Here is a 1,153,433-nt window from a genome sequence, read left to right as displayed (position 1 = left end):
GTAGCTTCGTTTAAGAACGTATCGCGTGACGTTACCGTGGTTTTACACTTGCGACGCACAGAGTCGATGCCTTCGTACGATATGTTTTGATATATATATATATATAGAATTTCTTTGATAACGTTACTTTCAGGCTCGTAATTCGTTTATGCACTCGACGCATTTAGATTGACGACAATTGAACAGCCGACTCGGTGCATCATCAATTACACGAACTCTGATACACGTACTCTTTTTCTCAAAACCACGAGGAACGTAGACATACGTTCTGCGTTTCTTTTCTTTTTTTTTTCTTCTTCTTCTTTTAATTCTTCGTTCGTTTCACGAGCGAAGATTAAATTCTTTTTATTGGCCTCGAATGTATTTTGCTTGAGCGATCTCGTTTCGTAATAGATGCCAAAATAAAATGTGCAGAAATCGAGCAGGAAACGCTCGATTTTTCTTTTCGTGATGATGCTTGACACGTGGCACGATTCGACGAGACGTGTATCGCGGTGACGTGTTCGACGAACGGGATGCAAAAGCGTTTAAAAAATAATTCTTCGATCTGCTTTCTTCTCTCTTTCTCTCTCTCTCTCTCTCTCTTTTTTAACAATTGAGCGTAATGTATCAATGGACATCTTCGTTCGCACAATACGTTTGCACCTTCTACTTTGGCACCTTGTTTGTGTATACGCATGGCTGAAAAGGCATACCGGCTTCTTTACCGATACGACCGAAGAAATTTTTGCATGATCGAACGAAAGAAAGACTCGTAAAAGCATCGCAATGCCGTCGATAGTATACACAATTCTATTGCTTAATGCACACGTAATACTGGCTTTCAGAGCGTCAAATTCCCTTGTTTTCTTTGACAATGAAAACATCGATGATTGTCCGTCCCTAAACGCGAAATTCTTTGTGCATAATCTGATAAATCGCTATTTAATGCATTAAAAAATGTTTAACGATCACGATTTGTAGTTTATTTAACTGAGCATGCTAAGTCCCAAGCTCCGTCACCGGAGTTCGATATTCTCTTTAATTATTAACCGTTTAATTACCTTAACGATATTACTTCCTTCTTCTCCTTTTACTGGCTCTATTCTTCGCAATAGACGATACATATGGTGCTCTAGACTAGTTGAGCTGGCCTTATTTAACCGTACAAAAAAAAAAAAAAAAAAATGAAAACAAACTGGACATACGAACAAGTAAAAATTGGCTAGAATTAAAAACAGAAGTGACCGCGTGCTACTTGCGGAAAACCCGCAGCAATCGCTCCTCTCTACTATCTACGCTCGCTTTTTTTTTCTTCTATCGTCGAAGCTAAGCTTCGTTCGATATCCGTTTTTCTTTTAAATACACCTGCACAAAGAATAAATAAATTTCCATCGAATATTTTAAATATCAACGATTCTTACGCTACGTACGTTCGCCATAAAAACAACGCAAATCGAAAATAGAAATTTGTCTCTCACAGAGGCAGTACAACAAGAAACAAAGTAAAAAAATTTCAACGATTCGCGTTGTCACGATTGCTAGCAGGCTCGTCGCACGATTATTCACCAATAATTGCAATGATACTTCCATTAGATTAACCCATTTGCATCATGGCCCTACTTAAGAGGACTGGTCCCTATCACCACGCGCGGTCGGTCGTAGGTGCAGTGAATGACATCCAAATTCTTCATAGTTTATCGGAAATTTAAAACGATTGGTAGACAATGTTGCTTCGTAAACATCGCACCTTACATTCTTTATAACAGAGAAAAAAAAGAAAAAATTATTTATTTAAAAAAAAAAATAAGAAATTAAATCTTATTATTTCTCGTGGAATTCTTTAAAATAGTCAATATAATAAACTGATATAGGCGAGATGCTGACAAACAGGTCGAACATGATCTCTCATATCTGAAGAATATTTAGCGACTGATAGAAGACAGATAGAAGACAGTCGTCCGATTGCGTAATAATCCGCGCTGGGTGATAGAAGACAGTCGCAGAACGCGGATTATTCCGCGCTTGGATGCAAATGGGTTAAACCTCTAAACCTAATGAACGATTCGTTTGCTTCTTCATTTTTTTCTCCTAGTTTCCGCCTCCGACTCTTCACGTTCTCGTTGAAAACGATTCGAGCAACGATGCGAGGCTCTTCAGGTCCCGAATGTAAAAAAAAAAAAAAAGAATCATCGTCGTCGTCCACGATCACGATTCGTGTCCCGGTTTCCCGAGACAAAACGGTCTCTACCCCTTCTTCGATCTGCTCTATCTTTCCTCCAACGGCTAGATGGTCCTCTTTATCAGTGCCTTTTCATGTGAAGCGATAAATGATCGCTCCGCGAAAACGATCGCTGACAAAGATGGCACTTGAACGGTTTCTGGCCCGTATGCTTGCGGTAATGTCGTGTTAATTCGTCAGAACGAGCGAATTTCCACGTGCAACCCTCCCATGTGCACTGGTACGGTTTTTCGCCTGCAACAAATCAGTGAATCTTTATAAACCTTTGTTCCAAACATAGGGTAGGTTTAGTTAATACTTAATAGAGTTAAGATTTGAGTTTGCTATAAAAACTTTCGTCGATTAACGTCGTTTGTTTGCTGCAATTTACCAAGTTCAAAGTTACAAGGGGATCGTTGCATTCGAAACGATAGAAGCCAATGGAGAATTGATCAGCAAGTTGTATCGGTGTAATCGCGTGAAAAAAAGAAACCAACGAGATGGTAGGATCGTTCCGCATTGTTGCGTAATTTGCGTTGAAACGTAATGAGAAGCGTAAACGTGGTGAAACATAAAACCTCGTGCTGGATTCGCTTTAGATTTACGGCCCGATGCGTATGCACACGTATGCCCGATTCCTTTCATAATCTTCTTAGTACAGCCACTTATTTTCTTATGCGAACGAAAGTCCACGTCCTTGGGCAATTTATAGGGATACGTTTTATGCGTTTTCAAATTTACGATCAAAAGATATAATTGAAAAGTGGTGCCGGTCATTTGCCAGCCTTTATGCACCTGACTGGCTTCTAATGATTCTTCAGGGGCTTCGTTTCCGAACAAAGTATCGTCGATTCGAAATATCGAACGAGCCAGCAGCAAGTTACAAAAGCGATACGATAAATTTACATCGCGTTAAAATTGAAAATGCCCTGACAAATCGTTCGAATATCCCACAGAAAGCAGCATATGCCGCGATAAATTTACGACCAAAATTAACCTCGATTTCCTGTCGTTCGATTTCCCTTCGATTATTTCCGAAAGCCAACGTCGCTCCGTTTTTCGTCGGCGTAAAATACTCGATCGAAGTTTGGCGCGCTTGATAAGCATCGATGCACACGGCAATATCGCCTCGGTATTTGCGAGTATACGTCGATACAGGTACATTTCCGAGCGTTTACCCGAGGTGACTCGCGTCACGGTGTGCCCGCAGGTTTATTCTTGACTCTTATCGAGCCGAGCCTCTCTCTCTCTCTCTCTTTCTCTTCGGTAAGGACGTCGTGACAGCTGTCGCGCGTTGCAACGACTCCGGATCCCTCAGAAAACTGCCCATCACTCTCTTCTATTGTATGCAAGTCACCGAGCGTATTTCTCAGTCCGGTGTTCTGCACGATTTGCCGAAGAAAGGGAGCGAGAAGGAGATGTAGACGGCGTGTTCGCCAGAGGTGGGAACGGGGAGAAGGAGAAAGAGAAAGAGACGAAACGGGCAGAAAACGAGAGTAAGAGGGTTTAGGGTCTAAAAACGTAGCCGTCGTCGAGCCGTCTAGATGTAGAAACAGCCTGGTCACAACTCGATGACGCAATCGCTATCAAGTTCCGTCGTTCGAGAGACCGGAGACGAGGACGAGCCGGAGAAAATCGAACGGTGCGATCAGGCAGCCAGTTCCCGATCCCATTAAACCGCGAGAGTGGACGTGGATAATGGGGGACGACGGAACGGCGATGTTCCATCGCGAGCTTCTATCTCGTGAAAAGTACACAGCACCATCGTTTGATCGATATATTCGCGCGTGTCACCGTTGGATCCTCGATCTCTTTTACAGACTCGGACCAGCCACCTTCACCACGCGATTTTCTCGTTCCACATAGACGATTACGCGTTTTTCGCCGTGCTGGAATTGCCGTAGATCGATACTCGAATAAGTCAGGGACACGATTATCGGACATCGGTGGCTCGGTCCAAGCTCGAATGCTCCAGGTTTGTTCGAAGCTCGCTCGTTACTCGGTTAATTACAACATCAAATGTGTCATGATTTCTTTGATAACTGAATGAATATTATCATAGATTATGCACGGGAGATCATCTTTCGATATATTACAGCGTAGGCTGTTGGTAATTTATTAGATGGGTTTTTAAACGATCGATAGGATGATACGAAAGAGCCCAGCAACACGGATGTAGCACATGGACGTTCAAACAGGCTGTGCTTTCCGAGAGTTATTGCTCCATGTACGATCAAAAAGAAGCGGAGAACCGATTCGTGGCGCGACAAGCGCGAGCGGACCGATCGTTTGAAACGAAACGATGGTAGATATCTAAATCGGTCGTTTTAACGTTTCAACGCCCATTGACTGAATATTATTATGTAATTCGCTGGGAATACGAGGAACTAATGACGAGGAAAAAAGCCGTGCTCTCGACCGTTACGTAATTGCGAGTAATTAGTCCATTTACGAGCGGCACGAACACGTACGCCATGAGACGTGCATATGCACGCAATATCGGCCAATGTGCAAGCACCGGCGCAAACACGCCGCCAAGAAGGCATTAATTTTCCTGTTATTAATGCATTTTGATTGGATTTTTACGTAGGCAGCGTTACGTTTATTGCACCATAGATTAACGCCGCGTTATACCGTCCGGCTCCATTAATTAACCGCAACAGCGAACTTAGCCACTCATTTGTAACGTCACTCTGATGTCGCGGCACGTATAAATCCCATGTTATATTAAGCCAACGCGATGCGTGTCGAACTTTTTCCTTTTTTCTTCTTTTCGTTTCGTCCGCTCACCAGAAGAAGAAGATCTCCTCTCTTATTCTCTTTCTCCGTACTGGAACAACGCTCGGTATAACGAGCTCGAGGAAAACGAACCATACCTTTTTCCAATTTAATAGCCGCTTTAACGTTAATTGGAACGGTATCATGTCCGTTTACGTAAAATATCGCAAGAATTAACGTCTGTGAATCGAAATTGAATTGCGAAACGCGGTCTAATCCGGCTAATGGAAAAGAAGGAGAGAGAAAAGAAGGTCGTGATCTCGTGAGAAATCTTCGATTAAATTAACGTCATTTATTAAAGTGAAAATTATCGATTACGAGAAAGGAGAATCACTTCGATCCGGCTTATTGAACAACCTCGGCAAGTGGGTCAACGATAAACGCTAATTAAAAACGACACGGCGTAATTAAACGTGGTACCCTTCGCGGTACTTTTAACCATATCGCGACTTCTTCCTGCAACACGATTCATATTATAGCTTAATAATTCAACGTAAAAAGAGAGAGTATAGCAGCTCCCCTTTTAACGAGGAATTATTCTTAATGAGTTTACGAGCGTATATCTTCGGATGGTCTTTTAAATCCGACAATCCAAAAATCGTGTTGGCATTTACGGTTCTTCCCCGTTGTTATGCCCCGCGGTACCAATGGAACAAATAGACGTCTTAATTCCAGATAAATTCGTCCATCAACGAAACGCTTCTCCATTGTTCGCGTTCTTTATTCGAAGATATAACAGGATTTTTATGACGACAGTGAGTTTTTAACAGAACTTCTTATTCAACGTCTTGCGAGGCTTCTACTTAACGGAATCGTTAAACGACAACTTGCCGCTGGCTACTTTTTTCTCCTCATTCTGTCAAAGCGGAGTGGAGTTACGGACTAAACGGTAAAGAAGAACATCGTACGAACAAGTACTATGTGTTCAACATTGATCGCGAGTTTTCTATCTTGTAAAGCAAAGAGAAAGACGATAATTATTCATCGTCGGAAATTTATTCGAAGCTGGCAAGGTAAAATACAACTTGAACGCATATTCAGTTTTGCTTCAACGCGCGAATCGCTTTATGTTATTTATAAGACGAGGAAGAAGCTCGTCGTCTCGTATGGATAGGTCGAGGAGAAGAAAAGGACAACGAGTACAATCGATGGCGATATTTTACGAAGATCGAGGCTCTTAACTCGTAAAACATCGCGAGTCGAATCTGTCGTGTTGATGACACGGGGGACAACGATATTTCGTCCGTTCGATCCTCGAACGTGGAGAGAGAGTGCTTCCCATTATCGTTTGAGAATCTCCCGGAGGGATGATTAAGAAACCAGCTCGGATGTATGTATCTCTGGCAATTATCAGCATCTCGCCAAGATTCGCGCGGTAACGCGTTCCCCGTCTGTTCGGAACAGTTCCGTAATATGTAATTATATGGGCGACAAGTGCTGTAAAGATGAATGAATGTTGCCCTGTTCTTCAGACGAGTAAACTCCCTGTGCATCGACTACGAATGATGAATGCTTTCGAAGGCGTAAAAGAGATCGCGTGATTGTTCGAGACGTATCAATTTTGATTAAGTCCGCAATTTCCCTCGAAAGCATAAATCGCCATTCCTCGACGTCCTCGTCATTACCCACGACGGCCACGACGTAATCGTGACCGCTCCGGTAGTCTTAGAATTGAATTTCCAAGGTCTCCTAATTAACTCCCATCATCCTGTCTTCTCACAATCCTATATCTCAAAGTATTCTATTTTTTTGCCCCCATAATTATTACATCGAGTGTCCGGTGAGAAAGCAGCGGGACGAAGCGTCGCGATGCGTGTCGGTAACGAGCATCGAGCTGACAAGTAATGTAAGGGGAAAGAAGGGGAGAAATGAGAGGAGGAGAAGCGAGAGAAAGAAAGAAAGAACGAAACTTGGTAGTGGTGGTGTTGTAGATACAGAAAGGTAGACGCTGCGCTGTCAACTCTGCGTGGTGTCCGCCTAATGCGCCCTCCAGCTACTCCCGCGGTGTACGGGCTTCTTGTAAATAACAACACTCGTTAGCGGCAAGAAATACTGCAGCGATGTAATAACTCGCGGACGCGCGATTCAATTTAATCGCGGTCATTACGCGCCATTCATTATTTACGCCGTTATCGTGCTTTAATAAAATATAACAGTGGGATGCTCGTGCGTTACTCGAGAAGCTTCAATTAACCGCGCCGAAGCCGATTCATCAACGGGCCACCATTAACGTTGCGGCGAGTTCAGGATTCCCGAGACTTAGCCGGTTTTGAAGGGAATTAAATAATCGCCGACTGCCTAACAGCAATATTTGTGAGCGTGTCTCCGCTGGGAACAGCTTTAATTGTGTTTGCCTCGCTCGATTCGAGAAATAGGCCTTCCTGAGAATAAACCTCGAACCGTATATACCTTTGATCACCGGTTACTTCAATTAATGTTGCACCCGATAGGAAAGACACACACCGAGGAAACTAATGAATTTTAACGCGTTACCCACTGAGAAACCGTTCTGCTACCTTCTTCGTATGGGTAGCTGCATTGGAAACATGTTCATTCCGAGTCGTATGGTTTAGCATTTACTGTTACCCACTTTGTTTACACAACCAATTTATTTAGTAATTTCATTCTTTCTCACGATGAGGCATATCATCGTTGATTCTTGAATAACCACCAGCTATAACGCCAACGTATTTCTTCCTTTTCTGAAAGGAGCGGAAAAAAAGAGAGATCCAAGTTACGATCGCAACGATAATCACCGCGATACCGATAATCGTGGCAAATTACCCGTGGCGGAACGGCCCGAAATCCACCGACCATGGCCGATTGAAGTAAAGAAAAAAAAAGGAATTTAGTTTAAAACCATGTTCGAAACGGCGGCTTCGAGATAACGAGAATACGGAGATCATGCTCGCAAGGAAGTTGTGCTCCGCAAAGGTAATCGTAGTCCCGAACAGTGATGCATAAGTACATTGTTAATGGTAGGTCTGATATACCTTGAGTCCACGAAGGGACGAGAAATCAGTGTTTTCCTTCGATACACGAAGAGCTCGTTTTCTAGTTTATACCGAGGCTAATACGCCTTAATTAATACACGAGATTTTGCCGAAACTCCCATTGTTTACCAAAAGTCACGCTGTTTCATCTAGCGATTCTCGTGTCGCCTCGTTCTTTTACGTACGCCATTCATGGACTAAGTACGATCGTATCGTACGAATCGAGCGATTTTGGATAATCTAGGGATTAAGTATTTATTAGCGCTGGCTGCGGGTGTGCTTCACGTCGATCAGCGCATCGTGAAAGCGGCAGCGCTATTATGGAGAACCGTAGCCGGCATTTACCGTATCCTCGTAATATTTCGCCTCCCCTGGCCGCACAATGTAACTTCCGATGTTCGTGGCGTGTGTTCGGGAAGATACACGATATCGAAAGCGGTAGCAGCGGCCCGCTATTACTCCATTATACAGTTTGCGAGCGGCACGATATAAATTCGATGCAAATTCTACTGTTCGAGCCGTGAGAATCATCAATCATGGTTAGCTGGCTTCGATTCGCTGTTTTTCGGCTTGTTGGTTGTGGGAGCCGATCGATTTCGGAACGATGGCGCTCGACAACCAACGATTCGAATTGTCAGTAGCAAAAAATGGAAGTTTCGGAATTTCATTCTGATTTTAACTTCAGAGAAATCGCGTTAATAAATGAAAGATTTATGCGCTGCAAACTGTGCATTTTAAAACCAAATGTTATCGATCACTCGGTGCTCGTTCTGTGATAAAAAAAACCTCCAATTTCCGAGTACCCTTGAATTCCTGAACTTTTTTCATCGTTCATCTACTTTTACCTTCATACCATACGACCAGCATAGTTATCGCGAGTTCACCAGACGATAAACCGCGTGTAAAATTATTTAACAAAACTGCCACGGCGCCTCTGATAACCCCGTTTTCCGCCGACCTTTTGGAACAATAGGTTATTCATACGAGACAAATTCTAACACTTGGAGGAGCAGACGGAGCGACCGTTTCGCCGCGAGCACGATCCGCGGTAGAACGATTTATGCCGTGGAATGGTAGAAATTACAGTAATCAATGAATTGGCATTTCCCACATCCAGAGTGCCAGTATATCCGCCATCGTAAAGATATCTCGATGGCTGCATAATATCGCGGTGTTAGAATGATGGATAGACATGCCGGTCCACGTTTCTACGACCGTGCTGCACAATCGCTGAAACAATTATTACAGCAAGCGTGGCTATACGACGTACTACAAACGTTCCCGGCTCTGACATTTAAATGAAATTTAACATTTAACATCGTCTTCGTTGTCACTGTCTAAGGCCCATAATTCGCACACCAATTCGTACTGTATTTTGTCACTTTCTTTTTCTTGTCGTTAACTATATGTAGAACGGAGCAGAAGCATATTGTTGGAAAGTTAAAAGCAAACGGAAGAAGGAAGGGAAATCTCACGTCCCATTATGTCTCTAAAACTAACATCCATGGTAGAGAAACGCGGCGGAATTATAATTTTTCGCATGAGAATCCCACGGCCGCGACCGTTCGGGCCAGGTTGAGCACCGCGGTTACACCGTCTTGGTTGAACCATGGACCAGACAAAAGATCCTGGTTCTCACGACCACGCCCTCTCCCCGCCGCCTCTGCACTCTGTAGACGGCGGCAATGCCTTCACGAAGGTACCTATCCACCGGAAATTCTTCAAGCCGCGGCTCCTTCGACGTTGTGTACACACATGTGTGGTTGTGGCCGCCGCGATGTGTATAGACCGAGAAACGAACGGTGTGTGACCTCTTCCAGGTTCTCGCGAGGCGATAATAAATGGCCGGCTATGACTGTACCAACGAAACGCGGGGGCCGCGTCTAAAAATGCATACTCGATGGATAGTATTCAGCGTGTAGTCACTTTGGCCGTACTATCGAATTTCTAAGCGGCACCAGGCCATACGATTCGCCGTGCGAATGTCGAAGACCCCTGACCCTCTTCTTCGTAGACTTCCAATTGGTCGCTTGAAAAACCCACTCTATGGGACGAATATGCTTGGCATTCGGCGAGCGTCGCAAACAGCAGCGTGAGCAAACAGCCAAGCTACCGAATCCTTCTCCCGCATAGAGTATCGATAAAAATTCCTGAAATCGCGCGGCCGGTCACGTGTATCCTCGTGACCAACGCGACTTCTGTTTGCCGCGCTTTTCCGTTCGAGTATCTCGACTGAGAATCAAAGGCGGTCCATGAGTAATGGCTCGCGGTCGCGGCTCGTTGACCCATCCAATGCGACAGGCCGTTTAACCATCGGCTATATGTTAGAGTTAAGTATTATATCGGGACGAATCTCGCTATTTTATTTGTTAATAACACTGCCCCCGATGGAGTTAACGTGGGAAGATCGGCTAATGACTAAGGGAGCACGTTAAAGCGAGGTCAGAATTGCGGCGAACAAAAAGGAGAATTTCCTTTTACCATTTGCGTCGGATCGCAGGGAATATCAGACCACGGAGTTTTGTGCAACGCAACGAAAGCGCAAAGAAACGCGACCGCGTGGAATCACAACGAGCCATTCACGGGAATATTGTCCCAGCAATTAGCCTCTGTTCGTCGGCCGCCTGTTCAAAGTGTTACGGGCCGCTCGCTCGGTTTCTTCTCGTAATTGTGAGCACACCTTGCGCCGTCACCTTGAAACGGTAACGTCACCTATGAACCGGCGTGATCCCTCGCGGTGAGAGAAAAGAAGGACCGGAGCTGAGGATGACGAAACTCGCGTTCTACGTCCGTGATCGTTATGACTAGCGTGCGTGAATCATCGCCAGGCAATCAAGCGCATAGGGCTCGATCGAAGTACCGAACAATAAAAATGGGTAAAAATAAAACTAGCTTCGAATCTATTTGGATTTAAGCTAAATTAAGTAAAGTAATTAAGTAAAGTAGTTGCATCAACTTAAGCGAAGGTATTAATTTAATATTTACACTTACCGGTGTGAGTTCTCTTGTGAGCTTTCAGGTGAGAACTCTTCGTGTACACTTTGTCGCAGCCCGCTACGTCGCATCGGTGAACTTTGCGTCTCTTCAACGCGTCGCCGCATTCGTTGTCCACCGCTAAACTACCGCCGTTTCCTCCAACACCGGCGTTTACTCTGCCGCCGATTCCTAACCCACTCGCGAGCGCGGGACGCTTGTGAAACACCCTGAAATTTCAAACAGACACCTTCAGATATATTTACGATCAACTTTGATTTAATTCGATAAAACAAGTGCCTTTCGAAAGAAGAAGAAGAAGAAGAAACGAAAAGATTCTTTCGTAAAAATAATCCTGGCCAATTACGCAACACGCGAAACAATCGAAACCGAGTTTGACAGCGCATGACCACCTTTTAGCAGCGTATCGTTGTTCGATTCACCGAACTATGTCCGATTCCCGCAGCGACGCTGATTACGACGAGCGAAAGGGCGACAAGAAATTCGAGGAACAGTCGCCCGCCGTGATTTCAATTCAGATATGGATAAGACGTCTTCATCGTTATTTTATCTTACCTGCGTACGACTATCGACCAACCATCGTACTTTATTTCTCGTTCGTCGACGAGGAGATTCCGACAGATCCGGCCGCATTCACCATGGATTTATACAGAAAGTTTTTGGTATGCATTATTCATTGATCGATGTGTTCCGATGCGTTATGACCGGTTCGAACGAAGAACGAGTGAAATTGCTTGCGACGTGAAACGATCACGGAACAAATACGTCGGTGTACACACATTAGAGAAAAAGAATTTGCCTTATGAATAACACCACGAGCTGTGGCCGCTGGTGTGGAGGAGGGAAAGAAGCGACGGTCATTACGTTAATCTGCGCGATTACATGGAAGCGTACACAGAGCAACAGAACGGTTGGTCGCAGATCTTTTAACGGGATGTACGAGTTACACGGTCGTATTAAAAGAGCTGTCAATCAGCCACATATATTTTCTCAAGTGCTCGAGTGACGACCTGTGATTTTCCATAACGGATTCATAGATTTCGAAGTATGTAATAATCGGTTGTTATCGATGGATGACCAGATAGTAACTTTCCAGTAACCAGTAACTTTCGTGAGAATTCGAAGATAACGAAGGCGAAAATGTTTAAATCCTTATTCTTCGCTGTATAGGTAGAGAAACGTGAAGTTGAAATATGAATTAATAGAAGGAATTTTGATTCGATAGAATTCTTTAAACGAAAACTTTTAAGTAGGTTTCGTTGCGAATATGGTTCAAGTAGTAATCGCAGCGATAGTTACGTAATTGTATCAAGTCTCTTTATTAAGTTTCTTTTCAAAGCCTTGATATCGTACGTAAGCCTGTAGTGGCGCGTACACTTTAAATGCATTCATAAATCACAAGCCCCTTCGTCGAAACGTGGTCCATTTTGCACTCCATTCCCATGCATATTCATGAATTATTTGTCCATTATACCGTGGCCAATGGGGGTAAACGTTGATATTCCATTATCGTTTGCAATCGGCTCGCAATTTACGCGGCAGTTTATTATAATTTTAAAGCACTTAGATCATCGAGTAACTAATCATAAAAGCACATTGAAACTTCCGTGCGTTCATTTTAAAAGTAGCGAAATGATACGTAATGCTCCTGTCAAGTTTATTCGGGAACTATAACTTTTGTAATTATTTTCTTTCTATTTGCTTGTAAACCTTAATTGTTTTCATATGATAAATATGTATATTCTCATTGTAAAAAGGAACAAATGAAAACTAAATAAATACGAGATAAATTAGAACTGTAGAAACAGGCTAATTGCTGTAGATCTTCTCGTTAAGCAATGATAATCGTTCTACGACTCTGGAATCACCTCTTCTTATCGATTCAAGATCACCAACGATCATCTACTAAAAGATTCTTCTGCACCGGCTGTTCAAACTCGTCTCCAGCTACTAAAAAGAAGCGAGGCGTGTCGAATCGATCAATCTTGCGAGTCGACACCCGGCGAAACTTGTTTCGCAGCCAAATTCGTACTTACGCTCAATTGTCTCGCCTAATCGATCGTCGTGGCTAACTGTTAAAAAGATAATTTAAAGTACCTCACAATTTTATTTGATTTGATCAAGCAACTTGCTCAAGACAGTGAAACGATACCGTTCTCGAAACTTTAACATCGATGCGGAAATGTATCTATAAAATTTCTATGAAAAATTACAAATTGATCTTTTTGAAAGCTGGTCTGATATTTCTAGTATCAAGCGATCGTATTTCAGAATCGGTACTAGTCCACGTGTGAAGAATTTACGTTGACGCGTTTCTATCCTCGAAACCATGTGGAATTCGCGTTTCACGTTAACTGGATAAAACGGCACCAGTGGTACCACTGACGCATCCCTGGCCAGACCATATTTCATCGGGACGAAGCCTGGCCTCGCACGCTTCGTGCCGTAAACCAGACCCGCAGCTCGCTGTTTAAACTGGCATAAATCTGCTTCTACTCGCGATAATCCGACTCGCTTCTATCCCGACAATCCTCCCGCTGCCGGAGAACAAAACCCTCTCGCACGATTTTCCGATTTTCACGACCTCGACCTGCGTTTATGGCTTTATTCTTTCAAACACAGCTATGAGGTGTTTCTGATGGTTTCGCACCTAGAACGATCGCGTAATTTCATGGACGATACATAGTGGGATATTATTTTTAAGCCGCGTCGGATATTTTATACTTGCGGTATTTATTCACACAACGTAAATATTATACGAACCGTAAACATAGCTCGGGACTTTTCTGAGATTTGAAATTGGATTTTTAGATTGAAAGAAAATTGGGAATTATTTATTACATCAACGTAGAAATAAACGCTCTAAACAAAGTTGTACAGAGAGGAGAGATGCTAAAAAAGATTAATCACGAGATGAAAATAAGCGGTCTTCTTCTGTAAGTGAAATTTAAATAAAACTAGGGAAGGGAATTAAAATAGTTTTTATGATTATTTCGGGACTAAAAGCCAAGAACTGGGATCTTGGATGAGAATAAAAATAATTTCTAACTAACTTCCGATCAATTTAAGGTAGATCTGATGTGATTTATTGGACAACTGACTAAATAACGTCTCCTCGTTGTCAGAATAAATACTCAAAATCAACTCCACCTTTGACACTGAGTGGACTATAACTAGCGCATTCAGGTATATATATATATATATATATATATATATATATATATATATATATCATATGCTATATCAATTTTAGTATATCAAATACTAGTCGAAAAATCACTAACAGTGAAGCTGTCTTGAACCTTCTCCAAATAATTTAATCTGGTTGGTTGAGTTTGGATTACATTGATAGTGTAAGATACTGTTTACGATACTGCAATAGTCGAAATAATTAAGGAATTATCAGCAATAGATCACATTCGCGTTAACACGTTCAGAAACCGCCGCGTCGTAAACTCGTAGCATAGCTCTTTCTTCGTGATAATTAATATGCCTATAGTTCCCGACGACAATACAGAATCCAGGCGGCAATTTATTCCGCGATAATTCCATCAGCTTCCTCGGCGTCGAAATCTCCTGCACTGCGTGTACAGGAGGACTACCAAATGGATCATTGTTTCGAAGACGAAGCCGTAACCGCGTGGTTCGCTGGAAAGGCGAAGGAGGAACTGGAAAGTACATTTGTCGTGAAGTATTGCTGTAAGCTTGCGGCAGTTCCTCCGCAGGAGGGCCCTGACATGCGGGTACCGATGTACAACGGTGCGTGTACACGTGCGTACCTGGCTCGCGTATGGAAGTCGCCAGCGTGCACGTACATCCAGACGGAAACAGACAACGAACCAACCGGTGGAGATTTATGAGAAACGTAAAGTATAACTATCGGTTAACGGCATTGGGACACGAGAAGACAGGCCTCGATCCGTGATACTGGTGACGATTTCACGGTACGCGTGATCTACGGACACGATCCGCGGGTACCATTATTGGCATCGATCTGTCCAAAGGGGCGAAACAACGTAAATTCACAGTTATATCAACTGTTGGTTACGGTGACAAGAGTTAAAGTCGGAATAAATGTACTATATAACCATATAAGTCCACATTTGCGAGCATGAAATGTTTCCGTAAACGAAACGAGAAGGAACGACAGCAAAGTTAGCCTAAGGACTTCGAGGGCCGTTCAGAAGCTCTAATAAAGTCATTGACACCGAAGCAAGGATCAAGAGGCGAATTCCAAGATAGGAGGATAGACAGACCGTTATGTCATCGTCCGTCATCGTGGCACTGAGAGACGAGGTAAAATTATTATTCACAACGATCCGCGAGACTCGTCATCCAGTTGGTACAGACGTACATACGTTGGAAAGAAATCGTGACGCTCTGTATGAAATGAGGTTTGTTAGCGTGCACCCGGGTGTCACGAGATTACTATGTTTTCTAACGTCGGGTCTTTTCGCCGAGATCGGGCACAGAACGCTCGCTTGACAATGGAAAAGACACTCGCGAGCGCACGAGAGCAAATTAAACGAGATTTACAGCGGGTGCACGATCTCGTCCTATTAACCCTGGACGTGCTTGTACATTCGATGAAATATGACGGCACGTAACCATCGCATCGGCGCGGCGACCGACCGGCCGCGATATCCTGCTGTTTTCGACCGATTGTAAACTGATAATAAAGTCAGCCCTGGCTAGCCGGATGGCAGCCTATGTAAATCCTTTGTCGACTCCATTCAATGGCGTAATTGACGCTTACGTTAGATTCTCAATCTATTCTACTCCGAACTGTCACGTATTTAAGGACTATTACCGATTTCTATGAAGCTTCGTAAATGTACAGTGTGCGCAGACGTTCTTACGATGCGAGAAAAGATAGTAAATATCGCAACGTAATCTTTCCACTGGAATATAAAATTTGATCGGAACGCTTAATTTGCTTCAAACGCGATACGGTCGACAATGTTGCTTCTAGGAATAAGCCAGCAGTTGTATACTCCGAGTTCTACTTTCTTCGATAATAGAGCACATCCTGTTACTCGTTTATAAGAAGAAAAAAGCGTACGTACGAAGGTGTATGCGCCCCCTGCTACACATCTGTCAAGAGCGTGGTAAAAATCGGCTCGTTCGCCGCGGTTACCGCGATACGATCGGTAAAAGTACTTACAGGGACGTTTCCTTTATCCTCTGTAACGCGAGTAGGGCCGCCGAGGGGGAAACGAAGACAGGATCGAGCGGTTCCATCATGCGGACCGACACGTCCCGCTCTCTGTCCCTTTCCCTGTCCCTTTGCCTCTCCCTATCGCGATCCCGTTCCTTTTCTCGATCCCGCGGCTCCCTCTCTCTGATCCCTGATTCTCTTTCTTGCTGCCGTTCCCTGTGCTCGTTCTCCGTGCTCCTCTCTCGCACCCTCTCGCGCTCTCGTTCCCGGTTTCTCTCCCACGCTGTTTCTCCCAGAGGCGGCAAAGGCGGCGACACTGTAAGAAAAAAAAAGAACGATGGAATATTAATTAACCGGCCACTGGCGCAACATCGAACAACCTGAAACACTGGCAACCTTATAATCTCATTTATTTAAGAGTATTTCGTCATTTCATCGAGCTTTATGTACACGAAACGTCCAATGGATCGTTAATTCATTGGCCGACGCATAAATGTGGAAAATAGCTCGAGTTCGTTAGTGTTGCCCGTTAATTACTATATTTCGTGGAATCGTAGATTATCCAGCGAGTGACATATATGGTTCTAAGGAAACGATACCACTTTCAATCAGAGAATAAAAGCACGCGTTTGGTATAGGATACCGCTCGGAGCTGTCGGATGCATCGAACGATCGAGGAAAACAACCAGTCGGCCGTTATTAACGCCAGTTTTTTTCCACTTGTATATTTTATTTAAACGTGCGATTTATGCCGACGTGCCTCGGCACCCGTGCAACATTGTCGTAAATCTTCCGTTATAAACTCTGCTAATCTACAAGCCACGGGTTGCGGGCAATGTTTCCCGGGGTTGAAAGGAAATTTAGCTGAAAGTTCAATCGTTTCACAGGCCTACCGCGAACTACCTGCCGCAAAAACCGCGCTAATTACGATTGCTGCTACTTTTTGTCGCAACCCGTGTTTTATCTACCATCTATACTTTTCTTCTCGCCTTCCTTCTTGACCTAGCTCCACGAGCGTCTTTTATCTTTCCTCATCCCTTTTTCCCCTCTCCTCTTCGATCTATTTCTACTCACTTTTCTTCTCCTGCTTTGCTTCAGAACTAACTTTCACTCCCCATCGATTCTCTCTCGACCGCTCACCCACGTGGCCACATGCAAACTCGTCCGTGACATTACTGTTACTAATTAATACACAGCGAGGCCAATAGATTCGCGATCGATCGACGCTGCAATCTGGCTTGGAACGAGTGTGGAATATTGACACGGTGGTTTAACTTTTGACCGTGGTTCGTTGCTATCTGCGCGTCTTTCATTCGATTATCGAAGTCGCCGTTTCGATCGCCGCGTAATCGATGTAAAATTGTAATTTCCAAGGCTTACCTCGTTACGTGGTAATGGCTCGTTTGCTGGTAAATGCCGGTAATTAGTGCTGCGTAATTTCGAGTACACGAAATCGCCGCGGTATCGTTACTCGTTACTCGCAATTTGTTCCGGCGGAGAGAAAAAGTTCGCCTCCACGATCGGACACCATCGAACACGAGCAACATCAAGGTGGATTAACGCGGCTAAATGGCTGCTGCTATGTATTTCTGTATGAGGCGTTTTACAATTTAATCAAGCTTCTTCTTTTCCCCTCCATTTCGATCTTTTTTTCTTCCATCGCTATTCACGTTGTTGCTCCTTTCTCGATCCAACCACGTACTCGTACCTCCTACTTATTTCCAACGTGGTCAACTTTATTTCATTAATTCGAGAAAGAAAGGAGCAAAAAAGAATTGAGAAATATTAATTATGATGAATTTTCTTCGAACAAATTATTTCAAACGCATTTAATACCAAAGTTCAAGGATCGACGTTCACCCCCTTCGGCTAAAAGCTACCAAGAACGATCGTACTCATATCGTTGACCTTTTACCTTATGCGATGCGCCGTAAATATTTCTTGGGCACTTTTCTTGATTCCAAAATAATCACCAATGATAGCCAATCGAGCGTCCCGCTGAAATTAATGCCGCGACAAGTAGTATTCTATCGTATTTAGAATCCGCGTAGCACGAATGTATACATCTTACACGGAAGGAGCAGATCCATGTTCACCGATGGACGTTTTATGTTCTCGAAATCTTGTTCCTGGCGTAAAAATTTCGCTAGAGAATTCGATAAAGTCGCACGAGTCACGGGACGCGTGTACGCAATTCGACGGAGCACGGATGTATCGGGAAACCGGTTTCATTTGTCGTTTACTCGGTGGCTGACTCGAGAAAAAACGCAGAATACTTTAAACGATACTACCGACTATCGTAAAGTTTCAAATTTTATATTTTTTAATCGACGGCAATCTCTTTATATAGTTCGGTCCTCGATTTCGATCTTTTCATAAGATAGACCACTTTGGTTTCCTGGTTCTCGTAGAGATGAAGAAACCCGTGCGAGATAACGGGATTAAGAGGTAATCGATTTCGTTCGGTGGGAGAGACACGACGTGTTCGCGGCAGAGCGCGCGGTACAACGCAGAATATTGCGTAACGCACGCACGCACGCGAGTCCCTATCGTTGTTCGCCGTGAATCAACGACCTGGAGATTTATGCAAACGGCTGTTGTGGTTGCTCTGGTGCACGCCAGCTGGCCAGAAACGCGTTCGACCGAAGATGCATGAGTGGAAAACGAACGCGAACCCGTGTGCCCCCGCCTATGTTTCGTTGGTTTGATGGATCGTGGCGGAGATTGATTTTTAATTGAATCGCAGCCTCGTATTTCAGCTGACCGACCTTTGAATTCGAGACGTCGTAAATATTGGGATTGACACAGCACGCACGCCTCGCCGTGCCGCGCTCCAAAGCCGTTTCCCTTTTAGTATTCGAGAAGTCGCGAGTTACCGAGTCGAAAACGTCCAAGATGTTCTCGCGATAAGCGAATTAATCATTATAATCGCGTTACGCTCCCAGCGTAATACGTTCCTTTCGAAAGTTGCGGTCGTCTGTTCGATACGAGTAATAACGATGATCGTAATGCATGGCGGACGCGCGTTTCCAGGAACGTTTTTTCCGTGGTCCTGGAATTCAGCACGGAAAATTTTAGTATAAAAGTCAGCGTTACAGATACCATCTCCTGCCCTCGTGTTCTCCAGCCCTTATCGCTAGGGGAATCTCGGAAGAAGACTACGGCCAGGCCGATCGTCCAATCGTATCGAGGAATCATTATGAATACAGTCGGTCGAGCTCGGAACGTGTACTCGCGCTAGCGAGCGCCACCATGGTATTATTAACTGTAATTTCTGTACGTTGCCAGTACGGGCGGTTTCGCTTAATTAGCTTCTGCTTCGGACACTTCTTCCCCCACCGATACGCCAGCTATTTCTCCCTCTCTGAATCTCTGTGTTCTGGACGTCTCGTTAGGGTTATTAACTCTTGCCGTGGCTCTGCTCGAGGTCTATGATCTTTGGTATCTAATGGAGCACGAAGTCGTCAGAACTTTCTGACAGCGCTTGTCTAGCTCTTTAACCCGTGTCCGATTCTTCCTGCTTCGTTGTCCTTCTTCCAATCGTTACGTGCCGTCGTTCCTTAGTCAAAGTCGTGATAAGATGCCGCATCACACAACATTACTTCGCGTGTCGTTCTCTTGCCCTGGAGAAAATTTTTGAAAGAATCCTGAACCTTCTGAAAAATCGTTGGAAAATCTTCCTCTTTCCTATACAGAACGTCTCCCTCGATATAAACTTTGCTCTTCTTCTATCGCCTATGCCGAGTTAACCCCGAGCATTACCGGTAATAACGCGGTTTTATCACGTCTCGCCTTCGTATTCGTTGCATCTTCCCACCCTTCTCCGCGTCTTCGTTACTCCACGTTTTCCTCTTGCTTCCTTCCCTTGCACCTTTCTCTCGAGCGCACACGTTTCAAAGACTTTCATGACCCGGCGAGTCTACAGTCAAGGGGGTAATTGATAATGTTAAACGCGGGGTTAATCCGCCGATTTATGGGCAGAGTTTGTACCGTGGATTTTTCGAATTTGCCAAATTGAGGGATAATAGGCGGACATTAATGCCCTGCTGCCAGCAATCGAACAGAGCGAGGCGGTAAAGAGAGATAAGTGGAAATCGCCGGTGGCGAACAAACCGTATTCGATTAATTCACTGGCAAAGTCGCTTCACAACTTCGTAGTCGTAGTCTGGAAAATTAATGCAATCGTTCGAACAGGAATTGCCACCGTACTACCACCGTTTAATTTTCACAACTTCGTGAAAATCACTTATCGGAAGCTTGTATACGTTCAAATGCAGCAAGTGGCGTCGGTTCCGCAATTTTCCATTTTTTTTTTCTTAAAAATCACTTTTTTTTATCCCTGTGCTGTCTCGAATGTCATCTTTTGAGCGACGAACGGCGCCAAAACCTTCCACATACGAGACCTTGCGTTACGAGATCTTTATCGCGCCTTTCTAAAATAATCAACTAGAAAATTCATCAATCCCCGGAGGTGGTCAGGTCGAGGCTATCGGAAATGCTATCAGCAGGAAGCGTTCCGCCATCATTTACGCGAATTCAAAGCGGCAAAGACAGCGGCACAATGGCCAGCTGATTGACAATCATTAAACGCGCTTCGATCAATTAATCAATATTAATTACGGAAAAAAGTGGTGCTCGTATTGAAATGATAACCCGGTGTTCGAGTTCAGCCCGGTTCCGTCCAATGATGAATCGTGTTTCGTTCGCGGTAACCTGTCGTGCAGCATCATCGATTATCATATATTGTACGATCAGCCGGACGTAAGCCGTGGTGCACGGAGAAATATGCGCGGACCGTTCTCTTGAATACGCGTGCACGAATACGAGCTAGGTGGGTGGACATGCCACCCGCATCGCGGAACTCGTTAGACGCGAGTTTTCAATTAAGTTTCCGGTTTCGCGCGGCGAAACGGAGATTAGCCGATGACCCCTCTTGTACCAATTAATCGTAGATTAAGATTTTTTTCACCGGGCTGCTTTCGAATTTATCGACGTTCTCTCACACGCGGACGCGCAGTGAAGTTTACGATAAAATTAAATTTAGCCCATCTGCGTAGCAAACACCTTGTCAACGGTAATAGCGCGATTAACTTGGCGTGTATCTGGAGAAATATGTCTGGACGAACATCAGATTGTTCGAAAAGTTCGTAGCGTTTGTGACGATTCAGATAATAACAATAGGTTCCATTATATATTTAACTCGAGTGAAAGAAGATCGCTTATAACGACTGTGTGACAAATAAGAAAATGTGCACGATACAAATAAAAATTGTTCCTAATTTAAAAGAGGGTCATTTAGAAATTATCTGTAATGAGAGTGTCGTTTTGAAGTAAAATAACGTTAAACGAGAAAATGTTGTACATTAATTAGAGCGTTTTATCGAATCTACTGTTTGCAGCGGAGAAAAGAGATGCTACGGTGGTTTAAGATTCTTCCTAAGAAAATGACAATTTGTTAGAAATTAAAGCACTCAGGGTATAATTAGTTCTTTATGCAGGGATGGGTTATATCGATGCCGGAGGTTCGTAAATTCGGAGGTAGAAGCCGTACGATGGCCTTTAATTGAACCGCGTAACAGCGGGCGAAGCAGAAACGTAAAGGAATGCATAATAAAATCATACACGCCCAGAAAGGGGCGATTATCTCTTCGCCGAGCGTTGCATTAACGTGTCTTTATTATAATTAACCGCCGCCTGGCGCACGCTAATTGACAAAGGCGTGATTATACCACTACGGTGAAAGTAACGCGGAAACGGAGCTCGTGCATGCCGATTCGTATACGGTCGACGTCGAAACGAGCACACGCGGCGCTTGAATTTCGAAGGTTCACGATATATGAAACTTTATTACAGGACAATCCCGGTCATTTAAGCAATACCCGTTATAAAGCAAAACCCATTGAATTATTCCATTTATGCCCCTCCTTTAAATTTACCATCTACGATTCAGAGGTACAGTAATCGTCGCCGTTGATTTATCATTGTAAATGTTTAACTTTTACGCGGCTTAAATACTGTCTTTTCGAAATTCATATCGCTCGAAAAAAAAAAAATCATGTAAGATATGTGATATTAACGAACAGCTGCGGCACAAATATCGCCAGTCCTTATGTATTCTAACGTTTCTTTCGAAAACGAAATTAAGGGAAGATATATGTTAAAATTACTCATTCAAAGGCAGGATATAATATTCGACGCGCGGTGTTCAATTTGCGAGTGGGGACGAAAGTGTCGAATTCGGAGGCACCTTAAACGACGATATTGCCCCTCGTCAGATCGTAAACGTCTGTTAAACGATCAGGTCTCGGAAGGAAGAGAGCGAAGCGTTTTGCGGGTGAAATCGCTCGCGGCTAGCCTCGAATTGTTCCACCCACGCCACGTGATCTCTTACGAAGTCTTCTCGCCGATGAACGAGCAGGAACAGAGTGGAGAAGACGCGGACGCGTCGCGACGATCGAGCCAACAGAGATCAAAGGCCTATACGAAAAAGCGGGAAATAAGATATGGCTCTTTGTAATTACAGAGGACCGAAAAAGTTTCGGATAACAAATCGACGCCTTTCACAATGTTGCATTGCGAAGCTTTACTGGCATTACAGGCCTTCTGTCCTGGTACCTTCCAGGCTCCAAATGAATTATGCGTTTGCGATCGAACGTTCGAAAGTTAAAGTAACGTCTTACTCGAATCGCCGAGCCGTAGGTCTCCCCTGTGATTATCAGACCCGGTAGAACCAGGAGTGAGACTTTCGAGCTTCGTATATCGCGGTTCCGTAATCGGATGCTCGTGAATCGGTACATTTTATGGAGCCACGGTCAGCTCGCAAAAGGTATCGCCGGGGATTTAGTTGCACATGATCAAAGAGGCAGTTGCAACGTCAAATTTCATCATTACCACGCTTTTGCCTTATTATTTCTACGTATCAGAAGTGATTTAAGTAATGTCGGGTTTGTGTTGTTTACTGCTCCCAACATTTGCATTTTAATGCTCGTCAAGAAGGTTCAATTTATAGCGAAGAGGCACAGTCCATCGTGGACAAGGTTCAGAAGGAACACTTATTCCTCTTGATCACCGTCTTCTCTAGTACGTGTCGACTCTTGATAACAGGAATTATACCGCGCCCTTGCTATAAAAACGACGCAACATGTTTTCCGACTTGTCACTGCGACAAAATCCTTCAAAGTATTTTACATTACGAAGTGTGAATGATTAAAACGGTGCTCGACGCTACTTTACTCTCTTGTCAATTTACTTTGTCACGGATATGCTTGACGGTTTCCTTAATCGAAGCTTCCATTAAATAATCAGGAACCACGACGAGAATTCGTGGACGACTGAAATATTATCGATGGAGTAGAAACTTATGCGAACTCGTCTAGACTACTGGGAAACGGGCACGTTGAAGAGTACCGAAGACAGGCTCGACAGTGGGACTCGCGATCTTTATTGCATTATCGGCAGAACCGTCGGATCCGCGATCGTTAGGTGAAAATGATCGTTAGCGGCGTAGCATTCACGCTGGCTACGACGATGAATCTTCCTCGTCATCCGGCCTAGACGTTCGTCGCGGATCTGTCCGCTTCGGCTCCACTTCAGCCCGGCGAAGGTGTATAAATTGTCGAAGGCTAGCGCGGGACGCGAAGGTGCCGATACTCGATAAATCTATCCGGTCCGTGATAGACGAGCCGAGGTGCAGGTTGGCCTGACCGCGCCAAGCCGTGTGCAGCCGCAACGATGCACCTCTCCTCTGGAGGCTAGATGCACATGCACGATGCGTCTCCCGATGCACCTTCACCTGTGATCTCTCGCGGATGAGCCTGGTGAACGACAGCACGTCGTGCCTCCCCCTGTCCCCCTACTTTCCTCTTCGCCTCAACTGCAACCTTCGCGTCCGATCGTTCCGTTTCTTTAATTGCCCCGTTTCTCTTTCGTAATTTCACGTTCTCACACGACGAGCGAGTTTCGATCTGCGTATTTAGTCATTTTCTGTTCTTCTGACGAGTCTATGTTCGATAAGCGTAATTTAGATAGAGAAATTCAAACGATCCGTGAGACGTCGTTGTCGTAAGTGACAACGAAGAATTTCTTTATGTAAGTGATTTTGAAGCCCGTTGTTTAACTGGAAACCGTTACGTCGCGATTACACTGGTTCGCAACGTTATACACGAAGATGCATCGACAGATAGCAAGCAGATGACGGCAGGATTAAATTGAGGTGGAAAGATAGCGGTAATATTTCTATGACGTTTCGAGGCTTGGTTTCATAGGCTGCATCGATTGGGCGCCTCAGTACTGGGACATAAAGTATCTCATGCACATTTATCTCTCTCGTGAATCCAACCATTCATAGCGTGCAACGAGATTCTATATCGTTCTAATCGTCCTCTAATCAAAGATTAAAATCTCCCGTCGCTTCTTCTTAAAAATACCAATCAGTAAAGCATAAGAAACCACGTTTGCTTGTATTAATACTTTAACGACAGAACATCCCAACTAAAATTTATGGCGCACGTCAGTTGAAGTTCTATAAAAAAATAAACACATGGCGAAAAAAAGTGAACGAAATATATGTCATCGTACATTGTAATCGTTATCTATGAATCATCTCGTATTTAATGAAAAATGTCCCGTCGAGAAACTGTTAATAAAAAGCTCTTCAAGCCCGCTTTCCATCGTGCAAATTAACATTGATCGAGCATTCAGAGCGACACAATGGTGCTGAAGGTGACACGCGACAACCGGTCGATGCATAGGTAGCGCTGCTTTGGAAAAGGTCAGCCACGGCGACGTTGAGCGTCGCTGTCGAGCATTGTCACAGGTGTTTAACCTTCGCGAGAACGGGCTCAGGTGTGTTTCACCTGCGCCCAAGCGAGCAAGTAACCAAGCACGCGCTCGTACGTACGCGATCTTCGCCAGCCAGTCGATAAATTCCGCATTTTTCCGTTTCCTGTTCTTTCTGTGCTTCCAACTAGAACCTCGATGCCTAGAATCATCATCTTGCAGGACGAACCTTGCTCTTTTTCCTCTTCCACCTTTTTTGCCTTCGCTCCGCCGCTTCCCCTTCGTCTTCTTTTTCATTCATTTCTTTTTTTTCCGTTTTGCGGCATGACGCTTAATTCGTAGCGCGAAGTACAGCCACGGCAGGGAGAGAAGGACTGCGATTACAAGGATAATAAATTAACGCACACGACCTTATCGAGCCGTATAATTCATCACAGGCTTACGTGCCTGCTCGCGTAGGCTAAAGTACGTGTACGCCGAGGCAGACCCGTGTGATCCTGCTTTTGCACATTAACCTCGTAAAACTCTGACGGCGGTTCGACCTCTACACCTGTGCAACGATCGTAGGTCCGCGCGATGTGAAAGTTCGGTGCATACGGAGAGAACCGCGGCGACGAAAAAGTGCGCTCGTTAACTGAGCGTTATCGTCGGCCCTCGTTAACGATGAACTCAGTCTGAATCCTGGAATTTTTCTCGGATTATTAGAGGGAGCTGAATCGAGCCTCGCCGCACCTCAAACTGCCTCAACGGAGATTCTGAATTTCGTGGAACATGACGTGGATAGATCGGAGGGTATGTTCGCGGTTTGTGCGAAGAGGTTAATCCTTCTTCAGTCGCGAAATAGATCGACCATTTTCAAGCAGTGAATTATTTCCCTTCGAGAGAACGTTAGTGAAATACTCGTGAATTTCGAAACGAAATGTTGACTTCCTATAACGATAAAATGTTACTTTTATCGTAATGAAAAGTTATCACATGGATTGTAAACGGCCGATTGCACACTCGATTCAAGGAAGAAACGAAAGCTAACTGCTAATAACTGTACTATGTTCTTAGAGCACCTATTGTTTTGATGTACATACATTTCCGCGAGGTAATTGAAAAAATTCGGAAAATCGGGCTATTGGGAGTAGCATTGACAGTCGAGCAACATCTTGATAGCGTGTCCGCGAACATGGGACTTGGGATAGTATTATGCGAACTATAACGGGTGGCCAACGCGGCGGTACGAAGTAGATACGGTTCATCTTGATCAGACGCCAGGCAATAACGCCAAAGCAGTACGAAACCTCGAAGTTAACGATTCGAGAGGGAAATAACGAGGGCCCCGGTCCACCAATGGACAGCAGCTGCCATTATCTCCAAAAATAGAAGTAACCCTGTACGCGCAATCGTGGCTACATTCGCTATATCCGAGGTTCATTAAACGTTCGCAAAAATATCGATCAACATCGATCGATTTCCCTTCTTTTTGCCTCTGCTAAACCTCGGATATGTCCTGGACGAATTTCTTATTAGCCGAGCGCCGGGCAAACCGAGCTGTTTACTCCAAAATAACCGAACGTTCCACCTCGTAATAGCTTCGTTAGAATCAATTAGACAGCTGTTTCCACTGGCTAATCGACAAACCGATTACGCGACTGACCCTCGACTGTCCACCGGATCGATGTTTCGCGGTTTTTGAAGCGCGTTAAGAATACGACACGCTTGAGTTCGCAATAATTGTGCGCGAGGTCTCGAACAGGGTGTCGAGCTGAACTTAGCTTTTCTCGTCGCCATTTAAGGTGATGCCGGAAACGAGGAATTGCATAATTTTTGCAAACGACCTGTCGGTTTCTTGGCTCGCGTCTATTCGCATTTATACACGAACGTTAACGTTAACGAGGTGTGCAATACGGACGAAGGATAATTAATTAAAGGCGGTTACACCGGACACTTTTCTTAATAAGATCTGTCGCGCCGCTCTGGTTTGTCACGCGTTAAACATTCGTTCCAACGCGTCACACCTTCGGGCTGAAAGCCTTAATCGACTTCCTTCTCGCCTTCCCGTGAACATGATCTAATTTTACGCGTGTTCCTGCGTACCGAAGGACCCGTACTCGCACTCGCAATAATTGCACGGTCACGGGCCCGTTCCGTAATTTATGCGGACACGGGAATTCATGTGTTTACGTTTACTCGTTACTTTGTAATCTGCGTGGTCGCTTTCGCGATGCTTCGGGGCCTTGCAACGTTCGTACAACATCGTCTAAATAGAAATTCTGAATGTTGGGGTTACGTAATGGGCAAGTCGTGCTGCGGGCAACCTCTCCAGGCAAACATGCAATGCAGAGGCGAGGAATCCCTTAACGAATAATTTTCTTGAATTTCCACATGCGAATTATAGAGCAGACAGATTTTAGATTCGAGTGTTTCTAGACTACTTTCCTTAAAAAATCGAATATTTCGAGAAGAAATATTTAAAAATAGGCAAGTTTTCGTTTGGAGAGATAAATTTTATTACCGAATGAATTAACTGTTAATGAATTTAATGTAAATTACGCCACTTTCCTCGTACGACACCGAAACGACGCGAACATCGCGAAATTCAATTTCACGAAAGGAGAGAAACTACGGTGGAACAAAGATGAAGCGTGTTGGTACTCGCTGGTTAGATGCGCGCGTTTCCTGGTTAAATCGCGGCACGAATAAGAGATTCCATTACACGTGGTGCATTAACAAATCACGGCAACCGATAATCCGTTTCGACCTTCGTCCGCAACCTGCAAGATTGTTGTTGCAGGCCGGCGCGAGCGGCCGTGCGCTGAAGCCGTATCTTCGAGCCGCGGAATACATTATCCCGAAGATTAGTGTGCGAACGATACAAGAAAAGGCATCCACAACACCAATGGGGGTCCAAGTGAACGCGCCGCGAACACATCCTCGCGATTGCACGAGCGCGCGAGCGCATCTACCGCTGTTCAATTTACGATTGAACGTGACGGCAGAGCGTTTACGAACTTAGTAGAATCTTTAACAATTTCACGATTTTTGATGTTAACGCTTACCTTACGATTTATTGCGTTTACGATAAAAACGAAAGATTTATTTTATAACATACTTTGAAATATTTTACTTGTTGCTTTCAATTCCGAGAACTTTCGATAGTTTATTTTGGTTACACGGGACTTGCGTACGATTACAAGCAATTACCGCGAAATATTACTTTGAAAAAAGATTGCGTCGTACGCCTAAAAAGGGCCGAGGTGGTTAACTTACACGTAAATGTGATATTGCATTTTAATTTAAGGAAATTCCGGCAAGAAACGTTCCGGCAAGAAAATTGGGATTTCGAGGTAATAACCTCTGGAATCGATTTATCGGTAACACGATACTATTCGCGCAAGCGATCCTCGGTGAAAATTCGACGGTAGTTTCTCTTATATTTCGCGGCGCATTACGAATTTCATTCGTGAAAGTATAAAATTGCGCCCACGATCGTACTCGGGAATTGCTCTTTTCCAATCGAGCATTAAACCTTTCGCAGCGTTTAAAACGAAAGGTAGCCGCGTCCGCCGGTTCGTTCGTCCCGAATATCGTAAAACCAGCTGTAAAGGGTGCTGAAGCGCAAGTTAAACAACTATCCATACATATCGTAAAGCGTTGTTATTGTGAGCAGCGTGTAACGTTACGAGCCGTCACGGAGAACTGTACGTATAGTAAACTCATAGCCATACGCCAGCAATAGTGCCGTGCGAATCGTTGACGTCGATGATCCTCATCCAATGGCGAACCAAACACTTGTCAGCGTCAAAAACATTGTCAACAAAATGATTGTTTGTCATATAAGGATATTAGAAGTACATGCTTCCGATATTACAAAATTTCTATAATTCTCGTGTCATTAATTCATTGATCGATTAATTCAATTTTAATTAATTCAATTTACAAATAAATACAATTTTGATAGAAGCTTGAATTTTCTGTAAAATTCTGTTAGAACACAAGCAAATCGAAGCTACGTTTCTCCAAGGTAACGATGATATTTAATAATTTTATTCTATTTACAGTATCACTATTCTTCGTTTCAAGAACATCGATCAAAACGTGGACAGATTTACAGACACGAACACTTGGCGGAGTTAGTGGGAATAGAGTTTCGAGGTCGAGTCATCTAATCCGAAGTCGCGTAGCCGCGGTCGATTCATGATTAAATAAATGTCAATAGCGAGGAAAGATCGATAGCGCGCCGGCGAACCTAACGGAAGCAGTAACGTATAAAGAATTTTTATCTAAACGCGTAGGTATTAACATAATAATAGCGTAATAATAAACGTAACAGAAAAGCAACGTTATTACGAACAACATCGATTTACTATCATTCTATTAAGACATAAAATCGCGAGATGTAGAAATCATCGATTCGTCGAAACTCGGTCGATTTCCACGGACAACGAAGTCATAAGTTAGGCCACGACTTTTATACCTGGGACCTTGAAACCGGGGACAGGCAAACATCTCTGTGCCGCGATCGATCACAATTGCACAATCGATAACTGGTAAACGCCTGGGACCTTTTCAATTATTCCTTCTACCCTATGGTCGCGGTTAAGCCGTTCGTTTAGTAATCGCGATTGCAATTTTATATCGACGATTCGATCGATGGTGGAACAAGGAGAAGCAATAACGGGAATATAGTGGACGGAACGAGCGATCTCCATAGTGGAAGTAGAAGAAAAAGCGAAAGAAGTTGGACTAGTCGAGTGGTCATTCGATACGACATCGAACGACTCGTGGTAGACGCGTTAAATGAACTTATCTTCCGTTGCCACGAGAAAATTAAGTCGACTCTAAATTAGCTGGAGGACTCGCCGGGTATAAATCCGGCAATGAAAGCCAACAAGCAAAAGGGTTGCAGGTTGCGCCGGTGTGTGCTCCGTAGGATTTCCTCCGATGCTCACGGCATTGCTACAACGGTATCCCTTTCATTGCATCCTCTCCATTATACGCTGCTTATAGCACGTAATCTCGGTCGCATCTCTGATTTCAATCTGGCCGCTTACAACGCACCGCGCGCGACCGATCTACAAATCAGCCTCGTTTTCTTTTCTCCCTCGAGTAGGATCTGCGTGAATCGTGAACGTACGCGGATATGTACATACGTTAGTTGGTACGTACATACGCACATATGCATGCGGATACACGGGGGTTGCGCAATCCGAGTATTATACGGCGAATACCCGCGAGCCCGCCGCCCCAGGCTCCTTCTCGCGCTTCTCGTATACGCGTCAGCCTCACCGAGTATAAACAATGGGCCTAAAATTGTCTGACGCCGACAGTTATTATAGTCCTGTCCGGGAAACGACGAAAACGCTTGCACGAGGGCTATCGCTCGTCCCAGGGATAAGGGACACTCGTTCAGCTCGTATCGTATTTTTGCGAAGGCAATATCTTTGAGGGAAGATCGACGATGAACGCGTTCGCTCAGCCGGATTCTGTGCACGAGATGATCGACGGGGTGATTCTGTTTAATGGACGACGTTTGTCTCGACCGTAACCGATTCAATTACGTTGCTTTTCTTTTGACCAAGACAATGGCGAATGGAAAGAAGATGAAAATATGGGAATAAACGATCTTAGGTGGGTTTGGAAGTACAGATTTGTAAGAAAAATACGATGACGATGCAAGCTTTTATCAATTTTGGAATATTTTCGTTGAGTATAGTTCATGGGAACAGCGTTAACGAAATTTTATATAAAGATAGTTTTAATGATAAAAATGGCAATAAAGCGTAGTTGTTAGCCGCGTTTTCGTAGGAAGCTGTAGAAGGGTAAATGTAACGGTTCGACGTTCGAGGATCGAAGAGCGTACAGCATTTTTCTCGTGATTTTTAACGCAAACGAACCACACATTCGAATTTTGCAATTGCGTCCAGTAGTCTGAGAACGAAACGTTCGGATCAACGATTCGCAACGATTCCCACGAGACTCGTGCCGTGTATACGATTATCCATAGATGGTCAAATATTGCAGCTCCTAGTACAACTAATTCGACAAAATTCATTAGCCGCTAAAGCGCCAACACGCTTCTTGATCCTCTGTAGCCGTTTATCGACTCTATTCCTGAAAGCAACTCAGACTTCTCAACGAGAGTATCCATCGAGTAATCTCGATTATAATATCTGTTGGGTTAAACCGACATAGGAGCTGTAATTATGGAATGGTAGAGGAATAGGTGTGTGATCAGGCGTGAAGAAGGAATTTTTCCAGGGGATCGTACGATGATTCCTCGAACTGTGACTAATGTCCTTCTCTGGCTTATACAAAGAAAGAACCGGGCTTCTACGTTACAGAACAGAGAGGAGCGACGACGTCCTTCGAAGGATTTTTCACGTGTAGCCGACACAATGTAAGGCGATACGATAACCATATTGCACAAGAGCGGTGTAACCGGCTGAAGGCCGAGGCGTTACTTGATTTCCAAGCTTATTTCCCGTAAATGGAAATAATCGAGTCGCGCACAATCTTGACTATACCTCGAGCTTCCCACGTTTCCAGATTCATCGAATTCCATCCTGATGATGTTATGAAAACTTTACGATCGTTTATAGTACGCAGTTGTCGTATTTCTGTGATATTTATAATTCACCTTCGTGATAATTGTGGTTTTCGAATCGGTGTCGGATGAATCAGGATAGTTCGTTTTCGATTGGAGATAAAATTTTGTATTGGAATAAACGGAATTGCGCCATCATTTAAAATATCCTTCCTCTATGTTAAGTTTAAGGGTAACAATTAATATTTCACTTTGTACCAACTTGTAATTTCCTTGTTTCTTTTAAAGTTTATTTATACGAGTACTCGACTACAATCGGGTACTAACGAATACTACTATCAACACAACACGCTTTTTCTCTCGGACATCATTTCCATCGATTTTCTCCTTGTGTAAGAAACGTTTCACCTTTATGAGATACCATTACTTGCCAGGCGATGCACCAGGAAGACATGGTTTTCCAGGAAATAGAATACCGCGTTTTTCGAATGTTTTCGATCTTCCCACGCTCGACGACTCATTAAAGAAGAGAGAAAAAAGGGAGGACTCGTTGGCTCGCGAACAATTCACCGGCGGTACCAAACGGCGATCGAGACGGTGCGGCGACCGCGTGAAACGCGCGCCGCGTAAAACACTATAAATCATCGAGCACATTTCCGTTAGCGTTAATGATACGGGTGGTTCATTAAATTCCACGATTTACGCTTTAACGACAAGCCAAGTGCCCGATCCACTCGCGAATAATGCTCCCGTTTACTGCGTCATTATCGCGATTTTTACTCGGCCGATCGAGGTGCGAAATGGCAAATTAATTTCAATCGTGCCTCTTACGAAACACACAGACGAGTCGTCTTTTATACCACGGAGAAAAATGAAAGTAGAATATCCATCGTATACGTATCGTGCCTTTTTTGTACCTTGAAATCGCGACCGTTTTTCTCGATTCGTTTTACTCCATCATCTTTTACCAGCCACGTTGCAATGAATTTCGTGATGATTTAATGTTAACGATATTTAAAGAAATCGAGAGGCAGTCGAACAAAGAGAAGGTAGAAACGCGTTAACTTGTCCTTAATTGAGATCGATTTATGGAGGATGAAAGGACGGAGACTGTTAAAATATTAATTCGTTCGATGTGCTTCGAGTTTGTGTACGAGGGGTATCGGACGCGTACGGAACGGTGCGATTCCCTAGACACGATTTGTCAATCTACGTCCATTACATCAGCCAGGGGAGACAGTTTGCGATCGTGACGAATGCGACCGGCTGGAAGAAAAGTACGAGAGGATTGCGAAGAGCTTGCGCAGCCTCTTCGAGAAAGGGGGTCTCCGAGCGAATTGCCAGAAGACGCGTGCTTGTGACAATATTGCAACATTCTTTATAGAAATACATCTCTTGTGAAATTCGATAAATGTAATGATTTTTACACCCAGTCGTTAAAATTCGACTACTTTACAACTGTTGTACCATGGTGTTGAAGTGGATTTCAATTTGGTCACAGTCGTGGGATTTAGACAATGGCTCCATTATCTAAATGCTTGTTTTCTTGTAACTCGAGCGATGGGCGCTTTCCCACGATCCACTATTGTCATTATTCTTATCCTTTTTCTCAAGTTCAACTGAATTTTTTGATCCGTGAATATTTTCTCTACGATATAATCACTTCGAGGAAATACGATCGATGACGAAAGAATAGATTCATAGATTCGTAAATTTAGATTCATTTAGATTCTTCCTTCTATATTACTTACTTTAGAAACCTTATTACCTCTGATTTTGTACGCTTCGCTTTTTATTTCAACCGTTCTGTTGCGCCTTTCGCGATAAACGATAAAGGAATCACGAATGTTCGCTCGAACCGACAATCTCGAACAGTTCCACGGAAAAAAAAAATCGATTCTTCGCCTTTTTCACCTCGAGGTGGACCTATTACCATCCCTCTTGGTATATGCGTGGTCATTGACCATACGTAATCTACTGGCTCGAGAAGCTGGTCCACGCGAAGGCGGCTAAACGGAGACGGAAAGTGGAGCATTCTCAGTGATCCTCAACTCGTTCGTTCATTCCCAGTCCATTCTCGAGTTACAAAGAATTGATATCAATTGCAATGTCGTTATAATAATAGGAAACGAGATGACGGGTTTCTCTTTGTTATTTTAATTATTTCTATTTGCGATCGTTGGAATTTATTCGATCTACTCCATAAATTTCCTTTCTTCCTATTTTAGAGACGATTAAGCTTCTGCAATTTGATATGTGCTTACTCATAATACGTATACAGTAGTGGTTTCAGCCAACTACCAATTACTTAAAAAGAAACTATCAAGACTAAATTTTCTTAAACTACGTGCACATAAATCATCGACCTTCGTACAAAGTTATAAATGCGGACAGATACTTGTGAGCATGACGTCCAAAGTGAAGGAATCTCTCAACAACTCGAGGAACAGCTCAATTAATCCAATCCATCATCCAAGGAGTAAACGACGCGATCCAAACGTCTCGAATTCCAGATCCATCAATTCCATCGTACGAATCTTCCACCCGTTACAATGAAATCGTGGCAAATCGAACGAATCCTGTTGGACCAACGCGAGTCCTCTTCGATTAACGCGAGCCGCGTGAGTCATCGCGTATCGAGTCGACTCTATTCGAGTCTGTTCCGGTTAGAAATCACCCTGGCATCCTCGTGGTCGTTCCTATGGATCCATCGGACACCTCGTGAAAGGTAATCGCGTGGTAGGAGAGCGGGAGAGGTTTCGTCGCGGTGGATTTTTCGCCCGAAACGCGAGTCGACGGGATCGGCACGGTCTGAATCGGACCTGGCAGCCTTTCTCCCACTCTTTCGTGTTCCCGGTCGATTTGCCAATAGCTCGTTGATATGCAGAAAGGCCCATCGTTTCAGCCGCGAGACTTAAAGGCTCGCGGGAGAGGAACGTTTCAAAACAGGGAACGCAACGTGTACATCGACACCGCCGTCAGGCAATGATATATGGGAATGGCTTCTGGGATGAAAATGGGGAGATGTATCCGCTCGATTTTCTCGATGGTGGCGGAGCCGAGTGAGCGGCCAGAGGGAGAAAGAGAAAAGGAACGCTCGACACGCTCGCGGTGAGTCCTTGAAGACGAACAGAAGGATTTTAAATCCTCGACTGACGCTCCTAGGAAGACCGTTCTCGCGGCGGGCGCCTAAGCATACGTTTAAATGTTATCGAGCCTGTCCATCGGATCCTTCGCGGTTCGTATACGGTAGCGGCGATGAATATAATAACTCATTCCTATTGTTCACGCAACCAACTACCAGTAACATCTGTAATGCGGATGTTGCCAGAGAAAAACTTGGAAAATTTCCGTAATGGTAACGAGAAGTATCGCGATAGATAATGTTCGATTCAACCAGTGTATAAGGCTCGCGAGTCGATTCTTCAATCCGTGATAGCAATTCGAAGCGGCAATGGTGTAGTTGCATGGGTTACTTCTCATCGAATACAGAGTCGAGGTATCGAGAATTTAGTCGTTTTGAATATTGAAAACGACTGAAAAATATCCTTGTTGATGTCCCTTTATCCACTCTGAGCGGTGTTAAGGGCTTATGCATTAATCTTGCACTTATAGCACATTATAACAATATTACCGCCAATAGTTGCGAATCCCTTGGTCTTATTCATAGAATTTGCAAAGTTTTTCGTGTTACGAATGCTCTTAGCGCTGTACACCGACGACCGATCAGTTCTATTTTAGGATTTTATTTCCAGTTTAAGTAAATAAATAAATATTATGAAGTTGATGGTATATGGTAGCCTCGTAGAACGTCGAATATTATCTACTCCATTAAGACCACTCTATCGCGAATATTTGAATATTTGATTTCGAGTCGAAAACGCGGAGATTACGTAACACGGCTGTCCTCGGGGCCGAAGTGCACGCAAACGGGCTAATGCATATTCACCAACGACGCCCGGATTCGAAATCGAGCTATTCGAGTGGCGCAAAAGCGTCGCGTCGCGGCAAAGTGTCCGGTAGGGGCATTCTATGAATTCTCACGGAGACTCGATTTGAAAGTACCAATCTGTAGCCACGGACCGGTGGTACGAGCCGCGAATGAAATCAATGGAGCAAAAGTGTTCTTCTGGACTTGCGAAATCGTTTCGACCGACCGCTCGCAAACATGGGCGCATTGCAAATGCAAATGCAAGGTGCATGGAACACGTCCGGACTTACTGTCTCTTCCAACCCTCGAAAATCTTCCGTGCTGCACGCAGAATACTTTTACCTTAGGCTAATTGTCGTAACATTCGACGTGCATCTTTATCTTGTGAACATCGTTTCGATGTTCTCTTTATACGAGCTGTTATTTCAATTAAAATTCTATATTGCGTTTTGATTACACTGCTGCAATGTGTATATATAATATATAGACATATTATATATAGCTTACGATTTCAAGCAACTTGTTACGATATCTAAATTTATTATCTTGTGCACGTTAATTTTATAGGTTCATTATTTTTTCCAAGCTTTTATACGGATAATTAAATTTTTTACATTACCTACATATGTTACCATAATCTTTAATCGATCGATGAATAAACATCTGTTTCCTCCGGGCAAACGTACGTTCGCATAATTGTCCAATTCGAAGCCAAATCGATGTCGCGTAAACGAACGTTTAATCGATACACATTTATCAGCAAGAACTTGTTAAAAGCGTGGAGCGTTCCCGAGTCAGAAAACAGGCGATCGACGGGTTGTGACGCAACGGTGTGGCGAAGAGACTCGGTCTGGCTTCGAGCTGCGTGGCTAACCTCGGCTATTATGCAAATGAATGTTAATTAAAATCAAACAGAGATCCTCCGCGTTCGCCGGAGCCTCGAAACACGTCTGTGTACTGGCACAGCCCCGAGCCAGAACATAATGAAACGTCATCGAAAGTAAACGTTTCGACGATCGTCTTAATTTGTTTGAACGTCGTGGTTACAAACGAAAATCGGGCCAGCGTCGATCGTCGGTAACCGGCTTGTTATTGCGATCGCTGATCGTCTCGGTTTCTCTTATCGAAACTGTATGAGAGGACGCGTGGCAATTTAAGCGAGAAAGGTGGTCGGATCGTTTATCTCTATCGAGAGCGTTTCGTGGCCTACGAAATGCATTTTACGAGGAATAAAAGCGTCGCAGCAGATGAAAAACGACGCGGATTTTATCGCCGTCGTTGCTCGATCGTCGGCGCACGCGGCTCGCTCGGTCGTCGAGAAATCGGCGGAGCGAGTTCCGCGAAAACCGAGTCACTATGGCGTGTTGATGTTGCTCGTTGCGGCGATGATCTTTGTACGATACCGGAGATCGGGGCGCGAGAGAAAGAGAGGAAGCACAATAATTTCTAGAAATTTCTAGAAGATTACAAGTTGCAACGGCCATTATAATTTCTGTCTGCTGCTACGGCCGCTCGTAAAGTCCATCTACACGGAACATTAGTAGAAAGCCGTCGAACCTCGCGAGCATCTGTCTTCGATACTCCCTGTTCGTTAAGTTCAACCTTTTTCTCGTTTTCCTACGCGTTAGTCGCTGTATACACTCTTAATTGCCATTTAATAAACACACGCAACGACTCGCACAGGTTGCGGCGTTTGTTCCAACCGTAGATAATTTCCCCTTACTTTTTTCTTCTCGAAATGTATGGTGGTAACGATAGAGTACGGGAACGTGCACGTTGGTTCGTTTAATGAAATTCTGCCTCGTCATCGATCATGCGGGTCTGATCATCAAATAGAGATGAATGCAAAACCGCGCAGGTGATCCGTACTGTGTCGTGCCGGGCTTCCACAGGCAAAGAAGAGGGGCACGATGTAGAAAGAGACGGAGACAATGGGAAAAAATCGGCGTCGCAATCTACATACATCGCTGGGTCGCATTAGAAGTAACGAGAAAGCGGGTCGGGAGCCACGCGCAATTTACGAGCAATAAGCGAGCCCGCAGATCTGCTGGAAGAGCGGAGAGACGTCGTTAGGATTGGAATATGCACGGCCACGACCTCGGTGAGCCCGCCTAGGTTCACCTTTCCTCGACAACTTCTCATCCGTGGCTCGACCCACTCTCTTCAAGTGCACCTTCACCGATACACGTGCAACGCCGCGGCGGCCGTGCCGCGCGCTCGACTTCTTCAGGGGAAGAGGATGCATCGTAATCCGCCGTTCCACTCGCGTAGGAGTCTCTCGCACACTCGCGGAGACAAAAGGCCCCGTAGACACCGGCCGATGCGATTAACGCGGATTCCTTCTTTCCGTTTGAGTGGAATCTCTGTATCTTCGTATCTGTTTCATCGCGCGTTGAGAAATCACTGGACGTTTAGGTGTTGCTGCACTTTTCTAACGCAGTCAGAATACTGTAATTGCATGATAGATGGGTAAGAAGAGAGAAGTTCATCGAGTTTACTAGACTGGTATTTCAAATTGATTGATCGTTCCAATTTTTGTGTTTTCACCGGGATCTTGGTAACAGGTGTACGATCATTTCGAAATGTTCATCAGTTCGTAGGTTTCTTAACAGAGAGGGATGCTTGTAGTTAAAATACTGTGATACAAAGCAAAGTTATGTACAATTATATTTTTATCTCGATAAAAGTCGCCGTTAATTTTATCAAAAGCATCCTTTGAACGGGGTTGGTAGTCACGGTAGATGATGTTCAAAAATCCATAGGTAAATATCAAACTCGTTACATCGATAATAATAATAAAATGATTAATCAAAAAGTAACGAATATTTTCTCGATTATATTCCACGATATTTTCATAGAAACGTAAACTCTTCGTTGGTGGAGAAGCATCGGAAAACGTCGGAATCGCGATGGTAGAAGAGAGAGGTATGGCTCTCGGTCGCCCAAACGGCGACCTCATTGATACATGTGCACCATAGCTGCTCGTCCCGTAAAAGATGCAGCGTGGAACGGAGAAGCGCAGCGTTGACCGCGGACGAAGCGGTATCCGTGGAACGGCGACATGGAAATAGTCGCGATAAATCGCTCGCCACGAACTATTCCATTATAAAGGAGCATGCCCCTCTGTAACATAGCCGGTCGCGAGCGTTGCTTTGTGCACACGGCGCACCTACCTGCGCTACGTGCATCGGCTGCCGACAGAGCTTGGCCTACGATTAACGACAATCGAGCCTAAGGATTTCCCTGAAACCCCTACGCGAATCTTGACGTACATCTTTCTCGATTCCGCTTCCTTGAATGAATTTTCTGCGCGCGTCACAAGCATCGAGAACAACGTTTCCTAATTCCGGGAGAGTTTTACACGAAAACGATCCGTGCCAGTTTCCTGGAAAGCTTCTCGACGACGGCGGGTTAAATATGCGTTGAATTTGCTTGCAAATGATGGCAGGTAGCTCTCAGCGTAGAAGTTATTACTCTTAATTGGAGAGTGGCTGTTAAATAAGCGGCATACAAGTACGAGGATTCTCAAGAGCCCGCATTTTAGATTTAAATCAATACCGATATTAATTTTCCCGGCGGTCTTTATAATACCGGCTAGCATGAATTTCTTTTCAACGCGAAGTACTATCGACCTCGTGTTTCTCATACTACAAAACATTCGAAGTTTCTTTCGCTAGAAAGCTTTAGTTGTGAGAAAAGTATGCAACAGTTAGATTTTCGACGTTAACAACCAACAAATTGATTTCATAAACAAGCGTCTTCCGTAAACGTAACATTACAAAATCAAGTTCCCCACGTGATTTTGCAAGCTGTAGCCATAGATCTCGGCTCACGTTTACGCGCAACTAAGACGAGCGTGCACGAAACGCTCGGACTCGCACTCGCTCGAGCGAGCGAACGAGGCACGCCTGTTATTACTCCCGCAGATTGATGGAATCAAGCAACCAGTCATTTCGTGGTGGAATCAGTGAGAATTAATACCGGGCTATTAATTTCTCCCTGCTCGCGGCCGATTCGTGCACATACTGCGCCGAAGAAGCAGCCAGAAGGTTCGCGAGTGGAAAAAGCACGCATTGGTACCGGTTCCCTCTACGTGATTTAGACAACGTTTCATTTTTTTTCCTTTTTCCTTTTCTTTCCTTTTTTCCTTCTTCGTTTTCCCTTCTCTCTCTCTCTCTCTCTTTTCGTTCCACACACGGAAACTCTCCGTCTTGAACTCCCTGGCGAATCGATCGCTCCCTGATGAGGATCGGCCAGATTCATGGCCGCTTAGCGCGAATTGATGCACAGGCATTAATTACGCGATCGGGTTCTCTTGCATTCCTCGTAGCCTCGATCGTGGATCGGAGCGGAGGTCGACACCGGTGGATCCTTAGGCCCTTAGGGATTCGTGCCGATTCATCAACTAACTCCGCGGGTGTGCGCACCAGAAAAGACGTCGATGGATCATCGTTCGCGTCCAAGTACCGTGAATGATGGAAATTGAACGGCATCAGACTTGTTGCCTTCCAATTGTCAATTTTCTCTCTTGCCACGGAAAAGTGAGCGAAACTTTACGTTTTCTGTTTATCGATTTGGAAAATTGCAGCACTCTGTATACTAGAACAGTCTCGGTATTTCATTGACAACTCGTTAAGAAACCTTAAAGAATCACGATACATTAAATAATTATCTTATCTCGTAAGTTAACCAAACACTGAGAGTTTCAAAATTATTTGGAACTTCCTAAATCAAGTAGATCTATTTTAGCCGTGTCAATAGAACGCGTGAAAGAGGTGTTGCTAATTCTAATCCGCTTCGCCTAATCGCGCAGCTAATAACACCATGATTCTAGCGTTTAATATTGTTGCTCGTTTGCCGACAATAAATATCAGTTCCCAACAGCCGGGTCCGTAGCTTGGTTTTCAGTGTAAATGCAAAATCGCGCGTAATTTATGCTGGCAAGCAACACGCCTGGCTGGCCGAACCCCCGCGGCGAACTTGCAACGGCTTCATAAAGTCTGTGCATGGCTTGCCGCGCCCCACAACCGCAGATGTGCCACCGCCACGACCGCCACTCGTTTACACACGCACCCAATAGCGCAAACGCGCCGTTAGGGACTCCAGGGATACTTCTGTTCCCGATGAACAAATAGATCTCTCCTTGGAGCAGACACTTATACCAAGAAAACTGCTCTGGAAACTCACTTACAGACATTCTCGTAATTTTCGAGCGTGTAATTTTACGAATCATTTTCCTTATCCGCGAATACACGCGTTTGTGAAATGTTTTAGCGATTAATCTTCGCAAACAGAAGATATAATATTTAAAAAACTTATGGTACGATTTAACGGTTGTAAATGTGCTACTAATAAACGGAAGAGTACGATTCTTCTACCTAAGTTCTGAAATCATTTCGCGTAGAGCATTATGATTGTTCGTGAAAAATGTTGCGAAGCTTACGTAAATCACATTGGTAAGCAGAAACTGCTTTACAGACAAATCGACGTAGACGATAATGCAAATGCCTGTCGATAAATTGTTCATTTAGTACCATGCGTAAGCACTTGGCACTCTCGTTTGCTCGTCCTACCATCTGCATCGACTTCATTCAATATAATTTTGCAGTACGACGATTTTCGAATTGCATCGAACGACAAACGAGGGAGAATGTCTGCTCGCATATACCAAAGGTACAAGCCAAATCTATTTGCAGTTCTAACAACCAATCCACCAGAGACCGAATTTAACCAGCCAAGACGACACAGGGGAAGATCGAACGGGACGATGATGCTGTATAAACGAAGTCGAGCGACGAATAATCAGCGAAACGCGGTGTATTAATGCAGACATAAGGGGTCCGTTTAATGCTTATGCCCACAAGCGGACCGAGTCGGGTCGAGCGTGCTGCATTACTCTAATTGATTCCCAATTTCCTCCATTTCGTGGAATGATAAATTGGGCATAATGGCGTGCATTTTCCTTGAATATACGCAATCATAGTTCGCGGCTGGTAATGGTCAATTACGGGGAACGGCTGGAAAGGTAGCAGAGCGTACCGGAGCACCAAATTGAGTGCCTATTGATCAAGAGCCTTTCCATCGTTCCCGATGCCCGACCGTTCAATGAAATACTCACCGCGTGTCTAAGTGGAAGACTAATTGCGCGTGTTGTCGACAGGTGGAACCGTCATTCGTCGTACGCCCAGACGCTAATAAGCGGTTCCAAGGGAAATTTAGAACACCGGCTTTTGGTCACTTGTTACTTCGTTATTTTTCCCGCGACATTTTCATAGCACGGGGAATACTATAAGTCTCTCAGGATAAGAGTGTCACATTGCTTTCGGTCGTTCGAATATCTGTATCGGTGTTCCTGTCGCGTGCATTTCGTCTTGATTATTTGATCTTGCGCTGTGAAAATCATTTTCTGTAGTCAGTGTGAAGGCACGTGCCGTTGCGTTTAATCAAACGATTTGAAACGAGAATACACGAACTCTGAGAGCGTTACGTTAATTTGGCAAAGATTCGATTAGTAGAACACGAGGCAACCGAGCGCAAGTGAAAACGGACCGTCTGTGTCAGACGTACCTTGGACACGCGCGACAAGAATGTTTCCCTATAACGTCGTGTAAAATTCATTATTCATAAACCAATGAACAACTGGAAACAAATCCATCTGGAAACAAATTATCGCATATTTTTTATACGATATAAAAGCTTCCGAATACTATATACATATATATTTATATATAATAATAATCTAATAAAATAATACGTTCAATAATAGAAAAGAAATTAGAAGTTTCTCGAACTCATGGAAATTGTATCTTGCACGAAACATCAGAGTCGCCGTTTCTAATAAATCCATCGACTATTATTAGCTGGTTCTAAGGCATTGTTCTCGCGTTAGCGGTTCGCGGCGAAGAATTTGCGCGCTTCTCGCGATTCTCGCGGGTAAGCGGACGAACAATCGTACGCGTTGAAGGTGTGTAACGGGGCGAATCGCATCGACAGTTGCGGTTACGTGAAAACAGGAACTCTGGTCGCCAGCCAATAACGCCTCCACGTGGTGGATCGCTAAATAAGGCAGCCGGTCCAGCTCGTACGTGGGTCGTTCGGTGGTTTAGCCAGATTTTTCATCGAGCCCCGAGATAAAAGTGGAAAATTGCCAGTTCTGCCCGTTAGTGTTCCCGCATTGTTCACGTTATTGTGAGAAATCGTTGTCGATCGAATCAATACGAGGTTATTAGGCTCCCCGGCGCTCAAGTTTCTCCCCTGTTACTTCCTTGGTGGCGGGCATAAATGGACGAGCCGAGTAACGGAAACTTTCATCCGACATTTTTACCGGATCGTAGAAAGATCTTCTTCTGTATTGTTAACTTTAAGATTCGCTCCATAGGAACGGTGATTTATGGAAGACGATAACTACGATTTCGAATCGAATGTATGAAAGCTTGTTAAGACATCAGAGATAGAAAATAGTAGATTCTCAGAGAATTATATAATACAGTAACATAATTATAAAATAACCAATATTTTTTTTAATTTTTCCTGTTTAATACGAATATAGACTCACCGTTCAGTTTTGTGCCATCATTTTCATCAAATTTAATAGCAACTTACCTGCAACAGACAAGAAACAAACTTGTTATCTAACAATTCGATATCGATAAAATTAAACCAGAAATACATGGAATGTGTAAAATTCCTCTTACTAACCTTATCGCCTTAAGATACCATAAAATCGATTTTACGACCTTTGTAAACGGCTAACCGTACCACTGTTAAATCAGTTTAAAAAACACATTGGAAATCACGTATTTCGCGATTAGATAAGAAGTGAAAGAAGGAACTTGTGCATTGTGGCCGAGAAGAAAGTTGACAGTTTCGAGTCGCGAGTTAGAGGCAGCGCGTTATCGGATTCACCGACGATATCGTTCGCCAGTTATATCTATATCGACGATTATAATCGGACCTGCATCGCGGTCTCCTCGCCTCGTTAGCACCGAGCATATCGTCTTAACCAACGAGGTGTTTCCTTACTGCCTACCATCCAGATAGAGAATCTTCTTGTTCAGTCACTTGTTCCTCGCCGATTACATCGCTATGTAAATTTATCGTCGCTACGTGTGCGCGACCGCCCCTTTTTTCTCCCCTCTCGTTACGTGCAAGTTGCAAGACAGCGACGATTACGCTGCCTCGTATTCGTACTTTGATGCATACCTGTTTCGAGGAATATCCCGTGGTGATGACTTAAAACAACGAGCGACTTAATATCGATTCGAAGGTAGTAACTTAGAACGTAATATTCTATGGATTTCCTTATGAGAAGAAGTATGCACGTGGTTGTGATTAAAATTTCTGCTTGTCAAGTTATGAAATTTATGTTAATTTGTCCAGGTACTTTGCACATGCTTTGAACGTACTTCCTTTGTAGACGATGCGTTAGGTTTATGTGGATTTAAAGAGAATATAATAAACTGGAATGCTAAAATCCTAATCAATCGTTTAGTTTTTGATTAAAACGATTGTCGCAGATCGTCACGCGAGTCGAGCAAGTTTGATTGAAGGAAATATTTCAGCAAGAAACCAGCTAACTTTATCCAAGAGAGCAACGTACCTCGTAGATTATGTGAACTTAGACGAGATCATTAAAAGAAGAAATTACTAGGATCAAGCGAGTAAAAGCGTTAACGAGTTTTAAATGCTTTCTTTCATTATAGGAAGAATAGAACCAGGGGTAATTTAGCTTTGATTGTGTAAGCAAGTTACAGCGAGAGATCGCGAAGATTAGATGAAAATGTGTGTTAACGAACAAAATGAAGACTTTATTGCGCGGCTAGGGAAGACGTAGAATGAAAAACACGTATGATAATCTCTTTAATTGCAACGTGTTAAAACAGTCATAAACCAAGGGACAGATTATAAACATACTTATATCGTAACAGATTATTAAATTTAAACAATTATCTATATTACGTTGTATCTTCTAACACTGAAATTATCTTGTTAATTTCCTCCTTACTTTCTCTTTTACGTCTCTTAATTCTTCTTTACGTCCAATCGTTTTACATTTCGCTCTACAAAAACGTTTACGATACCTGGGTAACGGTAACCTTTAATTTTACAAGTTCTATAAAAATTTTATTACAATTTCATCTTACATAGCGAAAGCAAAAATGTTTAGATTTCTTTAAACCTTGCACGAAGTCCAGCTTGTCCAAGCAGCAATCATCTTCCAATGCGAAGGTGATCAACGAATCGATTATCTCCACCCTCTCTGCATTGTTTATCAATCAACGGTAATCGCCAGGCGATACCCTTTTCTCCTCCTCTGGACGATAATAAATGTCTGCCATAAACCGACCACGGCCACGAAATCTCCTAAGAGGAGTTTTTCTCAGCGGGAGTGATTGACTCCTCTTGAAGAGGAAGCTTCATTACACATTCGACTCCGTGGCGGCGTAATTGCGCCACGGAACCAGCCGACATAATCGTCCCGATTAATAGCCGATCGATTAATTAAGCACGGCCAATAGTCATCGTGCACCATGATGAATAGGGATTTGTTATTCAACGGTGAAGGATGTTGAGCTTAGCAGCGTCGATACGTGCGTGTAAACGCGCGAGTTCGCGAGACGAGCCATTAATTATGATAATTGATTCGCGCGCATTCGCATTCGGCAAATCGAGCCGGTCAAATCATCGGGCCGCCGCGTATCGTAGGAGACCAACAACCTCCAGATTCTTCGTCTTGCATGAATTTTAATCGCGCGTTGTCTCACGTGAAGCCGCATACTCGTTCGAACTTGCAGCTCGGGGAGCAATCCTGTCGGGAAATATTTCATGACATTTTCAAAATTCTACGAGACATACGAAGTATGTGAACTTGTGTAAAATTCTACTGTCACGGAAATCAATCGTGTTCGAAGAGAAATACACGGAAATTCCAAGAAACACGCGGAAGAATAGAATAGGTGGATTGGAGAACGGTCGCTAATCAATGTGTGTCCACAAGAAGAAAAACACCAGAATGCGCGGCTCACGGTCGATTACTCGATCCACGAGGTGAATCAAGGCTTTAATAAATGATCCTTCTTATTATGAGGATGGACAGCGAGCGAATAGCTCGATAGCCTCGATCTTCCGGAAAAGGGAAAGTCGGCCTAGGCCGGATCACTCGGTACGACGGATTCTTCGAGACGACCTCGAGGAACTTCGTGCGTGTCGTTGTACGATCAAATCGACAATCGTACCGGAACACTGTGGCTTTTTTTCTTTATTCTCTAGATTTACTGCTGCCTGGTGACTTCAATCCTTTCCGTTGAATGTCGACGCCATTACGCTTTCGTATTTGAGAACGTTGAACAAATTGACGCTGTTCAATTGCAATGGCGTTTAAATGGTCGAAGATTAACTTGGTAAGTTTGCTTCTATGAATTTTGTTGTAGTATTTGAAGTTACAGCAAATATCAGGTTAATTATAGGCGTTTACGTTTATGCATGTTTCTCTTAAAATAATCATCGATGCCGAATTTGAAAATCAATAACGCTTCGAAAAATTCACCACACTTTTACGACGTCTCGTTATCGCCCGTTTATTGCACCATTTAAGTTCCAGCAGAGTTCGAAGTTCTTCCTACCTCTTATCATCGTAAATTTATAATTGCCGATGATTATTCGATGAGTCTCGTAAAGACAACCAATAAAGAGCGCGTCATATTCGCCGTCGAGTTAAATAGACAGCCACAAAAAGATTCGACGTAAGAAGGAAAGACAGATAGGAAATGAAGGGTGAAAACGTCAACGTGACATCAACGTTGACGACGTTCTAGTGATTCTTTTGAAGTTAAATAGCGAGGCACAAGGGTTAACCACGAAAGACGAGGCAAGAAAGCCACGGTTAAGAACGTCCGTCTACATCCATCATCGGCTGTCATTTCGACTCTATGCTCGTAGAAAAAATACAAGAACCCGTGGAGAGCTTTTACGCGGCGCACGCTTTATGCATTCGCGAAGTACTAAGTCACCGCGAAGGCAATTAGCTTAATTACCGCTCGATACGGCAACGAGCCGTGATTACGGAAGAACCACAAGGTTTATGCCGGCATCAGCTATGCAAATGGATTTTGCAAGCTGTTTCGCGGCTTTTAAACACCTTCGTAGCGTAATTGTCCCGTGGTAAAGACGAGTATACGCGATTTACACGTAGTCATCAAATTCTGGAATCGCGCGGCCACGATGGCGAAGATTAGAGTTGCTGCTGGTGTTACAAGGGGAGTCAATTATTTTCAGTGAAACTGTCGTAAATATCTTGCGAGCGACGAACAAGAGGGAGAAGATAAATATCGCTTCGGTAAGTTGTTGCATTAATCTATCTGTAAGCGGTTGATTGTTATGGCTGAAGAGACTTTCAACGAGCTAGAAGTGTACATAAATTGCCAGTTAATAAACCAGCCTAGTGGAAATTAACAAGAAGGGATAAAATTAATAGCGATGCGCCCGTTATTTATATCTTAGACGGTGTAAAATTCTTTCTTTTTCAAAACAGAATCGTTTACAGTCTCGGTCGGAAGAGCTCAGTTCCGACAAAAGGTAAAGTTTTACCTCGAAACGACACCATATATTAAACAAAATATCCGTAATGCCCGATAATTCGAAAATACTGGAATAAAAAGTGGAATTAAATTGTCAGCAAATTTATTCAGCAAAGTACAATAATGGCGTAATGGACGAGAAACAGGAGGGGCAATAATTTTCAGTCGTTTCTTTCACCAGTAACTCGATTATGTTAAACATACGCATCACGGGGCTCGTCCTTTAACATGGAATTCCAAAAGGAACCGATCGAACGATCGACTGACGCGCGTCATCAGAGATCGATGCAGGTGCATGCATGAACAGACGGTAGATAGTTGATCGACCGTGCGTTCAGTTATTAGCGATTATTATTCATCAGCGTGAAAGTTACCTGGCTCCGCCACGAGGCGTGGCGTGGGAGTCACGCGCGCCAGATATGTAAATAGCTTCTCTTTGGAAATTTCACGGTTGCGTTTGTACCATACGTCAGGATGATACCATGGCGATAGAGCTAAAATCCCTCGGGTGTCGATTCTAAGATAGAACGGTGTTATCTTTAATATTTCTTGCGTGCAACTTGAGATGAAACTTTAGACTTTAAGAATTTTGCGAGACACGGATTTACATATTAGGTAAGTGTAATTTTGATGTTGCGTGATCGAAATAATTTATTCGTAGAGATCGTAGTAGCAGCATTGGCGTATCTTTACTGGAAACTAGAATTTATTTCGACTAGAGAAATGCGTAATCTAGAAAAAATCTAGTCGTAAACTTCGCATTTTTCGTTTGGATCTTCCAACAGATTATTCGAGCCTTCTTTAAACCAGCATTTTTAAGATGAACTGAAAACTAAAAGTAAGATTGGTTATTTCCACGCGATCGTTTCACTTGTCGACCCGCGTACCATCGATGGAAATCTATGGTTTTGTAGTTGTAGTCTGAAAGTTCGTAAATAAAACGACGATCCAACTCATACGCAGCATCATATTTACGAGTCCCCATTCACGGTTAATTATAGCGTTCGATGGATGAAGCTTCGTTTACACCGAGGGACTTTCAATCGTGTAAAAAGCTTGACGGAGGCGTTGACACCCACACTGGATGGACAATGAGGCATGCAACAAGGATCATCGATTTCTACGCCCAATCAGATATCTTCTTTTTTGTCTGCGTTTATCTGAAGGGTGCTGTGACTTAGTCGATTAAAGTATACTTGCGCGTATGCAAACTTGATTTTTCTTGTTTACGCTGAATCAGTCTTCTTTATACAGGGTGTATTATAATTTGCGTTTCATGAAATATGTTTCCTTATCATATTGTTCCGTTTGCCTCTCTCCAGAAGGGGCAAAGGATGTTAATGGTCAGACTACCGAACGAATCTACCAGGTCGTTAATATATTTATCGTGTTCTTTGCTAATGAATTCAGCCAATAATCTTGTATACTTTTTGAATAGCGCAAATAATTCATTTAGATAGTTTCTTATTAAATTAACTGCAATGTCTACAAGAATGAAAAATCGAACGTCAAGCAGGACAAAGATAAGAACAAGTTTTCGCGGTAATTAATGTAGGCAATAAGAATGAAACAATTGACGTGTTCTCTGATTAGAGAAGGCTCGTCGCGTGAACAGTGACGGAATGGGTGTTACTTTTGCACCGACGTATATCACTAATGCGACGTTAATTGCGAGGCCACGATTGTTTCGTTTAATGAGTACATCCTTTCCGCGAGTCGCACAGAAATGTGCACCAATTACGATTGTGTTCGGGACCGCGGGTAGCTGATTTAGAAAGATTTATCTTTAATTAGTTCGATTCAAAGCGGAACGTATTACGCGACTTCTGGAGAAACCAATAGAAAGCTTTCGGTATGGGATTGTTACGCTGATCGAAAATACAATTGCAATATTACGTCGACGATACTTCTGAAATTATTTTTCATTACCCGCTTTGTTTTGCAAACTTTCCAGTAAGGATTATGTATAACGTTATTTACGACTATTTCATTTCCAATCTTGCGAAATTTTTTTTCTCACCTAATGCAGAATTCTATTAACCTATTGCAGAACAAGCAGGCCATGTAACTGAAGTTTATATAACAGTCCCCTTTTGTCCTTATTATTTTTCCACTTTAGTAATTATACAAGTTTCTGACTAAGGGACGCAATTAACAAGTCGAACAGTATAAAGAAAAATATACTTATGTTGTCAAAACATGAAATATGTATCCTTCGTTTTCGCAAAAATCCGGCTATTAAATTCCATCTGGAAATCGAAAGTAATGCTTGAGGGACATAAATCTTTCCTTACACATTGAACAAGGAGGATCCCCGAATTTCATGAATGCTTTATACCGCTGCTTTCTAAGAGATCCCAGCCTGCCTGAATCTTTCCGTGGGCGTCACGTCGGCTCGGTAATTTAGCCTTTAATACCGGATTAATGCGCGATATATTTATTCGAACGTGGCGCGCGCCGAATGATTTATGCGCACCTCGGTTGAGCGGCGATCCGTGGAAACGACGTTTGTCACTTCGAAGTCGTAGCAACGAAACGTAATAATCATAACTCGGCAGCCGAGTCGATGTAAACTAAGAATTCTAAATCTTCATCATCAACTTCTAAAACGTGAGATCACCTTCGTCGAAACTCGTTACGAATTTCAGTGTCAAAGTTTCATCGTAAATGGACCACACGTGTCATTTGCTGTTCCTTCGGGGAAGAAGCGGCAAGACGAGAGTGAAGAAGTTTGCTCGAGGGATCAGGAAACTAAAGGAGCATCGGGTAAATGACGGTATCAGGGGAAATGAAACGAAGAGATTCCCGGGGCGAAACGAGTGGACTGTTTGGTTCATCAACAGGATGGCGATTTTCACGGCGATGATCACGTTTCTGTCTTCGGTTGAGCGAGAATCGCGTGCCGAGCCGCGAAACGACACGTACCTCGATCATTTCCGCGTGTTAATATCAATTTCCTGCCGTACCGAGCGTTCGAACCACCTTTTCGCGTCACGTCGACGAAAGTTGCGCCAACGACGCGATGCAACGCGTAATACGAAAAGCTCGTGAGAATCGGCCGTACGTTAACCCAGCGAACGATAAATCTGCGAGAATATAGAATAGAAGGAGACGATGCCTCGACTGGTTGGCTTTTCACTGGCCGGAACACGTGTTGGCGCGCGCACAAGAGCGGCGATATCACGTATCGTGGCGCATATTAATCGTCGGGGTACGTGCGAGTTGTTCATCGCCGTTGCACGCTCTCCCGCTTCGCGATGCAATACGTAACTCGTAGGCAAGCGAAGCGCCAATGCACCGAGTTAACGCCGTGGCAGAATTACGTAAGGATACATGGTATGCTCGTGCAACATTTCGCTGCAACATTTTGTGCAAGATTGCGTGAAAATCCTTAAAAACGAGCTAACCGGTTCGTCCCTTAATGAGAAACTTTCATAGCCACGGAATTAGAAATTATCTGATACGCGTGAAATAGAGATAGATTACTTGCGATCTGCTTATTTATTTTTTTGAAGCTTTCAGATACGTGGTAGCTAGGTAGGTGTTTAGCGATTTTGGTCCCTTAGGACTTAATGATAACTTAATGATAGGTGGAAAATTTCGTAATCTGGTGTGAGTGATTCTAAGCCTTTAGGCTTCGATACATAGTGGGTCTGAAATTATAGGATGTAACAATATACCCGGCATAACCTAGTATTAGGAAAAATCACTGGCTAATTTATGTAATTCAAGGTAATCTATAGACTCTGAAAAACATGATCTTGGTATTTTAAAGAAAGCTACAAATACTCCATCGATATAATCTCCGAGATTTTATTCAGTGACTCAAAAACTCCGATATCTTGGATACTTTCTATCACATTTTTCGATCGCTGGTTTTCTGGTGAAACTCGACGTTCGTTGAGGAATCGCAGGAAATAATATGGAAAATAGCTGGTCAACGATTCAGGCGGGTACGTCGTAACGTATAAAGACGGGAAAGCATCGGAGTAGAGAGGAACGAGCGAGAGACGTTGATGAACGTGCAATGGGAATTTACATACCGCTAAAAATTCACGGCATATAATTGCAAAATATAAGCGCCACGCAGAACGTATTCCGTGGCTGCTGCATATTTTCGCGCGGGAAGCGATTATTTCTTAATTAGCCGGGGTACCAAGGAATACCAGCAGAAATAGAGACATTCAAATACAAACGTCACTCGGTTGATTAAGGGATTAAGGTTGAAGAAAGGCGTTAGAACCGGAATTATTAATAGAAGAGGGAAACGACAGGTGAATAATAACTAACCTGCGTTTATCCTTTTTAAGTAACCAGCACGATATTTTAAGAAACTTCAAGAGGTTAAATGCAATTCGCTGTATAGAATAAATAAATCTAAATTATTCTGCATCTTTTCCTACCGTAAAGATACAAAATGTTTCGGTATATCTCCTCTTCTACATTTTCAAATTGGACAAACTAAACTTAATCTTCTAATTTAGTATTCGGCAAAAATATTATTCAAAGATCGGGCACTTAAGGTATAAAATAATACTTTTAAATACATATTGGACAGTTTCATTCCTCGAACAGTGCAATTACTTTTATTATAAGCTATCAAACCGAAGAAAATCTTTATCGACGCCGTCAAAAACGGATAAACCTTATTTTCCTTATACACAGCTAACGCTTCCAATAAACATCACTTTCACGAAATTCACGGTCCAGCTCCACGCCCTTTGCTCTTTGGAATAAAAATCCAATATTTCCTTCCTTTCTACTCAGTATCAGAACAATTTACGTCCGCCCATAGTCTCGCCTTTATAGGCGCGTATGCTGGTTCCAACAGATCCTATTCCGCGTTTAGACGGCTATTCCGACGGAATAATGGATATTTCAATGGAAAGAACAGACGTGCAGGCAAAAGTGGGCAGACTGTGGCACAGATGCGACTAGATGCAAGATAGGAAAAAAATGGCGAATAGCGGAGGAGAAGAAGAAGGAGCGGAGGACGTAGTCGATGCAAAACTTCCTTGTAACGTCGTTGGACGCGCAGATCGTAAGCCGGGGTCAAGGGGTTAACCTAGTCTGCATGCACGCATCCGAGCAAGTTGGATGAGGTTAGACTGGACGGTTATCATCGCGTTTGCCTTTTACAGTCGCTTCAGCGCGAACACATAAAATCTCCGACACCGCTTCTATGGACGAGCGCCACCAATTTTCAAGTAGCTTTATCGTTCGTTCGTTCATACAGTCTTTAATAGCTTGAACAGTTAAAATTGGCTACGAACTTTCGAACATTATGTAATAAGAGATACATACAGGTGGTGGTAAATCGAAGCGCATCGACGAATAGAAATTTCGTCATTTTTATATGATAGTTATTGATTTCCCACGGCTGAAGAAGCGTTTCTACCGTCGTTGTCCGATAAATCAATGCAGGCCATTTTTAGGACCGAAGATCGATGAATTTATTTGAAACATCGTAAAGTTTCAAAGTGATCGTAAAATTAAGCTGAACTTAAGATCAGCAGTTTAAATTGAAAAGCGAGCAGGAATGGTTTTAAGAGGCTTTAAAATAGTGGAGGGAATAGCAAGAACTATCGGACAGTTAGACAAAAACCACTTATCACGTTTTAGTGCCGACTATTCGCTCTTTACGCGCGATTTGACATCGCAATCACGGACCACTCATGATTTTACATCTTCATCTCGCTCCATGCCGCTAACCAATAGAATTTTCAAAGGCGATGGTTCTTAAACCATTTAACGTTCTTGCGATAGTATTCGATGCTTTCTGACATGCGTGAAGCGTGACGCATAGTATGACGAGCATAACGTAAAACGCGTAATATTTTCTCATTTCGCGAAATGCAAAATGTTCGCGAATTGATATTTTGACAATCGTAAATCATCGGCGATCCGTTAAATACCTCCATGTTAAAATTTTTCTATATTAAAATTCTACATAACTTATTTGCTCACGGGCCAAAATACTTCTGTACGAAATTACTAGGACATTCTAACGTTTAGTTGTTTTACCTTCAACTGTTTGATCGTAGATCTTAAAACACGGTATAAAATTTTTGATCCGTTCAAAGTGTTGAACAGAGTCTTGGGACTTAATGGAACGCGTTCCTGAAAAGGAGGCGCATAGTGTTTCACGAGGCTGGCGCGGCTATTCCTTGAATTTCCACGGCGATTCCTTCTCGCCTCCCTTTCTCGTTTCCGCGAGGCTAAAAAGATTCCTGTGCCGATCAAGCTCGCTGGCTCGATGGCAAAAGAAAGGACGCGGCGGCGCGTAGAGGCCGCCGCTCGTTAGCACACCGCACCGGCAATAAAGCGGCTCCAGCACGTATTATTGTTAAGCGCCTGCTGGAAAACAGCCGGCGAACAGAAAGAGAGGAGGTGTATCGTGCTAAAAGTGGATATTAGAAGTCTCGTCTGTACGTACGCGGCACGTAATCTCTCCATTCGAGCGATCCTTTCCATCTTCAGCTTTTCCCTGCTTAACGATTCGCTCGTGATGCTCTACGATTTCACGTGTCTTCGTGATTTCATCCTATCAAACCGTATCGTCGCGATATTATAACCAGATTAGACCAACCTGGAATGTTATTCGTAGGAGGTTTATAGTTCTGCGCCTTCTCTATTTTGTTGTGATTTTTCTATAATTCGGCCGTTTTGCTACAAGATTATAGAGACGCAAATCCTTGCAATGTAAAATATAGAATGTAGAAGCTAAGAATCAGACGCAGCAGACTGTTCAAATTAATTCTTCTTTGTAAAAATCGTTTACATCTCTCGTACGCGAGGCACAGACTAAATTACACCACCCTATTAACATATACTGTAGCTTAACTTCCAAGCTAGCGATTGAAGAAAACCAATAAGACGCAAGAAAACGTTACAGCTCACCGAATCGCAGGAAATAGATTATTCCCACCTGCATAGAGTCGCCGGTTCTACTTTATCGAACTGGTCGTTCCATATAAATGGGTACACGTCCACGGGACAGGTCGCGCGAAATTCCTTAGTGTCAACAACAACGCGAGGGAAAACGACGTCTACGGCGAATTACATCCAGCTGTCTTTTAACGAACGTTCCTACGTGAGATCGAATAGCCCCGCGACACGCGAACCCTCAGCCTAACCGGAAGTCGTGCGTTGCACCGCGATAACGGACAAATAAGCCATTTAACTCGTTCGAGCCTAGCTGAGCTTTGATTTGCGATCTCTACCCCTCTTTCCCCCAACTCCTCTCCCTTCAGAGTGCAGCGAACGATTCGCATAAAAATTCCAAACAATCGTACTCGCTCGTGCTGGAGAGGCGGCTTCGTGACGTCGCTTAATTATCGTACATCATTATGATAAAAGCGGGAACAACCTGGTGACACGCGAGGCGCAGACGCTTCGTATCGCCTGAACCGGAAGCGCGTTGACGTACCAACGTCACAGTCGATAAATACCGAACCGCATGCACCACTTTCTCGCGTATCCTCTCCTCGGTGAAACTCGAGAACACGGCTGAATAATTATTTCGATGACCCCTCGGATTACGTTTCAACGCTCGAGCCCTCCACTGCTCGTGAATCGCGTTTCTTTCCTGTTCTTCTTTCTTTTTCTTCTTCTTTTCTTTTCAGAAGCTAGATATTCTAGGCTTTTTTTGTAAGCTTTGGTGATCGTAGCGAAATATTTCTCTATTTTAACTAAACCAGACGTGTATTCGTTATCAGCAAACCTACTTTTAATTTTAATACGATACGACCTTGTTCGCGAATATATCAGAAAAGCTGCGTTATCATTATCGATAATTAATTGAACAAATATTTACCTCACAGCCGAAAATACATTGATGTTGATAAGGAAAAGCTTAGGCTTTTCGAAAATCGAATCCTGCTCGCTTTAAGCAAATATGAAATTGGCACTTGCGTCTCGCGGCTCACAGCTGCGATAGAGATTATCGAGCCTCCTTAAATTTCGGATCTTGCTTTCAAGCAGTGTGGTCGGGTTCGAAATTCGGCGGATGCAATTTTTTACGGCGGTCAGACCCGGTCGAGATCCGTGGAGCTTTCTACCGCGTTACGCCCGCCAGAAATTCCGGACTCGACGCTCGATAAACTTGGCCCACTGTAAATTTGCCGCGCGTGTGTGTCGCGTATGTGGGAAGCTCTTTAAAAAAAGATCCTCTTAAATCCTGCGGCCTGCTATCGGGAATACACCAATCGTTTTATCCGTCGCGGATTATTAATCCCGGTTCTAGAGAAACGAGCAAGTAAATTTTGCTAAATGATATATCATAGTTGGTTTCATTATTTTAACAGGTCGTATTTTTGTCAAGGTTCCAAGGAAGACTGCAGTACTCTGAATACGTATCGACTGATACGAATACTAATCGAAGCAAGCAAATACATATAAGCATAAATTTTTATGAGTGTACGCGTTTCGGGCTTGAAACGTTCCATTCGATAGAAAGATAATTAATCAGAACAAGCATCGATTGTAACCACAAACTGATACGCAAACTGTAACCACGAACAATAGAAGTCACGAAATTCTGCAAATTATCACGATGGTCGATACTCACGATGGTAAAAAATTGCATTTCCGTTGTCCCTCGGGTAGCAAAACGTCGCCCTGCCACATTATATCATCCGCAATTACGGCCGTATAATTATAATTCGCCGGCCAGGCAACGGTGGACAAGCCAATAAATTAATGCCGGGCCCCGGTCGAGCGGGATTGTCGTTTACAAGGTTCAACGATCGTGTTCCGAAACTCAATAATTCGCGATAAGATCTCGCGGCAACCGAGTGCTGCAGTGTTCAGGATGCATGAGGAGCAGTAGGCGATGGGCGTAGCTGCCGAAATCGTCGTAATTTGCGGCTGTGGCGTATACACATACGAATACACCACAGGGGGAAGAAAAAGAAAGAAATAAAAGAAAAGGAAAGAAAGCTGGGCGCAACGTCGCCTGTCGTTCCATGGAATTATACGGCTCTCTCCTTTCATTGGTCTCTCGGCTTGTAGCGTTTCCTCGTGTAGCTGGTTCGATCGTTAAACGAACAAGGCGGCAGTAAAAACAAATTTCTCTGGTAGCTGTACGCGATGTAAATTCGTTCGCGTCGCGCAATCGCAGACGCGTGTGCGAGTGAGCTTTGCGGCCGCGTTAGACGTCGCACCGCCGCCGTACATAATAAAGGCAGATTCGTTTTTTCGAAAGGCCTCGCGGCAACCAATCGAACATGCCGCGATCTTTTCGTAACGCTCGAATCATACGAACCGGTTCGCCTAACTACACTTGTAACATGTATATGCGCGCTGGCAAACGTCTTATTTATCTGACATTGTCGGTTAATTGTACTGCTAACCGCTGATAATATTTTCACTGCTTTGATCTATCCCGAAGCTGATCTACGCGGAAAGATTTTCTTCTGGTAAACGAGATCCTGCTTCGATCTTTGCTAGACGAGATTACGTTGTAAACGCACAAATTGCCTGTACTTTCGGAGTTTTAAAGCGACTGCAATGTCTCCTTTTTTATTTAGCCTTTTGATTTGACTGAATTATTCTGCGCTTTTATCCTGGATAGAAGAAATTGGAACGAACAATCTTCACGAATAGACTGTTTAAAAGTAATACCCTTATTACGATGGTAATATAAATATACTTTTGATGGAACGCAAGTATACGTGATGTGCGTGATATGACGGTGTAAATGAGCGATGAGCAATCAAGATAAGGATTGATAAGACGCATGAATAATTAACTTTTAATATACGTGGCCTTATATAGAGAATTTAACTACAGCTTCCGAAGATGTTATATGCATATAGAAAGTAGTTCAAGAAAGGAAAAAAGGAATTCTGATACGATTTACGACGAAATAACGCAAACAACAATTTCGATAGTAATCTCGCAAATTTCTTCATAAACCAACAGTTACGCATCGGGTATTAAAAACGAATTAAAAGAGAATGATACGATCGATCGTAGATCGAAAACAGATAGACCAGTAATTATTACTTACGTCGGAGGAAGGACAACGTTAATTGACTTATCGACCCTGCTCGCGATTTACTTCTTTTATCCTGACGTTACATGAATGTAACGCGGAAAGCGAGTCGCAGAGCGGTCTTTTTTCTCTTTTGGCCGAACGTTGATCGATCGTTATTCCGTGAGACCGTGCGCAACGCGATGCCGATGGGACGGTGCGTGAAATTAACCCTCGTGTAATGCAAAGATGCGACGCGGTTATTTCGTTACCTAAATTACGCTCTCTCTTTCTCTCCGCATAATAATCGTCGATTTGTGCGTTATTTTAAGCAGCATCTCGCGGGCATCGCTCTTAATAATCGCTGTCTGCGCATCGGATAGGCGGTTAATACGCGACATAATGTCGTGAAATTAGCTCCGCATTAATGAGCGTCGCAAATCGAACCGTGAACAGGATGGGACTGAAAGGACGTAGAGAAACGGGATGAAAGTTGAAGGCGTAACGGCAAAAATCGTGAAAATATTAGAGCGTTTTTTAAAAGTATGACGTTGCAATGGCCCACGCTTGGAGCATAGCGATTTCAGTCGTATTAAGTCTCATACTTTATACGACAGCCAGCAGAGACGAATCTTTATTTATCCACGATTATAAACAAAATATAGCCCAAAGATATCCAAAGATAACGAAATCGCGCGACGAGACTTTTTAACAACGCGCGCGTAATTTCCTCTCGATTTGCGATCACGCATGAATCGCCGTGTACGATGCTCGATTATATAATTCAAGAAATCAATTAACGTCGAGAAGCAGCAACGAACGGCGGTCGCGAGCGTGCCTCGTTGATTCGAATCGCTGATTCATTGCGGAGGCGTTAATTGATAGTAAAACTACAGAAATGAATAACCGATCCTAATCGATCAATAGCTACCGCGGCAACGCTCGATTCACGAACCGCGGCAGCACGATATTTCATGAAAGCGTTGGTTCAGAACCGAACTGGAAACGAGCTGACGGATATACGAGCGCGATGCGTTCCAACTACTTTGTATGGTCGTTGCTCTTGGCAAATCGCGTGCCACAGCGATGAAAACAGAAATCGTGTCGAAAAATGAAATTCTTACGGTCGGATGAAAGATGATGTTCGTCTGACGTCGCGTCGGCCCGTTATTAATGGCTTGACAGCTTTAGAAAGCGTTTCGATTTTGAAGCGTATCGTGATAAACTGCAAACGACAACGTCCACCGATTAAACCGGAGAAGAGAAAAGGCGTTGACAACTCGGTCCAGCTGTTGACTTGGAATAATCGCACGAGGAAACGAAAGAATCGAATTCGTATTTCACCGTAGCAATTAGCACCGAACAGATCCGCTAAGATGAAATACCTACGTCGATCGCTCGTAATTTCGACCCATTAAAATACCTGACGAAAGAATAAACAGTAGGAACGAGGTTTCACGGGGCCATTTCTTTCTCCTTACGGCGAGGATAACTACCTTTATCTGGTCTGGCTGGAGCATCGATAAACCTGTGCTACGTACATTTTTCACGAGACAACAGTACCGGTCTTGGAGGAAGATTAAAAAAGAAACGAGCGACGAAATAGAAGATGCGCACCGTATCGGGGCCAACATTAACGCGGATCGTCCGAAACCGGTACTAGAATGCTGCACTTGTACACGGGACGATCGTGTCTCTGTACTTGTTATATTTCAACTGGTATTTTTCCGCTGGAAAGTTTCGAAACGTCGTCGGGTCAACCGACATGGTAGGCGAAACGAGGCTCGCGTCTGTGGGGACGCGTGCATGTAAGATCCCGTTTCTCGATAAAACGAAATAACAAGTCGACAGAGAGTGGTAATCCGGTTAATTGATCGCTCGCAGATAATCGATAATGTCGGTAATCCGTTCTAGGTGGATCCAGACAGCACGCTACAATCCATGGTAAATGATGCGTGTAATGGCTGTCAACGGAGCAAACGGGTTAGATACTGCTGCACATCTTCATTCGTTATTAATGTCCTAGCCGGTTTTAACGGGCTGCTAATTAGAACGATCTTAATTGATAAACATGATTTCTTCCCGTTAATCATCTTACGGGTCTTCTTCTATTAGTTCTCTTATCATGGCGTTTCTCATAACACTTCGCGTATCATCCAGAATATTATTTTGCCTATTATAGGATTTTACGTAATACGAAACGTTATCGTCTTTGTTATCACGAAGAAACATTTTCCGACTACGTTACACAAAAATCGTTTCGCAGAAATATTTCTACCATTTCTATTCAGCGATTCCAATGAAATCTGGAAAGTTCCTTATACGAAACCTCGTTCCTCCTCGAAATAACTTCGAACTGAAAAGGAAGATCGGCGGAAGCAATCAACGATCGGACAACACCGTAGCCACTGACCGAACGAAGTGCAAAGAACGAACACCGTGAACAGTCTCGTAGCCAGAGAACAGCATGACGAAGGTGAAAAAATCTGGACCCAGAGAACTCGAGGAATCCAGCGCGATATCTACGGTTGAAGCATGTTGGAAGAAAAGAGAAGGAAAAAGCGTACGGGTACGTGTGTCCTGATCGGGGCAGCCAGGAATCTCTGTTCTCTACCGATCGATCGTTAGGGGCTCGTCGTGAGCGGTACGGCGCGCGCTCGCCTCCCAACCAACCGCCTCCTCCGTTTCCCACAACGAATGTGGCGCACACAGAGCGTCACACGAAACGCGCCTCTTCTCTTCTCTTCTCTTCTTCGCAACGGCGTATAGTAGCGTACACCGAAGCTCCTTATGGGGTTGCACAGCACGGTCAATTTGCGTCTAGCAGAAGTCACAGGGTGCCTTCGTGCGTTCCGAGCCGACGTCATAGCTGGCGCATAGAAATGTCAGCGACGGTGAAGCGCGCGTAAAATAAGATGTAGCGTCGCTGATAACAAGCGCGTCCCCTCGACTCGCCTCCCCAGGCCGCCACGAAACGCACGAGGAAAGGCGAAACGGAACAGGGATAGCCGTGCAGAGGTTGGGGAGGAGTCGAACGAAGGGAAGAGTCGATCTGATAGCGCGGCAAGCCGGGAGAGGAACCGCCACGTCCTTACAGACCTTCTATACGGAGTTCTTCCACTCTTTTCTACGCTGCTACCGCGTCTTTTGCTCTCGTATTTCCTTCCTCCTCTCGCCGTTTCCTCCGCGACTGCTATTCACCTTCTCGCGTCTCTCTCTCCCTTCTCGTTCGCTTTTTCTTCTTCCCCCGCTACACCGTGTTGTGCTTCGTCGCGAATGTTTCTTCGTTGAACAGGGTCGAGCTTGTAAATTTGTGCTCGCCTCCCTGATAAAGGCACAAAGGGCCGCCGTTTCGCCGCCACTATTTGCATAATGCGTCGCGGCAGCGGATGGTGGACGGCATCGGCACCGATGTGATGACTGATTTAAGGCGACCGCGCCAGTAATGATTCCGCCGGTTAAATGAAATGGAGAGAAAGCGGTCCGCGCGAATGCCAGAGATATTGGATGCAAATTCGGACGCGCTTGATCCACGACGGGGATATTTTATGGTATCTTTCTGACACTGACTTTACACTCTCTTTATATTGTAACCTTAATTACCGACGAGTGTCAAATTATTAACGTTTTATATATGAAAACATGTTTTGAAAGGACACCGGGTATCCGTTCGATGGCTTTCGAACCGAGTGAACCGTCCGGCTTTGAAAATGCCGGAATGTTTTTCGATAAAAGGAATTCCGGACGATGAATTTGGCTGCGTGACACGATATATGACACAATTATAGCGCGTATGGCATCGTACCGTAATTAGAAAAGTGAAATTTTTATACGCCGGGTTGAACTCGTTGGCCGAGAATTATTTTCAAAATACATTACGGTCTTTCGAATAAAAAAAACTTTCCACACTTCGATTTCGTCCCATCGTATACATTTCCAGACCAGAACTTCAACTTTCCACTTGTCACGATACTTCTTCCTGAAACTTCATATCTCATTCGGTGGCCATCGCGGATGAAACCGAGACGATCCAAGTAGAGCAATGATCCTCGCGGGCAAGTTTTTGAAGCTCGAAAGAGAACAGCGGCGAAATGAACGGGGCGGTCTTCGGCAATTCAGGCCGGTGCGATGAGGCGAAGAAGCCGGAACGAAGAGGTGACGTGGATGAAAAGAAACGGAGCGATGGAAGGAGCGAAAAGTTACGGCTGCCAGAGCGTCGGATCGCTCGAGTGGAAACGTGGGCTCTTCCGTAACAGTCAGACCACGGACTTTCTTCCCTCGATTCGATCGATGATATTCGCGAGTCGCCGCACGTTTCTTCCATTACCGGCACACCGCAAATAAGATGCGACGACGCTGAGAAATTATCGCTGGCATCGTTCGATCGACGAGTTTTTTTGCCCCCGTGGAAAGCGGCCACGCTGTCATACATCACGTACTTTGATAACGCCACGCTCTTCTTTCGCCTCTCGCTGCTGCGGTTACTGTGATCCGGAACAAATTGCGACCGTTTATAAACGTGTGTCGTCGACGCGTCACGACTTTCAGTGCAGCGCAGCCAAAAGCAGCGGCTGCCTGATTTATTATTCTTGCAGATGAATTGTAAACTTTTTGTTCGAAAACGAGAGCACTTTTTCGCATGAGTCGCGAAAGGAAGTTTGATTGTTCCTTGCGATACTGCGATGAATAATATGCGCGACGATTCTTCAATGGTGCGCATAACTGAACAGCAAATAACTGTATTTTAAAAATACACGTGTATTCCGGCGTTAACAAATTTAAGAGATACCATTCAGTGCCACGATCCGAGACATTAGACACAGGTAACCATTCGAAAACGCAAACTCGTGTAATTTTATAATCCTCTCGTCTTTCATTACCCTTAAGACACCGGTTCATGAAACTCCATATTTCAATTACTGGAAATTGCCCGAAGACTGTGTGGCTACGAGTAAATTACAAGCCAATGAAAACTGCAGTGCCAAGCTCTTCTCCTCGGAATATCGATTAGCTAACCCCGAGTCTCCCATCCTTTCGAACGGAACCAGGGTTGAGGGGTTAGCTTGGAGTTGAAAAGACTACGTACCAAGGAAAGCACGCGGATGAACACGTGCGTAAACTAATAGAAGATCCAGCATCGAGTTCCGAGATCATCTCTAGAATATCAATTGGCTAAACTTCGTATGTTCCGTCGGTCTGAAAGCAGCCAGGGTTGAGAGGTTATTTCCAAACTAGGAAACTCTGTCTATCCGAAAAATCGTAGGAATGAATATATATCTGTATACCAATAAGAAGTTCCAATGGCAAATAGTGGAATCGTCCGTGGAATATCGATTGGTTAAAGTCTGCGAGCCTTCGAATGTGTCTGAGGTCGCGGGGTTGCCTCGAAACTGAAAGGGTATGCGCACGTAGATCCGGGCGAGCAGCAAGAAACACGCATTATATAGGAATCGCAGGAACTTTCTATCCGACCCGGCTGATAATGAATGCCGCGCAACTGGTTATGAATGGCCAAGCATACTGGCGGTAATTTTTTCGCGAGAAACCCGTGCGCTTACGCACTCTACGTACTTTATGATTATTAAAGGGCGTAGCTGGTTGGCACTCCAGGAGGAATCTTCGAATGGCGAATACCTGGCCGGAGAGATCCTTGACAACGCAATTAGCGAGGCAAGGAAACATCGTTTGTTGAATTAAGCCCCTAGTGGACTCGACTTTCACACGAGTCAGGCATTCTTTTCTTTTCTTTTCCTTTTTTTTTTCTCGAGTTATGTTCCTGTAATTTCTTCTTTGTTTGTGTGCGATTATGCTAAGAGCGTTTTAATAGTAGGCAGATGGTGACATTACGACGAGATTTCCGCGGTTGGAATGTAAGGTCGACGAGTTTTAATCTGTCACGTTCCTTTATTTTTAGCTTTTAGGAGTCGCGCGTCTATTTGATTTACGTTTCAAGATTTTACCACGTACGAATTTAACATTAAAAAAATAAATATATACTTTTTCGTTAGAGACACAGACAGACTTGTATATAAAAATACAACACTTTCTTTCTATCGAAATTCCCTATACCACATACTTTTCTTATCCCAGCAAGTAGCGTGTGAATGAAATGAATCACCGCGAGTGTAACGCTTAATTGTGGGACGCGAACGCAACGGAATTATGCGAATAATTAATTCGAATCACAGGGCGAGGGTTACTGGAAGGGGTTTATCAGAATATGCTCTTACCACAGGGACATTTGAATGGGCATGTAAGACAGTCGTAACGTCGAATCGGTTGGTGAAACCGTCGGCATTGCTCGCGGAAAGGAGAAGGCGAGGGTGTTTTACGAGCAAGAGGGATTCCATGAGTGTCCTTCCCTCCTCCTCTCTTTCTTTCTCACTTGCACTCTTCGTTTCTTTAACCATGCCCCTGGTTGTACGCTCGTTTCATGCAGCCAACTCTCGTTAGTCGGCTTCTTCCAACTTCTCGCGCGCATTGTTAGATTAATTAATAGGATATAATGGGCGTTCTCGCCGTGATCGTTGTCTTCCCTTTAGAAAGTCGACTTCATGCTACGGTTCCCTCCACCGAGGGTGAAATTGTTGGTTTTACAAAACCGACGCCGCGGTACCAACTGGATAAACGTCGATTCGTGGCTCCCTTGCTTCCGTTAGGATCGTTTTTTACTTCGTTTCTTGTCGAATGGCGACCCTTTATACCTAAGAAGTTTCCAGTGTAAGCAATTGTAGAAACTGGCCACGCGTGTGGAACGAATAGATGGCTGGTTTATGGAAATGTGAAAACGTTTAAAATGAATAACGCGTTGAAAGGAAAGTGGAAGTGTAATTCAGACAGGTGAGATAATAATCGTGCAGACGCGTGTAAGCTGCGTGTGTTATGTCATATTTTCACATTCAGAACTTTACCTCATTTTTTTTCTTTACAAAGGGACGTATAGCCTTCCTCGTAAAGGGATTTTTTTCATTATGACATCCATCTCACAAATCCAACTTGTATCTCTAAAAATTTTCCATAATTTCGATCAATTCCTGCTTCCGTCCTTACGAAGTCACAAATTAATCTTCTCGCACATTGAAATCAAACATTCGGCGATCGATCGACCGGGAGAATTATTTAGCCGGAGATGGCGAAAGGCTGGAAATCTTTAACGATCCAACGATAGGGCAATATTTCGCGAGGATTCATTTCATACGAGTGGGCTACAGCGATCCATTAAAGCGAGGCGAGAAACCAGGCAAATGATAAATAGTGCGATTACTGGCTGGCCAAGCAAGCAGGCTCGTGGCCACCGTACGCGAAACTGTCCAATCATCATCAGTCTACGAACGGCTGAAATCGTCTGTTCGTAGGGGTAATCTCGCGATACAGGCATCTGTCTTTTATGCCGGAAATCGTCGCTTTTAGGAGAGATCCCAGGATACCGAGGCTCTGATTGCTGAATCTTTTTGCAGAACGATATAAAACGGTCTTCGGTTATCCGAGGTCGAACGAACGTAGAAAATCTTGTCGGTCGTTTAATGCCTAACGAGGGAATGTAAACTTTTTTATACAAACGATGACTTAAGTCTAAACGATCTTTTATTTCGTGATTTCGGTTTTTATTCAGAGAAGCATGAAAAGTGCCTTCTGATTGTGCGATTATGCCATTGGTATTAAATGAAATGCGCGTAAACGAAGGAAAAATCAACGTTTTTGCAGCTATTAAAAAGCCTCGCTTTTCATTGTTCAGTTTAGATCTTAAAACACAAGTAGGAATATAAGCGTTGAAGGTAGGCGAAGTTGGTACCTTTCGTTTTTTAATAAATTCTATATTACGAATCTTATAAATTTCAAATGTTAAATAATTCTTCTTCTAACTATCGTTTGACAAAAATAACGTTATCCTGCTACCGATTACGCGTTAGAGGCATTTCACGAGAGTTCTAACAAACAGCGATTGCAATTCGAAAAAGCTGGATCGCTTTTAACGGTCCTCGCTAATGGCCACCATGGGAGGGCTTAGCGCTTGTTAGACACTGGATTGGTCGTTTCCACGCGAGTTTTGAAACGTAAACCAGGCCGATTTGCAGCGTGCCGGCATAATGAAGGAGGTTGCATGCAAGATCGTATTTATACACCCGGGGCACTATACGTCGCGCGTGCCAGCACTGGCACGAAACGCAATGCGCCGTTGATGGAGGTAAGCCGCATGTAAAACACCGTGTGGGATTTCATGGGATCTCGGGTTCACCTTGCTTGCTCAAACTGTCTCTTTCCCGTCGTCCTTCCTTCCCCTCGACCCGTTCTTCCGTCGTCGCGCTTCTCTCGGTCTTGTTCAAATGATCCTACTGATTGCATCGCCGCGTACTTTCTGTTCACTGCCACGAACGCTTAGCCGTGAACGTTCACCGGTTCCGTAAACGCGCGGTTGCGTATAATTTGATCGCTTTATAGAAATAAAACGAACCAGATTTCGCGATAACATCCCATGTGGACTCATTTTATATAGATTTTCTCCACTTTTTTTCTTCGAAGAATTTCGTTTATCGCGTCTAACGTTCTCAAGTTTTTCGTACAGATTGCGGAAACAATCTACAAGCGGAAATAAAGAAGAAATGCTACGCGAGGTTTTGCTACTACAAACCTTTTCAACTAAAAGAAAATATTTGTCCAAAAATTTCTCGATAAAACGTTCCGCTATATACAAGAGTAGAATATACGAATCAAAGATGAACGATCTTCCTGCTATTTCTACGGGATTCATTAAAAGAAATTTGTCATGGATATTTCACGCTAGAGGTGACGTTTAAATTAATATTACGGCAAAGATGGGAGCGGAATCACGCGTTAAACTGGTACTGGACTGGCGAAGCCGCCGGTCAAACGTTTGCATAAACGTTATCGAGCGTAATATGTCATAATTAAATGAACGACGGGGCACATTTACATTAGCGACGCGTTAACGTGCGCGTGGACGCTCGGTCGTCCGGTAATAATCGGTACTCGCCGAACAAAGACGGCGAATGTATTCTTGACTCGTTCCACTTGAAGCTCGCTCGAGGAAAACGGCCACGCTCGTTGCGTATATGTATATTAGAGATCGAGAATCGTGGCAAACGGGCGTGAAGCTCGCGATCGAAGATCGAGCAGCAAAGGAGATTGCTTTACCTCGATCGAAAACGATACCTACATGGATTACGTACGATCGAGATCGTAACTTCACCCCGAGGACTTTACTCCCGCGAACGAATCGGATCGTTTCAACGTTTTGAATACCGTATAGCCTTCCATACGGATTGAATTACCATGCGTTACGCGCTGTGTGTGCTATTTGATCGAAATATTAGGCTCCTTTGGAATTGTCTCATTTTCTTGGCTTTTTCAAATTAGAAATTTTGTCATTCGTACTACATACTTTCCACGTGGTCCTATATTAGGTTGTCCGAAAAGTTTCTTTCGTTTCATAAGGTGATAATAAATGAAGAACAATTTCTGTTTTATATTATTTTATTGAATTAGGTATGATTCATTTCATTTTATTTCTATTATTATGTTCGTGCATAATTCGATAAACTAATATAAAACAGAAAACACTGTGCGTCTATTATTTCCTTATAAAACGAAGGAAACTTTTCGGACGACCTAATATTTACGTGCGTTGCTACATTGCTGGATAACACGGGCAGTCGTGCGTACTTGAAAACCATTAACAATGTGGAAAAGAATAAAACGGGCAAAGAAACGATATTGCCATTATGTATTCTTATGTATAAAGTGAATTTGCAGTCTTTGAAGTCGCAATCGTTACAAGGAAAATCAATTTTCATTTTTTCCCTGCGCTGCGTACAATGTAACTAAATGTTGACGACCGAATAATGGTTCGTTAATTAAAGATTCGATTAAAGATCGTGTTAGAGTCTGGAGAAGAATAACGGCATGCCGAGTAAAGTTCTGAAAATCAGCCGGCGAAAGATCGTGGAGCAACGATCGTGGGCGTAAATAAGTCGATAATGAAGACATTTGCCACATTGGATCGTATTGAGTCGCTGATATTAATGGCGTTTAAGTTAACGAACTGCGTAATTGTCGTTCCAGGCAGTATTCCAGGCGATAGAATGTCCGTGCCTCGCGACGGAACGATGAGATTTTCCGAGGATGCTCGTTCTTCCGTCTATGGCTGCATTCGCTGCATGCTTCCCTCTCGAACTATGCGGCAAATCGGCGCGATAATATCTACTCGTTCGGGCAACATGAAAATCTTCGCGATTTCGTTTTTGCTTCGTTTAATAGCCGTTCGGTTGTCGGTTTCGTGGATGCTGTTAAATGTCTTCATTAGAAACGGGTTCATTAGAAACAGAAAAATATTTTCTAACGATCATCGTAATTCTACAGAATGCATCGTAACGTTGCAACGAATGATGTTCGTTTATTTGTTCCTGGTGGGAACGATGTTAGACGATCGTAAGAATAAATATACGAAATAAATGATACACGTATTAGGTGGCAACTCATGAAATATTTATTCTCTTCGACTGCCTGCCATTTTATGAAAGTGAGTTTGTCATAGAAATATTGCCTCGTTAGAATTGACACAATTTTGCCATTAAGATACAATATCTCTAATGGTATTATCAAAAATTATTTCTTAGATTTTATAAAATCTTTGTTGGACATCCTGCCTCCGCTTTCAAGCCTGGCATCGCTAAAGAAAGATTTCGAATATTTCTTCTGTGACTAAGTAATGTATCAGACATCAAACGTACATGGCAAACCAATAAATAAACCGTAGAGTCAGAGTCGCGTAACGGACCTTTGCGTAACAGTAACTAATAATCGGCGGCAGGAATTGAAATCGGCAGGCACAACACGCACCGCGACGCAGCTGCGCCATGGCCGTTAATCATAAAGCGGGGAGAAGCGAGCAAGACGAGCCCGCCGGGATAATAGTACGTCGAGTTAAACAAGTTGGAACGTAGAAAGATGAAAATGACGCGCAGGATAAAAGGAAACGGAGTGGAAGAAAAGGCAGAAGAGACAAAAGAAGGAAAGGAAAGAGACAACGTTCACAATCGGATTGTGACGCGTACGTCGACCACCTGTTTCCATAATTACGATCTCCTTAAGATCCGTATCGGAGCCCGCAGTGAGTCGTATTATCGTGGTGAAGCACGCCACTGCGACGAGGGATCGACCAGGAAAACGATAGCCTTCGTACGTTCCTCCGTCTGGTCGACGACGCGACGTTGCAATTAACGAGTAACACGGAGATACAATTTTCCATTCTGACTACACAGTGCAAAGGGTTTCAGCAATGAAATCAGGAATTGCATTGTGGTTAATGTGTAGATGTAGACGTCCGGCGTAAATTAGGGGGAAATTGAAATCTTAAACGAGAGGCGATAAGCTACTTATTAAGGTAACGAGGTAGTACGTTAGAAAATTAAACATTAAATACATATATTAGACGAGATATTTTTATTGTGATGCGAATGTTAATCATACGAATACAGTTACTAAATGTGCAATTTTTAATGATTCAAACCGATCGAGTAATTTTCCATTCGTTTTTAGTACTTACTCGAGTAGCGTGCTGTGCAAAATTTTCGTATCTAATCGCTCTAAAATAAAAGAACGAGGGGAGAAACTGGAAATTCCCATCGGTTTTACGAAGCATCTTATCACTGCGAGTTCCTGCACTCGCCGACTGTTTTTCCATGAAGAATCGTTGCGGTTATCCATGCGGCGGCGTATCGCTTTCCCAGAGACGATAACGATCGCGTGAGTTACGCCGGAGGCCACGTTAACGAACGGCCACGGGGACTCAGCTGCATAACACGGGCCGAATCGCATCAACGGCGTGGCGAGCTCTCGATGACGTAGATTCACGCGGAAACTATCTATCGGACGCGTTGAATTTCATAGCCCTGCATGCTCGCCGGAAAAGACACGACGCCTAGTCTGTGCTTCTGTCGGTGAAGAACAGTGGAAAGTGACGGCGTCGAATGGTCTCGTTAGTTCGAACTACGAGAACCGAGATGCGATATCTGCTGTTACTTATTGCCCATTGTCCTGTAAGTCCATTGGGTTCGCGCGACCCTGCCCCTTTTATGTGAGCTAATGCACAGTGAAAAACCTATTAGCCATCGCGAGTCTTTCGCGATTAGAGTCTCGCCAAATTTCTTGCTGACGGTTTAGACACGTTCTCGCGGTTCTCGATACCACCGTTTCCGACGTAAATTGAACGCGATGGACTTTTATAGAGATCGATTTCTTTTTTGTTAAATCGCAAGTATTTTATAGGTGTATCATATAAAAATAGTTTTCATTACAACATGTAGCTTATTCCTTCAAATAATTATATTAAATACTAACGACTTCCCTCTTATTGTTTTACCTCCGTTTTGTATCTTCGTTTCGGTTTCTAAACCTGAACAAAATGAAAACCATTAAACCACGAAACTACTCGAAGAAGAAAAAAGGAAACCTCTCCATTCATACTCGACTCCGCAACATCCTCTTTGAAAGATCAAAAAGATAATCATCGATCGGTCCGTTCTTCAAACCATCTCCCTGTCCCCGTTTCCCTGTCTCCTAGATCAAGTGGAAGGTAACAAGAACGCGTGGTCGCCCTGTTTAACCGGGTTCACCCGTTCCGGTTTTTTCCGGGTAGCTAAATGGAAGAACGGTGTTACGCTCCGTGGAAGCGGGCCGCGAACGGTGGTTAGTCTTACGTATATACGCGTGTGCAAACGACAAAGGAACGAGAGCTTCCGCCGTGGCTCTTATCGTTGTTGCGTACTCAAGCCGATCCGTTAGATCTCTTTCACGGAGATACGGTCGCGCGCTCCCTCTTTGGCCTTTGGCTTCCTTCTTCACCTTCGCCACGCCATCGTTTTCTACCTCTTACCCCGTTCCCCTTCATCGTCTTCTTTTCTCTGGATCGAGCCTGAATACTTCCATGGGTTTGTCCCACCCACGAGACACCCACTTCGGCATAACTTTTGAGCCTTCCGGCAATGTCTGCTTATTGTCCGGTATTGTTGGCCGGCGTTTTGCATTCCACCAGTTCCGAAAAAATATTCTATGGACGGCCACACCGAGTCGCGTACGTCGCTTCGGTAACGTGGTATTACGTATAATTTATATTGACCAGCGATGCGCCCAGTTTTCTTCGCCGAAGTCGCGTACGAACGTGGCGCGGTCACCCCGTGGGTGTTTCGACCCGTGAGAAGAGTTCCACGCGAATTTACCACTTAAGAATCTACGAACTATGCCGGACTTTGGTATAGAGTTAGAACGCGTAAGAGTCCCTTGCTACTTAGGCTCATTGTCCCAAGTGTAAGGAAAGTAGTTAGCGGTGCAAATTAAGACAGACCTCGTTGCGCTCTCAAACATTAGCAAACCAAATTTATCCACCACGCATACATAACTAATACTTGGCTAAATGACCACCTGAGACTGCGTCTCATCAGCTAATGATCGCAGTAATCAATGCCGTTTAATAGAAAGAAAAGAAAGAAGAAAAACAAAAGAAAAGAACGAACGCTGGGCGTATCGAGGCATTGAGTTTTCCACGAGCACGAGCGAGGATGCACCGAAGCCATTGACCTTTCGACGCTAATTGAAAACCTACCCCGAGCAACATCCTGTAAATCATGAACTCAACAATACCAGCTTATAACCTTTTATTCACGATTACGATCGGCCAGGGATTCGTTTAATTTCCCTGACGATTCGGTATTGGCGTCGTTTTAATTAAAGATCATCGGGTCGATCGATTCCACTTCAACGAGAAGAACGGCCCCTCGAGTGTCGGCAATAATTAGCGTGTACGGTGGGAAACTGACGACGTGAGTCGACACATTCCACCGTCAACCCAAGTACGATTATCTGTCCTTTTTTAACCGATAATGTATTGTCAGGAAACAATGAGCTGCGAAGGAGTGATTTAGAAGCGGTGCCGCGACTTTCTGAGTCACATATCGATACCTGCGATACACCTGCGCAAGATCGCTTTGCCTTATGCATTTTATAGCGATTATTTGCCGTATTGTGTAGGTCGACTCATTAATTCCACGGGACGCGGCCTCGTCGATGCTTCGTCGTTAATGACGAAGTCTCGGAAACCGATGCTAAGTCGATAGGAGGGATACGGTTCGATGCTAAAACGATTCTCTTGCTTGAAGATCAGCGAACTTGTGACGAGATTAATTGCTTCCAATTACTCGACTTGAAATTCTGGAATTTTCTCGAACGATTGCTCTAAACATTCTCCCATATCTCTAACATCGTAGATTACGTATCCATCGCTCGTTCTTTCGTCCAATTCTATCATTCCTACGATATAATATTTGTTGAAGTGCAACGCTGTCGTACGAAAGCGATATAGTATCAATCTCGAGGGAGAACAAACCATCTTACATTTTCTTTAACGTCCCAATCAAGAAAATCTATTCTATATAGTTGAAACAAGGAATATCTAGGCCGTTGATCTCTCAGCGGAATCTAGTCAGTGTTTAAAATTGCATTTCTGCGGTGCATGGGACTTCCTATTACCGGTAGGTATCGTCCTATGCATCGGCTCCCACACGAGCCGATTATTCCGCAATCGGCTTGGGACGACGACGACGACGACGACGCCTTTCTACACCTGCGCCACCGTGTGAGCTTATCTCTTCGGCTGCTCTCTATTTCTCTCTTGCTGCATGTTCGCGTCTCTCCGCACGTGAAAACAGACAGAAGAAGGATGCAATTGATAAGATGGAGAGAGATGGTAAAAGGCAGAGAAGGGGATCCCATGTGGCAGCGGTGTCGTTTATTCCCATTTAAGTAGAGTCAAGGTGACGAGGGGGGACCTTGCGCACACACAAATCAGTCAACCCTCGTGGCGAAGGTTCCGCCGAGGCGTCCAATCCATCTCGGTGAAATCACCCTCTCCAAGCAGAGACCCTTCTCGATCGTGCGCGCGTCCTCGTGCACCAAGCGGCGCGGACACCGTGAGAAAACCGATCGCCGCTCGGTATCGAGCCACTATGCATAAATACCTGGCCAGGGTTTTTTCGTTAGGAACGCTGATCTCCGATCGCCGCGCTCGGACAATGATCTTGCGTCAGTCACTATTTTTGACTCGCGCCTCGCCGACGGAACGCTCGAATAGCTTCGATTTCCACGACCGATAGAGCTCTTTTACTCGAGACAGATAGCGCGTGCGTGCGTTCGCCGACCAAGGATACCCGTGTCTGCGTTAAACGCTGCTCAAATGAACTTCTCGCTGGTATCGGATTAATAAAGATTGTCGAAATGGTAGCAGGACTTTACGGATTCGTTAAGAAGCAACGTTGCGTCGACATTTTGTGTGACATCTTTTTTCATTAATCAATTTACATTTGCGAATTTTATTGTCTGGCGTTGTACCTGTGAAAAGGAATGGAAAAAATTCACTTAATATCGTTCTCATAATTACTTTCTCCATTCTGGATTCTATGATTTTATGAAGTTTAACCAGTTAGCCGTTGAGATCTCTTTGAAAAGTATGCATCTAAAATGCGTCGCAAAAAGTAGGCGATGACGAATATACTCGTGAAACACGGAGTACGTGTGACTGTTATAACATAGAATTACGCTGTAATGAAGAGGCCGTTTTATTTTTTAATTTTATTACTGCAATTACTAAATTGCGATTTAAACAGCAAATTGTAACTGCTTTTTACGCATCACGAGTATACTCGATTATAACACAATATATTGCCATTTATTCATGACGAGTATAGTCGTGAAAAACAGCTAACTGGTTAATGAAGTAATAAAGAATAAAATATGACTAGATCGTTTCCTTTTATACACACAAGTCGACGTTTCTGTAAAGAATGTTATCCTAGTCGATATGTGTCGATACCATTAGAACAAATGGACGTTCCATTATCAATATCGACGTATCAAAATCGAACATCGTACAATAATCCCCGAAATAATTTCATCGAACTCACTTACTCTCACATTTCATCGAATTACATTCACACGCCTCGACACGTTTACACTTTACAGCCTCGATAATCGCGTGAAACGAGCTTCCTTTTAAAATTATTCACTCGTAAAAGTGTCCGCAGCGCCATCGTCAGCGCGGTGCTGACCGTCTGTATCATAACATACGTTTCTACTTGCGCGGGCAGCTCCAAGAAACGCGGTCGAGTATTTCAGTGGCCGCCGCGTCATTTACGCCAATAAACGTAATTCAAACGAAGCGATGCCACGGTGGATCTTCGTTTACGCTCGATACGCAAGAAGCGAAGCCCGGCGCTTGTCGCCACGAAAAAATCGAATAGCATTAACGCGAACGGCGGCGAGCGTTTATCTGCGCCCTGGGACCCCATAAAACGAGAGGTTCTCCAGCAGCAGAGAGGCAGTTTTTGTTCGTCACCACCTTCGCTATCAATTCTTGGCAATTCCACCTGTCTGAACGTTAATGGATCGACGTGATTCAACCCGTCACCGGACGTCGCTCGTTATACATTCGGACGTTGTGCCCTGGTCGCTATTATCGTGTCGTGTTAATTAAAAATTCAAGTTGGTGCAAATGGTACGACGCCAGAAAGCCGATAGAAAGACGATTTTGTTTCCGATGGGAGGATGTCGACTAATGAGCGAGCTTTCGACAGAAAGAAGATTCACAGAGAAATTTCATTGTTGGAGCTTGCTTAATGGATATTATTTACTTGTAAAGATATATGTAGATACTCGTGACGAAGCTTGTGTCATAACATGTCATAATGTTCCAGATGTTTTAGCATAAATATCTTCTTATGTTAATCTACACTGTCCAGCATATGGATGGGGAAGAGCACACGTATATCGGAAGAAAGGCTAAAAAGTGGCAGATATACCGAAAAGTATCGCTGGCGATGGCCAAACAGCTTCGAAATGGGATAGCCGTGTACTCGCTACTCGTGAAGATAAAAGAAGCATCGGTTGACCGAGTAATGTAATACACGGTTTCCGTGAATCGACCAGAGGAAGGGAGGGCAGTTACGGGCTAATTACACTCGTAAAGATTAATTAGATTAACGGTAAACTAGCGACTCTTATCTTCCGTTCGAAGTTCCTATCTCATCAAATGCCATTCGTCACCGAGACAAAGAGAGAAAAAGATTGTTCAGAAGTAGGTTTTATATATCTTTGTCTTAAGTATCGTTAGGAAGTAACGAGCGACGATTGCAAAAATAATTATGAAATCGTAATTTACGATAAATATAAAGTACATTGACATCGACGTTCCAAATTTTCAACGTTTTCGGTTAATTGGAGTTTTAATATCCCGGTTAAATTCCGTTTGCTCGAACGAGCTTGGATCAAGCTTATATACGAAAGTTTTCTTTCAAGTATCATCGCGCAAGATAAAACGAAAACATCCACCGAAAATTTCTGGAAATTTCTTGTACCGCGATCGGCAAAATAACAGGATTTCTACGTAACCACCATGATTCACGTTCGTAAGCACCGTGTTGGCCGCAGGCTGAGTCGCAGAGCGCTTTCTCCTCGGATCGCGCGATATCAATTAAAGACCGCGACGTACGCAATCGTTAAACAAGTCCAGCGAAGCGACAAGCCAAGCGGCTGATTACAAGCCGCAGCGATACCTAATGATAGTCAAGCTAATACGCCTAATGCAACGTAACGCGCAGAATTATAGGCTACACCGGTCGCATAGGTGTCGCGTGTAATACGGTTGCACCGCCCGGAGGAACGTCCAGGAACAAGGGGGAAATACATGAGGGGAAAAAGAAGGGAAAAGGCGAGACGAGGCGAGCTGAATTGCCAGAGGAGGAACAAAATGACGCGGTAGAATGCAAGCAATTTAAACGCTCGTCCCTGGAATGTTTCGATCCGATCTGCTGGCGAAGCACAGGATCACCCCGCCCATTCGGGTCTGGTCGCGACGATAATAATTCTGATCTGGCCTCGCCACCGTAAACACAGTCATTACCCTGGTATTTAGATGACACACCGAAGGATTCCTCTGTAAATTCATCGAGTAATCGATGCACTTCCGATTGGTAGGTTTGTAAAGTCTTGGGATGTCTGGCATAATTGTAAATGGCTGGGTGTTTACGACGTTGTCAACATGCGTGGCTATGGTGTAATTTGTAAGGTGAAAAGTGAGCAAGACCGATGGCGTGTGCGTGATCGAGGAAATGTTTGAACGAGAAATGATGCACAAGTTTAAAAATGATTAAGTAATGTAATCGTAGATTTGTAGAATCGTAGATTTTATAATATTAAAGTTGCAGTGCATTTAGATAATATCCTTGTTTGTTGAAGGAAATTTTATAGAAAAAAGAGAAAGTTTCGATTGAGGAAAGCAAGCACGATAATTGAATTCAGCAACACCGTAGCAACGAACATTGCAATGTCTACAGCCGTTTTCACGATAGCGAGTCCGACACGATGATAAGAGCGCACGCGAATAGCAACAGCGGCACAGGGTTGTCAATCACGGGGCGAAATAAACACCGGTCGCAGATTTCCGGAACGTTAATTATACAGAACGTCGCGTAATTATACAGAATATCGGCGGCGCGAAATTATTCCATGTCAATTAGCGTGATTTAGAAAGCAGCAACGCGGACGGTAGACGACGGGAGACGATACGAAATTTACGACAGGTGTCGACGAGAACGATAGCCTTGATACGGCATTTGCATTTTCACCGATACGGAGAATTTGCATGGGATTTGTGGCGCCAGCAGCCGCTGATCCGCGATTATCGATTCGCAAACTATTCCGTCTTTTGAACTATGAACTGAAGCTATTTTGATTCGTTTTAGGGACATTAAAGAATAGAAAAAGTTGCACAGGAATGGAAAAATTACAAAGTCATATTTCCTTTAATTTTACTATTACGTATTTATCCTTTTTAATTTTACTTCAATTTTACTTACTGGCTAGAGGAAGCTTAACCAGTATTTTTCTTTTGCAGTTTATATTTGTTTACGTGGCCGCTATTTGATCATATGGTTGCAATCTGTGATGAAATCGTTTGTTTTGGAAGATGATTCATATTCATTATTCTTGAGATCGTCATAAAACGGTTGTATAATCATTGGTCATTCGGTGTTGGAACGTCGTCTATTTTCGGCCCTGTCTTTCACTCGCGCTACCAAGGTCTTCAATCAAAACCTCATCCCAGGATCTATCGTAATTCATCGCGAGAGAAAGCGACGGATTCCGAGGGTGCATGACAAATCGCAGGAATCCCTTCTGGTTATGTATCTCGCGAACGGATTGTACGATTTAAGATTTTGTTTCAACATCCACCATAAATACCTGCAATACGATCTAAAAACGCGTTCAATATTCTTCATCGATCGCTCGTGTTTAAATTCCAGTACCTTCGCAAAACGCAATATGCTATAAATTGTTCCGCAATTTCGCCCGGAAAATAAATTGCACTAGTTTTTTGTTCCCTGCTTTCGACGACTTTTTGTCAACGGCCGTTGAAATAATCGCAAGAATTTCCAATTCCCACAACCAGAGTACAAATTGTTCGCATCTGGCTCGTAAATTTACATCACCCAAACGAGGACTTTCGAGCTTTTTGCATATAAAAATGTGACGATGCATGGACGAGTGGTCTCGTCTGCTCGCCGCCCATCCGAACAGCTTCCGTTCCGCACGATGATCGCCGAACGTGGCGTCTGATCGCGCCGCGTGATCGGAATGATAATGAAAAGCGTACGTTCGGCCGCACGCCGATGCCTTCGATACTTTTACCATGGCCGAGAGCGAGCAAAACGCACACGCAGCCTTGTGCCAATTGCAATCGGCACCGTGTGCCACCGTGAACACACGATCCCCTTTTACGCCTGCATGAAAATTGATCAAAAATATCTGGGTCTCTGCCGCGTTTACTCTCCTATCGATGGAAAAAGTAGATTTTGCCGTGCATAGTCAGACATCGTATAGGAGATTATTGAGCGAAATGTACGAATGTCTATGGTATCGTAACTGATTCCAGTCGCATGTGTATGGGTTTGGAAATGTTTCAACTATTTATTGGGACAAGATCAATGGTGGAAATTGAAAAATAATTTTCTCGTATCGAATTAATCGTTTGACAAGAATAACGTTTACTGGGACTTTTTATGCTTCCGCATTTTTCTTTCATTCTGACTGTAATACAATATTCTGTAAACGAGGTAAACAAGATCTGTACGATTCAAGAGTTGGTAATGATGTTGGCTGACTCACAAAGAGTAATGCTACTTACGGCCACTACTTCTTACGTACAGTTTTATCTTTCATTGTCCGCTGCATATCATTCTGTAACTGAAATATTCTATCTTAATCGATCTTTTCGTCGCTCATTCGCACTCCAAACAATCGATAAAATATCTCTCCACTGAACGTCCCTTTGGAACTTTGTCTCCTTCGGCAATTACTTTCTCGCGACGATTCATTCGCAAATTCTTTCTTGCGGATCCTCTAGAAAAATAATTATCTTATACGATATAACTTTTATCGGGGATGAAACAACGGATTTACGACGTGACAAACTTAGCCTATAAATACCTGAAGATAATAACTGGGAAGCCGGTCAATTAGGAAGGCGGTCGTTGGTAAAGGATATTAATCGAATTCTCGACGATTTTCAAGCCGCGAATTATAAGACAGGAATGTTGTCTGGGAAATAAGCGATGCAACGTCATATGCGTGAAACGTATATACGCGAACCTAAGCGAGGACACGCGCTAAGCCCGAGATAGCCTAAGCACAATATGAAGATAAGAAGTTAGGAAGGTCATAGTGCATTAACTGAGACTTAAATCAATGAGCTAATAGTTTCGCGGTCGGGCCCCGCTACTGTGTGCTGGAACTCTGACCTCCGAGGCGCGCAGTCGACGTTTCAGAAAAAGAAAAGAAAACGCGGCGGAATGGTGGGAGGGAGGGGAAAAAACGTCCGCACCGGTGGGCAATAACCGTAAAACCGGCTTTTAATGTTCCGTACGCGTTGGGCTATCGTGCATCGTGATCAGACATTTTCAGAACCTCTTACCGATGCTGCGCGTTTCGCTCGAGGATCCTACGACGGTGTATCGGCGCGGCGGGTTCGTTTCTCGCTGGGTTTTCTCTCGTAACTTTTACGTCGTGTGGTCCCTTGGCGATACGCTATGCGGAGCCACATGACGTTTCAAACGTTATCAATGATTCATTAAACGAGTTAAACCGAGTATTACGTTGATTAGGAGACTTTTTAACGCTGGAACAAGTATCAAACCCGTCAAGATCATGGATCTGAGATTTTTTGCTTTTACAATTATCGAAAATGTGCAGGTGCTTTCAGCAACGTTAATACTGACTTTTATCGGTATAGAGACGCAATTAGGTATACGTAGATACGTATGAGAATTATTGCTATATCAGATCGAAATCGAAACGGTATCATTCGCAGAAACTCATTTCTCGTTCCCTTCACCGTGCAGCGGCTCGACACGACACACCGCTTCCCCGATCGTTACCTTTCGAAATCGCCGGTAACAAAGGCTCGAATTAGAAGCCGGCCAGCCGCATTGAGATTCAACGCATGTGGCCCGATTTCCTTGATTAATAAAGTTACTCGGCTCGTTCGCTGTAAAAGGGAGCACGGATCTATTCGAGCGCAGTCTGCACAGCCGCGGTCGTTCCGAGTCTTACGGAAAGTCAATTTAACTCTTCCCCGTGGTCACGAGAGATCGATGATCGTGCGAGGGCAAGTAATCCTTTAGAAGGTTTCCCGCGAAAGATTCTCGGCCCAGGCAGAAAGAAACGATAGTAAGAAAAGGGACGAACCACGGAGATGAAAGGGAAAGGGTAAAGAAAAGAGGAAGGCGAATAGAAAGAGAGAGAGGGGAAACGAGCGAGAAAGCGAACGCACCGACGGAGAAGGGACAAAATGAGCAGTCTCGATGACAGGCGCGTGGCCTTACAGGGCGGTGGCCACCGCCATTTACATTTACAACACCCGCCACCGCCTTATACGGCCTCTTATCCGCTCGTTCGATGACATTTCTCTTTTATTCCTTTATTTTCGTGCCCACGTAGCACGAAAGCCGCGCGCGTTCTTCGCTCGCTCGTGCTCGGAACGCGAACGGTTTCGAAGCTGCCGCGGAAGTCCAGCGTAAAGTCGATTAAGCCAGCTTTGCAACTCGATCACGTATCGATCAGAACGACGTTCGTCCTGGCTGCTTGTAAATTAACATACGTCTCTGTCTCCGGATCGATATTGTCGTCGCGTGGATCACCACGTGTCACGTTGAAGAAAGGGAGAAAAAAGAAAAGAAACATTCTTTCGGATGTTCGTAGGACAATTCGAGAGATACGCAGTTGATTTCGCCCGATGCCTGGTATTGCGAAAGTGGTGGTCGTTGTTTCGACGAGCGAAATCAAAGGAAGCGGCGGAGTTGAAGAATTAATAATAGAAGAAAAGTAAACTAAATTGTAGAAAAACGATCGAATCGAGCGTATATCGCGATGTAGATAATGTTTGAATTCATCTTTCCCTTTAACACTGTCAGCGACAAAAAGCCCTATCAATTCACAGAGCCTACGAAAAACAATATTGAAGATAAATGAAACGCCGTGAGACCTCCAAGGAATACAAGTCTTCGTCGACGAAAGAACGAGGGGCCGTATTATAGCGCCAACTGGTACTGCGAAAAGCATGTTTTTAGCGTTTACGAGCGCTCGTAGACACCGATATATGCACAATGAAAAGCAGATGCTGGACACGGCCAGTCTGCAATTATCGAAGGAAAGAAGTCGCTACCACGACGTAAATTTCTCGATGTGTCCCGTTTATAAGAGGCGAACACCATGGTGATGCATGATGGAAGAATAATTAGCCATTAACGATGCACGGACTCGAATATGGATAATTCGAACTGTCTGGCCTCGGTGTAGATTAGTAATTAGCCGCGACGCGATCGCCTTATGATGCTTTAATGTCGTTAGCCAGCGTGACAACCGACCTGGCCAAGAATAACTTCGATAAGTGACGTTTAATCCCTGTACTTCGATGTTTTTTATCGGGACGATTCGTTTTAATGCGTGGCGATCGCTTTTAATTTGCTTCTCCCCGTCGAAAGGGAGAAAGTCTGGATGATTTTTTACGACCTCTTTCAGGTAGTTTTGGTCCGCAGTTTGTCGGGTTATGTGGAAGCTATGGAAAGCTCCGATTAATGGGTTTGAACAAACGGTAAACGACACGGGTCGCTTTATACCTCGAAAATTATCCTCCTCCATTTGGAAGTGATTCGGATGATCGAGTTAATGGTATTCGTGTTACTAACTTATTTCGTTTAAAATCGATTCGCGAAAGTATTTAACTCGCTGCCCCGCATTACTCTTTGCCCACGGTGGAAAATTGCTCGCGATAAATCCAACATCCAACATTATCCGGTATTACTTTCTCGCAGCAAAGACGAAATAGACGCGGTTCACGCAACGCGAACGCCAACGATCGATCATCATTTCCACCGTCTCCAATCGATTTCTTCGAGTTTTTCACGATAACACACCGACTGCCTCGTAACTGTTATGAACACATCGTTCGCTATTTGCACGGAACTTCCCTCCGTAACATTGTCGCTAGCAAAGCAACGTAAGCGTGTAACGCTGTATGTGCCGTAATTGCGGTTTACCAGGACATTACAGATTTTATGATGTATTAACGGTAGCATGAAATCGGTAATTGCGAGCATTTACCATGTCCAGTCGTTCTAACGAGTTACATATCTTACGAATATTAAGACAAGCTGAAAGCAGCTCTGATACGTCAATCCTAATGGGAAAAATGATAACGATGTAAGGAAAACGACTCCTGGAAGTCCGTATCTCACGGTGTTCGCGCTGCTCGCGCTGCTGGAGCCTTCGATGGGTACCGTTTGCCACACGATGCGCTCTCGTGCTCGGTCATTTGTTTCGTTTGACGATAGCCTCGGCCCCACGGGGCCGCCATACCGACTTTCCACGGCGTTTAGTAGCGATCGACATGCCGTGACCATTAATTTACTGACCGTACTAGACGCACTGCGTCGGGTTTCGTCAAACAGCCGTTTCACGGCTCGTTACTAAAACCTCGCGTACCCATGTCTGGCAAGCCGGCTAAATTTATGTAGGAGGCATCCTCCAGTGGCAGAAATATAATGTGGGAGAATATGTTTCGCCAACATTCTTCTGCACGCTGCCGGATGTTAGGGATCGTTTACGAGCACAGTTAATATTCGCAGTTGGACGCGTCTCGGGTTTAGACAGATCTCAAATCGCCCTGGGTGTTATCGAGCAATCGAAGTAACGAGACAATGTGAAAGACGGAGAAGGAAACGGTGCGTTGTCAGAGACGTTATAGCGAATATCAATCGAAGAGTTGACGATAATTTCCCGAGGATAAGAGATAAACGATGAAAAAGGTTGTTCACCGTTGTTGCTACATGCTATAAATAAGCGACAAATGGTCTAAAAATATTTTTCTCCGCAAATTCGTTTAATGATTCATATCATAACTTTCGGTTCTTCGAATCTTTACGAACATCCCTCTCTTCATCCGCAATCTCTCGTTCAAAAATTCATTGTTTCACGTTTAAGCCCATTAAATTTACGAACAAGCAACGACCCACGCCGTTGTCTTACCTCATCTTACCTCCTGCCACTTTCTTCCCTCCACTTAAGCAAACTTCTTTCAACAGTCGCCAAACGAGCAAAGTTGGCGGAACGTTAGCCGTAAGAACTCTCCGCCCAAGAGATTCTCGTCTCATGAAACAATCACACAGGCTTTATTCACGATCGGTCGCAATTCGCTTTACAGTTACGCAATAGCGGCCATATTTTCTCCGTCGTTTAATTACGAAGGCACAAGTCCCACACGCTAAGAAGACCCTTATGCGCGCGGTCCGTTACACCGTTACTGAAAATCATCCGTTAAAGCGGTAAGAAACGTTGACTGTAAAGTCTCGCCGGGTGCAATAAATAATACGTAATTACTGGAGATCGTGCCGGTGCCAATTGGTCGCGGCAACCGGCGCTTTCCAGCGCGCGGAATACGAATTACTCGCCGATGCGATATTAATTTCCGCACAATGGTGCGTTCGACGCTGTGTGATAGCCGATAATGATGGTGATCACGCTTGTGGCCACCGAGACGAACATCGTGATGATGCTCCTTTTGCCATCGTATATTTCGCCTAAATATCGCGATCGGACGGTGCTCTGATGCGACGGTCCCATCAAACGAGCCAAAAGAACGAATATGAAAAGTCGCGTGGAAAGAAATCGCTTTCGCAACATTCTTTTATGTCTTCGACGAGGAAATTTAGGCGTGCAATCGCATTGGTACTATGTTACATTATTTTATTTTATACAGGGTGGTTGGTACAAGCGGAAAGGGGGTGATTCTAAGCGAAAAAAGAAGTCGAAAATATAGAATAAAAAAATTTCTTTTTTTTAATTTTTCCATCGAGGCAACGATCTACAGTGAGATCCGTTATAACGTACCGCACGCGTACCGAGCGAAAATCCAAAGTCGATTTTCTCGAAAACAAAGCCTCAAACGAAAAATTTTTATTCTATATTTTCGACTTCTTTTTTCGCGTAGAATCACCCCCTTTCCGCTTGTACCACCAGTTACCAGCCACCCTGTATATAAATTTTCGAGTCAGATAGCGGTTTTACAGATAGAGTTTCGTACAGTACGTTTCCAGGGATGGTTCCACGAAATAAAATTCTAAGCTTTTATTTATGTTTAGTTATCAAATCTTGACCATGAACAACGATTACAAGCGTTCGACAAAAGTCGTCGCAGTGCACTAACATTGCTCGAGGACGCTGTCTGACGCTAATCGGTCATTGGATGTTAACAAAATCCCAAAGAATTCATCTTTTTCGTAACAAGACGGCCATTATCGACTCTGCGGTTGCTTTTCATGCACCGTACTTATATAGTATGTAATTCTACGGCGACCATACGTGTAGAGCATATGCAGTATGAGCATTTTATTTTCGAGCGGCTCGCAGTCAGGAGGTGAAAAAATGCGATGTTACGTGTGAAACAACGTCGTAAACGACGCGGAAGCGGCTATCGAATTTATTCAACGGCAACGATAAAGACCGGTGATCGTCTTGTAAACGCCGTTCCGCGTTTTATCGCGGCCACGAGCAAGAAAATAACAGTCGCGCGGTGAAACTAGGGCTTCGAACGCGGCCGAACAAGTTACACCGATTATTCCATTATTAATCGGCCCGATTTAAGTGAAAATATTCGTGATTTATTCGCGAGCGAGCCGGCAGATCGTAACGGGAACGTAAGGAAGCGCGATGAAAAATTCCCTCGAGCTACGGTTTCCAGTAAAAGATTCCACGAACACAGAGACCGGTGGTCCCACCTGCAACGAGCGATCGCGACCCTGAAACCGATACTACTCGTTGCGGTAACTTCGTTTCACCTCCTGCGGTCGCATAAATTCGTGTGTCGCAAACCGGCAATGGATCGTTTCACCTGTAATAACACACTTCGTTTCGTTTAGCGTTTGCGCGGAATTTAAGGGAGGACACAATTTATCGCGATACTCTTATTTTTGAATGAAACGGGTCTCGTTACCGTACGCTTGCTATATGTGTGCGTGATTCCTCGTTCTTTTAATGTAGCTCATTAGAATATAAGTTTGTGCGTAAATTAAATTCATGCATACGAAATGTCATTTCTCCGAAGCTTAATTTCGGCCAATAAATTAAATTTAATTGTTCTACAGTCAATTATCTGTCGTATTGAAGAAGAAAAAGTAATTTGTAAGGCACGTATACTTGACGTTAAAGAAATTTATAGTAAAAATATGCTTTCATTTATGCGTCTCAATTTCGTTATCTTTTCTTTTTTCCCTGACCAAGAAAAAATATAAAACGAGCAAGTCGCACCAGTTGATTCTCTCTAAGCCACGGTTATTGAATGGCCAATCTGCTGGTTGAGCAATTAAAATCTCCCACGGCGAGGAAACTTTACGAGCGTGAAATCTGTCGTAGAACGGCACGGTATGAAGTTACGTTAACGGTGATCGCGGAGAGGCGAGGCAGCTGGCCATTTGTCTCATTAACCATAATTATTTTCCACGTGTTTCTCTGGAACTCGACCATCAATCTCGAAAATGGACTAGTCGCGACACGTGGTTGTTGCATACGTGACTAGTTCGTTAGAGCACCGCGCGGAGGAGCATCGCAAAATAGAACGTATCTGAAAAAGCTGATCGCTGATCTAACTCGATGATTATCCGAGAAAAATTGATCGTTCGAAATGCAGGTGTTCGACGAGAAGAAAAATCGCCGTCGAGGAGAAAAACAGAGATTTCTTGTCTCAAGGTGAGAGGTAGTTCCTGTTCAGGCAATGATTTTCGTCGCTTATCTCTACGACAGCAATTTAAAGTTAAGAGGAAAACGTCAGGAATGTGGTTGCGTAAATGGCCGTCGATAATTTAGAATTTATTTCGTGGAAAAGGAAAGGCTTTCTTGTTGCTTTAGTAGAACGTAGAGTACCTGTCATAAGCCCTCTCGTTACCTTTTTTCATCTTCGATCATAAATCATTATAGAACGTATTTGAACTAAACCTTGAGTGGTTCCAACGTTGGCGCGGGTTCGAGAATTGGCGAAAAATATTGTAAACGCGTTGCGTAACTGGCGCTTTCTCACGAATGCTTTAAGATAATTACATACCCCCCGTTACATAAACGGTATCGCAAGTAGATTTTTGAGTAATTGCCCGATTCGCGGGATGTGAAATTTCATAAACGTTCCTCGCATCTAATTTAATTAGATAGCTGACTCGATCCTCGTTTGCTGACGCACATTATTTATGACTACCACTATCTAAAAATCTGTAACATAAACACGAAGCATTATAGGCAGTTTTATAGGTAGAATTATTTCACTTGAAACGTTAAACGTTCAAACGTTATGCAAAAGAATTGATTGGTCTCAGTGATTAAAACTTGTGACATGTGACATGTGATTATGCAAGAAGGCTCGGGTGTCCTAATAGTTATTAAAGGCAGTGAATATCGAAACGCAAGTAAAAACAAGTCGAAATTTTCGCAGGGCAGACTGTCGACGCAATTACCCGCAAGGTGACGAGTTCCCGATTGGCCGCAAGCGCTCGGCCGTGGTTCGGCATCCATCAACGTCGTCGTGGTCGGACATTGGGCGCGGGAATGCAAGAGGAATCGGTGTCCATCGATAATAACCGTCCCACGATCGGCACCGACGTGAAAAGGTCTCTTTTACCGCTAATAACGTCTTATTAGCACGGCCATGGTGACATATGACGGATGACCGTAATAAGGCCCTTTACGTTTTAACGTGACAAATTGCGATTGCGCCTGTTGTGTCGGTCGACCGTCCGGTCGTATGTTCCACAGCCTCGTTTACCAGCGAACAACGTGGCGAAACCACGTTCCGTTTAGAACACCTTCCGCGACCACCGTTAACCTATATTCGCCTACGTCCCTGCCGGCTACGATATTTTAGCGATGTTGAACCCGATAGGAATTAGCGCCACTGACATTCTCTGTTAATCGTTCCATTGTGTCGATTGGACGATTATGCGGATTGGATTAGTCGAGAGATACGATCTTGTTACGAATGTAAGGAAACATTGGTTTTATAGATACGTTGTCTCGTATGAACGTAGGAAGATGAAGTGTTTCCCGCGCGCTGCTTTGTTGCAGAACGATTTGGATTAGGAGGTCGCGAACGAGGTACAGATATATCCCCGTCTTAAACGTGACCGGATTTCAAATCGTTATTTCTTCGAGAAACGCGAGAAATTATCTTTGAACATGATAGTACATTATTTTTTTTGTCAAATTTATATTACTTTCCTATATACTTTTAACGTGATTTATAGCAACAGGCATGCGCGAAGAGCGAGTTAGAAACGGTGTGGCAATGGGAAGAAAGCTGTTGATTACCTAACGCTTTTAATTCCACAATATTCGAAGCAAATGAACAGCGAGTACAAAGGGACATAATTGCAAAAGTCAAACAAAGATAAACAGTAATTTCTCAATAAAGTTGTCGTAGACAAATAAGTAGCCAACGCGTGACATTAGACAGTCTTAGACCCCTATTGTCGAATTCCAAGTGAAATAAAATCCAACAACTTTGTCAACGACACGATTATCTACGCCAATGACTTTCTCTCTCTCTCTTTCTCTGTGTAATCACTCTTCGTGATGCATAAATTCAACTGTCTATTCCTGGAAACAAACAACGAGACTTTCGAATCTCCCTGCCCATCTAACGATATTTCCAGTTAAATGAAACTCACGCAAGAAGAAAAACAAGATCAAGTAGGAAGAGATAGGAAGAAGATGTTCTAACGAGTATCGTTTTTAACGAATCGCGTCGACAGTGATAACTGACTCGAAACGAAGTTTCTCTTGGCGACTGGCTGACCGCTCTTGGAATTACGAGGACACACTAATGTTCATAGCGTGATGAAGCCGATGGATCTCACGGTAGTAACCATAACGAAGAGGACGAACGATGGCAACGTAGCTACGAGCCGGACGAGAGAACCGAGCGACGTAACTACGAGGCATCGTTCGCTCGAAAGGTTCACCTTTCGACCCATCGAAACGGCCGCGATCCACGAGATTACCCTCGAAACACCTGTCATCTAACGACCGAACTTTCAGAGACCCGAGGAGAGAGAGAGCGAGAGAGAGAGAGAGAAAGATGGGGAGAGAAAGAGAAAGAGAGAGAAAGAGACTTGCCATCATTTATTTCCCCACGAAACGCGAACGACTTTCTAGCAATTACGGAAGCGCGTGTTAGACGTGGTCGTTGAAGATGTCTTCTTCATACGGTCGTAATGGGGTGTTGGAATTTTTTTAATGTCAGGGTGGAGGAGGAAACGAGTGAGAGGATAATTTGGAATAATGGATACGTGTCACGGTATACGATGGAAGCAACGAGAAAAGTTTGGATTTTCATCAGATTTTATCTTTCGGTAGATAGCTTTCGAAAGCTTCGAATTCAATCTAATTGCAGAATTCGATACCGAACGATTCTTTGTCCCTGAAAAGTTTGGAATTTACGATCTAACGATATTAATTGAAAAATTAAATTTGCATTCTGTCGATAAAAAGGATTTCGAAAGAAAAAGTGTTTCCACAAGAAGAAGTAGATACTTGGCAATTCCTTCAGATCAGTTCAACAGAATATTCAATAAAAACATTCGTATTGAAAGACCTTTGGAAGCCCTGCAGAGAGTCGTACACCGAGATACGCCCGAGGAACGCGGCAGCTGGAAACGTTTCCTCGAAGTTTGCCTTTCATTCTGTCTGAAACGTTCCGAGGATCGGCGAGCAAACGAATCGGTAGTGGAGTAACGTGTATATCCTTCGCGAGACACGGAACGAATGGTCGCCTAGCAGCCGTACCAGCAGAGATATACCTAGGTTACACAGTGTACGGTGACTAATGAACCTTTACAGTCACCTTTACGTCCTACTGCCGGCGTAGCGTAACTGGCTAAGTTTATTGCCGATGCTAATTCACGAGTCCGAGCAATTAGAGGGTTCGATGGAAGCGGGTCCTTTGAGAATCCCCCTATTGCTCTTGTCGCCGGCCGTCCAACCCTGATCGCCATCGTTTCACAGCATTCTATCGATTACTCTGGATATCTACCTGAATGCAAGGTAACCGTATCCGAGCTGCGAAACCAAACGTTCTAAGTAGATGAAGAGATCTGAAACATGGCAATTTCGTTTCGTTCACAACGATGTGGATTAATCAAAAAATTGTTAAACCTTCGCTCCGTGGTGAATTTTAAATTTTCACGACGTACGCGCGGTTCTTTCGGTCCTTGTCAATTTTCACGAAAAGTTTATTCGACAAATAAATTACTTTTGAAAATTGTTATTGCTTAAGAGAATAAGTGGCAGAAGAAAGATGCCTTGCGACAAACAAACACGAAAAAGGATGGAGGAGAGGCTAGGACGACAGAAGGTCGCAAGGAAAAACCGGTACACTGGTAACGCGTTCGCTTAATGACGGAGCATGTCGGTCATCGGGATATACCGTGGCGCTTCGCCTTCGAGATCGGTGACGAAGACGAACGGTACAGACGATCGTGGACTGGCAAAAAGAAGCTTGTTGTCGCAGAAAAGAATATTCATGCGGCCAGTTACGACAAACTGAACACAAAATTTCAATAGCTTTTGAAGACTAAAGAAGCCTGCGATATTTCGTAAATCGAATCCGGATGGCAAATGTTTCTTAATTTCTTAAATCTTTTTGTTTAGAACCTGAAACATTGTCTGCGGGATACAAATAAATATCGCTGATTCTTTGCTTAATCCCGAATATCTGGCTCATATATTTTCAGTCTTTTCGTTATTTTGCTGACAAGACAGCGACCTACGGCAGAGAATCCGCTGCGTTCTTCAAGTTGACGGAAATTCCACAACTTATCTAGTACCAGTTTTCCAGGTGCATACCATCCGATCCATGCGAGTCGATCAGTGGTTGGTTATTCGCATCGCGAGTAAATCCAGCTGCATCTAGCCGCGTTTTCTCCATCCTGTCAACTGGCCCAATCTAAATAGAACGATCAAAACCGAGTCAATAATAAATACCGCGTAATTACGCCGCATTATATATATATATCAACGCGCGACACGGTACAATAATTGCGCGTCATTACATGGTATCGACGCGGTAATATATTATTAGGCCTGGTTGCGCATAATGCGACGTACGATCGCGGGAGACGGAGAGGTATCGTGGTACGTTTCTAGAATATTTATACGGTCGGTGACCACCGTTAATTAAGGAAAGCGCCGTAAACGTTCTGTCCGTGTGCGTGTAACACGGCAGAGGATCGAACCGACCCGAAGAAAAAGAAGGGGGAAAAACTACGAACGAAAAGCGGACGAACGATCAGTCGTCGTGATCGTGAAGCATCGAGGATCATGGGAGGCCATGAACTGGGATCGATGGATGGATCGATCGTCGCGAAAAAAAAAAGAAAAAAGTGGGTACGATCGATCTGTCCGTCGAAATGACCATAGCGGAAGGCTAACCCCGATGCGAGTAAAAGCGATAATGCCTTGGACCTGGAGGCCTCGAGAATGTAAAAGTACGCTCGCCTCCCCCTCCTTGTAGGTAAGGTGCGCGCAAACAACCGGCCTCCGTTGCGACTTGCGTAGCTCGAGAGAGCAACGACAGAGCAACGAGAGAGACGCATGCGAATGCACACGCAGTCGATACACTAGATAGTGATTGATGATGATTAGCCGGCGATTTGCCGATAAGGGAATGTACCGCGCCAAGGTAAGCTCTGCGGGCCGTGTGCTGTTGCCGCGCTATGATACAGCCCACGATATTGGGCCCCGGTTCGTACACTCGTGTAAATTGCTGTACAATGAGCAATTACAATGAGTTACGCAACCACGTTCCCCGGCGATGCCAGTTGCTGAATTTCATTTTCTTTGCTTTTTTATCTTCTTTTCTTTTCGGTGGTGTCCTTCGATGGTAACCATGATAGGTACAGAGAAATTGCGAAGTAGCATCTTTCCTGGTTTACTTTCCAATAAGAAATATTTGGAAGATATCTTTATACGCTATACGTGTTAAGAGAAGAATATGAGATGAATCAATGTTTAAAATAATCGACTAGTCTATCAGCGAAAGAACGATATTTAACGAATTGAGCTATATCGTAGCTTGAATCTTAATCAATCATATTTTAAATTTGCATTCACATAGAGCACCAGGAGCGATGAATATTTACCCTTAATCGTCAAGTAATATATTCTTGACGTTATATTCGCCGAAATACGTCTGACTTAACAACGTCATATTCCACTTGACACCGCGCCACCGTAGAACCGTCCGATTTCTCGGGGCAGCTTTATTTCCCTATTAAGTCACGGCTGACAGAAAAGCGGTAACCATCGGCACGGTCGATTTACCGTGGCTCGGTTTAGCGCGAGTTTCCATCGTGGAGTCGCAGGTGCAACGAGAACCAGCGTCGTCTGTGAACTACGACGCCGATACGGATCTACCGGCGTGACAATCTTTCGATAACAAGCAGAGACGTCCGTAGGATGGTGGAGGGTCGGTGAACGCGGTATATACCATCGATTCGATATCTGTTACCTGTTCACCGTGATACGCGATGCGTTCTGATAAGGCGTATTGTTGTCGCGCCTCTTCCGGCACGATCGACCTCGAATATCGTTCGATAAGTTTTATTGGATCGATGCTCGCACCGATCCAGCTAATTCCCATGTAAATTGGCTGTCCGGTGCCCTGTGCTTTGCATAATATCTTTATACCTGTCTCGAGGCGGTGTGTGGACGACCAAGCTTGTTGCGAAGCTTTGCATGGAACAAGATATTTTCAAGCGGTCGAATTGTTTTCGATCGTTTTACGCGCGTCGAAGCTTTTTTTAACAAGAATTTTCTATGTCAGCAAGTGTTTAAGTTTCTTTTTTTCTCTTAAGTCCTTCTTTTTAGCGAGTCTTTTCACAAAGACTTTTTTTAGAGTGCTTTTTATGTCAGAAAGAAGTTTCGTATTTGAAGTCATTATATTTCGAATTGTTGGATTACTAGTTGAAAGATCATATTTCATTCGTTGCTTCGTAATCTAAATTCTAGCGAACATCTTGTCATAGACTTTAAATTTAGCTTAAATTTTAATTCTAGTTTGAAATTGTGCCAACAATTGAATCACAGTCCTCGATTCAAGTTACTATCTCCGGGTCATTATTCCCCATAAACAGTTAAATCGCTTTGATCACTTCGTACGAATCACCGTCGCTTTGTAAATAAAGTCGCGGTGTTGTTAAGTTCTGCGAGTGATCCTCGCGTGATTTAAGCAGCTGTCAATTACTCGGCTTGCTAATTTACACCTGTGTAATAGTGCTCGCAACAGCTTGCAATTAATTATTCATAAGAAATCTCCTATTCATTAATTATACCAATCGCGAACGTGCCAAGGGAAACATCTGCCGCTTAAACGCGCCACCTTGTTCCGTTGGCAAATCACGAGGCTTCGGGCGAAACAACGACTACGACCGAGCGTTTAAGAACCTGGATGGACACTCGGGACACATTAAGTCCGTAAATCGTAGCCAGACGGAAGGAGAAGCCGAGCGTACTCGTGAATCACCGCGTTAACACGCCGACTGGATCGTTACGTTGAAGCGACGTTGAATGAAGCTGAGGACGACCGATAACGTGCTATTCCACGACCGAGTGAAACATGCAAATGAGCTTAATCTGTATAATATCTGCACGTACACCTATTCTATCGACGAGTAAAGTATCAAGCTTGCGTCAAAGAAATCAAAATGAAAGTTGTATGTGGTAACGTATGGATTCTTAGAGTAAGGACAAGCGATGATGGTAGATTTAGGGTTTAGTGTAGTTTAATAAGCGATGCTCGATAACAACAGGACCGACTACAATATCGTCGCACGTCGACTCACACTCTGTGATCGCTCAACTCACACTCTACTTCTCAACTCACTCTCTGGCCGTTGTAGCATCTCTGTTGTCTTTTGCTAGGCCCAAGCACACGTGTTCCGCAGACGCTCGTAGCCAGGGTCAGGTAGGTTTTTTCTAACGAAACTAAGCACTTGTAAAGACCGAGGACACCTTAATAGACCCGACAGCGCCTCGGCTCTCGCAACATTGTCTATAGTTAAGTTGATGTTTCTTGGGCCCTTTTCCCCGATACTACATGTATGAAATGAGACAAGAATATTATATTTCACGGACAAACGTTCAAATCTCCAAAGGTGCATTTATAAAATATCTATGAAAAGTTAAATCGTTATGATCGAGGTTTTTTCTGGTAATTGCAAATGCGGTACCGTCTGTCAATTATCCTCAATTAGGGAAACACCCAAAATCTATTGCGCGAGTTCTCTGAACACATCTGAACCGCGCAAATCGAATCAGAAGAGGCAGCAGCATCCACGGCGTGAGTTAAATCTTTTAGTTGAAAGAGCGAGGTGACCACTGTGTGGTCTGACCCCTAGTTAGCGTGATTCAAACGCGGTGCACGCTCACACGTTCTCGATGAAGGCTGATGCACGGGTTCCAAGGACCGCCACGGTAGTCGATCGGTGATTAGACGGCAGCTTGTTGTTTCCGATCGCCGCTAAATATCTCGAGCGTCTCGGACGACGCTCACGCCGCTTCGGCGTGGATCGTTCGCGCTTCGCGGATCTTGCTTGCATCCTGCTGACACAGACCCTCTCTCCCTCTCTTCTTCTTTTCAGCTCGTTCCTCGCGTGGTTCGCGAACCCTTCCTTCTCCCTTTCCCTCTCGCGGCTCGGATCCTTGAGAGCACGCCGCTTCACTTTACGCGCACCGCGCGCCCGCTCGGTGAGAAAGTTTTACGACTCACTCGTGCGAACGCCTCGAAGCCCGAGGTCGAATCTCGCGGAGGGAATCTCGAACGCTCATCGCCGACCCCCTGTGTGTCGTTCAGCGCAACCAACTGCCGCGATGCGGCCTTTCTGATCTCCTTTTCGCCAAAGGATTCGATGTTTCCGGTTTCTCCTCTTCTTGTTAACGTTTCAAGTTGATACAGGAGCAACGTCGATACGGGATAGGAAATAGTGAGAGATTATGAGAATCTAGGTTAAATATACAGTAAATAAGACGATGCTATGGACATTATTTAAAAGTGCGGTAGTCAGTAAAGACAAATGACTAATGATACAATATGTAATGGTCTTGAAACAATCTTAGGGACGTTTAAAAAAAACTACAAACTATCATTGATGAGTCATAATAATTTATCGTATCACAGACACGAAAAAATATTCTTAGCACGGATATGTGAAAAGCTATCCAAGAGCGTTGGCATTTTTCCTGCTCATGCCTTAAAAATCTATGGCTTTTTATAGCATTCAGTATATACGTGGAATTCAGCTTCTCTACGCCGATACGAGGTTCTCGTATAAATCAAAGGTTCGTTTGGTGGTTAGCCGTTGCACGACCATAGATAGGCATAATATCTTACGTCGAGGTCAAGGCGAATGCGTCAGGCTCGTTTACAGCTCACACACGTGCTGGTATTAAACGCCACGATTCATCAGACGTAGAAAATAATCTGTACCTGTGCCGTAAGACCTTTGGGAAATACTCTCGTCCAACAGCTGGCAGGCATTGATTCCCGTTCATCTTGAAAAGTAATCCTCAAACTTCGACAACCGTGATTGCATGTGCCATTTATGATTATACGTTTATGGGCAATTAATTGGGATAAGAAACGTAATGACCCTGCGAAACAGAAAAATGCTACGTCGAAAAAGAGGAAGCGAATAATCCTGAGAAAGGATTTCGAATGAAGATTTTTTTCTCGCGGGTTGCCACTCACGTCTAATTGCTTTATAAATTTTATCATATCGACGTCCTTTTATTTTCGCTAATAAATTATAAATTCTACGAAATCGTTTTTGTTCGCAGTCGTACCAACTAACAGTTTTTAATTTATTCATGAAACAGGATTCTCTCTGTCTTTTTCTAAGCGTTGAAATCACGAATAATATCTTTTTAATAGTTTCTCCGAGACAAAATAGATCTGTAAACACGAATGTTTTCACCTGCGCTCGGCTATCAATAATCCAAATCCTCTTGCTCAACATATCTCGTTTACGATCGCGAAAAACCAGATTTAAATGTCTACTTAATGCGAACATATACATACATACCTCCCTAACTCGTTAATGAAATGCTAAATGAAACAGGTATCCAGTTGGATATCAATTATCCATTATTAAAAACTGACACATCAACTCTATGAAAACATTATTCATTATTATTTCCATTCGAATACGTTTGTAATCTAGACAATTAGTAAAATGTCGTCGATGATTTCCTATATACCTTTTCGACAATAAAAGCAACTCCGCTGTATATATTAAAACCTTGCCAATGGAAGGCTTCTACATCGGTGATTCTTCGTATAAAACATTTCTTTCCATATACTCAGTTTCAAACAAGTTAATCGTAAAATTAAATTTTTACATTGACAAACGTTCGCTAGTTCGAACGAATTCGCGTCATCCCGATACAAAAGTGAGCGTACGCGCGTTTCGAGGGCAGTTCATTAAAAATTTATTTATGAATGCCTGGCAAGGGCTCGGCACCGACGTCCACGGTCCCCTTGTCGGCGCGTATTATCGTCGTGGACGAGTTTTATCTACTGGCAAAGGTGTGTCATTGTGCGTTTCGCGCCGCGCAATTTGCTCCACTTTTTTCCCCTCTTCTTTCTAATTCGTCCTGCATTGCGTGTACACATTGGCGAACAACGTACAGAGAGAAAGGTAGACGGAGAGAGAGAGAGAGAGAGAGAGAGAAAGAGAGAGCGTGACACGCCAAAATGGTTTTCTCGTAAACAGGCGTGCCGATTCCCGCTGGAGATGACAAGGCGAGAGCCGATCGAACGTTTCGCGCGTCCGTTCGACAGCTTCAAAGGATGAACGCATCGCGTGTGGATAATCGAGCGAAACGTTTTAAATGTACCACGTATGCATGAATACGTATCTGAACGATGATAATACGGTGTACACGAGTGGAATAGAAATTAGTCGTTGTATAATAGAAATTGCAGATTCTAGCGTTGTAAGAAACGCATGAAAGAAACGGAAAGAGTCAAGAGGCGTGGCGAGCAACATCTTTAACTCCGGCGATGACTTGCCTCTGGTAGACGTTCAGACACGAAGTGTTTGGATTATTTATTTAAATACTAAGTGCGCGAATAATTGAAGGCTCGGTGCCCACAAAAGAGGAAACATTTTTTTTTCAAATGTTAAGAATCTTTTCTTTTTTTTTTTTTTTTTTGTTCTTCCAAACAGGAACGAGATTGAAACATAAAAATAGAAGGATCGCGGCGGGATTAAATTCCTACGGTTCCACTAGAAACAATCGCGAAACTGATAATCGACACGTGTGCCACTTAGCAGACAAACGAATTCGCTGTTTTCTTTTTTTCTTTTTACCTCGTAGCCAGTCCAGTTTCTAAGAGCAATTAAATCGGGCTGAACAACGTAATGACCGATATAGCTTGATAGTCGGCCGATTGTGTAACATCTAGAGCGACTGAGGCCGCGATCTAATAGTGATGTAGAGAAACGGGATTAGTGGAGTCGGTGACGGTAATTTGTCACGCGTGCATGACATCGCGCTGCCTTTCAACGCGAGTCCTCGTTATTGGTAACAGGACAATCTGAATACCCGGTGACACAGACCCGTGTCCTGGTTCGCACGTACGTCACCCACACGTGACGTCCCACGCCTCGTTTGCAGCGTCTGTCATCTCTTTTACGCTGACGCGGATGCCTTCGTGCGCCAGCAATGACCTACACCAATTCCTGCGAACCCGCGAGAAACAACCGCGAAATTATGCAGAAACAACCACGTTGGCTAAACGAAATCTTCTCGTGCGCCACGAACAAAGCGTGTAAACGCTCACGACCTTCTATCTTGGGTATAATCAGAGATTATCGCAGCATTTTGACGCAGAGATTTAACCCGGCCACTGGTGAAATATGACATACCCCGGCTTCTGAAACTAACACGTATTAGTTTCCTTCTAAACACACAACTTGCAAACGATTTAAATTTTAAATCGACAACGTATTCACATGTAGCAAGTATAGTAAGGAAGAGGAAACAGCGAGTGAAACTTGTACACGTTTAACACCGAGCCAAGTTACACAGGAAGATCGATAGAAGACCGACTAAATCTGCAGAAAGCAGACAGTGATCTCGATATACTCCCCACTTTCATACCCCCCAGTCTTTTCCTTACATTCCGTTCCGTTGTCGCATCAGCATATAAATCAGGCGTGGTTCGACGTAGATCTATCAAGCGGTCGCGGCACGAGCTAGGAAGAGAACGGGCCCCGTGACAGATTAATCTCGAAGTGCAGCGCGTGCAAGCTATCGTACGCGTACGCTTCGCCGCATAATTCATTATTTTTCCGCTGTCACAGTTCTCGTATTCTCTTGTCCTGGCGGGACGCGAACAATAATGGATCCGTTGCCACTCTAGAAATCGAAAGGACGGTCGATCGATTTCTTTAGCTTTCTTCTTCTTCTTATTCTTCTTCTTCTCCTCTTTTTCTTTTTCTTTTACTTTCTCACTGTCTAAACACGCTTTAGCGATGCATCTAAAGCGATACGTTGGTACCCTCGCCGTTAGACTTTCCATTGCCTGAGATCGGGCCAGCTCGTTCGTTTCGCGAACGACCGGTATAGTAAGTATAGTAAGCGTGTTTGTTATACAACCGAGGCTGATTGTAAGACGGGACGCGATTTCGTCAAACGTTCGCAACCGGTTAAGAGTCATACGCGATCCGATATGGTTAATCGTATCGGGGGCCCAAAGATGAAGCAATCGCGCCTGCAATGGGCATAATTAGCATTAAATGTGTTATTACTCGCGTTTCGGACAGCCGCGCACCTGGTCCGCGCGCGCTCGTATTCTCTTCGACGGCGGTAACGTTCGAGAAACGCGCGTCTTATCGATATCACCAGACGTAACACTGCAGTTAATTCGCCGTTTAACGCAATCAGATCTTTAGACTTGACCCGTGGAAAATTGAGATAGCGCACGTGTGGTGCGTTGCTGGAATATTTAGCATAACTCGAACGTAATTCTTTCCTTTTCTTTGCATTTCGCTTCCTGCGTGAAAACGGCTGGCTTGTTCATCGAACGGAATATTTTTGAACTCAGTCAATTCCAGTATTCGAATATTTTGCGATCCTGAAGATTGCATACTGTCGCAATAGTTCACGATCTTCCAGCCAACTTTCTCGAGTACGATGCTTCTTGTTTGTTCGAACTAATTATCAAGAAGTAGAAACAAAAGATTACTTCATTAGGGGGAATTCGTGTGAACGCGAAGTTAAAGAAGCTAAGTTTCTCAACAGAAACGCTTTGCTTTGTAATCGGATTTGCTTTGCAATCTCGGGCGATTGCACGTTAAAAGAAGAACTCGTTATCGTTTCTAACAATAGATCCTTTGAGACCAACGACTGATAGAAATTAACGTTATTCGGACGTCTCGTTTTAAATGCTAAAAAAGTCACACAAATTGTCCACGTTTAATTTCGTCCTCCACTCCACCTATCATCACGTAACATCAATCACGCGTCGCAGAAATTCTCCAACATATTTATGGCTTAAATAATGCACGTGGGTGAGCCGACTTATGGGAAAGTCCTGGCGATTCCATTCGTAACCCATTGTGTAAACGTTTGACAAGAGCCAGACAAGATTTATTCGCGATTTCGTGGACAACGACGACACTTCGTTCTCAATTGCGTCCGATGAACACCTACGTTCATTATCGAGCGTCGAGCGAGTTCGAAATCCCTCGAAATTGCTATACCTACGCTACGATAGTGAGTTGATAAACGTTCGTCAACGACGTAGGGAACGAGCTCGAGAAACGGCCGTGATTGTTTTTCTGTTCGTTGATTTTTCAACGACTAATTACGAGCAACAATGTGCTCGCCGCGAGATCACGTTCGGATAACTTTGTCGGTGAATTCTGAACACGTTGCACAATTGATTCCGTGGCTCTTTCGCGGTTTCTCAAGAGTACGTGCATTCGTTTAGTTGCCTGTAACTGACGATTAAAAGGCGAATATATTTGTTTTTTTTTTAATGGAAATTGAATCCCGACATATTGTTTAATTTCCTTGTCGAAAGGAGAATCGAAGGAATTTCTACTGGTATTTGTTTACATAACGTAGGCTTATATTTGGAATGGTAATTGAAGTCACTCTGATCTTCGTTATTGGAAGGTAGCAAATCTTTACACGCTCCTATAATTGATTATTCAGCGACGTGTGTTTGTTTATCTAAGACGGAATTACTTTTAGAGCCTTCAATTGTCATTGTGAATATTTTTCATAATGTTATTGGGGCGGAATTTGTTGAAAGGATTTAAGTAGAACGTGAAAGTTTAGATGATTAGCTCGATCGCCTTAAGATATTGATTTTGCTTAGTCATCGAAGGTAACGGTTATTCAAAATCCTGAGACCATTACGTTGAGGAATAACAAGTTTTTTAATTATCAGAATTCCCTATGGGAACGTGTCAACGATGATAAAAGAAAAAAAAAGAACGAAAAAGGATAAACAATGATTTACGATTCTTATACGTAGTCTATTTAAAGAATTAAACGGCTAAAGCCTGTTCCTTTTAATCTAAAGTGGGACAGTTTTTCCGTATACACAACATTCTACTACACGTTCCTAGATCCGCGAAGTAGTAGGATTCTTTTATGCACAGACACGCATTCGAATAGAACGAATGTGCATTCGACGCACGTTCGAGATCTCGCAAACAGCAAATGCAGCTTTTATGTAAACGCGCGTCTGGTCTGTGTTAATCGCGTGCTAATTCCGTTGTTTGAGGTCACGCATTTGAAAAAAAGAAGTTGCACCTTCGGCCTTTCCTTCATCGAAGTTGAAACGTGACTAAAAGTAGCCGCGTAAAGTGAAATGCAATAAAAACTCATGCAAGAACAGAACGAAACAAAAAGGAGGAGAAAGTAGCAACTACGAGTACACATACTTTTCAATCTACCGCGAAAGTATTTCCAATTCCATCTCCATCGAACGTCACTTTCGTCGATTGTATTGTATTTCGTTCAATTTTTTCTTCCAATTCGACATTTTTTATTTATAGGAAGAAATGAATACTTTCAATTCCACTATGTAAATCCTACGAAACAAATTCTCCGTAACAGATACAAGGGCGAAGAACTCATCGAGTCTGTAGGCTCGAGGAGCAGAGACGGTCGGTTATCGTCACGTGTGCGGCAGCAACGCGAAATTAATAATCCGTCGTTTCTTATGCCTCGTTATCGCGCATCGTCACGTCTTTATAACGCGGCCGGTGCTCGTACGTCAGATGGTATCGTCGTATCTCGTACGGGCTAGCAGCTAGTAAAGTAAGTGCGAGTAAGTATAAACTACCGCGCTGAGCCACCACCCTCGATGTTCCGCCCCAGCGGAGAGATAACATCTTCGTGCACATTCTCCGTCTCTCTCCGCGACCTCTTCCTCCCTTCCACAACCCTTTTGCTCGCCTACCGTCTTCGTTGATCGGCCGGAGGCTTCCCTACGATCGGCTACTTCAGTAGCTGCACCATCTGCCCTCTATAAATCCTCACGGCCGTCTATGCTCCACCAATATCCTTGCTGGTCGATCCTTCGTTTCTGCCTTTTACCTTTTTCCTTCTTCCCCCTCTTCTAATCACGTGCTAGGATGGATTAAGTTTGATAGAATTCGTGGAGAATCTTGCGTGGATTTGCAGCGATGGCAAACAAATATAAAGCGACGGTACATCACATATGAAATGATTATGTGTTTGCTGATTATTACAAATGGTAATTTGTAATTGCGAGTGTTACCGAAATACCGAAAACTTGTCAAACCACCTCAATCCATCGAGCAAGCGTTCCAACTTTTGTTCCTTCTGTTCGTTTAAATGTCCTTCCTTGGCAGCATCTCGGATTAATAATTGCAACGCGGGACTCAAATACGCCGATCATCGAACGCGTTGATCTGCAGAACTCTATAGCGAAACGAGGTATACGAGTCTCCGCGTGGGAGAGTAGAGTCCGTTTCATCGTTTGCCCATGTCGTTTCTTCTTCTTCTTCTTCTTCTTCTGCTTCAGCTTCTTCTTCTCTTCCTCCTCCTCCTTCTACCTTCACTTCTTCCTCCTCCTATGTCCTATGGGAACGAACCTACCGAAGGGATCCCTGCTCGCGCGAACCGTGCAATATATTGCCATTTGTTCCGGCCGCTATAAGGCAATATGTTTGTCAGTATCACGGAATCGAACGCGAACCCTCGAACCTCGACGAGAGAGCCTAGTAGGTTGATCTTGACCGTTATTTCTCGGGTGCATATGGACTCAGGCTGCCGATACCACCTTGCGATATCTTGCCAAACGCGATCCGCACGGCTTTCGATCGCTCTTCTCTCGCAATCGATAAGTCTTACACGAGGAACCTTCTACTTCTTCTTCCTCCCGTCTTAAGCTTGTTATTCATTTGTTGCCCGTACATCTTCCGCCAATCGGCGCACCAGCTACACCGAGTTAAGGCTAACGATCCGAGGCCTGCACTTCGCTATCGATGCATCGAACGGACCTACGAGCGATCGCTGATCGTTATTCAGTCGTTGGATCCAGATAAATTTTCGTGGCTGTACTCTAGTTCCTGGCAAGGTAGAGGCGCTTCGACTTTTGGACGCAGACTACGAGCTGATATCGTATCTCTTGACGATATTCGTTCGAAGGGAAATATTCGACAGATAAAACGAGAATCAGAATTTTAACGTGGATTAAGGAACTCGAATCCTGCAGTTGAATTTATTATTATATGATATAATTAATTTAACGTCGTTCTTCTGCGGAAGAAGTTATCTTCTAAGGAAGAATCTTTGAACGAATACCAAGTAAAAATTTATCTTGCTGTACGTTATAATAAAGCAAAATCGATAAGGATCGAAATGTGTCGAATAATAAATTCACGTAGCGGTATGAACTTCTTTCCTGACGTTGCCATAGATTTTATTTAAAATGTAAGTGGTCGTTGATCCCCGTGGCATGGCATTTTCGATAATCGCGAAGCAGGATTGCGCGATTCGTAAGGTGCAGCGACGCGAAGGGTCGAGGGTCACGAACCTTTCCGCGCGTTCGAGTAAATTTACTGCTCGGCCCCTTGTCTCCCTTGGAGGGGATAAATGGCGGCGGAGAATTAAGTAGTAAAGGACTATCGACTGCGAAATCAGACGCACGATCGCGACTCGTGGCTTTCGTTACGCGTGGCCTCTGTACCGGTGTCGCGAGTCCCATCCAGTAATTGTCGGTTTCTTTAGAAACGGTTGTTAACCAAGTTGTTTTATCGCGTTACCGCCGCTTCATCGCGGTGATTATTCGCTCGAAGATAAAAACTTGATAGAAAATTGCACGTAGATGGAAATTTGTATTATATTCGTACCGCGTATCTATCGATATCGATAAATTTTGGTACGCTGAAGTTAATTGATTAATCAGTATCAGAGGTGCAACGTTACGTAATTCGTGATCTTATCATCATACAATTACCTTCAAGAATCTTTCAATCCCAGTTGCTTATAATTGAACGAAACGATTAATTGTACCACGCATTATTGAAACTCTGGAGTGAAGAAGAAAAAGGAATTCCTCCACGTGGAATAATCTCGTCCTTCATCGAAGTCGCCGATAATTTAATCTTCATCGCGTTTTAAAATGTATTACGGCTTCTCCATAGGAGCATAAACATAAACTTCAAGAAGGTAATACGTGTTTCCCATGAAGAACACATTTTCCCTCGCGGCTCGGAAACGTCTCTACTCCGATGCCGGAATCTGACATTCATCAACCGTTCGCAGCGTGGTAGAAACGTCGAAGAAACTACGGAGATATTAATCGCGGCAGCACGCTGTCCACTATAAATAGCGAAATTATATCGGGACGGATCGCGAACAGGTTGTCAGAACGCGGGGAAGCGGTGTGACGATCAAACGACGACGATCCTTCATCGATGAAAGATAGCCTGGTGGACGTAAGCGACGACCGCAGAAATCTCGCGTACTCTGTCGATCTTCGATGGAATTCCTTCGGTTTCTTTACTTTGTCGGGCAAAAATCAGCCGGCTCGGACGATCGTCTTCTGTCGGCGATGAATTATTATGACGTTAAAGGGGAAACGCAGGCAGTTTCTTCTCTCTTTCGGTCGTTTTCGATTCTACGCGTTTTCCTCTTACGTTTGATAATCATCGACACGATTGTTCGACTGTGAGCGCGATATTAAACGGCTCTCTCGTCTGGTGACGAAAGTAGCCTGGCAACTTTCGGGGAAGCATCCATCCTGCCGGGCATACCATCGCAGCGATATTATCTACATCGTGTTCTTTGCTTTCGTGAAAATAACGTTGCCTTCTTGTGGATGATATTCAGACACGGAAAACGCGTTTTACGGGCCGAGATCGAAGATAAAAAGCGGTCGATTGGAACAGACCGTGGAATATAGCGGGAGACACATTCCTCGATTTCATTTCGATGGATATGCCTCGCGCGTACCGTCGATGGAATTCGCTGTTTGTTAAAAAGGATCGAGACAGGAACTGGACTGTGTAACGTTGTTCAACCAGGGTAATGGAAATTACGTGAGGGGTGATTATCATTTGTAATTGCGGTGTTCGCGTATGTTACGTGGTAGAGGTGCTCGTTGTCGTATTAAATTGCAAGCGGTGGATAAGCTCACTTTGGCGGATTAATTAATGCAGTAGTAGATAGCAGAACGAAGATAGAATGATAGATGCGTGTATAATAAAATAATTCATTCTTTTCTTTCACCTCCCTATAATTCTAGTGAAAAACTTTGATATCTACATGATTCAATGAATCTTTAATCTAACACACTGCATACAATTAATTGCGAATTAACAATGTAATATTTTATAAATAATAAATACTAACTATACTTCTTTCAACATATTTATTCGTTTCCAATATCGAACACAATATAAAAATAGCAGGACAATGTAGAAAGTTGGCAAAGAAGAGAAACCAACAATAATTCCTTCAAGTTGTTTATCCGTTTCCAATATAGTGCAAAGTATAAAAATATCAGAATATCGAGAATTGTAAAGCGAGCAGGCTGAAAATATCGTGAAAGACGCGCTCTTGATATTGTTTTCGTTTCGACCCGATATCTCATTTAGTTGTCGATATACGAAGCCTCGAGGCGCAACGTTCGAGATGTCCGGGCTGCTGAATGGCCGATCGAAATCGTAGACATAATGACCCACTTCTTCTCCTGGAACCGCGTACGCGCGATGGTAATAGTGGGAAAAAACGCTGACTCAGCGTTTGCTACTGACCAGCGCAAAGACCGCGAGCTTGGGGTAGGCCAGCGAATACGTGCAAATGAGAGATCTGACTGTACGAGAAGGACGGAGGAGTAAATCGCTTAAAATTACGTTCCTCTTTCTACAGCCGTATCTCCTGAATGAAGAATCGTATGTAGACTAAAGAAAAAGCATTTTACAGGAGAGAATTTCCTGCTTCTGAGGACCCTAGGTAAGACTTCTTGTGATAATTTGCGACCAAGAAATTCCAAATATAATTACGAAAAAATAGTTTAGATTTTAATAAAACAAGAAAGACCAACGTTTTTTGAAGACCACTCGAGTCAAACTACTGAAATAAACACATAAAGCGGAGGATACATTAAAATACAATTAGGTCCAAGTATATTACGTTTTCTATCATTTAGCGGTACTTTCATATAATTATAACAATTTGATACTGAAACGAAAATGAAATACAATACAGACGCTTCGTTGGAAAATAATGGTACGCCACTGAAGCCAACTAACTGTATCTTGAAAATTGACGATCAGTTACCATTAACAAAGTGGATCGAACAAAAGTGTTGATATTTACGATGACGGTAGTCGACGATTCAATCGTTTCCGGTGCATCGAAAAGCGCGAGAATAAGTAGAACTGGTATCAGATTGAAGCTTGGATCGGCAGAAAGGACTGCGGTGCATATATACGAGGTACAGAGAGCGAAGGGAACAGAGGCGGAACGTAGAGGATCGTGGCTCGCTAATCCGCGGGGGCGAGCAGAGATGCACAGATTGGCGCATAGCGAGGCGATTCGCGGGACGCCTGCAGGTGAAGCCGATGCAACCGGCGGAAAGAACGAGATCGAGAGCCGATAGACGACGAGGTCGCGCGGGAATCCTTAACAAGGACTCAAATGTCACTTCTGGGTCTGACCCTGGAAAACTGCTCTAACGACCGGCCCCGATTTTTTACGGTATTTCGATCCAACAACGAAACCGACAGAGATCGTATTGCGCGTTCTCAGGCAATTTCGCGTTTTATCCTCTCCGACAGGTAAACTATAATTTTCACCTTTCTGACCTGCGTTAACTTTTTGTTCGTTGTTTCTCTGTAGAAGATTGTAAATAGAAAAGAATGCTCGAGGTTCAACGTTCTTACGGAGTTTCGTGCTTTAAAATTTCCTTTTATGTACGATCTTTTGAGAAAAGATTAAATTACCGCGAAGAAAAAGTTATTATTTCTCTTCTTTCAAAAGGGTTTTCTTCTCTAAAATGTAACCTTGCCTTTTACGAGGTCAGAAAGACGAGACAAATTGAGACACTTGTTCTCGCCGGTGGGTAGAAAATGTACGCAACGCACCTGCAAATCTTTGCACGAACAGCATTTATATACCTGTTGGCTCGTGAGACGCTTTATCACGATCTAGGAAAGGGACGTAGCCTTAAATTTTTCGGGGACACCGCTCGTTTACGTGTACGTGACCAACATTGGATTTTTTCCTGATAGAAGAACGTCCAACACTTACCACTTTCTGTGAGAGTAACTTTGAGACTTATGACCCTCTTCTAAAGACTTACCTGAAACAGAAAAAGAAACTTTCGTTGCAATAAATATTAATACGGATTAACTAAAACGAAGAGTTTGATAAAATGCACGTATGCACTGAGTGCAGGATAAAATCCTCGTTCACTGAATCGTTTTATAAATATTTCATTTCAAGTTTCCTCAACCTGTAACTTATGGAAAATTGGTATTTGGCGTATTGGAAAGTATAAATCTTCTGTATTCGAGAACTTTATGTTTAAATTACTAGCTGGAACCTATAGTTCCCACGTTTACGCTTCATGCATGCACGATAACTGCACTTCAAGATTCATGCAAATAGTCGCGTACAAGTGTACGGACAGATATGGTAACGAATTTATCAGGGATCATGGGAAACCGCCTGTCAGAAATAAAAGCCACGCATTTGAATACGAGCACACGAATTTAAATAAACAAAAGTCATACAGTATATTTCGTATTTCAGCAAAGTCTTCGAACCTTTCTCAAAAACTCTCGCTTGGTAGCATCGCGATAATTCAATAAAACATCTATCTCTATCGCAACAAATTTCTATCTTTCCCACGAGTTTCCCAATTTATCTCCCAAGATTTCGCTTCGTTATATTTGCATCTCCTTCAAGCAAATAATTAAGTAATCGCGACCACTTCCACTCTCTACGTCATTCACCCTCGACGAAAGAAATTTCCGCGAAAGAAAAGAGCAACGTTATGTAGCGTTTTCTTTGCCCTATTCCAAAATAGACAAGAACGAGAAGAACCAGAATACGTCGCTTAAGGGTTGAAGTGCAACGATCAGACTCGCAACCATCCGATCTGATCGTTGGAACAAGCAACCACCTCGTCGCCTCTCGTCCTTTCTCACCCGAGGATGCGCCGCACTCGACGGTCCCTGGCTTACCAATTCCGGTTCCCACGTTTACATTTCGTGCATGCGCAATGGGTATACCGTGTGGTCGGTGTATGTAGCGGTGGTAGCTCGTTAACCGGATAACGGTAGGTCAGCCAGCAGCACGTTGCAAGCGCACAACCACCGAGAGACTGCGGCCGTCTGTTCGCGGGGCCAGGCAGGAGGGACGGTGGGGGACGACGCGAGCGTGGCTTTACAGGGCACTACAAGGTACCGGGAACGTCAGCCGCATATAGCAATCCCCGTGGAAGCCCTTAGGCTCATAGCAGAGCCTACGTTAACGTGTCTATTTGAGATATCAGCGATCGGTCGGTGCACGGCTGCTGCACGACGCGACGAACTCGCCTTCCAGTCGTCCGCGTTTGCAAACTGCGCGCTCCTGGATACACGCCGTGAGCCATCCACGATTGGATGAACCTACGTTCAGAGCGAGGGTGAGAGTTTACGATGAAAATGAAGGGTTGGAATATAGCAACGAAAGACTTTTGATAAAATATATCGTTTATCGTAGCTGCCATTCAGATTTATTCTCGTTAACTTTCGATTGCGTTATTATAGAAGTTTCGAGGACTCGCAACATGTCTGAGAAGCTACTTTCCATTTTCGAGTGACGGATTGGAAGCTCTAACGTGATTCGTCGATGCGAAAATATGAAAGTATTTCCTTATAGGCAAAGTAATTTCAATAAAGCGCATCATCTGAGAATTTATTGCATCGATTTACATAACAGCGGTACAATCTTTCTCTTTCAATGCTCTTCGTTCTTCGTTCATTCATTTATATTACCTTCAGTCGAATAAGTTTTCATTCGTTTTTTTACAATTTAGAATAAATAATTTATTTAGAATAAGAATTGAATAAGAATTTAGAATACATTTTTTAGAATAAATATTTCTCGTCCCTTTCGAATTAATAAAATTTCTATTTCTTAGAGCAATACAACGAATCAGAAGAGGACAAAATATTGAAATAAAAATTTATCTCACACCGCGTCGACACGAGATACACGGGACCCAAGTTTCTTTTAGAAGAGCGCCAATGAAGTAACGGCAGTCCACGCATTGAAGTCTCCAAACGCGTTTACTAGAAATTATCTGTTTACATGTCAGTTCCTATCAATGTATTTTTCGAACGGTAATCCGTGTACTTACATCGACTTAACGATAATCCTATTCACTCGCTGCTCCATTTGCACGATTGTACACACAAGTTAAGATCTCCGGGTTAACTCGTAGCCATTGTCTACGGGATTTTTACGCGGTCGAGTAAGCGGTATCGCAATTACCGGTTCACGCCCTGCAAACTTGCAACTCCTGCTTCTGTAATCGGTGGCTTTAATTACCGCGTAATTGCAGGGGCCTGAAGGAACCTGCTGCGTTTTCCGCACTATTATTACCAGCTCGAAAAATGGTGCTTGTTTCTACGTAGATAAATTCGAAGGTTCTTGTAGCGGAGAAAACCGATGCAGGCTCATTTGTACTTAGGTACTTGAACATGAAAAATCGTCTATCCGCGGTAATAACACGTTGAACAAGATGTAATTTAGACCAAAACCTACAAAATTTGCCTACAACTCGGACGTTAAATCCTTCATAGGTGAATTCAGGTTGCGATCTCCCAGAGGAACAAAGAAGATTCATCTATGTGAAACACGTTGAGACACCGACAAACTGCCAGCCTATTTCCTTAAAGCTACGCCTGAAGAGAAGGAAAACGATGTCGTAACCGGTCGCGCCTCCTCAATCCCGGAATCGTTGCGCAAAAGTCGGCGTAGTTCTCGATGAAGCCACATCAATATTCGTCATCCCTCGCCTTCCTCGCTTGACGTGTAATCGCTCGTGTTCACGGACAATGAAGTTATCGGCACCGATTGCAATCTCCGCGCGCCGTTTCTGCTTCTCTCCTTCTCCCTTCGACGCGACGCGACGTGACGTGACGAGCACGCAAAAGAAAATTCTAATTAGCGACGGCAGAGTTTTTTTTTTTTTTTGAAATAAATCAATAGCACAAGAGGGGAAAAAGAGGACGACGCGTTCGTCAGAGACGAGATGGTAATCGGAAAATTTATGACTACTAGCAATTGAAATGTTTCAGCATGTTGACGATGAATACTCTGGCATAAAATTCAGAGAAGCGTTGCAGCAATACTCCGAAGAAAAGGTTAGAACAATATAATTAGAACCGCGCTGGTTATTACGTAATTGCGCACCCTATGTGACCGTTCTCCGTCTTTCTCTTTGTCTGGGCCGTCAGGAAGCAGTAGGGTAACCGAGCGAAAAAAATAAAAAGGGAGAGCAAAGAAGGACGCGTATTGAAAGGCAGGAGAATACAAAACGACCGAACAGAGATCGTAACGGAGCTACGTCACTCACCGCTTTAACGATATTAATAATCCGGCTGATATATCTCAATACGCTGGGTGTACACACGCATCTATACATAAAACATGCGGCTCGTATATCACGTCAATTAAGATAGAAAATACCTAGTGTCATAAGCAAACCTCCGGACCGGCTTTAATTATCGACCGCGTTGCGCTCCAACAATTATCCGGTACGCTCGGAAGCGGGTCCCCCTACTCAATAATAACGACTCGCGTTACAATAATAACTGTTATAAATAATTACTCGCTACTCGAGAGAGCTTGTCGTAAATCTACTCGCGAATTACCAGCCACTTACTGCTGCTACCAGGATCGAGTAGCGCTTTGGTCCCGCGGGCGACACTCTTCGATTCCTTACGCTTAACGTACGGTTAACCATGAGCATAAATAAACGGAAGGAGAATAATGCCGCTATATTGACGGTGTACGATACGATATCGACCAACGATATTCTTACGATCGTTCATCGATATCAGTCTCTTGATATAAGTCTCTTAATATCATTTAGATATCATTGAGAGATCGATAGAAACTGCACGAGTTTGTCGACGCCTGATAGACGTTTAACGCTGTTGACATTAATTAAGCATGGCGTGAACGCTGCGTGGATTACCATTTTAATGGATAGTCTCAATTAACGGGGCAACAGCTATTCAGTGCCGGACGATTAAGCGAGCTACTGGTGTTCAGTCTCGCGATACGCCGGCACGCGATCCTTCGATCGTCTACGATGCCGGTCACGCCTCTGTACAGACCAATTTCCAACGTAGTCAGGATGTTGAGTGAAATTTAGACTACCTAAGCAGAGTCGACGAACGTGCATTCCAAATTGAAATTCCTCGCGTAAATGAAATTGTCGTCAATAATCAATTGCGTCTTTTGGATCTTTGATGAATCGGTTTAAAGAAAGCGAGAGAGAAAGAAGGTAAAGATGGATCGTCATCGGAGAAGTCGAATTCGAGTGAAAGAATACGGCGTGAAACAGCAACTTTCTTCCGTTGGAAACGTGATCCTCCCACGATGGATTAAAGGTAATTTATCGTTCTGTATTGCATCGCTGCGTAACGTTTGCGGCTGCGGTGTAATACCGCTCCTAGACTGTAATGAATCGTATATCAACGCAATTAAGAGCGATTTCTCGTGCACGAACGAGCGAAATAAAGGAGAGGGTCCGGTAAATTTGTGGTTTAGGTCAGCACTTTTATACTCTGGATAAATGCCACATAGTTCAGTGAATATGCCGTTTAAATTATGACAGCAACGCGGGAATTGAGGAAGCAACTTTATTTATCTGTATTCGTTGTATGAAAAGAATCTACCAGGCGATATCAAGATTAAAAATAACGAATTAATATCGAGCCTATAAATCCGCAGGAATTAGAATATTTAATAGCAAATCCTTCAAAATTTGCATAATCATACGAGGCGAAGCATGGTGGTAAGTAATTCATCGCCGCGCGAATGCAACGAGAAACCGAACGTTCGACCCGGCAGCGTTTACTAAAATTAACCACGTACAACGGCCGATGAATACGCGCGTTTAGAGGCGAACCATGAATTACGTTCTAATGACAGCTGTGGTTCGTGCGTGAAATTAAACGACGATTACACGTGGCTACCCTTTTCCTCGTTCCCTCTCGATCTATCCCCAACGAACGGCAACTTCCTTTTTCCCCTGTACGGATGGTTGTCCGTTTCCACATCGACGACTCAATCGCGCCAGCCATCACCGGGATACTTTACGCAACCGTTCTCGCCATTATCGAATATCTTCTTTTTCATCCGTAGCATCGTCCTTTCCTCCCACCTGCGACCTGTCTATTTATTCACCTCCACCCCTTTTCTTTCCCTAACGATCGTCAGTCGTTACGTCCGTACCACGACGACGTGTGTACGTATGTACAAACCGTAGACGATAAGACGATGCTGGACGCACGTGCGCTGCTTCGTGGCTGCTTTGCAACTTGCCTACCAACGGTAATCACCTGCCACTCCGTTCTTCCTACCCGGCCAGCTGGAAAAATTCGCCAATCGCCATCAATCATGGAGAATTAGAGAAAACGGCCGGTCTGCGCCAGCACGTTGCGCCAAGCCTCTCTCTATCTCTTTCACTCTTTCTCCGTCTCGCGTTCCGTGCCATACAAGTTGGTACTTTCGCCTCCTTCTACCCGATGTCCCGTCGTCGTTCTCTCCAATTCGCCGTCTTTATCCCCCTGCCAATGATTTTTTCTTCCCCTCTCAAGCGCGCGCGACGGCTACACCGAGGTCGTCCCTCCGCGTCTGTCGTGACTCGTTCCACCGCTGCGATTTCCTCGTTATTGCCGTTAAACGCGATACCCTATGACCGGGCCCAGGCATCGGAATCTCATTTGATAACTCGTTGCGAGTCGCGCAGCGAGATAAGACGAGAGGGTGTCGTGGCGCGTTTCAAATCGATTCGAAGGTCTAACGAGATTTTTCTTTCGAGGAAAACTGAAGAGTACGCAAACGGTCAGGAGAATGTAATCCGTGTCCGCTAGATCTGTAAACCTCTGTGCGTTCTTTGAACTGCAAATGTTAGCGAATATTTGCGCTGAAACGCTTGTCGAGTATTTTTGTGGAATAAGTGTTCGAGAGCTTTTTTTTTTTAAAGACAGCTACTTCGGTAGATCCTTTGATGAGGCACATTTCATTGTGCATAAGGAGAATTTAATCGTAATGACGGATTCATAGAAGTTAGTGCTAAAGGATAATTTATGTCGACGGGATTAAGTCTATTTTTGCAAAGAGAAATAACGTTTGTCATTTCCGTATTGTTATTAATTGACGATCAATGCTGTACGTCGATGGATGAAAAAAGCCTAGAATGGAAATCCGAATTACAGTTAAATCGTTTTTCGTTGAAATTCACTTAACTATCGAACAATTTTTCTCGGAATTCCTTCTGCTTATCCACAGACAGAAATAGGAAAAATTACAATTTTCCAAGCGGCGCTGCTAATATTCTCCTGTCACGTTTCCCAGGTGACGCTGTATGTTAACGTCAGCAAGTTTGAGAGACACTTTTAGCTCTGCTCTTGAATGATATATACGTTTTCCGGTGTCAATTCACCCTAAGAATGACGCCATAGAATCTGTCTCCTATTCAGAAAATGCATTCAATTTGTTACCCAATTTTTAATATAGATACCTCCGGTGTTCGCTTTTTCAATTCTCATAAATCAACTCTTAATTTTTCTCCTAAATCTACATTAACCGAACTAAAAAGGATCTCTGTCGATTCTAAGATGCGATAGAAATACGTTTTTAGATTCTATAATATATAACACAATTTTCCAAAACTTGTATCAGAAAATTCATTGCCTGCCGTGTAAATTTATTACTTGGACAGCGTAACACCTTCACCCTCGGGAAATTAGTTCCGTCATAGTGTTAACGCCATTCTGGAGGAGAGGATGGCACGTCTAGCTTGTCGTTCGAAGCAAAGGTTGCTTGGAAGAAGATAGTCACGTCGAAAGCAATGTATACAGCTGCACGTGCCATCGTGGAAATTGACACCGGCTGACAGGCAGCGTTATTTAGCGATATTTAACAAAAACGGCGGCTCGAGGCGACGACGCGTTAAACCAGTAGCCATCTTTACGCGCTTCGCAGGTAGTAAACAGGGATTAGCAGCGTACAGCGCCGACTATGATCGTCTCTTCGAGTTTCCTCTGCCGCATCCAGTTTCGCAGCGGCGTACTTACTTGGCAAATACCGTGAATAAACTAGAGTTACCAAGACTGGACGATTGTCATCGGTGAAATACCGCGAAGTATGTCGAGGATTCTTAATGCGTATTGCGCAAGATTTTTAAACGCCGACGATTATTCTCGGCGTAAAAAACCGTGTTTACAGAATCGTTGATAATATACCGCGCCGTGCGCGAAGATTCCTCTTTTCATTGTGATTTTCAATGCAGGAAGATTGATATCCATAAAACTGGATAAAAGCGTCCGTATATCATGGTTGGGGCGAGGATAAATTTTCTTTATTGTTCTATTGAATGTCTTGGAACGTCGGACATACGAGAACGTAATAAAATCAGCATCCGAAGTCAGCAAAGTTTCCTATACTAAATCTTTAAATCTCTGCAGCTTAGTTGCCGCGACACCCAAAACGATAACAAACGAATTTCTCAATCCGTCCAATGCAACTTAAGAATACGAGTGGAGGCTCGAGGCCAGAACGAAAGAGACTCACAACAATAGATTTTCTTTCGTTCGTTTACGGCAACGTATTAAGGGCGATAAATTATTAATTGCAAGAAAGGAATCGGTTCACTTGCAGGCGTGGGAACGTTTCAATGGCCTTGAAGGACCTCCGCGAGTGACGGTCGGCAAAAACGTTAATGATATCTGATTGCTCTCTACTCACGATGATACCTGATCGTGCGCGTTCGTCTTATCTGTGTCTGTTTGCCTCGCCTCGTCAAACGTTTCCAGTTCCATTAGAATCTTATTAGACACCCGACAAACATCACAAGATACCGCCATTATGGGACTGGCGGCGACTCAGCAAAGATTATGGTGGCTGGAAGGCGGTTTGGTAATTTTCCAAGCGACATCGAGTAATTGAGGCGTACGTTCGCGGCCAACAAGGAGATTTTCTCCGTGCGATCAGCTCCGCGGTTTTCTTCGATGTATTATCGCCGCGTGTGAACTGGGAATGGCACGTACACGTGGCGCGGCTGCGACGTAACTACTCGGTGACTGTAAAAGGTTTATTCCACTTTACCGCTTACCTCCATCGCGACGCGACTCCGAGTTTCCCGGCGCGACAGTCAACAGAATCGCGGAAGAAGTTTGTCGTTTAATTCCTCGTGTGGTGAAATGAAAAACGCGTCAAGGTATGAGGTTAATCGAATTAACAAAGAACAGTGATTTGAATATTTCTGTGACGTAAGAGATGTGGAGAAAATGATCGAATTGGCTTGGGAAAAACTGTCTCAAAAATATTGCGGATCCCGTGAACGATGATACTACGTTCTGCGCTAAGTAGAACGTATAGCATCCCCGATTCTTCAAGCCTGAAACTTTATCCCATTGTTAGTTGGCTGTGCCCATATATCTCCAAAACAAATATCGACTACCTAAAGTGAAGTCGGTACAAGAAGTCTCCAAACAAAAAACCATCGAAGGAAGTGTAACCCAAGAGCGGTAGCAGTTGGGGAACAAACAAGAACTTCCTCACGAGCTTTCTCGCCCCTTCGATTCTCCGGAATCGTGACGCGACGGTTGAGAGAGATAGAGAAAGAGAGAGAGAGAGAGAAAGTAGAATTGCAGCAACGGATCGTCCATCGCGGATAAAACAATAGTCGTAAGCTCCTGTCAGACCGGCCAAAGGGACGGAAAGAGGCAGGAGGACGAAGCCAAAGGAAGGGGAGCACAGACTGGCCGACTGGTTGTGGGAGGAAACCGGCAAACTCATTCCCAGCCGTCGAGGACCTCGACATTTCCCGTCATGGTGTACCCCTGTCTATTCGTCCGAAACGTTTCGATCGCGATACTACAGAAAGAGAGGAAAGATTAATGCCTCGCGAGGCTATCGCTGCTCTCCGTTCCTCCTTATTCACGTCTCTGCCTACCTTCCCTCGTCGATCTTCGTCCATTCTGTTTCCTTTTCTCTCGGCTCGCTTCGACAAATGATACTCCGACGGACGATTGCGCGAGCCTGTCAGTTAAATTATTATTGCGTTTACTCGTTGCGCGCGACTACGCAATCAACGGAGACTTTGTAATACGATTGAGGCGAAGGTATCGTCGCCACACGTAATTATGTGCCGATCGTGATCGAACGATCTACACCTTGGCACCGGTGTGGTGGATACCTTCCTTTGATCGTTCAGCGAGGATTAAAACCCTTTTGCGCAACCGGCGGATTTCTACGCGACGCTGACAGCTCGTTCGGCCTCTGTCCGCTCGGACGCGACGTTGACGCGCGCGTGGGTGTTCCTCCGGCTTGATAAGGAGCTCGATCGTATTTGTGTACCCGATGCTGTTACGTTTTGCTCCTTCTACGTTTCATCTGGGTCGCGGTGAATGCCGGTTATTGTTGAGCGAGTTAGGAGTGGAGGTTGAAAACGAGACATAATGCATCAAATAACGCATCAAAATAACGTATAGCGTGAGACGAAACCTGGTCCAGAAATATCTACGTATACTTATTGTAATATTAATCGACGACGAGGATACTAAATAGATAAATTTCAGAGTTTTTAATACCTAAGACTAGACGTAGTAGATACAATCTTGTTTTCTACTTACGTATCTGATAAACAAGAGATTAAAGAAAGGAATATTTTGTGATTCGATCAACGGCAAAATATTCTAAGAATCAGAAGACCGACACCGTAGTTAGAGAAATATTCGAAGCACATGCGGCAGGTTTTCGGCGAATCTCATTAAAAAATGCATGAATGCAGGTTTGATCACTATTGTTCACCCAGGCATCGAGGATCGAATACGAGTACTTCGCAAGAATTTATGCGACTGACTTGCTCGCCAGCTGAAGAAAAGTTGACTTGTCTTTCTCGTTTGACAGGAATCAATGGACAAACGTCGATGACATGCTCAATCCAAGACCACTCTGTGGAATGTTCAACGTTCGAGATTCGTCAAACTTAATCATCCGGTCTCCTAAGTCCGAATATCTTCGTGACAACCTTGTCTACATATTCTTCCGAGAGCGGCTTCTTTCAAGAGCTACTTTCTCCTCTGCCCATCTCTCGTTTCCAAATTACGACATAAAATAGAGACGAAAAATAAATATGAAACCAAGATAAAACGTGGAACCTGCTCGAGAAGAAAAACGCCGTATCGAAAGAAAGCAGTATGCGCCGATATCTTTTCCAACCACTTAATTGTCGTTCGATAGAAAAACGAAAGAGCACGACACAAAAGAGAAATGATAAAAAAATAAAATGCTAAAGTTAAATAAAAAGTTCCAGTAGCTTGGAACACACCGGACGAAGAGAGATGAAAAACGAAGAGGCGTAGTTCGCGTGGAGAAATGACAGGAGACGTTATTTAGAAGAGACCTAACTAGGTTGGACGTTGAAAGGACGATCTAGGGACGAGAGAACGATGATCCACGTAGAACATAGCCGGGAGGAGTTAACCTGAAACGGTACGAGGCAGTCGTACACGTTTCCGTGGAGACCTGGCACGGTCACGTGGCACGGGCCCGCATTAATTCGTTATTTGCTTGAAATATACGGATCCTCTGCCGCTCCGGGCGCAACAGTGTAAACGGCGGACATCGGCCGGCTGCTCTCGAGAGCGTTTAACCTTAATGACGCGTCTTTAACGACGTACAACGGTTCAAGTCGAGCTGCTCTATGCTCTTGGCACCGCTTGCACGGTTTCCCACGAGTCTATCTAGGGGATCTCGCTGGACCAAGGCACGATCGCTTAATTGTTACTCTGCTCTGTCTACATCATACACGGCCTTCTGGACCACCAGACAGAGGCGGCAGCAAACCTACTTCAAGTAGACCGAAGTTCGTTTTCCTTTTCTTGGCTTTAACTTTTTCTAAGTATCTCTCTCTACGTTGGTTCACCGAAACACGGCTGCGCTTCTAGGAGGATGTTGAACAGCGTAAATAGCGCTGAGAGGTCGCGAAATAAAATTAGGTACCTTGGCATTATTTTTTGACAAACGTGACAGGCGTATTTAAGCTAAGCTGTTAGCCTGCCTAGGGAGAAACGTTTATTGGGACTGAACCTAGCTGTTAAATCGAATGTGTTTTTCATGGAAAGTCGCGCCAGAATTATTGATTCTAATAAGCATAAACAACCATTGGGTTAAAACGATAGAAATGCGAGGAACGTTTGACGAGTTTGCAAGAAGCTAAATGAAGGCTTGATAACAGAATAGCAATTTAACCATGATTCATGTCTCAATGAAATATGTTCAACGCGTTCCGTTTATTCAAGATGATATTCCTGAAATTAGATTGTCTCGCTGTAAGCTACATTGAGTCATAATCCGCCGGCATCAAGTGCAATTACGAATACGCAAGAAAAAGAGCACCGATTCAACGAGTATCCGCAACCGGATCAAGGTTTCCTCGCTCTCTTCGTGGAGAGAAGGGCGATCATCGTTTCTTTGATAAATTATCAAATCGCATCGAGGGTAATTAGATTTCAATTACACTAGCCAAGCTGCATTCGAACGCCGAAGGAATAATCGTTCTCTCAAACGGATCTAAGATCCATCGGTACGAAACAAAAGCGGCATTCATCATTTGTTACAGAAGGGATTCTTCGAATCCTCGTTCGAAAGAATTCTTTCAACTGAATTACCATGCAACCTATACCGCGTTGCAAACGAATGGTCCCTGCAACAGGATCAAGTTCTCCGGCTGAAGAAAGGAACATCCATCACCCGGCTGATAAATCCTCGAATTGGCAAAGCATCGTTCGCCACTCGTTTTGCAATGACGGGACGCGGTGTCACGGTGTGGCGCGGTGCGGCGCGGCGGATAACAGGCGGATCGTTTGGCACGGCGTATGCAAATGCCGCGGAAGCAGCAGCAGGCCGAACATCGTCCCAGGATTGGTCGGCGATCTTTTTTTTTCGCGGACGCGGTCGATGCAAAAGGAGCACGGTTGCCGCGGATTGGCCGGCTGTCTGGCGCGGTTCACCGCGACTTTTCCGATTAGAAATCAACACTGCACTGGATGCCCCTCTACTTAGGAGGAGCCTGCTGAAGTAGGTCATCCTATCTTGCCTTGGACTAGCGGTAAAATAGCCTCTCTCTCCGTTTGAGTGGGGGTGGCGTGGAGGGGTCTCCTCCTCGATGACTGCGACGAGTCGCTCTGCTTTTACCTCTATCTCTCTGTTTCTTTCATGCCCCTCCTCGTTTCTTTCCATCTGGAAGCTTCTTCCTTGTGGTTTTCGGCAACCAGGAACGCACCAAAGGAACCAAAAAGGAGGGAAAGAACGTGGATTCGTGAGAAAAATCGTCCGTTCGAAGAAAGAACGGAGGAACGCGAAGAGAAAAGCAAGACGGAGGGAGATCGTTAGCGATCGACATGGAGGGGTCGTACACTCCACCACCTGCCAGATAAATCCCGGATCGGAAAGACCTCTCCACGTGCCACGATTCGCCGATTGGATCCCCGCCAATCCCGTTTTGCCCGATACCGGCGTGCCAAGTAATCAAGCGGTGGCGATATACGGCGGCTACATGGAAATCCTGCCTCACCGATACTCGTTAACGTTTCCACTTCTTGCACCGCTTTTCTATACGAGGATCACGCGGTTTTGCCACCGCGACAGACCACCGGGAGTCGTCGCGGTTTTAGGTGGTTTGACGCGGGATAACGACTCTCCAGTCTGCTCACGATACCAGTTTTTTTCGAGGGCGGATAACAACCGCTCGCGAGACTTGATTTTTAATTTAGTTCTGTCGGATGTGGTTACGGTCTGTCTGATTTGGAAGATGCTTTACTAGAAGAACTCTTCTGCACGGTAACGAGCCGTGGGTTTCAGTGACTTAAGAAACATGTAAAATGCTAATGAATTGGACAACTTTGTTCAAGGAAATGATATTCGAAATACGTGCTACCTGATAATATCAACGTTAATAGTAATGGTGATAGCAGCTTCTCACAAAGATTCTGTAGAAATTATTCTGCAATGTACCGTGACTTACGATCGTAGAAACTGAGATCTCCTTGACTTACGTTTACAGGCAGATTTAGTATTTCTATCCGTGAAAACTGTTGGAAAAATTTGTAAGAAAATTTGCAAAGCGATCGTTATACAAATAAATAACACATCTCGAACTGTAACGATATTCGAAACTAAAGCAACCGTGTACATGAAAGAAACGCCCCAAGGGTTGCCACCTAGTCGCACACCTTGATATCCAAAAACCTATTACGGCTGATCACGAGGTGAAATTAATAATCAGCAAACGCGCTGAAACTAAATCGCACACGGCGATCAGTCAGATTCGCGAGCTTTCACAGCCACCCAGCCAGGCAGATTCATCCCGGCTCTAGCTCTAAATAATAGCCCTTCCCTGGGAGAAATATATTTTATCGGGGTCAGCAAGCGCGCTGAAAGTCAGTCGGTTATCGTTAACGCTTAAAGAAGCTGGTGTCCCGTTAATCACGAGTTCCAATATTTCTCAATGTCTTAATGAGAAGAAGCATTATCGTGCGGCCTGACGCTGTGTGAAATCGCGTATATAGATCGCGTGCTCGCGTGCTATCATAGCTGAGCGCGGTATCTAAATATCCTCTCTGAAGGGAGGACACGGACTTCGTGATACTCATCGATGATCCCTCGACCTCTCGTGTAACGATAACGCCGCGCTAGAGCGCGCCTATATCCGCTGATTTACGACCTGTACCACGTTTCGGCGATGCCAACCGAGGATTAATTGACGGGTCAGGAAATGCTGTGACAGACGCTCGTTTGCGAATCGATTTTCTGCAAGGGTGAAGATATTGCCTTAATCCCCGATGATTTGAGTTGTGTGAAAGGGTTTATGTGATTTAACCAAACATCATAACGTTTACCCTGCAAATTCTTGTATATTACGTATATTTTGTATATTTGTATATTATGCACGTTCCGCGGTCTACTAATTTACGTAAATTTGTATTCATTAATTGATTGAACTATTTTCACGTAATTAACATCGACTAAAAATGCACGAGCATTGAGAAAGCGTAGACGTTGAATGAAAAAATCCCGCCTCGCGATTCGTATTCTCCAATAACGACATAAAAGACTCCTCAGACTCTCAACCCTCGGCTCGCGTCACGGCAGTCAATTACACGGCATATCGCATCGAACGTCGACAGACCACCGAGCACTTCCATTTCCCAACGTCGATGTAAATTTTCCATCCTGCGCTCCTTACCGACTCGTTAATTAATGAACGCCAACCGAGCTAGCCAGCCAGCCAGCCACGTAATCTCTCTTCGTCCGCCAGTCTACCCCGCGCGAACGTTCCCCGAAAGAATGGAAAGAAACGAAAGAAAGAAAGAAAAAAGAAAAAAAAAAAAGAAAAAGTTCCACGAGCGCTTAATAACTTTCATAGTGACAAGACACCCGCCCACCTAGGATACTCGACGTTGGCTAATCCAACGAGACGATTATAAAGCCGCTGCACCACGACCAGCGCACACGCTGCGCAGCGAGGACGTGCGCGCAATTGATGATTATAATTAAGAAGCAATTAAACGTGCTTATTTGCGCGTCGGCGAACCGTTATGCAGAAGAGCTCGCCGGAAAGTCCACCGCTAATTAAGGGTTAACGTTTCAATCAGACGGTTCCCGGGTGAGCGCGCGCATTGCGCAAATAATTGTACAATGCAGCCACAGAGTTACGTCGTCTCTTTTCGCAAAGCCACGTTCACGTCAACGTGATGCGCTCCCTTATTCGTTCTCCCTGATCTCTCGATTCACCCGCGTCGCGTTTCAGAGAAATTCACCCGATACTCTATCCGAAGAGGCGACACGATCCGAGGAGATATGGTTTCTACAATTGTCGAAAGACTCGGAGTAATTGAAAATTTTAGGGTTTGCTTTATTTGGATAATTAAATTGATTTAATGGATGTTAATCTTGGCAAAAAGATTTGATCAAGTATGGTGGTTAAATACGGCTGTTAAATTATATTACATACGACCTGCAACAGTTACAATAATACGACCAGACGCAATTACGTTAAACGAGAAAGTACAGTTGGTCTTACATCTGAAGTAGCATTCTGTATCCCTGAGATATAATTACTTTTAGCTACATTTCTGTCACTAAAAACTAGGAAACGAATGCCATCTTAGCGTAGTTACAGTTTCCTAAATTACATACTTTATCGTTTATATAATTTCCTACATATATAAACTTAACTTCGCTTTACCGATAAAAAGTCCGAAGGCTAAAGCAAAAATTCTCCACTACTCGATTGTCTCTTAATTACCAGTATTATACCTTCCGAGCGAAATTCCCTCGTACTTATCGAACGATTTCATCCCTGTCGTTTTCCAAATAAACCGACGTACAGGTCTAAAAAAAAAATCCACGATCGATTACACCTGTCGCCCCACCAGAAACGAAATACATCCAGAATCGGCGAACGACACGAGCGCGACAAGGTTGTAGACGCAGTACCGTCGATATCCGGCGAAAAAGACGAGAGGAAAAATATCGTAGGAAAAATGGGAAAAATCGTAGGTGTATGGAGTCTAGCGAATTACACGCATTCGTGGAGCCGGCGAACCGGTTTTAATTGCGATAACGATCAGAGGGTTGACGAGGACTATTGTAACCCCTCGGATCCCGCGACTACGAACAGGGGACACGCGCGTTACGCGCCGAGTTACAGCACCGTTGTGTGACGTCCCGTACGGTTCCAGTTTCCAGGATCAGATACCAAATGCGGTGTAACCGATCCAGCGGCCGAGCCTCTTCGATTTAGTCCCGCGGCTCATTTGAATTTCGCCGTCTAGGCGTATCTCTACGCGTAATCTTTACCTGCCTCCGTTCTCCCTTCCCCTCTCCTCGTGCTTATTCCTCTTTTCACTCGTGTCCTCTCTACCAAACCCTTGTGTCCTCTTCACGACCGTCCACGACCACTATTTCCAGCTATAGACTTAACCTCACGGCCGACGATCCTCGCTGGATAAGGATTCACCTCGACTGCGACATAATCGTAGGGACAGAACGCTGACATTCCACGGAACTTCCTGATCGTGGCCGCAGTTGTTTCCTGATAAAAGTTGCAGCGCGCGTGCGCTCGTGCGCGCAAACTGCCCCGCGAGACCGCCGCGTCCCGTTAACCGATGCTCGCTTATCCTTACGACCTTCGCATGGATTTCGATGCCTGTGGCGCGAGGATACCACTGTTCGATAAACCAGTGGCCACCTTCTGGTATAATATCTGTTGATGTCGCCGCGATACCATCGCTCGCGAATTTACATATGTATGGCGAAGTCTGTTCTAGAAACATCGAGAAGCTCGAACGCAGAAGGCGCAACGGAGTAGGGAGGATCGTTGGGTGTCAGAGTTGTACGAGCTTGGAATTTTATCGCATTACCAGCGAGTTCTCGGCTTAACTTGCCTTCGAATTTCTAAATTTCTTTAAATACGACCGTCGATTAATAGACGACGAAACGAAAATTTTGTGAAACACGACTGTCTTTACACGAACAAAAATACGTATCGATGAGAATATCGTATTTAGCTTTGCTATGTTTTCGCGTTTGCAGAAAATGATTTACGAAGATGTGCTCGTACTCAAGGCTAATGCTAGAAAGACCAATCCTTTTGACCCATCCACCAACCGTCAAAAGTAATTATTTTCATTAATAAGCATGAGAATAATTTATTAACGATCATAAATCTAGAAAACACGCCAATATTTAAGGGAAACAGCCAAGCCAGTGTCTTCCGATATTCGATTACCATCGACTGGAGTGCCTTCTCAAAGTAACAAGATCTACGTAATAAAATAATATCCACTTAACCTCGGCCGACCTCCGCGGAAATAATCGCGTCCATTGAAATCGACGAGTTCGACGAATAAAAACACCTGTATTGAGAACCCGTCACGAGAATCAAACGCGATATGCTGGAACTCGAGGTATTTCGTGGATCTTGCGAGCGGTTCTCGAATTAAATGCATTAATGAGCCAGTGAGCTGGTGAAATTGCGTTGCGTTTGCGTTGCTGCTCGGTTTGATGCGTCACGGATTTGCCATCTTTAACGAGCATGCTTGATACAAACGCTGCTAGGGAATCGTTCGTGGAAGGAAAAACATCGATAAATCACCGGCAGCCAAGGGAGTAGTGGCCAGAACACTGTAACAGAAAACTGTTGTTGCCCAACCATTGTTCCTCGCCATTTAATTTCACGTCCGGTCTGAGTATTTACGTCTTCGGTGGTAATTGCTTTTTTATCTTCCCCGCGATGCTAGTAAATGGCCAGGTCTAGGAACTTTTTGTGTTAATAACGAACTAATGGAAGAACTTAGCAGTGTAATAGGAATATTTGATGTACGTTATTGGAATGAAGTTTATATTCTGCAATAAATTTCTTGTAAATTTATTACATTAATATTGTTTGATTAATACCGTTTTAGAGTTTCACACGTAAAAAGTATCTTCCTGATACAGCATGGTCAGTCTCTCTTGTTTCGTTAGCGTGGAATTAAATATCATAATAAAACAACGTTACGATGATATACCTATACCTGAAAATCCAATTTCAAGCGATTCAAGCTTCTCGAAGCTTAATTTCAATGAAGGAGAAGAAACGATCGCACTTCGAAGAGGCAAGAAGAAATCACAGCGAAATGAGTAATTTCTTATCTGATCGTGCAACTGGGTGAAAAACATGTATTTCCATCTCTGATCTGTTTTCCAGACAACCAACGACCCCGACGCTTGTAATACGTTCTTTTCTACGCAACGATTCTTTTCTTCCTCGTCTCGGAGATCAAAGAATTCTTCGTCGAGATCCAGACACGATAAGAGACAGTGGAAAGTCCGATAGATCGCGATCGATTCGATCGTACGAACAATTAGACCGAGACTATAAAGATGAAAAAGAAGGGCGGCCTCCCGCACGGTTCGCTCGTAATACCATGAATTCGAAGGCACGAAGAGGCGTATTATTATTCCGTTATTAATCAAGTTTTCTTACCGCGAGACGCCGGTAGCGAAATGTTCTTCTTGCGTGGCCCCAGTGCAAACACCGCGGCGAGTTATCGACGCAAGAATATGATGCATGGGGCGCCATGCGGCGTCAACCGTTTCTTGCTAACATCGTGGCTAATGTCTGGAAACCTATTACACGCGGTGTGTGCACCGTGAACACGGATTCCGTGTGGTCAGTGGCAACGCCAGTGATTCTGTTTCTCAGAGATTTTTGCGCTGTGTATATTTCGCGTGAGTATATCAGTCGTGGGAACACTGCTCCGATCGACAAAATGACGGAATGGTTGCTACGTCGATTAAGTTTTTCGTGAGCGCAACGTCAATTTCTACGAAAAGAGTAACTACGTACGTTTCCACGGTACGTGTGCGAGTGACTTTAATTAGCAGAGATACTAATTTCACTGCTTACCAATGGCTTAATATAGAATGTTTCGGAATGATACTTGGGCACGTTGTAATAAAAATCAAATTAAAAGATTTGTCGGGAACGCGCCTACTTGGCCGATAGAAGAAACACGGAAACGCACTATGTTAATACGTGTAACTTAAGAGCTTTCTTCTTTCGTTCTGATCTTTATTTAAAGCTGCCTCTCACGACAAACTGAGTCTTTCTTGCACCATTCAGGATACTTACGCGCAATTATCTATAACATTAAGAGCAAGATTACGGGAATTTACTTAAAACGTTAAATCATGTCGCATCCGCTTTTTCCGAGTCGAACTCGAGGATTTAAAAAACACCACCCAACGCGAATTACTAAAAGAAGCGAAAAGAAATAATCACCAACGATATCTGGAAATCCGTTCCGTTCAAACGTGAACTTCTGGTCGTTCGTGTTCCTCGATATATTTAGAAGCCGTTTAACAAACGTTTCGCGTTAACATTCACTGGGTGAAGGAGAAGAAAACTGGCTGATAAGATAGAAGAAAGTAACGTGGCATCGTGTAATTAATTGCCCCCATGGAACAGGCCAGGAAACACGGTTTCAGAGTGACGAGATTTACTACTTAAGGATACCGATACAGACACGAGGAGGGAAAAAACATTTGATATGACGCGGAAGACGCGACAAGGAACACACGAAGGGGGTAGATACAGAATAAAGAGGGACAGTACGCGCCAGCGACACTATATCAATGTAATTGACGTAAAGCCGTGGCATTCTAGACGACCTCTCACCGTGGTGTAGCATATCTACCGTTATCGTCTTCCGTGGTTCCTGCATTCGAGTTGCTTTTCCTGAAATCGCGTACCTGATCGTCTCGATCATCTCAGGCGAAGGACGACGTCGAATACTCGGGCGACGATGGATATCGATCTTTCGTCGCTTGTTTCTCGACACCTCGATCGCAGCTCGGATCTCATTACGGAGAGGATTCGATAAAAATCGGCAACTCTGAAATCTTGATCTCTGGTTCATCCTCGCGTCGCGTTATCGACGAACGAGGGTACGGTGGTCTAATGCGAAAGGCTTTGAAAGGCGAAAGGTTTCGTAATAGCTTGAAATGTTTATAGGATTTGAGAAATACATTATCGAAATTTAATTCATAGACGATATTTTTCATTCTTACGATTCGTATTTTCATTTTAATTTCGCAGAACTTACCGGATGAGATACAAGGAAAGACATAAAGCAATACTTTCACGCTTATGTAGAACAAGAATTGTTTAAAAAATCCAAAATATAAAACAAAGATCGATTATAAAGAGGCTCGCGCTCTATATACGTTACGCTCGTTAGTAGCGTAAACTGTTGCAGGATCTGAAAACAGTTGCAATCAAAGTTTACGATCCTAATGTCGAACATACGGAGCGTTAGTTGACAGCGGTTGTCGTTAGAGTTTCATTGCCGCCATTGCAAAATGCACCGACTTACATGCATAATTGGCCCCCCGTGGAGCAACGAAACGAAATTTTATACCCGGTACTCGTTCACCTATTCCCGTCTATGGGCAGCGTGCGTTTTCCACGTCAGGTTCGCGCCAGGCCTCGTTCAAACGCGATCCAGCTCGTCGATAATCTATCGGACGCGTTTCAAGCACGTGTTTCCTCTAACGATCACCGATTCTCGAATGCAAACGAGCGTTCCGCTAACGCACCAAGAAATCAAGCGAATCGTCGATGGCTGCGTGAGTGTAACTTCAAATTGATACAATATTCGTAACTGTAAACTGCGCTTTGCGGATTGCGAACGTGGAGGATCTTTTTGCTCAGCCAACGTTCCTTGTATTTTCTACAGAACGTAAATCTAACTCTGGCCGAACCCAGTTTAACTTTCGCTACGAATTTTCCGAGCAACGCAATATCTATGCGAGCGCGAATCTAGAAGCTTGCACGTCAGTGGGTCGAATAATTTTTATCCCACGAAATATCAAAGACACGTGCGCTATAATCCGTTGAAATCGAAGGAACCGAAAAAACCGGAAGCTGAGTCCTAGCGTCGGCGGTGTTGCGAAAGCGACGCGACGCAACGCACCGGGAGGCGCACCGAGAACGTTACTTTGTCGGCGCGATAACCATTGGCCATTGAATTTATTCCAGGAAGGATAACTCGAACTTAGAACGGAAGGAGCCGAGCGATAAGATCTAGCCGGCATCGGGCCAAAGTAGCGCTGTCCGCGGCACCACGATAACAGATACGAGTCGCAGATAGGCAACGCCGGGTGACAAATAGCGCGTGCTGCTTCGTGCAACCCGAGTTGCTGCCGCGCTTTTTTCCTCCTATCTAGATAGCGATTCTCCACTGTCCTGTCTCGATGATAAACGTCGCAGAACTCCGACCGCGACTCCCTCCTCGTGGATCCACCGCGGGTTCGCGTTGGGTGGTTTCACGCCGGTTGCGCGAAACGATAATTAAAAGCGGCAACGCGACTCTCCCTCGTTATCGATTCTGGCAATAACAGAAGAATATTGAAAAGATACAACCGCATAACTGATATTTAAAGCGTAAACGAGAGGAGCTAAGCGTCGTGAGTCTAGCGCGTTAGTCTGTAACAAGAGCACGGTATAATTGTTTAAATATCGTAGAAATATAATTCGAAGTTATCTAAAGTTGTTGGAAACGATTATCGATCCCGTTTCTACTGCGTCTGACTACTAGATTCTGACACTGGCTGTCCACTACTACTTTCTCTGTGCGGCGAGCAAGGGCCGCGGTAAGTAGTATAGGACCATACGAATCAGACACCCACTGGCAACTCTTATTTTTCTAAAATTGTATCCCCAAGCGTTTAACGATATTTTCCCCGTGTCGTTTATCTCGTTTTTTATATTTACAGATATATTTTAAGCAGATACAACCGAAAAGCCAAAAATCGAACGATCTAACGATATTCCAACTCTTCGATCGACACTCGTATAAAAGAGAACATGGAAAAGATAAATATTAACATAAAGATCAAGGCAATAAAGCGACGAAGAGAAAGACAATAAAAACACGGTGGTGCAATGGTTATCGTCGGCCGCTAAAGAGAAGCGTAAAATTCGTCAGAACGGTGAACGCAGAGAGAAACGTCGGATCAGGACGCGTGTCTAAAAAGCCGGGAGCGACTGCTCGTCAGCGTGGACGCGCGAGCGACAGGTGACACTTGTTACACGACGTTAATACAAAGCGGCCGCTCCCCCCCTTTGAATTTCAGAGCAGCCGCCGCGAGTGTCTCCGTTCCTCCTCGAGCCTTCTCTCGCTCGTATACGTTCATGTAAATCCCGCACCGGGCGAGCTGGATCGAATGCATGCGTACAACCGCTCCAAGTCGTGCGTCTGCTTACAAATACTCGTCGTAGGCCCAGGCGGGCAAATCGAAGCGTACGCATATCTGGAAACATCGAGCACGACGCAACGGCATAACGATTCGCCTTCGTCGAACAAACGACACGTATAAGATATCCGACGATTTCCATGGTATCGTCGGGGTTCGAGCGGAAAACCCGAAGGAGGAGCAAGAGCGGAGAGCAACGCAGGCACGAGGCAAATAAGAGAGTCGCATAGTTAGTAGCACGAGTTAACATTTGACGCAGGAGGAATACTAAGGTTCTACATGCAAATGCTATGGTTTGCTAGTGCTCCTCTCCGTTTTCTTCTCTGTTCGTCTTTCGATTTACGTCGGATCATTCCTCCGGTTCATAGGCCTCCCTTCTTTGCGACCCCTCGCATTTTCTCCTTTCTCTTTCTCGCTCCGTCTCCGTCGTACGTTTTAGCATTTCGCTTGGAATGGCGAGCCAGCGAATCGGCCAACGCAGAGCTCTCCGTTCGGTCGTTCGGTCTCGTTCGTCGAGACTCTGCTTGATTTACTTCGTTATGCGAGCGATGTCACAGAACGCGTGTCCCTACGAGGGCCGCGTTCGCCAACTACGGGACCCCGCGAGATTGCGGATAACGAATAGGTAACGATCGGATTGTGTTTCCAGAGATGAGGGCCAATTATGGGTATAACGTCTGCCGCACGAGCTTCGCTGATCTTTGCCCGTTAGCGGTACACCCACGCGTGCAGAGTGAAAACGGCATCGAGAAATGCCGGCACCGATGCGGGGTGCATGTATCTGCGCGAATGATCGATCGATCGCGTGCCCCGACTCTTCTCCGTGGATCACGGAAATTAGCGCTAATCGTTCCATGCGGCGCGTTGCGCTGACTAAGACGATCTGTCGCGTCAGTAGGGGATTGTGTTCGCTCTTGTTTTCAGAATCGACGAATCCTAAGTAGACGTACCTGAAGACGTTAAACACAGGGGTGAAGAAACACGAACGAGACTGACTATGGATAAGAAAGTATCAAAATTTATATCCTTCGAACCTTATATCCTTCGTCTGTCTTTACGTTAAAATCCATGAATTCTTCCTATGTATCCATAATACCAGGCAAATATATAGCCGGAACAAATGTATCCTCCAACTACCTTCGTCGAAGCAACTAAATCCCATAGAGCACAAATCTCCCTACTTCTCTCACCCTCTATTCGACTCCATTTTTCTGGCAAATTTCCATTCCGTTCAGGACGAAACCCATCCCACCACTCGAGCTAAAAGCTCGACTGTAACGAACAGTAACAAAACCGAGGGCCGAAAAGGCACTCGTCCTCGAAGAAACGCGTATTGTGCCGGCAAATGGAATGGGCCTGGGTGCAGCTGGTGCGCATGGTTTCCCCTCTGTCTCGCTCTCAAGCTCTCTATCGGTCTATCTATCCGTCTCGATTCGTCGTTCCCCTCTATTCGGTATCGCGGTTGCTCTCTCCTGGCGCGCGGATCGTTGCGCAAGCCGGCGAAGATGCGCGGAGCGAACTGAGGAGCGGCTCTCTCGGCACGGCCTCAACCGTGCATCCGTGCCAACAGCGTGCTCGCGTGCCGTAAATTTCGAGCTCGTGCGCGATGCTACGGCGTACGTGTGCCCCGAGTGTGGCACGAAGTGTGCCAGATCGCATATACGAGAGAGGAATCGGCCCGCTCTATCGAGCCGATCCTCTTCTCTTCGCCCGCGCGTACCAGCAAGCTCGCGCTCTCGCGCGTATACATCGTCAAGAGAGTATACGATGCTACGACTCTCTCTGCTCCACTCTTTGGAGAGAGTAACAAAGCTTGGCCACGCTTGTCCCGCGTTCGACATTTAATCCTTCCTAAAGGCGAGACGCGTCTAAGGGCGCGCGAGCGTCTCCTTGCGTCGATATGTGTGGGTGAACGGTTTCTGCTGCTAACGGGAGCTTCGACATCGAGATTGTCACGCCACGGGGAGAGATCTCGTCACGATCGACCCGAAGACAGCCTTCCTAGATTCCTCTTTCCAATTTTCGAGAGCCTGCCTTTGAGAGTTTGCCTGGCTTTCGCTATGTTCTTTACCGCACACATGGTTTTTCGGTATGTTCGTGAGTCGATTTGATTATCCGAACATTACGAGGAACATGTACCTCTTGGATCGTTGTTTCCCACTTTAAACATTTTTGTCTATTTCTTGATAAAAATGTTATAGCTGATACTGGATATACAATAGTTGATTTACCTTTCATAGAGAATAATTCAACGATTTGTTAAAGATGGATTATATATAAACACGAGTTGCTTATTTCTCGATTAAATCAATTAAATAGCTACATGAAAATATAGCATGCTTCTGATCGATGTTCCTCAGTTGCGATTATTATTAATCAGGAAATTCTGGAAATTATTCACGAGCTATCGCTCGAACTAGACGAATTTGTGAAGTTTAAATCCGAGCTCATACCTCGAACCTCAATTATTCATACCTCTAAATATTGTAATATCCATCTGTGGCAGCGGTTACTAAAAATTCCGATGAAAAAGCAATATCTCTTGCAGTGTAATTGGTAATATAATTAGCGAATTGTCAAGTACGTTATACAATTTTACGTCAACAGTTTTTAAAATATTAACAAGTTTGCACCGAAGAGCACGACCAAGTCGCTTTTAATTTATTCAATTCACTCATAGAAATTGTCACTGTTAGACGAGAGAATGTCTGAAAATATATAATTTATAATTTATCTGAGAAATATATGGGGAAGGCTCGATATACTTTCTTCAAAAATACACCAGAAAGACACCTATTATTATTTCAGCAGCGAGAGTTATATCTTCTGCGACGAGACTTGGACAATTTTTTTCGGTCAATCCCGAGACCCATCCTCAGGCGACGCCAGCAATAAAGTTCCAAAAATATCCGCCCAGAAAGGAAATGATCGCACCCCAACAGGTATTTCTGCGCAACCTGTACATTCCAGTTCGTCTGGTGTACCGGATGTTCGCAGAAATCGATTCGTCGAACGACCGTGTCGGCGAAGGGTCGTCGAGGTGGATTGGAAGCGGGGCTTGTCGGCCGTTTCACAATGGAGCGAATCGAACGCGTGCCGTCCGAAGACAGAACCCGCGGAACATCTGCATACTGAGATTTCAATGCGCGCTACACACGAGAAAATAATCGACTGCCTACGAGCACCGCCGCTATTTGCCTCCATAAACGCTTCGATCGGGCCACAGAAACGGTACACGCGGTAACCAATCACATTTGTCACGGCAAACTACGTCTGGGATATACCTTAAGCACCTTTTTTTTTTCTTTCAGTAATTACCACTTGTTTTTCATTTTTATCTAGCTGAAGTTCTAAAATATTTTATTGCTTTTTTCAATTAGCGAATACTTTCGTCGACTGTCTACTGTTCTAATACCGTAAATGCTTTACGCGATAAATCATGAAAAGCACGCCTCTGCAATTTGTACTAACAGCTCGTTATTAATTTTCCATTCCCACTTCCTTCCTGATTCTAAACGTGATGAATGGATACGTGTCTTTCTTCGCCGATTCTTTGTGCCGCTGTAAATAAGAATTATTTCCCTAGTCAAACTTCTATCAACCTTTGACACGAATAAATCACGGAATGTGGAAATCTCATTTATATAACCAACCACTAATGATCCCCTCTATTTAAATCTACTTGCAACAATTTGAAGAATCACAAGGCAAATTACTTAGCATGACTCAAATAATAAGTCATCGGTAGCTCTAACGTTGAAAACCTTCGTCATACTTCCTTCGTCGTCGTCGTCGTCGTCGTCTCTCGATATTTCCCACCCCCACCTTATCAAAATTCCTCCTTTGCTTCTCCCAGACTTTTTTCACTCGTCGAAACTTTTCTCAACAGACAACAACGTATCATCTTGCGGATTTTCTTCGTGACAGAGTGGGAACCTCCTACGAAAGGCAGCCGGAGGGCACGTCGACACGGGCATCCGAGGTATCGACGCGCGTCCTATCTTCTCGTCGGAGGCGGCAAGCAACGCGGAGGAGGTGCTCGGAGTTCCTGGTTCACCTGTATGCCTCATCCAAAGCTCACCTGAGACTCACCTGGCCGTGTTGCCACTCCCGCGGCTGCGGCACCACCTCCGCGACATGCCGCCTTTTCACTCGCGGCGGCGTTATTATCAAAGGTCAGCCGGGAGGTCGTTCGGGCCGAATTACCATAGTATAGGTCATGGAAGATGCACGTCCGCCAGGACCTACGGACGACGAACGGGAACATGCGAGCCAGACACGTTGACGTGGGTGTGCGCGTGATGGAGAGGTGCGTGATTTGTCGCTATTGCTTCATTGATAGCCTTTGCAACCGGCTGCAGATTTTTCGGTATTCTCCTCCCTTTACTCTGTTGAGTAGGTGCGAGTACACGCCAAAGGGGAAGAAATAAGAGAAATGGTTAACGATTTTTCAGTAGAAAGGGTAAATTTTAGTGAATTTTCGAGATTACCGAAGTTGTCGAACGTTTACTACGATTGTTATCAATAATTAACAGAAATTCACTTTTAACACAAGGAATTATAAGAGAAAGCAGATGTACCTGTATGATGCAAATTTCGAAGGATTAAGAAATCCTTTTTTTTTTAGAAAAAACATAATACGGAGAGAAGAAAGCAAATTGATAAATCAAACAATATGTTAACATACTTCAGGGATGAATATGTTTGTTCTACATATGATTACGTCATTGTATTTAATTTATACTAAGTGGTGTGAATACCACTATTACTTTCAACAATCCGTTTCAAGCCTTAAGCATCACTCACGCGAAGACAATACCTAGCTGTCGTCATTAATACGACGCAATGCTTCCCCTCTTTGGTTTAATAGCTTCACGGTTCGAGCTACCGCAATGCGGGCAGAAGGCGCAAGTTTCCCTGCTCACCAAAGGCACAGCCACCCTTGAGTCGCTTTGCCTCGTCGAATATAACCGCACCGCATTGCAGTTACGTAGGGAAATCCATCTTTAAACTCAACCGATCATTTCGCAAATAATTCACCGAATTAATTAAACATCCGATTAAAACCCTACATAGAATCCAAATAAGGTTTGAATCTTTGAAATATCAATTACACATCATCCATCACCTTTGCCCTCGGTTCTTCGCGATTCATCCAACGCGTTCTACGTTTAAACAATGACACGATACAAAAAATCTCGATGAATTACGACAGAATTGCTGGTTGAACATGCATCGTTTGCTCAACGTACGCGGCGCGATAGTCCGAGCGATCGTGCGTGCCGGACCTAGACAGCAATTACAGTTCAGAATCCAGCAACTGTGGGGCTATAAGTTCAGAGTTCACCCGCGGCACAATGAACCGTTCATCGATGCCCCGAGGCGGCTCGCGTTCCCTCCTCGAACGCTTTGAAATAACGGCGCGTCAATGGAACTGTTGTAACCTCGTGGGATTGAGATTCTCCGCACGAAAGAACCCGAGAAAAGAGAAACGAAAAGAAGGGAAAAGAAAAATAGAGGAGATTTTCTGTGTCGGTGCAAGAGCGGCGAGTGGCGCATGGCAGGCTGAGCGTGTTCGAGACGTTAATGGAACGCGATTCCCACCCGCTGCGCGTCACATCCGATCGAAACCATGTTACGCGCCGCTATTCATAACATTTACAATCAAACCGCCGCTGCATTGTGGACCGATGACGAAGCATCACCGTAGAATGCCCCCCCGTGGCATTGCGTTGAATTATTTCTAACCCGAACAGTATTAGCGGGTTTTTGTTCCGTTTCGGTGATCGTGCTTTCCTCGTGGAATCGTGATTCGGCATAATTATCGTTGCTTTATTTCTGACGGGAAGTGTCGCAAGAGTTTGGTAATAGGACAGAGGAGTCGAAAAATAAAACGCCTTTGACAGACGTCTGAATTCCAACGAGAGAGTTATACATATTAAATCATTTCGGAGAAGAACAATATTTGTTCGGAATTCGACCGACATATTGCCGTCCCCATCTACCCCATCAAAGTCTACTTGGACGTTACATTTCACGCGATAAATTAACCACGCAGTAAATATTCACGATGGAATAGCAGCGAGGAACGCTGACTCGCAAACAATTATCTTTGCCTCTCTCGAATAAAATGGGGAAAAAATCGTTGTGCGTGCTCGCGAGGACGACAAGGCGGAGATTGCGGAATCGGCTAGAATGCAGATCCACGTCGTCACCGCGCCGTTTTCTACATGCCGACAACCTGCAACGTTCAAGCGGAGCCTCGCATTTCTGGTTTTACTTGCCTTTACACCCATGCATCGTCCTGCATTATGCGCTACAGTCATCGTTCCAACTCCTCTTCCCCCCTTCACTCCCCCGCCCTGTAAGCCTCTCTTTCTCTGCCATATGTTGCCTTTCCTCCTCCTCCACCGCATACTTTTACCCCCTTTAGCTTTTCCATCTCTGTCTTCTGCCGATTCCGTCTCTGTCCCACACGTTCTCTTTCTCTCTCTGTCCTCTCCTCTCCTCTCCTTCTCTCCCTAGCCTCTCCCTCTTCCACGAGACGGCCTGTCGTTTCGCAAGGATGCACGTATCGCTTTATCTCGAGCTGCATTTAATTCACGTAGGTAGGGACTAGGAAGAAGAGCACGTGCATAACCCAGTCACTTTCAAAGGTTGGGCGTTCGAACGGTTTGCGAAACGCAGGAGCATACCGGCTTCTCCCCTTGCCGTATCTTCTTTCTTCTCCTTTTTCTCTTCTTTTTTTCCCCTTTCGTGCCTTCGCTCGTTTTCTACACGCGCCGAGGACGGCTCGTAAATCGCGATCAAGTTAAGTAATTCCACGATCGAAAGTACGCGCGCAACGTGGCGCAACGCCGTGTTTTGACGACGCGTATATACGTACGTCTCGATGACGGTGCTTCTGCTTAGCTCGGTCGAAGCTTCGAGCGAGCGAGCGAAATAGGATTAAGTAATTTTCACCTGTTCAAAATCGTTTTACGACGATTACATTGTTCGATCGAACGCTCTTTCGATATCAGGATACTTGCGAATTTTATCAAAGAACTTACGAAGGCTGAGAAGATCGTAAGAAGAAATAAAAAGCTGCTAACCCCTCGAAAAAATCAAACTGTATTCCATTTATAAAACTTATTATTCCTCGCGGCCTATGTACGATTTCAATAACCAGAATCACCAGATCATCCGATCGATCATCCGATGGTGAGTCACGGGAATATCTTCTGTCCGACCTTCGCGCGAAGCCGCAGAAATTCCGTGTCAACGCGTGCAAACACGTTGACCTCTTATATTATCCAACTCTCGCAGCCACGCTCGATGACGCGCAACGAGCGAAGAGTAGGGAAGAGCTACGAAGTGGAATGGAAACGCATCTCGCAGGATGGGACGAGATAGTATTGTGCCACGGCCTCGATGGTAGATGCCATAGGTGTAGGTGGATGAGTTGTGCCTCATTGTCGGGGCGGCATACCATTAGAATACATTAGAGAGTCCTTCCTTAGACCCCTATCCCGCTATCGTTTGCTCGAGGAACACGTCAGAAAGAGGAACAACGATAGAAGAGCAAAGAAACGGTATAGAAAGGGACGAATGGAGGGGGGAGCATAGAGGGTGGACTGGGTCGTTCATGATTCCCGATGATTAAACGTTCGCGGTACCGTTGAATTATGTTGTGAACGGTGCTGGACTTACGAGGGGCGTGATCGATCGCGGACCGAGATGCTAACTAGACCCGGCCACAGACGACTCTTTATTAAATAACAGCGCGCTGTCGTTTCCGCGTACCGATTCAACCTTTGCGTGGTCGCGTGGGATCATTGTGTTCCGAGTGTTTTCGGTTTAAACAGTGATTGCGTTCGATAGAACGAACGAGGAAATGGTCGGGTTGGTGATTAAAAAGAATCGAGTGGAACAATAGAGAGAGGTTGGATTTCAACGAGAAATTCAAGTTTCTTCGGGGAAATGATGTGTATTCAGACTTGTGGAGGTTCAATGAGGAGTGTGAAGGTTGCCAGTTTGTGGGAAAGTGTTGTTAATGCGATGCACTTCTCTCCTTTCTTTCATTCTCACCCTGTCTTCCTTACTTCTTTCAGATACAGAATTTTTTCACATGCACGTAGAAATTTCGCGTATCATAAGTAAGCATTTAATATAATGCTCGATACAGAAAAATCAACAATGAAAAGACTTCGAACGTGTTAATTTTTCGTTCTTAGCGTAACAACAAATTTTATCCTCTCCTCTTTGCAACAAAATTTCTCCCTTCCATTACTCGTGATGTAGGTACTGTTTCAGCACCACTGAGAGCGAACTGGTCGTTTCAGGAAGGAGAAGAAAAAGAAAGAAACAGTAATTTCGCTTTTGCAGACAACGAACGATTTCAATTGCTGCCGAACCAGGACGATATTTCACACGAGCCGAAAGCGTGCAAGGCGTAGAGGAGAGTACACTCGCGTGTGCTCGTGGCGCTCACGCCGTTTCTTACACGGGTACAAATTGCAGCCGCGTCAAGGTAGCACCGATTTCTCTCACGAACGATACCCAGATCTGTTCCCCGATCTTTCACGGTTGACCAAGTGGAGGCGTTAATTAAGATATTCCCCTGGGCTGAGATAGCCGGTAAATAAAAGGATCGATGCGATCGAGCAAACCGGTGTCGTTTCTTTAATTAAATCGAACTAAATAGGCGACGTAATGCCGGAAATCAAAGGAGATCGTGTCAGTAGTTTCATACGTCGAATGGAGCAAGATTTCCTGAAGGTAAGGTCGTCGAAACTCTGTGATACTTACTCTCCGTGGCTTGATTTGGTCTTGGACTTGTAAGTAATTTTTATATCGTATCTTATGAAATTGACGATGATTAGGAAGGTAAGTTAAATAGAGTTATGCAAAATTGATTCCTACTCATATTTGCCGAAAAAAAACAGAAATTCATTTGAAAAGATCCCCAGATCCAACAAACTCATCTTCTCCATGCTGTATCAAAAATTTTCAACGGAACAAAAGAGCGAAGAAAATTAGTCTCTTTGATCTACCGATTAGAGAAACGACAAAGACGATAACTCAATTGTCGCCTAGATACTCAATTGTCTGACTCTGACAGAATTTTCCACTTGTGGTGAGATTATACGATCGACGGGTGTTGCGGGACGCGTAAATCTACGCAGTTAAATCGACTGGCCGAAAGGGAAATAAAATTTGCCATAGGCACCCTTCGTCGTAGTCGATTCGTCGTTTGCCGGCAAACGATCGACGCGTAGGACGTTGAATTTACACCGACTGCCTCTACATTCCCTGCTTGGGCTCGATTTACGGTTATAGTGCAACGAATTAATGGGAATTAAGAATCGCTGGACGTGTACCTCTGGTGGCCGGTCGGATTCTAGGCAGCAGCTTTTCGCGAGAAACCGGAGACGTTTTATAGAGGAAATGGTTCGAATTCTTCACGCACTTCGATGAACTTCGATCCGCGAACATCACCGTGCGTTAAAGACTTACACTACGATCGATTCCTTTCATATTTGAAGTTTCTATGTCATTAGAGAGTAGAAATGCTTAAAGACATACTTTCCGAGAAACCTACGACTTGGAATAGCGCTACAACATTTTGTCGAATTGAAATAATCGCAACTTGCATAGTATCAATTGTTTAAAGCACGTTACAAATATTATATACCCTAAAAAGTCAATCATTCGATTCTGACGACTACTCAAACTTTTTAAAATCAAGTCATTGCCGATTCTAGCAATATGAACGTCTCATTCAATGAAAGCAGTGCAAAACCGATAAAGATTATCCAATTTCAATCCCCGGAGCGGCTGAATTGAATCAGTGGCCGCTGCAGGACGCCGTGGAACGAGCGGCGATTAAATAATTCATACCGTCTCCAGACAAACAATAAGCGACGAGAAACTCCTCGCTCCCTCTCCCTCTTCCTCTCTTTGTTCCACCATGCGAGTTCCCGTGGAAGTTCGAGAGGCCAGAGTCTCGGGATTCGAATTAACTCGACAAAGTATCGGCAGGTAGTCCTTAATTAGCAGAACTAATTGCGCGCTGACTCCGCATGCAGAAAAGGTTACGCGTCGTGATTTATTGACCCCTCCCCGCCACTGTCCTAATTAAGTGCAAGCGAACGCTATTGTAGCCCAGCAGCGAGACCAGAAACAATTACCGATCCGCGCGCGGACCACGAAAAAACAGCTCGGTTCACGGGCACGGAGACTCGACAACAGGAATCCAACCGGTGTCCGCGAGCTCTAAGTTCGTTAACCCTTTCTGTCCTCCGTTTGCCATACGTTCGCCGTTTTAGGAACGATTTTAAGACGAATTTTAACACGTCCTCACTTCGCGCCGGTTATGCGACGTTGCGTCGTTGAGTTTTTGCAACAGTAACGTTACGTGATGATTCCACGGATGTATTTGAAGATCACTGTACTTGCTCTGGCCATTCTCAGATCCAGGCAGAACTTTCCGAAGGTTTATATTGCAACACTTAGTATGTCACAACGTATAATTACAGTTTCATTTCTGTGGAGTATAGCGTAATGCAAGTAGCCCGAGAGAGAGAGAGAGAGAGAGAAATGAAAATTACGGAATAAATTATCGAACGATCGAGGGAAAAGCAAAAGTACTTGATTTATTCTACGTATGATGAAAAGGAGAAAGAAACGAGAGACTATGGTTATTCGCTCGCATTATCGGGTACAACATCATGAATGTTATTTTTCGAGGTCACGTAGCACGAGAGAAGGCTCGTTGCTCTCCGCTTAGCTAATGACCCGGCTGGGTATCTCTTCCGCTTGGCTTTTAGCCGTGATTGAAGTTGCGAAAGGGTAGCGGAGCCGGCCCGACGGAACGCTTTTCTTTTGATTCAATTACGCTGAGAGAATGGACGCGCTTTACGCGTGGACATTTGTACACTTCGTAGCTTACGTAAACGAGTCGCTGGACGTAACGCGAAAACCGAACTTAAAGGGCGTGTCGTTGTTTTCAAAGCGGTTGCAAAGGAACAATTTATCGATTCTGATGTAACAGAGTATACTAAATATTTTGAACTATTTTGAAATTATATCGTCAGATAAAGATCTGCGTGAAATAAATGTCAAGAAAAGAAGAAGTCTCGTTGATCGAACTACTCGCAAATTTACCATGGATATCGAATTTTCTTTGAGTATACGAAGTTATTTTTCGATACAACAACGATAGTCTCTTGTAGAACTTTCACTCCGCAAACTCTTAGTAACTCAAACAGACATCCCATTCGAATCGTATCGCGTGATTGCAATATCACCCTGTATATCGTTGGAAGCTCTGACTGTACAAGCAAAACAATCGGTCCAAGCCCTAGCTACCGTATCGATCGATTGAATTTCTCCGCCGGTGCAGATACAGAGCTGTGTTCTCCGAGATCGAACTTGCCGCGAAATATGTTCGATATGATTGCAGCCAAGGGACCGGAAGGCGAGTTTCGCCTGGCTGCAACGCGGCACACAATTAAACGTAGTCCACCGCAGCAGTCGGCCGGGTTTCATGCGGTCGAAAGTACTCGCTGGCGAGTTATTACGATTCTCCATCAACGGTGCCGACAACCCATTATGTAACGGCACGGTGATCGATCTTAACAGCGAGATAATGGATCGCGGTTCAGTTCCGTATTTTAGAGAACCGCGGGGCCGGAGCTGACGCTTCGGAATCTGGATCTGAATCCGCGCGAGAGGGATCCACGTTTCGAAAGGGAATCGAGAGACTTGGAGTGGTGCTAGCTATGGGCGAAACCCCTCGCATGTTTTATTCCCCTTCCACGCGTTGTTGTTACAAGAAAAAGAACGTTCGTAGAAGAATCTGATGTAATTTTGAAACCACCGGATACTTAATATTTTTAAGCGAGCAAGATTTCCTATAGTTCCTTAATATACATAATTTAAGTGTGGATAGTATATACATATATATATATTACTTAAATTAGGTCTTACAGCAAATTCTGTGAAAATGAAATTTAAGTGACGTAATCGTAACCTTTTCATCGTTTCTATTTATAAGCCACATAAACGATACTACTTGTGGTTCGAATATGGTTATAAATGACGTAGCAAATTGAAACAAATTTCAAGCAGAAAATATATTTTCTACGAAATATGTTCTGTAACTCACTTACGTACAGAAGAAATAAGAAAAATAAACGATCGATCCTCGTAAATTTCTCGAACAGCAGATCATCGATTTACGAACGATAGCGGATAATTTAGAATTTTTTCACGAAAGTAGGGGAATCGCAGAGGCTGGCACGGCCCCGCATTAATCACCGTCCGGATTAATAATTACCGGTGTAACATATACCAAGTTCCAGCGTTGATTTATTTAGTAATTGCTTGCACTTATCGCGGTTCCACTACGCGCGAAATGTTAACGTTACTGTTCCTTCGCCTTGAAATGCTAATGCGGCTGTTCTCATGTCCCGGTATCGATCCCAGTAATCTTTATTGCCGTCACGGCTGAATATTGAAATATCCACCGTGCCAATGTATCTCGCACATCACGTGTCTACGCGAGAATGGCATTCATACGTACAATTAAATACCGATTAAGTAATTAAGATAGAATCGCTTAATTGGATATCGTGCCACGCTTAATCAAACCGTGTCTGGCGCTCTTTGTAAGCGGATAAAGCAACCGCGATAGCGAAACGTTTCCTACTGTTCCTTTATCGAATCCACCGATCGATCTGTAAAACGCAACAAATCAACTATGACCGTGCCTTGGAACTCGCCATGTGTGTACTCCTGTCGCAGGGTTTTTCGTTGATCTGTGTACTCGTAGGATATAGGTCGTAGGATTTTTCAACTGACCGACACTCTGCAGTAGAGGCAGTTCGACTTCTAAACAAGTTGTCGAATTGGTTGATAAATTACTCAGAGTATCGATGACGAGTTGTACTAGATTAAACGTTGCTTTAAGAAGCGTGTGCGTGCGTGTATGTGTGTGTAATAAGATTTTTCACCTAACATTTTCGAAAACTATGTTATTTATAGAATAAGTTGAATACAATAACTTCTATGTCTTACGAAAATTTATCAGGTGAAACCACATTCCTTCGATTCGCTAGAAATTGCTCCAAAATCAAATCTTATGCAGAGGAATTCCAATTTGCTCGTCATATTTCCGCATATACGCGACTATAAACCGCAACACAGAAACTCGATAGCCGCTGACAAGCTCCCCAAAGCGAAGTAACAGGTTCGACGGTTCAGCCTCTCGGGCTCTCAGCTTTTCGCCGAGAACGACTAAAGGGGGCTGGAAAATTTACCGAGGCAGAAGCTCGTAATGGTTCCCTGTCGGTCGTGACTGTGTAAACAATACGGAACGAGCGTTAGCAAACGGTGTTGCCCAACGGCACGAGTCCCCCATGAGACTCGTCCTCTCGTTCCATCCGTCCCATAAAGCCGCGATTTCGCAAGCTTTCCAGACCCTCTTCGAGTCTCGCAAAAGCGACCACGAGATAGAATCGCGAACGCGTCAGGTGCAGCACGAGCATAGCTACACCTAGACGCGATGAGCACGATCATAGATCCGATTTATATTTACATGAAATTTATCGAAACCGAGGCGGACATGTGTTCGCCGTGGATTGTCGCGTCTCGTCGGGATACCGCCGATGTGTCGGCCCTAACCGACGATATACACAGAACAAACACGAACCGGAGATATATCGTTCCGCTACGTTCGCGTTTTTCATCGATTCCCGTTACGGGAATAAATAATCAGAGACATTGTATGTTCCGTTCCGGACACGTGAAGTCTTCCTGTGGAAGATTTACAACGCGATTGCGAAGGTAGGCTAGTTTCGCGTGGAAATTTTAGACCGTTAACAGCGACAAGCATTAGTTTTTCTCTTTTTTTCAAATAGACAGCTTTTTACGTTCTTTCGTTTGTTCCTGCGAAGCAACGACGACAAATCGAGGTTAGAAAATGGAGTAGCTAGAGAGAAGATTGGGCGTGGTCTGTTATATTGTACGTTAAATTGATTTAATCTGACTCGATATGAAACTTGATGGATGTTATTAATAGATAATAAAAGTGTCTCGGTGTTACCTTCGGACGAGGTCTGTTCTTTCATCGAGTAATTGGGCGTGACGATTTGAGCGAATATAACAGTAGCTTTGAGAATACGGCTATTCACTTCATCCAACTAACAATAAGTGGATTTTAACAGTTGCGGAGCCTACCGACTTATAGTGGACTTTACAATCGTTTAGCATTTTCGCGATTTTTCCAACGTACCGGCTACGATTATCAGAAACACATGTTACGAAAGCCCCTTTAATGCCCTACAACAGCAACGTTACATAAAGACACGTCTATTAACCTCGAGCTACGCGAACTTAAATTGGAACGAACTTAAATTCGATATGCCGAGCACAGATCATACTTGCAACGAAAACGTTGGCGAGTGAGGCCAGTTTGGTTGGCCGTTCGCCCGATTATCCATCAATTTCGACCGTTCAGTCCCGATGAAACGATCGCTCCATATCAGCGCGCAAACGGCCAACCGATCATTCGCGGAATTACGAGCTCTCCTTCGGCTCGCTACTATCTCCGCGGAAACGCCAGCTCAGCCAGCTCCGGTAATTGACTTTTACTTCTGGCTACGGGCACGCTTTTATTCCGGAAACACCTGTGTCTATTGCAGCCTCGAGTTCGATTGTGCAATCTCGTCGATCGCGACCGCCGCCGTCCCGTTTCTGTCTCTCTTTCTCCTTTTTCTTTTTTCCTCCACGGTAATATGCAGATCGACCGGTTAACGAGAAGTCGAATTTGGCAATAGGCGAACGGCGCCGGTGAAACTAGAAAAACCGTGGCCGTGGTTTTGCGTAACCGCGCCACAGTCTGCGTCTGTCCCGCGTTTTAGGGAGCGTCCAAACGCTCAAGATACACTACCACTCGTAAGTTCTTGGATATCTGGTGCACTTCGATCAAAAGGACGATACTTTGAACATATTTTCAACGTTAATGGTGTTCGTTTATTTGAAACGTCGCCCGAAAATAATCACCCGATCCCAGTCCTATTAGAATTTCCGATTTATCGTAATTTCTCCATCGTTTCTTCGATCTTCCACGCCATGAATCCGCTGGAAAGGCGAAACCCGCATTCCATCGCAGCGAGTAAAGAAATACGACGGCGCGGCACAGGGAACGAGTGGAGAAGACGCCGCGGAAGAATTGGAAGCCACGCAGAGCGACGATTCCCCGACAACTCGGCGGGAGTTGATTTATAAAGAGCACACCCAGAGCGTTGGTAGCTGCTCGCGGTGGCTTGCCTGATGCAGCGTTAATTTCAAAGACATTGCGGCAGCGAGCATTAGGAGCGTCATCCAGTAGCACGGCCGATGCCGTGGATGCGAGTGGATGTACACCTCGCGCCTTCTTCCTCGGCGTCGCTAATAATATTTACTGGCCGAGCCAGGCGACCGGCGAAATGGTAGGCAGACACACATCTTGGCTGGTAATGACGCGGCTACCGACGCCGCCGGTAACCTTATAATTACGTTTCTATTCTATTATGCGTCCGCGATTGCGCACGAAATTCCTTCTTTTTTCGTTTCGTTTCGTTCTGCTCCTTTTTTCTTCCCATCCCCGGCACTATTCCCTTGCCTCGGCCGGTGATCGTGTTTGTCTTTGTGAAGGCGTTTTTCTTCTCACACGAGCGCGTAGCAAGACGCTTAGAGTACGATCGAAAGTTGATTACGGCTAACATCGATTACTGTCGGAGAGCGTCGGCTGAGAACAGCCTTGCGCGCAATTTCTCGGTAGCCGCGATTGACGAAATACGTTTACGATTAGAATGTGTAACTCGCTACTGCAATAATATATTATAACGGGAAAGGAACGCCTCTGTTTTATATCTTTTTAATGACGTGTTAGACGAAATTATACTTAATTGCCACGTTTAGAAATCCTACGAAAATTCTTTTGTAATTTGGATAGAACGAATCGAACGATGTGAACTGTGTATGCATCGCGATATCAAATTATACGTATACTGTGAACAGTAAAATGCTGCACATGTAGCGTACATGTATATCGAGTTGCGCATTCTGCACCCTGCGCATGCAGCACATATTGCGTTATGCATTGTAGATTATAGATTATGCATCCTGCATCCTACACTATACACCGTGCAATATGCATCACGCACTGTACACTATGCCCTATGCACCCTGTACAGCCTGAGTATTCTTCACGTTGCGCTATACGTCCAATATACACCCTAGGTACAACATTCTCTAACTTACACTGCACGTTACACCAAACACAACGTACGCAACAAATTTCACGTAGCTTGTATCATGCACTGTTGCACTATGCGCGATCTGCTAAAACGATTACCACCTACATACGTTGCATCTGTCGCGTTGGTGGTGAAACGTGCATCTAAATCACGGTTACAACGCGTCAACGCGTTTCCCGAAAGAGAGGGCGACCACCTAGCCTTCGCCAGGCAGTGCGCTGGTAAACGCAGTTTGTTAAACCGAGTACCTCGAGCCTCGCGTCTAATCAGAGACGTGCGGGCGAGTCGCGTATTCGCAGCTCAAATACGCGGAGATACTCGTTCATATACGAGTCGGTACCCAGCGAACCGCTCATTAACATGCATTCACGCCGCAATATTTATCGTTGCTGGTCGCTGCTCGCAGCCGTGCCTCTGTTGCGCGTCTCCGCGTCCCGCTCGACGTGGCCACGGCATTCAGATGTTAGATAAAACCGCCGCGAAACGCGCACGTTATGCGCCGACCGCCTGCGTGACACGCACCGAGGCCACGCACCGCGGTAACCCGCGTGCAATCGCGTTGCATTGCATTGCCAACAATACCCACCTCCTATTCTCCGCTAATTCCTAATTTTTATTCTCGGAAATCATTAGCGTAATTGTTCCCTTGTCGAAATTTTGTGTAATTCAATGATTCGTATCGTACGAGCTATTGTTAAATAAGTTGCGCAGGCTCGATATCGTCGACCTCAACCTAGTAGATCGCTGAATTCAATTAAGCGCTATAATTAAAAACTTCCCCATTGTAAAGACTTTAGCTTCGAAATATCCGATATCGAAATGTGAGAAGGAATCGACTGTAAGAAATACCGTAAACGTCGTCTAATTAATATGATAGGCTTTGTAACCAAACCTTTAGTTTAAATATACGTTACCAGCAGCCTTTCAAATCGCCGTTCATCATTACGCGTTCCGAACGAACGCGCGAATCAAACTCGATTCACAAAGAATCGCTGATTGACAGCGACTCAGACAGTCGTACGGCCAAGTCTGAGAAAGTAATGGTATCGAGTGGTCGATTGGGCAATCGTCAACGATGAATTCAGCGTGCACGAGCAACGCTACGTCTAAAAGTCCCGATTCAGACGATTCTCCGCGAACAGATTAGAAGCTGGATTCGAGTCCGTGGACCTCTTTCACACGCGTCGATCGCTCGAAAACGAGGTTTCAGGGAAACTCGCACATCGTCGATTAATCAAAGATATATTAAGGTCGAGGCATCGTGTAAGCTGGAGCCGGATAACCGGTCCACTCGGGGCTTGGCGCCAACCACGCCGGAATATGATGCTCGTCTGACTCGAGAAGCAGCGGGATCACGACCTATGTATTGAGACGAAAGATCGATTTAAAGGTTGTGAAACCTCGCCGCATATGTGGAACGCACAATCTGCTTCTGACACGTTTCAACTAACGAGTTGGATATAGGGTGTGTCCAAACAGAAGCGTCAGGCTGTCTTAGATCTGAGAGAAACGACGAGGTTGATACTTTGATCACGTGGAAAACGTTGCTTCTCGCCTGATTACGAGAGACAGAGCTGTGTTTAGCTGCCATTACACGGAGATATAGCTTTCTAGAAAGTTCACGCGTAGTTAACACCGGCGGATTACAGTTTACATAGAATTGAATTTAGTCGACCGAGAAATATCGCTCTCGCCATCTCAAAATTTATATCAAACGTAAATCACTCGCATTACGACTTATTACAGCAATTCTTCTCAATTTCACGTTAAAAGAAAGTTACAGAATGTCCACATCGATACTGTGATCTTTCTGATTACTTCGAAAAATATGAAATATAGCTGATATTTTACTAAAGTATAAGAATTTACTGAACGATGACAATCTCTCTTTCTCTCTGTTTCTCTCTCTCTCTCTCTCTCTCTCTCATCGGCGCTCTACCGGGGAAAGATTGAATTGTAGCGCCTTATAGGGATACCCTGATTCCCGAGGGAAGGCAAGCGCAAGAAGATACGAGCTGCGAGGGGGAACCTGGACGTATATGCTAATCGGCCGAGCGTGTCAAGATTCTTTCCGGTATGGTGAACCAGTCTACCCTGCTTTGGGGTGAACGAGCGCAACAGGGAAACGCGAGTGCACATGACGTCCCTTTATAAGGCACCACGCTTCCTGTTTTCTATTACTTTTTCAAGAGTTACGTACCTTAGGAGTGAACTTTGACGCCGAACATCCGAAACTACTATTTTTAGTAGCATCTTGAAATCGGATGCTCGTGAAACAGATCTCAAAATGGAATCTCAAAGATTTTGTTCTCTGATATCTTTCTCCGATTATAGTTCATAGCCTTCGAAGTTTACAATTAAGGAAATAAATCTTCTACCATTTTTTTTTTTTTCGAATATTTTTCGAAGCTTTCTTTCGCAGACGTCGTATCTCGACTAGCGAAAAGTCGATTACCGGTAGGCAACGATCCGTTACACGAGCATTTGTAATTTAAATGAGAGATAAGTACCGAGCACGTCAAAATCAGTATACCATTAAACGTTGATGAAACGTCGGGATACTGTATTTCGTAAAGATACCGCGCACACCCAACAAACCTCAGACGAAATTAATCATAACCCGGATCAAATCCTCTAATTCAGTATGTAATCTCAGAATAAGATTCCGATCAATGAAACGCCCGCTGAGCAACTACATCGATAGCAAGATAGTATAACCTGTCTCAAGGTGCGTCAAAACACCTGGCAGAAACGTCTGCGAATTTATGGAAGCAAGTGGAAACGAGTCGAGTTCGATCTTACAATTGTATCGAAGTACGCTGAAGGTACACGATTTCCGATTTACGATCTCATCGAGGACCAATGATAAAAGCTGAAGTATATACGAGATGCCTGGTAAAAACTGACAATTAAATTTCTATGAAATTGGTGTGCTTCAGGTATGTCAAGAATTTGTAATAAAACGTCCTAGAAGCATACTCTTTAAAATAATTCCTCCTAGCCAGCCGAGCAACGAAGAAAATCAAAAAATCGATAAGACTGTTCTTAGGAGGATTAGTTCGGGTGGTCTTCGTGTATTAAACGCGAATGACACACTGTTCGATGGTAATCGAATAAATTGACGTAATTAACGCGGTAATGAATCGGAGTTTTGACGCTTCGCGCGAACCATTAAACATAAGCTGAAAATAAACATACGTTATCAAATACGAACGGACCCTTTCCATAGTGATTACGAACAAATTACGGGTAATCATCGGTGGAATGAGGGTTCGCCTATCTCCCATGAATACATTAATAACGTCATTTCATGTTCCTCCCCCCTACTTCGATTCCACGTGAGTTTGTAGCGATTATCGTACGTGTCAAAATGCGGTTTTACGCTTCTGACGAAATAAGAATAACACTACTTCGATTTCCTCTAGAAGCGGCTGCCTGATTCTACGGTTTAAGTTTGAAAATTACCTGCGCTTCGTTCGCACGTTAGACGTTAATTGTAAGAAGGAATCGAAGTGATCGAAGAACATTGGAAATTTCCAATTTTTACCTTCGATAAATTATATCCTTTCGCGAGATAGATAATTCAACAAGTTACGAAACAACCTTTCCTCTATCTTTTTTACAACGCGCCATTCTCAAAAATATACACCTTCGACTGGCATCGCAACAAGAATAAAACGTAGATATTAAAGTGCAGCTCGAACAACGAGTGTCGGTATCACTGTCTGAATTACGCAAGAGAAACGTCACGCCCATAATAAAGACTTAACAAAATCCGTAGAAGACACCGTCACGGACTGACAGCGGGATCAGGCTGCCATTCGAAACGGCAGCGAACCGAACGTTCATGCAAATCATATTGCTCGGTGTTCGTGAAAGGAAAAGTTCGCAACCTCTAAATGGGAGCTACTTAACACGCTCCGGACGTCGGTGGTTGCGTATACATCGCGCGCCGACAAGTATTTTGATTGGCCAGATTATCCTGGAAATTTACGTTACAGCGAAACGGATCGCGACGCGAGAAATTCGCGCAAAAACGTCTTCATCGTGTGTACGTGCGCGCACACCATCATGTAGACGATAATTATTAGGCAACGAAGTCGAGTAGCCGTGCAGATGCAACGGTACGTCGTGCAAATGCAAATAAAGGTGATCTACAGCGGTGTAATCTCGCGGCGGTAAGCTCACGATGTCCGATCAGAATTGCGGACCTCGGTCACAAAAACAGAGAGAAACCGCCGGCTTAGATCCTATCGTACGGTAGAAAATCGTATGGTGAAGCTAAGTGTCTCGTTTTCATATACTGCTACCTGTGCTAGATATTATTGGGTCGTCTTTGAATATTGGATCGATGGGATCGAAGACGGGATAACTTAATTCGTCGGTGCTCGTTAGGCGAACAATGGTAGCATATCCGAATTTATGTGCCTCGTCTAGTCATTTCGTAGAACGTTGCTCGTTATGTACTCCGAACTATCGAATGTACTCGAGTTTGAGTAAATGCTTGGACGTTGAATTGAGTGCTACGCATAAGTTTGTAATGTAAAAGTTCGATTATTAATTAATTTTTCTTTTGACAGTACATCGATGATGATATACCATCTCCGATATCCTACTATAATACAAGCAGTTCTTTATCAAAATCCCTTTAATTTCATCAAACATCGCGTTACGCTTTATCACCGGTATCCATCTTGCCCGTTGAATAGCCTCGGCGCTATCTAAAGTCAGACCGATAAAAAAATCTCTGCTAATAAACTACCGCCAAACGAGGCACTTTTTAAATTAGAAATTCCGCTAGGAGAAGGTAAGAAGGACCGATTCGATAGAGCGTCGTCCATGGCGCAGAGAGCATCCTACCAATAATTCGATAAGCTTGGTGAAAAATGGCCAGTGACACCGGTACTTCGTTACACGAGCGACCAGTCATACCAGTCTTGACCCCTGGAGGAACCGCTTCGGAACCTTTCCCAGCACACCTGGGGAAACGTTACCTTCCTCAACCGTCCATGCATCGACGAAACGATTTACAGTGCGCCTCCTCCCATCGCGCGCGGCTTTCCTCCCCGATCCTCCTCACGTTATCGATCTCGTACGCGTCCCACCGACAGCACCGGCCGCTCCGCATCATGGCCACGCTACGAGTACGCTGCTACACACCGCACCGGTTCGTGCCACCAACACACCACGCACGCGCCGTCTCCTCGTAATGACATAGCACCGCGTTTCGCCCGGGTAAAAGTGTCAATTCCACGGACAGAGTTGACGAAGGCTCTCAAGAATCTTCTGCTCACCCGGTTGGCTGGCTATCATCGCGTTGGGTTGCCTCTTCTTCATCTTCTTCTTCTTCCTTTCGAACGGCTCGAAAGGAGAGACGAACGGCTCGCGGCCCACGTGATATCCGAGCGTACTCGCGCGCACAAAGCCACGCGGTCGAGAGGCGTATAGTACGTAGCTGAAAACGGGTACGTAATCAGGCGTAATTAGCCTGTTGTGCCGTGGTAAAAGGCCGCACCAGGAGAGAGAGGAATAGGTGAGTGACCCTTCGCCTCGGGCGGGGTTCACCGTGGGGTCTTCGGCAGGGGTCGAAAGGGGTCTTCTACGGTCTCCGTCTTTTTCTGTCCGCCACCACCTCTTCCTCAGGTGCGTGTAGCCAGCCTTTCTAGCTTCGGGATTCTATCCCCCTTTTCCCGCCGTGTCTCTTTGTCCCCCTTCTTCTCTATCGCCGCCCGATACATACATCTTTTTGCGTTTTCTCCCGCCAGGGGCAATGGCCTCGGTCGAAGCCGTACTGTCCGCCCGATTCCCGCTTCTTTTCGCTCCCTGATATCCCCAATCGTTCTACGAGTTTCCGATTGTTTCGAGATTAACAACGATTGGAAAACGATTTCGATGGAAATGAAAATTTATTATTAAAATCGGTGCTTTTACTCGTCATCTTCTTTCTCTTCTTTTAAAGAAAATTACGCGAGTACAGAAACGCTAAGTTGCGTCGTTAATTCCATTAGCGGTGGCTTGTACAGTTCGATAAGATCGATTGGAAAGATCAGCCAATATGCGTAATAAAAATTTTCCAGTGGCACGAAATAATATATGAGTTTTCCCTTGGAACGTTTGCTTCTCGTATCTTCCGCGTGACCTTTCTTCCTTTTCACCGTGGAGGGCAACGGCCCTACAGTCACCTGGAAAGGCCACCGTTAGAGCTGCAAATTTTTCGACGATCGATCGTGGAAACTTCTTCACAGGTGGTCGATGCGAATTATCACGCGACCAATGACCGATGATTCGTCTCTGCTGCACGCGATCCCGTAGCATTCGATGCACGGGTACCAGCGCGTTCACGTGTCATAAAATTTGTTTCCTCGACTCTACCCGAACTCAAACTTTCACGATAAATCCACCGAAGAAGATATTAATTTTAGATAAGTGGATTCGAACACGTAACGCTGCATTTTTCTAGTAATTTCGTTCCAACTTTTATTCAAGTTAACTAAATTTTCTTTTAAACAATCTTATCGAGTCTTAGGACACGTAGGAATGAATTTTTCGATGAAATTCATTAGATCGTATCGCACGAAGGGTTTCCAAGCATCTTTAACAATCGACATAGGATAAAGGGACGAAGAAAAGGGAACGACATCGCGTTCTGCACAAGTGTAAATTAATATTACAGCGTTCCAGAATATGCTCTTGGAAATATGTTGAAAGGGAAAGTACGAATTATAACTAAAATTATAATTTACAACAAAAACATCTCTTCTTCTAATAAATATTCCTATGATACAGGTTCTTTATACCAACATTTCCAACGCATTAAATTATCGATAGAAGAAGGAATTAAATTAATAATGATTTCTTAATGCTGTAAAATGTCACGTAAATTGGAAATTAAATATCCACGTAGCGCAATTAACTATTATATAATCAGACGGTAATTAACTGGTAATCTTTCTCTCCGAATCGAACAAAATTCTGGTTACAACGGGTTAAAGCACTTTATGGATGATTTAAATATCAACTAATCTATAGAGAAACTGAACTATCATTACCTTATCTTCTACGCTTCTTCGTGTACATTAATTTACCAGCAACTTTAACGAAAGTACTTCCCAATGAGCCACGTCACATACCAATCTAACCGGCGAAGGTGCCACCTTCTTCTCCCTTCTTGGCACACGTGATTCCCACTTTCTATGTTTCCACTTTTACGCTTCGTAATAAATTACTCGCTCGCCAAAGTCCAGAACGACGTATTCGCGGTTTTTTGCCGTCCTTCTGCGATTTTTCCCCGTTGAAAATTAGTGTCCGCTTCGAAATTAGTGTTGGTCGGTAAATCTGTCTGTTCTTACCAGCATCTTGCAACGCGTACACACCGCGAGGAAAACGCTTCTGCTCGGTTAGTAGATTTCTTGCCGGAGCTTCTTCGTTCTGCAAACTTTTTAAACGGAAGCCTATCTCGAACGCTCGATCGACGAAATCACGTTGCATCCACGATCCCTATTGTTAGGAGGCTCGTTCCAGGGCGCGAGGTGGAATGTATTAATGTCAATTAAGTGATAATAAGTCGCGTCGAGCAACGCGATATCTTTTTCTTCCACGTTCGAAGACGACTTTAGGCTTAATGACGCCGCATCCTGCTACTTGATCGTCGCATCCTGACTAGTTCATTAGTCACGATTGCTCAATAACAACGGGAGCGGAATTGTTACACCGCCGGTGAACTTATAAATCACATGATCCACGACGTGATAAAGCGTAATGATCCCCATAAGGGAGAGGGAAAGAGAGGCAGAGAGAACGTTCGCGCTAATTCGAGGGACTTGCCTCGCGGGTCGGAGCAATCGCCTCTATAATGCGTGTACCGTGGCTTCGCAACGGGGATGACTCGTGAGTTCCTTCGCGATTAATATCGAATATTCCGTGAATATTATACCGGTTGATTTAATGCAAAGCACACGGCGGGCGAGATGTAAAATTAACGAATTTCGTTCGTTAGTTTACGACGTTTGGCTTATTAATTCCTGGTTTATATCTAGGTGAGATTAGCTTCGTTTCATAGCGCTTCTTGGATTCATCAGTTTTATGAACACATTATGTGCACGGGGTAATCAAAGCTCGAAAAGAAGAATACGGTGAATTGAGTTTGTGTGTGTGCCAGTTTAGGGATACGACTAATTTCCTTCGAGATAATAATATTACCGGGTGGACGATGAGAAAAACTTTTCTGGAATTTCTTCAATCACATTATCTTCAATCCTACGGTATCAATTAGTCCCAATGAAACGAATATTATCGAAAATCCATACTTTTCCATACTCATCGGTAAAATTAAACTTCACATTTCGGAGTTTTCAATTATCAAAGTTACTTTTAATTAATTTATGCCCTCGACGCTTTTAACAGGATTCATTTACTTACACGTTTTTGACAAAAGTTAATCAAATTAGAAGCTCCGTGACCCAGATCTATAAATCGACTGGTTGAAACTCCGAAAAATCTCCTGATCGTGAAACGAACTCGCACGTATATAAATACACTGGGCGCGCATAGACACGTTCTTTCGTCGTTCTCAGTGTCGTGGGAAGTGCACGCACCCCATAAACAGAGTACATCGCGGCAGTAATCACGAGGTCCACGTAATAATAACTATCGTGACGTAATTGCAAATTGGTCACGGTGCCGATAAAGGTTATTCGCGAGTCATTATTCTGATTTGCCATTAGCCGCGCGCCTAAGTATCGACGCGTTCCTAACGCTTTGTGTCGCGAACAGCGCCACAGCTGCGCCCGACGGAAGAGGAAACGATTAATTTGCAAGAATTAGCCGGCCGTTTCGAGCCTACCTCGATGAAACTTAAATCGTCCTTAGTTCAAACACACGACCCGATTCGCTGACTCGACGAGATTATCGATTTCCCACCCCTCAGGCGTCTGCGTGTATTTCGTCGCACGCCTTATACATACGCTCGATTGATATTTCTCGATAATTATTGATAGAAGCGCCGCTTGCACGTGTGCGCGTTACTCCGTTCCTCAGTCACAAATCGAAGAAACGTCGATGATACTAGGTGGATAATTCTTTGATCAACATCAACGAAAAGTGTGCATCGGCCTCGCCAGAATCCCATTGCAGACCACGATGTAGTGTTAATCGTTCGGCTGAGAGGCGATAAGGTGGAATAGGAAGGATACACAACCGGCTAGTAACGAGGGGTCCGTGATCCTGGCGGCAGAGTGGTAGGAGGGAACATCTATGGGAAACTCAGGATCGTGGCCGTATGTAGATGGCCACAGGAGGCGTTAAGAGGCCGTGGTACGTGGCCACGCCACGAGGGTCGCGCACGAAGAAGGTGGTCTATTAGTTCTGTAACCTTCTCGAGCAGTCGAGAAGGCACACCATATCTGCGATCACCGACCGATAAGATACGAGACGTAACAGGAAGTCCGTGCTATTCTCACCCGAATACAAGCGTTTCGTTTTAGTAGTACCTTACTGGGCGTGCGCCGCTGCCCGTGTCGAACAACGAGCCGACATTACGTTGTCGAAAAAAAGTCCTGCAGAGTATCACAGAAAAGATCCTTGAATTTTATATTGGTACTTCTATGTACGTTTTATAGCGTGGAAAGAAGGTTCAAGCTTTCGCTTTCCTCTTTTCTTACACTTTAAAGCGAACATTACAAACATTTAATATAGATGAATGAACAGTTTTTACTTCGCTCACGAATTATACATCTTTTCTCTAAAATATGCGATGCTCAATTTCAAACTTCACAGAAAATTCTACTCGAGATAGATTTAATTGCCGATTAAGTACTCGGCGAACCTTCGAAACAGACCTTCTCGCGAAGAAACAGAAAAATCATCCTTTTATTCACATAGAATGTAAATCTATACAATGGCACGATTTCCTGTCGGAGAGTTTCACAACTTCAACGGACAGATATCCATCTGAAGTTTGACATCGACGCATCGTTGCATCGAAGAAACGCGTGTTTCCCATTTCTCTGCGCGCGACTTCCCAAACGGCCTCGGATCATCGTCGACGATAAGATCGCACGTACGATAACGCGTCGCTTTATAAGGTGTTCCATTTGTAAACGCGTCGTAGAAGCGTTTGCATCGCGTCCGGTGATGTGGCATTAACTTTGATGCAATTGAATGCAGCGGCGATTCGCTAGGCCAGTTCCGGTTCGGCCGTGCCGTCCGGCTCGCTTCATGCCGCCAGAGATCGAAGGATATATATCCTCTGCGACGCTGGAATCCTCGTGTCTGAATAATGCTAATGTCGTCGAGGAAGATGTCCGTCTAGCTCGGCCATCCGCGAGACAAGTTTGAGAAAACTGGAGATAAGAGACAGCAGAATGCTGTTGCGTTGCCATTTTACCGACGTTCTCGCGTGTTTTCCTCGTCACATCCTCTGTTATCAGCAGGTATATCGATTCTGGCGTTTTTGCATTTTCATCGTTCCTATTCTTCGAATTATTCAATCTGTATCACATCTGAATTTCTGATTTGCTGATCCGTAAATCGTCAGAGTCACTTTACAGGATACCTTGAGAAAAATTAGATACTTTTTTTTAGGAGAAAATACGTCTACGCATGACAGCAGTGCAGAGTGTAAAACTCAGAGTAAGAAGGTTCGTCGAGAATACAAACAGCTTGTTTCGATTCTAACTGAGAGGTGTATCCATCGACTGCTAAGTTTCATTGTACAGGTTACAACATGTGCAGACTCGTATCGATATCAGACGTGGCTTGCGTCCACATAGAAATTAATACACAGATGTAGCTGGTAAGTAGAATCCGATCCTGATGCAGAAACCTAGCAATCGATGCGTGCGTCACGAGATGTTTCAACAGATACAAATCTCTTCACTTTACCAGATAATTGCCTACTTCGAAATTCTGGTGCAATGGCATCGCCGAAATATTTCTGCCTCTACGTATGCACAACTTACTTTCTCCTCATCACAAAATATCAGCTGCGCAAGCCTGCTACTTCCTAGCCACAACACCACAGTATCCGCGAATGCAGAAGAGGATCGTGGCTCGTGAAGTTAGATTGTTGGCGTATATCCTGCTACTTGGATACCGTTCGGTGTTGGCGAAGCCACGTAGAATTCGTGTCGATTCCGCCGGTGGAAAACAGGCCTCCCCGTCGTATAGCGAAGTGGAGGGTTGGCCTGGAAGCTGCACGACAGGGGGCTGGGTGGGGAGCTTGGGGGAGGACAGCAGGCGCACGGCCCACGCCACGAATTCCACGGATGCAAATTCGCTTGAGGTATCGCCGGATCGTGAGCGTCTTCGGTACGGATCGGCGGGGGAAAAGACAACGAGGAACGAATATAAGAAACGAGCATCCGTAGAATCGCGAAGAGCCATGTATACGTGCATCCACCCACCCGTACGACCGGCCACTGGTCGGCTGCCAGCAAGTTGGCGCAGAGGATGGCGTTTCGAGCGTCCGTGTGGGTCCGTGCGGGGATACGGGGCTGCCGTTTATGTGCAGGCACCGTTGCACTTGCACCACGACCCGCCAGCACCGCCGTGGATGCATGATGTATATCCGCCACCGGGTTAGGTGCAGTGGCGAATATGCAAAACCGGTGGCGCGGGGCAGACTTGACCCTGTGCTGGCCCTCTTCTTCCCTACCTGCCCCTATCTTCCAGCCGCTCGTGTTCCAGGGCCCACCGAAGAACGATCCAGTCAATACGCGGAAGGCGGTCGTAAATCATATATTATATTTCGCTCTCCGCTCCGCTGAAGACCATGTTCCGTCGCTACGTGCCTCGTTAAACCTCCTGAGCTCGGGAAAAAGCGTATTAGGGGTTGCTGTTTCGTTAGCCGATCAGCTTTAGGCATAACGTAGGTGTCGATGGAATCATAGTTATAGATTGTACAGTTATACGAATTCAATCCGTCAAGGTAATCAAATATGCACTTACGTAGAATCTTGCGAGGGTATGCATTTTTATCTTTGGACGTTTCATTGGTGAGAACACGCAACCACAGTCTAATGTATTATGTAATATACGTATGATACTGACTCGTCGTATGTTTCGAATTAAATACGGTTGCCAATGAAAGTGGCTAGTTCATCGCGATATCGTAATTACGAGGAACGTGGCGATAAGTCGATGTAATTGAATTTGCGCCGCTTTACTCCGCAATGCTGTTCCACGGTTCGTTGAACCTCCACAGGTTTTAATTTTAAGAGAATCCTTCCGTTTGTCCGAGCGATTTCCGCGATTCTCGGGAAAATGATATGGTTCGCCGGCTCTGTGGCAGACAGGATAAGCTTCCCGGGCGCGCAATTAAAGCACGGCTGCAATCGCGACAATCGGAGCGGAGCGATATCGATCTTTTAAAGAGAATTCGTAATCACAAGCGAGGCTCCGTTAGACGAGATCGACCTACCGTTGCGAACGTACGCCGCTGTTAAATGATGCATGTGGAAATGATTAGGCCACCGACATCGATTGGGGATAATAGCCATCGGGGAGAAAAGCGACGTTTTACTCTGTCTGCAAACGCGCTAGAAAGTATAGCGCGTTCGATGGAAAGGGTCGAGGAAATCGGCTGCGGAATGATGATTGCGCGAAATAAGGCTACTTTGTAAATTGCCCGGTATTGGCAAGAAGTTAGACGAGACTGCGTGTCCACAATATAGATTGGGACGAACCGTTCGATCCAAAGTTATTACGATATCATCGTCACTATGGTTGTTTTACCTCGAGTCCGAGCAAGACATACTTAGTTACACGAACAAATATAACAACGGTTAATAATTAATACAGGCAACAGGAACTGACCTTCTCTACGTCTTTTCAAGCGGCTAAGTTCTTTGTGAAATCTACCCTATGTTCCCAATGATATTTTTTGCGGGAAACACGACAAACTCGAAGAGGCTACTTGATGTTCCTTTTACTCTCCACCGTTTCAATAATCGTCTGAAACATTGCATTTGTTAAATGATATATATTATTTAGGCATAGTATAATGTCATACGCGTATACTTTGCAACGGTACTATATGAATTCCCTTTCGAGCAGCAAGTATTTGCATTAACGTCGAGGCTCAACAGAGATCGTAAAATCTACGACGACCATGATGCAACTCCTCTTTAAAATTTTCGACAAAGTCTTTCAGCTTCTACGTCAAAAGACCGTAATGTCGTTTGAGAAGCTTGTTCGCGTTTTATGGATGTAGAAATTTGTCGATTTATGATTTTCTAACTGATTTACAACGACATTCTTCCCGTCTCTTTTTCTATGCACACGTTTCCCTTATTAAGAATCCTAGAAAACAATTTCCGTTATCCCTTCGATTAACATTTTTCACGCGTGTACGATTTAGATTCGAGCGTACGCCTTCGACTAACATTTTTGTGAATGTAAATATTAGAAATTTAAGACTATACCGTTTCGAATAATTCTTCCTCCTACGAGGAAGACTTCGAGGATCAGCAAGAAAGCAAAGAAGGAACCGTAGCGTGTGTAAGGGAAAACGAATGAAGATCCTGACAGATTTGATTACCTTGGAAACACGGCGCGCACGATGTTCGCTCTTTTTGCCACGATTTACGCGACGGTACCATAAACACCGATGGTTCGCCGCGCAAATTAATTTATTTTTGTGGCCGGTTAATCAACCGACTCTCGTCGCTAACTGTCGCTAATTTAATACTTATTCGAGTATACATACATCAAACGTGGGACGAATACTGTATCGTCGAGGGGCGAGAACGACGGTCATTTTAATCAAGTAATTTATTATTTATGCCGGATTTTTACGCTTCCCGTTGGGCTGCCACTGATTTACGCTAATGACTATAGCGAACGGATGGTTTTGTTAACGCGGCATTGGCACCGATCATACGTTCTAAGTATGATAAATATAGATTCTGACATGTCGTTAAAGGCACGCCGTGATTCCGATGGCGGAGAGTCGATCGAGACCCGCGAATCGACCACGGCTGATTGAGATTTATGTTGATAACGTTGGTCAGCTTGCAAGAACGTGTCTGATATCGTTACATCGCGTAGATTAATTTACCAAGGTTATCCTTTGGCCAGCGATTTAAATTTCCTTTTAATCCTCTTTCTGTCCGGGGAACAGTTAGACCTTTAACGATGATCAACAGATACGTCGTAAAAATTGTCCACCTTTGCCACTGGTAATAGTAAACAAATTTCGAATTCTTGATTTATCATTCTTTTTTCTTACCTTATTATTATCCGAACGGAGAATGTGACATAAGATTTTCGTACGGAATATTTGTTTTCTACCGGTCGGTGAATGAAATTTATGGGTTTGCCCGGTGCCATTAGCCTGTTTCTTAATCCAGACCAGTCACCGATGAAAAATGTTACGATATTGCAAAACGTTTATAAAAACGTCACTCTATATGCAAATAAACGGGCAATTGCTCAGAACGGTGGACACAAGTTACTAATAATTATGGTCGAGCGTGCTCGAAAATACAGCGACGCGGAGAAGGTGGTCCGAGAGCTTGCGGTCGTCGGTGTCCATATTTCATGCGATCTTTCAGCCGTTCGCCGGTTAATCGACTTTTTTTCACGCGTCTTTCGTTAAATTCTTCACCGGTTGATTTACGATCGATATTTTTTATCCGGTACCCTTTCACGCTCGCCTTTCCTTTCTTTTTCCCTTATTGTCTCTTTTTTTCTTTTACCCGTCTTCCTTCTTTTTCTTTCCATTTCTTCTGTTGCTTCTTCTCGTTTCATTGCGAAGGCAACGGTAGTCGGGTCGCTTGCCAGATTTCTACGTACGCGCGTCGACATTTATTCCCGCATAATACGCGACTGCCACCGGTAGAATTATGGACGTACGCCTGCAGGGACACACGACGGATAAGATCTTCACGGTACAACCACAAGGTACTTTCTTTTTCTCCCTGGCCTCTCTGAGGCTGCAAGCACAATATAAGTTAACGATCGACCGATGATTAACATTACGCGACGCGATCAGCATACGCGATGCTGGACCTCTTCGCCACGCTCGGGACGAAGCTCCTTTATCGTGCCCCGCTCATGAGAAACTCCGTGCAGTCGGTGAATTGCAAATCATCGGCCATGTCAGGAGTTTCGTGCAGATGTCGAAATGAGTTAATGACGGACTTTACGTTCGTAGATAAATTCTATCCGAGGTAGGATATCCAGCGACAGAAGATAGCTTAAAGAAGAGCTCTAGGAGCGTCTACAGGCGTTACTTATCGATGTTCAGTAATACGAAAGGCTGGAATTATCAATTAAACATTATCCCCAAGATATCTAGATTCGTAATATCGCTACGAGAAGCTTACTATCGATCAAGCGCAGAAACACGCGGTCAGTCCTTCTCACGGTACGTATCTTGCCACGTTTATATCTCGATCACCGATCGCAAGATGCATTCCAAACATTCTGTCGAATGGGATCGCAGATGAAGTACGCGACCCCTAGAAATCGTACTCGATCGAGCTGAAATCGACGACTAATCTCGTCCAACACACAGGTGTGCGGGATTCAGGTGCAACGTCGATACGCGAACGAACAGCCGAGAGGGATGCTGAGAAAGCATTCCTACACGAGTCCACGAACCCGAGCCGTAATGATACCGATGTAAGAAGAGGTCGAAACGAAGAAGGATCGGTCCCGAACGGAGGTCGAGCACGGTTGCACTCTCTAGCCAGGCGCAGGACGTCGACTTGTAGGGTTTGAGCGATCTCCATGGCAGTTATCCACTTGCGAGCTCTCGCTTGCCATCGGCCAGCTACTGGGTCAAGCGTCGCTGCCTCCGGGGCCACGGGAATCTCCGGCGCATCAAGATGCACCAGTTTCGTACGACGAAAATAATTACGGGCTTGGTACTCGATCTGCCACGTAACCTGCACACGTTTCAGACACGCGTACCTCACGAGCACCGATAAAAAATGATTAATGCTCGATTCGATGGAAATGGTTTTTGGTTACGGTAAAATATGGTTGAGTTTAACGTGGATCATCGATCGGCCGAGAAATATGCGAGAACTGCCACTCTGTCGCAACTGCGGGTATACGTCCCTTGCTTTTTGAACTTTTTATGCGATTAAATTGATACAAAGTAGGGCTAGCTAGCTCCGAGTCTGTATTAAGTTACAGGAATGTAAGATTTACTCCTTAATTATTTTTCACAGTGTACGTCATTTAACTGGTGTTTCTCCTCGCTCCAACAACAACGCACCATAAAACTTGAAATTGCGAAATATGCAGGTGCGGGAAGAATACATATACCTTCCACTAACGAGCCCTTATAGTCTCAAGATGCTAAGGAATATACACAGCCCATTAATATTGCCCCGTAAATTAATAACAAAATTGAAACTCGTTCGATCGAAGCGTAATTCACCGCACTGAAAGATCAAACGTCGATACCAAAATTACTCCCGTAGTCGTCGCTGTTTCGGCACAGCACCCTCGCAATTACGATAAAAACGCGAAAGGTAGCAAGGTCCGCTACTACTACTCGATGTTATTACACAGTCAACACGCATCTCGTCTCTCGTCGATCTTATCTTGTCCTGATCTCATCGAATATATCTTATAGCAAACCGTAAACGTGTTAAATAATAACGCAACAACTACAGAGAAACGTTTCGATCGTGACATCATTACCATCCCTTGGTAAATTACACTTTGGGAAACAGCCGCCGATCTTCCTCACCTCACGCGCTCATTTTTCAAGGCCGTGACAGACTGGCGACCGAGCACGCGTCGTCGTCGAGGAAAGACGAAGAGGCGAAGAAGCGAGGCAGCTGAGGCAAGGTGGAAGAGCGCGGTCGCCAATTTTCCGCGGCTTTATCCGGCTTAATGCGCGCACGCCGCACGAGCAGGTGCCAGCGAATACAAAACGGACCCGTTTAGCCTGTCTGCCACGTCCTACGCGGCAATGCGGCGCGATAATACGTTTATTACGATAGGCAATTTACGATGCAGCGCGCGGCGCGAGGCCAACCATCCGTGGGCTCGCCTCTTTTCTTCCTTTCGACGGATCCTGCGAATATACACGTCGATCATCCACGCGCGAGGTCCTTCTTCGTTCGTCGACACTATAATGCAACGTGTCGACGCATTTCGCCCCGGTGAATCGACGCGATCACATACGCAACGTCATTACACGCCGGTTTAACGCCTCGGCGTCGGACACGCTGCGCCTTGATTATGATCTCACACGCTTGTCCAACATCCTAGCCGCCCGAATCATCGGCTAACGGTCGCGAAAACCACCTCGCGAGCCCTCTCGCGCGAGATTGAATTAGAATACGCCGTTTCATCTGCGACGCTTCACGCCGGTTAACCGGAGGTGCGCGTTAGAGATTCGCCAGAGAGCTCGGATCAAACGTGTGGAGAATCGCGGTTGATCCTTTTCCCGTTATGGCGGGAAAAAACTGCTTTAGAACACGGTGTAATTCGTTCGGATATGGTTTCTAGTAAATATATTAGAACGATTTCGAGGCCATTGATACTTCTCCACGCGGATACGTTCCTTGCGCAACGAGCGACAAGGAAGAACAAAGCAACCCTTGATTCGCCTTGGCATCCAAAAAATTGCGAATCATCCGAGATTGCAGATCGGAGCTTGAAAGACGTTCAAGAACGAAGAACAAAAAGAAGCATCGACGAACTTCTGGAGAAACGTAGCCCGATTGACTCCCGTCGTCGCAGTGATACCGTGGCCCGACCCACGACCCACGACAAGGCTACCAATCAAACGTAACTGAAACATAAACTCACGGAAATTCCTGACCCAGGTTGTCCCGATCGAGAGAAGAACGGCAGAGCGATAGGCCAACTGAAACTAACGTTTGAAGAGAGGAAGAAGAAAGGAAGAGAGGCCGCGCGGCCGCGCGCGATACAAATTGACAAGGATCTAGCGCGCCTAACCTTGAGCCGGCAGCATTATTTATCGAATTAAGCGCCGGCAACGGAGTAGGTAGACGGCCGGGACGTAGCGTCCAGACGAGAAAACGGTCCGAGGCCGAGGCTGGAAGGTGGATGCTGGTGCTAGTGGGGGCGTGCGATAGTTCAAGTCGTGAGCGGGCAGCCCCGCCCGACACGACCGCGGAGCATCTCCGTTCTGACCCCCGCTGACTTAGTCGAGGGGGCCCTCCACCAAACCCCCGTCCCGTCCACCACCCTGAATCCGCGGTCCCACGAGCACCACGAGACGACTCTGCGCGCTTCTTCCTTCTATCCGTTTTTCTCCTCTTCCTTCCTCTGCACGAGTAGATTCAGTGTGTCGTCTCGTTCTAACTCGAAGTTCGTCTTCTTCCCGTGGCTGGTTAGAGGCGCTCTTCGCGTCTCGAGTCCCGCTTCTTCTTCGCTGAAGAGCCACCCCACCCTGAGGCTTAGCGCAACGCCAAGGGCACTGTGATCAGGCACCGTCCAGGCCTCACGGGCCCTCTCGTCCCAGGGTGGGGATTCATCGCGAACACCACTACTTTCCACCTCTCCCTTCCAGCCATGTGGCTAGAGCACCTTCGAGCGAGAAGGAAGGACAAAGGAGAACAAGAAGAAGTAGAGGAAAAGGGGGAGAAGAAGGAAGAAGAGGCGATTGAAGAAGGAGGAAGGCAGTGATAAGTGTGGGAAGGGCAGGTTGCATAAGGTCTAATATTATGCAAGCGCACACAGGCCTGAATGCGTTAGATCCCTTGGGTTCTGGCCCCCTCTACGTCTGGTTACACCGCGATACTCTACACAGCGTACACGCAGAACATAAGGCCCCGGGTACAAGGGAACGGTTCTCCAGAACGTCAGGTTTCAGGGTTTGCGCGTACACGTATATACGGAATCATGAGATCGTGTTGAGATCCCTCTCCGTTTCTCTCTTTCTCCGTCTGTCTCTTTCACTCCCTGTGTGTTTGCATTCGTGTGTATACCTTTACCCTACCTGCATAGAAATCGCAGGAGCGTTGAACCCAGGAAGTGGCCATGAAATAGTCATTCCTGAAAGGTTAACTCTCCTACCGCATCTCGCGGGGCCCTGGGGTCGAGCCTGAAAGTCCGGAAAGTCCACGGCCGGACCAACAGGAGAGACGGATGGAAGATGCGAGAGAGGATCCACGGACTGGATGAGAAACGGAGGGAAAGGACAGCCAGGGAGTAGGGAGCAGGGAAAGGTCTCTTTGATTGTCCGTGTCCGTTTCGACTACCCTGCTAGATCCGATGATCCCTCGCGAGACCAACGACCAAGGGAAGATCGTATTCAGGTCGCAGCCGGGCATGATTAACAAGGTAACGACGGTCGAAAGAGTAAAACGAGTGGCATTTTAAGCTTTGGAAGAAAATTGTGCGTTTCACGTGCGACCCCCGTCACGTTAGGTTGAATGGTACTTTTCTTTTTTTTTTTTTCTTTTTTTTTTTGGTAACTAGTTGTAACGATTTCACGTTGGAGGATAAAGCTTGCAAGTTAAAATCATTCGAAACTGTAATTTTTCAACTCAAGTACCTGTTACAATATTCCTCTAATTTATACAAGATTAAGTATTCAGATTAGATAGACTTAATAACGTCGTTACGTTTACGGCAATATCTAAATCGAGACAGTCACGACACGAGCATGTACAGTTCACAAGCTTATTGCAACAACCTTTCTGATTTCTACATTCCCAGACACAAAGCCCAACGATATATTAAAATCTTCCAGACAGGTCGAATCTTAATTTCAAATCGGATCAGCCATATCCTCTCTTCGACGTCTCAAGGTGCTCCGATCGAATTGGAAAAAATTTCTCCGTTGCCCCCATTTCGTAGGCCGTCTATCAATTTTTGCCCAGCAGTCCAGACCTCGCTAGCCCGCCAAAAACAAAGTAAATCAATAAGCCATTCCCACGGGCGAACCATTACCGATTGACTCTCGAACCAGGAGGTCGAAGATCGAGCGAAACGTCGAACGTGTCAAAATTTCATCGGACTGTACGGTTCGAACGGGGAAGATCGCGCGTAGAGTTCGACCTGTCGTCTCTCTCTCTCTCTCTCTCTCTCTTCCTCTCGCTCTTTGAACGGCTCTCCCGTCCCCCCTCTCGGTGCACGACGTGGCTACGTCGAGTACCTACGGAGGAGTAGTACCGGGGTACCCTGGAGGCCACGAAGGTCACAGGGCTAAGGCACTTCTCACGCCCCCGCCATGTCGGTGAGGAACACCCCACTTAGACGGATTGTACATACCTTAAAGCAGCCGATTAGTATACGTGCTTAATTACCGGTAACGTGCGTGCATGACGTCGGATATCGATCATATCGTGCAAGCTTGACGGATTCGAGAAAAGAGATTAGACATCGACGATAATTCCTGCATCGCGTTTCAACAACGATACCTGCCGAGCTTTTTCGTTTATACGATCAAGCTGACGGAGTTTCGCGAGAGGAAGAACGTGCAATTAAATCGTGTAAAATTTTCTTTCGTTAAAAAATTTTCCAAGATGGTTAAACGACTTTGCAAATTGTAAGATGCTGCTTCGTTTCCATTTAAAGATCATTGTAGATCGTAACGATTGCAAAGAGAATGATTTACGCAGACCCGAAGGTACACACGTTGCAGAGAAAAGAAAGATAGTTGCGATAACAAAGGCTATGATTATTTTACCAATTCCGATAAAAAGTTAGGAATCGATAGCGACGAAGATGCAAGGCCATCTCTTTGCGACCATTAAGCCGCCATCGCGGCATCACGACGCGCGAATAAAGGCGATGTACACCTGATCTAGTCTTGAAAGATCAACGATCTTGGTGACTGGTGTTCGATCTTTGAAATGTCAGCCGACTATCGCTCCTCTAATAGAGGCGAGCAGAGGCGACTCGAGACGAGTACACGATACAAGAGGACATAATGTCAAGGGAACCACCGCGCTATTGTACCAGCGTAGCGGCCCGGAAAAAAAGAATATGATGAATGGTTCCGGGTTGCCCGAGGATGGACAACTCTCCTTCTCTCGAGACGATTTTCGGCTCATCCTCCTCCTCTTTTCGTCATTGCGGACGCGTAGGCAACGTGCGAATGTGCAAGTTAGTCCACCAAGGCACCTTTCGATTCCTCTCTGCTAATCAATCGGGAGAAGAGCTGCCTTTCTAGACCCGGAGGCACGTCAAGGATTTCGACGATCCTACTTCGTCCATGTTACATCCTCGACCGCCCGTTAACCTCTCTATTCGACTGGCCAATTTAACCCAACTTCCGACCAGTCGATTATATTTAATTCATTTGAAAGTGTGCCGCTACCGTTTGCTCTTACCGTCCACGCTTTCGACGGATAAGCGGCGCTTGATGGAAGGTGAACGGTTCACCGTCAAAGAAACATTAATCGTATTCTATTCTTCGCGGGTCTAAAGCGTGTCTTTATCGAATGGACGTGGATTTTTGAAAGCGGTCTCTGTAATTGCCGATGAACCATGGGAATGAGACCAACGGATCTCTGGCTGTTGCGTCGGGTAGCTGCTAATGAAGTTCTTCAAGTTTTATCATCTGTCGCGTCATTCGTACGATGTCTTCGCGTGAAAAGACAGACGATATTACTCGCTTATTAATTTGGATAAAAATCAGTCCGTTTTCTTTTACGTGAAACGACGTTCCGATATGAAAGCTTTGAAATTAAGAAGAACTCCGACATTCCCTGCCCTTCGTACCTTCCATCCCTCAAGGTTCGGATAAATCGCGACTATCCGTCACCAGAAAATGAGAATCTAAGAAGCGTACAGGTACATTGTGTACATTGCACTTCTCTACCTTTCCGTCATCCAGGATAATAACTTCGCGAAGAAGAAAAAGGAGAAACGAAGGAAGAAATGGACTTCACGATGTAGAAAGTCGTGAAGATTCCTCTTAGGAGGAGACGCGTTTCCATCAGCGTAGCGTAGCTTACACAAGCAAGCGGGTTTAGGCTCTCGAAAAGAGTTAGCAAAGGCAAGGTAAGAGGAGGCAGAGGAAAAGGAGGAGGTGGAGGAAGAGGAGGTCGGACACGAAGGAGGAACGGTACCGACCGTTTACACCGTGACGAGGACGAAAACGTGGCGCAACGGAACGTTGGCGTTATGTAAAAGCGTAAAACGACTTAAAGATTCGCCTCACGCTTTGCCCTCGCTAAGAAGCTTCTCTTCTTTCGACCAAAATCCCACCTTCCCCGCTCTTACGATCTTCGTCGAGGCTCCACGCCTTCTAACTCTCTTCCGCTTCTCGAGTCTCCTCCATAGTTTCCTTTTAATTTCCTTTCGACCCATGTTTATGGATACCTTGGAATACAATTTCTATCGTCTTGGAAATTATTTCGATCAATTAAGTATTTTTCCAGCGTGTTAATAAATCGACAAAGAGTTCGCAGGCTTGTAAGGACTCATAAAATATTTATCACGATATGTTCGTTATTGAATGGGAAGGAATATAAAAGCAATTAATTGTACGACGATGTACGTGTATCTTGCGTTTGATCGGAAGAAGAATGCAGGCTTCGTTTAAAGGTAAGTCAAGGCGAACGTGATGTTATCGAGGGGAAAAAAGAAAGAAGACAACAGGTGTCTGGTTCGGTAACAACACCAGTTATTGCCACTAAATGATTTCCGATGGCTGGTATTATTGTAAATCGTGGTCAAATTAAACGTTTCGTTATTTCAATGAAACGATAGTCATTAAGCCAGGCGTAATTCGTTGCACTCGGATCAACCATAAATTCTAGCATATAAAATCCATCGATCAATCTCCGTAGTAAATGCCTATGCATGCATTTCGCATCACGCGAGAACGCTACGCCAACGGTAATTACAAAAAATCCCAACCACCCTACGTTACGCTAATTAACAGCGAATCGAATAGAAGGTGATCGAAGAGCCACGACGCAAGAACCATTCCGGTGAACAAGAGGCAGGCAACGCTGAAAGAGGAAGAGAAGGTAGCTTTTATCAGCCTTATCTGCCGCCAGTGTCGAAGTGCGAGGGATCCGGTCGATTCTGTACATTGCATAATCACTTGGGTCTGATTCTAAGTATCGGTGAGCGAAAGACGAAGAAAGAGGGGAAGATGAGGAAAGAGCGAGAGAGAGAAAGAGAGAGTGGCGATAATCGTTGTATGTTCGTAGAACACTGAGTCGACCGGCTGTGTGCACTCGCATCTACGCGTCTGCTCCCATGAAGAATCTAAGATCGTATCGTGAAATGCTCCGAGCGCGATATGACCACCGCCTATTGCTACTCGTCTTACCGGCGGCTCCCCCTTTCTCTCTCTCTCTCTCTCTCTCTTTCGATGATCGCTTTGCCATTCAACGCGAGGACTTATCTCGATCGACGGAACATGTCCGCACTGTGCTCTATGTCTCTGATAAGAACCCATAAACGTCACCTTAATTGCGGCTAATAAAACCGCGACGCTATCGAATTGGCGCACTTTCGCATTTGCGCTTTTTTTGAAAATTCTTAGCTTTAAAAATGAAGCCGATGATGAGACCGACGACGAAAGAGAGAATTGACAGAGACTGGTCCTAGTTCTAATCTATCTATGTATGTGAAAATTCGAATATCTTCTTTATATCTTTGTTAGTAGTTTTTAGAAGCAATAAGAAGCGATAAGGATAAAAATAAAGAAACGATGAAAAGTGGAGGACGAAGTTTATAGTTGTTGCATCAATCCGAAGTAGCGCAGGATATTATGACCAATAGGTTTTATGTCGCGAGTAAATTAATAGTTTCAGTGAACCGTTGAAATGAACTTGAAAAGTTATATCAAAATATTTAATTACGTAAACGATACTTTAACGATACTTTGCGTTTCGCTAAAGAACAATTTATTACGTTCAACGAAAGCTCAAAGATATTTTCGCTAGAGATAATCTCTAAATTCATTATCCCTCGTTTATAATTTCATTAGGATCGCGTTTAACATTATGTAACTAACAATTTATAGACGTTTGCAAATTTCCTTTCCCTGCCTTTCTCCGCAAAACTTCTATCCAACCGAAGGATCTTCACGACCATTTGCATACGATGAGAAATGCCTAAGCATTAAGCTACACCTTCGAGGTGTGTAAAGGAAACTCTCGTTTAAAATTTATTTCTCCGAGCTTCTAATTCGGTTACCACCATCCAGCCTGGTTGATGATGACAAATTGCGCCGCTTTAAAGGCCGCGTTCAGACAAACTGATTATCCGTGACGTCTACAAATCCGACCGGCATGCCGCAACATGCTTTTATCATCCAATCGGTTATACTCAGTCACCGATTATCGTTTTACCATTCGCCAAGGATTTATCTCGATAGTCGGAACATGCCACCGGCGCGGCGGCCGCACTGTTCGCGATAAGGAAGAGCTATGATAACAAGCCGCTATTTGCTGGAGCAACACACAGTGTCGGTGTCACGCTGCTACTGTGCACACTGCACGTGCTTGTCTCTCTTTTTATTTCACTTCTGATCCGTTGCAAATGTCGTCGGGATTCCGTTATCGCTTTAACCTGCTGTTGTGAACGCTCATAAGAAGATTGGCGACTATGTTATTCCATTGATAATTATTTCACATACGGAATAATAAGCTTGAGATTTTACAGCTACTCGATAGTATCGAGTGAAATTCAAGGAAAATTGACATATATTTTACTTTCATGCAATTTCAGAATTTTATTAAATCACTGCGCTTTTCCCAAGAATTTTTCGCAACGGTTTTCCTTATTCTGTGAGACATCTTCACGTACGATGGTTGGACATTAGGTTCGTTGACTCTTCGTTTACGGAAGGAAAAAGAATAAAAGCACAAAAATTGCCTTCTACGTCTGACGATGGAAAAATATGCGAGAAAAAGTATATTGGAAAAAATCGAGTCGTCACGACGCGATATTCTAACCAAAGAACTACATAGCGTCGTTGGTTCCAGGCGTTTTCTCTTTAAATATAAGAAGATTACGCTGAACCGTTAATACGGTTACGCATTATCTAGATTGCTACCCGTCGGCTTCCGCCGGCCGAGAAACAGCATGAGTAATTAATCAAAGACAATCAAACTCTGGGAGCGTCGGCTCGAACCGACTCCCAACAAAACGGGACGCTATCCGTCATCTTCTCTCCGTTAAAACCGGAGAAAAATACAGAACTACGGTAGATCGAAGGAAACGTAGACGAGAGTACGAAAAACTGGAATGGCGAATCATCCGTGACTTTCACCGGGAAAGTTTCATCAGATATGTATCTGTGCTTTCGAGGCGAGCAAAATCCACGTGATAATTTTCAATGAAAAGTCGACGCGTCTCTTCCAACAACTTTCTTTAATTATACGCTGGAATAGACAATAAAGGTGTCTATCTCGCGCGGCTACGCCTCGCAATTACGCTAATAATATTAATTGCCACGGAATTCCGATCTTCCCCGCGCCACCACTGTACGTGGAGATAATTTAACGCTGTGGCGCGAGCTTCGTCCAAGTGTCTATAATATCAGCGAAATAAGGTTCGTAAGATTCTTATTCGTATTTAGATAGAATTTAGATTTTTAATACAACTGTAATCTTTGTACGTACTCACGATGCTTCGTTGTAACAATATTTAATTCGCATTTAAAAATTTATTAACACCGAAACGCAACTTCTTTTGCGAAATATTTCCGTTTTCTATGTTTTACCGGAGAACATAGAAACATATTACTTTCGCTATTGCAATTTTCAAATAAAGTCGAGAAACATCGACGCGCTCGCTTTGGTTGACCGCCCGTGTAGTCGCGTCCCCGCGAACCGAGGCCCATATTAATTTCGATCGGCGCGGAATACAAACGAAAGAACGACCTTCGGCAAATTTCTAATTTCACTCGGATGGTATCTATATGCGAGGAGTATTACCGCAGCGGCGAATCACTTTCGCACAGCGGGGCCCTTTTACCGAATCGCTGCACGCCCCGTGGACGTTCGCGTACGCAAACAGCCTGACTGACGTCACTTCTAGATCCGTGGGACGCTCGTGCTCGTATCCCTCGTGACGCGTGACAAGTTTCCTTTATAACGGGCAACGTTTCGAAAAGGGAGTCGAAAGGGGAGCTCGATGAAAGCCGCGACCACGACCACGAGGCCGCAACAACGCCACAGTACCACGCTAATGTGCTCGTCAACTTTTACGAGATCGTGCCGGCTAATACGCTAGAAAGTCTCTCGACGGTTAATGGGTCCGACCAACGAAACACAGAAAAGGAACACGGTAAATGCCTGCTTTGAGTATTCGTACGTCCTTAATTGCTCGTTTTTGCACTACGATTTAGCCGTAGGATCGAAGGTAACGTTCGTAGAAATCCAACGTTTCAGCCGAGTGTGTGAAACGCCTTCTCAAGTCTACGAATTTCGACAATTTCGACCGTCGTCGTTTTACGAAACGTTCGACCGTGTGATTTATCACGGTGCATATAGTTGAACGTAGGGGACATTAATTGCCATTTTTAATCGGCCTCGCACTATGTTCACGAGGTATGCCGTAATATCATTCTACCAGGTGAAGTGCTTTCTTGATGGGATTCGTTCCGGTGTTTCGAAATTTGCGATGATCACTGGTCGTTCATTATGCTTCAAAAATTCCCGTGGTTTCGACTTGGCGTGACGAAAGGTACGTTTAGACTGGTGTTTAAGACGAATTACAGTGCCCCGAGTTATATTACTCATCAATGTACGTGGAATAATAAACGACGTTAACTGTACAATTTAAGAAGATGCGACAGACATTGTGTCGTGCCAAATTATCAATTTTTCAGAAACAACATTCTACTCTGCTTTGTTTTCACGTGTCAACCAATTCTTTATAAACCAAGAACCATCCCAAGAATAAAATGACGACAGTGGCATTTAACCGACTACTCGAAAGTGTGCGGTACCTTGCAAAGATTTTGAACCACGCGAGGAAGCAAACTATTCTCACACCGATGACTCATCCTTGCATTTCGATCGTTAAATTACGAAATCCTTGGCCGGCTAAGATGTCAAAACGTCGTTCGATCGACGAGGATGAGCTCGGCCGATTCTCAAGGTGTTTTATTTTTCGTTGCGTAAACAGACCTTCGGACATCCTGAACGCAGAAATCGAGCCGCTGTTGAATGTGCAGCGAGTGCCACAACAGGTCGGCCAGCTCTGCTCGCGTATATGGTATCCACGCACGATCGGAATTTTCCGATAGCCACCAAGCGGCGATTTATGAACGCGCGAGGAAACGGACGCGAGCCGTTATACACGGCCTCGAGTCGAACCTGGAAAGGGGAGGCTCGACATTCGAAGCCTATGCTCAATATCTGCTTGTATTATATCGCTGGCAGCTGCGGCCGCAAACCGATCAACTGTAAGGAAACCGAGGGTGCCTTCCTAAGGACTCGAATGCTTCTACTTGCTTACAAATCCTTGCTTCAGGTTTCAAGATCGCTGAGATTTTCGATTATTATAATTTTTCGTTCGACATCATCGAAACCGAATGCCGAACGCAACGTATCGGTAAGTGTATTAACCATTCACGTTTTCATCCACAAAATCAGTATGAATCTGTTCGATGAATCAGCCTGAAGCTACCAGAGAAAACTACCATAGAAAATAAATCGTATAGCAAAATGACTACACGTAAGTACGATAAGATGTACCAATCGTAAATAGGATTCACGAATCGTTACTGAATTTTCTCAAAACGCTTTCTTTCTTCTAAACATCGATCTGCCAATACTAACCCCCACCCCTCCATCATAATTTCCAACAGATTTATCTCGGAGAAGAGTCGCATATGGTGCCCCATTGAACGTTACAAACATGTATGCCCACGAGACCCGCGGCACGGCTCCGACAAATTGCCAATCGGCAGTCAGCGAACGGGTGCTCCTCGAGCAGAGAAGTATTCTCGCGGCGTTTCGAGACGACGAACACGGTGACTATAGGACAACGATGCCCCGGGGCAAGGACTACGGGTTGCGACCCCAATCGCATTCGGACTCCGCTTTGTGCAGGTGTGCGTGGTCATTAATCCAGAAATGGAAGTGAATGCGGGTCCAAATGCTAGCCAGAAGCAGACTGGAGCGCTGCGTCGTTGCACGCTTGTCTCTTCTTTTCCTTTATACCCTTCTTGCGACGCTTTTTTCTCTCGTAGCTGGTGATACACTTAATAAAGAAGAGGCGTGGCCCGTGCCCCCGACCGAACTATTTCGCGGTCCCAAATGGTTTAAACGCGCTACATCGCGTGGCTATTTTACGCGAGCAAACGTAACAACTTTTTACCGCTGCCTAAGTAACTGCTAGTTCTCCGGTGGCCATTAACGTCTCATAGGATCGTTTCGGGAACCAGTCCTTTTTTTGCGTCGTACCGTTTCGGGGCACGGGCTATCGGAACAAGGTAATTCCACGCGTTCTACGACCGCGTTAAGCGCAAGGAGTACTACAATCTGCTCCACACATTCTCCAAATGCTCTTCTTTTTTACAGCGTTACCATCTGCTCTCTATTTGACATTTACATGAGACGTAATGAAATTTGTAAAAAGATTCACTCGTCGAGTCAAAAGCACCTGCACGCTTTTAATAATCGTAGAAGCGAAAGATCTAAATCCTGTCACTTTCAATAATTAGCTGGAATTAATCTTTCGTACAGCGTAAAAGTATTTTCATACTCTTGTATTTATCACAATATTCAATGAAGTTCAATTGATGATATGAAATTCTCTATACCTAGTCGAGTTGTATCACTAACGATGCAAACACACTTATCCTAGTAGCAATGCAGCTCGGTTAATCGGTTGCGTTCGCAAGGACGCGAGCTATCGCTTGTATAGCCTTGACTCGTTCGTAAAACGCAGTTTGCTGAGCAAATCGATCTTCTATAGAATGGCTAGGGTTTGTGGGCTCGTCCGCAAGCGGTATGTAGAAAAAATCGTCCATAATTAACCCATAAAGCAAGCGCAATCGCCGGAGATCTCCGCGGTTTTATCCATAAGCGAGAGCGCAGCCACTTTCCAGCCACGACGACTGTTCCATGATACTATTATAGGTGTATGCAGGATCGTGCACCTGTGCACACGCGCGCATAGAGACAGGCGATAGCCGATAGTGTTGCTTTCCTTCGCCTTTGGTTCATAATGTGTAGTTCTACGGTGTTGCGAGCGCTGGAATTTTAAACGCGCCACTCGAATGCCCCGGCCCAATGCGGACTATGCCAAGCGTTAACTATGCTTATCGACCCCCTTGTATTAGAAAACTATGTTAACAACGTATCAGGTATTTTAAACGATCCGACAAATATCGAATTGACGTTCGTTGGCTTATCGCGGCGAAAGAATTAAAGGTATGCGCATAAAGAAATTTGTCGCTTGCGATATTTGCATTTTTCACTCTGAATTGACGCTAACGAAAAATCTCTTTAGCGTTGAATAGGTGTATGCATGCATTGTGAAAATTCGTCGACTCACCCGTAGATATGGAGAGCGGCGGCGGTGTAGGCGTCGTCGAAGGTGAAGGGATTCTTCTAGCCGCGGCGGTAATTATAGCCGCTGGACTATACCGAGGCACCTGCAACACCACAGGAGTTTTCACGGACAGATCCACTGGTTCCAGTTGCACCGGTGGTCCCGCCGCCTGAAACAGAAACGAACATGCTCGTTAATGCATGCTACAATCAATTTTGCAAAATGAGCTTCCCTTTGGCTCGATGTAATGAAACAACGGCTGCCTAGATGTTAATTCCCTGAATTTAGAATTACCCGACTGTGTAATTAGAACTTCTGCTACGCTGAACGCGTATCGCGAGACGAGTTCCGCGTTAGATCTTGTTCGATTTTACTGTTCCGCCGAGTGTGTGAAAATGAAAGAATTTTTCTTTTTTTTTTTTTCCTTTTAGATCAGAGGAGATTAAAAATTCCTTACTAATTAAAATACAAATATTCAAATCTAATATTCAAACATTTGAATGGAAATACAGGATACGTTGAAAATACCCGTTTCTGAATCGCCTTATAATCCGAAACGAAATTCACGCGCTCCACGGTCGAAGTTATCGCGCTTCAATGATCGAGAGCGGCCGATCTGAAACCTCTCCGAGGGAGTGAGCCCGATAAATCGATAGCCAAAGGTACTACCTTCGTACCTAGCTTATCTGCTGCAGAGCACGATGCTGGTAGCAGGCCCAAGTGCTTTCGCGCAATTAGCATAACTAGCATTGCTATTGACGTGGACTAATCACGACCAGTTCCCACGAGATTCGAATGACCCGAGAGCTTGCCCACTGTCTATAGCAGCGATGCTATTTGACTTTCTCGATCGTCTTCGATTGTCGAACGAACAGTGGGCGCGATCAACGAGAACCAAAATCACTTTCGCGCGTCCAAATGATTTCCTGAATTACGTTAAATCTCATCGAAAGGCGAGAATATATTATTTATAGGTAAGCTCGTGTTAACGAGGATTGCTCTGCTTTTAAAACATATTGAAGATAAGATTGTGGAAACAAGTTGTTGGGTTACAAGCGTGATGATTCGAGGGAAAGCATAACTTCAAAGGAATCGACTCGTCGATTTGTCTTCGTTATGTTTTTGTAATCCGAGTAATTATAAGATCATCATCGGCATTCGCCTGTCGCGCTTAATAACTTGCGTATTTCCCTCCGTTTGCCAAGATTTATGGCCGTGCCACACGCGAGAACGACATCGGACACAAACTTGCATTTGAATTTTTCGTCCTGATCGCTGATTGCGATTCTTATTGCCACGGATTAATATCTCGGATCAGGATTAAAAGAAGATTTAAAACAAGTTTCGACAGTAATGAGAGACATCCTATTCTACAGAATTCGTATAAAAACGCGGCTATAAATCCACTGTCAACAATCGCACTTGAAGCGCACGTATCAACGTTATAGGTTTCCTCTTTCATGATTATCTAAATTCCGGCGATATTTCAATGTTCAAGAAAATAACTCGTCTAATTCGCTCGACACATTAATAACAAACTCGTCTGATCCACGCTAACGAAAGTCTTTTCTCCAATCTCAATTCCATCCTTAGCGAAAAACCGAAATTGCCCAATTATCGAACCGCCCAACAGAACGCTGTCGATCTGGCATCGATTTCGTTCAACCCTTCGGTACAACCTGTTTCGGTGGAGGAGAAGAAATCGTCGTCACGGGCGACAACGAAAAAGAGGCATTTTGTATTCTACGAGTACTCGCGCGAAGGATCCGTGCCGGTATCGGGTTCACAAAACAGTCGGGCGGAAGATCAAATTTACAGCGACGAGACGCTTCGACCACCGAGAAAGCACGATTGTTTCCAGGTAATGCCTTGACGAGACGTGGGAATGCTCGAGCATATATCGGCAATGAAAATCGACCGTCCACCGCCCCCGCCTTTCCGTACAGCCTCGAACGAACGGTATCGCGTCGTGCGACACGATACACGGCTAATAACGTAATCCGGTTGACAACTGGATGAAGTGGTAACGTTGTACGGTTAACAAATCGTGGGCAATGCCAAGAGAAAATAAAACGTTTCCGATGTAGGCTGCTACGATTGCCATTGGTCTATATCCGTTGGTTTCTGGCATTTCAAAATAGATTTGGAACGAAGTATCTTTACGTAGGAAAGGAAATCTTGAACGTTAGAGATTTCCATTGGTTTCACGTCCGTTTATTTAGTGTTACAATTCCATGCAGCGGAGTAGAAGCAAAAGTACACTCGACCGAGATGAAGATGTTTGAATAAACAAAGAATCGAGCGTATCTCGCGAAGTGTAAAAAATTATTGAAGAATCAGACGACGTTGCTTTTCGGCGAGGATCGACGAAATAACCGACGACGCTGAAAAAATTAAATTTCTACTTTGGAAATAGATTTATTAAAATTGGAAATTGATCGACTACTTGAAGATCAAGGCCAAAACGGAGGAGGGTCGAAGGAAGAGAGCGAATAGATTGGTCGACTCGATGAATCAGCATTTTTTTCTTGCCAGATTATTTCAATTTGTTCGGCTAGTCAAACTATCGATTCGTACTTTCTTGGTAACGCGATAACATTCGGCAATAATCTACCGCACGCGACATTTGACATAAACAGAAGTTTGCTCACGATAATAACTCGATGTTTGTAATCGCGGATCGTGTCTGGAATAGGAAGAACTTGCGAAATGAACCGGCAAATCGATCCAAAAAAGAGATACTCGTCACGCGAGACACGCCCATGGCGGTGTTCTCGTTTTCAGGAAACTCGTCGTTACGTGCATTTGTTATTCATGACTGGGGACAAGGGTCTAGCAGGTTCGCTTGTAGTTTCGGCCACGAGAATGAAATCGTTATGGCATGCGTATCACGACGCGAAAAAATGGCGCAGTCTTTGCAATCTCGCTGTTCTAATTGAGGAACTCGGCTACGATCGATTTAGGATCTTCCAACAAACGGATATAATAAATCTGCTGAAATTATGATATGCAAATAATATTCGTTTCTACGTAACGCTGAGGTGCAAGAGTTTAACGAGATTATCGGTATAATTGCAAATGGTACAGTTGCGAATTGCAGATTTGTTTTTATAATTCTTGAAGATTTAGAAATTTGAAAACTTACATGTTCCACAATTGGAAAATTCCACACGCCTAAGATTAACATGCCAATGGAGAACTTATTGACAAAATTGAAGGCAAATCCTTAAATTTCGCAATATGCTTCGGTTAGCTTGCGTCATTCGTTTCGCGAGCAATCTTCATTCGATGTACGACGACGCGTACGCAATAACGAATTGTAAATCAATACGTTTTAACGAGAATTCAGCAAAGAGATCCGTCTCTCTTTCCATGTACCGTTTCACGCGATTTGTCTCGGTACAAAATCTACGATACCTGAGCCTCTTTTAAAAAAGGAACGAAACGACGGCGAACCTGCTGTTCTACGGATGAAATCAAACGACGTATTAAATCTGCGATGACTAATGAAAGACCGGGTAAACTGTTCTTAATGATGCTGGTACGCTCGAGATATATAAGGAACATATGTAGCAGCTTATATACTGCATATTATACGTACATATGTTCCCACAGTAGCGACTGGTAATGAGAATATAACGTTCATCAATCATTCGTTAGGCAATCCACGACCGAACGAATCCCGGCGGAATTAATTTAATTACTACAAATGTTTCGTGATAAAAATGGCCGGCGATCAATTCATTGCCAGCTCGCAGTTACACCGGTCGCTGTCCCCGCGATAATTTATGCAAAAGAGCAGCAGAGATCGAACATAGGCTAGCGCATTATCGTAAGACGTTATTAGATCGGTTAAACGTAATTAAGAAAATTTAATATGGATAATGACCTCTAATAAATATAATAATACGTTAGCAAAGCAGTGATCGATAACTTTTAATGAGCCGTCGTCTAGGGAAATTGATACCGGGTTCTTTCATTTGTCAGATGTGCGTGGATGTGTACGTCGAAGAGGCGAGAAAGACAGAAGAAACGAATATTCTTCTTGAGCCAGCGGCTGGTCGCCAATTAGGCAGTAATTAAATCTTATAGAAAGTTAGAAGTCGTTCTAAGTTCTTTGGCGTTCCGTTCACAAAAGAGATATACTCTGACACTGAAATAACGAAATTTCCGTAAGATAGAGACGACCGATTTGCGATCATCTGTTTCTCGTTTATCTCGTTTTACTTTAAATCCAACCAAGTTCCATTCGCGTATCCATCTTCTCCGTGAAAAATACCGTTGTTGAGCCTTGACATTTGAATTTCCCGTGCACCTTCTACAATTTCATCGAGTCGAGATTAAAATCGTCGACGCGAGATCCGCAAATGGTTGGCGCGGGAAAAATCGATGCATCGATGGATAACGTTGCCACTATAAAATACAAAGAGTTTCGGATCGGGCACGAGGAATAAATTAGTCGACGGGTCCTGGCCTTCCTAGAGGATCGGAGGCGAGCATGTGCACAACGGCCGGCTTATGGCTGTCTTTGGAATTATCGGCAAGATCTACCGTGGCCGAAGTAACTACGAGTTATTACGAAGATAGGCCCATTATATATTATACACGGTTTCTTTTTATTACGATCGGCTCGGCGTACGCGCCGCGGCCATGCAAGCTCGACGCGCGCGAGATTAGGTTAACAGCCGATGTAGACATTACCAGAGATAGGGTGTTTATAGAGCAATTTTTGAGACGACGAATTAGTCTGTCCACGGTAACGTGCGATCGACCCATAACCTTGAACATTGCAACACGTTTTTTCTCCATTTCTTGCTCGATATAACGTCATTCGTTGAAAATAGCCGAACTTGTTGCGTGATAAGATCGGTTTCGAGATAATTACGTATAGGAAAGGAGTATCGATGTACGACGCGAATGTAGTTCTTGGACTCGTAAAAATATTGTGATACCACAGTACTTTCTGTATTTTCTTTATAATTTCCAACGATACGATTGCTTTATGCATCATCGTGTATTACTTAAAAGACATCGAAAACAGATTTGCAAGGAATTCCAGTCTTATGGAAACATTCAATAATATCTTGGAACGAGATCTTCTGAAATAGGATTCGTACAAATGTTACGAACAATGTAACTCTCTTACTTTTCCACGCGATGATGTATCGTTAAATAACTGTTATAAAACGGAAGAAATCAACCTGCGAGCAAGCAACCGAAGAACTTCATATTTAAAGAAACGAAGCACGACAAGTCTCAATTTAAAACGTCCAACTTAGTAGTTCGCTGCACGTGACCAATCTCGGCAACTATTCACTTGATCGAACGCATACACGTCTAATACATACGCATTAAGAGCACCGCAATTATTGATTGCTCGAAACTGACGTCGAGCAGATTATGCAAAACGCAGGGTAACCCGACTTCTTTTTAGCCAGACGAGCAAAGGTGATCCAGGCAGGTACGTGTCTGAACGGCACAACTGTCTTCATTAACGTTGCGCGCGAGTAGTAGCGGCGGCGGAGTGCGGATAAATCAGTTTACTGGCCGCTGTAAGTCTTACGGGGCTAATCGAGGCTGACCAAATTAACCGGCGGCGCACGGTGCACGGACCTTTGGAACGCGGTATTATCCTTATTTACCGAGCGGCCGTGCCCCGTGGCCACCTTCCCTGTTTCGCTTCTTTTGCATTGGCCCTTTCACACAACCTGCCGAACGTACTATATCTCCGCCACGATTTATATCCTTCATCGACAATCGAATTCTCATCCTCGTTCGTATCGCGTGAATTATTCGATATAATTGTCGAAGAAATTACTCAAGCGTATTAAACGAATTCCAAGTTGACCTTCGAACGCCGATACTTTCGGTTACCTTCGTAGTGTTATTCATCGGTGAATGTTAACAAGGTGTAAATGCAACGGTAATTAATTGCGCAAGCTATAGTTGCGAGTAATTAAAAGCGATTACACGATGCTGTGTAAAAGCTACTTTACTCTTATGAAAGCTTTGATATATGGCTGCAGACGTAGATGGTAAATAATTTACGAAGTATTTCATATTAAAATTACCGACCATTTGTATCCGAAATTGTAGGTAAGAAATCAGTGCAATGCGTTCCTCGAAAAGTGGTGTTATACGATCATATGAAAGCAAAAAGCTTGATACCCAATCGATACACCGAAACTTATCTTCTTCGTCTTGAAACACGGAGAAAGAAACCCGGACTCCTCCGAAATTCTACACGCGAATTCCCGACGAAATGGTTCGACCACGTCCCGCATTTCGACGACAGCAGAGCAAATTAGAGGCACGGTTCTTCGAAACGGAATCATACATCTTGCAGCGTATCGTTACAGCAAGGACGGACCTTTTTACGAAACTGTCAATCGCGATCGAACACGGAACCACTTCGGACGGCTCAATTCGAGCGCCGGGAATGTTTATGACACCGGTCGTTCGTCCCCTTATTTGGGATGAGAGGTGCTCGTTAAGCGAAACGGACGAAATAAAAGCGGAGAACTACACGGTGAAGGAAGCGCTAATTCGAGGAAAGGACGAGCGTCCCCATAACGTTGCGAACGCAGTTTCCATTCGTCCTCGATTTCCATCGGGAACGAACCCTTTTTCTCACCTTCGTATCACTCTTTCCGACGTTAATTTGCTTTTTACCGCGACATCTGCGGCCAACCAGCAGTGGACCCAGCCTTTTTCGACCGGGATTGAATTCAATTAGGAGGTCGTAGAACTTCTACGGTGGTCGTTACACGCCGCCAATCGAACGGAGGAACGACCGTAGCGTTATTTTTGCGAAAATCGACTCCACCAGCGTGGTAACTTTCATCCTTCCACGCTACGGCGTTGCGCAACAAATCGTATGGTTTTTTCCCTGCTAGGTACTGAGATGGACCGCGCTTTCTACCTTTCACCGCGCCAGTTCCTAATAAATAATTTATTCGTGGATTGGCTTCGCCGTGGTCGATCGTTTTCTGCCCTAATCCCGCATTCCTAAAAATATATTCAACGATCGAGGCCCGGTGTTCCCGTCGAAAACAGCCTGGTCGCAGGTGAAACGCAGTTCACGTTCGCTCGCGGGTGAAGCAAGACATCGACCGTTCGTGGTCGATGTTAAACAGGGCCATGAAAACGAAACACTGGCACGAGGGAAACAACAGAAAAGGAGAAAAATACCGGGATCAAAAATCCTGCGCACGTTTCGCGATACGAGACACGCCTCGTGACATCATCGCCGCTTGATCTCCGGTCCCACGAGAGTAGAAATAAGGGAACAGACGGCGAAACCATTCCAAGACGTATACAAGAACGTTGTCGTGTATGATAAGGCGAAACGAAAGAAGGAGATGTCGAACAAGTTCGTACGTACATGCGAATTAATCCTTTGATCGCAACATCGATACGGTTGAGACTTCCGCGAGTGTAAAAATCGCGCGATAAAAGAATTAAACAACGACGGTTTCGTCACACGACATCCGAGACGCTTCTTCCATTTGTAATTCCTTTGCACCGTTGCAACCATCGTTGCTATATCTTTTTCTCTTCCTTCTTCCCCTTCCGATCGATCCCACTAGTTTTCTATAAAATTTCACCGTTCCTTGTTTCATCGTTTTCCACGATGCGTTTGCTCTCGTGGAATTCGCCGGCTTATCGCTCTCCTCGTAAAGATGTCATTGATTATACGCGCCGTCCGCGCGCTGAGATATTACGCCTAGTGTGAATATACCGTGCAATAAAGATGCCTGTGTCGGGCGCATGCGAGCGTGTGCGCGAGTACACGCGCGTGTATACGCGATGGTGCAAGATCCAGTGCATCTGTGAACGGCTACGTGCCGCGACTGAAGCGACGTGTTGGTGAAAGTCTCGACGGGGTTGCACCGAAGGGAATCGCGTCGCGGTTGTTTAGACCGATGCATCCGGCTAATTGCACCAGGCCCTACGCTGTCTCCACAGACCAAAAAGGATCAATGGGATCGGATCTTTGTCCAGCGTTTGTTCCGTCGCCAGACGAGAAGAGAAAACTATATCGTTTTAACGTATCAGAAATTTGTACAGTGACTGAAATTGAGATGGATTCCGCCGTCATTCGGCAATTGCTGAATCGCGAATCAACTTATTTCTTTTGAGATTATTCCTTTTCTTATCTTATATAACCAACGCAATAACGTTTTATTTCCTAATTATCCCATGCGCTAAAGACTGCCTGTCTTCCTCTCTCTCTTTCTCTCTTTCTATCGCTCTTTCTATGTTTCTCTGTGTTAATTACTATCGCTCTCAGGCCAGCTAAGCAGGCTCATCATCGTCGAAGATTTGCAGTTTGACTAGCGAGGAAGGGGGATCCACTTTCGAGGCAGGAGGGCACGGCGAGGATCGACGATGCAACCCGCTACACGAACGCGTGGTTTCGCCATCTCGGTTTTGCCATTCGTCTAGCAGCTTAAAGATGTCATTGATTAAACGAGCAGGAAGCGCCGAACGAAATACCTGCGCGCGCGTTTCTCACCCACACGTGGTCGGTTCTCGCGCGACGGCCTTCGTGTGGGCAACGCATTATGGTGCGGCCGACGTATGAATAGCCATGGCCCCTGGTCCCATGAGATGCGGCTGGGCGTGTACCCAGGTCCTTTTATGCGGCACGATACCTCGTGGCATACCAGATTCATCCGTGGAAAGAAGAATACCGAGCCTCGGCCTCGAAATCAGTCACGCTCGAGCCGCTCGTTTGCGAGCCGGCCACTTTATTCGCCGTGAAATCTACCTTTTAATTCGATCATAGTTCTTGTGATACGATTCGATGGGTGGCGTGAATTAAAAGTCGCGTTGAAAACCAGAGACATCGTATTTTATTGCAAAGTTATGGCGTAGGATCCGAATGGGAATGATATTTCTATTTTGCAACAGCAAATCTAAAAAAGAGAAGTTTACCGATAGCGTTATATAGAACAGAAAAAAATAAAGCTTCTATCGTATTGTATCGTATCGTACCGATTGGACATTCGCGAAACGAACGATCTAATCGCGTAATTTGGAAACGTTACGGCAGGAAGCCGAACCGAAATGATACGGTCGCGACAGGCTGAACGTCAGACGTAATTTCACTCGATGGTATTAACGTAAATACATGAATTCACTGTCTCATGTTGGCTGAGCAGAAGCCTCTTTAGGAAAATAAGTCACGCACGAAGGCACTTCATAAGCATAATGCATGTAGCGCCGTGGAACGAGAAAGAGAGAGAGAGAGAGAGAGCGAAAAGGGGGAACGAAAGAGAAAGAGAGAGGACGCAGAGGCATCGATATGCTTTCGAACGATCTGCTACCGGTGTTTATGAAACTCTTCCCTGCGGTGGCACTAATTCAACGAGAGCTTAATCCCCGTCGAGATACCCGCCGCGGACTTCATTACCCCGCGACTAATTATTGGTTCGTTAACGGTACAACGTACGGTTTATTGATTTTAACAGGCGTGCGAAAACGAAAGTTTTCCCTAGCCGTGAGAGAGCTATAGCGTCTCTACGATATCTTGGCGTTCCTGCTCCAAGAAATCCACCCTACTTCGATCTTTCCACCGATCGATCCGACAGAACGACAAATTTGATTGCAAGTCATTCGATCTACCGTTCCAAGGCGGTCCTCTCGTGGTAGCTGATATCGACGATCGACCGGATAATCGATAATGGCGAGCAGCAGCTACGTCCAAAGCAAATGGTAAATTCTGCGTGAAATTAGGCGAACCGTTGGCTGCTTTTACAAAACGGTTATCTATCCTGATTTATAGTCGTAGATCCGTGTACGTGCACAATGTTAAATTATGTTAATGTGTTATTAACATAGTCGATCTGAAGATTTAAAATAAAATTAGTTGAAAAATACCAAGTGCCGAATACTAAACTCTAATGTTGAATTCTAAACGCTTTTATCCAAGCTTTTACCTCTAACGACTATCATGAATCACGCAAGGATCGCGTGTTAATAGATAACAAATATTATACGAATGTTAATAGTGTTGAGTTTCTAAAGGTTTCTCGCTAATAGTATTATGTGAATGAACGTTGACCGATCGTGCAAGAATATTGAATCTCTAGGTCTACGTTCGTCGAATACGTAATGCGGATTTGTAAAAGAAATTACGTCGATCCATTTGATCGCGACGCCACGCCAGCGACAAGAGCGTCTCGCGTTGATAAATCGACGCGGCATCGACGATCCATCAGGCCAATTTCCTTCTCCGCGATGATTAAACGGCCATCAGAGGATATCATGGAAATAGATTTCCGTTCGTCGACCACGGTCGACCGGTAGGGAAAAAGAGCAGAGCGGGGAACGTAAAAATGCGACGATGCGTGGTGAAGCAGTCGATGAGCGATGCGACATTAAAGGAACGATCAATAACCCGGTCGTTGTTTAATGGGCTAGCCTTAAACGCGCTACGATTGAGCTACGATTGTCATTAAAGAGCCGGATAACATGGTGGGAACGTGCATTAATATCGGGAATTGACTCGGTTACACGCTCAGGAAACCTTATCATCTTCAAGTATTTGAATTATTCGTATCCTCAGTCACATACGAAAGACGTACAATTAAAATATCATCAAGATCAACGGGAATAATATATAAAAAGAAAAATACGAGTCTCACGACACTTAACCTTAGAAAAGCTAATGAGACCAAAAATGAAAAATAAAGTGCTCGTTAATGTATAATATAATTCGATCTTTCGTTAATAAAAAGAACGAGATATCTATGCGAGCACATGCTTGCAAAGCGAGAAAATGAAATCTTCGAATTGAAAGGGAACAATAAGAGAGAGAGAGAGAGAGAGAGAGAGTAAGGTAATAACATTACGATTGTAAAATGAAATCTTAACGTCATAAATATTTGCATGCCGACGTGAAACAGGAATAAAAATTTCTGTTTTTACTCGAGCTGTCGTTAAATAAAGAACCGAACGTGATAAATGGTTCTCCGGTTCTCCGACAGACGATCGAAATCGAACAACGTAGCCTTTTTTCTCATGCAAATTGGCCGCCGTTCGCCGGAGTTAATCAAGACGCGGCGATCGCGGGGACAATAATCTTGTTATACGCGCGGATACCGTAACCGAGTATCGACAATAAGACCGATAAGTGGTCACGCAACCAGTTGATTAATTACACGCGACGAAAACGTCGACTCGATGTGCCGGGATTAGGCGTTTCTGAATTACCATCCAATTATCGTCAGCTGGCCTACAGCATCACGAAACGCGCTAAGGCGCCGTGTAATCGCTAATTGGGCAGGGGCCGGAGAACGCTAATCAAAAGCCGAACAAGAAGATTACGCTCCTAAAAGTAATGTAATTACACGTCGCGGTATCGTTCGAAGCCGGTGGGGAATAGGCGAGACGGAGATGGAAAGAGAAAGGAAAAAAGCGTGGCAAAAAGCAAACGCGCTCGAGCCGTTCGAGTCGACTATCCCCGAGAAGAGGAATCGTCCAGTGGAAACTGGACGTAACGTTAAAAGGTGGAATCTAAGCATCCGGACACCTCGAGGCAAGCTTCTTCGCCGGTGAACTAGTGGGAGGAGATCGAAAATAAAAAAGGGAAGAAGAAGAAGAAGAAGAAAGAAGAAGGAAAAAAGAAAAGAAACAGGTACGGGTAAAACTAGAGAAGTTAAAACAGCCGAGAGAGTCGTCGGTCCGTTCAACGTTGACATTCAAATGTACCGTACGATCCGGTGGGCAGCGTCCGGCTGCAGGAAGTCGTGAGCCTGCGTCTCGCGGGCGCACAGTCCACCGGGAACCTGTTTGATTAAACAAAAATGTCGCTTGCGATGAAAAGAGTAGGAAACAGTAATCGTTCGTATGTAGGAGGAAGGACGAGAGCGCGCGCTCGAGCGGGACAAACGGTCGTAGCCGTGTGCATAAATGCGAATAGCTGGACGTAGAAAAGGAGAGAGATCCGACCATTTCACGTACAACGGATAAAAGAACGAGGTAAAAGTATAAAAGGTGACGAGAGGAAATAAAAGAAGAAGGAAGAACGAGACGCGAAACGAGAATCGTTGGATCGAAAGGTGAACATCGGCGCGTTTCACGGCGAACGTGGTAACGTCGGTTTTTCCAAACGGTTACGCGGCATCGAAACTAATGATGGAATATAGATATGGCGCCGGTGGTATCCACTTGGCTGCGCGCCGCTCCGCACCGCTCCGCACCGCGCCGTACTGGCAGGCCGCCGGCGATATCCTAAGAAAAGCCGATTAAAACGGCCTTGCAACGCCGTTTTTCACCGTCGGTGTCGGTGCCGCACAGAAAGAGTTGGGATCCTCTATAAGGAAGCACGAACCTCGACGCTGAACGGACAATGAGCGTGTGCCGCACTGGAAATGACATTTGAGCGCCTGCGAGGAGAATCGAAGCGAACGGGCCGAGGACGGTTAACAGTTGGCTTAGCCGCGGTCGTCGCCAACCCGAGAGGGAACGATAGAAGCAGAAACGCCAATAAGAACTATCGGCTCGTTATTGCTACCTGGCGGACGAGAATGTTTAAAGATCGTGACTTGTGTCCGCCGCCGACAGCTTTACGAATCCTGTAACCTGCGAATTTCCGCGATGCACATCGACCCAAGCCTGTGTTTCGCTTGCAGCCCTTATATATTCGAGAATCGACCGCCAGCCTGCAGACGACCACAACCTCGGTTATCAGCCGTTGTTAGTTTCGACGCCGAGATAAAGACTACTATTACTAGACAACGGTACTATTAATATTTTCTCGCGTGCACGCCGATGCCTCCTATTTGTCTCTGTCGATGAACCTCTTGTTCGCTTTTAGCGAGCGCGCACATACTCCTTTCTTGCGCGTAATAACTTCAAACGCGACGCGTATCGAGAACACGCACTCGCCGACGAGGAATAATAGTCGCGCTAACGGTTATCCTATCCAGGAATTCAATTATAATCCAGTAGTTCCCCAGTGTGTTGATCAATCAAATGTTAATGAAGTCACGTCCACGATCAGTTGAAAACAGATAGTTGTAGCACGCGAGCCCGTTGGATACACGAGTCGCGCCGCTTTTTTACAATAAATCAACCTAACGAGAATACTACTGATTGGTTCGAATAGAGAAGGCTTCGACCTATCAAACGAAACCGCGTGTCCGACTCTGTGTGCTCGTGGTTCCGTCGTCCAACTCGAATGAGAGTCATTAGACGGGCCAATTGAAAGAGGGATTAAAAAAAAAAAAAAAGAGAGAAAAGATAGAAATAATCAACCATTATTATTAGAACTGGAATACGTAGTCGGCTACGTTCCTTTGGTCGCTGATATCCCGTCACGGTCAATAGGATATCGCGGGATTACCGACGAATAACGAAGATTAATTCGATAAGACGCGGTCGAAAACAGCAGCGCGCTACCACCCTATTCCGTTTACGTCGTTACGTCTGCGACGTAAATCGCTTCGGCTAAAAGTCCAGTATAACGCGAGGCTAGTCGGTCGAGCGATAACGAGGCACTATTTATTCAAACGCATTCCATCGGTGGACTCGGTTCAATATTTATTTTATCTAGGTCCGATTGTCGCTAGACTAATAGTCGTGCGGCTGTAATACAACGTCAAGATCCGATCTATTCCCAATGTTGTTCTAAAAGCGTATAGAGGCATTAGACGAGGCAGTGACGTGGTAAAAGTACACGCGTGTCGTGTACCACGGTAGCTAATATGTAGTAGCTTCCGTACGAAGTACGTATCCTCGATCGAACGCAAACAGACGTCGATCGTGTTAACTCGAAAGAAAAACTTGTTCGACAGAACAACCGCGACAAAGAAAATGGTAAGAAGCCGAGTTTTCAAACATTATTCTTGACCAACGCAGTGGTACAACGAAGAGACGCTGTACCATTACCAATAACCTCGGCTATAAAAATACCGTTCTCATCGAGGTATCCCGTTAACGACATAACAGCGCCACTTCTTTCGGTTACAAGGTCTAATATCGTAAGAACGCTGCGTGAAAATACGTTTTCGCGTGTTGGAAACACTGTGTTCTTCTTGTTACGTTAAAGTCTTAGATTACGAGATGGGAGAGCTTAAAGTCTGGAATTCCGTTTAATTTAATCAACGAGAGTAGCGAGCAGTCAGCCCGGTATAGTACAGCTTCTATCAGAAATTCGTCGAAGATTACCTTACTGATATTAGATATCGTAATTTAGCTGGAAATTACACCTACTGGTTTCTTATAAAGTTACGACGTAGCTGTAAATCGCGCTGTCGTTTTTCAACTCGAAAATCGAGACGAAACGACTTAGTAGCTGTAGGTACTGGTACTGACTTGATTCGAGCGAGTCGAGACACAACTTTCAGATTTTAAATATCTCGATCTTCTAAACTTTAAACTTTGATCCCTCGATGGAGATTACCGGCCGCGGAACGTTACGTAATTCGACGTATCGCGATACGGGCGCAATAGCGAACCGTAAATCGATACGCGCCATCCAACAAAAAGTTTCTATACGCGGTGAAACTGTGGACTTCCTTCTGAATAAATAAATCGAGATCAAGATAAATAACGCTATCCTCTAAAATCACCTTAAAAAACAGCTTCTGTAGGATCACGTTCTAAAAAACGCACCGGAGCAAAATATTAAGAACCTTGATACCTCGATGATCCAATGGGAATAAATTAGGTATAATCATCGGCTTGTCGGCAACGAGGTATCTAAAAAGTCGCCAATCAACGAGTATCTTCGTTACGTTACGAGATTGCCAAAGTACCATCACCAGCCAACGATATCCGTAGAAATCCGAGCGAGAAACAAGTGGAGAGGATAATCATAGAACAAGGGCGGAATGTGTGCTCCGCTATGGTCGACCTCCGTTCCCCTTTTATTTACGAGGCACGCAACGCCGCTTCGGGAACGTTTTAACGAACGAACGGTTCTCTTTTATAACAGCAGTCGGTCGTACAAATTAAGTGCCTTTCTTCCGATAATAAACGTCCGCCTGTAATTTAGAGATTTAGAAATTGTGCGCCGGTGCTACCGCGGCCGCTGACATCGGCCAATCGCCAACCGGAGGGGAACCAATAACCACGTTCTTTCTTCTTCCTCGTCGACCCAGCCGATGAATTCATTCCGACCGCAATTCGCGTGTCGTCTGCTTTCTATTCTGCTTATTGCAGGTTCCATTAGCGACGCCCGTCGCCACAACCCAACGCGCGCGCACGCTCGCGACTACGTACGACCAGCACCCTGGAATTCATCGACGTAAGCGTCGTATGTGCACAGCTGACGTCCGGATGAAACATCGGCGAACCGACATAATTAAACGCCTCGAGATGGTTATCCGATATTGCCAATAAGCAGCGTAGATCCGATACGACACTGACAAATAGCTGTATTGATTCGTTCGCGTGCATCCGATCGAGCGGTTCGCGGTCGTCGATTAATTAACGATTTCGAGAATCACGGAGAACGTTCGCCGCGTTCGGACGTCGTCGCTCCGAGGAATCAATTTCGACGACAACGTCTACGAGCGACTCGACGCGAGAGATCGATCCCTGAGTTCGATCGATCCCGTTCTACGTTCTACGGGGCAAGGAGCGAGAAAGAGATCGGCTCGAAGCTCGGAACTATCTCGAGCCTTGAGATAGGATCTACGGAAACGCTGACAGCCGCGATCAGACTATCCTCCACTTCCATTCGATTCTCGGTGGAATCGGTACTTAGAGTTGCACGAAGTCGGATTCCAGATATCACGGTTCGTTATCTCATCTAACTTCGCGGTGGTCGATCGTTACGTGATCATTACGGTCACCGGGTCATTGCCAGGATCGCTTAGATCTCAATGATAGCGTACCGATCGGGGCTCAATTAAAAGCGTAGCGGCTGTAGAATGGCAGCCACGATGCGCCGGAGAAAGAAAGAGAAAATTAGCTGGCTCGTTCGACTACCGTCTCGACCCACGTCCAAGTTCCCGTACGTTCCGCTCGGTCCCAGAGTCCGGCCATGAATCTTAAAGGATCTCGTCGATCACGCGGCGGATCCATCACGAAATCCGCTTGTTCGCACCGAACACACCGTTTCGTTCTTCTTTATGGTTTCCTTGGTCCGTGCGTCGAACGCAACATTACGGACGATAGTTTTCATAGCCAATGAAACACGTAAGCAAAAGCACATCGATGGCTTCTTTGAGAGGATTATGAAAAATAGAAAGCCTCGTGTTTTCTCCAAATAGAAACGGCCTTTTCGGCTGGCCTCTTTCTCGCTAACTATGCGAATCAGTTTATCAAGTAAAACGTTCCGAGAAACGAGGAACACGCGTTGACGTTTATTCAATGAGCACGGACCAAGTCGACCGAAGAATCGACGCAGCTGTTAGGCGGAACAGTCGCCGAACAAATATTTAACGAACCGGCTGTTCGATCAAACGCTCCTCGAAACGAACGAAAACATCGTGGCAGCCTATGAAGGAATCGAAGGTTGCGTGGCGGATCTCCGCGTTGCCGGGATTTCACAGGCGTCCAGAACTGTCAATCACCTAATTTGGGGATCGATCGTCGAGGCACCGGTGCGGTTTCGAGTAATTGCAGGCTTGTTGGCTTCCCTGGCCGCGCCGAGGTCGGATAAACACACGGGAATCAGACATCCGCGTCCACAGCTACGTTTAATCGAATGATGATATTTAATTACAGTCCGTCGTATCCTCGTCGATGATTAATCGACGAATGGAAAGGTGCTACGGTCGGAATTTCGGATCAACGCTGCCGCGAAGATGCAATTAATGCGATCAATCGTTATACTATAATTCGAAAGATGGCCAGCCTGTACACTATTGTACGACATCATAATCGCCGTACGATTGTGTCTCGCTCCCGTTTAAAATCAGAACGAAACCAGTTTTCGGCCGAACTCTGCGATCCCTCGCGATCCAGCCTCGTAGAAAGTCCGCTGCGGAGTCACCGAGAGAGATGGAAACTTTGTTTTTACTCGTTCTATTGATTTAGTATAAATTCATGCTGTAAATTTGATGACATAAGTATGATTGATGAAGTAAATTGCGAAATACGGTAACGCAACAGTATGTTAATGAAGGCTCAGAAAATTTTAAATAATTTAAAAATCGAATCGTACGACTTGGGCGCAAAGTATATTCTCTGTACGAGAACGTGTTAATCGCGAGCAAATAAAATTCTACCTACACGGGATTAAAGCATTACGCTTGTAATCTTTCCATTTAGTGATAGAAGAAATCCTATCTATGGCTTCTTCGTATATATAGATACTTATTCAACAGATTTTAGAGCAGAGTTTAAAACAGAATCTATGCAGTTGTCTAACTCTCGCTCTTAGATAAAGTCATAACCGAATAAATATCGCTCTATATATCGTCACGGGAAGAATACGTAGAATAAATACGAACCGTGTAAAATCTTGACGTATTGCGATCGTTTGTAAAGATATCCGGTCGTTCGTCATGCCCTGCCAATTTTTCCTTTTCAAAGTCACGAAGCACGAAGTATCTCGTCCTTTGTACGCAATGCGTTAAGCACTTCGTCATCTATCAAATTTTGTAACGACCTACGTCGCAAAATAGCCGGTTGTTACGCAAATTTCGTGATCGTAGTATAACAACTAAACTCGATCTATCGTCATCGGTTGGAAGAGGTTGCGCTGGTTCGCGCAACAGGCACAATGTAACTGGAGAGGCTGGGTCGCTTCGAACGAGACTGAAAGTGCAGACGCCAGGATCGTATAAATAGAACCACCTGTGCGTAACCGTACGATTTCTAAGTGGCAGGCGCTCCATGTAAATCCGAACGAAGTCTAGAGCCGCGAGAGCGACGTTCCTGGACAGGGCAGTTGTTGAGCCGAATGAGACGAGCGCTATGACGTGTGTATACCACGCAGGGGGTACCACTTCGATCGATACCGCTCTTGAACCATCGATAATAAATCACATTCCCCTCGTTTCGTCTCGTTCTAATCGGTAATGGACGTCCGAGCAGAGCCACGGTTTTAAAAATGGACACGAGATATCCTCGATGAAGGCGTATTCTCGATAAAATAAAGTTGACTTTGTTTATCGCCGAAAATTAAGTTTATCGTCGATCGCCCTTTCGATAACGACACGATCTTCGATATTAAACTGGTTTTATCTCGAGGTTCTTCTACTGTAAAGGTTAGTTTGTCTGCTTAATAACTTCTTTCACACGATCCACATTCTTATGATAAATTACCGTAATTACCCTTAATCAACAATTCCACGAAGATTCCATCTGAAACTGGCAAAAACGAGCAGAAGAGAGCGAAGCAAAAGCGTATCGTCCCAATTGCCATCTTATCGACCAATTCAATGCCAATAATCGATCGTCGATCTTGCACTCGATTTACTCGTTCAAACATGCAAAAGTGCGTGGTTCACGCGATCGTCGATCGCATCGCGAATACCCAGCAAAGCTAACCACACGTCGCGTCGGAAAGAATATTTTGTCACGACCGATCGTTACCAGCAATCGACGAGCCCCGGCAAACAGAACGTGTCTATACGCGGATAGCGGTGAATCGGCAATCACGTAGCTGTTTCTTCTTTTTTTTTTTTTTCTTTTTCGCCGCGATGACGATCCATGACACGACGAAGCGACGTCGTGAATCGACTGGAACGAGGCATCGCCTATCAAAATCGAACAAGCGAAATCAAGCCTCGACTTTTTGCGTACTGCGATCCTTTCTCCCTTCAACGTGTAATTCGCTTGGCACGGCGTATACGTATAGAATAGACCTCGAAAGATACTGCGACTTCCAGCTCGGACTGTGTGATTTAGCGAGGAAACGTAATAAAACCCGCGGCAGTGAAAGAGGACGACACGCGGTCAACACTCGCGGCGCCTCTATTCGTTCGCGGCTTAGCGCGTACGGTACTCAACAATCAGCGGCGGCAGATGTTACGACTCTGAGCTAGGCTGCAAGCGACTGACTCGACATATTTCGTAGGGCGAGAAAAAATCCTGCCGTTTTATGCGGCACCTTCCTCTTCCTCGTGGTAACGAGTACTTACGCCGCTAACCGGGACGAATCGCGCACGCCTAAGATCGCGAGGAAACAGGCTGCGCCCCGTCGACCAGATGCGGCTCGCCTCCGGTTCGCCAATCGAATTTACCGGTGGTGGCCGCCCGAGAAAAACACGGATGAAGGATGCGGCGAAGCGCGTCAACGATTTCAGAACACACCGCGCGCATCTCGCGTATCTCGGGGGACCGTACAATGGAAACACATCTACAATCTCGCGTCATACATCTTCGCGATGTTTCGCAGCCGAGCTGTGATTTACCGTGCAGCACCGTAAGGGATGATTGTCGATCCTCCTCGCAGTGGAACGAGGTACTTGTTTGCTAGAAAGGACCGACGAGGCTTCGTTGACTCCGATCGAAGAAATAACGCGAGGTTTTTCACGGTTGGGGATTTAGCGACAAAAGATGCGAGATTAGAGTCTGAATAGAGTAGAAAGTGGTCGTGGGTGTCTCCGGCTTGAGTGGAAGATTACTCGGATCAAGGAAATTTTAGTAAAACGCGATAGATATCGAAGGAACGTGAAACACGGAAGAAAATCAGGATGCAGTTCCTTTCGAGTCGTTAGGATTTGTCAAATAATTCTCGAACGGTGAAAAATGCTTGATAACGAAATACGCTGATAGAAAGTTGGGTGTGACTGAAGAGTTCTTGAGATCATCGTGTGAATGGAGAGTGTGACTGCGCAAGATTTCGAGTGGACGTGACCATGAGTTTCCTAGGACTGTCTCTTCGGAATTAAACGAAGCACGGAGCAGGAGAAGGAGGATCGAGAGAAAGAGTTTTGTACGCAGCGGTCGCGACAAAAATTTGTCAAACTAATTCCGAATCTAGTTGCTATTACCAGTGATAAGTTGTTTCACAAACTGCGTTTGTCAAACGGAAAACTTTTACATCCACGTAAAACGTACAAAGCAACGAGGAAAGCCTGGGAACGCGAAAATGTAGAAAAGAGGAACAAGAAAAAGGATCGAACAAGGCCCACCTGTTGGCCCGTCGAATGGACTATGATCGACGAGGAAAGTAAACGCGATCGTGCAAACACACAGTCTTGCAAATATCCACGTGCAGGTATGCGCGCGAGCGAGCGGCCGAACAGGAAAGATCATCATCGATCGAGAATCCGTGGGCCGCGTGTGAATCGTCGGAGTTATGCCTTCGACAAAAGCCACCGGAGTGCCTCGACAAAGCAATTCCGTCTGTGGAGGCACAATCGAACGAGACGCGCCTCGTTCGGACGTGTTTTGCGCCAGAACCCTCCTCCTGGCTCTTCTTGTAAAGCGGGCAACGCGCGTTCGTCTCGCGCTTGCTCGAGCGCGTACACGTCCGTGAGAAAGAAACGGAGGGAGCTGAGATAGTCGCGTTTCTGTGTGCGTTAACGTTTGAAAATATATGCGACGATTTAACAAGCAAACGAGTCTTACACGTGCGAAACTTAACCGCGTATAAGGCGTGTACAGTTCGTCAGGTACCATATCTAGTTGTAACGATAAAACAGAATTTGATTCGTTTAATCGTCGTCCGTACGATTCGTTGGAATAATTATTTCATCGTTCGAGCCCATCTAAATTTAATAATAAAATCACTGTAATAAAAAGCATCTGCTCCCGCTAAAAGACCTCGATTTCGGATCGAAGTTTAATTTAAATCTTTATCGCCAAACGTCTCGTAAATAAAACTCAACGCCGTATTTCTTCTTCTAAAGTAAAACAACTCTTTTAATATTCGAAAAAAATGACTACGCATGTATTTTCAAACCGGACATGCTGATCGTGCGTACACGCGCGCGCGTTGGAGAGAGTGTGTCGGTGTGGCCACACCTCGTGCGATGCTCGTTGCGGCAGACTGGTCGACATGTAAATTCGTAGACGTAAAACTCGCAGCCACGAGTCACGCGAAACGATGAAGAAGAATGCGTTGGTTCTGGCAGGGTGGCGACACGGATGAGGGGTCGGAGGAAGACCCGGGATCTCCAGCTGTCCGACGCTCGATTAAAATGCCATTGGCGAAAACGTGGACTGGGTAGGCCTCTAAAAGCGATCCGTGCTTTGCCAACGACTACGCCGTGGGATTCCAAAATGTTGGCCGTTTTGTGCGAGCCGCGCAGTCCATGCTCGGTAACGTGTCGCTTTCGACCAGATCAAGATCGTCGTCCCGATTTTACCGACGAATCCCATTTCCGTTGTTCTTTCGCGCGTTTTGAAGCTATTCGAGATAGAACTAGAAATTGAATCCTTGAATATTACGTGCATGTATTTTTTTTTTTAAATTAGATCTTTATAGATCGCCATCTCGAAACGCAAAAATAAAACAACGAAGCTTGAGACAGCATCGTAATAACCGTGTTCACAGTTTAAAGAGTTAAAGGACCGCGGCGTTGTAGATATCAATCTAAAATTCTTATCTGGTTCTCGATTTCCAACGACAATATCTGCCTACGATATCTCGACTGGTTTTCTACCACAAAGCGCAAGAACCACCGAAATATTACGAAAGCGTGGAACAAAGCGAAGCGATCCGCGCAGATTAGAAGCCTGCCCAATTAGAATTTCAAATGGGAGTTTACAGGACGTTCCACGTTTCACACGTCCGTCGAACATATTACCCTTCCCGTTATCGCGACCGGCGTGTTCGCTGGATCTTCCAGCGGGATGATGCATCGTGAGCATCATGCAAACGCTTTCGAAGCGGCGCGCCGCGGTCGCTTAGCTCGCTCGCGAGCGCAACCACATAGAGACGGGACCGACAATAGATATTCCGCAACGCCCACGTTAGCGGGAGACAAAGGCCTGAATGGTCGGCAGATGCACGGCTTGCGCCGACGTAATGCACCGACGTCCGTCGATTTAGAACGCAACGATGCGCCATACGTCCGTCCGTACGTTCGTTTATTCGTTCTTCGTGACGAAGGTGCGGTACGTAACAGCACGAACGCGCGCGCCCGTGCGAAGCGTGTACGCGCGTTTCCCCTCTTTCAGCCTCGTCGCGTCCCCGTTCCCTTCCCTTCCCTAAAGCCTGCGTCAATCGCGCTTATATACAGCCAACTCGTGCACGTACGTACGCTGGAGGTTACGTAATTCGGAGAAGAGCACGCGGACGGAGGAGCGACCGGTGACGACACCTTCTTCGGAGAGAACTCAAAGATCCGGGAGTGTCCACTTCACGAAGGTAGCCCAGCCCAGCCCACGTTCCAAACGATCGACCGACGTTCGTCCTGGATCCGAGATACAGCTCGATCGATACCGCAGCTACTAGTTGCCGCCACACGGTCGATCTTTCTGTCAGCAATGCTTCTTGATTGTGTGCGGGCTCCTTTAGATAGCTTTTATGGACAGTGGAAAATCGATACGTTACGGGAAAATCCGGTCTGTTCATCGGTATACGTAATGACGCGATGTAATTTATGGATAGAGGACGACGACTATCGAACATCACAAATGGAAAGGGATACGAAGAGTGAGGTTTATTGCCTGATTTTTCTATGTACGCGGATTGTTTACGAGCCATAGGTGAATATGATTATCGGTTTTCTCGACGATCGAGTACAAATTTTACGATAGATTTGATAAGAGCGGACGAAGAACGACGAAACACGGAATCGACGTGTACATCCATGGGTATCGCGTGGGCGGCTATTTGCCTATTTACCCAGATCCGATGGGAAATCGAAATTAGAAATCAGAAAGATGTAGGTGCTGACTGGTGATTTCCAGCCACGTGAAATCATACCCCGTGCGATCGTGGAACCGTTCGAGTGTCATAAATTCCGTTCGACGCGCAAGAACGAAGGATGACTCCTTCGTCGATCCTACTTTTCCACATGTCCCAGTTTTCACATTTCTGCTGAATTCGAGATTCAGCTGCATCGCTATTGTCTTGATTGCGTGATCGACTCGACGAATCATCGAGAACGCGTCCAAATTGCGTGTACGAAATCACGTTTGCTCCTCCATCGAATATACCTGCGAAATTCAATTCAGTTGAAATTCAAGTTAAAATATTGTAAACTATTTCCATCGGCACGAAAGGTCGTCGCACTCGCTACTACCATTAACGAGAAACAATTCGACGCGAGCTATTGTTTCTGGAGTCAACGAATTAATCATTTCTTAATAAATTTTTGTATTCGCAAAATCTCCTTTAATTAGCAACCAACGCGACACCCAGCAGGTGGCTGTCTACCAAAATCCCACGCTATCTGATACGACATCCCATGTAGAGGGGAGGAATGTCTTCCACGACGAAACGTGTCGGTTTATCCAACCGGTGTAGCCGTTAAATCACGCGAATCCTGCAATATATTCGAGCATCAACGTATCTCTAACGAGCCTATCCCTATCGTCCTCTTGGCATCGGCCAGGAAAATCCGACAAGCAATCAAACGACGAAAGATTCCACGGCTACCAAAGGCAGGCGACGAGGCAACCGACCAGCCACGATAGCCACGATGGAATCCACGACTATCGGAAGCGATCGCGAAATCTTCGAGCAATAATTCACCCCCTCGTCCCCTTCGTCTCTTTCTTTCTATCGTTCCATCGTCTCTCTGTTCCCCGTGGCAACGCTGGCCCGTTCGACAGCGATGTTCTCGTAGACTTCGGCAGAAGACCACGCTGCCGCCGCATCGTCGAACAGTTAATGCTCGCATAATACGTGCACGCCGTGGTGGCCGCAAGGGGGGACAGGTATTGTTACTAGTTTACGTCCCGTTATTTTCTTGCAGTTGACAGAAATTCCTTAAAGCGCAAAGGTGACTGCGCTATCGACGAATCTGCCGGCTTTTGCGCAAAAATCTAACGCTTTTATGCCAGCTCGGATCGTTGACCTCCTGCGCGCATGTACTCGACGTACGAGTTTTCACGATTAAAACGTTTCGCGGAAAAGGAGAAGGATTTATTAATAAATTGCAATCGTCGACGAGAAATTCGACGGGGGAAACTCGTTGCGGCGATTGAAATCTCGAGAGCCGCGTTTAATTACCGAGCCGGTGCAAGTGGAAAGGGATTAAAACGTAAACGTCAAAACGAAGATAGGGCAGAAGGGCGAGGAGACGATGTATCTCTGGTGGGCCGCGAACTCTTTACACACAATTACGCGTGTACCGGGTGAACCGGTGAGAGAAATATTGCGCCGCGGTGTGGCGCACGTCGTGGCCGGTGCATGCACGATGCATGCAGTTTACCGGTACCAGCGGTAATATCGCATCGCGAACAGCCGGCAGAGAAGAGAGGATAGGTCGAGATTAGTTCCGATTGCCTGTGCCGCACAGAGTTATAGAAGGGTTGCCCGGCTTCGGCCAGGCATCGATCCCGGCTACCGGCTTCTGCCCGTTAATGAGTCATGTTTAATTGGCGTGGGAAGACCATGGCTACGTTCACGTAACGGAATTGAACTGTACCCGATGCAACAGCGCTTCCAACAACGTAAATATACCAGCACGCCGCCGATTGACCTTATGTACACGTGGACACTGGATGGCAAATAATTCAACGAAAAAATTCTTAATGAGCAGCAAATCGTCAGGTGATTAATCGATCACCAGGCAAACGTTTACATTTGCCGGAGAGAAGAGAGCTAGAAGATTTAAAATCGCAATTACCTCTCGATTCACGATCAACGTGGCCCCCTGTTTACTACGAGAATCGCAATAGAACGATCGTCGTGCTTATTTTTCCATATTACGTTTTCTGTGTCGTTGCACATAAACGCATACGCGTCTATAATTATTTATTTTCTAGCTAGTCCATACATGTATATATATATGTATAAATAATGAAACTTAGGAAACGTTAAATACTCGAGCAGCATCAAAATGTTCCATCACATAGCCATTTCGCAGGTGTCGCGATCATATTCCAGGCACGACTGGCCTGGATGCTGCTTTTCGCAAGAAGCTACAGTTTTACGGCTACCTTGACGACAGCCAGGCATTCACCATCAAATCGCGATTTCTCAGGCAACAACGATTTAACGCGAGGCATTCACGGGCCTCAGGTACGAGCACAACGACGAGGACGAGTAGAAACGTTGTGTGTCGCGGCAGATGGTACGCGACAGGCCATTTCAAACGATTACTGTTACGCGAGAGCTTCTCTCTCGACTCTCTGTTAGGCAGGCCCAACTATACCGGTATGCAAATAAATGGCATCGAGCGGACGCGTTTAAAAAACGTACAATACGCTTGCGATACGCGGCGACGACGCGTGCTACGGGCCATTGTCTCCGAGTCTAATCACGACCGCGTGTGCATTTACGAGCCACCGGTTAGACGGACGTGTAGCCTCCGGAGAAAGACTACCTTTTGCGAGAGGCGGTTCTCGTATTCTCTGCGTTACCGCGCCACGTAGTAATATGCATCGCGAATACCAACACGGAGTCACACCCATCATAGAGCCCGACCCTGTGGGTGGCGCCACGTACTCGCAAATAAGTCCTACGAATAAGTCGTAAGGCCATCATCCGCGTTGCGTCTCCGTCGCAACCGACTATGAATATTCTCTCCTACAGCTAGATATAATGCGCTCTTTGTGCTATGTTTCCTTTTGTGCCTGGTAATCTAACCTCCGCGGCGATTTTCCGACGCATAACGACGCGTTAGATCAGCGGAATAATTCACTTTGATTCGAGGACTCGTTAAATTTTACCCCAGTACTTGCCCGAGGAAGTTATGGTTAATACTACGCTATCCGCCGCCAGCCAGTTGACCTCTCGTAGAATTTTCAAAGAACGAGTTAGATACTAGTAGTAGAATCTCTGTAACGGGGGACCATGGTGCGCTTTCTATTTTATGATAGAATCTGATTGCCTAAAGTGTTTTGGTCGATGACATTCGTTTTAAAGAAATTGAGAAACGCTGGTAGCTAACAGAATTTTCGAGAACACGCGCGCCTATCATAGATAACCACCGTGACGGTGAACGTTTAACCGCTGATACCGAATTTTAGAAACTTTGGTCTTTAATTATACATTCGTCTCGCGCAAATTCCAACTGCCACGATTATCGTAAATCACCGTTCACCCGTACGGAACGTGATAAAACGAAAAAAAGTTAAGCTACGAATGAAATCACCGTAAGAAAGTGTCAAGGCGTCTGGTAGCGAGGTTCATTGGCGCGCTCCAAGTCCTTGTACGATCACGTTCCTAAATCGACACTTCGCTTCGCGATCTCGCCGCTAATCGTCCTTCCGCGAGTGACGTGCTGACATACCGCGGTTCTTGCTAACAACCCCGACGGACCCTATTAGTAGCCCATATATATATATATATATATATAAAAGTATACGGTGATCTGGCTTCTCGACGCACGAGGCCGGCATCGCGATTTGGGTGCCATCACGTACCGCACGGAATCGAGCGGGTTTCCATTCGCGGCCAATCGACACGCGCTTCCCGCGGTTCGATACCGATCTCTGATCGTGATCGCTACCTCGCCGCGTAAACAAATGGAGATCGCTCGCGAACAGACTACGATCGTACGCCTAACTGGAAAAATTGATCGGACACGTTCGTGGGAAGGTTGAAGTACGACGTGGCTTCTTGAACTTGCCGTAATGCCACGCGGAAGGTTGCGGATTCTCGTGAGAGAGAATACGAATTATTTCGCGATACCCGAAGACACGGCCGTAATTAGCGCGATGAGTTTACGTATCAGATTTGATACAGGTATGTACAGGTTGAGAAAATTCTAAAACGCTCCCGGGTTCTTATCGCGCGCGAGAAAATCGGCGAAGAAACATTGTGTTCTTAGTAAAGCAGTCTCGTTAAAAATGAAATAAGTCGTTTAGTTTCCACTTGCTTTAAATTCAATTAATTTTACGCGGGATTAAAGCGAGCGGTATTATCGACGTAAAATAAGATACAAATAAAATAAAATAAAATAAAATAAAACACAGACCGTCTTACTTACTGTCGTCAAGCGTGATATGTAATTTGCAAATTGCAACTTCAACTTGTTAAGTCGGACTTCAAATGTACAACCCGAACTCGTCAAACTATTCCGGTTAAGTTATTCAGATTGATACGAATCTACCATTAGATACTACGTGTATAGACAACCCGCTTGCGTAACGTTGATATTCGCATACGCGAACCCTACAGATTTACCAACCTTCTACACCGTAAAATAATACAGAGTGGATGAATATCTTCGTAATATATTCAATCTGTAGATGTTATCGTTACTTAAAGCCGGAACAAAGTCTCCGGTTTGTTTGCACGCGACTATTGTACAAAGAAAAGAAGGAAGAACGCGTAAAACGTAAGAAAAGCTAACATACCTCCCTAGACGTTGGTGCCCCCAGGACGCAGGGGCTGTCCGGGCGGCGGGGCGCACTGGCCCACCGCTTGCTCGAGAGCTCGCTCTCATCCTGAAACAATAAACGTGACCTGTAATTAGACAAGACGAAGGTAAAGGTGATAGGCGGTCAGACTTGATGAGCGCTATTATAGCAATCGTAATGGGCCCCTTGGAAACCAAATTGCTCTTCGCAGAAAATTAGATAGAGAACAATGGAACAAAGAGGAGCGGAGAACTTGCGATTTCATCGTATTCTACGCGAAAAACCAACATTTTTGCTCCAGTAATCTACAAATTCTGTAAATACCGATAGAAGTAGGTATCTCCGTATCAGTCGACGCATTGCACGCGGTGTGATTGTACGTGTAAAATATTCGAAGAACGCAAATCTTGTACCTTTTATCGATCCTACGACTACGTATAAAATTCGGATGATTTAAACGTAATTGAAGGTTGTTGCGGTTTTCCATTAAAACACCGTGCTTCATACGTGGCGAATAGCAATAAGAGAATGTCCGTTAGACAGATCGATATTCCATCGCGTTTATTCATACGTAAATTTCCCAGTTTCATCGTACGACTGCCGATAAGCATAAAAACTGCAATGTGTATTCCGTTTCGTTTTACGACACGACGTATGCCACAGCTTTTTCCTACTCTGCGGAGAGTACATCGTTGTCGTTGAAGAACGTACGGGTTGCTTCGTGCGGTCACTCTCTCGAATGGACGCAGCTGCGCGACGCAACGCGAGGAAAAGACGGGTAAACGCGGTGCCATGCCGGGCGCAATTTTCCGGCGGCGCCGGCGCGAATCGATGCGAACGCCTCGCAGAATTGCATTCTGCGACGCGATTAAGCTCGTACGCTCGGCCAGGAAACAGCAGGGACGCTCTAATGGGCCAATTACACCGGTCATTTGGAACGAAACGAAAGAAAGGATCGCCGTGGAACGGTGGCAGTCTCGTCGGTTCGCTCGAATAATTAAGATCGCATCTCGCCACGGTGACAACGTAAATCGCTTGCGCGCGAGACTCGGATAGCGATGCGAACAAATCCCGAACGAAGAAATACCAGAGATACCTGACGCAGCTACCTTTCGAATTTTTCATATTATAGGAAACGTATAGGAAGATTCTGTTTCGTGTATTATATAGACTGTGGCCTTTACGACAGAGATATTTCACACTTATTTATAACGCAACGTTAATCGACGCTTCTCGTCATTTGAATTTTCTAAACCGTACATACTAGTTTCTCCACTTATCGATTTCTCGATTAAGAAGTTGCAACTAAGCGCTTCTTTCGCATTAACGACAAGCAGAACTCTAGAAATCTTACGTAAGCGAAATCTAAAAGCTCGTAGAACGTCGATGAACGTGTATCCGCCTTGGATAACTAGACTAATAAAGTCGTTTAAAAGCAGAATCGAGTGTTATCCTCTCGAACGGGCAAACATTGCACACCTCACTTATCGCAGTAGAAAGAATTATAAAATACCGTTGCGTTATTACGTAAGCCTTCTACAAAATTAGATAAAGCAGATTCGGCTTTCTTTACGTAACGAATGCACGTTGTCACCCAATTAATAGTAGACGTTATCTACATGCTCAGGTGTCTACGAACATTTCTGGTCGATGGAAAGGCAATCCACTCGACGGTTGTATCTAACGCGGTAAAAATACGTGCATTATTTGGATTCATTATATTCGACTGTATTCTGACAGCTAGATGCGTTATTATCCTCTTATTATTATTACATATTGCATTATTACGCAGCAGTTGCAACAGGTCGACGATGTTACGTTTACTTTCGCTAGATTTCTCCTATTTTCCGTAATGCAGTGAGATTACCGCTGAAATTGAATCGGCTCCTTCGGACGCGGCAGTAACGATCCAGACATAGGTGTGTTCTCCGTCCAGACGCATCGATTATGTCAGCGCGGCTCGAAAAGAAAAAACCTATCCAGCCACCGGCGAATCCATAAAACAATTTCACCTGGCGCGAACTCACGACGATTGCGTTGTTATGATCTGGAAGAACGTCGAAGGAATCACGCGTGCCGATACTCCATGCCGATTCCTCGAAATCCTCCTTCGACCACCATATTCAGTAAGACGTCACGATTTTTCTTCTCGTCGAAGGCAATCGCCAACGCGAGCATCGCGGTCAGCGTCGACGATTTCGCAACGAGAGAGTAACAAAGTCGTGCGAGCTACGAAGTTGCGGTGAAATCACGAGCTAGCGCGAGAGGGCGCGATTAAACGTAAATGAGACGACCTCTGGTAAAAATCAGCCCTCGAAAAGGAAAATTCGTAATTAACGAGCCGGAGAAGAACGAGCTGATTCGCGTAGACGAGCTGCCTCTTAATTATCAGACCAGACACGGGCGATCTACCTTTATGAATGCAAGCATAAACGCTGGCCGATCGGCACACAGCGCAACACGGAGGCGTGTACGCACACTGACTCTGCTCCGGCCTTCCTCTACTTTCCCACGCCACACGTCTTTAACTCGCGCTAATGGCAATCGGGAGAGAGCTTTTGAAAGCTCCGCCGGTGGCTCCTGGTAAAAGTCGATCTGCGTAATCCGTTTTCTCGCGTGGCAAACCCCGCACCGATCGACCGTGTGGACCATAAATTACAACTTTCGGTCATAAAAACGAGACTATGAAAGTGATTTGCGGTGAGACGCCAGATACGGCGTTCCGTCTCCGTCGTCTCCTCCCCTGTAGTGGGAAGGCCAGGTGGGGCGGCTTTGAAATAATGTATGAAATCATCGACGAATACGCCGTGCAAACGGCCGCTCTCCATATGCAGCTGTTAGCAATAAGGAGGTGAAACGCTTACCTAACGGACGGGCATTAGCGGAATATTTATAACATTAATCGTCGAACCGTGCTGATTACGCGCTCACATCGCGCCATGGACACCCGCTTCACCGGCCGATCCCCGTTAATCCGATTTCGCCCCCAATCTTCGCGTCTCGTTCTTTCAAGGAACAACATCGAAGATCTCCAACGTTTTTGGACCGGTAGACCGCTGTAGGTACGTGTTTCGTTATCCTGATCACGATGCAAGAATATATCCTTCGTGAAATTTAGGTTGATCTCCGGTGTAACTTATCCCTGATACCTTGTCGTAAATCTCGACCGGTTTTCGAACGTTCAGAGGAAAGAACAAAGCCGTTGACGAACTCGATATCGTATTTGTTACGTGTGCTCGATCTCATTGCTAATAGTAGCGCAGACAAAGTGTACAATGAATTGAATAGCTCTCCCACAGCGCTTAATAGCTCCATACTTGGCTGGAATACGCAACTTCTCTAGGAACTCCAAACGTTATTGGCATTGACTACTACGAATCTGTCTGAAACCGTAAACACTGACTAATGATCAGCCATCAATGCCGTTCAACTGCAAGAAGAAAAGGTAGAACGTAAAGAGAGCAGACTGCGTGATTGAGTTAAACGTTTCGTCCATGGAATTCTGCACCTGTTAGCCGGCTACGTTGAAACGCGATCGATTCGGATCGACTGGAGACTATCGATACGAAAGTCGATGATGCACGAAACGCGAAGATTTATACCGGAATACCGGTAATATCCCGAACAGAAATATGGAATGCGCGAGACTACCGTGCGGCAACGCTCGGGTCATTCAATGAAGGAAAACAATGGAGGACTTGATTTACGGGGGCATTACCGACAACCCACGTACATGCTTAGATCTACATATTATACCAATATTCTCGATGTTTACTGGCCGAGCACTACCGCTATCCGCGTACACGATGTGATTCGCATGAGGCTCGCCGCATCTTCCATAACAGTCGACCGGTACGATGTCCCGCACGAATATTCAGAGGTTGCGACGTCTTCCGTGACTGTCCGACAGAACTCTGACGATTCTGTGAATCCTTTCTTAACCTACTATTCTTCGGTTTAACAAATCTTTCGCATAGGAAGCGTTTCTTCAGACTTTCTGTTTGTTATTCACAGAGAAGACAATCTGCTATTATTTTAAACACAGAGAAAATAATTGCAAAATGTGGAATTCTTGTTCCTAGAAGGTGCAGGATCGTTCCAAATGTTACACCGACTTAGAGTTCCATCGGATCAAACCTTCCGTCCTGCAAGACTGTCGCTTTTCTCGGTCACGTCGCGAGACACTCCGCGTTACATTTGGTACGTCGTTCGAAAGGAAGAGCACGGTGACTTTTTCCCCTTTCGCTTACTCCGCCCACGTGGACAAGATAATAAATCACACGGTATCAAAAGGAAAAAAGACGAACGGCATGCGCGAAGGGAAAGCCATAAACATTGTGGCAGTGCATCGGCACGTTGTATCAAACGTTGAGTCATTGGCGAAACGGGACGGGTCGTAAAACGAAAGAAAAAGAACGGAAGTGAAGCAGGTCCTTGGGACGTAAATCACAGGATGCGGTTAACGCAATAAGGAGGATATAATGATGACATATATCATCGTACTAATAGTAGGACCGCGATACGATCACGCTGCGCGATGGTCGCTAAGAAATGGCCAGAACTGCCCCCCAACCGTGTGGATGCGCCCGACCGTTTCGTACGCTTATAATCGGACGACTCGCCCGGATAATTACATTCGTTAAAATAACTCGGCCTGTCCCGGTGTAACTACATCCGTTAGGCATCGCGGCACTTGAATTTTTCACCGCTATCCATAATCGACCACCGTGCACCAACGTTAAACGTCCTCGGTGAAAATTGTTTCACGAGAATCACTCGATGTGGATGGGCAAAGTTTTCGTAATAAATTTAATCGCTGTTAATAAATTTAACTTTACGTATGTTGCGAAACTTTAATTACTTCGCGGGCGACGCGTTTATGTATTTTCGTGCGAAGGATGACACGCGTCGTGTGTGGTGGAAAATATTTTAAGTTCGCCAAGGCTGACAGTGTCTGCGTTTAAAGAAAAGATACGATCGAATACCTCGAATAAGGTGTGAGAAATTACATTTTTATCGGTAAGGAGAATAAGGATTCAGTTTCGAGAGGATTTGCATACGGGAACCAGGGCCCCGCCAATTATCTATGAAGCATCTGAGCGCGGTTGCGTACATCCACGCTCGTTCGCTTTACGCTCGTCTCGAGCACGAGTACCATGGAAGAGGACGAACGGGTAATTAGCGACGCTCGAGCAAGGAACAGGCGCGTGCCAGGGTGACTTAATTACAAATTTCGAAATGCGAAGTTCGCCAGCCGTGAAGAAGAAAAAGATAATTAATTTGAGGAAAAAAGCAGCTGATCGGTCGGCACGCTGTTTAACGCGTCAACGTACCAAAGACTATACAGTAGAAAAATGTACAGACTCGAGGGACTCGGAGATATAAATCTACTTTTCTCAAAACAGATTTTCACAATTTCACGAGTGCGTGTACCAATGTGTTTTACATTTGCGAGCACGTTCATTTTCTCACAAACCTAATCGCACTTTCGTTTTGCTTTACACTCGTGCTTTTTCACCCTTCTAAAGGTATACTACGATGAACAACAGAATGCTAGAATACGATTTTTGCGGGTTTTCGTTTTCCCAGTAGAACGGTGGAAAGATTTTTTCCGCCACGGCCCCTGAGTGAAAGTTTCAGCCAGGCTCCTATTTGCAGGCACGAAAGCGAGGGAGAGCAACCACGAAGCCGGCAGGTCGAGCGAGCCTCTCCTACGTATAATACTCGGCAAATCTTTGCGCCTGCACGTAACGCAAATCATGCGGCAGAAGTGTGGCACGTGTTGTCAGCGCGGCAACATATTGTACGTAGGTATATATATGTGTAATGGAAGCTAGCCGCCTCGCGCGATTACATAACGAGGGGATTTCAGTTTAAATATGGAAGCTGTCAATCTTCCCCCTGGCTACACGCTGTAATTAATAATAATTGCCTGCTCTCTTTGCCGCTCCAGTTATTACCTCCGTTTTGACGGCTGATTAGCACCGCATATTCGTAAATGAAGCAACCGACAAATTAAAAAATCTCTCTCTCTGATACCGCTGATTAAATTCGTGACTATCAGGAGAGAATTATTACAACGTGTCTTTGATATCTCTATAGAAATCGCTTGTTTTCTCGAACGATGTAATTTTTCGATCGTTCCTCATCTTCGTCTTTTTACAGACAGTGCAACGATTAAAGAAGATACATCGTAAAAGCGAACACCGATTAAATGCAGATCTCGCCCGAGCAAGAGCGATCGCGCCGGATCATGCAAGTAGAACACGGCACGTGTTGTCAGACTCGGTGTGTACGTGTTCGTACGTGTATTAAGCTGCACGAGTTTCCTTGGATTACACCAGCGGAACGTGCTCGAAATAAAAGTTAAAATCACGATCGGGTTCGTGTTAAATGCGAGCGGTTCGTAACTCGATCCATCGACACCGTCTCCCCGAGATTGCTCATCCTGGATCGGAGTCAGACATCGTTTGCTTCGTCTACAAAAACCCATTAATCTCTGGTGGACTAAGGAAAAAAATAGTATTTCTTATTTTCCAGGTGAAACATCCTTGATTGGAAATTTAATCGCGAAACCTATCCAGATACATTTTGAATCTAAGAAACAGTTAATCGTTTATACGCTTCGATCAAATCTTCTTAATTTTCGGTTACATAAATCACCGCGTTCGATATTCAACGAAGTTAATTATTTAAGAACTTTTCCTTAGTGGAATGACGAAATTGTGCACGGTCCAACTTGTTTCAGTAGTATAACCACGTATTATCGTGGACCACCCGTGACGAAGATTACCTAAAATATGTCCAAAAATCTGTTTGTAAATGGCACGTACACGTGTACAAAGAGCATAAACGTTCATGAACTGTTCGAACAAGTCCAGAATTAATCGCTTACAAAGTACCAACATTTTCTTGCCCAAGTATCGACATTATCCCTAAATGGAACGGAACGAAGGCGATCAGTGAAAATTTATTAATCGCAAATAAAATCGTTTTACGATCGCAGGTGTTGCACGATGCGAGAACGAAAATAATTGCAATGGTAATAATTGAATCGACCAGACGGACGATATCATTTTGGCGTGGTCCATCGCCGCAGCCACGCAACGAAAAATACTTTCCTCGTTACGACCTCCGGACACACGACCGATGCGATCTCATTTACCAGATTATGTACTTACGTTTTGACGTATCGCAGACTTCTTCGTCGTTTAAATATCGCGAACCGCCCAACAAACCTGTCCTTCTACACGACTACGAAAGTGGACTACCAAAGTTTGAGGCTCGTTATGATTCGTCTTAACGACGTCTTAACTTTCGTTCGGAAAAAATTAAAAGCAACGATACGATCGCGACGATCGTACATAAAGATCGCTGGCGCCGTACCGTGGGATCGTGAATCATTTCGAATATTTAGCGGGTCTCGCGTATAATTACAATGTACTTTTCGTAATTTATTACTAATATCGGCTATTAACATCGCGGACAGGCCGACGAAAAGTTTCCTTAACCGGTTGGCGGCTCGAATTTTACGAGTTCATCGCGTGAGTTTTTCTCTGCCTTTTTCTGCTTTTGCTCTTTTTACGTTTCTTCTCTCTCTCTCCCTCTCTCTTTTTCCTCTACATTGTAATTACAGAGTAGGACAAAAAGGTGTTGGCGAGTTTTACCAGCAGGGCGGAACTTTTCGCGTTCGTGCCACGGGTTCCTATAAAACAATGCACACCCACCGCGGCGCGCGTTGGTGTAACAATGTCTTGGCGCCACAAAGGTACAATGATATATCTGTGAGTCGAGGTCGGTTACTTAAACTTCATTGAAACCGCGAACAACAATGACTTTCTCCCGCGAGTCGAAAGGAGGAAGTCAAACCCGACGCTGTTACAACTATTCGCCTTGCTCGTGACGCTTCTGTTCCATCGGCCAGGCCGGTGAAAAAAAAAAGTCAATTATTTATTTCGCACAGGCCAAACAGCGTGGATAGTGAAAGGACGAGATCGTCTCTCGAACGTTCCTTTTTCGTAGGGGATGGCTTTCGATCGATGAAATTACCAATCCAGTAAGAGAGCCAGCCATAAAACCAACGTGAGTTCTTCGCGATGTCTCGCTTCCTCTCGTGTGCACCATTTATTAAGAATATTACAACGTTCTACCGACCGCAATGAAAACGGTTTAATGGCTTCATATAAGCTTTGATTTATACCGAATCTCGTACGTTTCCTTATTCTCCTGGTTCGTTTGTCGAACGAATACAAGCATAGGATTTTCTGATTCCACGTTACCTAAACTTGATACTGAAACTGCAAACTTTCTTATTTTACTCGCGATAGTACTGCATAAAAGTATCGAATACGTCGCTATGAAAACATCTATAGCCTAATTTCTAATTTCATTACGTAAGAATAAGAACAACTTGGACTCTTTTTCAGCTTGTTTAACTCGGAGCAATTGCAATATTCTATTTCACTTATGCAGTAAAAAATAATGTTACTATCGTGGTAATATCTTTATTCCACTCGTACACGGTACAATCGATCAAACATCGATCGAGTTGTCACACGCTCGGGTGGTTCACCCTTCCAGTCAAACTCGAGGCATTGGCACGAGCCTACTCGCATTACGACACGCGGCCGCTAGGCTTGATAATTTATTATTACCGAAGAAATGGAAGCCGCCGATCTATTAGCACGTTCGACAATAACAGCACCGGCCGTAAGTAACCTAAGTGGTTAAGTAACGTCAATGCGGCTTACCAACCGCCTACGCCAGCTTCTTACAGGTACATATATGCCCCCATCGACGATGCGGTCGCTCGCATTCTCAACCGGTATCGATCGCGACGGCGCAGAGCCTGTCGAAGCTCGTGCATAGGACGAGTACCGAAGAAAACACGTTGGTTAGGTGGATAGACAAGAAAAACAAAGTGAACAAATATCCTTAGAATTGCCAAGTCGATCGACAAATTCTGTCACTTTCTTCTCAAATTATATTCTTCCTAATATCGTATGACCGTGCCTCGTCGTACAAGCAGTTTCGTCTAATACTTCCAACCGTCGTATGTATCGTTTTCATTGCGTATACATATATCGAATTTAAAGTATCAGGAATATTGTTTGAAACAGAGAAGAAATTATGGCCGTAGCGCACGGTTATTTCCGAATGCTTTACGAGCGTTCAACGTGGAAACAGGGACACCGGTATCCTGCTTCGTTTTATGGAAACAAGTTATCCTCCTTTAAGCTCGCGGCCCGGTTGCTGTCCGCTTCGATATAAAAGGCGAGTTAATCCACGCAGAAAACTGCCCACTAATATCGCGGTATTATCGCTGCGGCCTCCTAATTGAATCAACGATTCATGACGAAGGCTGGATGTTTAAGAAGACTTAACGGATTATTCGTTTATGCGGATCGGTTCAGCAGGCACAAACGCGGCCGCTGCCTTCTGATCTACGCGCGGGACCAGTCAACGTCCGCATCCGAGCATTTACGTGATTGTCATACCGTCTCTCCTCCCCTTGCAGAACGACTGAAACGCAGCCAAGCAACAAGCATGGAGCACACGACTCTGTACCTGATTCCGCTCGTCGTCGTCTCCCTCTCTTTTCTTCTTTCGGTAGCGAGAGAAAGATCTCGTAGAGAAAGACCCAAGAGACGAGCGCCAACTACGCTCTACTCTTGACGAGAAATTTTCTCAGCGTTGCCCGGACAAAACATAAAATCACCGACCGGAAGCGTAACTGTTTTTACGAACGATTACGACGCGCGCAAATGAAACTGCGCGATAGTTTATTGACGCGTAAATCGTTCATTTTTTCACTCTGTTCGCCGATCAGAGTTCCTACACACTCGGTGCGAACGCTCGGAAATTCTGCAGCGAAATTTACATTCGGTGAGATCGCTGGAACGTTTCTCGCCAACAGAACGCACGATTTCGAATGTAAAGCCGGTGACGTCGCGAGACCGTTTCGCAACTGTCGAAGGATCGTACACGTTCGTAGAAGAGACGAATGCCAGAGGAGCAGAAGGAGAGACGCAGGCGAGATGGAGAACCGCGGAACGGCTTTAAGAGCGGCGCCGTCCAGCCGCAAATGCGATTCGCCTCGCCGCGACAAACGTTTTGTCGCCGGTGATTGGCGTTTGAAAGAACAACCGCGTACAATGCAATTACCTTGGCCTTAACCGCTTCGACCGACCGATAGCATTCGATTCCTCCACTGGATAAATACATACGTGTATATCACGAGCTGGTCCGCGTAAGCGAGTAGCATTCGCGACAGTCGATGCACGATTATGGTTTTTGTCCCTTGAATCTCTCGAATACACGTGTATTGCTTGTTCGCGCGATATCGTTACGATCAGCGATTTTTAATATCCGGACTTTTCTTTCGAAGAGGTCAACTAATTTAAAGTTCAAACGTATCGCCGTAATGCAATAATCTGACGACGTATAACGCCATAACGCGTGACATACGATCGTCTACATAATTCTTTCGCAACTGCCAAAGCAACAAATATTTTCACCGCTAACTTTCAACCGACTTTCACAAGATATTTCCTACGAGGTATTTCTTACCTACGATTTATTATATTTCCATCGTGCAATTTGTTCCAAAAAGATTCAATTACCGCCAACAAAAACCAACTTACCATACCGATAGAAAATAAAGAATCAAAAACCCTGCATAATTTCCTGTATCGGCGTGTTTTCTCCCGTCTCGTCGACACGTAACGAATCCTGATTTTTCTTCTATTCTCTAGGGAACCCCTAACGAACCATGAGATCGCATCTCGTTAAAGGGTCGTAGGTCAACCCCCATCCTTTCTCTTATCTTGCCTTTTGCGCGTATCGACTATTTCACGCGACCTCGTATAAAAACACTTTGAAGGAACGCTCGCGGAATATACTGTATACTTTCGGAATACTATATATACTACATACTTTCGAATTAATTGTTCAAAACTCGGTCGAGACATTCTTGCACGTAATTTCTTTTTTCTTTTTTTTCTTTTGGAATGCTGACGTGTAAAATCAGGGGCAGGGAAATTTAAAGGATGAACGGTGGATCACTTTTCGCAGAAGCACACACGCGCGTAATTTCTCTTTTTGAACAATACCGCGGATAAAGATACGTCTGGTGGCTTTTAAGGCGCAATCTTTATACCCGCACCGCGAGGCCGAGGCGGATATGAGAGCGTGGGCGTTATTGCCTTTAATGCCGAATTCACGATCGTAAACGGGCATCCCCGAGTCACGAATCCATGTCGTTTATTGCCCCAAAGTGGCGGGTCGGCCCCTCGTAATCATTGGATACATTCAATTTTTCGTAACGCCGTACCGGCGATTATCGCGAATCTAATTAGCCCGATCAACAGTCCTTGTTGAACAATTACCGACCTTAGTCCGACCCTGGTCCATCTGAAAATTATAAAAATCATCCGAACGAAATTCGTGTAATAACGATGATACTACGTCCGTACAAAGGGCTACCCGATTAAGATCCCTCGATCTGGATCGATAAGATACACCAGATTCGCTGTTCAGATAAACGACTCGACGAATAACTGTTTTAAAGTCGACGACGATTTCTTTTCTTCGGCCAGCCCCGTTATCATGCAATAGTTACTTAATTGCTTTACACTGGTCGTTACAGTGTATAACGATCATTTTTCACTTCGGTTATTCTCCGCAAAAGAGCGCAGGAAAATTGCTGTCTTGCGCCTCGACTTCGATCGTTCCCTTTTGCTAAGAGTATGTATTTCACGTTAAGGTGTAATTTAGATGTAATTTTTTAATTTTTTTTTTCTTGTTCTTCTGGTTTTAGTGTCTTTCCCCTTTATGCCATTGTTTATTGATATTTATTGTAGGTGCCGGATACTACTTGGTAGCGGAACACCGTGATATTCATATCAATTAGTTCTCGAGAAAAATACCGGAAGTAACCGATCCTTCCATGAACCCTAGCGAGTAACGCTTTACCTGGAACAACACCTGGCTACCGGCAAGTGCCCCCAGTAGCTGCCACTCAACTCGATTATACTTTAATAAAGTACATAAGCATGTAATAGCGGCGCGACTCTTATTTATTTCCAAGTCTGATCAAGACAGGTGATATCCACTAATCGTTACAGATTCTCCGTCTGGTATTCAAGCAACGAACTTAATAATCCATTAATCTACGCGACTACCGTCATTCTACACAGCCGCATTATGTTCTACGTTATCGTATTTACAATCTCAAAGACTAAAACCAATTAAACCACATTCGCCTCGCTGCAAAGATACTTTGACTGAAAAACGATTCGCAATCGGTTAATAATTTAAGTTATCTACCCCCTAATGGTAGTTCTCTTGCTTCGCGACTAATACCGCCGCCAACTTGCCAGCCAATACTGTCTAGTCTGTCAGCAATTTTACGATCCTCTTCAAGATCGAACAATAAGACTGTACTGTCTATTGTGAACTAGCTCTGCTCGCCGAACTGGACAAAGGGGGGAAAGGACGGCTAGAAAGAAACGCAAAAAGCCGTGGAAAGGGCTGAGAGAGGAACATTTGCTTGAGATTTACGGGTTGGTTCGTAACGAAGGGGACTCATCAGCATCGGTAATGGCGACATTAAGCCCATCGGCCCTTTTGTACTCGCTGGCAGTCTCGATCGGACTTCTAACTGGACGCACGACGATTCCCAAGTCGGAGTGAACAGCAGCGAACGGTCAATCAATTTAATTACTCGTTCGAACGTGCCGGATACCAGAGTGGAACGTTTATCAGAATCAGAATGCCGTTCGGCGAGCACCGAAAGAGCCATTTCTCGAGTAACTTGTCTACCCTAATAGCACTAACTCCGCTTCAAGTGGATAGGTTGAAAATTACGCGTAAAAAAAGAGCCAACGACCGGTCTGAGTCGCGTTCCTTGCGCGAAACACGAAACGGAGAATCGTGATCGTTTGACGACAGAAGATGAAGCACGTTGGCAGCGATCATTTGTAACCACTGATGACGCCCGATCTCAAACAGATCCTTCCATCGTTTTCATCCTTTCGACGTACCTAACTCGCAATTCTATGCGAGTAACGTCGGCTTCGTAATCGTCGCGTGTTTTAATTCCACTCTGAACTTCGATTTGCAAAATCGACGACAAATCAAATTTTCTTTTATCGATTATCAAAGCGTCGATTATCGAACCGTAAGTAGGTATCTGCGAGGAAATTCACTTTCGATTCTGATTTCTACTTTAATTTAGAACATTGAGAAATAGCGGCCGTTTTATCAAGTATTTAACATTCCAAATCAGACACCTGTAGCCGTGAAAGAGGCCGTAATAATGATGGAAATAAATATGCGTAACTAACGAACGAACGGATAAAAGTGGCAGGAAAGAACAGTTTTACACAGGCCTCGTAAAAGAGTTGAAAACCGCAATTAACGATAAAAATCATTAAACGGTCGTTAAACCTCTTAAAAGTAAAGCTGTTTTACCAAATGTAACAAAACGAAAGGTCAGTTTTCACGTTTTACAACGTCCCTAACGTTCGATAATAAAACGTTTTAATTACTGTTACCGATGCATGACGAATCGAAACGAGCGAGATTTTCCAAGGAACTCCAAGACCTGTGGAAATTGCCAGGATGCATTAATTGCGAAAGAAGACTCAAGGGTATGGGCGTAGTAACAGTACAGGAACGATGTTATTTTACGACTGGCTGAAAGCAAACGGGAATACTTATAATTTCATTCCTTATAATTTTATGACCGTTGCACAATGATACGCGAAGAAAATTCGCGATGTCTAGCGCGAATTAGCCTGTAATCACCTCATCAGTCGCATTCCCACAAGTCTCTGCTCACTTACTTAAAACGCCAAGTACCATCGGTACTACGTGCCCGTAAAAAACAGGCAAAGATTACATGTATGCAAATTTCCTCGTGCTATGCGCGTAATCCTCTTAATCGCCATCGGACTAATTATGTAAGCGAACGACGCGAGGGTTTCTAAATATGACGAGAACACGATTGGAAAGTGAAAATTTCAGATGTGGGTAAAGCGTTTGAAGATAGGTAGACGTAACATACAGAAAGACGATAGTGTGTAAATAGATGTTAGGAAATCAGCAGAAGTTTAATAAAAAGGGGGGAAAAAATGCTTCAAAAAATGAAGTCTTTAAAGTGTCCAGGTCTTGCAACTCGCAATACTTAACGAGCCAATCGTAAATCAAAATATTCACAGAACCTTTAATCCAATCTAAACGTCACGAATTTATAAATCGTTATTTATTGTAAAAAAAAAAAAAAAAGAAAAAAGAAAAAAGGGGGAGAAGAAATACAAAATAAAGCTTTACGCGATCAGACCCATTTCCCCTTAAGATTTCTGATAGTACGTACGACCGGCACCGTATCTACAATTATAAAGGAATTAAAGACGGATTAGCGTTTCCACGAGATCATGAGCGAACACATTTCGCTTGACGCGCGAAACGACTGCGTAAACGAGCAACCGACCATCGGGGAATTAGAGGTGGACACACGCTAGCGAACCCACGTCACGATACCGATCCACAGATACGCTAAACGAGCTTATTACAACAGTCAATTGTGGCATTGTTCGCGCGCTTCTAACGACGTGCATTTGCATAACGCGTACGCTGCGTCCGCGTCCTCAGCGTACACGCTCCCACCTCTTACGTAAGATTCACGACTTTTTTTCCTTTTCGTTGTTTCACACCATCGACGCTGCTATAATTGCAAGGGGAAATCAGCAGCCGAGCGTCGGTTATTGATTTTCGATCGTATGCAAGAGGATGATATGTCCGGCCACGCCTTTAAAAAATGGTTAGCGCGTCAGACGGTATGCGAAACCAGATACCGGAATCATCGGAATCCATGGGTCGTTCCCTGATGTCTCCGTGTATAATTAAGCACACCGACGTATGCAGTTTCATTCGCCTTTAAACACGCGTTCCGTTTAATGCGCCAACACTGGGGAATCACGAAGCACAATAATGTACGGCGAAGAATGTAATTGCATCGTGATTTAATGAGCGCCGCGGCGAGGTGGGGCGGCCGTAAACTACGTTTTAAGCACGTTGAAGGATTATCACGAAAGTGAGTCGGAGCCGGCTACGCCTGTATAAATTTAAGCATACTCGTTGGAATGCAGCAGCTTTTAAAATGACCGGTAGGACGCTTAAAAAAAAAAAAAAGAATTTAATTGTTTTCGACAACGCACACGATCAACAAGGTGTCTGCGATGCTCGCCGCGATTTCCCATACGTCAAACTGCACTCGATGTTTCCCCTTTTGCGTGCTAACCGGTTTTAACAGACGTCGCGCAAATCCCAATAATCACGGTCCTGGTCACGACGCTAAACGCAAGGTAATTTAATTGTCGTTTATCTTAACTTATCGTTGAAAATAACCGGTGATAGGGTCTCTGCATACTTGCAACGAGGAAAAGTTCATCGATTCTCTCTGTTCGTAAATACGAGGACAATTGCTGATCTCGTGCGAATTCGGTTTTTAACGTTATCAACGCTCTTTACACTTACGTCGTTCATCACTTGCGCAACAATGTCGATCACATTTCGGTGATGCAGAAGATACTGCGCAGCCAGCATCCCTTCGTAATTTCGGCGAACCGGTGAATCGGTAATAATGCAGCTCCGAAGAGCTACGTTCACCGATCGTTCCCGAGGCGGGCTTTGATGAACCGATATCGTCCTATTTCACGTTCGAGCGAGACCACGTAATAAATATTCAGAAGGCTTCCGCCGTGGATTGTCGCGGAATACCGACCACTGAGATGCGACGTTGTAACGCAGCCGAGTTTCATAAACAACGACTCCGTGTACCGGCAGGTTGGTTAGTTATGATCCTCGAGGAGGCCTGGTGGCTACGCCACGACGCGACGGCCAACAACGAAAGACGGATGGCATACGGCACTGAGGAAGAAGCAAGAGAAGGAGAAGAAGAACTCTCGAGTTGAAGGCGTAGTCGCGTCGCGCGCGACCTTTAAAATTTTCTTGCGGTCTACGAACGTGGCGTGTTTACACGCTTAGCCAACACCTGCGCGCTCCGTGATCACGTTACCGGTTCCGCGCGTACCGGTTTAAGATTTCTGCCGATACCTGTGCGATTCTCCGATTTTCCAGCGCTGCGCGACGCTTAGTTATTAGGCGGCCTATGCGTTATCCTGTTGCGTATCGGTTATCGAATAAAAAAAATTCGAGTCTCTGTATATTCAAATATAAAATTCATCCTATTGTTTGTACAAAATAAACACCTGATTATCAGAGACATAAAAAAAGCAAACGATCAATTTTGCGCGACGATTACGATTAGCCCACAAAGTTCTTACGAGCAATAGAATCTTCGATCGCGCTTCGTTCGAGCTTCTGTGACCTAGCATTAGCGAGACACGTCCTTTTAACGTCGAATCGCATGCTAGTGGCGCGGCGGGTCAAAGTAAAAACAAGCCGGTATGGGACCCTTTAACGAGCGAACACCAGGTAAGAAAATCACCATCGCGGCGTACGCCCAGTATGCCGACGTTAAACGCGTTATTATACGCTAAGGTTATATTTTGTTGGCGAGATGCGCGAAGAAAAAGGGTTTGTCGAGCATCGACTAGGGGATGAACGGCCTTTAATCAGGACCGCACGAGTTTACGACACTTCGGAACGTGCTGTTCGCCGCGCACGAACAAATGCAACTCGACGGATCGTGCAAGACGAGCAAAAGCAACGGCAGCAACGACGACGACAACAACCACGACAACAACCACGACGACGAAACGAAGTAGGAGAACGAACAGCAGAGGCATACAGCAGCGCGTTAATTAAACGCGAGCGATTAGTTAGCGGCAGTTAATTATATAGATTAATATGCAAATGAATTCCCTCTCTCTCTCCTGCTGCCGGCGGGCTAGGTGAAGGTAGACACAAGGCGCAACGAAGCCCGGCTATCCTGATTACATTACGCTGCAGACTCTGCTTCGGCTTCCATCGCCTACTCGGTTTCCCTCTGTTATGCTACCACGCGATTCTTACCTAGAATCTAATGGAGCCACGCTCTCGAATAAGAGATACCGGTAATTAATCTCGGCTACTCCCTCGACCACGTCTCGAACGAAGAATGATCCCACTGAACCCTGATTTTCCAGGTAGAAAATGTTTCGCCGAAATTTACAGTATCGTAGTACTATTCCATTGGATCATTTTTGTCATCTCTGCTGAGATACTTCTTCCCCTTTTCATTTTCTTCGACGAGATATTAAACTGCAGTTAAACGTTTTCTATCTTCGTTCCTTGGATCTATATAGCTTCTATAAACGTTCTTCTGGAAATAAAAGCTATTCCTATAATTTCCGTAGCTACTGCATTTGCGAATCAAACTCCAACTTCCGTACGTACCTTTTCTTTTCAAATTAGGCAAATTACTAGGAGAAGATTATGGATCGCGTACAAATCTCGCATCGACTTTTCCTTTGCACTTCGGGCTATAAAGGAACAAGAAAATTCCTCGTGCTACTAGGTTCTTAGCTAGTTCGGAAGAACTGTAGGAAAATGTGCGAGTTTTAGACCGGTCACCTAATTTAGACCGTGTGACTGAATGTCGTAGTTCATGCGCATTATCGAGTACACGAATTAGAATGGGAAATTGACAAATCGGAGTGCTGTTTACCGTAAATTGGTCGAACGTGATCGCGTCAGGCCCATTAATTATCGCTAATGAAAAGCAATTAGAACTCCTCAATACGTGGCAAGACGGGTCCATTAACTGTTGCAAGAGTTCTCCTAGTTCGAGCGTCGCGCAAAAACGTGCCGCTGCATTAATCGAACGGCAGAAAATCGCGGAAAACCAGATTTCACGTGCCTATGATCTCTTCCTTATATGCGCGCCTATGCTGGCAATTATCATTCGAGAAAGCTCGGAGCATCGATAAAAGATAACCACCGTAGCGAATCTATTGGTTTCCACATTTATCCACTCGTAATATGATAATCAAGCATTTATCGCTACTTATATAAAATGATGATATTGCGAGTATATCGTGTGACAATCTTGGGTGATCGCTCAGTCTTCCTTTGCACCCTAATTTTTATCTCGTTTCTATTTTACGTATTAACGTAAAGTTTCCGTCCATCGAGTGATCACGACTACTGCTTTCGATATTTTATATTTATCGCGTAAAAAAGAAAGCCTAATTAATTACAAGCGTTGCATGAGCGAGTATTCCTGTCTCAAGTAGCAAAGCTCTTCGAACTTAGCAGCTACCGTCTAGCGAAACTTCCTAAAGAAACATCCATATCCTTAACCGCGCGAGATACAACGAAATTCGATGTAAAGCGAAATACACGAAAAGGATCGCTTGTGGATAGAAAGGGTGGACTGTCGCGTATTCGTCAACGCTGAATATCCCGGTCTATTATACCACGGATAGACGGTAGATAGAACGGCAGGTGAGAAGGCGAAAGAACGAATCTAAAGCTTGACGACAGGTAGACACGTCGGTGTCCGATCTTATAAACTGAAAGCCCTGGGAAGATGGGCCTAGCGCCTTCGTATGCCTCATGTAACTAACATTAGATGCATAATGCATGGATAGGTGGCCGAGCTAGGTGTCGCAGCGACAAAACTCTACGACTATCGACGTCCCTCGGGTTGCATCGTGCCAACAACATCGACATTTCTCCAGCGTCGCTCCTCTTCGGATCCACCAATATACGTCGATGTTGTTTCAAAATACGATTGCGCGCAAGTGTCTGACTCTCTGGCGTGTTTTTGGCGCACGCCATATGCGAAGAATACAGATAGAACCATAGGAAATTTTTAATAAAATTCGGGCAATTTGTAGTTAAAGTACGGGTTAAAGAGTAGTTAAAGAGGCGACGATAGGAAAGTAGAACGAAATAGAAAGAGGAGAATTAGAAACGACGAAAGAATGAGAACAGAATGAGGAAGATGTTAAGACGATATGGAAATGTGAACGACGCCGAGAGATTTGAATAAACTTCCCGATCAGATTCGAATAAATTAGACAAAGTGGTTGAATGTACGGTGAAACTTCTTTAGATAGAGGGTACACGTAACCAGTGGCTGCCAACAGGTCCGCGGACAACTAGTAGGAGCAGTACCCCCGTTGCCGATAAGCTTTTTCACGAGACACAAAACAGTGTGTACCTAGTAGCCGGATCGTCCACGTGAGATCTTGGTCGATACAGCGTTGTAAAACCATTGTAATGGTAATATGCGGCGCGCGCAACCACCGATACACATCAACGGCATAGCCACGACCGTTTTGCACCGCAAAAGTGTCCCTGGTGCAGCGAAATCGTCGCGTGTTGCGACAAGAGCGACAGCCTTTTCATCCTTCGTGCTCGCCGATCGATCCCGAAGACAAAAAGAGAAATCACGGTGCATAAAATAGGCGACGTGGGACGTTTTGTTAAAGTTAGCCGGTGCGACGCACGGCTCGAAACGATTTTCCGTCTGAGCGGTGTCGGCGTAACACCGAAGCGTTGTACAGAAATACAAACGGGGCATAAATCACTCGTTGCCGCGACGCAATCATATTTCAACCGAGAAACGGTTAGCGCATTGCTAACAAGCACGTAGCGTTACCGGCAATTACAATCGTGCACGCAGCAACGCAGCAACGCAGTGCGTGCAACCACGATGGCGGAAGATGGTCCGTGACCGCGGGCCACGGATCGCGGTTCGTGTTCTACCATGCTGACCGGGTGATTCTAAATCGATTTGTCAGAACGTCCAACGCGAAGCTCCGCGAGACGACGTTAAGGACATAAGTCCGCTGTGGCAACAATCGCGGACGGACCGGAAGAGCGGTGAAACGCAGCGCACCGGCGCGTTGTACGCGGTGTACAACAGACAACAACCGGCAACGAGCAACCGCTTCGCGAGTTCGAGGGACGCTTTCCACGGCTACGGACGGCTAACAACCGCGCTGCCCATTGTGGAAGGGTCCAACCGACTGACTTTTACAAAGTGGACGCATAACAAATGCCCGGCGCGCATACATTAGCCCGCATTAATACCTGCTTGGATTTATTAATGCCCATATTATATTCATGCGTTGCTACGAGTTACGGCGCGATGCATTGCACCGGGGCATGCGCCAAGCCCGATGATATATTCAGCGTCGCGCTCACTCCATTGTTCGAACTCCCGCCACGAGGCTTCCTTCTCTCGAGCCGTGATATCCGCGGCTATCTCTCTCCTTCTAGCCCTTTCATTTTTTCGCACGAACCCTTTCAACTCGTTCGAGACATACGTACGAACCGTACGAGCTCGTTGTACCAGGCGATCGCAATAAGTCTACCGCTGACTACCGTTTGACTTTTAATACGAGACCGCCGGTTGCGGTCGTGTCGTGAAATTATACTATCCGCGGGACGAGACTGTGGGATAGGTGTTGAGATAAGACTCTGGTAGAACAGACGCTCCAAGTAGAACGATGACAGTACCAGGTCTGACCGTCTGTTTGTGTCCAAGTCTACGTGTTTCGACAGGGCGATAATTTTTCTCGTTTCCTCTTCCATGTACTTTTATATGGTCATTCGAGTTAGAGAACGTTTCTACGGTTTGGGAATACGGATAAGTCGAAGGGGACACGATCGCGTTAACTAATTTTTTTGGCTGTCTCAACTTTTTGAGACGCATAAACCGGAAGACTTTCTCGACTATCTCGGTTAAAACATATTGGGAGCATGGTTCGACAGACTCTGTAAGTGGTGAGCAAGAAAGCAAGAAAAAAGGATTTGACACGGCACTTTCACGCGATTCTCTTGCCTCTCGCCGACAAAAGAGCCTTTTTCAAGGCGGAACGAACGACGACTATGTGCCAGAAAGTTGTATCCATTCGATGGTCTTTGACAGTTGCTTTTTACTCTTCGTGAATTTCTTTTTACTTCGTTCCGTCTATATTCCGTATTGACAAGGATTATGTAACGAGAAATTTCAGCTTTACGACGTCTAACACGGACGTGGGAATTAATTGGAATTCTAACTATTTGTTTGTTAGTAGTACATGCTATGTAAGGATACTGAAACAGGCTTTTTAAACTTCGTCAAATTACGTCAAATTACGTCAAATTATACAGGCCTTTTTGCCACTACTTTATCCAGTCAATTACCATCTACAAATTACTCTCAGGCATGATTAATCGAATAAAAATCCTTGACGTGTAATCCAAAATTACACGATAAGCTGGCCGTTCTAGCGCAGCAACCGATCCAAGTATCAGCGTCTCGCGGAGAGCAGCAGCCTGAAGCGTGTACATTTCTCCTTTGCATTTCCTCGTACAAGCGGCGGCCTTGTTAGCCGTAGTCAATAGGTCCACCCAGACACGGTGCGCCGATGCACCGTGGGATCCGCGATATATAAGGCCAGAACCGCGAACTTGCACTTTAGCGTGCGACGTCTTCTCTCACGGCGATAACAAACGCGGCACGTCGTTGTTACGCTTGTGTGGGACGACCATGCGCCACTGTACAACGACGAGTTGCACGACGTGCGAGCGCCAACCTCCAACAAATATAAATGCACTTACTCCGCGATGAGGACAGAGTCGAGCTTTAGGTGGCAATTCAATGGGGCGTCTGCGCCTGCAACGCCACACAAGCGGCAGAAACGAACGTGCACGGAACGAAGGTGGGGAAAACGCGTACACGGATCAATAAGAACGCTCGAACGTCGCGGAAGAGATACACACGGCGAACAAACTGATGCATGGATCCGAGCAACGGGTTGGACACCGGCGACATGGCAGTTTCGCTGGCCACGTCGATACTCGTTAACCGTAACACCACCTGCCTCCATCTTGGATTCGGCTTACTTACTCGCGTTTCCATTTACTTACTTAGTTACTTACTTACGTACGCGTCGGGAACACACACGGTACAGCCTTTGCAGGAGTTTATCCGTGGATATCCGCGATATCGACGTGGTCACGGCCATATCGAGACAACGCGAGAAGGCGCTGGCTATTATTCGAGAGCGCACGTGCTGGTGAATCTCATTGGGCTGCGGCATAGGCGTCGCGCGGACGTGCTTCACATTCGTGAGGCGCCGTCGTTCTTAGACTCGACTTCTCCCCGTAATTCATCGGCATGGATTTAAATCGCTTCTCTGTATTCGGATTCTGAAATGGATGAGCTCTGTAAAGATCTGCTTTGAAAATATCGTAGTTCCAGAATAGAAAGGGTTCTTTGTTTCAAATTTTTGTCCGATTCGAGGAATTAGAAGCGACTAAATAAGCATAGACAAGTCGATGGATTCATAAAGAACGTTACAACATTCCCCCTTTCCAAATCGAACAACCGTACGTCTAAATATTCCACAAACGACCACTTCACGTATGAAACAAACAAGTTCCGCGTTAACGCTCAACGAGTCCAGTCACATTCCACTCGTCAACCAAAACAAGTTACCTACATGTCACCGTATGTGCGACTGGCTTACATTTTAACTTTCGATCTTCATCAAGAAAGTACCACAGCTCTATCCATCGACGCATTTTATTCTAAAATATCCTGTGCTTCCGCGACCGATCATTATCGTAACCAAAGAGGGAAAAGTGCCAGCTGTTCGTCAGACACGAGGCAACGACGAGGATAGTGCTTTCCTCGGCAGCGAGATAACGCTGGCTAAATAACGAAAAATGGCGGAATAACGCGCGACGACGTCATTAACTAACGCGTGCATCGCGTCTTAACGAGTCCCACGAAGGTGTATTTAGTACGTTTTATCGGAGCAATACACGCGCACACTCTTTGCTTAGTGGTAGATACACACCACACCGTTGCGTACCATTAATCGACGATAAAGCGAGCAACAGGATCGTGGCAATAAAGTGGCCCAAGATACAGCACCGTCGGCGTCCATGTACGCGAAGCGGCAACAAGCCGCGGAAAACAACAAAAAGCCTATCATTATTAACGCGTTAGCATAAATCCCCACTAGCGGGGATGCGGTTCCACGGCGGAGGTGGCAAAAACGATTGTCCACGGGCGTAAACCGCTCCTCTCTAAGGTTGACAATGACCGCCGCCACGAGGTCCGCGTGGAAGCCATAAAGGCTCGTTGAACACGAAGACGTGGCCACCGCGGAAACTACGAAGTTACGATCGGCCGCGGGTTCCCCACCTCTCGCTATCGGTCGGCAGCCTCGTAGAACAGACTTACGATACGTCCCCGGAACTCCAACGAATGCGACAAAAAGAGAACTGGCGAGTAGCACGGCAAAAGCCACGGCCGAGTGAAAAATGGAAGTCGAAGGAAAAACGAGACTGCGCGAACGCGCTTCCTGTTACTTTGTTACACGTCGCTGTCGATCGCCGCGATTTACCCGATAGGCTGCGCCAAATGCTTCGTTTCACTTCTACGAACCAATGTTTCCTTTTCTTTTGTTCTATTTGTTTCCTTTCTTCCGTTCCATAACGATCGACATTGGTAAAACGGAAAACTGAATTTTATCATCGTAGTCGGCCATTACGGACGTCCGACGACTGACGTTGCATCGATAATTAACAAAAAAACAGCTGTTTAAACATGTATTAGTTCCTAAAACTCGACGATCGCTTCTCGAAACGTACTGCGTCGATGTATGTATGTAGATAAGAAACGATTAGTCGCTACCAATAGGCAGGTATTATGTAAATCAACTTTAAAACAATCGTCATTAAACAATCGTTAATAACTGGAAATGTTTATTAATTAGTTCCCTCGGTGACGACCAAAATCGAACGAACATTGTACCTTTATTAGGAAAACATAGTATTTTTAAACGAGATACGACACGATAACCTAAAGACTTAATTTAGAAACTAAGATACGAATAAGTTGCATGATAAACAATCTTCTTTGAATTTTAATCGTACAGTTGTTTACCATAGCGGCGTGGTTAACTTTCAGAGACTAATTACAAAGTTCGAACGAGAATGCCTATACACGTTCAAATTATTCCTTGGCACGTTATAAATTTGTTCGCATGCCTAATTCATCTTACAAAAACGACGCAAAAAGGAACGTGCATTCTGTGCTACTACTTAACAAACGGAAATCAAGAGGCGGCTTGGTTCAAACAACAAAGGAATATGAAGAAACGCCTTCCAAGGACAATTGGAAATTGGCTCTGAGCCGATGACGCTTCGGCAAGTAGTAGCTGATAAACCTAGCCAGACGGAGAGCAGTCACCGTGTCGTATTAGCGTACTTCGGGACAATTTGTAACGCCATCTTGGATCCCATCCGTGCGTAACAATGTAAGCAGAAGCCCGGCACCGGAGAAAATAAATGATTGGCCTGGCCGGCGTAAATCAATCATCGCGAAAGCAGGCGAAGCCGCGGCGCGGCGCGGTGCAACGATGACACGCGTAAACGTTGGCAGCCGCGCGTTACGATACGGACAGCTGGAAGACGGACCTGAAATCGAGTGTTTTACGATGCCAGGCCGAAAGACGTACGAGAAAAGCAACCATGATACAGGTATAAATTAAAAGCAAATTGTCTACTTCTACGAAGCGCAAGAATGTCTCCCGGACGAATCCACCGGAGCACGAGCGTACGCGCGGATCCGCGTGCAAAAATCCTTGAAAATCTGCTTGCGTTCGGTGCACGGTCGTTATTCGACGCGGCTCGTTTAAATACGCGCGACATCTCGTTCCCGTGGTCGCGCGACCGGATTCAAAGAAAACCGACGAAACCGACGTCACGAACGGAGCTACCAGAAGGTCTGCCGAAGGTAGTCCACGACAAGAAATCGTCCGCGGTTCCCGATTGTCCGCTTCACAGGCTGCTCCTTCTTCTTCGCACCGGCGTGTTTAGGAGCTGTTGGAACGCGATCCTCCGGATCCCTTGGTCACCAAGGAAAAAGCATACCGAGCAATTTGTGACGACGCCGAGGTGCCGCCGCCGCGATGTAAGCTCGACACATGCTCGGCCGTGTGCGTTCATACATATGGACATGTATAGGGACGTATATATCTTTATATGCGTGTATAGAAATATATGTCGTCGATGGCGGCTGTGGCGGTATCCGAGCCTGGCAAAAGACCGACGGGGCCTCGGGGATCGCCAGGATTGCTTTCATTAGCTGTAATGCCTAGATAATTCGATAAAACTGAAAAATTCCGATGTCGCGTAAGGGAGTGATGCATGGGTTTCGTGCCGCGTTCGTCGACCCATTTAAGGATAGGGACAGCCGCGCCGATTCCCCTCTTGAATTTGTGTATTTAGACTACCATTACCCGTTTCTTGCGCCAGGCCCGGGATCAACCTGGCCCGAACGGTTCTCTGTCCCTTCCTATTCGTCTCTGAAATACCATGCGCTCGTCCCGCCGGTTTCTCTTCTATTGGACACGTGAATTTTATACATCAACGTTTATTTATATACAGCAACGTTTATACGTCGTTTTATATTTCTCAACGAAACAAAATTTGGAAATATCTGAAACAAAGTCTCGGTTAGCGACGTAGATTATGTCGAAAATTAATAGATAAACATTGGTAAACCTGTGTAGGTTCGTTGGTAAGAAAAAGACAGAAGTAGAAGATACGACATCGGCGATATCGGTGAGTAGCGAAGTGAATCAAGCGTCGTCGTTAGTCGACAAAAACGGCTCGCTCCGCCAGCCGGATACGAAAAACACGATAAATCCTGCGTTACACGTAGGCGTGCCGGCCTTCCGCGGTACCCGCAACACGAGAATCCCGCCACTACTAAATTACGACGACGAGTTGGGCTCTCCTGCTTAAGCAAAGTGCAGGTTGCCTGTTCTACCTTCCTTTCGTCCTTGGCGAGAGGCGCTACACAGGCTTTCGCGCATTTAAAACGGTCACGTTGCCGCCTTACAAAACGTTCTGTCCATCAATAACCCATTGGCTAGTCGTCGGCCAGCGAGAGTGACTCACCGAAACAATCCTCGCACGAACGAAAATATATCGGCCAAGTGGTAACAACTGAATCCATTAATAACGTTCAGCTGATCTTATTGAAGCAACAAGAAGAATTTCTCTATCGAAGAACAAAGTTTCTGTGATGTACGAGCGATAAATAATGGCATTTGCGCCTTTTTCAATCGTCGGTATCATGTTAATAGCAGGAAATTTTAACAATGTCAATTTAACGTTTATGGTTGTTGAAGATAAATGTATAAATCGCGAACTTAATAACGGTTACGCTTTAGTTCAATTTCATGGAATTTCTGGGACGCTTAAGACACGAAATAAAGAATTCGAGGATCTAGTTGTATGCACGTAAGAATAATAGCAGAGGTAAGCTGATATTAACATTCAAAATGTATTCACACGTATCAAACGGAACATGTACATTCGAGACATCACGCACGACAATCTTCGTGAAAAGCGCGCCTGGGAATAAAAGTGCAGTTACAACACAATTACACGACAATGCTCCTATTCATCGTTGTTTTGTAAATATATCTAGTCGCGATTCGCGAGATAAATCTCGTGTATAGTGTGCGTTATAATCTGCACATGACGCGCAATTATCCCATGTCGCATGAAGTTATCTTGAGAGCAATGTCCATTCGCGAATCCATGCTCTGATAAACGCTCACAAATACCTATCCAGATTGTTAGATTTTCAAAATAAAATTGATAAAGCTAACGTGACATAATAGATACGATATCGTCACAGTTTTATTCTAAAATCCGTCCACGTACTACAATGTTCTTATCTGATCGATAGACGCGAACGTGTAATCGAACTGCGTAGCTGATTTAGTTGAAGCATTAAGAGATCATTTTACGACAGCGCATCCTATCTACACTTTTCTATCAGACCTTGTCTCACATTTAACGAAGGCCAAATACTCGATGAACATTTGATTATCAATAACGAATAACAATGACACTGATGCGTCATAATTTCTGTGCACAAAAAAAAACACCAACAACAAAGTTATCGTGCAAACGCTTTCATCTCCGAGTGCCTTCTTACCGCCAAAGATACTTTCACGATAAACGCCTAAGTAGCTCTAATTACAAGAAGGATACATTGTCCAAGTGAAATCGATCGAAAATGGAGCAAAAAGGAGAGATTCGAGAGTGGTCAACCTCAAAATCTGAAACTACGGATTCAAGAGAGCTCTCGCCCCAGTGACTCCACCCCAACATGTAGTTCGCTTTATCTGTGGATCGTCCGAACGTTAATGAAGCGGATCGGCTCGCTCTTAAGCGAGGACTCCAGCACTCGTGGAACGCGTCGTGCGCGACGCTCACTTGCTCGACATTCCATACAAATGTTCCAGTCGATCAGATACTCGTCGCTCTGGCTGATTTCACCTCCTCTTCTCCTGTTTCTTTCTTTCAGTTACTTTTTTTTTAAGAAAAACAGAAATCACGATGTTTTTGCAATTTACTCTTTCTAGCGTAAACTAGATCACTAGTGTAAACGATCGATGATCGATTTGTCCGATCACAAGCTTCGCGTGTATCACTGTTGGTGTTGACTGATAGAGGAACCAGTGGATGAATTTGTAATAGAAAAATATACTGAAATAACTATAGGTATAAGTACAGGTATAAGTATAGATATAGTGTATGCTGATTCAGATCCTCACTTTTACAGTGTTACAATACAATAGAAGAAGCTATGATAGGGAGCACGTTCATATATTTATAGCAAAGGACATTACCAAAAAGTTAACCTTGGTGTGTAGCTCTAGCTGAAGGCTGCAAGAAACAGCGATGGAAATCTACTAATAACTCTTTTGTTTCTGGACCTTGTAACACAAAACAAAATTTATATTCAAGGGCACAATAATATGGACCTCTTCTTATTTTGAATTTTTTTCACTAAATTCTATTCTCTTGGTAACAGCGGTCTTCAGGTCACGCATATACAAAAGAAAAGGTGTAGAGTTTTTCTTGAAGTAATCACTTCAACGATCACGATCGCAATTCTCGATGGTAACTTTCGAATTACTGTTTAAAGGTAAGTACGAACACATTTTAAACGATTTCGGTGAAAGAATATATTTAATATATTTAAACTTATATCATTGAATTTACGTCCGCCAACGCTTGATCGTAATATGACGATGATAAAGCGTTCGATTCGGTTAATTAGCGCATCTGCTATCACGAAACTCGTGCGAGAGAGAGTTAACGTGACTCATCCGGAAATGTGCAATTATTTCCTTTTAGTTAGGACTCGTGTACTGAAACAGATACGACGGAGGAAGCAATGGTAACACCAGGTGATAAGAATCTAAATGGTAGAATCGAACAAAAGGATTTAGTGTATAACGTGATAGAAATGTATTCGAAAGTATGTACGTAATGATACATATATAATTACAGAGACAATTACTGCAAATAATTTTTAAAAACAATCGTGTTACAAATGTTATGTCATCTACGATTAGTGTCGGTTACCACCTGATACGTAATACCATTGTGCTAACTATTTCGGATCGTCTCACTAACGAAGAATCTCGGACGCTATGGCACCCGAGGATATACGACACACGATGGAATAATCCCAGGATGATGGAACCAATGTCAAACCATCTCGTATTCATGGAATCCACACAGTATAATCCTGAGGCCGTGGAACTTGCCGCAGATCTCCTCGGGGGCGGACGACCACGAACTCCGAACCCGCAGGGTCATGAAAACCACGTCGGATAACCTTGGAATCGTGAGACCTACCAAGAATCGAACAAGGATCACGAGACCTACCAAGGATCACGTTGGAAAATCGAGACAAGCCACAGAATCGTGGAATCGTGGAATCTCGAACTTCGAGGTACAAGATTATGAAATTCACGTAGAATCTCATCGGAATTCTGCAAGCACTTACGGAACCAACGAAATAGCCATTTTCTATCGTTATCCTGTTTCTACGATGCTGACAATTTTCAAACAAACGAACAAATCGCCGGTTAATCGATTCCTGCACGCGAAACTATCCAATAAGGTTACCGACTAAATTGGTACAAATTAGAAGGAACAATTAAAGCTGGTCGCGTTGTAATCGACGATTGTCGGGAATGAACGTGAGTGGCCGGCTGGATTAAACGGCTCGATCGCGGATGCTACGCACGCTTCGATCGCGATTCCCACTCGGGCCTTAAATTACTCTCGCGCCTCGGCGACGGGTGCGCCTCTTAAAAGGTTTGTACGGGACATTCGTTTACTTCGAGACGCTTATCGGCACGTAAGTACACGCTGTTATGTCCAATACGGTCCCAAAGGAATGCTGATACGCGCGCGATACCGAAGCTCGTTCGGCGTACACGAAAAAAACGAAAGAAAGAAAGAAAGAAAAAAAAAGAGCGTGCAAAGGATCCAAGAGAAAAAGTACACGTGCAACGAGCGCGTCCGTCGATCGAATTGCTCCGTGCACGCGTGTCGTAAATCGAGCGCCACGCCGAAACTGTTATTATTTCCGAGGCGAAGGATCAACGAGGCTATGTTCAACCGGATCCCCTTATTTCCATACGAAACCATGAGAATTCTGTAACAATCGGCAAATATATCATTACCCTTGACCGACCGCGAAACACTGCCAAAGAGAGGCAGAGAAGAAGAAAGGACGGGCATACCCTTCCAAAGGATCGGGGATTAATTGGAGGGTGTCGATTTTATGGATAGAAGCGGCAACTACTGCTAGCCGGTAATTTCACGAGCGAGCCCGCTCGGTCCAAGGTGTACCGCGAAACGGTAGTGGGGCGTGCTGTGGGAACCTTAAGTAATTTATAGGATGTTGTAACGGGATTTTTACAACATTGGACATTGCAGCATGGGAACGGTAGACTGGCAAAAAACTGGGGCTACGATATCGAGGCCGTGATTCACCCGCATCGTGGTACGCCCACCACCGCTAGACACCCATTGTCTCCCGTGTTTTAAAAACGTACTCCTGTTTAAGCGAAGAGACCCATCTATTCCCACCGTAAATCACGCGAATGATCTTAAATGACGGAACAGGGCAAACGGTGATTCCATGTGGTACTCTACTTGTACAGGATTACGACGATTGGTTACGTCACTGTCACGAATTACAGAGCACGAATTGCAAAGACGTACGATCGGAACGTTCTATCAACTTTGTCGTAAAATAAAATCTTCATACCGGCTTCTAATTGTGGCTGGTCTAGTCTATATATTTCAAGGAATCACGGACACCGTTAAAACAGCGGAGCACCAGAGAGCAGGTCGTGATAATTATGGCGCGGCTAGAACGAGCTAACGCCACGGTGTCCCGTAGCTTCGAGCAGGATCATAATTATACGCTGGGGACACTGGAAATCTGCTAATCGTCGAGGAAACACGGATGCACGGCCGGAAGACGCAACGGTCGCGCGCGAAAAACGAAGAAAACACACGACCAGAATTCACACTCACGCCGGCTAATGAGCGTCAATAGTCACGCGTCAGTTGTTCCTTTTTTCCTTTCTTTTTTCTCCTCTTGCTCGTTGAACGGAACGCGTTGTGCGCGAGCGAGACGAGTCATAATGCCGCGCAGATGAATGACATTAGTTGAAAAAATACGCCTTGTGCCATGAATGCGAAGAAAAAGAACGGCAAAGAGAGAGAGAGAGAGAAAGATGGGAGAAAAGGCTCGAGTCATCCAAAATCTGGCCCTTTCTCGATTGCCCAATTTCTTAATCGGCTTCTGGGAATCGAGCGTCACGATATCGTTTAACTATAATCGGATTATAGGATAGAAATGACGGCAGGTGAGCAGAAAGGCGGAGGCTAGTCTTCGTAGGAATATAATACTAGCTATAATCGAGGAAAGGAGTGGTGTTCCTTTTCGTCTTACTTTCTTCCGTCCGTGCTCCATCCAAACCATCGTTCTTTCGCGTTCTCTCGTGAGTAAATGGCTATATTTGGCGATTCGACACGTGCCAAGTTTCGAGGTAAAAGGCAAAAACCAGCTTTCCAGACATTTGTTTCGACGATAATATGGATACATTCGTTCACGTGGTTCTTGTACGATTGTGTTCAAACGAATCGACATTTTCTTGTATTTTCAAGCACGGGCTGTCTGTAGTGTCTCGATTGAGAAACGTGGAAGTATCGATCTCCGATTCGATACAGAGCGGCCATAAATAATGGCCATTCTTGACGAAATATACCGGTACTACGATCGTTAACAGAGCCCAAATGGTCGTGAGAACTTTTTAAGCTCCATCCGAGCGTGCTACGTTGATTCGCTTCGAAAATAACAGTCGTATAGAATGCAACGGGTTACAAAAGAAGGAGTAAAATAATATAGCAGCGAGCAAAGTTCTGAATTTTCGCGCGACAAAGTGTCAAGGAATTGCTATAGGAAAACGACGCTAAGGAATAGCGATCGTTAAATTTTGTAACAAGCATGGCGAACAGTTTTTACGTACGACCGATCGACAAGAAAAGATTTACGATCCTGCTTATTACACGTGGAGGAAAAAGAAAGAAAATACGACGTTGGAAGTCTCTGTCTCGGATGGACGTGTCAGAAGTTAATGAATCATAAAGACGTAAAAGATCGTTCTCGCGGAGATCGCTACAATGCCATTAACACCGCTCGCAATTAATGCACACCGAGCGAGTATCTCGTTGCAACGTTCGACGGCCTCGAAGTATCTTGGAGCGGTTTCTCCTCGTGCCAGAACCACTCCGATCTTTTCCCTTAATTAAAAATAACGATTGCTCGTTCGAGATGCGGTCTCACAGTTGGCGGCGTCGAAACGGGATTGGCACGGGCATAATCATAATTTCCCTTCTTTCCACATTTTTTTCTTTTCCTCTCCTGAGAATCTCGTGGCAACTAGGACACAAGTAGTGGTGCACGGTTCGCCGGCGGATGTTCAAGGACGTACCTGTCACCTTCGCTATCTTTGTACTATCGGATCTTGGAGCGTCAGGAAAGGGACGATGAAAGCGAACGTCGGAACAGCGCGAATACACGTGTACGTCGAAGCGACCGAACGAAATTAAGTTTAATCGGCGAAAGATTTACGAAAAAATGAAAGGAAAGAACGCGCGACATCGTGAATTCTCGAATCACGCGAAAGTCTCGGTTTCTTCTTTTTCCTCGTTGTATTCGTCGGCTCGTAAAGTATCGTTCTCTCCTCTCACTCCCACGCCGCGAATAACTAACTCGACGTATACACGCGCCGGCAAGTGCGGCTATAGCACGATTTATCGAGCTAATTTTGGGACAATGGCGAAGAATCAAGGGAGAACAGCGGGAGGATGAGAAACCGGTGAAAGGAAAAGAGGTTGAGGATGCACAACAGGTTACGTACCGAGTATGGACGGTAGTTAACGGTGCGAATTGCTCGCCATATACGTACGCCTGTCGCGGTTATGTTGGCCCGGCTAATGCCAACCCGGGACCCCCACGTACGGTTTACACAGCCGTAAATATACCAGGGGACTAATGTGGTGCAACTTTACGTCGCGAGTTACACGATCATCCCCCACCGTATCGGTTGCCTACCGTATACCCGTATGCGGGTTACACACCGAGTTGGAAAGGGTCTCGTGTACACCGGATCAATTAGGAATTTAAATTTGCCGCTCGAATCGTCCGCGTTTGGACATCAAAGGAATTTTTCAAGTGGGAATTACACGAACGCGAGCGACCGTTTCCAAAGGTTACCGTGAAACCGACGCCGAGCCAAAGCCAGATTCGTACCCGAGTTCGCACGAACGTCGCGTTCCTTGAATTTTTATTATAACGACGGATATTTTGCAATCTAAACTCGGTCTCACCGCTCCAGGCGAGTCTAAAGAACGGCGGCCCTCTTCGAAAAGAAGTTGTATTATTTGTTTTCTTCGACGGAAGGTCACGGAAAACCTGTCGCGATACAATTTCTCGATTCGATCGGGAATGATCTAACGCGACAAAGAGACTGACCTTCGTCCGTACATCTACCACACGTACGCGCGAACAGTACGTCGATTCTACACACTCGCGAATATACTTCCGCGTTACGAATGAACTCGCGTTTCTGGAATTCCAGCCTCGATACGTGTCCATTTGACTAAATCCACGATCCACTCAATTATTGTTATTTATCCGAGTAGGAATGGCCGTTAATGGCCGACCTTATTCCCGTTCGTAGCCGGTAGTTCGTGCATTTGCATGCAATTTACTTAAATCAGCGGTCGAGCCGTGCCCGACAACGCCACGTTCACCGGTCGCATAAACCACGACGGAACCATTCTGACTTCTTCGAAGGTGTAGGTTGCTGTATCGAATGTCTGACTGCTGCCGTAGTTGCTGCTGCACCGTGGCTTGGGGTCTGCACGGTGACAGGATCGGTCAGATCTCGTACCGATACGGTGGTACTCTCGTTTCAAAGCAATTACGCATAAATTTTCATGCCATGGCTACGACCTTTCCACTGTGCCGGAGTTAACAACTACGAGTGATCTTGCGCTGGCTCGCCTCTATATCATTCGCGGTGAAAGATAAAAATCACGCGTTAAGATACCTGGCAAATGCGTTAATAATTATTTCGTTCATTTTTCTATTCCGATTTATCTCTAGCTAATCGCTCTCCAACGATCTTCTACCGGCACGTTGTGAACGCACCGCAACGATACGGCGACGATGTCGTTTCGTAATAAATTTGTAACAAAATCGATACGAATCGATAGATCCTTCGATTAGAAATCGAACATCGTGGGATTCGGTGACAGAGTCGCGAGAAATTCCATCACGTTCGTGACTCTTGTACCGTGGCTCGAGGCTGCAAGTTATTCCTCAACTTGCACAATCCATTCAGGAATTTGCACGTCATAGATTGACCATCTTCGGTTAAATTAACGCTGGCTTGGAAGAATCGATGGTCTTCGGTATCGCGTGAAAGTGCCATAAGTTACTCCTCGAGTAAGTCACGTTCCACTGACCCTGGAAGCTTGATGAACACGTCTTTCAACGGTTTTACCAAAAGAGGACTGTGTAGACGTAGTCCATATCCATCGATCGCCCGACTCGTCTTTTTTAGGCACCTCTTTAGGTATTTTGTATCCATGTTTAACCTTAATCCTTGTTTGATGAGATCGCAAAATCGGGATAAAAAACCGTTCTTTTTCTAAACACCTTGTATATCTACCTCAGCAGAAATTATGAATTATATTTGACGTAATAGCATAAACGTTTATATAACAAGCTATGGACGTACACGAGTTCGATACATAAAATAAGCTTTTCTTGGATCAACCGATGACTCTTATACAACGTTAGGCCATCAAGGATTAATCTCAGCCTAAAACCACGTCGAAAACCATCATTCGCAAATAATCAAACACCTGCGAATGGACGAGCCAATGCCACAGTGGATGGATCGTTCGTCAAACGTTTCGCATAGGAAGAAGACATTGTCCGTGGGTTAATCCTGCGGTCGCGTCATTCTTGTGCAAGTCACTGATAGGTTACGGCTGATTGCAGTAATCTTCGCGTCGATGTTCCGTAAAAAAAATCTTGGAAATCCTAGCGCGAGCGTGAGGCATTACTAAATAACGGTACGCCTAAGTACGGGCTTTAATGCACAGGAGAAAATATAATCGCTCGAAGCTTCGAGGTCGACACCGGAGAAACGCGTGTCTCGTGTGTGGCCCAGAAACGCGTCTTCCCTCTATCCACGTCCGCTTAAATTCGTGCTGATGAAATGGAACTGTCAGCGACGAGCCGATTAGACACGCGAAATCAAATGTATATTGATTCTTAAGGTATCGATCGTTGTCGCCTTAAACGTTGGAAAGTCGATTAGAATATCAGAAGGGAGACACGCGAGCGATAGACTACCGATTCGGTCATATCTGGTACATGATAGCGAGTAGCCAGATACCTGGCATCAAAGAGATAGTAAACATTGCGGTTCTGAGTCTTGTTTGGTCGAGTGTGACAAGCTAATGGTGTCCTTGCTCCATCGAGTCCCCGATTTAAAATACCGCGGTAATGTCTACCAAATCGGACCAAAGTGAGCGGATAGTGTACGGTTAGTCCCAGATGCAAGTGACACGCGGCCGATTGCCAAGCAAGAGGAGAAGGCGAATGTCGAAGGGGAGGTGTTGGCTTTCGAACCGAAGCACGTGAACGTTCTACTAGCGTATCAAAGAAAGCTAGAATATTTATTTCGTTTATCTTTGCTGCTAATTGTCGACGATGAAGAGCTATGGTGTGTGAAATTTCACAGGAAACCTTCTTTCGTTAGTTAAACGCGAAGCTATTGGAAATGAAAGAGGGATAAACGTAATAAGAATCTGTTTAGGCGCCTGCACTTATGATATCGAGCGTACGATGGATAATCGCGCGCACAGTAGCACGACGCTGACTTGTGCTCTCGCTAACGAGCTAAACTCGTGACACAACCTTGATTCAGTCAGCCAGGAAATATCGTGCGCTTCCTGCGTTGATAGCGATGGCATTACAGCTGCGTTCAAAAGCCACCTACGAACCTAAACGGTTAGTCACTGACCCATTTACATAATTGCTATTTTAAGTTAAATCTACTTTTCTTCTAGTTTTCCTTCCCGAGCTCGAACTTTAGTTTCATTAGGAATTAGCGAAGTAGTGATTTAATCGGCGACACATTCCACTGAACTTCTACCACATGCTTCGCGCGAAACGATTCACTCGCTTAGTTCCAATACATAACCAACGATCACGCTTCAAATCCAAGTCACGCCCACCGTATGTGTAATTAGTTCGTTCGCACAGGGAATATGATGTAAGTTAATTATCCTGCTGGTTTCTTTTGCTTCCGTCACGCCTCTTACGTCGTACAGCAAGGATTGTGCGGCCATGATATTCCCGTTAAAAAATATTTACCAAGGAAGATAAAATCGAGCGAAAGAAGATTCTCACCGTAGTTTAAGGTTCGCGCGTATTTTACGCAACCATTCAAGAGGCATAATATGCATCACTGATTGGCATCGCGCCTTGTACCCTCGACAAACATTCCTACGACACGTCCTCGCCACAGTGGGGTTTCGTACGGAACTGACGACTTTGTTAGCGTAGCCTGATGTAGATAGAGCACCGCCCTGTTACGCTGTTGACCATTTGAATGGTAGAACCTAGTCGGCTGTAGGTTACCGTGCTATCGATGCCGGTGTACAACGTCGAGGTAGGCAGCGCAAGCGCCAAGAAGTCTCCGGGCTTTCCGTGAAACACCTTCGCGAAACGTACGACGTTACTTGAGAAACAGGCTCCCGCTAGTGCCACGATACTCGAGGATGTACCAGGAGCGAGTACCAAAAGATGTACGACGAGGATTCGGTTCTAAGGTAGACGTAAACACAGAGGGTGTTAACGCGCGACACTGAATTTTAGTAGCTGCCAAGAATTCTACCTGCAGCCTGTCGCCAGAAAAAATTACACCACGCCGTTCTGTTTAAGCGATCTTATCGACAAGTGTCTCGGTACCGTCACAACGCCTACGGTTTGTCTAAGTTTACCGACTCTATATAAAGCGAATTCGCTTTTTCAGTCGTTAATAACTGTAACATAGATTCGTTGGATTAATTATGAGAAAATTTTGTGTCAAGCATGATCTTTTAAGAAGATCTCTTTGAAGGATTTTTCATTGACATACTCGCACTATGAAATAAGAGGATCGCTATCTCCTGATAAGGATCAACGGTGGTGTTCGATGAAGTATTTCCAAAATTGGAACGCAAAGTTGCAGCGCAAAAGATGTCGAAGACAGCGTCCGACGACCGTAATTTACATCGACAACCATATTTGATCGCAAGATTAAACGCGGCAATGAAACGAAGGAATACCCGAGGTGTACTCGAGGCAGGTGAAACGTCTACGATCGATCACGAACATACGGGACGCCAAGGTGCGGCATTCTCGATCGATTCTCGATGCACCTTACGACCTCTGCCCGACGCATATGCCGTACGCAACGCTGTACAACGTACCTTCCAAATTATATATTCGTTCGAGGCTAATCGGTGGTGTCACCCTTTCGTACGTGCAAGTTTCGTAGTTCGGCACCGAGTCGTCCATAGCTGCCACTCTCTGGTCTTTGATACGCGAGAAGGAATGTTAAAACTTTGGATATCGCATGATAGATAATTGATAATAATTAAAAGATGTATAATTTCGCTTAAAAGGAGGCTGGGAAATGCCTGCACTGTCGTTTGAAAACCGTTTCATTCTGCCTCGATGAAATCTTTTCCCGTCTTCCACGACTTTGAAGCTTTGTCCAGTTGCAAAGAAACCTAACTGCGTATAACTAGCTATTGCGTGTATATCGAGACTTCCAGTAAAGAAAAGAGGAACGAATGATTACGTCGGGATTGATATACGTAATTTCAATAACTTTCTATGGTTATGCCGCGAAGATACAAACGTCGTGTGTTTTCTTCATTCGAGAATTCATGTTTGACGTGTATATACGATGAAAAATTCCTGCGAAGCTATCGATAGCTCGATTCCTGCTGTTTTCCTGGAAAAGGATTGCAACGAAGAGTGCGCCTTGCACAATTAACTGCTGATTAATAGTTACAAGCTTTTTCTGCGACATTTACGATTATAATCCCAATAGCGGCGTTGCGCGCGGCCAATTGGACAACACAGACCCATTCACTTTGATTGGTAATCATCGGGGACAATGAGGCGTAAACTTAATTGTAGGAAAAAGAGGCTCGACGTGCTAGATGCGCTGTGCGAATGTGTGCACGAGAGAGGCTGTCGTCCGTGTGAAAAGCCACGCGAAGGAACTTCGCGTCGAGGAATAATTACCGTTTCATTCATCGATCATTAAGGGACATATTATCGAATTGTGCGTACGTCGGCCGTTGACGAATATCCGGTAAGTCGGGCGCAACCCTGTCGAGGAATTACATTGTGTCGGTTGGCTGGCCACCGCTGTACAACTGTCAGGTGCGAATAAAACCGATAACCACTTCCGGCTTACAAGTTTCAATCACGGATAAAAAATTGAAGAAATCTTCTAGCCAACGTGATGTTTGTCTCGATGGTCGTAAATAATATTTACTCGAAACCAACGTCACGGTTTTTTAGATATCGTGCGAGATTACTGCCACGTAACTATAATAGCGTTTAATGCACTTTAACGATTGGTTTAACGATTAAGCGTAGAGAATCGCGCACCATCGCGCGAACTGATGAAGATACCTCGATCGACCATTAAGACGTTTTCCGTTTCAAAGGACGCGACGTTGACAATCTTGGTCGTTGATCGAAAAAAATGTACTCGTCGTGACGCGTAGTTCGTTTTCATCCGGTTTCTTGTGCGGTCGGCGTTTTCGCTGCGCTTCCTTCAACGAAGCGTAATCGTCGAGACGAACCCGCCTGGATACACGTAGCGTCTAAGCCGAGACTCGTCTGGTCGGGAAGAACGAGCGAGAACCAAGTTTTTCTGGCTAATTTGAGTAACTAGCGGATACTGGGAAACAAAGAGAGACTGGACGAGAAGAAATCTTGATGAGCGGGCGTGGCAGCCGTGCTGCCGCACAATTTTATAAAGATCCGCTCGGCTGCTGTGCCGTCTACAAAGAACAGCCAGCGCTAAGGAAACCGCGTGAATCGACGGTCGCCAGGACTCGCCTAAGCCTCGAGGAAACGAGTTGATGAATCCGATCCATTTTTAACGAAATCTTGGTAAAAAGGTTAAACGGCGTTCGTGCCGTGCACGGTCGACGGCAAAATTAAATTAATTATAAATCGTGGATGCACCATGAAATTCCACCGACCGTTTCTTACCGCGGTCCGCTTCACCGCCTATGAGAATTTACCGAGACGTTCGAACGTTCCTTGGTCAAAGATCGTATATTCCCCCATGTCCTGTTTCAATAGGCAACACGCGGCACGTAATTCGCGTATCCCACGAATTTCACCTCTTCTTCTATTTCTATGTTAATTCGATCGAAGAAGAAAGAAATTAGCGATTCTGAAAACGCCATAAGGGCGACGAACTTCTCGGAACGATCGTTCACACGCTCGTTCTCGGCCTTTTTGCCCGATTGAATTTAACGATTCTGGATTACCGATGCCGAGCTTGGTCCCAAGGCGGTTCGTCGAATGGAATTCTCGTGCAATCGGGTCGCGATTCTGCCACGAAGGACGATGGATCGCGACAGGGAGAGAGAGAGAGAGACAGAGACAGAGAGGGAAAGGGGGTTAGAGCGGGAGAGAAGGGCCGAGATGAAGCTCGCACAGTCTCATTACTCTCGCAAGCCGAGCTTATTACTTCGCGAACCGCAAAGAGGGCAAAGCAGCAAAGTGGATATCTCTCGAGGATACACGTTCGCGTACACGCATTAGTCAGACAGATATTAGGTAGAGGCCCGCTGGGTGGACAAGCTGTTAGACGAATAATACATCATATTGTTGAGAAACGTGCCATTCATTACGACAATGTATCCTTAATGATTGATTAACAACTTTGGTGTAGCACTGTAACGCTACAAGTTACTAAATTGTAATTGCAACGTGTATTTTAGATGATGCTTATGTAAACGATGAGTGAAGACAGAGATGCACGAAAGAATCTTCCTCCTTCGTCGGACATGAATGTGACTTAATCACAAATTTAATTGAAAATATAGTTGGGACTATTAACGGGAATCTCATATGTTTCCATCGATAATAAATGTTCGGAACTATTTTATCATAATGAAATGCGTTTCTTCATCGATGATTACTACACGAGCTACGAGATTCGAACATAATAACAACTTCCTTTACAATTTTCAATCGTGTCGTCCTCGAAAGTAGCAACATTACCATCGCACAAAGGGGATTAAGATTTCACCGCGATGGAGGGAAAAAATCGAAGCTTCTTCTCGATCGTGTTCCGTTATTATTAATCGAGTATATTACGGCGGCTCCACATCAAACGTTGCACCGCAAAAGTGCGGATAAAAGCACACCTGCTTCGACAGTTCGCACCGTCGCGTCGAGCTCTTACACACACCGTATACACCGACACTCTAATTGCGTTCTCGAGTTCCTGGCACGACTTCCCGAAGATGTAGCGCGTCGCTAGAGCCTGTTTACCCTAGACCATGCACAAGGGTTACAGCCAGCGACGTTAATTTGCCGACAATAAATGTAACGCGTGCTCTCAAATGAATTTTCTCCGTACTCGGTTTCTGATCGGCTAGATAAATATTTGAGCTGTCAGTTGATCCTTTCCTGCCGTTGATAATACGATTCCGCGAGAAACACGAAACATCTTTTTAAAGAATTTAATACACTCGGCTATCAACAGACACGCAATTTTTTCAAGGTACAGAAGTAAAAATATTATCGACATCTTTTCCTCAAACTTTTATACGTCTAAAACGAGCTATTCACTTGCGAGTTATGCCGACGTGTTAGACAGTACTGTTATTCAAATTGACGCGTATCGACGCACGCGAATGTCCGAGCTCGTTGGTTTGGACGCTTAAAAGCAAGCACTCGTCGTGAAGGAGCGTACAGGTGAAACGATCTTCCCGCACGCTCCTTGGTTCCCGCGAACGCCTACAAGAAACAGTTTCACCGTATTATTAATACACATATATATATCAAGGAAACGCGCCTAAGTACCCGCACTTAATTACTTACTGCCAGAACTGCCAGCTACCGCGACATGGCCGGAATGAACGATAGTTTCAAGTTGCCAAGTTGTCTTTCGTTCGATTCTCATCGAGCGAGAACAACGCCAAGAACGAGAGTATAAACTCGAACGACCGCGACGCAGTACCCTTCGTACGACGAGTCGCCAAAGAAATAAAAGGCAGAAGTAACGCGTCCAACACGTGCAATTATATTTATATCGTGTATCTGTCAAACCGACCGCCTCTTTAACGCGTATTTCTTAACGCGTAACGACCGTCTTAAATAAACGTTAATTGTTTCCATATAAATTCGCAAATTGATACGTGTCACCGGGAGATAAAAAGATGCGAAACGGGATATATGATGGAACGATTTCACGGATCCGTTGAACGCCGACAGATTCATAGTGCGATGCGAATCATCGTTTCCGAGAAGGGAAAGTTTGCCGGCACGAGATATCGATTTTATCGAAAACCGGCTCTAAAGATCGAAGACGTGCGATAGATCGTACGCGTAAGCCACGATCGATATACAAATTACTCGTCGACAGATTCACAAACGATTTCTAAAACCGATAGGCGATACATTTATAAACCGTTTACCGGGACGTATCTACAACGGGCCGCAAATGGACGCGTATTTATGCTTTCATTGGCCGGTCGAGCAATCGGCGGCTGGCGGCTTCAGCCCGTGGCTCAGCATGAGTAACGACTTTCCACTGATCGCAGAAAGATTCGCCCACATTGGCCTTTGAATCAATTATGTACGATTTATATTTATGCACGGGTCGAAGAGCAAGGGAAGTGGACACGGGTCCGCTGGTGAGAGGGGACGAGAAGTTCGGAGGTAACAAGAGTATACGGTATGCGTACATACGAGAAACAGAAGGGGGAGGATCGAAAGAGATAGAGACACAAGGGGAGGAAACGAGGGGGAGAAGGGAGCAGATGCGAGAAGATGCACACGAGCTCGTTTGCAAAAGTATCATCTCGACGGGAATAAATCAAGGCTGCACCCAGATTTCAAAGCGTAAGATTACAAAAATTAATCGACCTGACGTTCAGTGCGATAAAAAGCGTTCTGTGGTCCTCTTTTTTTCATTTCTCTTTTCTCTCTCGCCCTCTCTTCGTTCTCTCTCTTCGTTTGCCTCCTCCTCCCGAAGGTCTTCTCCAGACTCGTCCATGGACACGTAACGACCGTGTGTACGACAGAACTCGTGGGGTTTATATCAATTACACCGATCGTGACCATAAAATTTCGATCAACAAGCCCGGGACGTCGTTAATTGCACCGCACGCTCCTTTAAACCTCCGAATAAGAACAGGGCGCAGATCGTAATCGCGAGCACTCCGATAATCTGTTCGATCAACAGAAAGAGACGAAACACGATCGGCCGGTGGATCGAACCTTATCCACCGAGGTAATCGAGTACGACCGTTGTTTCGTCACTTTCCTTCGATACTTATTTATCGCCCGATAAAATTCCTGGAAAACATTAACGATCGTATTGGACTGACGTTCGACCGCACCACCCATCCTTCTCGTCAGAGCAATCGACGCAAACTAACGATCTAACGCGAGACTACGTCCCTGACGTATTATGTTACGCCACTCGATCATAATAATTACCAATAATCCTTCGCATTTAGGAGTAATCACGGCGTAGCGTAGCCTTGGCCCGTCATTCCGACAGGGAACGCTCACGAATGTGAGACACATGTAACGAGACCCGCCGCCACTGCCTGCGCCATTCCACACGGGGACCCAACTTTGACTTACGGACTTTGATTTAACGTACGCGATCTCGTACGCGAAAGAAACGGAAAGATAATAATTTGATGATTCATGCTCCTTTCTTGTAAACGTATTGTGGCCGGTAATACGTTATTTTCAAGAACGTTGTTTCAAAAGGTGGTAAAAGGAGGCTAACACTTAACGAGTATAAAGTTCAGCGAGGGAAGGTTAGTTTTGTAAATAATACATTTTATGACACACAAACGGGATGGGCTATCTTTGAAGCGCGATTACGTAAGAGATTATACTAAAATCATTTCACGACGTCGTATTTTTAATTTAACAAGTACTCTCAGGAGTAACGAATATCGCGTGCTGTACAGTTACGACGAACGAGCCTCGAGCTGTTTGACGAAGTCCGGACCAAACTGCGTTCAGTTAAAGAAGAAAAAGCAATCACCGAAGCTTGAGATTTACACGACGCGCAAAATACTCGACAGCTTTTTTCTTCTTTAAAGTCAGTCGGCAAGCATCGCGCGTTGATCGATCTCGTGCGAATTTGCACCACCGTCAGCTTCCTTTCGACGCGGTTAATTAAATCATCGCCGATGGTCCCTGCAATTCGAACGTATATTTACGAATAGTACAACAGCTGCAACTGATACGAATTAATAAGTTAACGAACGAGACAACGAACGTTCGATGTTAAATGCTGGTATTACGAAACAGTACCAACAACTGAACATTGCTGTACCGTTACGTTATACGGCAATAAGTTGCAAGATATTAGTGCCAACCAGAAGTCTCCTCCCACGCTTTATCCTCGTTCCCACCAATCATTCCGACCTTAAAACGCAAGGAAACGCGTTCAAATTGCAAACTTTATCGCTCTTGTCTCCGTCTGGATGTACTTTTAAACCCGGGCGTCCCCGATCGAAATCAAAGTCATTAAAGCGTCGCCGTGGTACGCGTAGGACATTTTTATTCGCTGCTGTAAAACTGGCGAATAGATACAGCGCGTTTCATACAGACGTCAGGGGGGACAAGCATTCCGCGGCAGTAGCACACAACGAGAGCATAAAAGTGCGACTCGATAAATCTGTAGGAGCGTTACGGTAGCGGGCGTCTCCGAGTTCTGTCCTCCTCGGATACTCTGGGACAGAGCCACGTATACACACGTACCGGCGATACACGACACGTTGTCCCGGTGATATTAACGCGATACGACGAAGGCGGTGCATATATATTCTTTCGAAGTGGCTCGAGCGTGTCACGTATGTGTACGGGGAACGCAATGCCGTTAAAGATTTAAGGAGCGGACTGAAACGCCTCCTTCCGATTAAACGATAAAAGGGGAAATAAATGCGAGGCATGCGTTGCACACGCGGGCCTTTTGTCGCTTACACGACGAATAGGATCTCCGTGGTCGGTTGATTCTTCCAGATTTCGCCTTACGCGCCTCGTCCACGACCGTGCGCGAGTCCACGGGTCGAAATTCCACGAAATTGAAATGCATCGAATTATTGGAATTCCTACGGTGATATTACTTTCGCCTTGCTCATCGACGATAATCGCGGTGGATAATCGAACGCGGGAATGTTCAGTTTTGCAGCACGTAGCGGAGGAATGAACGTCAACGAGTCTGGTACTAATTATCTCACGCTTATAATTTTAATGCTGTGGGAGGTGGAAGATAAAAAGCTCCGCACAGCCGGCGAACTGTCCAACGAGCTGTCACGACTTCATGGGCTTATACGAGCCAGACGCACCGGTCACATATTTGTACAATTAATACGCGCGAGAGTACCGTAAAGCGTGGACCCAACCGGCCGGCACTGGCAAGGCATTAACGAAGACGGCTCGCCACGAGAAAAGTATCCGCGTAGGTGTTAAACGTAAGCACACACTAAGCGATCGCGTTTCCGAGAACCAACTTCAAACTGATTCTTATTATTAAATTTTAAGGCGCGGTCGCTTAAAGTGTCAACCGATTGCAACGAAAGATTGCGAATAAAAGTATCTCAATCTCGAGCTATACGATTTATAAAACGCTACGAAAATTAACGACAGATATTTCAAAGTTACAGAGCAAATTATATCGAACGTAAACGCACGAAGCTATACTACGCACGTATTTAGGAAACATCTGATGGTACTAACGTACCAATTTGGGTGTACAAATACAACCGTGCATGAACGACACGGATGATGTATCCGTAAGTTTAGATACCGGTTTTAAAGGCGTTTTAAGCCTGCAAACGTTTCAAGGTCGGGCCAAGATGGTTCCTCGAGTGCCGTTTCAAGGTGCCGGAACGTCCATTCGACGCGTACGTCGGCCAACGTATGTGGGTCAACCGTACGAAAAATTAACACGAGAAGCTCGTCAGAAACGGCGAAAAGAAATGTCGATGCCAATAACGCGGCGTGAATCACCAGTGTGTTCATCGATATTCCTCGTCCCTCCTTTGCGCTTCTGTTCTCGTTTGTCGCGGCGAGCTACTGCTGGTCCTGCTACCTCTTACATATATCCATGCAAATTGATCGTTATTGGTAATTACGCTCGCGGTGCACCATCGTGTTGCTCGGCCGTTCGAAAATTACATTGACTTTTGCTACGTTTCACCAACGATCGTTCGTTAACCACACACGCGGTAAACGCTGCGCGAGCTGCAGCTCCACGTGTCCGATTAATTATGAATATGACGTCGAACTTAACTGTAACACCGTTGCATCGTACAGTGAGAGCCGATCTTATGCATATTATGCGCCATTATGTCGGACGATATTTGTATTATGCGCGTACGCTGGTCGCGTTAAGGCTGTCGCATGGGTGCGGTTGCCGTGCGGCACTGCACGCTTACGTATCGGACAACTATTCGAACGCCAGTCAAATCGCGACTGGATTTATCTCGACTACGATCCGAATCATCGATGGATTGGAAACAGTCAGTTCCGTGTTTTAACTTTAAAATCGATCGCCTCGGAGGAATCGTTCGACGATCGCTAACGATTGATATAGTAAGAGCTATAAGAAGGAGAATCACAATCGATCGAATTTGTTGATTCGATGATTAAATATGTATTGTAACGATTAATAACGAGTCAACAAACTGCTCCATTTATCGGTGCGCCACGATCGATAGCGTAGCGTGAACCACTCGCGGACAAAGTCGTTCTCAAGGGAATCGAGAGGAAAATGGCAGCTAATAGTAGAACGATTTCCCTGGATACGACAAGAAACACGATACGATACCAATCGGTCGTCCAACGGACTCGAACTTGACAGCAGTCGTTATTCAAATCGAACAATGCGCGTTTTTTTTCACCGTTCGCCAACGTACGTTGCGACGGATTAAAGGAAAAAGAGATAAAACCTGCCGCGAGACCTTCCAATCGATCAATCCTCGATCGAGTAGCGGTCAACGATGGACGACGTGCTCGTATCGACCGTGTATTCGTAGCGCAATAAAATTAGCAGCATTTACAACAACGCCATCGAAGGAACAAAGCCCGTTCTACAATGCTCTACACTGTAAAAGCTACTTTATTGCGGTTTGCACATAGACGAGAGACTGCAAGTAATTATCACGCGACTAATTGACGCTTTGCTACTTTGTCGATTATACCGCTTCTCTAGTTCGATCGTTCCTTTCTCGCAATGACTTACGAATCTGCTTAGTCCAGTGGCCCTGAAGAATTACTAACGATACACGATCAATGATTTGCAGAACGTCCAAGTTTCAATCTCCACGAATTGATCATTTCAATAAAGAATACATCCTAATGTTTATTATTAAATTTCTTCCCTTGAAAGTCCTATTGCTTCAAACCCGAACGAAAACACAGACACGGAAGCATATCATAGCGATAATTATTAAAGTGGACACGAAAATTCTGCGATCTAGAGATTTTTAAAAGATTTCGTATGAAAAAAGCATCCGGTGAGTAGGCAACGGTAACGGCAAATTTTTTTCCTTCCGCTTTCAACGTATTCAAGTCTACAGAGCGACTGGAATTCAAGCGTGACTCTATCGACATCTAGTTAATATAAAAGCGTTCACGCACATGGCAGCGCGTTATACAATTCAATCGGTACAGTATGCATACGCGTGTTACTTGCACGCCCGGCGCAATCGGAGCACGAGGCTTATTTCGAAACTTCGTACGAACGTTTGTTTATGCCCACATTCTCGGCAACCACTGATAAATTAATCTCTCATGCTAATACTTCCAGCCGACTGACACAGTCCGTGTCTCGAAAGCACCGCGATTTCGTATCCCCGTGATCCCCGCATTAATTCTCCATCGCTTCCGGATTTCATTTGCCGGGAGGGGGGAGGAGTTAGTGGCTGGAAAATGTGTACGTTCATAGATTACGTAGAGGGGAAAAAAAGGAACCAGGTTATATACGCGGACACGCGTCCATTTACATCGAGCCGGCGCATTATGCGAAACGGTTGTTCCCCTCGGCCGCGGCGCGGCGAGCCGATTGTACGCTCGTGATTCGGCCCAAGATGCTCAACGTACTTCGTTGTTAATCCCCGAATATAACATAGGATATGACTATCTTTTACGAGCCTAGGGGTTAAAGACGCTTTAAAATGGAAAACGTACGCTCGGTTTTGTCTAAAATATCGACGAGTAGAAACAGAAAGAGGGAAGCAAGCATAATTTATTATTTCTATATTACGTATCGCTAAACGACTCCGTTGTAACTTCATACTTCTTTACTTGTGTCTTCGTTAGAAACGTTCCAGCTGTTAATCGGGTTAATTTCCATTCCAGCCAGAGTTCCTTGGACGAGAATAACGCGGTATAAAAACTTTCAATACGAAGTAAAAGCCGGTAGCTTTTAACGTTAAAATTTAGAGGAATAAATTTAACGAGATTACGTAGGAAGAAACAAATGATCGTAGTTTATAGATGCAATGCATCTCGTACGATGCGTTCTGCATACAACGATCCTTGTCGACGATCCAATCGCTGACGCGGCGATACTTTAGGTCTAATGTCAAGGTTATGCCTATCCAGACAGAAACGTTGTAAACGGCTTTCCATGCGCGGTGGCGCGGCGAAGAGAACACGGAACACGGAAAAGGAAAAGTTGGACGATAAACGGACTGATGGACTTTCCCATGCTCCACCTCCACGGGAGAGCCGTAAACGTCTTGTCTCTCGATTTAAATGTCCCGGCATCTACTGGGTTGGGCAGATCCAACAGTCGTAGCCATTGCCGCGCCCTCGTGCGTCTCTACGTGTTACGCTGTCGCATTGGCGCAGAATATGACGGATTTGCTTTCATCTCGGTTCTCTATTACGCGATGTATTTCGAGCGTGACGTAACCAAAATTTTATCTTCGAAGAAACATTTTAGACAGTCGAATAAACAACGAAACAGAGCTACTCGATATACAAAAAATAGCACATCGTTTGAATTAAGTTTTTTGCCGATTAAATTTTTATTTTTGGAGCTTTCGAAAATTCGTCGCTACGTAACAATTGGTTGTAAATCGTTTTTGTCATTCGCTCAAAGTATATACTTTAAAGACGACTGAGTAACCGATATATTGGAAACAATGCTGAATTCTCTGTTCAAGGCTGATAAGGAAGGTTAAATGTTAATGTTACGTTGACAAGTGTCACGGTTACCTAATCAAGAACAGTCGCACTCCGGCGATAAGCGTAATTATTACGTAGCTACGAGCATTTCACGTGGAAACGCAGTAAAATATGCTTATACGAACAGATGCTCGGCTTTCGAGAAGTTACGATTGCATATATGAAGATACAGTACATAAAGATAGATAGAAGCACTGTTTTACATCGCGTCCATAATAATCTGCTATTCTTAAGCTGAGTTACAACCGTTTGGCACGCGAAGAATCGATCTCCCTTTTTCCTGGCCTATATACCACGGTGAAATCTTAATAAAAAATACTTTACGCGATACTCCGTATTAAAAAATGTAGGTTGGATTAACAAAGCTTGAGGTGAAAGTCGAATAAATTATATCTTTTCGTATGATACGCAAAAATTGAAAAATATCGTATCAACCGGGTGTAACGAACGTTCGCTTCGCGAAAGCGTCGAATAACAGACGATCGTTTAAAACTACGGAAACGTTTGACAAGAACATTAAAATGTATGATGATATTTGAAATTTGCAAATCTATAAGCGAAACCTTGAAATTAATATTCGTACGCATGCAGCTCATCGCGGTTAATAATAATTTCATGAAGGTCGCAAATGAAAAAGGCTGTATTAAAGGAAACTCGAACGCTCACCGGTAACTCGTACGTTATACACCGTAGTATTACATTCCTGTTACATTCTCTCTATCGCAACCGCGGTGTATAAGAGCCAGAGAGTACGAGAGACTTTTACGAGGGGCAATGAATGTCCGTACGAGGAAGTTCCGTGAAGTTCGCCCATATATTATTGAGAACTTATTAGAATTAATTAACTTTTCACCCGTACACCATATCGCTTATTAGCCTCGACGACCTGGTTGGTCGTTGACATCGTCGCAGCGACGTTTCCATTATCGATGCTCCTCGAATTTATCTGAAATTACGTTGGTTTACGTCGCGGTGTAACACGCAACTTTAATAAACAACGTAAGATCAACCTCGTTCGGATGCTCGCGCGATCTCGTTGAATCGAGGACAAATCGACGCGAACTTTCGCGAAACGCTCCTTAACTTCGCTCATCGTCTCGTTCGACCGATGCTAATCCCTTTCAACGATCAGGGAAGAAGATTAACAGGGGAGAAAAAGATCGAGAGAAACGTCAGAGTTGCTCGAAAAGAACGGAACACCAAGAGCGGTAACTGAACGAAAGGTGGAGAGAATGGGAAGAGGTAGGAGGGAAGGTGAGGTCGAGGTGATTCGCGGCGTGGCGAGGCGAGGCGAGGCAAGGTGAGCTCGGACCCACCTGCAATTATCCGGTCTAATGAGCAAACAGTCTGTTCTACCCCTCTCTTTCTCTCGAGTTCCCTTGTTGCCCGTTTCTCTCGATTCTGCTCGGTAGACGGCCCATCAGAAACGCGTGTACTTGACTCTGCTCTACCAACAACCTTCCACGGTCGTATCCTCCTCCACCTCCTTCCTCTTCTTCCTTTTACCCCAACCTTCACCTCCACCTCTGCCAGTCCGATGCAGGTTAATGAAGATTATTAAATTAGTACCTCTCACGGGCAGTTTTTCCACCGGACAAACGTACCAGTGGCTTTGCCGCTCCCATCGATACACCGTCAGCCTTTCAGGAGAGCCAACTGGTTCGTTAACGTCCGTACACGCTGCTCTCTCCCACTTAGAGCAGCATTACAAAGAGCCAGGACTGAAAAATGGAGCTCGAACCTCGGTGATGCCGGTGATGGTAGAAAAAAGAGAGCAACCAGACCGAGATAAATGCGAGGTACACGATCGAGAGTACAGCCTGGACAGCAGAGAACGAACCGACTATCCCATGGACTGCAACGGACCCTGAGAATCACACAGACCCGAGATTTCAAGAGTTTCAGACTCGGGTCAAAGGGCAGGCCCGTTTAACGACACGTGGAGGGCAGTATAGCGGGTACGTTGACCCTTGATTTCTTGATTTCAGAAATAGAAATGATTCGGCATAATTGAATCAGGAGGGACGGAGCTGAGTTAAAAGCAGATGAGTCAGCTAGCGAAGAAGCTAGGTGGAACGAAGAGACACTGATTACAATGAAAATCATCTAAGCGTATGTAAGTACAATTTTTGCGCGGAAAGAGAGATTAATAAAACGATTCAAATATATACTAGAAAGATTAGAAATACCTACATATTTATCAAATAATAATAAAATTTAAAAATACAAAGAAGTGCTTGAAAATATGTATGGAAAAAATGAGCTTTCGTACAAATTTTAACAATTTATACGTTTATAACGAGAGAAGTTTGTTCGATAGTTCATCCGAAGGAAATAATTATTTCGCCGTGTTTCAAGCTGGCAGACAGCATCAGATTTCTCGAACGCCTTCCGTCCTTCGACGTACGAAATGGTCTCTCGAACGGAGGAGAGGAAGACGACGATCAAGGCGTCGTTCAAGCAGGATGCACTCATCCTACCTGGACTGTCCGCCACGCCCGCCATTCACCTTCAACTTGGTCTCTCTGTCGCGGAACAAACGCGTGTGTTGTAACCGAGGCACACAGACGATGCACACAGCGAGCCAAAGCGGCTGAAAAGCAGCGCAGAAAATAGCAAACCGCGGAGAGGAGACGAACGCCAACGGCGGCTGATAAATACCAGAATCGAAACCAGTCTCCGACAAATTGTCCCGGATTAACGCGAGCCTATTGCTTTCCACGAACGACAGAAAATCGTACCGGCAGAAAAACGCACCGGCGACGTATTTATGGACTCGTCGAGCGCGTTACGAAGTAATTTGTTCCGGAATCTCGTGGTTCGGTAAACGATTCGACGCTAACGTTTATCGCCCCCGTTAACAACCAATCGTAAACAATTCGCCCGACCACTCGTCCCTGTTTTAACAGAAAGCTTATAGTAAAGTACTTTTTCCTTATTCGTGTCTCTTTTTTCGCAGCTTCGCGGTATCGGAATTACGACGAATTTTAGTAGCCCTTCCGTAATCGCGATTTATTCAGCGAACATACCGATTATAAATATATTCGAAAGTCTATAATATATCGTCGCTCTGGTTCTTAACCGTTCTATCTCCGCTGGCTTCTAAACGAAGACTGACTGAGTTTAATAATTAATGAAGTTTAATATTATCGCGCGAACTTGGGACTTAGAAAACTAGATAATCGCTGTTTTCCGATTGTAAGTAAAGCTTCCATCTTATTATCGTAAATTCGTAATCCTTCGTACCGATCAGACGTATATGCACCGGTTAATTCTTTTTTTTTTTTTTTTTGAAAAACAAAATTAGGACAGTTAAGAAGCAGGGCGACGATACGTAGCTAATGGTCGAACAATTTTCTAACGTATGGGTAAATAGAGATACGTATCGTGGAGCGTGGAGAATGATTCGATACGATCGTTATTGTGATTTGCGAGAAACAAAGAGCTCATCTAAGCCGACACGCAGCTACCGTATCTCAAAAGTAGACGGTCGAGTCTGCAACGGAGATCGAATATACAGAGAACCGTAACGCTTTAATAGCACTGGCTTGCATTTATTCCGACAGTCCATAACTCCGCGACCCGTAATTGCCATAATTATGCGACCGCTGGTAATTGTGGTCGATCGGAAAGGAATTGGGAGGAGACGACGGTGCACGAGACTTTCCACGTCGCGTCCTTTTCGATGTTCCGAAGTGGACGTCACATTTTTTTTTCACTTACATGTTTTCTTCTCGTAAAATTTGGTAATCTCGATTAATTTCGCATACGAGGAAATGGCAAGAGCGGAATCCGAGATTACTGTCATCAGAGGGCCGCTAATAATCGTGGACAAGAAGCCACGAGGACACGCGATCAAGAAATATATTCCACGCATTCCAGCGTGTTTTCAGTGTGTACGAGCAAACGTACATTTTTCGTTGCTGCAAGTTCGATACTTATAGGGAATTTCGCGTGTAATTTTCTGGGAAAACACGAGGTTGCAACATCATACGCGGGTTGATTACAGTGGTTACGGTATAGCCCGTAATCGCTATCGATTAAGAAGCACAGAGATCTATAATATATAAAATGTTGAGGGCTATTGTGTTATAATTAATAATTTCTCCGCACCTCCCTCGAGCCATAATTCCGAGCAATCTGTTGTATCTGCTTACGTTGAAATAACTCCCTATATAAAACACTTTACTACTTGACTCCTCAATTGGAAACCGCAAAAGCCACAATGATCGTGTCCCAAGAAATTTCGCTTCTGGCCAACTGGTGCATAAATCTTTTTCGAATTGAAAGGAAAATTGCCTCGAACGCCTTACCAGACGAAACTCGTACCGTGTTGTATGCTCTCCGCGTATACTATATCGGGCAACACCTGAAAGTTTCCAACGATCTTTCGATGATCAAACCGAAGATTAGGAGAGGCGTTCGTAGTTTTTCAACGAATTTTTTTTATCTCCTCGTGTAAAGGTAATCGGATTACGCGAACCTAGGTATTACTTTGCGTATTGGAAGAAAAGAAAGGTGAGAACGATACATTGTCTGGGCCTACGGTGTTGATAAAGGCTTAGCCGATGTTTAAACGAGTTGAAACCTTTGGTCGGGTGCAGCTGCGGAAATGTCCGCTGAAACGAGGTGAAGGCTACCAGATGCAGATACACGCGGATAGGCGCGTATTAAGGTACACAGACGTGCACGCTAACGTCAGTGTCGGCGTTAGGCCGCTTAAAGAAGCTACGGCGATGCTTAACAGTGCATAAGTAAGTAACTAACAAGCGAGTTGCATAACACCGCGGCCGTCGCCGCCGCCGCGATGTACACCGGGTGCCGAGAGTTCGTGTAAGACGTTAAGGTCTCCCGGCACGGCAACACCACGTCGGCTACCTATCAGCGATTGCGTTAACCTTAAGGCGATACCGCCTTCTACACATATATGTAGGTACATATACCTGATACGCTCGTTCCACATACGAACCGCTGCCGCCGCGCGATATCGTACGTACTAGTTCGAACATTCGACCATTTCCCGCTATGACGCGCGATATATTTCGCGAATAAAATTTTTTAATCGTATACGCGATTCAATACCGATAAAGTGGAAGAAATTGCGAGACGATGAGAAACTCGGAGGAACAAACTGCAGATGTAAGAGTAGAAAGAAATACGTTTGACGAGAAATCGCGGCAATACGGCGGCAGACGAAGTTTACGTTTTAATCGATTTTTACTCCTTACCACCATCGTAATCTGGTCCGACTAATTGCTTCTACGAATCCAGAGGAGGCGCGTTTCCCGCAACAGGTGAACGAACCATTATCGAGCAATCCACGAGGACGACGAACGACAGATAACAAAAAAAAAAAAAGATACAAAAGACTTTCCAAGGAACGAACGACACCCGGTATGTAGGCGAACCACGCGACGTATCGTGCGACACAGGAGTAGGGCGTGCCTGCAGTCGCTGCACACTGCGCAGTTTGTTGTACGCGCTGCAATCGTCCGTATGTACCGAGATGTGAGAGTTACACGAGCCATGTACGTGAACGCACATGCGTACGCAAACAGCTGAGCGAGCGGCGCACATCGACGAGCCAAACTTTTACGCGACCAAACGTATCTAACGAGAAGGTTTCTTCACGAGCCGTCGAAAACCTGGCCAAAATGAGACGCGATGGCTAGCCACCTATTACGCATACGGGAGAATACGAGTACGTTACGCGTGACGCGCGACTGATGCTTCCTACGAGTTTATTTTTAGAGTCAATCAATGGGACAGAGTTACCACGATGCTACGAATTTTTCTCGAACGCTGAGAACTTTGAAATCTCACGCCTTTTTCAGCATTTCAAATATTTTAGCGTTTGCCTTCGACGTTCCGATTTTGCGTCGATAAGGCTGACCCTATAAGCAAAATTTGTCGTTCCACCTTTAATTAGAATAAACGCCTAACAGATGAGCAACTGTATTCTAGATAAATTGCTTTGACACCGAACGTTCGTATCGTTTTTCACTCGGATGCTTCGCGACTTGTGTAGATTTAGAAACGATTACTGATAAGATGACAAGAGCATCTTTTTTTGCACTCGGGGCAAAATGCCAAGTTGTCGACGCTATGGAACGTTGGACTATTTCAACGAACAACGCGCGAGAAGATAGACGCCTGATAATAACCTTCGATAGTAGACTGTCTAACGAATAATAATAATATCGTGAAAATAGGAAGAACGTGTTTTTCAACATGAAAGTGAAAACGACGGATTAAATGCTTTCAATCGGAACGCTTTCTAATTAATTTCCGCAAGGTCACCCGTTAACGAATCTCTTTCGCAATTTTCATCCGTTGCATCTTTCTTATCTGCGACTCGAGATACGGTGCTCCGACAATTGTTCGCCGCTTGTAGCTTATGATTAATCATGCGTGACAAATTTATCATGTTAACTCGGTTGTAACTAATCTGTAATTTTCTTGCCGATCACAATTATCTTTTTACGCGGCGACAGTCGCCTCCAAACAGGTCGCGTCTAACCTATCGTTCTCGTTTCGCGAGTTAACGCGGGAGTGCCCGGGAAACCATTAAGAAAACCGTGTCGAAGCGTTCAGCGTCGTTGTCCGATAATAATCGACGCGTACGTGTAATTCTAGTTCGCAGATTCGCAACTATCCGAACGAGAGCCAAGAGTTGGCCAACTTTTTACTCGATCGACGAATTTTCACTCGTAAAAGCAAAAGGTATCGGAATGAGCATAAAACGATTTGATATAGCAACGAATCACACCGTAGATGACGTTCCTGCCGTAGCCGAGAAGCATGGAGCGTGTCGGTGGCAAGGGTCCCCCTACTTCCGGCGAACCATATCCGGCAGAACGCCCACCTATATCTCGGTCCGCCAGACCGTGCACACTCCCTACTGCCACAATCTACTCTATCGTCGTCCAATTGTAATAGATATTCTAGCCAGACGAAATTGTTCGACAGTTGTACGCGACGATAATAAAAATTGATTCCTCGTCGGCGGTACCCATTGACGTTCCCATTTGTCAAGTTTCGTCTTTGAAAGAATTCGGTCAAGATACGCGGAGAAGACACGCCGAACGGAAATAGAGACCTGGCTTGCATAATAGGTATATATTTTATTGCCACTGTTTGATGGAGACAAACATTTCTAAGAATGAGCGTATATAAGAAGAAGAGGAATGAAAAATGAAATTCGTGTCCTCGGAAGTGGATTTCGAGCGAGTCTCGATAAAGTAGAACGCATCCTCGGGAAACGTGGGTGGAATAATTTATTCTCGCTCGCAAATCCGTCCAAGACTTTACCGGACGCGCAAAGTTTCGTACACGTAGTATCCAAGGTTTTCTACGAAGAACCGCTTTAAATAAGATCTTGAACAAGCAAATAGACATCGTAATACGTAATGCGAATCTGGCACGGTGGAAGAAAGGGTGATTTAGAAACTTGTAAGTGGTCGGCTCGCCGGAACGCTCATCGATAGAAATTCGATCGAGACGTAAACAACTTCACGAAGACGATGTAAAAAGAAAGGGGAATGGGCAAAAACGATATTATGAAACTGCAAAAAGGTTGTGCGTGCCGCGGCACATGCCCCGATGCATATAATGCCGGCAAAAACTTGTAACGTCTGTTCTCGGCCGTCATCTGCCGATTCGATCGCGTCAGTCTAACCGTACGTTCATCCAGCTTGGAATCTAATATAAAAATCAAACTCGATATAAACACGAGGCCGCTAAAGAGGACCCGGTGCGGCGTACCGCGTCAAATAAAATCAATCGCTTCTAATAAAAACTTACATAACGTTAGTCGAACGTCTTGGAAGATTACTATCCACCTGTATCGAAGCGGAATTGCCAATTTTCCCGTTGGTTAATAAGCCTGGCGGCCGGGTCGAATCTCGCGTGTTCGTTGCTAGATAGGCGCTAGAAGACTTACGTAAGAGGTCGTGATCTTTCAACTGAAATCTGTTCGATTTTGCGCGCCAATATTCATCGCAGCCACATCGCGTTATCGTAATTAACTTGGCTGCAGAGTAATCCGACTCGTGAAGAATACGCGCGATACGCCACTCGGCTCGGGCAATTTTATCCAATCCACGTGGGTGTCCGCGTATGGACCAGCGCGAAGGTCTCCAACCACATGACGCAACCAGGAAAGTAACCAGTAACTGATAAAGCCGATAAACGATAAAGAACCTTTCAACCCTGTTCCGATCGTGCCATTAACCATGAGCGATACGACGAAAGTGACCAACCGTTGCTGCAGAACTCCAGCTGGTACATTCGGTAGGATTTATCGGCCGAATGACATTGTTTTCTAAACGCTTATTTATTTTATTATCTCAATACGCTGCTTGGAATCGCGATTCCGATTAATCGCCAAAGGTATCTGTAATGTACTGCATAAGCTACGTAAGCTACGTACGACTTGATTTAAACGGTATGTTTCACCGGCAATTTGTTCATTTTCAAGTATGCGAAGACAGGAATGTTGGCAGAAATGAAAATGATAAAGGAACGAATATAATTGCAGGCCGTTGGATAAATTGCTTCGGTAAATCGTTCAAACCGAAGCAATGTCGGACGGAATAAGTTATCGCATCGTATTTCGACACGTTTCGAGCTTAGATTAACGTCGACGATGGACACGCTGCGTTACCAATGGAACGGACAAAAACTTCGCAGAAAATCACTCGAGGCTTCGAGCATGAACTATTCGTGCGCTCGCAAGAATTCCCAGACACGATGCAAGTAGCAACAACCGATAACTGTCCTTATCGTATTTCTACGCTTGCACAGGGTCAGCGTTCTGCTATCTGTTAATCATTTCGGTCTGCATGTGCAAGTAGTTCTCGAGTTTCCAATTACACGTAACAAGGAACCGGTTACTCGAACGATATGCTATATCAGCGGAGACAATAAACCAAGAACAACAGACACCGGCTGAACCTGTAATTGCGAACGTTCGTAAAAATCGTCGAACTTGAATCTTCCTTCGTCTCGTAACTCCTACCTCAATTAGTCATTGACTCGTTCTCGAGCCTCTGTTATCGTTAAAATACCGATACCTTTCCACCTGTCGGTGACGTGTAGCCGACGCAAAAATCAGCGACCTCGTCTCCACAAACATCGCGTCAGATACGAAACGTGTATACGAGTTATTAACCGATGAAAATTACAAGCGCGCGTTGTCGAGCTCGCAATCAGGGGATAGAGCCAGACATTTCCAAGACGTCTAAGTCAACGGTACGTTAGGGCAAAGCTAACTCGAAGTCAATGTACACTAACCATTTGTCATGCTTGGTTACTGCGTGCTTGGCTATCGAAGTGACTTCATAAACTCACGAGAGAACACCTGCGGCGCGTGAGGATGCTCGCATACCTTCTATCCAAGTGTCAACCTACCTGTTACCTAAACAATCTGACACCGCGAAGCTTAACTCGTGGGGATCTCTAAACAAATCGATAGCCGATTCTATCGACGATCCTTCCATCGTCTTCCGTAACTCTTTTTAGATTCTATCCGAGTGGAGAATTCGTGAAAGTTGGCAAGTTTACCGCGTGCGACTCTCGTGCACCACGCGTGGAATGTACCGATGAAATTACACAGATGCGTTTGAACGTGCTAGGAAGTGACACGGCGAAACGCTAGAAATAAAAACCGTCTTCCACGGTTCAACGCAACAACGGTTTGCAGAAACACTTTTTACCGGTATGATAAAAGGAAGGTGTAACATTCCGTACGATAAACTCGAGGAAATCAACGCTGTAAAGTTTCCTTTTTCGAACGTTCTGCGGTCGAAAAAAAAGTCCCAACGATTCGACTCCTACTTGAAATTCGATAACACCTCAAACGAAGCTTAAGTCGAGAGTTGCGAATATTTTTTGGAAGCGTTGCCTCCGATGTCGTACGAAGAAATTAAAGGAAGAAAGAGAAGAACGTAAGGATATTAATTTGCTCGAAGGTTATGTTGTGTGCCGTGCGTACTCGCAGAGGAAGTTAACAGAACGCTTTACCACTGAACACAACGCAAATCCACTGAATCCATTTTGTTGTCCGAACGAATCGTAACGGCTTGATGGAACCCTAGAGATAGAAACGGCAATATATGATCTCAACGGACATCGCGTAGTCAGCTATAAAACGGACGTAAAATAATGTCTGACATTCGAATTACAAAACACATGTAACTTTGGTGGCGAGCATCGTTCGGTTGCTCGTAAAATGCCAGCGCGAGATACGATTCACCCATATGCACTTTGGATTACGTTCTCATTTTACAGGAATTGAGTTTAAACAACGATGATACGTAAAATCGTGGCTTCTCTATTCTCAAAGGGTTCAACAGGCAGATGCATCTTTAATCTTTACTATTACGTCCAGGAACTTCGGACTTCTCTCGATGTAGGAAATTTGCGCCAAATAAGGAAACGACCGTGTGTACATCGCAAAGTCAGGGTAATTTCTTTATCGGGCGACAGATTCGAATTTAGTATCCGAGACGCTGCATCAATTGCAGACGCGACACGTAAGTGTCGAATAAACGAGACGATTCCGTAACAAGAGTATTCACACCCACCGAAAGTCAAGAATAAAATTCGCGATCCGTAACGACGCGCAACGATGCAGTGCGCGAGACATAAAAGGAACAGCAATTATTCAGTGTTGCCGCAAGGAAGTCACCCACCAGGGCCTCATGCTGAGACGATCACGTTCCGTGGACCGGTTCACCGTACGATATCGTGAAATCCCGTAACTACAACGGACGTAACCTCGCTGAACGGGATCGAAATTTCTCCGAAGAATTGGATTATCAATTATTCCGACTCTTCCTGAAATTATTTCAATTTTTCTTTCGTATCGCGCCGTTAATGTTGCGTTATCGCGACCCTATGCAGTTTAACTTCTTTCGTAACAACAATGTCCCTCGAATAACAATGCCCATATCGATAGATAAAATAATGCAAAAGCGCGATCTACAGAAACGTACGCTTATAGTTTATTCGATTGGGCAGCTATAAGAGCAAACGATGAGTGGCGATTTTAATTATAAACAGACACGTAACTGGCCAACAGATAGTAAGACTACACATCTCTACGCTCAAGAATTTAATAAATCATTTTCCAACTGAGATATAAGGCGAGAACTCTTAACAAGAGGTGTAACCGCTACCCTACGATACGCAAGGAATGCGATATATCTTGCATTTGCAATTCGCTTTTCGATAATTATGGACGGACATATCGCACAAGCATGCTTCTTACTCAGGATTCCTTTTACGTAACGAGCATTTTATTGAAACGCGATACCGAGCGCCGTACGTTCTTCGCCAACTCGACGATAGCCTGAAAATTCCTGAAAAGTGGAAAATTGAAAGTGACGTGACGTGAGAACTATATCGCGATATACGATCGTAACAGTTGCCGATGAAAACAGATCTACGACGTATGGGAAGGAACGCGTTCAAATATTAATCGACGTGAACGCGCCAACGTTGCCTTCTTATTTTTCCAATGGCGAACTGGTGGCATAAATCGTTCTTGAAACGAGTGCAACATCAAAGGAGCGATAAATCGTAGCAATGGATCTCGCGGATTAATTCTTCCGATATAGACAGCACATTTAATGCAGTTACCGTTCTATCGAGGATATATTCGCGATCGCAACCGGCATTAATTCCGTGCTAATAAACCTTAATGACGGCTAACGTACGCGTAGGAAGCTCGCTAATGACCGTCCAATGATACAACTTTCTTGTAAGTATTATCGATAATTTCGTACTTTCGCTTTTCGTGTCTCCTCGTTTCCTCGGCGAATTATTTTCCCTCGTGTCGAACTTCCCGTTGATAATTCCCTATCGTTAACGTCGCTTCTTTTAATCCGAATTTGAATTCTTCTTTACGAATATGATTGCGCAATAGTAAATTTCCTTCATCGATTAACGATCGTTTCGATATACACCTGTTTACGAGTTAAGCGTACGAGTATATTATCACTTTGTTCGTGTCTTTGGGACATTTATCACTCGTGTCGGATATAGGCAGCGTTATATGCAACCATCTGATTCCGTGGCAACACTTTAAACATCGAAGAGGTAATTGAAATTGCCTCTCTGTGGTACTTTCAGAAAACTGAGAATACACATACTGTTACTCTGTATTTTTTTTTTCCTCCTGATGAAATATGAAATATCTGATGCGCGGTACATATAATTTTATTACGTTCAAAAGATCACAAAGTGGTATGAAAATTTTCGAGAACAGGTTCCGCTAAAAATTTATTACGTTTTTTACGTTCCCAGGGCAACCGGGTAATTTAAGTTTCAACAATTAAGCTGATCTTTCGTGAAATAAGCTGCAACGGGCGGTTGTCGGTAGCAAGAGGTTTGATTGATCATTAATAAACATTAATGCCCAACTTTAAATTGGAGGCTCGTTCGATCGATACAGAATTTATACCAGAGCTTTCTCCAAAGCAATCACGAAGAATTCTTCATCGGCACTCGATAATTATTCACGTAATAACTCATGTCGCGAGTCGGACGATAATTCATACGTCACCTTGTAAGCCGTAAATTACGTTATTAGCGTTTTAATTGCATGGTTATCGATTTATTCGGATACGCAATATCGTTAAAAGTCACACACGGCGTTAGTGACCTTTAGCTTTTAGCCACACGCGGCACAACTTAGAAGCAATAAAGTATTACGATCGTCGAGTTATTTTTTAAGAATGCAATATTTATTTTTCACGGTTGTTAAACAGTTGTTATGAAATGTTAACTGATTCGAGAAACTCGTAAATCTAATCGGATATTGTATCGTCTCGCTTTATATCTACGTTGATCGTTTACTACTTTCCATAAAACAAACCGTGTCTCGAGTTTTTTAATCTTCTCGTTCCCATTTTTATATTTTCAAATGTACGTTAGTTAAAAGCAATACGCTTTCTCCGTCGCGAGAAACTTCTTTAGCCCTGCGGCATCAAATAAGACTTTTTCTCGGGATCCGATTGTTCCTTAATATCGTTTGACAAAAGCATTGATTTTCGTCGGTATTTCTTTTATTCGTGTACCAGTGGCTCAACTACCTCGCCCCATTTGTCCGTTTTGGGCGGCAACGTGCGGAAGAAATCTTTCCGGTTTTGGCGGTATAACCGGTTTTACCTTCTTTTTTCGTTTCACCCACCACGTTGATGCACTGCGACACGAGACCCTCGCGAACTTTTTAGCTTTTATTTATCGATGTATCCATATACGTATGCATACGGCCCTAGAGATCGCGGAATTCAATGATCTTCCAGCACGAAATGTTCTTTGCCGTTCCCTCGCGTTCCAGCTCCATTTTTATGCGCGTGACAATATAAAGTGTTATTCGCGAATAACACGCGTAATTTGCATATGTAAGTTACTTAGAAATCGTGTAGCGAATGGATCGTTTGATAAATTTTAGATAGACTCGAAAGGTTTCAAAGTGGACAGCGCATTTTATGTTTCAAAAACGCTGTTCAGAGATACGCTTATCTTTCTAGATTGTAACAACTTCTCAAGCTCCCACATAGTCGATTCCATAGACGCGTTTGGCTTGTGCCAACAGACGATAACATAAAGCAACGACGCTAAAGGCGTGAAACTTTGATAGAATACAAACTGACGAGTAGAACGATCGAATTACTCGAACTTACTCGAGCAACGTTCTCGATTATCAGTTTGAAAGAATCAAATTTACTTACCAGACAACGTCTTTGAGTCGCAAGATATCGATAAGGATCAGCTGGTGTTGTCGCGTGAAAAACAAAGAGATCGCGTAAAATGAAATAAGCGTCGCGCACGAGGCAGCGTGCTTTTACCGCAAGCATAGCCAACGAGCAGAAACACTTTTCATTAGCACTGCCGAGAGTTCAGTCGAGTTAATTTACCCTCTAAATAGATCGGCGGCTATACACGAAACCCGTCATTAGCGCACGCCGAACAAAGAGAGCTGCAGGAATTAAGAACGTAAGAGACGATACGCGGCTCGGAAGAGCGCATAATCGTAGCAGACTACTTTAATGTTTCCTGTTACGACCATCCCGCTGGTTATTGTTTCTCCATTAGATACATACTTAAGCGCACGAAGTAAATTCCCTGAACCGCGTTGCCGTCTGATCCGCCTTTTCCATTTCTTTCCTGCCAACTAGCCGGGAAATTTATCAGGAAACGAAATATGTTTCCTTCTACCATGAAAATCCCTTTAACACCGTATGAACGTTGATAATTAGAGAATAAATAACAACACTGTAAACGCCACGTCTCGTTATCGAATTGAAACGCAAAGACGTTATTTCCAAGATCCACGTAGATTCCAAGATCTAAGAACAGCGCGTTATAATTGCGGCCATAAGTTAACACGTTAATTAGCCGAATTGACGATTCCGATGGTTCCGTGGATAAAATTTAAACACGCGCTGGAAGGCACGAGCCTCCGCAGGGCGATGCGAGATCCCCTTGTACTGTACGATGAGACAGGAGCCGTGTGTAATCAATGTTTCTGTTAACGTTTAATGTTTCTGGACATATACGTCCCGGGAGAAAGACATGAATTCCGCCGTTCCACCGATGAACCTTGTCCACGCGGTCGGCAGTGACGGATGTCGACAGAGTCGATAAAATCGTTTCTTACGAACGGTTGGACCGTGCGATCGGTGTCAACCGCGTAAATTGACGTCGATACAGCTACTTATCGAATTCTAGGAGAATCGACGATCGGTCTCCTCTGTCTGAACGAACCTGGCGCGCTTACATGGCGCGCTTTATGACTAGACTCGCATTTTCATGAAACGACGCTTTCCGTCGACCGACCATGTCGATAAATGTCCAAACGACCATATCCAATCGCGAACACGCCGTTTAGAGGATCGATAGCTGTTCCCGTACAAAGGCTATCCCGACAAAAAGACGAGATATTCGCCGAACGCGAGCCTAGCTGTCACGATCGTTCGAGACACGACAAAGTGGCCCTGCCATTTGCTCTCCCGATCTGGATATATCATGTGGAAAATGATGAAGCTACAGCAAATCGTTGTGACGGCTGCAAGAAAACCGAAGAGGGAAACAGGAAGGGACAAACGGGAGAAAAACGATAGAGAGCAGAGACAATCACACGGATAGGGGAAACTTCGATGTACATACGCCTCGAATGTAAATTATCGTGGCACGGTAACGCTACGGAGTATGAAGCACGTGCTCATTGTTATCTCACGACAATCTAAATAATGCAGATAAGCGGAAGAAAATTGCGACAGGCAGGAACACAAGTCATTTCATATCTGGTGATTCTATATGCTTTGCGTAGTTGCACGCTCCAGCTCGAAGAACACAGAGATCCGAATAATATCGTATACCATATCGGTAGCACGTGTTACATCATAGATGCAATTTGTGTTTGTTCGGTTTTACGAGGAAATATTCGTGGGCGCCTTATTTATGGTCAACGTTCGCCGACCTTACGACCATATTATAGGAGAAGTGGCCCTATTAACTTGGCAACGACAACATCGCAGACCTTATAAATCGTCAATGAAAATTATTCGATTTAAATATATTACTTTCACGACTACAAATTATTTGCCGTAAAATAATATATTACAGCGAATCGTAGACGCGATTTTTACGATATTTAGAACCGATATATCTAATTTTGTCAGGATACTTGAATATCTGTTTTAATACGATGACGGGTGTAGAGGCCTCGAACGCGTCATTCACAAAATTTTACGACGAAGTACATCGTGGATGTATTATTTATCGCCGACAGTAGCAGTAATATACTTTACAAAGCGATTTACAGATGTACCAGTGACAGAATCGTAAAGACGTCACGAATCTTAACTCAATTTAGCGTAGAAAGCGCTCGAGAGGGAGTTACGAAAGGAAATCCTTTTTATAAAAGGCGAAGTGAGTTACGATTAGAAATATGCTTGCACGGGAATCGCAGACTGAACAGAGGAACAATACGAAAAAAGAATAAATGCCACAAAGTAGAAACGTCGAATTCAAGTCGATCCAATTAAATAACGAACGAGAAGAAAACGATCGGCGTTGCATAACGTTGATAAAAGTGTGACAAACGATCTAGAGAAAAAAACTACCACGAATGCTTATCGTTAACAAAGGCAAATCGATGCCGAGTGCAAAACCGTTGGAACGTGCGTTCACGGTAAATGCACTTGTATCGTCGTGAAAGCGAAACGGTCGACGAGATGTTTCAAAAAATTTGGCACCTTTTTAACGTTGGCCAAATTTACATCCGACTTTAAATCTTCCGCCTAAACGGGAGTGCAACTCCATCGACTTTAGTACCGAGCCACGTGACGTTAACGGTTCGTAAATTAAAAGATGGCCATCTCGTTGGTACGAGGCCGCCAAAGAAAGAAGACGTTCCTCGGCCGTTCTGTCGTATAAAATTCACGCGACTCATTGTTCCTGTTTTTATATCATCGGAATTCGCCTTTCGCTGAAAGGATATACGAGATTGTATTTACCCTATCCCCTTTGCAAAACCGAAAATGATACACGACCGTAAATTTCAACGATGGTAATTATTTTTCTCTCGATCGCGGGCATTCCTTGTTGCAAAATTCTTGCTTGCCACGTGACCGTTAAAACGCGCGCGCAATTATTTACGACATTTCTCCGTGCGCGCTTTCACGAAAGCGATATCGATTATTGCCAGTCGAAAGCAAATTATTTCTACGGACCGATAAATCCTTTGTCATCGATCGAAGATGGTAAACGAATTGGAATAAAACGCGTTCGTTTGGACGCATGAGACCGTCGGGAACAAGATTGGATCCTCGTGAATCGGCAAGCCATGCGTGTTCACACCCTTTACACGGAACACGATCGAAAAGTCGATCGAAGTCGTCCGATAGTGATAATCGAGCATCCGTGAGCCAGCACGTGAGTTGTTGGTATCCTACAGTCATGGAACAAGATGCATGCGCGCGTATATACGCGTGCACACAACCCTGCGGGTTATGGCTTCGTGCAACCGCAATGTTACTTGAAAATTAATGCAGTATAAATCAGAGGCAACACGTCCGCGACATGCTCCGGAACATCTGCATTCCCTGACGCTTCAACCATAAAACGATACCAACGACAGCATCGCGTTCATATTTATCAGTTCTCCTTAAGATTTCTTAGATCGAAAAGATCCGTTCGATTGAAAAAGTCGTTCGCGTTGAAGACAATCGATACGATGTCTGTACGACCGATTGTTTGTCAGTTTTTACCGGGATACACGCGTTCAACGAAAGTTCGACGCGATAGAGCACGGCGCCGCTATTATCCTTTTTACATGAATGTTTTATGATCGCATGGGCGCAGGGAAAATGTCTATCATACGCTGGAAACGCAACTTACGGTTCATTTTACAAACTCGTGAGGTATCTCCGCGCGATCAATACTCACGATGTGCGTCTGAAATGGTTTCCTTCGTTGCATATGGAAACCTTCCAAGACACGTAATGTCGTTCGCCACAGTGGAATGCAACGTTAAACGAAATAGTAGAAATTTACAGATAGTGCCGTTCAACGAGACACAGCTATTTAAAAAATCCCACTTCCAGTCTTGTAACTAATTGTAAGATTATAATTGGCGTATCTTTAACTGGTCGCTCGTATTCGCTATCGATGAATTTAAATGATGCCTATTGATCATCGCGGATAATTTATATCGCGCGAAACAGGAAATATTCTTTATGACTAACCACGATATCACGAGTATCGCGAGACCGTAACAGGTAAGTGACACCGTATAAATAGTTTGAATAAGACATTCTTATAATGATCGTATCCACTCGTAACTATCGATCGATAACAAAAGAGGGTGGTGCACATCTACCTACGTTGAACTCGCGTTACATTCTGTTGGCCGCACCGTCTAGACGCGCACATCAGCATAAAGAAAACCAAGATCAAGCTATAAGTTACCTAACGATAAAATCTTTACACTACGAGCGAATAATTTATTGCTAACATATTTACATTTGCTTTAAACGATCGCGATGAGTATAGGTAACGCGTACGGATATCTGAAAAAAAAGAATGTTTGCTCAATCAAGAAAGCATGTACGCGCGTATTTTCTCGTCATTCTTTCCTTCCTTTCTCCTTTTCTTTTTTTTTTTTTTTTTTTTTTTTTGTTTAATCATCGCCTCGCTCGAAAGGTTTAAACGAATAATTCTAATTACGGATTCCATGAATATGCAAACGATCCTCGTCACTGTGTAACAGTTATCAACTCGATCTGTTACTTGGATAATACGCGCGTACATAGCTCAGTATCATGAATTTCATCGGCTATGTCTGGAATCCAGTGAAAACCTGTCTCCGAATGTTTAATTAAATTGATCCGTAAACAGTTCACCGTGTGTATTTCAGAACCCGCGACGGAGGCCTATAGCTACGTTAGAACGAATGTTGCACTCGTTGTGCAATAACCAACACGTGCCGTGTCTTAAATATAGAACAAACTGTGTTCCTCTCTCTCGGTCCTTCTCTCTGTCTCGAGTCTTCGCTAAATGCGTGGTTTGGATCAAAGAGAACAACATACAGATCTTAAAGTACGATAAGAAACGCATTGTCACTCGACTTCCGTGAATGCTTGCTAATTGACGGTCGCGTTATTTAACGTCTTATCTCCAAAAAGGACTTGCGCCAGCTTTCCTCGCTTTTATATCGCGTAAGAGCATGCCTCGTCGATTTCGCTAAAATTCTACGTTGTTCGAATTTATGCGTTCGATAACATCGTTCAATCTGACTTTACCTCTCGACATTACGTAAACGATACTTTTTATTACGTTTGTCGGATCGTTCGTTACGATTACGATAATACACTCGTAGAAATCCGTGCCTGCCTCTGCTCGCATCCCGAGAAATTCGCGACTGACACACCGAACAAGACCGTGAAATCAAGAAAAATACAATCTACGGAGTACGTACGTACATGCTGTTCGTGTCACGGCTTTTCAGACGGAACGTTTGCCTCGAGCTGCGAGCATCGATTCATCGAGACAATCGAGTAATCATTGCGACGGAAGCCTTTGATATTCGTTGCACGTGAAGATATAATAAATCTTCGTGATTTCGTCAAAGAAATTCGATCAAATGGCAAAGATAAAGAAAGAAGTTATTAAAATTTCCAAGCGTCTGATCGCTCCATGTTTCTAACGCTTCTGATATACTTAAGCAAAAGAAAAAGAACGAGTCAAGGTCGCATGATAATAAGATAGCTTATGTACAAGCCGTATCTAAACAAAGTTGAAACCGCGTCGAGATCAACTCGATGAAACTAGCTTTGCGTTGCTCGACTTGAATTTCAAATTCTCGACTATTTAAATATAATTCGCTTCTCGATAGTTTGAGCAACATACAACCGATGGAGGAGCCAATTAGTATTTCGCAATCGCGCGCATTTTAGATCGCAACGGAAACTATTAAGTGAAGATTGTCCCATAATAATCTCGCGTTCGAGTTAAATTCAGATTTGGAACGGCTGCTCTGTAGATGAGAATGATTAAAATGTGAAAACTGTACCGAAGTTTCACTCACGTATAAGTACGTCCCGAAGAAATATAATCCGTGACGACCATATATACCTCGTTGCATCGTACCGCACCGCGCACCTTGGCAAGCGACATTCATTTATTTCGGACGCCGACTTTAAATCCATCGGAACAATTAACCGGCACGGTACCGGTGCACGCCTGCACGCATATCGCGTAGGCGTCACGTTCAAAACACCACGAACGATCTTCCTGTATCGTGTGCTTGGCGCGCGGCAGATAAGAGAAAAGGCAAAAATTGCTGCGTCGCGGCAATAAAAATAAGGCGAAGCTGTATACGCGGGCGGTGTAAGCACATTGCGCGTTGAAATAACGACCGCCGTATAAAGGCCTAAGGTTTACATTTCGAACGTGTTCCGGACAGCTTAAAGCATGATATTAAAAAATCGAACTTATCGATTTTTTTTAATGGTGAGGAAAAGGAGATAGGAACGCTGCTTTTCTCTTTTATTCTTGCAGCGTTTCTTGGTCAATGTATGAAATTAGATACGAAGAACTAAAGGTTTTTATTAAGCTGACCTGGTAAAAACGTGTCAAAAGAATGTGTACGACCCAGTCGCGCCTAAAATTGGAATCTCGATGCGAGATTGTGATCGTGAAGCTCACGTTACTTTTTTAATACTTCCAATTTCCTACGTTTAATAGGGTCGTCAATAAACAGCAGCGAAAAACGAACTTACGACGGGTAGACGGTGAGGATTAAACGCGAATATAAAAATGTTCTAAACGAACGATTAAGATTCTCCATTAAGACCGCGTTTTCGATCTTTATTCGGGCTATTAAATATCTCGAAGAATTCCAGGTACACACCCATATTCTCTTTCAACGGAAACTTGGGATTCACCGATCTTAGACGGATAAGAGATTTTGTAACGCGCTATCGAACGATAAGACGAATGGAAATTAGGTGCATTACCGGGTATATTTGAGCCGCTGAACGAATGGTATTCAACGTATCGTCTTTGACAAGAAGCATGCATCACTTTCACAAGGACTGCGAGCGGTACGCGGGTGATGAATCGTGGCACGATGTTCGTTCATTTTTCACGTCCATAGAGTACTGTACCCAGGTCGGCGGTGCCGTACGGGTTTCGTTTGGCTTTTAATGTCTCCCAGAGAAAAATATATCCGCGAGCAATGCGTATTACGAACGTTAAGCCGTCTCCACCCTTTAGCGGAATTTATTATTCCGTAGGTATTCACGGTTGTTGAGTATCCCACTGGTTGGCCGTGATATATAGCCGACAAACGTTCATTTGTGACGAAAAATATTTTTATTAATTGCCTCGCCGACGTACAGCCCGAGTAACGTCAATATTTATAGCACGTTTTTTAAACACACACCACGTACAACGGATACAAATAATATTTAACGTTGTATTACTCAAACTTCATTGACGGTTGTGTAATTTTAGCATTCGGAACGTCGTCGATACTCGACCGCGTGAATAATTAAATTCGGCGATGTTTCCGCATGATTCCGATAGCTTCGAAAAGTAAACGCGTAGGACAATAGAGCTATGAAAATTGTATTTGACCTTCGATGATACTATGCGGTGTTATTTGTACGACAACGAAATTGTGTTGAATCGCATCGGAATATCGAGGAAGGTCACGACGAACGATAACCGTACTAAGTGTCGAGTAATGCGCGTCACGATGCAAATGCGTTTCAACGTTTAAACCGTAAACGTATCTCGGCAACGTAAACGAACAAACGGCAGAAACACGAATTGAATTCCAAAAGGATTCGCGAGAGGTTAGTATGCATACATAATGCTATGCATCACGGGGCGAATATTATTGATGCGTCTCGCGAATGCAACCGCGTGATGCACGCCCGAGCGATGGCCTCTATTAAATTCGGCTCGACGCTAAATATGCTGATTCGTCGCTGCAGGTGGCTGTGGTAGTGGTTAATGGCGATGCCGTTCGTAGAGGAGAAGGTGACCAAGGGGCCGACGACCGATTTTCACGGGACAACCGATAGGGACACACGTGCTCGAGGAACCCGTTCCTTCGAGGGGAATTTTTTTCTCGCCAGGACTCGGTGGACGCGATCGCCGATTCGTCGCACTTGTGAAAAGAACGCGCATATTTATCGTCGTCGTTAATAACGCACCGCAAGGGGAAATGACGGCAAGAATTTCTTTCAACCACCGCGGCGACATCGATTCGTTTTTCGATTCGTATCTTCTGTCGCGCAATTCATTTTTTCCTCGAGGTCTTAAACACCGAGCCTCATTAAGGTCCTATATTATACAGGACGCGACCGCACGCTTTCTAACGCGCCAACGATAATCATCGACGATGAAACGACGAGGTTCGCGTTCGTAAAATTGCTGAAACGCATCGACGAGAAGGATCAAACGCGTGCGAACGGAAGCTCCACCGAAGAATAACGTCGCAGGTGCGCGACGAAATTCTTCCGCGTAAATTGACCAGGTCGAGCGGTCCTGCACGATTAAATAAATATTCGTAAGAAACTTACTTACTTTGCACTAAAAATAGTTTATTCGAAGGCGTCGAGGTGCAATCGGCGAAATTTATCAAACGACTGTCCGGCATACCGGTTTATCGAGTTTCCCGGCGATGTTAATTTCTCAGTTTTAATTGTCGCCTCCTACTTCCGAAATAAACCATCGAGCTATCTAAACGTTCGAACTTCGGATAAAGGACCACGTTTTAACCTGTCGCAAAATTCAACATATCGAAACCTATAGCTATATCGTAAAATGTTCGATAATCTATGATACTGCGTATTCTCTAAGATACGTTAAAAAACGATTAATTCGCGATCGAAGAAGTCGTTGGAATCGATTTGTAGTTCAGCAGCCACGCAAACGATTTTCAATGATCCACAAATAAATTCTGCCCCTTGCGCTGCCAGCGAAATCGTCATGACGATAAAACGACTACAGATCGAGTGTGTACCCTTTCGCCATTGATTATCCTTTTTTCACGATATATACGTCCAACTGGTTTACGAAGGCAAGCCTGGACTTTTTCCTCGTGTTTTGTCCATCCGGTGCGCCACGGACGATCACGAAGAAGCAAGGAGAGTAAGAAAAAGCAGAGAGGAAGCCGGAGTAGGAGGAACAGAAGGAAGAAGAGGAAGAAAAGGAGGGTTAACGCACTCGCCACACCCTGCTTTAAAGATTGTAAACGATTATTAATGCCCCACCGCGGCTGACCCGTAACCTGGCGGTGCATCTCTCTTTGTATCCTTCTTTCTTCTCTTTGGTTTTGCCTCTACGTCTCCTGTTTCGCCCTCGAAATATCCCAGCAAGAGTAACAAAGCCGAGTGGCATAACCGGGAGAAATCGAACGTATCGAATGCCCGATGCAGCCGCTTATTCGACGCTTTTCTTAATTAGCGAGCCACGTTATGCTATATAATTTGAAAGTTACGCTCTGCTACGCTAACTAATTTGCGTAACACACTGTGGCCGTCTGCATTAAGATATTCCCAGCTGATCAGCCGGAAGAATTTAGAGACGAATAATAAAGTTTCAGATAAACCAGTTAAATCGGTAACTCGAGTAACGTATCCGAGTTGAATAAAGCAAGCTGGGAAAAAAATACACGGGTCGGAAACGCGAATGTTAACGAAACGGAAGAGCGAGAAAAAAGGAAGATAGACAGCTATTCCGGATGAGGAAAAAAATTTGTCGATTGCCAAGAGGTAACGGAGGGTAGAAATTCGAGAAACTTTCCTTGTACGTACCAACAGGATATCGAGCCTGTAGATTTCGATATAAACCAGCTTTTATCGAAATGATTACAGCGATGCCCATTGAATATTACCCTGAACTCGCGATAAAGGAGAATGGCAATAAATTGCAGGAGACGGAAGTTTGTAATACTTTCGGTAGTCCTTATTTATCGATATTTACGAGACAGTTTCAGTTCCTCGAATTCACCATTATCGGATGTTCCGTTTAAGCCGCTCGCTCGATAATCCAATGATCCGTGATATGAAACGATACGACGTGTATAAAGATAACGTTTCGGTACATCGAAGAAGTGTCGATGTTGCATTATGCAAATTGCATGTGACACGTGCTATATATTTCATGGAAGTTGCGGCATCTCGTCACGGCGGAAATTTTGCATAAAATCGCGTTGCTTATAACGGGTCCGCTTGCCAATTCGTAATTGAGCGACCGACAGAAGTACGAGGGAAAAAAGGGGGGAAAGGATAAAAACGAGGAGAAATCATGTGTAAATATGTCACGAAATTTCTGCGTGAAATTTCATGCAACAAATTTCCTCGTGTTGCGGCAGCTCGTTAAAAAAAGGGTACGAAATTTTTTCGGAGCGTTCGGTGTGTCGTGATTGTACAGCCGCGTTATACCGAGGAAAAGCAAGAAACGGCGATAAAACACCGTAACCGTATTAAAATTAGTAGAAATAGATACAATGACTCACCATGAAAACCATGAACCTTGATTGCAGGTTGGCGCTCTCGATGTAAGTCACCGTTTCCAGCCACCGTGCTCGCCTGTGTACGCTGTTCGCTTCCTTTCTCCGTTTCAATCGTTTTCCTGGGGTATTAATTCACTTCACAGCCGAGAAATCGATCGGTCAGTCCACTTCGATAATCACAACTCGATTGCACTCTGTCCAATCTTACGAATATACTCTCGTAAAGAGAACACGCGGTCACCGATAATTTAAAAAAGCAAACCAATGAACGAGCGGAGAAAATTGTAGTGGTAGAAAAAAAGAGTACGATGTGAAAATAATAGCCCGCGATTCGACACTTATTGCTTCTTCGATTATATTATATTTATATATGCGTATATGTACGTGTGTGTATGTATATATAATATAAATACGTGTATATTTGTTACGCCTATTAAGCGACGTCTTCTAACAACGATTATATAAAACAGCGTGTGATGTATCGTCTATTAATTTAACTATCTAAGTAACTTATTAATTGGCTATCGGTGGCGACAGATACAGATACTGGCTCTCTACTGGCATCTGATTGGCATACTGGCATGAATACTGGCCCGTTCGGCGTACGTCACCTGCAACATACAAACGTACGTATCTGCATTAGAAATTAGTCTACACGATTGCGGGAAACTTAACCAGTAACGGCAAGGTTTTATCATAATTCTACTCGTTTCTCGTTCCTACTAAATTAAAATCCTGGAACTGAGTAAAAGCAAGTAATTGTTCTACATTCTAAATGTTCTTGTTCGTGCTATTCCATATTCATTTAACGCGAAGACAACGTTTCGTTCTATTTAGATCGTAGTTAACGTTAATTCTCTTTCTTTTACGTAATTAGAACCTTTGCAGATGTAAAAACAACCTAAACCAACCTGATTCGTCTACGGTGTATGAAAATATATTTACCTATGAAACTAGTCGGAATAAACCGTCGAAAAAAATTATCATGTTTTACAGTATCGTTACGAAAAACGCAACAGATTGAGCGTAATAACGAGCGAATGCAACGGCATCATGTCGACGGGCACGGTCGACAAGTACCAAGCCAGGCCCATGACGCACCCGGTCTTTATTTAAATCATTCGATCCGTCACGCTATAATCGATTAAAGCTAATAGTCGGGGAAATAGACTTGACCGGTGTACCGAGATGCACAATTTCTAGCTACCGCACCCCTTGCGAACCTCCCGTACCTCGATCGAGCATCCTGCAATTTAATCAACAGCTCAACATTTTTATGCATTAATCGAGTTCCCTGTGTACACATTATTTTAGATCGTTATATCGAGATATTGCAAGAGAATTTCCATTTTATCCAGCCTTTCCTCTCTTCTTCGCTATCGTTAGAGCACCTTGTAATTTCAGGAAATATTCTCCTAACACGATGGTACTTTAAAATAAAAAAAACGTAATTGCAGCAAGTACAGAGGATACACAAGGTATCTGATATGTAATTTGTAATACGCTATTAGCGTTATGCTATATTCAATACACACTGTTGCTTTCATCCTTGGTACTTTGTACGTTTTCCTAATTGTTTCGGACAACGAGTCGTTAAGTAAGATAGGAAAATGAAATTTCATAGGTTTGGCTCGCGGCTGTGGCCACAAAGAAACGATCTACGTTAACGGTGAATTCCAGATCCGGCACGCATAATGTAGTACAAACATTTTGTATACAGCGTGTGTAAAAATCGCATTGGAATTCGCACTTTCGTTAGTGCACTTTCACAGCGGCTTCGTAACGGTAGCCCTTGCACTCCTACGGGTATTGTACGCTTCTCTGCAATCGAGTAATATGCAAAACACGTCGTGTCGGCAACTCGAAGTAATTGTCAAACACAAAAGCATCGATGGCTAGCGATATACGTATTAAAAATGTAGAAAATCAAACGTAGGATAAAGGAGAAAGACTACAAAACTAACGGAAATCTATAATACATATACGAATACTTCCTGCTGCGTAAATTTCTGTACGAGTCTCGTTGAATTCTACACGTGTCATTAAAGTTCTAATGAAGCGTAGGTAATAAAAGCTCCAACGTGATCGTTCCATAAGAAAGTTCTATGACTGTGCTTGACCCCAAGCTACGCGTTAGCCTAACGTCAATGAACTACGAGTCTAGAAGAAATTATGAACATTATAGTTATGCAATAACATCTGCTTAAGTAACTGAAAGCTGTTGCATACGATCCGTTACAAATTGCGTTTTTCCATGAAATCGTGTTCTTTACACGATCTTACCTCTTTACGTTCAAGTATTGCATCCTATCGTCTCTTTAATATTACTTATTGTTCCACACGTGTCAGGTTTGTAACGCGACAGAATTTATTTTTCATGGAATATTATTTATCCTTTCCTCGATATCGTTGCATCGTACAGCGTAACCGTATAAGATGAAACAAACGTGCACCGAGATCAAGCAAAGATTATTGTCGATCCATCTATCGATTCAACGATCGATCGCCGTCAGTTCGTCTTATCGCGAGACAAACATCCTGACGATGTGTTACCGATAAAATTACTATGACGCGTAATCAGTTTATCAATCTCGATCCTAAATCATCGTAGCCTCCGTCTGTTTTCGTCAAAATACGGAACTTTGCAAGCCGGTTACGTGGTCCGCGCGTTCACAGTTTCCACTTTAAGAACATAGTTGCACCGTCGTGGCACTCCGCTCTTAATTGAAAGGTTACGAAACTTCGCGTTTAGCGAATAAACGCGCGCTGCCCGACTCAGGCAGAACCTTCAGTACGGAATATACCAGATCATCTATTATATCTCTTTCTGTAGATACGACTATGCATAATCGTGGCTGAGCATGAAAACTTAGATACATCAAACGACGCATAAAAGTCATTTACATAATTTTGCGTTATATAACGTGGCATCTTTGTTCCAGACGTTGAATCATACGCAAGAATTAAGTTTAACGCCTTCGACATCGAGCATCGCGCACTCGCCTTTACTCTTACGTATGCCTCAGCGATTAAAGTTTCGCGGAACATCGAGATAGATCGACTAGGAACTACACACGCGAACCGGTGAATAGCTTATTTCCGTGTATCGGCGTACCTGCGAACCTACACCTATGTGCTTCAGTCTGGCTATATACGCGCCTCTATAAGTTTATGAATGGAACAGCACGCGTGCGCGACGACTGGAACAGTTCAAGCCGGCAGCGAAAGTGACCTGCTCTAACTTGTACCTGCTCCAACGCACGACGTGTATACACTAGCGTGTACATGCACACGCTAGAGGCGTAAGAACTGCCTCGGATAATTACAGCGAGCAGCTAACCACTCGGTGGACGCGAGAGTGTACCGCTGCCGCAAGTGTGAAACGCACTGCGGGTCGCGGGCCGCGGGGTGCCACGAATGCTAGTCGCACAATTTCTGCCAGTTAAACGACCAAATTGCAAAATATTATATATGAACATTTTTATCTATAGAACGAATACAGTTTGATTGTTTCAGTTTGATTCAATCGGATTCAGTATCGACAAGCTTACGATTCAACGATCGTTGTCGTTGGTAAATATCGTGCAATTTCTGCTTAATAAGTGTCACGGAATCCGTCGATTCCGTAGAATGCCATGAAGAAACTGGCTAAGTAAGTCGTTACGGCATCTATAAAATTTTAAGCGATCGCGACTATTTAGGCGCGATAATAATCATTGACATCGTTCCCGATAATGAGTAGAAAGTTACGAGTTTTAGTATTAATAAAGAATCAAGGGGATAAACACGAGAACGAAGAGATATGACTTTCTCGTGGGCGGTGCCAAGATCGGGCTTCGATAACGTTGGTTAAAATTAAATAAAATGCATCGTTGCCCGTAATACAGAAATTCGTAGCGAGGTCTCCTACGAGACGGGAGAACCGTGTTACAATAGCTCAAGGGAAACTTGTCCTCGAGTCGAAAAAAGACTCGCATTCCTTAGATTTCACCGATCAGAAGCAACGCGGATTTTCACAATCGGCGGCAACGTTCGACTCGCTGATTCGGCACAATTATTTCAACGACGCACACAGAGGCTCTGTTATGGCACATTGTAAAGTTTAGCAGCTGGTTTGACGCACAGCTATAAAGATACACGGTTGCGTTTTTTTTTTCCTTGCCCAGCCTCTCGTATACTGCTATGTCGAAATAGATATCTGCATGAAACTCGGCCAGTTGTACTACCGGTGCAAATAATTGTGTTATACCAGGACATGTAAGATAATGATCGGTACAGATCAGTCGTATCCGCGTGTGAACCAAAGCACATGTACCATTACCAAGACATTACCTTATCTGGCCTTCTCTCTTTTCGCCTTGAAGACTACCATAGCCCGTACAAGCATTCGAGACAAATGCTAGATCGAAAGAGAGAAAGATACGAAGGAAGTAGCAGCGATAGTAATTGCACATGATGTCTGTAATTTACATAAAAACACCGAATCGTACGAAACGACAGGCAATCCCTAACGTGTCTCGCTTCGTAATATAAAATTCATGACAGACTGCGTTATCGTATGAATGCCAGATAACAAAGTGAAAATACCTCATTCAAACGACTCCGATTGCTAAATCAGAATCGTCTAAAATCAGAAGTGGAAATTCTATGACTAACGAAACGAAAACATATCGAACGTGTTTACAGATCACGTTCTCGACTATTAATCATAATCACTCCCACCACTTATGCCTTTGGTATTTGTCGTTTCTTCGAATATAAAGTTGATCCACTCGCTCGGTAATATTTTAAATTCGATCGATTGATCTTTGGCGGCCACGGCACGGTTCGAGTCCCGTTCCTCCTAATGAATCCGTCAATGTCGTTAATTTACCGATTACCAATCCGATAACAACATTTTTTTTTTCAGCGATTAACCTTATCAGTAGGTGGTACCAGTTCCTTTCGGTTATCGTGAATCGATGCTGTTTAATTAAATTAATTGCGAGCCACGAATAAGCTTCAGTGGCTCATCATTGAGAAATGATAAAAAGAATATACTTAGAAAGTATAACAGTGACTCTATATAAAGGAAGCCAATTATATTAACACATTATGTTTGGCATGATACGTGCAATTAAGGTGTACAAAAAAGAAAGCTCTGCCGAGAACCATTTGACTGTGCTGAAATTACAACCATCGTGTTCCGACCTATTTAAGTCTTGAAATAATTACATACATCGTTTCCACGTAAAACGAACAGCTTGTCATCTGCCGTGCTTCTCTCTCAATTTCTTCTCGGGTTACATTAATATTACATCCGCGAAACGTCTACTTTACATGATACCGCCATAATAATGTTAGAACGGTCTAACGTTGACGGTGCACACCAGGCATTAATAACCTCCGTTCGTGGCTCGCACGGTGCTGTACATTGACGTTAATTTGAAATCTGTTCAACCGAGATCTTATCGATTTATTTCGAAAGCGAATCGTGTTTTAGCATACGGTGCATACTTGGCGACACTTTGCCGTATGTACGTGACACGTGTGTACCGCGATGCACGCTTGCATTTATGTTTCCATTTGTATAGATTCGCATGGATTTAATACGAATCCAGTGAGCCGATGCTTTTCATGGTACATCGCACCGTTCCACTATTCACGATATGATGCACGAGTAGGCCTAGTTACTTTACATTTGCTGTATATATCGTTGTAAGTCAAACATACATAGCGCTATTTTGTTTTCCGTTTAAAAAAAAGGAAGTAGTTTTTAATAGGTATCTATACATTGAAAAACCATATCACGTGTAACCGAACATACACTTTCACAAAACACGTTCGTTCTATTACGTTACAATGCTTATCGAATGCCCAATACACGCGTGTGAACCACAAACGCATTAGCTGGTCGCAAGTACGGTTTCTAATACGCATCGTATAATAACGCGTTAATCGGAATGCAACAAGCTCTGAATGCCATGTCGTGCATATAGATCTACCCATATCTGCAATACATATATATGCATATACCCACATCGGTTCGCCGGAACGTACCACAAAAGAAATTCCTATTCTATCATACATTAATGTACATCACGTACATGTACTTCATACCTTTCCCTAGTATCAGATTTTATCAGCTGGCACGAGACAATGAAAATTAACGAACCAACCCTGAACCCTCATCCTGAATTACAAAATATGTATCGAATCGGTTTCCTTCCGTAAATTCTACCTTATGTAAAATATACGCGATACTGTGAGTAAAATCATCGTATCCTAAAAACCGATTCAACGGAGCAATTCGGATTCAACGAGCGAAACTACCATTGAAATTGATAGGTGAGGAAAATAAAGAAGGAATATCGACTTATGCGCATAATTAACTTGGTATGGTATTAGAAAGCACGTTTTCCTTTTAAAAATCCTCTCGGCAGAGAATCGGAGAACTAATTTCTCCTGATAGGGTGAAAGGAACGTGCGGCAAATGGTCAGTTTTCTTAAAATGAACGAATTCGTAATCGCCTATTGTTAGGTCAAAAGCAACGTCTCATTAGACGTAATCCAAGACTCTTTAAATACAAGCCCCGAGCTCGCGGTACGACGTTAGAGTATCAATTATGACGGGACGTACATCAATTGAGACGAAGCGTTCCAGTCGTTTTTATCGAGTTTCTCATTATCGACAGCTACTCGCTTCCATACTCTCTTCAGCTTGAACCGACGGCTAGAGTTTGTAAGTGTTCATTTAATTTTATCGCCGACCTATTGGCGTTTTTACTGCTACCAAGACTGGTGCGCGATCTGCTGGTTGTGTAGCATAAAACGTTCCGGCAAACTTAAGCTGAAGTTTCAAGTAATTTAGAAGTCTTCTACCGATAATTGCATGCGCGATTATGAATTGAAGTAACGAGACGTCGCGTCGGCCTGAGCAAATAATTTTTCGTAGTTTTTCTACGAGATACGCGTATTAAATGATTAAAATAAATATCAACGTGACGCATACCAGACATCCTTAAAGGCATTCAAACGTTAATTGTGTCACTGTGTACAAACAGTTTCTTTTGCTCGCTTTCCGCATCAACGGTAATCATCGTATCTTCCATACACGTTTCTATACATCAGTGTACTCGTGCTTCGTATCGTTGTTGTTCGCTCCGAAACCCCCGACTTATCGCATTATCTCGTAATCCTCCTCGGCAGAAAGCCCAACGAAACGATAATGAAACAACGGACCGGTAAAACTAGCAGAAACTACCACGAGAAAAGCAATAACAACGACGCCTCGCGTCTTTTACTGCCTCGTACTAAAACTGACATTCGCACGCATTTGCCAGCAGTAATGAGGGACGTAGTTGGAACTATAATACGATGACGTGTAAATAGCAGTCAGTGTTACAATGCCCGCTACAACGATTCGAACCAGTTTTATCTGTTCCAGCAGAAATACGTGCTCGGCCTAAACTGCGGGCCGCAAAACGTAATTCGATATATTATCTGGAGTTACTGCGAATAATTTTAGTACGTAATATCTCCTATTTGTAGTAGATACAAGATACGCGTAGATAAGCAATTTCATTAGCGAACAAAAGAACTAGGTCTATATTGCGGGGAACAACAGATGCATCTGATACAGGAATTGGTCATTACAATTAATCATCGAAGCCTTTGTTAAATAAATGACATTGTACCTGTTGAGTGCGCCACGTGCGATAGACGATTTGCTAAGTAACGTGAAATAAGTATGAAGGAACTGAAAAACAAGGAATAAAAACCTATTACTCTATAAATAACCTTCTACAAACGCCATCGGCTGCTTATTAATTCCATTATGAGAAGTCGTAATTCCGAATATGCTAACGATACAGCGATAATTTTTCAACGAGTTTCGCTCGAGAATATTGCTGCTAAATTTACATTTGCTTTTAAAGCAATTTACCGAAGAATGAATTAAAGAAAATTCAACAGAAGAATTAATATTATTCATTAATATTATTTCAGACGATGAAGTTTGAAAAAGGACTTAATGCAAAATTAATTAAATGCACTGTAGAATATTTCACAATTATCCTCGATATTGCATAAATCGCGAGGCAAGCCTGCCGGCTATGCTGGTAAACGAATGAAACACGAAGACAAAGCTCTAACAAACTACTGAGAGAAAAACTAATCCGAACCTGTGGAACAATTTTAATATCATCGATGCCGCTCTTTCTTCCCGAAAGAGTGACTAAAGCTATGTGTGGACGTGATATTGAACGGTAGCCGTCAGCGTGCGATCCCATTAGCCTGTATTGTATGCTAATGAGCGGTTGTCGCCTGTGATCCATGCTTATATCGTGTTATATCGCCAGCAGCGGTTCTCTATTTTTCAACCTTTGACACAACTCTTTTTTATCTAATCATGAAAGCAAAAAGGACGCATCGATACGTTTAATCATTGCATCGTTGTAGCGTTACAGACACTTCGATGCTGTTGAATCGTTTAGAATTTCAAGAGCATTTTCATATTTTTGTCAGCTATTCCTTTGACCAACATAAATTACGATATACGTAACTTCTTCGACGATTCGAGCAAAGCTTATTTCGTAAGACGCCAGAGATGCATTCAAGCCAATTAGATGGTTAATTAACGTACGCCACTGCGTTCCTCGCATATTCGGGAATTCAACGCTTTTCCAATACGATTAAGGAACGAGTGAGAACTGCTGTTAAATACGCCGTTAAATTATGTACGGTTTATCATCTAGATACTTATTGCAATTACAGGTGAAAGAATTTTAATGAACTTTACTGGCAGCCCTAAGGATCTATGAAAATATTAGGAAATTTCGATTAGTTTTAAACAGAAGACGTGTATTACTATCGAATTCTATCATTTAAATTCATGAAATAAGTATCTATCGGAATAGAATTTTTGAAAGAATTATTGTCATTCGCGACGGTATACAAGCGTGTACAATGTTTTCTATTTTAAGTAGCCCTAAAATGCAACTAGTTCTTAATGCCAAGGTAACCACGAATTAATGGGTGCGTAAATTTTTTATGTGCCATTAAAATGATCGTGAAAAGGATCGTACGCACGCGGTTGTTTCGCGCTTGCGTTGGCGTCCAAAGGCACTCGAGTCGAAACCCGAACACAATGATGTTCTGTGCAAAAGACTGAAACGAGTGCAATTAACGTTACGAGTGCTAGCAGGTCATTATCCGACTGAATCCAGTCTCGTCTCAAAACCGCAAATTACCTGCGCCACTCACACACGCATCACGTGCGCACGTAAACACGCGCTCAAGCTTACAAGCTCGTTCGTACATAGTATCGCAATACAAGATGAATTAGATATTAACAATTAAGAACACGAATCTATAACCGTGTATTATTTAGATACGCGCATACGAAGAAATATTCATGAACAAATTAATTATTGCAGAGAAATGGTTCGTGTACGGCTGCCTCTCTCTTCTAATTCACGCAACATATTAAGACATAAGTATACGTGCCACATAAAGAACATTTTAACGGTGGAATAAAGAGGAATAAATAACAAACTCATTAAAATTCGCAGCATGAGCAACAGACAATGGACAAAACGAACGATTTGCAAGTTTCGCTATAAATACGGTTTTTGACGCCCGATCAAACGCACAATTAACCAGAGTAAACTAGTGGCAATAACGAACGAACACACGAACAACATGCACCTAATGAAACATCGTGTACGCGAGAACACCGTTATTCGAACACGAGCAACGTTGGATCTAACGTTTCTTTTCAATTAATTCCTATTCGTTAGTCCATGCGCACTGGTGCGAGATAATCATGTCAATAATCATCGGACAAGTTACGTAGTAGCACGTGTTGCCACGATCGCGCGCATTCGTAGACGATTAAAACGTCTCGTCGTACGTCAGAAGTCGAACAAAGTCAAAATCAGGGACGACTAGGCGTTGTCACTTGGCTTGCCGAGCCCAATATTACAAACTGTGTCGGCATAATTATGCTACGCGCTGTCAGGTAGATGAAGCTGATACGAACGTGGGACCATCTAAGCGCCTTTAGAAGCATAAATAATCCTATTAAACGTGTCACTGGTTGTGTCAACAATCTGACAGCCTACAAGTATAAGATAGTCAAAGGAACAGTTAGGTGCGTTCTCTCCTATGCACGTTGATTCTGCGGTCAAAATCAATGTCAGAAAGTCAGGGGCATCGCTGTGCCCGTACCACAAAGATGCGTTTAAAGCGCATCGCGCTCAAACATTACGCAACACACCGGTTAGATAGATATTTGTCTACCATAGCGTCAAGTGGAAGACTAACTAAATGCCACGCTATTGAACAGAGTATATACATATATGTATATAAATCGTTTGGAAAATATTTCCTCTAGTCTACTCTTATTCTATCGTTCGGTTCTAAAAATTGGATTCATTGAACTGTATTCGATCCAATTTTTTTTCATTTAGAACTGGAATACGTTGCTCGATCGATCGGATTATTCAGGTTACTCAAAAATGTTTTTTTCGTTTCAAATGCCAGAGTTTACGTGTTTTAACGCTAAATAATTAAATGGACATTGACATAAATGGTGTTGGAACGGTGTACTATGCATTGAAAATGCCGCATCAACATTAACGGAGGTTAAAAAACATACAATTACAGTTAACAGTTATCCTATAGACGCGCAGGTGTTTATTCATTTAGATTCCGCAAGCTACTTCACCTCTCTCAACGTGTAGCTAAATATAAGTATACAAAACGTAAGCGGTTTCAAGTGTTGTCGAGATGTCTGTAAACTTAAAGAGGAAAAGCGAGTTTCATTTCCGAAACCATAAAACAAGGAGAACATGCTGAACGACTTTATAATCTTTTATCAGGTATTTGTATTCGATAAAAAGGTTTCATGCGTAAATCTATAGAAATAGCATTAGAAATTTCGCAAGCTAACTTATAAGTCCAAATCTATAAATTATTAAACGATACAGTCAAGATATATTTCAAGAAATGAAATTCTTTGGTTCGTTCAGCTCGCAAATCGAACACGATTAACAGTACTTTTTCCAGAGATTATAACTTCCTAGATACGGTTCGATGAAATTTTGTCGCAAGCTTCCATGGCGAGACTCTCGTAAACCTGACAATTATACCAACTCGTACCGTGGACCATGAGTCGCAAATGAAATAACCGCGAGCGGACTAATAACCGTCCTCTCTGTCTCTTTGTCTCTTACTTCGTACCATCGTGTTCCTTCTAATGCTTGTGCTACTGTGACAAAACGTTATTCGTTGGATGTACAACGTCAGTGAACCAAATTAGTAACGTACAACCGCAAATTAAGATGCGCCTGGTCGTTTCTCCTGTCTATATTTGGAATATTGTACCGTCTATCTATACAAAGTCATATCTCGGGCCACCTCCGCGATACCATCAATTTCCAGTTGCAACGACGCTCTTGTCTCGGAAATTTACACTTTATGAATATTTTCACTTTTAACCGGTATATTTTAATTAAATCTTATCTGATACAGCGAGGGGAATGTATCCAATTAAGAACTTAATTCTGAAATGAATAATAATTTTATGCGATCAAAGTGAAGTAATACTGATTCGATCTCAGTCATTGAACAAAATGTATTCGTTTGAGTTAATGGCTATAGAATATGGAAACGATGGACATAATTTGCCAATCATGTTTTTCAGGTAAATAATCGAATTAAAATTCCGTTTGTTGTGGTCACTCTGGGGTGCTAAAAGCCTCAGTCACCGTTCCAGTTTATTGCACTTCGAGGCGGTAGGTCCCAAGAGGAGTACGTGACAAAACAGAGAATCCTCTTTAGGTTGTGCACTCTCAAGAATCGCATAAATTTCAGAACTAGTTTGTGAGAATTTAGTTGGCTAGTAGCCACGAAGGTAAACGCATCTACGACGGTTTTACAAGAACGAGTACCTGCTTACACCTGGCTTTGTAGGATCAGGTGCAAGATCGATATTCTTTCCGTTTGTTTCTTTTCCTAGTCACATTTTAACATTCACGTTCGCTCTTTTAAATCTACGAGTACGATTATTAAGCTCAGCGAGATTTTAATGTATTTCAAAACAATTCAACTTTTCTTATTAGAAGTTCTGTAGAAGATGACAAGCTGGACCATTAATCGACTTTATCAATTTTATCTCATATTGCTAATTAAAAGTTTAAATAACGATTGGCTTGTTCTTTTTCCTTTTCCTTGAAAAAGCAGATAAAATGTACAATGGTATATTAATAAAAACCAAGAACAACGGTAGCTTATCAATGAGTGTGTACCTCTATTATGTGATGCCTATTGCGTTGTGGCCAGCAACTTGTCTCGTACAATATTATTTGTAAACATTTACTACACTAATATATATTCTTCTTCCGATTCCTATTCTGTGCTCATTTCAGATAAAAATAGTCAGAAAAATATATTTAAAAAATTGATAAGGAATCAAATTATTATATCATTATTTATTACCAATGTTTTAGAAAATAACAAACAATTATAATTAGGATATACGACGTATTACGAGAATATCCTCTAAGATTCATAGACCCACCGGGAATTTCAACATGAAATATTTTTAATCGTACATATGTACACGGTGTGGACATTAATATTTATGATATATAATCAGCGAACAGTTTTAATTAAGCAGTTTATTCTAAAATTTGTGATGGTGATCACAACTCGAAAAACTTAAGAAATAACTACGCCAGAAATACAACACAGCCTGCATTCCTGTGTGACAGAGCGGTGGAGGACAGACGCAGACAGGAGGTAAAGATCAATAGAGGTTCGTCGACTCGACAACTGACTAGACTCTATATACTGCTCGACGTTACTTATGCTTATAGTCATAAAAATTATAATTACGTTACATCCCACAATAATTGTTTGTTCAAATGTAATTGTCTATTCAATTATAAAATTGCATATCCTATTTATTTCCACTTAAACGCAATATATAAAAAATAATGTTGCCTCGAATGAAAGAAGACAAAAAATGGCGGGAAAGAACTGATACGAAGGAAATATGTTAGGTTGGTAGCCATGAAATATTGTTCATCCGAAATTTTAACGAATAACCATTAATTAAATTTTGACCTACCCTTGATTATCAACCAAATTGAAAAACAAAACGCTCGCTCAATCGTGTGAAAATTATTTCGAACAAATGTCTTAAAAGAGATACAATGTATGGTTAAAGTTTATTTCAATGTACAACATTTCATATGCACCAATTTAATATGTACTTCGATTTTTAAAACTCAACATGTTTATCGATGTAACAAAAACAATATTTTTTCTGCTTTTTTACTTTACGATAAATATATATGTTTTTTACTCACCAAGCTTTCTATCAAGATAATATCAGGAACCGATCTTCTCACACTTGACTTAATCCGAGTAATGGCGTTGCTGACATTGGCTATCACAGAGTTTCCGCATGAACGAGAAATTACTTCGAATTGTCATTGTTGCAATTGGCGTATAAAGATGCAGTTGCAGGCACAGCACGAAATAAAACGAAAAATCACTTTTGACGAAAGTTCGATAAAAAAAGAATTCAGTCACTTCACATATTCACACGGAGTCTGGTTCATGCAGTCAAGTGATTCGTCACAGGTACAAACGATTGTCAAAAATTTGTGTCCGTACAAAAAAAGCTTTCACATTCTGCGATATCCCATTACTAAGTGAGCCTGAATGTTGTTTTAATGAAAATTATCATTCACCACAACCGTTACTTCCAATTCCGACGCGTTTTGTTCTTCATTTCGTACGTACGAAGACTGTGTGGCCATCGTTCACTGCAGTCTAGCGACACCTGACACCAAACAATATCGATATATCGATGTTTTTTTCCAAACTGCACTACAACACCATCTTCTGATCGATCGATTCGAAATGATTATGTTTCATTTTTGCGACTACTGTGATACATCGATTTAATTCAAGTAATTGAATTTTGTTTCATTTGCAAATTAATCGATTACGAGAAGTGGCAAGGGCGTTCTTCGTAATTCCCCGATATATCTACTTGAATGAGTGATCGTTTTTCAGTTTAAGTTTGTTTTGTTGATTTTGTAGCGTGTCATTGATGGTCGCACGGTTAGTCACGTACATAAGGTCACCTGACAACGCTATTGAAAACATAACGCACGGTAAATTACTGCTTCGAGAGACGACGTGTGTTTATTACTATTATGTATCGAACATAGTTTCGATTATCGGGCGCGGTTAGAAATACGCAGCGACCATCACCAAGCTTGTTTCTTACGTTCTATAAACTTTTGTTCGAATGTAATTTGAAAACGTTCGACAGCAAAAATGGTTCGATGTTTCAATCGGGATACTTTACAACGCTTAATTAAACAAACCATGATATCTAATACTCGAATCCACTGTCGCTGGACATATCTCCGTTGAATTTCGCTTCTGGACGGTTGAATTTAAAATGCGTGACGTGAATCATGGCAAGGTCTCGATAGTCGTATGCAATGGTGTATCTCGAAATGCTTTGGTTTTCCTTGTCACAAGCACACAAATGAATTACTCGAACAACGTACTTAGTTCGGCTTTGGCTACTTCAAATCATATTTGATCCAACGTCTGGTCGTTTACTTGGCTAATTAGATTGACAATACGGATACAATGTAACAATGCATCCTTCTAACCGCAAAAACAGCGAATAAGAGGATGATCCGACCGTTATGTACGATCTATTCAAGTTTGTCTAGTTGTATCGAGAATTTTCCTGGAACTATGCGTTGCCACAATGGGAGATGGGATGTTGACGAAATAGTTGGTTGATCACTAAATCACGGCGCGAAAGGCAAGCGAGTTGCACGAACGCATAAAACGAGTGGACGGAGCCGCTGCTGGCCGACTGCCGACGGTCGAACACGCTCGGATCCCAACGATCAGCTGATCGGCACGCGCGCTACTATGGTAACCAACGTCAGCGGGCTCCGGTAGGGTTGCACGCGCACACACGACTTTTGGAGGGCGCCCCGTACGCCAGTCGCGCGGGCCTGACAATATAGTAAATACGTGCGTCGTTGGAGTTGGTGCGTGCGTGCGTGCGCACACACGTGGTGTTAAAACGTGTACGTACGCGACGTTCGTCGATGACAAAACACGAAACGACCACGATGAAAATCGACGACCAGAGACAAAGATCAAAGGGGAAAATCTACCTTTCGCCTTCTCCGTTTCTTTATTTCCTTTTTGTTGTCTCTCGCTCGTTCGTTTGTTTTTTTTTTCTTATTCCGCGATCGAAGCGCGGCACACAAAGTCACAAACGAACTTGAAGACTCCGACTGTGTGCAATCGCAATAGATGGTTTAGTTTAGAGTACTGTGTGATTCGTCACAAGAGATCGACAACGGTGACCGACGGTATCTCTGACAGAAAGGAAAATCACGAGGTAATCGTGGCGCGAGCGGCAACGTACGCCATCCGCTCGTGTCGGCAGTCGGGCGTGCACTGCCTTCCTGAGTCGCCGGTTGGTTCTCGATCCTCGACTCTGTTCGCTTGAACCGCTTGCCTGCTCGCGCGGCCTCCATCCCCGTATCGCACTACACTCTGACGCTCGATGTACGATGGTGGCGCACAATTTACCCGCTTCTTTTCCTCATCTGCCCTTCGATCCATTCCTGTTATGTATTATGTATTTATATAGTATTTCTCCAGTGTTGGTTATACCAAGCTTTTATAATACTTTTAATATCATGATTAATATTGAATACAAGCATATTACAGCATAACAAATTTATTATTCATATTAAATGGGTTATATAAATCTTGATACACAGCCATAAAAGATACACGAAAAAGATGTGCAAAATCTCCCTCCCGGCTCTCTATATTTTATTCCCCTATATTATATTGATTCATTTTAATTTATAGTTAGAACAAGTCTATAAAAATTGTACAACCTAAGCTAATATTTTAAAGTAAAAAATTGTATTGGAATAAGAAGGATATGATAAATACTAGTACATCCAGTATTTAAATAGGGAAAAAAACAATTTCAGTAGTGCTTCGTACTTCGATAAATCAATCAATTTGTATACAATGTGCTCAGCATGTAGACAAGACTGTAGTCACACCTATTAACAACGCGCCTATAAATTGAGAAGAGACTCCTACGCATACATTTCATTTTCATGATTAGAAACTTTTTAGTTTGATACACTCGGTTAAAAATTCTTAGTGAACAAAATCTTAATTTTTAATTTATTTATGAAAATATATTTTTATATGACATTTCAAATTTTTATTTTCTAGTATAACTATTTCACTTTTTTTTCATCTTATTTCACAATATAAGAATTTCAATAACGCTTCTGATACCTTGTATTTCTTTTTACTTGTGACATTAATTCCTATATTATATTCCTATATAAACAAGTTAATAATTCGAAATAAAGGCTTCACATATTACAAAATGCTTAAAGATTATATAAATTATAATTATTATAGAACATTTTTAATGTTTTGCTTATATATAAATAGTATAAAAATAATATAAATAAAATTTGTAAATAACTTGAAACTTCTCTAACTTTCTATTTTGACCAAATATAGAAATGTCAGAATCAACAGAATTAGTCAATTATGAAACAATCTTAATATTGCTTACAGAATATGAAAGCAAATATTTCCTTACTTAACAAATTGGATATTGTAATAAAGATAAGAGAATATATACATTTTATTTTAATAAAGATAATATAGCTTTGTGGCGACATCTATTATCATTATAATGAAATAAGTTCAATAGTGAACAACTGTTTGTAACAGGAATGTACACTTTAATAGAAAATTGTTTCAAATGTAATGTAGATAAAAGAACTACAATATTGCTATCAATAATTATTAGTGTGATAAAGGACAAAAAGACCAAAGAAAACTTATGAATGATATCGCAAACCATAAAAGTAATAGTGATATTGTTAACACGATTGTATTGTGCGCTAGACGTAACCTACAATATAAAAATATTTCATGTTATAATGTATAATAACAGTAACTTTAATTTCAATAAACATTGAAAAGGAACGTACTTCTTATATTTGGCTATTCCTAGTTCTACTGTGTCCATAGGATCTTTTAATAAATACATACGAACACCTCTTATGTGATAATAGAAATATTCCTTCCAGTCCAAGTATTCTGTATTAAGGCAGAAAATTTGTCGATCAGTAGAATTCATCTTGTTCCAAAGTTTTATAACATTGTCATTTTTAAACTTCCATTCATTTACTGCGAAGTAATGTATCACAGTGCTAAATTTATGTATCTTTTTGTATGCATCTAATAATCTAAAAATATATTAATGAAATATTACTATTAATTTACGTAATTATCAATGTATGTTATCTATACATGGTTTATAATTGGTATATAGGATACATACATAGGTGTCCGACCAGTGAGATAAGCCAGTGTATCAACGATAATTGCTGGTATTATGTGCAATAAGAAAGCATAGATATTGTGAAGAAATAAATATCTATTGAGTGTCAGTCTATAAACCCAAATAACTTTTGTACTAGGTACTATTAATCCATAAATTTCATTAAGCTTCATAAATTCACCCCAAGAAATTGGTTTTTGACAAGAAGATACCGAATTATAAACAGGTATTTTTTCCTCATCAGGTAAATTAGAAGATTGGTCTGACTTTATTGCAACTTTTCTATGAAACAAAATAATTATTACCTGTATTGAATTTTATATCTCTTTTTATCTAAATATAATTCTTTATTATTTCATTCTATCAATTCTTTTTTCTTTTTGTTTACGAATGAAATGGTATTACTCAATTTTTCATACTATTTAATAACAAAATTAATAAAAAATGACAAAATACTACCTATTGGCAACATCCCAAGCAGAGGAAATAATGTTGGAAATAACATAATCAGCTGGTATGATATCTGCTATATTTTCTCTTTTACAATGCAATGTATGTAACAAACCTATACCGCTACCCATAACTACACCTGTGGGTCCATACATATTATTTATCCATGCAGAAATTGGTTCCTTGTAAGTTGCTATAACGATACTGGGGCGTACAATACAAACTGGTAGATCATTACCATACTTTAATACCATATTTTCTCCTAGTGCCTTAGTAAATACATATGTATTTGGCCATTTATCAAGCAATCTATTATACAGAATATTTGCAGTTGATTATAATCATTCTTATTCAGAAAATTAGAATTTAGTGTTTTAAAGCAATACTTACATAGGGGTCATTTTTTCAAGTCTTCCATCATCCAATGTATCCAACAATGTTAAAACTTTATCTGCATCTATAATATCTGTATAGTGTACTTCATCAATATTCTTACGTACACAATTGGAAAATGCAGTTGATACATGCACAAAAGCCTACAGATAGAATTATTTGTAATTATTAATAATTATTTATGTCCTTAACAGAGTTGGTCTAAGATATTTCGTATAGAAATTACAATAAGAAATGTTAGATATACCTTAAAATTTGGTAATTTTTTTGCAAATGACAATAAGAATTTTGTGCTTCTGACATTGATATTCACTGCAACCCGAATTTTTTCATCAAATCGCACAACTGCAGCTGCATGAAAAATAATATTCACATTCATTAAAGTCTTCTTATCTTCTGGCGAAAGTCCATAATCTTCTTTCGCTGCATCGCCTTCTAATATTACTATTTTTTGCAGAAAATTCGGTTGCTCGCATCTTAATTTGTCGTATATCTAATAAAAATATTATACAATTTATTATTAGCATTCATTTAATAAGATACTTTATTAAAGAGCTTATTCTACTTACAACTTCTTCGAAACTTTCTTTATATCGTTCGAAAGCAGTTTTCCCCTTTTTCGGTCTCACTATCATATATAATCTTAAAATATCTGGACAGCTTCTACAAATATACTTCGAATGGAATACAATGATTTATTATGCAAAATAATATGACATAATTATATTAGGTCAATGTATTATCAAACAATGTATAGTACATAAAGTATCAATCATAATAAAAGTACCAAAACTCCGCTGTACGTAGAAAAGAATTATTTCATAAACACCGGAAGTACCTTTGAACCGATTGTTCAACAAACGAATTAAGATGTATTAGCAATCAATAATGGCACGCCATGTCCAGGAATTACAATTACAAAAAATATCAAAACGTAAATTAACGAAATTTTCAAGGCAAAGCAATATTATTTTTTATATAATCGTATCATCATATTATAATACGTGCTGACGAAATTTTAATTGCAGAAATAAGAGATTATTGATATGTTTTAGGCACAAAAGTACGTCGTAAGATTAAATAATCGCTGTTAATTTATTGTTTGCATTCGTTTGTAATACGTAAAAAATTATTGAAATATAGTGTCGTGTCAGTAGAGTACCTGAGCAACTTCTCGATGAGTAGCTTTCCTAAAAAACCCGTACCCCCTGTTACCAAAACATTAGTATGAGAAAAAAATTCAGCTATTTCGCTTTTTTCATTTGACACCGTTGGTTCATCAAAGTTCACTAAGTCGTCTATATATAAATTACTTCCACTTGAAGACATCTTGACGGTCTACCTGTTAAACCTCGGACAATATACGTAATTTAGTATAACAATTGTTCAGCGAAATTTTATAGGATGAAAAATGATAAAGCAAGGCAATAAGATGAAATGTATCTAGAATATAAGTGTGATTTTTGAACAGCTCAGTTAAACATTATTTGAACTTTATTATGCCTTCTTCTTGAAATCTACATAGTTCATTTCTTCAGTTTTTATATGAATAATTTATAGAATAATCTTCACAGTATGAAATATGGAAACGAATTTAGAACAAAATGTAATTACAAGAAACACATCGATTTAAAAAAAAATTGTTAAAGGAAAGAAAAGAAAGTAACAGTATTGCTTACCAAATGGCGTAGCAGCTTAAGTAATACCTCTGATGTGAATTCGACGACGTTTCAGTTTCGACTGTAAAGTATTCCGACTGTGCCCCAATAGCTTTAAACGGATATATATTTCTTCAAATGTACACCTATTCAGCACATATGAAAGTCGAAACTTGTGTATGCAAATTAAAAACAGGCCATTTAGCTTTAGTAATCTACTGAATTACGATAGTTGGATTGAAGTACTGAGAAAGCAGTACATCATATCGATGTACGGGAAAATAATGTCATGTGTTTTGAAACATTTTGTAAAACATACCTACATTGAATTGGAAACGAATATACATGTTCCGATATAATCGACTAAAAAGATCCTCTCAGTAATTTAATATATGTGTCGCTACGACACATATACATAGTATTACATGTTATTGAAGATTTTGCATAACTTCTTTTAGTTTGTAATAAGCCATTTTATTTTACAATAATGTAAATATTTATAGAATTTATGTAATTTTACGTGAAATTTAACACTAAATAATCTTTAAAAGAAGATTAATCCTTATCATCATGAAGAATAATCTATTATGTAGGACAATGTACAAAATATGTACCTGATGAAGTATAACAGAATAGGTGTGCTTGAATTTGCTTAAAACAATGAGTTCTATTTTATTTTTAATTTAATTCATTTAGTCAGATAAATTTCGTTTACCTTTCCATAATTTTAATAGAAAATTATTCTGACTTAAAAAATTACATAATCACCACAATTATATAAATATAAATTCATTTCAATTGTAAGTACATCAGCATTGTTTTAGAAATACCGGATGCACCTTTGAACCATTCAATGATCTAACTTAACATAAATTTATAGCCGAATAACGTCATTTCTAATGCATCAAAAGTTTTACGCTTTTCACTTCGACTTTTAATGAACTATGTACGATATCATCCGAGAATAACGAAAATTCGAAAAATAGATTTTTCGTTAATGAACAGAAAACAAATAACAACAAATTTCCTTTTCATTTTATTTGATAATATTAGGAATTAAATCTTTAAATATAATATAAATAATATTTATTTCGTTTATTTATTTGTATTTGTACTAATACATGTTTCATAGAGAGGATGCAATATATACAATAAAATACATTATCGAGTGCCACATATTGTCAACAAATAAATATATAAGACGAACTATACAGGATGTCTCTGAAATTATAGAACAAACGGTTGGGTGACGATACTACATGCAAAAATCGGTAGTAAAAGAAGAATAACGACTTCTCATTTAAGGCTTCAGTTTCACTCGTAATCATGAATCTGAAAACGCATTATGTACCCATGTATTAACTGCAAATTTCGAATTATGAAACTTCTGTTTCTACTCGTGTCTGCATTGTTAAACATGGGCAATATCACGATTTGTTTTTTGATTAATTAAATGATTCTTAAAAAGTACTAATCCTATCCTTACTTATAAAAACCTTCAAATTGAATATAGAAAAATGAAAAGTAATAGTTATTGTCGACGCGGAGATGACAATAGCAGGAAATTAATCGTGGCAGCGTATATATTTAGTAATAGTCACAAGCAGGAAGTTTTATAATTCGAAATTTTCACTTAATGCACGTAACGTACTTGGATAAGTTTTCAAACTTATTTTCCTCGGAAACGAAACTTTTTTATTCAATTTATTTTTACATGTAAAATCACCAGCTGACCGCCTGTACCATGATTTCGCAGACCCCTTGTACATAAATTACAGAGAATGTATGATATGCAGTATACGTGAAAGCACTGCTTGCAAATTAATTATGCAAAATAATTGTGTAACAAGATGGCAACCAATCAAGCAGTATTAATTATTATCTTATTTGTCTAATATTATGCTGTTCGTTGTCCTCGATACTTAATAAAAGTTTTGTCTTATGATTTTAATATTTTTATGATTTCTATTTAAAACAGTGACAATGAAAAAATACTTTAAAATATCTGTGGCAATATATGTTATAAATCATAATATATTTTGCATTCCTATATAAAGAATAAATAAAAACAAATACATCTTGTATATAATTAGATTTTCTCCTATTATTTTTGCAGTGGCGATACCTTTGAACGCACAGCGTTATTCACAATTTATACATATTTAATCATCAATTTACTTAATTCTGGATTATTATTTTGATAAATATACAATTTGGAAAGTATTATATATGTTCAATGTCGATATTTTGTATCCTAATTTCAAACGAATTTATAAGATGTATACATTAAACAACAAACATAAATAATATATATATAATTTTAGAAAAAAATATATTTAGTCATCTAGTAGAGCACTCAATGGATCTTCGCCAATCTTTTCAGCTGTCTTTTTTAGATCCCTCGTTACCGCTTTTTTAACGATCGAACGCGTTTCTGCTGAGTTTACCTGCGATTCGCTTGTGAATTTCTTACCGAAAATATTATCATCGTCGTCGTCGTCGTCAGAAGGAAACAGCGACTTCGACGTGACAGTGGTTTTCTTTGAAGCTGGTGTCTTGGCGAAAATATCATCTTCTCCGCTCGATTGATCGGCAAAAATATCCGTAATATGCGACGTCCTTACGGTCTCGGTAATATTGGTTAACATATCATTTTTACTCGATTGCTCTTGAATACTTCCAGAATCTGACTTCTGTGTTTGATCGAATGGCTCAGAGAACAAATTTGTGTCGTTATCATCATTACCAAATAAGCTTATTTTCTTCGCAGTTTGCTCCATAGAATGTCTCTTTTCGGGTATGTTTTCTATCGTCGACTTTTTTACAACGGATCCAAATAAACTATCATCTTCGTCTTCTTCATCGAATAAACTAATCTTGGTATCCTTTAAAGGCTTTTTCACGGCTTTAGTTAAAGTCGTCGTAAACAAATCACTTTCCGCATCATCGGTAAACAAGTCCAAAATTGGTTTCTTCGTAGTTTTTTCTTCGATGAATTTCTTATTACCGCTAGAAAACAAACTATCGTCTTCGGAAAATAACAAATTCTTTCCTTTTTCTGGAGACGGTGTTTTCGTAACAAAGGCAAATAACTGACTGGGATCTTTCAACGGATCGTGACTATCATCTCGTAACGGATCGATCATTTTTTTCGATTCGTCTTCGAATTTCGTGTCCTCTGATTTGGATTCCTTTCTAATAGCGCATGAAATTGTAGCGTTTACATTGGAAGTGGTACTAGATTCGGATAACGTGCTACTCTTTTCTTTCTGTTGCTCGGTTTTCCCCGTTTCTGTCTTTATATCGTCGATTTGTTTAATATGCGTGTCTTTCAATACTTTAAAGGTAACCGGTGGCTTTTCAGAAACGACTTTCTCGACTGGGGAGAGAATAGGCGCTCTACCAAACAGTGTATCTTCTTTCTGCGGATCCTCTGGTAGATCAGGTGGTACATCAAATAAATCTTCTTCGTCCGTAGACGGTGACAGTAAAGTATTTTTGTTAGCACTCACTGAACTTTCCTTGCTTATGCTCCCTAATTCAGATTTATCATCCGCAGACAAGAATATATTAGTATCAGGGGTTCTATAAAGATTATCGTTGGTAGACGAAACCAAGTGGTCAGAAATCGCGGCGGTAGTATGGGCAGCACTGGTGTTCGCAGCTGTAAAGGTCTCTTTATTGAAAATACTTGACGATTGATTAACCTGATTCTCATCTTGTGAATTATTCTCAACGAAGTCTACGGTATCAAAATCGATTCCGCTTTGTCTGATAGCGGATTTTCGTGCTTGCCTACTTTGTGGTCGGCGTCTCGCTTGTATCCTAACCCGAGTCTGAAAAATGATAAAAAGAGCAAAAATAAATAAACAATATGATCAACGGAATTATTTTCGCTTTTCAAAATATTTCAGAGATGTTTTAATAATTACCTTCGAAGCGGTAGTAGACAACGTCTCTAGCTGGGCTGGTTCATCGAAACTAATGGCATTTTCTGCATTATTTTCATCCGAAATCATTGATTGCTGTGATTGCTTCTGCGTGGTGCTATCTTCTACAAAACAACATTTTCCTTTGGGTCAAATATATTATGTTAAAAAATTATAGATGAAGATACAAACTATAAGTGTAGAATGTAAAAGTTATATCTTCGTTACCTGACACACTTAACGGCGAATTAGGACCTTGTGTACTAAGACATCCACCGTCGTCGCTATCTCTATCCGCTGCACTATCTTCTTCATCTGTCTTTTCTTTGCTTTTTCGCCATACTGGTGGTGTATCCATAGGTGAAATCAACTTCAAATCGCCCATTCTTCCCATCAAATTTTTTATCTTCCCAGAAACCACGCGTTTCGCTGCCTGATTGTTCTTTTCAGGCGAAGATAACGTGCCAGGTGTATGTATGTCTAAAGATTTTGGAGGACTCTTCTTTAATTCATTTTCATTATTTTGCATAGGTTCGCGTTCGTCAGAGCTACTAACTCGATGCATATCTTTGTCATTATCTTGTTCTATGTCCGTGGACGCAGTAACAGGAACGTTTGATTCTTCAGATTTCGCAAAGATGTCAGAACTATTTGATGTTTCAATATTCTTAACAGAACGTTCCTTAGTATCCTCTGTCGTCTTCAAATTTAAATGTGCATCCTCTTTTGTTTTTTCCGTTGATACATTTTTGGTACTGAACAAATCATCATAGTCATCATCCTCAAAGATTAATCCATGCGATCCAATGGCACTAGAAAACAATCCGTTGCCCGAAAGAATATCGCTACTCTTACTTTTGTTCTTCTCAGTGGATACTTTCTGATCCGTGATATCTATTCCGAATGTAGCCGTTCCTGATGGCTGTTTGTTATCTTTCTGCTTTTTATCAATTGGTTTCTGGGCGGAAAACAAATCATTCTCATCGTCGTCGTTGAAAATATCAGGCTCATTTTTAGTTTCGCTTTTGACAGGTTTCGTAGCGAATAAATCGCCATCTTCGATATCGTCGTCGTCAAACAACCTAATTTCCTTCGATGTGGCAACATTTTTGCTTTTCTCCAAGCCATTATTTTTTGGTATCGTGTCTCGAATATTGCTTGCAAACAGATCATCATCAGGTATGTCCAAAAATTTTCTACTAGAGGTACTGCTTTCCTGTTTCGCAACCGGTTTCGGTATTATGCCAAAAATATCAACGTCTAGCGAATCCTTATTATCGAATATATCGATTTCTTCGTCAAAGAGACCTCTGCGTTGCGTGGATTTTATTTTATCAGAATACTGAGAAGTTAATAAATCGCTACTCCTTTGCGATCTAGAACCTGAACTGGTCGTCGAAAACAACTCGTCACCAGAGTCGGAATCGTCAAATAACGAAGGCATCTTCGATTTTGCCGGTTTTGAATCCGCTTTTGGTAACGGGGGTGGGCCAAACAGATCTTCGTTCTCGAATACATCGTCTTGCGCTATAGACAATACATCTTCTATCGATTCTTCCTGCGGTTGATTATTTGTTGAATTTAAAATTGAAGTAGCATTCGCTGGATTCTGTGTACGTGCAGTGAAGAGACTGTCACTGGTGATTTGTTCCCGATAGATCTCTTCCGATTTTAAACGCGTTGATGTCATTTGTGGCTGAAAGTCAACGCTAAAACAAAACGGTCATAAAAATAGAAATAAAAAATAATAATATAATATTCTATTAAAGTGAATTCAAAATTGTTTTCTTTTCTTTCTTTTTCTATTGCTTATCTTGAATTAAATTGGAAGAATAGTATTTCATTCTCTGTATTAAAAGATATGCCTTATTTATGGTAGAAGCTTCCTTCTGAAGAATACGTTACAAGATTACAAAACAAAAGCAAATAGAAACATGAAACTTAAAACACGGTGCGTATTAATAAAATGTATAGAGTTAAATATATCGTAACAAAATCAATAAGGCAACGCTTGCAGATCAAAGAAAGATTAAAAAATGTGGAATGCAATGTCTAAAATGAATTTATATAAGAAATGGTAAGATTTCATGACGCTAGTAGTTTCTTCAACGCAACAATTTCTCATAATTCAATTATTCAATATCATGTGTACGCGAAACGTAATAAAATCATTGAATACACTTATAACCGCGATGCATTAAAATGCAAAAATAGGTATAACGATAATATAGTACAATACAATTTCCGATATAGTATTATCAATAACTCGCGGCAAAACAAATCCATAATTGCATGTAATAAATTCTCAAGAGACGTAACGCGATAATTTATAACGTGCTAAATGAATCAATTGCTATTGACAGAAACAAGATTACAGCGAGAGAAATCTTGTCTATGACAAGTTGGCATGTGAGATTGGATTCTAAAAAATTGAATTACCATTCAACAAAATATAATAGCTTTTAGAAAGTACGAGGATCTATCCGTGGAGACGTACTATAGAGATTAGAGACATATGCACCATTCAGACAGGCATATAACAGGACTTTTGTAAGTGATTTGATTTTAAATCAATACATATATACTTGTTAAGTATCACATGGACAGTAATATTATTCATTGTTCTACATATCATGTTCTTATACATAAAAACTAGAAATGTTTATTAATTAATTAATTTAATTAAACATATCCCACTACCAATATGATACGGAATTTATTTGTGCAAATTGAAAAATTATTATTGCGTTAGGGATGAATAATGCCAGATGAATAATAGCCATGAGATAATGTAGTACTTACTAGATTTCCTATAATTAGAAATAAATGAAATTAAAAATGTGTTGATCGAATATATGCCTACAAGATACTAGTTCTGGACGAGATACGAATAAACTAAAGGAGCTCGCCTTGAGCTCGCGCATGTAGCCGATACAATCACCGCAACGTAATGAATGATGACTAATGTTTGGATCATCAATTCAATGACATTTGATGTACATGGCACGTGCATTTGTTTTTCGCGCGTATAAAAAAAACAATGACGATATAAATTTTTATCGATATATCATTAAACATGGTCCGACAATCGTAGGGACGATAATACCTTTATTTTTAGCAAAATATATTATTGTCCATAATCTAAATCATCTGATTTGTTATTTAATCTAATTTACTTTAATTTAATTTAATTTAGTAATAAAATTGGCACTTACCCTATGCTTGAACCACCTGTATTATTAATACTTGATGGATGAATTGATATTCCACTGCTGTAACTACTTTCATTAACAATGTTTAAATTTTCTGCGTTATTCCTTGCTGTCACAATAGAGTCTTGTTCGTTAATATTATTGTTCAGAATAATATTTCGCGAACGATCAAGTACCGATTCATTGCTAGCACTAATTTCATAATTTGCTGGTGTATTACTTCCGGAAGATCCAGATGATTGAGTTCGCGATATCCTACGAGATAGCTTATTTTCAATCTCTGAAGTTAAGATATTTCCAAATATTGATACTTCCCCCCCTGGTTTCTAAAATATCACATGAAATATTAATTTTGCAGTTCCATTATAATATTTGTAAGTGAAGTATTTTGTTAACAATAGTTATTTTATGCAATCTTACCTTTTTATTTAGTTGTTGATGTTTAGACGATCCGAAGAGGTCACCAACATCTTCATCATCGCTAAATAAATTAGTATTTACGTTAGTTTCTGGGGTGCTCGTAGTCATATTACTAGTTACTGATGATGCTATCTCTAAATGATTCCTTCGCGTTCCTTCTGTCTTTGCTGACTGATTATTATTGCTAGAATATTTATTTTTCGTGATTGTATTTTTCGGGGAAAAAATGTCAGAATCAGCATCACCGAAAAGATCATCGATTGCAGATTTTGGTTTCGTCGCTGTAAATACAGGCCCTCTTATTAAACATCTTGAAAAGACGCAAATATGTAAATTACGAAAGCTTATAAGCTACAAGAAACTTACAAACAGCACTAATTGGAGGTGGCACATCAATGCTAGCAGGTATAATATTATTCTTATACGATTTGATTTGTCTTTCCTTGGATGCATTTTCTACAAATTGATCATTTAAAAATCCTTTACTTCTACTGATTATAGTTTTAGATTTATCATTTAAGATGTTTTCATCTCCCTCTGGTGTAAATAAATCATCTAAAAAATATAATAAAAATTAAATATGGATAAAAATCAAATTAAATTTAATTCATGTAAATACCTTTAAATCGATTTATCGATGCCTCATTTTTTTCATCTACAACAGGTTTTTCAGTCTGTCGAACTGTACCTAATCGCTTGGCTAACTCTTCTGCAAAATTTGGTGTTATATTGTTCGGCAATGGTATCTAAATCAAAGTATGAAGATCTTATAACATGTATGTGTAGTGTAAAGAACATCATACAAGAGTATATATATTAAAGAAAAAGGAAATAGGAACCTTTGATGCATTATCAGTAGGAGTAACTGAATCAGGTACTGAATCTATTTCATTTTGACTAAGTGCATCCATTTTGTCATTTCCTAAAATATATGTCATATCATTTCTTTTACTGTAATCCGATTCATTCAAAGAAGGTAATAATCCAACAATGTTTGTTTTTGGTGCAGCATTCATACTGTAATCTTTAAATGCTGCTGTGGTATCATCTTCGCTTTCTGATTCTTCTTCTTCTTCGTCTACTTGTTCAGATTCACTGCTGCTACTGCTTTCTAGACCAATTTTATTTGAATTCTTCCATTTTTCTGAGCCAATGACATAAGGCAAAGGTCGATCTTGGTATGGATTATTTGGTCCCAATACAACACTGTAATTAAATTATCGATATTTTATTTATATATGTATAATAAAAACAATAATAAATAAAAATAATCTAGCAATAATATTTACCTTAGTACTACTTTATTGTCCTCTTCTTCACTATCACTATCAACAAACTCCATTTCCTTGTATTTTTCATACATTATATTTAGGCCTTGCTTGACACTTTCACTCACACTAGCTATGAAATCTGCAGTTGCAGAATCTTCATCCTTACCTTGCTATAAACAAATTTTGATATAGTAATAATTTAAAAAAGTTACAGTATCTTACATCGTAAAAATCTCCAACTACCTCCACTGATGTTTCTGCTTGTTGTCCAATCTCTATATTATCCTCCTGTACACGGCTTTCAATAAATTGAGTATTGGCTAAAGCCAAAGATGTATTGGTAACATTATCTATAAATATTGCTGTTTCATTTAGTTGTGTTGTCAGTGAATCTAAGGCTTCTTGAGTTTTATTTGCCCTTGATACCACATTCTATAACAAATATTGTCGGTAAATATAAATCTTGTACAAGTATAATTTTAATAGGTTACACCAATTTCAATCATACATTAGAAAATTGCTGCAGATGTTTAAGGAGTCCTGCATCACCTGCTAAACTCCATTCCCTTCTCTTTTTTCGCATTTCATCTGTAGTCCATGGATGATCCCATGACTTATCCATCCCATTTGATATGTCCTAGTATATCAAATTTCTATTATATATACTTAAAACTATCTAATATATTTTTTCTAAATGCTTAACAAATTTGACAAAAAGGAACAAATTTCCATATTGTTTTCATTATACTAATTCTGTTCCATATGAAAAAAGTAATATATAATCTTTATTATTGTTTATATTCGTTAACCTTGAAAGTTTTAAATGTCAAAACTGGTAAATGGTTATACAACATACCATACCACCTAGCCCAATTTACTATAACAGACTGTTATTTATCTTCGTAATTACATTTACATACGTTGCATTATTTTTTATCAAACTTAGTAAAAGAAAAAAACACCCACTTAACAGTTGGAATTATCAAGTGTCCGGCACTGTCACAACTACTACTGTATGGGAAAACTTTCAGGAATGTGTGAAAGTTAATCTGAGGCCTATATTTTGCAAGCTGTTTTTTGCTTATACGTCATAAAATAGAGAGTACGTAAAACGCTACAGAAATTCTTAATAAGACAAAGGATTAAAACAATTAAAAATTTTGTATACAAAACATCTTTTTGATATAAATTATCTGTTTGAAAATTATAATATATCTTTTTTTTTATATTATTGTGAAGTAATATTCGTAATAATTTATGTTTCGCTGCGTTATCGTGTTATTTAAAAATTTAGTACAACCAGCACAATAAAGTATATTAATATGTATCATATTTTTCATAATTAAACAAGTAGAAAAGGGCCTTTCTGTTACAGCATACAACGCTGGTCCATACAATGTTGCCAAACCGAACAGTATTTTAGTCCATAGTCCGTATTCAACATTCCGCTGTCCGACCTATAGAGGAACAGCGCTGTAGATTGTTTGTCAATATCTTCGAGTTAGTTGATTTTTACCAAGTTTTATGTGTAAAGCAACCGTTTTACAATAACACAAAACATAAAAAAGATGTCTTGACTGTAAATGTGTCAGAGTGTCTAGTGTATGTGTATAAGACATACTGATAATACTGACAAGGAGAACATCGTATATGTGGAATAATGCTACTTTTATATGCAAGTGAAGAATTCCATCTGTTTCATTAGAGAAAAGAATGTTTGGAACCTTTATACCATAAATAGTATTTGAACTTTCCACAATTAAGGTTTTATTATTTATACATTACCCCATGGATATTTAATATAAGTTTTTGAAGTGGAAAAGCAAGCATTTGTAATACAATAACAAAAAACGACGGATAACCGTTACTGTGCAAAAAGTTCCATAAATTGGTACTTTTAATCGGTACGTACGTATTAAATAAATATTTTATCATAATCTACAGAAAGATCTATTTTATTATAAATTTTTGTAACAAGTTGATTTAATTTTTTAAACAACATTTTATAGCATAAACGTACGTGTGCCTATGTATTAAGTAACAATAAATATAACAAATTTATTTATCATAAGATATAGGATAAATAGAATCACGAATACATTATAAAATTTTTGTTAGGCATTAAAAACAATTTATTTATCACATTATGATAAGAAATGTATATTTTATTTGTTCTAGATATACTTTAAAACATGTACATCAGAATGTCACAACAAACAGATATGTATGGCTTATATAGCAAAGATGAATACATCCGACAATTGTGTATCTTGTTTAGTTGATGCACAGAATATTATCTTAGGCAATTGTCCATTTTCTTTATTGCATATCTTTATTCCTGCTCTTTTAGAGCATTCTCATTGTCATAAAGTATACAGTGTTCACAAAATCACTTTTAATGAGGCTGAAAGCACGTACAGGAAGGCTAACTCTCTTTTGAGAAGGTACAGTGTTTTACAACTGACTTTCATGAACAATGAACCATTCGGGAAGTGGAAAACGTCAGGCGAAGGTTTTGGAAGAAAACTATTGGGACTGCAGTGTTTGCACATATAGAAATACAGCAGAAGCATTTAAGTGCCTCATGTGTGACGTCCGTAAAGGAACTTCTACGCGGAAACCCCGTATTAATCCCCAACTTGTGGCACAACAGGTTACAATATTATAGTATTTCACTATATGTTATAAATGCAATAATGTATAATAAATTTACAATACGAGTTAATAATATATAATCTTATTAACATTAATTTATATGTAGGTTGCGCAACAACAATATGTACCACTTTTGAAACCTGGAAAGAAGGAAGGTGCAAGTGGGGGTAGTACAACTAGTAGCGGTAAAGAAAAAGATCGTAAATTGGACAAACCAAGGCGTAAAAATAGGCACCCACCTCGTCTAAAAAATATAGATCGTAGTACGGCTCAGACCAATGAAGTGACAGTGAACAATGTTACTGTCGTTATTACCGAATATAAGCCCAAAGTAAAAAAAAGTTCAGATCAATCTGGTTTGTCTAGCAGTGCTTCTTCTGAAAATGGAAGTCAGCATGATTCTAATCAAGACTCCAGAAGTCTGGATATAGGAACAGATGCTTAGCTCAGTGCTGTAACACATATGTGTATGAATTAATCTAATTAATATATTATATCTGTCAATCTCTATGGACTATGGTCCATTCTGTAGACAAAAACAACCATTTTGTCTATATGTTACAGGTTACGTAACATTCAGTGAGGTCAGATGTTTTATGCTATCAGTGGAATCATTAAATTATGTCTTCAGTATAACATAAGAAATATGTTGTATATTGTTGCTACATACTGACATAAAAAAAAATTGTTTCATAACAGTAATCTTGACATCTAAAAGCAACAACAAAAGTTAGTTAAATTTATTTATTTCATAGATTGATAATATTCCAAATTGATCTTTAATATTTAATTACATATTTTAGATAATTTTATTTGTGCAACTTCGGATATTACGTATTACTCTATTTATATAATATTAATTGTAACAAATGCATTATATGCCTTAATATGGCAAATGGAATTTGATACACCCATTGTTGACATAACAATGTCCACATGACTTTCATTGAATCTATGACGCCACTGCCAGAAAGCATGTTGTAACGTTATTGTTAATTAGAATATTTTGACTCATTTATGTATAATATGAGGTATTTATCTTGTTTATTTAATAATTGCTGTGAAGAAGAACTAAGAAACTGGCATTGGTACGTATATACCTTTATCCCATTCCAAATTCGATCTGTTCCAAGCTTTACACTTTAATAGCAGTTAATTTCACTAACACAGAAATTTTTAATTTATATATAGATATATATAAAAAGATACGCGATTAAATTACATAACATACTACATAATATAAATTGAAATAGGTATCACATGGTTTAATATATATTTTAGATAATATCTGAATTTGTAACAAAAAATTTTGTTAATTTTGGTTGCTCACTATTCTCGTTATGAAACACGACAAATGTAACTTTTATGTACTTCTTATATTGCCTCCATACTTTAATAGTATTAGGATATATAGATTCAATGTAATATTACTCGAAAATATTTGACCAATTTACTAAATATTAATTTCTTTATGTAGTAAAATCACAAATATTGGAACAATGTTACAAAAGACTATCATTTTTCTATTACTGGTACTACAGCAGAGCATAAAAGCTGCAAAGCTAGCTCATATTAGTAACTGCCCAATCACTTGTAACTGTGATTTATAGTTCTTTTTATATTTATTTTTACATATTTTACGTTACCAGATAAGAAATAGCATTATCGAATTGACTCATACAAAATTTATTGTGACTATAAGGACCATAAACAATATGATTATTTCATAAGTAATGGAAAGATATTAACATGCTATACAACCAATTCTTTTTAAATCCATGTAAAATATTTGTATGCTAGTTAGACTGAACTATAAAATGTAATTTGTCATTAAAGTTAATATTCTTTATCATAAACATGAAAGTAAATAATACTTTTACAAACATTTATACATATTCAGGTACCAAAAATTATATAATCATGCAATGTTTTAAAGAGTTTATAACATAGAAAAATGAAATTGTAGCGGCTACTTCTCAATTGTTTTTCATAAATGTCATCAATTTTATAAACTTTACAAGATGAATGTAAAATTTGCGTTTAATATTTGTAAATTAAATATATTCGTAAATCATTTTAATTTACTTCAGATAAAAAATTAAAGATATTTTAAATTATATTATCATCGTGAAGATAATGTATTTTTAATCCTTTTACAGTTACAGCAAATGTTTTATACTTTATAATGTACAACTTCAAAGTCCATATTTCCAACTACTGGAATCGTTCATTGATTTAAAAAACGATATTTTTTTAATAATTTAGTAAATATTATGATATTTCTACATTGGATCAATAGAAATCAAAAATTTGTACCAATTGTCTTCAATGTGTAAAAATATGTTAAAATAAAATTGGATTTGTGTGTGTTGTAAATTATTAGAACAGAATTACATACTATGTTGTACAGATTGTAAAACTTTCGAAAAATATTGTTGAAATTAACAATATATTATTACAAAGAAAAAATAAATTACACGTTTTAAGAAGAAAAAATACAACTTTTAGTTTAGTCTTTCAAATATTTGTGTTCCTTTTATTTATGTCAAAACAATATACAAGTAAAAAGTAGCACAAGTACTTATGGATATACAATCTTTGGAGATCTCGCTGTCAATATAATTTGTAATCTTTATTGTACTTGTTTACTTATACCTTTCTGTTCTTTTGGATGCTGTATTAGTTGTATGTAGATTACGAATCGTTGAATTCTTATCTTCAGTTACATCCATTTCTTCTTCTTTTTCTTGTGTTCTGGTATCATTGATATTGTTTTGTAACTTCCGTTCCCGAAACCTCTCGCGTACTGTTAAAAATATATATTAAGATGCTAACAATAACAAAATTATTATATAGAAGTTTGGTATTATATGTATATTAACATACCTTCTGGTATTTGTAAAAGATCAAATATTTTATAATTATGTGATTTATTGTCACCACCAACAGCAAATACAAAAGGATTATCTGGGTTGGGTGCAAGACATAACAAAGCACCAAGATTAGTCTTTTTTTCCCAAATAGACTGTGGCTCTTTGTTGTTAATAATATCCCACACCTTTATGACACCGTCGTTTGCTGAAGTAACTAAAAGTCCAGGGCATGATGAGCTAAGTGATAAACCTAAAATCATAATAAATCTAGTTATAATTCATATTTATGTATATTACACATTATTCATATATCAATTTTATATAATTTACCTATGACTTCTTTTGTGTGAGCTTGCACATCCCAAATTGATTTGTCTTCCCTAATATCTATATATTGTATATATCCATTAGAGGTACTGACCTAAACCAAAAATAACAATTAAAATAATTTCAACCAGTATAATGTAAATTCTATTTCGAACAAAAATAATATATTTCATATATTTACTAAGCAATAATTTGAATCAAATGAATTCCATAACACTTTTTCCACTTCTCCTAATGCAGCCCATGACTGTACAATTGTTTCATACCTACAGTCAAATAATCTTACCAGCCTGAATAAGAAATTAAGCATGTAAGTATTTCAGTTATAATTAAAAAATTTCTATAAATGATTGAAAACTAATAGACATACTTATCTGCGCAACCTGTCAATAAGTAATGACTTTCGTTTGGATGCCATTTTAATGACTGAATTTCTTCTTCAAAAGATGTAAATTTGTTAGCAGGTACCCCAATTTCTAAATCCCACAACAGAACTGTATGATCAGCAGATGCACTAGCAAGTACATGTCTGCAAGAGTATTAAAAAAGCTGCTTTATTAGTGAGTGTATGAAGTTTCAAACAAACATTTTAATTGGTAGATGATACTAACGTATAATTTTTATTCCATGCTAAATCTAATACAGCATCTCTATGCCCAACATAGCTTTGACTTCTCTTTTTATTTGATTTGCGACCAAGTTTACAAGCTGGTTCTAAAGAATCTATTAAATCTAAATCCCATATTTGTATGATAGAAGTCATATCACCAATTGCACATAAATTACCTATAATGAATAAAAAAGTTTATACAAAATTTGTAGCTGCATAAAAATATTTCATACTTACCTGGTTTTGAATCTGAAGGATCAAAATCAAGCCATTCTATACACAATGGGAATGATGGTAACAATATATCATGATGACAATAAAATGAATCTTCATCTTCATTATATACTAAAAAATAGGTAAACTTGTGCTTTAGAAATTATTTATAAGGATTAAAGTTTCTTCATTAAAAAATTATGATTTTTATTTGATATACAAACCAAATACTTCTAGGATACTACCACCTCCTTCTACACGGCCTATTAGTACAAGATTGTCGTTACTTTTAATAATATCATCATCTTTTTCTGAATCATCATCTTCTTCTGTTATAAAAGGGTCTATTCCATCTTCCTCAAAACTTGCAATATTACCAATATTACAGTGTATATTACCTGCTGTATATTAACACCAATTTTTTAAAAAGTTAAATTATTTATGTTATAATATGATGATATTTATCTTACATTCGTCATCATATTTGTCAAAATTATATTCATCTATTTCATGGGATCCTACTTCACGTTTTTTCTTATTGTGTTTTTTATCTGAATCATTTCCAACAGGTCTAAGAAAATTGAAATATTTTTACTGTTGTGAAATACTTTTTTAAAGCTATCAGATATTACTATAATACTTACAGTATTAATTCAGGTTGTTTGTGTTTTATGATTCGGTTTAATTCTTTTGGAGTTAGTTGAATCTGAAAAATTGGTAAACTATGCCCATTAGATTAAACAAATTAAATTCCATACCAAAAATATTAAAATTGATTAACCTTTGCAGGGTTTGCAGAAGCAACACCTTTTTTTACCCACGATGTGCACGGTATTATACTCATTTTCAAACTATATATCTTTTTAAATTAACTTCTACAATAAAAATATTTACAATTATTTATGGAAACATTGAATAACAAGAATAATATCTGATATTAGTTGTCATACGTATTGCACGTTGTATAAATCGTACGTTGTAAATCTATGATTTCAATTTGAGGTACCAACTTTAGGAAATTTTATGCATGTTCAATGTTCAATATGTCAAGAAAGTGATTATTGAGAATTCAATAATTATTAATTAAATGTGAAAAATAAATACGTTTACGTACTGATAGTGCTAAATATATTTAAACTTTAATGTTTAAAATTTATATTTAAAAGTAAAATAAATTAGTTTTTCAAATTGTTTGGGTATTCTTAAACTCACCAGAATGTTAGATATAAAAATTATCCCTGAAGACAGAGATAAAATTACTAAGGATTACTAGTGTATTTGGTCAAAAGCACTGGTTGAAAGGAAATATGTACGTCAGTAATCATTTGTTTAATTGTCATTGTTAAATCAGAATTGTTCATACAAGTTACTTTTTATATATTATATTTATTATACTGGTAAGTGAACTTATATAATTTTGAACTATTATCGTTTAATATTAATTTGTGTTGGAATAATTTTATCATGATCTATCATAATTTGATAACCTGAAAACTTTTGATGATTTATGATTCTGTAATAAATAGTTATTAAATTTGGATTCATATGTAAATTTCAGTTTATAAAATGAACAGTTCATCGGATCCTAGACGTCCAGAACGAGAAGTTCGGTACAAACCGAGCGTATCAGGCAGTCAGGCACAACCAGACGACAGTGCAACTCCAGATTATATGAATATATTAGGAATGACCTTTAGCATGTGTGGTTTAATGATGAGATTAAAATGGTGTGCATGGGTTTCACTATATTGCTCATGTATTAGTTTTGCTAATTCTAAAGTAAGTGACGATACTAAACAAATACTCAGCAGTTTTATGTTATCTATATCAGCAGTTGTAATGTCGTACTTACAAAATCCACAACCTATGACTCCACCATGGGCATCTGCGATACAATAAAGGGTTTTTTAAATTCACACAACTCTCTTAGAATATTAATTATTTAATTATTTTTTAAAAATTCTTGTAAAACATATGTTAATGTTGATACAATAAAACAGTTTTTAAATTAAGAAAGTAAAGTAGGAGAGGAAAAATAAAGTATTGAATTGGCATTTTTATTTTTTGAAAAGTATATTTTAATACATTAAATGAATTACTTCGCAATGTATCACTTTTTGCTAATGATATTCTACAAATGTCACTTACAATATTTCTCTAATATTTATATATTATATGTATAGTATTTTCTAAATATCTATCACGTAAGCTAAAAATTAAATAGATCAAATATATTTTATCTATTTTTTTACATAAATACAGTAATTTTAAAGATTCAACTATTAAAAGATTGTTGATAAAAATTATGTTTCGTAGCTCATATTTTTCTGTTACATAATTATATCTTCTTACCAGCTACATATTTTACATCTTACGCGTAATCTATATACCTTTTCAGTCCCATTTTTGCATCCATTGAAAGATTAGTAAAAAAATGTAATAGAAAGTATTGTTCAATCGTATAATGAAAGATCTCGAACATTAAGTAAAAGAGATAATGTTAAGTGACAAAATCATATAGACAATATCACACTTTGTTAACTCTATTAAAAACTGTACAAAAATGCATGCATACAATTCTGTTGAAAACTGTACAGAAAGCTGGTACTAAATGCGATTGACGAGTAGGCCAGTGCAACTTTTTTTATAGACGTTTACACGTTTTTACCATGTTATAACAATCAACAGATTAAAAAGAACAAGAATCTATATTCTTAGAAGTTATCCTTAAAAGTTGATATTTTGAGTGACAAGGCATCTTCATTCGTGTAAATCGTCATTCATATAATCCGCTGCCTTTTTGCTAATTTTCTTATTTGTCTTTATATATGTATATTTATTTATTAGATCTTTAATGTATATGTAATTAACTCTGTATCTTATTTGTCCTTTGGTTTATCATTTAGTTGGCAGAAAACGTTCTGAATCAGAAAATATTTCGTCTCATTCGAGAAATGGCTGTACAAAAAGGAAAACGAAAAGTAGTATTTTTATACTACGATAAAAATCATATTATTCGAATTTGACTATCTATCTATTATTCGAGAAATTTCAGAACTTCTCTACATATCGAGTTTCCGTTTACTGTCTTCATACTTCAGTGAAAGATCGTATAAAAAGAGGCAACATAGATATATGGCCCCTTCATTTTAGAATATTTCATATGTTCATCGATCCAAGGGTTTAAGGGAATGATTCTAAACGATCACACTGAAGAATGTGACATTGGCACAGACACTTTAAATCTATCCCACCTCATTTCTATGGTCCCCGGTCGGTCTAACATTTTGCAATTAAACGCTACTTTCGCCTCGACCAACCAGCGTAATCGGATAAACGTATTTCTTGCGTTTCGCGTTGAAAAATGGCGAACTATGTTGCCCGTGCGTAGGTGTCGGCGATAGTCCACGTAGAAGAGGTAACGAAGCATCACCAGGCAGCCCTGTTGCGTCAAATTTCTTTTTCCACTCTGCCCCTAAGTCCGTAGCTGGTGCCATCAAACCTTTACACTCTGGGGAACTTCTGACACTGAGGAACACATCGTTACTGCTATCACGTTGTCCAGAAGAACCCTTGAAAACGACAGGAATATGTTAACGTTGTGAAAGTGCAAATTTATCTAGTTTATAAAATATGATGTCTTATAGAATAATCGAATACTTTTGCTTCGAAAAAGTCCAAGCTGGATCCATTCGTTTCGTGTTCCTCCACGGGGAAACCTGATTGAACTCGATTCGACGTTTGAGACGCCCTAGATGAATGGGAAGAGGCTTGCGACGAGGAGTTTTCCGACAAGTCGTCTCTGCAGCAGGCAGCTGTGCACACTCTTTGCTCTCTGCAATTTTCCATAAATATTACCTTAAGGATAAAAAAATAATTTCAAATTCCAAAAAAAAAGAAAAGAAAAAAACAAAAATATTTGGGCTACCTCCTGACGATAACAGAGTCCCGTCTTCTCGGTACTGGCGGCGGAAGACCAGCGGTTAAGCTCTTGGCGCTTTCGTAGCTCGCCTCGCTGTTGCCGCTGCTTGTGTTACTGCCGTTGTTCCCTTCCCTCAGGAAGTAATTCTTCGCCGAGAGCATAGCGAAGTGAAGATTGTTCTTCAAGTCGTCCGCCGCCGTTGACAAGTTTCCCGAAATTTTGGGTGTACGCCTCATCGGTCTCGGTGGTGGTACCGGCGATGGTGGACTGCTCGACGCCTCCGAGAGTGTTTCCGGCGTGGCTAGTGGCGCCGTTCGAGAGCTCTCGTCCCAGTCGCTTCGACGATTCGATCTTCGTGTTAAAAAGTAAGAAAAAAGACGAACAAGAAGAAACTGCTTGACATAACTCTTGAGATAAAAAATAAACTGCAGCTAAAGAGCAACATTTTATGACAACAAAGACAACAAAGAAAATACGATGTCTGATTATTAGAGCGTAAAGTGTTCCTCTTAAGCCGCAATTCTTCGGAAGAACCGTTTTCCGTTAGATGGTCTGGTCTGATGGAGTGCAATGAGTATTTAGGTGCGCGATTGCCGAAGCGGTGAACCTTGTGAAACGTGAAACATAAGCGAACGTGAACGAGAGCGTGATATATGAGGTTCCTTAAACTCGATGGAATACTATTTTGATTGTTTCTCGCGCCTATGTATGTAGTTCGAATGAGATTAGAAACGCATCGAATGCAAATATACAAATCGAAATTTAACGTATAAATTTCCTGCCTCGGACGTAAATATTTACATAAATATTTTATAAAATTCGACAAAATACAGTGCAAATACAAATACGTGGAATATTCTCCCACCCGTACGTTTATTATCCCTAAAACAACCAAGTTATTACATCGTTATATCGTTCTTTTCGTTGACTTAAAGTCCTCATCGTAAATCTAATATATCGGCATCCATTTAACGTCGGTCCTCCGTCACGGACCATAGTTTGTCGTCCAGACGTATAATTGCTATTCTTACGATTTAGTCTCGTCGGCCCTGGGCGTGTTGAGCAATTCGCTGGCCAGACTGACGTATTCCCATGGGATTCCCCTGGAGTCGACGCTCAGCTCGCGACCAGCTTGAGGAAACTCCGAGGGGCTTTGCAACGACGTGAAGCTTGTCTCCAGGCAGAGTTTGTGCGGTGGCGTCCCAGCCAGGTTGCTAGGATGCGACTTTACTGGGCTGGATGAAGAGAGTAACGCTCTCATCTCCTGTTCCACCTCCATCTCCTGGATCTCGACGGCCTCGCGTGCCTCCGACGGCTCCGTCGATGATGCGTGACCGGAAGCCAGCCTCTGTGGCTTCGCCGGTCCCAGGGTCGTTACAACCTGACATATCCACACGCGTGGTTCCAATATAATCGTCTCACGAAACCGCCAGACATTATTTTACGACAATTCCGTGTTATTTTCTATTGTGATTCAAGAAGCAATTTGATTCGAACCGATGATTAACGAATGTCATATATCGATATACAGGATGTAAGACTTTGCAAGTCGATAGGATATCTTGGTGAGTGCTATAAGCTCACAAAGTCTTACAGCCTTTTTCTTTTTTATAACACCTTTCGTGACATTATGATAGGTGATAATGACAGGTGGTAATGTTATGAATCGATAGAATTTTTGAAGTTACAGAAAGAAAAATGTATAAAGTTTCAAATATTTGTCGATCGGATAGCTTCAAAATTCGTGGTCACATTGCCTTTTATTGCGTTTAGAAATCTTTCATTCGTATCTATGTACCCTTACAAAGTCTACTTCCTACTTTTACATCGATCAACGATTGAATGGAAATTAACATTTAAATCCGGTTTCTTTGCTTCTCTATTCTTTGCACGTTTATTTTAAAGTTGAAGTTTTATTCGATTTGCGTGAACGTTCAAAGAATTACTGCAAATTAGTGATCGATATCATAAACGTTATTTTACTGATTCGCGATACATGAGATAAGGTTTGAATTCGTGTCAACATTGATAGATAAAACGGCAAAGAAACAGCTGTATCATTGACTAAAGTGAAGAGTGTGGACGATTTGAAGGTCGTTTCCCGGAGACTAACTTACTGAAATATTTTTCTATTTCACTTTACTCGCTCTTACAGAAATATTTCTCCGTCCGATAATTCGCTCTTCGGCACACGAAGCGTCTAACCCGCGCTTCTTTATACATCTTCAAAGCAATTTCGAAACTTTGCAAAATATACTGTGCAATTTATTTCTCGTTTTATGCTGTACGAGAAAGATGAACGCGAGTTTCTAATTTTCATTATCCAGCATAGAAATTTTTAACAAGTATGTATATATTCATAAAAGATATAAAGAAGTTTCCGAATAAATTGACTAAAAGTTCAGGTATATGCCGCTCGAAATTCGCTCGCGTACATTTATTATTCCTGTACTACGTTGGAAGCGAATTTCCTTAATTTATTTAAGGTAAAGAGTAACAGCAAAAAAAAAAAAAATAGATAAAATATAGAGATGAATTTTTACCCGATGCAGCAACATTTTTGCCATGGAAAAGAATTTATTACTCGTATAAGAAAAGAACGCGTTTAAATACTTGATGTTTTATCACAATATTCTGCCTTCATGCTATTGACGTACGATAGATGATGATAAACTTAATTACGAGCTGAACGAAAAAATCAAATACAATGGCCATATGATAGACTAAATGCGTGAGTACACATGCATGAACGACTGGGTGGCAAATAGCATTCGACTGATCGACGATCAATTTTCTGCTCTACATCGTTTATCTACGGCTCTATCGTTACAATCGTTGTTATGCTTCTATCGTACACATATCGTTTAACACGATCTCGTGTACGAAACTAATCTCTATGTTCATTTACGACACGTACTCCTGTTTCGTTTCGGAAGCAAATGTATATTTCGAGCAAACGTGTAAATGAACGGTCGTGATTGTGATACTTAAAGATCATGATCGTGAATAATCACATGCGATAAACTAATCAAAGACAGATTAGACTGCAATTTGGTCGCTGCAGACGAGACCGTCGTTTTTATTGTCTTAAAGTGCATATAAGGAATAGATAGACTAAATATACCAATCAAATACATATTAGATACTTCAAGGTTTAATTTGTACAATTTACTGAAAAGATCTACCATCTTACTGTTCTAAAATAAATACTAAAATAAAATAGATTCAATTATTTGTTACTCGAATTCTAACATAAATACTTTTGCAGCACTGTATCGTAACAATCCAGTCGAACAGATAATTGCTTGAAAATTTAGAAGAACAAGGAAGTATAACACAGAGAGATCGTATACGACAAACGTCCGTCTAGCAACAACGAACGTCTGCAAGCAGTTAGCTAAAGACAGCCACTTCTTCAGCGACCTGCGTCACTCTGAACCAGCGATACCATCTCGTTCTATCTTTTCCCCGTAATTTTCAACCATACAATCGACACACAGTCCATTACAATTCTACCAACGTAAATATCTACGAGAACACTCTCTATCTACATTCTACATAATGCGAAACCGTTAATTAGAAATGATTGGGTAATGGTATCACCGATTCGTGGTTGTTGGTGAAACACGGACCCGATGAAGCCGAAAGACATCAATGTACCTTGTGCCGTGGCAAGAAGAGTGTGTGGTGACATAGACGTCGGCGTCGCGGCCGTGAGAGCTCGTCGGTGTACTTTGATGATGGAGTACGACCGCGACGTGTCGTTGTTCAGGCGTCCGTTGTGTTGCTGCGTCCGTCGCAACCGTTGCACGCGTTGCTCTATCTCCGTCTGCAGCGCCGCGATCTCTGCACGCTGACACCTAATCCACACACCACACACCCTCAGCCACACATCCTTTCGTGAGATCGCCGGTTATTATCGGTCGCCACGATACAACTTTTTTCGCATTTCATCAATTTCGCAATGCAAAACCTATGTAATCTAACTCTATGTAATTGGGAAATCGGTTAATCTTCTACGCTACGGGGATGTCAGAGATTCGAGAGAGCTAAGATTCCAGCGGAGAAAGAATAGCCAAGGATAGAGATAGACAGCTTCAGAGTTTATTCAAGCAGGAAAGCAACGATACGGCTACTCCTCGTTCCTCCACGCTAATATGCAAGTAATTTAGCCAGTACGTTGGTTCTTTGGACGTTTAACAGATTACTTGTACGCTTAAGGGATTGCGTTCATCCGTTATCCTGTTTTCTGTAGACTTTGAACCGTCGATTAATTTTCGATGTATTTCAGGTAATCGACTACGTTCTAAGGTGCGAAAGTTGCTTGCTTCGTCACTACCATGCAAAGCGAGAGCAGATTAATCAGCATCTTTCCTTTTTTGCCATAACAGTCGAGGCTGATACATTAGCATGATCTGGAAAAGTGTGAAATTAGGAAAAGAATCTAACGACTGGAGACGCAAAGCGAATATTAATAGCCACAAAACAAATGTATAATCATTTCTTTTTTGCACATGTATTATTTATATAAAATCTATTCCAATTAATTTCCGGTTAAATAATAGAAAGTATAATTTCGTGATAATTCCGAATAATATAAATAATACATGACGTATAGAATTGTATTCGTATTACTTTTAAATGTTTCAGGCATAGAAGTAGGAAGCGAAATTTAACAAATAAATAAATAACAACATTTTCGTGGTATAAAGTATATTGATCAAAAGTAGCGTACATTAAAAATTATACAGAATCGAGTTGTTCCGATATGCAATCAAAACGACCACTATCGGATAGAAGATTTAGTATAATGTATTTGTTTTACTTAGGTAATCAAGGTTCGTTTTAAGGCTGGTATAATATAATTCTTCGAATAAAAAAGTTCTGTTATTGGATTAGTTTAATTGTTGCATCGATTACGCTTCTTTTCTGATAAGAATGTCCATACGATTATTACATACGTATGTTTAGTCGTTTTGGATGCAATCGCGATTCAAGTAAAAGTATAAAATAAAACACGAAGAAAAACAAAAACCATTTAAAAAGAAAGAGATGTACAGAATAATGCGAAAAGCTATAAATATAATCGTTTGCAAATGTTACGGTAACCCATGCAGTGTCGAAGAACATGCGTGTCAGCTACTTGATTGATTTAAATGAAAATAAAAAAAGTAAAAAACTGAAATATTCTATATAGTAATTTTCAATCGATTCTTATTACATCGTATAAATATTATTGCTTCGATATTGTGCTTCGCGCTAGAAATTAATTTAAAAAAGGAGCTATAAACCAAATAGTTTTTAAATATAAACGAAGGAACGTAAAATTAAATAAACAATACTACCCTATTTAAGAAAAACTACCACTACAACCACTTCACTTGTGGTTTTACGTATACTTAACTACATAACTATATACAAAAACATTACGCAACAAATTGATTAAAATTTATTTCAACTTAAACGTAAAGGAATCTTATAGCTTCTTCGTCAGTCGGACATTAAAATTCGATAAAAAGTATCACTTTGTAACAAACAGGTTTTATCATAAAAGCTCTATCCTAGAGTACTATTGCTTAGTAAATCGTCAGTGGATTAACAGTTTCGTCGCGAGGAAAGAATCTGTGATACCTTTATCACTCTTAATATCCACATCATTCGTCTAATGATAACATATAACTTCTACAAAGAATGTTTCATAGAATGAAAATATTGGAGTCATGATATTGCTCTCACAGTAAAAACTACTATACAAAATTGATAAAAGGATTAAAAAAAAATGCATATATATATATATATATATATATATATATATATATAAATATAAAATTTCTACTATCTGTGTCAATTTACGTCCTCTATTTAAAGATATGATCGCCAATGTGAATATTAGCAGCGAAAGGATCGATATTCACAATAGAACAGCTCCACCTCGTTATCAAGATCCAGACTTCGTTTCCTTTTGTTCGTGTACCTCGACATTGACCACAATAGTCTCGTTATCCGTTTCCGCGACGTTTCGAGTACTTTCAGTTTGCACACTACCAACATCTCCATTTTTCACGTGTCCATTACTCTCTATATTGATTACTACGTTCTGAGGTTTGTCCTCTTCCTTCAGATTCAGTTCGTCCGTTGTTTCCTCCAAGATTTCGTAATTACCCAGCCTTACCGAGGACATTCGGCGAACCGGCGGTTGCGACCTCTTTATCTGACGAATTATCAAATCGGTCTGGCTTACCTTGTTCAATGCTTTCAGCATATTGTCCGGCATATGGTCCTGTATCATCACCGGGCTTATCAACACCTCGTCGAAGTCGCACGGTCCTGCCCAAAGCGCTTGGTACACCGGTTCGTGTTTGTGTAACATTTGTCTGAAATAAAAGAAGGAGATCTTGTGCTCGTGCGGCTCAATTTCGACGATCTAATTTTTTTTCCAACGAAATTAATTCTTCAATCTTCTATGAGACACTAGTCGCTACGTGAGATTCATGCAATTGGATGCATACGCGGATTTGAATATTCGATGGATGACTTCCTCAACTATGTACGTTATTTTTAAAGTATCGTTTATAAAGCGATGTAGTCTGATGGTTTTCAAAGTTTGAAAATAGTTTGCACGTATCGGCGTTCGAATTCTAGAGATCTAAAGTATTGGAATAATTTGAAGGTTTAGGAGAATTTAAATCTATGGATAGCTCGTTAAATTTTCTATTTAAACCGGACAACGCGTGGTAGCCAACGTAACATTTTTCAGTCAGCTCTCAAAGTTTGAAAACGATCGCACCATTAATCTTACTAAAAAATTACTTCGTGCACGAATCCGTGCACGATTAGGTATAATACTACGTATCGCGCGGTGTAACATCGTGTACTCGTTCTCTATAGATTTCAATCATGCAAATACATGGATATAAAAGATGATTGTACGACAATTTCTTCGACAGGAAACAGTCATGAATGTGCGACGATAGATTTGAAAGAAACAAGTGTAGAATACGAATCCGAGGAACACATGCGGGGCAATGCGGGCACATCTCCAAGATGCAATTACCCAGAGCAACCCTGAAAATGCAAACTTTTCGATAAACGTACCTCCAACGGCTCTCATACTTTTTCCTAGAAACGAAAAACATCTTTCATTAAAATTTGCTCTTAATCACCTTCCTCGAGAGTCATTGCATCATAACGTTTCGTGTCTGCGTTTTAAACGATGCTTAAAATAAAATCGACGACGATACACGAACAAACAAACTTACTCTCCCTTGTTGGGATGATGTCGAACAACGTGTATGATTCGACCGGGTGGATAGAGAGGCCTGTGCAATGTCAACGCGATGCTGGAGTCGCTCGGAACAACGGTCTGCGAACGAGCTAGGTCCTTGTCTCTCTGATACTCGCTGATACATCCACCAGCTTCTAAATTCGCAGCCGAGGTAGGGGTGGAACCACAACCGCAACACATCACCGAGCACGCTATCGTTTTCCACTGAAACGATCGTTACGATTGACGGCGCAGCCTCTACCCGATTATACGGGAACACTTATCGTTCTCCTTGGTAGATGCTAATGTATATTGGGGCAGTGCGCGTAAAATATCGTTTTTTTTTTTTTTTGAAGTTTGAAATTAGCTGGAAAACCCTGAAGTTATAAATTTTCTCCGATACTATGTAATACGTGCGTGGAATACTTAAGAGAGTCATAGTAAAACTATTAGAATTTTGGAATTTAATGTCGTTGGTTATTGATACTGTTGAAAGTACATATTTAGTATCAGAACGTATAAATGTTAGGGTAGATCAACGCTGATGCGTACAATTTAAAAATGACGATTAGCTTGTCGATGTTTACACAAATTTATATTTTCAGGGACAATGATAGAGATGAAACTTGCAAGCACGTATTTATTCTCTGAATTATTTTTCTAAATGTTGTAATACGCATTTCACTTTTAACATTCTATATACCATAACGTTTATATTTCCTTCGTATATCTTTACGTTTCTTGTATATTTCTTAAATTTTACAAAAATCATCGTAACGCGTATCATGAAAGGAGCGTTATATTTTTCTTTTAATTTCATATCGGAAAAGAACAAAATAACTGATGACGAAGATAGAAAGGATACTACATGTTCTTTTTAGTGTGACTGACATTCCATTTATTCAGAAGGTTATAGGAGTTCTGTATTTTCTATTTCTCCCACGATAAAGTACGTACCTTCGGATCGACGCTCCTTTTTATGGCATTGATAAGATCAGCTCTTAAGCTCTCCATCTGTCTAAGACCTATCCTAGGTACGACATCTTTCCCAACTACTACGGATGTAATAAATTCCTGTGAGTATTGCTGAGCAGGCATGCTCAAGAGACCACCCGGTGGAGCGAACGAGAAGCACACCAGGTCAGGATAGTCTTGTTTAAGCAAAATCGCTAAGATAGCTGCTGTACCCGCTCCCAGAGAATGACCGACGAGTGTCAGACCAAATTGATGGGTCCCTCTCGACGTATCCTGAAGGAAAGAATTGAACAGTTCCCCATCAGAAAAATTATATTTCATGAAATAACTGCTTAATGCTAAAACAACGCTACCGAATATAAACATTTGATTATTAAATAAAATAAACGCAATATTTCTTGTGTTCGGTGCATTACTCTTTTAGCTTGACGCTGTTCGCGACGTAACGTGTAAAGGTGATAAAATATAATTGCTTCGTTCAAGTTAGTTTTTACACATAACGCATTTGCATTTATCGCGACGACAAGGCAAAATATAATACCTTGGCAAGCGCGCGGGATATAATTTCTTCCTCGAGTAGTTTCTTTCGAATGTATTCGGCTGCTTGGACCATACCCTTATGGCCTAACCAGTCCTCCCTCGGTGGTGACAATGGTAACACTTCACCCTCCGCGTTCAAGTCCGTTAATACATCCTTCATGCTGAGAGTTCCTCGTATACTAACGACAACCTTGAAAAGAGGCAGCAGAAAATTGGTAATTATCCGTCCTCAAGTTCGCTCGAGTTCGGGATAAAGCGACCTTTAAACCCTATCTTAGAAATCGAGGATTACAATTTTCTATGGAATTTTAACAAGAGGCGAACTATCGGTTTTTCATTATTTCGATCCACTTCCTTTACTATGTTAAAATTCTCGAGTCTTCTTTCATACACTAATATCGAGTCTTCATTTTTCAATGGATAAAGGGAGATAAGAAATTAAATTTCGCTTAGTTTCGCTCCGTTGCTAATCAGGTATCGTATTTTATCAAATAGTTATTGAATTATTCAAAGATGGATACTTTTAAATACATATTAAACTCGCGAGAAGTTTAACAGAGTTAAGCAAAATGGTGTAACTTATTCATTATGGATTAAACTACAATTCCCACACGATGACTCTATACATACGGCTATACATATATTTATAATAGGTAACTTCTCACGGATGTCGTTGCGACGAAGTTCGCCGTCATGGCACGCTTAATAGCCATTGAAAAATTCATGAACTCGCTAAAGGAGAACCATTTATTCTACAATTAAGCAGCCAAAATACGCAGTTTGCTTTAATCTCGAAATCCGCAGCGGTGCAGATTGCAACTTTTATGCGAAGAATTCGATCGGCTTGTCGACGAATATCGTCGCGAACGAGCATCGCGAGATACCTAGAGGGCCTATCTCTATTCTATCTCTAATTCTTCTCGTGTTCGCTGTTTCTCGAGCAAACGCGGTTCGATGCATGCGAATCAATGAGGAAACGCGCGAAACCTTTTTCTTCGTGTAATCGAGCGCGACGAAGAACGGCGTCTCACCGACGTCGACGTGAAAAGTCGCATAAATGACCTCCACCTCAGCGACGTCAACCATCTTTCTTAGTGCGGCGTAATTGCACTGGCAACAATTGTCTTCCACAACGGTCGCCTCGTCTTCGTGCCTGCCGCACGGGAAACAGCCGCATCTTAATCTGCCACAAAGTTCCAAACATCTTATTTTCCTCGATGTTTTCGCTCTAGAAATTAGTCCGGGCATGCAAACGGTTCCAGATGCTTCGCGTGCCGATTACTCGCGGCTAATTGATTGGACGAACAACTTTGGTGGAGAGACTCGTATCCTGATTCTTTAAATAAGAGATTACGATTGGGTAAACGTTTACGACGTAGCGAATTCCAAATTTATGTTGCAACAAATAAAAATGTAATCGAAGAGTGCGATAGAATCTCGAAGGAAGGAAAAGAGAATTTCGTGGAAACTCGCGTTGTTTCTGAGAGAACGGAAAGAAAACAGAGCGAAATTCCTTTATAGAGAAACGAGCGCGGTAAAAACTATAGTGAATATAATTGAAAACCGAAACTCGATCGATTTTGTCGAGTAATCGCGCGAAACATCGTTGAAAAATCAATTGACGCTAACACCTGGAATCACGACATGCGTTCACGGTAACGTTACCTCGTGCAAAGCTGACAAAGACCGGTGGAATGGCTAATGAGGAACATGGGCCAGCCGTAAGCAGCGAGGGCAAAGTGCATGTAATGAATGGCCGATTGAAAGTGGCCCAGATCACCATCCTCGGTCAAGGACAGGAATTTAGTGCGAGGTGTAACTGGCACACCGGATAGAAACTCGTACGTATCGTTCTTTCGTTGCTTCACTATCAGTTCCCGTTCGATTTTTTGGAACTTCCTCAATAACACCAGACCGGCGACCACGTCCGATGGAACCACGTCAAGGTCTCGGAAAAAGTCGCTCAATAATCTGGCGATGTCTGCGAACGAATTCTGGGGAGGAATCAATCTCATTGAAAATCTAGGCTGCTTCTATCAGATCGATGCAAACGCTTTGCGGTATTTTTAAATATTTCAACTGTAAAGAGTACATTTTCGGCAATTAAATTAGATCATCAGATATCGTTACTGAAAATATAAAATCAATATAAAATGACGAACCGATATTATCGAAAATATTAACTTTAATTTTATTTCTTCGATCGTTTACGCTCAAAGAGACAGAACGCAAGAGCACAAATTTATTCGATGAAAATAATTTATATTTTGACCTCGCTGTTCGATGAATAGCTATCATCAGATGAATATCATTATACGTAGCAATGAAAATAATGACATGTATGTATGCAAGTTGACGTCGAAATGTCCATCGCGTTTCTCGGTTAAATGCAAATCGATAATGTTGCTTGAAACAATTCGGTAGAAAAGAGATCAAGCATCTTGCACCGACCTGAAGCAAATCTTTGAAGAAGGCGTATCATTTCGGACAACACTTACTCGATTCCTATCGGAATTGCCCATGCAGCAGAATAAAAGTCTGCATCTGTTGTCCCAGCTATCCTGGTACGCTCGTATAACTTTTCTACAAGCACCGAATGTTCATTATTTTAGTCAAATTCATAATTTATTTAAATTCATTCGCCAATCGTTTTCTATATTATTTATATCATCTTACTTGTTTCATTTGTTGCTTAATCTTCTCTCAACTTTTATTTATTTACTCTATTTATATTGCTCAATATATGATAGATAGAAGGACTTTAAAAGGCGAACAAAGACTCGACAATCCTCCACTAACTATCCCGTATCAAGTAACATGGGGATAAAGATATCAGTGGAAGTAGACGATAATAAGTCGGGCGTGAGAAGTGAAATAAGAATCGTAAGTCGTAAATTGTTACCTCTGCCGCCAGTTTCTGTTTCTGCTACCGCTTCGGTTGTAATGCAATTTACCGCATCTCGATTCCGCTTCCCTCATGCTGCGTTGATATTTCTTCATTTTTACCCACGATCTACCCGCAGCGTCGTATGTGCACCACACCGTTACCATCACCGACGCCAATACGCACCAATTTGATACCACTAAACCTGCGGCGAAAATGAAAGCTAAAATCGTGTTTGCTCTGATTTCAGACGCAAGTATGTTTACGCGTTCCTTGGTTTATGCAATTACAAAGATACCGTGGAAACCACCGCAACATTTCACAGAGCGTTTCGGCGTCGTGGAATTTCATTCGCACGCGATTCAACTAAAGCGAGCGTTATTGTTAGTACGGGCATCATTTCCGTCCTCGGGATTTAATTGATATAAAAATTACTTTTACTATAGCTAGAATTCTCTCAGCGTAGCTCCTTTCGCACAACGAGTCGTTATTTCGAAAAAACAACGATACAAGTACAAAATTGAAAATTAGAAACGAATAAGATCAGTTTCTCTTCTGTATTTTCCGAACAATTATATTTCTGGCAGCTGTATCATCGTTCATTCGAAATGTCGTTTCTGTTTCCTATTGGAATTAGAAGTGTCGGACACCTTTTGCGAAAAGCTTACCTAACATTACATCTTTCACTTGGCCGATGCTTGTACAGCTTTGGTAGAAATGCGCTAACCACGTTATACCTGCGCACAACCAGCCAGTCTCTACCAATAAAAGCACTGAAACAAAGTTTGATAAAGTTTTAAGTTCTTTCTTCTTACCGGAGCAAAAATAGAAAATTTTGTAACAAAACGAAAGTATTCTTACTATATCGTAGAATTCTTCAAGCACTTCAGTCTGCTAATTTACTATTATTATATCAGCTTGTCGGAAAAGTTTCTTTCGTTTCATAAGGTGATAATAGACGAACAACAATTTCTGTTTTATATTACTTTATTGAATTAGGTATGATCCATTTCGTTCTATTCGTGCATAAGAAGAAACTTTTCGGACAATCTAATATTTTGCATATATCCATTTACGTACATTTACATATTACTCCACCGCTTCTTCCTGTATTTCTTTATACACTTTTAAATTATTTTCTTGTACACTTTATTAGATTTAATCAGTAAGAAGATACAGATATTCATGGTCATCTTGTTTGATTTTATTTGTCAGCAAGATGGAAAAGAAGAAAAGTTATCTGAATCGGGTGAAGTCGAGTGTCTCGTGAATGTCTGTTCCTTGACCACGGTTCGTTGCCATTTCTTCGATGAAAGAAAAATATGTCGACGTAAATGCCGTAGCTTCACGCCGGATAAGGTTTGAAGATATCGACAATGCTTTCTCTTCGAACATCGAGCCACGGATAGCTTCCCTAAAAGGATATGGCACGTTTCTGCAGAATGTGTTTACTTCCGATAGTTTCCATACAATAGCAAACGTGTCCGTCCTAATTAGCTACGAACACGATTTTCCTATGTGTGTCAGAATCGGTTTTATTATAACTGTATTCGTTATGCTAACCAGATACGATTGCACTGGTACGACTTGACACGGCGGATAGAATTAAAAAAAAGGAAGCAAAGAATTATTTATATTTCTGACAATTATTTACTCAAATTATCAGAGAGTGACTAAACAGTTTGCCGAATCGAATAAAAACGTCATTGCACAAGAGAAGATTGCTCGGAACGTTTAGATTGTTTTTCCATTCGTTGGACTTCGATTTCTGAATCACGATACGAAATAATCGAGTCTTCTTAGTGGCAACCTAAAAGACATACGAATACGATAAACTTTGTACGTCGACTTTTTACAAATTTCTATTTTTCTGTTTTTTTTTTTTTTTTTTTTTATCTCAGTTATATGTAAAATTCGATCTTTACTCGAAGTTTGTTTTACCACGATGCAAATGAATTATACATATTCATCTTACATATGAATTTTACATTTTATATTCCCATTTTTACATTTAAATTCTTACATTCATATTTTACATTTACATTTATTACATTAATCATATTTATTACATCTTTTACATATACGTTTGCGACTGATACGAAACGGCATTATTATCTTAATTTTCACCGTCTTCTATCGAAATCAGATCAAGCAAATGGAACAAAACAGACGAAGAGAAGTACAAGCTGCAATGGCGGTGGTCTGGCACTCTATACGCATCCGACCAATCAGCTGTATGTGATCGGAATTTCCATCGAATTCTTCCTAAAGATGCACCAGATCTGCTGGAGAAACAGCAGACTCGAGTTGGATCGTTTCCAAAACCTTTAATACATGGACACTGGTACATACATCCATGCGCCCCATGTTTCTTCGTACGTTCCAAAACTACGTGCAATTCTTTCCATGTAATCGATCTGCTGGCGATTTAATACCTAAGTAATTCGATATACGCGTTCATTTAATGAAGCTCAAGGAATAACCAACAGCATCGAACATTTCAGTTTTTATTTTCCTTAGCTTTAGGTTTTGAAACTATTTAACAGATATTCGAGCGCTATATATTCTCTAGGAAGTATAATACAGAAATGCGCGAATATCTTTCGATTAATTTTATTCGATGAATTTTGTATTATATTTAATGTATCGAGGATAACGAGATGAATCGAATATATGGATGTGACCGCCGCACTGTTTTTCAGATCAAACGTTTGTGTATTATTTCGCCTCGATATTTCCAACATTTTTTCTCGCTCAGAAAGCAGAAATATAAATTTTGAGACTAAAAAGGTGCGCAGCAATTTTCTGTTTCCCGGTAAAGAATCTGCCCAGATTTCCTACGTTTATCGCAGTTTAGTTTGTTTAACAATGATATACAGCAGACTTCGGAAGAAAAACATGGAACATGATTTTCTTGAATTAAGAACGCGTGCAGAGCCCCGGAAAGTTTGCCCCGTAAACGTGTGCGAAATTTAATGAGTTTCTCAAGAAGAAATCGGTATATTGCGAATCTTCCATCGGATTCGCCTTTGCAGATAAACTAATCGAACCCTGAAACTTCTAAGTACGTAAATTTCCAAACTCATCGAACTTCCCAAGCTTGCAAATATATTCCAAACCGGTGGAAATTTTGCATATTGTGAAAAAATTCAGCGAAAGGAATTACACGAATGCTGGCAAGGTACGCGGTGATATTAATACTGGATTAATACTGGAATAATACTGGAATTTCTATCAAAAAAATAGATTCATTACATTAGCATAATGGACGATTAGAATGCCACTTGAACAGCGACGCTCCAACAGGAAAAAGTACAAGAAAGGAACGTCTCGACTTCCTATTCCTTTTAATGGTCAAGGAGACAGAACATTTCACGTTCATCTTTGTGCAGCAAAAGTGTACAGACGGAAAGGTGAGAGTGGAAGAAATACTTGTTAAAACAGACTCTCGAAGAAAAGACAGTACAATGATTGGAAAGAATAAATCAATCTTTCTTCTTCTTCTATTCTGTACGATACTTTTTATTTGAACAAAACTATGCATTTTGCGTTAAATTTAATTAAGAATTTGATATCATTGTTCGATATTAAATTTATATAAATAGCTAATATTAAATGACGAAAGCGAAGTAAATCGTAGCAGCAACTTAATTGTTCTAATTTCGAAAGAAATCCCAGAGATGACGATCTATACACCACTGCTCTCGCGAACGATCATTTATTACGATCAGGATTCTATGGTTAAAATTTGATTCTTATTAATATTCTGCCCTTGCTTTGCGAAAATTAGGAGGGTCGACAAGAGAGAAGTGGCTTCGCGTTGCCACCGATGAATCTTCCTTTAACGAAACCCATGGTACGTATCTCCAGATTGGTTACCATCTAATTCCTATGATTACTGACGCCGGGCAAAAGCTTCGTTAACAATTCTAATCTCTGATCTACAACAGCCTGATTAACGTGATACGCAGAATGACTTCGAAATATTTTCAACCTCTGTAAGGAATAATTTCCCAATTGTATTAAATTAATCAGGAATTTTCGATACCTATGGACTTGCACATTTTCAGTGATATACATGGTCCGTTTCAAATTGCACGTTGCAGCGGTTTTCGTTTTGAAATTCAATGGTTTTATTCAGATTCGCATACCATTATTTGATGATTTTCCGCATCGAATATTATATATAACTTAACGGCTGACAATTTTGGTATTTGAATTCGATGGTTTCCAATTTTTATGGAAAATTCTTCGAAATAGAAAGAAGGTACCTCGATTCGACATGTATTTTTTTTTCATGAATGTTCGCAGATTTGTTCGAAACGACTTGACCAATCGGCATGATTCTTTTTGCTTTTTGTAAACTACCGTTTTTTGCAAAAATCTAATTTTTATGTAGGTTCATCGGTTATTCAGCATTGAATTGTGCTATCGGGACGAAATCTTTCGCGTTTTCCCGAGATAGACCACCGATCGGTACTGTTTGTAAAATTTCTCCGATTTGTTGCTTGTTAACTATCGTTGTTGCAAACAATTCGTTGTTCACCGATTTCATTTATGTACGTTCAGTGCTCTCGTTGTTCTGCAAATTCTGTGATATCGAGATGATTCCGAAACAGAAGCCTGGTCGAGCGCTTTCAAATGCATTTCGCAATATAAACTTCAACTCGTGTTTCCGTTGTACGAAACATCGTTCTGCTGATTCGTTTTCGGGCATAAGTCTACTTTCATAGCGAAATGATGCGTGACACACTATTAAGTTATAGAAATATCCTTCCCTATCATTGCTCAAAGTATAATATCGCTGGCGGAATACAGCTGGTTTATTTCTTATTCGTATGCGGGGTTGGACAGCCTATACAACTTTTTATTCATTAATAAGAATTTAGAATTGAAATAAATAATACATAGATAGAAACAAATTAGCGTCTTGTTAACGACAATGAAAGTCATTTCACGTTGGTGCCGCGATATTGATCGCTTCACTGAAAAATACGAAATAAAAGATTTTGTGATATTACCGAGTTCGAAGAGCGCTAAACAGTGTGAAATAATTTCTTATTTGCATTTTATTTAGACAAATAAGCGACAATTGTCGGATTACCCATTTTCTTATTAAACAGCGTACTAAATATATCGTAACCTTCTCGAAGACGGCGGAAAATTAAAAATACTACTAATATACAGTTTATTTCCGTTTCAAATTGTATAAGGTCAATAATTGTAACGATTGTATCTTAAGTTAGAGACAAGCTTGCTGTATATATATAGTTCCATTAACCTATATACTATTAATACATTGAGCGTAATTTGACCAGCGTTTTTCAATTTGCCCACTATTGAAACATGTTCTTGGTAACCTTGTGTTAATTCAATCAAACATAAATTTGTTGAAATTAGAATGATATAAATATAAACGAGGTGTAGTTTTTTAGTATGGCGCTGAAGCATTGCTATATTAGAAACATTTGCCGACATTTTGCAATTTTTGAAGATCCCAATATATCTAGTATACTGTTCAGTAAGTAAGTGGGTAATTTAACCATGGATGAATATGTGCCTAAATAAAATGCGAGTAAAATACGCGTTATTTCATACTTTTTCGCGTTTTTTAAAATTGACAATATCTTTTTGGCAAAAAAATCTTTTATCAATACCGACGCTTGACGCCTGTAATATAGTACGTGTCGTTTTACGGCTACTACCAGCAAATATTTGTTCTCGTATTTTTCAATTTCAGGTATGATCATTCCCTAATACAAAAACGCGAACGATTTCAGGTACGTAGTACACAGAATACCAACGTAGAAGTTACCAACACTTGCATTAAATTTTCATTTCTTAAAAGGCTTTCGTTCTTTCATTATGCGATGGATACGTTCGTTTACGAGTAAATTAATCACACGCGACCATACGTGTACCTATTTTCAACTTCAATTTCTCTTTTGCACTGGTTTGCGTTAGGGTTTCGATACCATAAATATCTCGTCTAATCGTGGTGAAGACAACCGGTAGCACTGAAATCGACAAGACACGATTCTTTGTTTATAAAGAATTCTAATAAAAGCTGTAGCGCGCAGAAGCCAAGGAAACTTCTGCAATGTATTTTTACTGCTTATGTATACAATCTTCCCTTTTTCCATTAATTATGACCCATATCGGCTTAAAATACATTAAAGTACGATTTAAAATAGTATCTCGTTCCATTTCATTTCTACATTTCATTCTAACACTTGCGAGTTAATTTTGAATTACTTACGAAGTCGAACATAGAGAATATATTGCATTGGAGCTCTGGCTGCAGTGTCCAGGATGCTTCCCCTTGTAGCCAGAAAGCAGATGGAAAATTCTACTATCATGGATAACACGAAAATGACTAAGTATCCCACGAAGTATTCCCACAGTAGAAAGACACAGAAAATATTGCGATTCCAATCGAGGACTCCGAGTAGGATGCTCAGTACTGTCATCCTGTAACAGAAACGATAAGAATTTTAATAAAGGTACCAAGAGATTGTTAGTTTCCTTGCGTACATTTTTTTTATTAAGCTTCCTATGTTTGACATAGTTACGCGGAAGGGCAAGTTTTACTACGTTTAACATAGTAACATAGAGAGAATATATCGAAAGATATAAACCTATCCGTAAATGGTTTTCGAGGTTTTAGACGTCCTAAAATTCATCTGACATTTACTAACCCTCTCTAAACTCATTTCGCCTGTACCATATTTCATTGCCGGCTCGCGGCGCAATATTTATGGCGTGCTTACACGAACAGCCTGCGTACTTCAGTAAAATTTGCAATAAGAAGAAAAATACATCGAATATTATCCTTCTCGTGCCTTTTATTTCAAAATCGTAAACACAAAACATTTATTTCACTCGTAGTAATATCAGTACAGTTTCTACTTTTATTATACGTCCACATCTGAGAACCTTAACATCGTATTATTATTTTCTGAAATTACGAATAATATACGATGAAAATAAATTATAAATCACGACACAAATATGTATTTATTGGAATCGTTACGTAACATTTTTCTTCGACGAAATAAATACTTTTAAAGTAGGGAATACAAGGGAACAAATATCAACCGAGCATGCTCTGGTGGCTTTAATAATTTTTCCAGTAACATCGATGTTATCCCGCTGCTGTGAAAGTTCCCTAATCCCGGCTTAAATCGATATCAGCTGGAATATTTCAAGTTTTTCTCTTCCGACGGGAGACGGAGGCGTACTTCACAGAGTAATTGTGTCTTGTGTCTGGTACTTGACGGAACTTCGGGAAGCTTTTCTCGCGTAAACTCGCCCTTACAAAAGGGGTAAGTTTCCTCAGACCTGCGGATCCGCAGTTCTACAGTAAAACGCGCTCACGGAAGCCACATTAATGTCGGTGTCGATTTCAAAGTTCGCACAACGTCGCGCCGTTAAATCACCATCGTTCCGTGAATAACTTCTATTCAATCCCAATACGAACAATTATCGGGAATTATTTCTTCACACTTTTTCGCGGAATAACGTAATTGCGTAATTATTTCGACAAAGAACAAAACGCGCGTACAGTTGATTCGTCGATATTGCTTCAACCTATTGGCAGTATAGTGCTCGATACTCGGGAGAATAATTTGATTTGTTCGTTTGATAAAAGAAATCGTGATTTATAAATCGTTAAATTAAATTCTTTTCAACGTAGTTTGCGAGTATTACGCAAGACGTCCTTAACACGAAGAAAGTTGATTCGATCATAACTGGTACCGAGCAGCACGAAAAATATCACGCTCTGTAGAAATAACTTGCGTTGATAATCATCTATCGTAGGTACACGAATTATTCTTTTAAATAATCTTAAAACACGCGAAATGCTATTCAAAGTCTTATCCAGAATGTATCTATCTAACGACCCCATATTAAAAATTTTCAATCAGATCTGTAAAATTAAAAACTACAATTCTAATTCACTGAAATTTATGAATTTGTTTCGCGAATATCTTAGGATACCGTTATCTTCGTCTGAAACATTTTCTCGTATCGATCCCAAGCCAATTAATCGGAATTATATTTCTTTCGTTGCCCGGAATATATTTCCGTTGTCCCTCATCGATCCTCGAAATGGCAATTGTCCTCGATAACGACATGCCAGGATTACTGTTCGAAATGGGACGAACTTTTCATCGTTTCTTCGAGCCGTTCACCCTCTTCCTGTTTCTTTCCCCTTCACGAATGATTAGCGAACGGAGGGCGAACTGTTCGACGAGCCGATTTTATTTTTCATCGGCTTCGACCATCGATCCAAGATGCCTTCATAAATATTTCCCGCGTATGGACGGCATTGTGCAATCTCGATAACCGATACTGCGACGCGTAGACAAAACCTGCTGAATTATTACCAACGAACAATAGGACGCAGAATACAAAATCGTGAATCGAAAATTCCGACCATATTAGACGGCCGTATATTTGCGAAAAGATGGCGAAAGAAGTGATGACATATCGGAGAACTTCTGTATTTGCACATTTGCAAAGAGACATCGTTAATGTGCACTAAAAGTTTTGAATAATAAATCAATAAAACGTCTACGATATTCGTAGAATAATTGTATCTACGCAAAATAAGATCGAATTCTACGTCAACCTAATCAATCGTAGTGAAAATTCTGTTGGCAGAAACTCATATATATATATATGAGGAAGTAAAATTCTGAGGATCGAATCCCACCATCGGAGTCGTGGGATCTGAGTTTCGCCATCGGAATTCCTTGCCCCCGTGGAATGCGTTCCGAACCACCCCAAGATTGTAAGGCCTCGACTCACATATCCGTAAAGTAGAGAAATGTCGGCTTCCATGTCCGTGGGGTCATAGGACCTGAGTGGAATCAACCCGGAATCTCCCCTTGTTGCAGACTTAAGTTTCTAGATCTTAGAGATTAAATTCGGGTCTTATGTTGCCAAGATCGTAATTCCACTTCATCAGATTTGGGCCTGTTTCGAGTTCAACGACTGATGGAATTATAAAAGTTACTTACGATTTTACGATACTAAAGTGAGCTATGTGCAAAAATTTCCCCATTCTTATACGTCAAAAACTTATAAGTAGTATGCATTAATTTTCATGTTCATATTCCGTTTTCAGAAAATTGACGAAAAGAAATCACAAATCTACGAGGAAAAGAAAGCAAGTATACGAAATAAAAATGACTCAACTCGATGAAAATTGCTTGTTAAGCATAACTATAGATTGGAACTGTTTTAATACGCTGGAAGAATCGCTGCCTCTTTCTTTGAAGCACTTTGCATAAAAAATGAAGCCTCTGGCGAAAGGGGCCGTTCATTTCACGAAATCTCTTCAAAGCGGCGCGGCAGCAAGAAACAAGGTAAAACGTGCCAGGCGACTGAATGGAGTTACACAACCGTGCTTTAATAATGAAACGTGTGCATCGTGTTCTATACAGGTCTCAAGGGATATGACCGATCGTAGTACTTCACCGTTTGCTAGCCACTTCAGAATGCGATCTCTCCGCAGCCAAAGTGGAAAATGAACGTGTCACGACGCGGATTGTTACTCGAGATCGACCCATTATTAAACTGCTAATAGCTTGTAGATGACGCGTACAATCTGTAACAATTAGTTTTGGCGCGAGCGAAGCTTCATTAAATACGTTCGAATTACACGTTTTTAATGGGAATAAATCGAAATTCTCTCAAATGAGATATTTAAATTTTCATCTTATCCTAAAGCTTCGGGATACTAAATGATATTAAATATTACTCCAATCATACTCGTTAAAACAAATAATTAAAAGTGAAGTAATATTCTCGCGTTTCGTTTCACGCTCTAAATCTTCATTAAAAGAGTCTTGTTGCAAAATATCCTGGTGTTTAAAAATCAACGAGCAAACATTCCTTTTATATATAACCAGTCTCCTCTTCGAACGTACAAACATAAAACTTTCCTTCGAACACGAACTTCTCGTATTCAGAGTCTTCCAATTAGCGGCAGTAAGTTGTCACTCGATTAAATCATCACTCGAGTTTCTGTTAAATAAGAAGAATCTCGTAGATCTTGGTCAATTAGCACTCTGGTGGTGAAGCAAAGTTTCTTCCCTTAACTCAAGATCCCAGTTGGTATTTTTTCGTTCCCTCCAATCGATCTGCGGGTTTTCGAGTTCATTGCTCAAGGCCACGCGCAGTCAAAAAGAGCAAGGGCTATTGTGCGAAAGATAAGGGATCGTGGTAACAAGCAGGTCGAAGGAATACGCGAGAAAGACTGCTAGAAAGCGGAAGAGGAAGAGAAAGAAAGATGAACGTATACGATTCTAGCCGCGGTTAGGGGAAATTTAGAGGGGTTACGCCCGTACTTCTGCGTGGATAAGTAGCGTTGGCATCAAGAGGCTCGCACAACTTTTCTACATATCCGTGCAGCATGTTCGTGTATGCGTGTCTTTTTTCGTGTACACGAGTCTAAGGGTGGTCTGCAACTGATGGCACAATTAGTACTACGCAACAGAGGGAAATTAAAAATATGACAGAAATTTTGTTGAAAGCTCGAAAGTTTTGTTACATTTGCTGTAATTGCAGAGTTTAAATTTAACAGGTTAATTCTTGCACTTCCAATTATCTTGGAGCTAATTTTAGCGAGCGGGTAGTCTTCGTTTGACAAATTTTACCATACGTTACACGTCCAAACAATGCCTGTATATTAATTAGATTACTTAAAAAGTGAATAAAAAGCGAATGTTCCTGTTTCCCTGTGCGATCAATTAGTAAATGTAATGAATAATCAAGTATGGCGACGGCGATATGTAAATTAATTAATTAAATTACTTAAAAACTAAACATTTGTTTTACAGTTATGCTGTCGATTACCAAATTTAATAAATACACAATGTAGGATGGAATTTTGTTAGCAGAGGCACAACGAAACACGGTGGTATTATTTTAATAAATCCTTAGATTCATTTTCCTCGAAAACCGAAGGTTTAAACGACGAAATTTAAGCGTACTTTTTTAATCTTGTTTTGTCATAGAATCATATCTTCCCAAATTATGCTACGAACTACATATTAGACACCCTGTATATAGACGCACAAGGGGCATTCTAAGATCCACGTATTTTACCGTACATGCATTAAAATAGCGAAATGTTTATACGGCGCTCAAGTTACGACTCACATTATACATCAATTTTTACGCGTACTTCTGCCGTAAAGCGATTTAAATCCTTCGCCAGCTTCTATCTTCCTTGCTGAATTTTCTCGCGATTATAATCCACCATATATATCATTATCCTCGATGAAATAGGTCGAATTTCAGAGAAAATATAGTGCAATATCTTTGAACGAATTTTGTCCTCGATTCGCGTTCGACTGGTGAAATTTTTGAAAAATCCATCGCCCACATGTCTCCGACGCGTTGGAATTTTAAGGACCTACCTTGCCGCTCGATGGAAATTCGACGCTTGAACTTTGACCGAGGAGAAAGCATCAACGGTGAATGACGTAAAGTAGATTGAACTGTCTGTCGTCGCCTGTCACAATGGGCGCAGTCCGGTTCTTTCAAACGGTTAGATCAACCGGAAATGCCACTTGCACATCGGCTTAACGATTTTCGACCTGCCTTAGCGAGCACGGTTGAACATTAAAGCTTGACTCTCACTCGGATGGAAGTTCGTTTAGGGCGTTGTTTTATTTACGAAGTCGTGTACAGAATCGCGTCAAAACAATGGAACTAGGGAAAAACAACAGAATCATCCGGAAAACACCTGGTCTCGGAACCATTAATCTGACAAGTTTTTACGTCCTTTTAAAAGCAACACAACTATGACTATACGTTGCGGTTCCGGAACTAGCTATCTGATACTTGCCGCTCCACAATCTGACACAAACGAGACGACGAGAGATATTACAACAAACTTTCCGCAAGTAGAACTTTATTTTATTACTTACACCACCAGTAACAAACAAGACATACGTTGATCATTCCGAACGATTCGATTTCGACAAAGTTTCAAAGTGTAGGGATTTACGACTTCTGCTCTATTGTCACCGATGAAAGCGAATTTTCTAGTCCGCAAATCATTGTGGATATATGCATCTACATCGCTTGGAGGTATATGGTATTTGTCTTACCGAGCTCCGAACGATCTATTAGGACGAATTGCGAGGAACTTCGAATGAAAATTACAAACACGTTCATTATTACAGATACTTGGAAGGTTCGGGGCGTCGAGTTACACAACCTAATGGTTCTCAATGTCGAACTATCCATCCCACCCACGGCTGATCGTTTTCGCTATTAGTATTCGATTTCTGCAGGAAACTAGGTCGAAAAGTAGAACAAACGATAGCAAACGTTAGCACGCAATGATAGAAGCTCCGAAGCCAATAGTACAGCGAGCTTCCGAGCGATACAACGAGATTCTAAATCGAATTACACATTGGATAGCAGCATCGATTGATTCGTCGATGTCCTCGAACGTTGGAACGCATTATCATAGATACTCGTGGCGTCGAAGTTCATAACTCGATACTGTCGAGTAGTTGAACACAGCCATTCCCGATACCAAACGTCCGAACTTAGCGGTTTTTGGTTTTGAATTGTACGTTCCAGCGGTCTTCGGCCATAACTACCACCGTTCCACGCTTTTCCATTTTGGATTGCACAATCCGGTGGTCTTCGACCGCGAGTCCCTTAATCCTCTTTCACGTTCCGAAGCTCCATACGTGAAACTAAACGCCAAGAAAGTCCAGCAAACGGAAAATTGGTGGAAAACAAACGGCGTTGGAAATCTTTGTTCGTGATTCACGAAGCTGTCGTGACACCGCATTGGTCGCGTTTAAGAGAAGCTAGAACATTCAACGTACGGAGTTTCAAGGCCCATGAGCCGATGGAGAAAAGGGGCACTGCCACGATGGCAAACTTTGTACAACGAGTGGTGCTCCATTCCCATCGCTAACAGGGAGCACCATAATCTGTGCGCAAGGGGGTGCGGATAAGAGCATAGGAAAGGGAGAATGGATGATAGGGGCGCAAGGAAACGAGCGGGAGAGAAAGTAGAGACGACGGAACGAAGCGTAGGGCCGTCAGCCTTGGCTGCTGCATGGCCCGTATCGATTTACCTTGTGCCGGCTTCTCCGGTCGTTTCCACGTTACTCTCTCGCCTCCTTCTCTCTCTCTCTCTCTCCATCTCCCTCTCCCCCGTTCCTTTCTCATCGGTCGATGAGTTAAAAGCCAGAACGGCTGATTTTATTTTTCTGCCTTTCTGTTTGTACCATCGTGCTACTTGTTTTCGAAGGAATCGCTGTTTCCGGGGCGGAAGGAGCCGATTCGCTTGAACCGACAAACAGCTCTTTGTCGCACGTTCTTTGGTTTAAGGAGCTAGTATCGGACAACTCGTTACATCGTCTCTGATACCTGTACTGGCTTGTAGAGTTGTATATGCGCAAGTTTATACGCAATGCAGCAACGATGCTCGTTGTCGTAAGGTTTGACAGAATCCTTGTAAATTAAATTCGTGGACATATTGTATAAACTGCCTGAACGACATCGATGATGCGATTATTGTTTGATTTAGATTTCGCGAAGAAACGCGTAGAAATCGGCGTATTCAATAGAAAATTTCTTATTGGAAAAAGATTATTATCGTTTTAATTCCCATTTTTGTTTTTATATCTCGTAGATTCTGCAAGAAGGAAGTTATAAAAAGAAACGCATAGAAATAGATAAGTTCAACATCAACTATATCTCAGGTGTTACTCTCATACGTCTCGCAGTTCTACGAAAAAGCACCATCAAAAACATTAGGTAATCAGCGAGCCTTTATTCGCCGCAGAGAATATAATATTCCACTTTAACCCGATTTTAAATCACGCCTGACATCTTGCACGATAATTCTATTTTAAGTGTGTCCTGACATTTTACGTTATCTCTTCATATTACCTGAACTGACTCGTGAGCAGAAATAACTACGTTATTTATTCACGTTTTACATCCGCAGTAGCGATAAACCTCGTACACTCCAAAATTATCATTTTGATTGCATTTCTATAATATAATGTTTACCGTTACGACATGTTAACGATGCTCGAAGTAATAAACTGAAATCTCGATAGCCTGTAGCATAACAAATAGAGAAACAAGTACCCGAAGCAATATTTATTCCCTTCTCGATAATCAGAATTCCGGTTCTATAAACGAGAGTTTCATAGGTAAATTAACGAGATGAGAACACATCATTACTCGACTGCACACGCTAATTTATATTCTGATATCCACCTCATAGCAACGCCTCCCATCGACATGTAAGTACTAAGTTCGCGTTGTTATCGATACCTTAAATTAGATTCAAACGACTACCGTGTAAACCGTGACAGCACAAATGAGAGAGATGGGAACGGAAAGATCGTCCACGAGACCTACGGAGTATCAGCTGTTTGTTTTTTAAATTATTCACCGCGTTCGTCGAATCCCACATCACACGGTTGAGAAAAATACAGGGACGTGACGATGTTGCTAATAGATTCCGAGAAATTACGTTGCGTAATTTATTTAAGAGTTGTACAAATCTAACGAAACCCAATGATTCGCGATGTAACTTGGATAATATTACGAAGTATCGTGATTGTTAATGATAAACTTAATCTATGTAAGAATTTTCTATGTGTAATCTAGCTTGTTAATTATTTCGTTTTGTTTCACAATTATTTATTTTACTTTAGTTTCCTTATCTTATTATTATTTTACTTTATTTATTTTATTTCGTCGATATAATTTTCATATGCACTGACAAGGCATACAGGATAATTAAGAGAAATATTCTAATTAAATATAAGGAAAGGAAATGTTATGTGCATCACTAAAAATGAAAACAGAAAGGAAGTTACGATCCCTAGTGCTCTAATTTTAGAACCATTTTATTTGTTATAATTAATATACAGGGTGGTTGGTAACTGGTGGTACAAGCGGAAAGGGGGTGATTCTACGCAAAAAAAGAAGTCGAAAATATAGAATACAAATATTTCTTTAAATTTTTTTAAAAATCTACAGTGAGATCCGTTATAACGAGACGTGTTAAAGTGCACGCGTATCGAGCGAAAATTCAAAGTCGATTTTCTCGAAAACAAAGCCTCGAACGACGAATTTTTATTCTATATTTTCGACTTCAGAATCACCCCTTTTCCGCTTGTACCAGCAGTTACCAACCACCCTGTATAATATGCTGTACTGTGGCGTTTCAATCAGGTTTACGTTCTCGCATTAAAAAGGTTTTTTGTCGATAAACGCGTCAAAGGAGAAAAGAGAAATTAAGTATCGTGGAAGTAGGTTAGATAAACTTTGTAAGGAACAGATAAGAATGAAGTATGTGCTTATATGCAAAAGTAGTTGCCGATAGAATAAAGGTTGCCAAATCAATAATTGAATGTAACAGTGTAAATATTCTAAGAATGTCAACTATAAATACGCAAACGAATTAGCTGTATAATATAAGCAGTAAACGTATTGTCTACCGCTATTGTTGTTCGATTATCTTCTCTGTACAAATTCCAAAAGTATAATTTATTTCATTAGATACGGTCGATAATCTAAAGATACATCAAAATACTATTAAATATAAGTTCTATAAATGTCATAAACTACAGGTAATTTAATTTCTCTGAAAAGTTCACAGGTAAACAACTATCGTTTCCATATAACTGTCTAAAAAAGGTACTCACACGATTCACAAGTATATGTTTTAGATAAAAGTCCATCCCCTTCATGAATTTATTAGCAAGCACAAAACCTACTTATTGCAAAAGCATTTTCCTTCCCGCGGAACTATCTAGCAAGAGTCCTTCAACAACTCCCTGAAGCAGGTACAAACTTGGCCGACATTTATCTCCACGTTGAACTTCGCTTTGAATTAGCCCCACAGTGACCATTTTAACATGAATAAATTCTGCGGCGAAAAGGAAAAAAGTCTCGAAGGTTCCAGTTTTAGTCTCGGCGGTCAATTGTCGAGACACGTGTGCGCACAGACGTAGAGGAGGATGGTGTCGTTCGCCTAGACAAATTCTGGACCAGCGTGTCATAACGAAGAAGCACTCGAGGCCGAGCGCACACACTCGGTTACGAGGAAAACCAGATAACGAGAGTGAAAAGGGTCGACGCTTGCGCCGACTCGGCGGAATATCCGCGTCTTTCGTGTCTAGGGAACCTAGTTTTCTTCCGCCTCGACGTCGTCGTTTTCTTTCTTCTCGCAATATTACGGCGAGCAGTTTGTTTCTTACGAAAAAGGATGAAAGCACACACCGCGACTCTCGTTTGCATTTTCGAATAAAATTTCAATTCAACCGTGAAAATCACGTTCCCTTCGTGGAACCACGTTAAACCGTGCAATGATATTAGAAAGGCGATAATTGCTGGGAAAAAGACGCTGCCAGCTATAACGTCTATTCATCGCGAGCGTACGATTATGCTCGTAGAAAATTTATGGTGTTGATATTCCTCCGAGCGTACGAGTTTTCCAAGATTTATGAATATTTCATTTCGGTAGATTATCTTGCGTATGCATACAGAATACGGTGGATTATAAAACGAATCTATCAGATACGAAATTTATTTTCTTTCGATACACTCGATAACGTGAAATTGTGGAATTACGTTAGTTCCATGGGGATATCGCATAAATTAATGATAGGGTGGCAATTGACGTTTCCGTAATATGTAAACGTAAAAAAAGGTTCTTGACATTCTGCCAACGTCGCGGCTTATTTCGCTCATGATTTTAGAGTCCATCGAATAGCCGAGAACTATCTTTGCTCGAACTTTGATGAAGCTAGTTGAAACGCTGGCGAAACTTCAAAACGCTTCGTGGAAGGTCAATGGCTCTCAACTAATCACTAAAGTTGAGGTACGTTAAACAGGCTTACAGTTTAGATAAACGATCATTCAGGAAACTCGTAAAAATTGTAAATTTTCAACCACGGATCTCGAACGGCACGGAGAAAAGAGTTTGCTTAAAAAGACCAGAACAATTTTTTCGTTTCTCTTCTCTCACTCTTATCACTTCAAAGTGAATACCAAAGAGTAGAACGTAGCGTTTCAATAAAACGGAGAGCTATCTTTATCATCTGCGAGCGACAATATCCTCGTATCCACTTCAAATCTTCGTTGTTTTTTCGACAATCGCGACTAGAGCTACGTATCCAAACGTTCGTATCCAAACCTACTGCGATGCGATTCGCGGTACACGCAAAAACGTGCGTTCTTTGATAAGTTGCCAAAGAACGAAAGGAGAGATAGGAAAGATAGACGCACCTTTTATGGCCGGAAAAGCGTTCCTTTGAGGAACGACGCGTCCATTTACGAGCAGCAGGACGACAAAACGCGACCAAAGCTTCGGTGCATACAAACATTTGCAATGCGGTGCATACAACATCGCATTGTGGCAAATCTCTTGGCTCGCGTAACGGGAACGATTTTAAAACTCGACGAGGAACATTCTGCCTGTCGTTGAATTATTTCCCTTTGTATGCTCGATGGATACGTATGCAGATATATTTTTTTCTTTTTCCGCCTCTTTTCCTGGCTCTCAGGACACGCGTGCAAGGACTAAGAGGAGACGGTGTGCGGCCACATCAAATGCCATTATTCGCAAAGCCAGAAAGCGACGTACAATTAAACAGAAATGCGGCGACATGCTTTTGAAGCATGCAGCCAACAATTCCAAGTTAGCAGAGATATTTTAGCAGAAATCATCGCTACGAAAACCGACAGTCCTGCAATTTGTTGGAATGCAACTCGTAGTCTGACAATTTTTTGATGCGATCGACCAGTACGCTTTGTCGCGAAGCTTTTCAAAGCCAAACGTTTTGCGAAACGTCGCGGAACGGGCAGGAAATTGAAGACGAGCGCGTAGAAAGGATCGGTAATAGCTTAGCGACAGCAATATCTTTATGCCTGAAGAAGTTGTAAATTTCTCAGTTGCGAGAATTTTAGTTGATTTTTTCCTCGTTTAAGATGTTACGAACATGTTAAACGAACTTTGATAGAGGCAAGCCACTTAAAATGCGAACTTGTTAAAAGTTGAGCGATTTGTCAAACTCGTGTCACGAAGCGATAATAGGAAAGATCTTGTAGAAAATTATACAGGTTACTTTAAACGCAAAGCAAAAAACGCCGTTATGTAGAGCTCAAAAATGTTGTTGGTAAAAATGTTATTAAATTGAACGAAGCTTATAGTAAAAACTGCAATACCTACAAGTTGAAGTGATATGTAAATTCCCAGTTGAATGAATGCTTCTACAGTTTGAATTTCGAGTGAATCACAGATTTTATGTACAGCGCGGTTATTTCATGACGCGGTTATTTATCGACAATTATGGAGGATTTAAGACGGTAATAAGAATACTTTAATGCAGCTTACTTAAACGCAACAAAACAAGTATTATGCTGTTCGTAGTTGAAAATTGATACTGCGTGATAGTGACAGCGATCGTATACATGTATCGCATATACTTATATACCTGTGCACATATGTATGTACATAAGGGTTGCGAAATCAGTTTAGGCTTATTTGCTTCTGAAACTTCGTATCAGACAAATCGTTAACTTAACCGAAGTAACGTTATAATAAGTTAATTGCCAACTAAGCAATTAACCACATTCTATTATCCACAATTTATTATTAATTCTACAATTTAAGATAAAATAGGTGTAATAAAGTAAGGTAGAGAATTTCTAATAATATTCTATTGGAGCAAAATAGATCATACATAATTCAATAAAATAATATAAAACAAACGATGTTGTGCATCTATTATTTCCTTATAAAACGGAAGAAACTTTTTGGACAACCTAATATTTTAATATATTTGTTACAGTACTAGTTGTCAACAGATATTGAATATTTTTAGAAATATTAAATCAGGAATATCAGTAATAAAAATGTATTAAATATTTGAACTATTTTAATTCTTGACCGTGATATTACATCGAGCCAGTTATCCGGAATGGATACGAAATTCATGTCTTATTGATTTTCCTGCCGGTGCACGGCTATCTTCTTCGAAAATCGTTCATCCGTAAAACATTAAAAGAAATCTAATTCCTAAATCCTATAATCCATAAAAGCTTCTTTTTATTAAATAACCTAATTCGGCAATTCTCACATATTTTTAGGGCGGGAAAGAACATTTTTATAGAACGAAAAGCGAACACGGCTGTAAAAGAAAAGCAGAATGTTACAAAAGTAGTTATCACAAAGATATTAGAAGAATAGGGCGATGAATTCGAAAATTTTTATACTATTTAAGCTCGTGATAAATTTTACCGGATTAATAACGATTTCAGTAGAGTAAATAACGTTCAGCTATTATCCAGAAAAATTTAACGACGATGCAGAACGCATTAACGTGCACACGATGAAGTACATGAAAGAGACAAATGAGAGGAATTTATAATAATCGAGTCCTTCGGCAAACGGCTATCGATTGGCTTGGCGTTAATTTAATCACAGCCGTCTACGAAACAACGATCGGTATTTAACAACAATTTCACAAAGCGCAAAGTGTCTTCGAAACGGTAGAACCAAGTTCGAGAATAATCAGCGGTCAAAGAGGAGGGGAGAAAGAATCGCAGCGAGTTAATTCGAGAACGAGCTTTATTTCAGACTGTCGTTGACCCTAGTCTGATGCTTCTCTCCCTATGCAGCCGTACAACGTTATCGTACACGCTTGGTTTCGAAATTCTATTAACATGATCCTTATTCAATTAACTCCTACGGTAATCTATACCGTTCGGAAGCTACCTATCGAAACGGTAAAATACCTTAACGTTTGGAATCGTCGCGACGATGTAAATTAGACAATGGGAATCAAACAAAATCACGATAAAACACGACGTGATATATGTTAGCGTTTATATGCGTTGAGCTGTAGCTAATTATACAAAGCATTTAAACACCCATCCACTTTGATAAAAGGTACCTATTGTGTACTATCCTTGTACAAAAAAAACGCTTTTAGTTCCCGGAGTACAGTAGCGAAAGGATTGAAGTGCCAAAGTCAATTTACTCTAACGACCCGTTGCGACATTTACAATGTACTTTTCCATTCCCATAATACTTTACCAAATCCTTTCACTGATATATGTACGCGCGGTCCATTACATTAAAGTAGCCTTTAAAATTACAAGAACTAGAATTACCGCTGTCCCAACTTAAGATCTATCGTGTAACTTTATGCCTCCACTAAATCTTCCGTAGTTATATTTTCGGTCGTCGGTGTGCATTCGCCAAACACACGCGGCGCGATATTTTCCCCGGAAATGGTCGATCACCTGGCACGGGTCAGGGCCAAATCGTAAAAATTACGCGGCGTCGCGCGTCAACACGAAGTATATCAGCGAATATCGAGTGGCAAAGTAGAGTAAAACGACAACGAACGAGCCCCAGTCCAATCTCCTGACTAGGAAACGATTGCCGTGGAACACTATTTCCACGTAATCCGGGCAAATTGATCGATTGTCCGTGTGGTTATGACACACGGTAATATCTACTGTAGCTGTATACCGTCGTGGAAATATTTTGCGCTTGTCGCCGCAAGGATTGTATATTCTCTCGCGCGAATACGCTACTATTACTCGACGTAATATAAATTGTTCGAACGTAAAGTTTGAATCGTACTCGAGTAACCGTATGTTACTCGCTTCAGGCAACGGATTGATAAAAACCATTCGAGCGAATTCGAGCGCATCGACAAGGTGTAAAATTACAATCATGTAGACGACTAATTACATTTCGCTGTCCAGTGGAGAATGGTTATTAATTCTTCGTCGAATACGTGAAAATTTTTAATTGCGATGGAACTTTCGATTGGGTCTCGTGGAAGTTTAAGATCAACGTAATTTCAGTGGGAGAAACTGAGGCGAAACGTGTACAAGAGGATATAAACGAACAAAATACCCCATTGAATTCGCGTACCCTACTTGAGTTTCCCCGTTCGTATCGATATCCTTATACATATAGTTTTCTATTTTTTTTTACTAATAAAAGTTTTATCGAAAATTGATTTTGTATATCTTTCGACATTTCCGACACATCGTGAACGATGAGCTAAATTCGAAGTGAACTTTGAAAAGGTAGACCAAGCGATGCCTTCCCTCTACGACTTATATACGAACTTTGTCACGACTTCTATGTAGCTTGTGCATTTTTCATTCACTCCGGGAATAGCTTATATATCAGGTAGGAATGGCTTATGCACTAATAATTCCACTGAACGCTGACACGATGCAGAAGTAAGTTGGGCCAATGTTTAACGATCTTGATTATTCAACAGTCTTTGAGAACAGGTGCATTTGGATTCACCGATCCAAAACCGTCATATTGATTGCGTAGCAATAATTAATTCGTTCGAATGTCGAATCCTCGAATGGAATTGCATATGGAACCGCAGCTGCACTTTACAATGTAAACGCGTATACACGATCAAATAGTTATTGTTAACAAAACGCATGTACATGTGTGTTTAATTTAATTACAAATCATATGTATTATACGACCTTATTATAAATTCTATTTTTCTTTTTCGTATCATGGATCGTCTACCCATTACTTTTATATATTATTATATTTTATTATTATATTATTACATATCGTTCCTGTTTGCCCTCTTTTTCTAGTCCAAGAAAATTTCACGAAGCCGTAGACATTTGCCATCAAACTGAAATACAAGCCAATCTACGTTTCACATAATGATCGAATCATTTTTCGAATGAAAATAAACTCGACCATGCTCGACGCAATCCATCCAGAATTGATTCCGAATTAATCACAAGAATCATCAAAGACACTCCTTCAATATTGATCGAAATTCCATTAAATCAATCGTCCACGGCTCAAAGGTTTATCTTCCTCAGGAATCACGATATCAAAAAGGTACTGACGAAAGCTAACAGTGCTTGCACGGAAACTAATTTAGGCTTCGTAAGATCGGATGTCTTCGGAGCTCATGATTATTCATGACAGTGAAGCTTATCGATTAACGGTTCGCTTGTAACTTTATACCAAGCCTTCGGAATTCCAAGCTTCTTCTTTCAATAACCCGTTAGGTGTTCTTTAATCGCAAAGCATCCCATAAAATTTGTTCTGCCAAGCATGCAGAAATACGCAATAATTCGTATCTTTGATTTTTCGCGAGTCAAAGGCTATTTTAAGATACGTCTTTTTATACGCATTGCTCGTTAAGGTTGCAACTTCTACCTGTATTATACACTTATTATATTGTCTTCGTGGTAGACATTTTATCGATTAACTGACACGATATCGAAGCGAGATCGTGTGCAGCCTGTCACCAGTTTAGCACGCGAGACAAGGTGACTGTACGATGTCACGAGAAATCATATAACAGCTAGCCACAGACTGAAGTCTATTAATTATCGACGTGGTTAGCGTGGCGGGAGCTGGTTCTTTCGGAAATTAACTAGCTTAAGTGGGCCACGACCATTCATACTAGTTCATCCTACGTCCCATCGATGTTTATCTATGGCAAATCCTACTGGTGAATCGACTACCTATCTCCGATCAACTGGAAAACCGATTATGCCCGTCGATTATCGTCATGCATGCAAATAAACCGACAAGGTACAACACCGCCGACAAAATTTTGTACTTTATGTAAATTTGATGGTATCATTGACATTACGGCTCGCTCAGAAACGATATCACGTAAAGCTGTTTGCCATTGGTCAAACGTTTTAAATTACGACTATACCGAATCTGTCGACAGATGTACGATCAAATCGAAATTAATGCTACTGATATTAACGATATTTTTCTTTATTTCGATAGTTTGCTGGCGAACAAAATATTCCAAGGCAAACGAATTCTACGTTACTCGCGAAAGGAGTAGAAATTGAAATTTCGACCTTCGGATTCGAAATTGATATCGAAAGCAAGCAATTTCCATTAATTTCTAGATAGAAGTATCTCAATGTAAGTTTCGACTTCATCGAAGATATTGAGAAATCAAGAGACTAGACTAAGCTACATTATTGCTCTAATATTTTGCTAACTTCCCGTAACAGATAACAGGCATAATTTATGAAAATTGAGGATACCAAGTTTCACGTGCCAGCGAAGACTCAACGTAGCTACTAGTTCGTACGTTGCCAATAAATTTTCCTGATACGTGTAGACCGGTTGTTTCGCGACGCGGTCGATGCACACCTCGATAACCGTTTCGCGGTCTTTCTGGGTATGTACGGCGGAAAAACGAGGTGAAGTAAAATTACCACCGACCGAACTAGGCCTGGAATTACGTTCACCGAGATGATAACAGTTCCACGCCTACGGAAGGAAAATAACTCGGCGATCGATCGTGAATCGTGGCTAATCGTTGCCTGAAAGAGCGCAATTAAACGTGTTGGCATTACCAAGCTCTACGTTTGCGCTCCACGTATCATGCATACGTATAAGTAAGACGTTCGTTAAAAGTTTAACATCGCTATTTAGATACCGAATGTTTGCCAATTACGCGAATGAGAAACAAATTGTGTTTGACGTAAGTGCCACGTGTATACCTAACACGGTGTCGTTGTAAAGTAAAAACATCAAGGACGATCGAATTGTTGCCTAGTCACGATAGAATTAAAGACTCAGCTGAAACTTGGCGAGTTTTCTTATTAATTACGGTAATTTCGAGATTAGTTAGAACTTCTAGCAACCGAGCATCGTTGTTTGTACATCTTCGAAAGTAATAACCTTAAGGCTCACGGCGACCTATTTTCTTAATTAAACACGACTGCTCGTCGCGAAAAATCGACTTTCTTTGCATCGTTCCCTCTAGTCGACACGAACTTTCCACCACTGTGACGAAATAAAATTTCCAGCATGATTCAAGTACACGGAGAAACAATGCGTTTACGATTTTAATTAAAGTCACTCGTTCGCGAAGGAATTCCCGAAATATTCATCGGCTCTCTCGCACAAACGAGTTGGGACCCTCGCGAGAAGACATCGCACAACATCCCACGCATCGGCGTAGATTTGGGGTTGGTCCGCGTACGCCTCCTGCCGCTGGTCGATTTTTTCGACCGACCTTACGCTCACCACGCGCGTCCTCTGCATCAAACACCGAATTGTTTTACGTTTCTCTGCTGCTAGGAGGGTGCAGATCCCTTCTCGACATCGATGCAAATCCACCCACACACCAAGCTTTCATGGCTCCTTTTCCCCGATACTCGCCGCTTGGCGACCTTCCCCTTGGTTTTGTGAATCGTGCATGCACGGGGTCGATATGTGCGTTTTGGGAGCTGCCATTGGCGTCCCGCTGCGATAAATGCTCCTTTGTCTCCGAAATGGGAAAAGTATCCCGCAACTGGAGTATTCGAGGCAACGGAACACGGCCTGTTCCGACCCCAAAACGTTCGACTTGCCAACTTTTGTATTTTTCTTTTTGGTTTCGTGTGGATTTATAGAGTTGCTCAAACGTTCACTTTTCGCAACGGGGGAAAAGCTCGATCGTTATTCTACTTACTACAGCGTTTTTGAAAATGTTCTCTGAAAAGCTCTTTCACACTAACGATAATGTTCTTTCTTTCGTCTCGAGTTTTCATGCTCGAATCAGAATGTTCTTCGTGTACGAACGCGTTACACGGAAACGATACAAGGATCGTTTGCAGAAAAGCTTTATCGTTGTAAAGTGCGAGACGTTATATACGCCGTCTGTTCGATGATTCGTTGAAGCATAGAAACCTCTGGCTCAAGTTTACTGCGTTAGCGTTTCATTGTTGGTGTACGTAGTTTGCTTGCTTCGGGATATTGATAAGTGGCAATAAAGGAGCTTCTGGCAACCAACCTGTATTACTCCGCTCGGGCATCTTACGTCTTTACGTATTCATGAACAGCAATGAATGGAACGCTGAAGCTGGTATAAAAATGACGATAGTTTCGTTTAATTTATCCGACGAAGAGAAGTTCAAAAGTTACGAGATCTTATGCAGTTTTATTTCTTTAATTTCCACCAATTTTGACTTTTCAGTTATCTTAGGTTCTAAAGTTGAACTAAACTATACATTATTTCGTGTTGCACATATATAAGCTATCTGAAAAGCCTTAACAATCGAAGTAGATTATTTTTCTGGTAGTTAGCAAGCAATTAATAAATATATTCATATACAATTTCTTCGTTCTTCGTATTATAATACTCGAACTTAATTGTCATAGAGAGTACAGTCCAATGGCAACAAACGCAAGTTGCATTAGTATTTATAAAATGAATTTCTACCACGCAGCGATGCGTTTAATCGCCATGCTATCTTAGAGGTAAGTAGCTAACTCTAATCTGCAATAACCGTAAAAAGAATTCATAAAACAAGGGAGTGGAGCTTGCGAAAAGCTCATCCTAGCTACTCCCATCGATCTTAATATTCGTTATCATTAAACTGGCAGGACCTACATAAAAAATCTCTTACCCATTTTGTGTTGAAATTAGAATTCCAAGAAGACAACGGAGCTCGTCGTCATCAGCGTGAAAGGCGTTTGAAGATGCACGTGAAACGTCGCGACGCGACACGCGACGTATAATATCGCTAGTACGGATCAATGAACGTGAAAGTGCGCCTTCATTTCAAGACGTTCTTTCGAGGATGATTCTATAATCAACGCGAACGAATCCTGTGCCTGCGTCTTTATTTTGCATCAGCTCCTATTTGCAAGATAGGGCCCGTAGGAATACGCATCCGCTTGATTAAGGGGTTTACACCCCCTTCAATTTGTTCAAGTCGATAATCATGCGTATCGATCTTTCGCGTGGGTTGCACCTTTGTTCATCGTCGATGAGAACCGTCCTTAAGACAAGTTAAGTCGTTAAATTGAGATCGCTCTCCCAACGCCCTCTTTAACGACAGGATAAGCTGCACTTTTAATTACTCGCAGTTAGTATAATAATAGGTATATCTGAAATGCGAATGACCTTAAAGGCGAGCCTGCATCTTCAGCGAAGATAGGGGAGAAATATTCGTCGTTAATTCTAAAGAGCTGTTTGCTGATAATAAGAGAAAACGCTGATCGTACGAATGGCTATTTTTTATGGAGTAGTTTTTACAAAGAATTTCAAGCGTTTGGTGGCAACAATAGGAGATAGAAATATACTATGTGCGTTTGCAAAAGCATTCCGTTATATCTTGGAAATATTGGATATGGACTCCGATAAACGAAGCTTCGAAATGTACATAAATTGAAAGATTAACTATCGTATGTTTGCCAATTATCGAAGAAGAAAGAATGGTATTTGTACATCTACGTTACGATAGCAGAGTATATATACATACGGAATAGTACGGTAAGTATCAGCAGATTGTCGATGATTTACAATTCAAATGAATCCAAGTTAGTTGATCAAATTGACGTTACAAAGTAGAAATCTTAATACTTCTATATAATTTCCAGCTGTTGAATAATATAATACGACGCAATAAGAACGCAACAAAATGTCGATAGAGAGATAGTTATACTTTTCTCAGAGTGTTTATCAAGTAAATTTCGTATCGAATAATTGTACCGACGCGTTTAAAGAATTTATCAAATACCAGTGGAAAATATCAAGGGCGGTTTTTTACGCATCTACGCATCAAAAATATCGTACCTCGATCGTCTTGAGAAAAAAAACATTCAAAACGATCTATTTCCAGTACCGGCACGAGTCTCGCATCTGTCGTCTAAAAATGACAGAGTCTACGTTACGAAACTTTTGCTTGCTACTGTACGGATGTCAGTCAAGAACGCATCATCGGAAACAACAGTCTAGAAACGTGAGAAAAATTCCAACGAGTATGTCCTGATGTCTACTATGATTTTCAGCGTAGATATTGTTCTCATAATTTTTGTTCTGTATAATGACTCATCCATTGCGCGAAAGATAAAGCGCGGAAACCTCTTGTTACAAAAGAAACACGGAAAGTTTCATTTATCGATGAATCGTATAAAAAATAAATCGTTAAATTTGAGACAGCTACTTTTCAATTCACAGGCTATAATATGAGAAAAGAAAAAGGAAACTCGTATCAAAAAGGCTTCGATAACGCTCCACCCACCCAAAATACTTTTTATCGATTTACTTATTCTTCCTGTATGCTCACGGAATACTTGCGCTTTTAATAACACGCAATCGAGGATTCACTGTGAGAGACAATGATTTTAACAAACTATTGTCACCCGTGGTTATCGATAATTTGTCTTTGTTCGAGTTTCACTGAATCCAGTCATGTTTATTCATGTATACGGAGCAACTCGTGTAAAAGAGCCACGAAATATTGTTTTACCATGAAATAACAATTTCCAATTTTGGGAATTCAATTGATAAAAAGATTATAAATATAATTAAAGAGCGATTCTAACAAAAGGCGAAAGGTAAGAAATAAAAAATCTTTAAAGTGGTGGATGTACGTGATTCGATCGAAGATTACGAGCTGATCGAACCCTAAAAATCGAGCTTCCAATCATAAAGTTTCTCTACGTAATTCAATGCTAACTCAGACTTAATGCATTCTAAATTGCGATAGCCTGTCGGCCGGACTTATATTTAGATGCCTGCACATCGGAGAAAAGATAGTATTCGATACACGTACACGCGTTTCTCGCGAGAAAAATGTTTTGTGCGAACCCCGCGTTTTTCATAGATATCAGCGTTGATGCTGCCGATGCTTTAGCTTTCCAACTTTCAGAATTTTGGATATGTCTCGAATGCTTTAATTATCTTTCTTATGAGTCTCGGGATAGCTATATATAAATAAAATCATATCGAATCATATCGAATAAAACCATATCTATTAATTATCAGATAACTTGAACGGTAAACTCAAAGTTTGTACGACAAATATTACACGAGTATTACGAATGATTAATAGTAATGTACGACTATAATATTAAACATTTCAAATGATACTATTTAGTAAATACCAATAGCGGAAAATAATACACGTTAAACATGTTAACAGTAGAAGTCAATATGGATTAATTAATAATAAATGTGCAGGTTTAGGGATGTAACAATGATATTAATAATACGAACATTATTTGCGAATCTGTAAGCATGTACACATAAAAGAGCTGTAGAATTGCGCAGTCTGAAATTTCCAATCGAATTATTCGAAAATCTGCATAAAAAATGAAGAAATGAACAGTGTTGTCACATGCAGATGAGATGTAAACATATATATATATATGTGTGTGTATATATATATATCAAATTATATATATATATATATATATATATATATATATATATATCAAACATAATGCAGCATGTTCCTAAATTATGTGAATCGGAGGAAAGTGCAGTTGGTGTAATATGTAACGGGTGCCATACGCAATACTCGCTGTGTAAGCACGTGTGAACGTGCAACTTTCGTCAAGAATATCTCGCCGTTGGCGCATTCCATAATTTATGAAAACGTACGACCACGTTGAAACGCAAATAGAACATTCCTGGCGAAAGATGGAATCTTGGTCAAAAAAATGAAAACGATGGGCGCCGAAACTTAGCGCCTGTGTAAAATTTATGGCGATCCGACCGTGCTCAAGAAACTAACCAAATGTTACTTTTTTTCTATTCGAGGTATTCTTTAAACTGTAGATGTTTGGGAATTTCAAGAAGGAACGCTGATAAAATCTATGATACAATGCTGAATTGCAAACTGCAGGAAAATCCTTGTTTCGAGAAAGGGTGAAACTAAGTACGATAAATCGAAAAAAAAGCAGCACAGAATAGAAAAGGTATCGGTATTAATTTTATTCTTATTTATTTGCTAAGTATCTAACGACCAATATTAGTTTGTACTCGTTTTTTCTTTCCTTCGCTCCACTATAAATAGATAATTACAACGTGGATAAAGTATCTGCAATACGCTGTGCTCGTAACGTTCTCATTTGTTTCAGCGAAAGAGGAATTTTACATAAAATTTCATAAGCTTTGTCTTCCGCTGGTGACGAAGTATGACTATGCATATTAATTCGCATAGTGTACCGCGAGTTAAACGATATAGGATAAGCGAAAAATGTATGTAAATATGTCACTTAGATGAAAATAAGGTTAATAAATATGAAACAGCCTGGCGCCCATCGCACGAAGGTGTCGCGTGTAACGTGTGTAACGTGTACACTGCACGAAACGGCGCGGCGTTACGAAAATTAGATATCCTTATACCGCATGAAATATTATATTTTATATTTTTCGTAGATACTTCGCAATTTTCGTCAGTTTTCGTTTCGAATTTTTGCAGCGAAAACAAAAAAGGAAATGGACGAAAAATATAGCAAATTCAAGTAATAAATTAGACACGATCTTACAAAAGAGCTTCTCTTTTCCTCTTTCTTATTTTTCCTCTAAAGAATCTGTTGTATTATATTTCGCCGTGAGTTGGTTTAAGTTGATCCCTCGAACTCGTCAGGACTTATTTTCTTGCAAAGTACGAGACACGCCAACAAACAAGTTTTCCCAACGTGCTGTTTTACATCTTCGTGAAGCGTCAAAGATCCGTCGACGAGAAACATCAAAGAACGGATATCAGGGCTAAAAAATCAGTAGAAAACGGATGGAACAACGGAAGATTTCCATCGACCTCGGGGGCCAAAAAGACGAACCCGTTGCGCACGGTTTCGAGCACGTAACGCGCGTAAACACAATAGCGTTGAATGGGGATGGATATATAGGGTGAACCTTAAATGATTCATAGGCAACGAGAGAGGGTGTAACGGGCCATTCACAAGCTAGAGCATTGCACGCGTTCAACCCTGACATATTGATCACCAAGAAGCACTTTCGATGCTGTTTTTTGCCGATTCTCGATATAATAAAAAATCAAATCGAGTCTATCGTTCGTTTCAAATTGGCCAAAATATGGAAAAACAGAGAGGAAGAGAAGCGATATTATTCTGTAAAAAGAAACAAATTCACATCGTGTGCTTCGTGACGCGCATTTCAAAGGGGTAAATTATTAATTGAACTGATAATCGAGGAGCAAATTTATTTTGCGTCTGCCATCGTTCGTTTTCTAAGACCGTGAATATTTAACGTTATTTTCGTAAGAGCCACGCGAGGTTCTAAATAAATGAAATCTGCAAGTATACGAGAGCTTAGGTTCTGTAATTTTCCACGTTATACCCAGCGGGTCGCGAGTAAAAGCATGCACGATCTGTTCAACGTAAGTTTCGTTCGTTAAAGGGATTCTGGTACGAAAAGCCAGTCTTTCGTAGATGCAAACTATGGGCAGAGACGAACCCGTTTGAAAAGAGCCGCGCACTTCGATTCGAGTATCGTGTTCCTCCGCATCGCGAATATCCCGGGGCTTAAAGGGGACCGCTTTATAAACGACTAAATAAATTACGACTGCGTCTAGTCACCTTGAAGCTAGGGGCCGCAGGAAAAGTGTTAAAGCGGAATCGTTCTGCTATTCAATTTGCGAATGATTGCGACCGCGCGGCGATGCAATTAGAAAGATTGAAATATGATAATCAGTAAATGATTCTGATCCGTTCCAATTAGAATACCAAGTGCAATTTTTCTTAAAATATTTCTTATATCGTGCGGCGATTGTTATTTTTGCCACTTAATTAATTAATTAAAGACTACAAAGAGAAAAATCATATTTTCGTCTTTTTTGCACGAATAATATTCAATATGCTGTCATTCAGTTATTTTACATTATTACATGATTTTATGATTAAATATTGATTTGAGTTGTCCCTTTGAATATTTAGAAAATATCGATTGCTATACCATTGACTGTACGAGTGATGCTTTATTCATTTTTTACTAAAATGTGGTAAATGTATTTGTCTATGTTAAAAGTTTCACGAGTATCAAATTGTGCCGTTTTTAAAACATACGAATAAATATATTGTATTGCTTCTACGATTTGTTTTATTTATTCAAATTTTCACACTATGTTTATTTGAAAATGTAGATACACGAAGCGAAAGCAAAACGCAAATACGTGTGCATACGTGTATAAAATAAAAAATTGAAAAATAGCGGCGAAGAGATGAAAATGTGCACTATCGCGCGAAATATTTCTGGAACCTTCGACAAAAAATAACGGAGTTTGTGTTCCACTAAATTATAAGAGCGGAAAAATTATTATGTGAGCGTATGTTCGCAAACATTGTCCTTTCGAGCTGGTGTCTCGCGTATAAAACTAAATCACAATTTTTCTGCATCAATTTTCAGAGAACGATAAAGTCCAGAAAATGTTCGAGAACTCCTGCTGCTAATATATGTAATTATACATTTGTTCAAGAACACTAACCGAGACCTTTTGGGATGGAGTAAGACAGGAAATCGGTGAAACCCTAACAGCGGTTCCTACGATTCTATCTACTTACTAGTATTAGTTGTACAAAAACAGAGAACACTGAACCGTTACGCTGTATTGATTTAAAATATTGCAAGTTCGTGTTTTTGCTAATATTTGCAATACAAATTTTAATGACACGAACGATCTGCAATTTTAGCACAGCAAAGTTTTTTCAGGCCAATGATTCTATTTCGAAACGAAGAAGGTTATAAATGCACGCAGATTTATTTATAGCAGCCTTCTCCCTTTTTCTATTTTTTATAAGCGAAGAAGATAAGTAACAATTTTCACATGAAATATGAACAAGTTTTCAAGAACCGTCGTAAGTTTAATTTTATTCGCGATATTTCACACACCGCTGCTACACATAAATAACGTTATCTAGAAATTATTAAGAACATTTGGACGAAAAGTCGTAATCGATGGATGCAAAAGAAAGTTTTATCGGTTTCTTCGGCAGTAAATTCGCCATTCCTCCCTTTAACGTCATGAACGTTTTCACGTAGAATTTACATCACCAACGCCAGCGGTGCTCCGCCGTGTAGCGAATTTGAAATTTAATGGGCCTCAAAAAAGTGCGTGCTCGCTTTGCCCGATTTTAAGGAATCTTTCATTAAACGAAAGAAGGAGAATGAAGTTAAAGGAGAAAGTCTTCCCTCCGCGGAAAAAAGCAGTAAATCGCATTCTGAACAGAGGATCCGAATGCGTGTTTCTCGCGTTATTTTGCTGCTTTCTAAGGAAGCCCGATGAGCTTGCACGAAATCGCGGTCGAGTTCACGTTAAATCTATTTACCGTCTCAAACGAACTCCGTGGAACGACGTATCTCAGATTCTCCTTGAGAGAGTAAGAAACGTTGTAAACGGCGATGGAAAACCTATCTCGGCTTATTTGTAGAAAAATCGTCGTTGTCTGAGGACCGGCGTGCAAATTTCACATTCACCCATTGGATACCGTGCGTGTCTTTGCCATATCGGTTACGCGCTTCCAAAAAAACAAGTGAGAAAGTTAGATTTGTAAATCTAAAATTTACATTAATCGTGAAAAGGTCAGTAATAGCCTAACAATATGTGCATCGCAACGCCTACATCTTCCTGTCATTCATTCACTTTATCTCATTTCATTGGGGTTATATCATTATCATATCATTACAAGAAGGATGAGGTTGACTGCAATACACTAAATATTTGAGCCCACGCACATTCATGTAATTATTATTATTAATATTATTATTATTATTGAACAGAGCTGTAATTGTAAAGCAGCAATCTTACTTATCACGTGATAGATAAAGAATCGATAATCCTCGATGGGCAATCAGTTATAGTTAAGCCATTAAGACAGTTTTAATACAAAATATTAGTAATGAAAAGATTATAGATGAAAGAATATAGTGTACTAGTTGAAAAAATAACATATGGCGGTCTAGAATCTGATGTCATCGCTAAAAATAAGCGGAAAATCTGTTATTCGAATAATTATAATACGCGGTATTTAGTGTCTCAAAAATAATTTTATCATGATAAAAATGAAGTAATAAAATTTTTATTCAATGCTCTTTTCCAACGTCATCGTGGTTTAGATGAGAGGAGAGGGGGAATTAACGAAGCATAACGTATCCCAAATATTACAGCGCAGCGCAGTATTGACATTATGTTCCCGCCATAATACAATTTACAACTACTCTTCTACCCCACTTTGAATGGAATTTCCAACATACCTTATGAAACAGAAATATAATACCTTGGATAACATACCGAACGTCGACGTGATCGGCAAAGTAATCGACATTGACATTTGCACTATTGCAACATTACACTCGAATGTGCCAGTCCCCAGTACCCTCGATGTGATTACGAAAATCGATAAAACATTCGTACAACTACCACATATTACACCATTAAATATGTATGTATAGTATGCACACGTATCAAATATATATTTCGCATGTTACTCCCGATTGAAATTGAACCAAAACGTTATGGCTCTCTCAGATCTCTCTGATACATCTCGAACTCTTAAATTCTCAAATATCGCAAAATATCGATCATTGAACTCAAAGCTGGTTCCGCGAGGTGCTATCGACCTTTGTTCATCGATCATAGTCGACGGGAGAAAATTGAAGATGAGATGAATAAATTTACCTTTTAATTGCGAATAGCACGCACGATCCAACAGTGTTGGAAAATGTAATACGACGATATGTTCACAGCTGATGTATATTTCGAAGAAATTTGCAGCTGCTTTAGCGTATTCTATTTGCATAGGCATGTATCCATACTTACTCGACCGCGTGAATGAAAGCCAAGGTGGCGCCCGGTATGAGCAGGTCATCGCTGCCGACACGCCAACGTCTGCCAAACGTGATGAGAGCCGGCATGTTTCGTTCAGCAACTTTGTGGCTCGCCCGAGCAATTGTCCCCGTACGCGAGCAAAAACATTCACGTACGATGACATAACCTATACCGGCACAAATAACGCGATTAACTCATCGACCGAGCGACTATGTGTTACTTGGTGTACCTCGCGAAACGAACAACCGGACCGTCGAACCTCGTGACCATTCGGCTGTCACGGATGTACTGAATCAGTGAAACGCGGAACGAAACTCCGCTCGGTCGGTTCATAGCGAGGCAAAAAAAAATGGAGGGAATCCTGGATCGCTTTGCGGTAAACTTGTTTTTGAATTGAAGGTGTTCGAATGGTAGGATAATAGGGTCATTGTTGTCTTAAAGTGGGTTTATGTATAAAATACTTATATTTATATCATAGTTAAATTGCGCATGTTCATGTATTTATGGAAAATTCAGGAAAAATGTATAAAATATCCAAAATATATTTATTATAACAAATTATGATATTTAATAGATGGGAAAACTCTGCATCCGCAGTCTAGTGATAATAATGTTATTTTCTGTACTGAAATATAAATCAATGATATTTACGAAGAACAAATTATTTCTTCGTTAACAATTTGTGGCGCAACATTATTTTCGTATATTTTTTTAATTATCATCACGTCGTATATTTATTCGAAGACACGATGTGACTTTTTAATCTTCTCAATCTTCTTCATTAACGCGAGAGCAAATTCAATAAGCTCAATGAATCATATTTCTTCCTAGTGGAACGGAAGAAATAGAAGGGAAATAAGTTCAATCAGGAAGAATCTCGAAAAATATTTGAATGGAAATCTTTGATCTTATCTTGTTAGAAAATAGGATCAAGGTACTTGACAACTTCGATTCACTCGAGTTAGCAGCAAACAAGCAAATGCTTAAATTTTTTAATAACTTTCATATCATACCCGTTGCGATAAGACATCTGTCCGCGATTCTTAATTAGTTTCCAACACGGTTAGATGTTTTATCAGCTCTATTTTTCAAGCTACGATACAAACTTCTTAAATTCATATTCTCAAGGGTCTTCATAAAAAAAGAGATAAATTTAAAAATAAAATACATCATTTCTAGTAAGTCTTTTTCCATGTATCGAAAAGCTCGGAATTGCGTGACTTTCGTGTCAATCTGTGTTTAATATGCATAAAAGACAAGATGCGAGACATCACGGAATTCTATTTGAATACGTCCATATTCGTCTACGTTTAAACGGTCGATATCAAAATAATAAATAACAAAACAAATGGACATTTTTACGAAGAATCTGTGTCTAGGGACGAAAGATGAAATGCACATCAACTAACCGAGATAAAGTTTCGATGTCGTGCACAGCTAGTCGGTGGGACAATACACGAGATAACAGAGAAAATTGATTGTACATTCGTTCAAAGGGCCGTACAAACGTCAACAACGGCTAGACGTTGTTTTAATTGAAACTTTATCGGCTATTCTGTATCGCCCGATAGAAGAAGACACAGAGTCTGCGTTCCAGACATGGACATATTAGAGACGTATCGAGAGCCGCAAATTTATAAAGATGACTAGTACGAAATGGACGATCGCCAATTTCCTATGTATTCGCCTATCGTTTGTCTCTCTCTCTCTCTCTTTCTCTGTCTCTCTATCTCTCTGTATCGGGTCATTTACCGCGTTTATTAACGATTTTTCAAAGTTAAAACATACGGCATTGGCGTGCTATCACGCGAAAATTATCCTTTGATCATCGCTAATAATAAGCCCAGGGATATTGATGCCTAATAATTTCCTCTAAACACGCGATAAATTACAACGCTCTGATAAAAACGCACCAGATCTCGACACGAGTAATTTTCTGAAAATGTATATAACAGTGCAGTTTTTGATTTGAATCCGTAACTAAGTGGTGACGATCAAGAAGAATCGCGGAATTATTGAAATAAGCGTATACATCGATCTATTTATTTCGTAAGATTTTTATCTGAGGAAAGCGAATTTTATTGCCGCTAGAGTGTCGAAAGAACGAGAAAAAGAACTACGAATACATTTAATCGCTTTGCAATCATGAACGAGACATCTGGCGACGCAATATCGTTCGTACGACGAACACGAACGAGTTACCCTGCGGCTAAATATCGTTTATACAACACCACGGATGAAGTATCTCGCCAGTCTATTTTTCTGTAATTACAACTCTTGTCTTAATAAACAAACACACGGGATATCTCGACCGTGGTCATTGTAGGAACAATATTATGTCGCAAGATACTTTGTTCGTGACAGCAAAACGGTTAAATAGACTCTCGTGAATTTATGATATTTTCCAAATATTGTTACTCGTTTAAACAAAATTTTATTGCGATCAGGAAGCCTTTACGTATCTCGTTAATCAAAGTCATGAAAATGTTGGTAAAAATTCGACCACGCTTTAACCAAAACTTAATCATGATTTACAAAATATACATACGTATATTAGAATTTTAACAAACGTATCAAACAAAACCAACCCGGACGGGGCGAGATGAGACCAGGATGAAACCAGGATGAAACCAGGTCGAAACTAGGACGAAACCAGGACGAAAGCGGAGCTAGGCCAAGACGAAACCAGAGCTAAGCCAAGACGAAACCAGGACGACATCGTAAGACATATTAAACAAAATTTTACGATAAATATCGGTAGGTTAGACAATAATTTATCCGTGGTGTGGTACAAATGATATTGTATCGCGAGATATTTCGTCCGTGACCATTGCACGAACAATGCCGTGAAACTGTTACAAAATAAACAAATAAAAAATAATGCAACAACTGCTCAATCACAAAGTGAATCATTATCTTTATATATACAGTTCTAACATAGTTATATAGTCACGCACTGCAGCTTTAATTGCCTCGGGGCCTTTAGTATCTAATTAAATTAAACTAAAAGAGTACCATCGTTTAACTGTAAAGGGTAAATAGCTCAACGGCAAACGAATTCACTCGGTTTTCCACTGTTGCATAATTTTCACGTTTCGTACACGAGACATTGTAAATTGTATTAAAAGCTGCAAGTTGGCCTGCAACGGGCGAGAAACTTTAAGACATAATTAAAATTCCTGACTTCTTCACGCCTTAATGCTAATCGCGCTTAATTACACGGTAAATAAATTAATCGGCCGATTTGTATCGACGTATTTTCGAAGATCACACGACGGTACAGGGAGTCCGGACGGTTACACGACGAGGGAAGCTAAATCGATTATTAAATTACGATGGTAATTAAATGGCGGAAATCATGCGTTCTGAGAATTTCTCTATCGAAACTAATCGAAATACGTATAGGTAAATGCTATGCGCATTAAGCACAATGTAGGTCACGTGGAATTATCCGCGAACATATTCTATTTCGAAGAGCTTCTATAAATACAAAGACAGGTATCTTTCGCGCTGATAGCATGTCCTATTAGCATTGAAAATTCTTGAAAATGCTGAAAATAACGACGGTTAGAACGGGACAAAGTGATTGATCGGGGTCCGTTATTAATATCGGAATGTTCACTCACCATATCAGATGCAGGATGAACAGGAAAGCACCGGGCACGACGAGGTCGTCACTGCCGACGCTCCATCGGCGCCGGAATACCACGATACCAGGCATATCTTCTTCAGGATCCTTTGGTCGTTCCTATTTCCCATTCAATCAGCCAAGACGCTCAACGATCCACCGATCAGCGAGGGGTGCAATCACCGGCTTTCGTCCTCGAATCACCGAGCGATACGAACTTGAACTCTGCTCCGAGATCTCTTTGGAAATCGACACGAACGCCGGTCGCCTCGTCGAGGTCGTCGTCGACGCGCATTTCCGTAACTGTGTTCCGGCGGACCACGGATTCTCTCCATCCTCCTCACCAGCAAACTTTATCGGAAACCTCTCGAGCGCTGTTCCCCTCGAATGAACGAGCTTTCATTCGCGACACGACGACAACGCATCGCGTTCTATCCACGATGTGGAAACTGAATCACGTTGAAGACACTGTTTCAACTGAGTCGTGAATTATCTTACGGAGAAACCTCTCGTACATACCAATCGTCCTTACTGGATCTCAAAAGGAAAACGAATGCAACGATTAATGCGACGAAGCGCGCGATATTCGCTTAGATCGCGCACACACACCGCTACCGTGATATTCTTATCGTAAATGCGATAAATGTCAATCAAAAGATCGCGCACGATGGATCTTCTTCGGAAGAACGTTTCTTTAGATCTCCTTAGAGCCACTCAGATACTGACAATATAACGCGAATTACGCAGGATAGCCTACGGCTTTGAATTTTGTCGAGCTGTTAAACGATTCAATTAATTCAATTTTGTTTAGATCTTGTATTCCAGCGATATTATTGGTGAGGACAAAGTTAACGAATATTCTATTCGTTTTAGAAGATATTGTTTCGCAAAACCATTGTGAGTCACAGACTGATTTTACCTCCCTTAGGAGAAGAATACGCGTCGTAGAACAATGGAGGACAAAAAGAGAATACAGTTCCGTGGGATGCGGATGGAAGGAAACGAGATAATAAAGACATGCACATAGACTCCTACATATTAAATCATCTCCGATATTACAACTTTTCCATAGACAATATTTCTCCATAGGAATTTATGTGTCATTTTTCGGGTCGAATGTTGCGATTATACGAAGGATAACATATAAATTATTTCCATCGGGTATGTACGTCAGAAACGAAAGTGGTTCACACTTTGAAAGGTAGCTGAAATCCTCGAGAATTCTCCGGAGATCGGTAAAACTTTTAAGCAGTGTTGGCACGCTTCTGAAATCATCCTTTCCATCCGCAGCCGAGAAGCGCAAGAATTTGATCAAACTAAGGGACGAGATCTTTTTACCGCATTCGCAGCAACTCGTTTAGCGAAATGAACGAAATCTACTAAGAGGGCTACAAGATCTTAAAGACCGAGCAAATTGTGAATGGAATTCTAAAAAGAGTGATGCGACGCTCTGTTTACAGCAATCGTAACTGCTTCAAAGGTAAACTTTTATAGAAGAAATTAAATGAAACCATGCTTTGTCACTACGTGATGAAAGATTCTCTTATTTGGCATTAATTTAATCGAAATTTAACAGATTAACGAATCTAATTAGCGCAATTTCGCCTACTGGAATTATTCTTAATCTCTAACTGATATCTTCATTTGTACGCAAGATCGATACTAATCAAGTTATCAATGTCTGCCAAAATAGCTATGCTTACTACTCACTCCATAGACTGCAGAAAACCCGTAATATTTGCGATTTAGAGTACTAAATTTAGAGTATTAAAGACAGAAATCTATTTCTTACTGTACTCCAATGAAAATCGTTTCGTCCTTGTAACATTGCTCTTACCATTCGTGTTTATCACGTTGTTCATCCAGACACTTTTCTATCGTCGAGCTGCAATAAATGCTCACGAACCGATTCACACGTATCACGATATTTTACCCCGAACATGAGTTCTTTTTATCACAATCTAGACTCCTATCCAACTTAGATTCCTTGAAACTGTTCATTTTTTTTTTTTTTTTTTTTTTTTTTTTTTTGGGTACACGTTTCTACAAAGATTCGCCTTGTTTCACTGGAAGCGTCAAGATCCTTTGATGAATCGTATGGATCGCTTGTGCGATATGGTTCGCAGGAATAAAAGACACGAAGAAGCTGACTTTCCCCCGGCAAAGCCGATCGGCCGGCGTTACCGTCTACGATACCGCAACGCGTGTCCCTGCACCGCTATCATCATTTCTTTCCATGAAAAGTTGTTCAAGTAACGCGGTAATGCATTGATCGATGGATGCATTTTATTCGCGAAACTTTGAGCCTGAGCTACACCACGTGCCGAAAAAGCATCATATCGTGAATACAAGAGTGAAACGAGAAAAGCACATAGTTCCGCGATCGTCGAGGTGAGCCACCTCGAGCGCGACTGAGCACCAAATTTAAGCCATCGTGCACCTTCCACGGTTCTGAGGGCGCTCAATTTATGTTAACAGATGCGCGTGCGTCGCGACGCCTTTTGTGCGACAAGCGCTGCATCGCGTCCATCACTCGCTCCGCCTCATTTCCGTGACAGTCGTCGAACACCAACGATCAGTACGTCATCGTTTCATTTGTTTTAGTTTTTATGTCTATTAAATCAAAAGGATATTCGTAATTTTCCTTACGTGATATTTTTTCTTCTATTCCCTTTTTTATTTCATTGGAAATATAAGCTGGCTTATAGATAATATTTAATAATTAAGCTTCTAGATAATATTTAAGCAATCCTGTTGATAATGTTTATGATGAATAAAATAACTGAATAACCATTAGAAATTGAAAAAATTACGATGTAGTTGATGTTTCTTAGATGTTCAGGTAACGACTAAGAATTAACATCTATAAACGAAAATAATCACTAATCATCCCTTGAGAGAATCAAAGTGAAACATTGATTCAGTTGAAAAAGAAATATTTTTTATCCAGCAATCTTAAAATATTGTAAGTTTTGAGAATACAAAAAAGCTGTTTCATATGTAGGAAATATTTATTCTAAAAATATAGGGTATTTATAGTAACAACAGCTTAATATCCGCTTTTAATTCTTAACATATCTTGATGGAGATATCCGTAAAATTAACGAAAAATTAGAAGACATGTACCCGTAACTTTTTAATAACTTACTTATAATTATGTAAATAATTTTAATACAATTGTCTTCTTCTAACTATAAGAGGTTAAAATATTGTTGAAATAAACTCAGCGATATATATAATTTCGTCACTTCCTGCCGTAGATATTATATTACATTACATTGTACAATATAAGCTTAAAGTAGTGGTCATCTTATTTTCCTAATTTTGTACAGAACCAAAATTAGCGTGAATGAAACATTAATTAGTTCTCAACGTTTACTAATTTCTCGCTCGATCATAGTTTTTTATATACCAGTCAACGGTATTTTTAATGGCTTGATTAAATGGTGTGAATTGAAAATTTGGTAAATATTTTCGTAATTTTGCATTGCTTGCTGTTTTTTTATACTGCCCATCGGCAGCAGACGTATCATATACCAGCTTTCCTTTAAAATTAAAAGCTTGTGCAATTGCCTCAGCTACTTGAGAAATTGTAACTTCCTGGGATTCGTCAACTGTGTCAAAGATAGATAAATTTCAAATAACATATACCGATATATACCATATGTTTAATCGATCTTTTTGATTTACCTGATAATATAATTGGTTCCACAGAGTTATACTCTCTCAATACCCATATTATTAAGTTAGCTAAGTCTAAACTATAAATAAATTGTCTCAGTGGCTTCCCAGAACCTAATATGGTAAATACCTTATCTTCAGTATTTCCTAAAATATATACCAACAGATGCCAACAATATTCTTTAAAACAATTGATAATTTATAAAAATCTTATTGGAAAAATATTGTACCATCTTTTATTAAATCATAAAGTCTGCGTATTAAGCCTGGTATAACATGACTGGCACTGGGATGAAAATTATCATTTGGCCCAAACACATTGCATGGAACGATACTAGTATAAATTCTATGATACTGGTCATAATAACCTCTATTTTGAATATCTATAAGACGCTTGGCATAACTGTAACCATAATTTGATGGATGTGGTGGACCATTGTGAATCTAAGGAAATAAACATTAGATAATAGATATTAATATAGATATAATAGATATTAAGATAATAGAGGATACTATAGGTAAGATAAGAATATATAAAAAGCAAAGCCTTAAAAATTACTAATATAAAAGGGAATGTTACCATGGTTTCATCAATAGGATATGTTGTTTTATCAGGAAATATGCAAGTTGACAAACATGATATGACCTTGACAATGTCATTTTCATGAGCAGTTTGTAATACATTATCGTTCATGTGAATATTCCTGCGCTAGAAATTTATAACATACATTTCCATCAATTTAAAAATAATAAAACAGGCATTAGTCAAGATTTTATTCCTTTACCAGAAAGTCCAAATTGTGAGTCATATTATGGAACAAGCCACCAACCATAGCAGCTAAATGAATAACGTGTGTAGGTTTATGTTTCTCAAATAATTTCTCTGTGTCCTTTTTATCACTGGAAATACAATATATTTCACCTATAGCTTAACTAAGTAGTGTACTGATATATGACAATTAATAAATAATTTACCATAAGTCTGCATCTTTAGAACCTACAAATATCCATTTTTCATTTTCATTTTTATTTGTTTCGATGACATGTTCAATAGCTCTACCAACTAGTCCTGTTCCACCAGTTACAAGTATAATCCTTTTACCTTCAGACATGTTTCATGGAATCTATGGAAGCATTTAAATTTTTAAACTTGAACCTTTCCTTTATTTTTTACAGATTTGATGAAATTGAAAAATTTGTAAAAATAAAACATGATATTGACCATGTCACAATATGAGTTTAATTCTTTGATATAAAAAGTATGAAAAAATTATAAATACATTTGTAAATACATTTTAAATCACTTAAATAATAAAAGACAGAGTTAGAAAATGATAGCACAGTAACAATATGGTTATTAATCAAGTAAAAAATTTGAAATTCTTATTCTGTTCTTGGAGTCATTAAATATATTACATATTAGTACACTTTGACTGACAATTATTAATTTTGTAACTCACGCATAAAAACAAATACTTTGTTAGTATCAAACAAGTAGAATCTCTCTGGTAGAATAAATCACTTACAATAATTATATAAAAAAAACTGATAAAGACCAAGTTCGAATTGTACTACAATTGCTATACGTTCATATTGCCATCTGGCAACGAATATGGAAAACTACTATCTTATACCACAGGCGAAATATAATATAGACCTGACATACTATTTTCACTTCATATCACATGCGGTGTTATCGATTCAGCATGGAATAAGATTACAACCTGTAATTCCAATACTACCCACTACCAATGGTATAATCTTTTCCTACGTTGACTCCATACTTTCTTATATATGAATCAATCGAGAAAAAGGATTATATATATATATAATAAATATATATATAATATATATAATATATATATATATTATATATATATATTATATATATATATATATATTATATATATATATATATATATTATATATATATCATTTTCTATTACTATATTTTAGTAGGGATATTGTTACATCCTATTTTGGCAGTGTAATTTATTTCATATTTTGTAATTACTTTAATACAAAATATTTACAACTGTTTGAAAGTTGGTGACTACTAATCAAGACTGATGGCAGTGTTTGTACCTGATACTTTTAATAATCTATCAGAACTTTTTGATAAACGTATTCTTTCTTCTGGTTTTAAAATTTCGGCTATTATCTTTTCGTCGCTTCTCCGTTCTGGTTTGCGCAGAAGCTCTTGTGGTTTATTGCATTGTTGAGTCACACAGGAATCACCTCCCGCCTCTTCAGCAACAGCATCTAGCTGTGCTACTTGAATCTCAGAAAAAGTAAGTCTTCCATTGACCTTACTTTCGGAAGGCACACGGGAGTCGGGTTCAAGCGCCGTGGAAATGGGAGATTGCAAGGATTCATCACCATTACCATCGTTTAGTTTTAAAACATTAGCTGCTTCTACATAAAGCTGTGTTACAACGTCAAAATTAGAAACTTCTCTTGCACGTCGTGACTCTAATCTTTTTATGACAACTTACTGCTTCGAATGTAGAATCTAGAAATAATTCTTGTAAAAATCGCCGTGCTTGCATCCTATATGTATTACTACCTAAACGAGCAGCTACATCCGAAAATAAACAAATATCCTATAACATAAAGCACAATTATGTATAAATAACAAATTAAACATATGGTTTTTTATTCTTGAAGCTATATTTATATGTATACCTGAAACCTTTCTGAGTGTAACTGTCTTAATCTAAGCAAGGTTTGTCGACTATTACGATACCATACAGGGTTTGCCAATCGCTGTGCATGCCTAAGTATTTTCCTATTCAAATAATACAGGTGTTATTAAAATTAATGTAACTTAGGTGTACTAAAAAAAGTCAGCATTCTAAACTTATAATATACCATTTTATGTAACTGTATAATTAATTAATGTTACCTCTGTAACTTTAAGTCTTTTTCTGGAATCATATCTTTGCTGCTATTTTTACCATGAGAACATACTAAACATATACGATAATGTTCTGCATCTACATCACATTCTGAACAAGATTCCTCATCTACTTCGGTCGTTTCTACATCTGACTTAGGTGCATCATCCAGTGTTATAGCTGGAACCGACAACTGTGGTGGTTCCGGAAATATAGTTATAAGTCTCTTTGGAAGCGCAATACCCATGTAAGATAAATTATCATGATTATCATCGGGAGGTGGAGGTGTTGGAGTGAGTACTTGTTCCGCAATCCAGTTGCGAGATGAATCAAATTCGGATAAACTTTGTAACGAAAGCCGACCGTCTAAACTATACATCTAAAATAAAATAAATTAATTTAATCAAATGTCCGATGAAACGGAAGATTGATCTTTAAACATTCTTGCCTCTAAGCTACTTTGAGAATAACTAGGTCTCCGATGACGTTGTAAACTACGAAGTCTTGCATACCCCTCAGCATCTTGTTGGCTTAATCTTTGAATACTTGAAACAGGACTTGGTGTCTCTCCTCTTTCTCTGCAAAAATAAACAATGATAGAGAATGTTCTTAACGAATACAAAATTATTACTTAAAATATGGTTCTTACGGTAACGCATAGCGTCTGGCTTCGAGATCCGTAGCTGCACTTTCAGATCGATTTCTGGTTCTTCGAGCAACTGGTTCAGGTAATTCTGGCTTACCGTCACTGAGACTCCGATGATGTCGTTGTATAGGAATCGGACTCGGAGCTGGATATCTGTTCGTAGGAGGAACAACTGGCCAATGGTCTCCACGTCTGTGTCTAACACATGGCCAGTCAAATGTCGACAGTGCATCTGCACCTGCACGAGTTGTAGCAATCAAACTAAGAGCATACATAGCTGTTGCTCGTACTATATAATATGAACACGTTTCCGCTATGGAAGTTAACAATTCTATAATGCCTGCATGATTTAATTGTTCTACTCCTGCTGCTGAGGTTCCCATGTGACCAAGCGCCCATAGCGCGGACTTTACTTTTAAAATTCTTTTACTTAAGCTCGTTTGATCATCTCGAGATTCAGGCTCCAACCTCCAATTTCTTTCTAAGGTAGTTCGTCTGGAATCATCTAGACTTGTTTTTCGTCGAATATCTACTTCTAGAGAGTCAGCTTTTTGCGGATAACTTATATCCACGCTTTCCACAGTTTCTGAATCCATTATTGTCTCTAATCTATTTGATTCTACTGTTTCATCTGTACCAGATTCTTCAGACATAGCGCAAGCATCATCAATTACAGAACGATTAGTTTTAGTACATCTTGAGTTTGATTCCGAATCTCTGTTACCAAATTCTAGTCTAAATCTTTGAACAACACGGGTAAAACGTTGTATTACATTTCGACGTAATAACAGCTGCATACCTAAATCGTGCTGTACCAATTGACCTATTAAATGTGGTAGAATAAAAATGTTCTGTGGTGTCATGGGAACGTTACTTGTTCTTCTATGATAACTTCCTGTTTCGTTTCTTTGACGACGAGTTAAAGAATCATGTATTTCTCCTTCTATTAAACCAACATATCTCTCTGCAAAACCTCCTGGACTTATCCATTTTTCCAATTCCTCCGCAGGAGACGAAAGTGTTGTGAAACCCTGATGAAGAGAGTATAGTCGAATTTTCAGCAAGTAACCTTTATCGCCTAATTTTTCCAGCCATTTATCCCAATCCTGAAATTGCCCACCTTGTTGCAATAAAGCTTCTAAATATTCTGGTTCGTCGCAGGCTTCGTGTAATGCCTCTAATGCAGTTAGTGCTATAGTTTTATTGAAATCTGACAATCGTTCTGACAATAATGTTATTGCCCAACGATAGGCATCAGCCATTCTGGCTCTGAGTATCAATCGGAGGAACTGTGTCGCATATAGACGTGTACTGTCTAATGTAGCTTCTGTAATAATCTTAGTCAATACTTTTCTATTAGGTCCATCTCTAGAATAATCTAAGCTTGATATTATAAGTTTAACATAACAGTCGTGATTAGTAGCTAAAGCCAAATCTTGCAGCTTTCCTAATAATTGAAATTCTTTTAAAATCCTAGTTCCCTTTGCTGAATGGCTCAGTTGTCCAAGAAATAGAAAATATTTTTGACAGCAAGTAGTAGACATATGACGAGGTGAAAATAAACATTCATGAGCAGATTGAGCTGTTCGAATACTGGAGATTTGCTCATCAACATCCTCGATTAATTCAAATAATAATTTTGTACTCTCAGGTTCAGGAATTTCCAATAAACAATTCAATAAATCACAACCAGCTAATGTTGCTTCTCGTGCTAAATTAGCATTTGTCGCTAACTCCACTCTACTGTAACCATTGGAACATGGTTTAAAGTAACGTACAAGTCTTTTCATAAATAATCTGTGATCAGAATCATGGAGTATTCGCGCAGTATCTTCCCGTGAGCGTAATATAGATCGTACTACCGGCCAATTCCAAGCAAGAGCATCCTTGGAGCTGAGTACTTGCGCATCTTTCAAAAGAGGTGTAGTCGGTGATTCTCGACGTAACCAATGTCTACTGGATGTTCGTTGACGCCTTGGTAATGTCGGTCTTAACCACGTACCAGCTTGTAAAATTTTATCGAGAAATAGACTTGCTGGTGCCGGTCTTCGTCGCATCATAGTGTGCATTCGTTCCAAAATTGTAACAGCTGCTAAAGCTTGATGCTTTCCAGCACTTGCATGCTCTAATAAATTCGGTAAAGGAGGAGTAAGATCACATACTTCAGAAGGCAAAAGAGAATGTGCAAGATGCAGTAGTGCACCTAGCAAAACAGCTGCACGTACAGAAATAAAAGTATCAGTGGAAACAATAGTCTCTGCTAGAGCACGATGTAGACCACATTCCAGTAAAGCATATACCAATAGTGCTAAATGTATTTCTGTAATATTTGGACAACGTGATGATAAGGATGGTAGAATATATTTTCCTTCAGCTGCAACAAAGCCTTCTGACAATTTCCAAGAATCACGAGCTCTGCTGGGATCTACTGCTGCTAGAGCAACATCAGGTTCATCTGTCCAAGTAGGCAAAGGTAAATCCAACAACTCATAAAGTAATTCTAAAACAGCACCTCTTACTTCGAGTTGCTCAACATATAATACATCTGCTATAGCTTTCAATCCCGAATTGTCATCAGGCCGACAAAAATGTAAAACTCCAGAATAGGATCTTAATATACTTAGTAATGCTAACTTGCTTGCTGCAAATCTTTCTCGTTCTTCTTTTGTTCTATTTATACTTGCAGAATGGAGCTCACAATAGGGAGCTGCAAAACACATAAGAGAAACACTACTCCTAGTATCAGGATTATTTAATAATTTCAATAAAACTCCTACAACAGATTCAATTATAGCAGGACTTTGTCCAGTCATGGCAGCTCTCGCTAGGGCACTAATTCCTCCACAACTGATTAACAAATTTGAATTTAAAACACCTAATTCACAAAGAGTTGCTAAAAATGCTCGAAATGCTCCATCTTTTTCTTCAACTCCTCCGTTTGTTAGACTTATTAAAGACCTTGCTAAAATAGGACTAAAATGTTTTGGAGCTAATACTAAAATTCTTCTAACAAGTCTAAGAGCCTGCATCCTCTCCATTTCATTTCGTAAATTAACATCCATACTTCTAGCCACAAAATATGGATACTGTAATTTATTAATTGCAATAACATCTTGTTCTTTTTTGAGCATGTATCGTACAGCTCGTAGTGCAGCTGCACGAACTTGTGTTGCTTCGTGCACAAGACCCACCCGCAAGCTATAAAATACATAAAATCAATATAAATTATAATTAATACATACTATATTTTATAAGATAATACATCTCTATATTGCTTGTAATAAATCATTCTTAAATTCTTACCAGCAAAATACATCACTAATGGAATACCCATAATCTGGTGAATCATTTTCGCTAATTAATTTAACAATGGCATTAAGATAGGCTAATTTTTTTATACTTGGAACATTTTCCCGTTGATAAAGATTGGTCAAAACTTCTTTCACATTTTCTTTCAATCCTATAAAATAAATTAAATGTTTAATTACATAGATGGATAATGAAAATAAATATCTTTATAACAAATACATATGTATATATGTAGAAAGTTACTGCTATATTGAGAAGCTTACAAACACTGATATCAAAGATAATTTTATATCTTTCATTAACTAAATTTTTTTACTTTCTTTTTTCTAAATGTGCTTTTAGTATTTCACAAAAGAGACACCTGTTACTTTATAAAATGCGTCTTAAGGATAACCACGTATATACATATAATCGTAGACTGATATGAGATAGTTATGTTATCGTTATAAAGTACTGTGGATACAAAGTTGCAAGTTACAGGTTAGGTTACTAACCTCTTGACAGATCGAGTTGCACGTAGCTGTCTTCACTCTCTTGACGGCCTATAAAAAGAATACATAAATAGGAAACAACGTAGTTTTAAAATAAGGAAATTGACAGTCAATGTTCAACGTACTTCGATGAGATCTGCTCGTACGAAGACTCCTACCCCAGATCATCCAGCTAGAAATTGCCATTTCTTTACCGGCTGCTACCCACGATCACGATCAACACTTTTTATCCGATTGTTACCACAAGTCTTTTGCATGATATATGTCATTCTTATTGTTAACCCGAAGCCTGAAGCACTATAAATCCACTACTGATAAACCAAGTATAACACAAATCAAGTGTTACATGAGAACGTTGCTTGCACGTTGCACTCAATATACCGCACTCTTCGGGAAAATTGTAGGTACCTGAAAAAAGTTGCAAGAGTCACGATTCACGATAGACATGCAATCAACTGAAGAATGTGCTTTCTTTCTTTAATCCTTAGGTCTTTGAAAACGCATATAGTTTCGTATTATTTTGTTTTCTAAACAATATTTTACGACGAATACAAGCTCTGTATATTATATACTTTATTTTTGAAATCCTAATATATTTCCCATTATATACGAAGATACAAGTAAAATGCACTGTATGACATGCTTGACTGGCGACTGGTCTGGACTAGCCTGTTCAGAAGATTCAATTTCGAAACAATAATGTTTTGTATCTTAGATCGCTTTATAATAGTTACTTTGATAAAATTAAAGCTCATTATATTTTGTTAATTGTATAATATCCATACAAACACTGGTAGTAAAAGTAAATAAATAGATATAATTTTACTTAAGTATAAAATATTTGTTTAATTATTATTAGAAAAAGTCTAGTACATGGTACAAAAATAGAAAAAGTTGTAAAAAGTTTATTGTAGCATAAATGTAATAACAAAATTTATTGTTCTGAATAAAAGCTGTTAAAACTGTTCCGTTAAAATTGCAAATTATTCATATTTAATAATTATGTTTAGATACAGACATCATTTTTTAAGTTTTGTAGATGGACACACTGTAGTCGCAAATTAGCTTCCAACATTGAACAGTCAAGCGGAAAGAGCATTTATTAGAATTTTTGAAAAATGGCATATATGATGGATAATTTAGTTCAACCTAATATAAGTTCAGTTGCCAGTAATTTGGGCCCAGATTGGCTTTCCTCTGAGCAAAGTACAGGAGTAAGTTTCAATAAATTCTGACATTAACACGTTTTGAGGTTAGAATGACAGTGCAAACTTAAAAGTACATACATGATGAAAATTCAAAACAGAATTAACTTATTCTGTTATATTCATGTAACATCAGTATACTTTCTGTAATATTATGTTAATAATATATACATAATTTAAATAATTATGTTATATATTTTAATAATTGTTTCATATGTAATATAAATTTTGTATTCCGTGAAAACATTTATTTAAAGCAAAACAATTTTTATTACGTTATAGTTTTGGAAAGAAATGTATCAATTTTTTAAAAATTATTTCATTAATTAGACATCAATCATGGCTTGTGAGTTTGATGGAGGAGTTGTAATTGGAGCAGATTCTAGAGCCACTACTGGGTATGATATGATATGTCTAAAATTATTTTTTATGGATGTGGTAATAATTATACAATGAATTTCATAACTAACCCATTTTAGGGCTTATATCTCCAATCGTTTTGCTGATAAGCTGACTAAAATCACTGATCACATTTATTGTTGCCGTTCTGGTTCTGCGGCAGATACCCAAGCTATTTCAGACATAGTTGCATATCATTTGAGTCTGCACAAGTAAGTAGATTTGTGTGTGAACTTATGTACTTACATATATTGGATTATGGAATAATTTTATTTTATATGTTTTATTTTTATAGAATGGAGCTGGGCATGGAACCTTTAGTAGAAACAGCAGCAAATGTGTTTCGTGAATTATGTTACAATTACAGAGATTCCTTAATGGCAGGAATCTTGGTGGCAGGATGGGATAGCCGTAAAGGAGGTCAAGTTTATAGTATTCCCCTAGGTGGTATGTGTGTACGACAACCAATTTCCATTGGAGGATCTGGTTCAACCTATGTGTATGGTTACATGGATGCACAATACAAGCCAAACATGTCAAGGGATGAATGTGTTAAACTTGTTGAAAACAGTAAATATTTAACAACCTTTTATCAGTACAATATGAGCATATAATTGTTGATTATGTTGATTATGTAATAGTGTAATATCAATGTAATAAATTTCTTATTTTTATAGCATTGGCATTGGCAATGTCTCGCGATGGTAGCAGTGGTGGTGTCATCCGAATTGGCGTTATTACGGAAAAAGGTGCTGAAAGGAAAGTTATATTAGGCAACGAATTACCGCGTTTCTACGAGGGATAAAAGTTGTGTACTGTGTGTAAAGTGTAAAACTTTATCCTATATTTTTTAAAATTCTGTATCAGTCACGTGTTATTTCTTAATTAAATTAATATAAAACATATCTACCTTTTACTTTTTTTACAGTTGTTGTTTGTTCCGAGTGTATATACATATCGTATGTATACTTTCTATACATGTATCTCTTAAATAGGTTGCCAACAAGTACCATGTTAACGCTTACAGTAGCGCTGAATAGCTATTAATAAATAATTCTTTGACACCCGAAAATCATCCAGGAACTTGGTTGAAACGCGACCGTCAATGTGATCAAACACATCTATACAACTACTACCATATTTAGGTCGTATTATCCACTTACGATTCACTCTGGTATATACCCGGTCGTTTTAACTTCGTACTTAATGTTCATTGTCGATTTAATGAGAAAATTGTCACAATGGCACAATCGTGATGTGTGCAATCGTATCGGGCCGCTTCGAGCTTCTGCCTCTTTTCAGATGAACTGTCACGCTAGTTGTAGCCGGTCTTCCGTGATATCCATTACAACCTTCCACACCATATATTAACGAACGTGTCATAAATTTGAAATAATTTATCATTTAATTCAATGTGAATAGAATTATATTTTGACCCTGAATGTTATATCGCGTGTCCAAAATATTAACTATATTTAGCAATTTTTATTCTTGTATAAATTGTAAATTACTCTTCGCAGATGTATCAAACTCAAAATAAAAGTTCGCAGGTACACAGTTCTTTTCAATAAATTAGTTTTAATGGACTGAAAAATTATCAAGCATAAAAATTAAGGTAAGTGCCGTTTTTGACTATGCTACTTAAAAATATAAAAGCGTAATTTTTATATTGTTAAAAAGATGTCAATTATTCATTCTTAAAAGGATTTAGCTAATTCGAAACGCCTCAAGGCGTTGAAACAGTCACAAAATTCCATTCTGTAACAAAATAACCGCAGAAGGTAGCATGGAGGATCGTCAACCAAATTGGTCGCAAGACATGCTAACCGTACAGGAAGTCAGTGAAATGATGCGAAGTTTTGGTATATGGGATTATACAGTTTTCGCGTTCATGTTGGTTGCTTGCGGCTTCGTTGGTATTTATTTCGGTTTTATTAAGAAATCATCAGGAGAAGACGAATACCTCGTGGGTGGTAGAAACATGAAGACGTTCCCTGTTAGTTTGAGTCTTATAGCCAGCTTTATATCGGGTAGGAGTTCGCTTGAAATTCTAAACAACTATCTACCTGTTTGTAACGATAGCATTCTCATTAAAATATTTAGATTATAATTATAACAACGAATACCAATTTTTATGCAAAATTTATTTTTATTTCTTCAGTCTGTAACTATTATTAAATAATAATAATAATAATAGGTATTTCATTATTGGGCACACCAACGGAAGTTTACGTACACGGTGTTAGTTACCTGTGTATTGGTTTCGGAGTAATCATCGTTGGTTTTGTAACGTCAGGAATCTATTTACCAATTTTCCATGAACTCAGACTTACAAGCACATACGAATATCTCGAAAAACGTTTCGATAGGAAAATCAGAACATTAGGATCAGTACTTTTCTTGATCGGCATCGTGAGTTATTCTAGTTCAATTTCATTCATTTATTCATTCAAATTTTCGATGAGAAAAATATCTTATTCTTTTCTAGATGACATGGCTTCCTATTGTTATTTACGTACCAGCGTTGGCTTTTAATCAAGGTACTGAATGCACGCCGAATAATTTTGAATAGAATTAGTCACATAGTATTAACATATAAAATAACGTATTTACAGTTACTGGAGTGAATGTACATGTAGTCACTCCGTTCGTATGTATCGTGTGCATTTTTTACACTTGTGTGGTAAGACATATATAATTCGTAGATACGAAAATTATTCTCTTAAGAATGTACAAAATAATTCGCGTTTTACTAGGGTGGTTTACGAGCAGTAGTATGGACCGATTTTATTCAGACCTTCATAATGTTTGGCTCTATGATATTAATCGTTGTTAAGGGAACATCCGACGTAGGTGGATTTTCGGTAGTAATAAGAAGAAATCTAGAATCTGGAAGACTCGAATTACCCACGTGAGCATTATATAATATCACCGTTAAAAAGAAAAATAATGGTCGCGAGTAGAACAATAATAAAGTTATACGAATTTTCGGAATAGGGCAGATTGGAGTCCTCTTACGAGGCATACGATTTGGTCTCTCGTCGTTGGTGGTTTCTTTCATTGGTTGCAAGTATCCGTTATCAATCAGAACATGATACAAAGATATCTTGCATTGCCCACGTTAAAATCAGCTAGAAGGTATATCCGTTGTTTTAAATCTTTCTTTTTTTATTTGTAAAGTATAAGTTCCGAAATAAACTATTAAACGATCTAAGGCACAAAATGGGATATGTTTTAGAGCGCTTTGGATCTTTATAGTTGGAGTCTTGATTTTAATAGGAATATGCGGATACGCGGGAATGTTAATATATGCCTGGTACCATGTATGTGATCCACTTACAACAAAGGTAATGATCCGACTTCCCTGATACCCTAATTCCACAATATATCATGAACTGGAAGTAATAGAAAGATTTCGTCTGCAACATATCACTCATGCATCTGACATTTCATACTTTACATCCTGTGAATATTTTACAATTTTTTACATTATTTTTATTTTGTGTATTCTATATTTCTAAGAATAATCCGATATTAAAAGAAAAATATATTTCTCATGTAGTTAGCAGGTGCTAAGGATCAGTTATTACCATTGCTTGTTATGAACATATTAAATGAATTTCCGGGTCTTCCGGGTCTCTTTGTCGCTGGAGTATTTAGTGCAGCATTGAGGTAACCTTTCTATCATTCACATTCACGATCAATTGTAAAAAAAAAAAAATCAATATTTAATCATTCCCTTATTTTAGTTCTTTATCTACCGGTTTGAATTCGATGGCTGCAGTGGTGTTAGAAGATTTTGTTAAACCCTTTAGGAAAACGCCCGTCTCGCCAAGAGCTGCGGATATTTTATTAAAACTGACGGTAGTTGTTCTTGGGGCAACCTGTGTGGCGCTAGTATTTGTCGTCGAAAAAACAGGATCTCACGTATTGCAGGTATAACGTGCAAGAATTTAATCTAAAGAATTAGTCAAAATAAAGTCTGTTTCAGTTATCTATGAACTTGTCCTCCATTACCAGTGGACCGTCTCTTGGAATTTTTAGCATGGGTATTTTATTGCCCTGGGTAAATGCCAAGGTATGCTAAAATTTAATATGAAAATGATAAAAGAACAACGGAAATGGGGATATTATAATTCTGTACGAAATATAGGGTGCTCTGATAGGTGGCCTTTCTGGTTTGGGTTTTATGGGTTGGATTAGCCTTTCGGCAGAAGCAGCGATTGCTAGTGGAAGAATAAAGTAAGAATAACGAATCGAATGATTTTAAAATAAATATTTGCCACTTCTCGACTATTTATAATATTGGCCAACGTAAAATGTTTCGGTAGATTCGACGAGAAACCAGTCAGCACGGAAGGATGTTATTATTCGTTCCCTCAAGTAGAAAACTTAATGTTACTCGAGCCTCCAGACACGATTTTGGATGGTGACGAATTTCTTCCGTAATAATCAAATTTTTAAAAGAAAACATTAATTATATACTTTTCTCTCTATAATTTTACAAATATTTTTCAGGGAACCTCTAGCGTTGTATCGTCTCAGTTATCTCTGGTACACCGTTACCGGCGCCTTAGTGACGATGACCATCGGACTAGTTGTGAGCCTGATCTCGTCCGAAAAAGTTGAAAAATTGGATCCAATGTTACTGGCCCCGTTTATAAGGAAATTATTGAAAATATCGGGCAAAGAACCTCATCAGGAGGCAAGCAATGATCAGCGATCAGTTTCTTTTAACAAATGTGTCTTTTTCAAAAAATTCGTACAGAATCTTTTTTCGACCATTGATATCATACGTATTTTGTTTCTTATAGGTCGAGAATTTAGAAGTACACAGTTTGGAAATACGTAGAGCCGGCGAGGAGAACGCAGCTGAAAGCGTATCACATTAGTATGACCTTGACTTGATGATTATGATCCATGCTGATCGAATCAGGGGTCGGCAAACTGTACGAGATGAAGTGTTTGGTTGACAGGCTGAAATATCAAATTAAGAGGATTGAGTCTAAAATAAGTTAGGTCAATGGAGAAAATAAAGTACAAAATGACTCGAGTTAGAGTCTGGATGAGTTGAAATACCGAGGCAAGAGAGAGACGGACTTATTCATATAATTCTTAGTCACACGAAAGTGTTAAAAGTCGTCTGACAGCGGAGTATGACACACGAATAAAACTTCCATACATTTTTTACACTTACTCACAGATATAGTGTATTTCGTACGTATATTTCAACATTAACGGAAATGTACAAAGATAATATATACGTTATTATTCTAATGTTATACTAGCAATACTTTCAATGAAGTTCTTACCTTCGTTATAAAATATATAACGTTCAGGATATATAAAACAATCAAACTTTTTGAAATACGCCTTTTCCTTTCACTTTCACATTGTACATAAAAAATGGAATGAAAATAGAATATTTAAATAATAAAAAAGAATCGTATCTGGAAATATTTAAAAATCTTTAAAAATTCTGTTTAAATAGTCATTCCGAAAGAATAAATTATTAAATATCTATATTTTATTTGTTAAATAAAAATGATATATTAAAACTATCGTTTTTCCTTTACAATTATCATTAATTCTCTCGAACACATACTCACACAGAATAAAAATCAGAAAACATTAGTTCATGTACAATGAATAAATCCAACAGGAGAAACACTCTTTCAGAATGTTTGATTTTATCTGAGAGGAATGCATGTGTTTCTTTTTCTTAGATCACTCCACATTATAATGCCTGGTATGTATATTGCAGTTATTATTATTATGTTATTACAATCCAGATGTAATATAACAAATTAAGATTAATTGTATTGAATTATACAAACATTTGACTCATGCAGTTTATAATTATTTAAAATTGAGCATTAGATCATACAGAGATTTAGATACTAGCATATAAGCTGAAAAATGTATGTCTAGACTATTTAGACAAATCGATCATATCCTTTGCATTTATAAAATTGTAAATGCATATAAAAAATTGTAGAGGAAAAGTATTCGGATACACGATATTCTAATCTTTCGTACTTATGAAGTATTATGACAAACTGCACGAGAGTCAGTCGTTTCTATACATCCCAAGACGTAATGTGATATAAACGTATTTCGTGTAATAATATTTATCAATAATATACCAAGTCAATTATTCATCATCGCATCGGCGTTATGACAAACATTTGTTACGTGAATCAACGTACAATCATAAGACATAAAATAAGTAATATACAAATTGTTTTAAATAATGCAATAAAACCAGCAGAAGATTATCTATTGCATTCTAAATCAAACAGATTCAACCGTGATTGAACGAGATATTCCTTACACGAGACGTTAGTTTTGTATTAGTTTTTGATAATTACAATTTCCTTAAACCTGTTATTATTATTATAATACTGCAAGAAAAAGATAAACGATACAACCAAGAAGTAAATTTTCAAGCTATCCTCTTATCACTTCTCATTATTCGTATATTATCTATGTTATTTCTTAGAGATTTTCACACTTGACGTGCGGTAAAAACAGCTGTATCTGAAAAGCGGGAAGAGCATACAAGCGAGATATAAATACAGTTCGTTAGACGAACATGTCTATTGTAACATGAACTATTATTATCGCACATTCGTGGCGCTTAAATACAAATGCTAAAAGGAAACGTACTCTAAGTGAAACAAATAAATGCATGTGTACATGTTCATGTATGTTATGCGAATGTACATACACGTATTTATTCATTCACACATATATCTCTTAAACAGTCAATTGTCAGAAGAAATTATAAATTTTTGTGCCAATGTATGTGGTCTTAAAAAACGAAGAACGAGACTCGTAGGTTGAATTTCTTAAAACCAAAAGCATCGACACTATCACTCTGGCTCGTTCATTTAGAATTTGCTATGACATTTTCCAGTCTGATGATGGTAATCAGTTTTTACAGTTTGATCGAATTATATTTAAGAGAAAGATTAATATTTCGTAAAAATATTTAGTATCGGCGCCTTCGTTTCTTTGTTTCAGATATAGTCGATATTAAATATTCATATAAAAACGGACAATGTTGCTTGAATAATCGTAGCTTGAATTAACATCGTTCGGTTTCTTTACGAAGTCTTTGTAATATAATTGTTGTATCACTGTATACAATGTGGACTAGATTTACGATCTACAGGATAAGGGACGCTTAACGCTTCATTTTCTTTTCGCCTTTCACATTTATAAAATCAGCATCATGATCTCTTAGCGAACTGGCCACACCTTTTAATTAAAAAGTTTGCGGATCATTGGTATACAAAATATTTTTTCTACCTCTTAATTACACAATACAATAGGCATATCAATCATTATATGCTGTATATAAATTGGTGGTATATAAAATATTCTTCGATCATACAAATGTTAGAATGAAGATTTTAGAATGATACTCTTCCCATATTGAATGAACATGTAAATATAATCTTTTCAGTTCTGTATTATGAAACATACATATATGAATAGTAAAATTATTTTTTACAATAATATTGAAAAAATACAAATACGTATATTTAATATTAAATGAGAATTTTCATCATCATGGTATAAATATAAAAATTACTATTAGGATTACAAATATAAACGAATACAAAATTTATTAGTATAATTTCACTGAACAAATTTGAAAAGATTAGTTATTACGAGATAAAAAAGCTTATTACATCGGCTGTAAGATAGTATATATTTAAAAATGTTAAATATATATATTCAATCGAAATCTTTAATTTATACTACTGACTATATAATGAATTATATTTTCGAATTACATATATTTTTATCTCTTTTATGTGAATGGAAATGCGTTCATGTTGAGGTAGCGTATCCAATATTGTGTGTTTAAAGACGAATGATCTCAATACTTGGTCCCATTTCGAAATCAGAATTTATAATAATTTCGAAGTAAATATAGTATATGTTAAATATCAATGAAATATAATCCGATGTCGTTAAGATTAAAGTGAAACAAAAATCAATATGTAATGTAAAATATTGGAAAAATAATCTTCCTTAAAAAGTACAACTATTTAAACCTACTTAAAATACCTAACATAATGATAAAGTATCGTTATGAAAAATTGATTATAAATGAGAATGAAAATCGTTGCTCAACGAAAGGCTATATGTACATATTATATGTTGAGGAATCAACGTATTGATCTAATTTCATTTTTAGCTCTGCTATTGATAAAATTATATTTATATTGTATATAGGATGGAACGGCAATCGTAATACAACAGGGTAGGCGGTGATTCTACATGAAAAGATAAGAAGAAAATTTGGTATAACATCTTTTCATTCGAGGCTTCGTTTTTGAGAAAATTGAGCTTCAAAATTTGACATGTATAATTAAATTTGGCTAATTCCGGACTAAAGAAGAGTAAATAATCAACAGGGGTTCAAAACTACATTTGAAAATAAAGTAACAATGACTAGATTGGAGTAAACAATCAGCAGGATGTTATTATACAAAAATGAAAAATAACATTTTTCCTTTAAAAGCCTTATTTTCAAAAAAATAAAATTTGAACACGTTGAAGACTGGTGTGATGTGTACGTATATATATAATATAAAACACATGTTCAAATTTTATATATATATTTTCGACTTATTTTTTCACCTGGATCGCCACCTGCTCCGTTGTACTACGATTTCCATCTCACCCTATATGTATACAATTTTATTAATAACATACATCAATTCACTCTATCTTTTCTCTTCATCATCCATTTTTAATTGTATTAAATCTATATCAAGTGTTGTGCAGGCGACAGACTTTCCAACGGATTTTCTATTTTCGTAATAATGAAAATTTAATAACTAACTTATATATGAACAAAAAAGATGATCGAATAGAATTCAATTTGATTAGAGACAATCACGTGGACGTCAATGTCTGCCCGGTTACAGGAACCTTGTAGTTTAACTGAAACGTTTCCCATACTTGAGACATGAGTATCTAAATATGTCTAAAAATTATCATCGGCATAGTAGATGTGTAAAAATACCATCATCGGAGATAATAAAATATCTATAAATTTCGTTTGAACGAAAAGAGGGACTTAAGCCTTACCAAATCACTAACTTTTTAAGCAATATGATTTTGATTTCTCATATTATAATATTATGTATATGTATATTTAAATGTATGAATTGATATCATGCTCGAATAGAAGGAAACTTATTTGAGGCAGTTAAAATAATAATGAACAATTTACAAAAATAAAACTACTATTCTTAAATCAATCAATAACATTAATATCTCAACTTTAAGTGCTTCAAGCTTTAAATACATATATGTATTGGTAATAACTATTAATATATGTCTGTCATAAGAAAAAAGTTAAACAAGTATTTTTCTAAACGACTAAAAATATATAAAAAGTTAATCGTAAATCTGTAAATGTGAATAATGTAAAGAATGTCATCTGCCTCAAAATATAAATTTAATAAAATAAAATAAAACAGCCTAAATGACATTGGCATTGTACTCAGCGATCAATTGTAACGTAGATATTAGAGCCAATTTCGAAGTATGGCATTGCAAGCGAACAATTCGAACTTGAAAACAGAAGTTAGTTACAAATTGGTCGTACAAGGTTTTTACTATAATTGCTGGCAAGGTACGGACTGAGGTGGTAGAGCCGGTGGCAATGGTGCATTCTCTTCGTGAATCATCACAAGTTTACCGTATTTCACCATTCTCCTTCTATGTTTTTGCTGTAAACAAGATCTTGTTTTTTATTATCAGATTTAAGAAAAGATCTTGTGCTAGTTTATGTTTTCTTTTTTTTTTTTTTACAAAATATTTTACAGCTACTATAAAATCGATAGTAGTACGATATCAAATCTTAATATTTAACGTAAGGACTTAAAATTATATTTTACCTGTGACATTGTGCCAGCCGTCCAACTTCCGCTGCTGCTTCCACTGTCACTACCACTAGAAGTAATCCCATCTTCGAGAACAAGCTTCGTTTCGAACCCCTCGACCTCTAAGTCCAAATAAAGCTGACCCAATTGATCGTTAACCAAAAGGGGTTGATTGAAATTTTTTAAGGCATCCATGTCTGCTTGAAGTACTTCGTTCAGAGTTTTGGGATGTATTTGATACTCGTATATTAATTCTGGAGTTAATTGAACACCTTCGAGCCACGGTGGCTCTTTTCTTCGCTTACCATAATGTTGCTTCATCATACTCTCCTATGAATAAATTTATTATTTATTAAAATTAACGTGACTGAAATTTTTTTGTGACTGAATTTTGTTAGATAATAATCAAGACTATTAGCTACCTCTGGTAAATATTCCGTTGGCTTTTGATCCGGATTGCAGCTGCTATCACTGCTCTTATATAGGAAACTACTGTAAAAACTCGACGAGCTCGATTCGTCTACGGAGTAGTCGTTTTGTTTGTGGATCTTTTGGTTCACTGGCGTTGGTGCATCCACTAAGCTCGAGCAACCTCCGTCATTGCTCACGCAAGAAGAGAATAATTCACCGGGTGATAGTACCTAATTATCATTAAGTGTTTGACATATCCGTAAACCAATTAAAAAATCAAGTATAAAAATGTTGATTTACTTTTTTAGAAGATTCTGACATAGCCATACTACTACCCGGTTCAGCTTTTACGCTTGTTGCTTGGCTCGCTGGACGTTTTCGATCGGAGCATTTGTTCATTGTAGACTGATTATTTTCACGCGTGACTGATGTTTGTTCGGGAATCAAGAATGGTCTGTACATCATGCCCGCTGACGGGGCACCTATTACTGGAGGATAAATGACACCGGCCATCGCCGTCGTCACATATGAAACTGGCACAAACACTAAAAATTAGTTTTGATATTTCAAACTTTAATTATTATTTAAGAATTCTCCCTTAAAAATTAATTTATTCAAATAAATACATACTATAAGGATTTGGTTGTGGGGGTTGCATTGAATGAGGCGGACTAAGTTTCTCTTGTAGAGATGATAAAACTGCAGGATCATTAGTTTGTGGTACGGGAATATAATACACTGGTATCATTGGCGGCAGTATTGGTACTCTGGGTATTGCTTGTGAATTCGTGCTGAAATTAGAGAATTCAATGAATTAGAGAAATCAATATTTCATGCGGTATCCTATAAAAATATTAACTACTGTTAAATAAATAAGAAAAAGCAATGGATGCTATGAGCAAAATGTTATGAATATGTTTTTACATTACGTACTTGAATAATACGAGATCGTTATCAATAAATTAGATATAATATTAATCGCTCGGAAAGTTCATTCCGATTTTGAAGAAATTTAATCGACATAAAAAATCATGTTGAAAATGAGAAAGGCTCTGCAAGGATGAAATATTCAAGTTGCATGAAGGATGGAGAAAGAGTGTGGAACAAAATAGCACTTATATAATTCAATAAATGTATATCGGATAGAAATGTAAATCGAAACGAACTTGCTGACCTTTTGAATTTTTTCAATTACTCCAAAAAGTATGCAGGATTTCGGGCTATTTGCTTGTCAGAGCATCCTCAAAGACAATCGATTACCCTTCTTTTATATTACTTTTCTTTAATATATATTTCTTTTTTAATGAAAAAAACACTCACTTTTGTGGCACATTGTGTGGTTGAGCAGGTGAGGCAGGGGGCACAGTAACCGATAAAGGTTGCCACAAATTGATGTTGGCACCTTTTTGAATTACGGTAGATTGATCGACGCTCATGCTTGTAACTGTCGTCGTGACATTCGTAGGGAATTGACCCGCGGTACTTGTTCTTGACACCTCGTCATGCTTTGAAACCTAATAAAATATAATCGAACGGGTTTAAACGTTTCTTCCTCGCCATAAGTCATGAACTCGAGATTATGTGTATTTATTGTTGAGTTACTAACTTTAAAACTGTCTCCTTCCCAGCTATGGCTTCCGCTTCTCTTAACTCCATGACCTTGACTAATAAAATGCATGTTCGGGTCCGTCGACATTTTCTCGGTGGTTTTTATTCGGGAATCCTTCAATTTGTCGCTGGCCTTAATGCTAGATCGAAGTTCCCGATGCTTCTGCATCATCAACTTTTCCATATCCTCATTGTGACGATTGAGCAACGACTCTGTCAACGTTGGAGGTTTGAAACTTTCCGTGCTAGTTGTATTCGACGTATTGCCTCTACTCGCTGAGCTTGTTTGATTGTTCGAACCACTGCTTAGATTTTCTGCGCTACCACTGCCGCTCCCACCGCTTCCGTTTATCGGTGACATGCATTTTCTCACTAATTATGCGATAATATATATATATATATATTAGTATGTTAAATTTATTCTAATTCTGGAGGGAAAATCATTTATGAAAATCATAAATGTACGCTGTTTAAAATCTTATTTGACGATAAATATTGTTAATAATACTCAATATCGTATATTTTATAATTTATAAATTTTTTAAAAATTGGTCGAAGTTGATAACGTCTTTACGTTCAAAAAATTCAATAGTGTGAAGTCTTACGGTGAAAACTCAACTCACCTGCTGAATTCGGGCTTGTCTTTTCACCTTCATCGTTGCTGGAATTAATATTCTCTTCATCACTGCCATACATGGTGGCAACCGGTGGCTTACTCTTAAAAAATCTTTCAATATTTTCGTTGTAGTTGAGCTGATTGTAACTTGGTGGTGTCTCAGTGGACGATTTACTGTCGTAGTACTCGCGATGGGGCGAAATCTCACCAAGCATCACGCTGTCGTGCTCCTGTAACAAGGGATTGCGTGATCCCTTCACAAGTATATTGTAGCGACTTAAAAAGAGTTGTCATTTGATTTCGGCACTGTCAATTGTTTTGCAAATTTGCGTTGCATTAAACCCGCGTCGCAGCGAGGAAGCTTTCATTTTTGTTAGATGTTTTGCCCAGTTATACGAGTTGCTATAATTTGTGCAAGTAATTTGTTTGTACTATGTAAGTCGCTCAGCAATCTTGCTACCGCAAAAATGCAATATTTACAGCGCACGAGCGAGCGACTAATCGACCAACTAATATTTCTCCAGCTCTGTAACACCGTTAGTTGCCTTACAATCGACCAATTTTCTTCCGTTCTACTTCTTCTCAAATCTTCTACTTCTTCTAGACCAGTCATCGTTCATACATTCATACATACTTTCATACATACTCGTTCAACATTCCGCTATTTTTTTAAATTCCCGTTAGACATACGAAAGATTTAAAATGAAGATTAAGGCGAGAAATTTCGAAAAATTCGCGTGTCGCTGATGAAATAAAATGAAATAATCTATACAAAGTAAATCTGTATAAAATGAAATGATCTATACACGTACTTTTATATCTTTCGTTCTATCGATAACACCCTGTGAAATAATAGTTACTAACGATGGAAACGAAATTCAATCGAAGGAACATTGGAAGGAGCAGCGAGAATAAGAAATGCAGAATCTGTGCGGCAGCGGGAGGTGATGAGGCACGTGCTGTAAGGCTATGAGAAGGTGAAAACGGAAGAAGACGTGGAAATAGTATTAGGAGCAAAGGAAATAGAAATACATACTGAGAAGGACAGAGAAGTCGAGGGAGAGTGAAAGAAGGGGAAAGGAAAAATTGAGGAAAACAGTAAGAAACAGAAACTAACGAAAGGCAGAAAGCAATATGGAATACCGAGAGGAAGCCAATAAAAGGAAGAACAGTATAAGGAAGAGAAAGAGAGAGAAAAGGAAGGAATTGAACAGAGCAACAGGTGTTATGTAATATGTAAATGTAGAAATATGCTATGCTTTACTCACAGTCATAGTTTACATATAGGCGAAGTATATAATACATATAGGGTATGAGTGAAAGCGTAGATGGAGATGGGTGAACAAAGAGGGTGAGAGAGTACGAAAGGTAAGCGGAGAAGATAAGAGATAGATGTAAGGCTGGAGGACCATCCTAAGCCACTAGACGAGTATATGTACAATGAATAAAATAAGTAAAATAATAGATAATAATTAATAACGAGAGTTAACCAGTACTGTCATCGGAACTTTCAAAATATTAACATCACTCTTGCACACCTTTAATGTATACTCTCTTCCATTCTCGCTTTCTCATATTGCCTCGTTAGTTTCAAAACCTTGTAAGTGAAGAGATACACTGGAACTTTATTCACGAGTGTGGTACTGCAATAAATTTATAGATGCACTTATAGCCTTTAACGTTAACGTATCTCAATTGTTTCTCGAATACATGAAACTGAACTTTTCAAATCCCGTACGTGATACTCTCTACGTACGGTCTATGAAATTGTTAATCGGTAAATCGATGAATAACAACAGTTACACTTAACGCTAGGATACGATAAAGAGGCAAGAGAAGGGATATAACTCAGTTGTTCGATTGACGATACAATTCATAAAATGTTAAGGAATGGTTTAGCGCAGAAGAGAATTCCTTGATACATAGAAAAAGAAAGAAACGTTTCATTATTCGATAAAAAGATACTCGAGAAGAAGAAGGGTATCGTCTAGAAATTGCAAAGGAACTAAACGATGCTTCGACGATAAGAACAGAAAACAAGATTGATCGAAGACAAACAATTTCTTGGCCAGCAAAATAAGTACGTAATGGAAAGATCAAGAAGAAATAATGATATCAAGCAGCAATAGAAATTACTAATGGTTCCTCTAAAAGAAAAATAGAAAATAAAAAAATTTGTATATGATAGATAGAAGATGACACGTTAAAAATTTTGCTAAAAATTCGAGATCAACGTATATAAGTAACAAATTGCCTTCTTTCTCTTTGTTCTTTTTTTTTTTATTTTGTTGCCCTTGTCCATTTTCCATTGATCAATAACCAAATGCTATGCCGCCGAAAAACGGAAGCAATTAGCTACTATATGATACTAAACTGTTGCAATCGAGGTTGGTTTATAAAAGGCTTGGCGTTTTTACCAAATACATACGAATAGTAATATTGAATGAAAAGAAAGTAAATAGACTTACCAACAACGTGCCTACAAGGTTTTGAAATTGACGCTATCCTTCACCGGACCTACGCAAGTTTCATTTTGCCCTCCGTCTGTGTCAATGTACAAAACAATTTGATAGATTTTTCCTTATCGATCGTTTTGTTGATCGTTTGCTGGTACATTTTTTCTGTTTTTACTTACGACTAGCCACATTATGCATTATAATAGCAGAATGCATGAATGCAGATGTGGATGAACCCTAACTCGTAAAAGTTGATTTTTTTAGCATTACTTTAAGTTAAACATCCGGTTAAACTTGTCACCAGGCTGTAAAATTTTTAATCAGTTGTTTCTTACTCACCTTGCACCTTAGTTTCCAAATAAAAAATTCTAGGACATATCGTTCAGAAGCAGCGAGAATCTCATCATTTAGAAAAACGTGTTTTCTGTTTCAGATTCGTAAGGGTCAGAAAATTTAGAGAAAATGTTATCGAATAACAGATCTCGGAATGTTTTGAAGTTTTGATCTTTTGTTCTTTTCTTTTGAATTCCTCGTATTATTATCAATATAAATTTTACGTTGCTTCGTGGAAAGACATATCAACATAGAACTTCTTCTATTAATAGCCCTTCACCTAACTCTTTGTATTCTACTTACACCATACATTCCCGATCGAATCAGCCGAGGAAAAAAAGAAATTTAGCAAAAGACATCCAAACTTGATTAAAAGGAACACCAGCCTCATAAAACGCGATTTACTAAAATTAAAGCAATTTATCGTTGGATATATATGAGAAATTTCTTCTTTTCTTGGTTCTGTCGATACCGGCGACAAATATTCGGTACAAGGCATTCGTTTTGTATTTTCTTCTTTGTTTTATACAATAATTATAATATCGCGTAAGATTTGAAGCAAATGAAAATAGTTAAAGTAATCTATGGAAAGGTAGTCTATACATAGTAGTATAGTATAGTAAAAGTTATTCATAAAACATGAGACTTGGACTAAACTGAAGTAAAAAGGGAAAGAGAGAGGCATGACATTTTAGGAAAGTAAGAAAATAATAACGAAGGCTATGTTGTACCAAAATACTATCGTACGATTCGTGAAACCATTGGGCAACACGAACGATGCGTATTAGACATGATTTAAGGAAAATACCCTCAACGTTGAACCGTTATAAGAGGAACGCGGGTAATATTACAATTACTGTAAATATACTTGTAGTATACCACCATAGCGCGTTACAGCGTATTATTAGCAAAATAGGTAAGTGTCGGCGATACTAAAACGTAGCTAATAGTCACCGAAAAACTCCTGTCGTCGGTAGCGAGCACATCTTTCCCAAGACCGGGCGTCCTCGTCTCTTGTAGCAGATTTTCCATGAAGGACGCAAGGTCCTTGCACCTCTTTGACACATCAAGCTCGGTTATATCTGACTTTCTTTGGATGTTCTGCGCAGACGTACGATAGAACAAAAGAGAAAAAATTGGGGAATGAGCGAACTTATTAGTTGGGATTAAAATTTCATGGGAACAATTATGCGGCTGTGAACGTTTTACTGTTTGTCTGTGTGTCTCGTTATCCTTCTTAAAATGCATTTATTTGTTCGATGTCGCATTGCCCTTCAGAAAAAAAAAGAGGGACACAGAGAAAAAAGGAATTAATTCTCTAATAGTCTCCTGTTCTTTGCTTTCTAATATTACAACTTTGCTTAATAATTTGGACAAGTACTTAAGCTCCTAATCGAAAGCAAAGGATAAATAATATTGTCATGTAAAGTGTAGACAATGCGAATTTTTATTTATAATCATCTTTATATCGCTATGAAAGAACGTGTATAATTTATATGTGGTTTGTTTTGTTGGCGTATAAATAAAAACTTGATCGACCATAAGGGTGATTGCTACGTTTACCTTATCGAACAATATCACGATCTAGACAAATTGCGCTAACTATATCACTGGTGCAGCATGAATCATTGAGAGAAGACATACCTCGTCAAGAAGTGTACGTATCTCTCCTTGTATGATCTTGGCCTCTTTTAGCACCTCCTCGCTAATATTAGCCAATTGACCGTACTCGGTTGCGCATGGCAAGCGAAAGATATCAGGATTTGCTGGACCTTTCAGTACCCTGTGTTGACCTACGACAAACTCTAGTTTTTTCGTCCAGGGATTGATAAAGGACGACCACTCTGTTTCGAGGACGACGTAGCCTCCGTTCTGCACTCCGAACCTGTAGGGTTTCGATCTGAAGGAGGCACCTTCGAGCTTGATCACCTGTTCAACGACATGTGTATAAATATGAATAATCGAAGGAATAGGGATTGTTATACGTCGTTCGACGTTCGGTTGTCGGGACTCGCTTACGCTTGCACTTTTTCTGCGGATTACATTTTTTTTTCTTTTACACTATTATTCTGTTTTTGTCTCAAGCGTATACTCGATCGAAACCTAAAAATTTGCTTTTTTTCTGGTGCACATGCTCACAGTCTCATAGATGTCTTTGATGAAGGGCAGATCCTCGGGATGGTAGAAGTCGAATAGCGAACGGCCAACCATATCCTGAGGTAGATAGCCAAAGTATTGGACTACGTCGGGATCGACATGAGATAGGTAGCAGGTCGCAGTATGGCGGGTCGTGAATACCGAAGATATTATCGTTTCTTCTGGCGCTGCGGATAATGATAACAAGAAGGTCAGAGTCATTCTCTCTTTTGTCAAGTGCTTCCTTCATGATGAAAGCTTTAATCTTTATGGTACGCAATCGAACCAACTTTGGCTCGTTGACAAATCTGTACGAACACTTGTGCACTCTACCTATGTAAGCGTGAAATAATATTCTAACATTGTGCGAAGCGACGTACCAACTATTTCGATATTGTGTTTATGAATTTCGAACAGACTTGTCAGAAGGATTTAAAAGAAGTTTCGAAATGACATTCTAAGTCACGAGTAAATTGTACTTAAGGCAAAATCTGCATCTAACAAAAGTGTTGATATTGATACAAGAAAATGATAAAGAGGCAAATAAAATGGATTAATTCTCAAAATAATTTCCATCTATCGTCGATAAAGTTAATACAAACAATTTCCAGAATAGGCTGATAAGGGCAAACATCTTTGATTTCCCTTCCCTTAATTTTGTTTCATTGCTAGTAAATTTTTATACCGAAAACGTACACGAATAGAAACAGAAAGAGGAATACGATATTATAGCAAATTAGATCGCAATTAAAATATTCTTCATCTCTTTCTTTCTTATTGTCTTTTCTCTCTTCTTTTTTAGATTAAAATACAGTGAATAAAGAAACATCACTACGTGTTTATCAAACAAAAAATGAATTTTTATCTATTCTATGGAAAATGATCGATGCGTTGTTATTCTTGTTCTTTGTTTCCGCTTCTTAAATGAATACTCGAAACAGTGGTCTCCAAACTGAACGAAAACGAAAAATTGGCCAGATGATAAAAAAACGAATAAATAAAAAGACGACAAAGATGAGAGACTATCAAAATCGTCACGATCCTCGAATAAATATTTCTAATTTAAGAAAAATTACCTTCTGCTTAAGGCACGTCGCCGTGGAAACCACCGAGTCATATTTTATCATCGAGAAGATTAGACTGAAGAAACGACTCGACTATTATTTCTCACACATATTATTCACGAATCGATAAACCTTATAAGTGGATTTAGAGATCATTGAAAATTCCTTATTCTTATTATTTTTATTTAGAACAAACTATGTATCGAATCTTTTTTGTCAGTCGACTCTCCTCGAAGACCTTCAATCGTACTACCTTTATATGCAGAATGAACAGGTTGGGCAGTAACCACCAGGAACATTGCTTTGTGTTGCTGTTCAGTTGCACGGTCTCGAAAATCCCTGAACGATAAGGTCAAGTGAAACGGAAGGTAGAAATTCGACCTCGCCGCCTTATGCTGATCAATGGACTGGTGAATGACCGATCTCGTAAACTTTCGTAACCCGCAGAATAAACTTGCCCTTCTACCGTTAATACCTATGAGTACAATAATAAAACAAATAAATAAAATAATAAACCAAGATATGTAATAGATATTTATAGGTGTCTATAAAAGAATTTTGTAACATATTTTAATGCGAGAAAAATTAGATAAAAGTTCAATGAGGATTATTAAGTCACGTTCTTCGTAGTCTAGTTTCATCTTTTATTCAAAATTATAATTTCTTTTATGAAAAAGTTTCATTAAGCAAATTTGATGTAATACCTTTCGGTCTATCTTCTTGAGGCGACACTATACTGCTTGAAATCTGATCGGCCAGTGTAGCCTTATCCTTGGGGTGTACATAGTCAATGAAAGATCGGCCAATCCATGCGTCCTTGGGGTATCCTAGAGCTGTGCATATCGAGGGAGTCGTATACAACACGAGGCCATCATGCATCGAAATCACCGCGCAAAATCCCTCCTATATAGGATATACAATATGAAACTGTTGACTTCTATTTACGTCAGATCGATGCTAGTAGATTTATCCATAAAATAAGTGATTAACACGTAGATGACACCTGAATCTATGTCATCAAGATAGTCTTCACATAAAACACCTTTTTCGATATCCCTGTTTCTCTTTTTTTTTTAATCTAAATTACGTAGCTTGTAGAGTGAACTCGTCGCTACTTTTTCCTCGATTCTTGTTCACATTCTTTCCTATGATCTTTACCAACAGTTACATGCAAATTATGCGATGGAATTACCATAGGATATTTTACATGCAGTACCTTAATAGTACTTTCAATTGGTCACTTTCAAACGCTATATGCATAGAGAAAAGAGCTGTATTTCACCAAAGAATATAATTTTTATTCGTTTAAAAAAATTCCAAATGACCGAAGATATAAATTAAATAAAAGCAAAAGAAATTCCATGACATAAAGAAATATATAGTTCTTTTGATAGAATATATAATATAGTAAGTATATTTAGAATTTGATTAGTGAACCTTCACCCAACAAACCAACCCCATTACTGGCGTTGAAAGAAAGCTACTTGTTAACGTAAGTATTAAGAAGAAAAAAGGAAATGTACTATTTCTAAAGAGATTTAATAGTTTCACTATAAAGCCACTAGAAAGTCGTTTTGCTAGCCGCAGTTGTAAATCTCCTTTCTCCATGCATAATATCACGGAAACCTCGCGACAATGGTGTACCACTATGTTACATCATCGTATACAAAAAGCCATACCAAATTGCAATAATTAAGGAAAAAAAAATGTTCTAATGTATCGATATAGGTAACAATCGGGTTAAGATTAATATATAGATATGTATATAATATTAGGTGGCAGGATGCTTTTGCGAGTATACCCGATCCTGCACCTCCCTAAGAAGAAGCCCCTCGATCGACCACGACCGAGCGAGTCTCGATTGACATAATTATTGTTTCTCTCTACGTGTCCTTCTACCACAGTTAACTAATTAGGAGAAATCTGTTTCCTCGTTGCTTTTTAATGAATACTAACATTGGCTTGAGAGGCGGAATCATCCAGAGGATTCGTACGAGAAGCAAGTCCTACTTCCACATCTGTGACGTTATCGCCGTTGTGCTCGCCGGGATCCGTTGCATCCACCAATTCTATGGCTACTTCTTCTTGTATACATCCAACAAAAATTCTCGTCGTTATATTCTGTTCTTCTTGGACATACCTGCCCATGTTTTCTAATAGAACATGGATTCTTTATACCCATTTGACATCTGTCAAGTTTTCAACAACGTTTCATGGACGTCCCTTTTATCGTTTTAACAATGGATAAACACGGAGATGTTTCTCGTTGCGTGATGGCTTTAATTTTGGAGGGCTATTTTCAATTTAGGATTCTAGGAGATGCTTTAAACGTGTGGGCGAAGGAAGGCAGTAACCAAGAAACGTAGCTGCTGTACGGATCTCCTTGGATACTCCCTGACAACGTGATATAGGGAAAGAGAATGTCTTTGATGATGAAAGAAACTAATTGAAATTAAATCGAAAATATTTGGAGGCGTCCAAGAAACGTGTAAGACATGACCTATTGCATGGGTAATGAATTAATGAAGGATAGGAGATAGCAATGTTTCCTTAGTCCAACAGGACAAAAATTCCGCGACAACGTTTCGTAATACGAGAAGAAGTAACGAATCAACAGCTCGACATCGTTCTTGAAAGAAAGAAATAAAAAGGAATTCAACTTCGAGCTCTATAACACACCAAGCTGATACCAAGGCAATTTTTACCTCTCGACTCTCGTTTTTTACCTCGTTTATCGAGCGACTGTTAACGAAATCTAATTTTTTAAATCATCCATAGTGTCGTTAAATTCATTCGCGACGTTATTGCAAATCGGTCGCTTCGTGTTTGGACGTCAACATGCCCCACATTGTTCAATTTTTAAACGACACATTTATCAAAGATTGTACAATACATTGTACTTAGCTATCCCTCGTGCAACGAACTAACAAACGAGCATCGTGATTACGAAACGGATCTATTCTCGCGTTGAAACATGTCGTATTGCAGGACACGTCGCAGGCTCGTAACCAGTAAATCAGGTCCAAGCTCGTAACGACCGATGAAAAAAGCCTACGTAAGAATTGGTTATTCGAGAAGTGGATTATTAAAAATTATGTAAATAATTACGTAAATCATAGACGTTTCTCGATGTTATATAAAGCTCGGTTCAGTTGTGAGTGCTACTGTGGCTGGACCAAACGGAGAGCTCGACAGCACCTGCCTTTTGTTCACGGATAGTACCGAGTGATTATATAAAACCAGTATAAGGAGAAATTATATATAAATACATATATAATCTCAATGCTTAAAATATTTTAGGACTACTATTCTATCCGACAGCTGTCCTCCGCCGAAGGGGCACGCATGTATACCAAGTGATGCTTATATCACTGTAGTCAGACTATTCAAGGAACTATTTACAGCCTTGTAATTAGAAATACGTTATATATCGTTTATACGTTGTTATCGTTTATCATTTCAATTTATAACGCGAAAGATAGTATCTTCCAACGTTGTTACTATTTATGTCTCTTACATTTACTAAAGGATTCGTTGTACAAGTAGCGATACTGGCGCGGGAAGGTTGCTATGACGAAAAAGGATCAATATTTTACCACGTAAGTGAGTTAGAAACGGGGTGCTCTTTTCAAGGTTTTGTTCACGCTGGGCAGAGCTGAGATTAATTGCCAGGGTAACAACAACAGCCATTACTCTATTGTGTGACTATTTTATTTAAACACAAGCTACGTAAAACTCTCGTTTAAAAAGGTTCAGGACGATCGATGCTAACCGAGTGTCCCCGAATTCGAAGCAGACGAATCCTTCAGATCCATTGAATCTCTCTTTTGTCCAAACTGAAACGCGAACTTGTAGGAGCTGACCAAGTAAAAACGGGACGCTCAAGACCGTTTCAATTTTGAACAAAAGAAGATGCAATTGACCGTTTCAGATTCAATGTCTGACGGACTAAGGGAACCATGGAGATGGACGTAAAGAAGGAAGAATGGTCATTCGAAGTCTTTGGCTATGAAGTAAGCGAAACCTAATTGAAGGGAAAAGTGCACGAAACCAAATAACGTTGCGCAAAACTGTCGATCTTCTTTCTACTTCACCGAGAAAAATTGATTCGTGTTTCACGTATAGCTTTTAATTATAATTATCAACGATCTTACAGTTCTGCGTTAAATCGATTTCTATCAATGTTTAATCTTAACCGTGAAACTAGAAGGAGGAAATTGTATTCGATAGAGTCTGCAGTAGTACGAAAAAATAGTTAGACGGACGATAAGAATTTGATATTTGCTCCTCCTCCTGTGATACCGATCACATAAATCAATGATTACACGTCTCCAACGACTAAGCTACCTTATAAACGAAGAGATTCTAGGAATCGTACAGTTAACGTGCACTTGTTCCCGCAAATTTTGTATTACAACCAACCTGATTTTTTTTCAAGTATTGGCTTCGTTGGGACGGTGACGTTATATGACACAGCCTCTGGCGGTGTGCCGGCACTTTTCAGGATAATATCTGCCTCAGCGTTAACAGCCAAAATCGTCTTCGACTTCTTCTTCTTGTATTCTTTATCCTTTCTTTTGCTGATTGGCTGCGGTAGTGCTTCATTGCTATATTCATATGGACGTTACATGTACAGATGGAAAAAAGTATCTAATCTTAATCTAGCGAACAGATCCAAAAATTAGTAAAGACGTAACGTAATTTTAGGAAATGGTCAAACGCGGCATTTTGTAAAAACTTCGTGTTATCGAAGAATATAATGTATTTTCTACGACATTACCTAACCATGTTTAAGGGTGTGATAACAAGGGAAAGAGTGATTTACTTTCGTTAACTTACGAATAAAGCAATCGCGATCGATAAAATGAAGCGAGTAGATCGACCTGTAATACAATATACGCATATATCGCGTAAAAAAAAAGTAAGAATCAAACAATGACTGGCGACTCGTAGTTAAAGTAAGTTTCATATTTCCAGCAGAGTTTTCATATGGTGACATAGTAAAATTCATTGATCTTATCGTGATGTTTATTCGACTATTTTTATTGCGCAATCTTATCGAAATATCCTTAAGCAATCTGAAATAGAACATTCTCATGTGTTTTGTGATGATAACGCGATATTGGTAACGTTGATATACGGCATATGCTTTCAATACGACGCTAATTATAGATATGCGTTCTAAAAATAAGTTTATTTCCCGCTGAGTCAACAAATAAGGAATCCACTGGGCACGCGTGCGAACATGAGCTCCAGGTTCATTTATTACTTTAACAGTTGCTTCATCAAAGAGAATGTTGTTATTCTAAACGACCGTGATAAGCATAACTAGATTTATAGTATTGTTACGTGTTGTGGGAGTGGAATGATACAAAAATAGACTAGATTGCCGAGAAACTTTCTCCAGGAAAACCATTTGCAACAAAAATACAATACGTAACAAATGCTTTAGGTCATCAAATAGTGATTGCATTCGTTACGCAACAAAGAGAAAGTGCATTTCTCTAACGATAAACCTTTCAAGCTTTCTCCGAGATTAGGTTGGCCATTTAGTGTTTATATTTCCTAGTTCGATATTAAAGCTTGAGAAGGCCAATATATTCGAATAGCTTTGATTAAAACAATAGAAAGAATACGTACTTTGAATTTATATTACAATGATCATAGAAATAAAATTAAGATGATTGCATGCTAATACCTTGTGAACTAAAAAATATAAAAACATTCGTTATTATTCATCTTAATATTCTTCTTTAATGACCGAAAGTGATATTATCTGTTTCCTTTAATCAGGATTAGTCACAACTCGATACAAAGCAGCAAATTTATTAATATAATTTGAAATACATTATGCAATAGGATATCCTTTAATTGTACTCTCCCTCTCTCTCTCTCTCTCTCTTTCTCTCTCAAGAGACCTCTCTCGCCTCTCATAATATCACCTCTCATAATACGTATTTCCAGCATGAAAGAGCAATTACAAAAACATCGTTACAAATATAAATTAATTTCCAGTAACATCTGTTCCTTTGTGATCAAGTATAGTTATTCACAAGGGTTGATTTAAATTACCAAATATATGTCCATTCTACTCGAAGCAACAGAAAAGCATTCGCGGTAATTAACCTTGACCCTTGCAAGTTATGTAGAGAATTATATGAGGTATATTCTGTGAATTGTGCGCGGCAAGCGACGACGCATTCTCGTACTATTGTATCTCGTACTCGTTCGAGGAGTGCTTGTTGCACCGTCAGAGACCAATAGATATGAAACGATGCGAGGCATGTCACTCTGCTCTTCAAATATTTCGAATCAAGCAAACAGTAATACTTTTCACGTCGGATGACACGGCGTAATCAGCTTGCTTAAATTGCTCAATCGCTGTTTTACTTACGGAGTTTTCGCGTCAAGAAATGAAAAGAGAAAAAAAAAAGAAAGAAACGAATTCTATACGAGACGAAGAAAACCACCGAACGTTGTCGTCGATCGGTGAGGTTTAAATGAAACAGGAACGACGTTACAGTTTGATATGTAAATTCAAAGCATCATTGTCTTTTTATTTTCTCTACTTCTTATTATATCTGACGAATAATCAGAAATAGACTTGTTTTAACTGTAATTTATAGACCCGGTGATGATTTATTATTGCAATGGCGCGGCCTATCCAGATTATGCAATAATACGTGGGGATACTTCATGCCACGTAGGCGACGCCAATGGCGACGTCGTAGGCACGTGGCAGGGCACATGCACCAGTGTTTACAGCTGCAAATAACAAGGTTTGTGTGCGCTTTCTCGTAACTGAATGTAATCATTCTCTTACACGTACATGAATACGATAGTAAAAATCCACATTGCTGGGCGCGTATGCGCGCTGTGTCACCTTCACAATCGCGATAATTATAGAACAACCGTGTTCAGCTGTATGAACATACCAGGAGTACAAATCTGTCAATAATTTTTTCTCATGTTCCATTATATGACTTTAATTATAGGGAAATGGGAAGAATAAAATTTAAAACAAAAATTGCCTAGATGACTCGTCACAATAGCGCCAAGTGACATAGACACAGACATCGAAATTTAAACGTTTCTTCGATTGTAATTATACAGAAGAAAATGATGGAAAAAGTTGTGTTGGCTTCTCTAATTTCACTATTGCTTTTGATTTGCAGGATGAATAATTCGCAAATGTTAATGACGTTCGTTCTAAGGTGTTCATGTACTCAAGCGAATAATCTAATTGGCAAACTCACGTTAGCATGCAACGTCTATTCAGTCTTGTTGATTACGGCGATCATATACACGCCACAACCACTAATTTTAACTTAGACAGCTATTTTCCTTCTTTAATTATAAATAGACATTTTTCGATAATTGAATAATACGTGTATGTACTTTTCGTTTTTCCAATATCAGATACTTTTTCCATAAACGCCTGGGACACGTTATACTAAATATCTTCTTTAACTACAGTGAAGTGCTTCCGCGTGTTGTAAGTTCATGTATTTTTCATTCGACGTACAATTATTGGAGATAACTACACAAAGTAGTACCGTAATATTGCACGACTACAATTAGCAAGTGTCTTGCGTATATTTCATTTGTAAGTACCAAAAAAAAAAAAAAATAATGGTAGACACTTGCTTTAAATTGTTTTTTATTGAAAGTTCACACAGCACTGAGGAACAAGAATTACCTTCCACTGGATACTTTACTCTTATTCTTTACTAGCTGAAGTTGTAATGATTTATCAATTGCTTATAAATACGACATATTGATATTTCACGCATAATCGCAAGATCCTTACGATCATAAATACTTTCACTTGCCATCAGTGGCCAATAGGTATCTCTGTGTTTTTTGAGGATAGTGTTTTGGGGAAAAAATTTTTGTAAGAGTCAACCGAGTCATCGCGATAGCTTCTATCTTTGAACTACCGATAATACTAAAGAAACTTAAACAATATATTACCTGGATCCAAATGTCGAGGGGCGCCTACCGCAATAACCGCTACTTTCGGAGCGGTTACTGTTTCTCGAGATTGAGCTGCCACTACTGCAACAGAAATGAGTAAACGTTATTAAACATTATTTAGTGAATCCCTGTGTTACTAGTATAAAACAAAAATGATATTTTTAGATGAGTTTATCGTAATATGGCTTACGTACGTAATGTAGTCACGTTAACGTCTGACGATTAATCGACCAAACTACTGTATATGCTTATTCACCGCGCTAGGTCTGACCTTGACTATCCGTTACTACTGAACGCGCTCGCGTATTGAAATAATCTTTAAATCGATAGCTTACCAAGCTTTCCGTGCGATTATCAAACTTGAAAAACGTCAAATATATTAGCGTCTTAATGTTTTGCAATATTGTAAGTTTAACGAATAACATATTCAACAGATTATTATTTCAATGTTTCATGGCATTTAAAATTGAAAAAGAAAGTGATCGTAAGTACCAAAGCTTTATGAATTTATGTTGCTCGATTACGAAACTTACGCTTTTCATCGAACTCTTGTAAGATTCATTTGTTATAATTTGCTCCTCCGTAACTAGATCCACGTGTAACGCTGGAACCTAGAATACGCGCCTTCCGATAAGAGTTGCACCGTCCTTAGAAACAGTATCCTCGACAAATTAACTCACCTACCATGAGAACAGACTGAAAAACTTGCTGAACAAACGAAAAATCGTGCGTAAGCTTGATCTGGTTCGTATCGAGAAAGAAGAATTACTATCCTCCGATTTTCTCTGTTTCACTGGCAAATTGGTACAGAGGTGGATAGAAGCTGATTGCAGCAGAGGTTCATTTCTCGAACGATAGAAACGGCCTCGGCCCATTGGCCAATTAAACCGGTGTCAAGAAAGTCACGCGATTCGCTGGCACAAAATCTCTGAAACCAGTTATGGAATGGAAAAAAAAGGACCGATCACATGTTCGGCAAACGTGACCACCACAATCGGCCCTTACGTCGGAGTCTTTCTGGCCTTTCACTGTCCTCATTATTTCCCAGGGAACGAGCACGGGGCTCCTACATTTGTTGCACCTCGTTCGGTAGGAAAAATTATTGCATAAGGTCTGTTTCACGCTCGTGGCCCCGTGACTAGAACTGTCGAACGGGACCGTGATCCGGCTATTGATTTTATTCGAAGTTCTGACACGAATAATCCCAAGGAAACGTTGTATTAACGAGATATAAAATCCGACAAAACATAGAATTCGCGATTATAATTAATCTCTAACTACAGACGTCTACATTTTATCCGTTACGTATCATTTCTAAGATTATTTGACAAATTCTATTTCTGTTAAATTTTTGTGTTGTAAAAATTAATGACTATTTTAAATACTGGAATTTTTAGACTTCAACGCAAAATTACGGTAATAGAATAAAAATTTAGACTCTTCTCAGGGATTCGTCGCGCTATTCTGGCGACGTATTTTTAGAATGTTTTTAAATCTAATGAAAAGCCCTATTAATTTTTCTAGTGATATAATACTTTCATATTGACGTAGGGAATGGTGCTATTATGCAATTAAAACAACAAACTGGTAAATACGTTGAATCAGCATATGGTGCAACATTCGCTTCGCCAGAGGAACATCACGTTTCACTCTTCATCAGGTACCTGCAGCGTGTACAATTTTACTTGATAAGCAACACGTGAGAATTCAGAATCTATAATTATGCGCTGGTATCAATCACTTGAGTAGCATCAATAGCCGAGTCGCCCACGATGTCGTTCTTTGTTATTATAGGGGATCGCCATTAACTGTTACATCGACGATGGTTAATTAAAAAAACAAAGCTTGAAATACAACGTACATATTGAACCAAGCAAGGTTCCCTTAAAACAAATTTTTTTAAAACATCAAATATACAACTTTCGTATGCAATTATCGTCTATATTAAAGACAAGGTTTGTAAGGTTTGTAATTTACTTTGAGGTCTCTTATCAAATTATAATCTGATTGCTCTTGCCATTTTAGATCAATAAAATTTTTATGATGCAATAAAATCATAACAATTGCTTTGATTAAATATAAAAAAATTCGATCATCAAACATCAGTAAAAAGCCTCTTGGTTTATAATTTCTTCGATATTGCATCTTATTTCGTAAGGTTCTCGAGATTGGTACCATCGTGGGAAGTATTTCAGTCAGACGTTAACTTTCGTTAACGTAGCAATCGGCGATCTTGCGTACGTTTTGCATTCGTTCGACCTGTTTTCATCGGGTTTCTCAACCCGAGCTTAGATGTTTAAATGCGAACGTGGAAATGCAAGCGGCATGTTTCGCCGAGAAACTAGTTAGCCTTAACCGTCGTGTTCGAGTTTCTATCCTTCTTGTTCGCCATGCTTTTCGTCTGCCTCTCACCTACATCATCGACAAAGCGTGTCAATGCCAAGAATCCTGTGCTAACGTACACTACATAGAGACTGGATATCCTAGCGATCCTAATGGTGAATATCCTACAGCTAAGTTTACAACGACGAGCAATTGTTCGCAAACTCGTGTCTGTCAGTGTAGATTTAGCCTAAGATATCTCATAAATTTTCAATTTGTTTAATTTGTGAATTATCACAATGATTTTGTCAGAGATCAACCACTTATGTATGCCTGCAAGATACCCACGTGAAATTCATGCGCAAGTAAAAGTCTTTTCTCGAATACTAAGGATATTAAGGAAACAAAATCTATCAACGAGCTGAGAAGTTCAATTGAGTCTGACGAAACAGTCATCCAGCGATTAAGAGATCAGGGGTCAAACTTTACGGGTCCAATAATCTGATCAATCAATTCTATTCCTTGTCATCACTGATGGATCCAGAGCGACGATCGCCCCTCAAGAATAAAAGAATATAAAAATATTATACCACATTCTGAAAAGCTTGTTAGATATATAATTAATATTAATTTATTAATTTAATTATTTAGGCTATATACAGTATCGAATAGAGATATTGAAATGTAAGTTACAAGTAAATTTTTAATCTTGGAAAAGAAAATTTAAAAATGTACTTGCATACTTTTACACATTCCGCTGCCCTCGCCGAAAAAAGGCTCCATCACTGCTTGTCATGAACAAAATTTGCACTTATAATTTTTATTTCGATACAAGTTTCAGAAGAATGATCGTGTCTACTCAGATGATCAAGATGCGTAGGCAGTGGTAATTCTTAGTAGTAAGTACAAAACTTTGAGATATACAATTTATCAAGACGAATTGAAGAAACCAATTGATCAGTCAATCGATTAATTCGTTTTCTTTAGTATATATACAATATACTTCATAAGTACACAATCTAAGTCTTATGGTTCGATATTAAACATCAATCACATGGGACATAAGAAAATTAAGTTGTAGGGATTTCATCGCCTTCACAAATGCAAATCGTTATGAAACTCTCTTACATCTTTTGTAAGGTCTCCGAACGCGATAAAAAATCGCAAAACATCTGACATATCGAAACCTGCATTTTCCAATCGATCCAATGATTTATAGTTCATCTCCGGCTTGGATTTTCCAAACGTTTAATCAAACATTTACTTTTACTATCTTTGTACATTCATTTATAAAATAACGCGCAGTCATATATACATATATTGCACAAATTGAGATTACACAAGAATTCGACTGATCGATTACAAGAATGTAAAAGGAATCGGCAAATGGAAAATAAAAAAAAAGACGAGAGAAAGCAAAAAAAGGGATTATGCTTCATCAAGAGAATACGTGAGATATTTCTGTATTAGTTAAATCTGTATTAAAATAGCAGGTCAATTAAATTGCTTGCAATTAAACAGCATTCATTAATTAAGATTTGATAAACGTTTATTAAACGTCTGCATGTAGATTGCACAAGATGAACATAATAGAATAATGATGTATTAATTATGCTCGATAAAAATTTATATAGCTTTTTGCCTTCATCGCTTGCGTTCTATTAACGTTGATGTTATTTATGCATATTAGTTATTTACATTAATTCCTATCTGTTCTTTTTCCTAAAGAATAAATACGCTTTGTATACGATTTATTACATAAATATTAACAAAATCATTAACAATTATTTAATGTGCCGATATCAGAATGTATTTTAAACGATACGATAAAATGGAAGTTTTATAATATGTTTTTTAATACCGAATAAACTAATAATTTTCAAGATTATTCTTCTATCTTTTAGTTACCAAAATTACTGTACCGTTTATTATTTCAAATAAAAATTAGCCAAGTAATATAAGAATACATTAATACATTTAATATACATATTAATATACATTTCTGGTATTGGTATCATATCAAAAAAGTGGGAAATCTTACAGTTCACACTTTACGTTAATATCTATGATTATTAAAATTTGGTATTATAAGAATATGAATTGTAAAAATGTAATTTTCCCTGAAATATCCACCGACTCGTCTTTTTCTTATAGACGTATCATTGGAATAACGTATAATGAGTTGATCGACTAATATAACGCATAGTTCATATTTGAAATTCATGGCGCTATATTCAAATCAATGCTTGCGAAATGAAACAAATTCAGCGCACTTCGAAAGGTATAGACAAACAATTAAAAAATTCGATACATACCTACGTTGCGACTGACTGTTGCTACAAGTATTGGAATATCCGGAATCCGACACCTTAGCATTTTCAGTGGATACTTCTTCCATCGTTCTCTTCTAAGGGTAGCGTTTCTTTTAGAAGATATCCGTTAGGTCACAACACTGCTGCTAAATTAAATGAACTCGATGTTCACGCGTCATTTCTATATTTCGTGGCAGTAAAAGTGTTAAGAACTGATAAAGAAATAAGCGAAGGCAAATTGCTCGTATTTGTACGAACAAAAGGGAATAAGTTTTTTTTGTTTAATGTATCGCATTCACCATTAATAATTAAATTAAGAATAACGCACCATTTGATTGGTTATAAAAAATCAGTAAATAGAGAAATAAGCTTTCACTAATTTTCAGTTGGTTTCACAATAATATAATAAACACCACGATGCGTTCTAGACGACGATGTCTATGAAGACTGAACTGAACCATACATTACATATCTACCGCGCGGAGCGACTGTTCCGCATCATGCTGCACGTTCGGTAACACGTGAGTTGTTATCCCTCCCAGCCTACTGTTAACCTATATCGATGCAAAACGTGCCCCACTTAAACCTCTCGAACGACGAACGCGATTAAAATATGTAATCTGCTACCCCACGACTTTTACGCTTGATTCCAGCGCAGTTTAATGGCGCGAAAATCATTCCTTATGTACTATTGCGACACCTGCTGACAACTTTATTCCATAATATCTTCCGATTTAAATTTAAGGCGATAGATCATATTCGAGAATCGATTAAAAATAACATAACGTACTCCTTTTTTATAAAAGTTATTTTATTGCACATTTTATGAGCATATTAAAGAAATATGCTAAAAATAAATTATAAACATAGTATACCTTAAAAGTGCAGTATAAAAGCGAAATGCGTAAACAAGTACAAATACAATAATCTTCTGATCGGCATAATGATCTCCGTCCAGTAATAAAAAGGAGGAACTATATAAAATTATAATTTATTCTTTATATTTTACGTTTTGTATATACAATAATAGTAGTATCTTACTCTGCTATATCACAGTCATCAGGTACACATCTTTGAATCCTTGAGATATCCTGAAAGTTAACAGAAAAAACACGTCAAGTTAATAAATTATAAACATAGTGTAAAATAGGATATTCTGTTCAGTGTGAAAAAAAAAATAAGTGGAAGTCAGTGTGAGGTTTTGAATACTTAATGTGTATTTTAATATCACCAAATAAACAAGTCAGTTACAGTCTCCTAAAACATCATTGCGTATGGTCATTGAGTAGAACAGTCTAACACATGTACAAAAGTGTCCATCATAAAATGTTCATGTTGTGCGTCAATTATTGGTATTTGACAAATGTGATTATGGACATAATATTAATTTCCTAAGAAAACGTATTTTTTTCCAGGAAATTTGGTCTAATTATAGAAAACAACGTGTCAGTATATTTTATATACATGAATATATGTGATACTGAAACGATTCCAAAACAAGATTTACTCATAATACTTGAATGGAAAATTTCTTCTCATCTCTTTTCTGTCTGCAATTCTGTAATTACAGAAATTAATTTTGTTTTTACAGAAATATGTAACATAATTAAATTTGATTAATAATACATACTTTTAAGATGAATTACGCACATCTGGTGTAATTAAAATTAAGATTATTATTGTAAGCAACAATAAAACATAATATACATTTAGTCAAGTATAGTTTTAATCTACACAAAAATATTTTTCAAATACGCTTCGTTATATTTATATTCATAAAAATATAATTTTGATTTATATCACATAGAGTTGTAATCCATAAAACCATATTTGAAAAGTATTTAAAAATAAAAGTATTATTCTGCAGAATATATCTTGTTTTGGAATTTAAATTCTACGAAATATATTATTATTCGCAATTACGAAAATATTTCTTGAAACAGACACAAGAAATAAATTGCTTTACGTTTTCTTCCATACGTGCTATATCTAATAAAAGAATAGTACAGAACTATTGGATATAAATTATAAAGAAAAACTTGTTTTACTAATCCTAAAGCAGGTTATATTATAAAGCCTGTGCGAATAGATAAAATTAATATTATAATCAATAATTACATATTTCTTGTTTTACAATTAAGAATGTAAAATATTAAAAGATAATTTCATTTCATATTCTCTATTTTAAAATTATTCAATTTCCTTAATCATTAATGTATAAATTCATTCTTTTCTTTTTATAAATTTGTTTGAATAAATTTTCATTTCAGTATAATTTTAATACAAAAGTATATATGCATTGATAAATGCTTTTATCTGATTAATGTGTATAGTATATTACCATACAACAATAAACACCTTGAGTATGCTCGATATCATATACCTTCCTTGCATTAAAAATACAAGTTCCAAATTTAACTAATTTCTTGTGTTCTATATGTTCTTAACTAGAATATTTAAGATCACTTTTCGCACAGGCCTTTTAAAATAATAAAATTAGGAAGTCAGGTGTACGTGTAACGACATGTAAGGATAAAGTAAAGTATCGTTAAAGTTTCAGTAACGTTGAAATCGCGAACGTAAGCGGTAGTTAAAAGTAGGTAGTTGGAGTTTCCTTGGATGCGGGCCCGACGTGGTCAAGTGAGTCTTAAAATTCGTCTCTTTTATTGCGTGCGTCCAGCTTGTGTATACCAGTCAGTCTGTGAAGACAAATAGAAAAATTACATTTTCTCCTGTTTTTCGAGTAAAGTAATCGTCAGTTACAACGTCAGGGTGTTAATATTTAATTGCCTCTCTCTTTCCCTCCTTTCTTTTTGCCATGTACTCAGCGATTTACTTACGAGGTATACAAAAAAAATTTAATTTTCGTCTTCGTCCGTTCGTAGTCGTTTCCTACGATCTTCACCGACATTACGCTCTTCTGCTTCTAATACTTTTAATCGAGATCCACAAATTTCTTGTCCATGTAAAACCTACGGTTATTATTTTATAGATTGATTATTACTGTTTAACTGTCTTATTTGTTTAGAAAAAGTCATTATGATGAAATAAAGCATGATAAAATATACCTCGATTGCTTCATTTGCACTTTGCACACTGGCATACTTTGCATAACCACAATTTTTCCCTGGAAGCATGTAAACATCTATAAGGTTCCCAAATCTACAGAAAGCATCTTTCATGGCATATATTGGAGGTACTGGAGGTCCGCATACAATGAAGCACCTTTTAGCAACCTCTGCATCTATACTAGCCATTGGTTGCACAGGTGGTAACTTCACACACATCGAATGCTCTAAACCTAATTATGTAAAAATACAATTAAACACAAAAATCATACATTGTCACATTATGTAGATAAAATAATCTCTCACTTGGTGCAGTTAATCCCGCAGCTTGAATTAAAGATGTAGCTTGAGCAATAGTTTCAGCTAAATGTGCCAAATCTGTCCTAGCACTAGCAATTCCAGCAGCAGAACTACCAGGTTTTATTGCATTTTTTGGTGGAGCACTTGATAAATCTGGCTTAACTATCATCCTATGACCGGGAGGATATTCAAAACCATGAAATTTTTCTCTTGCATATGCTGCTGCACTAGGATTAGAATATACTACAACAGCCTGGCCTCTTGGCATTCTATATCGTACGTCATTTTTCAAATGACAATAATCCAATCCAGGTACAATGTCAAATAATTTCCATAATTGATCTTGGTTCAATGCTGGATGTGCAATCACTTGCAAATGTGTATAACCTTCAGAATTAGGATAATTTGTGGCAATTTCTAAACTAATACTACTCTTTCCAAAATTTGATGAACTATAACCTCCACCAGCGCTATCATAATGAGAAGATAGTCCATTGTTATATTTCACATCAATATGTTCGGGTTTTGGTTTTTTTGGTTCTGCAAATACAGCCTTGTATTTCCTATCACATTCTTCAAATGCTTTCGCTGCACTAGATACTTTTTGAAATTTTACATAACCAAAGCCTTTTGATTCATTCGTATTTCTATCTTTAACTACTGTTGCATATTCTATAGATCCAAACTTTGAAAATTCTCGATGAAGCTCACCATCTGTCATAGACTTAGGTAATACACAAAAGAGACGAACCCATCTTTCTTCTTCATTTGTTTCTCTGACAGATCCTTGATCACGACTGTAACAAATATCTAGATTTTCACATTTATCAACAAATAAATATATGAACAAAGAATAAAGTTTTTCAAGGATATTTTGGAATAACTATTATAATTCTTACTTTGAAGCAATCATTACTTTAATAGGTCTTCCAACAGAACCCAACATTTTTCCATTCATCTCTTCAAGAGCAAAAGCTGCCTCTGATGTTTTTGAAAATTTGATGTATGTGACTCCTAAACAAGGTAAACAAGACGCGTTACTTTTCAAATGTTTGAAAAAAGCATATAAATAAACAATTTTCATAAATAAACAATGTGTATATAGATAAATTTAAAAATATGTAAAAGATGATTAAAAAGAAAATAAAGTCTTATTGATTTCTTGTGTAGACAAGAGAAATTACCTTTATTTTCCCCCGTCGTTCGATCTTTCACTACCCAAATATCTTCGATCTTCCCAAACTTTTCAAAAGCTTTTCTAAGATCATCTTCTTCAAGACTTTTGTGGCATATAACAAATAAACGTGAATTCGGTGGATCATCATTTTTTGATCTTAAATCCGTTTGCGAATAGTATGAATCCCTTTCCCTGTGGTCAGCCATTTTGCAAATGAATGATGCAGAATACGTCGCCCGTCTATGGTCAGTAAAGCCGATGTGCTTCAGGGACGGCACAAATAGGGTTCGACGAGATCAGTTTCTCACATGTATGTAAGTAACGTATGTACATAGGTATGTAGTATTAGAGTATTTTTCAGAGTTTCATAGATGAAACATACTACAAAGTATTAGTTTGCTCTTAATATTCTCTAAACTTCATTATTATGAAATTACAATAAAAACTTCCTTTACACTTCTATCTAAAAGAAAGATACGTACATATTACATAAAATAAACCAAATATTATATTTATTAAAATACCAACGTTATCATACAATCGTATAAATTGAAATTGATGTTATTTGAGTACCAATGAAAATAAGGAAGACGTATATAATTATGCTAATTACATATAATGTATGCTAGTTTAAGTTATACGAGGTTTTATTTAACTTTGGTGAATCATGGCGCGAAATTATTTTTACTTGGATTTCCATTTTAGTCGATATGAGTATATTGTCAATCTAAATGTTATATTCTTATTAAGTTTTTTAATTTAAAATTAGGTGTTTAATAAATTTTTTTAATATACTAAAAAAGCTATTTAGAATCACATACATGTATTGTTATTTGAAAACGTGACATAGTCATGATTGTAACGACAAATAGGTTAGATAAATTACTTCCGCATTGATTTCACGAGAATGACGAGCGACTTCACAAGTCATGCTCTACTATTTTTTCATAATATAGACTTTCTTATACGAAAGCATATGTACATAGGTAGGTGTATGTTAGAAATTATTACTGCTTTCATTTCCTGGATAAATATACAGTTTCCTGATACACACGCGCGCGCGCACGCACTCACACATATATATGCATGCAAGTGTATATTGGCCTATCATTTTATTGTATAAAATTGTATGTAAGTATGTATATTGTATTTTAGTAAAGTAATGTATTATAGAAGAATAATAATCTTTATTTTTGAAAAATATCAGTTTATAATTCAAGAAAGAACAAATAATTTATACACATATACAAATGTATGTAATATATTTTTTTAGTAAACTTGTATCTTTTTAAACAAAATATTTTCAGCAGTTTTACATAACCAGTTATTATTATCAGACCTAATACATATTGATAGATTTATCAACCATAACATTAACCTCAATTGTAACATTAACTGTATGTACATTTTATTAGCATAAAATTATGTTAGTAATTATTATACATCATATGTAGATGCAGATACATTTCCACCATGCCCAGTCCAATTAGTATGTACAAATTTTCCTTCTTGGCCAAGTAATTCATATGTGTGAGCTCCAAAGTAATCTCGTTGAGCTTGAAGTAAATTTGCTGGAAGTCGAGCTGTTCTATAGCCATCATAGAAAGCTAAAGCAGTTGATAATGCAGGAGTTGCTATGCCTAATGTTACAGCTGTAGATACTACTATCCGAGCACTAGCTTGACATTCTTTCATTGCATTAGCAAAGAAATCATCTAATAATAAATTGGAAAGTTTTGGATTCTTTTCAAATGCTGTTTTTATATTTCCCAAAAATGCACTAAAAGCAAAAATTAAATGATAAATTATTGTTACTAAAATTATTATAAAATTTCCATAAAAATCTGTGTACCTTCTTATAATACATCCACCTCTCCACATAAGAGCTATACCACCATAATTCAAATTCCAATTGTGAATTTTAGCAGCCTCTCTTAATAACATAAATCCTTGTGCATAGGAAATAATTTTGGAGGCATAGAGAGCTTTCTTCAAATGCTCTAGGAACTGTTTCTTGTCGCCTTGATATATAGCATCAGGACCTTGCAATACCGAGCTTGCTTCTATTCTTTCACTTTGTAAGGCAGAAAGGCATCTAGCAAAGACTGATTCTCCTATTAGAGTTACAGGTACTCCATAATCTAGTGCTGCAATAGCTGTCCACTTTCCAGTTCCTTTTTGACCAGCTGTATCCCTAATTCGCTCTAATAAATATCCTTTTTCATCCTTATATTTAAGGATATCTTTCGTAATTTCAATTAAAAATGAGTCAAGTTCTCCTTTATTCCAATCTTCAAAGACCTGACTCATTTCTTCTGGATTAAGTTTTAAACCATTTCGCATAATGTGATATGCTTCGCAAATAAGTTGCATATCACCATACTCAATACCATTATGTACCATTTTTACAAAGTGTCCTGCACCTCTTTCGCCAACCCAATCACAACAAGGTTCTCTATTAACTTTTGCGCAGATTGACTAAAAAAATATATACGCTTAAGTAATTTATATTATACATTAAATAAATAATCATATTTCAATGCTAAAAAAAATCACCTGAAAGATTTGTTTAATATGTGGCCAAGCTTTGGGATTTCCACCTGGCATTAAAGATGGTCCATATCGAGCACCATCTTCACCTCCACTAACACCACTACCAACAAATAGAATTCCTTTCTTTTCTAGTTCCTTAGTTCGTCTATCAGTATCCTGGTACTCAGAGTTACCACCATCAATAATAATATCTCCAGGAGACAATAAAGGTACTAATTGTTCAATAAATGCATCCACAGCAGCACCAGCTTTAAAGATGATATAGTATTGTACATGATTATTTCAATTACATAAAATTCTCAGGTAAACTATATGAAGAAAATAAAAGAAGAATGCTAGTCTCGACCTACAGTGAGACTTATAAGGATAGTATCAAAGCCATAGAACTAAAAAGATCTAAATACTTAGATATGAAAATACTGCTTCTAGTAACAAAATTAATGCACAAATAACACTAATAGTAATGATAATTGAAAAGAGTTATAAATACAAAATAAACAAAAGTACAGAATGTAGAATATGCAATAGATGGAAATTAGAAGCCAAGTCTTAACTAACCCATATACTCATATACAAAGAAGTAAGACCAAAATGGATAGAAAATGGTAAAGTAATACAGATTTTAAAGAGTTATGATCCCTCTGCTTAGAACATTAGAAAGAAAACAGAAATCTAAAAAAGACATGAAGTATATCACTATATACTAGTTAACGAAAGACTGAAAGATATACAAACTACACTAAGTATACTACCTGAAACAACTAGTATCACTACAAATACACATCTAAATACAAGTTTAGGAGTAGTAATAGATTTAAGAAGTTTGGGAGGTCAAATTCTTGTTCTCAAATTTATAATTTATAACAGGAATTTACCTTTTACTAAAAGCATTACTCTTTTTGGTGATTTTAGTTTGTCTACCATTTCTTTCAATGAATATGCACCAATTATTTTTGTGCCCTTTGCTTCATTTTCCAAAAAAGATTTGACTTTCTCTGTTGTACGGTTGTAGGCACACACCACAAATCCATGATCATTCATGTTTAGGATTAAATTCTGACCCATAACAGCCAACCCAATAAGGGCAATATCAGCAACTCTATAAAGTAAATTATGTTTTTTATTAAATTAGGAGTCACTTGAAAATATATCTTTTACATTATACATATCTCATACATTATATGTTACATATTACAATATATACAAATGAAAATTTGATTTTCTAAATTAATTTATAATATTTAGTATAATATTTATATTATATTTATTCTTCTTTTTACTTTTTTAAATTAATTAATTACTTATTAAAATTCACTCGAATAGAAATGGTTATATAAACTACATTATCATAAAAACAATTATCTAAATTCTTTTTACAAATTTAAATTTTTAATATATCGGAAATAATGTAAAGATGACTCACGGTTTACTCATTTTAATAAGTATTATTTTTCAAAATAAGATGTGTTTTGTTCTCTTTGGTTTTATATCAAAGCAACAAGTGGCCGAATGCTTTCCCACAAAGATTAAGAATGAATGTTCATACTGGAGTAGATTCGACATCAGCCGACATTTCGTAAGCCAATCGCAGTGCACAAGGTCAACGTAATGTTAACACACTATGGAGACTATTAAAACGTTTCATAATGTTATCACTATTTAGATATATTATAAATGTAATATTAAATGATAATTAAAACGATGGGAAATTCGAACTTTTCATTTTATTATTTCACCTCCTGAAAAACAGCCTTTATAAAGATAGTATTCTACAGAATTTTCAAATATTTATTACATTAAAAAAAATTTTACATTATAGTGTAGAAGAAATAACTAGATAAATCTGATTAATTTGTTAAAGATTGTGTATTTAAATATAAAATATTTATAACTTTTTACAACATATAAAATGTGTAATCTTTTTTGCTCTAAGGCATCAAAATTTAAAGTTTAATTTATATTTTAACCTATATAATAAAATTGTTGCTATTAAAAGGTTTAAATTAATGTTTGTATTATATTGATTATAATCTTTAACATTACAGTTTATCTTAATACAATATAAGATAATATCAGATAATATCAAGTTTTTATAATTATGTGAACTTCGTTCAGTTACATTCACTATAACCAGTTCCCTTGTTTTTTTAAAGGAGAAGATAGTGATTCAGCAAAATCGGTTAGGTAATCTTAGTCAAGAGAATTTCGTTCTAAGAGTTTTAAGTGTTTTCGTTTTACGCGCGTTTAATTAAGTATCCTTTAGCTCCAATCAGTTTACATATATACAGAACTAACATCGCTTTCAGTTATTGCTAAACGATGATTGGACACATCGAACGTATGGATGTTTTAATTGGGAAAGCAACATGTCGCGATTTGCTTGATTAGATTAGGGAAGGTTTTCGTATACATATTTCTTTCACTTTTGGGTTATCCTTACTGTATTTTCAACAGTTTACAACAGTTCTTAAGTATATATTTCACATCATAATGTATCAATAATGAAGCAAATTTACTACAAACATATTGCAAAGGAACTTGACAGAAAAGTGTACATAACCCTCTGACAATGAAATGTCCCACTTCTGCAACTAAATACATCTTTTTTATCGAGAAAAAGACACTACAGAAACACGATTAAATAAATATTAACTGAGTGGTTTACTGTTTTGGTCAATATGGGATTATTATTTGCAAAGTTGTGGAGTCTCTTTGGCAATGAAGGTAAATTTATCATATGTAGTAACAATATTGTGTCACAATTATTGTATTGTTTTATGCGTGTCATCATATAAAATTAAAATTGCAATAAATTTATGCTTAATAATAAGTGAAAAATGATGATCAGTTATTAAAATCATATGAGCAAAAGTCGTGTTCCTTCTTTTTTTTACTTTGATGATATACAAAAATAATTCATAAAATTTAGCAATAATAAATTTACTCAGATAATATAAAACCTATATTAACTTCATGACTATATTCTCTATATTTATATGCTTAAAAAGGATATGGATATAATAGCTTTTTCTGATCACAAAAAATTTAATAATAGATACAATGATAAAAAATAGAAAGTTTGAAATAAATGAATTATAAACCTTGACATATGCTAGTGTGAATACAAATTATAGTTACAAGTGAAACTGTTCTTTGTGAGTTTGCTAATTACTCTTGTAATTAATATATTTTTGTTAAAATTGCTTTAAATTTTCATTGTCCTACTTTAAACATATGTTAACATATGTTTTCCATATATTTTTCTTTCACATTATAAGATGAATACTTAACACTTTTGAATACATAATTCAAATAACTATAATTTAAACTATTAAATTTTCTAATTATAATTCATCAAATTTTTATTTAAATGTAATCAAAATCTTTTTATTTTTCAGAACATAAAATAGTAATGGTAGGGTTAGATAATGCTGGTAAAACTACTATATTATACCAGTTCCTAATGAATGAAGTTGTTCATACATCACCAACTATTGGATCCAATGTTGAAGAAGTTGTTTGGAAAAATATTCATTTCATAATGTGGGATTTGGGTGGACAACAAAGCCTGAGAGCTGCATGGTCCACATATTATACTAATACTGAGTTTATTATTATGGTTATAGATAGTACAGATAGGGAAAGACTTGGTGTAATAAGAGAAGAATTGTACTCAATGTTAAATCATGAAGAATTAAGCAAAGCTAATGTCTTAGTTTATGCTAATAAACAAGACTTAAAAGGTAGCATGACAGCTGCTGAAATTTCTAGACAACTAGATTTAACTTCCATTAAAAAACATCAATGGCACATACAAAGCTGTTGTGCACTTACTGGAGAGGGGTAAAAAGAGATTCATTATTAGAGTTACAATCCTATTTATGAAACAAGGTTATTAATGACTTGTAATGTTTTAGGCTTTACCAAGGTCTTGAGTGGATTGTTGGACGTTTAAAAAAGACATGACGTACATTATGAGGATTGATTTTAAATATAATAAGATATCTAAACTGTAAAGTATATGTTCAATGTAAGTTACTGTGCCACTCTACGATTGTACAAATGATATAAGAATGAATGATCTTTTTCAAATGGTACATTAGCTTCATGCATAACTTAAAGTGTAACTGCATATATTGATTAACATTATTGCTGCAGACACTTAATATATCAAGTGGTGGACGGGTAAATTTTGTCTCATCTATTAATGTGATATAAGATATAATGGTAAATGATTATGATATAAAACTAAAATAATGTTTTAACTATTCTCTGTGTAAAATATATTCAAAACATTATGTTATAAGAAAATGGAAAAATTTAGAATATCCAGAGTCTTTTATAGAAAATATTGTTGCATTAAGAGAAGTATCTATAGTAAAAATTTTTTTATCTGTGTATAAGAAAATATATATATTATAAACACTTTACAACAGGACTGCCAAATTTAATGTATGGTCTATGAGCACATCCGATTATTTATAGCTATAAATGCTATATTAAAATTGCAGTCTGAAAACTATAAAATTTTATTTTTGATTCAATAACAAATGTAGTGAAAATATTGCATGCGTATTTGAAGGATAAAGAATTTAATCTTGATCCCGTCCACCTTTGTTTATATAACAATAAAGATAGATGAGGTATTTCTATTTGTTCTATTGAGTTAATGCACAGATAAAAATTATTTAACCTGTGCAGTTTTCAAAAATATACCTATGTACATAGTTTTTTATACTTCACATTAATAGTAAACACTTGTAAAAAGTCAACTTCAATTTAGCACCAATTAAACCACATATTTTTCAACGTTCTGTACAAGAATTTAAATATTTCTTAATACTTGATACTGCAAACATCTTCAAGAATTTCAAGGCAAATTATTTAACCAATCTAATCAAACATTTAGAAGCAGAAAACTGCTCTGTGATACGAGTATTCAACAGTGAGATGGTTGTTTATTGGGAATATTTAATTCCATTTGTATGCAAAATATTACAAAGATGTGTTTTATATACAAAACTCATTTGATTGTTAAAATATATCTATTGTATTCTTCAATATATGTATTATGAATTATTTTAAGTATTACTAATCTCTAACTATCCGATTAACAGCTGTCTCATTTATTTTATTTACTTCATGATTATAGTAATTAATTTTTGTATAGCTAAAAATACTCTAGTATTTGACAATTACTAAAATTTAGAACACACACGTTAGTAACATATGAGAAAGACGATTGTAGAAATTGTTAACATCATCGTATGAAAGACAAATGCCGTCTAAAACAAGAGTGAGATCATACATTTAACATTTCATAAGAATAAATAGCAGTTTTCTCATATTGAGAAAAGAAGCAATTAATTGTCTTAACTATGACATATTATTACAAATACACAATATTATAATATATACTGTCGTTAACAAAGCTTTCATTATATAGAAGTTTTGAAATACAGTACAACATATAGGTTGTTTAATTTCATTACTATATAACTTTCATTATATAAGTCATGTGAATCAGATATATGTGTCTGCATTTAAGCTTCTTATATGATTAGATATTAATCAAACAAAATTTCAAAAATTAACAAGTTTAAAAATGTTTGTTTTAAATTGGTTATTTTTAATTGATTAACATAGCAAGCATGAAATGTTTACGTATAAGATTGTTAATTAACATAAGGACTGAGATTAATGTAAAATAAATTTATCAAACTTTCTTTTATGAGATGTCAAAAAAGAACTACGTACTGTAATATACAATTTCCTATCCTGTTTATCCGATTTTATTAATTGAAATTACGGTATAATACAATGAGATTATAAAACAAATTATGTACATGCTATATTAATTCGAATAAATGAGCAGTAACTTTTTTACATTTCTGTTTTAAAATTCTTTTACATTATATATTTTACTATATTTTATTCCTTCCTTTCATATATGAATAATAATTAAAATGTATAATAAATAAACAGTGTAAATTGTTTAGAAAGTATCTGCAGGTGATAGAAATTACGAAATTCCGAAGAAACAATTTCTAATGGTCTAGTAATCGAACGATAAAAGCTTTGAAAATTTCTTCACCATTGCGAAAAAATTACTTATCGCTCTCCACTACTCTCACACTCACGGAAAACTTTCCCCTCCCATAGATAAAGATCCACGGAAAGGAGGTGATCGATACAAGATACAATGATTGGCAATATTATTATATATATTGGTAATATTAACAATTAATAAATCGATGGACGAGCCGAAAACGAACTTGCCGCGAATGGAGAAACCAGAAGTCAAAAAGATTCTAAATTCTCGGCTGATCAATTTATTTCTTGCGTCTCATCACGAGACTGATCCTTCGAGTGGCTTTTGTTAGTCGGTACACACGTGTAAATTTCACCACAGGATCAGACAGCAGTAAATGTTTAGTGATTTACTAACTGTACAATGAATTATGTCATTTTTATTTCTAAAATTGTTATTGCATAAGTTAATAAAAAGCAACACGTGTATTTACAATGAATTTTGTTTACCGTTAATGCACGCATTTTCTTAAAGAGCCTGACGATTAAATTGTATATAAGTTCGTTCTATGTTGCAAAAACGCTATTTAGAAAGCTTTAGTGAACATAATTTTTCACGAATAAGAATGGTTTTCTTTTATTTAGCTTTAACCAATTCCATAAGCTTGTCAGTGCTTATGGATTTGGGTCTTTCTATTGGAAGGCCGAGAGCACGAGACCAAACGAGAGATGCCAGAACACCAAGAGCACGTGATATTCCAAACAGGACAGTGTAATATTGCATCTCTGTCATTCCATAGCATTGTAAGAGAACTCCCGAATGAGCATCTACATTTGGCCATGGGTTTGCTACTTTACCAAGTTCCATAAGAATGGGGGGAACTACTTTATACAGTTGAGCAACGAGCTAGATATATACGAATATAGTCATTAGCAAGGAATAAACCACATAGAAACTTTATACAAATATTAAATGAGTTATTCGAGAATTTTACCTTGATTAGTTTGTCATCCGGCATGTGTTTCATTGCATATTCTCTTTGGCATATATACCTAGGATCAGTCTTTCTGAGTATGGCATGACCGTATCCAGGAATGACCTGACCGTTCTTCAGCGTCTTCCAAATAAAGCCTTTCAGCTCGTCATCAGTAGGACTATCTCCGATTTCAGCGCACGCCTTCTTTAGCCATAGCAATACTTCTTGACTTGCAAGGCCATGAAGAGGACCTGCCAAACCGCTCATTCCACAGCCGAATGCCGAATAGGGATCGGACAATGTCGAAGCCACCAAATGGGTCGTGTGCGCACATACATTTCCACCTTCATGATCAGCGTGAATCGTTAGGTATAATCGTAAAAGTTCAGCAAATTGTGGGTCGTCGTAACCGAGCATTTTTGCGAAATTGCCAGACCAGTCTCCGCCTGGGTCCACAGATGCCTCGAGTTTGCCATCCTTGTAAAGGTTTCTGTATATCATGGCACAGAGTACGGGTAATCTGGCAATCAGGTTCATTATATCTTCGTAAGTGGCGTCCCAATATTTGGATTTGTGTATACCTGCCTCGTATTCTTTTTTGAATATACTGTCTGTACTTAGAATAGTGAGCGCCGCAGAGAATTGATGCATGGGATGAACCGACTTGGGGAAGTTGTTCAGAGTTTTGACTATGTAATCAGGTAATGCGCATCTGGAGGCCCATTCTTTAGAGATTTCCTTCACTTGGGCTTCCGTAGGAACATCACCGGTAATCAGCAGCCAGAACAAACCTTCCGGAAGTGGTTCGTCTTTGATTTTCGGTAGAATCTTCCGGCATTCCAGAATCGATTTTCCTCGAAATTTAATACCTTCTTCAGGATCTAGAACCGATGGTTCCCATACAAGTCCTAACATCCCGCGCATACCACCATAAATCTAAAAAGTAACGAAAAGTTATCACGCGATATCAACATTAGGCGCAAAAAGATAGAAGAAAAAAGGGGAGATATGTTCAGTGACATTGACCTCTGACTATTGACTACAGGAGCCGCACTTTAAACTGATTTGAATGCTACTTTCATATCGTTCGTAATCTAATTTTGCATATAAGAATAGGAACATAAGCATAGAACGTAACATACGAAAAAAAGAAAGAAAAGAAGGAGAAAATATTTTATTTACATATTATTGCATAAGTTTTTTCCTTAGTCAGATCTCGTTAAATTAAACACAAAGAATTCTATTGCCTCCAGAAAATCATTGAGAAAGTGATACAAAGATTAGGATTGTTAGGCGGGTAGAATTATTCCGAGAACCTACAAATTTGTTTATATGTACAGTCCTTATCGTCCACCTATGAACATTACAAAAGTTAATACGTATTGTGTTTTCTACGTGCCTTAATCTATTAATATATCATTTTTGTCACGTAACGTTCCGTTCTGGCAATAACATTGCTGTTACGTTCGATAATCTATTCATCATCGGATGTTTAACAAGAAAAACGAATGATATAGTCGGAATTGCACAACAAACAAGAATTACCATGTTCACGGTAACGTCTCCAACTTTGGTGGTTCCGTACTTTTTACGGAAAGCCGCGACACGCTCTTGTTCTTTAGGAATTTTCTCAGCCAAAATCTTTTTAAGGTCGGTGAAGGCATTGCTCATTGATCTTATGAATAAGGACAAGACTATGTTCTGTAAAAACGAGAAAAAGGAATTAATTCACCGCTGTATTCTGAAATTTTTTAAATCTATTAATTTCGGTTACATACATTGCGAGGAAATCAAACGTTTAGCATTATTTTCAATTTATACAGAAACTAATTATTACGTAATAAGGGAAGAAACTATTTATATTTATATTTTCTGCCTTTGTGACGAGGACACACGATCTGAAGACGTAAATATTTATTGGTTTTATTGGATTTTCTTCGCTTGACTTGATGGATGTAGTCAAATCCTCGTTATGTACAGAACTTTAAAAATCGACTTTACCAATTTTATTGAACAATTCTGTACGATTGAAGAATTAGAGAATAGACGCGATGTACTAATTGTCGCGTGGATGTCGTGATCACGAACACTGATGTTTGCTATTAATAAAAAAATTTTTTTTCAGAACACGCATTCAATACCATTTTTATATTTCCTTCCTAAATCCATAAGTTTATAAAATAGAATAGTTTAAAACATTATAATTTTTTGTGATGTTAGAAAAATATTAAAATACTTTTCTGTATACATTTTCTTTTATATCGACCCGATATTATACAACTCTTCAATTAAAATAATATAAATTCTTAACCATTACGAATAATGTATAATTTCAAAACACAAAATGTGAACATTGCTTCGTGCTTAGAAAGAGTCAACGTTCATGAGAATTTCAATATATCATCCAAGACTCGCTCGAGGTCATAGGGTCTCGCGTTATAGTTTATTATCAATGCGTCGATCTTGCGAAAACGTGCCGGAAACTCAAAAATTAGAAGAATTATGACGGTTGATATCAAACAACATAATTATACATATTAGATCTCATAATCCACGAAGATAGACGGTAATATCTTTTCTGCCTGTTTAATGCATATTATTGTTCCCCCTTTTTGAGTTCTTATCAACACATTTTTATTTTCAGTAATACAGTTGATATTGATAAACCTTTTACGTTATAAAATTAATCATCTAGATTTTAGCGCGACAAAAAAGAAATTATTTCGGAATTGCATGCGACGGTTATGTCAATGATTATATTATTGGACATTTCTTTTTACAGATGTTTTTAAACTATTAGGTTTTTCATACTTTACTATAGTTGAGCATTCCTATCGAGCACGGGGAATTGTCTGCAGGTCAAAAAAATGGTCAAGATGAAACCACGATGGGAAGATAAAGCTGGTAACAATCTGTAGATTTTGACAATCGTTGCATAACTTGGACCGTTTGATTCCAAAAGCAGAATGAATAAAATCGTTTCTCGACTGTTTCTTGAGCAAACCTTCTCTGTGTATACGATATTGAATTTTTTTACATAATATACAGTTCATTCGTTGCAGTAATTTTTCATAGTCATTTATGTAGATCAAGTACATTAATATTCGTTAAGTGGTCCAATTTGTTTAGATAAATTCCTCTGAATTGGTCAATATTAATTCGCTTTAAACATTTGATAGAAACTTCATGTAGCGAAATACATGTATATATATATGCTTTAAAACTTTAATTTGATAGAGTTCAAGCGCAAATAGAAAAGCTCGTAACAGATTAAGGCGCGGACCTTGAAGCATCTTATTTTGGCGAGTACGATGAATTTAAAGGATGACTCTCATTCGATACATTATCAGTGTCGAAAATCATATTACATCGTTAGGCGGTTTGCAAACAACCCACGGTAACACCGCACGCTGTTATCATCTAAATTGTACTAAATCATGCGCGATAATTTTACAAAAATGCCGACGAAATGTACGGTGATTTGGTACTCATTGAGTATTGGTTTTGGAATATTTCTTTACGTGGTTCACAATAACGAATAATAGAATTATTGTAATAAGAGTAAGAACAGTAAGCTTTTTATATTTTTGTTTTAAAATTCTTATACTATGTATTGTATAATCTTAAACTATATAATCTACTATATTCTATTTGTTCTTTTGATATACGAATAACAATTAAAAATAAATAATTCAAAATGAAATAAAAATACAAGTCACAAAAAATAAATTGAAAATATTTACTTATCTTATATTTTTATATTTCAATTGTTTATCCTAAAGTGCCAAAAAAAGCCAGATATACTTTTGAAAGATTTGTTTATTTTCACGTTCTTTATAAATAAAGTATCGCACACACTCACTCATTCTTGTAACAGTGGGTTTACCACTAGTCATCATTTTTTAAAATTTAAGTTCACCGAAGTAGATCGATGTGATTGAGCCGAGTTTTTAATGTTGTTAAAGAATCTAAAATCAACAACTGGTGCGCAAACACTGCAACATTTTTTACATATTTTATTAGCTCTATTTATTTTGTATTTTACATAGTTTACTAAGAGCCATTATATTTTGCAGACTTCTGCTGGTAAAACGGTATTTAGTAATCACGTAATAATAGCCGTAAGGATAATTATTGTGATTCAATGTATATTCTAAAATTTCTGATATTTTTTTGGCAGTGTCTGTTCAATTTACAATATTTGAAAAACCTTCACTACGCATATTTAGCTTTGTAGTGAACGTTTTAATGATTTACTAACTGTATAATGAATTACGTCACTTTTATTTCTAAAATCGCCGCTCTATAAATTAAACAAAGTGGCAAATATATTTACAATGAATTGTGTTTATCGCTAATGGGCATATTACATCTTTTTAAAGGGTTTGGCAGTTAAACTATATTTAACGGATGAATCTTTTTCGTAGCTTATAGTATATCGCAAAAACTCTACCTCCTTTACACGAAATCTGCATTGTCAACAGAAAAAGGTGAATGAACACGTTATTAAAAGTTTTTGCGATACAGTAAACTGCGAAACCTATTTTTAATGTGTTTACATTCGAAGCACATATCGTTACGTGAGACGATACCTAATTTTACATCTTTTTGATAAGATTCAACAATTAAAACGACTTCCTTGAAGTCATTTAAAATGAATTCGTAATGAGCTCAAGAAGATTACACCTGTCTGTGTATTAATAACATTTTCACCATGATAGAAAGCAGTCAGTTCTTTACTTTTGAAATCATGATGGTGGTGTGTCACAAACTTAAAAGGTGACACCGATTTTTCATAAATAAAGTTGTTTAGGCTTTGACAGATTTCATGAGAAGATCAGTGCTTAGAGATTTGGGCCTTTCTATGGGAAGACCGAGAGCTCGATCCCAAACAAGGGACGCCAGAACACCAAGAGCACGCGATACTCCGAACAGGACGGTGTAATAATTCATCTCTTTCATTCCATAGTATTGCAGTAGAACTCCCGAATGAGCATCTACATTTGGCCATGGGTTCTTTACCTTGCCAGTTTCCAAAAGAATGGGTGGAACTACTTTGTATACTTGGGAAACAAGCTGAAAATATAAAAATATAATCATTAATAGACAACAAGCTAAAAGCTTAATACAAATCCTAAAGAAATTATTCATTCTGAAATTTTACCTTGAACAGTTTGTCATCCGGCAAGTGTTTCAATGCAAATTCTCTCTGGCATGTATATCTAGGATCAGTCTTTCTCAGTACGGCATGACCGTATCCAGGAACGACTTGACCGCTCTTCAACGTGTTCCAAATAAATTCCTTCAGCTTATCGTCACTGGGACTGTCTCCAACTTGAGCGCGCAACTTTTCTAGCCATACCAACACTTCTTGATTTGCAAGACCATGGAGAGGACCAGCCAAGCCGTTCATTCCAGCGGCAAATGACAAATACGGATCAGACAATGCCGAACCTACCAAGTGAGTTGTGTGTGCAGATACATTTCCACCTTCGTGATCAGAGTGGATCGTTAGGTATAAGCGCATAAGTTCGATGAATTGTGGATTGTCGTAACCGAGCATGTTCGCGAAATTCCAAGACCAATCTTTTCCCGCATCGACGGATCCCAAGCCTTTACCACCCTTGTAAATATTTCTGTAGATTGTGGCAGCCACTACGGGTAATTTAGCGATCAAATTCATCGAATCTTCGTAAACGGTTTCCCAATATTTGGTCTTGTGTACACCTCCCGTATACGCTTTCACGTATTCACTCTCGCTATTTAGAAGAGTAATAGCGGCGGAGAATTGAGTCATGGGGTGAAGCGATTTGGGGAAGTTGTTCAGAGCTTTGACTACGTGATCAGGTAATGCGCTTCGGGAGGCCCATTCTTGAGAGACTGCTTTCACTTGGGCATCCGTGGGAACGTCGCCAGTAATCAGAAGCCAGAACAAACCTTCTGGAAGCGGTTCCTCACCACCCTTAGCTTTTGGTAGAAGCTTCTGACATTCTGGAATCGACTTTCCTCGGAATCTAATACCTTCTTCAGGATCCAGGACCGACGGTTCCCATACAAGTCCTTTAATTCCACGCATACCACCATACATCTAAAAAGTAACGAAAAGTTATCACGCGATATCAACATCAGGCGAAAAAAGATAGGAGAAAAAAGAGGAGATGTGTTCATTGACATTGATGTCTGATGTAACGACCACAGGAGCCGCACTTTGGACTGGCCTAAATGTTACCTTCACATCTATCATGATTTGATTTTATAAATAAGAATAGAGCGAGAAACGTATAAAGTATCATAGAAAATAAAGGCAAAAGAGGCAAAAAGGAAAGATGTCTCATATTGTAGCATAATTTCTTGCTTGGTTGGATCTCATTAAACACAAAGAATTCGATCGCTACTAAAAAATCTCTAAGAACGCGATGTACAAGGAATAAAGTTCATCGAGTATTGATATAGAAATTGCGAGATTTTATTCTCCGATTATTAGGCAGCCAGAATTTTACCCGCAACCTAAAAGCCTGCCTATATATGTATATTGCGATCACATGATAAGCACGCGGCATACGCGCTGATTTCATGGTCTTTATCACCCACTCGCGAGACATTTATCAATGTCACAAAAAATAACTCGTAGTGTGTCTTTCATAGTGAGATTCCTTATCTTCCACGTGGCTTAATATGTTAATACGTAACGTTCATCGCGTGACGTTCCGCTCTTGCAATAATATTGCTGCGATGCATGATAATTTATTCATCGTCAGATATTTAGTACGTAAAACGTATATAAAACGCATGATAACTGGAAATTGCGCGAACAGACGCATACCATGTCTACGGTGACCTCTCCAACTTTGGTGGATCCATGCTGTTTACGAAAAGCCTTGACACGCTCCTGCTCCTTTGGAATTTTATCAGCCAGAACCTTTTTCAGATCGGTGGAGGCATCGCTCAATGATCTTAAGAATATGGTCGAAGTTATCTTCTGTAAAAAGCAAAAGAAGAAATTAATTCTGGATTATATTCTGAATTTTTTTTTGATCTCGCTTTAATTCTTATTATCTTTAATTCACATAAATATTAATTGTTACATAATAAGAACAGAAACTAGGACACGTGAAAATTAAATTATTACGATATTCTCTGCCTTTGTGGTGATAACAGTCCGAAGACAGGTAAATATTTTATTGGCATCGTAAAACAATTTTCCTCATTCAACCTGATGGATGTAATTAAATTTTCGTTATGGACAGAATGTTACGTATCGGCGCTACCAGTTGTAACGAATAATCGGCGACAATTGCCGGATTACGTAAAAAGAACGAATTGCGTGTAATGATATATTTGCTCGATCAAGAATACACGTGAAGAGCTAATTCCTGCGCGAATATCGTGATCATTTTAAATTGACGTCTATAATAATAAAAAAAGTGATAAAATATTAAAGCTAACGTCTGCTATTGATAAAGACAATTTTTTGTGAAATATAAATTCGGTATCATTCGTGAGAATTTCAATATATCGTTCAAGCCTCGCTCGAGGTCATGGGGCTCCATGTTAGAGTTCATTATCAATGCATAGACCTTGAAAAAAAGTACTGGAAGACGTTAAGTTAAAAGAATTATTACAGTTAACATTGCGTAGCATAATTGCATATCAGGTTTCATAATCTTAGGTTGAATTATTTTTTATAAACATTTCTCTTTCCAGTAATACAGTTAATACTATTATAATAAATACCTCCTACGCGATAATAAAACTGAAATGAACTATTCGCGTTCCGACATAACTGTTAGGCAGAAAGTTATTTCTGAAACACGCGTAAGTCGGTTACGTTGATGATTATATCATACGATTCGTCTCTCTGTTTCTTATACGTATTTTTAAATTATTAAATCTTTTATACTATTTTATCGTTAAGTATTTCCATAGCAAGTCATTGTCTACAGACTAGCGTAGAAATCTCTAGATAACGGTAAATACAGGCTAAAAGCTGGGGCAGAGAACATCGATTCGTGACCGCATTTTACGATGAGGAATTAGGTCGAGGTGAAATCACAACGGAAAAGTAAAATGGAACATCCGGTGAGAATTAGTGGATTTCGATATTCCTTGTTTAACTTCAATCGATTTCGATATCAAAAACAGAATGTATGAAAATCGTTTCTCATATTTTTTATCACGTGCAAACATCCTCTATGTTTATAATATTGAATTTTTTAAAAAGAACTCTTTAGAAATTGTGTTCGTAATTATTGGACCGACTTCATCGAATTAGAGTCTCTAGTTATACAATGATCCCGTTATGAAATACTTAAATGTAGATTATTGAAAAATTGTTAAATCAAAAATTCAGTCCATCATAGTGATAGGTGTTTTCTTTTGACTGGAGTCATCTACGAGTGTAGTAATATTGTATGATCACACTATACACCGGACGAGACCATCTTCGACGTACATACAATGAATGCTGAATATGAGTCGCCACTGACCTTGGCCTTTCTATTAAATTTGTCATGCATCTTATAAGATCATTGCACGCGATTCTCTACATACGCGTCGAAGGTATACAAATCTCGCAATTATATACGCGTGATTTAATGATTTATCATTAAACGAAAATAGTATCTCGAAAGTATTGTTTAATTATAACACGAAAGTTGATCCTGTTACATAATAATTCTATATCTGTTCTTATGAAAAAGAATTCGTTCTATAGCAAATGATTTGTGCCGGTGCTATATTTTAGAATTACGTTGTTCTTTTTTTGGCTAGCGTATTGTATTTATAAGTGCAAGGGTTCACCTAGACGTTATTAAATACGTACATGTATACGGAATGTTACATCTGGATACAGGCCAGGGTTCCAAGTGGTTTATGACTAAAAATAAGTAGTTTTACGTGTTCTATAATTTGACCTACACTACATAATGCACACGTGATAAGGAAATTGGATGCAAAGAATGTGTCCTTCGCAACACGAGGATATTCAATGTTAAAAAAATGATTACATACGTTTCACCGGGACGTGCGAAATTTAAGGTGTCGTACGAAATGTCACGATTTTATATACGAATTGATCTTTGGTTAATTTGAAGAATTATTTGATTGGAAACTTTGGATTGTAATTTTAAATTTTTGAATAATCGCTTCCATGATAATTGAGTGAATTAATTATCCGGTTTGTAGATAACCGTTCTATTATTCTAAGTGTTGGTTGCTATGAGTGAAAGTAATGTTAAAAATTAAAAATAAATACTCGACGTAGTAGTATTTTAATATAAAAAGTATTGATTATTCCATGTACATGGCCATAAGAGTGTTTGAATATACAGGATGGTTGGTAACTGGTGGTACAAGCGGAAAGGGGATGATTCTACGCGAAAAAAGAAGTCGAAAATATAGAATAAAAATTTTTTTTTTAATTTTTCCATCGAGACAACGATCTACAGTGAGATCCGTTATAACGAGACGTGGTAAAGTGCACGCGTACCGAGCGAAAATTCAAAGTCGATTTTCTCGAAAACAAAGCGTCAAACGAAAATATTTTCGACTTCTTTTTTCGCGTAGAATCACCCCCTTTCCGCTTGTACCACCAGTTACCAACCACCCTGTATAATTTTCTTAATTACTTTCGATGGCTTAGCTCCGTCGAACAAAATCAAATACCTGGATAATGTTGCTTATCGAACTGCAACATAAGGATAAAGCGAGTTTACAACTCAATCTGTGCGTTGTTCCGTTCACATTCCAAGAATGTATTGCTTCAACTGCAAGTAACAATATACTCGGTACGTAACATAAGACGGATATCAGGTGGTAACCACAACGATGTAACGAAATACTAATTGAATAGATTGAGACTGACTTTTATTTCCGTTATGCGTATCGCTGTGAATCAGGTTGATGATGATCAGTTGATCGAGTGGAAATATTAAAATTTCACTAGAAATGCTAATTCTATTTATCTATTTGTATTGATTGATTACTAGTAAAAGGAAAATAAATCACGTAAAGAAACATTATTTCGATTGAAATATATCGGAATACGATGTAAAATATAACTGTCGCTTTACTATCTTGGAAATATTTGTAATCTCTCAGTAACGAGTATACGATGAATTCTAGTTAGTTAATTGTATCTTTTCTCTTTAAGAATTGCGTTAAATGACTATAATTAAAATTGTCACTGCTGTAAGTCAAGAGAAGACTAACATGAGTTCAGAATCCGAATCAGAAACTTTCACCGTAAACTTTCACTGTATTTCCGATATAATCCTTGCAATTTATAAATCGATCCGAGAATAGCTTGAAATACATTTCATTTTTCATATATTTTTCTTTTTTTACGCGCGAGTAAAAATAAAGCGATGTAACTGATGTGATGAAACAAGAAGAAAGTAAGGAAAAAGGAGAAATATCAACTTACAGTAACATAGCGTCCACTTTTACAAAGTCCCAACTTTTTATGATAAGCGATAATTAGCTGCCTACGAACAAAGTTCAATACTTGATTCCTTGCTCGTGTAAAATATTACTCGAGATATCTCGTAATGAATAAATGGTATTACGTAGCGTTAGGTAGTTTACACGAGTTGGTGTACCAATTTCTACATAATTAATACTTAAGTAATATTCAATATTTATACATCTGGATTCCAATCTTACTTTTGTCAATGCTATCTTATTTTTATATTCTCTGCTTTATCTTATATAAATTTTGAATGACAAAAAATAAATATAGTCTACTCCGTTTCTTTCGTTGAATCGTTAGAATATTTATTAGTCTAACAACCACAATAACATTTAAACTTTCCAACAAAATATATCGCCTGATTGAATGTTTAGCCAGATCGGATAAATCGCATATAAAAACCTGGAAAGTTTTGATTAGCGTCGATACGAAAGATAAATATCTCTGAACTTGTGTATGTAAATCATGTATTATCTTGTATTATCATAATAGCACAGATGGCCTGTTACGTGTGTACATACATTATGCTATATGATCGTAACATATCGTGACTTTTCCTTCATCGCGTGCAAGTCACTTCGTTTTATCCTCAATACTATAGAAAACAAAAAATGTAGAGGACAATAGGAAACATATTCGTTGACCTTGAATTATCAGTTATACATATGTATACATATGTAAGTTATACGTTTAATGACGAATAAATATGTAAATACAACAATAGTAAGCATAATAATTTATCGTAATTCTTAATCAAGTAAAACCTTCCAAAATTACATGTAATCGAATTCTTAATTTTATACGACTAGCAAGATATATGAGACAAACTGGTATCACGTGAAGCTTTCCTATGATCGGCGCTTAAATGTTAATAAAATTGAAATTATCGAGCGATGATATGGAAATTTCAATACGATGCAATTAGAATCATTTGTGAAATGATTTATTTTTATTCGCTACTGGTATTGGTAAGGAGAGGACTTTAGTAATGCATAGGTCGATCGAAGAAATTGATTTCCAACCTGAAACTCGTTTACCACTCATCCGATTAGCTCTATCGTAAGTGCTAAAAGATATTCAACTCGTACAAGATAGTTGAAAGCATTATACTCTTATGATGATAAATCAAGTTTATTAATGATAAATACAGATATAACTTAAATTAATTCATAAGATGCTCTAACGCTAGCGTTTTTTTTCCTTATGTGAAGATACTGCCTGCATAGATATAGATAACGATAAAGGTAAAATGTAATACGTTGTTTCTTAATAGTGTTCTAATCTCAACTAAACATGAGGTTGATTTATGTGTTTAGGCGTCTAGTTAAATGTGCAACAAAGATTAGATCCTGGTAGTCAGCTATAATTAAATATCTTGGTAATATAAATCTACTACAACAGATTATCGGCCAACAGATTACAACGATACTTAACCAGATAACATTTGTAAAACAAAGTGTGATAATGTTTTCAAATTATATAAATATTCTACGTGTTATATGTTTGCGACCGATTTTAGCCCGCGATTCGCCGACATATAATATTAACGTACGTCTGAAAGAGTGAAAAGAACAACGAGATCGAGTGGTCAATTAAATTTTGGATCTGTGAATTGGTTATGTCACGATGAACAGAGATTATCATCCCACGTGTTCACAATATATGTATTCACAGATTTGACGTCACGCATCGCGCGCGATTCGCTTCACACCATGTGACCGACAATGACATTACTTGCACCAGTAATCATTTAAATTCTCTCTAGTTTTCAGTGATTTATGCGTGCTGACGCATGTGGTATTACGATGACTTCTTTCTAAAAGTCCATTCCTTAATACGTAAGCACGATTATGTGCCTGAATCTCGCCATCTCGCTATTATACAACTCGGGACATCTTGTTTAAATAATCAGCTACTAGAATAACGATAATAGTTGCATAAATTCATTAACTTGCCATTAATCGGCTATTATACCTGTCTATATATTACGATTCAGTTATAAAAATAGCAAAAAAAAAGCTAAAGAAGTTTGAATTTTAAGAAATACGAGGCCCTAGTGTCTTGGTAATGAACGGGCAATTTATGGTATAGCAAAAATTCACACGATGTCGCAACCAACGAACAACGATACATTCCTACAGTCCAGCCATTCTATGGTTTTATCGTTGAACTTTGGGTACAGGCGCGAATGTTATATGTGCCGGATTATTCGCGTGCATTAGGTCAATCGCATTACTCATTAATATGTTATCGCGATTACAATTTAGTTTCTTATTGATAAACTCGAATAAATTAGTCATTTTGTCGATATTTATTAATTCAATCAGTCAAAACGATCGAATCACGTGTCTTTAGACATTTCATTTATCGATATGAAATATAAATTTCGTTGGTGCAAGTCGAGGTTATCTTAATCTACTCGAGAGTCTGAATTTTCCGTGACCACAGTGACGTCATATAAAATGAATTTTCATTTCTACTCGTTTCATGGCCGATCTCTTCCATAATACGGAAATTGAAGTACGAAGAAAATATGCGAATGCACATTTCAGCGAAATGAAGATCTCTGACCTTATTTCCTCTCTCGATTGAAAGTAGGCTGACATCACCGTGTTCTTGGCGAGAACCAGTTCTCCTTTCTTTACTACACCGATCCTCATTATGAGCAAGTTTCTGCGTGCTCGCTAAGGAATTCTAAATTTTTCGACATACTTGAAACCGTTTTTGAGCAATACGGGTACGAAAGAGTTTTCGAAATTGGACGAAACAAATAAATTGTGAAATTAAATTAAACTGAATCGTAAAATCTAATCAAATCCTTGTGCGAGTCAAAAAAAACAAATATGTGTTACGACAACAATATCTTAACTACCGCTTATCAGAGTCGACGATAATCAAAATGAATCATTGTACAAGTAGTAATGGCAATCGCAAGATTAATTTTCTAAAAAACTCAATGACGACAAACTAAATAAATATCGATTAGCAGGCCAAAAACACATCGTCTGTTAGCTATAGAATATACAGGTTAACTTATTTCAGACTGTATACTTATATACAGGGTGGTTAGTAACTGGTGGTACAAGCGGAAAGGGGGTGATTCGATGCGAAAAAAGAAGTCGAAAATATAGAATAAAAATTTTTCGTTTGACGCTTTGTTTTCGAGAAAATTGACCTTGAATTTTAGCTCGGTACGCGTGCACTTTACCACGTCCCGTTATAACGGATCTCACTGTAGATCGTTGTCTCGATGGAAAAATTAAAAAAAAAAAAAATTTTTTTTTTAATTTTTATTCTACTTTTTCGACTTCTTTTTTCGCGTAGAATCACCCCCTTTCCGCTTGTACCAGCAGTTACCAACCACCCTGTATATTTATATACATACATAATTACCGATATCTAAATGAATTTATATTTATTTAAAGGAAAAACAAAAGAATTTGAGAAGGAGTAAATTTTATTGCACATCGAACCATGGCATCTGCTGGGTAAATTATTAAAAACACTTCAGAAGTAAACCATCGATGTTAATTATATGAATATTATATAGATTTCCTGTTAACTTTCTTTTTCTCTCTTTTGTGGTTTTTCCAAATGAACTATTTTTCGAATTTCTTTTAACATCAAGTGAAATTTTATAATTTGATCCATTTTTCAAAAGGTAAAAAACAATCCTATAAGCAGTTAAAATTGTCCGCCGAATACGATATATTTTATTAATTTCTTGTTCGTTCAATTCCATAAGCAGGAAAGTGAAATATCAGCGAAATTTGTTGTTGTGAACGGGTCATTTTTTTATCTTATCATAATCTGCATGAATAAGTATATGACAGGTATATGACGAATATGTTCGCAACATTCACAGTAATGAGCAAAACTGAACACCGCACTTTGAAATAAAATTAATTTTCTAAAATTCGATCAAATGACGATTTTTTTTTTTATATTAGAAGGATTAGTTTATCAGGTGACATATAAAAATATGATTTTGAGCAATTTGAAAGGAAATTTGAAAAAGAAAAAAAAATGAAATTCCGAAGGAAATAGTAAGGATCATCTTTCACAACTCTTTTATCTGAGCCTGTTATGAAAATTTAAACAATTCGTTTTATAGATTTGTCAGTTATACAGGGTGGTTGGTAACTGGTGGTACAAGTGGAAAGGGGGTGATTCTACGCGAAAAAAGAAGTCAAAAATATAGAATAAAAATTTTTTTCTTTTTTTTTTCTTTTTTAAATTTTTCCATCAAGACAACGATCTACAGTGAGATCCGTTATAACGAGACGCGATAAAGTGCACGCGTACCGAGCGAAAATTCAAAGACGATTTTCTCGAAAACAAAGCCTCAAACGAAAAATGTTTATTCTATATTTTCGACTTCTTTTTTCGCATAGAATCACCCCCTTTCCGCTTGTACCACCAGTTACCAACCACCCTGTATAGGTATATATTGAAAATTTCATCGGAATCGATTAACGTTGTTATGAATTATAAACAATTAAAAATGGCGAAAATCGCAGCTTTCACGATTTCTGTCCTAAAATCTGCAGATCCTTACATCACCTTGCAATGATAAAATTCTCAACATATGCAGGATGTCCCAGTTTTTTTCGGTCAAACATTGTCAGTATATTTTTACAAGTCAAGATAAGAAAAAAATGTGATATAAGCATATGTCACTCCAACCAGAAAAGAGTTATAACAAAAAAAAACTATATACGAAATTGTGCGTTATTATGGTACAAAATATGAATAGGTCAGGAATACTTACATCTAGCAGTTGTCAGGAGATATAATACTTCTACTACTTCTAACTTCAACGAGCAATAAACGGGAACTTCGAAGAATAAAAATCCAATTTTTTGTCACTGCTAATCTTGTATCGACAGTTGTCTTATATTGGCGAACATTTTGAAATGGAATTGTAGTTTAAGTTGTAGAGGTATTATGATATCTCTTGACTATTGCTAGATGTAAGTATTCTCGGTCTATTTATACTTTGTATCGTAGTAACGCATGTTCATTGCCGCTCATTTCGCATATCTTTCTTTTTTGTTAACTCTTTAACAATGCTCCCAATAACATATATTTATATGACAATTTTTTCCTTCTCTTGGCCCCTTGAATATACTGACAACGTTTGACCGAAAAAAATTGGAACACCCTGTATATTTCTGACTATGATCACAAATCTTCATAACGTGTTGTTTAAATCTAAAAAAAATTCTTAAAAAGCAACCTTTACTTTTTTTGGCCTGATTCCGGCCAAACAACGATTGTAATTTCTTCGAAACATTTTTACGCATCTAGTAAAGTAATCCTTTTAACTTCTCAAAAAAATTAAGTCAGTTGGTTGAATTTAAAAAAATTATTGTTTTAAAGAGTGTGTGTTGAATTTTGCTCATTATTATACATAGAAGAGCTCATACTGCTCATTATCATTAATTGCATAACTAAAAAACATTTGAAGGGCATTGCCAGATACAACACACCCGTAAACTACAATTATCTAATTGATTTCGCGCCATATAATCGTCAAATGGCGCCAAAATGACCGAGAAGGGGGTGTCATGCATGATCCAATTTTTATTAACCCTGAAATTCAATCGTCTTGTCGACAACTGTACGTTTAGCTTTAACTCTTACTTCTTAATATACTTTGTAGTACCTTTCCAATATAGAATATGCAATAAAGAATCTGTAATTTTTTTTAATTGAATTGTAAGAATTTGATACAGATTAGAAGAAGATATGACAAGTAAAATGAGTAAAACACAATGAAATCCAACTTTTTCCTGTAGCGGAAATTTTCATTGCGACCATATTGCCAATAAATTCTTCTATATATAAACTAAAGTTTTTGCTATATTAGGATATTGTCAAGTTATATTACTTAATGATAAGTGACAATAATAAACGATTTTATATTGTATAGGAGAGAGAAAAGGAAGAAATGGTTTTGAAGTAGTAGCACGTTACATGATCCGAAGGTCACGTTTATATATCTATAACATTAGGTAATCGGCGAGCCATCTACAAGTTGAGCGAAGAGTTTCTAAATGTGCCAAAAGTTACAGTAGATATACATACACTTTGTATGAAACTATTCATTCAGTCTTTCTATGACTCCAATAATCAAACTTATAATTTAATCAAATATTAATATATTTTCCTAAAAATCAGTTTCAATGTATCTAATTCCCTTCATAAAACTGAGGAAGAAGAATTAATAGAAATTAAAACCGGATGTGTGTACAATTTTGGATAGTAATATCGAAAAAGTTATATGATCAATTCGAAGTTTCATCGGTAAGCAAATATTTGTCAGGGACATCATGAAGGAAGATTACAAGGACAACACAGATTTTGACCTCGAATTCGTTCTAAAATTGTGATACCTTACGAAATTATAATGTCGTGCACTTCTCAATGGACATGTGTATCGACGTAAGAGATTCTCACATATTTTGTATTATATATCAAGTATTATCGCGATAAGTCGCTACAGCAAAAATAGACTGACAGCTTTCAAATTTTCACTAGATTAACCTTCTAATTTTCACATCAACGAACAAAGCAAATATATTATGTATCTTGCATTGTTTTTCCCTATCATATACGCGATCACGGGGAATTCTGTGTTTTCATCGATTAGGACAAAGAGGATATGTCAACTTGTATCAAAACTTCATTCATGCGAATTGTGAGTGTCCACTGCTGCTATACACATTTACATTTCAATTCGACAATTTCATTTATAAATGTTCGAAATGTAAAACAATAGTTAAAATATTTAGTTAATTCTACCTTTATGAGTATTAATTAAAAATCATCATAATTACGGCTCAATTAATATGTCCGGTCTCTAACTTACGATAAATAGTAATCAATAATTATGCATCGTTTAAAAATTTATTACGTAACATATCAGGCTATCAAGCTTGTCTAAATTAATGCCAAGTTCTGTCGGTCAGGTAAACCTTATATCACTCGATATGTAATTCAATGTACAGTTTTAAACAATTGATCAATATATATTCATTTTATGGTTTCCATAATATTTCATATCGCCACTAAATGCAACGATTCGATTAATAATAAGCTGCATCCATGTTAGAGATATTGCCCCAAAATAATGTGCATTGTTGGAGTTTTGTAAAGGTGTTCTGAGCACACGCTCAATACGTCGAACAGCTTCGAGAAAAACCTTTCACAGTTTATTTTATAGCACATTTTATCTATCGAATCAACAAACATGACCCAATATTTTGTCTAGATATCATTAACATAGATGATTTGCTATAAATTTGTAAATTTGTATACCGACAGTTTTGATCGTGTTTAGTTACTAGACTATTGGTCGATAGAACGCCTACTACATACTTGGTACCCAGAACCACATAGCCAAACCGAATAGCGTCTTAGCTCTAAACGGTGCAAGGTTCTAGCATTTCGAAAGAGATAAATAATAAAAAAAACATTTATTTTTATATGACTATCTATTAAAAATTATCAACTATTATTACAAAAAATAATGATGCACGTTAAACACCTGCTTGTCTTTCGAATTTCGCACCGGAACAACGTGAAGTGGTTTAGGAATCATTCAAATATCATATTGTGTACTAAGACCAATCAATTTTTGGTAAATTCATTTACCACGCACCTGAACTTCCAAGCAACGTTTTGGACTGAAATGGAAGAGTGCCATTGTTCTTTATATCCTGGCTTATGGATCCTTCCTCTTTCTTGTTACTGTCACACCAACTATCCAACTGACCACGCGGAGCTCTGGCGCCCAACTCAACTAACTGCTCTCTTCGTTCGTCACAAATATTTCTATCGCGCATGCGCAAAACAGTTAGTGTTTCCAAAGGATCATTTAATGTCTACATATAAATCTGCCATGTTATGTTCATGGAAAATATCAAAATTAACTTTATAACTATTCTTGATAAGTACTTTAAAAAAATTGAAAAGCGAAATGTAGAAGAGTACATTCATAGAGATTAAAATGTACAATAAATTTTAATAGAGATCCTATGTCATTCGTGTAATAAATTTAATATAATATTTCACTGTTGTTCCAGTATAGAGAGTTTCGAGAATTGGTAATTAATGAGAAATTTGGCGCGTAATATGAATACATTTAAACCGATATATTTGTTAAGATCATATGCAGACTCCCATATTTACTATTATTTATCTTAGTAATAGAATTATTTAGTTGTTTAAACTTCTTCCATTTTCAAGCAAAATTAGTGAAAGATATTAAGTTTATCACATATCTCCAATGATAATGATGGTCTACAATTCATAAATATATAAATAAATATAAATAAGCACATCTTACGTTATATGTTTTCTATTAGAGTGAACAATTACTTATTTAATGTGAAGAAATGGAATCCACAAGCAGTTTTACTTGCAATAATTTTTTTTATAATATTTGTAGCTATTTCTACTGCATAATTGTGTACTTCTTCGTCATTATCTTTTATACATTCCAAAGTATTTAAAATAATTTTAGGTATTTTGATATTACAAATTCTGGCCATTTTTTGGAGACATGTATAATTCAAAATTGGAAAAATACCTGGGATAATTGGAATATTAATTCCGATGTTTTTACAATCACTCACAAATTTAATAAAAATACTTGCTTCAAAGACAATTTGTGTGATAATAAAATTTGCACCAGCATCAACCTTTAAATAAAATTAATGTTAACATATTCGTTTTATATATATAAATAAATAATAAAGTGAAAGAAATTAATTACTTTTTCTTTCAAATAAATCAAATCCATTTCTTTAGACGATGATTCTGGATGCATTTCTGGATAACCAGCAATGCATATACAAAATATATTACCAAATTGATTCCTTATAAAACGTACTAAGTCAATTGCATGTGAAAATTCACTATTTGACTTTGTAGAATCTAAAATTGTTTTACAAAATCCAATTAATATGAAAACTTTCATCTCATAAATAGAGTCTTTTAAACATGAAACATTTTATAACAATTCTCAATTACCACCCCTTAACACAAAAATATTACGTATGCCATGTTCTAATGCTTCCTTTAATATAATTTTTACATCAGTGGAAGTTAAATCTTTAGCTATAAGATGAAGGAGCGTGTTATTTGGGAGTATATTAAATATATCTAAAGACAAATAATCTTTCATATCATTTTTATGCCATGTTAATGCATAAAAAAGTGGATGGTACTTATTCATTTCTGTAAAAAAGCTAGTAACAAAAATTTTTATTTATAGAAACATAGATAGATTAAGCATTATTAAATACATAACATACAAACCTTTGCAAAAGATCCTTACTTATTACAGGCATCATCTCGAAACTACAAAATATAGCATCTGTCTTGATTATATCTTGTAGCTTTTTTCTTAAATCAATCATTTCGCGTTTAGTATCTACAGACCGAAAATGATCTGCAATATTATCACATTCGTCATCAATACATGGATCGTGCACTTTATCTTTCGACACAAATTTTTTCATTTTTTCGGTATGTACATGTAGAAAGTACAGTTAACAACTATATAATTTTTTGCCTCACTCAGTCCATATAAGATTACTGATATCACATTGCTCAATGTATGAAATACATAATCAGTTTAATGTAATGGACCAATTTCCTGTAAGTAATACTAAAGTAATACTAAAGTAATACTAAATAAAAATTTAACATTATAGTTGCAAAATTATTAAACTAAATTTCTCAAAATATTAACTCCCAGAATATATTGTAAAATATTAAAATTTTTTACATTATATTATTTCAAATTTATTTCATAGATTATTACATCTTATTTAACACCTTTAACAAAATATATAAATTTTTAATGTCACTTATTGTTACTTCTTTTTGCTAAATACAACTTCCTACAAACTTCTGTTATTGGAATATCATACACAGAGGGTATACCACCTGGAACAATTTCTTTTTTAGGACGTGAATGTTTATCTGTAATAGTGGTGATATCATTAATATCTGGAGTCATAGATAAGTTTATAGCTGGGTAAATAATAAATGCAAATGTAGCAAGGGCAGTTAAAGCCCAAATTGGTATTGCTACAGCCCAGTATTTAGAAGGCCAATATGTTAGTCCTAAATTATGTAAAATTTGATCTGGTATTAAGGCCCATACCAGGAATAAAAGGAATAGCATATTTGAACCTATGTATAAAGCATATCCATAAACAGATCTTGGTCCATATGGAGCTGGGGTATGTTCCATTTTATATATGTTATGCTATGGAAATAATTTTAACAATGAATATTTACTTAATAATAATTGTAAGTTGGTACAGGTGGACCAAGAAGTTGCATAGTTTCTGTTACTAAAATTAAACTATCAAAAAATGATGTTAATGCCACTCTAACTTTTCGTGCTTCGGTTCCACAAATTAATCTATAAAAAGTATTATAGATTAGTACAATGAAATATGCATATATTTAAGCTTATGCTATTATAATACATATGGGAAAACTTACATTTGTAATAAATTATTATCTAGCGTCAATTTCTTTGTAATACTACCTCTTGAGGGCTCTTTATCAACTATTAGTACTTGATAAGCAATTTCTGCTTCCCTTTTTGATGGGAAAGGTATTGATAAATTTCTGTACAAAATTAAGGTTATTTTTGTAATTACGTGCAATGTTTTACAAATTACATAAGATGTTGTGAAATTACTTATTTTAAAGGATACACACTGAAAGTACTCATTACAGCAATAGCGGTAATTATTATTTAATTCACGTATGTTTCCTATAGTGTAAATTCCTTTATATTTAATTTTTTACATATGATACTTAGTCATTAATTTTATAACTCGTTCTATAATAATTTAATAATTTAATTACTTTGCACGAAATGAGATTATAATTCTCAAATTGGTTATGCGATACATATTCAAAGTTATATAACGTATTTTATATGTATGTATATACAAACCTAGTAATATATAGTAATTTTTCTTGAATCACATGGCGTTATACTCTGTGTTCGGTCATTATACGCAACAGTTTACAACACAAATAGTAGCAAAGCTTAATACAAATTGGTGAATCAGTATAATTTGATACACTTCAAACGTAATGGGCCGAAGAAAAAGTAAAAGGAAGCCACCAAGTAAAAAGAAAGCTATTCAACCGCTAGATACACAATTTAATTGTCCGTTTTGCAATCACGAAAAATCATGTGAGGTTAAGATGTACGCATAATTCATTTATCGACAATTCTTATACTACTTAATTTTCAATTTTACTGATTTCTCTTTTTATTTGCAGGGATAAGTCGAGGAACACAGCTAGAATTACTTGCAGAGTCTGCTTAGAAGACTTTCAAACCACGATCAATTTACTTTCAGAACCTTTAGATGTGTATAATGATTGGATTGATGCGTGTGAAAGTGCAAACTAAATTTTACTATCTTTGCATCAGGTCAATGCTAATAGTATTATTTATTTCTTTTAAATGTAAATTGTCAGCACTTTAGTATAAATGGATATCACATCATGTGCAATGCATAAGCAACAACTTAATGCTATACATATATTCTATGAATCAATGAAAAGACATTTAATTTCGTAAATTTAATATTTCATTGGTTTAAAGTAACAAAACTCGATATATATATCCCATATGTAGTATATTAAGTATTATATCGTATTATTTTTAATTATATATGATATTTGTATAATCATATATATATATATATATATATATGAGCTTCTTGTACTTAATAATTAAGGATATGAATGTTTACATTAAAAATGACAAAAATATTATATGACTGCTATAACCTACGAATATTTATATGAAAAGAAGACACGTAATGTTTTTACTGTATGTTTATATTATAAAAATTAAGAAGTTGTAAGGTAATGACAATGTGAATAAAATAGTCTTTGCTATAACTTTTTATGAGTATTAATGAGTTTAAACTAAATCATTCATTAAATTTGAATATACTGAAATTACTTAAATGTATTTGATTTAAATATGCTGTCATTAAAGTTACTGAATAGTATTTCTTATAAGCATGAAAATCTGAATAATAAAAAAAATACAAGGCTAATCACATTAATGTTTTTATGCAGTTAGATGAATATTTTTTTGGTGACAATTATTCGAAGTATAAAGTTTATTGTTTATTAAAAGGATTAGTGAAATGTAAGAGAATGAGGAAAAAACTAAACGTGAAATAAAGTTGCGATGTCGTTCCCTCGCAAATATGCAGCGGATGTGTCTCATAGCGCAGTCAAGATGGCGTTCCACCGAGTGGAATATACTTGTTAGAAAAAGTGTGTGAAAAAAAAATGCCGCGGAAAGCTTGAGAGCGACGCGTGCGAGCTTAAGTGAAGTTTCGGTCGCAGAGTGAATCCTCGTGGCTTCACTATGCATTCTAGATGAAAATAACTCAAATGACGGGGTTGAAACGATGCGTACATTAACCCAAGTGACAAGGCTTGTTCGCTGATCTTCGGACATTGCGGAGAACCGTAATCGTCGAGCGGCGAACAACGACGCTATGGCGTCCATCGGACGTGTGTATGTGTGTGTCATTATTTTTAATCCGCAATTAACAGCTAATTAAGCAGTCGTAACTGCGGATCACAAGTAGAATTCGATGCGTGTGAGATTCGTGTTGACGCCGGTTGCTAAACGACGCGACTTCCTAGTATTAATCGTCCGAACCGAATCGGTTCAACCAAAAACAAACATTCTGGGCTGCTTTCATTTTCCCTGTTTGACAGCTCCTAATCCAAATTACGTGGAACATTATGAATATCTTACTTCGATTTCCTCAGTTACGTTGTCACAGACTAAATTGTGCTTCCGCTATGATCTTCTCATTAAAGAGTATCGTCCAAATCGTTGCTGTTAGAGTTTATACGTAAGCTCGAGAATGTGACTAAACTGATTTTTTCAACAAGTGTGTTTAATTCTAAGTGTTTATAATACAATGTATGGTTTATATACCGTTTTGAAACATTTTGTTTTTAAGTGTTTATAAGGGAATTTCAATAATATGTAACACATACAATCTTCCATGTAAACATTTCTCTAAATGTAAAATTATAATTATCAATTTCTGTCCTAATGTTTAGATATTTTAATCTTAATATTAATTGAATGTGTTTATTTGTGTCGCTTTGTATACAACAAAGTGAATATTGTTTTATATATTTCACTTTTGTATGAAATACAACTGTATTACTGCATAGCTGTATTATTTGAAACACAATTGTATGTGATATAGCAATGTATTCCATAAATATGCAATGAACTATTATTTACTTTTAATTATTATATACTGTGTTTTAACGTTGAGAATTTAATAAATTGTCAAATCTAATTTATATTAAACGCATATGAAGTGCAATATTTTTGTTTTGTGTCGTGTACTTTGTGTTTCTAATGTTAGTCTTTAGTTTTTCTTATTTACATGTTAATTTGTGTAAATTTAGTTAGAACTGCTTTTATTGTTATAGTTTATTTTATAAGTGATTTATAAATGTAACAGATCATTATCGTTTTATGAAAATGAACTTATGAAGGAATACATTTCTTATTGCAGGCATAAAAGAAAATAAAATTATGGATAAATAATGTAAGTGATATGACAACTTATTTGGTAGTGTGATGCAGGAATGAAAGTGACAAGACATTCCATGATTTCACATAAAATTTTAGTAAAATATATTGTGACTTAATGGACTTTACACATCATGTCAAATAGTTTGGACAGTTTTTTAACACGTATTGGGGATGTCACTATAGAACGCGTGACTCCTCGCCCAGGCCCTAAGCCTAATGAAACGATAATGTCGAATGAAACTGTAACAAACACAAACATGAATAATGTAGAGCCTCAAACAGGAAATGATGAAAGTTCAGAGGAATCTAGCGGTGAAACATCTGATGGAGAACATGACAAGAAAAATGATACATTGCAGTCAGAAGAAATAGAAGAAATACGTTCAGAAGGATCAGGGGACGACATGGATTTAGATGAGACAATTGATTCACAAATTGGTGTACGAGCAGAATCAGAAAGGCAACATCATTCTCAAGCTGAAGAGGATGATGAAGAACCAGTTAATATATTGGATACTTTGCCATTAGAAGGTTTGTATGATACTATGGATTTTACATTTGTAATTTTTTTGAACTCTAATATTATAGTATTAATAATCCTTAAATTCTTTAAAAGGAGCCCCAATAGAGGGTCAGGAAGTGTCTGAAGCAGACTTACTTGGAAAACCAATTTCAAAAGATACAGATGATGAAGGAAGCATAGGACATGAAAATGACAAACATGAAGGTCATGTCATGGAGGAGGAAGGAACAGAGAGTAATAAGAGGCATGCTGATTCAGAACATTCTGATACAGCTAAGAAGAAGCAGAAAAAAGATGATGGAACTGAAGGATCTGCGTCAGAATGTGAAACAAAAGCAGAAAAGAAATTAGCAAACATGAGAAGAAATATTCGAGAAGTTATGGATGAAACTCAACTTGATGAAGCTACTTTGTCAGCTCAGCGGCAAGAGATGGAACGTCTTCGAAGGGTACAAGAACAACAAAGACTAATTCGTGAAGTTCAACGACATATGGCAATAACTAGGCAAAATATGAAAGCAAAAACAAGAGTAATTAGTCTTTTACAAGGAAAACAAAATCAAGCAGGTACTACTATTTCACAATCATCTCCATCTGGACCAGTTCGTTTGCCAAACACGGTGCTCCTTAAAGTAAATTCTGGATCTGGCACTGGATCTCAGACTACTTCTGGTATACAAACAAATCAAATACAAAGAAGATCGGTAGAAGGCTCCCGATGGCAAAAAGGTAGAGGTATTTACCAAGGAGCACAAACATCAATTTCGCGAATTGCAAATCGACCTAGTGGTCCCAATATGTTACAACAAAGAATTCGAATGATGACTCCTTCTGTTAGCATATCTCCTGTAGTTCCTAAAAAGGAACCTATGGATAGATCTGAATATTACTCAGATTCTGAAATCTCAGATATAGAAGCTGAAGAAACTTTACGTGAGAAACAAATACATGCTGCTAAAAAGATATCAACTGGGCCAAAGTCTCAAAAAACAGCTAAAGGCAAAGATGTAGTTACAATATCTAGCTCTAGCGAAAGTTCAGATGATGATTGTATAGTTTTAAGTGACCCAAGTGGTGAAGAAGAAACAGACAACGAAGATGATCCATCCAATTCTGGCATGCATACTAATGATAGATATAACATTCCAGATGAACATGGTAGAGTGTTAATAAATGTCGGTCATCCTGAAACAGAACCTAATGTATTTTTAGCTCCACAGGTAGCTCGTATTATTAAACCTCATCAGATTGGTGGTATTCGTTTTCTTTATGATAATATTGTTGAAAGTATTGAAAGATTCAAAACTAGTTCTGGTTTTGGTTGTATCCTTGCTCACAGTATGGGTTTAGGAAAAACACTTCAAGTTGCTAGTTTTTGCGATATTTTTTTTCGTTGTACCACTTCTAAAACAGTCCTCTGTATTATGCCCATTAATACACTGCAAAATTGGTTAGCAGAATTTAATATGTGGTTACCATATGAGGATCCTAATGCTCCGGAAAAGTATGGTAAAAGTTCTGGTATTAAATCAGAATCTGTTATTGAGCTTAAACAAGAAGTTAAGGATGAAAGCGGGAATCAAAGTGACATGTCAAATATGTCAAGTATGTCAAATATTTCAAGGCCTATTAGCACAGAATCAGCTCATCGTTTTGGACAAGAAAATACGTCCCAACCTATGAATATTATGCCAGAAAATCCGTATATTCATCCAGGATATGAAACTCACAATATGATGCCTGGTTATGTACAAGATAATATGTTGAATAAAAATATATCAAATTCGCAAGTACACATAAATGAAAATTATCACGGAGATATTTCACAAAATGCATTGTATAATACAAATCCTAATCCAATGTCTACTTTTGAATCAATAAAATCAGAAGTAAATTGTCATGGCATGCAACAAAGGTCAAACATGTCAGATACAAAATTTGGTATGGAAAATCAGAATTCTAATAATATATATCCTGGTTTAGAGAATCGGCCACAAGCTCCTATATATCCAGGTATTGAAACTCGAAATCCTAGCACTTTGTATCATGGTGTAGATAGTCATCACTCTGGGTCCATATATCCTAATTTTGACAATTCTACTAATACTTTCTCTAATTATACAAACCGATCAACTCAAGAATCAGATCAAGAATCAAGAAAAGATTGTTTTAAAAATACTTTATCTTCTATGAATGCAGAAGTTAATGTAAAGAAAGAGCCAGAAGAAATAGTTAAAAAGGAGGAAAGTACTTGTACAACAAAAGAAGAAATATCGAATGAAGAGAAAAAGGAAATTGAGAAAGTTAAAACTCCATTTAGTGTAGATTCGCCTATTGGTATGGAAATGAGACCGCGGCATTTTCGTTTACATATTTTAAATGATTCTCATAAAACTATGACAGCAAGAGCCAAGGTAATTCAAGATTGGCAAGTAGGAGGTGGTGTTTTGTTGATTGGATATGAACTATACAGACAATTGTCTTTAAAAAAGCCAAACAAAGCAAAAAGGAAACGTGGACAACCTTTCAAAGATACTGTTGATGTTGAGGAAGAAGACAAGAACAAAGGATTATTAGATGAAATGCATACAGCTTTAGTTAATCCAGGGCCTGATTTAGTCATATGTGATGAGGGTCATAGAATAAAAAATTCCCATGCTAGCATTAGTATGGCTTTGAAACAAATGCGCACAAAACGTAGAATTGTATTAACTGGTTATCCATTACAAAATAATCTTTTGGAATATTGGTGTATGGTTGATTTTGTAAGACCTAATTATTTGGGAACTAAAAGTGAATTTTGTAATATGTTTGAACGACCAATTCAGAATGGGCAGTGTATTGATTCAACACCACAAGACATACGTTTAATGAGATACCGTGCACATGTGTTACATGCCTTGTTAGAAGGTTTTGTACAAAGAAGATCTCATTCTGTATTGCAAGTTTCCTTACCACGTAAAGAAGAATACATTCTTCTTGTTCGGATGACATCACATCAACGTAAACTATATGATACCTTTATGAATCAAGTAGTTAAAACACGTGCTGTACCTAATCCATTGAAAGCTTTTGCAGTATGCTGTAAAATTTGGAACCATCCTGATATCCTGTATCACTTTCTACGTAAACGACAGGCTAATGAAGAAGATGATTTAGATTTAGAGGAAACAATTGGTGAAAAATCTACTCCAGGAGGTAAACGTTCTAAAGCACGCCAACCAAAAGGGGAATCCAAGAAAGGAAAGAAAACAAATACAACTATAAAAAATAAACCAGCAGCTAGTGTTCAACCTAATTCCTCTTCATCATCTAATACTGATAATGTAGAAAATGATAATTCACATACTACTCCAAAACAAAACAATTATTCTAATTATCCTCCTATGCCAATGAATAATTCAGGGTATTCAAATTCTATATCTCAAAATTCTTATCCTCATGGTTATCAGAATTATAGATCAAGTGATCAAAACACATATTATAGAAATGAAAATAACCATGGAGAATACAATGAATTTTACAATAATCAAGGATCACAAAGATATGGAAATCAATCATTTCAAACATATTCACAAACTCCAGGATATAATGCACCACAAAATTATCCTAATCAATCACAAAATTATATACCAAACAGTGAGCAGTCTACAAATAATCATTCTCAAAGGTATTCAACTGCTACTTCCAATTCAGAATTTCGTTCAGATCAAAATCAAGGGAATAATTATGAAGTATCTGGGATGTTTCCACGTCAATCTTATCCTTATCAAGATCATGGACGTAATTATGGATCAAATATAAATCAAGGATCTAATAATTATTCTCAAGTTCCAAATCAGTCTTCTTTTCAATCGCAAATGCCAAACCAATCTGCAAATATGCCATTACCTGATTATTCTTCATATACACCAAATCAGACTCAAAATTATAATCCTGCAGCAGGGCAAACAAATACCATATATTCACGAAATGAAGGTCAACCATTACAAAATTCTACATTAGGATATGACACAAATCAACAAAGTCAAAATTCATCATCTCAAACACCAACTGCTGCATATCTTGCAAATCAACAAGGGCAGAGTACATCTGGTCAAAATCGTGGCTTTTCACCCAATCAACAGAATCAAAATCTTCCTTTGCAAAGTTCTTCTCATACTTATGGTGGCTCACAGTCACAAAATATTCCAATATCAAATCAACCCCACAATTATCCTACTCAAGTAAATCCAAACCCTTCACCACAAACATCACTCAATTTTAGTCAACAATCTCCGAACACTATGCCACAGAATCAACCTCATCCATATATAACAAATTCATCAAATCAAACATCAATTCCACAAAATCAAATGCGTGGATATTCTACAGCAGCTCAAAATCAGATGAATGTATCACAAAATTCATCTTCGTATCCCACTGGCCAATCAGCTTCAAATCCTACTCAAACACATGGATATGCTCAAGATCAGCAAGGGTCAGTTCCTAGTGCACAAGGTACTATGCATGGATATTCACATCTTGTATCTCCATCAACACCACAAAATCAATCTTATCCACCTAATATGCAAAGCCAAACGGGAACTCCATCAAATGCAAATCATGCCTATGGGTCTAATCATCAAGGTCCAACATCAATACCATCAACTCCAACTCATAGGTACAGTTCTTCTCAACAAGGACAGATATCACAATCTCAGAATCAAGCTCTTCCATATTCTCAAAATCAGCAAACACCGAGTTCTATCAATCAAAGTGATCAATTGTATTCCAGACCAGATAATCAACAACAAACTCAAACTTATACACCAACAGCCAACACATCCCATGAATTTTCAACAGATCGTCAAAGTGGTAGTTCCTCTACCAATCCTACAAATAATTATTCAATAAATCAAACGTCGTCTCAGAATACTGTTGTACCAAATTATTCAACAGATGGAGCACATTCAAATCAAGTAAGTCAAATGAAGAGTTCAGAGGATCCTTATTGGCAAAGAAATTATTCTCAACCATTTCAATCTGATCAATGTAATGATCCTTATTATCGGGATGTAAATCCTAATGTGAATCGATATCAAAGTAATTACTTTCCGTCACAAAATTATCAAAATCAGTCTTATGATTATAGTAATAATCATAATTCGGATATTAATACGCGCTCAGAGGATTCGAAGTCCCAGCAAACCACTACTCACATTCAAAGCTCAGGATCTTCAGAGAAGAACAAAAATAATAAGGAAATGACATCAAGTGTTGGTGTGCAAAGTCAACCAATTCATCAAAATAGTTCAAGTTCTACAAGTTCAGGTTATGGTTCTGAATCAAATTGTCAGACTTCAGTGTCTAGATCTGTACAAAATCTTAATTCATTGCATAGTCCCCGTCTAAATCAAAATGATTTAGTGAAAGAAGATGAAAAAGAAAAAGAAGACTTATTAGATAAAGATAAAGAAGAGAAGTCAGATGATGAAATTCTTACAAAAGATGAAGAAAAGGATTGTAAAAGTTCTCCAGGAGGAAAAGAAGACCCTGGTATTCCATATGATTGGGTAAATATAAAAAGCATGAAAATAATGCTTATTAAATTATAACTAATTAAACTTTGTATTTGCAGGCAACAGAATTAATGAAGGGCTATGTACCAGGATTAATGGATGCTTCTGCAAAAATGACAATTTTCTTTTGTATTTTGGAAGAAGCAATTAAACTTGGTGACCGCGTTTTAGCATTTTCTCAATCGTTATTTACATTGAATCTCATTGAAGATTTTTTAGCTAGAAATAGTTTGAAGTATCCTGATGGGCAAACAGATGCTTGGATTAAAAATGTAAATTATTATCGTCTCGATGGCAGTACTAGCGCCTTAGAAAGAGAAAAACTTATTAATGAATTTAATAATAATCCAAAAATTCATCTTTTTCTTGTTTCAACGCGTGCTGGTTCTCTTGGTATTAATCTTGTTGGCGCTAACCGTGCCATTGTATTCGATGCTTCTTGGAATCCTTGTCATGATACACAGGCTGTTTGTAGAGTGTATAGATATGGACAACAGAAACCTTGTTTTGTTTACCGTTTGGTCACTGACAATTGTTTAGAAAGAAAAATATATGACAGACAAATTAGTAAGCAAGGAATGGCAGATCGTGTGGTTGATCAATGCAATCCAGATGCTCATCTTTCATTAAAAGAAGCAACTACATTGTCTTGGGATTGGGAAGAAGATAGTCAAGTACAAGATTTTTCTCAAACGAAAGATAGTTATTCTGATGAAGTGATGCATCGTGTATTAGAACGCCATTCTTCTTTATTAACGAAACAGCCTTTCCACCATGAAAGTCTTTTAGTTGATAGAAAAGATAAGAAACTTAGTCAAGCAGAAAAGCGACTAGCTCGTCGTGGTTACGAACTTGAAAAAATGGCTGCCAACTGTTCCAGGCCCAGTTATAATTATGTTCCTGGAAATACTGCAACACGGGGTACGATTAATTCTAAAATTCAGATGTGTAAAATATGCATATTTACATCGGGTTTCTTATACTAAGTTATTGCAGCAGGTGGATTACAAATTCGAGCAATTCGAGGTGGTGATAGTAGTACTACTTCTAAACCAGTTGCCTCAGTTAGACCAATGCAGCAACGTGGTGCTGAAGGTATAGGTTCGCGTAGTGTAACAGGAAGTCGGTGGATACCAGCGGAAGTATGGCAAAGGCAGGGAATGAGTGCACAAGAAATGACATTACCTTTAGATGTTGTTATTCCCACCAATTCACCCGATAAGGGAAGTATTGTATTGAAAGCTGGTCAACGAGTAATGGTACTGAAAAGTCCCAAAGGCATTTATATGCAATTAGAATCTGGTAAAATTATTGCTATTCGAACGGCTCTTAAACTAAATCAACAAAAGCGAGAAGAAGAACCTAAGAAAGGTATATTAATAATTAAATGATTTCATTAAAATAGTTGTCCTGTCCTTTTTAATTTTTGAAATTTATATTATTTATATTGAAATATTTATAGGTGTATCGTCAATGGCACAAAGGAATTCAAAACCAGAAGTCGGATTTCCATTGAGAAATAATTCAGCTATTTCTATCATACCGAAATCTTCTTCAAGTAATCAAGCAAGTGGTCGTTCGATTAATAAACCAGGAAACGGGCCTAATTATAGGCCATTTGCTGACAAAGAAACTTTAAAGAGACCAAAACCTGTCGTTACTGCAACTGCCAAACCTTATTTGAGTCAAGTTAATTTAACCAATCAAGTTTCTCTATCAAGGTTACCAAAAATAAAGCAGGAACCGGTAGATCATTCCACACTAGGTGAAAATTCAAACTCCTCAGATGGACAAGTTAGAACTGAACAAAGAGTGGAAGAAGTCAGATTAGAGGATGTGGTTGCGGAAGTAAGTTCGAATACAGATTATAATCCTAATCATAATCGTGTAACCAGTTCAGATACCGATATTGCTTTACAAAAGTCATCTGAAGAAAATAGTCAAGTATATACTTCGGATTCTGTAACTGCACAAAGTGTTCAAACACAACACGATCAAACAGAAACGGAATTGACATCAAAAATTGATAAACAGTGTTCTCCTTCAATTGAAAAGGAGATCATAAAAACAACAGATACATTAACAAATTACGGGCATGCTTTTCAAACTCAACAAGAAAAAAGAGATGCGTCCAATGATGAAATTATAATTGAAGATCCTTCGCCGATACCACCTCAAATACAGTCGCAAGTACCATCACAAATGCAATCTCAAATGCCATTACAAGTATCTCCGCAAGTACAGTCACAAGTATTACCTCAGATACCACCACAGTTACCAACACAAATACCACCCCAAGTACCTTCCCAGTTATCATCGCAAGGACCATCACAAATACCTCAAGCATCACCGCAAGTTGCACCACAAGTTGCACCACAAGTTGCAACACAACCAACATCATCTGGCTCATTACCGCCATTGTTAACGCAACAATCAACATCATCGACTATGCAAGTACCAGCGACACCTACATTACGAGCTACGGAAGTTCCTAAAGGTATAACAGATTCAACTATTGGTTCTTCTGCTACATCCATATGTACTGGAACAAATACTATAACATCTCCAAAAACAGCGGAACCAAGTATGCGTGAAACTTGTATACAAAGTGAACCTCTTAATGTTCCACAAGGTTATCCTTATGCTCAGTATCCACGATATTACGATTATAATGATCCTCGATCTCGATCGTTGTCCACTCCTTATGGTACATATTTCCCTGGTGTTCCACCTCATGCAGCAAATCCTAGATTACCAATGGATACCTCTAAGAGTCAACCAGATGTAGGAAAACCTATAGAAGAGAGGGCAATGATGAATGTGCCTCCTGCATATTCGCAAGTATCTAATACTACTGCCAAAACATCAGCCAACACTATAGAAACGAAAGGTGCAGAAGCGATGGTAACTACAACGGTGGCGACTACTCCTACTAGAGATGAAACGCACATACCCACTGCGTTTAGTCATCCTACGAGTAGTCGTTATCCTGGACCTTATCCACCGGGACCGTATGATCCATATTCACAGCATTATCCTCCAGCGCCCGGTTCATCAGCAACTTATCCACCAGGTGGTAAGTTGAAATTTTGCTATTTTCGCATGTATTTATTTATGAAAGGAATATATGTTGAAACTAAATTTTTAAAGTAGCTGCCCCTGGATATCCAGCATACGGTGGCCCGAGTTACAACACGGAATATGCTCGTATGTATACAGCGTTTCATGGTCCTCCTCCACCAGCAGATCCTTATATACACAGAGGTTATGCACCCCCTTCTTCACATCCACCTAATTATTATCCTCCATTTCCTCATCCACCACCGCCTTATCCGAATTATTCATTTTTGTCACCATATCCAAATCCCAATATGCCCAGCGAGCCACAGCCACCTGCTCAGTAGGACACTTAAGTGGTATTATGATAAATGATTAGTTTAATAATTTCATAAAATGTCGCATATTGCGAAAGTTCAAAGGCTGTCGCGATTCAGAAGCTTAATAGACTGAAGCTGTAAAACGCATTGATGTAAATATTTAGTCACAAGTATTGTATTAAGATAATAAATTTACGCAGCTACTTTTACGTGCTGTGTTTATGTCGAGGAAGATGAGATAATCTCAATTAACTTTGAACTGTGCAATTTGTTGAAATGTTCAAAATATTTAGCCTTGACTGTCATGCCGTTTTACGATGCGTCTATTCGACTAAGTAATATCTGGTTATGAGTACAAATAATTTCTCAATTTGATATTCCATAGTCTCAAGGAAGCGTCTGTGTTTTTTCTAGCATATTGACATATATCATTATTATGATTTTATGAATTTATTGAGAATTTATTAAGAAATAAGGAAATATTTTCAACATAGGGAGCATCCTTGTTATCTATTTTTTATTTCCTAATTTTTATTTTGAATGAAATGCTAGGAATATTGAATGAGAAATAATTTTGTACATTCTAAACGAGTAATATAAAGAAGAAAGGAATGCTGTACACTATCATTTAGCTTTGTGCATAAATGCTACATTGATCACACTTTTATATTCTGCACTGAAAAATGCAAGGAATTCATTTTGATTAAATGCAATACTCAGAAAAGTATAAATTGTAAGAGTAAACTCATATTCATAAAACTTATATGCCAGCATTCCATCTTCCATTTTATATATTTTAGTTTTTCGTTTTAGTTAATTTGTGGAGAGTGATGGATATTTACATATTATTTATAAAATGATATTATTTAAAAACCTATTTAAAAACTTATTAATATCTTTTTGATAGTAATATATTTATATGTGTAATCTTAGAATTTAATACTTTTAATATTTCGACGAAACTATTATATACATCATACATAATAATGATATTTTTTATTATATATTATTACATTATTCATCACTTCTCCCTAAAAATATATTATAGGCTGCGCATCGTTATTTCGGTTTCCGTCATTTCAATAATTAATCTCTAAACGATAAAATTAGGCTTCATTTATACCACATGCTCTGAATCTATGTATCACCTCTGACTTTTTACATACATTATACGTACAGTATTCACTTGGAACATTTAGCAGCCAGTATACAGTTTACAGCGTCCTTAGCAAGTTGTATATGACTATGTATTACTATTAAACGTTACAATTTCTGAAATAGATAATCTCATAGTAGAATGTAGGATTGTTGTTAACTAGAATGTCTTACAGTTCATGACTGTTTTGGAATATGAATAAAAGAAGAATAGGGAGAGCCATGATTCTCAGAAGCGACTTCTCAAGCTCGGAACTGTGATATTTTGTCATATTCTCGTGTAACATTTTTGCTTGTATATTTTTATTTGAAATCAAAGTTCAACTTTGATTCTTGCATAAAATTGGTAGAAACGAATAATGATCGCGGATGTCGGAATACTGAATTAAAATTGTGCATTTATGTTAACGTAAGTTAATTCGAAGTATAAACACGAGATTTTTAATCAATTTTCCAAAGGGGATATAAAGCCGTATGCATGTTTATCATGGTGCTCCCTCTAAATACTATAGGTGAATTATTATAGAAAATAAACATTCATGCTGAATACTATTAGTATGTATTTCTCATTGAATCTGTCACCTGATTGCTACGCGAGAAATACATTGGGATCTTACATGTTAGTACGTACGTGTTGTGGTTGTACGTTTTCTAGGTTTTAAGTGTACAGGATTGACATGACGCGAATATTAACGTGAGATGTATTTTTGCAAACAAGCGACAGAATCTATTGCAAATACATACGAGATTATATGTACGAAAGATGAAACAATTATTTTGTCTCTGTTATAGCTTCTTTGCCATTTACATACTTGTAAATACCCATTATTTACATTTCATACTTTATTTATTACTATACATTATCCATTATTATCGCTTTTTTGATGTCAGAGTATTGCTCTTATGTAAAATAAATTGTTTACACTGATCAAGATTGTTTTTGATTGTAGTATTGTTATGCAAAGAAATTGAAGCATATATATTATATATATTATATATATATATATATAATATATATATACTATATATATATAATTGTTTGTACGTTTCCCTTTGCGTCTCTGACCAACTGTTTGACTTGAAATTAACACATGCATGTAGATGCGTAGGATAAAAATCTTAATACATACTTATATGTCAAAAAGGTTAAGGTTGTAATTAAGGAATTAATTTACCTATAAAAGTTTTAATATCCTTGTGGTAACACGAACAAAACTTTCTTGATTACATACTTTTCTCTATGCATATTATGTGATTTAATGTGTCACACATAAGCTGGGTTTATTGAAAAGTTATAATTAATAATTCATTTTATAGGAGAAAATCTGATATTTTTTTTTATAAATCATTTTCTCTGATTGTAATTTTTCTATAAACCATGCTACAGTGTACAAAGAAAATAAAATCGTTCGAAATTAAGAAAAATAATTTTTTTGTAACAAGTAAGTTAGTTTGATAACACTACACTAATTTAACAAAAAAAAAAAACAATAAACTTATATTTGCGTACGCGCGTCATATTGTGTATTTTTTATTTTTTTCATTCTATACAATGTTATTTGTTTTGAAATATATTCTTTATGAAAAAATATAAAAATATCGTTATAGATAAAAAATGTTTTTTATTTATATTGGCATTACATCTCATAAAAGTATAAAAAGGGATATTATGCAGTATTTAGAAATACATATTAATTATTTATAAATTATAAATATATGTATGTAGCTTGTTTGAGTTATAAATAATTTAAAATATTAGAAATATTAAAAAATTATACGTTACTTGATAATAAGTTCTTAAAATTTAATTTTATATATTTTCTTCATTTTGAACATGCTATATAATTTTAAATTTCATCAATTTTACCGCCAACAGTACTGTATTATGTAAAACTAAGATCCGTGGTTATTTGAAGTAGAGGGCATCAATATCGCAATCAAGTGTTTGGAAATTGCTAAAGTGAAAAGAAACGTAAATGCAGTTTGTCTCCTGTAACTTGCAGCATCTTTGTAGAAGAGCTATACGTGACCTATGTGAGCCTAACTCAGTTTATAAACAGATATTTCGGAGATTTACTGTCACCGTTAGGTTGGCCGATTTCAGTAAGTGGGGTACAACAAAAAAGAATCGTAAACTGAAAATACAGATTACACAAGATATGGCAGACCCAAAGATAGAAGAAATATTGTCTCCTCTTCGGGATGGTGTTAAGGAACAGGTAAGTTCCATATGGCTGATATATTGTTATTAACAAAAAACTTAGTTACACATGTAATAGATTTTAATATATTTATATAATGGATATGTAATCTTCATCGTTGTAGAACTTGTAATTGAAAAAAATATATTGTTGATTATGGCATTTTATTTAATGTTAATATCTTTACGTGTTATATGTTAGTATTATAATATCATTATTTTTTATGCTTAAAGGGTGACTATGTGCGAAAACTCAAGTCTAATGGTGCTCCAGAATTGGACATCAAAGTAGCAGTTGCTGAGCTTAAACATAGAAAAAAGTTATTGGAAGAGAAAGAACTATCCTTTTCACAAACAATATTATTTGATAGGGCAAGGATGGAAGATCTTTTAAAACGTAGATTTTTCTTTGACCAATCATTTGCTATTTATGGGGGAATTAGTGGACAATTTGATTTTGGCCCAATGGGTTGTGCATTTAAAACAAATCTACTAAATACATGGAGAAGCTTCTTCATATTAGAAGAACAAATGTTAGAAGTAGATTGTTCTATTTTAACACCAGAACCTGTACTCCAAGCATCTGGACATGTGGAAAGGTTTGCCGACTTAATGGTGAAAGATGTGAAAACTGGAGAATGTTTCAGATTGGATCATTTGATTAAATCACATTTAAAAAAAGTAATTAGTGATAAAAAAACTAATGAAAATGTAAGCAGAGAATGTGAAGATATTATTACTAAATTAGATGGAATGACTAAGGAAAAAATGGCGGAAGTTATGTCCAAATTCAATATAAAGTCCCCTATTACTGGGAATGATCTAACAGAACCAATGGAATTTAATTTGATGTTTGGAACTCAAATTGGTCCTTCTGGGCTTGTGAAAGGGTTTTTAAGACCAGAAACTGCACAAGGTATTTTTGTAAATTTTAAACGACTGCTTAGTTTTAATCAAGACAGGCTGCCATTTGCTGCAGCCCAAATTGGAAATGCATTCCGTAATGAAATTTCTCCTAGATCTGGTTTATTAAGAGTAAGAGAATTTACTATGGCAGAAATAGAATACTTTTATCATCCTGATGAAAGAGATCATCCTAAATTTGATGATATTAAAGATTTAAGTGTACTGTTATATACTGATCTGAATCAAATGGATGGAAAGGGTGCAGAGTATATGACTTTACATCAGGCTGTGTCACATGAAATTATAAAGAATGAAACCTTAGCATATTTTATGGGTAGAATTTATTTATTTTTAATTAAAGTTGGAATTGATCCAAAAAGATTGCGTTTCCGTCAACACATGCAAAATGAAATGGCTCATTATGCATGTGATTGTTGGGATGCAGAATGTTTAACTTCTTATGGTTGGATAGAATGTGTTGGTTGTGCAGATCGTTCTTGTTATGATCTCGAGCAACATGCACGAGCTACTGGAGTAAAATTAGTAGCAGAAAGAAAATTGCCAGTACCAGCAACTGTTGAAAAGCTTGAAATAGTACCAAATAAAGTTATTATTGGAAAAACGTTCAAAAAAGATAGTAAATTCGTGTTAGAGACTTTGGAAAATTCAGGCACAAGTAATGTTCGTGCTATGGAAAGTGAGCTTAACTTACATGGACAAATTGAAATATCACTTCCAGATGATAGCACAGTATTCATTACAAAAGATATGATCGAAATAAAAAGATATAAAAAGACTATACATGTAGAAGAAGTGATTCCATATGTAATTGAACCATCTTTTGGTATTGGTCGTATTATGTATGCAATTTTTGAACACAACTTCAAAGTTAGAGAAGGAGATGAGAAACGAACTTATTTCAGTTTGCCACCAATCGTAGCTCCTTTAAAGTGTTCAGTGTTACCACTCAGTGGCAACAATGAATTTGTACCATTTGTGAAACAACTATGTATGTATTCTAACTTTTCAAAATATGATATATTTTAGAAAAAATACTTACTTAAGCGTTATTTTCCACATACAGCTCAGAATCTCACTAAAGTAGACGTTTCGCATAAAGTCGATGATTCTTCTGGTAGTATCGGACGTAGATACGCACGGACAGATGAAATTGCAATACCATTTGGCATCACCATAGATTTTGATACTTTGAAAGTACCTCATACTGCTACACTCCGTGAAAGAGACAGCATGGGACAAGTTAGAATAAATGTGAGTAGGCATTTCATAGTTTTTAAAATACAAATAGAAATACATATACAATACAAATACAAATAGAAATACAAAGTCTACAAAAATTAAGTTATTGTTCGAATTACAGTTGGACGAGATTCCAGATATAGTAAGAGATCTATCTAATGGTAAACTTACATGGTCCGAGGTTGAAGAAAAATATCCCAAATTCGAACAACAAGAAACAACGGAAACAAAATAATATATATTAAAGGACTAGCTTATTTGCTATAATAATAATTACTATAATAGTAATTTCTATTTTGCATTTATAATGTGCATATTATAGACGTTAACGTGTATGTTATTTTGCACAAATAATTATATAAATGTCATTAATGAAACAGAAATTTCGATTTTTGTGACTCTGATTAAGAATATATGAATTTTGATCAACAACAATAAAACTCGATATTAAATTCAACACCCATTCTATCAAAATCGCATTTGAAACAAGCCATCATACACCTTATGCTCTTTATCCATTTCTCTTTATCTAAACCATTAACATCTTGAAGTTGCATATTAACACGATAAACATCTGAAAAACAAAGACTGATAGACACCGATATATATTAATTTATATTATGTATATAAAATAATTACTGCAATGACCAGATCGTATTTGACAGCACATAGCACAAAGTGTTTTCAATGTTCGAATTTCGCCGATATATTCAAAAACACGAAGTGATGGTAAGTAAATAAAGAGTCGTCTTAGTTGATCATCCAAATTCTGTCGATTGTGCCATAATTGCAGGGATAAATATACTACATAATAGTAATAACGGTTATCTAACGTATAATAATTATTAAATTATAGAAACATGAAAAGTAATTCAAATACATATAGTATAATTGATATCGATAATCGAAATATCACTTATCGATAAAGAGAGTTAGTACCACGAACTATTCGTAGACGGCGTACAATGATTCGCGCTCCAAATTTTAGTTGCGGTTTACGAATTGAAATAGCGATGATAAAAGTGATTTAAAACGATAAAAAAATAAAAAATGTTTAATTATTTTAAGTATAAATAATTTCATTATTTCGATTACCTAGAGTATCCGAATACCATGTGCAAAGTGTTTTAATCGTGCAATCGAGATACCATGGCTGTCGAAATTTCAAATCGATACTCGTTGATAGTGCAAAAGTATGGATTCGAGTATGTTTTGTAAAAAATTTCTTATGGACATCATATCGTGGTATTCCTACTAAAAATACAAAAAAATATATGTATTTATGTACGTCTAATTTTTGATATGTTATTAATCATTATGAAATTCTGTCATACTAATAGCATATTGTACTTTCAGTACTGGTGCCCAAAAATGTGCTGCTCTCCAAGCGCTGTCCGGTATTACGACTTTTTCAATATCATATTCATCTTCTGCTTTTTGTATAATTTCTTCTTCTGAACACAATAATTGTAACCAGTGCCAATTTGTTCCAAGTTTCCTACGATTGAATCTTAAGGTAAGTGCATGTTTTTTTAATGACACCATTAGTTACACGTAATATTATATTTACATGTTTTAACAAACGATTCGTAACTATTACAATAGATGACGTAGGCAAGATGAATAAATTATTTTTAACTGTTAGAGTGCTATCGCGACGATTAAAATAATAGAAGGGATTAAGTAGTGAATCTAATTACTTGGCCAAACTGACGAGTAGATCTCCCGTGGGTGTCGCTATGTACGCGTAGTTTACAGATAAAGTGGTGAGAAACTCCAAGCAGCCGATGGCGCGAAACCAGTCGCATATCTTGATTTCTTTGTCCGTATAAAATCTTGATTGTTCGTGATGACCAGGATCCACCGTGAGGCCTACCATTTTCTCGAACGCGTTCCAACAATATACGTGTCTCATTGTTTTACGGGAGTTGTATAATGCCAATAGTAGCCGTACACCTTCGTCTGGCGTTAACGACAAACCTTCCAGACAAATAGATTCTAGTCTAATCTGTTTACTACAATGTATGATATACATATAGACTAAGTTTTAGTTTTGTCGTATTTTACAATTTTGTGTACATGTTGTTTTGCAATAACACGACGCAATTGAAAAACGCAATTAAATTTAAAATTTATATGATTACCGTTATATATAGTATATCGACTTACTAGAGGAGTCGTTCTAGACGAGTTATCAAATTCTTCCGGCCAATTCGATCAAACGTTTGTAGTCGAATCAATTCTGCCCAAACGCTCATACCCCTCTTGCTTTTTTGGCTATACAGAAGTCTATAGCATCGAAAACATATTTTTGAATCAGGGATATTCGATAATTCTATATACTGTATTCTTTGTTTTATCATTATACTTTGCTTGAAGCGCGAGATAATTGAGTTTTTAGTAACATCGAATTGCAATAATAATTTACTATTATCGATGGTTTACTTTATAATTCATGAAGCTTAGATTTATTGTATATGAATAGTAGAAAAAGAAGTAATTTACTCTTCAAATCCAACCGCATCGATTATACAAGCGTCTAAATTCGCCGATCAAAGATTACATAAACGATATAATCGGTTTGATCAAATCACTATAAGATTCTTACTTGGCCAATGTAACGAGCAGAGCGTGATTCACTTGTTTCTGGTAGGGATGTGAGTTTTTCATCGCGGTTGAGTACAAATGCCAGTAGAAACGGCCCTGGGCATAATAACTTTTTAATTACCAGCCACCGCACGTTCTCACCGACCGACATTCGTAATTGAGTTCTAGCCGTTCGGGTTAATTGAGTTCTCGGCTTTTGAATTCGCCGGGTTTCCTCCGGTGATATACGTACCTCCCTCGAGGGCAGAGGCAAATTCAACGCCGCCCTTGGAAACGCGGCCCTCTCGCAGTGCACCATCATTTCCCAATGTCTGCGAGACTCGTTCGTGTATCGCGTTCTGTGAACCATATTGTCTAATTTTTTTCATTTTCTCGTTCTTTGCGTTTCTTTATCGCGATGGGAATATTACCTGGAAAGTTGTTCAAGCAGTTCTTTGACCAGAGGATCTGATTCTTCTGGCATGTTGTAACACGCTGAGAGCGGCCTCCAGATCGATGCGGATGACTCTTTCGTATCGTAGCTTTTTTACGATGAAAAATTAAAAATATTGAATCTGTAGCAAGCGTTAACTTTTGAATATTAGTCAAGCACGTTACATCGAATTGTCCTCCTGTTCATTGGAAAGTGAATTGGATTCGGTCGATGCATTGTGACAAGTCGACGATAAGTTGTTTTGACAAACAGAGATATTATCCCTGTTGAAATAAGAATTCGTGACACACTCTATCCATTACGATGCATTACGTATTTTGTTATATTATTAGGATAATATTACCTCATACACGACTTCTCTGTGCTTTGAGAATCTATATTTGATTTGTCTGGTAGATCGCAACAGATCGAATGGTTTGCACAAATATGATTCGTTATATGGGTCTCCGATTTTTCTAATTCGCTGCAACGCAATACGTATCTTCGACATATTGCTGTAGTCAAAGACATTTTTCTGAAAAGAAAAGAAAAGCTAAGAAATTTCGTATAAAAAAGGTTAAATTATTACATTTCCATGTCCAAATGACGCATAACGATTTGCAAATGTTTTATTTTAAGTATGAAATAAGTGAACGTCTATTTTACATATTACGCAAATAGAACAATTTTCCTTTTCAATGTCATTATCATCAGCGCCCTTTCCATCTGATAATAGCATTTGCTTCAATGATTAATCAAAGGGAAATTTTAAGAAATTTTAATAAGCCATGGAAAAAAATACATTAACGTTGCTGTGTTGTTAATCGAATCTCGCATAGATAGATAGAGCGATACAATGAAGAAACGTACACATTCATTGATTTTTGGCAGAGGTATAGAAACATGGAGGCGATGATAGCAGTTTTTTGTTCGTCATCGAAATGATATCCATTCGATCGAGTATCGGGCAAAGCGCAGGTATTATTAGGAAAGCTTAGAGCGAAAGACGGAAATAAATTTCTTGCCTCTTTCAGCACAAAGAATTTCTATTTGGGTGACCGTTGCTGGCGCATGCATTGTTTTAAGGTATTTTACGATACAGAGAAGGACTATGGAATAGAGAAAGAGAGACAAGAAAGAAAAAGCGAGACATTTACAAGGACTGAACTCGAACCACGAGTTCGTGGGTGCGGTTCCAATTATCCACAGTGGCTCTCAGAAAGGAAAAAGGACCAGTGGAGCCCCTAGGCCGCAAAAAGGGTGGGGTCCTCTTACCGTTCCGTTTTCTTCCTCTTTCTTCATTCAACCCTCCCGGAGAACGTGTCGAATCGATTCTCCTCGACTCGTTTGCAAGCCGTCCAGCGAGTGACATACCGGATACGTGGTTGCCGTGCATTATCATTTTTTATTCTCACGGAGAATATTTCGTGTACTTTTGACCAATCTCGTTTCGAAGAACTTATCCATTTTATTAAGATGAAACAAAAGGTACATGATGACGAAAACGGCAGGGGAATAAGATCTACGTCGTTCATAGCTCTTTCGACGCTTGAATCTGTGTTAAAACAACATCGTTCTATTTTTCTCCTCTTAACACATATTCACGTTCATCGTCATGTCGATGATGGTTCTGCTGGCTGTTGTTCGGAAGGGTCCATTGGGAATTGTCTCGTTTCTTCTCTTTTTATCTGCTAGGCAGCTATTTCTTGCTCGAGGCTCATTCAACTGCGATCCATTGAGTTGCAACAACTTGCATTCTATTTCTCGTTGGTACGAAACTATTTTCCGGTTACAACGATCCCGAAAATAGTTCGACCAAGAAGAAAATCGTCTGTTTGCATCGTTGTAGGTCTGCGTTGTCGTTATTACTGTTAAACGTGTTCGGTTAAAATCGAACGTGAGATTCCTGTTTTCGTTGACTTAGAGGGTGCAGCTACCTGCGTAGGTGCACGAAGCATTCTCCGATGGTAGGCTATCCGTTTGAAAAAATTACATCGGTCCCTTGACCGATTTTTGTCCTTCGCGGAATAGCTGGAACACGTAACCCTGGAAACTGTGAATTATATGCGAAACAGAAATTCGAAATCGCGTGCTACACCATTTAAATATTATCTAGTAAATTGGAGTTGACCAGTTTGAATGTAATCATCTTAATATCAATTTATTAGTATTTATCTACGTCTTTATCGATAAAGATATAAAAATTAATTACCTCTGCGATGAAACGAGGAACACTGTAAAATACGGGACAGGTATACAGGGGTACATGTAAATGGTATTTTCGTCCATATCTATGAACAACGTTATCAGCGAACGAACGTTTCATGTGTTGCAAGCTGATAAGTTTAATCGGAGCAAAACGACGTGCGGCTCCAAACTTACGAATGAATAGTATCTATGCATCGGTAGTTAGCGTAACATCATGGCGCGATTGCGAGTAACGCGCTACGAACTCGATGTTTAATCCTTTCCAGGGAAGGGAACGGTGTGAAAAAAAAATCAATCGCGTTATCTGTTGCGCACGGCGGTTTGCAATTAAAAGTCTCTTCCTAGATGCAGCTTCATGAAAAGACGCATTAACTGTTCCCTTGGTTTACCGGGGCACCCTGTACGATAGTAAAGCGTACGATAACAACCAAGTAAATTGTATCGCGAACGTTTTACGCTTTCATTTGCATAAATATTCGTCGGTGTTCGCGATCTTATATGACTTTGAGAACTACGATGCCCGTTACCGACGTACGCAGTGTCCGCTCCAACAGAATTTATTCGGTGCAACGCACTTTTGTTTTTTCCCTGCAAGAATCCCATATTGCGTCATCACGTTTGCGCCCCGAGACTTTGTGTAGGATTTTACGACTGGGCGAGGTGTTCTAAAGTTGCTCTATCCGGTTTTATCCCATGTAAAAAACTATTAAACATCCCAGCTCATTAAGTGCATTCGCTTGTAGAAGGTTATCAAATAAATTGCCGATAAGATGATGCAGGTAATTAATGACGGTATGCCCATTATAAATTGTAACGCTGATATAATTCTTAACGTTTCCGTGAATGTAACCGCCCGTCGTCTCCTCGTGATTCCAGGCATATTTCCGAACACATGTACCTACGCGTCAAATCGCGTTACTTTCTATTCGCATTCGTCTCTGTTTCGCATTCGAATCTCCGAAGCGTTTCGGAGCGCACCGCTGCGTAAATGGCAAGTGCCTTTAGAGATTTCCGAATTAATCGAGATCAACGTTTACAAGATTCCTCGAACACTAACAGAAGTCTAAGTTACCGCATGGCCAAGTTCCGTGTCCTTAACGAACGCTACACATTCTTGAAATTTTATCGTATGGTTGAAGATCTTGTCGACCATCTCGCGACAGCTTCTCCATCGTTTTCGTTTGTTTTTTCTTACCGTGAAACCGCGTGTTCCGTTCCAAGCAGGACTCGGGAAGGGTGCGGATTTATAGGCTTTAATTAAACGCTATTCATTAGGCTTGGTAGCCGAAAATGGCTCGAACGTCCCCGAAAAGCACCGATTAGGTAGCCAGAATCGCATTAGACCACACAAGTAGATGCAACGTTTCGTCAGCTGGTCGACGTGGTAATTTTATATGAATTTCTGCGGATGCGATTTTATCAAAAATCATTCCGTCTTTTTAATACATCGTGTTGCGAACCTGTTCGATGTTGACCAAGAAAAATCCTCTTAACCATCGTTATCTAATTTTAGGCCGGTGATTTTTTACTAAGACGCATTATCGTTTCGCTATTCCAGCTGGCTAAAAGGGGTTGCCTTTATAACTTCTCAAAAACCGAGCTCGATGAAGCGGTCTGATTAGGCGACTTGATTTATCTTCTTCGTCGAGCAGATATAGCTAGTGGCCTTCGCTTTCGGTCTCTTTCTCGGGCATGCAATCTCGTTAAAATTTATTCATGATTCGGTACCGCGAACGCATCCTTAGTAAGACCCCACCGGGGACTGGTCGGACTGGTCGCGGTCCAAATATTCGTTGAGACGGCCTATTTTCCGCGTAATGTGATAGGGGCTTAATACCACTCTCGAACCGGTCGCGAGCTTTGATTTATCGATCGGCGGTATCGACTTTGTTATGCCCCGGCTAATCCCCCGAGTTCACGTTCCTCCGTGCGTCTGCGGCGGAGGGTTGTGCAGGCCTCTCTTATTGTCTCGCCGACACGACAGCGTCACTATGAATCTTAAACACGTTAATGATAAAATTAGGGTTATCAATAAGCAGCTGTACGAGAGAGAACAATCTCCTTAATGATATACCGCGTGGACGCGAGAACGTCTGTACTTGGCCTTGGGTTTATTAAATAAGTAATTTTCGGTTGCGCGGTAGTCGGTCACGAACGTTTCGAAAAAGAATGACGAAACGACGCGCGAGGAACATCTACGAGGGAGCGAAGGAGGAACATCCACGAGGAAGGGAAGGAGGAACATCCACGAGGGAGGGAAGGAGGAACATCGTACCGTCTAAACAAGGTGGTTGGTGGTGATGCACGGTGTAACGGGGAGGGTCCGGAATTAATCGCGGTGAGTCGGGAAATTCGTTGTGGGATTTTTATTCGAGGGAGCTGTTCGCCTTTCAGACGGTTTCGTGTACTTCAGGAGTGATGCGCTGGCACCTTGTCAGACTTGTAGGCGTTTCGCCTGCCTCGCTTCATACCTTCAACTTGTACAATGGGGTACAACGACGTGGAGAAAGAGGAAGACCATGCTCGCCCACCTCCGAAACTAATAAGTATTGTCCATCAGGCGCATTGTTTCGATGCCCACGTAGGGCCAGCCAACACGTTCGAAACAAGTTACAGTTTAAAGTGGTTGGGTCGTTAGTTAGGCAGAGGGTGACCGCTCTCGCTTCGTTAGCATTGCCGTGTGCATTCGGGTCGTCCGCACCTTACAGATATGTACCGGGATTTCGATGTCGTTTCAGGATATTTCCCCAGTACTTGGGGATTGTCGGGGAAACGAGTTTCTTTCCCAAACAGACAAGTTTCTCGAAGCAGGATATATTCGATCGTAGTTAGTCATATCGTTGGTCGTGTCCAACGGTTCGTTGTCCATTGGCGTCTATATTTACATAACACTCGTAAGCGCCACGTTAAGACCTCCGTTTAGATTTAACTACCACTTCGGGAAATCATATTAACCAAATACTGCAGTCGTTATGCGAGGATCCCGATGCGCTGGAAATAAATTACCGAGGCACCCTTGGAACCTGAATGCGGAGAATGGGACGTATGTAAGAGAGGAAACGGCCCTTCGTATCCGTTGCACGAAGACCCACCGCGCTTCGGAATTCTTTACGATTTCTATCCAATTCTTTCCTTTGTCGTACCTTCGCTCGGGAATTCCATTCTCTCGCTCCTCGTCCGATTCTTAATTTTGTAGGGGGAAAGAGTAAGGGACAGCGAGGAAAATACAATACTTTATATTTTCTCTTAAGGAAGATTATCGATATACGCTCGTAATTGATCCGTGTATTCCCTTAAACTTTGAAAGTTCGAATTTAAGAGACGAAATCCGGAATTTAAAAGTAAAGCTGTAACTTGCCACCTTACCACTAAAAGTTACTTTCCAAATATCGTACGAAAGGATCATACGAGAAAAAAAATTAAGCGAAACTCGTTCGTTCAACATCTGTGTGAACGTTGACTCACGGAAAGTAAGCAGAAGGGATCGTGGATTAGCCCCTCGATGTCCAACATTGTTTTCGCGATAAATTCAACCATTGTACAAAGTTATCGCGTATAAATTTCGCTGCCGTGTTGCGAACTGGTGCCGCGGCATGCTGGAAAAAGAATAATATGACATCGAAAGGAGGATAGAGTGTCCTCTCTCTCCCGCGTACGTGTACGAAATAAATTGGCCTTTATATTAGCATGAGTTGCGGCATAAATCCTGGTTCTCATTGTATCGGCCCCCGTGGGTGGACGACGCTGCACGTGGGCAAAATCCGCTTCCCCCGGCTTCGAAAGTGGCGCGCGAACGTGGGGGTGGAGAGAGAGAGGCCATCGATGGAGTGGGGTTCGTTCGTAAAGGCAAAAACTATCGCCAGGAAAAGTTTCTTCGATGAAACTCGTCAGGGTGAGACGCACGTGTCTCCACGGTCGATAAAATAAATCCGTTCGAAACGGAATCTGGGGATGCTGGCTACGGTTCTTCGTCGCTCTGCACGCGGTCTATTTTATAGAGCTGCCTCGCGATAAAAGGCCCACGCTCGCATGGAAAATAAGAAATCGGTGTAGGATGGTAGGTAAAATGGTCGCGGAGTCCTGGCAGGTGCGTCTGTTATTACGATAGCTACCATTTAGATTTCACGCAGCCACTGTCATACCCTAACGCGTAAGCGGTGAGATAGTCGAGAAAGGAACCGCGCGTAATTTGTGATAAACGCTCGAGAACTCAACGGACCGTGGAAAGTATCTGTGTTTTCTGAAATTCCAGCCAATCTTTGTTTTTTATTTTATCGATTGTACACTTATTTAGTTGTATACCTGTATATGAGAGAATATGCAAGGATGGCGAATGCACGAAGATGCGAGCTCGAAGAATCACGATCGATGGGACTATGGATCGAGCTTATCGAACGAGGGAGTTCATTTGCGGTTACCGTGTATGAAATTATGCGTGGAAAATTGCGATTTAAAAGCTGGTCGCGTGAAGGTTGGTGAGTACGAAACGACGCGGTGCGGTGGCAAGATTCGCACAAATCGTTGACGCGGCGGCACCGGGGCCTCACACGGTGCTTCTCGCTCCGGATATATGCAATTGCAGTAGGCGGCGATGCAACGTGTCCACGCGTGTACGTCGCACGACACATCGTGAGGATGTCGATTTATATCCAACGATGAATCGTGGGTCCCGGTACCTACGAACCCGGGCAAGGAGGAGGGCGATACACGCCACACGGCTAGAAGTGTTTCTTAGAATCTTGTTCTTGTTATTCCGAGCGTACAATGGGCAGCATAGAATTCGTGGGATATTAAAGCTATGCCGGCGTTGATACGACGATTTATGAAAATCTCTCGTTACTGCTTTATAAATTGTGCTTATTACCGTGATTATTCTGGTACCGGGTGTATCTGAACGTTGTTCCTTGGAAGTTACGTCGATTGGATTTTTTCTGGATACACGGCTCCGAGATACGGCGCGGGGAGACAGATAGAGAAAGAATAAGTTTCTAATCCTTCCGCGGGGTGATCGGTCGGACTTGGCGGCACGCTTACCACGACGTTTATCGTTCACCTTCTGGTTAATACAACAGGCTTAACTTAACGAATCAACAAGATTTACGAAACGTATGCGGCTTCGCGAAGCTGATCATATTTCTTCGTTCACGTGACTCGGCGCCGGTTCTGTGTAGAAGTAGCCGTTGTGTGCTTCTTGATAAATCGAGGCACGTGTAAGACTATAAATCTTTGTATACCGCATTAGTGCCGCTACTCCGTATTTGTCTCCATTCCTTTAGTATATTAATAAGTGATAATATATTAGACCGTCGTACAAAAAGAACAGCGCGTTTCATAACGCCGCGCCCAACATGGTCACGCTGACTCGTGTCCGTTGGTTAATTGTCCTACTCGATTCTGCTTCCATTCGATTGGTACCTTGACTTGACGCGGTGATCGCTTAAATGGGTGTCTGTGCTCTCACGGAGGAGGCAAAGACGATGGGCCACCGTAGGACGCGCAATCGCATTTACGACCAAGTAATTACGCATTTCCTCGTCACTCGCGGTCGTGTTGTGACTGTTTCTTCACCACGGACGATGTGAGCGATGACAAGGAGTCGCGGTCCCAGTGGGAGGTCTTAACAATGACCATCCGCCTCCGACTTGGCTACGCCGCTACCTGGAGAACTCGGCTCGTGGCTCGACTGTTGATGGCTTCTGATCGCCTTTGAGTATCAAACAAGCATCCTCTACAAAATTTCTCGTTTCGACTTTCAAGCCTTACTTAAATATTTCTTGTGACTTGTTTGATTCTCGCAGTAAATATTTTCTCCTTCGTGTTCTTAATGTTTGAGAAGATTTTAGGGGTTGCGATAAGAGTCGTGTTAACAGTGGATTTGTGGATATTGTTCGTTCGATCGTGGTTCGCTTTCATCGCTGGACGAGCCGTCTATCCACCGCGCGTTTCTCTTGGCGAGGTTGTTTTTCTTTTCAATTCATTGATCTACTCGAATTGAACTCTAAGCTGTCGGACGTGCTCGAACGAAATCCAAGTGAACTGCTAGCAGTCCGGTCGGTTCAGCGGCGTGCTCTCTTCTCGAGAAGCGAGACAGACCTCCTTACTGATCGTAGGTGGTCCTCTTCGTCGGACGCAACGATTTTAAATTAAAATTAAAGTCAAGCGATCTTATGGTTCTCCTGACCGACAACATCGCCACCCGCGTAACAATGTTAATGACTTTGGTGCTGAAATTGCGGGTCCTGTCGCTGCGAGCCGCCAAAATGCTTGTACGTTTTCATGGACGTAGAGAGCACCTCGAATATTCGCCACGCTTACCACGAACAAACGTTCCTTCTTTTATGGAATGTCGGCTCGTTACTGCGTGGATAAGTATCAACGTTTCTCGTACGCTATCGTCTTACTTAATTTTCCAAGTTTTCTTTAATACAGTCCAACGATATCATCATCACTGTTTAATTACCTTGGAATACGAGATATCAGTTTATAATTTTTCTTGTAATTACGAAATTCCGAAATTGGCAAATTTTTATACCTGCACGAATAACTTGGAGACTGTTATGTTCATTTTTTATGACGTTTTATTATCTTAAGTATGAAACTCTCTTAAAAAGTATCATTGGACGATGCGAATGTTTCGGAGTTACTTCTCTGTACGATTAAATTTGACCGGTTTATTAAATATTTTCACTCCATTTTCACTGTGTAATTGAATCGCGGAAAAGACCAGAGGGAGGACCACGGAACGATCGTTTAACGAGAAACGCAAATCGTTGTTACGAGTTTAGAACATTTTAATGGTGTATCGCGTAACGCGTTTTAACTAGAAATCCAGTCAGAGGTCCATTGTTGATTTTTGCTCATTGTTCGTGGTGCGCGAACGCGCAACTCCGACTACTTTATGAGAGGGCGTATGTTCGTTCTCACCGGGCGGCAGATAATTGGCTTCGTGTTTTTCGGAGTGTTACGATGTTTATACGCATACCGCGCTCGTATCACTATTTCATAATTAGCAAGAAAGTTATTGTTCGTGCGGCATGGCGCGGGTCACGCTGAGAGACCGTGCGTGAAAAACGAGCGAGACTGCTTCGTTATTATTTCATTAATGTCATCCCAGTATCTTTGCGAGTGACGCGTATTGTCCGATCGTGACTGTTATATATTCGCATAATTTATCGCCTGTTCTCGTTTCCGGCTAGCCAAGAACGTTCACAGCCATTCCGCACGCCGACAGAACAATTTGTTCGATGCCCGATAAAAACGCCATGTCCCCGTTTCCGCTCTTTCTTGTCCTTCCTTTTTCGATCTTTAACTTAACGACGCTCCTTTGGAACGTAACATTCGCCGTTGAAATATTTCACCTAATAATCCTGGAAACTGCGATGCGCCACAGAATGCCCGGGTATAAGCGCAAACGCTTCCCGCAAGTTTCATTCTTTGCTTAAACTCGTTCCTTGTCACGTTCGTTTATCGATACCCTCTTTTTTCTCATTTATTTTATAAGTCATAAACACCTTCGATATGAGCATCGAATCTTTGTTTTATCGTGGACATCAAATCCTGACAGGGATAGCTGGTTGGTGTATCAGACGGTTCGCGGGTCTCCTAATTGGCAATTAGTTTAATAACATTGATTAATCTTCGAGTTAAATTCGACTCCAACGAGAGTCAATCATGGTCCGGTAAAACTGAGTGCAAATTCAGAAAAGAACAGAGGAGAGTAAAGAAAGATCGGGGAGAAAAGAAAAGGAACAGGAAGAAAAAGAAGAAGAAGGAAAAGAATAAAACGTGTCGTTTGATCGAAATATTTTCTTGCATTTCTTCTTACGATCGTCGACCATAGTTTTCTGCAATCTTAGGATCTCAAATATGGTCGAGCGAGTGCAATTGACTATTAGAGACTGGATCGGTACTCGTTCATGCCTCTGCTTTCTTTTCTTCCTTTTTTTTTTCTAATAAAAAGATATGCTAATTTGTTTAAGGTGCAGGTGCGCGTTAATTTTTTTCACCCTGTACAATCTGGATGCCGTAAAAATGCCAGTCTAGTACCGGGCTCCGAAGATTCGCGAGCAATGAATTATCTTCTCGGCGGTCTACTGATTTTATTTTGATGAATTTCGAAAAGCAGCCCGCGGCCACAAGGCATTAGTCACGGTGTAATTGGCGAAGGGAAGGTTCTATACACCGGCAACTTCTCGAAAAATTTTGTCGGCTATGCAACGTGCAGCTAGGACCCAACCTAAGAGGGATCGTTTGACTTGCTCGGTACCTTTCTTATAACGAACCGCATAAACTGACAGATATTATTAAAACTTCCTTCTTTTTTGTCTATCCGTGTGAATCCGCGAGGCTTACTTTCTCTTAAAAAACTCCTAAAAGCTATCCTGTCGTTCATCGCGTTAGAGATAAGAATTTTGGACGTTTCCTTCGAAGCTCGCAGAGGGAAACGTTCCCAAGGATAGGTTTACATCCTGTGAAATTTGTCTGAGATCAACGACGACTTTTCTTATTTTCTTTCTTTACGTACGGGTCGTAAAATGCGATTTGATAAAGATCCAGCTGTTGTTTCTCGACGAACAGCTGCGAAAGCCGAACGGTTTTTCGGAGTAGGGGTCGTAATCGCGACTACGACGCGGTAAATCTCAATGTTTTTAATGACTGAGTTCTAAGAAGGAAAGACGAGGGAGAGGTATCTACGCAGATGGTACCGGTGGTACCACATCGCAGAACAATAGAACGATTTCGAATTCGATGGTTTCAGATAATCGCAAGCACGAGATAATCAGAGAACGGCAGGGCCTTGGCGTGTGCTATTCGCGAGAGTCAAAGCGTGGTTTATTATTGTAGCGGAGGACGATGTTCGAGGATTTAATTAGCATAGAATTATAAAATGTCAAAAGGTGGGCGTTTTCACGTGAGGAGAGATCTGACTCGGATCTCCGCGGAAATATTGCACCCGCGGGCAATAATCTGCCCGGTGTATTATCCAAGCGTTGGCTATCGTGGCTGGTCGCGTGTATTTGCATACATGTTCGATATATACGTATGTATACTTGTCGATTACCTTTACAACGTTTTCTATCCGTGTTTACATCGTATTTCACCGGATACGAAAATACCGTCGTATCAATTACATGCGTGTACCTTGTGTAGAGGCGAAATTAACGAGGCACGTGCAAAAAGAAATCGAAGGGAGGGAAAGGAGAGAAAAAAGATGAAAAAGAGAGAGAGAGAGAGAGAGAGAGAGAGTGAAGAGAAAAGACGACTGGCTGGTAAAAATGTCGAAGTGGCGCCACGATGTTCTCGAAGCGGTCGATTCTCATGAAGTCGATCCACGAACGTGAATTCCACGTCCCACACGTTTCCATGGTTTTCAGTTTTGCCGGCGGTGGTCCCTGGCCACGTTTTTTCCGCAACATTTCTTCACCGTCTCTCTTCCTCTTCTTTCTATCGTTCCTTTACCTTCTCGCTTCTTACCTTATCCGAGGTTCTTTAATTCGCACGCGTGGGCGCGAATGGACCGCGAAGGACCATTCGGTCCTTCTTCACGTCTACAAACGCGGTGATCTTGTCTCTTTCTTCCCACGGCGGTTGCCGCGCGAGCGCCAAAAGCACGCGCTTTTAAACGCTATAATCGCGTGGCCCTTTGGAAGCTAATGCATTCGATCGTTGATTTATGCACTATCCACGTCGAATATATTGGGACTCACTTCGTGTATGAAATTAATTTCGTACATGCCCCGCTGGCCTCGCGGTCGTGTAACTATCAATAATAAAACCGTTGGAGCTTATACTCTTCTAAGGATCTTTCTTCGACGTCTCTTGCCCGTTTTCGTCTCGCCCTCTCGTTTCAATCTTATTTCCTCCTTTCTCCTATTCTTTGTGCCTCTCCTTTGTAGTTTCACTCGTATTTAATTACGATCGATCTTCTTTTTTCTTAACTTCTACATCCCTCTATCGTAAAAATCAAGAGTTCATCGAGTACAGAACACACGAACGGAACGATGTTCGAGAACGTTTAAAACCTTCGTAAGTGGTACCTAAAAGAGGCATCGGCCGGTGATTAAGATTAGCGATTAGAAGGAACCTGGTAAAAATACCAGAACCTCGATAAGGATACCGTTGGCTTGCTTCCCACACAGGCGAGACAACGAGACACATAAAACCGAGTCGTGTAAAGGACGGTGGGAGAAAAGGTTGGGCGGCTCGCGCGGAAGCATCCAACTTCCACAGAGCCGATACACATGTCGCGTTATTAATATTGGCTACACCCCGGCATCGTCAGAATCCACGATCTCCCCGTTCCAGCTTCTTCTTTTTTTACGCCCTGGAATCTCGTCCCAAAGTGTATAATCTTGCACGCGAAGTTCGGGGACACGTTGCCACCCGGCAATCTGCATATGCTTATGCCGCTATACTCGGACAGCTGAAAACTCCGACAGCGAAAAAAACCAAACAGAGGAACCTAGTCGATAACGCGAGCTGTCGTCGGCCTTTCTCCATTCTCGTAGAAAAACCATCCTTTTTGTTCTCCTCGTCATTACGGAAATTTGCTCGGACGTTATTAGAAAGGTTTAGGTTGCATCGAACTGCGGTTAGGTCGACCAGCGAAGGCGGTGTAGGTTGTAACATAGTTACCGGTCGGAACTCGAGCACAGATCTGTAACGTTTAAAAGATACGCGCGAAACTATTCGCCCACTACGCACCTATATATATATATATATATATATATATATATATATATCGGAGCACGGATCAACTTTTATTTTTTACGTGGCGTAGAAACGTTCGGATTGATTAATAGAATTCTATTCTCGTCTCGTGCCTGTCGTGACAAAACCTATAAGACTTCGAATATCATTCAGAAGTCGTTGTTCTTAGAGCCTTTCGAACAAAATTATTTCGATATTTATGTCGATCGTTTGCTTAGATCTAAGACAAATGATCACCTCGTACGTTACGATCTAATTTTATGCACGATAGCATGCAATTAGCGTCTGCGATACGTCGATCCTCTCGTCGCGTTTACCCGGTTACAGGTATCGCGTGTTATCGTCACGTTCGCGATGTGCGTTATAAAATACCTATTATCCGTCCTGGATGATCCGCGATTCGATCTTGCGATATCTCGAAAAGGGATATTCACGATCGAGCACCGGGCATCAGATCACGCGATACCCTGTCCTCTCTCGTCGTGGAAAAAGTTTCTCTCACGAGTATCCGGTAAGTGTCGGTCACCCTTCGCACTCTTTACGTCATGTTCGAGATCGTGCCTCTCTTGTCTTCCATCCACACCCCCGTATTCGTCGTCAACGAGCAACATCATCGACGTTGAAATGCATCGCGGGGCGATTCTCCACGAATCTCGAACGACCATCCACCTCTGTCGTTTCCCCGAAACGTGGCCACGGCTATTACGCGAAAAACGAGCTCCCACGAGTTCTCGCGTTATTATTTTTCCCACCCTCGGCAGCCTCGGGACTCGGAGATGGATCAGAGGTCCGAGCACGGTGAAGTAGGATGTTTTTCTCATGAGCTCACGATGCATCGCGGAGACTCGTTTGGATCGCGTTTGGAAGACTTTACCTCCGCCTTCCATATATGTAATGACCGGGCACCAACGGAGACGAAGAAGCGAGAGAACAAGAGAAAGAGAAAGGGGGCCTGGACTCGGTGAAAGAGCGATCGAGAGGAGACGATAAAGAAACGGGTGAAGAAAGAAGGTGAAAGAAAAAGACGGAGGCCGAAAGAAGAAGACGGAATGACGGAGAACACGAGCGGTGAGGCCCGGGAGTATGGGCCCCACCTAGACGCGTGGGACCGACACCCACGATCCTTGCATCAACGTACCGACTCTCATCGCGCACACGCGGCACTTACATATAGCAGGGTTTTACGACGGGGAGACAGCCTGTCGTAGTAATAAGAGGGGCCCTGGCCACGCGCGCCAAGCCTGCCAACCACTCGGAATAGAGGGCCGATCTCCTACGTTCGTACGAATGTTCCTCTTTCGTTTGTGATCTCGCCGATAAGAGAGTCGATCCGAGTACGGATCGGCCAGTCGCCGAGGAAGATGAATTGCCGCAGCGAGAGTCGCTCGATTTCTAGGGGAAATACGAGGGAGGCTATCGAGCAACCACACAGATGGTCGGAGAGGAGGAAGCCAGGTTTTCGATCGTTGGTTTCTCCTCTAAATTTCTCGTATAATGGATGACATGTACTCGATGTTGGATCGTAGAAAGAAATATGCGTTCGTATGTAGGTTTTGATAAATGACGAACTTGGAACCGTCATTGTTAGGGCGTCGAGAGTTTTTGGAGTAGGAGAGACAGCGGTGAGTGGAGGCGAACGTTCGAAAGGTGATTTCGGTTGGCTACGTTATTCCTTCTTCCTTTATGTTGTATCTAAAGGATCGAATTCGATTGATTTTTTTTTACTAATCTTTAGACGCGTGTTAGAAGTTACGCGGAACGTCGGTTACCGCGTCGAGGAGAATTTCAACTCGAAAGGATCGGAACGCGAAAGATCGAGGACAGAATGTATCGATTTTCAGTTCTCTGAAATTCCTGTGGTAATGTTCTACTTGACGCGTGCACTGTACCACTTATTATTCAAGCCTGAAAACCGATATTCTGGGTCTTACACATGTTACCTGTTAGCAACACGAGCTTCCTGATAGCCAAGACAGATCGCTTCGCGGAGAATCGGCGGTGGATTTACAGGAAACGAGTAGGTGTCAGACAGTGGTTGCGGACATTAGAGAGGAACGATTTCGCGAAATAACATCTTGCCTGTTAACCGCACGGTGAATAATCGCGTTAAGGAAATTGCCTGTTAATTAGAGGATAAAGGGGTGTAGTGATTAATGGTACGGAGGTGTTAAAATCTCATCGGTACGCATCGAGGTTCGATGGTACTTTGTTTCGTTATCGACGTGTCATTGTTTCAGTTCATTTTTACAAGCGGTAACGAGTTAACGTGTAGACAAAGCTCCCTTTAGAAAGCATAATTATGCCGTTTGATGGACACGTCGATAAAAAAGCCACATTAATCACGAATCGTATTCCACGCGAGCGACTCTAACCGGCCGTCGAAGATTTATTTTGAGCTCCTAAATGCACACGGCTGATTGATCTTAATCCTGATCCCTCGTATTTTGTTGTCCTTATCTACTTTGGAATATCTTCCGACCGTCCAGCCACGCCATCGTTTGGACAACTAAATTTGTGCTCGGAGAACAATTTGACGTTACGAGATGGCGTAGTCGCGCGAGTTTCGGAAGAAACTTAGTACGCTTCTTGTTCAGGGCCGAAGGTCTTGAAACGTATCACCCCAACGAGGCTTTTACGGATGTAACGTATCAGTAATAAATCCGGGCGAGTCAGTATTTTTCCATGTAAAGCCAACAATTTATGGAAAGGGGTACACGAAACGTTCAGGTACGACCGTTCATATATCATAATTAAACGCCACGGAAATGCGCCGAACTCGGACATTTATAACTCTCCCCGTGACTTCGAAAAGCGAGCGACTTGTTCGCTCCACCTCCGCAATCGTGTTTTCGTGTCGCTCCGATCTTAGAAAATTATTAGATATCGATGTATCGTTTGCTCGATGGATCGTAACGGTGCAACGTCTAGATAGCACTTTTCTATTGCGCGGAACACGCGAAACAGATCCTTTGAATTCCCAGGCGACATTAAAAAGAAGGATACGAACGAATGGAAAGAATTTGGTCGAGATAAAAAGACGGTTGTTCGTAAAAAAGGGAATGCTATGCGGCGTGTAAACAGTAGGCACCGGTGCTTGGAACTCGTAACAAAGATGCAACCGGTGTTTCTCAAGGTCGTTCTTACAAATTCTAACACCAGCGCGGACCAACCAGAAGAGAGGGACTGATTCACGCCTGTAGATCTTACGGTCAGATTATTCATACGTTCCGTTTCAAACCCCGAAGAAGCATCTCGATACCACGTTAATAAATCTGCCTAATACAAGGGGCGCGGCCCTCCGAGTTCCACGGTTAAGGGTTCGTTCACACCGCGGATCTCGGTGCGTGCGTTTTATCGTGCAAGCTCGAATAAATCTCGGCGTGCCCGTCGATTGTGTCTTCTTCTTTTCATCCCGAATCTTTTTATTTTCGTCTCTTTCCGCTGTTGCCGTTCCCCTTCGTCCTTTCTCATTCTGCTTCTGTTTCCTCCTCTTCTTTCCATTCCATCTTCATCTTCTTTTTAAGGCTACTCATTGGACAAGATCTTGGCTCGTTGTTGCCGAAGATGCGCCACTTGGTGCATCGGCTCGAGTTTCCGGTTCCCCATTGTGCACGCCTTTGCGTGCCCCTCCTTTTCCCTTGTTCTGCCATCCTTCCGTCTTTCCTACTCCTCCACCTTTGTCTTTGTCCTTTCAACTTCTCTTCAGCTCCGAACGGAGGATTCTATAAAGACTAGATTGTAAGCGAGACGGCTCTCTTGTATCAAGTTGTTCTTCCAGGCGTGGGCGCATCCCTTGTTCTTTCGCATTGGCCCTAGAACAGTGTTTCCCAAAGTGCGTCCTGTCGGGTATCCTGTTACCGCCGCTTTTTCGTCGTTTAGGGCCAATTTATACGCGTAACGCCATTTCCACTAGATCCTCGTCAATCGTGCAGAAATTGATTCTGGCGATTAGACTGGAAAAACCGATATTCAGTTGCGAAGCGATACGAATACAAATTTTACGCGGACTCCAATTGTTTGGAGCAGAAATCGATGTGAGAGATGCACAGATTTACCTTTACATTGGGCAAGCTATTAACAGTGACATTCTGTGATTTAAAAATATTTAAAATCGATTGCCTGATATTTTATTTGGCAAGGAGAATGCCCAAAGAAACAAGAAGTTCGATGTTAAGGAACGAAATCGTATTTGCTGAAATACGTGTCCTCACGTTGGTCCAAATAAGAGTACAAGGTAGTCGAACGATACTCGTTTATCTTGAAATACTTCGGACTGAACACCGTATGTCCGCTACCTCGTTTCTCAAAGTCTTATCCTTTTGTTTCTCGATAAAATATCGACGAAGTCCGAAGAAACTATTTACAATTCCAATTATAATACAGGTTCCTTCTATTATAATTTTAGTAAAAAATTTCAACGAGAAAAATACATTTCGAAGGTGTAATGTTAAACTTTAATAATTATCCTACGTTGAAACTGTTTCATAGGTATTTGTTTCGTCGAGGCAATACGTATACTGCCTTTGTAAGTCCTTCAATTTATCGCTGATCCTCCAGTGGCTCTCGAAGAAACGATCTTAAAATATAATACCGCTGTTCGTTCGAATACGTCCTCAGGCATGACGTATTTTCCGAAAATCAATTTCGTCCGTCCCTTCTGGGCAGTGCAGTGGCGTTATTATCTGCCAAATTTCTTTTCCACGTCGGCCACGAAATCGTCCTCTTTCCAGAATCCTTTTAGCCTGTTAGCGCGAATAACCTGTAATCTGTACGTACGAAGATGGGTTAGGTTTCTTGCACGATGGCCAATAAATATCGCGCCCACTCTTCTTATTAGCGTGATCCAACATTTTCGGCTTCCTCTTTCACACGAGGGATTATTATATTAACTTAGAAGGAGGAAGAAGGAAGAAATTTTCTAATCAGTTCAATTAACTTTCATAGGGTGTACTTCTAAGTAAATGTCCAATGAATGGAATTGAAATGATTTATAGGCACGGTCGTTCCAAATTATGCTACCGTAATTTTTCATGACGGTCATTCGCAGAAACTCGATGTCATAAATCTCTGACCTAGTGACACGGTATGGATGAAAGCTGAATTTGTGAAATCGAAATTTCATTTTGATGAATCTACGTTCGGAATAATCGAAAGAATCGATGGAAAAGTGGAAGAAGGGTATTTTTTCGAAGAAAACGATTGAGATAACTTCGATTTAACAACGTTAATTCTGTTTGTCGATGACATGGCGAATAAAACGATTGGATTCTTTCGCGTGGAGCGATCGAACGACGAAGGCAATGCCGTGACGAGTCGAAGTCGCCTCGCCGCACATTTGCGACGAATATCGAGCGGCTCGAGGCACGAAGACGATACCGTGGTAAGAAAAAGTAGAGGGTGAGAGAGAGAGAAAGAAGGTGAATAAATAAAGAGAGGCGCGGCGTCGTTCGCAATATGATTAATGTGGCCGATCGACGGCGAGAGAGAAACAGAACCAGTCGGTCCAGAAAGCCGCCTTCGGCTCGGTTCTTCATGGTGGCTTTCAGTCGAACAGGGAACGGAGGAATCGATCGATTGGGCGCCAATCGGTTTCTCGGTTCTTCAAACCGGTGTGTACGTATACCGTGCGCTCTTGTTGCATGGAAACGACACGGATGGACGTGCAAATATGCGATCAATTTTTAGCTGTTATTCGATATCGTCGAGTTTACCGTACCGCTTTTAAAGCCATGTATATGGTTCAATTCGAAGAAAACATAATTTTACATCTCTGTACGTTGTTTTTGACAAGTGAAAGTGACAAGAGAAAATCATGTTTTTAAAGGAATTGCCAGTCATCGTTTCGCGGATTCTAAATCACTTAAAACGTTGTGGCAATAGTTTCGAAATTTCCTAGCTAATTAAATTCTGCTATTCAGTAGCGTATACCCAACTATGGTAGTTGTATTTGTTGGCCTTCTCACAGTTCGTCACGTTTACTTCTCGTAACTGGCTTTTATTTAGACGGTGGATCAGCACGTTCCTCTTTCTCCTAATCCTCTCTGTCCTCGTGCTCCGGCTCGTTTGTTCGCATCATTAGAGGTTCGCGTGCTGCAATTTGCCACGCCCAGATACAAGAATTCGCACCTTCGACCAGCACGGGTGGACTAAAAAGGAAGAAACCGAGCGCCGGCTCTTTTCTTATCAATCGTTGAGAAAGCTCCCCTTGTACTTACCTTTCCTAAGTTCTTCATTTGGAACAGCCTTGAATAATGTGCCAGGGATGTCCCTTGACCTTCTTGCCGCGGAACGAACTGACAATGAGATCTTTTTTCGAGTCACGCGAGCCAAGTGTTTCAGAATAACGTATTGAAGAGATGCCAGGCAACGATACACGGTCTCGTGTCGGAAGGTTATAATTTCGTTGTCGTTCGAACCGGGCCATTCTGCTCGTCTCGTGGCGTCGCTCGATTGAAATTGAATGGCGGCAACATCGAAATATCATTTTCAACCAAGACAAAGAGTAATGGGTTTTCTTCGACGTTTTCTTCTTATACGGCATGTCGGATATTTCCGTTACCTTTTCGTGGACCGATGATTCGGCCGGTTGAATTTCACCGTCGAGTTCGTGCCACCCACGTCAGTTTCACGAGAGAAGCAATTATCCCGTGTAATTTCTCTACCATAGTTGGTATTTCACCGTTCGTCACAGACGTTCAACGGTCAAATATCAATATTTTAACAGCTGGCGTGCATCGTGTTCGACTAAGCGATATAAATGTTCAACAGTCTGGCATAATAAATAAGGTTCGTTCGAGTTCGTGATTCGATCGATTCTTCGGTTCGCATCAATCGACTCGTACTTTCGCTGGCGCTAATGAATTTTGAGCGGCATAAAAATTGGGCATACCTTTGGCCCTTGACGTCGATCGAAACCTGTTCCGTAAAGTAATATCGTTGGCTAATTAATTCGTAAGCTTTATCTGTCACAAAAGACACATTAACGATAAAATGCCTGTTCTCAATATTTTCTTATCGCCGGTCAGATTGAATATTAATTGGACTTGGGTTTGATGGCGGGTCGGTTCGAAGAAACAGCAGACCGGATCGAAGATGCGTTCGATCGAGTTCGTACCTCGTGAACTCTGGATCGTGCGAATTGGATTATCGTGTTTCTACGAGAATTGTCCATTTGCATAAGTATACGATATAACTTTCAACTGCTGTTTCATCGATGAAAGCAGAGAGGTATCCGAACTTGTAGACAGAGGAATATCGTAAAAGATAAAAGCAGCTCGGTTGCGAATCATTCCAGCGTCTTATAACTCGATAGTCGTGATGGAGTTTTAAGATATTTAGGAAACACTCGAATACGATCCGAAAATTCGCGTCTGGAGAATGGTCCGACTTCTTCCTTTGGTTTTGTATATCTAAGGACGAGCGTGCAAATATTTGACCACGAAAGCAGGATATACTCCTGACAAGAACATACCGAACGCGGTATGGCGAAACCAACGAACGGACCAGAAAGAACAAGGAGCCGCGTCTCCTCGTCGTTCTCCTCGATGCGACTGCAAGAGACGATGAAAAATTTGTCGAGATGAAAATACGAAAAGAGCGACAGCGCGCACCGCTAAATGGGAACACGCGATTCACGGATCGCGACGTGAAGTGACACGAACACTGGTTTCGAATGGTCAGTCGGGGCATTTACCGCCATTCCTGATGTTTGTATTTCTCATCTACCAGTTTCGCCACCCACACTCCGTGACGTTGGAATTCCTCGCTCTTTTTCTCATGTTTCGTTCACCGGTGACTAACGTGCCGTGACGAAATGAAATATCTGATTTACACATCTGATGTTACAGCCTGTCTGGATATTCCGCGTTAATGACTCTTCCCTGATGGCTGACGGGAAGACCAATTCGAGTATTTGACCGATTTACGCGTATAAATTGCTTCGATCAACATCGTACATCGAAACTACTAATCGCGGGGAGTTATCGTTTCCTTGGAACGGACCTTCGTTTAAATAACGTTTCTCGATTCGAATAACGGAGAGTTGCGTCGTCAAAATTTTTGCGAGACGTGGGCAAATTCTAGGCCAGCAAAATGGTTTCTATAGCGAGCACTCTATATGCCAGCGAAATTACAGGAAACAGGATCGCGTTACGTTCACGCTGCACTCGCAAAATCACAGCGTCCTTGCCTTTTGTGCCTTTACTACTTTACTACCTTCCTACCGGCATTCTCGAAGCAGTGCTAGAAAAGGTGCTATCCCACCGAGCGTAACAAATGTTCGCGATTAAAAGTCGGCATGGCGTAGAAGCGCGAATGACGTTATTCGATACTCATGTTCAAGCCCAGGTTTTATGGTTTCACGGTGCGAGAGAGGTTCTCCTCGGCGATCCCAATTAAATCTCGTCGCGACTTACCGATACGAATCTTTTAATCAACGATACTCGCTTTGCCGAAATCAAAAGATAATTGTCGGATAACGATAGACAGAATTAGAAACATGGATAATGGAAGTAAAAGGAATAGCGCGTAAAACAGGTTATAATAATATTATTTATGTATCATTCGCAGTATCCTTCATCGAAATTTACAACCTTGCCGATGTCCTGAATCTTTCTTTTCCGATAGATACCCAGCATCTACCTGTTTGCTGTACTACCATCGGACTTGCACCGCCTCCGTTCTAAGTACGAGAGAATGATTCATACTCTTTCGATTACTATCCTATATGGAATTTACGTCTACCTTCTATTTTATCTAACTAAGCTTCTATTTTATCCTTCCTTGGAACCTCGGTCGATGGCCTTGGAAATCTTTCCAGCAAATCGATCCACGTTTGGCTTCAAAATCGGACGATCCCATTGTCGTAAATGGGAAATTTATTTACTTTTACCATTTTTTAACCGCTATTTTTCTTTACCACCCGTGGAGTGTCCCCAAACGAAAAAGACACATACGGTAGGTGAATTTGCTTTATACGTGGCCGCGAAATGCTGCGAGGATAGCGATACATTATTTTGACAAGGCACGCGCGCTGGCACGACGGTGTTGCGCGTGGACGTCCGGAAGAGCGTGAATATTCAAATGCCCGTTGCCGTGGTATACACCGCGCGACTCGCTCGTCTCTTGGTCCGTAGAAGCCACGAAGCAGCCGTAGCTCGAAGGAGTAGACACGAAGAAACCCGTTCGGTCGCGTGGCTCGCCCACGCGTTGCGTGTGTGTACGCCGCCTTACGCCGCTTCCCTCTGACGCCAGTGCGCTGGATAACTCGCAAGGTCTTCGATCTTAACGATGAACCACCGACAGCAACGTGTCGATGTCTCTCGTCGTCGTGGTCCGCCCCACGGTGTACCCTTATCTCTGCAACGTCGATGGACCTTATTATCGGCCGACTGCTACGAGGAGCTGTCTATGCACTGGACGATTGCCACTTGCGTTTCGCGGCCGTCTATACGGCCAAGGTGCGATAATACGGTAGGCGGTATTCGACCGATAGAGTTGTATTCACGGTCGTGCCCTGACGCGCTCATTTGAATCGGCTTCTCTATTCCTTTCCCCGAAGCCTCTCATCTTACTTGCTCGGACAGTGTTGGACGAACACGCGATCAGACCAGAGATTCATCATGTGGTTAATTAAGGAGGTATAAGGTGGATTTTTTTAGTGTTGACAGGGTTAATTATCGTGGAAGGTAGTTGATCGAGTGATGAAATCCCGGATGAGAAAATTTGTCGATATCTTGGACATGTTGTAAGGAATGCTGTTTTATCGGTCTCGTTATAATATACGGCTCCGAGTCACGGGATCTACGTGAGAATCGTCGTGTATATTCGACAAAACATATCACAGGATTAGCCTAGTGTCAAGCTAATTACACGAACGCTTGTCCTTTCAAACAATTACCTTCTCTTCGTCCAAATAGTATAAATGTGGTGTCGCGTTACTCGCTTGGACTTGGGTTCAACGTGTTCGCCGATCGTTTATTCCACCCTTTACAAAATATATGGAAATAATCATTGCGCATGGGGGATAATGAGCAATCACCTTGGCGTGAATCGATTTGCGACAAATAGCGACGACAAGTCGTTGCTATGTGACACTTACTGCTGGAATTCATCGTTCCTCAATAGGATATCGTGACATCGGGAACCGGAGAATTCGCCCGAGGTGCGTTCGCGCCAGTAAACGACAGAAGGGCTCGTCGATAGTTATACGGACTAGGCTCTCTCGTTGCTCCATATAGGAAAACGACAAACAGCCATCGTCGCGGTGGCAATAAAATCCGGCAATATGCACGTCGTACCAAGACGATCATTTTCGCGGTGCTGATATATACTGGTACGCTTTACTACCGTGGTAGCAATATTATAGCTTATAAATTCCTACGTGTACACTGCTATGCCCCTCGAGATATAAATGGGGCACTTAAGCGGGGATGTCGTTCGCACGTAATGACGCCTTCAAAGCTTACCTACCAGAGCATAATCGACGATGTGTCACTCAAAGGATCGTCGATGATTTTTCCACGTTTTCCCAACAAACTTCGTGTTACGGTCGTGCGTCTCGAGTCTGACTTTCTCTTTTCGTAAGCGTAAATCATTTTACGTAAACGGAATTCCGTAGAAACGGTTTATCCGTTAACAATGGTTAAAATGTCATCTTATTGGTCGTTTCGTTTTAATCTCGAACTTCATCGTTCAGCGTGGAATAACAAACATCGTTCGGTCGGTCGATGGTATACGACGGTGTTTTTACGAGTATTGCTCCGTGCTTAACCAAAGACAATTGACGCAACCCTTCAGGGCAAAAGAGTTAGCTTTACGACGGATGTAGGATGTAGATGCGCTTCTGTCGAGCACATTCGCCTACAGATTATGATTTCTGGCAACAAATGGGCTCGAGTTGGTGGCCGTGGAATTGTACGGAAAGAGGATAGCGTTCCCTGTAACGAAAACGAATGAGGAAGAGGTGGGAGAAAGAAAGCGAAAAGCAACGCGCGGGGTCCGTTATCCAAGAGTCGCGTCGTAAAAGATACAGGAGTTACGACGCGAGCTCGTATCCAACGACTGGCCAATTGGAAAACTTCTTTTTCGGCTCTCTTTGTCCTTCTTGTTCCGCGACTTTCCTTTTGCCCGTCACGTTGTTTTATGCTCGTTGCTTCCACCCACGAACGATTTATGAGCGAAGTGAAAGACACTCGTCTGTCCGTTGCCAGTTTTATACCAAAATAACCAGAGACTTCGCGTTACTTTACACGCTTAATAGAATTCCACGGAAGGATTTCTTCCCACCTTCGATCAACCACCGAATCTACACGAAATCTGGCCCCCCCACGGGCCCATAGAAAAACGTCGCATCGTTTTACACGTTTCCGTTTCGGTCTGCCACTTTTGTAGCTTAATAAGCCGTAAAATCGTATCGTGACGGCGGATGATCGCAAGCCTTCTCTATTGTTCGGTCTGCGGTTCGTAAAACAGGATACCAAAACCGGGGGATCCAGGGTCGATCCAGAAATTATTCGCGGTCGCGATCGTATCTGCCGCTCCTGGGAAATTTACGGGACGATCGCTCGGACGGCCGAGCTTGAATGTCTTCATCGTGCGGGGAAGGCAATCGGCGCGGCATGAGACGATACTCGATCTCCGCGATGCAACGGTTTCTCGTTCTCTTGTATTGCTGAGAATAAACGACCGGTAGTATCGTAGGACGCGTTGATAAACGAGACGCTCGGTCCAAATGCGACTGTTAGTTTGCTAGCTGTTCTCCATATCGGGTAGACACGCGTCGTTTGCCGATGCAATTTCGAAAACGTTCACTGGCGGATGTTGCGACGCGAATGCGATTGGACTTCGTAAAAGTTCACCACCGGATCGATGCCGCGTGATAGGCGTTTGTGCATGTTTTTTTAAACAAACAGAGAGCGTAAAATTTTGTGGAATCGCGGAGAATCCTGGCATGTTGTTTACTCGGTCGATCGTTTTAATTTTATATGGTCCGCATGCCGGATGAAATTAAGGGTGGCGAGATTCCTACCGGATAGGTACTTGTGCGACCACAACGATTGTAATAAATTGAATCGCGAAGGGCAACTTTCTCCGCGGGGGTACGCGTAGGTGGTTGTCGAATATTGCTTCGATACTGGTTTGAAGCGAGCAGGAAGCATTCGTTTCGAATACGATACTCGATTTAAGTTTCTTTTTCGAATAGCACCGCGGCAACATCCGAGGGCACCGCTTCTTTCCGTTTCGGTCGAACACGAACGGCGCGAAAAAAACCAATCAGGGGAGTCGAAAAAGGAAAAGAAAAAATAAACCAGATATAGATACGCTCGCATTTTCATAAATTTCTCGACGATTCGTGTTCGTTCGAAAATTTAACTGGACTCTTTCGGGAGTCAAATACGAGCGTTTCAACGATGCTCGTAAGAAATCGTTCGGATGAGCAAGGTCTTCCGGGCATCCGGTTCGTGAGTCCACGAATCAGATAATTTCGCGCGGTAATTACGTTATCGTGCGAGGAGGGGACGAGAAAAATCGAATGAAATCAGATAAGGATAAAAGGGTGAAGTTGAGAACTTCATCGGTGTGGCAGAAAAATTGGCGATGAAAAAATGCTGGAAGATAGCCACAGAGTAATAGAGTTGTGTACTCGTCGCAGATATTATCTGATGGGAGTCCTCTCCTCCCTCCCGCTATAAATACTCGACATACATTGGCGCTTTGCAGATGAACCGACTGAATTCGCCTGGACTGGCTTCCCCTCGATTCGAGCGGAGTTTACAGAGCTCGACTTTGCCCGACTTTGACTCGGCGATTCGACTCGACTCTGCTTTCCAATCGAGTCGAGTGCCTCGACACGTTGTTGTCCGCGAGTGGGACGCCGCACCACGCGGAACGCGTCGGCATTGTACTCCTTTTTCCACGTGCACTTTTAGCCAATGCGGCTGCGCACTCGAGCGCTCGCGCAAACGACAAATTATGTACTCGCATTTGCATATTTGATACGTGGTTACAACGTCCTGGAGGAAACGGTCCTGGTACTGAGTTACGTTACGATGCCGCCGCCGGCTCGGTTCGTAGCTTTTCGTTTCTCTCGTTGCGTATCGTTTTCTGTTTGCTCGTCGCCATTCGAGCGTACGCTACGCTTCTCGCGCATGACTTTCCAGGCAGATCGGGCTCGTTAGTCTCGGCAGAATCGAAAAATCCAACGATCACGTTTGAAACGCGGTCCGCTGTTAATAAACCTCGCAAACCAGTAGGTTTATCGTCGGCTAACAGCTCGACGAAATTATTGAAATTGCGACGGAGAATAAGTTATGTAACTGCCGAGGAACGATTGAAAAGTTTCGTTCGATCGGTAGATACCGTATCTACACGTGTTTCGCTTGTCGCACTCGCCGCGAATCTGGTACCGATTAATTTTCGTCCGCGAGTCTCGGTTCCAGTTAATCTAGCTTTCTAGCACCACGTAAATACGGACGGTCTTCTCATCTCATTATGGCTGCGATCGCGCGATTACGTAAGTGGCGAAGTTCTCGCCTGTTTTCAAGGGAATATCGCGTCGAACGCAGTTAATCTGCGCCGTTTACGAGCACGCCGATCATGCAGAGAGATTATAATATCGACGCGGAATCGGACCTGTAATTCAGGTAGCGACCCGTGGAAGTGTGTATCTTAAGTCGATCGACGTCGTTTCGCGTCACGTTTTACGAATGGACTACGTCTTGGCTCGCGTTTTCCACTCGGGCGTCGCTGATCGCGATACACGGCCATTTTTTCGCTCGTTGAGGATCTTGCCGATATTAACTGACAGCGATCGCGGGAAGCGACAAATTGTACGCTCGTATTTACATGCATTGAACGCGTGGCTGGTCTCTGCCCTATGGGACAAACGGTGAAACGTGAATTGCAACCGTTCAACCGGATTAGATCATATTTGGAAAACCGGTATGAACGGTGGACGAGCGTTATACGCTTGGTAGAAAGAAACGCGGTTCCCGCGAGATACGAGTTATGTATTCGCCTCGTGCGCATAACGTTCGACACGTGGGACGTAGGGTTAAAATACGGACGACTTTTGAGCCGTGCCATTGTGTTCTCTCTTTCTCTTATACGTTTGGAATATAAGCCGTAAAAAGGATAGCTCATATAGCCGCGTTTGCATAATTCACACGTGGGTACAGGATGAGCGCACTCGCGAGAGGGTCCAATATTATTTTTCTCGTTTACCCGGCCGCCCTCGTGCCTCATTTCTTTTCTTTATTCCCCGTGTACTTTGTATTGTTTTAACATTGCCGATATCTCCTCTTCGATACACCGACCGAAGAACTTGTTTGATTCGATCGCTGCAACTCCGAAGCCCGTCGTGTCGAATACGAAGCCATCAAATATTCCAGGTGGTAGCGAGTCCTCGGATAGCTGCCCTTCGAATAATCGATATCCGATATCACGAAGAAATTCGCGTGGTCGTTAAGGCGCGAGATTATCCTTCTTATCTCTTGTTATCGTCCGACCGTTGCTCCATTATTGCCCGGATCGTTGTTACGATCGACATTATTAATATCTGCGATACCGCGTAATATTCATACTCGTTAAGTTCGGATTAGAGGCGGGTTGCAAGCGGCGGGGTATGTTCTTCGATGTAGCGTGAATACTCAGATAAATTCAATCTCCAGAATCCATTAAGTACGACGCACTTCTTGAGGCCCGCGTTACCCTACCGTGCGTGGGTGCCCGGTAATGGGAAGTGCACATAGAAACCGTCCTGCCCATATTTGTCTACCATTCGTCTTTTTCAACCTCGGTCTCCTTCGTCTTCGTGTGTTCGCCACGAACCAAGGATTTTCTGTTCACCTATGTATACGTGTATACGGGAGCGGTGAGACGTAGCGCGTATGCGTAGGTCGTGCATTCCTGAATGTCCTTCGGGAATCACAGTGGCATTAGTCCTCTGGGATTCTCTAGGCTGACACAGACCGCGCACACTCGTCACGTTGGTAAGACGTGACGAATGGATACTAGCGATCCTGGCATTCGATAAACATATTAAGTCGCGTTAAGCCTGCTTACGAGTAAACTGGGTAAGATCCGAATCGATTTCACCACACTCCCATCACCTTGACGTTGGATTTTATTCGATTTTTCTTCAGCGTAATCTGGCTGGTTGGACACCGTATAACTTACTCGAGCGTCTATGCACTGTCGTGTACGATCGATCGTATCGGTCAAATTAATACCGTGTAATTTTAGACACGGTCGGCAGAACATCTGCCGTGACATGTATATTAGCTTGGTGAAATCCTTGTTGGAGCACGAGTGTACGCGCGTTCCTCAGCCTTTTTCTTCCTTTTCAATGAGATTCTCGGGCTTTTATTAAGTCCTCTTACGATCGATGTGAATTTAAAGTGGCGATGAAGGAGTGTCATACGCGAGTCACTATAAATATTGGCTCGGGCTCCAAACTGTGCCTGCCGTACGTAAACGTTTGCGATTCGAACATGGCCGACGGTATGCCACGGCGTGGCAGTAAATTTCACGTTAAGCCGAAGTCAAGGTAGGTGATTTACGTGAGTACGAATCGAGAGAGAGAGAGAGAGAGAGAAAGAGAGATAGAGAGAAGAGGAACGGCTCCTTTGCTTTGAACCATCCGTGTCCAAATCTTATTGGCCATCCGATAGTTTTATGAATTTCGGTTGCCATACGTTCCGATGTCTACATATTTCAGTCAAATTAAAACTCCATTTTTTAGCTCTATCGTATATCTATGTAACGAAATATAGCCTGTCGAGGGTAAGCGATAGGATCGGTATAACTCCGATTTCAAGGATCGTGAATTTAAAATACAAAATTTAATCCTTTTTTCGTTGTATAATCGTGTTAAGAATATTGTATATAAATTTATTAAAAATTATAAGTTTTGATATCTCGGAGTCCAAGTTTTCACCGATTCCCCATTCTTTTCGTAAAAAATTTAAATTTATAATTTCTGTATTTCGACTGTAATTCGACCAATTTGCCAACATTAAGACGCTCCGTTTCTACCGAAATTCAACAAGTCCGATTGTCTCCGTCGTTGGTGGGTAATGTTTTGTAGCATTTCGTGAAACACGAGGAAGTAAGGAATATGGATAAAGGTGCTAGAACATTTGCCACGCAGCACGCGACGCCTTCGTAACAATAGGATTTTAGGGTGCGTGGGTGGGCTTCACGTTCATTTCGCTCAGAACAGAGCGAGAAATCTCTTGTTTACAGCCGGTTGGTCTTGGACAATCGTGTCTCGTGAGCGTTCCTTCTGTTGCATTCGGTTCTTGATCATTATTTCCACCCGTCAACATCTTCAAATTTTTTCCCAGCGACACAACTATAGTTGCTCCAACGTTGAGATCAGTAACGAAGTAGGATAGAGAACTAGAGTTGAAACTTTGACATAAATCAGCTACCAATGTCACTAGAAAACTGGATAAAAGAAACAAGAACAATGTCACAGTTAAATCTTGCTATCATGTATCTTCCTTAATGGATCCGCGTAAGCAGGATCATCATAATTTTCTGTGACTGTAGCGCTTGCCTAAACCGGAAACGTGTCTCTAATCTTGGAAACGCTACGTTGCTCACGCATGCGATTTCTCTGAATGCCCAAAGAAGTCTAATTCGACAAACATCCTGGTATAAATCCTCTGAAACGTTTCGTGTTTTCTCCGTATCTGCTTAAAAGTTGTTCTTTGAATTCCATCGTTGCACGGACAACGCCTGACAGATACTTTTATGCTCGTTGGATAAATTGACAACGATGGAGTTCGACGATGTTTGACCGCGTCTGATCGTCAGTCTCCGTTAGTTTACGATGATTCGAGGGCCGATTGATTTTGTTTTGCAGCTTGGAAACCGGCGTGTCTGGCTACGCGCCACAACCTCGGAGCCGTTCGATCCTCGAAGAAGTGGCGGGCAATCCGAGTCCCCGTGCTCGCTCCACTTCACCTACGAACGATCTTCTTATGAATGCCGCTTACTGTTTGTAACAAGTGCATAATCAGTGGGCATTTGAAAACGACCTCGTTATCGTTGAATCGTTCCGCGTCGTGTTTCGATCAGATTCGAGGACACGCCTCGATTCGTCATCGTCTGAGCATACCGGTTCTTAGTGTCGTCCTAAGGTTGATTCATGCTGTTGTAACAAGCTACATTTCGATGCTTATTTTTGTTCCAATGAGAATCGAGGAAAACGATAGTAACGTATAAACTGCAAAAGAACGAAACAACCAAAGTACTTACGTATGACACTATGCTAACGATCTTTGCCCTCGAAGATGTATTCATCCTAAGTGTCTAGTTTAATACGTCGATATACACACGTAATTTCTCTTTGTACCATCAGCGTATCTTGTGTAGGAACAAACGAAAAGATTCGTAACAACGGTGGATCATCGGAGATGTACGAAATTTTATCACGCAGTCGGAGGATTTTACAGCCTCGCGAGGTCCGGCTTACTTGCAATATGTTGGTGCGCGATGTCGTTCTCCGCGACGTGATTTAAATAAATTGTCTTCGATGGAGCGTCGAAGATCTTTTCCCTACATTACGACGACTTTACTCCACATTTATTCAATCGCCGCGCTAAAACTGCGAGGCTAGACACGAGGTTCCGCGCGTTGCCTCCGCGACCCTGCCTTTCCTTGTGAATTCCCGACATCGGGTAATATCAATATTTTACGGTAATAACGCAGTTGTCCTTCGTCGAAATGACGCGTTTCTCATGCGCGTACACGTGTATATTTTTTTATTATCGCGAAACGGATCGTGATAAATATTTTTCAGCGACGAGGGTGTGCACACGTGCTGTTATAACGTAGCAATGGTCGTCGCACTGATCTATATTTTCACGTATATACGAATCATTTCCGTCGAGGTTTACGTTCTGCCAGCGTATTTATTAAGGAAAGGATAATCATTGTACGAATGAGCGGATATCGTGTCGCGTTATAAGCGACTTCGATGCAAGAAAATTGTCTCTTGGTGTGCACCTGAAAACCGGTCGCATTCTGCTAATTGGCTAAACAGTGTAACTATCTCGACTTATAGATCGGTTTACACCGTCCATAAGAAATTTGTTGCACCGCTACTTGCCACGACGGTCATAACGTAAGCTATTACTTTAATAGAATATCGCCGAGCGAAAGGGCCATTTTTTGGTGTACTCTCGATAGTTAGGCAGGCATTCGCTGCTTCGATTTCGATACGTCAATCGTTAAACGAACGCGTTTCCAATCCACTAACGACGCGACATCGGTGCCTTTGAACGACCCTGCTACTGCTCTACGACTGCTCCCTTACTCGCAGCTCGTTTCACCATAATCTGGCTCCTTATACAGCCGTTTATTAGTTTTCCAATAATATCGAGCTACTTAAGGCAATTTGTAGACTCAGCGCTGGTTTTTGGAACTTCCACTATTGGTTTGGTACTTGCTATTAAACAGATAGTGCATTTTGCCTAATGAGATAGGAAACAGTTTTAATGTCGTACCGACATAATCTAAAATTATACCGAAGAATATAAATCCTATTTTATTATTCAATTCTCTTTTTGCAATCGTTATTCGCGCAGAATTTAAATTCTCAGAAATAGCAAAGAACGCCGAGCGTTATAAATCCAAGAGCTGTCAATTGTTGTTCCTCGAAAGTTTCGATTGTTCGTGTATTCCTGCTTGCAAGTTGTTAGAAGGATTTATGGATCCCCGAAGCTTCGACTTCTAGACGTATATTGTTAGTTCTAATGAAGATCTAATCCAACGATGCAAAAGGAACGCGAAGGGTGTAGGATTAGTTCATCGCTCAGGGCTGACGTAGTCGACCCTCTAAGGATAACACTATCCTATTAATTAATCGTGTCGAAGCGTCGAAACCGATTAAATCGAAATAGCGAGCTCGTTTCGCGGGGGCGTTTCTTCAGTCTGTTTAAGGCCGCATTAATTGCCCGTGAAAACGCCTCCGCGCATACACGAGACTCGGTTTCGCCACAGTTCATTAGGGTTTACGCCGGGTAACTCCGGTTGAATCTGATGCCGCGAAAATAAATCCTCGCGGATGGACGCCTCTGTTCGTTCGTTCAACAAGGCGCCATCTTGAAGAGCAAAGAGAGACCCACGCGGAAGTTTACAGTGTTCCGCTACCATTGCCGTCCTGCTCCGCTCCATTGCCACCATTCACCTTCATCTCCTTTTCGCCGTATTATCACCGCCCATTCGATCCATGCGAGAGATCGATTCTCGTCAACGGTTTCTTTGATACTTCAATTTTCGTCCAATGGCGTAGGATCGAACACGACCGGTTTAATCCGATCAATTCGATTTTTCAACATTTGAGAAAACGAAATTCCTTCGTTCGTTTCTCTCGAGTTTACGTATCTATAGCAGTTATCGTACGAGTTGCATTTTGAATATTGATAACGTATCGCTGGTTCGACAGAAAAAAAATTGAGCGATTTAAATTAATAACGCCTTTTAAACATTGGTTCAAAACATTTTGATTCTAGGTCTGACAACGCAGTGTGAAATAACATATTCGAATCCTTTGATGCTGGTACGCGGTCCCTGCTTTATCGCATTCCGATCACAATAAATTAATAAGCGTCCTTTTTTTCCGTTTGCTCGCGCCACGGAGATCGTTCGACTGCGATATTAGAGGTTTATTAATTTATTTTTTCTTTATTAGGCGGACGAGTCGCGCCCACCGGTAATCAGGGATCTGTAATTAGTCGAACATGCTGTCTGTCCATAGCGATTTATGCCGTGCCCCCGGGGATAACTTCCCCTTTCCTCCTCACCTTTCGTTTGGTGGTTCGTTCGTTCTCTCTACCAACGCTTCTTCTTCTCCGATTCTTTCGCGACCGAGGTTTGGCCTTTTTTCGTCATCTTCGAATCTCCCTTCGAGGAAAGACGAATTCCTTACCTTCCACGTATCGGCCGGACTTATCCCGGAACTCCGTAATTGTTGGTTTAGACCAGGAAACACGAAACACCCTCGCCTCACCGTGTTGGCTGATCGATCACTTCATTCTTGAATTTTGTTGCCGTGAGATATTCTTCGTTAACGCGAACGATGCTGCATAATGTGTTCTGAAAATTACACGCTTACTCTGTTTGAATATATATTATATCCGGTCGTTTAACGATTATGTATTTTGTATTTTTTATCGCGTGAAACACTCCACGTTCGATAAGAAGAGGTCTGACGATCGATCGCGTAGGCTCTTGTAACCTGTTACTCATCCAGATTGGATGAAACAACATAGACGCGATCGTTTGTCCAGGAAGCTTTACAGTTTTTGCGTACATTTCGGTGGTTCTTTTCCGCTTTTCGGCTACCGTTATCAGGCACAGTCGCTGCGATAAAGACGCGAGATAAGAATTTCCTTGCGGCACCGTATTAATCTTTCGACAAAGTCGTGGGAAACGAGAAACACGAACGCTTGGTCCGCGCTGGGTGGATTTAATACGTCCAGACTGTCTGTCAATGACTACACCTTCTCTTTCCTCGACGCCTCGTTTGTTCTTCACGGTCGGATCCCCCAGAGACTCAATCGCTTTCAACGAAAATCAGCGCTTTGGAGAAAAGAATGTTGTCGTCGAGCGATCGTAATAATGGACGGTGGTTGGAAAGCCGAGAAAAATGCCGCGTAATTATATGCGATCGAGCGGATCTCCAGGCGATGCGATGGTAAGGTTCCAGGCATCCCGTGGCGAGAGTGTTCGATCGTTCAGCAACGGGATCGTCTTGAGAAAAGTTCCTTTGGGTTGGTATTTACATTTCTGGTCGCACGTACCTCATCGACCGCAATAAAGGTTCGTACAATTACGTCTGTACATTTTTCTTCGTGAAAGTTTAATTCCATCTTGTCCACGTTTCCCGCGCCGTTTACGGTTCACCGTGGCTGTAGTCGCGGCTTATCGTCGGAATGACTTATCGCTTAAACAGTACCCTTTTGGCGAGAGCCAGTGTACCGGGTCCCTCGTAACAACCTAAATTAAGTCTGCGCCTTCGTCTCTCATCCGTATTTCATTTCCATCGGAACGCGCGTGCACGCTCGTTTTCTCGGTTTAAGATTACCGCCATGCTACCTTGGCGAGTAGTCGCCATTAAAGAGGTCCCCTTGACCACCGTACGACTATGTCCAACCACGGACATACTCGCGTTCACGCGTACGTCGAAATCCGTTATTGGCCTGAACGTCAATTCTAAAGCGCCAGATTGTCCGGTTTCGGTGATGATTTTTGGTCAATCATCTACGAGGTACCCTTGTTCCCCTTTGTTTATACGACAACGCTCGCCTCGTAAAACGAGGGGATCCAGTCGGGATCGTGGACTCTGAATACAACCGTCAATGTTTCACAGGTTCGATAACGCGACAGAACATTCGCAGCCACGATATATTTCTCGCGGAATCGCATTAACATTGAATCGTAGAACGAACGATCGGGATTTACGATCAATATACGACTCATTAAGGTGAGAAGTAACCGTTTACGACAACCATGAAACGTATCTGAGTTAGAGTTATTTATGATATCGGCGATCTGTGTTGAACTAACGTGCTTAGGATATTTTTCGATCCTATCCGATCAAGCTTCATTTGCGCGGTATTCTGTGCAGATTTATGCAAGCGTCCGTTTAATTTCGAGGAACGCTGGCTCCGTGTCCGTTCGACGGAGTCGCGCACGTAAGTAAGTACTTACAAGTCCTGCCTCGTGCCAGAATACAAGTACTATTATCCACTCGATAACGGTACAACGTAGGAAGCGGCGCGACGAGCAGAATCGCGGACTTAATTTAGGCTATTACGACGTCCGGGCTCGACGCGTTGCGTTTCGTCGTGATAAGTCGTTTTGCCTGGTAGGATGTAAATACTTTGACCATGGCCGATTAAACAGGAAGACGTTCTTCACGAACTACATTAATCCAGCTTAAAAAACGTTCTAAGACACGCATAAATCTTCGTACGGTTTGGTACGAGCGAGATCGCCACGATTGTCGTAACTGGTTGCCGTCTTTGTGTCTACGAGTTTATATTGAGTACTTCCTAATATATGAAGAATGATTTGAAAATGGGCTCGGACGATACAACTAATGGAAGACGAAAGCCAAAAATGATTTTCGTCGGAAACCGAGTATCCATCTATTAGATAAAGGTTCATTTTCTAACTTGTCGATTCGCCTGTAATCCCATATCGACAGACAATTTCCAGTTTATACCCTGTCTCTAAATTATTTAGTCTGTTTCTTGGGCCACTCTATATATATACTCGCGTATCGAGTAGACGTAAGACGATACAGCCCTATTCATCGCGAACGTACCGCGTATACCGTTCACACTCTATAAGTTTGAAGAGGTGTTGCCAACGATGTCTATCAGCTGCGTGGCTATGGCACGCGAATCTCGGGTCTCAACTACGTCGTTCGTACCGCGAATAGACCGTTAATTCTATAATAAGGTAGAAGTGATCGGCAATTCGCGCGACGTGTATAGCTGTCGCGCGCGATAATTCGCGGACACCCGAGATCATAATCGACTGGTTGCACGGTCGCGCGCGAACTTTGCGCCCCGTCGAACCTTGCAACGCCAACTACGTCTTTGCTGCAATTTGTTCGTTATCCCAACGCCGAGTCTTTTCTATTCGACGCGTTTCGTCGTGTACCCGGAACGGTGAAAATGAAAATGACCAGGAAGAAATAGGAGACAGAATTGACGAAGGAAGCAGAACGAGAGGCGGTCTTTGACTCGGCGCGCGTATAAGCATAGCCAGCATGAAATACGATGAGAGAGTGCCTCGGGTGCGAGACTTATGCTAAGTACGCGCACACCAGGACGTTGCGTGTGTGTTTAATGCTCGTACTCGTGCCACAGTCCTCGCGTTCCATCTTCGTTCCGCCACAGGTATCCTCGTGGCTACAATGTAGGGTACGATCGTGTGCGTGCGTGGTCGCGTGTTTCGCGCGTTTGCGTTCCGCTCGCCACGGCTCCCGCGTTCTACCTGTGCCCGGCCTTTATATGGGATTCTGCTCGCCGTGCTGGACCACGGATACCACCGCCGCCACGGCCGACGGATCATCCACCTCGAGCACGCTCGACGTTCGGTTCAATGTCGTGGGAGTTCTTCCAGGTGGCAGATTATCCAACTAGTTTACGGTCAGGCTCGTTTAAGGTGATGCTAGCTAATGACAGCGTTGTTCAGAACCTCGTTCAAAAGTCACATTGATCAACGCCATAAATTGAAATATACAGGAAAGTAATGAGATTGCAGGCATCGTTTTTTAAATTTATCTTAGAGTTTATTACTGTTTATGTCATCTTGTTGCGACAAGCGAACATACGGGTGTCGAGGGGCTCAATTATCGTTATACCAACGAGCGTAATATTTGAGTCGCGATATTCGTAAGAGGAATTAGTAAGAAAAGTTCATCCTTGCACTAAATCGTGATCAATTCGACGTCATGAACGGCCGATCTGTATAGCTTTTCAAATGGCAAACGCTCGTATCGCCGTCCAACGATATTACTCAACATAGCCCTTGACAAACATACAAAAGGCTAACGACGTCGGCATTACGGCGAAGACGCACGCGAGCATTTATAAGTTGCCGGTGGAACAACGCGGCGGCCGAGGGTGGTTCGAGATTGTAACGCGGAGAAGCCAGAGGCGACGGTCGTCATAACTCATCTCCGTCGTACCGTCATCGGGTCGATTTCTTGGCCGATCTAGGGCCCGCCACGACGAGATATGTATATTCTGCGGTTTGGTAAATAAATTCTGCCGAACCGCGTGATCGCGGTGTAAAGCGTGAATAAACGATAAACAGAACGCGGTTTCTTCGACGAGTTTGTCCACTTCGAGCAGCACGAAGTGACAAATCCGTGCCGTGCGATAACTTTCGATACTACCGCTGCTTGTAAGATGGGAGAGCTTATAAGATTAGTTTAATCAAGGCTACACGTACTTAGCGTCTCGATGGAGCAAGGATAATCGAGCGGAGGGATAGGTTCGGGGGCGACGAGGACGAACTTAGGTCGGACTGGCGAGTTCCAAGGGACAGACGGAGCTACGAGAGATCTGGTTCTCTCTTTTTATCCGTCCGCGACAGCCTCATCGCAGCGAGGTCGTCCGAAACAAAGTGGCGCATTAGCGTTCCTTACGTGTATTGTTAACGAGCCACGCAAATCGATCCATTCGTTAGCTGGTGGATCAGTCGGCGCGGTAGCTTGTCTCGTCTTTCCATCGCCATATTTTACTCCCATCGACCAACGATTTGTCTACTGTGCGGCCCGTGTAACCTGTCTATATACAAACGGGTTGCCTTCGAAAAAGCGAATCGTTTAACGATCGGTTAACACGAACTTCTTTAACGCTCTCCTCGGTACATGCAACGAAATTTTAGAATTGATCGCCCTTCTAAAATTATTCTACACATTTTACGGATTATTAAATACACCGCGATGTCTTTATCAGTTAGCGTTGTTCACCAGGCATACATTGACAGGAGACACGTAGATTTTACCGACGCGGATAGAACGATACCGATCGAAAAATCGCAAACGGCGCTAGGCGCGAAAACAGCTCAACGGCGTTATAACTAAATCCATAACTGTAACGAACAATGTGATATATTCCAGTTGGGAATTACGCCATTAGCACTTCGCAGGATATTACGCGCGTGGAAGGTGACAATTCAGATGGAAGATACGAGACAATCCGAGACGTAACGTCGACATCACACCCTCAAGGATAAGATTCGCAGATATTCGCGGTAAGGACATACAGACAAGGACACTTGGAGCGAACGATCCACGGTGATACGTTGCGCGAGCGTGGGCATCGGGGCAGTTCGCTTTGCTCGTCGGTGATCGTGCCACGCCGTGTATTGGAGACTTAATGTCCCATAGAAGCGATTCTAGGGCTGTTCCTTTCGAAAACGATCGCGTGCCTGCTGTGGATCCGGACCGTTGAACCGGGCGAGAAATCTCGTTTAATCGGCGGCGATACGGTACGGATCTCGCTATAAGGCATTCATTAACGTCACCGGTGTGCCTATTACTATCGATGCATATTCCTGCAACAATGCCACTAGCCGGGCCTGCATTCCTTCCCGTCCACGTGGGCGAACATCGACCAGATACGGATCTGTGTTTCATTATCGCATCACGATAACTGGTCCGACCGTGTGTCTTGACGTTATTCAGGATTCCTGACCTATCGAAATGCCCACGTTTCCTGACGTCTTGCGGCAGTACAGTCGCATATTAGTTCGATTTAATGAACGAAAAGGAAGAAAGCGAATCGTCGTGTCGATGGGTCGGGAAAATTGATCAATTAGAGGGAACGGTCTCGGAATCGTTTCGCGGAATGGTAAGAGAACGCGTAGGTGTCTTGGGGTTTTTCTCGTCAAAACGGACGGTTCTAGTATCTACTTGGAGGATCGTTTTCTGCGAACAGTTCGAAACTCGAGACCATATCTGGTTGGCAGTGCAAGACAAGAATCTCATTCCTTCCACGCCCAAGCTCTGGTGCTGCATAACATTGTACGCGAGCATATAAATATCCGCGGAAATTATGATGTACCATAACTGACGACACCGTAGATCAGTCTCGGTCCGTTCAGCTTCACGCAAAGGAAACTATTATCATAAATAAGCGAACAAGAGCTTGTCTCTTCCCTTGTATGTTGTCCCGACGAAGTCGACCCATTAACTTCTTCGACGGACTCGTTAAAGAGGTTTCCCAGCGTTTCGTGGGTGATGCGGTGAACTAACCACCGAACGTGCGGTCACCGCATCAATGGAACTCGGCATTATCGGTATTATCGGTCGCCATCAATTACAAACCGTTCGAGATTGTAGCTCGTTAGAGTCGATATAGATTAGATCGTTTCATCTCGACCGTCCATTTTTTTCTTTTTTTTTCTTTTTGCCAGCCGTCACCCACGTTTTCGAAATCCCAGGCGTCGAGGTGTTAAAACGTGGCTTGCACGCAACGCCAACGACGCTCGATTTAACAGTTGGCATCCTAATATTTCTTCCGTCGAACGTTCGACGTTGATCTATATACTCAAGTTTTCCATCGATTCTCCGATTTCACGCGAAAGAGCGCCGATCCATTTTCACGTGCATCGATCTTCCTTCGTGCATTTCGTGTGCGGTGCACGTACGAGAAAATCCTGCATCGGTGTAGGTATAAGTGTGTCAATAGCAACCACATATAGTACGCATCTTTGGATGCTCACGTGGTAGACACGGAGGAAGCGTACTCGTCTTGGTAAGATTTCTCTCATCTCTGTCTCTCTCTCTTGTTCACTCCCCTCCGTTTTCCTCGTGAGCTCGCACGAATACACGAGTGTGCACCGAAAGAGGCGGGAGCGTGTATCTGTTTGATATACGTGTGTGCGAGCGACGTGTGCACACACCGAGCCGGTCATCTCTCTCTCCCTCTTGGTCCCTTGGTCTAAGGCGACTTACGCCTACACGTTGTAGTTGCAGCATCCACACTTAGCCCTCCTCAGTCCAGCGCGTGCCTCCACGCGACCAACCACCACCTCAACCACTGCTCTCTCACTCTCGCGCAGGATCGCGGATAGTCGCCGAGGTAGCACGAATGTCGAGCGCGCCGCTAACTTCGCGTTGACAGTGTTTTTGGTAGCACTTAATCTCGTGTCTACGGCTCGTTGCATCTGTCAGCCGAACATCTACGATTGTCCAATAATCGACTCGAACCAAGTCGGTAGCGTCGATTGCTTTTTCTTTTTTTCTCGTTCTACGTTTCGACAGCACTTTCGACGTCGTTCGATCACACGTAGACGATTCGACGATTTGCCCGATACTCGATTCGATCACGTTCATCAATCATTTATGAACAAACGGATCGTACGACTCGCGCATTATAATGTTCATTTTGTCAGTGATCAGTGACAGTCGTCGTCTAGTGAACTACCGAACGTTTTGGAAACCTCTGTGCGTCGCGTCTTTCTAGTGTGTTGCGAGTGTAACGGAGTGGGTTTATCGATTCTTTCCTTCTTCTTTCAAGGATGATCGAACAAATCAGAATCGACGGCGAGGAAGTATGATTTAAGTGAAAGTCGATCGATCGTTTTCGCGGACTTTCGCGCGAAATCGTTTTTTCCGAGCCTCCTATTTGAATAATCTGGCTGTCGTCTATTATCGAGTCGAACGTATTGAATCTTATAGAGATCAAGCCGCACGAACAGAGGAATCGCGAATCGGTGGACATAAAGTGCAGGTTATTGCGCGTTCGTTCGCGCTCGATGTTCCAGTAGGACGGGTAAAATTGTCGAAGATCGTACATTCCGTAACAATATCGCGTGGAATCGGCTCCTAGTCCCATCGAGCAGGTGATAAAACGTGGTGACTACGAGGGAGCGAGCTGCCGAATCGACAGTTTATCGATCACGCGATCGAATCTCGCGGAGTTTCGCACTTGCCACTTGGTAGAACGGGAAACGAGTCACGCGGATTGGAAATCGGTGAGCGTGGGTCGACACACGGCGCCAACCTGTTGCTCAAGATCACACGCTTCGTAAGATCGGACTCGTTTCCATTTAGAGGACTCAGCTCGAGTGGCCAGGTATCTCTCGAGGAACGATGCTTCGATCGACAACCGGGAACTAATCAAACCGAGATCAGGATCGAAGCAGAGGAATCCTTTTTCGATCGACATAGTCGTGGTGGTCGTTTGTCTCGCGACTGTTTCGGGATATCAGTTTCCAGGTATTACAGGGTCTTTCCGAGCTTCATCCATCATTTTCGTTCGTAGATACTCGATACCGATTACGTTATGCGGACAAGGCAGGATTTTAACGCGGATCGACCGAAATAATCGATCGAGCCACCGCTAATTGAAGCATGAATTTAAAGAGTGCGATGGTGTGTGAATAATTACGAACAATCTACTACATTGACGAAAGATCGCGTGAACGTATGTTGCAGAGTGATGAAGTGATAGCCAGAAAGGTGTGAAACGACGGTGTAAGAAAATGGATGTCAACTTGAAAATCGGTTTTCTGGTAATATGGGCCAGCATCATGGTACCTCTGGTCGTCTCGTCCACCAGGGAACTTCTCGACTGTCGAGCGAACTTAACGGCGGCGATCAGAAACGACACCACCTTTATGAGGAAGGTTCGTCAGGCGGACTACATCTTCACGGGGAAAATCAAGGATCTGAGGAACGGCCAGTTGCACGTGCGCGTTAAGAGAGCGATCAAGGGTGTACTAAACGCCACCCTCGATCTCATGCTGAATGATACATGCGACCAATACATACGTCGCAGTTACACGGGAATCTTCATGGCTCGTCGCGATCCTGAAATCGGCGATCTTCGACACGTGGACAAGATAGTGATGCACTTTGGTCCGGTGCCTCTTACTCTCGCGAATTTGGACAGACTCAACGCCGCTGTCAAAGGTGAGTGTTGTATCTATTTCGCACTTTCGAAAGACGACGCATTGCGCGCAGTTCCACTTCTTGACAATTGAATAAGTCGCGACGACGCGGCTGGGACGGAAAACACGCGCAAGGTATGCGCATAAGTATATACGTAAAAGTGCACGTCTATTTAAATAACGGCAAAGCATATTCGAAAGAAGTAATTTTACGACTCCTTTAATTCTTACGAAAAATGTGTTCGCGGCTCGTGACTTCAGCCTTTAAGGTAGCAACGGTACCGTTCGTACGACGTTTTCGCGTTCCTGAGGATTTGTATCCGGCCAACGTTTATTCTTGTTCGCTGTCTTGTTTGAGATTGTTCAGCAAGCGTAGGGCAACCGCGCTAACACAATGTGTGCATCGTCGAGCGACAAGTAGGTATCGCTGCGTTCAAGGTCTACCAGACGGTATCTCGAGACTAGTTGTCGAATCACACAAAAATAATGCTCCGTTCTATTATTAAACCGTTACGGGTACGATCGTTTTTGTCGATAATTTACGACGATCGTGACTGTGTTTAAAGTTTATCGATAGGAGAGGTAATGCCGGTTTCGTGTGTCGCACCTTGGAAGACAAAGCGGTGTCCAAGACTATTAGAGAAATTAATGTAGGAGTTATAAGATGAGACTCTGAGATATTGGCTGGGCGGCGTAAAGGGACGAATGATTTATTTAATAAGAAGGGGTTAAATGCGGAGCCGACGGAGCGCCCGTGGTTTTATTCTTTTTCGAAGATCGGCTTACAAGCGAAAGACTCGACGATGTCAACGACGATGGTATCCTAGGGATTTTGACGAATAAAAGTGGTCGTCGTTCCGGCGGGCCCTAGGTGTTAGAGATAATCGTTCGGTCTCGATAACTTACAATACCGCCTACCGACAACGATATCACTGTTCTCTCTCGGTTCGTCTTCTTTTCCACGTCATTTGCAAGTCGATCGCACGTCCATATAGTAGTCGTTGTAAAATGTCGCCGATATTTCTCCGAAAGGCGTCGTGTGTAATTAGGAGCTTTTCTCGAGAACGTGCCGCCGGCTAAAATTCAAATTGGTTGGAGGCTTAGTTCGCGCCAAACGCCAATCAACCGATACGGAAGCGTTCGGTCGAAATAATGAAAGGGTTCGAGCCGCTAGGAAAATCGCCACTCTCGTACGGAATGTTGAGGAGCGGACAGGATTGATTAATACGGCTGCTCCTTTCTGCGCGTTTTTCTCCTCCGAACTCTATCGTTTTTCTCGCTGGCCGCGTCAATCTGGCGCCTTTGCTAATCATAACGTCGTTGCATTTCTGACACGGTGTGACTTGTAATAAAGCCTGTGACTCTCCGGTGACATATAAGGAGTAATACCTTCTGGGAAGATAAATTTAAGTAACGTTTAATTAGTGGTTCTCGGGAAGTACGCTCGGATAATTGAGAAAGTGCTGGAAAATTAGGTCGTTATCGATGATTATTAATATTTGCAGATTAAGAAAAAGATACTTGTTTCGCGATCTCGGTACGTTTCAGTACTTAGAATCGTCTCGTTTTAACCGAACGACGATTTCTCTCCATTTCTACGTTCGCAAAGTTCTCCGAAGTTCGTCTTATCTATCATTGCAGTTACAATATTGCTCCTATCGTTTCCTGTTTCTCTTTACGTTATCTTCATCTTCTCTTGGAAGAAATATCATCGACGTATATTTCCCTTTCTACATCATTCTTACATTCAGTGGATACCATTCAAACTTTTACGATATAGTCGGAAAGAGCAACCTTTATTTCTTCGACTGACAAGTTCTGCCTTACAAGTATATCAGGCTTTTAGTGTCTGCGAGCGAAGGAGTGTTATATCTTTTAGCCAGTATGATCCAATAAAACAAAATGATAAAACCACATTTCACCAAACACACGCTTCGAATGAGAAAAATCCAGTCGTGGGTTTTGACGCGGTGTTCGCACATTCGCGCGTCCACATTCCCCGAACCGATTCGAACCGTGGGAACCCGCGTTGTCGTCGATTTTTCGCGGCAGGCTCTCGCGCGGAAAATGGCAACCGCTGGCTACCTGCGACACCTGGTCCTCCCGGTGCTCTATAGCGGTCGCCCACGTACCTATGTACGCGAGCACGTATGGCCGCGTCACTTGACGCGCGTTTTCAATGCGACAGGCCACGGTATTTCTGCGTGGACGCGGACGCGCGCGCGCGCCAGCCCTGAAAGTCAATTCAAGCCTCGCGCGCGAGTTCAGACCTCGGCGTATACCGAGTCACTCGGGGGATCAGCATAATACGCGGACAGCCTACGCATTTTGCCAAGCTGTAGCAACATCGACACGCCCTACCTATATAACGCGCGGCCCAGGTGTGCCCGATTTCGAGGATTTTTCATCCGACTCTTTCCCGTATCGGTCGTCAGGGTTGCTGCTTCTCCCACGCCGCGGATATTTTCCACGCTGCGTCGTGGAATGGCACTGTGCCTGGATTCGACTGAAATATACGCCAGGGACACGCAACGTCCTCGTTACGCGAATCGAAACGCGAATCGGAGCGCGCGTTTTCTATGCGCCTAGGAAACCCAACCGTGAAATAATTTATTATTCTATCGGCGATCGAGTGTTTTTCACGTTGTACGATGTATCGACAACTGTGTGGTGGTTGTAGAAAGTCGAGGTGTTGCACGGTTCGCTTGAAATTTAGAGCAAGGAAACGTGTGTGTGCGTGTTGTTGCTGCGAGAAGTCATTATCAACAGAACAGCGAGGTTCGTTTGGGAAGGTGCGTGAAAATGCTGTGCGTATATAGATTGGTAAATGCGACGTGTGGAAAGAGTATGATAAATAAGACTGATTAGGTCCGAGGTGATTGCTTATTAGAAAGCGAGGAATACCTTCGCGTGTTTCGGAACGCGGGAAATTTGTCGTGAAAGCTGTAGAATTTTGCTTCGGAGAAACGCCCGTCGTTACACGTACGATTTTACTTTAGCATACAGGCAAACCAATAGTATTCTTCGGATTTCCATTAATTCGATAATATGTTATTCACCGTTCGTTACAAAGTCACGAAGTAATTTCAATTAGATTTAAAGAAGAGGAGAAGAACGCGTTAATTCATCTGGATAATATTCGTTTAAATCTTAGAAACGTTCGGATCCCTGCAGCTACCGCATGAAGAATATTAGGCCGATCACACCTATACGCAACCATAGTTTTCTGCATAGTCATCCTTATACCTTATATAGGGGAGTATAAAGGAACAATGGTTTTGTATCTGTCCTTCTCATGTACCGTTTCTACGATTGAAAAGAAAGTCGATAATGAATCGTCGATCGGGTTTGTGACTATTGTTAAGACGCCGCAACTCTATCAATCTCCATACGTATACGATTTCAAAACGGTAATTATCTTGGCGCCCACGCGCCGCCATGTGTATAAAATGGCCGGCATGCCGCTGATGATGATTTCCTCGATCGATATCTGGCTGAACGAAGGGACACGGACAGAAGCGAGATGAGTTGATCGAGTGTGTCTGCTCCCGTGGCCACGTTCCGTCAAGCTGTTACCTCGCAAACGCACCATGAAATTGCTGCGTTGTAGATTATGATATATAGTTTCTGGCTGATACGAAATGGGTAACCGAGTTTCACACGTGAAACAGCTAATTATGCGATAACCCGTACAGCTTTGATATTGTTGCAAATATATATGTATATATATGTATGTCGCGTCGATTGGACACGACCTTAGAATTTCAATCGCGCTAATGGTTGTTCGATCGAAAATATTACTATACATATAGCGAGATATTCTAGGCGTATCATTTCCCCTGTAATTCAAGCGGGACTTAAGTTTCATGCAGCTTAAATGTCCATCCTCGTGACACGGTTCTCCGTTGAATTACCTTTAACGCGATCGATAAATTTTAATACCGATCGACCGTTTGAATCTCTCGATAATCCGGCCGATGGTTAGAGGCTACAAAGATGCGTGCACGCGGTTCAATTTCTTTTGACAGGCGCAACGACGAGGGAAAGCGTATTGGAGCGATGGCATTGCACGATCCGCGTAGATCGGTAATTGCAATTTATAACAGCGGCTTTTAATGGCGCGTGTCATTTGTCGTTCGGTGGTACACGTTCGTACGCGTTCGAGATCAAAGACCGCCGTGCTGGAACATAAAAATCGGGATCCGTTGCTAATCCGATAATCGAACAATCAGCCGTGACGGGGAATAAATGTATTACTTTCACCGGCAAGAAATAGCCGGCTATCTTTCCAGGTATAAATATTGTGATTTGTATTTACTCCAGTGGATTTCTGATCGAGACACTGCAGAGCAGAGGCTCTCTTTCGTGTATAATGCATATTATTATTTTCTATCGATAGAAATTTTTAAAACGTTCTTCTATTTCGGGTAATATTGAAGATCGTTTCTGTACAGCGAGTCACTATATTCCTTATCACTTTATCGCACATATTTTTACGCATTCCGCCTTGCGAAATTTGTTCAGTCGCTAAGTGATTTTTTGTATTCTTCGCTATGACAGAATTGCCAAATCTAAACAAGTATTTGGTAGCAATTGTATTCGGGATATTGATATACTTGGGCAAAGAAGAATATCGTATTAATAACTTGTTACGCTTTCGAACCGAAAGTTGCAAAATGTTATAGTCTATTTTTCGATTCAAATATATCTACAATGTACGTTTACCAATTTAACGATGACCAAATCTCTCGCGAAATGCACAGCTCGTTTTACAATAGCTGAAGAATCACGCGTAATAAGTGGTTATCAAACGGGCACGGTAATTGGAAGGTTTATGAATAATATGTGTGATTTTCGCAATGGAAAAATATATCGTTGATTAACGTATGTGTTGACGTGTGAAAGCAACGCGGCTATAACAACGTTATTAGATCCGAATGATCGTTTCAAATTTCTCTAATAATTTCTTAAGCAGATTGCAACGTGTAATGCGCGGTTTAATGCATCTGTCACTGCGCGTCCGCTGCGAAGATATAGAGAGAAGAGAGTGTGTACAGAGGCTGATTCCAAGGGATTAGTCGTTGGGTCGTTGCTCAGTACGATTTACCAGTATTCGTTCGTGTTGCTCGTGGCTGAGGTAGGCGGTTGATTGCCAGAGCCACGAGTGTGCACCGAGGGCGCGTATTATGCACGCTTTGTAAGGCGAGCCGCTGAAAAATTAGTCGCGGCCTCGCTCCGTTTGGCCAGCTTGTCCATTCGGGTAACTTAATACGGGACGGTTGCCGCGTTCCTACGAAATTGAAAAAGAGGAGAAGCAGGCGCTCGTATCGGGACAAAATTAGGGTAATTTCGTTCGAGGAACACTATTTAAAGATGTCCGAACGGACGTCTTTATACAACTCATTTGCATAAGAATCCTACGTGGAAGATATCCCTTTTCTTTCTCTCGTGGTTCTCTTCGTGTTCCGTGCTCCTTGTTTAGTCAAAGAAATCGTTACTTATTACGTTTAACTCCGTTACACTAGCCGTTCCGTCGCCTTTCTTCAACTCGTGCGTTTTCACGATTATTTTCACAGCCGCGCGCGCTAGTTTAGGCGGGCGACGATTCTCGTTTTCCGTCGTCGCGGGAATAAAAAGAACGGCGAGGCCACGCGCTTCCGGATACGCCGGTGTCACCGTCCTCCCTTCACCTAACCGAGCGATAAAAGCTTTTAACGATGGTACCTCGACCATCCGAGGCACCGTTGAAGAACAAACAGGTCCGAAGAAAGAATTTCTTGTCCGAGCTCCGTGATATCGTAGTCGATTCCGAATCGCAGGAACAATAAATCTGAAATTGAATTTCCGTGAGCCACATTCGGCGCTGTCGGGAGTTAATGTTATTTACGGCTGTGAAAAATGAGTCGCACTGGCGTTTCCTTTTTTCGAAGGAGTTTCATTTCGACACCGGGTTCAATACGACGCCATAAATAGAAAAGATACGCATCGTTTCCTGCTGTATGGCCCGTGAAGAGGCGAGCCCAGCGTCAGGATCAACGAATTGCCTTAGGCCATGGACCCAATCTCTTCCAATTTGCCTGGACTCCAGAAGGACGAAGGGTAACTCATTTATTCAAGCGCGCATGGCGATCCTCCACCCTCGAATTGGTCCTAATTAAAAGATTTCACTTGACGCCGTAGATATTCCTAGACTTTCTCACGGGCAGCTGTTCACACGTTTCTCTCTGAAACGTTCAGGCGCCAGTCTCCCAGTGAAAAAAAAAGCTCTTGAGACACTCCTGTGAGCGTTACGTGTGCGTTTCTACGATAAGCTTCGTGTAGGCTCCTTATAAAGCTTCGTAGAATCATCGTAGCTTAATTTGTTACTTCCTGTGATTCGCGCACGTTAACGAAGTTGAGGGAACTCCCTTCACGTTGGCACGGTATTTTAAAATAAATTTTTCAGTTATGAGAGTTGAGAAAATTAATCGTCGCAAAGCGGTGTGCGTATGTCTTGATTTCAGCAATTATTATAATTCATATGTATTATACAAACAAGATTTAGTCGAATTACTGGTTTGCTTTAACTCGACGTATCATAACACCGTAGAAATTTCAATTTACTCGTTTCTCTTCGGTATACAGAGACCACCTATTAATTTGCGCGCGTGTCACGGTATTTAGCGGGGTTGCACCAACACGGATTCCTCTTCTTTTCCCGAGCCCCGCGTCAATTAGTCTCTCAACGTAACCAAGCTTGCCGGCGCTCTCTCGCTACTACCTATTCTTTTTCTTGGCTCGGACGTTCTTCTTGGTTCGCCGCTTTCTTCTTCAGCTTCGAGCTGCCAGAGCGGCTCGTGTTTTATTTCAAGCGACCCTTTATCTTTCACGGAGTACGGCGTCGCTGGCTCATCGTGACACGAAAGACTTTTTTCGTTTTTCCAGTCACCTTCCAACCAGCGCAGGCTACCGATCCCTTCGTTCTAAGATCGGCGATTACGTGCATCGGAGCCTGGTGATTCCTTAACCAGGTTTCCAAAGGTCAAAGAGTCGTAACCTCACCCACTCGCTCGTTGCCTCTTCGGTTGCACATAAAAATATTACTGCTATTATTATTACTATTATTATTGTTATTGTTATTATTGTTATTATTATTGCCGTTATTATCGATATTATTGTCTCACCTCGAGCACAAGCTCGTGCCGCACGATTCAACGAGAGGAAGAATTCGTGCCTCTCGCTCGACATCGATTGCTTGAACAGTTCTCGAACCTCTTCTCCGTGGATATCGTCAGCCCATTATCTAGTTCTATTAGAATTCCTGTCTCTTTATCTTCCTCGTTTCGCCGTCACGAGATATTATTGGACGCGATCTAATTATCGAAGCGATTCACCGCGAGCAGTTTCCCTGCCATAATTCCGTTGAAGCGTGTGGCCCTTGTCCGGGAGGCAATTTAATTCCCGTTGGAAGCGATTCGCGCCGAGAAGTAGGCGGTCACGGAAAAATACGTCGTGAGTTACGATTGAACGTTCGCCGTTGTTGTTGCTCACGGATCCAGAGTCTTTTCGTTGGCCGTGGTCGATCGGCAAGAACGATCCGTCGTTATTTACGAGCTCGAGGCCGAACGACCTTCCTATCGTGGCACGATTCCGATCGGACTTCTCGCTGCAGGTTTCGGACACCGCGGAGCGGCAATTAGACAGATCGGAATCTCGTTTTCGCGGCAAGGATCGTTAAGGATGCAACGATGCTTTGGCTACCGCCCGAGGGTGGTGGCCAACGGCGGCTTTAACGACGATTTTGATGAATTTAGTCGGATTTAATTAGGAGGCGCGTATTTTCGTGCCCCGTTACTTAAGACGGCCCCGTCCGCGTCGGAGGACCTTAAGAATCGAGTTTTGCATGCCTCGAGGACAAAGCCATAAAATACCAAGCGTAACAGCTTTCAATTACAGGTCCCCGTGCGCGTATGAGCCGCGTATACCGAGGCACCGCTCGTCTCGCCTGTCGAGGGACCAGGGAAAAAACGGGCAAGGGCGAAACGGGATAAAACGAATACCAACCGAAGAATTCCGCGGGTCCCCTTCAAATTGCTCCCTCTACCGTATTCCGTCCAGTATTTGGACCATCGTACGTGACTAGCACCAATTAATGACAAATACGATAATCGACTATCGCTTCGGACACCACTGAACCCCTCCATTACGACACGTGATCGAAACCGTCGAGAGATACGTGGCTTGAATTCGTTAATAATCGCGATACTATTACATACAGTGTTACATTATTGTGAACCGTCGTGATACTTTCTCACGGTATCGTGCAACTATCAGGCGCAATTTCTCGAATACTACAGTTTTCCTTACGCTTATTAAGAATAATAGCTCGCTGATTCTTTTCACAATTTCTCGCCCAAACATACTTGGGAATTCTCGGTTAGATAAGTAGATTCTGTCGGCACGAGTTCGTCTAATTGGGTACCGATTGTCCCGATGAATGTAAACAGCAGAATTCGTTGTCCGAAAGATTGCAGCGAATTTCACGAGGCAATAACTACGCTAAAGGAAATACACCGGTCGTATGGTTGGAAGTTCGCGCGTGATTACCGCATGATGAATCGTCGCTGGCGGCTATCGTATATTTTTCTAAGAATAGACGAAGATATTATACCGTGTAGAGCGTAGTCGAGCATGATTGGCGTCACCAAGGTTGCCGCGTAAAGGCGCTGGGTGGGAAGCGTTCGAAAGGGGGATGGAAAAAGAAAGGCGTGAGTGACGGGTCGTATGGTAATTGGCGATTCATCACGCCGCGACAAGCCGCACAGTCTTGCTCACCGTGTTAGCCACTCGTGGAGACACGAGAACGGTTGGAGACTCCGGCCGGAGAACCCTTGGAGCACATTGCCGACGAAAACGTTTGATGAAGATAAAACGGCGAAAAAAGAACCGCGGCAGTCAGAGGTTGTTTTTGGTCGATGTTTACCTCGGAACATGACTCGCCGTTCCTTTTGCAACATCGTAATTATTTCGTAATTACACGTTCATTATGCGGAGCAAAGAGCCGGGGATGGACCGTCGAATTATGCGTGAAAAGAGAGTTACACACGCGGCACAACCGCGCCAGACATCTACGGATTTTGTTGAATAATAATAAATCAAGTCCTCGCGTCGAAAATTTATTCGTTTACCGGTACTCGTTAAGTTTTTCAACGGGTATCAGGGTGGAGTCGAGCCAGCATATTTTACATTTATTATACAAATTATAGAACGTGACTAGAAATCATCGCGGTGCTACGGATCGATCGATCATCGACAACTCACGAAAACCGTTCTTAACAAACCACTTCCTCGACCTTCTACTCCGTGTTTGCCTTTGACACGTGTCGTTTCTTTCTTTTTTTTCACCGGGAACAAACCAAACAGTGGGTGGAATGTCATAGACGCGTTCGAGACTCTTCCTCGGCCGAACTTCGAGTGGGTGGAATGCCGTGGATGCACCCAACTCTCTCCCTCGCCGTCCGATTCTCTCTCTTCCTCTTTCGGTCTTGTCTCTTTCGGCGGTTCCTATAGCTGGAAGAACCAGTTTTTGTTTTCTCGAGAAAATTAAAATTCCTCTCGCTGGAATATAAAAAAGCGGCGGTTTTCATCTCGTACAATCAAGATGTGACGTTTCCATAGCCTTTCTCTTTGTCGTCTGAAAACTGCGAACAACGGAAAGGCGAATCCAGGCCGCAAAGGTCCATTTGCTTCGCCAAGATTCTCTATATACCTACAATAGGCAGCGGCGTAATCTTGATTTAACCAACTTGAAATTCAAAATTCTCCGCCCTCCCCTTTTCTTATGGAAATATTACGTTTCTCAATCGGAGATCGAAGATAATGATGGTCCGCTTCGAAGGATTTATCGATCCTCAAATACGCCCGTGTTTCCACGAATTATTATAAATTTTTCGATCAAACGACGGTCAACGAAACTCTGTGGTCCGATGAAATCTGATGCAACGCGAAATGCGGCGATCATGGGAATGGGAAACCCGAGTCGTTTGACGATGTTTAGTTATCTGATGGGGGAGGAGATCTCGCGGCGAATAAAAGAATCCTACTTACGCCACTGATAAATCATTTCCATATAAGGTCGGTGGAAGCGCCGGTACACGTTACAGATTCAAATTAAAAGCTTGCTCCTTAAAGGTAACCCGAGCTCCGAGCTCGATTCGGAGTCGGAACCGCCACGACTCGTGCGTGCCTTTCGAATCCCGAATGAGATATAAAACGTATACCTAATCGGATTCACAACTCGGCAGGATCAGTCGAACCGACCGCGCGAGACGATTAAGTGGCTCGCTGATAAGCGGCCCTTACCAATCAGCTTTGCCTATATCTCCAGATAAGCTAATCGGCGGTCCTTTTACTCCGGCTAAACGTTTCCTCTGTCGAAGACCCCTCTACCGATACCGGTTGTCGCGACTTATAGCCGCGTGTTGACATACGAACGAACCCCGTGGATCCTGCATTTGCGCCCGATTCCTCGGACATGCTCAATTTCCTCTTGAGGCGAAACGCTATTGCGATAGCACGGGGACATTGTTTCTATAGTTCGCGAACGAGCATTGTTCGAATTATCACGTGGTACGTTGTTACGTGGCGTGGCAGGTATGCGGAGGATTTCAACAAGTTCCTGTGAACGTGAGAAAATATTTGGCGAGACCTACGATTTTGGAGTTGGAATGTCCCGTTATGTAATGCAGAAAGATTACGAATAGAAATTTAGAAACGCCAAGTTATACAGACTGAAGTAAGAAACGAGTGGTGTACGCGTCTTGCGTAATTACTTCGATATTTTACTACGTTTAATGTTGCTCCGAAAGCTGCAGTTTCATTAGAAAGTTTCATTCCTTATTATCACTGCGATATCTTTCTTACACGCAATATAATGTATGCAAAGCTGGTGTTACCGAGTAGACATATAGATTACGTCTATCTTGTGCGATAAAGTAAACGCACTCGACATAAAGATTATAGAATATGGATTAAGGTAGGTGTCCATTTAAGAGTAAAACTATCGCGAATTCCTCTCGAGAGAATACCTCGCTAGTGGACACTCCTTTGAAAGCGACTATCCGTGTCATAATCTGATCAAATAATCACTGTCAACGCACTGTCCGCTAACAAGTGGTATTCTCTCGAGAGCAATTCGCGATAGTTTTACTCTCAAATGGACACCTATCTTTAGCAGTAAGTACTTGCTTACGACTCATTAAGAAGCTAATAGTCAAGATATTCTTGTCTCGAACATTGGCCACGTAAGAAGAGGGCTTGTAGTGATTTATGAAATATAAATCTAAGCCAAACCAACCCCCGACAAATTTAACCACACCCCACCACGCCTTTTCACGTGGTGGTTTTGGCTCCGTCTGCTGCTCGCTCTTTTCCCGTTTCTCTTTTTCACTTCTTTTTCCCTTTTGATCGTCCGGCAATTTTCTGTGTCCACGCCGGTATAATAACAGACCTTTCTTTTGCCACGTTCACGGTCTCCTTTCGTCTCCGCCTCGACCCTTTATTTTCCCGTCTCCGGCTGTTTGCCCGACTCCGTTTGCGTCCTCGAGTTTGTGTGCCAGGAGGGTCATTAAAATGGCGGAGCCTCGGACTCGAACAAGCAGCAACGTTGAAAAGAAAACCGAGAGATCAACGGCTGTTGGAATGTGTAGCGCGTAACTGAGTCATTTGTTTGGTGAATCGATTTTCGAGTCTCAAGGCCCTTCCCCTCGGTCTGGGCCCCGCTTGTATCGAAACGTACCCTTTTTTCATTTCCTCGTCCACTAATTGCCTGCTGTCTTGCATTCCTCAGCTGCCCATTTTTAACTTATTCTGGATAACGCTTGTTATCGGGGATGACTTTATTTAGTTATCTCCATATAGGATAAACATTGAACGTTAGGCTACGACGATACAGATCTCGACATACGTACAGTTCGTACGATTTAACGCTATCGGACGTAATCTGTGTCCAATAGGAATTATTCGCCGAGGAGGCTAGCTGCAATGCCAGCGTATCGGTGAACAGTTCCTCTTTAAATATTTATTCGATCTTCGTGGCTGAGTAACGTATACATTTTAATGCTCCTTAGATATTTCGTGTGTTTCGCGATTATTCTTCTATTAGGTGTTTGAACTGTGAATTAATAATAGTCGTTCTCAAATTTGTAATTATTTTCTGCGGTCGAGAAGAATCGAGCCTGGGTGGCGGCGCCTTCTTCGTAGGAGCGGTCATTAATTATTATACTGGACAGAAGAAGGGAGGCGCAGCAAAAGTAGGAGTGGGTGGAGAAGGACGGGCGGTCGAAGGTGAATAGAAACGAAAATAAGCACGTGGATGTAATGGACGGCCGTAAAAATATGCGAGGACAGATTTCGTATTAGATCCTTTTTGTGTTTGTTCCTAAATTCTTTCATGGCTGCGATGGACGACCGTGACATCGAGGCGACGTTCGATCACGAAATTCATGGGCGTACCGTTGGAAATTAATTGAACGTTTCACGGGATGCTACGAAGGATCAAGGAAGATGTTTTTATTTTCCTTGACACCCTTTTCTACGCTGCAACGCAAATATCTAGGATCGTGTTCCGACAAAAGGCACTCGGAGGCTGATATTTTGACAGACATAATTATACGGTCCAACAAACAGCCATAATCAAATTCAATTCTCTCTATCGCGGTATCTAATACTAGGAATCTCATACCATTTCCTGGTTCTGATCACCTATCGATCGGTTCGTGCGACACGTAGCTTAAAATTCTTCGAAAAATTCTAAGTACGTCATAGATCATTAAGACAATTAACTTGATATCGTCAAAAAAAAAAAAAAAATTGTATTTCACGTACAAAAAATCCAATTGATGCTTTTTCTCTACAAATTTTAACGAATCCTATCGCGTAAATTGTTCTCCATATAACCTATTACTCCTATTAAATTTGCTGCATTATACGAGACAATAATTCGTAGTGTCATCGATTCAGCCTGATAGAAGACGTCCCGATAATATTGCTATCAATCTAACTGTCATTCGATTTCCAATCGAGTACGGATGGAGTGCATACGTGGGCTACGAGTTTACGTAGTGTTAGCAGCGTTGGCGAGAAATGGAACGCGCGGTATCTTGATTCTCCGGCGGATTGATGGATCGACAGGTGAATATACAGATTACAAATAGTCCGCAACGAAGTTATCGATGAATCCGACATTCACGGTGGCCAACGATATCGCCGAAAACCATCGACAAGAGGACCCACCTCCCTTTCATGAAGAGATCAGACGAAACCAGTTGACCGAACCGAAGTGAATCACGAGCAGCCATGCGTTTCTCCTTCGTTGTTTTTTCATCTTTTTCTCATTCCTCTCTTCCTTTGAATACGTGTTTACCAATATGTCTGTCCGATTTATTTTCAAGTAGCCTCCTTTCAGAGCTGTTCGAACGTATTGATTAACGACGATAACGCGCGGGGATACTTAAGCTCTGTGACATCCCTCCTTTTATTTGTGCTCTTTGTAGACGGAATAATGGAAAACTAGTCGGCGACGGTGATCTCGTTATCCAAATCGAATGATGAATTTCAACATCGACCACTGTGAATACACGGTGGCGAAAGACGAAAGATACGGAGAGAGGGAGAGAGGAAGTGGAGAATTTATCACGAGAGAAGCGAGCACAAAAACCGCGAAGGAATATGTTAACGGCGGACACTTTAAACGAGAAACAGGATCGCTTTTAGCCTTATCGTTCTAATAGGACACGTAAGGCGGTCGTTTAACGCTCGAAGGCTGAAACTTTCGAGATAAGCGAACGGTAGGATAAGGGATTCGTGTTCGCCACGAATTTTTGAATAATTATCGCGCGAGCGCGTGGTTAGCCAACGGAACGATGGCGAGGAAGGGAGCATCGCCGTTAAAATTCGATGAAACCATCTTTGCCAAATGTTCGTTTTCGAGGTTCGTTTCATTCGCGCGGCAGTTCTTTTTCTTCGTTCTCCACTGGTCGGCCGATAATGACGTGCTTTTCGACGACTCATTTCTCCGTGATGATACACGCGAAGAGTGGGGACAAAGGACGCGAGCAGCCACCAAGGACGAGCGAGGTCCTTTACACGTGGAACGGGACAATCTGCCCCGTATGCAAATGCAATTTTGAGGCTCGCGACGGTGCGCGCACGTCTCTTACGATTGGCAATATTTCGGGTGTAAGAAATGAGAGGCAATCTATATGTAAGTAAGGCCCAGAAACTATAACGGGGAGAACATCCTCGGGGCCACTCTCTTTTCTCTTGTCCAGTGGAAAGATACGAAAAGGAGCGAGAGGTAGCCATTGCCAGATAAGATCTGTGGGATCGGTAGCCGGCAGAAGCACAGATATAGATCATACTAATGGCACTTGGCTGCCGCAACGTATGCTCTATGCACCCGTCGATCTTTATCGATAGATCGTTTGTACTTATGCGTCCATCGGTTAGATCCTTTCTGTTCTGACGTTTCGTGCTCGCTAGATCCTCCTGTACGACTACGAGGCTCTGTCGTATTTAGATCGATGATCGGAACTTCCTGTCAATTTCGATATTCCGAATCGATCCCGAGTCGAGCTTCCGCTTGACCGGCTTTCCTAATGCTATCTGACAAACAGCGTAATACGATTACGGATTATGCAAATGGATAATCCGCCTGTGAAAATGGTGATTTTATGATCGATTATACGACGCTCCGTGTAATTGCTCCATTCTTTTCGCCTTGGACAAAAGGGCGAGTCAGTGTGTGTATATCCAGCCGGGATCGAGGCTCTTCCATCAGTCAGATCGGGCGACGAAATTGCCGGTGTTCAGCGGCATTCGATTATGACATTACCGTCCATTTGTTACGACTGTCATTAAGCTCGGACCTTCGACCTCAACGAGGCGTCGAAGGGGCCGGATCGATCAACTTCGATGCCTGTCCAGAATTCCAGCATGCCAATACCTCCCTTCAGGCTGCCAGCTTGGAGTAGAGTGTGAGGGCCTTCTTGAGGGAGGCCGTAACAAATCTCGAAACAAACAGTCGCCGGTAGATTCGCCATTTAAAATCACAGCATGAACGACCCTGCGACCCGTTCGCTGGCCCTTAATTTGGAAATATGTCGAGCGATTAGAGTTCTCAGAGGGGGGTGGCTGTGCGCTATTCAACGCCCTACGCACCCATCCCATTCCGTTCGCTTCCCTGGAAGAGTAATTTATACGTCTTGGGATTTTGGCCTTTAAACGCGAGCTTAATAACAGACTAAACTGCTTGTTAACCATAATTAACTGTAAATCAACTGGCTAACTTATGTCCCATTCTACTCGCGATCCTTAAGCAAGATTAACAGCAGCGTATAGAATTTCTACCGATGATGTACTCCGACAAGTCGAACAACGACTGCAGGTTTACGGTGGAAAGATTTTTAGAAATCGCTTTTCTATTAAAGCTTTCGCGCAAGGATTCCGTTCAGTTTTATCGCTTAATCTCGAAATTGCATGCATCGCCTGAAAACGAAGGTGTAACGTTTCGTAACGATAGCGCGAAGCGAAAAGAATGATAAAGTATTCTGGGACGTTCTCGGCAACGCCATGGCGTGCGGTGTCGTTTATCGATGTCGTAGAAAATTTTTGCTTCGTTTTCTCTTCGATTATGGCGGAATCTGGGACGCAGGAGGTAGGATTTCAACGATCTTGCTTGACCAGAAAATGCAACACAATTATGGGTCGATGACCGTATTATTCATGTCCTGTCTTACAGCTACGGACCTGTAGTTAACTTATCTCATCTACATAACCTCTTCCCCAGCACCTTGTTCGCAAATTTCACTCGCGCAGATCAAAAACGTGCGTGCACGCACACTCTGCGCGATCACTCTTCACGACATTATAAATTCATTGAAAGTTGAAGGCTTTATTTGTCCGCGGAATGCTCGAAATGCCACGTTCCACGTGCGTACGTACCGTGCACGCTCGATTATATTTACACTTTAACGCAAATCTTTCATCAAAAGCGAATACGATAAATCTGTTCTTTGTCGAGTTGATCACCTCGGTGCGAAAACAAACAAAACTGTTAATTACAGGCGTAAAGTGAAAGCAACGCGATAAGAATGCAAGCTCGCGCGTTCCACGCGATATATGGCAACGTTAAAGTTAATACTCTAATAACACAACCGCGTTTTTAATCTTGTCGCAGGTGCTTCTAATATTATTCGCATTATCTGCTCGTAATTACTTTGCGACCTTCGTCGTTTGCTATTTGGTTCGATTATTATATCATTATACTCTTTCGCTTCATGTTTATTCAGATTTTCGCTTGTACGATGAGAAAACAGGACACATTATATCGAGAGAAACGCGTGGCTAATTTACATGTTTGAGCGTAAAGTAATCGACTCCAAAAATAATATATTATCCTACATTCTTCTTTTAGCTCCTTACAACGCCATGTACGACTCGGTACATATTCATGTTCGCCATACGCCTGTATTCTTTATATTTTATTTTATATGCTCACCGCCGTACTATCATATTATATTCTAGTAACGGTAATTCTTACTTATTAATTTTCCAATTAAAATGAAGGATCGCAATCAAGCACGCGATATAATATTTTTCTCGTAGCAACTCTGCGCTGTAACTTCTCTTCTTGAATCTCGCTTCCTTGGTCATCAACGTACACGTTTGATTACAAAATGAAAATCGCGAACTTGTCGGATCAACGAGCATTTCCTTCGGCTACGTTCGACTCACATCGTAAGTGGGTGCTATAATAAAGTATCACTGATACATTGGTGATGGGTGGCGCGTATGGAAAAGGTCACCGCGAACCGCTCCTCCGACGCAGCGCAAATTGTGATAAATAAGGAGCTGCGTTGGAATACGCTGCCCTTTCGTCGTACGTCAGCCAGGGGGGTCTAGTTAAGCTTATCGCGTCTGTAGGTTGTAGAGTCTCTGGCGAATCGCGAGCGGTCCGACGCGTCATGATAAATTCCGTGGTATTCGTACGAGCATCGCAATGGGTATCGCAATGGGTATCACGATGCGATCGTGCAGCACGCCATAAATGCCCCATGGAGGTCTACTACGGACGAAGAACCGATGTCGGCGCCAGCCTGGCTATTACAGGTTATACAAGCATTGTGCGGATCGGCAGCAACTTTTAACCACTTTTACCGAAGAGTGCGCGCCTCTTTGATTATGTATCGCGTCGTGCGTTATTACACGCTTCCACATAACTATAAAGGCGTGATTGCGTGCGTAATCGAGGCTTTAAATACGCATCGAAGCCACGTAAAAGCACCGCCGGGGGCAAATTGCACAAAACGTGGAACATTACGCTTTTCTACTTCTTCCTACTTCATCCTTCTGCTCTTTCTCTTCTTTTACGGAATGATTCTTGTAATCTTGACCGTGCCGTGGAATCGCGTTCGCGCGTTTGATACGCTTCGTTTCACGAACGGGTTACGCCCGCGGTTTACATATAATTGATAGGAGAGAAGTTTTTGCGGTACGCCATTCGATACGGTCGCTTTAAGCGAAAGTGATTAGAAGGGCTGGAAGGGTGGAAGCGGAATGAAGATAGCGTGGAGAACGAGCGACTGCTTTGGCGGCGCGTTCGAGCAGCGCCTCGGAGGAAATACAATTATATTGTCGCGTTAAACCACCGTGGAATTCGTTTTGTTGCTTCTAATCCCCCATGGAAAGTTACGAGGGGCGACGCATCTGTCGCGTGCGATCCAATGTTCGAGGATACCTGTCTTTAGCGTGAAAGCTTCGATATGGATGAAATGGAATTTCATGTCCCATTACCGGATGCATCAAGGGTGTCGTTCGATACACCATACGGAATTTCCCGTTCGCTATTAAACTTGGCTGGATGTAGTAATCGAATATCGATCGTCCGAAAAGTACTTAAAACCATTACCATCGGTGTGTTAGGGTCGAATGGGCACAACCGATATTTTTTGCTTTTTAATTATTAGATGTTGTATAATTAATTCACTGTTTTAGATTTTTAAAAAATTTCGAAAGATTTTGGAATACATAGCATAGTCTCACCACTATTTTATTGTACAACTTTCTGACGGTGCACGCAATTTACATTCTGCAATTAGAATGCAAACACGCAAACTAATAATCGTGTAAAATGTGACGATTTACAATACCCACGCAAATTTTACGCGCGCAAGATATAAATTTCTGCATCGCGTACGAGAAAATTGAGGCGTCCTTGGTGTTACGGACAGTGCCGACCAGTTCATGAATATTACTACGATCGTTACTGCCCGAACAGTGCACTGATACATGGTGCTCGTATACTCGTCCAGTCGTGTATGACGTTGTCAAGTGGACCGATTGTATGTTTTTAATAAAAGTAATTAGAGTAATCGTGCGTATTGGCTCGTTCGGAAGAAGCCAGCTATACGAACGTTCGCTAATTATCGACCGGTCTTACACCCAAAGGGTTCGCGTCTATCGAAGACGCTTCAACTCTTGTCAGCTTCCGCCTATAAGCGATAGCAAAACCCGTACGATCGTTGTATTACACGGTCCATGTTCGGCTACCATTAACTTGTTTGGTGCATCGTGCGTTAGCTTTCAGGATTGGTACATTTCGATATTAGACAGCTCGTTACTTGGTTGCCTTATGTCGACTCACAATTAGCGTGATGTACACGGTTGATTGAGTCGGTCGGAAAAATCCCGTAATATGTCCGCTTGACTAATTAATTATCCACTTATCTTCGTCCCTCAGGGTTGGCTGTTCGACTTTTATTGGCTACCTTTTCCGAGGTACAATGGTAAATAGGCCCGGTCATGAAAAGGCAACAAACAAGACGCGATTATTCCGAGTAAAACACCGGCGGTTGTCGGTCGAACCGTACGCGTATAGCGGGTGGATGATCAAACGAAACGCCGGTTAGTCAGTGTAGCCGCTTCGAATCGGAATTTAGGTCGTTGTCGCGGTCTTATTGTTTCCAATTAATTATGATCGCGAGGAGAACGGTATCCTTTGGAGCAGAGATTTTTAAAAGAGGAGTTGCTTGCGCGAGAAAGAAGCATAAAGATAACGCGACACCCGAGCGTTTCTTTAATTCGTCGAAGAAGTCGTTAAATGCGGACCAGCTCCGGCAGAAAATCGGTCTTAAAAATTTTCAGTGGCGATTATCGTGCGTTTATCGCGCGCGATCTCGTCCGAGTTCGTCGCGGCGGCTCGGCGACAACATAATCGCCACGATAACCGAGATATCCCAACGGAATTGCTCGTTTTGCAATTAACAGATATATCTACGTCGAGCCGATCCCGGCCAGCGTATCCTCCCGGCCGCTTGTTTATTCACCGCGGCAGAAAAATCGTTCGAAATTCCGCGCCACGTGTATATTTAACTGGACATAAATCTTTCGAGCAGGCAGAACTTTCGTATAATTCTCCCGTTCGTCGGTTCGGTTTTTAAACTATACGCATTGCCGGCCATTTATCTACTCGTTAGTAGTCGCTACGTTTCTGTTTGTTACCGTTAACGACGCGGCTATTATGAATTCTATAAAATGTATCACCGACTGTCCCGCCACGATAACTGAAACACCGATATCCGCGCGGATGGTGTCTCTATGTAAATGAGGGGCTGCAATTAACCGGCAGACAAGGTGAGAGGAACGCCACCAGGAATCGGTAGAAAGTAGCGAGTCTGTTCGCGGAATTTATCACGGCGAGCTCTGTTCGTTTTTTAATCGGTCTGCCAATCCTTCGGTTTGTTTTTATCCTATCCTCTTGTGCTTTACTTTTAGCGGACGTTCCTTCGAACTTACTTATGGTGGAACTGAGGTACGAACGTCGTTCGAAATGTCCTAGCTTTCGTTAATGGACAAAAAGACACGCGCGTGTATCTGAAGGGTGTCAAGAGTCAGAAGGTTCTTTAAAGGATTCGTCCGAGCGTAGAAGCGAAATCACACGTTCGTTCTCGCGTTCTTAGAAAAATGATCTGGCTGGAACGATTAAAACGGCAATGAAATGACTCGATATGCAAATATATGATAATTGGTGGCATCGAAACGTACACGATGATCAGCGATAATTTATTACTGTTTTTCAGTCCTTTTGAAATGGCTGTTCGGTTCCGCGTCAGGAAATCGGTTTTTACATCCTCTACAATCGTCTATGCTAATTGCAGGGTTAATGTCCGGTCTTCGATAACCTAGATACGCCGCGTGCTTACATCTGGACATTGCGTTTTAATTGAAATATCAGCGTGCAGCAGAAGGACGGTAGATGCGAAGACGGCGCGAATACCTTTCGCGCGTGCATCAATTATGAATAGCTACGGGAACGATACAACGTGGATGCGTCCAATTACGGCACGATTGTCTTTACACGCACGATCTGCGCTCACGTGCAGGTATACGCATATACAGCTTGTTAAATGACTGTGTTATTATCGTGGCAGTAATTGCGAACGCTCGCAAAAGTCACAGAGAACCTGCCGATGGTCGCATGTAATTAAGATCTGACTTGTCAGAGGTCCTCGCTTGATTCTTGTTCCCTTCTACGTGTGCATAAACGCGCCGCTAACACACGATCCTTTCACGTTCCACGCGTGCTTACTTGCTCCTTCCACGATTACGGTGCACCCACCGTGCATTGCTCGACGTTGCTTAATCAATTTCCGAGTCTGAATTCCCGGAGTTCACTCCTCGAGTTTCCGAGTAGCTACTCGCTCGTATAATCGTCGATTCGATTGACTCTTCGCAACGTATTATCCAATTGACAATATGAGTGAATTTTTATTATCGAGTATTATTTCTTCGAAATCGTATTTCTTTTCTATCCTTCTACGTATGTTTACAATGTATTTATACAAAACGACTTCTCTCCTGTCAGGATTACAAGTAGCATTATTCAAGCATCATCTGAACTATATCAATATTTACATACTTCGCATTCGGATCAAGCAGTCAGGTTCTCAGGTTCCCGTTGTTCACGGCCGAAGCCGATCGCGATGTCATGCCATGACTCTGCAGCATAGTCGAGGAAGGGTGACGCGGCACGGGACTGTAACCGTCTGTAACCACCTTTAACCTGCTGCGGGTGCGACCGTACCTGTTGTCGGTCCTGCTACTACCGATCGGCACCGATTTCGTCCGAACCTTCTTCGTGCCTCCTACCAATCCTTTGGTTTCCCCACCTGAAATGCCCGTCGGCCACGCCAACCACGCTCTACCTACCACGGTGGCAACTACCACGCTTACTTCGGCTCACTTAACACCGTGGTCGCAGCTTCCATTTGTATCTGATCTGTTACAGATACCGAATACTGCTTACACGCGTGTGAGACACTTAACTCACGGCCTACCTGACGATCTCGTTTCGCTCCTTTCGTCGTGTACTCGCAATAAATCGTGCCTATGTCCTAAGTCCTATCGAAGAAACCTCCCCGATCTTTCAAGTTGAGATACGTATACCAAATTGGTAATGTACCGCTTATGGACAGTAGCGTAATTGCTTAAAATCCAATTTCACTCGCAATACGAGAACACTAGTATTAGATTACTTGTTGGATAACCGTCGAACACTATTTAACGTTAAAATCGAAGTGGGACCACTAATGAATCATTTCCAAGAATAGCAAGACCAGTTTGTCTTCTTCGCCACTAGGAATCTCTGACAAGATTTCTCATTTGAAATATTCTCACCGGTACGTGTCGTTCCACGAACATCCATGTTCGAATTCCGTCGTATCGCTCGTATCGCTCGATCATTCGTCTCTTTACAAGAATCGAAACCGATTTAACAAAATAGGAAGCGAATGAGAAAACGAGGCGCCGCTCGAACCGTCGCGCCGATGGATCTTCTCGTTGAAGGATTTAAAAGGTACAAATTATTTGGATGGAATGCGAAGGATGGGCATACCTCGAACGCAAATACGAGAACGGCGACGTTGCTGAATGGTTTCGAGGAGAAACGTTTCTCCGCTTCGTGACACTGAAGTAGACTATCGTTTCGTGACCGAGTGGCTGTTTACTCAGGAGGCGAGTTCGTGGTTAAACACTTCAGTAATGGCGCAGCATTAATGCACGTTATACCGGCAGATGTCCGAGCGACAGAACGAACCGTGTTCAACGCCTTACGATGCGATGCGGCTTGCTTACGACGTAATCGTGGTCGAGAAGAGGAATTTCACTTCCATAAATTTCTTCCTATAGTTATCGACCATGTAGCACCGTGAACAATGCTCGTACTACCTTCGACGGTCTCGTCCAACAATCGCCGATTTTTTTGATGCGACCCCAGCCAAGTACCTATAGCTCGTACGTGTCGAAGCGTGGTTGATGACTCAATGACGAACACGATTGATGTCTCAATAGGGCTGTCCGTGCCCAGACTGCAGTATTTAAAGCGTTCGAGGGCGATCGTTCGATGGTTTATGGCTTTATGGAACTTGGTTATCGTCGAAGGATTTAGCGTCGAAATATATTTATTATCGTAATAATCTCGGATCTGGAGTCTGTCTCGTGGATTATCGAAGCTTGTAACGTTAGCAAGTGACAATGTTGAAAAATTAATTTGTCCGAAGAAGATAGCAATCAGTTGCTCTTCCAAGTAATCGAGAACACCTGTTTTAACAGGTTACTAAGAAATAAAACGACATTACGGAAACGTAGCTATCACGGTCCAACGACCAGAACCGAACAAAGATTTAGTCTTCAAACGTTAATAACATACAGATTCTTTCTCTGATGGAGAGAAGCGCAGACTTCTGGACGAGTTAGGATAGGAACCACGATAAGAAGAAGACAGTGGTCGCGGGTTGTAGAAGCAGTGGAAGAGTTTGACGTAGAGAGAAAGAGGGGCGAAAAATATAACGTCGTCGTAGTAGTTGGCAATGGAACAGGTTTCCACACGCGTGTCATAAAAATATATCCACGACGCGCAGGCTGCATTGGGCCGAGTCGTGACTAATGGCGGGATCCAGGGGTTGCTTTTATCCTTTTACGGTGAAAAGCCGAAGTAAAAAATCGTGTACCCGCCGGGGATTAAAGGTCCTTACGTGGCCTAATAGCCCGTAATTGAAAGGGCCAACGTGGTAGGGAAGATTCTTATTCGACATCTTTATGCAGCGTAACGTGACATGCTAACGCGTATAGGAACTTCTTCTTTTTCCATTCGTAATTGTTCCGTGGAGAAATCGTCGGGAGCGAGTAAAAAAGGTGGAAAACGCGAGAAGACAAATATGTAAATGAAGGAAACCGAAATAACGATCGGTCTGGTAATGACTCACGATTAAACTCTGTTAGCGATATCTCGAGTGTCCGTCGTGGTCGAACTGGTAGGCTGCGATGGCCACGTTTAATTTCCTGATTATAAGTTGCCATTAATTTGACGAGCAGTAAATCAATTCGCTTCTTCTTCGCTCGGTTGGCGTCTCGGGGCATACCGCGCAATAGGAAGCGCGTTTGAATCAGCCGTCAGAGGGCGAGGAGGGAGGGGAGACAAGAATGATTCCGTGAATAAATCTTCCTGCCACCGTGCACTCAAAGCCTACCGTCCGTCGTGATTTATGAATCAATCATTATCACTTTCGAGATTTACGCTTAACACTAGCGTAAAAGCCCCGACGAGGTCGATCGACGTTCGACCGATTTCGCTGCTACATGTTGGACCTATCCGATGTCTCCTTTCTCTGTGAATGTCATTATGAAAACGAGCGTTCCCAACGTGACTCACTGGCGACGCGACGTATTATTCATTCGCTCTATCGAACCACTCGAGATATCGGCGAACTCTGTCCGGTGAAATTTGCCTTTCGTCGTGTTCTTCGAGTTTACACGCGAAACTACGATTACTTTGAGAAGCGAAGAAACGAATCGCGAAATTTCAGTCGGTCGTAGGAAATGGAATCTTGTCTCTGTTGTAGATTTCGCTTATTTCTCACGACTCGACGATATTTAACGTCTAATTCCATTCACATTTCTCATTCGTTTCTTAACCACTTATCTCACCCGTTTTCTCCTCCATTTGTCCCGTTCAACGTTACGAGCGTACATTACTCAAAGTTCAGTCTCGTTAAAACGCACGCGTGGTACACCTTGAAAATAGGAGTAACGCAAATTGGGAACTTAAACAGTTCCGTGTAACGATACTGTAAACACGAGGTTGGAACGCGCGTCTCCAATGGCTTAATTAGCAAAGTACGTATGTACCTATTTCAGAAGCGATAGCACCGAAACCCGTCTCGAGTTTTAAAGCTGAAGATCCATCGAGGCTAACCTAACCCATGGATCCTACACGAACGAAACACTTTGGTTTCCCATCTGGTCGTTAAGAATTCTCCTCGCGTGCTCTTCTCATAATCTCGACGATAGAAGTGTTTTCTCGGCAGACGTTGGCATAAAAAAGCGCTTTGATATTTTCTTCGACACGTCGTACGGTAGAAAGCGCGATTGTTCGTTCAGCATGCCAAGGGAGGAAGGCAAGGAGGATACGCGCGATAAAGAACCGTTTTAGAAACACACGTCGCGTCGATTCCAGGATGTCTGTGAAGTAGCCGCTCGACGATCGGATTTTAATGTAGCTTTTACGATCTGTTAATTTCAAGCGCGTCTTAAACGCTGCACCTCCGCATTAACATATTAAACGGTGGATTACTTAGCGACGTTGATCTCGCTGCGTTCGCCATTCCGGTCGAGTTTGCACGGCTCGTATTTCAAAATTCATTACCAGAAAAGTACAAGAGCCGCGCTAATAAGAACGCATTCCCAATAACGAAATTGCATATCAGCGCGTTTGAATGTGTCCGGCAGAGATCTAAACATGCTCGAGTAATCGTTTTAATGCGTGATCGTAATCACACGGCCAGTGTAAACGGAAAAACGTCGTTATCGTAGAAGGAGAAATTCTTTCTGGTTCAGGCTCTTTTCCACGAATAAACTCGAATGGAGAAACGGCGATTGAAGCAGGTGCGCGTTCTCCATCGGCGAGGAAATCGGCCTGAAAGTATTCATGGTTAGCATCGGCGCGTTGATATCCCCGGTTCGCCGACAAAAGCGGTAGTATCGCCAGGACGATATGCTATTATTGCCTCCATTAGTCGTTAATATATGCAAAATATCCTTATTATGTCGGCCGGCTGTGTGCGAGCCGGAACGTAGAAAGCGCGCGCTTCCCCTCACATACGCGATACGAATCTGTCTGTTAAGCACCGCGGCGTTCGTATCACCGACCGCGTCAGCTTTGATCGAGTTAAGGCTCGTCTTTTCTAATTATTTCGTGCTCGCCGAGCTCGTTGCTTATCTGTGAAATTCCCATTGCCACGATAATTTAACGAGCCACGTTGCTTTCTGCGGTTCGTTTTCCTCCATTAGATTCGTCGTTGTCGCGATTCGATTTAAATCCTTTTTCCATGAGCCGCAAAACGATTCGCGAGTATTATCGCGGCTTCTATAAGCGTACGGCTTTCTTAAACGAGATTATCCGCTTCACGAGCTCGGCCGCGAGCATTTTAATTAAGCTGTGACACTTTGCGCCAACGTGCCGTCGTAATAATTTGTTCTTATCTTGAGGTAAAAGCGGCTGAGCTTTGCAGGTGGTGCGAGAACGCTAGGCGAATGAATAGCGAAACCTTCGACTTCCGGATTGAACAAAGGCAACGCGGTGTCGTACAAGAATGTACTCTATCGTATCTATGAAAGAGAAGTTTCAATGGCACGTGCTGAATGTAACAAGACGTTACGCGTTTACGACTTAATTACTGGCGTGCGTAGAATACAGCCAGATAGTAGAGTAATAAAGTAAAATTACATAGTGAGTGTATCATTGCGCATCCGACTGAGATAATCATTAATTTTATAATGATCGTTTCAATCACGTAAGTCGAATAAACTGATCCGGAATAAGCACACGGTTGATCCGAAATATCATCTCCTAGAAAGATCTGTATACGACTGAAGTGGCTTTCAAGATTAGACGCGCATTTAGAGCATTGCGCGATCTACCTATACGTTATCGTACGCTATAACGCTCGTATTTCCAAATACGTGGCGATGTTGTAACTACCTGAAAGAAATTCCAGGCGGAGCTCATCGTTTTGTAGGTTTTGATATATCGTGTTCTTCTTGCGTTTACACGATAAACGTCGGTATTACGCGGGTGCAGTTTCCTATAAACGTCTCTGTCGAGGTGGATACGGAAAGGCCGGGAATTCGGGAGTGCCCCCGCGGTGCGATACAAATACATGAAATACCACGGCGGCTCGGTTGAATAGAATTTGATTTCGTGATTCCTACGCGGTGTCCGAGACCTCGGTACACGCAGGACGAAGCAAGTGGAGAAGAAGACGGTGGCCACGTATCGCTGGAAAAATTACGACCCTCCAGTTTAGGGTGTGCGAGAGAAATTACGAGCGGTCTGAACGCGCGATCGGCTCACCTCGAAGCGCGGAAACGGACACCGGAATATTTGTGACCGCGCCACTGTCCTCCTACGTGCCACCGTTCCAACAAATGTCTTCCTCGCGACCGCCATTAACACGGTGGACGCAACGATGTGGTAGAGCTACTTTGCTTTCTTTGTCTCTTTCGTTCGATGATTTCCACGCCTTTGTTATATAGATGACCAAGAGAGACCGTAAAACATCGCCGTGATAGATCGTGCCGCCGTCAAATGGTCTTGCCTCGAAGCACGCGTTTCGCTCTCAGCGGCGCACTATATCAGTGGTGCTACACGGTAAACGTGTAAAAATTGGTCCACGTTTTCTCTTTCTCCATCTTTTGCTTTTGTTACATTTCGGAATACAATGGACGACAGACCGTCGCCAGTGTCGTAATTCATACCCGTAACGTTGTTAATTCGCTGTGAACGTACAGAAGAGTATAATTAAATTATTAAAGCGGTGATTACGTGCGGACTAGCGTGGGCTATTGTATGCTACTCCACCGAGAGTGCAGAGAAAGCACAGATACAATCTACCAAGTATCAGCGGAATGGTCACGCGCACTTTCGTAAGAAATCTTTTAAGCTACTAAATTCTCATAAAGCGATTCGTTTATCGACTCGCCAAGCGGTGGTCCAGCATTTATGATCAATAGCGTAAACGCATCGGAAGCAACTTTGCATCTACGTATACGCGAGCTGCTCCGGTCTGCTGTAACCTTCTATATATGGCGGTTCGTAAAAGCGGCCGTGCAATAAGTCGGTCGAACGTTTAAGGCTTCGAGAGCTTATTGACATAACAGCGTACGAATCCTTGTTGCCCCTAAAAGGCTTAGTCAGAAATAACCTACGATCGCTAATTGCCGTTTTTCGTTCGTTTTATTTTTATCGTTTCGACGATGAAACGAGGTTTTCGACTTACCGATTCGCGATTTTGCTTTTCTACTTGTCTGAACGTTACTGGGATTCCTAATGGATTGGAAAGGGCGGCGTTAAAGAACTTTTCGCGTGAAATCAGAGCCACGATATATCTTGGTAGAAGGAAAGAAGAAAAAGGGGAGGCAAAAGAAAAAATGGAGCGGGTAGCGAAGTTGGTATGTGGCCAGCGGAAGGAGAAGGTAAAACGGCAGAGGGAGAAAAAGATGAGTGGAACGAGAGAGGCTATCTACCGACTATACGGTTCGCCCTCGCAAATCACATCGGTGTATGCATTGAAATGCGAAATGGTGCAGACCGCCCAGCTACCATAACTCCGATTAGTTAAGACGCGCTTCGGCAATGTAATGCATGTGCGGCCCAGCCGGCAACATGTGTTATATCCTGTGTCGTCACATATTTACGAGGGCAACGCGTTTGCAGCAGTAATTCGAAACGTGGAGCGATTTTTTTTTCGGACCAGTTACCTTGTCGTTTAATTAATCGTAGTTTCCATTTAATATACGACAAATATTTACATACATATCGTAAAGCATATTGCAATTTTGTGATAACTTCGATATCCTTTAATGTTATTCCATCCTTACAATCATTGGAAATGTTATTGCATGCATCGGGAATGCTCGTATAATTGCGCCGTTATCGGAGTTATGGATGTTTAGTTTAATGGAAATCTTGATAATTATTACGATAATCCAAAAGTATCTAAAAAAAAAAAAAAAAAAAAATATGAAAAGTGTCGCTACAGACAATTAGGGAATCTCGTTCTCTTTTGATTTAGGACAACCGAATAATTTTGAATGCTAAAAGATCGTGATGTGCGCAATATACTAATCTTATTGGTGAACGTCCAATTTGTACAATAAACCAAACGTTATGACATCATTCTGTAAATGATGCATCGATTTTATCAAATACTAATAATAACGACCGGTAATTGCTAGCAATAAATTACATCGTAATAACGCAATAGCGATCGTGATAGTGACACAATGATAAAATACGTAACTTCCAATCAGATATATACAGCAATGCTGCTAAGTCAATTAGGAAAATCAATTTTCAAAGACAGAACATTCAATTATTATCTGTACTATACCTTTGATAATCTTTCGATGATAATGGACGGTGATTTTTTTGAAAGGCAGCGCGTAGAAGAAAGCTTCGAGACATTTTTCGAAGCAACTTATAGCCTCCTGTGCAGTCTCTCATCTTCTGCGGCTCGTCCACCTCCTGCCTTGCCGCTTTTAATGTTTCGTAATTGCTTTCCGTTTGCGGCCTGCGGCGAAATATTTCATACCGCACTCAAAGTCACAGTGGTTAGTCTGCCGTGTGAATCGCGAGGAATGAAGCTTTTAAATGATTTTTCGTTCGTACTTAACACGTCTCTAAAGCTCTGTATTTTCATCACTGGAACGTAAATTCTTTCGAGCTCGCGATACGCTCGACGATACTCGCGATAATATCGTGAGCTGCTATCTGAAATTTTTGCCAGCTTCTGGCAGTTCGTTCGTTTCGCTCTGCACGAGAACACGTTGCGTCGTTCCTTCCTCGTGATAACGTAATTTCACCGTGGGGTTATCTTTATCCGCGACAAAAATTTGTTTAAACTCGTACAGGAACGTAGCTGCGAAATACACGTGTTTATACGTACGTTTACGGTTTCATCGGCAAATTACTCGCAGACTACGCGGCTTTGGTTATTCCTGATTCGGCAGTTGTCCCATTCACGCGTGTCATTATCTAAAAATACCTGTATCGTTTCGTTGTCGCCGATAACATAATTTTGCCAGAAGTTAGCTATATTGACGGCAAAAATTTCTGTAATCTGGGCTATAAATTTGATCGGCGCATCGTCGTCTCTCCTCACCCTGTCATCCCTAGCGTTGTTGGTACACGCGAGAGGACACACGGGTTTATCAAATATTTCGTGAATGCCCGTTTTATCTGTCGGTTATCCAGGATTCACGGGACAACAGCCGGAAAGATAAAGGTGGACCGCGGAAGGGACAGGGGGTGCACGTTTTTCCTGGTATAAAGATTCCGAGGCTGGTTGACTCGCCTTCTCGAGCGGCGCTCGAAATGTGGGTTGCGGGGATACTTATGCGACATAGTCCGTTTATAAGGACGCGTGGTCGTTGTCGAATTGTCTCTGGACTGGAGATAAAAAGTTGATATGTGTACGTTCCAGGCGAGGGAACGCAGATAAAAAGAACCCCGAGGAACGTCGTCCCGTGACCGTTGCACGTTTCGTGTACCGCGATCTTAAATTGGTTTTACAAATTTATCACCTTGACCTGGCCCTCTATCCGATCCTTCCTACTTGTTGCTACCCATTGGATTTCCTAGGAAAGGGTAATTTTCTATCAGGTCTGGTTCGCGAGATAGGAAACAGCCGGATTTACGATGCGATCACTGATATCGTTGTATCTGTAGCTACACGTAGATCTTTGGAAACTAGTTTGAATGCGCGACAGTGTCGTCGATGAACGTAATTTATTCGAGCAAGAATAATTGAGAATAAAAGAAAAAAACAGCCGCTTGATACGGCTTGTATAATTTCCTGACGTATCTTTTTCACGTGATACGATGATATGAAATATTTGAAGGATGTCTTCATCGGTTATGCGAGATGGTTCGTCGCGGATTTGTTAGGCGGGGCTCGTTTATAGGAGATTTGCTCGGTCGATCGGTTTCGAGATTAATAAAGTCATTCTGTAACTGGTTCCGCGTCAGATTGATGTCGATCTGACATCGAGATCCTTGTTGGCGGGCGAAAAGGAGGGCACGATGAGCCTCGAGCCAAATTCGGCGACACATCGATTTCGCCGGATCTGAAAAAAGAGAGTATCGAAAGGACACGGTGTCGCGAGCTGAGTGGAGGATGCGTACAGTGTGATTGGAACGGTTGATCGGATGGTTGATCGAGACCATCGCATCGGTTCAAAATTCAACGGGACATAAATATCGTCCGAGTGGCACGATGTCGAAGCTTTGCACGGAAGCGACCGAATCTTCTCCCATCCGTTTCACGGAAAGTTCTCGATTTCGCCGGCGTTCTTGACACGTAAAGTGATCATCTTTAACGCGATAGCAAATTTGATGGTACGTCCAGATCGGAAAATATTCGACGTCGCAAAGTTCTCGCGGTCGAGAAGAAGAAACGAGGAGAAAATCCAGATGGCACGGATTCTCGTGTAGCGGTGCGAACATGAGAAAAAGGACTAACAAGCGGTCAGACGAAGCGGGCATAAATACTGTCCACGCCCAACTGGCGAATTCGCAGCCTTGCTGAGAATTCTCTCCTTCCATCGCGACTTTCTTTCCACGGGAGAAGACCCGTCGTCCACCACTACCAGTACCGTGTTCGACCACCGCCACCTTTCTCGTCGTCGTATCGCCATCACCGATGTCCACCGGTGTCTACCACCACTACTGGTGTGCCGATCGTCATCGCCACCATCGCGGGCCAGAGCAATCGCCATTGCGGCGAAAACTAAATAAAACGAAAGGAAAACGATGCCGCGCTGGACTGACGTCGATGAACAGTGCCGAGGGACGGGGGAAAAGAGAAAGGCCCACCATATGAAAGAGAAAAATCGAAAGAAAGGGAAAGAGAAAGGTAAAGAATATACGTAGGGAGGAAAGAGATCGAAAGAGGTGGAGAGGGAAGAATTCTACGGCGGTTGGGGACGAGCGCTCCTTCCGTTGGCGTGGTCCTATTGAAAGGCGAAGGTAAATTTACAGCTCGGGTGGGAAGGGTGAAAATTTACTACTGGTCGTGGACGCTCGTCTACGGGCCCGCGAACCGAGCCACGGACGGTAAAACTTCGCCGAAAATCGAATAATGACGCTCCTCGGACGCGGCGAGAAACAGCTCCGTTTGTATTAAGTGAATAAATAACCGTTCACGCGGCCGAACCCTTCGTCGGCGATAGAACCGCCAGTCCACGGCGCGCCATGCCACGGGGGGAAGAAATTTATTTAAATTTTTACTACCCTATAAATAAGGGCTCCGGTATTGTACGGTCGTTACTGTACGATCGGCGCCGGAGATCGACGTGCGATCCATACCCGCGGCAGCTAAATCGCGAATCCACGGATTCACGTATGAAACGAGGATTATGACGTTCCGTTTAAGACTACAACCATACGCATAGATTTTCTTACATGGTATAGTAAGTTTCAGACGATTTTCACTGCGAGCCTTATGAATGACTTCGATGCAAACATCGAAGAACCTTAATAGCGTCGCGATAATAATAGTTATGTCTCGTTATCTTATACAGTATCGAGGGAATTTCATAGCGATGGTTATTCTTGCTACCACGGTATAAGGAAATCGTAAACGTTCTTACATAGTCGTGGCAATAGTCGAATGATTTAGTTACTTTTCTACTATGTTAAAGACTAATCTAAACGTCGATAGTGAATTTATCGAGAGGCATACTGGTTAGGGTTAGGTTTATAGATTTATCGACTCGAAGTCGCGCATAGATTATAATTTTTAATAAATCCCGTCTATGAAACTTGCCTGTAACTCGCGCGTCGCTGTTTGTCTTTCAGCTTAATTATATTTTAATCGTCGCATTGGACTCGACAATGGCTGTTTAATAAATTGCGCCACTCGCGTGAATTCGACGTGGAAAACGGTCGTTCGGATTAGATGGCCGGATATTTTTCTACTTTTAAAATCACTAGCTGATCGGTATCGAGAATACATCCGATACGAAGGGGCGCATACAGCATCGATTACCTAATTGGGTAAAAGTTAAACGCGAGTGGAAAGATCACGCGATGTCCCGGAGATCTTAACGATCGAGTCGCTAACGAGATAGGCCAGTTCTAGGTAGTGGCGCGTTAACGATGGGCCCCCACCGTCCGAAATATTTTATATCCGAGATACCTTGGCGCAGCGGATCCACCATTAATTTCCAAGGCACCGTCGTTTCGCGCCTAATAAATGTTCCCTTGAAAGAGTTTTGGGATCGTCAACGCGCAGTCGATTCGATAATTTACTATTTTAGCCGCCGTAAATAAGCGCATCAGTTCGCGTTTATAGGAGGCAACCCAGAGTGGATGCTCGCGGCGCTCGAAAGGATTATTGTAAAATAACCTGGAATAAAAGTTAGAACGGGGCGCCATCCGATTATGTCGGCCCCTTTTGTGCCATTTTCCTCGTCGTCGCCTTCTTTCGTTACGTTTCTGTCATTTTCCCTTTCCTCTTTCCTCCTCTTTCTTACGTAGAAACAAAATGTCCAAGACAACGTAAAGGATGGCCCGACGATACCATCTTCGTTACAGCAGTTAACGATGAAAATGGTAATAAAATGTGCGCTAGGTTCTTTCGTGATTTCGCGACTGGTTTATAGGTAGGTCGATCGTAAAATATAAAGCTAGCGAGTTGGAACAACAATAACTTTTGATCTAGATTTCGTCTGGTGATGTACGTGGTGACTTCTGCGTGGATCTAATTAATATCGATTTAATAGTCTTTATAGCGTTAAATTTATGTTAACGATCGATGGTCGCGGCTGGAACAGATTGGTATCAAACGCAAGTCGAACACGATTATTCAGAAAGTTGGTTCCAATAAAATGAGACTGAAGTTTTAGCTTTTTAAATCTATGAAACTGCTGCTCTTCATGGACACAATCGTTATTTCTGTATCGTTGGTAATCATTAATACTAATGCACGCAATAAATCAAATAGTGCCTCGTATCTTGACTCTAACTTCTATCAAATATTTGCAAACCGTTATTCGAAGGGATATAACAGTATTACTGGCTCTAACTTTATTATCCTTTAATTATGTCGCCCACAACGACGATCGTAAATTTGAAGTTGCAGATCTGGTCGCACTTGAATAAATGTTTAACAAGTAAATCTGGCCATACTGGTTTCTGAAAACCACTTAATAAATGAATTACATTGCCGTTCGGTGTTCATTTATTTCTCGTTTAATCTTTACGAGCTTTGGCGAGGGTTCACCTGAAATAGTTGAGTTGTTATCGGCGGGGAACGCGGTTCGCTGATTTCTTGATATGTAGATTATCATGAAAATGGGGAAACTAGTTATCCTCGGATGTTGAACTCGGTAACAAAGTTTCTTGCGAGACGCGATGCTCGTCGACTTTCATAAGTATCCGCCGCCCGTAACGTAGCGGTCTTCAGGCGGTAATGTAGTTGGCATCTTTGCCACCAATGGGATAGCGGCATCTGATATGTGCTCCGATCTGAAAAAAGTATTTTTTTTACTTCACTGAATTTTTGAAACATTACAGTTACAATTCTACTGACATTTATTCTTGTTACTCTTGCAAAAATAATGTACTTTTATTTCATCATGTAACGTCGTGCCAGTTGCATTATTCAGCATTAAATTATAAATTATGCGAGAACTACCACGTGAAAGAGGTACACAAATTCTCTTATATAGTAAAACGTAAAATAAATTTAAAGATTATATATTCACATTGTTTACTCAAATTTGTTTTATTCAATTTTTCGTCAACACCAAACGCCATAGCGCGAACCACGTGACGCGTTTGAATATGCGTGCGTATCGACACTATCGATAGTTACTAGTCGACGTTGCGTTCGATTGAATTTCGATAATCTAAACTTCAACGCAGTTTGGAATACGTGACGTTTGCGTTTGTTTGCTTTTCGTTCAGATCCTTCAAAATAATTGGATATTGCGTGTTAGTTCAGTTTGTTCAGGAGTAATTTCGATATTTAAGTAAGATATAATATTACAATATTCAAATAAGATATTTACATACGTCAGTGTGCCAATGTGTTACGCATCGAAGAGGAGCATTCGTTGTATAATATGTATGTATATGAATTTCATCGTACGATTTAACTAATATTCTTAATAAACTTACCGTGAAAGTAATGTAGCGTTGTTTGATGTTATAGCGAGTTTTAGAAGATGTCGATACCCGTGTGATATGTCTTAGGTATACAATTATAAATTAACCAACAATTGCAAATAATTATTCTCGGCTTATTCTCAGATTTTAAGTGTGGTTATGAATTGACAAATGGCGTCTAACTTTGCATTATATTTTCAATAAGCTGCATGTACAGCTTGATTACAAATATTTTAAGCGAGTTTGCTAAATTTTTGTTGAGATATTTTATCGAACCAAGTATTCTATATGTCTATTATTCATATACATATAGAATATTTCAATTATCTCTTTCACGTTCGTATCTTCATTATTTTCCGCGATATAAATATATGTATGCTGATGTTGAAATGATTTCAATTTTTTTATGAAAATCACACAAACGAAATGAAACTAAAATTCTTATTTAAACATTACGAATCGTCGAATTCGAAAAAGAATCGAAAGAGACGCGTTGAATCGAGGTATACCGAGTTACCATCTCCCGAAGATAAATCGTTTTGAAAGCGTCCCTTTCTCTTACAAATCCGATTCGCCATCTCTTCTGAATACCCGACGAGTATCACCCACTGTTCTCGATTTTATTAGATTTTGACGAGCAGAGGTACTGCAATCGTAATATGGCGTAGCGAGATTTCAAGAATTTCTAGTTATTTCTAGAATTTCGTGGAAATTATCTACGAACCCCCCAGCCACAAATTTATTTATCATTTTCGAGCGAAGTTCCAATAATAAGTTATGACACAATTTTCTGCGTAATCACAGCGCAATTTTGCAATTTTCATATTATTGTGCGTGCGTCTCGAGAGGGAAAGAAGATGTTTAATCTGAACGCGTCACCCTTAATCCATCAAGCTTTTATGGCGTATCCTATTCAAAGAGAAGGCAATATTCTTAGGTAGAGCAGCATGGCTTATACCAGCGACGACGAATAAAATTTCTGCCGGAACGAAGTATCTTGCGGGGAGAAGTCCAATGTCTTGCGTTGGATCATCGATCACGTCTTCCGCAAGGGAACCCTTTCTGATTTCATACACCACCCACTTGCTCATTTTCAGACAATTTTTCTCCCCCTTCTCTTCTACCTTTTCCTCGTGGCCGGCTCTAAGCAACGTTGACATTCGAGCGAAACGGATAACCCGACCGTGATGAACCTTATTATGGATCTCTTCGTTTCACGGCAGAGACATCGTATCATTCACAGTCTGCGTTCAATCATGGCGAACGAAAATTCCAGATAATTTTTCCGCCACGTGGCGTTTTCGGAAAGTATCGACGTTTAGAATTCATCGAGCGCGCGTATCTATGTTTTGTTAATTTATTTTTTCGTAACATTTATTTCACATTACGCATTTACTCGCAAACGATAAAACAGCAAGACACAATGCAAAATTGGTCGCATGATTTGTTCGTTGGAAAATGTAATAATTTTTTACTGTATTGCAGTCACGTACGTAATTTCGTGTAATATATCGAGGATGTTTCGCTTTAAATGTAAATGTTACAGTTTTTAGCGTTTTAGATATTTTCTCCTTTAATTGTTCCTCGTTCCACTCGTTTCCTTTGTGTATCGAACATCCAGAAACTATAGAAACATTGATACTAGAAATCTATCGCATCCATTATTCATCGAATCAGTGTACCTTACGATACTGTACAGTATTATCCTTTAAACTCGATAAAATCCGTGGGTAAAGGTAGATAATAGAATTCGTGGAAAGCTGCGTTTCTATTGTTGTTTGTAAACGCAAACAGATATAAGGAGTTAATCACTAAACGTAGCTGGTTACGTTAGATTCGTACGCTTGACAAACCTTTGAACTCGGTGTATCGTATCGGAAGACTCGTGCAACAATAGTAGAGACACACGTCGCTCTTGTGACATTTTCGTAGTCTCATAAATTTCAATTATCGTACGAATTCAAATACAAGAATCGACTGAGAATTTCTATACTACGTATCGCGGAGCAATCTCCAAACATTCGATTTCATCGAGTTGTATTCTCCGCTATTCTTATCCCTTGCTTTCTCAACCGATATCTGCCTCGTTTCTCGGTGTATTTCATGAAGCAAACAGCAGACAGGAAATAAGATTTATAAGGTCGATTGATATAAAGTCTCTAAACCGGATAACGTGCTTATTTTCCTCGGTTTCGATTGATCACGATGTACCAACGCAATTCCACGTTGGTGTTCGCTGTATTCTCGTTTTCTTCCCGTCGCGAAATAACATTGTCTGTACCGCTATATAGCCATTAAGTTTTTATTTCCTATATGTCGGGTTTTCCGCGGTCGTTGCGTACCTCCAACTACCACGAGTACGTTAAAATCACTACCCCTCTTTTCATCTCTTTCCCCTTTCGTTATCCTTTGTCCGCGTTCTTCGACGCTTTCTCCGAATGGCTAGAGGAAAGGTAGAAAGACAAAGTCGCGTGATGGCATCCTCTACGCTCGGTAAATAAATTGTCTCGATCTTATCAGGAGTAATAGGTGCGCGCACGACACAGATTGGTCGGCGTCGGGCACGCGAATTAAAAGTTACTGTCCTGCCTTGGCGCGCGTCTCGTGAAAAAATCCAAACCACAAGGAGAAACTCGTTTTATGTCGTTTACCATCATACAGCCAATCTATCGTGCACGGTATTTTGTTGGATCTCAAACGGTCTTGGGTCTTGCTCTGATTTTACCGCGATGTTAATTATCCCGGACTTTACCGTAGATACGAGATTTTCCTAAGTTTCTTACCTAAAACTAAGTTTGCGAGTTCCAACCTGCGTCATCGTACTTCCAACTTGTTAGACTGGTCGAAGTTCGTAGCCGGATAGACCTTCTACGTAGTAAATATCTGTCATCAAGGTCCGATTGCTGATGTAACTGGACAAAGTGTATCTTACCGCCTGCCAATCTTGTTTTCGTTTTATATTTAAAACCGGATATTTGTGCCGTGAGAAAAATAAGCAATCCGTACACATGCAGAAAGCATCCGTTGTTCTCTCTCTCTCTCTTTCTCTCTCTCTGTTTCTATACGTCAATCATCATTTCCTCGCGTTAGACAACGACGCGCTCGTGAAATCTTTTTCCCATAAAGGAAATCGAAGCGGTCGCCTTTTCGATTCGTCGCTCCCGATTTCCTGCGGATATATTTTACCGTTGGAGCTCTTATACAGCAACATAGTCGGTAAATGTCTTACGTGAAAGAAGTACGCTCGCTCGAACCACCAAGCTTTTCTACCCTCTGGTTTATCTTTTTCGTTTCTTTGCCTCCTTTCCGTTTCTCGTTCGTCATTTCCCTAGTCGTCTCAAGAGACGAGGGTCTGCTTCAAAATTTTTTCACGCCTCGTCTCTTTCTCTTTCCTCCTGCCTTTTGTTTCATTCCGTTTTCATCCACCGCGTTTCTAGCTTCACTCGCGCGAAAACATCTGCTTTCAACATGGGCCAGCCAGTTTCCTCTAACTTCCAGAACCGAGCTACAAAGACGCGTTGACCGAACGAGAGATTAATAGAAGATCTACATCTCGTTTATTTCTATCCGATTGATACGATTTTATTGGCCCTCTAAGATTTATCGACACGCTGTTTTGCATATGATTGATTCGCGTCGATTCTCTCGTTTCCTCGACGACACCGTGTCCTCTTTAGCTTCTCTTCCTTCCATCCAGTCCCGCGTTTGTTCCATTATCGGTCCTGATGCTATTGTACCGTTCTGTCGCAGAAGCGAATATTGGCTACGAAATAGTAAGACGTATCCCTTGGATTCTACCTCCCTTTCCATACTATCGCCTCGACACGATATTTTTCAAAGCATCCCGCGAGAAAATGGAACCTGCTTATTGAATCCTCTTTTCGCATCCTTGTATCGTAGTTGATGAAAATGTAGAAGATCGTATAGTCGAAGATTGACGTATTACGATTCGTAGAATTTGATGTTTCTCGAAACGATTGGTTTTTAGAAAAGTCTGACATATTGGTTGAACGGTTTTTAACTTACTTTATTTATTTATTTATCAAGCATTCAACAGAGGAGTTTGAGAAACTTTAATCTCGTCGTTTATTGGCCCATGGGAATAAGCAAAAAAGGCTTTCATTAGTAGAGAGAGATATTTTTTCTGGAAATTCTCGAGTGCTGGTCGGCAAAGCTCAAGGTTCAAACGCTCCGTTCTCGAAAACTTAATTTTGAGAATTTAAGGTCGTATAACTCTGATTTCGAAAGTTCGAAACATAAAAGCTTTTACCTAGGAAATTGAAGCAAAAGGAAAGTTGTTCTAAGACAAACCGATAAGAGAGGAATCGAGTAAAACGTTCTATTACTTTATGTCGCCTACGATCCGATATCGTCGATTTATTACCGACGAAACTTGATGCAAATTACAGTAAAAAATGGCTAATTAGAAGCGAAAGAACTCAGAGTCGCGATGATTAATTTCAGCGAAATGTAAATGTTCGTTCTTTTCTGTTTCAGGTGAGTTGGTAAAACAATCATATTTGTCATCCATGAATTTTTCCGGGACTAATGGAAACTCTTGCGGTAAGACCTCTCCTTGATTTACGAGCTCGGGATATGAATGTGCAGGTGGGAGGTTCGGTAGAAGTGTCGGGTGTGAGTTATTAGCTGAAAAATATGTTTTCGCGGAAACTTCGGATTAAATTGACAAAGGGGCCAAGTTTTCAGCGTTGCGAATTCCGCCGACCCAAAGACGTGATTTATATTCGCATTAAGAGATTTTAAAAAAGGCTTCGACGGATTTCGAACAAATTTGTCGACTATGATCGAATTCGATCTCCTCTTCATAATACGGCCAAATCAAACCATTTCGTCCTCGCGTTTGCTCGTTTACAAGTAGCAGCTAATATTTATACTTGTGCACCGTTATATTTCGTTTTGATGCACTATACTTTCGTTATAAAGATTCTATCGCGTTTAATCTGTCGCATTGAAACTTATTAATTCTCTATTATTCAACAAAGCTAATCAACGCGATAAACGTTGAAACGTAGATATACGCGAATAACAGCACATCCTAGTTTCAGTGGCATACGCGTTATAGACGCTTTAATTTCGGATTCTCCGAGAAATTCATATCCCGAGTTAAACGACCACCCAGAAAGTGCTCACCGACGGTCTCTCTCCAGACGTTATTTCTGTTTTTGCTGGCCTCTTATTCGTCTCTTCACCTCTTGTAAATAACTACAATTAATCCCGGATTGATATGCCGAATTCTATTATAATTGGATTAGATTAAACGGAAAGTTGTAGTAGTGGTGTGTACGTACGATGGTCGCTAACGAGTGGTACACCTGCAAGACCAGCTTCTCTACCTTAAACACAAATTGAATATCTTCCGCTCTGGCTTTACCGGACAAATTAAATCGTATCTTTCCCCGGTGGAAAATTTAACGACGAAATTAACTTGGTCCCCTTTCGTGGCACCATCCTGGGCCCTGGAGGTGGTGGCTGCAGCCTTCCGCTAACGTCAGTCATATTTAATTGTGCGTTTAACGTACAGTCAGTCTCGCTAATTATCCGCGTATTGTCGAGAGGCCAGGTCAGTCGGAACCGTGCAAATGTTTATCTTTAATTGTCCGCGTACACTGGCGTCGCGATATACGAAGAAATAACCGGCCGTTTTCATCCACGCGGTCGTTGACTGTTGAAGTTGCGGTCGCCGGTTGTAAAAGGAGTAAAGGGCGTCGTGGAGGTGGAGTAGGGAATATCTAGGAGACTCTGGGAAACTTTCAGTAGGATGGTAGGACACTAACCTGGTTCGACTAATACTGGTGAGGTTTCGTCTACTTTAACCCAACCTAACTTAGCCTTAGATTAGACCAACGGACCATGTACTTGTTCACTTGCGCACCGTCTTTACCGACACGGTCCTCGACATAACCGTACCTTTCCGGTAGCTGCACTTTATACACGCCGTTCGCTGGGATTGCGAAGCAAAGATACATGAAAACTTTCCTTCAAGGAATTTATCCTCGTGTTACTCGCTCAGTCCCTTTTTCCTTCTCTTCCTCTTTGATTCTTCCCCCTTTCTTCCATCTCTGTTTGTCCGCCTGTGTTTTCGAGAATTTTTTGTCATTTATCAAATAATAATCCTAGATGAGAACGTCGATCGGAACTATCGTTTTATAAACTGGTTTAGTCTCAATTAGATTTTCGAGCATATCGTAACGCATGACGATATTTGCGCGCGATCGTTCTGTTCAGTGCTCATTGAAATTTCAACTCTATGTTCGAAAGTATATTCACGAGCGTAAGTACGTTTAATTTTTATTATTTCGGATCCGTGATCGCTCGGTATCGAAATTAATTTCCACTCGTCTATATTCGTGTTGTTGTTGGTGGACTCAGCGGTCCACCCTTAGGCTCGAGCAGTACATAACGTTCGTTTGACGGACGCAGGATCTGTAGCGAATCCGACTGTGTGTACTTAAGGAATCGACGCCAAACATAATTACAGGTTTCGCTCGTTTGCTTCTGACAAACACTCCTCTCTAGCTAATACGGTCAAATACATTCCTGTGTTTCCCTCCAAGTTCGGAACTCGATCGCCGGTAGCACGCAGCCGCGACTATCGTTAAATCGCTTTCGTATCGTTTTACTCCTATATCGGAATTTCTACGGGTCATTTACGAATTAACATAACGTATGGCACTGCAATACTTGGTTTTACTGTTTACTTGTAAACTTCGTACGGGGAAGTTCGAACTTCTCGAGCTCCGGTGTACTTGGCGTAGTTTCTCGTTAATTCTGCTTCACGCATGGCCATGAAAGCGAAGAAAGCAGGCCAGGTTTGGCTTGACACGCGTAAATCTCCCGCATGTTAGTTAGCGTACGATATTTACGTTGAACCAGTAGATTCGCAGAATTCTCTTCGGAGACAGCCGCATAATTAGGTCCTGGGAGGACAGTTCCAGAAAGTCGCGTAACTTTGTAACAGAATTAAGCTACCATATCTCATTCTATCTTTCCGCATACTCTCCCGTTCGTTCATCCGGTTAGGTTTAAACCCCTTTCTCCCTTGTAGAATCGCATGGTCCCGCGTGATGTGATGTGGCGTTTCTACTACATCCGGACCGGCATATTAAATTCCTCCAAGTTTCTTCTCATTTGACACGTTAGCACCTCGTATCTTTACAGCCTGTAGTTGCGTTTCCTACGATTCGCGTTCCTATCTTCCTTCATCTTCTGCTCTCTCTCTCTCTCTCTCTCTCTTTCTCTTTCTTTCTCGTTTACCTTCTCGATTCATAACCCTCCTTCGTTGTTCTACGAACTGTGACCTTCGAGCACGTGCTTGACTTAAGCGCAATTTAATATGGTATAAGTTTGTGTAAGGAGTCAGGATGGAAACACAAGTTGCCGCGCCTAATCAAGCCTCGCTTTAACCCCGAGAACCGCTCCCTAGAGATGTTGGAAACTACTTGTATAACTAATAACCGCGGTGGGTTTCCAATCTGAAACTTGGCACGAGAAGAGTGCTGGACCTGCAAATACACTTGGCTTTTCCAATAACCGATGACGAGTATCAATTTTCTGGAAACATCGATTACGAGAAAATCGTTACCGCGTTCTTGATTAATTCAAGTAATTTTCCTTTATCGTCGTTATTATTATTATTATGATTTTTATTGGGAAACGCTAGCAACAGTTTCGCGTTCAGAAGATGACATCCTTTTGCTGAGACATCGATAGTCTTCATCTGATGTAATTAATGTCCACTCGACTTTACGGTCGTTAGGAAGTTTAACGCAAAATTATGGAGAATCCAATCGTGGCTGAGTTTCCTCGTCGACAGTGGTGTATATATACGTACCTTATCCGTGATATTTACTCCATAAATCTGACTTAATTAAAGTCGTACCTCGATACCTCGCGATTCAGACACCGGCAACAACGTTACCGTCTCGCATTCTACGTAATCAAGTGCATAGAACAAACTTGATAGAACGCTCTTTGATTAGAGAGTTTGCGAGCAGTCGTTCCGCTTTATCTGTCACGCGGGGATAGCGCGGAAGCGAATCCTCGAGAGCCGCGCGTGAGACTTTCGTTAAACTTATTCGCGCTACCTTTCTGTTCAATGGATTATTGATTTACAACGTCTCGGTTCTAAAGTGTTTGATTCGTTGCGCGGAAATCGTCGTACTCTTGCTATTTCTCCATCTTCCATTGATCGAAAACCATATAATACCATTCAAAAGCACGCGATTACGTCTATAACGTCTACAAGATGGGGTGAAAATCGTAATATACTCGGTAAGGAATTGATTTCACGTTAGCCACGGCAAGGAAATTTCATATTAAATTTTTTATTTATTTTTTTAAGAAGAATCAGCCATTTCGTCTCCTACGCCATATACATGTGTGGCTCGATAGGATATATACGGTCCTCAGCTATTTTCCTTTTTTATCGTTCAATATCTTGACTGGACAATTTGGACGAGTTTCGCGACGTGGTTCGTTCCGTGGCGCATTAAAAGTGCAACGGCTAAGTGTCGTGGTATTCGGTTAAAAGTTTCACAGGAACTGGTTGTACGAAAGGGTAATATATTTCGGTTGCGATTTATGACTTCCGACAAATTTAAACGCACTTCATACTTCTCCGCCGATAGGTATCGATTTCTGGGCGCACGGCTGGTGCCACGACTTCGATATAATCGCGTTATTCCGGAAGCAGTGTCGTCGTGTGCTCCTCCCGGCTCTTCGTTTTCCGTATTTGTCTTGTCTTCCGTTCTGCTCACAAAAGAGAGCAACCGACGACAGAGAACTGAATATCCTTGCTGGTAGCGAGGCGTGCGAGGCAGAGACGGAGAAATGGTCGGATAGAGAGGCAGAGAAGATCAAGGACGAACGTCTATGTGAAATACAGCGTGCGAGACCGCCAGGCAAAGAGTAGTGACGGAGAAAGAGAGGGGGAAAGGAGGCAATGGAATTTGATATCGTGCGCAAGACCAGGAAAATAAAGTGGAAAAATTCCATCTGGTCAGACGTATCAACCTCTATGTCCTTCTGGCGGAAAGAAGAGAAAGTAGGATGAAGGTACACGAGGACAACTCGGCCAGACACTCAATACACCCTTGCTCGATTCGCGGGAAAAGCACCGCTGCAATACCGGGGGATGAAGATTCATAGCGCCGACCAAGAAATTTATTACATTTTCGGTGTATAGCCGGGTGTAAAGAATTCGAACGATCCAACGTTTTGGTTTCTTTTACCCTTACCTTGCATCCAAGAGACAAGTTTTGTCTCTTGCACGAATAATCTTTTTCGCAAGGTTTGCGGTCCAGAAAAGTGAACAAGAATTCATTACAACGGAAAAACTGTTCTCCGACGGTATTCATTCCTCATCGAGATTCTATCACGTGTACCTCTCTTAGTTATATCTACGAATGACTACGAGACTCGTTTTATCTTAAACGATATTAAATATTTGTTAGAAAATTTACTTAATCTCTTATCGTAATCGACCAATCTTTTCAAATTCGAAGACGAATCTCGAGGTATTTTTATCCAACTCCTACGATATTTAGAAGGTTTAGACGTCGTTGATTTCGCTGTGCCCTCATCGTGTTTCCTCTCGTCGTTCTTCCGTCTCACGACTCGTTAACTTTCGCGACAGCAAAAAGCGTTGAACGACGAAACTGGCTGGTACAGTCCGGAGTGGTTGGCGACGAAGCCCTGGTCCGGGTGTTGGCAAGCGTCGCGACGCGTCTCGTCGCGTCGTTCATGTTCACTGTTTTCGTGTGCCATCCCTCTGTCCATTCGTTTGCGAAAGTGGAGGACGTCGGGCCTGGCGAAATTAAAAACATTTACTTCCACGAAAGAAACACGAGAGGCGAGGGTCGCCGCTCTCATAAGCCGGTGACACATCTTGCAGCCAAGGGAAGGAGTAGGATGAGCGGAAAGCTCGCGAAACAGGCCGGGGCAACGGAGGGGGTAAGTGGAAACCTCCTACTCACTTTCGAGATGTACACAGGCTCGTGCCAACGTCGGGCGAAAGGAAGCAAGGGGGATGAGGAAGGATGAGAGAAAGGACAAGTCGGGAATACCAGACAACTACGACGGTGAGAATTAATTTGAGATATTGCGCTTACCTGGAGAATTGGATCTGGATATCGGGGATTTTGAACGTGTTCGTGAGATCATTTATATCCCGTGCAACGAACGTCTCAATCGATACGAGATACAAAGGAAAAATTTATGAATAGTCAGAAGTCTCTTCTCGCGAATGCTGCTTTAAATTCGTACAATTGTCTGATCGTTGTGACAATAGATATTAGAAGCGTCAATTCGTGTTTAATGCTACTCGTTCATAAAAAAGATACATACTTTGTCGAACTATAGATTGGTACGATCGAAAAGCGAATGAATTTCGTTGTTGTTATCGAGGACTAAAACGGTCGTTTCCACCAACTCAAAGAGTCTTGCTTCTCGAGAGGCGGTTAGTTGCAGAATCGAACGAAACTTTACGCCGTTGCTCGTGATTCTCCGTTAATCGGAGTCTCTCGTCAAAGCTGGAACAGCATCGAATCCAATTTCTGAGTGGCGACGAGCACCGTGATACAGTCCACGTGACGTGAAACGGGGATAGCTCTGGCTAGAGGAAGCTCGGTGATGGAGGCTGCGTAAGCAGATTACGCAACTGTGTAATTGAATGGGCACTCTAAATACCCCGGCCGCTAATTAAGAAGGCGATCAATCGATTATCCCAGCCGGCATCGATACACGTTCCTCCTTCCACCTGGTCCTCCTGATCCGCTCTTCTAGCAATGTAGCCGTGACGCCAACCAGAGATTCGTAACATGGTTGGCTGTTACCGGAGGGGGTTTTAACCCTCCTCCACACCCCTTGCTGCGCCACTTGCCACCCCTGCTAAGTCTGTTATCAGCAAACCCCAGCCTCATCGGAGACTGGTGTTCGGCTAACTGCCGATTATTGCCGGCGGCATAACCTTCGATTAAAATCAAAGCCCGCCCAGCTCGTTTAACGGTCTCTTTAGGTTTCCCAATAAACGAGCTGCACAAGAGACGTATACTTCCATCTCGTTTCCCTTTACGTTTCGTCGATAGAAAGAAATTTCTATGTTGTCCGATTTCTCTCTTATCCAGCAGGTGTCATGGATAAGGTAGAGGGCGCGATAACAGGTATCCGTTTGAATTTTTCGAAATGATCGACGGCCGAAGATTGTTAACGAAGTCGATGAACGGTGGTTATTCGTGCCATGGTTGATAATATCTGAAATATTGAAGCGTTAAGTTGAACGGTTAGCATTTTTCATAGAAGATTATGCCTGAAGGTAAATCGTTGATCCTGGCGACGCGGTGTGGAGGAGGGCGAGCTTTCGAGGGATTTAAGAGCCGGATGATAAATATTAAAATAACAATTTGAATTCCACTTTCGTTCAAGCTCTGTCGGAATCCCACAGCATCGGGAGAAGGTTTTGCAAGAAGGAAGGAAGGAAGGAGGTAAACTCTAGAGCGTGCGGATACTGTAGATTCATGCAATAATCATTCTGCGTGCTTAGTCTACGCTTTGGCGCGATCCATTATCTTTTTTCCCGCTTTGTTTCTGCATCGTGAGACGTTCTTCGCGTCGAGAATCAGAGACAACGCGAATTTCATTGGGCTAAACGTATATTTTTTGCGTTTCGTGAATTGAACACCTGGAAGATAGATAGACCGATGTTTCGATAGAATCTTCAATTCTACCGAGCAGAAGAAGAACCGCGCAAGATTAGACGTTCGCCACGAGTAAATTCGAGCTATGATTGGAGATACGGCGATAGAGAAGATCGGTGTATCTATGAATTCGCTGTTCTATTATACGAAATCGATCAGTCAGCGCGCAAAAGTTGCCGAGCATAGTTGTAGGTTCGAATACGAATCTCTTTCTCCTATCCTGTCTATGTAGGTTATATCGTAGATACATTCTTGTATTTGATGCGCATCATTGCTCGCTTTGAGCCATTATTGTACGAACATGTGGCACGCGAAAGTCCATTCAAAACTAACCTGACGAGCAACCTAATATCGAAAGTGATCGTTCGCTTCTAAATTCGGAATTTCCATCATCGAAATTACCTTCCGTTTATACGAGTGAAATCGCCTTTAATCTGTAATTTCGTGCAGCCGTGAACGCTAACGATAAGTAAATTCGACTCATAAATTTCGTGACGCGAAAAATCTTGAAACTTTGGTTATTTTGCTGAGAGGAAGGGGAGACGAAAGCGCGAAAATTGATATAAATTTTCCATTTTAATGAAAGTCCGATAACACGATTGTGCACGTTAAAGCGGTTGCTTAGACGCTTGGATATTAGCGTATCCCGAGAGGGTGGCGAAGATAGAAGGACGTTGCGGAGGTTTTCAAGGGTTGTAGAGGCCGAGGGGGAGGAGATGGTTGGTCGGGCATTCGCGACAAAGGCTAATTGCAAAGCACGGGAGAACCGCGTCGCAAACGGGAACAAGCCCATATTACGTCGGAACACACAACCAGCCATCGTTACCCCATGTCCCTTCTCTTTATCTCTCTCTTGTAGTAGCTTTTGACGTCTTTCTCGCGCGTTTCCCCTCTGTCGATCCTTGCTTTCTACCTTCGCCAGCCCCGTGACTCGGCTCTTTCACGTAACACGTTACCTGCATGCACTGACCGGATACGGTGACATCGAGGACGAGCTCGAGGTCAGATGACACCTCGAACTATGCGTACGCCGTAGAGAAACGATCTACTAGTATGGTCGACCATGGCTGAACTATGGTCCATCAGCTCGCTAACTCGGGGTTGGTATGATACACGCGCAAAGCATCCCTACAGAGTGGCGCGACCAGGTAAACCTCGACCTCGAGACCGCATCGCATACAATTCCCTCTACCCCTACCGACGGACCCTTTCACAGTGAATTCAACCTTCGACCGTATCCAACCTTCCTCTTCCCGTGTCCTCTGTCCGTCTCTCTTTCGCTCCGTCTTTATCATCGACGCTTTCCTCGCTCCTCTGTGTTATGTATCGTTCTATGCTCGGTCACGTGTGTCCGTATTCACGCTTGTACACGCGTGGTTGTGTGTACAGAAGCTCTTTCGGTCGACGATGACAGGCAGTAGTGTGCTTTCTCTCTCTTTCTCTCTCCCTCTGGACCGGTACAAAGGTGCTAATTGACAATATCGCGAGAATGCACGAAAATTGGCCGGAACAACGTTTAACGACGTTAGAAAATTCGTTAACGCCAGGCAAAAATGATCGATCATAAGCGGCCGGTGCCTTTCGGTGTCGCGCCACATCGCGTCGCGTTTCATGCACTTTGCTTCCCCGTGAAATTTCGCGCCGCGTCGATGCACGCGACTAATTCGATCACAATGGAAGCTTTAAACGGGACTTAATCGAATTGAACTAAATGAAGGTTATTTAGTTGGAATATCGTGTCTGGCACGTGAAATTGATACGAACGCTTGGTACGGCAGGCAATTAGGATGGAACGACGTTCCTTTCTCCTGTACATCCGCCGGTCAGGGAGAAGACAAGAGAAATCTTCGGATCGAGCTTCCTAAGGCATTTGACGATTATGGATCGCAGCTCGTAATTGAATGGATAATTGAAGCGATCCTTATCAAAGCTACGAACGTTATGGAGCACGGACACGGCAAACACGAGCTCGTTTGGCTGTAACTCCGTCGACCGGGCTCTTTCACCTTCTCTTTGAATGCGCCAAGAACATTCTATGGATTGGTAAACCAACCTCTAATTAATTGGTTAAATATTGATCGAAGAGTAAAATTCCGTGTCCTGAATGAAATTTGCTCGATCGTTCGCGCGAAAGACGATCGCAAGAACGAAACAAATATCCCGTTGCTGAAATATCAATCGATTCGCGAAATACGAGACTGATAACGCGGCGTTACATTTGAGTTTAGAAATAGGATATCGACACTATGAAAATGTCAAACGTTTCGATGGCAACATTGTATTTTTGATACAGGATACGTTTATCGACGTGTTTTCAAATCGATGTCGAGATATAAATGCTCGTACAAACATGGACATAAAAGACGATCAGTGCGAAATTGAATTCCTTTTGCTCTCGGTCCTTCGGTTTGCCCCTGACGGCCATCTTGAAATTCCATGATGTTCCATAGAATCGCAATATCCCGTAGCATCATGACACGGCATTGTGAGCAGAGGGTTGCGAATGACGGCTTTCATGGCTATGGATATCCAACGATGCATTGTATGTACAATTTGTGACGTTGAACAGATTGACGCATTAACCATTGTTAACAAACTTGTTGTTCGTTATTCGTATATCAAAAAATTGTTGGAAAATCACATTCGGTATACATCCGACGACAAAATAGTATTCTTTAAATTCTTCAATCGATTGCTATTAAAATTTCCAATTCGTAGAATCTTCGCGTTTCGATGTCGATATCCAATTTCAAAATCGATTATCGTCATCTAGCCAGCCTTATACTCGAAGAATCGCGGATTTTTAGCAGGAGGCGGAGAAGGCTGGAAAAGCGTAAGGTGGGCGAGTTACTTGGCATGCAGGACGAGGATAGTCGAGGCAGGAATTCCGTATGGATTAAGTAACCCCGTGCGCATAAGCCCGGATAGAATCGTGTACACGTACACAGGCTGCACGCTCGAAGCTTTAAGCGTACATTTTTAAACACCGTGCTGCGACTCCGTGAAAAAGCTCGATTTATTCGTCGTTTAACGAAACTTGATTTAGCGCTAGCCACGTCGCCTTTCCTATCCACGTGCACGGATTAAAATCGTCGTAACGATGTTTCCCAGTAATTTCGTCCGCATTGCTGTCTTTTCCATAAAAATGTTGTTCTCAAGGCTGCGTTTAAAACGTTTTTACGACGCCAAGTGCCGCTACTACTATCTCTCGATAGTATGGAAAAAGAGACGTATCAAACTGAAATTCAAATTTCAAATTTCGAATGCCAGAATTCAGAGAATATTAAAATCTTAGTGACACAATCCTGTTCCTTATCTCCGTAGGTGTATCTATAATTTTCACGTATAATAACACGAGCAATATGTTTGGCAAGGTGCGAGGGTGTCAGACAGATGTTGTCAAAATTGTCGGCCTCATTTTGCACGGCATGTTTTTTCACGCTTTCTATATATCGTGGCTCGTTTTCGACATTTTTTCGCCCGGGACATCCTCACCCTGTACCATGGAGGCGAATGGAGAAAAGACTGGACGAAGATGCAGGGTGACAACGCAATTTCGCGGTGAAAACACGGCGGGGAACGTATAAAGAGATTGTCTTTCGCTGTAGCCCGCTTAAAAATTTGCCGAGCACGGAATAAAAGTACCCTGGCTGACGTCGAGCGGGTTTACGTTTACGGACGAGTGTGCTAGAATTACCGGAGTCGGATCGACGTTCCCTTATGTTTGCACGCCAACCAACAAGGAGTAACGGCGTCCCTTGTTATGCCGCGCACGAGATAATAAACCTTTCGTCGGGGCAACCATAACCGGTACGTTGTTTCGCGTGGCACGGTTATAAACGTGTCCGCTATTCACGATCCCGTTCGACGAAAGAACGCACCGATAAACAGCCGCGTTATCGTCCTGCGATTAAATTTTCCTCGACATCCACCGAGTTAAATTCTTGTCAAAATTGTACAGATCTCTCCGTTAATGGCGTCGATACGTTTTACGAGAGGAATGACTCTACGGAATACGGACCGTGATTTGCAAGGTAGCGAGGAGCACGCGATGGCACCGAGTCGAAAATTTTCGCGAAAGCGAACGTTCACCAAGCCGCGTTAAATCCAGCCTCGAGGCTCTGTTGTAAATATAATCAATGCTTTCTCGTTTATCCGCTTTCGCGAAAACCGCAAAATAAACGTCGACCAACAAACGAGAAAGGCAAAGAGGAGCGGAGCTACGAGAAGACACGCCATGCTCATAGCAGCGGCAATCTTTTTGAACGTATCGGCTTTGCTTTACGTATATTTCGCATACGCTGGCTCGTACATTTTCCTATTTTACACCGCTGCTCTGTTTTAGCCAGCGGACGAGCTTTACGAACTGGTTACACGTATATTCGCTGGGAAGCGACGTTTGAGTTTGCGGCACGTTAGTTGGCTGGAAAATTTCCGAAATGGATAACACGACGATGAGATTCGAGTCTAGAGAGAAGGAACAGTTTTATTTAAACAGATGGTTAATTTTCCTCGCAAGAAGTCAAAGCGACGGCTTCCATGGTTACAAATGAAATCTGTTGACGCGCCAACTTCTCAATTGATATTGTGCGCGGCCGAGGTCGAGCACCGTCGCGATCACTTTTCAACTTCGATTGTTTGCCACCGACTAGTCGATGCGTCGCGATTCTAAGCCGATTCTTCGCCAACTTGCGAACTTTCAAGAATATTCGCATTGTTTACCGTTTCAGCGTTTCGCTCGCCGTTGAAGTCGCGTCGATCGGTTTAATTGAAAAGTAACAGGCTGCTTTTCACCGATAGGCGGTTTCACAGATAAAGGCTATATTTTATAGCTTAAGTTCCGGTAGACGGTATAATTAAAACGGAGCCCGAAATAATCGGCGTATCAACACCGTAACCAATTTCTCTTCGTCAGGTTTTCTGATGCCACCGATTAAATTCCCGAGTCGAGTTCCGAGAAAATTACCGAGTCTTCCTCGTCTATTTCGGTCGTTCGTTAACGACGTTGTTAGCAAGTGGAAATTGTCTTATCGTTAATGATTTCGCGAGCGAATTAAAAGTAGGAGAATATCGACCGCTGCGCCAATTCAAACACCTCTCTGCCTATAGTTGGAATTCACGAAGGGACATTGATTTATGTTCGACTCTCTGCGACATGACACCATGAAAAATTAACGCGTCCATGAATGTACAAACGGAATTTCGAATCTCGCTGAGAGATCGCAACATTTGACATCGACCATGCGTCCCGATGTATGCGATGCATTTTGCAGCGCGCTCAACAGCGGCCCGTGGAATGTTCGCTAATCGCGTAGAACGACATCGATCGAATTAATCTGTTTCGCGTTTATTAATAATGTCGCAACGCACGACGCGCTCGCCCAGTTCGAAATAAACCGGTCACGTTCGGTGCGGTGCGGCGTCGTCGGAGTCGCGTCGTGCCTGATAGGAAACGATTCTGGGGGTAACATCGAGCGATCGACATTTCGCTGCTGCCTACGGCCATTAATTAACACATCGCGACTGGCTGATTAACATATTATCGCGGCAAGACAGCCGTTGGTGTCGGAAGCAAAGCCGTCTTGGTTGTAAGCACGGAAGCGGTGAGATTGCGTTGCCTGGGAGGAGAAGGTGAAGGTGGAGGTGGAGGATGAAGGGGGAGGAGAAGAGGTTGAAGGAATGGTACGAGAAAGCAAAGGAAAGGAGGAAGTAGGAGACTGAATGCTGAGATTCAGCCTTTCAGAAACGAACAATAATGGCATGGCGGTGGTGGGGATAAGGGTGGCAGGGAAATGGCAGGGATGGCGGAGCCAGCGCTGGAGAATCCCTCCAGGCACGTTCGACTATTAACCCCGCCGAGATTCGGAAACGCTCGGCGACTGAAACCACCGTCTCTACATCCAACCCCTTCTAGGACGTTTGAACGAGACTTCTACCCAGCCGCAGTGTCACCGTAACAAGGGTGAACTCAATCCTCGAACAGGCAGACACTACCGGGGGACCCTGAATCAGTCTTCTCCGCCTTCATCTCGCCCGTTTCGTTCCATCTCTATTTTTCTGACCCCGGCGAGTTGGCATGATTAAAACAAAATCGTCATCGTTGCCTTCGTCACGGCTACGATTTTCAGGCAACGATGGTCTAGCGATTTACGAACGAAACGCAGTCGAGCACGTAGCAACGTCTGGAACGTCTAGATCGCCTCGGTCTCCTTTGTCCCTGAACAGAACCATCGATAACGTCACCGGGAATGGTAAAGGCGTTCGAGTATACGGGTTTCGAGATTAAAGAAGAGACATCGTGGTCTCGAAGCAACGCGTTTCAAAGTTTCATAAGTCGTCTCTTCGACGAGAGAAAAAGAGTTGCTTCCGGTTGGAGAGCGAGATCGATCAAGCAAACCACCGGAACAGGATCTCGTTAAGGATAGAATCGTCGAAACGATTTTTCAGCGTAACAACTCACTCGGCTGCTTGCTACGATTTTAAACCGGAGCCTATCGTTCTAAGAGTGCTGAAGTTTCTCAGATGTAGATAGTAAATAATTAGACGCCAGGATAAATAAATTACTCTAATGGATTCGTGGCATGTACCGTCGACGGAAGATCGGGCACATGATTTCTAAGACGGTTTATTAATGATCGCCGGATGTCGTATCATTGTATATTCATTTCTGCGTTCATTCTATCGCGTCTTCTCCATGGAGTTAGATAAAAGTGGGAAACGCCGCGAAACAATTTGTTATCAAGCGCAGCGATACCACCGCGAAATATATCTTTACGACATAAATAGCCATGTGTACCTTCCCTCCATGTATAAATCACTCCGTGACGGTTTTAAGACTGATTCGTGAATAATTGTCGTATTTTTGAGAGGCTTATATCTCGGTGATATTTCAGAAATCTCTTTATCACGCTGTTGTGTCGTGTCGCCGCAAGTGCTATTCTTTTCGTACACGCGTGCACTGGTCAATATTCAAACGTTTTCCGTATATAACAATGCGGACGTTTTTATGCAGCAGTGATATCTGCAGTGACCCAGAAAGATATCGAATGATACACGTTTTCGTACGATATCGAAAATCATTGGAAATTTATGCATCGACTGTGTGTGAAATTCCCGTTATCGTGTACGATCGAGTACAGCCACGACGTTGATTGAGAAATCGTATGAGCGAATAGTAAATAACGAGACCACGAACTTTACGCAGTTCTGATAGAGGTTCGTATTCGTAAGATCATGTTGCAGACTCAATGGGCGCCATTGGCGATACCCATATTTCAGACTTAGCGTATTATCGGGGTATTACGTGTACAAGCATGTTACTGCTATCTACAGGTACCTACATATGGATATTTACGGGTATGTGTGTCCCTAGATGAGGTTCGTATTCCCATTATCTCTAGGCGAAGTTCAAAAGTTCAACAATACGGAAGGAAAGGTTTTATCCTATTCCTATTTCCATTTGCAAATAACTCACAACGAAAGATCGTAATTCACATATAGCATTGTTTGCGACACTAACTTTTATTGAACAAATTTTAACAATCATATACACAGAGAATATCATTGTTCTTAGCGACGTTTCTCATTACATTATATATATATATGTCGTATACAAGTACTAAAAATCTGAACAAGTATGGCCCATCTATGGGAACGTTGCTCGCGTAACGCTCTTAAGGTGATTGAACAGTTCAAGTTGGGACATCGTTGTAGACGCGTTATCGACGATTGAGCGGCATTTACCTCTCGAATTTACTAGCTGTATCCGCGGTGTAACAGTCTCGTAACTCAGCACAAACGTTTGGATGTTGGGTGCGAAGTCGTTTCGAAACTTCTCCGAACGCCACTATGCCGGAATACATATTTCGAGTCAGTTGCTTTTCCTTTCTCCGCCAGCCGTTTCATTCACTTTTCTTCGTATTCGCGGACTGGCAGCGTCAGCTTTCCACGCGAGGTTACGTTTAGAGTTCGGCCAAGTTGGAATTTACCGTATGCTTACGCGAACAACGGCGCATCTGGCTGCGCGGCGTCGAACACGCTTCCACTATGGTGAGCGAAGAAGACAAATGGGACGAGTCACCGGCGAACGCGTCGATGAAAGCGAGACGGAGCGAAAAGAGACCGCCACGCCACCGACATGGCGAACCGGGTCGCCGGAGGGGTCGCGCAGTATGTAGGCTAGTTGGTAAAGGCAAACCCGAACAATTTGCCGTAATAATCCGATAACTGATAATACTGGCAATTTGGTTGTAGCTAAACGGATCTCGCGGCGTTGCGTTGCGTGCGTTATCTCGGTTATTGTTATTGTTCCTACTTGATGACCGCTGAAGCTCGCGAGTTGACGAATTCACTGCGTCGCGTATCGATATGCCGAGTCTATTCTGCGCCTTTCCTTCCACGTTTTCTTGATAAGATAACGATAATGATCGATCGAATTTATCGTTATTTATTTATTTGCAGTAACACTGTTTCTTCAAATCATACGTAGATATTTACAAGTGCAACAATTAACATACTGATTCCACACGTGATGCGAGATAGTGAGATTTCAGGAAATACCTCGTGTGGGTATATGTATTAGGTTATTCTATAAATAACGCGGCTTTTTCATTTACGTAGATTAGGTGAAAATAAACAACTATCTGTTGGTAATTAATCAGTGACCTTCCTCCCCCTTCTCTTTTATAATCGTTTGTTATCTTCGTACTGAGTTTTCCGTTCTATTTTTGGTAAAACTCTTATCGTGATGAATTCCATTGTTTTAAATTCAGCTTTCGGAAGGTGTTATTTATGGAATGACATAATATAAATCTGTAGTATTTATGGAAGATACGCGCCAGCTTAATTAATGCAATTCAACACAATTCTGGTCTTTACAACTTCCAGATGTAACCAAATCTCTCGAGGATCTAAACTTTCGTCTCAAATCCCATTCAGTTTCTTTGCTCTTTCGACTTTAATCTTGCCTTGTGTTTTTCTTGACATACGGACGATAAGTTTAATCATAGTACTTGTGTAAGATTCCTATTCCAAATTTCAAATATATTTTGTACTACTTAAAAGCTACCATTTAATGATTAGTCTCTAATCCGGATGATATGTCAAGTGTCATAAACTACGTTATGCTACGATCAATCTCAGATTTCGGTAACAAAATGTGAAATATGATCGACGGTAAAAGTGAGAAAGTTCTCCAGCTTTAAGTTGGAAACGCAACTCGAATTCGACATAGGACCGAAAAGACCCGTGTCACTTTAACCGAGCGAGTCAAAGAGGGCTGGAACGTGGACGAATCGCTACTCGGAAGACTCTTGAACCGACGTCAAGCGGCGAAACGCGCTTGCTAAGTTTCTCGGAAGTGGTTTTAGGACTGATTGATTTCTCACATCGAATCGTCGATACCGACTCTGAAAGCGGAATCGGAGGAACGCGAAAAAGGGACAGACAGTGGAGTAGACGCAGATGGTGCAACGTAGAAGGTAAAGGCAATGGGACAAGAACAGAGAGCAAATCTGAAATTCCATGGGTTAACCACGGAAAACCGTTGACTGTATCGAGAACAACAATTCGATTGATTTATCGTGGTTTACGTTAATTAATCGATGCGAACGTTCGTGAATCGCAACGTCGTCCTCCGGTACTGCTCGTGCTTACGTTACATCGACTGATTTTGCGACAATATCATCGGCCGTTGGCTTTGTTCTCTTTTGTTCCATCATAGAACGTTCATCCGCTTATTTGTTTCATCTTATCCAATAGAACAAAATGCTACAGAATTACACGCGAACTGTCGATTAACCTGCTTTACCCTATACTATCGAAGCGTATTAATCGTAAAATTTCATTGTAAATAGAATTCATCTGTACATTATCGGATTTAAATGTAGCTTATAGCATCGGAAACTAATTGCGAATTATATCCAGTATTTAATGTTCTATAGCGAGAATTTCATTTTCGTAGAAGAAGAAAGAAATTACGTCGAAGCGGTCCGTGAGAAAGCGCAGTATCTAAGTGCTGAATTGTAACACGTATAGTTCGAAAGAAAAGATAAAGGAGGAAGAAGAGAATGTAAGGCATGGGGTTAATTCCCCGATCGATTAGGTCGTTTTTACAGCGTTAGCTTAGGCATCGTAAATTTACCGATTCTCCATGTATGAAAGACCATATACACGCGCGTCGCATACAAGATCCGATGTTCGATCGTAGTTAAAAGAAGGTTAAAAAGATATCAGACGACTTACGATTTCGGCTCGTTATCTGTTTCACCTGCACAAGCAACGCAGGAGTAGCGAGTGTCAAGCATAAAGTAGAAGGAAGACTCTCGTCGGCTCGTACACCTGACGCAGGCGCGGAATACTCCATCCCTCTCCCTTGGACTGTTTATGCCCTCTGCACCCCCAGCCACCCCTTATCGCTATGGGGAACCGACGAAGACGGCGGACACGTTGAACGGAGAGGAGTCGAGTCGAGTTTCGGGGTTTGGGGTCGGCTGACAGTCGTACCGTGCTTCAGTCGGCCGGCGAACTCGCGTGCCGAGCCTTCGTCCCGGTGACGTTCCTCGTCGTCGACGGCGACAACTGCATCCTGTACCTCGATCAGTTAGCCGACACGATGCAAACGACATTCCCTCGACGAGGACGCACATTTTTTTACGCCTGTCGGGTATCGTAAAGTTCGCGTCAACGTCGCGTCGCTGTCCGCGATTCATTCGTTCGTAAAGACAGTTTCGTTTAAAAGTTTCCTTGCGAAGTAGAAACGATCGTTCGTACGCTCGATTTTCTCAATCACCGGTAGACGTTCGAACAGAAAGCGCATTTCCGATCATGAGGATGCGTAACGAAAGGGTGGCCAAGATTACGACAGATTAAATATGACTATCGTGGACGAAGGCACGAAGGATTTTATACCGGATCACACGAAAACTTTATCAGTGTACAGTGGATGAAGTGACGTTCGATGGAGTGTATGTGTAGTGCGTAGAACTTAGCAAACGAAGAACCCTCGAAATCGTTACCACTCGAACTCGTTGCAACGTCTGGAAAGCGCCAGGAAAGAAAATCCATTAACTTCTTCTGTATTCGGTGCTCGGTGAGATCCGTTCAATTTTCTTCATTAATAACCCAGTGAGTGTCCGGTGGCCGAAGTTCCGTGAAACTTTTTCCGCCATGTACGATCCTACGCTCGCGATCCATTAAAGTCCATTAAGCGTCTGCTCTTGGCACTGCCGGAAGTTGGAAAAATCTCCGCGGAGGCTTGCTGGCAATTCTCTTCGCGAGAAACATCGACACATTCATAACCGAACGTATTTGTCGTATCCTTAGGCAGAGGCGACGATCCATCGTTGGCATGTGTATACAAACCGGTGGGAAATATTACGTCGCAGAATTCGGTGAGCTTTATGAGCGGGATGGGTCGATAGCAGACTCGTGATAGCTATCGTTTAGCCGATGGTATTGTTCGGCAGAGATATCGCGTTCGACTATGAGAGCCTAAGGAAATCGAAAGAGGGAATCGAATGGCCTGTCTCAGCTACCGTGTAATCCAACGTTAACGAGGAAAGGAAAGTAAGGGTCCTGTAGGATCGGTGAAACGTGTCTGTCAGTGAAAGGACCGGTAGCGGGTCTTTTATTTTTCGTCGACTTCGTCCTTGGAGAGTGAAGTGTCGTAGAAACGAGAGGGGAGGATTACAAAAGAAGAAGGACAACGCGTGTTAATTAAAGAGCAGCAGAGACCAGAGAGAAACGAACAGCCAGCCTGACAGGTAAATATTTACCGACGCCGCGGCACAGTAAAATCGCAATTTCAGAGCGCGCGTTTTTCTTTCTCTCTGTTCTTCCTCTATTCATTGCAACGTTGAACGAACGTTGAACAACGGGGGCGAGTATGTACCAAAACGAGTACAGCCAAAAGGACGATCAAAAGACGATACAGGACGATCGAGTTCTCGTATATGGATTCATCTTGGCGTCCTAGTCGCATTGTTGTGTTTCATATACAAACGGAGTGTAGAATTTTATGTGAATGATACGCGTGAATAGATTTCGTTCGTTCTTAGTTATTAGGAGGGGGGTGGGGATACCAATGCCTTCCTGACCGCTCCTTTCATCGCGTACGAATTTTTGAATTTTTATTCTACTTTTTTTGTGATCATCTTTCTTTCACGTGAAATTGGATTTTTTAATAATTTATTCGTGCTTCTCGTTCTTCGCAGAAATAGTTTCTTTCTAATACATAAGTTAGACACGAATCGTTTTGTTTCCTGACAAGAATACGTTTGATATTTCCATCGATGTCAGACTGTAAGAAGGTGAAAGCGAGAAGTAGGAGGAGACGGTAAAAGGGAGCCGAAACTTGATTTTTTTCTCAGTTTAGGCTGATACCGTGCGACAAGGGAGAATAGGGTCTACGTGCGAACACGTAGCGTTACGCCGCACACGACACTCGAACATTTTACGTCCTACTGAATTAGAATCACGGGAAGTCACGTGACCGGATGCGTTCTACACGAGTAATCGATCTGCCAGCTGCCATAATTCTTGCCTACTTCACGTTCGCTACGATTTCTACGTATGCACTGGCCCTTCCTACACCGTGAATCGTTCCCGTGGATCGCTCTACACGCGGCGTTTTCAAACTCCAAACTACATTTCGATAAATTAATGTCATCGTTGACACAACCTTTCAGTAGCGTGTAATAAAAATCACTGGAATTTTTTCCGTTTGTGCTTCGACGAGATCAGATTAAAACACGATCGGTCGAATCCTCGCCGTTCATCGATGTTTTATACGCGTCAATTTAATGCTTCGTTAATACGGTCTGCTGACATATTTTATAGCGGTGCGATTGACTGACGGCACAACATTCGACTGCCCGGTCACGAACGTGATAGACGTGATCGGAGTTTTACGGTCAGTTCTGATATCGGTGAACCTCCCGGGTAATGCAACCTGGTTGTATGCTGTAAAGATCAAGATCGCGGTGGATTATTCCGATACGTTCCGCTCGTATCGCGACCGCTATTTCCACTTTGTAGGTGGTTTAACAGAAACTGACTGGAATCGCAACGATCTGTCGGAGATTTTTTTTTTATGAAAGATACGAAACGCCTTCGTTATTGGAATCTTAATTGGGTTTCACGGAAAATTTGTTTGCGGTCTGACTGAACGCGAATGCGAACGCAGAGTCTACGACCGATCGATAATAATCGTGCAGATGATTTCTATCGAGTCGCCGACGGAATGTTCGAGGTTCCAGCTATCTCGTGGTAATTCCGCGAGCATTAACAGTCTTAATCGCGTGAAAGTTTACCCGGAAGTTCGGTGTATCTGTTTAAGTTGGCGCGTTATCGGAGAAATCGATTGGCAAGCCAGGCCTGTTGTAACGATGGCGCTTGAGATAAAATTCTGTTTGGACGAGTAACTCCGAACGGAACCGTAACGAGGCTGTCTCCGCACGTCGTGACGGTTTTACGGTACTCGCGCTAAACTAGTCTTGTCGAGGACTTCCTCGATGTTTTCCCTGGTCTGCTATCGGCAGCAACGATAACAACGGCCGTCTAATTGGATGGAATATCCAATGGAAGATATTAATAATTAAATGATCATGGCTGTTGCGTGTAACATAACAAATATTAGACGACGATACAGTATCGTTTTCACATGAGTTGAAATACACCGGAAACTATTAGTTGGCGTTATGATTATGTGGGAAATTAGCAAAGAGTCCGTGGTTTTGTATCATTGTAAACAGGAAAATATTATATCCGCGGCTATTATCGTATTGGTATTATTGGTAACTGTATCGGTTAGCTTTAATCCTTTGTTACGTTAATACGGATGATTTTCCGTGTTAGACAAATGAATTGTCTCTTTTTTCTTTTTAATTGGTATATACGATCGAGGCTGGTTTACGATAACGCGCTAGTTAACGAAGAAGGTGGAAGGAAAACGGATCCGTATGGGATCTGCTGCGCGGCCAGTAGTAGTATCAACGACTCAGCGGACATGGGTTTCCGTACCCGACAGGTGATTAATTATCCCGTGGCAGCGTGAAGGTTTTGTTCCCCATTAACATCAGAGACGCGTACGCGCCTTTCTCTGTAAAGATTCGATGTTCGCTGTTTCTCAAAATTTATGTAATTTCCAAACAAATAATATCTTTAATACGATATCGAACAGAATTTTATTAGTACTATAATTATAATTACGAGGTTGGAGAGTTTGAAAATAAAGAAAGTTATAAACAAAGAACGATGGCCCCGATATGCGTGCGTACGAGAATATTGGAATATTAAAGTTCGATTAATTACTTTATGAATACAGATATTCGTTTTAAATGAATTTATTTTCAAGGAAGCACATACTGAAATATTATGGATTGTAAATTTGCTTTTGTTCGCCTTTCGAGTTTTAAAATGTTGTATATTGTTTCATCGACGTTACGCTGAGAGTATATTGTATGCGAAATTAGAATTTATGTTACTCTTCATCGGTATCATCTTTCTCGTTTGAAAGGATTGGAAGAATATCGAGTGGGAAATTAAATTCTTAACGAAGTATATGTTATAAAGCAACGGCATTGTGGCATTTTCTTTATTGTCTCTGTCTTTTCTCAGTGTCCGTTGTTCACGAAAATTCTAATTGCAGAAATTAACGAAAAACGTATCGTGAAGTGTACAATGTTACGTTGACATTGCATGTTCTACATTTTATATTACAACGCGTGTATTATTATCGCAGAAAATTTCACGTGTTAAATGTTTAAGCATATTTCCCTTTCAATTTTGTTAGCAAATTACGAATAAAAATTAATCGAATCATTAATCGAATTATGAACCGTGATATACATTTACAGTGAAACGAAATTCAAAAGCGATAGAAAATCGTAGCGCAAGGGAATTTGCATTTTATCATAGAAGATGCGTCTCGAGCTTCGTCGAGTTTTCGTTGAACAATTAATTCGTTTCACAGGTACGTTCGTTGCGTCACTCTGTTAATTAAAAGACCGTTAACTTTCCCAAGTTGCTCTGGCCGTTTTGTTTTATTTTCGATATTCGACAACGTAACGTCGGCCTCGTTCTGTTTACGAGCGAGAAGTTCTTGGCAACCCGTACTCGAGGAATTATTCAGCCCAAGAAACAGAAGTCACGGTAGTTATCCGCGGTACTCGTTAACAACAACTTGTAAGTTCGGACAATTATTCAGCGGAGTAATTGGACCACCCGAAATCCCTGGGTCACGTACTTTTAGCTTTGACTTGCAGGCAAGAAAATAATTTTGTTTGCTACGTTTTCTTCTACGTTTCGTTTTTGAATTTAGTCGAAATCTACTTTTTATTTTTATAAATCAGCAATCAGACGTTCGCCAAGCTTGCGAGCTTGGAATAATAACAAATAAACTTAACGGGAAGCTACGTGTATAGCGCTCGACAGACAGATGCGGCTGTTTGGAAACTTTTGGTTCACGTCGAGATTTCCAACGAAATAATGATCTTTTGTTTCACGGAGGAACATTTCTACTAGTACTGTTCGAAAGGATAAATAATACCGTCGTGGAATATCGTCCTTTATATATTTCCTTCGGTATACCAGTACCTTTCGCGATGTTATTCTCAGAATAAATTGATTAAGCTCGCGAATAACTTTACGCGGGAGTGTATATTGTATTTTAAATCCTCCGATATAACCAGATTTCGGATTGTCGATGTTCTATAGTGAACATACGTGCGATGAATTGATATCATTATGTATCTTCATTAATCACGGGCTATCCGACAGCCTCGATTTCGCTCGGATGGATAATCGACGAATAGAGGATGTTCAAGAATGACTAGTATCTCAAAAGTGCGACGATGTAAACGTTCAATCGATATTTCGAACCTGTCGATATAACCGTGTATGAATCTGCACACGCGATAAAGATAATTCTGTCACACGTTATTACGCGTTGTTACAAATTATTATCTGTAATAATAAAATTGTTGCATCATGAAACTGATATCTCGTCTAATCGGAAAATTTCACATTACACGTTGTACACGCAGAACGCTATTTGCAAAGTTATACAAACGCTTGTTTACTCATTTAGTAGCGTTTGAACTAAGAAGAAATCGGGGAGAATTGGAATAAATTTTCTCGTTGAAAGTTTATGTGTCCAAAAAATGAGAAAGACAACAAAAAGTGAAGCGAGAGAAAGAGAGAGGAGATGAGGAAGTAAGTAGAGTACACATTTGCAGCATTAATATCATAAGTAATGGTTTATCGAACTCCGGCGGTACTTTTCCGTAACTCTGTTTGTTCGGAAACATTGGCGGTCGTTGATTAAGTTCTCGTTAAAACTTTTCTTTGATCTTATTTATTTCACTCGACTAACTCACGCCGTTTGATATTCACTCCGTCAAACCGAAGTTAATAAGCATATAAAACGAGCACGTCGACGTCCAAAGGAATTTCATTTCCTGTGTTCACGTTTCCCCTTCATCTTCCTCTTTTTTTTCCGTTTGCGGAACACGGCGCATTTACTTATAACTACTTCAACGAAATAGTCTATGCGGTTCGTTGGTGAAACAGCGACGAGCGTGGAGAGGGCCGAGGAAGGAAGCACGAAATCGTTTCCCGTAATAAATCACCCTTCAGCATCGCGACGAAACATCAGACACGACGTAAAAACATCGAAATTCTTGGCTCGCTGTATTTCGGTTTGGATTAGGTTTCGTAGTCTCTGTTCGAGCTTTGTGTTACCGTTTCGAGACACGAACACGGCGTATACATACAGATATAACCAGAGGCCGGCTGTGTAACGCGATTCAAAGTATATTTAAGGTAAATGCTTACTTCCATCGTCCGAGTGCACCGTATCCATCCATTCGTTTTCCGTTGGTCGTGAACTAACACCCTCTGAACCATGGCCTCTCTTACTCTTTCACGATGGAACCGCAGCCGCAGCTATCAGAGGAATCCGTGCACTTTCAATTAAAGTGACGCAGCTCGGCTGCATTAAGGACGCTCGAGGCTCTACGGCGTTATGGCTTCAATTAACGGTTAGAGGATGTGAAGGACGAAAGGTGGTGAGGGGTGGATGGGTCAGGCTAGTAAAGGGAGCGAGGGTTGGGACGACGATGGTTGGTCTGGCAGGTTCTCTGGCATTTACTTTAAGGCTCCTCGAAAGGAACCAAGCATCCACCGTTCGCGTTCAGGAACAACGAGGATGAGGTATGCGACCGCAAGGCTGAAAAAAGAACGGTCCGAGTATCTAAAAGCTCGACAAAGTTTCATTTAAAAAGCTAATTAACTTATCCAATTACCGTCTCGCTAGCTGGAGGACCAACGGTACCGCGACTCGTGCGAGAAAAAGATGAAAAATCCAACGGTCGCATCCGGTTCCTTTTTTTTTCTTCTTCTTCCTCTTCTTTCTCTCTTTCTCGGGGAATACCGCGGGATTTCTCGCGATCCGCACAGCGAAAGCGCGCCGCTGGGACGACAAAGAGGCGGCAGGGGAGGAAGATCGTGAAAGAACGCTGGGATTAAGGGAAGAAAGAGCAGGAGAATCAATTTAGACGCGACTACCCGATCTTTTATGAGAAAGTGCACGGATTACGGATCGCAAGAAATACAAATCGTCCCCGGTAACGGCGTGCTGATCCTCTAGATTAATGATTCACCCTCCTCCTCCTTTTCTCGCCTAGACGGCGCTTCCTCGGATGCGCGCGTACTCACGATTTCCGACTTTACGAATTACGTTTTCGTTGTCGTCGCGTGTCGTTAAACCAACAAATCCGTATGTATATGTATCCAGCTCTACCAATCCAGTTCCATACGAGGCTTTTCGGATACAGGGGCGTACGAAACGTGCCAGCAGAGATGAGTTATTCGAGACATATTCGTCGGTCGCGGTCGCCGGCTGAATTCAAAGCGGGGTCGGATTAAACGTAGCTATTATAGCTGGTGGATCAATTGATCTGGATAATCCCGTTACTTGGCAATGTTTTTTTTCCCCGCAGCCACTGGTGCTACTGCTACTGTATCGCTCCCTTTAATTCAGCCACGTTCCACGTCCAGGTGCTCCATGGGACGCAAATAATGACGCGCCGGAGTAAACCGACAGACAGACCTGTCTGGATTTGCGGCCTGTGTATCCACACGTGAGAAAATATCGTGTTTACTATGCCTGATCAAATAGTGTACGGGTGTATCGCGTTCGCGCTGGCTATCTCGTGCCTCTTCTTCTCTGTCCTCGGTTTATGCCCTCGGTTTCTCGCATGCAAATACACCAGTTGCCTGTATTCCGAATCATGCAAAGGACGCTCCACTGCCAGAGGATTCTGCCAGTAGTACCGTTCGATTTTATTCGCCCGCGACGAATACACTTGGGCTATTTTCCACTCTTTTGTGTTCAAAGTAAACAACAGGCATTTGCCGAGTTTCCGAATTTCCATGGCCAAACTGACTCTCTCTTTTTTCTGTGGTGCCGCGTAAACTGTCGACGTTATTAAAAATTGAAATGCCCAGAATCTATAAGGTGCATTTTTAACGAAAGTTACACAGGGATAAATGTTAAGCATCCTAAGTATACAACAAAGCCTTTCATTCCGCTACGGAAAACATCGGTTATTTCACGAAACATCATCGGTATATCGTAGTCGAAAACGCACGTAGGCAAACACAATAGTACACTTTTGTCCAGTTAAATGAAACGAGATGCGCTAATGAAACAGCAGAATAATGACGCTTTAGTCGCGATATGCGAATGAAATGTTAAATTCTTCGACGATAATTGTTAATTAAACGATATATAAGCTTTCCGTTTATTTACCGCAAATAGCTTCCGCGAATTAACAAAGCGTCCAATTGTCCAACTAGATTTCGGCCGATTTCACTGCGTGACCAAGAATGTCTTCGTTACATCGGAACGAGAATGGGACATTTGGCCGCGCGACACGTTTAAGATGGTGTACGAACATGTTCACGCGTGTTAGTGTAATGTTAACCTTTCCAGGGCAAGACTTTGGGGTACCGTGACCTGACATTCTGACCCAACCCTTACCGATATTTCGTGGGATACATACCGGCCGTGGAAGGAGAGCCGCGTACGTGGATCACATTCTCCTACTGCACCTCGAAATGCGCCGCGGTTATTCCGGGCGTCCAGTGCGAATGCACTTGACCACACGACGACACCATTTTTAACCTCAAGCAAAATACGTACTCGTTGAAAATTCCGTCGTTTTCCATAATACGCGATTTACGTGGCTATATAATTTAGAATAAATAGCCACTGGTACTCCTGGCTCATTTTTGGCCCGTGTTGTCTTTCTTTGTGCATTCTTATTTTATTACTTTATTCATTAAAGGATTTCATTCATCGTACTGGCAAATATATGAAAATCCTGAATACCCTTCCGAGAATTTTCTTTGCAATTTATCGCTACAAGGATAAATATTTCGGTATTTGAAGCACGTACAATATTACGTACGATATTCTGGCCTCATTAGTCGCAATTTTTACGAAGCAAAAATGGTTTCCATGGGATCGAAGAAATGTCGCAGGTCTAGAAGAGAAATTTATGCTGCCGAGGGTAATATCGTCTCAAATTACCGGGAGATCGTGCATAATTCACCAGTGTCACCGCGAAGTACTCTCCTTGAGCTATGATCGCTTTATTATCTCGCGATTACGCGCACCGGTCCATTTGCATTAATTATCTTCCGTCGTCCGCGAAATAGAGTCGCGCTCGTCTGCTTCTGCTGGTGACGTACTTAAGCAACTGGTAAAGGATATAATAAATGTACTGGTCAGTTCTCCCGATCCTGGTAGTCAGCTACAATTGCCGTACAGTTGCAAATAATAAATAACAATAGGGGCATTTTTATTTGCGACTTAAATATCGTTTGATGAAAAGTAAAATGCTAAAAAGGCTGTTCGCGTTTAGCTTTCGTCGATCCAACAAAAGAAGAATCTGAGAAATCCAACAATGAAACATTAACAAGAAATTGTTGAACGTCGTTTGAACATTGTTTGAACGTTCATTCGCCATTTAAATATCGTTTAATCAAAGAGATTTTACGAACGATAGGTCGAATTTGAAAGAATTTATGTAGATCTTTCGTATGTTTAAATCAGAATAATATTAAACGAGAAATATCATACCCTGCACGATAGAGCGTATAAAATGGACAATTTTACTAGGCTCATAGCGAGCTTTCGGTTCATGGCACATCGACAGCTTGAAAATAGCTCGCTAGTAAAAGGTATTGTCGTTGGAACGACCACGTTGGTCACTGGAGAGACCCTTTTATATCCTGACGAAAGACACGAACCTCTAGAGAAAGAACGATCGAGCCATACTGCAAACTCTCGTGTTATAGTAGAACCAATCTTCGCCCATCTCACCGACAGCCAACGGTGGAAAAAGGGGGGTGAAGGGCCGAGGGGAAAGGAAGAAGGAGGTAGGGTGGAAAAGCGAACCGAGAGAAAGGAAAGAGATTACCTCGCGTAAAATCAGGACAGGGCGACTTTTCGACGTTCGCGAGGCAGTCGCCGTGTCGACCAGTTCCTTCTCTCCTTTCATCGTCGGTAATTCCCCTCCGCCGTGTGCCATCGGTATAGCTACTGGCCCTGACAGACAAAGGACCCCAGTACCGGATTTTCCTTGGTGAACGACTAACACGTTCTGCCGCAAATAGGGCGCGCACCCTGCACGCGATTTTTGTCGAATAGTCGAAAGTTGGACGAGGATACATCGAAGCCTTTCTCGGGGGAAACAATTTACGCCGATCACGTTTCTTGCTCATCGTTTCGTCGTGCTGGCAAAAACGTTGCACCCATCTGCCGTGCATTCCCTAGATTCTATATCTTTCCTGGCTACAGACACAATTTTAATCATTGTCCAAGTCGTATTTTATCGGCGCCACTGCAATAAGAAACTGATTTCCAGAAAAAATCGTCGTATTGCGAGGAAGGTTAAAATTCCGCCGTGTAGTTCGATTCTTTCACTAATGTCTGTATACGAAGAAGTCCTCTACAAACCAAGTGGCTCCTAGCATAATAAAACAATAATCCCGCATCGTAAGTCAGCTAAAGTGATATTTCAGTCTCCGCTGCTGACCCAACCTACTCTTCGGTCCTCCCTTTCAAGGATCCGAAACATAAAACCTTTCCGTGCAAGATTTCACGCGGGTGCTCCGAGCTGTGGAAGAGAACACTGCAGGGATGGTAAATTTTTTCGCTGGTACCGCGGCACGGCGTTTATTTCTCGGCTGGAGAGGGATTCGTCAAGCAATTTTCGCGGCGGAAAAGTGTGGAGACAAAGTTTGCGGCTGAAGCGAAGGGGTCGCAAGCCGATAGTAAACCAAATTAAAGACCCCGCGAGGGGGCGGTAAAGCAATTTCGTAGTCCCGCGTTGCGCCGCACTGGGCGAACGCGAAGCGTTTCTACGTCACTGGATACGAATGGCGGGTGGAGTGTAATGGCGAGAGACAGAGTCGGGGCGAAACGTATCCTTTGCCACGCTGGTTCTCTCCACCTTTGCGACCGAGTACTACGAATTCTTTGCGCGTGCACGTCTTCGCGTAAACCCCTGCAAACGTTTAAGCTTCCACGGACGTACACAAAGAAACGGCGAAGTTTCAAACGCGTATCCCCGTTTCTCGAGCGAACGACAGCGGGAAAGTTGATCTCGATCCTGTACCGTTCCCCTGTGGAAACGCTTTTCCTACTACGATGCTATGATTCCGTGAAAAATAAGTACAAGCACCTTGCGTCGAGGTTAATGGAACGTATTCTCAGGGATGAATTAAGGCGAATTGATAGTTTGCTAGAAATCACAACGAAGGAACATGGATATTTAACAACTTTTGCGAATTTTATATAAGCGTATGGTTTTATGGGAAAAAATTGTTTTTCTTTCAGTATCTCGTATAGGTTCGGCGGTGCTAGGGCCCTGATGAACATGAAGCGATCGACGCCACTAATGATGATGAATTTGCAAATAAAATTGCCGTGCAATCTGTGCGGACGGTATTACACGCATTCCCCTCACATAAACGGGACTCGGGTAAATAGATCGATGGTAGATGTAAGAATAATTCAATCGTGGTTGCCAGTGTACGGATTTATGTAGAATTTATGCGAATCGATCGCGTTTAGTTCCTGTAAATGCGGATCTGCTACGTGCAAGAGGAGGAGAATCGATCCGCCGTACACGAGAAAGCTTCGGGACAAATTGTTTTCTAGGAATAACGAGAGGCCCGACGTAAAAACGAATGTGGGTCGATCGATGATTCGAGCATCCGGTGAAAAACCTCTCGACAGCCGTCGGTTAATCTGCATAGAAGATTTAAATTAAGTTTTTGCAAAGTTCTCTGTATACCCGCGCAACGATCGAGAATTAAAGTTGTCGATTGCTTAAGAAAAAGGCAACCTCGATCTCGGCTGAAGCATGGTTATCCTCGCGGAGGAATTTAGAGCGATTTTTCGGGAAAAATCGTCCCGTCGATTCGACTTTCAAAATTTATGGAGATTCGGGAAAGTTTCGTTCGCGCGTTACGGAACCAGCGGATTAAAGCATCATATCTTGTCGGTGATGAATTATTATGGCTTATGGAGAAACTTATATGGAATTCTGTATTGGCAGCCTGGTACCGGCAAATTAGGACGCCTTATCATACCGGTTTCCCTTCGCGTTTTCCTCGAACCTTGTATCGTTTCGTATAGCGACAATTATTCAGGAAAATCCTACCTTATAATCCTGAACGATTTATTACTAAAACATTTATGTTGCCTACATCCTTTGTGAGTGGTAGGGAAATTTTCCAATATATAACACACTTTTAATAATAAAATACACCCTTTAGTGCAATGATGATTAAATCGATCTTCAAGGTATAACTATGAAGCTTCCCTTGTCCTTCGGTATAGCAGAAGATCGCGAAGGTTTTGGATTTTGACTTTCAACGCGATTTCTGTAGTTCTTGATATTCGATCAACTAAGTATTCGCAGGAAATAGCCTTGTTAAGAAACTTGTCTTGGCTAATTCTATTAGCTGTTTGACATATTATCCTCTCTATCGTCATAATGCGTGGTTCCATCGTGCATTTTCAAGATGCCTTTTCACGCTTGCTAGCGATACATACGGAACGTATATTCCAGCTTCTTTCGTCGACTCGTTCCTCCTACATCCTCTGGCTATCATTACCCAGTTGATCTCGTTTACATCGATCGTCGTTAGTCTTCCAGTTATTGCAAAAAATACGCGAATGGAAGCTATTTGTAATGGGTCTCAAAATTAGGAAATTTATTTAAAAAAGGAGATATATTATCGAGTGGAAATTTTGAGCGTTAAAAGCGCTAGATAGGCGAGCAGAGGATGTATCAGTAGATAAGAGGTAGAACGGAACTGAAATATTATAGCGGTACGTCGCTTGGAACAATTAGAGAAAGCATTTGTTTAATCTATCCGGAATAAGATAGATTAAATATTAGGGATAAATTGTACGAGATACGCCGGAAATTGAGTTCATAACTGGAGAAATGAATTCAGCGTGTTCATTATGGCTAACCATTTATCTTTGGAAGAACAGCTGTTGGAAAGATCTCCAACGTATATTATTTAGGATGGCAAATCAAATTGATTCATATAGTAATGCGATAACGTTTACGAGTATTCAATGAGATCGTAAATAAGACATCGAGTATCGCATTAATTTTTACGACAAACATATCGCCTTATGTACTGCTATTAGAACTAAAGGATCTATCCGTATTGAGTTTCAAAAATATTAAGCGTTTCATCGACAACGTTAATTCACTTTCGACCAACATCAAGTTGAAAACTAGGTTGAAAGAGAAGTTCTTCGCATTCCTGGTTCTTCCGCTCAATTGAATAAAAGTAAAGAACATAAAGAAGATAACCTTCTATGGCATTAACTCACGAACGAAAGGACGAAACTATCGAGGCAGCAAATCGACAATGGAAAACCCAATATGAGTCGCGTTGGAATGCGCCTGACGCGCGGAATTAGAGACGTTGTATGAAGGGAAAACGGAGCTAATACCGCTTATCTCCTTAAAATTCAACAGAAAGCATTTTGCGGAATTGTATTCCGGGGCCATCAGCGCGCAATGTTCTCCCAACATGTATATCCAATGGGAACTGTATATGGCTAGCGGTTCGCCTTTCGTTCGCCACCTTCGCCCGCTATCCATCCTGATATTCCCTCGTCTACGACGAGTAAGCATTACAGGAAAGCCTTTATTAAGTCTTCAACTTTGTGGGACGCGTGCCCGTCCATCATAGCGGAATTGAGTTCCCATGCACGGTCTATCTTGGGTTAACACATCGACAATTTTCTGGCTCGATGTAATTAGAAATCAGGTTGACGTAAAACCAAGCCCGTTCCTCGACCTTTTGATTGTCTTATCGGTGTTTCTCAACCTCGGGCCACGAGAATAATCATCGAACGAGTGGAACCTGGTCGAAATGGTCCGTTTCCCCTCGATTCTTCGTGCGTTGTATTTCCGTGATTGTCGAATGCTCGTGACGAGCCGGCATCCCCGACAATTCGGGAAATCATTTTTCTCGTTTCGCGTCCCAAGCGAGCGTGTGAATTTGATTTTCTGTCGACGGCTTTCGTTGAGTTTCATCACTGCGGGCTTGAATTTTATTTTTTTATGTGTGCTCTGCTTTTCTTTTTCCAACGAAAAGTGTGCGTAAAATACACACAAGCAAATTGTAGAACGTTTCGATGTCCGAAAATACCAGCGACGTATCCCCGAGCGTCTGTCTTGAGCGAATCGAAAAATGCTTGAAGCACGCGCGTTTCGTATTGCGAACGGATGAAATATAGCTATGCCGAGAATAGCAACTTATTATCGATGTAGGGTATATGTTCAAGTTCAAGTACGCTTTTTCCGCCTACAAATAGACTATTGAAGTCTAGATTCTGACATTTGACTTTTCCCTTAACTAGGTTATCCCAATTTTATCAGTAATATAAATAGCCGGCGATCAAATGTTTCCTCGAATGTCGATAATTCCAATTTCAGAATGGAAGGTATAAATGGAAACATTTTGCAACGGACGCATATGGTATCTGAATGACAGATTTATTACATACACAACACTATCGGAGATACACGGAATGCAAGCTCGACGGATTCCCTCGGGGGCGGGAAAGTTTCTCGTACTCGGTATATTTGTCTCATTGTCGGACGCGGCTCAGCGAAGCGTCGTTGAAAAGAACAGGAAAGCGTCGTGCTACACTGGAGAATCGTCGGAAATACTTTTCTGATCTTTTCATCCGTTCTGCTCGAGTCACGAGCAAGTTAAACGAACGCGAAAAATATCTGATATCTTTGTATTAACAGCATATCGAACGACTTAAGCTGGAAATAATACGACTAGCTAATAATGCGACTAACTAATAGAAAATTGTAAAATAATAGATACTCGTAGAATCAAATAAGAACGTAGACGTTATTAGAATAATCGTGTCTTCCGGCCTTAAATTTTTGGCTCGGGACTCGAACAAATTCCCGTGCAAAGTCTACTTTGCGAAGTAGCAAAAGTCAGCGAGTCATGGGCTTCGTTTTTCTCAGCTCGTGGCGAAAGTTTCGCGCGTATTCGCCTTTGGAAACTGAAGGAGACGAATCGAAGCCAGTCAGCCAGCCAGTCGATGGAAGGAGGCCGAGGAAGAAAGAACGAAAACGGAAAGAAAGCGGAGAAGTCGAGAGTCGTCGGAATACATTTCTCGGTTGTCTATTGGCCCTCGAGATGCAAAGACGTCTCGAGGAGCCACGGCGTTTTTCTAATCTCGAGAGAAAGAGAGAGAGAGAGAGAGAGGGAGGGAGAGAAGGAGAGAGAGCGAGAGGAGAAGACATGAAAGGAGAAAGTTGTCTAAGAGTGGATGCGGGGATGGGGAAGAGAAGAAGAACAAGAAGAAAAAGAAAAGGAAGAAGAAGACGGAGGAGAAGAGCAAAAGGAAGAATAAGAAGTAGAAAATGATGCGGGAAAGTTTCATCAGAGTTTCCCATCTTTGCCCGGTTCTCTGACGCTGCTGCAAACCGAGCTTGGGAAACGACACAAGGAAATATTTTATTCAGAAGACTCATATGAGAACTGCCTATATATGGTAGTTTTATTATTTAGTTGGTGATCCTCTTACGCGCAGAAACGAGGATATTCGTGGTGGAATATTTTGGTTTTTCGGTTTTTTTGGTTTTCGATAAAACACGTTTTCGTCCCATGGGTAAAGGTAATACGAGAAGTGTGAGTTATACAGGATATTGACAAATCATTGATAACGTAATCTAGAATATATAATATCAAACAAATATCAAAGTATAGCTGCGTCACGAAAATAAATTCTACTTTATCTTTACCTCTATGCTAATTTTTTGTTGTACTTCTGACTTATACCTTTGATAACGTTTGAATTTCTTTTACCTGCTAAAGTGCATAATTTAACTGGAATTCTTTGTTTTATCATGCCATAGAATACCACGTATCGATTATTCAAACATTACACAGACATAATTCTTCGTCATCGATTGGCTTGCCTTTCAGAGTGAATTATAAATTTTCCTAACCGAACCAAAAAGAATTTCCATATATATACTTTCCGTATCTATATTTCAAAATGAAGCCTAAAAGCACTGTTACTTCGTTATCGTAATTTAATTTTCATCGATTCAATTCCTTCAATAAGCACGTAAAAATGTTATCGGCTGTCAATTATTGTTGGGTGCGCGCAAATTGATATTTTGTTTAACCATTTCAGCACCGAATAAACTACCTTAGAAGAGAGTAGTTGTACAGTAGCTTGCTATCAATTACGACGCGACTGAAAAGGAAAAAATAAAAACGTAGATAATATGTCTCTTTGAAAGATCCGGCACGCGAATAGGAACGGTTGGAAAGCGAAAAAAAGAAAATCTCTTTGAGCGTCTCTGAAATTTGTCGATACTTTTCACGTCAGGTATTCATTCGCCGCTGTCCATTACGTTCTGTGGGTTTCTAAAGCACGACTTTCGTCACGATTATACACGTGATTCCATTCGAAACCCTGAATTACGTAACGAGAGTACCGCTATTCTTGATTCCTGAAAGATTTCACAGTCGAACCCTTGCAGGTGAATGTGGCTGCTTTCGTGACCGAGATCGTTCACTTTCTCACTATTCAGGAAATGTCGATTTAATCGAAGTATCGATAACAGAGAAGCAGTAGAAATCCGTGAACGATCGTGTGCTGCCTTTTCCTCGTAGGAAAACAACAAACAGTAAAAGAAAAAATTGGAAATGGTAAAAGGGAGAGAGAGAGAGAGAGTGAGAGAGAGAGAGTGTGAGGAGGGGGAGGAACGGAGCGGGAGAAAGGCGCATTTGCGGTAACCCGTAGCTTTTTCCCGAGTATCGCAATGGCCAGGCTTCGCCATTTATTTCAATCCCGCTTTTCGTCGGTTGACGGCCGCTTTTGAACATTCATGAAAGAATAGTCCGCGGCAAAAGTGCTTAAATCTCGGCCTAAAATGTGCATTCGGGTCGCACGGGGCCGCGCAACCAACGCAACTTTGAAGCACGTCCGACTTTTCTCATATTCGGTTTTCTCATATTCAGCGCGCAACTTTTTCTGTTTACGTACAGATACGCCGCCAAGTAGTTTCATTAAAATTGATTCGTATTAAGCGAAAGTTGGCTTCAGAACGGGGTAGACGAAAGGACCGGATTAAATATTCGGCTTAAACGACCGCCTGGTTTTTGCGTGTTCTCTCGACGAGAGACCGCGATATTCAAAAACAGACTTTCGACCGGCGAACGCGCCGCGTCGGTTCGTTTGATTCTTCCACGGTAAAAAGAGGAAGGCAACGTGAGAGAGAGATAGAAAAAAGACAAAATACGAAAAAAGTGACACGGAATAAAAATACGATGAAAAATCAAACGGTTCCAGTTCCGCTATTTGAATTTCCAGAGATGGTTACGCGATAGACACGAATCAATTTCCAGCGAAACGTCGGACGGGATGTTTGCAGAAGTAAAAAGTTCGCGGAAAGGCTCTCGCAACTCGTGCACGCGGCCCCTTCGATCCGTGGAAAGTTCAGGACCGCCTTGCCTATGTAGAGCAATTTTTTCCCCTCTCCTACTTATTTCTTCTTTCTTCTCTTTTTCCTTTATTCCTTTTTTTTTTATTTATAATTTAACGTCGCCAGGTCTCTAGTCGGCGTCGATAACGCGCACGCGAGCCGGAATTTCTTACGTGCGCGCAAAAAACTGCCCTCACGTGCACATTGGCCGAACGAAACAAGAGTAAGGAGGTGGTCCGTTTTACGATCCGTCGCGCGGAAACGAGGCCTCGGAGAAGTGACGCCTTTGTGAACGGTCTACGTTTTTTTGTTTCTTTTTTCCAGCCTTGTTTTGTCATCGTCTCTTTCTTCTTCTTCCCTTTTTCTTCTTCTTTTTCGTTACTTTCTTTTTCTTGGCCGAACAATCATCCGCTACTTTTACGCGAGATGTGTACTTACTTACACGCGCACGGACGCGGCCGTAGCCGTACGCGAGTTCGCGCGTAAAACGTACTCTCGGCAGACTCGTGTGCATTCATCGAAAATAGTTCCGCGAAGTCGACCCCGTTTTTCATTCCGCGTCGTTTTCGTAAACAATACGTCAGGGTCGAGCAAACTGCAATAAGTAAATGGCTTCTTAACAAGCGTGGCTCGTGGAGTCGAGTTCAACAATTTCACGACCTTTGTAAACTCGTCATATAGCGAATGGTCCCACGAGAATCTTCTGTGCACCTCGATCAGCTGCGCGCTAACAGCTCGCTTAGTCTCCGTACTGCCGTGTCATTACAATTTTTTTTTTTTTAATTTCCCCTATCGAATACATTTAAACGTTATACATATAATAAATGAGTTACAAGATCTTGCTGGTTTACGTAATGCTACCTGGTTGAACGATTATTTTATCTGATATATGGATTTAAATAACGGGCGACGTAACTTACTTAAGATAAGTCAGGTAAAATTTGTTAAATAGATCTGAACGTATCCCTCGACTACTAATTAATGGGTAAAGTCGTAATAGATACTTAATGCTTATTTCATCCGGCTGTGTTTGTCCTAGTTACAGTTTCGTTAGAAGCGACGAGTTGTTTTCCGGAATCCATTACAACGCCGGGCAGATCCTTAAAACTTTTGTTGTAAACAATCGTTCGACAACTAGAACTGTAGCTCGTGCATTCTCCACTTCGACACAACCTTTACTGTTATTTTTGCTTAAGTATGTACGATATGTTCGGCGTGTGTGCTATGCGTCGTCCGCTCGAGATCGATCAGGTGATAGTAGACGCGTGCGTATGCTTTCCTCCCTTATTTTCCTCGTTTTTACACCCCTTTGCTAGGCTACCCTTGTGTACGAACTTTGATCCCGGAACATCGACTCTCTTCTTGTTTTTCTCTCTGTCTTTTAGCCTAGCATCTCCCTCTGCCTCGCTGTGTGTGTGTGTGTGTGTGTGTGTGTCGGGATTCCATCGTGCACTAGAACACTGTGACCTATCTCACGGAAATCGATACTCAGCCCGAGGATATCGAACTCTAATATCCTCTTCTGCGAGCCATAGTCACATCGTCGACTTTGCCGACGTTGAAACGGTTCATCGTACCGTGAGTTTCGGATATAGTCGATGTAACCACTACGCGGGACGCGGGTCTTGCAGGAAATAATCGGTCGACTTTTGTCTCTGCCGACGGTGGATTGAAAATATTACGGCTCAGATATCTCTTACGGTTCGCTCTGTTTTCTTCGTAAAAGAAATTCGATATTGCTTGTTCTCCCATTCGCGACATTTTTGCCTCGCTTACTCCCTCGCATCTTCCGATCGTGATTACTCCAGCGTCCTTCCAACTTCTACTCACCGATTAAGGGTGCTCGATAATTATTGTTCTCGCAACCGTTTGCACATACCTAACGTAAATATATCCGCGCAGGTTTGTAATTGTTCGACTCCTCATTTGTTCGCACAATTAGTACACGTTAAACGCGCCTTTCATTTTACGAGTTGTTTAAAGTTTTCAACATTTTTAACGTCGAACATTACATGGAGACATTTATAAAATCGCCTCCTTTAAATTCTTCGAGAATCTATAGGATTGCTCGTCAGTTACGTTGTAACGCGATATTACATTCGTCGCTTTTCTTTTGTCCACTTCGCCTTATCTGAACCTGATCGTTTGATAATAGACGAAATAGCGATCGAGCTCGTTTCACAAGCCACCTCGGTATTGTATTCCTACAGAAAATAGAGAGGAAGAAAGAAGGGAAGCAGGAGGAAACGGTGTTCGATGGTAAAGGCGACGTAAAAGCGACTACGGTGGCCAGCGCAGACCCATTGAAAAGAAGGTGAAGGAAATAGACGAGCAGAGGCGACAGAGGGAGAAAAATAGGAGGGAAGGTGAGAAACGTTTGCCACAGCGTGGCCGTTAAAGAGCACAGATGTGGAAGGGGAAGGGCTGACGGGGTCGAGAAAAAGGTGAGGGAAGGAAAAGGAATAGGAAACGGACTGGAGGGTGGCTCGCGCGAACGTGGACCTCTGGGAAAAAGAGGGAGCGAAGGGGGGAAAGTAGTGGCATCTAAATGGAGATGTCTTGTATGCAGAGCCGCTCCGTCAGAACGATAGCAGCAACTGGAAAGCTGTGTCTTCTTCGTGGAAAACTAAAAGACAAAAGTTGCTAAAAGGGAAATCTATCAGAAGTCTTTCCCCGTCGTCTTCCGTCATACTCTGTTTCTTTCTCCTTTTTATCTTTCCTAGCGTTTCTCGATCGGAGAGTTCGGTCCGCTTTTTTCCGGCACCTTATCGTATGAAAAAAGAGAGATTCTCGCGACTTGCAGCTTCTTTCATCCACTTCCGATGTAGCGCCGCTTCACCCGATCGTCTTTTCTTTTCTCTCTATCGTCGAGTATAGCCTCGATTCCATTCGGCGATCTCCGTACTTTTTCACGCGACGATCCTCCAGATGTTCCGATGACGCGAAACAGCGATCCGATGTTCGATGGCATTGCATCAGAGACACCTTCCCCCGGGAAACTTCGCAGCCGTTGCCAGGAGTTGTCGTTCGAGAAGCTGCAAAAGCTAAGACCCCCCACTTGTCGTCGCTTGTCGACCTTCGATTTGGCTTCGCGTGACACTTTCGCATTTGCCATTCGCTCGACAATCCATATCCCGTCGAGTTTGCATACCTATCCGGAGGAATCTTCGTGTATACCGGCATAACCGAGGTGACACAAAAAGAACACAGAGTTCCGGGTGACATCGTTTCGCGCATCTCTTTGTTCGAGAACGACGCAGCGACTCAGAAACTTCGCGACGCGAATACGTAGGAAGAAGGAATCTTTCTCGGATTGCAGTGTTGAAACTCGAAATTCGACCTGGCAAACAGACACGGAGGATCGATAGAACGACGCAGAGTATCGCGAGTTCTTTTGGGAATACCGACGAAATCGCGACGGTCAACTGTTTGTCTTCTTAAGAAATTGCCTTGTTTCCACGATTGATTGCCCCGTATTCGTTCCGAATGAAACGCTTCTCTGATTTCGATCGATAGACGCCTCTCCAGGGAAAGCTGTGAAACGGGGTTAGGAAATCAAAGCATATCGATCCCCGATCGTTCCGTTCGCGAATCGTTCGCGCTTCGTTTCTTTTTCGATCTTTCGGAACGGCTCCGGCCAAATTCATCGAGGGAATGATTTATCGCCGAGAAATGCCCGCTATGTTCGTCAATTTTAATATTTATTCAGTCGCCGATAGAGAGGCGAGCTCGGTCAGGGGAAAGTTGACGTGTATTCTCGCGGAACATTGATTTTTCTTTCCCAGTATTCGCGGCAAGAAGCCAACTGGTAAAAATAATCTACGATGTCAGTAGTGAGCGCCTCTTAAAATATTCAATCGCGTCTTTATTGAAATGTGTAAAGAAAGCTTCTTGCTTGCTCGAGGCTATCGGCCCTTTAACTCTCATACCTTCTTTCCTTACGAATCAACATCGTTTTGCGGTAATCTGTTACCTAACCAGCTACCGATTATTAAACGATAAGAAATACCGTAGTAGCGTATCGATCGATTACCGTGAAACATCGTTGCTCGCCCTTGTATTTGTCTTTAGCACTTGGGGTAGCTTAGCGACCAGTAAATCGCAGGAATAAGAACCGTTAATGTGGAAATATTGGATGTTTACTCAAAGATACAAGAGAGAAGTTATATCTAACGATAAAACGAATATAACGGTGCTTTAATTGTACGATAATTTTAGCTTGATTTTGAATTCTAACTGTAACCTTTAATTTCTCTATGATTCGTTAAGAAAATCTCACACGCGCAATCCGTGGAAAATACTTTCAATCGTAGAAAAAGTCCTCTTACGAAAATATTTCTACACTTTTGTGACTCGAGATTTCCGGAAAACTAATTTTCAGATAATAATAATAGAAGCTCATTTGAGAGGTTTACGCGGACTCGAAGGCAAATATGCTTGCTCAGTACCTCGTCTCTTCTTAAGTACGCCTCATCCCTTCTTTGGAACCTTATCCGACTAAACACCTCCCTTTCTCTTTTGCGTAGATCAAGCGACGTTGTTTATCTCCGTATCTCACCCTCTGGTCTTTTACTAGAAAGAAGGGGGACGATGAAATAGAGGGGAAAGAAACGCTCATTGTTAAGCCGGGATTTCTATGTCCGTTTCTTGACAGCACGCGATCTTCCGGGTGTCTCATTAACTTGAACGTCGAAAGGAGTCGTGCAGGTTGCGGATGTCGTTAATAAGCACTCTCGTCGAAGATTTACAGCGGAAGCTTTGCGCGCACGAAGCCGATTTCCGGAGTCGTAAGTTTCTTCTTACGGCGTACTTGCTTTATATCACCGTTTCTTTCTGAAAGACTCGATTGTTTACGTACCGATATTGGAGAGCAAATTTTAGAAATCAAATTTTTGTAATTCTTTACAATTCTTCATCCATGTACTTCATCAAAAATAATTCAACTAGTCAAACGTGCACCATAGTAAATCTACAAAATTACTATAAAAAATTACAAATTGGTTGTTTTGACCACTCGCGTAATTACGGAATTAATAAAAAGAAGTATACGAAATGCAAAAGCCATTGGATATCTATCGCGAAAAACGAAAAAGACCCACCTCTTACCTATATTTTTTAACTTTTTTAGTCGCCCGTAATTGTTCTATTTACGTTTATTTTCATTTCTTGCAATTTGCATCGTTATACAGTGTGATTGCTACTTGTACTATTTTTGTATCAAAGGGTCGTTCCCGTAGAATATATATAAATTAATATTAATATTAATATTATCGACACGTAGGTTCGCCATCGTTCCGTAATTACGAACAAACTTAATTACGAACGGACTTTCTCGAAACAGGAGTCTTTCATCAAGTCTGTACGATCGTTTTCTTCGAGCAGCTCGGTGAATTTCCGAAGTAGGTAAGATCCAGCTGAGAACAATGACGTATTTGTCCCGTCTCGTAAAAGCGGACGGACCTGTTTATCTCTGGATCTGGCCTGCAGATACTCTGCGAGATCCCTCTTTTCTTAGAGTACTTAGGTCCCAGTTCTTACACACGACGTCCTCGCCTGCCTCATTAAAGCTGGTTGCAGCTATGGGCGTTCCGGCCAGTAGGAAGATACCTGGTGGTAGACGCGTCTTCGCCACCAGCAATTCGTCCGGGGCTTGCCGTCAGCATCTCCTAGATGCTACCTTTCACCCTTCGCTCTCTATCTCGTTCGTTCTCTTCCCTTTTCACCCCTATCTCTAGCTCTGCATCTCTTTTCGTCTGATTCGCCAGCATTGCAATTTTTCGAGTAACGCTGCGTGCCTAATTAAATTTGTCACTCGCAGCGGAGTGATGCGTTGGAACTTAACGTAAGCTCCTTATTTCAAGATACAAGTTGCACGCTTTGAATTAATTTACTTTGGCGCTGGGGATGAAATCAAGCGTCTTCTTATGGCATCTTCTTTTCACTTCCTTAGTTTCTCTGTTGGCGATGGAACCGGAGATGTGTCGATCTTTAACTGGTGAAAATGGTGATGATTTTTGTCAGAGTTGCGTTAGACCGACCGTGGGATATATTTTTGAGTGAAAGGAACAGTAGCGCTGGCGTTATATTTGGGAAGCTAGATCTGCGGAAACTAGAATAGGTTTATAAAGAAGAAAAGGAAGTAACGTAACAGCCGAGTGTCGACCGTTCTTTGACGGTCTTTAAAAGGCTTACTAGGTAAAATTTACATAGTAAGAGACTTAAATCTACGCGATCTGTATCTTGTCATCTATTCCTGAAGTTCGTTCTGCACATTGCGCGATAAATCGAGCTTCCGGATTAAGTCGATCTTTCCTCCGCGCGAAGAAGGAAAGATTACACGTTTTACTTCGATATTTTGTACAAATTATCCGCATAAATTACATTTAACGCGTATTCACGAGCAGAATAATTCTCTAACCAAATTTTTCTATCGTGTTAGCTTCCTTTAGCTTTCTTTCTATCGATGGACGACAATTCTATCACCGTTGCACCACATGTAGTAGCAGGTTCTCGATTTTCGCTTTTTACCTGCCCCTTTGCCTTTCTCTTTCCATCTGGAAAAAGATAAGCGAGAACTGAGTTTACATAAAGATAGAATGAAAATAATTTATTTGGTTGCCAGTGGGGAATTGAAACGGACTCGAGGTCACGGCCGATGGTTCGACTGACGGAAGGACGTGGATTAAGGGCTGGCTCGTGCCGAATGGAAATTGGGAATCGGCTAGGTATCGATGAATCACCCATCCACCGTGGCTGTTTCTATCGATTTATCGGGTTGGTTACGGCGCTGGACTGTTGCCCAGGTGATTTGACGCTATTCGCTCCCCGAGCCGATACCTTTTTCGTACTTGGATGTAGCCTGGCAACACTGGCTTTGTTCAGTCAGTTTCGTATGAGAAAATAGTGGCAGAGAATCGGCACGCTGCAGTTGGATCGGTTACAAAACGGAAAGATTTAGGGCCGTTTTAAATTCTTTGTAAATCTCCGATACAGACCGAGTTGCGTCCGTTTTGCGTTCCGCGGTACAACGCGTTTTCGCGCAATTTCTACCGTTCCGTTGTTGCGTTGCTATACCTACAGCTGCCACTGCTGGCCCATCGTACCACCGAACGACTGTTATTTAATATTAGTGCCCGAAACAATGGTTCGGTATGGTGCGGTCTGTTTTGGCAATACATGCGAACATTTAATGTTATGTATTAATATTTATGGTATTGTTCCCTCATGGTAACCTATTGTGCATCGAACTCAACCGTTTCCAGTTAACATTTCGCGCGGCTCTAATTACGAAATTAAATTCTCCGTATATCGACTGTTACACGGATAGAAGAGTTACTGATAATTCAAATAGTTCGCTACTTTTTGAAAAAAAAAAAAACGTAGAATTGGTTTTTGTAAGGGGAATTTTTCTATATGGTTTTTGGACTGATCGTACAGATCAGTTATCAGTGGGATAAATGATTGCGATTGGTAATATCATATGCAGCTACTGTAATATAGTTGCGCGCATCTACGTTCGCTAAACAAAATCAGTTTTCCGTCGTTTCCATTGATACCATTAGAACGATTCATTATCCGCGTAGTATCAGTCTGGATACTTGCATTATGAACGAATTTTCTTTGTTATTTCTTGTTCTATTTTTTGGTTGGTCGTTTTTTTCAAAAATTCCCTTCGAGTTTCTCTGACCTCTTCTGTTCAGTTTCTGTTTCTCGTGGCTCCGTAAACGACTCCGACCTCCGTGTTACGTAAGAAACTGTTTTTAAATTACGAGTATTCCAACGTGCCTCGCATATTTCTCGTATTTCACTTTAAGATTATCTTGCCTCAAATGAGAAATCTTTGCTTGAGTTTACCAGGCAGTTTCGTTTGTCAGTTCGTCGTCAACTTCTTTTTTGCTTCTTCACCGTTTCCAGATGTTTCCCGCATTATTATTCTCATTTAACGTTTCTTGCTTAAGGGGAATCTGGAATTGTTTTATTCTCAATCTCTTTGAGAATTCCTCGTTCTAGTCGTTCTTCAAAACCCGTTTTTGTACTATGTTCGACGTAGCTGCCATAGTCTCTTCCTAACCGAGGAAATAATTTCGTATTTGACCATTCTAGAAAATCAATTATCTATGGTACAATGATTTACGCGTCACGAGTTTCATCGAAAGAAACACAGTGTCCCCTTGTGTCGCGTAGTTTTTCTCGAGGAGGATGGTTAGCGAGAATACTAAGCAAGCCAAACTGCGAACAGGAATCGTGCCAAGATTCGACGATGCTTCGGATCTCGGTTCCGGAGTTCGGCGTATGCCGTGGTATTGTTTATTCGAATTCGAGGTAAGAACAATCTGTGGTTCCTCTCTGTTTGTCTTTGGAACGCGAGACCTGCTAGGTCTCTTGGTGCCGCGTCTACTGGAATGTGAGATTACGAGACTCCGTAAACGATGAAGAGAAAGTAGCACTTGCTATCGCGGATCCCGAATAACGAACGAATCCTTCGAGGAATTTCAGGCGTGTTTGCCTCCGAACAACGAGTAGTATCTTCTCCTCGAGTCGATACCTTAATAATCTTCTCCCCTTTCTCTATCATGGGTTTACTTCCTCTCGTTTTTCGCCAGCTTATTCGCAGGGTACATGTTTCTTCTTCTTTTTCTCTCATTGTTTAACTGCAAATTAGGAAGATGGAAATTCTCTTTGTAGGCTCCCTTTCAATCTACTTCCTTCGAATTAGCCTGTCTGTACTTATTAGAGCACGTCGTTACGATGTTGCGAAGACACACTAGCCAGAGATATGTATAGGTGGACGCGCACAGACCTAGATGCACAAACACATAGGTAAGTGTATGATGCTCGAAGCGGTACAAGCAATCGGGGCGTAAAATCGAATGGATTCAATTTCTGTCTTGATTCGCCGACTTCATTACTCCCCTTACACATAGGTGGCTGTATATGTATCCGACCACTTCATGCATTTACCGGTTTCACTTCCTCCCTTTCGTGTGTCTCATGGTAGTTGGGATTCGAAGGGTTCTTCAGGCTGTATGCCCAATCGCAAGGGTTCGGCGATTCGACTTGTTCGTCTCGACTCTGCCTCGACGAAGGGGTCACGGTTAAAATTGAGACAGTGAGTGGAGGGTTGAACGAACGACGAGGGGAAGTTGGAAAGAAAAAGGCGTTATCCGGTGAGGAGGGATATTCGAAGTCAGGGTTATACTCCGGGTAGACTTTTCGAGAGCGGTGAAATTGGATAAGAGAAAGTGAAGGGAACGGTTTGACGAATGAAAGCCGATCGAGGAGGTTGGATGACAGGGGAGAAGAAAAGGACATAATGAAGTGCGACGTTCATTTTTTATGCGGTTTAAGATTCTGCACGCCTCTACTTGCTCTCCTAATATTGTTACATTCTAATTCTTCGCTGGCTTCCTCCGAGGACTAATTAAATTATTTCCACGCGCTACAGGATGTATAGAAAGAACAAAACACGAGATTGATTTAAATTATCGTTCGTATTATATCTAGGTTGTAGATGTCAGTGCCATAATACGTATGTTGTCATCGAGTCTCTGAACCTTGAGATCTCTGAATTACAGTCTAGCGAGTCCAGGCTTGTCATTGTCGAAAGCTAAAGACCCTTGGGTCATTGGTCCCTCGACCTCGTAGTCATCGATGTCAGGTTGCAGAATCTCGGGGTCATCGATATCAAGTTTCTGGATCCATCCACTCATTGATATCATGTCCTTCATCCGTGACGCTGTCGATATCGAATTCAATCCTATATATTGTACCGCTTGATAGTACAATTTTATAGTAACCGTCCTTTAAAAATATATCTGCATTATTCATGCATCTATCGAATAAATCTACCGAACGAATACTAATCGCTGCATAAAATCTGGAAGCCGAGTTGAAAACTAGATTGAAAGGTAAACGTACGCGAACCATGGAAAATAGGGAATCTCCGACAGCGTATCATTTCCAATTTTCGGTGGAACCGTGGCGCTATCATCGAGAAGCATTAAAACCGAATATTGTTGGTATCTCGCGAATCAATAAGGAGCAACGGTTATGTAGGCCCTCTATTCCAATATTGAGAACACCATGCAGATTTGTAATGCCTGGTTTTGCTCAGCAACCGTGTTCCGGAAGCAATTCTCGGCCATGAGAGCGAAGCGCAAAACCGAGAGCCGCCTAATTTCCAGCAACGAGCTGGTATCCAGCAACAATATGCCGATGTCTGACGCTTGATACGTTTCCTCTCGTAATCTAGGCTTGTTGAAAGGAGCGAGCTCCCGCTGATGAATTCAATTTTCACGTACGTGTGCGCGAATGGAAACGCGGTTTGACTCCGGCTAGGCGCGTGACTTGTGCGCCACAATCTGCTGATCAGAGATAGGAAAATAAAGTCTCGCTGGTACCGTGCACGTTTCAACTCGGTTCTGTCCCGTTCGATTATCAATCGATCAGTCAATCGTTGATGTTGCACGTCACAATCCGTTATTCTTCCTTCATGCCTTTCTAATTTTTCAATTTTCGTTCGTTTAATTCGTAAGTGATTTTAAGGATCGACGATAACGTGGGAAATAGCAAGTAAATAACAAACTTCGGTTACGTATCGCTTGTTGGCGGGGAAAATCTTTCGATTCTCTTAATTTTCTGACTTTGTGCGTCGAAGCGGCGTTTAGCTGTTTTTTTCTACTTTCCCTTGATGTCAGCTTCGGGTTTTCCAATAAACGAGCAGTTTGTTTTTCTACGTTCGTGAAGCGATATTTTTTTTGTTCTTCTTGCTTTTCAAGCTTTCCCCGTTTTTTTCGTCTTGTTTGGCCGTTGCGCCTTTTTCCAGTCCTGTTTTATTTGAATACAACCATTGGAGGCACCTGGTCCGCCACACGCGATTCACCGATTTTTATCGCTGATCCAACGTATTCCTTACGCCGGTAATCATATTTTGTCTTTTAATTAAATCTCGTTTCCCGTCCGTTTCTGCAACGCCGTCCGACTCGCTGTATTCTCCATTTCGTTATGCAATATGCATTCATGATTTCTCGCGGAACACTTTTTTATTTTGATCTGCCGGTTCTCCCATTAGTGGTACAATAGTAATTAACGACAAGGATTCACACGTATCAGAGTAGTTGAAAAAATAGCAGTTTTACGCCCCGTTAATTCTACAATATATAAATTATACTAGAAGAGAGACAGTGGACCACATAAAATCTAACATATCGATCGATTCACCGATGGCTCCAATCTTTTTTACGTTTCAGTCAAATTCTATTCAAAGTTATTTCATAACGTGCTTTAGAAAAACGTAACTTATCACTTACTATAGAATATTTGTTCAAACTAACTTAATTCCTTAAGCTCTCGCACGTCGAATCTCAATCTCGCTCATCGAGTCGCAATCGCACTTCGATGCTCTCGAAGCAGTTAGAGCGATGGCGTCACTTCTATTAAGCCGGAAATCAAAGGCTACCATAATTTAATCTCGCACTTCGGCGCAACGTAAAACGACTACGTTTCGATGAAGCGTTCGGTGTCGTATGTACGTGTGGCAATCGAATACTTCGTTGGTCCAAATACTGCTCGCATGGTGAACGTTAGTCGGAGACCTAATTACTCTGTGCCTTTACTGGAACTGATGTCGATTGTGCTAGATATTGCAGTGGGCACTGATACTCAGTAGATGCTTACTGAGTTTCTCATTAAACCATCGAAAATCGTATCGACAATTTCTTGTAAAAATAGTCGTATGCCATCATTTGACATCTTCAGTTAATAGCGAAACTTATAGTTAGGTATCTATCATTATATAATAATCGATTAAATATTTATTTTCCTCATTCGTTCTATTTGAAAGAAGAAATTAGCTTGAGGAATTAATCTATATTTCCTCGAAATCTGTCCAGTTTTATATCAGAGGAGAAAATGGAATTACAAAAAGCGTAAACGGAATCACTTGCCTTCAGATTAGATTGCTCGAATTATTACGCTAGTCTTCTTTTATTCCGAGTACTCAATCTCTATTCAGATTAAATTTATCGAGTAAACGTGGAAAGAAACTCGCAGCTGCGAACCTCGTAAAGCTTCGCCTCTATTTTCGACCAATTCGGTAACGTGAAAGATTCGAGACACCAGCGCGCTTCGCCAGAAGCTTCTTATTAATTTCTGAATACGTTTCTCCCATCGAGAACAGTCATGGAGGATACTTGAACGAAGCAGGTCGGCGGAACGGAGACAGAGAAGAGACGCCTTCTAGCTCGCGTTCCATCTTCCCGACGTTTTCCTCTTCATCTTCGGTTGGGTGCTTGGTACTCGCGTAAGGCGAGTTAAACATAACTCCTGTCAACTGTAGCCGGAACAAAACAAACAGAAGTTACTTCCTGGGTTGGTCGCGGCGGCGGAACTGCCGGATAGACCCACCCACGTCCTTGCTGCATCCAGCGGAAGCTCTTTTACTTCGTGCTACCCCATCGTCACGGCGGGATTAACTTCCTTTGCCGCGCGAAATTAAATTATCAAGTTTTCCGCCGTAGAACGACCGCGTATCCCGCAACCAGCCCCGAAAAGGGACGCCGAGCTTTAATTCGATTACTTATTTAAATTATACGTCACGCAAATGTTACTTTTACGCCTACATATCGAATCGTCCAATGCAACGTCCTTTCCAATTCCGTTCAATTTTTCATCGTAAACAAGAACCGAACGGCTAGCCATTTTGAAACGGAGTTAATCCCCCGTTCCATGCCAGAGTTTTTCGCTTCGAATCGCTGGTAATCTTAGCAACTGTTCGACTTTCAAATAGTTGTTGGCGAGATTGCTTAAAAATTTATGATGGAAGTTGGTTCGAGATGAAAAATCGCCCCTACTTTTATAAAGATATTACGGAAAAGTTGGTAGCAGAGAGGATTTAGATACGTTAGCACTGTCCACGAGTGAAAAATAACTTGGAATTCATAAGAAAATTCCGGTTATAAAGAGTTAAACAAACCTGATCTAAATTACGTTGTCCTAGCTGGTATTTCAAAGCTATTTGTGGCTGTCGTGAATTTAGATCTATACTTCGGTAGATACATATTTAATCGACGTATCCATTTATGGAACAGCAACGCGTACGTCGATGGGCGAGATCAAGCGAAACGCGAAATAGGAATGTTGGATCGATCGGTCGGATCGAAGGCGTATTTAACTTTCCAATCGACGGTCGCTCTTCGATAATGTCAGGTCGGGCGACTCGCAGCTTCCGAACTTAAATAATGGCGTTCGGCCGTGGGGCGAATATAACTTAAGGGCACATTCATCCTCGTAAACGTTGGACTTTCGGCACGATCCATCACATTGATGAATCGTTCACACCAAATGGATTTACAGCGACTAAGGGTTACTCGGCGCTAAGAGTGCTCCAAGTGAACAGCGGACGTCCGCATAAGTAACTCATCGAAAGAGGCATTTGTTTTAACGAGACATAATGAAGAATCTTCCCGGCCATTATCGTCGAGACGTTCGTTATTCGTGATTGGTTTCCGTCGGTGCCATTATATTCGCATCCACGTTGTTCGAGAGTTCTAATTCGAATGTCTTAATTGTCGGCACTCCTCGTATCCGAATATTCCTCTTATTCGCACGATCTTCAGGTGTACTGGAACTTGGCAAAAGCAAAAGATCTTCGATATTTGTGAGAAACTTTTGTACGAAGAAACGCTGACGCTCGGATGATATGATCGTACAATAATAACAAATATAATATCGTTTACACGAGTCTGCAAGTTGTCAGAAAATACACGGAACACGAAGGCTTGACGATAGCTGTTAAAGAATCACGAACGAAACAACGTTCCGGAGTCTCGATTCAAAGTAATCGCGTCGTAAGGAAAAAGAACGGACTTCCAATTTCCTCTTTTCTCGTAATTTCGCTCACATGAAGGCCCCAGCAAGCTACCTTTTCTCCAGCCGGACGCTTGGAAATTGCTCGTTGGTGACGTGGAAGGTGTACGGCCGATGTCACCAGGGAAACTGCTGAACAACTTCACTCTATTCTCGGCACTGAACTAGCACGCTGCTGGATGCCTAGAGCCTCTTGCACGCTGCACCGTACAGACTCGAAGCAGATACTGCACGACAAAGTCAGGACTTGCTACGACAGTTTGGGAGCTCGTGCACGGGATGTGTTGCGGCTCAGGGCTATCTGGAACAAAAGGGGTGGCTGGCGGCGCAAGGAGAGGGACACGTATTACCACGACGTGTCAATTGTTCCAGAAGACCGGAAACTTATCGGCCGCTTCGTAATCCTGTACAGAACGTGGCTGGTTTCGTGGCTGGATTAGCTACAAGGAGAGCTTCCGGAATATCGGCGAACAAACTTTACCAACGAACTGTTTCACCCGCGTTTCCTTTCTTTTTTATTGCAGGCTAGTTTCCGTCTCTTTCGTGGTTTCCCCTTAGGCAGGCGAGCAACTATTTGAATACGGACAAGCTCGTTCGACGCTTAGGTTTCTTCTTTCGTGCCGTGTTACAGTTGCGGGCGTCGCAGCGTCGGCACGAAGCTCGTACCCCGATCGTGTGGTCCTTTCCGACGATAGAGTGCCTCGACTAATGGTCTAGTTAAAACGCATTTTTCGCGAATAGCTAGAAGTTAGCCCGAACTTTTGCGGCCGCGACAGAAACACTACGATCGAACCGATAAATTCAATTCGAACTTGTTACGGAAAGTTTGAGAGCTTCGCGTACAGGTTTAAGGACTATCGGTTGATCGAGCTTCCGATGGATTGTAGACCGTGCTCCGATATCGTAATTTTCGAATCTACTGGAAAATTCGGTCGTCAGAACTTTTAATATTTGTCGACAGAAGAATTTTCATGGAAGTCGACCGATAATTCTCCGAAGAGAGAGAGAGAGAGAGAGAGAGGGAGACTCCGTATTCGGCATAAGAAACCAGCCTCCTTTCATGCGGTTGGCAAATTTAATTTGTTTGCCCGTTCCGAGGGTAGTTCCGTCTCAAAGACACGAACGACAGCCCCGCTCTTGTCCCCTCGTCTCCCACGTACGTATTTCCAATCATCCTTTCGCATGGCACCGATTCGCAAACGGAAAATAAAATTGCTCGTCTGCTGCATAATTTCGACGAGGAGAACGCGCAACAGCTACATAAAACATCATTCGATGCTCTCGTTTCACTGTCGTATGTATTTTTTATCGGGTGTCAAGCTTTCGTCCGTAGAAAAATGCATTTCCCACTCAGCTGCATCGCGCGCTGCTCCGCGTCGCCGCGTGGTTTTCACGCGCACGCGGTTACCTATGTAATGTCGTCGTCATTTCGATGAACGACACTCACACTATCGTGCACGAGATACGTAGTGGAAATTTTTATGTACTGCGCCGGCGAACGTACCTCGATAGGTGAAAACATTGCGATTCTCTCGCGTGTGCTACCAATGAAATTCGACTGACACGTAATCAATTCTGGTTTTGTCGCGTCAGACTCGCATTGTTATGTACGTATATGAATATTCAGCAGTCGAGCGTTTATGAAGCTCTTTGTCGGAATGTGCACTTTGATCGATACGAAAGAACTTTGTGAAGCGGATAGACGATTGTACGTTATTCTGGCAAGTCGATCGGATTCTCTGCCTATCCATATGAACGACTTCCTACCGATATCGTTCTTTCTTTCTCGATGAATATAATTGTCGATTTCGTCGATGTTACGATGCTTGGTATTTAGTATCGTGTGCCGTGTTTGTATAAAATCAAATATCTACGTGAAATATCTACGTTATTCTTCATATAGATTAAAAATCGCGAGCAATCGACAGTATCGATTGTAAACTCGTACGATGGATGCTTGGAAATTCGAAATTATAACGTAGAATGTCAAAATACCTTGCAAATTGCTACGAGCGATGCATCGTTCGCGAGTAATGCTCGCGTCGCACAAGCTACTTGGTGATCGTAGCTACTTTGACAGTTATGCGGAGGATGTGCATCCCATAATTACGCACATGACGTCACGCTTACCGGGAACTGCTGGCGTTAATTAAGTAATTTCAATTAAAATTCTTCACGGTTCTCGGTGCTTTATATGCTGACACGAACTGAGTCGGGGCTCGCAACTTGGACGAACACTCGTCATCGTAAACAAGTTCCACCTCATCCCAGCTTCCGGGGTCAATTTGTATGCAAAACTCGCTCGTAAAGGCTGTATCCATGGAAAGCCGAGGCCATCTAGCTGGCCTCCGCTGCTTCTGACGGGACACGGGAAAAATTTCGACTGTTTATCAGACGAGGATGCACCAGCAAGAAGGTCCTCTTTCTTGAATTTCATTGTAATAACTATGATATTGAGTAATTAGTACAAGAATATACCTCGAGGCATCTTAGACTTAATGTATTAATGCATTAATGTATTAATATACCGTGAGAATATATCGTTGTCATAAATTGTTATATTTTTCCTAGAATTTGTTTAAATTACTTACGTAGTAAAGAGGGTTGCTACTGTAGTTAAATTCGGGAAGATCGGGAAGATCGATCGTGGATTTCGATCTAATAAATAAATTTACACGAACAGTTTTTACATTTATTTGTTAAAAATTTATCCAGTGTTTGCCTTACAGTTTATTCTTATACAGAAGTACGGAGTACGTAAGCAAAGTAACTTGCTTGTATGGTTTCTCTTAATTGGAAGAACGTTTATGTTTTTGGGGATGTTATCTAGTACATTACCGAGAGACAAGCCACTAAGCACGGTTATAAAACCGGCAATATTGCTATCTGAGCCCTTCTAAATCCATGCGACCATAAATTCCCTCTTGAAGCATTTCGTAATTAAGAAAACACCGTTCCAAAAGCAACTTCGTTCCATACCAAAACAAATCTGCTTGGAAATTACCTCGGAAACGATTACGGTAACAATTTTGATATACTTCCTCTGGAGAAACACTCGTTGGATCGTAAAAGTACGATTAATGTCGAAATATCGATTAGCCGTCCAGATTTGTCAGTGCGCTAATATTTCCAGGGAACCGCTTTATAAACTGGCACACGGTCCATTGTCGTGTCAGTTAAGTCCAGCAGCGGTGTACTGTTAACGATAATGCAAGGTAATAGAGTCTGCTTTGACACGGTCGAAATTAAGCGAACTTTAATTGAAATTTATACTCGGCATACAGCTTTAGAGCGCGTCTAACAGCGATGCTTTGAAAGTCTCACTCTTTCTTTCTCTCTCCTGATTCGTCTCACTTTTTACGCGGCGATTCCATTCTCGCGTACACACTCGGAAAAGAAAGAACGAATTTTCCTACGGCAATTAAACGTGGTCGTGACGTTTAAAATGATGCTTTTTGCCCGACGTTATCTTCCTTTGAGCCTTTAACGCCCGAGACAGCCGGCGTTTTCAGTTTGCGAAAACCGTTCTAAAACGTTTATCCTTCACCACCACGATGAAACAGCTGTATTCCTTGCTTCCTTTGTCGCGTTTTACGTAAAATAGTTGGAGTAACGAGGGGAAAAATGTTGCTCGCGTACGCGTATGAACCTTCTTCATTTCGATTTATTGTTCGCTTTTCCGCTTAATCGCCCCGGTTAACTTCAACCTAATAACTCTTCGTTTAAGAATATTTCAGAAAATTACTTAATCTAATTTCTGTTTTATGATCATAAACGAGGTCGTAGTAAATAAGTTAAACAGCTCGAGTTACTATGTTTTCTTCGACGAGGATTTCGCGATGCCAAAAGTACACAGTTCCATAACACATTTAGTATTGATTTTATAGAACATGAAATGTCAGTCGAACAAACAAAATCGGTTGTGTTCTACTCGCGATGTGTTACAATGGTTTCCTACCTGATATTTGTTCGATCGAAAAAGCGAAATTCGGCTACTAGGATCGTACTACGGGGAACAAGCAACAGAGCAGAAACGAGAATGCACGTGAGTATTACGGAGCGATACTTTTGCACCTTAGCGTTCGTCACTGTTCGTTAAACGCATTTCTACGTTCGTAACACGTGCTCATGTAAACATTCTGAAACAAATGTGTGTCATTTCATGCACTTAGGTAAATATGGACCTTCAACTGGAGTAATGCAATTTCAATAAATGTACATTTTCTGGAAGATGATTATTTATTAGGATTACGCTGTTCTTTATACATTTACTACCAGAATAGTTAGTAACAAGTGACACAAAACACGCTGGATTTTGCACTGTTCGTGCAACTTCCATGATACAGCGCAAGATTATGTTTAGGTTTAATAATAATAGAAAATCGTAAGGATAGACGGGCTTATAAATAAAATATCGCACGTATTATATCAATGTATGCTGTGTTTGCGTAGGTCTGATCAGCGAAGGTTTTATCAACTGAGTATTTCTGCTTCCGGTAGTGAACTTTATTCGAAACTTTCTTATTTGTAAAGAAAGTACTTGAGCGTGGTACGATACACTCGCTTTGACAGAAATTCTTCGATCAAATATAATATATCGGCTTTCACAGCGACTAGACAGGAAACACCAATCCGCTGTCAAAGTAACAATAATGTTTGCTCGCTGCTAATCAAATTCCACAGAAATCGGATAACGTCGGCGAGAACAAGTTAGAAAGTTATCTGATGATTAAGAAGAAAACGCGAACCAGTCAATCTATTATATCAATATTAAACGCACTTAATAACAGTTGTTCCATATTTTCAAAACACATGACTTTATTATCTCGTCATGTGATTATCGCAAGATTGCCACTGTCACCTTATAAAGGAAAAAAAGTTATCGCCGTTTATTAACGATTTATTCAGAGACATAAATTTTAATCGACGATTACCTCGGCGCTAGAAGAAGAAACGCAGGAACGAGTTGGCCGTCGCGAATGAAGCATTTTGATGCGAGGCGTCGTTTCGAACGTGAATCACGCGGCGTTCGTAACTTTCTTTTATAGCGTTGCAAATCACGCGCCAGGTAGCGGATAAACTGTTAATTATAATTACGTCGCTGCCAGTGCGCATAACGATGACTGATTTGTACAAGGCAAACGCGAGCGAGTCCGTTGCCTGGTAATAACGTCGACGCTCGTAATATGGAAATGCGGGGTCATCGATAAATTATAATAAACCGGCGAAGTCGACTTCGATGCAACGCGAGAGACAATATCGATCTCGACCGGTCAGGAATTTCGAGGACATCGGCAACGAATATTAAATCGTTAAACGCTTGGTCGAACAGGACGTTATCCTGGAATAAATTCTTCTGTTTGGCTGCGATGCTAAGCTTTCTCATGGTGTACTATAGGATCGATTAGGTCAATCAACGTATTCCTCGATTTTTACCGAGAAGATCGTATTTTTAGCTTTAATCAGACTTCTGAGAATTAGAGATTTAAATAGAGATGTTTTTATACGCGTTTGTAGACATATGGGGAGATTTTATTTTTGAATATTGAAATATATAGGCACTTGTTTGAGTAATTCGACGAACTCGCTGGTATAAGTTAAAGCTATCCGAGTCACTCGGTAGGTTACAGGCACTTTGAACTGAATAATGTAGGGCACTTAAAATTCGCGTCCCGAAGTACACGTCTCAGGTCATGAAATTAGAAATTCCACTTTACTGTGAGGCACTACAATATGGTGTGCAAAATTTCAGAACTTGGCTAATCTAGTTACGGAAAGCAGGTCGACCTGTCACTTGTCATTTAATTTGAAATTTACTGAAATTGTCAACAATGTACTCGAGCATTCGAAGTAAAATAGATTACATTATTATAATTATTATAATTGAAATAATTTGCGATTGTCGTCGTAGAAGATACACACACAGCTGGTGCGATACACCCGCGATTTTTAAGTGGTATAAGTCGCTCCATGGTCAGACCGATAGACGGGATCCTAACTTTATTTGTTATTGATATCGTAACTTTATTTTTATTCTTTTAACGACAGTTTCAATACATTCATTCAAAACGATTCCTTTTCGTCTTCGTATAAGATGAACGTAGCTTGCCCCGTGTCACGGAATTTCGCCGTAAAACGAGGGAACGAAACAAGATCAAAGATGCTAAAGTAACACGAACTATTCGCAGAAAGTTTTTGAATTAATTCCGCGAAGGGTAACGAAAATTTCACCTTTGTAGATCGTAGTGATAAAATATCGCGATACGTAGTTATCCGTAGCCCATGGGCGGTTCCTGAGTAAATCGTTCCTGTTAGAAGCGTTAACCAAGGAAGATTTTGGAATAGTAACCTTCGTCGCTGATCTCAGTTAAGCGGCTGAGATTCGTGTAAAGCTGCAGAGTGCAGAGAATATCCCAGAGTTTCACCGCTACTCGCTGAAAGTGTCTCGCAGGTTGACCAAAAGCAAAAAGACGGGGAAAAAGAAGGAAACGAAGGAAAGGGGAAAGTGGAGGACGAGGAAAAGAGAGAGAGAGAGAGAAAGGAAAAAAAAGTAGAGAAGCCGGAGAGTTTATCGGGCAATTTATCGTCACGAGTAACCCTCGTCGCTATCACGGATTGGATTAAAACAGTGATTAGCACGAGAATCGGGCGTGTTAGGCGTGCGTGCTCTCCTCTGTTATCAGAGTCAGCTATACGATAGCGATCGGACATTTAGTAGCCTCGATAGTGACGCTAATCCGGAGTTACGAAGGAAGGAAGCAGTGGTTGTCAACCGTTATCCCGGGAGGAACAGTAGTTTCGTCCGGTGAACTTGGACACGCAATCAGAAGGCCATGTAAATTGTAGATTAGCGTTCGAGCGACCGGCAGCCTCTTTACCCGATCGCCGCCCGATACACCGATAGCGAGATGGAAATTAAAACGTTTATGGTGTATGGACTACCTTGGGCTAGCTGGCTCGTTCGTGCAAATCCCTTAGGAAATTACGGATATTAGACGATCGGGTTAATGCTCGACCCACGGGAATAGAACGGGAAAAACGATAAAAAGAGTTCGAAATTTTTAGCGAAGGCATCACCAGGGGCCGATTTAATCGTCTTGTCTATCAACGAAGCCTGGAGGCATCTAGGATAATTAGATTTTACCGCTTCGAACGTTTCTTGGAATTACCTAGCTCGCGTTTTATTCGAATTCGTATGCATGCGAATTGTTTCCACTGGTCGTGTTTCAGCGACCAAACAATAGATACCGAGCGTTTCTCGCAGATTTGTGTGATGTGTCATAACTCAGACTTAACCGTGATTTATGACGATCGCTAATCTCATCAGTCGCTCGGAACGTGTAAGTAGAACAAACCGACGAAAGGATCACCGTTGAATTTTACTAATGCGTCCGTAATATAACAAAGGGGGATCCATTTCTAGCGATCATCTACCAGCGTGATGTACGTCTTTCTGTCATGCGAATGCAGCATCGTTGGGAGCGGCTACTGGATCTTTCTTTCTGCCACGTACAAAAGTTTCCCTGGCTATTAATCCATCCATATGGATTAATACATAATCACCGTTCGTCGATTCGTCTTTCAATTTATAGCTACCGGCGCTGGTTGTCCGATATCAATCAAAGGTTGTATATAGCCGAAGATAGCTTTGATATACGTGTTTTTTTTATCGGTGTAGTTATATCGAAGATTAGCAGTCAGGTATGTCTGACGTTCCTGTGATTTGGCTAATTAATTTTCAACACGGGAGATAGCGAAGCCAGGACTAACGCTAGGAGAAGATTTCACGATTGTAAAGATTATAAGGAAAAGTCAATTTCTTAGGAAATTATTTCTCGACTTCGAAAATCGAATTCGACGCGTCAATGTTGGGGAATATCAAACTCTCCTTTCATATTATAAACGTAATCCAAATTGACGTTCTTAACGCCGATCGATACGTTCGTGTCTTTGTCACGAGCAAGGATTTCCAGGACATGATTCCAGGAGCTAGCTGGGATCAATGGAACCGTATCGTGGGAAATCGAATTATCGTGAAATATTCGAGTCCTTTGGCTCGGAGCATCCAGGTTTCTTGGTTACTTCGCGTGGTGTAAAAGCTTCTCGAATAGAAGGAATTTTCCGATGTAACGAGTCGAGCGTGCACCAAGTGCAAGAAAGCGAGCCAAATAGCGCACGCAATGATAATGCGCTAGAAAAAGAGAACGAGAGTGAGAATACAGAAGTGCATTAAGCCGGCAATTAAAACGGAACTAGGGAATTGGAATTTACCGCGAGGCGAATCAGCAGGCTACGGTTCGGCTTCTTCCACGAGCACATCCAAAGCTTAGAAGTTTCGTGTAAATCTACGCGAAACGCGGCTCCCGACGTCGAAACCTTGCTAACCCTCTGCACCAGCCCGAGCCGAGTTTCGATACTTCAATCCTTTCCTTTTTCCACTTCTCTTTCTATCGCACCGGTAGAGGAAAATCGTAAATTCCTTTGAATCGCCGCCGCTTTCCGTTTCTCCCTGGCCTTCGGTTAACTCCGGTTAATTAACAGGCCGAGTCAGGGAATGGCCAAGGTACAGAAAACAAGAAAATTAACCTTTAAACACGCGACTTTTGAGCAGACTTTTTTGGGGAATCGAGCTTCTTAACGAAAACAACACGTTTTATTCCGCGTAATAATATTTATTATTAGTTCCGAGAAGATTGTTAACGTTTCTAAGTTTCGCAGATTATTTGTTCATTTATTTACGGGGAAATGTAGCATTACAGATGAGAATTACAATACTTTAGAAATTTTCTAACGAACGAGTAAAATAATATCGTGGTCTAATTACAAAAGATACATAAAAACAGCGAAGTAATGATTATAGTGAGCAACGCGTAGAATGGAAGTTTCGAAGGATTTGGTAGATTCAGATCCAGAAAATTCAGGAAGAAAATCAACGCGCACCTTCGTCGTATTAGAGAATATTGCCTCCGCCTGTGTACGAAAGTACGCGGTCCAACTATTTCGAAGAACGATGCGTAATTTGCAAAACGCTTTGGGCGTTCAAATTTCCAGGGCTGCGTGTTCGAATGGTTGGCGCGCGATTCTTCGGAAGGGTGAGGTCTGGCCCTTTTGTTAATAGGAGCGAACATTAGGTTATCTCTCGGAGGGGTAGCGCGGCGTATTACTGGTGGCGCGTTGCTCGCGCACCGGATGGACGACGTTGGCCAGCGTCGGATCGTGATTCGTTCGGTCACGCGTATCTCTTTGATATATTGCGCTCGGAGATGCGTTTTTTCCCGAGGTCGAGGCCGTGGACCAAACTTCGGATCTCTCGTTCGAGTTTTTCTCTTTTTCGCTGTCGTCTCTCGCGCCGCATCTCTCCTCCACCTTCTCATTCCCTCACCCTCTTGTCTATGAACTTGGCAGCGAATTATGGCAGTTCGCCGCTCGGAAAATACTGCACCGTACCACGAATCTGCCGTACTCGCGAGAAGTTTTTCGTTAGCTGCGATCGCCCGAGGCTCAAGCACCTCCGGATCCAACAGTAATCGTACTTCTTTCGACGACGTTTAAACGATTGCCAACGACTAATTATGGACTCTTCTTTTTGGTAACCAAGTCGATTTCATAAGAATTTCGCACCAAAGTTTGGCTTTTACCTGGCGCGCTCTTTAATGGGGTCAAAGTGTGAGTATATCGAAGTTCAGTTTCGTCTGTTACGTTTACGAGTACAAAATGGTAAGTATGCTTCGATGTAGAAATGGACGTGGACGTAATTAATTATAAATCGATGATATTTCTGTCAGAAAAATGTCCGATGTTTCGACCCGCATGCTTGTAAGAGAGCGTAATATTTGTGAGAGAAATTCAACAAATCGGACGGAAAGTTATCTTCGTATAAAGGATTTCTTTGAAACATCATCTGTTCGTTTTTGAGAGGCCTCGAACCATTCAACGATCGAACGCTTCCCAATTAGCTGGATCGTAGAGCACATCAAACGCTTGAAATCCGGATAAAATACATAGAATTCGAAAGAAGAAAAGGGGACTGAAAGTAAAAAGCACGGAACGTTCGCCACATGGCCAAACCATTTTTCACATCATCGTTCGCGCGAAAAATTTCACAACGACCAAACCGTAGGGCACTTAAACGATCCAGCGATGACTACGTGAAGTTTTCGTGCACGATATTATTGGGAAATACCTAGCGCCTGTGTGTCGCATCGTTTTTCAATTGGAACCAGTGATGGCCCATGGAGCAAAAGGGTGGGAACGTTTCTCCTGGTTGAGTTTCAGCAAAATCAATATCGAAATTTACCACGATTCGCATCCTGCTGTGTAATTTAATCCTTTTCTTCTAGCCAGGTTCGTACGAACGCGGGGCGATGTATTCGGAATTCTATGAAACTCGTTTACCCTTGTGGAAATTGACACGCGATATTCTTTTGGCAGCTGTATTCCGGTAAAGTGTCAAATTTTGATTTGGAGGGAGATCCGTTTGTCAGTTGCAAATTTGTACAGCGATATTTTTTCCTCGCGTTGATAAAGGGCTTAGAAAATAGATGGCGGAATAAAAAAAATTCTTTAATGAAAGCAGATATCAAAAAAAAAAAAAAAAGAAAAAACAGGATTTACCGCAATATATTTCGCCGTGCGTTAAATTCATAAATGTCACGAAAGTCGTCGAGTAAGTAACTGTAACGACAGTAAGTTCGACGAGCATCGTAAAAGGGTCACCGCCGGAGAAACACCCAGATAATTTTAAGAATCAACTTCGAATAACTACGAAGATTCCAGCTTTAATTACTGAAATGTCCAACTACCTGGTAATTATAACTTGGAAGTTCCACGGAACTTTGCTGTCGCTCTCTTGTTGTTCAGGATCAAATTGAACATTATCCTCATTCACACACGCGCAGAAGTTCACCATAGTTGGAAGGTTGGCCTTTATGATTTTAAGAGCAACTGAAGATTAGTCGTTTTGTCGACCCAGTCGTTTAACAGAGAACAAAAGATCGGTATCTATCGAATCTACACAACTATATATTTTATCAGAAAAATCTGTTCTAAATATGACCTACTACGATATGGGAGTTGATAAGAAATAGCCAGTACAGTGCATGTATCTTACTGACTAATATCGACAATACGAAGTATCGATCGATATATATCACCAAGTAACATCTTCCTTCTTTTCAATCGTCTCGATTCTAAGGTTTTCGTGATTTCCCAATTCCATCATTGTCGATACGTTTCCATTATGTGTACGCTTTGTCGAGCGAAATGCAGCTTTCAGACTACAATACCACTCACGAAATTCATATAGATAAAGTATAGGGTATACCTAACATCTAATATATCTTCGTGCCGTTGTCGATGGTACTGATTTGGTATACGGTAAGATTAGAACGCGTACAGTGAAGTACTTGTACAAGTATCCGTACGTTCTCAATTATCTCGAGACGATAAAGAACGTCATAGCTTTTAGATAAATACAACAAATATCCGCTTGTTGAAAATGACATAACGTTGCAGAAATGTTATTAACGTGTTCGTGATTAACAGACACGATAGGTGCAACTCGATTACATGTCATGATCATAAAAGGTGTGTGGCGCTGCGTAGCAAAATTTGTCGTCTTTTATCTTAAGCTGTGGCGATAACTACGAGATTCTGCGTGTGGGTGACAATTTAGTTTCGGCACTTTTTAAACAGGCTGTCAACCCGCTTCCTTTTTCCTCTCCTCTTTGTGTTTCGTGTTTTTAAATCGCTCATCAGACGAGGAAATTGCAGATTGTCGTGAAAATTGAAAGGAGGGCCGTAAACGGTTTCCACTCGCGTACTATTTGTTTTTTTATTATGCTTCGATAAATATTTTTACGACTTTGCAACTGTGACGTCGATAGATACGCGACGTAAAAAAAGAAGAAAAGCAGCGTTCACCTGGTCGCGGGAATTTTTCGAATTTATCACCTGCCTGCGTCCGTCGTCGCACATCGCGAAACTCGCCATTGTTTCGTCAATTTAACGGGCGAAAAATAGATGAGCATTTCTACGCACGGTGTTTAACGTCGTGGCGACCGTGGAACGTTATTGACTAGAATTTGATCGTAAATACACAGCCGCAAACCAGCACCGCCGTTTACGAGTATGAAAATTGAAACGGCGAAGCGTGACGTGGCGAAAATTGAATCGTCGGATTTCCACGGCTCTCTGCTCCATTACCGGGCGGACTAATTCGAAAAATGCGCGGACTTTCATTCCAGTCTGAGCAGTTTCTGCTGCGCGACCGCTATATTCGCATGATAGAGATTGCCGATTACGGAGAATATTTAAGGGAGGAACACTTACGGAGGTTACAGGAAAAACAGGGTGATTTTCATTCCAGCATTTTTGTCTCTTTTTTTCATTGACCAAACCTCTCCCTTCGGCCAGCTCGCATCCGAGTTCTCATCTATCTGCATGCAACAGGCGATTCAGCCTCATTCGATTTGTATTTCGATGCTCCTCGATATCCCTTTAATCCTCTTGCTGCGTTTAAAGTCCTATAGATTCGTTCCGGACTTTATATACCGCTGCCGAATCTTTCGTTCGATCTCGTTTTCGTGTGTCTGTTCGCGTGTGTGGTTCGCGAAAAACGTTTGCTCGCAGGTTAAGGTCAAAACGTAGTATTGTGGAATATTGCGTAACAAGGCGGATGAAGTTGTTTTTTTTTTTGTTTTCACAGTATAGAAAATGTTCGCTTTAATTTTAAAGGCTGGAAATACCGGTATATTTTTATGATCGGGGGGGCACAAGGAATTGATGGATAAAGGGAAGAAAGATTGTTGAAGTTTGGGGATGACAAAAGCGGTTCAAGAGTTACCGTCAGAAAGAGCAAGAAGTTCAAAGTTTGGTTGCTAGAAATGATTGAAACCGAAAGACGAAGTAAGAAAAGAAAAAAAAAGAAGAAAAGGAAGAAAAAGAAAACGGGAAGTTCGAGCGAAAGAAACGTAGTGTGAGCGATTCTTCATAGAATTTATTATCATATTTGTTTTACTTTATAATCAGGATTACAATGCAAACTAAAATGAAAGATACCGAGATACCGAGATAATCGGATTTCCCGAATGGATATTTCAAAAATATATATTTCACGCAAAACAAACGCGCTGTTGAATCAGATCAGATATATGTTGCATAAGTTTCTTGAAAAGTTTGAGTGCAAACCATTTTGTTTACCTGCCCATCCATGGCTTTTTCGTTTAGCCTGGCTGTTTGACAAATTTAGGACATATAACTCGTGGTATACACACTTTTTCTCTACAGTCAAACGATATATCTGTATTTCATTCGCAAATTTTTCAATGTAACTGTATAAAACGGAGAAGTAATATTTAGCTACGTTGTATTATTCTTAAACACGTGTTGTCGGTTCTCTTGTTTATGCATGAAATACAGGAGATATACCTATCACTGTTTTCTTGTCTTTTCGTATTTTTTATTAATTGAGAAGCTCAATAAAAAAGTGGTACGAGCAAACTTTTCCCAAAAGTTAGATAAATACAGGAAACGATATATTTAATCAGAGGATTTTGTTATGAATTACAATAGGATATTTATATCATATCTTCTCTCTCTAGCTCTTCTCTAGCTCTTCAATTTCTTTTTTAATTCTCAGCGAAAACATCGCGTTGTTATCGTGCTGTTTGCATTCCTACTATTTTCTCGGGAAAATATTTCTCTTAGAGCGATTAGCTTTCAAAATAGGTTGTTGCAAATGTCCATCGTATTTGCATCTACGCGCATTATCAAACGTCCGTTCGAATTGAGTTACGAGTTACACGCGTCCGCATGGAGGCTAGTTGCGTATAGATATTGCCCGCGTTTGAATTTCTGTTACGTGGCCCAGAGCGACGTTTTGTCGTTGAACGCTTTGAAGATATCGTTCGATACTCGGTGAAATATTTCCAAACAATTACGCTAGAAAATCTTACGCGGAATATATCACGTGTAATGTACGACAATTTAATACTCAGATTTAGAAGCACTGAAGAAATCTTTGTTATTATTTCAGTTCGATGTTCTTGCATTTCTGCAAATAACTTTCTTCGCTAGTAGACGTTTGTTAAACATGTCTTTCGATTTTGTGCGATAAATTATTCTATTCTTATCTTGTTTATCAATGATATATCATTTCTATAGCACCTTCTAATTTTCTAAGCACGATATTGTAGCTACATCCATAAAATGTTTCTGTTCAAAACACTGTGAAAGTAAATCTCTTTCGTTCTACGGTAAAAAGATTCCAGAAGTCACAGTGGTTCGCTCGTGGTCACGATCTGTACGCGAGTGGCGTGTTTTCGCTCGGTGGAACGTGAAAAGTTGACTTCCGATAAACTAGTTTATAGATTGTAAAGGGCCTTACAACACTCTTCTTCCGCTTGAGTTCGTCCAACACGAGCTGTAACCCGGTCGATATCTTTACTAAAATCTCGTACCTCTCGGTTCGTTCTCGTAGTCAGGATTTAAATTTCACGAAAGTTACATGCCGTCTAGTGTGGTATTTCTCCCGAGGGTGCGATTTTTTTTTTAACTCACCGCGAAATCTATCGCTTTGGCATAAATCCCGGCCGAAACTGATGTCGCTACTGTTCCGTTATCAATGTTTCGTTTGTGTTTGCCCGTGCACGCGGAGATCCATTTTTTATGCTGGAAATACAATCACGAATGCGCGCTATAACGTTTCGGGACGGCGCCAATAAATCTCGAGATCTGTAAATAACATGGGCTATATATTTTGATATCTACATAAATTCGTTTCTTTATGCGAGTCTTAATAAATTAATAGAGTTTGATTTTTCGTCACGCGGTGTAGAATATAACGCGTATTACATTTATTTCATAGTTTTATGGAACTAGATGGAATATTGTTTCCCGTCCGTGGATCCCTTTGCACTCTTCGTTTATATTCCAATTTCGATTATTTAAAATCGTTTGCAAGGAGGACAAAGATCATAACTTCGAATTAAATACGCGTATCGGACCTAAGTAGATTCCGGAAGCGATCTTCTTCGACAGAAAGCGTCGTCAAGCGGAAGAGATAAGGTGGCGACTGCTTAACGATTCTTGTTTCGCGAACTAACACGCAACGTTGCGTCAATTTAGCCATTAGCGGCTCTTCTATTTCGATTAGTATCAGGTATTCAAAACTTTACCTTCAACTGATAAAAGGCTTTAGCTTCCTGCGCTACAGTTTTAAACTCTTGATACAGCTTTCCGCTTGTCTCGTTCTTCTTTAATAACCTCTTCAAGATACAATCTGAAACCGTAGATAGATTTGAAAATTACTACAAATTTCCTGAGCCGAGATTCCAACGAGCTCTTCTTTTATTTAACATAAAGAAAACGTGCTCTCGTTCTCTCTTAATCCGTATCTCTCGCCGATACCCTCAAAGAGGTTAGACTCTATCTACGACAGGGGAGCGCTCGCATATTTCCGGCCCACGATTTAACTATACGAAAAACTTGAAATTTATATCGCTGGAATCCCACCGGTATGATACGTTCGCACTTTGTTCCGTTGTACGCTCGAACATTGGCACGAACCAGATAAGGGTAATTTTGGACCGGAAGATGGTCGCATTTGTATGCAAGGAGCGACGCGCGAAGGATAGAGGCAAGGGATGAGACAAAGGGGCGGCGGCACCATCCACGGAGGAACAATGAAGAAGATAAAAAAGGGCCCGAATCACACCGTCAGACCAGGAGAGGCATTGTAAAAACAAAGAACAGCAAAAAGTGATTTGTACTCACGCGAGACCGAGTTCTTGAACAGAGAAGTCTCTGTTTGACTGTCGTCAACGTTCGTCCAAGGAGATACTCTTATGCTGAATACCGAGTCGTTCTTTACCTTACATACAGTTCCAAAGTATTCATACGCTGCACCGGCTAGCAAAACACTCGCATTGCATTCTGACTCGTACCGTGCTTCTCTTATGTCGCTTCGTTACATGAACTTTTATGTTTGCTATTGCATTCTCCACGTAATTGAACGCAACATCGTGTTTCCTCCTTCCATCGGCAAGTTTTACATTTTCTACTCCTGCTTTCTTCGATCTCGTTCATTTTATATTTTCGTAACGAAATAAGAGTCGCCAGCTCTTTAAGTCGAATTGGCTTATTATACAAGAGACGGTAGAACGTTAATTCTTAATTCGCGCAAGACTTGGAATTCTTAAAATACAATCGTGTCACGTTATTCCAGATATTTTCGAATTCATCTTTTATGATGTTTCCCCAAGAAATCTTCTGATATACTTTTTGTATCGTATAGTCTTTGAGGTCGAGTCGAATTATCTCGCGGAGTAGAATTTTTCGACTTTCATAAGGCCAGTTTAGGCTCGTAAAACATCTTTCATCGAATTTTCCTTGTTCTAGTTCTCGTTCGTTCAGATACCGTGTGCCTAACGAAAGAGACGCGCAGCCACGTCTCGAAAGTTCTCCTCTTTGCCTTATGAAAAAACTTAGTTTCAACAGCTTTTCAAAAGTTGAACTTTCGTAAATTGAAGGATACACTGGACGCGAGGTCGCTAATTGCTTTTTATATTTTCTTCGCAACAATGATAGTTTATATCGTACTTTAATATAACTTATTAATTATTTTTATAAAATATTAAAAACACGTCGAAGATATAGATTTTCGAAAGAATCATACTCTTGGATACAGTAACCGTATCGATTATCTTTCGTCTTGTTTTTCTCACTCAACCTTATGTTAGTATTCAATCCATCACGGATATCCCTTTTTACGGTTTGCCCGCTCCAGGCTCGGTTTAGAAGTGGGAGCGTAACAATGCGGCGCAAACGAACTTCTACCGCAATACAAACAGAACCGACAAAACGCTCGTAAAAGTTAAGAAGTTAAGAGATTGCGGAGTTTTTCAAGGTCGCTGACGCAGCTTCCCGTTAGCGGGCTCAAAGCTACGGGACCAGATTTTTCAACGACTCCCTTCTGCCCATAATCGGGGATCTTCGTCGGGGATATTTTAAACAGTCCATTAGAATTCAGACGCCACGAACTTTTCTGTTCCGCATGCAACGAAACGCCGCGTTAAACTTTCCTTTCACTTATTTCCAGGGTTAAGAAATTTATCTTAATCACTTGTTTTATATGCCTGGTCGTTTCTTAACGGTAATTCGCGAATCTTTTACGTTAGACGGCTGGTGATTTCACAACATAACGTAAAGTAGAAATTAAGTCGTAGAAATGAATGTTTTTCTAAGAGCAGTAAAGCAACGTGAAAGAGGTAGCGTGCAATTTAATTTCAAATAGATTTAATTAGAAGATGATCGTTTTCTTCATCGATCGAAGTGAAGTTGATGTTGGACGGTTACGTAATTTTAAGCTAACGTTCTCCGACTTCTTTCTTATGTCACTTTAACATGATGGAAGATTATCTACGATGGGCGGGAAGTTCTTCCGCACTTTGTTAATAACGATCGCCTTTCCATCAAAATTGTACGCAATCGATCACATTCTTCATCATAGATTACTCTGCGCTAGACTTTGACCGACTTAGAAGGTTGTAATATCTTGCATCTGTGAAACATAAAGAGCGCAAACAAATGCGTTCGAAAAATATTCGCCGTCGATGTTTCTAAAATTGTTCATGGAAGAAACAGGAAATTGAGAAAAATTATTTGTTACCACGTGACATAGAAAATAAAAATTCGAATACGATTAAACGCGTGGAACCCACGAGAACTATATGTAAGGTATATGTAAGAAATTGAATCAATCGTAGATACAGGGAATCTCTAGGAATCTGGCGTATTGATAATTAAGAAGGAACGTCGAGAGCTTCCTCAAGAGGGACTCGAAACTTTCCACGTCGTTGGAAACGAAATACGAGCGCGCAGCTACTCTTGCCTCGTTCGTACGGATCCTTTCATTCGTTGCCCACCCTTTGTCTGCTGCGAAGTGATCGTCAAAGAGCGACCCCTTGACTTTTCCCACGTCTGGTCATTCACTTGCTACGTGAAAAACACGGAACACCGGTGTGCACGAGGTACCAACGACACGAAGAAAGAAAAGGAAAACCGTGTGGGTGGAACAAAGAGACACAGAGAAAGAGAGTGTGGATAGCGCAGGGAAAAGAGAAAGGCAGAAGAAGAGAGAGATTTCGGTTGAGAATCAGAAGGAAGAGTAACACAGCCCGGGGGTTCCATTTCAGGATGCACGAACTTGCCTGTGCCATTCTAGGAAATAATCTTCACCGACCCTTTTACGCGCGTCTGGTGTCGTCTTTCGCCCTTTCGACCTCCCGATGCAAAGCTACCCTTTGCCTTTTTTTCAACCCTCTCTTTTTCAGCGTCTTCGGGGATCGTTGCTTTGCCTCGTTCTCTCCGTTACGTTTCTTCGTCTCCTTTTCATCCTCAGCCTCTTCAGTGTCTTCCTCTCAGCCGGTCCTTTCCCCTTTTCTCACCGTAGCTCTTTGTTTCACGCGGAAATCAGCATACTCGGCGGTGGTGGACAACGCGCAAAACGCCGGAAGCCGGATGGCAAAAGCGTGGAATAATCGAGATCACGACGATTCCGATTTCAGCCGCGGTACAAAGACACCTCGACAGTAATCGTTCCCATGATAGCGGCCGCAGCCATCTTGCACGGTTTACTTCATCGTCTCGGGACGAACAACCTCGTCTCTGGGGAACTATTCTCGGAATAGCGTCCATTTTCTCGTCAATACGAGCGTGGCTGTACTTAGACCTGACCCACGACCAAGCTCTTTGATTCATTCCAATAACGTAACATGTTCGCACGCGCCATGATTCGATCTTTATTGCTAATTACGCAACTGGCTCGCGTCGCATCATCCGGACCGCGTTCAATCGGCGTGGTACGGCGACAACCCACGGACTTAACGACGAGGTGGCTCTATGTGGCACCACGAGCCGTAATTTCGCACGTGTTCACTACTGAAACACGGTCAATCGCTTGCGTGGAATACATGCGCGGAAGTCGTACAATGCGGGTACAACAGGAAATGCGTGATATCTTGGGAGAGTCGTGAGTTTACGAGAAAACTTAAGCGGGATCGTATTGCTCCCTTGGCACATAAGATTATTGAGAGCAAAGGATTGATATTACATTTGTGCGAGCCAATGCGCCGTTCTATTACTTATGCAGCCACGTGAAAATCGAACATATCTGGAGATATTATTGCTGTACATTTTGCTTTACTAGCGTAGTGCAAGTGTGAGTAATTGTGTTCAACGAATTCGAACGTTCTACTGCTTGGATAATTATAATCTAATAATTGAATTTTACTATTTTGTTAGTTTTTTCCCATACTAAATAATCTGTGAATGATTCCATTTTCTTTTCTGTAGTTTCCTACCTACGAGATTTGCCTGACAGAAAATATAACGCCAATTAAATGCGGTGGAAAATGTATAACGAGGTATTCAATTTACTGCATTAAAACATTTGATTTATCAAACAATACGTCTTCGATCGAGCTCGATGGGTATAATAACGAGAAACATCCTACCATCAATTGTAGACGATTCAGGAAACGAGAAATTTGTATTGTCAGACGGATATAAGGCGAACAAATATTCTATGTATAACTTATACGTTCATAATTTATTATCGACATTAAATCGATCGGTATAAAAACTAATTAAGTGCATATACCTTTAATTGTGCTTTGCTTCGTCATTTTGCTGAGCAAAGAAGCAAGCACTGAAAAATTTAAGGAATTAGCGGAAAAACAAAATTATCGTAATGGTAATTCAAGATGTGTTCATGACGCTTTATGATAGTACAGGTGGTAGTTGCAATTCATCGCGGTACCGACCGTCTGTGATTTTATAGTTTTAATGCCTGAAGGAAATTTTTATACCGGCGATGAACGACTGTCGACCAGCCGTGCCCGTAGCAATAAAATTTTTTTTTTATTCGCTGAATCTACCAATGGTATCATATGCGCACGTAGGTAGAAAGAAACGTATAGAAAAGGGACAAAGATGAGAGTAAAATGGAGAGAGGCACGCTATGTGCGAATATCTGCGAATTGAAATACCCTATGAGAAAATTCCGTGAATTTTCAGACCTGGTCGCGGGTATGGGTAAAAATTGTGCTTGTAGCGCGAAAGTTGTGCCAGCGGTCGTGCTCCAGCGGACGTTTATCATTCCTTCTTTTAATTACGCTCTAACGAGTGTTAAAATTGTGAATTACAGTTGTACGGGCAAGAAATCTGGACGAAACGTTTCGCGCGAAAGAACGAACTGGATTTTACGAACGATTTAACGAATCCCTTAGATATATAGGGTAAGAAACGCCAATCGGATTTCAACGACAACCGTAGTCGCTTTTTCAATCCATTAAAATCCGCCATGTGACTCGCCGCGGAGGAAGATTAAAATTTCTTATAAGAGAATATTAAATAAGGCTTCAAATTATAATATTGTTAACGATCTACTAGAAAAGTACGCCGAGAGAAAATTAAGTGTCGAATCACGACGTTTTTCGTGGATTTCAAAGGAAATACTAGCTGTCTAGTGCGAACTTCGTTCGTGGTTAGATGAAGGATCGGAGATTATGGTCTTATCAGAGGTAGCAGTGGTCCATGGAGCTAATAATGCTCAACTTCGATTAATATATAGAGAATTAGGGTTCTCCCCAAAGTTTCCCGCCGCCCAGCCAATATTCCTGCCCTCTACATTCGAGATAAGCAGCTTACTTTTTTTATCCTCGCGTCGTAATACGTGCGATGACCCGTTAATCGACGTTTTTGGGATTCTGCTGAAGTTTTTTCTTCAATTTTCGCCACTATACGTTTGCCACTTAATACGTTAATAGATCTGATTTTCTTGAAACTTCGAATTTATGAATTCGCTGTATGCGAATTTCGCGTCTTGACTTTAACTTTTTACAGTCTTACGTATCATATTTCAAACAATTGTTAATTTCTATTTACTGTATCCGATAGAGTTCCAACTGCGGACGAATCTTAGATCATCGAGTCACGTTGTAATCAGTCACGCTTCTCGAAGTGAGGTAAGAATAAATAGAACTAACCGAATAATGAATCGTTCGGCAGAAAGAAAATTAATAAAGTTCGTAACCGGCGGTGCAGCGTGTACGTGATCGAGGGCATCGCTCGAACGCAGGGCGAGACGAAGCTTATCAGAGTTGCACGTTCATTCGATATCAATCCTTTCGCTGACCTAGACTTCTCTGCGTTTGAGTATCGATGAACAAATTTCGATTGATGAAATCACGTGAAAATGATCGATGTCGATTACTCTTGTTCGTACTTGTCTCTTCTTCTCTACAATGCCGTCATTTTATTCTCTAAAAGACGATATCGATCAACTGGCAGCTACGATGAATAATTCACGAAGATTAACGATAAAGTTATACCGCTCTATTAGACCAGTAAGATTATTAAACCGTGTGGTTACTAATAAAATGGTTTCACTTAGGTAAACACTAATACCAGGCAATTAATACGAAGGCTAATAAAGCTCGTTCCTGATCAACGAAAAGAATTTGAACGAGTTTGTAAGCTTCTATCGGAAGAGTATAATTTCCTTCGTAATAAGTAATTAGAAGTATTCAAATTGTTCCAAGTCTTTCTTTGGTGGGAACAATTTTGGTGGAATAATTTTGTACAGGTTATGATAACTTTGTTAGAAGAAGGTCGTGTCTAATGTATTAATTAGATCAGCCATAATTTATATGAAACATCGTTGGCCGAGAAGGCATTTTATCTTACATGGAAAAGAAAGTTCTTCCGACTGTTGGGAAACTTTTACGGCTTCTGAGAAACTGCTTGATATATAGATTGTGAAACGTGTCTGGCCACAGACGGACTAATTCTACTTACGCTTTGCTTTGCTTCGTTTTATACATATTTTATATAATATATATTTTGTATTAGTCTCTTGCATCATAGTTGTATAGATTTACCGTATTCTACTCTCATCTTATTACACTTCTTGATTCGCGTATTATTTCGAAAATTATTTTCGCACAGAGCTGTTCGCGTTGATCACGTTTTGAACGAAACGACTCGTCTATTATCGTCGTGTTGTATCATGCGAAAGATTCGAAATAGTCTACGCTATGAAAGATCCTCTTGTGGCAAATGCCAATTCCAATATTCACATATCGAACCAAAGAACACTTCTCTTACTAAATTCTACTTTTACGAACTCGAGTTTTATCCAAACTCAGAGACCGCGTCGTATGTATTAGAGAGTCAGCGTGTGGTAAATCTCTAATTTGATGAGCGCGTAATGCAGATTTTATTTACACAGGTTTGTTGACCGAGACTGGAAAACGCTCTCCTTTCTTCGTCCTTTTTCCTCAGTCTTTTTTTACCAGAGATCATGACAGGTTAGGGGGAGGATGTGTTATTGTCGAGACGTTTTTCCACGCTACGAAAATCATTTCAGCGGTTCAGCTGGAAACGCGGCGTAATTGCATCCCAGAGAAAGTAATTAATTATGCAGGGATGGATCGAAGAAGGTCATTTCTCCTTTTTTTTTACGGCCGTAATTCACGGTGCCTGTTTCCTCCTCCTACTCTCTCCGTGTTTCTTTCTTTTTTCGCTCCTTTTTGGTTTTCCCTCGAATCGTTTCCACAAAACCTAACCAACGTTTTTAGAATCTCTTTTTATATTCCTACTCGCCTCAATCCACTTCTTTCGTCTATTTCTTTGTTTCCTTTTTTTTCTATTTGTTCTTTTTTTTTCATACCTAACCAACTTCCGCTGTTCGGAAAGCTCGTCGGTCGATGGATCCGCATTTTAAAGCCGTGACTCGATAGATGGGCACTTTTACCTTTATGATAGCCACAGCATGTATGGTATCGAGCGGAAAGAACGCATTTAAAGAACAATAAAAATGGAGAAATATTCGAGTAGTTGCATGTCACGCGCAGACGAGAGGTCGTTCGATTTTAGAATTTACATGTTCTTTATTCGAGAACCGATGTTCTACAAAAATGAATTGTAAACAAGTTGGAAAATGTCACAGAATGAACCGGAAAGTTTTAGTCACGTAGAATGCGACAAATTGCTGCACACATGGCTAGCTAATCCAGTTAAGTTGACTATTGCCGGCAAGTAGTCTGGCCACGTTGTTATCCGTAAAACGAGTGCCGCTGGAAATCGTGGTCGATTAGAAAACGGCTGGCGCTACGATCTTTTTCGACGTGGAGCACGTGAACCCGGGCAACCAGAAAATCTCGTAATCGCTTTCGAAAGTCGAGCGTAATTACGTTTGTTCTGCGCTATTGACGCTCGATTTTTATTAGCCGATCCTGGCAACTGGTCTGGCGAAACGACTGTGGAGGGATGAGCGACAGCGAAGGAGTCGTCGAAACCACTATCGTTTTAATGTCAACAACGTTGATATTTTAGCGGATGAACGAAAATATCAAGATGATCAAGAAAAACACGATCTGTGTTTCAAATGATATTATCAAATTGGGAAACTGCCAAGTTGTTCTTCGATATATCGATATTGCACTCGGAAAAGTACAATATTCCAGTTATATATAATACGTTTAACATTTTTAAAAGTATAAAGTGTTAGGTTGTGCATCGATATATCTGACTACACAAATTTTACACATTTTCTCTCTAAAGTTTCTCATACATACATTCTAGCTGCAGTATAACCATTTGTTTATTTTGTTTGTATTTGTTTGAAAAATTCAAGAGACATGCTCAAAAGTCATCAGAAAAGGACGTAATATGGTCTGAGATTTTTTCACGCAGCTATATTATTCGAAATTATCGACGAGTTCGATCAAAGAACCGACCCAAGAACCCACTAATCGACTTTAATATAAACAAACCGCAAGCACGCTAGAAAATAATTAGCTAGGATCGACACTATCGTGCATGCATCCCTAGACCAAGCCAGCCGTTCCAAAACGGTACTGAACGATCGCTGGAAACGCTCTAACGATCGCCGTTGCATAAATTACGCTATCAAGAATCTCGCGCATACAGCACGTAGGCGGAACCGTCAAAGTCTCATAGAATTCCAAGAAAATTTATTCTGGCGCAGTTCCTTCTCCTCTCCATATCGTTGGCTTATAACGCGTGCACACTGAGGACAGAGCAGACAAAAGGCGTAAGGGTAATAACACGATCTCGAGCGAGACGAGCAACGAGAGAGTGTCGCCCTCGTTCGCGTTTAAGTATTTATTTAACCGGTGAACCGGAGAACCTGGAACAGGAAGATGGAAACGGCGAAGAAGGCAGTACGATGATGGTAGGGCGAGGAATGCAAGGGAAAAGCAATGGGCGGACCACGCGAAACTCTTCCGGTCGAGACGTTCTAGGGGTATGAAAGTGCCCCATGGGCGTACTGCGGACTTTTGCCGGACACAGAAGTACCATAGTGGGGACCGACTAACAGACACGTACACAACCGACTTTTACCTGTCGCAATGTGCTCGCACCTTTACACTCTGTCTTTTCCCTCCTTTCCTCTTCTCATTTTCTGTTTCACCCTCTCGTTCCTTTTCTCATGTACTTGCACGCATCCGGCACACGTACTGCGGTCAAAATGGAGACTTTCTTATCCACGAATCTTGAGAGCAAAGCCTGGTGCACTGGCGGAATGGTAAAAAATTCACGTGGAGCGAAAATACGTCGATGCAGTTGTTATTGCGTTCGAAGTTGAAATAATTGCACCGGGATCGGAGCGGAGGTATTTTTATGGTTATCATATAATCATGGTGAAGACTGTACGAGGGAATAGAAACGTGAAATATTTTATTTTCCCTTGCGACATTCGACAAGGGGTGATACTGGGAAATATCGATAATTTAAAATATAGATACAAATATAAATAATATTAAATAAACGTAGCTAAACGTAAAGGTAGGAGTTCGCTGATAAAATTGAATAGCCAGAATAGAAATCGAATAAGCGATGCAATTTATGGTCAATCTACGAGTTTTTAAATTACAAATAAAACGAACGAAACATCGAACAAACAACTACAAAAAAAAAAAAAATGGTAAAAAGGATTAGATACGTATTAGCGTCGATGACACGCGTTACTTTTAATTTTCTACATTCGATTCGCTGTTCGAATTTCGTGCATACGATTCGATGTTAGTTTTGTTACAGGTGCACGATCTTTTGTACAGTCGCACACTCGCTTATGCTCTTGAAACTGAAACTTTGGGCCAACCCGTTCCTCCCTTCAACCACTCCACCCCTTCCTCCCCTCTCTTCTCTTCTCCATCCAGTGCACCACTCGTAATCCTAACGTTTGATTGCACCTATTACGGTTGAAGCACCTAATACGTAACTTTCGAGACTGGTGCGATAGGTCGGTGCACCAGTCGGCTAAAATCGATTTCACCTGCACTTCACCTTCCCTTCCGTTCGCTCTCCTGCACCCTTTCCTCTGGCTCCACCTGTTTCTCCTCGTTTGCTGTCTCAATTACGAACAAAGACGCGATGAACCTGCACTCCGACCCTTTTTGTCTTTTGTTTTTCTTCACGAACGGTGTTATTTGATCGCTCTTCGCGTTGATTATCCGCTAATGTTACCTTATGTTATTATCTACGATGAAAAGAATGCTATGGCCCTGCAGAATTGCAACAAAAAGACGAATGTAACGATAAATACGTGGCTAATTATAAAACTAATCGCGGTTTATTTATTATCTGGTATCTCAAACGCTAATATTCCGCTGAAAATTGTAAATCGATTTATTGTTGACGGATTTGTACGACTTCCTAATTGCTTGACCGCGTTCAAACATTTTTATTGACATTTCTATTCCTTTGCTTTCCCACTATTCCGATGATACACCGTGTTCATCAATTTCGGCCAACGTCTGCCAATTTCGATTAACTTTTGCCGGCAGTGCGAGCTCGCATGCACGACTATCCAGATCGATCAGCTTCGACCACGTTTAATCGTTGTCCCGTTCATCAGTTTAATTACGTGTTATACAACCAGCCGTTCTGGGGATAGCAGTTTCATAAACGCTAGTATTCAAACGAATAGACAACCGAGGAATAAAGAGGTATCGTTTGCAATCGACGCATTGCTGACAACCAGACAGATTCGATAATGAAACGTACTCTTCTTGAACCGGTTATCGTTGATCATTCGGGCAATTAACGTGCTTACTACGGTCGACGAGTTATTTTTCGAGGCATGTATCGATAACGCGTACCTTTCTTCATTTTTATTTCTCTATATTCTGTATACTTTTTTACGAGTGCTGTGTTTCCCAATTTTTTTTTCTTTCTTTTTTTATCAATACATCTGACTGGCAAACTCTATTCGTTATTGTCCCAAAAATGCTGCCGATGCGTTTTCATAAAAGTTCACCGAATGTTTTATCGAACATCGGAACGTTTTCCCAGCCCGCCATTCGCGTATTTTACTCGAAATTTAGATTTTTGCGGCTTTCACCGGCGTGCAAGTTGATCTTGTCTTCCGCAGCCTTTCCCGTGAAAACTCTGTGGCCCTTTTCGAACAGTATTCCGACGATGTTTCATCAACGTTGCAGCTTCATCAGTTCCTGACGACAGAGTGATGCATTAGTATCAGTATCAGTAGTTTGGTATCTGTGTGTCATCAGAGCTCTGACGAAGCTATAGTTGCGCTGCTGTTAGGGCGTCGGTACGCCGTTCTGAAAGGAACTAACTCACACTCGCGAAACTCGAATAACTGCGACCAGGAATTAGTATGTGCGATATTATTTCCTATTTGCATCGATATTCACAAAGATTAATGCGATAAAGAATTCTAATTACTATATAGCTGTAGATTATCAGAATTTTCACTGATAGAATACCTCGAGACGATAAGTTGAGTTCTTTGCTATCTTTTTAATCAGCAGATACCAATAATTAAATTAGAAACCGCGAGATAGCGGTGCTTTGAATTCCTTCGACTCGTTCGCGATCATACATTTGAATCTTTTCACTCATTGACCGATTGCGACTCGTCAACCACGGCCAGGCACAGCATTAAGCATTCAAAGAGCCGACAAAAAAGTAGATGCATTTGCATCTCGCGGTGCAACTGCGACCTACCGGAAAAAAAATATAAATAATTCAACGGTTTTTGTGAGTGTGCCGAAGGGGGAGCCGATTTGGGTCGAGTTGGAGGTCGAGCTGGAGGTCGAGTCGATCGGACCGTGCCAAATTGTCAAATAAATGCATGAAAAATGCTTGCGCGAACGGCAGCGAGCGTCAGGAAGAAGCCGGCGCTTTCAAACCGGAAGTTCCGCTGGCTGACTATGAAATTTCCATCGAAAATGACGCTCTTGCAATCGACTATCCGAAATTATTGAAGTCGTTCCCGTTTGCCGTTGAGCGAACGGTTCGGCACATCCGAAATTGAAAGGCGACCGATGTTGGTAATGTTAGTAGGAAAACTGCGGCGCCTGGGATAAGTAAATGTATTCGGATTGAATAAAAATACCGACGAGAGAAGAAGATCGGGTCGATGGTGTTTTGTATGCAAATTCGCGATGGTAACACTTTTGGAAAAAGCAGTGGGACGTGGTTTTGAATATTTGTTACTTGTTAATTTTTTAAGATGAATATGCATGTATGTTCGGATTAGTCGATATGTAACAGTTCACAGTTGTCCCGTTGTACGAAATGGTTAAAAATTTGTAGCTGTACATACTGTTCGCGTTATTCAATATTTTCGTCACACAGACATTGTTAAATGTTGTTATGGTAATGCCCATGAATTGAAGATATGGTTCTCTATTTTATTACGCTATCAACGGGTTGACACGTCCACTTCGCTAATCCGTTATCGTTTTAAACAGAAACTTCTATAAATACCTTCTAAGCCAGTTTATCGAATCGAGCGGCCTCTCGTCTACAACCTTAAGCATATAAGCAGCTCGCGAAAGAGAAAACGAGAAAACGGAAAATGGAGTGAGATGCACGCAATATCGGTTTCAGAAGCTATCGTACGACTGAGGGAAGATTCGGTAAAGTGGTACATAATCCCGACGACATCGAGTGGTCGTAACATGAGCGCAATCATTAGCCAGAATATTCGGCGTGCAGTTTTGGAATATCCGGCGATCGAACAGCAGACAAATGGTATATACTGGTCCGGTAAGGAATCACCAGACTTCCAGCCTCGTAGGAGGGCATATCGGGAAAGTTTTAACGGTGCTTCATTAGTGAAAATAGTTTTGGCGCGGCGGTATTCAACAGCGAAACGTCCACCGCGAGACATTGCTAATCCGAACGTACGGTCGTGGAATAGTTGCAGCTGGTCGACGTTCCTCCGTGACAATAATCATCGACCAACCGTAATTGTATAAGGGACCCAAACATGGCGAACGAAAAATTCTATAATTATATTAGTTTGGCATGTCTAACGTCTTGAACACCCTGCGTCGTATGATCTGCTTTTCTCTTCCTTCATTTTCGCTCCAATATTTTGAAATTATTAATACGTAGTGGCGTATATGGCATATGTCAGTGCTGTCCAAGCTAAGCTCTATGATATAAGAAGCTGTCTATATAAATTCTATTACCAGAACATATGTATCAACGAACATAACTTGGCCTGAAAATGCGTTGATCTGTCTGCTTCTAGTGGCCGCGGGTAGAAGAGGACAAAGCCGCGTAAGGAGCTCTGCCCGTGGACAGCTCTGGCGTAAGTGATATATCAGCAGCTTTCCTCTCGATTCTTCCAAACAACCAAGTCTCGTTTATTGCACAATTGTCATCTGAATATTCCATTATCAAAAAATAAAAAAAAAATTAGAAGGACGCAAAAATCGACGTCGTTCTCGTTGTACGGTTGCGTACCGAACAAGCAACGTGGTCTGAGAAGCGGAACATTCCATTTTTAACCGCGGTTATATTTTCATAACGAGACAGCTCGTAATAGCGGATATCTTTTTTGCGAACAAACGTCGTCAGTTGCGCGAAAAGTCGCTAAAGACTGTGGGGCTGTTGGATGGAGTATTTAGCGATTGACAATGAGGATTCAGAAAAACTGATACAGAAAACCGACGACTGTTCCTCTTTGATCCGTCGATTCCCTGATTTTTTATTGCTCCTGGCAAAACATTTTCTTTTTTCTTTTCATTGTCTTTTTCGTTCAGTGCTCCCTTCTCCACCTATCCAGGTTCTCTCCTTGGGACTGGCTCTCCTCTCACCACGCCCATCCTGTCGTCGTTTGCATAAAGTGGGCTATCTGCGCTTTTAATATACGTAAATGAAGTTACGCTGCGGAACTAATCGTATTTACATGCGGAACGGCGATCTCCTTTGAGCCCTTGTCGCACTTATTACTGCAGTTTAGTCGACGAAGATCATTTTACGGCGAAGATGCGACCGGCATTATAACGTGGATCGATCAGCGACTGATTTTGTTTGACTTCACGAACTCGGAATAATTGGTACGTTGGCGTTTCAATTTTGTCTGACCACGTACGGACTGATACCACTTACGAATATTCGAACGTTGTGATTATTTCGATGCGTATGAACGAACTTTTAACAGGGTAACGACTTTTTATCGCATTATATTAAAAATATTGGTAGAAGGTTATTTATTTTTGGCTATTAATTAATTGGCTATTGATTATGAAAATGAAAAATTAAATATCGTTACGTTCGATTTACGCCGAATTTATAACGTGAATTCATAAATACGTTACACATTATAAATTCCTACTCCTCGAAGCTTCGATATCAAGCTAAAATTTTTCGATTAACGAAGACGACCATCCAATTTTCAGGTTAAAAAATTCAATTTGGAAGTTCAGAAATGATTTTAATTTTGAGGCGAAGCACGTGATAGTTTTCGCGAAGAATTCGTCTCTCGATTGGTCACGTTAGAGCGCGAGACGATCAAATAATTCAGATTGGAATCCCGGCGAATCGTGGCTCGATCAAAGATTTTCAATTACGTCAAGGAACAAAGTTTCGTTTTATCGGTGGTCCACGAGTCGCGTCTCTATGACAGGAGGGGATTACGCCATTACACATTAATGAGAGCGAGGCTTCCGCGTAAGATACGTACGAATGAAAGATAAACGCCATCCTCACGAGACACTGTTTGCAGAGCTCTCATTGTACGTTACTTGAGAAGTTGCCGCAACTACGTCGAAACGATATTCTTGCCAGGGCTGCCGCGGAAACTTTCGATGAGACGTGACATTTTGTCGTTCCTCCGCAATCATGCTTAATTAATTATCGATCGAGCCTCGCCCGTTGCTCCCTCCCACACCCCCGCTTGATAACTGCCTTTTCTTTCGTAAATTTCGATCAGCAAACCGTGTGTTTGATTTAGAAATTGTTACGTGAAAGTGTATCGTTGATATAAATCATCTAAAGTAGATTTGTCGTAGTTGCAGTCGTCTTATTACTTTTTTATTTGCTTTCAATCGCCAGTAGTATATATCGTCATCTGTAATAAAAAGTTTCCGATAAAGTACTGTGTGACAAGATTAATCCATTAAGAGGCAACGTTACGTTCGTACATTTCATTTTAAAGTTTTATTTCAAAACTTCTCAAAGCCACTTTGATCCAGTTCTGTGATATTTCATTCGAGAAAATTTCTAAAACTGAAAGGCATAAATAAATATCAAATCCACTGGCAATACGAATATTCGTACGTAGCACTATTTGAAGTTGAAACGCATAAAATAATCACTCGCGTTAGACAGAGAGCAACAGTTACAAGAGACGAAACGTTGATTCGATTTGACACATAGGATCTGAATTTCCTTGGGATTTAGACAGTGCGTGTGAGAATACCAGTCTGGTATTATAGTCTGCCACAACGAACGTTGCATTTCGGTCACGCACGATCGAGTATTATCGTTGTCATTGTTATATCGAGTATTCGTGAGGTAGCGAGCATACGGCTGTAATCGTGGTCTGGAGCAGCGCTTACAGAATATTGCGGCCCCGAACACGCTGTATTGAGATACACATATCGATAACGGACTACGGATAAGCACGCTCTAAGAGCTTGGTGAACCGCTGATCCGACTTGCACCCGCAGTTCTAGAATGCACTGCCGCAATTAAAAATATTTATTCGCGTTGCGAGTGTGGTAGATACGATTATGGATTCTAAGATTCTTACGGCGATTATCCCGACGTACGTAGGAAAGATTTATAGCTTTTGTTTATATTCGCATATCCGCGGTGTGATCTATAGTTTAGAAGTTAATTAGTTGCTAGAATGCAGCGGTGTTTCCAGTACACTTTAAGCAATTAATATTATCATATATTTATGAACTTAACACGAACGAAACCCACGATTAACTTTTATCTGTAATTTAACGCTTGCATATATTATCAAGTGGTTGCAAAGATTCATTCCATCCGTGGTAAAATCTTTGACAATATCTTTTCTCGTTCATCGCACTAACGAACGACAGGATATTCGCACTGGTCTAACAAATATACCAAAAGCGCCAAATCTATCCATCCTACTAATACTCCAACTAATTCACTAACCCTCTTCTCTTTTCTCTTCTTTTCAGATTCTGTGTAACTCACCCCCACTAACACCTACGCTTCGTCCAACAACGAAAGCGCGTTAATCGCGTCCGAAATGACTTCTCCGTCGATGTAACGAAAAGGGATTTAGAACGAGTCGCACGCGAATCGTAGTCGATCGAGCAACACGAGCGGTCGTCGCGGTCGTTCGTCGCTCGAGATCGAACATGCGAATTTCTGAAAATGCGCAGGACGAGCAGCAACGGTTTGAAGCTCGACCTGACGGAGAACACACCAGGTAGCTCGTTATCGAGGCTGCCTAATTTAGTCGAGCATGCGGAGACCTGCCAGGCGTTGTCCACCGGAACCGGTGAGAATTTAAGCAGCAAATTGCCAAACGTGGTCGAAGGCTCGATGGACTATGGTAGCGAGCGTAGATCCTCCCGGTACCTCGAGTACCAAGATTCTAAACCGTATCAGGATGGCCAGTCGGCATCGGGGTTGCCCCCGTATGAGCAGGGCTACCACGATCAGTCGAGCAGGGGCTACAGAAGCTACGAACGAAAGCCATACGACAGGGAGGATATTGACCGATACGATAACAGAATTTATCCAGAGGATAACCTGAGGTACGATCGTCGGGGGGATCAGAGAACGTATCAGGAGTCAGACTTGGACGCGCCGTACGAGAGAAGCGATGCCCAGAAGCTCAGCAGGACTTATCCTACGGAACTTCAGGAGGCAGGTGGTAGGCGATACTCGAGAGATTTAACAGATTACGAGTACGCGTCTAGATACGCGGAAGAAACGTTGAAGCTCGAGCCGAAGAAAGATCACCATCACCATCATCATTCGGGCAAAGTGTACGAGCCAACTCCGTCGAAAGGCTATGAATCCGGGGTGAAGACGCACGATTCTGCTTACGAGTTGTCTTGCGCCGCGCAGCAAGACCTTTCCGGCAGAAAATACGAAAGTAAATATCACTCTGTCAGTAAGATGTACGGGACACTGCCGCGATACGAAACGGGTAAATCGTACGAGCCTAGATCGTACGAGTACGAAGAACAGGCTTACGAAACCGGTGCCAAGCCGTACGACTCGAAGTACGAGTTGACCAGCTCGAAGAGTTACGAGAGGGCCAAATACGACGGTTCTTCGTCCTCGAGGTATCAAGATAAATCGTACGATCAAACGTTGAAGATCGGTGAATTGGGTTCCTCTTCGTCTGCCGCGTACGCTAGAAAGACTCAGGATCAAGAGGAGACAAACGCGGAAAAGATGAACGGATACAGGAAGAACAATTTCGAGGCGTACGGCGTTTATTCGGATCCCGAGGATGATCATGGATTCTTGGCCGAGAAAAAGACGCCACAGTATCCGTACAAGGGCGTAGTAGTGAATGTTAGCGGGGAGTCGAGCGTCATTGACCAGAAACGTGGGAAGGATAGCAGGCAAACGGAAGTCGTCGGGAATCCTTGGTGCAGGCCTACCATACTGTTACTCCTTTTGGTCCTTCTTGTTGTTATCTTCGTGTTCGTCGCTGGAATTCTACTGTATCTAAACTGTGAGTCATTTTGCTTATATCTCTTCGCTAGTTTCCATTCTATCGGGCTTATATTTTACAAGGATTTTCAAATGGATACATAGTTTGCATTATAAACATATTCGGAATCGCTTGATACGATTCCGAAACGCGAAGAGTCTTAGTAGTTAGGAATTTCTTATATTTACGACCGAGAACGTAACGAGAAAATTGTTGGTACGATAAAGACAACAACGGTATCTTAAAGGAATCGGTATTCTCGTTCAGATTCCTTCTTCGCCGTGATGTTTACTCAAACCAGTTGCTTTCTTTGTGCCTGTACATTTATTTTAGAAACGATGAGAGTCATTTAAAGTTATAGGTCACGTTCCAGGGAAAACGAATGCCGCTAGCTAACAGAGAAGCTTTGTTAAAGAAAGATACGAAATTAGCAAAGTTTTCTCGGCTATGGCTACAAAGACTCTTCTCGTTGTTGGAACGCGTGCTAATAGTAGGTCTGTTTCGATAGCGGATGTTCTTTTTCTTTCGTTTCCCGTTATTTCGTTTCTTCATTTCGCGTCCAACCGATACCAAAGGGCCATTTAGTTAATGAGCATCCGATACCAATTATTTACGGTCGTCCATGTGACCGCCATAATAATGGACGGCGACGACGACTACGACGACGACGACGACGGCAACAGCGACGTCGACGACACGTGCTGACGATACGTTAAGCCGGAACGGTTGCTGTCTCCCAGCCAGTTTTATATATCGAATTTGACATGCCCGGCACGTACGGACTTGCCACTAGCGAAACTATTCGGTCGGAATTACAATGTGAACGGTAAATGGAAGAAGAGGGTTTAAAGAATAGAGGTGGACAAGAGTGACGTACACCTTGGGAATCCATTTTGCTCCACAGTGAATGTTCGGACGCACGATGTACGGGATACCGCACCGAGTGAAATGTATTAAATTTTCCTTTCGACGCGGTTGTCGGGCTTGGAAACGATTTTTGAGCACTTTGTCAGATTCTTTGGAAAATTTTCTTCCTTAGTTACTGCCTATGTAACTACGCTTTTATTCGTTACTCGCTCTGAGTACTTACCTGAAAGCATTTGAAATTTGATGATTTTGCGTTAGATTGTGGCAATGATAGAAATTATTTAGACCAGAACGATAGATACGATATAAATTGTTTGAAAAATATTTTAAAAAATATAAATTCATATTATATTTAAAAAAGATAATTTTTACCATTCGAAAGAAGGTGTAACTCGTTCTTTGATGGTCATACGTTTAGAAGAAGTAGATATTATTTAGTTGCAATCAAAATTTATTTGACTGTAAGATACGTACGTAGTAAGCGTGTAAGATGGTGAGAGAAAACAGATGTCAGGAGAATCATTGGACATCTTTCCCTGCTCGTTTACGAGGTAGCAACACGCCCGGGAACCGGCATCATGCTGTGCTCTCTAGAGGAATATAAACTGACTCATTTTGAGCCAGCTCGTCGTTCACCTATGACGTTTGTTCTATGTTTTGATTCGAAATTCAATTACGGTTTAAAAGCGCATGTAAAACGATGCTGATAACAATATATAATTTAATATCGTTCAATTAGTCTAGTCAATAATTAATAACTTCCTTGGTTACTCGTGAAAATAATTCAAAGCATATAACACAGGATTGTGATTATCAATTATCTAAATTACATTTTCATTAAATTAATCAACGAACGCTACAAGTGGTATGAATATTTATTTGTGCGTGCGAGTATAATTTAGTCGTAGATTAAAATTTAAGGAGTGCAGGTAATTCTTTCATTTTCTATAACGTAAGTGTACATAGAACGTACAAATATTTGGCATTGCTTACAAATATTTTGACAGAATATACTTTATTAGATTTTATTGTTGAATACAACAATGGATTCAGAACGTTCCGAGTTTCAGAAAAAATGTCTCATTCCCAGATTCATATACGTGTTCTCCCATTACCCGTTCTATAGATCAGTGACTCGACCAATTACGTTTGAGTATCCATTCTTATACACACATAGAGTAGTTCCACAAAAATTATCATCGTAGATATATTATAATTTATTGCACTATCTCTTCTGCGTTTTATTATTTCTACATATCTACGTTAGGTGTCTGTTTGGCCGTGCGTCATTCGTTAAAATCTCTTCTGTGGTGTTTTCGGAGCCGTCGGTTCGATTCGGCAAACGTCGATCGGGAACAATGAAAGCGAGAGGGCGAGCAAACGAAATGCTGCCGTCGAGAAGAGGAGAGGAAACTAAAGAGAGAGAAAGAGAGAGAGGAAGAGTTTTCACACAGTGGCCAGGAGGCATCGGGCATGGACGTTTTCCCTTGCGATTTCCGAGCGGTATCGTGTCGGTACTTTCGACGAACGATGACCGCATGCAACGAACAGAGAGAAGGTTCTCTGTCCCTGGACGAGAAGACCGGAAAAATAGCAAGTTGAAAAGGAGGGTCGGTAGCAGACGCCCCTCCTGTTCTCGACTATTCCGAGTGGCTGCATTTGGCAGCAGCCGACAGGGCGTTTGAGCGATTCGGTTTATTTTCGGGTCAAGTTTTCGTCCGACCGCTTCGCAATCAGCCATTGCATTGTCCAGAGGACAATACATTTACTGCGAGCAACGGCGTAGGAATTCGTCGAACGCCAGGCAACTCGTTCACCTTCACCCACCCCTCCGTGATCGTCAACCGCTCTCGTCGAACGTCGTATTTTCGGTCGGGATTTTCGGAAATTCGATTTAACCGGCGACGTCGCGGCGCGTCGTTTCGCGCCACCAAACTATTCGGATATCGAGTCGGTTCTCATAGAATTCCGTGATAATTGCCAAACCGACAGTCGACGCAGGTGTCTTTTACGTGGCGTCGATGCGCTTCTGGTTTGTCGTTTGTTTAAACCAAGCTCCATAGTGTTGGAATCGTTGGTGGAATCGGTTATATTTCATTACGGAGAATCAATATATTTATTGAATAGGCGCGAGAACGATGGAAGAGCAATTTGGTTGGATGATGTTTGATAAAGATTCGATTTGTACGCCGGAGTTAGTTGTAATTTACAAGGATTTTCAGACATTGACGAATCGCAGTGAAATGTATCATACGTCGTTGAACCGAGGAAGATTTGTGTTACGAGTTGATACGCGACACAGATAGGCGATACTATTATATGACAAGGCATAAATTTTATCACCCCTTTTGCGACGAACCTTTCAACTCGAAGTTGACAGAGTCGCTGTATTTTATTATAACACGTAGACACTCGGGGTACAAATGTCTGTCTCTTGCGAAAAAGTAGATTTTTCTTGAAAATACCGAGGGATAAAATGTCACGAATCAAGTTATTAATAACACGGATGATAAGCGCCTAATTTGAAAAATACTGTGCCGTGATCGTCAAACATGACTATAAAATCCTTGCTTTAATTCCACACGAAATGGTGTGTCATATATCTCAACCGCGGCCGCCTTTCAAATTCCATCGACTCACGTTTATCTTCGCTTTGTAGTAATCGTATGCTATTTAAACGTTTAGCTGCTCTTCGTTAATTTGGCGCGCAACATGTCGAGAGATCGCTGTATTTTGCAATCGTAATAGTCCCGTAATCCGACTTCGTTAATATCATCAGTCTTGTACCTCGTGCAACGTACGGGGCAATGAGTTAAATCGTAAGCTCTATTTTACGTCTGCACCTAAATTAAGGGTGACTTGTATGCATCGATCACGGAAATGGGTCCTTGAAAATCATGATTCGGGACTTCGCACCCGCATTTTCTTATCTTCCCATCTCACGCGAATTCTCCAAAGTCGCGGAAGACGAAGGAAGTTCAATCTCGACTGAGTCAATCTCTTTAGTCGAGGATAGAGCGTCGGACGCGATGAAATTAGAGACACCTGGTATATATGCGGCAGCACTACGTCGTGCGGCATGCGGCGTCGAGAAGCTTTGGCGCAGGATGAGGATTTAGTATGTAAGGCACGTGTTCGCATCTGCCTTTATGAGCGTTTCCCGCGATTCCAGCGTTTCGTCCTCATTCTCAGGCAACCTTGCAGCAAGGCTTCGAGGTGGGCTCAGGGTTTTGGGATTAAGGGCGTCGCCGATCATATTAAGGCCGGAGATATCTCATCTGCTCCTTATCCGGCGGGCTACGAGCCCGCCAGTAAACTCCGCTGCGTTTGTTCCACATAAATTACAAGGACTTTGCCCATAGCACGCGATGTCGTTCAGTGTGTACGCGGCCTTAATGCCGGAAGGTCTCGTCAAACTTGCTATATCGTCGTGCCGGGACGAACAGTTTACGAGACGACCGGATAAACCGATTTTAACATTGGCCCTCGGGATCAGGCTTGTTCGACGACGTTGTAATTGCTTTTCGGATTATCGCCGTTGAACTGAAACTTTGACTCGGTTTTTTCGATCAATTCACCACCGCTTTTGATGAACGCGTGTTACGTTGTTGCGGGACCTAGGCTAAACTTTGTTATATCGATGGCGGGAAAGGTTTCACGTGGTATGCCGATAATCCTTCTAAACTATACACCGAGAGTAGGAAATTAGAACGTGTATTAACACGTTCGCTGTCCCTGTTCACAGAAAGATTCGACCGCTACAAAAACCGTGCTTGAATTTTAATAACTTTCCAAGATACGATACATGTCGTTGTAGTGCTGAACTAAACGTAATACATTGCTTCTTATACTACGCTGAAGTATCTTCATAAACGTATTTGCGTTATTGAAAGAGGAAACGCAAGGATTCCAGTTACCTGCTACGTTACGGGACGGAATAAATACAAGGTTGGAACTTTCGAACAAGCGTAAATATGACGGATAAATTTAAAGATCTTCTCGAACGAAAACGTTCTTCAAATTCTTTGCACGTCCTAGAATTCTAAGGGTATGCCAGATATCTGAGAATGGCAGTTCCAGATAGAGGATGTAGTCGAACTACAAAGTTTCTGATGTGAAAATGTGACACTACGCGTGTGAACTATGCCCGACGTATAGCGGAAGCAACTTCGCTAAATCTCGAAGAATATTTATCGCTCCTTTCTTGTTCCTTGTCCTAATCAGTTTATATGTTGCTAGATATCCATCAAACGATCGAAAACTCCATAATCATCCACATTTTACAATCAAACAAATATCCGCCATAACTTGCTCCGGTTCTTTGTTTCAACGCGTGCTTGGAAGCTTAATAACACGACTATTCGCGAATTCTCTAAAAATCAAGAAGGTAAGGCATAAAGAGCAGAGTGGATGGCCATTAATCAAGCGGAGTGACACATGTTACTGAAAATCCGCGAAAACCGGTCTATCGGTTGGAATTTCCCGCTCTCGGCGGCCGTCAATCCTCTTACTTGGCTGTCAGTTGGCGAGAAAATTGTATCCTGCCATTGATACCGTTGGTAACGCACGCGTTTCGTTCGGAGGCCATCGGGCTCCTCGACGACGCGACGCGTCCAGGGCAACGAGACGGGAATGTCGAGCGAGAAGCAGCCGACGGACGAAATTGGATCCTCGGTTGCCAGGAAAATTGCGAGCGACGCTGTTTCGCGCCTTGCCGAGCCGGGACCGCGTTTTACGGAATAGCCGAGGAAGAAACGAAAACCTGCACGCGTGCCATCGTGAAATTTCACTCTCCCAGCGATAAACGTTCCGTAACCGCTCGTAATTGCACGGCCATCAAGTGTTTTCACTTGCAACCTGGAAAAGTCGAGACTGTTCAGAGTAATGTGAAATTCAAGCCACGCGTAGCCAAGGATGAGAGTGGAGGTTTCGTTGAACTTTCTGTTATGGAAGATCTGTTCTTGATGTTGAAAAGAATTGACGTTCACGGAAATTGTTATGGCACGGGGATCCAATAGAATTTGCGGATATTTCCTAAGTATGGTAATTGAGTCGACTGGTTGTTAAGATAAGGACGTGTCCTGTCATCGATTTTTTGTTGCGATCAAGAAAGATCCATGTTAAAAATGAATTTACGAAGAGTACGACAAATTATTCCAGAATAAAATAGAGATTCAATTTCTCAGCTTCGTAAATTTAAAAGGAACACCATGGCAATAAATTTCTTTAATTCACACTGTTGTGAAACAACGAAACGGGATACGTACTATACACGATCTAAAGAAAGTAGGAATACGATTTTCCACTTCTATGGGAATCGTTCCCTAGTATATTTGGACTGTACACGACTGTCAGGAACTTGAGAATTCTCCGACGAGAAACGATCGCGATACGGTTTCTCGCGAGCAGTTACGCGTTTCTTCGATAATACGATCCCTATCGTCCTTCTTTCGTTTTCCCCGAATACAGAAGCGCATCGGCTGAGAAGTTTCTTATTGCCGTACAAAGTTCTCGCGGAGAAACGATGTTAAACTGGCAAACGATTCGGCAACTTGCCGGCGAATATACGTATAATATCCGTGACGGTTCATACCGGATTATATTCATAGAAGCGTTTTATAAAACAGTAGAGTTACTGCGCAAAATAGAAGGCGTAACGCATATGTCACAGAGAGGACGACGAACCTTTTTGCATCTTGTCGACTAGAACTTGCAACGATATTTTTACAAATGAATTTATCACGCGGATCATGTTCGAGACGCGATACTTTCTTTTTTACAACGATTCAAAGAAATTATCGAGAATTATACAGTAGCTTATCAGTGCTTCTTAATTGAAATCAGTTTCTAATTATCTTTGAACATTTTAGAAAAGCTTATCATCGTCTGAGTAAAAACGAAGAACCACGTATATCATAAATCGTTTCTACGGTTCTGAACATTACGCAATCGCGTTAAAAATATCGATTCGCTATAAATCCAAGGTAAAATCGCAGGACCACCGACAAGTAGCTTTCTATCGGTCTCGCCAAGATCACTGACTTCTTCGACACAGAAGGGGAAACAGAAAGGGAAGAGCCAATAGGGAAAAAGGTCGCAGCAATCGGCGGCGATCGGGATTGTTCGCGAGTTACCGAGTTCGAGTCAAGATTAATGTTAACTTCGCCATAGGAGTTAATAAGTCCGAGACCGATAAATCCCGCTAACTCCTCGTCCCTGTTCTCTTACTTTCCTTCCCGTTTCCTCTTTTCTTTTCCCTCATTCTTCTCGTGCCTGTGCACAGCCCCTGCTGCTCCATTACAGTCCTCGTGACCGGTCGCTTACGCGCCGTCCCCAATCCGTCGCAGAGCTTTGAGAAACTCGAAAACTTTCCTGACGAGAAAAAGCCGACCGTATCAGCCGTCGTCTCGGCAAGAAGCTCCCGACAGTCCTTTCTAGGATCATTTCAGCCGTGAATCCTCCAATGTTTTGTCGCGATTACTTGTATCCAATAGTTTTCATATTACGCGAAAGCTACACAGTTTCCTCGTCATTGTTTGTCGTATCACATGCTCGTATACCACGTTGCTATGCGTAACTATAATCCTTTGAATGCTAAATACTCTGAACACGAACTGTTTAGTCAATAACGAAATGTTTCTATATTTTCTATTTAATTGTTTTTCAATTTAAACTGTACCATTTTTTGAACAGACAGACCACCGAAGATTCTCCGCCTCGCGTAGTTGAAATATTTAAATACGTTTGAAAGAGATAAACTAGCGACGAAAACGAGGAGGGCAACTAGAAATTGTGTAGGAACAGCGATCCGACACGGTCAGCTTTCACGTTTCTACAGGAAGAAATAGAACGGAAGTTGGTCGCTAAAGAGGACTCTCTGGAAAAGCCCTGTCAGGGAAGCTGACGTTTAATTTAATAAATGCCGCGCTGTCGTGTTCTTTCTTTTCGCTTCTTTCCTTTGCGACTCTCATGGAAGGGCGTTTCCGCGCCATTTCCTCCTGGCGCTGGTAACTGCCATTCCGTTGCCGTTTAAAATTTCTTCGGAAAAACTACGCGAACCTGGACGAGGTGCAGCTTATTAAAGGGGTCGAACTCGTAGGCACCAAGTTTCTCGTAACTTTGAAATTTCTGCTTCGTACTTGCTCTCGTTTAAGCTTAACACCACAGTGTCAATTTTTATCTTTCCTTTCGTTCTTTCCTTGTTTTCCCAGGGATAGAATTTAAATTGCGAGTGATTATTTGCCAATCTACTTCTTAAAAAATGTACGTCAATCTTGAATTACGAGAGCAGATTCTTTAAAGTATTTCCGTTTCGCTGTTTTGCTTATTTCATTAAGTATTTTATATGGATCTATGAGTAAGAATTTGTAATTTTGTTATATAATAAAATGGTACTGGAGGTTTAGAACAACATAGGCATGCAATATCAATCGAAAGTTTTTCCTACTGAAACAACTTGGAACGAAAATTTGTTATACCGTAGTAGAATATCTGAGCACACAAATATCATTAATCCACTCCATGATATGTATTGTTTCATCGTTCTACGCCTTCATTCGATCATGTAGTATGTTTTCCAATTCTGTTGAGTAAGCAAAAGCCGCTGTAACGAAATAACGTAGTCTGGCCGATCACGGAACACGGTGTCAACCAGATACAATTTCAATTATTAGCGACACGAGCCTAATACCATCAGTGTCTATTGTTGTCACGGCTAATTGCGGACGGCTTAATGGAATTTCCGAGTAGACGGGAATCATGTAAGCTCAACAATGACGAATGTTGTGCGATATAAACTTATGACTGTTATAGAACTTCGGGATTTACCGAAATTATCTAGTTTATGTAATTCACTTTGGTGCCGTTCGCATGTACAATAGTATGATTTTCATGGCAAGTTACAGTAATTTCTTCGAAAAAATACATTTTCCAAGAGGAAATTAAAGTTTCTTGTGGTGAAATCTACTGAATTATTTTAGATTGCGCTGCATTCCTCGATAAAACCACATTTTTAGAACGAACGCTGTACGTGTAAATGTTTCGAAACTGATTCGCGAGCATGATTGCGAGAGAAGGACGTAGACGAAGAATCGGGACAAGTATACCGCGCACGTGGGCACAGTTACGAAAGACGTGAGTACGAATCTGGAAAGGAAACTTTCTTCATTTTTCGCCGTTGCTTGATCGGTTCAAAGTTTTCCCTGAAATATCGCGAGAATCAATCCCCGACGCGAATGGCCCCGATCGAACGGTCTTTTCTACGCTTTCCCGTTGTCGTTTGAGTTTAGAGAAGTAACGAGTCGACTTCCGACCGGTCCGACGCTTCGTCTTGCTTCATCCTGCGCGTTTGAAAAAGTTTAATAAAGGTAGAACGACGAAAACCTTGCTTTGTGAATTATACGCTTTTATGACTGTCCTCTTGCATTCAGCAGAGACTTACGCCAATCCAGAATTTTCAAATATCATTGTCCATTTGTAGACAGATATATTCGATTTCATGTCTATAGGTATGTCTGCTAGTTAGCTTTATCGATGAACTTATTCGAAATACACGCACATATACACACACTCTCTGCTTTATTTCACTGCAGTGCCTCGCACTTAGTTACTCTTTAAAAATCTGTATAAATAAAATTATAACTTGGAATAATTCGAAATGAATAATAATGGCCCATTGTATGGAATCGTTACATTTTGAAAGTAATTTAATTTAAGCTATTTTAATTAGATACTGTTAGCAAATTATACAACTATTTGCGTGAGATACAGTAATTACAGTCGATGTCTATTTATCTCGTATAGAATGGATTGCAGATTCCGCGAAAATGAATCAGACAATTTAAATCCCATTCTCTGCAGATAAGCAGTACACGCGGGCAATTTTGGTCGGAAAGCGTTGAGCATGGCTATAGAGCTCTCGCAATAGGGATAAAGATGATTTCCGTGAACCTTAGGTTTAGCCAGCTCAGGCCGCATCACCGTTCGCCAAATTCTCGTATGTACATATCTCACTTTCTGTCAATATTATCGGTTGGTATTAGTGTATCGATTAAACCGATCTTGATTAGTGCGTTCTATGCCCTCCTTGCAACTAAGTACAACCATTAACATCGACTGTACTAACAATCTCTATCTTTGGAAATAAAAACCCTTCTGAATTTAACGTTTCTATTATGCATAGATGCATTTACTTGTTATTTATATTCGAGCAAATTTATTATAAAAGAAAAGAAGATGTTTGTTCCGGCGGCAAATTCTTTCTCTGGCATAGCATTTGACAACTATCGGTTTGTTGGGGAGAAGAAGAAGACGAAAGAGAAAAAAAGAAGGGAACCGACGGTATACGCATTCCGTCTTCAGCTTCGTATACAGAATGGAGGAAACGGAAAATCGAAAGTGCTTCACCGCCATTTCCGGCGGCCGCTCTCTCACGGCTGGTGTACCTCGGGCGTTGCTGTCGAATGCAAAAAAGGAGAATGAAATATCGCGTCTGCGAGCACGACGCGTGAAATTCTTTCGAAAATAGCTTCGTTATACGAGATGCCCGGTTTACACGCAGCTGTAAATCCTTTCGATTTAGATGGCACCGCGAAAATAACAATTTTTCCACGAACATTCGTCCCTCCAGCTGGTGGGAGGGAGTTGCCTCATCGCATTTTCCTTCGCCGATGTTCTCATCAATTTTTGTTCGTCGAATCGTAAAGTTTTCCAACGTGATACAAACGTCAGCTCGAGGGGACAAATCATCTCTGAAATTACAGTCTACCCCCGGTTGAACTCAGTGAATGTCGCGCGAACGGAAACACCATTATCCCCTCTGTTCCTCTGTCGCGACTTTTGACACACTTTCCGGCTTGTTACAGACGAAGCGAATATAGTGCCGGCAAGCCACTGGCTTACCAGACATTGCCAATTTTTCAGACTTCGCATGGTTATCTAGTTCTCAGATCATCCTGAACTTTACTGTCCATCTGTGTACGCTCTGATTCGGTTTGATAAGTTTCTTTAGAACCGGCAAGTTGAGAAAAAGTTTCGTCGTATGTAGGACGACCGAGGTGCCGGGAAAAATTGGAAAATTTCGAAATATCGAGAAACTCTGCTCTGCCTGGCCTGACTATCCCAACGATAAATCAGATTTCGTACCTATATTCCTCCTATTTACGTAACAAATATTTCTTATTTCGAATTCCAGCGTTTCATTCTTCCATTCGAGGACAATCGCAATCAAAATATAATTAATTTATTTATCACTAACTTTAGCGTCTACTTTTATAGTAGATGAAAAAAATCTTTGTCTAGACCCCGTACCTTTAATTCAGTTCAGAGATGATAGAAGCAATTATAGAAAATAGTGATACGAAGAAATTACACTTTTTCCCTCTCTTAGGGATAAGCAAAGATTGAAGCGTCTAAGCGAATGTAATCACACGCACGCACGTCTATGTATGTGGCTGATCGTGGCTGTTACTGTGTTATCCGTCGGTTTGTGGGAGTGGCAACACGTGTTTCCCATGTGTGTCAACCCGCAGTCTAGTCGCAGAGAGGACGAGAAAGGGGGATATCGGCGCGATATCGGCCTGTACGACTTCTCATAGAGACGGGTTGCATACATATCGTCGGTTTCGTAGTGCCGCGTGGCACGAAGTGCACGAAACCCTTGCAAAGCTGAGCGAACACGTCCATGTGTTCCGCATGCGCGGTCTACTTCTATTAGCCTTTCTATGGTAGAAGACTTCTTTGCATCTCTAGGTAATTTTTCATAAGCGAGGGAGAATGTCTTTTGCTCAGGAACTTAGCCTGTACGCGGTATTCCTCTGACTTTTTCCTTTCCCTTTCACATAACGTTGACTGAGAGGAGAAACGGTAGCGTGATTGTGAACGATATCGAGTACTTTCGACTAGAGTAAAGAAATACATGAAAAGCGAATAGAGAGTAATTATTGATCGGAGTTTTTTTAGAATGAAGAAATAAATAGAATTCAAAATAATACGACATCGTTTTCCAATAGAGTCGGTTTAAGAGGGGAATAAAATAGGTCGCGTTGAAAATTTGTGTACCTACTCTAAATACGAGAATGCATGAGAAATGCATGTGATTGTATCAGATAGGATTCTATTTATAAAATGTTCAAGTACAATTCGAAAGGAGTACTCTACTGCATAGATTAATGTAATTACGTTTCACTGTAGTATATTTTACTAGTGTAAGTCTGAATTAAAGGTTAATTTTAGTCCTCATATTCCCTACTAAATTTTAAAACATCTTCCTTCTCGTGTTTTATCCTGCAATATACTTCCTTGAAAAAAAGTGGTAAATACAGGGGAAAGTGGTTTTATTTGCGATTTCTCTGGATCGTTTGCTAAAACCTTTGGGGAAAAAATCCTTGTTGAAAAATTAATCTATCCCTAGTAGCCATGTTTCGCGAAAACGCTTTCATTAAAAAGTTGCTTAACTAGGAATATTTGCAGATATTGTTATGAGGCGTCAGGCGCACAAAGCGTTATTGTTCTCATTTGTTAAAGTCTGGAAAATATGTAGTTGCTTGTTTCGTGAAACATACTTCCGTTGCAGGTCCCGTAAGCAGGCATCGGGATACAGCGCGCTAACGAAAATATTTGTTAAAAATTTATAGCAATTTTCATGATGCTTTCTCTCGCGTTTCTAACTAACAGACACGCTTCTACGTACGGCCGGCTATTAGGAAACCCTTCGATTAGACATATCGTGGAAATGGACGAACGAGTTCAATTAAGAAACAATTATAGGCGTGGCAACGAAAACTCGTTTTCTGGTTGGCGGATAAAAATCCGACGGTCAACGAGCGTGGCGGGATGGCGCGGTGTGGTGCAACGACGCAAAATTGTGCTCGTGGAGTCCTTATGAATCGCCAACACGATGTAATTACGTCGACATTGCAACAAGTAATTTCGGAAAAGCGGTGCTCGTTCGCAAACCAACGAAATTCGTATACGAGAAAAGAAATGAGAAAGAGAGGGAAAACGCGGGGAAAGAAGAGGGACGAAACTATTCCATTGAATTTAAAACGATATTTCCCTTTCATTGATTTTTACACTACTCTGCTTTTCTAGTGTTGTGAAGCATTTTCACCTCTCTCCTTCGTTGTTTAGTCATACGTGGAACGCCACAGATTTAAAATACATTTGTTCGACTCTCGAAAACCATTTTTTCCCGATGTTCAAGCGTACCAGTGTAGATCGTACCAATGCATATGCGTGATAAATTACTGGATGACGAACGAGCGATATTTCTGCGTTAATATATTATAACGAAACTGTGTACGTGGGCGTGCGAGCACGCGTGCACGTGGTATAACAAAAACCATCCTCGCTTAAAAAATCCTGTGGTCATAACGTATGTTTAATTGCAAGAATTATCGCGTTGCCTTGAGTAACGTTAGTTGTAATTCGTATCAATGTTTCAGTCCAATCCATATAAACACGCCCCTTGCCTACTTGAAACATACATTTGACGTGGATTTTTTATTTTTTCAATTCTCTGGAAACAGTTCATCGGACGGCTGAAATTGTCGATATTAAATTACGAAACGTTCGTCTGCCGTTATTGGATAGAAAAATACTGGGTTTCTCATATTAATTAAAGAATTTGTTTAAGCAAACTTTCAATTATAATATCGCTATCGACAGATTTCAACGAATCAACAATTCTCAAGTAATAGATTCTCCAATAATTTTAATCTTTTTCATGCTTTTCTAAACTCACACGTGTCTTATACTCTCCTGACTCCCCGACATACGGCAAATTCCTATCCTCCGGACGCTGTAAGTCTCGAGTTCATGCAGGAAACTTGTAATTATTTGGAACGTCATACGTGGTTGTGTGGCGGACGCGAAGGATCTTCATTAAAGGACCGGGCCACGAAAGGATAATTAAAAGTTTCGCGAGGGGTGAAGCTTGCGGAGCAAGCTGAGGGGGAAATGTTGCGCGACTCGGCCATCCTGAATTTCCCTGTTATTTGCTCCTCGAAATTGCCCCGTCTATCTGCCTTGCCCTCGATCCGTGCATCTTCCTTCCTTCCTTGAATTTCGTTGTTCGGGAAACCCTGGATCAGGCTGATCCGCGCCCTGAAACGTTAATTACGGTTGTCTGAGGCCGCGACAAAGTCGACGAAAGTTTGCCAGCAGGCTACGGATTGGGCACAGCCCGGGGAAGACACTTTGATTTTGTCAACACGTGATTTCGTTACGCACGCAATTAAGAGAGTTGTGTTCATATACGATCTTCTTTGACGATGAATGTTGAACTTGAAGGGTTCGCAAGAGTGTTAAGGTTTTATTTGATTTCGGAGCTAATTTCAACTTACTAAATGGAATTAGGTAATTTTTGGTCTGATCTTACGGTACGGTGGTGAAAAGTGTGCTTCTTGGTTAACGATATCTTATGAACATCTTTCGCTTCCGTGTTGATAATAACGTTCACATTTTATACCGTACGTACGTAACAACTTTAAATAAGCAAGAGAAATGATGAAATTACGGTACAGTAATTTTCATCAAATCCCTAAGTATGAATTTCGTTGAAATGGAGGCAACTTGAAACCGTTGTTAGTTTCTAACTTCGAACTTATCGAAGATTCTTGAGTTCCTCGAAAACAGCGTGCCTTCGTTAGATAATCTTCTACGTTAATTATTTTACCGATTATCCTTTTCTTGCAAATATCAGACGAGATAAGATAAGTATCACACTAGAGAGAACGAGTATAATCGAGACACGCTTCAGTATGCTTGTGCCATTAAAAATTCTTAGCCTAGCTAACACGATACGTATCGTGACTAATTTTACTAATAATTAATCCCTTTCTCTTTACAGACATGTCTTACAAGCCGCAGCGTCCCATTATCGAGGGTGAGTATTAAATAGAATAAAACTAATTTTGCATTTGATAGTGTTTCTAGGCTCGCATAAATTGCTTAAAACAGACGTCTTTCATACTTTGGAAAATTACCAGCAACAATGAAACACGGCAAATATAGTCAGACATCGAAAGCACTCGATACCCAGAGAAAAATGGAAAAAGACAGCAAACGACGTAGCACAATCGCGTTATAATGGGTTGCCAGCCGATGTAAACTAGCAAGCACGCGATATTTAAAAGCGAGTTATCTCGTAGATTGTTGGACACGAGGGTTCGCGTCTTTCCAGCCGACTCACGACTCAATTATACCGGGATCGCAGCCAGCTAGCGAATTTCGAAATCACACCGTTTCGATTCGAACGATCACGCTATCGTAGCCACGCTGACAATCTTGCCTTGTACAATGAACGGTCGTTCTTGAAAGTTATTTCTCTCGACGTGATCGTGATTATTTTGCACACCCTCGTCCGCTATCGTGAAACTGGCAATTTTTCAGTAGTCCAGCTATGCAATGGTCAGACATTAATAGTTGGAATTACGAGTTAGAGGATTGCGAAATTATTGCGTCGTTGCGTGGATTGCTGTAAAGTGCGTTTACATTCAGGCGTTTATCTCTCTTTTTCCCTTTTTATTTATCTTGATTTATGGGTGGAGTGATTTTTCCCATTGCAGTAGAATAGAATTTAGCTGCGTCTAGATTCCAAACGGTGCATGAATATTTCTTCCTAAATCAAGATTGCTGACAATTGTTCGATCGCGGGCTTTTTACGCAACCAGGCTGCATTTATTGTTGTTATTCGAAACATGTTCCGATCATTATCTTTTGTTGAAAAGCTACGTACTTCTATAAAACACCGATACAAATCATACTGTCAAACGCATTATGCGAGGGCACTTTTTCAACCATCTCACGCATTTCCGCCATTGTTGCACGGTACCTATTTGCACGCCATACTATTGGCGTATTTTGTTCAGGATTTTCGTTGGTAATGTTTGCATTTCGTGGTCATTGTAACACGATCATCTATGTATGTGCGTGGCAGATGTTGGTACTTCGACAAAGTATCGTGCATGGATATGGTCGGGTCATTGTTTCAATGAATCGCAACTCTTGCATTAGCTTCAATAGAACGTCTAGCGAAATTGAAAAAGAAAATGTTGGCAAAATTTCTGAAGGAAATTCCAATTATGAGAAACATATCATTAAAGGACAAATGTATTACCGATATGTTTGCATTAATTTTGCGTTACTTTTATTATTTCCGTTACATTTAAGAATTACTAATAGCTTAAAATCCTGTCGTATAAAATGTTCTTTATCATCGTGAGTAGGGAAGTTCTCTTATAATAAGCAATCTTGAAAAACATCCTGCGATAATTATAAAAAGAATTTGTCGAAATTTCTCTCGAAACAAGTAAGTACGTGTATCTTTCGATAATTGGCAATTACGTTTAAATCGATTCATCGAACGATAATTAATCTTTAAGCTCGATCTCGGTTCATTAATCATTTAATTCGTCTTTTCTTTGCGTGACGGTGCATAATTCTGGGAATTCGGCGTAAGTACGAACGAGCAACCGACTGCGTTGAAACATCGTTACATCTGATCGCCTTAACAAGGGTAGAAATTACTTTAACGCGTTTGGAGAGCAGCGGGGCGGATCGCGTGAAATTTGTAGCGCAGGGAATGTCGATTATCAATTATTAGGGAAGTTGGTCGTGTAAAGGACGAGGCGGACGTTAGGTACAGTTATACCATTATTTGAATAGTTCATCGATACGATCGTTTCGGCAATGCGCACTGCGGATATCCGAAGTTTCAACATTCGGATATTGAATATGGTTAGGCGGAAATTGGGAATATTCGGGATACTTTGGTCCATGTTACTTCGGGCAACATTAGATGTTTCGATGACAACGATGCGCCCGGCCAATTAGTTTTGAATTCCGCGTAAATCAGCCTTGAAGGGTCGTGTACGCGGCGGAATAATTGGAAACGGTCCCGATTCCCCGCGATTCGACGCGACGGTCTGTCAAATTCATGCGCTCGCACAGTCTGATTAGTGGCCAGAACAGATGCGAGGAGAAAGCGAATAGAAGTACAGACAAAGGACACGATATTTAATACTTCGAACGTGAAAACATAATGGTACAACTTTATTCGACTTAATGTTTTATAAATCATCGTTCGACAGAAATTTTGCATCGTTTCTACGTTACACGCGTGAATTTTAATGCGTCTTTTATCTCTTTAATAACAGAACTATCTTTTACCAATTGTACGGGCCACGAAATTTCGAAATACAAAATTATCTTGCATTTTCTTTGTCCAAGCGTTGAACATTATATATTTGAGTAAATGAAAATTATATCTCATGAGAATTTGAGTTCTCTATGCTATTAATTGGAACATAAACATTTCACGATTAATGGCCAATTATTTGCGGTAATACGTCTGAATTTGCAGGTGGCACGATATGCGCGAAAGAATAAAACTCGACAAGTACATTACTCGTCGCTCAAGATTTAATTCTCGAAATCCTATCAAGTGTATTATTTAAATATAAAATTTTAGTAACCATCGTGTGAATGCTCCTTCACGCGTTTTCGTGAATCGGCTTAACGTTTGCCAAGCATCGTCTGTAGTGTTTGCACAGAATCGTTCGAACGTTCTGAGAAGCTCGCGTTTTCGAGCGCATTCGCGTTGCCAAGAAAAGCCACGAATATCTCTGTATTTCGTACTCTTAGATAGAGGCACTCGGCGCGCCGCCGCGAAATTTATTCCATTTACGAATGGCTTTCCAGCAAATAATTTTTATCGGGTCTCATCTAGCTCGTAGTTTCGCTTCCGTTCCGCAAAAGGATAAGGAATTCCGCATAATTCCAATAAATAATACACCATGCTAACGAGACGCCCTTTTTCGCTTTTGCCTTCATCTCTCTTGAAACAATATTCTGCCGACTGTATTCACGGCACACGTAGCATTATATAGAGACCGTTTCGCTCTAACTCAGTTAGGAGCAGCTATTCGTAAATGTATTCACGGTATCGGCTCTCGAAATTTAATTGAACAAAAGAATTCTTAGAACCACGAGAAAAGTGTGCTGAATAGAAGGTATAGGGGTTAAGAGCTTCCGATTGGATCGGTGGCAAAGTAGTGTGTACTTTCAAAGTTTTTATGGAGTTGGGCAATTTTTGTTCTCATGCCGAGGTAAAGAACCGGAGTTGATCAAATTCGTCGAACTGAGATTTTAACTTGCATGTTTTATTCCTTAAGCAAGTTGGATTAAATCTTTTTGCATAGCTTATGTCTGTACGTATTTTCTTCTATTCGAGTTTAGTAGAGCTTAGTGTCTGTCGTTCAACGTAATCTACTAGCGAAAATAGCGCAATCGAGGAAGTAGTAGCGGATAGTACGTAGCCAGACATCCGCAAACGTTTGAGATTGCCGTACCTTTCGACGTGTGCGTTATATTGAAAAATGTTTGAAACATGAACCACTTAACTTAATTAAAGCATTTCAAGCATACTCAGTTTTATCAGACATTTTTTCGAAACTTGAAAAACTTTCCCTCTATTTTTTTTTTTTTTTTAAAGAAGCTTATCGTTCAGAGAGCTTTTTCATCATTATAAACGACGTTTGCATGAGTTTTACACGATACATAAAATTTTGAGCACGACTTTTAAACTTTGCTGCTCCCCAGCTACTTTTTAGTAAAATTACTTACACATCGGCACCTCGTATATTTCTCCTGTCATATAAATTAACATTACATTCTCTCGTATATTTCGCCGCGCCTGTTACATAATTTCTGTTCATTTGCACAATTTTAACTGTTCTCTGTATATTTTACGACATCCAATATATCGTATACATTAATTGCGAAGCATTTCACATATTGCAGCCTTCGAGGCTCGAACACCCACACCGTTTCAAAAAATAGTTTCTCCGAATTGTTTTGCGTATCGTTGCTTTCGAAGAGCAATCTACGTAAACGAGATGCGCCCTATATCAGCACTGATATGCTATTTTGTTATCCCTAGCAAGTGTATCGCGATACGATACGCATCAGCCACATTACTGTCAGTCGAACTGGTCGCATCTACGTCGTATCTTTCGCGTGCGTTCTCGTGTAACGTCGACGTTCGTATGTTCGCATGGATTATTGTTTCGCGATTAAACTTTAAATCGTGCTAACAGCATGTATGTTTGCCTTTGAACGCGTTTTTATCAGAATGTTGCGTTTCATGTACGCCATATAAAGATATATTTCATGTCGATGAAGATTAGAATCGCCGGTAGATGTTTAAAGAGGATAATACACGTGACAATTATAATTCTTCTCGCAGACCAGAAGAATGATCTTTTTTCAACGATAATGGCTTTGAATTATTTCAACCTGAATTTATGGTACCTTGATAGGCCTTAAATACGAGCGAGCACGTAAAGGTTTGTTAACGACGATGCATCTTTAAAGATAGTTTGAGACGGTATATAGCCTGCGTATTTTGGCTTGATAAAGTTTACGAGGGGGTCAAAGGCCGAATAGAGGCTTCATGTAAAGTACGTGGCTCGAAGGGTGGGCAATTTGAAGTTGCACGACTATCGGTTGTTAAATGTTTAACGGCGGTGTGCTTGGTAAGGCGAAGCCTGTGTCAAGCGATTTCGTATCGTTAATCATTATTAATTTAAAAGAAGGGAACTTTGCGTTTCGTGAATTATAAGCAGCGCGAGCCTTATTCCCGTTTATGTAACGCGAACAGGATGTTTAACTTCCGTAGAACTTTAAATTCCGAATATTTTCTTGGATAACAGCTTAAAATAATCAACTCCCTGATTTTACCTCAAACAAATTAATTACGACGAAACCATGTTTGTGCAAAAGCACATACTTCGAAGTAATTCTTGTAAAATTCAGTCCGGTCGCATTAATATACACGTTATTATCTCAGAAATGCATAATGTTCGAATTTTGCTCTATTCACCGCGATCTTTTCATTCACCCAGCTCGATAATTAGTAACCTTCCAAAACGTAAATTTTTCCCGCGCGTATAACACGCATATGCATATCTGTATGTGGTTATTCCAAATGAAGAGGAGGAGGGGAAACTTCCATTTATGCTTTATCGTTGGGTCGAAAAAGGGTTTTCCTGAATACGAGGGGAAAAGATCCGCGGCTCCATAGAGATCACTGGATGAAAAAAGTAGAGTAGAAATTCCGCCAAAAATATTCTACGAGAGCGGGTGCAGTTACTATAAATCGCTGCGCCCTCCGTTTCCCCCCCAACCGCTTATACGCCCCGTTGCGGCGTTGCTGGTGCGAATGCGAGTAAGGCACGGGAATGAAAGAGACAGAGAAAAGGGGTAAAGGAACGCAGCGGTTGGGCGAAAAAAAAGAGTCCAGCCGATAAATTACATGTAGAAAAAACCGTGGCACCAACGGTGGATGGGGTGAGAGAAAGAGAGAGAAAGGAGGAGTCAGAGAGAACCACAAAGGCAGATGGAGGGAGAAGGAAAGAAAGAAAGGGTTAGAAAGGGAAGAATTGTCGGTTCACGTGATATAAATGCGAGAGGGTGCACAGCGCTCGCTTTTTACGGGTTTTTCTGGCTCTTCTTGGAATCACGTTACACCGGCCAACATTATCGAGCTGCTCGCTAATATCTCGCCACGAGATTTTACCGAAGTCTCTCGATTGCCGCTGCGACAAAGGGAAAAGTCGAGTATCAGGATTTTTGTGCCGACGAAATTTCGCACCATATCAAGGACGTCATAAATTTCGGAACGTGAAATTTTGTTTGACGATCGTTCGCATACTTTGATAGTGTCCCACGGTGTAGGAGGAACGTCCGTTAGCATCGGCACGAAAAAGGGTGCTACGAAAAAGTAAACAGTGTGACAACGAGTGAAATTCTCCGCGAAATCGGCCGGGGACGAGAAAAAGAACGATGGCTGCTGCATGAATTCGCGCGAGAGAAAGGGAAAGAAAGAAAGGGAGAGAGTGCATCAAGGGAAAGCTCGTGAAAGTCGGTGTTCTTACTATTCCTCGGATCCGTGGTTAGGATATTTCTTGTTTCGTCACGTGAGTTGCGAGTCGGTCGGCGCCGCTTTGTGTGCTCGGCACATACGCGTCTTTGCACAGAGCTGTACGTGGCGTGCAAGCTATACTCGCAGATAAGGTTACGTTAAGAAATTGCTTTCTGTGGGACGAAGCCAAACCCGAAGAAGAAACTCTCTTGCACGCGGTAACCTTCTTTTTTTTCTCCTTTACCTTTCCCCTATATTCCTTTTTCACCGTGTCTAGTTTCGACCTCGTCCTCTACTCTTCGCGTTTAGCGTTTCCCTTTTCTTCCCCCTAACCGACCGCCGTAGTCGCATCGTCATCGTTCTTCTCGACTCTTACTTATACCGTTTCGGCTTTCGTTTCTGTCCACTTCCTTCCGTGGAGATGCGCGCCGACAAAAGGTGACGGAGCCTCAAAGGGGCGCACCGAGAGAACGCGGGAAACCGTGCTTCTTCCTTTGAGTTTCCACGAAGCCAGTCCAGTTTCTCGCGCGCCATCTCAGCGTGACCGAGGGGGGGGACGATTATTTTGTTACGATAGCAACTGTATTCCCGCGTTTCAATGTTTTGGCCATGCTGCTGGGTTTCCCTTCCGCGACGCGTGATTACACTTGGAATCCTGTTTCTAAACGAGAGTCGGATTCAATGTGAATGATGTTTGGTGTTTCGCGGAAAACTTTAATGGAAAGAGACGTTCTCTATAGAATTGGAATTTTCATGAAACGACTTCATCGTGTTACCACTTATTCTAATATACTTTCTGATATTTAATATACGATATACATAAGATATAACGAGACTTAAAGTTACGATTAGCAAGTCTGCAACTGTTCCTCGGTACGATACGGTGAATATTGTAGCTTATTACGCAGGATTATGTACCTTTGCACGTCCGATTTGTATTTCACGGATAATAACATCATATGATATGCAAGTTGGAAAACAGTAATTTCGGAATCCGATAATTTCGATAATTCACCTGCCTGATCGACCGATTATCTTCTCCGTCGATTTTCACGGCTATTACGAGATAAAATCCTACTCTGTTTGTGCCAATAACACAAACAGTTGCTTCGCCTGTCGCATTAATTTCACAGGATCGCTCTTCTTTTTTTCTTCGTAATATCGATCGCGCCCGGCGGAAGGATTAATTTGCGACAATAAATTGAGTCGTTGAAATATCTGGCTGTTAGTCGACAGTCCTGTATACATTCAATGTATCCAACGTGCACGGTAACCGCGTAATGCGCGGCATAACAACGAGCGATAACACTTTATTATATTTTACAAACCGGTCAGCGGCACCGGTTGCATTATGAGGGAAAAGTCGATGCTCGACCAAGGGCGGAAGGAGGGAGGGCGGGCACACACGTGGGCATGGCGGGATATGGGGAGGGGGGCAGGGGATAGGATTAAAATTAGTCTGTCATATTAACAGCAGCGGCGGGCAATTTACGTATTATTTAAACCCGTTTGCTGTAAATAAACGGACCGAGCGTTAATCTCATACAAGTTATAATGAAAAGCAAACGCTGCGCTTGTTTAGTCGGCTCACTTATCATGTTCTTTGAGCCGAAACCACGGTTCTTCTTTTTTCTTTCTATTCGTCTCGTTAATATTGGTCGCGCAGGGACGAAAAGTTAATTGCGACTGCGAAAAAAGTTTTCTCCGTGAGAACTTGGAATATAGCGATACGGTGGCGAAATATTGAACACAAATAAATGAAAATATCTTTCTCACTATCGCATGAAATGAAAAAGAGAGAGAGATATTATTTTCGTAAATTGTTCGTAGTACGTTATAATACATTTCATACTATGTATTACAATATGTTTAATAACATATCCTGTGATCTAAGTTAATATTATATGACGTAACGATTATATTTTATATAATAATATAATATTTGGTATACATATATTCGGCTGAATCATTTATATAGTGCCAAAAAAGCAGACGTTTCTTTGAAAAAGCTGTATAAACGAAAATATTTTATTTCCGCAATGATCCGTTGGAAACTGAATTCACTCAGATAGTTATGTTCCGTTTCCATGGCTTTGCAATTTTTAAACGCGCAACTTTATCGCATCTTTGATTAGTAATCGGTATGTATAAAAATCCCTTTTATCGAAAATATATATACAACGTGCGTATGAAAATATTTCGCTTTCAAATGTATAACACTGTGGTAATAATTATCAACTGAGAGATTAATTAATAAAGCATTTTACTGTCTATTAAGGCAAGTATAAACAATTCATTAATCGGTTGTATTCGATGCAACGCATTATTATTATTAATTTATCTGTAAACGAGAATTCGATATTAGACAAAGACTACGGAAAACAGTGGTCGGCTTTATTTCGTGCTTTCAATTAATCGTGACGCTAATTTCAACGTGATTCAAAGTTTTCGACAGTCGTTTGATAATTTAGTCCACGTCTTCAAAACCTTCTGCCCGTTACTAACTTAATAGATATCGACTCACATTAATTACAAACCGAGTCCTGATTATCTTGAAAATTGAATTCAAAACTGAGATAGAATTTAAAGCGAACTCTGCGAAAGAATTTTGTTTTTAACATATTCAACGAATGGTACGATTATTCACGCTATAAACCGGATTACTTGTATTATCTGTTTTCCAATATCAAAAATCCCTCATGAAACGATAAGAATCCTACAGTTCCTTTTCGTAATAATTTCAGCCGTCGAATTATTTAAATTATTTCGAACATTGCGCGCAGCAGTAAAGTCTTCGGTCGTAGTTTCCTAAATAGGAAAGAAACGAAGGAAAAGGATGGAATTAATTTCGATAACGTTAACATGGTTTCTGGGTTACATTGGCGTAGATGGCCACGCAAGAAGCGATCCCTTTCGGGTGGAGACACGATAATCGATGCCCCCGTATCCTCGACCAATGGATTCGATATCAAGCGGCGCAAAAATGGCAGCATGCTGGTCGGTAAGGAGCAAAAAATAGAGACTAAAGCGTCTGTATCCACGAAACAGGCAGTCACTGAAAATAGGCGGTATGAATTAATCAACTGCGTCAGCTCTCGTAGCCTGTCGTTTATCGAGATTCAACCCCTCGGTCTGGCTTCTCCGAATTCCGTTTTTATTATTTTTACCTTCTATTCATTCTCCATCCTCCTATTTCTATCCCATTCCTTTTTTGTTACGAGCCACGAAAAGATAGATTTTGTTTCAACCGATTGGAAAAGAATACCGTGGAAACTGTGTACCATGAAAAGAATAAAGCACGCGCATACGAAATGATAACTAAAATGTATCAAACACGGCTGGATGTTCACGAGCGCGCACGCGACGATATTTTACGACGCGTTTAAATATTGACCGGTTTAAACGACGCGACGCGCCAATGATACTCGACGCGTATATTCTATTAGTTCTCGATGCTACTACCATTTGTCGATCTTTTAATACTTCGGTCTTGTTTATCGGGAAGATCAGACACCGGTTATTCAAAAGTACAATGAAACGCCGCCATGGTCGGATCGGTTCCGTTTGTTTGTATCCGCGGTTTGTATCGTCGTATCAAGCAGCGTCGTTTCTCTCATCGAGTTTATTTCTCGGTAGAATACACGATCACGTACATATATATATGTGCTTGTATAAAAATTCGAAACTTTTTCCACGTGTAGGTCGTAGTCGAACGATCGTTCTTTTTGTCATTCACAAAACTTCACTGACGGAATTGATAAATCGAGCGCAATGTCAAAGGGCGATATGTAAATGCTCGAAGAAGTGTTTCTTAATGTACAGAAAGAAACGCGTAAGTCAAAGAACTTGACGAAAGACAGATTAGAATTTGAAGATTTCTAAGAGTATTCACAGATTGTTCAAGACCTGGCTAGATGTCTAAAAATATGCGTACGGACTTTGCAAACTTCAACAGCCTCTCCTCCGAATATATTAAACTAAACTTGCAGAAGGATTCAAACTTTCAAACGGTACATTAGTTTTCTTAATCATCATTGTCACCAGATGCGTGTTTTGTACTTGCAAATGAGCTTTCATTTATGTGACGAACAGAACGAAAACGTCTTCTTTCTCTAAATAGAACAATGAATTTCATCAAAAGCAAATAAACGCATGTTTTTTAATCCTGTTGGGAATTCTCTAGAAAGGTGGCGAATAATCTGCATTGTTCATAGCCACTTTACGGTCTCCAGTCAAATCAAAGTCACATTAAGGACACTCGAACTGCAGACGTCTCAGCGTGAGAATTTCGCATGAACAGAAGCTTACGTGTACAGATACGTGTCCTAACCGAAACCCTTTAACTCGCGCAATCGCGGGCTGTGACTGAGACATGGTTCTCCAGGGACGACCAACTGAGATTTACGGACTCGATTCCCCTACATCGTTCCTCTGCACGTACCGCACGCAGACTGACGTGAGCTTGCAAGACCGTGAATCGTTTTTGGTCCCGTGCTTGTGAGCAGATGCTATACTGATGCTCGGACCAGTAAGTATTCGCAATTTCGAAAGGGTTTGGTACTCTTTTCGTCTTCCTATCACGTTGATCCGCCCGTTTCTTACGATCGGGGAGAATAAATCTCGACGACTTTTAAAACCGGATCAGAGGAAGGGCCTCTCTTTTGAGGAAACGTCTATGTATAGAAGATGGTAGAACGAGGTAGAGTGATCTTAGTGCTTGACAGATTCGTGATGAATAAAAAAGGAGCAAGAGGAATTACTATGGAACGTTAGATCCGATAGGATGTAGTTCGAGTTAAGATCCACGTAGGTTCTTGCTAGAAAAATAAATGAAAGTTGAAATAAAATGTACGTACTATGAAGCGAGGAATTTACTAAAGTGGTTTGAAATTTTAATTACTAATTAGCAGTAGAAGTGAGAAGTAGAAAATTAGAAAATTGACAGAATCACGATCAAAGAGATTCTTATGAACATTTATGTGTTATTTAATATAGAAGGATAGTTCATAGCTCGTTCGAAGTTATCTCAAGGTTGTATTAAGCTTGTTCAATGACATTTTAGGTATCGTCAAGAATTATGGAACGTCACATGGACCTTGGGTTGTCGGTAGAGAAGCGACAATCGAATTCTCGATTGGAATGATAATACACGTATTATAGCTCATTTTGGCGCGCCTATACCGAGTTCTAGTTGCACGGCTGATTGCTACTCAATACCAGGATCTCTCACTCATCCTGGTATAGCCTCATATACGTACCTATCTGACTGCGCGTTTCAGTAACAATGGCGCATTACGTCGGTTTAATCGATGATAAATCACGCCGCGATATCCGTGACCGATATCTCCGCTTTTCGAGATTCACCGTTGAGAGAAACATTTATCGTCCAAAATGATATACAATCGCGATTAAGCGTGTTGGATAGCGTCATACCTTCGCCAGAGTGTCCCTATTTTTTTAAACAAAATCGTTCATCACGTGAATTACCTTGTGCATAAAAGTTAATTACAATACCCGTGTATAATGTTAATAAATACAAGAATCGTCGAACGCGTTTCGTGCACAAATATTCGCGATGCTACGAAACTGAAAAAATTCAGAATCCAGGGAATCTTGAATCTCCGATTGTGTGTTTCGTATACAAATTCCAAGGAAAGTAAACCCGAGATTGTTTCGAGAAACACTTGCACCATTGCGCATTAGAATTCTGAACAACTGTTAGAGTCGAGAAAAAGAGCTAGAGAAAGAGAAAGGAAAAAGAGAATAGGAGTATCGTGGAGATCGTTACGTTAACTTCTAACGACATTACCGGTTCCCTCGATTAACTCAGGGCTTTAAACGACGTCGTGTTTCTAGGAGGATGACGCCATTTCGGGCGTAGAAGACGCGCCGCGACGAGGGTCGCGCACAGGTGTGAAGCGCGTTCACCAGTCCCACCGTCGCGATGACTGCGTCCGTGTGCAGCCACGCTGCCACATATACATACATACATGCTCCAAATAGCTTCCACCCAGGGGAGAACTCCATAAAGACTGATTTACGCGCAGGATTTATGAAGACCGTTCGGTTTTCTGGCTAGTATTTCACAAATGCGGGCCGTTTATTTTTTGTCTTTTTCCAGCCTTTTAAATTTCCTTGTTTTTGTTTGCCTCGATATGCTCGAAATCTTCAATTTTTCCCTTTTTCCTATATCTTTTTCCCTCCTATTTTCTCGCGTATCCTTAACACGATTAGAGTGTATCTGTCTGAACGAGAAAGAAATAGATAGATAAATAGATAAATAGATAGAGAAAGAGAGAGAGAGGGAGAAAGAAAGAAGAGCATGTAGGAGAGTATATCGGTCGTAACGACCGATAATCGCATAATTCAGCGCAAGCTACGATTCAGAGTGAACGGGACGTTATCACGCTGCCTCTTGGAAAGCATTAAAAGGCGAACGCAATTCTATAAAGTCGATAGCGGGTAGAAATTCAGAGCCGGCCCGCGGCGAAACTAGTTACGACCTCTAGCATTTACCGCGGCATGATTAATAGAGAATTGCAACCGACGTTGGCCAAGCTCGTTGAACGCCTGCAAAGGAAGCTTTCCAATATTTCTCGACTCTCCACGGACTTGTCGATGCGATGGTGGTCGTGTTCGGCCTTTAGTGGCGACCCGAGTATCGAATTGACATTAGAAAAGAAATACCGACGCTGCTTTTTTGTGGTCGTTGGTAATATATTGTTACACCGTGATTTTGTTGGTGATACACGAGCTTCGTTCATTAGATAATACGATTTCAATAATTGCCAATCACCGAAAGGAACTATACTATTTAAATAATTTTTTTCAATTATATTTTTAAACTATTATCGTCATACTTAATCCTCCATAAAAAGGGACAAGAGCTTTGTTAATTATTATATTACTAATGTATTTGTTAATTGCTGTATTATTATTAATTTATATTATAATAATAATTACAATTAATCTATTATACAGTAACTGATATTCCATGTTCCATATTTATACTGACAAAATTAACAAACGCAAAACTTCTATAATTAATACGCATCGGAATGTTTGTAATACGCTTACCGCTAATGCACCGTAAAAAGACGTGAAAAGACAGAACTGACACATTAACCTAACGACCAGACCGTCCATATATTCCGCGTTACAATCTTTACCGTACAAATTCGTGGTCTTGATGGCTTTCATCCTACTCATTAATCAATCTTCAAAGATCGACTAATTGTAAGCAAAGCCTGGACGACTACGCGATACTTGTTAGTCGACCAGCGAAAAAAGCGGTCGAGCGATCGAAATTACCTGTAGAAAAGTTCATTTGTAGGTCGTGGTAAAAACCGTGTTCGTGGTAAAAAAGCGCATGGTAGCGACAGAAGGAGAGGATGAACGAGCAAGGAGATTGCTAAAGAGTATGAAAAGGGTTGGCGTAGACCGCGGCCGAGTCAGTAGATGCCGGGCATGTTTCACGGTGGATCGTTCAGAATATTTCAAGGCTTTGCACGTGTCTCTGAGCGCAATCTGCGTGTAGGGAAAAGCTAGAGGAAAGGGCCAGTGTCAGCGAGGTAAAGGGAAGGCGGCTTTTACAGAACCCTAGGATTTAACTTTCTAACCGAGAAGGCGGATAGAACGAAAGCGCGGAGGGTTGCAAGCGCTCCGACCAGTGGCTGGACACGAACCTGCTCTCGCGAAAGCGGATAACGGTAGCGATGCAGAGGTATGCAAAAGGGTTGTCAGGGGGAGGAAGCTAGAATCGAAAGGACCAAGGGGAATGAGTACTGGCTAGTCTGCCACGAATACGCTTCCATAGGACGGAGGACGGTAGACTATAGCAGAGACAGAAACAGGGTGTCGCGACAGAGTGCTCAACTCGGACAAAGGAACACCGTGCCGGACCGTAGACAAAAGGTTAATCTTCGTTTTTTGCAGAGTTTAACTCCATCCCCTGGTAAACGACCGTTCTATTTCTCTGTTCCTTGTTCCTCGTTCTAGCCACGAATTCATCCCCCTCGATCCTACTTACCAAGCCAGACCGAAAACTACAATTCGAATACGAACGCGCCAAGATTTATACGCCAGCTACCGCGCGACTGTGTTAGCCACCGTAGCGGACAATTCTCTCGGTGCAGTTGCCACGGCTTAGCAGATTTTCAGTCGAGTCGAGGAGATCTCTTCACGTTGAATCTTGACGAGCTCCCTGGTACGAGGAAATTAATTGAAACCATTCGAATTGCGAGTCAAATAGCAAGAGCACAGGAACATCCCTTCGTATCCTATCGAATTTTCGCGAAGCGTTATGATGCTGCTGGAAAGTATCGTTTTTCCATGTGAGCGAAGCGTGCAGCTTAAATCAAGTCTGTATACTCGTTCAGTGATGAACTGTTCTCTGGTAGCGACGCGGAAGGGCAAAGGCACTTGTTTCGTTCGGTCGTTGTGTACTCAACCGCGCTGTGTTTGTCGGCTCCTGTGCCCGTGTATATTGCGTGTACCAGCTGGATCTTTTAAAGAGGATACGAAGACGTGGTTTCGCCTCCGCGACTTTATGGTGGTGAAATGAAACTGCAGGAAGGAAGGCTGCTTTATTTTGGTTGCGAACGAGAAAGAGAGAGAGAGAGAGAAAGAGAAAGAGGGACGCGATGAGACGGTGCAGGTATGCCGTAATGAAATTCATCGCGCGACGATATTGAATTCAGAATCACGGTTACTTTCGCGACAGTCGAGAATTACCTTGAACGGAATTCCGGGAACGTTTGCAATAATGGAGGCCGTACAGAGGTTTGCCGGGCCTGTTTACCAGAGAACAAGGCCTTGAATGGCGGTCTTCTGCTTAGCATAGCGGGGAGAACGTCTCGAGGCGGCATATTTCCTTCGAGTCGAGTTCGAGGAATAATTTCGAAGCGGCACGAGCCCCGTGGCGTAAGTCGGTTTCACGAGTCGCGGCACGCGCCGCTTCGCTTTCCATATTAGACTTTATAATAAGGACCGTCCTAGTCTTACGTATGTTAATACACGTTAAGCCTGATCCTACGAGTCGCCAGTCCCACGAGTCGCCCTTCTCCTTCCTTGGATTTACGTGCTGCCGCGAGAACACGTCGAAAAACGCGAGTTACACGTAAGAGTGAATGGAGAGTATGAAAGGTCACGCGATAAAACTATCTTGAAAACTTGAATTATATGAATCATAAACGATAGATAGAATGCCTTTGGTAGCAATAATGTAACGACACCAAAAACTGTAACAGCAGGCAAAAAGCACGTATATAAATCGGATATTAATTCAGCCAACCGGCATCACCGATTATCGTTACAAGCTGAGAGTGAGGTAAGCAACCAGGCGAGGGTGCGAGAGCTTGTTACCCCGTAACGGCCTCTATCTCGGCCTTAATAGGTCCAGATGTTGTTACGTCCGGGGTCGGCTTAAACTACTTCTGGACAGCTTTATCCGGCGACTCACCGCGACACGAAACGGCCGACCAATCGTGCCGCCTTCCACTCGGATTAACAATGTTGTAGGACGAACCAGGGAGCAGCCTAATTACACTTTATACCGCTGTATTATGGCAAAGATACGTATCAGCGAAATTGCATCGTGGTTCTCCTCGGACACGGATTTATCGTCGCGCCGGTATCTTTCGTAACTATACGGTTAACCGATCTCTTCCTTTCTTTTCTCATTCGATCTTCCCTCAGAAGGATCCTGTCAAAAGTGACGCGAGTCGTCACAGCTGTGTCATAAACTGAAAAACTCATTCGACGTTTACGAACGACGCAACTTTTGCGAACGCAATTAAAGTAAACTCTCGTTAGGAGAGAACGTTTTTGAAAAATTAGGAAACAAAGGGACAATACCATCCTAGTTTTCCACAATCTTCTTTGTCGACTTCATTTCTCGCGAGGCAATGCCACTCGGGCTATGTAATTGCTGCACTAACGAAGGATGCCTCGTTACCTCGGATCAGAAAAGTTCGAACGAATTTCGAGAGTTTTTCGCGTTGCACCGGGGAACGAGTACACCTTCTTTTCAACACGACCACATTCGCCTACTTTCTTCGGCCCGTTGCAACTTTTACGACCTGCTTGTGCTCCACTCCCTGGCATGGAGTTAAGCGTCTTTCATTAAATTCCGGCATCCGTTCGTACGAGTCGTAAGACAGATTAGTCTGGAAGTGTCTTCCGGAACTTAATGGTCGTGACAATTAAACAGGAGTTTTGACACAAAACGGTTTGCTCGAGCGAGTAATCACGTTCTACTTGCTTTAACAACTATGCCAACGTAGCAGCGGAGGTCCTTTGAACGTTTGTATCGAATACATTCCAAAATGAGTAGACGTTTTAATATCCACTTACTTATGAAGTAAATATACAAATAAGTACACGCATACACGCTATGACAGAGGGCAAATATAATTTTATGTTTCTTCTTCCTTCAAAAATTTTAGGAGACTTACGCATGTAGCAACGTTTTTAAAAACTCCTTGTGTATTTAAATAATGCCCGGTACATCGGCTAAAGCAAATTTGATTCACTAATTACGGATGATCCATCGATAAAGCGCAATTAAGGACAAATTTCCTCGCTGCCCATTTCACGAAGTCGTTCATCCACCTCTTCAACCCAAACTCATCTCTGAGTAATATCCACCGTCTGACAAACCCTTCTCACCAATAATTCTATTTTCATTTCATTTTTAATTCCTCGTCTGCGATCTTTCTTTAGGCTACGTCCAATATACATCTCCGCAAGGAGGGTGACTGCCGCGGAAGGGACGATACGATGTCTCTCTGCCTGTGGCAATTCGTGTTAATTAATCATTCGTAAAGAGACCAATAATCGCGAGGAAATCCGTGCTTGTCTCCAACGGATCATCCCTTACATTTTCTCGCCTCTTTTCTCTCACCCTCGTGTCCTAACCATCTCTTCTCTTCTGTCCCCTTTTCTTCTCTCTCTCACTCTCTTCGACCCATCTGTCCGTCTTTTCCCCTTTCCAAGCTGTCTTATAAGGGAGGATTAATTAACGCGCAGCCCGGCCGTATAGCGGGCAACGATCTTCGCGTAATTGCCGCGAGTGGCGTTGCTCCTTCGTGGCAGTTCTCACGGCTTATTTTAAATGCGACGTGAAATCAGCTTAATAGCGTCTCACGGAAATCGTGGCCGTCTTCTTCGATCGTTTCATTTCTTCCTCCTTTCCTGCAGGCGCTAGGATGGGAATCCTAACGGGGCAACGAACCGTGACACTTTTAAGCCGGCCAGGCTCAGACTTAAGGACTTAACGTCGAGCCTCGGCTTCCCTTGTTATCGTCAAGATCGTCCTGGAAGATGACGATTATAAATCAAGCCATGTGGCCGCCACTCGTTAACTTTCACGCGCCGCTTATGCGAGTAAGCGAATCGAGGACGAAGGAGTCTCCAGATGACCCGGATTTCTCTATTGGTCTGAGTAATTGTCGGAGATCGTCGCGATCTTGCTCGATGATAATTTGTTGTTTGATTGTTGGTATCAAAATTTTATTTTCGTACAGTTCATTCCGAAAAATTGGAGACACTGTATATAGTCTTTAAATTTCGCATAAATGCATAAACGGTATATTTATCTTCGTTGACTCTGCGGTGTTGTATAATGAATAACGCGATACATATTTATCTCGATTATGTGTTGTGTATTATTGGGAACCGGTACTATGCAAATTTAATTAAAGGACTCTTAACTAAAGGAAAAGAGGAAATTTGCATTCATGCGAAAAAATCGCATGATCAGATTTTTTTCTTTTATCTTTGTAATATATCAGTCGTGACAGAACGAGCCTGCGGGTATTCTAAGAATAAATCTTAACCTATTGCCATGTAGACAAGTTAATTAACAACCTTCGCTTTTATAATAATTGATATTTAACTCTAATATTGCATTTCAAAACTTTCGTGCCATAATACAAGGAATGGGTGTAATAAATTTTGCTTTCCTATAGCGTACAATCTTTCTGATTAAAATCATCAAGCAGCGTAGTTAATCGCGAGCGATCAACCGCGGCGTTTTAATCAAAATCTTCAACATTTCCTTCTTTGAAATTGAATAAACCAAGCCATTACAAAGCAACTTGCTCGCGCAAGCGGACAATCTCTGGAACACCCAGGAAGTCACACCTACGAATCCAATCCCTGTCGCGAAGCTTAATAACGAGTAGGTCCGATTCTAGTTAGATAGAGCCGTTCCGAAGAGAATGAGTTCAAAAGAGAAAACGACAATTAGAAGGGACATGGCGCCCACACGGATATCTTCTTCCCACCTTCTTTATATCTCTCGAGGAGAAAACAAATTACGACGATTCTCTATCTGCCAGGGAAATAGTGAACGCGACATTACGAGGTAGTAGATTCTGCCGCTTTGCCCCCATTGGTCTACCTACTCGAAATCGTCGGAGTAGGTACAAGTAACGCTTGAAGTTAGAAATTAGTAGTGTTGCCGGGCGTTTAAAAGATAAAAGCAAACTTTTCCCATTAATGCCCGCAGCCTAGAGTGTGGAGAGTTCATGGCCTCGTGGAGGAGGAGTCGGAGGAGGTTGGTAAAGGAGTGGAGATGGTGGCGACGCCACCACCGTACTAGCCGACTCAATTGTAACCCCTAGCCCCGCAACCTCTTCCGGTCCAACCCTGAGACGCGGTTCCCTGTAATTATTTAAAAAGTTTTCACCTCGTCCCGGTCGGTCTGTCGAGTACCAACGTAGATCAGGTATCATTATACGCGAACACACGACCTCCCAAACGGACACGATTTATTCCTCAACTTGCTCGTTTCCTGCGACTGCGTTCCGTTTGAGGTAGTCTCCTCGTCCACCCTCTTCTTTTTCGAAATTAATATTCGCTTATTGGAACGCAGCGGCGTTTCCTACGAAATAGACATTCCGTTGAAATATTTCTGCCATCGAATCTTCAGCGAATAATTAATATGACGCGTCGACGTGTTATGAATCTAAATAAAAATTAAAAAAAAAAGCGTTCAATACCGCTACGTGAATATACGCAAAGAAATATACCGTATAACAGAAATTGTTGAAAATTGTTGTGCGTGTGTCTCTGCGTGAGAAGTTCCAGGATCTAGTAATTATTTGTGTCTTCCTAATCCCCGAAGAAGACATATATTCGAGATGACGTCGATTGAAAAATAAATATAACTTGGTTGGTATTAGCGAAATTAAATTTTCTTGAACAAGGTTTCATACGCTATTGATTTTAAAATAAAAACTGCTATAACCGGATGAGAGCTCGAGCGAAAAGTATTAGATCTAGAAGTAAACCTTGATCAGAACGATTCATCTTTAACGTGGCTGGATGGTATAGGCATTTAGTAGAGCGCGATGCATGACAATTAGTCGATATCGTAGGCACGTTGGAAAGAACGCAGTGTCGTAGCGTACACATTCTAGCATTGAATGGCTGCTATAATTTGCGATGGCAATGCCTTCGAAAATGCCATAATGGAATTATTGCGCTCGCCTGTCCGTTCATTCTCTGCCTCTCTTCCTTTTTCTCTATTCCTCCACGATGTTCGTCGGGCAGTGCCACGCCTGTACATCCGTTTCCGGCTATTTTTGGCAATTTTCATCCATTCACGTGGCCAAATAATACGCGAGTCGGCAGTCGGCGTAGAACTGGCGCGGTCATTTGAAAGGGAAATCGCGTTTTCCCGAGGAAAAATTTCCCAACCGGTGGTGAGGAAAAAATCTCGATTATATTTCGGCGCGTAAACGTCGCGACATCGAATGAAACCATCGGATGAACATCGTGTTCAAAATTGTTCGATATCTGCTTGGTTGGATCGCGTCGAAAGGTTTCATCCAATTTTCACTGGCACTTTACCTTTAATAGTTAATAATTACAGTTTCGTCAATTTTATCGCTTTACCGATCAAGGGAGTGACGTTTTATTTGATTTCTTGAAATTTTGTCGTCGCACATTGACCGATATCGTTGTGTCAGTACTTTTATTTTATGAGATCGGATGGTTAATCGAAAGTAATTTCGAAAATACAGTTATTATTAATTATTGGTTCTGTGGAGTAATCAGGCCGGTTACAAATCAGAGTGTTTACAATGAATTTGGTCCGGGTGTTTCAATTTAGTAAATGCTGGTTTTCTTTCATTAATTATTTGACCTGCTTCTACCATCCATATTGCTGTACTTCGACCACAATTCCAATCAATTAATATATCGTCCGTGAGTTCGGGTCAGATCATATTTCCTTTTTGTCTTTTAGACTTCGATTTCAGATATTGTTCATGATGTAAAATAACCGAATAGAGCCAAAATCGATATCGAGTTTCCTCCACGCTCCTTTTAATTCGTCGGCAGTCACCCGTCTAGCTGACATCCCGTGATCTTCGGCAATCTTTCATTTTCATTATATTCGCTGTACTTTATTAATCCATTTTATTCAGCTGAAAGAGATAATTTTTTGCTGAAAATCTCGTTCTAGACGAGGCGTGAGCGAAAATTTACAAACTCAAATGGAATTCTGAAAATTGCTAGCCCTGTGCCAGCATCTCTCGCATGCCATTAAAATTGACAATCCGCGAGTCTTGACACGGATTAACCGACAGCGCTATTTTCGAGCTCGAAAACGGAATTTTTCATCACGGCGCTGCTACTGTTCGTTTTACACGCCAGCGCAAAAAAACGAGGCAAGTAAAGATAGAAGAAGAAAGGAAAAAAGCAAATATTTTAGATTTTTCCTATTTATATTATGATTCCAATCTGTCTGTTTAAATTTTCAAGATGACCTTATTATACAGTTTCGTACGAATATGGAAAGCAACGAGAACGTACCACCGAAAATCGTATTGCACGGTTCAGCTCTCGTACGTTTGCGTTTCGCTCTTGGGAAACCCTTTGTACCCTCTTCCCAGTCCCTTTGATTCCTTTCCCACCTTTAACTGTTAACTAGCGCGTAAGGAGTAATTAACGCTGCCAACAGGATCATTCTGTGTTCATTATACACGCCGCTTTGCGATAGCATACTTTGCGCAAGTATATGATATCGTCGAGACATTAACGACTCTGAAAACCCCCCAGCTACGCTGCTTTCACCGATTGCAATCGAGCTTCCTCGTATCTGGAGCATTAATCCTTTTGGGCCCGCTAGATCGAGCAGCTGATAAAAGTACATCGACATAAATTGCCGTCTCGAATCCGGGACCGGTTAGTTGAAATCGAAACGGATTGTGCGAAACCGTTATTGCTACGAATGATAAATTCTCATTTTCATCGATCGAGTGAACCGATCGTAGCGTCCAAGCTGGCAAATTCCAAAAATTTTGCTGCATTTTACAGCGAAGATACACAACGGACTAATCGGTTAATATTTGATTTAACAAGAAAGAAACTATGAATTTTATATATTTGTGACTTTATAACGTAGAATTTTTTATAGTTTCGTAGTATTATTTATTAACGAAGTTTATTAACAGGTTTATTATTTGTGATTATTAATTATGAAATCGCATTGAAATTTGATTTGTTCTTTTTTTACTTCGTTACTCATTAATTTTAATTAATTTAAAATTTAAATTGGCACTTCACGTTCGTTGAATCGCGCTTTTCATACGAATTTATGTTTTTCGTCCGTTTATGTGCCAGGGGTATTATTACCATCAAACTACTTCTCGATTATTAACAGATGTGTTCTATGCAAACAACGAAAATTATCTACATTAATAATTAACACAGGAGGAATAATTTATAGGTATGGTTACTTGCCATCAGCGGCAGATAAGTTTCCCACAGGATGAAGTCGGAATTATTCAATAAGATCGATCGCCCGGCTCAATTTTGTAGCGGTAGCTTCGGTGTGGGACGACGGCAAGCGAAACTAACTTCGTATCGTGAGTTTACCATGGTATTGACGATCTTCCTAAGACAGGGAGTGGATGAACAAAGAAAAAATGGTAGAGGAAGAGGTGGAACTGTGGCAGCAGGGAGCAATATGTTTGCGTAGAAGACACGTGTGTGCATAAAATTTAATACAAAACATTTTTACAGTGCATGCCTCGTAAAACTTTCTTTACGATAAGAGCGCGGTCGGGCGTGTTTGAAAGGAGAAACCAGAATGGGTAGCTCAAACACGAGAGGGCTTATAAGTTGCGGAACCGCACAACCCCGAAAGAACTAATATATTCTGCCAGACAGAAATAAAATTATTCGTCTGAAAGGGTATTATCAATATCCGGCAGATATCGAAGCCCAACCTCTACACTGGGTCTGTGCTCGGCCGTCCGCTAGGATATTCAAATGAATCAATACCAGCTGTTTTCTTTTTCTGAAATTAATTTCGCCCTAATGCGAAACGATCCGGCTCGTTTCTTTTCCAGTAATATCATTTTACGACGAATCCTCACCGTTCTCCTGTCTCATCCGTCGTTTCGACTTCCGATATTAAAAATAATAACTTCCTTTCTGCTTCTTGATAGATTTCCACTCGCTTCTGTTCGCGATTGCTCGATTATTTCGTTCATTCTTTCCGGCGAAATATTATTGTACCGTCGAGGCACTCCGAGATTTCAGATTTATCCAGAGAAATATGCTTGCCGTGTTTCGAACGATTTTTCAAAGATGTTTATTTTTAGTCAAGGGTGGACAAAGCATCGGATTATTTCTAACAGCAGTTGCGACCAACTTGTTATTTCCTTTTTTTTTAATTTGTTGTTTTTGCAAGGTGAATTTAGTTGGCTGTATAATCGCTTCATAAACGCCTTTCGGTTTGAAGTTACGAGGTATAACAAGGTACAGGGAAAAAGCATTAGGAATAAGGGGATATTCTAGGCATTAGTGGAAAGTGCTAGCTTGTGAATCGAGTAGCTAAGAGCCTGAAAGCGTAGAAAGGTTCGAGTGACTTTGTAACGGTGCGAATGTGCTACCTACTCGACTAAATAATTTTAAATAATTGATATATCGATTCATTTGCTAAACGGACGAATAAATCGAAATTACGATATACATACGTATGGTGTGATAGGATGATTGCAAAGAAGTTAGAAAAATAATACAATATCTTGAACACCACAGTTACATTCTTAATCAACACAGTTACTTTTCCCAAGTATTTATATCATTTCGAAAGCTTGATTAAAATTTAATTACACTCGCCTTGTGTCTAATAAAATTCGCAATAGCAACTGCTTACGTTATCAAGAACATCGGTAATGTCCCTCCCCTTATCCCACCCTTATCGTGGAAACTAATCGCGCACAATTCCGGCGCGTTCCCGTGGCGCGAAGAGGGAACGGGGTTGCCGTTGTAAAAGTCAGCTTCGAGCGTGGCTGAATATTAAAACATCTCGTTGAATAATTCTCGGCGAGCGGCTGAAAATAGCCAAGAAAGAGAAGAGATCCGACGAGGAACGCCGCTTGTTCCACGTAGACCGGCGGGCGTGCCGGCGCTTGTCCCGCTGAGAAAGACAATTTCAGGTTAGGAAGCACTTCATCACTAATGCATAAAGCCGTGGGAGGAGGGTGGCGCGCGGAAGGGCGAGAGGAGCCGCGTCGCGGCATGGGAGAAACACCGGAGACGGGACGAGAGGAAAGGTGAGGCTAGGTGGTAAGGGGGTTTAACCGACGGCAGCCATGTTTGTATAATATATTCGACTGCAATAATAGAGTCACTTTGGAAGTAGCATTACCTGCTTGCTCTACTACGCTGGCTTCGTAGATTGCAGCAACGACTGTTTGCACTCGCTAAATATAATAAAGCCAGGGGTTCTCAGGTCTGCGATCCGTGCACATCCAGCTGCGGGGTTGAAACCGGAAGAGGGTTGAGTGTAAACGACCGCTGGCTTTCGGATCGTAGCGTGGCCTGCGCGAGCGTGTGTAGGTATTTCAACAGCTGAGTTTTACGCGCCCTATCGAGCCATTTACCGGCACCGTTGTTAGCTTCGAAACGATAACCAGGGCCCAACACAAGCAGATAACGAAATTTTGACGCGGAACCGCGGAGGAACGTAACTCGTCTCGTTTGCGATCGTAATTCACCTAATGAACGGACGACGTGGTCGTTTCGACTTGTCAGTGTGTTTAGCAACCTTCCATCTCCGTTGGATTCATGTAAATCGCAATTGGTCGGGGTTGACGGTTACGGATTCGCCGTGATACGGTTTCGCGTTTCGGCGAACTAACGTAGCAGATTTGTAGCGATTAACGCGGAAACTTGAAACGTAGAAGGTCGAAAAGTTGGCGTATACTCGTACATATATTCATGGAAAGTAAAATGACGATAAAGAGGTAATGGAAGCAGGAGGTAGATTTTTAGTTAATTTAGGCCGAGTGGAATACTTCTTGACTAACTGTAGATTTGTCTAAAAGAAGTTTAACTATGTTTGAACAACCTGCAGCTATGCAATCAACAAGTCAGGATATTTTTACGATTTCCTCGAGCGAGTTTCTGTAATCTGCTGATCTCTGTCGCGTCTTCTCGGTCTAATTTCCAAGTTCCCTTCGGGATTAAAAAGAACTTCATTTACTGTTAACTTTTTCAACGCGTCGTAAATCGTACGTAGGTGGAGAATGGGGACAGTGAGACGAAGCGGAGGGTCGCAGGAACATTATTCCGACAAGCGTTCGATTGTACAAAGGCGGGCAAAGGAGACGCAATGGCACTACGCCAAGGCTGAACTTTGTCGCAGAATCTTCACAAAAGAAGCTGCCGTGCCGTCGTTCAACGTATCCAGATACCTTTTGCAGCAGGTGCGACTACAAAACGTTAGAAAAAACCAGGACGTTCTTTCGCATTTATTGACTCCGGCCGTTTAGACGCGATCACGGTGTCTCGAACGGATATTTCGATAAACTTCTTTTTCTCTTGCGGGGAATTCCGTTTTTAATATCCTCGAGACGATTAATTAATAGAAGAATAACATTAAATTACGAAATTCCTCAGTCCACCTCGTCTTCGATATTAGAGGCGGAATAAATTTTATAGGACAAATATCAGTCGTGCCGCATCGATTTTCCATATTATTAAACAGAACGTTACCGTCCGATGTATTATTAATTAATTCGCTCAACTTTTACCGCGTTAATAGTTTTCGTTGCTCGTTTCCTTCGGCTATTTTCTTCACCCACGAACGACTCGGTTTTTCGTTTAACGCCCTTTGTCCCGTTGCCCGGTCTCGTTTGCTTTGTTCTCCTTGGTGGTTTTCTTTTTCATGCTGGTCGAGTGTCCCTTGCCACCCTTTTTTCGCTGCTCGCCCCGCTAAACGGCGAATAATCGTCTGGCCATGAGCCTGATCCTTTTGTTTCCGTTGGAACAATGCGGTCTTCCAGTGTCTCGTTTCGTCCCACAGCTGCGTCTGACCGCAGCTTGCCCGTTACTACTTGAGAACTTGGTTCTTTCCTGTGGCCTGCGCGTTCCTGTATCTCGCTCTCTACACTTTTTCTTCGTCTTTTCGCCTCTTCGCCTCGTCAACTGTTCGACCACACGGTACTTCGTGAAACATTCGACGCACCTGCTCTTTCACGTTTTTTTCGAAAGGGGGACGAATTTGCTAATTGAGGAAACCTGCTACAAGAAAGAAAGTACGGATTTGTAAATTTTCGCTTTGAAGTTCTCTCTGGGAAATTCTTATCATTCCTGGTTGTAAGGTTCTATGGTCTCGTAGTAATACAAAGTTTTGTTTGCTAATAATTATGTATGGAAGAGGGATAAGGGAAAAAGCTCGGTTATGAGGGGAACGAGAGGCAGATTATTTAAAACATTAATTGGAATAGGGACCGCAATGAAAGGTAATGATGGTGTTACTTTATGCATAGTTGACATGGTATTGTATATTATAATTTCTGTAAAGAGAGTTTAAAATTTTACTGACAAAGGTTATAGAAAGGAACGTGTAACGAACCACGCTACAGTTCAATTTCAACAGACCAATTTGCTAATAAACGAATGAATTCGGCGAGTTACTAAATGAATTAAAATGAACAAAAATTGCAGTTGTCGAACTATTCTTGTTCCGTTTTGACAAACGGCAGTTTTTCGTTCACGAAAGCTTTCTAAGCAAAGATTAACAAGCGCGCTTCGACGTATCAGCGAATCACTAACGAATCACATCTTTCGTAGAGGTGTCCACGCGAGACGTTCTTTATATTATTACCTTTATATTTTCACCGAATTTTAATTCAACGTATCGATCAATACGATGATCACAACATGCCTCGCCTCTTCATTGTTTTTAATTTCGCAAATTTTAATAAACTGATGGCATGCAGCGTGCGAAGAATGGGGGGAGGGCAAGCAGGATTCTCGCCTCGTTCCTGTGGAACATACTTTAATATCTTACCAATTTAATATCTCTTCCCTTCTTCGTTATTGCCTCTCTCTCAATCTTATCTTCATCACCTTCTGTTCCCTATGTTTACAATTCCTCTATCCTTTCCTCGCCATTGTCGCCATTCTCTCCTTTTCTATTTTGACCAAGCTCCCTATCCCAGTTCTTTATTATCCTGTCTCTCTTCCTTTTCCTATCGTTTTTTCTTTTCCCTTATTTTAATAAAGTGTCATCCATAGCAAAAGGTCCGTGAAAACTGGATGTCGTTTAATTGCATTTTCTCTATCGCTTTCTTCCTTCTCTTTCACCCTTCCTTTTTCTTTGTTATAACTAAGAATCCCTGCTGTTATTATATTTAACCAGTGCAAATGCCGACCGTTGTTGTAATCTTACGGCCAGCAAACGATAATACTCGCGTCTTGGTATTGCAGCCGCAAATACTTCGTTACGGACTGCGGCATATAACGAGAATATTTGAAGTTCAGAGCAGCTATTTGTTGTGCTCTTCCGCTCTATGGTTGTGGTAAGCTTTCATAAGATGCTAAAAGCTGGAAGACAGTGGTCTCGAGACCTTATGTTTTAGAGGGAATTTAAATATTCTTTTGTTCGAGAGAAATCTTTCTTCTTGGATGGAAAGAGTAGGACTATTCTTACAAGAAATAAAATAGTGGTTGTAGTCGTTGTATAACAGTTCCGATACAATGATGGATAGTGTGGAATCACGTGATGCGAGATCAGGTAGATACGTTTCACCGGCACAAACCACACGATAAACTTTTGGCAAGGGATGATATATGACATATTGAAGAAATAAGTGATGGAATAAAAGATTGGTTACCTGAAGAAGAAGAAATAGAGTTTAAAGTCTATGAACTGATATTGGAAAATCCGATAAACAAATGACGCTATTATAACTATGTATTTTCTAATAAATCAATAACAAGGTATCAAATTATCATTCCACATATGTTTGGTAACCGAAGCCAACATCCTCAGAAATCGATCTTTCATTCAAACGAGGAAATCATATCCCCGCATACATATCGCATATCCTCTCATCCCGCAGAGCGTCGTTAGAGATTTTAATGTACTATCGAGGCGGAGTATAACTCGCGGATCACGCCGTTTTATCGAATCCAACACGTGCGGCGAGCGCCGACGAAAATTCGCATTTAACCAGCCATTGCCGTCCACGTACTGCCTAACGTATATCTAATAACAGTCATTTCGGGCAATTGTCATCTGTGTCCTTATTGGTTTCCAATATTACGTCGATAATTTCCAGCTTCCCTCCCACTTAACAGCCATTTTCGGTTGCGTGGAGAGCCTGTGCCACAAAAGAAGAGTCCCATCGTTGTCGTTTCAATGGAACACCCTCATTCTACCGTAACGTTTCCCTCGTCCAGATTATCCCACTTTACCCCATCCATTTTTCCCGCGTTTTATCTTCATCCCCCTTTCCCCCAGCCCGTTTCTCCTTCGGACCAGCATGGTCGTGCGTAGTTTTACGCGGTATCATGTGATTTTACATCATCGTTCAAGACTGACAAGATTAAAGTCCAGTCTCAGCCAGCGAAGCGGACATATTATTGGAAAATGGAGCCACAGCATCCCTACGTGCAGCGTATACGAGAAGCCTGGAGGCAAGAATTGATTCGAAACGCTCGGACGACGGTCAGCTATTCGAGCCACCCTCGCAACTCCACCCGTGTCTCTCGTTGTTGCTCCAATGGCCACACCGCATAAGCCATGCTCGTTTTATTCCCTTCGGCCTCCACCCCTCAATGGCTCGTACCGCGTGTCTCTACTTGTGTCCGAGGTAGAGAAGCGCCGGGGATGCTCCTAACCCCAAGATTAGTCGCTCTAAATCAGCCGCGGAAACGTTGGTCCGTGCGGTCGAAGAGGAGCCTTAACCGTTCCAGGGGAGCGGAGAGCTTCTGTCCATGCGATAGAACCGTGGAAGTGTAGGAGAAGGGGCGAGGCCGAATAATCTAGCCGATCAACGGCGCGTGGGATTAAGGAAGTCTGTGGTCTTTTCAAAATCTCGCTTACCATCTCTAGGTTTCCTCGATCGGAGCTAGTCCGGGAGCTATCTCCTAGAAAAAGCGTGCATTAGAGATAGAGGGTGATCGAACGACTGATATCCTGACGTTATTACGCCGATACTAAGTAGCTCTGGAAGTTTGATTCAACGAGCGATCCTTTTTTTTTATATGTTAGGCTGATCGAAAAGATATGGCGATTCTAATTGTTTGGAAGGAAATTGTTTTATCTGGAGCTGCAATTAATATTAATATTCATTGTTACTTGCAATCGTGTTTTATCCGTGTAACAATTATTTTATTTTGTAGCTGTCCAATTTTTTTAATGAAATAAATTTTTAATTTGGGGCGAGATACGAAAATGAAATGTAGCTAATCTCAAATTCATTCGTTACCCTTACAATATTTCGTTTCCATTTGTCTCCCTTCTACTTATCAGTCGGTATTAATAAATGATACATTCATTTCCCTTATACTTTCGTCGCTAATTTATGTTCGTCGAACAAGATCCCGCTAGGAGACCGGGTCAAAGTTGAATGTCCTATACTCTTTCCTCGAATCTACTTTCTCCCCCTCGCTCATTTGTTGCGACTTACCACCAGTAGCAGCGTTTGCGTTTCGTTTGTTTAAGGACTCCGACGAAGCGCGTTTCTATTAGTATCAATCATCCGCGGTATTAACGGGCTTAGAGGAGGGTGAGTCGAGGGTTGAAGTTCTCCGGCAGGATTGAAATATCATTTTAGCCAACGTGCACGTAGATCCGTTGATCCGATGGCTTGGCTGTGAAAATTTTCTTCTTGCCTACCGGCTCGCCGTTGTGAGGATTTATCGGCCTGGATAAAAGGGAACGGCGGAAGACTCGCGACCGGATCGTCTTTTTGGCGAAGAACTAGCTGGAGTGTCGACCACCAAACCCAACGGCCAGAAGAAGCACAGCAAGGGGTGAAAAGAAGCACGAGGAGAAACGGCGCGCGAAAGAACGAGAAGAGACGAAGCTGGGAATAATTTTTGAGAAAATACATCTTCCTTGCCCTTATTCGCGACAAGATACCCATCCGTTCTCCAGACCATATATCGTGCATGATGGCGCCTAGCCTTGGAAAAAGGATAAAACACTATTTTCTCTCTCTCTCTGCAATTTTTTATCTAAATGCTTTCGCCTGCGAGGTTTACTCGTTTGAAAGTGACAATGACTCGTATCGTTTCTCGCGGTAACGTTACATCGATCTAGGGTGAGAAATGACGAACAGAATGCTTTTGCGAATTATAGACAGTTCGTGGTCAATGAAACGGTTTTTCTTTTTTCATGATTCGAATGTTTGAATATCAAATTCAGTAGAATCTTTTAGTTACTTCAATCTTTCATATGCATCTTAGAGGTTTGTGTAAATATCAAAACAAACTAAATTAGGTAAACTAAAGACGAATGAAGTTTAAAAAATCTGTCAAAAGTTTCGTATATTCGACTCGCGAGGAAAAATGTTGACCACGATCGTCACGTAACGCATTAAGCAATTTTGCATTTCATGTAGGACGACAGAAACGAAGGGAGTCGCAATATTTTTCTCCGCGTGTATTTGTATCCGGTTTCGCGTTCGCTCTGCCGCCTTCGAACTTCAAGTTTCCGAGGTTTAATTTTACCAGGACGATAAGACAAACGATCGGTCATAACTTAATATCCGTCTCATTTCCATACGGCGCGGCGCTGCTATTTATTACACTTTGGCAACGCCTGCAGACAGCCAATTGCGTGCATCTAAGAATGGCCTCGCGGCCCGTGATTTATTTCAACGGCGAATATGATCCTGCCGACAAAATGGATCCGCTCGTGTGTCGGCTCGATCCGCTGCAAATTTGCGATATCGTAAACTTCCACACCGGAATAGATTAGCCGGCGACTTTTACGGTCGTTGCTCGATCTCGTTTTTTCCATTCGTTCCAGCGTTTCCACTCGTTTTACAAATCGTGCTAAGTTCTGAAATTGAACTTAGCTCCAGAGATACTGATATTCAAAACTTTTTCTAAGAATTTGTTCCACTCGACATATTTGTATTTGCGCGTAAACATCGTAGTTTAGGTTTCGTTAAAACATTTACGAATACCTTCGTTGAACAGTTTTTTATTCCATGACACATATGACAGTGTATCGATTCTGTTTGCATGCAAAAATGCATATCACATTATAAAATGTTTCTAGAATTTAAGACATTTAGAACGTGTTATTATAATTATATTGCTTTACATTTGAATTTTCTTCGTCTGCAACGTCCTCCGAGCCTTTAAAATCGTTTAGTTTATACCAATTTGAACGTAACACGCCAACCTTCGTGAAAGCAAACGTTCCAGCTACACAGCCGCGACTATATAAGAATTAAATTCCAACTGTTGTCGCCCATTGCGACATCGTGCCGTCCCACTTCGTTTCCTTTTACGAGACCATAAAGAAACGCGACAACGTGCATCACGCGCAATTTCACGTGTCTCTCTCGCCCACGTTGTTATGCGCATTAATCGAACAACGACTTCGACGTCGTTTCACCGTTTACCCTCGATACGACGACGAAAAGGATCGTCGCTGTTGACAGAACGCTGTTCAGATTGTAATCTCTGCCTCGTTTCTACGAGATCGTATATGTAAACAAGTGGGAAACAGACATTCTGGAAAATTATCGTAGCCGTGGAAAATGGTGGTCGCGCAACCTCGATGAAGTTATTTGTTGCGATCTTCTCGTCGAGTGCAAAATTCAACAGCCGAGCTTAACGAGGTCGTGAAATACAAGCACATCGGAGGGTATGAACAACCAGCCGCATGCCCTAACTACGCTCCTATTTCTCTCTCCTTGTTCGCGTATCTCTCGTCCGTTTTTCCGTCTATCCACTTGCCTGGTTGTCTTTCTCCGCTCGAAGCTCTCCCCTCGGTCCGCCGTATTCGTTCCAAGCTCCCGTTTTCCCTTTGGAGCAAGGAACATTCCAACGCAACGAGAGAAAATAGTGCGGTGAACCCCACAGGAAAATTCCCAGGCGCAATGAGTGCTCGATGTAATAATCGAAGTTGAGAAATTCGTGGTATTCGCCTTCCTCCGCTTTACCCCCTCAAGAACGAGAGATATTCACTCATCGCGTATGAAATATCGATCGACCGGAGGGAAGCCGATGGAGACTCTACCGCGACTATGAGTCTTAATTAGGAAAAGCGAAAAAAGATAGAAATGTCGAGCGAGTGTCGATCAATAATCGTTCCGGTCGTCATCGAATCTGATTTTAGAATAATTGTCGAGTCGTACGTAGAATAATATTTATTCGATGATCATCGTTGCTGCGCGTAATAAATGTACACTGTTAAGAAATGCAACTTTGCAAATTACACTCTACTCAGGTTCAGCTGCGGCTATTTACAATAACGTTGAAATTTGACTTCATGAGGTAAGGTGCGACTGAACGTAGTTCCAATCTTTCTTACGTCCCAACGTCACGGAACAATGGATGCCGAAGATGTTCAATTTTTCATGGCGACACCATTCGTATTAAAGCAGTGCGCAGCTGGCTGAACGCATGTTACATTTTATGCATACCGCATTTATGTATACGTTATAGACTTTCTTCTCGATTACAAAAGACGAACGAAAAATGAATATTAGATCTGATGAGGAGAGCATGGAGTATCATCGTTGTCGTTTTTGAAATTGTTATTCCGAGATATGTTTTGCACCGTGTAAATTTAGATTTATTTACTCGGACAATGGAATTTAAATTACAAAGAGAAATAACTTCGAATCGAACGATTGTGTTACAAAAGAGAAAAGCTACCGAGGGAGTTCTTTTATGGAAAAACGATATTCATTGTAACGCTTTCAAACGCGTTCAGTATTTTGAATCATTTCCATGGCAAAAAATGTAAAAAAAAAAAAAAAGAAAAATACAGGAGAACAAGGAAATCAAAAATAGGGGGAAATTTAACATCGTAATCCGTAGCATCGGAATTACACGGGGAAAATGGTTGAGAATATTAAACCCGCGTAAAATCTGTTGAATTTCGAATGCGACGCAAAAATATCCGACCGAAATCGTTAAATACAAAACGCACGTCAACTCCTATCGCTGTTAAAATATTCAAACTCGTTCGCATCGACTATATTTCCTCCGTTTTCCTTCCGCTTCTTTTTTTTTTTTTATTCTACTTGCGCGTAGATAGAGCGCTTCCTAGCAATGATTGCTAGGGAAAAAATAATAAAAACCCATCCATTCGAGTGGTATGGAAAAAAGATACGAAAAAGGAAGGGATAGATGGTGGTGTATCGGTGGGCCGCGTCGTCGCGACTAGTACTTAGTGGCCATGGCAACGGGTGGGAACTATTTTTCAGTTTTCCGCCCTTACGAGCGTCGTCCTTCTTTCTCTCGACCTTCGGCCTGGATTCCTTCGGACAGGGGACACATTTCTTCTCTTTTGTGGAAACCTTTCTGGAACGCCACCCTCTTTGTGGTCCAGACACGACAGCCATTCGCGCAACACTGAATAATACAATTCTCTTGCCGTTGTTAAACAGACACTATTCGATCGAGGCTGAATGTTCTTTTACGTCGGTTCCGTATTGGTTCCGGCACAGGAAGCGAAAGAGTCGATTAACTTTTAAGAATCAATGTTCGTAAAACGTTCCTATGTGGATAAATTAATCCTTTATCTTACAATTTCACCTCGTCAGTATGATAAGTAACTATATCACGTTTGAAATAAAATGTAGCTTTTATTTCTAAAACGATTTACTCGTTAAACTGGTAAATTCACTTTCATATCCATTTTCGAACGACTAACCCTTTCATGTACCTGATAAAATCGGTCTTCTCGCGTCGCAACAATCGCATGCTTTCACGAATCCATTCGTCCTGGAAGAATTAACACTCGATGGAAAAAAAGGGTGGCGTTAAATGGCAGATTCAGAACGATTGAAAGCCTTTTAAAAAAAGGTCTCTAGGAACGCAGAAGAAGACCGAAGTGAGCTTAAACTCTTCAAGAGGGTTACACGGTAAAGGCGAAAAGAAAAGAGCCGGACGTCGATACAGAGTGCTGTTTACGCCGTCATCTCTCTTGTAACCTTCATCTTCCACGCCCTCTTTCAATCTCGTTCTTCCCTTTTCCCAGTTTTTAACAGACCTTCCTCGAATATCGCTCGTCCGCAAGCGTGTTCGTTCAATACCCTAGGTAATTTACTTCAATGGCCAATTACTTCAACACCTGTCATTGTTTCTCTATTTTGAAATTGTTCCCGTGTAACATAATTTATGATATTGTGCGAATGGTGCTTTTAGCAACACCGGAAGAGATTCATTTCACACACGTATAATTGATCGAACTCTTTTTTTAATCAACGTTATTACCTTGGAACTGTAGCTTGCAAATAAATAATTTTCCTACTAATCATAAACATCGGCGTCACCGCTATATTTAATTTTAATGTGGTGCACTTTGGAAATTGATATTCCAGCGTACAAATAATTCTGCTGGACGTGACACAGTTTCTAGTTGCTCGAGTGTCATGAAGGTAAAACAAGGATGGCTAAAAAGAGAAAGGATGGAAAAGTGTATTTTATATTCGTAATATTGGAATTGTTTACTGTAAAACCTTTTACTCTATCGTATCGAAATTACAACGGAGTTGTTTCTGTTTATTTACAAATTTGTATATTAAACAACAGGATGAAACGAGTGTATTTTACTTTGAAACGATAAAAGATAAATACAGTTGACAGAATGAGGAGTGTATCGCGGGGATTTGGAGGCACACTGATTTACTGATTATATGCTTCAACGTCAATTCTTCGCATATCGATCTGATACAACGCTTCTCACGGCAATACTCTGCGAGACAATACTTCGCAAGACAATACTTCACGAGACTCATTGCACTCGTTTTTTTATGTTGCCGGAAATATAGGCGTCGCTTTCTTCCCTCCAATCGAATACCTTTTTCCGAAAACTGACGCCTTTCCGAATCGATAGAACGAGGGAAGGTGAATACCGTGAAAAGTGTACGAACAGCCGAAAGCTCAGACCTCAATGGCAAGGTACACGATGCATCGATTGCACTAGGGTAATTCATATTGGCAATTAGTTAATTTAAGAATCGTATTAAAATTCCAAAGTCTTCATACGTCATCGTAAACCTAACTCTTCGGCCTGGCTCTTGTTCGCATATTGCGGAATATTAATAAATGACGCATATGTGTGTCGTCGGTTTCGTATAGTTCAAGTAATACAAATCGTGATATGTATCGCTAGCTCTGTTTTCGCGTTCCTTTTTTCATCCCAGTTTTTACGGAGGGTATTTATCCGTAAAAAATGTCGACCTTGCCCCACACGATCTTTTTCATCCCTTTCGCGCGACGAGACCGGAGTACAGCCACCCCTACCCGTCGCCCCCTCAATTTGCATTTTCCTCCCTTCTTTTCCTCTCTGTCTATGTGTCTGCTGGCCTTTTTGGATCCTGTACCCGCCTTAGTCTGGGTGACAAAGGATCCTTCTAACGATAAGTGGACCAGCCGAACGGAATAAAGGTGTTCCCGCGATGATCCTCCATTTTCAACGTAACACGCCGATAAATCTTGGATGGACGACTACGATCTATCGACGAGGCTAGATCACAAGCTGTTCTTTTTCCAGGGATTGATGATGGACATATTTTGTATTGGATAGCTTGAGAAACGGTAATTTTGGTTCTCTAATTTTATTTCCGAGAAATTGCTAAAGTCAATCTTTGTGCCTTTTCTTAACTTTTTCTCTTCATCTTTTAAAAGAAATGCAACTAAATATATCGAGATCTAGGTTCGTGTGTACATTGATATATAATGTTTTAAAATTAATACTATATTTTATATCTGCCCTTAATATTTAGACACGTAACATTTTAATAACATATTCACCAATAATACAATATTTTGATACGTAACGTAATAAGATTATTCGAGATGTACAATCTCGAGCGTAGTAGCTCGTTAATTATGAACATTATTATGACTGATTTATTGTCATTGGTTCATTACTCTATATTGGCAGAACCTGTTCGTTTATCCTGTCACGATCTTTAATTATAGTTATGCAATTACGATAGCTTATATCGCAATAATCCCAGAAATAGCTGGTAATTACCAAAATTCGAGAATATGTTTATACACGATATTTTATGGAAAAAATGTAAAATCCTGTAAAAAGTACTACCTGCTTTTTATTTTTCATTTCTTCTGTCGAATTTTTATTGGTAAATAAATCAAGCTTAATCAATACAATAATCCATGTCAACGTAATAATTAAAGTCGAATGAAAGAAGAAAGAAAACATAACATTGAATTTATGTGCCTGTCCCATCGTGATCCATCTTCCGATCATTCCACCACATTTGTATTTCCATCCCGATTTCCGCAAATTATTTGCATGGTACAAATTTATTTTAGTACCCTCTGGAGTGCTAATTTAAAAATTTTCATTGGGAAATGGTACCAGGAATAAATCACGAGTTACTGGATACGCGATACATCTCGTATTGTTTATTCGCTGCATGTTACGGAGCGTGGTCAATAAATTTTTTAGTTAATAAATATACTGGCATTATCGACGTACAAGGACATTGAACAGAACAGAAACAGATGAGATGTCACACGTTTTTAAAATTCAATATGTTATTGTCAAATCTCATATTTCCAAAACTACCGCTTCATTCGTATTTAAAATTAAAAAATTTATTTAAATGTAAACTTGCAAAAACGAATAATAAAAAAAGAAATGAAGAAATTTGAAGGTTCTTTCGACGCATAGATGTAGGTGAAACACTGTATACCGCGTGTATACGAACAGAGAGAAAAACCGTAGAACCGACCTCGAGTCAATTGCGAGAAGATAAGTAGCAGCCGCATCTTCGAAGTCGTGCGCAGTTTTTGCCAGTCGGTATCTCGTATGTTCTAAACACGTACGCGCTGTACGTAGAACTGAATCGTATTATGCATCTCATTCCAGTTATCCCGTGTATTTACGTAGATTCGCGTTCGTGAGATCCTCCGTGGAATTCTTCTATTCTGCAACCATATTCCCCTATAGCTGCCCCTTCCATCAGGCAAAGCTGCAGTATCGTAACTGAAAAACTTTCCATGCAACATTTACATGCGTGCCCGCCCATGCACGTAAAGTGATTTTGTTGTTACTCGTTAGACGCGTTCTACGGAGATCGCTAAAACTACCGACAGAAATCTGGAAACGACGTTTCTTCGTCGATTTTGCTTTCCATCCAGAGGAGGGTGCGGTTTTTGATCGCGTTTATGCGCAGATGTGGTTCATAAGAAGAGGAATAATTCAGGGATTTCAAGCCCGATAGTAGAAATTTTTCTATTCAATTTAATTAAATGGACAAAGATACGAAGTTCCTATCTTCCGATAATGTAGCTACGATAGATTGTGACGTTTGAATTTATATTTTGTTCGCTTGTAAATGCTATTCGAAAGGAAGGGATTAATTCGTGTAAATAAATTGCTTGTTACTGATACAGTAACGAAATACGCGACGAGTAAATCAAGTGGAATTTAAAAAGCTAAATATATCGATACAACTATAATTTCGAGGTAACATAGCGTTATAAAGTATTAAAGAGTTGATACCACCGCTATATTCTTTAATTTATATCGAGCTGCATATTTTCCACGGTTGAACAGGGGAAGCTTGACCTGAATATCGTAAATCCATTACTCCCATCAGCTCTCTATCTCGTAGATTTATAGTACGTCAATCGCCATTACGCTTGAATGAAACAAGATGCTCATCATGCTATCGGCATAAATATGAAAAGCTCTTCGGTAGTAAGTGAATTTCAAAAGGACTGATTTCTCGATTCGACTGATCAGTCGAATCAACCGAGGATTCGTGTCCTCTCCTTTCAAACTCCTTATTTCTCGAAAAGAGAAGTGTTACGAGGAGTTGGGCTATAAATGTAGTATCGTGGAAACAAAGGCCTGTGGCGGCACTCGATAGCAAATACCACCACTCGACACTTACTAGTGTCGGACGACGGCAGCGCAGTGGTTAGCGCCTTAGGTTACGAACGTTCGGAACCCGGGTTTGAATCCCGGGACCGGAGTCCGATTTTTCTTCCACGATACAAAAAATGAGAAGAAAAGCGGCCGTATCCAGCAACAAGCGACATCTACAGCCTAAGTATTCCGAAACTGCATAAATTTTAATCGGAAAAATCCTACATTCGTGTTGATACATTTGGGTACTTTCGAATATCTTGAAAACATTTTACAAATGCTCGAGTAGCGTTTAATTAGCAGAACAATTAACGAATATCGTGTCTGCCGATGAAGATAAAAATGCATCACGTTTCACCGACTTCTCACACATCGCGCGAATTGTTTTCTCTGCAATTAATATACCTGAAAGCGTTTTCGCGTTCGTGCCGAATAACTTCATCTTTGGTTAATTTATATACGCCGAGCGACCCGGAGAATTAATTAGTTGCGTGAATAGCGTTCCCTCCTAATGTAATATGTTGCGTCTAGTGCCGTGGCTTAAAATCGATGTCAGTAGTATGTTGTGTACGATCCTTGACGATACTCGATCATGCTAACAATGTCTGCTTCCTCTGTTTCAGGTAAGGATCTAAATTTCGCCAGTAACAATGCCGGTGAGTGTTTATCTAACAATATAACATTACTATCGCTTGCGTCTCTCTTTTGTGTTATATCTTAATCGCTTCTTTTTCGTTGGATAATACTAATTAGATAATATTCTTACAGCAATAGCTAATCGATGTACATGTATATTCATGTGTCAATTGACATTTTCTTTTTCATGTAACTATCATTATTAACAGTGTCTATTTCGTCATCGATGACATTCACTCACCGAAGGTTATCGCGAGATCAATTTTATGGTCCACTAGGATGAATAGTATACCCGAAAACTTTTCCGGTTGATCTATTATTTATTAGGATCGTAATTTCAACATAATTCACGACGCAAGAGCTATTTCGCTCTGTACTAGACAGAAACAGGTTCGAGGGCGATAACGTGAATCTATTCAAATCTACTTCTCCTTTTTCCTCGTGTCTCGCGACTGCAATTTCACCTCGAAGATTTCCCGTGCACCCGAGGACAAAAGAGACACGGGCGCAGGGGAAGATTTACGTACATTACGGGGCAAAGAAACAGGATGGTGGAGGTTGACGGAATGGAGGAACGGAACCGGGAAGATATTCTTTCGAAAAGCCCATTTTCAGTAATGCGTGAAGCTGGGTTCCCCGTGCCACCAGCAGAAATAGATCGAGATTGCAAAATGTAGCGAGATAAGGACGACAAATTACAGAAACCGTCTGGATGATTAGCTCTTGACTAGCGAATAACGAGACGAAGATGAATGTCGCTAGGTTTTACTAGTAATTTATTACCTCAAGTGAGCCTTTTTATGTTGCTGCATGATACGTTGCTACACAATTATTAGTGCTTGTTGATTCTCGTTAATTATTATCGAACAATTTCGTTACTAGTCTTGATTTTATCCCACGATAAATTTAAACTAATTTCGTTAATATTTTTTATTTCTGAGTTTCATATCAACGTTCTCTCAAGGATTCAATTTTCGACAATTTCACAAAACGGAATTACCAAAATCAAATTTTCCCGGTAGAATTTATATTCTGGGATCCTTCGATTTTCATGCATCCGGCGTGCAATCTTGAATTCGGTCGAACGTGTGTCTCCTTTACGAAAAGAACGCGGAGCAAAGGGTAGAGAATATAGAAAAGACGCGTAAGTTCGCTCGTTCGCGGATGCGGAAGAATAGAGCGGAGAGTTGCGGGACGCGAGCGAGATAAGATCGGCAAATTGCAAGCAATCTGGTTGATTAGGCTGTACGCTGGTAATCCTGCAGGTTTCACGAGGGAGCCGAGGTACGACCTATAACAGCTTTCGACCCCCTTCGACGTGTATTAGTCGAAGAAACGAGAAAGGATAGGATGTGGAAGAAACGACCGCTAACATAGCTAGCGATGCTATATCCGCACGGTTCCAACAGATTAGGGGATTCTTGGATAGGCATCCCTGACGAATTCAGAGGAGCCTTTCTGTGCTTCAGGAACAGAGCGTATCCTTCTTCTTTTCTTTGTGTTCTTGATTACTTTGGTTTCTTTGATAATATTCGTAAACTGATTTTGGCATTTCATTGTAAGGTTAGGCTTGAACAGGAATTTTTATCGATGTAACAGTGGAAACGATAAGCGCGTTCGAAACGTAGCGTTCCAGACATTTGGAAGGAATTTTTAAGGGTCTCGAATTCCTTTTAAGATTTATCCCAGACTAAAAATGAAAAGCATTCAGCACATATGATATTAAATCAGACCTTCCTTTCTTTTCGTGGTCAAAGTTTGGAGAGTAGGCAAGATTCCAGCAAGATTGAAGTACACTTAAAATCCTCTCTCAAAAGTAACCTCTTTGGATCTCTCTCGAATCCATCTCTTCGCTCCTCATTTCCATGTAACGCCTGCATAAAACGTTACTTATCTCGAGTCTCGTTTTCGTTCCACCTTCATCAGCCTTATCTTTAGCTCGGCGAACTAGCTTGCGCGCCTCTGCAGTTTACATCAACACCGAAATCAAACTCCGTTGTCCAGCAGCTTTTTAATTTCGATTTTCAAGCCAGATTGTATGTCGCTTTTTTTCACTTTTTTTTTGTCTTTCCCATGCTTTTGTTTCAATTTATTTCGAGCCCGCCGAAAACTGGATCGTGAAATTAGCATTTTCCAAGTGTCGAGAACAGATCATTGACTGGAACTGGCACTCGATAACGAAGCGAAGAGAGCGAAAACAGGGAGGCAGAGGAAAAAAAGAACGCGTGTGCGTGGAATCGACCGGCGACAAAATTTGTCAGGGTTTCGAATTTGCGTGATATTCCCGGCGATTCACTTTGAAAACCGAACGCTGATAAATTGTCGCAGTAAATAAAATAATGTTTGCAAAATATACGCGGTTGTCGAAATGATATAGACTCGCGGAATTTCGTAGAAACGTAAGTGTATGGCTTCCAAGAGCTTTCTTCGCATTGTACCTCGAGACGATACCTTGGAATTATTAAATATTTTCCTGCATATGATCGAAATGTGAATAATTTAAATTAACAGACGTTGTTAAAATCGCTGCACTCGAGAGTTGCTTGTAGAGTTAAAATTCTTCGATTATTTACTTTGACGTTCATGTTACAAGCGGACGGGCGAAATAGTGGAGGAATAGGACATTTCCATTAAACGCTTCTACACAGTGTTCCGTTTCAAACATCGCTTTCCAAACGAAATCAAATTTTAATTGTAAGCGAGAAATTATAAAATATTACGGGATGAAATTTAATAACACATCCGATGGGTAGCTAGTTTATGCTAAACGGACGAACATCCCGTGTTTGCGATACGAAAAATATTATTCGGAAATAATATTCCGCGGGACATCGTATTATTCGTTATTAAATCACGAACGGAACATGATTATTTATTTGGGAGATTACTTTTCTCTTCCGCATTTTTCCCAGTCCGTTGAATCGCATTGTTCGCAAGCGTTCGACGTACCGCGCTCATATTTAAAACAAACCGGAAGCCTGGGAAATGTAATAAATTGCGAGAAAAGATCGTCGCTCTCGGTCTGTTTATATCCCGGAGATATAATTGGAATTAAAGTTGGTCGTAATCTTCCATTAACTCGACCACATTTTTCTCTCTCTTTTGCCTGTCCTTTTGGCAAAAAAGAAAAAGATAGAGAGAGACAGACAGGCAGAGAAAGAGAAGGGACGAGCATGGGATCCATAAGCGGAAGTAGTAATAGAATTTCGAAACGGGCAAAACCAGGGGCAATGGACGGAGAGAAAAACAGAGACCGATGGACAACCAAGGACCGGGAGGAGAGACCGGAGAGTTAGGAAGGATGAGAGAGGGAGGAACATCGTCAACTCGACCACGTCTACCGAGGGATTATCGTGGGTGACAAAGGGATTTGAAAGAGGCGGCACGGAATTGGATTCTGGGAGAAACGCAAGAGGCACTCGAAAGCCGCTTTGTGTCTCTCATACAATAATTATTTGCGAAATTGTCGTGAAGCTGTGAGATATCGAGTGGCTTTTAATGACGTATATTTCTTCGAGGATCCGATAGAAATCGCTCACCGTCCCGGATATCGTGTGTTCCGTAATTATTCCGATTCGGCTGAATTAGTCTCCCTCCCCCTCCCTTCGGCCCCTCGTCTCCTCAACAGGCCTTTTATTCTTTTCAATTCCCCCCTTTCGTTTTCGGTCTCCATCTCACTCCGTGCTTTCGCCTCGTTCAGCTTCCTCGTTTCCGTCGCCGTTTGTACCGCGAAACGTATGGAAAAATACCTACGTGCAATCCTCTCTCTCCTTCTCTCTTCTTCCCTATTTTCTCGTCGTTTTATTTCCTCTCCTCTCTTTTTTCGTTTTCGGTGGTTGTGGTTTAATTAGAAGCTGAGAAATTAAAACAAACGAACGCACAGGGGCTGTATGCCATGCTCGGTCGTAGCCATTGTTGCTCCCCCCTTTCGTGCTCGCGTGCAAGCAACGTCCTAGGAAGCCGGCAATTTGCGAAGAACCTTCCCGCCAGCCTGCGGTTTTTGCAACATGTTTTCGCCCGTCTTGTTGCTTTCAAAAAATTAGTATCTATATCTGCCGTAGCCTAGAAAACTTCGAACTCTGTAGGTTTCTATATGCTGAAATTCTTCACTCCTTTCTGTGTCACATCTGAAAAATAATAGAAACAAGAATTGCGTATAAAAGGAACCGTTAACACTATAATCTGGCATTGCATATTGATCGTACATTAGTGAGCATATCGTAGGCGTTTATATCTTAATCCTCCTCTTTTAATGCTTCCGGCGTATTACGAAATTAACGTATATGTTCTTTCAACGCAGCAATAATTTCGAAGCAAACAACCAATCCTCTCTTTCAATTTGAATGTTTCCATTTCGACCACTATTACAGTATCACAACAGGAACGAGCGTCGACCACTTTCTATCTCTGCCACTATCCCCTTCTCTCCACCCCTGTGCAAAGCCAGCCCAAGCAGAGACATACCGAAAATGCATGTGCACCTGAGAATAAAAGAGAAAAAAGCGCAGAATGTACGACGAGAGTGGTAACAACGCGCGAAAGGGGCCGGAACAAATGTGACTTTCAATAAGCAGTGTCGCTCGAAACGGGGGACGTCGTTTCGTCTGCCGAAACAACCCCCTTCCTTCCTCGCCGTTCCTTTTGCTCCCTTCGTTCGTTGCCACGCGGTCAAATTTGCTCGCCGTTACGCGAAGCGCAACACGAGGAAAAAGTCGTTGAAATAAGAGAAAGTATCACTTTGAACAGGTAGGAAGAGAATATGGGGTGGCGAGGAAGGAGCAGGAGGAATGGTTGCTCGTACGGTAGCAGGCGTATCGGTCGAATTATCGAGTGGTACGTTACGCTTTTATGCAGATTCGCCGGCGGAACGACCGGCAATTCCGGAATTAATGCCAACCGGACAAATGTTTCGCGGTTTTTCTGCTGAATTATCGTATCCCGGGAGGGCACGGCAAAACGTTCGGCCTCACCTCCGCTGATGTGTATACATCGTGTACAGCCGGGTCAGCTTACGGACCTGGATGTTTGCGGACAAGTAGTATAAATAAATCTTCGTAGTACGCTTTTTGGATAGGCATTATTATTAGTCGGGACGAGGACAGTAGAAGAAAAACTTGATGTTTCAATTGAAAATGTATTTGCTACAGAGAAAGTTAGGCGAGTAGTATAGCTAGATATTTGGTCAGACCAATAGTATACCATACGCTACCATTTAGTCCATTTAGTCTTTCAACGTTGCAAAACGAATATTATCGTTGAATGTAAATTATCGACTAGTAATAGCACGTTGCCTGCTTACATTAAAATGATGCAAAGGGATTTCAAAAGGGAACGTTTGCCTGCTCCAACATCTGTACCTGCGATACAAATAATTTTTGCTACTCTATATTTTCGTATCGTCAAATACACAGAAGGTATTTGGAATTCTAATGCCGGGTGAGCCAGCCAGCATACACGGTTACGGATCTACGTGTACACGTGGCTGCATCGTGTACAGGTAGCATGCTCGTGTACCAGAGGGCCTATGGCTATTTGTACGCGCTGCAACGCGGTGACTACACGTGCCAACGTTTCGTACAGCCATCCCACCATCGGATTTATATTATATGTATATGAGTAGATAGGAACGTATGCGAGCGCACACACTATCACGGCAAATCTATGCGTTCTTGTCAAAGTTTCGTACATTACAGTTCTCTTCGTGTACGTGCGACGTGTGTACATTTCATGCACGTATAGGGTGGAGCGTACAGAAAAGACACTGGAAATTCTACTGCTCCGTTTGTGTACACGAAAACGTTGTGAGGTGGATAATGTTATTTAAAGTTCAACCACTTTTTGTTAATTTAATTCTCATTGTTTCAGAACGAGAGAAATTATTTCGAAATTGCCGCACGAACGGTTGAAACTTTAATGAAGTGTACTACTTTAATTTAAACTCGTGTAAACTTTTTATACACTCGCTCTTGATTAATTATTTTCTACATTGAGAACGTGTTCTCCGAGTTGCACATAAATATAGAGCAGAAGACTATACCTAACTACTAACAAGCTGATAATGGATTTTCTAAGAAATTAGAAAGTACGATTTATAAAGTTTATGGTAGAAATCAGCTAAAGGCAAAAGCAGACGCGATAGGAAATCAACGGAACAGGGAATTTTATTAATTCCTCCTATGCGACCGATACATGTTCGAAATTACGTCAATGCGAAATGTTATTGAGCAAAATTCGCAACAAACCTCGGGAAAATTCCAATATTTCCAAATTTTTACCTTTCAGCCCACGTAGCTCTATCGCGATGGTATTTCAACCTTGCCGATTCAACAAAAATATTCCATTGTTCCGCTTCAGACCTACTATCCTGTATACATATAAATACGTCGAACGTTCGGCCGCGTGTGACACGTAGAAGAGACGGGTTTTAGGAAAATGTTATCTTTCTGTCACGAGATGTTATCCCTGAAAAATCTTGTCTCCACGATGCTTACGCGTATCTGCCGGGATTTCACTCGTACAGAAAAACGGAACATGCAGGCAATAGAAACCAGCGTGGAAAACGCATCAAGGCGACGTTTGTACACCGCTGTCCCTAAGTATTTGAACATCCGACACAATTCGAGCGAAAGTTGTTTCGAAGATACAATAGAGGAACAATCTTCGTTGTTAATTCGTTGCATATAACGAAGACTCTTATACAAAGCATACTTCGTACTTTATTTACAATAACACGGAAGTGTCCAAGTACATAGTGCATACAGATGAAAGTATGATGTTCGTTTTGCCGATTAATCATATATTATAATCATTATATAAAACTTAATTTATTAATCGTCGAAATTCGGATTAATTCCAGGACAATCATTCCCGACGCGACGTCCTTCTTCCACGAACGTTTCTCGCACCTATCCCGCGAGTTCTCGTTCTCTGGCTCTCTGTTACCATCTTTAGGACGGTTTCACTATCGTCTTTCGTGTCCTTGTTTTCTTGGTTTCGCTTCCATCGTTGATCTTCCGATGTTCCCTCATTCCCTCGTTCTCCGGCTGTACTAACTCTTCACTGATATCTTGTTTTCCATCCCTCTTTTGCGTAATCTGTATCCACGCTGTCGCCCCTCGTGCGCGTTAATCGTATAGTTTCCAGTTACGTGTTTCCAGTAGCAAACGACGACGACGACCGGGTCACCGAGTACGCCGGCGGTTGGTACGTCTGCCCGTAATACCAACGCCCGGTGGTTACATCACGTCTGCGAATTACCGCAACTCCTGCGATGCTAAATTCGCCGCGTCCCCGTGATTTCCGACGGCGTACGTCTTCCTTGGTTAGTTCTACGTTTTGCTGATCGTGCCCGCAAAATTTCACATAATTATGAGATATTACACGTATATATGCCGGTAGATTTTAAGACCATTAAGGTTATGTACTGTTCCATATAATTTCGTGAGTTAATTAACACATTTTTCTTTCAATGTAAGAAGATATAGCAGAATATTAATTTCGAAATCAGTTAGCAACACAGTTAATGATCACTGTAAAGGCAAATGTGGCAGAACGTTAAAATATTTCACAGGAAGTTAACGCCACTCCCAGGACAAGTAACAGCCATTAAAAAATTACACAGTTAGAAATATGTGTTTGCGGTGAACAAGTCGGCGATATAACAAACTGAACGTTAACTATCGGGTTATTGGCGGATCTACGCGACTGGAGCCTCGAAAAATGCCGATACTTGTTTCTACAGCAATTGTTCAGAAACTCTGTTTTCGCCCTTCAATTCTATGCCACTTAAAAGACAAAGGAAGCGGAACAATAAAGGAGAACAAATACAAAACTAACAAGATATGTATCGAGTATATGTACACGTACGTATCTACGTTTCGATCAAATAAAAAGGAGAAAAGCGGAAACCGTACGCGGCGGTTTGTATCGCAAATATGTGGACGCCGGTTCACGAATAAATTCGGAGCATAAAAACAATAAAAAGGATTTATGCAAACATACGACGAGCCCAATTCTATTTTCCATTTGTAGCCATTTTTCCGTTGCAGTCGGGCATTAGCCCGTTTCAAACGAAAAAGATCATAAATCCGAAACTTGTTCGAGAAGCGAGACTACACTTTACGAGTTTTTAAACGTTGCCTATGAATTATTAATCAGTCCCGTGTTATGCCATCGTATTGGTAGAAAACGCGCACTACGTAACCGAGATTATAACCGAATCCGAAAGTGCACACAATTTTCATTCCTCTCGATACTCCGTTTCTAATCTCGAAACCTATCCGCATGTTTCGACACACGGTTCGATATATTGAAATTCAACCGTACGACATTTTCTCCGACGTCCTAGTCGTCTGGAAAAAGATACCGCGAACGTGGGTGTGGTTCGCGTCGATTTCCACGATTTTCGCTGACTTTCCAGAGACGTGAAGAGGTGGAACGCCTCCACGTTTTTGTCACTATTATTTAAGGCAAAACGAAGGGGTGAACGGGATCTTTCGTCGTCGATCTCGTAATTCTTCAAACGACCAAAGAAGAAAACCAACCTCTCCAGTCGATAGACCGAGCAAGTTATCGGGACATCGAGCTAGATTTAGGGCTCCATAAGTTGCGAATCCGTGTGTGTTCTGGAAAACGGGATACCTATCCCCGCGTTTCCTTATATCTGTCACGAAGTCTAATCTCGATCTTCACTGACGCTTTCGAACAGATACGTAATACGGAGATCCTGTTAGCGATAAAATCGAACGAGGATGCCCACGAATATAAGCCCCTTGTCGAAGCGCGTTTCCATTTTCATACACCGGATGTTTTCGCGATTTCGATCGCGTTGCGTAATTTATTTGAATACACGTGGGAGGTGGAATGGTGGCACGCGATGCGATTCTGACCCCGAAATTAATTGAAACCGGGCATGTTAGGGTCCGGCAGATTTCGATCGGGCATGGTGTAAGGATGTCGATCGAGAATATGATACGAGCTGTATCGTACGATCGTCCGGCTTTCTATTATTTTCCGCTGTATCAAGTGGATCGTGAAGTGTTTAGTCAGACTTATTTTCGTGCGAGTGTATCGTTCGTTTTAAAAGAGTAACGCGCCTATCGTGAGTATCGAGGTAATTGAGTCACATTGCTTTTTTCAACTTCTGTGTTGTATTTTTATTTAACATTTTCGCGTTTGTACTTGTCTCTATAGATTACAGAAATGTAGACACATAGATATATAATTTTCAAATCATCTTTTATAAGCCAGATACCAAAAAAGTAAAGTAGAATCAATGTCCAAAGAAAATGTATTCTGAAACGATTGAAATAAATGGAAAAGAACGCTTGCCAGACTATAATTTTCGTTCCTATAGTTTACTATAAAACTTTTAAATTTCCTTTTTAAGGATTATAAAAGTAGAAACAGTTCATGTTATAAAGTTTCCCGTAACTACCTCATTCACCGTTCTTAATGCTACACGATTCGATTGAATTTAATTTACTCATCAAATCCAATTTTTCTTTCCAACGATGTCGTTGAATGTGATTCGTATATCTGTGACCTTTCCCGCGAAGAAACTCTGCCGTACAAAAATTGTGTAACCCGTTCTAGGCAAGCGATCGATTCCAGGATATGTGCACGCTCGACTCTCGATATCTCGACGCAAGCAGTGGAAGCTCATCGCAGGTTTCTGTGATGGAGAAAGACGCGATTTGCCGGCGGCAACGGAAACAGTGAGTTTTCAATGCCAAGAAACGATCCTTTTTGTCGACGATCCTCCATTCGTATCTACCATCCTACTTTCTCGAATTTAACGTACCTCCAGGGCAGGAAGAACGACGAGTAAAGCGAATAAGAACCAGAAAGACAAAGAGAGAGGGAAGAGAAGGAGATACGAAGAAAGAGAAGAAGAAATATAAAGCTCGTTGATTGGCTGTTCGTTGAAAGCGCAGAGAAACGAGCAACGCAATGGACAAAGTGTAAAGGTGACCAATAAGATTACTTGCTCGATCTTCTAACGTAAATCCACTTTCTAGTTTGTTCTAGGAGACTCGTGTGAAGCATTTTTCAAACGATCCCGCTTTCTCACTCGATGTTTCCTCTGGAATGATAAACTAAATAAGAGAACATTCGAATTTTGGAAAATTCCCTGACGAAAAGAAATACTTTCCTCGTGCAACAATTGGATATTGAAAATGGATCGCTGAACTGCGTATGCCGAAACATGGTATATCGCGTTCCTTCGCTGATATCGCGTAAAGCACGAATACCGATGCTCTTTTTCATATTATAACCGGTTTCACCGTAAACTATGCGAAATATTTGCTATCCACGAACAGCCCCGACGTTTAATCTTCGCTCCATTCGTTACACGTCCTATCTATGATCCTTTTTTTCATGAAAAATGTATAAAACTTACAGCGAAAAAAGACGAGGGAAACAAAAGTTCATCACGAGTACAATGCAAAAAGTGTCAAAATGATGCTTTGTTAAAAGCAAGTCGAACCGTGGCGGTGATCACGTTTCGTGGAAATCTTTTCCTGATTTTCAGGAGGTCGCGTGGAAAAACGTGGTTACGCGTTATTGTTACGTGCAGTTGGAGAGAATATCGCACGACGGGAACCATTTCAGATTTTCGCCGAAATAAATATCACGTATAAATTCATAAACGGAGAGTGAATATCGTTGTAGTTTTTAATTTCATTCGTGTTCGTTCAACACTACCAATTTCGAACTCCTGATTGGATCCTAGAAACTCGAGGATGTTATAAAAATGTATAAATCATGAAACTCTAAATGTGTGCTTAAAATCTGAGCGGAGTTATGGAAATTATATAAACGACATGTTAGGCGTTTAACTTTATGCAAATATATAGCCATCTTTTTTAAATGTACTTTTGCCCATTTAATTCTTGACGTTTTACTATTTAATATCATAATTCCTCTTCTATTGACTTTAAAAAAAGTAGCCAATAAAATTTATCGAAAGTCCAAGAGAGCCAGGATATAAAGTTAAAGCATCGTTCAAGGCATTAGTAGTATCGGTAATATTCAAGTGGAAAAGCAAGAAGAGAAAGGGGGGAAGGAAAAGAGATGAGATATGCAAAGGTGACACTAAACACTAAACGTGAGCTCGTAAGTCATAAGTCTGAAACGTGACTTGAAAGTATTTTCCTTAAAATACGGTCTCCTGCATATAAGAAATAAGTCACCGAAGGTAAGAGTCTTCGTGTCGCGTTTAATTAGCAGTTTGGTTTTGATCGATCTCGATCGATCGGGCGTTTTACGTATGCTCGTTTAATGTATTCATTAAGGTCGATGCTGCATTACCTCTTTCGGGAATATCGACCTCACTTTAACGAGCTTGAGGACAGGCGAACCAATGACGTGTCAACCTCCTTTTATCAGCTTGCTTCAGGCCAAGTCGACGATGTTTGATGTGCTAGCTATGGTACATGTGTATCATTCTCTGTAGCGCTTGGTCTGAATTAAAGCGGCAGCATTTGTACGGATTACCACTTATCCTTTAATATCAGGGTTTCTCATATACATAAATATTCGAGTAACGCAAGTTTGACAATTGAGATTTAAAATCCAAAATTTGAAGCTTGAATTTAACCTATTGCCTTAAAATTCGCCTGTCTATTAGATATTTACGGAACTTCGGAAATTGTATAGAGTACATAACTTTTCGTATGAAGTAACATATCCTATCTATGTGTTGAATAAAATCCGAATTAACGAAATTATTGGTACGGTTAAAGAAATCGCTAGAAATGACACGACGAGAACGGACAAATCGACAGATAGCGCGTTACTCTTTTTTTTTCGCTTTTTGACGAAACACACACTCGTTAACATTCCAACGAGAGCGCTATCAAACAGAACTTTCAGAACGTTCATCCGCTCATGCATATTAACAAAAAAATTTTTAATGTTTCTCTAGTGAAAAACGGCCAAAAGAGAGAGAGAGAGAGAGAGAAACAGGGGCAAGAGAGGGGTTAGAGAGAGAAAGAGAGAGAAAGCAGGCAACAACGATGCCGTGGCAATTTTATCCACTTCTCTTCCTGATGAGATTAATTTTTCTGCTATGAGCTCGCGATACTCGTGCAAATGGCTGTTTTGAACTCGAGCGCCCGCGTTGCCAGGGATTACAGGACTCACACATGAGAGACGACGTTCGTCGCGGCGTCGTGTCGTCGTTCCAGAGGCTCGAACGGCAACAGTGACACACGTCGCTACGGACGTGATTTCCGGAACTTATCGGTTTTCGATCGTGTGTAACGAAGCACTGAAACCAGCCGTAATTTTCGTTGATATTTCGCATAAAGATTCTCTTCGGATTAAAAGTCGTTACTCGTTTCTGGAAAATGAACGTTTTTCCAACTGACATGGGATGGACAAATTTTGGTCCGTTAAAAGAATTCGAATACGCGAACTATTCGCGCACGAATGGAATTGAATGGTCGACACTTTTTGCTCGTAATCTCGTGGCAAACGCAGCTAGAAATCGCTTCTAATTTATTTAATGCGACCCGCGCAACATTAATTCTATCCGTCGTTCAAAATAATTAGAGGATTATGCACTCGAGGTGGTGTATCGTTTAGTAAAGCACGCGGTACTTTAGAAACTCCGAAGTTTTACGATAATTGAATTTAGATGCTCGATAAAAATATGATGTGTCTTAGATAATTTAGTTATCAACAAATACATAGATAATTTAAAAATAGTTTCGTAAGTTTGCACGACTATTGCAAAATATTTTCATGTCCCTATTTTTTAATTCTGAATTGCTTATAGCGTGTTCTGATATCGTTGAAATTTAGAGTACGAATGCTCATTTCATAAGAAAAATATTCACTTGTATTTTGCAAGTGTATACACATACGTATACATTCTGATATAATTATTCATCTACTAAAACGTAGCAAGTACTGTAACGTATCAGTATTTTGGTAACACAATTTTCTCCCACAGAAACACAAAACTTTGCTGCATTTTCATTTTTACATCTAACATTCACCTTTTTGGCTTCCTATAATTACATAGTAGATATGGAAGAAAAAACAATTGAAAAAAAACTACCGAAATGAATATAATGGAATTTTTTCACTTTGTGTAATGGTTCTAATCTATCAAAGGTTAGTTTCAGACCAGTCGCGTTTATTCAGCGAAACGATATATTCGTCATGACGAAGAAAATCGAACTATCAATTGAATAAGGAAAACAAGTGGGTCAACGTACCAGTTCCTTAACAAGAATTTTTTTCTCGATAAATTTCCGTCCGATATCGATTAAGCTTAAAAATGCAACGGGGTCGTTACTTGCCACGGTAAGAATCGTTATCTGGCCAAGAGCATCGGATATACTTAATGATTCGTGGAAACCTGTACTTCCTGTAGAAATCTGCCTCTCTTTTTCTCTCACCCTTAACCCATTTTCCAAAAGTCACCTGTTTTAGCTTTCGATTTTAACGATTTCGTCAATTTAAGTTTTCCTTTCAGTTATTCTTCTCCGTGGCTTCCCATTTCGTTTCACGAAACCAACGGCGAATTACGAAAAAAATGAGATACGAAGAAATAAATGGTAAAAAGAAAGGAGAACAAAGAAAGAAAGATGTTACTGGTAGGGCTTCTCAGACTTTTTTCAGCGGAGAAAAATAACATGCGTTGCTCTTTCGATGCTCTTTCGAGTCTCTCTCTTTTTTTTTTTTTTTAACGGCAAAATGGCAGCGTTCACGAGCGATCGACACCTCTCTTCCCTCCCGGTTAGAACTACTGTGCAACGAAACGATCTTCAAAGAGGTATAGACGTTCAAAGGGATCTCGTAACCAACGTGAAGGGAAAATCGAAACTTTGGCTACATGCGTCGAAAAGAACATACTCTTTATGAAGCGTGAATAGCCTAGTAAGATGCGTTCTAAAAACTCGTGCGTAGCGAAGTGCCTGTTTTTCTTTTTGAGTGGATATATTAATACGTCAAACAGTCGCAACAGTGTTCGTACATCCTATACCTAACAAGGTTGTCTTTATTAAAACAAAGTTCTGTTAAATTTCACGGTAAGTAGATTCATTAAAAGCTACTTCATGCGTCAATGAATAAATATGACGTTACGCGAAGATATGGTTTGCTTTAGTAAAAACAGTCCTTTATGAGATGAACATTTCCGTATGCGAAGAATTAAAAAGTACTGTTTTCATTTCGTAAAGGCCGAATGTTTCTCCAGACATGAAAGGAATTATACGAAAGTAATTAGATATAATAAAGAAATAACGAACAGTGGCGATGTACGGCGTTTCTTTGACGCAGAGATTGCGAACCATTACCGCGACGTTACCGTCAACGCTTTACACGTTAAACGTAACAGCGTGAGTTTGCTTTCTCAACAAGTTTCTACTTAAGTCTTGCGGTTCTATTACGTCGCATCGTTGCGATACACACTCGATCGTATATTACAAACTTTACTCGTAACTAATGCCACGCTTTGCCTCCGTTTGTTCAGTAAACGACTGAGACCTGGTGTATCAGGCATGGCACAATTGAGAAACCAGAGAAGCAGGGAAAGAGAGAGAGAGGGAGAGAGAGAAAGGGAGAGAGAAAGCTGACTTCCAATTTTCCTTTCGTTATGAACGGCCTTAGCCTACGTGGGCAGTAGTGTCGCTGCTAATCGAATTTCACCCGTTCAGTGCTTGATTAGTTTAGTTACTTACCGTTTAGCTGTTTTATTCTGCCTAATTAGCCTCATACTTTGATATATAAAACTTTTGCAGTTTTTTAAATTTCTTTCCCTTCTAATATTTTCGTATTGTACATCCAAAAAATAGTGTATGAGAATGAAAGAAAGGATTACATATACAAGTTGTGTGGTAATCGGTGATACAAACGATTGGCGGATGATTTTACGTGAACAAATGAATTGAAATCACAGAATAAATTCTCATGACGCTTCGTTTTCGACAAAACCGAGATTGAAAATTTGACAAGTATACTTGAACTTCGTTAATTCTGGACTAAACAGAAATGGATAATCGATAAAAGGTTAAACTGAATAAAAGAATGTTGAATAAAATTTCTTCAGAAATTTCTTCGAGAAAAATAAATTTGGAAACGTATCACGCGTGTGCATTGGACTAGGTCTTAATTAAACATGTCGAAACTTTATTTTCTTGTAAATGAGGCATTAAATGGAAAAATTTTATTTCACATTTTACACTTGTTTTTGCATGTAAAATAACCCCCTGTTGATTGTTTGCTCATAGTCAGTATATAGCCAAGTTTAAGTACACGCGACAAATTTTCAAACTCGATTTTGTCGGAAACGAAGCGATATATGAAAAAATTTTGTTTTATATTTTCGATTTATTTTCCTACGTGAAAGCACCATTTAGCCGGTTGTGCCACCAGTTGCAGAACATCCTGTACATTGTATCAATGAGACTACAGAAATTAATCGCAACCCGTAAATCTTTGCCGTAAATTAAGCGTCGAACGTTGAATGTTAAATGGCGGACGATAAAGGATTCAAGTTTTTCTCCATTAGGGAATGCTGCTAAAGTCGAAGCGACCAGCTCGAGTAACGTTGCTGGTTAATTTTCCAGTAAATAAAGGTGAGAAATAAAGCAACGAAGCCCAATGGGAAGAGCGGCGTTGTATCGCAAGAATGGAATCGATAGTCTATTATTCTGGCTTAAGTTGCTCGATTTATATGTACACCTTGCCTCCGTTCCTTGGCCAGAAACTCAAGTGCACCCACTAGCTGAATTCAGTTTCCGAGATTTACACTTCCCCTTTTCTCCACTTCCTTCCTGTGTCGGATGACTTTCGCTCGGGAATTAAAAAAAAAAAAAAAAAATATTATCTCTGGAAAGCAAAGGAAAGAGGAGAAATTACCTCGCAGTTACTATTATATAGAGTTCGAATTTTCGCTGACTATTATATTGCAAAGAGAAAAATGCAGCATTTGCACGAAAATGTTAAAAGATCAGTAATATACCAATTTACTTACTTTAGATAACAAATCTGATAACAACATCGAGCATTATCGATTTCCTGCATTAATAATCGATGAATTAAAATTGTGAATTGAAAACAATGAAAATAACCGCTGTCGCTTCGGCGAGCTCCACGTGCAATTAACAGAACCCTAGTGGCACTGTTAAAATTCCACCAGCCTGAAACGAATAACAATAAGAGAGCATAAATATATTTAACGGCGGTGAAATTCATAGAATCCCCCCACCCATCCGTGATCCCCGGTCGGCGTTCAACGAATTCGAATATAAATCTCCCGCGCGGAAAGGTCTTCCGGTCAGGGAGCAGCGAGTGGCTCGAGATAAATCAAACGGTCGCGTCATTATTCCCCGGCGAAAGGCTTTCTCAGGCTCCTCCGCGGAGACATTGTCTCATGTACCGTCTGCCGGCCGGAGCTGCCCGGCACCAAAAGGGAAAGGAGGGAGGCCATCCGGTTTCGAAAACAAAGGAAAGTTGGCGACTAGCACGACGAGTTGGCTCGCGCTAAGAGTATTTGGACCGAGTTAACCCTTTTTCTCCGTTCGACCCGTGGCCTCGAGCACCAGGAGGCCGAATACTCGCCCCCAGGGTATGAGTTACCCTTTATTTCCGGCGAACGATGTCCAACAAGGCGTCCGCCACAATGGGACCAACTTCTCATTGTGTCGTGTGGCCTGTACACACGCTCGCACTGGATTTGCACCGTACAGGTTCACACACGGTATCGTGAAATTTTCTCGTTAACTCTTGTCCAACAGGCTTCAAGGGGAGGAAATAATGACGAGGGTGTTGAACGGAAGCCAATTCCTGATATATCTGTTCCTGGATACTTTGCTCGCAACTGACGATAGAACCATATCGTTGTATAATTTTCAATGGAATCTTATAAGAGTCGTATGCACGAGTGTCATACACTGTACGCTCTTATGAAGAGCGTTGGGTCGAGAGACAACTCATATGGATAACAATGTCTTTGTAATCTACAACCCTCCTGTGTCCCATTAAAAAAATCTCAAGCGGCGGATAAAATAAACAGAACTATCAACCGAGGAGTATCGTCATAACATTTCCAAACTTCATTTTTGGAATTATTATCCTTAATATTTATACCAGGCGATTAATTAGCGTAGCTGATACAATGATTCTGCTGTTTTACGGATTTTCTGCTATAGGATCGTCGAATCTCGTTTTATGAACGCGAATGGAAATTCAACAACGATTTCATTAAAACTGATCCATTACCGTTTAATCCTTTGGTAATCTATACTCTTGTGACTGCTGCAAAGGATGTTGTCAAATAACGTTAAATTAATCGTTGCTCTAAATTCTCTAAATAAAGTGATCTCTAAATTAAAGAGAATTTAACTAGACTAGGCAAGAAAGTAATTTTTGGTGTAAAGTACGTTAATTGAGACGGCGCAACGGGCAACGTAACGTTGATATAAAAATTAACGTACATTCGGATAGAAAATCTTCAAAATGTCGCAGAGATCGTCGATTCCGATTGTTTTCAGTAGGATAAGCAAGATAAATTATTTACGATACGAACCGTAGTGGCTGTTCGACACGCGTGGAAATTCCCCCACTTATTTCCACGTTGTAGGCGATTTATTATTCAAAAGCGACACTGCAAGATCTAATCTCGGTGAGTGCGCGCTCAACCAACGCGAATCTCGGGTCTCGCATTGTACACGGTGTATTCGAACAATTTATTGATAAATAACAGGTATATCTCACTGGGAACACCTATTACTGTTACTATACTTCCGACCTCGTAGCATATCTAGTAATTTCCTTGTTCAGCAATTCTGAAGCTTCAATCTGCAATTTCAATTGGAATTTTAACATTGAAGCTTATTTCATATAAATATTTAAACTTTTAAGTTGAATCTGAAGTTAGAATCTCAGTGGAATTTAGGAGGCTAATTTGAGATGTGAATCCTATATTTTCTTCGAAATTTCAAGTTCCACATCCGACCTGAAGCTCAGATTCCAGATCTGAATTTTTTAATGAAATTAGATATTTGAATTCGTAGTTCGAATTAGTAATTACCAGCTTAAATTGGAAGTTCCAGCATGAAGTTTGAAACGAATGTTCGTAATGGAAAATTTACATCCGTTAAACTAAGCTTCGACATATCATTTATTAATACGCCTCTTTATATGAAATATTAAAATCCTCCAATATTCAACAGACACGTATTTGCAAATCACATAGATCACGTAGAGCGAGTTTAGAACTGTTGAAGAATCTCAATTTCTGCCCTTAAAATACGTAGGTACGTTGGTTGAAGTGGATCGTCGAGAGGATGTCAACGGCTCACAAAATCATACAGATCGACCACGGAATCGTAAAACCGTCGTTAAAACTTGCCTAGTAAAATTTCATAACGACCAGCGACCATAAATTATTCGATGCTTTAAGAATTAGCAAAACGAGTTTCTCCAAATTTTCTTCAAATTTCTTCCTATGAAAATTTCTCGAAATCACTAAAAGTGGCGCTAAAAATTCCAAAGAACGAGCAATTTAGGAACTACAAAACTGAAAACTTTAAAAATAATGGAATAAGGACAAGCGATTAGAAACAAGGTGGTTTCTATATCATTCATTAGGTTAACTCACAATCATCTTCCGGTTATAAGTTTTCTCGTGGAAACTTGGGAAATTGGGTTGGAGCAATTTCGCGATCAACGTGGGGAACTTTTAAAAAGGATTTGATTGAAATTTTATGACCATTAAAGATCAACTTTGGTCATTCTATTATGCTTTGTATTTCATATAACGTGGGAAAAGACGCATGCTTGCGTGTCGTATTTTGAAAGAAACAAGAAGAAAACAACGAAAGAGATAGCCTAGGGATAATTTTTTGTTGGAGCACCATACCAGTTGGTTGTTTCAGTCTCTGAAACAATACCGCAGTGCAAGTCCTGCGTGCTCGTTTACACGCGACAAGCAACGTATCAGTTTCCTAGGAGATTATTCCCAATTACAGATAGTACCAAATTACTTGCTGCGAAAAAATCAGATTGACATAATGTACTTACGTGTGTTGTACACAGAAACGTAAACGCTTCTCCGCTTACGTTTCCGTTGAAGATAGAATCGCATTAAAATGATTAATAATGAAGAATATTGCAAAGACTAAAATCATAAAGTATCACGAATATTATCGACTCGTACGATTTTAAATACTATTTATATGTTCGGTATGAAAAGTAAATCTGACTGATTTTTGGTAAACTAGTTCATTAACGATAGAAGCACAAGTTAATTATAGCCATTATTCTTGCAAGGATTTAACGAAACGTAATCCATTCGGAAATGTCACGAGTGTAGCATATTTGCCGTGTATTACTACGTGTAGTAGTCGTTGGAAGTTACGGCACAACTTAGGCAGCCTTGATCTTCCGGCACGTCTCATTTCCGCTTTGTCTTTACCTGTGACGCGTTTAGGTGGTATGCCAAGAACGGTAAGCGGTAGTGATAGTTTGCTTTAGTTTGCTAAACCTCAGACGTCTCGGGTTAAAACGTCGCCTCCACAACTTAGTCGACCCTAAAACCACAAGTGCACCTATGAACCGCTTTGCTCATCAGACGATCAACAGTCTGCGATCCGCTACCAAGAATGATTTTCCCCGAGAGACATAAGAGACATACAAGAATCCTTACATCGACAACATAATTTAAGCATCTCATGGAAATAAAAATTTCACGGAACTCTGCATGTAATGATTATCACGATCAGTCACTAAATCTCTATAGAAAGATCCTTAGAAGTAATCGTTTAAAACGAGTTAAAGATCATCGTCGCTCGCACGAACCCGATATCACATTTCCCTTTCACACTCTTCCAATTTCCCCTGTTTATATTCCAGGATACTACCCTTATTTCCGTTGCAGCTCCTGTATTCCTTTGTAGTCTTCTATGCTCTCATTTTGTAACAATTTCTCTTGCTACGAACGCAAATATTATATTTCTTCAACTATTAGTTGAATTTCTTTTCTTCTTTTTTGTTTTCCATAAAATTATTTTACGTTCCTGCTAACGATTTTCCCTTTTTTATACGTATTCAATCACCCGATCATCGACGTTAGCAATTAAGCGTTATCTTTCTATTGCCTAAATTCTCCAAGAGATATATGTATGTATCATAATCATTGGGCTACTAATTATCCACTAGGTAAAAGGGTTAATCATTAACTCATTACCGTAACACAGATAGAATTCCATCCGATGACTATCAAACATCGGCTCGGCTTTCAAGTAACCTAATATTCGTAGTTACACAATAGCCGGACAGCACCCCGGCGACCAGGTTACTATTTACTCCGATAAAGCATCGCGTATATAATTAAGTTCCCTGGAAGCTCGTGGCAGCGTGCAGCATTCACGTGCAGTATCGTCACGACGCCCGGGACAGCCGGTGTACTCAAGCGAGATAATTGAATAGGGTTTTCGGCCTGGTGGCTGCACCTCCTGACCCTGGAGGAATGGACTGTACAGCTATGGATGTATTGTCCGGACGCAGCCACAGGAACGCTCTCGGATGTCGATATATCCAGTCGCTTTTGGATAGCCGATTGTGCAGGCGGCTTAATTAAGGTCAGCCAGATTCCATCGAAATAATTATGTTTCCCTTGGCGATCTTTTTTCTTCATACATACATCGCTAAACCAGTTGCTCCTGCAGTTACTGTTAATATCACAATTACTCGATGAAACTAAAGTTCAACATTTGGAAATTTGTTCCCAATCGTCAGACAGTCAATCCTTATGGTTCATGATTCAATACAAGAGCCTCGACAAACATTTAAGGGTTTCCTAATTCCTAAATATCGTTCTTTCTTTTTAAGTCCCCTAGTGGTAGTCTGGCCCCGTAGTAGCTGCCACTTAGTCTCAGAACCGCGATTTGTTCCGCTAACATCAACGCCTTATTTTCTTACTATACTTTCTTACTGTTGCTATACTTTCTTTATGCAACACGGCGATTGTCGCGAAATTTGCCCACGCGAAATTTTAATCTCACGGGAACAGGGAAAGGATCGGCGAAGGGGAGCGGATTCGGTTGGCCGGCTGATTTATAAGCTGGTGGTTTTTACGCGCGCGAACCGTGGCTTGTTCGCAATCCTTCAGCTCAACAATCGTACGTGACGCTTTTAATTAAGGTGAAATTCGCACGCGACATAGTTGGTTGAAACAAAATGCTCGAGCGGTGCGGAGATCGATCGACACGAGCGGCGTGCTACGAGCCTGTATATCGTACATCGTTCCAATTTCGGATGTAAATTAGTAGAAAATCATGCAGCGTCGCGTATATTTAGATAATAACTGGCGGCGACGAAATGCTTGATTACGCGGCCGGTGTCGTTTCGATTGTAATGGCGGATAAATTACGGAGGCAGAAACTTGCGACTAAGATGCTAGCTAGCATTACACGTTATTCGGGGTCCTAACACGTAACTGAATAACACTTTGATACGATTCTCGATATCTAACCGCTTGTATGGCAATACGCTGTTTTAGTTTGGCCAATCCAATCGAAACCTGACCTTTGCTCTCGCCGTAACTTTCAGATCAAGAATCACGAGAGATAATCGTGTTTACCTATATACAAATTGCTTTTGATGAGTTAGGTGGTTTGGAAAGTTTACAGTACATCCCGTATGGTGGTTGATAGAATTGGAAGAAGATCATTTATCAACAATTTCTATCGAATATTTAAATTTACTGTTTTCATAAATTGTTTAAAGGCTAACTCTAAATGATCGTAATATGTGTATTTCCTAAGAATATTTAGTACCACTTCTCTAGTCTTTAAAAATTCCGCTTGACATTAATGATGCTCCTCAACAATAATCGAAAGGCATTCGTATAACACGGAGTCTCGACTAATGAGACTCGGAATCGTTCGGATCGGCCTATTTCCGATCCCTTGACTGGACAAGTGCACAGCCATTCAGACAAACAGAGGCGAACAAGGGCGTCTCTGTAGCGAACTACAAATGCCTGTTACGGTCTTCGTCGCGCTGTCTATCTGTGCATGCGCGTGTATACGCGCGAATCTACGTGCGCGGTTGTGTACGTGGCCAATTATGAGCGGACCTTAATTAACAAGAGGCGCACAAAGCCGTGCACTCTGCGTGCGCAGAGAGCCAGCACGTGCATTGCCGAGTTGATACTCCAGCAACTGGATTCGCTCTCCCAACTGAGAGACGACGTTGATTGCCGTTGGTATCCAGGGTTACCGGGCCGACTATCCTCGTACCGCGAGGAATCCGTGCGTACACGAATGATTGATACCTCTTCTTTACCGAGTAAGTCGATAACCGAATGACTCGTACCTTTGGAATTCGCTTATGAGACAATCGCAAGGTGATCACATAGGACGAATTAGCGCAACTACAATATAAAGTGGTGATAAAGTTTATACTAAAAGTTCAGCTCTTGACGTTTGATGGTTGTTAATATTTATTCGGTTATTAATAATTATTTGACTAGTGGACTTTTTGCTTGTATAAGATGGGATTGGTTCAATTGATAAAAAGATGTTGGAGGGTACTCGGAAATCTTGAGAAGAACTTAAGTGTTATCGAGAAAGTTGTGACAAGGGAGTTGTTACGGTACAGACAGTAAATAGATAAAATGAGATTATTTGGAAAGTTGAAAGATCTTTTTACGAAAATTGTGAATCTTGTTGAATATAAAATGCAACTGCTTAAAATATTCATCCTGTAGGTTATCAAAAAAGTTCGGTAACTAACCAGTGTTAACTTCGAGTTACAAAAAAGTTTACCTGTAAGAGTTCCTTCAAAACATGTTGCTCCCTGTTATACTGAATTTTAGTCATTCCAACTTTTTCTAGTTAGTGAGATTGAATCACATATATTGACGATGATCTCACATTTTCCTCTGATTTGAGAAATTTGTGATGGCTGGGAAATACAATTGAGTCCAAAATGGAAATATAGATATATGGCAAGATTAAGGTCCAAACAGTGTTGGTTAGACACTAAAGCGGAATCAGGAAACGCTACTGTAACTCTTGTCCGGCAAGCCTATCTCCGTCCCTAGGATACATAGCATAATTTCCGCTTATGTCATCTTGTTGGAACGATGTAGACCCCGCAATTGTACAATCATCGTCGTATAATCATATTAACAAAGGTCCTTCGATATAATTCCTGAATGAATTTCGTTCGAATATTTAACAGAAATTTACTAAAAAATAAACTTGATGCACCCACCACTCTCTTTTCATCATCATTGAAATACTGTACCTCGTTTCGATTGCATGACGCACCCTATGTAATATTACCTTAGAATAACAATTAGCTAGAGCGCAAAGATATAAATTAGAGCACTTACAGCGCTTATCACGAAACGGGTAGTAATCGCGCGCGTGCAATTCCACGCCAACGACATGGAATGGATTGGATGTGGAACACGTGGCAACCACCACGCAGAGGGTAAATCGCGACGAGATTCACGCGCCGGCGTTACAATGCTATCGCGTGTCCCGTCATTCATTTTACTTTTGTGCAAGTCGAACAAAAAGCGAGAAGAGCGGGGGACCCGACACGAGGACGCTCCTCGGCTTGTCAAAAAGCCGCGCAGAGAGACGTACCCTATTTATTATGTCGTTGCCGCGTAGCGATAAATTCCCGTGAATTTACGGCGCTGGAAAACCGGCACGATACGACGCGAATATTATTCACCGCACGCGGCTGTTATTTGGTGTCATTTCGTGGAGACGCTGTGTCCTACCGCGGGGAGGAAACAACTCTGCCAATACGAGAATGGAGAAATCGTCGAAAGACGCCGATTATGCGCGCCGTCGCTTGCAATATCGCCAGGTGAATTCCGATTGAACGTGGGACGACGAATAATGCCTGAAGAAATGTTAAAATACACGGAGAGGGGTTGTTCGATCGAACCGACATTGTTGCATTCGTTGCAATCTTCGTGGACACATCTCGGTATCGTTAACAGTTGTCCACTCATTCCCATCGAAAATCATGCAGCAATAACATTCAAACTATATTTGTCGAAAGGCAACGAAAGATTTCATTTTCAATAGGGCAAACGTTAATCGTGAATTTACAACACGTTTCAAAAAGTGAGTTAGTTTTTGTTGGTTTACTCAAATTACTGGAAAGCGAAGTTACCGCCTTGTTGCATCGGATCCTTCAATTATGATACTGTCAACTGATAAATTGAATCAGCCATATAAATTATTAATAAACTCTCGTGATACGATGCAAGCTCTTACCAGTGTATCTATCATTCTACTATCATCTTACACCGTAATTTCTTTGCACAAGTTTCTAACGTTCTTTCCATCAACGCTTCAATTGCGCAACACGTAACGTGACAACAATTGATCCCGTCGTTTTCGCTACACGATCGCGAAATGCTTGAACCGATCTTCGCCCCGATCGACGATGAGAAAAGCAAACGCCCTGGTAAATGGAAAGACCCACGCTGTAGAATCTATATGGAAATGATGCGTCGACTTTAGCTGGCAGGATTTACGGTGAACTTCCGGTTCGTGGATGTAGAGCTCTGGCGTACGTGAGCGCGTATAAAACCGGCTGGGCTTCAGAAAGAGGAAAAAGGCAAACCCGAGATTTCACACGAAGAAACGAACATTTTTATATCCGTATTGCGCGGTGAATAAAGACAGGTGCGCCGTGCCTTAGATCGAATCATACGATGAGAGGACAAAAAAGAGAATGAACCGAAAACAGCGTACCGCATGTTACGGCATAACTTGTTTGTTGCTCTGATTTCTCTGAGCTAGTTTTTTGTCGTAAAACATGAATCGTCCGCGTTAGATGTCTATTTGCCATTTGCATTTTTCTGTGTGAAATCGTTGAAGTTATTGATCGATGACAGGAACAAAAAGGGAACGTGTTATGAAGAATTGGTAATCTCGCGTCATCGAGCAAACAAATCACACGATTCAGAGCGAGATTACCAAAGAAATGTATAGTCTATAATTTAATTATCATGGTTATAAAGTGGGGAAGATCGCAATTACTAAAAATACATAAATGCTATTCTGTATTCTTTGAAATCGGAAACTAAATATATACGATTAGAATCAGAGGTCTTTCGAGAAGAATAGAATGGAAGGAAATACGCAGGGCGTTTGAGACGCCTTCTCAGATAGTCACGAAATCTGCTTTATCAGGAAATCGTATTCGACAAAATTTGCCGAGCAACTTTGAAATTTCGTGGAGGATTACCACGAAGATTTGGGCAAAGAACGTGATCGTTTCACTGGATGATGTACCTACTTTAACTTCAGCGTCTACTGATTCCTCAAACAAATGCTCGGAAATTCTCCTCTGGAATGATTTAGTCGAACTAGTGTCTCGCGGAATCTAAGTCTAAATCGAGTTTTCAATTTCACCCAGCGAAGGTCCAGCATCGCGACTTCGTAGAGTATCGGATCCCTAGATGGTTGGCTGGCTCGTTCGATGAATTTCAAGCAGCTTTCCCACGAATTTCTCGGCCACGCCACACCGACTGCCACGTACCTTGCGGATATTAGCTGCGAGCGTACTCGAAGGTGTGACCCTGTGTTGGCCACAATCACACCGCGTCGCCTCGAATCGAACTTGCCAATCGAATTTGCATGGAACATGGAAGTTTTGTACCTTTGCAATGCTTGCTTTCCACTTGCTACAGTTGTACTATTCGTCCAAATAGTCGCTACGTTACGGGTAACTAGGATCTGCTTTTTGCATGGCACATACCACCAACGCTATCTTTCAAAATTTACTATCACACATCGAATGAAATGGAAACAGCTTGGATTAAACGTCAAATTGGATCGTTATATTCGGAAAAAGCGAATATATAGCAAAATGAATTTGCTATTTTGAAATACTAATCCGTATGGATTCGATCTTTGTATAGATTTGAATAAAATCGCACAGCATGTACTATACATTTCACGGGAATATCTCCGATTAAATCGATATCGTCTAATGCTATTCGAACCGTATTTCATTATCTCTCAGACGAAATTCATTCGACGACGTACGCTTAAATTTTCCATAAAATAAAATCCAGTTCGTTTTCATTTTGCTATTAACCCTGCTGCACAAGACAATATATTTGCATTATAACCTACATACGAGTATCACCGCGTTACTCGTTTCCAACAGAAAATTCGAATATTCCCGAGTCATTTGGTTCGTTCGCATTTTACGAGACGCTTACGGACTGGCCATATTTCAATTTCCGAGCCACGTGGCTAGAATATTTCGCCTCCTTTCATCGTAGCCTCTGGTTTATTTTATAATTCTCGTATCTCAGTTTGTAGCACTTCGATGATAGTCCGTATCTCGTGGATATTACCCGCGTAAAATCGAAGGCGCACACCGTCTTCTCTCTCTATCTTTCTCATGATGAAATCGAAGCTGCCTCGCTCGAATTTGCATGGAACAAGTGTCCAGAATTTTCTATGTTTCTCTTTATCCTCGTGTGTGTATGTATATTTCTCGCTCTTCCATCTTCTCTCTTCAGTCATTTATACATACCTATATCTATGTCTATAGGTACAACTATATATATATATATAAATATATGTATGTATATTCGGTCGTTCGTATAGCGAAAACTTGCTCCTCCATATTCTTGAGGAAAGTTTCAAAATTTTGAAGGCTCGACCACCGCTTTCGTGGACTTTTGGCATCTGGAATATCGTAATGGCACGTGTGGCATCGGGTCGAGTTAGAAATACAAGCCGCACTGTGCGTCGATCGTGCGCCACGTTCTTCGTTGCGAACTTCCGGAATAATATTCGGTTTCGCGGTTCGAAGCGTTCCTACGAAATCTCTTGAGTAAATGTGTGTGCCTTCCATAGGGATACATAGGTGGGTAGGTGGCTGCGAAAGGGAGTGAATTTAAATGCGAAATCTCTGGTGACGCGAAGAAGCGACTAAACTGAAATATCGATTTATGTTAACGCAGCTCGATTTCGTTCTGTTCCGTCGAGTTTAAATTCACCGGCCTCGTTTGATACCTTTTAATTGAAATACATCCGCGTCTCGACTCGAAGGTACTCTGTAACCATTCGCAACGAGCTAATTACGATGATTGCGTGTGCTGTAGACGGGAAATTTTTAAACAGGTACTTCGATGAATATATCTTGCTTCGAGTAATTGCAACTGTTTTGTACGATATCCTGATATTTTTACAATTTCATCGAATCGGACAAGCAAACTTTTTATTTATTTACGACAAAATGAACGAACAAGGTAACATGTGCGAGCAATGAAACACGTATATACCGACTGCTTGTTATGAAACGGCAGCGATAAAATGATCGAAAATTTCGAGTCTCGTCCCTCTGACTGAATTTTATAATAATCGTTCGATTAAATTGATATTTCCAATATCAGTGCTTTTTTATAGATTCTTTTGTTTAGTCACATGTATCGAGAAGAATTGATGTTTTTATTAACAATTTTTATTTCCACTTTTGTTTGTATTTTATTAAATAAAATTGCGCTTTAAATCGTTAACGCGTGGCGTCAAAGTCAATTGCACATAAGTGAAACAAGCACCTCTTATTCACATTTACAATTTCAATTAATACTTTCAATGCAAAATGATAAACGTTATATTATTAAATGTAGACAAGTTAATCTAAGACAAATTCAAATTGCTCGCGTTCACTTTAACAACGTCGTCCCTCAACAGCATTCATTTATTGCTAAAACGTAATCAAATTTTGCTCCTCGAACTTCTTCTTCGAAGAACAGTACTCGGTGACATTGCATCCCGTCTTCCTTATTTAACCTATTTTACTCTAGCGGCACAAAGGCCGTTGGGTGTCATCGAGTATCCAGTCATCGCGATTCTACGGGACTCTCATTGCCACGACTAAGAAATAATTATCTGTCGCGCAGCGCGTCATCAGAAAACGAGAGGGGGTTGCGGTTGCCTGTAAGGAGCTTAAACGGGGCTAGAAAGGGGGCAAGGAACGGGAGAATCTTGCGAGATGCAATTCTGCGGCTTCGGCAACAGAAGGGTCCTCGAAAGGCCGACCCTTGACTGCGCTCGTGCGGAGGGAAGGGCGAGTCCAAGCCGGAAAGAGTGGTTGGCCAGGCACGAGGTTCTTGTCTCTGTCGCTGGAGTGTACTTCCGGCCAACTCGTGGCATGCAAATATTGACTACGTGCTGCCGTACCAACGCACCCTCCTCCCGATCCCACCCCCTTGTTCTCGTATATTCCTTTTTATCTTTTTTTCGCTCGTGCACTCGAAACGACACGATCCCTCTAGGAAAAGTCATAACCGTAATTGCGTGCGGTCGAGCGCCGGCGATCGTGTGCGTTCGGAAAATCTCATGGACGAATGACGTGACAGAGAGCGTCTATTATCCCAAGCAATCTTGATCAGACCGCACGATTTTGGGAAAAACTGCGATCCAATTTAAGGGAGAGCAAGTTTGTGTTTATACGTCGTTGGAACTATGCTCGAACAGGTGGAGATTGATACGGAGGTAGAAGGTTAATTTACAGATTTATATTCAGGATAAGCTCTCTCGTGCTGCCGCTAAAATGTTAATTGTAACGTAAGATCGCGTACTACTTGGCGTTCGAGCAAGAAACCGTAATCATAAGGGTGTTTCGGAAAATAATTGGCCCGTGAAATGGTAGACGTGAAACATTCGCCCTTGTTGTTCGTGTGAAATAAAACGGAGAGGTATATGAACAGCTGAAATCGCGATTCGATTTACTGGTATCGCCAGATAACGAAATAAACATTGTAAAGCTAACATTCCTCCTTACAAGGATTTTACAACGTGATTTTTATATTTCGATAATTCACTCGACGCGTTGCTCAGAGATTTTTTCATCGAATTTCGGTTAAAAACGCCAAAGGACAGAACGTAGGACTAACAAAGGGTGAGGTTGCTTATTCGACGCGTGACAGGTAGTCATCGAGTTCGAATAGGGTGCCAAAGGTAACGAGTGTGGCGCGGAATAAATGGAAAAGCCGACAAAGGGAGGAATGGCGCGAGCAGACGCGCGTAACGAGGAGAAAATCACGACGGAGCGGAGTAGAGTACGACGTACCCGCCCAGTCGGACCACACATTGTTATCTCTGCGATCCCTCGACTTCTTCATCTCCTCTCTGGCCTCTTCGGGTTGGCTGCAGTCACCCCTGAAGGGGCTGGAAAAATAACGTATAAACCACATATATCCAATCTACCGGTAAATCCGTAGCGTAGCAGAGAAGCGAGCTCGGCAGAGAAAAGAGAAGCATGACGCGAAGAGACGAAGTCGTGTAGATTGTCGTAAAAAGATGCTTCGTCGACCCGTCATTTTCTGGAATAGTTGAGACGATGTATGCGGGCATTTCTTACCGTGTCACGCAAAAGACAGAAATAAGTTTTCGCAACATTACGATGTGCGAGGAAAGGACAGTCGTTGGGAAAAGGTTTCACGATTTTCTGCGACTCTGAAGAGATGCGTGTCTGTTAAAGATTGTCTTTGTCTTCGATACGTATAATTTGTACGATCTTCTTGTACGATTTCTTTTCAAATTTTATGCTTAACCATCTCGTTAGACAACGTGTTATGAATCATTAATCAACTTCATTAGCCAATTGATCGAAAATACGCGTACTGTGATAATTGAAAACTTGAGAGTGGAAAATCAAGAAAAACGCTGCTCGTTATACAAGAAATCGTTTAAGACAAAATCGCAAATAACATTGAAGCTGTTCCATAAACAATACCTCCGTGGTATCCAGGTGTCAGTTCTTAGGTTGGTTCGCGATTAATACTGCTCCTTCTAATTAATATAATATATTACCATCGTTCCGTTATAATCTCGTTTAAATTACTCAGGCTTAGTGGGTAGGCGAACAAAGGAGCCGCTTCGATAATTTATAATTACCTGAATCTAGGCGTTCTCCTCTCGGTGGCGTTGGTTACTCGGTTTTATTCGCGTCTAATGGATGCGCTCGCGCGGCAAACTTCCGGGTTAACTTTTCTTTTAACGCGTCCACTATCCTCATCCTTGCTCTAATCTCTCCAACATTGTAAGGTCCATGGTGCGAAGGGGCTGTGCCGTCGTCGGGCCAACTTTAATGCATCCGAAAAGGGTCAAACTTGGGCCGCTACTTCGCAGACCACTTTGCGCCCGTCCGCGAAACGCCACAGGACATTACGCCCCTCTCTTCTTCACCTTCTGTCTCCCATGGTTCCCTTCATTACGTCACACAGGCTTGACCCAATTCCCCGTTGCACCGGCACCTACCCTTCTCGGTCTTTGAATCCAAAACTTGCAGCGGGTGCCGTGACTCTCGAGCGGGACGAAAGTTTCGGGCGACGCCAGAAGTATGAGAATGGCGGCCACTTATACGTCGCTTGTTGTTCGTATTTCCGCGTTCGTTCTCTCGAAACGAAAGTCAACGTGTCCCTCTCGTACCATTTGCTATGTTCTTACCTGATCGAGTTTGACTCTGCGATTGGGCTTCTCGAATAGCTTTTCTTCTTTTCTTTGCACATGGATGTAGAGAAGGTGATGGATCGTTATGTCTTCAATGATTGTGTAAAATCAAACAAACTTGCGATAAATCACATGTATCGAATCTGTTACACGAAATATGGAAGCTAAATACCACTACGTGTATGATTCGATTGTTAGTTTCTTCGCGCTTCATGGTTTCTTCTTCCACTGCAACGAGGAGGAAGCTTTAGCCACGAATATAGTAGCACGGAATAAATTGCCGTAGGCATTCCGCCGACTCTCAAAGTCAATTAGAATGAAATTTTCGATAAAGCCTGTGATATCTGGCTCGCAGCGCTGGATCCTGATCGAACGTAATCAAAGGAGGAAACTTTATCGGCGATGAATTAGCGAAGTTGGTAATTTATGCATGGTATACGATCGGCTCCTGAGCTGCGTGGAACAATCAATTTCTCTTATTTATCGTGCCACTGTCGTAAAAAGACTTTGATATCGGTCCATCGAAACTTTCGTTACGGTGTCAGATGGTTACGATGGCTTCCCAAATTTTTGATCCGATACGCAGCTGCGCGACTCGTCCATCGTCTAAGTTCGTTATTGCGGGAATTTTATTTTTCAGACTCCAATATGTTAGAGAAGTTGGGTTTTAAGCTGCGTAACACGTGGTTTTGATTAAAATATAAATATTGATCTATTAAACAGCTTTTAACAGTGTACAACGTTATATGAACCGATTCAAGCAGCGCCGCTACTCGATTAAACTGATTGATTTTAACGTCGTAATAATTCTTAAGCTTCGTATAGATTAACCGACTGCCTGTATTCAATTTTATTCGGGAAAATGTCTTAAATTCAGTGCATTGTTCCTTGCAATAACTAACCTCTCGCTACATTATTATTGCAACCGTTGCTACGGCCCTTGAAATATAGCGAGTTACCTGTACTTTATAGCGTTGTCATGTTCGCCATTAACCAAAATCGCGGCTTTCCATAATGGCGGCGAGCCCATTTCCCGTGAACGGTCCATCATGGAGAGAACAGGAGAACAGACATTTCAACAGTCCGCGCGATCTCTCGATCGGAACGGTTTACCAATGGATCCTTATGAATACGCGAAATTTTTCCACAGCTAAGCCGATTATCGTGGTTTCAAAATTAACAACGGCATTATCGAACGCCGTCATCAATTATGAAAAACGGTAAATGGCGGATAATGTTTCCTCCGCGTAACAGTTAAATAAATTGCTTGGCTGCTAAGTAAATTTACATGATCGGGTTGGTGCTTCTATACTTAATTTTTAGTTAATGGAATGGTCATTGCGTGGTCTGTTGGAGCAACGAGTTGATATACGGGTATTATACTCGTTCGAATTTTATCGAGTGATCAGGAAGAATTATCGGACGTTGGATCAGGTTAATATACAGTATACATATATACAGGGTGGTTGGTAACTGGTGGTACAAGCGGAAAGGGGGTGATTCTATGCGAAAAAAGAAATTGAAAATATAGAATAAAAATTAAAAAAAAATTTTTTTTTAATTTTTCCATTGAGACAACGATCTACAGTGAGATCAGTTATAACGAGACGCGATAAAGTGCACGCGTGCCGAGCGAAAATTCAAAGTCGATTTTCTCTAAAACAAAGCCTCAAACGAAAAATTTTTATTCTATATTTTCGACTTCTTTTTTCGTGTAGAATCACCCCCTTTCCGCTTGTACCACCAGTTATCAACCACCTGTATATAGATTCATATGAATGCAGCGGAAAAGGAAGAATCTATAACAGTGAAATAAAATATTGAACGTTTCATTTCATTCGTACATTGAAATTAGAAAACTGAGCACTTTGACGTGAAAGGTTATCGTGTTACGTAAAAGCGAGGAAGTAATAGCATAATGTTGGGCGGGTAAACGATATTTTCCGTAAACGCATAATACATTAAACTTTAATTGAAAATGAGCACCACCAGCACCCGTAATATTGGCAGAGAGTGTCCAAGTTTCTGGTGGTGGAACGGTTGAAAATGTAATTTATAATTTTGCTATGAAATTCTATGCGGATGCGCAATAAAAAGCGCATTAGAGGGTCCTGGACGCGTAACTAGTAACTGCAAAGTGAATTACAGGCAGGTTAGCAGGTGGTATGAGTTAATTAACAGCCGTTCGAACTTCGGTCTTCCAGGAATGTATACAGCGTTATCGTCTTGACGTTGAACTTCACGGGTATTTAATGGCCTTTTACCAACCTGATAAAACGCACTTTTATTGCTCTTTTATAGGGATAAAACGTTGTAAAGTTGCTCGCCTGCGTATAACTGTATGAATTATAATCAATTTCATCTGCAAGTAACACACGAAAGGAAAATTTTAAATTACAGAGCTGCTCCGCAGTGTATATACTATAATTACGTTTAAGTAGCCGGTCTGCGTTGCAAATTACACGATCAGCTCGATAAAATTACAAAATTGAAAAATACCTTTTTAAATAGGAGTTCAAATAGGAGCGAAACAACTCGACCGAAAAATATTTTGTTGAAAGAGTGTCTTGCACAATTTATTTCCACTGACAGGAAAATATAATATTTATAACGGTGCACCGTCGTTCCTCGATGAATTCAATTTTAACATTGATCAGGTGTCCGCGCCAGTAAAGCTGTTTCTGCGTTACCGTCAAGGAAAGAGAAATTCTCTTGAAATGCGGCTACGAAGAGGGCAAGCGTTATTAATAAACCACCGTGTATTACAAGACTTATAAAGGGAGAAATCGGTCGCTTTTTTTCTCTGCTCCGCTCGTGAAAGGGATCGTGGTTACATCACGGTCGAACTTACCGGAACTTCTCCAAACAGGCTGGCGAACCTGTGCCTGAAACTAAAATGTGGGAAGCGTCGAAGTTTATGGAAGAAAATTAAAGGGTTCGCCTAGACGGGCCAAGTAATTTCATCGAAAAAGCTGGTACACACGATTAAAAGTGTTCCACTTAAAGAAATTGCAAAGTAGTCGGCGGAACGCTAGAGAGGAATCGTCTAACTTTCGTGTTCTGAAACAACTTTGATAGTAACGATTCTCGCTTTTCACGTTCGTATCAGAATATTTCGCGTGACATAAAATAGATGATAATACGTCTGTATAAAATACATTGAAAAGTATTCAGAAATAACTAATGAAAAGACTGCAGATGCGATTTTAATTTTTATTACCGTTACAGCTATATTGAAAAATTCGCTATGCAACTTTTATTTTCGCGCCTCTCATTGAGCCATAAATTTATCAAAATTCACACAACATTATTGACGATGCAACGCCGAAATTATACTCTTTTTTACTAATATGGACACATGACGGGAGACTGTCTAATTAATTCGAACCAGCAACGTTGTCGGTATTCGTGCTCGCCTAACGAGCGCCTACAAGGACCAATTAAAAATTCTGCCGCTGAAACAGTTATTATCCCGACAGTAAAGCACTTTATATATACAGCGAGCTCTATCTCCAAAGATTTTTCGATTAATGATCTAGTATCCTTTTTAACGACCATATAGCTTCGACTATCATCCAGTACTGGCAGTGAAAGAAACTCAATTTCTTTCCTTTCCCGTTCTCTGTCGCTGGTACCGTGAACAAGATTCGGTCGATGTCACGTTTTATACGCGTGCTCAAACAAATACAATACGAAACGTAATACGCGGTACAAAGAGGAAATAAAACTACTACATAACAGACTCCATATCGTAGAAATCGGTAAAGAATGAATGCGCAATGCGCATGTATTCAGTGTTTCGGTGAAATGCAAATTTTTGTTTGCGCGTTTCTGCGGAATACCGTTGCCCTTTGTGGCATTGTAACGATACTCCGTCTCGTGGAAAACGGTCGTGTAGCGCGAATTGTTTGGAACTTCTCAAGTCTTCCACCCGCTTCTCTCGAGGAATATTGTTAGGTTTCTTTGCCGGCTTGCAGGTCTTGTTCGAAACGTGAAAGCTCGAAAATAAGAAAGAATAAAGACGATGATGCTGTTGTCGAAGAGATCGCAAAAAGTCACATGTCGTGATATCGAGAAATCTTTTATGTCCTTCTACTGACATAAAAGACTGTTAGACGTTAGACATTTATCAATTTCACAAGGTATTCTACAGGTATGATTCAACCACATCTATCAGAAATTAGAACTAAATTACCATGGATATAAGCTGCTCTTAAAATGAATTCCAAGAGGGTTTTGAATCGCTTTAAATAAAGCCGAATAACGTGTAGCAAGCGGTTCGTGAAACGGTCAAGTTGCACGTATGTGTAACCTCGTGCTCGAGTTTGAAGTTTAAAACGGATGAACGTTTGCCGTATCCCGAAACGACAATTCTACGACACAATAATTCGCACGAGAACCAGGCTCGTCGTAGATCACAATTACCTGAAAATGGTCGGGAACAAGCTCGTTGGAACTCTTGCAGTTACGATCGCGTAGCACCGCCGCGCCGCCACCTTCTAAAAGTGGTCCCAGCACCAAGTAATGGCCACCCACTAAATTCTAATAAATATCAGCAGACACAGCGAGCCTGCGTCCCTTCGTGAGCTACCTAAGTGTTATTAATCGTGTCGTGAGCCAGGTCCCTGGTAGCGTCTTCGATTTTAAACCACGCTCCGCGGAGAGAATATCATGGCAACGTTCCGTGCCGTTATTTTCAATCGCGAAAATGTTTATACACCTGCTCCCTTGGAAGAACGCGAAGGAGATCGCTGAAGTTACGATTGTTACCAACGCCACAAGTTGATCGAGACGTGTGGATGTGCTAAAGATCCAATTTTAAAACTGTTGTCATTGAAAGCACTCGTAAATACGTGTACTATGCTTTGAGAGCCTGAATGAACTGGAGAACTTAAGGGATGAAGAAATGAAACTCGATAGTTCGTAGATTTAAATGATTCTTGATCGAGGGTTCTACATATTTGGTTCTTTGAATTATTTTATAATAAAAATAGATATTGATATTGGCATGCGAATATCGTAACAATCGACAAAAGACGTTATTGCATTTATGTTTCATCATTCTACAGAATTTCCTGGATATTTCCTCCTTCATAAATCCTTCAGTATTTAGGTCTAGCAGTTTCGCGAGTTCGTTGAAATACGAATCAATCCGCAAATCAGACAATCAAAAGTTACACAAATTTCAACGAGAATACTCATAAAGTATGCGGCGTTCAATTTCAACTCCCGTTTCTCATCTTCCGTTTCTATTCGAATTCTCTTTGTTGGCCCCTTCCTTGGGTGAAAGTCGGCAATGAAGATAAAAGGAACGCGAAATTTCAACTAAAAATCAGCAAACAAGTCGGCCATGGAATAAAGTTTTCAGCATGAGGGTAATACATTCCACGGGGCCTGTTTTTCCCTCAGGGAGGCGTCTATTTCCGTTTTAATAATCCCAGTTCTCGTGAAATAATTATAATACCTTTCAGGCGTTTCGAGGCAAACGTACAGCCCTCTTCGTGCCCTTTCCTCTGTTTGCCCGCTCCGTTTTCCCCAGGCAAGTTCCATCTCTTCTTAGGAAGATAGGAAAAGCTAGGCAAGGATGGCACGGTATACTCTCCAGCCGGAATTACTACGAATGAAGTTCTTAATCTTAATAAACTTCAAGGTTCCCGCGCCTTCATCCACTTCCGCTATCCTACCTTTTGCTTCCCGAGTTTATCTGCTGTCAGTGGATTCACAATTCTCGCCTGGATCTTATCGCGAAGATTCTGTAAAACCGTGTCATAAACGTGGAAGGATGCCATGCCAGACCAGTGGCATCCGCGTCCTGAAATATCGCTGTATCTTTCCGCAATACCATTAAGGCGACTGAAATTGCATTCAAAGGGAAGGACCAAGGCAAAGGAGAGATATAGGTAACTCCTATCTTTCCTTGAGATACATCTCTGACATGAAAATCGTTATGAATGGAATTGATATGATCGGTGTTGGTTTGCTATTGGTTCGATTTGCTATGGAAATGATATTGATCCTGATACGAAATCCTATCGAATCGAAAATATCTCGTACCGGCGTAGCTGCAGTCATACTGGAATCTCGATATGAGAATCAGAGTTGCAAAGTCGGTTAAAATTCCAAAAAAAAGAACGCTCGTAAATGCAAGAAAACAATATTTCTATCCAATTCCGCTTGGTATTCCAACGTGGATTCTGCCAAATATTCCCATTCGATCTGTGACAGTTGATATTTGACCTCGTTCTCGTGTTATACGATTTGTCGAAGTTTCATCGGAAGATTGGATTCATAGAGGTGTTAGGGATTAGAGGTAGCTGCATTTAATAGGCAACTCCGCCGCTAAATATCGCACGTCCCCCTCCAAATCCTTCAAACTCGATCACAATATCCTCTCGTCACTCACGACTGTACATCTCGAGCAGTCGAGCAGGTAATCCAATCCGATTGTTGCATGCATCTGGGAAACTCTTGGCGGAGTTCCGAAGTGTCCTTTGGAATCCTAATGGCGCAACATCTGATGTCACGTCTTTCAAGTTTACTCGATACGTGCTGTATCGAGACTTAAAGATATGGCCGATTAATCTATGGCTGTCTATAACGAAAAATGTTTTTCCTTTGTCTTTGCATGTGCGAAGCTATCGTTGAAAAAGAAATGTCATCTCTGAATAATTGGCTACGATAGCCACGGTTATCCAACGTCCGAGGGAAAGGACGTAATCCCGCAAGAGACGACTCATTGGGCGTGCAGCCTTCCCTCGGCTAGTCTAATTCTCGTTCTCCTCGCGTTAATTGAAAACTTTGCGATTCTGTCCCCGAGCAGATATTAACATTCATCCCGACCGGGAACATTGTCCAACCCTCCATCCATTAGGAATTACATCCATTTGCCTAACTTTGTCTCGTCTCGATTCCAAAGCGACTCACTCCTGTTCTGTTTCTCTTGGCCTGTCTCACGATTGTCGCGACGAATGTTGCAACTTACTTCATCATAACGCGCTGATTGTTCACGCTCAATTTGGCTTTCCTTTGAACATACAAGGGACCCCAAATATGCAAAGAAGAATATTCTATGAAACAAAAACACCGACTATTATTCACGATATTTTGATATTCGAAGCATAAAGCAATTTCTACAAAATTTGCAGTAGCTGTGCTTGCATGTCAAAGCTGGCGGTTCCGATGTCAATTACACGCGAAACGAAAGGATCGTCGACGAGGTCGTTACCTCGTCGTCACTAAAGCTAGCCGATACTCGAAACACCTGGTGATATCGACCGGTCGTCGGCGTTAACGAATTAGCCAGGAGTGTAGTCAGCCTCGAGTGGTTCGATAATTACATGTCAGGTACGAAAGGTCGTTATAATGTAGCATCTACAGCGGCTGTGGCTGCGTTAAAGAGTCGAAACGTGACCCTGCAGCTATACTTACTCCTTGTTTTCTTGGTTAATTCAAATTCGTCCATCGATACGGCCCATCTATACGGTGTAGACGTAACTTTTCCAATGAATCATTTATCTACCGAATTATCGTGGAACGCCGTAGCCAGTCAAAACTTGTGAACTTGTCTTTGACATAGGAACGATATTGTCTGCTATCGTATGAATGATATGTATCGATGATTCAGCCGCGAGATTCGAGGTGAATCCTCGAAATCTGGAAAAAATTCCTTGCCTTTGCGAAAAGCAAAACATTTTCCGTAGTAATAGTTGGAAAAAAAGCAAAACAGAGACAAAGGAGGATCGTACAATATCAGGACGAGATTGCATGTTTCATTGTTGGCTGTCGCTCATTGTTCTTCTAAATTATTTACTCCATTGCCTTAAGAACGACACCGAACACTTAACACAAATTTTAAACTGTTTGATCGTTGCTAATTCAGCAACCGAGGTATTTTAACGTCTTTTTCTCCCCATCTTTTTCTGTCTTCCCCGGTATCTCTCGTCTGCTTTCGTTTGACCTCGATTTCAAGTGGATCTTTCGTTCAGGATTTTTTTTAGAACGACAATCACGTTATATCGCATTACGTAATTTTTCGTCAGTCAGTTTCTAGTTCCTATAGAACCCTCAGGCTATACTGTAGCAGTATGCTATTTTATTTTCCTTGCTTGAAAATGGAAGTATTAACAGGCACCAGTGAAACCGGATGAAATATCGAAAACGTCCATATTCTCGTGACGCGGAGTACAGACGTATGGAGTAGAGTCTTTCGGAAACTTTTGTTATTGGGTTTTCCATTATCCTACGTTTTCCCTTGATATCGTTAATTTTACTAACTGACACATCTCCTATCTAACTCGACCAAATATCATTCAAACGATTAATTAATTGTCTATTCAACCAGACATTTTTCACGAGTGAAACGTAAAAAGTTCGTAAACGTTGAAGCTCGCTACTATACCACAATCTCTTCGTCTCTTCACTTATTTTTATAGTTGTTCTTCGCAATGTTCAGCCTTCAGTTCAGTTGCTACTTTCTCATTTTTAATCTTCCACGACTTTCCGTTCATTTGCGTCGGATCACTCGAGACAGTCGCAAGGTCGTCTCCTAATGCTTTTGCGAGGCTTCTGCGAGCGCTTGTTGGGCGGAGAATGGGATAGCTTTTTGTCAGAAGTGTTTGCATTCGCAGCGTGAGAAATACAGCATCGTCTGGCCGTAATTACGTCGAAACGTCGTAGGCGACACGCTTCAGGGCGCAAGACGGAACGAAATATTCGCCGGAAGACGGCACCTGTCGCATCGGCTCGCAGAATTTCCGCGGGAACGAAGATATGCGTTGCGTTCCAAGGCGAAAATGAAGCTTGATAAAGGCCGGGATGTAGAAACGATAAGGCAGAGGTGATAAACCTAAAGGAAGGACTTGGATCGTTCGTTTGCTTGTCCCTTCGCCACGCTCGAACCTGATGCACCTATGAAGATTAACTTTTAAAGTGCTTTAGTAGCCGAGTCCCTGGAAGCCGGGGTTTATTACTCAATTTGGATGATAGACGAACCGGTACGGCGTGGAAGACGTACACGGAGTACGTGTTCGCCGCATATTCTCAAGCCGGATGAGAATATTTGGAGATTAATGAGATGAGTTCCTGTGGTCGCGCGAAGAAATTTCGGCTGCTGCTGCACGCCAAGCAATTCGATTCTTCCATGGAAGAAATGCGAAGATACCCGATGATGCGGAAGATCGTGCGCGGAACAAGCGTTTCGCTAATTTGTTGCGTGATGATGTTCGAGGAGGAAGCGTAAATAGTTTGACGTGCAACAAAGTTTAGAGAGTTTGAACGAAGTTTCGCTCTCGAGAGTTGTACGCGGATGCTTACCTGATCGATATTTGGGCAGATAGAAGAACTTTAACGTCTGGGTTAGCAAATGATCTGAGCTTGATCTTCGTCAAGTCGTTTATGGACCGTCGAGCTTTTCCAGCGTAAAGTTTATTCACGAGATCCTGCGAGAAAAATTCTGAAGAATAAGGTCTTCGTATGTCGAAAAGGAAATTCTGCCATTGTATGGAAAACTTTGGCAATAATTGAAATATAAACGTTCGAATGGTTTGTTATATAGAATGTTAGAAATTAGAGAACTAATAGCGAGAAAGATGTGTGTGAAATATTCTTAGGAACATAACAGTATAGTCTACATGTAAGAGACAAAGGATCAGAGAGAAATGGGAAGGATTTTGGAGAACAAATGGAAAGTGTCAAATGCAGGAAAAGAGAAGCTTCAGCGCAGAGTGAAAGACATTCTCATCAAGGCTGAAACAGAGAGCAGACTGTTCCTTTGACTCAGTGATTCGTTTGTGTAGCCTAAGTTTTACTCGTCAGCATCTCAAATTGGAAAACCGTTAGCTCCTCTTTTTCAAATAATCTTCTAACCTTTCCTTAAAAGGATAAAGGAATAAAAAATAAAGAAGATGTCATACTTTATATTTTATTCACTATTTGTTTATTTCTTTTTTTTATAGAAAATACAATTTTAATAGAAGAATAGAAGAAAATAAAATATTTTGTAGAACGCTCTATATAAATATAATCCTGACTTTGGACAGTACCATTCTACTACAATTTTAATCACTCTCAAGGAATAAACGTTCACACGGCATATAATCGGCCTCTCCGATTATACAACGGTTTCCATTCATCATCAATCATAGTACGTGATTTTCGCTAATTTCACGAACTTACTTGTAGAGGGGGACGCATTTCGCCAGAATTAATTATCAAAAGTAAACATTCGTCCCAAAAGCTGGTCCAGGCATATGTAGGAATTAATTTGCATCGCTGGCACTGACGCGACGTTATGTTCTAGCAAATTAGCCGTTTATCCTTGTACAATCAGCAGACCGCGATTTTTTCAAACATCAAACGCGCCGTCGTGAGTCACGTTTAAGCCGAGTTATGAACTCACAGTTGCAATTACTCGTCCAATTAACGCAGCGAGAGAGAGAGAGAGAGAAAGAGAGCGGTAGTAGAGGCCGACATTCCGGTTTGCTCTTTCATTCGCGTTTGCAGCTATGAAGTCGTTAAATGTCATAAACTTACGCTTAGCTATATCCTGTTCTTTCGATTTACACTCACGTTCTCGTTACGGTGATAAAAATAGATATTCGCAAATTCAGTAAATGATATTCGCCATTCGAAATTAATAGAGATCACTTTCTTATAACAAATACGAACGAATTAACGTTCGAGTTTTACGAGGACATTTACGTTCACAATGTACAGTATAGAGATTCTGATATCCGATGATCTCATAATGTCCGGAGTGAGTAATGTGGCCGTTTCCAACTTCAATCTCACCGCGTTCCTCGCGTTGCAAGCCCGACGTCTTGAGGCGTATTAATCTACCGAATATCGAGGGATCCAATGAAACAGCCACTGTTCCGGGAATTTTTCTATTCTCGCCACCGCTTATCGAGACAGAACGCGCTTTCACGAATAATGAGTTATTATCGGGCTAATAACTGCGCTCGAAACGCGTATCATTTAGCGACAAACGCAGAGCCATCTCCGTCTTTCTCGATCCCGCGTTTCGTCATCCAGAAAGAGTATCTGAATCCCGTTCCGCATAAATTCAGCCTGGCCGATACCGATTGTAGAGGCAGCTTCACCTCATTTACGAACATAAGTGCCGGTATGATTATCGAGCTGCATTATAGTCTGCACTCAACAGTAATTGCCATCCATTACGGCTCGATCCATAGTCGAGCGGGAAACCCTCTCGAGAGCGAGCTCTTTGTCCCTTGTTCCGGTACACGCGGACTCCATCTTTCCTATCGGCAACGCTTGCGACTGCTTCGTTGTCCGCCATCTTTATTAACCGGCTGACTTAATTAGACGGGCGTTTCGTGACATATAATGTATGCTGCGATGAGGAAACGTAGTTTAACATCGATGGTACAGGGTTCGTTCGTTGCTCTTATTGCATCGATTAATAAAAAAATTGTTACGTCGCAAGAGGGAATCTCTTTTGATGAAACGTGTGAAGCTGGCGATATAGGTATCGGAAAATGATGAAATTAAAAGGATTAAATGCAGATGATGGAAATTATGTCGATAATTTGCTCGACCCAGATGTTACCCGAGAATTATTGTTAATCCTTTTGCGTTTATAGATGGTACAATAGAACTACATTTATCGGAACCCATCGGGGAACAAATAGTTCATACAATTGGAGTTTATATAATAGAAGTTCAAACAAGTGAATTCAATCGGCAGAAGTTCATTTAATCGAGCACTAACTGAAATTTCCAATAAATGGAGTTTAGATAAACGGAACTCTGTTGTATATGTATCTCACGATGCGATGTCTAATGAAAGTTTAGACCAGATATTTCACGTGTCTTATCGGAGATGTGGGTCATTAACGACTTAGTATGCGTTACATTATATCTCTAGAATCAAACATTTTTTCTACTTTTACTTTATCTTATTTTTCTACATAAAACAATATACAACTGTAAATATTGAAAGCGGACGAATTAAAAAGTTTCTTCAAAAGTGTTGCGTGAGATATGAATGGCACCCTATTAAGATATATCTCATTCGCGAGTGCACAAGGGTTGAGAAATCTTTTTCTCCTATTTCGATCGAAGAAGGAAATAGCAACGAATGACAAAGTTGTCAAGTAAACAACAACCTATCGGCATCTAATAGTAAGTAAATTTTTTGGACACGTTGATCTGCGTTCGTTGTGCCATTACTTTGATATCTCGACCGAGCACCGTTCATCAGAGGTTAATGTACTTATTCCGACCGTCAAAGGAAATCATGAATCTCATTTTCTCTCGACGGCAATTACGGTATCGAGGACCGATCTGTAACCAAGCGAGAAATGGTCCCCGAGCGAGCCTCTTTGTCCTCGTTCGGTGTACGATGCATCTTCGAATTAACTTCGTTATTGTGCCACTTAGCCGGCTGTTTCAACTACGCTTCTTCGTGCAGTTGGCTGTTATTAGACGGAACGAAGCGACCCGGCCATCTTACGTTAATTAATTTCCAGCAGAATATTTTCTTGCGAGTAGAGACGCGCTGCTTCGTTTGTACTTTCTTAATTAGCAAATGCAGATGATGAAGGAAGACTTACTAGATCCTATGTCGATGAAATTTCTGTGAAAAATTCTGTAAACATTTCTATTATGATTTGTAATACGTACGATATTGACAAATTACACAGCAGCAAAAATAGCATCGAGCAGCAATGACACAGTTTTGAAAAGATACTCGAAGTGTCCCAAAGTATGTTAATATTAGAATCTTTGTTCGAAGTTTATTAGTTTATAATATAGTCCACTGTATTCGATGAATTTGTTGGATATTATTAGTAGTGAAAGTAACGAGAAACTTAGACGGTTGATTTAACAATCATGATTGCGCAAAGGAAGGGCTGGAAGATAACAAGAATGGCGGAGTCGATGAGAACAAATAATAAACCCATTTAATAATTCGCTGCACTCGTAACCGTGAGTCGATGGTATTGAATCTTCATAGAGTTCGGTAAATGATAATCCGGTTCATTGATCGCTTGAATCAATTAGACTAATTACAAAGAGGATTTCTTTGCGATTTCCAGGGTATCTGTGGGACCAGGATTAATTACAGCTTCATTTCTTTTTATTGTTATCTTTAATTTTAATAGAAGAAAGATACAGAGTATATACCATAAAAGGAAAACGTTGATGAGGTTTGTCCTACGTAGCAATATTCGATATAATAAACAGAATCGATTATCCGAGCAGGAAGAAACTCGTACGGAACAAGCGCAACGATAACAACCGATCACGTTGAAATGCTGCAGAAAGATATGTACATCGAAGAGACACTAACATCGAAGATATCTTCGCGCGGAAAATTGCATCGCAGACAGTTCTAGAGTTTCGCGAATTTCCACGAGGTAGAGTAAAGACAGATATTTTACGACAGCATTCTAAATAAGGTGACCGGAATGTAATGTCAAAAGCATCTGCTAGAAACACTGAAGATTCTTCGCCAGAGAATTCTCTGGATGACTACGAAATATCGAAACGTGTTTTGATTCGTGTCAATAACGTAGCATTTTTTATGTCACGACATAATATTCCATTATTTGAAAAATATCGCGGCGTTATTATTGTAAACTTCCAGTTAGGTTACAGTAAAGAACAGGCTTTAAGAAAGACATCGGCGTTGATTTATGAAACGAAAGGAAAGGATGCATGATTTGCAAAAGAAAAGAGATACTCGTAAAATACATAATGATGTATTCACTTATGAGAAGAAAAAATAGGAAATTTTTTCGTAAGATTAATAGAGAAAATGATTTCGAACTCCTCTGAGCTATTTTGAACACCTTTGGGATCTTTTGAGCTCCTTTGAGCTCTTTTGAGCGCCTTTGAGCACAGCTATTTGCAACGATACAATTTTCAGTGGAACTTCATCCCGGTACTATAGATAGCTAGTGTGTTCCCTAAGTATCGAGCTTCCTAGCGCACCTCGCGTAATTAGGCGCGTTTCGCGCGCATAACTTCTCGAGAATTGATCCTTTTACGCGTGCATTATATCGGCGAGGCTCAAAGAGGACACCGTAAACTATCAGGCTCAATTAAATTGACTTTGTAGGTGAGAAGCGAGGTGCTTGCGCGTAGATACGGACGGCTGGTAGATCAAAGCAGGCGTTGCGCCCATGCGAATGCCCTAGAAAAGTGGAATTTTTGCAGAGGGAAAATTTTATTCCAATTATCCAGTGTATCGCTATATCCACGTTGGTAATTTCGATGAAATTTTTAAACGACCACGTTTCTCTATGCGTTGCCGTCGTTATTATCACTCCAACGTAGTATTTTCTTTCTTCAACAAGATTCAGTTCGTTGAAACGACATTAGAAAATTATAATCCAGACGAAGGCAGATTCCTATCAGCTGGATTATCCGGACGAGATGACATCACGGATAAAAGGCCTCGCGTTCCAGTCAGGAAATCAAGTTTTTTCTTTCGTCGCGTCACGTAGCTGCGATATCTTCCAACATGTATGATTCAGGGAGGTCTAGTCGAAAAACACACTGTGGGGAGGGACAAGTGGAAGGGAAACGAGTGTCGGAGGGGCAGAGAGTGAGAAAGAGAGATGAAGAGCCCGGAGGGAAAAAGGTGCCAAGTCCTCCAGGACAAGGAGTCCTTTATATCTTGTCTTGACAGGACGTCCGGTCGGCCATATTGCCGAGCCTCCCTCTTCATTCGCCGTCTTCATCTCCTTACACCGTTCCATCCCTGTTCGGCTTTCTCTTCTCCTTTTCTCCTTGTCATCGTCGATTGTTCTCTCTCTTTCTCGGACGCCGTTCTCGCGATAGAGGAAAGACGAACGATCAGAAGAAAGAAGGAAGGGTGAGAGCGAGAAGCAACGAGGAACGGTGGTCTGAAGGGTTAGTTTGGCTTTTGCACGGACAGGCTGCTTAGTATTCGGAGCGGACAGTTTGAAATTTAATTTCTAGACTTCGGTCCTGGCCGAAGCCAGGCCTATGTCTACAGTGGAAAATGCCGGATGGTCTGGACTGGCAGAGCGTGTTTGAAACCTTCTACTCCATTGTCGGATCATACCTAAAAAGAATGCAAATCAACGACACGCGGACGGACGACCATGGAAATTTTTCACAATTATTAGAGAACCGGTTTTCTTCGCTCGGGGATTGTTCAGGGATTCGAGTTACATCGAGCTGAATGTAATAAGTTTTAACGATCCCTTACTCGCTTTGCATTTCCTTCTTGACGGGTAGAGTCTGTGAGCTGATAGGCTCTGGAATCGGCAGGATCCACGTAGAAGTCTACGGATGTTGAAAAATTCTGTAGTTTCGAGTTGAATAACTACTGCAGATATTTTGTTCGTATCGTACAAAGAGTTCGGTACAACTGTAATACTGTCTTATAAGTTCTTTTCTTTCTCCTTAAACTCCAATATCTCTTTATATTCTTTTTTCTGCTGTTCTATACGAGAAACTTTCTTTGGATTACACTTTACGTAGAAACAGCTATAAATCTTCGCGTTCCATCCGAAAATATTACGGATACCGACTGGAACGCCTTGCCTCATGTCTCAGATGTGCGAGTGAAACCGAGATAAACTGGTAATTCCCGGAACTCCCATCTTCCAGATAATTGACATGTCGCGGGTTGTCCGACCACGCGCCAATTAAGGTGCTAGGTATTGTTCCTGCACATATCTATTGTATTTCCTCAGGTTTAGACCATTATACGATAGTATATTAAAATCCTCGACTGACGATCCGATATGTGCCAGTATCGCGAAATTAACGTCACAATACGTCCAAGTTGACAAGAAGCGGCGCTATCTAAAATCACGGACGGCGACGCCCAGTGTTGGAATTAAGTAGTCAGAACGTAGTGGGCGGGAGAAACGAGGGTGTGCTTTGATTCAAGTCCCTCGACGCTGACGTCGGGACAGACTGTAGAGGTACTCGTAGCTTGACGCTAATTAGATGGGCTCACGGTTGACTACGATGGGCGTCGAAGCGCTGAGATACGTCGATTCCACGTCATGGAAATAATAAATTGCGTTGCGCCAATATCAAGACTGACATCTCCACTACGAATCCTATTCTCTAGTTCTCCCGCTTAATATTCTCTGATTTGAATTCAGTTCCAATAATTATTGATGCATAGTAGGAGATATCTCGTGTTAGAGAAACTAAACGTTGAGGCGTCGAGGATTAGAGACTTGTTGTGTCCATGCCACGTCACACGAATATCGTCGTCATTGTGATTAAACGTTACGGATAAGCGTTCGATCCGGGACCTGGCCCATATACATGCACGTTGGGTTGCAAAGAAAGTAAAAAATCACGGATAGATATCAAACGAAAACTCTTTACCGCTGGCAGCTCCGGCGGATCTACGAAAAACAAATAAATTCAGGTAGCACGCACTTCGTCAAAGCCTCGGCCGGTGTACTCGTTTCGATGCGATTGCACTCGGGGGCATTGTGCATCGGCTATACTTCGTCATCCGGGGACCTGTCGTTGACGTTTAATGGCCGCCGCGACGGTTCTCTCCGGTAGAGATAGATAAAAGGGGTAGGCGAGGGGGTGGCATGGAAGTGGGCGGGGTTATCGGGGGTTGCGAACGAGGAAACGCAACGAAGGGAAGAGGCAAAGTGGTCTGCCGAATTCCATTTCGAACGATCGGCCGCTATGGGCTGGCTTGGCTTCGATTCAGCCCGAAATTCGTATACGCGTCGCGTGACCGGATGTCACGCACAGAAATCGCTCTGCCGCGATTCTGCCTGTCAGCGAGCGTCATCGTCCACGTGACATCGAGAGGGACGAATATGTTCGCGATATTAAACGCGCCATAGATGCCTGATACCAAGCGGCTCGCTTGTTTTTCAACCGATCGCTTGGTTCACGATCCGTTCGGATCGCACACGAAATTCGATCATGCACTCTGTTATCCTCGATTAATGGGTTTCCGGTAGCTGGACCCAGCGAAGGAAGGAAAGCCTGTTGTTTGCCCTGTTCTAACGGAGCGCCTGGTTACTCTTCCCTTTTCCGTGAAGCGAGAGCTTCGTGCGGCTTGTCTTGCCTCTGGTTTTTAAATAAGTTAACGTTCTGCAATAGTACGTGCTGCTTCGTGACTCGTGTTGAATAATTGTTAGCGGAGGAAGGTTGGTCGTTCTCGGTTTCGAGTATAGATCATCGCGTTAGAATCTGCGACAATCATCCCGCACATGCAAGCAGTTGTCGATCAGAAAACCATTCAATACCGATCAAAAAATTCAATTTCTCCTCGACCGTGATTTCCAGGAGTAGTATTCAACGATTTTAATCGATAGAGCTTTAAAAGAAAGTGGCGGCAGGCGAATCGACACCATCAACATTGACATCGAGATCGTTGAAAGTATTAACAGAACGCGGTGCCAACGGGGACAGGGTGACGCCTGTTCAGGACGATATTCCACAATTAGTCCGTCGCGCGATTGAAAAGCTCTTCACGTCACTCGCTCGAAGATTGTCAACGGTCTGACAATTCAACCGCACGTGGCCCATTCTCGGGTCTCTGGTTCGAGCGATTCAAGAGTTTTCACGCGCGGATCCTGTTAATATATGACACGTTCGCGATGCCGTTGACGCGTCAAGTAGCATGCATGCATACGACAATTGTTTTTTTCTTTCTCTCTCTTTCTCTCTCTCTCTTCCTCTCTCTCTCTCTCTCTCTCTCTCTCTGTATACACGGTCGACCGAGCTCCTCTAAGCGGGGAAGGATTTCTACGTGCAGACAGATCTGTCGTCGACACGTTCGCGTGCGATTGATTCGAGTCGGGACGAGCTTTCGAAAGCTCTTCGCTAATGCTCGCTCGCATGGATATCGTTCGTGATGTCGATACGAGCTGAGAGATTATTTCGGTAAAATGTTGGCGTAATTATCAGGGATTTAGCGTTTAACGGCATTAGTCGATTACGAGAAATTCGATTTATCGTGTTCGAAGTGTATTTGAGTGTAGGACACTGTGTATTCTTGAGATTATATAGGTCTTTGATATTCGTTTTGTAACAACGTCATTGTTTATTCGGAAATATCTTGCAAACCATTAAGTTACGATGCATTTGGCGCATGAACAAAAGCGCAAACGCGTAAAAATGATCTCACGCGTCGATTTAGGCGATTGCATCGTCGTTTTGTCGCCTTTTACAACGAAAAAAAGAGAAGCGTAAACAACGCACGCGAAAGATCTACATCGTACTCTGAACACATCGTGATGGAAACGTTGATACAGGCCACAGTTAAATGCGTGTTCTGTTTTCTCGACTACAGAGCTGACGACGTTGATTGAAAAAATTCAATACGGTGGAAAAAGCTTGATCTGCTGGTTTGATCTTCTAGTCGATGTAACGATACACTGAGCGAGACATAGTGGAGAAACGCGTGGTCGTGAATCAATATTTTCAATTATCGGTAGTATACTTTCGGTTCGAAGTCTTGGAAAGCACGAAGAGTCCTTCGTCAGGAGACCGTTGTTAGCCGACTAAAGCACGGATAGCTATTGATTTTCCGGGCAATCCTGAAAATCGGTTCTTCGAGGCCCTTAGTTCTGTTCACGTTTCCACGCCGGGATTTTCAAGAAGTAATTTCGTTAACCTGTCGTACTTTTATCCCCTGTCAATACCGTGCTCTCCGCCCTGGTTCCCGATGTTTATCGGATTTTAGAAATTAGCCCGAGGACACGCGACGGAAAAGGAAATCCCTTCCGAATTGCTATACACCGGTTCGTTTCGCGTTATTCTAGCAAACGACGCGGATCACTTCGCATTGGCCACTGATCACTTTATTGAACATTCTTCGAATTCTTCGGTCTCACCAAACTGATATTATTTACGATTTAAAGTCGATAATTTCGCACGCTTCCAGGAAGACAAAATTTTTGTCGATCACATCCCTTAGAGCTACAAATGTGTAAAAAGATATCGTCGGAAGTTGGTTCAGAGAAAATGGGTTATCGGGAAAAGAAACTCCAAATTACCTACGTTTTGAGCTACGTGACTTATTTGCTTTTGCAAAACTATGCATCAGACCGATTTCGTTTGCTTTCGAGGTATGAAATTACTTTGATGCTGATATAAGATCATACTATAATATTTGCACAGAAATAAAGCAAATTATTTACTATTCTTTTGTTTTCTGAAATTAAAAAGTTTATCCACGCCACACCTTCTTTTATTGTTTATCGTAAAAGACAAAGTAATGAAAATTTTTTACGCGGAATAAGTACGATCTCTCGGGTAGTCTGGAATTTTATACGCAAAAATAAAGGCATTACGCGTAACTGGGAGAGGTTTTACTGTTTCGAGTAGCGTGTAAAGATCCGCTGAAATGTAAAACAGTAAAGAACGGGCGACCGTTTCGCGCGAAACTTTCAACTGTTTTTTATACTTTCTTTCCGCCGAGTGAACGCGTCGCGATGCGTTCGTTTTGAGGGAAGAACGCGTATAGAAGTACCTACCGGATTATTCGGACGAGTATAAAAGAAAAGAAGAAAAAGGAACAACAACGATAAAAGCGTGTTACGCTGAAGATAGGCCGTCTAGACTAGTTACGAAATCGTCGGTGATAAAATAGAAAGCTGGTAGACGTAAACGTAGACGTCGCTTTCCGAAGGAAATCGTTTTCTGGAGCGGTGCTGCCGTGTCTGACAATGAAATGACTCGACTACTTAAAATACGCGGCGCAGTTTATTGCGGCTGTCCAGCGGAACAATTTGTTACTTCCTTCGTTTGTAATTACTTTCATGCTAGGCCACGACCGAACGAGCGAACCTGGCTGTAATAACACGTAACATAAACAGTATTACAGTTTCAAGATGTACCGGCACGAACGAGGCGGTATATTTTTAAAATAACATTGTTCCACCGGTGGAAAATTTTTCTTCGAAGCGTAAGGGAATGAAAAGAAAAAAGAGAAGAACTTTATTAGTACGCTTTCGCGAGTTCACAACCACTTCTGTCGTATAAATTTTTCTCTAACTCATATTCGTAAGAGAAGCGGCTACGCGAAGCGACGCGCCTTCTTTATATATCCAAGAGCAGGAATTAAATGAAAATCTCTTCGTTGAAACGAAGTGTGAAATACTCTTCCTCTTTAGTTAATAGTTTCAATGCTAATAGACTCTCTTCATTGTATGGACGTGATGGAAAAATGTGTTTTGCAAGTGCAAGAGGTCGGAACTCGATACAACTTCGCGAGAGTATTAGAACGGAAGCTGTTGGAAACAAAGGGGGTAGAATTTGAAACGGATCGTTGAAATTGCTAATGTAAAGATTCTCTAGCGCATAATGTTACATACTTGAAATTCCAGATATTGTACGATGAATTGTGTAGGATGAAATGTACATCGAAAATACCGATGAATTAAGTAATCGCAAGGCATCTCTAAACTGCAGGCCAAGAGGATTACAAGTAAGAAATAAAATAAATAATACCGATAAATTAAAAACACCGCAGGTTATACACTAAAACCCGACGGTAATCATTTTACTTCGCGAATACGACCGAACATTTTCGATTCTTCTTCTGGAATAATCTGTAACATGAGAGATTAATGGAAACCCTAGGTCCTTTCGCGTAGAATCATTTTGTATAAGCAGCAGTCCTTGTCTAGGTTTATCTCATTGCAGAAATTTATGACAGTTTGGAAAGTTTTCCTCGGACTTGGCGAGATCGGTACTTTTTCTTAGTCGATTAACCGTCTAGGCTGCATGGTCCTTCGTATCGATTCGTTCGACAGTGATGGATGTCGATCTTAATAGTTCGACTCGGAACACGTACGTCGTGTCAGGACAAACCGCAAACTCTTGGAAAGTTGCTCGGTAAATGCTGCAAGTTCGGTAAACAGGATAAAATGGACGGTACGATAAACGAGAGGAAATGAGCGCGCTACCACTCGCCTGATATTTCGATGATACTTGCAGACAAAGAAAGGCCGTCCAGATACGCAGAGAGCGATACACTTTCTTTCTTTTTCACTCTATTAAACGTTTCGGGAAAAGCTGCAACAATACTGCGGTATCTGGACCAGCACTGACCCGATTTCTAATATCACGCTGTCCTAGATGTTAAACTGAAAACAGAAAACGCTGGTTGGCTTCTAACTTCTGTTATGTATAAAATAGGATCGTGTATTTTCTTTTCTTTTTATCTATTCACGTCTGTCTCCTCATTTCTCATAACCATAGCTCAAATCAAATTCAAGGTGATTTGATCAAAGATTTCTGATGAATTTTAAATATCTCTATATATAGTTAGCAGGAGATATACGAGATTCAACGAGGGAAACTATAATTTGATATCCAGGCTTATTAAAAATGTTATTCTAAACTTGGAAACGTTATATACGAAAATGTATAATAGGATGAAAGAATTATTCATATAGATATCCAATAGCAAGATAATTATAGGTTATTCGATAAATTTTAAATGACATACGAGGAGATGCTACAACGGGATACATCGATTAACTTGTTATAACCTAATTTGACCAGAATCTGTTTTTACCTTAATCTGAAACGAACCACTTGGAACTTATAATAGAACTCTATAACAAAACAATCAAAGCAAAACTATTGACTCGCGATCCGAGTGGTACTTGACGGATCGACCGATTGTGCGGAATAATTGACGGCGGTTTCAAGCGTCGGGTGCAATTCCGTGCAACGATGAAATCCATTCTATCTGCGCGTGTTGACGATTCGCGTGTAGGTCCCTGACAGCAGCATGGAAGAAGGTCGGAGGTGACAACAGACAGAGCCCAACCCACGGAGCAGTCTCGACAATGGCTTTTTGTCCTGCTCCCTCAATACGTCTCTATCTCGTGTCCTCAATGCTTGACTGATGCCTGGCCATTTTACACCTCTTCCTTTCCATCCCTTCCCGACTCCCGCACACCCTGTCCCATTCTGTGACGTCCTCCGGTCTTTCTTTTGGCCGTTGCGTTCTATTCGGTCCTTCCTGCTGTTTTCCTACAAGATCAAACCCCCACATTTTTCACCAACTTCTTTCCTGCTGCTTTATTAATATCGAACCGCCTTTTCGTCTGTGTCCAGGTTTCAGTCTAGCGAATAATGGTAGTAAAATTGAAAGAAAATTCACGCTTGGAGGTAGGATAAATAATTAAAGCTTGGAGATTGTTTCATAGAGAAGAGGGTGAAAACGCTATCGTCAGAAAGTTTCACGTAGGCGTGTATGGGGATGTATTATAAGGGTGAATTGAAATGTTCTAGAGGGATTTTATAGGTGTCGAAATTTTGTAAAAAAATGGAAAAATGTATATTTTATAGTATACCGCATGAAATATATAATATCTAATAAAGCGTTAAATGCGTTTTGCCAAAGGTAGAAGGCAGTTAGATACAACGAGGACAGATAGCACGGATGACATTTAGAATTTGGGTAACGATCCACTTACAGATAATGAAGAATTGCCATGGCACGAGCATCGCCGACGACAGAATCAAGCGCCTGGCAAATTGCTTAGGTAAATTTCTAATTTTCCGCTGTTAGGAACGGTGACGTCCAATCTCCGACGTTCTCGCCACATACTTCGGTGTAATCGAATCGAGATTTCATAAAGTCTGTCCCAGGCGAGAAGGTTAATTGCCAATTGATCCGATGGACCCATGACGACCTGATTTTCGTCAAGTTATTTATCACCGTTTGCCACGTCGAGTTTCAGAGCTCAGATTTTCGATGAATCAATGCGAGGGTACCATAACTTGTTCGTCAAAGTTTCACAAAGCTGCACCAATGAAAGTATAGACCAAAATATCGATAGATCAACAAAATTGAATTCTCGTATACGTATTACGACGTTCCATTCGGATATTAAGATCTCCATCTGTTACAAGCTATTTTGATGAGAAACGATAATCCGCTTTGAAATTCCAGTTCAACGATGACTTAGTATCGCATTAATTCCAGTGTTATTCTTGTAAAATTTACATGTAGATTAGAAGATAGTCTATTACGCCTAGAATATCGCTTACATTATAATATTCATGATTCGATAGCAAATTTAAAAGAAGGAACGATCAAAACGTCAAATTACCCTATATCGTAAAATATTACTTAAATTTTCTGCTACCATATATCGGGATACTATCGAGATAAATATTTTATTAAAGTGAGCAATGCATATCGAATTTATTGTTCCTATTCGTACCATTTTTAAATGTAACTGCTTCCTGAGAAAACTGTAATGATCGGTATCGTAACTGACTGAAATATCTGCTATTTTTCGTAATTATTGGCTAGCCGATTAAGAGAATCGTTGAAAACAGAAATGTGAACTTTGACATATTTTAATTGTAACGTTTCCTTTTGGGACCAATAATTCACAGCGTCAACGACGAATAGCTGAATAAGACATTAAATGCGGTATTCTATTTAAAAGCATAGCGTGAACAATCTAGAAAAAACTGTTATACGTCGTATTAATAACGTAACAGGTTAATACGTTCACGTGGCGCGACGATTTCGTAGGAATGTACACAGTGAACGGGTGTCGCATCGTCGAACTTAATTGGAAATTTATGGCTGCGCGAAGGATTTTACGGGCGATTCGTTTTTGACAACAACCACTGCGTGCATTTTCGCGTCCCGGGACTTCGGGACGTCAGTTCGCTCGTTACGGGGGCAAGTAACGACCGTTTCGAATTGGCGAAGCCATTTTTCTCGCGAACGCATCTAATTGATTGGACGCTTCTATACCATTGTTCGTTTCTTGATTTATGGTCCTCGTTGACCCTGTCCTGGGAACGAGGGACATCGAATCGCTCGAAACTGTACCATATCGTTGATCGGTTGCCTGTGTCCATTCGTGGCATTGACGTTGTGTGCCTTATGATTCGATTGTCGATCGTCATGTGTTTTCGTGCCTACGAATTCCGTAAGCAAAATAAATTTCGGTGAGAAAATATTTTCATAGAGGACATTTACAGTCGTAAACGAATAAAACATTGAAACGGAAAACGCTATAGTTCTGTAAAACGCGATAAAAAAGTGTTTAATACAGAAATTAGTAACAAATTACTAAATAGGTAACAAAACGTAGTAAGACGTTCAATTAAAATTTATATTAAAATTGTTATCGTTTGTTATACAAAAAATTATGCTACCTGTGTATTTGTCCTTTTCGTTCTTTCATAAAGAAACTTCTGAAAAATCTATTTGTTTTATATCGTTATTTTATCGACAGGCGTAAAAGAGAAGAAATATGAAATTGTGAAACAAGAATAAGTGTTAAATCTGACAAATAAAGGACAGTAAAAAATTCATGAAACGAAACGAACACAGCGACGGATATTCTGGAAACACAGCGGTAGTGAATATCGTTGGAAGAATTATCTGAACGAACCGAGCGAATATCGAGGCAGTGAAACGTGAAACGTAGTTATTTTCCGCGAAGAGCAGTCACAACAACGAGCAAATCGTTTTTCCTGAACGATCTTAATTAGGACGATCGCAGTGCGCGCACGCACGTACCGCTAGCCCACACGTGGCTAAATATTTATGCGATTGTCGAACGCAATTCGCCCTTAAAAACGATACGATTGCTCGTTCGGATTTCGACAAGTTGACGTCTGTTTTGGTCCGAACCGGAATCGGTAAATTTATGCGGAAACATCACATTTCCCGGATAGAAATGTTATCGACCGCGGTAGGTATCCGCATTCGAAACTACTTTCATAGCAAACCAAGTTTCGATTGAATTCCGAATTTACGTGATTTATTCCACTCGTAAAATTAACGCGTCGACTTGATTATTTCGCGCCGTTCGTTTCACTGCCGTTGACAGCATCTTATTACCGACGTCGAACTACGTAGACAGGCTCAAACCATACACGCTTAATTATGCGACAATTATCTAATTTTGAGTATATTTATCATAGATATTTATCTCTTTCATTTGCAATAAAAAATACGATTTAATCGAAATGTTGCAGTAGTATTTGTTAACTTCGAATAATATTTATTTTTCTTCTTGCTACTGTTGTCTAGAGGAACTTCTCCGATGATCAACGTCAATAACGATATGTACTGTATGAAATGATTCAACCGATAGAAAGTTTGTAGAAAACTATCGTTGCTGAGCGTAAACTGAAAGATTATAAGTTCCATTGCACATCAGTGCAACGGTATCATCGAACTTCAGTTGTATCTCGCCATTTGGAATATATGAAAAAAGCTCAGGCCGTTTACCTTGCCGCACGGAAAACGATTCGTCGGCAATTTTCGTCCGGTAGACGAGCCTTGCCCGGTTCATAATGTCCGCTCGAATGTTCTTCCGGTTGCCGGCTTACGCCAGGGCCATCCCATTAAATCCGTCTCGTTTAAACTTTCCCGCATAAAATCCGCATTCAACCCGCGTCGAGCCGCTCTTCCACGATTCGCATCAACATCGCCAAACAAACCTGGAGTCACGGCCATGAATGCCAGATTTTAATGGTACGATCGCCGAGGAGCTTATTACGGGTCTTGCATCGGTAAACATTAATTGAACGCTTTGAAATCGCGAACCAAATCGATTCGATTCCAACTTGTGGATTTGTTCTTCTGTAAAACTCAAAGGGAGAGAGAGAGAGAGGGGGGGGGGGAAGAAGTATCCTTTGTAAACTTTTGTCACGGTTCTGTACAGATCTGTATTCGAAAGGGACATATTTCTTAATATCTATCTGATTAATTAATATCCTGAAATTAGTTGGAGTGTATGAAAGTTCAAAACCTACCTGCATATGTATATATGTGTTAAAAAGTTGACAAAGTCAAGTTGGAAATGCCGAGTGGTTTGATGTGTCTTGTTCGAATGTTGTTACAGTGACAGTATGTAATTGGTAAAAGTGGAATAACAATAAGTTTCATGCACTTACAGGAAAGTTTCGGCAAAGTTAACTTTGCAATATCAATTACGAGCTGATGCGCCATGCAGGAGTGTTCAACACGTTCTGTTTAAATGTTTTCTTAATGACGTCGAAAGCGTGCTTGACTATGTCTAAATGTGTTCTCTCCGAAACTCGAATGTATTCTATTTCTAGAATAAATACAGTCTCCGTTTTATACGCTGATGATATGTAAAAATGGTTCCTGTACTAGATACGCTGCATTATCTATTAGTCTAATCTGAGATATAGATTTATTGCGCTTGAGATTGTCGATGACTCGCGATAGAATAATAAATGTGATGAGTAAAACTGAAAATATGATGATAAAAGTGAACATAAAAATGTAGTATATTTAAGATTTAAGAAGGATAGAAACGAATGGTAAACGTATTGTCGTGCGATGCTTTGTTAGTGTCTTCGATGCACGAGTATTACAGATATTCAAAAAGGAAGATATCAACAAAAAATAACGATCGATGTTGTAATTAAGCCAGCTGGCCATCTGTTCGATATTAATTATCGTTCGACCGGTCGTTCTTTTGTCAACGGTTAAGTTTTATCTCGCCGAGTTATAACAACACAGGCAATACTTTTTATTCTTCTGTTAGCTACGAACTTTGCAGATTTATCCGGCGAGTCTACGAATCGATACAGACGTGTGACATTTCGTTGTTTTATCGATTCGAGAAATGAAAATTTTATTGTCAAATGTGGTTTTTCTATTTCTTCCATGTTAACAACCGTATAATATTAATTTATCCTATTTATTCAAGGTGAAGGAAAAGTTATGAAAAAACGAAAGGTTCGGTGGTGTTTTCGAGAAGTCTACTTTCCGTCATTCTTCTCGACACGCAATAAGCAGTTAAATTGCTTAGTGAAGTTAAACGAACTGACCTGCTCACGAAAGCAATTCCCGCCGATATCTCAGCCGTTTATGCTTTCGTCGTTCATTCATATCGATGAATTTTAAGTTCCATCGAACAGTAAACGCGTCTACGGAAGATTGAACCGCTATGAAAGAGATCGGAGCGAAAAGGATTGATCGTAAAGTGGAAAGACGATTAACGTCGAAAACGGATATAGAAAGACTTGGTATTACCATTTCAATGTTATATCTAATGAAATTTTTTAATTTGTAAATCATTTATTTCCAAATTCTCAAATTTCAAAACTTCCGAACTTTCACACCTTCAAACTTCAAGCTTCTAGACTGTTAAATCCTTAAATTTTAATACTTTCAAATTGTTGACTCTCCGAGCTTCTAGATTTGAATTTTTAAACACCAATGAATATTAATCGGTACGCTAACCATCTTCGATACCTGAATTTTCTTTCTGAAATAATTCAAGATCATCGTTTGATAACTCATCTAGACGTTATTCCTTTTATTCTCATTTTGTTGGACTATTTAAATCACAAACAGAATGGTTCGGTGTTCTTTGACAAAGAATACGAAAGTAAACAGATTTCCACTTCCTTAACTGGCGAACGGTTGATCAAAGAAACCAACTGTTTGGACTCGTTGATTATTATAATCCTGGCAAAATTCCTTGAAAACGACCGAAATCATGAACAGATGCGAGTGCAGACCTCGGGTGATATAATCATTTTACAGTCTATGGCAAAGCTATACACTAGCATGCTAATGCACTGTATAAATGTGTTACGATAGAAAAGGACTTCTGTCGCGTTTTTATCCGGTGCTTAAACGAAATTACTACGTCCGTTGAAACTACCATAGAAGATGTTGGACGAGCTTTCGAAAACTTTTTAATAAATCACATGAAACACAAACGTAGTAATAGGATTCACTGTTCTAAATTCAAACGCAAGTCTCTCGTCTGCTCAACGAGTAGTTGTAACCGATTTGACTCGCTAACCATCGATCTTCCTTTCCTTTAGTCACGCTGACATCCTAATAGCTACCTTTTCCTCTAACGTATATACTGCGCATGATGTGTCGTTGTTCCAGAAATACCATTATCATGCTAATAAATGCTGATACTGATGAAATTCTTTGTGATGCACCGCTCGTTACTATGTATACCATCGGAGGTTCCCATAGTCATGGAGTATGAAGGCTCGAGGTCGACTTTCCATGCGATCCACGGCGGGCCGTTTCGAAGTAAAAACACCCATAAAGCTGCGTACTTGTCGTAGAGAAACGCTGGCTTCCCTGTCGCGCTTCTATGAATATTAAGTGATCAGGCTTGGACTCTTGTTACGACTTGCTTGTCGTTCGAGTTAACGCGGAAAATTGAGTTCAGCTCAGATTTTTAACACTCCTGTATTGTCGGCTATCGTTGCCTAACCCTTTTACAACTTCGATCACTTTTCTGCCGTTTCGCTTCTTTTTCTTCCCATTCGTTTACGATTTAAGTATCTGGATGACTTTGTAATTCGAGTCGTAGCTTTTCCTTTTTACGCTGAACGCTCCTGCGACAATTTGCTGCGTTGACTGCTACGATCAATTTGTAGCAAATAGATATCAATGTTTACAGTTTACTACGTTTGAATCTATTACTCCTGAGATATTAAATTAAAAATATGTCAGTACCGGTGCTGGTAGCACATTTTATCAGAATCTTAACTTTCCTGTTACTTTCGAAAACCCATAATCGACCGTTTACGACGCAATTGCAAGTGAGTTACAGCCTCTGAAAATCGCGATATTCATCGCGAAACGTTGGCGATCCTCGGTGAATCGTTAATTTATCTCGCGGTGTAAACCGATACCGTAACTGCAAGCGGTAATTCTCACTTATGTGACTCCGGGAACGGGATTTAGGGGCGCGATACGTTGGGGGTGGCACGGGGCTACACACAGAGCGTGTGAATCGTGCAAGCAACGCGCGCAAGTTATTGCGGCGGCGTGGATTATCAAACGGGATCAAGAATTCTCCGATGAGTCGCATCGGTTTCTAATTTTCCATTCAAGCGTCTTCGTCCCGCTAAATCTGAATCCGGCCAATCTGCTTAACGATAATTAGCTCGTGATCTTCTCGTACGATCGGTATACTGTATCGTGATGGGAAATATGCTGCTTTCGAGATCGATTATTCGACAAAAATATCTCTGGCTTCGTAATTTATGCTTTACCTTTGATAATAGACAGATTGATCATGATTTAGAGGGAATCGTATTGTCTCTCGCCCATTGTTAACACAAGTAACGAGTAATCCATGACATAAATAATTTTCATATAATTTTCTTCGTATAATATTAACAGTAGAAAATTTGTGAAACGTAAAAATAATTTCTGAGATTTATACATTTTAATTATTTCCTATAGAATACAAGTAATTTGATCAAATATATTTTATTTCATTCTTGTTCTACGTCATTCCTATTTCAAATTTCAAGCCTTCGTTTCTCGAACGCGTCTCATTATTCGAATCGCAATTTCTTTGATGTCGAAAGACGAAAAAAAGCGGACATAGTAGAAATGGGGTGGCAGACCGTGTGTTGTCAGCGATCGTGTCAAATAGTACGCAAGGTAGAAAGATAGAATGATTTTCTCCTGCTGGTTCGCTGCTTTTATACGGGGGCTATCGCACGACACAGATCTCTATTCAAAGAAATATCAAAGTGCTGAGTTAGACCATCCAGACGCTGGTTACCGGAGGGGCTATCCTGCATTAAGCATGTTCCACGGCGTTAACGAAATTCATCCGCTTTGAATATCCTCGCCATTTACATTCTATCTCGACATCTTTCCCAAATTAATTATCTGCATGTAAATAATCAAAAAATATATAAATATTCATGCTTCATTTTAATTCTATATCTCTTTACGGATTCCAGCTTTTATTTTACCTTACTTGTGAGCTTCACGAGACTCGATCCCTTTTTACGGTCTGAAAATTGCTGCTGATGCCTTTTCAATAAAAACATACTTACCTGCAGAACATACATACATAAAATGCTTCATACATTGATTTCTACAATATTTTACAGAAGAGCTTGATGTTGAAATGTGAAATGAAATGCTCAATCAAAGTTATATAATTAAAACATGTAATTTCAGGAGCTTCCTAACCCAAAAGGATTAATTAAAATGGCAAATTAAAGCAACCAAACATGACTTTATTCGAAATACGCATTTTTGCATTATTAATAATACAAGATTATGTTATGTAAAATGCAGGCTCTTCCAAGGCATGCGATCGTTGACGTAACGCGAATATTTCTAACAGCCGACAAATCAATCAGGTTGTCTTTTAAGCCAATGCTGTAAAGTCAATTTCGATTAAATCAGCCATGGGTAATTACTTTCCCGGAATTTCATATTACCCGATTCAACCTCCCTTGATAAATATCAGACAGGTATCAGACTCTGAAGCTCTTGGAGCACGAGCGCGCGAATAAACAAAGGCGAGATTAATATCGTTGACGCGGGCTCGATTAATTCAGGCTCGCGAACGCTCCCTAAGCACGGGAGACGGAGACAATTTCTCCTCAGCGAAAACTGCTCGACGAATTCCGAAATACGATCGTCAGGGATCTACTCTAGTAATTGATGCTCGGAGCCACGCTTTGAATACCGTGCCCCTCTTTGTACGCTCTGTTTTTCAATATTCGTCCCGTTTGCGCTTCAAAGAATTCCACGGACGCGGACGGCGCAGTTTCATCGCGACCGGCATGGCAATAGACATTTGCAGGCCGTCGATTTCTCCGAATATCGTTCGTTCACTCATACAGAAATAATCGACCAATAAAAGACGCACTTCCTCCCGCCTCCCAACTGCCACCTTCGTCCCTGGCCAACGCTCCGGTTGTCGAATACGGTTGTCGAATCTCTTCAACCGGTGGTTTTCGCCGCATTTTTCCACTCGAAAATAATTGGTCTCTCGATCGAAATGCACCGTGAGTTTGCTCTCTTTCCTGTAGCTTTCGATCAAAATGCCGTGGAACGACATTTTCCATCCATTATCTCTTTGTCGTTCTGCGTTTCTCTGTTCTCCTATTTTTTTATGCTTCTTCGTTTCTCGTCAATTCGACCCCCTAGCTTTTACCCTCGATACGAAGGAGACGTTGTGTGGTATGTAAGCAGAGCGGAAAACAGATTACGTGGATGCCGGGTTGGCGATGTAACTCGAAAAGGCACTATCGATTTCGACTACAGGGTGTAAGTAAATACGTTCTCCAATGCTAGTGGAATAGAATTGAACATATTTGAAGCCGACTCATGCGGATGGAGAAGCGCGGACAATGACAAACTAAACGTAACGGCCGTTTTCACGGTTCATTATAATTAATATCGCTTTGATTCCATTCGCGTGTGTTTCAGTCGATTTCTTTTTACGTAGTTCGTTGCGACAAGCAGTAAATGTTTACGTTCGGACACGATAGGGAATTTCATTATCAATTTTAGTGGAGTCAATAATTCTTGTTTAAAAATTGTTTCGCAAGTTTCGTATATAATATCCTGTATCTGGCGAACACGATATAAGATAATAAGTCAGAGACGGAGTTAATGTAACGCGTAATATATCGTTTAAAACAATTTTCTTCCCGATTTATTTTTGGGTCAGAATCGGGGATTTGTTGCGACACCAGGTAGTTGCAGCGGAACGCCTGGAATCGAAGTGACCCGATTTACGATCGGTTCAGTTGGAGGGGTGTAGATTTCATTTCAGTGCTGCGTGACTATCTCAAAATCTATCGGCGTTTCGCAATTATTGGCGTCTGATAAATCTGTCGGATGACACGTGGCAAGCGTGAAAAAGTACCTATTTACTTAGCACCACGGTGTCGAACCGCTGCCCTATCATTTTTTTTTTTTTTTTTTTACACTATCCTCTGACGAATTTGACACGATAGTCGTATATTTTTTCCGCTGCAATTTGTTACCGTGCGGATCATAGCTCACATTCGGAAATTCTAGAACACGAAACGACCTGTGGCACATATTTGCGTTAAGCTGAAGAAGAAAAAGCTGTTCCTCGAATAGCCATAACGTTGAGTATACAATACTCTGTTGTACTCAATTCCACCGTTCGTGAGTTTCACGCTATCTTTTCTGCGAAAGAAATTACTTAATTACGTACAGTTATTTATCGCAAGGAAATAAAATAGTTGAAAAAGAAGGCATAAAACTTAAAAAGACACGAAGAAGAAAAAATCGTAGTATCTACAATAACTAACGAGAAGTGACAAGAAATTGTAAAACCTTTGGAAACAGAGGCCACAAAAGTACACCTCATCTCCTATAAATCATCCTATATGTCGATCAATCGCTCAAGTTCGAACTGCTAAAAAGCCAGAGGTTCCAACGCGATTTCTCGAACGACAAGCTCGAACACGATCGGTTGAAGCGGCTGTTGATCGATCGCGCAGGAACGATACCGCCCCCATTTCAAGGCGGAGTTCACGGTAATACAAAAGTCATCGATCGCGACCGGGGACTCCATCACTCCCGATCGGCGTGTCAGCTCGCAGATTGCGGGCAAACGGGAAACGTCTTCTCCATCTCCTCTAGCGAGTATCCGACCGCCTAGCCATGGGAAAGCCGGAAGAACGATGGAGTCACTGTGTGCAAACACAACGGGAAGACAATTCACCGTCTACTGATACATCTGCCATGGTTTACGTAACACGCCCGAGGGGTAGCACGCGAGAACCAGGGAAAATGGAACAACTGGTTTCGCATAGACTGTTTCTTAATGCGTTCTGCCGTATTCCAACGTGACTTCAAGATTAATAGACGAACCAACGAGTATCCGAAATCGCAATTACTATCATACGCAAGATTTTCTTGTATTTTCTATCGCTGATGCTTTTAGAGATTAAAAGGTGATCGTTTCTGATCGATGTAAAATTAGACACTTAACACGAAATTTACCTATACATTGATTTATAGTACACACCGTGTATTTAATTTGTTTGTAGCGGCACAACACAGGAATTATTATACATTTAACATATTGTTTGCAAAAGGAAAGACACAATCGTTGTAATATATAAACACTACGATTGTAATTACGCATTTACTTGTTTCTAGTTCTAAATAGACCTTGACAATAATACACATCCATTAAATACTTCGTCTCTATTTCCATTTCGATTTGCTCGATATGGGAGCAAATGGAATAGCAGCGCATGAATTGTTCATTTGCAACTCACAATCTAGCAACGAAACGATCAGACAGATTAAACCGCGACTATCGTCCTCGTTAATCGAACAATTACTTTTGTTCGTCGATTTCTATTCTATTTCTTCGTTTTTTTTTTTCACCGGCATACACTGTCAACGGTTGTTTGATTGATGGGCCCTCGAGTTGGGCAGAACGATATTCCTGCCGAGATTATGTGCTTCTGCTCACAGCGGCTAGCTTAATTTTTTCTTTCTCTTTTTGTGTCAAGTAACGTGAATGACTGTTGAAAAATACCTTCGACTTCCTGTACAATGAAAGGACCTCGATCTCCTCCACCATTCCAGTAGTAATACTGTGTGGATGTTAAATAACGTCTATTGATTTATTATCTATTGAGTTGTTAGCTTACTATCAACGTTGTTATCGAATCTTAGTAGAATTACAACATACGATAAAAATTCTTTGCGTATATAGGGTGGTTGATAACTGATGGTACAAGCGGAAAGGGGGTGATTCTATGCGAAAAAAGAAGTCGAAAATATACAATAAAAATTTTTCGTTTGAGGCTTTGTTTTCGAGAAAATCGACTTTGAATTTTCGCTCGGTACGCGTGCACTTTATCGCGTCTCGTTATAACGGATCTCGCTGTAGATCGTTGTTTCGATGGAAAAATTAAAAAAAAAAATTTTTGTTCTATATTTTCGACTTCTTTTTCGTGTAGAATCACCCCCTTTCCGCCTGTACCACCAGTTACCAACCACCCTGTATATCTCGATATTCTATATGTAGTTCTGTAATTTTAAACGAAGATAACAAAAGGAAAAGTCGATGTGAAATTTGTTTCATCTCAGAAGCTACAATATTCTATGGTGCAAAACTTTTTCCTCCAAACCATAATAAATATTAACATCGAAATTGACTCTTAGTGTTCCTCATAATCTTTTCATCGAGCTCAAGCTGAAAGAAGAGTCCGAGATTTACCGACAAATATTTAGCGACTGTGATTAATACAATATTCATTAAGCTATACCGAGTCTAACTTCTGTCAATACGGATCCTTCGCTAACCTGAGATTTTGTTTATATTAGAGAAGAAAATTGCATAATTTAGAATTGTCGGCGGGTAAACGACGAGGGAAGACGCGTTGTTCTTCCGGTTTCAACGGTTTCGTGAAATTCTATAGAGAGACGTATTTACGTTGTATTTCGAGGCTCGTGCTCGTAAACAGAGTAACATGTCAGCCGTCGTATACACTTGTATAACAGAAAAATAACATCGTATATAAAGACAGAAGGTTTTATGTAGAGGCGCGGCCGGAAACGGGGAATTTATGTGGAATCGTGCGCGGAATATATTCCGCGCTAAATGCGCCTATCTCGCTATTCCTCAGAGTATTATATACAGAGAAGAAAAAATGGAACGAATCGCTGAATTCGAGGAACGTCGGAAGATATCTGTGCGTTGTGCTTCCGTTCCATGAATATCCCGAGTATAATAGGAATTCTATCGAGTAAAATTTAATAATACTTCGTAATTTATCAGTCTTTTTAATAAAACAAACTTTTATAAGTAAATCCTATCGACGAATTTTCCAATTTTATTCTCCTTGGTTCATTTTCGTTTAAATCTACGATTAATTCTTTTGTAAAAGTTTCACGTAAACGCTGAAGACTATAGTTAGAAACTATATTATCTAATTTGGTACCTTCACAACGTAGAATCCAGTTATTGCAATTTTCATGTGTAAATGAAGAACAGCTATGCATAGTTAATCACGGTAGGCGTTCCACGAACCGGAAGCGTAACGACGCCCTCGAGAATGGAATGTATTGTTCATGTATCCGATGTACTATGAAAGAAAGGGAACTTCGTGGAGAGAATAAACGCTGAATAGGAATACGGAAAGAAAAAAAAAATAAAACGATAAAAACGAGTGTTCCGTCGATAGTATCGGTTGTACTGCTTGTTAAAATGATATCGAGTTTGAGTAGTATGTAGTGCATCGAGATTTCTTCTAGAGACGACTGTTACCAACGTTACGTCCCAACGAGTCAAATTTAATACATAACATCCATAAAATGCAGCTTGGGAAAGACTCGATCGTTATCCGCGAAGTAATTGTTACGCGTCTCTCTCTCTCTCTCTCAGAATGATCAAAATAATCTCGAGTGACGATTTATCGAGAAGAACGTAATAACGATTCGCACAATCTTCCAAAGGCGACGATGGAATTACGAAGAAACAAACGTTGGAAATAATAGGAGCTGGAAATAATATTTTCTTTTCTTATTTTAAGAATAATAAGACGTTTAACGTGTTGGAGTATACAGTTCGGTCCTATAGCTGTCACATGGATTTTTACGAGTTTGCAGTTTATATTCTAAGCGTTCCATATTTCGCGTGTTTTACACATTTTACATTCTGCAGGTTGCACACATCCTACATTCCCGTGTCCTGTATTCTATATCTTATAGTCTTGTTTCACCCTCTGTTTTACATCTCTGCCATTCTATATTCTAATGGTACGCCCCGTTGTATTCCTGAGAAGATTCAAAGAGGAATCAGTTCGAACGGCAAACAAGTATTGGAACTCGTTTACACGAAGGAATAGGGAAGGATGAATGGGAAAATAAAGAGGTAAAAGGTAGATGGAATAGCGCAAAACGCAAAAATGCGAGATCACATTGAGCAGGTCGTTTGTTATCGGTGGGATGGTAGGAGGAATCGAGAAGTAGCGTGGTTTGCACGAGCTGAGACAAAAGAGCGAGGATAGATTGAAGGCTGAAGAGGCGCGGCAGGGTACAGTTGAAAAAAGCTCATTTTCGTGGCGTTTATCGAGTAAAAGTACCTCTACCCACCATATTGCATCGGAGACCATATGTTCTGGTAGCTCTGCTCTCCTCTTTGCTTCGACAAATACGATCGTTTTTATCCACCTTCTTCGCAGTTTCCTTCGTTCCCCGCGCCTCTATCGGGTTGTCTGGGTTGCTACTACGTTTTATAAAGTACGTGACTTCCCTGCATCGATGCGTACTTGTATCCTCTGAGTTTCTTTGTTTCCTCCTTTTCTCTCTCCCTCTCTCTTTCTCTCTCTCTCTCTCTCTCTTTCTTTCTCTTCATCTCTTCTCTACCGTGCTACCGGCCTGAATCATTGTTTCCTATCGCTTTCGTATTCCCGGAGGTCCGCCGATTCTGCGTTGCATTCCAATTGCTGCTCGTCGTGGCTAATACCATGTATCGTCCGTAGAACTATCGCAATAATATCGAGTCTCGATGCATCGAGAAGTAGTTCTCTTCGAATTCGCTTCAGAAGCTGCCGATTAATTTGTTTCGATGTTCGTACGCGTTCTTTGATGAAGATGCCAGTTTTTACACGTCTTTGCTACTGTTAGGGAAGTGATACATTTACACTGTACATGAGAGTGTGTGTGTAAAGGTCAGAGGGCGTCCAGGTCTTAGTTGAGACAAAAGACTGCCGTTAGAAGTTTCTGGATAGTCGGTTGGCGACAAGCGTGCGTGCAAGACGTTCTTCAGAGTGTAATGTAGATGTATAGCTGTTGTGTGTGAAATATAGTCAATTATTTGTATTTCCAAATCCTCGAATTTCCTTAACAGCTACGAACAAACTTACGATATTATGCGAGATAGTTTGCAAAGACTGGTTTGCTCGATGAGTATATTGATTTATAGTAAATCGCGTGAAACAGCCGGTTACATGATTAGCAAATTCGGAGAGTGCTTTTCCGATACCAATTGATAAACTACCGTGGTACGTTATCGGTTAAATTGGTTTTCGATTGATCAATTAATGGATTTTCAAAAATAGATTTGTCCGATGTACGTATCATACATGTGTATGATTATCTTGGTTATGAAAAGCATTGGATGTGTAGATGCGTAGCAAGTTCTACAGGATCCTGAATCGTGTGGAGATCTGGAAATGCTCGAAACTTCAAATGTCTTCCGACACTTTCGATGTTCTCGCGACTATCCCAATCTTCGAAATTCTTCGAACCACGAAAACTACAGGACACGCGTAACTTGGAATATTCGTGATCCTTCGGAGTCCAGTCCCAGAATTCCTATAACCCAAAGATATCCGTGTCAGATACCATGAATCTAGAGAGTTTGTACCAGGCTCCAGTTCAGGAATTTCGTTAGTTCACGCTCGTCTATATCACAATCCGCTAGTCCGAAGTTATCTTCCAAGTTATTACCGAGGACGTCAAATCAAACAGTTCTCAAGAATTCAAAGAATTCAAACCTCTTACATTTTGACCATTAACTTCATTGATCCTCTCTTACAGGAAATAGTCTACCTGTTAATCATGATGTACGTTTAACATTTATCGCAAGCACTCAGAATCTTCGAATCGAGTGAATACCCGAACGATGTTTCTTCTTATGAAAAATTTTATTTCTAAAATACCTGAATCACATTCCGCCCCCCCCAAATATACCAGATCACAACAACAACTCTCGTAGGCATCAAAATGTGTTTCGATAACAAACTTAAGAGCATCGAGCTAATGTCGGAATCGTAGAAATATAAAGGTTCGAAAATGGTGAAACGGTGCAAAGACAACAAAGACGTAATCCTTGAATTCAAAAAGTTTTTGCCCAGCCGCAGAACGACGTAGGTTAAAGCAACCATTAGTTGAAACACGCGCTTTTTGTCCGCAGTCGCAACTTGACAAAACGGATAATGGGTACTTAACCGTCTTGTTACGTATTGATCTCACCCTTGTCAAACAACCCTCGTGATATTCCAAGCAATAGAGACATCGTGTATCCTTCTTCGAAAACGAGGAGCATTCTCGCGGTGCTGCAATATCATGTTACCTGAATCAAGTTTTCTATCTTTGTTATAGTTATCGGGTTTTGTCAAATGAACGTATTTTACGCGATATAAATGCACACGTTTTAGTATTTTAGTTTGCGATGTAGTATTAATTCGTACATTCAACATTCGAGAGAACTTGGAACAGATTTTTTCGTCCATTTTCTTCTCGTCTTATATTTTTTCTCAAAGGAAAACGGAATTTTGATCTTCATATTAGATAACTTTACGCGAACCGATTGTTTATACTTCTTTGTGAAAGAAACAAAAGATGCCGAAGAGAAGATTAACAATTTCTTCAAAATTCTCTCTGTCGTTAACTTTAGAGGTTAGCGAAGTATTTAGCGAGAGATTTTGTTCCGTCGTTGTTAGTACTATTCAGCACTTTTAATATCAGTAAAGTTTTAAGATCAGAAATCTTCGGTAAGTATGACAATCTTTCACTACTGAAAGTGCGCGTTCGATAGTTTGCTTTTTGCAAGATAGTTTCGAGTGACTCTCGAAACTGTCGTTGAATTGAAAAAGCCCAATGTGCAACGTAACGCGAAATTGAGAGATTTGAGCAACCGTAGTTAAAATAAACCTAACGATATTTTAAACAATAATTATTTCCCAGTTTCGCGAACCACTTCATTATGCGTCCTGAAAGCACGCACGGATATTCTTCATCAGAACGGACGTGAACGCTTTTTCATCAGCACGTGACGTTGTGTTCTCAGACGAGCTCGTTACTTTCGACTTTTGCCAGGATGCTTTTAATCATGGTTCCAGGAAATCTAAAACTAAAGCTCGTAAGCGTATAATTGACGTAATTTCGCATGCAAATATTCGACGCTGGTTGAACATTAACGATGCTTTCGTATCGCCAGATGAAACCACGAAGAAGGTAATAACCGGTGATTTCAAAAATCCTAATGGAACTCATTAACATTAACGCAAAGAGAGATTCAGTTTAACATTTATTTTACAGCTGTTTGCGCTGACATGTTTAAATTTTTCCATTAAACGAAACTTGTCTTGTTCTATTTTTTACTTTTTAGTTCTTTGTTTAATAAAAGTCGAGGAATCTTCAAGTTAAATCTCGAACAATCTATTTCGACAATCACAACGACAAAAATAAAACTCTATCGGAAAGTTCTATCGTATGTGGATATTAATTATATAGACATCGCATCGTATAATTACACAACTAAAATTAAAGTTGTCACGCATCAGAAACTATTTCCTTTCTGTGTGGATTCTAAAAGTAGTTGCGCATAAATGTTGAAGCTAGAAACATCGAAGATCGATTGTTGGCTCGTTCATGTTGGACACGATGATGGAACGAAAACTGCGAGCCAGGAAGACTCTTTCTGATTTTGCTGACATTTTGTCCGTGAAATGCACGAGTTACAAGTTAGATTTCGTTAAAATTTCACGGTGCGTCTGTCACAGACACAGAGCCGGGTCTAACGGCGAAACGAAAGAGCGATCTGGGCGGCCAACCACATGAGGCATTTCTGAAAAATGGATAGAATTCAAAAGTGGTCTGCCTATTCCCTCTACTGTCACCCCTGGAATTTTTACTTTTCCGTGGAACGCATTTTACCCTCCGGTTCCAGACGAACCGTTTGGCTCACTTTGTCGAACTGTGCCTGAGAAGTTTATCAAATATTCTATCTGATGTAATCTTGTCTTTTCGAAAATGGCGAAGGAGATCGAAGATCAAAGGATCTGCATTCTTCCTCGATAGCGATCTCTTGTTCTTTCTGTCCTTTCATTTATTTTTATTAAGCCGTCTTTGATGTCTATATATGTAAAAAATGTTAGTCACTTTAGTTCTTTCAGGAATGTTAGGTTGTCGTTTCTGAGAAGCGCAGTATTTTAAAGTCATGACAGAAGAGTGGACGAGAAAATTGGTCTTCAATATGTAAAATGTACAACGAATGTAAGGTCTGAGGTTTATACTTGTAATTGATGCTCTGATACGTATGCCCTTTGTACGATTTGTTCCTTTGATATGCTAGTGCAATTCGTCTATATTGCCTAGCTTTGATTCACACACTTCTACGCTATGGTTCTATAACCGTCCTACTTTCTACCTCTGTTTTTAGATCGTTCTGCAACAGCTTATTACCTCACCAACACATTCGTATCCTCATACGTTTGATTTTAAAACACTCGTACAATTTTGTGTCGTATCGCTGACCTTTCTTTAGAAATTATCTCTTCCACTTACTTTCGTAAAACTCTTCTGCTTCACGGTATAGTATGTAACTTGTCACCGTCGCTATAAATACAAGGTTCGCTCTTCTCCTCGAATAATTGCAACCTATTAAATCTTTCCAAAGTTACAAATTTAGAATATAATATGAAGTTACTCTCTTCTATAATACAGCCTTCGTGAATCGAGCGTAGGAACAGACGAGTAAGATTGATCGATACAACATCGGTGAAAACCGCGTCGAACGGAGGATGGGAACTTCACACCTCCTGGATGAATCGACGATGACTTTTGAGCAGTTGGAAACAAGGGAGGTGGTTGCGATGGAAATCGTACGTATCCGCGCTTCCTCAAAGGCATCCTTCGGACACAATAGCTCCCATGCATAATAGAGTGCCTAGATTTAGGTTCAGCGCAATGGCTTTAGGGTCGACGGAGGCGAATGAGACGGTTAATTACCTCGGCAAATTAAGTGGAAACAGTCTGATTAGTGGTAGCTGTCTGGCTCCTGACGGTATTCCGCAAGTGGCCGAGCACCTAGCCTCCACCTCTGATCCTTCTGTTGTATGCACATCCTTTATAGGCGTGTGAAGAGGACAAGGGGTCCAGGGGAGGAAGAGAGAATTAGATGGTCGAGTGGTTGGAACTCTAGAAGCTCAATTTAGTGGTTGATACGCTCCGCCCTCACGAATCGTAGTCTACCAAGCTCAGCTTTGGTATCTCAAGCGAATGTTGTTGATATATTTCGCCTATCAACCATGATATATACAGATAAACTATGAGAAATAGAATAAATGGTTACTATTATTCTAATATCGGTTGCATAGCGAAACGAAATAGCCTTCTATTGCAATTAAATATTCTTCTTTCTACATTTTTACAGTAAAGTTTTGCACAGAGTTGTTTTAATTACATAACGCATAAAATAAGCGTATGGTAAAATATGAAAAGCGGAAACGCGTACACGCAAATCGACGATTGCAATTTCAGGAGGTGGCTAGCAAATATTGATGAACATCGTGCGATGAGACCCGGTACTGACCACCTGCTGGCTCTTGGAAGCCGATAGCGACGACCATGAGTTCATGCAAGCCGACCCTGAGGTCTTGAAAGCTGATACCATCACCCCAAGTGTCACGAGACACGACACCTATGATAATAGGATCATAGCGGTGGTAATCGACTATTTCGCGGTTTTCGAGGTTACCGCCATCAGTTCGGGATTTCGTAGGATAAACATCGACGATAGAACGATATCTGATAGTCGGCAAGGACCATTGAGCTCACTCCATCAATTCTGAATTTAGAGAAAACGCCAGTTCCAAACTTGATCGGAATCGACAACCGTTACAAGGCTCTACGCCTTCATTCGACGGTTCTGAGAGTACTTTAACTAGCGGAATATACTCAATGATTCTACAAGGCAACGATGACGATTTCGAATCCTCCAAACTCAAGAACTTGAATTTCCGAGTCTAAGGAACCTCGATGATCGCACGACCCAGTAACGGCAACCTTACAGTCCTAATCGATAACAGGAACCTTATGGTCGCGGAATCTGATAGTTATGACCTCGCATGACACCGAAGTTACCGGCATCGGACTCGTACCGCCACGGGATCATCAATATCAGGTGTCGTCAATCTCCAAGTCTCCGATGTCGTAACTTGTCACCCTGAGGTTAACAATAGCGGTCTTCTGTGACCGATAAACGAGGAGTATCCTTCTTCGAAGGTCAGAAGTGATATTATAGTACTCCAAGATCCGTAGGGGCGAGATTGCCACGTTCGACCGGTACGAATGTTAAAACTTAATAAATTCATTTCAGTTACGCGAACAGAACACTCCGCGAGCGGATAAATACTTAAAGAATCCGTCTTTTCTTCGCACTCGTACTGACCTGTAAATCAAACGATCATTAATTCATGCATCCGCGAGGAGAAGCTCTCCCTGGATAGATGAAACGTCATTTCTTATTTACGTGAATCATCGCGGCACGTTGGATATTTCAAGAGAATCGCATCTCGAAATATCCAACAAATGGAACAAGGGGTCGCTCCGTATATATATTCATATATATGTATAATTGTACTTCATATATTTATACATCCTAGAACAGAGGAATACGTGGAAATCCAGTTAAAAGGGATACTTTTGAATAAATAAACCGCAAGTGAATCGAAGCAGTCGTTCCGGGGATATTAATTTTCTATGGGGCGCCTCAAAGATCTTCACTGAATGAAATTAGTACGGTCATCAATATTCCATGCTCCGTTAATACCATCGTGTCGATTATTAGCGAGTTAGGTATCCAATTGAATATTCCGCGCCAATGTAATTACGGTATCCCGTTGGCTGTCAGCCGTTACATAATCGCTGGATGGGTTACGCCTACCCCTGAACTAATTAATTAGCCGTTTCAGTGTCTCCGCTGGTGGAGAAGGAGGAGCACAGAGTGTATCGACGGACGATAGTACATCGGTACTTCGATACTTTTAGATTCACGCTCTCCCTCTCTCTCTTTTTCTCTCTGCGCTTCGGCAGATATCGATTGAGACACAGAGGTGGAAAGAGGACAAAAGATAGGGGAGAGAATGCTACGTACAAATGTACATGTTGTTGCGTTATGCAACGTGACACGCGGCCCATTGTGCACCTCTAAAAAGGAATATAATATGAGGGCGTAGACGGTGCGACGCGACTCCTCGGATGCGATGTTATGTAACGCGAGATGTCACGCTGCATTGTTATAACGAGATATTAATAGCAAGCATTTGTAGATGGAAGAAGGGACGGGTCAAGCTTTTTAGTGACAGTAACGCTAATGTCCGCGTGAAATAAAGAGTCTGGATGTTTAATTTTATTTCACGCGTTTTGTTGTTAGAGACTTGCCTGTAAACGGCTGACTTAAGCGAGTGTAATGAATTCAGGGACGTGATATACATCTGAATTCCCGAAACTGCTTCTTGGATGTTTGCTTCGTATTTTTAGCGAAGTTTGAAGTTCATTTCTTTGGTAAATTGTGTGGGCGAAAGGATAAAAGAAGTCGAAGTAATACAATTGCATTTCTGTGCATCTTATTCCTGTGCACATTGTTTTTAAAGAGGATTTTTTTGAAACTCTAATAGGATTCACCGCACCTATTATGCTGGAGAAGGAAGGCGAGTAAGAACAAACTTCGTGTAATAATCCCTGCAATTACCTGCTCGTTCCAAGGTATTACACATAATAGAACTATACAAAAGACCTTTCCTCAACGGGAAAAAATTAATTATCCTGCATACGTATAGTGTAATTAATTGCACATACGCGTCGAGCAAAAAAATATTTTTTAAATATATTTCTCATGGATTTATTATTTACGTAAAATATTCTATTGACATTTTCCAAATATTAGTGGAATACTAGTAATATGAATATTGATATATATAAAACATTCTATAAATATTAATAGAATATTTTACATAAATATTTTAGCCGAGCGACTAGTTAGACGAAAATTACCAACGTATAAAATGCGCTTATGCATTCGTATACATGTAAAGCGACGTCGAAAATATTCAACAACTTCTTTAACAACAGCGTGATAAATAACGGGACAAAATCAAAGTTCACTTGGGTCTACATGCACTTCCATAGTAAAGATATGGTAAGCACGGAAAATACTACGAATTTCACATAGGCAAATATCTACGATCATCGAATTTATCATACCTCAAACCACTTCCCGTGAACCAACCCTAATATCAACGTGTTTCCACACAACGAGACCCACCACTTACACCATCGTTACCGCCACATCAGACCATATCGCCACGCCGCGAGGGGCCGAGTTTTACGCTCGTTAGGGGCACTTGTCGCGGAATTTTACGGAATCCACATTGCGTGTACGCGTTTTATAGCACGCGATAATCGCGCGAACCCGCGCGATGCCGGTGGCTTAAGGACAAAGAAAATCGCACGACGATTAACCGTAGGAGTCCGTGTGTACGCGGAATTAGCATTGTAATTGCGGAGAGTGAGGTTGCGGTTCGACCAGTACCGTGAACCACCTTCGCTTCGCCCTCCAGCCACCCCTTCCGCTCACCCTATGGCCAGCCGCTGTCGCGCCGCCATCGTAAAACGCAGGCTGCCGTACGCGGCCCGATCGACCTGTGCTGACCTATCCTAACCCGCTTTGCGGCCCGACCTAACCTTCCGTTCGAAAGGGGAAAGCTCGATGACCGAGCGGTCCGTGGATGCTTGAGTCCGGCTCGTTTGCCAGCCGGTGTATCGCGATTTTCATCGTTCCCCCCATCGATCGATACATTCAGACATTTAGAAGTGGCAGGCGACGTTTAGTACCCGGTATTATCGATCCTTTTCGACGATGCCACGGTATCGGTGGCATCTTATGACCATAAGTCAGAGGATAATGGTCGATAGCCTGGAATTTTTCGATTGGGCGCGTTAATTTTCCACTTACTTGGCTATATTTGTAAAAATATGAATTTGCATAAGGTTCTTAACTCCTCAGGATGATTTTAATAAAGTTAATTTTCGGAGGAAAAAAAAAGAAATGGACGAGGAAAGAAAATGGTCGATAAACACGGAGTCGTATTGTTGGAAACACTTTATAGTTTCCTTGTTTCTAAGAAAATTACAGAAAGACTGCTGACTCTTGCTGACCATAAATATCGATCCGACGTGGAAACTCGTTTAAAATGCATTAGCGATTAGACGTGTTCACAGACCTCGCATCATAAAGTTGTGAAATAACAGCATACGTTTGAAGTACGTATACACTCGAAGTAAACATTCTCAATTAAGATTCCCCTCTTGATATTTACTCTCTTAAAACATCAAAGGATTTGAGAAAGTACAACGCTGCTAAACCTATTTGTTTTTCAACAAATGAAACTTCATAACGTTGTTAATGCTTTAACGTTTAATTCCGTGGAAAAATGAAGAAATCTCGTTGCTTCGTAGAATCAGAATTGCCGAGTTTTCTTCGTTCTGAGAATTAACGTGAAACTCACCATGTGTATACAACAAGAACACCTTAACATGGGTACGTACATACGTCTTAGTGGCGTCGCATCAGGTCTTACCCGATCGAATTGGTAATTAGTCTCAGTTGGCAAGTATAACGATGCTTCCACAGCGACAGCACCGATGTTGTAGCCTTGGTGTGTCATGCGGGACGATCGTATAACATCAGGGTCTAGCAATATATCTGTATGTGTGTATATGGGAATTAACGTCTCACTATCGTCTATCTTCCAATTTGCCAAAGTATCTGCCCTTACTTACTCGTGCAAGTGAGGCTCCGCCTATTTAATAACGTATGGAATTCTGAGTGACAAATTTTGTTACTCGTTCATTATCACTTTGTGTCACTCAAAGAGTTCTACGTTTATGCCTCTTAGCTCTTACGTATATCATGCTCTTCCAATTTCAGGCTGACTATCCTGCACGTTGCGGGTCTTACTACTAAGATTCGCCGTATGCAAAAGGACGTGTGTCGTCAAATACCAATTATTTGGGACCAGTTCTACGATGACTTCGACTTAACGATTTTTAGGATGGTCGTTTCGTTTTGGATTTTCCTTCACTACACCAGCGTCTCGATCATTAAATGGCCATTATAAATCTAACCTGTTTTCATATACGCGTATAGTTGAACATAGCTCTACATACAGACGTAGCAAAAGTATCGCGCCGACACGATTCGGGCACTTCCTGTTCACTCGGCGTGTTTGTACAGCTTTATAAACCGCTTTGAAAGTAACGCTCCAAGGTATCGGAATTCTTTCTCCCGTCTACCCTTCCCGGCGCGCCTGCATAAAGTGGAAGATGCCTCACGAGCATCGCGGTGAACCGTACCCCATCCGGCTTTCTTCTTTCCGCAAATATGTAGGTTACTCCTTTTGCTTGGTTATTTCTTTGGCGAATTTCGATCCGTAGAACTTTCAGATATACCGTTCGAAGTACCGTGCTCGGTTTCCAGCGAAGGATTGTTTAACCTAAGTCGTACAGATACGAACACGAGAGGTTAAAGATTTCAGATATTTTTAAAGAGTAGAAAGATGTCGTCGAAGCAAGTCTTTGTAAATTTCATCCCTCTCTGAAACTATGTATCCAATTATCCTTCACTTGTTTTGGAAAAAGATGAAAATTTTAATAGTTTTCATGAAATTTCATTTCGAAATCTGTTTTACACAGTTTATAGTGCGTTAAAAGTCGAACAACAGAGTTTTATTATACTCGTTTTCGATATTCGTTCTTTCAATCTTTGAGGTTTTTCGGATATTTTAAATTCCATATTCTTTGATCAAGTATTTTACGTGAGTAGAATGTTCGCTATTGATATTTCATCAGTGATGAAGCTACATCGACGCAATTTTTATCGGAGAATTTACCCCCGGCCTATATCGAGTTACGTTCGCGGATTTCGAATGTTACAGAGTTATTTCTGATGCGCCTTGTATATTCGAGTTTGGTTTCCTCGTTTGTACAATAGCGGAACCGCGAAAGTGTATACACGCTATCTTTGTGAACATACGTATACTAATTACGAGTCAGTGTGCATCGATCACTGTTGCAGCTCTCCGCTCCTAAAGTAATTAGCGTAAATAGAACCGTCCGCGATAATTAACTATATATATATATCGCCGTGCTATTCGACTATGGTTACCTCTGACTTTGCTGAACTCACCGCCGAACGTAATTCTTAACTTTTCCAATTGTGTTTGCGCAAAGATTTCGAGTAACGAAGGTAAATACCAAATGCCAGGTTGCATAGTTTTACGCGATTACGAAACTAAACATTTTGTTGCAGCGAAACGTGAAAAATTTCAGCAAAGAATTTCACGTTACGATACCACGAGTATTAAATATTTTAGTTCAAACGAAAGTAACGTAACTTGGAAATGGAGAATTTTTGAACAACTTTACATTACCTGGAATGCTATGTATTTTATAAAAAATTACCAACGTAGTTTACGAGGTAAATATTTGATGTCTGCGGTGCGCACCGAGACCGTGTGTTTCTTTAGTTGTTGAGTTTTCTACTTGAAATTGATTGAGATCCCCGGGCTCAAATAAAATCATGGTTTCGTATAATCATCTCGATCCCGACCAATTATCCGTGTATTTATACCCAATAAGAGGCCCGTAAACCTCATTTATAGTATCGCGTGGTAAGCCAACATTGATACCTTCGATATATGCGATCCACGTGGAATCTCGATATCCTCTATCTCCCAATAACCATTAACCGTGATTCTTATCAATCTAAATTTAACCAGAATTCAATATCGCGTTTACCATAATCACGTAAATTAACGTTCTTCAAAGTATTAAACTTTGTTAGCACTTGACACAATGGACGATCATCGGTTTAAGTAATTCTTGATACTTTTCTTCGCTTTGCAGAAGCAAGCGAACGTAAATTGCAGGAACGTAAATTGAAACACAGAATCTGGTATCGAGCTACAGCTTGATATATAAATCGTTACAGCTTGTCTGCCTCTTCGTGACGTTCCATTAAAGATCGATGAGGTAAATTGTGAAAGAAATCACGAGCAATTGGGCCGAGTTCGCAGTCAAAGAAGAAGGAATGGTTATCATGGGGGATGATGGGAAAACGGCGACTCGTGGACAAGAATACCTCTCGCAATATTTCCTCGAAGGATAATTTCATAAACGGCGTACCGCGCTTCCTCGTCTGAATGAGTTTTTAAAAACGATTAAACTTGGCGCGGCATTGGTGGCCACGCTCAAGGTTTTTCATCCTCTTCCCACTGAAACACCTTTTCCTCTCGTTTAGGCCGACTTGGCCTCGGCCGCGGCAACGAGAGAAGAGAAAGGAGACTTTTTTATACGATCATGAAGGATTAATGTCGGCTGAAATGCGAAGAAGGAAGTTGCCACGAGCTGTTCGCCGGTTTTTACGATATACGAATCTTCTCAACCACCCCAAAGCTTCCCTCCGTTTTGCATCGCCATGGCGCGTCGCATCGCTTTAACGTCCCCTCCTGCTTTAGAATGTCGTAACCGGATCGTGGCCGAGCCTCGCCACGGATACCGGTGTCATTAGGCGGCAAGCTGTCTGAGTACTTTCTTCGAACGCCGGAAGTTTCTTTCTGGCTTGTAATTACGGGGAATCCTTCAGCCCTGCTTTGCTTAAACGAAAGTCTTCTTGGAAAGATACGATACCCCGTTCCATTTCTCCCTTAAGATTTGTAACCTGAACTCGGGCTAGTAGTTTAAAGAGAAAGAAGGCGCGAACGAATTTCCACTTCTAGATAGCAAGTAAAAAGGTGGTAAATTGGCGTATCATTCCGGCCGCCCTACTTTCAGAACGCTTTACGTATAGCTATCGATCTTTCTTTTATCGTCTCGTTAACGTATAATTAGCTTCTTGGTTTTTTTATATCTTTCACTTTCATTAACTCGATCCATTTAAAATGAGCGACACTCGAAATAGCAGAATTTGAAGCCTCGACAGATTTGATAAGCACATTCTGCGAACCACATCATTCGATCTTCAAATTAAACAATGCGACGCTTTAAAGAATTATAGATTTGAAGTGGATTCTAAAACGGTCGGTGGAGATGTGAGACTGACGTTGACGTCAAGTTGACCCGTTCCAATTCGAGATCTGTTACAAGTCGACATCGAAATGGTCGTGATCGATGCTCTTTCCGGGATGTAGGCTGACGTAAAAAATATTCGACTGGTGGGCGGAATAAAAATGGATGATGGTCCCTTTCAATTCGTTTAACGATCGAATCGCGTAACATCGTAGCTGAATACACGTAGCCCCGTGTTTCTACCTCTCTCAGCTGCAATTAGCCAAGGCAGGTCTCTGCCTCCTATTTAAATCGAATCATTTACGGTATAACAGCTCCTGGATGATCCACTCGTGCCGGATAATTGGCTACGGCACGGAAACGAGCGGTCGATTTAATGCTAATAAATGATCCCTCGAATGGTTCTATCGATGAAAGGAAACGATTCTGCATCTCCTCGTTCCGGCCAAGAATACGGACCGCCTCGTCAGCCGTAGTTTCCTGATCAAAGGGATCGAACTCCCTTAGGTAAAGTAGAAGAAATGGGGGGGGGGGGCGAACATTTGAAAGAAATCGAAGCGGAAGATTCCGAAGAGGGTGGATGAGAACGTGCAGGATTCCGGAGATGAGAAGTCAGATCGAAGAGATAATTAGCTGGCGAGCTTCCCTTGACAGAGTCCCTATAGGGAGAGTAAAATAGTAAGCTTGAGACGTGTACTGTGTTTGAGGGTTGACGGGCTGTTGCAATGATCAAGGTATAAGTGGAAATTGCAGAATCGAGTCGGTGCGTTTGAGTGATCCTTTCACGAAGATTTAGCCTGTTCTCGATCTTGTTTTACTACAGTAATTTTTGACAAATATTTAATAACCGTACATTTTTTCTATAAATATTGAACTAGAAAATGGACGCTTCTTGTATTCATTAGCTTATCGTATATAAGTTTTCCATACAAATTTAAGGCTATCAAACTTGAATCCACTTCGTAGGCAAGTTATATGATTACCGGAATTACAGAGAAGCGCATGGACATCACATTTGAGCATGTGAGAATGTTTTAACATATTTAGTAGTAATTACCACAGGGCTGAAGTTTTCAATAGTTCGGCGTTTATTCGTTGATGTTGATAGTCCGATAAACTTCTACTAATTGACAACTTCTTGAAATACCGATGCATTCGTTTGACCGTATTAAAAACCGGGCTCGAACGATCGTTGGACTTTTTAATAACACGTTCACTGCGAGTAGCCTTGTAATTTCCCGACGAGATTGCGAGTAAAAACGTCTCGTAATGTTACACGCGGAACAAAATTTAATCGGTTTGTAATTGCAGTTATACGGCCAAGATTTCGCTCGTTCGTTCGGCAAAAGTATGTTTTAGCCTAGTTAATCGTAGCCAGGAAATTATACGTAACTTGGGTTTTATGGCCCGCGACGCTTAAGTATTAAAAGAACGTGGAATGAAACGTCAGTTTGATGAAAACGTCGTAGATTGGATTTCTCCTTCGTATCTTTTTACGTTCTCTTCATTTATAACAACAATTACGACTTCGATCGACTCGATGACCCGATTAATTGCAGCTTGCGGAGTTCGAAGTATTTGCAGTAGTATGTGGGCCGTATTTAGTCAGATGACACAGCTCCATCGGTTGCGATTGACGCAAGTAAATCGTTCTGAAATTGACTCAATATTGGACATTACTATTTTATTCACCGATTTTAAGAGAACGTTTGACGTCGTATGTGAAGAAATAGATATTTTGAATATTGAATGACGTTTAGAATGACATTAAAATTAATTAATTATTATTATTTTTATATTTATTTTTGTAGGTACATTTGCAAAATATAGAAAATATATTTATTAAAAATATTGGGATACTTAAGGAAGACGGAAAAGTTCCACAAACAGTAACACTAATCTTCGATAGATTTCTAGCCGTTTTTCCTATTTTTATCGTCGACCCACTTTCCGATTACTCATAAACTGTCACTTACTTGTCAATTACAAGCCATCACTCGCAAAACGTTTACCTCCTTTTCGTTTACTGTAATATCCGCTATTAGAGTTTAGGTTTCCAATTCCCATCGGTTATGCATATTTAAAGCATCTGATTTTCCTAAAAGTAAGAATCAGTGAGAAATATCCACTTATTAGTCGTAAATTATTAAGATTTCTCTCGCATACTCTTTCTACTATTAAAATTCCTCAGTGGTTATCAATTTACAATTTCTTACGTCCAATGTATTTCTTTCTACGACTAAATCTATCATCCATCTATTTGTCAACCAATTTCCACCAATTTCTTCTGACTTCTCCAGGTTCTGAGTACCTGCTTTCGCTGTTATCTCATTCGCGTTAAGATCCCCTGGGCAATGGTAATCCCGATGCAGGCAAAGCAAGGACAAGAGTAAAAAGGCGATCTCCAGGGTGAACGGGCAGCGCGGATAATTAGCGGAGTTTATTCAAATAATTTGTATTCGCATGAAGAGAGTCGCGGGCCCAAGTTGAAAGTTGAAATGGCGACGTGCATCGGAGAGACGCGTTCTACGCGGAACGTTGGGACTAAGTCGAGCATCGAGCGATAGACAAGCTCGTGGGGACTAATCAAGTGGCATGGCGGATAATCATACTCGCTCTCGCAACTAGGAAATCCACGTTCAGATCGAGTTTGCTCTTTCAACAATCGGATAATAATTGTCCTGGTTAATGAACCATGGAGGAATGCCGCTTTCCACTGTTATTGGATTTCCTGATCCGTTGCGGCGTTTCTTGCGCTCGTCGAACGAAGTTTCGTCCCAGAATGATGACGCTTAAAGATTGTCTATGCAGTCATCATGAAAAATGCTGGCATAAGAAATGATCGCTACCGTTTTTATTCGATCGTGTATTTCATGATGTTTCGACTTGTAGCCAACTGTAATTAACAAGATCGTTGCAAAAGTTTCGCTGTTGCAGTATTAGTGTACAAATTATTAAGAACTGGTTGTTTTTAGATAATCGTGAAGTCTCTTGATTTATGATTCGTGGAAATTTTAATTGCAGAAAATATCGTGAGGTAAAATGCTGCGCATTTATGGTAATTAAAATTAGAATGGTAAAACTTGTATTTATCTAAAGCTGGATTTCGAATTATTCTCGTTGGTGTCTATTTTTTTCTACTTTTCCTTATCGCGAATTAATTTCATAACGCAATATCGTTGAAACGAAATTTAACAGAAGCACGAGCATTTATGCCGTTCGTAGCTAAAATTGATATTTGCACGATATAACGCTGACGGCGGTGTATACTTTCCAGTACATCATATAATCCCCTTGAATTTCTGTGTGTTAATTTCGATCTCATAATGTGCCACGGATTAGCGGTTACTAATGCCCGGAGCAGACACGTCTGGCTCGATAGCCATTACTCTTCCGGAATACGTGCACGTATGCGATCTGACGGTTTCTCCGAAGAAACGTAGCCGTGCTCCATTCGATAGACGAGCAAGATGGATCATGACGGATGATCGGGTTGCCAAGAAAATGCGAGCCACCTGCAAGAAACCGACACTGCCACGAATCGAACAACCGAAAGGATGCTTCTTTTCACGCGATCATCTTTTCCCTACGTTTTTCTACGGAATACGCGATGCTTTTTATGACGTACGACATGAAACTTGACAGCGGCTATGCAAAAATCGAAGTCACGTTCAGAGGGTATTAAATTTGACGCGATTGATATTAATGGATAAAATAAAAAATCGATGCACTTTTTTCTCTTTTGAAATATTCCTTGATTGAATTTTTCCCGAGTGATTTTAATCAAATTTTAATTTCGTAGAAAGAGATCGTATTTCTATTTATTATGTTTTGTCAAACATATCCTATTTAATCTTGTTTGTTGTAGTTTTATTAAGACGCATATACCGAATCAATATTCCATTAGACCGTCGGTACAAATAACGTTAGATCCGAGCTACGCGTGTGTCAGTGACAAATTAATCGACATTCCACGATGACGCCGAATCATGAGATCTGTTTTGCGCGTATGAGTTTCCAAATTTCATTTGCATTCGATACATATGACTACATACCGTTTCGAGAAACAGAATATAATTTGCATCGGTTGAAACTAGTAAATACGAATGCAATCGAATTTCGAAAGTGCTATTACGTTTTCGACGATACAGAGGAATCATTGGATAATCAGTTTTCTTCGAGTAATTTTATCACCGTTATTATCTATTTCTATACAAATTTCTAGATTATTTTCCTAAATGATGATATTTCTTGCTGGTTTATTTTAAAATATTCCTTAATGCTATTTAGATGATTGGAAGTTACATTAACCCAGAGAATAATATCGTTTACGGTGTCAAATAAATCGCCTTTCTGAATTATTATCGTTGCTGCGATAAACGGACGTTTTGACAACAACGTTTATTTACGTCATTAGCGCTGCGTGACGCTCGGACTTATTAATTTCTCGACGAAAATGTTATTTAATTAAACGCTGCTGTTAATGGCGTGTACACGAAATATATCCAACCTTGGGGGAAATTAGCACGTTATCGGTCAGTAGAATCTCAGCTGTAAGGGTGCCACGGAACTACCCTTACACACTGTTATCTACCGCGTCCTTATCACGATACGAGTGCCCAGTTATGCACTGTCGACGCTATACGAACATAGCGGTAGTTTAAAATGATCGTAAACGACGATACGGAAGACGTGTCGTATGGGTAATGGCTGTTGTTAAAGAACGTCGATTGTCGAACGATCTTTTCGCGACACAATCTTCGTTCCTCAAACACGTATTGTCATGAAAACTGTCGCAAAAATCGAGCAAGTCGATTCCAAGGAATTCGTACTCATAACACGTTCAACAAAAATCTTATAGACTTGCTTTATTGTCTAACCGAGACGTCACGTCGAGTCAGCAATAACTTGGCGTTACAAAAGGCTACTAAAACTTAGTCTAAGTGACGATAAAAATTCATTAAACTCAAGGCAATATCTGGTTGCAATTAATTTGCAAATAAAAGCAACGATTTTCTCATTGAGTAACTGTAGATGATTAATATGGAAAAAATCGTAGAACAGACGCTTCCCAACGTGTCGTATCTAAAACTCCGTTCGGACGAGTTTGCATTCTCGCACTTCCGTGATAATGAGCGCACGGTTTCGGCCGCTTCATACATTAATTCATCATTTTAATACAGATGATCGATATTTCGAGTGGAAAGTCATTGAGTACATTGAATTTTCAACGTGTTTCATGAAAAACTGCCTTTGAATCGATCAATGCACCACGCTCGTAAACGGTACGGTCGAATGGTCCACACGAATCAAACCCGTCTCTCTCCCTGCCGAGCCTCTCTTGATATTGCGAAACGAAATGTCGCTTGGATGACATCAAAGCGATTTCCAACGAAAAATTTATGAAGTTGATACGTTGGTATTTGATATTAATTAACTTCATCGAGCGTCCAGCTTGATGATCGTCACTGTACATTGGAATTCCTCGCAAGCTACGCGTGCATTACTTTGCGAGCATTATTGGAACGTGCTCATTTCGAATGACCTCAAAAAAACATGCCAATCAATGTCCATCAATGACATCTTTTATTATGTATTAACCTTTTACGAGAAACAGATCAGTTCACCATTAATTTCTCTTGGCAGCCAAATCGGTAAAATAATTAACATGGAAACTATTCAGCGCATAGGATTACGAATAAATGGATTTATGGCAGATGAACATCGGCTATCGTTTCCAAATAGTTTATCAAAATCTTGCATTAACACTAACGTAATTCCTCTAATGAATTCCACTTTCATATCTCAAGTAGAAACGATCGATAGAAATACGTTTCATGAAAAGTATCCTTACGTTTGCAACCAAAATTTTAGTCGTATTCTCCTTTTAGATTCCCCTAAAAATAACGAACAGTGACAGAATAGAAAATAGAAAGAATGTCTGTAGAAAGCGATCGAATACTTAAAGCGTTGACTGTTACTACTGGCTGACTATAAATGGCGCGTTGCTACTTAACGTGAAGCTGTTTACCGTAACGTAGTAAAGTGCCCCTTCTCTGTTGTTATAAACTACGTGAAATATGGATCGTATCGCGGCGATTGCATCAGCGTGTATAGTAAGAAAGGAGCTAACCCCATTCCGGGAATATCTATGGCCCGAAGTGGGTACGAAGATCCTTTGACGATATGTATTTCGTATACATCGCATCGTTAAGCTTAAACGAATTCCCGTGATACATGACAGATTAGGTTAATTACCTTGCATGGTTTTCTCGCAACTATAAAGAGGAAGTTGAGCGAACGACCACTTTTCAAAGCCACGCAGTTATATGAAGGCATCACATTGAACAGGAAATGTGAGTTTTCCTTTTGTTTTGTCAGGAACTATCTTAACAAATGAATGGTTGCTTGGTCGATAATAATTACGTGAATCTTGTATTCCGATCTACTGAATCCACAAATGTTAAGCGATAATTTTATGGTCGTAGTGTTTGTCTAGTATAATTATTATCGATAAAGAGGAAAATGGAAGTTCGACAAATCAGAAAATATTGTTAGGGAAATAGCACAGATCGGAATATGAAGTTAGTTTTTCAAAAGTTCTAATGGTGTGATGGTACGATTTGGTGTAAACGATTAGCTAGAAACATGGGACTGACTCGATTAAAATCATACACACTCTAGCGAATTCTTTTAACGGGAAAACTGACGAAAGTGAAACACGTTCATTACGGTGATTGTTTTCGACCATTTGAATCGATAGGACAAACTACGAGTTACCAATTAAACTTCCGTCCAATATCCTGACAACACATTTTGCCGGACCTCTGTGCGCGGTGAGATTTTTTGTTTTGAATCTATACGTTTTTTAGCTTCTAAAATTTGAGCTTCAGAGATTGTAAACGTCACGCATTATTCAGGCGCACGAAATATCAACAAATGGAAAAATCCCTCTACTTTAATGTTTGCAACCTGATTCGTTTAATCCATTCGATCCGAGTTTTTCATTCGAAATAGTCCAAAATACACGATAATGGCTGGCATCACAGAAATTTCCACCCTTCGAACGTTGAGATATTAGAAAATTCTGCCTCAGCTGAGGAAAAAAAGCTACCGCCTTGAAATGTTACAACTAGGGGACGCTTTGAGTGCAGCGTGCATGACCAGAGGGTCTTCCGAGTAACTGGATGACGGCAAAACCGCAAATCCGGGACTGGTCCCGCGTCAATTCATTCGCACCCCGTTGAAGAGGAAAAGCTGTCGTTGTAATGGTAAAAACGGATCTTTGTCAGACTGTTCCGTTTTCGTCCGTGCGGAGAATGTCGTCCATCTCGGCCACACCCCTCGAATGTCGCTCGTTTCGTTGAGAATTCGACCCGTCGGAAGTCCACGGGGATAAGAAGAAAGTCCCTCACCGTGGAGAGGCAGAGCGATTGACCCGAGAGGTTAGCGGAGTCGGGTGATTTTTTCACGGAGGATCAACTTGTCCGCCATATTAATGACCACGGTGCTCGGATTATCCGTCGAGGTTACCCAGCGGTCTTCCTCCGAGCTGAAGCCAACTTTCTTGGAAAATTGATTGCGCTTCCACGAATCTCTCTTCTCTACTCCCCCTCTCTCTTCCTCTTCTCTTTCGCTGTGTCTTTTTCTATCCACCTTTCTATAGGGAGAAAAAAAACACGGCTCGAGAAAGAAAGGAAAAAGGAAGAATGGAAGACGACGTCTAGGGAGAACGGTGACGCAGTCATCGTTGAAGATGCCGAACGGGAATTCCTTTTCCCCGACACGATCGAGGCTAATTATTTTCGCCGAGTAACTCCCTTTAATTGGTGTTTTCTTATCGACTGTCCCCGAAGCGTTCGAAACACGAATTTCCGTTGTAGTAATTCAGTTTCGCGACTCTCTTTTGGAACGTGAAATCCCTCCTACTCGATCCAGAGTGGAACTTTATTACGAATGTCTCTTTGTTTCCCTCTTTAAGCATATTCCGTAGATTTCGTTAAAGGAGATCGTTAAGACAAGACCGGAGTTTCCTTAGTAGTCCAGATCAGTGTTGTGCATCCGATGCACACGCCTCACACGCCGCACGTGATTATTAAGTAACCTTTGACTCGCAATGGGCAAAGACTAATATTCAACACTGGTCCCAATTTTAGATACTTAAATATTGAATTTCTTATCCCAGACATAGTTTTACGATAAAACGCTTTTTCTTAATTTGATTTACTTTTTATTAATAATTTATTAATATATTTATTAGTAATAAATAAAGTAATGTGTATGATACATATACATATATCGTTTTAATTAAATGAAATCAGATAACTTGAAATAGAATTAATAAGGTCTTTGTTCTCATTGAGAAATCTGTTGCTTGCCAAACTAGGTGTGATACTTCAGACTTATTTGGCAGTACGTATGTATGTAAGCAATTATTCTCGAAAATAGAAGTTTTAAAAACTGATTATCGTAATCGACTCGACGACGAACGATTAAAAAATTGTGTCAAAGTAGCAGTATCGAATATCATACTCGATATTGACGAGCTCGTTAATGGGAAACAAAGTCTAGTATCTCATTAATTAAATTTCAACATTTATTCAATTTCGTTTAATTAAAACAATATATGTACATATATCTGTTATGTATATATTAGTGTGTATATGTTATTAATAAAAACGAAATCAAATTTTTAAAAATTCTTCTATTATAAATCAATTAAGTAAGAACAAATCCATCCCATCAATTAAATTTTTCGATCAGTATTTTAAGCATTTACTATGGCGGCTCGCGTACAGTGTTAGGTTCCCAGTTTCGGTTCATTGCGAGTCAAAGGTTGCTGAGCCTGGATCTTCAGTTAATCGCTCAGATATCGGGGACTTGTGGAGGAAAAATACTGCAGAGCTACTTTGATACTGATACTGAAACTGCTACTGAAACGACGCAGCGATTACTTGAAAAGCTGTTCACGTTCAAAACGCAAACGTTGAATAACGGGTCAGAGAGGATGATTCTCTTATTGCCAGGATCTATGTTTAGTATTGAATTCTCGTCGATCGAATTAATACTCGTCGTCGTGAATCGGCTTTACATCCAGACAAATTCTCTGAAGAAATGAAAACAAAGGGATTGTAATTGAGCTTGTTCCCTGTAACGGTTTCCTAGCTGCAGATATTGAATGTAAGGATTCTTAAAGAGAAGCATTCACGGTTGAAGAAACGCAGATTTAATTGTTAAGAGAGTCTTATTGTAAATCCATCGGATTTTAAACAGATTCGACTCGTTAAAATTTGAATAACACACTAGCGATTATATTTCGCTACTCATTTGGAGTTCTTTACTGTCGTTTATTTAATTTGAAGTCAAGCTCTACAGTATTAACGTTTTTCTTGGATTTTGTTACGTTTCCAATTTTCCGCCAACTTTGATGCTAATTTATTATATCAAATGTCGATTATTACGAATATGTGACAATTTAAATATTCACGTTGGTTGCATTTTAACGTCATAAATGCAACGAAATGGTTGGTAAAGGTAAAATGACATTGATAAAACTCGAAGTGATATTTCTCTCTACATTAGCTATCGATATGACAGAGTGATTGAACGCCATGGATGACGAGAGTGGAACACATTGTGATGGAAATCCCGTGTTGCGGGTAATCACGTGAATACGTAAAGCAAAAGTAGAACAGAACTTTATTATTTGATTAAATATCTATCGAGTAGAACTTTCGTTGAATTTCTACGTCGATAACGTTCGTTCGAACAATTTCCACGAATATTTCAGAGATTTTCGTAAACGGTAATCTACTTTTGTATTTCCTTTGTTCGCAGCGTTACGCGAGGCTTCGGCCCATAACGCAAAATAACGGATCGAAATTTAAATTTCACTACTCAAATTTCTCCACTGCAATGTTATTGCGTTTCAGTGCATTATCATGAATAACGCGTCCAGAACGATTACACGTTCCAGAAATTTAAACCCAACGAAATTTGATTCTCCATCGGTATCTATTTATTTCACTGGATCTCGAGTAACGTTCATTGTATCATGATTTGTATTAAAGTTCAAAAAATATTATACTGTGAAAAATTTAACGTCAATCGTCAATTCTTTAGATTAACACTTTTTTTAATTCATCAAAAAATATAAAATAACATTAACGGAGAGTCGTTCAGTAGCGATCGTTCTAAGACATTTCGTTATTATCTAGGGCTAAAGTCGGTAGAAATTAAAATTTAGAAAGTAAATTTGTAGCTCAAATGAAACTTAATTAATTTAATGAATTTAATGCAAAGAAAATTGCAAAACTGGGGCTGGTCGTTATACTACTTAATAGATCTATATATATCTATAGCATATATAATAGAACAAAATGATTTATCTACTTAAGAAACGGAATATCAGCTCTAAGAAGTAACTCTCAATACTCGGAATATTAAAATATACTTTTAGCGTGTCAGAACAGGGAAGGCAATCTAATAAACAATATGACTCCGAAATATGTTACACAGAATTGTTATATTCTTTTATTTATTCAAACAAAAATGCTACTATTTGGTGAAAGAACTAATTTTAGTCGGTATTGTATATGCTGCTCTGTACTGCACGACTCTACTCTATATGATTCTTACTTCTTTCTTCGTCTCGCTATGCATTAAACGAAATACGACGATATGAATCAATCGCATTCTCGTTTCAGAACCTTGTGAAAAGACGTATTGTTCTTGGGGTGCGACGTGCGTTGTGTCGGAGAACGGGAAACCTTTGTGCCAGTGTCCAACAGATTGTCCTTCGACTTCTGAACCTGTCTGCGGCTCCGACAACATGACCTACACCAACTATTGCCATCTACGGAAGACCAGCTGCCTCGAGAGAAAAACTACACGGGTGAAGAATCAGGGCGCCTGTGGTGAGTACCATTCCCATATATAGCCTTTTGTTTCGATGATCTTTGAAGTTTCCAAATAAACGGATAGAATATTGGGAAAAGTTCGATCGAAAGTAAAGAAATAAGGCGTCATACGACAGTTTATATATAATAACGTCTGAACTTAAGATCAAAGTACCAGTAACGATACCTTTAGAGATACGATCAAAGACTGTGCTATATATATTTATAAATATCATCTAATTGCTATTATTGGATAGATTTTCTAGATTAAAACGAATTAATCAATTTTTCCTGTTTCTTTTGCTCCGTATCTGAAAACAATTTCTAATTGAGAACCGACCAAGTTCATAAGATAATGCTAATTAAAAGCGATTTTTCTCTGCGACATTCTCGCTGCGAGTAAACTTGTTCGTTCTGAAAGAGACATCGAAGATTGTCGAGGGAAATGCGCGCGATTCTTCCGGAGGCGATAGAAATATGGTAAAACTAGCCCTTTCGTCTCTCCTCTCTTTCGACCTGTTTCTCTCGGTTGCAAAATGGAGGCTACAACAGGGATTCACGACTTTGCAAATATTTCCTGATGCGCTCGCGTGGCTGCATTCGATTCCCTAATGGCGTTCACGGCACTTCCGTGCGAAATTTCCACCGCGAGATTTCCGCGGAGATCTGTCGATATAAAGCGGAAACTTATTCCGCGATATCCTGCAATAATGATAATGTCTCGATATCGTGGTGCTCTCTCGAGCGTCACGTCATATTAGTCGCGTTTGAATATCGTCAACGGTAAAAATAGGGACGCAGCTTCTCGATATGGTTACATCCTGGCTGCTTCGACATGTGTCACCACTAAAATGTTCGAAGAATCTAACCGAGGAGTTATATCTATCTGCCTAAAATCAGGATTGACATATGCCCATTTGTCGCGATAGTAATTCCGAAGGAACGCGTTCCATATATCTGTTATTCTCGTTATGAAATGATAGATAAGTTCGTTTTGCGATAGTCAAATAATATTTTAATGCTTTCTCCGTTTCGTTTTATATCGCAATATTTTTCCATCGCTTAAGGTGATCGGCGTGGAATTTTACTTTTTACTTCTGATCGTACGATCAGTATCGTTAGCGACAGTACAGTGGAATGTTTAGAACGAGCGTGCAGTATTCTTAGAGTTCTGGAAATTGAGGTATAAAATGGTTTTCCAAGAATCCATCGACACGTGTCGCGAATTTTCTTAACAAACGAAACGGAAGAAGCGAACTCTTTCCACATGCTTTGCGTTGGTTCTTGCTTTCTCTGATCAGATGAAACTAATCATAGAATGATGTAATCACGCTTCAGGAAAGATAATTTTAGACGAGTCACTTACAAAATGAAACTTCAGGTTCTGTTTAATTATTGAACAATTTAAATTGACAATTCGCAGAGATGTTCCAGAAATTTGATTAACGGAATGCTAACAGCGACAAATTTAAGCCGCTTCGACGTTTAAGTAACATAAAATCGATTACAATACCATTTGCGAAACGATGTTATTTACATTTAATTGTTCCAGCTCGTTTGAAGAGCTTAAACTTTGGTAAACGCCAGGCGGATTAAATACTCCAATAGCCATTTGTTTAGACTTTAAAATTCTGAACAAGTCCCGCCGTTGGGGTACCCGTTGGCGACGGCGCGCCGTGAATCGAGGCAGCAGGATCAATTTTCACGATGTACAAACGGTAAATATAAAACGCGTGTACGGCAGGAGAGATGATCGGGAAAATTTGAAGGCGACCGGAGAGATGTAGAGCGGAGTGCGAGAAAAACAGAGCGCGCACACGCCTCGAAACGTATTTTATCACTATCGGATCTCTTTTTACCTCGGCCCGTCCGGCGGGATCTTGCCACCATGAATTAACCATCAGCCGATACCCGATTTTTGCTACGGTAGAAAGCTCGCCCCGGAGGTCGTCGCGCGCTGATTCTCAAAACGATCTTTTATTCAAACGAGCCTACACGCGCTTGTATCGACACGTACCACCCTCTTTCTTTTCCTCACTTTGCCTCCGGCCTTCTTCTTTCTCTCGTGCTTTCACCAAGGTTGGGAATAGGAGCACCGTGAAAATCTTAGGGATTCTTACGAATGGAATGTATTACGTGAACTGAGAGAAGAACAGCTGATGAGCGGTGTTCATGAAAATTACTTGGATTTCTTCCAAGCTTCTGTAGTCGTTCGAATTGACGTGAAACAGCTTCGTGGAAGGAAATCGAATGATTTGGTTATTTCCAACTTACTGGTACTATCTGCGTTCATTGTTTAAAAACCGTATCGCATCGATTTCGTTGAAACTGATAGGTTTTGGTTCTGAATAGTTCGTATAGATTCATATATGTATCTATTTTACGAAAGGTAATTTCGATAGAATAGGATAGAACTTCAAGGATCAAGAAATTTCTAATATTTTAAATGCAACCTCGGTTCATCGACCGAACTTCCCTTTTATTGCTAGAATGGTTCGATGTTACAATTTAAGTTGCTCTTTTTGGAACTTAGTGATTAACTAATTTGTTCATTAAACGGATTTAACGCTTGACGTCCCAGTAATTTCATCTTAATAAGAAATAATTTGACAATTTCTACTTCCTGTGGAGAATATAGATAAATTTATTAGCAAAAGCTTTATCTAGTTTCGCGAGTCAGCTAAAAGTTCAATCGAGTTAAGCTGTATAAGTTCTTCGTTACACAACTCATTCCTTATGTGTTACGAATACTCATTGTTAGAGTTGGAATAGTACGTTTCGTTATCGTCTAGTACTTTGTAATTGCGTATGGTTACTAAATAGCCTGTAGATTGTAACAAGATAATTTCTGATAAACAGAGAGGAACTATATTGATTGGAAATAGAAGAATTCCGGAATAAAATAAAATTGATTACACCTTCATAATTTTACTTCTCGTTCCTCCTTAGATAGTTGAATTTTTCTATTACAATAATTAATATAAATTTAATATTATGCGCAACAATCTCGAACGAATAATTTTCACGGTGGCGCTCGTCACTCGTTGAAAGTCTATCGAAGTCTTTCGACAAACTTATGGCCCGCTCGTTCTTCATCTTTCTTCCTGCACTTTCAATTACCTTCAAACAAGCCAGGGATCCTGGAAAGTCTGGGAATGACACGCAAGGTCAGGACTCCTTGAGGTCTTGCGAAAATCCAAGTTTATGAAAGCACTTTACTAGACTGCGTTACGAAGAACCTCGTCGTTTTATCAAATTCTTCGTTTTATCGTAACGAGATTTATTTTCTCAAAACTTTTAAATTTTGTCGACGATCGATACGTTTCGTTAAAATTTGTTTTAAAATCGAGTGCCAGGGAAGCACGCAAACAACGATTCTATAAAACAAACTGATATTAAAAATTTGCTATTAAAAGTTTCAGTGTATGTATGAGAATTGCGATATGACTGAAATAAATATGAAACATACAAGGTACTGTTAATTTTTAACAACGCAAAACGCAAATGGTCAAACGAATTTCACTTTTCTTGTACTTTTAATTCTTTAAAATTTCTGAAAATTTAAGGGTATAATTTTGAATAACCAGGCAGCAGATACAAAGAATATTTTCTGTTACGAACTTCGAAATAACTATGTAGTAACTCTAATATCTATCTATCTTATATTCACTTGCATACATATATCATTGTTTCAAAATACAAAATTTAAGTTGCAAATGTTGATACTTTCTCAAACCGAGCCATCGATAAAGAGATAGAAAATAATAGCAGAAAGAGTTTGAACGAAAAAACGAAGGTTATTGAACCAAGAAAAAAAAAGTAGCTCTCCCTTCGTAATTCTTTCTCTGGAATCGAATTCAAACTTGGGCATTATCGTGTTAGCCGTTTTCCTTATTCTTTCCTCTTACCCAGATACTCTTAGCTTTTTTCATTCTTATCTTATCAGCTGTAGTTCCGGTTCATTGCAAGCTCATGCTGCGAGCGACTTATAAGACGGTAGAGCTTCCATGTTATTAAACAAAATTGTCGCAGCAACGAGGACCATGCAGCGGGTTTAACATGGGCCTGTATCGTCCAAGTCAGGAGCTTTTTAAATTTTTATCGTCTCGTAACCGCGAGATTCATCGTGGATACTTGGACCGATCATTTTTACATCTTACCTGTACGAGCTGAAAACGTCATCAACAAAACTACCTGATGCAACGTTTAATTAGAAATATTATAGACGATGATGCAAATGGATAAAACTTAGCATAACATTCTATCATATAATTACAAATGTATTTTCCCCGAAACGTAGACGAAGTACTTGTTCGCGTGAACCAACGTCTTTCTAACAGGTTTCCCATGTGCACGTAAATTATTATGCGAGCAAACAATGCTGTACGCGCGTAACAGCATCGTGTAAAATAGCCGAGTGTCCCTGGTGGTTTCTTCGGTCGAGTCTTCCTTCTGATGTTCTCCTTCTGCCCACTTTTCAGCAGCTCTTCCATCGTTCACGCACTCCTCGTATTACTTAAAACATCTACTCCACGTACATACATATTCGCAAGCTCGGTCGCGTTCAACACCGTAGTTTCTCATTTTTATTTTTCACCGCGTACTTTCAATTTCTACTCCTTCTCCTACATACTCTTTTTATTTCAATCTCCATAGCTGCTTATGTAAGGCTACTACGACTCGTTGTACAGGATTTCGTCCCGATAGATATTCGCATATTAATTCGTTTTTAAAGTTTGAAAACCGACACGATTAATTATTTATTCGAATATATGTCTTACGAATTACGAAGTTGAGATATCTGTCGCATTTTTCCCAACTGCTCTTACGCTTATCTGTCTCTTGTTCGATTATTGTACACTTAGAAGACGTTAAAACACCACTTAGTAACGTTTGCGTTATCTTTGGACGATCGGTGACGATTTCACACGGAATTCCAGACGAGTTCGCTGGAATAAAACGGATAAACGAAACAGTCGGATAGATAAGAGAATGAAAAAGAGGGGTACGAATGATAAGCACGGTCTTAAGCTGGAGCTTCCGTGCGCATTCTCTCCGGTCGTTGTTTCACCGAGTTTGCGAGACTTTATCTGCCTTCTTCAGACCGTGTGCCACAAATTTTTCGATTGTTCAACGTATTTTCACGATGGTATGATTCGCGGTGAGATTCGTATATCGATGGTGGAAATCGTCGAATTATCACATGGAATCGTTGGATAAATTGCCAGTTTCCATTTACTCGCAAACTTCGTGTCCAGATCGCTGCGTTTCGTACTGTTCTTCTCTTTTTGCTTCTGGTTTTGTTGCGTTATCTTTATCGTCTCTTTCGAACGTTAAACGTGACATAAATTTTCGAGAAGGGGCGAACAATGGCGAATAGTGGAATGATGGAGAGCTTTCGAAATACACTCATGCAACTCATTTCGACAGAGAGGAATACGAAGGAAAGAATCGGGAAACTGTCCACTGCAATTCAATTCGTTCGCTGATTTAGTTGACATCTCGAGATCCGACTCTTTTTTGCTTCGTGAAACGTAAATGAATTGTTTGCACTTCGCGATCTACGAAACGTTCACATTTCTCAACTTCGCGCATTTATCTTGAAACGAATAAAAATCTCATTAGGAGATCGACTGCCTTGAATGAAAATTGGGTTGCATAAGAAAATTCGATTACATGGATCGAGCGAAATTAGAAGGAAAGGTGGAAATTATAAAATTGTTACTGCTGAAAATTTCATATAGCTTTCTCGATTAGTGGGGATTATCTTTCCATATTTTTACTGGGTAATTGTGTATGTATTCGGACGAAAGCGGCGAGAAATTAAATTAATCTTATCGGCTTAAGGGAGATCCCTTCCGAACCGGATACCAACCTCGATCTCTTCGTTTCCGACTCACGTCACACCACCGGAAATGCTACCGTTCCTGTTTCTTCCGTGTCGGAGCGATCACTTACCACGAACGATTAAAACAAGCAACTAAGTTTTATTATTCCATTGGAGAGAAAGTTTATTACAAAGAAAATTTCTTTATGGAAATTACAAAGCAATTACAATCTTAATTGGAGATATTATTATTACCGAAATAATATCCAGAGATAATAAAATTTGAATAATGTTGAATGATATTCCATTATAATAAAATTTAGATAATATCGATCAACTACGACATACTGAGTACTAATAATTGAATACGTAATTAAAATTTTATCATGCATGTTCCCGCGAGCATTTCCAAATAAATTATCATTTGTATTAATATATTGCGTATAAAAACTATTCGATAATAAACATAACGATTCATTTCGTTTTCTCTCTAACTCGTTCCACTCTACCTTTTTCGGTTTATTTCGTTCAATAACCGTATAAAGGAACGATCTCCATTCACTTATACACACAATGAATTAAGCGTACGCTTTCACCTACGAACCTCTCTCTTATCATTGCGACGGTAACAAATTAAGTCAACGAGCCTTACATTTGTTACGCTAAAGATCCTTAAATGAAAAGTTCCAAGAAGAAGGAAAGTACACTTCATAAAAGGATTCCTTTTAATAGAATATTTTAACTGGGCTCCCGATTTTGAATAGCTCGTTTAATAGAACCAGATTTACATCGCGAACAAATTGGATATACGAGGATTCGCGCGATATAAATCGGACGACCGTTAAGTTAATTACCGATCGAAATTGGATCTCGATCGAATTCGCAAAGGTGTTCGAGTGGCTTCGATGCTCGCCGGTATCGTTATCCGGAGTAATTCGAGCGGCATTAATAAGTTGGACGAGATCGACGATTTTTCCGATGTTAGACGTCGTCGAGCATCGAAGTCTACGTCAAAGCCAATGGGATGTAATTAAGTTAATCGGAGACTATCTCTTCGGTACACTTCATTACATCTTCAAGCCGGGGCTCGGTCGTGCTCGGTCAACTTTTATCTAACTTACTGCGGCGATAAATCGTCGATATCACCTGTCCTTCTTATCTTAGCTATTTTCAGCGCCACGTTGACAGAATCAGACAAAGAAATTGCCCTTGAACACGAACTTTACGAATTACGCGCAATAAAAGATTCGACGTGTTAATTGATTTGTCACGAAATAAATTCGAACGAGATGAAACCGATCGTTTCCCCTGAATATGGCCCGTGGCGAACCACAAATGCGAACTTCAATAAAACGTTATACAATACAAAGTTTCAATTAAAATCTTGATTGAATATTCCTCGACGTGAATGGTGTGTAATTAAATTATTTAGCAGAAGGTTGTGAAACGTTCATGATTCCATGGTTACATGCCATTCTAGTTCGTCGATACCCCGGAATACTAACTATTCTACGATATTCATTCTGCAATGTTGCTTCGCATGCACGCAGGATCGCAATTACTCTACCTTTTATTTACCTAAGATCATACAGTCTCACTTGCCCAAATTCACCGATGCTACAGAATTTACCGCGCAACATAGATATGTTACAACGTGTATCAATCTTAGTACATTTGCTAGCGTCGATTTTGGAGATTTTCGTTACAGGTATCAGACATCCTAATGTCCCTTTCGATGGTGCAACAATATTCTATATGTATCTCATGAAAGACTCTCTATCCTCCGTATACATCTTCATTTCGTGGAATGGCGTCTCAGTGACTTCCTTTCTCCCTGTTCTCGAGTTCTTGCCGAGGGTTGACTGCTACCGACGCTTGTACCATTCTACGTCTCTTGAGAGACGTGCACGACAGCGGCAGCGTATTCGCGGCCTCGGCAAGCCCTGTGAAAATATCCACTGGAGGGTATAAATTCGATCTAAGTCCCTACGGGAATCCCCCGACCGTGATTTAGGCGAATCCGATGAAGGTTGAACGCCTAATGCGTTTCGGGAGCGTCGTTATGATACAGGACGCTCGTGTCACGTATTTTTCACGAATTCCACCATGTTCGAGCATCTTTAAAACCGGAATTCTCCTATTCAGACGGGTTACTTTATACCTCAATACTTCAATATTCTTTATACCCCAAACACAAGAATAAATAAAAGTAGAATTTACATAGTTGAAAGTAAACGAAAGTCGAAAATGTTATTTAAAAATATTATTTCTGAAACGTGGAAAATGCCATTAAGAAGAATGTAGCTCGTTATTTATATGGAATTCGACAGCATTATACTTGAATGGTCACACGATTAATGACTGGCTCGTATATCATTTATGAGAAATTGATATGCCGATACTGGTGTTATTAAATAACAATCAATATTAATTATCAGAAAATATGCACCAGTGCTTAACTCGCGTTAGCACCCAACTTTAATAACGACAACATATTATTGGCACCGAAGGTCATTTTACTATTACCAGTTAGGGTTTACAAGTATCGTGATACAAATTGTCCTTTTATATTCGCTACGTGTCGACAATTTTCCATATGTTTAAACATATCCATTATAATTGCTCGCACGTTCGTATTTCACGCTCGTGCTCAAAATTAATCGACTAAGCTTGTTTAGAACAATTGAAGCGCATATTTTCCGCTCCCAGAAATTGAAAAGGCGCATAACGAATGCGAGTTTATCACCATCGTTCTCCCGAGGATCATTTATTCTCTCGCTGAGCGAAAGTTTCACCCAGACGTTCCAACTGTTTCCGTTCTTATTGTTAGTCGAAGATGAATGACGCTAGACGATACTTAGCCTGTTTTCTAAGATATACTACAAAGAACGTGTTTTATCATGCAACTAATAGAAGTAGTAGTCGTCGATACTGGTTTGTCGCTATTTATCGTTTTTCAAGCACCACAGTCGTAAATATGTCTTTATCGCCTTTCAAGCGGCCCAAGATAAATGAAATGTCCACTGCTTCCTACTCTTCAGGTGTTTCATTACATTGGCTGGCCATGCACGATCTCTATTTTATTTGTCTGGACGTGTGCAGTCTTGTTCTCTTTGTATGGTGACCACGTACAACGTTATACTACTTGTCTGATCATAGAGAACACGTCTCTCGTCTGACTGTATACGGGTTTATTCCACTTCAGACCTCACGCTCGTCGTTCCTAATTATTTTGCACTCATCCGACAAATCTCATTGCATCTCGTCTTCTGTATATGAAAATACGTTTTCTCTGGAAGAAATTGTTTAAATAAATTCTCCGCATACGTCGTTTTCCGTTACAGACCGTTATGTTGCAATTTAAGATATAACGAGAACACCTTATAATAAAAAGTAATAAATCTAGATTAAAATTATAGATCCGTAAACCAAAAGTGTCGCATTTAAATTGCACCGCGATGCAAGTTTAAAGCTGTATATTTTCTCGATCCTACCATCAATCATCAGCCGCGGAAAGATTTTTAATTCGCGGGAGGTATCGGCGCGAGCCGTAAGCCTCGCGGATTTAGAGAGGCTGCAATTTAACGATCCTCGGCCTCGGTGGAAGGTCTCATACGCCGGGACTAATATCTCTCCGCCCCTAATTCAAGGCCGGTTCTCCATTTACCTCTCTCAATTTCGAGGTGTCTTCCATCCGTTCTCTCGCTTGCCACGCTGAGCTCTTCAATTATTACGGCCGCGAAGCCTGCGGTATTTTCAGGGTGTTTTGACGATAACTGATGGGACTGCGAGGTTCGAGCTATCGTCGTAGACGTTTATACAGGGGATTCGCGTGTATGTATGTACGCCGTGGAACATTGTTTTCCACCGCCGCTCAGCGCCACGCCGCCTTTCAGTCTCGTAGCTTTCTAACCACGTCCCCGTCACTCCTTTACAATGGTAACGCGTTGCTCCCTACGAAATTTAATTCCGCCAGCGGCATTCTTACCCGCGCGCACAACGCCATGATTTATAATGACATTGAACCGGCGCAACAACATATAGAATGCATGGTTACGCGTGTTATAAGTTCCTCCCTGATATCACGGTGAAATATTGTCCCTGATGCGACGCCACGTTGGTTCTTGTGCTACCATACTCTCCCCGCTCGATGAGCTGTTTCACTGCTTGTTTACCATATGCGTGACAGTTGTGTTGTAATCGCGCGTACTAAAGCTCCTCTATTGTCGACCCGCTCTTTAGATGATGAATTCGGGAATTTAGTGAGTCCTCGTTTCAAGCTACTTATGTTTTCGTAGATTCTGTGCTGGTAAGTACTTGGTTTCTAGTGTAGAAACGTTACGCGAAATAAGATATATTTGTTACGACAGGTACTGAACATGATAATGGCAACTGTCGAACGATCAACAGCAGCGTAATATAATAGCTAGCCATGAGAAATCGGCAATCGGTATGCGAGCTCACAAGTCATACGCCTCGTCGCAAATATCGTATCGCTTAGATTAATTACTAAGAGTTTAACGAGTTGTACGTTAATGTGAAAGGATGAACAATTTGGACGAGTTTGTAAAGTTAGATTTGAATTGTATTTATGCCACATGTTATCGTCTATAGAATTATATACTTAAATACATTTCAATTGCAATGTATTATTCTTTTTTCAATATGAACATTACTATATCGAAGTATTCATTCTTTATATTCCTTATTAAGAAATTAATAAAATAATATTTTTAAATTTATTAAAGTGGTTTCCTCTTTACTGTGTTGTACAGTCTAGAAGAACACAAATTATTTCAGAGATATTCGTATCCTTTGTTAATTTATTCAAATTGGGCGAAGTATGTAATAGAAGTCAAAGTAATAATAAATATTTTAGCTGAAAGTTAGAATTTCGTGTTATTTCGTATGCACACTCAGAAATAACAATGTTCGTCCGTATAATATGTATAGGGGCAGTACAAGCGGATAATCAAGGCAACAGTATTGTTTACCCAGGCAGTTTCTTGCCGACTCAACACCATTTTTCTTCCTCTGTCTTCGGCCTTATCTATATAGTTCCATTCATGTGCAATGGAAATAGGCTGCGCGTGCAAAATTTAATTCTCACATTCCCGTTCCACCCTACGCAGCTACGGTTGGGCTTTACCAGGATTGATAACGACATTGAATCAGTAGATTAGCGTATTCGCCAGGTACAGTTTGGTATTGTTACTGATACAATGCGTACTATTACCGTGAAATACTGTACTCCACACAGTACCGCTTCCGTTATGCGCAAATAGTTCTCATCTCTACCGTGAAACAAAAAAATAACCTAGTTAGACCTAGGCAAAATTTTACGTTATACTATATTATCGTTGGTGTAGAATAAGCCATTGTAATTATTAAACGTAATACAGAAGCACGAGAAAAAGTAAATACAGTGTCGCTGACTTTCCAGCCACGCGTAAAAAATGCCATAGTCTTCTACCACAGTCCAATTGCCATACTTTTCCATAGTCTTACGATTCGTTGCATCGTATATTCTACCATTAGCCACGCAACTAATTTTTAAAAAAATTTTATATCTATTAATTTCCATCCAAACTTCGCTTTATCGAAGCACAGCGTGGTTTTTTTCGATAATCGCTCGAATCACGTGAAAACTCTCAAATGCTGAGAAAAAATTCCCGCTCTCCGATCCAGCTTCCGTGCGTGTACGGAATATAAAATTCCTAGCTGGTTTCATTTTTACACTCGTTTACACGCGAAAAGCGGAGAAAGTAGACGCGTTTGCTATAAACAGAGGCGCGCACCTCGCGAGCAACACGGAAATGCGCGACCTTATGGCCAGACACAGGAACGAGGAGACATGTAACCAAACAGAATCGCACGCAGGGGAATTCGATAGTGCACGGTTCTTGGTTTTCAAGGCTTTCTGCACACCGAGGACGTAGTATGAGTGTCACGTGGCGGAAACACGACAAGCATGTCGTTCACGCGGCAGCGTCACACAATTTCATATCCGTACCGAAATGCACCTCCGTTTCCTTTCTTTTTCCTTCCCTCTGTTCCTCGCGAGCACGTATGCGCGCGGAGAAAGCGTCTGCCGAGATGAAAGAGATGGAAAGCAGACGTGAATGAGGAAATCTCTGATGCAACACCGAAAACATTTCTATTTAAATTCATCTTTCATTATTGGAATTTTTTTCCAAGAGCAACTGTATTATTTATGTAGAATAATCTTTTTGTTCGATACTCGGCTTGGTACTTGTTTCTCTTTCAAATAATTTTGGCGTTTGTTAGACTTGTAGTGGTTTCTAACACGGTTGTCTTACCACATACGGGCTTATTTCATTGCGTGCTGGTCCAAGTGGAATATGACTAGCTAATCGCGTACAGGATTATTTTTAAAGTATTTGTTTAGCGTACTGCGATTCTAGTGTAAAATGTATATTTGTTTCGACCGTCCGCGGAGAGACGCGATCGCGAGAATGCACGTCAACGGGAGTCGTAAATTCCCGTTACGATTAGATAATCGACGTCACGAACTGGTCGATCCTCTGATTTCTGTTACGATAATAGGGGTGGTTCAATTGAGGTTATACTGAATTAACAGGTATAAATTAATGTTTATTCCAACAACTTTGTAAAGAAGGTAATTACACTGATGCGTGTGTACAAGTTAAGTAAGTGATTGATTTAAGGATAGAAACCCGGTGATGACATGTTGACTATACTAACGAGGAAGAATAAGTGAGGTACAGTGACGATGCTGTGTCAGAGGAAAGCTAGTCGTGGGTGGGTCTAATCTACAAGAAAGAGCTGATTTGCCAAGGGCAAGGTATCATTAGGAGAGTGAGGGAAATACTTCGCTGTCAATTGGTTAATGTTCTAGGTTGGTTGGTGAGGAAGGCTGCTAACCGCCCCCGAGAGAGAGTTGCTAGTGGGAAGCATCATACGTGAGAAAACTAACTTTCCCGTAGTAACAATAAGCTTTAGAAACGATTCAGTAAAGAGATGTTTGTTCGGTCTGAAGGACCTTAGTTAGCAAATTCCTGAGATTTATGATGGGTCCTTGAGACTATTGAGGGTACGCAGTAAGGATGAGCGGACATGTGGTTCCTATCTTGCCCGCGGTGTGTGGCCTGGTCTAGGTAGAGTGTCGCCCGACGTAACAATATTGATGCAAATTCATTTAGTGTCCAGGAATATTATTACAATTCGCTTGTTTGTCAAGTCCTATATAGATATAATTGTCATTTTGTTCCTATACTGCTAATCCCTTGAACTTTTGAAATAAGATTTAAGTTTTTCAAACTGTGTCAATGTAAAAGAATATCACAAATGTTTCCCCTACCAGCAGCGTGTGCAAATATTATAATATCGTTCGAATTGTAGGTGAGAGGGCAGATATGCGCGCATGAAAAACGTGACACGATACGGCTGCAAATCCTCGACGATATTAGATGGTAGACAGACGAATAGCGGTACGTGTGTGACGTACATACATAATCAAGAAACGTATGGCCGACTTCGGAAGAATTTGGCATCGGAGCATATTGAATTTTCCAATGTATCATCTCCAAACGAATTCCCTTTTATCGAATATTACCCGTGCAGATGTTATAATTCTTGAAAAGTAGTTTTCACGTTTTAAATACGCACGCGTTACATTTCTTTGATCAAAAACGAAAAACAAACGCATCTCTATGCGATTCGCGATTAATTAAGATAAATGGGAAACGTTTATTCGATAGCTTCGCGACTGATTTCCGCGTTCTATTTAACGATAACGATGGAGTCGCGGAATATGCATGAAGCATACGTCCCCATCCTCACCCCTTCCCTCAGCTTTTCCTCTCCCACTTGTATCCCTGTATACCTACGCGTGTTTACGCGATAGAGATTGCACAAACTGGATGTAAAGTAAATAACAACATCCGCTATGATTGCATGCAGGCGATACAGCCGCTCATAGACTGGGAGTTTCACTGTCGCGCATGGATTACGAAACAAACTATACGCGCTTTATGACCCGACCGTGAGAATATTCGCGGGCCGAGCAACGTTCCCGCTTCCCCTCGTAGTTAGAAGAACTTACGTAAGTCAAACGTAGAATGGAAGCTGTTAGGACAATGTTGCCGCGATATGCATATAAGATATCTAATAGTAATGAAGACGAAATGTGTAATATGGAAGGATTATTGAATGAAAAGTACTATACCTTGCAAATCCACGATAGGAAAACTACGTGACGTATCACAATGGTTTTATTACATTTTAGAGCAATCAGAAAGATAGAGGGGGAAAGTGGTGAAATGGACGTAGGTTTTCCAGAGGTGGAATTGGGCTGAGAATAAATTACACGAGTCGGAAATTTCGACAAATTTCGTAGGAGCCGTCTTAATCCATTCCCAAGCGGAAGTTTCAATAAGAGGCATGAGTTATGTCTCGCCATAAAGACTTCTCTATTTTCATCGTAACGTACCTTTCTGTAAATCTTCCACCCTCTTTTCCCGTTGCCCTGACGTCGTCCCCCTTTACTCTATTCTGTACTGCTTTTTTCATTGCCTCATATCCGATCGAGCATACAGATATCCCCGCGGTCGTTCCATTCGCTTCTAATTATACCATTATTTCATTTTATAGAGTCATTTTTATATCTTATCTTAAGAATTTATCTTATTGTTAAGAATTTCTCTCTAGTTTCTTAGTGGTCGCAATAATACAGGCAAGATATAAGATAAGTCTAAACTAACGGCGTCGAAAGGTTTTTTTACGTCAGATACGATATTTCGAAGAAATTACGCGCGTTTAAATTCTTATTTGAGGAAAGAATATTTCTTATACATCAAGCTAATACGAGTTAAGGGAAGATTACGAGATTAAAAATGTAAGTTAGAAAAAACGGCCAGTGTAATTTCTATCGAGATTGTTTAACATCTAAAAAGTTCTATTTAATTATACACAAGTGCGATAAAATTATAAATGCCAAGATAGATTTGCGTTTTAGTAATAACATACCGTGTCTGTCTTTTTATTTATCTATCTCGTATTTCATCTTTTGTTCGGCCCGCGTTCCTTCCTCTGTTCCTTCTCCTTTGCTTTCACCTACTATCCGTTGCCAGGCGAGCTAATCCTGAAAAATAGCGCCCGGCATTTTTCACAGGATTCGAAGTAACAATCTGTAACAGAGGAAGCCATGGATACGGGCTCCTTCATTCCCTGGTAAATTTAACGCCAATGTTTCGAAGTTTATGTTTAGAATCCAAGTCGAATAACGTGTATGAAGAAAGGCAATGTATTAGAAATTTGTCTCTAAGTAACAGGGGTTCAGGGTACTACTTTTTATTCGTGTTATTACCTTTATATGTAAGTGCTTCGTTGTAGAAGTACAAATAACTGAATGCAAGATACACAAGATACCGATTTCGTCTATTTTTATTCATTGGTTTTTATAACTTATCATACACGAGTGTATGCTGTGATCGAATATCGTATACAATAATCAAATAAAAGCTTGCTAGGGATTGTGAAATAAAAGTTACCTTTCCGTGCACTCCATTTACAGTTTTACAGTTTTGAAACTCTTGTAGTTTGATTTCCGAACAGAATAATTAAAACAATCACAGCGTCCGTCATATATATCCACGATACGCAACCAGAGTACTCTAACAAATTAACGGTATATCTACTTGCATTGTACATTAATCACGATTGTTAAAAATCTTTCTTCCGAATCCTCTTTAAACTGATGGAAACAAAAAAGCATCTCGAAAATCATTCGTCACGGTATTCATCATATACCCGACGAAAACTTCAGCGCTAGAGCTATCAGATTCGTCAAAATAACGGGTTCCAAATATTTCATTTTTGCAATTACTAAAAGCTTGCACGTGCTTTTGACATTATTAATATTAAGTTTTCCTAAGAAAATTTATTTATAGTTACTTATATATATTTATCATAATACTTTAATTATAATTATCTACGTATAATTACATTTAGGAACACACGCTGAAGGTTAGTAGTTCTAGGTTAATATTTACACAGGATGAAAGCAAACAGAAAACACGAGAAATTCGTGCCAGTACAGCAGATTAACTTTTCTGGTCGACTTCTTATCTATCTCGTTTCAATGTATTCAATCTAGCTTCCAAAATCGACCCGGTCTATTTTGATCTCGCGACTCACGCTGTCGCAAAACTGTGTCGTAGACATTTCTTCGTCGATAATTCTTTCTCCCTGCTTAATTTAATTACAGTCATACATATACACGCGTAGATATTGTAAAGTATCCTGGCCATCGTTCCAACATCCTTGAGAGATTCACAATCCCAATTATGAAGTTACGCCCAGCCAGGGAAACTTATCGTTTCCTTCTGGGCCGGTTGAAAAGCAAGCTCCGTTGACCTGTCGATAAGCTGGAAGTCAGGCGGGAGAGTGGAAGAGGATGGCAGGAAGTAACAGCGGCGAAAGAACTCGAGCACAGTCTCGGTCGAAGAAGGTAAGGTGTAGTAACGAGGTGAAGGTTCGCAAGTATTGCCGATGGCAGGTATTAAAGCATTTGTCAGCTTGCTGAATATTAGCGACCGCCGAAGCTGCTACACCTATTAGCGTGCGCCTCTATGCATGGCTCGGTGCCAACTAGTTACGAACCGGAGGTGAAGTCCGAACGCGTATTCCAGCCCAGAAACCGGGCTATGCATACTTAGTGTCCTGCTTGCATTCGTCGCGGCTGTTCTCCACCACCATAGGAAAACGGATAGGGAGATACGGAAACTGTCGGGAGAAAAACGATGAAATGGAGAAAAGAAAAGAAAATCTCGTTGAATCTATCCGTAGAAAAATATCCTTTTATGGAATTATATTGTTCTAGTCTATTTTCATATTTTTATTGTATTTGTTGAAAATATGAAGGAAACCCATTCCGATCCTCAAGCATAATTGTATCGATTTTCATTTGTTTTTCTTCTTTTTTCTTTTTTTGAGATTTGATTGGGAAAATGTTCGAAACTTTCTATTATCAAACTCGTGCTCCTGCAAATAGCACTATCTTTTAGAAATATATAAAGTAAATTAAAATTCAAACTGTTCTCGTTCGATCATCACTGTGTCGCATCGTTTTAATTGACAAAGCTAGAAAACTCGTGGCGCTAGTTACTGATATCTCGCTATACAGTCGTAATCAAACTTTGCTATCGTCTGATTTTCTCGTTATGATGGACAAGATTTGAGCGTGTTTTACGAGCACGTGAAGAATATGGAATAAGAGACGAATTGAAAACACGACTGAGTAATTGACGTGGTTGACGAATCACGATGGGCATGCAACTCTATTCGCGAAAACAGGACGGTTCCGTGCATTCCAAACAAACTTGTACAGACCAGCACAATTTCCGGGTCGCGTGAAATTGCAACCTCTATAGCGAATGGCTCTCCTCCATGTCTCCTTCTTTTCCTTTATATCTCCGAGCCTCTATATATCCACGTATTTCCCCGTGACCCTGTAAAGCCTGCCGCGTTTTACTTTTTTCCTGCGTTTACACAAACTCGATACGGGGGACTCGCGCAAATTTCCTTTGTCCCCGAGCGCTTTCTACGATCTCGGTCGTTTTATTGAAATTTCGCGCGCGTTTCGGATTTCGAGGGTGAAAACACAACGACCCGAGATTGAAATCGATCGTCCTCGGTGGACACTTCTCGGGATTTCTACGGAAAATTGCGCGAAACGCCATACGCCGTCGTTTCGACGCTCATAAACGAACGAACGAACGAACGCAAAAGGACAACGTGACGTTAAAAAGTCCCGTGTTTCAATATTTACCAGAAGCCGAGAAAGAAATTAAATAAACATCTATTCCCGATACAAATGGGATATTTCTATCGATGTTAGTTGGCTAACAATTATTTCGAAAGAAGATGTTTTATCAATATTGAACAAATTTCTGTTCTACGTGTCCGACACAATACCGTGCTTATACTACTTCTGTCACTGTGTAGAATGTACTTCTACGTGTCAAAGCACGTGTCACGCTATACATACGTACGTGTATACTACTGGTCTGACCGCATATTGCACCAATAGTAGTACTACTTCTACGATGACATACGAACTTTGTCCATTTGTCTGGCTGACCTGTGGTTGATTCTACTTATCTGGACGTGCAGCAGCCATTCATTTGTTTCACAATATAGGTCTTATTCTACTTGCCAGACTATTCTTGTCGTATGCGCCGAGGTAAATTGCACAAAAGAACTGCCATTTCAGAACTGTTATTTGTCACGGAGAAATTGTAAATTTATAGTTACTAAAACGTAAATAACGATGTTACGCAAATTGGCATGTACGAACTAATTCATAATTCTTTGTCAAGTTTCGAATCTTTCCAAGTATTAGAAACAAAAAAACAGTGCACGAAGTTGTTCTCTTTTCTCTCGTTGAATTAATAATTCGCTAGAATTCGATATGTTTGACTGCATACGTAGGTATCGTACTACTTTCCAATCCATTTGTTAAGGAAAGATGAATTATTTAAAATCGGAGCGAACATTGAGGATTCCCTTTCTCGTCCGACTGGCTTTCATCGTTGGGTCCGGTCCAATTTATGTGCCTTTCTCCCTTCTCCTTGCTTCTATGTTGAAATTTCTCGTGAAACTTCCGACCCTATCGACACAACTTCTGACAAAGTGGAGGCAGTCGTACGCAAACGTTCCGCGAGATCCCCTCAAAAAGAACTTCGACGCAGCCACAAGGCAGGTAGAGAAGAGGGTGAAAAAGAAGGTGGATGGGAGGGTAAAAATGGGTAGGGCGTCTTATCTTTAGTGACCTAAATTCTTTTTTTTTATTTTGGATCATAGCTGGCTGGAGGTAGCGAACGATTCGACAGCGCCGCTTTAAGCCGAAGGGAGAACTAATTACACCGAGGGGTGGGCCGCCGGGGTTAGAAAAGTTTTTAAACCTTAACGAAGAAGCCGGGGGGACCTGATGTTTTTTCGAATCAAACTTTTTTTCGAGCAACGTCACTTTGTACTTGACTCGTCCATTAAATTTCGGATAGCCTTGTCTCTTGTACTACGGCGATGAAGGAGAATTTATTTTACAAAGACGTCACAAGAAAGTTCGTTTCGTAGGTTAATTGCGTAATCGAAACACCGGGCTAATGTTCTTCTTGCAAATTTTAAAAAAATACGCGTGTGTTCTCGTTATCAATTTAGTTCCTCTGTTGAAGAAAAATCTTTATATGCGTTCTTATTTGGATATCGTTATACTCGACGTCGTGAACAATAAATAATACATGAAAATATTTTCAAGAAGCAAGTAAAACTTGTTTACAGTACGCATCGAAAACACAAGAATCAATATCGAACAAAATACATCAGTACGTTTCGATATAGGTTGTGTAAAAAATTTAAATTTTTACCTACTGTTCGTTCGCGTAACTACATCAGTCTATTTGTCCATATACGAGTAACTTCAAACATTCTTTCTATTATCGTTGCGCCAAATGAAATTTTCATTCCGTATTCGGGTATTCTGTTCGCCGCTGGCCAGCATATAGCTTCGCTACTTTATTTTCAGATACAAAAAGAAGATGAGTAACAGCGGAAAAAAGATCTATAACAAAAGTAGATAAATAGAAAGAGAGGAACATAACGAAGGAACGAACAGCGGTAGCGTACGCGAAAATATCAATTTCAAATTGACCGTCTAGCACACGGCCGACTATCGACTTTTATAGAATAAACCCGACCCACTTTCCTCTGGACGCGCACACTCATGGACTCGCGTTCGCTCATAGAGGCCAGTAATATTGGCAAACACAAGTTCCATTTTCATAAAGATTCAACGACGTCGTAGAGGAGTTCGTACGCGACACCACGAAACCCAACTCATCCCGCATTCATGTATTTGCCACCTAACTGTCCGGTTTCTCTTATGTTCTACCTGACCGTTTCAAAATGGCAGCATGGCCAGAGGATAGTTACCCCTTTAGACGGTCGAGTACAGATGCTCGGACCGGGGTGGTTGGCGGAATACGGCCAGGAAATGGGCTTTCGCCGTGAGTGTAGAGTTCTAAAATTAGAACGGGCGAAGAAATCGACGCACATTCCTGGAACAAGTTGGTAAGCAGTGGAGAGGACTTCCCCTGCAGTCAGACGTGCCAGTCTTGTAAGTGGCTCTGCAGAGGGACGGAAGCTGGGTCAAGCTGAAGTCAGACGCCGACGCCTCGACGTCGTTTCACCTCGAACAGTCTTTAGAATATAAATTCCATGGTGGAGAAAGCGATGCTTCACAGCCGTCCCATCAACGAGTCGCTCTCCCAAAACGTGAAAATTTTTAGTTTGGGTCGAGCCGATATGGCTTTGAAAAAAATGGCACCGTTTCGTTATACATTTGGTAGAAATTGCGTTTGCCTTAGCACAGACACCAAGCGTGGATTTTATGCGAAATTTCACACAGAGAAATCTGCCATGTTCGTATCCATTTTTGCTTATCTACGTGATGCTACGTGATGCACTGTTGTTCGTTCGATTTTCAAGAAGAAAAAAAGAAAATCCGTCGTATTTACGATAGACAGGAATATTTACAATCTTCTAACTTTCCGCCGCACAGGAAATATTTCGACGCTATCATTTTTACTAGCTCTGGTTTTTTCTTCTTTCTTTTCTTTTTTATTTCTTTTGTCTTTCTCTCTTTTTTTTGATACTGTGAAAAACGTAGAAACACATCCATCGTTTCACGATGCGTCTCCGAAATGTAAAATCGACCGTGCTGTTGGCAGCTGTCGCCATTGCCGAGTCACCGGTGCAAGCGTCCTGGCGCCTCGTGTTTTTGACACGACGATTTGCGTCGATCCAACGATATGATACTCCACGATTGATTATTTATCAATTCGACACTGCGAGTATCAATTTACACCGCATTATTTATTTTGACGGACCAACCTATTCGCGAGATCGTTCGGTCGAATTATTCATGACCTTTCTGGAAAAAGGATGACCTAGGTACATTTGTACGCGATGTCGAAAAACGGTGTCGTCTCTCTACGTAGTCGAACCATGTGTATTTTCCTCTCTTTTTCTCTCTTTCGCCGACAGTCTCTTGATGTTTTACAATTACGCAAAATTTTAAGAATTAACGTGTTTCTTTTTTTCTTTCTTTTTTTCAAAGTAAAAATTACACACATTTCCTCGCGGGGGAAACTTCCCCATGAATTTAACTACTTTGCAAAATAAAAGGGATCCTCTTTCCGAAAGCACCCCACGTTCACTGTATGAATATCTAGGCCCTACCATTAAAAAGGATTATGCGCTTCAAGTCTGGGGGATCTTAACGGCAGACGGAGTTGGGAATGCAAACGGAACTTTTGAAGCCTGCAAATGCGTTTTACGTTTCTTGCCATACGAAACTCTCGTTGTTAAGACGACTTTACCACTTGTCGAGATCCTTGAGACGCGAGATGTATTTTTCTGATCACGCTGTCGCTTGTCGTTTAAAGCATCGTGGCAAAATAGACAGATGAGCAGACTATAGATGTCTCCGAATTTGTTACTTTAGCAAAAAATGAGAAAAATCTAAGTATACGATCTGCGTGTCACAAAAAATTGTTCGTAATATTTCGAATAAGTAATATTATGTTGATTTGTAGCGTGAAGTAATTATGTCAGTATCGGGAATCTTATAAAAAATTGACATGTATCATTGAATATTATTTTCGTTTAATAAATATCCATCGCGATATTTGAACTTCGTCAATCATATCGCAAATATTAATTTTTTTCGCTATCTCAACAAAGAGACCTATTTTGCGATAAATTTCAAATCGTTTATTGTACAAATGTAACGTTATCGTTTCTCTCTTGTTACCAAATTCGGTATATCTTTCATGTACAAGAGAATTTTCCTTTATCGATGTAATCGAATCTCCCTAAAACACTGTTCGAGTAAAAAACACTTTTCGTGGAATATATCAGTTTCGCAGAGAACTTTGTATCGAAGCACGGTACCAAAGAAACGTAAAACTATTCTCGCGTAATTGATGAACTTTGTATATACGAAACTGTAAAAAGCTGGTGAAGTTCCTCTCCTCTTCAGCTTTCATCACTCTTGTCAGCATTGTAAGACCTGTAAAGTACAGACCTCACGAAGCGTTCTGACGCTGTAAATCGTGCAACTGTTGCCAACCAATGACTTTTCGGCCCGAAATAATAGGTATGTGGCTCACGCGTGTCCCAAATGTAGGATACCGGTTTCCTATCGCAACGCTCCACGCGAGTGGCAGGAACCAGCTTGCACGATTATTGGCACACCTCCCAGAATTTCCGAACCCCCGACTAATTTAAATTCCACCATTCTCACGTTTGATCAAGCAACAATTAAGATCTTTTAAGACATTTATTCAAGAAATTAGAATCACCTTCTGGATGATGGTCATAACGTGTAATACAAATTAGTAGATAAATGTAATAATTATTCACATCTATTATATTATTCTGTGCTTTTGTAATAGTAAGCAAAAAAAAAAAAATAGAACGAGAGAGAAAGGTAGATGAGAGAAAAATAAATAATATCTGTAATTTATTATCACTAAAACGTAGTATTATATAATATTAATGTTCTAATAGTAAGGATATCGGGGAAACAGAATAACGAAAAAGAAATAGTAAAGAGGAGAAAAAATGGTTGTATGCCAAGTTCTACCATTAAGGCAATGCGTGACCGCACGTCTGACTATACGTTTCCCTTTTCACTGACTGAATATCATCTTCGTTGCATGATCATACGCATTTCTGTCCGAATGCATTGTCGCGATATGCGTGTGGCTTCGTGCCTTTTGCGTCCACTTGCATGCGATTCACGACATCAGAGCACGGGGATGCATTATGAATGTAATTTCCTGGGACTACAACGGCAGGTAGCCCTGTATAATGCTTCTACTTAGAATAACACCGTCGTCTACTTTCCCATTCGGCTACGGAATAATTAAATTAGTACATTTACCCAGCTCCTGTAATATCATCCTGCAATTATGCAGTAAAACTGTAAATGCTCTTTTACTCCCCGTGTAATCAGCGCGGAGGTTACGGTTGCGGGTCGAACGTGTATTCGTTGACTCGAGTGGCTATGTGATTTTACAAATACGATGTTTATAACAATGTCCTTTTGCACAATAATTTATCCACTAATAATATTATGTCGCAGCTACTATTTCAGAAAATTGCTTCTGAAATTTTGCTGATAACATTAATTTGCTAAACAAACTCAGCTAAATTATTTCTATTTTGTAAATATGAAATGCAATAACGTTTCTCATAAACCAATTGCTTCATTAAAGTTCCGACCACACTCACGGATTTCATCAGATAGGAAATTTCTAAAAAATTCTATTGCGTCGCAACGGTTGGCGGTTCGTCGACACGTGCTACAAACGAGTTCACGCGACGCAGTTTGTCGTCGCTATCCGGTTCAATCAGTCCAGAATTCAGCGTGCCACCGTAGCACTGCAAATTCCTCCACTGTTGAGCGTTTTACGGCCGCGTTTCAACCGAGCTGCAGCTCGTTCGTCGACTTACACGTGTCACTATGGAAGCAGAAACGAGAAGGAATTTCGATTTCGCGGCGATATGCTACAGCTGATCGCGCGTACTCGAAAACGAACCAGCCAACCGACCGAGAGAGTTCGAAAACAGTCAAGGGGAGATAATGGTCTGAAAATACGTAGCACGCCACGAACTGCTCGAGCGCACGATGCGAAGTCCTCGGTGGTTGACGACGTAGCCACAGAATGTACGAACGGTAGTCGGGGAATTAGAATGGAACCTATCGTGAGGACAGGAATCCACGATATCGCGAATCGTAACGAGTTAGACGGATCTCAGATACGTTTGCCAAACGAGAGAACTTAAATTGAAATAAACTACGGATCGACCTAGTAGACGTATCATGATATCCGCAAACGTCCTTTGAACGTTGAACGGCTGTCCTTATTATTCGACTTGAAACCACAGCTGTCAAAAATCACCGAACTTATCGATCGTATTTCACCTCCGTGCTCGATATTTACCATGCGAATTTCTCCAGCGTCTTAAAAGCTGCGTTTGAACCTTTTTAGTAATAAAAATAGGAACCGAAAGGTAAAGTGCAAATTCGATGAATAATATACAGCTAAAAAAAAGTTTGAGGAATTTGCAAGCTTTTCATTTTGCCTGCTGAGAAATTTGAGCTGAGGAAGATAGAAACTAACAAGATCGCAGTTGCAGGAAGTTATCGCAAACTCATTCAAATCCATCCAGCACTCGTCTGGAAATTCATTCCCCGTTCCTGAACCATGAACTTCATCTTTCACGGCAATGACCAAGAAGCCTCTGTAACTTTTGCCGGGAGCAAAGTTTTAAGCCACAGAACTATAATGACAAAACGATAAGAGAGGAACGATACAGATGACAGAGAAACTGTTATTAACTTCTCCCTTCCTTCGAGTTTCTGTAATATGTAGAGATAATGCCGCGATATTCCAAAGTTACATCGATGCCATTTCGACGCTGTTTTTAAGTTAACTGGAAGTACTGCTCTTAATTATCAATCGTAGACAAAATTTCATGGGACAAATAAGAAATTTTTAATAATTAATTATGCATTTATTTGTATTTTAGTGGTATCTTAATGAAGTATTATAATATCGAGATATTTCAAATTATCTGAGTGAAAATTTAAAACGACCATACGTTCAACCCTTATGGAAGCTGTAAAGAAAATATCAGAGTCATTTAATCATCGACATCAGTGATCAATAGCAGGAGACATTCATCCAGTGAATACTCTACGAGTAAATATATCGAGCGAATCAATAGAAATCCGATCGTATATTCAGTACGCACAATATCCGATTTGATCGTAGAAAGAGGCTTCGCGTAATGGAGGATTAAAATAATTTCTGATAAGCAGCTACGGCTCGTTAATTACGCTCGCACTTGATATGCCGGCATCGAACCTCTCGCAGTGGTTCGCAGTTCGAACAGGGGAAATTATCGTGGTCCTGCGGCTGAACTCACTAGCAACGGCCGTGGTCGGCCGATTTGTTATGAGCTTAATTGATAATTTACTGGCGCATAAGCACGTACCGCTACAAATTATTTCGGTACTTGCTCCCTGGCAATAAATACCGTCACCGACGTCCCGGTGTTCGCAATTAAATTACGACTTATCGATCTGTCTGGCCATGAGCCGAACGTTTCCTGGGCACAAAGCATTTTCAAGGTTGTCTTTTCCATCCGGATGCTCCATCGATTGGCCGATGAGTCGCGGCTAACTCGAACGTTCGTATTGATTCGTATTGAAGCGTTAATGATTCGGTTAATACGATGTTGGACTCGGACGAAGAATCGTTCGACCGTTTATTGGCGAAGACACGAACTTTACAGGTTAAAGCTGTTTACGGATATCGGTACACGGTTTTATTACTGCTTTAATAAATATTGAATGTTCAACGTCCACCAGAGCATCGCGATACTACCAACGTTCATTTGTTTCAGTTCATTCCTAGCAGCTACGCGAGTTTGAATAAGCAGTTCTATTCACACGTAAATACGTCGTTTTAGAGCAATTGTTCGACTGGGATATGCAGACGGAACAAGCGGGGCGAATGAGGATGGGACGCCGAAATTCATTTCAAATTTTGTTTGATGTTAAACAGGTTGACGCTTCAGCGCGGAACAAATTTTGAGCGGAATGTAATTTCGAGGCCAATGCAGTTAACCGGAATTTGCTGGGAGTTATAATAAATTACTGAAATTCGTTGATACTAAGCGACGGTGAAAACAAATATGAAAAAAGTGCACCACTGTGACGGTGTATAGCGGAGAAACCGAGCGACATGGATGTAATTAAAAAGCGTGTTTACGCGATAACCGAAGTTGAGAAATTTATGATTGCGATTAAAAATGTCGGATCGGCGCTGCGCGAATCGAATATCCGATGAACTCGAAAAATATGCCTGGCAATAACGCCTAATTAATAGGGAACGGCGTGCAAACCATCGTTTACAGTCCACAATTGTGAAAATACAGTTTACGATTCGGACAGCGTACGATAGCACGATTACCTTGTTGCCAACGAAATATGTATCTCCGACACCAATTATGGCGTTAGAAAATTTAACGTGAAATTTTATTAACATACGTCGACCGTATTGCATTTCTAGTTATGAGTTCATTAAAAACGAACAGTAATTCACCGCGTCATTGAAAGCTACCACTGTAAAGAGTTTCCTCGTCTTTTTTCTCGAGATATTTCAATAATCATAATTCTACCAGCACAATGCGATATCGAAAAGAATAAGTTATTTCGGCCGTGTTTATACGCGGCTGCAGCCAATAACAGCCTAGAACAATAGGGTCTGTAGAAGTTTCGAGAATAGCGGAATGGTACACTGTTCAACTCTCTGTATTTCCTTTTGCGCCTTACGCGTTCGGCTCTGGGAAAAGTTCTCGGCAAAGTTACGTTTCACTCACACTTTTCCAGCGTAAATCCGTTCCTAGGGGCGCGCAAAAGTTTCGCAGTGGACCCGCAACTCGTCACCAAACCTCTCACTCAAGCAAGGGTGGCAAGTTCCCGACCGATATCGCAGAATGTCCCTGCTCTCTCCCTTAGGAATTATTTATGGATGTCAAAACACCGCGTGGTCATTTGCAAAAGAATTGCCAAGGGTATCGTTGTTTGGCATCAAAGAAAAGGATTGTCGAGGAGTAATGAATAAAAAACATTTGAATTTTTGTTGGTACATTTAAATTAATTCCTTCTAGTCTTCTCATTTGTATAGGTTTAATATCCCAATAGAAAAGGAATCATCAGAAATACAATTCACGTTTATCCCTGTTATAAAAATTCCACCAACCCATAATGAACGACAACGGTCGTTTATTAATCCAAGGAAACACGCACAGAGAACAAATTATTTACGAAAGTTGGAAATTATGGACGTCGGTTATTTGTAAAAAAAGTTGTGGTGCCGTGAAAAGAATCTGTTGGTCGTTTAGCATCTGGACATCGTCCACGAAAAAGTTGTCGCGTCGTGGGATGAATTCCACCGCCCGTCGTTTCGCCACTTCGCATCGGACCTCGTTCGCAACATTTCCGGAAAAGTTTCGCGACCATGGTCGCTCGCGAACGTTCGACGACATGATTAGTCGTCGACGCGGGGGTAATTTACTAAGGCTGGCGGGCGAATTTCAAAGAGAAAATTCCGTACGACAGAAAAATAATGTTCAACGTGACGAGAATATCGAATCAATGCAATTATCCTCTTTCTCTGTCTCTTTGTCCCCCTTTCTGTTTTCATTTCGTAGCAAAGAATCGGAAAAGAACTCGATTAGTTTAAAGAATCGCGTAATTTCTTATTGTCTGGATACGAAAGACTTTTCTCCAAAATTTCGCGTTACGATATCGCCTTTCATCAGGCGTAAAAAAGGATCATAAAAATGTTCTTCATATCTGACTGAATTGACTGTAAAATTTACTATGATAAAAGTACGGGTATCTCCAGGGTTCCCCAGTGAAGGGATTTCGAAGGATTCTAGGTTCGACCGATGTAGGAACTTCAATTCCAGAATGATGAAATGCATGTATACTGTCCTCTCTACAGGGTGAGACGGAATTCTCTTGATTCGATGAAATCGTGAATTTCTAGTACCCTATTTCAACTGCAAATACAGTGCGGATTTATAATCAGACTTCTCAAATCCAGATTTGGTAATTTTTAGAGAGAATATAATGTCATAAAAGTACAAATTTCATTGAAAAAATTCTATTATTCTTTACATTTACCGAATAATTAGTTTAACGAATAACCAGTCCCATTTCCAGTTTCTACGCTCCTATATTCAGTTCTGACTATGTTCAAACTTCATTAATTATCACACTAACTTCAGTCTTCCACGTACATACAATACATTTTATTTCTGCTGCCTGCATGAAAGCTTCAATTTTCCAAGTGAAATATTTTTCAAATACGAATTCCTCTACAATCGGACACGTTCGATTCGCTAATTATTATACTCAGTTTCCTACGATCACAGCTTCATACAAAATTCTCTATCTCCTACTATCTCCTGCTCTCCTCGTCACCAACTACCGCATCTCAATCCGTGCAAGACGAATCTCGATTTTCTTCACACCCCGTAGATCACTGGACGATTGAAGGACGACAATAAAAGCAGCCCTTTCCTTTCAGCAAGATCTCGAAGTATCGCGAAACGACAGGCGTGCGCGGCTAGTCTCGACTATTCATGACACGCAAGCAACTTTATTCGCCGGTTATATCGCGGGACGTTACTGCGTTGTAAAAAGTTCTATAACAAAATTAATCGTCGGGTTAGAATGTACAGCTACAACTATTCCGCCGATCCTTACTTCAACACATTTCGACGACGCAGTTCGTCTGTCGACGCGACATTGTGAAATTTTCGACATCCCGTTCGGTCGACAATTCGAAAGTTTCGCGGGTGAAAGTTCGAGCACCGTTTCCGGGCCTGTCGGCGGTGTGCCGGCCACACTTTTTAAACAATGAGATTCGCAATATTTCAACCTACGACTCTTTACTTCCGCTTTTACGACACGCCAAGCCCCGATCCTGCTTGTTCTCGTTTCTCGCAAAATCCATTCGCTAGTTCGTTTCACGGTGCGTTGTAAAACAGCTCGCACGCCCGTGAAATACGCTTGCGCTTCTTCGTTGCTTTACGCTTGCGTTACGATCCCTGCAGTTACGATTTACGAAGTATGTAAGCCGTGTATGCGATACAGTCAGAAGCGGAGAGTAAAAGACGCCAGGTGCTTGTTTACCACTTCTGGTAACGACGGAGGAACCACACTCGCGCTATTGTAACGCGCCGTGATATTTTTGGCCGAGTCGATTCGTGACTTTTCTTTTCAGAAGAGTGGATTTTTCAAAATTTAAATATCGCGCAACACGTTCTCTATGCTATTTTTCTTGAATAACATTTAGATATCTATCTGTACGTTCTACTCCATTCCATTTGCTTGTTTTAATTAACCACGTCAAACGAATGACAAGGACAAACGCGGAAAATTGAGATGTCGGTAATTCATTCGAATGTTGCTGCTCGTCACACAGGAATTTAATACCACCGTAGAGAATCAGCGAAAGAGAATCGTTTCGACATGAGACTTCTCCATCTGCCAGATGGAGAACCAAAAGACGAGGAAGAAGAACGAGAATGAAGACAGAAGCGGGAAAAAAGGACTTGAAGACGATGGAAGATCGCGGGGACGAACTTCCACGGAAAAATTTCGAATCCTTCGCTTTATAGAGATATCGCGAGAATGGGAAAGAGACAGAGTAACAAAGACGAATAGGGGATGAGAGGAAGTGAAAAAAGACAAATAACGGATGTTGAAACCCAACTGCAGCTGACGTGCCAGATATTAAACAAGATTCCTGGCGTTGTCGATTTTCGAGCTATTGATAATTCGGTCGTTATCCGTACCGTGACCAACCACGATCGAAATCATCCCTCGCTATAGTTCCACCATTTTTGCCTATCACACGCGTGATTTCGGATTTACGGCAGTTTTACGAGCGACGGGAAATTAATTTTCACGCTGCAGCCTGGAAAACAAGCCACTGCCCCTTCACCATTTTTGTTCGTTCCTCTTTCGCGTCTCTTGTATTCATCTTTCTCCTTTTCAACGCATTTTCCCGCCTCTTTCTCACACCTAAATTTGTCGTCGCTCACTATAGATACCTTTAACATTCTTTTACAATAGCGCTTTTCACGTTCAATGTTATCTTTACTATCATCGCGTACATTCTGCCTACGACGCAGCGATCGTATTAAATGATAAATTATCGCGCGAGAACACGGCATTATTGTTACACACTTCTTATATGGCACTCTCATTGAAGAGTAATTACCCGTACACACACAAGGATTCATCTTTATGTCCGTTGACCGATGAAATATTCACGACAAGGTGTACTACGTCGTAGTCGTAGTTAGTCTAATTTGTCCCGGTCAGATACAAATCGCGCGGACGTTGTGAAAAAGAAAAGCGGATTCGACTGGAAACTGGGTCGCTCTTGATATTATTCGAGTGTACTCCTGAGTTAATCTTCGTTCAGACCTGGTCGAAGCTTACGTTTCATCGAGTCGCGCATTGAATTCGGATTAAATCCGTACCGGAACGTAGCTCACGAATAATTTTTTCGATGGTCCGGATTCTGGGACATCGAAGATCATTGCATGAACCCGTACGTGCTCTATGTATTATATTTCCATAAAAATTCCTGCATTTACATAGTTCTCTCCTTTTTCTTTCTTTTTTTCTTTTTTTTTTTTTTTTTGTTGCACTTCGGATATTGTAATCAAGTTCAACTGATTAGATCGGGATGTTATTGAACCGGTAGGGAAGCAGGATAGGCAGCGATTTTACATAAAAGGACATAGTCGAACGTAAAGTGTAGAACAACGATCCTTCTTTTTTCTACGAACGTTTTTTCGGATAAATCAATGTTAAAAGCCTAATTATGCCGGTAAGAAAGAGTTGAAACAGTTCTCCGTTAGAATTCTCGTAGAGTTAATCTCTACAGATATCTTAAAATTGATAATTTCCTAAACGCGTAACTTTTTTAGCAAACCGAAGATGAAAAACTATCACTCCGACTACTTGATATTTTTATATTATTTTTAATCAAGAATCGCCCCCATCGAGGTTGTATGTAAGCGATTCAATGACCCTACACATTGGACCGTTAAACACGTTGCATTATGCCATAACTTATATCAGAACATCGACAAAATGAGGTATACCATTTCCATACATAAATTCCTGGCACTTCTTAATTTAACGCGAAGAAACGAATCATGCAAAAAGGATGACTAACGTTTAACCGACATTTTACCTGCGTGTATCCCAAATTAACGAGTATTTCGTATGGACACATCGCCGATAAGGATGTCGTTAGCCGTGTCATCATCATTATCGTCATTAAACGTTAACAATGCTCGGTCTGTAATTACACTCACGCGAAGGCTCGGTTTACGAAGGCTGATCGTAGAGATCGGACTTAGATGCAGGATGCTGCGGCTACCGAAATTAAAAGGTGGTCAGCGGCATTATATATCGTAGACACCATCGCGTACCACCATGAATATGTATGACGAAACCGACGTGTGTAACAACGTCCTTGCTGATAGTTACGTATTCACGAATTTATAACCGCGGAACGATGCCTTGTCGGAACCCCTGTGTCGATTGTTCGTCCTGCTGCGAGGATATGTTGCGTTCGCAAGGAATTTTAAAAGCTAGCAGCAACTGGGAAGTACGTGGCTTATAATTAACGAACAACACGAGGAAAGTTTGCTGTAACACGGAAGAATTCATTTGGAAAGCTTCTAGATACGATAGTAGGCGAGAATTAAAATTTTCTGTCGAGTTTGTAGCAGTTTGTATGTACCAATTTCAACATTAGTAGAAGAACAATGTAGTTTCCTTTTTTTCAGTCGATTTAATTCTTTTCTCCCCTTTGTACTGTTCTCGGTTTGTCCTCTAATTAAATAGCTAGCAATATCTCGCGACGTTTCTCCAACTCAGAGGCTTCGTTGAATGGATTACGAAAGATAATAGTTTCATCGTTTAATTATAGGAGGAAACGGTTGGTTGGTCATTTTGATATTTCAGCGGGATATTCAAGCGCGTACCGGTAATGCAACATAGTTTGTCATAAGCGGCAAACAAATTATCCTTGTACGCGTTATTTTATATTCTACCGTTACTACGCGGGAAGACCGGCGAAACGGGCGCGTGGATGCAAATGGGTTAATATTTTAATAAAATCATCGAGCGAAGTGTAGCCATTGGACGATCGCTAACCTGATTTCCATATTCCATAGAGTTAATTTTATAACCGTCTCGCGACAAATGATCGCAGAAATATTTGCTATTTGCTATAGAATTTAACAGTATACAGCGCGTTAACGCAACATATGAAGTATGGTGCACGTTATTATCGTTTTCGCTGCGTGTTTAACTACATCTACTATTTGACTACGTCTCGTCGACATTCTTCTACTTAGCACTTTATTAAATTTTCCTTGCGGCTATTCTCGTGGAGTTCTTCTCTGTTGTTCGAAGCACAGAAATGATCTCCTTTCCTCGAACGATTATGGAAATCAGTGGCCGGGGATGCAACGAATTCGAGACGGTTAAGTTCTGCATTTCCACGGTTCGATCGGAATTGAAAGAAAAATGAAATTACTGTTTTCAACGGGACAAATTGAATCCGAAATGCTTGCATACTGAAGAAGAGAGATTAACAAACTTCAATTCCATCTTTACGATAAACTGTCGCGATTATCTTGGCGGAATAACGGATAAGTTCTTCGTCTTTTGTATTCGAAATTAAATTATGCAAATGTCGTAACAAGTGCAGTGCTTAATATAACTGGAAGTCCCGTGCAAGTAGTTTAAGAAAATAATAATAAGTTTTCTTTAGACTTATCCTTTTCACATTAATATATACCATTTCGTCGTTAGACCGTTAAATTTTGCGAATTTTCCGAATATTCTCAACATTAGCGATGCAAGAGCGGCGAACGTAGCGATCAATTGCAATTTAACGGGAAATGTTGCAAATAAAACATCGTAGTGTTTTTGCGGGAATAATAACAATGGAGAACAGGTATATGAATTTTGACTTGCGCGTCAGCGGAAATTACGCGAATATTTGTCGGTTTTAATCAACGTTCGAAGAAATGAACGACATAAAAAGATCGATTGCGACACGCCGTCATAGAAGCCCGGTTAACTCCCACTTATAAAACGATAAATTTCGTTAACGAAAAAGGGTCGTCGGCTGAAACACAGCTTTTACGAACGCTCGTATGAAAATTACGCTCCCTGCGGATAATGCAGTAATAATACGATAAAGAGGTCATCTCCTTGCGATATATTGTTAAATAAAATACGTATGAATACACGAGACGTTTATTTAACGACTTAATCTCAAAGCGCTTTCAACTTCCCATTCGTAAATTCGTAGTTTAATCTGATATTATAAAACGCTCGAACGAGAAAATTTATTAAATCTTATGTCAAATATTTGGCGTCCACGTATATAAGTACGGTAGTCTCTTTATCGTATCTTTCTCGACTTTTCCTCTCGGGTCCACGCGATATTTGGTTGCCTTAAAAATTGAAACAGCAATTGCGAAAGTATTCCCTAGAAAGTAATTTCAAACTACGTCCGAAATATCCAATTTCCGTTATTTCTTACGGCATTTCATTGTGCAGGGTTTCTTTAAAATTAACAGAAAGTTGCAACAGGGACGTAGGATATGGAACGATGATACGTTTTATTTCGTTTAGGAGAAAGTTTCTTTTTATTAAAATTCATACTTTATTTCCTGTTATCAGTTACTATTTGAAAAAATATTTGTTTAAATACAAACAAATAATATAAACGAACGTCACGTTTTTAACATCCGAAACTAAATTATATTTGCCCTCCATCAAATTAAACTGCTTGCAAACGGGTTTGCGTTCATTGCAAACATTCGAATTACATAACATTAGCAAATTACACGAAAAAACAAGCGAACGTTTTAAAACACCTGCTAACGCTATCCATCGAATATCCGGCAATAAACGAAAGCACCGGTGACAGCGTTTCAGAGCCTCGTATATACAGATTAATCTCAGGTGACGATGATCAAGTATCGTGGACCCATTAATATCGGTGTAATTCGACGTCGTAAATATTGATACCTGACGTCGGAACAAAAAGATACGATGTAAAAGAGCAAGAGAAAGAAGAAAAGGGAAGCTCGTGTTCGATTTACATGAGGAGTCCATTTATCGTGGACGTGCAAGGCTGGTCACGCTTGTACGTGTACACGCACACGAGCGTCGATCTAATGGGCAATTTGAATAAATACGATATTAAAACCGCGAAGCGATGTTGTCGACGCCGTGTAACCGGTCGTGCATCGCGACCACTCTCGAATCAGGAAGAAGCAAGAAAAATAGCCGACAGCCGGGGCCAGACACAGGCCATTAGCGTTCCCATCGATTCGCGTGCGCCCCGTTACGACGTATTGTCAACGGGTTACCAGACATGTATCAAACGTGCTTCCTGATTACGCCGCTGACTTGCGTTTCCCCAGCAATCGTAAATTAATATCGCGCCACCGACCAAGGAACTCGACTACTAGCTTTACACTCGACACAGTCTCTCGACTGCTTTTTTCTCGTGTCTTCCTCCTTCCACTCTCTCTGCTCTGGAACTGCTGCTTCCATAATTACACAACATGCAACGCAACGCTATATATATACACATATTAATATATATTAATTAGCAATTTTCTTACAATTTTTCGCGATAAAATTCCGATTGCGCGTAAAGGTAAGATTAAGAAGGAGGGTGCGTGTAACATTATGTTCTAAGTAGTAATGAAGAGACTGCACACGTAAATGTTTAATGAAAGGGGAATGCTTTGAAATTTACATTTAAACGCGAATCGATACAGCCTGATAGAGTGCGTGTAGTAGGTAGGAGTGTATAAAATCGGTGTGATAACTGATCTAATTAATTGGTCGAGAGATTAACGAGGTTATATTACGTTCAACTTTTTAAAGTCTTAACGAAACACCTCTGCACTTCTGTAAACCCTGAAAACCATTGTAATCGTAACTCGAATACGTTAATCATCGTTCAAACCATCCTACCACCCCTTCGATTCAATGTGAAAGAGAAGCGGCTGCCGGGATCTACTTTCGCTCGGACACAACCGAAAAATTCCATCGTAAATCGTCGTGGAGATAGATTCAACAACGCGATGGGAATCGCTAAATCAGAGATACGCACGGACGAATAATTTTCCATTTACGGATGAATAGTAATTAGGAAATTAACCATTTAGTTGAAAGCCAGTGTGCTTTTGTAGCGTGAAAAATCATTGAGATAACCGTACCGTCGTAACCCGGAGTTTACATGTGAATTACGTTCGTTACGTGTTTCGTTCCACCAGGTACAGGCTTATTCTCGCATGAATCGTAAACAGAGAGGAGAAGAGAGAGAGAGAGAGAGAGAGAGAGCAGCGAATTCCCCCGACATAGAGTGTCAAAATCGCCGCTCATCCTCACGTGTGCGCGCGCGCGAGCGACCGACCGACCGTACGTTATAGTTGGTTAATTAAATCCGGCCGAGCCTTACGTGGCAGGCGACGGGATAGGCCACAAGATACGGGGAAGCATATACACGTTGCACGGACGGCAAATAGAATTTGGTGGGCGACCCTAGGGCGGTGAGGACGCGGTGGCTGCAGGATGTTCAATCGGACGGGACGCGTTCAATGTCCCGAAAGGCTATCTGCTCTCGATATACCGTCTGTTTCTACGTACGTATTCGCGCAATCCCCGAACCGCGTCCACATCGGCCGTGGCATGGTCGTGGCATGACGTTCGTAATGCGGTGACAATGAGAAGCCATATTATACCGGTAATGGTACCATTCGAGTACACGATAACTGATGCTGTTGATATCTCGCCGGAACTCGTTTCGTCGATCACTTGATACTGCTACGGGGAAATACTGGTTCAGATTTACTTTTATCTGTTGTCTCTACTGCCATCGACCGACCGGTTTCATCGATGTTGATGGTTCCGCGCCGACTGTTTTTCCGGGATCGATCGGAGTTCGAGAAATGCTTGATTTATAAGTCGAAGAGGAAGATTAGAATTTCGAAAACGACAGCGAACACTTGTCTTTCTTTCTTTTCAACGTCGTAAAGTAGATGATTATAATTAGGAAGGTATTGTTTGGGAATCGTACTCTCCGTAGTGAGAAGGGTGGAAAAAATCGAAGAACATTCGTTGGAAAATTCAATCGCTTCTCTGATTTGCATAAAAGTCTACATACCAAAGTTGATTAAAGCGATTACTTTGGCATATTATATATAGTGCTAAAGAGAAATAGAACATGGCAGGTGATTCTCACGATCGTAAAAATCAGCGGCCGAATGAACGAGCACGCCCTTCATCAGCGACAATCAAGCTCTTTAATTCGGGAATATTCCTTTCGTTCGGCGAATTCGATCGAATGGCCTTCATTATCGTCTTTTTTATCCAGCCAGATTCGACGAAACGATTTCACATCACGATCCGGCGTCCAACCTCGGCGTTCCTTGCTGAGCAAGGACCTAACCAGGATACCTCGTAACGTTCACGGAAAAGCGAACGCAGCGCGGCAGGATGTGATCCAGGATGCACTTCCGCCGACACTGATTCCGCTAGTCAACCCCACACCCGATCACCCACCCTACCTTGCCACGGAGAAACGGAACCCGCGACCAAATATCAGAGTCAGGTCTTCCTCTACCCCGTTTCGTGCTCATCTTCCCGTTCCAGTCTCTCTTCCCCCGTCCGAATTCACTAGAGGAGAATATGAGGCGGGTATGTACATCCACGGTCGACCGGATATTGAACGGTCGAGGACGTTCCGCGCGTCGATTTGCGCTGAAATAGGCTGAGACAATTAAAACGTTTTGAAGAATCTGGGTAAAGTGGAAGCGCTAGTCCGTGGAAGCGAAGATACGATGGAACGCGGAGAAAAATTTTTTCTTGTTAAACGCTTAAACTCGCTATTGATTGAAAAAAGATAGCGGGATATAAAGCTGTTCATTTCTGGTATACAAAGCAGAGATTTAAATATAATATTATCCATTTACGTGATTTCATCGGATAAACAGTTCGTATAATAGGAGTTCACTGCTTCTCCCTGCTATCAACGATTTTTCGTTCGTATAATAGGGATTCACGTTCAGATAAGTGGATTCAATCGGCAGGAGCTCATTTAATTGGGCACTAACTACAATTTCGTTCCAATAAATGGAGTTCTATCGTAGAACTGGAATGAAAATCGGTTACTGTGCTGGATTAAGACTCCCTGATTCGAATATATAGCCTTCGGGAATTTCGAACCATTGGGATCTACCGTGTAATTTTGAAAGTAGACGTAAAATATACGTGGTTCCCATTAAAACGTTTTATAAATGGCAATCAGCGTTTCTTCGAGAATTTATTAAAAACAGGATACTTTCAACGAAAATATTTTCCCTGCTGATGCCGCAATTCTTATTCTAACGCCGACGCTTACGGAGCATTCTTCCGGATCCGCTCAAAAATCCCAACAACAAAGTGCATCGACGAAGTGCATCGGCTCACCTTTGATCCTGCTTAGCGAACCGTTCAGGAGAGCGAACGTATCGAACGATCGAACGATAAAAATAAACGAAACAATAGCCTGGCAGGGTTCCTGTCCCGCCTAAATGATCCGATGGGCTCCTCCGCCTCGATTCGACCTCGGCTTTGCCTGGAACATGCCTCGACCGTGTTCGGCGTGTGTGTGTTCGAAACTCGAACGCAGCTTTGTTCAATTTCTGCATAATCGGGTCGAGTCGTCAAATCGAGCGGAGAAGCCAACGCAGCACAACTCGTGTAAATTTACGACGACAGAAATCCTGGCTGGAGGCGTTCGTTTCCGGCCAGTCTGCCGGATCTCTCGTCATGCTGATTAGTTAATTAGACTGGCCAGGAGGAAGAGAGAGAGAAGGCTGCGAACTGGCCAGTGAAACTCGGAAAATAGTTTCGCGAAACTTTGTGGCTCGTTAAGCGACGTTCCCGTGTGTCGCGACGTTTCTATGCGTGTTCCGGTTCCGGGGACGATTCAACGATCGCCGTGAAACAACGATTAAAACTTTCACGCCCCGATAATGGCGGGCGACAGGATCACATGGCCTTGTATAATGGCGCTAGGTGTTCTGTGTTTATGAGATTCCTCACGATATGCATTCCTGCCTGTCCTGTGGCTTCATAGTCATTATTAGATGAGTATTGTAGCGTGTCGGTTCAGGGGAACTTTGAGAAGGAGGTTAGAAAGCATAGTTGGTTCTACGCACCTGATACATTTAGTAAAACGCAGTTGCTTTTATTTTTACCGAAAATTATATTTGCCCTTAATTTCCCAATTTAGGTAAGCGCTTAAGACTATCTTAATTTAAGCTTGCTCCGGTATGAAATTAGATGAAACTAAAACGAGACCTTTTTCCTGGAACTGTTAATTTTTGTCAATTAATTCAAGATATTATTAACACTCATGCAAACTTTCTATTGCAAGAGAATGCACGAACGAATATTACACAAACTTATTTCAACCCTAAAATTGAGAAGGAATTAAATTTATATTTAATTTATATTTAATTTATATTTTAAGGATTAAATTTATTTCTAATTCTCGTAGCTCGATGGGATTTGCAAGGAAATTTCTTTGATTTATTCGTTCGTTATTAAATCAGAACATTCCTATTTGTTCAGTCAAAATCCAATTAAAACGATTATCGGATTTAGAAAGCCAGAAAGTCGCGTGTAACTTGAAACGTATATAGATTACGTTGTTACATACTTTAACGTTTCACAGATAATTGAACAATTTACAGTTTAAACTATTTTCTAGAACTAATTCTCCAGCGAAACACCAAAGAAATAAGACAAAGGAAATAGAATCGCTTCTCGCGTGTTCAACTGTGGTCCGAGTGTACTTTCGTAAAGTCGCGTGAAGAGTCACTTCCCGTGCCGGTAAAAATGCTTAAACGCCTCCTGAGAGGCGCAATAAAAATTTACTGCGATTTTTAAATTGCGCCGCGCGTTAATCCGTCCGAGTTTTTCTCATGCCCTGGCGAAGAAATGGTGCTGGGATATTTACTGAAAATTGATTCGTTGAATAGGAGCGTGATGAATCATTGGGGAACGATGAACGTCTTTGCTGTTAAATACGGTAAAATTGTTACAATTCTATGTACTTCCACGCCGAAATAGAATAATGCCTGAAATTAGAAATTCCAATTCGACGTTAAGTATATTTAAACGAAATCGAAAGGTTATTTCTCATTTAAGAGTCGCGAGTATTCATATCTTTTGAATTTCATATCGATCGATCGATCGAATTTTATTTCGAACTCTTAAACCGGAGTAGGTGAACAATAGATTGGTGAAAAAACATGAATTCATTCGGAGAATCTAAGCAAATGCAGTTAAATGGTATTAGAGAACCGGAAAATTTATGCAAATAAAATGTACGGTGAATAAAGGTCATGTACACGCAGTATCTCTAATTCAAGCTTTTACTGCACGACTCTCGGGGATATTAAGGCAGGGTTTAATAGTCGCTGTAAGTGGTCACAATACGGATTAAAGGGTTTTCCAGTCTGATGTGGATATGTCCGGACAATGGGCGGAGGGGGGAGTTTTAGTCGACCACGAACACGTTTTCGTACTACTCGCTGCGGATGTATACGATAACTTTTGGACTGTTTTCAACAATTTAATATCAGTTGCCACGGTTAAAATAGCCACTCTTTTAAAAGTGTACGACTTTACGAAATTTTAATTACACTTAAATTAACAAAGTGAAAATTCATAATTGCTATGGAAATAAAAAAATGTTTAATTTTAATAAATATCAAAAAATTGCATATACATTGATTTTTAATTTACACATTGAAAATTTCAAGATTTATTAAAATATCTGGTACGTTTCGTGCAAAATTCCAATTCCATTTAATTAAATAAGAATCTTTAATCAATACGTTGCCATACACGTAGAAATAACTTACATAATGGAAACATGGTCGAAAGACTAAAAAGATCTTTCGCGTTATACCGATCTCTTGTACAGGTTCAATTTTAATTTAGAATCGAAGCAATATCAATATTATTAATTAAAACTGCAGACAAATAAGAAAAGATGAGAAAAAATATTAAAACAATGTGGCACTTCCGATAAAAGTTTGGCAAAATCGTTGTTAGGAGATGTTTACACACACGCGACCACCGAGATTCATCCACACGAAACTGAAAATTCATTTTGCTTGTCCGTGCTTACGGAACGAGCGAGACCGCACTGTCACGCCCGTAAAATCAGGCTATCGAGGGTGGCATGGTTTTCCCGCGCGTGCATTCGCGGTTTTACAGTGGCGCGATTTAATCATCGTTGTATATGGTGGCTCGAAGGGTTTTCCATCGATGTAAAGGTTAAGCGTGAAGAGGATCAGCCTGACCGCGGAAACGTTTCCAGGCCGACTATTGCTCGTCACGACTAGACCGAACGTACTCTATCCCTCGTATCATTTATCTCCACTCCGCTACTCTACCGTTGTTCCGGGTTTCACCCATTCTTCGGGTTTGTGGAACGGTGCTCGCTGTGGTGCCGATAATCTCGTTGAAGAGCGGAACAGAGCGGCCAGACATCGACGTCCCGTTGACATCCGATCGGCAACCGGAACGACGTTAGCCCGTGGAAACTTCGTTACGCGACGATGCTCGTCGTCGATTTAACGATACCGCGGCGGGACTTTATATTCCGTTTCGGTTCGTTTGCTTTTGGAATACGAACGGCGCTGGGTCCACGAAAGTTGGAATGGGAAAGACACCAGCATCGTTCTGGGAACAATTTCACGAAGCGCGAGAACCGGTTCTCGCAGCGGAATCATTTCGGTCTTGTTATTATCTTGCTATCGCTTCTGCGTGCTGCGCGCCCCTTGATTGTATTTGTAGCTTCGAGTTAGACATAAACTGTCTGCTTATTGGTCCTCTTGAAAAGCGTTCGCCCCTTTCTCTCTGCGAAAAACGTTTCCAAGTTGGAGGTCGATGTTCTCCCCCTGCGCTCGTCCTCATCCATCCACTTTTCCCTATTGAAAAAACTTCAGCATGAAAGCTTGATTTCGTCCATCTGCAGCTATCTTCAGGGCTGGTAGACAGTTATTTACAGGTCTTACCGCTGCACAACGGCGGGAGCCCCGTAGGCGATCGATATCGGCGCTTCCCGTCGAAAGAACGGAATTGGCAAATTGGACGAATCGCAGGCAGCCAGTGAAGCTGGTTGGCAGAGAGCAGGCTGCGACCGTGGCACCGTTTTATCAACGAATTCCTGACGAAAGCACGGGACGAACGGTTCGCGGGGCGCGGCGATCACAGACGATACACCCCACGATTTTTCTATTTCCTGGAATCAGCCACGCGACGATTCACCGGTAACAGCGGGGCACGGTTTTGGGGCTTTGAAGCCAATAGATTGGCTGCACCCGTGCTCGCGTTTTCGCGAAATATCGAAAGTGTATGCGCAGAGCCTGGAAGGGTAATACACGAGAGCAATGTGTATGGTTTTGGTGACCGGAAAGGGGCGGAAAGGGAACTGTGGCGCAGCCTGGAAATACAGTGGGTGGCAATGGAGAGGGGTGGAGGTGGTGGGCGGTCAGGGTACCCGAGATTCGTAGGACAGGCCACTAAATTTCCCGTCCAATTTGGGTGTACACGATTCGTGCGCTGTTGTGCCGCGTCCTAGCCGTAGCAGTCTACACACCGCTTCGCGTACAACGCTTTACAGCAGCGTGGATCAGCCGGTGTGTACGAACGATCGAGTCACGCGGTGTCGTCCCGTGAACCCGCATATCCGAGTCCTTATGCGAGCCGTGCGTGCGGCCACCGTTCAATTCGTGCCCCATAAACTTTGTAAACGCGTCGAACGTAGCTGGCCGTGATGCCGATTTCTCAATCGATCGTCGAATGCTGGATATGGATTTCATCTCGAATCGAGGACATCGAAATGGGAATCAACGTGTTTCGTGACCAACGTCGCGTGTACGTTTTTTCCCTCCGGTATCATAGAATACGGAATTGAGATTCTTAAAGCGACTCAGAGATGAGTTTTCGGGATTCCAGCTTGAATCTGGATGTTGGTATAATGGGAATCGTTTAAGTTTGGGATATAGTAAAATAGGTGTTTGGGTTGGCGGAATGAAATGGGGAAACGATTACTATGAATTCCAGCTGAATCGAGGATCGTTCGCTTTGATAGAAATCGGAATAGATTTTGGATCGTAGCGAAGCGCGCAATCTGTAGCGATCGGATAACCATTTTTTGATGGAATCTTTTCTACGTTAATAGTTTTCCGGATAAATGTCCATGCTTCGATACTGTTAGATTAATTTCTTTAATAATAAATCCTTTACTCGTAAATAATAGTGATACGATTACAGATTTCCGTATTTTTCGATGCATGGAGTAAGTGGATTTCTACTGTATGTAAATAAAATTTACACTTTCATGAGACGATAACGACGCAAAGTTATTAAATTAATTGACTTTTTAATAAATTCAATGGTCAACCACGTAAGCTTGATCGATCAAATGCCATCATTGATATCGTATCTAACGCGTCGGATTAATTTTTGATGGATAAATAATACCTTTGTTGTGAAAAAATAAGCATTCTATATTCATTGCGTCCGATTGGTGCCATCGTTAATTATTCATCGACAAAACGATTCTCTAATTTAGATCCGTGACACCGCTCGCCGTTAGGTATACAGAGATTATCGGAAATGGCAAGTGCTTCTTAAAAGATTAATTGGACAGAAAATCCCATAGGATTTATTGGACATTAGGCGTATAGCTAGTACGGATGGATGCATGCAAATCCATAAACCCACATATCCGATTCCTTTAGATACGTATATCTATATACGGTTTGGAACATAAACGCATATTATGGAACAGGTGTCGGTGTAAACATATGAACGGTGCATTGTATTTGCAGATCAATTTGGAGACCAATGAATATCTGATAGCGTACCTTCCCTCGATAGGGTGAACTGGCCAGAAGCGTACAAGTCAATTTCGCTGGATCTTGAACCAGCCACGAAGGTAGAATCGAGTAGGTGTACCTCGAATATTTCCATTTATTTATTAAATGTATGCAAATATTTTTATATCAAACAGTGAGAATATTTCCGCTAGCATTAACTTTCCGAATTCCATTCATTTGAAAAAGATTCAGCAAAATCATTCTGTAAGTTTTATATGTACACCCCTTTCTCATTTATTTGAAAGGGATGAAATTATTCTTTTCTAGAGCAACTTTTTCATTGTCAAAATATATCCTCGTGACGTATGTAGTTCGCTCATTCCCAATAGCATTTCAGTTTCTTTGCGAACAGCTGCATCAGAAGCTGTCGTATGACCGTAGTCCAATTTCAAAGCGCAAGGCTTTGAATACGAAATTTCGTTCGCGAGAAGAAATCAATAGACCGAAGTTGAAACCAGAGTCAGCCGCAATCTGCACCTACGATACCAATTCACAATCAAGCTACGTTGCATCCGGCCCCAACCGATGGCTAACCACATGTAACTTTATATCATAGCCAACTTAATCAACGTCCAGCACATCTGCAACCTACGTCTATTCCGCCTTTAATCTGAACTCAGCCTCGAACCGCATTCGACCGCATCGGCTCTATTTCCAGGCCACATTCGATTCGAGCTCACGCGGCTACGAAACTTTTTGTTCGCGACCCTCGTGATGCATTTAAATATAAACGATGAGGTATTTTAATCTTCATGACATTAAACTTAAACTTTGAAATTTATTTGACGATCTAATAAATCTCCTTCTTTTAATATAGGAAATGGTTATATTTGAAGAAATAATACTAAAAGTATTTTTTGAAAATAAAAAGTTCAAGCAACCGATACATAACGTAGTAACTTTTTCATAGGAAAGCGATTGTTTATTACGATAGAAGACTAATATAAGTGAAATTAAATTTTAATTCTGTGATTATAGAAATTTCTAGATAGGTTTATAGACATTCTAATGGAAAATTCTAGGTAGATATTTCTAGGTTCGTTTTATTTATTCGATACGTAAAGCAAAATTCATAATGTTTCTACTGCTTATTCAAGAAATTCTAAATGTTACCGATATTATTGAGTAAAAGTCAATCTCGGTTCATTTACCGTAGAGACGTGTCGACTTTATTGGATTGTCGACGTTTCCGGCGATTAATCCTGCAAAGGCAGCCTTTCCCAGTATCGGGACGGTAGGTGATAGCGGATCTTCATGCAGCAAATCGATCGCGACCGTTAGCTGACCCAGGGAACGGACGAAACCGCAAACGCGGTCCTCTTGATATGCCGGTGATACGACTATGGGAGCCGGATAGCTGGTCTCAAAGCTACCGAAAGCCGTTGAAGCTGCAGCAAATATGCCAGTGATCCAGGCTTCTAGTTGGCTATTAGTTCGATTGCGGACTCACGCTAAATCCCATTACATTCGTAAAGACCCTCTCGTTGAGACCGCTTTATTAACGTGTGATTATTTAATGGCCTGTTGAATAGGAATCTTTAATGTTGCACGCCCATTATACATCATTATAATGAAATTTTGTAAAGGTTATGGTATGAACAATACTGGAATTTCAGAGCTCGATACTTCATTAACTGGAATTAAATTGCTGTTTGGATCAAACTGTTTCAACGTGGTTGCTTCAATACGCGCAACAATCTGCCTGTTCTCGTTCCTACCGATATTGACGTTTATATTTAGCCAACTTTCGTTTGATTTATATACGTTGCGAAGTGATATTATATCGAATAAAAAATTAATGCTGTGGATCAGATTGTGATGTAATATCATAAAAATTTAAGATTTTTTAATAGCGATAATTCAAGAAATTATGAGTACGAGCAAATACAGAATATCGTATGCCGTTGTCAAGTTAGAAACAGTTGGAAAAGCGTTACAGTTAGTAATTGTTTGTTCTAGATAACATATAGTTGCTGGTAAAATGATCATGTCGGGTAACATACATAGCAAGTTTATATACGCAAAATTCTACAATATATAGGATTATGAATTTGCTATATGCATATAACTACGCAAAAACAATGTTACACATGGTAGTTTAAAGTTTCCAAGTTATCTGGTACGATACACAACTGCATACACGAAGCCATTTTCGAATTGCATTAATAACATTGAAAATGGTGTCGCGAATTCGGGTCATCCAAGGGACGTAGACAGGCGTGGGGTTCGTTTTCTTTTACGTGAGACGCGTTCCGCGCGTATTTCGATGTAACCACCTGTTGCAGATGACAAAGGATTAGGTATGTATATCAGCAAGTGTCTAATAATGCTAATTCATTGCTCGACCGAATGCCACAAACGCAGCGTTAACGCGAGCAATCGCGCCGCGGCAGCAAGCCGTTGAAAAGGTAATTCGAGTGAAATTGCAAGTACCGTGCGTTTAAAATCTACCGTAATCTCCATTAGATTCGCAATTCGAGCAATGTACACGGTAACGCGTCCTCCGTCTACGAGAATCTAAACCCTCCAGTGACAAGATGCACGATATTGGTAACCTTCTGGTAAAATTACTTCCAACTAACCAGTTTTAAACGTTTTCCGTTTGTATGGTCGTACGTACGGCCGTACGATGGCGATCAATTATAGTTTTAACCATGAAAATTGTGAAAGTCGTAGGATGAATTCTACTCGAATAGTTTATTCGCTAATTTATACCATAACCCAAAGTAAAAATGTGAGGTGGATTATTATACGTGTTGGATGGTTTATTAAAAAGACGAGTGATAAAATTGTAATAGTCAATTATATTAAAATCACCTTAAGTACAATACAAGTACAGAGATATCTAGTCGTAATCGTCGCTCGCTCGGTGCTGCTGTTCAACTACGCGCCTGCTGTTCGACTGTATGACTCGCAACAATGACTATCCTAGAGAGCACGTTCGTCTGTTTATATCGACCGATGTTATTACAAAAAGTTCACATATAACTCCGGTTGATGATTACAAATAACGGCGATAGTATTTTGTCCGGAGTTTGTTTACCTTTGAACCTAGCAAACCAAAACAAAGTTGGTATTCCAAGGCAAAATAATATGAGACTCTCCCGAATCAAATCTTCCGTTGACTCATGTGCCGCTACAAATGTTTCTTGCTACTTTATTTCGGTGCTCGAGCAATTTCATTCGTCGCGTTCATATTGTACCTTATTCTCCTTAAATTAAACGATTCAGACATCAAAAAGCATTTTGGATGTTAATGGAGGCTCTTATTATCATCGCCACGAAGATATATTGGGTAAACGTGAACGACACCCGCGTTAATCCCCGCGCATATGAATAATATTCAGGGATCACGCGAAACTTCTTTCATTCCTTGGTGCAACGCAGAAGAACCGCTCGTGCAAATTGAAACCGCCTTCGCACGAGCCTTTCTTGCGGGAATGACACAGAATTGTAAGAGCATAAACGCCCTTCTAGACGCCCATTCGAAACGGCAACTGTCGTGTCTTTGAGTCGTAAACCGTCCTGCGACTAATTCACCTACAGTCCCACGCTAATTGTATTGTATGTATGAACGAGTCACAGGGTAAGGGACCAGTCCATGACGACAAAAACTGTGAGATAAAACCAGGCGAGAAGACGGCGGAAAATATGGTCGCCTTGTAATTCCAGTTTCGTGAACGGTTTTAATTTCGTGACGTTGCGAGACGTGTCGCAAATTTTATTAAACTATAAAGATATCTCATTTAACGTTCGACGCTGACACATCGGTCTTTTAACGTTTCACTGCTCGATACTAGAGACGTTCTCTTCTATGGTAGCTCCTTATACTATTTTACGAAAATATCCTTAGATAGAAAAATGTACTCTATACCAGTCCATCAAATTTACTTTCTTTTATTTTACTCCATATACAATTTCTGTAACTCTGCATAAGAATTAATATTCCCCTATTTATAAGATACGGTAGATCTTCTTAGAGTCGATTATCGTATCGATTTGTAAGATATAGAAAATGTTGGACTCGTTGTATTCCTTAAGTGCACGAAAGAATAAAAACGAGACAGTTAGCCATATTTTTATAATTAATTTTATTTGCATATCGCTCACGTGCACCAGGAAATTGTCCGTGATTTATTCTTTATGCCGCTAAATTATTCGTTCCCAATGTCGCGTTTCTCGAACGGATTGCGAAATACATTTTCTCGTTCACTCTCTCCGTTTCTGTTTGTCGCATCAAACGCGTGCATAATTAAGGTAGCATTTCCAACGTAATTAAGATGGAACGTTAATACATACGGTGCAACGTAATCAAGGTGGAAGATTAACACGAAATGCATGAATTTTTAATTCTTAGTCGACTAGTCTGACCGGAACTTTTTCCCTTTCAACGACATATATTGTCGTCCTGTGACGTAAATAACGTTTCAATGAATTTTAGAATAGGTTTTTACAAAATATATCTTAATGATATTTTAAATGATTAAAATTTGCTATAATTAACAATACACTTTAGTGAATTCATGATAAATCATAAAATAATCTATTATCAATTTAACGTTAGTATCATTTCTACCTTTCTCGGGTATTATATTACAAAAGTAATAACGTGAACAGCGGAAGAAAGCTTTTAAAACTCTTAATTGAAACGTTCGAGTAGACTAGATGGTGGAATTGCGAAAAGACGATGAAGAAATTATCGAGCCGCTTTGCGTGAAACCCTCGAGAAATCGCGCTGTTCCCAGGAGGGTTGGGTTGGGAGCATTCGGCGCGAGTAATTAGAAATCGAGCCAGGCAACAATATTAACTTCTTCGATGAGCATGCGATGCGAGAGATACGATGTTAGTCTAATGTAGATTGACACGCTACATCGGCATTACTGGTTAAATCCGTCGTTAATACCGATCGCGTTCAGCCATGCCTCTTAATTTACAGGGCAACCACCGCGCGCGAAATGTAATTAACAATAATGACCGGTATATCGGCGTGGCTAATTAGTTTCCGAGCGTTTCGTTGTAAAATCCTCGGCGATTCCTTCGATTAATTTTGAAACGATCGAATTCCTACGAAATACTCGCGTCGCACACTTCATCTTAAGAAACTAAATTTTGGTTCGAGATGGTTAAACGTAGAAAGACGAAACAGATGGTTATATATGTTGAGGTTATTTGATGTGTAAACAGAGAAACTCGTGGATAAATTGTAAGGTAGAAAATATATTTAAATAGAAGTGTAATTATAAGTAAGAATACAATTTAAGCTGGTCCAGATCCGCACGCTAACTGTGTTATTCAATAACTGAAAACCCCGAAGCCAACGTCGCCTGTCTACTGTTTATGGCCTGTCTTCGTCGCAGTCTTTTGTCTATACGCTGTCGATGGCTTCAGTGCTTGAGAAAACTAAAAAGACCAGATGTAGAGTTTTCTTAGAAGTGGTCACCACTTCAGCAGTATATTTCGTTCAGTGGGAATGAAAATTCAAATTTATTTTAAATCGTTATCAACGATCGCTTATATTCTTTACTTCCACAATCTAAGTACGTTCACACTTGAGCGATCTTTCGAATTAGCGTTTGAAATTTAGACAACGCTATAGTATAAAAAATTACAAATAATTTGAGTGGATCGAGGATCAAAAGTGGAAAGAATTTTCAGTTTGTGCAAGATGACAGATGCAAAGCGTTGATTTGATAGAAAAATGGTGGCGCGTACCGGAAACACGATCGAAAGCGGCTAGAAATTAGAAGCAGTCAGGCTAGGATCGGGTTACGAGATTCCAACTTTTGGATTGCCCGTTCGATTCGTTTTCCGTGTATTTATCGTGCCGGTTCACGCACCTCCCGATGATTCGTGCACTGGACGATTAAGTGGTCGTACTATAGCGAATGTAAAGCGATTCCACACGTTTCGATGGGTGCTACCAGCTGTTTGTTACTATTCTACGGTTACTGCAACGGTTAAGAGTGGCTTGTTTTCATTTTTTCAGTTTCTATCGTAAAAATACTAGTTTTTGTAAAAGAAACTCTGGCAAAAGAATAAGTAACTGATGTCTTTAGTCTTCTAGAAATTACTCGATCGTAATGGTTTACATTGTAGATGCAATGTGATCTAAATTAAGAACGTTTCAGCGTGTACTTTGTCTACAGCCTAACTCGTTAAACGTGCTTAGTTACGAGAGAAACTTTGATACGCTCTAGAAATTACGATTAGCATTAAGATTAGAACAATTTCAAACTCATTAGAACTCGGTAACCAAAGCAATTAGAACTACGCAGAGTTGTCGTACGTTGTCAAGCTCTTGAGATGTCGTAACTTGAACCCTAGTATTTTACTCTTGGTATCATACTGTTCTAATTTCGCTGTATTTATCCATAAATCTCGTACACTAACGTTCGCGACAAATATGTTTTATCCGCATTACTAACAGGCATATAAAATAAAAAAAAGACACAGTACAGTGCTTGAAATTACATAAAAAGATCATAACACTTAATCTATTTAACATCGTTTTTTTCTATATATATTGTTTATCGTAGGTTAATATTATACTTTTCTCTCGCCAGTTCTAAGGAGACGAAGCTGAGAGAGATCAAATTTATTGGTCGTCAAATTCAGGCAGTAATAATCTGTTGAACTTGTAGTCCGTTTGGCGTGATTTGAACAAGACGATGGGAAACTTTTTCGTTGAATTTTCACGTGTAAACTCTAAGGGGGTGAAAGTTTAAATTGTCATGGACTTCCGTTTTCGTTCAGCCTTTTACGCACAGTTGTTTGCCGATTTTAGAACGCAAAGAACAAAACGAAACGATTTTTTCCGTTTCTCGCATTGAATATTTGAGAATCGAATGTGAATTCACGTTTATGAAGATTTTTTATGAAAACGGGGTGCGCGAATAGAGATAAAACGCGTAATTTATATGCATATACGATAGGCAGAAAAGATGAAAAATTTGTGGTAGGGCGATATGAAGATATCGTACCTCGTGCTCCCTTGAGAAATATTGATATGATGGATGAGATGGACCTTTGCGTTGTTTCGCACCTCTTTCTTATATTCGCCCCTTTTTCTGAATAAGACGATCTTGGTCTAACGACAATGACGGTATTCTTGGTTGAACCATAAAATATGAATATTACAAGGCTATTTATTATCTGGCGTGCCCCGTCGTTACGATCAAAATTACGTTGAGATATGGAACGAAAATCCTCATCTAGCCATTCCCCGTAAGAATAACTGCCTAAACGAACAAATAGCTTATCGATCAACAAAGAGAACCGAAGCAAACGACCGATAGATACTCGACCGAGCCGCGATTCTGCGGTCTATATACTTTCAATAACATTTGCGGAGGCATCCCGCGAGCATTGTGGAAATCGTGGCTGCTAGGAGTTGCCGCCTCGCCGTGGTGAAGCAGAGCTACGTGCCGGATGAAAATTCCCAAATCGAAAATTCCGATCGTTTCGCGATATTCTTTCAATATATAGATATGTCTATATCTATATATAGAAAGATATATATGTATATACATCCAAGGGAATTCGTTCCAGGGGAATCGGTGGGCGTTCCCCGCGAAAAATAAAAGCGTTCCGGTGTCATCAGAAAGAGTTTTACGCGAATCCCGGTCGCGGATAAACTTTTCCCGTATATGTTTCCAGCTGCATCAATCTTCCATGTCCGCCCAGCGTTCCCTTTTGCCCGAATCTCGATGTCGTGCTTCCCACTTCTACTGCACTCTGAATATTTAACTAAATCTCACCTGTATCTATCGGTGATTCCTTTCGGAATTCTGAAACAGGAATAAAGAGCAGGAAGGATAAGGAGAAGAGAAGATAGCTCGCGAGAGAAGGGTGCAGTGGTATCAAGGAGTAGAAATTGGTTCCCGGACGAGTATACCGAGGCGGAGGCACAGAGTACGAAGAGTTTTCGTCTATGGTTGACTTAAGCTTGAATATCGTCGACCTTGAGAGACCCAGTTTGCATTTCCGGGCTGATGCACTGTTGCCTTGTCAATTTGACAAACAGAATGTACGATCGCGCTGACGTCAATTAATAATGAAAGGTGACTGCGGATGAAGAGAAAACGAGATGTGACGTTACGCTACCTGGATCGATAGTTAATTCTCTTGTATTTACTTCGAAATACGTATTTGCAGTAAATGTTTATTTTAGAATCTATCGTGGGCGTGGGAGTAGGATGAATTTGTTATTGTTAATGCACTGATTTTGACGTCTATATGGAATTCTTGCTATTTCATGCGTTACTTATTCCAAGCGTAACGATAGAAAACAAATTCTGCCTCGTGTAAATAGAACTCTATATCGTCGGTCTTCGTTCTCAATATTCGTTCCTTAACATTTCTGCTATGGTTATGCACTCAGTCATATACATACACACGAGTCACGTTTATTCGACTTTACGATAGCAGCTCTATGTAGCAATCGCGAAGTTGGAATTTGTTTAGAAAAATATTTTCATACGTACCGCAGGAAACTCGGCTATTATGGTAAAAGTATAACCATGTTTTCGTTTATTCTTTCTGCATATAGCGAAAACCTCGTCTCAAAATCACAACTTTATCGGCGGTTATAACGTTTTATACAATTCAGATGATTCTTACGTTTGTGAGATCAAAGCGGTTAACACGGAAACCGTAAAAGCAATAAATTCTATTTAAGTGAAATTATATGTTTGGACAAACGAGCTTATTAAATAGCGAACAAAAATGTCCAGAGTCAACAGCGTTAAAAAACATGTTTCCAATTACGTAAAAAAAATGTACGAATCTTTTGAAGAGCCAAACAATAGATGGAAGCATGTCTTTGATCTAGCTAACAAAGAAATAACATTTCTATTACACGCGATGACCGTGTGCAACAAGACTCGTTAAACCAAGCTTTCGCTTACAATTAGTTACATTTCTGCGAACTTGTCAAAGCTGCACTGGCATGAAAGCCGGTTCTTTCGCCTGGACGAACTTTATCCTTCAACTTGAATCTATTTTCCATCGAAAAGTTGTTCTCTTCTTATCTCTTATTAATTTTTCTTAATGAAGAAACGTTCTCTCTCCCTCTGTCTGTCTTTAGAAACTTTTTACTTTAAATAAAACAGTCGATCGTTTGTAACGTGAAACGAGCGAGATTGAAGTCGCGTCTCCATCGAAGGTCGATCTTCGTGTCGGTTTTATTTTCTACCACGGGGTCACGAACAATCGTATTCAGGGTATTTGCAAATGAAAAAAAAATATACAGCTCGTTAAGATGAGGACGAGCAAAATTACTTTTTGCCCCGGAGCACCGAAAGGTCAAGAGGCTGTGGCTTTTCGTGGCGGCTCGCATCTTTTACTACTCTAACGAACACACCACCGCATCGGGAGGAAACGTTTTGCCCATTTATCCCGTGCTCGATAATAAGAGACGAGATAGAAGTTGAATGGTCTGCGGAACATCTGTCGGGTCGGAGATAAATAAAATCACAGGGAGCGGCAGATGCATCTGTGTCGTTTGTCCTCGGATTTTATTCATTTAAATATCAAACAACCGAGATAAATTACGATTGCCGTGCATAACAGCGTCAGCTGTGCTACGTCTTGTTCAATTAATCGCAAAAGATTCTATAGAAAATCGAACGGATTTTTCTGAATCTCTGATAGACAGTAATATTGTATAAATTGGAAAGAGCAGCCTATTCTCAGAGCCATAAGTATTATGTAATTGAGATATTTGTTGTAAAATAAAATGTTGCTGTTTTAAGATACCATACTAGCGACTGTTTGTTATTTTTAAGTGAATAGGATTATTTGTTGCAATAATTCGTTACGATAACAGAATCCGTGTATAGAATTTTGAAGTTTCACTTTCTAACAGTTTAGTATTTCTTTTTGCTATCTTATAAAACAACGTAATCAACAGTTGCAAGAATATACTTCGCGTTCCTCTACTGATTCTGTCGAACAGTCATACGACATAACGCCGGTTAATATAAATACTTTTGAAGCTCAGATTCTTAGATTGGAATGCCGCAAATGCGGAAACAATAAAATCGCAATAAAAATTTTACAGATATTCGCCCGAACTGGGAAAGAAAGGAACATTGCTTTCTCACGCGTCGTTGACCTTTCCCCTTTATCCGTCGCATTTTTGAATACGTACACGCGGAATCTCGTACTCGCCTGAACCGGGACGAATGAAAAGAACGAGGTCGCGCCGTGCGAACGTCTTCCTGATGCATCGAGAAAGAAGTTGGCTCTTGCGCTGACTGCTCGACGGGAAAGTCTAAAAGGAACAGAGGGAAAAGAGGCGAAAAGAAAACAAGGGAGCGGAAGAAAAAGCGGCCGCCGAGCTTTGCGTGGTTTCATCCCGTTTCACCTGCAGTTTCGTGCATTTTCTACGCGAGATGCGGCCGGAAAATCAAGCCGCAAAAATTACAAAGCCGACTGAACGTGAGAGGAAAGTCGAATCCGCGTACGTGCAGATTTATTGTTTTGAGAGCTACTCGTCTTCGATAATACAATTTTTTCTTTATTTCTAGTGATTTAATTGCTAATATATATAAGAGTTTCTTATATGTTCCTGCCAACGGTAATACGATTAGAGAAAGGAGAAAGTAAACATTTGCTTTATTAAGCGGGAAACTCATCACGCGTCTGACTATTGATGCCATATTTCACTTAAGTACACAATTCCTGAAAAATGCTCATGTCATACTTTATGACAAGAAGTCATATCATACTTTATACATGATATATTGTATGAACTGTAACCTGTCTAATATATTTATTCTTCCTATAAATTTAAGAAATTGATTCACATTGATTGCCTCTACAGTTCGAACGATAAAATTACATAAGTATCAAAATTGATAATGTGTTTTTTCCTTTTATCGAAGCTCTTCCACCACTTACATCGTTTACTATGTCAACTTCTCAATGTAAACATTACGTGTACATTTCAACTTCTCACAATATTCTCAATAAAATCTTCCTTCTCTCTTATACTTTCTGTAATCAGCTATCCTTCGTATCTTCGATGGCGAGCCACCCGGTCGGTAGCATATCATAGGCACACCTCTATTCTGTTTTCCCCCGGAAAATCAATATCGGAGGTCGGCAGCGCCTCTCGGGGGTGGCTCACGCCGGAGACAAATCTCAGTGTTCGGAAAATCCGTGGCTGGCGCCAACCGACCCGTCGCGAAATTCCGCCGATAAGTGGACCAACCGATTGTTCGTTCTCGTCCGGGCTGCTTTCATGAAACGGATAGCGTCGCGGTGAATATTCTGGGTTTCGTAGAGGGTCGAGGAGAGGCGATACACGGTAGGTCAGCGACGAAGGTCGACGTTGCAGAGAGACTCCAACGTCTGGTCTGCGAGGGAAGGACCTAACCTCTCGTGGTAACCTCGTGCAAGCGAGTTCGGTGTGTCTGTGCGTTTGGAGAAGGAGAGTGCGTTGCGGAAGAGAGAGTGAAAGAGAGAGAGAAAGAACGAGTGCAAGAACGAGACAGTTTGTTCGCCATATTGAGCGACGCCAGCACCGCCACGATGGTTGTCGCGCTATTTTCAGTTGGGATCAACATTTTTTCAAAGTTCCGTTGTTTCCACTTGGTTTTTAAAGAATCGTGATAATTAACGATAAAAGAAAAGAGATTACGGTGACAAAGAAGGCGTTGCAGGTGGGACGGAAGTCGAGAAGCAGCTGGAATATGAAAGTTCCGACGAAGTAGTGAAACCGCGGCGGGATTTATGCGGTAAGAAAACACGGCTAATCGCGTTAACCCTGCGCGCTGGCTTAAAGTACTCGCGACTATGGTCCGCTGTAATATCCGACTTCGCGATACCGTCGTATTCCGCTGTTGTCTTTTTCTTTTGGAAACATTTGCCGGATTACTACACGGTTGTTTTCATTGTTTCAGCCGGGAAATTACGGATATAATATCAGGGTACCGGTACAAACGCGAGCGTTCCGCTGCGTGCACGGGACACGTGTCTGTTTTCTGTAATCCACGAAACCGAACCGCAACACGCGCGCGCGTGGTAACGTCAACGTGTATCCTCTATGAGTTTCGATGACCTTATACGTTCAACGATGCGTTTAAATCACCACATTTAATACATACATAATTACATATATTATATATGTACATATATACGGTATGTTTACAATCAGTAGTAACGCGTTCGAGATACAACTCTAATTTTCTCCTTTGTGCATATACGTTGTTTAATTAATCGATCATCCTGCCTTTAATTATGGTACAAAGCCACCAGCCCAATATTGACTTTGTTAATTGGCTATAGCCGGTGGATTGCAAGCAATAAAATATTGACGATAAATTGCGTTCCGGCGCTACGGTGCCCAACCAGCTTCTTGAGTTCCCGTTCTCCTCTGATGCAACCGCAGCCGTGTCTCTTTGAAGTTCTAAAGCCTCTTCCATCTTCTTTGCCTGACCCCGTCTTTGTATCTGTATTTAGATTACGGGAACACAGAGAACCACGCAACCAAGCTCCCTGTCGGTACTCTCCATCTTGCGCCGTTACTTTTTGGCCAAAGGAAAAACTGCTCCTTATTCCAAACGGCTTTAAAATTTTCGAACCGCTGGAACGCGCTGAAATCAAAACTTATTCCTCTTCCTTGCTATGTATGTATACGATGGTCGTAGAATTTCGATCGTGAATTCGTGGAATTCATCAAATAATAATTTTCAATGGGAAACAAGAGAATAAAGAGAAAGTCAAAACCGCGGAAGGAATTAATGAAATCGTTGCGAATTTCTCAGATATATTCTTTATATTTCAATTCCATTTCGTTCTGCGAATATTATTACAATATTTTTCAAAATTTATTCGTAATTATTTTTCAATATTTTAATGTAATCATTATCATCGCGAAAACGATAGCCTGTTCTTGATCTTACCAGACTAAAATCTTTCATCAACCACGTTACATGATACACAATACCCTCCGTTTCTAGCCGACACTGAAATTAACAAGGTTCAATCTCCCGTAGAACAAGAATTTAATTATCGCAGGCGCGCGACAAGAGACGGTAACCGTAACCCGGCGACCGAGCCATGACACGAAGCAGCTTAATTCTGCGCGTTAATTTCAAAATAAACGCGTGTCCTGAACGAAATTTCCCGACGTCCGTCGAGGACTACACGCCCCGGCCACAAATTCTCGACAGTCATTATGCCTGAGATAGGAGACAGATAAAAATCCACGAAGACTTCATTTCGCGACACGGGATAATTGGAGTGCGACGCGAGCTACGCATCAGGAGGCGTTGTTTTAATCGAACGTGTACTCTGGGATTTTCACTTGATACTCGATACACCTCTAATTTATTCCCTCGTAAATCTGTATTCCAACGTGGATCCAGCGAGAGTTGCCTACGATCCTCTTTCCTTCCTCTTCCGTCGATTCCGTAGCTTCCCCAGTAACGATTTTTCATGTTAGGCCGCAACTTGTTCGACGTTCGAACCAGTTTATAATTCAAATTCGACCACAGATCGGTATTCGTTGTGGCGCAATGGCTCGTCGCTAAACGTTTTGCCATTTGTTGAGACACCGGAAGGTTTGTTGGTGGAAACGATTTATACAAATAAGGGAATTCGTACAAATCTCATTAATGGATCCCCGATGGAAATCACTCGACATTGTTTTATGACGACGGCATTGTCATTTTCCAGCGGCGCCAGCGAAATCCAATTAGGGAGCCCCGGGAAATGTCCGGGGCACCCGTGCGCGGTCGGGAAGCCTGCCCAAATAAATGAGCTTGAAATGAGCGAGAATTATAAATGAGATGCACCCGAACGCCGGGTAAACGTTCAAACGCCCATTCAAACGTTAATAATTAACTGAGGAAATGTTTGACTCCGCTTAATCGATTTTTTTTTCTTTTTTTGTTTCGCTGGGGACAAAACGAGCACGGTGGTTTCGTTTGTCAAAATGAATTGTCAGAATGGCGGGAGAAAGAGCGGTTAGTTCGAAGGATTGGGTTTAAAGAAACGAATTGTAACATTGTGTGAGGCGATCGAAAATTTATTATTCGAATTATTCGATTAAATATCTCTTTCCTTTGCTGTAAAAATAGAGTATCTTCTTCTTGACACAAGAGTAAGTAATTACAAATCTGAGTCAAAGGCCTCGCTCGTCGAATCGTGGCGTGTCACTGTCGCCGGGAACATTTGTTAGCGAGCGAAGAAAGTAAATGAAACGTCTCATAAGACAGAGGGAATGTTTGAGCAACGCGAGCCGAGTATGAAAAAGCGGGAAACGGGGAAGAGTTTAACTTGCTAAAACGCATTTTAGGAACAATTTCCAAGGAGCCGTCTCGAGAAAGACAGTCAGCTCGGTGCTCGTTCATTCGCACGTGCGAACGGTCAAAGCTTTGAAGCTCGTCTGCGAGCTCGCGGCAGCGAACCTCTTAGTCAAATACGTGAGATTTCTAATGAGTCGGCCGAACGTGAATTTTCAACAGGAGCTCGCGGAACGTTTGCCCGGAGGGAGACCTTTCGAGGCCGCTGCAAATAATTCGCGCGTTTTCTTGCGTAAGTTGTGTACTGCCCAAGAGCTTTCGCAAAATACACGTCTGAAACTCGGAGACTTTAAAGCAAGGAGAAACTCTCGGCCGAAAACTCTTCCGCGGCGGCGGATCGCTCGGAATTGACGGTTTCAAGCTACGAGACGCCGTCTCGAGGACAACCGGAATTACCGTGTTTTCAGTTACAAACTTGAGAGCAACTATATTAACTCTTTTGAGTAGAGCGGTGTAATTTTTATATCATTCTTGCTCCGTATTTGTCGTAAAATTTGATGGAGACTTTTACAGTCGATATAAATATTATAAATATACTACGGATATGCATGATAATTTATATTTTTTTCATGACGATAACTTGTGTTTTACTTTGAATATTTCCCACACATTTTTTCATGTTATGTACTGTAAATTATTATCTTTGCATTTTCTACAAAAGGATTAACACGGGCAGCTTAATTATAAATGTATGTATTCATAAAACGAGAACAAATTATGAAATTATTATGAACGAAAAGAAATTATTCGTTAGCCTCTCATCAAAATTGCTGCTCTACTGTAAGATCAATTTTTCTTTGCTCTTTTTCTCTTTCTCTCTTTGAACCTTATATTTTCAATGAACTGAATCAGCGCTATTTCCAATAAAAGGCAGGCTCGTTCACTGGAGCAGGTAAAATCACAGCGATACGGGCCGTATAAAGAACGGAAGCAAAGTGTGTGATTGAGACAGTGCACGTTGGCGGAAGTGACGGCAAGATTGCACGGTGCTCAATACAATAAATCGGGCAGGATGCACTCGGTGTGGTTTGCTCGCGGCGGCGAACCGTTTCGAGGAGAGGAAAAGCAAGAAGCCAGCCGAGTCGTAGCATGGCTGGTGGCTTGGATAAGTCATAAATAAACGAGCACACCCGGTATAAGCGAGAAACGTTTATGGCGGCCGCGTACAGGGCGTATAGAGCTCTCTCGCCAGTCGGCCTAGACACAAACTACTTTAAAGTTGCACGATCCGAGATCTAAGGTGTTGCGACGCATTCTCCATTCCGTTCCCGTATTTTTAATTCTATTATCCAAATTTTTAGAGGATTAAAAATCCAAACACTGGTTACAATTAATGCACAATTTAACGATGTAACCGATGTAATGAACGAGCTAAAAAGAAAATAAAACGGGCATGCAAAAGGATAAAATCAGACGAATCGAAACGATAAGAGGATTGCATTGATCGCAACGTTTCGTTCGCATGTTGGAATTCTAACTTCTCCCTCTTTTGCCAAATTGTTTACCACAGGCGCCAGCGCATAAACGGTGATATAGGTACACGTTACGCTAGCGAATCGGCAAGCGTATCTCAAAATTAAAACCCCGATCAATCGTGTAATTAAAACCATTTACCACTTTTCATCATAGAATTACCGTTTCGATTTTCACCACTGATATGAAAGATTTTCAGAGGTAGCGTCGCTTGAAAAACAACCCGCGCGTCTCGTCTATGGAGAACGGCAGGATAGCAAAGCAGCTAATTTTTCGCTTCCGCGCGCTTCATATTCTATAGCGGCGATTTGAAGCTCGCCGTGGCAATATCGTTTCCGTTATTATTGAACACGGATACGGACGGGGATAAAGGCAGAATGAAATTTCTGCAAAACGAACATTGAACGGCGCTGGTTCCGCTTTTATCCCACGCGACTCCCCGACAACATTTCCACTCATACTCGGTAAAAAAAAAAAGTATCTTGCGACGCAAATTGTAATTGAATTTTTAAAAACGTTTCGCGAAACTTTCATTGCCCTAGCCAACGAACGCGTTTCGTGTTTTAACATGGTTGCTGGTTCGCGTTATTTTCATCATTACTGTTATCAGACTGTTAAAAGACACGTCGGCAATATTGGTCTAATCGCGAGCAGAAAAAGAGAAGAAAGAGGACCGAGTCGCAGGTAGGTTGTTCGTGAAAAATAATTCGAGACGGTCGCGTGGATGTGTCTGAATGCGAGATTAAACGAAAACTTTGGTCGTTTACATTCACTCGTGGCTTTTATCACGGAAATCCATGGATAACCGTTGACGCGGTCTCCGAGATTTTTATGAATTTTCGTTCCGTTTCTACGATTTCTGTCGCAACTTTTCTCCACTTCCTATCACCTTTTAACTCGGTTCGTCGAGGAGACGCACGCGATACGAACCGTACACCGTAAAAGTTGTCGTATAATTTCTCGTAATCCTGCAGTCCAATGAAAGTTTCTTCTTTTGCCTGTTTCCCATCACGGAAAGAACAACAACCACTCGTTCTTCTACTCTTTTCGCCTCTTTACCTTGTTTCCATCGCCCACGATGGTGAATTAAAAGGAAAAAAGGCGCAAAGAACGTGAGAAGAAAAAGGCAAGAAGGAGACGGAGAGAAAGCTGGGAGTTTTCCTGCTTGATTTTTAGCCGAAGAAAAGCCTCGCAACGCGACGCCTCGAAACGCTTGAAAATACATCGGTCACGCCTGTAGTCGGTTTCTTTTCCTCTGCTACTGTTTCGCGAGAATAAACAGCCTGACCGTAGGAGTAAAGTACGCTCAGTGATTTTCAAACGAACTTTCTTAATTGGTAAATCAAGCGTCCCACTCGTGCGCCGATTCTTCTTTTCTCTGTTCGTGGGACGATTACTTCGTCTTACGAAGAAACCGATATCGTCATGGTCGATGCGATTCGAAATGATTTCTTTCGCGGAGGCAATCCTTAGGGCTACTGCACCTTTAAGGTGACGTTCAAGGTGCGCTCGTTCGATATTTTTGCCATAAAAATATTTTTAATTATACTGCTGCGTTCTTTGATTACAAAGCATGGTGATTGAAAAAGTTGGTTGAATTTTAATGTAATAACGCTCCCGTAGAGTGACCCGAAGTTAACGATGGAGTCATCAATTTATCACTGTCGGTATGCAGTTGAGCTCGTATGCAATTCACAAATGCGATCAATGGCATCGGTTTATTATACACGACCATCCTGGGTATTACTATGCTCGGCTGAACTGGTACACGAAGGGGAAATAAAAAGTAATCGGGCGCGCGATCGCAGATGGCATTTCCCTGCTGCAACCGGACGTGGTTGGAAAGCTTCAACATCCACGAAACGATAAATTTTAATTACTCCCGAGAAGCACGAGTGGCAGGAACGATGATTTTCTCTTCTGGCAGGGTTGTAAAAACTCGACGGATTATCGGATTTAAGCGAGCGGCACGCACTCCGTCTAACTGGCGAAGATTTCTACCCCGGTGCCGGTACGATTTTATCGATCCTCCAAGAAGAAGAGAGAAAAGAGGAAAGGAAAGGAAGGAACGAAGAGGGAAGGGCGACGACGATCAGTAAAAAGGAAAATGAAACACAGAATGGCGAACGAGCATGTTGATGGTTAAGGAGAAATGCAAAAATAATCATCACCCTGGTTTCTTTGTTCGGGCCGCGATCGAGGGTTTTCTAGGCGCACGGATCGGTTAAAATTAAGCAAACTCACGCGACTCTTTGCCTTCGTCACGATATTACGCTCCTTCGGAACCGTATTATCGAATTAAAGCGGCAACCGTACCGAAGCCTCGTCGTCTGACAAGAAAAAGTTGTGGGAAATCGCGTGACGGGAATAAGAGCCGGTGTTAATTGCAATCTGACTCGAGTCTGTTGCTCTTCCTCCTTGCTGTGATTTCTTTTGATTTATAGGCTGGTCACCGTGATCGATAGAGATTTCTGCTCATTTCGTGGAAAATTACTCGCAGAAACTTATAGACCAGAGGTTTTCTCGTCATTTCCTTTCTCCTTTTTATGTAAAGATTTATAAATGTGATCGATCGAACGATACTCGAAGAAGGTAATGAATAAGATTGAATGAAAGCTATAACTGCAATGTAAATTTATTCGTGGAACGAGAGTTGCGTGGTTGCGATAGGATTTTGGTACAAATAGCGGTCCGAATCGTAGGATCAACCGGTCGAAATCACGTAAGGGTGTAAACTGCATGGTTGTATCGTGTCGATCGGCAGCGGAGGTGTAATGGCGAACGATTAATGCGATATTAATCCGACGTTACGTGACTCGTTGAAGTAGCCCACGTGTACGTGCTCGTATCGATCGATACTTGTCTTTGCACTCGTACCTGGCGCATTCGCGCGTGTAAGAAATTCAGCAGCCATTATCGACTTGGTTGGAACAGTGTGCACGCGTGTACGTGTATACGATACAATATCGACGAAGGGATTAACGAAACGGCACGTTGAGGCGGAACACTTGATGGAGAAACGGCAATTCATTCCGAATATGTTACGTGCAGTCGATGCAATTGCATGTGCAACTTTCGTCGGCCGTGTTCTTGTGGGTATTTGTTAGTTTGCGTTTGTTCGGTGGTTTACGTGCGAGGGGCCAGGGGGATATAGATCGAGTAGAGCATTGAATTATGAAAGAACTTTTTGCACATGACCGTACATACATACATTGCTCTAAGTTGTTCAGGAAGCATTACGTACAAGTAGGATTTTGAATCCTTCTGGAGCGTTGTATCACGAGATTGAAAGCTTCAAATTGAGAATTTGGGGCTTGAAATGGAGAAAATTCGGTGCTCGAAACTTCGTTGTTGTAACTTTTAACATAGCTAAAAAAATATTAGAAGCTGAAGTAAAATAAATATTGTAAATCGTTAGAATAAATTAGTATAATAATATATTAATGGAAAATTATAAGTATTTAGAATATTGGAAGAATTAAAGTATATACGATAAATATTTACGTACGATAAATACGCTAAAATAACAGCGTATACCTTTAAATAAATTCTACTAAATAAACTTTAGTATTTTACAGAACAAAATTTCTCTGTTACATTTGTGCATTATCATAATACGTAAACCGGCTGAGATTGATTGTTTAAATTGATTGCTCGTTAATGCAAAGAAACGTCTGGCAGGTGGGCGTATCATTCAGCAAATTACCGAAGAAATTAATTGCATAAGGTATTAATGAATTAAATACTTACGGAATGTTCCAATCCCAGGCAAAAACAATATCGGTATCATATCGTTAATTAACAGGAACGTGTTAAAGCGTGTAACGGATAAAGCGGAATCGTGGCAGACGGCGCGCGTTCATCAGCGATAGCCGCGATGTTAAATGCAGTGGGAGGAAATAACTGTGGCAATTTTATACAAAGAGCACGAGAATTGGACTTTCATACGGAAAAGGGATTCGATTAGGTCGTTTTTGTTTGACGTTAATTGGCAGAGAAGCTATGTATTTTGCATTATATGCGGAGGACCAGTCAAATATGGGAATAATTAATAATAGCAACGTAAAGGTATTTCATATCGAAAGGATATGAGTATATCCTGCCATAGAAATCACAATTAAAATGACGTAAAATTTAATATACGATCAAAGAAATTTATCATTGTGACGTGTAACGTGAACGAACGATTCGTAAAAAAATCTGTTTGAACGTCGTGAACGAATCAATACTAACAGCACTTCGTTTTACTTTTCTCTATCTTATAACATCTAGATAAATTTACTAAAATTTACCATCCTGGTAAATAAATGTTATCAATTCTTTTACCCAATTTTGAACACTAATTCTTTCCTTTTATCTAAATTTTGAGTTTCAACATATGCTTGTTATTACTCTATTTAAAATATTCTTGAATTACATAAATCCTATCGTTTCCACGACAGTTTTACGCGTCGTTACAGATTCTCTTCTCGAGTTAATTTATATTCTGCAACAAATCATCGTGCGCGGCAACTTTATCCCGAAATTTCGACTTATTTCTCGGACAAAAATTCGTGGTGCAATGAGCAGAGCAAACCGCGTAATAACAACGCCATGTCACATAACACAATCCGGCAACCGATAGCTCGGTAAAGCTCGATCTGGAGCAGCATTTCGAGAAGAGAAAGAGAAACAGAAGAAAAAGAAAGTGAAGAGAGGCGTGAAAACGGTCGGTGTCGCAAGAAGGAACAGGAAGAAATGTTAAAATTTGTCGTGGTTAAAACGTGTCGCAGCGCCCTTAAGAGTGTGCGAGGCTCCACGCCACCCCCAACCGCCTTAATACGGCGCTCAGCGATGGAAATAAATTAACGAAACGTAGCCACGTATTTTCAGTCGTTATCGTCACGGCGTATAGCTGCATACGCGTGCACACGTTCCGATTGCATCGAAATTTATCTCCAACGGCCGTGATTAATACCGCTGCCCTCACAGCCGCTATATATCACGCGTAATGATGTAATAACCGGTCTGCACTTTCGAGCACCAGGCTCTTTCTCTCCCTCTTCTTATCCCCTTTCCGTATCTTTGTTCCTTGCTAATAACAGCAAAAGAAACGGAGTCCGATGATAGATGAGAACCACGGTCCTGGCTGGTTCGATCGTATTAAATAAACATCGGCATCGAGCGGTGCGCGATTCGGAAAGTTAACGATCCACCATTTGCATGAACAATGCGAATGTCCGATGCTTCTACTATCAACTCTAGTTTCTCTCTCTCTCTATCTATCTGCTTCTGTTTCTATTGCTTCTGCTGTCACCGGTCATGCGGCGTATAAACGACGCCATTCAAATACAATGCTACGAATTGTCGACGACGACTGAGATAAGAGATTTTGTAGAGATCGTCGTGATTCTTGATTGCAACACGGTCGATGACAAGCGTAACGACTCGTTCATGCTCGTTAGAAATAAAATTCGAGGAAGTTGCGCACGAGAGAGTTGAAATGATGGAGTTGCGATTCACAATCTTAAAATTACGAACGTTGATATTAAAAGTTGCAACAATGCGTCCCATATGGAACAGCGAAATCACGTTTCATATCCCGAGCGAGATTTTCACTTATCCAATAACATTTATGGATGATCCTGAGATGTTCCATTGAAAGTAACGAGATAATTACCGGGTCCGTGACCCGGTCGGAATTCATTCATTATCGAAGGCCGAACGATTCTTTTGTACGGCACCCGAATCGACCGGAACAATAGAGTTTTAAAATGCGAGCTCAGTCCTTTCGCTGGTCTACCGGTTTGGTAATTACTTCGCTCGATAAATGTTTTCAGAAGCGGCAACGAGGGTTGGAAAAGTGGCGGTGCTTTTCGTTGAATCCTCGTTTCCCTCTGCCAAGAATATGTATATGTGTGTACGTGTGTGCGTTATTTTTAAAACCATCACCCTGCAACCCCGAGCACCCCTTCTTTTCTTTCGTCTGTTTCTTTCTTCTCTTCCCTCCCCTTCCCTTTTCCTTTTATTCCTGTAGCTACATTGAGCACCTTTTTAACGACACGCCGAGCACGAGCATGCTTTCATGAATTATACATTCGGTTTACCTTACCAGTTCGTATAATTTTCCATCGTTAAATTGCTCGCGCGCATAAACTTTATTGCTTTTCAGCGCGTACCTTTTCCGCGGCCGATGTTTCATTGCCAACAGATGCGTTGCAATAAACGCTGTTTGTTTTCTTAAAAGACACGATAATTATAACGAGGTAGAGGGGTAAAGGAAACGGTGAAATTATCGCTGGAAAGTTGCACCAGGTGCGATGAACCGTGCCAACGATCGTAATCACACGTTGCATTGACAATTGTAATCCTGTTGCAACCGATTCTTCTTTGAGACGAATTATCGGGCACTTTTGTGTAGTAGGGTTTTCGACTTCTGCTTCCTTTTTCATTTTTCCTCTTTTTTCTTTCTTTCTTTCTTTCTTTCTTCTTACCTCTTCTCCTCCCTTTTTTAAATTTTACTTTATTATTCTATAGATTTCTCGATGAAAGGAGCCAGTTTCGGAGTAAAGAACAGAGTACCGTGTGTCCTTTTTATTTCATTCCTGACACTTTGTATTCGCTGCGTTTCGTAGCTATCTTTCGACCTTGTTACTCGAAAAGTTGTACGGAATTAAAAGGAAGTAGTCGCTCACCGTACGCAGTCAGAACGTATTCTTCGTTCGCGAAATAACTCATCTTTCTTTTTCTCTATCGTTGGAAGTTCTGGTATGCTTTCTGTTGCTCCCTTATTAGCAGTAATCGTATAATGAGAGTATTCTTTCAATTCGCGTTTCAAGAACCTATTTCACTTATCGCATTTTGTTTCGCATTAAATATTCCACTCGTGACAACTAACTTTAATAAACAAATCGCATCATCTGCTTTTGTGTAATTGACGTAGATACAACTATTCTTCCTCCTACTAAAAAATAACTTTACCCCTTTCGAGCCAAACTTTCAATTAAAACTTTGTCGCGTTTAAGATTCCAAGAATAAAGATAATGTCAAGTCTCCTTTTAAGCACGTTTTCTCCTGCAATTTACTCATTTTTAAACGTTGCCTTGTACAGCAGAGATGGAAAGGAGCACAGGCAAAAAAGGAAAAAAAGACAGAACAAGAAAGAAAGCCGCACAAGAGGTCGAAGTCGAAACGAAACGAAAAAGCTGAGGTCCTTTTCTCCATAGACTTGGCCATTCATGGCAGAAATGGAACCCGGAATACAGTTAAAGCTCTTCTTATTTCTCCTAGAATCTTCTCTCTTTACCTTTCTATTATTTTGTTTTTATACAGCCCGCAGATTTCTGCGGAGAAAAAACTTTTACTTCCAACCTCTGGTAACGGACACTAACTATGCAGATGAAAAATTTACCGGTTCTCGCTGGCCTTCGCCATTTTCTCACGTTTCTGAACCAGACGAATCACTGTCTGACGCAACAAACGAGCCGCGCATTATTTTTACGGAACGCCCACGTATTTCCCCAAAGATGCCAGGGGACCATTATCCTCGTCATTTTTTTTTCCTCTTCTTTCACTCTTGCTGTTTTTTCCACGTTACAAGCCGCATCGCGACTTTTCTCGTCCAAGCTTTTCATGGTTTTAACACGATTTTGGACTTTCCTCTGCGCTTCTTGCCATTAAACGTGCAATTGAAAATTTTCATATATATATTTTACAATTTTATCAGCATCGTAAAATAGACATACTTTATATATCGATATAGTTTTGACAGAAATATACAAACTCGTTAAGCAAATTCTGCGAAACGTAGAAGTAGTTAACAGAGTAACAAAGACGGCGCGGCGTGGCCGGTTAATGCGCATATGTTTATCTCGCAATTACGTGCATTCGTACGCCGCACGAACGTATCGCCCTGTGTTTTACCAAGCAGCGAGAAACATGCAGCGCTGCAGCGCATGCAAGACGTCCCAAACTATTGTTAGTGCCTGGTGTGCAGTAAATCGCGTTTAATATACGCCTTCCTGAAAGAGTTCGAGCATTGCAAGTCGGAGAGCAAACTTTGTGAATTGTGCAATGTACGGCTGTTCATATTGCTTTCGTTGTCATGAAGATGCGATGAATGAAGTGTCTGGATTCCGAGACATTGCCAGTTAAAGTTTCAAATTAAGCGTCATTAAAGATTAACTTAAATGCACAATACGAGGAAACCTTTCGCGTTGAGATAAAAAGGTAATCGATTATTTTTCAGAGGAAATACTGTGCTTGTTTGCAATGTTTACAGTTTAAAACGTTTCTTTCTCAATTCGAGCAATAGCAAAAATTCCTTGTGTGCTCCGCAAATTGTTTGGTGATGGCCTAATTTTGCAGAGAGATGGGCAGATGGATGTGGTGTGGAAAATGTACGCAAAATCTGTCCATTTCGTCGGAACGATGTTGCGCATGACAGAGGTGGCGTCGAATTTTGTAAATTTTAGGAATTCTTCGAATTTCACGCGCTAAGGAATGCCGCAAATTAAAACCTTTCCTGTTCTAGCGGTAGCTCTCATCGAAATCAGGGACCCGTGTTAGAAAACGAAATAGCTGCGGCAATAGCGCGGGATGTCGCGAATTTCTGAAATTCTCCCATGATTTCCGGAACAATGTCACGAATTAAAACTTTTCAGACGGTATATGGAAATGTTCCGGCTTATATCGTTACTGTGTATTGGAAAAGTAAAGTAGCTGCGACGATGGGACGCAATTTTGCCGATCATTTGAGAGCTCAAACTCTCAAGTAATTACGGTCGATACTCTCTGATACTTTTTATTATACAATAAGGCCTCATTTGCTAAAACAAGCTTCAGAACATTATCTACTTTGTGCGCACCTTTATTAAATATTCCAGTTAGACTTTTGACTCGTGAAATTTCAAATGGACAAATTTCATCCTTACAAGGATAAATATATCTATCTTAAAATTCTTATTCTCGATTTTCTGAAGAACTTTCCTTCTCACTCTATTCTCATTCGCATCTCTTTCTCTTGAACATTCTTCACTCGTTCGGTAGAATTCAATCAATAAGTAAAGAAACTGTAGCACCTCTTCGAAGTAACATCCTCAGTTAATAGAAGGAAACACGCTCGTAATAACACACTTTGTTTCAAATCGACATTTCTCGAGATTGGATCCTGAAATATAGGGCTTTAAATTACCGTGTTAAAACACAATAGTGACGAATGGTGAAAATTCTGGAAACTAACGCGACCTGTATCTTTCCCTGAAATTTCGTATGTGCAATAATAACAGTAGAAAAAAATTGCTGATTCAACGTCTACCATTGGCTACCACATAGACGACTGGTTTGGGGTAGGTTCGTACCGACTGCAAGCGAGAGTTCTGACATAGAGAAGTACTGGATTATGTTCCACTTTAAACAGCAGTATCTCTATACTGAATAATTATTTAAATATGAAACATGAACCATTTTGAAGAGAAAGGTTTCAACTTTATACAGAGACAGAATTACTTAAAAATATTGGGGAACTTCGAAGCAATAATCGTGCAAGATTATAAGAATTGTAATAAGTACTATTAAATGGTCTTTGCAAGATATATGGCGAGAAATACGTAAATTTTTGTGTATTTATATAATCTATACTCTACATTAATATAATTGATATCGCGCATTTATATAATTGATATTGCGCGTTTATATAATTTATATTGGTTATAATTTTAACGTTATAAATATTAATTGTTTTGTTTGACTTGAAAACGAAAGAAAGAGCATGTTTCGTATAAATCTGTTGCTCTGTTTACAGATGTGGCTTTTTATGGTACTGTAGAATTATGCTATATTATATCTAGTATATACACATTACAAACATTATGACTCTTACTTATTATTATAGTACAGGCATATCTTATGAAGTTTAGTACATAAACCAGATAACAACTTGATGCTACATATAGGTATCGATCTATTATCAGAACTACCACAAAACTGTAGTATTTGTAACACTGCTGAAACCCGAAACACATCTCCAAAGAGGCACGCACAGTCGCCTCGAAGTTTGATAACTTGATTTATGAAACCTCATAAAATCGCACTTGATGACTTCCGACACTTAGCAGAATAAACTGGCTCCATACTAGCAAATTTCGTTAAAAATCTCCAGTCTTAAATTCTAAAAATCTAAAGACTCAAACGAGACAAAAGATCGTCAAATAATTCTAAATGACTATCTCAAAAAAATTTGTACGATTCCTGCCACATAGTGTACATGCCATTTTCTGATCCATCCCACACGATTGCTTTTGATTAAATCACTTTCCTCCGAAATCCAGCCCGTTGACGAACGTAGTTCTCGAAACACGGACCATATCCCAGAGTAAAGATCAGATTTCGCGATAAGATCGATCAGAGTGTCCGCAAAATATTAATCGCCCGGCAAAATCCACCGGAGAGCCAGATCCCGGAAGAGATAAGGGATACGCGAAGCCAGTCGAGATCGGAATCTCGGTGCTGTTCCACCGGTCGAAAAATCGCACGGATGGCTCGTGCACGAGCTCGGGCTGTCGTGTCTGAATCAGATAACGGTGTAATTGGGCTTTATCGAGGCTGGCTGCGCGTCAGTGAGTCCCTTGTTCGTCCTGTCGCATTCCCTGCCCAAGCTCGCTGCGTTCCCAGTTTACCCTCTTTAACCCCTTCGCTCTCTTACGCAACCCAGTTGTGGCGTTCGCCGTGTACAAGGCGAAGGGTCGGCGTTACGTTAATTAGCATAGATAATGGAGTGGCCTCGGTGGTGCACGCGTGTACCGCCCTTGTGGCACGCTTTCGAATAAAAGCGGTAGGAGGGTCAGATAAGTGGAACGGGTCCGTGTGCGGTCAGCCAACCAGATAAGTGGATCGAGGATGCTACCGTGCGGGCGGTCATTCAGAAAGATTATAGGATTCTCTGTCTTTCCAAGGTTACAGCGATTAGGACGGACCTTCGATCTCGCAATTATTCTTTGTCCTGTAATAGGTATTATTTTAATTTGCAATTGTTCCATAGATGGAGAAATTTCGATACAACGAAGCGTTCGCGTGCGTTTACTGTTTGCTAATAACATGAAATGTTTTCATAGAGGATTCGTAATCATCTAGGAAATACCAACGGGAATATTATCTATAATATAGATATTAAATATAATTAGCATATTATATTACTTTAGGTTTTATTATATTATATTATACGATCATTATGTTTTATTGTATATTACACGTAAAACTAGATGTAATACAGAGAATTCTTTGATAGGTAATCCTTTGTTGTTACGTTCAATTATACTTACAATACTTAGTCAGGGATTATTTTTAGTTCCAATTATCCAGCAGGACGTCAAAGTTTATGAGTTAGGTGACAGCGAAGATCATATCATCAAGGTAGAAGAGAAAGCTTCCATGAAGCTTCTTTTAATTATTCATTTCGGTCATTATTAAATTTTCATTTCGTCGCTAGGAGAAAAATTCTGTGTTTTTCCTTCCTTTTTAGAGCCATTAACCTTAATGAAATTCTTTATGCATATTGTTACGACATACTCACATTAGCTCAATGCATTTTCATGAAAAACTCATACGTTTATGCTTCGTAAATCTTCGTTTTCCAACAACAAAAGGTTAGTGTTCTTATATGACCTGCCCTTAATCGAAACGTTAAATTTCTTCTATTCTAAAAATGTAGAGGGTACATTTATCCGATCGATTGTGCAATTTTTCGTATTATCATTGTTGATACGAGCGATCGTAAGAACTGAGATTTCCCACGTGTCTATTTAGCCAGCTAGCGATTCGCGTCAAATCTCGTTACAACACACGAACCATAGACTGGATAATATTCAATCCAGTGTGCGTGATTATGGAACGGTATTAAACCCATTACTGGTTTCGCATGGTTACATTTAATTATATTTGTTGCGCCAGCTGGAACGCAATTACAATATTGCAAATTATAGAACGAGTAGTAATTAATTTTCACACAAGTTCGAAATATTTTACGATATTACAAATTCACCGTGTTATTTGTTGCTCTCGCGTGTCGTTCACACACCGCATAACACAATAATCAATGCCATAATCCGCACATTGTAATCGACTGTGAAAACGTGCCACGATTACGATAGAGAATCTCGCTAACCTTCATCCAACGTTGCTATCGTGTGATATAAAGTAAACAAATTACCCAGTCTGGTTTCCATATTCTTTACGACCTAATAGCTCGCGAGACACCGATAAATTTGCGGATAGCAATTACTCGAAGGTGCATTAAACCGACCTCGTCATTAGCGAATTCCTAGAATCGACCAAGTGAAATGCTACACGGTTTAAATCAGGATCGAATATTTCTAATAAACACAAACACCGCGTTTCAGTTACGTTAATAGGATCATTGACAATCCGATGACAGCAAGTTAATTCATCATGCGAGAGCGACGCAACGAGATTTCGAAAACTTCAATCACCTTCTTCAGTTCACCAAACCTCAATTGTATATTCGTGTCGCTTATGGATGACAAACATTTTTGCACGATCTTAATTACCAATGCACTATATTAGGAATGCACACGTTGTCGTTGTTGAAATTCAGGTTACCGTTCCCTTTGCTTTTGAGCCGGTCACAGATAAATAGAACGAGGACAGTGGTGGTCAGACAAGCAGATAAGCGACCAGGACAGTTCAGAATCGATTGTACATCTAAACTTAACCAAGCGTGACCCTTTTGTTGTTCTAACGGAACACGAGGAACGTCGAAAGAGGTGAATAATTACGTTCGTGAAAATCGGATGAATTATTGGTCTACCGTTACGATAAGCAAAGTGAAATTTAGGAGGGCAAATCTGATTAATGATTGCGCGGGAAGTAATTTTATAATCATGAGGGGAAGAAAGAAAGGAATAAGTTTAATATTTAATGAAATTTGGCAAAAGAATTAAATTCACCGGCCTCTCTGACCATGTAATATAGAATTCCGTATTATGGAATTAAATTATTGTTCCTAATGGAAGGACATACGTGTGCACGCGTTATTCGAAGTAAATTACGACTATGTACGCTTAATATTAATAATGAGGCTGGCTGGTTGGCAAAGGTAAATGGAACAAATGGAGTTTTTCAACCAAATGAAACTGACTATTCGAATGATGCTCAAACAACTCTGAATTGCTGTTGCATATTAACAGCCAGCTAATAGTCGTGGCCAGCGGGATACAGTATCGCGAATAATTACTTTTCGCAATAATTTGCTTTGTTACGTTTTAATGGAAACAATAACGTATCGTTAATGTGCTAACAACGCCAAATCATTCTGCATTTTGCAACATTGTAAGTTAATCCCGGCGATTAATTACAATGACGGAAGAAAGTATGTGTTCGAGATGTAAACGCGATATCATTGTATTGAGAATTGGAAAATACGCTGCGTATTGATACCATAATATATTGGAATGCTGATTTACAGGCAGAAGGAACTTCTCTGAGAAAGTCTTCATTAATCTCGAATTCTCTATAAAGTAAAATTGAAAGCAACGATAAATTACCGCCGGAAACGTTTCACAGTATAAACGCTTATTAACGAAATTCTCAATGAAAGATAATTAATTCCCGAAATAATTGTAGATCTATCATAACTTCTCTACTGTGAAACGAGCGATTTTTAATCCATGTTTACACGTTTGTCTTTCACTTTCGAGCGTTTTCAACGTGAAAATGTTCTCGCAAATATCGGACGATGATGTAAGTCACGTCGTATAACGTGTCGTCGTGAAAAGTGGAAAAACGAGCGACCTAGAGCCGACAGCGTTTGCCCACGGGCCGGCTGCTTCGATCCTGGTGCGTTGTTACGTTATTACACCGGTTGGCTTAAATTCCGTAGCAAGATACGATCTGGAACAGTTCCTCGGTCGCTGGAGACACGGTCAACCTCTTATGCGTGGGAATTGTATTAGTATTTTCGAGCGCTCGAACCGAACGTGCTAGGAAATGAAATGGAATACAATACGAGGTGCGCTAGAACCTCATCTCGAAGTTATGTTAGAATCAGATTCTCCGGGGACGTCTTAACGTCGTTTCTCTTATTATATTACGATAGAATTGCCATGCTTTTGGGATTCGAACTGCGATAACAGACTTTTAATGTCGAATAGACGATGTTACTTGCTACATGAGACGTACGTTCGACGACATAGGGAGGACTTTGTTCTTTAATCGAGTAGTTTAAGAGTCTAGCGCGACGTAGATAGTAGTTTCAAATTTGATAAGAATTGAGAAGAACAGAATTTTAGGAGACGTGTGGTATACAATTTTCTTTTTATCAAATATATATTTTAATTATTAATATAGTCTAAACAAAAAAAAAAAATGGGAAGAAATGTAAGAACAATAGAACTTCTCGTTCCTCCCAGCAGTCTTCTCGAATAATTTTTGAAAGTTCAGAAAGTAATTGTGCAATCACGAAGAGCTTTATTGACGTCGTAAAATAAATCCTCTCTCGTTTGTCTTAACAGTCGAACGAGACCGACAGGTCAAGATTATCGCGTTTGAAAAGCCGGGCGATGTCACGACGATGGGTAAGGGGAATGAAACAGAGGAAAAAGAAAGAAAAGGTTTTCGTGGAAGAGCGACGAGGAAAAGAGAAAAACAAGAAGAAGCCGCTGATGTTACAAGAGTCTCGTAATTAAGCCTCGCGATAATTGCGCTTTTAATACCTCTTCCTCTAGCTTTAACCCGCTTTTCTCTTTCTTTTTCTGCGACGATGTTAGGATCAGCCGAATAGAACTGTACGGAGCACGACGCGAACAAAGTCCATTGTTTCCGTTGAATGAGGCGAGAATTGATTAGTGATTTGATCCGTTAATGACACAGTGACAAAAGAACGAACTTTCGATCAACCTGTAAAAATGCTCGACACGTCTGCCGTGTTTGTAACCAATGAAATGGTAATTGGAACTTGAAATAACATAGTGTGACGCGTTTTTAGGATGGATGTGGCTTGGAATATTGATAGATAATAAAAATTGGATCAAAACATAATGTAGTATACGTAAAATAAACAGAAATCTGATTAAAAAGATAAAATTCTAAATGGCACTAAAATTGAAACGTTATAAACGAAATTGTAGTGGAATGGTTCCGTGCTAAATATTGATATATATACTATATTATGTTATTGGAAAATTGAACGTTGCGTCAAATGTAAACAGATTGAAGAATGGTGACATTGAATAGCGTAGAATGAATTATTAATCTATCAAACTAAATCACATCTTTTTACAGAATTTTAGCACATTTACAAAATTAAGATACAAATTAAGGTACATTAAAATACAAGCTCAAACGTGTTCTTAATTCCATCTACTTCTACGTAGGTAAATTAGTAGTAATCGTACGTTCATGTGTTCTCTCAAAGCATGCTCGTCTACTCAAGTATTTTTTAAGGTTTTAGTTACTATTTTAATCTTAATAAAATCCTATTTCAGTTTTATTCCCCTTTATATCCTTGGGCTGGACGTTACTGATCCAAAACACACGCGATTCAAAATTATGCGAAAATTATACGTCTCGTCCCTTTTATACATTTTCGGCGCGCGAACGTAATGGGCCATTTTCGTAGAACAGACGTAACATGGAAGACATGGAATCGTCGAGAACGCGTTCACATAATTTCGCAGACCGGTCTTATCGGGAACAGCGTAGCACATCATCCTCTCGATCCTTTCACACAACGGAGCTCAATCCCAAATTCAATCTGATGCCTTTACTACCGACGCGCTTTGACCGAACAGCCCATATCCGCTTACGACCATAGAAACGTCCGCCTGACAGGCGAAACTCGCTCGTTAATCACGACAGTCGGATTCTCCCTCCTTCGGTCTCGTTTATGCGGATTCGATCCACTACACTGTGTTGTATCGGCGCTGTGCGGTTCTCCTCGCCGTACACGGAAGAATAATTTGTTTTCCAGAGCATCTTGAAGCATGTTTAAAGGCCCGGCAGAATTTATGGCGTTCGCGAGATACAGCTCGCGAGATTAACGACACACATCGACTCAAGATTGATTAACAGCCCGTCTACAGATTCCAAATGGAAAAAACATCCGTCTCCTCTCTTCTTTTCTTTTTTCTTTTCTTTTTTTTTTTTCGTGGCCAGAAACTCGTAACCAAGTCGTGTCGAAGTTCACGCGCGAAAGTTTCGACCGCCGCGCGAATTATAAGCGGCGACCCAATTTCCGATACCGACCGCCAGCTGACGCGTTCCCTGTCCCTTGAAACCTCGTGACATCGGTTATCGCGAAATTTACTTTCCTACGAGATGCAGTAACGATCTTCAATTGGAACGTGATTTAGGATCGTAAAAATACTAGTCGACGATGGAAGGATGTTAAAAAATATCGCATACGTAACTACTTCGAATAAATATTAGAAAGATGAAAAGGTAAGAAAATGTATCAATTTCCCAAGCATCTTATTTTGTCGTGTTTCTTATTTGCTATTAAAATACGGCAAGGTATAATTCTCCGAACGTCGTCTTTCTCGTTTCTCTTCTGATTCAGCGTTTCCTTAAGCTCGCTCGACCGCCCAATCGCTAAACGAGGTGGTAAATAAATGGAACAAATAAAACTCCCTCGGTTGAAATCCGCCAGTCACAAGTAACCAATAAAAAGGCGGTAACAGTCGGTTGCCATAAGTAGCAGCCATTAAAGTGGAGTAATGGGCTCTTGTACATTACGGTAGTGAGATTATTGAATAAGACAGGCGAAGAAAAGGCGAATTCTTGTCTTGGAACGACCTTCGTCATCACTCCGTCGTTCGAATCCACTTCTACGTTTCCCGGTCGAATAATATCCGGGCTGTTCTTAAAGTTTGCCTAACGAGGCTCATTTGACACAGTCCGGCTCTACTGGCCACACACAGACGACCCTTCGAACCTATTATTCGCTCCTCTTGATCCTCCCCCTTCATCTTCCTGGCTGTTATCTGCCGAAACGTTCTGCCATGCCTCTATACAGACCACATACGTTTCGATAATGACCCACTAATTGGCAATCATTGGGACATAAACTGGCAATTCGATCGTCGATCATTTCGTCATCGTCTTTAGACGTTTACTGTGGAAAGCGATGTTTCCTATGTTTAGAGAGAGAGAGAGAGAGAGAGAGAGAGAGAGGAACTTGTACGTACATTTTTGCACTAATATTCGAGTTTTGAGAAATTGTAAAAATTGTTCTCTGAGAAATTCGAATTTTTATTGTTCAGAACAAATTGTATTAGAAATCGTGTTTAAAAATGTTATACTTTCTCCGTCGTTTTGACACTCGGTTCTTTTGAATTACTGTGAGTAGTAGAAATACGTACGAAAAATACAGGAAGATCTGAATTTTATAATATACATTTCAATACCAGGAACGTTTCCAGCTAAAAATTCTTCAACGGAAGTGAGAGAATGATGACATTTATTATCTTGATATCCTGGTGATATAATATATTAGGTACGTGGCTTCGTACGATCTGATTCTCTAGATACAGTAAAGCTATTTCTTTATGGAATTTATGTTATAGATTTTTATGCGATGAATTTTTTAAGCAACTGAATGAATCATGAATAACTGCGAGGTCGATAAAAATACAACAGAAAATTATTAGCGAGTGATTTCGTTATTGCTTATTTCATCGGGTTTCTTTCAAATAGAAACGTGATAAATTATTCGTAATTTACCAGAGTTAAAACGGAGATAAGTAAAATAAACGCAAATACTGAATACACACACACATATATATATTACATGCTTATATTGATATAATATTTATGTTGGTCGTTATTAAGGTATAAAGCGCGAACAAGATTGAAGAATCTTTCTTTTAATTATCATTATTATTTCCTGAATGAATATACAGAAATAAATAGCTATACAAATTTAATATAAAACGGGAATAGTTTGGAAATTAAGTGTTTTTCCACAATTTTAGTATTTTCCCAAAGGGTATAAAATGTATAGAATAGAAAAAGATAATTACATTAAATATTTTTTTATTTTACTAAAAAATGTTTAAATTCCAAGATATTCTATCGCTATTTAATCCAAAATAAACATTAGGCGTGCGGACCTCACAAATACAGACATATCGTTTTCACATAATAATCAAAGTACCATATAGCTCGAACTCTCGTAATATGCACAAAACTTAACACGTTGTGTATTTCATACATCGTGTTATTCCGTGTGCTGATCAACAGCTAACGATTTATCTAAAATTGAATAGTCGCGTACATACACAAATCTCGTCAAAAATGCAATAGAATAAATAATTGCAGTTCCATCACGGAGTAAACATAATGGCAGGAAAACAGGAAGGAAAACAGGAAGGTTGGGCGATGGCCATCGACGTTTGACAGACTTTTCGACGACCTGTGCGTCGGTTGTATACGGGAGTAATGCGGTGCTCGCTGATAATAAATTATCCGTAAGCGGTGAACAGCAAGCTGCGACGGTCAGGTGCTCCGGCAAAAACCGACAAAATGGATTATTAATTACTATATCACGTCGCCCCCTGTGGGTAGAGGCTGAACGAAACGAGAGAGAGAAACTTTGACGAGGTTTTTTTTGCGCTCGAAATTCGATCGTCGTAGTACAGAACCGGTATATTTAAGATGGATATTTCCATGTAGCTCATAAAGGAGAAATTGAAGACAGCGTCAGTGATGGAATATTCGTTTATCGTGCGACGCGATGTTTGCAAATTCGAATGGTTGTATCAAGGTTCTTCTTTTTTCAAATTATTAATTCGATTTATTTAATCTCAAATCACATATATTAAACTTCGATGAATTATTATCGTACATATGCCGGACAGCAAGTATGCAAGGTATGACGCAATTGGGAAAAATAAATTTTTCGAAAAATCAGCTTTGAAATTGAAAGTTTAAATAAACCAGTTCAAGGAACGAGTAAAAATCCGAAGCTTTCTGAAGTTTTTAATTTCCGGATTTGCAAAACATTTGCAACGAAAATGACAACTGTAAAGTTAACAAAGAGATCACGAATCACACGTTCAATACCACGCTCCGTTATACTTTCCGCCGTCTGAGTCGGTCATTCAATTTTCCATGATCGTATAGCAACCATCATTCGTACAAGATTGGTTCGCGAGCTCGATTAAGCTGGCTTTTCAATTCTATTCCGTATGCAACTAACTGATATCCGATGTTATTTCGTTCGACTGAATGGTCGCGCGATAGTTTTGTACGGAATGTTAATCTTCCAACCGTTAAATGAACAAACGCTGCGGATTAAACGCTGGATCCGTATGGTCGAAAAAAGATGGAAATTTAAATACTGATCGATTGTTCCTGCTTGTCGGCAACCGAAAAAAGTTCCAGACTGTTTTTCATTCGAATACGCCATTTGTTTTCAGGTATTTCGCAGTTTCAAAGAAACGAATAGTAGACGAATATTTGTGCAATATTTTCTCGGAAAGGAATTGCGTTTGCTTTTGTTCAACATATACGTGTTTATGGAGAACGATAAATTATTCGGTCGACACTTTTGTACAATTCATTCTACCGACTGAATAATTAAGTTTCAAAATGTAAGGAAAGTTCGTTCGTAGTCCAGACGCAGAAGCAATAAACGCTGTAGAAATTTTTAACTTTAGCTTAATTTAACTTTCAAATTGATCCTATCAAAATTTCTTGCCAACCTTCGAGAAGTGAACAGAGCGGGAACTTCTTCCATGCTTATTTAAAGATGTTTTCTGTACAAATAGTACCTTTGGAAAGTGTTTGCATTATCGTTCGTGCGTGTGAAACGTTCGCAGAAACGTTTCAGTTAGATCAAGGCAGTTGTTTGAACGTTAGGCAAATCGGTTAATGCAAACGAGAGACTATACCGAAGGGGTAAGAGTATCGGGGACAAGAGAAATAAACAAATTAAATTAATTAATTCCTCGAAATATTTACTTAATCGATGCTAAATCTATTCGTATCGCAGAATAGAACATTCCTATTTATTTCTACTCGTAGAAACTATCTACACTTATGTACTGAAATTTCAATCGTCTATTTTATACGCATGATAAGTAAAAAAGATACAATAAATGCCTTGCATGAAAAATGTGGTTGCAATAATTTCCAAGCAAAAATTCTCTAAATGGTGTAAAATTCATTCGACTATTGCGAAAATGTTGAACGATATTCCGGCGATAGCATTTTCGGACTCGTTGGAATATCTAAAAGACCAGGTTCTCGTCATCCCGATTTATTAGGTTCTGGCCAACGTTACATTAGGAAAATTCGTTCCATTAGGAAGATTGCACGGACGGAAAGGGACAAATCGAACGGCACCGTCCTCGCCGGTTGGATAACCGATCACTAATTGCTTTTGTCATACCGATAATTAATAATGCATCGATCGGAACGGCGGCGCGACGATGAGTGGCCGACGAATTAAATGCGTTAACGACGATAATCGGGTTGCGGTGAATGGTAAATCGAAAATACACCAGGACGGGAGTTATTGAATGCAAACGAGGCTGCGATCCATCATCCGGCCGAACTACTAGCTTTCGACGGCGGCGTGAACGTTTACTGCCACTACTGGTGATCGTCGCTGGACCTAGTGTCAACGACTCGCGGTTCAATGTGTGTATTTCGCACAGAACGATGAGCTGCAAACGTATATTTATGATAACAGAATAATCCCCTGAGATAGTTCAAATCATCTTAAATATCAATTTAACGCCCTCGATTATTTTCTGTGATCTTTAAGTGCGATCCTGAGTAGTAATAACATGATCTTGATTGCCGCTTATGGGATTTGATTAACCTTAAATTATCACGTTTATACGATCCTTTGTTTAAAATAAATCATAATATAGAAAGAAAATAGGGCGTTAAAAAAGATTGATACTCAGTGTGCTCAGTGTGCTCAATATGTCGACGCGAGGAATGTAAGAATTCGTAGTTAAATGTCAGAACTCGTCCAGTTTTATGCTTCTTTCAAATCGATTGAAGAGGAATTTGATTTCTTTTCTGCACTGTTTGAGCTTTATATTAACGGCATATTTTTGAAAATATTTTTCATTTTTGCTGATGCGAGGACACTGGACCTGTGAATCGTGCTCGACAAGGTTCGTTTCATTTGTTATTGTACATATTCTGTAAAGAATTCTCAAGCATCGGAATGTTGAAGATGTCACATTCGCATTTGATACGAGCTCGTCCACTGTCCTTTATTTTCAAAGATGGAAAGAAGGTTGTCTGATGAAACGCATGACGTAACAACGATGAGAGATGAATGGTGGTCGGCTTGATTTGCAGAAGAGGCAACGGAAGAGGTGACGAACGATGCTAGGAAAAGCAGTGTTGGTACTGTGTGGAGTGTTGACGATATCCCAGTGTTGCTACGTTTTTCCAAAAGGTACTTGAACGCAAATAACGAGCGTAACGACGACGCTCTATGTCGAAAATCGTAACGAAGGTCCGGAAGAAAGGCTTGTGCACTGTCACGAACTTGAGAATATTCCATGAAGTAGAATATTCAAAAATAATTTCACGGGTTAATTTCTCATTCGTGAAAGGAAACAATAAACGTATAGAAGTAATTGAAGAAGGGGTTTTGTAAATTTTAAGAAAGCATTTTCTCCTGTCGTATAAGCAAGAAGATGGACGGAGAAATATCTTTTTCTTTAAAACTTTTCGTTTAAATTATTCTTCGGTGTATGTTGGTTTCATCTTTCTTCCTTTTGCGTTTTCCATTTTGATCGAATTTCAATTTCTTGCTACTTTAACCGATTTATATCACAAACAAATTAAACGATTCTAACATAAATAAATTATTTTTGCAACTTATTTCTAAAATACTCCACAAAAGCCAAATGTACCGCTCCTTCAAAATATAGTCTCCTATTATCATTAACCATCTTTTATCCAGGTTACAAGAACAAGCTACTTCTTTCCTCTATTTTCCTACCCGTGTCTCGTGTCGTTCTGCCAGAAAGAGGCCATGATATCATAGCTATGGCGAACGAGAAGAACGTTTTAATTGGGCTTACTATTCTCTGTTCCTTCGCCAGTGGTTCCATTAAAAATTTTCACCGGCTTAGCCGCGGCTGAATATTCGTGGACGGCTTTTATCTGTTCAAATCCCGAGAAGAAAGGAGAACCGAGGGCCGGCGAGCGCGGTCACGGTTCGTACGCTGTATTTTATCACGCTGGCTAAATCCTCCGGTAGACGATACTTTATTCATCGTGAATCGCGCGGATTTAATTTCACGCCGCTTTACGACGCGCCCCATGTTTACGGTTTGTAATTACATTTGATGTCGGAACGACCGTGATGCCGGTAAAAAAATTATCGATTAAACGTGTCCATCGCCATCCTTCCTATTCGTCAAATTGTTTCTCGCAAGATGATTTTCCTGTCCTGCTTCAGCAACTTTAACGATCTCCCTTTCTAGTGAAAGATTGTAATTATTCAGAATAACTAGGCGATTATCAATATGCAATTTGGTAATTGAGAAATTTACATTCGCTTAATGTTCGAATATTTACTCGTCGAACTGTTTCAATCGAATGCCAATGGCACTACGACTGTTCGAACAATTGTTAATTCAACGACATCACCAATTTTTGTTACAGAAATCAAGGACCCGTGTGCGAAACTAAATTGTACTCAGGGTGCGCAATGCGTACGAAGCAGAGACGGAAGCAAAGCTTCCTGTGAATGCTTGGAATCCTGTCCGAATTTAGGGGATCACGAAGGATCGAGCCCTGTCTGCGGCACAGATGGGACCGACTATCCGTCTCTTTGCGAGTTGAACAAGGCAGCGTGCGCGAAGGGTGTTAATATCACGGTGGCATTTCAAGGCAAATGCGGTAAGTATTTTTCTTTCGACTGCAATACGAAACATCTATCTTTTGCTTCCTTGCGAGTTATAGTATAGCGAATCGTGTTTCTAAATTCCGATTGCATCGCTGAAGTAGGATTCCAAAAAAATACTATAAATGTTTTCCTCAAGGATAGCCAAACCTTCGTTCAATTAAAAGCTAAACACTTTACGATCATAAAGAAACGAGCTTTCTATCGTTTCAGCTTAATTTCTAGTTTGCATGGAACTCGTTTCTTTTGTCGAGAAATAATTGTAAATGGCTAAGAGACGCGAAATGACGCAAGAAATATCGATCTTGGAAGGAAGAAACGATAGCAATGTAAGGCAGGTAGCACGCTGCAAACACTTAAGATGCATGCCTAAGAATCTCGTGTTTTCTCGCGATGTTATTTATCGAGAGCGAAAGCGTACTCGGACTCCGAGATAATCCAGCAACGGGGCCTGCAGCGGAAACAAATATTTACTGAATCGAAGTCGAGCCGAGCTTAAATATCGAGGTTTGTACGTATTTACTTGCGACTTTATGCACGCGATCGAGATTACTTCCGGGCAGATGCGGTCGTTTACATTCGCGACATTCTGCGTATTTCTCGGTGATATCCTTATTCGCGAAATTCGTAACCGTGAAATCGTGATTCCAGAGGAACCGATCTCTTTCGTTTATATCGCTATCCGAATATAGAAGAAAATTTTATTTATTTAGTATAAATATAAGAACATTGCCCCAAGACGATTCTAATAATTGGATAAACGGTAAATTTGTTAATGAAAGATACTTGATGAACGGAATATATCGTCGGGAGATAGAAAGTTTAAAGAACGCGCCTGCTGAACCGATCGATACGTTCCATTTCAATTTCACAACTCACAGATTAAAAGCTGACTTTATTTTCATTTGTCCTCGTGCCTTCCACCAATAAACTTTCTATCGTTTCAAGCACAATACACGCCTTTCTTTTTTTTTTTTTTTTTGCTCGCTGAATACTAATTCTTGACAATCGTTGATTAAATACAACGGTTTAAAATCTGTGCCATTCAACCGCGGGATAAAAGCCTTCAATCGTAAAACAATTCTTAATTTTCTGTCGCGCGAGTGCGCGCTTCGTTGACCAGTAAAATTAATCGGCGATTCCGTTATGCAATGCTCGACAATTGAAAAATACGACGAACTAAGCGAAAGGCCGGCAGAAGACTGAGAAACCTAAACGACTGCAGAAGAAACCGAGGGTGTGACGCGAAATCGTCGGAAATCCGCAACATCGGTCGAAAGTAACGAGAAGACAGTGATAAATTAGCAACGTGCGAGTAGCATAAACAACCGACACGTATTTGCCGAAGCTAAATCGTTTCGCACAAACATACGTTCTGTGGAAAAGAAAGCGTAAATCGTGCAAGTAAATTCCAAAGCTATAGCCAGTCAGATGGAACGTATATTCGCCATTTATCGTCCGATTAAACCGATTCTTTTCTATTGACGAGAAGAATCAAGTTCTTGCTCTTTCGCCCCTCCTCCTACCTCGTTCGCTTCAAATTAAAAGCAACTAACCAGAAGAGAAGAGGGAAGAGCTTCTTCATACCGTTTTTTCGTTTTTTCTAGCTCATTTTCAATTGTCAGTGTACGTCTCTTTATACTCCAGTTTCTTTCTCCATCTAATTTTCCCTCTGTTCGTATACCTTTTACTCGTGGTGATCCCTTCCTTTGATATAGCTTGTAAGACTTCTCCTCCTTATTCCGCCTGCATTTATATTTATCTTACGCTTTACCTTCAACTACACGCGTTTTTTTCGCTTATAATTTTCTCTTCGGGTACGATAGTAATGTTCCAGAAGAAAAGTGTTCTTCTGGAACGTTCCTATTTGAATGCAGCTTTCTGCACGATTAAACAACTTCTATCTTCTCTGTCGTGCGTTCTATTCTACTGCATATTCCTAGAAATTACTGTTCAGAAGATTAGAATTAGAATTAGAAAATTCTAGAATTAGAAATTTAGAATTTCTAGAAAAGGAAATGTCTTAGTTGTTACTTGCTTCTTATTACAAAAGAATACAATTGTATTCTTACCGGCATATTGCAAAAGGCCTGTGGATTAACAAGCTTATCCGCACCTTCCTCGTTCCTTTCTTTCGCTTTGCACTCAACCTCGTTTCTTCGTTCTCATTTTGCTCTTCTCATTTTACTCTTCAGCATTCTACATCATCCATACGAACCTTCGTTTCTTCCATCCGTCCCTTGATTCTCTCTCTTTCTACCCTTTGTTTTATTGACCAATCTTCCCTTTACCTCTGTTCATCCCATCGCTTTTACCTTTTTACCTTTACCAATCATCTGTCCTTTTTTTATCTTCTCCGCGTATCTCACGTCGCAGCTCCTCTCATTCCCACCCTCCTGTTAGAATTCGCCTGATCGAGCTTACGCCCTTCAGATTTCTTACTCGGCTGTTTATCCCCTGTCCAACCCTAGTCGTCTTGTGCCCTCTCGACCGAAGGCTAGAACGCAGTATAAACTCGGCGGGCGCTTAATCAACCGAGTAGTAGAGACAAATGTTTGATCAGACAGGTAGTTGTGAGTAAAGGAGGCAACGTTTACTTAGGATTAGGCAAGTCCATCCGCCGACGCTTCGTCTGCTCACATCCATTCCGTTGCTTTTTATTCTTCAAACGGACGCGATGATAATCGCGGACGGCGATTCACGAACGTCAGAAAACATCGATCCGTTTCCTCTTCCAAGGCGTCTTCCTCGCGACGCAGTTGCTCTTGATGTTCCTGTAAAATCGAAGGATAAAGAGCAACCGGTTGAAAGTGAAAATTGCTAAAAAATGTTATACGATCACAAGGCTTATGCGAACTTGTAAATAGCGCGATGGATGCTAAAGAATTGTACCGTTATTGCGTCGAGTCTAATAATCGAGTTGCACAGAGAACAACGAGACTTAATAATCAGTGACAAGGACACTGAAAAGATTGGACGAAACCGTCGCATCGTTCGACCGAGCGTCTATTCTTCTCGATTCGGTTCGATTCTCATCGAAGTGAAAGTCACGATAGAGGGAGAAATAATAGAGAAAAAAGAAGAAGAAAGTCAAGGGTGTCTTTTATCAATCGTATTCAGTCGCTTCACGTTGGTGAGATGGCGAAATCAATAATAAATTCCATCGGCATGGGACCGATCGTGGCTCGTTTCTAACTAACCCAGCCCATCCCTGACCCCTCCTAATTTCTTCGGCAACGAGGACGCCGAGTCAGGGGTGGAACGAGCTGGGTCGCGAATCTCAAGTGGCTGCGACGATAAATCAAATTAGCTCGAAACTTTCGAGACTTTTCGATCGTCACCCACTCCGTTTCCGCTCCGCGCGATCTACTGTCGAGCCTCTTTCGTTCTCCACCGTCAGAGACGATTGGCCCGAGGGTAAATTGAAAAAAAGAGGGGGGAAATGAGTTTTCGAGACAGACGAACTTTTTCAATGATTGAAAGTAGCAGCAGCAGCAGCAACAGCGGCTGCTAACGGCGCGGGTGGCAGAGGAGAAAAGAGGTCGCGGAACGCGATAAAGCGCGGAAGCTGGGCCTCGCGATTAAAAGTATGCTGGGTTTTTTCTCTTTCTCTTTCTCTCGTTCTCGGTGTTAATGTCAATGCACTATAGAGCAGATCTGTAGGAGACAGTGAAGGGAATCGTTATTGGTTATCAAGTGCGTGAGAATCCCGAGGAAAACTTCCCAAAAGCGCGATGCGGTTGAAAAGGATCAATCTTTCCTGACTGTATGCGAGAGATTCGCGACGGAAACTCGTAAACAAGGGGGAAGTTATTACGTTTCCTTCCGAGTGACAAATAACGTCGCATTTAGAACAAGACGTAATAGGACTTTTGAAGAAAATTAATAATAATATATCAAAATACAAAAAGTATGAGAGTCGCGTTCGGAATATCATATATTTTAAGAAACTATATATCTTATAAAGGATGAATCGATCTTGATTGAGTAAAATTGGCCCCAATTACGTAGCGATCGTTTGCCAGCAGAGACGATCTCACGATTCGTTCTGTTTAATTTCACAATTATCCAGTCACCGTGCACGCAGCGATCGTTAAGTAACCTTTTCAGGAGGAGTCTTTGAGAACTCCTTTCCAAGATAAGCGCTATTTCTTCCTAGCCCTTTTTTCCACCGTGCCCCTTCCACCTTGGGCTGTAGAAATTCGCTTTAGCTCGTTTCCCGTGAATATCCTGATCCAAATCAGAATGGAGGCGGGCGTGCCGTTCTCTTCACGCTCGAGTGTGCCGAAATAAGGGTCTTCTGTAGGGGAAAAGGGGCAGATCTCCGAAACGTTAGCTTCGAGGATCCTAGCTCCTTCGAAACGGGCTTGACTAAATTCTCACGCTAGTCGGTTCGAAGATTCCAACGCCAACTATACAGCGAACAAACTCAAGATGCGAGCCGCGAGCAGATCGACCCTGACGCGTCGGTTCGATTAAACTTAAAGATCCGCGATCGGTGTGTTAAATTGCTCGTATGTCTTTTTCAAAAACGAACGAAACGCTAGATTGTTGTATGCAGAGAAAGGGATTAAATTGGTGGATAAATTGTAACGAATGCAACTATCTTTGAAGTATATTTACGTACGTAGACTAGAAATTAGAAATTATGCAGACATGGATATTAATAAATAGCAAGACCATTGCCTGTAAATAACGTTTTAAGTATATTTCATCAAAATATCTATGAACCTACGAACCTATTCATACGAAATCAAATTACTTTCAGAATCTCGTCACGAAACGGAAGAACACTGACGAAACGCTTCTAAAATCCAATCTCGATGCAACTTTCCTTCTACGATTTTTCTTCGATCAGAATTTCATCTTCCTCTTCCAGAAGAAGCTAATGTTTTTTCATCAACAAAGCCTGAATAATATCAAGCGGCTAAAAGTGGCGTCACGTACGATATAGTCTCAAGTATATTTTGCTAGTGCATGTAAATGCAGCAAAAGAGCCGGCCATAAATTATCTTCAAACGGTTACACCGTAATTGCATCGTAATGAAATCAAACCACGAATCCGTGCATGCAAATTGCAGGTATGCGTGGAGCGGCGGCAAATCCATCTGCATTCATCCGTGTAATCACTTATAATTCACCAACGACACGTGCTACGACGGAGTCTCTTTGGAGCGATCTACCATCGAACACCCAAACGTAGCCAATTCGTCTCGCTGAGTAGCCCGTTTACGATGCAGCGTGCGCGACGAAGGTTTCCCCGAGGAAGTTTCCTATGCTCCGTACTATATCCTCGTAAATTACCATCGCTGTTTCTGGGCGGATGCTCTTGCACGTTTATGTTTACGCGCCTCGAGCCTAAGTGACTGCCACGTCTAGTTTTGCCTGTTCGCCTGCTACAGGGAAGGAGCTGCACGGGTTCCGCGTACACTTCGGGGATGCCACAGGTCGAATGAAAGTGGCTTGCTGCCAGTGCACATGAGTAGTACACAACAGTAGACGCTGCGGAAAGCGGCCGCCAAGACGCTGTTAACACAGACAGTCGTTGGTGCTCGGGCGTAATTCCCTTCAACGATGTTCCTCATATTCTCCGAATTCCGTGGCTCATCCTCCGTGCAGCATTATCTATCCAACTACCGAACAGGATATCCGTTGACAGGGAAGAAAAGGGAGACGTCAGTCGAATGGTTCGTTTAAGATTTGCTAGCTTAATGTGATTTGTTTGTGGTGAATTTTGCGTCGAACAAGGGAAAATGTATTTCGAGGGTGGTTAAGAGCTCGAGAAATTCAGCTGTGTTTATCGTTGTGCTTATTGGGAATTTACTTGGCATAGATTGACGAGCGATAAAATTCTATTTTGTTTGCACAGTGATGCGCAATTAGAAAATCTATACGCCGACCGCATAGCGGCGAAGCATACGTTTACGATTACATTACATACAGTATAAATTTACATAAGATATTAATACAAGTATCGACCAAGTATCAAAATATCTATTCCTAGTAAATGTATTCATTCATGATTGATATGCGCATACGTTAACTAGTAAATGTGCTGTCTAAATTTACTGAATGAATACATTCACCGTAAACTCGTTGTGTCGCGTAAGGAATTTATTTCGTGTTATCTGGTGGAAGATGGATGTGGTATCAATTATGTTAATTGTTTTATTAACGTTTCGTTTATTATTCCACCTTAATTCTTACTTATTCTCCTCTTTTTAACGAATGTACCCCAAACAGATATTTTCTACTAAAGTGGCAGAATAAAATTGAGTCGCTAATGAACTTTGTTACGCCGGGCCTCTCTGCCTGGCCCAGGTCACACACCGCGGGCCAGACGGACACCAGATGTCCGCTTTTCCGTACGGCGTACCCTCAATAGCCTTAAGCACCCGTCATAAACCCGAGTCACTTGCCTGCTAAGGTCCTTCAAAATAAACAAACATCTGTGTCCGAAGAATTTCTAAAGACTATTGTCTACCACGGCGGGACAAGGGAAAGGTAGATTTTCTCACGTACGCTGCAACTTTCCTCCCACTAACCACTTTCTCTCGAGGGCGGTTAAGACCCTTCGTTTAACCAATTAACAGCGAAACCCGTTTCCCTCACTCTCTTAACTAACATCGGCACCAACAAATCCGATGGTCCCGTGCGCTAGACACACCCATCCTTAGCTTTCCTCCGACACAGCATCGTCACTCGACTTCTTCTTCTACATCGTTGGAAAAGTCAACTACTAAGTATACGCTAATGCCCAGCGGGGCAGTCTAAGCATAACGCGAGAGTCGGTCTCGGTATTGTCGAGCATACACTTCCTCTCCTAAATATCTTATAGTGCTACGTCCACTAATACACTAAATCTAATTATAAGAGCCCTGCTCTAACGTACATATGCATCTTATCTTCGTGCGACAAGTTGTCAACTATTTATTTCTCTACATCAGTGTAATCTAAGTGTTGGAAATATATAATTTATAATTCTGTGAATCACAGTGTTATACAACCTCAATCAGCCCTATTATCTCAACGGAAATCAGGGGATCGATCAATTCGTGGTGTCGATTGTTATAATCGTAACGGGGATTTACGACCCCCGTTGACGTCTCTCCTAGCGACTACGTCTCCCCGCGATTGGTCGAATAAACAAACTTGATAGCAGAAAAGTTATTCAAATCGTGAAGTGGTTTCATTACGAAACATGTTACGTTATAATTGAACGAATGCTATTGCAAGCATCGATGATATGACATTCGCGAATTAAGCCAGACAATTTGATTGCATAATTCATTGACTATCTTCCAATGCTCGATTCTCTGCCTGTTTCATTTATGCGAGTTTCTAGTCAATAAACATGCCTGACTGGTTTATCGACATACAGGATATGTCAGATTTACAAGAATTTTTGGAAAAATAATTACAATAAGTTTTCATTCTGTAAATACGTCAACGATCACTGCAACTACGTTTCAGCTCTCAGTTTAACCGAAACTAGAACATAGCTTTTCCTAACCTTCGATGAAATTTCAAGCAAACTTCAGTCGTACATGAAGTTAGGAAATTTTCGAAAGCGTGCAAAGCTATGTAAAACAACCACAACTAGTAAACCTAAAACTGAAGCTATGCAAAACTGCCAATTCTATTGAAACAAAGCTGGATGAAACTTCTAAAGCTAGACCAAGCTTCGAAAGCATTCTGTACATTTTCTACAAATTGCATAATGTAACAATTTATTTGCTATTAGTCTACGAATTACGCTTCTCTTCCTTCTCTTCTCTATTCGACATTTTCACCTCGCTAGAAGGAAATATTTAAATGTCGTTTGAAAGCTGCGAAGATCCTCGTATTCTACTCGTCGAACTGGCAAAAGGTGCAAACAGAGATGCAGCAGCGCCGCGGCTAAAAAGGATAAACCGTCTGGAACAATAACGAAGCGCGAAATAAGAATGCAGACGGCGAAACGCGACAAGCGGAGAGAGAAGTTAGCGATCTTTCAATTCGTTGACCAAACTCAATTCAATTCCCTTTATCCACCACTTACCCTCCCGGACAACTTCTTTCTTATTCCGCCCCACCGCTTATTATTCCTTTCTGAAAGTTATTCCGCGGGAATGCAAAATACGCGCGGTGTGGCGAGAAAGCCGGGCGAGGAGGTCACGGTTGGTCGGAGGTATGAAGAAGGATCGTCGAGGAAGGATAGAGAAACCTCAGTGGGATGGGCGTGGAGCTTGGAAAAAAGTAGCTGGGCCACGTAGAAAGTTTCGCGTAACTCGGAAGATTAGACAAGGCTGATGCTACCGTCGGAGACAGCCGTTGAGGGAGGATGAGAGGGGCGAAGAAAGAAGGTCGTCGACTACCGTGGAGTGAAGAAAAGGAGAGGGGGAGGGTTGGTGTGGCTCTTAGCGACGGACTTAAAAACAATTGCCTCGCGGCGACGCGGGAATTTTAAACACACTTCTATCGACGGTCCGGATGGCTTTTGTTCGTCGAAATCGCCCGAGGGGGGTGGAACAGGGTGAAAATCGAGGACTCGACGCACTCTGTCCACGATCGAAGGGCTTTAAGGCAATTTACGAGGGGTTTTACGGTTTCAAGTGACGCCAGCCTGTCCTGATCTTCTTCCATTCTCTCATCCCTTTCATCCGCGAGCTCCATCCACCCACCTTCGTTCACGCGACCGCTTTATATTCAATGTTGTTTTAATGCCACCCGTTCCGTTGTCTTTTTTCCTCCGTTGAATTATATTCACTGGCCGGCGGGGCGGAAAAATTACCACCGAGAAAATTTGAATAGGACGAATCGACGCTTCCGTTCCCTCGGAAATTATTCTTGGAGGTTAGCCGAGAAAAATATCTGTTTAAATGCGTCCAACGGGTTAAACTCGGCGGCGAACTTGAGCTTTTTTGTCCCTTCTCTTGTTAAAATGGCCAACTGCCGCCGCATGTGCTCCATGCAGCGACATCATTACTCGCACTCGCGACGTAGTTTTATGGATAACGACTAACAGACGCCGATACAGACGATCCTTAGAGATGCTCTGACGATAACACAAAGAAGTTCGAATCAGGGTAATGTCGCGGAAAGTTAGAGCGCCAGCTTAGAGACCTGTGGTTCGCTGTCTTTGAGAAGAATTCGCGGATAGAATTTGAAAAAGGACGCAGACGCAGAGATAAGAAAGGCTCGGAAACGCCTTCAAGGCTTGTTATTCGGATGGTATAACGATCGAGTTAGACGAGCTAATCTGAAATTGCCAACGCTATGAGGACAGCTACGTGTGAGCAGCAAACGAAGATATATCGTATTTTCAATCGATGGTCTCAATGTTGGACACGTTGATCATTGTAATTTCCCGCTGAAGAAAGAGATAACACAAACACGCGTGAGTTTGGAACAACAGTCTCAAACTGAGAAACAAACTCTTAAAATTTCGGATTGGTGTAAATTTAACGTTCTTCAAGTTTAAACATATATTTATTTAAGTTAAAGCTTTTAGAATTGCGTTGTTCATAAATTCAATTTCCTACCATTTCCTCGATTGCTCTCGCGAACGTGTATGTGGAAAGCTTACACTTATTTTGAAAGGTATCGAATATAAAATGAAAGTATAAGAACCGAAATATCTTGCCGGTCAAGACACGAATGATGTTTCCTGTAATACAATGAACAAACGATAGCACGCAAAAGATGGAACCATACATTGCAGTTAGCGCGTCATAAATTATGGTTCGCGGAAGGTACGTGAGAATTGAGCGAAAACGAAACTGTTACGAGGTATACGAGAATATTTGCGTGAGAGGAAGGAGAGTGGAGGGGACTTCGATTACAACTCTTGGACGAGCCACTAAATTGGCGGCGGACGAGGAAGAAACGAGGGTGGTTGCGGAAGGTTAGCCGCTCCACTGAGCTGTAACTCGAACTAACCCCGAGAAACACCACCGCCTCGGGAACTTGCCGCGTCAGCCCCGCTGTAAGGTCGAAACCTACCGCCTGCGGACAGGAAACGGAATCCAACTTCCTTCCTCGAGGGCGAAGATTAATCTCGGTGCAGCCATGCTTCTACCTGTGCCACGGTAACCCCCTTCGGACTCCACCACCTACCATTCCCCCCCTTTACCACCCCTTGTTCTTTTCCCCGCTCATAGGACCGCGTACACTTCTCATCGGGCTCTTTCTATCTGCCTTTATCAATCTGACTGCAACTAAACCGTCCTAACCGTGCAGTCGCATAAATTTCCCTGGAGCATTTCTTTCCAGCTCGTTCATAATCCGCAAACGGAAGTAACTGTTAGCCCGTGGACAATGAAACTTAATTTCTCGGGGACGAAACGTTGACTGCGGTGTCTTAGAGTAAACGAGAATAATCTTTCATGGGAAGGTTCTTCTGAATAGTCAAATATATGCGTACGTTTTCAGCGATTGTCATTTCAATTTTTATTTTTTCTACGATCTTCTTTGTCCTTTGATTATCGTAACGACCAAACTGTGTAATTTTTATTCTGCTAACTATCCAACTGACAACGATTTAGTCTCAAACGAGAACGAGAACAAGATGCGTTGCTCGCGTTATACAGACGCGAAGGTATTTACAACAGCATGTCTTCATTGTACTAGTTGAACGTGACTTCAACCAGCACGTACCGCAATTTAATTTTCCAGATCCTTGCGGTAACGTGGAGTGCGTAGAACCGGAAATCTGTCAGCTGGACGACTCGAGGCAACCTGGCTGTCGTTGCGGTGAGCAGTGCGGCCTTGAGTTCGCACCAGTTTGCGGAAGCGATGGTAAAACATACTCGAATGAATGCAGCCTCAGGCAGGAAGCTTGCAGATCGAGATTATCGCTCAGGAAGGTCTACAATGGCGCATGCAGCTCGGGTAATTTTAAATTCAGCCTCCAGCTCGTCCAAGTTCCTAAGAGGCATTTGTACTATTATACCGTAACGTGGTGAATGTATTCCGATAGTTTCTTTCTCAAATAAGGAAATAGAGTATTTCGTAGTTTTCTGTTATTCAAGTTATTTCCAACTTTTTCCAGTTCCAGCAATTCAAACCTTGCAATAAATCAGCACTAAACTAAAATGAATTAATAGTTAGTAAAATAAATTCTATTAAAACTGTAATAAATACATACAGTAGAAATAATTGAATATTACAGCTCGAATATTTTCTCCAACCACAACAGAGTTATTTAAACATCCTATTTCACCTAGCTAATTCCGTATAAATTTCTTTCTCAACACTGGAACCAGTTTCCTATATCATCTTCTATCTTCCTTCGTAGCGAGAATCCTACATTCCGAAGGAAAATCTGAAAATCAGACGGAAACATCCTTCGTGACTCGTTTTAACTTCCCCGTTTCCATTTAGTCATCCATCAACAGCACCCTCGTCCTAATTCAGAAGCCAGCCGGAATAAACGTCTCATAATACCTACTATTGCCTCAGTAGAAACTGAAAAACTTTTAATCACAAGGGCGAGTGGAACGCGTTGAAAGGGAATTTTTAATCTTCATGATTGTGCAGGAATCAATCCGTGCGACGAGGCGAAATGTGGCCCCTACGAACAGTGCGTGATCAACCGACAAGGGATCGCGAGCTGCGAATGCGGTCCGGAATGCGAACCTGTGATGAGAGCAGTATGCGCGCGGGGTGGCAAAACATATACATCGTTGTGCGAGCTGAAGAGACAGGCCTGTTTAACGAAGACTAACATCGAGGTCGCTTACACGGGAACCTGTGGCTCCAGGGGGCCCTGCTCCGAGAAGGTCAGTCGAGTTTCCGCTTCGGGTGTCAGATACGCGAAATAGAAAGGAACAGTGGCAAATATTTGAACGTGCAAACAAACACGCGCGACGTGACGAAAATCGAGGCGTGGCTGTAAGAGATGTGAATCAGGATTCAGTCTTGCTTAACTAAAAAGAACTATGCATAGAAAGAAATAGTTGTTTCTTGAATTTATGAGAGAAACTAAATTGGTAGGAATAGTCTATTTGCAAGTAAATTTATCGTACAGTCTTTTGAAGATTATCGTGTAAATACGAAGATCAGGTACGTCGTAATGGAGCATAAAAATACTTATGTATAAAGAAGTAATAAAAGTGAAAAATGTAATTTCCTTAGCTATGTCCATAAAAGCTTAAGTTTGTATAAACATCCGTAGTCTGTCTATTCTATTTCGTGTTTATCGTAATGCCTGCATGCCACTCGTTCTCCATTCATTCTAAAAAAAAAAAAAAAAAAAGAAAAATACAAATTCGTTCCGAACAAACGAAATGCGGGAAAAAATCAGCGTTGGTCATGGCAAAGCACTGCGACGATTTACGTTAAATCCTGCGAATTAAAGTAGCACGTAAATTTTGCGTTGCGATAAAATATCACGAGCAATAAATTATCGGCTTTGCACCAGCGACTATCCGAGAAAACCTACGACAAAGAGGCTGCTGTCGCCGAGAGGTGTGTCGTGAAAAAAGCAAACGATGATCCACCGCGATTAATCTCGCGTTTTTCTCTCGGTTGAAACCGCGAGAGAGAGAGAGAGAGAGAGAGAGAGAGAGAGAGAGAGGAAAAAAGAAATGAAATGAATCGCCACGTTTGGGATCGAAAACGTCCAAGGGAAAAAGTCAAGCTGATAGGAATTTCTTTTACAGATCTGTCAGTGGGGCGCGATTTGCGCGGAAACCGGTGGCACAGCGATTTGCGAATGTCCAACCTGTCCGGCGGAATTTCAGCCAGTTTGCGGCGACGATGGCATCAGCTACGGAAACGAGTGTAAGCTTCGCCTGGAGGGCTGTAAACATCGACGAGAGATCCGCGTGCTTTACCAGGGACTCTGCAGTGAGTACCAATCCCCGGAAAACGGGAACCTCTTTAATTCCCTAGAATCTTCATTCCTGATTCGTCGAATCCACTCTTTTTCCACGGATACAAACTTTTGACCTATACACGAGTATTTAACAAAAGCTGGGCCAATTGTTCTACTTATCCAATAAGTTTTATAAAAAAAAAAAGGTTTTATTTTTTCATATTGAGCGATTATAATATTTTCAATTAGTGATTAGGTCCATAGCATGCTGATTATTATTTTACGTAACGTAAAACGTCTACTTTAATAATACTGTTTCAGATTTTTGCGAATATTTACGGAGTTTCTTAGAGCATGTTTCGAGATCAAATTATAAGATTGTTCTATTTTTAATAGAAGAAATATTGTGACGTTCATACAAAATATTGTGCATAACTGAACGATCTGGAATAACCCTGTTTATTGAATATTAAAACGTTCAGTAATCTTAGTGTAACTTAAAACAGAATGTTATTTATCTGACAAGAAAACGAGTTCAATTGGCTCAAATTAGCTTGTAGATATCGCGAATAATTTTGGAATGGTCGTTGAAAATAGACTCGAAATTATGCAAACGAGGTAGCCAGGTTATTATCATCAACATTAAATATATAATCATAGAAACAAACGATACACATCGAGTAATACGATTAAATTGTTCCGAGTTTAAAGAATGAATTATCGATGCCATCGTTTTAGCGACGAGTCGATGAAATACATTCACGGAATAATTTATCTCGTCTCTTTATTTGTCGAGAAATGTTCGTCCATTTATAAATTCGTTTCCTTCCCGAAATTGTAACCGATTAAGATTTCCCTACGCGAAAATAGTTGATTGAGTATTGATCGATCAGGAGACCGGAATAATTAGAACTGAGGTACCAGGTAAATAATTAAGGAAACTTTATTATGAGACACGTCGGTTAGCAAGGGAAAAATCGAACGATGGTCTATTCCGACTAGCTGAGTTCATTATACCAAGCTCGTTCGTTATATCGGGAATTCCTGTAATCAGATTCGGTCCACGACAACGATTTTTTCTACGAAATCAACTGGGAAGTTTAAGGACTTTTGTGAAGATTCGATTCGCCACAGGATGATTTGCATACGATGCATGAAACCTTTTGATCCGTTCTCTCTCTTTCTCTCTCTCGATACCATAATCCTGTTTGCATAATGATCAACAGCGAAACTTTGTACTTTAAGAATTTTTCGTTAACGGTATTTGCATGTTTACTGAAAAATCCATTTATGGAAATAAACTTGCAACCGAAACTAAATTTCGTTTAAACGCTCGGCGATATTTGACAAAATAAGATATAAACGAGGAGAAAAACAGGAGAGAAAGAGGGGGACAGACAGAAAGTGAGGAATGAAATATCAAAAAATACAAAACTCTCGAAGGAATATCCTGCGTCACGATGAAACAGATTCCTGACGAGGTGGCAAGCACCCTTACCGCGATCTTCGCTACGCTAGAGCACACCACAGACAGATCGAGCTAAACTTTTCTCATAAGCCACCCCGTGACGCGAGTAACCGTTCGTTTCGGTTGGATCGGGGCGAAAGAAATCCCGGGGAATCGTCGGTAGGAGTCGAACTCTCTGGCACCTCTTCTCCCCAACCGCAAGATAATTTGCATGGTTTAAAATCGCGTGAAACTTCTGAAACGTACTGCTGGGATTCGGTTCCATGCATATCACGGCGCAGGTGACTTCGCCCCTCGCTGAAATTGTATGAGTTGTTACCCCACGGCATGCACGTTGCATATGCATGCAGTTCCTGGGCCTCAACCAAACACCACCACCACCACCACTACCACCACCACCACCACCACTACCACCACCACCACCACCACTACCAGCACCACCACCACTACCACCACCACCATTATCTCTGCCTCCTCTTGGCTTTCTCCCGTTTCTATCCTTGGCGTCGACTTCGACTACGGTGTATATACCAGTAGCGAGCACCGGGATTTTCGTATCGCGAGCGTCGAAAGCCAGAAGCTGTACTTCCATCGCCCCATACTCTGATTCTGAATCTGGGTTAGGGTTCTCCGAAGGCTTGTTACCCTCGACCGTAGTAGCACCATCGACACGTCGTCGAAGAGAAGCAGAGCGGTAAGCCGATGCCCCTTTCCTCTCAGATTTCAATGAATTCTAAAGATAACTTCTCGACTGCAAATCCAGCTTCAATAGCAACCGGCTCTACCCGCGCGCTCTCATCGTTCCTCTGGTTCTTGTTGCACCCCTCTTGCACCGTCGTGTGCCATCCCATCCTGCCGTTCGTTCTCTTTGTTCGCAGTCCCCGAATCCTTGCACGCAGTCACATCGGCACAGGCCAGATAATTTCCCTCAAAACGGGTGCAGTTATGCAAATACCAGCATACCGGGAATCTTTATTAATGTCGGCTTGAACGTCGGCCAGAAGGTAGCCAGAACTGCAACAGGGTGGCGGCGGCTGCTTTGTAAGCGCGTCGATGCCCGGAATATCACGGAAACGGAAGCGGAGGTTCGCGCCGCCTTAAACAATTCAGCCAACCGACCCGGCTGGTAAATTAGCGGCTCGTGCGAGATATCGCATGGCATCTCAGATTCCCGGTTAGAACCACGTACGATTTCACGGTGACGAATGGTCTGTCTTGCCACGGCTTTTTGCTCGTGGGCAATTACCGCCGGAGATAGATCGCTCGGATGGCTTCTGTGTTACGTGAAACGAACGAACGGAGACGTTACATGGGTTTCACTTGTTAATTAGAAATGTTTTGTTGTTTGTTCGCAGATGGATGCGAGAATAAGAAATGCGACTTTTACGCGGAGTGCGAGAGCGACAGCGCTGGTGAAGCCAAATGCGTTTGTCCTAGCAAGTGCGAGACCACGGTAAGTATCTGATATAAATTATTTCATGATCGGTTTATTTTTGCTGATAGATAGTTTAATTATTATTATAGTATAATTAAAGTGGTTGGTTGAGAAAGAGAAATCTCTATTAATAGTGGTAATAAAAATAAGAGATCAGATCAAATCGTAACGAAAAATATGATTTGATAACTGCCATCGATTATTTAAATTAAAATGTATAACTATTTGTTTTGGATGATGAAGTTAGAACAGAACAAATGCATAGGTGATTAACGAAATACGATGGAATCAAATTAAAACATAATTCTTCGAAGAGAATGCTGCTGGCGCGCGGAATCTACTTAACATTTGCGCTAAAACGCGAGCAAATTAATCCCTAAATCGTATTGAAGTAATTGAGTTAATCCTTATCAAAGTGAATCGGGACGCAACGTTAGAAGCTCGGTCAGCCGATTTCAATTTTCCGACGAGCAAATCCGTTCCTGAAATCATAATTTTTATTCCGCTCCCCGGTTGCCACCTTCATCCTTTTAATGAAATAGAGGTGATGCTACAATGCCGCTTGAAAAGAAAATCAAATCTCTAAGAACTCTAATCGAAAGCTAAAGGACGGTTTTCAGAATAATTTCGCCCGAAGCATCGCACATTTCATGGTGAATTACATTTCCTATAAAAATTTATTAAACTAGGTACGTTATTCTCCATCGAAAGAAGTATAAGTAAATTGTGAAAGAAAATCGTCGCTTCAAAGTTGAAAAATAGCGAATGGCGTTATCTAAATGACTGCTCATACTGCAACATAGAAAGTGATTATTTCATATAACAGTGTTTATTTACCACTTTATTCTTTGCATTTCTAAACATCTTATATTTCATAGTATAAACTACTTTTAAAATACTACAGCAACCGCGAGCTACGTATTTATGATATTCATTATTTATCAACTTTTATTGTGCTATAGCATTATTGTGCTAGTACATATAATTTATCAATTATCGTATTAATTTATCAAATTTACGAATCGGAAAGATAAAAAATTTCGCTTATCGTCATCGAAGCATCAATCCACGAAATCAACGTCTATGTAGTAATTATGCAGAAAAGAAAATCCTATCAACCATGGTCTGAGACATCGAGTGATGGTCGTTAAATATAATAAACCACCGAACGTGTCGATCTGCCGGCTTTTACGTGCTTACCACCATTCGCAGTGTTAAGCCTCGCTAGTTAGCACGGCTTAAGTAAAATATTCATACCATGATGGATGTGGTGTCGAGTATATATACAGTGCAGAGCCAGAATACGCTGGTCGTGCACGATATTTCGTATTTCCGCTATGTTACTCGATGTTACGCGACCGTGTAATGAACCGTTCGTTTCACCGATACCAACCCACCTTGCCAAATCGACTAACGCGCACGCCATTTTCATTAAAGCCTTTCTATCAATTTTCCTCTCCATTCCCTGTGATTTCATTGCCTTCCCGTTCCTAATTTCGTCAGTCTAGCTGTTCAGGTGTACACTCTTGGACGATTCATTAGCATCGAACGATTTTGATCATTCAAACGATAATATCGGAAATGAATCGAAGCCTTTTTGTACTTGCAATTTTTCTACCTCTAACTTTAAGAGAGCGATGCTCGCCCTCGTTTTATCAGGCTAATTTCTATCAGGTTGGTTACCCAAAGTGTTTCCTCAGAAGGTTCATAAAAATTACCATATATCACACGCTCCTTTTTCAATTTCTCCTCGTTTTCTCTTATTATATTTCTCGTATAATTCCGATATTCGAGAATACACGCTCCGCCTCATGTATTCGCATATTCTACTATCCTAATCCCTCTATCATTTATTCCCCCAAATTTATCGACACCTCGCCGTAATACCACATTGCGGCAAATTCGTCGCTTCCCTCGATCGTTCCATACGAAACGTTCCCATATCCGGCTCGTAACAATCAATCTTTCTGGGAATCGAGGCCAGGCGCACCGTGTTGATTCCCCTCGAAATCCCGAGCGCAGTCTGGAAACGAATACGTGCACCGAGGAGGTGGAAGTAAAAAAAAATAAAAAGAAGGAAAAGGAATGCGACTTTATCGCGGGTAATCCGCGGCGGTTTCCCCGGAAGATCACCCCGAGCAACATTTCCCAGAGCAGAAATATTCGTTGGGAATGGAGAGCACGTCACGGATCCCTGAGATAGTGTTCGCTGGCAAGGAAAGGCTTCTCTCCTTCGATCCAAGCTGGGACACACGGTGGATCGGAAATTCACGGATTCGTGAAACGTCCTGCTGACAAAACCACGAACAATTCCGAGCTCACTCACTCTTGCATGTACGGCGCGGATGTTCCTGGTCGTTCGAGTAACTGCCGCGGGCGCATGCTTCTTTTTCCAAAAAGAAATCGAAAAGGTGGTCGAACCCCGTAGAGGCGATGGCCATCCGTGCTGGGCCCCGGAGCTATTCGAAATTCAACGACGTCCGCGTTAGAACACACTTATGGCCGATCAGCCATCACCTGGAACGACCTCAAACCACAGAACGTAGATACTATCGTCTCGTAAAGTTGTCACGAGATACACGTTTAGCCATCAATCTTTCTCTTCGAGTATTTCAGGAATACCACTGGATCTATTTGAAGTTGATTTGTACGATTGGTTGCTGTAGTATTGAAGCGTGGGTTAGGAGAGTTGATGGAGTAGTTATGGACAATGGGACCTACAGTAAGAACTGATAGATTCTTGAGAATATTTATATTCGACTTTGTACGTTGTATTGTATATTTCTTGATATAAAGTACATTAACACAATGAAATTTGACTACATTTTTTAAATAAGAAATATTTAATTTAATGATTCGTCACATTGATTTATATAAAATAAAATTAGTCCATTTTTCTATTTATTTGATTTAATCTTTTTGGCGCTCTATGCGGGAATAATTTAATTCCTTTCAAACGCAGATGCTTAATTATTTAAAAATGAGAAGGCGAGAAATTATGATGCTCAATTTATCGAGCATCTTAAATTTCCTATCGATTGAAATTACTTATATTTCCATAATAAAGGAAGAGATAAAAGACAACGCGAATGGTTGCGAATTGATTGAGGTGCATCAGCATACTTTTTAGTACAGGATCAGCGAGCGTTCCTTCGCGTTCCTTCGTTTTAAACGTGAAATCACATCTTTCGCGCATGGATACACAACGTTGCCACGAATTTGACGCGTCAGCGTTCCATGGGAATAGAAACGAAAGGACTTCGGAGGAAAGATGGGATGAAAAGGACTGAATCAGTGGCACGATGAAAGAGATGAGGGTTAGAGGCATTGTTTGAACTCCAAACGAGGAATATCGGCACGTCCCAGTCACGTTCTTAGAGTCCCACGAATCCTCCATAATTGTCTCGTAAATTACAATAAGAAGGAGGCAAGGTGCGTATCAACTTGTCGCGGAAACTAATTAAAACGTATCGACCGACTGCGGATATTCTCTCCGAGGAGTCTCGTCGTTATATCTTTACCCTTCATCATGGAAATAGAACTGTGATATTTATTAATCCGCTGAGTGGATTAAAAGAGAAAAGAATGCAACGGAAAAAGAATCGGACGACAAAGCTTTCGTTCGTCACATAATTGCTTTTTTAAATCAATTATCCTGTTTACTACGGACATGCTTCTTTGAAATTCAATATCAAAAATGTAATGATACGAAGTAAATTGTTCCAATAGAACACCGACTTGTCTTTAATCTTCTATACTTTGGTTAAACGTTGCTTAAAGCATTAATTAACTGTCGTTGTTGTCGTAAAAAATACTCTCCGCTGAAATATCAATTTTCTCCATTATAATTTCTCGATTATATTCTATCACTCTTTTATATCGGTTGAGGTATCAAGCACGAACATACAGTTAGTCGCAAAAATACCCGTGGCATGTTAAAAATTGTGTATGCATCCGAATACTTTTGCCATTATCTGTATTGCCCTCGGCCATACTTGATCATGTTTCACCATGATTTTCTTTTAGTTTACAAATATTTCATCGCGGCACAATATATTCATGATCGCACTTACATTCGGGAATAACTCGCACGTAAAAACGCAGAAGGAACGCTAAAAAAACGCAAAAGAAATGTAGAGGAAGCGGTAGAGGGCAAGTCACGTTGGCCGACAACGCGTGTAATAAGCAAACAACAACGTGGCTGGATACCGCAACCAGGCTAATTAAGTTTCGCTCTTTCGCGTATTATTTCTCATCCCTGTACGCCACCCATCCCCCAGCATCGCGACGCCAACGTATGTTAGAACACCGGCCCGACTGCGCCTTAGCCGCGTGCAACAAGTGCGAAACGCGTGCTGCCTCGCGTTTTTCTGCTATTTTTTTCTCACGAACCCACCCACCTACGTAAATATCGCGAGAAGATGTTATATATAATACATTGGTTTTGGTGAAGCAGAAAAGATGTATCTTCAGAAAACTAAAAAATGGCGATAGTTGTATTATTATACATTAGGCTGAGCAAAAAGTTCACAAATACGATATGCTAGAAAGTATATAGTATGTACGTAGTATCGTAGATAGTAACTAAACATTTTGTTGCATAGTAATAATAAATCTTCTATGTCAATTTCAGACGAAAGAACCCGTACAGGAGAAAATTTGCGGCTCCAATGGTATAACTTACGCCAACGAATGCTCTTTGAAGGTGGCCTCTTGCACTTCTCAAACTGACATCGCTATTAGTTACGTAGGCGACTGTGGTAAGTTCTTTAGATACTTTCATATTTTGTATCATCGTCAAAGTCGCGTAAAATTTATTGGATAGCAGTCAATCGGTGGTATAAAAAGAACATTCAATTTATTCGCTGAGTAAAGTATTCAAGCAGGATTATCGGGAAGGTATAAGGAGAAGATAAACGTTTTCAGAGCTTTGCGCAAGAATAGAGTGCGATCATGGAGCTCATTGCATGGCTGGCGTCTGTGTGTGTCCTGAAGAGTGTCCTGAGAGCACTGGAGAACCAGTGTGCGGCAGCGATGCCAAGACATACCCGTCGGAGTGTGAATTGCAAAAGGCTGCCTGTGGAAGGGATCCTAAATTGCCGGTCTTGCACGTGATATTCTACGGCGATTGCGGTGAACGATTCGTTGCAGCACTCAGTAAGCTATCTGATCCTTTCCATAATCTAATCGTGCTTTTCTTTCAAATTCGAAAAGAAACTTTCAATCTTTTAAACTAAAAATTAATTCACTATAATAAATAATTGTTGAGCGATCGGTACTTCGATAATTGGGGTCTCTACGAATATAAAATGTAGAATCTCTCGAGAATGCAAAATATCTTCATCGATCGTTAATAGTGTAAAGTCTTGTTTCAATAACGCGATAGACGCAACTTCTCGTGCATCACTCGTTGCCATCTCGACGATATTAATTGCGCTAGCTTAAGGACACCGCTCTAACAAAACTAACCATCCAACGACAATCTTGTATAATAGCTTTTACTACTCTAACCATGCCTTAATCGCTACGCTTCTAATAGCTACGATGTCGACGCCTGCGGTGGTTCGATTGGCCACCACCGCGGTTGACGTGACCAGCACTCAGGTACGCGAAGCATGCAAGAACATTAACTGCGATTTCGAGGCTACTTGCGAGCTGGGCCCGGACGATTATCCCAGGTGCAGCTGCAAATTCGACTGCGCCTCGATTTCCCAAGAAAATATGCGCCCTGTTTGCGGCAGCGATCTAAGGACCTATTCGTCCCTCTGTGCCATGAAAATGGAGGCCTGCCAGAGGCAGCAAGAGCTAAGACCTAGACCTCTCGATCTTTGCCAAGGTTCGCAGCAGCTTCCGCTAACTTCACTCGATCCGCTGTATAATTGCCTGGATTTTCGATTCGATTAGCCATTCCATTGCTTGTTCCTCTGCTTTGCCTCCTAACTTTTAAATTAACTTTTGAATTAGTTTATTTTCAGAATATTTTCAGACTTTTATTTGTCTGTTATATTCGTGACGCTTTCTTCAAAAGAAAATATAATTACAATTTTAATTACATTTAAATTACAACACCTTAGTGTGTTATTTACGCTATAATTTTTCTCTCTTCCTTTGTAGAATTGTAAGTATGAATAACATTGTAATTACTTTTAATTTTCTCCGTCGCTAACTGTCTTAATTATAATTTATCATTTGTTTATTATACACTTTCATAAGCGAACATAATTCAGACGAGACTTTTAACCCAGGTATGGAAGTGAAACCTTGTAACGGTGATCCTCCATTGGTGGATGCCGATGGGAAAGAGTACGATTGCGGTAATGGTCCAGAACGACGAGATTGCCCGAGCAACAGTTATTGCCATCAGACCACGCGACTAGCTCGATGTTGCAGAAAAGGTCAGTCCTTTCGATGGAAATTTTAGTTTTAGAAAATTCTTTCAAACATATTTCGCATGTTATTACTAACGTCTTGCGATTTGCTATGAATAAAAAAAACGTCGTACTAAAAAGAAGGTCAACGTAAATTATCGATTATTTAGCTCAAGGAACCCAAGTCGTAAAGTGCTCAGACTCCTGGCACGGCTGCTGTCCGGATGGCAAAACGGCCGCACGCGGGCCCAATGGCGCAGGTTGTCCGAGTTTATGCAACTGCAACAGGTTAGGCAGTGTTTCTGACACCTGCAATCCAGAAACCGGACAATGCGAGTGCAAACCAGGTGTAGGCGGTCTGAAATGCGATAGATGTATGCCTGGTTATTGGGGCTTGCCTAAAATCAGCGAGGGACATCAAGGATGTATACGTAAGGATGCCTGAAATTCTGTTTAGTAATTTACACGAAGAGATTATTGCTTTATATCTGGAATTTAATGGACGATGATATATTTCAATATGAAAGTTAGTTTATCGATTGAATTAATATTAATCGACACGTCAAATTTCCTTTGAATGATCCAGCATGTGGCTGCTCGCTCTTTGGTTCCGTTAGAGAAGACTGCGAACAAATGACAGGTCGCTGCGTTTGCAAACCGGATATCCAGGGCCAGAAATGTACCATTTGCACCGACCACAACAAGATATTAACACCTACAGGGTGCTATTCAGGTATCACGCGAAAGGAAACTTCCACAGAATATAGTATAACTCAAATCTCAACCAATTTGCTTCCATCGACGCCTAAAATTGAATATACAGTAAAAAAATTATCGTCCTGGAATAGTACCAAGTCATTTAAATCCCAAAAAAATTTCCTTTCATATAAAACCAAATTTACAACGATATAGCGTCAGGTGTTATATAGACTCTGTGTAACTCTGTATAAACTGAACTAATATTCCAACCGAATAACATCCATCGATCGATTTAACGGGTTCGTTCTGTTTGTTTGCAGCCGATACGATACCGCCGATCCCGACGTCTTGCAACGAGCTGGAATGCTATTCCGGCGGGCAGTGTTCGGAAATCGGTGGACCACACTGTGTTTGTCCGTCGTCCTGTCCATCGGACATACCGTCCGTGCCGGTTTGCGGTAGTGACGGACAGACATACGACAACGAGTGTGAGCTCAGGCTGTACGCTTGTCGCCATCAAGCAGACGTGGTCACACAGGCCTTCGGCCACTGCAGAGGTGGGTTCACTGAACATACGCCGTACAGGCCGCCTTATATTCTGCATTACTAAACTAATTAACCACTGGGAGCACTTTTCACACGTTGGATCAGCTGTCGAACAGGACTCGCTCCTGTCTATAAAACGCAAATTTATTCTCTAGAGATTAATCGGTCTTGATAGCTGGTGAATGGCGTAGTACAATAAAATAATTCATCAACGTGTTTGTTAATTTTGTAGTGAATTTTCAGAATGTTTTGTTTATATACGAAGGCCATAGAGGAAAACATGATAAGTCGTATCTTTTATGAAACATCCAGAAATCAATAGAAATAGACTTATCATATTTCTTCCGTGTGTTCGATTATAGTTTGCGAATAAGGAATACAATACATATATCTGTTTGTAAAAATTAGGTGACGGGCAGCGAATATATAATATTTAAGAAGTTAACGATAGACGAGAAGAGAGGGATTGTTTAACGCACGAGATATTGTCGTAACGATTTCGAGGGTTCACGAATTTTAGAATAACTTAATTAGGAACAAGTGTTATCTAGAAGCTGGAGCTTGAAGTAGGGAATTTAATGATATATTTATCAACGTATGGGAGATGCAATATCGCACAGCCTGATTAAAATTAGGACTAACATCTAACCTGTTCCTTTGTATCCATTACGTGATAATAAACTTATCAAGTTTCTACTAACATGTATACATATATGTTTATAACCCCTTTACACCCGAAACGCTTGCCCACACTACTTTGCTTGCTTTCTTCTTGCTAACGTTCTATGATTAACGTTGCACCATGATCTTTCCCTTTAAAAGAATAAACAACCCGTCGATCAACGATTTAACAAGAAAGAAAGCAAAGTAAGTCAATTTACAATTAATTTAATAACATATTTACCGTACTTGTTTCATTAATTGGAATTTCTATTCCTTTCTATCGATTTATCCACCTTTTTCTTTTTCTAAACCGAGTTCGAACGAAATCGTGGAATTGAAAGGTAGAAAAGATTGAACAGGATACGTATCGCGGAATTTCCTTTATCCCAAGAGTACGCTATCTCACTCGTAGGTAAATTCTGGGAAAGTTGGTGACGTTAACTCGCGAAACTAAGCGCCAAAGGTGGATTTAACTAAATCACCGTTGACTTGGAAGCGAAGTCCCGTCTTAAGTGGTCCCTGTGAGCTATGCCCGGCCGGAACTTACATCGGAACCTTAAGAAACGGTAACGAAACGCCTTGCCCAGGCCGTTAAGCACAACTCCGCCATCAAAATGAATTAGTCCGCGACAGATCTAGAGTCTTTCGAAAGTTCGAACGAATGCAGTATCGACCGCTGTTTGATACCACTGTCCCCACATAAATTTAACCGTCGGAAATTCGGTCGATATCGTGTTCAATAGATGGTCGCGATAAATCTATCCAAGAAAAAATTCTCTTTGCATCTCGTTCCAATGAATTCTAGCGAATTCACGTGGACCAGGTAATCAGGAAAAGGGTTTCAATACCTGGCTTTTCGAACTCCTCGAACTAGCTCGCTATCTACTTTATTTTCTATTCGTTTCAATTGCTATATCTGTTATTATAAATGGGAAAACTTACTTAGCGTAACTTAAGTTTCACGTGTAACTCATGCATTCGCAATTGAAAATGGAAAAAAATGAAATTTAACAGGTACAAAGAAAGAAACCTTTGAGGTGGTTTATTATACGTATTAGTTTATTAAAGAGACGAGTGATAAAATTGTAATAGTCAGTGTATATTAAAATCACTTTAAATACAAGTACAGAAATAGTGTACACCGGTTGTTATCGTCGCTCGCTCGATACTACTGTTCGACTCTACGCTCGCTATTCGACTGCATGACTGGCTATAAAGATTCGCTATACTAGCTGTCCTAGAGAGCACGTTCGTCTATCTGTATCGACCGGAGCTGTTATAAAAAGTTCGAATGTAACTGCGGTTCACGATTGCAAATAACGGCGATAATATTTTGTCCGGAGTTCGTTTACCTTTGAACCTATTAAACCAAACCAACACTCCAAGGCACAATAATATGAGCCTCTCCCGATTCGAATCTTCCATTGGCTCATGTGCCGCTACACTTTTAAAAATATGAGTTTATAAAAATAATATAAAAATTATTTTAAATTATCATGCACTGCCTCGTTATAATATCCTCGGATGAAAAGTCATAATCGTTCATTACAATACAATATTATTATTGTTAATACAAGAGCATAATCGATAAATCCAGGTTAAAAATTCCTCGATATCTACCATAAAATCATCGGATTGTAAATATAGTGGAATACAAGAGCTCTTTGAACTTCACGTATAGTCGATAGACTCGTCAAACGAAGCAACGAGTCTTAACCAAGAAGAAAACGGAGAGAAGCCTCTCCATCTGTCGCTGCAGAGTATTCCACATTCACTGACAAAGTTCGCGGAGTGAAACGTCGAAATCTATTAAAGTCTCCTCCTGGTTCCGTAACCTCTCACTCCTTATTTTCGATTGCTCAGCCCCGCCCCCCTCCCCCCCCCCCCACGCCCTCCAAAGTCCCGCCTCAGCAACGTTGCCCTGGTCCTCCCTTGTCGCTGAAAGTCAATCTCTTAAAAAGTTCTTCTTTCTCGGGACTCACTCTACAGAGTCAAACATAAATCAGATTACTTTGAGCAGATGAACCATCCTCTTTCCTCTTACAGCCTCTCCGCCACTGTTGTCATGTTTTATACCGAAAGGACGCAGCTCCCTCTCTGCATAGTAGAAGGCTACTATTTTTTCATCACGTTTTCCCTTCTTCCCCCGTACGTGACGTAGAACAATTTCCGCGAGCGAAATATCGCATGGAACCGCACGCGGTCGACGCCACTTTCAACCCCGTAAATATTGTATGCCGCAATTTCTTCGACGTTCCTCGCGTGATCTCTTTTCCGTGTTGAGGATACGCGACTACTGAAAGAAGAATGGATATCCCGCTTACGTGGACATTCTGACGTGACGTGAAGTTTGATTAAGGGAGAGGGTGCGTTTGATCGATGTGACGCACGAAAAAGGAAGGGGCGAGACTATTAATTGTTTCGTTCGACTGGAATGAACGAAGCTGAATTGGAGTATCATTATTTTGGGAGATCATTGGGAGAGTCGAAGAGGCATCTTGTACGAATCGAGTGTTTGTCTGTCCGTTGATCTACTATCCTATCATTTATTTTGTACTCGGTTTAACCGTTCTGCCAATCTCTTCCAATTTTAAGAAGAGAATTCGCCGAATTTTTCCTCGTATGCAAAGGGAACTTTATCTTATGTATTTCATCGTCGTACTTCGTGTCGAAAATAATCCTAATTAAAAAGGAAATATTATCCCAATTAGCGGCGACAGCGAGAGAGTCGAAAGACAGGTAGAAAATATTTATACCTGTCAATATTGACATCGTCATCTCGAAATTCAATTACATGTCGTGAGCACGTTTGTCTTCATATATACATAAGTATTTAATATGTACATACATACATATAACACATACATAAGTATTGAATTCATGCATGGGTGAAACTTGTTTCCCACCGAAAGCAGAAAACCGTTAACGATTCATGAAAAACGAGAATAAAATGTAAAACCAAGAAATAGCTGCGTGACATCATTCACATCTGTCTGTTCCACTTCACCTATTTGAACTCTCAACTTCATCAAAATTCCACGCTTTCAGCAGATAAATACGTAGCTAATCCTACTCCAGTTCTTTGGTACTCTTTGTAAAATAAACAGGGAGGGAATGAAATAATGGAACAGGGAAACGGTAACGTCGATAAAGCCAACCCCTCCGATGAAAAGGCCAATCGTCGATGTGGATCGAGAAAGAAATTCTCTCGGTTCGTAAATGTCAACTCGTATTTGCCGTCAGATTCTCTTCTCCGCCAATCAACGAACTCTTAAATTGGCTAAATCCATTCCTCTCGCCCCTTTCAACCCCTTCTCCATCCATTTCTACACACCAATTTTCCAAGCAGAAAATATTTTCATCGGAGACCGAATGCGAGCGGGAGAAAAATTTCGTTGTCGGTTTGTCCCGCAGTCGATAAAAGCGTTGATTATATCGAGAGGAATATGCGACGATCGGCACAGCGGCGGGAGGCAAGGGGTAAACATACAAAAACCGAGAGAGGAAAAAATAATGGAAAGAGTGGAGGACAGTGAAAGTCGTCAATGTGAAATAATAGGAAGCAACGCTGCAATTGGAAAGTAATTAAAATCCCATTAAGCTGTCTTCGGTTTCTGATGCCAACTCGGACTTCCTAGTTTCGATAGAATATGCTATCCGATTTTTATCATTTCAAAAATTCACGATGCGCTTCCGCTACTTTGTTCGAGACTGAAAGTTCCCCTTTATTCGTACAATGACTTACTACGATATTAAGTGGTTCGCTATAGAACTTGTTTGTCAATATGTTACGTGCGTTATATAATACACCTTTTAAATGGTCAAATGTGCTTCCAAATATATATTTTAAAAGAAATTATTTATATATTACAATTCGTCGCTCGTCCAAAACGAGTTTATTTTTGAACGCCGTCTAATTCTGAAATCGTAACCTTGTCTTTCCATCGCATCACCCAAAACGAACAGTGGTAGAATTGTGGAACGTTCGTAAAATTTTCAGACGATCCCATGGTGAATACGGACTTCCCCGTTAAAAGGTATACAGCAGTGCAATATACCCAACCAGCAGCCGCCATTTCTCCGTTATCGAAATCTACCAGGCATCTGTTGGTGCCGGAACCGGATCCTCGCTATTATTACACCCACAGGGCGCATCAAGAAACCATCACGATCGACAGGGACAATTTAAAGCACGGTAAAAATCGAGCCCAATTCCATTCTACGCCCGTCCGTGTCGATATTTCATCCCAAAGTTACACGCGACGACTACGAAATGCAATCTTGCGCGCTATCTTTCATTTTGTTTTAAGACATCTACGTGTCCGTCCTTTAAATTCCATTCTATTAAACTACCGTAATCTACTTATCTACAAACATTTCAACGCGATAACGAAATATCAATATCCCGGGGAAATTAAAGTCAAATTTAATCAAACGAATTTCCGCCCGCCACTTTCAGTATTCAGTGATACACGTAGCACCAGAGCCAAATGCATTTCGTCATAAGTTTCTGTAACCGGTGCTACGTAATTATCGTCGTCGCGATAACGTTAACAGCGTGACGTAATTAATAGTTTGAAATAGCGTTGAATAAATACTACGAATTAATATGTTTGTGCTCTTGTGCACGCGCTAGTTTGCCTATGTGTATATGTCTGTATGTGTGCGCTTCGAAACGTGCATTCCTAAATCCGCTTGACGGTTAATTCTGAATCAGCTCGACGTTGGTAATCGGATCGATGTCGTACGGAACCAAGACCGTACGAGAAATGCCTTTTTTCTCCAGACTCAATGCAGAGACGTCGATTTATCCGTTAATTCTGCTTTTCAGGAGTGGCGGCAGCGTATAGACCAACCCCGGCGACGATTCGCGTGGTCACCGCGTTGCTCGGCGACCTCTGTACCGACGACAAGGATTGCACCATTCCTAACAGCGAATGCTCCAATGGAGGTTGCATTTGCTCGGAAGGATACGCGGAAACCAGCGACAGACAGGAATGTTTTGGTAATTGATCCGATCTTATCTACTCTGGTTGTTCTTGGGGATTTCTCCTGTTTATTCGAGCGATGGTTTTGCATTTTTCTCTTTTAATGTGGATACGATAATAGCAGTGTAAAGTAGTAAATGGTAGAGATAAAATACGAAGATTAGCGATAAAAATTTTAAAAACTCTTATAATGGTCATATTATTTCATAAGTACATCTCCCAAAATATGCGTCTTTCTTTTACAAAAAGTACTTATTCTTTAAAGCAAAATACAATCTCACAAATTTTACGTGTCGCTGATTTCAAGCAGAGTTACCAAAGAAATTATATTATAGAATAACATTAATTTTCTTATTACAAAGGAACAAAGACCATTTGCATTACGTTCTTTCGGCTTCTAAGAGCAAAGTGTCGTTCAAACGAGGTGTAAGTGAAAGAGAAGAAAATAGATACAGAAAGGGGCTCTCTTTGACCGAATCTTCCAACGTTATTTGCGCCGTGTAAAGATGAAGAAAAGAATGTAAAAGAAACTGACCCTTTTCCAGCTAATTACGTGCCTGTTACACCGACCGAAGAATTTCGTGCCTGCTTGTCGTATCCGTGTCACGCGACATCGACGTGCATCGATCTGCCGAGCGCAACGTTCGTTTGCATCTGTCGTCCAAATTACACCGGTCTATTATGCGACGAGGAGATCAACAAAAGGGATTACGAGGTGCCGTCGTTCGACGGCAAGAGCTACGTCAGGATGAACAGATTGAAGGCTTACCACAAGTTCAGCGTCGAGGTTGAGTTCAAGACGTACGCTGACAACGGGATTATACTTTACAACCAACAGAAGAGCGACGGCACCGGGGATTTCGTCTCGTTAGCCATCGTCGACGGGTCTGTAGTTGTTATCTCCTGAATTAGTATCATTCACGTGAATATAGTTACGTTGGTGTATTGATAATGCCTTGTTGGTTTATTCGGGAAAGATTCTTATCTTCTAGACACGGTTATTTCAATACATGACATTATATATCGAGCTAATGAATCAGTTCGCACTTTCATGTATACTATTTAGGATTTAATTTATTTTTACAGACATGTACAGTTTCGATACAATTTAGGGAATGGCCCTGTAATTCTTTCCTCGCCTGAAAGAATTACTATGAAAACGTTTCATCGAGTTGCCGCGAAAAGATATCACAAGGACGGCGTTTTAATTTTCAACGATGGGGAAGATGTTGCTGGTCAAAGTCAAGGAATGTTGAAGTCGCTCGATCTCAACCAAGATACGTTCGTCGGGAACATGCCTACTAATTATTCTAAGTAATTTTTCCCTCGCAATTACTCGTCTAGTCCTCGCATTTCATCGAGAAATTTAATAACGCGAAAGCTTTTTATCTGCGCAGGGTTTACGATAATATCGGTACCAACCATGGGTTCCTCGGTTGCATACGAAAATTGAAAATCAATCGAAACTTCGTCGATCTTCATGTGGGCCGCGATAAAGAGATCTTGGAGACTTATCGTGTGAAAGAATGCGGAGAGAACGCGTGCGCCAATCTGCCTTGCCAAAACGGCGCAACATGTCAGCCCATCTTCGAGGAAGATCTCTGCAACGGTCGCGAGTGCAGAAGAATTCAGAAACGAGGGAAAGGTAAAAACAAGAATGGCATGAACATTGTCAGATGCAAGGGATCGCATTGCATCTCGATCGATCAACGCAGATCGAAGAAAAACGCGAAGAAACGTTGCGCGGCACCTAAGTGCGATTACGATTACGACATCGATTACGAGACGAGCTTCGAACATGGCAATTACGCAGTGGAGAAATACGATCCGCCTGATTATAGATGCATCTGTCCACCTCAGTTCACTGGCAGAAATTGCGAAGAGTCTTTAGATCCTTGTATAGGCGAACCTTGTCAGCATGGAGCCACTTGTGATATTCTTCCACAAGGTGGTTACGTTTGCAAGTGTCCACCTGGCAGGACTGGAGAACACTGTGAAATCCGTGAGTAAAAATTCGTTTGATATGTATTCGTTAACGAGATACATTGTACCGATTCGTTAAAGTTAATGACGTTTGTTTTTACATCACTGAACAACTTATCGAATAATTTATTGAATAACTTCGTCGTTTAATTAATTCTAGTCGACGCTGAGTTAACAGAGCTATTGATACCCGAAATGTCCGGGGACGGTTTCTTGGAACTCCCATGCTTGGAAGGTGTAGCGAAAGCGTTCTCCATCGAATTATGGTTTCTCACGCACGCCAACGACGGTTTGCTACTTTACAATGGCCAGTTGAACAACGGACGTGGTGATTTCATTAGTCTGAACTTGGTCCAGGGCAAACTGGAGTTTAGATTCAATCTTGGAAGTGGTATCGCCAATATTACCTCTCCAGACCCTGTTACGCTCGACACGTGGCATTGTGTTCGAATCAGTAGATTGGGCAGAGAAGGAGTTCTTCAATTAGACGACGGAACTGTTGCCAGAGGACTGTCCGGAAGTCCGTTAACGGAACTGAATCTCGAAATGCCTCTTTATGTTGGCGGCGTTAAGTGAGTTTCTAAATATGTTTCGTTCAACGAAGAACTTTAGATAGAAAATATATATTTCTTTAAATGGTAGACATTGGCGAGAAGTTCATCGACTCGCTGGAGCCTGGACTGGATTGGTAGGCGCGGTACAAAGACTGATGGTGAATGGAAAAACGTACCAAAATTTAGCTGTCAACGTTACTCAACATAATACGGAAATCTATGATGGTCTACCATGTCCTAACAACGAGAACCCTTGTCACAACGGTGGAGTATGTTTACCTCTGTTAAACAGTTATCTGTGCAAATGTGCGAACGGTTACAATGGTCTCCACTGCGAATTTTGTAAGTAATGTTCGTCACATCTTATTAAAAATGAACTGTAAAATTTTGTAAACACAAAGAGATGTTTCTTTCTTTCTTAATTTGCTAGTCATGGGCTACGATGTATCCACGGAATTATCCGAAAGGCCAGTGCGTTTCAAGGGCGACAATTTCTTGCAATTTAAGCACCGAAACGGAAGAAGGTAAATCGAATCGATCAACGATCGAATCAGTAAACGTTTTCTAAAAGTTCTATCGCATACTCCTAAGTCACTGCATCTACACCTCTTAAGGTACTAATCCGAATTAGGAGCACCAAGTTAGGTTGTTCAATAACGTTAGTAACAGTAGACTAATTAGATCCTTCTTCAATCAAAGTATCACTAACCTTTTGATTGTGTAACACCGACTAGTACTAACTCAACTAATACTACCCTCGGCGAGTACTTTGAGGAGTCCTACTCCGACTACGACTTGGAGGAGGATGTCGACTACGATTACGACAGTTACGATTACACGGAGTAAGTTTCTAGGAAGAATAGCTGTGGTGTACTCGTTTGAGGGAGAGACCTTTATTATCTGTGCCTATGTATCGCCGTGTCTGCTAACCTATTTATTCGATAATAGAGAATGCTAATATCATGCCCTTCAAACCTAATCAGAGAAACTTTCATCAGTAATTATGGTCAAAAACAATTTGCTAAAAATTGTACAAAATAGAAGCAAAACGCTAATAATTATTGATATACTTTAGATAATCTTATATTTTAAAAGAGCTTTAACTTTCAAAGCCATACCATGAAACATAGGGTTACTAGGGTTGATATTGTATGATTTTTATTTATTTTATAGCAATGCTTGCTTGTATGTATTATGTCTTTGTCCTATGGCACCGTAGCTCGATATTTAAGACTAAGCACACCAAACACGCACTAAAGAAAACGATATTGTAGGCGCAAGGGTCAGCAGTCGAATAAATTTGAGCTGAGACTGAGAACAACGCATCCGGATGGCTTGATTGCCTGGGTTGGAAGAGGCAAAATCGAACATCTTATTTTATCGTTACACGGCGGCCAAGTTCTTCTTACGTACAAGAGCAAGAGCGAGCAGATATCATTGAGGAGCAGGGTTAGTATTAGTGTTTTATCAATTATGTATCGTATTATGAAAGTTATCGAATGCTTAACGTCATCGATCAATTGGAACTAAATGAAATAATTAATTAGTAGGTTTAAACTTAAACTAATCGATAATATTTCTAGTTTATTAGCGATTATTAAATTAATTGAAGTATTACAAATGTTTTACCGATGGTTTTTGTATGCAGGAACGGGTGGACGATGGTGTTTTCCACCATATCAGGGCATCGAGAAGACGAAGAACGTCGATGATACAAATCGACGATTTCACTCCGGTGAAAGTATCCACAGAGACCACCCTGTTAACGACAAACGGCAAGCTGTTCGTCGGTGGAAAACCCGGCCATCGAGGCATCAAAGGCTGCGTGTCAGACTTCGTAGTGGATAAACGACGTCTTCAGCTGAACAGGCGGAAGATCGAGTACTGTCACGACAACGATGTATGATAACGAATCCCGGAAACGACGATTGTCAACGTGATATCGCCTTTGGCCACGCTTGTCGACTTAACGACGCTTTTGTCTTCGACGAGTTAGCATCTGCCTAAAACGGACAAAGACGAACGCGAAGGAAATCGTTGGTGGTGTTCGTTTCTGGGGGAAACGGAGGGAACGAGACACGAGGTTTGAACGATTCCAATGAAAACGAAGAAACAGAAAGCGAGATGGCGGAAAGGAACTGGGCTTGTAACCGACAAGGAGACACGTGATTCCTGCCAAAGCTGTACGAGAGAATACAATGAAAAGGGACCCGCCAATCGTGCTACAGCAAAGATAAATGGCGGATCCAATAACAATAGCAAGCTAACTCGTATATTTATTTTTCGTTCGGGATAGTATAGGGAAACAGAGTCCCATTTGTCGTTCGTTTGCCACAACGAATGATCAGACGGTAGAGAAGAGGTGAATAGGAGGAGCATCTCTCGTGTTAAATGCTGAACGTTCTCATCTAAGGACAATAATATATTTTTAAGGTGACGAGATTAAATATACATATGAATAAATATATGTATGTATAAAATTTAACGCGTATACGTATAAATTTGGGGCTATGGGGAGGAAATGCTTGTAAAGCATCGAGTTGAAGCTGAGTGGTAAGAACAGTGGGATGGGGGGATTTCCGGGGTCAAAAATACAGAGACGGGCGTGAAAGGGATAAAACTCATCGATATTCGTTTAGACGTTACTCTGTAAGTTAAATATATCGAAGCACCTATAAATGTTTTACGATGCCAAGACTGATTAATGGGGGAAAGAGAGAACGTAAGAGGAAGAGTTGAGAGAGTTAAAATAAATGACAAAAAAAAAATAGTTAAAACAGAAAAAAACAGAAAAACAAAGCGATAAATCGGTGTTATGTTTGAGTGTTTCGGTAGAGAGATTTAAATGATCGTGCATTATCAGAATATAGAAGAATGTATTTTAAAGGACTTGTTGATTTACGCCAGTAGAGAAAAACGATAAAAAAGAAAAGAAGAAAAAGATGAACGAACAAGATAAATACACACACATACACACACACGCGTACACGTAACACACGTAACATACATAAATAAGAATTATACGAACAGATACGCCGTACAACGTTGTTTCTAGGCAAGCAAGGCTTTTTACAAATGCGCAAAGGAATAGATATATATATTATATTACTATGATTATATTATATATATAAATATATATATTATACATATGACACTATATGCAGATTACATTCCATTTAATGGACACAGGTACCATGATGAATGTGTATCGTCGATCGGTCACGATCATCGATGTATCGTTACATTTCGACCCGGTACTAAAGAATGCATCGAGCTTGCCTCGAAGACACTCCATTTCCGTTCGACAATCTCCAACACACTTGCACGAGATAGTTTCGCAATCGATTCTAAAATGCTTACGAGCGTAATCACAGGTTTCTTCTTCATATACAGGGTTCACGGAAACGCACGGTCTACCGCGATCGATTAAATTGTAAATGGACTAGAATCGAAGAAAATAGAAGAATCGAAGACATGTATGCATTAAATAACCGAGAACGAAGTCGAATCGTTTCCATCGAGTTGAGTTCCTTCGACGAATCGAAAGGAATTCGAAAGGAAGGTGTCTAGAATGTGGAAACGAAGATCGTGAATTTATACTCGAGATCTACAATTCTGATTGATTCTATAAAACACGGAAAACGATTCGGCGTCTGAAAATGATGCGAAAATAATAATAATATTATTAATTATATGATAATGTACCGCTTGTGTGTAATCGAATGATCAACGAGAAGGAGTGTCTGAATGAAAGCTGACGTATGGTTGAAGAAAGAAAAGTAGATACCGTGCCGGGATATACTACTTGTAAATATGATTAACATGTGCTGATCTACGAGTTGATTATCGTTTTACTATCGTGTACTAAAGCTCGCGTAAGCGTGCGCACCTGCATAAGTCGGACCTAAGAGAAAATCGTCAGAACGACCTAATTATAATCGTAATGATTCATCGAATAAGCCTTTTACGACGAAGTTTTTCTTCCTTTTTGTTTAAATTTCTTTTCTTCCGTCGCTCGTGGAAACGAAACAATGTCTGCGTCAACGTGTTCTTCCCCTGCTCGTCGATCCTGTTAACGATCGCGACAAAATGTCGAAGACAGCCTAAGTTCTAATCGTTAATGGCGACTGCCGATCTTCGGTCGCAGAAAGAGACGTTATCGAAGATTTTTCAACTCGCCTCGTCGAATATTTCCAGCGTCGCTCGATTTATCGAACGAACAGAAGTTTCATTTTTTAATACGAAAACGAAACGAACTAATTAGTACGGTTGCCAGTTCGCGATACTGGACGCCATTAATGAAAAAATGTCGTAACTTTTAAGGTTGTTTTTTGTGCGCACCGTTTAAATACGTAATTTCTAGAACCTAAGCGCCAAACACAATACATATCTTTGACGTGCATAAGATTATATACATATATTTGTAAAATCCATCACGTGGAGTCGATATTCTTATCGACATGTAAATAATGACCATACATTGTCTGGAAATGTTCGACGTTAACTATGTTGTAAGTAAAGTGATTCTATGAAGGAAACGAGCGTCGATCGACCAAACTATTGCGTAATTATTCAAAAGAAGCGCGTGAATATTTTCCTCACCGCTACTACGACGAATCTTCTAATGGTTTTTAAACGTATCTTTTCTATTATGTTCTTTCGTTCGAAAGATGCACACTTATACAATTTTTATAATGTAACATCTCAAAGCAATCATATCTATTTCATATCTGTCGATCTATAACGGTCGGTGTGCAAAGAAAATTCTGAAAGGAAAGAGTTCGTTCTCGAATAATTAAGCCTTGACTATATAAAAATTGTTCCTCGTTAGAGAATTCGGATTGATCGCGAGCAATATTGTCACATATCCTCCCTCTTGAAATGTGATCCTTTGTATTCTTCCAATGAATATCGCTGTTCAACATATCGAAACGAATTTGTGGCCAGTAATGCGTCTCCTGGAAGAACAAGAGAAAAGAAGAATGTTTTATTGTAACGAAAATAGAAAGAAGATCTGCTTCGATCGTCGACGTTGCTTTCGCGAATATACTGCGTTTTATATATATACATATATATCTATATAAAAAAAAGAGGAAGTTAGATTCGAAACGTATTATAATTATATTTCTATCGAATGTATTTGAATTTGTAATGGTTAAGAAAGAAATTCGTAGGTTTCGGTTATATATGTAAGTTAATTATTAAATTTCGACTGTAATAATTTTTTGCTACATCGAAAGGGTTGCTACTTCGTGAAAACATACATTGAAGAACAACAATGGAAGAGATAGGGAAATATTCTAAAATTTTTATGTTATTATTGCGTGAACTGTGTTCTCATTGTGGATCGCAAGTGTTGAACCGCCATATCTCATTTCTTTTGCGGTACATTGTCATTGGATCGTCAATGTGTCCGACATTTACGTGCGTGTTATCGTAAAAACTACGGTGTATAATGCGTAATCGACGGAACGGTACAAAATAAAACAACAAAGATGTCATCTGACTTACTTTACGAAATCGTTCGACGAAAAAGAAGTTTCACGATGCTGGTATGATTCAAAGAACGGGAGCGTATACAAGGAGCGAGGAAAAATTTCAATCCATGCCTGAGAATTACTGCCAACCTAGATAGAGATCACAGGATCGATGTTTTTGCCTCTAAAGCTTCCCCGTCCCTAAGAAATTTATCGACTCGTGAGTCACAAAATTTTATAAAACGAGAGAAATCGATTGTCCCTATGAAACACATAAGAGAGACACAAAATGATTTGTCGAGATTTCCGATTGTGCGTGCAACATCGTTCAGTGTCGTTTATTTCTCACGGAGACTAACACCTATCGCGGCAGGGCGATCGTCTGAATTAGTTTTTTTACTTTGATACCGTCTTTACTGCGACCATTCGCCGTTTGCTGACCTAAAGTATTTGTGAGCTACACTGTATAACAAAAAGTACGCGTTGTAAAGTGACTGTATATACAAAAATAAATTATGCGATTATCTTGAGCGTCGTGTTTTTCTACCCTCTACTCATTTTGTTTTATTAGTAGATTTACATTTTTTCATATTTAATGCATAAGAATCTTCACTTCAGTTATTAATTTATTATAAAAATTCCATCGAATAATTTTTCATTAATTAAGAATATTTTAGCAGACACTAATCAAGCTAATACTTGCAGTCAAACGAAATTACCCAAGGGATTAAACTATCGCTATAGAATACATTGGCGGTCGCTAATGATATTCAGTCGTCAGACTCTGTGATTCTCCTATTCCATTTAAACTCCTTCTACACCTGGATCCTCGACTCTAAAGTTGCCAAGATATCGTAGATGACATTAACTTGCAGTTTCACGATCGCGCAATTTTGGAGATATAGCTGGTGTGATCAATTTCAAGTTTATTAGATTCTCCGTGCGAGAATGTCTATTCTGTAGACACGCGTATATGGCAATGTCAGTCTTCAGATCGTAGAACTCGATGTTAACGATGTCAAACTTGTAGGACACGACAGCAGCAATCATAGATCCGTCAAGTCTGTATCGACCAAGATCCGTCAGAATGGATGCTTAAAGCTTTGGTATTACTCGATACAATAAAGCATTGAATGATTAGTAGACTATAGATATTTAAGAAGATTCAGTTTTTACGGTCATAAGTCATAACTTATCATGTCAACTCATCATCTATATGTCGGATTAACGTTGGGGATAGGGTCGTAGGCGTTTGATGAATCTTCATTGGAATTAGCCATCGTTATGCTATAACAAAGGTATAGTTTATTAACACAAGTATGGATACCACAGACTTGACAATCAATCTACCCTTATATATTCCTTTCCCAGCCTCTCGGGTCTATCTTTGTTTTTAAGGAGAGCCATATAATCAGCCCATACCTTTGTCAGGTACACGTCCCTTCCGTGACCATGGCTATGTTCAGTGACCAGCTAAATCACTTAGGGCCCAAGCCCATCACCACAAAGCCAGATTGGAATATTAAAACTATTTCTTATTTTTATTACTTAAGTGTAGCTATAGTAAAAGTCTGAACTAGGGTATTGGGGTTTTTCGCAACATTCCAGACGGGAAGTCCCGATGTTCCTTCATCTCCGACATATGTGTCGGAGAAGAGTCAGGAACAGGGTTGTGGGCGTTTGATAGACCTCCCTTGGAGTTGGCCATCGTTGTGTGATAACGAAGACGCGGCCTGATGCTACGAGTGGGGACACTACCGATTCGACAATCAACAGCGGTGATTGGGCGCTTGCGATGTTAGCGACGTTGGTCTTAGGTTCGATGACGAATCCGCGGTCAACGGGATGAAAAAGATACTTGCTCTAACTCAAACTCACTGATCGTCAGGCGCTGCTCCCTTCGTCGGTGGGATCTCAAGAAAGAATGAATCTTCGTCCCAATGATGCCACAGAGGAAAATTATGATGGGGTGTGTCTAAGGACACGAGATCATCGGATCCGTCGGATATAGCCCTCGTTCCGAAAGTAAGGGAAATTGACGTCTTTGTTAATTGGTCAGTTTGGGACAAAGACTGTCTGTCCGTTTGGCAAATCTTAATTGCGGGAAAAACCCAGGTTTTATAGCGGGTCCTCGGGCTAACTGGACTTGTGTTGTGTACGTGCCTCAACATCAGGTATTCGTTGTCCGAAGGAACCGTTGGAATGTTTTACTGTTATGTACCTCTATTGGTATTTCTTTTAATGAGGGTCATACTATAATTCCACACCTTTGTTAGGCGAAGCGCCCGTCCCGTTGACCGCGGCTACGTTCGGCGACTGATGGTCGCCTTGAGCCCAAGTTTATTATCACAAATCGCAAACAAGTGCAATTGGGCAGGATGACGGCAAATTGTTTAATTACGACTGTAAACTTTAATTGCAATTTTACGGATTTTCCCGAAGTTCCAGAGAGACGGCTCCGGCGTCCTTTCATCTCCGACATATATAATTTAAAATAACTCTTAGCATCAAGATATCAGAACGATTATCGATTAAAATAAAAATTATTTATTTTAATAGTGGTCCTTTATCATATGTTAGTGAATGTACTATCTGAACTATTATCCAAATTAATTACTATACTAGATTCTAATACATTTCCCTAGCTATCTGTCTAAAACTTTTGTTACACCTGTAAATTTGCAGCCACTTTTATGATACTCGTATTACACCTCTGGTAGAAGTTCTGAAACGAAATCCATCTTGCTGGGCTCCAACATTTCAATTGTGCTAAGGAATTTGAAAAACCTTCTTAAAAGCGGGAATAATTACCCTCCATAAAATTCACAGTTTGTATACCTGAGCATTTGTCACGGTTGGATGTTTCTTGTTTAGGTAACTTGACTGACCTGACTAACCACGTTCAACTAATAATATACTCATAAATACATCATTATGCATGTCAGACGTTTACATAGATTATTTCATGTATCTAGTACAGGAATAATAAATAAGGCTAAGAATGTTAAGTAATATCAATGTTACAATAATAGAACAGTATTAACATATCTATCAATATATTGATTAAATTGGACAATCCAGTGTCATTTATATTTAAACACAACACGTATCATGATTATTGTTTTTATTCTAAAAGTTACATTGCTTACAATGTTGTACACTTAATTGACTTATTATATAATTTTAAAGATATATCACTGGTACGCAACAGTGTAGTCGATTCACTTATAAATATAAATATCTTAAATCTCTATCACATAAAATATAAATTTGAGCCTTCATTTATGCGATCTAACTGGTTTCTATATGAAACTTTATTGATTCTACGTACGATTGTATATACGTTTCCACATTGAGTATAATCAGAAGATTTGTAGTAATCATTCAACTGTTTTAACGTACAGTTCATATGGTTCACATAATTGAAACTGGCGGAATCAATATAGTTGGAATTTTTTTTCTTTTTTTCCAACTCTAACTTCTTTGCATTTTTGTGTTGTCTTGCAGTGTTCTTTAAGCAAGAATCAGACCGGCAAATATTCATCCAGGAATGCGAGACCTGCGCAGCACGCAGAAGCGACTCAGGATCGAGCTTTCGCAGTATCAACTGCGACATCTCTAGAGGAAGCTTGGAAATGAAGTCGACCTTTTGCTTCGAGGGCTGGGGGGTATGTGAAAGCAAGTCCAAAATCTTCATATTATCAAGCTCGACGGATAAATCGGTAAAATGATGGAACTTGTACTGCTTCAGCGATGTATGCCGCTACTAATCGTATTTCTGTAACAAAATAGTTCTGTAATCTATAATTGTTACATTTATGCTAAAAGATAAACATTGTCACATCGTACTACTTAGCATGCTCATTACGTAATTTTCTTTGTAATATATATTGCAAAAATGACAGTTTATTTCTGTCTACAAAATATTCATTTTGTGATAATTCAGTGAATATTGCGTTTTATTTTTTACGTTTGATACTCTAACGCTATAACAAGATATAAAAAATATCAATCAAATTATACGGGTAAGATCATATTATCACCACGGTTAAGTATACTAACAATTTTCTAGCTGCGCATGGTATTCATATCAGAGAAAAGAAGGACAAGTTGAAAGAATTTTCGCAATTACATAAGAGAAATTAACTTATTAATTGAAATAACTGAAAACTGAAATTACTATACAAATTGATCGTTGAAGATTGGCCTATATCCTCTTCTGTTGAAAAATCAACTACGAAACAACCGATAAATTTATTCAAGTTTTCACTTCGTAAAAATAATACCCGTTGGGAATAGACTATCGCTATACGTATGTACTCACGATCTATTTATTGGATTGTAACATAAGTTTGGCTGAACTCAATATTTTTCCTTATTCGATCGAACTTATTCATGTTACAAACCAATAGATAAATACAGTGAATAACAGGTCAGAAAATGGAATCTGACGATTTTCGCAAGTATGTCATTTGTATGAATCGTTTGTCGTAACTTGCCTTTGATATTGCCGTAATCGACACAGTGTTTTCGACAGCCGATCGTTTTGCCGTGACAGTATCTCGATCTTTTCGCGATTCAAGATCAGTTGCTGTGTCATGTCCAACACAGGATCATCTTCAGGCTTCAAAATGGTCTCTTCTTGAATCGTTTTATCCGTATCACTGTCACTGACGTCTTTGGCACTCTCGTTATCTTTCTTAATTGAGACGATCAAACGTAAAGATGCGATTTCTTGCTGAAGTTTCTCGGCCGTTTCCTTGTACTCTTCCTTCAACTGAAGTAAATAATGTATAATTATAGTGACTTATTTACTTGATTAATTTATTTATAATGATAGATTTATTTACGATGATTCAAACACGAAACTATGATTATTTAACTAGAGCTATTTCCCAATGTAGTAATGTAATACAACTAAAACAACTAAATTGGTACAACTAATTAACTTCTGAGTGACAACTCACAACTCACACGAACTCGCAAGAATCGGCAACCAATAACTCGTAATGACTCGTGATCAACTCCCAACGAAGTTCAACAAACGACTAACTCATTTTCTCCACCAAAACGTCCTTTTATACCAGTCTTAGTACTCCTACCATGCCCACACGTTTCACAGGTATTGTTGACCCAAAATGGTCACGTGAAAGGATTAGAATTACCTATTATCCTAAACTACGGGTCCATTAGGATTTCTCATCCTTTCTTACCCATCAGCACTTTTACCTGCACTGTAGTTTATTGGCCTAACAAAAGTTTGTACTTTATGGGATAGATTTATGACACTTTACTATTTCATTACAAAAGTTGCTATCTTATGACACAATTTTATAATTCAATTTACTATTCTATTACAGAGACTAACGTTTAAGGTTTGTACTGTGACCATTTCCAAAGCTGACTAGTAAATTCGTTAATGCGAAATTGGAACTGAAATGTTTGATTGATGGAAAGCGGCGAAAATAGAATCGAGCTTTTGTCGACGAAGCAATAAACTTTCGATCGTCGTAAGCCACAGAGTAAATAACGAAGCAGGAAGTTTACGTACAAGATTTGCAGCATTGTTGTAGGTCAGTTCGTACCCTTCTTCTGCCATTGCCATGTTAAATTGAACATCAGAAAATAAACGTAGTTAACACCTTTACGAATAACACCTTTTACATCTAATTTTCGAACGTCTTAATGACTGTATGGAATACAGTACGTTATCATTAGATTTTTATACTAGCGGATTTTTATGCAAATACATTTTCTTCATATTGCATACATTTTGCGTATTTTACGTAAACAACATAAATGAATATGTTACATATTTTTTGCCAAGATGTTTTATTTGCAAGAATTTATGACTCGTGATATTCGTATTATAACTGCCGCACAATCAATTTATATCAGATACAACCATGCAGAACAATTTGAATTCGTAATATGCACTTTAAGAAATGTGCACAATAACGGAAATCAAATAAAATTGAATTTTATACCCACTTATGCTACGCAATTGACAAATAGGAGAAAAATTTTGTTGTATTTGGAAGAAAAATCTTGGTTACGAAGTAATATCGAAAGTTTCAAAAATTCTAGATACGAGATAAGTACGAGAATAGATACATCCATAGAAAGACCAGAAAATGACCTGGCACGATACTGAAGCTAATTTAAATATGTACATTTCGGTTCTGTTCGGTTCGGTTCTTTTCAGTCTATAAATAATTTTTTTCACACAGCCGATACGTATAATTTACGACAAAAATATTTTAAGAACTATTATTATTTATTTTAACGTAGATTATGATAACTAACTATTGATACACACGAGCATGATTCATATTTCGTAAATATAAATATTTCCCACATATAAGCTGAATATTTAAGATATAAAAATCCGCAGTCTAGCTATCATGATATTAATTTAAAAAAAATGATATTCGTAGTAAGCCGTAATACGACAAAATTGACACTCAGCCAAATAGTTGATCGTAAATTTCCCTGAACTCGTATAAATTGATTTAACCGAACAGCAGATTAATTCACGAGAATTTGGTCCTGTATATAGGCTATGTAGCGACCGTATAGTAAACCGACATCGGCTTAAACAGCAAGCAATTTCTATCGTCTGTTGTATCATTAACGCATCATACATAACAAAGCAGTTAACAGCCTTAATTAATAACCGAACAGCTGGTGCAAATAGGTGAAACGGAACTTTGGTGACCCTCGGTACAAATTAAGTGGTATATAACGCCATAAAGGCGTAGGCTATTGAATCTGACAAAATTTCTCGAACAATGTCCATTGTTTATGCTCATCCTACCCATACAACGTACCTGGATACCTTTACTTTTACTTTAGTAAAGTGATTTACTAAGTGTTTTAGTAAAATATCGTACTTATTACCATAAAGTATTCGAGACATTCAGAAATAGAAGAACCTAGAGACCCTTGTTTCATTTACTACATATTCCTTGCAGACATCCTTGACATCCCTTGCATATTCTGCAGATTTTTGCAATTTCTAATGGTAACCAATCGATCTACAATTTCATATTCCGTCGTTATTTCAAACTACGATATCTCACGTGTCTAGATGGTCATCGATGAACGCCATCTCCTCGCTTCGATTTACTCTGTACTGGATGAGAAATCGCAATCGCATGTATCGTATGGTCCAACTCACCGATTCGTTCTCCTTTCTCGATTCGTCTAAAAGTACTCGGGAACCTCGTTCTGTCTCGAGATACGCATCACGGGTGTCGACGATTTCCTTTCGGAGTCCGATCACGGTCTTCTCCAGCTCCAATTTGCTCTCGGCCAGCGTAACCGCCTGACTTTGCAAAATGTTATATTCGCCGGCTGCAATGAACGTTCGAAAATAAGACTATTCCCCGCCGTGGTATCCGTGTATTCGTTCGCTTCCGTTCGTCGTACGATGCCGCCTGTCAAATTTCGTTGGAAAATCTCGTTCCTCCGACGAAACGAGAAACGAACTCCTCCTCACGTTCCGATACACAACACGGCACTTCCTTCTGTGCGTCCGCGCTTTTTTATACTTACCCAGCATCGACATCTGTCTGCGAATATCCTCCAGGGTTTCTTTCAACGTCTCGTTTTGTCCCTTCAAAGCTGCAGTACGCCGTATTTCCCTTTCGCGCTCTTCTTTCGCTGTAAATCAATGTTCGAGTAAATAGGTCACCTCGCTGGGTTTAATGCTAATTAGTATCGTATAGAGTAGGTCATTAGCAGTAATCAATTGTTCGATAGGTAAGATAGGGGCAGTTAGTGTTTATCAAAATATTCTCGAGTTCTTATAATATCTGTTAGTATTTCTTCGAAATGAAAGTTGCAGTGATAAATAGCAGATGACTTCGGTATTAAAGAACCTCGATAAAGAAGCTTAACTTTTCATTACATTACAACGCAATCATATTATCTGGTTTCTAAAAGTAATAAAACCACCTACAATTAGAGAGAAGAAAAAGGTAATCCTCGATGTAAATTTTCTTTTATCACAGTGTAACAAAACATATCTGATGTCCCTTTGACTTCAAATAATACAATTCTTCGCTTTGCGTATTCCATTCTAACGTTCTTCGTTTATCATTTTTTTGCTTCCATGGAAATAAAATTTATTTTATTTATTCCTACCATGATTATGGATTAATTACTACACCGTCCATTCATGATATTTTTCTTCTCTTTAGAGCTTTAAGCGTCTCATAACGTTTTCTATTCCGTACTCTCGCTTTACAAACGAGCAACAGATCTCGCGTTCCTATCGTCTGCTATTCACCGGACATTCATAAATCGTTCTCGATCGATTACTGAACCGTATCCGCCTGGCTGCGGTGGCACGGCAGAAAAATTCCTCGATCGAATTTCCCGTGGGGTAATCGACCACGATCACTCCCATACGTATTACATACATTCCGAGCAAATCAATGCCGCCTATCGATTTGCTTCGCTGGAAGCTGCGATACCCGACAACCGTATCACATCGACCAAGTCTCAGAGCTATTTAGAATTTAATCGATAAAACGACTTCCGATACATCGTGCTCGATTTCCACTCGGAACCTATTAAAAGGAAAGAACAAGACGACTTTATAGAAACGAACGAAAGAAACGAGGAAAAAGAGAAAAGGAAGAATCGGGAAAAGCCATCGTCTGGGGGTTGATGACGATCAGTAAACGGAGTATCTAGCTAGGAAACCTGCCGTTTTCTAGTTGAGCCTTCAACTCCGAGTTTTCAGCCTGCAATGCGTCCGTTCGTTTTTCTTGCATCGTCAAACTGGTCCGTAGCTCTCGAATCGTCTGGTCGTGATCTCGTCTGGCGTCCTGTATTCTCAAATTGCTCTTCTTCACCATAGTCAGCGCCGTTTCGACGTCTGTTTCTATTCCCTTCGTCAGCCTGCTCATCACGGCCCATTGAGTCTTCTCGTAAATGTCGTTCCTGCATTCGTCTCTGGAACAATCGCGATCCGTGTCAACGAGCACAGGTAACACGTATGTTTACCCGAACTCACTGTTTTATTAGTTTATTCGCGAAAGGATGCATCTTGCGCCGGAGCTTTATAGCACCCTGAGAGACGTTGTAACTTGTAACTAGATTATCTATCGCGAGAGAGAAAATTTCTGGATGTTCTTTATCTTTTGGGGTGGGTGGATTCTACGAGAATTTGTTTTTCTCTCATTTTATAATAGAAGTGAAAATGGTTGCTGTTAACGCGAGAGTAAACTCTTGTTTCAGGCTATCCGTTGCAGTTTGTACTTTTCTTCCGAGAGATGCAATGATATTAAGGGCATACATAATACAAAATGATGTGGAATGTATAACGTGCATATTTTACTGAGATTACTCTTTTTTAAATCGTTTTCAGCTACCGGAGAGTACATTTAGCTTTTAACATTTATTTTAAGCTCATAAAGAGTGAAATAAAGGAAGATCTACTAGCATTACATGTTAATATAATATTAGGTATATAATAAAATTTTGGAACTTTTCGGAAAGCGTGGTACGTAAATTATGAGCTAAAATGTGCTAAAACGGAATTAAAATGTAGTTTACATTTAAGAGAAATAATTTATCTCCATTTTCAAATCCAGGGAACCAACTGTAGGGCCTTGAAAAAATTAATTATGCATTTTTACAGAAAATTCTATTATTTCTAAACGCTCGAAGCATTCTAAAAGTTCCAATTAATGTAACATGTATTTCGCACATAAGATGTCTCCCTCCTAGTTTACGTTTATGCTTGTACGTTATATGTGACGAATCGCACTCACCTTTCCATAGTGGCGACAGAAATTAATTTGTTTTCTATGAATACACGCTCGATCGCATTTATCGCCTGAAGAATAGCCGTTCCAGCTAGCGTACAACTCTCACAATAATTCACGCTGCTGCTTGCTTGAGAACTCTGGGATACTTTGCTCGTGAAGGAATCCCGCGCTTCATCCTTGCTATTTTTCACCTGTTGACATGCTGCTATTTTTCGGCAACTTCCTCCGATGGAATGGTAAGGAAATTTTTACGATCTCCATCGTATACGCGATTTGAGAAACGTGCACGTCTCTTCCTTCCACTCTTATTCTCCCCTTTATTCGTTACATTTCTCTTTCTCATTGCTACTTTCACCCTTTATGTTTTAATTTCTTCTTCCTTTTTCGTTTCACCTTTCTACTCTTTGTCCGACTATTTCACATTCCTTTATTATATTCACACACGTATAACAATTAAAAAGTTAAAAGCGCTTTCACGTTTGGTGTTAAAAGATATGAAAGGTATCTGATTCTTGTAACTCAACGTTTCTCGAAATTAATTAATTAACTCAATAGATCCTTTGTAGGAATCGTTTTTAAACACTCGACTCGTGAGCGTATACATTTGTAAAGCATCGAACAGGAAAAACGTTTGGAAAGAAATTTTTGAGATAAGAAATAATCGTTTACTATCTAAAATGTAGTCGTTTTATAATTAACCTAACTTTGCGCTTAAAGTCTATCGCAGACTCAAGATAATTTCATCGGATTAATTTTTTTCGTTAATAGATTCACTTTGTGTTTAAAATATTCGAATCTCTCTTTGATACGCGAATCCCTTTTTTCCACTCTCGTATTCTCGATCGTTTTAAAGAACGAACCTTTTGTACGGCAGAAAGTTTATTAAGGATAAAGCGCCTAATTGTCTATGAACATTTGTTAGAATATAATATTTCGTCTAAAAGCGATTGGAAAGTGAATAACTTTTTATCTCTGAAAAATGTAAATCCTCGATCGAGAGAATAGTAACAAACTTGAATATTTCGCCAGGAAAAGTGGAAAACATTGTTACTCTGAAATTTGATTCGTTCAATGGAACTGTCCTTTGTTTTTCACGAAGAATCTGTGTTTTAGCATTTATTCGACTAACCATATGACGAGATATCGAGTCAGGTATTGTCTTCAACCGATTCCAGACAAGTCGCAATAAACTGGCTAACGAAATTTGATTCGATCGACTGACGCAGGTCACTTCTTTGAAAAAGTTTTCCACGAACGGAAATTTGTCCATGAATTCCACGATCAAGCGTAGAACAAAATGGATTCTGGAACGAAGGTTTCTCTTTAGCTAATAATAATTTAACGATTCAAATGGAATAATTTTGGATAGATGATGTGGTGAAAATGATTACGTTTAAAAGTCATTTCATGTCTCGCTTGATATCTTCGGCTCGTTAAAACACTTTACGTGAAATATGCTATCTTAAACACAACGAAAGGATTTCGTCGATACAAAAAAAAAAAAAAAAGGAAAGAAAAGAAGTATTCAGAGAACGTAAATCACCCTAACTTCGGAATAGCCTTGGACGTTAAAACACGAGTAATGAGTTGTTCAATTGGAAATGGCTTCACGAGGCAACCAAGTGCACCGAACGTTCCGTTGCATTTCGCCCGAAAAGCAGTTCGTTTCTTTTGACTGTACCACGATTACGAAACATTTGCACGCCTAATTGAATCGTGTGAATCAGTACCGATAAAACTTTGGCGAAATTCGCCTTTCATCGGGTAACTCCTTCGCGAAATGACAGCAAAGGGGAAAGATTTTTTTAATCGTCGCGTATCGTCAGTTTGTTCGTGTGGTGGACGAATTTATGCAAATACACAACAAAGTACGACCGAAGAAGGAAATAGAATGGGAAAAAAGTGTAAAACAACCTGTCGTAAGCTAACTCCAGAAGAAGAATATAGAATTCCCCTGCGGTTCCGTCGTGCTCCTTCACAATTTCCATGGCATTTATGTCCTTCGCGGTTTTCGTCGGGAATTTCCATGACAGATGTTCGATATCGCCAAGCCAGGAATATATCTCGTTCGAGACATGTACACACTCCCTGATATCCGCGATGATTGACGTTACTAGAAGCTTGTTCAGTTTCGGCATGATTTTGAAACGTTGCGCAACAATAGCTCGCAAAGGTTAAGATCGTGGATCATCGTGAATACTGTTCAAAGTCACAGCGCCGTGACCGGTTCGATTGATAAATATCTCGTGGGATAGGTAGAGATTTATTGATCGCTCTGTCTCCTTCGTACGTATTAGCGACACAACGTCCTTGTTATTACGTGCAAGGAAAATTGAAATATCCTATGGAATTTTAGTTGGAATTTTGTTAAAGAATCTTTTTTACTAATGTAAATGTACTATGTTCCTTCGTACGTATTTCAACAACAATTTCCATTACACATTTATTATTAAAGATTTCCGTTCTTTTCCAGAATATGAACCATTATTATTCAATGTGAAATTACGAATAATTAGAAGATCGGCGATAATTTAAATCGAAGTGCTTCTTGACATATGTTTTCGATATGTACATATTTGCTTGTCAGTATCTTTATTTTCGTTTAATTGCGATTTAATGAATTCCTCATAGTAAAGCACGCTGCACGGTCTATACGTTATGCAAGAAGTTAGTGATCCATAACCGTAGATTCGTGTCGGAACGATATGCAAAGGAATATTCGGAAAAACATTTACCATGGATTGCCCCTGACCCGCGCGTCCCTTGCTACGAATGTAAAATATTCAAAATTGCCTTTGTTATTACGCTTTCTATTTTCTTGTTATTCTTATTATTATGCGCATAAAATTTCAACACATTTGCTCTATCTCATTAAAATACATTTCCTGGAGAGAAACGACAATATGACGTTCTTCCAATTTGATCGAAACTGTTAACATCAAGTTTGCTAGTATATGTATCGTTGTTATTTCTCGTCTTAGAAATCCACGAGATAAAATAGCGAAAAGCTTTTATCCTACGGAAATCGAAGAGTTGAAACGGTAGACGATTATATGTATCTACATGTCAGAAGCAGAAATTTTTGATATAAGTTGAGAATAGGTGGCACCATATCTTTTATTTATTTTTTATTTAATATTTTTATTCTTTTCACTTGCATCATTCACTATCTAAATTTTTCAGAAAAGAATTAATTAATATCCTCTTAACCTTGCCTCTTAACAGGTAAATATTTCCTTTAATTGCATTCTAAATTAAATTTACGCCAGACATATTTAAATATCTGCGTACAGTTGCAACAACAATGGAATTAACTTTTACTTATCGTAAAGATAGATTTTACGTTCCCATTTCTTTCATGTAGCTATATTTATTTAAACGATTAGCCTTTCGGTAGCATACCGAATAGAAATCCACCTAATCTTCTTCAATGTAATTTATTCGTCGAAAGGAAGTGGAATTCAATACGTTCCTTCCCTCCGTCTTATCGAAATTGTAAATCAGCCGGCATCCGTAACTTCATTCGGAAACGTGTAAGTATAATTGTTCCTTCGAGGCGAACTTGTGCCAAGCGATTTAATCGGGAAAACTTTGCAGGTGGATAATCTGCGGAGTTCTTACAGTCGTTTCTGGCTTTTTGATGAAGTCGCAAGCACGTTAATCTATCCGCGATTTTCCAGATAAAATCTTTACCAGACCAGACACGGATCATCGAGATTGAAACAGAGTATCGACTTACATCATTATCGATATTCATGCGAGTACTAGATTGCCAGCTAATGGGACTGTCGAACAAATAAGAACGTTTCTGCTGTACAAAACTTTGATAGAATTTACGAAAATTTCAATTACGAACAGTTATCAAGAACGCGATTTTATTCATGAAAAAGAGAAGGTAAAGTCGTCAAGAAATATTGAGAAATATTAACGTTTGACGTTATAAAATTACTTGTTACTATAATTTTTGTCTACAAGCTTCCAATTCCCAAATTGATTCTAGCCTTATGGGTCTTATGCGTTATGATAATTTTGTATCCAATTCGATATCCCGTTCGACAAAGAGTTGGATAAATAACTGAAAAATAATAAAAACGAAAAATATTATGAAATACAAATACTACATTTTACGTGTCGTCTCTTAAAATATAAATTCTGTAGAAATCAGTGGATTTACCGTGCTTTCTATGCGCCATGCTTCGAAAATGCGATCTCCGGTAACAAATGCTAAAACCACCGAATGCCATGTCATCCCGCATCCATGCACGATCCGTCATTTCACGGTTTTCTAGCCACGGCTGTCGCGAATTTATCATCGGCAGCCACCTCCGGCGTTCGTGCGGCGGAAACTTCGAAACGAGTAGTTTACGGAGTTTACGAAACCATTCGTGGCAGCCGGTCCAAGCGACGACGCCGCGTACATCCTTGTACTGTTGCTAATTTACAGCAAATTTAGTCCGGTATTATTGGTATTATTTGACGTCGTCGCTTAGCGTCGTAACGTTAGCGAGAGAAACTCTTCGTGGCTGCACACAGACCTAATTAGGATAAACACTTTCTAGCAGACGTCATATTCGAAGTGGTTTAAGTTCGGTCCTCGACATCGTTACAACGCGTACTTACACCATCAACCACGCTGTCTTTCTCAAGTGGCGGAACATGTTTCGCTAACTAACAAATTGACAAACCCTGCGGCACGATTCACGCTAACTAAGACACTCGCCTGGTAAATGCTGTGCAGTTAGTTAGCCTGATACTGCTGGAAGCCTCTATAGTTTTCGGTGGATGAAGCAAACGGGCCACGAATAGGCTGCAGCTGCTGGAAACTTGAGTAAAACAGAGCGAGATAACTGTGAATTCGTGTACGATTCGAATTCGTCAGTGTACCTGTTTGTTGCCGCGTTATTTCGTTATTTATAATGACACAGAACGTGTAAATTTGCAATTTAATCCCTTGCGAAAATAAATAAATAAAATCCGACAAAAGATAATAATTTCCAAATTAAACGAACGTACAATCTGATTATCATGATCATGGCGGAGTGTGTGTTTCGATGTTACCATGGGGGAAATCTCAAATACGTAAATAATATTCGATAATTCTATATAAAAACACGGTTTCCAATAATGATTCGTTGTAACAAATGTATAACGTCGTATAACAATTACCCGGCGTTATGCAATGTTTATAGGAAAATAGCGTAGAACTGCATATATAACTATTATTGTATTTTAGATGATCTACAATGTTAATTACAATTTTTCATCGGCTATTATGATATACAGTAAAATATAATTGTATTTTCAACTTCTGTCAATTAATGCAAATTCTGTTTAAATAATTCAAATAACTAAAGAATAATAATAAAATATAACCGAAAATTAAAACAAATGTTTCTGATATTTTCTCTAAAGATTCAAATTAGCTACGCCCATTTAATTTGTAATTTTCCGAGGATCATTGAATCTCTGCTCGATCAACAGCTTCGTACTAAAGTTGTGGGAAAGCGGAGAACCTTAATTAGAGCTCGACGTCAGATGGTAGAAATGCCCCATGCATGGAGGGTTTCGAATAGGTTTACTGTTATTCCTTACTTCCTTCATCCCGTTAATTTAAAACATATCTATTTTACCACGTTCGTTACGTTGTACGGCTAAGCCCCACAACGAGCGGTTATAAAACCATAAATCAATCCAACTTTGACACTTTAAAGTCCTTACAAATTAGCCATCCAATAAACCAAGCATCTATCCTCAACTCATTTCCACCACTGTTCCTCCTTTCTTGGATTTCTTCTAATTCTGCTGACTCCCCAGGTTCGCCAAAGTATTCGAATAATCAAAATTTCGTTATGAATATATTATAAGAATTATACTAAACCTTCTGAAATTTCGTTGGCACTGTAATCAGACACGACGAAGAAGTTAGAAGACATTTATTGCAAACATACACTTAATGAAAAATTAGTGTATAGTATACATAGTAGCTTTGAACGTATGCCTAGTGCGAAAGATGATCTTACTACATAGCGGAGCTTATTATTATAATATAGTAAATAATCGACCGTTCAAATTTAAGTTGCCCGAAAAGTGTCTTTCTTTTACAGACACGTCTTTTACAACGACGCATCTTTATACAAACATGAAACCTAATCTGTCGAACGTTGTAACCTTTATCTTGGTAGAACAAAATGGATCATACGTAATTCGATAAAATAATATAAAACGAAAACTGTTGTGCATCCATTATTTCCTTATAAAACGAAAGAAACTTTTCGGACAACCTAATACCTCGAGGATCTCTTCGAGGTAAATGCTTTCAATAAATACATTGTACCTTCTACTATATACATTATCAGATTCATTTCAGATTTTACCAATATAATCATAATAGCCGTGTCCCGTTACAGCGCCAATGAAACTTCAAAGTATAAGTTAAAATCAGTTATTTTTCTTATTAAATTAATTCTCTTTTAATAACTTCTTGATTTATTCAGCTATGTTATCCAAGAAAAATGTTCACCTTTCGATTTAAACTTACGTAGTGTTAGACCACACACAAGGTGGTGAAACTTCGGAGATCGGTAGCTATGTACGTGCGACGCCTAGCGTTGCCTAAAGTACATTAGTGGAAAACCACGGGAGATGTACGAGTGCGCGCAGAATATTGGGGGTCGAGTGAATTATGCACCGTTTGGAAACGGAGGCTGCAAGTAACGCCGGTTCATAATGGAACCGCGCCCGATATAATTTACTGGTATTTAGGTTCTCCTATACTACGTTTGCTCGTTAAGTTAATCATGCTCTTCGCTGTTGCACTTCATTACGCTGGACCTACGAACGGTGGGGGTTGCTGGTGAAAGCTCGGATGATGGATCTCCGTACCTAATGGGTACGTTCGTACAGACTGAATATTCGGAGCCGATATTGAATGCGAAGCCGTTTCGATTACTACTATGTCCGATCATTGTTCGAACTAGAATCATTCGATCGCTAAAGATTTCATTTCCTTCGTGTGATTTGAAAACGTGTAGATAATTATATAACCGTTACTGCATTTCCATCGAATTATATCATTAATAATTATTGGCGGTGAAATGAAATAATTCTGCTATACCGTATGTTCCAGTTAAGGATTACGAATCAATTATCCTGAATTAGTTGCTGGATAGATACGCAATTGAAATTAAATCGATGGTTAAGACTTTGAGAATAGAATTATAATCTGTTTCTCTAAAAGTATTTAAACTGGATATTTTAAAAACTATACAACTATATAATTTTTTTCCAACCACTAGAATATCTAATCTTGGATGGTATGCTTTTATTCATCGAAATATTTTAACAAATTTTGTTACGTCGGGAGACTCTCTGCCTGGCCCAGGTCACACACCGCGGGCCAGACGGACACCAGATGTCCGCTCTTCCGTACGGCGTACCCTCAATAGCCTTAAGCACCCGTCATAAACCTGAGTCACTTACCTGCTAAGGTCCTTCAAACAAACATCTGTTTCCGAGGAATTTCTCGAGACTATTGTCTACCACGGCTTAACTAAGGAAAGTTGGTTTTTCGCAGGTACGCTGCAACTGTCCTCCCACTAACCACTTTCTCTCGAGGGCGGTTAAGACCCTTCGTTTAACCAATTAGAAACGAAGCCTATTCCCTCACTCTCCTAAATAACATCGGCACCAACAAATCCGATGGTCCCGTGCGCTAGACACACCCATCCTTAGCTTTCCTCCGACACATCATCGTCTCCCAGTACTGTACTGATTTTACATCCTTCGAACGGTCAACATCCTTCGAGCGGGTAGACACACCCACAGATCAGTCACTCAATCATCTCGTACACACGCACCAGTGTAACTATCCTCGTTATAAGTTGTGGAATAAACGGTGAAATATAACTTACTACTGTGTCATATTCAATCAACTACCTCTGTTATCTTAACCGAAACAGGGGAACGACTACTTCGCGGCGTCGATTCACCGAATCGTAGCGAGAATTTACGCCTCTCGCTGACGCGTTTTCCTCGCGACCGCGTCTCTCCGCGAACGGTCGTAACAAATTTCATGTTTTTATAAATCTTAGTTTTCTCTGAACTAACGAGATACGTACCCAATTTTTATTTGGCATTCTTCAGGAATCCTTAAAAGAGGAAAAAAGCTGTAGGAGAAGTCAGGCAAATAAATCCAACAAGGATGCACATTTCTGTAATCTCTTTTTTTTTATGAAACAATAATATACAGATATCTATAGTAAATTCCATCTGTAATAATTCGTGTCCACATTATTTACAGAAATATATTTATATTCATATTTACTTCCTTATATGTATATATATATATATATATAGATCGGTGAGCTCGTTTACCTATGTCGCAGTTTTGGTCTCACGGATTATCGTGCTTGTTACGATCGACATCGCGACGCTAAAACCTTAACCTTAATTCGAGTTTCGTCGAAAACGTTAAGCTAGGCTTGCACGACGACGACAATCATGTATTTCTCACGCTTTACACATACACGTACACGTACACATGCATACACCCTCTCACGCGCATCGGATAAACGTGACATGTAACAGACAATTTCAAAGAAACGTGATCAACATTTAAAGCCTGGCTTTCCTGCCTCTCTTTTTTCACCTTTTTTTTTTTCTTTAACTATGAACATCGCGATCGAACGTCGTTTCCGGTTTTCATCGTTGTCGTCGAGACAGAGCCAGTGGCGTATCAAAATTTCTCGTTCCTTTCTTTCTTGATATTTTATATTTTTCATATCAGTTCGGTTAACGGTCGTGCCTCGAAGTTCTAATATGTTCGATAAAGCTACGTGTAAAGTACGAGCTCGTTAAAACGATCGTTTCTGACAGCCATGGAATCGTATTGGCAGGGAAACGAACCAGAAACGAGGACGCAATTCCTTCTCTGGTCGGGGCCCACAGTTACGAGAAACACGGAAACACGGAACGACACTTTCCTCGTGGAGCTCCTTGGTGCACCTTAATTGATAAAGTTGGTTTTCTAATCGTGTGGAATCCGAGTGAACTTTGGGTTCGCATCGTACTCTTCACGGCGATGTTCCATTCTAATCGTTGCCCTACTTTATCAACATTGTCTATTTCGTCATTATCGTTTGGGACATTATTGTCGCCTGTGAATTACGTCTTAATTTAAGTTGTCGATCGATAATTCCGCGTGATACGTTGCTCGATAACGTTGTATATGCAAATAAACTTGTGCATTATACATATATTGTGTGTATTTGCATCGTAGGGAAAGCGGCGTACAGTGGCAAACCGAACGACGTATTGAAAAGTAAAGAAGCTTGTATTTTTTTTTTTTTTAATGTTTTTATAGTGCAACATCTTTCGTTAGAATATGTCTAAAGCAGATGTATAACGATTCTAATTGAGTGTTATAAAAATTGCCGACCTTACAGTATGTGTACTTAGATAATTATTTTCTGCTTCGTTTGTTATTGATACTTGTCTTTTCAAACCATTTTCGTAAGAGACCCTGTAGATTTATTATTTTGAAAAGAGTACGCTTAAAGGATATCGCAGTGAGCACTTTGATTCCTCGATTATACCTGTATACCTGTAACTTCGTTGTGTAGTGGCATTGAAATTATAAAAACGACTATCTTTTTTTTGTAAGTAATCATCCTCAAACAAATATTCTACATTCTACATCAAACGATATTATTTTAATACAATATATAAATGAAGAACACTTGATAAACGACACATTGAAATAATTTTAATTCTTAAACAAATATTATTGGCCTGTGAAAATTAAACTCTTCGTTTAAATATTCATTCTCCTCTCATCCTTGAACCAACAAACCACTGGTTTATTTATTGCCCCTGTTATTATTTCTACTCACCTCTACGTTATTCTCGTATTCTTGTTTTCATTTTGATGAATATCGATACCGATATTCAATATTTAATTACCTGTAATTACGTTTCCCCGTTTCGATGCGAGATACTGAACACGAATATCGCTGAAAATTAACTATCAAATAATCAATACATCATCAATAGAGACATAGGAGCGCGTTCAACTAGCTCTTCTATCCCCTTCCCTTGGTTTCTCCAAGTGTGCAAATCTGAATGGTTCAGAGGTAGAAAGGTCGACGCCAGGCATTGTCCGTCCATAGGACATAGGAAGTTAATTAACCTTCAACGTGAAGCATCCCTATGATTTCGTTTTCGTCGATTTCGAACGATGCCCGATCGAGAAACAATATTATACAGCCGTCCTTTTCTCATCGAGGCAGCCTTAATTGCCTACCCGCATCGATATTCGGCCAGAATTAATTTTCAGTTCACTCAAATGTATGATCTTTCACGCCTTACACCGATGAAAATGCAAATCGAACCATGGCTTTTCTTTCATACAACCTGAAATTAATTTTCAGTTTTACGTGATAGTAAACGATGAGGTAATTCTCGTTCGAAATAAAAGAAAGGAAAAGGAAGGAAGATGACGAAGGGCTTAAAGATCGTGGGTCGCTGACGACCGTTCAGTTCTATCTCGTATAATTCGATCCAATCACGAGCTCGGCCCGCTCGATTTCGTCATCTCAAAATCTTCCGACGAGTGGAATCCTACTCGAGTTTTTTCTATTTCACGTTCATCGGACCAGATTAATTTCCGAGTTTTTTCTATTTCACGTTTACCGGACCAGATCAATTTCCGAGTTAGGCCACAAAAATCGATTTTTTGCCCATCTTTGTTGAACAAAAAATTATTCGAATCGTTTAAATTCATTTGGTCCTTGCTAACGGCATGATATTTGTACGAGCATGTGTCACGGAGACAGAAGAATTCATCACAGAGATGTTTAACCTCTTTCAAGGAGGATTCACCGCCTCCAAGATAGGAAGAGTTTTTTTAAACCTTCCCAGATAGTCTTAAAATACGTCTCATGCGGTTATCTGTTATCGTTATAACTCAATGGATCGACGAGTCACCAAAATTTCATTACCTTTCGCAAGCGACATCTGTTTAAGATCCCATATGGTTTAAGATACACACGATCATTTTACATCGATCACAAAAATTGTTTGCGCTATATTTACGGCGCGTTCTCCAACAAGAAGAAGAGGGATACGTTTATTACATGCTTTTATTAGCTTTCAAAACCATCCTCTTATCGAATCGATGAGCAGATCGTAAGAACATGGTGGCTGTAAAACAGATCGTAACAAAAGAACCCGGCGATACTTGCAAAGTATCTGTATCCTGATCGCGCGTTGTCTTTGAACGATCACAGAAGAAATGCAAGAATATTCGTTGTCTTTCCGAACTAGTGCACGCTGGTTCACTCTCGTGCTGAAAGGAACACTTTTATAGCGTGTGGCCGCTGCAAAGATCGCGCGACAAATTGCGTGGATCTGCGCGGAGTTGCCGAACGGTCCTTTCGTTTGAGCGTTTTTTATCGCTTTAAAGGTATTGGTTCCACATGGTTGCTTTTAGCGACAGCATAGGAAAAACGTAATACGTTTTCTTTTGATGAGATTTTTTAGAACTTCCTTCTATATCGCTGGAATAATCTCACCCCAATTGCAAACTAATATTCCGTTTTAATATTTTCTACGCCTAGCCTATCCAAATTCTGTATTTTCGACAGAAAAGTCCTTGGAGTAAATTTATCGATCAGTTTCCCCGTCGCATTCTTATTTTCCTCGAAAATAAAATTTCTCAAATACGTTTAGCGGCCAATTTTTCAGAAAGGCGTTCGTTCTCGATTCGATAAGTATCCAATAATTTATCGTTCAATCCTATAACGGAGTTGAAAATTAAAAATAAAAGAGAATCGCATGAAAAGAGCGTTTAAAAGGAACATCTTCAAGATGTCAATAGGAAAGCTGCTAAACGACGCGTGCAAACGAAACGTAGCAATGGAAAGAGTTACAGGAGATGAGTTATCAAAAGAAGTTCTCAGTTTTCAGAGTTTCAATCCAACAGTGAATGCCATACTTGTACTTAACCCTTCTCCTTTTTCATCCTACACTCGTGTCATTGCAAACGTAGAATCACCATAGGGATTTTTCTTCGCTCGAATGGTTTATACATCGATGCAGCATAAGGTATTTCCACGACGAAAGATAGTTGAAAACGTTATCTTCCACTCGGATAACGAACGATATAGAGGTTCGAAGGGTAAAAGGAGCTCTAGGCTGGCTGTTCGCCTGCAATTCCCTTGATACCTCGTGGTAACGGATGAGTTTCATCAGTGAATTCCGCCCCAGTCGACTATAGGGCTGTACCTATAGTGAATAAAGATCGAAAGACTTTTAAAAAGCTACTGAAACGAATGCTCGATGTTCTCGATTTTCGAATTATTTTGCACGAACAAATATTCTCCATCGTTCTCGATTGTTGACCCGTATCGGTGATCTACGTGTATATAACGCTGATAGTTTTCTAACTATTGTTTGTCGAAATTGGCTAACTGTTCGCTTGTTGTTAGAGTTTGGCTAGTCATGTTTAAAGAAGGATAACCTGCGAACACATGTATGTTTGGCGAATGTGCTAAATTTACGTCGTGTTTAGATGCTGAGCTGCGTACTTAGTGATATTTCGCCGTATACGTGAGTTTAAAAAGAAAGAATATTTGCTCTTCCCATTTCCTCTAACGTCAACCAACCTTCTAATTCCGAGATTTATTACAACGAATGTATTCAGTTTTCTAATTCCATTTTGGTTCATTTCGGGTTTTTAACCTGGATGTTGATTATTTAAAATCTTGCAATCTTAAAATCGACATGTGTAAGCTTTATATGCGATTATTATCGCTCTTCGATATTATATGTATTTGTTAGTGCTTGATTTTTCAAATTCTACGATACTGTCTTTTAATTCTAGTTTCTCATATCCATCTTTTAACAGTAACGTTGGTTTGCTCCTCTTTTGTCATGGAAATACATGGCTATGGCGATGTAGACTCTACAGAAAGAGGAAAAAGTATTCGATGATCTACGTTAAAGTTCAAAGCTCGAGCTTATTTCGTCCTGTAGAAAATCCTACATTATCTTCTTACTTTCCATTTTTGTATTTCTGGGTTACATACGTACCACACCGTTCTCGTACAACATTCTCTTTAAAGTACAGGAAATATAAACTCGTACAGAATTATTGAAACGTTATTTAGACTCACAATTTTTTAAATATTGAATTCAATAAAGTATAGAATATCGATAAGCGTTCGAACGTAGTGATATTTATAAATAATACCATATTGAAATAAACAACAATACAAATACCGTATGCTTTATGTTATACCGTATGTGACTATCGAGACTAATGCCACAGCTGAATCGATAGACCATATGCTTTTTATTCTTTCAGTTTTCACGTCTGCAGATACGCTGCTTATATACAATGCTGATATATGAACAGAAAAAGGATTAGCTTGGGCGTTAGGATGACACTAACAACGCTTATTATAAACGAAGAAACACGGAGAACGACAATTTTTAAGAGAATGTCAAAGCAAAAAAGCACTGGATGAAGGAGTTTGGCCCCTCTTCAAAAGTTCGGTAGCGAGCTGAAACAGTCGTTTTTCAAACTTTACAGTTACGCTCGACAAATCTCCTTTTTTTCCCCCTGCTTAAAGCTTCGTTGTTAACTTCGTGAAATCTTTCTCGAAACTTCACAACCAAGTTTGTTTTTCCTTGAATGCCTGTCTATTGTTTCATCATTGTCTGCTGGTGCAGCTGTGCATAAATCTTAGCGTTTGACGTTTGCATAAACTCTACCCTAGTTTTTCGACCAAAAACTTCGTTTTGCGATAACGACCTAAGGACAACAAAGAATCCTCTAAAAAGAAAATCTTTATTTCACCGAGTATTTTATAAAGTATAGCGATTTTATCATATAGTCCCGTATAATAACAGGCAACGAACATAATTTTGAAATTTGCGATGATATTAATAAGAATCTCCAGGCAATAATAACTCTCAATCGGGTTTAACGATAAACTCTAGTTAGATAACGATAATAATAACAAATGCATTCGCGAGTAATTCAGGTGGAGAAAGTTTGTAACAGCAATTTACGTCGTCTGGTTACCAGATGTCTTCGTATATGTATCTAATACATACACATCACAAAGAAACGTTCACTCGACTTTTTATCGCGACTGCAGTGTTACTAATTGAAAATTGATTAGTTTCGTCCATGTACGTTGCACTTGTGCCATGTAAGCATGCAAAAACATGATTCGTGGAATCTACGTACAAGGAACGACAAACGTTAACAAGGCAAATGAATAAAGATAGAAGCGCTAGCGATATGTCAGAAGTTCAGAGCGAACAATTTCTTGCACAATTAATCCTCCGTAATGAGGATTGCACTTTGACTTGAAAATTGAAATTGTACGAAATAATTTATTCGTACCAATAATTCGTTTGTAATTTGGATATAAAAATAAGAAAATGTAATCAATTTTAATTTGTTTTTCACATAAGCAAACAGAATCCAATTATAGAGGGTTAAAACAAAGTATTTGAAGCTGGGCAATTAAAATACAGAATAACAGAAATTGTATTTCCAAATATAATAAAAAATAAAGAAGAAGCGCTTATGAGCGTTTCGATTCGATCCAACAATCGTCCTCCTAACGACATATATATTTGGTTTTATAGCGTTATCTTAAAGTATCATTTGCGTTTAAAGTATTATTCGTGTATTTCATCATCGCACGAGAAATTCTTTTACGACGAATTAAACGAGACGAGCTTCGCCTCTACGAAATACCTTACCCTTCGCGATATCTTGAAAACGAATTTCCCTTGTTCTAACGTTCTTCCCTCGCAAGCAACAATTTACGCTTAGATAAACTTGTTTCATGCCAACGGTAACGATTCTGATACCAAGTCTAATGGAAAGCTGACAACAATGTTGAAAATATCCAAAGTCGAAATGAAGTTTCCGAGGAGTACGTGTATCGAAGAATTTGTAGCTGATCTCTGCAGTCGTTGAAAATAGAACGTTTCAATGAACACGTGCGACGAAAATATCGACTCCCGCGCTTTATACATTATGAAATTTTCAACAGAGTGATTCGCAACGTAGAAACACGATGATCTTATTTTTGAAAAATCTACGATTCGGCCTGCGCACAATCTCGGTGATTTTATTTCGCAATGGTACAGAGCTTATGGAAAAACATCATATTCAAATAAATCTCTCTGATATGCTGATTATAGATCGAACACCAGGTACTGATATAGATGCAAAAGTATAATAAAAGTAAAGAAAAATTGAGATCGTCGCGTGAGGACGTCTGATATATTTCAAATTTATGCAAAATCAAATTACTATGTATCTCTTTGATCGTTTAAAATATTAAAATCATTTCAGATATTTGAAATTAAAATTTACAGTTCGTAATAACGACGCATTGTCCTACCTAAATTCGAATGACGACTGTGTATTAAAGGACTTCATTTTGAAATCTCGATGGTTCAATGCCTCGAGAATCTTCTTTTCGACGTGGATAGTAATCCAGGATCAAAGTGAATCTGATTTTGCAAATGGTCGTTTGTGTCAGATTTGATCGATCGCGATTATTTTCCCCTCAATTCTTCTGGTTTTTTGCATTTCTATGGAGAACACGATCGATCTAATCACTGCTTTGATCGAAATTCGATCCAAAAAAAAAGAGACGAAGTTTGAATGTTTCCTGAAAATTCCAGATGACGAGAGATTGCTATTAAACTCGATATCACAGAGCGAATTATCATACATTTGAATTAAACGCGCTTTTCTTGAGAGTCCCAGCGACTGTCGCTCGTTTTCGAATCTCAAAATTTCCATTCAAATGCTAATGAGGGGGCCCGTTATAACAGTTCCGATATTATTTACATTTCATCTGTTTGCGGCATAACTTTACTGTTATAATGTATGTTTTCCCGAAAATTTATTTGGAAAGTCAATTTTTTCGATCAAAGACAGTTAAATCGATCTTTTGACTTTTACGTAACGTATAGCTGTAAAACAATTTCAACAAATTGAACAAACGAATTGGACACGTTTCTACGGATCAAGTACTTTCGAAACACGATATTAGTAGAATTATCTTGAAATGTTGTTGATGATATAATTCCATTCTATCAGACAAATTTACAATCTATTCCCACTCGTGCAAATTGTTCGACCAATTGAGATGGATTGTATTTTCAACTTCGATGGAACCAAACAATAAAAATAGTCAAAAAAGAAAAAAGAATGTATTTCCCCATGGAAATATCCATTTTATCGACCCTCCATTCTTTTCATTTTCATCGTTACAGAATTAAAATCGATGAACTAAAATTTTCATAGAACGAAACTATTCAATGAAACGATTGGCACGACCAACCGATCGATGTATTTCTTGCGATATCTGTAAGTTTATATATATATGAATAATATTCAATGTACCTCTAACCGGACAACCTCTTACCTTATAACACACCACACTTCAAAACCACTTTTTCAAACTGAGAAAAAACATGGTAACGCAACGTAACGTAACATCACTCTTGTAAGAATTACTTTCACGAATTTCGAGCAACTTTCTCGACACTTTCATTCGGCGATCGCGTCCGGATCTACACGCTTGACACCCCTTTAATCGAACCGAGTCGAGTCTATCGGGGAACTCTTCGCCGATCTCGGATGAAGTATCCTCGTCACGTAGTACTTGTAAACCCCATTTAGATTCTGTGAAAGCTTTGAAAGTCGGCGAAGTTCACCGAGCTGCCTTGGGATAGTCATTATCGTCGCAAATTGTCCTCTGAACTGCTTTGGATTCCCACCCTCTCACCGGGTAGCACTAAATTCTTTGCGAAATTAGGCAAGAACCGTCATTAACTGTTCGCCGAAGTGAGCAGAACCGCGACAGGGAGAGGAAGGGAGGTAGAGAGAAAGAGAGAGAAGGAGAGAGAGACAGAGACAGACAGACAGAGAGAGAGAGAGAGAGAGAGAGAGAGAGAGAGAAAGGGAGGGAGAGATAGGCGGAAAGCTTTCGCACGTCGTTCCATAGAGTCTGAAAACCTTTTGGACACACCTCCGCTCCACGACAAATTACCACTTCACGTTCCATCGTGTGTCCCCGTTTGCAAAACGCTCGACGTGAAACGTGTGACACGCCCGCTACTCGAACGGTTGGCCCATAATCTTCCAGTCGATCGTTCGACCGTTTTGGAACGTCTTCAGGATCGCGTAGTATGCGAGATCGTCTATTGACTCTTGACGCTGATTAACCGAAGGCCCCCTTCGATCCACATGGGTATACACGTTTTATGGATGGCTGTTTCTAGGAAGAAGCAGACTCCCGGGGCTGGGATTAATCCCGTTCCCCTCGAGGTGACGTAACAACCAGTACAAGATAAGAGACAGCCCCTCGTCGTACATTAGCCATCCGTTTAATCTATACCCTGGATTTTGTGAACAGCTTCCACCGGAGAATAGGCGTTACACTCGATCGAGGGCTCGACGTATCGAGAGCCAAGTTGATAAATTATTCGCTCGTAGCCGTGCGCACGGAAATTCGAATATACATAGTCCCTGGTACTCGTTTTCCGTATCCTCCTTCACAAGCCACTTATTCTCTCGTTTTATACGCGACTTCCGCGATCATTCCCACCAAGACGAAGGAAAGAATTAATAGACCTTCGGTTTACCCTCATCCGGTTGATTCGATCGAGTTACGATTCAAAACCCAAACCAGAAGAATCTTCTTCTGCTGTTCCCTCCGCTCGAATGGTCTTTCGATGTTCGAACTTTTTAATCCCGAAATACGAGACGAGCTCGAGAGATCATTAGGATCACCTGTTGTCTTCATCCTGACAGATTATCCGAAAGCTTCCTTGGGGTGGTTCAGGTCGAACGTAACTGAGAACTATTCACCGGAAGAGGCTCTAACGGGCATTAACTCGTTCCCTCGAGCAGGCATGGTGGAATGGCAAGGATAAGGGGCAGCAGAACACTGGTTAGCGAATGGAAGCCAGCCGGTTCGAGAGACGCGCCGGATTTCGTGGGTGGATTTCTGGCCTGGTCATTCATCACATCGCTGGATATCGCGGCGCTGTTCGGCTCCGCCGAGGGACAGCTTATCGGGGCGCTCATTGTGTCGTTGCTGGATATGGAATCTCGGGAGCAGCGGCTCGCGTGGTGACCCAGACAGGAGGCGTACGAGATCGCATGAGGTATATAGCTCTGGTCGACGCTACCGGAGAACAAGACATTCGCTAAAGGACCGATGGCGAACACTGGCACGTCCTCGCCGCCGTGTGTCGCCCAGGCACGTGGTACTCCAGCGGTCTGCAATCCAAAACCAACGTTCCAGCGTTAATTGCATGGATCAGCTTCTGCGTTAATTACGTATATATTTATATATGCGCTTTGCAGTAAGAATTTTTAACACAAAATTTGGGTATTTGTAAATTTAAGAAAATGCAATGATTTATTTGCCTCGACTAATAGTCGTGAAATTTTACAACTTACGGAGCTGCCCTTTTTCATTTTAATGGCCATTTGCCAAGCGAAATAATTTATGTCGATAGCAAATTTATTTATACATCGTAATATTTCTTATTTATTGACTTGAATATCAGGCGCTTCAGTATAAAATCGCATAGTCTGAAAATTTCGCATGCAATTGAGGTACCACATACGACGTGAGCGTCGATTCCTTATTGCTGAGATAAACCCGTTCGTAATCCGCGTCGAAAGGATAATCGCGGAACAGCGGCGATAAATCACGCCATAAATTTCGAGCCGGTACCGCGATTTCCCGGCGTGAACGAAATTCCAGCCGGCGGCCTCGTTACCGAAACCAAGCCTACAATTTCAAGCTTGTAATTATGATGCACGAGCAACTGATATTCTCCGCAACACCGATAGAAACCGACATTACGACGTTTCCGAAGCTTCAAGCTATGCTTCTTCGATCCGTCCCGCCCTCTGGTTCCTCCTTGTTTACAACCCCCAAGAGAAACGAAAGAAATGTAGGTAAAAAGAAGGCAAAGGGAAAAGAAGAAAAAAATGTGCTTCACGAGGGTACTTTCGCGAGTACGGTCGAAATGGTCGACGAACCCCTTTAACACGTTCAATCCCCGCGATCGAATGAAAGGGTGCATCCTAGAACGTGGTGCGCGACGGGTGGAAATCTTCGCCTGTGTAGAAAACGAGCAACGCCGCTAGCTGGTACTTCTATCGAGCATACGGCGTATAAAACTTTCATCGAGCTGGAAAGGCCCGGCAGCATTACGTCTCGTCGGGAATTGAAATCGGCACGCGCGAAACTTTCGTAGAAAGTAAAGATACGTCGACACAGTTTTCTTCCGATCGTCCATCGAAGGATCCGCGGGCGATCACGAAACGCTACTTAGTTCGCCTTTTATGGAGTTGGAACTTTGCTGTCGAGTAGATATACAGCGTGGATGTGAGTAAGGGGTAAGAAGGGTGATTTGACCGTAGGGGAACGCGTGGGACGGATTAATGGTCCGTGTTCTTTCTCGTGTAAGCTGCGGAGAATCTTGCGGTAAAGATGGATCGTATAAAGGGAGATCTTGCCCGCTCGTAAAGATCATCTAGACACGATGATACGGAGCTTTGTCTTGGAAAAAGTTAGAACAAGTATCTACACCGTGTAACGATGCTTTTATATGTTTTAAGAAATTAAAGAACCAGTTTAGAAATTCTTCGTTCTCCTTGGTAATTTCTTAGCCGTGTTGTTTCCATGACACTCGTGTAAGTTACAGTTTTACTTCGTTATTTCATTGATTTATCAGATACTAATCATAGAATTATAGGTAATTTTTCTTTGACTCAGGTTGAAACTTCTCCATTTATTCCAATAATATCTCGAATTCTACAGAGGTGTTCAAGACGAATGCATCGAGACCGCTGGAATCGTTTTAAGTCCATTTCTTCCTATAGTTCTTTGCACGGAACACTTGCGTAATTTATGACAGGTTACCCGTGTGGACGACGTTGCTCTCGTAGAACGTTCTTGTCTAAGAATTCTCTAAGATTTTCCCAAAGCTTCTGGCGTTCCGGAAAGGATCGAACCGAAGGAACTCGAACACCTCGACCTATTTTGCTCCCGTTGCTCACGAAATTTCTCGTGTAACAGCTTTGCTTTATTATCCGTGTCATTGGTTTCTACTGACCGCCGCGTCTAGCGATGAGTCAAGGATTACAAGACGGAAACGTGCAATTTACCGACAGCATTATCGTTGAGTTATGATGTATTACAGTAAACATTATTTAGACAGCGTAACGCGATACGTACAGGAGAAAAGTAACAGAAAAGAGAAAATCGATCAAAAGTCAATTTTTCATACCTGTAGTGCCAATTCTAGAATCGAATCGGATAATTATCATTGATTAATTGATTAATAAGTTATCTAATTTGTTGGATTATTTATTCAGAATCGATCGTTTATAATGAAGAACCGTATAAACAAAGTAAATTCATCGGCTTTAGAGTTTCATGAACCGAATTTGCCAATAAATTCAGGCACCGGTCAAATACAGTATTTAATTAAAAGTACGACACCAATAGGATAGCTCGTATGCGCAACACTAGGCAAAATATATTTGCCAACTGTACATGTAGCGTTATTTAAAAATCCACTTCATCGGTGTATCTTTCGTTCTTTTTGACAAATATTGTATTTTCCAACATCGTTACAAGCGTAAAATACCAGTCGCTGATTGCCAAAGTATTGTTTAAATTGATAACATGAGAGTGAGAAAATCAAATCGTCCGCCGAAAAATTAAGCTCCTGTACGTTAAAAAAATAAATCTTCTGGGTTTTACGATAGTGGAATAAATAACAAATGAATACGTCAGCTCGCCCCATGATCCGGGAAACTCTTCGCTGAATTATACAGAGCCACCAGCTACCAGTGCACTGCGACGCTATAGGTTAGAGAAGAGAAGGTTAAAAAGCCGTCGTAAAGCGTCGAATCGAAGTAAACGGGATGGCGATCCCTTGGGAGAGCTAGCTCTCTTACGATCGTTCCGCAATAGTGGCCGAAATCTACGCGGCGCGGCGGAGTACGATATCTCATGGAATTATTGTCCGCCCGGGAGGCAAGCTTAAATATCGCACAGCTATGCAGTTGCCATCCATCATCGGACCATTCGAGTCGAACGATTCTCCAAGCACTCCATCGTCTAAAACCGTCGATCTTCGTCGATGAACGGAAATGATATTCCACGCGAAGTAAACAGAGTTATCGTGACACGGAACAGCCGCTCGACCAAATTAGCCAATCGGACCCGATCAGTTAAACGTATTATCTTCTTTAAGAGAATAAAAAATACTCGTTTGATTATTCCGTTTCGTCTTGCCGAAACGAACGGGCCGGAATAAAATTGGATTTCTTATCTCAGTTGAAAAGATCGTAAAGGAAATACTCGAGTGGCAGATGATTGGATCTTAACCAGCGATTTCGTTCATCGATCCCGCGGTAACGCTACTTTTGCAACGATTTTTACTGTTAGCTGTATCTATGCGTGTAGAAATGGGGGCGTAAATAGAAATGCTCGTGGTGGATTTTTAGTGGAAGGTGAATGTGAATGGGACGTAAGAGATTCGAACGAGAAAAGAGATGTAAAGGAAGGAACAGATTTTCTGAATTGATGACCTACATCTCTCGGGATTTTTTGATTAAACGACAAAGGAGTGAAATTTTCCATTTGTCTCTGCCAGGATGGCTGCGTACATATTTGAACAAAATATGTAACTTCCGTTATTTAATTTAAAATGTAAATACGAGGAAATAATCGTATAAAATGTTGATAGAATCAGTGCAGGAAGAAAAACAAAATTCGATGCAGCTTCAAAGTAAAATAAGAGTAAAGCAAATAAACAACAAATATGTAAAATAACAGTAAAATATGCATTTTTGGATTCAAAACAACACAGCATTTCTGAATATTTTAAAATTTTCATCGGATCGATAATTCATCCAAAACATTGCGTATTTTAATATATATATAATAATAATAATGTATAATAATCATAATAATGTATAATAATCAAGTTAGCAAGAGTTATTTAACGAGTCAATTTTCCAATCATTTTCAACTTCTATACGCAACGTACATGCCCGTCATAGAAGCCTCAAGGACGAGACTCGTAAAAATTGATTTTCCATCCCGAGACACGGGAAGAAAGTTTATAGTACGTGCTACAAATTCCGATTGCGGATCGGTTGCGATGGCAACGATTATTGCTTATCGCGTTCATGATATGATACGCGGAAAGACGATATTCCTCTGATAATAACCTGCGATATATCTAAATGAACGGTTTAATTTCGACCAATTAATTATAAAATATCTCAAACGATATCAACGAAGCTTTTGCTTATGCAACTGCGAAAGACAAGCAAACTGGAAACAAAATGAGTAATAATAAAATAACATGTTCGTCGTCAACGTGTATTTTTAATAAAATTCACGTATATTTAAAGTGGTTCAGAAAAAAAAGAACAAATATATTACGGAGGGAACGGTCACTTTAATGAACGTAAAACTCTTATAGTTCTATTCATTTTCTCTCCGCCTCTCCTTGCCATGTACTCGCCACTCGTTCCAATTTTTCTTCCTCTTCTTTTGCATAAGTCTTATGAAAACGCGCTTTATTTTTGTGAAACTGGGTTACCATTTATTTTATTAAGACTGAATCGTATTTCTTTTCCTTTTTTTTTTTTTTTTTTTTTTTTGCCACAACCAGAAACAGGCAAAGGGAAACTCGAGAACGTTTTCGTTTGAAGAACAGAATGTTTCCACGCTAATTAACGTATAATTGCACGACTCTACGTGACATTTCTTTTCGTGTTCGATCAATCGACGCTGGAAACACCCAGCCGCTGTTACGAGTAGTAAATTCGAACACGAAACTTTCAGCTGGCCGATGTGGAAATGTTAACGAACGTTACGAGGGAATGGAACGATGCTGTGGCCTGTTCGCGCGATTTTAATATTTCCAATTTTCTCCGTTTTGTAACGATCATTCTAGTTAGTCCGTGTGACATATCCGAAGAATTAAACCAACAGCCGATGCTGGAGAGCGCCGGGTATGCGTTTAATATCGCGAAACTGGGATGCTTTCACGAATACGTCCAACGAAATAGAATTGCTTTTTTAAATAGAATTTATTATCTGGGATTGAAGCCGTCTACTGGTTGATTTACAACACGAACGTTACGCGTGATAAAGCTTTCAATACCGTATTTCACCGTGGAGTACTATACCGTACCGTACTTTCCTATGAATATCGTACTACAACGCGATAAACAAAAACCTTCTTTTCAGACTGTCTCAAACTTCGTCCTTTTACTCTATCTTTAATTAAGATCTGCTACAAAAGTAAGTTCCGTAAGTTCCTTTGCACTCGCGAGAAGTTTCTCGCTTTAAATCACTCTTCGATAACAAAAGACTCGAATTTACAATACGTACCGACTATACACATTTCAAGAATATTTAAGTAAAAGAGATCACCGACTCGTGGTTAGATTAAAAGTTATCAGGTCGGAAAACCAACCGATCGTCGGTGACCATTCAGTCTCGAAAACGGAAATGTGAATAAGAGGATGAAAGTGGGAACGAGGACGAAGGAGGACGGAATATATGAAGTTCGAAAGAGTTCCATCGAATATTTCGCGAATGAACCCCTCGACAAAGCGTGATGGATTTTTAAACGTGCCCTCGATATTTCAGCGCGATCATTTTCCGATCCAATAAACAGACGCGATATCTTTGCGAGAATATGAGCCGGCCGTTTTTACCTGAATGGAATCCTTGCCAGCTTCTCGTAAAATATTCCTCGGCTGCGTGTACCCAGGTCCGTTGCTGTACAATAACGTTGTATACGGTTGTCCATCAAGATCCGACACCTTGCTGTCAGAACCTGAAGCAAAAAAGGACATGCGATCGACTCATCAATCAAAGCTACGTATAGAAACCGAGCGTTGTACATCGAGCACCGACCGATTAAAAGAAGTACCCGGCTGGGTATCATTAAGTCGTTATTTCACGGAAAATCAACGTTCCTAGTTAAGGATTAGCGAGAACAATGAGATATCCTGGCTTTTTATTCGCGCCAGAGAACTCGATCACTTTTAACGACGTTGTTTGCCCGAGTGATGGATAGTTGCAATTTAGTTTCACGAATGATGAATGCTGAAAGCAAACCTAGCCGAAATCCATCAGGCATATAGAAAATGCGAACTTACTCGTCAAGGTAAATGAGTATCAAGTTCGATAACTTTCTATTGTTAAAGTATAGAATTTCATTTCGTTTCACTTTGATCAATATTTCTACTCATCTTCTTAGCTCTTTCAAACTCGATAACAATTTTAATCCAGGATCGTGAGCACGGCACTCTGCAAAACAAGTAGAAGTACACGATAAAACATCCCAAACATTTTCAGTCGCAAATTCACAAAGCGAGATTCTGCAAATACTTTGGACTCGAGCTCTTTCTCCAGGGCCTGTCTGTTAGTTAACTTAATTTAATGTAGTTGGTAATTATTAATATTCGCTGTAAATTTATTCATAACCGTGTTAGTTGTAATACGACAATAGACAAGAAATGAGTGGAAGAACAGGATGTTTCTTGATTTTACAAAATCGTGGAACAAAAGGAGACAGTATATGGTTCTGCACAAAGCCGACACAGAGGCGGAGGAGGGAAGAGATCGAAGAACACCGATAGAACGCTACATGGAGTTTAGTCGAAGCTATGTTAAAACATTCCGAACGTTCCCGGCGTCGAATCCTCTTGAACAACAGCCGATCTCCGCATCAAACACTTTAATCATCCGCCGTGAACCGCGGCGAACGATGAAAAGAATTCCATCGGGAATTCTGCAGGCGCGATCACGTCAGGAATTAAAGGCTGTTTAAACTGCTATCTTCCCGCAAAACACATTAATTGTTGGAAAGAACCGAGACCGACTTTTCATGAATAAGTGGTTCAGTTTCGAACAAACGGGACAAAAAGAAGAAAATACGAAAGGCAAGGAGTTAGAGAGGAAGAAGACGTAGCGAGCAGGAGAACCGGAAGAATAGACTTCAGGTCCATAGCCGCTGGTGAATATGTTTTATTCAAAAGTGTTCTTCATCTCCCTCTTTCTGCTACTTGAGCAGGAATCTTGGAAAAAATAATAGATGGTACCATTGCCGTTTCACGCTATCCGTCGTTTAACAATGTATAATTTCGCCGTTTATTCGCCGTGTAAATATAGCAGCACTCGCATTAAACGCATTAACCGCTTTCCTTTAAAGATCGTGCGAACAACGCCCACCTCCGCGTTCAACTGTCCGCGCACAAAGCATTATACATGTGGCATTATAAACACAGGTTTAGCCGGCTAATGGTACTCGGTAAAGAGAACAAATTCCAAGGGTATTTATACAAATTTTATCACCGATTCTCGCAATCGTTTGTTACTTGTTCCCAGAGTACTCTCGAAATTACCGTGATATCTTTCTGGAGAGCCGGCTTTTTTCACTTTGTGTTTAATAGGAATCTTTTATGCAAAGAAAATATTACTCGGGTATACGTTTCGCTATTCTAACATTTTGGAGTAAAGGTTGTATTGTTTCTCGTAATTCTTCAGAATTCACTTTAGTTTTGTTTCGTGGCTCGATCTTTTACAAACGATATTCGTCGCTTTTTTTGCGTCTCAAATAGATATTTTCAATTCTTCATACGCGTACCGTCATATTCTAATCGGTCATTATAAAACGTTACGTTTTAAACGTAACATTAACGTTAAACGTTACATTAAAACGTTCATACCGCTTTTGTTCTACATAACTCCGGAAGAAAAATAACCCAATTTTGAGCGTAGAATTGTTTATTCGATATGATGGAAAGGATGATTGGTGGAAAAGCAGATCAGAATTATGGTAGATAACACACATTACGCACGCGTTCGTTTCATACGCGGTAATCTTTATTAATCGATCCTTTAAATAATACCGTTCGAGGCTAATTGTTCGAAAGGAATGCGGTCACGGGATAAAGCGTAAAAAGCTTCGAAACAGTCTGTTCCAGACTCCTTCTTTATCCTTCCCGGCTAAATGGGCCGTGGTTAGTTTTAGCTGCTTGTTATTTAATTATGCGCAATTAGTCCGTTTACTCGTGCCATTCAGTCGAAATAAAATTGAGTTTAAAACGCTTCAGGTGTTTCTCTTTGAACTCCACGTTCCTTTCTCTCTACCGCGTGTAATGGCTCGTTCGTTGAGTATTGAAAAAGCATTACTTCGCGCTCCATCGTTGTAAATGCAACCTACTACAAAAGGTATTGATGTGTTAATGCCGCGTCGTTATATGTACATATCTGTATCACATCTATATCTCTCGCACATAGAAAAATGCATCGCAATTACAAAGTATACGTGACACCGATGAAACGATGACAACCATCAAACTTTCTCGTCCTCTATTTACATTTAAATATTTTGATAAACAACGACGCTTTCTACGGTAATGAAATATTGAAAATCAATCACGTCTAGCGATATAATACAATTTTTAACAAATTATTTTTCAATTTATCGTACATTTTAATACAACCTGGCGCTTTATGCTATGAAACGCTGAAGGCTAAAATTGTATAAATATTTAAACGATACAAATTATTCAGGAAACAAACTACAAAGAAACGTTGCTGCTTTTTATTACATAATAATTATTTTTAATTAACGAATAATTAAATAATATTTCGTTTAATAAATACGTCCACAATGTGTCGTTAAAATCATAAACGAAACATTTTGTTTATAAAGAAAATCGAATCATCGAAAAGAATGGCTTCCGTGTTTCTCGTTTTGAAGCCACGTCTAAATAGAGGAGAAACGTTCGCAGCTCATAATCTGCAGCTCGAATCGCAGTCGAGCAAATTAAACGGTAGAATCGTTTTCAGAGTTAAGAGCCTCTACGCCGTTCTCGATGCCACGTCAACTCGAGGGTACACGGAAGTATCTTCCACAACGTCGACGTCTTGTAAATTGAAGAGCCTATCCTGGATGATTGGACTCGTCTCTTCCGATTTAGGTATTCTTTCATGAATGAAAATACAATTTCATCGTGAATGCCGTCAAGAATGAACAGTGCAGCTTTATTCTCCTTATATGGAATTAATTAAAACGATTGCCATTTCGCGGTAATGAATTCTCGACGTAGCTACTTTAATCGTGGTTAATCGCGGCGCTTGCGTTTCGCGAAGATGATCGATAATTTCGTTTGATATTAGATAACTTTATATATCGATAAAAAATCCCGTATAAATTGCGAAATTTAGCATTAGAGTTAGCATTATCGGAGAGTTTAGTAGAAACCAAAGTACCTTTCAACTTTAACATATTCCGCTTAAACTTATCGTTTCTGGAGAACGATACGATTAATTTTTACCTCATGCACTTAGAAACTGCTTAACTCTTAACGTTAGCGATTTAAAGTTTAACGAGATACTTCTAGAATTTCTATATTTCCAATATTTCCAACTCGAGTATTAAACTCGGAGAAAAAATTGGCGAATAATTTAGAAAGTAGTTCGAACGTTTAAAGACACTTTCATTCTAAAATTTCATCTCTTTTTCGAACGCATCAATTTAAAACGTTCTATCCTTACAGAGAGTTCTACCGTTCGATAGCTGTCAAATCACATAAGAGTGCGCGGTATCAGCGGTGAGAAATTAATAGGTAAAGAGCTTTAGAAGTTGTCGATAGAACGTATAGCCTTGGCAAGCATGCTTTTTCCGCATTAAAGAAACGTCCGGTATTATTTTCGTTACACGGTAGAACAACGCTGAATAGCGTGGTTTGTGCCAGCCCGTAGTCGACACCACTGTAATGCTTTATGTAATGTAGTTGAGCCGATTATGCGGCAGCATTCTGTCATTTATTATAAATGTTAATTACCACGTTGAAACATTGTACACATCACGGAATGAAACAGTGGGAAAGAGAGAGAGAGACTGGGAGAGCAATCCGGAAAGCTACAGTCACACGCGTGGTGCACATATACACGCATAACGATACGACAGATCGATAATAGAAGCGCAGCTGCTGCTGCCCCAACAAAAGAACTCGTTTCACGTCTACCATTTCGAAAGAATTACGCGACTTTACAAAAGAATCGGAAATGAGAATTCGAAGAATCGTCGCTACTCGAGCCTGCAATTATTTATCATATGAACGGGCCAGGCAATCGTCGCGATATGGGAAATCGATGAAACGTTCGAAAAGTAAATTCAATCACGACGAATTATACTTGGAATCCTATTTACATCTTAATCTTTATTCTTTTCTGTCAAGATATTTCTAGAAATAACTTTTCTTTCCAAAGTACGAGATTTTCATCGAACACGTGCTCTAATTTCAATTTTCGATACGTGTATTCTGGAGAATTCGGGTCAAGGCGTCGGCAAACTTCTTTCTTTCAAGAAACGAGATCGGACGATTAGAAGATCCGAGGTAAACAGCGAGTGGAGAAGAAGATGCCTACGAATCGATGGATCGTGAATTTACAGCGACACTCGTCAATTCAATGGCATCGAAAAGAACAGAAAAGCAAAGAGTCATAAAGCTGCTTTCAAGCTGAAGTAGGAGCGAGTACGCGGTTTTTACGACTTTCTCTCGTCTTCGCAAATGACAACTTCAAATAAATTGCACTCTTTAGAAATTCTCTTTCGCGGACTTTCCCGTGAATACCGGGGACATCGAGCCGGAAGCCTGTGCAAAGAACCCGTGTGTCAAAGCAAATACGCTAGAAACGTAGTTTAATACCGCATCGCGTACAAGTTCACAATTAATTAGATTAATAGCGAATAACAAGACGTCGCGGTCACTGATTTCATTAACCTACATTTAAAATTGCTCCTACTCCAGCTTTGATCATCGGTCATAAAAGCGTTCAAAGGTTAACGAACCTCGACTGTTAGTATTCGTGATAATATCCATGATGCGGTATGTCGATTTGATCAATCATCTCATTGAATAACGCACTTTAACAAAATTAAGGTACATTAAAATAAGTTATCGAAAGTAAGATTATCGAATATATTTCTGGGAAATCTGGAGTAGTTTTTTTTCTCCATAAATTATGAGATAACCTTATGAAGGTAAAATACAAGTATTCAACACAGTCGTTCATTTCACATGGGCGAAATTCGTTCTATGAAATCAATCTCAAAAGTTGATGGGAATAACGATTATCAGTCAACGAAAATAAAATACTTGCCAGTGGTATCAATCACTCGCGAATGAGTTTGAAATCATGAAAACTCGAAACACGGTTACAAACTCGTGAGATCTACCTTATACGCTGCACTATACTTCGTATCCATAGATTGCGAACACCGGAATAATATCCCATCTTGAACTGCAGATACAGGATCCGAGTCTAGAAAGTAGGGATCTCGAACCTTAGGCAGCCAAGTTCATCCTGCTTTTTATATTCCGAGTTTGGAGACCGAGGTTTAGAACTTCAGGTTCTACGATACGATTTGCATTGGGTTCTACAGAGCTGCGATGGCGAAATTCATTGGTTCACGCCTCAGTAATAATTTAGGGCGTGCTCCACGATCACGTAGTTGTGGATTTTGGAGATCGCTTGGCGAAGTAATAATACGAGATGAGATCCGTGACTCCGTGGTTGTGGATTTAAACGTGGTTCTAGGTTTATAGGGACGTTAAACGTCATAGAGGTAATTCGGTGTTGGTCCCACAATACGGTAATCGTAGATCTCGAGATCCATCGAGCGAGTAATAAGGATGAGTTCCGCGGTTTGCATAAACATTTGCTCTGTTCTTAATCGCTCGTCACCTGTTTGAATCCTTAGGCCTTCTGTCCAAGATGCGTCGCGTCAGAGATATATCGCTCGCTGTATCTCGCTTCTATGTTGCGACCAATGTAAAACAGTGGGCGTCTGTCCACGAATTGTTATCACGCTATCGTCTCGATCTCCATTTGTCATGACGCCTATCGTACACTGGCGCGACATGTTCGTACATGTAACGTAATGTCGCAAACTTTGGGCTTTGTTTTTTGTATACTTCTGTACAACGATCAATGTAAAGCCATTTCTGTAAATATCATTTACATATATTTTACGTAACGTTTCTGTCTACGTTATTTAAGAGATTCATCGATGAATGCCGATCTGTTGTCGTTAATTGATCGATCGCTACAATAAACATCAGTTACAATGCAAGTTGCGATGAGCTCCTGGTTGTGACCGCATCTCATGATCCGACAGAATGTGGTACCACGGAAGTTCACTAGCGAACAGAAGTTTCTAGAATACCGCGAACTAAGCACTCTGCTTACTAGAAGTAACCATCCTTCGCTCTCAGATCGATATAAATCAGTCGGTGTTCTATCACGGGCCGCTCAAAGACGTTCGCCCTCGTCCTGGTTGCATGCTTGTTCAGCTTGGACCCATTATCCAGCGACTATATAAGATCACGAAAGCGCATCGCCGCGCCGCGCCGCACCACGAAAGTTATGCGATGCCAGAGGCTCACGAAAGTGGATATCTATTCCCGGGGTCGCCACCCCCTTCGCCGCCTCCTTAGAAGTTAAATTAGAGAACGAGGCTGAACGAGAGAGAAGGGTGCCTGCTTTTATGCCGGGACACGGATTACTCGATATCATCTGCCGTGTTCCACTTTTCTTCCCTATTTTCGTGCCAGTTGACGAGCTGTAAGCGATCGAGTAATTGAATCGTTGGGGATTCCTTCCATGCCTTTATCCCTCTTTTGCGAACAGGAGCTGGTCCCTTCAAATATGTTACACACTTTCCTTGGTCTATCTTTATTTCTAGGATATCATCGTTTTGCGTTTCTCATATTATATTTTAAGACGCCCTATATTTCAAGCTGATGAACGCGGTTCTATTAAAGCGTTAAAACCTCAGAGAACCAATAGTCGAATTAACTCGGCCATTATCAGACAGATCTGATAGTAAATCTCGGCATTTCCTCCATTTACACACGCGATAGCAAATCAATTTCCAGGGCAAACACGTGGCAACGGGTTGAATCGTGGCCTTTTGGAACCACTGCGTCAACGAGAGAGGACACTCGTCCATTCGTTCCGATTCCAAGCGCGGAATCAAAGCCCGCCGAAACGACGACGCCGAGGCCGAGTTATCCGAGAAGCCCGAGCTCCAGAATTCGATTCGGACGAAACGGCTGGAAGTTGGGCCAAACGCAGCCGGACGTCAAACAACCGAATCCCTGCCATTCGTTCCCGTGAGACGGCTCGTCGACCGTAGACAGGAATCAATGACAGCGTGGCGCTCGCTTGAAAGTTTAATCGGGCTATCGTAGAACGGGTGGTGTCGCCCGATATTGTCACCTACGGGCGGACACAAAGGAAGACCGATGTTTCCCGCTGTCATAAAGCTGCCACGTCGCGGTACTGGCATGTTTATTACCGCGACGGATAACAACCGTGCGAACGGCAGCCATTTACCAAGTTTCCGAATCATGGTGAAACACGATGGCATAGTGTGAATCCCGCGTTGCGGATTACACGTTTTCAAAAGGAACGTCGACCGCACAGACAACAAACAAAAATCCTCGTCATTACCTTGCACCGAGATAAGAAGACGTTTCTAGAGATCCGTGAATACTCGCTCTTATTTTTCCTGTTCTCCGTATGAACTCTAAGAGCTGGCCACGTCGGATTTTGATAGAAGACCAACGAGGGAAACAAGCAGATGTCTCAGAAGGAAACTAGCTGGCCGCGAGCTGGAACTTTGTTCGAGCGGTTTAATTCCAGATGGAGAGACTTGTTAGATACTTGTGACTTGTACTTAGATACTTGAAGATAAGAGCGTGATATATCTAAGAAATATTCCATTATTGTAGCTTTTCAAATTACTAGGAAGCACTTGGTACGGACTATTATGAATATCGATAAGTATGGGTAGAAATATTTTTCAGCTATGCGAATAGATATATTCTAATCTATAAGGTGTATGCTAAAATGACATACGTAATTATGCCATTATATTAATATCTGCTTTTGAAACTTCTAATCGAAGACATCGAAGACATTATCATCAGAAAATACAAATAATGTTGAAGCCTTTTCTCCGATTATTAGTTCCCATTTCCGTTTGCACAGCTGGTGCTAAATTCCTTTCGGCGGCTGCCGCTTAGAATTGTTTACAATCCATTCGTGGCTGGTCTTCAACGACCTAGATCTAGTCTCCGTTCGAAAATATTGGCGAACTTCCGTTACGGGAGACCGCAGTATAACAACCGCGTTGTGGCCAGCACGTGAAAACGTGCGCAGACGTTTGGAACGCGGAACAAATGATGGATGTTTCAGGAATAAGTGGCAAACATTCGAGTCTCAGTCTCCGTCAGCATGACGTAGAATAGGCACGGACGTATCGTATCGTCCAAGTTTATAATCGTCGATAGTTTCTCTTCTACGTACTTTCGCATATTTGAACAAACTCGCGTTTATTTCCTTGCTCGAATTACGCTTGTAACTTTTCGCATTTCCGTAATGTGTATTCGCGTTCGGAAAGTGCAGTTCTAACTCATTCACCTATGCTGGAATGCTTCTAGACACTGCGTTTCCGGTTCCTGCATCAAATATCGTGTTGTTGGAACGTGTAATTTAATATTTGGCAAAAACATCATTTAATATTTCAAATTCATTTCTCCCATTATGGATTAAATATTTCGAATTTTAAACTCTCCGTGCAGAGTGTAGAATTAATTTCTTAGACCTAGAAGATCCTTTACGAATCATTCGAATTTTCGAGAAGTCGCTTATTTAAGAACAATGCTTTCGATAATATGAATCTTGATAATTACAAGTTAATTTTATCCGCGAGTTTTAAAAGCGACCTACCTGAGAACATTTACGAATAAATCACAATTCGCTTTACGCGTGTTGCATCAAAGGAAATCAAAGGAAATCCGTATACATATAACGATTTACGCAATTACGCGCAACCATACTCGTAATACGATATATTCACGGTTACTTACCTGGTAAGCAAAATTTCAATTAATAAACGTTCGATTAATAGAAATTTACACGGAGGGTGACTGTGTTCAAATGAGGGTGTGTTTCAGTAACCGAATGACCAAATAATGAGCACGTGGTTCATCAAGATAATACGTTCGCTGTAATACAGTTTCGCGTTAAATGTCATAATCGAATTACATGGTCGCGTGGGTATGTGAAACCGCTGATTTATAACTTCACAGCTCGTCATAATTTCATTGTAATGGACAAAACTTTCCTTTATGTCGGAAACGTTCCTCGCATCTGTTAAAGTACTCGGAAATAAATGGCAATCGCGTTTAATTTCCTGACGCTCTTCAGAAATTGAATGAATCCTTGTCATTCAATTAACACTGAAAATAAATGAGAAATTCTTCAGCGACGCGGTATTCAGCCATGTCAAAGGACCAAGATTTGTTGAAAATTTGTAGAATGGAATTATTATCAAAAATACGTACGTACTTTTGAGAATCAAAGCGGATAAATTCTAGAGAATATTTGCTTCAATCCAGACAGTGGAAAATGAATTCTCTATTACTTTAGGATATGAATATTGAAAGTGAAACAAAGATATTTCGATCTACTAAACGTTATGATTTAATTCAAATTGTTGTGGTTGGTCGTGATCCAATGATACAATTGTGTAATATAATAAGCTATTCGCTTATCAGGACTCAAGTCGTTTTCAGTTCCTCCCTTTTGCATCGATATCGATAGTACTCGCGATACTGTCTACCACCATCCACCATACGCCCCTAATATTATTTTCTATTTCACAAGCAGAACGAATTCGTCGAACGTCGAGATCGACCTGCGCCTTCAAACTGTAGAAGAGGCTCACACGAAAAGCAACTCGTATTCTATGTAAACCGTGTCAGCAGCAAAGGAGCATCCCTTTTGGCATGTTGGTAACATAATTAAATTTGGTTCTTGCCTCCGGTATCGCTGTAGCGTGAACCGCTTTTCCTTCCATCTTGACGTATCGAGGGGATCGAACGTAGTGGAATATTGGATTTACATGAAAATTGATTAAGATTTTATAACGGGGATGCCAATGCATATCAATCCTTAGTAAATCGAAGAGAAAGCAAGTGATACATTATGATCGTATCATCTTTTAACGCGCCATCCATTTTATTCTATTTTATTATCTATGCTGTTTTATCAATTTTGATACTGAACGAAAAGATGAAGGATGATACTGTGGAACATAGTTTGGATAATTTCGAGCGTACAAAGACTTCTAACTAAGGTCTCTGAATTTACGGAACGTGAAATCAACGACCCCATTTGTTCACAAGTTCTTATGGTAATTTGTAAGCGGCAGACGTTTGAAACTTTGCGTTCAAAGTGAAAGATGACCATAATGTTGTAGAACATAATTTCGACAATTCCGAGACCGATAACCTCGATAACCGTTAGATTTTATGCCATCAGTTTCGAAGACGGAACAGTTAAACTGCATATTTTATAGTACCTATGAGAGCTGAAAAAGTTTTAAATCACTCTAGTTCGCTAAGATAAAACGATCCTTTAAACTTCTTGCTTCCTTACGAACTTTCGATGCCATCGGATCATTCCGAAATTTCCGAAATTTTGGAATGTTTTTACCTTTCACTCTTTTATTTTTCATCAACGTTTTATGAACTCTTAGTTTCTACAACTTAGAATTTTTGTATATTTTCCAGCATACACATTATCTAAGGGAAACCTATGGGATGGATCGATGGATCGTCCAGATCCTAGTGATTCGTGAGGTCTTCCGTCTCTGGAAGTCCCGCCGAGTACAGATATTCGTTGAATTCTCGAACCTCCGGAACTTCCCAAGAGTTTCTAAAGCTCCTTTTCGATCGCTGAAAGCCCGTTGTCCAAATATGATGAACTCCACGAAGATTTATTCCACGATCTCTCCAGGTCCTTTGATTTATTATTCGATACGAGCAATTTATAGCACAGTGTGTAAAGAAAGAAGGGAACAAATGAATCGATTATTTCCAATTTCTCACGTTTCAATATTCTAGTGTGATTAAATAAAATCAACTGAAGACACATGAAAACTTCTGTCGCTGAAACATATTACTTTTAAGAAAGCGTACTCTCTTACTGCTCTTACATGATATCTATAGTATCTATATAGTCTGTATTCTTATAATGTTCGATGAAGTTTAAGCTCCTTACGTTGTCAAAGTTATTCCATGGCTTTCTTTCCTTTGTGAATTGATAAATTTTTTCCAACAAACTGCATTTACGATCACATGATTCTAGAATGTAGGAGGAAAGAAAGAATCTTTGCGTAAGAATCGAATGCTTCTTATTCCACGTGCGCGTGCGCGCGGTGCTCTTTTCTTTCTTTCAGATTACCTTCTTTACATAAATCAACTCTCTCTCTCGCTCTCTCTCTCTCTGTGCCAGATGCTCTGAATATCACGGGATAATTATCTCCTTTTATTCTGTAGATCACGAAACATCCCGATTCAGCGAATGATGAGAACCTGCATACGTATGATGCATTTCTTTCACATTCTCCAATTATATAGTTGACGAGACGTTTTTATTTAATTTCATGATTGGTAACAGGATTGTATTTCTGTATTTCACTTTCAATCTCAAGATCCATTTCGGTTGATCAAATAATCCATTTGATTGATAATCAATAATAAAATATGTTTTTTTTTAGACTCATCAAAAAGAAAAAAGATCATGTCACTGACCTTAATTTACGATAGAACTTATTCCACGATAAGAAGCTCGAAAATAGTAAAGAACAAATTTTTGTTCTGAGAGAAATTGGTAAAATCCTAGAGAGTTTCTACACATTGGAACCCTATCGATTACTTTTGTCGATAAATAAATAATAAATAAATTCGATAGACCACGATAACGTATAGAATAGCGTCGCTGTAAATAACAACGGACACTGGCGAAATGTTCCATTCATTCGTCACCAGAAAAGATCCACCGTGTATTTTTTCACAAGAATAGTCGTTGGGAAACTTTCTTCTGGCAGATTTATTCGCGAACTTTTTCCGAAATAAATCCATATTTGACACTTATTGCGCCGTATGTTTCGCCATAGACGAACCCTTCCGCTTACAACGTTTTCGATAGCTGTGATATATTTTTCCTAAATTTCGGCCATTATCAAGGATTTCTATGCAGTCACGAATCTTCGCGCTGAAAGTCTGATATCCGTGGAAAATGCTCCGTCGTGGTAACATCGAAAACTTGTTTACATTCTATCAGGATAACATCGAATCGATTTTTCTATAACGTTCGAACACAACCCAATAACCTACAAAACTAATATAGACGAAATATTTTGCATATACAAATCGATTACGTTCACGATACATTCATAAATGCCGCGTCACTTCCTATTATAACATAAGCAATGTGACTGGTCTATTCGCGAATTTCCTATAGAAACTCAATGAATTAAACGTCTTCTCGACTGTTGATTATAATATAACGACGCGACGTGATATGATGCGGCGAACTAGTTATGCAATATTATTGGATGCTTTTGCAATATCAATCGTTAAGCTCGACCAAGGGTAGTTATAATATTGCCCCTATGTAACTCGAGCACCGCGCACAAAGCTTCCAAATACTAGCTGAAATACTGTAACATTATAGCCATTAGGAAGATCGAATCATCCGATATACCCGTCTACTTTACAAGTTATCGAGAATATTCGTAAAAGAGCGATGGTAACACGAACTAGACGGATACATAATGGCCGGATTTTATGGACACGGAAGCGCGAGATCCAGGTCACGGGCGTACGCGGCTACATTTCATTTGTAATCTTCGTATCTCATCGGGATCGCATTTCTGGGCCACGATTCGATTTTCTATCCAGGTAATTCGGATGTAAAGAGCATTCTTCTCTTTCCGGAATTAAGCTGGCCGAGCAACGGTCCCATGACAGGCTAGGTAATTCCATTCGAAAAGAAATTGGGAGGCATGGAAATGAATTGGTTATATAGTATACCGTACAACGAATCGGATCGGATCAACGAGGAATCCAATTGGATGCAGAGGGGCCGGATGCATAGATGCGAGGAGAAGGCCGATTTCGTTGAAAAGTTGCTGATACTTCGAAAACAGACGAAAAATCGACTCGATTCCGGGAACCTGTCGAAGCCTTTTCAGCGGAGAAATAGCTTTTGACAGACTACTACATTGAACCAGGATCGTTCGATGCATCGATGCTCTTATACTTTGCACTTTTCTCTTTGCTCGTGGTGTTTCTTGCATCTGCGCGAAATTCTGAAGAGCGAGCGTTTCCACTAGAACGATAGACGTTCGAATGAAAGTTACTTGTTAGCATAGAATGACAGAAGGGTGAGAAAGGAATACTCGGACCGAATACATAGCTTTCATTTTCAGCATAGTTCTGTTGCTTTATTTTACGACACTACGGCTTATCTTGGTTTCTTACTGCTTTTTCTTTGCCCTTGTTTTCGATCTCGCTTGTTGGAGAATGCGGTGGAAAATTTATTCCACGGTTTGGTCTGCTCTAAAACTAAATTCCAATTCCACTTGCAAGAACTTTTTCGGATCACGTTTCAAAAAAGAATTTAGTGTATTGTTAAGAATTTATCGAAAGTTTTTCACTCCGAAATAACGCGGTTAAATAGAACTAATACACTTGGTTAAAAAGCCGCCGCTCTTCGATTAGCAATTACGCAATCACGTTGAACTACTTTTTTTGTTGGTTTGTTTGAAGTAGGAGGGAAATTCGAGCAAAGTTCTTAAGTTGTCTACACTTCAGCGATTAGCGCGAGAGCGTTCAACGATCGAACCTAATGGATAAGAATGCTTTTGATAAAAGAAATCGCTCTTCCATAGTTGTTTAAAAATTAATATGTTTCGCGATTTTACCAACCGAAAATAAATCCGATTCGGTAAGGTTGCGGTTTTTATTTCACTAACTAATTGGGAAAACTAATCAAAGTTAGCCAAACTTTCTGAACGATATTTTTCGTCGAATCTTCGTAATATTAATTACAAAAGCGTAGATTCGAGCATACAGAAGCTATTATGGGGAACCAACTATACACGCCTGGAAAATCCGCCAGAGAAAGTTTCTCACTGCGTTTGATGAATTTCTGCTGAAATCGTTCATTTCGAACTTCGTCGAGTGGCGGAACAATAAGGAACCTTATACTCGAAGCGGCTCGAAGATGTATTCGACGTGTTACCAAAGAAACAACTGGAATTGACAATTGCGAGGTTGTATTGTTTCCTCGAAACAGTGCGGGAATAATAGGTTAGGGATAGGTGCGGCGCGGAATCGGAAAAACCAAAGTTGTAGTTAAGAAGAAACGATAGCTATAGATTGAAAGGCATTCAAAGTTGGAGAAAATCTCAAATTTGGATCGTAGAACTTTAATCCAATCGTATTAGTCGGATTATTTCACACCTAGTTATCGTTTGCTTCGGTCATTACAGAATCGTTCGAGCAGAGATGAAATGAGAGCACAGTGGATGTGATGAAAAGGTGCAGATTCTTCGATGAAAGAGAAATCATTCGATGTACAAGTAAATTTAAGTATCAGAAATAAACGAACAGGATTTTCGTATTTTTCGCAATCTCGTTTCTTATTGTTGGACAAATATATATCTAGACATGTAATATTTTCTTCCTTTCTTTTTAACTAATCTCACTATCTTTTATGTAAATTTTGAATAGTATTATCACGAAAGGATAATTAAATGAAATTAAAATCCTGCAACGTAATATTTCATCGTGAAATCGAATGAGAACTCGGCAAAGAACTTCACTTTCACAAAAATGTTTCATATTCAACGTTCCTTTGAGCAAAAGTAATCAAATTGTGATTAAGGCTGTTCGAAGTAATTACGTATAATTTACGGAATTCACAGAGGAAAGAGAAATATTTTCTTTCATATTTTTCATCTCTATATATTTGTAACTTCGTTTCAGAAACCAATAATCAGTCTACTAACGCGAGCTTGGAAATATTACGCAAAAATGATTTACCCGAAGATTCTCGGGTTATCGTTCCCTTGTTCGATATGAAAGCTTTTTCACAGAAACAACGAACAGTTAGTCAAGGATTTTAGCTGAGGTAACGACTCGGAGCTTAACCTTAATCCGACGGTACCACGGCCTGCCGAGCTTAGACTCGAGTTAGGGTTAAGAAGGCTATATAAACCCTCCATAAATCCACCGTTAGGGCATTTAAAGCGCATGTGTGGACAAAAAAGCAATCCCCTGATCTTTTGGTACTATAGTACTTTCCCAAGAGACTCGTACTTTACTCGTATTGCTACGTACGAGTCATCTGATCAAGCGTGGCCCTACTAGCACTGATGTTCTCTTCGTTATTCCGCGGTTATCTCTTCTTTGAAATAATTTTATATTATGACCATTAGATGTACGCATACGAGCAATGATCGTGGAATAAGATTAACGTTGATGAGCATTTGGAGATTTTTCATTCACACACAGGTATAATTAATCGATTCTATAAAAGTGCATCGGGCTGTACCGAGCGATTAAATCTGTTACATAATTCGTGGCGAACTACACAGCTGGAAAATTGATATGGCTGTGTTCAATCGGCTGATTAGATAGCTTAATCCGATCGTATCGATTCTGGGAAATCGATGCATCATGAATCTCAATCGAACTCTTAAACGGTTAGGCGACGCGATTTTTCTCGCTTCGATTCTCTTACAGCCCACTATTTTCTATCCCCTGACCGCACCGTTTCCAGCGTTTCCAAGCGTATACCGTCGTCCGCGTAACTTAACACAATTATACCGACCGATGCAAAGTAATCCGATTTAATGAACGGCCAGCGGTAAAAACATTTCCGTCTCGTTCAAGTAGACCATCTGTAGCTTGCCGATTTTGTTACTTCAGCCTCGTGAATGCCGATACTATTTTCTTTCTCGAGGACGTCGCGGCGGTGAGAAACAAGCGATTCCTTCTTCTTTATTTTCTTCCCTTCCTTTTTACCTCCTGTTTATCTGTCTTCCTTTCTTTTGCTCGTTTCGTTTTTCTTTCTTTTGTTTAACTGTCGCCGCGACGAATTTATTTCGAGGAAGAGTCTGGAGAATCGGATGGTGCAATTATAAACGAAGGAGATGTCGTTAAGACGCTCGTATCGCGGGTTTAGCGGAAACACGGCGTAAAGTTCTCGAGTACAACTCGTTCAAAAGTTTATTAAAGTTACCGTGAACTCGACCGGGAAAAAATTGTTTCGCTGTGTAACTGGGCTAACACCGATAGAAACAATATGCAGCCAGAAGCTGTTGTTACCCGACTGAATTCACGTCGAACCTTTGAATCTTATTAGCGGGCTTGGTAAAAAGGCGTTCGCTTCCTCGCTTGCCAGCCTGTTCCAATTCCTTTGAAAATCCGCTTCTGGCTGGGACGCGAAAGGGAGGCGGATGTTACTGATGGCATTCGCTCCTTTGGAAGGCTAGTGAACATTCTCGCAGAGAAAGTCGTAAAATAAACATAGAGCCTGCGGTAACGCGGTAACGGTAATAGAGCTTGATACAGTCACCCATCGGCTGATTCCTCGTCTAAAAGCGAATTGAAAATGTAGAACGATGTTTCTTTATGCGCGAATTCGTTTTCCAGATGAACGATTTTATTCTTACGTTTACCTGATTATATTTATATTTCGTTTATATTTCGTGTGTTCGGCTGTGTTTTATTTTTTCTCTTTCCAATCATTCTGTAATTTTCTAATTAAAATTAATGAACATGTATATCTATTTAACGATAACTCTTACGTTTGAGCATTGACGATTAGATAATAATAATTAGTGTATTAAAAAATACAACGAAGACATCGAAGCTATTGAAGCAAATGTACGTTGCAACCGTCCATTTAGTAGTCAGATTGTGTACGAAATTAATTTACTTACAAAACTAGGAAAGATCACGGAATATTTACTGAAAGTCTCCATGGAAACCATGATCACGCGCCATCATATTCCATGTACTAAAAACCTTCTATTATACGTATTTTATCGTAAATCCTCTTCTTCTACTTACTTTACTATGCACGGTTCTATCTTACTCGCCTGTAAGCATCATATTCTACGAGAGCTACGCCATAAATCGACCTGTTCTACACTACGACAGCTTTTGTCCTTATTTTATTAAATAAAAGAGCACTTCGTGTTTATAAGTAGGAAAATAGCGTATACGCAAATAATTAATAAGCCTTGTGTTTAACCCGTTCTCTTATATTAATAGCAGAACATAATAGTTTCAAAGCCGCCCTTCCTACCAATTTTCTTTCCATTTTAAAATCATTCTAAAAACTTAAATTTCAATCTAAGAACCTAATTATTTTCCTAATTACCTGCCTATTTACAAACGATCGAATCACGATCAATCGTTTGGAATTGTAACGTTGTCCAACGATAGCAAGTCGAATTTCGTGATTTCTCGAAAAGAATCGTTGGTTGTTCGAGTGTCATTAATTTATACTGTTGTCAGGGAAGATCAATTACGTAGAATTCCTGCTGACAAGTTGTTTACTCGTGGGACCGTAAGGATAGTACTAGACATCTAATCCTTTTACGGAATTTTATCCGGTCTCTTGGGGAACCTTTAAATCTTATAAAACATGAAAAACGATTTTTACCTGTTCCCGAGAAATGAAAATTCCTTCAAAGCGGGAGAAATTTTCTCTTGACACGAGCGACGATCTAATGATTAAACGTACATAAAAATATCTAATTCAATGTGCTCCCGTAAATTGTGTTTCTATTACCAAGTGTAAGATAAATGAGATCAACGGATTGTGATAAGTAAAAATAATTTCTCTTTTCTCGGTTTTCCCAAACTGTACCGAAAGATTAGCGGAAGCTCGGTTCGAAGGCGTACCACGATCATAAGTAGTTTCTTCGGAACAAGCGGAAGTTCAGCTGTTTGCTGACCGGATGATTGGCGGAAGAAACTAGTTTCGAGCTTTAAAAGAGTTTCAGCGGCTCGGGTTTCGCATGCTGCGCACGTCGTACCGATTGTTTCCGTCGCAACACGAAATAATAAAATCGAAGACAACCACAACTGACGTGTGCAATGGATTGCTTGAAATCATTTTTAATAGTTTCTAGCGACTGTTGAAAAATTTATTTACTGCGATATTACAATGGAACGGAGTACATTTTGTACAAATTATATTATTTTCCTCCTTGCTCGATCGCGATGCGGAATTTGAAATTTCATACAATAGCACTGTAGCCACGAATCAAAGTTTAGTACTGCATAATTCTAAGAATTTAATGGAAATTCCATATGTAAATAATGTTTCGTGTAGGGATTTGCTACCATTTACGACTGCACTGGGGTAGAAACAATTTGAAACCCGGCTGGCTAACCAAATTCTCTTGCGTCTAACGTATCATCTTTCTACTAGTAAATTTCAAGGGATCGAAGCTCGTTTGGCGTTCCGTCCGAAGCACCACGGCTAAATTCCAACAAGCGAACTCGCACGTGTTAGCACGATGATGCTAATGAGAAGTCCACCCATTCTTATCGGACCGCGACCAGTTTCCGTGATTACGTATCACTTGTCTATGCAGTGATTGGTAAAACGAATGAATTTAAATTTTTTCTTGGCTCTTTTCACCAATAACGTACGATTGAAATTATCGATAATTCCGATATTTTAAGGTCTATGTAAAAAATGTTATCTAGAGGTAAAGGTAACATCGCGAAATCTTTTTTAAAAAATGACGCTGTTTAAAGTTAATTTATAGCATAAAGTATATGCTGCTTTTGTTAATGGATACCTCCACTAACACCATTTCTCTAACAAAAAAGAAATCACCCTTCCCTTCCTCACCACTATAATCTTAATCAATTTCGTGAATAATTTCCTCGAAGGGTTGGCTCACCAATCTTCGTTGTTTCCACGTTACATTATCGACGATCGACCTGCTTTATGGGTTGCCATCGTTTCCTGCGTGAATATACACGAGACACGAGGAAATTCGTTCGTCCCACCGAGCATCGACTTTCATTTTTCCTCTGTGTGTTTCATATTTTCTGACATCGCGTCGAACGTTAACGAGATTCCACGCGTATCCCTTTTAACGTCATTTCTCGCCGTTGTATCGCACAAATAGCAAGCCTCCATATTCAAACGATCGTTATAGTAAGGCAACCGAGAAACATAAGAGAGAAAGAGGGACAGAAACAGAGAGAAAGAGAGAGACAGACAGACAGACAGAATAAAGGAAAAATGCATCTCGATTTATCGGATCTTGGTGATTCAAACGAACATCTCTCTGGGAAGCTATCCACCATGTAATGTAACGCGTTATATCCATTACCGTTATTATGGATGAGGATCACGTAACCCTGCTTTTCTTTGGTCACTTCGTCACGATACATCGACGTGAAAACAAAGCAATATCCATCAGGGAAACTGGTGGGTTTTTGTCGCGACACGACCGGACATGGAATTCGAGCCGACAACGATCTCGTGGCCTGGTCAGAGAATCTCGACGATGAAATATCGTCACATGTTAGTTACACGCGTATCGACGTAACGCCCTGGTCGCAGGAATAAAACGCGACGACGGCACGTCGCGGCGCGCGTCGCGTTGGGAGAAATGTAGCGAGCGTCGCGATAGGGTTTCCGGGATAGAGTGGCGGCTTAATGGATTCGCTACCGCGACCGCTGGTTCAGATGTAAATGGGATTCGCCGTTTCTTTGATGAAGGTTTCTTCTCGTGACAAACGACGGAACAATGATTCTTTCTTGCTGCAAAGTACTTAAAATCTACTTGCGGATTTCTGAAGGAGCGATAGTTAATGGAACATAGAAGGACGCCGGCGTAGTGATATTTGCGTGAATACGAAATGTATTGCATTAATAACACGTATATCAAGTGTTTTACGAGGCTGTATGTGGATCACTGGGATGTCATCAATAAGAAATGCCTGATAATTTTTCATTTTTAGCTTCGAACGACAAAATACACGAGAATTTGACTTTCACGGATATATCGAACTCGTAGGTTTCTTCAAACACTCGTTTTAAACGCTTCAATAGTTTCGTCGTTTAAATATGTACATGAAACATATGGTACTACATCGATAGCATAGCACACTGGATGACAGAATTGACAAAATAACGGCCTCTATCGCAGAATTCCATATTCGTTTCAAGTTTCAACCAAAAATAACGTTTTGTAATAAAAAAAACGTCGATCTCGTAGAAGAAAAAAAACAAAAAACAAAGAGAACCATTTCGTTCCCGATCCTAACCAATTTAACTTTCGATGAACTGAAAGTCGGTCGACAAATGTCGAAATCGCTGTGGTGGCAACCAATAAAAATGGCGAATATTAGCGGTTTTCGAACCGTTGAAAAATATATAGATTAAACCAGCTGCTCGGTATACGGCTCAATTTATGAAGTCGTTGAAAGTTATCAAGATACTTGAATCATGTCGTATCAGAAATTTCTTATGCATAGACACGAATGATCAACAAGGGTGATTCATAAAATATTCGAGACAGCTACCGAGATAGCAGTGTAACATTCATCTTTATAGCCTATATAAATGACAGAAAGTAATTCCATTCTTATTATTTCCATTTTTCATTTTCATATTGAGTTATACACATAGTCAGAAACAGTGACTACCGGTTCATAAATTTCCCGTACTGTGATGGATGAATTAAATGAAATTCTATCACGGTAACTTATAATTTTGCGTTCGTTATTATCGTGTTCAATACATTATTCTTGCAAGCAACGTTTATTAATATTTGCTGAATTTTTGTAACTACACAACCTATTCCTATGACAAACATCGAGTGGGACCTAAAAAAAATACTACCATCCGTAACGTTCTTTGCGACGAAGCGAATGACCAAAATATTTCCAAAACACAAACGAATTTCTACCCCATGTAGAATATACAAACCAAAATTATATCAACAACGGTAACGCACAAAAAGCTATGCGCCATATCTCCGCCACAAATTCGCGACAAAATATCGCACACCCTTTTTACCCTGCTGTACCTACATTCCGCGCAACCCTTGATGTTAACTATCCCGTTGGAATTTTCCCCTGTTGGAAGCGAGCGGGGAACGCGCCGTGAATCTCAGGCGTTTCTCGGTCATCGGCGAAAAATTCCGTTCTTACCGTCGTTGTTTCGAGCTCCGCGAGAAGAAAGAATCGCGATCGCGATTCGAAGGAGCCGATAACGGCTACTTAGCGAGTCAAGGGACCGCCTAAAATATGGAACACGGCGAAAAATTACGGGTTTACATGAATTTATCCGGCAGCGTGCGGCGAATTCTCCACTTTTATATTTAACCGCGCTATCGTGACTGTTAAATGCAAAATTCTGCCGCGAGGTTCTATCGAGCATTCCTAGCACGTTCCACGCAGCCTAGACCGCCTGAATATCCATCGATTCTTGTGCTAAGAGCCCCGGATGCGCGAATTCTCCGACGTTTTTGATTTATCTCAGTCGTCGGCGACGTTCGAATTGTCGCGACACGTGACATTAATAATTAATGGAGACGCTTCGTTAACAGGGAACGTAACGTTCTTACGCGCGATTGGTCCTGTAAGAAGAAACAATATTTAAATCGATCACGAGAAAAAAAGAAAGAAAGGAAGAAAAGAAAGAAAGAAAGGCATCTGGATCTATGAAACTAACGAACGTTAACGCTCGATGGAATATTCGGTATCATTTTTCCACGTCGAGTACACCAATATGAAAATGAGAATTCGTGTAGATTTCGAGGTACTTATAGGTTCAAATTTATCAAGAATGAGAGTGAATGTTTATGCCAGAGTAACGAACGAGCAATAACGAATGAGAAGAAACTCGTAGAATGCACGTGGAGATTCGGTATGCATGGTGTCACGTGGGCATTTATCTATACGCAGCAAAAATATGAAGTGTAATTGAGAAGCTGAAACTTACTTATGGACCACGAAAAAGTTGCTAGCGAGAAACAGAGTTCAGGGTTTTAGGGAATCGGTTCGCATTAAGTGAGAAACATTATCATCATTTAAATAAAGTTCTTGTTATATTTTATATTTTTGGGTCAAAGACTGCTTGCAATACAACATTTCTACACTAGCAATACACGAGACGGCCGTTTTAGCACATTTTTTCGTACGAACCTGGAAAACCTCCAGCGTTCTCCTGGAATGTTTCCAGCGGCTTTAATTCATCTGTCAATTACATGCACCACCTTACGACGGCCAATAAACTTCCTTAACGACTGCATACATATCTCGCAGCGTTACTTTGCTAAATTTTTGGGAGTTTTGTGTTTTATGCACGACTCGAATGGGTCGCTTCTAGTTTTACGATAATTGGTAGTATGTAGGGAAAAATGTAACAATGAAATTAAATTTTATATTTTACGGATAAGTGTGGAACATGAAAAAAGTAGTTCTTCTAAAACTATTCTGACCTCTTGCTTCAAAATGTCTAAAACATGGCAATGAAAGTGATGGAGAATTCATTCCGGGAGAAAAATTTACGATACTCGTTGCCAATGATTTCACTTCTTTGTATAATTCGAAATTATTCAGCAACAGTCATAATGTTGTGAAGTGAACAGACTGAGCATCAGATGTGTTTAAAAAAAGCGCGAACCTAATTTGTACAATCTTGAAACTTCACATAACAGGAGATTCATTCATATTTCATATTTATCTGATGGTCATTAGGAAAGTGGACTTTCTATTTAGCAGATGGATTTCCTAAATATATCGTTCCTTCAAGCCTTAAATAATAGTCAATAAAACAATAACAAAATATTGCCTTCAGTTTTTATGATCGTAACGTGTTTTAAGCGTGGAAAGAAGACTAGGATTAAAAGAATGTTCTAAGAAAACTCTAATATAGAAAAGAAGCATAATTATCGCGTTTATTATTAATTTTGAAGCAAATATTGTGACAATATTCGTTAAATAATATAAAATATTAACTTGACATTTTATAGGAACTGTTGAAAATTGAACATTTACCGAAAAACTTGAAGTAGACGTTTCCGACTTTAATTAATTAAATTATCAATTTATAACATTTGCGCTATTAATCTACAAATTTTTAAATATCAATTTATAACATCTAAGCCATTAATTTATAACATTTAAGCCATTAATTTATATCATTTAAACTATTAATTTTGCAATATTTGACCTATTAATTCCCCGCTCCCAAACGTTTAATTAAGCTAATAATTTATAATAAATACGGTACTTATTTACAACAAATTATTATTAATCTAAACCAATTACACCATTAATTTTTAACAATTATACTTTTAATTTATAAGAATACGCTCCCATTAATTAAAAATAATTATGTTCTTAATTTATAATAGTTACGCCGTTTGATATATAGTTTATTATTATTTGATATATTGTGCAATTATTTTTATCATAATTTGACATTCAAAATAAATTAACACAGTTCTAAATCAAAAACCAGTATCACAGAAGTTTGAATTTAGTTTCACCTTTCTTTACCTTCTCAAATATATCCTATCAGGTATATAAAGACAACGTGACACGCGCGCGAGTTCTTTCGTGTGTGAACTCCCGTAACGTGAAGATCGAAGAAGAACAGTTGCGAACTAAATTATCAGTTTATAGCAATTAAGGTATTGCTTTACAACATCTAAACAATTCATTTACAACATTTAAGCTATTACTTTATAATATTTAAGCCACTAATTTATCACATTTAAGCTATTAATTCATAACATTTAAACCATTAATTCACAACATTTAAACTATTACCTTATAACATTTGAACTAATAATTCACAACATTTAAGCTATTACTTTATAACGTTTAAGCTATTCATTTATAATATTTAAACCATTATTTTCTTACATTTAAGCTATTAATTCATAACATTTAAACCATTAATTTACAACATTTAAACTATTACTTTATAACATTTGAACTAATAATTTATAATATTTAAGCCATTAATTTATAACATTTAAACTATCAATTTACAACATTTAAACTATTACTTTATAACATTTATGTCGTTAATTAACAATGTTTAAAAATTTGGGAGTGTAGAATCTTCTGAGGTCATTCTTTTATTAAAATAAAATAATTATGAAACAAATGACTAACATCTTTCAGAAATCATTAGATTCTTAATTTTTAGATTTTAAACTTTTATATTAGAGTTTCAGTTTTTATACTTATCAAAGTTTATTAGAATTTTAATCTTTATTATTACTAAAGTTACTAATGTTAATAAACCTCCATATTTCATTACCTCCAACTTTTCAAATAGTCAGCAATCACTCATCGTGTTTTGTTTTGTAACAGATTTTTTGCAACCTCCATTTCTACCATTGACCTTTCAACGGATCCTGCCTGATGTTAGTCTCCCTGATGATATTCGCTGGGGTAGCAGAGCATCCATGGTACGTCCTCTGTTTCTTCGCTTCGAACGGTGAGTCGCATGCATTTCTGTTCCTCCGGTCACCCAATCATGTCGTAGGATGAAAGGTCCGAATCGGCACGGGTGACTGGTTGTATTACGTAGAACTTTTTGCGAGCATAGTGACCGCGGGTATTTTTTATACCCGTGAGTAGTAACATTCTTTTTTTAAATTTATTAGTTTAGGATAGGTCTTCTTGCACGTCGCGATTATAATTGGTTTTTAATAATTAAAACATATACATTTCAAAATATATTCGTGTTATTTATAAATATGCATGTTAACATTCCATGTGAATATTTGCAAATGGCAAATATCTACACGAATATATCTGTTTGACATAAATATACTTGATTTTAAGCAATAAATTAATCGTGACAATATCAAGTCACGTTCGTTTATTTCATTTCGGTTAGAATTTAAAATATGAGTCAAAATTCATTTTTTCCCGTACAAGAATGTGTGAAATTTTACGTGCAAGAAGACACTTCGCGGCAGGCAGATTTTTGAATCAAAGCAATAATTTTGAACACTGCTTCTGCACTTTCGAGTATGTGCTTTGATAAAGAGATCGCCTGAGAATATTTCTTTCTTAGTAATATATTTAGACTCAATTATTCCATTTGATCGAGTCTCAGTCTTTTTCAATTAACACTACCTTTTTTGCAATATTAAAGTTTTGTTCTGATTTATTAAATTAATAAAGTAGAGTTACTTAGTTACTATTAAATTAATAAAGTAGATTTAATCAGAAACGAAGTAGTAAAATATAAAATCAAAGAACGTTAGTCCGTTAAATAAAAATTATACAAACTAATCATTTCTTTTAGATCAGGATTTTCAGGTTTAACCCTTTCCGTGCCCATTGTCAGTATCTCATTCACGTGCCCAGGTGCTACTTGAATGGGAGAAAGACACTGGGCACGATGATCTAGAATTAAGTAATGTAATAATTTGTCAGCGACTGACGATGTGTTAGTGTATCGTGCACGACGTATTTTCCACATTGTGTATGTGTGTTGTTAGGCCGTGGAATTGCGTCGCTTTTTCTCATTCGTTAAAACATCAAATATTAAAAATGTCGAGACATATATCGATTCAATTTACGTCTCGATACAATCACAATTTGTGATAATATCGCCCACGCGATTAAGTGTAACCACGCTTTAAATATTGCCGTAAATTACAATTACAATTCCAAGTTTACTTACATTTATTTTAACGATATCATTTCTTCAGATGTGTTTTATCACGTTTTACGCAATGGTCACTAGCCTTCGTCAGTCGATTTCAGGAAAACGGTACGTACCTTAGAGTGTGCATGATGTGTGTTAAGCTCGGGTGTCGGAGGCGTCCCGGGACGTCCTCTCTAGTGTAGGACCTTTGCGCCCGAGCGTTTGTGTGAGAACCGTGGAGCGAGTGTGTTGGTGTGCCTGTTTTGCTATTTTTTAAATATAGCGCTAGGTAGGATAGGTAGTATACTTTCTGGTGTGTCTGTTAATTATAAGTAGGTAGGGCCGGGCAGGTTGGCACAGTCTCTGGTCGGGTAGGCGCGTTTTCGCGTGACCAACCTGTTTCTGGAAATCTGATTTGAAAAATCGACGGTGAAACTGGCACGAGTAGAGCATGCACTCGTCTCTGGTTTTGCCTTTCGATTTTTCGAATTTCGCGGTCGCGGTCGCGAATGGGTCGAAACGAACGTTTATTGCTCGAGCACGCACATGCGAGTGGGCAACGATCACTACTGTGATCGTTGGTCAGTCCATGTGCACTTCAATTAGCTTCCGCGGTTTATATTTTTATTTTACCTTTATAAGTTTTTTTTTTTTTGTTTGCGATTTAGAAGTCTCGAGCTTAGATTTAAGTTTCAGCGGGCATTGCGCCCGAAGAAAGAAGAGGCTATAAGCCGAAGAGGCCCGGCAAACTGCCACTCAAGAGGGCAACTACTAATGGCTGCCCATCCTCTGGGTCATCCAGAGCATGGGAAGTCATTATTGTTACTACTTTGTCACTATGCTCGATTTTAGTATTTGTAGTAGTAGAAGTAGTAGTAGTTTGCTTTTTGGCCGATATATATATCGGTCCATCGTCCCATTGGGCAAATCGCGATTTTTCTTATTAGTGTCGCGATAAATTAATTACGGGTTGTATTAGAGTTGCGAAATAACATCGCGGCTTTTAATTAGTGTGGCGAGAAAATGATTACGGTTTGAATTAGAGTTGCGATAAAATGATAATCGCGTTTGCTTTAGAGTTGCGAATTAGGATATCGCGATTGTCTTTTGCAATTTTTATTATGAATTTTTATAATTTCTTATAGAACTATACGTATCAGAATTTATCTTGTTTTCTATTGTTTGAAATTACATTATAAAAATGTTAGTTTTCAATTAATTTATTAGTATTGCAAGTAGCAATACCAGAATATTTGAAGTAGCTTTTTCATATAGTAAATAGTAATTTTCATTGAATTCACTGTAAAAATTAGCGTTGCGATAATGAATGATCGCGTTTTGTTAAGTAGAGTTGCGTTTACAAAATGCCCAAACCCTCCGACTGCATTTATCGGACACTGTTCCTGGATCACACGTACAGCTACAAGAACTGTACATGTGTGATCGTTCGTCGGCAACCTTCTAAATGGTTGCACTGCGATATATCGGCCCTCCACTCGCGATTTTTCTTATTAGTGTCGCGACAGATTAATTACGGGTTGAATTAGAGTTGCGAAATAACATCGCGGCTTTCTATTATTGTCGCGAGAGAATGGTTACGGTTTGAATTAGAATTGCGATAAAATGATAATCGCGTTTGCTTTAAAGTTGCGAATTACGATATCGCGATTGTCTTTTGCCATTTTTATTATGAATTTTTATAATTTCTTATAGAACTATACGTATCAGAATTTATCTTGTTTTCTATTGTTTAAAATTAGATTATAAATATGTTAATTTTTAATTAATTTTATAGTATTGCAAGTGGCAATACCAGAATATTTAAAGTAGCTTTTTTATATAGTAAATAGTAATTTTTATTAAATTCACTATAAGAGTTAGCGTTGCGATAATGTTCCCTCGCGAGTTCTGCTAATTTTTCCTGTTAGCGTGGCGATAATGAATGATCGCGTTTTATTAAGTAGAGTCGCGTTTACAAAATGCCCAAACCCTCCGACTGCATTTGTCGGACATTGTTCCTGGATCACACGATACAGCTACAAGTGCTGTGCGAGTGTGATCGTTCATCGGCAACCTCCTAAATGGTTGCACTGCGATATGTCAGCCCACCACTCGCGATTTTTCTTATTAGTGTCGCGACAGATTAATTACAGATTAAATAACATCGCGGCTTTTTATTAGTGTCGTGAAAGAATGATTACGGTTTGAATTAGAGTTGCGTTAAAATGATAATCGCGTTTGCTTTACAGTTGCGAATTACGATAGCGCGATTGTCTTTTGCAATTTTTATTATGAATTTTTAGAACTTTTTAGAAAATTGTACGTATCAAAATTTATCCTATTTTCTATTGTTTAAAATGAAATTATAAAAATATTAGTTTTCAATTAATTTTATAGTATTGTAAGTAGTAATACCGGAATATTTTTCATATAGTAAATTTCATAACATTCACTTTAAGAGTTAGCGTTGCTATATTATTCCATCGCGAGTTCTATTAATTTTTCCCTTTAGCGTTGCGATAGTGAATGATCGCGTTTTATTAAGTAGAGTTGCGTTTACAAAATGCCCAAACCCTCCGACTGCATTTGTCGGATACTGGATCACACTATACAGCTACAAGAGCTGTAGAAATGCGATCGTTCAACCGCCTAAATGGTTACACTGTGATCTCTCGCTATTAGTATTGCATATTTTTTTAAATATGAGTGCATAGATTTATATTTATTAGCGTTGCGTATCAAATTTTGGGCATTTTCAGAATTTCTTTCGTTTTTTTTTTTTTTTTGAATGGTAGGTTAATTGACATTGCAGATATCACGAAGCACTCTTCGCGTTTGATTTTGAAAATTTTCTGCTTCATAAATATAATTAATAGTAAAATAGTGATGCGAAACAAGAACATAACATTTAAGCTATTAATTTATGACATTTAAACTATTACTCAACAACATTTAATCTATTACTTTATAACATTTAAGTCATTAATTTATAAGATTTAAACCATCAATCTACAACATTTAAATTATTATTTTATAATATTTAAGCTTTTAATTTATAACATTTAAACTATTAATTTATAATATTTAAACTGTTACTTTACAAGATTTAAACTATTAGTTAATAACATTGAATGTATTAATTCCTCACAATGAAATTATTAATTTGTAACAATTAAGCTAATAATTTATAGTAATTTATTTATAACATTTATAACATTTTATTATTAACCTAAAATTATTACTTGATTAACTTTTAACAATTATGATTTTAATTTATAACAATATTATAGAATCATCAGAATCACTATAAATTAGAATTTCCAGTGATTTCTATTCTGTATGATAAATTTATTGATAGATGGATTTATTTATAGTGGTTTAAACAGGAAACGATGGTTATTTAATATGTAACTAAGACAACTAAATTGATAATTCGCAACTCACACCTAACAATTAACAACTCATAACTACTCGGTAACTAATGATCAATAAATTTCAATACACGCTACTTCTTTGCTCTAAAATAATTTTACATCGTCTGCTTGCGATGCTTAAAAACTCTTTACGTAAATGGGGCCCGAGCGTAATTCGCTCTTTGTGGTGGGTCGCGGTAATTGGTATCGTTTACCAAATAATAATATACAAAGTACTATTCTGAATGTTAGAAAATTAATGTAACGTTAATTTTAATATTAAGATTAGATTGCTAATGGAAAACTACATATATTAATATTTCCGAGTATTACTATTTGAAAAACTATATCAAGCGAAAAACTACTTTAATATAGTCTAGTCTGGATCATCCAAAACTGGTTTGGTGCTTGGTCTTGTTTACCCATTTTTAAGGGAAGCTCATTGTGGTCATGTTCGAGTTTCCTTTTGATATCTTCAAAAGTTTAATGTCGCGAAAATAGAATGTTAAACAGTTTCGTACAACAACTAGCATATCCTTTTTACAAGACACGAAATGGTATATGCAGTGTCAGTAGCTTCATTTTCTTTCTCTCGTTTCAAGTTAGACAAATGTGTCTTTGATACCAAATGCTGCCAGTAGGGTTACGAATTATTGTACGTATTTTGTACTGATCAATGTAATCGTTGTGTGGGAGATGGATGCTGCGTTGTGTATAGTTTGTTTTACGTTTGTAAAGATTCATGTAAGCGCAGCACGGGAGATAGGTGTTTCGCAGTTAGGATACAAAACAACCATATCTTTACGCAGGCCCATGGACAAATAGTCAGAACTCGACATTTTTGCCAATAGATTGAACGTTGAGATCGATGTGTAATGTTCAATAACCCATCGGACGGTCTCTTGCGTAGTCACCTCCTCGTGGTGAGACCTGGCAATTGGCATCCTTTTCCAAAAATTAATCAGTTGATTAATCTTTGGAAAACGATACCAAGCCAAGAACTACGCAACAGTCCAGTTTGGATCACCAAAAGCCTCTAAGAGAATTTTGTTCAAACTAATTGATAGTCGAAAACTAGTATTAAAGAAGTGTGAATTTAGTCTTAGTTTGCAGAAACTATTAAAATGATAAAAATGGATATCGTATTAAATCGTTGAAGTCACCAATTTACGATAAAAATTAGGAAATCGTTCAATTTGATTTTGTTATAATGGACAAACCGTCTCCTGCTATGTCAAAAAATCGTTACCGTTTGATTAACAAACCGACACCTTGTCGAGTTATATAAGGAACACGGAAGTCGCGCGCGAGCTTTTTCGTGCCTGAACTCCCGGAGAGAGAACATCGAAGAAAAATTTAAATATAAGGTAAATAAAAAAAAAAATATCAAATAACAACATTGCAACCAGTAATTTATAACGTTTAAACCATTAATTTACAACACTTAAGCTATTAATTTACAACATTTAAGCCATTAATTTATAACATTTAAGGAATTAATTTATAGCGTCAAAACTATTAATTTATAACATTTATGCTATTGATTTATAACATTTAAGCTATTAATTTACAACATCTAAGCCATTAATTTACAACATTTGAACTGTTATTTTATACATTTAAGCTATTAATTTATAGCATTTAAGCTATTAATTCACAACATGTAAGCCACTAATTTACAATATTTGAACTGTTATTTTATACATTTAAGCCATTAATTTCTAACATTTAAACTATTAATTTATAACATTTAAGCCATTAATTTTTAATGCATTATTTTTTAATTTTAAATATAGTATTTAATTTCTCATTTCACTGTTTCGTATAAAACCAGTGGTAACACAGAGTGTAATTTTAAGATGTAATTTTCCATGTCTCCTCAAAACCAAGGAAATAACACCATATTCATGGAATCAAGGAAGCAAGTGCAATTTAACCGAAGGTAACCACATCTTATCGGTAGCTGCACATGAGACAGAGGACATTTCAAATCACGTTGTTGCTTTGCTTCGGAGTATCAAGACCGTTAGATTATAAGTAATGTAAGAACAAATAAACTCTGGGCAAAACAATGTCGCCGCTACAATGTCGCCGCTACAGTATCGCTTTATTATAAAATAATTTTACATCTCTGCTTCCAATGCTTAAAAACTGTTTATGTAAATGGGACCCGAGCGTAGTTACCTCCTCGTGGTGGGTCCCGGTAATTGGTATCGTTTCCCAAATAATAATACACCAAGTACTATTTTGAATATTAGTATTATTATTTGAGAAACGATATCAAGCCAAAAACTACTTCAATATAGTCTGGTCTTGATCATCCAAAATAGTTTTGGTGACCTAGACCGGACTAAGACCCCCCCGCGGGGGCGCCGTGGGACATCGTGGGACACCGTGGGACACCGTGGGATGCGTGCGTCTTAGTCTTAATTAATCGTAAGGTAGATACCTATGTTATGTGCATTGTGAGCTCATTCTGTACAAAGATACTTATCTATCTTGGAACGAAAAATAAAAATCTCGTCTCTCATGATCCCCTCGCTTACCACACTGGAAAAATTGTTTCCGCGATTTATCGGTTCGCGATCACTCAGTTCTTTCAAACCGTAGCGTGATGTACTCGCTCGCGCGTATTCCGCGTACGTGCGGGTCAACGTGCACTGGACAACTCCTTGGATTCGTAAGTCGCCCCAAGGAAACCTCTGTCTTGGTGACTGCTCGACGACTGCTCGACGTTCGCATCGGATCGCGGGAGTTGTCGTCGCGCCGGTGATGCTAGCGAACCTGTTGGGGATTCAGTCGTGGATCTGCAGTCCTGTCCGATTGGTACTTTGGTACTCGGTCAGGGACCTGCAATTTCACGTCCTCCGTAATTCTGTTCGGGCCCGCGGGACTGGACCCCACTGTTCAGTTGAGGTCAATGCCTTCGTAATCCTGTTCAGCGGTCCCTCCCCGTGAGTGGACCCCACTGTTCAGTTGAGGCCTCTTGCCTTCGTAATCCTGATCAGCGGTCCATCCCCGGGTTCCACATGTTCAGTTGGAGTGTGTTAAGTTGCTGGCCTATGTGCTGGATCCACGGCTGAATTACCCGTGGATCACTAGCATCATCGGTCGGCGCCATCGACCGCGACTCGTGTAAGTTTCGAACGGCGAAACAGGAATCGAGTTACGGTCAATTCTTGGGCTTTCCGCTGAACCTCGGGGTTATCTCGTGTACGGGGGTACGTCGGGTAGGTTTGTTAGTTCTTTCGAGAGATCGCGATCTCGTTCGTTTCGGGCGCGCCGCGATTTTTTCCTTTATCATCTGATTCATCGGGCATTTTCTTGTTTTCCCATTTTTAAGGGATACTTATTGAGATCACGTTAGAGTTTATAACTTTTCAGTATCTTCAATATCGTACAGTGTCGCAAAAATAGAACGATAACTAGTTTAGTACAGCGTCTCGTATGTCCCTTCTGCGAGACACGAAATGGTATATACAGTGTCAGTATCTACGTTTTCTTCCTTTCATTCCAAGTTAGATAAATGTGTGTTTGATACCGAATGATGCCAGTAGGGATGCGAATTATTGTACGATATTTGTACTGATCGATGTAATCGTTGTGTGGGAGATGGATGTTGCGTTACGTAGGCTTTGTTCTACGTTTGTAAAGATTCATGTAAGCGCTGCGTTGGAGATATGTGTTTCGCAGTTAGGCTACGAAACAACTATCTCTTTACGCAGGCCCATGAAGTAGAGTGAGAACTCGACATTCTTGCCAGTAGGTTGAATGTCGAGACCGATGCATAATGTTGAATAACTCATGGGCGGGTCTCGTGCGTAGTCACCTCCTCGTGGTGAGACCTGGTAATTGGCATCCTTTTCCAAAAATTAATCAGTTGATTAATCTTTGGAAAACGATGCCAAGCTAAGAACTACGCAACAGTCCAGTTTGGATCACCAAAAGCCTCTAAGAGAATTTTGGATGATCTAGACTGGACTGCACCGTGGGACATCGTTGGACACCGTGGGACGTCGTCGGTCCAGTGTGGGTCACCAAATGCCGCGAAAAGAATTTTGGATGATCTACACTGGACTGCAACGTGGGACATCGTCGGTCCAGTGTGGGTCACCAAATGCCGCGAAAAGAATTTTGGATGATCTACACTGGACTGCAACGTGGGACATCGTCGGTCCAGTGTGGGTCACCAAATGCCGCGAAAAGAATTTTGGATGATCTACACCGGACTGCAACGTGGGACATCGTCGGTCCAGTGTGGGTCACCAAATGCCGCGAAAAGAATTTTGGATGATCTACACTGGACTGCAACGTGGGACATCGTCGGTCCAGTGTGGGTCACCAAATGCCGCGAAAAGAATTTTGGATGATCTACATTGGACTGCAACGTGGGACATCGTCGGTCCAGTGTGGGTCACCAAATGCCGCGAAAAGAATTTTGGATGATCTACACTGGACTGCAACGTGGGACACCGTGGGATACCGTCGGTCCAGTTTGGGTCTCCAAAAGCCTCCAACAGAATTTTGGATGATCTAGACTGGACTGCATCGTGGGACATCGTTGGACACCGTGGGACGTCGTCGGTCCAGTGTGGGTCAACAAATGCCGCGAAAAGAATTTTGGATGATCTACACTGGACTGCAACGTGGGACATCGTCGGTCCAGTGTGGGTCACCAAATGCCGCGAAAAGAATTTTGGATGATCTACACTGGACTGCAACGTGGGACATCGTCGGTCCAGTGCGGGTCACCAAATGCCGCGAAAAGAATTTTGGATGATCTACACTGGACTGCAACGCGGGACATCGTCGGTCCAGTGTGGGTCACCAAATGCCGCGAAAAGAATTTTGGATGATCTACACTGGATTGCAACGTGGGACATCGTCGGTCCAGTGTGGGTCACCAAATGCCGCGAAAAGAATTTTGGATGATCTACACCGGACTGCAACGTGGGACATCGTCGGTCCAGTGTGGGTCACCAAATGCCGCGAAAAGAATTTTGGATGATCTACACTGGACTGCAACGTGGGACACCGTGGGACACCGTTGGACACCGTTGGACACCGTTGGACACCGTTGGACACCGTTGGACACCGTTGGACACCGTTGGACACCGTTGGACACCGTTGGACACCGTGGGACACCGCGGGACACTGTGGGACACCGTGGGACACCGTGGGACACCGTGGGACACCGTGGGATATGTCTTGGCTATGTCGAATCCATTCTGAGCCCATTCTGTACAATGATACTTATCTGACTTGGAACGAGATATAAAAATCTATTCTTTTTTTCCACTGAATCTTGCGGTTATTTTGTGCACAGGAGTGCGTCGCGTGAGTCCATTGATTCTTCTGAAAGATCCCGATGTATGAAATCATTCTCTTATTTCAAACCAATTTTTAACGAATTATCTTATTGTTTCAAAGTGAGTTATAACGTCATAAACTTGCAAATTAGTAACAGGTAGATTCAAATACCTCGAAACAAGGTTTCGCGCGCGTTTGCACCGTATTCTTTAAATATATTTAGCGGCGAAGTTTTGAATTCTTGCAAATATTTTCCATTATTTAAAACACGCGACTGTAGTGTATTTTTGGAATGTATATTTCGTATTCTAATAACGAACATTCACAGTATATATTCTAATTGCGAACAATATTATTCTTGCAAACGATTGCATTGCATTCACGTTATTCATGAGCATTTGTTTGCTATCGAAAAATATCTCACAATTTTCAACTAAATAATATTTTTCAAACTTGTTCCAATTTCTTAATAATAATCTTTAAGCGTAAAAAAATAGCAGTATTTTCTAAATAAACGTTCGATAGGAAAAAGAAGAAAATTGTCGAAACGACGTTTCGCTTCTTCCTCAAACACCCCCCCCCCCGCCCTTAAACAACCACCATTTCCACCACTGGACTTTACACGGTTCCTGCCTGATGTTAGTCTCCCTGATGATATTCGCTGGGGTGGCGCAGCATCCATGGTACGTCCTCTGTTTCTCCGCATCGAACGGTGAGTCGCATGCATTTTTGTTCCTCCGGTCACTCAATCATGTCGTAGGATGAAAGGTCCGAATCGGCACGGGTGACCGGTTGTATTACGTAGAATTTTTTGCGAGCATAGTGACCGCGGGTATTTTTTATACCCGTGAGTAGTAACATTCTTTTTTTAAATTTATTAGTTTAGGATAGGTCTTCTTGCACAGCGCGATTATAATAATTAGTTTAAATACATACACTTGAGAATATATTCGTGTTATTTATAAATATGCATGTTAACATTCCGTATAAATATTTGCAAATGGCAAATATGTACACGAATATACCTGTTTAACATACTTGATTTTAAGCAATAAATTAATCGTGACAATATCAAGTCACGTTCGTTTATTTCATTTCGGTTAGAATTTAAAATATGAGTCAAAATTCATTTTTTCCCGTACAAGAATGTGTGAAATTTTACGTGCAAGAAGACACTTCGCGGCAGGCAGATTTTTGAATCAAAGCAATAATTTTGAACACTGCTTCTGCACTTTCGAGTATGTGCTTTGATAAAGAGATCGCCTGAGAATATTTCTTTCTTAGTAATATATTTAGACTCAATTATTCCATTTGATCGAGTCTCAGTCTTTTTCAATTAACACTACCTTTTTTGCAATATTAAAGTTTTGTTCTGATTTATTAAATTAATAAAGTAGAGTTACTTAGTTACTATTAAATTAATAAAGTAGATTTAATCAGAAACGAAGTAGTAAAATATAAAATCAAAGAACGTTAGTCCGTTAAATAAAAATTATACAAACTAATCATTTCTTTTAGATCAGGATTTTCAGGTTTAACCCTTTCCGTGCCCATTGTCAGTATCTCATTCACGTGCCCAGGTGCTACTTGAATGAGAGAAAGACACTGGGCACGATGATCTAGAATTAAGTAATGTAATAATTTGTCAGCGACTGACGATGTGTTAGTGTACCGTGCACGACGTATTTTCCACGTTATGTGTGTGTGTTGTTAGGCCGTGGAGCTGCGTCGCTTTTTTTCATTCGTTAAAACATCAAATATTAAAAATGTCGAGACATATATCGATTCAATTTACGTCTCGATACAATCACAATTTATGATAATATCGCCCACGCGATTAAGTGTAACCACGCTTTAAATATTGCCGTAAATTACAATTACAATTCCAAGTTTACTTACATTTATTTTAACGATATCATTTCTTCAGATGTGTTTTATCACGTTTTACGCAATGGTCACTAGCCTTCGTCAGTCGATTTCAGGAAAACGGTACGTACCTTAGAGTGTGCATGATGTGTGTTAAGCTCGGGTGTCGGAGGCGTCCCGGGACGTCCTCTCTAGTGTAGGTCCTTTGCGCCCGAGCGTTTGTGTGAGAACCGTGGAGCGAGTGTGTTGGTGTGCCTGTTTTGCTATTTTTTAAATATAGCGCAAGGTAGGATAGGTAGTATACTTTCTGGTGTGTCTGTTAATTATAAGTAGGTAGGGCCGGGCAGGTTGGCACAGTCTCTGGTCGGGTAGGCGCGTTTTCGTGTGACCAACCTGTTTCTGGAAATCTAATTTGAAAAATCGACGGTGAAACTGGCACGAGTAGAGCATGCACTCGCCTCTGGTTTTGCCTATCGATTTTTCGAATTTCGCGGTCGCGGTCGCGAATGGGTCGAAACGAACGTTTATTGCTCGAGCACGCACATGCGAGTGAGCAACGATCACTGCTGCGATCGTTGGTCAGTCCATGTGCACTTCAATCAGCTTCCGCGGTTTATATTTTTATTTTACCTTTATAAGTTTTTTTTTTGTTTGCGATTTAGAAGTCTCGAGCTTAGATTTAAGTTTCAGCGGGCATTGCGCCCGAAGAAAGAAGAGGCTATAAGCCGAAGAGGCCCGGCAAACTGCCACTCAAGAGGGCAACTACTAATGGCTGCCCATCCTCTGGGTCATCCAGAGCATGGGAAGTCATTATTGTTACTACTTTGTCACTATGCTCGATTTTAGTATTTGTAGTAGTAGAAGTAGTAGTAGTTTGCTTTTTGGCCGATATATATATCGGTCCATCGTCCCATTGGGCAAATCGCGATTTTTCTTATTAGTGTCGCGATAAATTAATTACGGGTTGTATTAGAGTTGCGAAATAACATCGCGGCTTTTAATTAGTGTGGCGAGAAAATGATTACGGTTTGAATTAGAGTTGCGATAAAATGATAATCGCGTTTGCTTTAGAGTTGCGAATTACGATATCGCGATTGTCTTTTGCAATTTTTATTATGAATTTTTATAATTTCTTATAGAACTATACGTATCAGAATTTATCTTGTTTTCTATTGTTTGAAATTACATTATAAAAATGTTAGTTTTCAATTAATTTATTAGTATTGCAAGTAGCAATACCAGAATATTTGAAGTAGCTTTTTCATATAGTAAATAGTAATTTTCATTAAATTCACTGTAAAAATTAGCGTTGCGATAATGAATGATCGCGTTTTGTTAAGTAGAGTTGCGTTTACAAAATGCCCAAACCCTCCGACTGCATTTATCGGACACTGTTCCTGGATCACTCGTACAGCTACAAGAACTGTACATGTGTGATCGTTCGTCGGCAACCTTCTAAATGGTTGCACTGCGATATATCGGCCCTCCACTCGCGATTTTTCTTATTAGTGTCGCGACAGATTAATTACGGGTTGAATTAGAGTTGCGAAATAACATCGCGGCTTTCTATTAGTGTCGCGAGAGAATGGTTACGGTTTGAATTAGAATTGCGATAAAATGATAATCGCGTTTGCTTTAAAGTTGCGAATTACGATATCGCGATTGTCTTTTGCCATTTTTATTATGAATTTTTATAATTTCTTATAGAACTATACGTATCAGAATTTATCTTGTTTTCTATTGTTTAAAATTAGATTATAAATATGTTAATTTTTAATTAATTTTATAGTATTGCAAGTAGCAATACCAGAATATTTAAAGTAGCTTTTTTATATAGTAAATAGTAATTTTTATTAAATTCACTATAAGAGTTAGCGTTGCGATATTGTTCCATCGCGAGTTCTGCTTATTTTTCCTTTTAGCGTTGCGATAATAAATGATCGCGTTTTGTTAAGTAGTGTTGCGTTCACAAACTGCCCTAACCCCCCGACTGCAATTGTCGGACACTGTTCCTGGATCACACGTTCAGCTGCAAGAGCTGTGCAAGTGTGATCGTTCATCAGCAACCTCTTAAATGGTTGCACTTCGATTTCTCGCTATTAGTGTTGCGTATTGCTAAAATACGAGTGCGTAGATTTATACTTATTAGAGTTGCGTATCAAATATCGGGAATTTTCAGGCTTAATTTTTTTTTTTTTTAATGGTAGATTATCGATATTGCAGATATAACGAAGCACTCATCGCGGTTTGATTTTGAAAATTTTCTGCTTCATAAATATTAGTAGTAAATTAGTGTTGCGAAACAAGAATATTCAGTTCCACTCTCGGCGTGTTGATCGGGTTTATATAGAGTGGAATACGATTGAATTTTAGTAGCCCTTCTGGCTACTGCTTTGTTTCCTTTTCAGCGCCCCCTCTTACCACGTTTATTACTGAAAATACTGCTATAAGACATGTTTCTTGGTCAGCGTTAACGTTACCATAACTGCTAAAATACAAAACTTTATTACGAATGTATATTATATATAGATTTACATATATGAAACTGTGAGCGATTTCATGCACAGCAAAGTATTATAATGAAATATCTTAATGTTGCTATGAAGGCTTAAAATATTTTTTAAAATTTAATTCATTGCAATTGGAATCAGCGCTGGTGATTGTTCGTTCTTAGAACCATAACTTTTAACATTTTTTCGACCGCGATATTTTCAATCTTTTAACAGTAATATAGAATTTTATAAATATTCGAATTTCATATTGAATTTTTTTTTTTTTAATTCAGATTAAATTCAATTACTTAAAATTCTATTTTTCAACGTAACCCTAGTTTCGATTAAAAAGATACAAATGATTCTCTATATTTGCTAAAATTTAATCAATAGTAATTTGATCTATAATTAACCATTATTAGTAGTTTATTTTTCATGTATAAAATGTTCTCGTTGTAAAGATACCTGTTTCTTTCATATACCACATCAAGTAAATGAGTTTGTTTCAAATTTATCAACTAGCAGAAAGTAGATTTCAATTACATACATTAACATTTCATAGCATATTAAATATGTATGCTAGATACCGAAATGATTTTTCTTCCATTGTTTGATTGTTCAGGCTTCTTCCCGTTTCCCCATTTTTAAAAGAAGCATATTGCGGTAACGTTGGAGTATATAACTTTTCGATATTTTCATAAGTTTAGTACAACGAATCGTATGTCTCTTCTGCAAGATCCTAAATTGTATATGCAGTGTCAATAGTTTCATTTCCATTCTTTCGTTCCAAGTTAGACAAATGTATCATTGATACCGAATGTTGCCAGTACGGTTGCGAATTATTGTGCAATGCTTGTACTGATGGATGTAATCGTTTTCGCAGATTCATCAGTTGATTAACTTTTGGAAAACCACTACATCGATAAGTACAAACATTGTACAATAATTCGATACCAAGATAAGAACCACGCTAATACAGTCCAGTTTGGATTACGAAAAGACACGAAGAGAATTTTGGATAATCTAAACTGGACTGCAACGTGGGACGCCGTTGGACACCGTAGGACGCCGTTGGACACCGTGGGACGCCGTTGGACACCGTGGGACGCCGTTGGACACCGTGGGACGCCGTTGGACACCGTGGGACGCCGTTAGACGCCGTTGGACACCGTGGGACGCCGTTGGACACCGAGGGACGCCGTTGGACACCGTGGGACGCCGTTGGACACCGCGGGACGCCGTTGGACACCGTGGGACGCCGTGGGACATCGTGGGACGCCGTGGGACATCGTTGGACGCCGTGGGACATCGATGGACATCGTTGGACACCGTTGGACACCGTTGGACACCGTTGGACACCGTTGGACACCGTTGGACACCGTTGGACACCGTTGGACACCGTTGGACACCGTTGGACACCGTTGGACACCGTTGGACACCGTTGGACACCGTTGGACACCGTTGGACACCGTTGGACACCGTTGGACAACGTTGGACACCGTTGGACACCGTTGGACACCGTTGGACACCGTTGGACACCGTTGGACAACGTTGGACAACGTTGGACGACGATGGACACCGTTGGACACCGTTGGACACCGTTGGACACCGTTGGAGAACATTGGACGCCGTGGGACGCCGTGGGACATCGTGGGACATCGTGGGACATCGTGGGATGCGTACGTTTTTGTCTTAATTAATCGTAAGGTAGATACATATGTCAAGTGCATTGTGAGCTCATTCTGTACAGCGACATTTATCCACCTTAGAACGAAAGAAAGAAAAATCTCGTCTCCCTTCACTCGCTTACCTCACAGTACTTATTGCACTCGCGATTTATCGGTTCGCGATCACTCAGTTCTTTCAAACCGTAGCGTGACGTACTCGCTCGCGCGTATTCCGCGTACGTGCGGGTCAACGTGCACTGGACAACTCCTTGGATTCGTAAGTCGCCCCAAGGAAACCTCTGTCTGGGTGACTGCTCGACGACTGCTCGACGTTCGCATCGGATCGCGGGAGTTGTCGTCGCATCGGTGATGCTTGCGAATCTGTTGGGGATTCAGTCGTGGATCCGCAGTCCTGTCCGATTGGTACTTTGGTACTCGGTCAGGGACCTGCAATTTCACGTCCTCCGTAATTCTGTTCGGGCCCGCGGGACTGGACCCCACTGTTCAGTTGAGGTCAATGCCTTCGTAATCCTGTTCAGCGGTCCCTCCCCGTGAGTGGACCCCACTGTTCAGTTGAGGCCTCTTGCCTTCGTAATCCTGATCAGCGGTCCATCCCCGGGTTCCACATGTTCAGTTGGAGTGTGTTAAGTTGCTGGCCTATGTGCTGGATCCACGGCTGAATTACCCGTGATTCACTAGCATCATCGGTCGGCGCCATCGACCGCGACTCGTGTAAGTTTCGAACGGCGAAACAGGAATCGAGTTACGGTCAATTCTTGGGCTTTCCGCTGAACCTTGGGGTTATCTCGTGTACGGGGGTACGTCGTGTAGGTTTGTTAGTTCTTTCGAGAGATCGCGATCTCGTTCGTTTCGGGCGCGCCGCGATTTTTTCCTTTATCATCTGATTCATCGGGCATTTTCTTGTTTACCCATTTTTAAGGGATACTTATTTAGATCACGTTAGAGTTTATAACTTTTTAGTATCTTCAATATCGTACAGTGTCGCAAAAATAGAACGATAACTAGTTTAGTACAGCGTCTCGTATGACCCTTCTGCGAGACACGAAATGGTATATACAGTGTCAGTAGCTACATTTTCTTCCTTTCATTCCAAGTTGGATAAATGTGTGTTTGATACCGAATGATGCCAGTAGGGATGCGAATTATTGTACGATATTTGTACTGATCGATGTAATCGTTGTGTGGGAGATGGATGTTGCGTTACGTAGGCTTTGTTCTACGTTTGTAAAGATTCATGTAAGCGCTGCGTTGGAGATATGTGTTTCGCAGTTAGGCTACGAAACAACTATCTCTTTACGCAGGCCCATGAAGTAGAGTGAGAACTCGACATTCTTGCCAGTAGGTTGAATGTCGAGACCGATGCATAATGTTGAATAACTCATGGGCGGGTCTCGTGCGTAGTCACCTCCTCGTGGTGAGACCTGGTAATTGGCATCCTTTTCCAAAAATTAATCAGTTGATTAATCTTTGGAAAACGATGCCAAGCTAAGAACTACGCAACAGTCCAGTTTGGATCACCAAAAGCCTCTAAGAGAATTTTGGATGATCTAGACTGGACTGCACCGTGGGACATCGTTGGACACCGTGGGACGTCGTCGGTCCAGTGTGGGTCACCAAATGCCGCGAAAAGAATTTTGGATGATCTACACTGGACTGCAACGCGGGACATCGTCGGTCCAGTGTGGGTCATCAAATGCCGCGAAAAGAATTTTGGATGATCTACACTGGACTGCAACGTGGGACATCGTCGGTCCAGTGTGGGTCACCAAATGCCGCGAAAAGAATTTTGGATGATCTACACTGGACTGCAACGTGGGACATCGTCGGTCCAGTGTGGGTCACCAAATGCCGCGAAAAGAATTTTGGATGATCTACACCGGACTGCAACGTGGGACATCGTCGGTCCAGTGTGGGTCACCAAATGCCGCGAAAAGAATTTTGGATGATCTACACTGGACTGCAACGTGGGACATCGTCGGTCCAGTGTGGGTCACCAAATGCCGCGAAAAGAATTTTGGATGATCTACACTGGACTGCAACGTGGGACATCGTCGGTCCAGTGTGGGTCACCAAATGCCGCGAAAAGAATTTTGGATGATCTACACTGGACTGCAACGTGGGACATCGTCGGTCCAGTGTGGGTCACCAAATGCCGCGAAAAGAATTTTGGATGATCTACACTGGACTGCAACGTGGGACATAGTCGGTCCAGTGTGGGTCACCAAATGCCGCGAAATGAATTTTGGACGATCTACACTGGACTGCAACGTGGGACGCCGTGGGACATCGTGGGACGCCGTGGGACATCGTTGGACGCCGTGGGACATCGTTGGACGCCGTGGGACATCGTTGGACACCGTTGGACGCCGTGGGACATCGATGGACACCGTTGGACACCGTTGGACACCGTTGGACACCGTTGGACACCGTTGGACACCGTTGGACACCGTTGGACACCGTTGGACACCGTTGGACACCGTTGGACACCGTTGGACACCGTTGGACACCGTTGGACACCGTTGGACACCGTTGGACACCGTTGGACACCGTTGGACACCGTTGGACACCGTTGGACACCGTTGGACACCGTTGGACACCGTTGGACAACGTTGGACATCGTTGGACACCGTTGGACACCGTTGGACACCGTTGGACAACGTTGGACGCCGATGGACACCGTTGGAGAATATTGGACGCCGTGGGACACCGTGGGACGCCGTGGGACATCGTGGGACATCGTGGGACATCGTGGGATGCGTACGTTTTTGTCTTAATTAATCGTAAGGTAGATACATATGTCAAGTGCATTGTGAGCTCATTCTGTACAGCGACATTTATCCACCTTAGAACGAAAAAAAGAAAAATCTCGTCTCCCTTCACTCGCTTACCTCACAGTACTTATTGCACTCGCGATTTATCGGTTCGCGATCACTCAGTTCTTTCAAACCGTAGCGTGACGTACTCGCTCGCGCGTATTCCGCGTACGTGCGGGTCAACGTGCACTGGACAACTCCTTGGATTCGTAAGTCGCCCCAAGGAAACCTCTGTCTTGGTGACTGCTCGACGACTGCTCGACGTTCGCATCGGATCGCGGGAGTTGTCGTCGCGCCGGTGATGCTAGCGAACCTGTTGGGGATTCAGTCGTGGATCTGCAGTCCTGTCCGATTGGTACTTTGGTACTCGGTCAGGGACCTGCAATTTCACGTCCTCCGTAATTCTGTTCGGGCCCGCGGGACTGGACCCCACTGTTCAGTTGAGGTCAATGCCTTCGTAATCCTGTTCAGCGGTCCCTCCCCGTGAGTGGACCCCACTGTTCAGTTGAGGCCTCTTGCCTTCGTAATCCTGATCAGCGGTCCATCCCCGGGTTCCACATGTTCAGTTGGAGTGTGTTAAGTTGCTGGCCTATGTGCTGGATCCACGGCTGAATTACCCGTGGATCACTAGCATCATCGGTCGGCGCCATCGACCGCGACTCGTGTAAGTTTCGAACGGCGAAACAGGAATCGAGTTACGGTCAATTCTTGGGCTTTCCGCTGAACCTCGGGGTTATCTCGTGTACGGGGGTACGTCGGGTAGGTTTGTTAGTTCTTTCGAGAGATCGCGATCTCGTTCGTTTCGGGCGCGCCGCGATTTTTTCCTTTATCATCTGATTCATCGGGCATTTTCTTGTTTTCCCATTTTTAATGGATACTTATTGAGATCACGTTAGAGTTTATAACTTTTCAGTATCTTCAATATCTTACAGTGTCGCAAAAATAGAACGATAACTAGTTTAGTACAGCGTCTCGTATGTCCCTTCTGCGAGACACGAAATGGTATATACAGTGTCAGTATCTACGTTTTCTTCCTTTCATTCCAAGTTAGATAAATGTGTGTTTGATACCGAATGATGCCAGTAGGGATGCGAATTATTGTACGATATTTGTACTGATCGATGTAATCGTTGTGTGGGAGATGGATGTTGCGTTACGTAGGCTTTGTTCTACGTTTGTAAAGATTCATGTAAGCGCTGCGTTGGAGATATGTGTTTCGCAGTTTTGCTACGAAACAACTATCTCTTTACGCAGGCCCATGAAGTAGAGTGAGAACTCGACATTCTTGCCAGTAGGTTGAATGTCGAGACCGATGCATAATGTTGAATAACTCATGGGCGGGTCTCGTGCGTAGTCACCTCCTCGTGGTGAGACCTGGTAATTGGCATCCTTTTCCAAAAATTAATCAGCTGATTAATCTTTGGAAAACGATGCCAAGCTAAGAACTACGCACCAGTCCAGTTTGGAACACCAAAAGCCTCTAAGAGAATTCTGTTCAAACTAAGTGATAGTCGAAACTAGTATTAAAGAAGTGTGAATTTAGTCTTAGTTTGCAGAAACTATGGAAATGATAAAAATGGATATCGTATTAAATCGGCAAAACAATATCGCCGCTACAGTATCGCTTTATTATAAAATAATTTTACATCTCTGCTTCCAATGCTTAAAAACTGTTTATGTAAATGGGACCCGAGCGTAGTTACCTCCTCGTGGTGGGTCCCGGTAATTGGTATCGTTTCCCAAATAATAATACACCAAGTACTATTTTGAATATTAGTATTATTATTTGAGAAACGATATCAAGCCAAAAACTACTTCAATATAGTCTGGTCTTGATCATCCAAAATAGTTTTGGTGATCTAGACCGGACTAAGACCCCCCCGCGGGGGCGCCGTGGGACATCGTGGGACACCGTGGGACATCGCGGGACACCGTGGGATGCGAGCGTTTTAACCTTAATTAATCTTAAGATAGATACCTATGTTATGTGCATTGTAAGCTCATTCTGTACGAAGATACTTATCTATCTTGGAACGAAAAATAAAAATCTCGTCTCTCGTGATGCCCTCGGTTACCACATTGGAAAAATTGTTTCCACGATTTATCTGTTTACGGTCGCTCAGTTCTTTCAAACCGTAGCGTGACGTACTCGCTCGCGCGTATTCCGGGTACGTGCGGGTCAACGTGCACTGGCCAACTCTTTGGATTCGTAAGTCGCCCCAAGCACACCTCTGTCTTGATGACTACTCGACGACTGCTCGTCGTTTGCCTCGAATCACGGGAGTTGTCATCGAACTGGTGATGCCTGCGATTCGCAATACTGTCCGATTGGTACTTCGGTACTCGGGCAGAGACCTGCATTTCACGTCCTCCGTAATCCTGTTCAAGTGACGAACTCGCGGGGGTGGACCCCACTGTTCAGTTGGGGCCTTGCCTTTGTAATCCTGTTCAGCGGTCCCTCCCCGGGCCTTCATTTGTTCAGTTGGAGTGTGTTAAATCGCAGGCCTATTTGCTGGATCGCTAGTATCATCGGTTGGTGCCATCGACCGTGATAAGATCCAGACGACGTGACAGGAATCGGGCGAAGGTCAATGCTTGGGCTTTCCGCTGAACCTTAGGGTTATCCGGTGCACGGGGGTACGTCATGTAGGTTTGTTAGTTCTTTCGAGAGATCGTGATTTCGTTCGTTCCGGGCGCGCCGCGGTTTTTCTTTCACCGTCTGATTGTTGGGGCTCCTTTTCCGTAGTAGCTCCATATTGTTTCTTTCGTTCCAAGTTAGACAAATGTGTCTTTGATACCGAATGCGGCCAGTAGGGTTGCGAACTATTGTACTGATCGATGTAATCGTTGTATGGGAGATGAATGTTGCGTTGCGTGGGAGATAGATATTGCGTTGTGTAAGCTTTGTTTTACGTTTGTAAAGATTCATGTAAGCGCTGCGTTGGAGATATGTGTTTCGCAGTTAGGCTACGAAACAACTATTTCTTTACGCAGGCCCATGGCAAGTAGAGTCAAAACTCGACATTCTGCCAACAGGTTGAATGTCGAGATCGATGTGTAGTGTTACATAATCCATGGGCGGGTCTCGTGCGTAGTCACCTCCTCGTGGTGAGACCTGGTAATTGGCATCCTTTTCCAAAAATTAATCATTTGATTAGTCTTTGGAAAACGATGCCAAGCTAAGAACTACGTACCAGTCCAGTTTGGATCTCCAAAAGGCGCCAAAACAATTTTGGATGATCTAGACTGGACTGCACCGTGGGACATCGCTAAACATCGTTGGACCAGTTTGATTCTCCAAAAGCCGCCAACAGAATTTTAGATGATCTAGACTGGACGGCAACTTGGGACAACGTTGAACGCCGTTGGACACAATAGGACACCTTGAGGTATGTCTTGTCCATTGTGGGTCCATTCTGTATAATGTTACTTATCTGACTTGGAACAAAATACAAAGATCTATTCTTCTTTCTATTATTTTTTTCCTTTTCTACTCTTATCTATTATTGTGTGTACGGGAGTACGTCGCGCGAGTCCATTAATTCTTTCGAAAGATCGCGATCTCGTTCGTACGCGTCGCAATTTTGAATTTATTCTCTGATTGGTTGCTGTTTGTTTTTGGAAATGAAGTAATAAAATATAAAATCAAAGAATGTTGGTCTGTTAAATACAAATTAGACAAACTAATCATTTTTGTAGATCAGGATTTTCAGGTTTAACCCTTTCCGTGCCCATTGTCAGGATCTCGCTCACGTGCCCAGATGTTACTTGAAAGACATTGGGCACGATGTTTCAATTTCAAGTTTATTTACATTTACTTTAACGATATAATTTCCTCAGATGTGTTTTATCACGTTTTACGCAATGGTCACTAACCTTCGTCAATTGATTTCAGGAAAATGGTACGTAAATTAGAGTGTGCATGTTGTATGTTAAGCTGGAGTGTCGGAGGCGTCCCGGGACGTCCTCTCTAGTGTAGAGCCTTTGCGCCCGAGCGTTTGTGTGAGAACCGTGGAGCGAGTGTGTGGTGTGCCTGTTTTGCCATTTTTTAAATATAGCGCTAGGTAGAATAGGTAGTATACTTTCTGGTATATCTGTTAATTATAAGTAGGTAGGGCCGGGCAGGTTGGCACAGTTTTTGATCGGGTAGGCGCGTTTTCGAGTGATCAACCTGTTTGTGGAAATTTAATTTGAAAAATCGATGGTGAAACTGACACGAGTAGAGCATGCTCTCGTCTCTGGTTTTGCCTTTCGATTTTTCGAGTTTTTCTACGACCGAGGGTAGAAATAATAAAGAAGAAACAGAAAGCCAAAAACTATTATAGTAGCGATTTACGGTTTCCCCATATTTCTGCACGCCCTTGGCCTTTCAACGGAACGAAAACGAAACTGTTCCTTGGCAACATCCGGCGAAATAGCACCCCGTAGAGCTATAGAATCCCGAATCTCCATCCGGCGAATTTCCGAAAAGGGTCAAAATCGTTTCGCGTTATTTAGAACAACAACCTTCCTTTTGCCTATCGAACCATCGCCGTGGTTACAACTGTGGAAACGAACGAACGAGAGAGGCAGTCCAGACACCGTAGAAAATGAGATCGAGGGATTCGAACGAGCCAGACGATTCACGCACCAGCCACAAAAACTATCCTTTGCATTTCTCGCCGCGATTCGATTTAAGCACGGACAAACGTTCCGATTCCGTTCGCACAGGCTTGTCCAAGAAGATTGGATCGCATTGAAGCTGGGGACCTTGGAATTGGAGGGACGTCCCGCCCTTCCAGACGCGATGAAGAAGTGACTGGAGGGTATATAAAATGGTGTACCGAATCACTTACCTGGTATTGGATTGCTATGCGACCCTTTCCGGTCATTCGACGAGACGAGGCAAACCCGACAGAGACGAAGCCAAACCGGATAAATTATTGGCGGGGTCCCCGATCTTTTCTCCTTTTCGCGGCTTGAATACAGAATCATGCTCGAATTTCATCGAACCAACCGGCCGAAACAGACTCGTCACTCACTGTTAAATACGCTTTTTCCCTTTGCGACCAAGCGTGGCCCATTCGAAATCGAACGTTGCAAATCCTGCAGCGCATTATGCATTCAGCGAGGACGTTGATGGACGACGGTCTCTTGTTTCGCTACTTTTGCTGCTTTACTGGCGTGTCGCATCGAAAAGTTTCGAACGATCAATAGTCGAAAAACGGACCGTAAAATGATCAATGCAGATGTATATCGTCAATGTCCTCGGTATTATGTATATTCCATTGACATTCTCGGAGTCGTTCTGTTTCGAACGTGGCGTTTCATGTCGCGTTTCAATAACGATAACATTGTTTCAGATCTTTTGTTATACAGGATCGTTTCTCGTCGAGAAGTTAGTCGATTCAATGAAACAGGGACAAATGAAAGACCAATAAGAATAGACGGAAGGCGAGCGTGAAACAAAATTAGGCCAGTCGCGAATCAGAGAACTAGCTTGGAAAGAAAATTAAATCGTCAGCAGGGTCACCGATATTAATTTCTTCGTTTGATTCGGTTTTAGATCGTAAGACCATCCGTGAATGAGGTTGATCGACTCTGGTAAGAGATTCAGCATCGAAGAATGCGCTTTGCATTCTTTCGCGATTTAATTTAATCACGGATCGAACGTCTATATTCTTCATTGCGGAATCCTCCAGTAAAATTGAATTTTATTCAGCTCGTTCTTCATGCTAATCAACGATCCTGATGCTCGGTATTCTCTTACTATCGGTCATGGTCTTACGACGCTTCTACACATTTTACGAATGTAACGAGTTTCGTTGCGAACGGAAATAAATTAATTGAGATTCCCTTCGAAAAATGGTAAATGTATCGTGATAATCGTACGGAGACCCATATTTTCCACCAACCGATGCAATTTTTTATCTGGATAAAGAAGTGAAATGCAGCGAGACGATTTTTAACATAATCAATTTTCTTTTTTAATTAATTTTTAACAAAACCATGGTCTTTTAGTCGCATGGATTATTGTGAATGATGTTCAGGAATTTAATTTAATCCATACTTCTTGCGAATTTAATATCGAGAACGGAAGCTTCGTTGCTTCAGTTCAACGGCGAGATTTTAATTACATTGACGATTTTTGATCGGAAGATACGCTAACGTACTGTCTCCGACTAGCACGATCGGGAACGCGTTTTGTTTTCATCTCTTTTTCTCTCTCTCTCTCTCTCTCTTTCTCTTTCTATGTATTCTGTAAAATGATGTTAAAGAAATAACGATGTTAATAATGGATCCGCGATCGGAGGAAAGATAATAGCAGAGTTATTTGTGCTAGACACGATCCTTACGTTTCATCCAGATTAGATTTCGAAACCTACGCTTCGACCTACGGAACTGTTCATGGAAATTGCATTATTTCCTCTCTCTCTTTTCTTTTTTTTTTGTTGGTTCACTTAATAATTTTGTGTCGTTTGTTTTCTTTTGTTGGACTGTTTTACGACTGTATGATCGCTTGCACCTATATCTTGTACAAGGATTAATATATTAAGTTAAACTAGATTAAAGTAAACTCGCTTTCCTGAAAATCTGCATTATCTGAATGTGATAGGCCACTCTCGTGCACGAAAGCTCGCGTTGTTGCGCGAAAATAATGTGCGCACTTAGCCGCGCTCATATTGTGAAACTTGTTATAGTAGAGAAATGAAATGTAACGACGAGCTGAATTAAAAGATATGTACAAGTTTTAATCGTGTTGGTAAAACTTAAATCTTCTATTCCTGTGGCCGTCCTTGGGGAAACTTGGGAAAACTTAAAGGTTAGCAAGTGTATAAATTTCGAGGCGTTTACGATTGTGGAAATCGGTGTTGGTAAAATTATAAACGAGCTGCAGGTTAGATATATCACCACAGGGGGCTTCAAAATCCTCTTATTGTTAAAGATTATTGCGCAGAATTTTAAACAATGGCACGAATTATCGCAGCGTATAAACATAAGTTTACGTGCTACGAGAAATAATTTCTGGGCTATTTGTTGCAAGTTTTCAACATATATCGATAGTTATCGGTACACAGTGAATCGTTTCGGTTGCCAGTACAGATTATGGAACTATCGAATATTGATTTATCGCTTCACTTACCAAATATAGGATTGCCACGATGCGTCGCTAGGCCACCAAGCGTGAGTACGTGCGAGTGATCCGCCGTTACGACGAGAAGCGTCTCTGACAAGTCCACTTCCTTCATCACCGCTCTCACGGCTTCCTCCAGCGCCAGTGTTTCGTCTAACGCTCGATAAGCATTGTTATAGTGATGCGCGTGATCGATTCTGCCACCTGGAGACAAGCAAATAGACCTTTCGTGTTGAATTAGATGTCTAGGGAAATGCAGTTAGTATAGCGAACAGTCATAGTATGAGGATACAAGCGAATAATCTACGAAAAATTTACTGTAAATTATTAAGAAAAATAGTCATTGTCAGAAATAATTTTAAGTAAAGTACGATTTGAAGGCTGAAGTTGAGCATAAAATCATCTGGCATCAGTTGAATTTTGTTAGCTATTAAGCTTTAGCTATTAACATAAATATCAATTAACGGGATAATTTGACGCGATAATTCAATTTGATCGAAAGTTGGCACAACGAACCACATGGCACGAAATATCCTTTGACAGAGCTAACCGACCAACAAGTTCTATTCAATTTAGAATCAACTTTACGTGTACTATGAAAAACTCCAGACGCGAGTAACTTTAAAATCAATATTGTCACGTTACAGAAAGCTACCTATAATCCTGTCAACGACTTTAATATCTTTAAAGTTAAAAGAAAAGTGAAGTACGAACTTTCCTAACTTCCTAAAAGCTATAAAGTATAGTATAAACAAAATAACAAATGCACATTTCTGACGTCAAACGCTTCACACTCAACTGACTCGACACGACGACGTTACAGATTTCACGAGAAGCGAATTTAAGAATTAACCCTTTAATATGTTAGCCAAACTATATTAATGACGTTTTATTTAACGTCGCTGTTTATCAAAGAATATACTTTCGTAGAAAAATAGCTATTTATTCTTCGTTACGAAAATATTATTAATAATTCGCATGTCTCCTAGCCTTCTTGCGATGACGACACACTTATGCGATAAGCCTATCACGATTATCGATTGTACATTGTTCATTATAGAATCATCGTATTAATCCTTCCATAATGAATAACGCAACATCGGTATCCAACACAGGCGTATCGCGATAGACGTATCACCGTGTGGAAAAGGCCTTATCCTTTTTCCTGTCACTGTGAAGGGATGGCGAAAATTAGATAAAAGAAGGAACAAAACTACGGACGAAATTAGAGATCCAACGCAGGGGAAACGAGCGTCATCAGCATTACCGTCGAACTCGCGTTTGTGAAAGTACCATGGTCATTGGCAGTTAACGCTAATTATTCAGAACGATCCGCAAGAATCCCGGATTCAATTATCGAGCGAGCAAACGACGTTACCTCCGGAATGGATTACTGAAAGTTCGACTTAAAGTTCACCAGTACGCCACTTAGAAACGATCGAGAATGGCAGGATCGATATTACGTAGAATCGGAAGCGTGCACGCGTTCAAGGGAGCGAGAATTGAATCGAGAGTGTGGAATCGAATTCGGTTGCAGGGTGGATCGAAGCAATCAGGGATGAAACGAGACATTCTACAGTTCGATCTTAGGCTATCGCGTTAAAAGACCCAATGGTATGCCGTATCGCTTGGCTCGACTAAGCGGCGCCATGGCTAACTGCAACGATCCGATTTTACTGGTGAGCATTAATTTTGTCCCGACCACGTTACGCCGAACTTGTGAATGAATACGCCGTATCGTATTTGCGATGACCAGTATTTACGACGACGGAGAAGATTGAATGGGATAGGGAAGATGGTGCGAACGATACAAGCGAGGAGAATCGATGTTTCGATGGCGTGTATTGCGTTCGATGTCAGGAATTTGCGTAAACCGTGATCAATCGAGGGGTTAAATGGAATTGTGGTACACATGAATTTTTTCTAGAAACGAAACTAATAGAGAAAACGATGAGATGCGTATTTATCTAAAGGATTTTGTTATAACTATCGGAACGGATGAATACAGTAGACTTCCTCCTATACAAACAGGTAATTTTTGAATCGAATGAGTAGAGGCTATTTTTATATATCACGAATAAATTTGCAATTTATAATTGCTAATCACGTCAAAAACTTCTTCGTCAAATGCAGCAATATTGCAGTATAACATTATTATAGATGCACATTGTTATCGAAAACGTATCAAATTCACGAATCCATGCGTAATAATAGAATCAGAGAATTTCAATATAATTATTCGCATTGCTCCGTTTCACAGTATAGTATGCATTGTGACTCAGCTTCTCTCCTTGTTACGAGAAATGATTATAGGGGTCGGAGTTAATTACGAATATAATTACTGTTACGCCGCGCGACTCTCTGCCTGGCCCAGGTCACACACCGCGGGCCAGACGGACACCAGATGTCCGCTCTTCCGTACGGCGTACCCTCAATAGCCTAAGTACCCGTCATAAACCCGAGTAATTTGCTCGTTAAGGTCCTTCAGACCCAACAAATGTCCTTTTCTAAATCAGTTTCTAAAGACTATTGTTTACTACGGCTTGGCAAGGGAAAGTTGGATTTTTCCACGTACGATGCTTCCTAATAACAACTTTCTATCAAGGGCAGCTAAGACCCTTCCTAATCCACCAACCTTCGTTTAACCAATTAAAAACGAAGCCTATTCCCTCACTCTCCTAAATAACATCGGCTCCAACAAATCCGATGGTCCCGTGCGCTGGAGGGACCGATCCTTAGCCTTCCTCCGAGACAGCATCGTCTCCCAAGAGGCACTGATTTCACATCCTTCGAACGGTCAACATCCTTCGAGCGGGTATACACACCCGCAGATCAGTCACTCACTCATCTCGTACATACGCACCAGTGTAACTATCCTCGTTATAAGTTGTGGAATAAACGGTGAAATATAACTTACTATACTGTGTCATATTCATTCAACCACCTCTGTTATCTTAACCGAAACAGGGGAACGACTACTTCGCGGCGTCGATTCACCGAATCGTAGCGAGAATTTACGCCTCTCGCTGACGCGTTTTCCTCGCGACCGCGTCTTTCCGCGATCGGTCGTAACATTTGGTCCTTCGAGCCGGATTATCAGTGGCAGTGGATAGTTTTGTCACCCATCCGGTCGAAACATTCGATCTTTCGAGCCGGATTCAGTGACAAGTGAAAAGTGTGGACACGTAACCGGTCGAATCATTCGACCCTCAAAGCCGCATCACGCGTCAAGTGAAAAGCGCACACCAGTGACACCCACTATCATACAGTGCCACGTGAATCCAACATAACCAGCAGCGGAAGCGTTACCCCCCAGCGAGGTCAGTAACGTCAAGGATCGTCACCCTTGAAGAGGTAAAATTCGGTGGTTAAAACGCAACCACGCAACCTCCTGCCGCAACTGGACAATCTTCAACAGAAGTAAGTTATAACCATTCCACTTATCTAACAAACAATGACAACCGGAAACGCAGAGAAAATCACCTCCTTGCATCGGGAGCGAAGCAATCTAAGCGACCAATTCCAGGCCGTATCGAAATCACTCGACGAATACGAACAGTCTGGTCAGCACTACAAGGCCACTTTAAGAACTTATCGAAAACAAGTGGACGACATTTGGAAACGGTTTAACATTGTCAACGACCAATTACTTGAGCTCGACGACTTCGCACCTGTGGACTTACTCGATGTCTATGTGGATCTGGTAGTACGATTGAGCGCTCTCATCGAACTTAATTCTTCCTCAACGGATGCCTCCAAGAGAGTAGCGAATCGAAAACCTCCGGAATGCAGCAACAAAGCTCCTAGCAGGTTCCAGAGACCACCGATCCCATCGCAAGACACGCGAAGCTCATCGCATCACACTCGCAACGTGTCACCTAAACGCGGCCCGACGACAACCACATTAGCATCGAACGTTCATGACTCTTTAACCGCAGCCCACAACCTAGATAGTAACGGGTTGAATCCCATCCAGGATAGTTACAAGGTCAACGTCGAGTCGAAACCTACTGTAAAGGCTTCGAAATCCACTGTGCTCAAACCATCCAGGGGCAGTGTTTCTTCGGGCAATACTTCTACGATGGACGTCCAACACAACGTATCGACGTCCAATCATCTCTCTTACATCACGTCATCTGCACCACCCGAGATTAGAAACATTGCATCGGACAGTCACACTTCGAGACGTAACGCGAAGACTCCTACTTCGCCACCTCAGAGATGTGCTACGCCTGCAATTGGCCCTACTCAGAATCATTGCCTCATTATTAATACCATGACTAATCACTCAAATGGTATCGGTAATTTACAGAACATTCTATCTGATCTCAACGATTCGCTGCTGAGTTCACAGAGCGCCACACCGAACAAGTCGCGTGTCACGGACTTCTCCCTGAAGTCACCCTTGGCTGCAACGACGCTACCACACTCTCCAATGGCAAAACAAGTCCAAATCACGACGCCCAACGCTTCTCCTCTATCAAGAATCATCACTAAGAGAATGCGATTCGAGCGGGTCATCGGGGGGAGTCCAGCCTCCCAATCAACCTCAAACCGCCGCACCGCGCTTGATGAATCTTCACCAAGCATCACCGACGTTCCCTTCGACGATACTTCCTGGGCCGAGGTGTTTAACGACACTTCCAGAAGCAAGATTCACGACACTTCTTGGGTCGTGAATTTCACCTGGAAATCGCTCGGCATCGGCGAGGAAGACGGCGATCCAGACTACAAAGGGGACAACGTGCCATCCAGGCAACGGGCCTTCGACCGTATCTTCGAAGTCACCCTGGCGACAACGGCCTCATCCAGACTACCACAAGTCATACGGCAACGAGCATCTTGGAACGACGTGTCACGCAGCGCGTCCTACCAACGAGCCAACCCGATCACGCAGAATAAGGACAATCAGCAATCAACAAGGAGTAGGGCGGCTGCTCCAATTAACTCCACCTTTAATGAAATTTTGATCGGTACCCTCTCAACGGGGGGAGGATGTTACGCCGCGCGACTCTCTGCCTGGCCCAGGTCACACACCACGGGCCAGAAGGACACCAGAGGTCCGCTCGTCCGCATGGCGTACCCTCATTATCCTTAAGCACCGTCCATAAATCATAGATTTACGAGAAAAGGTCCTTTAAACAAAAACAAACATCTGGTCCCGAGGAGTTTCTAAACACTATTGTCTACCACGGCAGGACAAGGGAAAGTTGTTTTTTGTCACGTACGCGGCAACTTTTCCCCCGTTAATCACTTTCTCTAGAGGGCAGTTAAGAACCTTCGTTTAACCAATTAAAAACGAAGCCTATTCCCTCACTCTCCTAAATAACATCGGCTCCAACAAATCCGATGGTCCCGTGCGCTGGAGGGACCGATCCTTAGCCTTCCACCGAGACAGCATGGTCTCCCAAGAAACACTGATTTCACATCCTTCGAACGGTCAACATCCTTCGAGCGGGTATACACACCCGCAGATCAGTCACTCACTCATCTCGTACATACGCACCAGTGTAACTATCCTCGTTATAAGTTGTGGAATAAACGGTGACCTAACTTACTACTGTGTAATATTCAATCAACCACCTCTGTTATCCTACCCGAAACAGGGGAACGACTACTTCGCGGCGTCGATTCACCGAATCGTAGCGAGAATTTACGCCTCTCGCTGACGCGTTTTCCTAGCGACCGCGTCTCTCCGCGATCGGTCGTAACATTTGGTCCTTCGAGCCGGATTATCAGTGGCAGTGGATAGTTTTGTCACCCATCCGGTCGAAACATTCGATCTTTCGAGCCGGATTCAGTGACAAGTGAAAAGTGTGGACACGTAACCGGTCGAATCATTCGACCCTCAAAGCCGCATCACGCGTCAAGTGAAAAGCGCACACCAGTGACACCCACTATCATACAGGGCCACGTGAATCCAACATAACCAGCAGCGGAAGCGTTACCCCCCAGCGAGGTCAGTAACGTCAAGGATCGTCACCCTTGAAGAGGTAAAATTCGGTGGTTAAAACGCAACCACGCAACCTCCTGCCGCAACTGGACAATCTTCAACAGAAGTAAGTTATAACCATTCCACTTATCTAACAAACAATGGCAACCGGAAACGCAGAGAAAATCACCTCCTTGCATCGGGAGCGAAGCAATCTAAGCGACCAATTCCAGGCCGTATCGAAATCACTCGACGAATACGAACAGTCTGGTCAGCACTACAAGGCCACCTTAAGAACTTATCGAAAACAAGTGGACGACATTTGGAAACGGTTTAACATTGTCAACGACCAATTACTTGAGCTCGACGACTTCGCACCTGTGGACTTACTCGATGTCTATGTGGATCTGGTAGTACGATTGAGCGCTCTCATCGAACTTAATTCTTCCTCAACGGATGCCTCCAAGAGAGTAGCGAATCCAAAACCTCCGGAATGCAGCAACAAAGCTCCTAGCAGGTTCCAGAGACCACCGATCCCATCGCAAGACACGCGAAGCTCATCGCATCACACTCGCAACGTGTCACCTAAACGCGGCCCGACGACAACCACATTAGCATCGAACGTTCATGACTCTTTAACCGCAGCCCACAACCTAGATAGTAACGGGTTGAATCCCATCCAGGATAGTTACAAGGTCAACGTCGAGTCGAAACCTACTGTAAAGGCTTCGAAATCCACTGTGCTCAAACCATCCAGGGGCAGTGTTTCTTCGGGCAATACTTCTACGATGGACGTCCAACACAACGTATCGACGTCCAATCATCTCTCTTACATCACGTCATCTGCACCACCCGAGATTAGAAACATTGCATCGGACAGTCACACTTCGAGACGTAACGCGAAGACTCCTACTTCGCCACCTCAGAGATGTGCTACGCCTGCAATTGGCCCTACTCAGAATCATTGCCTCATTATTAATACCATGACTAATCACTCAAATGGTATCGGTAACTTACAGAACATTCTATCTGATCTCAACGATTCGCTGCTGAGTTCACAGAGCGCCACACCGAACAAGTCGCGTGTCACGGACTTCTCCCTGAAGTCACCCTTGGCTGCAACGACGCTACCACACTCTCCAATGGCAAAACAAGTCCAAATCACGACGCCCAACGCTTCTCCTCTATCAAGAATCATCACTAAGAGAATGCGATTCGAGCGGGTCATCGGGGGGAGTCCAGCCTCCCAATCAACCTCAAACCGCCGCACCGCGCTTGATGAATCTTCACCAAGCATCACCGACGTTCCCTTCGACGATACTTCCTGGGCCGAGGTGTTGAACGACACTTCCAGAAGCAAGATTCACGACACTTCTTGGGTCGTGAATTTCACCTGGAAATCGCTCGGCATCGGCGAGGAAGACGGCGATCCAGACTACAAAGGGGACAACGTGCCATCCAGGCAACGGGCCTTCGACCGTATCTTCGAAGTCACCCTGGCGACAACGGCCTCATCCAGACTACCACAAGTCATACGGCAACGAGCATCTTGGAACGACGTGCCACGCAGCGCGTCCTACCAACGAGCCAACCCGATCACGCAGAATAAGGACAATCAGCAATCAACAAGGAGTCGGGCGGCTGCTCCAATTAACTCCACCTTTAATGAAATTTTGATCGGTACCCTCTCAACGGGGGGAGGATGTTACGCCGCGCGACTCTCTGCCTGGCCCAGGTCACACACCGCGGGCCAGACGGACACCAGATGTCCGCTCTTCCGTACGGCGTACCCTCAATAGCCTAAGTACCCGTCATAAACCCGAGTAATTTGCTCGTTAAGGTCCTTCAGACCCAACAAATGTCCTTTTCTAAATCAGTTTCTAAAGACTATTGTTTACTACGGCTTGGCAAGGGAAAGTTGGATTTTTCCACGTACGATGCTTCCTAATAACAACTTTCTATCAAGGGCAGCTAAGACCCTTCCTAATCCACCAACCTTCGTTTAACCAATTAAAAACGAAGCCTATTCCCTCACTCTCCTAAATAACATCGGCTCCAACAAATCCGATGGTCCCGTGCGCTGGAGGGACCGATCCTTAGCCTTCCTCCGAGACAGCATCGTCTCCCAAGAGGCACTGATTTCACATCCTTCGAACGGTCAACATCCTTCGAGCGGGTATACACACCCGCAGATCAGTCACTCACTCATCTCGTACATACGCACCAGTGTAACTATCCTCGTTATAAGTTGTGGAATAAACGGTGACCTAACTTACTACTGTGTAATATTCAATCAACCACCTCTGTTATCCTACCCGAAACAGGGGAACGACTACTTCGCGGCGTCGATTCACCGAATCGTAGCGAGAATTTACGCCTCTCGCTGACGCGTTTTCCTAGCGACCGCGTCTCTCCGCGATCGGTCGTAACAATTACATTAGTCGAAATGGTAGTGGATCCTGCTATACAGAGAAAATTCGACTAAAAATATAACAAATGCTCTATTTGCAAAAGTTGAAATTCAGCTTTAATTAGATTCGTGTCGATGAATAATGATATAATCACGCCGATTGGTAACAGTACATACTGTGGAATATCTTTGCCTCTGTTTACCATAGCAAACGTTGTTCCAATAAATCAACAATCGCGATAAAACACGAATGAGTACGTCTACGAATAACCCCCTAAGTGGAACGATATTTCCGCTTGGATATATCAGTAAATAAATATCGTATCCATTACATTCTAAGATTGAGAAATGTATCAAACGAATTGCTTTAAAAGTGAAAATGATTCATCGACAATAAAACGATATAGTTTCTTGTTTATCGCTACGAGATGGTGAACAAATATTTTATAAAATCATATAACACTTCTGCACTCGATGGGAACACGCATTCGAGAGCATGATATTTATGTATTAGAAGAGTAGATATGTGTGCCACTAGCATGCACGTTGGCGAATGATGAATTTGTGTAACGAACATTGTGTGGTTTAGTGAACGTTTCTCGTTGCTGTCAACCAAAGGCAGCTTAGAGCTGAATGCCCATACGGCGAAGAGTAAATTTGATTTGGAACGAAAAAATTAATGGACCGAGAAAAACTGATATTGAAAATATTACGTGCAACGATCCTTCTGGGATTGAAACTAGTATTAATATCCAACAGTATTGCCAAAAATTATTTCGAGAGATTAAAGCGTGAAAAAGTATTTTTCATTTCATTCAGCCGAGTGAATTCCATTTCATCGATTACACGTGCACAGAGCGTGATGAAAAGTATAAGTTTTAATACGCGCATAATGAAATTAAATGATACTATATGCATTGTGTGTAGCGTGCATTCGCAGAAGGGAAATTCGTTGTTGCAATAACTGGAAAAATGAAAATTTGCGTTTCAACGTAGGCGAGCTATATGAAGCAGTATTGCTTCACTTTCTGTATCTATTTCGTTTTGTACAATTTGCACTGTGTTCACCAAAGCTTTTTAGTTATTTTCATAAAGCTTGTATGGAATGAATTCTTCTTACAAAAAATATCATCGTTCCGCTTTTCGTTTGGAAATAGAGATGCAATAGCTTTAATTGATTTTTCCTGGCATTTGATGCACAACAGTGACGTGAAGTTTCACCATGGGTCAGCGCTATTGCCATTGAATCATAGGACAAAGATTTCGTTGAAAAAGCTATTGTACTACAATCGCTTCCATACCTTTTCCAAGTAGTTTACCTAGCAGCAAATTTAATTTTTTGAAAATACGCGCTTTGTTATAAAAGTAAAATCAAACTTTTCACAAATAAAATTTATCAAAAAAAAAACATTGCAATCATATAAAGGTAAAGTTACATAAAGGTTTATAAACAACGACGATCAGATATTCATCGAATATATTTTGGATACGATATCGGTATCTGTCGAATAAAAGATACCACATTTTACATAACTGATATTTTCGAAAAATATCATTTTATCTTACAGTTGGCAAAAAATCAAGGAACCATCTAATATCTACTCAAATCAAATTACAGCGTCGTTTAAGAACTCCCGTAAAATTAAGATCTATAGGAGAGATTCGCAGGAAGCCTCGTAATGAACGCTTATTCGACGCGCCAACTTCGCAGTTCCTTCTATCCGATTCAAATTTCAGATTTTCATCTGAATAACTCAGGACCAGTGCGACAAATAACTTGCATTAAAGCGTCGATTTGCAGCGACGCGACGATTCCGCGCATCTGTTTAGCTACTCGTCAACCTTTTACAAGATACTTTCATATTTCAGCTGCGTACAAACTGACACGTAAAAATATTTGATAGGTATCGACTAACGATAGGAATAAATCTTTTATGAATATATTACGTGTATTGCGCGAATCATTTTGGAATTTTATTTGCACTGTAACGAGTTTTCTGCAGTAATTATTCAAATACCTCCGCAAATCACTGTAAAAATTCCAAGCAATCGCTTGATTCTACTCGACTATGTATGCACATAAATTCAGGATCAAATTAAAACCATACAGCCGAAAATAAATGCATGACATTAGTTTTTTAAATCTGCCCCACTAATTCCTCTGCTCTCATGGTTTTTCACACGTGCATCTTTTTTCTCTTGATGGTTTTAAACATGTTGACGAAGCCTCTCGACGCAACAAGAACACGGATAAGACATCCCACGGGTAGGCAGAGGAAAAAGCATTCGGTTGTTTTTCACGGGTTGCACCATGTGATCTCTTAAACGCAGCTCGTCCCAGCTGACACGGTTTTACCGGAGATGCTTATTTTTATTTAGCATAAAATTAGATAAATTCCCGACGAGAAAAACCTAAATCCCCTTTTCCTCATTTGTACGGATTGTTCAGAATTTTCATGTGGAGTTTAACGTAATCGCGAAATAAAAGTTTCAGCTTTCAGCGCTCGATGGGAATGATTTTGACAAATAAAATGGAGGGAGAGAGAAAATTGTAAAAATCTGGTGGAACGTTATTTTCTAACGAAAAACTGAAATGTTTCATCGAGAGCAGTTACCCGGTGAACCGAATAACACGGAATATATTTTACGCTACGTGTCCAGATCGCGATTATTATCGAGCCAAACAAGTTTTATTGAAATTGTTGTTTCTCGTAAATTCCAAATAGCATCTTATGTTACGATGAATTTACAAATTTAATCATGCTAAATATATTTGGTTAAATATCGTAGTAATTATTATTAGAATTACGAAAGCTCACAGGAGATGACTTTAATATAAATAGCCACATCATTCGTTTCGAATGTCCAAAGATCAATGAGTCGACAAATGCTACCAAGCGGCTTTTTGATAAACGACCATGACTCTCCCTTCTCCGCGTTAGTAATCGTTATTCCCAAATAGCTTGGAAAATTTCACATTTTCGTTATGAACGCTCAATGTTTAATATTAAAGATATTATCGAACCTATTACGCCAAATAGTATCGAGATACATCTTTTTATATTAATGCTTAGATCAGCTATCAGGAAACAGATCGTTTTGGCTGATGTGGCGCTAATCGCGAATAAGCTGGGATCTTAGCATGGGGTGATAAGGGTTCTTCCAGAAAAAAGGTCACTTTTCCCTCATTCAATAAATAAATATTATTGCATTTATCATCTTACTTCGATTAGTCCATTATCACACAGGTTACATGAAACTATCGCAATAATGATATCTTGCACGCTAGATTGACTCAGAATATTACAAATCAGGCGATATCTCGGATTACAGATCAACAATGTGAAATGAAACTTGGTTCGTGGAATACATTAGAAGTTCGGCAAACTGTGGAGTCAACTGATTCTATAACCGAAATCTTAGCAGACTCGCAGGCGAGAGGATGGTGTATTCGATGCGTTCAACCGAGCCAGGGATATCTTGCCAAAATTTATCCGTGGAGGTACGAGTTCTCCAGCTGGTGGCGGGGGAGCAACAGTTGTCGTGCTGTAGGAAACTTTGGATCCGGATTTCGGTATCGTTTACAAAGCAGCCACGTCTGTGCTCGACGAACGAAGACGATCTTCGGGTGAAGTTCGAAGTATAATCGACCAGCGACGTTATACTATCGCCCGATAATGGAACGACGCGCCGTGCCGGATCTGATTATGCCAACGACGCGTATTCCGTTATCTTGGAAGCACGCGATTTTCTCTCACGTTAGTTCGACGCGTACCTCTATATGATGCTCATTGAACCGATAACGTTGTTCGTGTAGTATATTCAAGGTGAACCTGTTGTTGGAGAGAATTAACACATTCGAGACGTACAACGAGATGCCAGCTATGCATTGTGCAGGAAATTAATATCACTTGATGCTCTGAATGTTATTCGGAAGATAATATTATAAAGATAAAATTTAACAATAAGTGGTAATATTTTCTCGAAGAAATACTGTTTCACAGTATCCATTTCACAATGCCACTGGATCTTGCACAAGTTATGACATCAATGTTGCGAAATGCATCGACATTCAGCAATATAATACCATTGAAAAACAACAAACCGAGAATCAGATACGATTTACCAAGTGAAATCGGTTGTCACAAGGGAATTAATCAAAGTTTTGCGTGTACAAAGCCGATTGGTTTACAATGGGTGCAAGTTATAGCGTGCGATGTCATACTCAGAATTCAATCGGATGAAAGAACAGGAAACAAAGGGAAGATAAAAAAATGGAAGACAATAAAGAATTGCAACATTTGAAATTTTGTATATAAAATCGTTTGGTTTCTCCAGCGACGCATGAATATTTTTCACAATTCTCAGAAATTTCAAGTTATTGAAATAATACATATTCCTGTTCAAACCTTAAGATTGCAAGTCTACAAATTTTCCTTCTTCTACTTTATATATAATTTTATTTTAATAAGGAGCCAACGAACCAAAGAAAATGCCAGCGGTTGTATATATATATATATATGTGTGTATGTATATACATATAAAGTAGCAATTATTATTCCGTTTACGAACGATAAAATACACGAGAAAAGATTCCATGGCCAGGAAAATGGCTGGTTCAGCGGTCTCTTCTGGGCGAGAAAGGGGAAGACAAAAAAGAAGTGTATTTTCGTACAAGTCGAGAAAACGTTTTTCCCAACGACGAAAGAACGTGAGATGTACATACCGGTTACCGGGAGGTGGAAAGCTATAAACTCGATAAAGTACAGAACGCTGACGCAATCTTCGCGCAGGAAACTCGTGTTTCCCTATTCTCGAAAGAGGAACACTCTCGAGAGTATTAGCTCAATCGTATTCTGTCGTCGAAGGATTTCAATTACGTAGCCACATGCGCGTCGATTATAAAATTCACACGGAGGTGGTGAGAGATAAGTCCGAAACGATGAAACACGAAGCTTGCTCGGATTCGAGAAATTCTTTTTAAGGTTCGTCATAGTTACTTTAAGCGCATACATCTTTCATAGTTCCACGTATCCGAATTTCGTTTCTCCATCCGTTTATCTTTGAACGCCCGATAGTAACGACGAAACTATTCGATAAAACATTGTGGTAATGCATCCTCGAGAAGTTGGAGGCACATAAGTCCTACATACATACCTTCAACGAAAAGGAAATATCCTTCGGGATTTTTCGTCAAAACACGGAGCGCCTTTATCGTCATTTCTGCCAGCGACGGGTCACCACTTCCATTCGTGTTTCGGTCAACGTCGAAGTCCATATGGGAATAGGAAAATAGCCCTGAAATGATGAAAAGTATGAAACAGAGTGAGCCACCGAACTTCTAGAAGGACAGCTTCTATCAGTGATCGAACTTCGTTATATTATAATTGTAGAACAATTAAAACGTATTTACAATGGAGATTATAGAAATCTAAGAAACGTGTCTAAAATGTAAGAGAAACATTTCAATTTATCGTTGGTTAATAACGTTGCTTATTATACAACATCGAAGGCAATCAACAGCTCTGATCGATAGACCGAGTGTAATCTCAAATTCAAACGTTACGCCCATCATAATTAGGGCAGACTAACTAAGGGCTAACTGTATCGAAGGATTAACGCAATCGTGCAAGATCGATGGTTACCAGAAGGCATAATATATAATCCATATTATTCAATCTGCATTATTCTTCAGCGACCTACATTATTTTTTCATATTTTGCGTACATCTACATTCATAACTGAATCGTACAGGTTTTATTGTACAATTTTTCCCGTTTCTCATTACGTATGAATAACATAAAACACGGTAATATTCAAAGAAAAATGAAACGAGTTGATCAAGAATTTTCCTCAACTTGTTTCGTATTATAAATTGATTAATAGCAAAAGGTGTGGATTATAATATAAGAAAATACTTTTGTGCGGTGGCGTATACTTGCATCACGTACGTTTTCGCGAATGTCACGAGTTCCGTTCAAATTCATCGCTAATAAATTCCTCTTTCCTCCGCTATACGTATGTATAAATGTAGAAACGTGTTTCTGTTCGTTACCTAGCAGATGGTTCACTTTCCGTGGATCGACGTTCTCGAACTGCTCCTTGTTAGCAACGTATTTCGCGGCTGCGTTCCGCAGCCGATGGTTCCTCGACCACTCCTCGATCAGATTTCTTCCGTCCAATCGCCTGCCTTCCTTATCCGGCTCTTCCGGATCCTGGATCACTTTCGGCACGAAATGACGCCTACCTCCGCCGAGCACCACCTACGATCGATCGTAATTTCATTGCCGCGTATTTTATCGAGAGACGGATGAAACCGGATTTCGAAGTAATAAACTCGAACATTTGTCAAGCGTTCGAATGGCTGGGTTCGCGGATAACTCGGTGCCACGGAATTAACCTTCGACTTTACGAAAAGTACAGTCAAGGATATCAATTGAACGACTTGATCTACGGAACGGTGATTCTTCTCCGAGTCCTGAGAATGATTTCCCACGATTGATTTTGTGTATGGAAAATTACTCATGCAAATTATTATGTTTCTAAGTATTTTATTTACAATTTTTTAGTTTGGATAATATCAAATCGATTATTTAACTTGATTCGAATCATTTCAATTTTTTTTTTTTTAATAATTGGATTTTGCTTAGTTTGCTGCTATCTGAAGTTTGCTTCCTATCTTGTACGATGCGTTTCATTCGTTTTTTGGTTATAGCATTAAATGCAAAGACTGGTTATTCTCATTATGAACTTTATAGAAATCCTGTAATTAATTATAGTTTTAAAAGGGTAGAGAGCAAAGGATTTTTAATATCATCTACGTTAAATTAATTATTACTTCACATGCATACGCGTATTAAAGTAAAAGCGAAGTATCGTCGCTTATCCTTGTAACATACTGAATTTTGTTCCAACAATCGGATTTAGATTTAAATTCAGCAAGTTTATCGTTCGTGACAAAATTTCGTTCCACGCTTTTCATTTTCGGACCTTCTATTTTCGAATGTTCTTCTGACGCGCGTGTTTGTGTTCCATCAGAGAACGCGATCCCAAAAGCAATTTTGTAGAATTTCAAAGTCAACCGAAGAGAAATGTTCTTTCGTTCATCCGTGAGATTTTCCATTTCGGTGATTGCAGCTTCTGTTTTTTTTCCAGACAACCCGAAACAGAAAGTCGCGTATAAAAAGGATTACGAGTACCCGCTACGTTACACGTTTTTATGTTTTAACATTATCAATAAGAAGCGCGTACAATATATTTCGAAATATTTTTTCAAAACGTTACTTTACTTTTGGAACGGATTGTTTACCATATTTTTCATATTAATGCGGACACATTTGATGCAGCAATTGAATAAGGATTATATTTTTCCCTTTTTAAATGAATGGTCCTCTTATGTTTCATTCGAAATGAGATATTTTTTCATGCCGGCGCAATTTTTCTTTCCTTCGCTATCTAAAAGAGTTGCAGTACTCTAATTTACCATAATCCATGCTAATGTTCGTCTACATGTTTTCAAGCCGAGAAAAATAAAAAAATTCAAGTCTACATAAAAGTGAACGAGCTATGTTAACACATGGAATATATTAAATTCAAATGCAACTAAAACAAAATTTTCTCTTTTATAAATATACCTACGTATTGCTTATAATCCGGTGAATAATACCTTCCAATCTTTAACAAATTTTAAAACGATAATTATCCATACGATTTTATTATTTCAAGGAATGGAAGGCTAGAGCCATCAAGCACGTCCAAATTTCCTTCCCCGAGGCAAGTAATTAAAAAACATGTATGCTAATGAGCTTGAAACATACGAGGCACAAAATTCAGCGTAGCGTACCATTAGGAAACGCAAGTATGCCGGGATGTTGACGTAATAAAGTATTGAATTTTCAGAAGCTGTCGAATTTGCATGAAAATGATTCAAAAGATTTTTACATTCCTTCATCAATAATAATTCGTCAATAATAATCAACTATAGATTCTGCGGATGTTTATACATTTGTGAAAAATTTAAATACACGCAAATATGTTGGACATACATAATATGCAAAAATATACGAAACATCCGAAATAAAATACTCGTAAATATTTCGAATGTGAAACTAATTTATTGGATTTATTTAAATGCGTTTACTAAAAATGCCAAACGTTAACCTAAATAAAACTAAGTGAACGTTAAAATAAACAATTATTTTACCTACTGTACAAATTTCACGATTATAAAAGATTATAAAAGATTGGAGGAGGCAAGCGATTAATAAGTTAATATTGAAGAGAAAATAGAAATAAAATTTGTTTGCATACTTCGCACGACCAAGGATTTTACGAAATACATTTCACTCTGTTCTCTGCTATCCGATCGAAGAATCCAGAAACCCGAGTTCGCCGGGGAAGTCATCCCTGCGGACCTTTAATTCCTCTTCTATCTATCCGGCGAACTCTCTCGAGAACTCCGACTAAGCAGACTTTAACGAGCAGGAAGTTTTGCATACAAGTTCCGCATAAAAGCGTTGGCCGATCTCTCGAACGAACCTTTTTTCCCCGGTTACGCCACTGCGGAAACGTCATTCGGACTCCTCCTGGACCGATTGACCTGCCGAAATTTTCAACTTCCGCTGATTGAACCAGCGCGATCCGCGACCTTCTGCGAGAGTATCGCGATGAGACTCTCTCGTTACATCGATCGTTGCAACGCCGTGAACTTTTCACTATTCGATCAAAATTTCCAGCACTGGATGAAACAAGAAACTGCTAGAATTAACTGCTAGAATAATTATAGTGGTACACCTTTCGAACTGAAATACGTTTATCGTTCTTTAATTATTCTGCACGTTACGTGGTATTTTATTTTACGAAATATATTTTCATAATTCAACGGAATCTTGTTAGAAGCTGCGTCGCTCGTATAGGTACATTGTTGTACTTGCTAAATAAAATTGTTTTATTGTACTTTGACTGCTCATCGAGTTAAGTTATGTTCTCCTCTTCTAATCACATTTTCAGTTTCTACGTCAAGTTTCTAACAAAGGAGTAACTCGCACGTGATAATCTCATTCTCGGTATTACTCGTGCAAGTGTACATGAATTCGAAGATATGCAAAATTTGAGGGAATTCAATTTTCAAAGGGAATTCAAAGTTATCGCACAACACGCAAATTGTTGCTTTTTAAAAATTATCTTTGTGTTACAGTTAACTGTACAAAATATTTTTAGGTAGATAAAATTGTTCTGAAAAATCCGTTAGAAATCTTCGCCGAACCTCTGATTCTTATTTGAAAAGAATTAGCGTCACGAATGAAACGCAGCGTTAACTTCTGAAAAATGTTTGCTTCTCGAAATCAAACGACGTGAATTTGTACATTATGGTTCGAGCGGTGGGAGAATTTGTCACTGTGGCCGAGTTATTCTGCTGCCTAGAAATCAGTTTCTGGATTGGCTAGGTGCACTTGTGCGATTCGATAAGTTTTACCCTTTTTTTCCACAGGGATGTTACATCGGAAGGACGCGTCGTGTAAAGCGTCGTCGATAAATCGCGGGATGGAAAGTCCGCGTTGTCGGTTTCGAAATCTCTTTTCCCGCAACGATAGCCGCTTTAATCTGGGATTTTTAGCGTTTCTTCCCTCTGTCGAATATTTCGAAGCGCAGAGTAGTTCGTGCACCGACGGGCGAATACAGGAAATTGTTTACCGACATATATTTCCAGCCGGCGCATTCTAAACCGATATAATGCAAGATATTAAAAATTTTCAGGTTACTGATTCGCGTGCCGCGCCTGCTTTCAATAAGGATAATCAGGATTTTTGTCCGTAAAATGGAGCCCTCGTATTTCGACAGCGAGCATTACGTTAATGAATTAATTCCTTTCAATTCCGCATCCACGTGCAAAAAATTTACAAAAAATCAAATTAAAAATATCGTGTTAATATCAAGGAATACAGGAAAGTAAAATTCGTTCCATTATTTCAATGATTTAAATGTTCGAATTGTGTTAGTATGTTATAACGAGCATGTAATTTGTAAGTTTAATTAAGAGAAACGTTTAATCTGATTACATTTTTATCGATGTAGAGAGACTTTTACTTGACGGAAATAATAATTGCTAAATACCATGTTCGGTACGTACACGAGTGCTTTGAATAATTCACCGCGTACATTTAAATACCCACCTCGCGAAACTTTCAATTTCACACTGTTTACTGTTCGTTAATTATTAAATTACGATTAAATGGTAATCGAAGTTAAACGAGTTCGACAACCGATCAAGATACAGAGTATCAGAACGTTTAAGTATCTTCTCTATTTTTTATGGTATCAGAAATATTTCAAAGCACAATTTGAGTGGTTTCGAAAAAGTAATCACGAAAACGCTAAAAATCACGCAGCGCTCTTCGAAACAAATCGAAATCTTTCCAAAAGTACTCCGAGTTTAATCCTTATCGGTGAAAAGATCCCGGAGCGCCGTGCAAGTTGGGAACGATTACACGTCACGCTCGTCCCATCACCCCTACCTAGGCTCTTTCTATAAAAGAAGGGAAAGAGAGAGAGAGAGAGAGAGAGAAAGCGCACGATAGAAATTTCCAGAGAAGCGTTTCTTCGAATCCGAACTGATTCGATCTGTCGAATCACGTCGAATCACGATAGCAAGATGGATTCCACGCGACCAGCGGATCCATCGGGAAATCTTCGCACGTATTCGACCACGAACTACGACAGAGACCATAGAAGAAGAAATGTCGAATCCGGATGAATCAACGAACCAAGCCCGAAGAAACTTTCCAGGTTTAAGTCAAAATGTATAATTTCGTACATTGATGTTACGACCGGGTTCGTCCTCGAGCAGCTGACGCGCGATGTCCTTGCAAGAGGTCCGTGCAGCAGGTGGCACCTTGCCATCGTCCTCCCAGTAACGGCTGGCTGCGTGAGCGTAAAGGGCCGCTGGTGTAGCGTGTGTCACCCTCGTGGTCGTAACCAGTCCCGTCGATTTACCTAGAAGCATAGAAAACACCGTTAAAGAGAAATCTTGCCATGTGTTACTCGTTTCGTGCAAATCGTCGCCACCGAATTGTATCGCCACGCTACGGCTCGTTTGCAAAACGCCGCGGTCGACTTGATGGCGTCGCATCTACACACGCTCCCGTTCGTTCCGCTGTGGCAAATTCCTGACGAGAGCTAGTGAGAAACAATTAACGTTCGTAATATTGCACCTTGTGACGTCAAAGCAAGTTTCCATAGGGTGAAGCGGATAGTTCTCGTTGATGTAAGTGTATTTGCATGGGATCGAGTTTAACAGGGATCGAATAAGTTTGACGCAACAACGATTGTTTGTACGAGGAAGTTTGTGTAACGTGGGATTCGCGGCTTTCAAGACTTCTTTAAGTATTACGTTCTAATAATTTATGGTGTTGTATATTCAGGCGCTTTTGTATGTCTTTGTGAGAAGGAGAATTTGGTGTGAATGTTTGGTACAGGTAGTTGAGTTCTCAAGTGTTACAGATACTTGGCAATTAGCAACACTCGCCGTAAACGTTTGCTATTCCCATTTCCACGATACCCAAGCACTAAAAGAATTCATTGGACAAGCTTCCTCTAGTAATTAGAATTTCCCTTTGTTACGGGGAAGAAAAATATAGGCAAGGTAACGATTCGATTAGGGAATAGGGAAGAAACAACTAGCAAAAGACATTGGGGCCGACGACTTTTTCGTCGATTCAGGAAAATGTGGTTGCAAATGAATTCCAACGATTCGTCACTGCAGTAGCATTGTCGTGAGCCGCTCTGGATCGTATTTTAATTAAGCGGATATTCGCAGGATCTTCTTAGCGAACTCAACGAAAGTCTCTGGCATTTGCTTCCATTTCGTGCCCCTGCGTACTCATAGGATGGGTTAACGGATTAAGTTGGCACGCGGAGATCTATGTTTCTCGCGGGATTAGCAATTACGTTAAGTGGGCTGACGTTGGAACGGATCGAATGTTAATTCGGCCCGAGTACGTCGATACACGGCCCTTCGTCAAAGCTTCTCTCTTGATCCTTTGATCTTGGCATCTGTGTCTTCAATTATGATTTAGCATAATGAATGGAACGATTACTTCTGGAAGCCGATAGTTGCAGTATTCACAGTAAACGAAGAAAAGTTTTCAGACAGCATATCCGATTTAATCTCGGTCGATCGACCGAGTAGAATTTTCCAAAGTCTATGCAAATTGTCGGTGGTTCCTCGATAATTTCTCGTGCAAGAATGTTCGTTCGAGAGAAACCACGAAGTTCCTCCGCAATCTTGGCCTGATTCATTTTTAAAGGCTTCCCGTTTCGCACTAAACGGAGAAATATTCTTTTTTTTCGAGACCGCGTTCCTTGTTCAGAGAAAATCGAGGGAAGGAAGTTTAAACGCGTGGTAGGATATTAAGTTCGGAGATTGTTTGTGACCGGCGAACGCTGGCAACTTAATTTGTTCGACCCGGACGGTACTTTCGGTTCTTGTTTTTCGTCCTATTTTTTTTTCCTTGTAATTTGAACTTTCCCAAAACGCTACATTCGTTTCTTTCGCCTAAGCAATTTCCGCTTGCCTCTCATTCCATTACCGTGAACTGGCGTGACGTTGGCCAAGCCAGTGGAAAAATGTACGAAACCAGAGGAATTCTGGAGGTATCCTCGTATTTTGAGGGTGACCCGTTCTTAATCGTTCAAGTCGCCGTACAACAATTATCAGGAAATGAAACGTGGAGCGCGGATCGTTTAAAAGGAACGTTTTGTCTGCTTATCTCTTGCAATTAATGGCACGACGGCGCTACTCGAAAGAAACTGTTAAAACCGTACACCTTTCCCAGCTCTTGCTGTAATTAACGCCGTTGGTAATGAACGTTTTTACCTCGCCAACATTTCCTACTAAATCACCCAAAAATGAAAATATCGAGCAAGGCTCGTTTCAAAATAACAAATTCTCTGTATTTCTTCTACGAATTTCGATCGTGCATTCATTGTCAAAAATTACGAATTCAAGAGAATATCAGGAATCGCGATTGTATACAGAAATTTCCCAAGGGGAAAATAGAATTTTCTAAATTACTATTATTAATTAAATTATTTCCTTAATCCCTTGAAAGCATATATGTGATTCCATCTCAGCAACTGTCCTCTTTTTCATTGTTATGTTCTCTTTATCTCTTCGGAATCTACAATCCCAAAGGGAAAGATACGATTCAACGGAGGAAAAAAAGCATCCAAGCAGCGATACAAGCGTCATTTCTCCCACGTCGAACGTGTTACTCTGGTTGCTGGAAAAGGAGGAAGAAGTATCAAATGCAGAGCGCTTTCGAGGCGGGTATCAGCGACGCAATGGCGATAAGATAAAGCGCAATTTACATATAAACACTGGCAGAGGAACGTTTGTATGCAAATTAAAATAAAGCAACGATGAGATTCCTTCAGGTGGAAATTCCCGTGTACGAGTGGGATACACTGTCGAATATAGGTTTCACTTTCCTTCTAAAGCAAATCTTGTATTTCACGCTAAGCCGGTTGGTAAGAAACAATTTCACAATACGAAAGCGTTTTCGAATATTTGAAATAATAGGGATTTCAAGGATTTGCTAGGCGGTCGACTAAGAACGAAAGCGGTATAACCAGGGAAACAGCTTTGTCGAACATACTTCGACTACCAGAAATGAGTTACCTCTCTCTGTATTTCGCTCCGGAAACATATCTTGAATTTTCTGCATTACAACAGATCTCTTGAGAAAGTTGCGTACTGAAAAATATATCGTAACAAATGCGAGTGAAAATACAACAGAAATAAAATGAAAACATACAGAATATTTGTCGATAAAAGTTTCGCAAACAATATTAACGGAGTCTAGTGCGAATCTATATCAATTTATCTATATCAATATATCAGACTTCTTTCAAGTCGACGTCTCGACATGTTCTCAAGATTGCATATTAAAATGTGATGTTAAAACGTGAAGGGAGAGATTTTTCGTGACCTATATTTTCCTGATACGCGTAAATAGCACTAGCGGAAAGAAGACGTAAATTTAGCGTCTGTTGCTGACTGGCACGTAGAGTAGGTAGAAAGTATGTAGATGTAGAAATCCATTGCTGCAAGAAGGAGAGACGTAATAAAGTATGTACAATAGTACAAAAGTACGCCTTTCTTCAAGCGACGATATCTCAGAAGGGAAAAGCTGTATGGGCATAAAACAAAACATATTTTAAAGACGATAATTCTGCTCTTTATACGATATTAAACTTGTTGAAACAACGATTGTACTTGTGAGGTAATGTCGCGCTTGTCGTTAAATTTTAATTTATATAATTTATCAAAATTCATTTAAACAAATAATAGTTTCATCCTTGATGATGTTTTATCATTATAAGTACTCAAAGAAAGAATGTATATATACATGCTTAAGTGGTAATTACTCACGATTTTATTTTCTTTGCGTCGATACGTTTTGATTAAAAAATATTGCGGCTCTAAAGAACGAACGACGAATTTCTCGCGGCGATTCCTAGCACAATCTCATTTAGAATCACATGACGTATCGAGACTTTCCATTAAGGCCCCTTTTGCTCGATGTTTTTACCGTTTCACGACCTCTTCTTCAACCTCCCTTTTATTCGGGACCCATAAAGAACAATTTCACAGATGGAGCGGCACACTTTCACCTCGAAAGATAATGTCGCAAGAAAACCCGTTGAGAAGATGAAAAGCCACGCGAGGAAAGAAGGCAGGGAGAGTCTTCTACCGAGACTTCTTCGAGAAACCTGAAACGACACGAATAAACCACGAAGAACAGAAACGTCGAGACGTTCGCGATAGACTAAAGTTCGTGGTCGAAGGAAGATCAGCACTCTTTCCAGGTGATAAAATTTGTCTCGATATCCTCGAAATCAAATACGTCGCTCGACCGGCGAGGCGTTGTTCGTTCAATGTCGATGTGCGATAATAGAATGAATTATTGAACAGAGAGGACGCAGGAGTTAGCCAGTCGCCATTAGATAAAGTTCATTCGACGATTGGCTCTCATCACCGGAAACTCGTCGGATGAATTTGCAAATTTCGGCCTAGGAATCTCCGTTTGAATGCCGTGGAACTTCTGCCGCAAAATTTCACCCCTGTCCGTTTGTTCGCGTTACGAATAAAAGTGCCCGCTACTAAAATCGATATTCCATTTAACGAATGCATAATCGATTCAATTAATTTCGCGCTAATTATTTGTCGTGACTTCGGCCCACTCTTGGATCCGTCAATAAAGCTATTTTCCCTTGCAATTCGTTCTCGCCGCGGTGCCCGAATGCGGGTTAATTAACGAGATATCGATGTCACCGAAAATTCCATTTTTTTTTGCCAAGCGAGAATCTTGTTGGACAGTATGCGCGATGTTCACGCGTGAAAATTGCCGCCGAAATAGACTTTCGATTCGATGCAATTGGCAAAACGAAGAGTACAATAATTGCGATTGAAAGATAATTCGATTTGAAGGTATAGTCTATAGGAAGCTTGATATATATCCTATTTTAATTCTTTAAGTCCCGATTTACGTTGTTGTGTCTTTTTGGCGCGCGGCTTTTTCTTCGAAGATACATCAAATTCCCATAATTCACCCAAATATAAAATAGCATGAATAACGAATCACTGAAACTTTGTAAAACACTTCACCTCTAAAGTTTCCCATAGTTTGTCGTTCCTTTAGTAAACTTCTCATCAAGTGTCTTTCACTCAAATTCTACGAGCATGCATAATATATCGGTATCAATTCAGAATCAGTGAAAGTGAAACTCGAGTAAAGTTAGACCGGGAAAAGGTAAGGAAGATTGATTGTTAGGTTTTCATGAGCACGGTTTAGGTAACGATATTAAATCAGAGCTATGTTAAGTCCGAGATTCTCGTACATTACCTATCATTCAAAGCATATCTTAGCGAAAGAAATGAATATTCTTTGATTAATTTTTTAAACCGTTAAATCTATCTATCTCTTATCCTCGACATTTTAAAGATCGTCGAAGATTTATCGGTAGTGATCTCGTAATAATCTCGTTTTCTGGTTTTCGAAGTTCTCGATCGGCTCTCTAAACTCTAAATAGTGGATACTGCATAAAAGCTTGGCTGGCTCGTCTTCGTTTGTTTGTATAGTGCCGGCGATATCGTGTATGCGTTAGATGCGATCGAATGTGCAAACAATAATTGTAAATTGACAAATTGCGGCGGTAAAGGGGCCAGAAAGCGAGACCGTGTTGTGCTAGCAAGGCGGGGAAGCGTGTCAACGGCAAACGGCACGCGATTAATCAACGAGGCAATTCATCTTAATGATCGAGCTAAGGCAGCTTGCGCTTTCATGCTCGTAACGTAGGCGCAGTCAGACGTACCAGCTCGGCTATATGCGACGTGTTTATTACTGCTCTCGATGTACATGACCGTGTGCAGCCTTGTTACATGGTACATAAGCCCATTGTTTTCGCGGCGGCTGGTTTAGCCGCGGAGAAACTGCTCCGACGGAGTCAGGATGGTTCACTTGCTAAAACTAGCTTAATCGGTTGTTGTCACTTTACCTCTCTTTCATGAAAGCATCGTGCAGAAGCTATCTGAACCATCGCTATTACCTGGTTTTATAATAAATACCGTTTTCGAGATGAAAGGTTTTTAAAGACAAACTATCCGTTCCTTTATGTACGCCGCTGTACATGGCGCTTTTAAGAAGCAAAACGTTATTTTAGAGAAGGATCAAACCGTCGAAGAGTATAATGGATCGATTAAAAGCTTTTAAACAAAACAACATATAAACGAAAATGGTCGTTGAATGTTTTATGATTTTAAAATAATTTTAACAAACCGTTCCCAAAATACATTTATTATGCAACGCCGGGTATTATCGCGTCTGCAGTTAGGATTAACGTACAAATATTTTATCGTGTAATTTATTTGAATTTTTTATAGTATAAGAGATTTGCTTTGGAAATTTTTATTTATAAAAAATGTAAACATATATGTATATTCCGTCAAGGTCCCATAAAATTCGAAAATGGCATATTCGGTATTGCAAAATATGAAAGAAATTGTTTTTGATGGTTTCATAGTATCATAGTTGTTGGTTGCTATTTGGGATTCGATATGTGTTATATGTATATATATGAAAATGTGTATTGTGAAGTTGATTTCGAATATTGCGTATTAACGAAGTACAACAGTTGTGTAAATTTATATTAAAGAGAACTATACATTTATTTCTTGCATTATTATATTGCACCTATTATATTACATTGTTATACCTATGTTCCGTGTATAGTTGTGCGCATATTTTAATACATTAAATTTGCCTAATGTTCTCTGTTCGTACAGGTTTCGTGTTATCAGTTATCGCCGTAAAATTATCGTCATTAATGTCATTGCATGAAGTGGTATACTACGCAATCGTATGATGTTAACCCAAATCGGATAAGTGATTATTTATACGCATCTGTTAATTACGTTACTCTGAGAGTGTTATTTTATTCGTGAAATTTCATTTAATATTTACGTCCTCTATTTATCTGCTCTTTCAAAATTAATTATTTTAAATTATACGCGATAACTCTGCAGATAATAGCTCGTTAATTATAAAACAACCACCAAGTTATTTTCCGACGACACTTTAGGTTATTAAAAAACGTGAAATCATTATTCTAACGACAATAGGCGTTCGAGAGTGAGCAATTAGGTATGATATTCAATTTGCAGACGAAGGTCAAAATTATAAAATTCCATATACGTGAGCGAACTTTAAAATATATTTACGTGATTTATCATATTTATGAAACATGACGTATGACACATGAAACATAACGAAATCATAAATATTGAAATTTGTACGCTTCTACGACTCCTACTTTCATTTCGTCCTAGTTTTGAAAAATGCTTGAATGCTGCAGGAAAGTTTGAAATTTTATAACTAAGAGAGAATCGATCCACAGAGTACAACGATATTAAAAACACGTCAGCAGCGCAGTTGCTATTCACCACAGGACTAGTCAAAGGACTATGATAAAACCGAACATGTCCCTATTAGAAATTAAAATCATCGATCAGTTCCAGGTGTATTCTTGGCATGCGGCAAGTACAAAATGCATCTAATAAACCTACCGATCTTCCAATTTTAACGAATCAGCGAGACTTTCGTCATTACAGCCGTAGATATTTGCTCCAGATAAAATAAAGATATTCTTCGCAATTGTACTGTAAAATTACAAATTCGAACAACAATGTCTGACGGAGGAAAATTAGAAAATCATGATTGGATAAAAGAGCTGTTCTATATCGGTGACAATGAGGTTCGATCGTGGCGCAATATGACGATCGCGGTAACATCCCCTAGCACCTCTTAATATTCGTGCATGCGCGCCAGAGAAATTCTGTTAATTGCTCGATACCATTCTAATGAGGCCAGGTTATAACCAGACAATCCAATGGGCATCGTAGCTTACGCCGATACCCGATGATTTCGATAGATATCGCAGTCGAAGGCTGCACTCTGTACCATCGACCTAAAACTGAGCGGATTTTGGTGAAAACGTGGAAATGGGGACTTCGAATTCGTACAAAAGTTCGATTTCGTCCGGCCTCGAAATTAGAACAATCTTCGTCGGTTTGGCCATTTAGAAAAATTACATTCTGCCCGCAGAGGCTTTTAATTCATAAGAAATTCGGAAAAATACGATATTCGAATTTTTCACGTAGACATTCTCGCTATACTTGCGATCGAGCGTTCGTTATTTCATTAATAAATGTGCCTGGTATTTTATTCGTGATTTCAGACTCATACAACGAATTGTAGAAACATTCCAGGGTTTTTTTCATTTAAAACAGCCGGTGCTTGTAACGTTCAAATTTTAGCTCGTTTCATTGTTACCTGAACTCTATTCTACGAGCGGTCCGAATTGCACATGGCCAGAATTTATGCTCGAAAATTCGCTTTTCGTCCCGGGGATATTTGGCACAGAATGGCACGTGAAAAAATAACACTCGAATCTTATGATCTCACTACTGTCGTGATAACGTTGCTCGGATTCATATTAACTGTTTAATTTTATACGTTTAGCGTAGAACCAAAGGCGGAAAGCATGGGAAAAGCGAAAACTTTGCAATTGTGAAATAACGCAAGAATTTTGCAATCGTATAATAAACGATAATTACAACATCAAAGTGTTTGTAGGTAGTCTTAAACTTTTAATTTCTATGAATTCCGGGCGCAACAATTTTTTAAGCTCAGAGAAATATAAAAGATTTGAAGCACGTGGATATTCAGGTACATTCCTGTCCAGGTAAGCGTCCAAACATTTGGTAATTCCGCGCATAGAATCATCGATCATGCCGCTGGAAGCTGACCATTGTTCTTTCGCCTTTTCTCGCTCTGTTTCCGACCGTACGTTGGCAACATGAAGTAAAGTCTATGACATTGCTTCATCGACGGCGTAATAACTCAACAGCACATCTTAACCAAAATTCATCAGCCGAATTGCGCCATTTGATTACGCAACTTCGCCCATGCAAACTAATGCTAAGTATGTCATATAAACAGTGTTTCTGATCGTGTTCTTGGTTATTCGAGGCTTTCGTTAAACTTGGCTGTGAATTTGTAGATAAACTTATAAACGACTTTTATCGTTTATCGAACATAGTTAATCAATCAATCTCAAACGTGTTTATCAGATAAGAGAATTGTAAGTAGTAACTAAAACAAGTATTAATTGGCATCTGTTGATAGTAACTGAACCAAGTATTAATTGGCATCTGTTGATGTGAATCATGTTCGAATTGGATTTAATGATAAATGTCGTCGTTTGTTTAAGATAAAGCATAATTTGTTTAAGATAAAGGGATATAAATATTTACTTTTCGCAAAGAACAATTTAAATAGGAATTATTGTTTACAGCGATTCTCATTTCATGATCAAGTCTGGCATTTTTAAACGGGCAAAGTGCAGGATTTCGTAAAACAAGAGAAACAAAAGGAAACATTTCAGAAAACATCAATTGTCAGGGTAAACGATGCTACCAATTAAGTTGCAATTGATCGGAGCGAATGGGATGCGATTGCACATAATCCTTTGCATTAGTTGTTGACGTTCGTGTATTTACTCACCCTGTTCCTGCGCCCAATTGATAAGGGACGGTACACGGGCATCAAAACTGGAATAACAGTTCTCAAAGCGTGCAGAGGAGTCCAGGCCAACAGTCTCGTAATTGGCTTTAACTCCGCACAGTAATGCCGTCGCGCATGCCGACGATTCTCCGACTTGGGCGTCCATGTTATACGTCTAAAAACCAACAGAGATGGTAGATGAGTTTTAAATCAGTTTTAAATATCCGCTATATTATAGGAAAGAAGATTATTCTCCGTAAAACACTCGCAACCAGGAAGAACATTCGATTCGGTAACGCTCGAACGCGTACACTTAATTGTAAATGACAATGATATAATTTTTTATTAGTGAATCACATACTTTCATTAGTGTAATTCTATTAATATGAGTCACATTTCAAAACGATATATATTTTAGATCTGTCGTATTCGAAGCAATGAGTCACGGTAACCTCTAGCACGATCAATATGAAAGCGATAAGAAATATATTAGCGATAGTAATATATACGATGACTACAGCATCGACCAAATAATGCTCTCAACATCTCGTGCGATGTTGTATTGATTCTTTATTCGATATCGAATCAGTAGAGATATTAAATATTAAATAATAAAAGTTAGATATTAAAATATATTAAAGATCCTTAACATCATACGTATAAATATCTGCAATTAGAAATAAAGAAAAGGATGGAGAATTATTCAAGGAAATAGAAATAATTTCGTATTCATCGAAAAATCCTTCCGAAAAAGAAAAGATCGTTGCTAATTCATTTGTGTCTTTTCATCTATCACGATAAAAGGAACGCTGCTCTTATCAAAAGTAAAGCAAACATTTCACAACTGACGCAACACGAGCTCTCCATGGGTTGCCTCATAAATTATTTCGGACGTTCGTCGAGCGCATTGTGCGTTATGATAATCGGCCTTTCTTTAGCGACCACGTTGCGGGAAGTTGGGAGGTCAGAGACCACATAGTGGAATAGAGAGAACGGAACCTTGGTGTACATAAATCTTGATGGTATTATCCGTAGAAGGCCGACCTTGAGTAAAATAGTGCTGACACCCGACAGTTTTCTTATTATTCGAAAATTGTACGAACCAGTCGATCGCCGTACGATTTAAGTAATAATACGGCACTGTTATAACCCAGATGTCTGGAAAGGTGCGAGTTTCCGGTTCTGATAACGCGATCAAAAGGCTAGAAAAGCGCTATTAATATACGGTACTTTGATTCCCTCTCTTGCTTTGCGAATCACAAATGATTCCAGTAACAAAGATCGATATCAATAACGAATACGATATCAGTACTTCGATAAGATAAGCAACTACCTATAAAATTGGACGTCATCTCTTCCTCATTGGTTTTCTGTAACAGTGATTACGAACGGCAACGTTATTCAAGGATTTATTACCGACAACTACAGCAATATTCAAGATGGAATCATTACGAGAGCGCAACAAATTACTACGTCAAAAGTTTTTTGGAGAAAATGGAAACTTGCACTCCGAAGTGGATAGTCGGATGTCTACAAAACCAAAGTGAGTGCTTTAACATTTCTTTGAGAGATCGGTTTATACCTAAATGAATATTCTTTGATGACACGACAACATTGAAAAGAAAACAAAAAACTAGGATCGTAACGGTCGGTCTTCAGCGAAAATGATCGATTTTATTTGTCAGCGGGGAGGCGTCCTCGAAATGGTTTCAGAAAATACGAGAAAGCGGTATATTTTTTCTTCGAGCGGACACGCCAACGGAAACAGTAACATATACGTGTTCAGATATCAAATCTTTGATAAACGTGACTTAAGTTAGGCTACGTGTGAAGCGTCAACGGCGCAATAAACGTAGAAACCGCTTCGCGTGATCTAGAACGGTTGTATATTACCAACGTGTATGAAAGTGCAGGGAGCACGGTCAGCACATGATATATGCATATTTACCGGCTGAGAATTAACATTTCTATGCTGAAATTAATTTTACGTGCCAGTTTATGGCTGTATGTCGCGCGAGGTGTCTGCTTATTGCACTCTGAAATATTAAGGAGGACCGTGTTACCGTCCGGTCATGATTTGGAGAAGTTAAACGGAGTATAATTTCGCTTCTCGAGTATTGAGCTAACGAGAGATGTATATATGTTTCGAATCTTTCACGAAGAAAGGAAAGACCAGTAACAGTTTACAACCACATTATTAAATTCGCACCATAGAGGGGTAAAGCTTATCGGAATTTTTCTCTTCGACAATTCCCCCCGATTTCGTTTATCATCGAGAATATAGCAAATGATAAGAACAGTTATAGTAAAACAAAACACTCAGCCTCTTTCCTAAACCATCGAACTTCACCCTCTTCCAATTTACATGCGTATTTTAAGGAAAATTTGCAGAAAATTCGCGACTCGCCCTGTCCTTCGCGAAAAGAAACATAAGATCTCCGAACCAAATGACCGTCCAGTTACATTAACCAGTTCATCATATCTTCGTATTAATCGTGGAGGAAGAGGAAAAGATTCGAACTGGCTAAAAACAAAATTGACAGTCCCTCATTCCCAGCCGCAATTTCGTAGCAGACGGTCTTCTTCCCTCAATTGGACTGGATCGTTATAATCGTTGCTCGGGGATTTATATTCCCGACGTCGAGACAGAGGGAACAGGGGTTGGGATTAGTGGTCGGTACAAAATGTTTTCGAGTTCAAAGGAAACGCGACGAACTGCTATAATACCGGTAACTCGTTTCTCTTTCCCAATGAACGTTTGTTTGGTAATGGGCGGTAGGTCCGCGCGCATTTATGACTAGTTTGTAAGCACTTTGCAGCGGGCTTTGTCAAGCAAGACCCCGTTATTCGCGTCCGCGTGCACGAATTTGCCCGACTGCGCGCCCATGAAAGCGTGTCTCTACATTCACCTAGGGAAGAGTCTTTCAACTGGCAACCTGCTATCTCCAGCCGTTTAAAAAGCCCTATCCAGCATCGTTGGCTGACGTTTTGTGTCCCTCTTTCGTTCGTTCTTTTGTTTTTCATGTTCCGCCACCTCTCTTTTTCGTTCGCTTTGCTACGTGTTTCGAGCGATGCGCAGGTGGTTTTTACGGTTTTGAAACGATTCAGTTACAATCGACGCGTAAAATCGTCAATGAATTGCATGGATTTTTATTTCCTTTTTAATGATGTTTATTTAATTGAAGAAAATAATATTTTCATTCCTCTTCGATTTTGTTCGATGTTATGAAAGAGGTAGAAGGTTTAAACAGCGATGCATAATGTTATGCATTTGTTTGTTCACAAGCTGAGCTTCGAGAGCGATGTTAAGTATCTAAAGGTATAATTTATTTGAGTACGGTGTTGTAACGAATGAACTCTGACGTAATAATGTTTATAGCTAAACGTAAGCAGTACCTTTGCTACAATCGTGTACCAGAGATAGTAAACATGGCATAAGCAATAGAATAGATGTAAATGCACGTAAATACATAAAACGTAATCCCGATTTGAACTAGTAATATCAACTTGCATATTGTGCCGCGATAACATCGATAGAAATCGAGAACGATATACGGTATATGTATGTGTTAAATATGGAAATTAGATGTCTCTGAATTTTGTAATAGTCGGAAAATTGGTCTCTTAGCACTACACGCGGCAGAGTAATTATAATTTCTAACACAAAATTGAAAAAATTCGACAGAATTTCACAACAACGTACTAAACACAGTGTAAGCAAGACGCAAAATATATCTGCATATATAAAAATTATACTATTGTTTCTTCACAGAGAGAAGTCTCTAAATTCTGAAAGCACGTTGGAATTGTTGGTTATGCCTGCTGGAACTTCGTTTCAAGTACACGCTGTTCTTCCGTACGAGGATTCAATCCTACACAGACGTTCGCACATAGATGCACGCAATTCAACCAAGTATATAGCCTTTGACGCGCGCATTCATAGAGTTCTAAGTTCCAAACACAACAACCATACTTCTCTCTGAGAGTACACTCCTACTACAACACGAACGCGCATTGTAAATGCGATAGCAATTGCCACCTGTTTAGGAACATCGTGTCACCTGCAGTTGTAAAATGTGCCATTTAGTAGTACGACAATTAAAAAATAACGATACAATCGCTTTCACGAAAAGTATTCATTGCAGAAATAGCGCGGTGCGCTCGATCTCGATTCTCTCGTGGGAGTATCGATTGCAGAACCAACTTCAATCGCCTACACGACATTTTTTTATCGTCACTACGTTTATTTTATTTCAAACATAGAAAGAACTGTTTAGCAAAACACGCAAATACAAATTTTTAATTTTCTTCCATCATCGATTAAAGTAATCATAAAGCAAGCTCAAATAGCAAAGTACCATTATCAAACCAACGTTTCGTCTTTTAAATAATTAAGTAATAATTAAGAAGTCGAGAAAGTCTCACTCGATTCCCCGACAATACCCATCTCTATATCCGATTCGTCGTAGTATCACGACGTGTTACTTGGTGTTCATCGTGTGAAAATGGTGGTAATCGCGCATACTAACTCCACCGAACACGCGAATGGTTCGATCAGCTCACGAACACACGTTTACAAGGAGGTAGGAGGGCAGCATAGGTGTACGATAAAACGGTCGAGCCATTACTTGGAAGTTCTTTAGCCTGGGATTGCGATCTAAGTTAAAATTAAATCGACCGTCGGATGATACGGCGGACTCGTGCACGCTCATGTGCGCTTCTCTGTGAACGTAGATTGCAGACGCTCTCTCCACCAGCGAGCAAGATTTTCCGTTCGTAGCGTGCACCTTTCGTACGTGAGCGGAAAGTACGAAACAGCCTAATACACTTTGGAACGAGGGCGAGGCTCTCGCGACAGATTATACGCTTTCGCGCCTTTCCAACAGAGGCAAACCTTTCGAATTCGCGCGCCGGAAGTTGCCACGGTGCCCAAGAAATACAAGTTCCGATGCTTTCGTTTAGATCTCTATAAGTGTACTCCCACAGCTGTTTCCTAAACGTTCACGGAGAACTCGAGCTTGTACAGTTCTCGATTGGTTGCGTTGGGTTTTGGAAAGTTGGCGCAAGTATAGGTAGAACGTTGGAAGTATTTTGTTGGAGAAGTGCAGAGTTGAAAGATTCCAAAGTCCATTGCAGTCGAAATTTCTATTGGATAAATCATCGTATTGCTACTATCGAGCAAATATACTAATTTAGACGATACTATTAAATACCATTCGGGAAGAAACTTATATCTTATTTAGAGATAAACTACGATACACAAACACCGAGACAATGTTCATTCGTTGAATTCGCGGCCGCATAAACGTCGAAAAGTTTCTTGCAGAATTGTGCTTAGTGTCGACCTTCGCCTCCTAGAGACGTTATTTGTCGCGCGTCTGTGGACCGTTGTCCTGGCAAACGAGCTAGCCAACTCTCTTCTCCAGGTCCAAAATTTTACGAGCAACATAAAAACCGTCAACGTGCAACGTCGACACCGAAATTGCGGGGATACGCGCTTCGTTGCGGCGTTTCGGTTTCATTCTTTTTTCTTCTTTTTCCTTCTCTTTTCTGTTTTTTTTTTTTTTTTTTACCGGCTTCCTACCATCGCGCCGTATCGATCGACGAAATTCGGAAACAGAGAAATTTTTCGACGGACAAAAATATACGCGCGCTAGTTATTGCGAATCCGCGAGCCCGGGTGCGAACATGGACAACGATCGTAAAACAGAATGAGAAGGGTTTTCGAGCTGTGTAATTCGCCGCTTAACAGGTCCTATATTAGACGGACTAGAATTGAGTGGAAAGAACGAATTACGGCATTGAATTTACATTGGAATATGAATCTCCTAATTAAATACCGTTCGCTCGCGTAACGCCGCCGTGTCGACGCCATAATCGAACGAATAAATTGTTTCCACGCGGAATACGAATTGCGTAAACTGCCTCTGGGATATTGAATGTGTATATCCGCTGGGAGGAAGTTTGAAACAGGGTTCGTAGAGAAATAGGATAACTCCCAAACGATATGATTTCGATATGTTGAAAATAAGCTATGGGAGGTTAGTTCGCGATACTATTTTGTCAATTTTTTCATAAAAATTTTCTGCAATTTTCTATGTATATTTGAACTATGTTCTTCTTGGAGTACATTTACTTCTACGTATTTGCTCATTCGTTGCAAAATTAAGAAAAATAGTAATTCTTTAATTTACATATATTATTTTTCTTTTTCCTGTTTTTTAAGGGATGAGCCTGTCAGACCGAGTTGCACAATTAATCTGGACCCACATTCGGAAGTATATAACATGAATCACAAACGAAGAGGTATCGCGTTAATCTTCAGCCACGTCAATTTCAAGAAACTGGAAAAACGAGTTGGTGGGGAAAAAGATTCGAAGGAACTGGAGCAAACATTAAAGTATCTTGGCTTTGACGTTCGAGTTTACGACGACTCGAATGTTAAAACGATATTGTCGACGGTGCAAGACGGTAAGCACACATTTTCCAAAGTCTTGAAAGAAGCTTCTTTGAACTGGTTCTTTGCTTGACACCGTAAGTCATTTTGAAGTGATGAAAAATGAGCGAACGGCGTTATAAATGAAATTCCACATAGATCATTAATTTATCTTGAATCAATATTTGAAAATGATTTATTACGATTTCAATCATTTTATAAATTATTTCCGTTAGAATAACGACATTACGTACAAAATCTGACGCGATCCATCCGATAAGACACGAAAATAATTTTGTCTTGAAGCAATAAACTTGCAAATTTCCACTGCTCATTGAAACAACGAACGCGTGACAGAATTGAAAACAAAAATAAAACCGGTCCAGCAATTTGCAATTGGTCCCTCGATGCTGCCGCGTGAAATTGCATGAAAATCATTCGCAAAATTACGATAAATTCCGGTAGATCGTTTCCGCTTTGAAATTTTTTATTCGAAGTAGCAGACTGCGATGTGAGCGGGCTGGGGATAACGCGATTTGGAGCGCAAACCACGTTTTATTCGTAGCCGGGGACAGGTTTTAATCATTTTTCTGCGCTGCTCGTTAAACAGCGTGCAATCCGTGATGGCAAGCGGAGACGGATAATACGTGAAATAATTCATTTTGACCGTGACTGGGTAACGAATCGCGTATCCATTATTTGGGTAACGTCACTTTGATGTAGTCCGCCATAGTCCGTTTCGACTGAAAACCTGATTCTGCTGCGATTGCCTTCTAAATCGAAATGTTTTCAAACCCGCTGAATTACCTCAAACGAAAAGAAGCATCGGTTTCGACCGTTCGATTACATGTAATTATAAATGTATCCTGCTGACTGATTATACACGCGTATAAAACATTTAAAGTTTAAACGTATACAATAGTATTATATATATGCATTTCCTCTCGAATTATTTATTAAAAATACAAAAAGAATATTCGTACGAATATCGTCTGATTAAATCGTTATCTTTTTCAAATTGTTATCTATCGGCGATTTTAATATTAGTGTCTTTTTTCAAATGGAACGAATATTATTGATTCACTAGTTATTTCGTATGAACTCTATATTTGAACAATAATTTATTGACTATCTTCGTGAATATATTATAAATAACAAACACGTATAATATTTCTTACTCATGAGGCTAAGACTAATTTAAGGAAAGATTCTTTATGCGGAATACTACATGTATAATTCATGGAACAATTCAATTTCAAATTCCATTGTATTCTTCAATTTCATTGTGATCTTCAAATTCCATGTAGCGGCACACACCGTGTAAATTTATACGGAATCCTCAGCAGATTTAAACAGAGGCCGTGACACAGGCGTGGAACACTGTTTTCCAGTGAGCACATTCGAAACATATTCGTCGCGAACTCGGCAAACCGATGTTCCTAAATTCGCTTAGCGTGCGGGGAGCCGTAACGTGGCCATAAAATTCGCGTGGCTTGGCGAACGTTGGAACCTTTGCTCAACAAATCGTCGGTAAACCGTTTGAAAAGAGGATAAAAGCGGAAGCGTAACTGTCCATGAAAAGTCACCAGGAACCGTTCTCGTTCGATTCATTCTTTTCCTTTCCTCTTTCTTCTATTTATCGTTGATCCATTCAAATATTGACACAATAGGCGTCACCACCGTGTTCGACATACATTTATCAAACGCTTTTGTCGACGTCGAACAAAGATGTTCTTACATTGTCGGGCAAGCGTGAAGCTCGTAAATCGTGCGCTCCTGAATCATCCATAGATCGCAACAAACGTTCTGAAGGGTTTCATTTAAAACGCCTTTCCATGGTAGGATTATCCGAACGATGAATTTCAATGAACGGCTTGGTTGCAGTCCGCGTTTTATGATATCTGTATCGCTCCTTTCGTCGGGTCGATGGGAAAACGATAAATCGTCTACTAAATATTTTCTTTACTCTAAGCAGGTATAATATATAATATTAAATGTATATAGAACGATATAATTAAAAAAAGAAAGACAATATTTATGAATTGTACGAGGGTCATATACTATTGGAGAAGCTGTTGTCTGAATGATCAATGAGAACGCGATGTTCAAATAATGCTTGTAATCTTTCCAAGAAGGATTAAATATTCGACATGATAAAAATTCTTGAAAAGAGTTCAGTAACCTATAACGGAAGATGATTCATGCACTCAATTTCTTGCTATTTTAATCACTTAACCGTGATTGGGTCTGTGGCGCCTGATTTCGATGAAGTTATATTTGATCACGTGTAGCTAAGATCATTATCGATACCTGAAAGTTTTAGTGATATCGGCAACGTTGCGAGTCCCACTAACGAACAATTCAAAATCAAGCCTATTTCTTCGATAGATATTTAAATACCTTTTTTTAAACGAAATATTCGTGTTAATTGGTTAAATAATTGTGAAAAAGCGGATCGTGGAAATTTGTTATCGAAGTGCTGTTAGGGAATGGAATTAAATTTATTCGTCGCAAAAATATTGATGTATAACTGGCCTATGAAAATTTGTCAGGTGTTTTGAATTCTCTGTCGCATTTTTGTATCGCATAATTGTATGGTAGGGGGTAGAGTCGATGGAATTTCGTAATACAAACGGGAATATCGCTGAAACAGTAATGGGAAAACAATAGCGTTAATAATGGAAATGATGAATTAAATATTTAACGATGATCCCAGCATTTTCCCATGTTTGTTTGACTTGGTTTCACGAATAACCTATTTGCAAGCATACAGTAATATTTAAATTATCGATGAAAATATTTATCGGTGTAATAATAAAATAGCGAAAAGCTAAGATATCTAAGATCAGTTTTATTCCTTAAACTGAATTTTTAACATAAAAGATCTCGAATTTTTGTCTCCTTATGACGCACAAATGTCAGATAAAATTCGTGTCACACGCAAAGGGAATGCTGAAATAGACTCGAGTGTTTACACGCGATTTTCTCGTCGTTTTCCAGTCCTCAAACCTGCCTTACAAGACATTCCCATTTGCATGTTTGATGCATAAAAAGTATCTCTGCCCTCAATTTTTCCTCCTATTGAAACTCACAAATTTCGAATAAAATTTGCATTCTCTAAACGTTTCTCCGATATGTACATAGTTGCTGTTAGTGAAAAGCCATGAATTTAAAAGAAATCTATTTATTATTTTCCGAATTTCTTACTTTCAAACAGATTTAATGCTCCGCTGTAAAATATTTTCAGCATTCACTGAACAGATCGCTAACTCGTTCGTAAATATCCGAAAAATACTTAATCTGTGGATCCACTCAATCGCGATTATTCTCTTAAATTTTTGCTCCAAAGAAGAAAATAAATTTTGATGGATTAGGTTAAAGTGCATTTTTTTACAATACGAGATTAAAGGATAGTGACGCAAACAAAGAAGAACGTGGACGGTCGATAAACATTCCTAAAATCTACAACTGCATTCAAACTTCATTCATCGACCAAATCACCGTTCCCTTTTATCCCGATAGTAAACCCACCCTGAATCGATCGAGGATAAATTGACAGAGACTGTTGATCAACCTCGAACAGGGTTTCACGTTTTTTTGTTTGGAAAATTTTTATATAAAAAGGATTAAATAGCGACAGTGGTCTATCAATGATTCTCGTGAAAGTCTTTGTCGAAAGTTTGGCGAGGAAAAAGAAGGAAGGATAACGGGGTCTGTCGTCTCTTGAACATGATTGTCCGAGCATGGATAATGATGACGTCGATGAATGAACGTTACGAGAAGTTGCACAAACATCTTACAATGAAACGAGCTCATTAAGCTTCCTTCTGCCAGCCAGGTAACCGGTTTCCACCAAGATATAACTAGTAGAGACAATCACGCAAAATATATGGGCGTATGCGCGTAGTGGAGCAGAAAGTCGGATGATCGCGGAACTTTATAATAAGCGAGGAAACTTTTCATACTCCGTCGGCCTGGGATGCGTCAAGAGATAGTCGAAGACAAAAGTAACTGGACAGACAGTGGAAATAGGTATGAATGAGATTTCGTTTAAATACATCTCGTTTACAGAAAAATGTAAATATTAATTTCAGTTATGTACTAAACAATCTATGTACTATAAAGACATATAGTAAATGAAACTTCAATTTGTGTATACGACTAATATAAGTACTAGTACTTACACTATCTGTCTGCTTACTTTTGTCACCGACTGTATTTCATGTACCATTTATAGCTAGTTTTTTCTTTTTTCTTTTTTCTCCTCTTATCTGCCTTGCTTTCCATGTCGTTCGTTTTCGTATGATTTCCTTTTTCTTTTTTTTTTTTGTCAATTTTGAAGGCAAAGGACGAGAGTTAAATTCTACTAGATATTTTATGCACTCTACATGTTTGAAAGTCTGGGGTTAATAAAAAATGAGCGTAGCCTGTAAACATGGAAATATTTGCAACGAAAAATTTGTATTTAGAGCTACGGGCGTTTCGAAAACGCGTATCACGTTACGTACTTCGTTTCTCGATTTTATTCGATTTTACTTGATTTCAGCTTAATTTGCCAATACATGTAAAATTTACATGGATTATTAAAAGCCGATGGCTTGAGTCAATATTTGATTTTTTACTTTTGAAACATACAATGAAAGTAATAAATTCGAAATACATATAAAAATGATAGAAATATGTAGAGAAGTATTGGATGACAAGCCAAAAAAAAAAAAAAAAATTGCGATCTCCCTCGATGAACGTTGCTGCCGTTCGCAGACATTTTTTTTGCACGATTTCATCAGCGACTAAAAGTTCCATTTCAACCGGCAGAACGGGACTTTCAATTATTCCGTGTCGTTACAGTTATCGGGAAATTTTTTGGCCAGTCGACAGGTGTTTTGTAAACGGCGTGTAATTAAACAGGTTTAATGATCGCTGTTTTATTCGACCGCGCGCACGTTGGCCACGACCGTGCGAATGAAAAATTGCCATTGCACTATTCATACGATGTCGCCAGATAATACCGTCGCCGACGGAACATTATCAGAACATTACGCAAATACGTCCACTGTTAGTTCCAAATGGGCGATGAGCTGTTTCTTGCAATTTGCTATGTTGATTGTGTTTTGCCTAATGACAATAAAATACATTACTGGCACATCGAGTAGAATATTATATTTTACTGTCTCGTTAGATTAAATTTAAGCGAATATAAATGTTAGCGAATTATATCTGTTGAAAGCTACAAAGGATCTCGTTTTGCTCTGTTTTGCAATTATTGCATTTTTTCCATAATTGAGCAGTAAAACAATTTCCCAATTAAGCGTACAAAAGGTAACCAGCGTGTAAAATGTACGTATATGCGGAACACGTTTCAGTTGAGTTCAGGAAATCAACGATGTGAACGCGGTATCCAGGATCTCAATTTTTTTCGTGAGATCGTGATTTTGAAAATGGAAATTTGAGGTACAGTATAAGACACTTATATTTCAGAACGTCGCCAGAAATATCTACGTATAACGAGCTAACTCGGTCGAATTGGATATACCGATTTAATTTTTACATATCGTGCAGTAGTACGGAAGCAGTAGCACGTATCAACGATACGATCGGCAACGGGGTTGCGAGAAACTGTTTTGAACGCGTAGCTGCGTAAGCTGTTCGATTATATATTTTATAAAAGTTGCTGTCGCTATTTTTAATGCTTCAATTTCTGGCACTGTGCCATGTTAGCTCAGCTTCTATTCTGTGAATTCGATTGGACTCTGAAGAGTTCAGAAACTTTTTCCATCTAGCCACTCGACGACGTTGAAATTTTTGCTTCTCAATCGGCTATTTGTACGATGGAAATATCAATAATAAAGCGAGTATCGCACGGTAGACCGTATCTCATTATGATCGTGGTACTTTCCGTTAATATAGATAGTTATTGTAAAATGTTGATCGAACTGTGAATAAAATGTTTAAGTGGCAAATGTTTCCATTCGTGGCACTGTTCTCATATTCTAATGATAGGATAAATATACATCGTACATCTTGTAAAATTCAGTATTAAACATAGATCTTTGTGTATCGAAATCTAATAGAGCTACGAGAAGGGAAGGATGAACAAACAGTAAAATGCTTCACAATTTCATGAATATTTTAAGAACACCAATTTTCTCAAGTATCCTCTGCCCCCATTGAAGCCACGCAAACAGAGTTTTGTTCGACTAGCACAAAAGTCAAATAAAAACAAATTTAGATCTTAACGCAATGAATAGATACCTATATTGTAGGTGTATGTACCTACGTACACTGAAATGACGATTTAATTTTCCACTTTTATATTACTAGATGTTCTTTTTTTATATCAGTGGAGTGTTCTAAAATTTGACAAAATACGTAGTTACAACATTATTTTCAAAGGAATAGATTAAGAAGAAACGGAATGTGAACGAAAGCATTAACGTCAAGGTGGAGCTGCAAGATAGTTTGAAATTGATAGTTTGAAAAGTACAATGGAGAAATCTTAGACGCACAAAATATTTCAAGATATTGCACTACTTCGTGAATTTAATAATTTCGTCATCTCTTCTTTCTTCAAAACGAGTCGACAAGAATACTCGAGTTAATCTGTTATTTTTCTTTTCATCTGCTCTCGTTCGTAAATAAAACTCGGAATAAATAAACAGTTTCATCTTTTTTCGGCCATTTAGTCGGCGCGGTGCGCTCGTATCGTCGCGTTTGGATTCGATATCGGAAGCAAAAAACAAGCGTATACGCGACTTCTATTTGCTGAGCAAATAGCAGTTCCGGCGCTCTTCGTCGGACAGCGCCGGCTGAAAGGGTAAAAACAGGCTCGGTAAATAGTTAAATATCCCAGTTGAAATTTGCCCAGGGTGGTTTTTAATCCGCGACAGAGAAGAAGAAAGTTACGCCTCGAACCTGATTAAAACAGCCTCGTGATCGACGTGTCGCCTCCGTAGTATACAGGATGCACAGTTTAAAATCACACAGTTTAAAAGCTAAGGATAATCGCACGTGAATCGACGTTGTGAACGAGGTGAAAACGTTCGAAGCAATTGCTCGTAGCGCGCATAACAATATCGGACGCGATTTAATAATTCAGTTCACGGCCGACTAGCTGTTTCATAGCTCGGCACGCGTTAAGGCTTGTCCATATTGGCCACGTGCCAATGGATGTTTAACAGAGGTGTAGGAAATCTGATACTTCAAGTTATGGATGGTTAGTATCAAATGCTGTTAGCGAAGTAAGGGTTATGATGTATCGGTTCTGCTTTGATTTTTGATTGAGTTATAGGTAAACCAGAACAGTCGATTTAGTTTCAAAGTATTCCATTTTAGTTTGCACTTATTGTTTACGAAATAAAGATTCATTAAATAAAAATTAAAATAACCTAATGGAAATTTAGTTTAAAGTTGCTTATGACAAAACGATATTACTAGCTGAGACTCCATATGTAATAGTTGTTTATATTACGTACGATAATTTTTGTAAATAATTTAAGAAGCAACGATAAACATCATTAGAAAAACAGTATTCTAATGCTTTCAATAATAATAATTTGAATGAAGTTTGAATTGCAAAGAGAATATTACACACACACTCTCTCTCTCTCTCTCTTTCAATATCTCTCAACGATATATTAAACCTTCAATTTCGGAATATTTCTATTATTATCAGTCAATGTTATATCTCACAAATACGAGCAGTTATCACCGCTTGATAATCGTATTAGCTAGAAACACCGATAATCGTATAATTAATGTACCGACGATAATACGTAACATAAACCAAACGAACTATAGAACAATGTACTAAATAATGCTGTGAACAATTACAATTTTCTCTTCTGACGGTTATAATTTGAAACCGCAAATTTTAACGATTTGAATAATATTGATGAAGAAACAATGAGACAATTGAATGGGTACATCGGTGTGTGTTACTCAAACACTAACACACGAGCAACACGTTGGTTTGTTTAACCATTACCGTAATTGTTGAAAGTTTCATGAACGTACATAATTACATATCGATGCTGAGCCTCTACAATTATAATTGATAAGTCATGCTTTACCGGTGTAAGACGATCAAAAGGACCAAATAATGTCAAATATCATAGGCAAAGGAACGTATTTCTATCTAAATGTGAAGGAAAAGGAAATAGAGTAATTAATTCAAAATTAGAGACAAATCCGTTCAGTTTATTCGTTGGCTTTGAAGATAGTTATCGAGCTACAAAAGCGCACGAGAAACGTAGCTTCTCTGCAGTTTCATTCTTCTCTTGTAGATCTAACACGGCGGTCATGCCACAATTTCCGGCGATCGGGCATAATTTTTACTGTCCAAGCTCGGATAAACTTTACTCTGCAAGTAGAAACGAAAAAATTGGAAAGCAGTTTTCAAGTATCTTTTCGAAGTTGTCCTTCACGAGATTATCGGAAGTAGCAAAAGAGAAGTTTCGACGTGCATTCGGGGTGCAGCATCGAGAAATCGCTTCGACAGTGGATTTTGCAAAGGACGACGATAAAAACTTCACATAAATGGAATTATATGTTGCAATAATATTATGGGAAAATGGAAGTACTTGAATTAATTTCTTTTACCTATTTATCTACAAACAAAAGAAAATCCGAATAATACCTGGAGAAATGGAGAGAGTAGGACAGTCAGTGATAAAACGTATCCAGTTTTGTATTCGCGAGCAAAGAATTTTGTTCACTTTGAACATCTCTGATGAAGATATGCAGATGCAGTTTCTTAAATAAAAAACTCGTTATACGTGACTCGAAAACAAGATCAAACAGAGTATATATTTATGAGCCATTTTTATTGTTTTTATGTGCAGAATCATGGTCGAAATATTAAGTTAGTATTAGAGTGTGTTTGGGCACACGTTGAAAAATTTAATCATTTACGTCCATCGAAGTTGTACGATTAGACATATCGTTTCGCCGTTCGATTTAAGCGAATTTCGTCAGACATAGCCCTCCGTTTTTTCCCAGTTCAAACGCTTGCCATGCATTCAGGCGATTTCCAGACGACTGAAAATGAAGCATCGGGTGCGCATTCGTTCGATGCCTATCTCGCGTGCTGGGTTCTCATTCAAAGATGCGGAAAGATCCGCCGCTAGAATCTTTCAGCTGCCGAAGTTCTCGTTTTTCGCTAGATACCAAAAGATCATTCGCTTCTTTCCTTTGAAACGATTGTGTAATTGTATGTTCGACACAACTTATAATTTTCACTCAATCGTGAGTTACGTAAACGTAGAATTTTTCCAATGAAAGAGTTCGATTTAAGGTGTGACTGTGGATGTGAAGTGTGATAAATGTTTCAATTTCCTGCTGCAAGAATAGTGGAATTGTTAGGTGAAATCGGTTCAACGAATACGTGAGAAACTCAAACGAAATCCTTTACGTATTGCAATGAAATCAGTTTACGCTTTCTTTTTGTTATAATATTCGTACTCTATGTATCCTTTTAAATTTTAATTCCATTTTATTCACTTTATTGAAGACTCTTCTATACAAACATATGCAATTTCATATGTTTTAGTTTGGATTAAATTTTTAGCTGAAAGAATCAATAGTACGGCTGTTCCGTGTTTTTCACCTGCTTTATGTTTAAGAAGTTCGCGAAATTGGTCTTCTGTTACTTTGTAAATTTCAACTGTTTGATTCTACGCGCTTTCTCTTTAAACACGTTGGAAACCAGCACTTGCATTTCACTAAACTTTTTAACTTCCATATAGTCTACTAAATAGTATATCTATATGTACCTGAATTCCCTAACTGTTCAAATTCACGATTAGATGAACTCGCTATACCATTCCACGAAGCTTTCCCATCCTTTGATTCTCTGACTCTCAAACTCGATCGAATTCCTTTGCACATTCCATTGTTTGATTCCAATGTCTGACTTTACTTAAACTCAAATGTGTTGGTATTTTGATTCGAGTGTGATTTCGAAATTCATTTCTAAAATCCACCAAGTATCCGTTTGATCCTCGTTTGAAATACTCATTCGAGATATTCGTTCGTAGAAAGTACTGCGAATTCATACATTCGCAAGCTGCAAGAAATTTATCAAACTCAACACTCGACCATTTTACTCGGCACAACGTTATATATACCATAAAAAATGTTTCGTATCGTCCTCTTCTTTTTAACGTATCACTTTACAACGAAACGTGGAAATACATATGTATCGTTCTCAAGCGAAACAACGAGTAAAACAACGTAATAATTCCGCGCCAAGAGAGCCTCGTTTCCCATTTGATCGAGTTGATAACGAAAAATAGCAAACAGCACGCGAACGGAAAGCGTACACGAAACGAGCTATTAATGATCCTCGTTGGTGGCAATATAATTACAGGAATTTCACAGGAACCATGTAACCCCCATCACGTTTGAACGTTTATCGAAACGGACAGCGAGAAATTACGTAAACTGTGCACGTGGAAAAACGTGACCGGCACCGGCCGGATAATTATTTGCATTCCTTTTCCTATAACTGACGCTCCTCTTCGGCATGGTGTGCTCCTGTCACCCTATATCCCGTTCTCTGTCTGAAGAGTGGCTCGTTTGCTCGTACCAAGAACCCTGTTTCAGCGATTGCCTTTAACGTCAAGCTTGCTGAAATGTATGCGTGGCGAAATGTAATGTGGCGAATGGCCACAGCTATACCGGTTGTCTCAAAGAGACACGTTCAAATATCGTATTAGCTCCCGAATTGAGAAATTCCGTGGCTTGTTTAATATTTCTCCTTTCACCGATATCCGTCAATTGTATTTTTAGTGCGATAAACACACATACACACTTTTCAAATTATCGAAATTTTTTTTTATGCATCCGATTTGTGCGATAGCTTTCTATAAAATATCAATCATTTTAATACACATTTCGTATTTCGACAAAGCAATATGTAAATTACTTTACGTATATTTGCACAACTTCTTGGTTTTTAATAGACGAAGAACACGTTTCGATGCCGGTGAGACCAAGTATACGTTCCTATTCCGTTCCATTGGACACGTATCGATCATAAGCCATTCCTACAAATCACGCAACGCCCTCTATAAATAAGCCCGCATGCACATACATATCCGTTCACGCCTCCAACAGAGTACTAGATTTGCATTCGCCGAGAAAGCATCAACTGACACCGGTAATAAACTTCTGAATTTGTAGCATAGTAGGGCGTATTGATCAGTGGAAAGGGCATACCGGTTTCCTCCTAGCGGAAGTGGATGTTGCTAGCGGATATTGTTAGTAAGAGAGCTCTGGTATCGGGTTATTAGATGCGGTAGGGAGGAACAGTCTCGCGTTTACCCTCGCTGCGAACCAATTACCTCGAAGCACATCCTATTTCGTACGTTTGCGCATCCTTTTGTCTACTCAAGATCGTTCTAGTTGGTTTCCTCGTGGAATACTTTGACGAGCGACCGCGTCCGATTCCATAATTAATTCGGACTGAACTAATTCGTTCGAATTAATTAACGTGTCCGGATGGATCGTGACGGAGCAAGCGACGAAGTAACGAGCAAACTTCGGTTACAATGACGCGTATAATCGTCGAAAGCAAGTTCTTTCGAACGCGAACGGTTCACCGGCTGCTACGTCCTCTGCGCTTATACACGGGCCGGAGGATCGTACCGAAGCAAATAGCGCGTGAAATCGCCCCGCTGCTGTTCGAGAATGAATTATACGGAGATTTTTCTCCGCCTCCCCGCGCTAATTCTTCTCCGCTCCCGGCGCTTATTTGTTTAACCTGGCAGGCAGCCGAGAAAATTGCTAACTTCGCGAGCCATTTCGTAATGGAATTATTTTGTTCTTGTTTTCGGTACGCTCAGCCGCTTTTCAAAAATATGATATATCGGAAATCTGAGACTTCGAACTCGTCAATTCGAGCGTTTGGAAATTTGAATGAAAATTTGAGAATTGAATAACGTGAAGGTTTAAAAACTTGAAAATTCGTTTAAGAAGATATAAAACGTGTAAGGATAGAATTAAACATTTTCCTCAAAGACTACGTTCTTACTAAATCTAAACACACGAGAAATGTATGTAAGAATGTAATACTGTAAAGAGTTAATACGTACGACAATATCGCTTGACGCCTATGGTATTTCACAATTTCCCACGGCAAACATTTTGGCGCTGCAAGTAGCGGTAAATTGTATACAGGAAACGAGTGGAGGACGTGTTTATACGTTTGTCCTCAGTTCGCGAAGTACCTTTTCCAACGGTAGCATTCCAAACAACTGTACCGAGGAAAGGGAACAGTATTGTGCGAAAGAACGTTTCAACTTCTCTGGAACTTTTCTTGCTTGCCCGTAGTCCTGATGGACATTGCTAAAACGTGTCAGCTGCATCTTTTAGTCGTTTCAAGCCTGTTTTCCAGACACAAACGAATTATCATACACGAAGACCATGATGAAAATTAGTTTTCTAACCGCATCACGCGAAAGAAGGAGAAAAGGCGGTAATTTCACACACTTTGGTCTCTATAACGATGAAAAATTACAGAAAGTGATAAGAGAAATATAACGTGTGATTAGCTATTAAAGTAATTAACGGATAAAATTCGAATGGGATGCAAATATTTTTGGATAATATTTTTTAGACGTATTTAAAGTAGATAGTAGTAAAACGTGGCACGATTGCATTTTCGTCTTTTCTTCCCGTTATATTTTAATCCCGTATTATCTAAAATTCATTTCACCCATCTCTTTCTAAATCTCGGCTAAAAAGTTAATTACCTGAATAGTTTTGCAGGCTTTTATGTGTATTTCAGAGTCACGTTATCACGCGGTACATACTAGCAAAATTAAAAAGTAGGTTTCGCGTGCGAGAGTTGCGAGGAATATTCATGGAGGTGAATATACAAGTACGGTATTTATAATCCTTATAAATAAGTTTTGCAGGCAGAACAAAAGTTTGCATAGATACAATTTGACTGCGGATGTTTACATATTTAGAAGAAAATAGGCGCAAAACTGTGCAGGCCATGAAATATAAAATGAAAAGATATACAGGGTGGTTGGTAACTGGTGGTACAAGCGGAAAGGGGGTGATTCTACGCGAAAAAAGTCGAAAATATAGAATAAAAATTTTTTTTTATATTTTTTTTTATTTTTAATTTTTCCATCAAGACAACGATCTACAGTGAGATCCGTTATAACGTACCGCACGCGTACCGAACGAAAATTCAAAGTCGATTTTCTCGAAAACAAAACCTTAAACGAAAAATTTTTATTCTATATTTTCGACTTCTTTTTTCGCGTAGAATCACCCCCTTTCCGCTTGTACCACCAGTTACCAACCACCCTGTATATTACAATTCGAAACAAAGTACTTACTCGTAAATATTTAGTGAGTGAGCCATGTGACGTTAATAATTGATCTCGTTAGATATAATTAATTTAATTGTTAAGTGATTTAATTATTATCTAATAGTATCGGTATTTTACGTTCCTACGAGAGTAGAAGAATTCAAATTGGTTCGAGTACATCGGATTTAAGTAGATTACTTGATTCTAAGATGATTTACGGATTTAATAATAATAGAATACATCGATAGTAAAATTTTAGTGAAAGCACAATAAGACAGTAGATATTAAAAATAATACGTAATAAAATTAATACGTATAAGAAGGTATATTTCTGCAATATTGTAGAATCTTGCAACGAATCACACGTAACATTCATTGCATCGCTATATAAAGAGCTAAAAAGTTCGCAAAGAGTCGATAAAGATAATTCACAAAGAGGAGAGCAGTATTGCTCGGGAAGAAAAATGAAATCCGCTTAGTTTTACTCGATGATTCGGACTAATTGTTACATCGTTAAACAGAATGAAACGTTTGTACGCCATAGAATTGAAAATGTAAAGAGAAAAAGAATCGGCCCGTTAAATAGTTAAACTGTTTAAGTTACCAGTTCGTATCTTCGTAAATTTCATATCCGAAATGGCTATTGATTACAAAAAACAAGCAAAAATGTAATTCTTGTAACACATGGTTCTGAGAAAATCGGATTATAAAGATCGCACATATTTTACTTGAAATCAAGGAAGAAGAAATACCAATCTGAAATAATTAAGAAAAACGTAAAGGAAGAAATGACTCGAAAATAGCTTGAGTTAAATTGCTTTGAAATTCAAAGAGCAAATCGAAAGGTTTGGAAAGTTCGTTTGGTGAACGATTCGATGAACGCGTTCGAATTGTTTGCAAAAGTGATTTTCAAGTCTGACGGTGTTTGCTATGGTAACACAACAGTCAAATCGGAAAGGGTGAGAGGTTAAACGAACAATACGTGTCGTCGTTAACCTCTTGATTTGCTTGCGTATGACCCATCACGGTAAACAGCTCGGTCATTGCTATTGTGGACCACACTGAATTAATTAATCCTTTTATTAAATCTAGTGCGGAAACTCGCGCACCGCTCGAATCTATAACGCGACGCATACTTGTTCCGTGCGGTTTCCAAATTTAACACGAGGACTTTTATTTCTGTAGTTTCAATTATAGGTACCATATCACGGTCCGTAGTAATATTATTAATTGATGTACTTGAACAAGATAATTTCAAACGATACGAATAAGCCAGTAGAATAGTTTAAGTCAACATTTACGATTGTGAAAATAACTAACTGTAATGGAGAAGTAGAATTTTGTTCTATTAGAGGAGACAATTTATACTGAATCCCAAAATGAAAAGTCTTGCACGTTATCGACTATGCTGATTTGAATCGATGAAAAACGAACAAGCTTAAGCCTTGAACAACATCCGACAACCACGGTTACCTTAATACCTCGAACGTCTCCAAGTTCCAAACACCTGTAGAGCTTACTTGCCCGCTATGTCTATGACAGTAATCGTCAGCGAATCTGATACACGTATCGCGATAGTATCAAGACGTAGGATAATCTAAATCCACAGAAATAGTAAGCTTCCCAAAGACTACGTGATTTTCAACAGTGAACATCGAAATGTCGCATTGAGCTTCGCTTTCCCAATATTGTTCCCTGTATCAGCTACTCTGGCAAACAGTCCGAGGCCGTTATCACAGGCACCACCGAATTAATTAATCCTTTCATTAAAGCTGCTGCGGAAGACCACACGGATGCCGACTGTCTGGTCGTAGCTGCTATGTCGCACGGAGAATCGGGTGTCCTGTATGCAGCCGACAATGTGTATCCAGTGGAAATGCTTTGGAGCCCTTTCCTTGGCCATCGATGCCCCAGCTTAGCAGGCAAACCGAAATTATTTTTCATTCAGGTCAGTTGTCTTTTATCAATTGTAGCTTTCAACGTGATCGTCTGTTGTCGTTAATGAGCTTTAGATCGAATATCTATTAATATCGATGTACTATATTGGTGATCTTTTATCCGTTTTGCATAAGCTGACACACGTGCAAAACAATGATACGTTACAGTTCTATAATGATACACGATTATTTGATTAAGCGTTTAGAACGTAGTATCGGCATTCTGTCAATGACAAATATTCAATTTAAACCTTGCTAATGAACGTGCTTCGCTTATTGCTAATAGATATCCTGAACCGCACACGATTCAATATTTATCCGTGGAAACTATTTGCCGTTTGCGAGAAGTCCCATGACGGGCATGAAATTTAGGCCTTAACAAATATCCAGTCGCTGGGTAATCGATATTTAAATTATACGCACCACGTCGTAAAATAGATGTTATCATAGAAGAAAATTCAACAACAGTCCATACTGAATTTATTAGCCGTTAAAAAAATACTACTAAGTAAATTGTAGAAATTGTAATAACACACACACACACGCGCGCATATATATATATGAATGTTTGCAATATCCGAGTAATTGAATAACTTCTTATAAAAAATATCAATTTTTCGCGTTTCGACGTTCGTTTGAGATTCACGGAGATATAATATTTACAGAAGGTAAATACGATAGATGGTAGCAAAAGCAACGAGAAACCTGTATTTATGGTTTGCATGTATACCTAACTAAATTCTTCCCATGAATGTTTCGGTTCTTCAACTCTCATGATACTTCGTTCATTAGGGCTTTTTGCAGCAGCGGTGCCGAGTAATTTTGCTAGCAATTGAAGCGGCTGCGCAACTAATAGCACATACGACGGTAGCTTTATAAATAAAAAGGACGTGCACGATTCTCGTGTGTATACAAATCTGAATGCCTGCAATGCGATCGCGGAATTATTAAAAAATTATTTGATCTTCAAAACGGAAACGGGAAAAGCTCGAGCTATAAAGCGACGACGAGGCAATAGGATAACGCAAATATTTCACACGACGATAACGTAAATCTTGATTTCGTTCGCGATGTAATCCAGGTTGGCTCTCTTTCCATTTATCTGCTTCGGGATGATCTTTTGAGGATTTGCAACGCGAAGCGCATTACGGTGGAAACGTTGTGTCTCCTAGCTCTTTCATGGTTCCGCAAAACACTTATATGTACATGGTGCCTCTTTTAACTGGAAACTGCGAAACACATATCTCGGAAAAACGTGAACATGTCAAAGAAGTATAATATATCGTATGTAATATATATTAGAATATATAGCTTCTCGTGTGTGGAGCAGCGAGGAAGGTTTCAAAGTCGCGTAAATTTCTTTTAAACGGAATACCATATTTCCTATTCATGATACAATAACGTTTGTAAAGACAAATCCAGCGAGACGCAATAATAAATTATTCCGTTTTATGGGAGATCGTAAAATTTTTTGAATCTTCCAAGTACTTTTAAACAATAACTTTTAACAGTCTTTTTTTTATTTCTCCATCCTGTTGTTTGCAAATCTCCTTTCAAAGGTACACGATAATTATCCATGGCCACGTACAAGAAACGATTCTATTCTTTCTTGAATAGTTATACATTTTTGATAAACACTATGCTCGAGACCATTGAAAATCAGCAACAGCGAAGCATTATATTTTTGTAAGGACATTGTTTGGCCATTGTTTGAAACGTTTTATCATTTCCAGTCGAAGCAAACAGCTTATATATCCCACAAGATAATGGAACTCTGTCGAAAGAATCGCATAATGCGCTGAATAATTATTACTACTTCCATGCAAAAGGGACAAAGCGATAACCGCGAAGAAAGAAGTTTGTTTATTCAGGAGAAAATTGTGCTTCCATTTCGTTATTGTTTTACGATCTTCGCCATTCTTCCGTCCTTTCTTTTTGCGATAAGTGTTCATACGGTCGTCGAAACTACTTCCTTTGCGCTTTCCGTTTAACTGAAATCCATACATTCAAATCGTTTTCATCTGTTGGAGACCACGGCTACAAAATCATGTTTTGTGCGATATAATGAAACTTGGAAAACAAGCTGTTTGGGCATAAATCAATTTGTTGCAACGTAACGTTTTGTTGTGTTTCCGGTACAGTGTGCTACCCACAATTAGATTTGCGAAAACGCTCATTCGTGTTAACAGTGTTCCAATCGGTTATTGGAAATGCCGAGCCATTTTTGTACCAACCACGGAATTTACAGAATAAACTGGTAATATGGAGAAACACTCGACGACCGGCTTCTATAAACAGTACGGCCAGCGACGTATATTTCGCGGGCAAATTAAAATCGCAAAACAAATTTGACGCGATGAACTCGTTGACGATGTGTGGAATTATAAATATTGCTCGTCTGAGTTCATGCGAGAGCAATTAATAGAAACAGCGGGAATGAAAAAGACATTAATACGTCATCGTTGAAATGGATACTGTGTTTTAATCAGAGAAGTTAGTTTTTCTGTAGGAATTTTGTTTCTTTAGATCGACACGTATACGCGAGTCTTTTGATAAGGTTTTCGATAAGCGATACGAGATACCTCATTAGTTATCGAATTTATAACAAAATACAAAAGGATTGGCCAGAATTTTACATTCTTTCGATCAGCGTCGTAAAAACTATAATGCCCCGTATAGAAAAAGGTGAAAACGGTCGATCTTCTGAAATGCACCCATTTACGAAGAAAGCACGTACGTTATATGATGAAACTTTTGTATAGAACAATTTTTCAAGCAGTGCATAATTTAGGAGGTATTCCGGTGCACAAGTTACGTACTTGTTACAAGTGATGGATCGCAATGGGGTGTTTGAAAATATTTCATAGTCACAATAAAAATAAGAAATCTAATGGTGGAGCAGCTGACGGTTCAAAAATATCCAAAATCCCGCAAACGCCATTAACGTAAAACACTGAAAATTTACGCTTCCTGATTCCTGAAATAAATTAACACACATTTTCCCCACCGTTGAATTTTCCATTGCTCGAATTTAATCCTTTCCTGGTTTCCATCGTTATTTGAAGCAACGTAACCGCCAGGAAATTCGAAGTCAGATTCGAGAACACGCGTTCATTAACTTCTACTTTTTACATTTTTCTACCTTTTGCTCGGAGAGAAACTTTCTCGTTACAAGAAATTAATCCCGGCCACAAAGAGTTAAGAGTTCGACGATAGGGGACACGTAAGGATTGAGGGAACAAGCTCGTTCTCGCTAGCGGGAAGAGGCACTAACGCTTGGGTTTTCCGGTTCTTCGCGACAAGTGGAGAGGCGGCGCGCGCGCTAACGGAAGTGGAAAAGACGACATAGTTAATTATCCGTACGACGTTTCAAAGGAACATGAAAGAGTTTTATAGTTGACGAGGTTACTTCACAACTCGTTTAACGAGCTCTTGAATACGTACCACGTTGTGGACGTACCACGCATGACATTAAGTCGCGGAAACTCGTGTGCAGACGTGATTACGTTTGGAATAAATGTGTAAGAACAAAGAGGAGGATCGACGTGAATTCGGTGGAGCAAAGAACCGTGCAGAATAAACGAAAAGTTTGAAAACCGAAGCTGTGACAACTACCCAGTCGCTACGCTCTTTTATTTTGTTGTTTGTACCTTCCTCCTCTGTTCTTTCGTAATTTCTTTCGAAACGTAACAATAACACCGCTGTAATTTTCAAGTATTTTGAAGTTGCAAGCAGTGATTCCTAAATATGACCAATATCGTATGAAAATTCCAAAAAACATTTGCATGAAATTTGAATTTATTTAAAAATAATAGCTTAGAGAAGTATTTTTCACGTTCACGAATATCTCTGCGATACAAATTAAAATTCATCTGGACCATCCAAACTGAATTTTTTCTCATCAGAGAAAATAACTATATATATATATGAATTAAATAGAGAATATTAAACATAAAACTACCTCACGATTTATGAATGTTCAAAATTAACTTATTCTGTTATTCCAACTCCTATTCATCTTTGCACCAGCATATTCAAACGCAGCTAGTTTGTGGCGTTTTAAAGGTATATGTGCGGACATTACTTTTTGTCTTGCAATGTTCGAATTACATTTAAGGGCACACTGAACGGTCCAACCAGAAAAGTTGAGATCGTATTCCTTCGCAATTTCTGCATAACTTCTTAATGTATCGTTGGTAACTTTAACAATTTATCTTTCAATATGAGAAGGTAACTTCTGTTTAAGCCCACCATTCTTATTTTTCCCATTCCTAGTAGGATCGCGTAAAAAATTTAATACAACTTTATGAGATCGTTCGAACTTACGTGCGATTTCACGAATTCCTAATTTTTGTTCTTTATATGCTAAGCTTGCACCATAGTCTTTTTAGAACGTTGTGCTCATTAAACTCTTCACAAAAGAAACGCTTGAAATAAGTACAAAGTGTAGAAGCCCTGACTGTTCTGCTCTGATGATAAAACAGTTTCCGGTTATATCTTGACATATGCATAGACCATTTCAATGATTTTCACTTGAAATCTATTATTAGATATATATTAAATTAGATTGGATATTACATATATTTTCGCATCGTGCAATTAATTTCTTCGCATTATTTTCTGAAAGTTCGACAATGCCAGAAACATCAGTAGTGCTATGCATATATTAGGTTGTCCGAAAAGTTTCTTTTCTTTCATAAGTGAAATAATAGATGCATAACATTTTTTATTTTATATTATTTTACAGATTCATGTATGATCCATTTTCTAGTAATAGAATAAAATGGATCAAACGTAATTCAATAAAATAGTATAGAACAAAAAATGTTGTGCATCTATTATTTCACTTATGAAACGAAAGAAACTTTACGGACAACCTAATAGTTAAGATGTATATAAATATACGCAAATATAAATATACATGGTGACATTCGAAACAGGTTACGCGTTTCGATTAAAGCTTCATTTGAGAAAACCATATCTCAGACGGAGAAACCTAATATTTATGAGTCTTTCGCGCGACGTGTTCTGCGATATCACAGATAGCGCATTTATTTAAGGTCCTGTTTCGTAATAATTCAGCGTGCGTTTTAATCCGGCGTTGCTCGTGCTAGAGCCGCATAAATCAAACGGGCGGGGCACGTTTTATCGACTAACGACCGCGGAAAATCTGTAAATTTTACCGCTTTGTTCGCGCGTCTCGTCCCGTAAAACGTTCTGAGATCGTTATTTGTATCACGTCGAATTCGTGTACAGTCGACCGCTGTCACATATCGTCCAGCTTCGCAATATTTGTCATCCTGAGAGCGATCCGCGCGAATCTTGTGACAGAAATTCGCATGATAATGTTGTCCCTTTCGCGCATAGAACATTGCATAGAAGACATGCCCATGATGCATAGAAGAAACAACGACGCGCTCGTGACGCATATTTCCTCTTCCGAGAGAACGCCAATTGAAAAATTGAGAAGTGAGAACAAATAAATGAAGAAAGAAGAAGAGATAATATAAATTTACAGAACCAGTGGGTGAACAGGTTTCGCAGAGAGTACTGATTGTTAAGGAGAATTGGTTTTGGGGGATATTATTTTGGGATGATTAGTAGAATGATGTACTTGTGGTGTAGGGATTTGTAATCATTGTATTCAACAAAGCTGGGGAAGATTTTTACATAATGGGATGCGTAATAAAGCAGTTATAACTTTTGATTGATTTAAATTCTTTCCCGTGCTTGCCATATCGTTTAGTTATACAGCTGAAAGATCTGTACAGCTTGAAGATTCATTTACCCCTTAATTCGAAGAAAATTATTTTCGTAAAATTCTGTTGAGTTAGATGAAAAATGTATACGGCGCAGTAACGTAAAGATCAAAAGGGCAACTTTACTTTACTTCACTTTACTTTAATTTATCTTACCGTGTAAAGTAGTTCTATTAAATTTAACGATTAGTCGATTAAATCTTATGTATACATGCCACATATTGTCGGAAGTCACAAATTTCTATAAAAAGTCACGCCTCGACATTGTAGCAACTGGCTAACGTCCGTCGTAAATTTGGAAAGAGCATTTATGACATCCGGTTGCCAATTCCGCTTTATGGCGAGCGAGCGCAGAACCTGCACGCCAATTGTGCTATTTCCGCAGTTAAGTAAAACGTGATTTATAGCGGAATAGCTAGTAACCAGTTCGACTGGAAGATCTGTAACGAGGTTCTTTTCTATACCAAGTGCTATAGGCATATTAAGCCGAACTTTTTTATCGATTGCCTTTATATCAACTTCTATCGATAAACCCTAACAAATACCAACAACAATATCAATCACGAACGTAACGCAATTCAAAACGCCGACTATCATTAACAGATTCCTTTTGTTCAACTTCAGATATTAGCATTTTGAAGGAAAATATCGTGTTTCGTTTAAACGAGCGCACAAAAAGAAACGTCGTGAGTTACTCGGTCACTCACGTATGCGTCTTCTTTTTCACAGTCTTGCCGTGGAACGAAGCTGGACAATGGGGTGGAAATTATTCATGAGACGGATTCCACGCCCGGTACTACCTACAGCCTCCCTGCCTATGCGGATATTATGGTCGCGTACTCCACTTATGATGGTATGATGCATGTATTCTACATTTTTTACCTATACTTTCGACATACCTACACGTACACACGCATAGGTATGCATACGTATACAATGATTGACGAACGCATTGCGTGGATGTTCTGTTGGCGAGTGCGTGAACGAACTCCTTATTTCACGAGCCGACACGTACAACAATGCTCGAGCCAGGTACGTGCTCGACGAGGGCAAAGTACGTCCCTGTTCTCGGTAGCACGAGAGAGATTGTCTTCTCGAATTCGCGTTTCAATGGATGTTTGGCTCCTCAATGTGCGCGACAACGTGCGTGTGCTTCTGTTCACGCTCCTGTACGCTCTTGTCGGGTCTTCATTTGCAAGTCAATAGCCGGAAAGAATAGAAGGAGTATAAATTTCTATGCTGGCTTTCCTTGTCATGTTCGCGGATGTTTGTACGCAATGTGGCGAGTCGATGCAAACGTATTACATGATTTAGCACGGATGAAACGTACCTTACGAACTTTATAATTAAAAGCATGTAAATTTCGTGGATTTTTAGGAACATCAGATGTACAAATTTAGGTGGTTAGTCGCACCTGGTTTAATCAAATATGAATAAGCAGCCAATGTGATCAGGTCTGTCAGAGCGATATCCCATTAAATCGACCATACATGCAGCAAACCGGAAACGGTATATGAGTATAGATCCGTAAAATAATCCTTACAAACAAGAAAATGATTGGTCAGTTCACGGTAAGAAAGGCAAAAAGAACAAAATTCTCCTAACTTCAATAACGTTTTACAACTCTTTACGAGTAACTTATCGTGACAAAATATGTAGGTTGGTTATACTTATTTCGCAGAAACATTCTTATGAGAACAATTTGAATGAAATTAAGTTATAAATGATTATCTTTTAAATTAACTCGGTAAAGATAGTTTAAACGAAGACGAAGAACAAATGAACAATAAAGGTGATGTCAAAAAATTCTTTATTCCAAAGAATTTCTTTGAGCAACTCGTGCAAATGCTATTAAAGAGGTCTCTCAGAAGGGACTACAATATTGTGTCAACTTTGCATAAGAGATATTACTTTCCTCATTCATTTATTACCTTTCCCATGCAATAATACGAACTTATGGGGAAGCCTTTATACAGTTAAAAGGAAACTTGACATAACGAGATAAATTTAACTTTATATGGAAAAATGATCGATTAAGTCTTTTACTAAAATATCGTGCACGATCTACAGAATAGACGTCGATTTTGAGAAAAAAGGCAAACTGGACTTTCGTTCAAACGCTCAGAGCGTTCAAGCTGTAACGCGAAGCGACACTCGTGGCAATCTCTAAATTGCCGCAGAATCTGAAATCAATGCGCAAAGGCATTAGCAATAATTTCGGATATCTTCGTCTCGCGGCCGAATACACGTAACCGGTAATATCAGTTTATCCGATTTAGCTTATGTAGATTTAAACGATAGGTCGTAGCAGCGCGTGGGTGACCTACAATCGTAGGCAGCCAGTCATTTGGAATATTAAGCTTAGAGAACAGCGATTTATCGACGTTCTGAATAGCTCAATTGGTTAGGGCAATCGTCTGACAAACGAAAGATCCGGCTTTGAAAACTGATCTATAAAATCAATCAAATGATACTTCGGGACAGTGGAAGTCGGTTTGAACATTTTCTACGATGTAATTGTTCGCCCGAATGTGACGATTCGTAAGTGAAAACTTCTATCATTCGTAATCCTCATTTTCTCTGAACAGAAATGCGTGTTATAGATGAAGTATAAAATTAATTTACCACCAGATGCCGTACACATATTTCTGTCCATACGTTAATTCAAGTATTCCCTTATCTGTATGCTATTACGAGACGCGAATTTTATCCGAAATCTTGCACACCGTTAACAAATTGAATAATACCTAATCATTCGACAAATGGACACGCAACCGCAGTTGCTAATACCTCGTGGATATTTGGCAACAAAGAACAAAAGGAATATTTCACGCCGCTGTCCGGACCAATGTTCTTCGTTCGTGCTAATTTATCGGGGAAAACGTAATAAGCACCCGAACTCAAATTGCATGCACGAATTATTACGTTAATCGCGTGTAACCTGCTTTGAGCTGGTTACACATAAATACGTACAAGCGCGATATTTCGTCGCTACAAAGCGTCTTTGTTTGCCGTTTACCCACCAGGATGTCGCATAAATAATTTTCATTTATGCTTCGTCCTTCTTTAATCCGCTTACTTTCTACGGCACATTTTCAAGCAAACGAAGAAGGAAGATTTAAAAATGCTGGTTTTCGTTGACGACGAGTCGAGACCGTTGCCAAGCCCGGCTTGACCTTTCTTGACCTACCACCAGGTGGATTTTTCCCATCAGTGAAAATGTCCATCCGTAGAACAATTACCTAACTGGTCTCTGCTAAATATTACTAAAGTAATACAATGGTCGCTGGCGTTTTCATTTGTGATCCAACGAACGCATAGTTCAGCCACGGTGAAACCTACCCAGACTATATCATCGCTCGAGTACAATACACAAGCTGAAATATTTCCTCCGCGGGTGAAATTACGAAAAATTATTTTGAAAGGAAGAAGTAGTACAGAATGAACTTCATAATTAACAGAGTTATGCTTTGTATTGAGAAGAATACGATGACCTACGTTTAATGAAATTAATTAAATCGACACAATGGTACAGAATTAATATAGTAGTATAAGAAAGGAAGTGGTTAAATTTCCCAATTTTTAATGAAAAATATCGAAAGCAGACGCTCTTCTCGCACATATCTCTTCTTAAAAGTAATGGAATATCCTTTTGAGAGAATCAGGATATTGAAGCGCTTCTCCTCAAAGTAAGATTCCAAAGAATCCTAAAATACCGAAACAAAGACGACGAAATTGCTTCACTATTTCTAACAATAGCTACGAGTATACTAAAGCTTAACGTCGCTATTATAGTCGCAAATACATTAAATAAATACTCAACCTCTTATGCGGTGGAATAACCAACCGCTCGACTTAAGCGACGCATTTGAAATGGTTCGATCGGCAGAACGTTTTCGTTCAAAAGACCGAATCGTAAGGGACCTTTAATTAATGGTCGAAAAAAGCGAGCGAATAGCGGTGGATAACTAGGTGCGGAGAACATAATTTAATTAAACCGGAAAATTTGTTGCGTGGAATTTAATTGAAAGCTCGACGTTCGACAATGTCGGCTAATTATCGCTATGGGAGTGTGTAATTGAATAGGCGGTGCGATTAAAATTTTGTCCCCAGGCGAAAGTCGGGAACTTTACGTCACGATGTTCCGTTATAGTTCAGACAGTTTCTTCGATAAAGAAGGAGAGAGGCAACGATCCATAACAGAAGCGATATTGTCGCGATTGTTCGTGGACGGCAGCGATACGACAGATTTATTGTTCCGACCAGGCTGGCGCAGATATCATTGACTCGCGTCACCGGCCGAACATCGATCTCCTCGACCGCGTCATCGAATTGACAGAGTAAAATATTGAGTTGCGCGTCATTTTGGATCGTTAACCGCGGTTGATTTGCGTCACGTGTTAAATAAACGGATCCTATTGACGGGAAAACGGACAACGATATGGTCAAAATTAGTTACAAAGCATTGTGTAGTACAACCTTCTACAGTCGCGTGGACAACAGATCGAAAATTAGTGTATTTGGTCTTTGTACGTTAAACACGTTCAACGTTTGATCATCGCAACGTTAATTATGTCCTAGCGTTTCTACCTTTAAAATCAGGCTTTATGGATTTATCGCATATTTTTGGAAAGTAGAATGTTCCATGCTGATAAAAAATTCTTCCGAGCAAATAATTCAAAAATGTACCAAAGAGATCTATATTCATCGATTCGATATGCACGTCAAACCGTCCTATAAAATATTCGTGAAAATAATACACGGCACTGGGAATATCGCACGAGTTAAAACAACGTCTCTTAATAATAATAATCTCAATCCCTGCATAGGAACCCATTTATATGTATACGGGTACTAAATACGCATGTTCTCGAGCTGCAAACAGGATAACGGCCAATCAGATTGTTAACAAAATTATTTGATAACATTCTCATGGTTTCTGGTGACAAAGAACCGTGATTGTTCCGTGTATATTGAATGAGGTGAAAACGCGTGGCCACATAGCACGGAGCAACGAGCGGCTCGTTGTTGGCGTATAACATTTTCCAGCTTTGTATGTATTTTACGCCGGTGTCAGCACGTTCGCGTGGAAATGTTCTCGCACAGAAGCGTCCAGCTGCTTTTGAAATAGCTCGGTGCGTGGTAAATCATTGTTATATATATTCCGACGACAACAGGAATCGTTACAGATTTCGTTGCGGGACAAGTAGAGCTACACGAACGGCGTTACGCGTTTATTCGTGAATCGACCGGCACCGATATCGGCCGCAATATCAAATAATAAATGGTGACTCCACCGTGCTTCATAATTACATCGTTACAACCGATCGTATTCCATGTAATATAAGTCCGGTTCAATAGTACAGGGAATATCGTATCCATGAGAGTGGTTGGATCTCGGATTCGTACAATCGTGACTGAAGCACGATCGGACATTGCGAAATTAAATTCACATTTACTGAAACGAAACAATTATCAGTGAAATATCTTTTTCGATGACGTCACGTTGAAAATCTGCCAATTGATACGTAGTTATAAAAGAATTACCAAGATTTCCATATTAACGGTGCAATGAGATCCTTTTCAAATATAATTGCTTTAAGAACTTCTACGATCGAAGTAGCGAAGCGAAAGCTTCCTAAAAAAATAACACGTCCAACGAAACCAATTATGCAGTCATTTAATTGTACTATACTGATAAAATTCGATAAATATACGATTTCGTGGAGATTGTATGCTTCAAAATTTTCGATACGTTGCGCAAAGCGTTCTTGAAATAGGTGACTGAATTATATAGAGGTGTATCGCACATTTTTAAGCCAATATTTATTTTTTATTTTAAGCAAGATTTTATTAAATGAATATTTCATAAATACGACTGGCAACTGCAGAAGTACGATCCTCGTTTTCATCAAACTAAAACTGTATTGTCACCTGTAAAAGTCAAACTTTTTGACATTTTTTCCAATAGTATGAAAAACAACAAGCGAGTTCTTCGGACATTCTTTTAGAATTCTTTAGAAAAACGAAACAAACATCCTTTGCAAGCATTATAAACCTTATCGTCAATTAGAGGTACATTCTGTTAAAAATTTATTTTTTATCTTTTTATTCAGAACAATGATTTATTTCATCGTTTCAGACTATTTTAAACCATTTTTATTTTAACCTATCTGATATATCTCGAACGCTATGCAATATATGGAGAGGCATGCACGTTCACTCGCTTATCGGATTTTTGCAAGCCTTCGTTTATTTTATCGTGATTTGCGTGATGGTCAGACCGTGTACACATACCTAACAGCTGCGTTAAGAGAATATTCGTTTCGTTCCTCGTCTATCGTGATCGATATCGAGGAAGAAAGTGGCTGCCAGAGAGGCAGGATGCTCGAACGAAAAGTACCACGAATAGCGATGAGACGATTCGTCGTGGTGACGAAAAAACTTCGAGAAGGACTGCTGCTTTTAAAGAACGCTCTCCACTTCAGCTCATCGCGTGAACTTTTTCTTTTCTTCTCTCGTCGAATGGTAAAGAGACACGACTGGACCTGCAGCTGCGATTCTTCCGTGTCTCGAGAAGGATCGTTTTAAGAAATTGATTTGTCTGCAAGTGATTTATTGCCGATTTATTAGCGATTAGCGATTTAGAAGCGATACGCTCTAATGGTATTGGATTTATCGCAGATTATCTTCGCTGAAATCGATTTCTACGGCCGAACTGATCGTTCGAAAGTTAGGCTTACGGTCGCCGAAGTATCTAAGGGGTTGTTGTTTCGAATACTGCGAAAAAAAGATACGTGAAAGTTAAACTTCTATCCTTTTCGTCATATTTCACGTAGAATCTGTAATACACTCCACTAACAAAATCGTTTTATTTCTTCTCTTTATGCATTTACATCGTTTACCATTTCAACTCTCCAGACATGGCGAGCATCGAATAACACGTTGCTCGTGAAAAGATCTGCTTTAAAGCGTCGGTGGCTCCTATCCTCGATGCGACTGTCACTTAAACAATATGGTAACAATGTACGGCAAGCGTAAGTTCTAGAGTACATCAGTTATACATTGAAACGCGAATGGCTAGTGTCTCGGCACGTTCATAACGAAAATGTTTCTTGCGAACGATGACGATTATGGAACGCGACAATGGTACCAGTACTCGTCTTCTCCGCGTTGCATTAGCGTTCTGATGGTAACGCCTTCCTTCCCTTTGTCTCTGCCGCTTCCGCCTATTGTTAGACCGCAATTATTTTCCTGCTGCTGCGACTCGAGCCCCCGCGGAAAATATATTTTCATCTAACGCTCGATCCATCATAAGCTGCAAGATGAAACTTTCGCGTGCCTCTAACGTTTTCAGTCTTCGTTCATCATAATTGACGCTGCCGCCGTAATGGCTTCCGTGTACGTTCCAAGTGAACGCAATGGAAGAATTTAATAGGACGGAGGCGTTGCGGTGGAAATCTTTTTTTTCCAAATTTTTTGGTAGAATATTTCTTCTAAGAGATCGTTTGCTAGAGCTTGTATACGAAAAAGGATGCTATCCACCGGGTTAGTTGGAAGAAACTGCTTTCTGACGTTACTTGTTCGTGAATCTTTATAAAGATTTTATAAACATAAACTTCGACAATGCAAATAACATTATATATGATATAAGATGAAACATCATTATCTTTAGCCGTTTAAATGCTCTACGTTGCACGATGCTATATAACTGTCATATATTATCAGCCTCGTATTCGACCATTTAAATAGCTGCATACATTTGCGACACTCCATATATTCCTTTCTGCTACTAACGATAATTCGCTCTCGTTCCGATGCTACTACTATCTTCTTAGCAAGTCGTGAACGCGCAAGAAATCGAAAAAGCCATGAACGAAACTCCTGGATTAAACAGTTCTAAACGAGTTTGTAGGAGCAGCAGTCGGTTACTTGGTCCTCCCTCTTATTTTTGTTGCCTGATTGCGTTTATAAAGATGCCGTATTCTTAGGTGATGGACGGTCCTTGATGAGGTCATTAGTTGGTTTCATAAACAACGTCCGCGTAACCGGTGGCTAAAGATCGGCCTTAATGGTTGGTCGGTTTAGCAGAAGTAATTCGAAAGACTATAGTCAATTCGCGAAGGTATACAACAACACCGAATCCTACATTCCGCATAAATGCTCTCCTCGAGCAAACCTAATAGTATACTCGAATTGAAACGCTATTTCTTGCAAGTCACTTCTTCAACCCACAGCGTCTCTTTACGGAGAGATAGCTCTGATGGAAACGTTACACTTATGACAAACTCTATGATTTTGCTGGAAACGCGCAAAGCGATCGTTCCTACTTGCATCTGCCTATAACATGCACATATGTACAATATACGTACAGAGAGAGAGAGAGAGAGAGAGAGAGAGAGAAAAGCGAAACGAGTTAGAGCGAGTTTCTCATCAGAAAAAGAAAAGAGTTTCTTTTATGAATTTCAGGTTTTTACTCGTGGCGAAATCCGGAAAATGGTTCCTGGTTCATACAGGCTCTCTGTCAAGAGCTGAATAAAAACTGGAAAACCCATGATCTATTAAGGATGATGACTGCCGTAGTCCGACGTGTTTCGATCGAGTATCAATCGTTCAACCCGGAGAAGGAATCGTTCCACCAGAAGAAGCAGGTACCATCCCTCATTTCCATGTTGACGCGGTTGCTGTTCTTCGACAATGTACCACTCGAATACCAAGCGAAGGATAAAAGCGGAAAATAGCAATTCGGCTATTGAGCGATTCAGTTGAAGAGAGGCGTAAATTCACAGATTTATATGTTTATGCATGCACACGTATGTAAAGAACCGTGTGTAGAGTATTTTGTAGATATTTTACTCGATTCTCGGTTGCTGGACGTTAAGCGGATTAAACTTCCCGTAGCTATTTCCTTAGTACGTCGAATTTTTATGAAAAGATCGTGGCGGAAAGTTGGCGTGATTGAGCAACGAACCGCGTGAAAATGTAAATTCAATCTCGCGAGGGAATATCGAGGGTATAATTTTAATTAGCGCCGGCCGTAGATTTTCGTTGTACAAGTTTAAAGAAGACCTCGGTCCTTAGACCGATATATAAGGGGCGGATAACGAAGTGCGCGCATTACTTCATTTGCAGCTGTTCACGGAGTTTAATGAATGCAGTAAATAACTCGCTTTCTGAGATACGACCCGTAGAAATTCGTTCCGTTTTTAAACAAATTAAAAGTCACTTTACGGTCGGCGTTTAAACAAGCGCGTTTTACGTCGCGAACGAATGCGTGGCGATATATTTTTATTATTTTACCGCGTGTACTCGTTCTTCGGTGTTTTATGCCGACGTGCGTTTTGTCGTAAACAACCATTTGCGCTATATAAAGATGAACACCTCTACGAGGATGTTGACGATAAAAATTAAATTCCTTTATGAGCGTGAGGAAGCGTAGGCAAACATTTCCGGGGCACGTACGTTCCAAAATTTAACGCGAAAACGTCTTTATTTTTCTATTAATTTCTTGCCATCATCGTTCAGCCGAGCATAATCTACATATGAATTACGAAGAATACCGATGCATTGTGATTTGTAAATGTAATTAAAATTTGTACGCAATCCGTTTAATATCTTACGGTTAGTTACTGCTTTCGATAAATTACGTAAAAGTACAAATAATGATCATATATAATTAAAATATGTATGTTTTTGTAATTGATAATAAATTACCTCTGTCACAATGATGTAACAGAATTGACGAGAGTGAAGTTTTATTTCACTGAATTCTAAGGACTTTCCAGATGTGTATCGATGTAATTGAAAGCTACACTTTTTGAAATGTAATTACATTACCATATCATTGCCTTGTATTAAGAAGAAAGTTTTCATTCGTCTCGTAATAGAGGGAACGTCGGCCAACGACTTTAAACAGATTTAATGGAACTACTGAAAAGTTTTGTAATATTAATCCGAGCATACGTTAGAAGATACTCGGGGAAAAAAGTATAATTGGATCGTACGAACGGTTGAGAAACATGGAAGAGACGTAAGAAAACAGGCGGAAACAGCAGTTTATTGTCAGACGTGTTTTGCAAGCAGCGTGACAAGATCTACCGTCTGTCCGTGGCTTTTGCTATATGAATTACGCCGAGGATACTTTCAGACAAACATTACTTGAGTTAATTAAAATTTTTAAAACGTAATTTTGAAATAAATGTACTGTAAAAATAATATAAATTTTACGCATCGTAAAATCTTTTTGGAAATATAAGAAATTTGTTTCATTGAACCACAAAAAGAAAAAAGAACTACCATATTCTATGAAGTATAATAAACAGTTATACTAAGTCGTTAATAAATCTTGGAGAAACATTTCGTGTTGGAATCAATATTCCCGATATCGACGCAGTACCAATATATATTATTATATTAATATCGACGTCAGCGCATGTTCAAAGTAAAGTGAGATATTACACGTACTGTACCAATCGACAACCATATCATCCGTTATCAAGTAAATATCGATTGCTGCACTGGTTACTGTAAATCAGATGGTGGCAGTTCAATTTTCTTAAATTGCACGATTTGGATATAATTTCCATGTAGAGCCCTATATTAATATGTTATCAGATTAAATTACAATTAACGCCACTTGTTTCCTATATATCTTATTTCTATCGTAGTCGTTAAGCCAACACTGTAATTAGTACTGTAATTACCAACGTAATTATTATATCACAACTTTGACGTAATTTGCATAAAGCCATAGAGTATCGATTACTACATTATTAACAACCAGATAGCAAACTGTTATAGCATATAAAATCGAGAATCTAGCAGAATATCTTTAATTAGACGAAATGACAGAGTAAAACAGTTGAAAAATCCTTATCACCTTTGTCCCACTCGTGTTTGTTTGTTTTTCTTCCTTTACTTCTTTTCTTTTTTCGTTTGCTCTCGCAATCTTTTAAAACATACAAACATTTTTCGAATCGAGTTACGAGATCTGCTCTTTTTTTGCACCCTGTCTACCAAATTGCAGTTCACGCACCGTTAAAACACCCTCATAAATATATACCTTCCCGCTGAAGCATGGTATGGTTATATACTTTCCAAACCATCGGCGAGAAATACATATACAGCACATATATCGAGGAAGCTGGAAGAAATGGAAGAAACAAACGACCAGAGGAATATAAGAGACATGTTGGACTAGACCCTGTACAATCAGTCGTGGCAAAACATCAGGAGACTACGGAACGCAAGATGTTATTGGATCAAAGTAAACTGATAGCCACGATAAAGGAATATTTTCTCGGAAAATACAGAAAAATCACGTAGATAAATCCAAAAGCATTGATAGAAATAAAATTTCGACGTGACTTCGAGTCATACACTGATCGACCGAGAATCTTCATAAATGATGTAGCATCCGGATATTTGACTAGGAGTTATCCACATCAATTCCTGCAACTTGAGACAGGTCTCGGCGTCATCTACAATCCGCATCGATTTAATTCGTATCGATAAAAGAAATATTATTTCTTTATTTCGTATTATAGGTACGAGATTGCCTTAGTCAAATCATTGAGATTCGTACGATCAAAGTAATACCAAACATAAATATATTTGATTATCTGATCTAATATATGATTAGGAGTGAGATAGAAAAAAGAGAGAGAGAGATGACCCAATTCTACAGTATCTTATTACACTCTACATATTCTGTCTCCCTCGTACGGTAAAACATCATAGAGAGGGAGAGAGAGAGAGAGAGTACGAATGGGATAATTTGATCCAATTTCTGGAAAATCATCTCTGCGAACATATGGCCACTTTCGATTCCGATCGTTGGCTACATCTATCCGGTTATTATATAAATTTCAATAAATCGAAATTGAATTAATGATATATGTATCAAGTATTAGTTTCGTAACACAAATAAAACTGGCTTTAAATAAAGATCAACTTAATCGTATTTAACGCATTTGCTTTGCATCAATGGAACACATCCATGAAATATCGTATTCCGCTAACAGATACTAAAGGATTAGTAAGTTATATAATTATCTTATTAATTATAGAAAACGAGATATCGTAATAAGTTGATTTGTTTTTTTTATACACGAATCTAATAGACCATTTTTAAGTTAATCAGGCGTATTTGCCTACCGCTCACGAACTAGTTCAGGAGATTCAGAAATCCTTGGTCGCTGAAAGACCGATCCGTACGGTTCTTGAACTACTTTCCTATCAAAGGGAAACGAAGTCCTTCATGCAGGATAGATGCAGACGTCTGTTTGACCGTGCAATGACAATTCGATTTCATTCACTTCACCCCCGTCTTCCACTGTGCTAAGTGGATCCTGCAGGCAAACGGAGCACGATAGATCTACGGCTCGTTTGAGGCTGGGTTAAAGGGTTTCGTTATGCGGGTTACAATTCTCGGCTTGCTGCTTCAGAGTAGCAAAGGAACACAATAGACAAAGCGTATCAAGGCGACATCGACGTTGTTTTAGCAAAATTTCGTTCACGGATGTTGGGAATTTTTTTTCTCCTTTCATACAGTATACTTTATATATTGTATGTACAGTATATTCAAGCGTATACTTTGAAAATTATGACTCCGGCTACGACCCGCAATTTTGAAAAATTAATCGCTTAAATTCAGCTAAATTTGGAAGCAATAATTTCTGTAGCTCTTAAACCGGCGAAAAGTGATTATTTAACAAGAAGATATCGTTTAAATTTGGCCATTTATTTTTGTAAAATAGCTCGTTTCGTTTGGGAAGCCTGTTACGTTACTTTCAGCAATACATCACGATGCAGTTTTGTTTTTCACACGATTTTTGTTATTTCACACGAGTATTTACATGAGCTCTGTCGCATAATATTCGTTTGTCTTACTTTGTTATTCTACTACATGAATATGTATTATCCTGGTAACTTTCCATATTATTTGCGCCGAGGCGGGCTACCTACTACGAACGTATTAAGGAATCTGGATTAACATCGACATTGTCACGTCGGAGACACAAGAAATCACGAAACCAATAGATCGCCGGTAATCTCCTCGCGTCGCAGTTCGAACGTTTCACGAATGAGGTGAAGAAATTGAACTTCGTATAAGATGATGGAAATTTTATTATATAAATCCAACAGAGTGACGGTTCAAAGTGTTACAACAGAATAAGGTATTGAGCGCTAATTTAGGAGGGTTTTTACATTGATGTTTTAGTCTCTTTGGAGGGGTTATCGTCGGATGTATATCAGAGGCGGCTATTCAGTTACTGTTTTGTTATTATTTCGATAGCTGTGGCATGCAGGATGTTTCGTCTACCTTATTACTGTTTCTAAGCGGGTGGCCTTTCTTGAGCGTGTGACAACATCGTAATTTTGTTCATCCATTCAGTTTTCTCTCTCTCTCTTTTCGCATATCTAACTTTTCAATATTCTATACGGTGTAGTGAACATGGTTCGTTTGCTATACGGTGTACTACTCGCACCAACAACAATACGCCGATCCTGTCACGATGATAAAATGTTTCATCGTAAAGAAAACGAAACTCGCGTCGGTAAACAATCGAGGGTTTTCTAGCTTGCATACTATCGATCCTTTCTATCGAATACGAGTGAAAAACCTTTGATCACCGGTCAGCAAAATTTTCAATTCAATAATTCATCTGGTGAACTGGCAACAAGTCGAACCATTCGGTCCCTGTAGCCGTCGAGCAAGTATGTTCTCGAAGATGAACTACTTGAGACTAAGCGGATCACTGATTCGCTTCGTCAAAGGATGCAAGTGCTTCTGTCCCTTCATCGATCAACGCTCGATCGGACGAAGATCTAGGTAAGAGGTACTTAGAGAAACCGTGTGTTTGAGGACTACCAGTTACGATAACCGCATCGTTCATCGGCCGATCTGCACTGAAATTATCGGTTAGCGATTCTAAAAATATCTAAGAGCAGCTTTGTGATATCTCGTATGAGTCGTTATACTCAAAGAGTTAGTAGTTTCAATACAGTTTCGTTAATCCCATAAAATGTACGAAATTTGGCATACCTGATATAAAAAGTAATAACGTAGTTGGAGTTGCTATGATTTGCGTTCGATGGTAATTTGTGCGACAGAATTTCAGCTTTGGGATTATTACCGTTAATAAATTGAGGATTAAGTTGTTGTATTTTAGTATGATTAATTGAGACAAATACAAGCTTGATTGATGAAGAACAGTAGTTCTTATAGGCTATGTGCAACGCACCTAACAAGGTAAAGGGAAGACAGTTTTGATTGATTGCTTGGAAAACAAGCAATATAATTTCCATTATGATATTCAAAAGCTCCAGTATCGGAAACTGTTCCTAAGTTGTGATTTGAAGACAATTGCACGAATATATCCAGTCACTGTCTCTCTGTTACGAATATTATTCTATCAGAAACGATTAAGCAACTATACTTGCTAGTTACTTTCTTAAACGTAGTCTAAAGTATTCTGTGAATATACGGCGAACATGTTTGCTCAGTATAAGTGAACCGATGTTTTCGCTCAGAACGCTAATTAACCAGGGAACAATGGAAATTTGACGATGTTAACGATATCGAAATGTAACTTACAAGCGAGAATCGGTTTTGCCCGGTTTTCGGCCATGAAATGGTAAAGTATTGTTTGCAGTTACACGTTACACGGTATTTTACGCAATCAACCAAGTTTCGGAGTAAGGAATTTCCCTGGAAAAGTGAGCGAAATAAATACGGCGATTCGAATTCCAACAATTTACAAGAACTTGGTCATTAAATACGAATATCAATACATAAATTAACTGTAAACATAAAGTTTGATCGAGTTGTCAAAATGCCGAATGAATATGGAGAACAGTACAAACAACACGGGGTTTTGAAATAAAATTTCGTCAATCTTTGTTCGCGGCATAACTGCCATAGCTTTGAAAAGGAAAAAGAGAGAACTCGTGCCAGTTGGTGTTTCCAGTAAATTGCATTACGATTTTTAATTCGTACGCCTTTTACACTGGTATCACGCAAACTTCTATTTTTCTCGAAAAGAGAGAGAAAAAAAAAGAAAAACCATCGGTCTGTATATGGTGGAAGCGGTTTTCACGGAAAATATCCGAATTCCAACCAATCCTATAGAACTTTCTATGAAAAATGTCGATCTATATTGCGTTGTTTGCAATACTACCAAAATAACTCGTTTCTAAGCGAAATGTAATTTCTGGAATTTTAATATAACAAGATTGCCATGTAATTCGTCTTAACGTAGCTACATGCTATCCAATCAACTCTACGAACTTCGCGACTCTGCTATAAGTTAAACTTTGCCAGAAACTTCAATGCGCTTTCACTTCTCCTCTATCCTACCTTCGTATCGAGCAACATCGCATAAAGTTTGTCAACTAAATCAACAGTCGAAAGCACTTTTCCCTGTTAACAACGATCGTAGGATTGTCAAACGCAGCCACTTAGTTCCATTTAGTTTCCTGAACGATACAAATCTGTTCCTGATCTATAACGTTCGAGTTATCCTTTATTTCGACTCACCTACCAAACGGAGTTCGTGCATACGCCATACACCGTAAATTAACCAAACGTCAGATTTGTTTCGTATCCTTCATTGATCCTGCTTTCCCAACGTTTACGATATTTAGATATTTCTAAAATCCATTCAAGGCCACAGATCTCTTACGCTGGATCACGCACGCTAGACCATCCTCGTTAGCGAGATTTTATAACTTATGTAGTATCTTAATAGCCTAGAGTAAGGACAAGAAAGGATGTTCTATTTGAAGAGAAGTTTAGTTTTATTTTAACGCGCAATACCCAATGCAATAACTGACCACAATATCTTCGTACGTCTTATTCTCACACTCCGCTCACAACGTCTTATTCTAACACTTGGCTCGCAACGTCTGTCTTCCCAGGTCAAAAAATGCTAACCCTCAACCCTCGCACCCTTCTCCCACTCCATTACTCATTTAGCTTTGACGTCACCAAGGCATACACTCTTGCTTACATTCTCTCTCTCTTTCTCTCTTCCCCAGCACTCTTACGATTCTTAATTTATACCTTAAATTTACAACTTATACTATCCCGAGAAAACTCGAACTTAAATATATGATAGACCAGTCGTATATCCCCTTTTTTGATATTGCACTTATATGTTACAACTTTTGTTTCTTCCCTCTTGAACTATATCTATTTGTAACGCAATCTATGCGAGCTTTGATACTCGACTGACAAACGAACGAGATACTCATCAATCTAAACTTGCAATGTTTTTCCATATGGATGGGACGTACGAGCGCGTACGGCCGCGCGGGCACCCGGATGAACAATCTCTATTTGCATATGTATGTCTACAGATTGTACGCGCTGTTCGTCATTATGGATGTATGTACGTACATATATGTTTACAAATGAACGTATGAAAAAGATACGAGCCGCAAAGTGGTAGATGATGCCCGTTTGAAAAATATCCGCGACCTGCTTCTCGTCCGTTTCCCCACTTATTTTCTTCCTTTCGTTTCTTTCCCTTTTCCTTCTTCTTTTTTTCCATGCCCGGCTTCTCTGGTCAAGAAACAGACGATTCGACTTGCGCATATGTTAGAAGGGTATTATTTATATTCGACCGTCAAACGAGAACCGGGTACATCGGCTTTTGCGACGTATTGTTTCATTTTCGCTGGGGTCACTCATAGATAATGTATGCTGACGAAGCGACGCGACGGAACGAAAACAGCTAGCTGCTAGATTGTACTTTATGTGGGAGAATTATTTTGTTCGCAACAATGAGATCACAAGTAACATAAATTTAAAAGAGCACGTCGTTTATCACGTAATGGAACTGTAAGAACAGATAAGGTAAAAGTTCTCCAGTAATTTAACTATGCCAACAATGAGATACAGGTATTGTACGTGGTTTAGATCTTATCGTTTCGCGCTTGCACGTCGACTCTTGTTTCCTCTGTGATCATTGCGAAGATGCAAAATAAACGTGTCTGGTAGAGAAAATTCGTTAAGTTGTTCACGAAAGCGATTCTATTCGAACTAAGTTGATTTTGAATATTTTCATAAACGATTCGTACTTAAGCGAACTTTGATCGAAAGTAAAATATATGCAACGCAGAAGAGAGATCAGTTGTATCTTCGCACAACTTTGACGACATATTATTAACTTTGTCGTATTATATTAACCTACCTCAGAACTAAGTTAAATCATGTTCGCAGGTTTATACCACTGGTTCTTGCTGTTAGAAACTCGTGGAACTTAATCTGTCTTCGTCGACAAAACGTAACTACGCGTATTGTGTACAATACAGCGTACAGCGATCCATAAAACTATCATCTCCTTTGACGATTTGTCAACTAAAATATCGTTCGAAATTCTATCGTTGGTTCATACGTGGAAACATGTTTTTTCGATAGTAATTTATCTGGAGAAAGCGTAATAAGCACGCACAAACTTGGTAGCTGTGCAGAAGTCTGAAGAGGTAGTAGATATATCACGAATCCTTTTACTGTAACTGGTGTTACGTTGACTCGAACCCGTTTCGATTGGATCCACAGAGAAAGCTTCTCGTGCCTGTACAGCGTCGAGCTTTCGTTTGCCGAATTACCCGGACAAGAAGATCACACGGTTGTGCTTCAGTAGCAGACACACGGTATACCGAGAGCTTTCGTTCTGCGAATGGAACAACCGAGTTATGCCAACGTGTTCTTGGACGAGCGAGGGTATAAAAACATGCCGTTTAAAAGCAGTTTCAAAGGTACTTTATGGCGATGGTGAAAAGAAAATGTTGCAGAAGGACGTTGGAAAGAAGAGTGATGTCGATGAAGGAAATAGGAGTTTAAAGAAGTATCTCAAAATAGTTGTTTAAACGTGTACGTTAACGAGAAGAATTAACAACTACGACAGGAAAAATGAAATAGATTTATTTCTTTAATCGCAGCAGAAACAGCTCTTTCGTTAACATCGTTCACGTCTAGTTAGTAAATAGGTACGCGTTAAAGGAAATTACAATACGATATTTTATGGATATGTTTATTCAATAGCATTGGTCGTAAAAGATGCACAATTATGAGACAGGATGAAAGCATCGATAATTAATATATTATAATAGCGGTGAATAACCACGAATTCCCAAACATGCCGATAAATCGATTTTTAAAGCATGAGCGTTCGTACGGTTATGCAGCTTTCATACAATTACGCCAAATTGTGAAAGAAGCAACAAGCTATGCAGTAAAAAAAACTTACGAGCAGCTCGTAAACTATTTATGTACTCGATACCACCCATATTATAAAGAGGATGATCGAGCGTATAAGTCGTAAGAACAAAATTAATTGAGAGAAGACGAACAATACGTGCGTCAGATGCGGCATCGTTCTTTCGACGGCAATCTGCGTTAAATTGGAACAGTAATTTTTAAAATAACGTATCGATCGTTTCAAATACGTAGCTTTCTATTAATATCGTTTTTATATTTAATAGCGAGGTAATTTTTAGTTTTATTACGTATAAACTCTACAGATTATTACTGTTAACCACTGTAACGAGTGAAGTCTGAAGGAACTTTTAAGGGGAGAGTGGCGCACTACTTTGAGCTTTAAAACTTTGTTACACTTACTCTTCCGTCACTATACCTATTTAAAAATCTGTGTTTTTTTACTTATCTTTCCGAAACTTCTACTTTATATACTTCCTCAACTTCTACTTTATATACTTCTTCAACTTCTTCCATCTAATTTAAATTCACTTGGAGAATAGCCGAAATAATAACTTCTTTGGAGAAATCCCACAAATGCATCGATTCTCCTCGCTGCCTCTTAAAAGCGAGCAAACGACTAATAGAAAATAAAAATAAAAGTAATGGAGAACGTACGAGTAATTTCGAAACCAACCAATATACTTAATTTGACGATGTACAAGTTTCAAACAGAAATAACAAACGGCACTAGTATGTAAATGGTCGAGTCGTTAACTAAGCACCACAGAATTGTTTCACTTCGATCGCACGTTATTTATCGAGAATAATATCTTTTATTTGCCGAGTCAGCTCTGCGCTGACCAAAAATATCCATTAATATCGAATATAATTTCAATGAAGATCGTCATGCGAATACGAACGACGCAGTAAATATTAAATGTTGCTAATTTCATTTCCCCGTTGCACTTGTATTTCATAAAATTTCAATTGTAAAGCTCGTACCGTGTTTACGTCGCATTATTTTACATATGCAATTGAATTTTCATTATCGCCTAACGCCGACTACACTGTCGGTAATCATCCGTCGGGACGCATTGTCGATATAACTTATTACGAACAAGCTTTGCAATCTGGCAGAAGTGTTTTGGCGTAGGTACACGGAACAGTTGCAACGTCTTATAGCATGGAAGTTGGCTCCGGTCGATCACCCGGGAATCGTCGTCTATCGATAACGCGAAAATATGGAATAGATTCACGGTGTGAGTGCTCTTGGTGATGCGAATTTTAATGGAATGCCAGATGGTCTAATATTGATATCGAGCGGAAAAGTGTCCCTGCAATATCGCCAATGAGGATCGCGTGAATAATAAAATAAAGATTTGACGAAGATGCGAGGACCCATTTTCCGTGGATCGATGATAAATAGCCCGCCACGATGCGCGTCGCCACTGTCTATTTGAAATCCGTGCGTCGCGTTCAAGAACGTTGGAAATTTTATTCGTCGACAGATTCTTAATCCAACAGAAGCTTTCAATGAAATGAAGCCTGGCATCGCGATGCATTTCATTTTCTCCGCTTTTACAACGTATTTACTGCAACGATCGTTACAATGTTCCCTCATGGCAGATGTATTTTACTGGAAAACGTTTGACGATTCGTTTCATAGGGAAATAAAGTATTCGAGCGATAGACGGTGAACAGGCCAAGAAATTTTAGTGGGCGAGTTCATTGTATAAGGATGTTCTTTGAAAGGCTGGGGAGATATGAAAATATTTAACGTTGCGGAAAGACCAACCGAGAGAAGGATGAACGAGGGTCGGAAAGTGAAGGAAATCCGGTTATTTATTCAGAACTTTAATTCCTCGAGTATCACACCCTCGCTTGTTTCCTCCATTTCTTTCGACGGTTAAGGTCAGATAACTGCGCATTCGATTGCAAATTGAACGATTAATCGCGTTTATAAGGGGATGAGCAAATAAATTGAAAGCAAATTGAAAGCGTTAACGCGATGAACGGATGAGCAATCCTCTTCATGAAAGATGATGCTTTGTTTCTCAGGATAAAAGAGCATTCCTTGTTGAAGTATCGATAAAACATTTTAATGTTGGCATAGCTCTTCGTGCTCTATCGAGGTCGAGAAAAACGAGACACTGAAAGTTCTAAATAATGAACTTATGTTTCGCTACGATATACACTCTATGCTTTTTAAAAAAAAATTCTGCTTACCAAAAAAAAGTCCGTTCTACACTTTCGATTCCATTTTACAGGTAGAATCGCTTTATAGTCGGTTATATTTCTCGTTACACAGAGCACTCTGTATAATAAAAAAATATTCTGTACGCGATAGAAATAAGTATGAAGTTACATGGAACACTAACTGTCGGTGAAATTCCCTGCAGAAATAATTGCACGATAAGGCATAATGGAATCGGTCACGATTGCGAGCACGCCGAAGAAGGAATACGCGGAACAGCTTCGCTTCTAGCCGATCAATAAAACTCCACTTCCACCCTACTTAACTTTGTATACTCGTAAAATTCTATTAAACCTCGTGCTCGACGAGTATACTCGCGCAGTGGCGAGGAAAGAGGAAAAAAAAAATAATGCAGAAGGGTGAGAAATAAGGGTGGGCCCGCTTTGAACCGTGAATTTCGAGCGGGATTGGTTGACGAGAATACAAGCAGAGAAGACTCACGCGACAAAAGAAATGTAATTATACTTGTAGCCACTCTATTCGTCGTCGTCCGCGGATTGTCGCGAATAATGGCAAATTAGGAACGGTAAATTCGCATCTGCATAATCGAATCGGGGCTATAATGAAATGTGATTCGTCGGCAGTATGGGAGGAACCAGTTTCGTGTTCGTGTTCGCGCTCGAGTCCGTGACCATGCACTTTCGAATTTTCCCAAAACGATTCCGCCCGCATACACTTTCGATACCAGATTCTTCTCCATTTCCCTAATTGTATCGGTTATTATGCCGAATTACAATATTTATTACCGAAGAACAAATCACTAGAAAAAGAGATGAAACAAGACAAAGAAAAGAGAATCAGGAAGATGAGAAACGTTCCTTTCTATTTTTCAACGAATTGCGAACTCTTGATCATGACGGAAACAAGACGCGTTGTATAAGAAAGAAATTAAGAAGCGCTACGCGGACGGGAAATAATAAAATTCGTTTCATCCTAGAGACCTTTAACAGGCCGTTTTCTCTGCTTCTTCTAATTTCACCTACCGGATATTGTCTTTCCGCGGCAATATTGAAGCTGACGTGAAACGTTTCCTCCGTCTGCTGTCCAAAGAATTTCTAACTTCGATATCCCGGTCAATCTGTCGGTGAATCATATACGACGCGTTCGAAAACATTCGGTCGATTGTTTGTCTGCGGCGGGATGTCTATTAATTCGAACGTTAAGCACGATTTGTTTCGTTGTCTCTATTATAATAAGTACGCATAATAGAATGTCAGAACGAAATTTTTAAGTCGATAAATTGTTGTCATTTACACGTAGTTTTATGGAAAGAACGAATATCGATGGATATTTATCCATCGATCGATTAAGAAAATTGACGAAACTGTAGATACTTATGGACAGCGACACATCGAAACTGGAAAAGTAAAAAATCTTAACGATGGACACACGAACATTTTCCAATGGAAATTAAATTAAAAGCTTGGAAAATTCCTGTGGTTTAACGACGTATGTAAGGAAATTTCTAATTTGTAAAACTGAACAATGCTCGCTATTGAAATATAAGAACAGAGGGAAATTACTCGTAGAGTTGATTCTGATAAACGGGGTCCGAACGGACGCGGAAATCGTTCCCTCGACATGCGAGAGACGAAATTTATTCCGCTATCAAAATCTTCAGTGCACCGTCACCGGAGGGCAGCGAATTCAGATTTCATTGCACGTTTACCGTACTGTCGCCCTGACAAATCGTATTTTTACTATTCCAGAACTTGGAGACGTATGTGAGAGCGCATCCTAGAGAGGAGAGAGAGAGAGAGAGGGAGAGAGAAAGACAGGCAGACAGAGACACAGACACACATACACACATATAGAGAACGAGAGAAAGAGAGAGAGGCTAACACGGGGATGAACGGTGGTGCAGGAGGAAAGTGCTGCGACAGAAATGGCATTGGATGGGGAAGCCAGGATATAGACGTCACGTACATTTACATTGGTTTGCTTGAAAGCAGCCTTTTTCCATGTCACGACATCGTATCCCAGATCGGCAATGACTCCCTGTGAGTTTGTTTTATGTTCCGAAGCAAATATGTTCGTCCGATAGTAATTCTAATTATATCGATCGAGTGATTAGCCGCCTTTATTAATCGACCTAGGATTGGTGTATTATATTTCGCTTCGATCCGTAAATTTGGAGTATAGAATCCTTCTCGAATTCTACTGTACACATAATAGAAATAGTAGCCGAAGCTTAAATTAGTCAGATACGTTACGTAGTTTTCTATGAATTATGTAATACCGGCGTAATATTTCTCCCTGACAAATCGCTAGACGGTTTGAACAAGTAACATAATTTTAAGACTTACAAAAATCTATTTCTGCAATCCGCGACAAGAAGACAGGCGTCTTTTCTCGAGCTTGAGACAAGTAAATACTGTAACTAAGACGGGCAGAAAGTGCTGGCGAACTTTCCGCTACGTTTATTTGCATGGAAGTTTACTTTGAATAGCATTCGAATCTCGTCTAGAGCGAACGAGCGACACGTTTATCCCTTGACAATAATTTATATGTGGAAATATAAAGTATTGTTAAGAACTGTCTTAGGCAATATTTTTTTTGACTTTTTAGAGAAATTTATCGAACCATTTAATGTGGGAAGGACTATAAAATTAGCAACGAAAAAGTCGACGGTTACTTGGAAATTCAGATGAAGCTTCTTGAAACTGTGGCTTGCCTTTCTTTAAGGCGCATTTTAAGAAACTGATCTCAGAAGCTGAGCCAGTCGGACGATTCTTTCTGCAAAAGAGAACACGGTCGGGAGCTTGAGGCCGGCGAAATCGATGACGTAGATATGAATTTTGCACGGTCCCCGAAACTTTGCATACAAACTTGCATTCCTCGCTAAACTCTCTCATACAAAGTATGCAAATAAGCAACTGGGGATCGACATAGTGTCTCGGTGGCGAATATCGAAGAAAATTTCTAATTTTCAAAGTACCTAGGCCACTATTAATTTATTATTACATTACTTTGTAAGTTCATGACAAACCGTGTTAACATGCTACCGAGAAACAAGGGACAAATTTTTCAAAGCTTTCCGAAGTAACTTTTCCTCCATCCTCCGTATTAAAGATCGTAACATCGATCAAGTTTTTAGATACTATCACGAAACTGCTTATTTCTCGACGATATTCGTAAATCGTCTATTCCAACGAATCGTAACTAATAACAGCAGATTTGTTGCGCGATAAACAGAGAGGAACGGACGCAAGAAACTGAGGGACCAAGATAATATCGATCAGAGTCTCGAAAATTAACCGAGGCATCATTTTTCACGTACAATTCTTCGGGACTAGCGGATAATAAAAAGGAAAAAGAATGAAAAAGAAAATTGTGGCAGAAGGCGAACAAACTCGACGCGTTAAATCCATGCATTACCGTGAAAATGACGGCAAACTATGCAGGCTATGGTAAACGGAAGCAGCAAAAAGGAGAAACAAAGCTTGGTTTAAGATTTCCTACAAGCAGCATCATCCTTTAAAGTCATCCCGACCGAGAGTAGAAAGAAAAGATGAATCGTGGAACATCGAGCGACACACAGAAAGAACAAGATATTTGTTTCTGATGTAGGAAAAGATTGTATCTCTCGCATGACCGTTCGACCTGATATCCCGTTCCACTTTGAACCCTTTAAAAAGATGAAATATGGAACGCGTTGGCAACCTGTTTCCTTAACTCTCGCGGTCCAATTTCTTCCCCCATTAAGTAATTGAATTTTTTTAATCTGTCCTAATCTCTACGGAAATGGTGGGGATGAGGGATAAGCAGGCAAAAACTTTTTAACCAAGATATTTAACTACGAAGTTGCGTGGCTTGTCTTAAGCGCAAGTTTTCAAACTTTTCGCTAAAAAATTTAATTCAACTACATCTTGTTGTTTTATCGAAGCTGATCTGGCCAGGAGTTTTCTTTCTCTTTTGTTTTCTACCTCCTTTTCCGTCTTTATTTCACTCTGAGGATAAATCACAGTTCACGAAATCTGAAATGCTATTAACGATCGTTCGTAAAAGTTTGTACAGGAAATCTTATGTTTTCCAAAGGAAATATCGATGTCAACGTTTGTTAATATAATATTATCTTTAATAGAAATGGTTTTATCAATGCCGAGATGATCGATTAGTCTTCGCTAAATTCTGGAAACGAGAAACAGATTTATACATTCGCACGTTTGCGTGCAATTGGTATGGTTATAAGAATGATTTTTCTCGCGTGAATTTTATGTGTCTTAATAAATTTTTATGCGATGCCTATAAAACGAATGTCTTTTCTATGCCTTGACTTGAAGTCAAATCGCTTTATGCACGAGAGACGCGTATGACACGCGTACGAAATCATCAAAAGAAGAACGTTATACAATTTTTGGACATGGAAATCCTATAACGAAAAATACGAACCATATCTGATATACCGGTTGATATATCGGTTTATTGAAACATTTACAACCAACAAGGCCAAGTAGATTTTAACAACGAGTAACTAAATCTCAAAGGCAAATTTTATATAAGGAAGCTGTGAGTAGGAAAACAATTTGAAACGAAATTCTGTAATTTTGAAACGCTTTGGAGTCTCTGCTACAAACATGGAAAGCTTTACAATTTACAAATTTACCCGTTTGATAATGTTAAAGAAAATTCAAACTATTGTAAGGATCGTTAAATTAGGATTTCATCCTCATCGTCCTCAAAGGATATTCTTCAGTCCAGGATGCGTATTGTCAACGAACTCAGTGCAGGAAATATTTGAATCGGGTTTCCGATACCGTCACTCTCGCATCAACCTATACTTTGACGGTGCAAATTTCATCGGACTGTACGAAACGTGGCTCTACCACCCTCTATTCTCGAATATAATCCGTTTTGATCCCTGAATATCCTTCGGGACATAGCGATGACGCGGATCAGTCAGTCGACGAATCTATAATATAAAAAAGTTTCAACCAGTTGGAAAGCCACGATTTTCCGGAACTATCGCGTCACGGTCAGTATTTTTCCATCCCACGGAGATAATCTCCTTGCCAGCACATCGACTTTGATAATTCCGTTGGATATATTTTTCCCAGTTCCGATTACCACAAAAAGACATGCATAGGTTCTTGCAGAAGAACTCCATCCATCGTCGTGCGTCACGACAACTTGCCCCCATCGACCGATTCGTCTCGATGGCATCTTCCTTTTACCTAGGATCTCTTCCATTTTAACTAGGCGAGTAAAATTCAACGCAGACTGATTTTTATTCCACGTTTGTTTGATCGTAAGAAAATTGCGAATGTAATTTCCTCTCTGTTATATCTTTACAAAGGAATACGATTCTTAAATTTGACTTATTTTGAATTAAAGTTCCAATGAAAACGAAAATTAAAATGCCAGTTCAATCGAACCTAATCCGATTAAGCGGTAAATATAGCCGTGAATTTGTATGTTTTTTTTAATTGCCTGGAAGGACGTGTATCTTGATTTGTGCGCCTCGTCCCAAAAATGGAAAATCATGAACGTAAATTTTCGTGCACGTACAGGGGAAATGTTTCGTTAACGTGCTGTTTACAGACGGACGTCACGCGAATTTATTTCGTTTGTTTGCTCGTAAATATTTCCTGTGTATTTAATCGCTTTCGAAATGCTCCGGTGCCTTGTTACGTTTATAACGCAAAACAAATATATTACCCTTTATCGAGCCAGTTCCTTCAAAGTAAATATAGAAGGAAAATGTATACCAAACTTTTGGAAGCGCGTTATTCAAACATTTTGGAATCTCTAGAAATTATCATATCGATTGATAAATGTTCCTAGAAGGTTATCCATTTTCAGGTAATTTTGTCACACAGAACGTTCAGTCGTTTCAATTTATAATTCAAACATTGAATATTAACCAACGTAAGAGTATAAAAAAATACATAATTATATCGAATTAAATGGATCTCTTTTCTCTTCTTTAGTAACTCCTTTTAGAGTAATTTCTTTTCTTTCATAGCACGTGCTGGCCGTTTTCTCTTTGCTCTTTTTCATCGATTTCGTTTTGCAAATTTCAAAATGTTCTGTCTTAACGATAAAAAGGACGGGTCACGTGTTTTCTCGTTTCTCGTGTAATTTGAACGTAAAAGACGAAATGCAAATTTCCCTGGCCGTAAAATACGTTAATAAAATATTTTCATTTTTTTCGAAACAAAATCGTAAAACACGTTACCGTTGCTTTTATTTCAAAGTTCAACAATGGTTGTTGTTTATTCAATCATTCAAAGCAATTCTTTACGTAACGTGACCCTACTATCGAGCCTTTCGGCCTTTAAAATTTAAAGAACATACGACATTATAAAGAACTCGTCGCATCGTTAGAAATTCCACAAAAATGTTTTCATATTTCCGTATAGAGAGAATTGTATTCATGGAAAATTTTTTTTTATCAGAAACAGACAGAAAATTGAACGCCGAGATTACGAATTAAATACCAGACCATCAGCGATAGAACGTTTTATTTGACGCTTTTATCTATACCTCCATGTCGATCTTATCTCAACGACGTACCTACATCGATTTCAACTCACACCGAACGCTCCTCGTAAGCGTATAAATTCCACCGTTTTATCGTTTATTTCCTACCGTTGTTCTTTTTTTTTTCCCTCGTTTTTAAGTCGATGATATCGGTTAACTTATCGGCTCGTTGGTGACTTCAATTTTGAAAATTCCAACGAGAACAGTGTACAAATCTTTTGTCATTTGAAACTCGTGGTTAAATAAAAAACGCTTTACCGTATGGAATTGATGAGAACGTTCGACGGTTAAAGCATTCAATTTTTCCGCGAACAACACGTGTTTTGTTGCAATTCCATGCGTCCGCTGGTTTGCGGCACGTTTATGACATGGCGAACAAAGAACTTTCATCGCGAACTAAATGGAAAATATTATATCCGAACAAAATAGATATCGCGTGAAATAGTTCAACAATTTGTTATTCTTTTTCACGTTATCATTTTGTTCGCCCATCTCGTAGTTCGCACTCGACTATTCCAGCACGGTAAATTATCGGTTATTTCGAACGTCACGATAAGAGATTTTTCTCTTAATAATTCGATTCGTTTATGCAGGTTCACACTTTGTACCCGGAGACACGAACCTCGAACGCTGGAGAGCTCGTCGATAAACCAGACGACGATATTCCAAATCGACTATTCCGCGGCGCGACCCAGCCGTGCATCCTTTTCTCCGTGAAACAAGATTTTAATTCAATCGACGCGTATCGTAGTCATAAAATATCAAATCGAATGCAACGGGCAAGTTGCGCGACGAGTAACGAGACCAACAAACCGGCCGAGAGACGAGTCTCGAAAAATTGAATGTACAAATCACAATTGTCCGATATTACGCACCGTGTGCCATCCGCAATATCATTTTAATGAACTTTATCATGTTTCATACGTTGCGCACAAGTGACTTGGATAACAGCGATATTTATTACGTTTGAACATCGGCTAATTGAGCTTAACTCTCTGCACTAAATTTATAGCCGAGTATCTTACAACACGATTTTTGTATCCGTACCGTGTAACTTTTTTCACTTTGTCAAAAATTGGACGCAAAATGCATACTTTTGCTGTATCCTATCATTTTATCAACACATTACATTGTATGAAGTATCAGTATCGAAGTATCAGCACGTGTATTAATGTTCTAGCGCTTACAGCGATATTAATTTAAAATTCACGAAACATTGACACAAGGTAAGACACCGGCCCTCATCTGGATCACGTTCAACGGCTCCTTCGAAGGAAACCGGCCACCAGTCTCCTCAATATCGGTTGCAAAGTGCATCGTCCCTAATCCCTGAGAAGGTAGTGTAAAGAGCGAGAAAAAGAGAAAGAGAAAGAGAGAGAGAGAGAGGAATCCATCTGCTTCGATCCAGGTGCATCTCGCCTCGTTTCGTCGAGATTCATTAATGCTCGATGCACATTAGCAAACAAACATCGCGTGCCACGATATCGTTGGTCGGCTGGTTCGCCAGTGGCGCGGCTTTTATCGAAATTAAACGAAAGATTAAATATACCTCGGGGAATGGACGCCATACATCGTTGAGTAAGGGTTGCTAAAGGAAGTTTCTCATCAACTTGCACACCCTTAAATCGCTCGGCAACCAACCAACCACCCCCTCCTCCTTCTCTCTCGTGTGTCGCTAACGTCAATGGAATCGACATCCTCACCGCAATCTCGAGATTCCCCGATGGATCAGAGGCTAACCGACGACGTGTTTCTTCGCGACAGACGTGCGATGTGTAACCGTGTAGCCGCGTGATTAAATTTGCAGACGCGTGGAAAAGATCGCGAACGGTGTAATAAGCATAAAATTCGCGGATTTCAAGTTCGCTCGTAGCATCGGAAATTTCGAAACTGAAATGCTCGAGGGACTTCGTTACGCTTCAAACATGGCCGACACGGAACATTTCTGGAATTGCGCGAAACTTGAAAACCTTTCGATCAGTTGGTATTCGGGTGAATGGGTGTAGCAGATGACTGACATTGCCTCGGATTGGGAACTGATATAGTTTAGGAAGCAATGGGAGTAGCGGGAGCGAAGCATCGTTTGATCGTACGCATGATTTTTCGTTCGCGTTCATAGAACCGAGCTTTTTCATGGTCGAGTCAATAATCGATACGTTTATTTGCACACGATACAATAAAGTGTAATCTACAAACGAAATTCGGAATCTAAATGAATCAAATAACGTAGCACGATGTATCCAGAAATAGCCTGAAAAATCTCGAGCTTTGTTTCTAAATCGAGAGCTTCCAGAGCAATGCAACTGATCGATAAATCCAGAGAACTGAGAACGTTTTGACGGGTGAAAAGCACGATTTGACGGTGAAAGTATCAAGATCTGTCAAACGAGTGTCCCTTTTCTCACATCTTGTCGGAAACATTTGAGAAATTTGGTCCGTAGGCGAAACTATGTTCAAGCTGGAATTTCATTCGAAACGGGGACGTTGTTGGCGCGCGCAAAGGAATCATTCTTGGATCTTTTACGGGACATTTGCGTTCGACGAAAATTCTACGAGCACGAATATCAACCACATTTGTAGTTTGCGTCTTTATTCGGGGATCGACCACGTCCTGGCAGAAAATAAAATTTTATTTTCTTCGTCCGCTGGCACTTCCTCCCGGCATTGATAAAAGTAGTCCGTTCGAAGAGATCACCTTTCGTTCCCAATACATTTTGGATTAATCGATATCGAATTCGCGTTAGAATATCCGAAAAGTAGTGAAAGCAGTAGGATATTGAAACGTAATGGTTAAAACACGCAGCTAAAATAGGATAAGATAGGAGTAACAGAAGAGTAATTTTCATTATAAAATTAATGAATAAATAATATCCTCACGAATGTAAGTATTATAGAAAGCATAACTATATAGGTTGCTTCATAAAAGAGAATTAAATGACAATGGCACGCATGTGATCAAATTACATAAGCGTACACGTACGTCTGTTGAGCAAGGTCAAAGCACAGCTGCATTCTCAGCTAAACACGTTCATACGCTTAGTTACAGGCAAACTGCGACAGAAACTCCCTAATTATGTATAAATAAAAGCAGCGTGGTTACAATCGTACGATGTACGTGAAATGTGATAATTCTCTAATGACTAGCTAGCTGCAATTCTGCAACCCACGACGAAAATACCAACATCCTGCCGCGGTTAAAAAGGAACAAATTACCGCCATACCTTTTATCCGCGATTTTCCAAGAAAAGATGAAAGAAAAATGAAAGATAACGCGTCCCTTAGGCGCGCAGAATTGAAAGGAGCGAGGGATCCTCCTTCTTCTTCTTCGCTCTAGCTTTCTTTTTGTTAATAATGCAGCGCTACTAGCGCGAATAAAACAGGAGAGCAAAAAGTCGGAAGAGCTCGCGAAAGCAGAAACGACAGGTAACAAGGAGATTCCCTCTCGTAGCCGTATCATCCGACCGTTATCTTTGTTTAGCTGATATCACAATGCAAGCAGAAGGAACACCCTCGAGATTCTAATTTGAGTGCAGACACGCGAGGGTGTCTAGCAGCGGCTCGACCAGACTAGTCTGGAACAAGAACGGATGGGAGGCTCGAAACGCTGCACGAAAACCGTCCAGCTGAAGAGGACCATCAGACGACAACAGGACAAATGACAAGGGTGAAAGAAGCCGTTTCTCGAATCTGACGTGGTTACGGGTTTCATTTGTGGACAAATCTTGAGGAAATAAAGTTTGCGGTCAGATAATTTACGATCTTCCTGAATCATTGAGAATGTTACTCGAAGTTTGGTAATATTCCTAAGTTTGTTTTAATTTGCTAACGTGCACACGTGCAAAAGTTATTATAACTACATAAATTAAGATAAATAAGAATGTGAATTAGCCGAATTAGTTTGGCGTCTCCTGAGAATGGGAATTTCGTGCGAACGTCTATAGCGGGTGACAAAGTTTCGAGCATCGGAGACACGGGAGAAGAGTATGTGGAACGTGTGCACGAGATTAGAGTGCGAAAGTAGAGAGCGTGGTTTGCCACGATTTTGGACGGCTGTCAGTGAGTTTTTCCTGGGGATGTTTGCTAAGTTCGCCCAAACTGACAAACTCGCGAAAGTTGGGAAAACAGACATACCAAAGGGTAAATACAACTGCAAAAATGTTTTCGTTATTATTATCGCTATAATTACTGCTACTTCGAGGAAATATTTTCGGAACGGGGAATCGAGAAAAATTTAGCGAAGAATCGGAAGCAGATTCGAAAAAATCCTGACGTCTGTAATTTCAATATAACTCGAAATACAATGCTCGCGCTCTCTTCTATCCTTCCATAGGTTAAACTCGAAAATAATTGATTTTTATAACAACTTCTCCACCTGAAAAATAATAACTTTGAAATTATTGATTCGGAACTTCAAAGGTAGCACGAGAGATAAAAAGGAGATGTCGTAAAAGCTGTCCTTTGCCGAATACTCTGAAAAGTTAGTTTACTCAACCATCGGAAGTTAGCTAAGGGACAAAAAAGAAAAAGAAACAGACGCGAAAGCAATAGCCGATAGACGAACCACGTCAATTAAACAGACGTACATCAAACAAAGATATCGAGGGAAGAGTATTCCCCCGGGCACAAAGAATCGACAAAGGGACGAGAAGTGGTTGTGGGAAAACCCACAAGCTGAAAAACATCAAGCCATCGGCAAAAAAAAGAAGATGGCAAACAAAAGGAATAACGGGGCAATCGACCGCCTTAAGAATCGAATGAAGTGGTAATTCGATTGAGCAACGCAATAGTCAAACACGAGCTGGCGATAAAGTTTGACAAGTGGAATTGCGGAACAGATAAGAAGAAAAATAGTTGCTGAGGAAAGTAGTAGCGTGTGAAAAGTGGCGAAGAAAAATTTGACTACGCTAGAGATCGAGCAAATGGCTCGAGGGTAGAGAGGGGGGGATAAGGTGTGGCGGTGTGTCGTGTTAACAGTGGTACGAAGCATTCGCGAGCAGAGGAAGCAAATCTTTTGTAGAGGTAACTACGTGACGTGTAAGCGTATTTATTACCTTGCTGCAGAAGTTTAATTCGCAGGATGGCTCTGGGTAAAACGAAAGGGACATTTAGATTAAAAAAACGAAAGAGATTACTTAGTCGGAAGGAAAAATTAAGGATATTTAGTAATATTTAAAACGAACACTGTGAAATTCAAAGTAAATTTTCTTATACTATTACTTCGTTATAGTATAAGAAAGAATCACGATAGATATAAAATATTTTCGAATGAATAAGGTCCGTTTCGAAACCGATGAATTTGGGAAAACGAAGTCAATGTTCACTCAGTGTTCTTTTTTTTCAATTTAGAATTAAGTAAGAACAAACTATAGACTCAACATTCTGAGAATATCTTAAATCTATAATCGTATGGATAGAATGACAGTTTCTCGATTTCTTTTTCCTTTCGAATTCATAGAAATTCGCTTTCGAGGATCCTGACAAGTTTTCGCTTGACATGCTCGAAAGAAGCATTTACGATACAAAAATAGTTTATCAATTTCCGCGTGCACTCTTGTGCAATGAAATCGGTCGAATTTTTCTCTTTCATAATAAACTCGAGGCGACGCTTCCATGTTCGCGTTAGTAGAAAATTGAAAAGCCGTACAAACGAAAGAATTTAAAGAACGTCATTAAAGGAACGAACGGCGTCAAAGATCCTCCGATGTTTCTCTTTGGTAATAGAAATACCAGAGCCAGTGATAACATTGGTAAAACGACGTGATGGGAACGGAAATAGCCCGGACGATGCGGCCAATGAAATGGATATTTGTCATCTAACTCTTATTCCTTTATCGCCGCGTTTCTTCACTCGATTTTTCTACGTAGACACCATGAATTTCACAATCTGCATATTTCACGCAACATTGAACATTCTTACGGAACTTTTGGAGTTGTTCGCTCGAATCAATCGATAGGATTCGAACACATTTCGCGAGAAGTAGCTCCGTAATGGAGAAATTATTTTTTCACGCGAACAGATGCTCGTTACAAACTGTACAGTCTTCAAAGATAAATAGTTCAGACAATAGATGACAAATTTTAATGATATGAGATCGAACGTCTGATAGAATAACATTTAATTTTTATATGCACAATTTTGAAGGCTACGCTTTTATTAGACCTGAAAGTGTAAAAATCTTTTCGAAATGAGAACGTTGTCCAAAAATAGTCTCAGTTTATCAGGAAAGAAGAACATCTGTTATGTTAGAGTCTCGAAAAGGAACAAATATATAAAGTGGACAAACAACAGAAGTGTATGAAAGAAAATTGAACTTGGAATGAGATTGAGAGAATCAGAAGGAAATCGAGCCGATTCACAGTTACGAAATTATCGTTGATGCGCCAATATTTTCAGCAGAGAACACGAGATAACACGTTCGTTTCTTTGAGTGTTCGATTTCAGTAGCAACCACAGCTGTTGGTTTAGGATTAGGACGATCTCGATTGGAACGAACACAGTACACGAAACGCGAATTTGTGGCTTGGCAAGGAGCAAAAGTCGATAGATGCTTGCTTACGTTTTCGACGTGGAAAGGTATATTCGACCTGGAATGCATCTGAAATGGAAAAATCTAATTTTGTCACATCTCCTCTGGCGAACTGTGCCAAAAAATCACTTGCCAATAATACCTTCGACGTATTCACATTAGCCTCGTTATTCGGGCTTTCAAAGGGAAACTAATTTTACAAATGTTAAAGGATTTATAATTGAAATGGAATATTTGAACAAACGTGAAACACCCGGAAAGCAAAAATTGGATAGTGTAATATTCAGTTCGATGCTAAAATTCAACTTTGACGTATGAATGTCTTTTTTGACGTATTTCAATGTCTTTTTCAATTTATTTTAATAGATGTTCCTATCGTATTCTATTGTGCCTTTGTATTCACAAGCTGTCCCCAAATTAAAAACTTTTTGGATTTTTATAATTATAGCTCATACATCAGAACAATCTGTATGTACATTGCATAGATAATCCACAAAAGAGTAATACATTATGAAAATAATATATCAATCAGCCTTTTAATAGAGAAATTCGAGCTTTTCATAGCAAACGTTACCAATTGATATGAAATAAAGCCGATGGAGCTATACTTTAAGATCTCTGCTATTATATCATCGTCATTACATATTTTTTTCGAATATTCAATATTTTTCAAATATTCATACATAGGGTACATTCCTCGGAATGATTTCCTACCCACAGTTTCAGCACGAACTGTAGATTCTTCGTTCCATTACAGGTAAAAGTATGGCAGATTCATATCTGTTCCTGGTTACAAGCGAGTCACAAAGCAACGCCCGTTTCTCCCGATACAACAGCATTTTGAAACAACTCCGCGTTTAGACGGAACAGAACACGTTTTTAAAGATGTATATATTCGTTTCGTTACTTTACGCTGAAAACTTTCGCATCCGTTCCTGGTTCTTTCGACCGCGCGTACTTTTCATATACCCATGGCCTTTGTTCTTCCCCAGAAAATTCCACTTTGTAACTCTCGTTCTTTGTCAGATACTCCCGTGGAATTCATTCTCTGTGCGCTATAATCCCTTTACCGAAGGTGACTTCAAACGAGTATCTACCGATTGATCCTTCCTGGTAAAGGTTGAATTAACTCATTAACTTCAACTTGCAATCCGAAACTGTGACATTAGAAAATGGGAACATATCGTTCAATAAATTCTTCGAATCTGATTGATGGCTTCTCTTCTTTTTCTTTTCGTGCTCCTTTCGTCTTTATTTTTTCTTTTTTTTTTTTTTTTTTTTGTAGACGCTTACGATTGGATTTTTCCTTTTTAAATGCTGGATTCAAATTTAATGTTACTTGCATCATCGTGGACAATATCGTTATACAAATTTTACACTGAATTCAAGTTTCTTAATAGACCAAAAGATACAGTAAAATATTGATATTTAAATAAATGGAAGAAATTCTTGAAGGGAGGTATTACAATATCAGGATATAAATATATTCGAACGATAATTCATCGAAATAGGACTTAATAAATTTTGGGGAATAAAAATCAAAGATAGCTCGTTTTGAGAAATGGGACGTTTGAGAAAGATACGGGGCAAGATATGAAACTTTATTGTCAAAGCATAACGAAAACTCGAACGTCGCCTGGCAGCAGCAATAAAAGTTGTCAGACAACAGCATCGTTTCACGAGCAAATCTTTAACTGTCCTTGGCCGGTTAGACACGAGGAATTGAAACTTTGGAAGTAGAGATGCCGTTAAACGTGAATCGCGTACCCGAGATAACAATATCAATGAAGACATAACGCGAGTGCATCTTACTAATAATAACACGGGTGATCAGGTATATAGGACAAGGACAGCGAAATATGTATTAACCGATCGTAACGCGAGACTAGAGAAGCGTGAGTCGTTTCACGAATTAAGATAATTGCAACGATGCGGAAGCACGTATAATCACTGAGCCAATCTCGTTCGAAATGTTCCCGGAAAATGGAAGAATAAAACTAAACTAACTAAACTAAAAATTGTACGAACGCATATCGTAGAAAATTAATTGTCTTACCGTTTCCATTAATTTATGAGCAATTTCAATGTACCCTTCTAACTAAGCTGCAAGATAGAAGATTAACTCTATGGAGAACTAATGCCTAAATGTATGGATTTAACAACAAAAAATGAGCTTTTTTCACCTCGAAAAAAAATGTGTGAGAATTGGCACACGGTTATTAAAAACTTCGGCCATTCTGTGAAAGCGTAAAGCTTCGACTGTAAATAATTTCGAAGCTGGGTGAATAGCGTTTGATAGAATTTAATACAGGGTATCGAATCAAACAAATAAAACGAAAGATATTTCTCTGTGGAGATTACAATGATAGAGCCTATCCTAAATTGACAAAATGCATGTTTCACTTTGTACTCTCTAAAAACTCTTTAACCTCTCTAAACAATTCCAGCCATCGCGTACGGTCAAATATTTTTTAGAAAGCCCGAGCAAATCCGTAACCGATCTATACAAACGACACATACAAGTACATTAAAACATTATTAACTGTATAATTTATTAAAACACTAAAAATCATTCTATGCATGTGGATATGTAAAAGCTATTAAATAAATTATATTATATTATTATAGGATGCAAAGCAACTTCGCTTAAATATCTACGTTCTCATGAATATTCAATTCCTCTGATTGATCACATTAATGACGTGTAAAATATACTTATATATTTTATGTAATCGTCACGTAATTAAATAATCAGAGAACATTTGTTCGACAGATTCTCATACAGGAGGTATAAACATGTAGAATGCAAATATTCTGATACTCGATCATTGCACATATATTCCAGACAAGAATATACCAATAAATCAGCGTACAACGATGCTCTCAATTTCTAAGTAAATCTATTGGTTCCGCAAATAAACAAGAGAAAACAAATCTTCCTAGCAACAATTCAAATGTCATTCATCCGTAATAAAACGCGTCACTCGCGTCCCGACTGAGGCTGACAAGTGCACGACCACTCTCCCTCGCATCATTCCCTCAAAACTATGGTCGAGAATATACCTCCCTCTCCTGTCTGCCACCCAGTATAGCATGATTCTCTGTTACATCCTCCTTTTCTCCAAGCTAAACGTTATGAGAACATGGAGTGACAGGCGAACGTAATTTCCCATGACAAACAAGGGCCCGTCACTCGATGGTCTAGCGGACACGAAAGAGGTCTCCCCCTTGAAACTTAGCGGGGCTAAAAGCCGTAAAATTCGCCCGAATAGTAACAGGTTGCCGTAGCTAGGCAATCACGGTTGCATCGTGTCGAAACGCAGTCGTGTCACGATTCTCTGTCGGATAAAATACGAGAAGATAAACGCGTAATTAACAGATCGATTTGAAAACAAACGTATTCGTCCATCTGTGCAATAAGCCAGATAATATCTGCACGCGTGTGTGTACGCGTTACAGGACGCGTGTACACGCAGCTCGTGCCCGCACAGATGAATTCGTGGTTAATAATTCGGATGGGAATACGGACGTTCGGTTTTACGAGCGCATCGTTGCTCGATTGTCACGGCGCTGAATTTCCGGTTGATACTACGAGAGGTTTTTTTTACCAATGAAACGCGATTATTTTCGCGTATGTGCGGTTCGACACTTTTCAATATGACGAGACATCAAGTGTCGAGCTGTCTGGAAACTTGAGCTTCCGGATATTTTGTTTCTGGCTTTATGGAACGCTTCGAGAGAACTGAAAGCTCGTGAAAATAGTGATAGCGCTGTCTGTCGTATCGTGATAGGCAAGCACTTTGATGTATTTATCTAATACGGAAAAATAATAAGACACGTGAATATTTAATTCATAAAAATAAATTTGGAAAATATCGCAACTGCCTTGTCTCCGTAATTTACCTTCCCATATTTTCCAACTCAAGTGTCCAAAACTTCCCTCATTACTCGCTTCTAACGATCTCTATCTCCCAGATGCATATTCATTTCACGTTTTTCCATATAATTAAACGAATTCGCTAACGTATTTTGGAGCTAACAGAGGGATAGACTCCTTGCGTTACGCTTAAAATCTTCTCCGTTAAATCTATTTTTTACGTAACCAGATAAAAAAGATTTCCTGGATACTGTGGATTTAATATTCTGTACTGTAGCTATAAAATTCTGTCGTGCAGGTAACGGAAAACGCCGAGGAATTACGTTTAACAAATTTTTGAACAATTTTTTCAAGCGCCATCAACGACTATTCTCCGGTCGTTTATTCAGAGTCTCACAATGGGAACGAATTAAATATTTTAGAGGAGAGCAACTTTCCACGAAAGCAAACATTTCACGCAGAATAACGTTCTCCAACAATGAAGTCGCATCATTTGCAACAAATTTCACGCTCCAATGGGTATCTCACGTAAGTTAATATCTAATCCTTTCCATTCCGCGCCGCAAAATTTATTATATTTGTGTATTATATTACGTATATATTTTCCCATATCGAGCCTCGGGAACTTTTCGAAATTTATTTCCAACCAATAAAGACGTCCGAACCTCGTGATATTTTCGTAACTTTAAAATACAGTTATCGCCCGGCCGCGGCCAGGTTCACCACAGCGTGTGTTATATACCCGAATACGCTCGGTTCGGGCCGCACGAAACAGGAAAAATTTATCGTGCTACGTAGAGTTAACACGATGTTTCGTGCAAGTTGGCAGCGGCGTGTCGCTGATAACGTAGCCGGATTACACGCTAAAACTTCGGGGGTGTAAAAGGGTTTAAACGGATGGACGTGAAGCGCGTGGCTTCGGAAACGCCAAGAGGGGTCGATGAATCCTGCGATTTCGAGCTGGTGAAGGAGTCGAAAGATAAAACCGTACGATTAAATAAGACTGATCACGAGCCATTTCGAGGTATTTAACCCTTAGACTACTAACGGGACACATCAACCACAAAGTATATGTACAGTTACTATTGGTATTTGGAGCTATACGAACTTTTTATTTTTTCGTATATCCTGTGCCTTTTATCTTGTTACTATCTACTGTACTGTACTTTTGTAATTACTGCGCTCACAGTTTTACTGCAGACACTTGTCCAGTACCAGTGAAACACGCACTCCTCTCAGCACCTCACCACTACCTTCCTGACTTGTTCTATCTACAAATATTTCATTGCACAACTATACTTAAATTATAAGTATATCTGCATCTATAGTGAAAAGAAGCATAGATTTGGAAAAAAAGACTTTATAACGTTACACGACTGCGAAATAACCACTGACGAACAAATTATTCGAGATTAATCAGAGTGAACTCATAACTCGCGAATAATTAGCTGGAATGATGGAGAATGATTGGCGTTAATTTCCTGTTGTTTAATCAGCCTGGGTGGAGTGATAGTTTAGGCTGGTAGGGCCGAACGAGGAAAATGTGAGGTAATTTTCTATATCGAGCAGGTGGAAACGCGTTTAAAAGTGGCCCAGGGGTGTCGTCGGAAATAAAAATTCCCACAGGCGGTAAATTGTTCGAGCGAGTGCTCGGAAAGTCGCAAATTGCCGAGCACTTTTTGATGCGCGCGTTGCAGCGCGTTCGGTGGCCGTTACCAGGGAAAATTACCGACTATAATTTCGGGGCGGCTAGCGCATGCATGGGATAACAGTACGGCTACGGGGTGCACACGAGAGTCAGATACTGGTACGTGTAATTCACATTGTGCTTTTGGGCTGGATGCGTGATTAACAGTTTAGAATGCACGCAGCGCGGAAATGTTTAACATCTCGGTCAGTAGGTGAGCTTGCGATTAACACCCTACTGTATCGGAGGGTTGGGCGCGAGGGATGCGATTTATGGCCCGCTTCTTCGTTTCACCGTGAGATCGACAATTTTGCTTGATTGCCGTGAACAGTTGCGAGTGAATTGGAGCGCTGATTGTTTTGCGTGTTTAACCATTGAAAGTGATACGAGAGAGAAATTTCAAAATTTCGGGATACCCTATAGTAATTATAATAGAAGATAGAATACGTAATGCGGGGTATCCTGAAATAAACGATACTTTGTGAAAGACGAGAATCGTGAAGTTACATCGCTTTAAATAATACTTTAAGATCGAATATCGACATACACGTTTCTCATCAAATCAAGTTTCCAAGTAATTATGGAGAACGCAGCTTCCTCTCACTGGTATCCATTTTTTCCCGCTCTCCATCAATCACCGTTCTTCCTGCCTTTTTTAATCCAGTCCATCGTTATCTTACTTAATATACGTTTTCTAATCATCTTTCACATACACATTACCGCGGTCTTCCTTCCTACGCTAACTTCCTACGTTAATCAGTGTTCGTCTTCATAATCTCATATCTGCTCACGTTATAACGCATTCCTTATGGAAGAATTTCCCTCCTGTCCTTCTTGTATGTGAAAAACCTGTGTATATACTTGTGCTTTTTGCATGAAGCAAGGTAAAATCTTTTCAGACTCTGAATGACGCTCGAGAATACATATAATATAATACGGCCAAAAGAGCATGTGCAATCTTAGAGTATAATTTCTTTTCAGATCGTTGGTTATGAAGGTTCCGGCAATATTCTTGTTTCTTCGAATAAAACTATGCCCCTCTTGGAACACGTTCTTTCTTTCACCTATTTTGAAACATTTTTTGTAAACTAAACGATGGTCTTCGAGCAAGCCGCGAATATATCCTTCGCTCTTTTTACTCTGCTATTTCTTTTATCGTATCCGATGCTTTCGCGTCCAGAAAATATTCGATCACATCTGTCAAAAAACTTGCATGCTCGCATCACAATCTCAAATATTCGTTCCAAACGCTCTACGTTTATACCTCTATCGATCTATACCAAATACTCTTCATTCGCACATTCACAACTACAGCCAAGCTATTCGACAAATTCTATCGCCGTAACGTCCAGCCACAAATATCGCAACTATCTTTCCAAAATATCCAATTTCCAAGCAATTTCTCGAAACAAAAGTCATCGCCATCCTCGTTATTATCTCACGTAGCCAAAGAAATAATTGAACGTACAAGCTAGGACCGGGACATGGAATATATTCGGTCGCACACTTATCTGCAGTTCGACTTTTCTCGTGGTCGGGTAACGTGCACGTTCATCGAATTTCGCATGCTCTTGGACTGCGACGCTTCTGGCACGGAATCCTTCCGCTATCGTTTACAATGCACCCTATATCGAAAGTTCTCCACAGCATGTGCGCTCGGATCCGGCGACACAGTTTCCCTCGGAATCATTTTGCCTGCATACCTCATATCCGAAGTTCACCAACTTTGAATTTGCTTCCGCATCCGCGAATACGACGCAGGAAGGAAGAAGTCATCTGCGCGAAACAGCTCGCTACGCGATCGTTCGTAGAAGTCTAATCTCTCAAAGCGCGAGATTCGTCGTTCGACGTTCGACGACTGATTTTAATGCACCACGCTACCTCGCCGATCGATCGATCGAAACCGGTGATTTATTATAAGGACGGAGTTTGAAAGGTTTCCACGAGAGGGGTTTTGGAGTTTCAAAGCGATAATATCGTATATTGGACAAACATTGGCGATTTAATTAACGATCGACTGCGAATAAATTTCATTGTATGAAAAATTCATCGCTGTTTCCTGACGAGGCGAATGGGATACCTTTGATAAAAATTTTACTTGTCATATGTCGAATTATTTAACGTGGAAATTAGCGAAAGATGAGAACGAACGATACTTAAAAATATTTCACTTATTGCTGGAACATGGAGCAGTCTATAAAAATTGCTACAATTCAATCGAGGATCCATCCATATTCACATCCCCATTTACAGGTAGAATTATTCTCAGCCTATTACGACCGATTGAACGCCATTTCGATATTATTTCGATATCAATTATCAGAAACATTCTTCGTTGGAAGTGGTTCAGGAAACAAACAACAGAACATTTCACTTTAAATTCTACGCGGTAAAATGCTCTTTAATAGCGAAATTCATTATTCAAAGGAAATCAATAGCGGTAGAAATATGAACTCGCGGCTTGCAGATTGTACGATTGTGATCCATTCACAGATTTTGCACGCCATTTTTCATTAAATTTTACCTCTTGCCGTGCAAAAAGAAACCCACGAGCCGCATTCACGTCAGCATAGGCATCGACTAAAGAAATTACAAAGTGAACGTAAAGTAGAGCGATATTCGAATATCGTTGGGAAAGATTCGTCTCCTCCTGGTGGAAACCAATCGGCGAGAAAGGCGAGAAGAAGCATTACGGTCGAAGAATCGATCGATATCGATGTGTATGGATTTCTCTTTCCACTCGAGTCTGTCAACAACCGCGTTCTCGCGAAGTTTCCTTTTGTCTCGGCCGTCTGGTCGAAAATCGAACTATTTGCGATTCGTTCCCAAGCTTCGCTAGCATTGCATCGGTAGTCGGGTGAGAAAGAAGCTGAAAAGTCCGTGTGCACGAAAACAGACGGAACACAGGGAGTAGGAGAATAAAGAAGAAAGGAAGAAAAGAATGGACGGTACATTTCCCGTTGTTTAGCTGTGGAACGAGCCTTTTCCCACCGAAAGTGACGCGCGCTACTCGGCCTCTCGAAGAACTTTTAAATCCTCGACATTTTACCGGCGGCAGTGCACAGAGTTGGTCTTGTTTCCTACCATTTGCTCGCGTTTCGAGTACCCACGGTACCTATCGGATCAAAAGGAGGCAGCAATACCTCGGCATTAATTTCCCTGACGCTTGAGAAATGCGTCGTACCGCAGTTTCCAATCCCCTCGGTACCGCTTCGGCGACCAAACTCCAAGCGGTGGGTTAAAGTGCTCGTAGTCTCGTAAATGTACAGGGTGGAAAGTTTTGAAAACACGAATGTTTCCAATGGAATACATGTTCACCAATTTTTTAGCTTAAACACTACGATCTTCGACTGCCGCTGTTGAAAAGTGAAATATTTCGAGTGCTTTCCAGTAAAACCAAGGGATTCAGAGGGAGGAAATGGCAATATCTTAAATCTGAGAAATTCTTCTTCATAAATGAGGATCTTATATAATATCGTATTATATAACAAGTATTTAGGATTCAGTTGATTTCAGTTCATAGGACATATTCCATTTAAGTACGACAAGTTAGAGCGTTGTTTATCTATTGCACAATGCTACTCATCAAAGAGATTAGTTCGTACGCGTGTTGATCCTTTAACTATGCTTTCGAGCGTCGGCCAATTACGTATTTGTATAGGTACTGGCTGGCTAGAATGAAAACTTAACGCGATTAAATCTCTAATTGGACGCTAAATCAAACACTGCAAGTTGATTCTATCGCGGCGATCGATCCGATATTTCTCGATATTGAAGAACAACAACTTTAAAAAATAGGATTACTCAAACCATTTCTAAATGCACCACGTACGTGTCTCTTGCTCCTCTTAAATGCACCAAAAACTAGGTCACAAAATAATTCGCTTTATAGTATAGTTAAAGCATTTATAAAACTAGATTTTTCATTGTACTCCTTCCATTGTCAACCTTCCATACCATTTCAGGAAAAAATGGATATTCTTGAATATATGTTGAGCTCAATTGCAGTAGTAATCTGACCCAGGCAAATGTACGTCCGCGCAACTAACATTCGCTCGAGACACACCTTCCAGACTTTCGCTCGGTATTACGTTCATGAGGGCAGAGCTAAGATTTCTATACGTTTTATTAAGTTTCAAAACTCTCATTATCTTGCAGCATGTTTCTCATAAATAATACAAATAAACTTTCGGTGAAATGTCAATATAGTATCTTAATGGATCCTTCAAAACATCATTGCCGTTCGAATATATAATCCTAATATTAATATTACATATAATATTTTCTCATCTTCGTGTTTTTCATTAAAACGATTAAAACGATTACAACACGTGTAATAAAATAGATATACATTTATTACTAATTATATAGTAATAATAGTTTACAAGTAGCGCCTCGAAGTATGCTGTATTCACAAATTAATAATTTTGTCACTCGAGCTGCATTTCCAACGAGCCATTCATCTCTGTAGTCGCTTGAACAACCTAACCTGTACTAACGAATAAACGGCGTACACACCTTCCTGATTGACAATCGCCGTAACGATCGAACGTTTTCGCGCAGTCGCCATGATCTTACGCGATCGAGCTTTCGTACTCGTCACTTGCTCATCGTAACTCCATAAATCAGGTGGGAACTGGGGCAAAGGGACGCCAAAAATTCCGGCTGAGTTGCCACGAGCCGTCCCGCATAATCCTGATTATCAAGCCAGACTCGACAATCCAGGTTTCTATGCTCGTCGGATCCTCGCACGATCCAGCGTCACGAAATCACTGGGATCGATGAGAAACGTTGAATATAATTTCCATCCGAGCTGCTCTCCTGCGGCACCGTTAGCTACCCGGTGAGCGTAACGCGCCTGCAAACTTTCTAATATCCCTAGTTGAGTGCCACGAACACGAACAGCAGCCGGAACAGCGAAACGAAGAAGAAACGGAGGCACGAGTTCGAACAACCGTGAAACTTCCTCTCGTTCTTGTGTCTCGGTCTCGACCCTGGGATTAAGTGGACGTCGCGCCACCGCCGCCGCTGCCGCCGTCGCCGTAGCAAACGATGGAAGCGTTCGATGTTCCGGGTGTGCGCGGCGTTTCTCTGCTCAACGTTCCCGGTCGTAGAGCAAAATAGCGACGTCTGTGGCGGATGAAAGAGCAGAGGGAGGAACGAACGATGGGACGGGGATGCGGCAAGTTGAAAAACGGGGTGGTAGTCGTCGAAGCGTTAAGAAGGCGTTTCGATATCGCGGTGAAACTTCGCGAGTCCGAAAGCAGAGTGGCGTGTCGCTGGCAAACCAGAAGGATGAAGTACGAGACAAGCGTTGAAAACGGGGCAACTGCCGGTTCCAGACGTGCTGGTGCGCCGGGTAAACGACACCGGGTTTCGAGTTTACGCGTTCCGTTCTCTCGAGTCTCGGCCAGTCGAAAACCAACGGCTGACTAAATGTCGCCGCTGGCCCGAAACCAGACGGGAAATTAACTTGGCGAATAGAAATTTATGCAGTTCCTACGCCTTTGTCGTACGCAACAGTCGACCAGAGCATTAACTCGCATTATGCGAGTAAATTCGCTGTGAAATTGATGGAAAGAACTAGCTGCACAGAAACGGAAACTGTTAGATGATTCGTCCGATTCTGTCTATCTTTCTAGAGAGAGGAAATCGAACGCCGTGGACAAACGATAAAAGAAACTTCTAAGATTGATATTTGCTTTGGCGAGCTCGACTCGATTGACGATCGTGTATCGTCTGGGACTCGGTTGTCTTTGTATAGAAAAAAAGACGTCACGTTCTACCAAGTTAAACTGGTATCAAATAGAAGCGTGGTTAATTAACTGAATTATCTTCGAGAGGAGATAGAAATTTAAGAGGGCTTTCGCTAAGGGCTTTTAAATTATGTCATCATTTGCTTTATTAAAACGGGTTTCAAAGTTTTCTTTCTATGTGATGTGAAAGACTCTTCATACGGAGAAGTTTGAAAAGAAGTACGTCAGTGAAAATTTTCTCGCAGCAAAGTAACCTGTACAAAGTTTCAAAAACACTTCTCTCAAAAGCCATTACAAATAGCAACAAAATTTGTATATAACGCAAGTAGTATACTTCTGCAAATAATATCAAGAGAAAAACTATTCGATCGTATCTTTTACATTTCTCTCTATTGATACGGTAAAATTAACGCTAAAAAGAGGTTAATTTTCGCTTCTTCGCTTTGCGGAACATTCTTCCGCGTCTTTTCGATAAAACAAAATCTTCGAACTGTAGTCCACGAAGAAGGGAGAATCTACGAAAGGAGACGAAACTTGAACTGTGGCTAGTCATGCGTTGCGATATCGGTAAGAAATGATGAATGATAACTTTCTCTCGGTCGCCGGTTTATAGACAGATGTAAAGTTAATCACAAGACTCGCGATATTGGAAACTAGGCAAAGCAACGGGCGACTATCTAAGCTACGGGAAATGCCTGGTGCCTTTGAAACGGCATAGCGTATAGTATCGAACGACAGGAAGACGAAATAGCAGCGGAGCATCAAAAGTAAAAAGCGAAAGAACACCTTGCCATTTCCAGACACACGCCATCAAGATCGCTCGGTCGAATCTCGGCTTTGTGATATTCTTTTGCGCTGTTTACCAATGTGCGCCCAATAAAAACACGCGAGAAACCGGTCAAAGACACTTAAATACGGAGCAAACTGTTTGCAGGAGTTTCTTTTCCTTTTTTCCCCTGTTTCGTTCCTTTTGCCCGCTGTATATCTTGAACAGGGAAAAGACCAAGAGAAAAAAAGGGAAAACTATTCTCGATGTAATGTAACAACGATTAATTAATCTGGTGACTCGCTCTCGTGGAAACGCGCGTCAAATAATTATTTTACTCTCTGAAAGTATCAAAGCGGAGCACGAGTTGATAGAACACGAATTCGAATGTAGTTTCCCTCCATGATAAATTTTCATCTCCAGACATTAAATTAAAATTCGTAGTATCCGTTTAAAAAATTCGCTAGGATAACCGCCTTAAAGCTCGTGAAATGCGTGATAAAATTTAATGAATCTCTGCGCTAAAAATGATGAAGAATCTTGCGAAAACGATACTGTTGGTAAAATTATTAATGACTTTTAAGGGTATCTTGCCAGAAAATGTTCAACCTAGGAATATTTATAAGCCACGTAACGATAAGTATCTGCTTAAGAGTGTATTTTCAGAAGAAAATGAAAAATCGATTCGATCACCGCTTAGTACGTTATTGCTTTTTTCTATACATTGACTATAGTCGATATTACATTTGAAATGCAAAGTTTTCTCCTGGTTGCTAGGAAACCTTAGTCACTTTTACTAACTAAGATTATCGGAAAGGGAGGGCAACGTTAAAGGCAGGATATAAAAAAGATAAGGGTTCGTTACCCCGACTCTGTCATCAGTAAATGGTTAGATGTCGTCCTCTGCGAGAGGAACACTCGGCTCGAAGGCAAAAAACGGGCTTAATCAAGCCGCACTAACGTGATTATTTCATGACAGCCTTTAAAAGGAGGTCAGTTAATGCTCGCGAGCCAATGTAAAGAATACCTTGAAGAGTAATTAATAATTTTCTGTAAAGAGTTCGGCAGGAAAATTTTTAATAAAGAATTCGTGACCTAACGAGGTTCTAAAATAAAATAAAAATTAAATAGGATCGAAGAATCTTTTTACGTAGGAATTTTTATTGAGTGAATATTGTGTCGTGTCGCTCGACATTCGCGATTTTTCGATACCGACTGCATGTCTATTAAATCAGTGCATCTCTCTCAATGGATCGGTTAAAACGTTTTACAAATCTATCGATACAAATGCCTGTGCGATCAGAATATCTCTCAGTTGCTTCCTCGTTTAAAACTGGAAAAATAATATCACATCATTTATTTATTATTTATTAACCACCTGATGGATTTAACGTAGGAGAATCGCGAGAGTATCAAGAAATCGAATTGTCTCTATAATAAAGTTAAATAGTTGCTGTTAATACGAAGAGCGATCAAATATTCCGTAAAATGATTTCGAACGCGAACAGGAATGTCAGGAGGATGGTAACGAATTTAGATGAAAATTAACATTAACACCGACTTACAATTCGATTTCGCCGACTCGTTGCCAAAGTAGTTGGCAACCCGTTGCGAATTATCTCTGTGAGGCCGCTGATGCAATACACATTTGCTAAGTCAGCACACAGTTGCTAACATCAGGGAGATTTCATTTGCAAGCTTTACTTTGTTCGAATGTGCATGTCCGTCTGGTTGCAGGGCGTACGATAATTTCTTGTATAACCGTTCCTCGAGATGTAAATACCGGGGCAGCGTGAATTCGCGTAACCGTTCGTTGTCGACTTCCGCGCTTTGCTTTGAGTAGGGCCGTTTAAATTATCATTGCCCGTACAAGTAATTATCTAGTCGTAGCGAAGAAAACTGGCCGGCGAAGTAACGGCGCTTCCAATGCTATATATTTAACTCAGCTGGAAATGAAGCACCGTAGCCGGGAAACTCTTGTTCTCTTGAAACTCTCGACTAAGGCAACTTGAAAATCTGGAAGCGCGGCTGTTTAAACGCCATTCGTTCTACTTTCCTACCGAATGTTCGTGCAATCTTAAAAGACTCAGGTCACGATTTGTATCGTTGCCTGCACTTACGACGTACAGCTTTCCTCAATATGACGTCGTCGGTTATTTAATAATTACATTCTTATTTAATAAATAATACATATATATAAAATATTTTTTTATTTAATATCGCGAATAACGGAGATTAGCGAAATCAAAATAAAAAGGGGTAAGAAATTCTGCCGGTTCATATCAGAACGTTATAAGTATTTATTGATTTATATTTCGATTAAACTTTGCCACGAGGAAAAGAATACTGTATAATAATATACAATAATAACATATAATCGCTATTAATCTCCAATGAATCTGTTTTATTCGAAACATTCGTTAATCCGGTAATTTTTATGGCGGTATGAAATCGCCAGCCAGTTTATAAAAATTGCAATTTATCACTGTACCAAACGAGACAATTAAAATGGCCAAATAAATCTGCTTCAGTTGGATTAAGTGTAGATAATTCGAAACGTATAAAATAAATCGATACCAATGGGTATCGACGTGCTAAAGGCAAACTTGGGAAAATATATTGTTATACTACATAGCATTCCAATAAGTTCATATTATACAAACCATTAAGCTCTTCTGCATTTAAAGATATACAAACTAAATAAATTAGAATAAATTAGAGTTACGTGAATATTATCAGCCACTCAAAAGATGCAAGTAATCATAATCGTATATGTAATCGAGATATTAAATGATCGAGATATTGCCAGTAATTGCCAGAAAACGAAATTCTCTGAAAACCTATAGAAATTACACTTTGCGATACCTGATCTTGATTCTTGGGAATCGACCGTGATCGAACGAAGCGAAAAGAAATCTGCGTTACGGTGATATCTACGATGATTATGTCGATTAATACAGTCGAGACTTCCTCTCGGACTCAATTCTAACACAATTCTAACACAGGAAAAATTGTTACAAACGCGTGGTTTTATTGGTAACGTGTAAAGGTGATAAAGATCCACAAGAACTTCTGTACAATAAAACGGAAGCTCGAAAAATCAGTGGGTGTAGTTGTGTATTGCGTAGTCAGAGCATGATCATTCACACGATTTCTCGACGACGATTTCACTACGAATTCCGGCAAAGGTTTTTATCTTTACACGAATATAAACCATGTGTCCTCGTTTCGCGTTTTTATCTATAAATCAATATCTCGCCGGGTCTCGTCTCTCCCTGTTCGAGCATTTTTTACAGCGTTCCCGCGTAAACAGTTTCGCTGACACTTTCATCTTCCGCATCGACGGGCCTCGTTTATCGATAAATATTCGATTCTCGCAGCTGCAAACTGGTTGCCTGTTCGGCACCCTCGCGACGCTCTCTTCCTTCCAACGATCGCAGGGAAAATATCGAAAGGGTTGACAGTGTTTGCAACTACAGGGGTTGCGACACTTTTACAACTCTATTTGGACCGTGTACTTGTCAACTGAATACGAATCGATCTGTTATTAATGATCCTTGTTGGAAATCATTTTTACTATTTTTAGTTATGCGTATAGAATGACTATATACAGTTATTGGTAAATAAAAAACGTTATGTTTGAGAAAAATTTGTCGAGTGAAATAATAATAAATAAATTTGATTTAGTATGTCGTAGTACTAGGAAAGGGGGTGTTAATAAATCATATTAAATTCTACATATTGATGTTCCAATGATGCATGAATGTATAAGAAGTATTTTATCAATGAACTTACAAACTCCAATAACTCTTCTAACTACAAATTTGAACTAACTTGTAAGAAAGTTGTAAGAAATTCTCTGCCGAGAAGATATTGGAACTTCGTTACGAAACAATATTTGAAAGACGCTAAACTTAAAATACCAGTATTCTAATAAAGCATTAGTTCGCTTAGAAATGGAAATTATAAATTTCAATAATTCTTTAAACAATCTTGAACTATCCATTGCACTCCTTGCACCATTAAAAAGGATAAAAACTAAGATATATAAGTTAATTGAATTGAGGATAAATAAGTAATATCGTAGCAACCTCGAGTCTTCGTCAGAAATCTACGAAAAGCGCGACAGTAAGCGGATAATTGATCTGGTTATCAAGGACATAAAAATCGCAAAAATTCGATTCGACTTTTTATCTTGTCGGTGATTTACATACTATTCTAATTCATACCTTGGTCATGATTTAACGAAGCAAAGAATTCGAGCCGCTACCCAATATCGTGATTCAATTTCACACCGATACAAGCTCGCCTCCTTCCGGCGACAATTATCCTGGAACGCTTTACATCTCCGATTTCAGTCGACTGTTCGTTTCAGCAATGAGTGCACTTGATCGAAGTTAGCTGGAGGCACGGCTGCTCCTTGTCAACGAGTACGCTTAATCGACGCGGTATTTAAACGGATTGATCACTTTTAGAAGCCTATAGAAATCACTAATCCTCCGCTGCTTGTCTTCGAATCTCACTTGACAAAGTATTTTTAAAATACCAGCGTAGGTGTTCTTTTGATACGGATAAATGATAAAATTTTATTCGTGAGATTACCTGTTTCGTTCTACAATGTATTAGGTTGTCCGGAAAGTTTCTTTCGTTTTATAAAGAAATAATAGACGCACAATGTTTCTTTGTTTTATATTAGTTTATTGAATTATGCACGAACATAATAATAGAAATATAACGAAATGGATCATACCTAATTCAAAAAATAATATAAAACAGAAATTGTTGTACATCTATTATTATTTTATAAAACAAAAGAAACTTTTCGGACAACCTAATATATGCTACAAACTTCCTTGAGATCGTATTAGAAATTTCCATTCGATGGAGTTCTAAATATTAATTTAAAACGCTGTGGTTCGCGACGAACGGGATAGTATAAGGAAAATATGTCTCGATAAATTACACATAGGTACATATATGTGCAAATTTATTCGTTAGATTCTCCAATTTACTTTCAATTTGCGATAAGCAAAATTCGCGAACACTCCTAATTTGAGTAATATCCAGCCGCATAAATTTCATTAGTCGTCGTACCTCGTATCAGCAATTGGCGAAGTTGCTGCATCCTCGTAAATACGATCGATTGTGCAGTCGGAAACCAGTCTGGTTTCACTGGGACATCTCGTTTTCGAGAAATTCACGAACTACAGTTTGAAACAGCGGTCATGAGTTTTCGATATTCGACGCTATTACGATATCGCACCGTTATAATGTTAATAACATTGTACGTGTGCCGTTTCTCGTGTGCTGTTTCATGGGAAATACCACTGAGCATACCAATAAGTGTACAACCATAAAAATAAGTAAAGAAAAATTGTTTCGATAAAAATGTTTTTTAAACGTTGAAAATTTCACGGAATTCGTGTACATGCGTTTCATTCGCTATATAAAGAAACTAGGCAGGAATAATAATTATAATTATTGGGATTGGTAACCTCAAAGTATCCGCCTTCTGTTATTTAATGACTACACAAGTTTAAAACTTCAAGTATCAAACTATATTTGTCGAAGGTAGAGTGATACAAAAATGCAGGGAACACAGAAGTTTTTGTTTGAACCAATATATTATCCTAATTAATAGATAAGTGTCATATAATAATACACATTAAATAAACTGTTTATTTTATCATTTTTGCGAATTAAATGTTGTATTTAAATTCTATGTAGTTTAAGCACAACAAAGTCCAATCCTCTTATTTAATCAAGAATTCTAACAAGAAAGATGAGCACAGAGAAGCAAACGTTTTTAAATACCTCGAAATTTAATTTGCACCTCTGAAAAGCAATATTACCTGTGTGGTTAACCCAAACGACATATTTTACTTGCAATGTATTATTGCTATGCTAAAAGAAAAAGAAGGACATTTGCAAAAGAAAGGTTTTTCTTGTAATTAAATTAAATAAAAGAAGAAATATAATAAAAAAATCTGCAAGACAAACAATGCTTAACAAAAAAATTCATTCACTCTTTCATTATCACAGTTAAAACTCGCCTTTTATACTCTTCAAGCTTTAAATTAACCGTGATAAATGTTATGTGGCAGTACATTTAAACATTTAAAAATTCGGACAATCTTTTTATTAGTATCATTACTCCGGTGAATTATTATTCCGCTTTAATCATTCGTCACAAACTTTAGTTTCGAACGGAAGTTCGGATTTAACAAACCTACATCCCCTCTATTCATAAAAGTTCTTACACTAGTGAGAATCTCGTGAGGATTTGCCAGTAAACTTACGAATGAAGTTATGTGGCGAATAGAATTCAATACTTCTCGTCGTTCTGCGAGAAAAATTCCGAACATACGCTGACATTTTGATAATAGTAAAAATCAGCGAAATATGCGTTTCGAAAAATGATTACAAAAATCGATTAACAAGTTAAACTTGCAGTGAATCGCGTTCGACATACACAATTAGATTTCACTTCATTAAAAAAGAAAAAAAAAGGAAAAGGGAAGGTTTCGAATGACAGTTTAACATGTTTTAGGTGTGTTCGAAGCGGCTGTGCGAACGTCATCGAATTGATTCCTTGAAACGACGCACGATAAAATGGAAGCTGGAAAAACACGATAGCTGTTGACAAAGCAATAACTCGATATTTATCGTAACAAATTTTATACCGTCGCGTCGTATCGCGTATTTAAAATGCAGTTATTCCCCTTCAATTTTTCCATCTGTCTTTATTTTTAGCCTTCGCAAAACGAATTCTGTACTCTGCTGTACTATACTCCGTAGTATAAAATGGTCATCCGTAATAAATTCCATCGATACACATGTAGCAATAAAAATTAATTGACAAAATAATTGAGAAAGAATAAATCGACCAGTCCTTGGATAATTATAAACGATAGTGCGTATACGTATAAAAGATATATCAACTTTTATTCGTCAAAGCGTAACGTATCCATCTATTACATTCACTGTTCAATTCATTACATTTGGTGCCATTTTGTAGCCAATAAACTCGTAGCGTGTCACATACACGAGCAGAGCTACTATGAATAAAGAGCGTACTCGTCTACATGTACAATGATAACACGAAAAAACGCGCGATTGTATAGAATACCTTTTCAAATAATTCATAATCTTTTGCGGGAGCGTATTTTGCTGTTAGAGGGTAACGCTTGACCTTTGTTTATTGCGTAATTACGTAGAATAGAGGGGAAAAAAGGGAAAAAAACACGAACCACGAAGCAATATTTCGTAGGTTGATGGCTAATAATGTCGATGCTGTTCCGCAGAGGGCCCATTCACGCGAAGGGTATTGATGGCCAACAGGCCGCGTTAAGTTACAGGTTCGTATTCGAGCTTTATCTGTCTCCATCGATGCTTGGGAAAAACATACCTATTCATGCACTGTTTTATCAAGAACCACTTTTTCCGATCGATGAATCGAGAATTAAAGGAGAAAACACAATTTCTCGTGCGTAAATTATGAATGTACCGGTTGGTTTATTGAGTTGAAAATTTAAAAGCGTACACAACGTATGCGCATATCAGATTTTTTGCCGGTACATGGCTATAGAATTCTATAAGCAAAGGGTGGAATCACTTTTTGGTAAATAATAATGGAATTTTATAACATCCTACTTTAAAAGTGCGTACCGCTGTAGAATTCGATGCCAAAAACTCTGTAGAAGAAAAAGAAAATAAAATAAAAATAAAAAGAATATTAAACAAAGGTAACGTGCGCGAAACTACAAAGAGACGTATTTAAAATTGATTATAAAATACATAAAAACATTGTACATTAAATTACTAGGTTTTTGTTTGATAGCAGATACGTTCTACAGGGATAACGATATTTATACATAAAATTAAAAGAAAACCTGGTTAAAAATAATTATAAAATGCATAAAAACATTCTAAGTTGAATAAATTAAATTTTTCAGCATATTTTTTAGTGCGCACGGCATACTGTTCTATTTTAAATTGCATTCATGTGTCTCCAAGCTTCCGCTAGCAGAGGTGGAACTTCGGTAGACAGTTTGATCGCTCGAGTTCGAAACTCCGCTAGTAATTTGTTCAGCTCAGAAAAAAGCAATCAGCACCCCCTGTTCAACAATAAGCGCAGTGTACGATATACATTTTTATAGTTGTGTGTCCGGAAGTGTGTCAAGCGTCAGCCGGAGTATTCGATATTATCACAGCCGTACGGTTTACTGCGAAATAAAAATCTACTTTGTGTTACAACGTATCCTACAAATTCGTCTAAGATCTTTAAAAATGAAGAAGAAATGTAGACCACGGAAAAGAAAAGAATACGCGCGATCCATTGACACGAAGATTTTAGAATCGTTCGCGATTTTTTTCTCAAATTATTACATGGATAGTTATGTTTCAAGAATCTGCTTATTGGTAGTCTAGAGCGTTAAAGGTGAAGGAGAAGAATGTTTGGACTGAATGCCTGAGATTATAGCATGACCGAAGAGCCATGAATATGCGAAGCTTGGAATGAACGTGGCTGAATATCTTCTAGGAATGTCTGCATCGAGTAAAAATGAAAGAGAAACAAAAGAAGAGAACGAGAGAGAAAGTACGGATGCAAGGATAAATTGTTATGGATAATACGTTTTATCAAAAAAATTTTGTTGGAAATATGCTCGGATTATTATCGTAGCGTTCTATATTTTACATAGCATTGTTCATATTACAACATACCTCATTCCCGCTGTTTAGGAAAATATGAACAAGCCTACAATCCGTTTACCAAATACAACGCATCGTATTGATTGCAACGAAGCTCTTCCTAGGTGCTCAAAATGCTCCGCAAGTATGCACTGTGGACCAACGACACAAACAGAGGAACACTGAATATCGTCCGCCCTGGAGATTCCAGCTGCCTCTATTATGGATCTATTGTCAGTTATAACCATTTGTTGAATCCATCTTCGTGCTCCTTAACGAACAATGCCGACGAAAATATAGATGGATTCTGGGACTAAGTACGGTCCTCGAAGGACTTACTTCCCAACAGAGGAATATATGAATTCCTTGCACAAAGAGAATCGTAAAATAGTCTTGGCACGGAATGTTCGATATTTTCGAAGGAAACGGTGTTAACCGGTTTTTAATGCGAGAACATGAGAAAACTTCGATAAATCTGGCGCGGGCGTCGATGCTGCACAGATGCATCGTTCATTAAAGCGGGTAAACGCGATATTAAAATTTCACGTAGCCCGAACAATGGGAAAAAGTCCAGTAAGAAGATTACGCTCTGGCATTCGCGGTCGCGGGCACAGCATACTCCAATAAAAGCGGCGTGTATAATACAGAAGGTTGCGCAGGATGTTTCCTCTGTAGGAAAGAGCGAACCGCCGCGACAGGCGCAAATATTATCTCGGTTTACTGGAAAACGACGACATCCGAGGAAAAATGCGACGGTTCCGCGTGAACGAAGAACGAAAGAAAATTGGAAATATATGACACGAATGTTAAACATCGTGTATGAGTGTTAGGATACTCGGATTTGTGCAACGTCTAAAGATAATTGACCCCGATTTTCAAGGAAATAATTAAATCCGTTAAAATTTCGTGCTTATCAAAAGCATAGAACAAAGATTCTTTTATGTCTGAATTTTCGCTGCCAGAAATTAGTATTCCTTGCAGACACGATATTTCCGTTTGCCGTGGCAAATAAATATGCGAATGAACTTTGTCACAAAACATTTCCATCGAATAAGCATTCTTCGCGTTATTGTTTAGGCCAATCCCCCAACCCTTTAGAGAGAACGTCCATACCGAGAAGCTTGTTTAGAATCGACCTGAACTGCATAGAGTCAACAAAAGTTCTTCAGTTGATTCATGGCGGCCACGCCGCGCTACGCTACGGTACGGAAGACTCGTTAACTCCAAGTGTTATGTGTTGCACGTGGAAAATGCTACAGCCACGCTAACGAGGAAGAAAGAGAGGGGAAATAAAGCGACCCGAGAAGAAGCTGATGGAAAGAGAAGAAGATCAAGAAGGATAAGAAGTACATTAACAAGGGGCGGAATATAGAGGATGTGGACGAGGAACAATAGCGATATCATTACCATCGACGATTTGCGAAGTTCATCCAAGTGGATTCTAGCTTCGTACGAAATGCAAAATTCAACGAAATACTCATTTTAGAATGGTATTTTCTAGTTGAATTAACATTCTGGCGATATGCATACGAAACATGCTCAAACTCAGAATGATTTTACACGCGAAGGCTTGAAATGAAAATTCCATGTTAAAATTATTTAATTAATAATTAATCATCTCGCGCTTTCACATATTGTATCATTTTGTACCGTATTATACCATTTCATGCATGTTATCAGCCATAATTATGCTTCTATTAAAAGTTATAGCACACCAAAGTCGTTTCGATTAATTTCAGCTATGGGATTGCAAGCGCAAAGTTATATTTCATAGTAAAATTCTCTTTCGCCGGACTCATAAGTAACTTCTCACAAAATGCTTCTGCTTGTTTCGGGATGCTTCGTTTTCGAAATGCGTACACATATTCCCATGAAACTAAACAACAGCTTTCAGAAACTAACTACGCCCATCGTACCAGAGGATAGTGCACTGAAAGCCTTTTTCTAATCTAGTATGTTCAACTATCTACCAAATTTCACGTCAATACATTAGTAAAAAATTACTGGAGTATATCTGGCAAGGAAAATTATAACGTTAAAGTCTAAATATTATTAACATAATGCTTTAATGTAAAGAGAAAATATAAAACGAAAATTCGTTGCATAATTAACAAAAAGTGGCGAGTCTGAGTAAGTACCTTGAGAGCTTCTATCTGGAAATATGAATATTATCATGGTACTATAAATATCGATAATCTCAACCTTACATTTACAATGTGTCTTGTAGAAAAAGATCGTAAATTAATTTTACAGCTTTTAATAATGAGACCCGGTAATTTTCAAAACAATTAAAATTAAAATAACTGAAACTAAAATTGTATAAAACTAAATTTGTAAAACGCTATTTCTTCATTTGCTATGTACTAAGCGAACGATATACTTTTAAACAATTAAGATATTTATTAAGGAACAATATACGTAAGGAAATATAATTTTGGTATGACTGCTTACTGAGTATTTAATTATGCACTACCGAGAAACAATGACAATGCGTAATCGTGTAGCATCAACAAAGCGAGGATATAGATTGGACAGTACCAAGGACAGTGCAAAACGGTGTGTCAGCTTCCAAGCATTGTTAACGCAGAAGCCGACTATAAACCCGCAGAATAGAGCACAAATTTAAGCTCAATTCAACGTTTAATCTCGGAACAACGATTTGCTAGATCGGTTTATGCTGTATACGGATAATTCACCCTGATGGAACAGTGGGAAATTACCTACCAATGCGATGGTTCATCAGATGTACGTTGTATTCGATATAGATAAAATTGCATGTTATCATGTCGTGAATTTATTTATCAATTCGCAATAGAATCAATCGCAGTACGGTACACGTAGAATGCCGTAATCTTTCCGATCGATTACGTGTCCACGTGTTTAAATTATTTTGAAATTCCTGAGGATTCTCAGGCGACAAGACACGCTTCATACAACGCTATAACGTAGAAACAAGATAATAAACTTCTATAAACTATTTCCGATACAAATTTTTATAAAATACTACAGAGTGAAGTTTCCATTTTTGATGAGGTGGAAACACGGAATAATAGCAATCTTCAGATAGCTACTGATTTATTAAATTACCAGTTACACTAAAGTTGACCTACCCTTAGTTGAATTTATACACTAGCTTTACATTATGGTCTGATTTTATACTTTGGTTCAAACTCGCTTCCGATGTACATTTCATTATTAGCAGAAAATGAGTATATTCAAGAGAGAAGGAGGACAAGGTAGACTTAGAAATGTGAAAGTTGATCTATGACCTTATTCCCACGTTGATGAAAATTTGATTAACGCCGAGGACGCTGGGAGGAATGAATTGCGACCAAGAAATACATATATTTCCTTAACGTACGAGCAACGTAGCAATACCACCATGCCGCGCGTTTAAGCATACGATATACGAGTTGCTGTATTTTCAGTAACGACTATCGCGTTTTTCAAACGCAGCAGTCCTCCAGAAGGTGTGCGCAAAACCTGGATAGAACTTGGTCAACAGGGAAAAGGTATTTTCCGTTGATAAATGTAGCTTCTCTATTATATTTCGGGAAGAACAAATTTCGCATCACGTTGTAAAGTAAATCACGACAATGTCGCGTAGAGAACGGCGGGTATGCGGCAAATGTTTTGCAACGTGTAAATCACTTTGACATGGTCCGGTTCACAATTCATTTCTTAAACGCCAGGACAGCTCCCATCGAAAGCGGATAATCCGACGTGATTGATTTCGCCGACCGTGCAAACAAGACGATCGAGCGCTACCCGAAAGTTTACCTTTATCGAATCGATAATTCATACATTCCTCCTTTGTGTACCCCATTTTTCCCCGACATCGATCGATGATCGTGTTGCATCCGTGTTGAATATGTCCCGTTTCGAATATACATGAAAAAGGAGAGGCGAGGAGGAGATACTAAGAGAAACAGAGCTAACGGGAAACTGCATTCGTATCTTCCGTTTACTCATTTACCAGACCGTCTTCCAACTTCTCAATCGGCTAACGTCATTGTCACCTTTGCATACTAAGATCGCTGGCATCTTTTTAAGATTCCAGAATTCCTCGAACGTTCCTCGAGCGTCATTAAAGCAGCGCGAGATGTCTTTAAAAAAGATTCCTTGCTAAAAGCTGTTGTACAACTTTTCCCTTGGATGCTCGAGACGATGCAACTCGATTTCGCGGATAGCGACCATCGGCGAGAATAATTTAGAATGCGTCGGGAGTGTAGACCTCTTGGGACTGTTAAAATCTCTCAGAGACGAATTAGAGAGAAACGTACGCGTACAACGTTCGAGGGCAAAGTGCCTGCGGCTTTGCAAATGTAGGCTACGTACGTTTATGAATCATAAATACCATCCGTACTGCCAGGAACCGTGTGCGTGCTTGCTAGCGCTTCGAGGCCTTATCAATGTCGTTTCTAACTCTTTGCATTTTACTCAACGAGCTAACAGTAGCCGGAAACTCAAAAAGACTTGGCTCGTTGTACGACAACCTTCGCCTAAATTGCTTTCTAAGTCGTTGGAAGAAAATCGAGTTCCTTGATAAAATTGGGATAACTCGACGAGAAAACGCAGTCAACTTCTCGTATCAGTCAGCCATCTTCCATATCCTTCTAAAAAAGAATAAGCGGCAATTTCAAATTATTCGAATGGATGTGTGTCAGATATTAATCTGATCCTTGTGGGAAATTCGTGAGGAACTGGTTCGTTATTCGAAGGATTGATCAACTACGGAGTTGAAGATTTAAAATAGGAACGATAATTGACTTAGATTCAATTGAAAATCTATGATCTGAATCGTCTTTTATGAAAGATTTATAAAGAGCTAATTGGGATTATCGGGAAACGGAGATAATCGTATTAAGGGACTGTGTGTTATTTAAATGAGAATTTCAGGAACAACTCCTCGCAGATTTCTTTAAGACAATGGACTTTTCCTTTTTCTTCGTGATTCAGATCCATAGGCAATAGAATAATACGAAGAAAAATTGCAAAATAATCTTATGACGCAAATGTTCATTATATTCCTTGCTAAATAATTATAACATTTCAAGGAATTTTCATTAATCAATAATGGAGACGAGTTATTATTAATCTCGCAATAGATTCACTTATTTTCGCGCGTGCAGTATACTATAGAAGTGACAGCTTGTAATAACTAATGCGTTTCAAAATTGAGCAATTTCCCAGCCGAGACAAGCGAATCAAAGTTTATTATGACATAAGCGTATTGTTGCATCGCGATGTGACAAAATTGCATGAGTTCGCCTTGCTAAAATTACTAAACTCTAAGAACATTCTTATCGTAGAAACTAATTAAAATTTTTTCATAAATGCTCCTAGAATATTCCTACTAGGAAATGAACTTCCAAAGTTACCGAACTTCGTTGAACCTCGCGGTCGATGAAAGTTAATTCTAACGTAAAAAAAAGTATGTCGAAAAAAACAATTTTGATTTAAATCGATGTAAAAATTCCCTGTAAAATCTCGATTTGTCTTTCTGCGAGTTTCGTTTTATCGAAATAACAGAGTGACAGTGAAATGTAGCCAACAATATTTTTATTTATTCTATAGCAACTAAACCTGTGAATAAACGAAAGAATATATTTAAAAAATATTTTAGTAGACGCTACTAACAGTAAATAATATATTAACGTGTATGTAAAATATGAATACATAAGAATACGAAACGCAATTTAAATATACTTACTTATTAAAGAATTGAAAAAGGTTATTAAAAGGGAACCATTAAATAAAACTGAGTAAATTGCGTCACTGATCGAAATGGACAAACGTACATGAAATTCTTCTCGTTCAAATATCTTTTGTCGCTACAGTTTTCAACTTTCGAGTTTCATTTGCTACTGTCGTTGTCTCTACGTATGTTATATCGACTAACAAAAGTTATCGACTAACAAATATATATAATTTTGGACAATTAAAAATTCATTATATTGGAATACGCTTCGCTGTTTCTCGACATATTTTAATTCGACTATCTTCAAAGAAAAATTCAAATGATACAACGTTACCATTTTATTCACATTTTATTCATAATCCCTTTTTTTATTTAGACATGTTACGAGAAAATTAATTGAATTTGTTAGTAACATGTGTTTAAATAAAATTTAATCGAACGTTTGTTTCCATGAGCAGCATACAAGTTGTTTAGCTTGTAACTGTTATGGCGGTCATTCTATCACGTGGAGAATATAGTGGAATCCATAGGAACCAACAGAAATGTTCAGAAATGTAAAGTTATCTAACTAAATTACTGGGGGAGTAAATTGAAACCTGCCCTGCGTTCTAAATATCTCAAACGCTGAACCCGGTCATCGCAAAGATTGTTCTCAACGTGGTTGAAATAAACACGATGAAAAATTAACAGGAACGTTAATTGTTGGAATTGCGAGCTAAACGTTAACAACCACCATACGTCTCTGTTTATCTGGACAATTCAGGAAAGGCAATGGTATTGCCAGCAATTTGTGAAACGGAGGAATTTCATCCCTTTCGGTGGTACTATATTTAATTTAATGGACATTAAATCATTGAAAGTATGGGAGAGTTTGGGGGAATAGTTAATACGTCGCGGTTTCTCGAAGAACAACGAGGTCGTTCAAATGCGTAGCGCGTATTGAAATTCTTGAAAGTCATTAAGCGGTCAAAAGACGATATGGCTCATAAAATGCACCCACTGCCGGAAGAAACACGTAATATTTGACAAATTCTCTGCGACAAATGAAACGATTGCTAATATGATAATATTAAGCAACGGAAATACGTTGAAAGATATTTACGATATAATGTTGCTTCCACTGTTCAATTTGTCACATCAAAAACGTGATTGATTTTCCATTATTATAAAATTTCTTTGCGAATAATCATCATTAACGTCTAATTATTTGTACGTTATCTTTTATAGGAAACCGCAAAACTTGGTCCAATATTTGTAAATAATCTTTGAATGTAGGGACTCGAGCAAATATTATTATTTTAATTAAATATTAAAATTTTATATTTTGAAAGATAACATTTTCAAAGTAATAATGAATAGCTTCGCCAATTGGCTGACCTCGATACGACGCCTAAAACACGGTCATGAATTCATCATTCATCAGACTATAAATACAACATTCAATCGCGGTCGACCAGTTGCTCCAAAGGGATGGTATAATATAGAACGACACGCGTTACAGCCACAAAATTGCTTAGTATTCCGTTATAAATGATTAATCTGTGTAACCCGCAGTTTAGCTTATAGTGGGAACTAGTTATTTCGGTAAACTATCTGCAACTATTACATTTTCTATTACCCTTCGGGGCACCGAGCGAACGAATAATACAAATCTATATATTTTGCTCGATTGAAACGCTTCCAGACTTTTGATATGGCTTTTAAAATTGAAACAATAAACCGTAACGTAATAACGTCACGAGAAAATGCGTTATAAAAATGACTCGCTGGAAATTCTTCTGGAAACTCGTTTTATATCGTTGTTTTTTCCCCTGTAACTTTTATACTACCCGTAAGAATAATATCCTTTTTCTATGTTTCGTATCTGGTGTCTGAAAAAATAGAAAGGACAAATTGCATCTCGTACGATAGGAACAGCCGTCACACGCGTTCTAACGTAGCCCGTTAATTAACAGCGATGAAAAACCGAGGTCTACCCAGTCCAATTTCTATCGCACCGGTAGACGAAAGATAACCAGGTGAACATTGTAAACGTACGTAACATCAGATAAGAAGACAGCAAACCGTGTATATACACAGGAACATGCCGGATTAACTTCTCCACCCATAAGACACCTCTGGCTCGTATCGGCCGGTGTATTTACTGCACCGTCTACCCCAGAGAGAACGGACGCGGTTACGTTCTCGAAGGTCAGAGTTAATCGAAGTTTCCACACCATCTAATACCGTCTAACCATTTTCCAGTGGCTGTGCCGGATACCGGCAATACCTTCTCACTATCAGTAGAAGCCATGCTCTCGACTACCGGCTAGGCATTGAGTTACCTGCTTTTAGATGTAATCAGATAGGCGTCTATTTGCTGCCTGATCATCCGCTAACATCGAGAAGTATCTACTCGACGCATAATCGCGCGTGTATACCACGAGCAACCAGGCCATCAGTATGACGATCTTTCTTCGCGACTTAACGAGTTTCTGAATGGTTACCGCAACAAGAAAGCGAAGATGCTCGACGATCGACATTTACTTTCTGTGTAATATTATCATACGTGGTTTCTTATTAAATCGCACGATCGACTAGCATGAAATATCTCGTGTAATTACCATAGAAAACAATTGGTTTTCCAAAGTGATTCTCTTTTGATTCGTTAACAACATTTATAATTGTGAATACATAGAGAAGTTGTTCGTGTATGTTATCTCTTTATTTCAAGTTTATATTTAAAGTCTAATCGTTTGCCCCTAAAATTAGTCGACTGCTTAAAGAAAGAATGATAGGATCGAGATGAAAAAACTCCGAAAGCCGCAGGAGCGATGAAATAAAAGATAAAAAAGAAAGATTACAGGGCAAAGAACAGAATTACAGACAAAATAACAAGTTGGAAATTGCCGTATAATAACAGTAATTCAACGATGGCAGAAAGACACTCGTCTTTAATGAGAATTGGACCTTTCCTTTATAACGTACAGAAAATAACATGAAACGTTTTTATGGACTTCAATTCTTCTGTGAATCGCCACGACCTATTCACCTAAATATATATATGATATATAATATATAATACTAAATAATACCAAATTTTATTTCGCATGAAAGATAAAACCTACATCAACAGTATCCTAATTTCTTTTCGCTAAACCCTATACTGGCGCCCGAATACAACTTATACTCGCGATATTGCTAAAATATTTCTACGATATATTGACCAGAAATGTACGTAACTGGAAATGTAGGTAGGAATCGGTACACTTGTCATATTTACATTTATAAAAAATACTATTCGTTCGCTTAAAAAGGATCTCCAATTCCGAGAGCGCAACGACATTGCAAACACGGCGAAAATAAAATTTTTTCGCAGAAATACGCTGTACTGGTACGAGGCGATACGATTGCATGAAGTAACGACTGTCAGAAACGAAAATACGATGGGAAAAGCGGGCGAGAGGAGTGACTCGCTACTTTATGGCCGTATTCACGCCTCATAAGGAGGAAAGTTTTTTAACCGCAGAAACAACGCGGCTGCCGAGCAACCGCACTACAGGGTTGAATATAAAATTCCGGAACGATGCGGAACGGACGCGTATGAAAACACGGCCGTGCATACATCACCGGTTCAGAAACTCTATTTTGAGTTCTTGGAACGGGTCAGTTCAGCGAGCACAGCCCGCGCGTTGTTTCATCAGGATCGAGAAAAAATTCTGCTCACATTCTATCCCTTCTTTTCACTCTTCCCTCCTCTGAAACCGTCGGATTTCTGAGAAAACCCTCCAAAACTGCTGAAACATTTGTGCACGTTCTTCAAGTTGTTTTGTTTGACCCTCGCAAACTCGCAAACGCATTCTCCGACGACCGTTTAAATAAATTTGCGGGTCTTTCGACTTTTTTATACTAAATGCGCGGTGTACATAACTCCAGCGACGTATTTAACAAACTAAAAGTAACTTCAAATATTTCGTGGAATATAAAAATTTGTATATCTTGAAATCGAATCGATTGCATTTCCTTCGCTTCAAAATATACTGCAGAACAAATATAAATCTTAGGAACTCGAGGATATCGGAACAAAAAGAAGGTTGAATTATTTCCTAAAAGTCGAAGTTCCGTAGACAAAAGCGGGAAACCTCGGCGATTCAAGTGATCCGAAGGATCCTAAAGATCGTTATAATGAAGAGCGCGGGCGGTAAACTCGCGCAACCAAACAGCTTTCCCATTCTCTTTGCCTCGCATTCAGATATTTTCCAAATACCGGTGCCGAAGGCTGGAGTTCCCTTTCGAGTGCGTCTCATCAACCGGCGGCGGGGTATTTAACAACACCCGGGGATAAAACGAATAAAGGAAGGGCCGGAATCGTCAACTTACCCCCTGCGCGGAGCCCTCGATTCCGATGAAATCATCGGCCGTGGATAATAAAAGTGTGTCAACTCGCGTCGACGATTGGAACGGATAGAACGAGACGAAGGAAGGAAAGAAAGAGAAAGAAGATGTGAAAAAAAGGAAAAAAAAGAGAAGGTTAGACTGAATTTCAGCGAGAGAACGGCGAAGCGTCGTGAAAGAGGCCGCAAATCTGTGCCACGACGACCGGGCGAAACAATAAATTTCGTGTGGTGCTCGATATTTCACCGGGCGATATGCAAAAGCCGTGAATAATGCCCGCTGTCCGTGGGAGCATTTTTCAGCCTACAAGAGTGTAGATGAAGGCGATCGTGACGCCTAGAGAACCTATCAGCCCGAAATAATTTACGCGTGATACCCCATGCATTTCCGAGACCGAGACCGAGACCGCCACCGACTACGGTGTACACGGTAAGACGGTGCATCTGATTTTCACCAAAACGGAAGGTGGTTACGGGGTAGCGTAGCGGAAGGCCCGATGTTGGTCGCGAACACGAGGCAAGACATCGCGGTTTCACGAAACGCGGCCACAATTTTTAGCCGTCGACGAGGTCAACCGGATTTACGATCCCTAGCAGCAGCAGCAGCAGCCGAGGATATCGTAGGCATCGGACTTCATACGCGCCGCTGCCTCCTTGTCCCCGCTACGATGCATGAGAGATGCACATCCTTATTACGTGCTTGAGAATTTATAGAAATGGTGGCCGCGGAAGTAGAAACATGGCAAAGTAGATCCATCTTACACGAAATCCGTCCTTAGGTCTCTTGTCGTAACATCGAGAATCGTTCTTTTTCTTTCTCTATCTCTACCTCTGTTTGAATCGGATCGACGCGCATTGTGAAAATCTGGGTTAGGTCGTTGTAAGTGGCTACGGACATCGGGCAAGGGAGATCTCGCTCCGCCTTATAAAAGTACGCGGTATCGGAAATTGTTCCTCTTTTCGAGAAGAAAGGAACGATTCCTAGCGGACGGAATACGAAGAAGGAGAAAATGACGTCGCTACGACTAATAGCTTGCGGTGAAGTTGGGAATAGATAAATAGCCGAGCAGGAGGGAGGTAGGTTAATTAGACTTTTAGCTGAATTGAAAGTAATCGGGTTTTCCTTTGCGCCGAGACCGTAGGCCAGATGGAATTTCATTTCTTTAGGAGAGTATGTTAATAGATAGGTTACCAAGTCTCTTTCAGCCTTTCTTTGATACGGCGACTTCTTCTTCTTTCATTTTTCGTTCGTTCGTTACGAACGATATAACCGTGATGATGATCGAAAAATAATATTCGTGGAAACTGATAGCAACTATTTTCTACTCTGTTTTCGCTACTAATAGTAAATGTAGCGCGAGTCATATACGGTGTTTCGTATACGTGACATTATACTTTAACGACTTGTTAATGTAGTAAACGATAAATCTACTTGTTGTGGGTAGAGCTGGTCTTAAATTTTAGTTTCATTTCATGTTGTGTGAGAATACTCTAATTCGCACTTAAAATAATTAGAAAATTCAGGCTTTTGGTTGTATCTTTATGGAAAATTATTCCAACGCTTTACCAACCTTACAGCTACCCCGTCAGAGATGCGACGACACACTGATCCCAATTTAAACCACGGACCTTTCACCAAGCCACTTGCAATGTAGGCAACATGCCCGAATTACTTCCCAAAAGGATACGTTTTACACCCAGAAAGCTTCTACCAATTTTGACCCTAGAAGTCCAAACAGCAAGTGCCTCGACCGTCTCTTTCTCACGTTGAAATTTACTAAACGATATTTCGCGTGATTATTCCACGTAAAGAGATGCGGCAATTATGCTGCATGTAACACGAGTATCGTTAAATTGTGTCCAGGAAATGTTCGTCAAAGTTCTCGTGGATTTAGCGCGAGAAGATATCCCGTTGTGTTTCGCTACTTGCTAGGAAAGATAATTTATCGGCTCGTGAATTTCCATATCAAAATAGATGTCGCGAACGCGTAAAAAGTAAATTCGTGAAACACTAGCAACTTCTTTTACCATCGCTGATTTCATTTCTTACAACCCTTTCCTGAATTCACGAGCGCGATTTTCATCTCGCGCAGCCATGCGGATACGAGATGCGATTGTACGACGTTTGCTACCATGACAATGGGATAAAACGAAAAAAAAATCGGCAAGTAAAAATTGCATTATAGTCGCAAAAGATAAAGTTTCGAATACCGACGATTCGCGGCGTACTTTCGTAATCGAAAATTAGTATGGTTCGCGTGACAATGTCGCGGTTAATAATGCGAACGATGGACGTCACAGATACTGCGTATGCATAGTTTCATCCTGTCCTTTGGTAAAACAGCGAGAGTAAAATACGTTGCGTGACATTTTACGATAGAAGGATTTCGCTCGAAAGCGAAACAAAAACGCGGTAGCAAGTTAATTACTTTAAGCTCGTCATGTTAATTATACTTTTGTGCATCGTGATGTACGCGCAAGAAGGATTTGAGGCGGTATCCGCCGCTGAAATACAATTTTATCAGTACCGCAAAAGAAGGCAAGAGACGACGGTACGCTAGCTTCTACCTTTCCGCATAAAATATCCTACCGACCGATGTAGTTTACATCCACAACGAGGTCTCTGGCAACGTTGCCTCGTTGACGATGATGTATGCCTCGGCGATATAGCGAGTTCGTAAAATCGGTCGAGTGTCAAAATGTTCGACCGCCTTGGCTAGCGAATTGACAGAAACTTGAGAAAATAAAGGCACGAGACCTTAGTTGGAGCCGCATGAAATATATCGTAGCTTTCACGGTATAACGAGGCCTTAAATTAAAGCATCAGAGCGAGATCGATTAATGCAACGACACTCGCCGCTGCGTGCAACGTTCTACGTTTACCGATACCTACTGAACCATCGCCGAGGTAACACATATTAGGCGGCCGTGGCCCAGGTCTCTGCCTCTTTTCTTCTCTAAGCCCAGATACTCGATATACATATACGACAGTGCTTCGTTAATTGTTTTAAATAGATATCGGGAATTCAGATATAATAAAAAAAAAAATATTTCTAATCCAAATATCGATAAATTTGCCTAACACAGTAGATGTTCGATCTGAAATAATTTATCCTATCTATATATTTTTCGTATTTGCGGGTTCGGAAGCCTATAAGAATAAACGGTGAGATAAAAAGTCTTGAAATCTCTAGTCTATAAGATTATACAGAGGAAACATTCGCGTCGTGACGCTTGAAAGGTGAAAAGAGTAGTTAAGCTAAGTGCAACGAACGTTGCATTTGTTTAAAAATAAATAAGAGTTTAAGCGTGTCAAATACGGTAGTATCCCGCTGGATTAAGACAATTTTTTAACATCTTTATCTGGAATTGAACAGACGCTCATCTTTTATGCAGCTCGAAGCAACGCAATGGTCTGTTGAATGAAACTCTTCTAAAATCCTTGGCTTTTCTTCCTTTATTATCCTCTTCAATTTAATTCCATTCTCAGTCATAAAGGTAAATACTTCTATTGCTCTAGCAGAGAACGATGCGGTTGATTACCTTCAAATTTAAAACTCGAAATTATCGCAGAGGAATATTTTTCCTTCGTCCAAACGAAAGATACGAAAAGCTCGTGAAGCTTTCTGCCTTCTTCGCCAAAGTATATAAGCATATAATAGAGAAATAAGTAAATTATACTATTAAAGACATCCTAAATTTCAGTATGATAATTAACTGAGTGTTTTCAGGAGGCAATTCCGATGGAGCCGCGCACATTGTTCAGCGGTGTACTTAATATGTCAGGTGTAATTTCATCGGTAAACAGTCAGGCCTGAACTGTTTAAATCAGTTTGATTGCTCCCTTGATACAGTGCATCACTGTAATGGGATTCTAAGGTGTTAATAGCGCTCTGTCCTTATGCTTCTGCAAACATAATCAGCCTGGCGGCCGGAAAGCTACTCTAATACGCCGTACGTTAAAGTCCATTGATCCGTGTTTCATAGCGAAGTAAGTTTCGCGTTAAAGTAACTATCTATAATAAACCGAATGCATAAACTGTTGATGAGAATTGTCCATTGAGAACTACTACTAAAAGATGGTCGATCGTAAAAATATAGATCGAGATACTAAAGCTTGGGATCGTGTGCTGTTATTCTTTCGGCTAGAGCAACGAACGAAAACTAAATTTATCGTTTGATATAAATAGAATTGTATAGAACGATCTTGAAGCGACCATATATTCCACGTTAATTCCGCTTGATTTATATCTTCGAGAATTTCGGTATATTCTTTACATAAAAAAGGCGGGTGTGTGTAAAACAAACAAACAGATATCGATTAATCCTTTTTCAACGGAAAGCGCAAAATATGGTGTAAAAATATACCAAAGCACGCAATATCGTTGCTTCAGAGTTTGATATGCAGCCCTTGCAACGCCTGAAAACATGCCTGTTAAAATATTTCGTAGTTTCGTAAGTACAGTAATATTTCGCAAGTTTCGTTTAATAACAACGATCGTTAATCTACTTAAAGACACACACGCAATTTCGCCTCTAAAGTATCTCTGCTTCGAATATTGTTACCTCCTGCGAGCAACAGTTTCGTAATACTTCAATTATCCACTCAAAGTATTAAATTTTCTCGTTCGTGTATCGCTATCAACAAGAGTCGTGAGTTTAATCAGATTCTGGTCGATAGATAAATGTACCAGAAAACATTGGTAACCGGAATTTTCATACAGCGGTGCGTGACGCTTGGAAATTGTTGTCGGACAAGCTTAAGTAAGCTCAACGAACAACCACGAACAGCTTTATCGTAATATATGCATTAACGGTTTTATCAGAACAACGACGAAAATTACAATCCCCAGCGCGTGCTTTATTTAATCGTTAATCTGGGTTCCGTGTCAGGGTCCTGCCAAGCCGTGAAACGTTCGTCGATCGAAAAACGAACGAGGAAGAATTTATTTTTAACGAAGTTGTGCGTCCCTACAAAGCCGCTTTCCCTGGGAGTATAATTAAATGGAGAACTTTTGTGCTCAAATAAAATAGAGATAGAGCCTGGGATAGGGAGGGAGATGGCTCGAGTTTCTATACAGTAACCACAGAATAATGAGCACGATGAATCGCAGCAATGAAAGTAGTTCTATGACTAACTGCTGCCATGAAAATGGCTATATAATTATATTTGATTTCATTAGACAACTTGAGCGATGTTAAATATAGGATTTAATTGCGGATTATTACCGAAATTAGTGGAGAAGAATTCTATAATTTTTAAATACCATTTTTGGTGGTGCAAATTATTCTACGACGATGATATAGAATAAATAAAGATACGAGATATCCCGACAATAGTATGCGCTACAGTAATCAAGGAACATGGTTGGAATATATATCTCTATTACATTAAAATATACTTTTAATTAATTACCGGTACATTTCGTACAGTATAAACAGAATATGTTGTTGAAATTTAGTCTTGGTTTGAAATAATCTTCTGTTTGTGTAATATAGCTCATTATAAACTAGCATTAATTAAATCATGATGTAATCTAATCATAAAACAAGTTATAGGAGAACGCAGTAATTAATAAGTTGAGTGTTATGATTTACAAAACGGCGTCCATAATATTATAATAATATTCTTAGATTTATTTAGATTCCTATTCTTAGATTGGATCGTTCCATCTTTTTCAGCTTGATTTTGGTGGCAGTGCATTATTAGTACACCATTGTATGAATCGCCATTATCTTTTAAAATAAAAATATTTAACTATCGCATGTAATTATATAGTGGAGCAAGGATCTAATATATTCTTCGTATTTCGTGCAACGTATCACATCCCAATGATATAAATACTTAGGGTGGCTAAACGATAAAGAAAAATCTATGTATCACAGTTTACACATAAAGAGCGAACAAATAAGAACAATAGCGTATCCAAATGAATATGCAAGCGTCCAGCAGAGTTTACACTACAGAAGATTTCAATAAAAGGTGCACCCCCCATAAATATCACTGCGGTCAGACATCAGCTTTGTTTAGATAGAAAGTAGGGAAGAAAGTAACAATCTCGTATTACGAATGTCTGCAAATAACGTGGATCCGGATAAACAAACAGGAGTAATAAAACGATGTGTGCAACAACACTATTTCGTCTTGCAGCCACATGGATTTTCCCGTGAATGCAAACAAGATAAGATCCAAGTAGTCGCGCAATGAGAACGGAGAAGGAGACATTGTTCTGTATTCCGCGTTTCAGAATCCACGGAAGTCAAAGAAAATTGTGTAAAAATTTATTTTGTCGTTTCTATGGAAATTTTGTATATTTCGCATCGCGTCGCAAATTATAATATTTTTGTCACTAGTCTTTCATTCGTGATATGCACGAAAAGTATTGAAAAATATTTAATATGGTAAAAATCGACTTTTAACTTTGCTCGACAAACACGTTTCGAAGATACGACGAGCTGAATATAATAAAATGATATGAAAAATACGAACTTGTAATACGTACATGTATATATATCTATATGCATGAGGAATTTCAAATGAAATCTGGGACACGGAAAGCCTGACGTGTTTCGTATGTGTACGTAGACACTGTAGTTGTCTATTGTTACAGACAATTTAATCCGCACGGTTTCTTTTCTGTATCTCCTTTCATCAATCTCGAAGTATAGTAATCTAGGATTACTCTTTAAGGAGAATTTAAACTTCCGAGAAGTTTACAATTTCCTTCAAACGAACGAGGAATACGTCGCCATAAAAGAGGTTTATAACATGTAAAACATTCCGTGTTTTCTATATAATAATTTAGCGATTAAACTTTCTACTGCTTCAATTAAAAGATATAGAAATAGAAGGAAACATATCTTTCTCTATTTTCTAATTAAAATGATTCGATGGAGACATAGACCAAGAAGTAAAATATCAAATATTCTAAAATCAACTACTGCGATTTTACATCAAATATTTAACTAGGTCAGCTCGCAGGAACATTATTTACCAAGTAATATGATATTACATAGGGATACTAAAATTATATATTTCTTCTCTGTATCATAGTCCATTAATTAGAGAAATTCATTCATCCAATTGGTGAATTACTTGCGCGTGAGAATAGTTGGAAGCCCTTGGTACCTAGCATAAATTCCAGAACTTGTGGATCAGTGACTAATTGAGAGCAAGTGTAGCAATAATACCGTGGTATTAAACTCTACTGCACTTCTACAGTATTCCAATCTATGGCTATTATGTTACCGAGTTTGTATGCATCTAAAACGCGATCGGAAATTATTGTATCGGAATCGGTATAGAGGTACGTATAACGTATCGTAGCGTATATCCTTTAGCTATGAATCTCAATGACGAAAGAAAAGGAGAGAAATCTGCAATTGTCGGAACTTTTCGATCCAAAGTGGATTTCTGAATATGGGACGAGGACTACCGAAGAAATAGCGTCAAATTTCCTTACGTTACGCTGCGGGGCGATATGAAAGAAACTGACTGAAATATGTGAAGGGTTAGTTAGGTTAAAATCGATTATATTCGGTCAACAAAGTAGAAGAACATTTGGAACGCGAAGAAATAAATTATTCTCATTTTTTTCCTTTATTGATAAGAGCTATCATAAAAATTTGTCCGTTGTATTTCATCCTAAATATAAGGGGAAAAAGTGACAATAAAGGTCGAGCACGAATATCATTATTCTTTCTTTTTCTTTTATCTTTTTTTCTTCTTTATTGGACAATGTAACGAGGAGGACTTTAAATCACGCGTACGCTTTTCGTTTATTCAAATTTTATTTTTTATCAGGTATTTGGTTTTCAGTTCTCGAGAACTTTTTAATAAACGTATTACAGGAATATATCGGTATTGTATCGAGAATACTAAATTTTAGAGGCGCGCGGAGCAGTTTGCTGCAATAATTTCGAATACACCTGAGATTGACGTGAATTGACGTATGAGTTTGACAATGTTTATTATGGGATATTTACATACATGTAAAACACAATCCCATTTGTTGTTTGCTGTGAAATTTAGATGCACGACATAAAGTAGAGATTATCGCGTGTAAATACGTTCGTCGTATTTTTCAGAACCTATTTATAATTTCGGTTTATCGATATTTTCACGTTCGACATTAACATTTTCAAATATTCTCGCAATTGCGCACCTTCGTACATGATTCTGTCGAATATATTCCCTATTAATTTATCATATTTCACTTAAAATACGCAATTTCTTGAATTCTTACAACCGAGGCTACGTTTCAATGAGCTGTCGATAAAAATTTTAACGGAATATTTTAAACCGTATATAAAATATATTACTGCAGTAAATGTAGCCCATTTATCAAAATAACAAATGCACGATCATATGCGTTGCACGTAGTGATGCCATAAATCAAGCAATCACGCAGTCTCAGTTATATTCCAAATGCGAATTATTACGCACCTCCAGATATACTGTACATTACATAAATCATATCGAAATCGTTATATCGTCGAAATAGCTACCATATTTTTCATCAATCCGTATGAGCATCGACAAAATGTATTACGAAATAGTCCCGTTCTGTTGTTTAACTCGTTAATTGAGTATTATTAATTCATTAATAGTTACTTAATTATTCGCTGATAATCAAAAGCAATTATGCAAAATAAATTTTTGATTGCTTTGAACGCGAAGAAATTTTTAGATTTCAAAGAAATGTAAATATTCCTCCGCGCTCAAAGCAGCCAAAAATTCATTTTGCATAATTGCTTTTAATAGAAGATCCACATAAAACGACGTATTACACACTTAAGTAGAACGAATAGCATTTTTAATATTATTAATCTACATCTGCTCGAATCTTTTTTATAACAGTTCTTAAAATTTGGTTTTCTTTTTTGCCACGTGCGTATCAGAAAATTCTTCGATTTTCGTTGAAAATAAATCCAACGTTAGTAGCACGGGTTCCGTAATTTCCCCAATTATTTAATTAAAAAGTTTACGAAATATCAAACGAGTATGTTCGATTCGCACGTGAAAGTTCGCGACAATTTTTAATATGCCTTGAAGAGGAAGGTCAGGTAAGGGTTGGTAAAAAAGAAAATCGTGGGCATTTATTTCTCAGGCACCGCGGTTCTGTGCCGTTTCGACGCCTTCAATGGGCGAGAAAAGGCGTTAGCAAGCAGTTGCACGTGTTTGCACTATGTACTACGGAACGTTTCTTTTCGGTCGAACGAGTCCCCGCTTGGGAGCCACGGAATACCTTCAATCCTGTAAGCTCTCCTCGATACGTGTCTCGCAGTTTTTCTCTCGCGAATCCCCGGCGAGCTTCGATGGGAAAGTAAACCTCCTATTGTGGTTCGGCAGAGCGTGTGTCATTGTTGCCTTAACAGGTTTGATCCCTTTATCCCCGATCGGGACAGAGCCGTTTGGAAATTTGCACAAGCGCAACGAGATTCCGCTTCGTATAGTGGAAGATCGGAAATTCTTGGTATTGAATGTCTAATTCAATGGCTGCCTAGGCCATGTATATTATTATCGACATAGTTGTTAGAATCGAGAAAGCTTCCTGAAAAAATGGTACATTAAAAAAATGGTCGATCTCGAGATATACGGAAAGGCGAACTCTGTCAGAGTTACGTGGATTAATTTTATTTGGCAGATAGGAGATACACATAATATTTTTCTGGCTGTAACGAATTCTTTCTGGAAGAGATTAAATTATACGCGGCGAGTTGTGCTAGCTTTCATGAATGAAATATTGCGTGTTCAATTTCAATTTGTGATTTTAATATCTTTAACAGGATACATACGAAATTCATTAGTGAAATCATTTTGTTACGAAGCATAGGTTTACATAAAATTCATATCGTAAATATCCAAAAGTAACGGTGAATAATAGCAGGTATGATTAACAACGAATTTAATCATAGGGATAATTAAAATGCACCGAATAATAATGTGAATAAGATCGATCGTTACATAAATTAATCGGTACGTTTTCAGTTCTCTAAAACATATTGTAATTATTATAGAAAAAAAATAGACTTAGTTTAGGATTTACGATGTAGAAATAAATAAAAAAAAAATGAAATAGCTTTCTATTTACGTGAATTATTATTCCCTTTTTCGTCCCGTCGTGCAAAGCGGAGGGATCTGAATTTGAAAACTATTCAGTCTCCAGGCCGCACATTCTTCAGTTTCATTCGTGAAAGTTTGAAAAATATTAGACATGGCTACTATCGTGCTTTCTCTCGCCCAGAAAAATCCCTCATAACTGGCAGTCGGTCGATTAGACACGCGTTTAAAAAAGCGTTTTTCTTCCTAAATAATGGAGCTATTCTGTTACCGAGTCCCGAAAACCATTAACGAGGACTTTAAAATGCTCGCGTCCCACTTCGTATTGCGGTTAGTCTGCCCCGCTGATTTCGACCGAACAATTATTTCCTCGCACAAAGAGCGCGTTTGCAACTTCCGCCACCGAGTTTATCTTCTGAACGGCTCGAACGAAACTCGAAACTCCATTCGGCTTTGGATGTAATCTTCGTGCGCGGCACAAGTTTGAAAATCAAAGAAATTAAAGGATTAATCCGCGGGAGAGAAGATCGGAACTTGCGGAAATACCGTGGAACGGAACGGAACGTTTCACGGAGAAACCGTGGTGGCGGAGGTTCGTTGGCAAGCTCGCTACCTCCTGACCTTCTTTCACGATTATCACGACCCCATGAATGCGCTCCGCATACCCAGAAGCGCGGTTTCACTCGATCGATTCGCTCGTCACGATTTCGAACGGTTCCGCTTTAAAGCAGAGGACCAGCAGAAACAGGAGAAAAACTGTTAACCCATTAAGGGCAAACTAAAGTTGAAGTTAGCCGAGCCAGCCGATTTACGTTATCTCATTCTATCTTCTGCAATTACGGTGTCGTTACGGCAGACAATCTCTAGCATCTGCTCAATTTTTTCTTACCAACGCTGCATTTTATAGCAATATATCTCATTTCTGTCTTACTGTTTGACACTTGATGGATCAGCGTGTGATAATTGGCGAAGTGTATTTCTACGACAGAACCATACGTCTTTCGCTTCTAGTTTACTGGCAGTAATATTTAGACGTTTGCGTAATAAACCGTTGGTGTTTGAATGCGTACGATGGTATATGAATCACTACGACCACTTATAATATTATTTATGACAATATTTCCGGCGCGTACAATGCGCATCCACGCAATAAATAACCCAAGCCAAATGCATTTCACTTTTTCACATAAACGCATCGATATTTCCGCATATGTTTAGCGACCTAAATAGAGGTAATAAAAGCCCGGTGCGTCCTAGGAATGCACCTTTCTTCCATAACTTCCGCTTTGTCCGGTGAACAATAATTTTATTACATTATTTCTCCTTTGTTTGCATCGATGGATCTGTTTGTCGTCAATTTTCGTCGATTCTTTCCATTGTATTTTTCTTCCTTTTCAGTTCTTGTTTCTTCCTATTCTCTCTTCTATTTTTCTCTCCTCTTTCGTACCTATTCGACCCAAAGGAATCTCTCGCCCGGAAATATTTATTTCTCAGCCCGTTGACTCATTTTTTACCAATACATCGATTTCACAATGTGGCATGATGAACCACTGTAGCTGAAATTCGTATCGAACATTATTCTGGACCTCTGCCAGCCGTTCTATCGCGTGTGAGCCTACGAAGACCGACCGTTTTGTATATCGTCATGGTTATTTACGTTCCTTGGTCCCCTCTATTAATTACAATTTCAGCGACCTTATTTAGGCGTGTGGAATGGGAACCAGGACAAAACGAACGGAAGAGTTTCTTCGCGTAATAACTCCGAGTGTTTTGTGGCCTGCTGGTTCGCGAACGTGAATCTATTGCAACTCTTTACAACAAAATTTATGTTGCGCTGTGTTACAGTGACGTGTTAGAATGATTCAAACACTAACAGCCACGACCAGTAAATCTTTGTCCCTAGGCGAAATGAAATTTTATCAAAACGAAATCTGATATAGCTCCGTGAAATGGTAGATTCCACGTACTATGGTGCAGAGACTAGACAAAAGGCGTGGTCGATGTATTTTTCAAGTCAAACGATACGAAGATGGCGCAGGAAGGTTTCTTTAAAGATTTATATCGCGGAAAAAGGCGAGAATGCGAGAAGAACTCAATTTTACGGGAGGATATTTGTTTTTCGATGGAGTTGCGGCAAGGCAATCAAGTCGCTTATATTTTTCATCGGTCCAGTCCACGACTCTTCGAAAAGAACGCCGCGCTTTTACCATCCTTCCTCTTTTCCCTTTGCTGTTTTAGTATTTCAAGCATCGGACTTCCGACATTTGACCGACCCTAAAGTTTTAAACTGATAAAACTTCTGGGATAACTTTATCACGCTAATAAAAAGTAGGAGAAACGTAAAATAGCGACGACGTGACGTTTAAAGAAGGAACCATAATAAACTGTAGGAGAATCGCGCGACAGAACGTTTCTCTACGTATTGAAAGTGACAAACATGTTCGTTAGAAAAAAGCTGAAATTAATTTCTAGAATTTTAGAAATGCACTCTCGAGAGCTATCGCTTGATACCTGGTGCATCGATATTTACGTCAAATTTCCCGCGATTCTAACGCCTCCGACGGTAATACAACTCCAATTCGTTTGGTGTCGATATCCCACCGTATCAAGAGAAGGATTACAGATGTATGTTTCGACTAATTCGAGAGAAATCCTATCGCGGCTATTGAAAATTCTCTACAGAATTGACACAAATTGCAGTCAAACGGAGGAAAAAAAGTCAGATGCATTTCATTATTATTTACAGAAGAAAAAGAAAGAAGAAAAAATAGTGAATGTTTACTTCGAAGAAAATAAAATGAAGAAAGATTGTTTATTTTTTGTTTGATTGTTTTATCTGATATTATATTTGAATTAATCTAAACTACACTTTCGTTAAAACTCTTTATCGAAACTAACAGAGTTGAAAAAATTATTTTAATTCAATAAAATCGCACGAGTTTAACAAGATAACGAGCTTGCAGTATTGTTACTTCCGTAAATAGCTACTATTAATACTGTTAATAAGTAAATTTCTAACTGGAGTTCTAGGAAATTGCCTAGATTAGATCTCACGTCTGACTCCTTACGTTCCCGTACTACTTGCCGTAGATACAGTGGTCGTAGTGGTGACGTACAGTGAGAAATGGCTGATCCATACAGTCTCCTTCCACTGTTACTTGGCTTGCCGGCTGCCAGGCCTGATGTACAGCTCTCTTGGCTGATTCATGCGATCCGTTACAACTACTTCTACCATTCGTACTCGCATATACACGAGACGTTCCAGACACACACAGAGATAATAGCGGAAGCATATTAAAATTGCAGAATATAGAAATACACGGTTCTCATCGCTGGGTGAATTAAAAGAGTATACAAAGATAGTTATAAAAGTAATAAACAAATGATAAAGAACTATAGATTCGGATTGATATAAAAAGAAATACCCCCCACCCCTTTCGACTAGTGACGACTAATTTTCGATCAAAATTAACAAAAGCTTAAAACACGATGCTATCGATGAATTCTCCGAAGCAAAGCTTCGACGATATAGTAACTTCGAGTATACTTTGGTATTTTTATGTACCAACAATCGCTGATAAAATGCGAATACTGCAACAATGCCCCCGATACCGCTAGAATCGGAAATTCGCGTTCGACAGAACGGGCGAGCTGCCTTGACGTATCTGGTCGTGCACGCTTAAGTGGAACGCTCGATAAATAGTCGATAGCTCATAGAACACGGTAGAGACGTCCTCATTGTGAATCGAAATGAACTGGAGCGCAAAGTAGGTGGCTTGAATAATGTTTATCAGTGCAATCCTTAACATAGTGGCGATTCGAATACGAAAACAGTTTTCGGGCGCTGCTTAGAAACAGGAGGAATCGTGGTCAAAGATCGATTAGTCATTAGAGAGATTTCTCAGTGTCCTATCCTGCTACTTCTACCAATCCTATCGTACTTCATTCGTATCTCCAGGGAGCCATTCTCATCAGTCTCCTTGTTCTAAAGCACGGATTACACGGTCACTGAATTCGTAAGTGAAACCGTCTCAGCTTTTACACAGAGTACTTCGATCATTAAGAAATTATTTGTACCGTCGATTCTCTCGACACCGCACCGTAGCTGCGTCACATCGTCAAGTGCCACCTATTTGTTCAACGAGTCCTCTCGTTTTTGTACGCTCTGCCCTCAGTCAATATGGTTAACATTAATTCCTACAAATTTCCCAGTATCTTTAAATGTCAAGCGGTTTCACGCTTTAAATTGAATACGATATTGTCGCGTAATTGTACGACCAACAGAGAACGAAAATCATTCCGTTTCGTATCACTCCTCTCACGAACGAAATAGAGACAAAGTGGAAATAACGATATTTTTATTCAAAGAAAGGCAAATTAAAATTTATTTCGTTAGAATTAAAGAAGTACAATTTTTGCATTTATATACGGAATTTATTTCAAAGCCAAATTTTTATGCGTCTATTTCATAATCGATTCACCTATCTCGTGTGGTACGAATGCAAATCGTGCGCAGTAACTTCCGTATACGACCATGAAAGCTCAAGATTCGTACTCGGCACAGGTACTCGAAGAAAGCTTTATAATCTGCAGATCTACGGAAATTTATCGGTCGTTGAAAGCGTTGACAAGAAGCAATTACACCGGCGCGATCGCTATGCAACCCCTGCACTGGTTAAACGGTGGATAGAGTATCTGCGTACACGCAATAATCGTTATTCACGCTGGTCGACGTTTACGCGCCGATAAAGGCAAAGAAATTTACCAAAGATTTTATTTGACGGTTTTTACTACACGACTGGAACAGTCGAAACGTAAATCACCGAGTCGTAAATGGTGTAACGCCAACGTTGAACTTTTTTCATGTCGGTTACTATCTGCTTCTATCAAACTTTATGGATATCGTAATAAAGCGATGATAACGTATGGAAAAGTAAGATCGTTTTAATCAAGACTGCGATTTCATTGCCCCATTTAGGTATACTTATCGAACTGCTATCTATTAACCAAGGGTCAATATTAGGTAAGTAACTTCTATAAAATGGCGGATCTATGTAACAGGCAGGTCAGTTCGTGGTAATATGTGACATTTAATTAGACAAAAAAAGAGCCATCCGGAAGGTTAACGGATATGGCTAGCCATAAACCGTGCCCACAATCTTCTTTGGTACGCTTAAACGGTTTTCACCTAGTACGATAAAAAGAAAAGCGGAGGTCATTAACCTGAAGGTTTGTCGTATCTTCATGGAAATGAAAAAAAACTAACCACTGGCAGGCCGCGTAACACGCTCCATTTAATAACAACCACGAACGTACATAGCCAATGATGTAAAATCTAATTAGGAGCTCATTGGACTAGTCAGTCGCGACTTAAGGCAACCATTCTCCCCCAGTAGCAAGGTGAAAAAGTAAGGAAAAATATAGCTCCATTTCGCGATTTCGTTCTGGGGATCTTGAGGCTATTTTTCTCGGGGTAGAGCCTATGCGGTATTAATTAAGTAATTCGCCGGGAAAAAAACTCGCTTAACGGGCATTACGATGTAATAGAGTGATGAAAACATAATATTTTTAGTCTACTGTATAGTTTGTTGAAAGAACCTTCGTAAAAGAGTTTGGTTGTGAAGATTGTCTATATTACAGACAGGTGTAAAGCGTAATCGAAAGTGAACTGCATTTGGATGTGAAGTAACGATAAGATATATGTATAGACGATATTACGTAATGCATGAAAAAATTTAGTATATCTAAAGAATTTTTCAATATCGTATATTTTATGAAGTTTGTTAATAACGTGGGAAGTCGAGTTATATTTAATTAAACGACGTTCGCTGCTTTAACTTCGAATATTGACAGAAGTCTCGCTGAAATATAAAATTAATTACCGCTGCGATTACTCATTTAGTACACTGTTGACACAACGCGATAAACAACTTCGCTTTTAGGAATCTACATGTTTATGTACTTAATTACGAAAAATACGCTGGCTTAAAAAGGTTAAAAATAGGCGTAAAAATATTTTCCCTTAGATATAAAAGTGAAACGAGCAAAATAATTTACAACGTTGTTATTTGCCAATAAAATGACATTCAGCAGCGTAAGAAACATTTTCAATTTGTTATTTAAATTAATTACGAGGTTTTACCATACGAATGCTCGCGATAGAAGTTTCGTTAATTACACTTCATACAAATTATTGTTTCAGAAGAAAACAAAATTCATCCATATGTGTGTACGTATTACACATTCTATAATTAACTAATTATTCTCTAATTAGTCCGATAGACGTTGTACGAGCTTTCGCATGTAACAGCTTTATGGATCTGAAAGGTCTGAAACTTGTCCATTCCATTAACTGTGCATAACGTATTGCGCGAAAACGAGTATATCTAAAATGGGAAAATAAATTATTACGAAAATGAATAAAAATTAAAAAGCTGTCAATGAATAAGCGGCCAAAAGAAGGTTGAGGAGAAGAAACGTGGATCCTTTTCACGAAGTTCTGGCTTCGAATAATTAAAATATTACGTGTGTTCCATCTTCGTCAGACATTTCGGTTCAACGCGGAGACGTACTTAGTACTTTCAGGAGAGTATCGTTTTATTTCACTAGTTACAATTTTGCGGAGTATCTTCTTCTTTGCGCTATTGAAAAAATACGTGAAAAATTACGCGAAAAGATTACATGAAAGTTACATCTCATGAATTCCTTCATCTACTTATTATACGACATAGCGCGAGGGAAACTCCGTTTGATTCATTCTTCGTATTTTCATCTTCCTTGTCATGAATAAGTTACGTAGATTATATCCATCCGTAAAATATATATAACAAAATAAAATGTGAAAGAGGGAGGTATCATTATCGTATATAAAAAATAGCTTCGTACGAAGCTTTTTTCATAAAAAATATCAGAGTTTCTTCATAAGATCGCATCGAGTAGAAATTAACTGCCTTCCGTGAAAGTGCCTCGAATGATCATTACCAGTTGACACTTTGAGCAGGCCTCGTAAAAATTGTCCGTGATAAATTGATTTCTCGCTTGTTATTAATTAAAATTTCATGACTTGAACGATGTAGAACACGGACGGGTAATGGATGATTTTGAGCCAAAACGGGCAGTGTGATCTAATTAATTTGAAATTAATTTAATACAGCTTCTGCGACACCAGTAATTAAGATCAAGTTTTGTAAGGCTATTAACCGAGATCGACGCGCAAGCTCAGAGAATTCATTATTGATAAGTATGTGCTTGGCTTAAATGATTGATTCGAGTGAAGTTGTTCGAAGGGTATAAAATATTACCGCACCATTCCAACTTTTCATATTCATTCTGCGAATATCGTCGTTGCCGGGATTCGAACTTTTAATGATGGATAACGAGCTCTAATTCTTCGAATTGTGAAATTAAATATCGTCTGGTAATTTATAGTCCAACAAAGGAATGTTAAAGCTTTTGAAAAATAGCGGTGTTCGAAAACTTTTCGTTGGTCACTTACGTCCAATCTTCCTCTTTTCCATATACTTTTCGTTTGAAAACGATGCACGGTCCCGTAAGGGATTAAACGCGAGAAACACTTGGACGATATTAGACTAACGAAGCGTCGTGAAAAATTCGATCAAATGAATAAGAAGAACTGATTAAACGAACAGGCTCGCTTCTTACAGCTGCACAGCAAAATTCAATTAAGGCCAGCAAGAAAGATCGTCGGATTTGTTAACGCAAATTGAAATGAAGGAGAAAAGCCAGAAAAACGGCTTATGCATAAAACATGAACGAATGAACGAAATAAGATTTCCATTTCTCGTACAGATGATTTTCAAGTACAAAGAAATTACCGTCGGGATGTTCCTCTTCCGCGCGGATGGTCAGCGTGTCATCGACAATTTCGATTTCTTAATTTTTATACCTGCCGACGGTTTCGTTCTCACCAAAATCTGCTTTGATAGATGAGAGACCATTTCCAGCTTATCCCCCAGTATGATTGGAAGGATATCCGTTTTCCATATTTCACACGAAATACAAACACATTCTTCAAAATAATGTTACACACCTGTACGAAGTGACTATCAACTTCCAAAAGTTACCTGTATCAAACCCTAAACGCTGCGATTCGTGCATCGAGATTTGCAAAACCGACCAAATACATTAAGCTCGCAATGGTATCAAAGTTGCAAAGAACAGAAACTGCTCTACGTCAACGTCGTTGCAATCCTTGCGTCTGCGTTTCATTTTTTCTTACTTATGATATTACAGTCCTTGTTTTTAATAATCTTCGATCTTACGATCCTGACCAAAATGTAACGCATAAATCCAGCGCTACAGTCGTGAATGTTCGACGCGATATTTATTCCACGAAGCATTCAGCGTTCAACAACTTTCGCGAACCTGTCAAAGTCCATACTCATTGTTGGATCATTAATAAAAATCGCGACACATCCATTACTAGCAGACGGTGAGCGATGCGCTGTGCAGCAGTCGATAGATCGTAACATTAATTTCCAACCGGCAACGAGTCGAAGTGGGGGTGATTTAAAAAGTTGAAGAGTCGGAGACTCGTGGCCACTATAAACGCGACGGTTCGAATCGAAGATACTCGAGGAAAAAGGAGCGACCGAACAGAGGATTCGTTTCAACGTTCGATGGAACTTTAATAAGGAATTTATGTGGACGAACTAAACTGTAGATACTCGCAAAACGGTGGACGGACGGATTTTCGAAAATCCGCAACGAGATTATAACAATGAACGGCATCGCTTTGTTTTCGACCTTTGTTAGTTAAGTTAAATGGACGATTGATTTTCAAACGGCTATCGAGCGCAATGTGTTATCTTAATGCCTAAATTCTACACAGCTTCCGCTATCGATTAACTTCATTAGCATTTAACCATAATGTATAATGTATAGAGTCGCAGTAAACAAGCCGGAGTTATTTACGTATTTACGCAAAGTCTAGCAAAAAGGCCATACGCGCTCGAATACTGGGTAATCGATAAATTTTCGTGTCACTGTCTCGATAAAATTTCCCATGGTAGATTACATTGGAATGCTCTGAAATGAAGCGAGGAGAGTGTTGAATCGTCAAAATATTTGGGGACGGGATTTTTTATGTGAAAATTTATTTCCAGTGACTAAGCCTCGAAGATAAAGAGAAATTAGGGTGTGAAAAAAGGATGCATGGCCACTCAACATATTTATATCTTATTTATTCGGAAGATTACTCATCCTATCTCTTCCAGCAAAACCGGAAGAAATAAACGTGTGTGTATTGTGACTCGATAAACTGAATACATAAGAAAAAGTCGCCAAATAGAAAAATCCAATTTTATATAGATATATAAGAAACGAGTAAACACTATTTTGCCACGAATTGCTATATGTTTCCAAATATTGGTATTCTTATGCATTGTTAGGAGTAGCGAAAGATTTATAGGAGATATTTTGCCAGGAACCACGATGTGATGGATGCTCGGTGGTTGACCTTAATCTCTTGAGCATCTCTGCTTGTTTCAGGCAGAGAAGAAAGTTGTTGGATCGTTATAGAAGAAGCAAACAGTAGTTAATAAAGTCGAAGCAAACGCTTCTGTCTTGTTGTAGCGCCGACAAAGTTCCCGTTGACGTTCAACGACAAGATTTTTTCTCCAACGTTCCTTTCTACTATGATTAATAACAGCGTTCAATAGCTCGAATGTAATTCTCAGATCGCGCTGACAAAATTGCATTCCTTTAATAGCTTCGATCAACCTTCGTCTACATGGAAATAACACCGTGTAAAATTAGTGGCTGCCCTAGAAATTATTTATTATTTATTATTCAGGTATTACATATCTTTCCCCGTTGGTTCTAGCGATGGAAAACTTTTAATTGCGAGAGAAAGAATCTTTTTACCTCGTAATGAGTATCATTTCATGAATAACGAATGTTATCGTTCTATTTCGTTTGGATTCTGATCATTCATACTTGGAAATTTTTAATTAGAAAAATGGGGGGGGGAGGGAATTTGATAGATTCGCGATTGATGGAACGTATTGAAAGTTGGTCTCATCCAACGTTACACGTTTACAATCGATAAGGATCGCTCGTGATTCAAGTGAAAGGCGTCCGTTGCATTATAAATATTCCGATACTCGGCCCCACTTCATCTTATCGGAACTTGAAGAACTATCGGAAAATTTATAATGAATACTCGAGCAGAGGGTTACCAAGATTGACCTGAACGAGTCGCTGTAATAAAGCCTCTCACCTACTTTAAAACCTGAACGTCTCTTTCCTAACGCAATCTTCAGGCAACAATAAATACGGAATTTCTCTTGGAAATTAATAAAAGAATATCCGCGGGAATCTTTCTCCCAGCCAGAAGAACAATTTCGCTCGCTCTCTCTCTCTCTTGAATACTTTCTCCAATTGAAAATTCAAATCGTTCCAAAATAATTCATCATCTGTTTTACGTTACTTCTACACTCGGTGTCATTTTCATACGACTAACAAATTTCTAATAAGAACGTAACGATACTGCAAAATTATCAAGGGGAAACTGTATAATAATTTAGCATAAACGATCTGATATATCGTTATCACATCCAATGTATGAAACGTCGATGTTTGATGTACAACACCATAAAACTGAGGTTCAGATTTATTACGAACGCAGGTCGTACTATATTCTGGAATAAATAACTTGGCAGAGTCATAATCATACATCATATGGAAGTGTCATAAATCAAAAGGCATCAACCTCGATTACATTCTTAATGTAATACACATTTTTCCGTAAGAAACCATATTTCATACGGTTCTTACAATTTTACTACACGGAGAGATCATTGCGTCTCTGCTCCGTATCACACAGGGCGGAAAATCATATTTAAAAAGAAAACAGAAAAAAATGGATAACTTCGAGATTGCATTCGCCGATATATACTTCTATACTATCGTAATTACATTCAACTTCTTAAAATTTAGACTTGCGTCGCTATAATTTTCAACTCGTTAAATAATGAAAGGCATCTTTCAGCTACCTGGTTATGCTTTGAAATTTACTTTACCAACCATGGCTCTGCGAAATTACTTTTGAGAAGCAGCAAACTCTCTTGATTCCACGCCCAACCGTTGAAAGGCGATAAAAATACCGAGTTTACTCTGTAATCGGTTTGCCTGAAACACGTCCAATTCGAGCGCATCTCGTTCAGTACACGGCCGGTCATTCTTTAGGAACGTCGTACACGAGCAAAGGGATGCGGAACATATAGGATTGGAATCGGGTGAGTGGAGTAAATAAGCGACGCACGGAAAGGGGAGCATCCGAAACGACGAATAAAAGGAAGCATGAGAACGTTTCTACAATTCCGTTACCGGAAGGCAAGGTAGACTGCGTAACGGCCAAATAAATAAAGTTAACTGCGCCTTCGACTATCGGTGGCAGTTCCAGGCCATTTCTAGTCGCCAGGAGCCGCATCGGTGAACGGTGAACGGTAAACAACGCCGAAACCGAAATCCTCTTCCCTAATCCAGTGGCATCGGCAGCGAAACGCTTGCCGCAGCATTAACACCGAAGTATCATATCGATGGACCCGTATCCGGTCGGTGGTTCAGTTACCACCGGCTCTGATTTACGTGACGACAGCACGTTGAACAGGGGGAAGTGGAGTGTCGACCGCCGACACACGTGACGGTGTTAAACGTTTTACACTCGTTCGTTAAGCGCGAAACCGCCAGGGCCAAGCCAAAAACGAAAATGGCGAACCGTAAATTTTCCTATTCCCGTATTATCCGACTCGTTATCATTTTAATGTCCAAAACGAAGACCGTGGAAGTTCGGCTATGCCAAATATCCCGGCAAGGTGACGAATTCATGAATATAAAGCAGTTGGCCCGTTCAATTTTATAACTGCCGTCTGCCAGCGGCGTACCGACGAATAGCGACGACAGACTTTATTATGTAATACGCCAGACTTAAAACTGATGTTCCCCGGTTAAACGATCATCCCGTTTCTTTATACCAACGACGAAACCATCGCATAGTCTCGAATAAACGTTAACGTCGCCGAGAGCGTAAAAGGTAGTTAACCTCGACTGCGTAGCCACTTCGTAATTTTACATTCTCCCACTGATATTTATCCTATCGTCTCTCATCAAATACGAACCAACGCGTTTTCTAACCTTAACAGCTTTCCTTAGGCCTTAACCAGCTGTGGAGCTTTCGTACTATCTTCTTTAAAGTGCATAAACGGTTCGTGAAATCTAATAGATACCCTCTGCTCTTGAACGAACTTAATGCGACTATGAATAGTAAGAGAAGGGAAACTATATCATTGTGGAATCTGACATCGGTGGTATTGAATACGTGGAACCTGGCTCAGTGTCCAAAGACCTATGACATTCGATATTGATCGTAAAATTTACTGCGCGCATATTGTACAGATATATAGCGAGACCTGCGTAAATATGCTAATAAAAGGACGACGTGCCGCTAATCGTAAATCAATATCGGCGATTTCAAACGTTCGACGCTTGGTGTTAACTCGCGAATCTCAGAGGAATAGGACGAAGTGTTGATGAAACAGCTGTGAAACCTCAGACACCGCTGAGACCATCAAGATCCACGGAAGTCTGCGGCGATCCTGGACACTCGGAGACTCCTAAAACACCTGATATCCCTGAAACGCCGAGATTCCTGAGACCACATGAATCTATGGCACCAGTGGTATTCCGAAACCGTTTAAAGTCATTTCCTCAGATCCCACGGGTCTCAGATCGTCTACATGCAACGTTTACTAATCTAACAACGAGGATAGAACAATGTATCTCGCTTCTGTTAGATCGTCTGCCGAGTCTCTTCAACCTGAAATCATATCCATATACGTCATATATCGTACCGTATCTCGATACGTTGTTTGAAATTTATTATACCGAGTGTGTATGTAATACAGTATTCTCCGCAGTATCAGGTATCATGTAAGATATATATCATATCTCTGAAGAAACGTGTTGAGCGTTATAACACGATGTACCGAGGATTTCGTTAGGCCAGGTATATACAACGGTCAAGAACGATCTCTATTTTTGAGAAATCAAATTTCACGACCATCTGCGTTCTGACACTCAAACGGCATGCGTGTAATTTAACGAATTTGCAAATATCGTGTACCTTGAACTTTATCGCCGCACTTTGCCCACAGCTTAACAGTCGAAACCCTGTCATAAATCTTGGAGTTTCTAACGACCAACCTAACGATTCCCGCGACACAGCTCGCACTCTCTCAAATATCTCACAGGCCTGTACGTTCGCCATAGGACTGCCATAACATTGTTATTAAAACGTGTAATGGAAGGAAAGATACCGAAACAACGCAATTATTCCTCAGTAAAAACCAGTTATCTCTCTGTAAATCAACTGACACGTGGCGAAATCAATTTTAAGTATCGTGACAACATTGCTGTCTCGGCGCACACCCATGCACATGCACATACAAACTGGGCGTAAATACATTGAAAGATCGCAATCAATCGTAATCAATCTGTCTTCTTCAATCGCACATCGCAAGAGTGAACACGATTGTTTCAATCCCTTGACCGAACGTGAACCCTTTCGTTCGATTCTATGAAACGCGGTGGAAATTTCCTCTTGAAGCAACTCGCTGCTTACACCTACAGTCACATGATACGAATTTGGAACAACGCGACAATTAATCGTGGCAATTTGTTTTTTTTAAATCGATAATATAGTAATTTAACCAGACAGCAAACAGCTCCTTGTGTGTTCGAAAAATATTAAGAAATTAGTACAACATGGGAATTAGTATATTCCAACGAACGGATACGAAGAAAGGGAAGGCAAATAAAGGCATAGACGATAGCAAGCTTCATTACCCGACTATTCCACATATGGGAGCGCGTTCCAAAAGAGGAAGCGGCTGTACGTACATTTATTCGACGAATTCTATGTGCACATGGTAATTTCGTAAAAAAGGAACCCCGCAACGAGGAAATCTGGGCATTAATGGTCTCTCAAAAGTAAAACATATTCAGCGATAACAAGCTCATCAGCGAGCACGAAATATTTTCGTAATTATTGCTCTGTATTGTTTGCTGTGCTGTTGAAGTTTCTACCTTTCGATGTTCAAGTATCTTTTAAAAATGAAAATTTTGTTGTTAAAGAGATTAATTTGAAATAATGAAGGTTGTAAGTAACGGCAATATCGAAATTATTTTGTATTATTCTTTACAGAAATGTATAATTAAATATTGTACATTATCGATATTCTCGCAAGTTGAATCCATAAACTGCCTGAGCAAGCTTTTACTTCATAATGGCGTAGAATATGCAAGCGATATCTAAGATCTGCAAACAGTAATTAATATCCCAGTCGGTGGAATCGGTCAGTAACCGAACCTATTCTCTTTTTATCGGACGACCGCGATCTACCAAAATTTCAGCTAACTTCAGGAAAATTGTCGAGGGAGCTGCAACTGGTATCAGTTTCTCGGGAGAATAACGAGGACAATTGGGCTCGCGGTGGAAATATCTGGCAAATTTTAATTACATTCCTTAGACCAATAGATCGTTTTCTCCGCGCCAGTCGACGAATATTACGGCCACTAATTGCACAATAACCAACCTCGGCTCTTGGCTCGATGCAACAACACAGCCGCGCTCGTCGGTGGTTCGCGATATAATTTTCTCATCATTAATTATAAACGTCGGTCGCGCTAATGTGCGATACGCGTACAGAGACCTGTGATATTGTTAACGCGTTTCTTGCCGCAACGATTTTAATCCCGAGAGTGCGGATTAGTTGTGCGACAAATCGCACGCTTAAGTGACTCGGCAACTGGGCTTTACATTTTACGTCTACCAGCCGAAAGGACAACGGAACCGGAATGTATGAACTAGTTGTGTCGGAATTCGTGTAAAAAATACTAGAAAGCAAGAAAAAAAAAAAAGACGAAAGAATAAACGAGTCGGGAGATGGGGATAGAGGAAAGTAAACGGAATAATGAAAAATTACAGGTGGGGGAAAGATAAGGCTAAAAATATAACGCTGAGAAACAAGACTAAAGGAACGGGGGATGAGAGAAGAAAAAATCGAGACAAAAAGAAAGCAAAGGAAAATGCACAGTAAGAAAGGAAAGAGGTCGGTAAGAAATACCGAATGAAATTAGTAGAAAAAGCAGATGGCTGGAACAAGAAAAAAAAAAGCAGAAAAATGATTTACGGGGGGAAATGAACATGAGAAAAGAAGGGCATAAGAGAAATTGTATCGAATTAAAGATTTTCAGAGCAAACACTATGCTAATACATCATTAGTAAGAAACACTGGATCTGGTTCTCTGAAAATGCAACACGGCAACGAGGCTAGTACAGAGACTGAGAGGAAAAGCGTGTCAATAAGACTACGCTATGCTTACCTTTCCGTAGTTAAATTATATGAAACTTTTGAATAATTAAGTTGAGGCTGCATCGTCGAAAAACGAATTCTACCTGCGCGCTTACGCGATGAAGAAACTCTATGAAAGAGCCGTAAAAAGTGATCCGTGGGAAAATTCTTTAAATACAATTCTAACGTAACAATTCAATATACTCGCGCTATCTTTTACGATATGCCAGCGTTTGCGTTAGCGTAATATATGGACAAATAAATGTTTATTCGCGGAAAATGAATATTTGCCTCGCTGCACTCGTGCGAGACCAACAGAATTAAAGGAATTTATCGAATACGCCGACGACTAGTACGCAATTCGTTCATCTCGTCGAGAGTGTAGCATGAATAATTAGAATGAGCCGAGTAATTAATGCGAAGTGTACCTTTACTTTGGAAATCCGCCGGCGGTTTCTAGAAACGGAACGCGGTTTTCCTCGGAACGCGATCTGTTTACTTGGGCGGATGCAGTACGAGGAAAAATTACGCTTTGAGGAAAGTCTTCTTTAAAGGTGCAACCTGCGGCTCGGCTAGTTGCAATTAATAATAAAATAATAGGCATCTTTACCTCGATATACTTTTTAGTGCGATTTAATTGTCTGAAAACCCTGTGGAGCCGCAGGAACCTCGATCTCCTCGTGGAAGAATAATTGCATTACGAGCTCTGTTTAAAGTCGTGTTCACGTGCCAAACGAGTAATAATTGTTCTTCCAATGCAAGAAATTTTACGAATGAAATATAATACACAAAGTATAATAGTCGCTACATTTATATCGGATTTTCTCGTTCATCCTTCCTTTCATAACGTAATTCACTTACATATGAATACATTTTCCAAAGAAGAGAAACTTAGAAGCAAGAGGATAGGAAGTTAATACATTTCGCATGATAAATCGAACACATGGCTACACAAAGGAGCAGAGAACTCTATATATATATATATACTTATAAGAACTTGTTTTAAAGTTTAAGTATTCAAGATACTCGCATATTATTAAATTCAGCGAGGAATACCCTTTTATATTTTTTCGATTGCATAATGCTACTTGAGTCAACGAACATAGAAGAGGATGTTTACTGAGCTTAATTAGATCTTTAAGTAAAATAGACGAATCTGACGAATAATCTGGCAAATATGAGATGGCAAATCTATAAATTTAACTCGATGAATTTTTCACAATAAAACAGCCATGAGGAAGATTGTATTTCATCGGCAATAAGAAAGATACTTTTATTCAAAAAAACAAGCATTAGATTTTACGGAGGTTTTCGTGTTTCTATAACGTAAATATCATTTTGTACTTCTTCTCGGTATTTCGAACCCATTTAATTATAAAAGAAATGTTACAATCAGATCTAAATTTATATTTAATAGATATTATAAAACCTCGGATGTAGCATCTCTTTAAATAATATTTACTCTTTTTAAGGTAATTATGTCGATATAATTATGTATCCGCTGTCTATACCGATAACAAATACTATCTATACAATGAATTTAATTACTACAAATTATGTACATAGCCTACGGAATATTATCCAAAGCGCGATCGATAAAATATTTCTATGTTGTGTATGAACGAACCGATATCCTTGTAAATATAACTGTATGTAACTTTACTAAGTTATTAATTAACTAAGTTGCTCTGTCAGTTATTATTTTATTACATTAATCAAAGATTTTCATTGCACTGATGAACGACCGATTTATTTTAAACGATAAATTAAATTCTTCTTTCCACATGAAGTATCAATCATATAATAATCCATGCAAACTTTTCGTGTAACGAATAAATGTACTTATTAAAAGGAACTGTATAATTTATCTTTAAAACGAATACGAATGGTTTGATACGATAATGAACCCCTAAAGCACGACGAAATACCTCGCTTCATTTTGTTAATTTGCTCCAATGATATAGAAGCATTTTAAAGAATATCGTCGCTGAAACTTCCTTTGCCAATAATTCACAAAATGTTTTGCCATAACGTATTGCGCATGGCTCAAATCCCGCATTCATATTCGCGCACGGCGTCCTTTTCCATTATTCTCGAAATAATATATAATTTCGAGGATATTAATTCGAATTACCCGGCCAATATAGGGAAACTGAATAGGAAAGGAAGCTTAAATAATACAATTTGGAGTGTATGATGTAAATGCAATTATAATCTAACCATCAGTCACGGAGTTTTGAATACCTATTTGCACAACCTAGAAATGTACAACTTGATTGTTAATACAAGCTAGATTAAATGTACTCATAAATTAGAGAAAAATGGTCTTAGTGAACAAATAAAAGTAAAGAATAGTAACACGTGCGATATAGACGACGACGATGTTTCAATGTATATAAATTACTTGTACCGCTTTCTAGTGGGTGCATTAATCATAAAATTATTAAACGAGGGCAACAGACTGTAAACGACAGCTATCGTAAATTTATTTTCCTTGCTCCTAATTCATTACAGAAGTACAAAACTCCTTATTCAATGTATCGGGTATATGCTACCAGCGCGTGACCGATTTGCCACGTTTTATTAATTCCAACGTTCGTACGTATCTTTCTTATTTTTTCCAGCACGTGCTAGACTCGACCGAAGCGCGAGTAATTTATTGCGTCGCCCTTACCAAATCGAGATTTTCAAGCTTCTAATATATTAACCGCGTTGAAAATTATTTTCCATCTGCGTTATCAATTCTCCTATTTATCCCCTGTGAAATAATTAGAAAGTTTCACTAACATCATATTACGATTACGTGCACGTTTCGCGGATATGCCTGTCAATTTTACATATCGTTGCTCGAATTAATCACGGAAATCTACCTATCAGTATAGAAAGTACTCGCTTGAAAGAATTACCCCGATAATTTGAAAGTTAAACAATTTCGTGATAAATGTCGCTCGCTATTCGCTTTGTAATCTTTTAGTCGTTGCACGAGAAATTAGTTGCAGACGAGATTCACGTAGTTTTAGAAATCATGGGTTCTATCGCTGCTGATTCATAGGAGTAGTTTAATTTAAATCGACTCTCAGATTAAAAGCATCGCGCGCAATATCACGAGCTCGTTCTTCAGGGGCTCGTGCTAGGACGACTGTGTAAACTTATTAGGGAAATCGTGTCGCGAAACTATCGTTCGGTTCACAGCACGTAACCTATTCCGAGGTTTATTAATTCTCTTTCCTCCTTTCTTCGTTCGTCGACGAGGCTCGAGTCGTTCACAATGGAAGTGAATCGTTTGTTACAATCCGACCTGTTTTTGTTTTTCGTAAACGCGACCGGCCAGAGATCGTGACTTTGTTGCGCACAAGTGGAGCCTGTACGATTGAAATATGCACACGACGTGCCACGCGTACATCGTACAGTAGAAAAACAAAATCTCCGCAATATGCACGGCACGTTTCTCACGCCGAATATATCAACTGTGCTGATTTATGGTGTTTTTACTTGTCGTCGAATTAGGGCGAAAAACAAGGAAGATTCACAGGAAAGCACGTCTGACATGTCGCGATCTTAGTTCGTTCTTGCGTAAAGGGGTTAAGTTTTTACGTAATTCTCCCGCAAAGACCGTGTCGTTCTTTCGAGGGAATTGAATTAAACGAGACATATGTAAACAAGGAGAGAAATTCGGAAGATAAGATATGTTGCTAATTCGACTCCTGTTAACCTGTCATCCATTCCGCTCTTGATACGTACCGTCATGTGCGAAGAAAACCTCCCCTGAATCCCATAAATATTAATCAAATATTCTCAAATGTGACTTACAGAATCTCATTCGCCGACGAAGGTTTAACAATTCTCTTCTATTAATCATACGAGAGATTAAAATTAAAAATACTTATAGAAGTGGCCGGGTTAACTATACAATCGACGTTTCTTCTAATCAACCTTAAAACGTCTTCAGATACGCATTGAATTAACTTCGAATCCTATAATTCGACAAGATAAATGTTTCGCCTAAACTTTATATTAATTACCTTCGTGGATAAAACGATCTACCCTTAATCTTCTCGACCCTATACTAAAACGAATCGCCTATCACGGGTATCATTAAGAATGATAAATCATGCAAAGATCCTGCGTATCGCAAACACATAGTTCCACACGAAACAACAAAACAAATGTAATTATCAGCGCACAAGCAGCACGTGGACAGGGCTGAAAGAAGCGATCTCGGTCAGTTGATGTAATTTTAATTCCGACCACTCATTATTCATTTGCTCCAGCAACGTTCGATTAATTATTATCCTGATAAACGTCACGCAACGTGCGTTCCCTCGATAAATCGTTATTCCAGTGATGCACGTAACCGATGAAACGTGCAATTGATCGCACGTACATCGCCACACAGGGTAATTAACTGAGAGAAACACTTTTTTCGGCGATAATGGGAATAATCGGGCGTTGGAACGCGCGCGCGATAAACCGTATGCAAACGGTCGATCGTCGTTACCGCGTTAATGCTGGATTTAATACAAAATAACGCGAGACGTTAATGCAAACCCTAGGATTTTCTCGTGTAAAACAGCGGATTTTATTCGAGCCTGTACAACGAGTTTTAACCGGCTAACGCTTTTGAACGGTTTTGGAACGGGTACTCCAAGAGATGCGAAACGGTCGGTACGGACGTTTCCAGCTAACGTTATGGATTGCGAACCTCGCTGCATGAATATTGATGGGCGAACTTCGATGGGCCGAATTTTCCAGCGTAAAGATCGAGCAAACTTTGAAACACGAGTGCATCGAGACCGTAGTTTTCAAACGTAAACCGTGCGAAATGTAAGCTCCGAGGTGTAAAGGTGAAAACAAGACCAATAGAGCGAGAAAGCAAATTTCGCGATCCGCTTTTCAAGACAAGCGATGAATGGATTCGATTACAAAGCGAAATTTATCGAGTATAACAGTGCCGTAATTATTTACAGATCCGATTTACAGAGTTTATACTGCACTTTCTCTTTTATTCGTCCGTAGTCGTTCGAATAATTGAAAATACCAGGCATACTTCGTCATGGGAGATATAATTCGTCACTTAACGAGGATGCTCAATTACTGAGAAAAGTCCTGAATCATCTTTGCGTGTTCAGAACAGAATGAAAAGTATTTTGTTTCAAGACAAAGTGACGCGCAGGAAGAGCGTAATGTGACGTGCTGTCGCTTCCAACGAAAATCATGCGATCTCGTGTAATACGGACTGCCACAGACTTTCCGCACATTTGGGATTAGCCATGACAGGCACAAATTAAGCGGTCACGTCTCTGATAAGGAGGATTTCTCATGAAATCCTCCCTTTTTTGTGAAATATGTCCGACGTGATTACGTATCACAAGTTCTTACTGAAACTCTATCCAAAGAGCTTGAAATTAAATACCCTTGGTAAATTCTGAGTAAAGAATCAATTTTTTTATTAGAAAGTGAAAAAAAAGCCTTACAAAATATTTTATCGTTAGGGTCTGTTGGCTTACATTTTTAAGATGGAATTTTGAATGAAAGTTCTGGATTAAATTACGTTACTATATCGCGTTACGCTACCAGATAAACAGTATAAACATAGATTATGATAGAGATAACAACGAAAATTACGCGAAAATCAACGCCACGTGATACATTTTAAGCTTGTTCCTCCGTGCATCAGTTGTTGTCCAATTTGCGGTAATAATTCAAATAAAATACACTGTAAACGATATAGAATCGACTAAACGGTAAATCCAATCTCAGTTTGTATGAACGTCGATTGCATGATTCAATTGGTATTTTGAGAAAGAGACATACGCGATACAAAGTATTCCTTGATTAGGAATAACCTACATTCATCGAGTAATTAACAAATTATATTCGTACGATATTATCCTTTCTTCGTTGTTGGTTACGCTTGTGCTCGGGAACGTATTTGAGAAAAACTTTTAATGCCTCATGCATTTCCCCATAAAATAGCTGAACTAATTCTCTTATCACCATCCCTTTTACTTTACCTTCGAGTAAGGAGTATGGTAGCTTCTTGAGTACTTTTTCACGTCTCGATCATTCTCTTTTAGTTTCAATTTCTACTTGAACGATCCTCTAAAATAGGATTAGATAAATCAAAAGTGAAAGCGTTTCTTACACAAATAATTTTGAAATGGGCAATGCAATTCTATATTCTATATTCTAAAACTGGAATATAGTTTTAGTTTGTAGCTTTTATAGAGAACGGATACGTAAATCATGCGAAAAGAGGATTTTCTACAAACTATTTCTACATTATCGAATTCGATTCACCTTTCCTATTACAAGAAAGACTTACATTCATACGATAATAAGACCGACTTTCGGCCGGCGTTGGAAAGTGCTTGAAATCCCGAAGGACCTAGCCGGAAAGTTTAAGCAGGACAAATGAATGTTACTACAGACAGAGGAAGACGGGACAGAGGAAGCGTAGGTACGAAAAAGAAAAAGTAGCTCTTTCGAGAAATGGAAAGATAGGTTACATCTACTAATAAGCAGAAAACTTGGAACATCGTAAAACTGTTTCGGATTCTACCTCTTTCTGTTATTTTCGCTTTCTATATCGAGAAAATATTTAACACGTAACATCGAAACCAAATTGTCGTATTAAAAGAACATTTTCATACGAATACATTAAAAATACAGTTAAAGATGTTTTGTTGCGAGCTATAGATATAAAAAAAACTCGTTTTTTATAGCACACTACCTGAATCAAAAAAGCTCGGATTATTCACGAAGAATAATAAGCAACTCTATGGGCAATATTGAAGTTTTCGAATCCTGAAGGATTGCACGAGAACTTTTCCCAATTCTGTTTATTTACGTACTAAAAGGACAAGGCAACAAAATCCAAAGCTTTGAAGAGGAAAAAGCAATGTAAAATTACAAAACGAAATAAGAAGAAAAAGAAAGGGCAAAGAAGGAGAGAAAAGATGCAAAAGGGAGTCGCAGGAGACTTTGCAGGGGTGTTATTCCGATAAATCCTTTTCTCAAACAAAAGAAAAACGCACGTACTTCTGTAGCTTTCTCAGTCGATCTTTTAAGATTTTCATAATACAAAAAGTTTCTTTAACTTTCTACGTTCCCTCGCGAACGACACTTAACGAGATAGATTAGGCATAAACGTACTGCGCGTTTCCATTTTGGTGAAACTTTTCAATTATTCGATGAAGGGAAATCGCGTTATGAGTGTTGGAGGAACGTTCGACAGTGGTGATATTAGTAAATTTGCCAAAACATAGGGAAATGTAGTTTAGTCGGTTGTTGGAAACTGTTGCGTGAAAAGCTCGAGATCGATTGAGTAGCGTTTCCTTCTGAAACACACGGAACTTGGTTACATCAACAGGATAATAAACAACTCTTCAACTGCGGCAGTAGCGGTTTCCGAAAACGAGCAGGACTGCCATTGAAAGTTTAACTAAGTTCTATGTACATCGTCGAGGAAATAGAAGAGGATTTCCTGAGAGACCGAGCGACATCCCGTACATCGGGAAGCCAATATCAGGGAATGCCACGTGTCTCATAATTTTTAAAATAACGTTTGATTTCTCAGAAACAAGCAAACTTGATGGGATTGATCGGCACGGTTTTCCGTGTTTCTCGCAGGTATATGAAAAATATCAATGTCTGTACGTAAAGATTCGCAAGGCATGGGTTTCGAGATTCAATAGAATACGATGAAAATCAATCTGAAATTAATAGAATGTAAAATATTTGCTGCGACTTCTCTCCCCCCCCCCTCCTTTCCAAAAAGAGGTTTAATCGTCGATAATATCTTTTGGCTTCTTAAAATGCGGAGCTGTTTCTTCTTTTGTTCATATCGAAGTGGAAAAATCGAGCTTCTCGTCAAGCGTTTATAAGGCAAGCATCCTATTGGCCATGCAATTGAAAACAATGGATCTCGACTCGATTTCAGCCGTTGAATGGCTCTCGACGAACGATGCTCAGAAATCAGCTGTTAATTTAAAACGGGAAGGGAACCCGCGACGATCTCGCGTGTGTCACGTGCAAAGGACTCGGAGTGGACGCTCGTAAAAACATCCTGAGGGATTTTCGCAAAAACAGAAAGAAAAAGGATACTTTGATCGGTAGGTTGATCGATTCACCGTCCAATGTCGTCCACATCGTACGAAAGACTTTACCGAGGTAAAAGCCTGAGAACTGCTGATCTAGAGAGAATGGTAGAGGGCCCCAAGGACTAGGAAAAAGTATCAGTAAAAGAAGGATTCCAGTCGTAAAACACAAGAGGATAAGGAGGGGACAAAAGGAATGATCACATATTATGTCTAAATGTATATACATACGAAGATGTATATATAGATATATATGTATCTTTGCCTTTACATACACCGCGACTTACTTCTTACTCTTTGCTCGAACTGGATAAATACGCATACAGATTTAATTTCTAAATTACTAAGTTAATTATGAAAACGTCTACATCTGGTATTTATATAGTTTACGTAGAATATCGGTGTGGCAAATCTTTTAATAGATGACGTAAATTTATAATTCACTAATTCCATGAGAAACTAGTAAACACACTTTGCAATTGAAAATTGACAAGTAATTCGTATAAATTCGAGTGCAAATACTTACGAGCGATACTAGTATATGTATGTAAATAAACGTAAATATATGTAAGAGATTTTTGACAGCGTTGATCTCTTAGACGCCCTAATGAATGTTCTACACAGATACTAAACGCGACTAACTAGCTTCGCTAATTAAACCGGGATCGGAATATTAGGAATATTCGAATTAGACCACGGTGTATCGTTATGCAAATTTTCTAAGCTAGTCTACCCCGGTAAGGCGAACCACGGATTCACTGTGGAGTTTGTCCACGCGTAGGAAGCTCGATTACGTCGCCCAGATAATAAGGAAGTCTGTAACCGATGTTGGGAGAAAGCTGGAAATCCCGATAGAGTTTGTTGGGAAGTTTCATCGAGCCAACTCGGTCTCGCCAGCGAGAACGCGCATTTTGGATGGAACGCGTAGAGGAAAGTAGACGTACGCGTAAAGGGAGAACCGAATGCAAATTGGATTATGCGAGGCGAAATAAATGCAGCGACGTGCGAATACATGTCGAACAGGAGAATTTAGTGCGACGGAACGTGTATTATGCTCCCGTCGTACTCGACTTTTACTACGAATTATTTGTGTCCGTGCATGCTGGTTCACAAAAGAATTTGCAATCAGCAGATCGCGCGAAACGAATGAAAATTCAAATCCTAAATATTTAAACGAAATTTCGCGTGATATAAATAGAACTACACAAAACTACTTGTTAGGGTATAATCTAAGATAGAAATAATTTGTAGCTGTTTCTCGCTACGAAGAAACTATTTTACTTAAAGGGGCGCTATTTAAATTTCGCCGCTCGTAAATGGAAAGTAACAACCGAGAGATAAGAAAGATAATGGGAATAAAAAGGAAATAAATTTGAAAATAAAGAGCGACGCGAGAAAAGAGTCTGCGTTACACAACGTAACGCTAGCACCGGGAGATCGAAAGAATTTTAATTATGAACATTTTATAAACGCGAATTTGAAGAATGTTCGAGATGAAATGCAACTCCTAATCACGCTTACGTAACACGCAATAACGCAAGAATCGCCTCTGGCGAGGCAGGAAGGGAGCTGCAAAGTTTGTCAGCTAATTACTGTCGTCGCAGACGCTGCATTTTAGAACGCAATAGTGATAAACGTAATTAAAGGGAACGTTCATAAAGGTTCGATAATTTCATAGCGTCACGGACAAACAGATTTCGAGCTGCCCTTCTTAATTATTATCCCGGCTCGATTTATCTCACTCCTCTTCAGCCATCGTGCCTTCTACGTTTCTCATTTCCGGGACGGTTGTTTGAAATTGCATCCGAGTAATTATGAAGTGAAACAAGCCGAGATCACCTGTACACCTACAATTTGTTACTTGTCCGTGCAATCCGGACGATTCTAAATTGACCAACTCTTGGCCGATCTCGTTCTCAAACAGTCGTACCGCTACCCTCTGGTTCTACTCGAATATTCAAATAGTTCCTCTTGTTTGTATTCCTTGTAATTAGTTCCAGTCGAACTATACTTGGACCGTTCGCCTTTTGCACTGGCGTTCAAATTCGTAATAAATGGTCGCGACACGCGGCAAACTAATACAAACGCGACCTATAGAATTTCTAGATCTGGAAATATTCGAAGTAACGCGATGAGCTAACAGGATGCTTTCTGTTTCTAAACGAACAAACAGATTCTGGTCGTAATATTATCGCCGGTCTATGAGGCGGAGGACGGTGCACGGCGATTCGATGAAAGGCGTCGAACAGGTGAACTCGACGGAATGAGAGTACAATCGGAAAAAGAAGGAAACTACATGAAATAACGTTGATAAGCCAGCGGCGTCGGCAGATGTGGATATTGGTACTTCCCTCCGATCTCCTCGACTACAAGATGCCTGTTTACATCGAAGCGGCAATAAGACACGCTTGAATGCACCGTTGAAGCCTCTCGAGATTCCACAAGGAACGCTGTTAGAGAAATTTCTCTCAGAAATTTGCGTCTTTGACACTTATTTCGCGCAACGAGTGAATATACGATGAATAAGAGAAAGGGGGAAAATAAAAAACGAAAGGGCGAAAGTGGCCCCTCGTGAAAAACACAGCGAAAAGGAAAAGCTGAGATTAAACGATTAAGTTGATATTTAGTACTTCGTTACGCGTAGCATTATGGAACGAGCGAATTAAATGAGACCGGCTCACGCGTTCTTTTCCTTAAAATTTCACGAACCCCTCACGATTTAACGAATTCTTGATGCTACTTGATGATTCGCGTCCGTTGAGAGAAAGACAATGCCGTGCCGGGTAAAGAATGGAAGAGCGAAACTTCGTAATTCTCGAGGATAACCTGTGGAAGCTCTGAATCTTTTGGAAAACACGACTGTGAAAAATCCCGTTTCCAATGCTACTGTTATCAAGGTTACTATACGGAAGGAAAGCTAATAAAAGCAAATGAATAACGGAGAAAGTGAAACGAATCTGAAATATACTACTGAAATACGTTTACTCATCCCTTTGATAAATACCGCGTTGAATGGAAGTTTGCCTGCATGTTTTATCGCGCTTTGATAGAAATCGATGCTATATTTCAATTACATTTCGCGTAAAATATTTCGACGGGTATCGAATAAATTTCGATTCGGGGATTCCATCGCATTTAATTACAAGATAACTGGTGCGAAGATAGGTAAAAAATTAAATAGGGAAAAATATTCTCCGAACTACACGTTACAGGGGCATATAAATCCTTCTCTCGTGAAAACAAAGGTCGGTAATTTATCATAGAATAATACACGTTAATAATACGATGATGGGAAATGCTGCAGTGCGTATTATAGATGCATTTGCAGCTTCAAAAGGTTAACTCTTATTGGATAAACTGCTGTCGAGACAAATAAATCTCGTACGTTGGTGATTCAATGTATCGACAATGCTAAACATTGTCTTCGAAATATGCTTCGCAACAAATACGATTAAACAATTAAAAGATGTTTAACGCGGAAAAATTTTTCGCGAGAAACGTTTCGTCGGAAGATTGAAAATTTCAACAAAAATAAAATACATCAACTGCGTGGTAATATAGGTAGCAAGGTAACACGTGCACCACGAAATATCCTTCTCCGCTAAGAACAGCATGGGCGGGCTGGTGATTCATTTCTCTGTGAGCTGAACGAATTGCAGAATGATACAGAATGCCGGGAAATCGAGTCAGTGGGTTACATAATAAGCAAATCTGGAATCAGGGACGTTCTCTCGAACTCTTGCCTCGGTGATGGAACTAGCAACTCTCCAGAGAGAAACATTTTCTCGGCGTTCTGCATTCTTCGTTCGGGATTGAGAGCAAGAGAGGCATAGGGGAAATAAACGAAAAGAGGTAGGTTCCTCAAGTAGGGAACGGAAGAAGGGAAACACGGAAGGTAAAACGACTACGGCGATGAACGGAAGACGCAATGAAAGAAAGAGAGGTATAAAAAGATAGAAAAAGAGAACTCACCCTTGCCAGAGCGACGGCTGGAAAGCTGTCCCATGCGAGTTGCGCTTCCTCGCCCGTGTTTCCATGACGTTGACCCGAGAGGATCCTCGCAGCCGTAAGAGTGCTCATCCCCATCCCGTCGCCGACGAAGAGAACGACGCCCCGCGCCACACCACTCGGTGGCGTCGTCCCGCTGACGCTCGAACTTGCCGCCGACGCGCGAATACGGGCTTCGATCGCGCGTGTCGCTGCCTCATACCAGATCTCCCTCTCTGCGAAGAGAAATTTTTCTCGCTTGAGTAACCGCTACGGGAGCCAGCCTGACACCTATCTTAATTGAATCTATAGTCTCGAAGCGTTCCCGAGAAAATCGACCATTATTGTCGGCATTTGCCGTAAGTATTGTTCGGTTATCGTTCTTTGTTGTCGCGTGTACAGGGAGATGTTTGAGCGGCCGGCAGTGCAGGAGAACTCTTTTGTAACGGGATATAACGTTAGGTGAAAGGTTTCGAAGTGAATTGTTGCGCTCAGCCATACGCCCTTTCCTTTTTACCGATGGCCAATAAACCTGGCCAACTATTCGACAACGATAATCGTTCAATGAACGCGAAACGACGTACGGTTTCATCTTCGTAAAACACACCAGCGACGAGACTAACATAGTTTCACCGATTTTCCTCAAATTGAAATATCAGAATACACCAGAGCTATTTTGGGACTCGTTAATACGAAAATTCATATTCTCTCGCAAATATTTGAAGCACATTTCCCATACACGATCCTAACTACGTACGTTTTCCTCTTGCAACTACGTATTTAACAAAGCTACTCGATAACGCAAACTGAAATGTGGCTCGGTAATTATTATATTCCGAGGTGGATTTGCCAACACTCCAGAGGCATACCACCAGTCACGACGATGCTAATCTCTAAGTATCTCGTTCCTTGCCGGAAGGAAGCTCGGTTTCGTTGAAATTGTCATGTTGCAGATTGAGACCGCGTTTCCCTGGGACAACGACGGTTGCTGTTCGAATGTTGCCGAAGGGACCGGATATCTTAATTGAATCTGTTGGTAAAACGGGACGAGTCCAACTGTTTCCTGGGAAGTCATTTACTGCAGTTACTCTCGCAAAAAAGATCGTCGCACAGCGAAAACGAGAAGCGCACCGAGACCACGCAAACGATCTCGTGCGAGCCACAAATTTCGATACGAATAATTTACTTCGACTTTGAGTTATTTTGCTTTGAGTTTGAAAGAACAAAAATGTCGACGCTAATTAGAAAACAACTATTCTTGAGAACAAGTGAGAAAACTCGTTGAATTTGTAAAACTGTGTCTTCCTCCTCTCTCTCTCTCTCTCTTTCTCTCTCTGTCCTATCCCTTTTTAATTGAAAATTTCTTTCATTTATTACTAAGATCCATAAATATTTATGAGGATTATAAAACGGACATCTTGAATTTCCATCTAATCTACCGAATCTAGAGGACCAACAAAGATTGCTGCTTACTTGAAATGCCATTTCTAGATCCAGCTAAAAGGCTTTCACGCGTTGCAAATGTGTGGCGCTTTCTAAGTATACCTCGAATAGTACACAGACTGTGCCAAAAATAGCCGAACTTTTTGATAATAAGAAATCAGAGGAATCGTTCGGAGGAAAATGTTCTATTTTATACAAAACATATTGCACCTATTAATTAATGCGTCCAATAATTGTTACGAGTCTTCTTGTGGAATTTCTTTGAGAACGCCTGGATATCTTGAATATCGTCGTAACGTCCGTTTTCGTTGTTATTTGAAGGATTTGCGGAGACAGAAAGTAATTGTATGATGTTAAATCTGGCGAACAGGACGGGTGGTGCAACATTTTGATTCGCCATAATTGACGTCGCCACTGACTTTTTCTAGTCTCAAGAAGGTCGATTATTTTCGGATGAATCTGTGTATTATTTTTTACATGCTAATATTATTTTTTATTTAAAATCGCTATATGCCTACTACGAAATATTTGGAACAAATATTTAAACGTTACAGATACCGTCAAATGAAATACTCCTGACGAAATCGTTAAAACGTCGTGTTTAGAGAAGTTCGAACTGGCAATACGAAGTTTGGTTGACAGAGCAAGTTTGGTAAATTTGTATCCACGACGATTTCATTCGGTGTCTGGTGGTTGCATTGCCGGAAGCGCGTTACGACGAACGACTGTTTCCTACAAACTGCACTAGTCGAAGATCCTGCCGTTACGGTTTGCCTAGAAACACATCGCCGACTAGTAGCCGCTAATGGGTAAGTTTAAACTGTGCCGTAGCTAGTAAACTGCCATATCGTGTCGCGATATTGGCCGAACCCGTATTTCCATAAAAGCAGGATCCGATACAGGTCATAGTGACGAAGTTAAATCCGTATCTCCCTTTGGAGACAGGTATCTACTGTAAAGCTGTGTCAAAGAAAGAACTAATTTCATGGAAATCCGCCTCAACGTTACCTATGTTAACGCTGTTTTAATGATTAGCGTAAATGGTTTCGTTTCGAATGGTTTCGGTTTTATATTGAAATTTTACTTATCACGTGTGTACAATTATTAGATTGTCCCAAAGGTTTCCTCCGCTTTATAAGGAGATAATAGATGCACAACATTTTTTGTTTTACATTATTTTATCGAATTGTGCACGATCCACTCTATACTATTGGAAATAATATAAAACAAAAGATGTGCATTTATTATTTCGTTATAAAACGAAAGAAACTTTTGGAACGATCTAGTGATTTAACGCAACGATCTCTATTGGCCCTTTATTATACAACCCATTTTCCTTTTTTTGTAAAACTTTGCAGTAATATCGCAAGGCAAATACCACAATGAATGAGGAACGAAAATATTATTTGACCAGTCCAGTGGCATGTATATACAGGGTGGTTGGTAACTGGTGGTACAAGCGGAAAGGGGTGATTCTACGCGAGAAAAGAAGTCGAAAATATAGAATAAAAATTTTTTTTTAACTTTTTTTTTAATTTTTCCATCGAAACAACGATCTACAGTGAGATCCGTTATAACGAGACGTGATAAAGTGCACGCGTACCGAGCGAGAATTCAAAGTCGATTTTCTCGAAAACAAAGCCTCGAAACAAAAAATTTTTATTCTATATTTTCGACTTCCTTTTTCGCGTAGAATCACCCCCTTTCCGTTTGTACTACCAGTTACCAACCACCCTGTATATATATATATTTATTATATTGGATAAGAAATGTAAAACAAAAAGAGTGGGGGTAGAACCATGCAATTTTTCTTCCAACCAAAAGGACTGCAAAATATTTCGTACAAAATCACAGTAAAGTGTAAAGGTACCTGTACTATCCGTATAGATTATAACATTGTCAAATACATATCAGTTGAGGTGAAAATTTTTGATAAACACATTCGTGCGGGGATGATTAATTTAAATTTAATATAACGTCGTATTAAAACGAATGAAATTTCAGGTAACGAAGTTTAATTTCTATTTTAGGACACGAGGCGCAAATAGAATCTCGGGCATCGTTGGAGATATGAATTTTGTAAATCTGCGGATCCGCGTACAGTTGAAACGGCAAAAGCGGTTTTACCGGTGTACTATGCCAACTCGTTTCGATTAATCCGTCGAAAAACGAGGTAACCAAATTTATGTTTCGTAAATATCATTGCAATTTTAAATATTAACGCTTAGCCACCGATTCTAATCGTCGCTTTCGAGCTCTTTTTTCACGGTTACGCGTGGTTCCCTACCCTTTTATTGCAATATAATTGCCAACGAATCTCATCCATGTTCTCAACTCGAAATACCTTTAATCATTGCAATTAATTTTCTCGTGTATCGTTGTCAAACAATATTCGATAGCTCGTTAAATTTGTAATCGGCATTGTAGTAGAAACACAATGTCTACGCAGCAGTTCAAATTGATTGAACGTTCGTGAATTACACAGATACAGTGGCATATTCACGTGTTGGCGAGGAAAAAATTGCAAACTCTATCGGTGAAATATCAAACGTTGGCGAGATCGATTCGATGAAAGCGGAGACCTCAACGCAATTCGTGTCAAATATTTTAGCTGTCGATTCGCACTTCCAGCTATTCTTCTCGAACGTTAAACCCAAGCATCGCGGAGGTTTGATGCTTTCAGAGCAGAGGCAGAGATTTATGATAGTCAGGAATCAATGAAACGCACGAGTCGGACCGAAATTTATTTTCCTACGAGTTCCTGATAAATATTTGCGAGCGCGCAGATTCATAGCAGTACGGTTTGTTTGAATCTATTCAGGATGCACGAATCGTACCCAGACATCGACTAGATATTCATAAATAAATACACCTGTCAGTGATCGACGAAACTGGCGCTGTCACATAGGTGTAGGCGCACGTGCGTTTGCTAGTTTGCAGCTACATCGGTATAATCGAAATTTAATTACCAAGACTTCGCGTGCGCGGTCAGGTTAGTGATCTGCAGCTGTAGTTTCCCGGATGATACGCAACACTCGAGTGTTATAACGTAGATCGTTTCAGGCAATTTCGAAGCTTTCATGTTTCTAATTACAACAAAGCATGGTTTTGATAACATGAAATTGTTTAAGCCGCAGAAAACAGGAATCGTTGATCGCCTATGAAACGATAAGAAAACCATAGAAACGAAGAGACGAATGCAGTTGTGAGTTTGTAAACTTTCATAGATGGAAGTTTCGAGATAACGTGTCTGGAAGAAAAATCGTATGGTAAGATCTAGGAACACGTGATTTATAGCTGAAAGAAAGATCGAAGACATGCGAAAGCAGAGGACAGATGGCTCGCGTGATATAGGTCCGTCTGTGGTCAGACACAGGTTGCATCCAATGTAATAGACATTACATCATTCTATACGTTTCAATACTCGTTCGATACCATCTTGAAAGTTGTTTCAAGCAGGAGTTATGGAAATCGATAGAAAGTTTGCGGGGACCTAATTTTACGTTTTCTACACGTGGTACGATTAACATACGCTTTATCTTGAATTCTAAAATATCGCATGCTTAAGAACTAGTTAGTAAAAGAAAAAGATTGTAACGAAAGTATAAGTTGTAAAAAATTATGGGAGTTAAATTAACAAAACGAATCGACCAGACGTTGAATATCGTTAAAGATTCTTGGTAAAAGGCACGATATGATAAAAAGTACTAAAATATGGATATTCGTGTAGAGAGAGTATTTCACTCGCGAAAAAGATACAAACGGTAACTGTATAAGTATAATGGCGGAAACCTTGGGATATTAGTAACACGACTTAATACTGATAAGAGCTATTGAAAAATGAGAGAAAGATGAAAAGAGATCGTCGAAAGACTCCGCTGGGAACTTGAGATAACTTTGGAAAAGTACAATACTTGTCCCAAGAGAACTTCTAAGAGAGCAGATAAATGGTTTTAATAGAATGATCCCCTGGGTTAACACGTTTCTTTGAAATAAAGGCCTAATACGAAGGTAAAATAGACGATAACGACAGAGACGAAGAAAGAAATGAATTTTTGAAAAGATTGCCCGCTAAAAGCGACTTATCAAAGATTAATCTTATTCCTCTCTTTTACCTCTTAACAAGCATCGAACGTAGCTTATGAAACAATTCAAATTTATATAACCTCTAAAACTTGCTCCGTAATTTGATTCGTAACGTCGAACCAAGAGTAGATTGAAAGCTTCGGCCAGCTCGAAAACCGAACGTTCGACCTTTCGTTTAAACTTAAAATTACATCGAAAGAGTTCCTTCCTCTACAAAAATTTCTTAATCGCGTGGCCAGACATCCACTAACTTCATCGCGTACATCTCAAACGTTCAAAAGCTACAAATTCGTAGTATTTTAACTTCGACACTTTCAACTGCTACGTCTCGTACGTTTCCTGCTATCCCCTTCGACGACTCCAGCTCCTATACAGTTTTACTCCTACCATCGTTCTCGTAGCTTTCTCACACATCTACGTACATATATTTCTCAAGCGGTCACGTAGAAAGTACGTGACAAAAGGAACAACCAACGATACTTAATCCAATACCCGGCCAAGGTATATCGTTTTTTGTGACCTTAATGTGATTGCACTTGTGAAAGCACATCGGCACGACCAAAAAAAGGAAAAAAAGAAAGAAATGAGCTCGGGCGATAATGCGTTGAAAGCGCGCGGAAAACTTGGCGCAACGATGTTATCTTCGTTCTTTGAGGAGCTTCGTGGAAAAACTCGCGACCAAACAACAATTTCCGGCTCCGTGGATCTCGGCACGATCATCGCGGCCCGGAAATTTCCTTGGAAGATTAACGCCGAAGAAATCCACTTTGTGGTTGATTGCCGAGATCCTTGGCTGGCTGGCATGAGTTACATCCTGGCTTATTATAGCCACACGTTGCTGCAACGCAAGCAGCTTGCGACAAGCAGCCGTAGTTTATGGTGGAGATAGTAGCCACTGTATTCTTGTCGATGCTTACCCGCAGGTGCAACCTACTTTCTTTGAGAGAAACGGAACCGGATGCGAATATCGTTATCACGGCCAACCTTCTTTCACCGCCTTTTACGAACTGATACCGGGTTACCTGCCATTTTAATTACGCGATCAATCCGAGCTTACTGCCTCTTGTTACTATTGCTTCAAGCGAAATCGGTTTAACGGGTTGAGCCGAACAGTTTCATCCGGAAGTTAGTAAAAAAAAGGCCGACCGATTGGGATTATTAATCTGAATTTACGTGCTTCTTTCGTTATTATCGTCCTTAGTACTTCCCGAATTTTCGAAGCCGGTGACTGATTTTTATGGCAGGCATTTGGTTCGCTATTACAGCGAGTTAATAAGGAGAGTAAAGGACAGTAATAGGGAGAGTAAAGGACAGTAATAGGAAGAGTAAAGGATTATAAATAAAATGTTATATGGAACTAGGTCGATGCCCACATAACGTACGTTGGTATGCATTCGTGTATTTCTCCGTCAATTTTTGATACGATATCTAATCTCAAGTTACGTGCGAATTGGAATTCCACCAGGTTAAATTAATACTTCAAATTGGAGCATCGTATTTTCTACATTGGCACCGCGCTATTCCAAAGGCTCCAATTTGAACCAAGCCTCCGTGACTCGCATTACAAGAAACCTTTCTCGTGCTAATGGTCTTATCAAGAATTCTGTCTCCCGTTAGGTAATTGGTATGAGCGAAGGCCCTGAACAATCCCGCCTTTTGAGCTTCACAGTCGTGAACACAGGCTAATTAGTTAAACACTTTGCCGGCCATAATTAATACGGTCCTAATGAATATTCGCCAACGGGATCAAGTTGCGCCAACTTGCTTCCAAGTTTGCTCTGACACGAACCTGTTTCGTTCCTAGGAGATTCCTGGAAAACTTTGCGGTATCAGCTAAATAGGCTATACCATGCAGTATGCGAATAGTTGCGTAATCAGACCATTTGAAATCGATAGGAAACAATACCGTCGGATAGTATCGTAAATCCTTAGGTGAATCTAATTCTTTCTCCTCGTGCGCATCCTGCCATTGATGGCATCGAAAGAGTTGCATGCAACTACATTTCCCCGACTAGCACGTAAAATATCCAACGATCGATGATAGTAATGATTGCCGAAACCGATATTCTGGCCCGTTCCTATTTCCTGTTGTGCAAAGTTTTGTCTGGCATGAATCCTATTGGTCGAGACAACAGGAAAAAAGAATTTATAGACCGTGATAGTATCTGAATTCGACAGCTCCGAAACGATCACGGATTCCGCCGCCGTTTATTTACTGTCGTTGCGTTATCGTTGGGAACTACATAGAACAAAACCGAGATTGGTTGCACGCAACAGTTTTATTGCACCGTCAACTTTATTATACCGCGCGCGGTTACTTTTCCAAATTAACTTTCCGCCGCGTCGGTCCATGCTCAATTATGTTCCCAGTTCCTTTTTAGCTCGTATTTCGTCTAGCCGGAGCAACCACTCTCGGCTCGAGGAAGAACCCAATCGGTAAATTTAATCCTCCAGTGCCAACAGTTTGCCTCAGTTTCCTGGTTTTATCTTTTTCTCAACGGAGTTGTTAGAGCCATGATCATCGAGGATCACGGCATACCGCGAAAATAATTTACCGAAATGAGAAACGAAGTGACGATCGAAAGGAATTTACGTGGAAATTCAAAGAGCTGATTAAGAATGAATTCGACTTTCTAGTAGAGACTTCAACAAAATCCGATCTTCTTAGACGAAAACTAAATATGCGCCGATTCGATGCGATAACCGTACAAGGATTGCGAAATCGTAAAATTTGAAATTCGAATTCCGAGACGGGTGGAGATTCCTAGATCTTCAGATTGGAATTTCTTGGTGTCGTAACAACAACGTGCCGTAACTCTTAAACGCACCTACTTTCGACTCGGCGCGAAATATATTCTCGCAAGATATTTAGGGAATCGGTAAAATATCCCGAAGGCATCCCACGGGGAATTTCAACCGCGAGACTTATGCGCCATTCGGCATACGAATGTAAGAATACATCTACGAATAAACCTTGCACGGGTATCGCTAACCCGCATCTCACCCGTTCTGACTTTCAATATTTCGGTAAGGATACGTAGCGGGCCGATAAAAAGGATCAAATATTAGTCGAAAAGCTTGCACCGAATCATCAAATTACCTGCTCTCGAGAACGAAACGTAAAAGAATATGCGCCTCGAAAAATGTAACAAATATACATTCCAACGTCCCACAAAGAAAATGAAAAATGTCGATCTTCGATTCGTCGTGTTCGATATTACCCGCTGGAATAGTCTCGAGAATGTGAGTAGGTTTCAAAATTTCCGATTTACATCGAATTAATCAGGATCTTCTATTCGCGTTTCATTGTTCTTTATCTTCCTTCTTTATTCTTCTTTATTGAGATATGTATAATTTTGTGTGCTAGACTAGATTAGCTGCGTAATAGTGACACACGTATGTGAATATGAGTGTATGGAAGTATGTGTGTGCACAGCGTCTCGAAAAACAGATGAATGTAACTGTTCCATTGGCAGTGTGGTATGGAAGATGGTGAGACAAAAAGAGTGCTGAGACGCGTGCAAATGTATATCGACGAAGATCCTGAAAATCGTTTATTAAATAGATCTAAAACTATTTTAATATGAATTCTAAGTGTAACCTTAGTGTTCCTTTACTTTTATTTCGGCGATTGAAATCCACAATTCTCGACATTTTTAATTCGTTAATTCGTGTTAAAAACGCGAACACGAAGCTGCAAATATATATTGAAATTAACGCAATTTTCATGCTGTACTTGCTATACATTACACATAACAGGACGCCAGTAAACGTGCCTATTAATTTCAGCGGATATACTTCCTTGGTTAACGAGATACAGCGAAAATTCAGAGATAGTTCGCATCGAGTAGCCTTATTGTCACCAGTTAACGTTAAAACCCTAGTTGCCATTACTTTTAACTCTTGGTTCTATCTACCTCGATATTTTATCTTGTACCATAAGTGTAAAATTCCGTAGCTCTCCTTTTGAGAAATTACGACGCTATCCAGCACGAGTTCCAATTCGCGTAAAACGCGAAATAAATATCAACGCGAAAACGCGCGAATTTCCTTAAAATCGAGCGAGGCGCAACGCACGGCATACACGCAATACACGAAATAATCATCATTGTTCGGCTTTCATCTTATTCGATGATATTATCAATCTATAAGTGATATAAATGCAAAGAATAATTTCCTCAAAAATAGATAGAGGATTAGTAAAAAAAACGGTTGAAACCATTCTGTAATTTTGATTGTTCTGTGTCGGCAAGGCATCGTATTGTTTCCTGCTACAAGTTGCTCCACGGCTGTTCTTAATTTTTTCAATGAAATACGAATGTGGCCGGCGAATTTAATTTTTGTGCCAAATCCTCGCTCGAAATGTCGCACTATACGTTGTCTCCGTTCGATAATTGGAGAAGTGGATTTACAATGGAGACTTATGCTTGCAAACGAAAACTACGCGTTTCTCTGCTTCGGTATTCCCATTTTCCACTTAAACGGTACGCGAGCTTTCCTCTAGCTGTCGATACGAATCGTCGTGATACGGCTACTGCAACACAGATTGCCGAAATTCGGTGTATCTCAGTTGGCGTACGTTCAATTTAACAGAGTGTCACGTGTCAATTTATCCAGGATAAAATATGGTGCAGCATCCGTTGAGCTCCCGTCACCTCGACAAAGTCGATCTGCGGTATTAATATGGATGTTGTGAAAATCGTAGGCGCATAGGCAGTAGTGATTTAATTAAATTGCTTTATTCAAGATTTAGTGATCCGCCGCAAACGTTTTTTATCCATCTGTCTTGACATCTATGTTTTTACGAGTATTTCACGTTGCATTCGATTGTCCGTCGATAATAATTCCTTGTCTCCTAGTTTCACATAACTTTGCACACACTTTTTCCCTCATTTACGAACAAATACCATATTTATATCGTTTCTCTACATATGAATTCTAATTCTCTATAATATTACATAGCTTGGCAGTTACATGCTCATGCGAACAATTTATATGCGAGGAAACATAATCAATTGTGATCATTCTTCTAAAAAGCAAACAAAATTTAGAGGCACGTGAACAACATAATTTACAAACTACTCGTGGTGCACGAATTAGATGAACCACTCTATAGAAGAAAAGTGGATCATTTGTAGCACGGTTATCCATTAAACAACTTGCTGGACTCATACAATCACAAGTATAATTACAGGATATCGATCTCAAGAAATGGAAACTGCACGTGTTTCCGTGTTATAACTTAATATCGAAACACGTCGCGTCTACTCTCGAAAGTTAGACGTATGTAGACTCAGAGAGTGCCGTAATATTCGCACTAGAAACGTAGATACGTGTAACAGCGTTCAGTGACTGCCGCGAAGGTCCCGTTGAGATATTAATTTACGCGACCCGATTACAAGTTACATATGTTCCCGTTTCAGCATTACTGTCGGCTACGAGAATGCCGGCATACCTGTCCTCGAAATCTCTCTGCGAGAATGATGTTATTATCGCGTTACTTCAGACGCGGGGATCATTTGTATGCAAATCGATGCCTGGGAAAATCCTCGGTCCGTTTAACGCGATAATTTTCTTCGTGCTGCGCGCCAGCGTTTCGAATCTACCTCGTTTTAATCTGTTGCCCACGCTCGAAAGAAGAAGAGTGGGAAAGAGGGAGGGAAAGAGAGAAAGAGAGAGACGATCCACAGTAAATACGTGTAGGACGTTCGAAAGAAAAGGGTGGAAATAGTGAAACGAGAAATGAGAGGAAAATCGTCCTTCGCATTTGCCCGTTCGCTTCTGATAATTATCTCTTATTATTTTCCAGCCCGCTGTTACGAGCTCTTTTTTTTTCATTCTCGTGGCCGTTGATAAATTGTTACAGGAAACGTGGCGTGTGGTCGATCCATAAACCAGAAACGTGACCTAGACCCGGACAATCTCACGGACATGGTTCGTTCGAGTGAAATAAAAGGGATACAAAGCCGGAAAAAGACATTGGGTTCGCTGTATCGAATCCTACTCGGCCAACGTCGAATTTCAATAGCTGGCGTGGATGGTGCGAGGAAGCAGCTCTATCTCTTTGTTCTCTTTTCCTCTTTACCTCTCTCTAAAGAAAACTTCAACACCAAGACGAGTGGACTTAACTTCCTCTCGATCGAATGATTTACGCAGCGCCACTTCCTTTTGTACCGGCTACCAATAAAAGCGCGTAAGCTAGACGGCCTGATAAGCCACGAAATGCCCGGAAAATCAACGGAAAAGTTGAAAACGTGACCGACTGCACCGTCCAACCCAAGAAAGTTTCGTTCAGTTTACGTAACTTTCTTTATTTAAGTTGTTTTCAATCCCTGGGTCGTTTTTGCGGATAGAAGTAAACCATATTGTTGTTACACATACTTAGAAGAATGCTGCACACACAGTGAGATTATTCATCGCGATTCATAATAAATATTTCTATATAAGTATACTCTGATCTCGTGTTTGCATGATAGGATTAAACGGAACCGAAGTAATTACATTGTCAAACATATCAAGTAAACGAATCGATTAAATCTTAAAAACAATTTTATCCCTCGAAACAAAATTCATGGTTAATGCGATGCGCAATTTCGAATTGACGGTAACAGAACATTTACGCGAGTATAGAATAATTTCAATAACGATATGCCAAGTTTTCATCAATTTCACGAATCCTTTTATTTAACTCTTTCATTGCTTCAGTGTTTACGCTTGCAAACCTGTTGAATCGAGTACGGGTTATGCGTGTTCTACAAAAAGCTATATATGTGAATTTTTGATGTTCTTTGAAATATAGTATATGTGTATTTTTTCCAAATACTCGTACATGGATTTTTAAACATTCTTTTTCCCTCATACCTCCGCTGCGATAGATAATTTTATAAAGCAGTTGCTTGTTGTTTTAAATCATTTCAAATATAATGCGATCGAATAAGAATCTGTTTATATAGCGTGATTTAGGTATGTAATTCTCATTTCTACTTTTCAATTCACATTACGCTTCAAGAGACATAGAAAGCTCTTAATACGATCAATGCAGCCCACAATCACACACGTAACGCCTAAAGTTCATCCCACGAAAGCAAGTTAATATCACGCGTAATCCTTCTCACTTATTATTATTATACCGGCATTTTCAGACCAGACTGCAATTACGAGATAATTTTTATTAACTTCTCTTTTAAGCTTCTAAGGCGACATATACCGCTGCAATTTACTATACGAATGTGTGGATTGTCTAAGCTGGCTAAGTCTAACAGCGATGGAAAATTCACTAGAGCAGAATGTCCAATCGTAAATCGAGTACGTGACTGTGTCTGTTGCTGTGGAAACACCACTTGCGAGATATTTACGAGTTGCAGCTATTAAATGTCACGACGCTAGCATAAGGAACAGATATTTTCATCCGAAGATGCCCCGGGCATTTTTCGTGACTAGTTCGTTATTTTTCCCCTGTAAACTCGAGGAAAAGAAAGATATTAAAAATCATTTATGAAAACCAGAAATGACGAAACGTTCGTTTTTACCGATTAATTGTAAAACGTCATATCTGTATATAAAGTTTACTCTAAAAAAGTATAGCGGATGTATCGCAATATAACGCTCCTACAAATATCGTATAAAATTTTTCTTTCATTTCATCCAAAAAAATCCACGCTGGAATGCAATAATCCTACGAAGAAAGGATGCTTGCGTCTCTGCAAAGAAAACGACGCTTTTAATAACAATCTCTCGCTTTAAATTACACGCCCGTGCCTCGAGCGAGACAAATCACAAATGAAAAGTAAACAAGGACAACTGTCGTATGGAGGACGACAACAATAATGACGCTGGTTGCCACGGCAGGCAGACCATAATTCGCATAACGATACCAAATAAATCTAAACTTTAATCGGAATGTTGAAGTTGTCGCGGCAATACGAGACGCGCGATATCAGAACGTGGAAATAGCGGATTGTGTCGAGCCGGGGGTTAATGCGAATAGGCGCTTCCCGCTTGCATCGTATATCAGTGACATAAGCGTCGAGCCGAGAGGACCGAACTAATATTATCTGGAACGGGGTAAACTCTTCGGGATGAGCGGGAATTTACATGTTTCGGAGCCAGTTTATATCGAACTGGCAGCCAGCTTGCACTACGCAAATCCTGATGCACGTTAATTAAGCTTCGTGAATTTAAAATCACGCCCGTTAACCGAGGCGCGTGTCAAATAATTCCAAAGCAAGATAATGATTATCCGTAGCGTGTGCCAAAGTCGGAAACACTTTTCGCGTGACACAGGGAATTAAAAAGCACCCTGGCCATACCGTGCTGAAAATATCCGAGAAGAAACTTTCTTTCCCAACGAAAGCAACAAGAACTTGCATCGAATAAATTCTCGCTCGATATTTCGACCGCTTCTTTATCGTCGTGCAACCCGTCTTTCTCGCTGGAAAAATTAAACTCGTTTTACCCAATGCAAGAATGGATAGAAGCGTCGAGATCTAAGTAACTTTTCTCGTTGCTGAAGGTATGGCAGAAGGTACAAAATAACGTTGCCTTTTTGTCGAGAATTTGTTACAGAAAATTTGTTGTACATAAATTTGGCACGCTTTCAGCTTATAATATTACTTGATCACGCTCCTGATATTTTTTAACAAAAATACTGGAACAAAATTTGACTCTTTTTTACGTTTTGCTCTTTAACATAATTTTCTTCTTCTTTTCCTTCCTCGCTGCGTATTCTCTGGTGGTGATGTAGTTACAGGCGATTACTTGCCACTTTTACTTTTCTGGCATACTTGCTCTTCGTTTGCACCTTTTATGTGTGTTTTTATATACATATGTACATGAATCTTTCTGTATTAGAGAAATCAGATACCGGAATTTGTGTCACGTAATTTTTCAACAAAGAAACGCGCGCACATAAAGAAAGCGATTTAAGTTTCCATCAATTGAAAACTTCGTTCGTACAGAAAGAACAAATGCGAAAGAAAAAGTCTGGTTATCAATCTGTGGCGTTGGAGCGCGTCGCAACAATAAATTTACGCGAATCTTAAAATAACTGTCACGCAATATCGCGAAATAATAAATTCAACTTTGTCACCATTGATTACGAAGCACTGTGCACTCCGATCGTGTGATATACTACGTGCACCAATAGTACGAAAACAAAAAAAAAAGTACATACGAAGCTACGTTACTCTTTGATCTATCGGATACGTATATATTTGTTTCCGTTTGAGGTACAGATAAAAATTCAGATGTCGAAACGACACATAAATGCTAACCACAATGATAAATGGCATACGCAAATGGGCCGTAAATCTTGGAAACGATATACACACATACAACGTTTCTACTGTTGACCTACACGACCAGACAGTTAAAACACCCTGATGGAATTGATCCCGAGTCTGAGACACACCTCACCATCTTAAGGTCTGTTTACATTGCTGTGACAATTTCTACATCGAATATTTCTCATTCCTCGCTAACAATTTGGACGAAAAATATATCTAAAGCAATGAAAAAGAACGCGATACAATCAGAGTATAGTAATGTTTTCTACGATAAATGGACAATTGTCTTATAAATAACTCTGGAGATTTAGATTTATGATTTTCGAAGTTCTTAGAGTTGTCGACTCTCTGATATCCAGAAACAAATTTGAATTATCGATACAGTACCGCGAAGATTTCAACAGATTCATTCTCATTACCCGATGTCGCTGATCATTGGTTCCTATAGAAATGAAATTTCTACAACCCACAAGACGCTTTACCTAGCTTCTCCATTTCTGTTTGATCTCTTACATCGAGCCAAGTTATATTGCACGAGTTGCACTGACGATATTCAAGATTGCTTGAACCAACCACCTAATTGGGTTGGTATATACAGGGTCGTTGGGTGATTCTACGCGAAAAAAGAAGTCGAAAATATAGAATAAAAATTTTTCGTTTGAGGCTTTATTTTCGAGAAAATCGACTTTGAATTTCCGCTCGGTACGCGTGCACTTTATCACGTCTTGTTATAACGGATCTCGCTGTAAATCGCTGTTTCGATGGAAAAATTTAAAAAAAAACTAAAAAAAAATTTTTATTCTATATTTTCGACTTCTTTTTCCGCGTAGAATCACCCCCTTTCCGCTTGTACCACCAGTTACCAACCACCCTGTATATTGTAGTATCGTGGACGAATGGCCTAAGAAATATCGGGTGAACCATAAATAATGTCACGAGAAAGCCTAAGTACCGACAGCCCCATCAATGTATCGTCGGTCCTTCAGTCGAATAGTTACGCGGAAAAAAAGCCTACGTGACCCTGGCGACGAACACGTACGTGATGAGCCTATGAGAAAAGACAAAGGGATGCTAAGGGAGAAAGACGACTTAACAGTCAGTGCGAGTTGAAAGGTCAGAAAGTGTGAATTGAGAAGCCAGAGTGTTGTCAACGCTATCGAGAGAGTGTGGTTCACGTGAGAGAGAGCGTTGGAACCGTGGTGACGAGAGTTGTAAATTAACTATTTAGTTGTCTTAGTTATAGCACATTATTGTATTTAGTTCACGTTAAATAACCATCGTTTTCTATTTAATCCATTCTAAATAAATTAATAAATAAAATCCTACAATATTGGTATATTGGGTTGGTATACCCAAATATATATCCATAATAGTAATAAAAATGTATAATATACGCTGAATTCACAAATCAGAGATCATTGTCATCGTGACTCCCAGATCCATGCGCGTCCAAATCACTTTATCCCATGAGACTAAAATTGACAATGCCGTGTCTCACAAGTCCAGAGACTATCGATATTAGGATCGTTTAGTCACAAAGACAGGATCATTCGCGGAATCAAATCCCATGATACGATCGATTAATCCGAAATATATCGTACGTTTGTTGGATGCGCATGATATGCAATATTAAAACTTTCTTTGTATCTTTTGTTAAACAAGACTAACTTCAACGAGTTTACGCAGGATCCACAGCGATCTTTTCGCAGGCATTTGTATATAATAGCATTTTCTGTACAATTTAAATATTCGTATCAGCTAAATTTGCTACAATATGACCTTAATACGACTCTGTATTCATGCAACATTCTTACGTTTTATTTCATACTCATCCTCGGAGAACATAATACGCGTGTCCAATTAATCTTGACTGACGTGTAATCACGAAATCTAGGAATTCAACGGCACTAGAAGCAGAGGCTGGTTGGAATAAGGAAGTCGGAGTCATAGAAGCGATTCGCTTTCGCGATAGCGCAAATATTTACAGAGCTGGATTAGGACGGTGAGTAATTACGTCACGCAAAGGGAACGCGAAGAAGCTTGCCGGTCTTTTGCAAGAAACCCAAGGTAATTAGCTACCAATCTGAGGCACCTAACGCTTCATTATTTACGACGAAAGCTTTCCTTTATCGGATATTTTAATCCCTTTGCTAACTCAATCGGTGAATTATTAAAGGAAAATTGAACGAATAACATCTAAATATTGTTCAAAACTTGAAACGTTTCACAGTGAAGAAGCAAAGTTACCAGAGAAAGAAGAAGCATTTAATTCGAGCGGCTGATCGAGAAATTTAGTAAAAGAGAAGAGAAAGGTACGATCGTTTGAAGAAGGTTACTACGCGAAAACAGCGGCGAATGGAGAACGATTTTTACATGACGACGAAACGTAACTACTCGCATGAATGGATCTAGTAGGTATTCCGACTCTTCGAAATTCACCTGTCATATTCACATTTCGCATTTTTCCGTGATATTGACAAGTAGTTGCGAAATAGTACGAAATCGAGATATAAAATAATGGAAAATCAGAAATTACGGAACATATCGATCGCTCTCTTGTTCAGCTTCGAGGATTATGAGCTAGTCGAAAAGAATGCGAGGAATTTATTTATTCAAAAATACCAAATGCGGATCAAAATTGTTTTGCGAAAACGAAAGAAAGCATAAATATAATCGAAAACACAGCGTCTATTTCGAATAAGAATGCGTGTACTTATTTAAAATCCTTGAATAAATATGCATGATTTTTAAATGAATTTTTTTTTTGCTCTAACGCGATTTAGAAGAAGGAAAATACGTACAAGTAAACGCAACCTGTAACCTAAAACAACCGAAGTATGAAATGTTTCGGTACATTTTCTGCCGAACCAACTAGAGCGAGATTTCCCTTTGACTTGGAAAACTCTCGCCTTCAAATCCTGTATCTTTATACATTTCGCGTATCTTTTTTATTCTTGCGTCTCCTTCTTTTTCGCGTCGTCTGGTCAAGGTACATAATATAGAAAGAAGGATGAAAATATCGTGTATAATTTTTTCACTAGGTAAACGCTCGTAGGTAGGTACGTTATACAACGTCAGAGGAAAGTTTCGTGCCTTCTTTCAGTTCCCTTAAACAGTAAGGGAACGCACGGGAAGCAGAGGGAAAATTGGTAACAACGGTCTGTTGTAGAAGTTACAAGCGTTCCAGAAAGGAAGAAGTATCACAATCGACGGTCAACTTCATAACAAGTAACCGAGTTTCTTGCGAAAGATTAGGAGAAGAAGAAGTACGGATGACATTACGAGCGCGAATAAAACGCTGCAACTTTGAAAAGAAGGAGAAACGAGGAGAATGAAAGCGATGTATCGCGAAGAAACTCAAGACGCTCAATAGCCTCGTCATATTGGAACTTCTCGAGAACTCGGAATGCATAAAAGATGAAAATCCCACCCCTCCCATTCAAAGTCACGAGTAAATCTTCCAACTACTTTATTACGCTATCGCACAGTTAATTAAACAATTCTCTCGTTATTTAAATCTTTCCTTGGACAATTTTAATTAACTAATTATGAACTGTTTCAACGCGAATTGAGTGACGTTACATTGCTAAGATAATTGAGGGTAATCTGGCATTTAACGTAAACCTGGTTGAATGTACTTACGTGTTCTAATAGGCACGTAACATAATTTGTGTCATTCGTCACGGACGTATTCACGTTAACACGCCTCGACTCTGGCATACGTAAGGAAACCATACGATATCTTTGTAATTATTCTAACTTTGATAGATTCTCGTAAACTATGTTTCCTACACGTAGGAAATGACAAGTTGATAGTTCGAAAATTTCAAATTGAAATCGTTCAAATTGAAATCAAACGCGTATGCAGTAATTCGTGGAATCTATAGGTTCGAATTTGAAGCTGATTTGGCGAGATCATCAGAAACGGTGGGAAAACGCGAATGAAAATAATACAACCAATATGCACACCAATGGGCAGGAATTAATATCATGGTATTACATTCCATTCAAAATAATCATATATTCGGAGGATGTATCAAGCCGATTTCTCTCATCGAGTAATTTATCTCCGCAACCGTGGTAACGTATCCGCTACGAAATATGTCCAGCCGAATAAACACGAATCAAGATGGAATAGTCCGCGGGTTCCTTTCATTTCATGGTATATTACAAAACCAAACGACACGGTCCGGATTGGATCGGTTAGAAGCGTAATACCTATATAATTATCTCGAGTAAACGTCACGAAAGGGTGTATTCGAGAAGATCCCGTGACTACTCGTGACTTAGACAGCTAAATCGGGTTATATCAGGATGAAGAAGGTAAAAGAGATAAAAGCTAAGCCCAACCCCATTACCCGTAACGATCTTTTTGCCTCGGTTACGACCACCTACGTCCTCAAAACGAACACAAGGAGAAGAAAGGAAAAAGAACACAAGCTTCGGTATAAGAAAAAGAAAAAGCCAAACAAAATGAAAATTATGTGGCGCGTTGCATCCACTCTACTGTAATGGACTAGCTGCGATCATTATTGCTAATGGAGATTAAACGGAAACCAAAAGGAACGGCTTATACATCGGGATGAATCTTTAACGTTATCGAGCATCAAAGGCAAAATAATTATCGATAAATGCGTATAACTCAAAATTGAATACGTTCAAAGCGAATGTGTGACTAGGTACGGGAGCGTAATAAGAAGTTAAGATGGAAAAGAAGTAAAATAGAGGAAATTTGCCTGGCATATTCGAGCTACGATGCGACATGTAAATCGTGCTATTTATACTCTTAAAGGAAGAACTTCGTTGCATCGTAAAAATAACGAGAAAAATACAGGATAGATTTTCTTAATGCACTAACATCGCGTTTATCGAAGTTCTTCGATTTTCGAGAAAACATCTATATTATTGCCAACTTCTAAGTATTATTTCGGGAAATTGATAATCGTTCCGAGTAAAATACATTTGAATGCTCAAGTATGAAGAATACATAAAATCATGCGCTATCAAACCCATCGCGAAGGATTTATATCAACAGTTTCTCCGATAAAATGTGAATATACATTTCAATGGCGTAAAAGTATCATATGTATTTCTCATAAAACTTGTATCACCAGAAATACGTAACCTGCAACAGAGGAAATCTTCGTACATTCTGTTATACCTTATCATATATGAGAAATTGGATTGAAACGTGCATGTTCATTCACAGAATATGACCATTGTTGCAAACTTGAATTACCTTCTATTCGATAAAGCTAGGATAGTTAGCACCTTAAAAATTTCACTCGCAACTACTCCACCATCTACTGTCACGATTTAGAACCAGAAATTACAAAAGTTATCAGACCAACTGGGAAATAAATCGAAAATTTTGACAAACCAAAACTCCATATAATTGGAAAACTTAATGCCTTGCGATCTGGCCCTAACGCAAGCGTTAAAAGCCACATAGCCGCAAACCATAAACGTACCACTCGTACACGTATATTCATTATCGCTGGTACAACGGTCAGATTGTAATCACGGATGCGATAGATTGTACCGAAGCTTCTAATTGTACCACGCTGCTAACCATTAAACGCCTCGTACTGAAAGCTCATAATTATAAACCGATTCTCATCTGCTACCGTAATTAACGATTCTTATGCCACGGACGTGTGTTAAGTACAAGTAGCAGGCCGCCTTCTCGAAATTGCCGTAGATTACGAGGAGATTACGGCCAGATTACGTACTACGAACGATGTACGATCCAGATTTCATACAGTCGTGTGTAGCCCTCTAATCACCCAAGGATCTAGCAAGATGGAGCGAATCCACCAGATCCACCCCTTATCTCTGACGCACGAGTATAGTTGCGCGAGCCCGCACGCTTCATTATGTACAATTACTAGGAAAAATATGGTAACGTCATGAGTAGACCGGCGGTTATCTTTCTCCATTAAATTCGACCGCGCGTTCGTGCTCGAGCCGTACCTATTGAAACGGAGCCGGAAAAAATTTGGATAGAGCTGTACTATTGTCGGTAGAAATTGAATTAACGAGTCGACCACGGAAATTACCAGCATAAATCCTCGTTATCCGACGAATTTCGTTCGACGAGCCACCGTTTGCTATGTTACTATGGAATAAAGATAAATGAAAGGCAGAGGAGACGCAAAGTCGCTTTTACGACACAGCTTGTTAAGCGTTATCGATATACGGGAACTTCTAGCGCAAAGAGGAAGTACAAAATCCCTTGGAAGAAAATCGGCCGACAAGGTTGGATTATATGGGATTATTTGTAGGCTCGCGTTTCAAGAACGTCCTGGCGAAGTCGTCTCGACGATATCATTGCGTAGAAAAAGTTAAACGAGTTACCAACCTTGCTAATAAGCTACTTTCTCGTAGGCCATCTCTGGAAAACACGCTTAATAAGACTGCAGAAAATTATCTCGCAATTTTTTCAAATATATACAAGTCACAAGTATAAATACCGAAGCATCGGTACAGATTGCAGACTAACAGATTTTTTCGCCTTACATTTCTACAAGATTTCATAAATTTGCACACAAAAGTATGCCGAATTTGTTTACGGAAATTTTCAGTTTCATTTACTTAATCAATCGTTTACTTAAAAGAACGTTAAATGCAAGATAGAAGATAACACTAGCAAGCAGTTGAATATAGGAAAATTTCTATTGCTACGATTTGTTTAAAATGTACACGTAAACTGTTCCCTTCCATTGATTAACCCATAAAAGATTAATTTGATTTCTACCAACACTGAAACGGAAGGATCGACTGACGGTGGAAAGAATGAAATAAAATTGCTTTAAAACTGATTTCTTTGGAACAAATTTGGTTAAACGGGATATCCAATTCCTGCGAAACGAATGTTTTACTCCCCTTCTTTTCTCGCATCGAATGTAATACCGGAACATTCGTCCCGGAGGGGACGATGGCAAATTAAAGGAATAAAGACAGACACTTGATAGATAACGAACAAGCGTAGAGGCCGTACTTTTATTTCCACAACGAACGTGTTCCGAATGCAAATTTCGTGACGAACTATTTAGTACCAATGTATTTTCAGGTAATTTCAAAAAAAAAAATGTAACCAAATGAATAACATCTACCCACTAAATTTTTAGTTATTTACACCCGATAAATTACGACGTAATTTCAAAAGATTTTCTTTCCCTCTTAACATCATTTCATATTAGAAATTGGCAAATAGAAACAATTTGGAATCGCTTAGAATACGTTAAGAATAAAACATATCTTTCATCGTTACTCTATTAACCATCCTAGAAACAAATAGTGAGTAATTAAAAATGAAACTGGAAAACTCAAGAGCGCAGCTTTATTCTCCGTTGCTATAACACACTGTATGTTATTCTGTCCAATTATTGTAAAATATTACTTTCATCTTATCGTTATCCAATTCAATTACCCCGCAATCTGTTTCGATTGCGATAAAGTACGCGGAAATACGTTCTCCGCGATGGTTAAGTGTCCAGTGTCTAATACCCGGGCTCTGTACCCAGGATTCTCGTCAGTTACTTCAAACAATTGGATACACGTTATCTGCTTGAGATCTCTTGGAACATTACGTTCTCGTGAACGTGAGTCTCGGGAACTGTTCAGATACTGCTGACAATCTTGTCGGACAGTCTCCAACATCGTTCGCGAGTAGAACGATCCGATTTTAGCCTGTCGTGGAAAAAATATTTGTCGATTTTTATCCGATCGAACGAAAAGAGAAGCTCCTGACACGCGAGACTCGTTCTCAAAACGGTGGAAAAGAGAAGTTCCAAACTTACGAGCGAGATATCTGCGTGACAGAGGAAGGGAAAAGAGATACCGTGACATATAATCAAATGTGTTCCTTAGAAAGTTTCCTATCCAAAGTTCCCGGAATAAAACTTTTTTCATTTGACGTAATGCAGCCCCTTCCTCGCCACCGTACTCGAACTCGGCTTAATTTTCGCAGATAAGACGGTATCACGAGGAAAATTTTTGCAAAGTCAGCTTCACGTTGTATACATGTAAGTAGCGTGATGAATTCGTTGTGTTTAACTGGTTTACTCCACGATATTACAACTAATCGAGTGATTAGAGGAAAGCTACGAGGGCTAGTTTTAAGCCACAAACAATGGCAACGGCGTCAGATGCACGATGAAGTTTCTATTACCTCACTATCTGGTACAAGCGTGAACAAATTGCGAGCATTTATGCTCGTTGGTAGATAAACTCCAAGGTAAACTAAGCTGGCACACCGCGTTACGAGCGTGACGAGATGAAGTTTATTAATCTTCCGCACGGCTCGTGTAATGGAGGGAAATTAATTGTCCAAGAGCCATGAACCATCGTGAAATTTTAGCTTGGCCGATGACTTTCTCCCTTTTTCGCCTCACCATGGCTATCGATGCACTTTACGCGTTACATGTATCGAGATTAACATTTTAACGCGACAATTATGTTTAATAGAGTGCACGTAATGTTTAATTTGAATAATCCAGTTCGATATGAATATTAAATTAGCCTTACTAGCGAATCCACGTGAATAGGTGAAATCGAAAGTAAATCAAAATTTACATCGATCCTTTCATCGATATCCATTTAATAATAACATTTTAAATAACAAAATCGACAGCAGCTTTACAGAGCAACACGATCGAATAAATATTCCAGCGAATTCATTTTCTACCATTTTCTGTTTGTAATATTTCAAAAGGCCAATCTTCCTAATCTTATTCATTTGTATTTGTTTCAACAGTACCAAAACATTTACGAGTCGTGAAAAATCATAAACAAGCAACATTGTAATTTCCATGTACCAACGTGTAAAAACATCTGCCAAAAATATGGTTATTCCACCATTACAAGGCCAATAACATAAACTGTCACGTGGTACATGCGATATAATGATACTGCACAGAATATGTAGGACAAACTCTTTTGTGAAATACAATTTTTATTCTACAATGCGTACGAGTAAAACTTACTCGTATTCTGTTTGCAAAGCTTTCCACCATTACGTTATTTTCTATATATATATCTGAAATACAAGTTACGAGATCGGCAATTTAGTGTGACCATTCCCAGATATACTAATCATCGCATTGGACTCATAGTTTTGGTCTCGGAAATATTGTTTGGCCAAAACGACACTCGTTCTTTCAGAACGAAAATAAAACGTGGTTGGCTTGCTGAGTATTAAATTTACGAGTATTTCAGGATCATCGATCGCATCTGCAACATTGAGTCGCGTGTTACAATCGCAAACAGGAGTAGATAAGAGATTAACGATAATGAACGTCAAAGATCATTCTGCTGGAAAACAATGAAAATAAACGACAGATTAATACATATATCTTCTAGCAACCGACTGTGATGTTGCGGTCACAGCTTCACAATAGGACTCGATTGTATCGATAAACGAACAAAACGATGGCGAACGTATCGCAGATTTGATCGATTCGTGAAACTCACCAGCTTAACACGATCCTGCTCGCTTAACTCTACTACACGAAAAGAATTGTTACGAACGGTATTCGTTACGACAAATTGAGTTGAGAATGCTCACCGGCGAATTCTAACAGAGCTAAAGAGAACTTGAAAAAAGTTTCTCAACGCCTCCACGATGGATACTTCCCATTTGGTTGTGCCTATTTGAAACTGGCGAAAATTTAAAAGGCAGTACGAAAGATAAATTTCTTTGCTACGATAATAGTAGAATCCTCTTGAACAAGTAAATGTAACAAACAAATGGTTTCTGCTAGAAATACAAAATGGCTATAAAAAAAATTACGAAGAAAAGGGTATATATGCGAATGTGTTTTACACAAAACCGATGTTTCAACGTTCGGTATAAAATTTTGCTTCGTTACTCGTCTTCCTTATTCAGTGAAAAACGAGGAAAGAAAAAAGGGAACGGAATACGAGGAGAGTGAATAACACAGAAATGAATTGGAAATCTCTAGCGAAATTGATAAAAGGAAACATTGATTTCAGCTTCGCTGCACACGCCAAGCGAACACTTATAATTCATAAAGTTGAATAGATTGTACATATATGTAACTTTGTTATGAAACTGTAAAGCCATTACAATTTGCATTGCGCTACTAAAACGCGTCAATATGTGGTATATATGCGCATATACGAAACTGTGCATACTCTCGTTCACGCATTGTGGCTGATCAAAACCAAACATACCTATCTACTGCTAACTAGCAAGTACAAATATTAAAGGGACTTACAGCTAATTCTGTTAGTGAAATTGCAACGCTGACCAGGCAGAATCATAGAGCGAAGATCTGAGGAAAACTAGTGGGAAGTGAACATTCTTAATCAAATTTCTCGGTTTATTCTTTCTCGATTCTTGGAGATAATTGCGATGCTTAAAAGAACTTCGTTTCTGTTAATGGAAGGTTTGGAAGATCTAAACTAGAAAGCAACGCAAGGAAAAACGGAAACACGGCGAACGATCAAGAATTTAATTTTATATAGAAGCATCACCTACGGAAAATATTGTTTCGTTAAAAACTGTTCCACTTAGCAACACAAAAGAAATAAATCAACGATACAATACTCATCTATTGTGTCAAGAAGGGAGGATTGGTAGCGAGTATTTATAGTATGAAAAAGAAATTTCTGATAAATAGCATTCCTGACAGAAGGAAATTGCATTACCGTCGATGTCTTACACACTTCGCGATAACTATACATGCGAAACGCAGACCGTGAAATATTGGAAATCGTTCGATCAACCGACGGAAGTTTCACAACAATTACAAGAACTAATTCAAGTTTATCGATTAACAGTTCATGTCATCAGAATTAGTAATAATAATTAAAGTGGGTGGGAACCAAATTAAAATAATCCACGATTGGAAAGGAAGTTAAAAAGATTAATGGTAAAGTTTACTCGTGATACATTTCGCGTCGCATAATCAGGTCACGTAAAAATATATTTTATATAGCCGTACAAATTACTTTTCTCGGTGGCGTTTGACAACTTTTATAAAATTGTTACGCGGAAGCTTTAATTAGTACATTCTCATCCGTTGACGTAGTTCTCGAAAGATGTATTATTATAAAATATCTGAATAAACACACGCGAAAGAAATATTTAAAAACGCGAGGATTATACGAAGAGAGAGAAGAAAATAAATCATTATTTTTGATAATTGCAATGCCTAAGGCATTTTTATTAGTTACAAACTTATTAATTGCTAATTAATTACAGCGAATTCAAAGTTTATTTGAGATTTCTCCAAATATATCGTTTCTGTAGCGAATTCTACGTTTTATATCAAATACATCTGTCCTGATTGTACGTAGTTCGCTAAAATTTCCTTAACATAAATTTCGGCTCTATACATACTCCTTTCCTGATTTCACTGTTTTACGATAAATTTTATAATGGACAGATTAATATTCGAATTTCGTACCTTTCAATCGCAGCGCCGCTTTTTCCGCAGACAGCTTTGCACGTTATGGAATTAAAATCGCGTAGTGACAATAAAAAAAATTTTTCAGAGCAGAAATGTTCGCTATAGAATTATTTGATGGGAAGTAATTGAAAGCGCATACGGACGTATAGGCGTTGCTCATTTGGTCGAAAAAACAAACGTACAGCCCTCGGTACACGTTCAATTATTGACCAATGAAGCAAAATAAGTATTCGTAGCCTGACTGTTTTCACTTCGCTAAATTTCGGCCAATCTATTTTTCTTTTCTCTTTTACAATTATTTCTTAATTTCTTCTTACTCGTGTATGCTGTTCGTTCTTACGAGTAAAATAATTACGTCAAATATACTTAAGTAAATTACTTTGATTACGTTTTAACGGACCAAACACGAATTTTTGATTGATGAAAATTTGCAACTTCAATATCCCATTTTTTCTGATCTATAGAAAAGTTCAAAATGTTATATTCTCGTTCAAAAGAAATCAATAAGAAAGTAATCGCGTGACATTTCTGATTCTCTAATATTACGCTAAATTATTACATATCGTTACCATTAAAAACTATGCACGAGGAATATTGACATTTCCAAAAATATATTTTAAGAATTGTCCTTTCCTTTTCCGAAAAATTAGCCGTTCTTGTAACGAAAGATAAAACGCATGTACTGTCATTACCTTGTTCGCCAGCTCGCACGAGGACTATCTCATGAATCGTCAGCAGGATGACGGTAAGCCCGAAGATAGTGTACTGTAGATAGCGCCACATCTCCGAAAACGAGAAGGGCCAGTCCCTACGTGCTGTCCGGATGGCCCTTCATTCCCCCTTTCAACGAATATCCCTGTGCCAAGGAAACGTTAGCCAGGAAAAAAACGATTCATCGATTCCCAGCTGTTCGTCAGATCTGTAGCCGTATATCCCGACGCAAACACCACTCAGACGGATAACCGTAGCTACTTCGATCCCTCCACCGTGGCGACATTAACCGATCTCACGGTGGAATGCTAAATGAACTGCTTTAATTAGCCAATTTCGCTCAGCAAAGGGATTTTATACTCTTCTTTAGCTTTAAGTCGCTACTACAGCTTCGTCTAATCAGTGAACCAGTCGGTCCTAATGAATCGAACATCTTGAACGCTTGCCGCGATATTTAAAAGTATTTTTTATTTTAGCTATTACGATTCGTTGTATTTTCCATTCGATGATTATTCCCGTCTCGAAAATCTTCTTTACGGAAAATGTTCAATTACGACGTTAACAGGTACAGATGTGGCTTGAACAAACGTATTACCACTTGAATCATCGAAATCAAATATTGGTTCGTGTGGGTAACGTCTATGCTATTCACTCGCGATCAGTTCACGATTCGTTTACCGTTTAGCGAAAAATTAACTTTTTGTTCGTTGGTTTATCATGACCAATTCGAAAGAAACGACATCGTGTTCACGCTCAAGTTCCTTTCCGATATACATCATCTGTGGTAACTCGGCAGCGGTTTACGATCGTAGAATCGAAGCTCCACTTCTCTTTCGTTAGAAGCAATCAGATTCCTTATTCATCTAAAATTTAACGATCCTTTAGCCTGGAGGTCCTGTTTTAACGATTACCAAGTTTCACTAGAAGCTTATGCTCCTCGAAAATGTACGAGACTCGCATCCTTGATGGTGGCTGCGAAAATCGCGGGAAAACCAACGAAGGCGGGCGAGCCACCCAGAGCCGTGAATAAACTGCGATACACTATGTTCTTTCTTCTCCCCAATCTTTCACAATACATTCATTCCAGAGAATCGAATTAGTCGAATACTCTTAACACGAGGAGCAGCTCGTTCGAAGATTCGTCGCAAGATCACGAAGATCAACATGTGACGCAACAGCAATACACTTTTCTTTTCAGAATATCGACAGAAACACTGCATACACTTGTTAATAATTTTATGTTCCTCGTTCGATTATACTGAACGAACAAAAGTACATGCGTGCAAGGATATAGTCGCCTCGTGCAAACGATACGCGATGATCGTCACGAATCCGTGAGATCGCTGGCGAACGTCATCGTCTTCGCCGCGTGGCGGATAAAAACGACCGGAACGGAGCGCGGTAAACGATGTAACAAAGAGACGAGCGAGTGACAAGCGAGGAAAGAGGAGATAGTTGCACGCGCGAAAACGAGAAGAGTTCGCGCAACCGAATGCGAGCGCAGTGGCACGAACGGTTCGGTAAACTCGCCAAGCGCTTCTTCGAAACACGGAGATCCGATCGGAGAGCCGAGCAGAGACGACGGTAGCCGTGCGGACCCGAGTGAAGGGATCATGCGACTCAGCTACTGTTAGGCGCCTCTATCCAGCCACCCCCATCGTGAAACGCCTGTCCGGTTGCGCCGTGGCACACTGATAGCACCGCCACCTCCCACCCTTACACACCTATTGCTCCAGATACATGCGCTATCTTCTTATTTTACTTATTACTGTTTCACAACGGTTCGTCCCATCCGTTAGCCCTGATCAAAATATATCGCGCGTTGCTCAAAAGTTATGAAAAATCAGGTGAAACAAGGG

At 40.6% G+C, this 1,153,433-nt stretch overlaps 26 protein-coding genes and 1 long non-coding RNA gene across 63 annotated transcripts in view; 10 read left to right on the top strand and 17 right to left on the bottom strand.

Annotated features, from left to right (window-relative positions):
* The window catches only part of LOC117157007 (uncharacterized), a 291,632-nt gene extending 4,881 nt beyond the window's left edge, over positions 1 to 286,751 (bottom strand). Inside the window, exons 1-7 of the mRNA XM_033334628.2 lie at positions 284,527 to 286,751; positions 271,175 to 271,782; positions 199,206 to 199,295; positions 171,873 to 172,038; positions 16,130 to 16,439; positions 10,963 to 11,174; positions 1 to 2,455 (exon numbers count right to left, since the gene is read on the bottom strand). The exon at positions 1 to 2,455 is cut by the window's left edge and continues 4,881 nt beyond it. Coding sequence (XP_033190519.1) covers positions 2,283 to 2,455; positions 10,963 to 11,174; positions 16,130 to 16,439; positions 171,873 to 172,038; positions 199,206 to 199,295; positions 271,175 to 271,186 — 963 coding nt within the window. The 5' untranslated portion in view covers positions 271,187 to 271,782; positions 284,527 to 286,751 and the 3' untranslated portion in view covers positions 1 to 2,282. The remainder of the gene's footprint in view (positions 2,456 to 10,962; positions 11,175 to 16,129; positions 16,440 to 171,872; positions 172,039 to 199,205; positions 199,296 to 271,174; positions 271,783 to 284,526) is intronic.
* A 1,122-nt stretch (positions 286,752 to 287,873) lies between these two features.
* On the bottom strand, positions 287,874 to 291,265 carry LOC117157002 (fatty acyl-CoA reductase wat). 2 transcript variants are annotated; one of them, XM_033334618.2, is made up of 9 exons: positions 291,125 to 291,265; positions 290,608 to 290,796; positions 290,015 to 290,108; positions 289,693 to 289,938; positions 289,443 to 289,588; positions 289,062 to 289,361; positions 288,603 to 288,884; positions 288,250 to 288,507; positions 287,874 to 288,170 (listed from the first exon to the last, which is right to left on the bottom strand). In XM_033334618.2, the coding sequence occupies exons 2-9, from the start codon at positions 290,772 to 290,774 to the stop codon at positions 288,062 to 288,064; spliced, it is 1,602 nt and encodes a 533-aa protein (XP_033190509.1). In that variant the 5' UTR covers positions 290,775 to 290,796; positions 291,125 to 291,265; the 3' UTR covers positions 287,874 to 288,061. The 2 variants fall into 2 exon arrangements, with proteins under 2 accessions (XP_033190509.1, XP_076478441.1); XM_076622326.1 differs by having other exon boundaries at positions 290,608 to 290,787; positions 291,125 to 291,237.
* Positions 291,266 to 292,174: 909 nt separating this feature from the next.
* On the bottom strand, positions 292,175 to 307,481 carry nclb (PWP1 homolog no child left behind). The gene is made up of 24 exons (XM_076622270.1): positions 307,395 to 307,481; positions 307,258 to 307,319; positions 307,084 to 307,184; positions 306,838 to 307,014; positions 306,638 to 306,745; positions 306,402 to 306,576; positions 306,161 to 306,319; positions 305,972 to 306,080; positions 305,794 to 305,884; positions 305,477 to 305,713; positions 305,240 to 305,396; positions 303,261 to 303,301; positions 300,792 to 300,799; positions 300,444 to 300,572; positions 300,179 to 300,367; positions 299,954 to 300,105; positions 299,504 to 299,870; positions 299,284 to 299,410; positions 299,031 to 299,219; positions 298,665 to 298,945; positions 298,248 to 298,570; positions 295,261 to 296,741; positions 295,036 to 295,175; positions 292,175 to 294,939 (listed from the first exon to the last, which is right to left on the bottom strand). Exons 1-24 carry the CDS (start codon positions 307,455 to 307,457, stop codon positions 293,440 to 293,442), a joined length of 6,366 nt encoding a protein of 2,121 aa, XP_076478385.1. The 5' UTR covers positions 307,458 to 307,481; the 3' UTR covers positions 292,175 to 293,439.
* On the top strand, positions 300,839 to 305,091 carry RYBP (ring and YY1 binding protein). Of its 3 annotated transcripts, XR_013059420.1 has the most exons (6): positions 300,839 to 301,037; positions 301,311 to 301,839; positions 302,114 to 302,588; positions 302,697 to 303,057; positions 303,155 to 303,319; positions 303,394 to 305,091. XR_013059420.1 is itself a non-coding variant. In XM_076622327.1 (5 exons), the coding sequence occupies exons 3-4, from the start codon at positions 302,412 to 302,414 to the stop codon at positions 303,033 to 303,035; spliced, it is 516 nt and encodes a 171-aa protein (XP_076478442.1). In that variant the 5' UTR covers positions 300,928 to 301,037; positions 301,311 to 301,839; positions 302,114 to 302,411; the 3' UTR covers positions 303,036 to 303,057; positions 303,155 to 305,091. The 3 variants fall into 3 exon arrangements, 1 of the variants encoding a protein (XP_076478442.1); XM_076622327.1 differs by having other exon boundaries at positions 300,928 to 301,037; positions 303,155 to 305,091; XR_013059421.1 differs by lacking the exon at positions 300,839 to 301,037 and having other exon boundaries at positions 301,254 to 301,839.
* A 376-nt stretch (positions 307,482 to 307,857) lies between the features above and the next one.
* Positions 307,858 to 308,534, top strand: LOC117157014 (PAT complex subunit Asterix). The gene is made up of 2 exons (XM_033334635.2): positions 307,858 to 308,010; positions 308,172 to 308,534. Exon 2 carries the CDS (start codon positions 308,180 to 308,182, stop codon positions 308,510 to 308,512), a length of 333 nt encoding a protein of 110 aa, XP_033190526.1. The 5' UTR covers positions 307,858 to 308,010; positions 308,172 to 308,179; the 3' UTR covers positions 308,513 to 308,534.
* A 133-nt stretch (positions 308,535 to 308,667) lies between these two features.
* inaE (inactivation no afterpotential E) lies at positions 308,668 to 361,915 on the bottom strand. Of its 9 annotated transcripts, none has more exons than XM_076622101.1 (17): positions 359,452 to 361,915; positions 355,817 to 355,991; positions 328,458 to 328,669; positions 322,867 to 322,971; positions 322,217 to 322,403; positions 321,813 to 321,897; positions 320,980 to 321,308; positions 320,302 to 320,497; positions 319,316 to 319,504; positions 318,757 to 319,047; positions 317,795 to 318,024; positions 317,631 to 317,654; positions 316,777 to 316,909; positions 311,567 to 311,916; positions 310,542 to 310,886; positions 310,274 to 310,448; positions 308,668 to 310,185 (listed from the first exon to the last, which is right to left on the bottom strand). In XM_076622101.1, the coding sequence occupies exons 2-17, from the start codon at positions 355,909 to 355,911 to the stop codon at positions 309,907 to 309,909; spliced, it is 3,225 nt and encodes a 1,074-aa protein (XP_076478216.1). In that variant the 5' UTR covers positions 355,912 to 355,991; positions 359,452 to 361,915; the 3' UTR covers positions 308,668 to 309,906. The 9 variants fall into 9 exon arrangements, 8 of the variants coding, with proteins under 8 accessions (XP_076478216.1, XP_076478219.1, XP_033190502.1 ...); XM_076622104.1 differs by lacking the exon at positions 355,817 to 355,991 and having other exon boundaries at positions 359,452 to 359,990; positions 361,164 to 361,914; XM_033334611.2 differs by lacking the exon at positions 355,817 to 355,991 and having other exon boundaries at positions 359,452 to 360,229; positions 361,291 to 361,914.
* A 530-nt stretch (positions 361,916 to 362,445) lies between these two features.
* On the bottom strand, positions 362,446 to 364,886 carry Gmer (GDP-L-fucose synthase-like protein). 2 transcript variants are annotated; one of them, XM_033334631.2, is made up of 7 exons: positions 364,661 to 364,886; positions 364,110 to 364,258; positions 363,920 to 364,034; positions 363,715 to 363,843; positions 363,365 to 363,578; positions 363,144 to 363,281; positions 362,446 to 363,067 (listed from the first exon to the last, which is right to left on the bottom strand). In XM_033334631.2, exons 2-7 carry the CDS (start codon positions 364,244 to 364,246, stop codon positions 362,832 to 362,834), a joined length of 969 nt encoding a protein of 322 aa, XP_033190522.1. In that variant the 5' UTR covers positions 364,247 to 364,258; positions 364,661 to 364,886; the 3' UTR covers positions 362,446 to 362,831. The 2 variants fall into 2 exon arrangements, with proteins under 2 accessions (XP_033190522.1, XP_033190521.1); XM_033334630.2 differs by having other exon boundaries at positions 364,595 to 364,885.
* A 225-nt stretch (positions 364,887 to 365,111) lies between these two features.
* On the bottom strand, positions 365,112 to 371,165 carry rictor (rapamycin-insensitive companion of Tor). Its single transcript, XM_033334601.2, has 10 exons — positions 371,050 to 371,165; positions 370,603 to 370,885; positions 370,481 to 370,528; positions 369,981 to 370,137; positions 366,681 to 369,875; positions 366,480 to 366,609; positions 366,040 to 366,410; positions 365,820 to 365,922; positions 365,630 to 365,737; positions 365,112 to 365,559 (listed from the first exon to the last, which is right to left on the bottom strand). The coding sequence occupies exons 2-10, from the start codon at positions 370,661 to 370,663 to the stop codon at positions 365,191 to 365,193; spliced, it is 4,542 nt and encodes a 1,513-aa protein (XP_033190492.1). The 5' UTR covers positions 370,664 to 370,885; positions 371,050 to 371,165; the 3' UTR covers positions 365,112 to 365,190.
* A 348-nt stretch (positions 371,166 to 371,513) lies between these two features.
* Prosbeta1 (proteasome beta1 subunit) lies at positions 371,514 to 372,986 on the top strand. Its single transcript, XM_033334632.2, has 5 exons — positions 371,514 to 371,691; positions 372,013 to 372,080; positions 372,162 to 372,293; positions 372,377 to 372,651; positions 372,759 to 372,986. The coding sequence occupies exons 1-5, from the start codon at positions 371,596 to 371,598 to the stop codon at positions 372,884 to 372,886; spliced, it is 699 nt and encodes a 232-aa protein (XP_033190523.1). The 5' UTR covers positions 371,514 to 371,595; the 3' UTR covers positions 372,887 to 372,986.
* Positions 372,987 to 373,142: 156 nt separating this feature from the next.
* LOC117157001 (sodium-coupled monocarboxylate transporter 1) lies at positions 373,143 to 377,358 on the top strand. 2 transcript variants are annotated; one of them, XM_033334617.2, is made up of 15 exons: positions 373,143 to 373,696; positions 373,786 to 374,111; positions 374,279 to 374,493; positions 374,570 to 374,621; positions 374,697 to 374,764; positions 374,838 to 374,992; positions 375,079 to 375,219; positions 375,320 to 375,428; positions 375,644 to 375,753; positions 375,831 to 376,017; positions 376,073 to 376,159; positions 376,235 to 376,323; positions 376,413 to 376,526; positions 376,600 to 376,786; positions 376,896 to 377,358. In XM_033334617.2, the coding sequence occupies exons 2-15, from the start codon at positions 373,868 to 373,870 to the stop codon at positions 376,971 to 376,973; spliced, it is 1,836 nt and encodes a 611-aa protein (XP_033190508.1). In that variant the 5' UTR covers positions 373,143 to 373,696; positions 373,786 to 373,867; the 3' UTR covers positions 376,974 to 377,358. The 2 variants fall into 2 exon arrangements, with proteins under 2 accessions (XP_033190508.1, XP_076478209.1); XM_076622094.1 differs by lacking the exon at positions 376,896 to 377,358 and having other exon boundaries at positions 376,413 to 376,510; positions 376,600 to 376,735.
* A 228-nt stretch (positions 377,359 to 377,586) lies between these two features.
* Positions 377,587 to 403,719, bottom strand: per (period circadian regulator). 9 transcript variants are annotated; one of them, XM_033334602.2, is made up of 17 exons: positions 403,231 to 403,719; positions 398,591 to 398,674; positions 395,039 to 395,223; positions 392,573 to 392,769; positions 391,321 to 391,519; positions 390,870 to 391,091; positions 389,556 to 389,740; positions 389,061 to 389,345; positions 388,371 to 388,517; positions 384,635 to 384,881; positions 384,010 to 384,383; positions 383,724 to 383,917; positions 383,034 to 383,194; positions 382,704 to 382,948; positions 382,415 to 382,633; positions 382,008 to 382,322; positions 377,587 to 381,839 (listed from the first exon to the last, which is right to left on the bottom strand). In XM_033334602.2, the coding sequence occupies exons 1-17, from the start codon at positions 403,311 to 403,313 to the stop codon at positions 381,726 to 381,728; spliced, it is 3,456 nt and encodes a 1,151-aa protein (XP_033190493.1). In that variant the 5' UTR covers positions 403,314 to 403,719; the 3' UTR covers positions 377,587 to 381,725. The 9 variants fall into 9 exon arrangements, with proteins under 9 accessions (XP_033190493.1, XP_033190495.1, XP_033190496.1 ...); XM_033334604.2 differs by having other exon boundaries at positions 382,704 to 382,936; XM_033334605.2 differs by having other exon boundaries at positions 384,635 to 384,857.
* Positions 403,720 to 404,016: 297 nt separating this feature from the next.
* On the bottom strand, positions 404,017 to 408,193 carry LOC117157004 (RNA-binding protein 45). Of its 3 annotated transcripts, XR_013059336.1 has the most exons (7): positions 407,780 to 408,170; positions 407,495 to 407,609; positions 406,602 to 407,392; positions 406,296 to 406,528; positions 406,068 to 406,199; positions 404,269 to 404,318; positions 404,017 to 404,201 (listed from the first exon to the last, which is right to left on the bottom strand). XR_013059336.1 is itself a non-coding variant. In XM_033334619.2 (6 exons), exons 1-5 carry the CDS (start codon positions 407,976 to 407,978, stop codon positions 406,086 to 406,088), a joined length of 1,452 nt encoding a protein of 483 aa, XP_033190510.1. In that variant the 5' UTR covers positions 407,979 to 408,193; the 3' UTR covers positions 404,017 to 404,318; positions 406,068 to 406,085. The 3 variants fall into 3 exon arrangements, 2 of the variants coding, with proteins under 2 accessions (XP_033190510.1, XP_033190511.1); XM_033334619.2 differs by having other exon boundaries at positions 404,017 to 404,318; positions 407,780 to 408,193; XM_033334620.2 differs by lacking the exons at positions 404,017 to 404,201; positions 404,269 to 404,318 and adding an exon at positions 404,422 to 405,926 and having other exon boundaries at positions 407,780 to 408,168.
* A 746-nt stretch (positions 408,194 to 408,939) lies between these two features.
* On the bottom strand, positions 408,940 to 411,928 carry Pgd (phosphogluconate dehydrogenase). Its single transcript, XM_033334621.2, has 5 exons — positions 411,749 to 411,928; positions 411,201 to 411,424; positions 410,329 to 410,573; positions 409,625 to 410,250; positions 408,940 to 409,552 (listed from the first exon to the last, which is right to left on the bottom strand). Exons 1-5 carry the CDS (start codon positions 411,757 to 411,759, stop codon positions 409,210 to 409,212), a joined length of 1,449 nt encoding a protein of 482 aa, XP_033190512.1. The 5' UTR covers positions 411,760 to 411,928; the 3' UTR covers positions 408,940 to 409,209.
* Positions 411,929 to 412,483: 555 nt separating this feature from the next.
* Arl5 (ADP-ribosylation factor-like 5) lies at positions 412,484 to 416,855 on the top strand. Of its 2 annotated transcripts, XR_013059337.1 has the most exons (4): positions 412,484 to 413,049; positions 413,724 to 414,168; positions 414,243 to 414,355; positions 416,488 to 416,855. XR_013059337.1 is itself a non-coding variant. In XM_033334633.2 (3 exons), the coding sequence occupies exons 1-3, from the start codon at positions 413,004 to 413,006 to the stop codon at positions 414,289 to 414,291; spliced, it is 540 nt and encodes a 179-aa protein (XP_033190524.1). In that variant the 5' UTR covers positions 412,484 to 413,003; the 3' UTR covers positions 414,292 to 416,213. The 2 variants fall into 2 exon arrangements, 1 of the variants encoding a protein (XP_033190524.1); XM_033334633.2 differs by lacking the exon at positions 416,488 to 416,855 and having other exon boundaries at positions 414,243 to 416,213.
* LOC117157006 (putative citrate synthase, mitochondrial) lies at positions 416,836 to 418,282 on the bottom strand. Its single transcript, XM_033334625.2, has 2 exons — positions 417,351 to 418,282; positions 416,836 to 417,262 (listed from the first exon to the last, which is right to left on the bottom strand). Exons 1-2 carry the CDS (start codon positions 418,254 to 418,256, stop codon positions 416,993 to 416,995), a joined length of 1,176 nt encoding a protein of 391 aa, XP_033190516.2. The 5' UTR covers positions 418,257 to 418,282; the 3' UTR covers positions 416,836 to 416,992.
* Positions 418,283 to 421,133: 2,851 nt separating this feature from the next.
* kdn (citrate synthase) lies at positions 421,134 to 435,607 on the bottom strand. Its single transcript, XM_033334594.2, has 4 exons — positions 435,467 to 435,607; positions 424,156 to 424,311; positions 422,497 to 423,420; positions 421,134 to 422,408 (listed from the first exon to the last, which is right to left on the bottom strand). The coding sequence occupies exons 1-4, from the start codon at positions 435,509 to 435,511 to the stop codon at positions 422,142 to 422,144; spliced, it is 1,392 nt and encodes a 463-aa protein (XP_033190485.1). The 5' UTR covers positions 435,512 to 435,607; the 3' UTR covers positions 421,134 to 422,141.
* On the bottom strand, positions 435,467 to 437,330 carry LOC117156993 (methylenetetrahydrofolate reductase (NADPH)). Of its 2 annotated transcripts, none has more exons than XM_076622095.1 (5): positions 437,128 to 437,330; positions 436,840 to 437,057; positions 436,583 to 436,743; positions 436,154 to 436,508; positions 435,467 to 435,639 (listed from the first exon to the last, which is right to left on the bottom strand). In XM_076622095.1, the coding sequence occupies exons 1-4, from the start codon at positions 437,328 to 437,330 to the stop codon at positions 436,182 to 436,184; spliced, it is 909 nt and encodes a 302-aa protein (XP_076478210.1). In that variant the 3' UTR covers positions 435,467 to 435,639; positions 436,154 to 436,181. The 2 variants fall into 2 exon arrangements, with proteins under 2 accessions (XP_076478210.1, XP_033190486.2); XM_033334595.2 differs by having other exon boundaries at positions 435,467 to 436,107; positions 436,186 to 436,508.
* Positions 437,331 to 437,334: 4 nt separating this feature from the next.
* PIG-P (phosphatidylinositol glycan anchor biosynthesis class P) lies at positions 437,335 to 438,763 on the bottom strand. 4 transcript variants are annotated; one of them, XM_076622097.1, is made up of 4 exons: positions 438,546 to 438,762; positions 438,328 to 438,456; positions 438,118 to 438,244; positions 437,335 to 437,467 (listed from the first exon to the last, which is right to left on the bottom strand). In XM_076622097.1, the coding sequence occupies exons 1-3, from the start codon at positions 438,560 to 438,562 to the stop codon at positions 438,118 to 438,120; spliced, it is 273 nt and encodes a 90-aa protein (XP_076478212.1). In that variant the 5' UTR covers positions 438,563 to 438,762; the 3' UTR covers positions 437,335 to 437,467. The 4 variants fall into 4 exon arrangements, with proteins under 4 accessions (XP_076478212.1, XP_076478211.1, XP_076478213.1 ...); XM_076622098.1 differs by lacking the exon at positions 437,335 to 437,467 and adding an exon at positions 437,572 to 437,760; XM_076622099.1 differs by lacking the exon at positions 437,335 to 437,467 and adding an exon at positions 437,877 to 438,009 and having other exon boundaries at positions 438,546 to 438,763.
* LOC117156995 (transcription elongation factor 1 homolog) lies at positions 438,436 to 439,755 on the top strand. 2 transcript variants are annotated; one of them, XM_076622100.1, is made up of 3 exons: positions 438,436 to 438,575; positions 438,862 to 439,049; positions 439,126 to 439,755. In XM_076622100.1, exons 2-3 carry the CDS (start codon positions 438,934 to 438,936, stop codon positions 439,256 to 439,258), a joined length of 249 nt encoding a protein of 82 aa, XP_076478215.1. In that variant the 5' UTR covers positions 438,436 to 438,575; positions 438,862 to 438,933; the 3' UTR covers positions 439,259 to 439,755. The 2 variants fall into 2 exon arrangements, with proteins under 2 accessions (XP_076478215.1, XP_033190491.1); XM_033334600.2 differs by lacking the exon at positions 438,436 to 438,575 and having other exon boundaries at positions 438,817 to 439,049.
* Positions 439,756 to 439,990: 235 nt separating this feature from the next.
* Positions 439,991 to 452,983, top strand: LOC117156990 (uncharacterized). Of its 6 annotated transcripts, none has more exons than XM_033334587.2 (7): positions 439,991 to 440,389; positions 441,420 to 441,970; positions 442,056 to 447,517; positions 447,583 to 448,444; positions 448,520 to 448,894; positions 448,986 to 450,599; positions 450,674 to 452,983. In XM_033334587.2, the coding sequence occupies exons 2-7, from the start codon at positions 441,571 to 441,573 to the stop codon at positions 450,925 to 450,927; spliced, it is 8,967 nt and encodes a 2,988-aa protein (XP_033190478.2). In that variant the 5' UTR covers positions 439,991 to 440,389; positions 441,420 to 441,570; the 3' UTR covers positions 450,928 to 452,983. The 6 variants fall into 6 exon arrangements, with proteins under 6 accessions (XP_033190478.2, XP_033190481.2, XP_033190477.2 ...); XM_033334590.2 differs by having other exon boundaries at positions 439,991 to 440,393; XM_033334586.2 differs by having other exon boundaries at positions 439,991 to 440,735.
* A 996-nt stretch (positions 452,984 to 453,979) lies between these two features.
* On the top strand, positions 453,980 to 456,861 carry GlyRS (glycine--tRNA ligase). The gene is made up of 4 exons (XM_033334775.2): positions 453,980 to 454,274; positions 454,490 to 456,170; positions 456,246 to 456,433; positions 456,543 to 456,861. Exons 1-4 carry the CDS (start codon positions 454,032 to 454,034, stop codon positions 456,654 to 456,656), a joined length of 2,226 nt encoding a protein of 741 aa, XP_033190666.1. The 5' UTR covers positions 453,980 to 454,031; the 3' UTR covers positions 456,657 to 456,861.
* Positions 456,847 to 459,118, bottom strand: LOC117157126 (uncharacterized). Its single transcript, XM_033334889.2, has 7 exons — positions 459,030 to 459,118; positions 458,591 to 458,710; positions 458,122 to 458,436; positions 457,756 to 457,919; positions 457,517 to 457,675; positions 457,061 to 457,225; positions 456,847 to 456,995 (listed from the first exon to the last, which is right to left on the bottom strand). The coding sequence occupies exons 1-7, from the start codon at positions 459,089 to 459,091 to the stop codon at positions 456,847 to 456,849; spliced, it is 1,134 nt and encodes a 377-aa protein (XP_033190780.2). The 5' UTR covers positions 459,092 to 459,118.
* A 519-nt stretch (positions 459,119 to 459,637) lies between these two features.
* Positions 459,638 to 460,795, bottom strand: LOC143303238 (uncharacterized). Its single transcript, XR_013059349.1, has 3 exons — positions 460,716 to 460,795; positions 459,805 to 459,975; positions 459,638 to 459,724 (listed from the first exon to the last, which is right to left on the bottom strand). It is a non-coding gene; the product is annotated as an uncharacterized LOC143303238 (long non-coding RNA).
* A 96,508-nt stretch (positions 460,796 to 557,303) lies between these two features.
* On the top strand, positions 557,304 to 883,187 carry LOC117156970 (agrin). 3 transcript variants are annotated; one of them, XM_033334545.2, is made up of 28 exons: positions 557,304 to 558,532; positions 620,215 to 621,734; positions 636,430 to 636,465; positions 674,485 to 674,517; positions 764,299 to 764,508; positions 845,437 to 845,673; positions 856,334 to 856,549; positions 857,198 to 857,439; positions 858,322 to 858,508; positions 861,300 to 861,397; positions 866,013 to 866,139; positions 866,306 to 866,536; positions 866,919 to 867,215; positions 867,625 to 867,774; positions 867,918 to 868,178; positions 868,334 to 868,480; positions 868,767 to 869,003; positions 873,656 to 873,850; positions 874,487 to 874,660; positions 875,189 to 875,528; positions 875,730 to 875,957; positions 876,041 to 876,645; positions 876,787 to 877,198; positions 877,269 to 877,522; positions 877,611 to 877,704; positions 877,915 to 878,022; positions 878,455 to 878,629; positions 878,829 to 883,187. In XM_033334545.2, the coding sequence occupies exons 2-28, from the start codon at positions 620,414 to 620,416 to the stop codon at positions 879,084 to 879,086; spliced, it is 6,873 nt and encodes a 2,290-aa protein (XP_033190436.1). In that variant the 5' UTR covers positions 557,304 to 558,532; positions 620,215 to 620,413; the 3' UTR covers positions 879,087 to 883,187. The 3 variants fall into 3 exon arrangements, with proteins under 3 accessions (XP_033190436.1, XP_033190441.1, XP_033190440.1); XM_033334550.2 differs by lacking the exon at positions 866,919 to 867,215; XM_033334549.2 differs by lacking the exon at positions 877,915 to 878,022.
* Positions 883,188 to 886,297: 3,110 nt separating this feature from the next.
* LOC117157035 (uncharacterized) lies at positions 886,298 to 891,575 on the bottom strand. Its single transcript, XM_076622269.1, has 4 exons — positions 891,390 to 891,575; positions 889,838 to 890,038; positions 887,157 to 887,434; positions 886,298 to 886,435 (listed from the first exon to the last, which is right to left on the bottom strand). Exons 1-4 carry the CDS (start codon positions 891,573 to 891,575, stop codon positions 886,405 to 886,407), a joined length of 696 nt encoding a protein of 231 aa, XP_076478384.1. The 3' UTR covers positions 886,298 to 886,404.
* A 17,115-nt stretch (positions 891,576 to 908,690) lies between these two features.
* Positions 908,691 to 1,153,161, bottom strand: LOC117157818 (alkaline phosphatase). The gene is made up of 9 exons (XM_076622126.1): positions 1,151,556 to 1,153,161; positions 1,124,598 to 1,124,848; positions 995,310 to 995,484; positions 986,000 to 986,178; positions 981,242 to 981,449; positions 980,344 to 980,484; positions 966,854 to 967,048; positions 916,252 to 916,373; positions 908,691 to 910,764 (listed from the first exon to the last, which is right to left on the bottom strand). Exons 1-9 carry the CDS (start codon positions 1,151,644 to 1,151,646, stop codon positions 910,372 to 910,374), a joined length of 1,755 nt encoding a protein of 584 aa, XP_076478241.1. The 5' UTR covers positions 1,151,647 to 1,153,161; the 3' UTR covers positions 908,691 to 910,371.
* LOC117157820 (caspase drICE) lies at positions 996,694 to 1,032,513 on the top strand. Its single transcript, XM_033336096.2, has 5 exons — positions 996,694 to 996,852; positions 1,001,536 to 1,001,780; positions 1,016,843 to 1,017,018; positions 1,023,496 to 1,023,619; positions 1,031,236 to 1,032,513. The coding sequence occupies exons 1-5, from the start codon at positions 996,749 to 996,751 to the stop codon at positions 1,031,505 to 1,031,507; spliced, it is 921 nt and encodes a 306-aa protein (XP_033191987.1). The 5' UTR covers positions 996,694 to 996,748; the 3' UTR covers positions 1,031,508 to 1,032,513.
* Positions 1,153,162 to 1,153,433: the final 272 nt, after the last annotated feature.

Source organism: Bombus vancouverensis, chromosome 10, assembly GCF_051014615.1.
Source record: "Bombus vancouverensis nearcticus chromosome 10, iyBomVanc1_principal, whole genome shotgun sequence".
Taxonomy (NCBI): Eukaryota; Metazoa; Arthropoda; class Insecta; order Hymenoptera; family Apidae; genus Bombus; species Bombus vancouverensis.
This window is presented reverse-complemented; position numbering and strand designations above follow the sequence as displayed.

Coding starts and splice junctions, on each gene's coding strand:
- LOC117157002 (XM_033334618.2), bottom strand. CDS start 290,774: ATGTCTTCAAGTGGAAGTAATTTATATATAGACGACTTAGTGAACTTT. Junction 290,109..290,607: donor CTCATCGAGAAGTTGCTCAG/GTACTCTACTGA, acceptor GTATATTTGTAG/AAGCTGTCCAGATATTTTAA. Junction 288,508..288,602: donor CTCACTGGTCGGACACCTAT/GTATGTATCCTA, acceptor ATATATTTTTAG/ATTATTAGATGCATACAAAA.
- RYBP (XM_076622327.1), top strand. CDS start 302,412: ATGAACCATTCGGGAAGTGGAAAACGTCAGGCGAAGGTTTTGGAAGAA. Junction 302,589..302,696: donor CCCAACTTGTGGCACAACAG/GTTACAATATTA, acceptor ATTTATATGTAG/GTTGCGCAACAACAATATGT.
- nclb (XM_076622270.1), bottom strand. CDS start 307,457: ATGAGTATAATACCGTGCACATCGTGGGTAAAAAAAGGTGTTGCTTCT. Junction 306,320..306,401: donor GCATGGAATAAAAATTATAC/GTTAGTATCATC, acceptor ATACTCTTGCAG/ACATGTACTTGCTAGTGCAT. Junction 305,885..305,971: donor TTGATTCAAATTATTGCTTA/GTAAATATATGA, acceptor TTTTTGGTTTAG/GTCAGTACCTCTAATGGATA.
- LOC117157014 (XM_033334635.2), top strand. CDS start 308,180: ATGAACAGTTCATCGGATCCTAGACGTCCAGAACGAGAAGTTCGGTAC.
- inaE (XM_076622101.1), bottom strand. CDS start 355,911: ATGCCGGCTCTCATCACGTTTGGCAGACGTTGGCGTGTCGGCAGCGAT. Junction 320,498..320,979: donor CTTTGTCAGCTTTGCACGAG/GTAACGTTACCG, acceptor ACTTTGTGGCAG/ATTAAGATGCGGCTGTTTCC. Junction 319,048..319,315: donor TATCCCGCGCGCTTGCCAAG/GTATTATATTTT, acceptor TCTTTCCTTCAG/GATACGTCGAGAGGGACCCA.
- Gmer (XM_033334631.2), bottom strand. CDS start 364,246: ATGTCTGAAGGTAAAAGGATTATACTTGTAACTGGTGGAACAGGACTA. Junction 363,579..363,714: donor ATCCTATTGATGAAACCATG/GTAACATTCCCT, acceptor TTATTTCCTTAG/ATTCACAATGGTCCACCACA. Junction 363,282..363,364: donor TTATGATTTAATAAAAGATG/GTACAATATTTT, acceptor TATATATTTTAG/GAAATACTGAAGATAAGGTA.
- rictor (XM_033334601.2), bottom strand. CDS start 370,663: ATGGCAATTTCTAGCTGGATGATCTGGGGTAGGAGTCTTCGTACGAGC. Junction 370,529..370,602: donor TACGAGCAGATCTCATCGAA/GTACGTTGAACA, acceptor TTCTTTTTATAG/GCCGTCAAGAGAGTGAAGAC. Junction 365,560..365,629: donor TAGATTCTACATTCGAAGCA/GTAAGTTGTCAT, acceptor GTTGTAACACAG/CTTTATGTAGAAGCAGCTAA.
- Prosbeta1 (XM_033334632.2), top strand. CDS start 371,596: ATGGCATATATGATGGATAATTTAGTTCAACCTAATATAAGTTCAGTT. Junction 371,692..372,012: donor CCTCTGAGCAAAGTACAGGA/GTAAGTTTCAAT, acceptor TTCATTAATTAG/ACATCAATCATGGCTTGTGA. Junction 372,294..372,376: donor TATCATTTGAGTCTGCACAA/GTAAGTAGATTT, acceptor TTATTTTTATAG/AATGGAGCTGGGCATGGAAC.
- LOC117157001 (XM_033334617.2), top strand. CDS start 373,868: ATGGAGGATCGTCAACCAAATTGGTCGCAAGACATGCTAACCGTACAG. Junction 376,160..376,234: donor TGCCCTGGGTAAATGCCAAG/GTATGCTAAAAT, acceptor TACGAAATATAG/GGTGCTCTGATAGGTGGCCT. Junction 376,527..376,599: donor GATGGTGACGAATTTCTTCC/GTAATAATCAAA, acceptor AATATTTTTCAG/GGAACCTCTAGCGTTGTATC.
- per (XM_033334602.2), bottom strand. CDS start 403,313: ATGGAAGAAGTATCCACTGAAAATGCTAAGGTGTCGGATTCCGGATAT. Junction 391,520..392,572: donor ATTCCGCCTCTCAAGCCAAT/GTTAGTATTCAT, acceptor TATCCTATATAG/GAGGGATTTTGCGCGGTGAT. Junction 383,918..384,009: donor GGGAAGGAGACAGTTTTAAA/GTTAGTAACTCA, acceptor ATATTTTATTAG/GTTTCAAAGCATGACGAGGT.
- LOC117157004 (XM_033334619.2), bottom strand. CDS start 407,978: ATGGCTGACCACAGGGAAAGGGATTCATACTATTCGCAAACGGATTTA. Junction 407,393..407,494: donor AAAGTAATGATTGCTTCAAA/GTAAGAATTATA, acceptor TATTTGTTACAG/TCGTGATCAAGGATCTGTCA. Junction 406,200..406,295: donor GTGCAAATGAAGCAATCGAG/GTATATTTTATC, acceptor TAATAACCGTAG/GTTTTACATGGACAAGAAAT.
- Pgd (XM_033334621.2), bottom strand. Junction 410,251..410,328: donor ATATTAAACAAATCTTTCAG/GTGATTTTTTTT, acceptor ATATTTTTTTAG/TCAATCTGCGCAAAAGTTAA. Junction 409,553..409,624: donor GGTGGATGTATTATAAGAAG/GTACACAGATTT, acceptor TTTTGCTTTTAG/TGCATTTTTGGGAAATATAA.
- Arl5 (XM_033334633.2), top strand. CDS start 413,004: ATGGGATTATTATTTGCAAAGTTGTGGAGTCTCTTTGGCAATGAAG. Junction 413,050..413,723: donor GAGTCTCTTTGGCAATGAAG/GTAAATTTATCA, acceptor TTTATTTTTCAG/AACATAAAATAGTAATGGTA. Junction 414,169..414,242: donor TGTGCACTTACTGGAGAGGG/GTAAAAAGAGAT, acceptor GTAATGTTTTAG/GCTTTACCAAGGTCTTGAGT.
- LOC117157006 (XM_033334625.2), bottom strand. CDS start 418,256: ATGCGCGGGATGTTAGGACTTGTATGGGAACCATCGGTTCTAGATCCT. Junction 417,263..417,350: donor CGGATGACAAACTAATCAAG/GTAAAATTCTCG, acceptor GTATATATCTAG/CTCGTTGCTCAACTGTATAA.
- kdn (XM_033334594.2), bottom strand. CDS start 435,511: ATGGCACTCTTCCATTTCAGTCCAAAACGTTGCTTGGAAGTTCAG. Junction 423,421..424,155: donor GAGAGGTCACCGTAGACATG/GTATGCGTCTGT, acceptor GTTACTTTTTAG/ATGTATGGTGGTATGCGTGG. Junction 422,409..422,496: donor CGGATGACAAACTGTTCAAG/GTAAAATTTCAG, acceptor TTATATTTTCAG/CTTGTTTCCCAAGTATACAA.
- LOC117156993 (XM_033334595.2), bottom strand. CDS start 437,330: ATGAAAAAATTTGTGTCGAAAGATAAAGTGCACGATCCATGTATTGAT. Junction 437,058..437,127: donor AGTAAGGATCTTTTGCAAAG/GTTTGTATGTTA, acceptor TTTTGTTACTAG/CTTTTTTACAGAAATGAATA. Junction 436,509..436,582: donor TGATTTATTTGAAAGAAAAA/GTAATTAATTTC, acceptor TTTTATTTAAAG/GTTGATGCTGGTGCAAATTT.
- PIG-P (XM_076622096.1), bottom strand. CDS start 438,070: ATGGAACATACCCCAGCTCCATATGGACCAAGATCTGTTTATGGATAT.
- LOC117156995 (XM_076622100.1), top strand. CDS start 438,934: ATGGGCCGAAGAAAAAGTAAAAGGAAGCCACCAAGTAAAAAGAAAGCT. Junction 439,050..439,125: donor AAATCATGTGAGGTTAAGAT/GTACGCATAATT, acceptor TTTTATTTGCAG/GGATAAGTCGAGGAACACAG.
- LOC117156990 (XM_033334587.2), top strand. CDS start 441,571: ATGTCAAATAGTTTGGACAGTTTTTTAACACGTATTGGGGATGTCACT. Junction 447,518..447,582: donor CTGGTATTCCATATGATTGG/GTAAATATAAAA, acceptor TTGTATTTGCAG/GCAACAGAATTAATGAAGGG. Junction 450,600..450,673: donor AGCAACTTATCCACCAGGTG/GTAAGTTGAAAT, acceptor AAATTTTTAAAG/TAGCTGCCCCTGGATATCCA.
- GlyRS (XM_033334775.2), top strand. CDS start 454,032: ATGCAGTTTGTCTCCTGTAACTTGCAGCATCTTTGTAGAAGAGCTATA. Junction 454,275..454,489: donor GGGATGGTGTTAAGGAACAG/GTAAGTTCCATA, acceptor TTATGCTTAAAG/GGTGACTATGTGCGAAAACT. Junction 456,434..456,542: donor TGGGACAAGTTAGAATAAAT/GTGAGTAGGCAT, acceptor TTCGAATTACAG/TTGGACGAGATTCCAGATAT.
- LOC117157126 (XM_033334889.2), bottom strand. CDS start 459,091: ATGAAAAACTCACATCCCTACCAGAAACAAGTGAATCACGCTCTGCTC. Junction 457,676..457,755: donor GAAAGTACAATATGCTATTA/GTATGACAGAAT, acceptor TTGTATTTTTAG/TAGGAATACCACGATATGAT. Junction 456,996..457,060: donor AATACGATCTGGTCATTGCA/GTAATTATTTTA, acceptor TTTGTTTTTCAG/ATGTTTATCGTGTTAATATG.
- LOC117156970 (XM_033334545.2), top strand. CDS start 620,414: ATGCGCAGGACGAGCAGCAACGGTTTGAAGCTCGACCTGACGGAGAAC. Junction 764,509..845,436: donor GAAGAATCAGGGCGCCTGTG/GTGAGTACCATT, acceptor TTTTTGTTACAG/AAATCAAGGACCCGTGTGCG. Junction 868,179..868,333: donor GGGACATCAAGGATGTATAC/GTAAGGATGCCT, acceptor TGAATGATCCAG/CATGTGGCTGCTCGCTCTTT.
- LOC117157035 (XM_076622269.1), bottom strand. CDS start 891,575: ATGAGCAGGCTGACGAAGGGAATAGAAACAGACGTCGAAACGGCGCTG. Junction 890,039..891,389: donor CTGAAAACTCGGAGTTGAAG/GCTCAACTAGAA, acceptor GGCGGGGAATAG/TCTTATTTTCGAACGTTCAT. Junction 886,436..887,156: donor CGATTACGGCAATATCAAAG/GCAAGTTACGAC, acceptor ATTTTGTTACAG/AAATACGATTAGTAGCGGCA.
- LOC117157820 (XM_033336096.2), top strand. CDS start 996,749: ATGGAATCATTACGAGAGCGCAACAAATTACTACGTCAAAAGTTTTTT. Junction 996,853..1,001,535: donor CGGATGTCTACAAAACCAAA/GTGAGTGCTTTA, acceptor CTGTTTTTTAAG/GGATGAGCCTGTCAGACCGA. Junction 1,023,620..1,031,235: donor CGCGTACTCCACTTATGATG/GTATGATGCATG, acceptor TATGAATTTCAG/GTTTTTACTCGTGGCGAAAT.
- LOC117157818 (XM_076622126.1), bottom strand. CDS start 1,151,646: ATGTGGCGCTATCTACAGTACACTATCTTCGGGCTTACCGTCATCCTG. Junction 967,049..980,343: donor ATATTTCCTTTTCGTTGAAG/GTATGTATGTAG, acceptor GCTTGTCTCCAG/GTGGCAGAATCGATCACGCG. Junction 910,765..916,251: donor CTGGCAAGGATTCCATTCAG/GTAAAAACGGCC, acceptor TTTGGATTGCAG/ACCGCTGGAGTACCACGTGC.